Here is a 1,063,024-nt window from a genome sequence, read left to right as displayed (position 1 = left end):
AGTCATTTCAGGCATCTTGTATGTTACCAAAAAATAAAAAGTAGTAAATATGTTATAAATATTCCATTCTTTAGCGGCGGGGACATTTGTCATATCAGTGGTAAATACTTGTTTCTTATTTAACGGAGCACTGAGCAATAATCAAGCTACACGGCGGCGTTTTGTAAATAACCAAACCAGACAATCCAGTGATCAACATCATGAACATTGATCTACACAACTGGGATATGCAGTCGTGTCAACCACATGTTTGTGAGCCTGACCATCTCTTTTGTCTGTTTTCAGATTCACACAGGTTTACAACACGGCATCATCTGGAGCTCTCAGCCCAATGGCCTCCCTCTGATAGTCCCACAGTAGCAGACAAAATCAAACAGGCCGGCTACTCCACTCCACGCTGTCGGCAAATGGCATCTGGGTTTCTACAAGGATGCCTACCTGCCCACCAATCGGGGATTTGATTCATACTATGGTAAGGGAAAGATGTCAACTGTTTTGTTTGTTTATTTTGTTGTTAAAAGTGTGGCAATCAGCAATATATCCAGCTGTATCGTGTCAGTGTGGAAATAGTCGAGCGTAGACCAGACAACCCGGTGATTGACGTCATGAGCATCAACACAATATGAATGTGGATGGCCTGTTAACCAAGACAACCACCCAATCCTATTTATCACCGGCTATGACAAGCAAGGTTTGCTGAAGACCAATTCAGATTTCCTTTTCATGGGTCTAAATTGTAGGTGTGGCTAGTGATGATATCTGTGAAATAAATAAACAATCATGATTACCCCATATCATCCTGAAGCTGAAGCAATTGAAAATCATTTTTCCGGTGTCCCGTCGTGATATTGCTAGAATATTGCCTAAAGCGGTGTAAATCCATTCACTCACTCACTCACTCATTCACCCACCCACCCATTGTTGTATACAATTTTGTGTAGACAAACCACATGTTTTAGTATATCAGTTTATTTTACTCAAACATCACATTTTTATTTGCCCTAACCCTTTATATATCTAATCTTAACAACTTACAGGCTATCTGACAGGCAGCGAGGACTACTTCACACACATACGTTGCGACAACCACGATTCCAGATACTCGTTTTGTGGCCTTGACTTACGTAACAATACAAAGACAGTTTTCAATGAGACCGGCCACTATTCAACGTCTCTGTTTACGGAGAGGGCAATCAGTGTGATCAAGGATCATGATGAGTCTAAAGTAGGTGCAAGTTCCATCGAGAGTATTTCTTGTCAACATAATAATTATAATAGTCCATTTATTTTGTGCATTTATCAATGCACATTGCATGCTCAAAGCGCTCACTATCACCCCTGGTCAACGAGTACAGAACACTCCTGTGGAGAATACAACCTGTCGCCTGTCAGGCGCTCAAGGTTCAAATTCAGACTACCATCGTATCATACCAGGTACCTTTTTTCTGCTGGGTGAACAGAGGCATTTTTTTTAACAAACCCACTTGCCTAAGGTGAGACCACATGTATCACATGCGTTTCGTTGTGGGGTAAGACTGAAGTCCTAGAACTCTCAGGAGTCGAGCTGCCAAACACGGCCACCCACGGCCTCAGCATTGCTTAACTTCAACTAATTTGTGACCTGAGCTCTATGCACAGGACCACATCTTGAAAATAATGCAATAATGTCTGTGTGGTAATGTCTGTGGTCCAAGGTAGAGTTTCTACCATCTTTTGACGTGAGAAATCACAAAAGGACATGCGTACGATGTGGCATAGCAAGTGTCATCCTTGAAGACTGTTTAGAGGATGGCCATCAAATGTGGTACAACAACCATAAAACATAAATGATATTGTTGTAGCACATGTTTTAATAAAAAAATTTTTTAAATATAATTTGCTTTCAAGTGTGACTTTGTGTATATAAATACTTGTGTACATGTGTTAACTTAGGTCTTGTTGCTATATAGCTGAAATAGGCTTATAGCTCATGTGATGTTAAATTTGAACTCACCCACTACTGTGACAGTGGTAATGTTTGTGTAGGCTCATCATGTTTTTGTTTCTTGTTTGCAGCCATTTTTCCTGTACCTCGCCTATCAGTCTACGCACGCACCTCTGCAGGTCCCAGGGAAATATTTGAATCCGTACAGCCACATCAAGGACTTGAACAGGCGCACTTTTTGCCGGTAATATGGTCACTGTTAAACCTGACATATTCAGTAGGTGGTCCAGTGTATGGCCTGTTTCTCCTCACACAGAGTGACTTGGGTTCTAATCTGTTTTACCAATATGTCTGCTATATCACGACTTGTCATTTTCTAACTTTCCTTGATCGGCATTATGCTTCACTATTAGGAAAAGAGTTGATCTGACAAAATATTGACCATTTTGCTGTAGCCCTAGGTAAGCAGTGTTTGTTGGACAAACGTACCTCACATTAATTTTTTAAGTGAAACTTCATTTATTATTTAGTCAGCCAATCTTCATATGATAATAGTGAATGTTTGAAGGTGCATCACCACTTGCACTTCCTTATGACCATAATTATTTGTACAGGAATCGCTCTTTAAAGATTATTGGTGTATGACGTGAAATTTGCATGTGTACGATTGTCGTTTTCAAACAATAAACTGGCTAGGAACAAACACTAACAACTGTGTGATGCAAGATGATTGTCAAAATTAATGGTTAACAGTGATTTATCAACCTTCTTGAAAACCGTCAAAATCAAGAACGACACCCCATGCACGTGTATGGGGCGACTGCGTGTGCACAATGAGCATCCCATGCGTTGTGTTTAAGGGTGACGATTTTGAGAAATGGTGGTGCGTTCATAAGATACCTGTCTTTGAAAAGTTTGTTAACGCTTATCTTCCTGTCCAACTTGAAAGTTCAGGTTCCTTACTATTTTTGAAGAGTATAGATGCCTGATGACCAACAGTATCAACCCGTGAACATCCGGGTTAGAATATTGATCTTCACTAACCCATGCTTGTTGTAAGAGGCGACTAACGGGATCGGGTGGTCAGGCTCGTTGGCTTGGTTGACACATGTCATCGGTTCCCAATTGTGTAGATCGATGCTCATGCTGTTGATCACTGGACTGTCTGGTCCAGACTCGATTATTTACAGACCGCCGCCATATAGCTGGAATATTGCTGAGTGCGGCGTAAAACTAAACTCACTCACTCACCAACAACGTGAGGTGTTGATAAATCAGTTGTGTTCTTATTCACATGATCAGGCTGTCGACAAAAACAACCATACAGGGCCTAGTTCCACGGAACGAACTTGGAGCTAAACTGATTGTAACACACATACCTCAGCATCGACTTATGATCATCATAGCTATTACGATCGCATTGTGCAATGGGGCCCAGATGTTTATCGTTTACATGTTTTCAACTTCAAGGGATGACTGCATGTATGGACGAGGGGATCGGAAACATCACTGCAGCTCTCAATGCTACTGGCCAGCTGGAGAATACCCTCATTGTCTTCTCCACAGGTAAGTAATATTGTATTAGAGTTGAATCACAAACAGTGATGACTGTCAGACCTTAGTTAATAAATGATGGATGTTCTAAGTCTCTCTAGAAAATTAACTAATAAATTATATGAATTTCAGGCATTTTACAGTTCAGATACTTGGTAACATGTAAATGATACACTGACTGCATGTACAAATCTGTATTACAACTGTGCTACGTCGTACAACATCTAAATGGGAGAGTGGCAGGTGCCTCATGTAGGGCAGTGCCTGTCTAAATGTTTTATGGACAACTGGTGTGTTTCAGTGAAATATCATGGATTTAAATAGAACCCCAAAAAGTGTCTTCGGCATGCAAATTGGTAACAACATTGGCATTGTTCATAATTTGATTTTCTTTCTTTTGGTAAATTCTGAGGTAGTGGGAATTTTATATTCAAACTTGGAACTTCTGCTGTAATTTACGTCAGGACTGTTGTTTAATGCTGCCCTCCACAATATTCCAGCTGTATGGTAGCGGTCTGTAAATAATCGAGTCACAACAATCTAGAACCAGACAATCTAGTGATCAAAACTATGAGCATCGATCTCATGCAATGGGATACAATGACATGTGACAACGAAGTTAGAGAGCCTAAACCCCCTTTCCCACCCACACCTCGATCATCACGTTAGTTTTATGACAAGCATAGGTTTATTGTGGGTTTATTTAAGCTTGAAGACTAGAAGTTTAGTATTTGAGGATGTGGTAGAATTATGCGAGTCTACTAATTATTCATGAGGTTCCTGACAAAGTACTTGTGTTTTCAGACAATGGCGGTACGATCTACGATGGGGAAACAACTGGCCACTGAGGGGTGGAAGGGTCGTTATGGGAAGGGGATTCCATGGTGTGGGCTTTGTGTATGGTGATATGCTGAAGAACAAAGGAACTGTCAATAATCAACTGATCCATGTCTCTGATTGGTTCCCAACATTGGTGGGTGTGGCTGGCGGGAACACCAATGGAACAAAGCCTCTGGATGGATTTGACCAATGGAAGACCATCAGGTACGCTAGTATTTATGCGCAGTATGCATACTGTAGGAAGCACACATAAAATATCCAAATCATCATCATCATCATCATCAACAACAATATCAGTGAAATTATAGCGTAGAGCTAGTCTGTCTCCGAAACCCCTTGAGAATAAATTAAATACAAGACCTGCTCAAGGCAACGATCAATTGGCAAGTCAAACTGCCTCACAGCTCCTGAAAATACGGATTGTTCAGGGCTCTATTTGGATTTGTTTTGAAGATTAAATATTTCTTAATTTTAATATTGTCATTCAAGCAAAGGGCATATGGCTGTTTGAATGTTGTGACGTACTGTGTGTTTGTGTGTTTTTAATGGTTGTATCAAATATGATTGGTTCAAATAATTTAAATTTCTGTGTTGAATTTAGATAAGTTAGCGTAAATTTCCCACCTATAAAGTATGAATTTGAAACCATTTGCTTACAGTGTATATGTCTGGAAAAGGAGGTCTCTTCAGTAGTATATGTCACAATGACAGCAATGTTTACTTGCTTACACAACAAGGGAAATTCTTACATCAATTTGCCATTGTTCCAGTGAAGGTGGAACCAGTCCGAGGAAGGAGCTCCTACACAACATTGACATCTTGACACAACCCAAGGGAGCTAAGCTTTTAACAACACCTTCGACACGCGGATCAGAGCCGCTATACGAGTCGGGGACTGGAAGCTCATGACAGGAAGTCCAGGTTTGTGGACTCTCACTGCTTAATACTGTAGAGTAGCTTAGTGGTTAAGGTGTTTGCTCGTCACGCCGAACACCCGGGTTCGATTCCCCATATGCACACATTGTGTGAAGCCGAGTACTGGTGTCCCTCACTCCCTGCTGTGATATTGCTGGAATATTGCTAAAAACGGTGTAAAATAAATTCACTCACTCACTCATTTAATTCCTTAGTTAGTGACAGGTATCGGATTATGAATACACAATGCCAGTTGGAACGTGGTCAAATGTAACATAAGTTTTATTTGGTACATGTATTACACTTTCTCAGTTAAGTACAGATTCTGTTAGGTTGTTACAGTTGTCAAAGGGATTTTAATCAAGGTGCTCTAATGAGTTAATGCTCTCTGTGAGGTAGGACACGTTTTATTACAATCTTGATTAATGAACATATATTGTTTTGAGTAGTGCCACAATTTTATTTACTTTTGAAAGTAATAAGAAGGAAGGAATCTGATTTGCCAAGAGTGATATAAGTTATAATAGCCACTGGTAGGGATATGATACAGGTGTGAAATTCCAGGCTAGTTTCATAAGGGTGGAAACTAGACTTTTGTAGACAGTTACTTCCCTTGCCTCTGGAAGATGGTTCCAGATCTTTTTAAAGCTATCGAAATAAAGATTCTTCTGAGTACTTAAGATAAGAACTAACAAACGCTCACTATAAGCATACATAGTTGCCAACAAGTAGCATCAATGTAAAACATGCCAGTAGAGCGATCTCCCCTTGCTCCTGTGTAATGGCTGCCATGCTCACCACATGGTTCTGAATAAAGGACCTTATAAACAGAAGTCTTAAGACTATTACAACTTCCATGTCTTTGCTCACACAGTCTTCCTCCATCCTCAGGAAACGGCAGCTGGATTCCGCCGCCACATCTAAGTAAGGAGGCGGTTATGGACAAGGATGATAAGGCAAAGAACCTATGGTTATTTGACATCGCAAAGGACCCAAATGAACACAATGACTTGTCAGCATCACAACCAGACATTGTTAAGAAGCTTCTGGACCGACTAGAGTACTACCAGAAAAACAGCAATAGCCCCCAGGTACCCCTGATCCTGACCCCAAAGTGTGACCCCAAACTACATGGAGGGAGTGTGGGGGCCGTGGGAGTAAAACAGAACTTACTCTACAGTAGAGAAGGTGGTTTAGGTTGTCTCTGATTTGGGTTAACATCCCCGGAATAAACTATAATTGATTAATTGACAAGACAACCTTAATTAACACTGAAAGCCCCTTTTATATATGCTTCTATGTACTCCTTTTAAATGTGACTTGATAAGTCTTGAACATATTATTGGAATTAGCTTTGAAGATCAGATCTTTAGACGGAGCTTGCAGCTATTTTGGAAGATAAGTCAACTTTATTTGCCTGATATATTGAATGTAACTGGGACCTTCTTCATCTGGCTGCTCAGTGCAACCTCTTTTGACTGGTAGCTCAAATCCTTTAGAATGTAGCTTGGGTCATTTTTTTTGTTGATCACTCAATCGTTTGGAATGTAGCTTAGGTCATTTTCATTGATCACTCAACCCCTTTGGAATGTAGCTTGGGTCATTTTTCGTTAATCACTCAATCTTCTGGAATGTAGCTTGGGTCAGCTTTCTTTTGTAGGTCAGTCCTTTAGAATTTAATATATTCGTATAGTAGTTTGAAGATTCTTCAAATATTTATTGTCTCAGTTGGTAAATATATATTTTCTAAATTGTCTCCCCTGACATCAGTTAATTAGAAGATAAAGCTGCTTTGTTTTCAATTTTGTGGTCCTTTATCGTTCATTTAAGATCGCTAAATGTAATTTATAAACCGAACGCGTCAAGAAGTTCATTGTATTCATACGCGGTGAATCAAACTCTTTAATTAGAGGTCCTTAAACTGCCATTTAAGTATGGTTTTGATGAGCTCTCAGCCAATCAGAATTGAGTATCACACAGTGTAGTGCTAGAATAATGGATTGACCGTTTATATTACTTCCTTGTCAGTTGTTTAATATGAGGGTAGTTATGAGACATCATTGTTTATAATTTGATACTTTTATACACATACCTTTTATATTTTTTTTTTAATTATGCTTATATCATGGTATATTTCATATTTTGAAATGAGGGGAAACATATATGGTTGATTGGTGTGTGTATCCATGTCATTGGAGGACACTCTAGCTTGTGTTCTCACTCATGGTCTCAGAATGGTGATAATACTTGTATGTATTCAGTAATCTTGAAGAAATAATATTTAACCATTTACTTAATACACTTAAATCATTGATCCATACGTTATTCCTCTGTTCTATAGGAGATGTTATGTCACAAGCGTCCATGACAGACCTTTATGATACAGACACATAGTTACTGATGCTTGGCCAAATATCAAAGATATTAATGTAGTAATGAGGGAAAGATATTTTATGCATTCAGGCTGAATGCAATTAGAGGCTAAAATTTGAAGCAAAAGATGTCAACCAACAATATTTCCACAGTGGTAATATTTTGTTTTGACTGTCTGAATGTTTCATGACATGGGTAAGATACAATTTGTGTGTTGTTCTATTTTATTGTTGTGGTTCACATGTGTACATTCCAGAGACTCAGCAATCTGAGGTTTCAAATTACATTAACCAACTCTAATTACTAACAGTTATCTCACTGCACCTATGACATTGGGCTTCAGAAGTTCACAAAATCAGATGGACTGTAACACTTCAGACCTCTGATTACAATATTTTTGTTATTATGTGCATCATAGATTAAGACAAGATTGATGAATACTGTTTTATTGATCTACATGGAGTTTATGATATATCATACTGGAAAGAGATTGTTACCATACAAAAACGTTTGTTTTTGCTTTTTAAGAGAATTGTCTATTGTTGGATAGTCTCAGTCAACTTTATTGATTAAATAATCCATCAAGTCTACATTCAGGTGATAGTATAAATGGGTTATTCAGGAGCTGTTAAAATATCTTGTTATTAGTTATTAATAGTATTGATGTAGACGATATGTTAGTCATATTTCACTTATAGTAATTCTCCCTAGTTAATTGTGTCACAAAACTAGACACAATATTTTTATACAGAACCACACTTAACTAATAATGAATGTGTATAATGTTTATGGATTAAATTATGCTTTATTTGGGGTTATAAACCAAATAATCTTACCTTTATATCTGGCATGACCTATATTTATTTTGGTATATTTTAAATTGTACCTATAGCATGACCTATATTTATTTTTGATATATTTGAAATTGTACATGACATTGGATCAACAGAAATGTCAAGATGTATATCTATTTGTTTATAATTTGTATTTAAACAACCTGGGTGCAGGTTTACAACAGAGCTGTGAGGTGCGTAGCGTAAGCCTTGGCTTGCACATGACTTTGCTAATGAAAGTTGGACAAATCCCAATACAATCTAAATATAGAGCTTTGCAACCTATGGGGCTTACATGATGCCTTTTGAGCATTTTACTGAAACTTGTACAACCACTACAAATGACATGTTCATTGTATTGACAATAAATATGATTAAACCAATTTGGTGTTCATGTCAATTTACAGGACAAGTGTGACATTTCATGACTGCATAATAGATTTTATTGCTCTGCATTCATCAGTTGTAATTCTAAGGTGTTTGATTTTTAACATCACCCTCAGCAATATTCCAGCTATATGGTGGAGGTCTTTAACTAATTAAGTCTGGACCAGACAATCCAGTGATCAACATCATGGGCATCAATCTATGCAATTGGGATACAATGACATGTGTCAACCAAGTCCGTAGGGTTGCTGAAGACCTATTCTAACCCGGATGTTCAGGGGTTGTGATTCTAGGAGGATGAAGGAGCCTTAGAATGACTCTTAGAAGTGATGAAAGAGAAAGCATATACTCTGGAACATAGAGTTCCTTATATTTAAAAGGTCGATACCACAACATCTCTCCTTAAAGGTTATGTACTTGTACAATATTGACAAACCTTATGGATAACAAATTCTTTGCTTTCATGGGTGCAATGTAATTCCTGCTTGGCAACAGTACAAAGAATCTGTATGGAAACGTGACACTCACGAAGTAAATTCCTGCTTGACAACGGTAAAGTAATCTGTATGGGCTAAATAATCTGTATCGAAACTTTATCTCTTTCAAAGATCAATGGTGGTTCCCTAAGGAACACACAAAATGTACAAAGTATGTACTTTTCCTTGAGAGATGTCATATGTTTCATGTCTTGGCGTACAAACATATATGACACGGTAACATCAGTGCATATCCATGGTGAGACCAATTTGCGTAGTGACTTATGAACCCAGTCCCGTAGCAACAATGTGTTAATTAGTAAATTAGCAATTTCGTTTGTTTCAATCAAAACAAAAAAAACCATTGCGTAGAACAATGCACAACATAAAACGTTTTCAGTGCAAATGGCCCCACACATAGCATCACATCCTTCTAACCGACAGGAACTTCGAGACTCAATACTGTTCATAAAGTAAAGTCTGTTTACAAACGCGCCGTGAGATTGCTGGAATATTGCTAAAAACGGCGTAAAACCATACTCACTCACTCTTCCGAGCACAGCGTTCGGTTTCACATCTATGTTGAGCTACTCTACTTCTGTTTTATTTTTAAATTATCAAGGCACGTTGTATTGGTGACAATGACCTTTAGCCGTTTGATTCTAAAAAGTTTGAAGAATTCAGGGATGTATGTGTTGCAGATGAGTGTGAAATATGTGCCATTTAATAGACGTCTCGTGACCTGCCAAGTCGAAACGTGATTTTGTCATCCTAAACTCTAGGGTTTTTAATGCTTGTTTAACGCCAAACCCTGCACTCTCCAGATATATGAGGCGGTCTTTAAATATGAATACACAAATGCCATTAAGAAAGTGGTCAACTGTAACATATGTTATGTTTGGGATTACACTTTCTTAGTATAGTACAGATTCTAGTACTTTTCTTAGTTTGAGCCCCATCCGGGATTCTCCGAACCCTCACCCTCAGAGTCAGGCACCTAATCGCCAGCGCACACAAAGTCAGACGCCTAACCTGCTCAGTCGACGACTTTGTGTGCTGGCGATTCGGTGCCTGACTCTGAGAGTACTAGAATCTGTACTTTACTACTAAGTGTAATCCCAAATATGACATATGTCATATTTGACCAACATCACGATCTATGCATTTGGGAACCGATGACATGTGTCAACCAAGTCAGTGAGCCTGACCACCCGATCCCGTTAGTTGCCTCTTAAGACAAGCATGGTTCCTGAAGGCCCATTCTTACCCGGATATTAACGAGTTATACAGTATCGAATACAGCAAAAGCGTTCGTGTTTGTGTATTTTCAGTAGCATTACAAACGGCAACGTTTCAGAATATTCGCTGGTGATTTCATAAAACAAACCCAGATACCCGTGATCTCTTCTATGCTATTTTCTCACTTCTGTTCTCGAGTAATAATATATCTGATTTTCATATTTTGCAACAAACACACTAAAGGCTGTGGTAATGTGTCGAAAACAGATTTGCGATGTACATTTTCGTTGGTCATTTTCCCCAGTTTTCACAATTCTAGAATGACAATGGAATATCTTAAAATAAAATTGAAACTACCGTGAACAAAATCAGGATTATAGAGGCAGGATATACACTCTTCGTAATCACTCTCCTACCCAGAGTTCCATGCGGCCCGCATAGGTTGCTTAGTCACCATTGTGCCAGAGTGTGTCCTCGTCATCACTGCATTATGAGGTCAGAATACCATGACGTCACAGACTTCAGTCAAGGCTCAAATGACAATGTGTAACAACAATACAGGAAATGTTTCAAAGATTAATAAGTGGAGTCATTTTCAAGATTATGACATACACGATCCTCAAGAAACTACATAAGTATCAATATACAATAGCCGAGAACAGTGTCAATATTTTGAGTAACGTCCTCCAACTGCAATAACATCACTGACCCTCCTCCTCATTGACATTATCAGACTTTGAGTTTGACGTTGGGGCATTGCGTTTCATTCTTAAATGGAAGGCTTGTTTCATTCCATCAATATGTTTTACTGGAAGATCTCTGTGACCCTCATGCCTCAAACATGTGCACGGTGTGACTAAGCATTGTCGTCCATAATGACTGACCTTGAGATCAGAGGATGGTCATTGACAGCAAAACCCTGTCTAAGAGGTCCAATCAGATTGTGTCTGATCGTCACATGGTTTGCTGATGTTTTCCGGCCAATCGGCTGGTGGATTAAGGATGCCAATCTCTTGCAATTGCCCTCAGTGACATGAGCCATTGCCAGTTGAGGAGACCCCACATTTGCTAAAGTCAATTGATTTTCAAGCAGTAAGATCAGAAAAATTATATTTGTTTAATGACGGATTTAAATGAAGTTTTCCCTAGCATATCTACAAGTAACGTATGGTACACCTGAAGGGTCTAATAATCGTACAAACAAAACTATGATATGAATATAAAGGTTATATGTGAGTTAAAAAATCATAGGTGTTGCAATATTATTTCCATGTGTATATTTGCATTAATTTGTTTCTGTTAAGATTCTGTGGGAGGCAATTGTGTACTGAGTACTACGTTTAGTTTGGGCAGGGAGAATAGAAGACGGATTGCTGTAGATTATCCCTGGTTTGGGAGAAAAGACTGCTTTGGAAATGTCTAGGCCTATTCCGGAATATTCAAGTGTAGTCTGGCCCAGAGAGTTAGTGAGTTCAGTTCACCTAATATACTATCCCAAAAGAGAAACGCATAGTCGTTTTGTATTTCTGAAATCGATTAATTACCAATTGTGTTCAAACAATTGTCAAAATATGTAACAAAAGTGTTGATAACATGATTTTACACTATTGCACAAGTGATAAATCGACTTTACCTGAAAATGTTGATTTTGATGAGATTTCTTACAAGAAAAAGGCATCGCCACAATGCAACAGAAATCACCTTCCAGTTGAAATTGTGCAGCAAAGAGCATGCACTGTCTGGCTATGAAACTCCAGATTACTTTCGGAAACCTGCATTCGTTTTGAAGGAGTTTCTAGGTCAAATCACTACGCCACGTCTTGACGCTGCGACACGGAACATCGCCATTGAAAGAATGCACACTAGAGGTTATCAGTTTTCTGTTGCCAGGCGTCTGAATGTTAATCTGAGCATGCTATCACTGCTTGCAGCTCGTTACAACCAAACAGATATAACAAATGACCGTCCCCGTACAGGCAGACCTCGAGTCACCACTGCAGGCCAGGATCGGTACATCCGGGTACTACATTTGCGTGGTCGTACTGCCACGGGTGAGAGCACAGCAGCCAGGGTGCCTGGACTTCGGAGGATATCCGGTCAAACTGTACTGAACAGGTTGAGAGAGATTGGACTGAGAGTCAGGAGACCCGACGTCGGGACCATGCTAGGTGGTCACCATCGCGCTCAACGTCTCCGTTATCTAAAATTATCCACTCGGTTGTATAGATATTACCTTCTTCTAAACTGATGTAAAAATTCATGCACTAAAGTCTATTTGTGGACGAGTTATACATGTTTGAAAATACAACATTTTCGCAACAGATTTCTGGGTTATGCGTTTCTTTTTTGGAATAGTATATGTGTCGTTACAAGAAGCCAAGCGGTTGCGTGAAGAGCACTTTCACCCTGGCTCACAGTTCCTTTTAATTCTTAGAATTTTTATAAATACGGCCCCAGGCTGTTGATCACTGGATTGTCTGGTCATTACTCGATTATTTACAGGAAATACATGTACTGTTTGTTAATCCAGGGAGTATAGAAGACTGTAGGTTTATCTGAAATATTGTCCCGCGGTTACCATACTTATCACAACACAGTAAATGGAGCAGCACTGTTGAGGAGTTCGCACAAGTCACATGATCAAACATTGTCACATGATCACCAGTGACCTGCTCCGAAATGTAGGCGTTCGACACATCTGGATCTTCAGCAGTTTCGTGACAGCCATGCATCTTGCAGAAGTGTTGCTGTTATGTGCATGTTGCACTGTTTTGTCAGCGAAGTCAAGTCGCCCGAACATTATTTTCATCCTCGCTGACGATTACGGATTCCATGATATCGGGTACCACAAGTCGGAGATAAAAACACCAAATCTTGACAAGTTAGCCGCGGCTGGGGTGAAGCTGGAAAACTACTATGTCCAGCCTATCTGTACCCCGACACGGTCCCAGTTCATGTCAGGGAGGTACCAGGTGAGTCAGTCCTACCCTTACCAGTTATAAACTATGTATTCTACAACCTGTCATTCATTCACTCCCGTGGACTTAACTGACAGATGTTTTTGGTGCATTGATAAACAGAAGATAAGGCCCCCACCCCACCGCCACCCTGCCCCCAATGCTTGTCATTTAAAAAAAATGCAAAATCAGATTCGCCAACCCCATCCTCCACCCCAAATGTGTATTTTTTACCCTCCCCAACATTCAATATATTTGGGTGTTCCTTCCCCCAACACCAGCTTCCACCTCCACCCTTTTAATTGAACACAGATAAAAGGGATATTTACATACCGGGTATTCTTGTCATTCACCTGATGAAGGAACAAGTAGCCCAGGAACACTATGTATCAATATACTTAATTAAGAAACTGTTATCTACAATACTCCTGGTCATAACTTCTCTGAATTAAATTACATAAGCTAAATATCTCTACAGAATTTCGATTGTATCATCTGTTGTATAACTCTTAGAGTGTCTTATGTATACATTCTTCTAGCCCATTGGTGAGAATAGATTTAATTAGTCTGTCTCACAGTCACTGAACCACATTATTTTCCCCACTGCCCAGCCTTTCTGCAGGGAGCCGTGACAATTTACACTTATCAGAGGGGTACACAAAGTCCGTGGTCTAGACTACTACAGCTTGTTCAGCTTGATCTGAGCTACTCTACATATGCATGACCCGGGAGGTCAAATGGCACAAACGGCAGATCGGGTTATCTTCATTTTATAGGGTGCAGAGAATGTTATCAATGTTGCATCCGTGCAAAGCATGCATACATAGATTCGTTACAATAACCTGTCCCGGAAAACAACACTTCAATTACCACTTTTTTCTATTTCATGTTCAACTGCAATATTTCTGTCCCAGTAGTCGCTTTCCAAATTTTCAACAATAGGGCACAACAATCAGTCCACTCCACAAGCTGTAGTTGTCCGACTTCCACTTGGGATCCCCGGTGGCTGAGTGATTAGGTGGCTGACTTTGTGAGCTGGTGATTAGATGCCTGACTCTGATGGTCTTGGTTCGAATCCCGGATGGGACTCAAACAGTGTGTGACTTAGCCACTGACCCACTAGCCTGTGGCTAGTCAAAATTCAGTCAGGCCAGTAAATCTCCTCAATCACTGGCCCGGCTGGCTTGTGAATTTTCATGTGGGTCATTTTGTAACTATATCACTCCCTCAGACTTGTTAAGTTATAACACACTTTAAAATCATGCAAAATGATGGCCTGATAAATATGTTCATCATATTAGCAGCTTAATGATGAAACCTGTGTCTATATTCAAATTTCGGGCTAGTGAATTATTTTATGGGCAAGTAACTTTCAAGCATAGCTAGCCCGACTGGCTAGCAACATCTGGAAACTATTTTGCTCACTGGACTCAACCCAACAAAAGAACTAGAATCTGTACTTTACTGAGAAAGTGTTTAAAATAATATAATGATATAACATGTGTTACATTTGACCACTTTCTAAATGGCATGTGTGTTCATGACTTTAGTCATGTTTTCAGATTCACACAGGTTTACAACACGGTATCATCTGGGCCGTTCAGCCCAATGGCCTCCCGCTAGACAGCCCCACAGTAGCAGACAAGATCAAACAGGCCGGCTACTCCACCCACGCTGTCGGCAAATGGCATCTGGGTTTCTACAAAGATGGCTACCTGCCTACCAATCGGGGATTTGATTCATACTATGGTAAGGAAAGATGTCAACTGAAAATGTGTGTTGTTTGTTTTTTTGTTTGTGGCACTCAGCAATATTCCAGCTATATCATGGCAGCCTGTAAATATTCCTGTAATATATAGTGTGGACTAGACAATCCTGTGATTGACGTCATGAACATTTATTATATACAATATGAATACGAATATGATGGTGTGTTAACCAAGTCAGCGACCTAATTCCGTTAGATGCTGTAATAAAAGCCTAGGTAGCTGAAGACCAATTCTAGTTTTCATGGTCTAAACTGTGGCAGTGGCTAGTGATGGATATGTATGTCACTGTAGCAGTGGCTAGTGATGGATATGTATGTCACTGTAGCAGTGGCTAGTGATGGACATGTATGTCACTGTAGCAGTGGCTAGTGATGGATATGTATGTCACTGTAGCAGTGACTAGTGATGGATATGTATGTCACTGTAGCAGTGGCTAGTGATGGACATGTATGTCACTGTAGCAGTGGCTAGTGATGGATATGTATGTCACTGTAGCAGTGGCCAGTGATGGATATGTATGTCACTACTGTAGCAGTGGCTAGTGATGGATATATATGTCACTGTAGCAGTGGCTAGTGATGTATATGTATGTCACTACTGTAGCAGTGGCTAGTGATGGATATGTATGTCACTGTAGCAGTGGCTAGTGATGGATGTGTATGTGACTACTGTAGCAGTGGCTAGTGATGGATATGTATGTCACTGTAGCAGTGGCTAGTGATGGATATGTATGTCACTGTAGCAGTGGCTAGTGATGGATGTGTATGTCACTATTGTAGCAGTGGCTAGTGATGGATATGTATGTCACTGTAGCAGTGGCTAGTGATGGATATGTATGTCACTGTAGCAGTGGCTAGTGATGGATGTGTATGTCACTATTGTAGCAGTGGCTAGTGATGGATATGTATGTCACTGTAGCAGTGGCTAGTGATGGATATGTATGTCACTGTAGCAGTGGCTAGTGATGGATATGTATGTCACTGTAGCAGTGGCTAGTGATGGACATGTATGTCACTGTAGCAGTGGCTAGTGACGGACGTGTATGTCACCGTAGCAGTGGCTATTGGTGGATATATATGTCACCGTGGCAGTGGCTAGTGATGGATATGTATGTCACCGTAGTAGTGGCTAGTAATGGATATGTATGTCACCGTAGCAGTGGCTAGTGATGGATATGTATGTCACCGTAGCAGTGGCTTGTAATGGATATGTATGTCACCGTAGCAGTGGCTAGTAATGGATTTGTATGTCACCGTAGCAGTGGCTAGTGATGGATATGTATGTAACCGTGGCAGTGGCTAGTGATGGATATGTATGTCACCGTAGCAGTGGCTAGTGATGGATATGTATGTCACCGTAGCAGTGGCTAGTGATGGATATGTATGTCACTACTCCAGCAGTCGCTAGTAATGGATATGTATGTCACCGTAGCAGTGGCTAGTGATGGATATGTATGTCACCGTAGCAGTGGCTAGTGATGGACGTGTATGTCACCGTAGCAGTGGCTAGTGATGGATATGTATGTCACCGTGGCAGTGGCTAGTGATGGATATGTATGTCACCGTAGCAGTGGCTAGTGATGGGTATGTATGTCACCGTAGCAGTGGCTAGTGATGGATATGTATGTCACTGTGGCAGTGGCTAGTAATGGATATGTATGTCACTGTAGCAGTGGCTAGTGATGGATATGTATGTCACTGTAGCAGTGGCTAGTGATGGATATGTATGTCACTGTAGTAGTGGCTAGTGATGGATATGTACATCACTGTAGCAGTGGCTAGTGATGGATATGTATGTCACAGTAGGGAGCTACGGGTAGCACAGTGGTTAAAACATCGCTCGTCAAGCCAAAGACCCGGTTTCAATTCTCCACATGGTGCAATGCTATTGCTGGAATATTGCCTAAAGCTGTGTCAACCCTCACTCACTCATAACTTGTCTAAACATATTACAACATGTATTTAGTATATAGATTCATTTACTAAACATCACCTTTTAATTTTACTTACCCCTATGTATACTTACTCTTAACAACTTGCAGGCTACCTGACTGGCAGCGAGGACTACTTCACACACACAATCGTTGCGACAACCACGATGCCAATTATATGTATTGTGGCCTTTGACCTACATAACAATACAACCCCAGTTTTCAATGAGACCGGCCACTATTCAACGTATCTGTTTACGGAGAGGGCTATCAGTGTGATCAAGGATCATGATGAGTCCAAAGTAGGTGCAAGTTCCATCGAGAATGTTTCATTTCATTTCAATTTCAGTTTAAATCTTGAAATTAACGTCAGTGTATGTGTGGTGACTTTGTCAGCCAGTTTTGCTGCACACACTAACTCTGATTGCCTTTTAACTGTGACTGGAGCTTCACTTGTGATAAAAGGCCCATAGTCAAGCATATTTTGCTGGCATCTCATAGTATACACATGGAAAAAGTATGGCAACACCCAACATTTTCAATATCCCAGACCCTTCTCATTGACTATATCAGACATTTAATTTGACATTGTGGTTTGGCATTCTATTCTTCATGGAGGGCTTGTTGTAATACATTCAGATTTGTATTGAGGATCTCATAATGTTCCAAACATGCTTTATGGGATTTGGAATCTGACTCCTGGTGGTCCAAGGTAGGGTTGCTGTATCCCCTTGACGTGAGAAATCACCAAGGACATGTGTAGGATGTGGCCCATGTGTCATCCTTGAAGACTGTTTAGAGGATGGCCATCAAATGTGGTACAACAACCAAAACATAAAATGATATTGTTATAGTACATGTTTTAAATTATTATTTTTTAATAAAATTTGCTTTCAAGTGTGACTTTGTGTATATACAATACTTGTGTACATGTGTTAACTTGGTCTCATAGCTAAAATAGGCTTATAGCTCATGTGATGTTAAATTTGAACTCACCCACTGCTTTGACAGTGGTAAGTTTCTTGTAGGCTCATCATGGTTTTTTTCCTTTGTTTGCAGCCATTTTTCCTGTACCTCGCCTATCAGTCTACGCACGGACCTCTGCAGGTCCCAGGGAAATATTTGAATCCGTACAGCCACATCAAAGACTTGAACAGGCGCAGTTTTGCCGGTAATATAGTCACTGTTAAACCTGACATATTCAGTAGGTAGTCCAGTGTATGGCCTCTTTCTCCTCACACAGAGTGACTAGGGTTCTAATCTGTTTTTACCAATATGTCTGCTATATCATGACTTGTAATTGTCTAACTTTCCTTGATCGGCAGTATGCTTCACCATTAGGAAAAGAGTTAATCTGACAAAATATTGAACATTTTGCTGTAGGTAAGCAGTGTTTGTTGGACAAACTTACCTCTTATAATTGAAAATTAGTGAAACTTCATTTATAATTTAGTCAGCCAATCTTCATATGATAATAGTGAATGTTTTGAGAGTCCATCACCACTTGCACTCTTTATAACCATAGTTGTTATTACAGTAATCGCTCTTTGAAAGATGATTGGTGTATGACGTGAAATTTGCATGTGTACGATTTTCGTTTTCAAACAAAAACTGTCTAGGAACAAACACTAACAACTGTGTGATGCAAGATGATTGTCAAAATTAATGGTTTACAGTGATTTATCGACCTTCTTGAAAACCGTCGAAATCAAGAATGACACCCCATGTGTGTTCTTATTCACATGGTCCGGCTGTCGACAAAACAACCATACAGGGCCCAGTTCCACGAAACGATCTTGAGGTAAAATGATTGTAACACACATACCTCAGCATCGACTTATGATCATCATAGCTATTACGATCACATTGTGCAATGGGGCCCCCGATGTTTATCGTTTACATGTTTTCAACTTCAAGGGATGACTGCATGTATGGACGAGGGGATCGGAAACATCACTGCAGCTCTCAGTGCTACTTGGCCAGCTGGAGAATACCCTCATTGTCTTCCACAGGTAAGTAAATTCTGAGGTACTGGTAAGTTTATATTCAAACTTGGAATTTCTACTGTAATCTACGTCAGGACTTGGACTGAATGTGACCTCTGAATAGGTCTAGCTAAATTTCCCTCAAGTCTCATAAAACTTCTCTTCCATTCTGACTTAAGTAGGTCAGATTTAAGTAGGTCAGTAAGATTAGCTAGAAAAAAGATTTTCACGGGCTATGGTTAAAGGTCACATGCAACCAAAAAATCAAACATAATTAAAAACACAATTATCACTTATTCATGACATATAATATGCATTGCTGATTATGAAAAACATATAAACAAAATTATAAGCGTACAATCGCGAATCAAAAGTGCAATGTTTTGTACTTGCGTTTACTTCCCAAGAAACGAAGCAGCCGGGATACCGAACCCAGTCAGAGCGGGTGGGTGTGCACTCAAGTGTAACGGCTGGTTCATTTGCAGATGCCCTCACAGCTCATTGTGTGTGTATATATAGAGATGTTGGGTTTTGTAAATACAAGCTCATTTTTGTGTATAACATTTTGCAATCAACAGACATCATAGCATGTCAGGTGTACAAGTATCACACCTGCCTGTCTGTGTAATTACATAATGTGACAGAGACCGAACTCGGGTCATAAATCAATACGTTTTATTTATGGTGTATAGCCAGATAGGTGTTAAGTTCAAATTGCATGTGGTCAGTGATCGAAGTGATCGAAGCAGACAGGCAGGCAGACACATAGGTGTCAATAAAACAGACATTGAGTTTTGTCTGTGACAACGACATATCTATATCACAGTTAGAAATTCTGTCAACGCTAAATAATGACATTGCTTTTAAGTATCGAACTGAGAAAGTGACTCGGTAAGAAGAACGTGTGGTGAAATAGACAAATGAAATTATATAAACAGTTAAATCGGTAATCTACTGGCATAACATATAAAAGCTCGCCTGTGAAATATCAACAAAATATTAGAAAAATAGCTCACACCAAAGCCTTCACCGAGTATTCACCGCCAGCGAAGGTTTTCCGTCTTGAAATGTCGAACGCCTCACTGTATGACACATAGCTGAGTAGATCTAGATCCTAACAAGGTTCTTTTATGTAATGAGCAGATCATTTACTATTTGTTTTGATTAGACTACTCCTGTTCACGACCTTATAATCCGGATAACCCGCTTCCAAGCTGCGCGAACTCTATTTCACTGCGCAAGTGCTATGAGCGCAGCCCAGCTGTTAAAACCACTTTTTCCCCAATCGCTGGGGAAAATTAGTGATTCGTTTGAACTCCGATTTCGCGCGGTTTGAATTTGCATTTTGATGATTTGTCCAAACCGAAAGGTATCAGAATCTGCAAAGTTGTGTTTTACGTTGCATGTGACCTTTAAGTTTGACTTTTGTTTGTTGCTTAATACTGCCCTCCACAATATTCCAGCTGTATGGTAGCGGTCTGTAAATAATCGAGTCAGAACAATCTAGAACCAGACAATCTAGTGATCAACACTATGAGCATCGATCTCATACAATGGGATACAATGACATGTGACAACGAAGTTAGAGAGCCTAAACCCCCTTTCCCCCCACACACCTCGATCATCACGTTAGTTTTATGACAAGCATAGGTTGTTTGCAGGGTTTATTTAAGCTTGAAGACTAGAAGTTTTGTATTTGAGAATGTTGTAGAATTATGCGAGTCTACTAATTATTCATGACTGTCCTGACAAAGTACTCGTGTTTCAGACAATGGCGGTCAGATCCACGCAGGGGGAAACAACTGGCCACTAAGGGGGTGGAAGGCGTCGTTATGGGAAGGGGGATTCCATGGTGTGGGTTTTGTGTATGGTGATATGCTGAAGAACAAAGGAACTGTCAATAATCAACTGATCCATGTCTCTGATTGGTTCCCAACATTGGTGGGTGTGGCTGGCGGGAACACCAATGGAACAAAGCCTCTGGATGGATTTGACCAATGGAAGACCATCAGGTATGCTAGTATTGATGTAGAGTTTGAAAATTATGCGAAATATGCATATTGCCGGGAAGCACATGCAAACTATCCAAATCATCATCATCATCATCATCATCATCAACAACAACAATAGCAGAGAAAATATAGCGTAGAGCTAGTCTATCTCCCAAAGCCTTGAGAATAAATTAAATACAAGACCTGCTCAAGGCTAGGATCAATTGGCAAGTCCAAATTGCCTCACAGACCCTGAAAATACGGATTGTTCTAGGCCCAATTAGATTTGTTTTGAAGATAACATATTTCTTAATCTTAATATTGTCATTCAAGCAAGGGACCTATGGCTGTTTGAAAGTTGAGACGTGCTGAGTGTTTGTGTGTTGTTTGATGGTTTAACTTGTTCAAATGATTTAAATTTCTGTGTTGAATTTAGACATGTTAGGGTAAATTTCCCATCTATGAAGTATGAATTTGAAACCTTTTGCTTACAATTTATATGCTTGGAAAAAGGAGGTCTCTTCAGTAGTATATGTCACAATGACAGCAATGTTTACTTGCTTACACAAGAAGGGAAAGTCTTACATCAATTTGCCATTGTTCCAGTGAAGGTGGAGCCAGTCCGAGGAAGGAGCTCCTACACAACATTGACATCTTGACACAACCCAAGGGAGCTAAGCTTTTAACAACAACACCTTCGACACGCGGATCAGAGCAGCTATACGAGTCGGAGACTGGAAGCTCATCACAGGAAGTCCAGGTTTGTGGACACTCACTGCTTAATACTGTAGGGTGGTAGGCGAGCCTAGTGTTCGCTCATCACGCCAAAGATCCAGGTTCGATTCCCCACATAATCACAATGTGTGAAGTCCATTTCTACTGTCTCCTGCTGTGATATTACTGGAATACTGCTGAAAGCGGCGTAAAACTAAACTCACTCAATTAATACTGTAGCTGGTGACAGGTGTCAGACTACGGATACACAATGCCATTTAGAAAGTGGTCAAATGTAACATTTGTTTTACTTGGTATTACAGTTTTCTCAATAAAGTACAGATTTTAGTACTTGTTTTGTTTGACACTTGACAAAGGGGTACACATGATTTTAGTCAAGGTGCTGTAGTAATTTAATGCTCTTTGTGAGGTAGGACACGTTTTATTACAATCTTGATTAATGAACATACTGTTTTGTGCAGTGCCACCATTTTATTTACTTTGGTAAGTAATATGAAGAAAGGAACTGATTGGCCAAGAGGGATATGGTTAGGCTATGGTTGAGGTGTGAAATTCCAGGCTAGTTTGACAAGGGTGGACGTTTGTAGACAGTTACCTCCCCTTACCTCAGGAAGACAGTTCCAGCGCTTTAAAACTGATGAAATAAAAGTTTATGTATGACTTCTGTGATGAAATGTTCCTGTACTTAAGATAATAACTAACAAAGGATCAATATAAGCATTTATACTCTTAACAAGTAACATCAATGTAAAGTATGCCAGTAGAGTGATCTCCCTTGGCTCCTGTGTAATGGCTACCATGCTCGTAGATCGAATAAAGGACCTTTACACAGAAGTCCTTGTTTTATTAGTCACACAGTCTTCTTCCACCCTCAGGAAACGGTAGCTGGATTCCGCCGCCACATCTCAGCAAGGAGACGGTTGTGGACACGGATGATAAGGAGAAGAACCTATGGCTGTTTGACATCGCAAAGGACCCAAATGAACACAATGACTTGTCAGCATCACAACCAGACATTGTTAAGAAGCTTCTGGACCGACTAGAGTACTACCAGAAAACAGCAGTACCCCCCAGGTACCCTGATCCTGACCCCAAGTGTGACCCCAAACTACATGGAGGAGTGTGGGGGCCGTGAGTAAAACATAACTAACTCTACAGTCATTGTTTTACGTAGAACAGGTTGTCTCTGAATTGTGTTAACATCCCAGTGTAAAATGTTTTTGATTAACTAATAAACATAAAATGCTCAGTGAAACGCTGATCAAAACATCAGACCAACTCTGTGATGTTTTGCAGAATTTACTCTTTTACTTTTTTAGAACAAACTCTCATTGAAATATTGACGCAGTTCACTATTTGTTACGAGGGAGGAGTGCAGAGAAAGGGACAGCCAGGCGTTCAGACAATGCTGTAGACATATTTCACTTCTCCCTAGTCAATAGATAGGATTGTTGAAGTCAATCAATAATGCTTGTTTTATTAACCTACACGAGTTTATGATATATCGTATTTGAAATGGATTGTTACCATAAAAATCTGTTGTTGGATAGTCTCAGTGAGTGAGTGAGTGAGTGTTGTTTTACGCGGCTTTTAGCAATATTCCAGGAATAATCACGGTGGGGGGACACCAGAAATAGGCTTCACACATTGTGCCCATGTGCGGAATTGAACCTAAATCTTCGGCGTGACGAGTAAACGCATTAACCAACAAGCTACCCCACCACGTGGATAGTCTCAGACATGATAATTCATGAAGTCATCTTTCTGGTGATAGCACAAATCTGTTATTCAGGGGCTGATAAAATATCTTGTCATTAGTTATCAACAGTATTTATGTGGACCATACTTTAATCATATTTTACTTACGGTAATGCTCTCTAGTCATTAGTGTCACAAAACTAGATGCAATGGTGATACAACTAATAATGCATGTGTATAATGTCTATGGATTAAATTATTCTTTATTTGGGTTATAAACCAAATAATCATACCTTTATACCTAGGATGACCATTGTTCATTTTTTGATATATTTGAAATTGTACCTACAGCATGTGTTTTGTTACATTAAATTGATAATAATTGTAGTACTTCAACAATGGTTCTAGTCAAGTTAGAGTTGTCTCCCTCTCTCTGTCTTTTGTGGGTGTTCATTTAATTTACCGCTGAGCTATCTCCCTTTGTACACCGTAAAACGAAACGAGTTATTACCGCTTCCAATATGCAAGGTCTAATCAACGTTTTTCCTTATGCGTTCATGGCCCCACCATAATTTTTTACCACACTCTCTACAAACAATTCCTGGTACATTGCAAACTTTACTGTAAACAAACTGTCAACATTTATGGATTAAAAGATTGGAAGCTTCGAGTTTGTTTTGAACTGTTGGAACTGTTTCCTGGTGATACTACCTGTCCTCGAACAGAACAGCGTGACCTATATCAATGTTTTGATATATTTGAAACTGTACATGACAGTGCATCAACAGAAATGTCAAGATGTATATCTACCTTCTTATAATTTGTTTTTAAGAAGCCATGGTGCAGGTTTAAGCAGTGCTGTGATGTGCCTTACTTAGATTTAAGTGCTGACACAAAGTTACTTTCTTTACAGTGCCAAAATGATCTAATCTTGAGCATTTTACTGCTACATGTACAACCACTAAATGTGGCATGTTCAATGTATTGACAATAAATAACTACTGATAATTACTACGGAGTTGAAATGTATTGCATAGATTGCTACTCATTATATTATGAGTCAAATTTCAAAATTTCAAAAAAGAAATGTGCCAAAAGAAATATCCTCATAAAAGAACAATGTTGCACATTGATTCCATTGTAAATGTATATCAGCTGGTAATGTGTTATGACAGGTATACTTCCTGTCTGACCGTGTGTTACTGTGTATATTTCCTGGTGCATGTATATTACACACGTATAATTCATAGCTGATGTGTAGACAGCTGTGTATCAATATATACTATCATGAGCATCCTCAGCCAACAGTCTGCTAGTCACATACCCTTATATGGGCATGCATTTGTACTCTTTGTGTAAATAAATATAAAAAAGACAATAAATATGACCAAACCAAGTTGGTGTTCATTTCAATTTGCAAGACAAGTATTGTTTTGTTCTGCAGCCATCAGTTGTAATTCTAAGATTTTTGTTGTTTAACACCATACTCAGTAATAGTTAGATGGCTGAAGTCTTTAAATGATCAACTCTGGAACAGACATTCCAGTGATCAACACCATGAGCATAGATCTATGCAACTGGGATACAGTGACTTGTGTCAAGCACATCATTGGGCTATGCAACTGGGATATGGTGACTTGTGTCAAGCACATCATTGGGCTATGCAACTGGGATACGGTGACTTGTGTCAAGCACATCAGCGAACCTGACCAATCCTGTTAGTTGACTCTTACGACAAGCATTGGGCTGCTGAAGTCGACTTCAAACCTGGATCTGCGCGGGTTGTAATTCTAAGAGAGAATGAGGTTACGACGACACCAGAACCATGGGTTTCACACACACTACCCATGTTGGGCATCGAACATGGTTTTTGGAGTGACGAGTGGACGCTTTAACCACTCGGCTACCCAGCCGCCCCTGTAATTCTAAGAGGATGGAGGAACCTTCAAATGGCATTTAGAAGTGATAAAGGAGAAAGATAATACCCTGAAACATTGTCTTCCTTATATAAAAGAAGTCGATACCACAAATTCTCTCCTTAAAGATTATGCACTGGTACAATACTGACAATATGGATAACAGCTTCTTTTATTTCGAGGGTGTGACTTAATGTCTGCTTGACAATGGTACAAGAATCTGTATCGAAATGTGGCACTCGTGAAATAAATTCCTGTTTGACAATGGTACAAGAATCTGTATCGAAACGTGGCACTCGTGAAATAAATTCGTGTTTGACAATGGTACAAGAATCTGTATCGAAATGTGGCAATCGTGAAATAAATTCCTATTTGACAGTGGTAACCCCTAGTGTACAGTACACAACCCTGTGCACTTAAAAGAACCCACGAATCCGTTGGTATATGTCCAGATGGTGGCCACATGAATACGTGCAAACACCTAGTTGCGGGTACAGCAACGTGCAGTGAAGTTGGACAAAGTGCCGTGACTATGTGTCCCAGTCCACCCAGCTGTGAATGGGTACCGCGTTAGGATGAGAAAGCCACAATAACTCGGTGCGCCTAGTGGCAGCAAGAGTTGTATACTCCCCAGGGAGTTGAGATTGCTAATACGATGTGCAGTTGATATTGACATCCAATGATCGCGGGAAAATGTACCAGCGCCTTGAGCATGCACTAGTGCGTGGATATGTGCGCTATATAAATATCCTATAATAATAATACAAGAATCTGTATCGAAATGTGGCACTCATGAAATAAATTCCTCTTTGATAATGGTACAAGAATCTGTATCGAAATGTGGCACTCGTGAAATAAATTCCTGTTTGACAATGGTACAAGAATCTGTATCGAAATTTCGGCACTCGTGAAATACATTCCTGTTTGACAATGGTACAAGAATCTGTATCGAAATGTGGCACTCATGAAATAAATTCCTGCTTGACAATGGGCCTTACAAAAACAGCATGACCTATATCTATTTTTATAGAAATGTACTCAAACTTGTACATGACAGTGGATCAACAGATATGTCAAGATGTATATCGATTTGTTTATAATTCTTTTTAAGAAGCCTAGGTGCATGTTTAAGCAGTGCTGTGATGTGCCTTACTTAGATTTAAGTGCTGACACAAAGTTACATTCTTTACAGTGCCAAAATGATCTAATCTTGAGCATTTTACTGCTACATGTACAACCACTAAATATGGCATGTTCAATGTATTGACAATAAATAACTACTGATAATTACTACGGAGTGAAATGTATTGCATAGATTGCTACTCATTATATTATGAGTCAAATTTCCCTTGGGTAATGTTACCAAATAAAAAAGAAATGTGCCAAAAGAAATATCCTCATAAAAGAACAATGTTGCACATTGATTCCATTGTACATGTATATCAGCTGGTAATGTGTTATGACAGGTATACTTCCTGTCTGACCGTGTGTTACTGTGTATATTTCCTGGTGCATGTATATTACACATGTATAATTCATAGCTGATGTGTAGACAGCTGTGTATCATGAGCATCCTCAGCCAACAGTCTGCTAGTCACATACCCTTATATGGGCATGCATTTGTACTCTTTGTGTAAATAAATATAAAAAAGACAATAAATATGACCAAACCAAGATGGTGTTCATTTCAATTTGCAAGACAAGTATTGTTTGTTCTGCATCCATCAGTTGTAATTCTAAGATTTTTGTTGACACAAAGTAAATGCTGACACATAGTTATTTTACTTACAGTGCCAAAACGATCTAATCTTGAGCATTTTACTGAAACTTGTACAACCACTACAAATGACATGTTCAATGTATTGACAATACATATGACTAAACCAATTTGGTGTTCATGTCAATTTACAGGACAAGCGTGACATTTGATGACTCCACAATAGATTGTTATGGCCCGCCGCGCGTTTAGCGCGAAGAGCGGGTTATAATATTTGGCTCCCTCCGTACATACGTGCGTACGTTCGAATTGGAATATCTTAAGAACCTTTGACTAGGTTCTTTTCTTATGTGATACCTAGTATAGGCTCATCACAGTATGAGGAAGGTCTCAATCAGTTTTGGTGACCTTGACCTTCATTTCACCCTTAACGTTTTACCCATGTCAGCAAGATACCTAAAGAACTGGATTTTCTTCAAATATCTAACGGACACCAGGCATTATCTAGGGAAGGTAGATAAATACCGCTCGACAAATACCCGGATTGAGGAGGCTTTCTGCACAGACCGTCAGGAACAGGTTGAGAGAGGCTGGTTTACGTGCCAGAAGACCTTATTTTGGCCCTGTGCTTCGACAACAACATCGTCGACATCGAGTTAAATGGTGCACCAACGTTTAGGCCTGGAACCTACCGAATTGGCGTAGAACCTGGTTCAGTGATGAATCATGATTTCTATTGGAATGCGGGTGTACAGACTTCGACGTGAACGTTTCGCCGACGCTTGCGTTCCCCAGGTGGACAGATTCGGCTGGGGCAGTGCTATGATGTGGGGGGCGATCACCTGCCGTAGGAGAAGTGATTTGGTGATGATCCAGGGCAACCTGACAGCTCAACGGTACTGTGACGAAATCCTACGCCCACACCTCCTTCCAATCATTGATCGCCAGAGGGAGTTGTTTCAACAGGACAATGCCAGGCCCCACACAGCACGTCACACTAGAGACTTCCTCCAGAACCACAACATCAATGTGCTCCCCTGGCCCTCAAGATCACCGGACTTAAACCCGATCGAACATCTGTGAGATGCCCTGGACAGACGGGTGCGACGCCGTAACCCTCAGCCCCAGACACTCTTGGCGCAGATCAGGAGTGTGCCCGGGTGCTCCACAGCCCTTCTGACACTGAGCCTTACCAGCCGGCCTGTGCCAGGATCACCCAAACCCTCTCTGCTGCATTTTCATCTTAATCTGTAAAAATAATAATAATAATAATAATTCATTTATATAGCGCCTAGTATCTATCTGATTATAGTTGCTTACTGGACGCTGTAATCTGAATCTGATTATTATTACCCCGGATAACCCAATTAAAGACACAATACTTTTCTCCAACTGGGTACCCATTTTCTGATGGGTGAACAGAGGCAATTTTGAAGAAACTCACTTGCCTAAGGTGAGACTACATGTATCACAAATATCACGGCTTCGCATATTGTGGAATCGAACCCGGCCTTTGGCGTGACGAGCTTTAACTCCAGTCATCAGGAAGTTTCACATTAGTCAGTTCACTAAACATGTCGCGAAAACCCATTATATTACAGTGTAATATTGGCAAACAATGCATGTTGCAAAATGTGTACACATTATTTCTTGCAACAGTCTTGAGGTCATGTTTACAACATGCCTGCATTCGATAAGTAAATACAGATATGAAGAAAGTTAGTTATGCGAGTTAGAAACGATACAATGTTGATAATCATGACAAAGCGTTCTCGCGACACTGTTATCATGACAATCAAGCGACATGAGAAGAGTCAGTGAGCGTACAAGCATCTATGTGTCCGTCAATGATATGAGATAACTTGAATGTAATGTGCAAGTGTCAACATAGAGGCGGTCAGGTGACAAGGGCGGAATAACCAGGCTTGCATCACACTACAATCTGGCGGATAAGGGATATCAATGCACTTTTAATATCATGTTTGGATGTCAGCCTGGGGAAATTGAAATTATGTGCTCCAGTTCATAGCCTGCTTATGTCTTTCAAATAAGGTGAAAATTCATTTACTTGCAAATAAATGCGACAAACCCCATTCCACTTTCCAAATTATTATTGTTATATATGGGTATTCATATAGCGCTATAGTCCATCCAATGTGCATGCTCAAAGCGATTATACAATTGGGACTATATCATGAGCACATATTTGTTTCAGCAGTATTACACCTGTACGATATTGTTTGTAAATAAAACGAGTCTGGACCAGACAATTCAGTGATTGTCACCATGCGATACAATGACAGAGCATGTGTTTATGAATCACTATGAAATATAGGTGTTCGCGAAAAGGTAAGCATATCCTGCCCCACCGGTGGCACCCGTCATAAACATATACAAAGTCTAGTAAATTGTTCACCTGAAATAATTTGGTACAAGCCAAATAGGGAATTGCACCGGACATCATTTTTGTCACTGATGCATCAAATTTCGAAATGTCCAACACATAAAACTTTTGAAAGAGATACCTTTTAACGCTTTGGTGTTACGGCAAACAATAAACATGTTTCTGTGTGGCGTTTTTTATATACTACATATCACCCTTTGACTGCTTCGTCAGCTGCCTGACCTATATTGAGGCTTGGGATGATATCGGCCTAAGGTCGCATCAAGGATTTACTTATCTGACTGAACTCATGGTCATAAACTAGCTAGCAACACATCTCACCAGCTCACTGGATTCAAGGACATGGACTAACTAATAAACTGGCATCTTTTTGCACTGATATACGTATTATTAAATATGCTGCATCAATTATAAACGTATATCCCTGTTTAAAATGTGCTCGTCGAACACCAGTATAAATTCAGGGGCAAAAGAAACACCATCAAAAGTAATTATGTGTTCATTCAATATTACATCGTCATAACCCCATACAGTAGCAAGCAACAAATCTTACGAGCGCAAAAAGCATAACGACTGAGAAAAGCATGTGTTTCATGAATTATTGAATAAACCGAATTGTACTTCATCACCTGCCCTGGTGCCTCTGTGAACCTGTACTTCATCGCCTGCCCCGGTGGCTCAGTGAACCTGTACTTCATCATCTATACCAATGGCTGAGTTAACCTGTACTTCATCACCTGTCCCAGTGGCTTAGTGAACCTGTACTTCATCATCTATACCAATAGCTCAGTGAACCTGTACTTCATCACCTCCCCTGGTGCCTCAGTGAACCTGTACTTCATCACCTGTCCCAGTGGCTCAGTGAACCTGTACTTCATCACCTCCCCAGTGGCTCAGTGAACCTGTACTTCATCACCTCCCCGGTGGCTCAGTGAACCTGTACTTCATCACCTGCCCCGGTGGCTCAGTGATCCTGTATTTCATCACCTGCCCCGGTGGCTCAGTGAACCTGTACTTCATCACCTGTCCCAGTGGCTCAGTGAACCTGTACTTCATCACCTGCCCCGGTGGCTCAGTGAACCTGTACTTCATCACTCTGCCCTGGTGCCTCAGTGAACCTGTACTTCATCGCCTGCCCCGGTGGCTCAGTGAACCTGTACTTCATCATCTATACCAATGGCTGAGTTAACCTGTACTTCATCACCTGTCCCAGTGGCTTAGTGAACCTGTACTTCATCATCTATACCAATAGCTCAGTGAACCTGTACTTCATCACCTCCCCTGGTGCCTCAGTGAACCTGTACTTCATCACCTGCCCCGGTGGCTCAGTGAACCTGTACTTCATCACCTGCCCCGGTGGCTCAGTGAACCTGTACTTCATCACCTGCCCCGGTGGCTCAGTGAACCTGTACTTCATCACCTGTCCAAGTGGCTCAGTGACCCTGTACTTCATCACCTGCCCCGATGGCGCAGTCTTTCATCACCTAGCACGATGCATCAGCCGGAAAACTCTGGATTACAATATATGTGATCCTTGGTTTGACTCACACTGTGAATTTTCACTTGCGAAAAGTGCAAATGTCACGAGTAACACATCCAACCTTTAAATGGCAAGCAGAGGTCTTGACTGTTCCAGATCATGAATCAAAACGAGAAGAGTAATATTACATTGTTCGAAGCACCTGACCAGAGATGTCAGAACTGCGCGTTATTTTACCCACACCAAGTCAATCTCTACATGATATCAAAATTCTCCCAGTGGGAATTCTGAAATGATTTCCCCCAGAAACCAAACTGGCCATAGATGACACAACTGATTGGCTCTCGGAGACCTGGTTGACTCATGGCCTAAATGGCCCAAACTTAGGACACCCCACCAAATAAGCCCACGTGATATCAAACATGTATATTTGTACCTTTTTGTTTCAGAGAACATGGTTGCCATTTCTTGACATGACGACCCGTCCCCACTCTTAACTATATGACGTTAGACAGACGGACCGCTGTCATATAGGCTATTAGCTGGAATATTGCTGAGTGCATTAAACAACAAACAAACAAAAACACAATGAAGCAACGCACAACGCTCACGGTAGTCCCGTGGTTGCCATACTCATTACTCAGTACATTTGTAGTAGCACTGTTGAGGAGTTTGCATAAGTCACATGATCCAACATTGTCACATGATCACAAGTGAACTGCATCGAAAGACTGATCTCGTTGAATGTAGGCGTTCGACACATCTGGATCTTGAACAGTTTCGTGACAGCCATGCATCTTGCAGAGTTCTTGTTATTATGTGCACCACACACACATAAATTATGCACAACTTTTCAGGGAAAATTGTTGCTTGCTTCATTTATGGCTTTAGCATTGCAGAAGCTTGGCAGAATAGAAAATAATGCGGTTCAGGGTCTGTGAGACCTATTTATCCTCATGATCACAGTTTGTATTTCTTTTTGTTTGAATCAGAACTGAGTGACTGGCTGAAGACGTTCAGACACGAATGTCTGCATATGGATTGTTTTCATTTTCTGAACAGAATTATTAGCTGGATGTTACAAACGTACATGTTTCAAATTAATTAGCTGTACAGCTCGCTTTCGGGGAGTGCAGTGGATTTAATCTGCATGATTTCTTGATTGTTGTGTTCATATGAAATACTGGAGAGGAGAAAAGGAAACAAACAAGGATTGGTACTTGATGTGTTTGACCAGGGAGATTATATAACGTGTTGTAGAGTAGCCCTGGTTTGATGAAGGTATCAAGGTTGTGATTTGGACCTTAAGGTTGCAGTGTTTCAGCAAATATTTTCAGGCTAGTAAGATTGTTTTGATAACATTATCATTTGGGGTTCAGAACCTATTTCAGGTGTATAGTTTCTCTATATTTTGTTGGTAAAAACACTGTGATGTTTATTTCTTTATTTAACACCGCATGCACCGAGCAATAATTAAGCTATATTAAGGTGTTCTGTAACTAATAAAGCCTGGACCAGACAATCCAGTGATCAACGTCATGAACATTGATCTACACAACTGGGATATGCAGTCGTGTTAGTGAGCCTGGCCATCTGTTTTGTCTGTTTTCAGATTCACACAGGTTTACAACATGGCATCATCTGGGGCTCTCAGCCCAATGGCCTTCCTCTGGACAGCCCCACAGTAGCAGACAAGATCAAACAGGCCGGCTACTCCACCCACGCTGTCGGCAAATGGCATCTGGGTTTCTACAAGGATGACTACCTGCCTACCAATCGGGGATTTGATTCATACTATGGTAAGGGAAGATGTCAACTGTTTGTTTTGTTTTGTTTGTTATTTGTTTGTGGCAATCAGCAATATATCCAGCTGTATCGTGTCAGTGTGGAAATAGTCGTGTGTGGACCAGACAACCCTGTGATTGACATCATGAGCATCAACACAATATGAATGTGATGGCCTGTTAACCAAGTCAACCACCCAATCCTATTTGTCACCGGCTATGACAAGCAAGGTTTGCTGAAGACCCATTCTAACACAGCTTTTTAAATTACAGGCTACCTGACAGGCAGCGAGGACTACTTCACACACAAACGTTGCGACAACCACGATTCCAGATACATGTTTTGTGGTCTTGACTTACGTAACAATACAAACCCAGTTTTCAATGAGACCGGCCACTATTCAACGTATCTGTTTACGGAGAGGGCTATCAGTGTGATCAGGGATCACGATGAGTCCAAAGTAGGTGCAAGTTCCATCGAGAATGTTTCATGTCAACATAATAATGATAATAGTCAATCTATATTGTGCATTTATCCATGCACATTGCATGCTCAAAGCGCTGACATATTACACCTGGTTAACGAGTACAGAACACTCCATGTGCAGAACACAACCGGTCGCCTGTCAGGTGCTCGAGGTTCAAATTCAAACTACCATATTATCATACTAGGTACCCATTTTGTGCTGGGTACCTAAGGTGAGACCACATGTATCACATGCGTTTCGTTGTGGGGTAAGACTGAAGTCCTAGAACTCCCAGGAGTCGAGCTGCCAAACACGGTCACCCATCCAAGGACTCTCCGTGCTCAGCGTTGCTTAACTTCAGCTGATTTGTGACCTGAGCTCTATGCACATGACCTCATTTTGAAAATAATGCAATAATGTCTGTGTGGTATATTGACGTATATTACTTGTGTTGAAAGGCATATACACATGGAACAAAGTATTGCAGCATCCCATATTCTTCATAGTATCAATATGTTACCATTAACCACAGCAAAGGAATTTATCCAAACCTCAGTTTAACTTACTGTCTGGATACATTGACTTTCAGCGAATAATTGAATGGCAAATCTTAATTAAAAAAGCATGAAAAACTGTAGCTTATTGAGAGAAGGAAACATGGAAAAGGATTGACTCATTTTGTAGTGCAATGTCGTATGAAGTTAACAAGTGCGCTCATTTTCAAGATTTGGATATACAATCCTCAAAAAATCAAATAAGTAATAACATCCCTGACCCTCCTGACTGATTGTATCAGATGTTGAATTTAACGTTGTGGTATTGTGTTCTATTCTTCATGGAGGGCTTGTTCTAATACATCAATATTTTGTATCTCATAATGTCCCAAACATGGGATTTAGGATCTGGACTCCTGGTGGTCCAAGGTTGAGTTGCTTCCATCTCTTGACGTGAGAAATCACCAAGGACATGTGTGCGATGTGGCATAGCAAGTGTCATCCTTGGAGACTGTTTAGAGGATGGCCATCAAATGTGGTACAACAACCAAAAACATAAATGATATTGTTATAGCACATGTTTTAAATTTTTTTTAGTGTGTGACTTTGTGTATATAATATACTTGTGTACATGTGTTAATCCTTGGTCTTGTTGCTATATAGCTGAAATAGGCTTATAGCTCAGGTGATGTTAAATTTGAACTCACCCACTACTATGATAGTGGTAATTTTCTTTGTAGGCTCATCATGTTTTTGTTTCTTGTTTCCAGCCATTTTCCTGTACCTCGCCTATCAGTCTACGCACTCACCTCTGCAGGTCCCAGGGAAATATTTGAATCCGTACAGCCACATCAAAGACTTGAACAGGCGCACTTTTGCCGGTAATATGGTCACTGTTAAACCTGACATATTCAGTAGGTAGTCCAGTGTATGGCCTCTTTTCTCCTCACACAGAGTGACTTGGGTTCTAATCTGTTTTACCAATATGTCTGCTATATCATGACTTGTCATTTTCTAACTTTCCTTGATCGGCAGTATGCTTCACCATTAGGAAAAGAGTTGATCTGACAAAATATTGAACATTTTGCTGTTGCCCTAGGTAAGCATTGTTTGTAGGACAAACTTACCTCTTATTATTTTTTTTTAGTGAAACTTCATTTATAATTTAGTCAGCCAATCTTCATATGATAATATTGAATGTTTGAAGGTGCATCACCACTTGCACTTCCTTATGCCCATAGTTGTTTGTACAGTAATCGCTCTTGAAAGATCATTGATGTATGACGCGAAATTTGCATGTGTACGATTTTCGTTTTCAAACAATAAAATGGCTAGGAACAAACACTAACAACTGTGTGATGCAAGATGATTGTCAAAAATTAATGGTTTACAGTGATTTATCAACCTTTTGAAACCGTCAAACTCAAGAACGACACCCCATGCACGTGTATGGGGCGATTGCGTTGTGCACGTGCATCCCAATTGCGTAGATCTAGGCTCATGCTGTTGATCACTGGACTGTCTGGTCCAGACTCGATTATTTACAGACCGCCGCCATATAGCTGGAATATTGCTGAGTGCGGCGTAAAACTAAACTCACTCACTCACCAACAATGTGAGGTGTTGATAAATCAGTTGTGTTCTTATTCACATGGTCAGGCTGTCGACAAAAACAACCATACAGGGCCCAGTTCCACGAAACGATCTTGAGCTAAAGTGATTATAACACACATACCTCAGCATCGACTTATGATCATCATAGCTATTACGATCACATTGTGCAATGGGGCCCGGATGTTTATCGTTTACATGTTTTCAACTTCAAGGGATGACTGCATGTATGGACGAGGGGATCGGAAACATCACTGCAGCTCTCAGTGCTACTGGCCAGCTTGAGAATACTCTCATTGTCTTCTCCACAGGTAAGTAATATTTTATTAGAGTTGAATCACAGACAGTGATGACTGTCACACCTTAGTTAATAAATGATGGATGGTCTCTGTAGAAATTAACCAATAAATTATATGAATTTCAGGAATTTTACAGTTCAGACTGACTGACTGAGTTTGGTTTTACGCTGCTTTTAGCAATATTCCAGCAACATCACGGCGGTGGACACCAGAAATGGGCTTCACACATTGTACCTATGTGGGGATTCGAACCCGGGTCATCGGCGTGGCGAGTCAGCGCTTTAACCATTCTGCTACCCCAGCGCCCCAGTTCAGATACTTGGTAACGTGTAAATGATACACTGACTGCATGTACATATCTGTATTACAACTGTGCTACGTCGTACAACATCTACATGGGAGAGTGGCAGGTGCCTCATGTAGGGCAGTGCATGTTTAAGTGTATTATGGACAACTGGTGTGAATGCAGGTTTTCAGTGAAATATCATGGATTTACATAGAACCCAAACAAAGTGTCTTCAGCATGCAAATTGGTAAAAACATTGGCATTGTTCATAATTTGATTTTCTTTCTTTTGGTAAATTCTGAGGTAGTTGGAATTTCATATTCAAACTTAGAAATTTCTACTGTAATTTACGTCAGGACTGTTGTTTAATGCTGCCCTCCACAATATTCCAGCTGTATGGTAGCGGTCTGTAAATAATCGAGTCAGAACAATCTAGAACCAGACAATCTAGTGATCAAAACTATGAGCATCGATCTCATACAATGGGATACAATGACATGTGACAACGAAGTTAGAGAGCCTAAACCCCCTTTCCCCAACACACCTCGATCATCACGTTAGTTTTATGACAAGCATAGGTTTTTTTGTGGGTTTCTTTAAGTTTTCTTGAAAACTAGAAGTTTTGTATTTGAGGATGTGGTAGAATTATGCGAGTCTACTTCAATTATTCATGACTGTCCTGACAAAGTACTTGTGTTTCAGACAATGGCGGTACGATCTACGCAGGGGGAAACAACTGGCCACTGAGGGGTGGAAGGGGTCGTTATGGGAAGGGGATTCCATGGTGTGGGCTTTGGTGTATGGTGATATGCTGAAGAACAAAGGAAACTGTCAATAATCAACTGATCCATGTCTCTGATTGGTTTCCAACATTGGTGGGTGTGGCTGGCTGGGAACACCAATGGAACAAAGCCTCTGGATGGATTTGACCAATGGAAGACCATCAGGTATGCTAGTATCTATGTAGAGTTTGAAAATTATGCGCAGTATGCATACTGTAGGGAAGCCAATGCAAAATATCCAAATCATCATCATCATCATCATCAACAACAATATCAGTGAGAAAATATATGCGTTGAGCTAGTCTCTCTCCCAAACCCTTGAGAATAAATTTAATACAAGACCAGCTCCAAGGATCAAATGGTAAGTCCAAATTGCCTCGGCACAGCTCCTGAAAATACGGATTGTTCTGGGCTCCATTTGGATTTGTTTTTGAAGATAAAAATATTTCTTAATTTTAATATTGTCATTCAAGCAAGGGACCCATGGCTGTTTGAATGTTGAGACGTGCTGTGTGTTTGTGTGTTGTTTGATGGTGGTATCAAACATAACTTGTTCAAATGATTTACATTTCTGTGTTGAATGTAGACATGTTAGGGTAAATTTCCCACCTATGAAGTATGAATTTGAAACCTTTTGCTTACAATTTATATGCTTGGAAAAAAGGAGGTCTCTTCAGTAGTATATGTCACAATGACAGCAATGTTTACTTGCTTACACAACAAGAGAAAGTCTTACATCAATTTGCCATTGTTCCAGTGAAGGTGGATCCAGTCCGAGGAAGGAGCTCCTACACAACATTGACATCTTGAGACATCCCAAGGGAGCTAAGCTTTTAACAACACCTTCGACACGCGGATCAGAGCCGCTATACGATTCTGGGACTGGAAGCTCATCACAGGAGATCCCAGGTTTGTGGACTCTCACTGCTTAATACTGTAGGGGTAGCTTGTGAGTTTAAGGTTGTTTGCCATCATCACGCCAAAGATCCAGGTTCGATTCCCCACATAATCACAATGTGTGAAGCCCATTTCTACTGTCTCCTGCTGTGATATTACTGGAATACTGCTAAAAGCGGCGTGAAACTAAACTCACTCAATTAATACTGTAACATTTGTTTTATTTGGTATTACAGTTTCTCAGTAAAGTACAGATTTTAGTACTTGTTTTGTTTGAGACTTGACAAAGGGGTACTGACAAAGGGTGCTGTAGTAAGTTAATGCTCTTTGTGAGGTAGGACACGTTTTATTACAATCTTGATTAATGAACATACTGTTTTGGGCAGTGCCACCATTTTATTTACTTTGGTTATTAATATGAATAAAGGAATCTGATTGGCCAAGAGGGATATAAGTTATAATAGCCACTGGTTGGGCTATGATTGAGGTGTGAAATTCCAGGCTAGTTTGACAAGGGTGGACGTTTGTAGACAGTTACCTCCCTTACCTCAGGAAGACAGTTCCAGCGCTTTAAAAACTGATGAAATAAAAGTTTATGTATGACTTCTGGGATGAAATGTTCCTGTACTTAAGATAATAACTAACAAAGGTTCACTATAAGCATTTATATAATCTTAACAAGTAGCATCAATGTAAATTACCAGTAGAGTGATCTCCCTTGGCTCCTGTGTAATGGCTACCATGCTCGTAGATCGAATAAAGGACCTTTTAAACAGAAGTCCCTGTTTCATTGCAAGTTTTAAAGACAACTTCCATGTTCTTTGCTCCACACCGTCTCCTCCACCCTCAGGAAACGGCAGCTGGATTCCCGCCGCCACATCTCAGTAAGGAGGCGGTTGTGGACAAGGATGACAGGCAGAAGAATCTTTGGTTGTTTGACACGCAAAGGACCCAAATGAACACAATGACTTGTCAGCATCACAACCAGACATTGTTAAGAAGCTTCTGACCGACTAGAGTACTACCAGAAAACAGCAGTACCCCCAGGTACCCTGATCCTGACCCCAAGTGTGACCCCAAACTACATGGAGGTGTAGTGGGGCCGTGGAAGTAAACAGAACTAACTCTACAGTCATTGTTTTTTAAGGGAGAACAGGTTGGACCCTGAATTGTGTTAACATCCCAGTATAAAATGCGTTTTGATTAACTAATAAACATAAAATGCTCAGTGAAACGCTGATCATAGTCAAAACATCAGACCAACTCTGTGATGTTTCTTGCAGAATTTACCTCAATTTTTTTAAAAGTTATAGAACAAACACTCATTAAAAATATTGACGCAATTCACTATTTGGTACGAGGGAGGAATGCAGAGAAAAGGACAGCCAGGTGTTCAGACAATGCTGTAGACATATTTCACTTAATTCTCCATAGTCAATAGATAGGATTGTTGAAGTCAATCAATAATGCTTGTTTTATCAACCTACACGAGTTTATGATATATCGTATTGGAAATGGATTGTTAACATAAAAAACAGTTTGTTTTTAGAGAACCATCTGTCGTTGGATAGTCTCAGTGAGTGAGTGAGTGTTGTTTTTACGCGGCTTTTTAGCACTATTCCAGCAATATCACGGTGGGGACACCACAAATAGGCTTCACACATTGTGCCCATGTGGGGAATCGAACCTAAATCTTCGGCGTGACAAGTAAACGCATTAACCACTAGGCTAGTCTCAGACATGATAATGGATAGTCTCAGACATGATAGTTCATGAAGTCTTCTTTCTGGTGATAGCACAAATTTGTTATTCAGGAACTGATAAAATATCTTGTCATTAGTTATCAACAGTATTTGTATGGACCATACTTTAATCATATTTACTTACGGTAATGCTCTCTAGTCATTAGTGTCACAAAACTAGATGCAATGGTGACACAATATTTTTTATACCAAAACACACTTAACTAATAATGCATGTGTATAATTATGGATTAAATTATTCTTTATTTGGGTTATAAACCAAATAATCATACCTTTATACCTTGCATGACCATTGTTTATTTTTGATATATTTGAAATTGTACCTATAGCATGTGTTTTATTACATTAAATTGATAATAATTGTAGTATGTCAACAAGGGCTCTAGTCAATTAAGAGTTGTCTCCCTCTCTCTGTCTTTTTGTGGGTGTTCATTTTATTTTACCGCTGAGTTATCTCCCTTTGTACACCGTAAAACGAAATGAGTTTCTACCGCTTCCAATATGCAAGGTCTAATCAACGTTTTTCCTTATGCGTTCATGGCCCCACCCTATGTTTTTACCACACTCTGTACAAACAATTCCTGGTACATTGCAAACTTTGCTGTAAACAAACTGTCAACATTTATGGATTAAAAGATTGGAAGCTTCGGGTTTGTTTTGAACTGTTGGAACTGTTTCCTGGTTATACTACCTGTCCCTCGAACAGAACAGCATGACCTATATCTATTTTGATATATTTGAAACTGTACATGACAGTACATCAACAGAAATGTCAAGATGTATATCTACCTGTTTATAATTTGTTTTTAGAAGCCATGGCGCAGGGTTTAAAAAGCAGTGCTGTGATGTGCCTTACTTAGATTTAAGTGCTGACACAGAGTTACTTTCTTTACAGCGCCAAAATGATCTAATCTTGAGCATTTTACTGCTACATGTACAACCACTCAAATATGGCATGTTCAATGTATTGACAATAAATAACTACTGATAATTACTACGGAGTGAAATGTATTGCATAGATTGCTACTCATTATATTATGAGTCAAATTTCCCTTGGGTAATGTTACTAAATAAAAAAATGTGCCAAAAGAAATATCCTCATTAAAGAACATTGTTGCACATTGATTCCATTGTACATGTATATCAGCTGGTAATGTGTTATGACAGGTATACTTCCTGTCTGGCTGTGTGTTACTGTGTATATTTCCTGGTGCATGTATATTACACATGTATAATTCTGATGTGTAGACAGCTGTGTATCATGAGCATCCTCAGCCAACAGTCTGCTAGTCACATACCCTTATATGGGCTTGCATTTGTACTCTTGTGTAAATAAATATTTTAAAAAGACAATAAATATGGACCAAACCAAGTTGGTGTTCATTTCAATTTGCAGGACCAGTGTGACATGTAATGACTCCACAATATATTGTTTTGTTCTGCATCTATCAGTTGTAATTCTAAGATGTTTGTTGTTTAACACCATACTCAGAAATAGTTATATGGCTGAAGTCTTTAAAATGATCAACTCTGGAACAGACATTCCAGTGATCACCACCATGAGCATAGATCTATGCAACTGGGATACGGTGACTTGTGTCAAGCACATCAGCGAACCTGACCAATCCTGTTAGTTGACTCTTACGACAAGCATTGGGCTGCTGAAGTCGACTTCTAACCTGGATCTGCGCGGGTTGTAATTCTAAGTGGGAATGAGGTTACGACGACACCAGAACCATGGGTTTCACACACACTACCCATGTGGGGAATCGAACATGGGTTTTGGAGTGACGAGTGAACGCTTTAACCACTCTCGCCAGCTACCCAGCCGCCCCTGTAATTCTCAGAGGATGGTGGAACCTTCAAATGGCATTTAGAAGTGATAAAGTAGAAAAGATAAATACCCTGAAACATTGTGTTCCTTTATATAAAAGAAGTCGATACCACAAATTCTCTCCCTAAACATTATGCACCGGTACAATACTGACAATATGGATAACAGCTTCTTCTATTTCGAGGGTGTGACTTAATGTCTGCTTCTGACAATGGTACAAGAATCTGTATCGAAACGTGGCACTCGTGAAATAAATTCTGTTTGACAATGGTACAAGAACCTGTATCGAAATATGGCACTCGTGCAAGAAATAAATTCCTGTTTGACAATGGTACAAGAATCTGAATCGAAACGTGGCACTCGTCGAAATAAATTCCTGTTTGACAATGGTACAAGAATCTGTATCGAAATGTGGCACTCATTGAAAAAAATTCCTGTTTGACAATGGAACAAGAATCTGTATCGAAACGTGGCACTCCGTGAAATAAATTCCTGTTTGACAATGGTACAAGAATCTGTATCGAAACGTGGCACTCGTGAAATAAATTCCTGTTTGACAATGGTACAAGAATCTGAATCGAAACGTGGCACTCGTGAAATGAATTCCTGTTTGACAATGGTACAAGAATCTGTATCGAAAACGTGGCACTCGTGAAATAAATTCCTGTTTGACAATGGTACAAGAACCTGTATCGAAACGTGGCACTCGTGTGAAATAAGTTCCCTGTTTGACAATGGTACAAGAATCCGTATCGAAATGTGGCACTCGTGAAATAAATTCCTGTTTGACAATAATACAAGAATCTGTATCGAAACGTGGCACTCGTGAAATAAATTCCTGTTTGACAATGGTACAAGAATCTGTATCGAAATTTTGTACTCATGACATAAATTCCTGTTTGACAATGGTACAAGAATCTGTATCGAAATGTGGCACTCATGAAATAAATTCCTGTTTGACAACGGTACAAGAATCTGTATGGAAATGTGGCACCTCATGAAATAAATTCCCTGTTTGACAATGGTACAAGAATCTGTATCGAAATGTGGCACTCATGGAAATAAATTCCTGTTTGACAATGGTACAAGAATCTGTATCGAAATGTGGGCACTCATGAAATAAATTCCTGTTTGACAATGGTACAGAATCTGTATCGAAACGTGGTACTCATGAAATAAATTCCTGTTTGACAATGATACAAGAATCTGTATCGAAATGTGGCACCTCGTGAAATAAATTCCTGTTTGACAATGATACAAGAATCTGTATCGAAATGTGGCACCTGTGAAATAAATTCCTGTTTGACAATGATACAAGAATCTGTATCGAAACGTGGCACTCATGAAATAAATTCCTGTTTGACAATGATACAAGAATCTGTATCGAAATGTGGCACTCATGAAATAAATTCCTGCTTGACAATGGGCCTTACAAAAACAGCATGACATACATCTATTTTTTATAGAAATGTACTCAAATTTGTACATGAGAGTGGATCAACAGAAATGTCAAGATGTACATCGATTTGTTTATAATTTTGCAGGTTTAAGCAGTGCTGTGGATGTGCCTTACTTAGATTTAAATGCTGACACAAAGTAATCTTACTTACAGTGCCAAAACGATCTAATCTTGAGCACTTTGGAATGATATGAGATAATTTGCATGTAATGTGCAAGTGTCAACATAGAGGCGGTCAGGGTGACGAGGGCGGAATAACCAGGCTTGCATCACACTACCAGTCTGGCTGATAAGGGATATCAATGCACTTTTAATATCATGTTTGGATGTCAGCCCGGTGAAATTATGTGCTCCAGTTCATAGCCTGATTATGTCTTTCAAATAAGGTAAAAATTCATTTACTTGCAAATAAATGCGACAAACCCCATTCCACATTCATAAGAAATTATTATTGTTATATATGGGTATTCATATAGCGCTATAGTCCATCCAATGTGCATGCTCAAAGCGATTATACAATTGGGACTATATCATGAGCATTTGTTTCAGCAGTATTACAGCTGTACGATATTGCTTGTAAAATAAATCGAGTGTGGACTCAGACAATTCAGTGATTGTCACCATGCGATACGATGACAGAGCATGTGTTAAAAATCACTATGAAATATAGGTGTTCGCGAAAAGGTAAGCGTATCCTGCCCCACCGGTGGCACCCAGCATAAACATATACAAAGTCTAGTCAACTGTTCACCTGAAATAATTTGGCAACGTATGGTACAAGCCAAATAGGGAATTGCATCGGACATCACTTTTGTCACTGATGCATCAAATTTCGAAATGTCCAACACATAAACCTTTTGAAAGAGATACCTTTTTTTGACTATGGTGTTACGGAAAACAATAAACATGTTTCTGTGTGGCGTTTTTATATACCATATATCACCCTTTGACTGCTTCATCAGCTGCCTGACCCTATATTGAGGCTTGCGATGATATCGGCCCAAGGTCGTATCAAGGACTTACTTATCTGACTGAACTCATGGTCATAAACTAGCTAGCAACACATCTCACCAGCTCACTGAATTCAAGGACATGGACTAACTAATAAACTGGCATCTTTTTGCACTGATATACGCATTATTAAATATGCTGCATCAATTATAAACGTATACCCCTGTTTAAAATGTGCTCGTCGAACACCAGTATAAACTCAGGGGCAAAAGAAACACCATCAAAAGTAATTATGTGTTCATTCAATATTACATCGTCATAAGCCCATACAGTAGCAAGCAACAAATCTCACGAGCGCAAAAAGCATAACGACAGAAAAGCACGTGTTTCATGTAATTATTGAATAAACCTGCCCCAGTGGCTCAGTGAACCTGTACTTCATCATCTATACCAATGGGCTGAGTGAACCTGTACTTCATCACCTGCCCCGGTGTCTCAGTGACCTGTACTTCATCACCTGCCCTGGTGCCTCAGTGAACCTGTACTTCATCACCTGCCACGGTGGCTCAGTAAACCTGTACTTCATCACCTGCCCTTGTGCCTCAGTGACCCTGTACTTCATCACCTGCCCTGGTGCCTCAGTGACCCTGTACTTCATCACCTGCCCTGGTGACTCATTGAACCTGTACTTCATCATCTATACCAATGTCTGAGTAAACCTTTACTTCATCACCTGCCCCGGTGTCTCAGTGACTTGTACTTCATCACCTGCCCTGGCGCCTCAGTGACCCTGTACTTTATCACCTGCCCTGGTGACTCAGTGAACCAGTACTTCACCATCTATACCAATGGCTGAGTAATCCTTTACTTCATCACCTGCCCCGGTGGCTCAGTGAACCTGTACTTCATCACCTGCTGTGGTGGCTCAGTGACCCTGTACTTCATCACCTGCCCCGATGGCTCAGTGAACCTGTACTTCACCACCTGCTGTGGTGGCTCAGTGACCTGCTGTACTTCATCACCTGCCGCGGTGGCTCAGTGACCCTGTACTTCATCACCTGACCCGATGGTTCAGTGATCCTGTTCTTCATCACCTGCCCCGATGGCTCAGTGAACCTGTACTTCATCGCCTGCCCTGATGGCTCAGTGACCTGTACTTCATCACCTGCCCCGATGGCTCAGTGACCTGTACTTCATCACTGCCCCGATGGCGCAGTCTTTCATCACCTAGCACAATGTGTCAGCCGGAAAACTCTGGATTACAATATATGTGATCCTTGGTTTGACTCACACTGTGAATTTTCACTTGAGAAAAGTGTAAATGTCATGAGTAACACATCCAACCTTTAAATGGCAAGCAGAGGTCTTGACTGTTCCAGATCATGAATCAAAACGAGAAGAGTTATACTACATTGTTCCAGAGACCATATAATAATCTATTATATGGTCTCTGATTGTTCGAAGCACCTGATCAGAGATGTCAGATCTGCGCGTTATGTTACCCACACCAAGTCAATCTCTTCATGATATTAAAATTCTCCCCGTGGGAATTCTGAAATAATTTCCCCCCAGCAACCAAACTGGCCATAGATGACACAACTGATTGGCTCTCGGAGACCTGGTTGACTCATGGCCTAAATGGCTTTAAACTTAGGACACCCCACCAAATAAGCGCACGTGATATCAAACATGTATATTTGTACCTCTTTGTTTCAGAGAACATGGTTGCCATTTCTTGACATGTTGACCCGTCCCCACTCTTAACTATGACGTTAGACAGACGGACCGCTGTCATATAGGCTATTAGCTGGAATATTGCTGAGTGCATTAAACAACTAACAAACAAAACACAATGAAGAAACGCACAACGCTCACATAAGTCCCGCGGTTGCCATACTCATTACTCAGTACATTTGTAGTAGCACAAGTCACATGATCAAACGTTATCATAAGTGAACTGCATCGAAAGACTGATCTAGTTGAATGTAGGCGTTCGACACATTCGGGATCTTGAACAGTTTTGTGACAGCCATGCATCTTGCAGAGTTCTTGTTATTATGTGCATGTTGCACTGTTTTGTCAGCGAAGTCAAGTCGCCCGAACATTATTTTCATCCTCGCTGACGATTACGGATTCCATGATATCGGGTATCACAAGTCGGAAATTAAAACACCAAATCTTGACAAGTTAGCCGCGGCTGGCGTGAAGCTGGAAAACTACTATGTCCAGCCTATCTGTACCCCGACACGGTCCCAGTTCATGTCAGGGAGGTACCAGGTGAGTCAGTCATACCCTTACTGGTTATAAAGCGTGCAGACGACAACCCAGGAACATGTCTGGAGTGGGGAGGTACGGGGTCACCAATAATTTTGTACACATGTACGGTGTGTGTGTGTGTGTGTGTGTGTGTGTGTGTGTGTGTGTGTGTGTGTGTGTGTTCGTGCGTGCGTGCGTGCGTGCGTGCCTGTGCAATTTTTGTGCATAACAATATTAAAAACATTTGCTTATAAATTAGGTGGGCCGGGAATTGAGTTTTGTACGCAGGTAGGGTGTGTCACTTACTTTGAACATACAATTTAAAGGGGTCATTCATATTGTGCATGCTTCTCCATAAAAATCATCATCACTCTCTCACTCACTCACTCTCTCACTCTCTCTCTCTCTCTCTCTCTCTCTCTCTCTCTCTCTCTCTCTCTCTCTCTCTCTCTCTCTCACACACACACACACACACACCATAAATTATGCACAGCTTTCAGGGGCAACTTGTCGCTTGCTTCACTTATGGCTTTAGCATTGCAGAAGCTTGGCAGAATGAAAATAATGCGGTTCAGGGTCTGTGAGACCTATTTATCCTCATCATCACAGTTTGTATTTCTTTGTTTGAATCAGAACTGAGTGACTGACTGAAGACGTTCAGACACGAATGTCTGTACATGGATTGTTTTCATTGTCTGAACAGAATTATCAGCTGGATGTTACAAACATGCTTGTTTCAAATTCATTAGCTTCCATAATTTCACTGTACAACTCACTTCAGGGGAGTACAGTGGATTTAATCTGCCTGATTTCTGCTTGATTATTGTGTTCATATGAAATACTGAAGAGGAGAAAAGGAAACGAAAAAGGATTGGTACTTGATGTGTTTGATCAGGGGAGACTATATAACATGTTGTAGAGAGTAGCCCTGGTTTGATGAAGGTATCAAGGTTGTGATTTGGACCATATGGTTGCAGTGTTTCAGCAAATATTTTCAGGCTAATAAGATTGTTTTCATAACATTATCATTTGGGGTTCAGATCCTATTTCAGGTGTATAGTTTCTCTATATTTTGTCGGTAAAACACTGTGATGTTTATCTATATTTAACACCGCATGCACCGAGCAATAATTAAGCCACATTACGGTGTTCTGTAAATAATCAAGTCTGGACCAGACAATCCAGTGATCAGCGTCATGAACATTGATCTATACACAACTGGGATATGCAGTCGTGTTAGTGAACCTGGCCATCTGTTTTGTCTGTTTTCAGATTCACACTGGTTTACAACACGGCATCATCTGGGACGCTCAGCCCAATGGCCTCCCTGCCAGACAGCCCCACAGTAGCAGACAAGATCAAACAGGCCGGCTACTCCACCCACGCTGTCGGCAAATGGCATCTGGGCTTCTACAAGGATGCCTACCTGCCTACCAATCGAGGATTTGATTCATACTATGGTGAGGAAAGATGTCAACTGTTTGTTTTGTTTTGTTTGTTATTTGTTTGTGGCAATCAGCAATATATCCAGCTGTATCGTGTCAGTGTGGAAATAGTCGTGTGTGGACCAGACAATCCAGTGAGTGACATCATGAGCATCAACACAATATGAATGTGATGGTCTGTTAACCAAGTCAACCACCCAATCCTATTTGTCACCGGCTATGACATCAAGGTTTGCTGAAGACCCATTCTAACACAGATTTTCATGGGTCTAAATTGTAGGTGTGGCTAGTGATGATATCTGTGAAATAAATGAAAAACTGTGATTACCGCATATCATCTTGAAGCTGAAGCAATTGAAATTCATTTCTGGTGTCCCGTCGTGATATTGCTGGAATATTGCCTAAAGCGGTGTAAAACCACTCACTCACTCACGAGCTCGCTCCCTCCTTCACTCACTCTTGTATATAATTTCATGTTTTAACAAATCACATGATTTTAGTATATCAATTTATTTACCAAACATCACATTTTTATTTGACTTAACCCTTTATATATCTAATATATAACAACTTGCAGGCTATCTGACAGGCAGCGAGGGCTACCTCACACACAGCACTTGCGACGGCCACGATTCCAGATATAATCTTTGTGGCCTTGACCTACGTAACAATACAACCCCAGTTTTCAATGAGACCGGCCACTATTCAACGTCTCTGTTTACGGAGAGGGCTATCAGTGTGATCAAGGATCATGATGAGTCTAAAGTAGGTGCAAGTTCCATCGAGAATGTTTCTTGTCAACATAAAAAAAAAAATAATAATAATAATAATAGTCCATTTATTTTGTGCATTTATCCATGCACATTGCATGCTCAAAGCGCTCACTATCACCCCTGGTCAACAAGTACAGAACACTCCCTTTGGAGAATACAACCTGTCGCCTGTCAGGCGCTCAAGGTTCAAATTCATACTACCATCGTATCATACCAGGTACCCTTTTCTGCTGGGTGAACAGAGGCATTTTTTTGACAAACCCACTTGCCTGAGGTGAGACCACATGTGTCACATGCGATTCGTTGTGGGGTAAGACTGAAGTCCCAGAACTCTCAGGAGTCGAACACGGCCACCCATCCAAGGACTCTCCATGCTCAGCATTGCTTAACTTCAACTGATTTGTGACCTGAGCTCTATGCACATGACCACATCTTGAAAATAATGTCTGTGTGGTGCCCTTGTCCGCCAGTTTAGGAACTGTGTCAACTTCATTGTCTTCACATTTTAATGTATTACTTGCCTCTGATGTGTATTACTTGTGTTGAAAGGCATATACACATGGAACAAAGTATTGCAACATCCCATATTCTTCATAGTATCAATATGTTACCATTAACCATAGCAAAGGAATTTATCCAAACCTCAGTTTAACTTACTGTCTGGATACATTGACTTTCAGCGAATACTAAATGGCAAATCTTAATTAAAAAAGCATGAAAAACAGTAGCTTATTGAGAGAAGGACTGACTGACTGAGTTTGGTTTTACGCCGTTTTTAGCAATATTCCAGCAACATCACGGCGGGGGACACCAGAAATGGGCTTCACACATTGTACCCATGTGGGGATTCGACCCCGGGTCTTCGGCGTGACGAGCCAACGCTTTAACCACTAGTCTACCCCACCGCCCCTTGAGAGAAGGAAACATGGAAAAGGATTGACTCATTTTGTAGTCCAATGTCGTATGACGTGCGTATAACAAGTGCGCTCATTTTCAAGATTTGGATGTACAATCCTCAAAAAATCACATAAGTAATAACATCCCTGACCCTCCTGACTGATTGTATCAGATGTTGAATGTGACGTTGTGGTATTGTGTTCTATTCTTCATTAAGGGCTTGTTCTAATACATCAATATTTTGTATCTCATAATGTCCCAAACATGGGATTTAGGATCTGGACTCCTGGTGGTCCAAGGTAGAGTTGCTACCATCTCTTGACGTGAGAAATCACCAAGGACATGTGTGCGATGTGGCCCATGTGTCATCCTTGAAGACTGTTTAGAGGATGGCCATCAAATGTGGTACAACAACCAAAAAACATAAATGATATTGTTATAGCACATGTTTTTATTTATTTTTTTTAAAAATAAAATTTGCTTTCAAGTGTGACTTTGTGTATATAATATACTTGTGTACATGTGTTAACTTGGTCACGTTGCTATATAGCTGAAATAGACTATAGCTCATGTGATGTTAAATTTGAACTCACCCACTACTTTGACAGTGGTAATGTTCTTGTAGGCTCATCATGGTTTTTTTCTTGTTTGCAGCCATTTTTCCTGTACCTCGCCTATCAGTCTACGCACGCACCTCTGCGGGTCCCAGGGAAATATTTGAATCCGTACAGCCACATCAAGGACTTGAACAGGCGCACTTTTGCCGGTAATATGGTCACTGTTAAACCTGACATATCCAGTAGGTAGTCCAGTGTATGGTCTGTTTCTCCTCACACAGAGTGAGTTGGGTTCTACTCTGTTTTACCAATATGTCTCCTGTATCATGACTTGTAATTGTCTAACTTACATTGATCGGCATTATGCTTCACTATCAGGAAAAGAGTATTGTCTGACAAAATATTGACCATTTTGCTGTTGCCCTAGGTAAGCATTGTTTATTGGACAAACTTACCTCTTATTAAATTAAATTAGTGAAACTTCATTTATAATTTATTCAGCCAATCTTCATATGATAATAGGGAATATTTTGAGAGTGCATCACCACTAGCACTTCCTTATGACCATAGTTGTTTGTAAAGGAATCGCTCTTGAAAGATGATTGGTGTATGACGTGAAATTTGCATGTGTACGATTGTCGTTTTCAAACAAAAAAATGGCTAGGAATAAACACTAACAACTGTGTGATGCAAGATGATTGTCAAAATTTATGGTTTACAGTGATTTATCGACTTTCTTGAAAACCGTCGAAATCAAGAATGACACCCCATGTGTGTTCTTATTCACATGGTCCGGCTGTCGACAAAAACAACCATACAGGGCTCAGTTCCACGAAACGATCTTGGAGCTAAAGTGATTGTAACACACATACCTCAGCATCGTCTTATGATCATCATAGCTATTACGATCGCATTGTGCAATGGGGCCCGGATGTTTATCGTTTACATGTTTTCAACTTCAAGGGATGGCTACATGTATGGACGAGGGGATCGGAAACATCACTGCAGCTCTCAATGCTACTGGCCAGCTTGAGAATACCCTCATTGTCTTCTCCACAGGTAAGTAAATTCTGAGGTACTGGTAAGTTTATATTCAAACTTGGAATTTCTACTGTAATCTACGTCAGGACTTGGACTGAATGTGAACCTCTGAGTAGGTCTAGCTAAATTTCCCTCAAGTCTCATAAAACTTCTCTTCTATTCTGACTTAAGTAGGTCAGATTTAAGTAGGTCAGTAAGATTAGCTAGAGAAAGATTTTCACGGGCTATGGTTAAAGGTCACATGCAACCAAAAAATCAAACATAATTAAAACACAATTATCACTTATTCATGACATATAATATGCATTGCTGGTTATGAAAAAACATATAAACAAAAATTATAAGCATACAATCGCAAATAAAAAGTGCAATATTTTGTACTTGCGTTTACTTCCCAAGAAACGAGGCAGCCGGGATACCGAACCCAGTCAAAGCGGGTGGGTGTACACTCAAGTGTAACGGCTGATTCATTTGCAGATGCCCTCACAGCTCATTGTGTGTGTATATATAGAGATGTTGGGTTTCATAAATACATGCTCATATTTTGTGTATAACATTTTGCAATCAACAGACATCATAACATGTCATGTGTACAAGTATCACACCTGCCTGACTGTGTAATTACATAATGTGACAGAGACCGAACTCGGGCCATAAATCAATGCGTTTTATTTATGGTGAATAGCCTGATAGGTGTTAAGTTCAAATTGCATGTGGTCAGTGATCGAAGTTGTGTATTGAATATTGTCATCAGCAGACAGGCAGGCAGACACATAGGTGTCAATAAAACAGCCATTGAGTTTTGTCTGTGACAACGACATATCTATATCACAGTTAGAAATTCTGTCAACGCTAAATAATGACATTGCTTTTAAGTATAGAACTGAGAAAGTGACTCGGTAAGAAGAACGTGTGGTGAAATAGACAAATGAAATTTATATAAACACTTAAATCGGTAATCTACTGTAGTAACATATAAAAAGCTCGCGCCTGTGAAATATCAACTAAACATTAGAAAAATAGTTCACACCAAAGCCTTCACTGAGTATTCACCGCCAGCGAAGGTTTCCGTCTTGAAATGTCGAACGCCTCACTGGTTGACACATAGCTGAGAAAATCTAGATCCTAACAAGGTTCTTTTATGTAATGAGTAGATCATTTACTACTTGTTTTGATTAGACTACTCCTGCTCACGACCTCCGGATAACCCGCTTCCAAGCTGTGCGAACCATTTCACTGCGCATGTGCTATGAGCGCAGCCCAGCTGTTGAAACCACTTTTTCCCCCAATCGCTGGGGGAAAATTAGTGATTCGTTAGAACTCCGATTTCGCGCGGTTTGAATTTGTATTTTTGATGATTTGTTTCGGTAAGTCCAAACCGAAAGATATCAGAATCTGCAAAGTTGTGTTTTACGTTGCATGTGACCTTTAAGTTTGATTTTTGTTTGTTGTTTAATGCTGCCCTCCACAATATTCCAGCTGTATGGTAGCGGTCTGTAAATAATCGAGTCAGAACAATCTAGAACCAGACAATCTAGTGATCAACACTATGAGCATCGATCTCATACAATTGGATACAATGACATGTGACAACGAAGTTAGAGAGCCTAAACCCCCTTTCCCCCCACACTCCTCGATCATCACGTTAGTTTTATGACAAGCATAGGTTGTGGGTTTATTTAAGCTTGAAAACTAGAAGTTTTGTATTTCAGGATGTGGTAGAATTATGCGAGTCTACTAATTATTCATGAGGGTCCTGATAAAGTACTTGTGTTTCAGACAATGGTGGTCAGATCTACGCAGGGGGAAACAACTGGCCACTGAGGGGGTGGAAGGCGTCGTTATGGGAAGGGGGATTCCATGGTGTGGGCTTTGTGTATGGCGATATGCTGAAGAACAAAGGAACTGTCAATAATCAACTGATCCATGTTTCTGATTGGTTCCCAACATTGGTGGGTGTGGCTGGCGGGAACACCAATGGAACAAAGCCTCTGGATGGTTTTGACCAATGGAAGACCATCAGGTATGCTAGTATTTATGTAGAGTTTGAAACTTATGCGAACTATGCATATTGCCGGGCAGCACATGCAAAATATCCAAATCATCATCATCATCAACAACAATATCAGTGAAAATATAGCGTAGAGATAGCCTGTCTCCCAAAGCCTTGAGAATAAATTAAATACAAGACCAGCTCAAGGCTGGGATCAATTGGCCTCACAGCTCCTGAAAATTATGGATTGTTCTGGGCTCTATTTTGATTTGTTTTGAAGATAAAAATATTTCTTAATTTTAATATTGTTTTTCAAGCAAAGGGCATATGGCTGTTTGAATGTTGAGACGTGCTGTGTGTTTGTTTGTTGTTTGATGGTTGTATCAAATATGACTTGTTCAAATGATTTAAATTTCTGTGTTGAATTTAGACATGTTAGCGTAAATTTCCCACCTAGGAAGTATGAATTTGAAACCTTTTGCTTACAATTTATATGTTTGGAAAAAGGAGGTCTCTTCAGTAGTATATGTCACAATGACACCAATGTTTACTTGCTTACACAAGAAGGGAAATTCTTACATCAATTTGCCATTGTTTCAGTGAAGGTGGAGCCAGTCCGAGGAAGGAGCTCCTACACAACATTGACATTTTGACACAACCCAAGGGAGCTAAGCTTTTTTAACAACACCTTCGACACGCGGATCAGAGCCGCTATACGAGTCGGGGACTGGAAGCTCATCACAGGAGATCCAGGTTTGTGGACACTCACTGCTTAATACTGAAGGGTAGCTTAGTGGTTAAGGTGTTCGCTCATCACGCAAAAGATCCAGGTTCGATTCCCCACATAATCACAATGTGTGAAGCCCATTTCTACTGTCTCTTGCTGTGATATTACTGGAATACTGCTAAAAGCGGCGTGAAACTAAACCCACTCAATTAATACTGTAACATTTGTTTTATTTGGTATTACAGTTTCTCAGTAAAGGACAGATTTTAGTACTTGTTTTGTTTGACACTTGACAAAGGGGTACACATGATTTTAGTCAAGGTGCTGTAGTAAGTTAATGCTCTTTGTGAGGTAGGACACGTTGTATTACAATCTTGATTAATGAACATACTGTTTTGGGCAGTGCCACCATTTTATTTACTTTGGTTAGTAATATGAATAAAGGAATCTGATTGGCCAAGAGGGATATAAGTTATAATAGCCACTGGTAGGGCTATGATTGAGGTGTGAAATTCCAGGCTAGTTTGACAAGGGTGGACGTTTGTAGACAGTTACCTCCCTTACCTCAGGAAGACAGTTCCAGCGCTTTAAAAGCTGATGAAATAAAAGTTTATGTATGACTTCTGTGATGAAATGTTCATGTACTTAAGATAATAACTAACAAAGGATCAATACAAGCATTTATACTCTTAACAAGTAGCATCAATGTAAAGTATGCCAGTAGAGTGATCTCCCTTGGCTCCTGTGTAATGGCTACCATGCTCGTAGTTCGAATAAAGGATCTCTTAAACAGAAGTCCTTGTTTCATTGCAAGTTTTAAGACAACGTCCATGTCTTTGCTCACACCGTCTTCCTCCACCCTCAGGAAACGGCAGCTGATTCCGCCGCCACATCTCAGTAAGGAGGCGGTTGTGGACAAGGATGATAAGGAGAAGAATCTTTGGCTGTTTGACATCGCAAATGACCCAAATGAACACAATGACTTGTCAGCATCACAACCAGACATTGTTAAGAAGCTTCTGGACCGACTAGAGTACTACCAGGAAACAGCAGTACCCCCCAGGTACCCGGATCCTGACCCCAAATGTGACCCCAAACTACATGGAGGAGTGTGGGGGCCGTGGGAGTAACAGAACTTACTCTACAGTCATTGTTTTAAGTAGAGCAGGTTGTCTCTGAATTGTGTTAACATCCCAGTATAAACTGTTTTTGATTAACTAATAAACATAAAATGCTCAGTGAAACGCTGATCATAGTCAAAACATCAGACCAACTCTGTGATGTTTTTGCAGAATTAACGTCCAAAAAAAAAAAAAAGTTATAGAACAAACTCTCATTAAAATATTGACGCAGTTCACTATTTGTTACGAGGGAGGAGTGCAGAGAAAGGGACAGCCAGGTGTTTAGACAATGCTGTAGACATATTTCACTTAATTCTCCCTGTTGAAGTCAATCAATAATGCTTGTTCTATTAACCTACACGAGTTGATGATATATCGTATTGGAAATGGATTGTTACCATAAAAAAACCAGTTTGTTTTTAGAGAACCATCTGTTGTTGGATAGTCTCAGTGAGTGTTTGAGTGTTGTTTTACGCGGCTTTTAGCAATATTCCAGCAATAATCACGGTGGGGGACACCAGAAATAGGCTTCACACATTGTGCCCATGTGCGGAATCCAACCTAAATCTTCGGCGTGATGAGTAAACGCATTAACCACTAGGCAACCCCACCACGTGAAAAGTCTCAGACATGATAATTCATGAAGTCTTCTTTCTGGTGATAGCACAAATCAGTTATTCAGGAGCTGATAAAATATCTTGTCATTAGTTATCAACAGTATTTATGTGGACCATACTTAACGTACGGTAATGCTCTCTAGTCATTAGTGTCTCAAAGCTCGATGAAATGTTGACACAATATTTTTATACCGAAACATACTTAATTAATAATGCATGTTTCTAATGTCTATGGATTAAATTATTCTTTATTTGGCTTATAAACCAAATAATCATACCTTTATACCTTGCATGACCATTGTTCATTTTTGATATATTTGAAATTGTACCTATAGCATGTGTTTTGTTACATTAAATTGATAATAATTGTAGTACGTCAACAAGGGCTCTAGTCAAGTTAAAGTTGAACCTTCAAATGGCATTTAGAAGTGATAAAGGAAAATGAAAATACCCTGAAACATTGTGTTCCTTGTATAAAAGAAGTCGATACCACAAATTCTCTCCTTAAAGATTATGAACTGGTACAATACTGACAATATGGATAACAGCTTCTTTTATTTCGGGTGTGTGACTTAATGTCTGCTTGACAATGGTACAAGAATCTGTATCGAAATGTGGCACTCGTGAAATAAATTCCTGTTTGACAATGGTACAAGAATCTGTATCGAAATGTGGCACTCGTGAAATAAATTCCTGTTTGACAATGGTACAAGAATCTGTATCGAAATGTGGCACTCGTGAAATAAATTCCTGTTTGACAATGGTACAAGAATCTGTATCGAAACGTGGCACTCGTGAAATAAATTCCTGTTTGACAATGGTACAAGAATCTGTATCAAAACGTGGCACTCGTGAAATAAATTCCTGTTTGACAATGGTACAAGAATCTGTATCGAAATGTGGCACTCGTGAAATAAATTCCTGTTTGACAATGGTACAAGAATCTGTATCAAAACGTGGCACTCGTGAAATAAATTCCTGTTTGACAATGGTACAAGAATCTGTATCGAAACGTGGCTCTCATGAAATAAATTCCTGTTTGACAATGGTACAAGAATCTGTATCAAAACGTGGCACTCGTGAAATAAATTCCTGTTTAACAATGGTACAAGAATCTGTATCAAAACGTGGCACTCGTGAAATAAATTCCTGTTTGACAATGGGCCTTACAAGAACAGCATGACCTATATCTATGTTTTATAGAAATGTACTCAAATTTGTAAATGACAGAGGATCAACAGAAATGTCAAGATGTATATCGATTTGTTTTGGGGTTTTTTAAGAAGCCTAGGTGCAGGTTTAAGCAGTGCTGTGATGTGCCTTACTTAGATTTAAATGCTGACACAAAGTTATTTTAATTACAGTGCCAAAACGGTCTAATCTTGAGCACTTTGGAATGATATGAGATAATTTGCAACGTGCAAGTGTCAACATAGAGGCGGTCAGGTGACAAGGACGGAATAACCAGGCTTGCATCACACTACCAGTCTGGCTGATAAGGGATATCAATGCACTTTTAATATCATGTTTGGTTTCAGCCCGGGGAAATTATGTGCTCCAGTTCATAGCCTGATTATGTCTTTCAAATAAGGTGAAAATTCATTTACTTGCAAATAAATGCGACAGACCCCATCCCACATTCATAACAAATTATTATTGTTATATATGTGTATTCATATAGCGCTATAGTCCATCCAATGTGCATGCTCAAAGCGATTATACAATTGGGACTATATCATGAGCATTTGTTTCAGCAGTATTACAGCTGTACGATATTGTTTGTAAATATATCGAGTCTGGATCAGACATTTCAGTGATTGTCACCATGCGACACGATGACAGAGCATGTGTTTATGAATCACTATGAAATATAGGTGTTCGCGAAATGGTAAGCATATCCTGCCCCACCAGTGGCACCGGTCATAAATATATACAAAGTCTAAATCAACTGTTCACATGAACGTATGGTACAAGTCAAATAGAGAATTGCACCGGACATCATTTTGTCACTGATGCATCAAATTTCGAAATGTCATACACATAAAACTTTTTGAAAAAGATACCTTTTAAAACTTTGGTGTTACGGAAAACAATAAACATGTTTCTGTGTGGCGATTTTTATATACCATATGTCACCCTTTGACTGCTTCATCAGCTGCCTGACCTATATTTTGGCTTGGGATATCTGCCTAAGGTCGTATCAAGGACTTACTTATCTGACTGAGCTAGCAACACATCTCACCAGCTCACTGAATTCAAAGGACATGGACTAACTAATAAACTGGCATCTTTTTGCACTGATATACGCATTATTAAACATGCTGCATCAATTATAAACGTATACCCCTGTTTAACATGTGCTCGTCGAACACCAGTATAAACTCACGGACAAAAGAAACACCATCAAAAGTAATTATGTGTTCAATATTACATCGTCATAAACCCGTACGGTAGAAAGCAACAAATCTCACGAGCGCAAAAAGCATAACGTCTGAGAAAAGCACGTGTTTCATGTAATTATTAAATAAGTCGAATTGTACTTCATCACCTGCCCTGGTGCCTCAGTGAACCTGTACTTAATCACCTGCCCCGATGGCTCAGAGACCTGTACTTCATCACCTACCCCGATGGCTCAGTGCCCCTGTACTTCATCACCTGCCCCGATGGCTCAGTGATCCTGTACTTCATCGCCTGCCCTGGTGCCTCAGTGAACCTGTACTTCATCACCTGTCCCGATGGTTAAGTGATCCTGTACTTCATCACCTGCCCCGCTGGCTCAGTGATCCTGTACTTCATCGCCTGCCCTGGTGCCTCAGTGAACCTGTACTTCATCACCTGCCCCGATGGTTCAGTGATCCTGTACTTCATCACCTGGACCGATGGCTCAGTGATCCTGTACTTCATCACCTGCCCCGATGGTTCAGTGATCCTGTACTTCATCACCTGCCCCGATGGTTCAGTGACCCTGTACTTAATCACCTGCCCCGATGGTTCAGTGATCCTGTACTTCATCACCTGCCCTGGTGCCTCAGTGAACCTGTACTTAATCACCTGCCCCGATGGTTCAGTGATCCTGTACTTCATCATCTGCCCCGATGGCTCAGTGACCCTGTACTTCATCACCTGCCCCGATGGCTCAGTGACCCTGTACTTCATCACCTGCCCCGATGGCTCAGTGACCTGTACTTCATCACCTGCCCCGATGGCTCATTCACCTGTACTGACCAAACGTTGGACAGACGGACCGCTGCCATATAGGCTATTAGCTGGAATATTGCTGAGTGCATTAAACAACAAACAAACAAAAACACAATGAAGCAACGCACAACGCTCACACTAGTCCCGCTGTTGCCATACTCATTACACAGTACATTTGTAGTAGCACTGTTGAGGAGTTTGCATAAGTCACATTATCAAACATTGTCACATGATCACAAGTGAACTGCACCGAATGACTAATCTCGTTGAATGTAGGCGTTCGACTCATTCGGGATCTTGAACAGTTTCCTGACAGCCATGCATCTTGCAGAGTTCTTGTTATTATGTGCGTGTTGCACTGTTTTGTCAGCGAAGTCAAGTCGCCCGAACATTATTTTCATCCTCGCTGACGATTACGGATTCCATGACATCGGGTATCACAAGTCGGAGATAAAAACACCAAATCTTGACAAGTTAGCCGCGGCTGGCGTGAAGCTGGAAAACTACTATGTCCAGCCTATCTGTACCCCGACACGGTCCCAGTTCATGTCAGGGAGGTACCAGGTGAGTCAGTCATACCCTTACTGGTTATAAAGTGTGCAGACGACAACCCAGGAACATGTCTGGAGTGGGGAGGTAGGCGGTCACCAATAATTTTGTACACATGTAAAGTGTGTGTGTGTGTGTGAGAGAGAGTGAGTGAGTGAGACAGAGCGTGCGTGCGTGCGTGTGTGTGTGCAATTTTGTACATAACAATATTAAAAAACATTTTCTGATAAATTAGGTGGGCCGGGAATTGAGTTTTGTCTGCAGGTAGGGTGTGTCACTTACTTTGAACATAAAATTTAGAAGGGTCATTCATATTGTGCATGCTTCTCCATAAAAATCATCATCACTCTCTCACTCACTCACACACACACACACACACTCTCACTCTCACACACACACACTCTCTCTCTATCAATTATACACTCACTCAGGGCTTGGCTCACACACACACACACACACTATACACACACTAACCATAAGACCTTATACACAGCTTTTCACAATTTGGCAGAATCAGACCCCTGCCGTGATATTGCGGAATATTGCTAAAAAGCGGCGTCAAACTGAACACAATCAGTCTTTGAATCAGAACTGAGTGACTGACTGACTGACTACATGTGGCACATCCTTTGTACATAAAATGTAGAGGGTTCATTCATATTGTGCATGCTTCTCCATAAAAATCATCATCAAACACACACACACACACACACACACACACACACACACACACACACACACACACACACACACACACTACACACACACACACACACACACACACAAACCATTTATACAGGGCAACTTGTTGCTTGCTTCATTTATTGCTTTAGCATTGCAGAAGCTTGGCAGAATGGAAAATAACGCGGTTCAGGGTCTGTGAGACCTATTTATCCTCATGATCACAGTTTGTATTTCTTTGTTTGAATCAGAACTGAGTGACTGACTGAAGACGTTCAGACACGAATGTCTGTACATGGATTGTTTTCATTTTCTGAACAGAATTATCAGCTGGATGTTACAAACATGCTTGTTCCAAATTAATTAGCTTCCATAATTTCACTGAACTAGTAAGATTGTTTTCATAATATTGTAATTTGGGGTTCAAATCCTATTTCAGGTGTATAGTTTCTTTATGTTTTGTCGATCAAACACTGTAAAGACTATGTATTCAGCGGTGTCCGTCTGTCGGTACGTCCCGATTCTTGTTAAAACGATATCTCATCAACTGTTGTACCCAATGTCTTCAAATTTGGTGACAGCTTACACTGGGGTATTACGCAAGCACACCAGTTGATTTGGGTGACCTTGACCTTATCTTCAAGGTCACCACGACACTTTGAACACTTTTCAAACTTATGTAAACGCGATATCTCATAAAATATTGCTCCCAATGTCTTCAATTATGTCGACAGTCTACATTGGGTGATTATGCAGACACCAGTCATTTCAGGCATCTTGTATGTGACCAAAAAATAAAAAGTAGTAAATATGTTATAAATATTCCATTCTTTATCGGCGGGGGACATTGTCATATCAGTGGCAAACACTCATTTCTTATTTAATGCAGCACTGAGCAATAATCAAGCTACACGGCGGCGTTTTGTAAATAACCAAACCAGACAATCCCGCGATCAACGTCATGAACATTGATCTACACAACTGGGATATGCAGTCGTGTCAACCAAGTGTTAGTGAGCCTGACCATCTCTTTTGTCTGTTTTCAGATTCACACAGGTTTACAACACGGCATCATCTGGAGCTCTCAGCCCAATGGCCTCCCTCTGGATAGTCCCACATTAGCAGACAAGATCAAACAGGCCGGCTACTCCACCCATGCTGTCGGCAAATGGCATCTGGGCTTCTACAAGGATGACTACCTGCCTACCAATCGGGGATTTGATTCATACTATGGTAAGGAAAGATGTCAACTGTTTGTTTGTTTGTTTATTTGTTGTTAAATGTGGCAATCAGCAATATTCCAGCTGTATCGTGTCAGTGTGGAAATAGTCGAGTGTGGACCAGACAACCCAGTGATTGACATCATGAGCATCAACACAATATGAATGTGATGGTCTGTTAACCAAGCCAACCACCCAATCCTATTTGTCACCGGCTATGATATCTGTGAAATAAATGAAACATCATGATTATCCCATATCATCCTGAAGCTGAAGCAATTGAAATTCATTTCTGGTGTCCCGTCGTGACATTGCTAGAATATTGCCTAAAGCTGTGTAAATCCATTCACTCACTCACTCACTCATTCACTAACCCACCCATTGTTGTATACAATTTGTGTAGAGAAACCACATGTTTTAGTATATCAATTTATTTACCAAACGTCACCTTTTTATTTGACCTAACCCTTTATATATCTAATCTTAACAACTTGCAGGCTATCTGACAGGCAGCGAGGACTACTTCACACACAAACGTTGCGACGACCACGATTCCAGATACTCGTTTTGTGGCCTTGACTTACGTAACAATACAACCCCAGTTTTCAATGAGACCGGCCACTATTCAACGTATCTGTTTACGGAGAGGGCTATCAGTGTGATCAAGGATCATGATGAGTCCAAAGTAGGTGCAAGTTCCATCGAGAATGTTTCATGTCAAAATAAAAATATTAATAATAATAATAATAATAGTCGAGATATTTTGTGCATTTACCCATGCACATTGCATGCTCAAAGCGCTGACATATAACCCCTGGTTAACGAGTACAGAACACTCCCTGTGCAGAATACAACCTGTCTCCTATTAGGCGCTCAAGGTTCAAATTCAGACTACCATCGTATCGTACCAGGTACCTATTTTCTGTTGGGTGGACAGAGGCAATTTTTTAACAAACCCACTTGCCTTAGGTGAGACCACATGTATCACATGCGTTTCGTTGTGGGGTAAGACTGAAGTCCTAGAAAGTCTCAGGAGTCGAGCTGCCAAACACGGTCACCCATCCAAGGACTCTCCATGCTCAGCATTGCTTAACTTCAACTGATTTGTGACCTGAGCTCTATGCACAGGACCACATCTTGAAAATAATGTCTGTGTGGTGACCTTGTCCGCCAGTTTAGGTACTGTGTCAACTTCATTGTTTTCAACTTTTAATGGAGCCTCTGACGTGTATTACTTGTGTTGAAAGGCATATACACATGGAACAAAGTATTGCAACATCCCATATTCTTCATAGTATCAATATGTTACCATTAACCATAGCAAAGGAAGTTATCCAAACCTCAGTTTAACTTACTGTCTTGATACATTGACTTTCAGCGAATAATTAAATGGCAAATCTTAATTAAAAAAGCATGAAAAACTGTAGCTTATTGGAAAAGGATTGACTCATTTTGTAGTCCAATGTCGTATGACGTTAACAAGTGCGCTCATTTTCAAGATTTGGATATACAATCCTCAAAAAATCACATAAGTAATAACATCCCTGACCCTCCTGACTGATTGTATCAGATGTTGAATGTGACGTTGTGGTATTGTGTTCTATTCTTCATGGAGGGCTTGTTCTAATACATCAATATTTTGTATCTCATAATGTCCCAAACATGGGATTTAGGATCTGGACTCCTGGTGGTCCAAGGTAGCGTTGCTACCATCTCTTGACGTGAGAAATCACCAAGGACATGCGTACGATGTGGCATAGCAAGTGTCATCCTTCAAGACTGTTTAGAGGATGGCCATCAAATGTGGTACAACAACCAAAAAACATATATGATATTGTTATAGCACGTTTTAATTTTAATTTTTTTTTAAATAAAATTTGCTTTCAAGTGTGACTTTGTGTATATAATATACTTGTGTACATGTGTTCACGTGGTCTTGTTGCTATATAGCTGAAATAGGCTTATAGCTCATGTGATGTTAAATTTGAACTCACCCACTACTTTGACAGTGGTAATTATCTAGTAGGCTCATCATGTTTTTGTTTCTTTTTTACAGCCATTTTTCCTGTACCTCGCCTATCAGTCTACGCACGCACCTCTGCAGGTCCCAGGGAAATATTTGAATCCGTACAGTCACATCAAGGACTTGAACAGGCGCAATTTTGCCGGTAATATGGTCACTGTTAAACCTGACATATTCAGTAGGTAGTCCAGTGTATGGCCTCTTTCTTCTCACACAAAGTGAGTTGGGTTCTACTCTGTTTTACCAATATGTCTGCTATATCATAACTTGTCAATTTCTAACTTTCCTTGATCGGCATTATGCTTCACCATTAGGGAAGAGTTGATCTGACAAAATATTGAACATTTTGCTGTTGCCCTAGGTAAGCATTGTTTGTTGGACAAACTTACTTCTTATTAATTTTTTTTAGTGAAACTTCATTTATAATATAGTCAGCAAATCTTCATATGATAATAGTGAAAGTTTGAAGGTGCATCACCACTTGCACTTCCTCATGACCATAGTTGTTTGTACAGTAATTGCTCTTGAAAGATGACCGGTGTATGACGTGAATTTGCATGTGTACGATTGTCGTTTTCAAACAATAAAATGGCTAGGAACAAACACGTACAACTGTGTGATGCAAGATGATTGTCAAAATTAATGGTTTACAGTGATTTATCGACCTTCTTGAAAACCGTCAAACTCAAGAACGACACCCCATGCACGTGTATGGGGCGACTGCGTTGTGCACGTGCATCCCATGCGTTGTGTTTAAGGGTGACGATTTTGTGAAATGGTGGTGCGTTCATAAGATATCTGTCTTTGAAAAGTTTGTTAACGCTTATCTTCCTATCCAAATTGAAAGTTCAGGTTCCCTTACTATTTTTGAAGAGTATAGATGCCTGATGACCAACAATATCACCCCGTGAAGATCCGGGTTAGAATATTGATCTTCACTAACCCATGCTTGTTATAAGAGACGACTAACGGGATCGGGTGGTCAGGCTTTCCCAATTCCCATGTCATCGTTTCCCAATTGCGTAGATCGATGCTCATGCTGTTGATCACTGGACTATCTGGTCCAGACTCGATTATTTACAGACCGCCGCCATATAGCTGGAATATTGTTGAGTGCGGCATAAAACTAAACTCACTCACTCACCAACAATGTGAGGTGTTGATAAATCAGTTGTGTTCTTATTCACGTGATCCGGCTGTCAACAAAACACCCGTACAGGGCCCAGTTCCACGAAACGATCTTGGAGCTAAAGTGATTGTAACACACATACCTCAGCATCGGCTTATGATCATCATAGCTATTACGATCACATTGTGCAATGGGGCCCAGATGTTTATCGGTTACATGTTTTCAACTTCAAGGGATGACTGCATGTATGGACGAGGGGATCGGAAACATCACTGCAGCTCTCAGTGCTACTGGCCAGCTGGAGAATACCCTCATTGTCTTCTCCACAGGTAAGTAATATTTTATTAGAGTTGAATCACAGACAGTGATGACTGTCAGACCTTAGTTAATAAAAGGTGGATGTTCTAAGTCTCTGTAGAAAATTAACCAATAAATTATATGAATTTCAGGAATTTTACAGTTCAGATACTTGGTAACATGTAAATGATACACTGACTGCATGTACAAATCTGTATTACAACTGTGCTACGTCGTACAACATCTAAATGGGAGAGTGGCAGGTGCCTCATGTAGGGCAGTGCATGTTTAAATGTTTTATGGACAACTGGTGTGTTCTCAATGAAATATCATGGATTTAAATAGAACCCCAAAAAAGTGTCTTCGGCATGCAAATTGGTAACAACATTGGCATTGTTCATAATTTGATTTTCTTTCTTTTGGTAAATTCTGAGGTAGTGGGAATTTTTATATTCAAACTTGGAACTTCTGCTGTAATTTACGTCAGGACTGTTGTTTAATGCTGCCCTCCACAATATTCCAGCTGTATGGTAGCGGTCTGTAAATAATCGAGTCAGAACAATCTAGAACCAGACAATCTAGTGATCAAATCTATGAGCATCGATCTCATACAATGGGATACAATGACATGTGACAATAAAGTTAGAGAGCCTAAACCCCCTTTCCCCCACACACACCTCGATCATCACGTTAGTCTTATGACAAGCATAGGTTTATTGTGGGTTTATTTAAGCTTGAAGACTAGAAGTTTTGTATTTGAGGATGTGGTAGAATTATGGGAATCTACTAATTATTCATGACTGTCCTGACAAAGTACTTGTTTTTCAGACAATGGTGGTCAGATCTACGCAGGGGGAAACAACTGGCCACTGAGGGGGTGGAAGGCGTCGTTATGGGAAGGGGGATTCCATGGTGTGGGCTTTGTGTACGGTGATATGCTGAAGAACAAAGGAACTGTCAATAATCAACTGATCCATGTCTCTGATTGGTTCCCTACATTGGTGGGTGTGGCTGGCGGGAACACCAATGGAACAAAGCCTCTGGATGGTTTTGACCAATGGAAGACCATCAGGTATGCTAGTATTTATGTAGAGTTTGAAACTTATGCGAAATATGCATATTGCCGGGCAGCACATGCAAAATATCCAAATCATCATCATCATCATCATCAATAATATCAGTTGAGTATATGGTGAAAATATAGCCTAGACCTAGTCTGTCTCCCAAACGCTTGAGAATAAATTAAGTACAAGACCTGCTCAAGGCAAGGATCAATTGGCAAGTCCAAATTGCCCCACAGCTCCTGAAAATACGGATTGTTCTGGGCTCCATTTGGATTTGTTTTGAAGATAAGAATATTTCTTAATTTTAATATTGTCATTCAAGCAAAGGGCATATGGTTGTTTGAATGTTGCGACGTGATGTGTGTTTGTGGTTTTTTAATGGTTGTATCAAATATAACTTGTTCAAATGATTTAAATTTCTGTGTTGAATTTAGACATGTTAGCGTAAATTTCCCACCTAGGAAGTATGAATTTGAAACCTTTTGCTTACAATTTATATGTTTGGAAAAAGGAGGTCTCTTCAGTAGTATATGTCACAATGACACCAATGTTTACTTGCTTACACAACAAGGGAAAGTCTTACATCAATTTGCCATTGTTCCAGTGAAGGTGGAGCCAGTCCGAGGAAGGAGCTCCTACACAACATTGACATCTTGACACAACCCAAAGGAGCTAAGCTTTTTAACAACACCTTCGACACGCGGATCAGAGCCGCTATACGAGTTGGAGACTGGAAGCTCATCACAGGAAGTCCAGGTTTGTGGACACTCACTGCTTAATACTGAAGGGTAGCTTAGTGGTTAAGGTGTTTGCTCGTCACGCCGAACACCCGTGTTCAATTCATGTCTTTGCTCACACAGTCTTCCTCCATCCTCAGGAAACGGCAGCTGGATTTCGCCGCCACATCTCAGTAAGGAGACGGTTGTGGACAAGGATGATAAGGCGAAGAATCTTTGGCTGTTTGACATCGCAAATGACCCAAATGAACACAATGACTTGTCAGCATCACAACCAGACATTGTTAAGAAGCTTCTGGACCGACTAGAGTACTACCAGAAAACAGCAATACCCCCCAGGTACCCTGATCCTGACCCAAAGTGTGACCCCAAACTACATGGAGGAGTGTGGGGGCCATGGGAGTAAACAGAACTTACTCTGTACAGTAGAGTAGGTGGTTTAGGTTGTCTCTGATTTGGGTTAACATCCCGGAATATACTATAATTGATTAACTGACAAGATAACCTTAATTAAAGCTGAAAGCCCCTTTTATATATACTTCTATGTACTCCTTTTAAATGTGACTTGATAAGTCTTAAACATATTATTGGAATTAGCTTTGAAGATTAGTTGTCTTTAGACGAAGCTTGCAGCTATTTTGGAAGATAAGTCAACTTTATTTGCCTGATATGTTGAATGTAACTGGGACCTTCTTCATCTGGCTGCTCAGTGCAGCCTCTTTTGATTGGTAGATCAATCCTTTAGAATGTAGCTTGGGTCATTTTTTGTTGATCACTCAATCGTTTGGAATGTAGCTTTGGTCATTTTTCGTTGATCACTCAATCTTTTGGAATGTAGCTTGGGTCAGCACTCAATCTTTTGGAATGTAGCTTGGGTCAGCTTTCGCTTGTAGGTCAGTCCTTTAGAATTTAATTGTATTCGTATAGTATCCAAGATATTTTTATTGATTTAACTTCTTTGTAATTTCTCTCACGACGTTTCGAGACCATTCCAGGTCCCTTCATCAGGTGAACAGGTGAGAGAAATTACAAAGAAGTTTAATCCATAAAAATATCTTGGACATCAATGTACAACTTCTAAATGCCACTGAAAGACATCATTCGTATAGTAGTTTGAAGATTCTTCAAATATTTATTGTCTCAGTTGGTAAATATATATTTTCTAAATTGTTTCCCCCTGACATCAGTTAATTAGAAGATAATTTACTCTGTTTTCAATTTTGCGGTCCTTTATCGTTGATTTAAGACCGCTAAATGTAATTTATAAACCGAACGCGTCAAAAAGTTAATTGTATTCATACGCGGTGAATCGGTCTCTTTAATTAGAGGTCCTTAAACTGCCATTTAAGTATGGTTTTGATGAGCTCTCAGCCAATCAGAACTGAGTATCACACAGTGTAGTGCTAGAACAATGGATTGACTGTTTATATTACTTCCTTGTCAGTTGTTTAATATGAGGGTATTTATGAGACACCATTGTTTATAATTTGATACTTTTATACACATACCTTTTATATTTTTAATTATGCTTATATCATGGTATATTTCATATTTTTAAATGAGGGGAAACACATGTGGGTGATTGGTGTGTGTATCCATGGCTTTGGAGGAAACTCTAGCTTGTATTCTCACTCATGGTCTCAGAACAGTGATAATACTTGTATGTATTCAGTAATCTTGAAGAAATCATACTTAACCATTTACTTAATACACTTAAATCATTGATCCAAACATTATTCATCTTTTCTATAGAGATGTTATGTCACAAGCGTCCATGACAGACTTTTATGATATTGTCACATAGTTACTGATGCTTGGCCAAATGTAATTGATTGGCAGTATGCATGTAAATGTAACATATCAAAGAGATTAATGTAGTAACGAGGGAAAGATATTTTATGCATTCAGGCTGAATGCAATTAGAGGCTAAAATTTGAAGCAAAAGATGTCAACCAACAATATTTCCACAGTGGTAATATTTTGTTTTGACTGTCTGAATGTTTCATGACATGGGTAAGATACAATTTGTGTGTTCTATTTTATTGTTGTGGTTCACATGTGTACATTCCAGAGACTCAGCAATGTGAGGTTTCAAATTACATTAACCACCTCTAATTACTTACAGTTATCTCACTGCACCTATCACATTGGGCTTCAGAAGTTCACAAGATCAGATGGACAGTAACACTTCAGACCTCTGATTACAATATTTTTGATGAATACTGCTTGTTTTATTGATCTACATAGAGTTTATGATATATCATACTGGAAAGGGATTGTTACCATACAAAAACGGTTTTTTGTGTTTTTTTAAGAGAATCGTCTATTGTTGGATAGTCTCAGTCAACTTTATTGATTCAATAATCCATCAAGTCTACATTCAGGTGATAGCATAAATGGGTTATTCAGGAGCTGTTAAAATATCTTGTTATTAGTTATTAATAGTATTGATGTAGACGATATGTTAGTCATATTTCACTTATGGTAATTCTCCCTAGTTAATTGTGTCACAAAACTAGACACAATATTTGTATACAGAAACACACATAACTAATAATGAATGTGTATAATGTTTATGGATTAAATTATGCTTTATTTGGGGTTATAAACCAAATAATCTTACCTTTATATCTGGCATGACCTATATTTATTTTTGATATATTTGAAATTGTACATGACATTGGGTCAACAGAAATGTCAAGATGTATATCTATTTGTTTATAATTTGTATTTAAAAAACCTGGGTGCAGGTTTACAACAGAGCTGTGAGGTGGGCTTACACATGATTTTTGCTAAAGATCACCATGGAAGTTGGTCCCAATACTATCTAAATATAGAGCTTTGCAACCTATGGGGCTTACATGAGAAAATTGGCTTGCTACAGACCTTTTGAGCATTTTACTGAAACTTGTACAACCACTACAAATGACATGTTCATTGTATTGACAATAAATATGATTAAACCAAAAATTGGTGTTCATGTCAATTTACAGGACAAGTGTGACATTTCATGACTGCATAATAGATTTTAATGCTCTGCATTCATCAGTTGTAATTCTAAGGTGTTTGATTTTTAACATCACCCTCAGCAATATTCCAGCTATATGGCGGGGGTCTTTAAATAATTAAGTCTGGACCAGACAATCCAGTGATCAACATCATGGACATCAATCTATGCAGTTGGGATACAATGACATGTGTCAACCAAGTCAGTAGGGTTCCTGAAGACCTATTCTAACCCGGATGTTCAGAGGTTGTGATTCTATGAGGATCAAGGAGCCTTAGAATGACTCTTAGAAGTGATGAAAGAGAAAGCATATACTCTGGAACATAGTGTTCCTTATATTTAAAAGGTTGATACCACAACTTCTCCCCTTAAACGTTATGTACTTGTACAATATTGACAAACCTTATGGATAACAAGTTCTTTGCTTTTGTGGGTGCAATGTAATTCCTGCTTGGCAACAGAACAAGAATCTGTATCGAAACGTGACACTCACGAAGTAAATTCCTGCTTGACAACGGTAAAGTAATCTGTATGGGCTAAAGAATCTGTATCGAAACTTTATCTCTTTCAAAGATCAATGGTGGTTCCCAAAGGAACACACAAAATGTACAAAGTACGTACTTTTACTTGAGAGATGTCATAAGTTTCATGTCTTGTCGTACAAACATATATGACACGGTAACGTCAGTGCATATCCATGGGGGTCGGTGGGGTAGTCTAGTGGTTAAAGCGTTGGCTCGTCACACCGAAGACCCGGGTTCGAATCCCCACATGGGTACAATGAGTGAAGCCCATTTCTGGTGTCCCCCGCCGTGATATTGCTGGAATATTGCTAAAAGCAGCCTAAAGCCAAACTCTGTCAGTCAGTCAGCATATCCAAGGTGAGACCAATTTGCGTAGTGACTTATGAACTTGATTTTTTGTTGGATAAAGATCCAGTCCCAGTCCCTTAGCAACAATGTGTTCATTCGTAAATTAAATTAAATTTCGTTCGTTTCAATCAAAACCAAAAAACATTGCGTAGAACAATGCACAACATAAAACGTTTTCAGTGCAAATGGCCCCACACATAGCATCACATCCTTCTAACCGGCAGGAACTTCGAGACTCAATACTGTTCATAGAGTAAAGTCTGAATTCTTGTTTTGTTGAGAAGCACGTTCACAGACAAAGTTATTTATTCATTAACCTGTGCTGTGCCGTCTCCATCCGTTCTCGAACACCTGGCTGTCCCTTTCTCTGCACTCCTCCCTCGTAACAAATAGTGAACTGTGTCAATATTTAATGATAGATTGTTAAACAACTTTTTTTTTATTTTTAGGACAAAAATTCTGCAAAAACCTCACAGAGTGGGTATGATGTTTTGATTATGATCAGCGTTTCATTGAGTATTTTATGTTTATTAGTTTTCGAGTTAGATTGCAATTCATCGGTCCGCTTTTGAGCCAAACGGACTATAATCGCCAGCACACAAAGTCTGACGCCTAATCCGTTCAGTGGACGACTTTGTGTGCTGGCGATTAGGTGCCCGACTCTGAGAGTACTAGAATCTGTACTTTACTAAGTAAGTGTAATCCCAAATATGACATGTTATACTTGACCAACATCACGATCTATGCATTTGGGAACCGATGACATGTGTCAACCAAGTCAGTGAGCCTGACGACCCGATCCGATTTAGTTGCCTCTTAAGACAAGCATGGTTACTGAAGACCCATTCTTACCCGGATATTAACGAGTTATACACTATCGAATATAGCAAAAAGCGTTCGTGTTTACATATTTTCAGTAGCATTCCAAACGGCAACGTTTCAGAATATTCGTTGGTGATTTAATAAAAACAACCCCAGATACCCGTGATCTCTACTATGCTATTTTCTAACTTCTGTTCTCGAGTAATAATATATCTGATTTTCATATTTTGCAACAAACACACTAAAGGCTGTGGTAATGTGTCGAAAACAGAGAGATTTGCGATGTACATTTTCGTTGGTCATTTCCCCAGTTTTCACAATTCTAGGATGACAATGGAATATCTAAAAATAAAGAATTGAAACTGTACCGTGAACAAAATCAGGATTGAAAGGAATGATATACATTCTTCGTAATCACTCTCCTACCCAGAGTTCCATGCGGCCCGCATAGGTTGCTTAGTCACCATTGTGCCACAGTGTGTCTTCGTCATCACTGCATTATGAGGTCAGAATACCATGACGTCACAGACTTCAGTCAAGGCTCAAATGACGATTTGTAACAACAATACAGGAAATGTTTCAAAGATTAATAAGTGGGGTCATTTTCAAGATTATGGCATACGATCCTCAAGAAATTACATAAGTATCAATAATAGCCGAGAACAGTGTCAATATTTTGAGTAACCTCCTCCAACTGCAATAACATCACTGACCCTCCTCCTCATTGACATTATCAGACGTTGAGTTTGACGTTGGGGCATTGCGTTTCATTCTTAAATGGAAGGCTTGTTTCATTCCATCAATATGTTTTACTGGAAGATCTCTGTGACCCCTCATGCCTCAAACATGTACACGGTGTGACTAAGCATTGTCGTCCATAATGACTGACCTTGTGATCAGAGGATGGTCATTGACAGCAAAACCCTGTCCAAAAGGTCCAATCAGATTGTGTCTGATCGTCACAAGGTTGCAAGCTGGCGGTCCTTTTAATGTCCTTAGTTTGCTGATGTTTTCCGGCCAATCGGCTGACGGATTAAGGATGACAATCTCTTGCAATAGCCCTCAGTGACATGAGCCATTGCCAGTTGAGGAGACCCCATATTTGCTAATATTCAACGAAGTCAATTGAGTTTCAAGCAATAAGATCAGTTTACTGAAAAATTATATTTGTTTAATGACGGATTTAAATGAAGTTTTCTCTAGCATATCTACAAGTAACGTATGGTACACCTGAAGGGTCTAATCATCGTACAAACAAACAAAACTATGATATGAATATAAAGGTTATATCTGGGTTAAAAATCATAGGTGTTGCAATATTATTTCCATGTGTATATTTGCATTAATTTGTTTATGTTAAGATTCTGTGGAAGGCAATTGTGTACTGAGTACTACGTTTAGTTTGGGCAGGGAGAATAGAAGACGGTTTGCTGTAAATTATCCCAGGTGAGGGAGAAAAGACTGCTTTGGAAATTTCTAGGCCTATTCCGGAATATTCCAGTGTAGTCTGCTCAGAGAGTTAGTGAGTTCAGTTCACCTAATAAACTATCCCAAAAAAGAGACGCATAGGCGTTTTGTATTTCTAAAAATCTATTAAGTACCAATTGTGTTCAAACAATCGCCAAAATATGTAACAAAAGTGTTGATAACATGATTTTACACTATTGCACAAGTGATAAATCGACTTTACCTGAAAATGTTGATTTTGATGAGATTTCTTACAAGAATCAAAAAGGCATCGCCACAATGCAACAGAAATCACCTTCCACTTTCGGAAATCGGCATTCGTTTTGAAGGAGTTTCAAGGTCAAATCACTACGCCACGTCTTGACGCTGCGACACGGAACATCGCCATTGAAAGAATGCACGCTGGAGATTACAAATTTTCTGTTGCCAGGCGTCTGAATGTTAATCTGAGCACGCTATCACTGCTTGCATCTCGTTACAACCAAACAGATATAACAAATGACCGTCCCTGTACAGGCAGACCTCGAGCCACCACTGCAGGCCATCCGGGTACTACATTTGCGTGGTCGTACTGCCACGGGTGAGAGCACAGCAGACAGGGTGCCTGGACTTCGGAGGATATCCGGTCAAACTGTACGGAACACGTTGAGAGAGATTGGACTGAGAGCCAGGAGACCCGACGTCGGGACCATGCTACGTGGTCACCATCGCGCTCAACGTCTCCATTATCTAAAATTATCCACTTGGTTGTATAGACATTACCTTCTTCTAAACTGATGTAAAAATTCATGCACTGAAGTCTATTTGTGGACGAGTTATACTTGTTTAAAAATACAACATTTTCGCAACAGATTTCTGGGTTATGCCTTTCTTTTTGGGAATAGTATATGTGTCGTTACAAGAAGCCAAGCGGTTGCGTGAAGAGCACTTTCACCCTGGCTCACAGTTCCTGAACCACATTATTTCCCCTACACTGCCAAGATTTCCCCAGGTATCCCTGGAGCTCCTTTTCAATTTAAATGGATTTATTATATAGATTCAGAGACTAACCAGGCATAATCGTGTTCCTCTCAAACAGCACTTTCAGTCCACTCTCGTTTAATATGCGAGCGTCATGGGTAGAACCAGGCCACTTCGCGATCACATCCAAAATGTAATAATCGGCATCGAATACAATCTGTGTGTTGACGCTGTGATAATGTTTTCGGTTCACGTATTCTGCCTCATGATCTCGCGGTGCAATTATTCGTACGTGTGTACCGTCAATGACGCCTGGGAAAGCTGCTATGTTCATGAAGGCTGCTTGTTTTCTTTGTATTCCACGCACATGAGCTGGGAATTGTATGAACTGCTTCACGGTAGATGGTGATGTCAAAGCATTCAATGTATCATTGATGACACAGCTGATCGTGGACTGTGACGGTCCCAAGTCATCTCCATTGCACATTTGCACCTTGCACATTGCACCTAAGAAACCAGTTAAATCAGGGAGACTATATAAGAGTATCCCTGGTTAAATGAATAATCTTTGAAGGGCATGTAGAAGTGGTATGCATAAGAAAAGCAAGATTTATGGATGTCAACTTCATTCACAATATAGAAGTTGACATCCATAAATATTGCTTTTCTCAGTTAAATGTAATTTTCACCATGATCATTCCCACCACCATTACCACAGTTGCCACGATCATCAAGGTTTCCTATTGTTACGAAGTTTTCCGAATGCATGTCAAAATACCGGTTTTCGATCAGCGTATCGCAATACGTATCGTTTTCATGTCTGAACCGGTTAATACCGGTAAACCGGTTATATTGCGCAGCTCTACTGTTTATCCAGGGAGAATAGAAGACTGTAGATCATCCCTGGTTTATCTGAAATATTATCCCGCGGTTGCCATACTCATCACAACAGTGTAAATGGAGCAGCACTGTTGAGGAGTTCGCACGAGTCACATGATCAAACATTGTCACATGATCACCAGTGACCTGCTCCGAAATGTAGGCGTTCGACACATCTGGATCTTCAGCAGTTTCGTGACAGCCATGCATCTTGCAGAAGTGTTGCTGCTATGTGTATGTTGCACTGTTTTGTCAGCGAAGTCAAGTCGCCCGAACATTATTTTCATCCTCGCTGACGATTACGGATTCCATGATATCGGGTACCACAAGTCGGAGATAAAAACACCAAATCTTGACAAGTTAGCCGCGGCTGGCGTGAAGCTGGAAAACTACTATGTCCAGCCTATCTGCACCCCGACACGGTCCCAGTTCATGTCAGGGAGGTACCAGGTGAGTCAGTCCTACCCTTACCAGTTATAAACTATGTATTCTACAACCTGTCATTCATTCACTCCCGTGGACTTAACTGACAGATGGTTCAGATGTTTTTGGTGCATTGATGAACAGAAAATAAGGCCCCCATCCCACCGACACCCTGCCCCCAATGCTTGTCATTTAAAAAATGCAAAATCAGATTCGCCAACCCCATCCTCCACCCCAAATGTGTATTTTTTACCCTCCCCCACATTCAATATATTTGGGTGTTCCTTCCCCCAACACTAGCTCCCACCTCCACCCTTTTAATTGGACACAGATAAAAGGGATATTTACATACCGGGTATTCTTGTCATTCACCTGATGAAGCAGCAAGTAGCCCAGAAACACTATGTATCAATATACTTAATTAAGAAACTGTTATCTACAATACTCCTGGTCATAACTTCTCTGAATTAAATTACATAAGCTAAATATCTCTACAGAATTTCTATTGTATCATCTGTTGTATAACTCTCAGAGTGTCTTATGTATACATTCTTCTAGCCCGTTGGTGAGAATAGATTTAATTAGTCTGTCTCACAGTCACTGAACCACATTATTTTCCCCACTGCCCAGCCTTTCTGCAGGGAGACGTGACAATTTACACTTATCAGAGGGGTACACAAAGTCCGTGGTCTAGACTACTAGTTGTCGACTTCCACTTGGGATCCCCGGTGGCTGAGTGATTAGGTGGCTGACTTTGTGAGCTGGTGATTAGATGCCTGACTCTGATGGTCTGGGTTCGAATCCTGGATGGGACTCAAACAGTGTGTGACTAAGCCACTGGCCCACTAGCCTGTGGCTAGTTTAAATTCGGTCAGGCCAGTAAATCTCCTCAATCACTGGCCCGGCTGGCTTGTGAATTTTCATGTGGGTCATTTTGTAACTATATCACTCGCTCAGACTTGTTAAGTTATAACACACTTTAAAATCATGCAAAATGATGGCCTGATAAATATGTTCATCATATTAGCAGCTTAATGATGAAACCTGTGTCTATATTCAAATTTCGGGCTAGTGAAGTATTTTATGGGCTAGTAACTTTCAGGCATACTGCTAGCCCGACTGGCTAGCAACATCTGGAAACTATTTTGCTCACTGGACTCAACCCAACAAAAGTACTAGAATCTGTACTTTACTGAGAAAGTGTTTAAAATAATATACAAATATAACATGTGTTACATTTGACCACTTTCTAAATGGCATGTGTGTTCATGACTTTAGTCTGTTTTCAGATTCACACAGGTTTACAACACGGTATCATCTGGGCCACTCAGCCCAATGGCCTCCCGCTAGACAGCCCCACAGTAGCCGACAAAATCAAACAGGCCGGCTACTCCACCCACGCTGTCGGCAAATGGCATCTGGGCTTTACAAAGATGACTACTTGCCTACCAATCGGGGATTTGATTCATACTATGGTGAGGAAAGATGTCAATTGTTTGTTTGTTTGTTTATTTGTTTATGGCACTCAGCAATATTCCAGCTATATCATGGAAGCCTGTACGTATTCCTGTAATATAAAGTGTGGACTAGACAATCCTGTGATTGACATCATGAACATTTGATATATACAATATGAATACGAATATGATGGCGTGTTAACCAAGTCAGCGACCTAATTCCGTTAGATGCTGTAATAAAAGCCTAGGTAGATGAAGACCAATTCTAATAGAGAGTTTCATGGTCTAAACTGTAGCAGTGGCTAGTGATGGATATGTATGTCACTGCAGCAGTGGCTAGTGATGGATATGTATGTGACTGTAGCAGTGGCTAGTGATGGATATGTATGTCACTGTAGCAGTGGCTAGTGATGGATATGTATGTCACTGTAGCAGTGGCTAGTGATGGATATGTATGTCACTGTAGCAGTTGCTAGTAATGGACATGTATGTCACTGTAGCAGTGGCTAGTGATGGATATGTATGTCACTGTAGCAGTGGCTAGTGATGGATATGTATGTGACTGTAGCAGTGGCTAGTGATGGATATGTATGTCACTGTAGCTGTGGCTAGTAATGGACATGTATGTCACTGCAGCAGTGGCTAGTAATGGACATGTATGTCACCGCAGCAGTGGCTAGTGCTAGTGATGGATATGTATGTCACTGTAGCAGTTGCTAGTAATGGACATGTATGTCACTGTAGCAGTGGCTAGTGATGGACATGTATGTCACCGTAGCAGTTGCTAGTAATGGACATGTATGTCACTGCAGCAGTGGCTAGTGATGGACATGTATGTCACTGTAGCAGTGGCTAGTGATGGATATGTATGTCACTGTAGCAGTGGCTAGTGATGGATATGTATGTCACTGTAGCAGTGGCTAGTGATGGATATGTATGTCACTGTAGCAGTGGCTAGTGATGGACATGTATGTCACTGTGGCAGTGGCTAGTGATGGACATGTATGTCACTGTAGCAGTGGCTAGTGATGGATATGTATGTCACTGTAGCAGTGGCTAGTGATGGATATGTATGTCACTGTAGCAGTGGCTAGTGATGGATATGTATGTCACTGTAGCAGTGGCTAGTGATGGATATGTATGTCACTGTAGCAGTGGCTAGTGATGGACATGTATGTCACTGTAGCAGTGGCTAGTGATGGATATGTATGTCACTGTAGCTGTGGCTAGTAATGGACATGTATGTCACTGCAGCAGTGGCTAGTAATGGACATGTATGTCACTGCAGCAGTGGCTAGTGATGGATATGTATGTGACTGTAGCAGTGGCTAGTGATGGATATGTATGTCACTGTAGCTGTGGCTAGTAATGGACATGTATGTCACCGCAGCAGTGGCTAGTAATGGATATGTATGTCACTGTAGCAGTTGCTAGTGATGGACATGTATGTCACTGTAGCAGCTGCTAGTGATGGATATGTATGTGACTGCAGCAGTGGCTAGTGATGGATATGTATGTCACTGCAGCAGTGGCTAGTGATGGATATGTATGTCACTGTAGCAGTGGCTAGTGATGGATATGTATGTGACCGCAGCAGTGGCTAGTGATGGATATGTATGTCACTGTAGCAGTGGCTAGTGATGGATATGTATGTCACTGTAGCAGTGGCTAGTGATGGATATGTATGTGACTGTAGCAGTGGCTAGTGATGGACATGTATGTCACTGTAGCAGTGGCTAGTGATGGATATGTATGTCACTGTAGCAGTGGCTAGTGATGGATATGTATGTCACTGTAGCAGTGGCTAGTGATGGATATGTATGTGACTGTAGCAGTGGCTAGTGATGGACATGTATGTCACTGTAGCAGTGGCTAGTGATGGATATGTATGTCACTGTAGCAGTGGCTAGTGATGGATATGTATGTCACTGTAGCAGTGACTAGTGATGGATAATGTATGTCACTGTAGCAGTGGCTAGTGATGGATATGTATGTCACTGTAGCAGTGGCTAGTGATGGATATGTATGTGACTGTAGCAGTGGCTAGTAATGGACATGTATGTCACCGTAGCAGTGGCTAGTGATGGATATGTACATCACTGTAGCAGTGGCTAGTGATGGACATGTATGTCACCGTAGCAGTGGCTAGTGATGGATATGTATGTGACTGCAGCAGTGGCTATGGATATGTATGTCACTGTAGCAGTGGCTAGTGATGGATATGTATGTCACTGTAGCAGTGGCTAGTAATGGATATGTATGTCACTGTAGCAGTGGCTAGTGATGGATATGTATGTCACTGTAGCAGTGGCTAGTGATGGACATGTATGTCACTGTAGGGAGCATAGGGTAGCACAGTGGTTATAATGCATCACTCGTCAAGCCAAAGACCCGGTTTCAATTCTCCACATGGTGCAATGCTATTGCTGGAATATTGCCTAAAGCTGTGTCAACCCTCACTCACTCATAACTTGTCTAAACATATTACAACATGTATTTACCAGTAGTATATAGATTCATTTACTAAACATCACCTTTTAATTTTACTTACCCCTTTATATACTTACTCTTAACAACTTGCAGGGTACCTGACTGGCAGCGAGGACTACTTCACACACAAACGTTGCGCGACAACCACGATGCCAATTATATGTATTGTGGCCTTGACCTGCATAACAATACAACCCCAGTTTTCAATGAGACTGGCCACTATTCAACGCATCTGTTTACGGAGAGGGCTATCAGTGTGATCAAGGATCATGATGAGTCCAAAGTAGGTGCAAGTTCCATCGAGAATGTTTCATTTCATTTCAATTTCAGTTTAAATCTTGAAATTAACGTCAGTGTATGTGTGTTGACTTTGTCAGCCAGTTTGATTGTCTTTAACTGTGACTGGAGCTTCACTTGTGATAAAAGGCCCATAGTCAAGCATATTTTGCTGGCATCTCATAGTATACACATGGAAAAAAGTATCGCAACACCCAATATTTTGTCAATATCCCAGACCCTTCTCATTGACTATATCAGACATTTAATTTGACATTGTGGTTTGGTATTCTATTCTTCATGGAGGGCTTGTTGTAATACATTCAGATTTGTATTGGAGGATCTCATAATGTTCCAAACATGCTTTATGGGATTTGGAATCTGGACTCCTGGTGGTCCATGTTTTAAATTGTACATAATAATTTTATAGCCCATATTTAAAAATAAATAATATTGTTATAGTTCATGTTTTAAATTGTAATTAATATTCCATTGTTAAAATGTGTTTATAAAAATTGCTTTCAAGTGTGATATTGTGTATATAATGGACCTGTCTGCATGTGTTAATTTGGTCTTGTCGCTATATGACAGAAACTAAAGCTTATGCAACATTAAATTTGAACTCACTCACTGCTTTGTTTTTTGTTTGCAGCCATTTTTCCTGTACCTGGCTTATCAGTCAACACACGCACCGCTGCAGGTCCCAGACAAATATCTGACTCCGTACAACCACATCAAGGACAAGGACAGGCGCAGTTTTGCCGGTAATATAGTCACTGTTAAACCTGACATATTCAGTTGGTAGTCCAGTGTGTGGCTTGTTTCTCCCCACATAGAGTACGTTGTGTTTTATTCTACTTTTAGGGATATGTCAGCTGTATCTTTGGAGGATAACAGGATCGACACCAGAAATAGCTTCACTTGTACTATGGGCAGAAACAAATAAATCTGGCCTTCAGCGTGACAAGTAAAACCTTTAACAATAAGGATAGCCTGTCATCTGTAGTGTTTATGAATGGCATAATAATAATGTAGTGTATTCAATTATACTGAGCAAAAAAAGAAACTTTACATTTGGAACCTGTAGTGTTTATGAATGGCATAATAATATAATAATAATGTAGTGTGTTCAATTATACTGAGCAAGAAAAGAAACTTTACATTTGGAACCTGTAGTGTTTATGAATGGCATAATAATATAAAAAAAATGTAGTGTATTCAGTTATACTGAGCAAGAAAAGAAACTTTACATTTGGAACCTGTAGTGTTTATGAATGGCATAATAATATAATAATATTGTAGTGTGTTCAATTATACTGAGCAAGAAAAGAAACTTTACATTTGGAACCTGTAGTGTTTATGAATGGCATAATAATATAATAATAATGTAGTGTGTTCAATTATACTGAGCAAACAAAGAAGCTTCGCATGGAGAAATGAATTATTATGAAACTGGGTTGCACAAGGTAGATGATATTGGTGCATACCATAATGGCTGGGTCTAACCTGATGCATCTGCTTGTTTCTGTAGTGTACCATGTGGGGTGCATGCACCACGCTCTTTTGTGAATGTGAACGCACAACTGGTATGCCCCAGGCTGGCCAGGCTATACTGCGGCTGTTGCACCATTCCCATTCAACAATATTACTTGATTTCCATGTTTTCAACTTCAAGGGATGACTGCATGTATGGACGAGGGGATCGGAAACATCACTGCAGCTCTCAATGCTACTGGCCAGCTGGAGAATACCCTCATTGTCTTCTCCACAGGTAAGTAATGTTTCATTCCAGCTGAATCCAACATAGGGATAATTGTCAGACCTAAGTGGAGAAAAGATCATTGTATATGTTTTACGCAGCACTCAGCAATAGGTGAGGTGAAGTGAGGTGAAATTGGGTTTAACGTCGTGCTTGAGAATATTTCGCTCATATGACGACATGCATGCATGTGTATGTGTATGTGCGGCTGCTTGTACTAGCCCAGACTTAAGCTGGTTTTATAGTGCTAGCCGCCTGAGATACCATGTCGCAGTGAAGCATGAATACCTCACTCAGACACATTATACTGACTCCGAGCCGCCCAGTCCTTGTTGTACCCATTAATGCCAAGCGCGCCAGGCAGGGACCAACAAGTACCATATATAAACGTCTTTTGGTGTGACGCGGTCGGGGATCGAACCTGCGATCTTCCGCTCTCCGGGCAGACGCTCTAACCACTATACCACGGAGGCGGTCTCACTCAGCAATATACGAACTGTATGGTTTCAGTCTGTAAATAATCAAGTCTGGCCCAGACAATCCAGTGATTGATATTAAGAGCATCGATCTACATACGAAGACATGCATCAACTACCCGATCACATTTTACGACAAGCATTAATTGCTGAAGACCAATTCTAACCCGGATCTTAGCTGGCCTTTTTTAGCTTGAAAACTAGAGTGAGTGAGTGAGTTTAGTTTAGTCAGCAATATCCCAGCTATACAGCGGTCTGTAAATAATCATGTCTGGACCACACAATCCAGTGATCAACAGCATGAGCATTGATCTACGCAATTGGGATACTATGACATGTGTCAGCAAAATCAGCGAGCCTGACCACCCGATCCCGTCTTACGACAAGCATGGGCTACTGAAGACCAATTCTAGCTTGGATCTTCACGGGTCTGAAAACTAGAAGTGTTTTTGCTGATGATGCAGTAGAGTTATGCGAGTAATTAATCATGAACTACTTGTTTTTCAGACAATGGCGGTCAAATCCTCGCAGGGGGAAACAACTGGCCACTGAGGGGTTGGAAGGGGTCGTTATGGGAAGGGGGATTCCATGGTGTGGGCTTTGTGTATGGTGATATGCTGAAGAACAAAGGAACTGTCAATAATCAACTGATCCATGTCTCTGATTGGTTCCCAACATTGGTGGGTGTGGCTGGCGGGAACACCAATGGAACAAAGCCTCTGGATGGGTTTGACCAATGGAAGACCATCAGGTATGCTAGTATTTATATAGAATTTCCAATAAATCAACCATATCCCATGTGTGAAATACTCATAATGTCGAAAAGCATACGTATGATCTCAAAATCATCATAATCAACAAAATCTGATGAGTATAAGATGAAAATATTGCATAGAGCTAGTCTGTCTCCCACAGCCTGTAGAATAAATTAAATAGGAGACCAACTCAAGTCTAGAATCATTGGCAAGTCTAGATTGAAACTAAGGATTGTTCTGGGCCCCATTTGGATTTGTTCTGTAGATAAAAATATTTTTAATTTTTTTCAAAATATTTTCATTCAAGCAAAGGACAAATGGCTGAAATGAATGTAGAGGAGTGTTGAGTGTTGTTTTTGCTTTGTTTTTTTGTCATTTAGCGGTTGTAAGAGGCTACCTTATACAGACTGGTTGATTGTGTGTAAGTGTACCCAAACTGAGTGGTTTGTGGGTCACGGTGTTACCATGGTTTCTATTTCTGCTCCAAATTTTATTATTCAAAGGCAAACATCTGGTGTTGAACACAAAACTAAACCAAAAATTCAGCTTCACTCTTTATTGAAAAACTAATATTTTCCAAATTTTTACGAAATCTTTTTAAAATGTCACCATGGTTACACAGTGTCACTCATGCATTACCTTTGTAATCATCAAGTAGAGTAGTTTCCCTTTAATCTTTACATAGTACAATACACTTTGGTTATAATGAACTTAAAGGGACGACAAGTTCTAGTTTGTCATAGTTACCATAGTTTGTTATGCCTGTATACATTTCAACCAAAATTACTAGTCTTAATACATGTATCATATTGTGATAATGTAACATATCAATATCACACATGATAATAATGTTTATTATATAGGTAGTATTTTTCCTGTACCACGATTGGTCAAAAGACCGTCACATGATTGACTACAAAACACGATATTGACTTGAGTTTTCTGATAAATTACGATATTGACTTGGGTTACTAAAAATAAACAAGGAATCCCGTACGAAGGGGTTTCCCGCGCTTTTCAGCCAATCAGATCACTCGGATAGATGGCACAGTGTGTGCATTAAAAGTTTATGTTAAAACCCGTTTCTCTTTCATTATATAATAAAACAATTATAGACTCTTGTAGAGGTCGATATCGTTTTTTATTGACCTGAGAAAAACAATATCGACCGAGCTAGTTCGGTCGATATTGTTTTACTTAGGTCAATAAAAACCGATATCGACCTCTACAAGAGTCTATAATTGTATAATATCAAACATGGCTCAGGGGTTTCCAACATGTTATCCATAAGATTTGTCTTGTATTAATGTAACCAACACTAGCAGATGCAGATAATACATTTGAACCTTTACCAACACTAGCAGACATGATAATACTGTATATCAAATATGACTCAGGGGTATCAAACATGTTACCAACACTAGCAGATGCAGATAATACATTTGAACCTTGTGATAATACTGTATATCAAATATGACTCAGGGGTATCAAACATGTTACCAACACTAGCAGATGCAGATAATACATTTGAACCTTGTGATAATACTGTATATCAAATATGACTTGGGGAAATCAAACATGTTACCAACACTAGCAGATCCAGATAATACATTTGAACCTTGTGATAATACTGTATATCAAATATGACTCAGGGATGGCTACCAACACTAGGATCCAGATAATACATTTGAACATAATACTGTATATCAAACATGGCTCAGGGGTATCAAACATGTTACCAACACTAGCAGATCCAGATAATACATTTGAACCTCGTGATAATACTGTATATGAAATATGACTCAGGGTATCAAACATGTTACCAACACTAGCAGATCCAGATAATAAATTTGAACCTCGTGATAATACTGTATATCAAATATGACTTGGGGATATCAAACGTGTTACCAACTCTAAATTTGCCATTGTTCCAGTGAAGGTGGAGCCAGTCCGAGGCAGGAGCTCCTACACAACATCGACATCTTGACACAACCCAAGGGAGCTAAGCTTTTTAACAACACCTTCGACACACGGATCAGAGCAGCTATACGAGTTGGAGACTGGAAGCTCATCACAGGAGATCCAGGTTTGTGGACACTCACTGCTCAAATCCCAGATTCTACCCAGTTCCAATTCTTGCTTTCCCTGCACCATATCCATTCACATTTTGGCAACAACAAATGGAGTTCTCCATCTGTTTTGGGGCATAGTCCTGATGGCAGCTACCCTGTTTAGTAATAGTCTCGGGAGTTTAGTGGGCACGGCCAGGTTCTTGTCATGAGTACTGTGAGCAGTGACAACTGTATCCATTCACATTTTAGCAGCTTGGAATCCCAAGTACCTTGGATGGGTTCCCTGTAATAGTCTCAGGAGTTTAATGGGCACGGCCAGGTTCTTGTCATGAGGTATTGTGAGCAGTGACAACAGTATAACAAGTAACTATCTAATCCACTAGCATCTCCTACAGCATGGGTTGCTTGGGACCATGCTTGGGACGATACCTGGACAACAATTGGTGCTTGTTGTCCCAGTCCACCTTCCCAGGTTAGCTGTGAACCATGTGATGGGTCATTGTGACCCTGTTGATGTTAGGTAGTTGCCTGTGTGTTCTGAGTTGATGACAACTTTCTAATCTATCTAGTAACCCAGCTGGACCACCCAATTTACTTACACTGGCCGAACCAGGCTTGGATTTTAGAGTAACGTTTTCCCCAGAAATAACAATCTGTGCATTCCGTAATGAAATGGACATCTGGTTGGTGAACCGAAAAGTTCCAATCTTTTCATGATTTTAATCAGGGGGCTCTAGTCAGTTTTATTACAATCTTTATTAACAATTAGATTGTTTTGAACGGGTGCTGCCATTTTTTTACTTTTGCAAGTAATATCAAGGAAGGAATCTGATTGGTCAAGCAGGACATAGAAGGCACATAAATTACTATAAGCACTGGTAGTGCTATGATCAACCTGCAAACTTCCAGCTTAGTAGGGCAAGGGAGGAAACTAGACTTTTTGTAGACAGTTACCTCCCTTGCCCCTGGAAGATGGTTCCAGTTCCTATAAAGCTGATAAAATAAAGGTTTACACATGAGTTCTGTGATGAAATGTACCAGTACTTAAGATAATAACAAGCAAAGGATCACTATAGGCATATATAGTTGCCAACAAGTAGCATCAATGTAAAACATGCCAGTAGAGTGATCTCCCCTGGCTGTGTGTGTAATGGCAGCCATGCAGACCACAAGGTTCTGAATACAATCTTAAGGTATTACAACTGCCATGTCATCAGTCACACAGTCTTCTTTCGTCCGCAGGAAACAGCAGCTGGATTCCGCCGCCACATCTCAGCAAGAATACAGTTGTGGACAAGGATGATAAGGCGAAGAACCTTTGGCTGTTTGACATCGCAAAGGACCCAAATGAACACAATGACTTGTCAGCATCACAACCAGGCATTGTTAAGAAGCTTCTGGACCGACTAGAGTACTACCAGAAAACAGCAGTACCCCCCAGGTACCCAGACCCTGACCCCAAGTGTGACCCCAAACTACATGGAGGGGTGTGGGGGCCGTGGGAGTAAACAGAACTTACTCTACACTCAGTCTTTGATTTGGGTGGTTTAGGTTGTCTCTGATTTTGTGTTTACATCCTGGAATAAACTGTAATTGATTAACTGAACAAACAACTTTAATTAACAAGGTCCCTTTAATATGTACTTATACCTCCTTTCAAATGTTACTTGATCTGTCTTGTAAATAATGTTATTATATTAATAAAATAGATATTATTGGAGACAGCTCTGTAAGATTAACTTTAAAAATCAATCAGATAGATGAAACTTGCAGCTCTTTGGAAGATGAGTCAGTTTTAGTTGCTTCATAACTGAATTGTAACTTGGATCTTCTTTGGATTAGTGCTCAATCCTTTTGAAACTAATTTGGAGATCTTCCTTTGGTGGTTGCAGGATCCTTTGTGTTATGACTTGGATGATCTTGTTTTGTTGATCACTCAATCCTCGGGAATAAAGTTTTGGGTCGTCTTTGGTTTGTAGGTCAATCCTTTAGAATGTAACTTATTCGATGTGTAATTTGAAGATTCTTCAAATAATTACTGTCACAGGTGGTAAATATATTTTTTGGTAAATATATTTTTATAAATTGTCTCTCCATATCATCAGTTATGGAACATTATTTATTCATTTCTTTGATATGAGGATAGTTTATGAGATATTTATTGTTTATAATTGGATGTTGAGAACAAATATATCCAAGGGTGTCATCAATTAAGTGTACTTATATACACATACCTTTTAAATTTTGTTAATGCTTACATATTTATGCTTATAAGTCATGGTATATTTTATATTTTTATATTGGGGGAGAAACACATAAGGGTGTTTCAGGTGATTGGTATTTTTATGTCATTAGAGGGAACTCTAGCTTGTCAGTATTCTTTTATGTACTTATGTTTATCAATCATGGTATTATTTATATATTTAAATGAGGGGCAACACATATGGGTGTTTCAGGTGATGCGTTTATATCATTAGAGGGAGCTGTCGATGTCAGTTTTTTCATGTATAGTCTCAGAATGACATAATGGTGATAATACATGTTTGTATTCAGTATTCTTGTAAAAAAATATTCTGAAGTATTTGCTTAGTTCACTTGAATTAAATTAAACATTATATATAAGTTCCAGAGGAGATTATGTGTCATAAGTGTCCATGACTGTTTTGATATCATATAGTACCTAATTGGCAGAATGCATGTAAATGTAAGCTATCAAAGAGATTAAAGCTGCAAACAATTGAATAATGAGGGAATAATCTTTTATGCATTCAGGCTGAATGCATTTAGAGGCAAAAGTCTGAGGCAAAACATGTCACCAACCAATAATTCCTCAGTGGTAATGTTTTGTTAATGACATGGGTAATATACAATTTTTGTAACATATCTTATGTTTGGGATTACACTTTCTTACTCTTAGTGAAGTACATATGCTAGTACTTTTTGGGGGTTGTCCCATCTGGAATTCAAACCCACACCCTCAAAGTCAGGCACCTAATCACCAGCACACAAAGTCAGCTGCCTAACCTGCTAAGCCACCATGGCTTCCAGTGCCAATTTACATTTATCAGAGGGGTACACAAATTGTCTGTAGTTGTCCGACTTCCATTTCGGAAGCTGCGGTGGCTGAGTAGGTTAGGGGGCTGATTTTGTGTGGTGGTGATTAGGTGCCTGACTCTGAAAGTGCGGGTTCGAATCCCGGGTGGGACTTAACCCAAGAAAAGTACTAGAATCTGTAGTTTCCTGAGAAAGGGTAATCCCAAATATAACTTGTTTCATTTGACCACTTTCTGAAAGGCATTGTTTATTTATACAATTTTTGTGCTGTCGTAATTTATGCGGTTTGTGTCTATACATTCCAGAAACTCAGCTCTCAGAGGTTTTCAAATAACAATAACTACCTCAGTTAAATAATGTTTATCACTGCACCTATGACATTGGGCTACAAGATTTCACAAGATGAGATGGACAATAACACCTCAGGCCTCTGATTACAATATTTTTGTTAATATTTACCATTGATAAAGATAGGATTGATGAAGTCTGTCAAGCAATAATGCTTCTTTTATTAACATACATGGAGATTGTGATATATCATATCAGAAATGGATTGTTATCATAAAAACAACAGTTTATTGTTTTTCAATGAACCATGTATTGTTGGATAGTCTCAGACATGTTAACTGATAAATTAATTAATCACATCTTCATTCAGATGAAAGTATGAACCGGTATTCAGCAGCTGTTAGTATATCTTTAGACTAGTTATTACTAGTATTGATGTAGACGATACTCTAGTCATCTTTTACTTAATTCTCCCTAATCAATTGTGCCACAAAACTAGATGCACTGTTAACACAATGTTTCTATACTGAAACACACTCAGTATTAATGCATGTGTATATTGTTTATGGATTAAAATATGCTTTATTTGGGGTTATAAACCAAATAACCTTACCTTTATACCTAGCATGACCTATATTTATTTTTTATATACTGGAAATTGTACATGACAGTGGGTCAGCAGAAATGTCCGGATGTATATCGATTTGTTTATAAATTGTTTTAAGAAACCTAAGTGTAGGTTTAAGCAGTGCTGTGATGTGTCTTACTTAGATTTTAGTGCTGAGACAAAGTCATTTTATTGACAGTGCCAAAACGATCTAATCTTGAGCATTTTCTTGAATCATTTACTACCACTAAATATGACATGTTCAATGTATTGCCAATAAATGTGACCAAACCAATTTTGTGTTCATTTCAATTTGCAGGACAAGTGTGACATTTGCTGTTCTGCATTCATCAGTTGTAATTCTAAGATGTTTGTTATTTCACAACGCACTCAGCAATATTCAAGCTATATGTGGAGGTCTTTAAATATTTGAGTCTGGACCAGACAATCCAGTGACCAACATCATGAGCAATGGTTTGTGCAAATGGGATACAATGACATGTGTCAATCAAGTCAACGAGTCTCACCACTCATTTCCATTATTGTACTCTTATGAAAAGTATGGGTTGCTGAAAACCATTTCTAACCTGGATGTTTGCAGGTTGTAATTTTAAGAGTGAATGAGTGAGTATGGTTTTAGGCCGCTTTTAGCAATATTCCAGCAATATCACTGAGGGGGACACCAGTAATAGGCTTCACACATTGTACCCATGTGGGGAATGGAACCCGGGTCTTCGGTGAATGCTTTAACCACTCAGCTACCTGTCGCCCCTGTAATTCTTAGAGGATGGAGGAACCTTAGAAGTGATGAAGGATATATACTCTCAAAACATTGTGTTCCTCATATAAAGAGTTCTCTCTTTAAAGATTATGTACCTAGACAATATTGATAAACTTTTATTACTTCGTGGGTGTTGACAACCTACAAGAATCTGTATCAAAACGTGGCACTCACAACATAAATCAAGGCTTGACAAGGGTACAAATATCTGTCAAGAATCTGTATCGAAAGGTATCTCACATATGGATCCCACAGGAACATACTAAATGTACAACATACACTCAAGTGCCATATTAAAGTTCACAAAATGGCCGCCATGTAATTTTAACTAACTGTGATGAGATGTAAATAAAGTTTGATTTCAAAATAATGCCTGAAGCCACTTACCTGATATTTTCAGTATTTAGTAATACAGCAATTTACTGCAAGTACAGCCCTCATTCGCTTAGGTAGAGTAGAATACAGTGATTTTATGTACTCTGGAGTAAGTGATGTCCAGATACCTTGAACGTGATCTATCAGATCCTGCTTGGTTTTTATTTCATGTAACTGTCTTTGTAGCCTGATTTTCAGAGTTCTCCATACATTTTCAATGATATTACAGTCTGGGGACTGAGGGGGCCAATTCATTGTCTGAATGTCATTGTCACGTTTCCACCAAATTGTTTGTCTAGAAACATGGACAGGAAAATTGTCCTCTTGAAATACATAGCCCCGATATGCTGGAACTTTGGCTATTACTGGCCAAAGGTTGCTGTCCAGTATATCTATATACTTTGTAGAGTTGATATGGCCATCTACATCGACAAGGGTTCCAACGCCTTCAAAACAAAAACACCCCCAGAACATCACACTGAGACGTGGGTCATTTTTATCTCTATAGATCTACACACCAAGGCACCGGAGTTTCCACTTTTCTTCATTAGTCCTCCAAACATAAACTTTCTGATCTTTTCCTACAACAACTTGAGTCTCATCTGAAAATATTACCCTAGACCAACCTCTATTTACATTCCATCTCAAATGTGTTCTGGCAAAGGCTCAGCCGCTCTTCTCTTCAACCTGTTTTGAGAGGATATGGTGGTTTTCTTCTTCACAACTCTTCTATGAAAACCATTTTCATGAAGACGCCTTTGTATTGTCCTCTTGGATAGTCTTACTTGAGATGTCTGGTTCCAAAGTGAAGATATATCCTGAAGAGACTTCCTCCTATTACACTTAACAATCTTCAATAAAGCCCTAGTATCTCTGTCACTAGTGTCAGTTGATGTTCTTCTCCTGCCACTTATCTGACAATTTTCTGTATTTCCTCCTGGAGAAAACCTCTTCAGAAACTTTCAGACAGTAAACCTATTAATTCCAGTTATTTTGCCTATTTCACTTCCACTCTTGCCTTCTGAATTCAAACTTAATATGAGCTTTTTCTGATAGGCAGTAAGATCTTTCCCTCTAGGTGCCATGACACTTTGAGCAGACGTCATACTAAGCACTAGAGAGTTATTCCCCTTTTGTTTACAAAATGTAACAGGTGTTAAGTCAAATGGTTACCCCCTAAAATTTCATACCCTATAACTATTGCTAAGATGAAATAAACTTTCAGTTAAAACAGAGACCATATAATATTATATGGTCTCTGGTTAAAAGAACCAGCTACTGCTGGCAAGAATCAAAGCGGCCATTTTGTGAACTTTAATATGGCACATGAGTGTAGGTACCAGGATTTCCCGTATTTAAGCCCACTCATAATTACGCCCATGGGCTTAATAACGGGATATTTCCCCGTTATTCAGCCCATGGGCCCAAAATAAGATTTCAAATTTTATTGTTTAGAGTGACGTCCCTTTGCAACAGCACATGGCGAACGTCAGCATATTTCACGTTTGTAGTGCACGTTAGTTACTGAGTTTTCATGTTTACATGGAGTCCCGAGAGAGGTCAGGTACTCTATACCCATATTGTGAATGGCAGATGTGGTAAAGATTTTAAAGTAGGGGATTTTACATTTATAGGTACAAATGGCACAAGCGTCATAGACTATGTCTTAGCTTCTGCACATGTATTTGACAAAGTGCTAGATTTTGCTATACCTACTAAAGCAGAGTCCTCTCACCTCCCGTTAACCTTAGATTTACGTGCGCATCACCCACCAGTACAGCCAAAGACTATGAGTGGTAAATATAAATCTGATCATGAAGCATACAAATTTGTTTGGAATAGCAAGATGTTGTCGCAATTCAGAAATAATCTACTATCGGATGATATACAAGACCTATTTGATAAATCTGTTGATGTAGCATTCACTGATATAAGTCAATGTGTAGATTATGTCGTAGAAGCATTGTGTCTAGCTGCTTTTGATATGAAAAGACGGATACGCCCTTTTCAGAAAAAACATAGTACGAATATCTGGTATGATGAAGAATGTAATCATTTAAAAAAAGAACGGTGTAAATTTCTCCTTCCGAAAAGATAAAACCTTGCAATCCCTGGAGAGATATCACAAAGCTAGAAACAGATATAATACAACCTGCAAGGAAAAGAGAAAGGCATTTATGGAACAGAAAAGAAAAAACCTAGAAAATAATATAAATGATGCCAAAAAATTCTGGTATGAACTTAAAACACTAAATCCTAAGAAAAGCCAAAATAATAACATTGAAATCGACGAATGGTTCAATTACTTTCAGTCATTATTCTCAACCTCTGATAACAACCCAGATCCAAATAGACAAGACTATGTGAACGATACTGAGTCTACTCATATTACAGGTGTAGCCCCGACATATTGGATGCCCCAATAAGTAGAGATGAAATACTTAACAGTATACAACATCTAAAGTGTAACAAGTCACCAGGATTAGACAACATCCTCCCGGAATTTTCAAACATTCATCTGATCTTTTACTTCCTTATCTTGAGCTTATTTTCAATATTATCCTCGACACTGGGAACTTTCCTGAATCTTGGTCAGTTGGCATTCTTGTTCCAGTCTATAAACAGGGTGACCCTAAAGATACCAATAACTACCGTGGAATAACTGTACTTAGTATATTTGGCAAGTTATTTACTTACATTATCAACAAAAGATTAGTTAAATGGACTGACGTCATGGATCAGATATACGAGGGTCAAGCGGGCTTTAGGGAGGATATACAACAACAGATAATATCTTTATACTGTATAGCCTAATACAAAGATACCTCAGCTCAAAAGGTGGAAAGTTCTACGCACTATTCGTTGATTTTGCAAAGGCTTTCGATTCTGTGCAGCGGGATAAACTATGGAGACTTCTACAATCGCACGGTCTTAGTAGTAAAATGAATAAAATGTTGAAGAGTATATACGAAAATGTTAAAGTGTGTGTAAGGAATCAGCATGACTTATCTGAACCTTTCATTAGTGAACTAGGTGTTAGACAAGGCTGTATTTTAAGCCCTTTCCTTTTACGTTTTCATTAATGAATTAGCAATACAAATATGTGACACATGATTCAACTACACCCAGATACAATACAACTATTTCTGTTACTCTTTGCCGATGATATTGTACTATTTTCTAGTACTGTTAGCGGTTTACAGAAACAAATAGATGAATTAGACACATTTTCTGACCAATATAAATTGTGTGTAAACAGAGAGACAAAACCAAAATTATCGTCTTTAAGAAAGGTGGCAAACTCTCTAAATTAGAAAATTGGTATTATAAAGGGCAACTATTAACTATTAATTTCACTATTAACAGATACTACCACATCAATATTACAGAATCTGGCAATGTACATCTATTTCGCTATGAGATTAAGAAAAAGTAATGTTACAGAAAAGAATTTATAAATGATTTCTATCTACTCATGTAAACTTTAAATGTACTACAGGCCTGTGGCCTTTTAAGTACTGAAAAAAATAAAGATTGATATACCCATACTGACAATCTCAATCCATATGACTCAAACGCAGTCGCAATAAAATATGATAATAACATAGGACATTCCTCGAGAACAGTAAAGTATGTAAATATAAAAGAGGGGGTGTCATTCAAGTTCAGGTCTAAGACAATTCTTGGATGATTGTCTAAAGTTCAGGTTTCTGTATTATTCCATTTTATCGTGTCTTAGAATCATTTTCTTCAGTTACAAGCATTTCCCGAATTTAAGCCCTGGGCTTAATTATGCTTGTTTTTTTTATTTGTGAACGAGAAGGGTCATTTTCCATTATTAAGCCCTGGGCTTATATACGGGAAATCCCGGTACTACAACTTTCATTATCGTTTTTCAAAAATATCGTGCATATCCTTGGTGAGATCAATTTGCGCAGTGGTTTAACTGCTGAACAGTGACTTTTTTATGAACGCGATGATTCTCCAGATAAAGATCAATTCCCAGTCTCTAAGTAAATATGTACAACATGAAACGTTGAAACCTTTACATTGCCAATAGCCCCACACGTAGCATCACATCTGTCCAACCCGCAGGAACTTGGAGACTGTCCATAGAGTCAAGTCTGAATTCCTGTTTTGTTTTTTCCTGTGTCCGAGCACAGTCCACCGTGATATTGTTGGAATATTGCTAAAAGCGGCTTAAAACCATACTCACTCACTCTTCCCAGCACAGCGTTCGTTTTTACATCTACGTAGAGCTTTTCTACTTCCTGTGATTTAATCAAATCGCGTTGTGGTGACAATGCCCTTTAGTCACTGATTCTAAAGTGTTTGAAGAATTCAGGGATGTATGTGTCGCAGCTGAGTGTGTAATATCATGTAATAGGCGTCTCGTGTCCGGCCTTGTCGAAACGCGATTTTGTTTGTTTGTTGTTTGTTGTTTGTTGTTTAAGGCAGCACACTTCAATATTCCAGCTTTATGAGTCGGTCTGTAAATAATCGAGTCTCGACCAGACAATCCAGTCATTCCCATCATGATCTACTGTTGGGATACGATGGCATGCATCAACCAAGCCTGACCACCCGATCTCGTTAGTCACCTCTTATACGACAAGCATGGGCTAACGAAGAGCAGCTCTAACCCGAATCTTCACGGACAAACACTACAGAATGTGCGGAAAAGCTCGTTTCGGCGTTCGTGTTTGAGTATTTTTGAAAACATTCCAAACGATTCCAGGGTCATCGGCGACGTTTCAGAATACACTGATGATTTATCTTAAAACAGATACCCATGATCACTAAATTCTATTCGACAGTAAATATCCTATGTATATATTTTGAAAATAGAAATACACTAACAATGCCGTAGTGAGTAAACAATGTGGGATTTACGATGTACCTAATTTTCAGGGTTCATTTTCAGCAGTTAGCGGCTAATTTATCTAAAATGACAATGGACTACCAAGGAACAAGGAATTCAAAACTGTACAGTGTTTTCGTGTGTGTGATATATGTTGTATTTTATTCGATTTCAAAGTGAAGGTTGAAAAAGAGGAATCGAGACATGGAGGGGTTAATTATACATTAGTCTTTAGTATTTTGTCATTCTTTGTCGTAACTCTCCAACCCAGAGCTCCCTGCAGCCCGTCATTACTGCGCTGGAGTGTGTCTTCGTCATCACAGCATAGTGACGTCAGAATTCCATGACGTCACAGACTTCAGTCAAGGCTTAAATAACGATTTTATTACCCACGTGGTCAACGTATGGGAGTTGCATACTAATCTCGTACGTCACACATGTGTCGTATCGCGTTGACCTGTGTCGTAACGACTTGACCTGAGATTCTAACGATTTGATTGGATAACCGATGACCTCTCAGTTAGGTCATGTTGTGACGGAACTACTTTTTCATTCATAACAAACACGTGAATTCATTCATTCTACAAATGTTACTACAACGAGACATCTCACATGATCGTGATTACTTGAAATATTACAAAAACACATAAAAAGTTAAATATTAAAAACTACAAGAACACTAGTATACGTATCAATCACAAATTCTAATTAATTTACAGTTTTTTGAAAATAGATAAAAGTTCGTCTGCTGTGTTTTGCTGTTTTGCTCATGAGAAAACATGGCCACTCCCGTTCGTGTTAATGACTCCGTGAAAATCGATGGAATAGTTCGAGGGAGAGTCACTTCCACCGTTAAACCTCTGGGAACATTCAGTGTTTTTAATGTCAAAACTTTGGATGGGGAAATAAGGCAAGTACACAGACACAGACTTACTGTGGTTCCTGAAACTGTATCAATGGCCCCTCCCACTAGCATTGATCAGCTGTCACTACCGGAGGATATTTTGGAAGAATTTATGAAAGATAACTTCTTTGAGGAGGTAAATGATGAAAGTTCTTTCAGCTATGATTGTTCAAACATCGACAGTTACATCCAACAAAATCGGAATCAAAACACTTGGCGAAAGACTGACTATGACATAAACATTCTCATGAAGTTCATGAAGTCAAATGGCGACACAAGACCAGTTGAAACTATACCCCGCCAGAACTGTGTGACATTTTGTGCACCTTTTCATTGAAATAAAGAAATCTAATGGCGAGGATTATGAGCCCAGCTCACACTTACATCAAAACTGTCCAGTTTTGACAGATATTTGAAAGGTAGAGGGTACGAAAAAGTCGTTACTTAATGACAGGGAATTCTCCAAAGTACGCGAGGTTCTATCAACTAAACAAAAGATCCTGAAGAGTGAGGGGCTCGGCAACTTACCTAATAGGGCTGAAAGTCTGTCTCCAGAGGAAATCCAAACACTCTACGATTCCGGAGAATTAGGTCCCAGTAATCCAGAGGGGATATTAAACACATTGTGGTGGAACAATACCAGGCATTTTGGCATCCGAAGTGTTAAACCACATCACTTGATGAGATGGGGAGACATTCAGGTGAAAACAGATTCTGACGGAGGGCAGTTCTTGGAGTATAATGAACGCCAAACTAAAACCCGCACCGGCAGTGACATTCGCAACGTCCGAGACGTCGCTCCCCGTGCATGGGCCACTAACGACGCTCGCTGTCCCGTATCCCTGTACAGGTTGTACGCCAGTCTCCGTCCTAGAGATTACTGCTCTCCTGACACGCCTTTTTATTTGGCCACAAATTCAAAGTCAGCTCCAAAAGATAACCATCCTTGGTTTAAACGCGGTGCCGTTGGCAAAAATAAACTTGGATCCATAATGAGGAGAATGGCTAGTTCAGTTGGCATTACCGGCAAACGTTTGACAAACCATTCAGCTAGAAAGACCATGATTCAGTCTCTTCGTTCCAGTGGTGTTGCTGGGACTGAGATAATGCAGATTTCGGGACACAAAAACATTCAGAGCGTGAACAATTACTCTAGTATCACAACTGTCCAGCACCGTCAGCTGAGTAACATGATTTCCTGTGATGGTGACCTTGCCCTTCCGCAAACCATGGCGTCACATTCCAATGCAGTCACTGCTAGCGTATATGCTAGGCCATTACCGACACCAAATTCTGCTCGTTCTGAGTTTGTCAACTCAGTATTCTCTGCCCCAATCTATGGTGGAACAATAAACATTAACTTCTGTAGTAACCACTGTCAGGTCGAGGGAAAGCCTGAAAATTCCACTTCGTGTCAAGTGACCGATAGCGCCGACTCAAACTTAAACTAACACGTGAAGTGACGGTTGACGGTATGTCATGCGGGGTGATGCGAGTTGCAAATTGATCGTTCGTTATTATTCTATGATGAGAAAAATTTGATTCTCTTGAAGCTTGTGTTTGCTGTTATTAAAATGTTAAACCGTTTCCACAAGTTTTGTCTTCATTATTAAGTAAAAAAAACAAGCACTATTTTCAATTGCGCATATTCAGGAATGTCAAAAGAAGTGCAAAGGTTAGTGCGCAACAAAACCTATTTATGAAACCGGTTTCGGTTTGAAAGCCTAAAAATAACAAAAATACGCTATTTTGTCAATTTAAATGCATGTAAGACGTGGGTAATAAATAAAATACCACACTCGGTCTCATTACATACGAATTATACGAAACTCGTGACCTTCCTATGGTATCTGACCTCGCTTTCGCTCGGTCAGATACCATAGGAAGGAACACTCGTTCGTATAATTCGTATGTAATGAGACCTCGTGTAGTATTCTCTATGTAACAACAATACTTTTAATGCGTAAAAGATATCAGGAAGCTTCCATGAAATTAACAGTGGAGTGCCATTTCTTCAATTAATTCGTGGGACATATCTTCAATCCCGTGAGGCGTGATCAGCAGGACGTTTTGAACATGGATACGTTTGTGACGTCACGTCATTGTTCACACGGCCACAATGTCGCTGACAGCGCAGACAAGCATGTCTTCCATGAAACCACATCATCGGGCGCGCTGGTGTCACACGTCACCTGCTCAAATAAACGTGGACGGCAACAGAATCAGTAAAACCATGTACATCATCACCGACGAGAGTGAAAAGGTAATTTGACATAATACTCTCTGGTTGACCATTTCGCTAAGAGGATGAAGGCGATTGATGAATGAATTTTAATGTCATGTGACTACGGATTCGAAAGTGTGCTGAGGATCACACATCTTTGATCACCATTAGGTGTTGAACTCAAATCACTCTCACTCATATTGGAAATTATTTTTGGAGACAAAATGACAGTTTTAATTGTAGGCCGTACTTCGGCCATAAAGGGTATGTTGACTTGGTGTTTTTTGCCGCAATTAGCTATAATCCAGCTGACCAAATTTCCCACGGGGATATTAAGGAATTTTCTTGTCTTATAGCAGTCTGTGGAGACTCAAGTCCGATCCAGGGAATCCTTTGCCAAACCCCGTAAGGGGTGCAAACCACCCCCACCCCCAACCAACCCCGGAGATTCCGGGCCAGAATAGACCCCTAGCAACCCATGCTGGTCTAAGAGGCCACCATGGTTAGAGTGGTCGTGGTTGGAGACATGGCTGATAGGATCCAGATTGGATTATTCAGATGGATTATTCAACCATGGATATGTGAAATACCCTGGATCGTTTTCCGTGGTTTTCTCGATCTCAAATCATTCCCACACGCATACACACACACACACACATTTAAATTAAAGTGCTCAAATCAGTGTTTTTACTTCACACAGGACACCCGGCAGAGTCCACGCACACCCTGCTACTGGCTTGAGGACACCTACCCTGACATGGTCTCGGCCACCCGAAAGGATCTGGCCACTCAACACATGAAGTACTTCGTGGGAAGTCCCACCAAGGTACCAGGTCGACGGGCAGGTCGAAATCAGACCCAGGTCATGGAGGACCTGTACTGGGAGAAGCTGAGGAAGATGGAGGAAGAGGGCCCTGTGCATCAACACAGACCTTCCAACTCGTTTAGTGAAGACGCCAGTAGCATGAGAAATGCACACGTGTGCATGATGGCCAATCTAAATAGGAATAACAATGGTAATACTAAAGAAGGCAAAAAGTCTAAATGCCAAGAACGTGCCAAGCCAAGGTCAAGACACGGTTATTCAAGCAAACGCCCCACCAGTGCTATCAAGTTGTTTAGCGCGGAGGAGACACACCACGGGGACCTAGATACAAACCACAGCAAATCCGGAGCCAACAAAATATGGAGCAATGGCCTTTCAGACAGTGTCAAGACAGCCCCAAAACAAGATGGCAATATGCGTTTTAGAGACCACGTGGTAAGATGGAATCATAAAGCACCTACCCAAGGTGAAAGAATAGTTGTGAAGAAGGCTAATGTTGGTGGTGCCGAAGGCGTCGCAACAACGTCTTTTTCATGTGCAGCTAATGCTTCAGTTCAAACCGATCTAGGCAAGAATGATGGGCCAAGCCTGGAGCGTCTCCTTTGGGAAGTATCCCATTTCAAATCCATCTCTGATATCCCAAAGGCACTCCAAGACAAGCTGTTACAGAGAATGTGCAAACCATTACTTAATGGTGGTTACAAGGACGACCAGACTCTGTGGTCAAATCTGTTTGACATCCCTTTGCCTCATCTGTGTAAGATGTCATCTAGAGGCTTTGTCCCCCACGCAGTGACTGCCACAACGATCCCCCACCCAGGGGAACGCAAAGAGTCTGTAACAGACATGAAACAGTGCAATAATCTGTCTGAGAGAAGCACCTGCAGGCAGAGCCCCAAACTATGCAGGTACATGTTTATAAATATGTAACGTCAATGTCAGAGAATAACCAGTCGCGATTGTCAATTGAAACAGATCCCATTGGCCATCAAATGCAAACAAGTGATACAAATTCCATAGAAGGGAACACTGAATATCTGCAATAACATCAGCTGATTTGGGTTTGTTTATGGTGGGGTCTTTTTGCGTTTTTCTCCGAATAGTTAACGTTCGCGGGACAAATGTGAACTGAAACAAAATTGCTTAGTGACACCGTTATAGAGTTTGATGTATTAGATAATTATTTGAGTATATGTTATATTTTCCAGGAAGAAGGTGACGAGTTCAGTTCATCCCGATAGTTTCCTCTGTGATGATGATTTGATTGAAGATCTTTGCTTCAAAGGGTGCAGTTCCGGAGAAAGGTTCGTTTACACCTTTTCCGAACCATGACCAAATGTTGTTAACTATCATAATTGAAACTTAATGCAGAACTGACATCCCACGATTTTTGTTTTTATTTGTGGTTATTTGGTTGGTTTGCTGTTTAAATAGATTTTTCGATATACGCAATTGGGATACCTTGACATGTGTCAACCAAGTCAGCAAGGATGACCACCCGAGCGCGTTAATCGCCTCTTACGACAAGCATGGGCTACTGAAGACCAGGGGCGGTGGGGTAGCCTAGTGGTTATAGTATTCGCTCGTCACACCTACTTTAAGGCCCGGGTTCGATTCCCCTCATGGGTACAATGTGTGAAGCCCTTTTCTGGTGTCCCCCGCCGTGATATTGCTGGAATATTGCTACAAGCGGCGTAAAACTATACTCACTCACTGAAGACCAATTCTAACCCGGATCTTCTCGAGTGCAAATATTCGTGATAACACCTTGCTGTATACTCAACTACTACGTGCAATGTATAGGATATGTTTGCCTAAGAAACACTTGTCTGTATGAGTATTGGCGGTGGTCATGGAAATACAGAACCATTTACAGGCACCTTCCTATTGTCGATGAACAAAACTGACAACATCATTTACATATTTCATAGCAATCCCTGCTGAATGTAAAGTACAATTCTTACTATAGCATAAGCACGTGTTTGTGAATCACTATCAAAATAGTGATTTTTTTCGACAAAGGGTTAGAGTATCACCTGGGGAAAAAAGGGTACATGACACAAGCAAAACAAACCCGGAACTGTTGGAAATGTTCACTACATGCGTACAGTAAAAGGTTTTGAAAGTTGTTTTGATGCTTTAAATGTTGTAATCTCGATAAAACAAAGTGTGAGCGAGGGTCCTGACACTCTTTGAAATCTTCTGAAAAAGCCTGCTCTGTTCTACCAGTTGAATTTTGAAATGTTGATACAATGGCTTGGGCGACTGAAATATTTCTAGGCGTAACAGGAAAGTTGTCTACTGGGAGTTTGAAGTCATCCCTGTCATACATTCTTGTGGAGAGTGTTTTGACACAAGCAACACATGACAAACACATTGTTTACTGAAGTTATAAAATTGTCTTCTTAAACAAGGTCCTACTCTAAATTCAAATACAATATGTTCTATGATATTCCATTTTGTGATTGGTGTTTACTAAACGAGTAACCCTCGAGGATACGGATTGGAATTGGTCTTCAGCAACCAATGCTTGTCGTAAGAGGCGACTAATGGACTCGGTCGGTCAGCCTCACTGACTTGGTTGCTGGATGTCATCGTACCCCAATTGCGTAGATCGGTGCTCATGATGTCAATCACTGGATTGTCTAGTCCAGAAACGATTTTACAGACCGCCGTCACATAGCTGTGGTGGGAAACAACAAACAAACAGCGAGTTACAGGAGCAGTAATGTTCAGACTTGGAGACCAACTCTGGAAATGTATGTGTGTATTTACCTACAAGGACATATTTATCTGTATTTACCATCTTACCTTTAATGCTATTGCAGGTCAGGAACATCTGTAAATTCCCTGTGGGATGATGACTTCATTCACGATCATTACATCCTGTCTCCCTCTCGAGCCTCTCTCGGACAAGCCTACCGCAGTGATCATGCCACCACTTCTCTCACCACCTCAGACCACGATGAGGACAGGCCAGCCAGCCATGAACCGTTTCCGTCTGAGTATGTCTTCAAGAGGGTGTGTGGACCTTCCTTCACCATGTCTCCAGATTTCAGGCACATCTAGATTCCGACTCTTCCGCCCGGCATGGTCGACTACCAGGTGGAGTCGGATGGTCTCACTGACAAAGTTATCGGCACTGGATGTAGTGGGAAGGTGTACGCAGCAACGCTGACATTGTCCCCAAGGCAAAGCAGAGAGATCGCCGTGAAAGAAATCTTTATGAACATGAGATCTCAGGGAAATATTGTTAATGAAACAAGAATTTCTCTGTACCTTGAACCTACAGGATACGTTCCAATCTGTTATGGTTTAGTGAAAGATGAGAAAGGAAGGTACAGCATTGTGTTGGAATTCTTTGGATCTGGCCAAACACTCCGTGCCATATTCAACACGAAGAAATCATTGCCTAAAATACACTGGCTACACATTGCGTGTCAGCTAGTGGATGGCTTGGGCAAAATTCACGACAAAGATGTCATCATTAATGACATCAAGCCAGATAACATCCTGGTAGACCTGTCTGGAACACTCCCAAAAGTTAAGTACTGTGACATGGGATCAGCTTCATACAAAACAGGAGTCACATTTGACGAAGGTCAAGACATGAAAAACTTCATTTACATAGCGCCAGAAGTCTGTACTTATGCCCAAACAACAAAAGCCAGTGATGTTTTCAGTCTTGGAAAAGTATTTCAGAACATTCATTCTTGTTCACAGATCAACACCATGTTGGTACTTTACAATATGTGTAGCGCCAAGACCCCAGCCGATCGACCTGATCTCTCTTGTCTGAGACGCATGCTCCAGGAAGAGTACACAAAGGAGGTCTTGTCCCAGACTGAAGAAGCACGTGGCTACCTTGACCCCAGTGAGCAGGAACCAGAACCTCAAGGCTTTGTAATCAAAGATTCTGAAAGTCCAGGAAATAAAGGCTCTCCACATGCTGGTAATGTTAGTTTGGGAAATGAAGCATCTGAAGTTGAGTCCGGGAACACTGGTGAGAATGCTGCACCAGACAACCACACACAAGGTGCTGTTCCCAGCACAATCAGATATGTCACAAACACCAAGTCAACCTTTGCCAACTCTGGTGTGTCAACAGCTCATGAACTATCTGCTTGCACCCAGAAAATGCATCCTACTGATGCTGAGTTTTCTGCAATTCAGCAAACATGTGATGGAACAAAAGATGACTGTTCACTGCCAACGATCACAGTGGAGGCTGCTGCTATCACTGAAAACCAAAATAAACCGGCTCCTGCACCCAAAACAGATGAATCACAAGTGACCAGACCCACATCATCACTGGTGAAGGAGGATCAAGGCATGTTTTCGAAAGCAAATTCAGAAGATCACACAGTGTCTTCACCAATTGCAACAGAATCCGCTGCCCCACTGCTGGCTCATGGGTTGTCTGCAACCAAAATGAAGGAAGCACCTGCCAACCAAGACTGGTCAGCACCAGCACCTTCATCAGCTTTACAACAGGCAGTTTACCCAAATGCCATCGCTTCTGAAGCCAATGTTTTCGAAAAACCCAGTGAATTAACATTTTCTGACGTATTCTACTTTCTAGGACTTCTGATAATGCTGGCTTATCGTATTCTCTGGACCACTGATGTTAATGTACCATAACTGTTGCATACCAAACTTTTGTGTCAAGATCATGGCCACATTTCAATATATCAATACTTTAACTATGTTCAGATATTAAATTACATATATATTAGTTTTTAAGCCATCAGTGCCAAACTGGGCATGCATAAAATATGTGCTGAAATAAGATGAAATTATTTCCTATCTTTGTGGTGTTTTCAGAAAGTGCAAAGTGTTTTATCAGCATGATTGACATTGTTGGGTAAATGCATTGAACAAAATCAAATATTTTCAGTGGCTGGAGCCTACAATTTAATTATGTAAAACTGTTCAATTTCAGTTGTTCATATTGCCGTCAACATCAATTAAATAATACATATACATCCTGTCTGATTGCATATTTCATGCCATAAATGTACTTGAAATAACTGTATCATCTCACTGTTTTGTTTTCTGATAAAATAATTGAAGTGTATTGTTGTGTCCTATGAAAGGTTATTATTCAGTTACCTACTGTCAGTTGACGCAAGGTAGTGTATGGTAATTATTCAGTGACCTACTGTCAGTTGATGCAAGGTAGTGTATGGTTATTATTCAGTTGCCTACTGTCAGTTGAAGCAAGGTAGTGTATGGTTATTATTCAGTTGCCTACTGTCAGTTGATGCATGGTAGTGTATGGTTATTATTCAGTTGCCTACTGTCAGTTCAAGCAAGGTAGTGTATGGTTATTATTCAGTTGCCTACTGTCAGTTGTGTACAGTTGCCTACTGTCAGTTGACGCAAGGTAGTGTATGGTTATTATTCAGTTACCTACTGTCAGTTGATGGTAGTGTATGGTTATTAGTGTATGGTTATTATTCAGTTACCTACTGTCAGTTGACGCAAGGTAGTGTATGGTTATTATTCAGTTACCTACTGTCAGTTGATTCAGCGCAAAGGTAGTGTATGTCAGTTACCTACTGTCAGTTGAGTCAGTGTATGGTTATTATTCAGTTGCCTACTGTCAGTTGCAATTATTCAGTTGCCTACCGTCAGTTGGTTACGCCTAAGGTTTATGGTTATTATTCAGTTGCCTTGTTGACGCACAAAATGTCAGTTGCAATGGTTATAAGTTATTGACGCATAAATATTCAGTTGCCTACTACACGTTTATCATTTACTAATACCCAACAGCTACTTTATATTTGAAAATTTTCCGACTCCTACCAAAAAGTTCTTTTATTCAGTTGAAACTATCATTATATGGTTATTTTCAGTTGCACAGTTCACTAGTGTTGTTACTACTGGAGGAGTGCAGAGAAATTCAGTTGACAGCCAGGTGTCAGTTGATGGAGATTATTCAGTTGCCTACTGTCAGTTGAAGCAAGGTAGTGTATGGTTATTATTCGAGCCTACAAGTGCCAAGGTAGTGTATGGTTATTATTCAGTTGCACCAAGTTATTTATTCATTGGCCTGTCAGTGCTGTGCCGTATGGTTATTATTCAGTCCTACTCCATCCTTTCAGCCTACCTGGCTGTCCTGTCAGTTGGCCAAAGGGAGTGTATGTTTATTGTAAAGATTTGGTTTGAGAAAACTCTGTTTACACTCAGAACCATCCTCGAGAAAATAACAAATAGTGAACTGTGTCTCAACTGCATTTTTAAATAAAAAGCCCAAACAACTTAAAGTAATCTATATACCAAAACAAATTGTCTACTAAGTTTGAGAGGGAAAAGAGAAATTTGGGACATGATACGCCTGATTGAATTTACAGAGGTCTGAACATGTACTTTTTTCAAAAAGACAAACATTTTGAAATGAGTAATGCTTCAGAATATTAGATAAAAAGTACAATTTAGCTCTACTGCCTTTTCAAGACCTAGCAATTATCAATAACAGAAGAAAAGAAACTCCAACTGCCTCAGCTGATACATTTGATCAACTCTCCATATTTACTAATATGCAACAAAGAAATTTGTAATGATGATACAAAATATATTTCTCACAATCATCAAAATGTTGATAAATGTGATCAAAAGAATTCAGATATAATCAAAATACATAATGCTGAGTAACAATTCCTACAATATATATGTCAACAAAGTCAGAGAATCTGACCATTGAATCCCATTAGTCGCCTCTTACGACAAGTTTGCTTTGCTGTAACAGATTTGTATGGAGTGTTGTTTAAATAGTGAGTGAGTATGGTTTACACTGCTTTTAGCAATACTCCAGCAATATTTTGGCAGGGGGACACCAGAAATGGGCTTCACATGTTGTGCCCATGTGGGGAATCGAACTCGGGTCTTCAGCGTGACGAGAGCACACTTTAACCACGAGGCTACCCAACCGCCCCATTTGTTTAAATAACGTGTCTAGGTTATGAAACTATGTGAATCGTGGTCCTAAAGACACTCTGTAGACTAATACTAGTCTCTGAAGCAAACCTACTATACAGTTCCTAAATTATATTCATATAATACAATAAAATGATCCCAAAGACTTTCTTTCAGAAACTGGTAATCCAGACTGGCCAGATATTCGTGGGCTGCATTGGGTATATTTGTTTCAGTGTTTGTATGATAGACTACTCTCTATAAACTTCTACTTAATTATTTCGTTATGCAGTTCTCTAATTTTTGGGTCACTGAGAAAGATTATCCTTAGGGTCCTCACCTTTCTACGCCAATGTAAAAAAACTAGAATGTATTTTTGTCCATGTCAGTGAAACCACAGACCCTGTTAACAAAGCTAAACACCACGGTTCACATAATCTTCTTCTTCAGAGGAAGACCTGAAGCAACAACAATCTTCCTCCAGATGTTGGTGAACTGATGATAAACCATTGGCTCTGGCAGGTACCTTAGGTCCTGGCCAGTGGCCCTACTATACTTCAGGTAAAATGAATACCCTTCATCCATAGCTATCTTTGGTCTCAAATATCTGTACTGCTTGTACATGTTGACAAAACATCTTGACGGATTATCTGGTTTTTCATAAACCTTGAGGGAGAAAGCACTGTTCAGCTTCCTCTCCAAATACTCATGGCCCTCATGATTAGCCTTCAGGACAATATCACCCCATTTCAAGTCCACATGATAGGCTGGGCCTCTGAGTCCAAAGAACTTCGAGTTTAGGAACCACATACTGTTAATGAGAGTTTCCAAGCTGTGTCCTCCAAGGTGACCGGTCTGGAAGAGTAATTCGATGTCGTTACTGTCCACTGGAGAATGTTTGGGAGACACAGTCTTCCCATCTTCAGTAATCTTCTTCTTGAGGTAATCTCGGGACAACTGGAACTCTCTGTCTTTGGTGATTGAATAAGGATAGCCTGCATCCTTTAAGAAGATGTCAAGACGTTCCTGGACACATTTCAGTGAACGACCCTTCAATTCTCCCCCATCGACCTTTCTGGCCTCTCTCAAATAATCCAGCAACAACATGTTCAGTTTCTCTGGAGTACATGAAACTAAATCAAAGTCTTCTTGATATTTCTCAAACAGAAACCTTTTGAACTGATTCACCGAATTCCTGACAAGCACCTGAGTTCCTGGGCTCAAATGGAGCCTCCTGTTCTGAACTGTGCCTGAAGAATGAACTGGAGCTATCCCAGAAGCAGCCTGGCAGCTTTCCTCATCCAGGTCCAGATCATCCTCAAACAGATCCAGATCTATGACTTCTTCAGTTTCTGTAACAGATTCTGGGTGTGGCTGCTCTGATGTTCTCTGGGGTAAAGTCACAAGGATTTCATCTAATACAGTTTTATCAAGAACTGCTGGTTTTGCCATGATGTCTGTACCGAGACCATGGTTTTCAGGTGCAGGACTAGAATCGGTAGATGTTCCACAAACAAATGGTGAAGAATTTGTTGATATCGGAGGTTGATAACTTTCAAACTTTTCAGTTCTTTCATCAGAAGGACTAGCTGCAGGATACACTGGGTCACAGTGAATACTGGTTGGTAAAGGTTGTGTTGCTGGTTTGGTGATATTGAAGTGCCTTACAATGCTGGCCTTACTACTTGGAGTTCTCTGGAATTTAACATCAACTGGGTGTGAAAAGCCATCATTTGATGCCTCCTGGTCACAAGAGATTGGAGACTGAGAGTGTTGTCCTGCATCAGTGGTATCCTGAAAACGGTACAACTCAGGATTAGGATAGGGTCTTTTTCTGCGATTTTGACGGAACATATTTTCCTTGTTTACTTGTCCCCAACTTCTGTTGGTCCCCAGATCGGTTTGACTTGAGTCCATTTGAGCATGATGAAAAAAAGACTTACTAGTAGTTCTTCCACTTGTCTCAAACGACTTTGTACAGTAGCTCTCACTAACCACATTACCACTGTTCTGTAGCAGTTCACTCAGGACGTATCTCTCCTTCTTCATGTTGTCGATCTCCACACACACATAGCCACTGACCTCAACAAACTGACTGAACTGGAGGTAGTTGCGACACACATCTTGAAGCTGCTCCACAAAGGAGGTAAAGAACTCCACTGAGTACTGCTTATCCATCTCTTTCCATCAAGGTTCACTCTGCAATCAGAAGATATTATCTTATACATCACGGCCAGCTGATTCATAATAAGGTGAAAGTGGGTGTAACGTCGTACTTGAGAATATTTCGCTCATATGACGACGTGCATGCGTGTGTATGTGTATGTGCGGCTGTTTGTACTAGCCCAGACTGAAGCTGGTTTTATAGTGCTAGCCCACTGAGATACCATGCCGCAGTGAAGCATGAATACCCAACTCAGACACATTATACTGACTCCGAGCCGACCAGTCCTTGTTGTACCCATTAATGCCGAACGCTAGGTAGGGACCAACAAGTACCATATATTAACGTCTTTGGTATGACGCGGTAGGGGATCGAACCTGCGCCTTCCGCTCTCCGGGCGGATGCTCTAACCACTACACCACGGAGGCGGTCGATTCATAATAAGCATAGCAAGGCTATTAAGATTAAGACCAGGGATTCTGTTGTGTAAGCAATCATAGCACGAAGGTGATATAACTCAAATACGATAACATGTACTTACGATAGTTGTAACACGGAGGTTGTGTTGTACCACCAGGGCCCTAAGGTGAGCTTAGCTCTAAGATGATTGTATCTCTTACAGTTTTATGTAGGCTAAGAATATAGTGTGAAGATGGCTTTGTGGAACTGGGTCGTTACTGTTTGACGATCAGGTGATCATCATCATCATGATCATTTTCTTGGAATATTAGTCTATACTTCAAATTAACAATAAGCATTTGAAAAAGTAATTGGCTAAACTGTTATAAACTGATAAACATAGTCAGCTTTAGGACGGGTATATTTTTAGTTACCGAACTTGGCCTGAATAACATTTCTACATACATTCCTATTCACCATAGAATATTACTCAGAGCAAAACAATATTATAATTGAATGGGTGAGTTTAGTTTCACGCCGCTTTCAGCAATATTCCAGCAATATCATGGCAGGGGACACCAGAAATGGCTTCACACATTGTACCCATGTGGGAAATCAAACCTGGGTGTTTGGCGTAGTGAGTGAACGCTTTAACCACAAGGCTATCCCACCACCCCACAATATTACAAATTAAATTACATCATCTAGCAGTACTTATCAATGAAAACAATAGGGTCTTTAACTCGAGGCGCTATTTCCGGTACTAAGCTGGTTTTCAGCTCCCTTTGCGAGTGCCAACTTGTGACATGTGGGACAGGGTCCAGCTTATTTCCGGTACCAGATTCCGTTGACAAGCATATATTCAAGAACCAGTTCTGGTTCCAACTTGCAACGACCACCAAATATGACTTCGCTAGACTGGACCAAGTGTACAACCAAGCTTGGTGGTCACAGCTGTTGACAGTCGTAATAGTTGCCTAATTTGGGGATGGTTAGATCGGAAAATAGTTATTCCTGCATGGATTATCGGATCCTTACTGTCAACTGACAACCACGAGACTATTCGAAAAGGTATGAAACGTTTGTCACCGGAAGTACTAAGGTCTTGCGGAGTGACCTGACCTACTTAGGTCAATATGCTTGACAGACCCCAGTTCAATTCCACACAGAGGTATAACCAAAGCTCTGACCAACTTAGGTCAATATGCTTGACAGACAGGTATAACCAAAGCTCATTTCTGTGTTTGCCCCCCAGACATTGCAGGAGTACAGCTAAAGGTGACCAAATCTCTAATCACACACTCCTTATGTATACATATACTAAGCAGCAAAAGAAACGTCAGTTTGGAATTTTCCTTCGCATAAACGGATAACTGTAAACTCATTTAATGTTTTGATTATATGTTTTTGACAACACCTCCAACTTTACCTGAGCAAAGACATTCCTTCCCAAACTCAGAATTGAACCTAGGAAATGGTCTCAAAAACGCAACCTGATCTCAGAGATGGTACGGTGTTCTCCATGTTTTTCATGCAACTTATGCTGCATGTGCTGTTCACAAGGACCAGCCCTATAAAATGCACCCTCAAACCTGGTTAAACATTCACATTTCAACGGCAGCAGGATGCCGCGACTCCCGACAGCTCAGAGGAACCAGGCGCTAAGAAGACTTGAAGCTGGCCACACTGCACAAACCGTTGCCAATCACTTCCAGGTCAACGTTCGGACCATCTACAGGCTGCAGCAACGTTTCCGGACACCAACACCACAAATGATCGCCCCCGTTCTGGCAGACCAAGGGTGACCACAAGACCGCCATGTTGTGCGACAGCATGTACAGAATCCCTTCATGCAGGCATCCAAAACAGCATGCCAGATAGTGTGAACACACGGAAGACCAATCAGTACTGATACAGTACGCCAACGTCTTAACAGCAGGAACCTCCATTGCCGTAGACCTTACCGTGGACCTATCCTTACCCCTCGTCATCGGCGTGAACGTCTACAGTTTGCCCTACAATACCAAAACTGGCGATACAGGCAATGGAGAACTGTTCTGTTCACAGATGAGAGTCAGTACTGCTTATCAACTGCAGATGGCAGAACAAGAATATGAAACAGTCAGAGTAAATGGAGGAATGAATCACATATATAACCCTGGACAGGTGAGGATGATCCCAAAGCTATATCAATGAACATGTTATAAGGTGATGTTACAATTCTTTTTTCAGCAAGCTGATGAGAAATAGCTTGGCCTCTTTATGAGCTTAAAATGAAGCAATTTAAGCTGAACATAAATTATCCAATTCTAAACCTGTGAAGATCCGGGTAAGAATTGGTCTTCAGTAACCCATGCTTGTCATCGTAAGAGGCCACTAATGGGATCAAGTGGTCAGACTCACTGACCTTGTTGACACATGTCATCTCATCTAGGGCTGGGATGATACACTATGTCAATATACGATAATACGTATCGCGATACACCTGGGATCACATATACGATACGATACATATCACGATACATACACCTTGAAAGAATGGCACAGTATTAAGAGTAAAAATGATTTATTTCAAGGTATTTGTGTATAACAATAACACTATTGTAGAAACAAGCAAGTAACTCTATCATACGGGCATATTTTTCTCTAAATAAGTACTTTAACATGTTTTAAAAAAAAAGGTTGTGTATTGTTTTGTATCAATACACCACACGACGATACAATAGATGTATTAAACTTAATGTATCACGATGTATCGATGCATTAGTGAATCGTCCCATCCCTAATCGTATCCCAATTGCGTAGATTGATGCTCATGCTGTTGATCACTGGATTGTCTGGTCTAGGCTCAATTATTTACAGACCGCCGCCATATATACCGGGAAATTTTCGAGGTATCTAATTTTCGAGGTTTTTGAGGTTAGAAACGCAACCTCAAAAATATTATATCCATGAATTTTTCCGAACTTCAGACCTTTGGGTTAGATTTCCTATCGATAAGCATTTCAACTGCTCCCAACCAATGACTTCCTGACATGCGCAGTAACTCTGTAATGCCTGTCTACAACTAATCTTAACGTTCAGTGACCCTGAACGGCCTGAATAAACAAACAACAGAAATGCGGCGTCGTGACTATTTAATTGTTGGTCCAGAATAACATGCATTACAAAAAGTAGGTAATTCAATCAGTGTGTTCCATGTGAAGTCAAACCAACTGTCAATACACTCCATGTCACTCTCTGGCCAAACGGACTGCATCAGCGATGCCAGGTTTGATGCGCGTCTTTAAAGGGCTTGTTTACACAAACATCCTGGGGCTGTAAGGCATTCGTGCAGTTGGGCAGTTTCGCTAAAGAGGTCAACTTGTCAGCTTTCTAACAACAACATAGTTTCAGCAGAGACCCATCATACATGCTTATAGTTAGTTGTTAAAAAAACAATATCGCCTGAGAAAAAATGGCGTCATGTTTGAACTCTGCCGACAGAGTGTTTCATGGGTCATTTATCACAACAAAGGATCAAAGGGTTGTTTTCATTACTATTATTTCTGCCATGGACTGGTATACCGGTAGTTATAACAGTCATACGGCAGTTATCACTGGCTACTAGGAGTTTTGCCAATAGCTCATTGAGTATTGGTCCAGTAAGTCATGTTTCTGGACACTTTCTTCTTACCTCGAAATTAAAATTGTCTAAAATATTTATATATATTAGGCCCCCAAACCTCGAAATTTATATCACCTCGAAAGCTCTGGGGGTCTCAAACCTCGAAATTTTAGTACCTTGAAAATTTCCCGGTATACGGTAGCTGGAATACTGCTGAGTGCGGCATTAAATAACAATCAATCATCAACCAGGTTCTAAATGACCAACAAACATGACAAATACAGGGAAACAGTACTCAGTTCAGACATTTTTCAATCGTCAAATGTTATTTTGTGTTGCTGGTTCATTGATTTGGGAACAAAAGCACTGAAACGTTTATTTAATCGTAAATTCAATAACAACATTGAAATTGAAACGTGTCACCTGTAATCATAATGCCAGTTTAATCTAGTTTTACGCCGCACTCAGCAATATTCCAGCTATATGGCGGTGCTTCACATGAAGTATTTTGTTCATGCAACACCCTTTGTCATCAACATGTCTAGAGTTTCAACACAGGTACCTTCAAAATATTTTCTTCCGAAAGGGCAAGCCTGAGTTTGAAACCATCTTTCTCCAAAGCTTTGTAAAACAAGACCATGCCAGTGGCTCAGGAAGGTACCATTTGTCAAAGGGTATGTTTTTAGCAGACTTCAAGTAAAATGGAGATCCATCATCCATAGCTAGTTTGGGTCTCATTGACCGATATTGTTTGAAGAAGTCGACAAAACACCGGTCAAGGTTGTCAGGCTTGGCAAACACCTTGAGACAGAAGTTGGTACTCAATGCCCTTTCTACATACTCTTTACCCTGGTCGTCAACTTTCAGTCTGATATCCCCCCCATTTCAGATTGAAGTGATCTGCTATTCCCCTTAAACCAAAGTACTTCGAATTCAGGAACCACACAGTGTTGAGAAGAGACTCAGAATTATAGCCACCCAAAACATTCCTCTCGAACATGATCTCAATGTCATTGTCATCCACTGGGATGGGTTTTTGCACGATCTTGTTCCTGTTGAACTCCTCCATTTTCTGTTTGATGTAGTTCCTGGACGACTTGAACCGTGCATCTTTTGTAATCGAATAAGGGTAGCCCCCTTCTTTCAGGTAGCGCTCGAGGAACACCTGCATTGTCTTCAGAGATCCTGGATTCGGCTCGGTACCGTTCTTCTTCCTGGTTCCTTGAAAGAAGTCGAGAAGAATCTGATCCAGTTCCTCTGGATCTGTTGCCAGAGGATCAATGTCCTGGCCATATTTATCATGGTAGTAACTTTTGAACTGTTTTAGGGAACTTTTCATTACTTTCAAAGTCCCTGGATTTGTCTTCTTATGATTCCTTGGTATAAATGCACTGGATGGACCGTTCTCACTAAATCCTCCACCTTGATGGGAGTCAAAGGTTCCACACTGGCTCACATCCAGGTCCTCCTCAAACAAATCCAAGTCAATCACCTCCTCAATCTCTGGTTCCGTTTTGAAAGTCGCTGACACAGATTCACCTAAACTCTGGGGAACAGATACGGAGGCTTCCTCTGTGTCATCTTGGATAGTATCAAAAGTGAAACTTGACCTTGAGGCTGAGGAAGATGGACTAGGAGAAACAAAGTCATGACTTTCTCTGGAGTTGCGTCCAACTCTTTCTCTACCAAAAGGAGAAATATTGGTGAACACAGATGTAGGCGTTATTGTTTGTTCTGGGTTGACTGCTCTGCAACTGGTTCCAGACAGTGAAACAGATGTGTAAGAAGATGATTTGGCAAACACAGTATCTTCTGCCATCTGTTCCTGTCCCAAGTCACTGCAAAATGTGGACATAGCATTCACACCATGATGACTTCTTGAATAAGAAGATGAAGAATCCTTTGGAAAAGTTTGCAGAACCTCCTCTTGTCTTGTCACCAGTTTACTTCTCGAATTAATTTGACTTTGTTCATTTCTCTTTTGGGGGTTTCTGCTAGTGTTAGAAAGACTTGTTTCATAGATGCCCATTGAGTCCCCACAGGCAAATCGGTTTCCTCGAGTCTCAAATGACTTTGTACAGTAGCTCTCACTAACCACATTACCACTGCTCTGTAGCAGTTCACTCAGGACGTATCTCTCCTTCTTCATGTTGTCGATCTCCACACACACATAGCCACTGACCTCCACAAACTGACTGAACTGGAGGTAGTTGCGACACACATCTTGAAGCTGCTCCACGAAGGAGGTAAAGAATTGCACCGAGTACTGCTTCTCCATATTCCTCTGCTTCTTCCTAGGATGAAAAGAAGCAGAGATTAGGAAATCAGTCCCAGGCTGCCTTCCAACAACTGCTTGTTCTGTATGTGACTTTCTGCGCTTTCCCTCTCTGTGACCCAAAATATAGCATATACCAGGCCAAATTCAGCTCTGAGTCTAATTATAATGCTGCAAAATCGATCAAGTAGAATTTAACCAGATTGTATGAAGTAGCAAGCAAGCCCAGGTTATCAAAAAAGAGATGATATGAAGATGTTAGTCTGGGTAATATACCACAGATATCGACATAGGCCCAGATAAGCTTCGTATCCGGGTAAAATACACATATAAAATTTCCAATTAAGCATTGAAAAATAATTGTTGCGTACCAATTACGCATTTAAAATGTTAGATAAGCAAAAGTTTAAAACAAATGTACTGTCAGAATATATTTATAAAAATCACTTGCGTAATGAAAAAGACATCGATTGCTATCAAGTTGTACTGTTAGTATAGGATGAGTGATTTTTTATGAAATCATTTCCATTATATTTAAGTTGGTTTTGATTAGGTATGACATAAGGCAGAACATACCTGCTTAGTAAACTTACTCAGTCACATAATACTTAGGTGAGTAAAATGACTGAAATACGCACATATTTTAAAGCAGAGGGTAACGGAAAATGAAATACCCACTCAACATTCATAATACCCACTCCAAAAAAATACAGAGGGTCCAATACCTACATGAGCTAAATCTTATCTGGAGCTCTGTATCAACATGTCAAATTGTACCCCTGGGATTAAGGACTGTACTCTGGTCAAGAAGGACCCCATCAGCTGACTGACTTCAGTGTTGACTGTCATCATGGCCATAGCCTTTTGGCTGTCGCCAGACAAAGTAACAGCATGCAACATATTCAATATTTAATACACTTTCTTCTTGCTTCTGAATATTTTTACTGAATCACTGGACTAACATCTAGTCTCTGAAATGAACATATTTTACAGAAAATAATGGTTCTTAAATTATAATCATATACGAAAAGGAGCCAAGAGACTTTCTTCATTTCCATTGAAACTGTTTCTTTCTCGGGCTTTCTTGGATATATTTGTTTCAGGGTCTGTATGGCAGACTTACAAAATTAGACATGAAGAAAGTCAGGACCTTTCAATCACGTGACAAAGCAAGGAGAGCGTACCAAACAATATTCTTTCTGAGTAGTTTATCCATGGTATTTGGTATTCATCATGTTCGTTCGTGCATTCACAAATGAATTATCTGTTGACATTAATTCAAACGGGTGATTACGTAAAAAATAAACAAAGCGTTAATAAAATGAGCACAGCCTATTCGCGAGAAGGGAAGGGAACAGGTCAAAAGGGCCAAAGAACAAAAGGGCCATAATTGAAAAAGTCAAAAGGGCCATACTGTTAGAAAATAGTAAGATTAAAAGAAATTCATTACATGTTGTTGCAGTAGTTCTAATCCTATACATCAGAGTGCCTCAGTGTTGTTTATTTAAAAAAATCTCAGAGTGGTTAAGTGTTTACTTTATACCATACAACTGTTTGTGTAATGATTACGAGTAGTCAGTAATCAAAACAAGATTAACGGTAGTGGTTAAGTGTTTATGTTGTGGGTATAGTCAACCATACAACTGTTTCTGTAATGATTACAAGAGGTTTAAACAGAGTCATGGGTGCCCTGCTGCGCTCACGAACCCATGGCCCTACCACGTCAGTGGAATGACTGACTGACTGACTGACTGACTGAGTTTGGTTTTACGCCGCTTTTAGCAATATTCCAGCAACATCACGGCAGGGGACACCAGAAATGGGCTTCACACATTGTACCCATGTGGGGATTCGAACCCGGGTCTTTGGCGTGACGAGCCAACGCTTAACCACTAGGCTACCCCGGCGGCGCCCCTCAGTGGAATGATTGCAGTGGAATGTGTATGATGATGTGTCTAGTGATGATGTCTGTGGTGAACTCTAAAGATGAGTGAATTGTGAACATTTGAACCACTTGAGCCACCATTTGAAAATTTGAACCACTCAACTGTCAAGTGTATGATGATCACTTTTGTTACTATTTACAAATACAAATAATAATAAATATTAACATAATAAAACATAAAATAAATATTAGTTTGTATGTTCTTTTTTTACCTATGGCCCTTTTGAGTTAAGTCTATGGCCCTTTTAACTTTCTGTTGGCCCTTTTGTCATTTGGCCCTTTTGACTACAACCCGAAGCGAAGTAACTTCTCGTATATCCGAGGATGGTTAAGCCATCGCAAGATGCAGAAACATGCGGTTTCCGCAATTCTGGTGATGCTGCAAAGCTGGAAAATATTGTCTAATAGTATTCGAAAGGGATGACAATCATTTATCTGATCTATAATGAGCAGCTGTTTACCTTAAGGTCTACAACGGCAATAGTAAATATTGTCTCAATTGATACAGAACCCTCATTCCTTGTTGTCGACTGGTTTGTCATTCAGATATATATCGACAATTTACGTCGAATGTCTTGTGCGAATGTTTCCGTGTTTTCGGAGAGTGTTCTCGCTTTGGATAATGTCAATTGTTATGTGGAATTATCGATAAAGGAAATTGTTAACTTACATAAAGCCTGTGAATTGTATCACATTCTTATCCAAGTCGATTGTAATGTAATACAATCAAATCTGGTTAGCGAGAGTCACTCAGCACTAATTTGGGAAATAAAATGTTTTCGCAAATTTTTATTCGGTTCTCGCAAATACAACCAATGCCGGCATAGTTCGTCAAAGCTGTTCCGATAGGTGTACTATTATCCCAACGACCGATTACCATTACTATGTCAAAATGAGAGTGCAGTGCTGAACTCCATCACCCCGATTGATGATATCATTCATTCACTCGCATAGTGCAATTGATACAACTGCTGTGGTGTATTCTTTCGCAACAATCAATTAGTGTCGCACAAATATGCTGCCTGATTGCCACCAGAAAATCGTTTACTGCACTTGTGTGTGTGTGCGTGCGTGCGTGCGTGCGTGAATGCTTTATCAGGTTTGGCTATGGAAATAATTATTTTAGAATTTTCCCGAAGATTACGGATAACAGAACGGCTGTTCTGGCTCGATGACTTGGTTGATGCATGACATTGTATCACTGGATTGTCTGGTCCAGATGCATTCATTTATAGACCGCCGTCATAATACGGAGTAGTGAATGAATATGGTTTTACGCCGTTTTTAGCAATATTCCAGCAACATCACTACAGGGGACACCAGAAATGGTCTTCACACAGTGTAGCCACCCGGGTCTTCGGCGTGACGAGCGAACGCTTTCACCACTCGACTACCCCGCCGCCCCCACAATACCGAGTAAGGAGTTTAACATCAAATAAACAGATCCTTGATTCGTGAAATATGATGTATTCGGTCGAACCGAAAGGGGTCGTCACCATCCTGATGAGATGTAATTTCAGCTAAGTGATAGTTCGGTGCTCTATGATGAGGAAGATGTACGAATTCATTAAACTTAATCCAAGACAAGTAAAAGGTCATTTTATGGACGCTTCAAGCTAATGTTTATGCATACTTCACTGCCGCCAAGTATTTAGAAAAACCCAGACTCTGAAAATTATTTAATATACGATTTTCACTGAAGCAAGCAACTTCATTGAAACTGAAAATAAGCCCCAGTGATTTTGAAGATTCTTGTGGAAAAAATGAAGACGCTAGCTACCATCAGGGTCATAACATAGTAAGGGCTGGGCGGAGAAAGGATTTGGTTGAATTTATTATACAATTGTTAAATTTTCTGACCTTGAATAGCACCAGGGCCTAGATTTTCGAAGCTCTCTTACTGCTAAGATAGTAGTAAGTCTATGTTAATGTATGGCACTTACGACTATCTTAGCGCTAAGAGAGCTTCGAAAATCTAGGCCCTGGACACTATCTAGGATTTACAGAAAGGAGATACGTGTGTAGAAGGTAACAGCAAACGCAAGTATTAACGCCACAGTCATGACAAAATGGTATCTATTACAGGAAAATAGAGAAATAAATGTTACAGGAAATTTTAATACTGGATTTTTACGGACTGCGAAAATCTCCCAGTATTCCTCCAGTGACTGGTTATTTGTTCCCGGTACTACACCTGTACGGAACCTCTGTGTGGACCCCGTACACAACTGGTCATAAGTAATCTGAGTCCCTATCCACAAAGTATTGGTAACGTTACGACCTGGCGTAACTGTACAGTTTATACCATAGGCTTACGAATGTCGTAGCGCTACGAATTCTTTGTGGATCGGGACCCTTAAGCTGGTTCCCGGCTGCCTTTGCGTGCGCTAACGTTCGAGAAAGCGATATGCGAGACGGGGCCCAGCTTACGGGACCCTGAGCTTATCGTCACAGGCGACGGACGTGGATCCATACATGGCGATTGGGTAGCCTAGTGGTTAAAGCGTTTACACGTCACGCCGAAGACCCGGGTTCAATTGCCCACATGGGTACAATGCGTTCTGGTGTCCCCCGTCGTGATATTGCTGAAATATTGCTCAAAGCAGCGTAAAACCATATTCACTCACAAGATCGGGTACTAAGGTGAGGTGTCTTGGTTCATTGAATATCAGTCTACATGCTTTCAAGCAGTCACTGGTTACACATCACGTCATGATCAATCACTTGTTTGTCTTGCCCAGCTTGGCTTTGTTTACATCTCCGATTCACTTTTAGTAGGGGTGTTAAGAACGTTTTTTTATTCATTCATGATATCACAGAATATCATCAATCTGATTTTTAAAATGAGGATTGATTTCAGTTGTGGTAATTTGCTACCTTCCCGATCAGGCTAATGGGAAGGTATACACTGTTTTGACTGTTACTATGGTAACTAAAGTCTTATGATCAAGAAAATCAACCAATGATAATTACAAAACTCTTGCCCGATGTCTATACACGAGACACTCTCATGTACATTAGTACCTAAACAACCCGTGAAGATCCGGGTTAGAATTGATCTTCAGTAGCCCATGCGTGTCGTAAGAGGCGACTAACGGGATCGGGTGGAGAGGCTCGCTGACTTGGTTGACACATGTCATCGGTACCCAACTGCGCAGATCGATGCTCATACTGTTGATCACTGGATTGTCTGGTCCAAACTCGATTATTTACAGACCGCCGCCAAATAGCGGGAATATTGTTGAGTGCGGCGTAAAACTAAACTCACTCACTCACTCACTCAGTACCTAAACAGCAAAAGAACAATGTTACAAGCGCTCTGTTTAGAATCAGAGAAAGAACTGGTTCCTGTAGCATGTTATCTATATGATGGTGGTCATGGCAACTAATTAGATCGGGCACATGGTCAGAATAGATGGCTTGGTCAACGCACTGCTTTGGCCTGGGAAATTACACATAATACTGATCACAGGATTGTCTGGTCCAGGCTCCACATATTACATGCAGGTGGTTATAAAAAGGGTTGAACATTGCTGTGCGCGGCATTGAACAAACCAAATTGAACGACGCCAACCACGAGGGAAGGGTACAAGCCCATTTCTGGTGTCCCTCTCCGTGATATTGCTGGAATATTGCTAAAAGCGGCGTAAAATCATACTCACTCACTCACTCACTTTTAAGATAAATATACACATGCATGAGACATGATATCCTGGTTTATCGAGGGTGAGTTGTGACCGGTTACGATGGTATTCGGAAAGTGTACACTTTCAGCAAAGAAGACAAAAGCAATATAACTTTTGATGCCACCAACAGACGCTGAAAGCACAATCGGAAAGTCCGTCGGTAGTGAGATGGTTCTGACATAGATGTACCTAACTATGGCCGTAATACACAACGCGTCGTTTGCTCATTTCCATCCTGTCTAGACGCCACTGCCATGTACGAAACATGATGGGATGGTCAAACCCGAGTCTCAGCGAGTAGGGGCTGAAGCTATTGTCATCAGTCTGTCTCAGTCGCTGAACCTAACTAAGCAAACTCAGGACTGAAAGACAGTCGTACCTCCCACATCAACATAAACGTATATAGTTTGTATGTTTGTTTGGGAATAATTACCAACTCTCTGACACAAGAGAAACAGTGGCCATAGGTATCTCAGTGTTCTAGCACTACCGGCACACGTTTTAACTGGTACACAATGTCACATACAGTTGCATGCGCGTATAGAAGCACATCTTGATTGCAACATTGAACCTATTTCGCATGACTTACTTAATGCTAAGATTATTGCAACTCCAAGATCGTCTTTACCCCAACAGTATATTGACACGTCGTGATATAACTGGATTAATGTTCAAAGGCTCGTTAAACCCAACTCACTCACTCGCCAACCTAAAGATACATACAATCATAGGGTTTGTCATCGTCGAAAAAAAACTAATACACTGTGTAATATGACTACCCAGAAACCTCTTCATGGAAAACTGCTGTTTGAACAAAATATACAAAACATAATGCTACTACTGCTGCTCTTATAGCATATATTCGAGTGAGTGAGCTAGGTTTTACACCGCTTTTAGCAATACTCCAGCAATATCACGACGGGTGACACCGGAAATGGGCTTCACACATAGTACCCATGTAGGGAATCGAACCCGGGTCTTCAGCGTGACGAGCGACCGCTTTAACCACTAGACTACCCCACCGCCACCAAATATTCGAGGGTGGAATGATACGTTCGGAGCCTTACGAGGGAATCGTTTGCTGTGGATATTACATGATTCATTGAGCAATGTATTGCGCTGTGATAAGTGATTAAAACAAGCAGATGTCTGTGACCTGTAGAAATTGTACAGACGCCAGGAACGTACAGCAATCTGGTACTTGCGTATGAATAATACACAATGCCATTTTAGAAAGTGGTCAAATGTAACATATGTTATATTGGGGATTACATTTTCATAGTAAAGTACAGATTCTAGTACTTGTGTTGGGTTGAGTCCAATCCGGGATTCGAACCCACACCCTAAGAGTCAGGCATCTTATCGCCAGCACACAAAGTCTCTCTTGTCCGCTGAGCGGGTTAGGCGGCTGACTTCGTGTGCTGGCGATTAGGTGCCTGACTCTGAAGGCGTGGGACTCAACCCAACAAAAGTACTAGAATCTGTACTTTACCAAGAAAGTGTAATCCCAAATATAACATATGGTACTTGCGTAATATGGGATGAACACCGAAATCCATCCATGAAGATAGGAATACAACCTCTGTCACAGCATAGAGTTACGCAGCAAAGTTTAAGTGCTGTGGGTTGAGCTCCTCTCACGTGAAAGGAAGAAATGATTCAGCAGACATTTCCCAAGAGAGAATACATTCCAATATTACAGGAACATTGGCAATGAAGAAAATATCAGCCTGTTGGGTTCCGACTTCTGTTGAAAAATACAACAAAATACATCAACATCATCAACATCAAACGCAACAGAGACAGCATGGTTCCTGATAATACCACTCTGCTTGTAGCTGATCCAGAAAGGTTCTTGCAACAATTTGTCATCATGGATGAAACATGTGAAATAACTAAAACAGTCAGCATTCGACATCATCAACCTTCGACTGTACCGTCAGCTGGACAGATTAGGTGTTCTGGAATCACGAGGGTGTCAAAATGGTGGACTACCTTCCAAAGGGCTTTGAAGTTCTTCGGCAGATACCCATCATTGTCCTGGTCTGGTTTTGCCAGGAAGAAACCTCTTAACGAAACCCATTCAGCATTCAGCATGGTATTCGGAAAGTGTACACTTTCAGCAAAGAAGACAAAAGCAATATAACTTTTGATGCCACCAACAGACGCTGAAAGCACAATCGGAAAGTCAGTCGGTAGTGAGATGGTTCTGACATAGATGTACCTAACAATGGCCGTAATACTAAAACGCGCCGTTTGCTCATTTCCATCCTGTCTAGACGCCACTGCCATGTACGAAACATGATGGGATGGTCAAACCCGAGTCTCAGCGAGTAGGGGCTGAAGCTATTGTCATCAGTCTGTCTCAGTCGCTGAACCTAACTAAGCAAACTCAGGACTGAAAAGACAGTCGTACCTCCCACATCAACATAAACGTATATAGTTTGTATGTTTGTTTGGGAATAATTACCAACTCTCTGACACAAGAGAAACAGTGGCCATAGGTATCTCAGTGTTCTAGCACTACCGGCACACGTTTTAACTGGTACACAATGTCACATACAGTTGCATGCGCGTATAGAAGCACATCTTGATTGCAACATTGAACCTATTTCGCATGACTTACTTAATGCTAAGATTATTGCAACTCCAAGATCGTCTTTACCCCAACAGTATATTGACACGTCGTGATATAACTGGATTAATGTTCAAAGGCTCGTTAAACCCAACTCACTCACTCGCCAACCTAAAGATACATACAATCATAGGGTTTGTCATCGTCGAAAAAAAACTAATACACTGTGTAATATGACTACCCAGAAACCTCTTCATGGAAAACTGCTGTTTGAACAAAATATACAAAACATAATGCTACTACTGCTGCTCTTATAGCATATATTCGAGTGAGTGAGCTAGGTTTTACACCGCTTTTAGCAATACTCCAGCAATATCACGACGGGTGACACCGGAAATGGGCTTCACACATAGTACCCATGTAGGGAATCGAACCCGGTCTTCAGCGTGACGAGCGACCGCTTTAACCACTAGACTACCCCACCGCCACCAAATATTCGAGGGTGGAATGATACGTTCGGAGCCTTACGAGGGAATCGTTTGCTGTGGATATTACATGATTCATTGAGCAATGTATTGCGCTGTGATAAGTGATTAAAACAAGCAGATGTCTGTGACCTGTAGAAATTCGTACAGACGCCAGGAACGTACAGCAATCTGGTACTTTGCGTATGAATAATACACAATGCCATTTTAGAAAGTGGTCAAATGTAACATATGTTATATTGGGGATTACATTTTCATAGTAAAGTACAGATTCTAGTACTTGTGTTGGGTTGAGTCCAATCCGATTCGAACTCACACCCTAAGAGTCAGGCATCTTATCGCCAGCACACAAAGTCTCTCTTGTCCGCTGAGCGGGTTAGGCGGCTGACTTCGTGTGCTGGCGATTAGGTGCCTGACTCTGAAGGCGTGGGACTCAACCCAACAAAAGTACTAGAATCTGTACTTTTACCAAGAAAGTGTAATCCCAAATATAACATATGGTACTTGCGTAATATGGGATGAACACCGAAATCCATCCATGAAGATAGGAATACAACCTCTGTCACAGCATAGAGTTACGCAGCAAAGTTTAAGTGCTGTGGGTTGAGCTCCTCTCACGTGAAAGGAAGAAATGATTCAGCAGACATTTCCCAGAGAGAATACATTCCAATATTACAGGAACATTGGCAATGAAGAAAATATCAGCCTGTTGGGTTCCGACTTCTGTTGAAAAAATACAACAAAATACATCAACATCATCAACATCAAACGCAACAGAGACAGCATGGTTCCTGATAATACCACTCTGCTTGTAGCTGATCCAGAAAGGTTCTTGCAACAATTTGTCATCATGGATGAAACATGTGAAATAACTAAAACAGTCAGCATTCGACATCATCAACCTTCGACTGTACCGTCAGCTGGACAGATTAGGTGTTCTGGAATCACGAGGGTGTCAAAATGGTGGACTACCTTCCAAAGGGCTTTGAAGTTCTTCGGCAGATACCCATCATTGTCCTGGTCTGGTTTTGCCAGGAAGAAACCTCTTAACGAAACCCATTCAGCATTCAGCATGGTATTCGGAAAGTGTACACTTTCAGCAAAGATGACAAAAGCAATATAACTTTTGATGCCACCAACAGACGCTGAAAGCACAATCGGAAAGTCAGTCGGTAGTGAGATGGTTCTGAAATAGATGTACCCAACAATGGCCGTAATACTAAAACGCGCCGTTTGCTCATTTCCATTCTGTCTAGACGCCACTGCCATGTACGAAACATTTGGTAATTAGGGTAACGTTTGACCGATAGATCGATCGAACATATAAACTTGAGTCCTCAGATGCAGAATCTCCCGGAGCGGTGGGGTAGCCTAGTGGTTAAAGCGTTCGCTCGACACTCACGCATGGGTACAATGTGTGAAGCTCATTTCTGGTGTTCCCCGCCGTGACATTACTGGAATATTGCTAAAAGCGGCGTAAAACCCAACTTACTCACTCACTCAGAGTCTCCCTGCTCACTGTCTCCATTTTTTTGTTCAAAGGGAATTCTTCGGTTCTGTCAAAATGTACTTTTTCAGAGACTAAGCGTTAGTCTACATTTGTATTTAGTCATTATTTTCAGTCTTGGGCTCCTCTCCACTCAGCAAACTCAGGATTGAGGGCCTGTTCGATTATTGCGAAACTGGTTTTGGTTTTTGAAACTGGTTTCTCCTGTTATAAACGAGTGTCTAGTTTCGGATACATGGTTTCAAAGTGAAACTAGTTTCTAGTTTTATAAACGGGTGGATGGTTTCACCATCCGGTTTCAAAATGAATACCAAAAAATGTCTCAGCTACTGTATATGTGGAACGAATTGGTTGATAGCATATGTTTTTCATTTTATCAGTGAATTAACAAATAATAAAGAGATGAGATGTTTTTTGGAGGTAAATATTTGCGTATATGTAATTATACTGTTACATGTAATTATATATAGACATGTTATATAAAATAGTCATGTTCAATAGACTGGGGTTTTTAATAATATTTTCCTAGTTCTCAGTTGATTTTTATCATTATTTGGGTTCCAAAAACTGCTGCTCTATTTTGCCACCAAGATCAACTGAACTTGGCGCTTTCGTTTCCGCCATGTTTGTTGTGAGAGAACGCGAAACTGAAACTGCGAAACCTGCCTCGGAGATGGTTTCGAGGTTTCAGAACCCAGTTTTAGGTTTCGACATAATCGAGTGCATGGTTTTCCCGAAACCAAAACCGGTTTAGCATAATCGAATAGGCCCTAAGACAGTCGTACCTCCCACACTTCAACATAAACGTATATAGTTTGTATGTTTGTTTGGGAATAATTACCAACTCTCTGACACAAGAAAAACAGTGGCTACATAGGTATCTCAGTGGGCTAGCACTACCGGCACACGTTTTAACTGGTACACAATGTCACATACAGTTGCATGCGCGTATAGAAGCACATCTTGACTGCAACATTGAACCTATTTCGCATGACTTACTTAATGCTAAGATTATTTGCAACTCCAAGATCGTCTTTACCCCAACAGTATATTGACACGTCGTGATATAACTGGATTACTGTTCAAAGGCTCGTTAAACCCAACTCACTCACTCGCCAACCTAAAGATACATACAATCATAGGGTTTTTCATCGTCGAAAAAAACTAATATACTGTGTAATATGACTACCCAGAAACCTCTTCATGGAAAATGCTGTTTGAACAAAATATACAAAACATAATGCTACTACTGCTGATCTTATAGCATATATTCGAGTGAGTGAGTATGGTTTTACGCCGCTTATAGCAATACTCCAGCAATATCAAGGCGGGGGACACCAGAAATGGACTTCACATATGGTACCCATGTAGGGAATCGAACCCGGGTCTTCAGCGTGACGAGCGACCGCTTTAACCACTAGGCTACCTCGCCGCCACCAAATATTCGAGGGTGGAATGATACGTTCGGATACTTATTTAGAAGGGAATCGTTTGCTGTGGATATTACATGATTCATTGAGCAATGTATTGCGCTGTGATAAGTGATTACAACAAGCAGATGTCTGTGACCTGTAGAAATTGTACAGACGCCAGGAACGTACAACAATCTGGTACTTGCGTATGAATAATACACAATGACATTTAGAAAGTGGTCAAATGTAACATATGTTTTATTAGGGATTACATTTTCTTAGTAAAGTACAGATTCTAGTACTTGTGTTGGGTTTAGTCCCATCCGGGATTCGAACCCACACCCTAAGAGTCAGGCATCTTATCGCCAGCACACAAAGTCACTCTTGTCCGCTGAGCGGGTTAGGCGGCTGACTTCGTGTGCTGGCGATTAGGTGCCTGCCTCTGAAGGTGTGGGACTCGACCCAACAAAAGTACTAGAATCTGTACTTTACTAAGAAAGTGTAATCCCAAATATAACATATGGTCTTGCGTAATATGGGATGAACACCGAAATCCATCCATGAAGATAGGAATACAACCTCTGTCACAGCATAGAGTTAGGCAGCAAAGTTTAAGTGCTGTGGGTTGAGCTCCTCTCACGTGAAAGGAAGAAATGATTCAGAGAATCCACTGTATTGTGATGACATCTAGCGTTACATTGCTACTTCAGCACACATTTCCCAAGAGAGAATACATTCCAATATTACAGGAACATTGGCAATGAAGAAAATATCAGCCTTCTGGGTTCCGACTTCTGTTGAAAAATACAACAAAATACATCAACATCATCAACAACAAACGCAACAGAGACAGCATGGTTCCTGATAATACCACTCTGCTTGTAGCTGATCCAGAAAGGTTCTTGCAACAATTTGTCATAATAGATGAAACCTGTGAAATAACTAAAACAGTCAGCATTCGACATCATCAACTTTCGACTGTACCGTCAGCTGGAAAGATTAGGTGTTCTGGAATCACGAGGGTGTCAAAATGGTGGACTATCTCCCAAACGGCTTTGAAGTTCTTCGGCACATACCCATCATTGTCCTGGTCTGGTTTTGCCAGGAAGAAACCTCTTAACGAAACCCATTTTGGCTCGAACGATAACGATATAGCAGACGCGGAAAACCTTTTTACTTCTAGAAAACTGAAAACATGTTCAATGTTGTTGGCATAAAGGTCTGAATGTGGAACGGGAGGATGTTAAAAAATATATATTTCTTAATAAACCTTAAAGATTGGCAAAGTCTTTTCTATGTGAGGCTCAAAACGTATCTATTTTACCGCGTAACTTTTACGTGTTGGCCTTCAAGTTTTAAGGAGAGCAGGATAGTTGTTAAAGACTTCCCCTGATCTTTCTATCGAGTTTCCAAAGAGGAACAGACTCGGATAAACCAAATGTGCCCCTAAATCAAACTTGACCTTTGATAGTGTGCCATCACAAATTTTATGGTGGATAATATAAGTGGCTTAACATTGTCGTAATTGTTACGAATCAATACAGCCATTTCACACTTGGCACTATTATCAAGGCCGTGGTAGTTGTTAACTCAGCATTGCTAAACCCGCGGGTTTCCTTGATGATACCTGGCAGTCTATATGTTGGTCGTGAGAGCGGGGCCTTGTTAACAGCATTATGAACCCCTGGGCAAAGCAGTACATTGGGATCCTACACCGCTCAACCACTCACACACCCAACCATACTAGATATTTCTTGTAACAAATATTTATGGTTTAGTAAATTAGTACTCACTTGTTGAAAGCAAGTCAGAACATACATAGATTAGTATGGGGCCCCAAGTTCATGGGGCACGGTGGTAACTGCCTAGCATACCCATGCGTTAAGGCGGCCCTGAATAAGATCCCAGTAGTAGTAGAGAGCACACCCAGCCCTGAGCCGCATTATTTTCCTTTCTGCCTCATCAGATTCGCTCACGTTCAGAATGTCCCTCCTGACTGATGCCCCTTTAAAAGGAATTGCTTGTTTCTATCAAAATTATACATATTCAGACACTACGCGTTAGTCTATATCGGGTGCATGACTGGTTGATGGCGTGTCTTCGTAGCCCTACGGTGTGAGTCATATATTGAGCACAAAAACATTCGGCGCATTATCAGCCTCAGACTCGATTAATTACAGGCTGCAGCCATATATAGCTGGGATACACTTACATCCGCACACGCACTCAATCCCCACTCAAGCTGGCAATAATGTATGGGTTCCGCATCAAAATAGACCCCGAGTACCTCATGCATGTTGTATACGGACAAGATGACCAAGGACTTTGACGATACATCGATTGTGTCCTCCTGTTCCGATGCTGAGGGTAATTGATGCCACAATCTGTTAGTCACTTGTCCACGAGGCCACGACCCCGTTCCACAAAGCTATCTTAGCGCTAGGCCAGTGTTAAGGTATGAGAGCTACGATCACCTTAGCGCTAAGATCAGTTCGTGAAAATGGTCCCACGTCGTCACTCCATTTACTGGTGGTTATATAGCTGAAACGATGCTGAATACGGCGTAAAATAAATAATCTTTCCTTCGTGTCTTCCAGGATCAAATATATATCCAAATCCATTGAATGAAAGTAAAAGCCGTTTACCTTTCATCAGCTCGGTCTTATCTATTTCATCCCGTAAGACACCAGGATGGGATTATATTGATCACCCCAGATCATTCATCCCATTTATTTTGTTTTGGAACAATACTGAATAAACTGCAAGTGATTTCGCGATAATTCATCTACCAACCAAGCAACTTATTCGTCTTATCCTTTTATTCCTCCGTTTGTTTGTGCCATGCAGGCCCATTTTCTATCTTGTTTAGACTACCAGTCCGCAGTCTAGACTACTAGTAATCCGACTTCCATTTTTTGGAAGCCGCCGTGGCTGAACGGGTTAGGCGGCTGACTTTTTGTGCTGGCTGGGTGCATGACTCTGAGGTCGTGGGTTCGAATCCCGGATGGGACTTAACCCAACAAAAGTACTAGAATCTGTACTTTACTCAGGAAGTGTAATCCCAAATATAACATATTATATGTTTGGTTGTTCTTTAACGTTACACTCTGAAACATTCCAGCTCGATCTATGGCGGCGGTCTATAAGTAATTGGGCCAGGCAACACAGAGATCAACAGCATGAGCATCGATCTATACAATTGTGGTACGATGAAATGTGTAAACCAAGTCAGCGAGTCTAACCACCCGATCCCGTTAGTCGCCTCCTATACGACAAGGATTGGTTAATGAAGACCGATTTGCAGGCATACTGACGAACTACGTTAGATGATGATACTAAAATAAGGTGGCTAAAATGTGTGCCCGGGTGCTCATGTTTTAAAACCACTAGATACCAAATCAGAATGGCCGGGGCGTGTGTCGCATTATTGATTTCGTATCGTCTACGATTTTTTGTGTGTGATTAAATAAACACAATGTGAATTCATTATAACTGACGTACATAGATACTCTATAACAATTTCTTCTTAACAGGAATGTGTTGCTTTTTCGGAGACCGTGTTACAGAGGAAGGAATCATCTCCAGGGTAGATAGGTCTCTACTTAATAAATCACTGGCAATGATATGTAGATTTATACCGTGTTAATAGTTGTTTAAGATGGACAGTTAGATAAGTAAACCTGAAGGAAAAGGTTTCTTGGAGTGTTACAATAAATAACATGGATCTCTGAGTTTTCAACATAAAATACACCAAACCTTTCAATCACATAGTCATACTACACATTGAGAGATGGTATAAATACACAAGTGGGTAAGCTAACATCATCCTCGATAATCTCCAGGGTATACGTTACGATCACTCTCCACTATACCCTGGATGCATCCACGGCTTGGCCCGATAATTTGATTGCCTCCCTTTGCTGGCTCCGCATTCTCACAGTAGCCAATCAGCTAAGCCGCCGTTTCATCCGAACTTGCCAGTGTCAACAAAGATAGTGGTCGCAGTCGCAAAGGTTTGTTCGCATTGCCACTTAGATTTTTTAGGAAATAATACAGACAAATTGACAGATCTGAAACTTTCAAAAAACATATAAAAGAACTCCTTCACCAGTCGGGATTGTTCTTCAAGAGTCCGGTTTGTTGTTCTTCAAGAGTCAGTTTGTTGTTCTTCAAGAGTCCGGTTTGTTGTTCTTCAAGAATCCGGTTTGTTGTTCTTCAAGAGTCCGGTTTGTTGTTCTTCAAGAGTCCGGTTTGTTGTTCTTTAAGAGTCCGGTTTGTTGTTCTTCAAGAGTCCGGTTTGTTGTTCTTCAAGAATCCGGTTTGTTGTTCTTTAAGTCAGTCCTTCAAGGTTTGTTGTTCTTCAAAGAGTCCGGTTTGTTGTTCTTCAAGGGTCCGGTTTGTTGTTCTTCAAGAGTCCGGTTTGTTGTTCTTCAAGGTCCGGTTTGTTGTTCTTCAAGAGTCCGGTTTGTTGTTCTTCAAGGGCCCGATTTGTTGTTCTTCAAGAAACCGGTTTGTTGTTCTTCAAGAGTCCGGTTTGTTGTTCTTCAAGGGTCCGGTTTGTTGTTCTTCAAGAGTCCGGTTTGTTGTTCTTCAAGAGTCCGGTTTGTTGTTCTTTAAGAGTCCGGTTTGTTGTTCTTCAAGAGTCCGGTTTGTTGTTCTTCAAGAGTCCGGTTTGTTGTTCTTCAAGGGTCCGGTTTGTTGTTCTTCAAGAGTCCGGTTTGTTGTTCTTCAAGGTCCGGTTTGTTGTTCTTCAAGAGTCAGGTTTGTTGTTCTTCAAGGGCCCGATTTGTTGTTCTTCAAGAATCCGGTTTGTTGTTCTTCAAGAGTCCGGTTTGTTGTTCTTCAAGGGTCCGGTTTGTTGTTCTTCAAGTGTCCGGTTTGTTGTTCTTCAAGGGTCCGGTTTGTTGTTCTTCAAGAGTCCGGTTTGTTGTTCTTCAAGAGTCCGGTTTGTTGTTCTTCAAGAGTCCGGTTTGTTGTTCTTCAAGAGTCCGGTTTGTTGTTCTTCAAGGGTCCGGTTTGTTGTTCTTCAAGGGTCCGGTTTGTTGTTCTTCAAGAGTCCGATTTGTTGTTCTTCAAGAGTCCGGTTTGTTATCAGCAATTAGTGGATGATACCTATATCTTTTTGCGTGAAACCTAATGCGTTCACCCCGTGTTGTCTGTGTTTATAGTGAACTGAATGTGAAATATCGTTTTAATGGTAATGCTGTCATCAGTAATTGGGTGAGTGAGTTTAGTTTGATCCTGCTTTAGCAATATTCCAGTTATATCACGGTGGGGGACACCAGAAATAGCCTTCACACAGTGCACCCCTGTGGGGAATCGAACCCGGGTCTTCGTCATGACGACCAAACACTTTAACCACTGCGCTACCCCACCAACATTGACATCGAGGAAGGAGTGTTCATGGAGTTACATACGTAAAAAACTGGTTACAAGTCTGCAGTTAGACTAGCATCCCGTCTCTGAAATGAACATACGTTACAGAAAACAGAAATTATGTTAATAAAATATAATAAAAAGGATCCTAAAGACTTTCTCAATTTGTAACTGGTAATCTAGACTTGAACCCCACCCAAGGCTTGCATGGGCTGCATTAAGTATATTTGTTTCAGGGTCTGTGTGACAGGCTAAAGCGGCCTTCACACGGCAAACTAAAGTTTGACAACACATGTTGTTGAAATTTTAAAAGTTATCAAACTCGCGTTTTCACACGTTAAACACATGTTGTTAAACTTTTGTCTTTATCGGTGCGCTCATATGACAATTTCGTTGACTACGATTGGTTGTTTCTGACCAACACGAGTTTGACAACACTTCACTCGTCAAACTCGAGTTTGACAACACCGAAAGTTTGAAGGAAAAGTTGGTGAGAACAGAGACCGATCCTACATATTTCTCGACAACAATTCGACAATTGGTGTTGGTGGCGAGATGTTGGAATGTTCACACTCCCAAACTCGAGTCTGACAACATGTGCGAAGGCCGCTTAAGTCTGCGGTCAGTTTACCGATGTCACGAGTGTGTATTGTTTCTAACGTCATAGTGGAAATGACGTCACAATGCTCGTACCTCTGGAGTGTCATAACTTTCTCATATATTTGAACAGGTGCCATTTAGCGATTCAAAATGCTGATTGTTTAGTTGAATTCACATATAGAGATTATTACACGAGCAAGTGTGTCATACGACTTACACGAAACCAGTGTGAATTTTGCATTGCCCGAGCGAGAGCGAGGACAATACATTATTTTGCACGAGTTTCGTACAAGTCATTTGCATTTTGTTCATGTACATTTGTGCTGTAAAACACGGTTAGCAAGTGTGACAGCCCTCTTCAATGACGTCACGTTCAATTGTTTAATGACGTCACAGACGACGAAATACACAAACAATGGTTGCCAGGCAAAAGTGATATGTGCACATATATTTTTTTTTATAGTTGTCATCGCCTCGTACAGCCTCCTACAGTAAACTACTCCGTAGCACCTCGTTTCTTGGTTTCCAGTTGCTTCATTCGGCTAACATCACTGGTGGAAACATTGCGTTTATGTTTTTCGACGGATATAATGTCTCAGTTCGACTCACAATTAAACAGCGACACGACAACGTCCGCAATGTTTACATTCCCACAATGCATTTAAGTTGTAGAATGAATGAATTCACGTGTTTGATATGAATGAAAAAATAGTTACGTCAGAATATGACCTAATTGAGAAGTCATCGGTTATCCAATCACATCGTTAGAATCTCAGGTCAAGTCGTTACGACACAGGTCAACGCGATACGACACTCGTGTGACGTACGAGATTAGTATGCAACTACCCATACGTTGACCTCGTGGGTAATAAGTGCACATATGCTACCTCATACTTTTTCTATATTAAGAAAAATACTATATGACGTCACCATTGTCCATGACCCAAATTACGTCATCTGAACAAGTCTCCTCTCTCTGTTGCGTTTTGCGTGTAGTGACTTTTTTAGACATCTAAAGCAATCATGACTTGATTACATCGTGCGGCTGTAGGTGAATTCGTAGACCAGGCTGGTTCGTTGACGTGGAAATCCGGTGGATTCGTAGACGTTATTAAAATGGGAAAAGTTCAACCTCAATGATGATGAAAATCGACGAAAAGTGTTTGCATTTTTTGAAATAAATAAAATATATCAGGTAAGTATGATCGGCGGTGAAAATATGCTTAAAATAATAAAATAATAAAATATGCTTCACAGCGGTCCACGTCCGACAAATTCCGACAAATCATAGGCCGCTAATATATTAAATTCAGTTGTGTAAAATTAAAAGATATGTATTAGGTAAGTATCGTCATTCAACGTTCAACTACGCAGACCAGCAGAGAAGTAGCTGAAAACACCTCTTAAGAAAACACTTACATCTCCCACACAGAGTATTTCGCAATCAAAACAACTCACCACTTCCTAATTAACATTCACAACAACTCAGTGAAACCTGTTAATTCACATTCACAACAACTCAGTGAAACCTGTTAATTCACATTCACAACAACTCAGTGAAACCTGTTAATCCTCCCACAATGAAAACAGTTGGGAAATTATGATGAGTAGACTAATTTTGTCTGATCCGCCGACAAAGTTTACCTGTACAAACACTTATGGTATAAGTATTTCCTTAGTTTCGTATCACTGAAAACAAAGCATAACAACTTCGTTATACACATTCTAAGTAAAAATCACACTTAATATATACTATTATTCAATTATTAATACACGTCTACGAAATCACCGTCTACGAACCAGTCTGGGTTACGTGCGAACTGGTTCAGTCTACGAAATCACCGTATCCCCATCGTGCACCCACCACTTTTACTTTCTCTTTAAAATCGGATCTTAGTTCTTGCTGCCTCGAGAAAAAAAACCGTCTGGTTTCTATTAGCTGTATCATTAATTTATCAATGTACCATTTTCAGTGTTATTTTGGTGTTTGAATGGTGATAAATTCAACAGAAAATTTTGCAACTTTATAAAAAGAAGAACTACATCTTATGTCCAAGATATTTTTATGGATTAAACTTCTTTTTTAATTTCTCTCACGACGTTTCGAGACCATTCCAGGTCCCTTCATCAGGTGAGTGGGTAATATGAATGAAAAAATTTCATATAGGTGGTGTCTGGTCACTTCATGAGAGAAATTAAAAAAGAAGTTTAATCCATAAAAATATCTTGGACATCAATGTACAACTTCTAAATGCCACTGAAAGACAACTACATCTTAGTATCTTACAAAGAACACAAACCATTGCGCCAAATTGTATCCCTCGCCCCAAGGACGTTTCTACATCTACATCTACGTCTACATACTAATATCTGAATAAGTAAAGAAAAGTAAACAACCTGTGAACATTTTGACAGAATGCGCACGAGGAAGGTTATGTATCACACCTCTCAGCAACGTGTTTAAAAATCCCGGCTTAATTTGATGGCTCCGTTAAGTAAGTACTACTAGTGGGACTACATATCATATAAAATTACGCACCGTCGTTATTCAATGCAACATGCTACGACAATATTGGATAGATTTATTAATTCGACCAGCTGCTTATCAAGAAACGTATCTTAATATGTATTGTTCTGACCACTAGCATTACAAAGGTGCTACATTCCAACAACACTTTATGTTTTCAAGTTTAATAATGTATTGTAAATGCAAAGGGAAAGACGTCTTTAAAATATTTAGTTGTAAAGACGTTTGATATAATCATCCAGAGTCTCATCTTTGTTTTACATCTAGTATTAATTAATTTTCCCCAAATTATATCACCAATATTTGTACCGTTATTTGCTTCGACAGACGCGCACAGAAATATAGAAAACAGAATTAGTTGCACTGCTAGTACTACACCCAACTAAGGGGAGTTCATCGTGGATATCAGCTGTGCACATTGCAATAATGACAGATACGTGTTGTTGTGATTGAACAAGAATGGAGTTATTTCAAACTGAAAATCATTACATAATCCACAATGGAGACCACAGTTTGTGGTGTGACAGGTCTTCAGGGAGCCTGGAGGCGAAGTCAAGTGAGTATTGATGAATTCTTGATGGCTGTATATTGCGGAAGTGGAACAAATTCGTCTGCTGTTGTAGTCATGAATGTAAACAACGAAGCAATTTTTAAACTTGTTGACAGGGTGAATGTAAAGGTTATTTTAAACAGCAATGTACATTAACAATACGTTTGAACCCAATGTCATTGTGTGGTTGGTTTGGGGTTCCAAACCGGTAGTAGTGAAGTAGATTTATGTATTGTAACAAAGATTACGATTTCCAAATTCAGTGCACACAGTATTTCATGGACACAGGTTGTGTTAGGCACAATATTTTTACAACATGATTATTGTCTATTCACAATTAGCTGTTGTTACTTGAAATGGCCACGATCATGGTGTACCAAGATGTGTCAATATTATCAACATTCCATGATGTTCAGTAAGAATTAAAATGTGGTTTATATGCCAGTTATTCGTCTTTGTGCACATACGGGCTTGGCCAGGCATAAAAGTATATTTTATAGGCGCAGCTTCTTCAGCTGATCAACACCAAATAATATGTTCAGCAAGTTTTTATGCTCCAGTGTGGTGTGGGAAGACATTTTAGATGATGACTGACCAACTGAATATTGTTCATGTTCAATTTCATGTTACAGTGAGCAATATATGCAGTTATATCACACCAACATGGGCATTAACTGGGAGAGGCAAACTGGTGGTTGATAGCATGAGCAAATACCCATCAGTGTTATTACACATGGTCAACAAAGTAACACATTTTAGCAACCTGATCTTCATTTTATTTCGCTCTGACAACAAGTGCAAGTGTACTGAGTTTAGTATCCTTCCTTGTAACAGGGGCGTAGGAACAGTTTTCAGAGTGGGGGGCTAATTTATGAAAAGTATTGAAAATCAAAATGAAATTGTAGTTATGGTAAGGTAGATATGGTTTCATCTTGAAAAAATGGGGCTAAACATCCACCCATGTTACCTACCCTGTGTAATATACCCTGCAGTTCAATATACACATACCCTGATGAAACCACAATTCAATTGAAGAGGCTATGTGTATTGAAGAGGATTTATTAAGATATGCTATTTGCAGTTTGTCACTGGGTTGATTCTGTACATTGTTCATCTTACCCTACTGAGACTGAAGGTGTTGTTCTCAACATGTTGGTTCTACCATTGTGTATCTTTACTTTTTTTAGGGTGACTATTGAGGGAGAAACAACTATTGCGATAGCAATAGTCTATTGCAACAAATAAATGTATGGTTTATATGAAATGAAAACAAGCTGAAGTCGTTTCAGTCTGTTTTAATAACAGACAAGAAACTTCAAACCCAGATCAAGTTTGTTTAAGAGGTAACAGGGGTGGATAACTCTAAATCAAAGTGAACGAATCTGGTACTTCCTGTATTTTGCGCAGCGCATTTGTCAACGGAAGTCAATTACTATACTATCGCTAGTAACACATGCGATCACTGCATCGATAGTTTTTCGTTTCTACCATCGATTAATTGCTATCGGAGACTCAACAATTGCAATCCATCGATAGTTTGATGCATCATTACAGCCCTATTTACTTTAGATGCTAAAATTATCACAAATTATGCTGCTAAAGTTACCAAATTCTGCAGTAAAAGCAAGAAAATCTAAATAGAAAACAATGTAAAGATAGTTTATTCGGTGTGTTTTGAAATACTGGCATATAGAATATAGCTGCCTGTGGTATTAAACATTCACTCACACGACCCAGTACAAATAAAGCCAACTATATGTAAACCCTGTTACAGTCTCTTATAGTTTTGGTTTTTAACTCTAACTGATAAAAGATATTGTGCCGTAAATAACTCATTGAAAACATGATCAGAAGTATTTCTGATGGAAATTGCATAAAATATACATCCCTTCAACAGATGGAATCCTGTAATTGAGTAATTCAGACCAGCAACATCTGGACCCTGTCAGCTGCATCTTTGAGAAATACATACAATGAAGTTACGTGTTAAATAAGACACACAAAAGATAAATAACAACGAACTATTATGTTGGAATAAAATGAATGAGCACTACCTCGGGTGCAGAATTCAAACACCATTATGGTGTTTCAGAAATACACACTCCACATTATAATTTTTTTTAAAAATATATGTCTCTCTGTGGGAATTTGATTTGATCTGGTGTGATATCCATTGAGATAATTGCACTGATGCAGGCTGGTATCGGCTTGACAAAGTTTAACAGCAGACTACACTGAGTGCATCCTCGATAACCTCCACGGTATACGTTGCGATGCATCCCACGGCTACCCTGGCCCGATCCGCGGCTTGGCCCGATATTACCTCCCTTTGCTTGCTCCGCATTCTCACAGTAGCCAATCAGCTAAGCCGCCGTTACATCCAAGCTTGCCAGTGTCAGCAAAGATGGCGGTTGCAGTCACGAAGGTTTGTTCGCAGTGCCACTCAGATTTTTTGGCAAATGATACAGACATTTTTTGACAGATCTGAAACTTTGAAAAATTATATAAAAGAACTCCTTCTACACCTTTCAGAGTACCTCTGCATCAATTGTGTTGCCAAGTTTAAACGTTTAGATAATTTAAGAAGCGAAAGTGAGTTGTGATTGGTTCGCTCAACTTCCCAGCGGAGACACCTGATTGGATAAAAAGCCAGCCAAGGGAGGTAACAAAATCATTGGGCCAAACCTTGGATGCATCCAGGGTATAGTGGAGAGTGATCGTAATGTATACCCTGGAGATTATCGAGGATGCACTGAGTGCAGATGGTAAACTATTTCACATATAGGCAAAAAAATGAAACTTGCTCTAAAATTATGGCTTAAAGAACTATATTTACTTACTTTTCACAAGAAGTTTACGACCTGTTTATCAGCTCTGTACAGGGTTCTACCTTGCCCCACAAACTAGGAGTCCAGAGGACCCCAGTGACTGATTTCAAGGGCCCTTACAGAAGATTTGAGGGTCCTTTAAAGTATTGAAAAAGTGTAGTGTTCTCTACCTTAAGGTGTAATAAATATGTTTGGAACAGGATCTATTTCTTGTTGAGAAGTTGGTACAATGTATATTATTGTGTGTCCCAAATGGGCCACAATGTAAATATTTTCTGTATCAATTAAATGTCTGTGTGTACTTAATGCACATTTTTTTGTTTAGTCAGTTTATCTGTTGTGTGGGCAGCTTTTCTTTTGTAAATTAAGATTATCTGTTGTGCAGCCAGATGATCAGTTTTACAGAGAGTATATTAGTTCTGCAATCAGTATATCTTTGTGCAATCACATAAGATATCTGTTGTGCAGCCTGTTATTACTGTAGCCAGCACAAGTTGCTGTGGAAAGACATTCATCCCTGTGTGGTTGTTGTGCTGATAGTGGAGGATGTTGGTCAGACCGATGACTGATTGGGTGTTTGATGGCTTGCCATGATGCTCATGACATTAACCACTGGTTTGTCATGTTATATACAGGCTGCCATAATAAGGCTTTTGGTGACTGCAGTTTAATTCAAGATCCACCAGATATTTTCTTCATTCATTTGACTACATGCAGATATTATTTATATGTTCAGAATAACAAACATAAATATTGTATCAGGTTTGGTTTGATGTAGCATTAAGACTGCGGCTTTTGAAGAAAATAGGAAGCAACTGTACTTATAAAGTGAAATACTTCATGTTACCATGGTTACTATTAGCAAACGGATCAATGATGACAGCCATTGTGGTATCTCAGGAAACAAAGATTGGCACAGTGCATTCACAATGTATCAGTTGCATTCATCTGATGAAGGAGGAAGATTTATACTCCCAAACTTCATGTTCCTTACTTTAAGGAAGTTGACATCCATAACTTCTCGCCTTTCAAGTGTATCACTTCTAAATGCTGTTCAAAGACTTCATTTGTCAACTGTTATGAAACTTGTCAGGAAGCCTGAATAAGTTTGTCAGTTTGTTAAAGGTGTCCCAAGGGCAAGTTGGATTTCAGGTGTTTAAGTGGTTGTTTATATTGTTGTTGTGTTGTCATGATTCAGGCATGTTTCAGGGTGCGTTGCTTCCCATACTCTACAACCACTCACCTGGCCACAGTGATGATTACAGATATTTATGATTATTGTAAATGTGACTAATCAATATTTAAACTGTTGTGATCAGTGAAGACAATTAATATTTAAATTACCTGACCAGTGATGATGATCAATGTTTATACTACCTGACCAGTGATAACTGTCAATATTTATACTACCTGACCAGTGATGACTATCAATATTTATACTACCTGACCAGTGATAACTGTCAATATTTATACTACCTGACCAGTGATGACTATCAATATTTATACTACCTGACCAGTGATGACTATCAATATTTATACTACCTGACCAGTGATAACTGTCAATATTTATACTACCTGACCAGTGATAACTGTCAATATTGATACTACCTGACCAGTGATGACTATCAATATTTATACTACCTGACCAGTGATGACTATCAATGTTTATACCAGTGATGACTATCAATATTTATACTACCTGACCAGTGATGACCAGTGATACTACCTGACCAATATTTTATACTACCTGACCAGTGATAACTGTCAATATTTATACTACCTGACCAGTGATAACTATCAATATTTATACTAATATTTATACCTGACCAGTGATGACTATCAATATTTATACCACCTGACCACTTGACCAGTGATGACTATCAATATTGATACTACCTGACCAGTGATGACTATCAATATTTATACTACCTGACCAGTGATGACTATCAATGTTTATACTACCTGACCAGTGATAACTGTCAATATTTATACTACCTGACCAGTGATGGCTATCAATATTTATACTACCTGACCACAGTGATGACTATCAATATTTATACTACCTGACCAGTGATAACTATCAATATTTATACTACCTGACCAGTGATAACTGTCAATATTTATACTACCTGACCACAGTGATGACTAAATGTATTCAAACCCTCTGTTGATAGTGACTATTGATATTTAAACCCACCCGACAGCAGTGGTTTTAAGAAATACATGTATATACCGGACACTGATGACCATGTGTTTATTTAATGGTTATAAATTCATGAAATTAACTTGTTGACACACTTAAAATGATACATATAAATTACTAGATAAGTAGTGTATTTCCTATATGTTTGATAAGATGGCATTAACCCTGATTAAGAGTTGTCAGGTAACCGTCACCAGTAGGTCACTAATGCTTCATGTGTGTTGTTTTCTGTTGTGTAAGTATGTATTACACACCTGGCCATTGACAGCCCTTCTGACATTGATTGATTGATAGCCATGTCCCTCAGCAAGCCAGTAGCATATTTAAAGGTCACATGCAACGTAAAACACAACTTTGCAGATTCTGATACCTTTCGGTATGGACTTACCAAAACAAATCATCAAAAATGCAAATTCAACTTATAAAGTTGAAAAATAACGCGATGAAAAAAACCGCGCGAAATCGGAGTTCAAACGATTCACTAATTTCCCCGACTTTTCGGGGGAAAACTGGTTTCAACAGCTGGGCTGCGCTCATAGCACGTGCTCAGTGAAATAGGTTCGCGCAACTTGGAAGTGGGCTGTCCGGTGAAGGCTTTGGTGTGAGCTATTTTCCTAATGTTTTGTTGATATCTCACAGGCGAGAGCTTTTTATATGTTATGACAGTAAATAAACTGTTTATATAATTTCATTTGTCTATTTCACCACACGTTCTTCTTACCGAGTCACTTTCTCAGTTCGATACTTAAAAGCAATGTCATTATTTAGCGTTGACAGAATGTCTAACTGTGATATAGATATGTCGTTGTCACAGACAAAACTCAATGTCTTGTTTTATTGACACCTGTGTGTCTGCCTGCCTGTCTGCTAATGACAATATTCAATACACAACTGCGATCACTGACCACATGCAATTTGAACTTAACACCAATCAGGCTATACACAATAAACAAAACGCATTGATTTATGGCCCGAGTTCGGTCTCTGTCACATTATGTAATTACACAGACAGGCAGGTGTGATACTTGAACACATGACATGTTATGATGTCTGTTGATTGCAAAATGTTATACACAAAAAAATGAGCATGTATTTACAAAACCCTACTGTATATATACACACACAATGAGCCGTGAGGGCATCTGCAAATGAACCAGCCGTTACACTTGAGTGCACACCCACCCGCTCTGACTGGGTTCGGTATCCCGGCTGCTTCGTTTCTTGGGAAGTAAACCCAAGTACACAATATTGCACTTTTGATTTGCGATTGTACGCTTATAATTTTGTTTATATGTTTTTCATAACCAACAATGTATATTATATGTCATGAATAAGTGATAATTGTGTTTTAATTATGTTTGTTTTTGGTTGCATGTGACCTTTAAGCATTGTTTGGTATGATGCAATCAGGGACTAACTCGCCAGAATTCCACTCTGAGGGCAGGTGTTCTGTCTACTACATCATCGAGGAGATAATCACCTCCTATGAGATAAAAATGATTCCAAAGCATAAAGTTTTAACAAACAAACTATTTTTACAGAGACATGGATATGTTTAGAGGAATAAGATCCATGTAAGTAGGGAGTTTTAGAGTCATCATGGTCATGTTTAGAAACAATTTCTGTTCTGACTTGTGATTGTGAAGCGAAGTATGCATACTGATGGTCATAAATTGAGCAACTATACATATTTCATGTCTGTGCAGACAGGTATGTGAAATATTCACGTCATAATTAGTGATGTTCTCATGATTGATTAGGTACAGTGATTGATCATTTATACTTTGATGAATGAGCATGTGTGTTCATGATAAATTGTGGAGAAAATGTAGCTATCTGTATTCATTTACTTTAATGCAATCTCTAACTTTGATGTGGGAGGAAGTCTCCAGTAACCAAACAAACCTAGAAATATGATCTAGACAATCCAGGATTCAAACCCATGGCCACAGGTTCTTAACATGCCAAAGGGAAGCAACTCTGCACAGCAAATCATTGTGCCTCAGATGATTAGGCCATCCATGATTTACAAAATTCATGAAAGGGGATGTTATATATTTTCCTATAATAGCAGTATACAAACTATTATATGATTCACATTTAGCAAAATATGAAATTCATACTTAATGTTATTTGTTTCCAGTGAGGCAATAAGAAGTCTCGTCTAATGTTATCCTCCATTACATACAGGCAGTTTTTAAAGATGCTGCATCTAAAGCGTGAAGAAATTAGACTTTGATTGACAACAGTACAGATGTTAGAATAACTTGTTTTAATAGAGATTTGAATTGTTTATAAGAATATGAATTTGAGATTGTTGACCTGCACCAGGTGTTTGTTGGGCTCAGAAGTCTCTGAATATATGTATAAACAATATACTACTTTCAAGCATATCATTGTAATTTTAAATATTTTGTGAATAGCTTTTTAGGTATGATTCCTACGTTATGTGTGCAATATGCAGACACTATGGTCAGTTGTTAAGAGCAGAATTGTGGAGAATCAATGTTATTGTGAAATATCCATAGCAAGTATCTAACATAGCTTAAACAAGAACTTTTCTACCAACCAATGGCAGTGTTTTGTTGAATTGTTCTGGTTTTAGTCACATTTTGGGACAGGCTTTCTGACTATCAGACTGCCAAACGTCCAAGTGCACAACTTTTGTTACAAGTGTTGATTGCTGAAAGTGCAATTAAAGTGCAATTAGAGGGTCAGGTGTTTTTCTGACTTGGTCGAAGCATGTTGTTGTATCTTTGTTGTTGTAGATTGATGCACATAGGGGCGGTAGGGTAGCCTAGTGGTTAAAGCGTTCGCTCGTCACACGGAAGTCCCGGGTTCAATTCCCCACATGGGTTCAATGTGTGAAGCCCATTTCTGGTGTCCCCCACCTTGATATTGCTGGAATATTGCTAAAAGCAGCATAAAACCCAATTCACTCACTCACTCACACGATGCTCATGACGTCAATCATAGCCCTTCATTTCCAGACTTGTGTCATTCTACTTGAATAATTCTGAGTCAGCATTATCCGACAAACAAAAAATGTCATAATTTTATATTTCCATTCTCCTCAGGAGTCATAAGTATTCATTGTTCTTGCTAAAGGAGCTATTTCTCAAATGCTGTTGTTGATAATAGCTGCCACTTGAATATTTTTCTTCTATTCAAACCTCATAAAAAAAGGAATTTAAATAAGAGCTCCTGCTCTTAACAGTAAGTATAAAGTATTAACCCTGTGGGGTTCAGGTTTATGATAGTCCTTACCAACCAATGTTGGTCGTAAGAGGCGGCTCATCAGTAGTCAGGCTTGGGGACTTGGTTGAAAGAAGAAATTGTGCCATGAATGCTTGGATTGCTGTCTCCCTTGTCTAGTGGTTCTGTGTTTCTCCCGTGAGACAGACCCATGTCTGTTTTTATATATTTTCTAATATGTTAGACACCCAAGAACATTAAAAATAAAAAATATTAGTGTAGTCACAGTGAAAGGTCCGGTTCCTGTGTAGGGATTTGAACCACAGACTTTCTGATCCAAAGTCAGATGCCTTGTCCACATGACCAAAGAGGTTAACCCCCGTCAGCAAGCTGACAAGGTAAGGATATCATCTGTGGGATGAATCCACACCCTGCTACCCATATGTGACAATCATTATCTTGTGATTTCTTAGGCCATGTAGTGATTCTGTATTAGAACTGGATCCCAACAATCTTTGCTGATCAAGCTGCATGACTTGGTTGATGTCATGTAGTGATTCTGTATTAGAACTGGATCCCAACAATCTTTGCTGATCAAGCTGCATGACTTGGTTGATGTCATCTAGTGATTCTGTATTAGAACTGGATCCCAACAATCTTTGCTGATCAAGCTGCATGACTTGGTTGATGTCATGTTTATGGTCGGTTGCTGATAACATCAATCACTGGATAGTCTGGTCCAGACTCAAACATTCACAGACCACTTTCACTCCACTGGAATATTACTTAATGCAGCATTAAACATCAGAGACGTCATTCACATTTATTGTATGTTTATTACACCAACATCAGGCTTTGATGCTTTAATTACGTTGGTGTTAATTGTCTTGTTGCTATGGTGATTTTGCTCAAGAAGAGGCCTCTTGTAACATGTAACTGCCAGGTGTTGAGGATGTAGACGTGTGATGTGATTGATTTCTTATTATTATGTTCATAATCCATCTGGAATATTGCAGATAGTGACATAATGTTCAATCGCATACCTGTTTATTGTTTATCTGGGATCAGTGTTATATTTCTTGGTTATGTGATAACATATAAAAACAGTCATATTTTATTCCATCTGAGCGTGTTAATTTGTTTTGCTCAAAATGATGAATTATTAGGGTTTTTTCAATTGTTAGTTTGTCGCCATTCCATTCTAAGAGTATTTATATGTTTGTGAAAACTGGTCATGAATATTACTTGTATATATCAAGCTTCAAGCTTGGTGTCCGACAACACCTTTTCCCTTCAGAAACAAATGATATTCCCACCACTGATCGCTGCCAGTCTTGTTCAAGTGGTTGAAATTTTTCAGTTGAATATGAAATTCTTTGTCATTATTTCTCAAGTTCAGTTCAGATACTTGAAGTACATGTATTGGGGCTAAACACTTATGTGCCATTTTTCTGGTAGCAGTTGGGTAGCCAAGCGGTTTAAGTGTTTGCTTGTCACTCTGAAGAGCCATGTTTGATTCCCCACATGGGTACAATGTGTGAAGCCCATTTCTGGTGTCCCCTGCTCACAGTGATGTTGCTAGTATATTGATAAAAAAGGCACAAACCATATTCACTCACTCACTTACTTCCGGTACTTTAATATTTGTCTTTTATTTTCCTATTTTCCTAAATGTTCCTATTTTCCTAAATGTTCCTAAATGTTCCTATTTTCCTAAATGTTCCTATTTTCTCTCAAGGGATAGCCTACTCATTAAAGTATTTGCTCGTCACGCCAAAGACATGGTTTAGATCCCCACAATGGGTAAAATGCATAAAGACCATTTCTGGAATCCCCATGGTGATATTGCTGGAATATTGCCAAAAGGGGCATAAAACTAAACTCACTTACTCACTCACTATTTTCTCTCAAAATGCACTCCTTGTCACTGTTAAGATTTCCGGCCCTGAGACCACATGACAAATGATGCAAAATTTACATGATCCGTGAAGATCCGGGTTAGAATTTGCCTTCAGCAACTTACGGGATCAGGCGGTCATGCTTGATGACTTTTTTTATACATTTCATTCTATCTCAGGTCATCAGTTCAAATTGGAGGTGGGAGTAACCCAGTGGTTAAAGCGTTGGCTCGTCACGAAGACCTCCAGATTTTGTCATTTTACTTAAGCACCTAAGGGAGCTCGAATCCCCACATGGGTACAATGTGTACTGAAGCCCATTTCTGGTGTCCCCTCTACAATTTATGCCGTTGATATTGCTGGAATATTGCTAAAAGAGAGATAGCGGAGAAAAAGTTTTGCCAAACTTTGTCATCAGTTTATATGATGTTGGATTGTCAGATCCAAAAACAGTGTTATTAAATTACAGACCTCTGTACAACTGTAGCTCGATGGACAACAAATACTTTTTTTAAGCAGTTATTAATCGTGCGAATGAATTTGTTTAGGCATCGCTTCCTGGAATGTAATGACATTATGGCTCCCACATGAGCTGCCATGTTGCCATAAAAGAGCTTTCATAGGCGCTTTGTTCTTTTGACAAAACTGTACAGTTATTAGATTTAGCATTTTGTGGGTTTTTTTCTGGGATTACAATCATATGTGCTGTTTTGTTTTACTATTTAAGTTTTCCGAACCTTATTCTGACTATGCTTTTGTGATTTCAGATAAGTTCATTTATGAGGTTTGACACAAATGTCTTTATTGTTATGTTTAACCCGTGAAGATCCGGGTTAGAATGGATCTTCAGCAATCCATGCTTGTAACTGAGATAACTAAATGAGATAACTAACGGGATCGGGTGGTCAGGCTCACTGACTTGATTGACACGTCATCGTATCCCAGTTGCGTAATAGATGCTCATGCTGTTGATCACTGGATTGTCTGGTACAGACTCGATTATTTACAGACAGCTGCCATATAGCTGTAATATTGCTGAGTGCGGCGTAAATCTAAACTCACTCACTCACTATTGTTATGTTTAATGCTGTAGCCAAATGTCCCGTCAATATTGTTTCATATCACGGATATGCCCGAATACAGATTATATCTAACAAAGTCACTGGATTTAAACGTTTATTGAAATAACTGTTCATCTCTGTTAAGAAATGAGCTGAAGCTTGGCTTGTCTAGTTATCTGTATGGTAATATATTTTCCAGATCAGTTGATTTCAGTGTGCATGGTGTACATGTATCCCATATATGATATCTGTGCAGATCATATTTGAATTTATTATTTAACTAAAGCATTTGTCCTTGACATGAGCTTATGACATAAAAGCATGTATGTCATACCAAAAAGTCATAAGTAATTGATAACTGGAAGTGGGACTTTTTTCATCAATACATGTGGTTTGATAAGAAAGCTGAATGTCAGTGAAAACATACCAGAGATATAATAACATCACAAAGATCTGTGGAAAACATGTATCACCACACATGATCTATTACGTAAGATTACAACAAGTTTCTGATAACTTTTTAACTCTTTTATAACAAAAGGAAAGCAGTAATGTGAAAATGATAAATAAGATTATTACAAGAGGTTTTGAATGCAAGAAATATCAACCTTGTCTCATTTACCAGAATCTTCTTTATCAACTCTGAGAACACTTTCTGTTGAATGCTTGTCTGTTTAATGTTGTAAACTGTTGACTTCGTATTGAAGTGAGCTACAGTACCATGGTGGGAATGGTGGGGTAGCCTCATGGTTAAAGCATTAGCTTGTCACGACAAGGACCTGTGGTTGATTTCCCACATGGGTACTAATGAACCACAATTCTGGTGTCCGCCATGCTATTACTGGAATATTGCTAAAAGCGGCATAACACCATCCTAACTCAAAGTGCAGCAGCACAATATTTTACTATATGACTGATATCATATTGTGACTAAATATACTGAACAGCAAAAGAAATGCAAGTTTAGAAAAAATGAAATTTTATGAAGGTAAGCGTTCATGTTTATGGAACGTTCATGGTAAAGTGACGTAATGATTCCAGATGAGATGATGTCATGCAATTTGACGTCCATACGAACCATTCGCACAAACACACCAACAGTGCAACAAAACCATAATTTTAGCACGTGCATCAACGGTTCTGGATGAGAAGCATTCATGTCACTCTGAGGTATCCTTTATAAAGGCTTGTGTAAAAAAACAGTCCAGTATTGACGCTAAGAGGTGATCACGCCACACAAACGATGCCTAGACTAACGACTGAGCAGAGGGGAATGGCCTTTGGAAAGTTGCACGGAGGTAGCTCTGCAACCACTGTAGCTAGACAATTCGGCTGTCATCTTACCACCATTACATGACTTGCTCAACGTCATCAGCAAATTGTGGTTGCTGCTGATCGTCCCCGTACCGGACGGCAACAAGTGACAACTCATGCGCAGGATCGGTTCATCCAGGTCACTCATCTAAGGAACCGAACTCAAGCAGCAACAGTAACAGCTGCCTTAGTTCTTGGGTCAAGGGGAGCAGTGCCAAGCGATACGATAAGGCGTCGTCTTCGGGCTGCTGGAAGCCACTGCCAAAGGCCATATGTGGGGCCAATTTTGGTATCGCCAACAACGCCAGCGACGCTTGCAGCCCTCACACAGCAAGGGGTGTTGATGGATTATCTGGCACAGAACAACATTAACGTTTTTCCATGGGCGTCCCTTTCCCCGGATATGGCTCCCATTGAACATTCTGGGACGAAATTGGACGGAGGATTGCTGCAGGTAGATAGCCACTCACACTTGCACAATTGGAATAGAAATTGGTGTTTGAGGGAAGCCAATTGACTCAGGCATTCTTTCAGACTCTAGTGAACTCAATGATCCCACATTGCACGGCCTGTGTGCAAGCTCAAGGTGGCTATACGCGCTACTAAAGAGACTGTCACTTTTCGCGTTCAGGGGTATCTCCATTTGACGGACTATGATCAATTTGAACTTATTGCAATTCAATGTCAACAGCAACTTGTAGCTTAAATTGACAGTGTTTTCTATAGAATAAATGATTAGACATAATTTTGGTTGTCTTCTATTAAAAACATAACAAAAAGCCAGACTTGCATTTCTTTTGCTGTTCAGTATATTATCATTTCACATCTCAATTTGCATTGTATTTTCACTGCCAACAATATTGGTTGAGCCTGAGTCATATGGTTTTGTAAACGCCAGGTCGGACTTTTGTTTACAGCTGCGCAAGCTGACGAAACAGTTCACATGTGAACAACAGCTTTCACAGGTATTGACAGTTACACAACAGTGTGATATACATGTTAAAGAGTTGGGTGCATTTGGTGCAGATGAAATGAAAATACATATGTATCGGTGATCAATAAATAACACTTATAGGTTGGGCACAAACAGCAGCAGGATGATAATTAACTGTTTTTATTACTCGCCCGTGGAAGATACTGCAGTGGAATATTTTTACAGCAATATTACACTTGTGTGATACCGCTAGACGTATGACGTCATAATGGTTTACAGTTTTGACACCACAATGCTAATACCTCTGTCAGAATGGTATTAGACCTGGCTTGACTCGCAGAAAGCTGAGAGTCATCACACTACGTAGGCAGTTTCTATCAATATATGTTGGAGAGTAATAAACAGAATACTGAACTCGTTTCCGTGAAATACCGTTTTTATTAAACATGTGAACGATTTAGTATCAAACTTGATTTCGCTCCTTTGATACCAAATCATTAACTCGTTTAATAAACGAGTATTACACGGAAGGTCATTTAGTATCCTCTATTTATTGAATCATTATGGCTATTCAGATTGTAGTATTGTCAAGGAAATAAATGTATTTATCATCCAAAACTGTGTTCCACAGGAGATATCGCTTGTGTGAGATCAAACGGTATCTCCTAGGAGACTTTGTACAATGCCCTGACAATGCTATGATGTCATGTACTTGATGACATCACAATGCTATGACATCGCTGCACTGCAACTCTAATGGCAGTACCGTGTTCAGAGATGTACATTTTTATTAAAAAATTAATGAAGAGTGATTTTGGATGATAAATAAAATCTCACCCTCGTGTCTTCTGATATGAAATGTATCAACACTCGTTGATAAAAGTTAAAATATCCTCGGCAAGCCTTGGGTGAGATTCTCTATGTACTCAAAAGAAGTTAAGGACTGCCACGCCTTTTATATTACTATAGTTAATGTAGTTTTGTATACTACTGTAAAGAGTTGGGTGCATTTGGTGCTGATGAAATGAAAATACAAACATATCAGTATTCAATAAATAACACTTATAAAATACGTAGGTATAGGCACAAAAACATGATGTTAACTGCTTTTATTATTTTGCTATGTTCATTCAGATTGTAGTAAGGAAATAAATGTATATACTCATTTTTGACAGGTTTTTCCATATACTACAGTCAATCTGTCATGGAAATGTTTGTATACTACTCAAAACAAATTAAGGATCATCAAATTCTTTGATATTACTATAGTGAATATGTCATTGCAGTTCTGATAAAGTATAGTAATTTGAAAGTATCAGTTTGTCCTTCACCTTTTTGAGTAGTATATGTAAAGGTTCTCAGTATATTGGTACTAATTGTTAATAAGACTTGTTGTAAGACTAACAGGATCGGTTGATACATGTCATCATACCCCAATTGGATAGATCAGTGTTCATGCTGTTGATCACTGGATTGTCTGGTCCAGACTCAGTTATTGACAGACTGTTGCCATATTGCCATATTGGAATGAATTCCAGGCTCTGACCAAGATTCTTGTATGATTGCCCTTGGCCAACATGCAGTTGGGTTGTACATTGTGTGCTGCTGTTACTTTCTCAACTCCATGTGGAATATACATTTGTTTGTCAACTTCTGGAACAATGCTAATACAGTGAAATTGTCATTGATCATTAATCAGAACCTTATTATTATGGAAACTTCAATCCAATTTCTGCTGAGCAGATTAGGTAATCCCAATATCTGTATGTCTATTTTTCTTTGTAACCATAGTGAAAAGCAATTGTACTCTCTGTGGTGAAAAAGCAATTGTACTCTCTATGGTGAAAAAGCAATTGTACTCTCTATGGTGAAAAAGCAATTGTACTCTCTATGGTAAAAAAGCAATTGTACTCTCTATGGTGAAAAAGCAATTGTACTCCCAATGGTAAAAAAGCAGTTGTACTCTCTATAGTAAAAAAGCAATTGTACTCTATATGGTGAAAAAGCAGTTGTACTCTATATGGTGTAAAAGCAGTTGTACTCTCTATGGTAAACGCAATTGTGTTCCCTATGAATGTCTCTTTCTACTTGCTACTGGGTATCATTAAATACAATGTAACATCCTGTTTTTAATAAATGAGCTAATAGAATTACAGCATTAGCATACTTTGATCTGTAATACTGAAGTCTGAAATACAAAGTAGATTGGGCAATGCAACTTTTATGTAGATGGTACTGATTATTTATGTTAAAAATGGAACAGTGCCACTGTGTGCCTGGGCAACTTCAGACCTCTCCTTGTAATCTGATCTGGTGACACTTATCTGTTTCAATAGAGAATGCTATATAGTGACAGATCCAAACCACCATTTGTTATAAAGGCCATCCTGGGTGCAATGCTAATGAACCATGCCATACATATACAGCCGTTGTTACAATATTCTAACGTTCTGTTTGTTGTTAATTACAGATATTATTGTACTGTGTGTGGTACCATATTCTTTCGGAAGTGACACTTCCGCTGGTGTTTGTGGCCAAGAAGTTGAGGCACTATCTTTAACTCTGTAGATATAACATTTATCTTATTGAACAGGGATGAGTTCTTGTTACCTATGTCTAGGATTTATCTTGAAACATATTTTAAACTATGCAGTCATTACCTTTTTAAATAGTTTGTCTGTGAGATGAGTATTACCTTAGACTTGTGTCTTTCTCTGAGCCATTATTGATCATGATGAAACTAGTGTTTTATATTTATATTTTCCTATTATCTGAATATTGCTTTTTGTAGTAATTGATACTGAAATTTGTGTAAATTATTTCTCCATGATACAGCAGTTCTATTCTTGGTAAACAATGGCGGCCTGTTAGTCTGTCTCACAGTCCATGAAACACATTATTTTCCCTTCAACCATGCCTTTTCTACAATGCGAAAACCCTAAATGAAGCAAATTAAGATTTTCCTCAGGCTCAAGATCTTAGTCTCCCATCTCACTGGGGTTCCTTTTCAAGTTAAATGGATTTATTTGTTTTTATCAAATTTATATATTTTAGGGACAAAACATTAGTTTGGCAGCCAGTAAATAATCAAGTATGGACCATATAATCATGTGATTGTTATTGTGACCAATAATCCAGGCCATCAGGGAGCAATGACGTGCTATCGAACAAGTCACTGAGCCAGGGGCACATGGTTTTAATCCTCTCTGTCATTTAGCCCAAGGACTTATAAACAGGAAAATCAGTGTGGCAATTTAGATACATTGGACAGACATGCATAACAGCAATATTGGTTCTTTATTACTCTTTTGACAGCTGCCATTGCAGCTGTTAATGTCTTCTTGGCTCAGACTTTGCAATTCTAAAAGAAAATCATTTTATGTGAAAGTGCTGTTTTCTCAGTCACTATATGGCAGAAATGCTGCCGATGTGATCTTAACACACTCACTCACTTATTCCTTTTGTGAGTACTGTATTAAACCTATTATATCAATTCTTCATGTCATTTTTTAGTCTTTTTTTTGCATTTTAAGCCCTCGGCTTAAATTTGGATATGTTACTGAATCAACATTGGCAAAAAGAGTTTAAAAATGTGCAGTCCTTCTAGAGGGTATATGGTGATATCATTTTTTTCTCTTTGGACGAGGCCTAGCTCATCCAGTGTGAAAATGTTCTCTTTGACTTTGGGTAAAACATGCTAAATATGCATAATATATGCAAGAAACAATATAAAGTGTTACTCTTTAAACTTAGTTGGGGCGATTTTAAAGATTACTTTCAGAATGGTCAAATCTTTGTCAGGGTGTGCTTTTTGGAGCAGGGCGCTCAATACAATGACTACAGTATTTTATCCAGATTGTGGCGAGACTGGACATAGAATGATGCAGAGATGATATTCAGTACAATGCCAAGTGCTGAAAACTATAAACATGTGAACACTTTGATGATAAGTGGAGATGGTAATGCATTGGGATCATTGTGATTGTCTAGTACTTTTCATCTGCGTCAGTTGATGTTTTTTGGAGAGCTGATATGAACTCATACAAAAGAGATTGAAAAAAGTAAATCCTGACAGGGAACACATGTCTTGGCTCTGGCCTTTTAGTCTATTTCCTTTTCACAAGGAGGAATCAATTATTCAATGTGTTGATCTTAGGCCAGTAGATCCACACCCCAGCAAACTGAAATAAATAAATGTGTCTAAATCAGGCATGAAGATTGTGTTTAGACAGCTCCAGGGGTCTGTCTAGACAGACTTGGGGGGGACCTGATGGCAGGAGGGGGTGGAGTTTTGTCAGGGTTTGTTTAGTTTGACAGGCCTGGGAACCACAGGCCTGGGACCGATCTGTTTGATTGGCACTTTGGAAGTTGGTGAGTAACTATAAAGACAAGATACTATATGGATGACAACTGCTTTGATATAATTTATTATCATGCAACATTTCTGTATAGTTTATTATTCAAGAACCTCCTTGACAACGGTATAGGAATCTATACCAAAACATCTCATCATTTAACGTGACTTGGGAAGATTCTCAGTAAACAAATTCAGGGATACACATCAAGACTAAATATTGGAATGTTTGGGGGGTTTTTTTCTCTGTTAGTTTACAGGTTGTTTTCTCTCAGTTGTTTTCTAGTTTACAAGTAGTATTCCCTTTAAACGCTGGATGAATGGGCAAAGGAAAACACAGTTTAAGGCCATTATATCTTTTTCTGTTATGTTATAAATAGCGTCTTGAAAAATAAGATTGTTTTGTCCAGACTCGGATTATTTACAGACCGCCGTCCATATATAGCTGGAATATTGCTGAGTGAGGCATTACACAAACAACAAGCAACCAACCAATCCTCTCTGTCATGTAATATGATGAAGACTTCCTTTAATGGTTTATTGTTGAAATATGTGGTGTTGGGACTCACCAAGTAGCATCTCACTTGTACCATATCATGCAAGGAATGTTTTCGACATCATTAATATTGCTGATTGCCTATGTCAGTGTTAGATAAATTCTGAATACACTCATAAAAATTCCAATACTTGTTTGAGCAAGAATCCTTGGAGATAAATAAGGCCAGACCAATTTTAGTTTCTTGTTTTATGGATCATCCTGATCATACTTTTTATATGGAGCCCTGCCAAATCATAAAAATGAAAATATCAAATTAATATAATGTTTTTTAGATATTGGCCAAAAAATGTAAACTTACAAGAATTGTTTTTTTTTAGATTGTTTTTTGCCCCATATACACTTCATAAATTGCCAAAAGTAAAATACTTTGAGTATTTAGAGGGAATATTACTTTGACTGGTGTTTTTAAAAAAATTTTTTTAGAGGGAATATGCCTTTAGGTTTTAGGACAAAAATCCGTAAAACAAGAAATAAAATTGATCTGGCCTAATAAAGATTTTGTTGTTATTATCACCACAACCATAAATAACCAAGTCTAGACCAGACAAACCGGTGATTGATATTATGAGCAGTGATCCTCACTGTTGGGGTATGATAACACACAATGAACCAAGAGTAGGAGCATCACCACCCTACTCTTTGTCACCTCTTACAACCATCATTTGTTGTAGGGTGGTCAGGCTCGCTGACTTGGTTGACACATGTCATCGGTTCACAATTGTGCAGATCGATGCTCCTGCTGTTGAAGACTGGATTGTCTGGTCCAGACTTGATTATTTACAGATTGCCGCCATATAGCTGGAATATTGCTGAGTGCAGCGTAAAACTAAACTCACTCACTCACTCACTCACTCACTCACTCACTCACTCACTCACGTCACTCACTCGGTACTTTTTCATGCTTGGATTCCCCATGGAGAAATTTGTGTTATATGGAACATGCCATAACATTTATTATCTGTAGAAACTCACCACAAAGTTGGTTTTAAAATCCAAACTATGTACAGAAGCTGATACTAGAAAATAGACTTGTGACAAAAAGGTTTGGGTGAGTCTGCTGTTTCATGCATCGATGACATCCCAAGAACTTACAAGTGATTTGACTTTTGGCTGTTTGTAAGACAGACGTATGACCATGTTTACAGAACCGTAACCTAAATTTATGGATAACCTTGATTCGTGGATCGCAGTAATTATCATGCTTTCTCGTAAATTTAGTCTCGTAAGACGTCACGGAGCGGTACTTTTGATGTACATACAATGCCATGCCTTGCTGAGAAAAATGTTCCAAATCTCTGTTACACATAAATACACTAAATCTAATTGTCCAGCACTGAGATAAATAGCCCAAGATCAGTAATGCCACCAATACCACATTCAATTTTTACAAAATGCCAAGTATAAAAGATACTGTTAGCACCAACCTACTCACATCTTGTCGTCTGCTTTCCTAGGTGTCAATACTTACTGCAACTGGCTGTTGTACATAGTGGTATAAAGTAACCGACTACATAATCCACGAAACAAGGTGCTGTCACATTTTGTGGGCACACAAATGGGTGATGATTTCAAATGGCTTCAGTAAACAAACGTTTCACTCACAAGTGGAATATTAGGCATTTTCAATTTGCTGAATCAATGAATAAAATAATCAGAGAGAATACAAAATTAAAACGTGCATTTAAAATATTATTTTCGCCGCACTTCCCTTATAAGTTATATCCACGAATCAAGGTTACGGAGTGTACTAACTGATGGCTCCTGATCATGAGAAGTTGACAGTGAGAACTCAGGGAACTCTGATTAATACAAAAGCTGATCTTCTTAACTTTTGATGCATGTATTTGTGGTTGATTGCAAAGGTGAGAACACATCCATTGTGTGTTAGTTATAGTCTGCGTGGAATGCAGACGGTCAGTGGTTCCATTTGCTGGATGAGTCTTACCAAAAAATGTTGAGAGATTGTACTTGTTATTAAACTGAATGGTGTTTTATATAAAAGAGAATAATACAAGAACTAGTTGGCTCAGACTCGTTATACTGTGTCTGAGTTTGAGGTATCACATCTCAGTGGGCTAACACTATTAAACCAAGCAGCAAGCAGTCACACTCAGAGAGAGAGATGCACATACACACAGAGAGAGACACACATACACAGAGACACACACACATGCTAACGCTTGAGCACGCGTGCACACACACACACACACACACACACAGATGCACACTCCCACGAACAAACAGAGAGAGGGGAGACACCCACATTCACTGATACATACACACAGACCACACACAGACACACACATAAACACATAGAGTGAGAGAAACAGACACAAGGAGAAAGAGAGAGTCACACACATGCATGCATGTTGCTATATAAATGCAATAACCTTCAGCATGACATAAATCATTCCCCTTACATTAAAGATGACAGGTACTATATAATAACTACCAGTAACTGGGCCCACATACACAAAGTGATCGTAGATAGAGGTGTGACGATACACAAATTTCACGATGCGATCCGATACGTATCGCGATAGCTTGGAACGATACGATATGATTCGATGCATAACACGATATGCTATCTTTAGGTATTTTCTTTAAAAAGGTATATATTAATAGCAAGTACCAGTGTAAATTTTGACATAACTGTCAATTTCTAGTGAAAATTAACAACTTTAAGGTCAACGATACATATCACGATATGAAAAAAAGTACTATGATATATCATCACAGCTCTATTCGTAGACCATCCTAAGTCTGTTAGAGTATGTGTGTTATGAGTGAGAGAGTTTAGTTTTACGCCGCACTCAGCAATATTCCAGGTATATGGCGGCGGTCTGTAAATAATAGTCTGGACCAGACAATCCAGTGATCAACAGCAGGAGCATCGATCTCCGCAATTGGGATATGAATACATGTGTCAACCAAGTCAGCTAGCCTGACCACCCGATCCCATTAGTCGCCTTTTACGACAAGCATGGGTTACTGAAGATCGATATTCTAACCCGGACCTTCACAGGTGATATGTGTTATGATCTTCGTAGCGTTAAGAGGGCTTTGTGCCGGTGGGCCCTGATCTACAAAGATAAGTGCATTTTTCAGTCATTTGTGGGTTACCAGGCAGTATTTGAATTTGAATGTTGGAACATAAAATTCTTGGTGACACATTTTGTCACAGCTGCTGAAAGATTAGAGTCTGAAGGATAACAGTACATGCAGGACATACCACATCAGTACCCTGAATCCAAGATGCTTGACGCCTACTGAAATAGCTGAACAACCATCGGCTGTGTTAGACCTGGGTCATAGAGTAACAGAAAACCTTGCCTTCAATTTTCATTTTGTGACAAGCTCGTTAATTTTGCATCTGCTGAGCCTTACTTTCATCATATTAATTTTCAGTTTACTTTATGTATAGACACGAGACATATATCAGCTGTTTTCACGAAATGGAGTGAGTGAGTGAGTGAGATAGGGAGGGAGTATGGTTTTATGCAATTTTCCAGCAATATGATGGCGAGGTACACCAGAAAGACATTGTACCCACGTGGAGAATCAAACCCTGGTCTTCTGACAAGCAAATGCTTTAACCAGTAGACTACACCACCACTACCACTAAATGGAAAGGACTGCCTCCGTGGTGTAGTGGTTAGAGCGTCCGCCGGAGATCGGAAGGTCGGGGGTTCAATCCCCGACCGCGTCAATATAGGAGTACTGGAAAACCTTAAGTATACATTTAGAGTACTGAATGGAAATTAATGGACTATCAGTAATCTTGTGTTTCGTTTCATATATGCACCACAATATTGCTACTCTTGTGTAAACAGTTCAATAAACAATAAAACAATACTTTTTTCAGATAAATACGCCTGTAAATGATTCTAAGACCGTACACCATTGCTGTGGTGCGTATCTGCTACGTTTTCTAAATTATTTCCTACCGTATCGTGCATATTTTTTATACGTACATACGCCGATACGGCCCTTATCTGGAGCCCTGGAAAACACTAATTCACAACTGGAATATAATACCGTTTTGTTTCCTTAAACCCACAGCTGACTTTGTGTGTTGTTATCAAGCTGTTGATCGACCAGTGTTAGAGCTGAGCACCGCATAGTACAGTCTTAATTACCTATTATTGCTAGCGTGGGTTTTGTAGGTCAGCTTGCCACTAAGCCCTATACTTATGTCAGATAGAAAAGAGATTTATCTAGGATGTTCAACTAAATGCCCATCGCATGTGGAAAAACTTTTTGCTAGAAAATTGGGATTTTTGTAAGAATATTTTCTTTCTACATTTAAGTTATTCTTCCACCGCATTCAGTTCAGTGTTGTCAAATAATATCATATTAGCAAAGCTGTGACATACAGTTTTAATGCAGCAATTTGTCCAGGAAGATTTATGGCGTTATAACTAGGGTGGCATTATAACCAGGTTAACCAAATCTATCAGTTATGACCATCCTAAACATCAGTACCCAATGATATAGTAACTAGTAACCAAATATACAAAAACATTGTAATTTGCAGAAATATCTTCTGTGTAATAAAGAGTGAAAAGCCTGTAGGATTAAACTATTAATAAGCTAAACCATTGATAAAAAATATGTACACACACTATACATTATTCAGCTGATCAAAGCAGCTAATTTGCCAAGTCGACATTTTTGCATAAAATGGCAGTATAGGCTGGGGCATTATAACCTGGGTGCACTGCGTTATGTTATGATGTCTTAATGTCTATGGTCTTTCATCAAACCTGTGAAGACCAGGGTTAGAATTGGTCTTCAGCAACTTGGTTGACACATGTCGTCATATCCCAATTCTGCAGATTGAGGCTCATGATGTTGATCACTGGATTGTGTGGTCCAGACTCGATTATGGAGTATGGTGTTAAACACCAAACAAACATCTTTCATTAGAACTATGAAATTTTTGCCAACATATGCTGGAGTGTAGATCAGCCTTTTAGTGATCCCAGTTAAATCCATGTGTATATATTTCTTCAGTAAGTATGTGTGTGTTAATTGTGAGTGTTGATAAAGAAAACTTTGTTGTATACATGAAGTTTATAAAGTGCCTCTTTACACAATAGTTTCAAATATTATTCCATAATGACGAGAAAAATATTTCTTGTTTTATAGTTTTCTTGAGAATACATTACTTAAATAGAAATGTGAATGTTGTCAGGGTTTGTTTCAGCTTCATGTAATAAAGGTAACATCTTGATTTTGATTTTTACATTAAGTACCCGAAATGAGCAAAAATTTATCATCCAAAACTGTGTTCCACAGGAGATATTGCTTGTGTGAGATCATACGATATCTTCTAAGAGATATCGTTTTGACAGTAGATTTTGTACAATGCCTGGACAATGCTATGACGTCATGAACTTGATGATGTCACAATGCTATGACATCTCTGCTTTGCTAGTCTGATGGCAGTAACGTGTTCAGAGATGCACATTTTTCATTGAAAACTAATGAAGAGTGATTTTTGATGATAAATAGAATCTCACCCTCCTGTCTACTGATATCACTCGTTGATAAAAGAAAAAATAACCTCGGCAAGTCTCGGATATTTATAACTTTATCAACTCGTGTTGATATAATTGATATCAGTAGACACTTGGGTGAGATTCTCCATATATTACAGACAGCCATTGCATATATTACAGACAGCCATTCCATATATTACAGACAGCCATTGCATATATTACAGACAGCCATTCCATATATTACAGACAGCCATTCCATATATTACAGACAGCCATTGCATATATTACAGACAGCCATTCCATATATTACAGACAGCCATTCCATATATTACAGACAGCCATTCCATATATTACAGACAGCCATTCCATATATTACAGACAGCCATTCCATATATTACAGACAGCCATTCCATATATTACAGACAGCCATTGCATATATTACAGACAGCCATTGCATATATTACAGCCAGCCATTGCATATATTACAGACGGCCATTCTATATATTACAGGCAGCCATTCCATATATTACAGCCAGCCATTCCATATATTACAGACAGCCATTCCATATATTTACAGACAGCCATTCTATATATTGCAGGCAGCCGTTCCATATATTACAGACAGCCATTCCATATATTACAGACCGCCATTCCATATATTACAGACAGCCATTCCATATATTACAGACAGCCATTCTTTATATTACAGACAGCCATTGCATATATTACAGACAGCCATTCCATATATTACAGACAGCCATTCCATATATTACAGACAGCCATTCCATATATTACAGACAGCCATTCCATATATTACAGACAGCCATTCCATATATTACAGACAGCCATTCCATATATTTACAGACAGCCATTCCATATATTACAGACAGCCATTCCATATATTACAGCCAGCCATTCCATATATTACAGACAGCCATTTCTATATATTACCAGGCAGCCGTTCCATATATTACAGACAGCCATTGCATATATTACAGACCGCCATTCCATATATTACAGACAGCCATTGCATATATTACAGACAGCCATTCCATATATTACAGACAGCCATTCCATATATTACAGACAGCCATTCCATATATTACAGACAGCCATTCCATATATTACAGACAGCCATTGCATATATTACAGACAGCCATTCCATATATTACAGACAGCCATTCCATATATTACAGACAGCCATTCCATATATTACAGACAGCCATTCCATATATTACAGACAGCCATTGCATATATTACAGACAGCCATTCCATATATTACAGACAGCCATTCCATATATTACAGACAGCCATTCCATATATTACAGCCAGCCATTCCATATATTACAGGCAGCCATTCCATATATTACAGACAGCCATTCTATATATTACAGACAGCCATTCCATATATTACCCATATATTACAGACAGCCATTCCATATATTACAGACAGCCATTCCATATATTACAGACAGCCATTCCATATATTACAGACAGCCATTCCATATATTACAGACAGCCATTCCATATATTACAGACAGCCATTCCATATATTACAGACAGCCATTCCATATATTACAGACAGCCATTCCATATATTACAGACAGCCATTCCATATATTACAGACAGCCATTCCATATATTACAGCCATTCCATATATTACAGACAGCCATTATATTTACAGACAGCCATTGCATATATTACAGACAGCCATTCCATATATTTACAGACAGCCATTCCATATATTACAGACAGCCATATATTACAGACAGCCATTCCATATATTACAGACAGCCATTCCATATATTACAGACAGCCATTCCATATATTACAGACAGCCATTCCATATATTACAGACAGCCATTCCATATATTACAGACAGCCATTCCATATATTTACAGACAGCCATTCCATATATTACAGACAGCCATTCCATATATTACAGACAGCCATTCCATATATTTACAGACAGCCATATCTTTTCAAAATTTCAAACACAGCATTCAGTTATTCAGCCTGGGTGATCCGGACTTAAAACAAAAGTAACCCATCAGTGGATGCTTGGTCATCTATATGACCTTACTTCAATAGTGCATTGTATTACCTAGACATAGACGTTATTGACACTGTCATGACATTTTACTAATGTCATGACTTTTGATAAACTGTATTACTTGATGTTAGAGGTGACGATACAGAAATTTCACGATACGATACGTATTGCGATATCTTGGAACGATACGATTCAATACGATGCATATCACAATATGCTATCTTTATAGTAATTTTCTTTTAAAAGGTGTATTTTGATAACAAGTAACAGTGTAAATTTTGACATAACCGTCAATTTTTAGTGAAAATTCACAATTTTAAGGTCAACGATACATATCATGATACGAAAAAAAGTATTGATATATTTATTGTCAGAAAAAGTATCACGATTATCGATCCTACGATATATCGTCACAGCTCTACTTGATGTCAAATTGTCTCTGCTGTATCACTGTGATAGTGTATTGGAGTTAACAGTTGTGCAAGTTGGTATATCTATCTATATCTATCTTACACATGGTAAAGTTACCTGAAAATATATTGATACCAAAATATTACTACTTTTGGATAAACATTTCTCAGATTAGATACTGTTGAGCATTAAAAATGATTCTATTTTGCAGGTCATGACCTCTGTTCTGCTTGGAACCCGATCTGTATTGGACGATATATATGGCGTCATCGGCAAGCTCAAGATTCATCCAGGTAACTCCAGTGACCTTACTATACATATGTCATATGTTTTCAGGACCATCTTTGTGGTTAAATGGATAGAACATTGCCTGGAGACCAGTAAGTCACTGGTTTTATCTCTGGTCTTTCATTCCAGAAGATGGTTAATGATGGTGATTGTTGTTTGGTGTCGGGGATTTAGGGATAAAACAAGGAACCATCAGCTTGGGAGTCAGTAGGCTGTGTCTGAGTTGGGTATTCTTTGTTTAACTGCAACATAGTATCTCACGCTATAAACTTAGTACAAGTGTTCGTAAATTGGATTGGTTTGTTTGCTGCAACCAGCAGTATTCCAGTCTGTAAATATACGAATCTGGATCAGACAATGCAGTGATCAACATCATGAGCATCCATCTACACATTTGGGATACGATGACATTTGTCAACCAAGTCAGCGAGCCTGACCACCTGATCCTATTGGTTGCCCCTTGTGACAAGCATGGGTTACTGAAGATCAACTCTAACTGGGATCTTCACGAATAAAATTGAATTAGTACATGCAGTCACACACACATGCATGTCTCGGTATAAACGCAATAATCTTAAACTTGACATGAAACACCATTTCATCACACCCACCTCTGGTGTATTCACACACCATATCAGACATCCTTGTGACAATATTAAAGTACTGTAGAGTCAAGAGACATCCTTGTGACAATATTAAAGTACTGTAGAGTCAAGAGACATCTTTCTGACAATATTAAAGTACTGTAGAGTCAAGAGACATCCTTGTGACAATATTAAAGTACTGTAGAGTCAAGTACTGTAGAGTCAAGAGACATCTTTCTGACAATATTAAAGTACTGTAGAGTCAAGAGACATCTTTCTGACAATATTAAAGTACTGTAGAGTCAAGAGACATCTTTCTGACAATATTAAAGTACTGTAGAGTCAAGAGACATCCTTCTGACAATATTAAAGTACTGTAGAGTCAAGAGACATCTTTCTGACAATATTAAAGTACTGTAGAGTCAAGAGACATCTTTCTGACAATATTAAAGTACTGTAGAGTCAAGATACAGGGAATCCATCTTTTGATCAATGTCTGCTGCATCTTATTTCATGAAATAGGAAAAGAACAGACAATATTGAGTTACTTAATGTCATGATAGAAATTTGTTTTATCAATATTGGATTGCGAATGTTATTGGAGATTTGTGAAATGTTTTTGTCAAGTTTTGAATCCTGTTAAACTTGAGAGATCAGTCTAGATTCTGTGAGTCTGAAGACAAGATGTGCAGTGTTGCCAGTTAATCAATACTTTCTATCTACAGATCAGGGCTGTATTTATTAATAGTTTCATGAGATAAATCATTTATTTGGTCATGTATTTTGGTGAACTCACCTGCATGAAAGATGTCTCTTCTTGAGAAAGACTTGATGGACTGAATTAAATGCTGGGGTGTTCCATAATATGCAATAAATCTGATCTGTTTCTCATTATTTGGACATTGTGTTTCAAATAGACATGATGAACAATATGCTTTCTTAATGCCCATGAAACAATTGTTTCTTTTAGAATTTAGTTGCTGTGATACAACAGTAATTAGTCTGCAACGACTTTTTTGCTTTTCTGTTAAAATACTTTAAGGGTTGGACAGTGAGAGAGTAGGTTTTTATGCCGCTTTAGCAATATTCCAGCAATATGATGGCGGGGGACATTAGAAGAGGGCTTTGCACATAATACTCATGTAGAGAATCGCACCCAGGTCTTCACCTTGATACGCAAACGCTTTAACTACTAGGCTACTCTATCGCCCCTGTTTAGAAGAGTAGCCTGCCCGTCCAGGGCTAATACATATTTTCCCACTTTCCTTGTTGTTTTGACATTGCAAGGGCGATGTATCCATACTTGGGCGGGTAAAGCTTTTGCGTTTAGTTCTATCTCAGACATCCCTCATAGTGTGGCTCATGTGACCTAGTCAAGGTGCTTGGGGCCGAATACCAGTTTCTGAGCAAGTCTAGGTTTTGAAGAACATCCCATGATGTGGCACTGGGGGTTCTACTGGTCCTATGTTTCATGTTGCAGACCAACCACATTGCCAAGAGTGAGTGAGTGAGTTGGGTTTAACCCCGCTTTTAGCAATATTCCAGCAACATCACGGCAGGGGACACCAGAAATGGGCTTCACATATTGTACCCATGTGGTAATCGAACCCAGGCCTTCGGCGTGATGAGCGAACGCTTTAACCACTAGGCTACCCCACTGCCCCCATTGCCAAGAGACCTATGTAACCATTTAACAAGAGAATTACAGTGACATGTCAGTGATTCTAATGTAATCTGTTGATAACTGGATAGGGTTTTATGCAGCAGTAAGTAAAATGGCCGCCAAATCCCTGACAGACTGCCTCTGGTGTAGAGTGGTCTTGAGACTCCATGGTCTGAAGTTGTCTTGAGTCTTTGTGGTTGGGAGATTAGAACTTCTGATTTCAGACTGCCTATGTGGTTAAGTGGAAAGAGCGTCTGCTGGGAGACTGGATGGGTGGTTGTTCAATCTCCATCCCGTTAGGAGATGGCACTTGTTGTTGCACTGCCTGGTGCTTGGCATTCAGGGATAAAACTGGTTGACTTTGGAGTCAGTGGACTCTCTTTGAGTAGGGTGTTCATGGAAAATTCTGACATAGTGTTTCAGTAGGCTAATGACACACACACACAAAAACAAGGACACACTTGCACACAGACACACACATACACAAGGACACACTTGCATGCACACACCTACACAAACACACACCCAAGCACATGCAAAAACACACACACACTTGCACTTACAGACACAAGGTCACACACATAAACACACTTGCACCCATGCACAGACACAAGACCCTCAAATATATCCAAGAAAGCACACACAGACAAACACACTTCTAGATTTCCTCACTTCAGGAATGCACACACACAAATATTTATTATATGCACACGTTCATTTCACATGTCTACAAAAATATGCAAAAACAAAAGCAAAAAATCTATTGCTGGGGTTGATGCACCAGATATTTGATCCAGGTAATTCTATGGTCTTGTCAGACCAGCTGGTGAATAAATTAGGGATTGGATATATCAGTGATCTATGACCAGTTTACCGATTCTCAATAAACCTGTGGTATTTATTGCACAAATGTTCTAATTTAGTTCAGAACTAACAGACTTAAAAATCCCTCTGCAATGTATCATCGAAATGCCATGGCAAGAATGTCTTCAGCATGTGTGGACTACTATTGCTGGAATACCGTGAAAATCTCTTCTGCAATAATTTGATTATGGCCATTTTGCAGGAATGTCCTCAATATCATTCAGCATTAATTGAGTAAACACCAAGAGAGCTACTTCTGTTATAAATCTTCTGCCTCAGATCTTCTCCCTCAGGTGGCTCATTGGTCCATGCTGCAATTTGCTTTGTAGAGTTGCTTCCCTTATTTTTGTCAGGATCTTGTTTGTGTGTTCTGTCGAAGGAGGCAGGTAGCCTTGTGACTTGATGCTTGTTGTGCTGGCATGGGTTTTATGACCAACATGGGTATTAATTTTAAATTCCATTTTTGGTGTTCCCTGGCTTTTGTTGTGAAAAGGGAATGAAACCTTACTTACTCGTTCATAAAAGTATTAGTTGAATCGTTCAGTTGTTCTGACACATGCGTTGATAAAACTGAAATACTGAGGTGTATTGAACCAAATTCTCTATGGGAGTTCTTTCTGGGTGACATGCAGTACGACAAGTTCGAGTACATCTTTATGTTTTCACCAAGACATGAGTTGCTGCTTGTGTTTGACTGACTGACTGACTGAGTTTGGTTTTACGCCGCTTTTAGCAATATTCCAGCAACATCACGGCGGGGGACACCAGAAATGAGCTTCACACATTGTGCCCATGTGGGGATTCGAACCCGGGTCTTCAGCATGACGAGCCAACGCTTTAACCACTAGGCTACCCCACCGCCTCGATTGTGTTTGATGATGGATCAGACCAAACTGATTGTTGCCAATGGTTGATGATGAAGCCCCATTATTCCCACCTCAGCCATCACCTCTGCCCCGAACCCCATTATTTATTCCCTCCTTGACTGCGGTCACTGAAGGAGCTGCTACCACACAGCAATCAAGGACTGTTTGTTTGCTTACAAGGAAGTGAACTTCAGCTGGTGTAGTGCTGTTCTTCAGGAAGAAATGGATTAGATTGTCGAACTTTGCAGCCTCTGTTTCTTGTCTACAACCTTTTTCATTTCTGTATTTTGATCAGTTGCTCTATATGAATGTGGGTGATGATTACAAAAATGTGGACTTTCCAAAATATTGCATCCCCATAGAGATGTTGGGGTTGTGGGCCTGACCTTGTCAGATCTGATTGTCCTTGTAACATACCAGGGCATATCATGTGTCTGGGATGTGCCTAGTGTGAGATCTGCTTTTCCTTCCTGGGTTAAGACTTTCCTTGTAACAAACCAGGGCATATCATGTGTCGTGGGATGTGCCTAGTGTGAGATCTGCTTTCACTTCCTGGGATAAGACTTTCCTTGTAACAAACCAGGGCATATCATGTGCGTGGGATGAGACTCAGGGGTGGAAATAACCCATTGCCCGACGTCCGTGTCCAGTGTTTTTTTCTGTCGGGCAAGCAAATTTGTATATCACACTGTACCAGTGTCCAGTTGACATTCAGATGTTAATTATGTTGTTTATTTAAAAAATCAGCAAGAAAATGGTCAGTATAGTGGGAAAATTATCAGGGCAAGTGACTTTACATGTGCCTCTGTACCGGAGTACACTATCAATTTTAAGGTTATTTCCACCCCTGAGACTGTTCTTGACAATCTGGTTGTAACATATCAGGGCATATCATGTGTCCGGAATGAAACTGTTTTTGCCAATCTCCTTCCCTTCTCACAACCCAGGGCACATCATGTATCTGGGATTATACTGGTCTTGTTAGACCTGCTTACCCTTGTAACATACCAAGGGTCATCATGAGACAGGTCCCGGCTCAGTAATGAAGCCTTACTGCTCCTTCACTGCCAGACAGCATTGGATGCAAATGTACAGCCAGATTATGCAGTGTCCCGAAACCTGGTTATGGATTCCTCCATGGACCAAGAAGATGTGCATGATTTTCTTATTGTGTGTTTCTTACGGCACTTAGCTTCATCCGTTTCTTATCTTTAACAGCAAAGATTATTCACGGCTCCCACTGGAAGATGTGAGCTGATTCTCTGTGTCACGTGGGAGAGGAGGATGCACAATGCTTATGAGAACCTCTGCCAGCATCTAGTATGGAAAATAGTTTTGAATAATTCAGGGACTGCAATACTCAAAATATGTGTGGCATTATTTGTGGAATATTTGTGGAAGATGTGATAGAAATCGATTAAGAGAGTTTATTGCATGTTTTGAGGATAATTGAGAGATTGTTATTTGGCGTTATATAACAGTACCTTGCAAGTCCAGCTGAATTTTCTCAGGGTGCCTGTTGTTGCATGAACAAGCTTCTAATGTTTTCATTAAACATATAATTGAAATCCAAATTAAAAGTATATGCAGTTTGAGATCTATTATGGTGTGTTATTGCTGGAATATTGCTTAAAGCATCATGAAACCATACACACTCACTCTAGATGAGTTCTAAATGTACAATTCTTCAACTTTGGACTTTCTCCAAGCCAATAACAAAGACTCTTTATGTCTTTTATCCCTGCTTACAATCTCGCACAAAGCCAGATTCTTTGCCTCAGTATTAGGTTCACATTCATGTAGAATCTTTTATTTAGTGTTTGGAAAGTCAATAAGAAAGTTAGCAAAAGGAAATCTAAGACCTGACACAAGATTATTCATTAAGTGATGATCTTTGAAATCCCTCACGTCACATTAATGTGATGGATTTATCAACTTGTTGACATTTAAGCCAGCTAGTGAGTTTTGTGTGGTTAACACAGACATTGTTACTTTGCTAGGAGTCATCTTGGCCATTGTGTAGCCACACTATAGCAAAGTGTACATGCATGTATCTGGCTGGGTGCATGGATGGATGGATGGATTGTTGGGTGGCTGGATGGGTTGGTGGGTGGCTGGATAGGTTGGTGGGTGGCTGGATGGATGGATGGATGGACGGACGGATGGGTGGGTGGGTAAATGGATGGATGGACTAGTGGATGGATGGGTAGGTGGGTTGATGGATGGATGGTTTGTGGATGGATGGAAGGATGGATCAATACAGGCTGTTACAATTCAGTTACATATGTGGTGAATTGAACCCTATCACTTCATGAATTCAGTTCGTAATTCCCAATTACTAAACTTGAATATTCATGATTATTTTAAAGGAGTGTTTTTTACTTGAAGCTGGATTTTACTTATCTAAGTGGGCTAATGACAAATGGAATGTATCAAAATCAGACAAGATAATACTCAACCCTTTGATTTGACAGTGATGTGGCCACTGGCCACTTCTGTCATTGATGAACATGGTCAACATGGTCAAAGCATATCAAATAATATATTTTGTTCTTGTTTCACGAATATATTGAATAATACATAAACTGCTGACTTCTTATTGTATTGGTTACCCAGGATTCAGGACATGTATTGTATTTGCCTGATAGTGTCATTTACAGAGTAAAGAGTTTGATCAATATGTGTAACAGGATAGATCAAGAATTGTGAACAGATAAAGTTTGAAGATGATAGCAACAGTGTGATGTGTTGTGACTGTAGGAATTTACATGATATATGATGAGATGTTTCAGTATGATGTTACATTACAATGTCATGTGAATAGGGGGGAAACTTTACGCTCTCACCACGGTATGGTACATATTGCGGTACAAGGCCTTCGGTTTGGTCCGTTTCAGTTCGGTCCGTTTCAGTTCGGTATATGAGAACATACTTCCAGGAAAAAAGCAGCCCTCCAGCAAAGAAATGCATAGCATAGATTTTGACAAAATGAATTCTAGACATTTTAGAAAAGGTTTAAAAAGTTAAATAAAATGACAGTATGAAAACCGAAAATGTCGAATTTTTAGATTGCATTACAGTATACCGAACTGAAGGCAAAATACCACGGTTCTACTAATGCTGTGGTATACCGTTTGACCCTTACATGTGATGTTACGGAATGATATGACTATTAATCCATCATTTGTAAGCTCAGAAAAAGTCAGCCTGTCTACTTTTGTCCTCGAACGATACACCACTCAAGTACCTCAGTGATTTTAGATTACAGTAGGATGTTACAGTACGAATTTACAATATTGTATGATGTGATGTTAAGTTTGAATTTGCAATACAGTATATATTACATTACTGAATCATGTGATGTTAGAGTATAATGTAACTATTAATCCATGATTATATAGCTCAGAAAAAGTCAGCCAGTCTACTATTGTCCTCGAACGATACACAAATTGAGTACCTCAGTGATGCGACGATAATAGGATTATTACCGGATCCGTACCAGGCCTCAAGAATGCACAGAAGGAGATTATCTGATAGAGCCATGATACGACTATTACTGAATCAGTGAGAGTGGTGACGGTGTGTGCCTTGCTCATCTAACAGCCCCAGATATGATCTCAAAACAGTTGTAATCTTTCATTTAGTTCCGTCTAGTGGTGCAAACAGTTTTTCTACCTCGTCAATGGATTGTCAGCCCTTTCATGGCCCAGAGCTTCAAGCTGCCGTGACTTCCCAAGAGGGGAATAAAAACTTATTGATCCAATGGTGGACCTATTCTTAGGTTCCTGCTGCTTTACCACAGATTGCCATGGCATGCAGTCATCAAAGTGCCGTGCACTTGGGAGAATAAATTGAGTAATAGTCAGTCATTGTTGGCGATGTAAGTCCACAGTGAACACTCTTCCGTGATATTTCAGACTTGTTGAAAGACCTATGTGTGTTTGAGATGCTAACTCTTGTTTGACCTTTCATGCTTGCCACTTGCTGGTGTTTGTTCTTCTGATTTGTGTGTGTTGAACTTTGAATGGTGATGGGATTATGTATGTCTTGGGACATTGTTGGGTGTGATTTTTTACATCTTTTCATCTGTCTATTTTTCTACAGTATTGGGATTTTTACTTTGTTTGAGGTGACTGAAAGCTTGTCTTTGAGGAGTGTTGAGGATAATTCTGATCAATCACAAGTGACAAGGTCTTTGTGCTTTGAATTTTGACAATTTATCTTTTCTTCAGATGTTGGTGTTTGGTGTGACATAAGTTCCTCAAACACACATTTTTTTAATACAAAATGAATTTATTTCTGAAACTTGAGACTGGTGAATGGTTGATGTCTAAAACATTTTGTTGTGTTTGCAAATTTAATTGTCAATTTTTTAAATGAGTATTGGCACCAACATTAACACCAACATCAGCTGTATTGTCTGCTGTTGGTATTGTCTGGAAGTTGTATTGCTGGAGTGTATTGATATCCTTGGACAGTGTATTGAATATCCTTGGAACAAATAAAAAAACAAATGTTGTGGTTCCGATTACACCTCTTTAACATTCAGGGTAGGTAGGTAGGATTTGTTCTTTAAAACATTTCTTTTAGAAGTAAAGTACAAACTAATAACACATTTATCAATGTGTAATTGTTTATTCAATCAAGGTTTCGGCAATCATGTTGACGTTCTCTATCAGAATGTCCGATGTCCGTCGGTGCGGGGAAAAAACCAATGGTATCTAAAAGCTTATTTCATTTTAATTTAAACAAATTAGGGTCGGCACTAGAATTCAAGGGTCAGTCGGGTAATCGGAAACCACAACATTTTTTAGGCCTTGTGTGGTAGTGTAATATAATATCATCATCAGTATTATAATCCATTACAAAACAATACTAATATTTACAAGTAAATGTACAGAAGCGGACTGGAATATTTTCATTAGTCAAATATAAGAAGTACTTAAAAAAACTGAAAATGTATTTTTGTTGAAGACCAATCATTTAAACACAACTGGGCGACCTTTCTATTGATTACAGCATGGAACGCTTAGAAGCATCCATCTTGCATCAACCTCTATCTAACCTGTCCACTTTTCTTCTCACTCATCTTGTATGTATTTATTTCTCCTGTGTATCCACCGCACTCTCTTCTTGTATGCATTTATGTTGCATATTATCCTTGCGCGAATTGCTATTATGTGTTTTTTTCGTAAAGTTGTCTGTGATTGATGCTTGTACTTCTGATATTACTGCATAACCATTTCATTGAACTATCATGGAATAATAATTCATACAAAATTCATTATTCATTATTACCACTACAAGCAATATATTAGGATTCAGATATTAGGAAAATATAAATATAGAATATTAGTGATAGCTTAGAGAAAGACTCCAGTGAAAAGTTGTAAAACTCATCTCACAGACATACTATTGAAAAAGGTATAAATTACGGCTGCACAGTTTCACAGATGTTCAAGATAAAATCATAGCCTAAAGGTATCAAGGACTCAAGCTGTTAGCAACCCTTTCAGTAATTCAGAGTTATGACCAGATGATTAAATGAACTGCTTTCATAAAGTAAACATGTCATCATCTATATTACAAAACTTTAAGCAAACACCAATTAAGGGTCATAAAGACATGGCCCAGAGTAAACGCATCTATTGTAATCCAAGCACCTATAATTGACACATCAGATTAGGCTCTTTAAGATCTAGCCCAGGGTAAGCATCCAAGCATCCAGTAAAAGTGCCATCGAGATTAGTGCCAGTTAAAATAGGATTAACAGGATTAAGAGTACTTCCCCTGCCTGGTCATGTCATTAGTAGGACACACCCCATTTTGTATATTCTGTATTTGATAGGCTAATGTAGGTTACACCCATTTTTTGTATCAGTGAACCAATCGTAATCTCTTTATTGTTTTAATTGTAGATAAAAAGTCTCTAACTGCATTTGTCCAGCAGTAGGGTTTAGACTCCCAACACAGGTCAGCTCTAGCCCTCAGCCCAGAGGGTTGTACCGACTCTCTGTGGCCACCCCATGTTACTCCGTTCTTGTAAATAAAATTGTGATTAGCTTCTTGTGACTTCGGACTCTTTGCTGAGTTAATTCCCCCAAGCAGACCAGCATGCCAGTTAGATAAGGTGTTTCACCGGAACCATCACTTGGACCCAAGACTATTATCATAATAGAACTTTGAGGTGTCTATCATGATGTATGACCTCAGTCGTTTCACTGTGGGGGCAGTGGGGTAGTCTAGTGGTTAAAGTGTTCGCTCATCATGTCAAAGTCCCAGGTTCAATTCCCCACATGGGTACAATGTCATGATGAAGAAATGCTTTAACCACTAGGCTACTCCACTGCCCCCTTTTCACTGTGAGTGAGTGAATCAGCAAGGTTTTATGCCACTCTTAGCCATATTCCAGCAACATCACATCAGGATACATGAGAAATGGGCTTCACACATTGTACCCATATGGGGAATCAAACCTGGGTCTTTGTCATGACGAAAAAATGCTTTAACCACTAGGCTACTCCACTGGCCCCCTCACTATGAGTGAGTGAGTATAAAAGTGCTACTTTAAGCAATATTCCAGCAATATCACAGTGAGGGAAAACAGACATGGGCTCCACACGTTTTATCCTCAAGGCATGATGAGCAAACGCTACCCTACCACCCAACTTCATTGTGAATTGAGCATCTTTGTCATTCAGAGGTTGAGCAGGATACAAGTTATTTAGGTACATTTTTTTAAGATAACAAACTACGAAATCTGATTTGGTGCATTATGACCTGTAGTGATATGATATTTTTGAAGGCACCTTAAAGTCTCCTTTTCCAAAATACTTCATTCCTCAGACTTGGATGTCCATTGTGTTTGCTTGTGCCGTAAAGTCACATTCGCTGCATTTACTTGAGCAACTTGTAATTAATCTATTCTCGCCTCACTTCAGATCTTCACCAGCATTGAATCAAGTTTGTAGAGTAAAGGCCTTTGAAATGTCCCATGTGGATATTTCCTAAGAACTGTATATAGCCGAGTTCCAACAAAGAGTGTATTTAGTCAATAGACCTCCTAGTGCTATTCTTTGGTCTGGCATTGAAGTAAGGGGTATACAGAATGTATCAATCTCGATCAGATTGTGTTATCTTGGGTGAAAAAATCTTGAAGTTTTTAATGTAAGATCTCAGCTCATGATATTATTTAAGGCCTGTCGGAATCTGTGTGAAATCTTGCTTGAAATATGTTGTTTGTGCCAATAGATGTTTCTTTGTTTTAAAGGATGTGATAGGCATTAAGGTCATTGAAAGCACACAGGATTTACAGATGACATCTGTTCCTCACTTTCAATTGTTTTCACCAAAGATATTGTTAGGAAATAGTGTCATTTAATCGAGAGGCATCCTCGATAATCTCCAGGGTATACATTCCGATAAATCTCCACTATACCCTGGATGCATCTACGGCTCGAGCCGGTGATTTTATTACCTCCCTTGGTTGGCTTATTATCCAATCAGGTGTATATGCTGGGAAGTTGAGCGTACCAATCACAACTCACTTTCGCTTTTTAAATTATCTAACCGATTAAACTTGGCAACACAATAATATATTGTTACAGAGGTACTCTGAAAGAGGTAGAAAGAGTTCTTGCATATATCTTTGTAAGATTTCAGATCTGTCAATTTGTCTGTATGTTTTCCCCCAAAATCTGAGTCGCACTGCGAACAAACTTTCGCGGCTGCAACCGCTATCTTTGTTGACACTAGCAAGCTCGGTTGCAACGGCGGCTTATCTGATTGGCTACTGTGAGAATGTGGAGCCAGCAAAGGGAGGTAATAAAATCAGCGGTTCGAGCAGTAGATGCATCAAGGGCATAGTGGAGATTATCGATATGTATACCCTGGAGATAATCGAGGATGAACGAGAGTTTATTTAACTCAGTCCATACAAATCGATACAAGAGTTTATTCAGACTAATTCGATACAAGAATTTATTTAAGTCAGTCCATACAAGTGTTTATATAAACTGAGTAAAGAAGTTGACCTCCATAGATTATCACCTTTTATATATTACTCGGATGGATGGATTATGTTGATGGAATGGTGCCCAGTAAAGCAGTAAACAGACAAAACTAACCCATGCTAATGAAATCAACTTCTGTATTATGAAGAACACAACATTTCTGAGTATATTCTTACTCCTTCATCGGGTGAATGAAAACTAGAAAGCAGAGAGAAACAACAAAAGTCATCTTAACTCAAGTTGCTTGGATTAAAGGACAACCTCCTGAAAATCCCCATCTTTTGTTACCTATAGGCTAAGGCGATGTCTCAAAAAATATGTAATTTGTATAGAAACAGGTATTTCTATATAAATTGAAAAGGAGACCCATTGAGATGGGAGTGACCAAAATGTAGACTTGTTTCATTTAGAGCTTTCACATTGCAGAGAGTGAGTGAGTTTAGTTTTATGCCACACTCAGCAATATTCCAGCTATATGGCGGCAATCTGTAAATAATCGAGTCTGGACCAGACAACCCAGTGATCAATAGCATGAGCATCCATCTACACAACTGGGATACGATGGTATGTGTCAACCAAGTCAGTGAGTCTGACCACCCCATCCCGTTAGTCTCTTCTTACGACAAGCATGGGTTACTGAAGACCAATTCTAACACATTGCAGAGTCAGGGCTTGGTAGAAGGGAAATAGAGAATAGAGTGGTTCAGGGACTGTGAGACAGACTAGGCTATCTAGTGTATTAGATTTCCATTCTATCATGATATTCCGTGAGAAGGTTTTGGTTTGATGCCGTGCACTTTGTACAGCAGCAGCACAGAAACAAATTCAATGTCAGAGATAGCCAAGATAGGAGAGGACGAAGAAACTTGAATGGTAACCACTGTAGGAATGGTTTTGACTTGGAGTGTTGTCATCGGAGCCGATCAATAGAGAAATGTGCTCTATTATGAAGGTGCTGTAGGTACCAGACACTTCTTGATGTGTGGAGAAATTAGCAAAACGATGGAAGACACACAAGCAGATTGGTTGAGCCAATATTACCCTCCTGAGACGTGGCTGGCATGAACAGCGTTGCCACATTCTCATCAGGGAGCTCAGCTTTTGTGAATGGAAGGATGGGATTGACTTTCATTAGATCGCCACTGGGTCAGGCAAACCTAGAAAATGTGCTAATGAAAAATGGATGTTATCCAGACTTCAAAGACGATATTTTTATGTAAAACCTTTTTTTTCTCCAAATACTTGAAAAAGATGCAGAAATATTTATATGACTAGTAAGTTCCGATAATTGTGGCTTCTGAATTGGAATTATGTTGTGATGGATCAATTCATCCTTTATCATGTCTATAGCTGTATCACATGGATAGTGATCACAGTGATTTATCATTTATAACTATCATATGGATATTGATGTGATGCATCATTTATAGCTGTATCACATGGATAGTGATGTGATGTATAATCTATAGCTGTATCATATGGATATTGATGTGATGCATCATTTATAGCTGTATTACATGGATAGTGATGTGATGTATCATTTATAGTTGTGTCATATGGATAGTGATGCGATACATAAGCTATAGCTGTATCACATGGATAGTGATGTGATGTATCATTTATAGCTGTATCACATGGATAGTGATGCGATACATAATCTATAGCTGTATCACATGGATAGTGATGTGATGTATCATTTATAGTTCAGTTCAGTTTATTCAGTAATTCTGGCCTTAAGGCCTACATTACAATTATTGTTGTTCCAGAATACTTTGCAGGTCAATGTGAACATATGGTTTCATACATGGTTACATTTATGGCTACGCACAGTAAAACATGTTTGAGATACATTGCTACAGACTTAATGGTCATAATATTCTTAGAATTTAACAAATTTGACAGTGAATGTTTATCTATTACAGTGTGTGAAAGAAATGGCATATACTTTTTTTCATGAAACTTAGATACTGGGTGCATACAAACATGACATGAAACTCATCCTCTATAAGCCTGTATTACAATTAGAACAGATCAAATCACTTTTACATTCTGTAGAAATACCATGTTTACGTGCCCCATTTACACAGAAATCATGAAAACCAATTCTTAATTTACATAAGGCTCTTATCAAAGATTTATCATGAAAATTTAAAATATACAATTCTGGTTCTAGCAAAGAGACTTATGAGAGGCATAATATTCTAAATATCTAGAAGTACTAATGGACATAGACCACTCTTGAATGAAAATATCACATAGGCGCTGTTTGAAAAGAGATATAAAACAGTCTTCATTGCCAACCCCTTGGGCAAGCCATACATAGGAAAATCCAGTAGAAAAAGAGTAATAATCTAACGTTAGACACCCAATTAACTTTACCAATATCATCTTGTAATTTCAAAAAAGATAGCACTGTTTAGGATACCTTAAATAATGCATTTTACCAACTTTAACCAATATTTAACTGCTCTTATTCTGCTGAACACAAACATATTACATCTACCAGTTTCTCCATATATAGCCTTATTAGAAACAAATTTACCTAGATTTAGAAATTGTTTTAAAAATGTAGTTTGTACCTTTTCTATACAGTGAAAATACGCCATACCCCAAATTTCTGATCCATATAAAAGAATAGGCATTATTTTACAATCAAAGATGGTAGATACAAGCATTTTGGAAAGAGATAAAAAGAGTTAGTTTTGAATAAATCATAAACAGAGTAGGCTGCCTTAGATGCTTGTGTTGCCAAACTTTTGCAGCTTTTGCCCAATTCAACCTTGAGGAAAATATCAATCCAAGGTATTTATAATATGAAACACAATTAAGTTTTACATTTCCATAGTACCATTTTTCTTCCTTTTTTAAAACACACGCCATTTCTAAAGAACAATAACATTTGTTTTTTCTAAATTCACACTTAAACCCCATCTCGTGCAAAATTCATGAAGAACATTTAACTGTTGCTGGAGACCAATGATTGTGTAAGAGAACATATTAATATCATCTGCAAATAATAACATCATAATATCCTCAATATCTGGAGATATAAAAACACCATGTTTACATTTATTATGAATTTCTCGTGACAAGAGTTAAGTTAATGAAAAAGAATAAAAAGAAGCGGACTTAAAATGCATCCTTGCCGTACACCTGAACTAGTGAAAAACATATCAGTTTTGCAATTTCCAATTTTACACAGGATCTAACGGATGAATACATATTATGCAGAAGATTGTAAATTTTTTCCATGGCAACCTGATTTTAACAACATATATAAAAGTTTTGAGCGATCTACATAATCGAAAAGCCTTTCTAAAATCAACAAAGGCACAGAAAAATCGTCCCTTTGGTCTTGAGAGGTATTTAGAACAAAGAGTTTGCAGAGTAAATATATTGTCCACTGTGGAATAGCCGGGTCTGAAGCCAGCTTGAGCTTCTGTTAATATATCATTCAGATCAGTCCATGCGCGAAGGCGTTTATCTAGGATGGATGTGAATATTTTTCCTGATACATTTAAAAGCGATATACCCCTATAATTGTTGGGATCAGCTGTAGGTCCTGATTTAAATAATGGTATAATTATTGCAGTATTCCAAGATTCAGGAAATATGCCAGTACTCAATATTGAGTTAAACAATGGATTTAGAAAACACAACAATGATGAGTGTCCTAACTTGAAGAATTCAGGAGGAATTCGGTCATCTCCGGAGATTTTCCAATTTTCAACTTCTTGATAGCCTCAGTAATTTCTAGATCAGAGATAGGATCAGACAGTAACTGATCTATGCCACTAGAGGATACACAGTCATCACAAGAATGTTCAGCTATGAAATTATTAACATTTATAGCTATATCACATGGATAGTGATGCGATACATAATCTATAGCTGTATCACATGGATAGTGATGTGATGTATCATTTATAGCTGTATCACATGGATAGTGATGTGATGTGATGTATCATTTATAGCTGTATGATATGGATAGTGATGCGATACATAATCTATAGCTGTATCACATGGATAGTGATGTGATGTATCATTTATAGCTATATCACATGGATAGTGATGCGATACATAATCTATAGCTGTATCACATGGATAGTGATGTGATGTATCATTTATAGCTGTATCACATGGATAGTGATGTGATGTACCATTTATAGCTGTATCATATGGATAGTGATGCGATACATAATCTATAGCTGTATCACATGGGTAGTGATGTGATGTATCATTTATAGCTGTATCACATGGATAGTGATGTGATGTATATTTATAGCTGTATCACATGGGTAGTGATGTGATATATAATCTATAGCTGTATCACATGGATATTGATGTGATGTATCATTTATAGCTGTATCACATGGGTAGTGATGTGATATATAATCTATAGCTGTATCACATGGATAGTGATGTGATGTACCATTTATAGCTGTATCACATGGGTAGTGATGTGTATTATTTATAACTGTATGACATAGATCGTGATGTGATATATCATAACTGAATCACATGTGATGTATCATATCTGTATCACATGGTGGCTGCTGTATTGTTTATAGTTGTATCACATCGATGGCTTCAGGAAAGACTATATTAAATTCCCTAAACAGACATCTTGGGTGTGGAGGATGATGGTGAGCAACTGATATATCAGATATGATAATATTTACTTCCGATCCCTGGACTGAAGGTGTTTAAGAAGTATCGGTCATGATGGCTGGTCACACTGACCATGTATATTTGTCTGAATGTTGCGTAACACTACACTCCGCTATATTCCATCTACATGAACTCCATGAATACACAATGCCGTTTAGAAAACGGTCAAATGTAACACATGTCGGATTACACTTTCTTTGTGAAGTACTCCAGGGATTAGGTGAATCACTCTGTTTGTTTGTTTGTTTAATGCTACACAGCTACATGGAAACAGCCTGTAAATAATCGAGTCTGGACAAGACAATCAAGTAATCAACAGCATGAGCATCGATCTACACAATTGGGATACATGTGTCAACTAAGTCGGCAAGACCCATACTTTTAGTAAGAGGCAACTAACAGTATTGACCGAGCTATAGATTATGTATCGGTCAATTCTGTTAGTTGCCTCTTACGAAAAGTAAGGGTTGCCTAGGAACAATTCCAACCTGGATCTTCAAAGGTCTGCCTCGTTCTGGGACTATGGGTTGCCCAGGATCAATTCTAACCTGGATCTTCACAGGTCTGCCCCGTACTGAGAGTATGGGTTGCCTAGGACCAATTCTAAGCCGGATCTTCACAGGTCTGCCTCGTTCTGAGAGTATGGGTTGCCTAGGACCAATTCTAACCTGGATCTTCACAGGTCTGCCTCGTTCTGGGACTATGGGTTGCCTAGGACCAATTCTAACCTGGATCTTCACAGGTCTGCCTCGTTCTGGGAGTATGGGTTGCCTAGGACCAATTCTAACCTGGATCTTCACAGGTCTGCCTCGTTCTGAGAGTATGGGTTGCCTAGGACCAATTCTAACCTGGATCTTCACAGGTCTGCCTCGTTCTGGGACTATGGGTTGCCTAGGACCAATTCTAACCCGGATCTTCACAGGTCTGCCTCGTTCTGGGAGTATGGGTTGCCTAGGACCAATTCTAACCTGGATCTTCACAGGTCTGCCTCGTTCTGGGACTATGGGTTGCCTAGGACCAATTCTAACCTGGATCTTCACAGGTCTGCCTCGTTCTGGGAGTATGGTTCAAATACTTTTGGGACTCAACCCATAAAGTGAACAAATCTAACCACCTGGTCCCATTTGATGCATTGTACAAGTATGTGTTGCTGAAGTCCAGGTCTAAACAGAGATGTCAACATCTACAATTTTATCGTAGACGCTACAAATTTTAGCCTCAAACTATGCCAATGCAATTGCACCAGAAATTCTACGAAATTTGAGGAAAATTTATTAAAATTTGGATATAGACAAAAACATATATTTTCGTCGATTAAATACATTTTCGGACTTCACTTACCTTCCATTCATCAAATTTAATGGCATATTTTGAGTGGAAGCATTGCAAGTAACAAGCATAATTTTAGTGAAATTGTCTATCAGAAATCTGAGGCTGATTTCAATACCTTTGCGATTTGACCCACTTATTGTGTACTGGTGGAAAATGACGATCCTATCGGAATGATGTAACCACTTGAGCGTTCCTCCCGTTCGATTATACGAAACCGGTATGTGAAATTAAAGCTTCACTCTTGATTAGTGTCATATTATTTTACTCAGAATCCGTCATGATTATAAGTATTTAGTTGACTACTAATTTTATGGTCCGACTACTAATGTTGATCCTTGAAACTACTATTTGCAACACTTTGGGGTTGGCATCTCTGTCTGAACCTTTATGAGATCCAGAAAAGGTCTATAGCACCCTATACTTGTCTTTAGAGCTGGTGTGGTTTTGTTATATGTGAACTGGCCACTAATATTTGTCAAATACTACGGTACCCCCAAAGTATTAGGGTTGGTCATGACATCAACCACTGGTTGTCCTGACACACTTTCATAAGTCATGCTTGAAGTGTAATACATCATTCACTCCATAATGAAAGCAAAGTTTGAAAACTTTATCCCTGCCTTAGTCTCTCAAATATTTTGCATGTTATTACTTGATGTATTGATCTGCCAACTATAAATATCAACAGTGTGTATAAACATGAAATATCAATTTTGTATTAGGGGCAAAGCCTGATAAACACATGTGCAAAGCCTGCCCTAAAGCTGGGATATTGCTGAGTCGGCGTTATAGGACACATAAACATACAAACATTTGTAAAACCATCCCAGATTGTTACATTGTCTGACACGTAATACATGCTCAACAACTAACAGCACGAGACGTAGCCAGGATGGATATTCTACACTCCTGTGTCAATACTACAATAGTTATGTGTGGCTTTTACTCATGTACACGCTTTAAAAAAATTACGTTCATTTCAAATTCACAAAAATATCTGAACGGAAATGAGAAAATGGGAAAAACATTTTTCAAATTATACCTCTTTCTTTTGCAAAAGAAATTATTTGGTCCACTTTTCATTCCAGTTCTATTTAGATCAACCAACAATTCATGAAAAATATACCTGTTAAAATAATTCAAATAAAGGCTCTAAATTGGGGATGGAAAACAGTGCCTAGGAAATGGACTTCTTATGAAATAGAATTCTTCCTCTGAAATGGATAACTTCATCTTCTGAAATGGACAGCTTCTTAAAAGGTGAGGTGAAATTGGGTTTAACGTCGTGCTTGAGAATATTTCGCTCATATGACGACGTGCATGCGTGTGTATGTGTATGTGCGGCTGCTTGTACTAGCCCAGACTGAAGCTGGTTTTAAAGTGCTAGCCCACTGAGATACCATGCCGCAGTGAAGCATGAATACCCCCCTCAGACACATTATATTGACTCCGAGCCGACCAGTCCTTGTTGTACCCATTTATGCCGAGCGCCAGGCAGGGACCAACAAGTACCATATTTTAATGTCTTTTGGTATGACGCGGTCGGGGATCGAACCCGCGACCTTCTGCTCTCCGGGCAGAGGCTCTAACCACTACACCACGAAGGCGGTCGCTTCTTAAAAGGGCGACTTCTTTTTAAATGGATCACTTGCTCTGAAATGAACCATTTCTACTTAAATGGACCACTACGTCCTCTTCTCAGTCATTACAATACTGCTGAAGTCAGCATTAAGTAACAGCTTTGCTTGTTGTGACCAGGAAGGGTTTACATATCTACATATACATATTGCAAGCCGGTGTTTCAGTGCACTCGGCTGCACAGCTGGAGCATCGGTTGCAATGTTAGATATGTCAATTACCATTGATTAGTGCCTACATGACAACTGCACAGGAGACCCTACACTGTCACACCAGTACATTGCAGTGAGTGGATGTAAATAGCAGGACAGATATAGGTGACAAATAGCCATCGTACTTATCGACATCTGTCAATTAGTGAAATAGACACTGCTGGTATGCTTGTGGAACTGCCTGGCCAGCTTTGATCTGAATGTTGGGCATATCACTTGACCTAATATTTTGTTTAACTGTAAAGGCAACTACCAGTAATAGACAGAACTACAAATAGACCTAACAGTAATATTGCTGTCCTTAAATTGTTTTAAATGGACCTGTGAAGATCTGGGTTAGAATTGGTCTTCAGCAACCCATTTTTGTTGTAATGAGATCAGGTGGTCAGGCTTGCTGACTCATATCCCAATTACGTAGATTGATGCTTATGCTGTTGATCACTGGATTGTCTTGTCCAGGCTTGATTCTTTACAGACTGCTGCCATATTGCAGCCAGAATATTGCTGAGTGCGGCGTTAACACCAACCAATCAACCAACCAACCTTAAGAATAATATTAATGTGTTTCTTCATACTGTATTGATATTTAAAGTTAAAATATTGATTCCAGTATGTCAATACGCTTTGAACATGTTGAAAATAGTTCATGAAACTTTTATTGCACCTTTTCACATGACCGCTTTGACTTTTCATTTGACTTTTAAGCAAAACTTTAAATAGAATAGAAATATTGGTTATAACATCTTATATCGATTTGATTCTCTGACAGTTTATGCACAGCTTATTGGAAAACTGTTTGTATAATACTCCAATACTGTCTTTGGCCACTCAGCCACTCAGCCACTCATCCACTCAGACCCTCATTCAGACACACCAACAGTTACTGAGATGCTCATTCAGACACTGACTCAACCACTCAGAAATTCACAAACAGTCACTCATTCTCAGAGACAGCTGACTCACCCACTCAACCACTCAGACACTCACAAGATGCTCAACCACAGACACTGAGATGCTCAACCACTCAGACGCTGACTCAACCACTCAGACACACAAACAGTCACTGAGATGCTCACTCAGACACTGACTCAACCACTCAGAAATTCACTCAACCACTCAGAAATTCACTCAGTCACTCAGACACTGATTCAACCACTCAGAAATTCACTCACTCACTCAGACACTGACTGCCCACTCAGATGCTCAACCACTCAGACACTCAGTCAGTCACTCAGACAACCACTCAGAAATTCACTCACTCACTCACTCAGACACTGAGATGCTCACTCAGACACTCACTCAACCACTCAGAAATTCACTCACTCACTCAGCCACAGACCCTCACTCACACACACATTCAGCCACAGACCCTCACTCAGACACATACTCAACCACTCACTCAACCACTCAGACAGCCATTAAACCCACACACACTCACCCCCAGAACATTAATTTCTATAACTGTCCAGGAATGACATTGACAATCATGAGCTCCATTGTAAACAACATGATTTATGCTACAAAACCTATTCTGTAATAAATACATTTTCAAAGAAACGTGCAAAGACAGGAAGTAATAAACAAAGATAATTGGACGAGCATGTTGACAACCATTATAGCAAGTCTTCCGATTGATTTGTCAGTTCTTCATCGGTCAAGATATTGTTCATACATAGGTCACTTTGACCTACTTTGACCTACATTTGGGCTCAATTCCAGTCCTCATACATATTCATCATGGAGGATTGCATCCATGGCTTATGACCTTCACTGACAATAGATTATCTCCCCTGAATGACTGAAGGATGTAGGTTCTATGTCTGAGCAAGTAACTTATGGCATTGATTTTTGCTTCAGAGTAATTGCCAAGATTAATGCCCTGCAATAATCGTGTAGTTATTGGTGTTCAGGGCAGAGCAGGTCATAAGAAGTGAAAGTTGGCATTAATGAACAAGGAGTTGATGGAAATGTCTTGGTAGGACTTCAACAAGGGGAGATAACTTCAACAAGGGGAGACAACTCACATGTATGACCTGGCGAATTGCATGTCATTGATCCCAGATAGTTTTTATGGTCTAATTGCCACACACTGAATGATTTTTCTATTTGCTTGGTAGTCTGTGTGTTAATTAGTACTAGAGCCATTTTTTCTTCAAGATCACTGTACATATTGACTGACCTCAGAGTGAGTTCTGAAAATATGGATATATTTCATATGGATTTCAATTTGTTGTTCTGCTCTTTTTTATATGATGTATTTGCAAGTAAAATCCAATAAGCAAAATTTGCTTATCAAATACATGTGAAGATCTAACGTCTGGCCCAACAAAAGTACAAGGAAACAGTTAGCAAGTGTACTCTTGTTACCAGTGAAAAGAAGTAGACATCTGATTGTGACTGGAATATAAGATGTTCAGGAGGTATCAGATGTTGATGTCTGTAGCACATATTAAAAGAAATGGCAGATGTTGGGTGTGGAATATTCATAAAAATATTCAATGTTGATATCAGATGTTGATGAGATATCAGATGATATAATCAATATCAGATGTTACCAAAGATATTAGATATTAAAAGGGATATCAGGTATTGGATGCGAGACATTGATGACCATATCAGATATGGAGACTTTGACCGTGTTTGGCAGCTTGATCCCTGAGAGTGTCTAAGACTTGTGTGTCCTGCCCCACAACAAAGCATATGTGATACATATGGTCTCACCTTAGGCAAGTGAGTTTGTTCAAAATTGCCGGTGTTCACCTAGCAGAAAATGGGTACCTGGTGGGATAAGTCATGTGACTTTTAACCTTCTAGCGCCTCTCAGTCAGCTTGGGTTATCCGGGGTAATAATATGCTGTGCTTTGATAGCGCTATGAGCATTCACCTAGTGAATGGAGTTTAGCACATTATAAATGCACCTATATATAGGAATATGAAGCTGACTGATCGGGGAGGAAGTGCATTCCCTACTACCGGTGATAGCAGATGTTGAGTGTGGGATATTCATAAAACTATTCAATGTTGATCTCAGGTGTTAATGAGATATCAGATGATATAATCAATATCAGATGTGAAACAAAGATATTAGATGTGAAACAAAGATATTAGATGTGAAACAAAGATATCGGATGATATAATCAATATCAGATGTGAAACAAAGATATTAGATGTGAAACAAAGATATTAGATGTGAAACAAAGATATTAGATGTGAAACAAAGATATTAGATGTGAAACAAAGATATTAGATGTGAAACAAAGATATCGGATGATATAATCAATATCAGATGTGAAACAAAGATATTAGATGTGAAACAAAGATATTAGATGTGAAACAAATATATTAGATGTGAAACAAAGATATTAGATGTGAAACAAATATATTAGATGTAATCAGATATCAGATGTGAAACAAAGATATTAGATGTGAAACAAATATTAGATAAACAAAGATTTAGATGTGAAACAAAGATATCGGATGATATAATCAATATTAGATGTGAAACAAAGATGTTAGATGTGAAACAAAGATATTAGATGTGAAACAAAGATATTAGATGTGAAACAAAGATATCGGATGATATAATCAATATCAGATGTGAAACAAAGATATTAGATGTGAAACAAAGATATTAGATGTGAAACAAAGATATTAGATGTGAAACAAAGATATTAGATGTGAAACAAAGATATCAGATGATATAATCAATATCAGATGTTGGATACGAGACATTGGTGATAATACTGGAGTGGAATTTAAAGCTGCTAATCCAGAGGGACTGTATTCCCCACCAGCAGTGAAATGGTCCCAGTAGAGGGATGCACTATTTATCGTATCTCCAGCTGGTCCTGCTCATTATGAACAGTACGACCCCTTGAATATAAGTAGCTTCTGCATGCCGACCCTCGTACAGTGAGCTGTCCACCACAGGGAAACATCCACTCCAGTTGTAGAGAGGGACTGCGCTCAACGATTTGTGCCCATTTCCTAAAGGACTCATAGTTGCATGTGTTACAGTGTTCACTGACTGTGGGTTGGACAATGTCGAGAAGCTTGAGACAGTGGTGTGTTTGAAGGATCTGATTAAACATGACAGGACTACCATTTTGTTCACTCTCAGCATCCATTTTAAACATCTGAGAGTCTTTGTTCCAGTCTGACTACCGAATATCCTCTGTCAGACACGTAGGCCCTGTTGAACAATCTTAGCGATCTTAGAGAGCTCAGGTGACCTGATGCCCAATACTTTAACATAGGCTTACGGTCAACATAGGATTTCAGATTATTTGGAAGCAATTGTGCAGGTGTTTATTAGGAGTTTAGCATTTGTTATGTTTGATGCTGGAAGTGATAGTACTGTGGCAGTACAGTTACATGAACAACATATTTGCTGGAAACAGTCAATAAGAAGTTGAGGAGATGAAGAATGAGGATAATATTTATGTATCTACAACTTCTTTAGTCTGTATAGGCGACGTTTCGACATGGATTCTAATGCTGTCAGAATCTGTCGAAATGTCACCTATACGGAATACAAAATTTGTATATCCATAAAAATTGTCCTTATTCAACAGTCAATAAATCAACAAATCACTAACTTCACAGTATAACATAGGAAACTGTTATCTTGTGAGTCTGTATCTGATACAGGAATGGTTTCTAGTTGTGGACACACATATGATTTTGTGTCAATTAGAGTCTCTTGTGAATTGGCTCATAGTGTTCATTTTAGAAACTTTAAAAAATGGGCCACAATGACTCCTTCCAATTTTAGAATCATTTCACATTAGATGAAACTAGGAGTGAGACAGATCTTTTTCAAATAAAAACATAAAACTAAGAGAATGTTACCTTTCCAATACCTTCAAGAATTGCCTGTGTCTTTTTGTCAATTCATTTAATTTGACATATCCCGGGGTTTTTTTGGTTGTTTTTTCAAAGACAGTTCATTCTTCCAGTCAGAGTTAAAGAAATTCTCTTTCTTTCTATTGTATCAGTGGCTGTGGGGTAGCCTAGTGGTTAGTACGTTAGCTTGTCACGCCGATGACCCGGGTTCGATTCCCCACATGGGTACAATGTGTTAAACTAATTTCTGGTGACTACTCCGCCGTGATATTGCTGGAATATTGCTAAAATCGGCATAAACCTCATCTCACACACTCACTGACTCATTGTATCGTATCACGTTTAAAACAGTTGTACTTTCAACACAGCACATCAGTTGCACTTATTCAGAAAACAATAAATTTATACACCAAAAAATATCATTTGGCTTCGGTATTATCATTAGCCAAGTTTCGATCACCAGTTTTACACAATTTCTGAAAATAATTCAGCAAACTTGCCCGCTTCACCTGCTTTCTCTTTTCGGATGAAAGGACATGTGAGTGAAAGTATACGAGATCATAAAATGAAAGCTAAAAGCTGATTGGACCTGGTGATGTAAGGGAGATAACTCTCATTCCCACAAATGAATTTGTCAACCAATCACAGGTTACATTAGCTTATTTGATAGCTATTCTAAACCTGTCGGTTCTAAACCTATCATTACTGAAGACTTTTGAGGTTATTAAAACTGAATAATGCATTCCAATAGCTAAACTTCCGGTTTAAACAGGCATCAATGAAACTTTGTGTTCAGTTAAAGTCAGCAGTCATTGGTTTGATTGAAAACATTTTACTTTTCAGATATGTGATATTCGGTGATTTACACCATTAAGAATTTTAAGCCTTTCATATTCATAGCCAAGTTCATAACCAGATTCTACAGTAAAAGATCCATGAAAATGCGGGTTAGAATTGGTCTTCAGCAACCCATTCTTGTTGTAAGAGGCGACTAATGGGATTGGGTGGTCAGACTTGGTTGACACATGTCATCGTATCCCAATATGATGCTTATGATGTCGATCACTGGATTGTCTGGTCCAGACTCAATCATTTACAGACCACCGCCATATAGCTGGAACATTGCTGAATTCGTTAAACAGTAACCAAATCTAAGATGAACGCTGGGCATGTACTCGTATTAGAGGAAGTATGGTATTCTAATTACATACAGCTTTTGTAAAGTCATCATTGTATGGTTGAGGAATAGTGATAATCTAGAGCACATTTACACCATGATTGAAGCCTAAGCATCTCCAACACCATGAGCAATCTTCATCATCCATTCTAGAAGTTGAAACCAACTTAACAAGTATTAATCAGATGTCCAACCTGCCCAAACCCTGCCAGACATATTGCGTTTGTGTACACAAAGATGACACAAGAATAAGTGGCCTTCCTCCGAATCAAACTAATGGAACCATCACGCAGTATTTATAGCCGAATATTGATGCTATCTAGTGGAGTAGTTTGATATCAGAAATATCCTGATCAATATCGCCTGTGTTTATCCTGTCAGTGGACATCCCTACTAAGTGCAAGAAAATGGCCAAATTGGCCAGAATTGAGTTTAGATAAGTAACTTTCCTTAGGGAGACATTGATTGTGTTTCTTGGTCTGCCTCTCAGATGTTGCCAGTGGGTGAGAATAGATGATGGTTCAATACTCGATTGCCCGTTTCTTGTTAAGGAAAACACATAAGTCGTTGCTTCAATAATGGTGCTTGCTTTAAGGTGTGAAATATAAACAGTTAGAAAAATGGAATTGGGAAGCATTGATTTTCTTCAACACTTACGCTAATATTTGAAGTGGGATTTTTGTTTTAGTGGTTGAAGATTAATTTTTTGTATTTTTTTTATATAAAATGTTTTTCTACAAGAATATGGATGATGGATAAGACCTTGGCAGGATTGTTGATATTTTGGAATAGAATGTTAGTTTAAGTGTACTTATATATGGCTGAAATATTGCCAAGGTGATGATATATTTTAACTCACTTAACTGGTATAACTGTAAATCTTTGTGATAATAGACAGTGAAATTTAGAATGAAAGTCACAGGGTTCTTTTCATAGCCCTAATGGTAGTATGTAGGAGAATTTGGCTGAGGTTCAAATACTATTGTAGCGAACCTTAAGGACCCCACAGCATATCCAAACTTAGCTCACAAGACAAGATTATATCCGGTTATAGGAGTGAATGTTTAAACAGTGACAGGTTGATTGCTTCACAAATAGTTATCTGCCAAGCTCCTAGGATAACACTAGGTGACTGAATTGTCATGTGGTATTTCTGCAATGAATGTAGATGTGAATTTTACAATTTAAACTAAAAGTGAACAGAAATGTCAGTATTTCAGAATAGATTCCCTATTTGTGTTGAACACAGGAAATCTCTTCTATCTTTGTTATGTGGATTTTTCCTGTTTGTGTGAAGTGAGCTTGCACTGACATGCTAATCTGACATGCAGGTGTTCGGTAAGGTCATGGATTGAGGCTATCAGAATCTCTGACTTATCATTTTCCTTAGTGATGAATTAATTGCAGTTATTACCTTCAGGGCCTGAATAAGGGAGTAGGATGTAGGATGAGTAGGGCTTTTTGATGCAAGTAATAATGTTCCAGCCATAATTTTGAAGGGGGCAAGAAAAAGGGTTCCATGTCTTCACTGGGACAAACTGATGATTTAACCTCGAGGGTCAAAGTGAGCTGGAGTTTTGTTGTAACCAGCTGCTGCCAAGCTTGTTTGTGAAATAGGATACTTGGCATAAGGTTTTGTGTCAGTGTGCCCTAAGTTGTTATTTGCAAGATATCTCTAGAAACATTGATTTTGGCTTTTTAGGGCTGTTTGCTGACCCCTGTTGACAATGGTGACCTTGACCTCATTTATTGAGGTGATGAGAAGTACTGGACAAGATGTCTTGAGAACCTTCGGATTGAAATGGTTCAGATGTCATGCCAGTGTGTCTGAAAGAGCTATTTGCAAACCACAGTTGATAATAGTGTCCTTGACCTAAGTTTCAAGGTCTCAGAAAGTGTTTGCAGTTTGTGAGATAGCTCATCACAAACTGTAGATTTCACAGACAATATGGTCTAAATGTGGCGACCTTAACCTATCTTTCAAGGTCACTGAAACCATTTTCCTTTAACTGTTTATCTAAAATAGGTTAGTGAGGAAATACTTTCTTAGATTATATTCATGGAAGGTGGAACGGTAATTGAGGAGAGTCTCCAGACCTCACCTTAGTACCATTAGCTTGACATTAAGGTTGCGTACATCATTGAATATATGTTTGTTTTGTCCACTGATCATTTCTTCATCTTGTTCGGAGTTAGAAAGGATTAGATTCTTTAAGGATAATAACTTCTTTTATTATATATGATGCGACGTTTCGGTATGGATTCTTATACCGTTGTCAAGCAAGAGTGAAGTACTACAGCACAGAACAGACTTATATACATGAACAGGGATTAAGTAATAACAACATGTAGCTATGAATCAAGGGGATTAACAACAACAAGGCACGGTGGTAATAATGTAGTGACAATAGGAGGAAGCCAATGGTCCTAGAGGCAGAAACAAAATATACATGGCTGATGAGATTTATTAGCAATGATAGCTGGAGTGCTCTAATCTGTTGTTTTTTATCAAAACCTGATGTATTCAAGCTGGTTTTGACATGCATCCCCTAACCTATCCAGGATCAACTGTTTATCCCCTATTCATCCAAATTCTGGATTGCATTCTGTGAATGTTTGACATGGTCATATTTTTATATGAGCATTCACTCATTATAGAGACACTGAATCCCCTTCTACAAACAGATAACATCAGAATAGGACTAAACCAGTAATCCGACCTGTAAATGCAAATATGTGAACAGATGAACGTCTTCAGCTATGCTGATATTAAGATGCCGTTATGAAACTGATTTTATGCTATACTACTCAACAATTGCTTAGGACCAAAACAATCAAAGGTGTGATCCTTAGCAAATGTTGAATAGTATATACAACAGAATTTATCTGAAGTCCAAAGTCCAGTTTTATTCCATTTTGTTCCTAAGCTTAACTGTAAGAATCTGTATTAATACTTTGATGCTGAAAGCAGAGTTCAGACAAGGAGACTCAAATGTTTTAGCAAAGTCTGCTACTATGGATTTTGATCCTGAAACATATTTCCAATTGGCTAAACTGTTCCTTCGAACAAATTTACTTGGATTGAAATTTATGATGACTCAGTAATGTGTCCATGATGGATCATGCTGTCCGACAAGTTTTCCGTAGCTTCCTCAATGTCTGTTTGATTGCAAACAGTACAGCCCCAATGTTTCATACAGTCTTGAGGAAGGGTCTGCTTACAGTGTATGCCAAGGAAGTCTGTCTGTCTGTGTTGCCTCATTAGGCTGTCTAGAACAATTGCTGGGTGGACAGAAAACCGTGACGTTAATAACCAAATCTCCATCATCAACGTTGTGTGTTCTCCATAATGAGTCAGCAGGACCTACTTGGTGAATCTTGAACTGCAACTCATGGTGTTGGAGGAATTGTTGTGTGCCGTAGGGACAAAGTTAGACTCATCATGGTGTTGGAGCATTTGCTGTGTAGTAGGGACAAAGTTAGACTCACTTGTTGATCACGTGGTCAGGTGTTGGGATTTTGTTTGTCATCTGGACAAAGGGTTGGTTACTTGTTAGTCATTTTGTCAGGGCTTTAGAAATTTGTTAGTCATCTTGTTGGGGTGTTGGTAGCTTGTTATTCATGTTGCCAACCAAATCATTCAATACTTGTTAGTCATCTGGACAAGGTGTTTTGAGCTTGTAAGTGATCTGATCAATCGGTGTGTTGATCAGGACTTTTACTGTCATTTAGTAAAGGGTAGTGATGGTACCCAATGTCTTCAAAGTTGGTAACAGCCTACATTTTGGGATTACCCAGTCACCAGTTGATTTGAGTGACCTTGACATTATCTTCAAGGTCGCCATGACACTTTGAACACTTTTCAAACTCTAGTTAGCGCGACATTTCATGGACTGTTGTACCTAATGTCTTCAAATTTGGTGACAGCCTACATTGGGGGATTACCCAGACACCAGTTGATTTGGGTGACCTTGACCTTATCTTCAAGGTCACCACAACACTTTGCACACTTTTAACTCTTGTTAACGCAATATCTCATGGACTGTTGTACCCAATGTCTTCAAATTTGGTGACAGCCAACATTGGGGAATTAAACAGACACTACTTTATTTGGGTGACCTTGACCACTTTTTAAACTTATTAAACGCGATGTCTCATAAAACATTGCACCCAATGTTTTCAATTATGTTGACAGCCTACATTGGGTGATTATGCAGACACCAGTCATTTCAGGCATCTTGTATGTGACCAAAAAATATAAAGTAGTCAATATAGATATTCCATTCTTTAGCGGCAGGGGACATTGCCATATCAGTGGCAAACACTTGTATGGATGTGAAATGGCAAGAAAAATTTAAACTCATAAATTCTTTATCCCAGCTAACCTCAGTCTTGTAAACTTGGTAAATGTTTAATGTTGCCAGCATCACGTCAGGCTACATTCCACAACAGGGATGCTGTGATGTAACTGAAATGTACCCGGTGTCGGGATCGAGCCCACCTGTGACCGGGTAGTAAAACCTTGGAGTCAACTTTGTGTGCAGACTCTTTCAGTGTTGTCACAACCCCTAGTGTACAGTACACAACCCTGTGCACTTAAAAGAACCCACGAATCCGTTGGTATTTGACCAGATGGTGGCCACATGAATACGTGCAAAAACCTAGTTGCGGGTACAGCAAGGTGCAGTGAACATGGACAAAGTACTGTGACTATGTGTCCCAGTCCACCCAGCTGTGAATGGGTACCTCGTTAGCATGAGAAAGCCACAATTACTCGGTGCGCCTAGTGGCTGCAAGAGTTGTATACTACCGAGGGAGTTGAGATTGATAATAAGATGTGCCGTTGAGATTGACATCAAATGATCGAGGGAAAAAATACCAGCGCCTTGAGCATGCACTAGTGTTTGGATATGTGCGCTATATAAATATCCTATAATAATAATAATAATACACATAAGATTTGTTAAATAAAACTCACACATGCTCAAATGTGCCACTTTTGCTTCACTTCAACCAAACTAATATTTAGTCCCAGAAGTATGAAAAACCAACTTAGAAATATATGTCTATGAAATAGAAAACGAAATCCAAACTGAAACCGGCTTAATTCAGAATGAGGTAATCTGCACTGTAATTGGATTAATTTTTTAATTTATTCTCTAGAGACTGGGACAGCAACATTGTTACACATTGTAGCGAGTGTGTGAATTTGTATCTAATTCCTTTTGAAGACTGTAGCTTCATTTCTAGCAGTCCCAGGGGATGGAGATTGGAGTTGTCCACTTCATATTGAGCCAGCTTGAGCATGTGAAAGCACCTAGGTGTTTCCCGTAGGTGCAGGTCAGCCGCTGGTAACATCGTTAACTTACCATATGCAGCTTCCACTTGGCACATTAAACACAAGGCAGATGTGTTCGTGTAGGCATTGGTCTACCTGTCGGTCTCAGATGTCTCATCTTCCTGTTGTCATGGTAATCTATTTAGTGCCTGATTGAGGCATGGTTTTACAACAGGTTTTTATGATGCTTGGAAATGTGGATTTTTTTTATGGAGCAGTCGGCACCAAAAAGACTTCTGTCTTTATGCCTAAACTTTGCAGCATTTTTGTTGTTGACAATATTTGATGTTTAGCTACACTTTCATTATGACTGTGGATGGTGTGAATAGGAAAGTACTGGGGCTTCAGACTGCTGGTGATTAAGGCTGTTAGGATGAGTCAGACACATATTCAGTGAATGGAATCTTATCTTTAATTCAAGTGGTTAAAGAGGGCAGTCGGGTAGCCTAGTGGTTAAAGCATTTGCTCGTGATGCCGAAGACCTGGGTTCGAATCCCAACATGGGTACATTGTGTGAAGCTCATTTCTGGCGTCCCCCGCCGTGATATTGCTGGAATATTGCTCAAAGCGGCGTAAAACCAAACTCACTCAATTGGTTAAAGGTTAAATAGTTATTCGTGATCACTACATATTTAAAGCTTAGATGCAACAAACAAAATAAACTTAATTAAAACCCAATTATCACTTATTCATGACATATAATATACATTGCTGATTATGAAAGAAAACAAATAATCAAAATTATAAACGTACAATCGCAATCAAAAGTGCAATATTTTGAACTTGGGTTTACTACCCTCAAAACGAAGCACCCGGGATACCAAACCCAGTCAGAGCAGGTGGGCGTGCCGCTAAGTGTAGTGAAGTCTTTTATTGGCTGGTTCACTTGCCGATAGGCTCAGGGCTCTTTGTGTGTGTATAAGCATCTCGGTTCAAGCCGCACGAACCTATTCACGGAATTTAGCGCAGCACAGCTGTTGAAATCACTTTTCACCCCACCTGGGTTTTTTTTAGTGAATCGTTTGAACTCCGATTTCACGTTATTTTTTTCATCATGTTATTGTTCAACTTTATAAATTGAATTTGCACTTTTGATAATTTATTACTATAAGCCCATACCGAAAGGCAACGGAATCTGCAAAGTTGTGTTTTTGCGTTCCATGTAAGCTTTAAGAAAGAAGTGTTTTTACTAAAATTTGGTTGTTATTTATGAAAGCGAGATATGTGAAATGGAAGATATCAATGTTAGGCAGATAATAGTCAACACTTATATGTTTCATTTGAGGTCACTGTGTCCCCTGTCACTGTCATGATAATTCACAACATCAACATGGTCAAAACATATCAAAGAATTTATTTTGTTATCATATCACTGAATATCATGACTGATACATCAACTGATAACTCGTTTTTGTATTTACCTCATAGTGGTATCATTGCTGCCTTATTGGTAATAACATTGAGTTCTATAATAATGTGAGTACTTCTGCTAACTTTGATACACAAGGCGTATGCTCAAACACAAATATCACATCATGTGCAGAATCAAACTTGCTGCTTAAGTCTACCAAGCAAACACCTTAACATCTGAACTATGCATGGTTAGTCCATCAGGAAGTGGGTGAGTGGTGATCTGGGAAGTCAGTAAGACCTGTTTACCAAGTTTACCAAGTTTGTCAGGTTTGAAATGACTGATTGCAGGATTAATCTGTGAGGAATGCTTGTGTCGTGCTTGTGCTGACTTATTCATCACTGCTGTATGGTTTGATGGAGTGTCTGGTTCATCTCCGGCCACCGCCGTGATCATCAATATACCTCCATGTGGCAGATGGAGTCGAAGAAGCTGCCGTTCAGTCCATCAATGTTGCATTACCTGTGGCGGGATCTGCCCACTGCAGATGAAGAAGAGGAAACTTGACAACTAGAAACTAGGCTAAACCTCGACTCAGTGTAGTTCCATTTTCTAATAGCAGTTATGGAGGCATGGGTCACACTGTTGTCTGAGTTGCAGTTGTCTGTGCAGAGTTGTGTCCCTTGGCTATGGGTTTGAATTCAAGATAACGCTGATTATTTTTCTAAGTTTGATTGTGGCAAAGTGGTCTTAGATAAACATCACATTGTGCTTTTCTCCCGTGTGAGGCTGACACACCCTGATATGATTGAAATACTGCCCAAAGCAGACTTAAACACAACTCACTCACTCACTCACTGTGTCATAGCTGAGCAGCATAACCAATAATGGATGGTTGTTTAGTTTGATGTTAGATACAAATCTGACTTCCTTAAGTTTGAGGGTTAATGGTCTTCTCTCATACAGTGCATTTTTTCGTTAATAAATAACAAATTTAGCTGTCATAGTTTTTATGATAAATGGCCCTTCATCATAGTTGATTGAACTACAGTCAACTCACCAGCTATGATGCAGCACAACCTTTTTGTAATTATTTTGAAATAGGATTACCTTGATGCAAGAATGAGAAAGAAAACAGCATTTTAACACGTTCATGCTTTCACAATTACATTTTGGGGTAAGTGAGGGTTCAAAACTGCTGTTCCGTACAATCTTTCAATTTGTGGGAATAACTTTGTAACAAGTTTATTGATTCACTTTTATTGGAAGCAAAACATAAGAGCCTAAGAAGATGTATCATGTGACTTTGTAAAGGCAATTTAGATTAAGATATGGGAGGTCACACTCAATGTCTGTGCTTCAGTAAAATACAGTGGATTGTTTGTCACTGGTGAGAGGTGATTCAGTGTGACTAGTGTTCTTGGTTCCAGTGATTGGGTGAGACCAATGTTCTTGGTTCCAGTGATTCAGTGTGACCAACATTCATGGTTCCAGTGATTCAGTGATTGTTCAGTGATTCAGTGTGACCAATGTTCTTGGTTCCAGTGTTCAGTGTGACCAGTGAGTGATCAGTGTGACCAGTGTTCTTGGTTCCAGTGATTCAGTGTGACCAATGTTCTTGGTTCCAGTGATTCAGTGTGACCAATGTTCTTGGTTCCAGTGATTCAGTGTGACCAATGTTCTTGGTTCCAGTGATTCAGTGTGACCAATGTTCTTGGTTCCAGTGATTCAGTGTGACCAATGTTCTTGGTTCCAGTGATTCAGTGTGACCAATGTTCTTTCCAGGTTCCAGTGATTCAGTGTGACCAATGTTCTTGGTTCCAGTGATTCAGTGTGACCAATGTTCTTCCAGTGATTCAGTGTGACCAATTTCATTCCAGTGATTCAGTGTGACCAGTGTTCTTGGTTCCAGTGATTCAGTGTGACCAATGTTCTTGGTTCCAGTGATTCAGTGTGACTTGGTTCCAGTGATTCATTCTTGGTTCCAGTGATTCAGTGTGACCAATGTTCTTGGTTCCAGTGATTCAGTGTGACCAATGTTCTTGGTTCCAGTGATTCAGTGTGACCAACATTGGTTCCAGTGATTCAGTGTTCCAGTGATTCAGTGTGACCAGTGTTCATGGTTCCAGTGATTCAGTGTGACCAATGTTCTTGGTTCCAGTGATTCAGTGTGACCAATGTTCTTGGTTCCAGTGATTCAGTGTGACCAATGTTCTTGGTTCCAGTGATTCAGTGTGACCAATGTTCTTGGTTCCAGTGATTCAGTTCTTGGTTCCAATGTGACCAATGTTCATGGTTCCAGTGATTCAGTGTGACCAATGTTCTTGGTTCCAGTGATTCATGTTCCAGTGACCAGTGTTCATGGTTCCAGTGATTCAGTGTGACCAATGTTCTTGGTTCCAGTGATTCAGTGTGACCAATGTTCTTGGTTCCCAGTGTTCATGTGACCAGTGTGACCATTGTTCTTGGTTCCAGTGATTCAGTGTGACCAACATTCTTGGTTCCAGTGATTCAGTGTGACCAATGTTCTTGGTTCCAGTGATTCAGTGTGACCAGTGTTCTTGGTTCCAGTGATTCAGTGTGACCAACATTCTTGGTTCCAGTGATTCAGTGTGACCAATGTTCTTGGTTCCAGTGATTCAGTGTGACCAATGTTCTTGGTTCCAGTGATTCAGTGTGACCAATGTTCTTGGTTCCAGTGATTCAGTGTGACCAATGTTCTTGGTTCCAGTGATTCAGTGTGACCAATGTTCTTGGTTCCAGTGATTCAGTGTGACCAATGTTCTTGGTTCCAGTGATTCAGTGTGACCAATGTTCTTGGTTCCAGTGATTCAGTGTGACCAATGTTCTTGGTTCCAGTGATTGTTCTTGGTTCCAGTGATTCAGTGTGACCAATGTTCTTGGTTCCAGTGATTGGGTGAGACCAAAGTTCTTGGTTCCAGTGATTGGGTGAGACCAATGTTCTTGGTTCCAGTGATTCAGTGTGACCAATGTTCTTGGTTCCAGTGATTCAGTATGTCCAATGTTCTTGGTTCAGGTCATACAATGTGGCAGCATCAGCATCTTTCTGACAAAAAACACTCAGTGTCAAGTGAAAGAATGACACTTAGATAGGACCCACTTTGAACATGACACAAAGTAAGACTTAAGATTAAACATCACACAGACATCTAGATTGTGAGGATTTTAGTTGTAATTGTAATTGTGCCATTGTGTCTAGTCAAACAGATCTGTAAAGCTGTAAAGGAAGACTTTAATACGTCTGGAAACGAAAAATATGAAGGTGTGTGGCTGGATCTGTAATTCTCGTTTGTTTTGTTTTGTTTGTTTGTTGCTTAACGCCGCACTCAGCAGTATTCCAGCTTTATGGCGGCGGTCTATAAACAATCGAGTCTGGACCAGACAATCCAGTGATCAACACCATGAGCATCAATCTACACAATTGGGATATGATGACATCTGTCATGAGCCTATCCATCCAATCCTGTTAGTCACCTCTTACGACAAGCATGTGTTGCTGAAGAGTAATTCTAATATGGATTGTCACGGGTTCTGTAATTCTCAATCAACTACATGATATCTGACACTGATTATGCTTCTGTACAAGTTATGCTTCAGTGGTGATAGTAGCGGCGGATTGTTGTCTTGTGACAAGGAGTGACTGACTGAGTTTGGTTTTACGCCGCTTTTAGCAATATTCCAACAACATCATATAATTGGGACAAAACATAGAAATGGGCTTCACATTGTACCCATGTGGGATTCACAACCTGGGTCTTCGGAGTGACGAGCCATCGCTTTAACCACTAGACTACCCCACAGCCCCCTTGACGACAAGGAGTGATGAAGAAGTTGTGATTGCTTCTCCAGATAATCAGCATAGACTCTCCTTAAATCTTCAGTGTTCACCTCCATTGTTTCCTGTTTGCTGGTGTTTTGCTGGTTAAATGTGATTTTGATCAGAAATTGAGATCCTGCTGGTTTGTGTCACTAGCATTAAATCTGTTGAATTAGATACGATTACAATTACCTTTCATTGCTATGATATAATTGGCTGAAATAATGCTGATGCAAAGTTCAGTTTTATCGTATGATTAACTTTCTGTACAACCTGCAGATTCTAACTGTTGCCGCTCTTGTTGCAGAGTCAGAGTGGAAGCTGTTGTTGATCCGACAGCGCACCCTCGTGGGGACCCTGGCCAAGGAACACAACATCTATAAGATCAACAAGATTGCAGTTCTGTCTCTGTCAAACTCTGACCCCACCGACCTTGACCTTGAGGTGAGATGTGCAACTGTGGATGCTTGTCTGCAAATCCATATTCACCAAATTATCAGTTGTGTGTATGCAGTGAAATTATATTCATATCATAGTCAATATATTCTGTTGGGACATTCTTTTCACTTGCAAAGTGATTAAAAGAGCACAATTACCAAGATGGCCCTTTTTGTCCTTTTTTTTAAATCCTGAAAAGAGTGAATTTCTGGAGTAGAAGTCAGTCTTATTTCACCTATATACTTTTATTAGATAAACTGTGTTTTTGTTCCATGAATTTCAAAGAAGCAAAATAGAGAGAAAATAGTTGACAAAACGTCTTTGAGTAGTCAGTTATCCTTGTTCATTTATTGATTTGAGTTATACAATATATTGAATAAATATATCATGTATTATACAGAGTTATTTATGCGTTGGTAGAACTTGGATTCAGATATCCAGAAACTTGTTCATCTGGAAAATATTGGAGAAAATGCCCATATAAGCTTGACTGCCCTTGATATACAGTCAGTGAGAATTCAAGATATCACTTAATCATAGGCAGAATCCAAAAACGGATTGTTGTTTCTCTTCCACCATGACAGTACGTACAATGACATTTCATATTTATTACATATTTTTTCCTAATTAGACATCATCAATCAAGTGCCAGGTTCTGGTCATGAAAGAAACAAACCATGATTATATTTCAAACAAAACGACAACCATTTAATTACTATAATGTTACAAAGATCTCATTTGGGATATTCTTTAGAGTCTTTCAAATGTTTTACGATAATTTGAGAAGTCGGAGGTCAATCAGTCCTGTTATACGGAATTCAGAGAGGATTACAAAATTCGCCTAAGCTCGCAGTATTGCACAGCTGTATTGGTATCGTAAGATTAAATGGGTATGTAATAATTTGTAAAACAGCTATTACAAGTAGTTATCGTTACAGCTCTGTAAGAAACATCATTTTGGAATCAAGAAACCAGAACGGATCACGCAGGCCCGGGGACGAACAGACTCTCTCACTACAGAAAACATGGAATACCATCAAATCTGCCGCAGAAAATGTCAAAATAAAAAAGGTAATCAGTGTTTCCTTTATCCGGTATATACCAGACTTTGACCAGTACAAAGTAATAATGTCCGGTAATTTCAAAGGCTGTTGGTCATCCTGTCCGGCAAATTTTAAAATAAAAATAAATTCTAATTACCTCTCAATTTTATTTCTCCTCGTAAAAGTTTACGCTTTTCACAAGGACATCGAGGTGTTGTCATATAAAAATTAGCAGTTTTGTGAAAAAAACTGGTTAAAAGTGCATTTTTGATTGGTTGTAAGGGTGCAAGGTCTCGCACAAAATGAAAAGTGTGATCACTTGGCTAGTAAAATGTGCAAATGACTGGTATTTGAAATATTAGCCAGTCACAATGTCCAGCTGTAAAAAATGCCTGCGGAATCACTGGGTAATGACTCATAATATTGTACCTAGAGTACTGGTTCTGAACTTATATGGCTCTTGCTTAATATGTGAATATATTGACATAAATTTATGTGACAGAAGTTTGGTTAATCGGTTTCTTGCATACTTAAATTTTATTGTTTAATTTTCTTCAGGGATATTAAATTTAAGTAGTTTGCTTCAAGTTGACTGAAATTTTATTGTTTAATTTTCTTCAGGGATATTAAATTTAAGTTGTTTGCTTCAAGTTGACTGAAATTTTATTGGTTAATTTTCTTCAGGGATATTAAATTTAAGTAGTTTGCTTCAAGTTGACTGAAATTTTATTGGTTAATTTGCTTAAGGATTCTGAAATTTGATTTATTGATTAAGATTTGACTCTGACATTCTGTTTATCATTCAAAATCATTCTTTAAACTTTTTAAGTTTCTAAGGAGTAAAATCTAGTGGCTTGAGTGTATGTAGTACAGCAAACCAGCGTCAGTTGTAGAGAGATAAGTGACATTTGGTTGTTATGTCATGGTAACCGTGACATCACTATGATCTTCAAAGCCTTGTGATGTAGTTTCATTGTAGCGATATCTCCAGGATACAGGAGGAAGAGTGTGTGAAAAAATTGCTTTCTCGTTGCCAAGGTGGTTGTCTTGCATTGGTATTTTTGGGTGACGACAACAGATTCATTCATGAGAAATACCCTGCTCATAAACTGTAAATGTACCAGCTAGATAGGCCTCTTGATCCTATGTCATGACACTGAGGCAAAGAATATTTGGCCACAGACAGGTCTTTCTCCTGTGAATGCATAGGACCAGATTCAGTAATACTCAGCTCGGGTTTAGATTTTTAGATGCATTGTATTGTAAGTCCATGTTTGAGTGTCACAATTGTAAAATGTTCTCATCACTGTATTGAACTGGTCCTTGCTGGAACAGGAACCTCAAGGCATCTCCACCAGACCATTACCAGTCTATGGTTATCACAGGAGGTTCCCCAGCATTGTCTGGTTGTATACCAGCAAGACTTTCATGGACAACAGTTTCTTATTGTTTGTAGTGGTGAGGTGAGGTGAAATTGGGTTTAACGTCGTGCTTGAGAATATTTCGCTCATATGACGACATTCATGCGTGTGTATGTGTATGTGCGGCTGCTTGTACTAGCCCAGACTGAAGCTGGTTTTATAGTGCTAGCCCACTGAGATACCACGCCGCAGTGATGCATGAATACCCCATTCAGACACATTATACTGACTCCAAGCCGACCAGTCCTTGTTGTACCCATTAATGCAGAACGCCAGGCAGGGACCAACAAGTACCATATTTTAGCGTCTTTTGGTATGACATGGTCGGGGATTGAACCCGCGACCTTCCGCTCTCTGGGCGGACACTCTAACCACTACACCATGGAGGCGGTCTGTGTTTGTAGTGGCAGTTGGTGGACTTGTGATAAAGTGTCAAATTGATAAAACCTATAGCATGATTAGCTCTTCCAAAATGTTGCTCTATGCAATAAAACAGAAATTATTATCCATAAAGTCGAATGCTTTATTAATAACTTCTTTGTCTTTTATCAGAGCGATGAAGGCCAAGAAGTACCCCAGAATTTTATTTTAAACAACAAAGAAATTATTGTCCTCAACAGTTGCATGTCTGGTAGTCGACCACCACAGATCACGACAGCGCCTCCACTAGTCTGGCCAAAGATTTAGTTATTCACAACCTGCTATTATAGAGCTGAAATATTTCAGACTCCCGTGTTTAACAGAAATTCAATCACCCACTGTCAATTTTCCAAACAGTTTGTGACTAGAATATGTGTGATGAGTATTCACAGCAACAAACATCAAAGATCCTTTTATGTCAGAATTTTGTCATTACAACTTGCACTGCAAAAATTGTATCCTTCCTTTTAATCAACTTTCAGGAAATTGTTCTTCAGATGAAAGCTCAACATTATTTTTCCTTATCCTGACTCATGCTCTTTTTGCTTGTCTTCTTCTTCTTGCGAACATAGTGGAACACTTGTATCTCCCTAATTGAAGCTCCCTTCAATTTAAAATCACTAATTAGTATTCACCACGAGTTACCTCCTTTCCACAAGCGCGGGGCTTAGCACCCTCTACCCATGTGCCTCACTCTCTCCTTCTTCACCCAGTGAGCTGGACGTGAGAGCTTGTGTCTCCGACACTATATCCTTTGATTATATTTAGTTAGTTACCTCGCATAGACATCTATAGAGGTTTAGCTAGTATCCTTCAACGATTATATATTGATATTTAGTCGCTTTTCTACAGTTTATTCACGGACGCGTGTTTGTTTCAGTGGATTACGTTGATAAAAATTCTGTACTATTGCAGATTACGTTTTTTTATGCTGCTGCTGATCCACCTTTAATATGATGTACGGCCATGTTTATTATATTCACATTGCAGTTCGCGGTACTAATTTATCCAATTCTACCTCTTTATTAATATTTACTTTGGCGCTTGGCACGCGCAGCAGATAGGTCGCGATGCAGAGTCTAGTATGATTGATACACGGAACCCTCGCCAGTCTACTGCTGTTGACCGACTCCCCTCCCGTGGTGGTGTTCCGCTAGAGTGGTGGAGAGGTGTGGGGCGTAGTCCGCCATCTCCAAGAAGCATTCTGCTTCCCCAGACATCCCATCGCCGCAGCAGAAGACTAGAGGGTTTTCTACTACATCTCAACAACCCAGACCGTTCCCATCGAAGTTTGGGCCTGTATGATGATCAGCCGGTCATCATACGGATGTACATCAAAGATTGACCGATGTCGGCACAGATCAGCATGCAGCCTGATGTACCAACGCCAGATATGCGATGATGCGTCCTGAGGGTCCCATCATTACCAACACTCAACGCAGACGTCGCACACCCAGGGCAGCGTCGACCTCTGAGGGAAAATCAACGAAGTCTACTAGGACTTTCTCAACCGAGATTGTTCCAGCCGATGACCTGGACCTCTCGATGATCAGCTGATCATCATACCCGACGACGCCACAAGAAACGACCGGGGACAGCTACAACGACATCAGCAGAGATCACCATGCAGCCTGATGCCTCTACACTGATGTCGGACGATTTTCCGGTGGACCCTCCATTAACACCGCCAGATAAAGCACCGACGACCTCGCCGCAGACCATCCCAGAAGACATGATGCGACAAATTATGAACATCATGGAGGACCAATATCTGCGTAGCAGGGTCCGAGCCGCGAAGGCTCCAACGTGAGACAGCACCCCAGAGGCACCCCCCTCAGCGTAGCAGCCAGGGACGATGTCACCTTCGCGAAGGAAGTCACGGACCACCTTGACGAAGGACCTAGATGTACAGCCTTAGCGAAGGCCTTCGGCGGAAAAGGACCTAGATGTACAGCCTCGCGAAGGCGGAAAACTTAAATGTACAGCCCTTGGCGAAGGACTTCGAAGGCAGGATAGATCATCACCTTATCGCGGTTTCATCCCTAGATGTGGACTCGGACCATCAGACATCCGCGGAAGCCTTCGCGAAGGTCATATCGTCGCTTCTCCGGACCGGACGAGAGGAAGCTTCGCGAAGGCATCTTGAAGGACACCTGAATCCAGATCATCATCATCTAGAAGGACATCGAGGGACTATACAAAGAGCCCAGAAACTATCAACGTTCCCTCACAAGTCTCCGAGAAGATCAACCCATAGACAAGTTGATCATCGATATCAAGTATAAGAACTACAACGTATATTGGTTCTGTTGAATCCATGACGAGGCCGTGATGTTGGCTGGCCTAAATAGATCTAGAGCGATCAATTAGACACTTATCACCAGACTTCGTAAATACCTACTTCTGAATATGATAAGATGATCCATGCGGCCATACCAGGCAAGGCGCCGGCCGATCCCACATCCTGTTAAACACAGAGGCTGTTCCGCGAAACAAGCTCATATATATACTAATCGGGCTTTGACTTCACAGCCAGCGATGGTCGCGAAGGCTAAAGTGGCTCAAGTCTACTTCACCCAGAAGATCTAGAAGGGATACTTCGAGAACTTGGCGAAGTCTCCGGCGCTCACCGAGGAAGTCTCCTCCAAGGTTTCCATATACTAGCCACTTTCGTCATATATAGCTACTTTCGTCAGTCCGTTCAAGGCGTCGCGCATAAGTTGATTATCAACTGTATGCCAGATGCCGATCTATAAGCCTGCGCGAAGATAATTGCTCAGGCTATTTACAACACAGAACGTCGCTGTATTATTAGTCAACGCGACATTTCATAGATCTTCACAGAAATCAACTATTCCGTTATAAATTGCTAATATACAATCCCGGACGACGATCACGATTATCTACATGCGTGACTATTACGCATATCTGCAGACAATTCAATATCGAAATTGAACAGCAGCCTTGTTACAGCGAGTATAACTCTTAATCGTCAAAGTTTCTGAGAAGAAATATGTACAACAAGTTCAACGTTAATTCTACAATTATGACGATACATTCATGTATACAGTCTACAAGCTCACAACTTACAAGTTGTTTATACCCTTATATATAAGGAAGTCGGGAATTATATTCAAAACTGAAATTACTTTCACGACAACCAGGAAAATAACCTACCCAGCATAAAATTACAGAGCGAGATATTTCGCCGCCGGAGGGTTTCGTAGCGGTTACCATTAACCCTCGAAACACGTGGTCACTCGGATAACCGAAGAAGCTCACGGTGAAGACCGACGTTTATGCTAATATCAACGGCGACAAGAATTTATTCAAGGTGGGTTTTTTTTCCGCTACACGATGACATCACAGCGGGTATTATACAGAATCAAAATGCCTTGTTCTGATTGGACCCGCTGAGGGACAACGACCTACACAGAGGTCGATCTCTATTCACAGTTCAAGACTTACGTCACAAGTGACAACTATATATCAGTGAGCGAGCAAGCCTCATTACAGTCCAGTTAACCTGAACATTCATGATTAGACTGCCTTTCTTCAAGATAGAGACCTCCCCTGTCAAGTTAAGGCGAGGGATCGGCAGTCAGAAGCGATTTTACATAAAAGTTCAACGAGGACAGACACACCTGGTTGTGCACCTACATCGTCAAAGGACTTAGCGGCGAATTACCTAGAGCGAAGATACAAGTGGATCTAAATCCACAGCGTTTCCAGACTACAGCTGAATTTCATCAAGCGACTAACACAACTAGATGGTTAGTAAACCTACTAAACTTCTGTTTGGAGAATAAACGGAAATTTCACGCCCAACCTGGGGATATGAATATAGTGCTCCAACACCTCACAAGTGAGGTTTATGAACACGCCTGGATGACATACTTGGACCCCATGATACGATGATTCTATCAAGATGGCCAGCAAGAGCACTGTAAATTTATCTCCACCAAACCAAACAGGAGTAAAAAAAAAAAAAAAAAAAAAAAAATGCAACAGATTATTTCCTCTATCATCAACTTACGCAGAGAGAAGTCTCATGTACTATATCTCCATTTGGATCAGAACTGTCATACTACGTGCATATGCGGATGGACCTATTCCGACCCTCCATGAGCTTAATACTCATGATATTATAGCGCTAACTTCTACAATTGTTCCACACAAATGTGATTGAAATATTGGAGGGTTTATTTCTGGAGATCCGATATGGTGGTTGCAAACCATTATCTGAGAGATATCACCACCGAGGGGCGTCTCAGGTATACACCAATTGATCCCATGGTCCTCACAACAGCTGACAGTTCCTCGGAGAAGATAAGTCAATCTAACAGATTTTTACTTATCTTATAACAATACTAAATAGCTTCATGCTATATATAATTTACTTAAGTTCCTTTTATCATCACAGTACTATGATTATTACATCATACAATATATAAGTTAACAACTCTACAGAGTTTGTTATTATATATATTTACCTTAAGTTATTCATATCTTAAGAGTAATATTATGGTTACATGATAAATGCATCAGCTAACAAACTCTACAGAGTTTTTGGCTATTTTATACATAGCTTAAGTTAATTAAGCTAACAAACTCTCACGGAGTTTTACTATTATATAGGTAACTTAAGCTAATTATACCTTAAGCATAGTACTATACTCATATTATTAAAATATATTGGCTAACAAACTCTAAGGAGTTTTGCTATTATATAGGTAGCTTAAGCTTATTCATATCTTAAGCTTAGTACTATGTTTATATCATATAAGTAGATTAGCTAACAAACTCTAAAGAGTTTTTGCTATTTGGCTTAAGTATCATCATATTTCTAAGCAATATGGTTATATTATAACATGTATTAGCTAACAAACTCTACAGAGTTTTAGCTATTATATATGTAACTTAAGCTTATTCATATCTTAAGCCAGTACTATGTTTATATCATATAGGTATATTAGCTATCAAAACTCTAAAAGAGGGTTTTGCTATTATATATTTAAACTTAAGTTTCATCATATTTTAAGCTTTATAGTTACATTATAACATGTATTAGCTAACAAACTCTACGGAGTTCTTGCTATTATATATGTAGCTTAAGTTTTCCTTCATAAGCTCAATACTAGGTTTATATCATAGCTAACAAACTCTAAAGGGTTGTTTTAAAGCTATTATACAATTAGCTTAAGTTTTCATCATATCTTAAGCAGTATGGTTACATTATAAAGGTATTAGCTAACAAAACTTCGGCGGAGTTTTGTTATTATATATATATAGCTTAAGTTTCATCATAACTTAAGCTCAGTACTATAAGCTTAGTACTATGGTTACACTATAAACATATTAGCTAATAAACTCTACAGAGTTTTTGGCTATTATATATGTAGCTTAAGTTAATAATATCTTAAGCACAATACTATACTCATATTGTAAAATATATGAGCTAACAAACTCTCACGGAGTTCTGCTATTATATATGTTGCTTAAGTTCATTATATCTTAAGCACACTACTATACTCATATTGTAAAATATATTAGCTAACAAACTCTACACGGAGTTTTGCTATTATATATGTAGCTTAAGTTAATTATATCTTAAGCACACTACTATACTCATATTGTAAAAATATATTAGCTAACAAAACCCCTACAGAGTTTTGCTATATATATGTAGCTTAAGTTAATTATATCTTAAGCTCAGTACTATACTAATATTATAAATATATATTAGCTAACAAACTCTACAGAGTTTGGCTATTATATATGTAGCTTAAGTTAATTATAGCTTAAGCACAGTACTATACTCATATTATAAAAATATATTAGCTAACAAACTCTACAGAGTTTGGCTATTATATATGTAGCTTAAGTTAATTATAGCTTAAGCACAGTACTATACTCATATTATAAAAATATATTAGCTAACAAACTCTACAGAGTTTTTGCTATTATATATGTAGCTAAAGCTTATTCATATCTTAAGCTCAGCATTATATCTATATCATATAAGTATATTAACTAACAAACTCTAAAGAGTTTGCTATTATATAATTAGCTTAAGTTTAATCATATCTTAAGCTTAGTACTATGTTATATCTTAAAAGTATTTTAGCTAACAAACTCTAAGGAGTTTATACTAGCATATTAACAAGCTTAAGTCTATTAGTCTTAAGCATTGTATTAATGTTATATATACTTTATCATAATATAGTACATGGTAATAACCTTTTATATGGCAGCTGATAAGTTAGCAGCAGGAATTCATCAATTCAGTGCCTTTATAAGTTCCCATAGGGTTATTACAATCATCACAGTTCAAATCACTAATTATTAAAATCCAAAGTATTAGATATTCCCACCTCCGTTCCGTGAGGATGCTACAAGCAAAAGAGCATGAGTCAGGATAAGGAAAAAATATGTAATTTTGGAGTAAAATTGATATTTTATACTTATCCTGACTCATGAGGTCAGCCCTCCCATCCTCCCCAAATAACACTTTGGATTTCCCTGTAAATTCAAATGTTGGGCTCAGTATATGAGGAGAGAGTGAGGCACATGGGTAGAGGTGGCGCCCTCGTTCACGCGCTTGTGGAAAGGAGGTAACTCGTGGTGAATACTAATTAGTGATTTTAAATTGAAGGGAGCTTCAATTAGGGAGATACAAGTGTTCCACTATGTTCGCAAGAAGAAGAAGACAAGCAAAAAGAGCATGAGTCAGGATAAGTATAAAATATCAATTTTACTCCAAAAATTACATTATGGTATATAAAGATGAGGTCATGGTTGATTCCATGTTTGTTCCTGTCTCATGTTTCAGGGCGGCCTGCAATTTGTAGTTGTGAGTTTTATGTTCCGTGTACCCCCTGCTTTTCTCTCTTTCCTGTGTCATCAGCTCTCCTACATTCCTCTTGTTCATCTGATCAGGATGTTTTAGGTTAGCCTATCCTCAAAGATCCAAGGTATAATATCTCCGCCCTTACAATAAATACCCTGGGCCACTAACCACCAGTGCTTCAGTTTGAGTCAGGTCCTGATGCTCATAGTCAAATCAGTTTGACTGTTTTCATGAGTGACATCACCAGTATTTGACTCAACTGTACTGTCTCAATACAACTTGGGATTCGGTGGGGGAGCCTTGTGATAAAAGTGTTCGCTTGTCATACCAAAGACCTGGGTTTGATTCTCCACTTGGGTACAATGTGTGAATCCTGTTTCTGGTGTCTGTGATATTTCTTAAATGTTGCGAAAAGCGACGTAAAACTAAACTCACTCACTCAATGCAATTGGGAATGTCAGATTGCTGAAAGTTGTATCAGTGACAGTCTTAAGATTTAATAAATTTTTCAGAATTCTTGGCATGTCCCAATCTTGCACTGAGAGATGGAGGTGTTTCTGTCACCTACATTATGTGACGACATGTTGTGTACTGTCGTCTAAATGTGAATTAAATTTTTTTTGTATAATAAATGTTTTGAGTTCCTGACAGATATTGGAGGTGTTTTGTCATAGCTATGGTGACAAATGGGTCCAAGTTGTATGTCATAATGGAATGGAGACAAATACCTGGGGATCCTTGAGGATGGTCCGTAACCTTCTTACATTATAGTAATATGATAGGGATCCATTTTTTCAAGGATCATCATCATCATCATCATCATCATCATCATCATCATTAGATTAAGCGATAACTCAGTTCTCAAGGAGCATTGCTTTGGTTTGTTAGTTTAATTTCCGTACATATTAAATTACATAAGTTAAATTGGTTAGTGCAAGGGTCTATAAATTATATATCTTTCCACCATGTTGGTAGGTAAGACAAACAAATTTTGGCCCAGATACATGTTCTGTAGGATCAAAATAACTTGGATGCTATTATGTTGATAATGACTTTGTCATTGTGTACAGTTAAGTTGTACATGACTTTGTCAGTGTGTACAGCAGGTTCTGTGTCTTGGACTGTCCATCTCATATCTAACTGACCACCTGGCAGGACCTACTAACTGCATCCCCACCCCACTGTCCACAGCTTCTAATGCTCAAACATCCTGCAGAACTTTCGTAAACCTTCATCATGAAGGCTGTTTCAAATTCCAGGAACCATTGTCTGCATTCAGTGTGATTCTGTGTTGAAATCCCTGGATTCTGTGATTCAAAGTGGAATTCCAGGATTCTGTGATTCTATGGGGATTTCCATTGATTCTGCATGATTCCATTTGGAATCCCTGCTTTCTGTGTGATTTCATTTGGAATTCCATGATATTTCTGTATGATTCCATGTAAAACACATTGATTCTATGTGGAATTTCATGACATTATGTGTGATTCCTTGTGGGATTTCAATGATTCTGTGAGATTCCATGCGGAATTTAATTGATTCTGTCTCATTCCACATTGAATTCCTTGGATTCTGTGATTCCATGTGGAATTCTGGACTCTGTTTGATTTCATGTGGAATTCTCTGGATTTTGTATGATTACATGTGGAAGTCCCTGAATTCTGTGATTCCATTTGGAATTCTATGGTAATTTTGTCATCCTTGTAGAATTCTATTGATTATGTGAGATTCCATGTGGAATTTCATTGATTCTGTGCAATTCCTCATGGAATTCCTGGGATTCTGCATCACTCCATTTTGAATTCCATGGATGCTGGCTAGTTTAATAGATTCTGTATAGTTTCTGTGGAATATTTGTGACTCCCTTGAATATGTGTAATTAAATATTGAGAAACTTCATAGAATTTGATTTATTCCATGTATTTCCAAGGTTCTGTGTGATTCCATGGATTTCAGTGGAATTTCATAAAAGCCCAGGAGTATCCATTCAAGTTTGGATATTCCAGTAAACTGTTTTCTTCAGTAGAGAAGGATTCGTTCATGATGCCCCCTCAATACTGACTTTAATTTTCCCACATGTTTTTAAGACACTGAAAACAAACATGCAGAATTATTTCCTTTGTAAGTTCCTATTGTGTTGGGTATTATAACTTTCTTTTCATTCATCTTTTCTTTGTTCATTTTTTAGAATTATTACATATATCTTATTTTCGTAAGATTTCGTTATTTTGGGAATTTGTGTTTTTATTGTAATTCTTTGAGGGCAGGTTTTTGTATGATATATTTCGTCTATTATTATACCCACAAAGAGGCAACATAATTTTATTATGGTCAGTTTGAAACAGAACAGTTTTACAACATACAATTGTTTTATATATTTTGAAATTGTCAACGTCGTTGTTGTATTTTCTGGGTGTGGAAGTATTATTATAATCGTGAAAAATATTTGGGTGAAGCTGAAACTCTGGTGCACAAATGATACGTGGGATTTGATAGCATACATGATGTTTACAACTGTACTGGGTATAAGAAAACACAAAATGTATATATTTTACTTAATTTTTTTTTAACTTCTCTTAAAATTAACATCAAATTTCATCCATGGTTAATGTATTATTGTGGCGGTGTATCAAGGAAAGTATCGTACTGTAACCAGTGTATATAGATGTGTAATAACAAGACAATTGAATTGTCATATGCGTCATATTCTGGCCATACCGTTGTATCCCGAATAAAAAGTTACAGGACTAACTAGGAGTGAAAAAGGGTCGGTGGGCAGCCTAGTGGTGAAAGCGTTGGCTCGTGTCGCCGAAGACCCGGGTTTGAATCCCCACATGGGTACAATGTGTGAAGCCCATTTCTGGTGTCCCCCGCCGTGATGTTGCTGGAATATTGCTAAAAGCAGCGTAAAACCAACTCAGTCAGTCATTGGAGTGAAAAATGAGATATTAACAGAGTAAGATCCTGTTACATTTTTTTTCATCAAATTAAGAATAATATAATGTGGGTTAAGTTCTTTTCTTGTATATTGTGTTTGTTCATGTTTAGTTCTCCTTCTTTTGGTTGTGTGTATACATTGTTTCAATAAGATTCGGGGTGGGGTAGCCTAGTGGTTAAGGCTTGTCACGTTGACCCGGGTCTAATTCTCCACATGGGTACAATGTGGGAAGTCCCCACTGTGATGTTGCTGGAATATGGCTAGAAGCGGCATTAAACCCAACTTACTCACTCATAAGAATTGACCAATACCAGATGCATTGTCAAACAAGAGTCATCTTCAGTGGGACAAAATTTTGTTTAAGCAAACAAATTTAAAGGAAAGCCAATTTATAATTCATTTTTAATGTGTGTTTGTTTGTTGTACAATTGCAGAAGGACGTCAAAGACAAGGAGAAGTTCGAGAGAAGAATTATAGAGGTAGATATATGTGCGATGGCTTGATTGCTTTCACTGTGCAGCTTATCACTGATGTAGAGGCAAGCTGCAGGTGTGGAAAATACAACAATTGTTGTACATTGTTTAGAGCATTGTAAATAAATCTACTTACTTGTACACAAAACCATTGTGGTCAATGAAGGTGGTAAAATGTTGACATATAATCACAATCACAATCACAATCACAAAGACAGTGATCTCACCCACACAGCCACCGTAGCTTCCACAAAAATGGAAATTGGACAGTCTAGATCACGAATGTGTGTACCCCAATGATAAGTGTGGGTTTGAATTCCAGATTGGACTCAGCGTAACTAGTACTAGAATCTGTACTTTCCTGAGAGTGTGTCATCCCAAATATAGCGTGTTACCTACTTGTAGATGTTAGAAACATTGGTAAAGTCAAAGCCATGAATGCAAGAACCGCATCACAGCAGTATGCTCCGTGATCGAAACTACTTCTCAGTCTAAGTGTGTCAATAATGACAGATATGTAATGAAGACATTTAATGGAAAAATCACAGAAATCAAAACAAGAAGTTACTCTGGTAATCAACGGATTCCAGTGATAGCTCTGACTCTGAACATGTTAAAGTTGATGTGTATTTTATGCTGAAGGGGTTGTTGTCAGCACAGGTACTACAGAAAGGTACCCCAGGTATGTTTCTGTATACAGAAATGTACCTTAAACAAAGTCAAAATACAGAAATGTCCTCGGTAGCTTAAAAGATGGTCAAGTCCATATTCTGCAACCCAAAACCGAAGCTGTATGTAGTTGTTCCCGGTCAACTGATTGCAAGTGGTGTTGTGCATCGTGAAATATTCTTTACTGTGAATACTCGTTTCTTATATACACAATCAAATTCATCTTATACAACAATAACACAGTCCCGGTCAAGAAAGCGACATGAATGGAATCGTCTTGGGGTCTCTCCGTATGCTGCGAGTTTATTTACATAACTACCATAGTGAGGGTGATTAAACGGCTTACACCACCAGGACATACTTATTTAATATGCGTGTAATGTATTAGGCGTGACGAAGATTATCAAAATAAGTACGATTTTATTGTTTTCAAACAGAAATAATTGCCTTAGGGAAGTTATTCAGTTATGATAATAAAACACTTCCAAGCACAATGGACATAACTTTTCCCTAGTGGTTTAAACATCTGTAATACCCGTGCTGACAACGACCCTTTCAGCGTAATTTTCCCTTTATTTTACATGTAATGATCTTGTGTTTGTTTCAGTTTTACTTGTTAAGATTCCTATTCCTCAGCATCTGCAACAACAGCCTGATGTTCTCATAGTGGTGTAGCAATTGATGCCACGTTGATATGTAGCATGTTATTTCAGTTTACAAAGTGGTGATTTACTAACTTGAATCAATCTTTGTGTGCCAAGTCTTCCCTTAAGAGGGGGCAGTGGGGTAGCCTAGTGATAAAAGCGTTCACTCATCACACCAAAGGCCCGGGTTTGATTCCCCACATGGGTACAATGTTTTAAGCCCGTTTCTGGTGTCCCCCGCCATGATATTGCTGGAATATTGCTAAAAGCAGCGTGAGACTAAACTCACTCACTTCCTTTTAGAAAAGATGTGTATAGATTCTGATTGTGTGAAAACTGATGTACTACTTTGATTTAGCTTAATTTTATTATAGCTACAAAATGGTGTTATAAACATGATGGATACTGTTGGAATCCAAATTTCATCTCTATTTCAGATTCATTGTTAAATATTTACTTTATAAATTGAGAATGTTTCTTAATTAGGTTTTGATGTGTTAAAAGAATAGCCTGCTGCCATTTGAATCCATTTGAATCCATTCAAATATTCAGTACCGCCACTGAAATTGATTTGAAATTGACAATTTTGGTTTTCAATTATCCTGAAATTGAAGCACTGTCTTTTCCTCCCCTAGGAGCTCCTGAAGATGTACAACGACTCCGACTTCTTCTACTACAGTGACACCTACGACCTCACCAACTCTTTACAGCGACAACATGAGGAAACCTACGATAAGACGGCGCCTCTTTGGCGGAGAGTTGATGATCGATTCTTTTGGAACAAGCATATGCTACAGGAACTGATGGAGACTGAGGTTAGTGTGGGGTCTGTGTACATCATGTGTCATTAATTAAAATGTGCAAAGAAATGCACTTTTGGATGTTCACAGATCTGTATTAAGAGGAGTTAATTTTACTTGGTATTTTTCAAGTCATAATGATTTGATGTAGTTATTATCTGATTTATGAAAGAAGGAGTTTCTATTTGCATCTAAACATGCGCTTGTAGGTTGTGTTTATCTTCATACTCAACCACCCTCCCTCCAAACCTTCAAACCCACCCTCCAAACCTTCAAACCCACTCTCCAAACCTTCAAAGGACCGCCTCCGTGGTGTAGTGGTTAGAGCATCTGCCCGGAGAGTGGAAGGTCGCGGGTTCCATCCCTGACCGCGTCATACCAAAAGACGTTAAAATATGGTACTTGTTGGTCCCTGCCTGGCGCTCGGCATTAATGGGTACAACAAGGACTGGTCGGCTCGGAGTCAGTATTCTGTGTCTGAGTGGGGTATTCATGCTTCACTGCGGCATGGTATCTCAGTGGGCTAGCACTATAAAACCAGCTTCAGTCAGCCGCACATACACATACACACGCATGCACGTCGTCATATGAGCGAAATATTCTCAAGCACGACGTTAAACCCAATTTCACCTCACCTTCAAAGCAAATTAATGACAAACCCATATTGTACCATCAAAAAGTTGAGAATTAAACTTGCACAGAGCAATCTTAGCATTACGATGAGTGTAAATCCCTTACTTTCATGTGATCTTACGATACTTGTAGCACTAAGATGGTGAAAGGGCTATCATTTCAGTAAACCTAAACTAAACATAGAATCATTCTCATTGCCCACTTTTGATTTTTATTAACATTTTACCGACCAATCAAATGTTGAAATGAGGCAAGGGAGGTAACTCATGATCTAGAAATCAATTTACTGCCAGGTTCAGTGGACATTAAGACATCTTGTCTATCAAAGATTTTTGTCATGACTTTCTTTTGCATATCAGACAGTTTCGCTCCCTAACTCAGTCATAATCATGAGGACTGGCCACTGTATTGTTGATATGAATTCACATTGGTATATAAGACCTAGTTGCCACTCAAACTGGCAGATGGAGATCAAGGGCAGGTAATTTGTTATGGCAAGAACCATGGGAATTGATCCAGGGGTTAGTATAAGTTTATTGAAATATGATCTGTTGACTTATAGAGGATAGGTAAAGGTTGGCCAATAGGATAAAGTAACCAATATCTTTGTTAATGATCAGCTTGAATGGTTCCCCTTGTATGGCTTCTGGTAGTTTTCGATGGTGCCGTGTTGGAGTAGGCGATGGCTGATTGGATAAAGTAACCAATATCTTTGTTGATGATCGGCTTGTATGTTTCCCCTTGTATGGCTTCTGGTAGTTTCCGATGGTGCTGTTTTGGTTTGGAGTAGGCAATGGCTGATTGGATAAAGTAACCAATATCTTTGTTGATGATCGGCTTGAATGTTTCCCCTTGTATGGCTTCTGGTAGTTTTCCGATGGTGCTGTTTTGGTTTGGAGTAGGCTGTTTTGGTTTGGAGTAGGCGGTGTGTTAAGGTTGGAGTTAGAGTCATGATGAGCCACATGGTATTCTTATTGACTCCCACACGGGTACAATATGTGAAGCCCATTTCTGGTGTTCCCCACCCTGATATTGCTGGAATATTGCTAAAAGTGGGGTAAAACTAAACTCACTCACTCACTCTTAATGACTGGACTCCAGGTCAGATGTGTTGCTTCATGTCAGCAATTGATTTACAAACATGAAGGGGGTGAAAACTTTTCTATAGAACAGTTTGAGCTGCCGAGTAAACCATCAAGTATTTCAAAAGAATTTAATTGCGGAGAGTTCATATTCTAAAGCCAACAATCAAGGAGAACAAGATGATTTTATGAATGTTTCACTCAATATTGCTCTGTGTCGGGTGAATGTGACCAAAGAGTGAGTGAGTTCAGTTTTATGCCGCACTCGGCAATATTCCAGCTATATATATGGCAGCTGTATGAAAATAATAGAATCTGGACCACATAATCCAGTGGTCAACAGCATGAGCATCGATCTATGCAATTGGGATACGATGACATGTGTCAACCAAGTCAGTGAGCCTGACCACCCGATCCCGTTAGTCACCTCTTACGACAAGCATGGGTTGCTGAAGACCAGTTTTAACCCGGATCTTCATGGGTAATGTGACAAAGAGGTGGGGTGAAGTGGGGCTTAATGTTGTAATCAAGAAAGACTGAAGAACAAATATTATGGACTTTGATTATTTCTAAAAAATCAACCTAAAAATTAAATTGAATTAAATCCCACTTGGGTCCATGGCACCATGTATTGTTATCCCCCGCTGCGTGTTTAGAGCGAAGTGGGGGATATAGTATTAGGCTCCGTACGTACGTACGTACGAATTGGAATATCTTAAGAACCGTTGACTAGATTCTTTTCATATTTGGTACCTAGGTTCATCACAGTATAAGAAAGGTTTGGTGACCTTGACCTTAATTTCAAGGTCACAAAGGGACTTGAACGTTTTACTCTTGTCAGCAAGATATCTCAAGGGCCCTATCGATTTTGGTAACCTTCACATAATTTTCAAGGTCATGGTGACACTTTGAAGATTTCAGCATATTAACCTGAACATTATGCTTGTCAACAAGATACCTCAAGAACCAGTCACAGCCACACTTTGAAGATTTCAGCAAGTTAACCTGAATTCACTGGATTTTCTTCACTGACTTTCAAGACTTGAGTGTTTTTCAAAAAGCAATTTCTTTAGTACCATTTTTGCATATTTCATACACTATGACATTCATGTCAAGGTCAAAGTCAGTCTTGAAAATATTTGTGTGTTTGAACAACTAAAGAGCAAGATATCAAGTGAGATTGACTGGTCATGTTTTTGTTGACATTTAACTTCATCTTAAACTTTCATTACTTTTTAAGTTTGATAATTTGCGGCGGGGGATTATGTCACCTTAGTGACTATGCTTGTTTGTGATTGTTGTTGCCAGGACTCCCAGGCTGACCCGTGGATTCTGCCCATCATCCAGGGGTTTGTCCAGATGGAGCGCTGTAAGATGGACTTTGATGAGAACAAGAAGAAGATGTCCTCAGATTCTGTCACCGACTTCGGCAACACCAAGTACATCGAGCCACTCGGCTACGGACATCTACATCGTCTCACGCCGCAGCAGACACAGAGCAGGTACAGTGCTCTGCTCACACAGCAGTCTGAAAATCTTAATCTTAGATGTGTTCATTTGTCACACCAAAGATCCGGGATCAATTCTGGTACCGGTACAATGTGTGAATCCCATTTCTGGTGTCCCCCGCTGAGATATTGCTGCAATATTGCTAAAAGCGGCGTAAAGCCAAACTCACTCACTCACTCACTGTGATGATCTCAGTCGAAGGTGAACTTTTGGAACCCATACCAAGAGTAGACAGGGTTTATTCTTTATTCTTTCAATGTGACGTTTAGGTGCAGATGCTCATACCTTTATGAAACAAGTTCTTTCTCAAAATAATGTTTTGGTGCTGATACCTTTATCAAGCAGATGTTGAAGATGTTAACCAGAAAATTAAATAATGATCATGTACAGTTCACTTGTCTATGTATTGTACCTTGCACACAAGAGTTGCCTCCCCTATTATGTGACAGGATGTTGTCTCTGTACTTCCAGGTACTCGGTCCAAGAAGAGAGGAATAGACAAGACTGGTGCCTGTGCCAATTATGTTGAAACGGAACAAGTGAGTTACCAGAGTTCCCATTGCTGAAGAAACAGTTCAACAGTTTTGGGTTCCAAGATTCAAAACCTATTGAGCCCTGTTATTTTCAAAACACAGCTGTTATCATTTTCATCATGCATCCTTCTACAGCTTGTCAAAATCTGAAATCTTTTTGTTTTCTTTGATTTCGTCTGATGTTGAAGATCTCCCCCTGTCTGGTGTTAGTTGTATAGATTTTACAATTGTAAATACATACCCCATCAATGACATGTGCCATCTGTATTACAGATCATCGAGTTTTCACCCCACCTTGTATCATTTGTCCAAGTACGTGGATCTATACCTGTGTTCTGGTCGCAGTCTGGGTTCAAGTATCGTCCTCCTCCAAGACTTGACAAAGGTAGGTGCAGACACCTTGATTTGGGAGGGGCCAGTTTCTCTTTTATTTCAGCTGAACATAACAATAATGATCCAATGAGACCATCCGTTGTATGTTTTGTGCATATTGTTCAGAGGTCCATTTTGACCAGATGAATGGCCGTTTTGACCGACAGAGGTCCATTCTAAATAGATAAGTTTACATGGATGATTGCCAACATTTTCAGGTAAAGTATATATTTTTCAGCTTCTTAAGTGATTTGAAATGATGACCCATATACTTGAGATGGGGCCTGATCCTTACATAGAATACCAAATCCTTGTCAACAACTAAGACACAGATGGAGAAGAAAGTTTCTGTGCAAATCTGTTGAAGTGTTCCTGATGGTAAAATGGCTGCCTTGACAAAGGGAGCTAACTCTTGGAAGCTTATAGCTCACTTCAAGGCATCAACACATAATTGTCTTTTTTAATCCCAATGTGGATAAAGCGGATTAATTATGCTTCTTTTACTTTACATCACAGATAAAACTTTCATTTTAAGACAAAAATTGTGTGACTCATGTGTATATTATGTATCGTGTCTGCATGAATGTTCTTTAAGAGTGTTCTGGCCCATACATTTACATATGTCAACTACTTTATTCACATTCAGGACTAGGAAGTCCTGTGGTTTTGGTGCATAATGAGTATTTTTTTCCTGAGAAGATGCCGCTGTGTGGAGGGTAGTGTAGCTGTAAACAATATTTGTTATTGTTCCAGCCATTTTAGTAGAACTCACAGAACTATTCCAACAATATTGTCATTTAATCTGACATTATACATGCCATGTCATCATATGATCTTGTGAGACAGTAAGCACAAGTATAAGAATATATATGTAGCGGCCATAGAATTTCCTAGTCCAGTGCTGATACAAAGTCGGACTCCTTGTCCACATGACCAAAGAGGTTAACCCAGTCAGCAAGCTGACAAGGTAAGGATGTCATCTGTGGGATGAATCCACGCCCTGCTACATATGTGTAACAGACATATGTAACTTGGATTCCACCAGAACCATACAATAAATACAATTCAAGAAATATAGCTTCTTATTGCTTCTGGCTCACTAACAGTTTCTAGCCCATCAACCACTAGTGGTTTACTGTTTCCTGTGTAAGGTTGTCCTGATTTGATATCGTTCAAGATTTTTTATTGATCAGTTTGTCAAGGGATTATTTTCATGTTATTGATAAAATTTCAATTCAAAATATTTTCTGCTTTGATGGAGTACTTAACGTCAAAACAGGTGTGAACACTTTCACCAGATCTTCAGCTCCAGATCATCTGACCGAGCTCATCACGGAATACACTCCAGTTGAAAGCTTCAGATCAGAGAATCAGGAACTGTTAAAGATTCCTTTGGTTACAGCATATTTTTACACACAAACCGTCTCTGTGGAATTCTCAGCCATTGGTCCTGAAGAAATCTGCATCGCAAACAACATTTAAACATGCTGTGGAACAAATTCAAGCTTTATTATGCTTCATTCTCTTTTCACTTAGGTTTTCATACAGGACTTTGAGCATGCATTTATGGATGGATATGGTGCCATAAAAATGGCCGTTATTATTTTTTGCTGTTGTATTTGTTGTTGTATTATTCATCTTTATAAAATATTTGGTTTGCAATTCATTTGAAGTCCGACATTACACCTATGAACCCCCTGGAACAGACCAGGGGTCGTTATGACCCTAAAGATTTGGGGTCAGGGCAACCAGATTGCTTTACAGGTTTACCTGACTGAGGCCTGGGATTCTAGTGCCTGTATTTGGAGAGTGGAATCTACCAGGTCTATATTATTGACAATAGGCAAACGACAGAGTTAATATTACCAGTGCAACTGTTACCTTATTGATTTATTTGTCTGAATTCAGAGTATATAATATTACCTGAACTAGTTATTTTTAAAACATTTATGATTTTAAGTAATTTTCCTCTTGAAAGTAGAAAATGGTTGCTGCACTCGTTTTGTACTAAGCACTCTTAAATAACAACCACTCCAAATTCAGAATCTCCTATAAGGGCAAATAAAGAAAACAAGAACGACATAGCTTAATAATGTTTTGGTATTTAACTGTTTTAAAACATAAACATAAAACTTTCATCTATAAGAACGCAGTATAATTACTGTATATTAGTGTTGTCATTTGTTAGGAAATCATAACTTGCACATTAATGTAATTCCAGCCATTAATAAGATGCCGATTCGCTAGAAAAACCTTATTAGTGTAATTAAACAAAAATCCTGTTCTGAACTTTGGAAGAACTATTCTTGGCACTAATTTACGATGATTAATTCATGCCAAAGGCTTAACAAATTACATTTCAGGTCTTTGAAATTAAATTTCTTCTTTCACATTGTGGTCAGTATGCCAAGGGCAGGAAGTTATTTGTACAATTGTTAATTTCAATTTAATGCCACTACCTTACAATGCCCTCCAAAATATATGGTTAAGCAAAGGCTGGATTTCTTAACAATTAATGATGATATTTGTACTTGGCAACCCTTTAAATAAGAAACAAACTCTCAATAGACTATTATATCTTGGGATATATTCCACTGACACCAAAAATACGGAAATAAACTTATGTTCTTGTCTTTCTATAAACTAACGATAGAGCTCAAAGCACTGTGATTCTCGGTCAGTCTCAGGCAGAGGTTTCTGCTCAACAGAGTGAGGCAAGGATGCTACATATCACGAACATTGGATAACGGATGTAACTATTGGGTAATGAATACAATAACCAGTGAGCAATTGATGTTCATTATGTTCAGTGCCACAATAACAATAATCCTTTTACCATGTTGACGGTGTTAATTGTTCAGATCAATAATAAATGACCACATTAGTATCAAATTAGAAATATGGAAAAAAATGAGTGTTGACTGTTTTCCGGTGTTGATTGACTATTATGAATATATTCCATACTGAATTTGATGAATATCATACAAATTAAAGTAAAAACACTCCTTTTATTCATGAATACTCAATTCAAGTGATAGTGAATAACATTGAAATTCATTAGGGGATACAGTTGAATTCAATGAATATCCGAGTGTAACGTAACAGCCTTGATAGTTAAGTTTTACAACCATATTCCCATTGACAGAGCAAACCCCAACATGGTACCGATTTCATTGCGTGTAAACCGTTTTTGTGCTGCCAGTTGAGAGGGTATATATATGTTAACACAGTTACAACTACAAGTTGGTTTGGAAGACATTTCCCCAAGCACTGCTCCTGTGGTTGGATGATGTTCAGTAACGGCAGCCTATCTCGTATTATTTCTTCATCAACAGGAATCACTATTTTTCAGTGTTACAAAAATTGTCTGATCAAAGGGCATTGTTTCATGGCAACAGTTTCTCAGTTGTGATCACAGATGATCACAGAGAGGAATTATGTTTTCTAGGGTTGATGTATATTTCATTGCTTACATGGGGAGGAGGGGTAGTCATGTCTCCTTGGGTCATGGCAGTGGTGTATCCTTCTCAGAGGGTGATAGGTTTTCGTCACTTGAGGATCTCTAAATGTCCTGTTTTGTGAAAGGGGAGATCGCCACTGTGTTTATGTGAGGTTTTATATCATTCATTTTTTATAGAGATCATTTGTAAATTAATTTTTTAAACTGTTTCTTGGTGGCTAGGGGAATGAGATATGTTTTGCTTGAAGTTTTGTTTCCAGAATAAAAACTTTTGCGAAAGTTCGCCATTTTGTAGTTTTAATCAAAGTTGTTTTAGTTTAAACTTTGAGAACCATGGGAATTTAGGAGTTTGAATAAGTTTTGAGAAATATATTATTTCCCTTGTAAACTTTTATTATTCAATGTTGGTCATTCCTCCTTATTTTCAACTGCCACAAGGATACAGAGTTGCATCCCTTGGCTTTGTGAGGATCTGCTAATAGTAAATTTTTATCTCCAATCTATTAGGTTTCCTTTGTGTTAAATCTGACCATTTGTCAGACCAAGCCGTTAAAAAGTTATTGATCATAAATATATTGAGGATGGGGTTTTTTGGTGAAAATTGAGCACACAATTCCATGTGCACATCCCCAGAAATATTCACGATCCCTAAGTTTTGTTCAGCACAGTTAAAAAAAACCCCAACTTTTTACCAACTCTAATGTTATGGTGTGCATATTACATAAACACAAGACCCGTGAAGATCCGGGTTAGAATTAGTCTTCAGTAACCCATGCTTGTCGTAAGAGGCGACAAATGGGATCGGGTAGTCAGGCTAGCTGACTTGGTTGACAAATGTCATCGTATCCCAACTGTGTTGATCAATGCTCATGATGTTGATCACTGGATTGTCTGGTCCAGACTCCATTATTAACTGACTGCTGCCATAAAGCTGGAATATTGCTGAGTGTGGCGTTAAACAACCAACCAACATAAACACAAAATCTGCATCACACATGATATTCTTTACAGTAGTGTAGCCAGATCAAACCACTGAATTATGTGGGGATGTTTTTGCGGAATCATGTCACGTTGACACTCAATCAAGGAAATACTGGTTATTGTGAGAAACACTGAATAATCAAAACTGAAAAAGAAATTAATTTGAATGATTAGACCCAGAAAGTAAACAGTTTGATTATTGACCTTCCAACCAGGGTAATTAATATCAATCAATGAGAATGTAAAAAGTGGAATTTAACTAAAAGTGAACAGCGGATTAAACTAATTGTAGACCATGCCTGGAACAGATTGAATTTTGCCTAATTATCTTGTTTTTGGCTGTTATCTGCACCAACCAGATGGTTATTTGCGCTAACGTGTTCATTCTTTGCCACATCAGGTTCCTACTGACAGGAAGACAAATGTGGATTGGAGAAAAAAGGTCTTATATCCCTGTCCAGTTTGCAGAGAGAAATTGGTAGAAATTGTTCAAGAGAAGTTATCAATCAAGGATTTTTATAACAGATGACTAGGAATGCCACTGAAATTTGTTTCAATTTCAGAAGTAAATGTGATCTGTTGTCATACTGCGGTATTTCAGACTTGGTCAGATCTATGCTGAATCTACAGTATCAGCTACTTGCTTGTGGAAAGACTGGAGTTGTACATCATCGGTTATTGTTTGGTGAAGCTTTTTCCACCATCATTAGAATTTTTTAATTTCAAATAAAGATATGCTGATACTGGGAAATGCCTCTTGATGTAAGTCAGGAGATGCTGATGTGAAACCTGTGTGGATTCCTGGGTAGAATTGTCTCCCACAACCTTTGGTGGTGTTCTTGTTGGGATTCCTGGTTAGAATTGTTCTCCACAACCTTTGGTGGTCTTCTTGTTGGGATTCCTGGTCAGAATTGTTCTCCACAACCGTTGGTGGTGTTCTTGTTGGGATTCCTGTTTAGAATTGTTCCCCACAACCTTTGGTGGTCTTCTTGTTGGGATTCCTGGTTAGAATTGTTCTCCACAACCTTTGGTGGTTGTGGTCAGAATTGTTCTCCACAACCGTTGGTGGTGTTCTTGTTGGGATTCCTGTTTAGAATTGTTCCCCACAACCTTTGGTGGTCTTCTTGTTGGGATTCCTGGTCAGAATTGTTCTCCACAACCGTTGGTGGTGTTCTTGTTGGGATTCCTGTTTAGAATTGTTCCCCACAACCTTTGGTGGTCTTCTTGTTGGGATTCCTGGTTAGAATTGTTCTCCACAACCTTTGGTGGTGTTCTTGTTGGGATTCCTGGTCAGAATTGTCCCCCACAACCTTTGGTGGTCTTCTTGTTGGGATTCCTGGTCAGAATTGGCCCCCACAACCTTTGGTGGTCTTCTTGTTGGGATTCCTGGTCAGAATTGTTATCCACAACCTAGTTGGTGGTGTTCTTGTTGGGATTCCTGTTTAGAATTGTTCCCCACAACCTTTGGTGGTCTTCTTGTTGGGATTCCTGTTTAGAATTGTTCTCCACAACCGTTGGTGGTGTTCTTGTTGGGATTCCTGTTTAGAATTGTTCTCCACAACCTTTGGTGGTGTTCTTGTTGGGATTCCTGGTCAGAATTGTTCTCCACAACCTTTGGTGGTCTTCTTGTTGGGATTCCTGGTCAGAATTGTCCCCCACAACCTTTGGTGGTCTTCTTGTTGGGATTCCTGGTCAGAATTGTCCCCCACAACCTTTGACTGTATGTTACAAATTAATCTGATAATAAGGCAGCACATATCAATGGTATTTTTACCTGTGTAAGTGAGTTCCTGGTTACACATTGCCTGAGAGTTGAAAGTAAGTTTTTTGTTTGTTGTTTAACTACACATCAATATTTCAGCTATATTCATGGCTATCTGTAAATCTATACAATTGGAATACGATGACATTGTAAGTGCTTAGTCTGGGCAATATAATGTGAATATTGTTAGTTGTTGATTCAAAGCTGACATGCAAAGATTGTCCTTAAGTCTATGGACTGACAAATGCTCAGAATTGGTCACAGTTGGATATACTGACTGATTTACCAGCTCCATTCTTGAAACAAGGAAACATTCAGAAAAACTTTTCAGAATTTGAAATTTCCAAATTATCTAATGGCATTAAATATTCTTCGAAGCAAGCAGCAACCATTAACATACCTCTCATCATGAAACCACTAACCAGTCTCTCATTTTATTAATACTATTTAATATCATAAAAGAATCTGTGCTAATTCCCTAGACAGAAAACCTGATTAGATTGACCTGTTCCGCTTAACCTGTGATAGTCATAGTTCTTGTGGGTTGAAAAACTTTCATGTTTATGAAATTTGCAAGTTTTCAATATCTAATTTCACTGATTAAGGAATGGCCCACTGGTTAGGATGACTGCTTTGATTTGTCTGATAATATGTGAAAGTCATGATTAAGTCCTCCCTCTGTGATAAAGCTTAGATGCCAAAGACTGCGGACTGTTTTTCATGAGTTCCTTACGCTTCCTACGGTGTCACTGTTAGATCATTAGGTCTAGTGATATTGAATTACTTTGCACGTCTTCATCAGGCAGGATGGCCTAGAATTTAAATTCCAGTCAGTACTCTGACAGACTTTTGAATCATCAGAAACAAAATCTGTTTCTTCAAAGTATGACTATGCCAAAGTTTTGTGTAAAATAATTAGGTATTTTCTTTTTTAGTAACAGGTCTCTGATCAATATATATTCTATTAATTATTTTTTCTGTTTGATGATGGATTTCTTTCATTTTGTATTCAGCTTAACTTTTCATATAGAGCGAATGGTTATGATAAATTTCTTCATCATTGATCAAACTGAGACAGGCATTTAATCATAGGTCCAGGTCGATAATGGCTATAGTTAATGCACAAAAAAATGCAAAAATGACATTATGTTCATGAATAATGCTGTATTTTGAATGGGATGTATTTAAGGAGTCATTGTATTTAAACCTATGTCCAGTAAATATTCATGAGCTGTGTGTCCAAAGTCAGTTTTTATAAGCTTTATATTTAAACGTGGACGTGGAATTATGTTTACAGTCAACAGCTTTTTCCGGCCCACATTAATCAGTTTTCAGATGTGTTTGTGCAGCCTTGGCAACGCTTTTACTGCAGAACTGTAGTGTTGACAATCCTGTTCCTATGTCACTGTGATGTTGGCAGACTTGTTGCTGTATCACTGTGATGTTGGCAGACTGGTTGCTGTATCACTGTGATGTTGGCAGACTGGTTGCTGTATCACTGTGATGTTGGCAGACTGGTTGCTGTATCACTGTGATGTTGGCAAACTTGTTGCTGTATCGCTGTGATGTTGTCAGACTTGTTGCTGTATTGCTGTGATGTTGGCAGACTGGTTGCTGTATCACTGTGATGTTGGCAAACTTGTTGCTGTATCACTGTGATGTTGGCAGACTGGTTGCTGTATCACTGTGATGTTGGCAGACTGGTTGCTGTATCACTGTGATGTTGGCAGACTGGTTGCTGTATTGCTGGGATGTTGTCAGACTTGTTGCTGTATTGCTGTGATGTTGGCAAACTTGTTGCTGTATTGCTGTGATGTTGGCAGACTGGTTGCTGTATCACTGTGATGTTGGCAGACTGGTTGCTGTATCACTGTGATGTTGGCAAACTTGTTGCTGTATCACTGTGATGTTGGCCGACTGGTTGCTGTATCACAGTGATGTTGCCAAACTTGTTGCTATATCCCTGTGATGTTGTCAGACTTGTTGCTGTATTGCTGTGATGTTGGCAGACTTGTTGCTGTATCACTGTGATGTTGGCAAACTTGTTGCTATATCCCTGTGATGTTGTCAGACTTGTTGCTGTATTGCTGTGATGTTGGCAGACTGGTTGCTGTATCACTGTGATGTTGGCAGACTGGTTGCTGTATCACTGTGATGTTGGCAGACTGGTTACTGTATTGCTGGGATGTTGGCACACTTGTTGCTGTATTGCAGTGATGTTGGCAGACTGGTTGATGTATTGCTGTGATGTTGGCAAACTTGTTGCTATATCCCTGTGATGTTGGCAAACTTGTTGCTGTATTGCTGTGATGTTGGCAAACTTGTTGCTGTATCACTGTGATGTTGGCAAACTTGTTGCTGTATCACTGTGATGTTGGCAAACTTGTTGCTGTATCACTGTGATGTTGGCAGACTTGTTGCTGTATCACTGTGATGTTGGCAGACTTGTTGCTGTATCACTGTGATGTTGGCAGACTTGTTGCTGTATTGCTGTGATGTTGGCAAACCTGTTGCTGTATCACTGTGATGTTGGCAAACTTGTTGCTGTATCACTGTGATGTTGGCAAACTTGTTGCTGTATTGCTGTGATGTTGGCAAACTTGTTGCTGTATCACTGTGATGTTGGCAAACTTGTTGCTGTATCACTGTGTTCCTAGGTCACTGCAGTGTTCCCAAATGATTGTTCACTGTTTACATTTTGTGTCCCTAAACGATAATGTTCAGTGTTTACACAATGAGTCCCCAAATGATTGTTCACTGTTTACACTGTGAGTCTCCAAACGGAACCCTGGGGTGCCAGCTTTCACCAAGTGTCCCTAGGTACTATTTCAAATCTCCTGAATAAATGAAAAGACAGCAGCTGGTAGACTTTAGCAAAGCCTTAATGCTAATATGCTAATAGGTGCATTTAGAACCAAGTTTCCTTGACATGTGTCCTTTCAAGAGAAGCCATGAAGTGGCATTTCAGTGAGCATGACGGGAAGGAATAACACATGTGACATTTGATTGACAGTAGCCTATATCAGTAAAGAACTTGTATATTTCACTGTACATGTCAATACGTCACTGGATTCTGTCTCTGTTCTCATGCATTTCTGCATTTGATTTCAAGAAACGTATTTTATATTTAACTTTATATTTTATTGCATTTCAAAGGAATAAACTGATATGTTTGAAGACTAGCAAGAGAAAGATGCAGTTTGACATTTTACTTTGCTGTTCTAATTCAGAGTGAAATATTTGTACATATAGGGATGCATGTTGGACCTGTATCTGTCAAGGTGGAAGGCAAAGTCCATTTTTTCGTGGTATGATCGACAGGAATGTACATTCTTGTCTGTTTCCTGTCAGATCTTCTGATGGGTAGTCACAGACTCTGCTATTGCTGTGACTGGTTAAGACCATGCATATATAGTCAAACCACAGAGCTTCCTGAGGTCTGTCTTGAGGTGACGTTAAGTGAGAGTGATTTCAAGATCCCCATGACTGTAGAGCATCATTTCTGAAAAAAATCTAAGGGTCTTCCAACCAGTGCTTGTTTCATTGTGTCAAGAGGAATTACATCTGTTTGAAAGATGTTTAACATTTATTGTGTCTGTATCAATGAAAAGATTAATAAATGTTGCTTTCTGTCATAGTCTGGTGTTTACAGTTCCATAGTGCTGGGGGACGGTGGGGTAGCCTAATGGTTAAAGCGTTGGCTCTTCACGGGTTCGAATCCCCACATGGGCACAATGTGTGAAGCCCATTTCTGGTGTCCCCCGCTGTGATGTTGCTGGAATATTGCTAAAAGCGGCGTAAAACCAAACTCAGTCAGTCAGTCCATAGTGCTGGTGTTTTCATTTGTGTTTGTGTTCCTTTTCTGAACACAAACAGTTGCCTGGTTTCTGAACACTTGCTTGGTTTGTTGTTTAACACCGCACTCAGCAATATTCCAGCTATATGGCGGCAGTCTGTAAATAATCAAATCTGAACCAGACAATCCAGTGATCAACAACATGAGTATCGATCTTCACAATTGGGATACGATGACATGTGTCAACCAAGTCTGTGAGCCTGACCACCCGATCCCGTTACTGGCCTTTTACGACAAACAGATGATGGCCGACACATTGTCTACATGACCAGGATGGTTATAACACTGTCTGAAGTGAGGGAGTATGTTTTGATGGGTAGGTGGACTATATACAGGCTGTTCTTAAACAGCAGTGGTCGTGGGGTAGCATAGTGGTTAAATTGTTCGTTCGTCACTCTGATGACCCAGGCTCGATTCTCTACATGGGTACAATCTGTGAAGCCCATTTCTGGTGTCCCCTGCCGTGATATTGCTGGAAGATTGCGGTGTAAAACTAGAACACTCACTCACTCACTCACTCACTCACTCTGAAACAGCAGAAATATTGGCTTACGTAAAACTAGAACACTCACTCACTCACTCACTCACTCACTCACTCACTCACTCACTCACTCACTCACTCACTCACTCACTCACTCACTCACTCACTCACTCACTCACTCACTCACTCACTCACTCACTCACTCACTCTGAAACAGCAGAAATATTGGCTTACTTACAACACACACACACATACCCAGTGACATGAAAATACCAACACATACCTGATAAGAAACAACGTACCCACACATACCCAATAACTAACAACATTTCCACCTACCCGATGACTATCAACATGCCCACACTAGGCCAATATTTGGCGGCCTGACAGACCGGCAAGAACCTGTAGTGCTGTAGAGCTTGAAGACTCCATCTTGTAGCCTGGCTCCAATGTCCAACTGTGAAAAAAACATAATGGGTGGGATTGGTGTGACAAATCCAGGAAATCCCCTCCTCTGGTTTCTGCCTGCCGCTTCACAACACAGGCTTCTTGCCGCTCGTACACTTCCTGTCAGGCAAATGTAGGACCTTTCAAATTATTTTGAAAAGGAAATGACTAATTATTTGTGCAGATAATTTTCCAGTCACCTGAGGCGCACAGTCACCTTATTTTTTCATAATAATATAGCAATGTCACTAGATATTATATATGACAAATGCCTCAAGGAAATATTCGGGTTCTGTAGATTGTTTTGCAATAATAACAATTGTGATTTTAGTGGAGAATTCGTAAAGACAATACGATGAAATTAGTGCTGTTTATTATAGTTGTTGTTTCAGAAGCAATCTGTGTGATACAGTGCAAACTGTGAAATAGCATGTTTGAATCGTGTATTGTTTGTTGCTTGTTGCACTCAGCGATATTATTATTATTATAGGATATTTATATAGCGCACATATCCACACACTAGTGCATGCTCAAGGCGCTGGTATTTCTTCCCTCGAACATTGGATGTCAGTCTCAACGGCACATCGCATTATCAATATCAACTCCCTGGGGAGTATATAACTCTTGCAGCCACTAGGCGCACCGAGTTATTGTGGCTTTCTCATCCTAACGAGGTACCCATTCACAGCTGGGTGGACTGGGACACATAGTCACAGTACTTTGTCCATGTTCACTGCACGTTGCTGTACCCGCAACTAGGTGTTTGCACGTATTCATGTGGCCACCATCTGGTCAAATACCAACAGATTCGTGGGTTCTTTTAAGTGCACAGGGTTGTGTACTGTACACTAGGGGTTGTGACAACCAATCCAATGATTAACATCATGAGCATGATGAAGACTCATTCTAACCACGATCTTCATAGTTTATTTGAATCGAAGAAAATATTTATGTTGTCTACAATTCAGATGTACCTCCAAGTATTACCATAACATGTAAAGGATGGTAGGGTAGTGGTGAAAGCAATTACTCATCAAGCTCTGAAGGTCTGGGTTTGATTCCTCACATGGATATAATGTATTGAACCCATGAATGGTGTCGCCTGACATGAAAATCCTAGAATATTGTTAGACACGGAGTAAATCCATACCACTCGCTCTTATCAAAGGCACGTCATGGAAATACTTAATTATTGACAGATGTAAGTTTCAAACTAACCAGCCTATTAAGTCGTCATCAGTCACAGTTGTATGTATCAACCTCCTATTAAGGTTGTGTGTTTCTTGTTCTGTTTCCGCTGAGGAAGTTATTCTGTAACGTGTGATATCATTTACTCCTCAACTACTAATGTCATTATAAGAGAAGACTTACTAGTACAGACGACAAACAAATTGCGTTTCGTTGATACCAAGTCGTTAATGTCTGTCATTATTGAGTGATGTACGTCAGTGTCGGGTGTGAAATCATCACAATTACCTTGTACATAACAATTGGCCTTCTTTGATGTCTTCTACAATCCCATAAAGACAGACAGTGGGCTGGTGCCATATTTGGTCTGTTTCTGATTTGTAGAAATGGAGAATTTCACCTCGGTGTATTTTGATAAATGTCAATAAAGTTTTGAAGCTTTAAAGTTTAAAAGTGTTGAAATATTTGAAATATTATTTGATATTCTTTTTATAATCCAAATTACCGGTAAACTTTTTCAGTTTATTTTTATTGACAATGCCTTGATTATGAGAAAGGTTTAAAATGGTTTTAATGTTAAAAAACAAAAGGTAACATTGTGAGATTATTTTATAATCCAAATGAAACTTTTTCAGTTTGTTTATAATAGCCAATATCTTGAGTAGAGAAAGTTTTAAATATTGTTTTAATTTTTGAAAACAAAATGTAAGAGGGTGAGATTATTTTTATAATCCAAAATAAAACTTTTTAACTACTTTATAATAACCAATCTCTTCAGGATGAGAAAGTTTTAAAATGTTTGAATATTTGAAAGATTTTTTATAATCCAATATCAAACTGTTGCGGTTTGTTATCAATGATAACCCAAGAGGATGAAAGGTACAGTTAACCTGCTTCAGTAGCATCAGAGATTAGTGATGTCATTTGATTGTGATGTCAAGGAAAGCATTGTGATGCAGTTTGGTTGTAGCTCTGTCTCCCTTTATATACCATGTGATCTCTCCCAGGATGTTTGTTGAATGAAAATATGAAATGGGTAGTTTGAGGGTTTAGATACAGTATTTGTATTGGAAGTCGACTCCCTTTCATGAACCAGTTAAGGAATTCCCTAATTGCAATCTGGAATGATATTTAGATTTTGTTCCAATTTGGTTATACGCCTCCGTGGTGTAGTGGTTAGAGCATCCGCCTGGGGAGCGGTAGGTTGCGGGTTTGATCCCCGACTGCGTCACACCAAAAGACGTTAAAATATGGTACTTGTTGGTCCCTGCCTGGCTCTCGGCATTAATGGGTACAACAAGGACTGGTCGGCTCGGAGTCAGTATAATGTGTCTGAGTGGGGTATTCATGCTTCACTGCGGCATGGTATCTCAGTGGGCTAGCACTATAGAAAACCAGCTTCAGTCTGGGCTAGTACAAGCAGCCGCACATACACATACACACGCATGCACATCGTCATATTAGCGAAATATTCTCAAGCACGACGTAAAACCCAATTTCACCTCACCTCACCTCCAATTTGGTTATTGTATTTTATATCTTGGAAAATCGTTGTGACATACAGTAAACTACAGTTGTAATGAACCTGTTTACAAAGTAACATTATAAGTTGTTCACTGGTCTCGAGGGGGACATTATAAGTTGTTCACTGGTCTCGAGGGGCCATTATAAGTTGTTCACTGGTCTTGAGGGGCCATTATAAGTTGTTCACTGGTCTCGAGGGGGACATTATAAGTTGTTCACTGGTCTCGAGGGGGACATTATAAGTTGTTCACTGGTCTCGAGGGGGACATTATAAGTTGTTCACTGGTCTCGAGGGGGACATTATAAGTTGTTCACTGGTCTCGAGGGGCCATTATAAGTTGTTCACTGGTCTCGAGGGGCCATTATAAGTTGTTCACTGGTCTCGAGGGGGCCATTATAAGTTGTTCACTGGTCTCGAGGGGGACATTATAAGTTGTTCACTGGTCTCGAGGGGGACATTATAAGTTGTTCACTGGTCTCGAGGGGGACATTATAAGTTGTTCAATGGTCACGAGGGACATTGGTTGATGTAGCCTCAATGTTTGTTGATGTTCCCTGAGCCCGGGAAAAGTGGGAAGCAGGGGTATCTGAGCTGTGCTTACTTCTACTTTTGTTTTTGTTCATTATAACTGTAGCTCATTATATACATTTTAACTGACACATATAGCGAGTAGCCAGTGATACATTTAGTTTTCATGTTCATTATGAACAGTTTGCTGTACCTCCACAGTGATTGAATACACAATGCCATTTAGTGGAAGCGGCGGTGGCTGAGTGGGTTAGATGGCTGACTTTGTGTGCTGGCAATTAGATGCCTAATTCAGAGTGTGGGTTTGAATCCCAGCTGGGACTCAGCTCAACAAAAAGTAATAGAATCTGTATTTTACTGGGAGAATGTAATCCCAAATGTAACATGTGCTCCACAGTGATTGTTAAGAGTCAACCAATACACACAGCTGCTTACTGCCTCTATATGTCTCAGGGCAAGGTATCACGCCTACAGCAGCTGGGAGGCAGGTCATCATGCCCTCATCATCTAATATCAGTCAGGCCAGCAGGAATGAGGAGCATTTTGACAATTACAATCCTCTGGATGACGTTATAGGATCACAATAATGTTAATCATTAACTTTCAATTACATCTTGATTTAATGCCTCAAAAACGTCTCGCCTGATCGTAAGTGCTAAACCACTATTTACACTAGTCATCTCGAGAGTGATTTTGTGCGTGCAACTTTAAATGCAATGAACTTTCATGACAAAGCCCAATTGTAAATACAGTCGTTGACTTGAATGTAGCTTTATGGTTTTGTTTGATGATCAGCTGGATTTGATGATTTTGTGGAATCATTTGATCTGTTGAAATAAGTGGGCTTTAGTGGAGGCTGTGTATGATGGATTGTTGCTTTTAGTGTGTGGTTTAGTGGAGGTTTTGTGTGTAGTGGATGGTGGATGTTGGGGTTAAGTAGAGGTTGTGGATGTAGTGGATGCAGAGGTTAAGTAGAAGTTTTGCGTGTAGAGGATGTATGAGTTAAGTGGAGGTAGTGTATGTAGTGGATGGTGGGGTTAAGTGGAGGTTGTGGATGGTGGGGTGAAATGGATGTAGTGGATGGTGGGGTTAAGTGGAGGTTGTGGATGGTGGGGTTAAGTGGATGTTGTGGATGGTGGGGATAAGTGGAGGTTATGTATGTAGTGGATGGTGGGGTTAAGTGGAGGTTGTGGATGGTGGGGTTAAGTGGATGTTGTGTATGTAGTGGATGGTGGGGATTAGTGGAGGTTATGTATGTAGTGGATAGTTGGGTTAAGTGGAGGTTGTGGATTTAGTGGATGTAGGGGTTAAGTGGAGGTTGTGTAGTAGTGGATGGTGGGGTTAAGTGGAGGCTGTGTATGTAGTGGATGGTGGGATTAAGTGGAGGTTGTGGATGGTGGGGTTGTAGTGGAGGGAGGCTGTTGTGGATGGTGGATGGTGGATGGTGGGGTTAAGGTTGTGTATGTAGTGGATGGTGGGGTTAAGTGGAGGCTGTGTATGTAGTGGATGGTGGGATTAGTGGAGGTTTTGTATGCAGTGGATGGTGGGGTTAAGTGGAGGTTGCAATCGTAAGAAATGGCAGAGTTGTGTGGGGCTCTCTGACATTCAGCCTGGGAATTAGGAAAGCTTTGGATAGTGGAGTTTAGTTTGGTTGTGTTGAGGGACTGGAGAACATTTTAAGTTTTTGGTAGAGGTTTGTATGTGGGAAAGAGAATTTAAGAAATCTTTAATGATTATTTTATATATTTTTTTCCTTATTAGTTTATCTTTAGTCAATAATACATTTGTTCTATTCTACCTTTAGCATCTTGTTTAGAGAATTCATAAATAAAATAGTATGTCTTCTTTCTGAAAAAATCCAAATGAGATAAAAGTGAATATTTGCCACTGTAAAATGCTGATGAAATATGTTACTGAAATGTGAGATGTATTGATGATAGCATCAGCATCCTAGGTATTATACCTCGACTTACTCCAGACACATTCCGATGATGGTTCCCACTCCATGCCAGCTGTTTGTGATTGAATTTAATAACAAAGGTAATGAATTTAAATCTTAACAAATTGAAAACATTACATACAATTTATCACGACTCTGCATTTCAATTCCCCTGCTTATGAAACAACATGGCCATTATCTAATTCAAGCTATCCTTTCTTGAAATAATGTGTCAATTTGAAAACTTAATTATGTACTTTGTTGCCATGGGAATGAGTTAAAGAAAATTGTGTTGTTATCCTTATGTTTTATCTGAAACATGCACATTGATGTCTGTTACAGGATGTCCATTACATGATAAACATGTGATTTGAGTGTTGTCAGTTACAGAGTTGTGGATGTTGATTCACAGCAAAGGGATGGCTGTCGCTGTTAGGGACAATGTTCATGTTTTCTGTTTGTTGTATAATGACGCACTCAGCAATATTCCAGCTATATCGCGGCAGTCTGTAAATAATTGAGTCTGGACCAGCCAACCCAGTGATCAACAGCATGAGCATCGATCTACACAATTAGGATGCAGATGGGATAAAACCTTGCAGTGGTTTAAGTTTAACAAAACATATTCTGATAACCTATACTTTAACCTCTTCTTTAACCCTCACTTCTGAAACCTATACTTTGAGGATGTCTTCATCGTTTTCAATCAGAGAATTCACCCGTGAAGATCCGGGTTAGAACTGATCTTTATCAACCCATGCAGGGGAAATGGGGATATTTCTAGTGGTTAAAGCGTTGGCTCTTCAGTGCCAAACATCATTTTCGATTCCCACATGGGCATAATTAAAAGTGTTATTAAGCCCATTTCTGGTGTCCCCAGTTTTGATATTGCTGGAATATTGCTAAGTTAAAACTAAATATTGCAATACATATCAACCCATGCTTTCGTGATCGCAATTTATCGCAATATGAAAATTCCTAACAGCTCCATCGTTTTGTCAGAGCTTCACCCGTGAAGTTCCTTGGTTAGACTGATCATGTCATCATATCCCAATTGTGTACATCGATGCTCATGATGCTGATCACTGGATTGTCTGGTCCAGGGTCCTTATTCTCGAAACGTTTGTAGCCCTAAGAATTCTTAACTTTGATCATAGCCAATGTGTTAAGAATGGGCTTAAGAAATTCATAGGGCTACGAATGTCTCGAGAATAGCTAGCCTGACTTGATTATTTACAGACTGACGCCATATAGTTAGAATATTTTTGAGTGCAGCATTAAACAACAAACGGAGAATTGAGTTTAAGAAATATTAAGATGATTAATCTATTACAATCCATAAGAAGTAGGGGCTTACTGAGTCTTGTATTGCATTAAGTGCACATATTACATGCCGTCTCATTTTCACAATTTACTATTGAAACATTTAGAGAAATCTCTTACTGTGGTAATAACTGTTTACAATATGATTATTAATATTTAACTATGTAATATTCCAGCAATGTCGGTGGTAAGATTTATGGCTGGCACATTGAATTGAGTTCAGTAATCGTGATTCATTATTCAAGCCTTAATTATTAATGTTGGTTTCAAGGATTGTGGGCAGCACATTTTGTAACAATTGAATATGTAGCCATGAAAAGAACCTTTTAAACTAGAATGCCACTATTACACCCCTGATCTTATCAGACATATCTTACACCTAATAAATGTAGTTCTTTAATATTACATGAGACTGATCCAATCCTATCAAAGCAAGATTAACACCTGGATACATTTACACAAGGAAACCTTAGTGCTCAGACTGTGAGTAAGCTTTGACAGGTACACTCCCAACAGTTATAAGGCTTCAGTTGCTTGATGCATGCATAGTTCCTGCTGAATTTGTTACACCTTTGTAACAAACATTCCTGTAATGTCGCGGCTACTAGTGTTGACAGAGCCATTACAAGTATCTTCAACTCTAACCCAAATGAAGGCGAGAATTTATGGATTTTATCTTCTTCATTTGGAGGAACACGAAGTTTCATCAGGTGAATGGATGAAGGAGTATGATTATACTCTGAAATGTTGTGTTCTTCCAAATAAAGAAATTGATATCCATAGACTTTTGCCTTCATGTGTATCTCTTCTAAATGCTGTTCAAAGACTTTCTAACACAAATGTAGTGACTTTTATGTTTTGTGCATGTCTTTATGAATATAGGCCCTCATAATGTAGGGGGACACCAGAAATGGGCTTCACACGTTGTACCCATGTGGGGAATCGAACCAAGGTCTTCAGCGTGATGAGCGAACGCTTTAACTGCTAGGCTACCCTACCCCCCCCTGTTACATGATTCATGTAGGTGATATAGAATAGCAATTCATACTGGCAAAGAAAATATCTAAGCGTTGCAGGGTTCGAAATACCCCATGTATTAGTGTGCCATGGCACGGTAAATATCGAAATGGCGCGGATAAAAAATGTTCATTGTGCCCTTATGGCACGCCTTATGTTTTAGAGACATAGCACACCTTTAGTCATTTAATCCCCAAACAAACACTTAAGCAAATGACAACCAAGCAAAAACATTTATTGACTTTTACGCCCAGGAAATCACTGGAATTATGATGGATGATGTAAAGAAATCTGGTTGTTTTTCCATTTAGAGTGTTGTGAGTACTGATAGTTCGGTTAGTGAAGAGTAAATTGTGTATGTTAGACATATTGTAAAAAGTGAACCTCTCACACGATTCTTAGCTATTAAAGGTGATGGGAAAGCAGAACAAATGTAACATAAGAAAGCCATCTTAAGCAGAAGACATATCAGTGATAACCGAAAACTGGTTACATTTGTTGTTTTCTGACAATAAATTTCAAAAGATCATCATCCTTGCTACAGTCATTGATTCTAAAAACATGTAGGCACACTCGATTTCTGAAACGCACACCTAAAATATTTGCCTCGTGCCCTAAGGCACACTTAGAAAAAAAAGTATTTCTATCCCTGCGTTGGCATCAGTGTTGTATGTAAATGTAGTGGCCAGTAAGGTCTGTTGCCCTGTTTGCAGTGTTGTGGATCTCTGTCAGTGGTGAGTTAGCAGCCATCAGATAGAGACCTACATCAACAGACCATTGCATAGACTGACGCTTTGTGTCTGAATACTTATACTGGTAGTTTTGACTGAAACAAATAACCCCTTTTAAACTGTGAAAGAATGAGATGGGAGATTCCTGAACCTGAGGAAATGGAGATTTGCTTCATTTGGGTCTTGTGCATTGCAGAAAGGGTTGGATGAGGGGGAATACTGTGATTCAGGGACTGTGAGACTGACTAACTATTGTTGCGAGGAGTTTGAAACAGGTCTTGAACTTGCTGATGACTAATTTTGCTGATGTCACAAGCTGTTGGACCTCAGCACAGATGAACATTTTACAACCCTTGTTACCTATTGTCCTCTCTTATATGAGAAGACAGAATCATTTTTTTTAATTCAAGACATCATTGTTTGATGTAGAAAACTATATAAGCACAAGCACAAGCACTAAATGATAATCCTTTCTAACAAAACATCAATTATTTATATATTTCTGGATTAAAAAAGAACTCTTAAATCATTTCTAGTCCTTCAATGATTACTTGTGTTTGCTTGAAAATGTACAATTACAATCGTGTCTCATAAATCTATTTATAGCTGGTAACCATGTTGAGTTGCCCTTGCAGATATGCTAGCATTGCACAGTGAAGGGTAGTTAATGCCTTATTATTGAATTTGCTACTGATTTCAAGTAGAAATCAAATAAAACCAATACAAGACTTGGAGAAACTTCTGTACAGTTGTCAGCTTCTAATGGCCATTGGGGCTTAGTTCATGTTTACTTTCAAGAATGTCTGACAGGAACGAAATTGATCATGGCATGGAACGTGGTCAGTGGTGGTAGTTTCCATCTCTTGGTGTAGTCTCTACTCAAACATGTATTCAGTTTTGTCCTGTAATCAGATGAAGTGGAATACATGTCATCTCTGATGCGTCTCAGAAATGGAAACGATAAATATTTAAGACCAAAAAAATTGTAATATATGCACTTGATTTTTTATAGTAAGCTTCTCTTTTTTGTGTAAAATAGCTTGTCAATAAATGCTTCTCACTTCAGAGCTGTTATCAGATTTATTGCGATTAGCAAACATCGTCTCTTGACAATATTTAAATCGGGGATCAGGTTGCGTCTGCAGTTGTCAGACAGGTAATTATTCACAGTTATAAAGGGAAGTCGTAGGAAGTTGTGAACGGTTTTTAATACTTCGTCAGACAAATTATTATTGTCCATCAATTCCAATGACAACGTATAATGTCGTGTATGGTTTCGGAGACAGGTGGCATGAGCGTGATGTCGGGACAATGATCCCTCCTGAACCATTCGTCATTTTCATTACTAATAAGATTTTATGAGGAACAATATACATTTATTTCCCCCCTTTAGCTGAAATATATTCTGGAAAATTCAGAGACATTTGTTTGTGGAAGTGCCTTTCAACTGAAGTGTTTTGCTCTGGTTTGAATCAACAGAAAAATGTGAATGACTTTCTCAAAACTCGCCAAACTCTCTTGTCTGATACTTGTGTGGACCAGTGAAATAGGTGAACTTAACAGGGGGTTGTTGAATCCGACTTGATTGTAGTACTGACTGACTTATCCGACATCAGCAAGCAATGTACAATGTAGTGTGTGTGTTTTAAATAATGTTTATATATTCTTATATTAAAACAAAAGCAGCCGTCACAGGCTGTTACTTTTTATACAGATTGTGGTTTGTTTGGTTTTCCATCATGGTAAATGTGTTAATTGATTAACAGCAGCCAGGAATTTGAAACATCCAGTTCAACACATCAAGGTTAAAATATCAATAAATATCTCCTAAGGATTGGACTGTGAGTTAGACTGAACCAGGGATTTGACACATCTAGATGTCAGTCTGTGACTGTACACAGGTCTGTACGTATGTCTACACTGTATGTCTGTCTGACTGTACACAGGTGTGTACGTATGACACATCTAGATGTCAGTCTGTGACTGTACACAAGTCTATACTTATGACACATCTAGATGTCAGTCTGTGACTGTACACAGGTCTGTACGTATGACACATCTAGATGTCAGCCTGTGACTGTACACAAGTCTATACTTATGACACATCTAGATGTCAGTCTGTGACTGTACACAGGTCTGTACATTTAAGAGAAGGTGATGATTCTGAACCTGTTATCTGAGATCAAAGAACACCAGAAAAGAACGCCGCTCAGAATACTCTGATGTGGCAGTGTCCCTTTAATCTAAGTTTAAAACTCTTGCTTTCTAAACAACATTTTGAGTTATGTTTGTGAGCAAAAACAGATTGTGAGTTATTTTCTTCTTATGAAGAAAAGCATGGAGGCTGAACAAAACCTTGTGTATCAAGTTTCTGCTTTCAAAGCAACACAGTACACAATATCAGAATGTCAGCCAGGATCACCAATTTACAAGCAACATTTAGAATAGCACCTACAAAACTGCTCTTCTGGACCTGACCATGTTCTCTTCAAGATTTACATGCTTAGACAAGACATCTCAACTGACTGAAGACATGCTTTCAACCCAAAACCAAATGCTTCAATTGTTATGCACAGCCTATGTCAGATGTAGTATGAATTAACTTAAATGTTAAAATGAATTAAAAGAAAGTTGGACTTATTTAAAACATGTGGAGACTTAAAAGTCTGAAACACTTGAAAAGTTTTAATTTTGCGGCACAGGAAAGAATAATGTCAGAGGCTTTTCAACATCACGAATCGGCAATGAATCTAGTCAGAACTGATATAACAAGTGTTTTACAAAAGGGACCATCTTAGTTAACCTCATGGAGTTCTGCTCGTATTCCAAACCCTCATTACATGTCGTGTGTTCATCCCAATGGAGACTGCAGTGCTATTTGCAGGTTGCAAGTCGGTGCCCTTCTCGATAGTATTTCTGGCGTGGGTATTTGATTGTCAATCAAGATATGACAGGGCTTCCCAAGTGTGTGAAGGAATTTAAACAAGTAGAGCTTAAACTCCATGGTTCTTGTGTCCGGAGACAAAAATATGATCGGATGAAAGTTATTTAAGTCTGCTTGAATGCCCTGGCAATATTGGAAAATCCTGCCTGTTTATTTTTCCACCAAAAAAACGTCTTCATTTTATGTTATTGTGCTGTCGTGTTTTAGGATGCAATTCCTCATTTTCTATTACATTGTTTTCAAGTCAGGAACTTTATAAAAAAATAACATGGATGAAATATTGTTTGTTATTGCATTTGCTTGGCACTGTAGTGAACAGATTTGTAATTCTGACATTCAAGCATCAATAGTTGCATGGTTTGAGTGTGTGAATATTTCAGATAGAGGCTGTTTACTGCAAGATGGTTATTTAATGTGAATTGAGTTTGGATGAGGAGTGATTTGAGGCATCAATTTGAACTGTACTTTCTGAACTGTACTTTCTGAACTGTAGGATTAGAACATTTTACGTTTACATTCCGATGAATTCGTGCAGAGATTCATGGTCGACATAACTGTACGATGCAGAGTTCAGGCCCCTGCTCTAGACTGACGTTTAGTCCCAGAAATAACTTGTTTGAAAATATATCTGAAAATGAATAGATAATATCCAAAAGGAGCTGAGACCAAGTGTTACTTTATGCAATCTAATCGATCGTGTCTGGAGGCAGACAATCTCCTATTCCACAATGCGATCTTAGTGCTAAAACTGTGGTAATTCTGTGTTGAGGTATGGGACTTTTGGTCCTTTTTTAAGATTTGCTTTTTGGAACAGGACCCTCATTCTTGAACTGTTGTTTTTTGTTTGGTAACAGATAACCTTGGATAACATATTCCTAAAGTCAAACTTCTTGAAAGTCTATTTCTTTGCCCATTGGGACTAACAATCTTTATAGATGACTGGGTGTGTGAATTTCCCAGAGATGAACTGCTTAAAGACAATCTTTTCCCCAGAAAGTTCCATTCGAACAGGTTTCTTTTATCACACGAGGTAGGTGTAGCTGCTAACTAATACTGCTCAGAAGAAGTTAAGAGCATATACTTCTTGTATGTTTCTTCTGTAATTCTGTCATGACATCTTGCATGATGAATTAACTTTATTGGTTTTTAACTCTGGTGTTTTTTGGTCATGCATGATAGGTTTACTGTATTAAAATAAAATAATCCGGTGTTGATTAACTCCCTTTGAGTAGTATATTCCAGAAATGCAGAGTTAACACATTTGTTACAGCAGTAGATTGATTTTACCGGATGTTGTAAATATCATGTTTTGTGTAATTGATTCTGTGAGTTGTCGCTGATGACGGCCTACGGGGCATGTAAGTACCATGTAGCAAGACCGCAGGACCCCCGATACGTATTTCACCTAAAGATCGGTGTGTTTTAGCTGCCCATTAGGGTGTAGGGGATCGCAGGGCAGTGCTGACAAGCACCACGTACATAGCCGCAACGGACAACATGAAATCGACGTGGGTGTATTGCAGTTGTTGATCACCGGGTACTGGCTTCACCTTCTCTTTTGAAAGTGAAAGTTTCAGCGATATTGGTTATTTTAGGAAAAGGAACTTATATTTAATGGTGGATAGTCTTTATGTGGGCTTATCACATTGATCAAATTCCTTTAAAAAATGTTTGAGACTTGTTAAGGATTTCACTTGGAAGTATGTATAGATTTAGGTTTGGGGCAGGTTCCTCCGGCAGGCTGTGAAACAGTAGGTTAAATGTTCAAAATTGACTGGACTAAATCTGGGAAGATATATAGGGGATGTGTTGCAGGATTAACTGTCATGAATCAAACCTCATGTATTTTCTAAAGGATTATATGATAAAATACTTACTTTCTTTGAAAATAGGTATCATTAGTTGATGGCCTTTGGTTACATTCAGCCAGTTCCAAAGCTCCTTCTCTTAGCTTCGTTGCTGGAGGTTGTTATTTTTGTAAAGTTTACTTAACTTCATGATTGTTGAAAGTCGAAGCTAGTGGGATATTGGTGGGTTTGCAGTGAGGCTCGCTCACACAATCACTCATGCCAACTTGCTCAATCAATCAATCACGTCCACCTGCTTCCTCTGTCACTCACACTCATGCCCACCTGCAAACTTACTCACTCACTCATGCACACCTGTTCACTGATTACCTCACTCACTCATTTCTCAGCTGAACACTACCATTTAACTTCCTTCCTCACTCACACTCATGTCCATCTACTCACTCACTCATTCACTTGCACTTGTGCACATCTGCAAACTCAATCAATCAATCATGACCACCTACAAACTCACACTCATGCATACCTGCTCACTCACTCACTCACTCACTCACTCACTCACTCACTCATGCCCACCTTCAAACTCATGCCTACATGCAACTCACTCACCCACTCATGCCCACCTGCTCACTCACTCACTCACTCACTCAAGCCTTTTAGTATGTTACTGTACACTTCAGTGATCTGGATGAGACAGAAGTTCCAACTAAACCATTGTGTTGGGGGCATCAGAGTGGGTACTTGATACAGTCCTGAGTTCACAAGGCTCACAGCAGGTTTCCTCCAGCCAGATTGAACACGTCCGTTTCCATTGAGCACCGTTCACCACAGTCTCATTGACAAAGTTTTTGAACCCACTTCTAACATTCCTGTTCTTGTAATTGCACACCCTTCCATTCATTGCCGCAGTGATCGTCCCCATTCTGGCATGCAGAATTCACACAACAGATCTTTAATGAAAAAATGTCATTTTTTTCCCAAATTTAATGTCCTTTCAGATCAACAGCACTTAACTGCATTACCATAAGCAATTTTTATGGCACCAATTACCTCACTCTTGAAGGGGTACAAACAGATTAATGCCTCCAAATATGTAGTTCATTGAACTCCGTGAGTTGAGTGTCTTCATGCATTATGGTAGCAATTGGTTGTAAATCCAAAATCAATGGTATTCCTCCTCATGGGTCTATAGGAGGCCATGAAACTAGTTTACCTACGGATCTGCAACAATACCAGCTGCTTAAGTAGATTATTTCATCCGTTTCTGACCCAGTTTGTCCATTGGATTCCTAATTAACCTGATTATACTATTATCTTGTTAAGAACAGTAGGGCTACATCCCTGGACACTGGTCTCAATGACAGGTGCTGCTGTTGCTGCTGTTGCTGCTGTTGCTGCTGTTGCTACCGTTGCTGTCGTTGTACGGGATTAGGAGGCCATCTTGTACAGCCATGTTTAAGTTGGTGGGATTGTGTTGGGTTTTCATGTAAGTGTTCTACGGGATTAGGAGGCCATCTTGTACAGCCATGTTTAAGTTGGTGGGATTGTGTTGGGTTTCCATGTAAGTGTTCTACAATAGCTGTGTTGGTTGATTGTGTTGGGTTTCCATGTAAGTGTTCTACAATAGATGTGTTGGTTGATTGTGTTGGGTTTCCATGTAAGTGTTCTACAATAGATGTGTTGGTTGATTGTGGTGGAAGGTCTCCTTGATGCCATTACACAAAGTTGTTTTTGTTTCATTATTGAAATCTTGCTGTGAATGGTTTAAGATAGTTGATGCTGTTTTCAGCAATACTTATCGCTGTATATGGGGGATATTTCCAATTTGATTCATCATTGACAAAAATGGTGTCAAATGCAATTCCTAATGTTGTTCCATACGTTCTTATGTATTTTCTTGTGAACAATTGACTTGACTTTGTATGTGTTTTTGATCAGTGCCAGCTTTGGGGCATCTCTTTGCCTATTGTCATCACTATTTGATAGTGGCTTATATTCACATGGACTATTTGGTAGGGATTCATGAACACCTGCACTATTTGGTAGTGATTCATGAACACCTGCACTATTTGGTAGTGATTCATAAACACCTGCACTATTTGGTAGTGATTCATAAACACCTGCACTATTTGGTAGTATTTCATAAACACCTGCACTATTTGGTAGTGATTCATATGGAATTTTGTAGTGATTCACCTGCACTATTTGGTAGTGATTCATAAACACCTGCACTGTTTGGTAGTGATTCATAACTGCATGGACTATTTGGTAGTGATTCATAAACACCTGCACTATTTGGTAGTGATTAATAAACACCTGCACTATTTGGTAGTATTTCATAAACACCTGCACTATTTGGTAGTGATTCATAACTGCATGGACTATTTGGTAGTGATTCATAAACACCTGCACTATTTGGTAGTGATTCATAACCGCATGGACTATTTGGTATTGTTTCATAATGCAAACACTATTTCATATGAGTGAGTGAGTATGGTTTTACACAGCTTTTAGCAATATTCCAGCAAAATCGTGGCAGGGCTATTTGATAGGAAGTCATAAACACAGACATGAAGTGGTCACACCATACTGTAGATTATGCTTTTAGTGGAGATTTCTCATGAATATGGAAGAGGTCTTGTTGCTTTGTGTTTTAGGAAATTTGACAGGGTTTTAAGTGACATACAGCAAGTAACTTGCATAATGTTTCTGCCTGTCAGACGAGGTATGTTTGAAAGGTCATACGACATCAATCAAATATCAGTGTGTGGAGAATTTAATGCGTTGCTATTCATGGAAAGATTCTACTTGTTCGTCAGTTCTTGTACAGCCAGGATAAAGGAGAGGTCTTTGGAACATTTGATATGTTTAAGATTTTTATGATAGTTTACATTGTTCATTGTTGTACCTAATTGTAGGCTTCTTCAGATGAGGGTTAGAGGTTTTAGCTTGTTTAGATGAGGGTTAGAGGTTTTATGCTTGTTCAGATGAGGGTTTGAGGTTTTAGGTTGTTCAGATGAGGGTTAGAGGTTTTAGCTTGTTCAGATGAGGGTTAGAGTTTTTATGTTTTATGTTGTTTTAGCAGATGAGGGTTAGAGGTTTTATGTTGTTCAGATGAGGGTTAGAGGTTTTATGTTGTTCAGATGAGGGTTAGAGGTTTTATGTTGTTCAGATGAGGGTTAGAGGTTTTAGCTTGTTCAGATGAGGGTTAGAGGTTTTATGTTGTTCAGATGAGGGTTAGAGGTTTTATGTTGTTCAGATGAGGGTTAGAGGTTTTAGCTTGTTCAGATGAGGGTTAGAGGTTTTTAGCTTGTTCAGATGAGGGTTAGAGGTTTTAGCTTGTTCAGATGAGGGTTAGTGGTTTTATGTTGTTCAGATGAGGGTTAGAGGTTTTATGTTGTTCAGATGAGGGTTAGTGGTTTTATGTTGTTCAGATGAGGGTTGGAGTTTTTATGTTGTTCAGATGAGGGTTTGAGGTTTTATGTTGTTCAGATGAGGGTTAGAGGTTTTATGTTGTTCAGATGAGGGTTAGAGGTTTTATGTTGTTCAGATGAGGGTTAGAGGTTTTATGTTGTTCAGATGAGGGTTAGAGGTTTTATGTTGTTCAGATGAGGGTTAGAGGTTTTATGTTGTTCAGATGAGGGTTAGAGGTTTTTATGTTGTTCAGATGAGGGTTTGAGGTTTTATGTTGTTCAGATGAGGGTTTGAGGTTTTATGTTGTTCAGATGAGGGTTAGAGGTTTTATGTTGTTCAGATGAGGGTTAGAGGTTTTATGTTGTTCAGATGAGGGTTAGAGGTTTTATGTTGTTCAGATGAGGGTTAGAGGTTTTATGTTGTTCAGATGAGGGTTAGAGGTTTTATGCTTGTTCAGATGAGGGTTAGAGGTTTTATGTTGTTCAGATGAGGGTTAGAGGTTTTAGCTTGTTCAGATGAGGGTTAGAGGTTTTATGTTGTTCAGATGAGGGTTAGAGTTTCTATGTTGTTCAGATGAGGGTTAGAGGTTTTAGCTTGTTCAGATGAGGGTTAGAGGTTTTCTTCTGCCCCCCTTGCTGGAATGTTGCTAAAGTCCTTACTTTAAGTGGCATGTTTAAAACAGATTTGATCAAACTGTCCATGTGGAAGAATATTCATGTAGCTGTGTACACCATAGATGTTGGTACTTAACTTTTGGTTATGAGTAAAACTTTTAATATTTACCTCTCATTCTTTGCTGTTGCTCTTCATATCTGGGATATGTTGACTCAAGACTGTCAAAATTATGTACATTACGATATTTTTAATGATTTGTACAATGTTCATATATTTCAGGTTGTTAGTACATCTTTGACAATGTGACTCTTTTAGTCGCTGTGCTTAGGTCCTGATTCTTGGTGGGAGCCTTCATATTGGTGATATATCGACTGTCATGACGGGACTCCTGGCACAAACAGTTCACACAGCCCAGTAAACACATAACCTCACCAGCAGACATCCACGTCATGTTGATTATGTCCATGTGTCCCTATGTCCATAGCAAGTCCCTAGACCAAAACAATCACTCCACATCATCTCCACTACAAACACCACCGATGACTGCACAACGCCTGTGAACTAATATGAAGTATTTAATCAGTGGACGTCAGTGACAGACATCCATACAAGTCGAACATTCCATGCCACCTAACTTTTCTTTTCCATTCTTGTAGATCCACGAGGTCTACTGCCTCCAAAATTGTGCTTCTTTCACCAATATAGGTAGTGTACCGAATTTGTCATAGTAAATGCTTTAGTAAGCACTCCCAACTAACCATAGGCTTAATTAATCTGTGATTAAAGACCTGTTCTTATTCAAGTTGCCATTTTCATGTTACCCAGTTTGTATGGAGGAGTTTGGCGAGTCACTGTATTCTGTATTATATTTATGAACAACAGAGTGCCCTCTGTTACCAGTATACCTGCCATAGGTAAAGTGTTTGCTTGGTGAAAAGATTCAATATGTGTGAGCGACTGTGCTCCTTCTGCTAAAGACCTGGGCCTAGATTTCGAAGCTCTCTTAGCGCTAAGATAGTCGTAAATGCCATTCATTAACATTAACTTACGACTATCTTAGCGCTAAGAGAGCTTCGAAAATCTAGGCCCTGGACCCTTATTCTCGAAACGTTCGTACCCCTAAGAATTCTTAACTTTGATCGTAGCCAATGTGTTGAGAATAGTCTTAAGAAGTTCGTAGTGCTACTACGAACGTTTCGAGAATAGCTAGCCTGTAATTCTTGTATTACATAGGTCTAATGTAGGCTGTCATGCAAACTTTGGGGCATAATTATGGCTGCTTATAAAGATGGGGTGCAGATAGATCAAGAAGATGCCCCCAATTTCTTAATATGGTAAACAAGGTACTTAGAATACAGGTCACCTCGATTGGCTCTGATGCTTCATGTTTACCATGTTTACCATGTTTACCAAGCAACCAAAACCAATCATCCTTAGCATTTAGGTTAAAGATGTCACATTACCATGTTTGTTCTATGATGAATGACCCGTGAAGATCCGGGTTAGAATTGGTCTTCAGTAACCCATGCTTGTGGTAAGAGGCGACTAACGGGATCGGGTGGTCAGGCTCGCTGACTTGGTTGACACATTTGATGTATAAGTGTTTCATGTTTCTTTTCAATGTTCACATCATAACACATATCCTTGGTGACCTCAGTAACGAGATATATATCGTATCATGAGGCACCTGTATCATGACATCCCTAGTTGTTTTACAGTTTGTCTATCCAGGCCTCGAGTTAGTTCTTTGTTACTTGCACTGGTGCAACCCATGCTTGTCATAAGAGGCGACTAATGGGATCGGGTGGTCAGGCTCACTGACTTGGTTGACACATGTCATTGTATCCCAATTGTGTAGATCGATGCTCATGTTGTTGATCACTGGACTGTTTACTTGATTATTTACAGTCCACTGCCATATAGCTGGAATATTGAGAAATGCTTGCTGATCTTTCCGAATGCTCTCTGTCTAAAAGGTCCAGGTTAGAATTCAGTAACCCATGCTTGTCGTAAGAGGCAACTACCGGGATCGGGGGTCAGGCTCGATGGCTTGGTTGACACATGTCATCGGTTCCCAGTTGTGTAGATCGATGCTCATGCTGTTGATCACTGAATTGTCTGGTCCAGACTGAATTGTTTGCAGACTGCTGCCGTATAGCTGGAATATTGTTGAGTGTGGCGTAAAACTAAACTCACTCACTCTACGATGAGCTGTGAGAGCAGTACCATAGATGACACCGTGTTCATCAGTAATGGTGTTGCAGGGCTGGACAAGGAAGCAATATACAGCACCAGGAGGTGTCATGTCCTGTGTAGTGTACATTCAAGATCGTGTTCAATTGGCCGGGACAGTGTTAATTCCTGAACTCATTCAAATTCTCCTGTAGAAACGAGGCAGTAGAGAAGAATTTAGAAGCAATGTGTTTGTGATGACAGAAAAATCTATGTGATGTGTGTGTTTCATATTTCTTTTCACTTTTAGCGTGGAGTTTATGCAAAGTTGGATGAGAGTGTGTGGTCATTTGCATATTCATTGATTTTGGTTGTGGTTAAAAACTGTTTTCAGTAATGATCCAGCTTTTTGACAGCAGTTTTTGAATAATTGTGTTGGGACAGACAGCGTCCATTGATCCAGGCTGTCGGTATGATGAAGTGCAATGACCAATGATGGACCACGCAAAACACCGAGTCGCCTCTTGCATCTGGCGTGGGTTGCTGGGATCTGTAGAGGTTGATATTGTGAGCGATGGACAACCCAAAACACCGAGTCGCCTCTTGCATCTGGCGTGGGTTGCTGGGATCTGTAGAGGTTGATATTGTGAGCGATGGACCACCCAAAACACCTAGTCGCCTCTTGCATCTGGCGTGGGTTGCTGGGATGTGTAGAGGTTGATATTGTGAGCGATGGACCACCCAAAACACCTAGTCGCCTCTTGCATCTGGCGTGGGTTGCTGGGATCTGTAGAGGTTGATATTGTGAGCGATGGACCACCCAAAACACCTAGTAAGCCTCTTGCATCTGGCGTGGGTTGCTGGGATGTGTAGAGGTTGATATTTTGGCGCGATGGACCACCCAAAACACCTAGTCTCCTCTTGCATCTGGCGTGGGTTGCTGGGATCTGTAGAGGTTGATATTGTGAGCGATGGACCACCCAAAACACCTAGTCGCCTCATGCATCTGGCGTGGGTTGCTGGGATCTGTAGAGGTTGATATTGTGAGCGATGGACCACCCAAAACACCGAGTCGCCTCTTGCATCTGGCGTGGGTTGCTGGGATGTGTAGAGGTTGATATTGTGAGCGATGGACCACCCAAAACACCTAGTCTCCTCTTGCATCTGGCGTGGGTTGCTGGGATGTGTAGAGGTTGATAATGTGAGCGATGGACCACCCAAAACACCTAGTCGCCTCTTGCATCTGGCGTGGGTTGCTGGGATCTGTAGAGGTTGATATTGTGAGCGATGGACCACCCAAAACACCTAGTCGCCTCTTGCATCTGGCGTGGGTTGCTGGGATCTGTAGAGGTTGATATTGTGAGCGATGGACCACCCAAAACACCTAGTCGCCTCTTGCATCTGGCGTGGGTTGCTGGGATGTGTAGAGGTTGATATTGTGAGCGATGGACCACCCAAAACACCTAGTCGCCTCTTGCATCTGGCGTGGGTTGCTGGGATGTGTAGAGGTTGATATTGTGAGCGATGGACCACCCAAAACACCTAGTCGCCTCTTGCATCTGGCGTGGGTTGCTGGGATCTGTAGAGGTTGATATTGTGAGCGTGATCTCTGTCATTGGGTTACGATATGGAACCTACAAAGTCCTGTAGGCTGCCATGGGCAACAAGAATGGGTTACTGGGAACTAGTTCTAAGTTCAAGGTCAAAGTGGAAGTGGAAGGTCAAGGTTGTTTTGTTTGATAATTTGTGTCATGGTACCTGGTTCAAAAAGGGTTACACTCACTCATTCTCTCAGCCACTCACTTGTTCACTCACTCACTCAATCCCTTGATCACTCACTCACTCAATCCTTTATTCACTCTCACTCACTCACTTGTTCACTCACTCACTCCCTTGATCACTCACTCACTCGATCCTTTATATCACTCTCACTCACTCACTTGATCACTCACTCTCACTAAATTCTTTATTCATTCTCACTCACTTGATCACTCAGTCACTCACTCAATCCATATTTCACTCACTCACTCTCTTGTTCACTGTGGGTACACTGTGTGAAGCCCATTTCTGGTGTCCCCCGCCGTGATGTTGCTGGAATATTGCTAAAAGCGGCGTAAAACCAAACTCAGTCAGTCTTGTTCACTGAGTCAGTCACTCACTCACTCAATCCTTTATTCACTCACTCACTCACTCACTCACTTGATCACTCACTCATTCACTCCATGACCCCACCCCTCATACAGTGAATTCACACATTCTAATTTATTACTTCATTACAGCAAAACCAGATTGTCAGATATGAAATTGATACTGCACCTCTGTTAAACATGATCCCATCAAATCTTCACTTGAGTAGTAACACAGCTATACCAAGAGGAATAACTGGAAAAGAAAATACTCCTGGCTATCTGCAGCACTCAGTGTTTTCCTGACCCTCCGCCAGGGAGGGAAAGTCATCTGTTATTGAATCATCTTTTAATCCCATGACAACATGGCAACATCAGGCAGACCGGGGATGTCATTCTCAGACCAGTGCTGTTTTGGGTTGAATTCTCTTGGATAGGATTTACATGCTATCCTCATGTTTATGGATCGAAATTTGGGGTCGGTGAACCTTTTAGGATATGAAAATACACTTAATAGCATGTTGCCTCTCTGTATTCATGTGTATCAGAAAGGGAATCAAATAATTCCAGTGGAATTTTCAACCAAATTCTGCCAATGCAATAAAATTGATATATCTTACAAAGTGAAAATATCTCTTGTAGTTTGACCTCAATGCAGGCAATTACACATACATAACTATGTCGATATGTGGAAATACTTCGTTTAACTTGTGATGGGAAGGTTTTATAATTTTGAGGAGTTTGGGTGATAAAATAATGGTACAGATGAAGAGTATTTTGAGTCGTAACCTCTGTCAGTCAAGCTTAATGTGATAAGCATTTTGTCTTTGAGCTTTAAAAAATTACATCACACATAAATTTAATGGCTTCAATGTGGGTTTGGTATCTGTCTATCAAAAACTCCCTCCAGCTCTTGAATTTGATGAATATTTACCTATTCTGCTTTGTGTGCCCAATGAGTCGGACACTAAAAGTGATTGTTGTGAAAAAAGTTGTTTCTCAGTGTTTTACACAAATACACGCAAAATGTCAGAAATGTAGTATCACAACACATATCATATCATGACCTCAGTAACCAGATATATATCATATCATGAGGCACCTGTATCATGACATCCTAGTTGTTTTACAGTTTGTCTATCTACAAAATGTTTTACGCAGTAAACACACATTTTTCTACAGTTTCCAGTGTTCAAATTTAGAGCCCCATATCTTTAACTGTTTAACTTTAGGATTTTGACACGAACCCCAGATTTCATGCTTACTTTTAAACTCTGATTACACACCTGGCATGTTCCCTTGATGAACTCTGTGTGTGATGATAGGAAGGAACTAGGAAACAAATATATCCAATACAACCCATCAACCCATGTAGATATGTCTGTGCTGGCAGGTATAGATTGCTGCACTTTCACCCAAGTCTCCTTGCTCTCTTGTATCATGCTTTATTAAGAACACTTTTTATTTTCTATAAATGTTTTCATTTCAGAGACAAGATATTAGTTTAAGAACAAGCCTGTGATATGTTTTGAAACTGCTTTTTTTATGTCCAACGATTAACCTGATAATAGCCTTGCTAGAATAGCAAAATGACTCTATATCATGTGCTTCCGTTGTGTAACTCCACACTCAACAATATTCCAGTTATATGGCGTCAGTCTGTAAGTAGTCTTGTCTTGAAAGACAGTCCAGTGATCAAGATCATAAGCATCAATCTATACAATTGGTGTGATGTGTGTCAACCGTATCAATGAGCCTGACAAACCGATCCATTTATAGTGGTAGCTTCTGACCCAGACACAATTTGAAATTTTAAACCAAATCATGACTTAAATCCAACTTATGCCTAACTCTGACCATCCTCGATAATCTCCAGGGTATACGTTATGATCACTCTCCACTATACCCTGGATGCATCCACGGCTTGGCCCGATAATTATATTACCTCCTCCCTTTGCTGGCTCCGCATTTTCACAGTAGCCAATCAGCTAAGCAGCCGTTTCATCCGAGCTTGCCAGTGTCAACAAAGATAGCGGTCACAGTCGCAAAGGTTTGTTTGCAGTATCACTCAGATTTTTGAGGAAAAAATACGGACAAATTGACAGATCTGAAACTTTAAAAAAATATTTAAAAGAACTCCTTCTACCTCTTTCAGAGTACCTCTGCATCAATTGTGTTGCAAAGTTTAAATGGTTAGATAATTTAAGAAGCGAAAGTGAGTTGTGATTGGTTCGCTCCACTTCCCAGCGTAGACACCTGATTGGATAAAAAGCCAGCCAAGGGAGGTAATATAATCATCAGGCCAAGCCGTGGATGCATCCGGGGTATAGTGGAGAGTGATCGTAATGTATATCCAGGAGATTATCCAGGATGAACTCTGCCTACATTCTCATTCTCAACCTCAACCTCAACCTCAACGCGAAATTGAAAACAATCTGAACTCAGTTCTGAACCCTGACTTAAGACCTCAAACACAGCCCTAACTTAAAAATTCAATCTTACCCCTACTGAAAACCTCAAACTTAACTTGGTCTTAAAGCCTCAAACACAGCCCTAACTTGAAACCTTAAACTTAATTTGGGCTTAAAACCTGAAATTGACTTATAACCTCACTTAACTCGGACTTAAAACCTCATACTTAACTCAAACCTACTTAGATAAACAACTTTATTCTATGCAATGATGAAGCAAGCTGGCCATCACGCTTCCCCTCTAACTTCTAACCTGAGTCCCTCCCTACCTGATAAATTCTGACATAGTGAGTGTGTGAGTGAGTGAGTTGGGTTTTGCGCCGCTTTCAGCAATTACAGCAATATCACGGCAGGGGACACCAGAAATGGGCTTCCCCACAATCTCCATGAAGAATGCCCACCTCTGCCCTCCTTTACCCCACCCACCTCACCCACTGTCCCAACCCCAGGCCCTCCCACCTCAACCTCACCCACCCCACCCCCAGGCCCTCCCACTTCCACTTCACACCACCCACCCAGACCCTACTCTCCATCCCCTCACCCCAATCCACCCTCTGCCCCACCCACCTCCCCCTCTGTCCCTCCCACTGTTTGTTTGCCCCCCGGCCCACCTCTGCCCCTCCCTCCTCCATACCCCCCATTTTCTCCTCCTCCTCTGTCCCTCACCCCCACCCCTCACCCCAGGCCCCAGGTCCTCCCTTTTTACCACCCCACCCACCCCACCCACTACCCCAATACTGATCTAGGTCACCTTACCTAACAATGTCAGTATTCACTGTCTTATCTGTTCAATGACTACAAGCCAGTTAATCACAGATATGATGAAGACAGATTGTCTCCGACTTCCTTCTCCACCAATCAGAGACCGCGAACAGCTGTAAACAATGATGGATTCACGGTTAACCTTACCTCTTGTGTAATGAGAAAATGTCATGAGATATCAGATTGATAATTAGAGTCAAGGCTGCATTAGCTGACTGTAATGGTCAGACTTTGCAATGACAGTATTTAGGGTTTGATGACTCTCCATCGATTCCCTCAAGAAATATATCTTTTATTAACATCTGGCCACTCTATTACTATATTTTCCCAAGGGACTGAGGAGCTCAAAATAGCAAGTTTTAAACATATTCTTTATAATCAATCTCAAACTTTATAAATATGTTAAGCACCTATTTGGTCTCTATAATGATACAAGATCATTTACAAATTGATACACAAAGGTTTCCTTAGAAATTAAGAGAAAAAAGAACTAATTTGTGAAATCAGTTATATGACACATAAACATCAGGTGATTGGGAGAAGCATGCCCTGTGCTACCTGTACCTCTCATACAATTTGAGTAAAATGTTGTATTTTTGCTTGGAATATGTAACAGGTCAAGAAATAGCTATGTATCTTTTGTTGAACATGGGAATATCAGACATACAAGAATCTAGGAATAGTCATCTGTCTTTTGTTGAACCAGGAAATATAAGACAAGTCAAGGAATACCGTAACTGTTGAAGCAGGAATACCGTAACTGTTGAAGCAGGAATACCGTAACTGTTGAAGCAGGAATACCGTAACTGTTGAAGCAGGAATACCGTAACTGTTAAAGCAGGAATACCGTAACTGTTGAAGCAGGAATACCGTAACTGTTGAAGCAGGAATACCGTAACTGTTGAAGCAGGAATACCGTAACTGTTGAAGCAGGAATACCGTAACTGTTAAAGCAGGAATACCGTAACTGTTAAAGCAGGAATACCGTAACTGTTGAAGCAGGAATACCGTAACTGTTGAAGCAGGAATACCGTAACTGTTAAAGCAGGAATACCACACAGATCATGGAAGAATCTTTCTTATATGTATTGGGCTAGGGAATAACTGTGTACCTTTTGTTGAACCAGGAATATGCAGTGATAAATCTACAAATTCAACTGCCTGAGTCCTGGGACTCACCGAGCTGAATATCTATGAGTCCAGTCTGAAATAAACGAGTCCCTCAGAACTTTTATGAGTCCTTAACAAAAATTAATGCCACAAATATTATTCAAACTGGTTTATTGTTACTGTGTGTAGGTTACACAGGTGTCTGATTGGTCTGGGATATTTCACAGGACAGAGCTGGTAGTACTTTATCAGACAGACTCTGCAACATGTACCATATGCGAACAAGAAGATAAAACGGTAGATTACATCTTACTGAGATGCAAGAACAAGCAAGAACATTTCAGAAGAACAACCTGGTGGAAGACATATTCCAGAATAGAATCAACGAATGGAATACTATTTACAATATCATCAAGAAGGGAGAGGACCATATTCGGCAAGGGTTACCAAAGGCACTGAACAACACCAGTAGCCAGTAACACAATCAAAGTTACTTGTATTGTTTGTGTGCAAGGGTTATCAGAGGTACTGAACAACACCAGTGGCCACTAACACAATCAAAGTTACTTGTATTGTTTGTGTGCAAGGGTTATCAGAGGCACTGAACAACACCAGTAGCCAGTAACACAATCAAAGTTACTTGTATTGTTTGTGTGCAAGGGTTATCAGAGGCACTGAACAACACCAGTAGCCGGTAACACAATCAAAGTTACTTGTATTGTTTGCGTGCAAGGGTTATCAGAGGCACTGAACAACACCAGTAGCCAGTAACACAATCAAAGTTACTTGTATTGTTTGTGTGCAAGGGTTATCAGAGGCACTGAACAACACCAGTAGCCAGTAACACAATCAAAGTTACTTGTATTGTTTGTGTGCAAGGGTTACCAAAGGCACTGAACAACACCAGTAGCCAGTAACACAATCAAAGTTACTTGTATTGTTTGTGTGCAAGGGTTACCAGAGGCACTGAACAACACCAGTGGCCACTAACACAATCAAAGTTACTTGTATTGTTTTAGCGTGCAAGGGTTACCAGAGGCACTGAACAACACCAGTAGCCAGTAACACAATCAAAGTTACTTGTATTGTTTGTGTGCAAGGGTTACCAGAGGCACTGAACAACACCAGTAGCCAGTAACACAATCAAAGTTACTTGTATTGTTTGTGTGCAAGGGTTACCAGAGGCACTGAACAACACCAGTGGCCACTAACACAATCAAAGTTACTTGTATTGTTTGTGTGCAAGGGTTACCAGAGGCACTGAACAACACCAGTAGCCAGTAACACAATCAAAGTTACTTGTATTGTTTGTGTGCAAGGGTTATCAGAGGCACTGAACAACACCAGTAGCCAGTAACACAATCAAAGTTACTTGTATTGTTTGTGTGCAAGGGTTACCAGAGGCACTGAACAACACCAGTGGCCACTAACACAATCAAAGTTACTTGTATTGTTTATGCGTAAAGGGTTACCAGAGGCACTGAACAACACCAGTGGCCACTAACACAATCAAAGTTACTTGTATTGTTTATGTGCAAGGGTTACCAGAGGCACTGAACAACACCAGTGGCCACTAACACAATCAAAGTTACTTGTATTGTTGTTTATGCGTGCAAGGGTTACCAGAGGCACTGAACAACACCAGTAGCCAGTAACACAATCAAAGTTACTTGTATTGTTTGTGTGCAAGGGTTATCAGAGGCACTGAACAACACCAGTGGCCACTAACACAATCAAAGTTACTTGTATTGTTTGTGTGCAAGGGTTACCAGAGGCACTGAACAACACCAGTGGCCACTAACACAATCAAAGTTACTTGTATTGTTTGTGTGCAAGGGTTACCAGAGGCACTGAACAACACCAGTGGCCACTAACACAATCAAAGTTACTTGTATTGTTTGTGTGCAAGGGTTATCAGAGGCACTGAACAACACCAGTAGCCAGTAACACAATCAAAGTTACTTGTATTGTTTGCGTGCAAGGGTTACCAGAGGCACTGAACAACACCAGTAGCCAGTAACACAATCAAAGTTACTTGTATTGTTTGTGTACTGAGATGCAAGGGTTATCAGAGGCACTGAACAACACCAGTGGCCACTAACACAATCAAAGTTACTTGTATTGTTTATGCGGCAAGGGTTATCAGAGGCACTGAACAACACCAGTAGCCAGTAACACAATCAAAGTTACTTGTATTGTTTGTGTGCAAGGGTTACCAGAGGCACTGAACAACACCAGTGGCCACTAACACAATCAAAGTTACTTGTATTGTTTGCGTGCAAGGGTTATCAGAGGCACTGAACAACACCAGTGGCCACTAACACAATCAAAGTTACTTGTATTGTTTGTGTGCAAGGGTTATCAGAGGTACTGAACAACACCAGTAGCCAGTAACACAATCAAAGTTACTTGTATTGTTTGTGTGCAAGGGTTATCAGAGGCACTGAACAACACCAGTAGCCAGTAACACAATCAAAGTTACTTGTATTGTTTGTGTGCAAGGGTTATCAGAGGTACTGAACAACACCAGTAGCCAGTAACACAATCAAAGTTACTTGTATTGTTTGTGTGCAAGGGTTATCAGAGGCACTGAACAACACCAGTAGCCAGTAACACAATCAAAGTTACTTGTATTGTTTGTGTGCAAGGGTTATCAGAGGCACTGAACAACACCAGTAGCCAGTAACACAATCAAAGTTACTTGTATTGTTTGTGTGCAAGGGTTATCAGAGGCACTGAACAACACCAGTGGCCACTAACACAATCAAAGTTACTTGTATTGTTTGCGTGCAAGGGTTACCAGAGGCACTGAACAACACCAGTAGCCACTAACACAATCAAAGTTACTTGTATTGTTTGTGTGCAAGGGTTACCAGAGGCACTGAACAACACCAGTGGCCAGTAACACAATCAAAGTTACTTGTATTGTTTGTGTGCAAGGGTTACCAGAGGCACTGAACAACACCAGTAGCCAGTAACACAATCAAAGTTACTTGTATTGTTTGTGTGCAAGGGTTACCAGAGGCACTGAACAACACCAGTAGCCAGTAACACAATCAAAGTTACTTGTATTGTTTGTGTGCAAGGGTTATCAGAGGCACTGAACAACACCAGTGGCCACTAACACAATCAAAGTTACTTGTATTGTTTGTGTGCAAGGGTTACCAGAGGCACTGAACAACACCAGTGGCCACTAACACAATCAAAGTTACTTGTATTGTTTGTGTGCAAGGGTTACCAGAGGCACTGAACAACACCAGTGGCCACTAACACAATCAAAGTTACTTGTATTGTTTATGCAAGGGTTACCAGAGGCACTGAACAACACCAGTGGCCACTAACACAATCAAAGTTACTTGTATTGTTTGTGTGCAAGGGTTACCAGAGGCACTGAACAACACCAGTGGCCACTAACACAATCAAAGTTACTTGTATTGTTTGTGTGCAAGGGTTATCAGAGGCACTGAACAACACCAGTGGCCACTAACACAATCAAAGTTACTTGTGTATTGTTTGTGTGCAAGGGTTATCAGAGGCACTGAACAACACCAGTGGCCACTAACACAATCAAAGTTACTTGTATTGTTTGTGTGCAAGGGTTACCAGAGGCACTGAACAACACCAGTGGCCACTAACACAATCAAAGTTACTTGTATTGTTTGCGTGCAAGGGTTACCAGAGGCACTGAACAACACCAGTGGCCACTAACACAATCAAAGTTACTTGTATTGTTTGTGTGCAAGGGTTATCAGAGGCACTGAACAACACCAGTGGCCACTAACACAATCAAAGTTACTTGTATTGTTTGTGTGCAAGGGTTATCAGAGGCACTGAACAACACCAGTGGCCACTAACACAATCAAAGTTACTTGTATTGTTTGTGTGCAAGGGTTATCAGAGGCACTGAACAACACCAGTGGCCACTAACACAATCAAAGTTACTTGTATTGTTTGTGTGCAAGGGTTATCAGAGGCACTGAACAACACCAGTGGCCACTAACACAATCAAAGTTACTTTTATTGTTTGAGTTCATAGAGTCGTCTTTCTTTTGCAGTTTTCCATTTGTTCAGGGTAGCTTGAAACTCAAAGGCTTTTCTGGGTCGACCAAGTTTTACTCTCATTAATCTGTCCTGTTTCTGGACAGTCATTCTATTTCTTGATGCAGTTAGGGTTTGATTTTGGACAGAAAACCCTCTCTCACACCCTGCAGTGTGCACAGCCAGTGTGAGAGCCAGTTGACCAAGTTTAATGATGTTGGGGAAATCCTGTGCATGGTAGGTGTAAATCAATTTCCACAATTCACAGGAGGAGTCTCTTGGATAGTGCTGGGCAAGGACAATCTTCTTTAACAGAGCCCATTCTTTGACAGTTTGCTCACTGTTGATAATGGGTGGTGTTGTCTTGTGCAGAGTTTTACCATCTTCCTTCCATGTCATTGTTTGGTCTTCACCATAGTGCTGACAGAGTTTATCTATTTCCTTTTGCCCATAGTCATCCAGCTGCTGTTCAATCAAGAAGCTGATTGGTCTCATGGAGAGAATTCCAAATGATGTCAGTAGGTCATCAGAAGGAAATCTGAAAGAATAATTCATTATCTGTGTACACGTTCATTGTTTTGTTTGTAATAAATGTTTGAAATGAGTGAGATTAAACAGCTTCATCATATGTTCAGTCTTGTATGTTGATTTAAGTATTGTTATTATAATGCCACTGTTGTATTATTACTTTGTAGCATTTAAGGTATGGAAACTCAAGCTGCACTGTAACTTACCTAGATGAAATGTTGTCCACTAAAGCAGTTATGAAAGTTATCACTCAGGTGTCTTCAGAATATGATGGTCCTCCTTGAAACTGTCATTCTTCAGATCTTCAGATAGTTGCTTAAGATGTCCTGTTTCCATTGACTTCACATTCAAAAGTTCCCTCACACAAAAGTCAAGCTTTACCTGTATAAATTAAATATAAGTTTGATAATAAAAGAAAAATGAAATTCTGTTTCAGCCTTTTATAATGAAACATTCATTCAGGTGAATAATCTAATGATAATTCTATTAATTAAATGCATGTACTTACCTTCACCAAGGCAACATCAATATTTTCCTTCTGGAAGAACTGAGAGAGGGCTGTGACTGGGGCCATAGCATCCATCATCATGTATGTGATGGAAATGAACTTCTGACTGCCTACCTAGATGGGAAGATTAGAATAAAAAGCAAAGAATAAATTTCAATAAAGATTACCTCATTAAAAGTTGAGGTACAACAAACTGAGCATAATTTGCTACTGGTATATTAACTAAATATGATGTTAATTAAAAGTGCCAGACTCACCTTTTTTTCAGTCCATTAGCTATGTGATCACTGGTTGTGCCAAATTCTGATAGGTAAGTAAGCAGACTGTCCCGAGTTAGATACACACAGCTCAATGCCTCAAAATAAGACAGCCATCTAACAGAGTGAATCTCTTTATATGTCAGTTTTGGGTCTTCAAGTATTTTCTGAATTCCTTGTATTCTGGATGCTCTCTTACTGCTGGCACGAAAGTAATAAAACAGATCTGTCAAAACTTGTTGATGATCCTTCAAATGCTGAATGCCGGATGCAGCCTGAGATGTACAAAGGGCAAGTTTGTGAGCTATACAGTGTATGTTGACACAATGTGGATTTTGTCGCTTTATGATGGCAGCTGCACCTAGAATTAATAAAGAAGAATATGATTAATTTAATTCATTTCAAACTTGAAACATGAAATGTTTAGCAAGTCTATGTCTCTGTGCTACTCCCTATACTATTATAAAAAAATTCATTTTTTACGCTATGACTATGAAATTATTTTAAATCATAAATATAATTTTCCAATCAGATAATGTGTGTTATACTAATCTAATTGTCTTTAGTCTGACTGTCATCATATTATGTTTTACCCTTGTTACCAGCTTGTTTATGTTATAAAAGAAATATTAGTTAAATTGTATTTCATTCTCATCTGTGATAAATTATTTCATAATTGTTATACTGATATTTCACTTCAGTCATATTTTTTATATGAAATTTCATTGAAAATATATGCCAGTTTAATTACCATTGTATATCCCCGTCATTGTAGATGCACCATCTGATCCCAGACTCATGATCTTCTGTGGGGGGACACCACGCTTCTTCAATTGATCCAATATTTCCCTTGCAATTCCTTTCCCTGTCGCATCTGTGCACTCAATGTTGGTGACAAAATGAGTGCTTGGCACCATATCAAGTATTATTTGGCAGTAAATGACAAGGCGTTTGTGATTGCTTATGTCCGTACTCTCGTCTGCCAAGGCCGTAACAAATGGAGACTTTTCCATTTTACTTTGAAGGTCATCCTCAATAACATCAGACATAGATGTTAATAGATCACTGGCAGTGGTTGGAGAATCATAGTTGATTTTACCTTCCTTTAGAATTTCAATGTCTTCGGTTTCAAATTCATGTAAAAATTCTACAAAACTTTTAAACTTTGTCAGTGGAATGTTTTCTGAAGCTAGCCAGTGAACAGACTTCATCAATGCGACAGCTGCTTTGTCCTGTTTCTCATACATTCGTGCAGTTGCAACCTGCAAATCATCACGAAGTTTTGGGGCCTGAACGGACAGTTTATGATCATTATGATTGAGATGTCTGGTCAAAGTTGTGTTTTGAAAATTTCTACATTTAGCATCTTTTGTCATGCCATTTTGTTTACCATTTTCAGTACATAGTGTACAAAACATGAAATCTCCGTCCCTGTCGTAAGTCAGCCATGACCGATGAATATTCAGCCAACTTGACTGAAATTTCCTAACTTTTTTGTTTTCTTATGGTATCACCCGCTTCTTGGGCAGAGCATTCACTTGTCTGAGTTGTATTTTTGTTTGTGTCAACTTGACCAAACAAAGAAGTTAATGTTTTTTGAGAACTTGACAGCTTTTGTATCTTTCTCGGTGGCATGTCGACTGCTACATGACAGAAACTTGGTTTCCCACAAGCTTGCTTCCGATTGGCTGCTTATTTATTGTCAGCCAATCAGCTGTCGCGTTTCGAAGAAAATGGTTATTTTTAAACACATATTTTTCCAGGAGCAATGAATCTTGGGATCTCATTTGCATATCGCTACCTCCCTTTGTGTGACCTACATGTCTATTTTGGAAACGCTGAAAATGAACTGAATATCATGACGAATGAAAGCTACGATCGCTTTTAAAAATAATGCGAAGTTATTAGCTGACAGAATTTATTGCGTCAGGGGACGCCAGGGACGCACGGGTAGATTTATCCCTGATATGGACCCGATAGCTTTGTACATTTTGTTAAACCAGGGAATATTTGTCTGGTCAAGGAATAACCTTGTAAAATTGTTGAAACAAGGAATATTTGTCTGGTCAAGGAATAACCTTGTAAAATTGTTGAAACAAGGAATATTTGTCTGGTCAAGGAATAACCTTGTATATTTGTAGAAACAAGGAATATTTGTCTGGTCAAGGACTAGCCATGCATCTTTAAATGCCAATCCATGGGACAGGTCAGAGGAAATCAGTTGAGCAGAATCTCTCCAAAGAATTGTGTTTTATGATGTCTGACATATATGATTCGAGACAACACTTTCCATCAACTTGTATAGACTCTGTCTGTTATAATACTTGCAACTGTATATGATAATAGTCAGTCATAAGACCCTTCCTCTTTATCTTAGAAGCTCAGTATTACACTCTTCTAGAGCCATGCACCAGTGGTCCGAGTTACACAAGGCCATCCAGCCACTTTCCTGTGGATCCGTTAAGCTGCAAGCTGACTCCAAACCGGAACAACTCCCACATCAAATCTCTTATCTGATTCTTTGATGGTCTTGGCTGGTCTGGAGATGAAACAAGAGATTTTCCATGACGATATTCCAACAGGAATATTGCACAAAGGAATTTGTTATCATTTAGATAATTGACCCAGACATTGGTGGTTTATGTTCCATATGTGGTCCTCCCTCCAGGAATGGTTTTTGACAGGTGATGGAAGTATTCTTCATGTCTAGCTAAGTGTGAACTACCCCAACAGGCCACACCGACAGCAATAGGTTTCAATTATTTAAAGTTCACTATCTAGCTTTTTACTCCTTTGTTAATTCAAATGCTTTTCTATTGTCTGATGCTTGGGACCCTGTTACCAAGAACCATTAGTTTTTGTGCATAATAAACCATGCAACTATATGGATAACAGCTTCTTGTTTATTGCACGTTTTGGTGGCGGTTTTAACACCGTTTTCAAGCTGAAACCATTAGTTTTGTGGATAACCCCCTTTTATCAGATCTTGGTCCATTTACAGAAGGGAAAATATTCTGTAAGTGTGATGAAATAACAGAGCTACTATGAGCCAGTATGTCTAGTAAGATGAAATATGGACTCAGCTGAGGAAACTTGTTCTTGGAAGATAAAGAAAATATGAAAGTTTTTTCAAATTGGTTTTCCTCTATAAACAGATGAATACTTGGTAGCTATTGTTTGATAAATAGATGACTGATCTGTGAATAGTTGTAACTGACATATGAAGGTGTTTTATTCATGAAGTTTAAAGGCCACAGGCCCAATGAACATATACTTTACAATACATTATAAATGTATACATAAACATACATAACATTATTATTTCAAACAGATTTAAGTGACATTCTATACTTTAAAGCGAAAAATACAAACTTTGACAATGTGACGAAGTGTAGTTTTACGTTGTGTTGACATACGATTTATAAATTTTAGGTTGAACTGGTGCTTACAGCATAGAAATTTTAACTGGGACAATGTGATTTTCTCAGATGAAAGTTCTGTGTGGCTGTTTCCTAATACACTGAAATTCTGGACCAAACAAACTGAAAAACCTTTGTATCAGCGCCCAAAGTACAGTCTGAAATTTAATGTGTGGGGTGGCATATCAGTGTTAGGGGCAACGCCCCTCTGTGTATTTTTAGGGAATATGAACAGTGAGCGGTACACAGATATTCTCGGGGGACATTTACTTCCATCTGCTCACATGTTCTATGGACATTTTTGGATTTTCCAGCAGGACAACGACCAAAAACATCGTTCAAAGCATTCACAGGCCTGACTTCGGACCCAAAATATGACATTATCAGATTGGCAAAGCTATAGCCCTGACCTAAGTCCAATAGAAAATGTTTGGGGACTTATGAAAGACAGTGTCAATAAGAAAAATCTGACAAATATTGCTGAATTGAAAGAAGAGGTGGTCCGATATTGGGACAGCATGGACCACGACTTTCTGACTTCTTTGATCAGTAGTATGCCCCGCCGCATTGAAGCCTCCATTGCTGCCCATTCACATTTAATAAGTGGGTAATGAGTGAAAAAAATACAAAAATTTACAATCTTAAATTCTCAATAGTTTCTGGTTGTACTGTTTATTTCCCCTTTTGAGTTGATTTACCTTAAATATATATATATATTCTCTCTTTGAAAATATTATTTACCCTTTAAACAGATGTATTTAATTAACCTTTACAATTTATACCTTTACACGGACGTTCTGATACAGGCAGGTATATTTACCCTTTACGCTGACTTGTTTACCCTTTTCCAAAGACATTTACCCTTTACACAGTCAGGTGCATTTACCCTTACAGACAGTCTATTTACCTTGTATAGAGTACAGCTTTAGAATGATGGCTGTAACTGACTTTCAATACTCGGCTCAGTTAACCGGAGGCTATGAACAATCGTGAGCTTAATCAGTCTTTGACATAATCTTATATCGCTTTGGGGGTTCCACACTGTGATAAACATGCATCACCTACTTGCCTCAATTGATAGCCTGTTTTGTGATGGACCTTTGAATAAAAGACATGAAACATTGCTGAAGTGTTTGATGATGTTTGCCTTCTGCTTGAATGACAAGATATCAGAACTTGTGTCAAGAACAGTGCTTCCATGGCCTCTTACATCTGAGAGTCTTTGTCACACACAAGCAGTTGTGTGGCAGGTAGTGTTTAACGGTCTTGATGTATGGTTTGACAGCTGTTTCATGTTCAGCTTCAGAACTCTTTAGAGTTTCTGGTATGATGGTGGGTTGTCGGTGATGCTCTCGGAAATAATTCAGACAATCCAGAGATTGATATCATGAGCAATCCATGACATCGGAGTTGTGACATGCAATCAAGCTGGTCACTGACCTGACATCCTGGACTCTCCTAGTCTCTGAAATGAAAATGTTACAGAAAAAGTGGTTCCTAAATTAGTTGGATAAAACATAATAAAACGAAGCCAAGACTTTCTTCATTTTCAGAAAATGGACAAATCTGTAGAGCTATCATTGCTTGTAATTTCACTACTCAAATACAGACTCTTATCACTGACATACTGCTGAAAGTGTTTGTGACAGGAATAGTTATTGTCCCCACCACCTCGCCCCAAACACACATCACCACCTCGCCCCAAACACACATCACCACCTCGCCCCAAACACACATGACAACCTCGCCACAAACACACGTCACCACCTCACCCCAAACACACGTCACCACCTCACCCCAAACACACGCCACCACCTCTGCCTCCAAACACCATCACCACCTTGACCCAAACACACATCACCACCTCGCCCCAAACACACATCACCACCTCGACCCAAACTCCACACATCACCACCTCGACCAAACACACATCACCACCTGCGCCCCAAACACACACACACACCACCTCGCCCCAAACACACATCACCACCTCTCGAGCCCAAACACACATCCCACCTGGCCCCAAACACACATCACCACCTCACCACAAACCACCTAGGGAAACAATGACACTGTGGTAATCTAGACTTGCCACACATCACCACCTCTAGAAACAATGACACTGTGGTAATCTAGACTTGCCACACATTCTAGACTTGCCACACATTCTAGACTTGCCACACATTCTAGACTTGCATCAGCTGTATTGGGTATATTTATTTCAGGGTTTGCATGACCAACTGTAGACTAACGCTTAGTGTCTGAATATATATAATTTTGATAGAAACAAACAATTTCTTTTAAATTAAAAAGGTGAGGTTAGGTGAAATGGGATTTAATGTCGTACTGAATAATATTTCGCTCATATGACGACGTGCATGCGTGTGTATGTGTGGCTGCTTGTACAAGCCCAGACTTAAGCTGGTTTTATAGTGCTAGCCCACTGAGATACCATGCCGCAGTTAGGCATGAAGACTCCACTCAGACACATTAGACTGACTCTGTGCCAACCAGTCTTTGTTGTACCCACTAATGCCGAGCACCAGGCAGGGACCAACAAGTACCATATTTTAACGTCTTTTGGTATGACGCTGCCAGGGAACGAACCCTCCACCTTCCGCTCTCTGGGCAGACGCTCTAACCACTACACCACGGAGGCAGTTAAATTAAAAGGAGCCCAGTGAGATGGGAGATTCAGAACCTGAGGAAATCTAGACTTGCTTCATTTAGGGCTTTAGCATTGCAGGGAGGGCAGGGTAGAAGGTAAGACAATGTGGTTCAGGGACTGAGAGACAGACTAGACAGACTACTGACCACCCTGTTCATATAATTTCACAGGTATGCTGGCGACCCATTCTAGATCTGAAACTCCATCTTACTGTGGCTCCTTTTTAACTCTTACATAACTTTTCAGAGACAAAACTTCAATCAATGGGGTGTATCATCCTGTGTGATATTGATAGACTGTAGCCATGATCAGAATACAACTGTACTCACTTGCTACTATAAGGATACTTGTTGTTTGATATAGGGGATGATCAAGACAAGACCACTCTTTTCTTTAAGCTGTAAAAGTGCAGATCTGTAACAGTTCTGTACTTGCTGGACAAAAGGAGTCTTACATGAAACAGTCTGCACCAAAAATAGAATTGCCATTTCTGTACTAATAGCTTTACCCATGGGACAGTCTGTCCACTGATGTTATAGACTGTTGGTGATTATTGAGCATTTTTTCCATATAACTAACAACATGATTCAAAATTGTCTGGAAATCAGTTAACTTATCATCTCAAATCTAAATCAGTGATCTTGTACCCAGACTATGTCCTTGATGTGTTTTTCTGTTTGTCAATGTCAATCACGTTCCGACAATTTGACCATACATCTATGGCATCAGACAGCCTGTCGGTCATCTTGAATCTGCATATTCTAACAAGGTCACATCCTCAAGGTCATTGTACACTGACCAAAAGATGTTTAAATGGCACCATCTTGAAAGTAGAAATCAATTGAGCAGCTAATTAAACCTATTCAGGAAACTTTGCCGAAATTGGTATCACTATTCAGGTTGACCCAGTCGAGTTCTAATGAACGGAATCTGAATTAACGACAGCAAATATTGCAAGAATGAATTTGTCCAGTTATGATGTAAATCAGAATGCGGCAATTCAATAATGTCTGTGTCTGTGCACTAAATTTTGGGATGCATGAATAAATCGCCTTTGACTTTTCTTGGAACCATTTGCAATTTTGGCAGAAACAGACTCTATGTATTTGGTGACATGAATCTGTAGGCGCAGGTTATTCTTGCCATCGTTCCAGATACACTGTGCTGATGTGTAGATTGAAAGTAGCCATTCGTACAGCCACGTGTTCATTTACCCTCTCCATGCTGACATATTTATGATGCTATTATCCTGGAAACTACCATGGATTATATCAGCTGAAACATGCCAACATGGACACTGCCAATATGAATGTGTTGACTCGTTTTCTTTTGGCATCTCTCCAAATGATCAGTTTGATGTTGTTACGGTTTTCTCGACCTGTTATCATGTATTACTCCGGCAAAGTTCAAAGATATGGTCTTTAATCAAGTGTTGTCGAATTGATTAGAGCCTTTCACTTAAAGGCATGGATGGGAAATTTCAGAACAAGATGTTGTTAGGAAAGCAACATGTAGCCATAATCACTAGTTAACGTGTGATTGGCCTGAATTTATGAGAGTTTTCGTGTGTTTTTATGGGAGAATTGAGGAGGTAATTTAACTTTTTTTAATTAGTTATTACGAGAATAAGATTTAAGGGTCAGTTGCACACAGAACATGATAAAATTCTGTCACCAGAAAATTAGTATTCACCCAGCTATCTTTTGCCAAATTAGGCTTAAAAACTCATAGGATCAATTTCACATTAGTTTCTCATCTTATCAGGTAATTGATAGAAAAATAGTCATAAGTTGAGCAGACACTTGTCTGGAGGCAATTTATGTTTTGTTGATTGGCAGTTAAGTCCCAGGGTTTCATGGCATTTATCTAATTTGCTGAGTCAGCAACAATAGAATTTTTGGGGTGAGACAATAAAACTGCCCCCCACTGTTACAAATGAGCATATTTCTTGTACTTTTTATTTTACGTTTAAACAGAATCTCAGCATTTGAACACAGCAGTAGTAATCCAAATTTTAACATTGTAACGTCAGCACAGTTGTTAAAGGGTCAATTTATGTCCATGAATAATATGTAGTGTTTCTTGATTGGTTAATAACAGAATAGACTGGAGTAAGTGAGTATGGTTTTATGCCACTTTTAGCAATATTCCAGCAACATCACGGCGGGGACACCAGAAATAGGCTTCACACATTGTACCCATGTGGGGAATCGAACTTGGTTTGAACACGAACGCTTTGACCACAAGGCTACCCCAACACTCTGAATAGACTGGAATGAGTGAGTGAGTGAATTTAGTTTTACGCTGCTTTTAGCAATATTCCAGCACTATCACGGCGGGGACACCAGAAATAGGCTTAACACATTGTACCCATGTGGGGAATCGAACTTGGTTTGAACACAAACGCTTCGACCACAAGGCTACCCCAACACTCTGAATAGACTGGAAATAGATAGGGATTGTATTGCACTGTTGCATCAAAATGTGTTCCTAATTTGTTGTCTATATTTCTTATGTTTTAATAAACTGTGAAATAAGAAACAATATCAATTTGTTTTTTACCTTAAAAATTGAACATTTACACAGGAGTTTTGACATTGACACCTTCACAGGTGACTTGTTGTCTTTTCACATGTGAAATTTAAAGAACATGCAAATGTGTGAATACACAATGCCATTTAGAAAGTGGTCAAATGTAACCAATATTATATGTGGGATTACAATGTCTCACTAAAGTACAAATTCTAGTACTATTGATAGGTTGAGTCCATCTGGAATTTGAACACACACTCTCAGAGTCTTGCACCAAATCACCTCCTAAAATTAGCAATCTAACCCACTCAGCCAATGATACTTCGAATCACGTATGGCCTCAACCTAACAAAAGTAATAGAATCTATACTTTACTGGAAAATGTAATCCCAACATAACATTTTACATGCAAGAGTTTCCCCATTGGCATATCTGCGTGTCACTATCTCTTAATGCAAACATTCATTATTAGCTTTTTTTCTGAATAAAAAATGTCCCTGGAATTCTGTTTGATACATTAAAGTAAGGAAGCAAGTGTAATGATTGTAGTCATGTAGAGAATGGCTAGGGAATACGGTGTCATATTCTCTGAGGTTGGTACTTTGATCAGCTTTAGATATTATTTGTGTTTGTGGCTCTATTTGAAATGATTGTAATCTAAGAAAGTGAAAAAGGATGATTTAAGACAGATTTTCCAAGTTTTTTAGAATCTCCAGCAATAAACTAGAATTCAGTAAAATTCTGTCAAATTTCATTGCTGCCGTTCTTTGGATTTTGGTCATTGCTAAAAGGATTGTGCTATTAAATTACATTTTATTCCCATCAATCTTTGAATGTTAGTGCTCAAACAAATATATGTGGCTTTTCATTATTAACTTTCATTGACATATGACAAATGGTAGTTTGATTTACGTCCATTTTAACATTTGTCAAATATCATTAGGAGGGATAAGCATTCAGAGGCTCTCCAGTTTAATTTTATTGAACTTTTACAGGCATTGTGGACTGACATTAACCAGTTACTGTCATTGAAACAAGACGGACATTGAGAAATGCTTGCTGATCTTTCCGAATGCTCTCTGTCTAAAACCTGTGAAGGTCAGGGTTAGAATTGATCTTCAGTAACCCATGCTTGTTGTAAGAGGCGACTAACGGGATTGGTTGGTCAGGCTCGCTGGCTGGGTTGAAACATGTCATCGTATCCCAGTTGTGTAGATCGATGCTCATGCTGTTGATCACTGGTTTGTCTTGCCCAGACTCGATTACGTTGTAATGGATGTGATTTTGTCTGTAGTTAATTGTTAAGGGAAACTACAGAACTGGCATTAATCCAAACAAGTTCAAGGACACATGTGCTTGCATGTTGTTACAGAAGTGAAGTAATCCTGAACGTGATGTTAAACTTCATTCCACATCATCTCACCTTCCAATAACTTCCAGAGCGTTCAGACTGTCAAGAAATCATCATAACTTAGAGCTTAGGGTCTGGTTGTAAACTCTGCAAAAGGTCAGGTTTTACTGTAGGCAATGACTTATGCCATTTAGCTGATCCTTGAACGGATGCAATGATGGTGGAATTTGATCAGGTTGATGCAGTATATATTGCCTTACATGGTAAGACTGATTAGGAATAGAATGTGTATGCTGTATTATGATATGTTATGGTCTTTAGAAGTGGAATGTTTGTGATTTATAACGATAAGTTATAACGGATGTGTGGACTCAGTGGCTGCTAGGAAGGCTATAAATATTGTTTATCTGCTATCAGTAAAAGTTAGTCTTTGTCATTTGAACTTAAGAATTATATGTGGACAAGCTGAACCGATGACTGAAGGTGTGAGCAACTGTCCACTACATTGGGTGCAGATGCTGCCATGACTATCCTCTAACTAATGTGTGAATTGATACACTTGATGTATCCACCTTCTGATTCTGTACATCCCTTTCAGATGGTCAGTCTAGTTATAGTGTGATGGGTGAAGTGTCCTCTGACTGAAGTGTCCAGGGATTTACCTGATCTAGCCACGATCTGGTCATACCTTTCAGATGGTCAGTCTAGTTATAGTGTGATGGGTGAAGTGTCCTCTGACTGAAGTGTCCAGGGATTTACCTGATCTAGCCACGATCTGGTCATACCTTTCAGATGGTCAGTCTAGTTATAGTGTGATGGGTGAAGTGTCCTCTGACTGAAGTGTCCAGGGATTTACCTGATATAGCCATGTGGGTCATACCTTTCAGATGGTCAGTCTAGTTATAGTGTGATGGGTGAAGTGTCCTCTGACTGAAGTGTCCAGGGATTTACCTGATCTAGCCACGATGTGGTCATACCTTTCAGATGGTCAGTCTAGTTATAGTGTGATGGGTGAAGTGTCCTCTGACTGAAGTGTCCAGGGATTTACCTGATGGTAGCCTAGTTATAGTGTGATGGCGATGTCCTCTGGTCATACCTTTCAGATGGTCAGTCTAGTTATAGTGTGATGGGTGAAGTGTCCTCTGACTGAAGTGTCCAGGGATTTACCTGATATAGCCACGATGTGGTCATACCTTTCAGATGGTCAGTCTAGTTATAGTGTGATGGCTGAAGTGTCCTCTGACTGAAGTGTCCAGGGATTTACCTGATATAGCCACGATGTGGTCATACCTTTCAGATGGTCAGTCTAGTTATAGTGTGATGGCTGAAGTGTCCTCTGACTGAAGTGTCCAGGGATTTACCTGATCTAGCCACGATCTGGTCATACCTTTCAGATGGTCAGTCTAGTTATAGTGTGATGGCTGAAGTGTCCTCTGACTGAAGTGTCCAGGGATTTACCTGATCTAGCCACGCGATGCGGTCATACCTTTCAGATGGTCAGTCTAGTTATAGTGTGATGGGTGAAGTGTCCTCTGACTGAAGTGTCCAGGGATTTACCTGATCTAGCCACGATGCGGTCATACCTTTCAGATGGTCAGTCTAGTTATAGTGTGATGGGTGAAGTGTCCTCTGACTGAAGTGTCCAGGGATTTACCTGATCTAGCCACGATGTGGTCATACCTTTCAGATGGTTACAATGTGATGGACATGACTGTCCAGAAATGGGTGAAGCCTTCCTCTGGTCATTAGTTGTCCACACCATCAACACTGAACTCAGTATTAATGTCCGTTCTTTCAGATGTTGTGATGTTGTTTTACACCGGTGATTGACAGCATGAGTGACAGGTCTGTGGACAAACCATCCCATCATCAGGTAATGGAAGCCTACAAATAGAGGAGAAACCAAAAGACGTTTACTAATCTTTATGTTTCATCTGGCTTGATATTCCACGACAGAAACATGTTATACTCAAGAGAAATCGAGAAGCAATGCTCCCTGAATCACAGCCTGATATCATCTTTGATTTGAGCTACAAATATTCTCCTTAACGAGGAACTCGTTCCCCATCCTCCTTGCCCTTCCCTGCCCTTCCCTGACTCTGTAATGCCTGAAGGAACAATCAGTTCCTGTGGCATGGGTCAGTGGACACAGTACTTCATTATGTATGAGGTGTTGATACATGGAAACAGAGATCCAGAAGCGAGGTGGCAGTCACGGAGATGGAAGCCTGAATTGCAGGAAGACAGCAGCGATGTTGGAAATAACACCTTCTAGGATTCTGATAATATTTAAGACAATATTAGCTCTGGGGAACTGCCAGAATTTGGAAGGGTCTTTCTTGTTTGAAATTTGCAGGATGATGATATCGTGATGATGATATTTATTTGTGTGTAGCTTAGTTCAAATGTTGTGTATAATCATATGTTTTTCTAATTAGGAATATTTGTCCAAATTGTTTACATTCCGTAAGAGAAGTTGGAGGGAGGTTGACGTTATCCAAGAAAATGACACACACTTGAACTCACTGTATACCGTGTTCAAGAGGGCAGCGGTGGTTCAGTTGTCTTAGGTGCTGCAGCCACTTTGCAGTGTTATGTCCCTGGGATACAACAGGAGCCTATTATCCCAGGTTTGAATTTAAAACACTCTCTGTTTGTCAGTACCATGCCCTTGTGTGATGGGTGAAGTGTCCTCTGACTGAAGTGTCACAGGATTTTCTTCATCTATGAATGACATACTCTGATAAAGCTGAATAAATGTTCAGATGGTCATAAAACCAGTCAGTCTAGTTATAGTGTGATGGCTGAAGTGTCCTCTGACTGAAGTGTCCAGGGATTTACCTGATCTAGCCACGATCGCGGTCATACCTTTCAGATGGTCAGTCTAGTTATAGTGTGATGGCTGAAGTGTCCTCTGACTGAAGTGTCCAGGGATTTACCTGATATAGCCACGATGTGGTCATACCTTTCAGATGGTCAGTCTAGTTATAGTGTGATGGCTGAAGTGTCCTCTGACTGAAGTGTCCAGGGATTTACCTGATCTAGCCACGATGCGGTCATACCTTTCAGATGGTCAGTCTAGTTATAGTGTGATGGGTGAAGTGTCCTCTGACTGAAGTGTCCAGGGATTTACCTGATCTAGCCACGATGTGGTCATACCTTTCAGATGGTCAGTCTAGTTATAGTGTGATGGGTGAAGTGTCCTCTGACTGAAGTGTCCAGGGATTTACCTGATATAGCCACGATGTGGTCATACCTTTCAGATGGTCAGTCTAGTTATAGTGTGATGGGTGAAGTGTCCTCTGACTGAAGTGTCCAGGGATTTACCTGATATAGCCACGATGTGGTCATACCTTTCAGATGGTCAGTCTAGTTATAGTGTGATGGGTGAAGTGTCCTCTGACTGAAGTGTCCAGGGATTTACCTGATCTAGCCACGATGTGGTCATACCTTTCAGATGGTCAGTCTAGTTCTAGTGTGATGGCTGAAGTGTCCTCTGACTGAAGTGTCCAGGGATTTACCTGATCTAGCCACGATGTATACCTTTCAGATGGCCTTGTATGGACATGACTGTCCAGAAATGTCGGCAATCGCCTTGTATTGGTCATTAGTTGCTTTCCACACCATCAACACTGAACTCAGTATTAATGTCCGTTCTTTCAGATGTTGTGATGTTGTTTTACACCGGTGATTGACAGCATGAGTGACAGGTCTGTGGACAAACCATCCCATCATCAGGTAATGGAAGCCTACAAATAGAGGAGAAACCAAAAGACGTTTACTAATCTTTATGTTTCATCTGGCTTGATATTCACGACAGAAACATGTTATACTCAAGAGAAATCGAGAAGCAATGCTCCTGAATCACAGCCTGATATCATCTTTGATTTGAGCTACAAATATTCTCCTTAACGAGGAACTCGTTCCCCATCCTCCTCGCCCTTCCCTGCCCTTCCCAGACTCTGTAATGCCTGAAGGAACAATCAGTTCCCTGTGGCATGGGTCAGTGGACACAGTACTTCATTATGTATGAGGTGTTGATACATGGAAACAGAGATCCAGAAACGAGGTGGCAGTCACGGAGATGGAAACGCCTAATTGCAGGAAGACAGCAGCCGATGTTGGAAATAACACCTTCTAGGATTCTGATAATATTTAAGACAATATTAGCTCTGGGGAACTGCCAGAATTTGGAAGGGTCTTTCTTGTTTTACATTTGCAGGATGATGATATCGTGATGATGATATTTATTTGTGTGTAGCTTAGTTCAAATGTTGTGTATAATAATATGTTTTTCTAATTAGGAATATTTGTCCAAATTGTTTACATTCCGTAAGAGAAGTTGGAGGGGAGGTTGACGTTATCCAAGAAAATGACACACACTTGAACTCACTGTATACCCGTGTTCAAGAGGGCAGCGGTGGTTCAGTTGTCTTAGGTGCTGCAATTCACTTTGCAGTGTTATGTCCCTTGGGTACAACAGGAGCCTATTATCCCAGGTTTGAATTTAAAACACTCTCTGGTTTGTCAGTACCATGCCCTTGTTTGTGGGATTCACCAAGCTGGTCAGTGTATAAAACCTGCATCACTGGTTTTTCTTCATTTTATGAATGACATACTCTGATAAAGCTGAATAAATGTTTGAAGTGACATAAAACCAAACTGACAAACTCACTACAGTTAAGGGTGTTGATGTATGGGTAAAGCACTTCCTAGACAACATGATGACGAGGTCTTATTCCTGACATTGGTACAATGTGTGAAACCTGTTCTTAGTGTTACCTGCTGTGATGTGACAAGCCACCTCTCTGGTCTTGTGGATAGACAAGGGTTCAAATTTTTGTTAAAAAAGCCACTTGCCACAGGGCAAGTGACTTTAAGAAAGTAACTGACTAATTTTCCACTTGCCCTGATTTTATGACATAATCATGATGATGTAATTATGAAAGAAGAAATCAACATGGTATTTGATGTTAATGTTTACAGGACTATTTATTGAAAAGTGATAAATAGCAAAGAAAGACAACTCTACTTTATTATGATTGCAAAATTTAATAGCTACATTTTGAGCAGATATGAAATTAAATCAAAGTTTATATGCAGTTTGAAACCATAAGTGGAAATTATCTAGTAGCCCACGGACAAGTAAGATACCATTATTTGATTGCCCGAAATGAAAACTGACTTGTCCCGGGCGTCGGGCGATGGGATTTTTGAACCCCTGATAGAGTCTGCCCAGGCAGTGAAAGGCTGGTGGATCTCTCCCCAACTATGTTACACTTAAAGACATTAAAAGATAATCATTGTATCTCGGCTGACTATCTCCATCAAACTGGTATTAGTCAGGATTAGTACCAGCAGCCGTCCTCCATCACGCAATACAAGTTAAGGACAACCAATTCCTGGTTTCCCATTTCCTGTCTATTTTTCACATTTAGGAGGCAATATAATGAATATAGAATCTCTTAAATGAGTGAGTGAGTGAGTTTAGTTTTACGCTGCACTCAGCAATATTTCAGCTATGTGACGGCAGTCTGTAAATAATCGGATCTGGACCAGACAATCCAGGGATCAACAGCATGAACATCCATCTACGCAATTGGGATACGATGACATGTTTCAAATACGGTAAATAATATATACAAATGAAAGGTGTCAAACATATTTCATATAAAATTCAGCATTAATAAACCACAATTGGGACACAAAAGTTAATTCCAACTCTTTTATAAATCATAAAAATAAAACGGTTATGCCTCATGATATTGTCTTTATGATTTTTTCAGCTTCATCAAACATTATATGTAAGAAATCTTCAGCACTGAAATCTTTGTTCAAAGTTTGTTCATGAACACAATTTCAAATTAGGTATAGTCCAGTATTGTATGGAAGAAGAAAAGAATGGCATGCATTGTGTGATGTGAGGAATTACATGGGGTGTGATATATGACTACAGTCATTAGGGGCTTGCGAGTGATCACTGGACGCCATTATGTAGCGCCACAAATGAGATGGGGTTTAGGATATGGAGCTTGTATTTACATGATTGAACACGAAGCTGGCAGATTTGCTGGGCATTTGATAACACAATGACCACTGGTGATGGACGATTTCTGAGGGATTTACCCCACACGGACAATTCGTGGGTCTTAATGATATCTCCTTGTTTCCGCTTGTCTCCTTGTTCCGCTTGTGTTCTTGATGGGGACATTGGTACCTGTGTCAGGTATAGGTTTGAATCTGTGTTTTAGGATGGTTTGATCAGTGTAAAGGATTTTGTGAAAGTTGCCCCTCTCCTTGATAGGGGTTATCGGTACCTGTGTCAGGTATAGGTTTGAATCTGTGTTTTAGGATGGTTTGATCAGTGTAAAGGATTTTGTGAAAGTTGCCCCTCTCCTTGATAGGGGTTATCGGTACCTGTGTCAGGTATAGGTTTGAATCTGTGTTTTAGGATGGTTTGATCAGTGTAAAGGATTTTAAAAGTGAAAGTTGCCCCTCTCCTTGATAGGGGTTATCGGTACCTGTGTCAGGTGTAGGTTTGAATCTGTGTTTTAGGATGGTTTGATCAGTGTAAAGGATTTTGTGAAAGTTGCCCCTCTCCTTGATAGGGGTTATCGGTACCTGTGTCAGGTGTAGGTTTGAATCTGTGTTTTAGGATGGTTTGATCAGTGTAAAGGATTTTGTGAAAGTTGCCCCTCTCCTTGATAGGGGTTATCGGTACCCGGTACCTGTGTCAGGTATAGGTTTGAATCTGTGTTTTAGGATGGTTTGATCAGTGTAAAGGATTTTGTGAAAGTTGCCCCTCTCCTTGATAGGGGTTATCGGTACCTGTGTCAGGTGTAGGTTTGAATCTGTGTTTTAGGATGGTTTGATCAGTGTAAAGGATTTTATGAAAGTTGCCCCTTTTCCCATGTTGACCCAGTACCCCATGGTTGTTCACTTGAATGATTAAACTGACCTTGGATTGGATGGACATTGAGCAGCTTTGGTGATGGCCTGTTGTGTTTGTTTTTTGTTTAATGCCGCACTCATCAATATTCCAGTAATAAAGTAGCAGTCTGTAAATAATTGAGTCTGGACCAGACAATCCAGTGACATGTGCATCGACCTACTCGATTGGGATGCGATGACATCTGTTAACCAAGTCACCAATTCCTGTTAGTTGCCTCTTACAACAGTCATGGGTTGCTGAAGACCAATTCTAACCCGGAACTTAACAGGTAGTGATTAGGGTACAAGATAAATGTACCCAGGAAGACTGACTGACTGACGCCGCTTTTAGCAGTATTCCAGCAACATCATGGCGGGGGACACTGGAAATGGGCTTCACACGTTGTTCCCATGTGGGGATTCGAACCCGGGTCTTCGGCGTGACGAGCCAATGCTTTAACCACTAGGCTACCCCACCGCCCAGACATGCTTTCAACCAAAACCAAATGCTTCAATTTTTATGCACAGCCTATGTCAGATGTAGTATGAATTAACTTAAATGTTAAAATGAATTCAAAGAATGTTGGACTTCTTTAAAACATGTGGAGACTTAAAAGTCTGAAACACTTGAAAAGTTTTAATTTTGCGGCACAGGAATGAATAATGTCAGAGGCTTTTCAACATCACGAATCGGCAATGAATCTAGTCAGAACTGATATAACAAGTGTTTTACAAAAGGGACCATCTTAGTTAACCTCATGGAGTTCTGCTCGTATTCCAAACCCTCATTACATGTCGTGTGTTCATCCCAATGGAGACTGCAGTGCTATTTGACAAGCCAACGCTTTAACCACTAGACTACCCCACCGCCCCTACCCAGGAAGAACAGGGTATGACACATCATAGTGCTTAGGGTACAAGATAAATGAACCCAAGATATGAACCCAAGCTGGAGTTGGCACAGCACTGGAGCAGCTGGACCAGCCCATCAAACTATGCACCAAGCCAGTTCAAACAGCACCAAACTAGTTCAAACAGCACCAAACTAGTTCAAACAGCTATAAAAAAACAATACCTTCTTCATACATTATGTTTTTTCAGAAATTGTTTTTATTGATGTGTATTTGCAGTTCAGAGAGCCAACATTATTAACAGGCAACTGTTCTGTAACTCTAATCCTCGCCAAGGCAAACAGCCATTCACTAGGAGCAGTTGTTTGATGGTTTTGAACAAGTCATCACCAAGGTTAAGCTGTTCATCAATCATCATGGTTAGTGATAATTACTGCAGTTGTCTATTTCCAGCATTTCCATCCTGAGGTCAAATTCATTCGGTGATATTATGGATGATTATAGCTTATCAATTCACTCCACCATTTTTATATCGACTCCACTATATTTTATTCGGTTTATTGTCAAGTTATTAAACATGTGTTCAGGGCCATTTTCCACACAGTGTTGATTGTGCTTCACCGATCACAGATCAGCCTGGGGTTCAGGTTACACAACCCCAAATCTGAATCTGTTGTTTAACAAGCACTTTTCGTAGGGAGCCTTCGGTGCTGATTGAATCATCTGAAGGGCAGTGGGGTAGCCTAGTGGTTAAAGCGTTCACTCGTCATGCCGAAGACCCGGGTTCGATTCCCCACATGGATACAATATGTGAAGCCCATTTCTGGTGTCCCCCGCCATGATATTGCTGTAATATTGCCAAAAGCGGCGTAAAACCATACTCACTCACTGAATCATCTGACAGCAGATTTTTGTGTAAATGTACATCCATCCAGTAATTAAAACTGACCAGGATATTTAATATTTAGAGCTGTCTTTTTTAACATGATGACTTATACTGATTGTGACCACAGGTATTTTCAAACTGGTGACATTTTGTGCGGAACTGGGGTTGGTCTGTTTAACTTCTGGTACTAGAAAAGGACCTGGCTGAGGTGGTCATATTCTATATTTTTCTTGCTTCTTTCAGGCCAGACTATGCACATGTATACGGTGTGCGAACTTGACGCTGGTCCTGTGGTCCCTGGCTAGTAAAAATTCATCGGGACCACTAAATGATAGGTTTGCAGTGGCCCTGGTGGCCAGAGAATTGTGTATTGATAGTTAAGTAAATCTACGTTATTTTGGACCAGTGAGGTACAGACAAGACCACTAATTATTGTCCACTCCCTTGTCCTGTGGTCTAGTGGTTTTTTTAAAGGTTTCTTTCCTGTAATAGCTGTTGTTGGCTTTCTTAATTTAAAAAAAGTATAACGCTACTATAGAAGTCAACGGGAAAATGTCAGGTTTGCTTTAACCATGATGGTTAGACAACTATCCCCTCACCACCAGCTTCTTCTGATAGTCACCTGTGTTTCATGACATAGACGGTCCTGGTCTCCTCTCTACTAAAACACAGCCTTGATCAATAATTTCACTTGGGATAGATAATCAGTAAATCCTTCCTGGCACAATTTCACTAAATAAGCCTTAAATTATTGTCTATTATCGTTTTTTCCCTCATTCAGCTTTGCTTCAGTCTCCTCTTGTGACTTGGTTTGGTGTTCACTGAGTAGAATAACAGAAATTAGGTGAGGTTACTCAAATGTGATGTTGTTTCACGTTACTGTTAAGAAGTGATAAACTTTGTGGTTTCGGGGGAATTTCAGGTTTAATCAAGTGAACAAGATGCTAAGTCTCCTGACACCGTCCGATGCTTGGGTCTACAAATATCGGGATAAATAGAACATTGCTGATTAAGGCTGAACGAGTTGGTGGCTCTCTGGTCGTTGACTTTAATCTGATTTGACATGTGGGTCAGTGGAAATTGCTATTGTAATTAGTACTGAAATGACAATTATTTTTGTCCTTGACATTTTAGTTTTCATGATGGACTGATAAGTTATATAAGAGTGGACATTCATTAACAAATGAATAATTGTTTAAAGATAATTTCAATTTTCATATTGTGTTGGCTTGTTTGTTTGAGCAATAAAAATGTTCTTACATACTCACCTTGATGCATAAGTAGAGACAAACAGGATTGTTTAAGGTGATGAACACTGACCAAACTTGACCAGAGGTAATGTCCAGTTAGTTGACTTGGGTGGGGAGTTCAGTAGCATCTACAGCTTTCTTGTAGTTCTGGGGGCGGTGGGGTAGTCTAGTGGTTAAAGCGTTCACTCATCACGCTGAAGACCCGGGTTCGATTCCCCACATGGGTACAATGTGTGAAGCCCATTTCTGGTGTCCCCCGCCGTGATATTGCTGGAATATTGCTAAAGGTGGCGTAAAACCAAACTCACTCACTCACTCACTTGTAGTTCTGTGCTCCATTTCACCAAGTGATCCCATGGTATGATTATCATGACTTTAATGCTATGACATATCATTATAGTATTGTTGTGATATGATCGCTTTGTAAACAGGTCCTGGTTCTTTGTTATGCCCTGTCATGGACCACAATTGGCTGTGCAGAGTTGCCTCCCTTAGGCATGCCAGGAACCTGTGTTCATGGTTTTGTTTTGTTTGTTGTTTGACGTCCCACTCAGCCATTTTCCAGCCATATGATATTGTGTATTATCGAGGAATACAATTAGTATATGACAACATGCATCACCTATTAGTGTTCTCTTACGACAAGCTTGGGTTGCTGAAGACCAGTTCTAAACCTGATCTTTGCCAGTCCACTGCCAGAAGAACCACATGGTGGTGATCTTCATGGATCATCAGCCTGGGTTTGACTCCTGGTTTACTCCAGTTATTGGGTTGGTGGAGTAGTCTAATGGTTGAAGCGTTCGCTCATCATGCCGAAGATTTGGGTTTGATACCTCAATTGGGTACAATGTGTGAAGCCCATTTTTGTTGCCCCCCACTGTGATGTTGCTGTGATATTGCTGGAATATTGCTAAAAGGGACGTAAAACTAAACTCACTCACTCCAGTTCTGTTTCTAGGTCTGTCACAATACCTGTACTCATGTGGTACATCCATGTATTAAACGTCTGAGACTAGAGTAAGTTTAGTGTCCAACATTAAACTGACAAACATTGATATGACAGGAATATTCACTGCAAGGATGGGCTCAGGTGGCCGTGTCATCTAAGCTGCCATATTTTGCTGTGTGGAGTACATTTGCTCATGGGTTTGCCTGTATATAACTGGTAATATAATGGCTTTCTGACAGAAATACATTTCACGCTGGACATGGTCAGTCTGGGATGCCTGCTGGCGTTTCGTGATCACTCAGTGGACAACTGGGGAGTAATCAATATTTTGTTAAGAATGTTTGACTTTTGAAGATCAGCTTTCTTAAACTCAGATTAGTGACATTGTATTGTAGGACTTGGCTTGATGCAATGATGTAAAGCTTGCTCGCTCGCTCACTCACTCACTCACTCATTTCTGGTGTCCCCCTCTGTTATGCAGTTGTAAAACTGGCTTAAAACCCTCTCGCTCACTCACTCACTTGCTCTTATAAATGTAGGGGCGGTGGGGTAGTCTAGTGGTTGAAGCGTTGGCTCGTCGCACCAAAGACACGGGTTCAAATCCCCACATGGGTACAATGAGTGAAGCCCATTTCTGGTGTCCACATTGCTGGCATATTGCTAAAAGCGGCGTAAAACCAAACTCAGTCAGTCAGTCAGTCTTATAAATTTAGGCTTCTCATGCATAACATCTGTCACTAATAGATCTCTCACTCACTCATTCCAGTAAATTTAGGCTTCTCGTGCATAACATCAGTCACTAATAGATCTCTCTCACTCACTCACTCACTCACTCATTCCAGTGAATTTAGGCTTCTCGTGCATAACATCTGTCACTAATAGATCTCTCACTCACTCACTCACTCACTCACACTCATTCCAGTAAATTTAGGCTTCTCGTGCATAACATCTGTCACTAATAGATCTCTCTCACTCACTCACTCATTCCAGTGAATTTAGGCTTCTCGTGCATAACATCTGTCACTAATAGATCTCTCACTCACTCACTCACTCACACTCATTCCAGTAAATTTAGGCTTCTCGTGCATAACATCTGTCACTAGTAGATCTCTCACTAACTCAGTTATATAATTTTGTTAAAACAAGAAAAACAAACGCAGCAAATATTTCAATTATTTGTCAGTGCTTTTGATCTTGCATTATATTTTGTACTGAACATTATAGCCCATTTTAGTATCTCATCTGTGGTGTATTCTGTTCAATGGATACAAACACTGCAAAGTTGTGAAACCAGTGTTAGACTTTATTCAGTTTCTTTGAGTGACAAATGTATTTTGTAATTTGTCCCTACATTTAGAAAGGGACCTACCTCCAAGTGGCAGCTGTAGGCTGTGAGTCTACTTGGATGTTCTACGTGAAGACCATGAATAATGGAGATTGTATTTGTAACGTCAATGATGTAGTGTGTGTCGAGATCAGAGATGAAGCTGTGTGATGTGTGGTCACTGTGTCAGCCTCTAGATTATACTCAAAGGCAAAAGAAACAAAAAAATCTTGGAAAATGATGATGTTTTGGACGATGTGGCTTCTCAGATTGATCACTATGTACGCAAGAAGCAAGTTAACAGAAAGTCACACCACCTATGATTTTCTTGATTCTTTCTTCTATCATTGATGAAAGGGAATGGTAATGACTGGAAACTTCAAGAACTCACAAATCGCAAGTAAAATTTGAATTTGAAATTGAGTTTTGTATATTGGTTAGAATTACGAACAAGTTTTAATCTTCTGAGTCTAGTTCCATTCCATTGGACAACAAAAACACTGGATTGAATCCCGGGTCACCTCCATGTTTCTATGTTATCAACTTACTTGTATGGAGGAAGTTTATTACAGTGGTATTACCATATTTTACTCACTCACTCACCAACTCACCAGCCTGCTCACTCACTCACTCATCAACTCACTCACTATACATGAATGAGTGTTTGAAAAAACCTTCTTCCTCTGTACATCCTTTAAACACCCATGAAACACACTTTTACATGTACTTCATGCTGTGGAACTCACATTACCCTGGGTATGATCGATATATGAGCTACCCCAAATGTAACAGGGATGGAGGGAATAAAATATGTAAAACAAATTTTAAAAATCATCACACTCACTTACTCGTGCGAACGCACGCACACACACTCACTCACTGTTGATATTCATGCAAATATGTTCATCCTCAAAATGTGTTCACAACATCTGTGTCATTTTCTATGAAAATACCACATGACAAAGTCCTTGTCCAACTGACAATGAATGGTGCTGGAGTGAAATCTGTAACCGCCCCGAAATATCTGTCTGAACTGTGTATGAAGTTGAGAGGGTTGATCAAATCAGTTTCTGATTCTCATCTTTTGCCGTCAAGTCAATCAAGGTTCCTCTGCCGCAGGATCGGGCTGTCTTAAGATGTCCGGACACCCATCGCCACATTGACTGTCCAGCCTCAAGTATGTTTTCCCGCCAAAGTCTAGTAATTACGCTCAACAAGATCGGATGAATTAGTGACGGTGGATTTGCCGGGCAATTCTCAAGAGGTCCTTGATTGGTGATTTTTGTCTGTATGAAATTGAAAAATCGTTGGTCACTTTGGTATGGGATGTTATCGGCTACTCTTGAGTGGAATATTGTCATTTCGCCATGATGCTGCGAAAGGTTTGGGACATTTTGACTCCTGGCTAAAGGTCGTGGAAACTTGAGTCGGCAATTACGTTGTGGAGTCACTTTGGAGGATGTTGGAATAATGGGGGTGTGTGGACTGAAGGGGCCTGCTTGCTTATGGCCCTGTCTGTTTGGTGAAATGACAAGAAACGTCACGTTCAAGATTGCCACATTTATAGCAGTGGGCATGCATGTGTGTGTGAGGGGCGGTCAGGTAGCCTAGTGGTTAAAGCATTTGCTTGTCATGCTGATTCCCCATATGGGTACTATGTGTGAAGCCCATTTCTGGTGTCCCCCGCTGTTATATTGCTGGAATATTGCTAAACTCACTCACTCACTTATGTGTGTGACTGGTTGTACTATTCACAACTAATGTTGGTTTTATAGTGTTAGCCCATTGAGTGAGTGAGTGAGTATGGTTTTACGCCACCTTTATCTATATTCCATCAATATCACGACAGAGTACGCCCAAAATGGGTTCACACATTGTACCCATGTATGGAATCAAACCCGAGTCTTCAGCATGGCGAGCAGATGCTCTAACCATTACGCTACCCCACTGCCCTCATTAGCCCACTAGGGCCGGTGGGGTAGCCTAACAGTTAAAGCGTTTGGCTCGTCACGACGAAGACCCGGGTTCGAATCCCCACATGGGTACAATGTTTGAAGCCCATTTCTGGTGTATATCAATTGCATATGGTGACATATTGGTGACTTTCATGAATGTTTGAAAACATTAATTATGTGATATTTAAAACTGTCAAAAAAGTCTTCAGAAAGGTGTAGTGTGTTACCTTATGAAAATAATCTTCTTGAAGCCAGTACTGGTAATTTGAAATCGATGGATAAGTCATAATGACGTAATACGAAACAACTTCAGTGTTGAGTATTTGTCCACAAATCAAATCATGTTGGTGAATGAGCTCAGATTAAACAATGTGTTCATTGATGAAGAATACAGGAAAATTGGAAATCGACAAGAACTGAACTTGGGGCAAGAAACAGGAATGGAGAAAAAGTTCTTCCCAGTCTGAAAGCCTGAGTTGCAGAGGCTGGAAGGAACTCAATTACCTAGACCCACAGCCAATAGTGGCTCAAAGCCTTGTGAATGGATCAAAATTGCGTTCTTTGAGAGTTTATTGATTGTGGTAATGTTCAGGAATTATGGATCCCGTTCTGTGATGGTGATTCAGAATGGACATGATGTAACATAAGAAGTTGCAAAATGTCAATACCTGGACTCATGGTCAAGAGCAATCTTAGTGCTATGACAGTGGTAAGTCTGTGTTAAAGTATGTGAGTTCAATTACCTTTGCACTAACGATGTAAACTATGGGAGTTACAATTACCTTTAAACTATGGGAGTTACAATTAAACTATGGGAGTTACAATTACCTTTACTAAGTTTGTGTTATAGGCTTAAGTTTGTGTTAAACTATGGGAGTTACAATTACCTTTGCACTAATTACAGGCTGAAGTTTGTGTGTTAAAACTATGGGAGTTACAATTACCTTTGCACTACGATAGGCGTAAGTTTGTGTGTAAACTATGGGAGTTACAATTACCTTTGCACTACGATAGGCGTAAGTTTGTGTTAAACTATGGGAGTTACAATTACCTTTGCACTACGATAGGCGTAAGTTTGTGTTAAACTATGGGAGTTACAATTACCTTTGCACTACGATAGGCGTAAGTTTGTGTTAAACTATGGGAGTTACAATTACCTTTGCACTACGATAGGCGTAAGTTTGTGTTAAACTATGGGACGCACAATTACACGATAGGCGTAAGTTTGTGTTAAACTATGGGAGTTACAATTACCTTTGCACTACGATAGGAGTAAGTTTGTGTTAAACTATGGGAGTTACAATTACCTTTGCACTACGATGGGCGTAAGTCTGTGTTAAAGTAGGGAGTTACGATCATCTTAGTGCTACGAAAGGTGTAAGTCTGTGTTAAAGTAGGGAGTTACGATCATCTTAGTGCTACGAAAGGCATAAGTCTGTGTTAAAGTAGGGAGTTACGATCATCTTAGTATCATAAAAGGTGTAAGTCTGTGTTAAAGTAGGGAGTTACGATCATCTTAGTATCACGAAAGGTGTAAGTCTGTGTTAAAGTAGGGAGTTACGATCACCTTAGCACTACGACAGGCGTAAGCCTATGTTAACATATATGAGTTACGATCAGCCTTAGCACTACAATTGCTTTGTGGAAGGGAACCTGTATGGTGGTTGGTCTGATTGGCTTGAAAATTATTGGATTTGAAGTAAAGACTTTTCCAGGTCATGTATCGTTTCAAGTTCAAGTTGATGAAATCATTGTGGACTTCAGGCGAGACTATTTTGTACTCCTGGGACTGGAGGATCAGGGGGCATGAGATACATATACAAAAAAATTCCTGGTTAAAAAAGAAAAATGTTTTCTCCTCAGGTTTATGCCAAAATGGTTTACTGCTGGATATTCTGAAGTAAATTCAGTTGTACAGAAACGTTTAGCTGCGTCCAAAATACTGTTCTGACTACAGTGTAACTGATGTATGTGCCACTAGCTGATAGTGTGTTGTCAGCTTATGTCTCATAGACTGCTGGAATACAACCTACTTATTACTTGTTACCCATCTTACACCATGCTGAACCATCTTCCATCTATATGATGGCGGCCTGTAGATCATAAGCAAATCACAGATGGATATTATGTGCCATGTCCAGGTATCAGGTTACAATGACATCAGTCAAGTCATCAGCTTGTACGATGCCAACCAAGTCATCAGCTTGTACCATGTCAACCAAGTCATCACCTTGATGACATCAACCATGTCGTCAGCTTGTGTGATGACATCAACCATGTCATCAGCTTGTACCATGTCAACAAAGTCATCAGCTTGTGTGATGACATCAACCGAGTCATCACCTTGTGTGATAACTTCAACCTTTATCTCGACTCCTACATACCTTTTCTATCCTTGAATACTCACAGATTCAGTGTGGGGAATTAGGAAGTTTTTGTTAAGAGCCGATCTCCATGGGTCGGTGGGTTGAACTGTAGAACCAGGGTTGCTTTTGTCTGAACCAGTAGCATCACTCCATATGCATAAGAAGAGGGTTCAACAAAGGTCGTTTTGGCCCAAAGGACTGTGAATTACTAAACATTAGATAATAATTTGAAGCATTATCAGGTAAATCTTTTGTACGTTTCCTTTCATTCTGTAAGTCCCAGTGGTGACATTTGAGGAGCCAGTTATACTCTGTTCCAGCACTAATGGCCTTCTTCCTGTGTACTGGCAGTTGTGGAGAGGCATGTTTGTTAACCCTGCAGGGGCGCAGGTGTCAAAGGTGCCAGACTTGGGTGTGTGGAGTTGCTTCCCCTAGGCATGCCAGGATACTATTCCAAATTAATTTCCTAGATGTGACATGATTATTTTTCTCTGTTCATCACCACCACATTTGTGTTTTCAGATTTGACCAACATGCAACCACACTTTTTCCTCAAGTTTTTCTTAGACATCAAGCTATTAATGCGATATAACTGAAATACTGTTTAAAGTGGTGTTAAACCCAACAGTCTCTCTTCCTGCTATCAACCACAAAACTATAGTATATAGTTTCGTAACCACCATTGTGAAAGATCAGTGTGAGTGACCATTATTACACTTATATGATCAGGGGTAGCGGGTCGGCCTGGACACAATGTGTGAAGCTCATTTCTGGTGTCCCCCGCTGTGATATTGCTGGAATATTGCTAAAAGCGGCGTAAAATCAAACTCATTCACTTATATGATCACTTGTGCTTCATTTGTTTCTATACAGAAACAACCTGTGATGGTCCGGGATAGAATATTGATCTTCAGTAACCCATGCTTATTGTAAGAGGCAACTAACGGGATCTGGTGGTCAGGCTCGCTGACTTGGTTGACACATGTCATCATATCCCAATTGAGCAGATCGATGCTCATGCTGTTGATCAGTGGGTTGTCTGGTCCAGACTCGATTATTTACAGATCGCCGCCATATAGATGGAATATTGCTGTGTGCGGCGTAAAACTCAACTCACTCACTCACTCTATACATAAACCATCTGTACTTACGTCAGGATCCCTCAAAGAGTACGTTCCGATCAATACAATGCAAATTTACGAACAGCTGTGTCATCATGGGTGTGAATAGCTGATCAATCAAATGCTTCAAGTCACCCATCCCACCTGCTCAACACAATGCTCAGGGGAAAATGATATCGTGATTATCGATTGTTTCATGCCATAAAAACTAAGTTAGTCATTTGAAATAAACGTGCAATATGCATTGATACATCTGTCATTTGTTACTTTGAGGACTCTGAATGGAGAATATTTTTAGAATGTCCCTTTGATTAGCTCATCTCGAAGCAGGGATGTGTCGGGTTGGTTTCAATACATAGTTGTACAGATTTTGTCTTGTACACAAGACTATTGTACAGATTGTATAAAGACATATCATTACATTTTTATTAATCAAAAGAAGTTTATGGCAGTCTGCCAATTATCGAGTCTAGGCCAAACAATCCAGTGATTGACATCATGAGCATCGACTTCAGTTTTCTTGTTGCCTCCTTAATTTCAATTCCCCGCCAAGTTGGGAAAGGCCTGCAAGACTTGATAAATTGAAAGAATTGCGAAGTTTGTTTGTTTAATGTTTAACGGCGCAGTCTACAATATTCCAGATATATGGCATCAGTCTGTAAATAATCATGTTTCCAGACTGCCCAGTGATCAACAGCATGAGCATCGATGTGTGCAATTTGTATGCGATGACATGCTTCAACCAAGTCAGAGAGCCTGACCACCTGATCCTGTTAGTCGCCTCTTACAACAAGCATGGGTTGCAGAAGACCAACTCTAACCAGGATCTTCTTGGGTGGAGATGTTTGTCTCATGAAGGTCTTAAGTAATGAGAGAAACCTTAAGAACTTAAAGTCAGAGTTACCGTATATGACCGTCTATAAGCCGAATTTTGAGGACCAAAAAAAAGCCGTCTGTAGAAGGGGGTCGTCTTATCCATGAGTTACACTTTCGTCAAACTTTTTTCCAGGGGTAAGAAAACAACATCGTATCACTTCGCGTGAACAAACAACAGAAGACAACTTTGTCAGTAAAGACGTCAAATTTGCAATTAAACATCACTAGACAAGATTAATTACCTTTTAAGTTATAAGTTGTTTTTGCTGGGCATTGTTTTATTTGCAGGGATTAAGATTACCGTATGTATTTGTCTCGCATTAATAAAGCCGAAATAGCAATCAGCTGTGCACACGCTTTCCGCTTAACAAGTTCAAACATGCACAATAATATAACGGGACGAATTCTGACGAGTCATCAGTAAAATATAATACAGAATACCGTTATTTAACCCAAAGAAATATATCCTAGCATTGTGTAATTTTAGTTACAGTTTTGCTCTATAAATTAATTAAGATTACCGTATGATTTGTCGTTACACAAAGCCGAAATAGCAATCAGCTGTGCACACGCTTCCCCTTGAACAAGTTCAAACATGCACAATAATATAACGGGATGAATTCTATTGATTGAATACTATTATTTAACCCAAAGAAATATATCCTAGCATTGTGTAATAGTTTTATGTAAAAATATATAATCAACACTAAGGTTATACGGACCATCATGAACGTGGTAAGCACGTGACATGGAACGAAGGCGTAATCAGTTTGTGATTGTTGAATGGGGTAAAATAAGCAAGCCAGTTTGTTGCTACAATAAATATGATATTTAGAGAAGCAAAATATATTATGCATTTTCTGTCAACTACACTTCGCTTCAATCCGCGAGTAGACACAATATATATGACAGTGAATTCTTTGAATAATGTGGATCGACTTACAGTATGAGGAGGACAGTGACACGGAATTTGATGGGTTTACGGCCGATGACTTGTGAAAAAATCTCAGAACTCTCTTGCAGAAATGTCAGTGTTTATTGTTAGTGGACTATTTTTCTTATTGTCATATATATATAGATGAAATATGGACACTTAAATAATATATTTTGAAACAAAAGTTGACTTCAGTTTTTATTGACCGATGGTACTTTTCTCTCCATACTCACCGATTTCACAAAATGGCGCTCTCGTTGTTGATGCAAGCAGTGATCGGCCGGGATATAAAAAGGAACACAAACACATGTTGCCACAATACACCGGTAATCTTTATTATGTAATATTCTCACCAACACTTACGCTGTATATCCACTTTCCAAATGGCGTCTCGTTGTTGATGCAAGCAGTGATCGTTAAAAAAAGGTAAACAAACACCGGTAATCTTTATTATGTAATATTCTCGTAATGGTGTCTCGTCGTTGATGGAACATACTTACCGGGTACTCTGGTCTCTGATGGCCGCGACCCATCGCGGGGGGTCGGCCTATCCATGAGAGATATGATTTTGACACTGATTTTGAGGGTCAAGTTTGGGGGTCGGCTTATCCATGGGGTCGGCTTATAGACGGTCATATACGGTAGCTTGGAAAGGCCTAATATTCAGACAAAGTACCGTATAAAAGCCTAAGTATGACTTAGGTTGGAAAGGCCTAATATTCAGACAAAGTACCCTATAAAAGCCTAAGTATGACTTAGCTTGGAAAGGCCTAATATTCAGACAAAGTACCCTATAAAAGCCTAAGTATGACTTAGCTTGGAAAGGCCTAATATTCAGACAAAGTACCGTATAAAAGCCTAAGTATGACTTAGCTTGGAAAATCCTAATATTCAGACAAAGTACCGTATAAAAGCCTAAGTATGACTTAGCTTGGAAAGGCCTAATATTCAGACAAAGTACCGTATAAAAGCCTAAGTATGACTTAGCTTGAAAAGGCTTGGAATTGATGCTGGGGACAGAGGGTAGCTAGGTACACATTGTACAACAATGACGCTTTCAGCCTACTGTTTGTGTGGAGAAGGTGTGTTCTAGCTGACACCCGGCTAGGCAATGAGACAACAGCAGTCTCCTCTGTCAATGGTTAATGATGCTGTGCGCCACTCCTCACTAATGGGTAATTCATCTCCTGGGTTATGAGCGGCAGGCTATTGTGAAATAGGTTTGGAAATCTTTACCTGATTCACTGACTGTCATGGCTAACTTTTGGATCTGTCCCATCGGTCTGGAATCAACATTTACCATGCTGATTAACCCCTGAGACTGTTGCAATTAGTCCATGGTGCCAATCTTCGGCTGTTGGATTGGCTGGTGCATCTGTTAGCAGCTCGTTGAAGATACCTCAAGAGACACCTGCCTGTTCTTCTAATCAGTCCGAGGCCATGTGTTTATTTGTTTAACACCTCACTCAGCCTCCATCAAAATGATGGTTGTCTGCAAAAAATAAAACCTGGACCACACAATCCAGTGATTGATATCATGAGCATTACCATTCAATCCATGTATCCCCATGTACCTACAGGTGATGAAAACACTACTACATGATGGTTTCGACCAGACAATCTAGTGGTTAATATCATGAGCCCACTGAGCATCACTGTCCAATCCATGTATCCCCATGTACCTACAGGTGAGGAAAACACAACTACATGATGGTTTCGACCAGACAATCTAGTGGTTAATACTATGAGCCCACTGTGATATAGCTGGAATATTGGTAAATATGGCATGAAACCCAACTCACTTGATAACTTGGTCATTCACTCTCTCACTCACTCTCACTCACTCGACCACTCACTCACTCAATCAATCATTCAATCAATCAATCAATTACTCACTCGATCACTCACTCACTCGATCACGTCATATGAGCGAAATATTCTCAAATAAAACGTTAAACCCAATTTCATCTCACCTCACTCACTTGATCACTCCAATCCTAACTCACTCATTTAGGCTTCATGTCCATCATATCTGTCACCAGTAGATGTACCTTGTACCATGTTTAAAACTGTGACACAACAATATACGTCAAACCTCAAATCTGTGAAAATCATTCAATGAGGAATTGATCGTGGCCTTATGCTAAATGACGTTTGAAATATACGTCATTAGTGCAATCTGAGATCTACCAACCAGTGGATGTAAGAACGTTTATTTGTGGTGCAAATAACAAAAAATTGTTGACTGTCAGTTAGGTAGCATCAAGGTCATTTGATAGTCATTTAGATGCTGGAAGTACATGAAGACATGAAACTTTTGTGGATAACACCTTCTTTATAGTTGGTAACGCCGTTTCACGGCTACTTCTTGCCCTTTCATCTGTAGATGTGTCAGTAGATATAAGAGGTAGTTATGAGATATATTTATTACTACAGCATGTCTTCACTAAAGCATATATTACATATGGAAATTCATTTTACATAATTGCTCCAAAATTCCTAATTCACCTTTTACGCATGAGAATTTCTATTCGTTTTACATAATTGCTCCAAAATTCCTGAATTTCCCCTTTACACATGTGAATTTCTATTAATTTTACATTATTACTTTTAACGCATGAGAATTTCTATTCGTTTTACATAATTGCTCCAAAATTCCTAATTTTCCCCTTTACACATGGGAATTTCTATTCATTTTACATTTTACTCCAAAATTCATAATTTCACTGGCTTACACATGAGAATTTCTATGCATTTTACATCATTACTCCAAAATTCCTATTTTCACCTTTTACAATTGGGAATTTCTATTCAATTTACATTTTACTCCAAAATTCCTAATTTCCCCCTATACACATGGGAATTTCTAATCATTTTACATAATTGCTCCAAAATTCCTAATTTCCCCCCTTTATACATGGAAATTTCTGTGAGAAGCTGTTCATGGAAATTTGAACTGGGGAATTTAGTGTTATGATGTAAAATGATTATTGGTGTTGCTGCATTCCCCAGATCGTGTGTGTACAGGAATCTGTTTGGGTACTTTGTGATCCTCTGACAATGAGTGCTGCCTGTCACTGACAGTTATAGACAACACGCACCATGAAATTGGCGTGAAATGAGTGTCACCTCAAGAAATACAACTACAGTTTTCCCAAACAAAGGAAGACATTTTACTTTAGATGCTGCTGATATTAGACAGATATTTCCACGTAACTGAGTGTGCTATGTTAAAGGGAACAATACGACAGGTGAGATGTCATGGAATGTCAATCGCCTGCCCTTGAACTGAACCAGAGACTTCATCCTTGATGAAACTTACATCGTAAATGACAGGGGATGTGTTGTGCTTCCCAATGATGGCCACTTGTGGTGGATGGACAAGAACCATAAGTCCCCTGGTCTTGTTTAGGGGGCTTAGCTGTGGTGGCTCAAAAAGTCATCCTTAGTTCAAAGGGTCAAACACCTTGTGAGGTCTATGGCTTTGTTGAATATGAGAAAAGATGGAGAATATCGTTGAATATGAGAAAAGATGGAGAATATCGGAAGCCTTCTATGTTAGGCATGTCAGTTAAGGACCTATCTGAACTTGATCCTGCTTTTAGACATTTTACAGTTTATTATGTATCCTGTTTATTAATGCTTTGATTCTTGATATATTTAGGAGTGGATGAGGTGGAATGGGGTATATAATCTGCATGTGTGTGTGCGTGTGTTTGCATGTGTGTGTGCGTGTGTTTGCATGTGTGTGTTCATGTGTACTAGTTCAGGGTAATGTTTGTTTTGGTTCTTTGTTAAATGTTTGTAAGGCCACATGCAGCAATATTCTACCATATGGTGGAAAGGCAGTGATCAACAGCGCCAGCATCGATCTGTGCAACTGGGATATGAGTCAACCAAGTCAGCGAGCCTGACCACCCGATCCCATTAGTCAGCTCTTAGATCCCATTAGTCAGCTCTTAGATCCCATTAGTCAGCTCTTAGATCCCATTAGTCAGCTCTTAGATCCCATTAGTCAGCTCTTAGATCCCATTAGTCAGCTCTTAGATCCCATTAGTCAGCTCTTAGATCCCATTAGTCACCTCTTAGAACAAGCATGGGTTGCTGAAGACCAATTCTAACCCAGATCTTCATGGGTCAGTTCAGGATAATGATTTTTTTAGAGTAGCCCACTTAGATACTTGACTGCAGTTTTAATATGACCACCTGCTTGGAACAAAGAATACTGACTCCTAGCTGAGTCGTCCTTGTGGAACTGAGGCAGGGAAACAACAAGTAATATTAATACTTTATTGCCCGACAAAGGAATTCCTTTTACAACAGTGAGGCATGCAGCATGGTTAAAACAAATTAAGCAAAGAACAACGATCACCTTAAACACACAGATAAACAGGATGAGAAGGATAACCAGTGTATACTGTAAGAGACTAGTAGTCAAATGCATTTCAAATTGTGGCTGGGTCTAACATTCATTTAAAAGTCTAATAACAGGTATAAAAGATGTTTGGCACCTTTTTGTGTGAACTTTAGGTACGAGGAATCTACGTCCAGATGGTAAAAGTTTAAAACAAGAATGTAAATCGTGAGATGGGTTGGATAAAGTTTTGTTCGCAGACATTAAAACACGATTCTCATACATATAACAAAGGGGGTTAAAATTCATGCCGACAATTTTTGAACAGATGGTTACAACTTTTTGCAGTTTGTTTTTGTTTTGGAGAGAAAGGGCACCGAACCAACATTGAACAGAGAACAGTAAAATAAATTGGATACAGAAGTTATATAAAACATTCAAAATGGTATTGTCAATGTTAACAGATCTGAGCTTTCTCATAAAATACATCCGTTGTTGACATTTCTTGTATATAGCCTCGGCATTTTGAGAGAAAGTGAGTTTACTGTCTGTGATAGTTCCGAGATACTTGTAACATGTTTTAACATCTTTTGGTGTGAATGGCCAGGGATTGAATGCCCATCAACTGTCTGCTGTCTGGGCAGATGCTTTCTACTGGACCATGACATACTTTAGAAGAAATATACAAGACTTATGTATCTCATATGTACATTCAAGTTATGTGTGGGTGTTGATTGACAATAATGTTTGTGACATTCTGTGAAATGATGTGGAATATTGTCATGTCATTTGCTGACAGAATTTGGCTGATATCATTCCTGACAATCCTCGTGACGAGGTTCAGCGCTAAGATGGTGCACAGGTTGTGTACTGGTGCAGTCAGATGTACATCATGGTTCTGTTATTGTGAGAATGTGTTATTATCTTCAGCTTCAATCATCTTCAATAGTCAGAGATCCCATGTCAGACAACAGGGGCCCATCCTTTACAGTGAATGGGGCCCGTGTTTGACCATAAAGGTGTTCATCTTTGACTGTAAAAAGTGTCAATCTGCAGCTGACGAAAGGGCCCATCTTGGACTGTAAAAGGGGTGCACCTTTGACAGCAAAAAGGCCTATATCTAACACCATAGAAGTTTTCAACTTTATATAGTGTCCATCTTTGACTGCAAAAGGGCCTCATCTTTGACTGTACAAAGGGCCCATCTTTAACTGTAAAAGGGGCTCATCTTTGACTGTACAAAGGGCTCATCTTTAACTGTAAAAGGGGCCGATCTTTAAATGTAAAATGGCCTCATCTTTGACTGTACAAAGGGCTCATCTTTAACTGTACAAAGGGCCCATCTTTAACTGTAAAAAGGGCCCATCTTTAACTGTACAAAGGGCCCATCTTTAACTGTAAAAGGGGCCGATCTTTAACTGTAAAGGGCCTCATCTTTGACTGTACAAAGGGCTCATCTTTGACTGTACAAAGGGCCCATCTTTAACTGTAAAAGGGGCTCATCTTTGACTGTACAAAGGCCCAATCTTTAACTGTAAAAGGGGCCGATCTTTAACTGTAAAAGGGCCTCATCTTTGACTGTACAAAGGGCTCATCTTTAACTGTACAAAGAGCCCATCTTTAACTGTACAAAGGACCCATCTTTAACTGTAAAAGGGGCCGATCTTTGACTGTAAAAGGGCCTCATCTGTGACTGTACAAAGGGCTCATCTTTAACTGTACAAAGGGCCGATCTTTAGCTGTAAAAGGGGCTCATCTTTGACTGTAAAAGGGGCTTATCTTTGACTGTACAAAGGGCCGCATCTTTGACTGTACAAAGAGCCCATCTTTAACTGTAAAAGGGGCCCATCTTTAACTGTACAAAGGGCTCATCTTTGACTGTACAAGGGGCCCATCTTTAACTGTAAAAGGGCCTCATCTTTGACTGTACAAAGGGCTCATCTTTGACTGTACAAAGGGCCCATCTTTAACTGTAAAAGGGGCTCGTCTTAAATTGTAAAAGGGGTGAGGTGAGGTGAGGTGAAATTGGGTTTTACGTCGTGCTTGAGAATATTTCGCTCATATGACGACGTGCATGCGTGTGTATGTGTATGTGAGGCTGCTTTTTTTCCCAGACTTAAGCTGGTTTTATAGTGCTAGCTCACTGAGATACCATGATGCAGTGAAGCATGAATACCCAACTCAGACACATTATACTGACTCCGAGTCGACCAGCCCTTGTTGTACCCATTAATGCCGAGTGCCAGGCAGGGACCAACAAGTACCATATTTTAACGTCTTTTGGTATGACGCGGTCGGGGATCGAACCCGCAACCTTCCGCTTTCCTGGCGGACGCTCTATCCACTACACCACGGAGGCTGTCCTGTAAAAGGGGCCTATCTTTGACTGTACAAAGGGCTTCCTGTTTATTGATGCAATCACTGATTGTAAACAGTTGAACTTGACAGAGAATCTGCCTTTTAATTCAAACATTTCTTATCTGTCTATTGTCTTCTTGCATGAAAAGCAAAATGCAGGCATCAAGACTTGGTTCCAATTGATGAGGTTGCTATACTTCGCATTGAATTAATTTCTCAAAGCTTTAAACTTAACCAAAAATATCTCTACTATAAAGATCTGTGTAGGTCAGGATAAGTCAGTGTCACATATATGGTGCTCTAAATTAAATGGTGGCCTTAGAAACATGAGGTTTTATTTGGTATTCTAATTTAACTCCCAAGTAAAATGACGGACTCCAACTTACCCTGTTCAAATATTTTTGCAGTGAAAGAATTATTTCATGTGTAGGGTTCTTTAGTTCTGTGGCTGAGGTTGAGTGAGGATAGTCGCGTGGTTGGAATGTTGTATGTACTGATAGGTAAATGAATACATTGCAACGATTCTATATCAATTTTTTGGCAACCAAGCAATTTGTTTGTCTGACCAAATTGTGTTTATTTTTAAAAAAAACAAGATAATATAAAAATAAGACCACTCTCACTAATGAACTATTGTTTCATGATTGGCTGATAATGGGATGCAAATACCGGTAGGCCTTTTTTCACACCTTGTTTGTCCTAAACCCAAATACCACTCCTATTAATCTCTGTGTCTTAAAAGTCAGTGGAAATAGCATTATTGTAAACATCCTATTTCCCGTGCAACTAGTTCACATTAATTGTTAAGATATTTCCGCTTTCTGTTAATCGTATACAGGTCAGGAAAACATTTTTTCTGAAAATAATCGCAGAGTGGTACTGAGAGTTGGAGAGTAGCTGTGTGTTTAGCTACAATAATTGGCCGAAAGTCACGAGGGTAATTGATCAAGCTGTGAGGAGCTTGTCCGTTCCCTTGTGTTTGTGCAGTATATATACCATAGACATTGTGTCGTCTGATCCGGAAAAATAGATTGGTGGGAGATAGGAAATATATAGGACAGTGTTGACCTTCTTCTGGCCAAGACCGAGCCAAGAATAAAATCATTAATCATACAAAGCGCCGTTCCTGATATCTGATGACGATAGTAATTTGATATATTGGTACCATTAGTAGAAATGGTTAATATATATTTGAATAAAAGCTCCATTCAATTTCTCATTGGTATTTTCACAGTATTATATAAACTAAAGAGTAATGGAGCTCATGATTGTAAAATGTTTGTGTCCCTTTCAGAGATGCTAATAGAACATTTTTTGTTATTCTGTTCAATTGATGTAGATTATTGGCACCCTCAGGGAAATCAATTTGGTTCTGGAATCGGTAAAAACAGATTTCCATTTTATTTTTATCAGAAATATATCATAAAAATATTAAAGGTTAGGATATTTATGTAACCAAAAGTAATTACATCGTATAACTTTCCTTTTGGTTGTCAGAATCGGGATGTGGTTTGCTATTCGCAATATCAACCTTGACATCCAGAGACGCATGTTTTTATTCATTTGCCAATTAAAATTATAAGGTATGATGACACTGAGACTTTAAGATCTATTTCTATTTAAAAAGACTATGTTTTGTTAATTCTGTTTGTATTTTTTGTACCTCGTTTGAATCCTTTCTGCCAGTTCATGTCACTGAGTGTCTTCGTCATGCAATCTGTCGGTGTTCAAGGAGACGTAAAACAAATAGCGTGTTGATGGTTTTGTCTTGAAACTGATGTGAAGCATGTTTCTGTATGTGTTTTTTATTACTAGTTAATTGTCCATGTTTGTTTTTACAATTTACTGAAAGAAAAATGGATCATTGTGAATCTTCAATCTGACAAAATCCAAGCTGTCTGTTCAATGGGGGCGGTGGGGTAGCCTAGTGGTTATAGTGTTCACTTGTCACGCCGAAACCCACATTTGATTCCTCACATGGGTAGAGCATGTGAAGCCCATTTCTGGTGTCACCCACCGTGATATTGCTGGAATTTTACTAAAAGCGGCGTAAAACTAAACTCACTTACTCTGTTCAATGCTGGAGGTGTGGATTTCTTTAAAGCTGAACTGTTTCATGTGAAGTTCTAGGTTAGGAACTAGACACTTGTGTTATAAATATCGACAGTGTTTTGTCTATTGTTTTGGTTGACAATAAAGTTTGTGACATTCTGTGAAATGATGTGGAATATTGTCTGACAGAATTTGGCTGATATCACTCCTGAGAATCCTCGTGACGAGGTTCAACGCTAAGATGGTGCACAGGTTGTGTGTCATGGTTGTTGTGTGTACTGACGCAGTCAGATGTAAATCATGGTTCTGTTATTGTGAGAATGTGCTATTATCTTCAGCTTCAATCATCTTCAGTAGTCAGAGATCCCATGTCAGACAACAGGGTCCCATCCTTACAGTTCAAGGGGCCCATGTTTGACCATAAAGGTGTTCATCTTTGACTGTACAAAGTGTTAATCTGCAGCTGTGGAATGGGCAATCTTTGACTGTAAAGGGGTGCATCTTTGACTGCAAAAAGGCCTATATCTAAAATCATAGAATGTGTCAATTTTCGACAGTTTTCTTCAGTAGTCAGAAATCCCAGGTCAGACAACAGGTGCTCATCCTTACAGTGAAAGACCTGTGATGGTCCGGGTTAGAATTGATCTTCAGTAACCCATGCTTGTTGTAAGAGGTGACTAACATGATCTGGTGGTCAGGCTCGCTGACTTGGTTGACACATGTCATCGCATCCCAGTTGTGTAGATCGATGTTCATGCTGTTGATCACTGGATTGTCTGGTCTAGATCTGATTACTTACAGACCGCCGCCATATAGATGGAATATTGCTGAGTGCAGCGTAAAACTAAACTCACTGATTCACCTTACAGTGAGAGGGGCCTATGCTTGACCATAAAGGTGTTCACCTTTGACTGCAAAAGTGTCCATCTGCAGCCGTGGAAAGGGCCCATCTTTGACTGGAAAAGGGGCGCATGTTTGACAGCAAAAAGGCCTCTATGTAACACCATAGAATGTGTTAATTTTCAACTTTAAAAAGTGTCCATTTTTGATATCTCAAAATTCACTCACTAATATTTTGTTCATGGTTTTTGTTATATTCAGCATTTTGGAACACTGTTAAAGAATTTCTTTAACTTTCTTTAATTTTTATTTTTATGGTTATCAATCATCATGGCTGCATGATTGATGCAGAAATTTAGTGATTTTGCTTTGAGGCGTATTTATTATTGAATTTATTCCTTCCTCCCATGATTTGTCTAAATCTGTTATGCAAGAGTCGTTTCAATTGGATGGTACACTTCTGCTGACTTCTGAAAAGCACATGTCCATGAGATCAAAATCAAGGTTGAAAAATAGAAAAATCTCATTCAAAACATTTCTGGTTACACTCATGCAATGTCAATAAAGATTTTATGATTATACCTTCTTTATTTCTTTCTCTAGGATATACTTTTTCTATTTTGGTGCCCTGCTTTGGAAACAATTTGTTTGAGATAAGTGAAAACATAACAAAGAATACATTTTCCTTGCTAGAATTACATTCTTATATGGAGCAAAATGCTGTACAGAAATATCATTTCACATTTTGGGTGTTCTTTGCATACAAACTGAATATTCTGAAATAGTCATTACAGACCTCTATTTGTTTTGTAACAAATTGGGTTTGGATTTTGAAAAAAGAATAACTGATGATCAGATGTCATGAACTTCTACAAAGCAGTCATACATAGTGCCGTCGACATGCAGGCCAGGTGGAGAATAAGTCAGCCATTGTTAGGTGCAAGAGTCAATTATTTGTAGCACAAAAACAATGTTTGTGAATGTCAGCAAGTGTATACCTTAAAATAGTTTGTCAGTTATTTTGCCAGCTTCTTGTTACAAAAGTGAAGATTTTTTCCCAAATTCCTGGCACCAACCAAGTGAGTGAAATATGCATCCTCCATCAACATGGGAAGATACGCGATCCGGCGTCAAGCCTTATGGAGCTCCAGGCTTTTATTTCTTAGTTGCAGGCGTGAAATAATCGAGAAGAAGAGGCAATAAAACATTGCCGGAAGATGGACATTGGTCTCTTTGATGTTGCTTGTCAGTAACAGCATTACCTTCCAATTATACATGCTGTTGCTCACACATTTCACCATACAATGGTACATTTGTTGCGAAATTGACGCTCGTTGATTTCATGGATCGGAAATTTTGATTTGCTTTGTAGCAGCTCAGATTAATGGCCAGTATGTTTTTCTTATGTAGTTTTGGGCTAATTCATTCGTAGGATAAACACTTAAAAGTGGGATTGGCGTTGTCTGATTACATAGATGGGGAATTATTGCGTGTTTAGGAAGGGTTTGGACTGAATGTTTGTATGATGTCTTCAGTGGAGTGTTGATGTGATTTGGATGTAGATAAAAGAGGTGAGTATAAGGAGCTGGTGTGAGTGATGGTTACGTGTTGTTTGTACAGGAAACGCTTGTGATTGAATTGTAAGGTATTTCTGTCAGGAGACTTGTGTTTATGCTGTCACTGGTATTATTGTAATGTACGCACACTCTGAACACCTTAGATATATTTTATTCATTAGATTCCTTTTGTTGTCATGTGAATGTGGAATGCTGTATTTCCTCTAGTATGCACCTTGGAGCTTATTGTTGCAACGGTCTTCCAGACCTGGCGCTTTTTGCAGACCCATCCGGACCGTGCTTATTTGAGACCTGGCCCTTATCTGAGACCCAGAGCTTACTGCGCTTACTGGGTGTCAGTGTTCACGAATGGTGTTTCAAAGTCACAGGACATTGGGTCCTGTAAGGTTCAGATGTCTGTCTGACCCATTGAAAATGCACAGGACCCATGGAATAAAATTAAACACTCATTTCAGATTTAATATTTCTTTTAATTGACATTGAAATTATTAACAAACATAAGATTTATAAACAGCAAACAAGTGTCACATGTCACATATAACAACTTCAGTCAAAGTCATTGTGAAATATACAGTCAGACACTGGGGCCGGCGGGTTGTAGACTTCTGTCTGACCGTTGGCGAATCTGCCGGATTTGACGTTGATTGTTGCTTATCCTATCAACCACTGGTTTAACAGTAACTATTTAACTGATTGAATTGATTCAGTTGGATTTGGGGGAGCGGTAGGCCCCAAGTACTCCATGCTTATCACAAGGTTCGGGGCGGCGGGGTAGCCTAGCGTTGGCTCGTCATGCCGAAGACCCGGGTTTGAATCCCCACATGGGTACAATGTGTGAAGCCCATTTCTGGTGTCCCCCTCCGTGATGTTGCTGGAATATTGCTAAAAGCGGCGTAAAACCAAACTCAGTCAGTATCACAAGGTTCAGTGTTGATTTTGGAAAAAGAGAATGCATCATCATCCCATGCTTGTCACAAGATTCAGTGGGGATTATGATGAGGAGGGTGCCCTACTTTTATTCCATACTTGTCACAGAGGACAATTAATGGTATCAGATGGTCAAACGTTGAGATTTGGTGTCCATGCTGCTCAAATCAGCAATAGAATCTAACAGTTTTAGTCAATAGGAGCATTTCTTGACAATATGTTGTAAAAGCCTCAAAGACCTATTGGGCAGTTTGGCAAGGACTATAGGCCTTGGGACAATTGCTATGGCTACAAATTACTTGGTTCATAGCAAATGACCAAATCAGTGATAGAAACTAACACTTTTAGTCAATTAGTCCTCATAATGAAAATGTGTGGCAAAGCGCTGATCCTTATGGTACTTCAAGTGTTTGGCCTTTTGGCAAAGACTGCAGGAGTGCAGCCTAAAGTTCATCCTTGCAAAAGGCTTGGATCATTTCACATGCTTTCAATGGCTATTTGATCCAGCCATGTATCTTGCTGTGGTTGGTTTGTTTGTTGGTTGGTTGGTTGGTTGGTTTGTTGTTTAATGCTGCACTCAGCAATATTCCAGCTATATGGCAGCAGTCTGTAGATAATCGAGTCTGGACCAGACAATATTTAGTGTTCAGAATATATACATACTGAATTCTTAATAAATTTCTTTCATCAAATTTTCTGAGCCATATGCAGGTTTACAGATAGCTTTAGTCTCAGTTTTATCAACTAAATTAAATAGCATCATGAACAGATATCATGACAAGTGTTGCTTGCAACCCAGTATCAGCTGAAGAATTCCACAAGACCACAGCAAGATCAACCCGTGATGATCAGTGTTATAATTGGTCTTCAGTAACCCATGCTTGCATGAAACCGTTAACAGGATCGAGTGGTCGGGCTCGCTGACTTGGTTGACACATGTCATCGTATCCCAATTGTGTAGATTGATGCTGATGATGTTGATCACTGGATTGTCTGGTCCAGACTTGATAATTTACAGACCGCCACCATATAGCTGGAATATTGCTATAGCCAACCAATCAACAGCCTACGATTTATATTAAAACCGTTATTTCTACCATGATGGGTAATAAAACACTTCATCTTTTTCACCTGTAACAAAAGCATGCCATAAAGGGGAATGGTCTTTGAACATGAGTCATATATGTAGATAGCAAATAGTTTCAGAAGAATGCATCGAAGTTGAAATCATTTTTATTAGCAATGAAAATACTCAAGATTTAAACATTCGTATTATTGATTTTTACAGCCGAAAATAGTTGTGGCATCTCACTTTCATCCCATGTATAAGATTATGTTACCTGAAATGGAATTACCTTTGAAAGCATATATGGTTAAGAACTAGACGCAAGTAATCAGCTCTAAACTTTAGGCCAGTAGAGAATTTCAGAAAAAATTCTAATAATCCCTTGAATCGCTTCTTTTATATCTTAAAAGTTAGCAGCAAAAAGATTTAATATTCTTCAGAAATGAACAAGGAAGAATAGGATCATTCATGCTTACAGTCATCGAAGACTTGAGGCAAGAAGAGCTCCCGTCTTTCTTCTGCCTCTTTGACTTGCAGTCTATATTTGATGTGCAAGGTGGAGTTATGGCGCCAATATGTGTGCTGCAATGCACCTGAGGTGCTGGTGTGGATGTAGGCGATGTTCAAGTTGATGCTGGAGTAGTCAAGGTTTATATCTTGGAGAGTGTCTGTGTGATGATGGATTCTAGTATGGCTTGATGAAAGTCTTGTTTCTTGTCCTGAGTGCTTTGGATTAATTCGTATTGGTTGTGGTAATAGTTTATTTCTGACTGCCTTGGCATATTTTACCAATGTCACTTCTGTACAAGGAAACATGTCTGATCTTGTTGGTCAGACCCTTGAAAATTGCAGATACATGTCTGTGTAGCCCATGGGGTTACCCTGTTTGGATTCTTGGGAAAACAGGTCCCCAGTACCCCATGCTTGTCACCCAGTTTGTACTCCAGGGCAAACATTTCCCCAGCAACCCATGGCTTGAAAATTGCCAACTGCAGGAAAAAGCTACCTTTTAACTTACTCATGATAAGGCTGATGCCCACTGTCCTTATGTGGCAAAAACAAGCCTGACCAAAGTGTCCACATGCTCTCAGTATCACATGTTGATTACCAGAGACTCCTGTACAGGAATATGAAGTAACAGTGCCAAGTTCTCTTTGTGCATTTGGGCTGAAAACAATATTTGTCTTACCTCACACATAAATGTCGCTTTCTGATTGGCTGAGCGCTCTTCTATTATTTTCAATGTACCCTGCTTACAAGCGAGTAACATTTCAATGTACCCCGCTGTCAATGGCAACTCATTTGGTACTTCGTGGTAGTAATTCTTTATCTCAAATAACATTGAATCATGTAATGATGTACGGAAATTACCGATGTTTTGCGAATGCAAATCGATGGAAGGGAGATAACTCTAAATCTGTTTTTCTTGTCAGCAAAATCTAGCGATGGCTACAAAAAGATTTGTACCTGTGCTTCAAACAATTCAAAATTAACATTAAGGTGTTCGGTAAGATAAATACATTGTTCACTGGTCCCTCGGGGCCCATGGGTTGATGTACCCTCGATGTTTGTTTATGTTCCCCTCGCCCATTCGGGCTCAGGGAACATAAACAAACATCGAGGGTACATCAACCAATGCCCCCCTCGTGACCAGTGAACAACTTATAAGGTCAGTTGACATGTAGGAGGGTCTCACAAAATACAGACATATACATCCAGTACTTACAGATGTCTAGAATGGAGGCAGAAGGAAGATGGAAGAAGTCAAGTGAATGAACTGCCCAGAAATATTTTTGTTTATTTGTTGTGGGATTCAACACAGAAGGCTGTTTCTAAAATTGAGACATTTTCCCTCGGTTTGACCATACTGTTATATTCTCTCAAAATTTGTTTTGGATTGTGAGAGTGGCAAAAGCATGTCAAGGTACACATAAGTATTTACCTAATTCTAAAATGGAAATATATATGTGCTGTAATTAGAGAAATTCTCAAATGTTGCAGTACACCATTTCATAACTTTACAGGAACCTGTGAAGATCCAGGTCTTCAGCAACCCATCTTGTGGTAAGAGGCAAATAACGGGATCAGGTGGTCAGGCTGGTTGACTCATGTTTCCATATCTCAATAGATTGATGCTCATGCTGTTGATCACTTGATTGTCTGTTCCAGACTTGAATATTTATAGATAGCAGGAATATTGCAAAGTATAGCGTTAACCAACATACAAATGTTACTTTCGAGGACCTTCATATTTTCTGTAATGGCCCAAAAATCTGTGCATGATGAGGGTCAACTTGACCCCTAATTGTGAAGGTCAGTGTAGTGATATACAATCTATTTGGAGAAGAAGAGGTCAAGATCTTCCAAAAGTCTTAAAGTATTTGTTGCATTTTTAAGACAGAGTAAAATAAAACAATTTAGTGACACACAGCAGGGTCTTTTCCTGTGGCTCCATCTGATTGAATCAATTTAGAAGCAGGTTCCTCATTCTAAAAACTTTTAAAATGTTTCCGGATTTCAGCAGTGCTGAAACCTTTCTTCCTAATATCAATTTCATAATAATGAAGAAACGCTAATATCTGGAAAAATTATTGGATAATTTTAGCCATGTTGAACCCTGTTTAACAACTGCTTCCCTTCCGCCTGTTTCTTCTAAAGCTTTTTGTGAAAACTTCATGCCTTAAGATCTCTATAAAAAAGTCTTATTCAACCCCAAATAAACGCTTCATGAAAAACAAATCAATTCAATTACTTTTTTTCTGCTTCTGTAATCAAAATGGCGATGTCTTTCAATTGTATTGTAAGGAGTATCTATTTTGGTACGTGTCGAATATAGAAACTTCACATGCATCAAACAGTGTTTGCCTTTTTTTAGACAAAATTATATCAAATATCGTAAACAGTCCCCAAGAAATCCACAAATAGTTCCCACTCTGAAAGATTGATGACACTCCAGTGTGGGCCCGTTTCCAGTCTAACAATTTCCCCCGAGAGAATTGCTGAAAAATGAAGTGTAGAGGATTAAAAGATTAGAAATACTCATCGTCGATTAAACATTTGAACTTTGAAGAGCCTATCGCCGGATCGGTTCTTTGAAAATCAGCGCCGGGATGTTTTGCTGTGACTGTAGCCGGAAGTTGGATTTCCTCTGTAGGAGTTCACAAAGGTTTTCGAAGCCATAGGTGGTGTGAAGTTGAACTAAATTTGAAACTGAAGACCACGACGGAATCTTCAGAAAGGTCAAAGCACCCTCGTGATTGATTGCAATAGGTTTAGAGAATTTTCTTTTTCAAATGCGTTTTTGCTGTTTGATTAGATTTCTATTTTACTGTTATCTTGATGTTTCAATTTTTTTTAAACTTCATTGTTATGTTCTAGCTGTTTTGTAGAATGAAGTTTTTAAATTCAAGTTCAAAAGAGACATTTAAAAGAAATTAAATTCAATTTGAATCGGATTAAGCCTCATTATTTAACAGAAGGGCAGGGATAAAGATTATTTATTTGGTTTAGCTCATGTTTCTGAGGGAGAGTTCAATCTGTTTTTGGGACATAACATTTTTGGATATTCTCTGACTTTAACCATGGTTCATATATACTGAGGGAAAAAGATAAGGGATCACATGAAAGCACAAGTGTTCCCTTATTTTTCCCCAGGTTTCTTCACAAGCTATGTGATACAAAGCTATGTGATACAAAGCTATGTGATACAAAGCTATGTGATACAAAGCTTGTGAAGAAACCTGGAAAAAAATCAAGGAACAGTTGTGCTTTCACGTGATCCCTTATTTTTTTCCCTCAGTATATATTTCATCTTGAATTTAACGTAATGAGCGACATCCTCCATGTTGATCACAGTGCAGTATAGTGCTCTTATCAATAACTAATATCAGTGAATATGGCAAATACAGTGAGCTTCTCTCTTCATCAGCTAGCACATTGAAGAAATGGGATCATTATAGAAGACTACATTGTTATTTAGCTTTGCTGGAATATTGCTAACTGCAGCAAGAAGCTACCTTTTCACTTACTCATGTTCTATTGCCAGAGAGCCGACTGGAGGGATTCGATCCCCGACCGGCGTTCTGGCGCTCGGCATTGAGGCTGTTTTATTAGATTTTCTATTTTGGTATCTCAGTGTTTGATGTTTTAATTTTATGAGCGAAATATTCTCAAGCCTGACGCTTAAACCCAATACATTGTGTTTTATTACTATTTTGCTGTTGTTTTGATGTTTTACGGATTTTTAGCTCACCTGATTAAAAGTCAGGTGAACAAGCTGTCATGAAATTTGGTCTTTGCTTTGTTGTTGTGGGATTTAGGATGTATGAAGGTTGTTCTTAAAGATGAAAGATTTTGGCCTCTGAAATTTTTGTTTTGACTATTAGTGTGGTTAGTTCCTAACTACAAGGGGACCGTTGTACAGAACGTTCTTAGTGCTAAGGTTAACCTAACTCCCATACCTCAACATAGCTCACTTAAGATACTCTTAGCGTTAACGTGATCGTAACTCCCACACCTCAATATAGACTTAAGATACTCGCAGCGTTAAGTTGATAGTAACTCCCATACCTCAACATAGACTTAAGATACTCTTAGCGTTAAGTTAATCGTAACTCCCATACCTCAACATAAACTTAAGATAGTCTTAGCACTAAGTTGACCGTCACTCCCATACATACATACATACATACATACAAATATTTGTAAAGCGCTTTTTATCAATCTAATTGCTCAAAAGCTCTATCTGAGTCCACTTTATCCATGTGCAGAGGTGAATAGGTGCGTCTTGAGTCCACATTTAAAATTTGACAGTTCTGTTTCGGAACGAAGGATGGATGGTAAATTGTTCCAGAGGAAGGGTCCTGCTCTAGAGAAAGACCTGTCCCAATATGACTTAGTTCTAGTTTGTGGTATTTCAAGGAGAGACTGGTCCCTTGAGCGGAGTGATCTAGTTGGGTGATATGGTGTAAGGAGATCTGAGAGGTATTTTGGAGCTAGACCGCTTAGACACTTGAAAACAAGGAGCAGGATTTTGTAGTCGATTCTGAAGCGAATTGGAAGCCAATGTAGGGTTTTGAGGGCAGGAGAGATGTGTTCAGTCCTTTTAATTTGACAGATCAATCGTGTGGCTGAATTTTGTGCCTTCTGTAGCCTGTAGAGGACTTGTTTTGGCACACCAGACAGCAAAGAGTTACAATAATCCAAGCGGGATGTTACATATGCTTGAACGAGAGCTTGTGCAGATTTCACATCCAAGTTACCTTAACATAGACTTGACATAGTCTTAGTGCTAAGGTGACCGTCACTCCCATACCTTAACATAGACTTGACATAGTCTTAGCACTAAGTTGACCGTCACTCCCATACCTTAACATAGACTTGACATAGTCTTAGTGCTAAGGTGACCGTAACTCCCATACCTTAACATAGACTTGACATAGTCTTAGTGCTAAGGTGACCGTAACTCCCATGCTTTAACATAGACTGAAGTCTTAGCGCTAAGGTTGTTTTGTCCAACGACAGCCAGGTCCCTAGGCATGCAGAAACCCATCATTGTGAACTTGAATCTTCGGTTCCTCGGTTTTACCAAAGTGATAAACGTCAAAGATCTGCATCACCATGGGCTTTTCTCCCACATCAAGCTGACGTGCTCCGATGTAACTGGATAACTGTTAAAAGTGACGTTAAACATACCTCACTTCTTTCACTTACCATACTTACAGAACTGAACTATGCTTCCCTTCAAAAGTTTAGGACCGCCTCTCCGTGGTGTAGTGGTTAGAGCGTCCACCCTGAGTGCGGAATGTCGCGGGTTCCATCCCCGACCGTGTCATACCGCAAGATGTTAAAATATGGTACTTGTTGGTCCCTGCCTGGCGCTTGGCATTAATGGGTACAACAAAGACTGGTCATCTCGGAGTCAGTATAATGTGTCTGAGTGGGGTATTCATGCTTCACTGCGGCATGGTATCTCAGTGGGCTAGCACTATAAAACCAGCTTCAGTCTGGGCTAGTACAAGCAGCCGCACATACACATACACATGCATGCATGTTGTCATATGAGCGAAATATTCTCAAGTATGACGTTAAACTCAATTCCACCAACACCACATCAAAAGTTTAGACTCACTAGTGTAAATATGGCCACTTACTTCAGGCAACTGTTCTAAACTAAATTTTGCTAAATATTCCATACTGTTTACAGGTACTATTTATACATGAACGGATGTATTGTAAAACAAATTCATAACGTTGAAAAGATTATTGTCATGAGTTCAATAAATGATAAAAATCAGTGAAAATTGGCGAATTCTTAACAAAAGTTCACACTAAAACACAACTGTTCACATGCACGATATTTGCAAATGCTTTTCTGCAATTTGATGCATGATCTTTGTGCAATTCAGCTGCATAAGGTTTGCAGCTGGTTCCCCCAAGTTAGTGGAGAAATCAATCTTTGATGTAACCATATATATCCATATCATATAGTGAGTGTTTTGAGTGAGTCTAAACTTTTGAAAGGAAGTATATATGAGTATAATTATGAAGACATACTTTGTTCCTGTTATTAGATTTTTTGGTAAATGTTCCTTAGTATTTATGAATTTTTTTTTAAAAATCAACGCTGACAGCATCTTGTGTTGAATGGCAGTCATTGTTGACATTTGACTACATATCCAGGTTAGCTACAGTGCTGGTCGACCATTATTCATTCTGCACTTTTAATTCATCATGCAGTAAATTTGCTTGAAAATGTTCCCGTTTTGGTCATAACTTTTCACGTGCAATGATTTATTGAATAGTGACGTTCATTGGAGGGGTTAGTTAACGCTTCTGATAGAGTGCTCGCATTGCAGGCGACAGTATCATAATGTCCTCGCGAGTCTCATTACTGTTCTCCATCGTCATTCAAACTGCGTGGTATGGTGAAGTAATGCATTATTAATGGGTAAACGGGAACAATAGTGGCAGTATGGTGTGTGAGTCTGTGGACATTCAGATTTATGCCCTCAATGATTTTTCAGCTGAAAATACACAGCCTCGTGACAGTATTATCTAACTTTGAGAGATTGTTTGAGCTGACATTAACAAAATTAACCCTCCGTACATTTGAAAATAAAATAATTTTGCCCGTCCCCTTTGCTAAAGTTGTCCATTAAACTGTGTCAACCCCGTCTCTCATGGTCTTACTAGCTTTTGTGCCTGGTTGCCTTTTTGGTTTTTGATTTTTCAAAAAATACAGCAACAACAAAAACAATGCACGACAGAAGGCGAAACAATATTCTGTGCCTAACACGATCCGTTTTAGAAACATAGACAGTTCTGCGTAAAACTTACCTTCTGTCAATAACAGCGTAACCAATTAGTGCTGGAAGATTTTTAATTCTTTTCTTCATATTTACTCCATAAAATAAAAATTTGAAATTACAATGTCAAAAATCGTCTCATTTCATTGAATTTCTCCGCTTGGTGATCACGATGCAAACGTGCCTCAAACTTGTTATAAGTACGCCTTTTCGCCAATGTTAATGGTGAAGCTCCCCATTTTTAGAACACATTTCACTGTCACTTCCTGTTCAGCTTACGTGCAATATGATCCGGAAGAGATTACATCAAAGTAGATTAATGAAATTTAAATTATTGCCGGGATATGTGCAAAACTATTCTTCCACGTTATGATCGACGGAAGGAACGTGTACACTGAATATCTTTTTCGCATTCCGCCCGTTGACAATATTATTGTTTATGAATTCTAATTTTTGATGCCTTGATATTGTAATTCTTGCCTTTATTTGTTAATGAGATGAGAAATTATCCACTGTTGACTACGAGTGTGGTTAAGAAGTACCTCGATCGCGTGATTGCAAACACGGCCACGCCCATAAATGCTTACGTAATCTTATTGCGACTTCAAGAGCGGATAGCACTAATCATACAGCCTTTACATACATAGTTCACGATACATCCCTGGTCGTGCTAATTAATTTTTCTTTTCTAAAAATATGTTTCAACTTCAACTTCAGCGCCATTCGGGACAAGCCGAATGGAGATAGTACGATACGGAGACACGCTGACCGCTTCCCCGGCACTCCACCGATGCCATAGCTGCTACTCGTCACGTAGACATTTGTGAGCTGCAAAACCAGTGATAGGCGCTGAAACACAACTTTGTCAACACTGGCAATAGACTACAACGATCCAAGCGAAGAATATCCCTAATATATTAGCAATGACGGATTTCGAGGATAATCCAGCGATGGATATGTCAAGAACTCATGATAAAGGAATAGACTAGATTTAGTGCCGATGGATACATCTCAAGTTGAATTCCAGTGGACATAAGCATGAGCGGTAAGTAAATAACAGCAATATTGAAATTGTTTTGAGTGCAGATATATTGAAATTGTTTTGATGTTGGAATACGCATTACACTGAACGTATGTGGCGTGGTAAGCAACAGTTTTGAGAGAATGACGAAAGAGACGATATAAGATATAGCAGTGTTCATTTTATATACAATGTACATCCCTCAAACGGAAAGTCAGTGTTAATTTGGGTTTTGTGCAATATGTTCTACATATCTATGTTAACACACGACCAATATCTAACGGTACTTTTGAAAAAAACCAAACCGTTATGACTTTTTTTAGTTAAGTTATCAGTGATCGAATGGTGTCAAAGTTCACAGGGCTTGTAGAGGTCAGCCTGAAAGATTCAGTTTGTTTGCTTAGATTACACAGACAGCAAAATAAATTCAAAGGGTCATAAAAAGGGAGATAATTGCTACAGGCACGTTTATGGATATTTCATTTTCTTTTCTATCGTATTTGTATTCAGTTTTGGAATAACTACTGACTAAACCAAAAATGACTGCCAAAACGTTTAGCCATTCACTTAACGTGGAAATAGGTTCACTTACAGTAAGATACGTTTTTTATGTTATGATATGTTGATTATTATAAATAATGGGAAATGTAAACATTTCAGAATATTATATTTGGTCATGAATGTAGACTTGTGATTTAGAAGCCAATTTTGTTTTTTAATTTCTAATACATGTTGTGTTACTTGGCATAGACTCTTCATATTACAAAAATAATTTAAAGTCATCTGCCATCAGTGTAAAGAAATTATTTTGAATAATATAATTAGAGTCTGGTGAAAAATATTTGCAATATGTTAAAAATGCATAACATTTTGAGCAACTGTAAATATATATTTAAAAACAACAACACTTTTTGATATTTGCTTAAGACTGTTTGAAATAGAATGATTGTGATTAAATGTTGGTGTGTTTTCAGATTTCCACTGGAAGATTCTGAAGAAATGGTCCTAATGTTGAAACACTGAAGATAAAGTTCTACAAGATGAGTTTATTGCTGAGCCGGAGCGTTTGCTCTTCACGCTGAAGACTTGGGTTCGATTCCTCACATGGGTACAATGTGTGTAGCCCCTTTCTGGTGTCCCTCGCCGTGATATTGCTGGAACATTGCTAAAAGTGGTGTAAAACTAAACTCACTCACTCAATATCCCTGAACCAACGTGGACATTTTCAGGGATGTCACCACTGCTCTTTCCGAAGGTTCTTCAGACTTGTGTATATCCTGTTTCTTCTGAGAGAAATTGTGATGCCCCTTGTATAACTTCCAGGTAGATGATTTTGGGCCCTCTTGTAATTTCTCTGTTGGTTGTGACTCTCATTTATTATGTCTACTTCTAAACCATATGGACTAAAGTGATTACTCTTTCTGAAATTGTATATTACTGCATGAAATGGTGTTCTGAATTGGTTAATTTTCCTGGATATAGACTGACATCCAAGCTGCCCTAAAGATGTTTTTAGAATAAAATAATAGATAAGAATATCCTCTGAAAAATGATGAACATGTCCACATGCCATTTGTCCCTAGCAGCATTACTGGATATGTAATTCTAGTTTGCTTTAGACTTGTACTTGTTGCACAGCATATCCCTCAATCCCTGTGAGTTTTCCAACAACTGTCCTCAAGTTGTCTTTCATTTAAATCTGTCAGTGTCAGCAATAAAATGTGTCTTCATAATTTGAACAGTTTGTTTTCAGTGCATGAGTTTGTTTAATGTTAATTCTTCAATACCCAATATTCTAATTGATCTCTATGCCATGGTGTATGTGACTACAATGAATATATTGTGGTATGGCGCGGTTGGTTTCTTACCATAGTCTAAATAATGGTATTCTAATGGTAAACTGTTGTGCCATCTACTGAACAGGGTATACTGACCATGGTCTCAGTTTTTTTCAGTAGTAATCCATGGTACACCATGGTCTCTTTTTACCATGGTAGACCATGGTATACCATGGTCTCTTTACCATGGTTGACCATGGTACACCATGGTCTCTTTTACCATGGTAGACCATGGTCTTATCTTACCATGGTAAACTGTGGTGCCATTTACATGCGACGTGGTTAAACCATGATAGACCATGGTCTTTTTTACCATGGTAGACCATGGTATACCATGGTCTCTTTGACCATGGTACACCATGGTCTTTTTCACCATGGTAGACCATGGTCTCTTTTGACCATGGTAAACTGTGGTGCCATTTACCGGATGTGGTAGGCCATGATACACCATGGTCAACCATGGTCTGTGAACCATGGTCTACCATGGTATACCATGGTATACCATGGTCTTTTCCTGCTCATTTCAGCTGGGTTTGATTTTCAAGTGTATAAGACGTCCTTTGTTCCTTATTTGTTTGTGTGTTTCTGTAGCAACAATGAGAAAATTAAATTACGTGAACTGTTCCCGTTGATAATTGTTTTTTATGACATTGTGTTCGTGTATTTTTCATTAAAACACACTTCATTTTAACTTGTCTCTCACCGAGTGAAGTGTTCAATTTTAGTTGTTTAATGCACACAGACGTAAAAACAAGGATCTGTAAGGTATCTGTCATGAATATTCATTAAAGGCAAACTAACTCAGGAAAATCATTTTTCATCTGGGATGTTTTACACACGTCCTTTGTAATGCTATTAGTATAAGTGTAACACTTCATTGAATGCTCCCGCTATTTTGTTATTCATAAATGAAACACAATGTCATGAAACAGTCAGGATTTCAATTTTAATTTTTTTATTTATCACAGTTTGAAATGTAAAATTGGTCTGTCATGACCATGGTCTACCATAGATTTGTCTGTGATGACCATGGTCAACCATTACTTTGTATGAGAACAACACCATGGTCTACCATAGTTTGGTTTAAGATGACCATGGTCTACCCTGGTTTCTGGTGACCATTGTCTAGAATGACCATGGTCTGCTGTGGTATACCATGGTCACCATGGTCTACCATGGTATACCATGGGGAGAAATGTTGGTGACCATGGTCTACCATGGTTTCTGGTGACCATGGTCTATAATGACCATGGTCTGCTGTGGTATACCATGGTGACCATGGTCTACCATGGTGAGAAATGTTAGTGACCACGGTTTAGCATGGTAAACCATGGTAATACCATGGTTTTCCGTGGTAAGCCATGGTTGACCATGGTCAACCATGGTGCCTTTTCAGCTGGGTATAATGGTTGGTTAATTACCTTACACATTGCACAGTTTTTCTTTTCTTTGAATGATGCTGAGAGGAAGGTTGTCAGAAAGAGGAGCTCGGAGAGACAGGAAGAGTGTTGGGATTCTTGACGGGGCATCTGACTTTTATCTGATGGCTTGGGGTGGTTGGTCGGTCTGTGCGGTTTTTTAGGTGCAAAGGTGTTGTGGAATTGGGAAGGGACAAAGTTCTCTCAGATGAGAGTATGTTGTGTCAGGGATGAACAAGTTTGTGTCAGAATGAGAGTTGGTTGTACGTCAGGGATGTACAAGTTTGTGTCAGAATAAGAGCTGGTTGTGTCAGGGATGAACAAGTTTGTGTCAGGATGGGAGTTGGTTGTGTCAGGGATGAAGAAGTTTGTGTCAGGATGGGAGTTGGTTGTGTCAGGGATGAACAAGTTTGTGTCAGGATGGGAGTTGGTTGTATGTCAGGGATGAACAAGTTTGTGTCAGGATGGGTGTTGGTTGTATGTCAGGGATGAACAAGTTTGTGTCAGGATGGGTGTTGGTTGTATGTCAGGGATGAACAAGTTTGTGTCAGGATGGGAGTTGGTTGTATGTCAGGGATGAACAAGTCAGGATGAATGAACAAGTTTGTGTCAGGATGGGAGTTGGTTGTATGTCAGGGATGAACAAGTTTGTGTCAGGATGGGACGTTGGTTGTATGTCAGGGATGAACAAGTTTGTGTCAGGATGGGAGTTGGTTGTATGTCAGGGATGAACAAGTTTGTGTCAGGATGAGAGTTGGTTGTATGTCAGGGATGAACAAGTTTGTGTCAGGATGGGAGTTGGTTGTATGTCAGGGATGAACAAGTTTGTGTCAGGATGAGAGTTGGTTGTATGTCAGGGATGAACAAGTTTGTGTCAGGATGGGAGTTGGTTGTATGTCAGGGATGAACAAGTTTGTGTCAGGATGGAGTTGGTTGTATGTCAGGGATGAACAAGTTTGTGTCAGGATGGGAGTTGGTTGTATGTCAGGGATGAACAAGTTTGTGTCAGGATGGGAGTTGTGTATGTCAGGATGGGGTGTGGTTGTATGTCAGGATTGGTTGTATGTCAGGGATGAACAAGTTTTGACATGATGAGAATTGGTTTTGTGTCAGGGATGGACAAGTTTGTGTCAGGATGGGAGTTGGTTGTGAGGGAGAGATAGGAGTTAAATTTTACGAAAACAATCCTTCCATTGCCATTGTCCTCCGCCCCCTCTCTCTCTTCTCTCCCCTTCCCCCCATGACATGAGACCAATGCTATGACATAAGACAACCAGGCCACTGCGATGGCCTGGCAGAATGTCAGGGCACTACCTACAATCAGAATAAATTCACTTCTTGTTTGATTTTACTCGCTTCAGATTCCCCACAGAATTACTTCCTATCATGCCAGATTGGCTTTGAATATGTCATTACGACACTTCTGTACATGGCACAGGGCGCACACAAAACCAGCAAACAGGTTTAAAGAGACACTACCTGTGTTACACAAGGTTGTTCTAACAGTGAATCCAGGCTGAGAGAGTGAGTGAGTGAGTGAGTGAATGAATGAGTGAGTTGTGTTTTACTGACACTTTCAACAGTATTCCAGTTATTATATCATGCCATGTCGGTTTGTGGCAAGAAAGCTGGATGTGGTGCAGGTCAGAGATGGTTTCAGTTTTAGTGAAATCCATGGTGGCAAAACTGGAAATGTGATTTGGACGAATCAGGATTTGAACCCACACTTGCAGTGACAAGGCAAGTTTATTCCAGTAAGATCAGCTGATTCTAGTCCTCATACTCATTAAAAATGAGAATGTTGCTGTGCATGTTTGGGCCTGTGGACCTAAAGGCTTCTGTAGTAGTAGTGGTAGTAGTAGTAGTGGTAGTAGTGGTAATGGTAGTAGTAGTGGTGGTAGGTAGTGGTAGTAGTAGTGGTGGTGGTAGTAGTAGTAGTAGTAGTAGTAGTGGGTAATGGTAGTAGTAGTGGTGGTGGTAGTGGTAGTAGTAGTAGTGGTAATGGTAGTAGTAGTGGTGGCAGTAGTAGTAGTAGTAGTAGTAGTAGTGGTGGTGGTGGTAGTAGTAGTGGTAGTAGTAGTAGTAGTGGTAGTAGTAGGAGTAGAAAAGCATGTAAGGAGCTGCATGATCTGTGAGATTGGCATTTTAGAAGTTGATGAATAATAAGAAAAGGTATGATTCTTTATGCATAACTTCTTATACCGTTGCCAACAAGAGTGACAATGGTATAAGAATCTATACCGAAACGTCACATCACAATACAATACAACAAAGCAAGTTGTTATCCATAAAGTATTGCACCTTTTCTTAAGGAGCTACATGTGCAAATGTTCGGGTACCAAAGGATATGAATTTGTGTTTAAGTACTTCGTTCTTGCATCCATACGAAAATATTTCAGTAAACAAACTAGTGTAATGAGGAATCATATGGTCAAACTAATGATACTTATGAATTGTACTTGACACGTATTTCAAATTCATAACATTCTGTCAATTTACTACACAAATGTTTTACATTGTTGTCAAGAACCAATGATGTGCGGACATAAGAAATAAATTCATCAAAACAAGCACATGATAATTCTTTTTAAAAAAAGGTTTCAACACATTGATTGATCTAACCGCCAATTTCTTGTGGTAACAAATTTCCACCAGGTCACTTCACATGTGTCCTCATGTACAGTCCAAGGTCAACTTCAGGTAATGACCCAAATTACAAAACACTGTATAAATGTCTTGACCCTACCAGTATCTTGGCACCAAGCTTAACTTTAGCATACAGATGGATTGGCTTTAATTCAATTCCCATGCCTACATCCTAATTGAACTGGACAATTTGGCGCCATATCTACATCATCGGAACTTGATAGTAGCATTACCTGAAGACTTACTTCGATTAGGCTTTTGTTAACACAGATTAATAGTACACTGACCCTACATTTGAAGCTTAACAAAGAATAAAAGCCTTGGCATTCGGATTTTTTCCAAAACATGTCATCTGATTAATTATGGCTGTTCTGTTTGTTGTCTGAGAGGTGACTTATTAATCCAATCAAGACAAATATAAAACTTAAACTATTTTGTTGTATTCAGCTACCAATGTACTTTGCAATATCGGTTAAAAAATGTTAGAAGTAACGTGAGCAGGACTGACTTCTGTATCCCCTTGTGAGTCGTGTGAACTTTACTGAAGCAGTTGGTAATCCGACTGATGAAAAAATGTGGTCTGATACTTCGAGTAATTTTCAGGTATAAAATTAACCTTGCCCCAAAGCATTTTTTGGGGTGATTGCTGTTCGATCGTCGTTGATTAGACTATCGTCCTGAAAAAGAAGTTCACTTGTCACAGGGTTCTTACTGGTCTCAGACAAGTACATTTGTCTCAATTTCAAATCCTGCTGTACCTGAAGGCCACTGAACTGGGCTGCAATAGTACATTGCTTGTCTTTTTAACCTGCTTTGATATTTTAAAGTACCTCTGGTAACTTTAAAATATCGTGATAAAATTACATGCAAAAGTTGTGTGATCATTTAGGTGAACCATTTTGGGAAATACAACTTTCTGCTATGTAAAGGCTTCTATGTAAAAACCCAAACATGATCAGTTGTTCAGGGAATGTCATCTTACTCATGATATCTGAAGAGAAAGGATCAAATAATGGTCAGGGGTCAGTGGAAACTACGATGGCAAATTTACCACAATCAGAATTATTGTTTCACATTTTGACCGGAATATGTAAGTTTGTCATTGAGCTATGGCATCCCAAAATACTATTTTCCCAACAACATATTACAGTGACATTATAACATGATATTATAGCAAACTTTTATTCATAATATGGTTTATAGGTATAGACACCTTGTAGTTGCTAATGAAATTTCTGTGGGTGATAGAAATGTCCGACAGTGAAAGACCATACGTATTCAGGCAGAGTTTTAGTGGCAGATTGAGTGGGAGAAGTTAGAAAGGCTTTCGTCTTGTACTGAGTCCTAGGAGTTTCTTGAATGCTCGTCGAAAGTCCTCGTTGAAGAGCGTGTATAGAATTGGATTTACTCCTGAGTTAGCATAACCAAGCCAGATGATAAAGGCCACGAAATGGTCATTCATGTAACATTCTTCACATAAGCTTCGCGTGATGTACATGAAGAGGAATGGTATCCAGCAGATGAAGAAACATGCCATTATCAAGAGCATGCGCTTGGTCGCCCGCGTTTCTCGCAGTTCAAATCGTCGCTTCATGCTTAATGTCATCCGTTGATTGCGTTCCAAGCTGGACAGGTTCCATGGAAGGGAGAACCGATGGTGTTTACGGGTCTTCTTACAGCGATTGTCCGAGTCGTCAGATGACAGATCAGACAGAACATTCACACTCTTGCTCCGTACGGCATTATCACAGGACTTGTCGCCTTTCTGGCGTTGAAGGTCAATGGCATCGGAACAGCTTTTCCGAAGACCGTTGTGGCTTCGTTTGTAATCACCGTTTGGGTTGTTAGTCACCAGGAGATGATGTCCATCCGAATCAGGGTTTGCAAAACTCACAGTATCTGTCACAGGTTTCACTGATTGTAAATCTCCGTTAGAAGGGTAATCCGAGGACTGGTCGTCATTGCCGATCTCAGTCGGAATCATTTCACTGGTTGGGGTAAACGTGTTTCCGTTTAAATACAATGTGCTGTTCATCAGTTCTGTTGTGACCGTGAAAGCTGTATTTTCACGTGTCAGATTCATTTCAATGCTGTTATCCTCTGGCGAATTTATTCGAGGACATCCATTTCCAATGGAAGGGCTTTGAGGAGGATAACAAGACATATTCCGTGGTTTCAGGTTGTTTGATCTCTCATGTAAAACACTGAAAATCCGAATGTACAGAAACACCATAAGGCAGGCAGGAAGGACGAATGATCCCATCGCAGAATATAATACATAACTCTTTGTTGAAAATAAGATACATTCGTGGCGATTCAGATTCGAATTGTAGTAATAGAAACTTGGTATCATATCCGGCCATCCAATAAACGGCGCAAATGATATGATTATTGAAAAGATCCACACAAACACAACATAGGCAACAACCTTGCGAATCGACTTCTGCTCGTGATACCACACCGGATACACTGTTGCAGTGTAGCGATCAAACGCGATGGTACACAGACCCCATATTGAAGCTGTGCAGTAGAGGACATCGATACACAGCCAGATCGTGCACATTGTTCTTCCGAACACCCAGTACCCGAGCAAGTCGTTACCCAGGGATATAGGCATAACGGTCATAGAAAGCAGTAAATCACTGATGGCCAGGTTGCCGATGAGACAGTTGGACATTGTCCGGAGTGAGCGGTACTGATACAAGGCGAGGATGACCAGACTGTTCCCGATGATGGTCAACAGGGTAATTACTGTGAGCACAATCAGAACAATCATAAATGATGCAAAAGTCTGGAACCGTGTTGAACACACCGGGCTTGTAAGCTTCCACACCATTGAGAAGTTTGAATTGCAGACATTGCTGAATGACCCATTAACTCTCCAGTAATCGTCCTCCTTGATGGAGTTGTTGGCGGCAAGGTCCAGCGATGGAGCAATGGTCGTAAACTGGCCGTTAATAAACACTTCCGAGGTGCTGAAGCCAGAGTTTGTGTCCGGCGCCGTCGTGTACAAAAAGTTGTCATCCATGCTTTTATGAGATGAGAGCACTTTCTTTGGAGTTTCCCATTATAAGGAACAACTTGATGGTATTGGTTTTATACTACTTTCCTGAAGATAAACTGTTACTAGCTTGCAACACTTGTCACTTGTTCTGTTGTGGACAGGGGTTTGCAGAAGCGATGTCAATGCTTGTGTAATTTACGATCATCTTGTCAATCCGGCTGGGCTGTCAGTGTCGCAATTGTCTGGGAAAAAAAGAGAAAGATTTGTTAAACGGGCAAAACACGTCAAGACTATTTGGTTTGTTCAGGTTACAGGCTTACTCTGAACCCTTTTATACATGACAAAGAAAATATGGCTTTATTGCATGGGTAGGAACTATTTTCCTTGCATGATTTATGCTGTCTGCATTTGTGGGGAACAGACAAAATACGACAATGGTCAATTTACATTTCCAATGACTTGTTTTGATATCGTTATTTCTACAGCGATAAATTGGCATTTTAGATCGCATACATCATATATTTGACCATTGAAGGACGTGTGGGTTGAACAAATGTGACTTTGTAATTCTTTCCCATCAAAGTAGACAGATATTTGCTATTCCAGGCACTGCTGTTGGAGAAGGTCAAATGAAAATGCATTTTCAAATTATTCACATTTGAGGTCTGCCATCTTTATCTATATCTGTCCCAGAGTATTTGTTCCGCATAAAGGATTGTGGAGTAGGCTAGTTGTTGAAGTGTTCACTCATGCTGAACACATGGGCATGGGTTTCAATCCCCAAAAGGTTACAATCTGTGAATCAGATAAATGGTGTCTATTTTCATGACAACAAGATGGACTGACTGACTGACTGAGTTTGGTTTTACGCCGCTTTTAGCAATATTCCAGCAATATCATGGCGGGGGAAACCAATAATGGGCTTCACTAATTGTACCCATGTGAGGATTCGAACCCGGGTCTTCGCAAGCCAACGCAATAAGCACTAGACTACCCCACCGCCCCGACAACAAGATGGAAATATTGCTTAAAGTGACGTAAAACAATGCATGCTTATCGGAGGTATATATTGTGCTCAAATTCAGTTAATTATTTCAGAAATGCACTGTGATATTTCCACTAGATTACCTGGTTGCCTTGGTAACCTTTTTCACCTTATGCTAAATTCCTGGCTACCCTTTCAACCCGGACTAACATCATTGGCCCAATTTGGTGTTTGTCCTCACAAGTATAACTTAGTGTCAGATATATGGACTTTTTAAAACCATACTTGCTTTCTGACAGTGGATACACTACTTTCTTTACAACTGGTCTAAGCCTATATGGTATATATTGACTGTTTTCACTACACCTGCTTTCTAACAATACTAAATACCTCATAACTAGTTTTAAAGTCAATACTATTGACAGTGGTGAGTTGACCACTTCTGACACGGTCAGCTTCTGCCAACACTAGTCATAGACCGCTCAATGACCCTGGTCAAACATTGCAATTTCTTGCCAATTATGTTGTCACACATTATCAGGAAATATATCCCCAGACCTTTGATAAAGACTGATTTGCATTAGTTGTGATGAAAACGTTATATCTTGTCCTGGCATAGGTTAGTCCCAAGACAATCACTGATTGGTTTATCACTGGGGTTCAGCTGGGGTCTGTGTATTGATATTTATCGTGAATTGAGGATAAATTCTATCCAATAAATCCAGAAATTACATTATCACTTGAACATGCATATATAAGACGGAAATTGGAAAATGGATAGATGTGGGCTGGGGAATACCATTTCTAGATAGCACAAAATGTTGGATTTTAATGACAACTTATTTTAGAGTAAACTTTTAGTTGATGATGGTTTAATAAGTATATTTCTTCTGCCGTAACTGATTTAATTTTATTGTAAAAGATTAGTTTCATGGAAAATTTAGTGTTGTTTCATTCACATAAAAATAACACTCTTTCTAGATAGTTGCTATAGATTTCTGAGAATAATAAGTTAAATTGTTATGGATGGAATTAAAGTTGCCAAGTAGATCAGTAACAGGTGATCCTTAAAGAGATCCTTAAATGACTTTGGTTTCAGATGCATTGGGACCCTTTACAAGATAAGAATAGGTTTAGCATACATACGTGCCAACAGTTTTTTAAAGACTAAAAAGTAGATTAAAAACTAAATTACCAATGCTATTTTTGTTTGGCAACAATCGGAAACATATTTACCCTTTGCTCACACATACGTAATAAATAAGCTTGAGATACCCAGCTGATCAGTGAGGGTGTTAGGTAACTGAGTGTTATCTGGCCCAAACTGTCAGCAATAAAATCAACAAAACCATTACCATACTCATGAGAAAGTCCATTATATTGTTCATAATATATCCTAAACAAAATACCTGTGAAGATCTGTGTTAGAATTGATCTTCAGTAACCCATGCTTGTCGTAAGAGGTGACTAACGGGCTCGCTTGCTTGGTTGACACATACCAGATTATTTACAAACCGCCGCCATATACCCGGAATATTGCTGAGTTCGACGTAAAACTGAAACTAACTCGCACGCTCACTCACTCACTCACTCACTCACTCACTCACTCACTCACTCACTCACTCACTCACTCACTCACTCACTCACTCCTGAACAAAATGTGAGCATATCCTGCATCACCAGTGGTGTACATCACAAACACATCCAAAAGCAGGTGAACTGTTCACCTTAAAAGCCCAGGAACAGATGGCACATGTCAAAGTATGGAATTGAACTGGATGTCACTCATGACCAGTCAGTTGATATGCTTATTACATGCATGAATATGTATAAGGATTAAATATACAATTATTTCTGAAAATGTTTCAAATCCAGTTTAATAATTATTCAGATATCATCTCTTTCATATCATTAAATAAATGTCCATATTAAATGTTCTGCTTTGTTAGATTTAAGCACTAATGTTCTAATTAATATTCACATGCTCATTATAATTTCTTTGATCTTTGTTAGGAACAGCGACACAGTAATGTGATCAATTTTGTGGAAATGTATGTGAAAAAAGCACATGTTTTTCTTCAATCTGTGAATCGAGAGAGGTGTTTATTCAGTTCACATATGTCACACGAGGGATATTAATTCAGCAAAGGTTCCTATTCCAAGGTCAAATCGGATGTTTGGTCATACATGAGTTTATAGACCATACAGAAAACGACCCCTTCGTGCTCGATACTTTGATTTGGAAATTATTTGGATTTCATTAACTTGTAAAGGGAGATGGTATGGTTTATAAATTGATCAATATTAAAAACAGCTTGACCTTTACCATTTCAAACGTTATTAATTCACGACAAGTGATTATGAGACTTTCCGAATCCTTCATTATTGATTGGTGGAAAAAAGATGTTATTTTCGTCCATTGAGGCCCAGTCTCGATGGCCGAGTAGATTTTAGATCTGTTGTTAAGTAGGTTGTTATATGCAATTATGGCTTTTACGTATCCTGGGCAAGTTCAAGCTTTATTACGAGTCAGACATACTTTTTTGTGGGGGTGAAAAATATTCTGTATTTTCGAATGTCAAGCGTAGGTGGGATAGGCTAGTGGTTGAGGTGTTCATTCATCATGCTTAAGTCCTGGGACCCGATCCACAGAGTGATCTTAGTACTAAGATGATCATAGGTCTATGTTAAAGTATGGGAGTTACGATAACCTTAGAGCTTTTATCACTTTGTGGAATGGGGCACTGGCTACTATTTTGGCACTGTGTAACACCCTGATTTCATCCACCATATTGTTGCTTTAATATTGGTTAAAACAGTGATAACTTCGGTAAGACTACAGAATACCGGATACCTTCTGCCATTTTTGAAAGCATGCGAATATACTTAGGGTTAGGGTAAGGTTTAGGGTTAAGGTAAGCTTTAGGGTTAGGGTGACATGACACTAAACAATATGGCTGGTAGGTATCCAGTATTCTGTAGGTGTACCATAACTTCATATCAACCAACCAACTGACTGACCAAGTGACCAACTGAGCAGCTGATCAACTGACCAACCAACTAACCGACCAAACGACAACCAACTAACCGACCAATCGATGTGCAGTGTGTGAAAGAGATAGGAGAGATACAAACAATGAGTGAGTGAGTGAGTTGGGGTTAAGCTGCTTTCAGCAATATTCCAGTATTGTACCCATGTGAGGAATCGAACCCAGGTCTTCAACATGACAAGCGAATGCTTTAACCACAAGGCTACCCCATCGCCCCCGAGACAGAATGATAGATGGGGACTTCAGTGTAACAATTAAGCCTTAAGGCTATGCCATGATGTGACATCAGTGAATGTCATGCAAATCCGGTGAGGCATGTCATGTCATACACCTGGGACAGCCATGGTCATGACATAAACCCAAACAAATTGTACCTGAGAGTCCCTGTTGTACCAAAGCAGACCCAGGTTAATCATGTCTGATCCGGGAACACATGAAGATCCAGGTTAGAATTGATCTTCAGCAACCCATGCTTGTCATAAGAGGCGACTAACGGGATTGGGTGGTCAGGCTGTCTGACCGGGTTGACACATGTCATCGTATCCCAATTGCGAAGATCGATGCTCATGCTGTTGATCACTGGATTGTCTTGTCCAGACTCGATTATTTACGGACCGCCGCCATATAGATGGAATATTGCTGAGTGTGGCGTAAACTAAACTCACTCACTCACTCACTATACCTGAAGTAAAACAGACCCAGATAAATCCTGTCTGTTCCTGGAGCCTTCAAGGCAGACAGGTGTAATTAAGCTGTGTCATGATGATGTTGGAAACAATGCCTGCTGGAGACTACCTTCAGGGGAACACAATAACACTTAATGAGAAGCCATAGTTGCTGAAATGTCCATTGTCATACCAGCAGATTAATGGATTTACCTACAATAAATGTAGATGTTTTTAATTTGTAAATGGAAGTTGGCGCTATCTGGGTGATTGGATCTGAAAGATGTCATCAGAACCATTGTGCTAGTGTTGTATGACTGGGTTACGTATTGTCCTGTGCTACTGTCTGTACAACTGCTTCAAGGAAGTTTGCCCTTGGGAGATTTTAAGACAGAAAGTATCAAATGTTCCATTGCAGGTAGACGGCTACAACTACAACATGCATATTGTGATTACTGTAGAGCGACGAGATAATCCTGAGTTTTCAGATTTGTAGTGGATCTCAGGCTTTAAGTTTCACAAATGAGGTTTTCAATGTTAGTTTTACTGAATAAAATATCCATTTACTCCTGAAATGCATAGCAACATTGTAAACATCATTGCAAGTCATCTATTGAAACTTTCTTTACATAAACCCTTGACTTAATGTTATAGTGGAAAGTGAGGTCCAGATGGATCTGAATAGGGCCATGTAACACATAGTTCCATCTGCCATAGTTCACCCGACCGTGTAAAATGTAACATAGTTTACCCCACATTGTAACAAATAGTGTAACATGTAACATATTTCACCCTACAAGTGTAACATGTAACTCATATTGCAACTTGCTATTGTAACATGTTACAAATAGTTTACCTCACAACTGTTACATGTAACATAATTCACCTTGCGACTCATAGTTCACCTTGCGACATATAACTCATAGTTCACCCTGTCATTGTTACATGTAACATAATTCACTTTGCAACATATAATTCTCATAGTTCACCATGTCATTGTTACATGTAACATAATTTACCTTGCGACATATAACTCATAGTTCACCATGTCATTGTTACATGTAACATAATTGTTACATGTAACATAATTTACATTGCGACATATAACTCATAGTTCACCCTGTCATTTTTACATGTAACATAATTCACCTTGCGACATATAACTCATAGTTCACCCTGTCATTGTTACATGTAACATAATTCACCTTGCGAGATATAACTCCTAGTCCACCATGTCATTGTCACCCTCCTAATGTAACATGTAACAAATAGTCCTTTTTTGTTACATGTAACACAAATACATCAGCAGTATTATTCAGTACAAGTGCAGCCCAGGGCACCATTTCACAAAGCTACCGTAGAGCTACAACTTTCTTACCTCCTCTACTGTAACATAGACTTACGACAGTCGTAGCGCTACGATAGCTTTGTGAAACAGGGCCCTGTCTAACAACTTGCTAACTGCACCTCGGTACTCGTTCAGCCATGTTTAACATTAAAACTGCACTGAACCTCTTGTTATTACCTTTTCTGCTTTCCCAGGTCCCAGAAACTCAAGTAATAACACTCTATCTCTCTTACGTTTATCCCAATCAGCTTAAGACTGATTTAGAAGGGTCTTGCCGGTGTCATATTTCTTGCTCTTGATCTGATTCTGAGTGAAATCATTCATCTGGATTTAACTATCACAATTGAAAGACAATTTTGGTGACAATATTTGGCATTAATAGCTTTCCCTTGTGCCTGGTCGGTAACATGTGCTTGTTGTGCATCATGTCATCTCTGGTGGAATGGAACTTTAGTACTTAGAACATTAGAGAAATGAAATTTGGGTGAGCATGTTTTGTCCGAATAAAGGTTGTTTATGTTGATGGGAAAATTGGCTTTCTGCTGTTTGAATGTTTCAGTAATTGATAGCTGAATAACGTTGATGATGGCAATGAGTGAGTGAGAGAGAAAAAGAGTGGGTAGGTGAGTGAGTGAGTGAGTGAGTGAGTGAGTGGGTGGGTGGGTGGGTGGGTGGGTGGGTGAGTGAGTGAGTGAGTGAGAGACAAAAAGAGTGGGTAGGTGAGTGAGTGAGTGGGTGAGTGAGTGGGTGGGTAGGTGGTTGAGTGGACTGACTGACTGGATGGGTGGGTCTGTGAGTGAGTTAGTGAGTCAGCTTCAGAGTGGTTAGTTGTTGATTTGACTGGTGGATATGATATGACCAGTTACAGTGTTAAATATTATACTGAACCATCTGGCTGCACAGTGGAGGGTATGTTTTACACAAGCATGAGTATTATCAACAAGTCTGAAGCGAAGGGCACTGACTAGTCTACTGTTGATGGTATGGACACCTACTGAGATCATGACGTAAGTAAAATATGTTGGGACGTTCTATGGGGCCCATCTGGCAGAGAACGCTACACCATGTATATCTTTTACAGCAGACACGTGGCCAAGGGACCAATATAAACTGCCAAGGAATCCCAATGAGAAAACATCCTGAAATTGTTTCTGTCTGTCAGCCCTTGGGATCATACCTACTTGTTTGTTGTTTAGCACTCCACTTTGCTGTATAATCGATATAGTGGTATTGTCAAAATAATAATATAATAATAATATAATGAACAATGGTTCTTGTCCGGCGGCACAATGGTACACAACCAACCAAGTCACTGAGTGCGACCACCTGTTGCAGTTGGTTGCTGTATGGTGCAGTTGGTTGCTGTATGGTGCAGTTGGTTGCCGTATTTGTTGCAGTTGGTTGCAGTGATTTGCTGCAGTTGGTTGTGGTGACTGCTGCATTTAGTTGCTGTATGTTGCATTTGGTTGCCGCATGCATTTGGTTGCTGTTGCATGTTGCTGTATGCTGCATAGTTGCATGTTGCATTTAGTTGCCGTATGTTGCATTTGGTTGCTGTATGTTGCATTTAGTTGCCGTATGTTGCATTTGGTTGCTGTATTTGTTGCATTTGGTTGCTGTATTTGTTGCAGTGGTTTTGGTGACTGTTGCATTTGGTTGCAGTGTCTTTTGTAATTTGTTTGCATGTTGGACCAACATGGACTGCTCTGGACCTATTCTTACCCAGTATCCCAAAACCTGGGTTGTCATGGTTTCTGAATGCCTTTCTGTGACCACAAACACTGACCAAATACATGACACATATGATAAAGGCAAAGAGAAACGATAAATTACATTTTGTTAAATGGTGTCCATTTTCCGGAATTATTGTTATATTTGGTAAATTTTGCAATATATTTTGATATTTAGGAGATAAGTATATAATATAGAGTTACCTGTAAATTTACCTGTGTTAAATTGAAATAGAAACCAAACACAACATGAGGTTTCAATCTTTTGTTCACCTCAACTTCAGCTTAAACATATAATTGAATTTGTTAATTTTTATGTCCAGATTTAAGAATGTTAAAGTTTTTGGTAATGATGACAAAACATAACGGGCTCTATTCACAAAGGGCTTAAGAGTCCTACGCTGTTGAAATATCACAATAAATGGAAATTTGACGATGGCTATTCTGGGAGCATATTTGACATTTTACGAGGACCGGACCCACTCAGTCTATGCCTACACATAACTAATGAGTATCACACGATCAGTGTAAAACCATAGGTGGGATGGTAGACGCTGATGTGATGGAGGCAGGTGTGGCTCCAGCTGTGTCATAAAAATTATCAGTCTGTTTATATTATTGATACATTAAAAATATACTCTGATATTCATGATGCTTCATTTTGTTGTACAACAATATTCCAAATCTGCATGTTTCCCTATTTATACAGATATGAATTGTCCAAGCCAGAAAATAAATAGGCATGATTATCCTCCAAAACAGCTTCTTTTGAGCGTAAAAAGCAACATAAGTGTGAAAAAAAATATACATAGTTAAAGATCAGGTATCACTTGTTGCCCTCTCTCAAAGTTTACATTGTAAATGAACCATTCTATAAAATACAATATAAAAACTCTTTCCTGCAATTACTTGCTACTGAAACAGGGGTAAAATCATTAAAAAAGCACATTTTTATATGGTTTTTTTTGCACACTATCTCATTTTTTAATGGAAAGTTTTAAGAATAATAAACATACAATGCCCTCGATAGATTACTGAAAACTGAGGATGACACCAGGTGTTCCAAAAGGCTTGATAAATATACACTTTAGACCAGACCAATTGTATTCCTTGTTTTACGGATCCGCCGGTCATATTTTTTCAAGAGTAAGAAAAAATAATAATTAAATTTCCCTGCTCAAAAAATAAAATCCTAATGTTTTATTGGCCAAAGATGAAAACTTACCAAAAACATTTTTTTTCCAAATTTCCCCATATACACTTTATAAATTGCCAAAGTAAAATACGTTTAGTATTTAAAAGGACTATTACTTTGACTGGTGATTTTTTAATATATTTTTTTCCCTTCCTGTCTTTTTCCTGAGGACAAAAATCAGTAAAACAAGAAATGAAATTTGTCTGGCCTTATGTCCCAGTACAGAACCCATGCATTGTGTCCATCATTGTACGATGTACATACATTCAGTAAATGCAGCAAATGAAGAACAATATATCAGAATATAAATTTAAGATTTGATTTCTTCTGAACTTTACATTCAAATTTGTTTCAGTTTTAAAATGGATATTTTTCAACTAAATCAACTGTAGATCGTTGGAAGTGTTATTGTTAAGTGAAGATTATTTTACAAGTAAATAACATGTGATATCAATCTTTGTATTTTAACATTTAAAACAGTAAGCTCAATTAAGATCAACTTGAAATTACATGTTAAAAAGAACAACAATATGCATATAATAATTGGATCTCAACATACCTTTTTCTGGGTCATCTCAAATACGGAATCGGTCAAGCAATCCAAAGACCCATTTATAAGCAAATATTCCCCACTGTGCTTCCTGTATATTCCTAAACACTTGTTAACCCATCTGGTTGAAATATGCACCAAGATATACCACATACATCCCAGCTAGGAATCTGGAGTGTCGAAGTCCTTTTGTCAATATGCCTTAAGATACGTCTCGGACAATTCGGGATGCAGAATCTAATTTGGGATGTAGCTCAGCATCAAATACATTCCCCTTCTTTGTCCTCTATCTGTATTTATGTGTTTTCAGAGTAGTAGATACTTTGTTTGGAGAACTTACAGGAATTCCTCAAGTTGCTGAGGAAATCTTGCCTAAATATTTGCATGTAAATAGCACAAAAGCTGCTCTTGACTGACAGATTATGACTGGAGTCGTGTATATCACTCTGAGAAAATAAACCACTTGATTATATTTAGAGTTTTAGTACGTAACTATTTTTGTGTTTAACAGATGTTTTTTAGGTGTAATGTGTTTCCTTTTCAAACTGATTTGTTTTTAAAGAGAGATGCTGTGGGTGAAGAGGTTTGTGTAGATAGTTCGCCACTGTTAGTGAGATGTGAAATTTGCTGTTCACACCTCTCCGATAGAGATCCATTTCTAAACAAGTGGATTTTGTCGGTGCAACACTCAAGCCCTTTGTTCAGACAAAACTTATCACAACAAACTGGCTGCTTCTGTCTTAAGGAGTTACAGGAACTTCAAAGACACATCAGCAATATTTCAGCCGTGTAGAAATTGATTTATTGTGATGAGAACGAGCAAAGGTGAATCCGTACTCTTTATTTCTTGTAACAGACCTCCTTCTTATGATCCTATGTAATAAAATATAATTAAAATCTGCTTTTTTTACCTTCGTTTTGACAGTTTTATGAAAATAATCTTTTCGAAGCATTATACTGAACTACCAAATTTCAGTGAATATATATCATTTTAAAATGCCGTTATTTTAAAACTTACAAAATAATTGCTTGTTACAGTGTTAATCTATGAGAAACATAACATGGAAATGCCAGGATTCTATCTTCAACAACAACAAAATAGTTCACATGTATTCTCATTTTTGTGAGTAGGCAAAACATGCAAACAAGACCTTAACGTCATCATCTCCACAACATAAACAACAAACAACCCCAGGAATGCTAAAAACAGCAACAGAATGGCAAACATCATGTTTTGGGTTGTTTGTTTTACAACAATCGAAAACTACAAATATTCCAGAAAGAGATATAATCAGCATTGCACATTAGGTGTGAAATAACTTAAATAGACAAGAAGAGGTTTTTCATGATGATGAATAGCAATTGTTAGCCCATTGAGTTCATTTCGTAAATATATCAAATCAAAAATAGAAATTGTATTTTTCAACTCCTTGGAAATAGCAATGCATATTTTTATTGCTAATATATAATATTTATGACTCAGGAGCCCATGGGGAAAATAATGTTTTTATCTTACAATGTTATTCTCAAAATAGTGACATATTGCTTTTTTAAGTCATATTGCTGTAGAAGATAAACATTTGAAGCTGTGTAGGAATATAGTGATTTGCACCGTTTATGATTTAGTGACAGATGATGATTTGCAGCCATTACTGGTTACGTATTGGGGAAGCAATTTCTAATCACATAAAGAAATTTTGTGCAATCACCTGTTGATGTACACAATACATCTATGTAGAGAGTGAGTGAGGGAGTTGGGTTTTACACCACAGCCATAGCTGGTTACATATAGGGGAAGAAATTCTTAATCATTTAAAGAAATTTTGTGAAATCAGCTGTTGGGGAGGTACACAATACATCTATGTACAGATTAAGTAAGGAAGTTGGGTTTTACACCACTTATATTCCAGCAATTTAATGGTTTGGACATCAGAAATGGGCTTCACACATGCAGGGATTCAAACCTGGACCTTGGCATGGAAAGTGAACACTTTAACCACTAGGCTACCCCACAGCCCCTCTTTGTGAAGAGTTGACTGAACGGTGTTGCTGCTATTTGACCTCTGTTACTTATTAATCATGAAACTCAGTTTATTAATTGGATTGGTTTATATTATTGATACGTCGGCCGATACCTCACAGATACTCCTCTTAATTTGAAAGAGGGCACACTACACAATGTTAGAGAGAACACTTCCCAGTGTTACAGAGTTCTACCTGCCCAAATTTGGTGTATATCCCCATTTTACTCCATGGGGAGTATAGTTTAGATGCCAAGTATTCGATGTTTGAAGTACTATTAGTTTTTAAATTTGAATAAGGACACACATCGCAGTGTTACAAAAATTTGCCTCTTTATTACAATATGTGGGCCGTTTCATTGTAGGTCATTCTAACACTGTTATTCAAACACTGTCATCAATCATGGGTGGTAGGGTAGCCTAGTGGTAAAAGCGTTCATTCGTCACACCGCAGACCTGGGTTCGATTCCACACATGGTACAATGTGTGAAGCCCATTCTGGTGTCTCCCTGCCGTGATATTGCTGGAATATTGCTAAAAGTGGCATAAAACCATTCTCCAGCAACATCACAGCGAGGGACACCAGAAATGGGCTTCACACATTGCACCCATGTGGGGAATCGAACCTGGGTCTTCGGCATGACGAGCGAACGCTTTAACCACTAGGCTACCCTACCACCCATGATTGATGACAGTGTTTTAACCACTACCCCACCGCCTGTGATTTGTTAGAACATTGCACGCAAAGGCCCAGGTTTCGATTCCCCACATGGGTACAATTTGTGAACCCCATTGTGGTGTCCCCCGCCGTGATATTGCTGGAATATTGCTAAAAACGGCGTAAAACTATACTCAGTCAGTCAGTCCAACAACAAACAAACCGGAAGCTTTACATCGTCTCATAAAGAGATGTTTCGTCTATGTATTTACATTCAGATTTGTTTTGACATGACTGTTTCATTTACACAATCACTGGCTCCATCTACTGACTGACCATTGTGTCAAACTCCGATTTGTGTGACACACATTCACTATCAGGACATGATAAAGTTGCAATTACTGCTGACTAGGTCGTTCAGCAACAATACACGCTCGTAACTTTGTCAACAGAAACTATTTTATACAAGCACTCAATGTTATATTTATACTTCTACAAAGTAGGCTCGATTTAACAGTAAACACACTTCTACAGTCAATGATGGCTCTGATTGTGATGTCACTATGGAACATAGTGGGTGGCAGTGATCAGTCTGATGATGCATCCTATTGTCAGTGTCAGTAGCATTACGTCAATGTAAGTTTAAACATCATTCTACCATGACTTCAGCAAATACTGGATTGTGATTGGTTAATTAATGTCATTCAGAGGTATATAATCACATTTTATACCTCTGATTTTCCAACGCAGTATGTTTATTCTCCTGAATAGTTCATGCTGAAAGTGCTACACTGAAAATACAGTAGATGTATATCATTAACTGGGGTTGTTACCAACTGTTTAGTTTGTCTTTCAGTCCGTGAACCACATTTTTTCCCTAATGCCAAGCCCTCCCTGCAATGCTAAAGCCCTAACTGAAGCAATGGTTGGATTTCCTCTCACTGGGGATCCTTTTCAGTGTTACTATCAAAATTATATACATTCAGAGACTAAGCATTAGTCTACCAACTGATGGACATATTGAACTGTTTTCTTGGTTCCGGACATATACTGTATTTTTTAGTCAAAATAGGTAATGAACTATGGCTTATAACAAACTAAAACTGGTGGTTCTTTGTGTTTGGTTTAACCTTAGGTTAGTGTAGTCCAGGGCCTAGATTTTCGAAGCTCTCTTTGCGCTAAGATAGTCGTAAGTTAACGTTAATGTATGGCACTTACGACTATCTTAGCGCTAAGAGAACTTCGAAAATCCAGGCCCAGAGCTCCAGATAAGATTTAGCTCATGTGGGTACTGTACCCACTGTAATTTTTTGGAGTGGGTATTATGAATGTTGAGTGGGTATTTCATTTTCCGTTACCCACTGCTTTCAAATATGTGCGTATTTCAGTCATTTTACTCACCTAAGTATTACGTCATTGACTAAGTTTACTAAGCAGGTATGTTCTGCCTTATGTCATACCTAATCAAAACCAACTTAAATATAATGGAAATGATGTCATAAAAAAATCACTCATCTAATACTGACAGTACAACACTAGTCCTATACTAACAGTACAACTTGATAGCAATCGATGTCTTTTTCATTACGCAAGCGATTTTTATAAATATCTTCCGTACGCATTTGTTTTAAACTTTTTGTGTATCTAACATTTTAAATGCGTAACTGGTACACACAATGATTTTTCAATGCGTAATTGGAAATTTTCTATGAATATTTTACCCGGATACGCAGCTTATCTGGGCCTCTGGTAGTCCATACCCAAAGGCAATTCAAAATTTTTTGGGTAAAAATATAGGTCTATAGCAACCACATTATGGTTGTTGTAACATGATTAAATGGATAGGAGGTCAGGGGTTTACTTGATGGATTGTATGGATCAATGCTCATAATATCAATCACTGGATTGTCTGACCCTGATTCAGTATTTTGTACAGACCAGCATTGTACAGCTTGAATGTACAAAAAACAAATTGTCATCATGGTGAGAACTGCAAGAGGCGGACGTGAGGTTCTCCTCATGTTATTACCAATTAGGCCAGACCAATTATATTTCTTGTTTTACAGATCCGCCTATCGTAGTTTATCAAGAATAAGAACAGAAATATAACTTAATTTTCCCCGCTCAAAGCATAAAATCCTAAAGTTTTTATTGGCCAAAATTGTAAACTTACAAGAAATTTTTTTAGATTTTTTTTTTTTTGGCCTCAGATACACTTCATAAATTGCCAAAAGTAAAATACTTTTAGTTTTTAAAAGGAATATTACTTTGACTGGTGATTTAAAAAAAAAAAAATAATTCATTCCTGCCTTTAGGTTTTCTGAGGACAAAAATCTGTGCTTACTTTTAGACACATGAAGAGATACTACAACTGGTCTTTACCAACCTAGGCTTGTCTTAAGATGCAAATAACGTGATCGCCAGGTCGGGCTCGCTGTCTTGGTTGATACATGTCATCATATCCCAGCTGCATAGATTGATGCTTATGATGTAGATCACTGGATTGTCTGGTCCAGATTATTTACAGATCACCCCAATATGGCTGAAATATTGCTGAAGGTGACGTTTAGCAACAAACAAACAAAGAAACAGACACTACAATGCTTGTGCAATACTTATTCCACTGTATTGTCTGCATGATGCTTCTGCCTATTAGGTCAGGAGTCATACCTAATAGATGACTGGCATTCATGCCAGGGAGCGTGACGAAAGTGCCGCACGCTACACTGGAGTCATTCCTATGGAGACAGCTTCCTGGCAGTATTTTCGTTTCATTCTGTTTATGATGTGTTCAAACACCATCCTATCAGGATCTCTTAACACTTGAATATATCTCATGGATCTCATTCTACAGGGAATGGAGTCGCCTGATTGTATCGGTCATCCTTCGGGTGACCTGGCAGATTTATAATAATAATGATAATTGGCCTCTTATTTAGCGCTGAACTCCACGCCCCAGCGACATGCTCTAAGCACATACAACATGATGGACATTAATACCCCGGATAACCCAAGCTACCTGTGAGGTGCGAGAAGGTTAATAGTCATATGTCTTGTAGCACTGAGTACCCATTTTCTGCGGGGTGAACAGGGGCAATTTTGAACAAATTCACTGAAGGTGAGACCACATGTGCTTTGTTGTGGGGCAGGACTGAAGCCCCTAGAAACTCTTGGGAGTCAAACTGCCAAACACAGTCACCCACCCAAGGACTCTCCGCGTTCAATGTTGCTTAACTCTACCTGATTTGTGGGGTAGCCTAGTGGTTAAAGTGTTGGCTCGTCACGCCGAAGACCCGGGTTCGATTCCCCACATGGGCACAATGTGTGAAGCCCATTTCTGGTGTCCCCTGCCGTGATGTTGCTGGAATATTGCTAAAAGCGGCTTAAAATTAAACTCAGTCAGTCAGTTTCCCTGATTTGTGACCAGAGCTCTATGCACAAGATCACACACTAGATTTGGTATCTCTGTAGTTGTATGGACAAAGAGTCTAGTCTTTGACCAGTAGTTCATGGGGTAAGTCCCAACATGGACATTTTATGGCCACTGTTTTAAGCAACATAAGACAATGGCATTTCATAGGAAAATGTAAGCAGACCAAGGCTCCATAACCCACAATATGTCACTCTGTTGAACAGAGTAAGTAAGGTTTTGTGCTGCTTGTAGCAATATTCCAGCAATGTTATGGCAGGGGACACCAGAAATGTGAATAGTTTTTGGCATGACTTGCGAATGTTGTAACCATCAATCTACCCACAGAGAATGTAGCAGAATATAGAATTTTACATTGCGTACATCTTACTGTTGTTAATGATGGGTTGAAGGGCTATTTCTTCTCACAAACAGAGTGGCATAGTTTCCGGAGCTGAGTTTCATTGCTTGCTTTCAGGAACCAATGATAATTGGTGCAAATTCTTGTTCATCATGATTTTGTTTTGAGGTTTTGTCAGTGCCATGACCATACTGTGGATTCCACCGAAGTATTAAATGTCTGAGAACTGCATCACTTCTGGTTACTGTCCTCCATTATGGGGACATGCTGTGGTATAACAGATCGAGGTGACATTAAACACAACTCACTCTCAGAGTAAGACAGCAATGCTGGTTTAGTTCCCTATCAATTTGCGGTCATTGTAAAAATACAAAAAGAGAAGAATTATATCATCTGGTAAACACAACTCACTCTCAGAGTAAGACGGCATTGCTGGTTTAGTTCCCTATCAATTTGCGGTCATTGTGAAAATACAAAAAGAGAAGAATTATATCATCTGGCATCATGATGTGTTTAAGAAATACAGTTCGCTCTGCCACCATGTATAGTGTAATAAAGTACACTCTTGCCCCGAGCTATTATAGTTAAAGTGCAAGGCCGCTCGTGATGGCTGATCACAGAAACTAGGGATTGGATTATAATGACCCTGTTGAAATATACACCTGTATATATGTTAAAAGGACCACCTGTAAGTTAGCTAAAATTTTAATCGGTGTATATTTTAAAAGGAACACCATCAGTCCGAATATATACTTGAAACTTCGTGTATAAAGTTCAAAAACAGGAAACAATTATTTCATGTACGCTCTAACGTGGACTGCTCCGCAAAACATATTATTTATGTTATTATATGCCAAGGGTGTCATGAAGAATACATTGGACAAACGGAGTGCTTGAGGGACAGAATGCGCGTCCATAAACAACAGATTAAGAACCCCAAAACAAGGTGCATCCCCTTAAGCGCTCACATTGACAAATCAGCAGCAGGAAAGGAAATAAAATTTAAAATATTCCCTTTCTATAAAATGAATACTGCTGGCGCCATGCAGCTGCATAAAGCTAAAGAAAACTTTTCATCAAAGAATTGTGTCCATCGTTAAATAGGTAACGCAAAGTGTCTGAATTATACTTGTTTTCATTGTGCTACTAGTATTGTCAATTTAAAGCCGCCAATGTGACGTCATGGCAACGCCGTGTCACAACATTTGTTTACAGTTGCATTGTGACGTCATGACAAAGTGACGTCATAACATAATCCGTTTAACTGTAATCACTTCTGCCTGAAGATAAAAGTGAAACATGTTGGAGAAGATCCGTGTCGTGTGATTATTTCAGAAACTTCTTCTTATATATATACCTGTATATATGTTAAAAGGATCACCTGTATAATGGCTTAAATATATACCTGTATATGTGTACATATACTGCTGTCAGTGTTGAAATATATACCTGTACATATATTGAACTATACACCTGGTATTTTTAAATATACACCTATGTTGAAATACACACCTGTTTATGTTGAAATACACACCTGTATATGTCTTAAAAGGAACACCTGTATTAACTGTGTCACACCCTCTATTATGACACATAAAACTGTCAGTGTTGAACCATAGGCATGTATATGTCAATATATTCCCTTGCCTGTTTTGAAATGCACTACTGTATATGTTGAAATGTACATCTTGACAAAAACGACACACCATTAACAGATTATTCCATATGAAATAGACATCACACAGAATCATACCTGTACTCATTTTCTGACTTACAGCTGACTTAATCTACAAAGTGGCATTCTCATATCGACACAGAGGCTGAAATCGATGATGTAATGACACGTTTGTAACAGTTCAAGTCAATAGCTTGATGATTTCCCTTTCATTTGCCTCTTCTTTGCATCCTGTTCCATGATGTATTTGGGAGCAGCTGGCAAACGTACAATTTTCATTGAGGTTTCAGCAGGTGGGAGTGACAGTTAAGGCTTATATTATCATCAAAATACAATCAATATCACATGCAGATATTTGATAAAGATGTATGAAAATTTGGTGTCTAAATTTAGAAGGGACGATAGAAACATTTTCCTAGTGTCTATATTGGCAAGATAGAACAGTGTTGCAGTGTTTTAGAGGATTTAGTGGTAGATGATCCTATGGAAGACTCATTAGCCTGTTTTATGTCTCTGAGGTTGAATCGAGATCAACTGTAGTAGCATTAACGTAACGTGACAAGCAACATACCACTGTTTAGATAAGATCTGATTTCACCACCCAGAGGGCACTATTGATGTTGATAATATTTCGATGTTGTTTTATTGAGATTTGCTTGCTGAAGATACAGTCATCAGTAAGTGATGCCTATGTTGATGGCTGTGTTTATGAAGATACATATGACCTCATTTAAACATAGACACATGTGTGAATGATATGTTTGAGTCTATTCAAATATTTTTGAGTTAGTTCAAGCAAGTTTATATAGTTACCTCAAGTGATACAAGTTATGTACAAGCGTAGGTATTAATGTACATTGTCAATAGCAATCCTACAGGTTGTATACAAGCTTTGAGTCAACTATAGGTATTGACAGACATTTTTAATAGCAATGCTACAGGTTGAATACAAGCTTTGGGTCATCTATAAGTATTGACATACGTTGTTAATAGCAAACCTACAAGTTATGTTCAAGCTTTGGGTCATCTATAAGTATTCACATACGTTGTTAATAGTAAACCTACAAGTTATGTTCAAGCTTTGGGTCATCTATAAGTATTCACATACGTTGTTAATAGCAAACCTACAAATTGTATACAAGCTTTGGGTCATCTATAGGTATCCACATACATTGCTAATAGCAAACCTACAAGTTGTATACAAGCTTTGGGTCATCTATAGGTATTCACATATGTTGTTAATAGCAAACCTACAACTTGTGTACATGTTTTGTGTCAACAGTGAGTGACCATGTACATTGTTAATAGCAAACCTACAAGTCATATACAAGCTTTATGACTCGTCAGGAATATACTGAAAAGTTATGCAGACATATTTTACTCACATGAACAGCAATGTTAATGACCCATCAGTAAGACACAAAAAAACGGAAGTAATGTTGTGTGAATGAATGCTTTTGGCAAAGGTAAGTCCCACGAGTCCCTCAGTACAAACAGCAGCCATGTCTTTAATGATGGCAAAAACACCTCGTCAGTGACTGTGAGCACTCCTGATGGCCAGACTAATCACAATACAAGTACGTAGGTCTGGTTTCTTCTTATAGTGAGTTGCATAGGTTTGAAATCATACTTATTCTGATTATGAAAACAGGGCTATCTGTCGACAGCTTTCTAAGTGCTTATTATTAAGGAATTTTTTACAGGAACACCTTTGTAAGTGGAGAAGATTCATGACACTAGGTGATGAATGAGGACGATTGTTATCATATGTTCAGGTCTTCTTTACTGAGTTGGTTGTGTGTTGTTGTTGTTTTAAAAACAACATTGGTTATGAAACAACAAAAAATGTAACAAAAGTCCTCCCTGAAACCCTTCACACAGTCAGTTGGGATTGTAAATCTTTTTATTGGTTATTTATCTTCATACAGACAGGTATCAGATTGTGCTATTGGTTTATTTCATGACAAAAATTAACTGTTGTTTGTTTCTTTTGAACCAGCATTGCCAAATTATTGTCATAAATAAGCTGTATTTTGCTTTGTAAGTGTTGTTCTTCTCAAACTAATTTTATGGTGAGAACAAGTTATTGAAGTTCCACAGAGCCAGGATATTATTCAATTTGATACATATCTGGCAATTTTTGTTCTTTATACAAAAGAAGTAATTTAAATGAAGGTAGTAGATCATACTGATTGAAGAAAAACATCAAATTAATATTTCTAATACAAAGTCAATTCAAACAACATGAAAGAAAATGTCACTTTTCTTAATAACATTCCCAGTCCTGTAAGCTTTGGAGTCTTTGAAACTTGACTGAGAAGAAATAATGTAAAAGTTCTGAAATACTTCCTAACTTCTGTGACAATGTAGTAAGACAACTGGCTGCTGTCTGTGAGCTCGACAGGAAATCCCCAACCATCAGGTAGGAAGACTTACTGCTTACAATCAGCCAGGAATGCATTACATTTGTAATCATCTCACAAGAAACAACTTCAGTCTGTCGTCTCTGCTGTCATTAGATCATTCCGACAGACAAAGAAATCTTTTTCCACAGATGACTGTTCTTTCCTCAAATTGTAATATGCTCATTCTGAGAGAATTTTTGTAATAATTGTTTGATTCCAAATGGTGATTTGTGTGAAATATGTCGTGGGCACAAGACGGAAGCTAATTTACTGTGTTGTCAATCCTTATCTGTAGTAACTTTGAAAGTGAGGATCTTGTTTCTCGATAGATAATACCTGTTTTTCTTTTAAGATAAGGCTCACATATTAATAGTATGTCTGGCTTTGTTTTGCTCTGTGTTTGGAGGTTATAAGTATTGGGGTACCGATAAGTTATACTGTCTCTGCACCGTGATGATTGGTGGCCTGTTGGCCTTACATCGTTCTGAAACTTATCCTCTAGACCTAAGTCTGAGTCAAGTACAATTCTGTCCGGTCTAGTGAGTTTACTAATGTTAATCAAATAATAGCTAAGGTTTCTGAAAATGATGCTGAGAGCTAAGTTCAGATGAACACCAGAAATGGGCTTAACACATTGTACCCATGTGGGGAATCGAACCTGGGTCTTTGGCGTGATGAGTGAACGCTTTACCCACTAGGCCGCCTCAAGTTCAGAGTAGTAGTCTAGAAGTGTTCGGCTCAGAATGGTACTTTGATCACTATTTTAAAAAGTAAGTAGTCAACATCAGTGCTTTGTTACAGTATTGATTCTGTCAGTAGATGTTATAAAAACAAGAAATATATTGAGGATCATTTACTTTTCTGTTCACTGAATCGACACATTGATGTTTGTTTGTATTTTAACACCACACTCTGCAATATTCCAGCTATATGGCAGGAACCGTAATCCTTATAGTGGTATACATCAGGCACTCTAGTCCTTATAGTAGAATCCAATATCAATGATCTCCTTATAATTCCAAAAAAGACCACTTCAAATGATTGTCATTTAAACAGTAAAATCAAATATGACAGCTGAGATACCAACACAGACTTCACCAGCTCAGTAGGACATGGATATTCCTTGTGATGCTGGAAAGGCAAACTCTGAAATTGGAATCGCTCCAGAACCTAACAGTTATTCAAAAGAAAATACTTTTGATTTAAGGTCGCAAAACACAAACTAATATCCTTCTAACCACAAATTATTTTCCTGAAAACGTTAGATGAACTTGAGATTATTTCCAACTGTTTGAAATGATGTGTGATGCTGTGGGTAATGGAGTCGCTTCAACAGGCTGTATCTATCAACTATAATTTCATTTTGAGCCACTCTACTTGTCTGTGAAAAATGAAAATCGATAGGTCAGCTGACATAGACGTCAGGTTATCCAAAATTAATTAACAGACCTCTATACTTGGCTGTTGGTATCAAGTTCGGGAAAATCATGTTATTAATGTTCAATATTTGACTGGTTTACGTCTCATAATAACATCAAACCTATGTGACTATGCATTAGTCTAGTTAATACCAAGTAGTGGCTGCGATTCATGTTGAATACAACTATTTTTAATTGTCTAATGAACACCTGGTGTCATCACTGATTTTCACTGATTTGTATTTCTAGGCCCAGCAGAATCAGTTTCAGCTTGTAGTATGCCGGTTTTAGTGCTACTGCACTAAGATACCATGTAGCAGTTTAAACGGTTATTCCACAAGCAGTATATTGGATTCGAGCCGACCAGTCTTTGTTTTACAACCTTAATTCTGAGCATCAGGCAAAGTAACAACATGTCCCATCTTTTAACATCTTTTCAAATGATACAATCATAAGTTTTTCATAGGTTAACAAACATGTTCATTATGAGGCATGTCCTTAGAATGTCATCAGAAATGACAGAGAGCGTATTAAAATGTCAAGTACATATGATAGAATATCATCTGCAGTGAAGTCACTTACTTGAAGCGGAAACGATAAAATCGTGACATTTGAAAATGTGTGAAGAAGTCTGATTAGTGGTGTTGAAGAAGCTTCCAGAAGGTCGCAGTGGTCGAGTTCTGACCAACTGTGCTGGAGACATGAGAAGGAGTATGTCTTTGATCAACACACAGATATTCTTTATCTTCACAGAGGATGTATTTTCCTGTTGACAAATCTTCACATTTTACATTGTTTGCTGATATTCCATATTTGTCAGTGTTCTAATTTGAAAATATTCGACACTGAGTGTCAGTCAATTTGGTGACATTGACCTAGCTGAAATATTACTCTGCAATCTGCAAAGGTTAGAATAATGCTTAGTCTCTGAATATGTATACACACTTAAGTTTGAGCATGAGGCAAGGTGACAACAAGTACTCCCTGTTAACATCTTGTGATAGGAAACAGTCATAGGTTTTTAAATAGGTTAACAAACATGTTCATTATGAAAGATGATGATGATATGATGATGATGATGATGATGATGATGATGATGATGATGATGATGATGATGATTAATAGGTTCCCAAGTGAGAGTTTCCTGAACCTAAAGAACTGTAGACTTGTTTATTTAGGGCTTTAGCATTACAGTGAGGGGTGGAAAATAATGCGGTTATATGGATGGAACCTATGTTGAAGGAGTGGAGGGCTGCTGGTTTATTCCCCAATCTCATTATACAAAAGACTTGAAGAGATGACACTTGTAACTCTGCTGTGTGTTAGGTGTTAAGCAGATAAAACAAGAACTGGTCGGCTGGACGTCAGTGTAACGTGCGAAGTGGGATCCATGTAAAACTATGGCACAGCGTCTCAGCGGGCCTGCTCTACAAACCTAGTACAGGCCAACAGGTAGAAACATCCACACACAGACAGACCTAGTCTGTCTCACAGTCCCTGAACCACATTATTTTTCCTACTGCCTAGCGCTCTCTGCAGGGTGAAGGCCCTAGATGAAGCAAGTCTAGATTTCCTCAGGTTCTGAATCTCTGGTCTGTCTTGGGCTCCTTTTCAATTTAAATGGGTTTGTTTGTTACTATCAAAGTTATATATATTCAGAGACTAAGCGTTAGTCTTAGCTGTTTTAATGATAAGGAAATTCTGCTGTAAAAACAGTTGGAGACCACAGATCTCTTCATTGGGCGTTTTATGATTACTTTCTCAGTTACAACTGTTAAGAGGCACACTGTTGCAGATTTATACAGCTTGTCTCACATCTTAAATGCTAGAAATTCAGGGACTGCAGATATTTATTTTCTCTTGATGTTTTATACATGTGTTCAGTGTATGCTGTGTTTGTAAAACCCTTTACAGAATATTACCATATGAAGGATTTAATGACACTGTATCATGTTGTTATGAAAGATTCAATAATGTTCTGATAGTAATGCTCCTTCTATGAAGGATTTCATAATTATTTAGCGGTAAAGGATTTGACAAAGATTTGGATGCCATTATTTTTCAACTTTACAAAGCATTGTTTTCTGTTTAAGACGTACATAGTTTTGCAGTGTAGTTGACATTTGATAAGTGAATGTCAAGTCTAGATCAATTTATCTAGTAAGGACCTTTGTAGCACGGTGTTGAATTATTAATAGCTTCAAATCCAGGTCCTACAGAAGGCTGTGTTACCTTACTGTAATTGTTCATTGCAAATATTTGTTAATTGTCTAACTGAACAGGACCTCATTTAAGCAAACTTTTACCTGAAGTGCTATATACACAGATTCACATTGTACATGTATTCCACTGTATCTTCATATATCCTTCAAACTTTACAACAAAGGTACTTTCACTTCCGACAAATTTATTGTAATTGTTTGCAAATTATTTCATTTAAATGTATTCGCAAAGTTTTAATATACACTAGTCTCAGACGAGTTTTTTTGTGTAAAATATAATGACTTACTTCATTTCCAACTATTCAAAACAAAGTATATATGATTAAGTCCTCACAGAAACATCAATCTTTGCAGAAATAATTTGATACTTGTGTGTGAGCCATTTCTTTTAAACGTGTACCTGTGCAACTTACAAATTAACTGCTTATCTATTGTAAAAAAACACTTTTGTATTTTAAGCAGCAGGGACTTAAAGCAATTGAGTAGTTTTAAACAGACAATTTTTCTGAAAACTCAACTATGAACTCATGAACTATTATTTCAGTTAGTAAAAACACTTGAAACAAAGCATTTGGTATTTGTAAACATGTTCCTTTTCAAATTGACCTGCTCTTACTATAACAATACACATGCAGTTAGGCATAAAATACAAAGATTATCAATAAATCTCTATCTCTAAACACTTTGCATATTACATTCAAAATATGAACAGTTACCATATACAAGACTTCTTTTAACATGAATCACCCAAACTATACAATACTAAATATTTGAAAACCAGAAAATCCATAAATTCATTGATGCACCTACTTACCATTACAGAAAGTATTTTATGAGGTGTTCCAACTGTTAGGTAATGTTACTCCGAGCTCCATCACGTTTAGTGTATGTGTGACAAGCAATTGCTCGACTGATAGGTGGCACGGAGCCCCTCACATCACTGGTCGTCTCCAGCATCTTCTCTCCCTCGCATCCTCCTCTACGGCTCTATATTGATCACGCCTCATTCATTGACTAGCTCTGCGTTATCACTCGCCAGTCCACCAGCTTGACACAGCTTAGTTACGATTGGCACTGCAATCTGTAGAATTCAAGTTGTTGCTTTGGTAGTTCGTGCGTTTTTGCACGTGGCTCATTGAAAAGTGACAATGCTGTATATTCAAGTTTGTTGATAGGTCTGGACTGATGCGTACTGTGTCCTGATTTGCTGCTGTTGGTATTGATTTGTTAATTGAGAACGGTGAATTTTAATGAAGTAATTATGTGAGCTGGTGCTTGTGAAGTATGTTACCTTCATTGTATGTTTTGATAAATGTTTTGGAAGACGTTTAGATGAATTTTGTTTTGTGAATTTGATTTTGTGATTGTTTTGTGTAGTTTATAAATTTTGGTGCATTTTTCCATCTTTAAACTTGTTTTCACATTGATAATTTCCTGTTTTGTGATTGTATTTTGTAAGATTGGAGACAGAAAGATGTTGATTTAAGGGAAATGGTAAAAATGTAGCTATTTTTGGTTATAAAATTATGAAGATTTTTAAAGATCTCTTGTGATTCAAAAGATAATTATATTCTCATTACAGTTTTGTTTGTGAACTTTACAGAGACTTAAAACATCTTCAAACATTGAGGAGACTTAACGGAGGATTATGGCTTGAACGTTAAAATGCCATGGCTTCTTCGTCAGCTTATGTGTCTCCTACTTCGGCCTCTACTCTGTAAGAATATTAGGGGGAGTTAAGTTCACATATGTCACAAATTTAATTCACAAAATATTTTCAGAAAATTGTTAAAGATTTTCAGATTAGGTAGATTAGTAAGGTTTACTTGCTTCTGAATGAATGAAGCTGGAAGTAGTTTTGAAGGAATCTTATTTTGTCTTGTTTTAGTAGTTTGTTGTCTAACATCACAGTTAGCAATAGTCCAGCTATATGTCAGCAGTATGTAAATATTGGAGTCTGGACAAGACAATTCACCATGAGCATCAATCAACATAGTCGGAATACGATGATACGTGGGAACTTAGTCAGCGAGCTTGACCGCCGTTAGTCACCGTTATGGCAAGCATGGGTTATTGAAGACCACTTATAACCCAGATATAGTTAAAAGTAAATAACATCATTCAGTTTCCCTATGACTGACAAAATCTATTATGTTTATGTTTTCTTTGATCATTGTGAATAGTTTGTTTAGAGAGTTTAGTGAATAGTTTGTTTAGAGAGTTTAGTGAATAGTTTGTTTAGAGAGTTTAGTGAATAGTTTGTTTGAATAGTTTGTTTAGAGAGTTTAGTGAATAGTTTGTTTAGAGAGTTTAGTGAATAGTTTGTTTAGAGAGTTTAGTGAATAGTTTGTTTAGAATGAGTGAATGGGTTGGTAATATTCCAGTAATATGGCGGGGGATGCTGGAAATGGGCTTCACACATCGTACCTATTGAACTAGGCCTTTGTTATGGCGAGAGAGAGACTATTTTTACCAATTGACTGACACACTGCTCCCTACAGGAATATTTCTTTGTTTGTTGTTAGCCCCACACACAGCTATACACCATCTATATGGTGGTATGTAAATGACCAAGTTTGAACCAAACCAGTGATTGATGTCATGAGCATCATTCCACCCAGTACAGACACAGTGACATCAGTCAAGTCTGACCAATGATTCCATCAGTTGCCTCTTTGATAAGCATTGGAAACTGATATTCTTTGATAGCATTCTTGAAGTTGGCAAATCAATAATGATGCATATGCCTTTTTTGGTGACAAATTCTTGTTTATTGCATGGAATTTGTTATCCATAAAATCGTATGTTTCATCTATACCTGGAATCCCTACAGATCCCACAGAAATGGATCCTACTTTCCTGTTTACATTATTTGTGTAGAAGTAAATATGCTTTTGCGTATGCATAAACCAGAAATGATTTTCCTGTTAACATATCTGCGTCTTATTTTTTTAATTATTATTTTACTGTGGGCGAGATCTCTTCATAATATTGATACAAAGCAGTATAGACAAATATAATTACTGTGTAAATATCAAAGGTTTGAAAAAAGAAAAAATATTTGTGATGAATTCTTTTCCTGTCGTCTTTATTTTGTATTTTCTTAAAAGCTTTTTCAGAAGCTTATTTTTGTGTAGCAACACACCCATATAACCTTACAAACTGTACATCTCCGTTATTTAGCTTGCTCCTAATACTTGTGTTAACAACATACTACACTTAGGGGATGTGTCAACAGTGTTTTGGCTCTTTTTATGGAAAAGCTATTTCTCCACAACTGGTTATTACCAGTTACAACTGATACTTTGGTTTAGCAATTAGTAAATACATTTCAATTGATGGCAAAGAACATAATTGGCTAACAAAACAATATATTTTTACATATTTCCAAAAAGCTACAATACATTGCAGGTAAGAAATGGTCATCAGCGCCCTATGCTTGTTGTGTGAGATATCTTCAGAAGGTTCTGGTTGATAAATGCTACTATCCTGATGTAGTGAATTATTGCTCGTAATATCAGTCACTGAACATGCACTGTTACAAGACAGCAACACCAATACAAAAACAAAATAGTCCCTGTCCATTTGTGAACTACCATTCTTTGATTGGCTTGTTTTGCAATAAAAGCGTGAACAAGTGATTCATTAATTTCATATTATTCTGTACAGTTTTCTCTGTTTATGTCTAAATCATCAGTATGCAGTTTGCGAAATAGTTTCCAAATTTTGCAAGCCAGTTGGGATAGCTATGCCTGGAAGTTACTAACCCACAGAATAATTCACTGGTCCGACATTTGAATGTAGACACGGGTTTCATCATTAAGCTGCTAATATGATAAACATTTTTACCAGGCCATAATCTTGAATCATTTAAAAGTGTATTATAACTTAAAAAGTCGGAGAGACTGATATATTTACAAAATGACTCCATAAAAATTCACTAGCCAGTCCGGCCAGTGACTGTGGAGATTTACTGGTCCGACTTGATATTTACTAGCCACAGGCTAGCGGGCCAGTGGCAATTTCGCAACACTGTCTGTGAAGTTCACTTTTTTTGTTTCTGTTTATGAATAAAATGTATGTTATAACAGTAAGTGAGTTGTTTTATGCCACTTTTAGTAATATTTCTGCAATATCACAGTGGGGGACACCAGAAATGGGCTTCACACATTGTACCCATGTGGGGAATCAAACCTGGGTCTTCAGCATGATGAGTGAACACTTTATCCACTAGGCTACCCCATCGCCTCTCATATATGAAAGCGTTGATGCAGTGTTATATAGGGGATACAAGATTGGCTTCCCAGATCTAACACAGACATTCTGTTCATACACTTAATACACCATAAACCACTGTCCTAACACACCTTCTCGAAACCCTTCACCCACACAAGTTTAAGAAATCTCAAACCTTTTGATACGGCCCCTAGGAGGATCCCTCCTCATGGCACCTGTAGATATACTTGGGGGCTCTACGTTACCTGCAATATGGTTGCCCCGTTAGACCAGAAAGATGTGATTTACATTCACAACTAATTGTGCTTTTTGATGTGTGGCAATTTTGCGGTACACTTCAGAAGCTTTGAAGATTTCTGTAAAAGACCCACCCAGTGTGTATATTTAAAAAGAAGTTGACCCAGACCTACGTTGACCTAACATTGCTGCAACAGTCTTTATAGGTCAGGAATGTTAAAGGTCTATGTTACAGGTACATACTATAATCTGTGTGAGTCATAAGCAGTTGTTTGGTAAATAGTATCTAAAGGAAATAATGTCGTGTAACGCACTGGTGGTAGTCTTGTTGGGTTGTGTCAGCTGTTGATGAACTTTTTAAATGTTACCTTCATTCTTCCTTGTTTAAAAAAGATTTTGTTTTGTTTGTTAGTCTGTTATAGTCACAAAACAATCAAACTTAAACTTATTTGATTCTGATCTTAAATTGAGAAGCTGATTTAATTTCAGCCAGGAAATAAAATAGCAGCGAATCTGTGTAAATATAGAAAGTTTACTAATGGATATAAATGCATAGAAGTTGGGTGTTATGAGACAACCAGGCCTGAGGATGTTGCTTTGGTTGGTTTACTTCTCATCTTCATTGTTTTGTGAAAATGGAGAGAGTTTCTTTGGAGCTGATTTCAGCTGCCGTCAAAGCCTTCCTAACATGGTGTTTTATGCAAATTCCGAGACATGGACAAAGGCACTACTGTTCTTTCATACCGTCTTGGACAAACTCCGATGAAATTAATGATAGTTTAAAAAATAGAAACATCAACTTGGGTTTTAAATTGGATATTGCCATTATCTGATTTCTGATGAATCATAACTTCCCCTGTTGATATGATATACAGTGCATCTATGTATCAGTTGATATTTTAATACATGTACTGAGGAAAATATTCAAAAGTAATACTCCTATGGCATTTATGGATTCAGCAGTGTTAGTATTAAAGGGTTCAATGCTGGCATCAAAACTGGAATTTCAATATGGATGTCAGGTAGCCATCTTGGATTTTATTCAATAATTTGCAAACTTCTCCAAACTGTCAAAAGTCTTGAGTTGTTGAGTTGGTCACCATATGAACTTTCAAGATTTATTTAGGTATTTTGATTGGAAATCAAATAAGACGTATCATGGCTGTATTCCTACTTTTCGACCAATCACTAATGTTCGCTGGTCTTGGGAATGTGACATTGACATAACTGGAAACATGCTGCCCTAGACATCTCTTAGACAAATGTCTCAAAACACTGATGATTACAAATTTCATGTCCAACGCTTTTATGTTCGGACTGTGTCATGGAGATTTGTTCATCATTATCTGTCTGCAGTAAGAGTGTATATTTTCAATGTCTTGTCTGTGAGCACCGTGCCTTTGATGCTGAAACTAAACATGAATGATCCCAGCACTGATGTCGCTAATCAAATTACTAATATGGTGGCTAAATCAGCCATATTGGAAAAGTCAATTTTCCATTATTCTCACAGTTATACCTATGTTGTCATGAAATGTACATTAAGTAATGTATAGTCATACTGTATTCACAGCTATCAATTTAGTTTTTATCCTGATGTTGATATTTTTATCCTCCTTTGATGTTTTATCATCATGTGGTAGAAGTGTGTAAGACATGTCACACATCCGTCGGTTGTTTAATGCCGCACTCAGCAATATTCGAGTAAATAATCGCGTCTAGGCCAAACAACCCAGTGATCGACAGTATGAGCACCAATCTATGCAGTTGGGATGCAATGATATGCATAAACCGAGCACCCGTTAGTCACCTCTCACTACAAGCATAGGTTGCTGAAGACCAATTCTAGACCTGATCTTAATTGTCTCGCAGTGAATGGACCCGTGAAGATCCAGGTCTTGTAAGAGGTGACTAACAGGATCGGCTGGTCAGGCTCGCTGACTTGGCTGACACATGTCATCGTCTCCCAATGCGTAGATCGATGTTCATGCTGTTGATCACTGTATTGTCTTGTCCAGACTCGATTATTTACAGACTGCCACCATATACCTGGAATATTGCTGAGTGCGGTGTAAAACTAAACTAAACCCACTCACTTGCAGTGAATGGGTACCTGGCAGGTAATTGTTAAACTATAGCACCTCACTGGTGGCTTGGGTCGTTTACTCCCCAGGGAGTTGAGAATTCCCATCACATGCACCCTGATCAATTGACTGGGTTAATAATGTAGCACAGCGAGCTTGATTTGGCATATAATAGGTATTAAATCAATTAAATCTTAATAGCCACTCCTGATATTAGACATCCATTGAAACTCAGCCATTTATGAACCCCAACAGATGTTTGTAATGGTCATACATATCTGATGTTATTTTGCATATATATTGGTATATATTGAATAGATGTTATCAAATGTTTGTTTTTTTAACTTATAATTAATATCATTTTTATATCAAATTACATTAGGTAAAATATACACAGATTTCAATGAACCACAACTGAAATAAATTGGCACATGAAAGACTTAAGTACTTATTTAATATTTTGATATCAAATCACAGTATAATATGTAAAATATCGAAATGTGCAATTGAACAACAGAAGCATATATCGCTGGATGATAGACTTCAGTAACTCTTCCCGCTGTAATTCAAATGTTAACTGTAATTCAAATGTTAACAAAAGACTTCAGTAACTCTTCCTCTTCCTGCTGTAATTCAAATGTTAACAAAAAGACTTCAGTAACTCTTCCCGCTGTAATTCAAATGTTAACAAAAAGACTTCCAGTAACTCTTCCTGACTGTTAACAAAAAGTAACTCTTCCTGCTGTAATTCAAATGTTAACAAAAAGACTTCAGTAACTCTTCCTGCTGTAATTCCCAGTAACTCTTCCTGCTGTAATTCAAATGTTAACAAAAAGACTTCAGTAACTCTTCCTGCTGTAATTCAAATGTTAACAAAACTTCAGACTTTCCTGCTGTAGTTAACTCTTCCTGCTGTAATTCAAATGTTAACAAAAGACTTCAGTAACTCTTCCTGCTGTGATTCAAATGTTAACAAAAAAGACTTCAGTAACTCTTCCTGCTGTAATTCAAATTCAAAAAGACTGTAACTCTTCCTGCTGTAATTCAAATGTTAACAAAAGACTTCAGTAACTCTTCCTGCTGTAATTCAAAATGTGACTCAAATGTGTATTCAAATGTTAACAAAAGACTTCAGTAACTCTTCCTGCTGTAATTCAAATGTTAACAAAAACTTCAGTAACTCTTCCTGCTGTAATTTCAAAAAATGTTAACAAAAGACTTCAGTAACTCTTCCTGCTGTAATTCAAATGTTAACAAAAGACTTCAGTAACTCAATTCAAATGTTAACAAAAGACTTCAGTAACTCTTCCTGCTGTAATTCAAATGTTAACAAAAAACAAAAAGACTTCAGTAACTCTTCCTGCTGTAACAAAAAGACTTCAGTGTGTAATTCAAATGTTAACAAAAGACTTCAGTAACTCTTCCTGCTGTAATTCAAATGTTAACAAAAGACTTCAGTAACTCTTCCTGCTGTGATTCAAATGTTAACAACTTCAGTAACTCTTCCTGCTGTAATTCAAATGTTAACAAAAAGACTTCAGTAACTCTTCCCGCTGTAATTCAAATGTTAACAAAAAGACTTCAGTAACTCTTCCTGCTGTAATTCAAATGTTAACAAAAAGACTTCAGTAACTCTTCCTGCTGTAATTCAAATGTTAACAAAAAGACTTCTGTAACTCTTCCCGCTGTAATTCAAATGTTAACAAAAAGACTTCAGTAACTCTTCCTGCTGTAATTCAAATGTTAACAAAAAGACTTCAGTAACTCTTCCTGCTCATTCAAATGTTAACAAAAAGACTTCAGTAACTCTTCCTGCTGTAATTCAAATGTTAACAAAATACAGATGAGGTTGTTTTTTCGCAAACATAAACCCCAGCACCCCCTGTACATTGGCCAGACTGTTCACGACGGGGTATGCGTGTATGATAACTGAGAGCGTGATGGAGCACCTGCTGCTGCTGATGTTGCAGATAATTCAGTTGGGGGGTTACTATTGACTAGCTTTACAAAGTTTACTCGCATTGTAATCGGATTCATTAATTGTCTGGTATCCTTAACAGAATTTCATGTCTATATATTACTTGCAATTTAATGTTTTTTGTCCATATGTTTCAAATCACTGCTCATTTTGATAATTTCTATTCTGGAATGATTGTAAAGGAATAGATCTGGGCTGTGTCATGTTGAGTTTGAGAAAAACACTTCCGAAAGTCAGTGTCTGGTTAAGGTTCCATTTGCTGGATCAGAAGTGAAGACTTTTTAAGTTCTTGATTTCCTTGAGGTTGTGTTTTAAGATACCATTCAAACTCATTAAAAAACATTGAAACAAAAATTTAGAACCTATGCTGACTGACTCAATTTCCCCATGCTGTTTCTGCACTGACTTTCTTCACAACATGGTGGGTGAATTAGCAATGAAATAATTCAGCTCATTGGGGCTGTTCAATATCAAAGGACTCATTTGGACCAAATTGGTGGAAAATGCATCTTGAAAACACAGATGATTGATGCTGCCGTTTAACGAGTGTGGCCATTTGTATATAAGTAGGACGTGTTTGTCATAATAAAGTTTTATTACCTTTTCTCTATAAAGCATCAGTGTAATTATTTAGTTTCTATTTTTACAAACTTGAGTTTGAGAACATTTATTCCTACAATGTATAAGTTAATGATGGAAACATGAAGAGATGTTCTGATGTAAGTCTGAGTTATGGATACTTAAATGATCATTATGGACAAAATTATTAATCTTTTTTAAGCCTTTTGGGAAAAGTTCGTCGCATTTCTTTTATACATCATCAGGAATAGCTGTAGTTGTCCTAGATTACATGAGCTTGGCGCTGAGTGTTTGAGCAGGATCCTGATGGGGTTGTATCATAGTCTGTGCTCCGGAAAACGTCAAACATGTACTTCTTAGTTCCTGTGTCATTACATCACTTTCTTAGACTTAAATCTTTACTTGCAAACTTGCATCTTCTGCATCACCTTCTGCATGACCTTACTCTCTACCCTTTTAATGAAACTTCTCTCACAAACTTGTTTACTCATCCACCGCTTCCCCTCATTTTTTCCTGTGCAAGCCAACTCACCAACTCACCCTTGAACTCACTTGCTCACCACTGACTCACCTACCCATCTCAATTCCAGACTCACCCCACCCACCAGTTCACGATGCAATCCCACCTACAGACTCACCCCACCCACCAGTTCACCAATGCAATCCCACCTACAGACTCACCCCACCCACAAACTCACCAATGCAATCCCACCTACAGTCACACCACTCATGCAATCCCACCTGTCAGACTAACCCCCACCTTCCAACTCACCAATGCAATCCCACCTACAGAGTCACCCCCACCCACAAACTCACCAATGCAATCCCACCTACAGACTCACCCCACCCACCTACAGAGTCACCAACAATCACCACCTGTCAGACTACCCACCCATCTCAATGCAACCAACCAACACAAACTTAAATGCAATCCCACCTACAGACTTCACCCCATTATAACCACCCCTACCCACCCATCTCCACCAACCAACCTTAGGTGATTCCTCAGGATAGAGGCCAGGGGCACACATACAAATTGCATATTCACCTATATTAACAAATCAAAGGTGCGTAACCTCCATTAAGTTCGTGTGGCCAATCACACCAGAAGCTGACATGAAGGTAGCTGTGGCATCTGGCACCGGGCGTTAAAAGAAACAAATTCATGAAAAGAAACTCCTGTGTGGGCCCAACATAAAGTAGCATGGGACTGTAGGGTCATATTTATGTATAGAAGATGCTGGAGCATTAGATGGTGAGTGTTGTGAGTATCGGCAGTACTACCTGGGAAGACGATTGCCACTAAAGAGGTTTGTTTCTCTCTGGTTTGGGGGATGTAGGGTATTAGTGTCTTAATTAGTGCCAAGATGTTTATATTTACTTAGCACGACAATTTATGATGATTACCAGATGCGTGAAATATTTCCACAAATTGGCTTGTCATATTTGATATCTGTTGATTAGCCATGCGCCATGTTGATTGTATCTGTATACAGTACTTCCTGTCTCGTTACCATGGTTTCTTTTGTTGATACAGTAGGTTTATCTTTTTGGAATCCTGGCTGATCATCATTATTTGATGCAGACTGATTCAGAGATTATTTTTAGTGGTAGCCGTATTGATTTTGTTGTTGTTTTCTTATTGTGCCGAAGAACCAAGGATTGACAAAATACATGGCAACTCTATGTGGTTTTTTGTCCTTGCAAACCCTGTGATGTTGTTTGCGTATTGCTAACATCACTCACTCACTCACTCACTCACTCACTCTCACTCACTCACTCACTCACTCACTCACTCTTTCACTCGCTCCTCTCTCACTCACTCACTCACTCACTCACTCACTACTACTTATCACGCCGAATTACTTTGTCACACCAAGGATCCCGGTTCAATTCCTGATATGGGTGCTAAATGTGAAACCCATTTCTGGTGTCACCAGCCATCATATAGCCGGAATGTTGCAAAAGTAGTGGAAAACTCATCTTTAAACCTTAAAGGATATATTGTTTTTCTTAAAAAATTATGTTTGAATATTAATGCTGACAATAACTTGTAAGTGGGTGTTTTTATGTCATTTTAAAGTGTTGTTTAACTGTCCATGTCATGGCACTATACTCTATCAGGAGTGGTTATTATTTTTATATTCTATCTGAAGAATTCTGGTATTTTTAGGATGCAATCTGTAAGTAATTAAATTGGCCTAGGTTAACTGTTCCAATTTCAGAAAGCTCCGACCACTTAGGAAGGTTATTGCTGTACAAAGGGCACTAAGCAGTTGGAGTTCCAAGTAACAGAAAAAAACAGAACTGTTAAAAATCGGAAATTTGCTTTTCATGAATAAGGATGATTATTATGTTAATGTCCCAGCATGCCTGTGTCGAATGTTAATCCTGTATTCACCACCGACATAATGCGGAATACATGCTGAAGTCGTTGACTGCCTTCTGATTTAATGTCCAGAGTGGCATTACTTGCATTTGACAGGAACACGTGATTCTGGGTTTGATTCTTGGTGCATTACAATTACCAAAATTAGTCAGTGAGGTTTTACGCCACTTTTGGCAATATTCCAGCAATATCACGACGGGGGGCACCAGAAATGGGCTTTACTCATTGTACCCATGTGGAGAATCAGACCCAGGCCTTCAGCGTGATGAGCGAACTCTAACCACTTGGCCACCCCATCACCAAAATTACAATCTTTGATGCATGCATCACTTAAGGTTTGTCTCCCACCTTAAGCTGACATGCTGTTTTATAACTGGACTAGTGATTGGACAATGTAGCATTGAACCCAACTGACTGACCGATGAACAGATGGACAAGCAGATGGACACACTCACTCACCCCAAACACACTCACTCACTCACTCACACACTCACTCATCAAAGATAACCGTAACTCTCTCTGTGAAGATCTGTGGACACCACCACTGCTGGTAACAGTCAGGTGAACTCTCCAATCAGACTTGTCAAGGCTACTACATTATCAGTAGTTTTTGAACTAATACTCAAACCGGCTTATGTGATTTTTTTAAATCTTGGGAACAGGTATCATCTGTGAATGCACCAGTATATTGTTAGGGATATTCCCCTGTCATTCCTGATCACCATGGCATCTTCTCCCAGAATGCATATCTACTGAATAAATATGTGTGTTCTGTGGGACTGTTTCTTTTACAAAGATTTAAAGTTTTTAAGTGAGGTTTTAAAGAAATGAAACTTAATCTTTTTTGAAAGTTAACATCTGATTTGGTTAAGTACCCATTCAGGATTCTAAATAGCTTCTCTCCTGCTTCCATTTGAGCCATTTTTAACATTCGGCTGGTAACATTTACATGAAGCTGACAAGACTGTCTCACTGAAAATTCATGTCAATTCATACCTGTTTTATATCTACGTATCAAGAGATCAGTGAAGGCATCATTTAATGTCAGAGTTGGTTGTCCCAAGTTTGTTTTCATTTCATAGTTCATCATGAGGAAGTTGAGGTTTCTGATATACCTGTTCATGTATTATTAGCAGAGTGTGTGAAAGTCGAAGAACATCCACAGATGTCACATAAACATATTGTTACAAGCAGCCAGTCAGGTTTGCAGCTGCTTATGGTGTCAAGTCGTACATATTGCAGGTCATGTTGTCCTTCTGAAATGGGGACATCATTTATTGGTTTAATTGTAGTGAAAAGGACTGTCAGCAATAAGATTGTCACAATCCAGACTAAATGTTGAATCAGCATTCTAGAAGTTGGTCAGTCAAAACTGAAACAAGTTCGCTCCAGGCAATAAACAAAAAGTTGTCATCCATAAAGTTGTATGTTTCATTTTTGAGAGGTCAGACTATTTTCAGTTTTTGGTAGTGTTCAGAATAATGATGCTGATCTTGAGATTGGTGAGAGAATCAAAGTAACACCTCATGTCATGTCCATTCCTCTTTTCAATAAAATCCTCTTTTGTTCTGGAATTTAAGGTTCCAAAAGAATTTGTATGAAGAGAGATATATGAACCATGATCCTTTGTACAATCAAGGGTCTTTCATCATATTCACAGAAAGAATTTGAAACAGTTGGAATTTATACCATCTTGATTCTGAAACACTCAAAGGATTTGATTAAATTGTTTCAATCTCAGAAAAGCAAAATTTCATTTGTCAAAACATTTTTTTCAACTTTGTTTTCCACCATCCCACATGGCAAACTGAAGGAAACACTTCAATTCCTTGATCCATGGGGAATTTGTTATTATGTGGTGAGCTCAGATGCAGTTAGATATCTGACTTCAAAGGTTTTCGACAAATTTGCCAAAATTAAAACAAATTCCTTCTGAAGTTTCTTGGGAAAATGATATTTGAGATATTGGATTTTGTCATTGATATAATGTATGTAAAATGTTGCAGTATGACATTTAGTTAAGATGTTGACAGATTGTATTTTTATTTTCAGGTAAGTGCTGACTAATGTTCTGACCAGAAGCACACACTAGGGTAAGTAGTTAGTGACCTCAAACCTGTCAGTGGCTATGTGAGATACTAGATTTCCTCGCAGATTCCAGCAAGAAGCAGGTTCCCCCACTGGCACCAGTTGTGTTCCCATTCTTGCTGATTTGTTTCTGTATGAAATGGAATTTCTGCTCAGATTGGAGAAGTCAAAGCCAGGATATTTTACTTCAGTTTCAGTTTCATGATGTCAGATGAGATTTTTCAGGTGAACAATTGACTTGCCATGGCATGTGTTTTTGACAATAGCCACTTGTGAACACCTGGTGTCATCACTATGTAATAGTGGTTTGTCACCTTCTCATGACACAATCAGAATCATACAATGAACACCTCTTTCGGCAGAGACCTGTGAAGATCAGGGTCAGAATTGGTCTTCAGTGACCCATACTTGTAAGAGGCGACTAACGGGATCGGGTGGTCAGGTTCGCTGACTTGGTTGACACTTGTCATCGTATTCCAATTGCGTAGATTGATGCTCATGATGTTGATCACTGGATTGTCTGACTCAATTATTTACATACCACCTCAATATAGCTGGTATATTGCTGAATGTGGTGTTGGACAAGAAACCAATCAACCGATCTTTTGGCAGAGATTTCTTATGAATATGGAAAAATCTATCTCATTTGTACCATTACTAAGACTTCCTGACCTGCTAACTTTGGAAAATAATGTACCCATACATACACACCTTTCATTATGATTAGGTAATCAAAGATCAGCAGACCTGACCATGTGACCTCAGGTCTTCCACAGAAAGGTATCTGAAGATCTGAATTTAATTACATTGATCCAGTGGTGATATCTATTTTAAAATACCGCTAGTACAAGTGACAGATTTAAATACTCTAAAGTGTATCTTTAGGACAATATGAAGAGTGAAGGCGAGCTCCAGAGCATTCACTAGTTCGTCTCAGTATTGCAGAAACGTCCCTGATTCAGACTTAATTGAAAGCCAGTATGGAAAACATATCTACAAGGTGTGTTGGTAAATGGACAATGGTGTTCCATGAATTGTGAAATTGACAAAGTGTGGTTGTCAATTAAGTCTGAAAGGCGGGTGTTAGGTTGTCAGTTAACACAGCCACTCATTTCTTCTATCGCTTGGCAAGGAAATTCCCATTGTCTCCTCAGACAGTTGCTGATATTGGGGTTGACCTTGAGGTTTATCAGTTAGTGAGTGAGTGAGCTGACCTTGCTGTTTTTCACTGAGTGAGTGAGGTTTAGCACAGTATATCCCAGCATATCAGCTTGATGCGAGATGAAAGCCCCATGTGATGCAGGTCTCAGATGTTCACTGTGGTGAAACCCACAAGCATGGGAGTAGTCAGACTAACAACTAGTCTCTGAAATGAACATATTTTACTGAAAAAAGTTCATAGTAAAAAAAAATATATAATGAAAAGGGGCCCTGAGACTTTCTTCATTCCTGAAGCTGAGGAAATCTAGACTTGCCACATTTTCTAGACTTGCGTGGGCTTTCTTGGATATATTTTGTAAAAAAAAAAAAAAATATAATGAAAAGGGGCCCTAAGGCCCTAAGATCTCTAGATTGTCCCAGGGGCCTTATTCACGAAATGTTCGTAGCCCTAAGAATTCTTAACTTTGATTGTAGCCAATGTGTTAAGAATGGGCTCAAGAAGTTTGTAGGGCTACGGACGTTTCGAGAATAGCTGGACTGGTCATTATACACATTTGTATTGGTAAATGTATGGTTACTCTGACCTATTATATCTCGTTTATGTAGTTTATAGAATATTGTCACTGTTTCTACATGGAACATTTACGCAATAACATATCCTGTATCTTGCATCTTGTACAATGGCTTTAAGTCAGATAAGAAAAGGATGTTGTGTTTTCTTATCTGCAGTCTGTTATCCAGTATATTAGATGTCCATCCTGTATCACATCCTTTATTCATGCACCACTATAACTTAGCTGCCATAACTCTCTTTTCCGACAGTTAGCACATAATCCTTCTCCACATGTTTTGTCTGTTGTTTAACACTGCACTCAGCAATATTCCAGCTATATGGTGGCGGTCTGTAAATAATCAAGTCTAGACCAGATCATCCAGTGATTGACAACATGAGCATCTACAGTGGAAACCGCCTAAGTAAAGACTACTTAACTAAACAGACCTGATAAGTAAACACTTTTCTTTGGTGCCGGCAAATTTCTTCATTAATTATCACTATTAGAGTCCGGTTAACTAAACTCGGATAAGTAAACAATACCGCTTAACTAAACGTCTTCTCGCGGTCCCTGGAAGTAAATTACTTAACAAAAGAGACTGGATAGCTAAATTAGCGATCACCACATAATCCGACATGAGGGGCAGTCGTGTCAGTCTCCAGTCAAACAAACGTCCTACTTACAGCTTGCTGGCGTCATGCAGTTGACAATACACTGACAACTGGAGGCCAGCCCTGATAAGTTGTTCATTGTTACATATGCATACATATACATGCCTATGGTTGTCATTTGCAGGTTTTTATGAGTTTGGATAAGTAAAATACCTGATAAGTAAATAATTTTGGCGAGTCCCTTGAAATTTTACTTATCAGGTTTCCACTGTATGTACGCAATTGGGATACGACATCTGTCCATTCCTGATCCCATTAGTCACCTCTTACAATGGGTTACTGAAGACCCATTCTAACCTGGATCTTCACAGGGTTTCTTCTTCATGAGCTTGACACTTGTCAACAACAGTTTGACATAATGTTAAAAATTATTGTCTCGAACAAGCAAGCTTTGATTCATATCATGCAATTAGACTTACAAATGTTTCTTCAGTGGTAAAAGAGATCTCTTGAGTGGTGAGGCTGGAGAAGGGAGGTCTGTATGCTAGTAGATGTTGCCAGTTGTAAGGGAGACAGTATGCTCCAAGACGAGCAGAGTATTGGCGATATCGCTGCTTGGTTCAATCATAAAGGAACAAAGTTGAATGGATGTCTATTTTTAGCTCTGTCCCATTAACACGAGACTCTAAATGAAGATGTGGTGGCTGTTAAGTCCAGGCTTTTATTAGAAATAGATATCAAATCGTCTCAGTGATGGAGGAGGGATCTGAAACAGATCGTATGTCTTTGTAAAATCTCAACATCTGAAGAACTAACAAGGAACAATGTGAATGTGGAAACAGAATATATATCTAGAACTAGGAAACAGAACCTTTTGCCTAGAATTCTAAAACAGACCTTTTGTTTAGAATCCTGAAACAGAACCTTTGGCCAAGAATTCTAAAACAGACATTTTGCCTAAAATCCTGAAACAGAACCTTTGGCCTAGAATTCTAAAACAGACCTTTTGCCTAGAATCCTGAAACAGAACCTTTGGCCTAGAATTCTAAAACAGACCTTTTGCCTAGAATCCTGAAACAGAACCTTTGGCCTAGAATTCTAAAACAGACCTTTTGCCTTTGAAACAGAACCTTTGGCCTAGAATTCTAAAACAGACCTTTTGCCTAAAATCCTGAAACAGAACCTTTGGCCTAGAATTCTAAAACAGACCTTTTGCCTAAAATCCTGAAACAGAACCTTTGGCCTAGAATTCTAAAACAGACCTTTTGCCTAAAATCCTGAAACAGAACCTTTGGCCTAGAATTCTAAAACAGACCTTTTGCCTAAAATCCTGAAACAGAACCTTTTGGCCTAGAATTCTAAAACAGACCTTTTGCCTAGAATCCTGAAAACAGAACCTTTGGCCTAGAATTCTAAAACAGACCTTTTGCCTAAAATCCTGAAACAGAACCTTTGGCCTAGAATTCTAAAACAGACCTTTTGCCTAAAATCCTGAAACAGAACCTTTGGCCTAGAATTCTAAAACAGACCTTTTGCCTAGAATCCTGAAATAGAACCTTTGGCCTAGAATTCTAAAACAGACCTTTTGTTTAGAATCCTGAAACAGAACCTTTGGCCTAGAATTCTAAAACAGACCTTTTGCCTAAAATCCTGAAACAGAACCTTTGGCCTAGAATTCTAAAACAGACCTTTTGCCTAAAATCCTGAAACAGAACCTTTGGCCTAGAATTCTAAAAACAGACCTTTTGCCTAAAATCCTGAAACAGAACCTTTGGCCTAGAATTTCTAAAAAAACAGACCTTTTGCCTAAAATCCTGAAACAGAACCTTTGGCCTAGAATTCTAAAACAGACCTTTGACCTTTTGGCCTAAAATCCTGAAAAATCCTGAGAACCTTTGGCCTAGAATTCCTAAAAAAACAGACCTTTTGTTTCAGAATCCTTTTTGGCCTAGAATTCTAAAACAGACCTTTTGCCCAGAATCCTGAAACAGAACCTTTGGCCTAGAATTCTAAAACAGACCTTTTGCCTAAAATCCTGAAACAGAACCTTTGGCCTAGAATTCTAAAACAGACCTTTTGCCTAAAATCCTGAAACAGAACCTTTGGCCTAGAATTCTAAAACAGACCTTTTGCCTAAAATCCTGAAACATAACCTTTGGCCTAGAATTCTTTGGCCTAGAAACAACAGACCTTTTGCTTTGAATCCTTGAAATCTAACCCTCAGAATAGAGAACAAAGGCTTTCATTGTGGAGAGTTTCTTTTGAATCAGAAACTCTGAACAGGATTAAACTATCCTACATAAAATATTGCTAAATTATTCTAAACTTTTAAACTGAATCTCTTGTACTTAAAGTTTATTCCAGAAACTTTTAAAGATTTTTTCTTATGGAAACTTTGACTGACCCCAAATTCATACTTGAAACACATGTATCATTTCCAACATTTGCACTCCCTCTGCACTCAGAATTGATGTGTCTTCAACAGTTGCAAGTACTTGATAACGATATTTCCATGTGAACCTAGCTTATGGTTGTCAGTGTGTGACCTCTGTATGCATATAAAATTAGTGGAGCATTGTCAGGTGGAGCAGCAGGATGTACCAGCAGACGGACAGTTGAGTGATAGATTCTAGGTGCTGTTTATTTCATTCCTTTATATAAGTGAGATAGAACCTTCCTTGATAGCTCCATGGGTTGAAGAAAAGCAACTTTGACCATTATTAGTTCAGAAACAGACATGTTTGTGATTGTTGATAGACATTTTGAGAATTTTTATGTTGTTTTTCTCAAACTTTTGGCTAAAACGCAAATTTGACCACTCTTAGTTCACAGGCAGACAAACTGTGATTCTTGACAGACGTGATGAGATTTTTTATGTTTTTTTTTTTTTCAAAGTTTGGGCTAATTTGATCAGGATGTGATTGGGCAAGTGACCGGATGCACCTTGCAGTGGTGTGAACGTACATGAAATGAATGCCCAAGATTGTTCCGCTGAGAGAGTTAAACATTGCCACTGTCGGAATTTACATGCAATAAACAGCGTACTTGTCTATTTTGGTTCTTTGATGTTTGCTCTGTTGTGAATTATGTGCAGGTTTATTAATTGCTGTGACAATAATCACTTGCCCTGTGTCTCGACAAACATCATGTAAAGTCTAATGAGTACTTTGTTACCTTCTCTGCACTGTTGAAAGGCCACTGAGCGCAATAGAAGCTCGTCCATTTCGCAAGTTAACAGGTTTTCCTCAGCGTTGTCTTCAAGATATTTATGTCAATTTCACATGGGATCACAAACTGGAAAGGCATGATGAGGTTTGTGAGCAAAGCAGGTTGTTTTTTATTTCTTGGTAACCAACTATTCTTATTGAGGTGAGGTGAAATGGTGTTTAACATTGCGTTCAATGTGTTTGTTTCTGAGGATTGGTAGATGGCGTGAGATCGGTTCAGTGTCCGAGTGCCATGGACTTTTTGAGGAGTAGTGAGATGATGTAAAATGGTTGCAATGTTGGGTTGCAGTGGACGTTTTGAGGATTGGTGCGACGATGTAAAATGGTTGCAATTTTGGTTGCAGTAAACTTTTTGAGGATTTGTGAGATTATGTACTTTTTTAGGATTGGTGAAATAAGCTGAATTGGGGGTTCAATGTCAGGTTTCAGTGGACTTTTTGACAAAGATAAGCAAGTTGTACAGAATTAAAGACAGGTTCTGTTAATGTCCAAGATATTTTTATGGATTAAACTTCTTTTTTAATTTCTCTCACGACGTTTCGAGACCATTCCAGGTCCCTTCATCAGGTGAACTGGCAGTTAGGACTATGACGTCGTCACTATGATGTCATAACTGAGTTATGACATCACAATGCAAGTGACATCACAGTACACTAGGGAGAGTACTGTATAAGTGAGTTTGAAGAGTTAATTACATAATGATGAAAATTCATGCTAAATAATAGAGTTGAAAGTTGAATTGTCAATACACAACAAATGCTAATTACACAAAAGTTACTTGATAGCAGGCTTTCCAAAAAAGAATAGTAGACTCGTTTTTCTTTTATCTAAAGTTCTGTTAAAGGGCAAGTGTACACGAAAATTAACCTTTTTGTCTTGCACTTTTTCATCATAAAAAGTTTTTATCAAGTAGTATTATATCAAAACCCGTACATATATCAGAAGTAACTAATTTATTATTTGCGTTATATCAATTCATATTTTCAACATTTACCAAGAGTTCTATGTCCACAATAAACACCCCATGGCTTATGTCCCTTGGAAATGACGTCATTGGTGCCCAAACGATAAACGAATGACGTCGTCAGACCTTATTAGACCCATTTCACGTGGTGCAGGTTTAGGTGTGGTTCTTGTGTCTCGATGCGCAGGCTACTGTTTTAATCCACCTGCTGCTTGGCCGTCAGCTGACTATGTGGTCAGTTCTACAGTGTAATGACGTTGCAGTTTGAAAAAACGTATACATTGTACTAAAAGTGTTACCACGTAACCAAATTGTATAACATATTCAACCTGAGCCGGTCGCCTTTCCAACAGTATCTTTTTTCATGACACCTAAAACGTATATGCACTACATCTTGCTTGCCATCGGTGAATGTGCCGGCATTCTACGTTTGTTACTAAAGTTCTTACATAAATCGTATACGATATGTCCCTCCTCTTCCACCTTCACTTTGATATCGATAGTACATATCCAAATACATCACGCAGATAAATGCAATTTGCAGTTTTGAACAGTGTTTGAAATGCGTTTTTGTATGATATCATCCGCTAATTGTATATAAAATTTACTGAAAATTACATGCATCGTAAATCTCGCCAGTTTTGACACATTACTAAATCACCATTCACTGCGTTTTGCGAAATTTATGGTATGTCTTAATTCAAATGTCAAATCTTACTGGGAGAATTGAATTTAAAAGAAAAAGACGTGATCATTGTGATCAGCGCGGTAGTTTTGTTGTTGCATGATCGAATCACCAATGCTCGTTCTGAAACATTATCGATGAACCGAGAATCGCTGAGAATGTTTTGGAAAATACGCATACGTCAAAGTGAATTTTCAGCCATATTACATAGTGTTTATAAAATCACGTCACATGTATGTCGGTTATGTTTCGTCCATTAAATCAATTGTATAATTCAACACCATCTTCCTTACATGAATCCCTGAATTCCTCATACTGACAAAAACTGACAAATGGACTCTGTCACCAATACGGAGTGTTTCAGTGAAATCTAACGAAATATATCGAGGATATGAGATGCCGCGCTGTGAAAGAATACTTGTTTGAAACGTATACAAAGCCAATCTCAGATTTTACACTGTGTATCCGTTCGCCTACTTGTTGCATACAATTGCTCATTAGTTTTAGAACATGCATGGGAAAGGTATCGTAGCAAGCGATAGTTAAATAAAAAAAGGTGTATTCCAATGATTTTCTAGATTCATCACAACATATTATAGTTTTTGAAAGCATGACGCCATAACTGATGCAAACTCACGCACAACGATGACGGTACTTCTCTTAATTTCTGACTATTTCCCTTGGTCACAATGAAAACAAAAAGAACATAACAACCAGCAGACTGACAGAATTTTCGGACTACTTACATGTCACATTTATGCATATCGTTGCTTGAAACAACGAAAATTACCTTCAAAACTCCGGTACTCGTGTCAGTGAACATGCCATTTTGAAAAGTCGCTTCCCGATAGTGATGTCATACGGACGTCAACATTGTTATACATATTTGGTATTTTCATTGAGGCGAGGTTATGAATGAAAATACGCTCAATCCGTCCTCCTGCTTACATTTTCTGTTCTTATGCTTCTTTCGTATTTTCACAAACTCTTTTTCACGTGATTAATATCAGTATTATTATCTTTTGATTTGGGACTAGACAGGAGACCAGTTTAAAATCAAGTGGCACCAATTACGTCATAATCAAAGGGCCGTAACTCTGGCCTGTTTAGCTCGGCAAACAAATACCTCATATTGGCATAACATTTCAGCACTTATTTTGAGGGTTATACTTACATTGTAAGAAAAATGAGTGTATATTTTCAAACATTGGTATTAACTAATTAAAACAGTTCACTTTGATTCACATAAGAATAAATGTGATTTATTCGTGTACACTTCCCCTTTAAGTTTGCTTGCTTCATGTTTATTACACAGAACTATTTCATGATGGATTCAAAATCAATAATGACAACAAATATTTTTGAAATCTTAATTAAAAAACTTTTGAAAATATCAAATATATCATGTGTACATGTTGCAAACATTAACAATTAACAAGCATGTGTGAAATATGGATTCCCATGTAGATGAAAAGATGGGATGTTTACTGACACGGTACAGACAAAATGTCAAGGTGAAGGATGAATGTACCAGACATGTTGATGCCAGTCCATTGTGTTGGGTACAACTGTCCTTCAGCAACGTCAGATTTCTCATTTTCTTGGCTTCATGTTATTTTGATTGTAGATATATTTTTAAACTTTGCTTATTTTTTAGAATTCCTGTCTGAAAGTTTCTCTTAAAGCTTCTGGGATTTGTATTTACTTGTGTGAAAATGTTTTGATTGAATGGATCCTTTGATGAGCTTTTGAGTTCACTTTGTATTGGTTTTTGTGAAGACTGTTTTGTCGATTTCATCGATTTGTTATAAGGATTTTAAACAATTTAAAGATTTTGCGCATAGGGTGGGACAATTGGCCACAGTCTGCAGGCCTTATTTTTGTCTTAAACAAGTCAGATTGTTGACATTGTGAAGTGTTAAGCTTCACCTGTGTGTAGGTGAGATGAAACGAGGTATAGCGTCATGTAGATTGATTGTCTGCCTGGAAAGTGGAAGGTTGGTTGTTTGACCCCTGTCTGTGTCATACCAAGAGGTCTTAAAAGATGGTACTTTTTGTTACCCTGCCTGGCAGTCTACAGTGATTCTTCATTTTTTTTTCCTGCCATGTGACAGCAGCATGTCTATATTTGAGTCTGAACCAAACAATCCAGTGATTGACATCATCAGCATTTACCTGTGCAGCTGGGATATGATAACATGTGACAGCAAACCTGACCACCCGATCCCGTTAGTCGCCTCTTACAACAAGCATGGGTTGCTGAAGGTCCAGTCTAACCTGGATGTTCGTGTCCGTCATGACTACTACAATCAGCCACTTATACGTGTATGTCTCTAAATTTGTGCGAAATCTTGAACGCAGCGTTAAACACTATTTCGCTTCACTTCACAGTCATCAATAAATATTCTCTATGGCAAAGGGACCTATGTCAGCCAGAGTTTAAATCCATACAGCCAAAGATGTTACCATCACCACTAATAAGTAAATATTTGCCCATTGAAGCACGTTTACTGAGTAATCAATAAATCAGCAAAAATCATTGGGGACATCAAAGGGAAATTTCATGGACAATTAAACCTGTATGAGATCATTTATTGATGTTTCCGTAACAGAAGTGTTATATTCGAGTTAAACTGTGTATTAGAGTTTATGGACAAATCTTGTAACTTGTTGCTGAATCATCGTTTTTCAAATTGTAATTTGTTATCCATAGTTATAAAAAAAGAATGCAAATGAATCTGGATGTAAATATTTCAGTGTGGTATAATGTTGGAAATATAACAACAGAAGTAAATGGCTTTAGCATTACTATCCAAGCAATGTTTATTCATCATAGTGAGTGAGTGAGTGAGGTTAGCAATATGCAAACAACATCACAGGATTTGCAAGGAACAAACCCCTCATATAGAACCCATTCATTTTAATCCTAGGTTTGTAGGGTCTATGAACAAAAAAACACTCTATGGTGAGTGAGTGTATGAGTGAGTTTGTGTGCAAGCAAGTGAATCTGTGAGTGAGTTTATGAGTTAGACTGTAAGTGAGTTTATGAGTTAGTCTGTGAGTGAGTTTATGAGTTAGTCTGTGAGTGAGTTTATGAGTTTGTGTGCAAGCAAGTGAGTCTGTGAGTGAGTGAATGAAAGAGTGAGGTTTTACGTTGCTTTTGGCAAAGTTACAGCAATATCAATGCAAGATCATCAGAACCGTCTTCACACATTTTCCCCACATGGACAATGGTTTGGTGTAATTAGCAAACCACTTGGCTGCTCCATCACTATCAGTTCATCATTAAAGTGGGCACGCCTTTGGGATCTCTAGAGAAGAACTGGGCCCTGGTGAAGTATAGTTATCCTTTGGGATCTCTAGAGAAGAACAGGGCCCTGGTGAAGTATAGTTATCCTTTGGGATCTCTAGAGAAGAACAGGGCCCTGGTGAAGTATAGTTATCCTTTGGGATCTCTAGAGAAGAACAGGGCCCTGGTGAAGTATAGTTATCCTTTGGGATCTCTAGAGAAGAACAGGGCCCTGGTGAAGTATGAAGTATATCCTTTGGGATCTCTAGAGAAGAACAGGGCCCTGGTGAAGTATGGTTATCCTTTGGGATCTCTAGAGAAGAACAGGGCCCTGGTGAAGTATAGTTATCCTTTGGGATCTCTAGAGAAGAACAGGGCCCTGGTGAAGTATAGTTATCCTTTGGGATCTCTAGAGAAGAACAGGGCCCTGGTGAAGTATAGTTATCCTTTGGGATCTCTAGAGAAGAACAGGGCCCTGGTGAAGTATGGTTATCCTTTGGGATCTCTAGAGAAGAACAGGGCCCTGGTGAAGTATGGTTATCCTTTGGGATCTCTAGAGAAGAACAGGGCCTTGGTGAAGTATAGTTATCCTTTGGGATCTCTAGAGAAGAACAGGGCCCTGGTGAAGTATGGTTATCGTAAGGGGCAGCTTAAGGGGTCTGGAGGTCAGGCTCTTTGACTTGTTGATGGCTTACCATTGTACCAGACAACCAGAACTAGCTCTGAATACCAATCACTGGTTTGTCTGGTCCAGATATAATGACATACAGGAAAGACATGTGACCAGCAAATGTTAAGGGACACTTAGGGCAGCCAGGATACAAGTGTTGCTGTGGTGCTATAAAGATATAAAGATCTTATGTCAACTTCTTTAACAGTACCATGAGGCCAGCATACAAAAATATGCTCTTTTCCTTTTTCTTTTTTTTGTAATGTATTAAAAACATTATTTCAAGACAATTCTGCACCTGTGTACTTTCAGTTAATCAGTCATTATATCAAACGGTTTATTTAAAAGGTCTACTGGATAGACAATAAGTCTGAAACAAGGACATGTCAGAAAATGAGTTCAAATGTTTGATACTTTACTCTCTGTAATACAGTGAATTAGAATTGTGAATGATGTATTTTGTGTTCTAAGATGCTGTAGTTTTGAATCATGATGAGAAGCGAAAGTGTGATATTTCCGTGTGGTACCTTGTCTCATGGCTGCTGGGTTGTATGAGTGAGGTTGTACTATTTTGTGTTCTCAAGATGCTGTAGTTTTGAAGGATAATGAAAATCAAAGTGTGCTACTTCATGCCTGAGGTATCGTGTCTAATGGCTGCTGGGTTGTATCTGTGGGGTTGTAATAATTTGTGTTCTCAAGATGCTGTATTTTTGACGGATAATGAAAATCAAAGTGTGCTACTTCATGCCTGAAGTATCTTGTCTCATGGCTGCCATGTTGTACTAGTGAGATCAAGATTCATCTCTTGCACACTTTCATTGAAATATTTCTGTCACTTTGATGTTTCTGTCATAGCCACTCATTTGGGACAACCATTGTCCAATAATACTTAATTCCAAGGGCCATCTGGTATACAACCCACACATGTATAACTTAATTGCTTCGAGGATGTTGCTTAAATTTCACAGACAATTGAACAAGAAGACATATATCACCCTGATTCAAAGAAAATAAGGACTTTAAGACAATCTCTATTTTGTTTAAAAATTTGTCACAATTTGTTTGAAATCCTTTATGAATCCTGTTATGCGACTTTTTTTGTGTATGTAATGAATAACTGATACTAAATATGTAGTTTATCTGCAAAAAAATCCTGCATCATGCAATTCATATTCCTTGTATAATATCTTCTGTACACAAACACTGCTATATTATCTATACTCCCAGGAATGTGGAGATCTATTAGTGGATTAGTGAAACTGAATCTCAAGACTTGTAGCAGGTTATTAGTAAGTTATCATGGAGGACCTTCACAGAACACACATTTCCCCAGACATATATATATAAACAAGGATTCTTTGTCAATCCAGACTGGTAAATATGCCAAGTCTACTTTATATATTGCCATTATTTGCACGTCATTGTCTCTGTTTACTGATAGTGATGCCGGTGCCATGGAAACTCTAAGGAATCGGTAAATGTTTTCCTGGAGTCTTGGACAACTGTTACTTGACATTATTTTTTCAATGACCTTTGGACATTTGATAAGTGATCTTGAGATGTGTTTATTTAGTGGATAGTTTGATAGTGGGACAAAGTTCTTTGGACATTTCAATCTGGTAATGGTGTGTCAGGTCAAAGCTTTGACTGACTATGTTTCACCTTATCTCATACTAGTTTGCCTGTGTTTGATAAGATCAAACTCCTGATTGTAAGGCAGTGTCACCTGACCATCTTCCATACTAGCTTGTCCATTAATATGCTATCTGCATCTGATTGGATCAAACTTCTGACTGAGACTGACACCTCTAAACATCTCACCTGAACATCTTTCAATAGTGAACAAACTTCATGGATAACAACTTCTTGTATGTCTAGAGTGCAACAAATACTTAACCTTGTCTGTTCCTCCCAATTTGTAAAATGCCACTTAAAGAAATGAACATCATTCAGTCTGGCTTGTAGCAATTGTAGGGGCGGTGGGGTAGCCTAGTAGTTAAAGCGTTGGCTCGTCACGCTGAAGACCCGGGTTCGAATCCCCACATGGGTACAATGAGTGAAGCCCATTTCTGGTGTCCCCCGTCGTGATATTGCTGGAATATTGCTAAAAGCGGCATAAAACCAAACTCACTCACTTACTCCAATCCAATGAAATATCAGAGATGTAGTTATCGTCAAGTTTTATTATTCGATCCCCAGTCATTTAAACATTTGAAACCACTCACTAACTCTGTCAGTCCCAAATACGACCTCCATGCATCAAATTCTCAATAAACCCTGTAATCTACAAACACGATACTGTCTGTCTGTGTGACTGTCCAGTACCTGCTACATCATAAGAAATATAGACATTTCCCTTATAAAGCTGAATTTACACCAAGAATGAGTGAAGCCCATTTCTGGTGTCCCCCGTCGTGATATTGCTGGAATATTGCTAAAAGCGGCGTAAAACCAAACTCAGTCAGTGTAGCAATTGTAACATAGCTGTAAGACTGCAGAATACAACAACATTCAGTCACGACCAACTCTGAAGACAACTCATCTCCTTCCCAAGCAGCTGGCTTCAGTAACGACTGCTGAAGATGCTCGGATGAAGACATCCCAGACCCCAATCATACGCCACCACCAATGGTTAAGATGGAAACCCTTTAGAATCATCCATCACCGATATATTCCTGACTTGCACCAAAATTCATCACTTTTCGGGTGACATTAATCACATAAGGACACTGATCACCGCGACACGATACCACAGAGACACACTGGTGGACAGAAGCTCACATCTCCGTGCATTCATCATCCAGTCTTGCCGTTGTCATTCTTTTAAATTAGGCTACAATCTGATTGCTTGTAGTGGCCAGTGACAGCTTGGATTGGTGACACCCTAATGAAGATCAGTTGGAAAAAACAACAATGTCATTAAGTGGCTATGCTTTTTGTTTCCAGGGTAATTTTTCCTACATAATTGCACAATGTTCATGGAATCAGTTTGAAGGTGGATGGAATTTGGTGAGGGAAAAAGCATGGAATTTTTGGGATCAAGCCTGTTAATGAGAAACTCCTCTTGAGGTACTGGTATGACCTCATTTCAGAGCAGATTCTGCCGATTTGTTACAGGATCTGCACGAGGTCGGCAGGCTTAGGGAAGGCATGGCCATGGCATTTATCAATTTCAGTTTAAAATGGAAAAAATAATTCTTAACATGTAATTGAAGAAATTTAAACTTTGGTTTTAATTCCTGAATACTGATACCTGATTTAAAGAGTGGAAGAATTTAAACATATTGCAGCCCACACTGGTATTCCAGGCCTGTGTCATCACTGAATAGTGGATACAACATGACTATACATGTTCAGTTGATTGACTCTTAATAAACACTGCATTTCAAATAAAGGATCCTATCAAGTAGGCTTACAACCATACTGGGGGCGGTGGGGTAGCCTAGTGGTTAAAGTGTTCACTCGTCATGCTGAAGGCCCCTGTTTGATTCCCCACATGGGTACAATGTGTGAAGGCCATTTCTGGTGTCCCTCGTCATGATATTGCTGGAATATTGCTAAAAGCGGCATGAAACCATCCTCTCACTCACTCACTCACTCAGTCACTCACTCACTTGTTTGTTGTCAAGTGTTCAGTCCTATTGGTTTTAGCCCTGTACTCAACAAAGTTGTCTGTTGTCAAGCGTTCAGTGGTTCAAGTCTTAGATAGTTTGGCTCTAGCCCTGTGTTCAACAATGGTGTGAGTTGTCAGGTGTTCAATGCTGTTGTCTCTACCCCAGTTTTCTACATTGGTGGCTCTAGCCCAGTTTTCAACATTATTGGCTCTAACCCAGTGTTCAACATTGTTGGCTCTAACCCAGTTTTCAACATTATTGGCTCTAACCCAGTGTTCAACATTGTTGGCTCTAACCCAGTGTTCAACATTGTTGGCTCTAACCCAGTTTTCTACATTGTTGGCTCTAGCCCAGTTTTCAACATTATTGGCTCTATAGCCCCGTGTTCAACATTGTCAGCTCTAACCCAGTGTTCAACATTGTTGGCTCTAACCCAGTGTTCAACATTGTTGGCTCTAACCCAGTTTTCAACATTGTTGGCTCTAACCCAGTGTTCAATACTGTTGACCTTAGCCCAGTGTTGAACACTCTTGTGCAAGGTTATTGTGATTCATTTGTTACAAATATGGATGCATTTAGATGACACCCATGATGAAAAGCACGACCTTGTATCTTTTGTGCCAACCATTGAGCAACATTACTGATTTATTTGAGGGCTCTTTATTATCATTTACTTCTAGTAATACTTAACATCTTCTATCATGTCAACTGGTTTTGTCACAGGTGGATTTGGTACTTCACAATTATGTTTTTTAATCCAACAAAATAATTACTTCATGTTATTTGTTTCTCTACTTGAGGGTGAAGTAAGATCATATGTAGGTCTAACAAATATATCTATTTATCATTTTGTAAATGTGATCCGATGACATTAATCAAACAGCTCTATTAGTACTGAAATCGGACAGTAATGAAGACAAGCCATGACTGGACAAGAAGAAGTGCGTGTTTGAGATAGAACGTGTCTACAATGACAGGTTCATGTCATTCAATCATTTTGTAATAAGACTAGTGTAGTCTAATCAACTTGGTCTATAGTCATTGTTGATTGTGTCGATGGTTATGAATGATTCGTGTTGTGATCATTCTTTTCTTGTCAGTGATCCCATCTGTTTAATCACCCATATGTATCAACCCAATTAGTGATTGTTGCTGAAGATTTAGATTATGATTCATCATGGTTTACAAACTATGCTCAACAATGTTGTCTGTTGTCAAGCGTTCATTGATTCAAGTCTTAGACGGTTTGGCTCTAGCCCTGTGTTCAACAGTGTTGTCTTTTGACCAGTGTTCAACAATGTTGTCAGTTGTCAGGTGTTCAATACTATTGGCTCTAACCCAGTTTTCAACATTGTTTGCTCTTGCCCAGTTTTCAACATTGTTAGCTCTAACCCAGTTTTCAGCATTGTTGGCTCTAACCCAGTTTTCAGCATTGTTAGCTCTAACCCAGTTTTCAACATTGTTTGCTCTTGCCCAGTTTTCAACATTGTTAGCTCTAACCCAGTTTTCAGCATTGTTGGCTCTAACCCAGTTTTCAACATTGTTAGCTCTAACCCAGTTTTCAACATTGTTTGCTCTTGCCCAGTTTTCAACATTGTTAGCTCTAACCCAGTTTTCAGCATTGTTGGCTCTAATCCAGTTTTCAACATTGTTAGCTCTAACCCAGTTTTCAGCATTGTTGGCTCTAACCCAGTTTTCAACATTGTTAGCTCTAACCCAGTTTTCAACATTGTTGGCTCTAACCCAGTTTTTAATACTGTTAGCTCTAACCCAGTTTTCAATACTGTTAGCTCTAACCCAGTTTTCAATACTGTTAGCTCTAACCCAGTTTTCAACATTGTTGCATGTCAACAGCTGCATTTTGGTGTTAAATTTTGTTTAGAATTCGCCAATTTTGATTTATTGAACTCATGACAATAATCTTTTCAACATTACAAATATGTTTTACAAGACATCAGTTCATGTATAAACAGTACCTTTAAACAGTATGGAATAGTTTGCAAAATCTAGTTTAGAACACTTGATTGACGTACATGGCTACATTTACACTTGTGAGTCTAAACTTTTGATAGTAGTACATGTTATCAGAGACTGAAGTTTGGAGGAAAGATGTGTAAAGTCTTATTTGATATTGGATATGACAAGTCCATTGTTTGTCCTGTGAAGGGGTTAAATATTCATCAGGTTATGAAAACAACCCATTGATATGTGTCATAAAGCACACAACGTGAGAACTGGGAACTAGTCTGTAGAAGAGCTCTGCGGCAGTGTGTTAGATGTGTTATACTCTTGTTAAAGATCATTAGAAAATGCTGTATGGAGCTGGTAGCAATATTATAGAACTCTACGGCAGTGTGTGAGACTTGTTATGCTCCTGTTAAAGAACATTAGAAAGGGCTGTATGGAGCTAGTAGAAACATATGTGCATGCAAATGTGAAGATGCGATTACTGAGTCAATAAGTGGGACTGTGTAAATGAAATATGTTAATCAAAAATATATCTAAAATAAGTGTAGAAATAGTATCTCCTCATCAGAAAATGAAAGGTTGTGAGCCTTTTGAAGGATATTCCCAGATCAACATAGATATTGCACCTTGAATGCTCTGGCTGAGTTCGATGATAGTCGGCATATTCTTATGTCTGAAGAGTGTCTGTATACTAGATGAAGCCTGAGCCTACTGGTCCGTCCTGATGGGATTTCAATATACGACCTCCACAACGACCTCACCGTGGTTCCGTACTTCATCTTTTTCAGACTTGAAATTCGATGCAAGATAGTCATTGATGTTTATGAAGCCCAGAAGAGTCTGCATGCTGTTGCTTATAAGTTGGGATTAAATGGATGGGGTTTTTTTGCAAATAGATGAAAAAATAATGATTTTATACAAGTTTGATAGAGAACTTTGATGGTGTGATGTGGCATTTTATGAACCTTACTCGATAAACGATTGCAGGAACCACTCACCGAACACATTAAAAGACATTACATCTATAAGTCATCTTGAGCCTCTCAAACATCTTCCTCAAGGAGAGGAGGTCATTAAGTGTGTTCAATGACCATTTTATATCATTGATATTGGCTAATTGAGTGTTGAATGTTGAGTGAACAATGTTTTTTGTGGATGATGATGATGATGATGATGACGACGACGTCGACGACGACAATAATGATGGTGGTGATGATGATTGTGGTGGTGTGATGATGATGATGATGATGATGATTACGATTAACGACGACAATAATGATGGTGGTGATGGTTATGTGATGATGATTGTGGTGATGTGATGATGATGATGGTGATGGTGATGATGGTGATGATGATGATAAAATAATATGGATACAAATAATGATTGACCATTTCATTGCACTAGTTTTCTTTCAGATCCCAATCAAGAATACCAAATTGTAGAATCATTCTGCCCGAAGATCCCAATTTGTTATTCTAACAACCTGCCCCTTTAATGCAAATGGCCCTGCTTTTATCTGCTGCTGAAATGGCATTGTTAATACCAGGAAATTTGAAATATCTGCCTTATCACAATGAAGTCCCACAATGATCAATGGCCTCACAAATCTTGCTGTTGTCAGCCATTTGTGTTACAAGTTTGTTCCCAGTTTTTCCTGGTCTGCATTCGCTGCTTGCCTTTTTGTGGCCATTTCCAATAGTGTCAAGATAACATATTGCTCGAGTGAGCTCTCGTGTGATTGTGTACGTATCTGAGTCGGAAATCGTGTCTTCTCATTTCCAATCAATAACCAAGATTCCAGTGCAGACGAAACCAGTGTTGACTTTTTCAAGAAATTTCTTAGGGAATCAAAAATTGACCAACAGATGCAGTTCGCTGGAATGCTTAGGCATAGAAAATAGGAAGTTGGGTCCGTGTATTCCCCCTGAAGCGAGTCTCCCGCCAAATGGGATATTAGTCTGCTTCTGGCGGGCCCTCTTCATAGACCTTCACAAATGGCTTCCATAAAATTCTTTTTCCTGTGGCAGTCGGAATATTGGACATCTCTGGAAATGTTGTTGTCTCATTCTGAGCAGTAGGATCCTAGTGACACTGTTAGCACCGATGACAATAGAAACATGTATTGACTAGTTCTCAGCCTGCTTTGGAAATGAACTCGCGGGACTGAAGAAGTTACGATTTGAAAGGATTTTGCCGATTTCAGAAGGACTCTTTGTTTAGTGTCTTTAGCTTAGAGAGGTGTATTGAATCAGCTTTGCTGATTTCTCATTGAGATTATAGTGGATTTCGCGACAAAATCTGTCTCCTGTTCATGTTGGCTTGGTTAATTTCATTTGTTTGACATTTGACGTATTGCTCTTGGTTCTTTCGTGACCTTTTTCACTGCCCAAGTATTGCTATGTGAAATCCAATTGAAAAATTGACATTTAAATGTTCATCTGGATTAGTTTCCAGGCAATCATTTTTAAACTGATTTGTTTGTAATATCAGTGGGGTGTTGGTGCAGTATGTCTTGTCTTCTTTAAACCGCTACCGTCTACAATGTATTGACGTCGCTGTGGATGGATTGTATGGTGTGATTGTGTTACATGATGAAGAGTCCAAGCATCTTCTGTTCGTGATTAGCTGCTTCAAGTTTGTCTGCTGGTCTGCTGTATTTAGAGTGTAATTTTTTTTCTAAAATATATCTAGAATCTCTATGATTTAAAACTGTCCAGATGAGAAAAAGCATTTAAGTTAGGGAAGAAAGTTAGTGTGATAGTTAACACTTGTCACAGCAAGATACAGTGTATGGAGTATATGTTGGGCTAATGGGAGAGGATGTTACTATGGAGAGCTTGGGAAAAGGATGTTACTATGGAGAGCTTGGGAAAAGGATGTTACTATAAAGGACTTGAGGAAAGGATATTACTATGGAGAGCTTGGGAAATGAATGTTAATATGGAGAGCTTGGGAAAAGGATGTTACTATGGAGAGCTTGGTAAAAGGGTGTTACTATGGAGAGCTTGGGGAAAGGATGTTACTATGGAGAGCTTGGGGAAAGGATGTTACTATGGAGAGCTTGGTAAAAGGGTGTTACTATGGAGAGCTTGGGAAAGGATGTTACTATGGAGAGCTTGGGAAAGGATGTTACTATGGAGAGCTTGGTAAAAGGATGTTACTATGGAGAGCTTGGGAAAAGGGTGTTACTATGGAGAGCTTGGTAAAAGGATGTTACTATGGAGAGCTTGGGAAAAGGGTGTTCCTGTGGAGAGCTTGGGAAAGGATGTTACTATGGACAGCTTGGGAAAAGGATGTTACTATGGAGAGCTTGGGATAAAGGATGTTACTATGGAGAGCTTGGGAAAAGGGTGTTACTATGGAGAGCTTGGGAAAAGGGTGTTACTATGGAGAGCTTGGGAGGATGCTTGGAGAGCTAGGTAAAAGGATGTTACTATGGAGAGAAACATGGATGTTACTATGGAGAGCTTGGGAAAAGGATGTTACTATGGAGAGCTATGGAGCTTGGGAAAAGGGTGTTACTATGGAGAGCTTGGTAAAAGGATGGGAGAGCTGGGACAAGGGTGTTACTATGGAGAGCTTGGGAAAAGGATGTTACTATGGAGAGCTTGGGAAAAGCTTTGGGAAAAAGGATGTTACTTGGGAAAAGGATGTTACTATGGAGAGCTTGGGACATGGATGTTACTATGGAGAGCTTGGGAAAAGGGTGTTACTATGGAGAGCTTGGGAAAGGGGTATTACTATGGAGAGCTTGGGAAAGGATGTTACTATGGAGAGCTAGGTAAAAGGATGTTACTATGGAGAGCTTGGGAAAAGGGTGTTACTATGGAGAGCTTGGTAAAAGGATGTTACTATGGAGAGCTTGGGAAAAGGGTGTTCCTCTCGAGAGCTTGGGAAAGGATGTTACTATGGAGAGCTTGGGAAAAGGATGTTACTATGGAGAGCTTGGGGAAAGGATGTTACTATGGAGAGCTTGGTAAAAGGGTGTTACTATGGAGAACTTGGGGAAAGGATGTTACTATGGAGAGCTTGGGGAAAGGATGTTACTATGGAAAGCTTGGTAAAAGGGTGTTACTATGGAGAGCTTGGAAAAAGGATGTTACTATCGAGAGCTTGGTAAAAGGGTGTTACTATGGAGAGCTTGGGAAAAGGGTGTTACTATGGAGAGCTTGGTAAAAGGATGTTACTATGGAGAGCTTGGTAAAAGGGTGTTACTATGGAGAGCTTGGTAAAAGGATATTACTATGGAGAGCTTGGGAAAAGGGTGTTCCTGTGGAGAGCTTGGGAAAGGATGTTACTATGGAGAGCGTGGTAAAAGGATGTTACTATGGAGAGCTTGGGAAAAGGGTGTTACTATGGAGAGCTTGGTAAAGCTTGGGAAATGGATGTTACTATAGAGAGCTTTGGAAAAGGGTGTTCCTGTGGAGAGCTTGGGAAAAGGATGTTACTATAGAGAGCTTGGGAAAAGGGTGTTCCTGTCAAGAGCTTGGTAAAAGGATGTTACTATGGAGAGCTTGGGACATGGATGTTACTATGGATAGCTTGGGAAAAGGGTGTTACTATGGAGAGCTTGGGAAAAGGGTGTTACTATGGAGAGCTTGGGAAAAGGATGTTACTATGGAGAGCTTGGAAAAAGGTTACTATGGAGAGCTTGGGAAAAAGGATGTTACTATGGGAGGATGTTACTATGGAGAGCTTGGGACATGGATGTTACTATGGAGAGCTTGGGAAAAGGATGTTACTATGGAGAGCTTGGGAAAGGGATGTTACTATGGAGAGCTTGGGAAAAGGGTGTTCCTGTGGAGAGCTTGGGAAAGGATGTTACTATGGAGAGCTTGGTAAAAGGGTGTTCCAGTGGAGAGTTGTCACAGCAGTAATACATCAAGACCTTGGCGGTCAGATATTTGAACTTTGATGTTCTCAAACAAAAATCCAATTAGACAGCCAGTTCTTCAGTATCTTTTAGATTTGATTTGCTCAGCTCTACTGACACACTGATCTCCAGTACGAGAAACTATGGACATATAAATCAGAGCATTGATACATCGTGCCCAGAGGGGACAACACTTCTCATATGTGATTTGTCTTACCACCAGGTCATTTAGTTCAAGTGGTGATGCTTGGGTTAACAGATGGTAAAAATCATGTAAAAAACATGTATCCTGACCTACAAGTGGATAATGTAGCCCAAAAGTTTTTTAGGGACAAAATGAAAAACAAAAAAGGCATTTTCTCCTTAAAAAATGTGTCTGAATATAAATCATTTAATGACAATGATGGAGCAAAGAAGTACGGTAATGTCCTGAAAAAAACCTTGTGTTGAAGAACCGACCGTATTTGGGGGATAAAAATGCTCGACTCCTGACACTTTTATATGGAATCTGTTGAGTGTAGCCAGGGGTGGAAGAATAGATTGTTGTTTGTAAACAAGAAGGAAGGGGAATGGTGTTGGTGGAGTGTCTCGAGTAAACAATATGGGCTGTAAACACCAGCAGATTGAGTAAACAACATTTCTCAACAAGCATCTTGTGATGACAGTTTTAGCATCTTCCTGATTTCCTGAAAGCAGTGTGTCAGATTTATAATATAAGCAGCCAGGGCTGCGCAGATCTCTGATGGAAGTGTTTTGTTGTATTCTCGGATGAATTTTTCTGGAATATAGAGGCCTGGAGTTTGCACAAAGCATCATGATGGAATTTACGCATCATTGACATCTGAAATACAATTAAATACTCAATACCCATTGCAAGTTTAAAAAGACATAATGTTTATCTCCTAAATGTTTCAGCTGAGTCATTAGAATACCACCCGTGAAGATCCGGGTTAGAATATTGATCTTCAGCAACCCATGATTGTCGTAAGAGGCGACTAACAGGATCGGGAGGTCATGCTCGCTGTCTTGGTTGACACAGGTCATCGTATCCCTAGTACGTAGATCGATGCTCATGCTGTATATCGGACTGGATTTTCTGGTCCAGACTTGTAACTGGAATATTGCTGAGTGTGGCATAAAACTAAACTCACTCACTCCCTCATTAGAATACCAACTGGTTAGACCTCTGACAAAGTACCTCTTTTGTAGTTTGAACATTCATTGTAAATCATTTAGTGTGGATGTTTGCTCAGGACTTTTGTCCAACTAATCCACACAAACAATATATTTTCTTGTTCTTTAATATACTCTCATAACTAATCTGTTAATAGGTCTTTCTGAATCATACATTTTTAATCCACAAATGGATACTTAACAAAAAGAAGAATCCCTGATCTTGAAAGATTGTTTTATCTTGAATCACACATCTTAACATCACCTCTAAAGTCATTGCTGCCTTTCAGTTGATTTCCCAGCAGTTAGATTTTGGCAGAATTGAAAATGAATGGCTGATCACCATGGTAGAATAGAAGAGCAAAGAGGTTTAGACAGTAATCACACATGGCTTGACAAGGCATTTTACCATTGGAAGCAATTTCTGGGGTTCCGTAGGACGACTATTGCATGCAAGGGCAAATCAAGCATTCCCTTAGAAATGAAATCACTGTATCTAATTATGAATCTTATTTTTATCCTCAAGTGTATATGTTTTATTAAGCTCTGGAAGTAAATTTCATGCACAAAGGTGAAGGATTTCAGAAGGGACCAGTAGAGGTGGCACTACCTTCAGGTTTGGTTGGTGAGAAGGGGAAGGAACTTTGATTGGTCAACTGAATTCTAGTTTTTCCTTTTTTGTTTTGGGATATGTATTTGCAAAAGTTTTCTGGCTAATAATCTGTGATACTGTATGATGTTATTAAGGCTGGGCATTTCTTATTTTGGTTTCTTGATTATTTATCTATGGAATGCATTTCCCTGTGGAAAGAAATAACTTGAACAAATCTTTGAATTACTGTATGTCATATACCGGTAATATGCATCAGTCAAGTGGGAGTACAGATCCAGGGGCTAGATTTTCGAAGCTCTCTTAGCGCTAAGATAGTCATAAGTTAATGTTAATGTATGGCACTTACGACTATTACGACTCTTAGCGCTAAGAGAGCTTCGAAAATCTAGGCCCAGAGCTTAAACTGTGTCGTAAAGGTAATGTGAGTACTGATGCCGAGCTGAAATTGTGTCATGAAAACAATTCGAGTCCAAATCCCGGGCTTAAATTGTGTCATGAAATTAATATGACTACTGAGCCCGATTACAAATTGTCACGAAAGTAATGGGAGTCATTCTTACATGCCACAACTGATTAGCTGTTGCTATTTGAAAAAAGTCATCTAGTCCTTAACTTTTTATGAGCATTTATGGTATTGAGCAGTGAGTGAGTGAGGTTTTATGCCTCTTGTAGCAATATTCCAGCAATATCATGGCAGAGGACATCAGAAATGGGTTTCACACCTGGGGAATGGAACTCAGGTTCTTGACATGATTATACATTTGCCTGCGGTCCTTCTGGCTTAATGTAAGTCCTCAGCTGTCCATTGTTTGTAAGCAGAAATACAGTTGACTGATGGTGATCAAGTGGTAGCTGATGTGGTTGATTGCTGTCATCGAACCCTGATCCCACAGAATGTTTCTCATAATATCACCAGGAATGGGACTCACCCATGGGGAATCGAACTCAGGTTTTTCACATGCCGACCTAACACTCTAAGCTAACACACACACACACACACACACACACACACAGAGTAGCTGTTACAGGGGAAATGGAAAGAGCATGTTATCACAGAGTGAAATGTACATCTTGATGTCATCCCCTCCATCCAAGACATGGCGCTACTGATGGAGGATGCGATGTTGATCGTAAGGACCCTCAACACAATTTGACAGAAATTTGATTTCAAGCAATATTTGTGGAAATTGTGAATGTCGAATCTTCACCGACAATGCTAGCGTCGAAAGGAGTGTTGTGATAGATGAAATGTACGTGCGTCATCCTTGGTCTCTGAAATTGACGACTGCAGTGACATCCGTCAGTGATCTTTATTGTGAAATCCACTCCCTTACACACCTCTCCGTCACTGCATCAAAAACACATCAACACTTGTAGATTTGGCTGGGATCAACTGATCGCCAATCATTTTTCTTCAACAGCTCTTTAGAGTGGCAGGTTTAGAAGCTTCAGAAATGATTACGGTAGTTTTTTCATCTTCAAACAAGTTTGAAAGTTTCTTGAGATTTCATGTTTGAATCTCAACTCCCGTCTAAAGTGCAATCGACAGTATTTTCATGGAAATTGCTTTAGAGTTGAAAAGAACAGAAAATTGGTCTGCAACCCACAATATCCGTGTGTATGTTTTAACTGCACTGTTCTTTTACAGATGTGCATTTTGAGAATTTAGTCATCGCTGTTTTCTGAAGCTTTTTTTGTTTCTTAACACCATGATCATGAAAACAACGTATTTGTAAAAAAATATAATCTTTTGTTCATTAAGTCTACAGAGTTTTGATATTTTTCTCTGTGGAATTACAATTGTAATCTCCTAGAAGATTTTAAAAATAAGTTCATTAAGTCAGTCCAGTCCAACATATTTTTCCTAATTTTTTTTTATTGAATCAAGACTTCTGGAAAAAATTTTTTTTAAAAGACACTGTAAAGTACTGAGTTTGTAAAATATGAAAATTATAAATTCAAAAGTTTTGACATTAATGAAATATTCAAGATTAGAATTTTATGTTTTTTCCAATCTGATCTATATTTCTTAGAAAATGTCAAAGAACTATCAGGTAAATGTGTTACGGATGTAGATTGTGTCTGTGAAATTTGTGAACTTGTAACATTTTTGAGTGCTAGTCCGATGAGATACCATGCCACATTTCAACATGTATTTCCACACTAGTCAGTAAACTGATCCGTGAAGATCCTGGTTAGAATTGGTCTTCAGCAACCCAGGCTTGTCGTAAGAGGTGACTAACGGGATCGGGTGGTCAGGCTTGCTGACTGGGTCGACACATCGTATCCCAATTGTGTAGATCGATGCTCATGCTGTTGATCACTGGATTGTCTGGTCCAGACTCAATTCAGAACTCACTTAGAACTATCCAGTCTTTGTTCATCCCCTTAATGCAGGACACCAGGCATGGTAACAACAAGTTTCATTTTCTAATGTCTCTTAGTATTGAACTACTGCCATCCACTGTCAGGGCAGACAATAGTGATGGATATTTTTGCCGTACAACTTCCCAACAGTTAAAATATCTTATGAAGCACCACCATATTTCTTTATCACCACCCCTAAACACAATGTATGGGATGCACGTGCACAATGCAGTAGCCCCATACACATGCATAGGGTGTCATTCTTCATTTTGACGGTTTTCAAGGTCGATAAATCACTGCAGACCATTAATTTTGACAATCATCTTGCATCACACAGTTGTTAGTGTTTGTTTCTGGCCATTTTATTTGTTTGAAAATAAAAATCGTACACATTCAAATTTCACGTCATACACCAATCATCATTTAAGAGCGATTACTGTACAAACAACTATGGTCATAAGAAAGTGCAAGTGGTAATGTATTCTCAAAACATTCATTATTATTATATCAACATAGACTGACTTTGATGTATCACACAATTTTTTTAATTGTAAATAAAAAATGAAGTTTCCCAACTTTTTTTTAAGAGTATATTACAACAGTATTGCTATAGTGATGGATACTGTTGTAGTACAATCACAATAGTTAAAATAAACACAGGTTCATTCCCAATATATATGGAGTTTTCATCAAGAACTCAAGGAAGGCATACACTTGCAGATATTCTTAGTCTCTAGTTACCTGGGAACAGTAAGATGATGTTCGGTAGTGATCCTTGCTGGATGAAAATCTTTTAGATAATTTATCATGGCCTGGAGTGAAAACAGTCAGTTGTTAGGTCATCAAATGACAGTCGGAAATATCCTCTGTATTTCCGATTCCTACTCTACAAATTCAACCAACCTATTAAAGTAAAAACCGGTGTAATTTCTCATTCTGTTCCTGTAACATCAATAAAATCAAATCAGAATCTCCTGTTACCGAACAATGTGTTAAATGGTTTCCATTGTATGAAACCCGTCACGAGGAACTTGATAAACTTTGGCTTTGATATTCAGCAACGTAAATCAATTCCGTTAACACAAGTCCAAATTAGTGTTGGACTGGAACCAACAGGTTATCAGACAGTGGTGACAGTTGTGGCCGATTGCTGCGGTCACTAGTGGACATTGACCAATGGTTAGCTCAGCATCAAGGGAATCTAAATGAAACTGTGTTAGTACAGGGAGCTAAAAATATCTGATTTGTCGTCAAGTTAGGTTTTCTATAACAGACAGGGTGAAAGAGGCTTCTATACTGTTTGGGACGAGGCAGAAAGCATGCTTATCTGGTTTTGAAATGTCTATCAGTTTAGTGAGGATAATCTGAGTTGTGTCTGTTTTATTTGGTATTGTCTGAGTTTTTGAGCTGTCTGTGAGAATAGCTTATCAGGACTTCCTTGCTTTGACTGACTTTTTTAGGGTTAGAGTTGTGTCCCTTCTTTGTGCAAGGATTTGCTGATTGTTGGTTTGAATACCAGATTGTTCATGGTTACTATAGCACTGTTTGTGGATGCTGAATATCTCTTAATGTCACTTTAGTTTTTTCACCCTCAACAATTGACACTGTTGTGGAACTAAAGCTGTGTACGAAGAGTTTAGCCTGCAAGGGTTACCAAGCAGTTTATGTGGTCTGCGTGGTACTGTGGACACTGGACAGTGGGTAGCCTAGTAAAGCGTTCGCTCATCACGCCGAAGACCCTGGTTCGATTCCTCACATGGGTACAATGTGTGAAACCATTTCTGGTGTCTCCTGACATGATATTGCTGGAATATTGCTAAGAGTGGCGTATAACAAAATTCACTCACTCTCTCACTCTGTAGACACAGTACAAATCAAACTGTTGTACTTTGACAGTCATTTAATATCACAAGTCAAGATATCGCCAATCAAATCATCTACCTCGGTGTGATATAGCAATAAAACAATTCCAGTTTTATGATAGGTCACACATTGTTCTTGGGCAACAGATTCACAGGATAAAAGTAAAATCATCAAATTTATGGTATAACTCATTAATCAAACATTTCCAATAATTTGTATGATAGGTAACATATTGCTGGAGGCAACAGAATCCCAGTATAAAAGTAAAATCATTAAATATATGATATAACTTACCATTCAGACATATCCAATTTTATGATAGGTTGCATATCACTTAAGGCAGCAGGGTATGAGAGTAGGGCTTTAAGCAAGTGCTAAAATATTCTGCTTTGTAAGATCGTTTTCTGAGCAGTACAATATCCTGCTTGTTAAAATTGAGGGAGTTTGTAGCTGAGTGAGTGAGTTTGGTTTTACGCCACTTTTAGCCATATTACAGCAATAACATGGCGGGGAACACCAGAAATGGGCTTTACACATTGTACCCATGTGGGGAATCGAACCAGGGTCTTCGGCGTGACAAGCAAACGCTTTAACCACTAGGCTACCCCACCACCCCTTATAGCTGAGTAGTATAACCATACATGGTTGAGATGTTTCATAAGATTTAATGCTGGACATTAAAGATTATATTTTTATCCCCTGCAAAGCGTTTTGCGGGGGGTATTAAAATGGACTCCGTCCGTCCGTGCGTCGTCGTCCGTCCGTCCGTCCGTCCATCCGTCCGTCCGTGCACATTTGTCTTTTCCGGAGCATAACTCTAGAACCGTTCAATGTTTCTTCACCAAACTTGGCACATAGATAGATCTGGTGGTGAACTGGTGCCTTTTGGTAGTTTTGAAATTCTGAATAAAATATTTTTGGCGTTTCCATGGCAACAAGTTTGACTTAGACTGAAATTGGTGGTAGGACTCTTTTCCGGAGCAGAACTCTAAAACCGTTCACTGTTTCTTCACCAAACTTGGCACATAGATAGATCTGGTGGTGTATTTGTGCCTTTTGGTAGTTTTGGAATTCTGAATAAAATATTTTTGGCGTTTCCGTGGCAACAAGTTTGACTTATACTGAAATTGGTGGTTGTGCTCTTTTCCGGAGCAGAACTCTAAAACCGTTCAATGTTTCTTCACCAAACTTGGCACATAGATAGATCTGGTGGTGTATTTGTGCCTTTTGGTAGTTTTGGAATTCTGAATAAAATATTTTTGGCGTTTCCATGGCAACAAGTTTGACTTATACTGAAATTGGTGGTTGTGCTCTTTTCCGGAGCAGAACTCTAAAACCGTTCAATGTTTCTTCACCAAACTTGGCACATAGATAGATCTGGTGGTGTATTTGTGCCTTTTGGTAGTTTTGGAATTCTGAATAAAATATTTTTGGCATTTCCGTGGCAACAAGTTTGACTTAGCCTGAAATTGGTGATAGTGCTGCTTTCTGGAGCAGAACTTTAAAAACCTTTCAATACTCTCCTTCCACCTTTCTATATACACACCTAAATATTTGACATAATCATAACTCGTAGACATAATCATGAAGCGTATTTTGCCATTGCGGGGGATATTGATGACTTTGTCTTCTTGTTACAATTTGTAAAGATGGTGAGTGATATCCCTAGGCCTCTACAGTAAAGTAATAATTACTTAGCTCAGTAGAATTCACACTGACCTCAATCTTATTCTGTGGGACAATCAGGTTGTATTGTTCCTATTGCATCAATGCGAAAATCCCACTTCCACAGAATTGAACACGCATGCACTCTCTCACACACAGACAAAGAGAGAGGAGAACAGGTGCCAGGTGAGTTCATGGTTTGGGGGCTCCGGAGCACATGGCCTGTGAATTCAGATCAGGTTAAAGTGAGACCAACAGACATCCTCATGGCATTGTCTCTCATTGTCCTGAACACCTGGATTCTATTGTCCATACGGTTACACTTTGTAAAGTTTACTTCATACAAATAAATATGTATATGTACACACAAGAACGGTGTGAAAGGTCAGTACGTTGTGCTAATGGTGGTGGTGCCCCAGAGCCTCACACTACCTGGTGCTGAGGGGGTTGTTGTCAGCACAGGTACTACAGATGTGTCGTTTCACAATCAAATGCATCCAATACAACAGTATGTCAGTTCCGATCAAGAAAACGACAGTGCGGAATGCAGTCGTCCTAGGGTATTCTGATTCTGGCGAGGGTATATTTCTGCGTACAGAAACGTACCTATGGTACACATCTGTAGTACCCGTGCTGACAACGACCCCTTCAGCCTAACTTGTACACTACCACTTAGTCTCTGAATATATATAATTTTGATAGTAACAAATAAACTAATTTAAATTGAAAATGAGCCCCAGTGAGATAGGAAATTCAGAACCTGAGGAAATCTAGACTTGTTTCATTTAGGGCCTTAGCATTGCAGAGAGGGCTAGGCAGTAGGGAATGTGGTTCAGGGACTGTGAGACAGACTACCTAACTGGTGGTAGGGTGTCAGAAGGTAATTATACAAAACAATTAATATGAGGAATAACATCAATCATGATCATCATGCGATCCCGTGATTTATCGTGACTGAGGGCTCCCAGACATGTATGTGTCCTGTCAGGAAATAACTTCTGTCCTTTGCTGAGACTAAATGGCTTGCTTTCTTGTCAAGGAAATCAAGTCTTGAATTTGATATTTCTTTGAGCACAGAGGATCCCAATACCACATGTCCACCAAACAAAAATTGATCCTTGCTGTCACAACCGATCCATGTACATTTAAGAAAGATTGAAGTAGACATGTTTGATGTATCTGGGTTTAATAGAAACAAGTGGTGCTGACAGGAATGGTTCCCTATGTGAGGGTGATTGACAGGGCTGCTGACCATACCAGTGACCATCGGTCAGCCTGGTTATCTCTTGTGTTGACCGTCATTGACTGAGAGGAACCTTTGCCCACAAGAGTGTGATTGCACAGGAAATCAGATTGAATATTAGTGTTGAGTTAGCCTTAATTTGATCATCTGGGATATGAAGGTCATGCTCTTGTTAGAACTACTGGAATATGTCACTGTTGATGGGCAAAAGATTGTTGATTTCTGATGGACTTCTTGGCCTCCTGTATGAATATTCAAATGATCTTTTGATATTGCTGTTGTCAAGTCGGTTGGCTTTGGTAGAAGTCTGTTTTTCTCTGGCATAAGATCCAGAAATACCACGACCAATTTGAAATTTTAATCTCAGAAAATGATTGCAAAATTAGAAAAAATGTTTGTTAAAAACAGAAAAGTTTTAGGTTTGATGGACTAAGGATGGAAATGCTTATTATTTCAACATGTTGTTAAACAGGAGCTTTCTGTGTGACAGGAAGATAGTCTGATGATGCTGGTAACCAGAGACTTGCATCAATATCTACTGGTGAACTGCCTATGTGAACCCTTTCCAAGGTGAACTGCCCAGTGAATCCTGTCTAGGTGAACTGTCTAGGTGACCACTACACAGTGATTTCAAACCACCTCAGACAATCCACAATGTGTGATCATGGTTCATTCTGATAAGAGTGAGTGAGTTTAGTTTTACGCCGCACTCAGTAATATTTCAGCTATATGGCGGCGGTCTGTAAAAAATCAAGTCTGGACCAGACAATCCAGTGATCAACAGCATGAGCATCGGTCTGCACAATTGGGAACCGATGACATGTGTCAACCAAGTCAGCGAGATTGACCACCCGATCTCGTTAGTCGCCTCTTATGACAAGCATAGTCGCCTTTTGTGGCAAGCATGGGTTGCTGAAGACCTGTTCTACCCTGGATCTTCACGGGTCCATTCTGATAAGAACTTATAAGGCTAAGATACATACTGTAAATTAACAACCACCTGTCATCGTAGAGATGGGATTAAAAGGGCTTATACATGGTATAAATTAACAACCACCTATCATCCTAGAGATGGGATTAAAAGGGCTTATACATGGTGTAAATTAACAACCACCTGTCATCCTAGAGATGGGATTAAAAGGGCTTATACATGGTATAATCCTAGAGATGGGATTAACCACCTGGTCATCCTGAGAGATGGGATTAAAAGGGCTTATACATGGTGTAAATTAACAACCACCTGTCATCCTAGAGATGGGATTAAAAGGGCTTATACATGGTGTTAATTAACCTAGAGATGGGATTAAAAGGGCTTATACATGGTGTAACACCCTGTCATCCTAGAGATGGGATTAAAAGGGCTTATACATGGTGTAAATTAACAACCTGTCATCCTAGAGATGGGATTAAAAGGGCTTATACATGGTGTAAATTAACAACCACCTGTCATCCTAGAGATGGGATTAAAAGGGCTTATACATGGTATAAATTAACAACCACCACCTCATCCTAGAGATGGGATTAAAAGGGCTTATACATGGTGTAACACCAACCACCTGTCATCCTAGAGATGGGATTAAAAGGGCTTATACATGGTGTAAATTAACAACCACCTGTCATCCTAGAGATGGGATTAAAAGGGCTTATACATGGTGTAAATTAACAACCACCTGTCATCCTAGAGATGGGATTAAAAGGGCTTATACATGGTGTAATTAACAACCACCTGTCATCCTAGAGATGGGATTAAAAGGGCTTATACATGGTGTAAATTAACAACCACCTGTCATCCTGAGATGGGATTAAAAGGGCTTATACATGGTGTAAATTAACAACTACCTGTCATCCTAGAGATGGGATTAAAAGGGCTTATACATGGTGTAAATTAACAACCACCTGTCATCCTGAGATGGGATTAAAAGGGCTTATACATGGTGTAAATTAACAACCACCTGTCATCCTAGAGATGGGATTAAAAGGGCTTATACATGGTGTAAATTAACAACCACCTGTCATCCTAGAGATGGGATTAAATACATGGCTTATACATGGTGTAAATTAACAATACACCTGTCATCCTAGAGATGGGATTAAAAGGGCTTATACATGGTATAAATTAACAACCACCTGTCATCCTAGAGATGGGATTAAAAGGGCTTATACATGGTGTAAATTAACAACCACCTGTCATCCTAGAGATGGGATTAAAAGGGCTTATACATGGTGTAAATTAACAACCACCTGTCATCCTGGAGATGGGATTAAAAGGGCTTATACATGGGTGTAACAACCACCTGTCATCCCAAGATGGGATTAAAAGGGCCAACCACCTGTCATCCTAGAGATGGGATTAAAAGGGCTTATACATGGTGTAAATTAACAACCTACAACCCCTGTCATGGGATTAAAAGGGCTTATACATGGTGTAAATTAACCTGATGAGATGGGATTAAAAGGGCTTATACATGGTGTAAATTAACAACCACCTGTCATCCTAGAGATGGGATTAAAAGGGCTTATACATGGTGTAAATTAACAACCACCTGTCATCCTAGAGATGGGATTAAAAGGGCTTATACATGGTGTAAATTAACAACCACCTGTCATCCTAGAGATGGATTAAAAGGGCTTATACATGGTGTAAATTAACAACCACCTGTCATCCTGGAGATGGGATTAAAAAATTAACAACCACCTCATCCTAGAGATGGGATTACTTATACATGGTGTAAATTAACACCTGTCATCCTAGAGATGGGATTAAAAGGGCTTATACATGGTGTAAATTAACAACCACCTGTCATCCTAGAGATGGGATTAAAAGGGCTTATACATGGTGTAAATTAACAAGCACCCCTCATCCTAGAGATGGGATTAAAAGGGCTTATACATGGTGTAACACCTGTCATCCTAGAGATGGGATTAAAAGGGCTTATACATGGTATAAATTAACAACCACCTGTCATCCTAGAGATGGGATTAAAAGGGCTTATACATGGTGTAAATTAACAACCACCTGTCATCCTAGAGATGGGATTAAAAGGGCTTATACAGGGCTTATACATCCTAGAGATGGGATTAAAAGGGCTTATACATGGTGTAAATTAACAACCCCCTCATCCTAGAGATGGGATTAAAAGGGCTTATACATGGTGTAAATTAACAACCAGTCATCCTAGAGATGGGATTAAAAGGGCTTATACATGGTGTAAATTAACAAGTACCCCTCATCCTGGAGATGGGATTAAAAGGGCTTATACATGGTGTAACACCTGTCATCCTAGAGATGGGATTAAAAGGGCTTATACATGGTGTAAATTAACAACCCCCTGTCATCCTAGAGATGGGATTAAAAGGGCTTATACATGGTGTAAATTAACAACCACCTGTCATCCTAGAGATGGGATTAAAAGGGCTTATACATGGTATAAATTAACAACCACCTGTCATCCTGGAGATGGATAAAATGACATGAACTTACATCAATTTTAAATAATGTTCATTTCTCTTTCATTGTATTTCTGGTCAATATTTATCAAATGTGAAAGTGAAAAGTGCAAATAAAAAGATTGCTAAATTTAAACTTTTAAAGTATTGGGCAATAAGTCAAATATATTCACAGTAATAACAGATATAAAGTTCAAGGAATACTTTAATGATACAATATTGGAGTTAATGCTTTCTTTGTCTGCAAGTCTGCTATGAAATCATATCAGGTTGCTGTCTTGAAGAGAATGCACTTGGGTTTTATTACATTAAGTTGTCATCAATTTCCTCGAAATGTACGTGGCACAACATTGATTACAGCTCTTGTCAGTCAATAAATCTGATCGCTTAAACATAAACCAGCAACAAACATGGTATCCTCCACCTATGTGGAGTACGTAGGCGTCAGTGGTTAATGAAGCATACACATGCAATGTACATGTTGTCATGTCCATTACAAGACTTAACATCAATGACCGTGATTAGGGCCAGATATGTTCGAACGTACATCAAAGACATTTTTATCGAAGACACTTGTTCGCCATTGTTATATCACACTTTGTGATTAATAAAAAGTCCTGACTTGATTGCCAATGGAATCAATTTCCTTGATTAAATCTGTACAGATGAGGAATAACTTTCAGGTGAATAATTTTCTAAATCAGTGCAGACCCTAGGCAGAAGACTCCAGGGAGGTAAAATACACATGAAATTGACGTGGACGAAACACATTGGCACCTCTGACTCTTCCTCTTTGAAAGGTGTGAATGTGGCTTCTTTGAAGTATGATGGAGTAAGGATGGATTGAATCATGCATTGTTAGTACCATGGCAAATACTCGTGATCCGTCTTGCAATAAAGTGCTGTTTATTATCATTGCAACCATGTGTCATTTGTAATCCAATAAATAAAGGTTGATGGCACCTGTGTTGCACTGAGTGTTTAGGGCATATAGAATGGTTTATTTTTTGCAGTTGTGTTTGTGTAGATATTCAACTTTATCTAGAACATTTTGGAAGAATGAACTAAACCTTCAGCCTACTCTCATCCCAAAGCCTGCACTCAACCCTATGCCTGGACTAAACCTTCAACCTTTCTCTCAACCCAAAGTCTGCACTCATACTTAAGCATAAACTCAACCCAAAGCCTGCACTCAACCCTATGCCTGGACTAAACCTTCAACCCTTCTCTCAACCCAAAGTCTGCACTCATACTTAAGCATAAACTCAACCCAAAGCCTGCACTCAACCCTATGCCTGGACTAAACCTTCAACCCTTCTCTCAACCCAAAGTCTGCACTCATACTAAAGCATAAGCTCAACTCAACCCAAAAACCCTATGCCTGGATTTAACTTCAACCCTATGTCTGGAATTAACCTGCACTCAACCCATAAACTCAACCCAAAGCCTGCACTCAACAAACCCAAACCCTGCACTCAGCCCCTGAGCCTTAAAACTCAACCCTAAGCCCTGCACTCCTCAGCCCTAAGCTTAATGTCTCAACCCAAAGTCTGCACTATGCCTGGACTAAACCCTATGTCTGGAATTAACCCTTCAACCCTTTAAAACTCAACTCTCAACCCAAAGTCTGCACTCATACTTAAGCATACACTCAACCCAAAGCCTGCACTCAACCCTATGCCAGGAATTAACCTTCAACCCTTCTCTCAACCCAAAGTCTGCACTCATACTTAATCATAAACTCAACCCTAAGCCTGCACTCAACCCTATGCCTGGAATTAACCCTTCAAACCTTCTCTCAACCCAAACCCTGCACTCAACCCTGAGCTTAAACTCAACCCTAAGCCTGCACTCAACCCTAAGCTTAATGTCAACCCTAAGCCTTCACTCAACCCCACCCCTACACTCAACACTGACTACTGAAGCCTTAGTACGAACATAACCCTGAGTCTAATCTCAGCAGTCAGCCATCATTAAACCCAAAGCCTACACTCATCTGAAAGCCTGCACAAAGCCCTGTGCTTAAGCTCAATTTTTGCATGTACTCAAGCCTGCAATCAACCCTCATCCTGAACTCAACCCAAGCCTGCACTTTGAATAATTTAAACCCTAAGTCTAATCTCAACTCTCAGCCTTCATTCAACTTTAAACCTACACTGAACCTTAAGTCGACATTCAGCCCTAAGTCTACACTCGTCCAGAAGCCTTCACTCATCCAGTGCGGAGTAAAATATAACTCATTCATTCACTCACTCATAGCTCAAACTCAAACTTTAGCCAACATTTAACCCAAAGTTTAATCTCAGCCCTGAGCCTTCATTCAACCCTAATCTTACATTCAACCCAGAGCCTACATTCAACCCTAATCTTACGTTCAACCCAGAGCCTACATTCAACCCTGAGCCTACATTCAACCCTAATCCTACATTCAACCCTAATCTTACATTCAACCTAGAGCCTACATTCAACCCTAATCTTACATTCAACCCAGAGCCTACATTCAACCCTAATCTTACATTCAACCCAGAGCCTACATTCAACCCTTATCTTACATTCAACCCTGAGCCTGCATTCAACCCTAAGCTTACATTCAACCAAGATCCTACATTCAACCCTAAGCTTAAATTCAACCCAGTGCCTACATTCAACCTTAAGCTTACATTCAACCCTGAGCCTACATTCAACCCTAATCTTACATTCAACCCAGAGCCTACATTCAACCTTAATCTTACATTCAACCCAGAGCCTACATTCAACCTTTTAACCTTAATCTTACATTCAACCCAGAGCTTAAGCTTACATTCAACCCTGAGCCTACATTCAACCCTAATCTTACATTCAACCCAGAGCCTACATTCAACCTTAAGCTTACATTCAACCCAGAGCCTACATTCAACCTTTTAACCTTAATCTTACATTCAACCCAGAGCCTTCATTCAACCTTAATCTTACATTCAAACCAGAGCCTACATTCAACCTTAAGCTTACATTCAACCCAGAGCCTACATTCAACCCTAATCTTAAATTCAACCCTGAGCCTACATTCAACCTTAAGCTTACATTCAACCCAGAGCCTACATTCAACCTTAATCTTACATTCAACCCAGAGCCTACATTCAACCCTAATCTTACATTCAACCCAGAGCCTACATTCAACCTTAATCTTACATTCAACCCAGAGCCTACATTCAACCCTTATCTTACATTCAACCCTGAGCCTGCATTCAACCCTAAGCTTACATTCAACCCAGATCCTACATTCAACCCTAAGCTTAAATTCAACCCAGAGCCTACATTCAACCTTAAGCTTACATTCAACCCTGAGCCTACATTCAACCCTAATCTTACATTCAACCCAGAGCCTACATTCAACCTTAAGCTTATATTCAACCCAGAGCCTACATTCAACCTTTTAACCTTAATCTTACATTCAACCCAGAGCCTTCATTCAACCTTAATCTTACATTCAAACCAGAGCCTACATTCAACCTTAAGCTTACATTCAACCCAGAGCCTACAATCAACCCTAATCTTAAATTCAACCCTGAGCCTACATTCAACCTTAAGCTTACATTCAACCCAGAGCCTACATTCAACCTTAATCTTACATTCAACCCAGAGCCTACATTCAACCCTAATCTTACATTCAACCCAGAGCCTACATTCAACCTTAATCTTACATTCAACCCAGAGCCTACATTCAACCCTTATCTTACATTCAACCCAGAGCCTACATTCAACCTTAATCTTACATTCGACCCAGTGCCTACATTCAACCTTAAGCGTACATTTAACCCTGAGCCTACATTCAACCTTAAGCTTATATTCAACCCAGAGCCTACATTCAACCTTAGCTTACATTCAACCCAGAGCATACATTCAACCTTAAGCTTATATTCAACCCAGAGCCTACATTCAACCTTAAGCTTACATACAACCCAGAGCCTACATTCAACCCTAAGCTTACATTCAACCCAGAGCCTACATTCAACCCTAAGCTTACATTCAACCAGAGCCTACATTCAACCCTGTGCCGACATTCATTCCTTGTCTCACATCACCGTAAGCCTGCACACAACTCTCAACCAACACATGTTGTTACACAACAAACCCCTCGCCCTACACAATCCTTGCACACCACAATCTGACAAAGCACAACAACAAACCACTACCCAAAGCTACCACTTGCTCACAAATTACAATTAGATTGATGAACATTAAAGACTGTATTTGACGGTAGTTTGCCAATTCTTAAGATATTTCTCAAGACTTTGCCCCCTTGAGCACATTTTGTTTAACCACTGTAATGACATCTTCTATTTGGGTAGATTTGGTTAAAAAAGACTGTCTCTCTTTTTTCCTTACAACAAGGAAATACAAATGACTGATCTCATCCAAAAAAGGCAGTCAAAAGAATGTGAGCTCCCTTGTCTTGTAAATGGTTTTCCAGCTGTAGAGCCATCTCTCTATTGACTTCCAAGTCTTTTGACTCCTGTGTTTTCCCTTCCAATAAAGTCAATGGGGACGTGAGTTTCAGTGGATTATCTAATTTGCTTTTTCTCTCAGCTCAATTTGGTCTTATCAATAGAAGGTTTCATCCAATTATATCTCTCAGTCAGAATTCACACACTCCTTAGGATCTTGTGCGGCCATGGTGAAGAAATTATTGTGATAAAAACAGCCTTTTTACGTTCAGATGATCTTATGAAGGTTGTATGAACATGAAATATATCTCATAAAACAAACAGTGTCTGTTGAAATGGTTTCATATTTCGTTTTTTATCATCTCTTTGCAATTAACTGAAATAGCCAGGAAATAGATATACTTTCCTGTTTTTTGTTGGAAGAAGGATTTAGTTTTTTTGTTCTTTGTAATAATGTTCAGAGAAGTGAGTGTTTCATGTATGTTCTAGACTTGGGGTGTTCTTCACAGGGATTATGATGATGATGAAGATGATGATGATGATGATGATGATGATGATGATGATGATGATGATGATGAAGTGAGTGTTTCATGTATGTTCTAGGGTTGGGTGTTCTTCACAGGGATTATGATGATGATGATGATGATGGTGGTGGCAGTATTGTAGTTGTTGATACTGATGATGATGTGGCACTGTTGGTGATGACGATAACAATGATGATGATGGTGTTGTTGCTGTAATTTGTGGTGATGGTGATTATGATGATTGATGATGGTAGTGTTGTGGATGATGATGATGATTATGATGATGATCACAGTGCTGGTGTAGCTGTTTATGATGATGATGTTTGAAGATGATGATGCTGGTGTTGTGAAATGATGATGATGATGATGATGATGATGATGATGATGATGACAATGCTGATGGTATTAGTGCTGTTGTTTATGATGATAATTGAAGATTAATGATGATGATGATGATGATGATGATGACGAGGACAATGATGATATAGTGTCATCCTCTATACAACAACGGGGCATACTCAAGGTGCCTACAGATACAAATAAAGACCCACAGATATAAACGCCATATAACAAACCAGATACTTGAATGAGTTGTCAGATGTAACACTCAAAGAGGTGTGTATTTAGTCTTGACTTGACAGATCGTTGAGTAGGAGCCAATTTGAGGCTGAGTTACAGAAAGCTCCACATTAAAGTGGCGACATATTGGATAGATCAAGAGCCAAGAGACTCAAGTTCATAACACGCGATGATGAATAGAAGCTGGTCACTTGATGAGTTTGTTTCCTTTCAAGATCTAAAGTGTGGTTAATAAATGTGAACTGGATGGATTGTTTTCCAGCTGGAAGTTTCCCAAATGTTTCATGTAATGAGATGGGGATCAAGTGACAAAGTTTCAGGTTATTTCATTTCCGTAAAAGTGATAGATAGATGATGGCTATTTATAAAGCGCTTGTGTCTACGCTATTGTGCATGCTCTAGGCACTAACACATTATTACCCTGGTTAACCCAAGCTGCCTGTGAGGCGCTAGAAGGTTAAGAGTCATGTGACATCCCACCTGGTACCCATTCACTGCTGGGTGAAAAGAGGCAGTTTATGAACAAACTCATTTGCCTACTATGCTACCACAAGTTGTGTATGCTTGGTTGTGAGGCAGGACTTCACTCACTCACCCACTCACTCACTCACTCACTCACTCACTCACTCACTCACTCACTCACTCACTCACTCACTCACTCACTCACTCACTCACTCACTCACTCACTCACTCACCCACTCACTCCAGTGCTGCTTAACTTCAACTGATTTGTGACCTGGGTTCTATGCAAAGGGACCCGTGAAGGTCGGGGTTAGAATGAACCTTCAGTAACCCCTGCGTGTCGTAAGAGGCGACCAACGGGATCGGGTGGTCAGGCTCGCTGGCTTGGTTGACGCATGTCATCGGTTCCCAATTGCGCAGATCGATGCTCATGCTGTTCATCACTGGATTGTCTGGTCCAGACTCGATTATTTACAAACCGCCGCCATATAGCAGGAATATTGCTGAGTGCGGCGTAAAACTAAACTCACTCACTCACTCTGGTGTCCCCTGCCGTGATATTGCTGGAATATTGCTAAAAGTGGCGTAAAACTAAACTCACTCACTTATCAACCAACTATAACTCCTTCCTTGCTTTTTGACACCTAAACATACGGAAAAGCAGATCTGTCAACATAACAACCCACACGTGTATGCTTGAACAAATGTAATGAAGAAAGTTAACGTTATGACATGTTTAAAGCTTGAACTGAGTTGTGTAGGCTGGTTTAATTGCTTTTGTGCAATTTACTACAAGTCTTTTCAATCGAGATGCATTTCCACAATTTTCATGCCACTTTAAATGAATGTTTTTCTGGCTTTGACCGATACTGGCGGCATTACAACTTCAGTAACGACATCCAGTGGTTTAGATATCTGCCATTATTGGTTTAAAAGAGGCAGATTTCAACGCATACCACTTATTTTCCTGCAAGATTAGCATTCTGGCGCTTTGGAACCTGAATACCATGAAGGAACACTTTAATGGGACACTTTTACATGTGATACTTCCATGATGACTCGTTCTCTCGCTAAAGTATTTTTAACAATATCCAACCGTAGTGTAGCGTGAGGCATTTGATTGTTTCCCAGGCTGGACCTGAAACCTGTAGTTCTACTGGAGCTTGATGTCCTAAATGCTGACAGTGTTTTGCACTGCTTTTATCAATATTACAGCAATTTTACAGCTGGAGACCAAGTAGGCTCCACACATTTTGTCCATGTGTAGAACAAACCCAGACCTTTGGTGTAGCAAGTGAATGCTTTGACCACTGGGCTAGTGAGAGTCTACTGGACCAATGAAAATCATGGTTAGAATGAGTCTTCAGCAACCCATGCTTGTAGTAACAGGCGACGGGATCGGGTGGTCAGGCTCGCTGACTTGGTTGACACATGTCATCGACTACATTGATTAATGTTTATGATGTTGATCATTAGATTGTCCAGACTCAATTATTTGAAGGCTGCTGCAATATTGCTGGAATATTGCTGGAATATTGCTGAGTGTGACATTAAACAAGAAACAAACCAAATCATAGTTTCAATGAAATGAAATATAGTTTTGTAACTGTAGCTGAAAAGATATCTCGTCTTTACCACCTACCCACTAAAACCGTCAAATACTTTTGAAACGACTGGCGTCATTTTCAGTAGAGTTTAGTGTCATTATGTGGACTGTTACTAGACCATACTGACTTTTACTAGGCTCAGGCTTCGGACAAGTTGCAAAAGTAGCAAACCATATATCTGAGTCTATTCAAAGTGGAATTAAACTCAACTCACTCACTCATACTGCTATGAACTGTTGATCATGCTCAATCATTCTCATGTTGGCATGTTAGCATGTTGGCATGTGATTGAAATGTAAATGCTCCATTGATTCATCAATGTTGCTATAACCCAGGATCAGGTAAACAATTTAATCTGATACGTCTCCGTTAATGTTCAAGGTCTTCATTTTCTGCCACCTGTCGTGTTGTATTTCAAGTATGCTTCATCAATTTCATCTCAATCCCACATTCGTCATTAACAGCCAAACATGTGATCATGTCAATATCACGTATATTTCTCACACGTCACCAGCAATCAGCTGACATGTCAGGACAACACTGTGTTGTATTCAAGGCTTCAAAGAAACAATTAGTCCACCTTGTACTGGCAATTTTGTTGCCATGTGTCTGAATTAAAAATATGCTTTTTTGTGCAGTTACCAATTACTTGTAAATTGCAGCCAATTATTTTGAAATCAATTTTAGATCTTGGTTTCTCCCATAGGAAATCTATTAATCCAAGCAAATTAACATTTAGGATCAATTTCCTCAAATACACATCCACAAAATTTGTATTCCTTGTAAAGAATTTGATCAGAACATCATATTTACAACTTCAAAAGGTTTTTGGTTCATATCGTGAGAGACAGAAATGCCTGTCAGTATGCATAAATGCAGCGTACTCGTAAATAATCTGGTTGTGATTAGAATCCAAATTGACGATGTGGTCACATAATCTCTCCCTATCCGTCTTTACCGTTAATAACGTGTGTGTTGACAGCTAATGATGTGTGCTGACAGATAATAGTGTTTTGACATAATTGAACTTATTTCAGATTTTACGAACAATCAAACATCAATCTTCAGAAATCTCCTTTATTGAAACCTTTTTCTAATTTTCAGTTAATTCATCATTGAAATTGTGTCCATAATTTAAGTTCAGGGTTTTGTAAACTTCATTTGAAATTTCAAGTTTGAGTCATTATGTTTGATTGAGACTTGAACCAAGTGTTTTCAACATTCTCTAATGGTGCAAAATGAAGCAATTTTTGCCTTAAATATCGTCCTTAGTGTTCATCATCACTCCAGTGGGTATTAAAGGCCATCAGACATTTCAAGATGGCTACATTGCATGATCAGGAGCAATGTTATAACGAGAAAACTCTCCAGATTGGCAAAGATTTTGCTCTTGGGTAATTACTGAAATTTGTATTAAAAATTGAAATTATTACTTTGACATGACATTTTTGAATATTTGTTATGATTTTTTGTTTAAGGATTGAGGGTTGAGTGAGTACAGATGAAGTCAAGTTTAGCGCAAATGTGATTTTCTTGGTGTAAATTCAGCTTTATAAGGGAAATGTCTATATTTCTTATGATGTAGCAGGTACTGGACAATCACACAGACAGACAGCATCGTGTTTGTAGATTACAGGGTCTATTGAGAATTTGATGCATGGAGGTTGTATTTGGGACTGACAGAGTTAGTGAGTGGTTTCAAATGTTTAAATGACTGGGGATCGAATAATACAACTTGATGATGACTACATCTCTGATATTTCATTGGACTAGAGTAAGTGAGTGAGTTTATTTTTATACTGCTTTTATCAATATTCCAGCAATATCACAGCGGGGGACACCAGAAATGGGCTTCACTCGATTTACCCATGTGGTGAATCGAACCCGGATCTATTGTGTGACAGGCAAATACTTTAACCTCTAGACTACCTCACCGCCCCCATTGAAGTAGAACTATAAAACCATCATATGTTCAAACTAGTACAGCAAAGAGCATCCCAAAAGACAGACAGACACACTTACCCACAGACACATACAAACACACAGAGAGACACACACAGCCCCAGATACACACACAGTTACAGAGAAATAGACAGACAGACACAGACATTGTATTGTTCATTTAATGTCGACCTCCCTGATCAAGCTAGGCTTAGTCACTGTGAAACTCCTCAATATTACTTATAATTTTTCATATGTATGTCCTTGACCTTGGCTATTTCATATTTATGTCCTTGACCTTGGCTATATAGTAACATTGAAATAGAAACATTTCCATTATATCAGACCATGGCGATACAACATGTAAATGTTGACATAATGTCAAGTGTAAGCTGTGCTTCAGAGCTGAAAAGGGAAAGGGGCCATGTTAGGCAAGTTGCTCTTTGGTGCTAACCCTAGTATATGCAGCGCTGGGTGCTCTACGACCTGAAAACATTTTCTCCAGTGTGGGGACCCAGTATGCCTCATTTCCACTGAAAAGGAGCCTAGGGTGGTGGGGTAGCCTTGTGGTTAAAGCGTTCGCTCGTCACGCCAAAGACCCGGGTTCAATTCCCCACATGGGTAAAATGTGTGAAGCCTATTCATGGTGTCCCCCGCTGTGATATTGCTGGAATATTGCTAAAAGTGGCGTAAAACCATACTCACTAATTTAATGAAAGGGAGCCTAATGTTATTTAAGACATTGTATCACAACACCATCACCGCATGCCTCTCACAGTGTAGCACAATACAATATTAACCTGCACTACTCATCAGTAAGAGCCTGAACTAATTTAATGGCACCATATGATATTGACATGTTTAATGAGTCACACTGAAGGATTACTCCTATTATTTTCATTGCATTGCACTTGTGAGATGTTGATGAATATAAACATTCAGTCTGAAAGTAACTCGGCGTCACAGATGGTCAGTCACGTCATTCACCAGTTTACGATGGCATGGAAGGGTAAGGTCAAGAACGGCCAGTATTCCTTGGACTTACCTGGATTGTATTGTATCAATGATACACAGAAGGTTGCCTTCCATATTTGTTGAAAAAAGATATTTATCGCCTGAAATTTTAGCTCAGGTATAATTTTGTTGTGCAATCATTTGTCCATTCTTTTGTCTGCTGTTTGGGCTCTTAGAAGGATACATCTCCCATATATATTTTTTTATATTTTAGGATATTTATATAGCTCACGTATCCACGCAACTAGTGCATGCTCAAGGCGCTGCTATTTTCCCCTTGATCATTGGATGTCAATCTCAACGGGACATCATATTATCAATCTGAACTCCCTGGGGAGTATACAACTCTTGCTGCCACTAGGCGCACCGAGTTATTGTGGCTTTCTCATCCTAACGAGGTACCAATTCACAGCTGGGTGGACTGGGACACATAGTCACAGTACTTTGTCCAAGTTTACTGCACGTTGCTGTACCCGCAACTAGATGTTTGCACGTATTCATGTGGCCACCATCTGGTCATATACCAACGGATTCGTGGGTTCTATTAAGTGCACATGGTAGTGTACTGTACACTAGGGGTTGTGACAACACTGAAAGAGTCTGCACACAAAGTTGACTCCATGGCTTTTACACCCGGTCACAGGTGGGCTCGATCCCGACACCTCAACCTCGCTGGATCACTAGCCTGGCTCCTTAGCCAGCTCGCCCACCGCGCCCCCATGTTCAATGTCCTAAAGGGCTGAGTGAAGAACACAAAGAGTTGGCTAAGAACTGTGAGAACTAACTTGTGCAAGAACTCATTAAAGAGCTTACTAAAGACCCCTAAGTCCATGCTAAAGGACTGAAAGAGCTTAAAAAAAAGAGCACAAAGAACTTCTTAAAGAGCTCTAGGAGATGACTAAAGAGCTCCAGCAAATGACTAAGAGCTTGAACAGCTGACTAAGAACTGTCAGGGCTTAATAAAAGAGCACAAAATCTTATTAAAAAGCTCTAGGAGGTTACTTAAGAGCTCCAGCAGATGACTAAGAGCTCGAACAACTAACAAAGAACTGTCAGAGCTGACTTACTTGATCTGACAGCTTACTGAGGAGTCTAAAGAGCTTACTAAAGAGCTCTCGGAGGTTACAATGGAGCTCTTTGAGTTTACTGAAGAGCTCAAACAACTAAGAACATCAAGAACATATTGAAGATGGCTGAGATCTATAAAAGGCAGCTTGAGAGCACAAAGAGCTGAATGAAAAGGTCTAATCACTGTCTTCAGATCTTAACATAATAAGTAAAATTATGCCAAATATGATTTCATTTCCAAAGCCAAGTTCATAAGACAACAGTTTTTCTGTGATCTATCAGCCTAGTTAGAACTGGGATGGAGTGTTTGCACGATATTTAAGAATATGTCAATATGACATACATTAGAATTGTCATGTCGAGAGAAATGGATGACTTTTGCCATCTTGCCTCTTTACAAGATAACTGACATTTTTACCCACCCATGCTACATACATTTAAGTTTTTGTAATTGAACTGTACTCTTTCAGGAATTTGCAGGTTTGGATTATTTTATCATCCAAGATGTGAATTAATTTCTCTGTGTTTATTGTCTGTATTTGTATTTTCAGGTAAGTGCTGATTGATGTTCTGAGATTGATGTATTGTTCTGAGATTGATAGTGCACCCAGGTAGGTGCTGATTGATGTTCTGAGATTGATAGTGCACCCTGATTGATGTTCTAGGTAAGTGCTGATTGATGTTCTGAGATTGATAGTGCACCCAAGGTAGGTGCTGATTGATGTTCTGAGATTGATAGTGCACCCAAGGTAGGTGCTGATTGATGTTCTGAGATTGATAGTGCACCCAAGGTAGGTGCTGATTGATGTTCTGAGATTGATAGTGCACCCAAGGTAGGTGCTGATTGATGTTCTGAGATTGATAGTGCACCCAAGGTAGGTGCTGATTGATGTTCTGAGATTGATAGTTGCACCCAAGGTAGGTGCTGATTGATGTTCTGAGATTGATAGTGCACCCAAGGTAGGTGCTGATTGATGTTCTGAGATTGATAGTGCACCCAAGGTAGGTGCTGATTGATGTTCTGAGATTGATAGTGCACCCATGTTCTGATTGATGTTCTGATTGATAGTGCAGTGCACCCTGAATTGATAGTGCAGGGTGCTGATTGATGTTCTGAGATTGATAGTGCACCCAAGGTAGGTGCTGATTGATGTTCTGAGATTGATAGTGCACCCAAGGTAGGTGCTGATTGATGTTCTGAGATTGATAGTGCACCCAAGGTAGGTGATTGATGTGCTGATTGATGTTCACCCAAGGTAGGTGCTGATTGATGTTCTGAGATTGATAGTGCACCCAAGGTAGGTGCTGATTGATGTTCTGAGATTGATAGTGCACCCAAGGTAGGTGCTGATTGATGTTCTGAGATTGATAGTGCACCCAAGGTAGGTGCTGATTGATGTTCTGAGATTGATAGTGACCGCCTCCGTGGTGTGCTGAGATGGATTGAGCACCCAGAGCGCTGATTGCCTTCTGAGAGCCGAAGGTCGCTGGGTTCGATCCCCGACCGCGTCATACAAAAAGACGTTAAAATATGGTACTTGCTGGTCCCTGCCTGGCTCTCGGCATTAATTGGTACAACAAGGACTGGTCGGCTAGGAGTCAGTATAATATGTCTGAGTGGGGTATTCATGCTTCACTGCGGCATGGTATCTCAGTGGGCTAGCACTATAAAACCAGCTTGAGTCTGGGCTAGTACAAGCAGCCGCACATACACATACACACGCATGCACGTCGTCATATGAGCAAAATATTCTCAAGCACGACGTTAAACCCAATTTCACCTCACCTCACCTCACTGATAGTGCACCCAAGGTATGTGCTGATTGATGTTCTCATGGTGATGCTGTGATCCATGGTGTGATGATGTGATCTGTGCGATGATGGTATGATCGTTGCTGTGATGATGTCATCATCATACCCAGCTTGTGTGATATTGTTCTTCTGCTGGCATTTTGAAGTGGGTTTTTGGTTGTAATTTAAGTATATGAAATAGCTACAACAACAGCAATAATGATAGTCAATTTGTATTTTGCTTTCACCAGCCAGATATCATCCTCAAAGCACACTATTATTGCATCGGCAATCAGACTGCACTTGATTTTCAATTCCAGCTCCATAGGGATTCTTCAACCTTAGCTGTCCTTGAGGCACTTCAAAGTTTAACTGTCACATTACCATTTCACATTACCATTTCACATTACCATTTCGTCTTATTACCAATTCACTGTTTTCAAACAAAGTCACTCCTCATACAAGACACTGCATGTGATTCAATGTGGGTCACATCAAGACGCGCAAAATTCAGTCATGCTTCCAAACAATGTCACCATTTACTGTCTGTGACCGACATTGCGTAACATAACCTGATTTGTGGTAATCAAAATAATCATTTTGTTATTTACCTAATGCTTTAAAATCGACTTCCATCAAAACATATACTGTGACAAAATCATCAGGGAACACCACTTATTTTCTTATTGTTCCTGTGTTTCTTCTCATACCTACACTCACAGTGCTTTGAGTCAAGCTGCCAAACATGGTCACTCATCCAGGCACTGTATGTGACATACATATACTGAGGCAAATTAATAAGGCAACACTGGTCTCGTGGTCATATTTTTCACTTTATCATATTTTTCCTGTATTTCTTCTCATATTTCCAAAGACCGCGCAATCAAAACAAAGTTTGTAAAGAAACATGGAAAAGGTTAAAGGAACACATGTACTTTGATGGGTTCTCGTATTTGTTTCCATGAGTATATTTGCTTGCACTGCGTTGCTTACAGTCAACCTTTGTATCCTTGTGGCATTGACATGTCAAACTTATGTCCCTTTCGAAGTAAAAATGTATTTAGCCACCCATTTGTGGATGTGGGGTCCTTGATTAACTCTAGGCATATCTATAGGTCCCATTAACTTCAGCACAACCATTACCTTTCACTGTATTATAAAGGTCTATGTTTGTGGAGGGTGGTGGGATAGCCTAGTGGTTAAAGCGTTTGCTTGTCATGCCGAAGACCCGGGATCGATTCCCCACATTGGTACAATGTGTGAAGCCCATTTCTGGTGTCCCCTGCTGTGATATTGCTGGAATATTGCTAAAAGCTGCATAAAACCATACTCACTCACCCACTCACTATGTTTGTGGAGAGGGGAAATGAGTGAGTGAGTGAGTTTGTTTTTTTGCCGATTTTAGCAATATCCTAGCAATATCACAGCAGGGGAAACCAGAAAGAGGCTTCATACATTTGTACCGTGTACATTTGTACATTAATCTCTAAGCTATACCACCGCTGCCCCTGGAATGGGAGTGAAAGCAGAAGTATTATTACTTTACAGAATTGTCATGACAATATTGACTGCCATGTCAGTTAATAAACCATAAATACTTATAACAGCCCCAGGCGCTACACCATGTCAGCAGATATTGATCATATTAATCAACTGATGCGTGACCAGCTTGATTTGAATACATCACAATAATTATTTGCCAATGCGGAACTTTACATAAACACCAAGATATACCATGGCCATGTTTGATAAGAAAGTATGTTTGTTTTCAAGTGACTTAAGGTCAATTTTGGATTTTGTATTGTATTGACAAATTACTGAAATGATGCCAACTTGATATTCATCATAGTATAGTAATTACATACAAATATTTATTTGGCTGTCATGGTGAGATGTGAATGCATACAAAATTATTGAAGAAACATTTTATGAATAGATCTGTCAGTTAATGAATCACAGTGACATATATTCTGAAATGAAAAAAATATTGATCAAGATCCTGATATTTTTGTTATGGAAAGAAATAATTGCATTCAGCACATATTGTTGAAATAAAGAGACAGAAACATTTCCATAATCTAAAGAAAACTTGGCTTAGACACATGAATCTGTTTTCCTAATAACAAAATCAAAACCTTAAATATTATATCTTTTTAGTATTTGTCTGAAGTTCTATTTTAAACATTGAATCATTCAGAAACATTAAAGATCACATATACTCTAAGGGGGTACAAATACAGAAATCACTAACTGGCATCGTTATAAATGAAACCCCCGTCATAAAAACTACTCATTTCGATCTTTAATTAACCTAAATCAACCTTTTTGACAACAGTGCACAATTCTCACCCACGAACGAAATTTCAACCAATCAGAGCGGCACATCTCTGTGACGTCATATGAAGAATAGATATGAGGGCTGATGCAGAATTCATGTACATTTCAGGGGGTAAATTATCTTGTTTACAGGTTTGTATAAACTTGAAATTGTGACAACTGTTGTGAAAAATGAAAGGTATATCTTCTCACAATCTACTGTCATTTAATTTTGTCTCCTGCTTTGCCTAGTTTCCGAGTTACAACTTGTTTTCATAGACGATTCTGTCAAAATTGCTTTGTGTCACTAGGCCTTATTTGTTAGAGCCAGACGCTAGTGATAGTGAAAACGATGTTCAGCCTCGCTCATCACGGTTACGGTTAATTTCTTCAACCTAAACAGTGCGACATTAAGAAGGGTGGATGCCCATCAGATGCAGTTATTTGAAAATATCCCCGGCAGTTCTTGTCTGATTGTAATAAAGTATCAAAGCAGTGTGGGCTTTTTCAGGTTTTCTAATGCCTGGATGGTGTAATGACTGATCCAAATTCATCCCATTTCTGTGGGGTTTTTTACCTCGATATTTAATCATGTCATGTAAAAATATGACGTCTATTACGTATGATATTAAAAATTGACATTTGAATTATTTGAATCGGTAAACTAAACAACCCTACTTTGCCATTGCTAGAAGAATCTGAAAATTTACTTAGGTAAATAGGTACATACAGTTTTAGCCCACAGCAAATGCTTATATGTATTTCCTATGCAACAATGAAGTTCTGTTCGTATTCCCAAAACAGTGTCGGCCCATAAGTTTTCACATGCAATACAGCAATTAATACTCCCTTGTTGTAACCCATGTTAGGTGGAATAAACCTACACATGTTATTTGTCATCATTTACTTCACGGTCAGTTAATGAAATTATAACAGGTATAATTGGTGGTAACACCACTTAGATTACCCGACAAAGGTTCCCATTTGGCATTTCTTGTGTCTGGAGTAAATACTCAACATTATAAACATCGATCAAAGGATTAACTGACAACACGCTGATTGATTAATTACTTTTATCTTACACAGCGGATTTGTCAAAAGGTATTGTTTATGTATGTAGATTTACTAATCTATACTGAATACACTCTGTCGTGTTTGTGTCTGTGTAAAAACAACGTCCTTCTTTCAAAGGATTAACCTCCAATACATTGATTGATTGCTCATTATTGGCTAACTAAATTACATTTTTTTTAAAGAATGGCGGACATTATGCAATTACCATTACCATTATGTTAACACAGAGCTCATATTGACCAAGTGGTTATTATGTTAACACATAGCTCAGCCCTGTATCAGAACAGGGTCTCAAGTCATGGTGACTCTGTTTGAACCCCACACCAAGAGTGATGGTCTGTTGGGTCACGTAACCAGGGTCATTAGTGAATGATTCAACAAGTCTGCTTAGAGAGCAGAAAGGTGGTGTTTGATACCTGGACTGCCTCCGTGATCTTTTGAAAGCCTTTTGAGAGAGCAGAAAGGTGGTGTTTGATACCCGGACAGCCTCTGTGATCTTGTGGAAAGCCTGTTGAGGGAGCAGAAAGGTGGTGTTTGATACCCGGACAGCCTCTGTGATCTTGTGGAAAGCCTGTTGAGAGAGCAGAAAGGTGGTGTTTGATACCGGACTGCCTCTGTGATCTTGTGGACAGTCTGTTGAGAGAGCAGAAAGGTGGTGTTTGATACCGGACTGCCTCTGCCTCTGTGATCTTGAGAGGACAGTCTGTTGAGAGGACTGCAGAAAGGTGGTGTTTGAGATAGAAAGGTGGTGTCTTGATACCCGACTGCTTGTGGACAGCCTGTTGAGAGAGCAGAAAGGTGGTGTTTGATACCCGACTGCCTCTGTGATCTTGTGGAAAGCCTGTTGAGAGAGCAGAAAGGTGGTGTTTGATACCCGGACTGCCTCTGTGATCTTGTGGACAGTCTGTTGAGAGAGCAGAATACCCGGTGGTGTGATTGATACAGTCTGGACAGCCTCTGTGATCTTGTGGACAGTCTGTTGAGGGAGCAGAAAGGTGGTGTTTGATACCCGGACAGCCTCTGTGATCTTGTGGAAAGCCTGTTGAGAGAGCAGAAAGGTGGTGTTTGATACCCGGACAGCCTCTGTGATCTTGTGGAAAGCCTGTTGAGGGAGCAGAAAGGTGGTTCCATTCCTGAAGCCCCTTCGTGATCGTCAATTTGGTTTGATTACCAGCTGCATCTTGCCCAATGACCTGCTCTAATCCAGTATCTCCACACATACTTGGTAATGCAAGCCAATGTGTTTGTAAAACTTACAAAAGTAACAATAAATTGTTTACTTCATTAAGTTTCAGTATCATCTGAAATGTGAGATACAGCACCTGTATTTTCTTTCTTGTTCAGAAGTGACCTGTGAAGATCCGGGATAGAATTGCTCTTCAGAAACCCACGCTTGCCACAAAAAGGCACTATGCTTGTCATAAGAAGCAACTAACGGGATCAGGTGGTCAGGCTCGCTGACTTGGTTGACATTTGTCATCGGTTTCCAATTGCGCATATCGATGCTCATGCTGTTGATCACTGAATTGTCTGGTCCAGACTCGATTATTTACAGACCGCTGTCATATAGCTGGAATATTACTGAGTGCAGCGTAAAACTAAACTCACTCACTTGTTCAGAAGTGAGTCTGCCTATAACCTTTATCTTATCACAAATACTTTCTGTGATTGATTTCCCAATTATTGGAAAATCTACATTACCTCCAAGAAATATCTGTCCTATTTATTGGTGATTGTGGAATAATTGTCATATATTTGAGGCAATTGCCCTTTTATCAAGGATCTCTTCCTGTCAGCATGGGTTATTTCCTACATCTCAGTGGCCTGTTGTCACTTGATGTGATCATGTAGATTTCATTATGGATGACATGTACGAATGTCAGTTGCACTTGTTCGTCAGTCTGTCAGGCTACATTCAGCTGTCAACCTGTCACTGAAGATATAGGGTTATATATATAGCTGCTACCTGTCACAAGTTATTACCACTGTGAGGAAAACTTCTAAATTACTTGGGCAGTCGTTTATTTCTTCCTTTTTTCCTTCTTTGAATTTGTTAAGATGTACAATGTGTGATCATTGTTTTGTAATGCATTTTGGAGTTATACTTGGAAGTCAAAAAAGGATCTGAGGGAGATTTTAAGACTGTGGCTTACAAAGGGTTTTATGAATCCTCATAAGTCCAGGAGTGTAACGAGTTGTATCCCTTGCTTGTGCCAGGATCTGCTGATATTGAGTTAGCTTATGGATTCTGAGATTCTGATTCTTGATCTGTCAGAGCTGCTGTTCCACCAAAGTAGTAAAGCCTAAGAACTACTTTGAGCTTTCCTTGCCATGATGTGATTGACATACTGTTTCATAACTGTATTATAGCTCCTTCATTGTCAAATTTGCCTGCATTATGGTAAAGTTAAACCATGACCTTTAATGATTTTATTTTGAAAAGGTCATGGTATGAAGAGTTAGTATTAACTGCCCCACTATTAGTTGCTAAATTTACAACTTGCTGGATGTTTAAATAATCAGTACAAAACACTGCAAGTTTGGATATAAGAACATTAATTAAGCTTGTGTGTTGTTAATGCTGCACTCCAAAACATCAGCTGCATGTTGGTGGTCGACAAACAATCCCAGGACTGACATCATGAATGAATCCATGTCAAATCATTCACAAAACTGAGACTGACCACCGGATCTCAGTTACCCTTCATCACAAGCAGAGGTTCATGGAATATGTTTTCTTGCCAGAAGCAACTTGGTGAGAACGACATAATTATGTCCCTTTGTCCCAAAATTCATTCACCATGCAGAGTTGTTTCCCTTCGGCATATGAGGAACCTGTGATCATGGGTTTGAATCTAAGTATGCTCTGGTAATGGTTTACGATTTGTTAGGCCCATATCCAGTGTTTTCGCTAATGTAATAAACGTCATCCCCTGCATCAAGCTAATTTTATGTTGTATCAGCATTATTTCAACCATATAGCGACGAGACCAAATTTACACATACGCAAGTCCACAAGTTTCTACATACACACTCAAACATTACAAAAATTATTTACAATTTTAAAGTATGGTTTACAACAACACTATTTACAATCCAGAACTTGGGCCAAAAAGCCCAAATGGTAATTGCCAATTCACATTTATTATCTCCCGCAACACGTTTTGCGGGGGGTATGTAAATGCACTCCGTCCGTCCGTGCGTCCGTGCACATTTGTCTTTTCCGGAGCAGAACTTTTAAACTGTTCATTATTTCTTCACCAAACTTGGCACATAGATAGGTCTGGTGATGAACTGGTGCCTTTTGGTAGTTTTGGATTTCTGATTATAATATTTTTTGCATTTCCATGCAAAGTTGACTTTGACTTTGACTTTGACTGAAATTGGTTTTGGTGCTCTTTTCCGGAGCAGAACTTTAAAACTGTTCACTATTCCTTCGCCAAACTTGGCACATAGGTAGGTCTGGTGGTGAACTGGTGCCTTTTGGTAGTTTTGAAATTCTTGATAATATAATATTTTGCGTTTCCATGGCAATACTTTTGACTTTGAGTGAAATTGGTGGTTGTGCTCTTCTCCGGAGGAGAACTTTAAAACCGGTCACTATTTCTTCACCAGACTTTCCACATAGATAGGTCTGGTGGTGAACTGGTGCCTTTTGGTGGGATGTACATAGGAGGTTCATCCTCATCTGTGTTAAGCAGATAGTCATGAGTAAACCGACTGTGGCCGGCCAATACGACATTGTTGCAAAATGACATCATGTCTTGACTGACAACCCAAGTTGGCACAACCGAGAGTTGGTTTAAATTAATTTCCCATCTTTTTGCATAAGATCTCGAGTATAACTATTGATATTTGGCTTGTGATATGCATATACTGTTCCAAGTAATCCATCTCACATTCCCTGAACCACATTGTCTTACCCTCTACCCAGCCCTTTCTGCAATGCTAAAGCCCTAAATGAAGCAAGTCTAGATTTCCTTTGAATCTTCCAACTCCTTTTCAATTTAAAAGGAATTGTTTGTTTCGATCAGAAGTGTATATATTCAGAGATTAAGCGTAGTCTGTGTTCCGAGCATCATTAAACCCACTCAATCACTCACCAGTCATAATGTGACTTAAACACCAGTTTGGGGCGGTGGGGTAGCCTAATGGTGAAAGCGTTGGCTCGTCACGCCGAAGACCCGGGTTCGAATCCCCACATGGGCACAATGTGTGAAGCCCATTTCTGGTGTCCCCGGACGTGATGTTGCTGGAATATTGCTAAAAGCAGCGTAAAACCAAACTCAGTCAGTCAGTCAGTAAACACCAGTTTGATAATGTCATTTTTCAAGGTCTTCATTTCAATTTGGCCACACGAAAGAGAAAAAGGAGCAGGTAGCCCCTGATCTTTGATCCCTTCTGTAAATGTTTGACAGATATAAACTACAGTGTCTCAGAAAACCATGCATCATTGATGGAAACTGTCATGCATTTACTTGTTTCTACAATAATACATCTTTAAATGTTGATACCATGTATATTTCAGTGAACCAGGAAGTTTTGTCACAATCCCTCATTTCTGAGGAGTTGGTCCAGTAGAAAAACAGTTTCTATACCGTCTCCCTGAAAACATAATCCCAATATTCCACATGGTCAGTTGCTTTATCTTTTGCTACTCTGAAACAGCTGACATGTGCAATTGACAAGATATGTGTCAATATCTTACTGTGAGTGATGGATTACCTACAAGGTCTATGTGCTCTGTTTGGACAAATATTGGCACATATGTTGTCAATATCACATGGAAGGTGTCAATTTCACCTGGTTGATTTTATACAGTTTCTTATTATTGATATTCTGATAAAGGGTGTATTCAAGCAATATGATCTTAACCCTGGTTTCCATAGCGATTAAACTGTCAGCTTGGTCAGAGATTAGGATTCAACTGAGATCTATACCTAGGTCTGTTTTTATAGCACTCTGAAATATATCAATGGCTTTGTCACCAGGAAGTGCAGAAATGATGTGAAATATACAATTATATCTATCAGCAACAGTTGGTGTGAAATTGATTGGGATAATTAATGGATACGATCGTGTGGAAACTGATTGGCTGATCAAACCAACTCAGGCTTGCTATTTACAGCAACTCAGCCGAGACCGGTACTGGGCAGTTTACAGGGGCGTGTCCTGAAAATATGGCACTCCTAACGTGAAACTTATCACAACTATATGGCAAGGGCCATAAATAATGATAGTTGTATTTTCTAAAATACAAAAATGTTACATTTGAATATTATTTGAAGGATCATGAGAATGAGACCTTTTTTTTTCAAATAAATATAATTGTAAATTTATCATTATTTTAAGACTGGTTATTTAATGGGTGGGGAATGGTGTTTGAATGGGGGATGCTCACAAAAGAAATTGTTTGTTTTTTAATGCTGCATTAGGCCAGACCAATTTTATTTCTTGCTTTATGGATCCTCCTGTTGTATTTTTTCAAGAATAAGAAAAAACTAATTTTCCCGGCTCAAAAAATATTATCCTAATGTTAATGTGAAATAAGTGAAATACTCTTGAAATCAGTGTGAAACCTAAACTCACTCAACTTATTTTTAGTTGATATAAACAAACCAAAAGAGTTAACATGAAACTATTGTGTTTTTTTGCTTTCACTGGTGATTTTTTTTTTTTTTTTTTTCCCTCCTGCTTTTAGGTTTTCAGAGGACAACAATCCGTAAACCAAGAAATAAAATTGGTCTGGCCTAAAGCAATATTCCAAATATTCCAGCTCTATGATGACCGTCAATAAATACTTGGGTCTGGATCAGAAATGCTAGGCTCCACTGCCTTTAAAAACTTACTGTTCATATTCATATTAATACCTGAAATTAACGCTTGTTCCACCAGGACATTTAGTACTGACTTTGTGTCTTGCCCTGATATAAACTATTTCACTGTGAAACACAATCATCCTTTCAGAAACCTTTTGTTCAAACCATCCTGATTGGCAGTTTGACAGTGTTTGAAATAAACTAGGTTCTGTGGTCATCTTGTAGTGTTTGAATCTTTGGATACCTAAATTAATAACTTCAGTATCAGGCCAATGGAAAAGATTGCTAGACTTTCAAGCTCATTCATCTTCTGATAACGAATACCGATCTTATGTTGTAAGTGTTAAGTTATGTCTAGCCATTCCTGGATTGTTTTAAACAAGTGTGGCAATATAATTTATAGAAAACTCAAGAAAAACGGCGTCGAGAGTGTATCGTCACATTCATCGAGAGTGTATCGTCACATTCATCGGCTCGGCTTGACTTTAGAGCTACTTTGTCAGCGCCGTTTATGTCAAGTTGTGTCACTGATGTAGTAGTGTGTACTTCAGAACTAAATGTTGCAAGGATTGTTTTTCTCTTGGGATGAGCCTTCAATGACGCTTACAGGTTATGTGCTCTCAATGGGTTTAGTTTGTGTATTAAACACCTTGTGATTTTCAGGGCTTCATTTATTAATTTTCACATTTTTTTTTGCATTTTGTGCCAAGGAAATTTGTTTTAGCTGTTTGTCAGAATAGTTTGGGAAATTAACGTGAGTGTATTATGGCCTGACTGTGTGTAACACCTATAAGTCTTTAAATCATCCATATTGGTACTGGGAATTCATCTTCATCTGATAATGTTAGACATAATGGTGAACATCACTCATCTTTTCCCAAGTACCAAATAGTTGGCATTTATTTGTCATTTTGGCAGAATGAAGATAATCATTCTGTGTAATCATTCTGTCTTGAGTTTGGTGACTTCTAACTATGATGGGACCCGTGAAGGTCCAGGTTAGAATATTGATCTTCAGTAACCCATGCTTGTCGTAAGAGGCGACTAACGGGATCGGGTGGTCAGGCTCGCTGATTTGGTTGACACATGTCATTGGTTCCCAATTGCGCAGATTGATGCTCATGCTGTTGATCACTGGATTGTCTGGTCAAGACTCGATTATTTACAGACCGCCGACATATAGCTGGACTATTGCTGAGTGCAGCGTAAAACTAAACTCACTCACTCACTCACTCACTCACTCGAACTATGATGTAAAACTTGTTAGTTTAGGAAATTTGAAAATTGACTAGGACTAATTAAAACATTAAGTGTGTCTGTGTTGTGTGTGTGTGTTTTTGTTGTGTGTTTGTGTGTGTTGTGGGTGCGTGTAATATTCATTATAATGAGTAAATTATACAGCTCAATTATTAATCTTTGTATTTTATCTATTTTCCACATCAGTGAGTAATACAGTTCAACTAATAACCTTTGTATTTTATCTATCTTCCACAACAGTGAGTTATACAGCTCATCTATGGACTTGTATTTTATTATTTTCCACTTGAGAAAGTTTTACATTTCATCAAAGGACCTTTCTGTTTTATCTGTTTACCTGTGGGTAAGAAAAGTATTCATCTGCAGCAACCAGTTTAAAAGTTTTTTTGGCTTTGAATCCCATTTGACAAAGTTTCTCAGTCAATCTGGCTTCCACAATCACATTCGTTTTTCATCTTCAGATTGTCTGATTTCTACATACGTTCATTTCACTCGTACATTTCACACGAACGTCCACAGGCGCAATATAAAAGCCAATTGTTAATGATACCTGTATGCAAGGTTCTAACTAATGCATTGTATTGACACTAGATTTCCACTTTGCCATGAGACAGGAGATTCAATAATTTTGCAAATGTTCGTAAACAGTAATGAATAAAGTTTATCGTCTCAATATATCTTAAGGCATAGTCTCCCCTGCACTAATTGTGCAGCCTAAATGCTGCCCCTGGCTTGGGGAATCGCAAGCAATATCCCCTTAGACTAATAACGAGATGCCAGTGGCAAGGGAGCCTCCTTATTAAATTGTTGGACATTTTCTTTCGGTAAACCAACGTGAGACAGCAAAATGTCACAGGGTATAACTGGTTCAAACGCGGAAAAGGCATGCTTCAATTGTCAATACAATTTGGATGATAATCCTGGTTTGGGTCTGACTGATGAAGGAAGGGGGCCCCATACAAGCATTATAAACTATGCAACATTACAATGGACAATTTGGTCATTTTCTCACCTATCTCTGTCACCTTTGTTCTTCAATGAATATTCATCCTACAAGGTTCTCTGGCCTACAGGGCATTGAGAGGGACAGAAATAGTGGCTTCCTATAGGAGGGCATTGGGTATGACAGTTTAGGGCAGACATTGTTTATGTGGCTTAACTTTAGACATTTGGGGCCAATCCGAACATTCAGATTCTATAATAGGGTTTTCTATGTGAAACCTTTGCCATACGTCTGGAATAAGTTTTTTGTTAAAATATTTGCCTTCAATTGAATTTTTTGCACTGCATTAAATAAAGGGTTGATGTGGGTTTTATGTAGGACATGAGTTTCTTCACTTATTGATGCGAGATTCGTGTTATCAGGCTAAGGAAAATTAAACATTTCTTGCAGGTGTCAATTTAAGGCACAGTGTTTGCTTTTCTATTTAAGGAATAAAAATTATTCTTTTCCATTCCTGCATCAGATGTTGGCACGAATCAGTTGTCTAGGAAGTCACAATTAGCTGTGCAGAGTTGTGTCCCTTGAGCTTGGCTGGAACCTATGATCCTTTGTTCGAATCCTGGTTCATCCCAATTATGTTTCTTGGTTTGAAAGCATCATATTCATCGTTGGTGTGCAGTGATGTAACTGGAATACTATGCTCGCTCAGTCACTCACTCACTCACTCACTCACTCACTCACTCACTCACTCACTCACTAACCGCCTCCATGGTGTAGTGGTTAGAGTGTCCGCCCAGAGAGCGGAAGGTCGCGGGTTCGATCCCCAACCGCGTCATACCAAAAGACGCTAAAATATGGTACTTGTTGGTCCCTGCCTGGCGCTCGGCATTAATGGGTACAACAAGGACTGGTCGGCTCGGAGTCAGTATAATGTGTCTGAGTGGGGTATTCATGCTTCACTGCGGCATGGTATCTCAGTGGGCTAGCACTATAAAACCAGCTTAAGTCTGGGCTAGTACAAGCAGCCGCACATACACATACACACGCATGCACGTAGTCATATGAGCAAAATATTCTCAAGCACGACGTTAAACCCAATTTCACCTCACCTCACCTCACTCACTCACTCACTCACTCACTCATTTTTTTTCTTCTTAAAAAAAATAATCGTTACATGCCTCATCAGAAACGAAAAAGGCCAACATATACTTTACTATTTTGTTGCAGCCTTAACAGTGTAAGAACACCTGGTATGATGTTGATGAATAAGGCATAACCAAATTAATTTCTTTACTTTATGGAACCATCAGTCAACTTTTCTTCAAATTGCAATGAAAGTAAGATAAGTATAAAATACAATTTTCTCAGATGTTTCTTTATTTTCTCATATGTAAGACTTATCGCCATTGGCTAATTCTCTACCAACACCAAAGCTGATTACAAATGCCTCAGCCTATTGCTGAAACACTCGTAATAACAGTAAACACGCACAAAGTCCGATGTTCCAAAAGAATGAATGTCAAGTTCATGTTTCATACATTAGGAATTTCTATTTGCTGCTTGAGTTAGGTCACGTCACCTTACAAAACAAGTTTAAGAGGTCCTTTATTTTTGTCAAGGAGAAGATAACTCTGCAGACGACCTGTCACGTTGTGTTCTTGAAAAGCAACATGGAGAGTTGTTTGGTTACAAAGAACCAGTTTGTTTGCTGAAGAAAAACACAATTCTTGATATATTGTGACATTTCAACCGCTTGGCACTTGTGGGTTGAAATTTCAGTTAGAAAGCTGTGACAGTGATGGTTGAAATTACAACAAGGAAGTTGAAAAGAGATAGTTTATCAGGACTTTCGATAAGTAGATCATGATGAATGTTGAGACAAAAACCAAAGCTCAAAAGACTTCCTCAGAAATACAGAAATGAAAATGGATCCTTTCTTATATAAAACTGCCTCCAGGTGATCTAGGTTAGAAATGATGATCAGCTATGCTTATTGAGTGTGAGTGAGTGAGTGAGTATGGTTTTATGCTGCTTTTAGTAATATTCCAGCAATATCATGGCGGGGGACACCAGAAATGGGCTTCACACATTGTACATGTGGGGAATCGCACCTGGGTCTTCTGTGTGACGAGCAGGACGCTTTACCCATAAGGCCACCCCACCACCCCATACTTATTGTAAGAGGCGACTAGCTGGATCAAGAGACTTGCTGGCATGGTTGATGCATGTGTTTGTATGCTCATGATATCAATCACTGGATTGTGTGGTTTATTCTCGGCCATTACAGTCTGCTGTCTGTTATATTGTTGAGTATGGCATTAGACATCAATGAACAAAACAAGAAATGTAACACCTCTGCTTGACCAGTTCTATGCATGATTGCATTTTTAAAGAATTCTAGTAAAATTGGGAATAATTGTGAACAAGTGAGTGAGTGAGTAAGTGAGCAGGTAAGTAAGAAAAATGATCAGGTGAGAGAGTTTCACAGTGTCAAACACCAGCCTGACATGAGAGCTAGCCCTATATGTTTTACATCCTTGCAAGATTCCAAGATTTCCCGGGCTTGAATAGCTCTGGACTTTGTATTTCAAGTGGATTGAAAGTCCTTGAATGCAGGTTCTGCCTTGAAAGTCCTTAAATTGATTTTCTGGCTTAAAAGTCCTTTAATTGTTTTGCCTTGAAAGTTCATGAATGTAGGGTCCATGATATTATGCTTTGCTTTGATAATGTTCTTTTTAAAGTCCTTCATATTCCCTGTCAGATGTGTTCAGAGAAATATTGCCTCATTCACTTAGTACATGCCTCAGGTTTCCATGAAACATTTAGTTTACAAATATTTGAATATGAGCAAGTGTTGTACCCAAGAAGATTATTATATTATTATAAGATATTTATAAAGTACTGTGCCTATGTGTCCCAGTCCACCCAGCTGTGAATGACAAAGCCACAATAACTCGGTGTGCCAAGTGGCTGCAAGAGTTGTATACTCCCCAGGGAGTTGAGATTGATAATAAGATGTGCCATTGACAGTGTATGAAATAAGCCAAAAACCCAGCTAAACATCAGGGCTGGTAACTTCAAGATGTTACCAGCCCAAAATGGATTTAACCAGACCAGACAATCCAAAGAAAATGACTCAATTATTAGTTAGTCAGTGCTTTCAGCTTGCAATACCATAGTTGAATGTTCAAACAGTAATTGTCAAGTGTAAATGTAACGCTCAATATAAAGAATAGATTTCAAGATATGTTGCATTTACACAGATGTATGGAATGTGGTATCAAAAATTTGTACCAGACAATCGGGCTGGCTAGCTGTAAATACAGACCGTCCATCAGATATCTAGCCCGTCTCAGGAAGTTGGGGCCTTACTTCATATACTGCCATTGACATGGACATCCAGTGATCGAGAGAAACAATACGAGCACCTTGAGCATGCACAAGTTGCCTGGATGTCTGCACTATATAAATATTGTATAATGATAATAATAATATTATAACATTTTCGTGATATGAATTTACCTCACTGTACCAGAAGTACAAATCTTTGAAGTCCAAGAATGAAATCTGGCTGCTTTTTAGCCATTTTAACATGACTGATAAATTTTTATGCTGAAATTTCAAAGTTTCATGGTATATGCTTATGTGTGGACTCATCCAGAATGAAACACATGAAAAATATATGAATGGATTCTGCATGATGAAACGATGTGACAGAGGTAATGGCTGGCCCCAAGGAACTCTGGGTAGGAGAGTGATTGGATTCATACGACCAACTATATTTATATTGAAATCTAGACTTTGATAAGCACTGGCTTGTAATCAAATCAAGCTGACAATGAATATTTTATATCTCATCCATCATAAAAACATGAGCTTTCTCTACAATTAATAACAAATATGATGGAAGCTGGTTTATCCTGAACAATATTTGGAATGTAGGCTTTAATGTGCAGAGCTCTGTTGTTTTGGGTTGAGAGTTGGATTGGGCATGAACAGAAGGTGCAACACTCAGAAACTACTTCATTTAAAGGAGTGAGAGAGGGAGAGAGTTTAGTTTGACACCGCTTTTAGTAATATTTCTACAATATCACAGCGGGGGACTCCAGAAATGGCTTCACTTATTGTACCGATATGGGTAATCAAACCCGGGTCTTCAGCGTGACAAGCGAATGCTTTAACCTCTTGGCTACCCCGCTGCCCTATTTCATTTAAGGCCACGGAACCATCAACATACTGTCCCTTTAAGGATCCTCAGAGACTCAGATATGGAAGAGTGAGTGAGTGAGTTTAGTTTTACACTGCACTCAGCAATAGTCCAGCTATATGGCTGCGGTTTGTAAATAATCAAGTCTGGACCAGACGATCCAGTGATCAACAGCTGAGCATCGATCTGTGCAATTGGGAACCGATGACGTGTCAACCAAGTCAGCGAGCCAAGCCAGCCGATCCCGTTAGTTGCCTCTTATGACAAGTCTAGTCGCCTTTTGTGGCAAGCATGGTTTGCTGAAGACCTATTCCACCCTGGATCTTCACGGGTCAGGTACGGAAGATGTAATATGGGGTTTGATGTTGTGCTCAAGGTTATTGCACATATATGTTGATATACAAGCAAATATGTTTGGCTGTATCTGCTAGTCTTTACTCATATAGATACTGCTAAATTTGGCATAACCTTCTGAGATACCATGCTGAAGTACATGGATCCCACACTCACTGACTCTGAACTAACCAGTTTGGTCCTCATGAATGAGTGAGTGAGTTTAGTTTAATTATTCCAGCAATATCACGGCGGGGACACCATAAATGGGCTTCACACATTTTACCCATGAGGGGAATCAAACCCGGGTCTTCGGCATGACGAGCGAACGCTTTAACCACTACTCTACCCCACCGCCCCTCCTCATAAGTTGTCAGGCATGGAAACAATAAGTACCATCTTTTAACGTCATTTCATATCACATGGCCAGAGATCAAACCACTGAAATTCAAGGTATAAGAGTTTTGTGTATTCAGTGTTGTTCAAGAATAGTATTGTTTTTTCATTAGGACACAGCCGATGTTTGAAACTGTTGCAGACTAAATTTCATGTTTCAAAACAAGTATTGCAATACATAATCAGATATGTATGGCAATATATTCAGGGCTAAAGCATTTTATCACTGACTGAAATTTACTGAGCATACTGATACGACTGTCTGCAATTCAAAGAAACATGATTGGTTGCTGCCATTTTGTAGTCATGGAAACTGAACAGATAGCAAAGTGAGAGAAAAACGGTTCACATTTCCACCATTGTGTCAAGCCATTTTGAAGGGAAACATGATTTGTGAATGATTTTCTGGATAGATGTTAGGTTAAACAATACAAACAATGATGAAACTTGTTCTACTGTTTTACCCAGTGTGCCAGAACTAAAACAAAATGGTAATGCATATCATTTGGAAAGGCTACATCAGTATACTAGTAAAACTGTGCAATCCTATTGACTAGATATTCCAGTGAGCTACAGTACCTGTTTCAGTACAAATAGCTTGTCCTGCCTTTCCTTAAATAGTCCAGGAAATATGGGTTAAACAGGAAACTAATTCATTCAGTGTTCATTAACCCCCATAAATGGTTCTTGCACAGGTGTACCTAAAAAACTGAAACCACCTACCAAGCACACACCTGTGTTATAGCTTGCGTGAAAACCTGAAATGTTTCAACAACTGTCACTTCAACATCAATCCAGTTCCCGTTTGGTTTGAGGTCATCCAGTGTTCAAGAAGTTGTGACATTTACAACAAGATTGTGGCCACTTGAGAAAATATGAGAGATACTGGAAGCAGTTATTCCCTGTGGATGGACAATTGGATGCAGTTGACAGAGATTGTCTGTTGTGTTCCCGGAGAGGTGGACATACCAGGATCTCCAGTGTATAACCCTTACTCCTGTCGACTAATATCACAAACTGAACCTTCACCAACTTGCTGCCATTGGTTCATGTGTCATTAGACTGCTCCCAGCCTTGGGCCAAGTACATCTCAGACTTGAACCTTGAAATATGAGTACATCTCAGACTTGAACCTTGAAATATGAGTACATCTCTGACTTGAACCTTGAAATATGAGTACATCTCTGACTTGAACCTTGAAATATGAGTAATCTCTGACTTGAACCTTGAGGCATGAGTACACAAGTGACTTGAACCTAGAGGTATGAGTACACCTCTCACTTGAACCTAGAGGCATGAGTACACCTCTGACTTGAACCTAGAGTATATGAGTACACCTTGTGACTTGAACCTAGAGGTATGAGTGAGTACACATACATTTGAACCTAGAGGTATGAGTACTCCTGTGACTTGAACCTAGAGGTATGAATACACCTGTGACTTGAACATAGAGGTAAGAGTACACATTGGACTTGAACCTAAAGGTATGAGTGAGTACACATTGGACTTAAACCTCAAGGTATGAGTACACCTGTGACTTGAACCTAGAGGTATGAGTACACATTGGACTTGAACCTAGAGGTATGAGTACACATTGGACTTGAACATAGAGGTAAGAGTACACATTGGACTTGAACATAGAGGTATGAGTAAATCTGTGACTTGAACGTACAGGTATGAGTGAGTACACATTGGACTTAAACCTCGAGGTATGAGTACACCTGTGAATGAACCTAGAGGTATGAGTGAGTATACATTGGACTTGAACCTTAAGGTATGATTACACATTGGACTTGAACATAGAGGTAAGAGTACACATTGGACTTGAACCTAGAGGTAAGAGTACACATTGGACTTGAACCTAGAGGTAAGAGTACACATTGGACTTGAACCTAGAGGTATGAGTAAATCTGTGACTTGAACCTAGAGGTATGAGTGAGTACACATTGGACTTAAACCTCGAGGTATGAGTACACCTGTGACTTGAACCTAGAGGTATGAATACACCTGTGACTTGAACATAGAGGTAAGAGTACACATTGGACTTGAACCTAGAGGTATGAGTGAGTACACATTGGACTTAAACCTCGAGGTATGAGTACACCTGTGACTTGAACCTAGAGGTATGAGTACACATTGGACTTGAACCTAGAGGTAAGAGTACACATGTGACTTGAACCTAGAGGTATGAGTACACATTGGACTTGAACCTAGAGGTATGAGTCAGTACACATTGGACTTGAACCTAGAGGTATGAGTAAACCTGTGACTTGAACCTAGAGGTATGAGTGAGTACACATTGGACTTAAATCCTAGAGGTATGAGTACACCTGTGAATGAACCTAGAGGTATGAGTGAGTACACATTGGACTTGAACCTAGAGGTATGAGTACACATTAGACTTGAACATAGAAGTAAGAGTACACATTGGACTTGAACCTATAGAGGTATGAGTAAATCTGTGACTTGAATCCTAGAGGTATGAGTGAGTACACATTGGACTTAAATCTAGAGGTATGAGTACACCTGTGAATGAACCTAGAGGTATGAGTGAGTACACATTGGACTTGAACCTAGAGGTATGAGTACACATTGGACTTGAACCTAGAGGTATGTGAGAGTACACATTGGACTTGAACCTAGAGGTATGAGTAACCTTACTTGAACCTAGAGGTATGAGTACACCACATTGGACTTTAACCTTAGGTATGAGTACACCTGTGACTTGAACCTAGAGGTATGAGTGAATACACATTGGACTTAAATCTAGAGGTATGAGTACACCTGTGAATGAACCTAGAGGTATGAGTGAGTACACATTGGACTTGAACCTAGGGTATGAGTACACCTGTGACTTTAACCTTAAGGTGTGAGTACACTTGTGAATTGAACCTTCCATGTCAACGTGGTAAAGAAAATATTTTAACCACAAGGCTAGGTATGACTAAGGTATCCAGGTTAAAACTGCTCTATGGTAGCTGAGTGGGTCAGCACGAGACGTGGCAACTAATCCACTATGACATGAATACAATGCTTTTCACAAATATAGGGCAATGAATACAAATATATTTTAATGAATACAACAACATGTCAACAGTGGATGTATTATTCATGTTATTCAATATATTCAGTGAAACAACAACAAAATAAATCATGTGACATGTTTTGACCATGTTGACCGTGTTGATGTATGACAACAATGACCAGTGACCACATTACTATCAACTTGATATATCAGTGTTGACTGTCATTATCCGGCCTGGCCAGGATGTATTCCATATTTATCACGCTTTGATCAATAACACACCAATTCAAGTGAATAATACTCTTTCTTGATGAATTAATGTTTGATTCTGGCAATCATGAATAAAAATTGAATTGAATTTATGAGTTTTGAATAAATATGGTTCAATTCACTGAATGTGCAAGTGAATTGTAACAAGCCGAGTGAGCACTATAAATGCTCTGGATGGCGATCCACAAAGCGTTCGTAGTGCTACGTCCATCGTAAGTCTATTGAGTTACGATAGGTCATAATGTTACGAATACTCTGGATCGGGACTCTGTACTGGTATAAGCTTCTCCTAACACATATAAGACCCATGAAGATCTGGGTTAGAATTGGTCTTCAATAACCCATGCTTGTCGTAAGATGCGACTAATGGGATCGGGTGGTCAGGCTCGCTGACTTGGTTGACACATGTCATCATCCCAATTGCGTAGATCAATGCTCTTGCTGTTGATCACTGGATTGTCTGGTTTTGACTCGATTATTTACAGGCTGCTGCCATATAGCTGGAATATTGCTGAGTGCAGCGTAAAGCTAAACTGACTGACACTCACTCATTCTACACATATGTTCACATATGTTGCTAAATATATGAACAAATCTTGAATATGACATTAAACCACTTTATTTCTCTTATTACATTCTTCTGCTGTAATATGTTCTTATTTCAGCCATTATCATTTCATTAGCTCTTGATGAAGCTCTTGAAACTCTCTGAATAGCAATCCTAATTAAGTGGGAACAATTGACTAAAGGTGATGATGTTTTTATGGATTATGTCTTGTGTTGATGGCCAATCAGGAATGGAAAGAATAGAAGTTTGTCATGTGACCTTTAGCTAAGTATGAGGTACGTCTGAAAGGTAATGTCACGGTCTTCTTGATGTTACGAGTGAATCCAGAGGTAGGATCAGATATCAGCTGTGAATGATTGTGTTCTGTACTTAAACAAGAGTGCATCATATAACAGAAATGTCATTTTTGAAAGGATTGTGTCATTATACGTCTGCATTACAGCCAAGATTCAGTTTTAATTAGTCACAACATATACTATTCAGAAGCCAAGAATAATTGACACATTGATTACAGTCACATGAAAAATCTTTCTACGTCTCATCGTTTGAGTGGTATAGTTGTTGTTAGTGTTGGTGTGTGTGTGTGTGTGTGTGTGTGTGTGTGTGTGTGTGTGTGTGTGTGTGTGTGTGTGTGTGTGTGTGTGTGTGTGTGTGTGTGCGTGCGTGTGCGTGCGTGCATGTCTTTCTGTTTCTTTTTCTCGCTCTCTTGCTGTGTGTGTCTGTCTGTCTGTCTGGATGTTCTTTGGTGTACTAGTGGTTATATGATGGTTATATAGTTCTAGTCCAATGGGGGTGGGGGGTGTAGCCTAGTGGTTAAGGCTTTTGCCTGTCACACTGAAGACCCGGGTTCGATTCCCCCGCATGGGCACAATGTGTGAAACCCATTTCTGGTGTCCCTCGCTAGGATATTGCTGGAATATTGATAAAAGTGACATAAAACCAAACTCACCCACTCTAGTCCAGGGGTGGTGGGGTAGCCTAGTGGTTAAAGCGTCCGCTCGTCACGCTGAAGACCCAGGGTTGATTCCCCACATGGGTACAATGTGTGAAGCCCATTTTAGGTGTCCCCCACCGTGATATTGCTGGAATATTGCTAAAAGTGGCGTAAAATCATACACACTCACTCACTCTAGTCCAATGAAATAACACAGATGCAGTCATCGTCAAATTTTATTATTTGATGGCCAGTCATTTAAATATTTGAAACCACTCACTAACTCTGTCAGTCCCAAATACTATCGAACATGCATCAAATTCTCACTAAACCCTGTATAATCTACAAACACAGTGTATTATGCCACCATATATCCCAAAGAATCATGATCATACAGAGAAATATTTGACATGACAGAGCACTAGAGAACGCCATTACAATATGGAGACAGATATCTGACCAGTGCTCCATCTCAGAGATAACAAACACCTTTAGTTCTGTGCTACTTTAGTTCCCAAAATTTCCGGAATATCTTCGCACCTAATTGACGGGACAATAACTGCCCCTCAATGAAGAGGGGAATCTGATTGTCAAGTTTTGATGGTGTTCCCAATCAATATATGGCCTATTACTGGAGATTAAGGGTGTGTCTGTGATGTAGAGTAAGCTCACATGCACACCTAGTTTCATGAATGTCTGCAGCGACGGCAAGGGGGTCAATCAACACCATTAAAGATGAATAATATCAGCAGGACTGGTTGAATTACAGTGCTGGATGGTGCAGATGATGAATTAATGTCTGACTATCTCCTGAACCTTGTCGTGGTCTCGAGTCTGGAAGGTTGTCCTGTCCTGAAAGCATGTAACTATCAAACAACATATAGTCTCTCTTCAGGACAACCTTTTCGCTTTCATCTTGTTTATGGAGTTTTCACCCTCACATTCAGATTGATAGGTAAAACCTTTTTATCTCCCGCAACACCTATTAAAATAGACTCCATTCTGTCCGTCCATGCACATTGTCTTTTAAGGAGCAGAACTTTAAAACCGTTCAATATTTCTTCACCAAATTTGGCACATAGATAGATCTGGTGGTGTATTGGTGCCTTTTGGTAGTTTGGGATTTCTGAATAAATTTGTGTGTGTGTTTCCATGGCAATAAAATTGACTTTGACTTCAATTGGTTGTAGTGCTCTTTTCCGGAGCAGAACTTTAAAATCGTTCAATATTTCTTCACCAAATTTGGCACTTAGACAAGTCTGATGGTAAACTGGTGCCTTTTGGTAGTTTTGGATTTTTGAACAAAATATTTTTTGGCGTTTCCATGGCAGCAAGTATGGCTTCAACTGAATTTGGTGGTTGTGCCCCATTCTGGAGCAGAACTTTAAAACCTTTCAATACTCTCCTTCCACTTTGCTATATACACTCCAAAACATTTGACATAATCATAACTAGTTGACATATTCATGAAGAGTATTTTACAGGGGATATTCATGAGAATTTGTCTTTTTGTTAAACAATAAAATAGGTATCCAGTTAAGATCCAGGATAGAATTGGCCTTCAGCAACCCACGCTTGTAGTAAGAGGCGACTAACGGGATCGGGTGGTCAGGCTCACTGACTTGGTTGACACGTCATCATATCCCATTTGAGTAGATCGATGCTCATGCTGTTGATCAGGTGGTGGGTTGCTGACTTGTTCATGCATCTTATGGATTGATGCACATGATGTCAATCACTGGATTGCCAGGTCCAGACACAATTATTTACAGAACATCGTCATAGAGCAGCTGGGGAAGCTTGGCATTAACAACAAACAAACAATAAAACAAACAGGTGTCATGATCTGATAAATATGCACATCAGTTCTGGCAGAACTACTCTGAAACTCCTCATTGTATTTGTGTGATACCTTCTTTCTAAGTTCTTTCTAACCCATTGTTGTTGTAAGAGGCGACTAACGGGATCAGGTGGTCAGGTTCGTTGACTTGGTTGACACGTTATCGTATCCCAGATTGATATGCATGCTGTAGATCAATGTATTGTCTGGTTCAGACTTGATTGTTTACAAACCGCCGCTATGTAGCTGGAATATTGCTGAACAAACAAACATGATATGTTGGTCACTTTTTTTGACAAAGGTGATCGGAAGTAGTACCAAAACATTGTTGACTTGTGACAGCATTGTCACTGATTTCTGTTGTAATCAGAATGTGTAACGTTTTCAAAGATTTGTGTTTATAAATCTGGATCGTGTAATCTAACATTACAGGTGAAAAATGCAGGTGTTTTTTTTACTGTTCTTTATTGACCCCTCCAAAATTGCTTTTTTTCAATGGAAACCTTCACAAAAATCACTCAGCATATTTACCTTTTTGTTAAAAGTATACTCAACAGTTTAGATTAACTTTTAAAAAATATTTTAACTACATATGCTTAAAATGTTGTCTTTGTGTGTAAATGTTTTAATAAATTTATGATTTATGTGGTTACCTTGGTTTCTAACTGCGTTCCATTTATATTCTGTGCACAGCCTTTATCATTATGTTTAAGTGTAAAAGATGCAATTTAGTTTAAGTAGGAAGATTAATACAGTCTCTGTAACAATGAGAATGGCTGGGCATTCTACATGAAGTGGTACAGTGAGTACGATAGCAGGGAATTTGAAAGGTTTGACGTCACCTTACTAATTGCCCTTGCAAAACCGTTGGGAACACCTTTAGGAACGGGGAGATACAAAGATACAAAGATAACAATGAACAATAACCAGCTGGAAATGAACCTCGAAAAACTTTAACGTACAAAATTTGCTGACAGGTAAATTGATGATGATGGAAACTGAAAGTATTTCTAATCACTTCTCAGGATGTGTGGTCCCTCAGGACAGGTTTATTCCACACTCCATACATCAAATTACTATTTTCTGAATTCCAAGGTCCTAAATCTCAACAAAGAGAAGCAAAAGAATCCTTTATCAACCAAAGATATTGTTGGTTCACTACAAAGTAATTTGGCAGTCCACAAGGGAAATCTAGTCTTCTAGTCTACTCATTGCAGCAATACATTTATCTGTGTCGGCCTCCAGTAGCCACGTGACTTTATTCCATACCATAGTATGAATGTTGTTTTGAAAGTTTGAAAAGTGAGCTGCAGAACATTTGCAGTTTGGCTTGAAAATATTCTCCTCAGACATTTGTAACTTTTGACCTGAAAATGACCTAAAATACTACCGGTAGATTATCTTCAACTGTGTAATCGATGAGGAAGTTCATTGTTTGCTGAAGGATGTTCAAGGATTTTCATCGAAGCTAATGAAACTCTAGTCATGTGAGTAGTCCCTTGAGACTTGCTTCTGCAGGGGGGTGCGATGTCGTTCATCTTCCGTCTTCTGTTGACAGGTCACAATTGTGCATTAGACAAAGAATTGTCTCCTGATTGTCTCTCCTCTCTCTTTACTGTAACTAGATGTTTTGTAAATTGAAGAAGGGCTGTGTTGACATCCTTACCTTCGGTGCAGCTGAACGTAAAGTGTTCCACAGATGACATCCTTACCTTGTAAGTGTATAGGGTAGTGGAGTCATCCCACAGATGACATCTTTACCTTGTCAGTGTAGAAGGGAGTGGAGTCATCCCACAGATGACATCTTTACCTTGTCAGTGTAGAAGGGAGTGGAGTCATCCCACAGATGACATCCTTACCTTGTCAGTGTAGCAGGGAGTGGAGTCATCCCACAGATGACATCCTTACCTTGTCAGTGTAGAAGGGAGTGGAGTCATCCCACAGATGACATCCTTACCTTGTCAGTGTAGCAGGGTCGTGGAGTCATCCCACAGATGACATCCTTACCTTGTCAGTGTAGAAGGGAGTGGAGTCATCCCACAGATGACATTCTTACCTTGTCATTGTAGAGGGAGTGGTGTCCTCTCATAGATGACATCCTTACCTTGTCAGTGTAGCAGGGAGTGGAGTCATCCCACAGATGACATTCTTACCTTGTCATTGTAGAGGGAGTGGTGTCCTCTCATAGATGACATCCTTACCTTGTCAGTGTAACAGGATATGGAGTCATCCCACAGATGACATCCTTACCTTGTCTGAGTAGCAGGATATGGAGTCATCCCACAGATGACATCCTTACCTTGTCAGTGTAGCAGGGAGTGGAGTCATCCCACAGATGACATCCTTACCTTGTCAGTGTAGCAGGGAGTGGAGTCATCCCACAGATGACATCCTTACCTTGTCAGTGTAGAAGGGAGTGGAGTCATCCCACAGATGACATCCTTACCTTGTCAGTGTAGCAGGGCGTGGAGTCATCCCACAGATGACATCCTTACCTTGTCAGTGTAGCAGGGAGTGGAGTCATCCCACAGATGACATTCTTACCTTGTCATTGTAGAGGGAGTGGTGTCCTCTCATAGATGACATCCTTACCTTGTCAGTGTAGCAGGGAGTGGAGTCATCCCACAGATGACATTCTTACCTTGTCATTGTAGAGGGAGTGGTGTCCTCTCATAGATGACATCCTTACCTTGTCAGTGTAACAGGATATGGAGTCATCCCACAGATGACATCCTTACCTTGTCTGAGTAGCAGGATATGGAGTGTTCCACAGATGACATCCTTACCTTGTCAGTGTAGCAGGATATGGAGTCATCCCACAGATGACATCCTCACTGTGACAGTGTAGCAGGGCATGGAGACGTCTAACAAATAACATCCTTCCCTTGTCAGATTACTTTTGGCCGTGTGAACAAAGATTTCTGATCTCAGAATAAAAGGTCTGTGGTTCAAATCCATAAACCGACTGAGTGATTTGATAGGCTCTACACTGTGGTGAACCTGTCATAGTATTGTAGTAAATTAGTGACTCAAAATTGAAACTAAACATGGACAAAATCTTTTTCTGATCCTTGTGTTTTTAAGACATCCATGTTTGACTTCTTCTTTGAATTACATAGATATCTCATGTTCAGGTACATGTTACTTCAACTTTGAATTACATAGATATCTCATGTTCAGGTACATGTTACTTCAACTTTGAACTACATAGATATCTCATGTCCAGGTACATGTCACTTCTACTTTGAATTACATAGATGTCTCACGTTCTGGTCCGTGTTCATTTTGCTAGCTAGGTACATTTTCTGTCAATGACTTCTGTAATGTGCTCTCTAAGTTGTATCGATTACAGAACCCGACTCCATCAGTAGTTGTGTGAGTGATTTAGCACTAAGTGACTGACACAGGGGAGCCATTTCCTCCAGGAACGGGTTCATTTCGGCAGTATGTTGTACATAGCCCTGCTTTGATTGATGTGGGTCACATCAGTTTCATCTTAGGTGGTGTATATTTCAGGGGTAAGGCTGTAGATGTCTACACCTGATGGCATCAGTTTCACGCCATCTTTAATGACTGTGTCCAATAATGCTGTTCCTGTACAGCTTAATTTGATGATCATTGTAACACTATATACCAGGATGTTTTGATCATTGCCTTCATTCATTTTTGACAGTATGTGGTTTGAATTTCAAGAAAATAACTTATTTGGAGCTTGTGATAGGTTATGGATTCATGAGTAAGCCAGTGAGATAGTTGGACTTAATATTGCATTGGATAATGTTTTTGATCAATATTTGAACTGCAGCTCAATCCCTAAAACACATGTAAGGTTGTGTAAGGTTTAATAAGAAGGGCCCAGTCACTTGTGGCAAATATGGAAGTTGTTGTTCGACACTGATTTGGGTATGAGACACATTCTGATTGAGTCCTAATACTTTGATTAGAGGAATGTATCCCGATCTGCAGTTATCCTTGACGTGTGGAACAGTGTTGAGGAAACATCTTTCAAATGTTCAGGGAAATAGACGTGTTCTGTGTTGTTGCAAGGAATGGCTATTCATCACATCCGACATTAGAGAAATGGGTATCAGTAGTTGTCAAATCAGCTGCTTGAGAAATAGACGCCTTGCATTTTACACTGGCATTTAACATTTCAGAAGTGTTGTGTTGATGAAGTCGAGGTCATGTATACTGTGCTTACTTTCACAGTTTGGACAGTGGATGAAGTGGTTGTTATGGATACTGTTATTTACGAAAATGTTATGGATGAAATATACGTGATTGATATCTTATTGCTTCCTGAAATGCATCAGGTTGAGACAATCTGTGATAAATGACTGAGTTTAAACCCAGTTAGACACATGTATTAGACATGTATTAGTGTTCTACAATGCTTAACAAGTAGGTCATATTGACCTAAAGTTGTTTTAAGATTGTAACTTTTCAACTTACTTCTACAAAAGTTCACTGATGGTTCTAATGCCTTTGGACATCCTCTTGTATAACTTTAAGCCAGAGTGAGGGAGTGAGTATGGTTTTACGCCACTTTTAGCAATATTCCATCAAGTTTATGGTGGTGGACACCAGAAATGGGCTTCACACATTGTTCCCATGTGGGGAATGGAACCCAGGACTTCGGCGTGATGAGCCAAAGCTCTTTAGGTCGGAGACTTGAGACATTGGTATGAGATAAACAAATTCAAATGAATATCCAGTCGCAGTCATCCCCACGTGATGGTCACTTCAAATAATGACACTTCACAAGATGAAAAACTAAAGAAAGATGACTTTCCATAATGACTGTCTACAACTGTGGGAAGGTCACTTTAATAGATGACAATCTAAAGACTGAAGTAAGGTCACTTCACATAATGACATTGTAAAGACTCTATATGGCAAAGACCACCTCCGTGGTGTAGTGGTTAGAGCGTCTGCCCGGAGAGCGGAAGGTCGCGGGTTCGATCCCCGACCACGTCATACCAAAAGACGTTAAAATATGGTACTTGTTGGCGCCGGCATTAATGGGTACAACAAGGACTGGTCGGCTCGGAGTCAGTATAATGTGTCTGAGTGGGGTATTCCTGCTTCACTGCGGCATGGTATCTCAGTGGGCTAGCACTATAAAACCAGCTTAAGTCTGGGCTAGTACAAGCAGCCGCACATACACATACACACGCGTGCACGTCGTCATATGTTAAACCAAATTTCACCTCACCTATATGGCAAAACCTCTTCACATTATGACATTTAAAAAACTATGTGTGGCAAGGTCACTTTCACATAATGACAATCAAAAGACAGTTGGAAGGTCACTTCACATAATAACAATCAAAAGACAGTTGGAAGGTCACCTCACAAGACGACAATCAAAAGACAGTTGGAAGGGTATTTTATATAATGACAATCAAAAGACAGTTGGAAGGGCACTTTATATAATAACAATCAAAAGACAGTTGGAAGGTCACTTCACAAGACAACAATCAAAAGACAATTGGAAGGTTACTTTACATAATGACATTCAAAAGGCAGTTGGAAGGTCACTTCACAAGACAACAATCAAAAGACAATTGGAAGGTTACTTTACATAATGACATTCAAAAGACAGTTGGAAGGTCACTTCACAAGGTGACAATGAAAAGACAGTTGGAAGGTCACTTTACATAATGACAATCAAAAGACAGTTGGAAGGTCACTTCACATAATGACAATCAAAAGACAATTGGAAGGTAACTTCACAAGGTGACAATGAAAAGACAGTTGGAAGGTCACTTTACATAATGACAATCAAAAGACAGTTGGAAGGTCACTTCACATAATGACAATCAAAAGACAATTGGAAGGTAACTTCACAAGGTGACAATGAAAAGACAATTGGAAGGTCACTTCACATAATGACAATCAAAAGACAGTTGGAAGGTCACTTCACATAATGACAATCAAAAGACAATTGGAAGGTCACTTCACATAATGACAATGAAAAGACAGTTGGAAGGTCACTTCACAAGATGACAATCAAAAGACAATTGGAAGGTCACTTTACATAATGACAATCAAAAGACAATTGGAAGGTCACTTCACATAATGACAATCAAAAGACAGTTGGAAGGTCACTTCACATAATGACAATGAAAAGACAATGGAAAGGTCACTTCACATAATGACAATCAAAAGATGACAATCAAAAGACCGAATCCATTTGGTCATTATAAGGTTTCTGAGTACGGATTGTGACCCTTAATCCCTAAAGGATGGAATATGTTAAATGTAATGAATCAATAGGGATTTTGGCATTTATGAAATGCTTGCTATGACAAATGTTTAGATTTGATGAAGTTATTCTGTTCTTACAAAGAATCAGATTGAAACTGCTATTCTTTGATGTTGTCAGTGTACAAGTATTTTGTTTTTTTCTGGGACGCTTTGAAGTGCTTGAGTAATGTCGGCCTATTGCTACATGCACTCATAGTGAAATGAAAGGATTAGGAAAAGAAATTGCTTGGAATTTGATTAAATATCTTTTTGTTCAAAAGAAATGACTCATTCTTTGAAAGTATGAAAATTGAGATATTAAACTTGTCAACCATAATTTCTTATTTTATTGATGATTCTACACTATCTTGTGCAAAAGTCTAACTTATTGAAAATATTTGTTAAAATAATGTTTTTAGTTTTATGTCAGTTGAATTTGTTTTTGGAAAAAGATATTTATTAAATATGTAAAATAACTAAATGTAATCTTATAATGTACTTCTTTAAGTGGCATTATAGAAGTTGGGAAATACAATGCTGACAAATTTGGATATTATATATTTGTACTTTTGGTTAAAGGGGCCGTACATTGACCGTTCTGAAGCTCTGTTTGTAAGCATTAACCCCTCATCACAGCAGTGCTTGCTTTATTCTGAGAGACATCTCTGTTCCAGTAACCATACTGGAGATGTTGCCTTGATTGGACTGTTGTGTTGTTTGTAACATAACACACTTATTCTGAAAAAAAAAAGCGGCTAAGCCTAATGCCAGCCTTTTGGTGTGCTTTACAAATTTTCTGTACATAATTATACAGATATATCTGGGGCAGGGGGTATAGACCTAGTGGTTAAAGCATTTGCTCATCATGCTGAAGACCCGGGTTCATTCCCCACATGGGTGAAATATGTGACAGTGGGGTTAATGACAGTATTGCTTTAATAGGTGAGGTGAAATTGGGTTTAACGTCGTGCTTGAGAATATTTCGCTCATATGACGACGTGCATGCGTGTGTATGTGTGTATGTGTGGGTGCTTGTACTAGCCCAGACTTAAGCTGGTTTTATAGTGCTAGCCCACTGAGATACCATGCCGCAGTGAAGCAGGAATACCCCACTCAGACACATTATACTGACTCCGAGCCGACCAGTCCTTGTTGTACCCATTAATGCCGAGCGCCAGGCAGGGACCAACAAGTACCATATTTTAACGTCTTTGGGTATGACGCGGTCGGGGATCGAACCCGCGACCTTCCGCTCTCCGGGTGGACGCTCTATCCACTACACCATGGAGGCGGTCTATTGCTTTAATATGCATCAAAGTGAACAATGACTGTCTGAAGGGTTTCAGTGACAGTAGAGGAGCATAGCTATGTATATGGAAGTATTTGTTCACATTTTAGGGAATTTTCCTTAAAAGGTTAAACATTTGAGGACATATGGTTGTGTATGTGTGTAGACTCATCCAAAATGACACCAATACAAAACACATGAAAGTACTGCTTAAGATTCGACAATGTTTCAGAGGTGTATATTGTCACAGCAGGCTTACAGTTTCTGGCTGTTTGACGCCAGATGTAGATTGAAACCATGGGATTGTGAATGTATGTTCTGTGCTGAGTTGCTATCTGAAGATTTCACAAACAAAACATGTACAGGATAAAACCGTAACCCAAATGCCATTCCATATTTTTGACTGCGATATCTCAAATGGTTGATGATCATTTGACTCCAATGCATTCAATATGGCTTCCATTCTAAAGTGACTATAGATTCCATTTAATGGTGAGCAATGAACTCCATTCTCTGTCAGTAACCAGCTGATATTGTGGGATGAAGACTTGGGGATTTAAAGTTATCAAATGTCACCATGATATACTTGATGATTAGTCTGATGGTAGCCATCTTTAATTTTCTGATAACAGCTATAACTGCTCCCTGAATCATAAAGTAAATAGAGAATACTACACGAGGTCTCATTACATACGAATTATATGAAACGAGTGTCCTTCCTATGGTATCTGACCGAGCGAAAGCGAGGTCAGATAGCATAGGAAGATCACGAGTTTCGTATAATTCGTATGTAATGAGACCGAATAATGGTATTTTATTTATTACCCACGTCTTACATGAGATTAGTATAACTACCCATCAAGTGGGTAATAAAGTCCAGTATTGTCAACACTATACCATATGTAAAGAAACTCAAGGAGCAGATGGATTATTTCTTGCAGTGTTTTTCAGAATGAGAAGTCCAGAACAATTTACATTTTCCATCCATACTTGACAATGAGTCTGATGGTAGCCATCTTGAATTTTCTGATAACAGGCTATAACTGCTCTCTGAATCATGAGGAAAGTCCAGTATTAGCAACACTATAATATATGCACCAACACTATAATATATGTACTGACACTATAACAGATATTTCTGATGCCCAAAGAGTAAATGGACTGTTTATTTCTTGCTGTTGTTTTTCAAAATCATTGACATTTTCCAACCTGCTATGAGTGATACAATCACCATGTTCATTCTTTACCTAGTTTTCAGGACTTGGAAGTTGTAAATCAGTTGTTCATAACAGATGCAATTTAATTTGTTTGTCTCTAATTTTTCTTTGTTTTTGTTTTTTTCAGGTAAGTGCTGATTGATTTAGTTTGACCTGCCAGTGCCCCAAGGTAGGTATTTCATGACCTGACCCCTCTGACCTTTACACGGAATACTGGACTGCCTCATAGATACCAATATGAAGTTGTTGGCCTCCTGAGGGCAGCCATTGTGCCTCCCTCCTTGCTGAGTTGTATCTCTATGCATATATATCAGAACATCAGAATTTCCTCTGGTCTTGGGAAACTCAAGACAAGAGAACTTGGCCAACAAGTTTACTTTGAGTTTCAGATATTGATTGATGATCTGATATTGTTCAATGATCAAACAACTGTGAGTAATTTATCCCCCTCAACTTGAAATGGAAGAGATCACTGAAATCATCTGATCTGTGTTATAATTAGATTTATGTATGCAGATTCAGTGTGACAAAGAAATATCCACCGGAATGCTTGACAAGAATTTCTTTTGGTCAACTTTCCTTTAACTGGACCAGTATTCCTGCAGCTCTAGCGTTTGGTGCCATTTTTTTCAGAACAATCGAGCATGGTCTTGCTACAATATTTCATAGAGTGTCATATGAATCTTGTTCAAAAGTTGCTTTCCAGAAGTTGCCAGAGTAAAGCTTTGAAAAACATTTTGGTAGACATGTGGAGAATTACAAATCTGACCCATCAGTGACAAGAATATGTTTCCCTGTTTTACTTGTACAGTATGTTCATGTGGTACTTCAGGTGAATGATTGACTGAACTTTGCATGTGTTTGTGATGACAGGTTAGATGTGCTCATGCTTTCACAATCACTGTGTATATGTATCATCATTGTTATATAAACACATACTCGTAATGTAGTCGGAATCATACAATGGATGAGGCTTTTTAAACTCAGTTTCTAATGATTAATGAAGGGTTTTTGTCATGTTCTTTGCATAGTAACCTGTATCTGTACATACTTCTAAAAAGAGTTTGTTACAGTTGTTCTGCCAAGTTCAGAAACTACATACCTTTGAACAATGTACTCATCAGTATTTATTTAGTTAATGGTTAGTTTTGAATGTTTCTTTTGACCATGTAGTTTTAGATATTTGCCCTCAAAGATGGAGTGGTTGAGCCAAACTATTTTCTTAAATTTCAAATTGGGGAGGATTGCTCAACACACAAACCATAAATAGAAAAGGTTTTGATTGTACCGGTAGATCAGGCAGTGAAGGATATCCAAATGTTCTTCATAATCTATTTCCCATTAATAATAATAAAAATAATAATGTGTCCATTGAAAAAGCGCCAAACTCCACACTAGGTATGCTCAGAGCGCTAACAATCAAGGCACAGCACATTATTACCCTGGATAACCCAAGCTGCCTGTTAGGCACTAGAAGGTTATAGTCATATGACTTTTTCCACCGGGTACCCATTTTCCTGAGACAATTTTGAACAAACTCACTTGCCTAAGGTGAGACCACATGTGTCACATGTGCTTCGTTGTGGGGCAGGACTCAAGTCCTAGAAACTCAGGAGTCAAGCTGCCAAACACGGTCACCCATCCAAGGACTCTCTGAGCTCGACGCTGCTTAACTTCACCGATTTGTGACCTGAGCTTTGAGCACAGGACCACGCGCCACCACCATTCTAATTTTGAGCCTATGTTGTTGAAGAATACATTGTTAACAATAGTCTTTTGTGTAATCAACACAACCATATTACAGATAAATACGTACAGAAATCGTGATAAGCTTGACGACACCCCCCACAATGTGTTGTCTCATGCAGAGAATCTATCCGTAGATATCATCTACTGGAAGTCATAATGGCTGTGTAAGCTTAGTGGGAGTTGGTGAGATTCCATATAAGTCTCTGTCAGTGGTAATATATGTAAATGCTGCATGCTGAAAGATGGATGAGCTTGTAATTTGGAATTGGCGTGCTGAAAACAGTGTGAATAGTAAGGGTAGAGGGTGGCTTGTCTGTGTAATGGAGTCATTTACTTACAGTTTATCTCGTGTCCCTGTAGGAGCAGATTACAGCAACACGACACTGATCATGATGTCATCTGTTACCTGTGAAGATCCAGGTTAGAATTGATCTTCAGTAACCCATGCTTGTCTCCACCTGTGAAGATCTAGGTTAGAATTGATCTTCAGTAACCCATGCTTGTCATAACAGGCACTAACGGGAGATCGGGTGGTCAGGCTCTCTGACTTGGTTGACACATATCCAACATATCCAATTTAATAGGTTGATGCTCATACTGTTGATCACTGGATTGTCTGGTCTAAACTCATTTATTTACAGTCTGCTGACATATAGCTAGAATATTGTTGAGTGCTGCGTTAAACAAACAAACAAAAGCAACATGTGTCAAAATTGAAGTAAAACTGTTAACTTATAAACAGCAGGTGATTCAATATTTCATTCATGTCATAATTTACAGAATTTCAGCTGTATGTTGACAGAGATAATGCCATAACTCTTTCTATCTATGTTGTCTCTATTAAAGAGACTTTGGTTAAAGCCTTACGTGCATACTTGGAATAAAAACTTAAGGCATTGTGAACCAGTGTTATAAGTTCCTTACCAAAGTCCAAAATTTATTTTCTTGGGAAAGAAATTTATCATGCTAAACTGTCTTTCACTGGATTAGCCATGGAAAGTCTGTCTCTGTGCTGCTGTCTATAGATAATGTTCATATTGACTTGTCGCTACACGGAGCTGTACAGAGCATCGGAACATCCACACTAACAACTCTGCCAGAAATGAATCTTAATCCTATGAAAATTGCAACTCAGTTCACTGACTTAAAGCTTGCCTACAAATATTTCTACTGAAGTTTTTATCATGTAACTTTCTATGTATTTATTAGGTCAGGAACTCTTAAGAGGGAATAGATGATAAATCAGTACAGTTTTCAACTCAGTAAGGTCATATGTTGTTCTACGATGTAATATATATGTCCTTGTATTTGATGGCACGTCTTTAAAGAAGTGAATCTGAGTGCATTTTTTGTTACAAGAAGAAGCATGCACTTTGCTGAAGTATATTCTGTGAAATCCAGATTTGAATTGGGGATCTTTAGGACAAGACCCGAGATCTCTGTGGCTATAGTCGATATCAGAATTGTTTACAGGAAGCAGCAGTTACCACAGCTATCAGAAGCTATACTGAGGGAAAAAAATAAGGTATCACATGAAAGCACAAGTGATCATGTGATCCCTTATTTTATCCCGTCAGTATATGTTACTTGGATGCTGTCAAGCAGTATCTCCTTAGAATGAGGACGCTGTGACTGTGGCACCTGACTGGCAGCACGCGTTCACACAGCTCGGACAAAGTTGCATTTTTTGTCTGTTTATACCAACTCTACCATCTTCAAATTTGGAGACATCGACAGTATCATCATACATCATGTGTTTGTGAAAAAAGTGAATGAATATCTCAATATTCTATCATGTGTTTTTATCCAAAGTTTTGGAAAAAGGTGCTGCTGCCCGTATACAAGATAATCTTATCAGAAACAGCATGTTCGAGAAGTTTCAGTCTTCCTACAGGTCTGGACATAGTACGGAGTACGGAGTTTGTCAACTCAGAGTGACAAACAACATGCTTGGCTGACGTCATACATTACTGACAGATCGCAAGTTGTAGTTGTATGTAATTCCAGATCCACCACACTCAGTCTCGATTGTGGTGTTCCACAAGGTTCAGTTCTAGGACCCATTTTGTTCTCACTCTACACAAGGTCAATAAGTACTATCGCTAACAACCACAATGTGAATCAACATCAGTATGCTGACGATAATCAACTCTATGTCTCTTTCATAACGCCTAACGCCCAATCTTCAGCTCATCTTCTGGAACACTGCTGCTCTGATGTAAAGAAATGGATGAGTTCTCACATGCTCAAACTAAACCAGGAAAAGACAGAAGTGATTCTATTTGGCCCTAAAAAACTCATTAAAGCCTGTGGTGATATAGGACATCTGAACATAGAAGGTGCAGCCATTCAACCCTCAGAAACAGTACGAAACCTTGGCGTTTGGCTGGACCAGCAGCGATGGTGAATCTCCACGTAACACATGTATGTCAGAGAGCTAATAACCATCTATGTAACATTGGAAAACTTAGGCCATATCTCAACAAAGATTGACTGTCAAACTTACCGTTGCGATGATTCTATCCAGAATAGACTACTGCAATAGCCTCTTTGTTAATATCAACAAAGACCAGATAGAAAGACTTCAAGCCATTCAGAACTCTGCTGCAAGAATTATCTTCAAATCTTCAACGTTTGACCATATAACGCCATTACTGAAAGACCTCCATTGGCTCCCTGTAACTCCTCGCATAGACTTCAAAATTCTTCTGACTGCTTACAAGTGCTTCCACGATCTGGCTCCATCTTACCTGCAAGAACTTCTGCACACATACTCTCCGTCTAGATCTCTTCGATCACAGCACAAGCATCTGTTCACAGTTCCAAAGTATAAGACAGTCACATTTGGTAAAAGAACCTTTGCCTATGCTGCCTCAACCTTATGGAATGAGCTGCCTGCATCCTCAAAATGGTTGAAACCGTGCCTTCCTTCAAAAATAATCTAAAGACTTATCTCTTTCAAAAGACATTTCTTTAACAATCACCCTGTCTGAGAAGCGCACAGAGCATACTATTGTATGAATAGATGCACTATAGAAATGCTCATATTATTATTATTATTAATGACTGCTGCAATCAAACTGCATAGCAATGCTTTGCAGACCATTGTTACCATGATGGTTACCATGATTGTCACTGTAACTATGACAGATACCATGACATCACAATTAAACTGCATAGCAATGCTTTGCAGACCATTGTTACCATGATGGTTACCATGATTGTCACTGTAACTATGACAGATACTGTGACATCACAATCAAACTGCATAGCAATGCTTTGCAGACCATTGTTACCATGATGGTTACCATGATTGTCACTGTAACTATGACAGATACTGTGACATCACAATCAAACTGCATAGCAATGCTTTGCAGACCATTGTTACCATGATGGTTACCATGACTGTCACTGTAACTATGACAGATACTGTGACATCACAATCAAACTGCATAGCAATGCTTTGCAGACCATTGTTACCATGATGGTTACCATGACTGTCACTGTAACTATGACAGATACTGTGACATCACAATCAAACGACATCACTAATCCTGCCACTGAAGCTGATTGGCTGTAAATTTTACATGTAGGAAAATGCCTTTTAGTGATTACAATCTGTTTGACTGCTATTTTAGAAGTTGATGAATAATGTGAAAGGTATGATACTTTATTGATGACAACTGTTTAATCCTAACTGTCCTAATCACAACATCAATTGGGATAATGCAGAAATATTATCAAGAAACCTCCAGGACTTCACCAAAAGAAAACTGGCAGAAACAGTTCAAATCCACCAACACAAGCCCTCAAGCAACAGAGACCAAGGGTATCTCATCCAGTGTGCGAAATAGTTTCCAAATTTTGCAAGCCAGACAGGCTAGTTATGCCTGAAAGTTACTAGCCCCCACAAAATTATTCACTGGTCCGAAATTTGAATGTAGATGCGGGTTTCATCATTAAGCTGCTAATATGATGAACATTTTTATCAGGCCATAATCTTGCATGATTTAAAAGTGTATTATAACTTAACAAGTCGGAGAGAGTGATATACATGTGTTTACAAAATGACCCCTTGTAAATTCACTAGCTAGTCAGGCCAGTGACTGTGGAGATTTTTACTAGCCACGGGCTAGTGGGCCAGTGGCTTATATATTTCAAACACTGATCTCATCCCATCTGTGAAGTATCATACCTTACTGATTACAAGCTGAAAGGAAACAGAATGTTTGTTGATAAACAGAACCTCAATCGCTATTCTTCCAATATCAAATGTACCATACTTATAAAAAAGTTAAACTTTGGCAAGACAAGAAGTTTTAAATGTTTATTGACTTATGTTTAGTTATTTGATCTCATGAGACACAGCCTTGTGTGAGATTCTCTGTATATAGTCCATGATTCCTTATTGGCCCTCTGTTAATGACAAACTGTATATTAACATGTGTACTTGTGTTTATATCATTAATATCATCTTGAATCCATCACCAGTGCACATGTACTAAAGCATTAGCTGGTAACGTTATTACTGAAACACTTACATTCTCTGAACCATTCAGCACAAAGATCCTATCTATCCTGAGATTCAAATTCAGTTAAAAAACTAATATAAAACCATTTTTATCTATTTCATCTTTTGAAGGAGAAATCCATTAGTCATCGTTTACAATTTCCATTTCATCTGTCAATTTACTGATTTTTTAAAATCCCCCAAATGGATGTCTATCTTTCAAGTATTTCTGATATTTTACCAGAAAAATCCAATCGTGTGAAAGTTCATCTAAATTGGTCTCTAAAGACTGAAACATAAGTAGTTGTATCTTGTTTTTCATCTGTTTCTATTTGGTGTCAGATTTGTGACAATGTGACAGATATGACAAGTCTGTCTGCTAGGTAATCAGTGGTAATGAGGTTGTGTTGCGTAGCTGCATTGTACGTGGGAGATCTGGTTTAGCAATCAACAGTGGGAAATAACGCGTAATGTTGTTTATGGAACGTGGTGATGAACGCGGTCAATGACGACGCTCGTTAGATGATAGCACGCAGGTTAATTACCTCCATATGGAACAATGAAACATCTATAACAAGTTGTTCTGGTTTTTATGTCTAGCGGAGCGTGGGCGTGTGTTTTTTCACATAAAGCTGTTTTTGTTTTCAGGACAACTCTGTGCCGTGAGAAATGTATTTTGTTACAGATTTCATGAATTTTCTTCATTTGGCATGAAATTGTGGTTGTATTATGAGCATACAGATGTTACGAGCATAGAGATGTTATGAACATAGAGATGTTATGAACATAGAGATGTTATGAGCATAGAGATGTTACGAGCATAGAGATGTTATGAACATAGAGATGTTACGAGCTGTTATGAACATAGAGATGTTATGAACATAGAGATGTTATGAACATAGAGATGTTACGAGCATAGAGATGTTATGAACATAGAGATGTTACGAGCATAGAGATGTTATGAGCATAGAGATGTTATGAACATAGAGATGTTACGAGCATAGAGATGTTATGAACATAGAGATGTTACGAGCATAGAGATGTTATGAACATAGAGATGATACGAGCATAGAGATGTTACGAGCATAGAGATGTTATGAACATAGAGATGTTATAAACATAGAGATGTTTTGATGTTATGTTATGTAATTATGAGGCTTATACGAATGTAATGGCCTCATTTTGTCCTGACATATTGAGTTATTTTTGTAGAAATGGATTGAGGATATTTACTGCAGACATACTGGTGTGAAGATTGCCTACCACATGGATTTAATGTATTAATAATAGTCCATTTATCATGGGCATTGCTCCATGCACAATGCATGCTCGAGGTGCCCAAACAATCTGATTATTATTACCCCAGATAACCCAAGCTGCCTGTGAGGCACTAGAGGGTTATAGTCACATGACTTATCCCACTGGGTACCCATTTTCTGCTGGATGAACAGAGGCAATTTTGAACAAACTCACTTGCCTAAGGTTAGACCACATGTATCACATGTGCCTCGTTGTAGGGCAGGACTGAAGTCTTAGAAACTCTCAGGAGTCAACCTGCCAAAGACAGTCATCCATCTGAGCACTGTCCACACCCAACATTGTGTACCTTCACCTGATTTGTGACCTTAGAGCTCTATGCACAGGACCACGTGGCACCACATGAACTGGTAATCTAAGAGTAATTATGTTTGATGAAGAATCAGAAGGCAATGGATATGGAGGGTGGGTTGCACTGGCAAATAGCCACTGTGTTTCTTATTACTCTGATTCCCGATCAGTAATTAGGAATATCATCCCTGCAACTTGTCTTGATTTCGAAACACTAAATGCAAAAATACACATGTTTAGACCTTAATACCTTTTGTGCTTCTGCAGCTTAAGAAGGATGATAGTGTCTTCTGTGTGATACCCCAGCAACATTTGTATTCATTGTGTGACAGCTGAGTTTATTAACCAATGAGAAAACACCATTCTTTTCACTGTGGGACAACTAAGTATATTAGCCAGTTAGAAAACACCTTTCTTTTCACTTTGGGACAACTAAGTTTATTAGCCAAAGAGAAAACACCTTTCTTTTCACTTTGGGACAACTAAGTTTATTAGCCAATGAGAAAACACCTTTCTATTCACTGTGGGACAACTAAGTTTATTAGCCAATTAGAAAATACCTTTCTATTCACTGTTGGACAACTAAGTTTATTAGCCAATTAGAAAATACCTTTCTATTCACTGTGGGACAACTAAGTTTATTAGCCAATTAGAAAATACCTTTCGATTCACTGTGTGACAACTGAGTTTATGAAAGTTGACTCAGTTTGTGGATAACAACTTCACTATTATAAAATGATATCACAGTTTCAGTGTAGATCAAGCAAGTCTTATTTCTACTTTGTCATTAGCCAGGTTCAAAGAAATGCTCACTTGAAAGGAAACATACTGACATGACAAACACTTTTGCAGCAACTAATTGTTTGGTAATATTTAAATAATGTATAATGTTAATATATGGACAGTCTTGAACTCACAGGACAGAAAGAGTGTTTACTTGACTCAGCCTTTTGACTAGTGTTTAAAATAGCAAACTCAAAAGTTTGTCAGCTGATCCTCTCAAGGTGAGTTACAGAGCCTTCTGTCTGAAGTCCTCATCCGCATCCTCCGCTGTCTCCCTCCCGGTACCATCCAGACTCACGATGTATCTCTCTGAATGTAAGAAAATCCTCCTGTCTGTGTTTTCATGATCTTAACTATACATAAAATCAAAGCCAATCGATTTTGCTGTTTCCCTCAACAACTATCAAACTTTTAAAGATGTTTTCTGGGTGATTAGCTTTTTTCATCGAGACGTCTAGCGTTTAAAAGATAATCTTGAAAGAAAGAGAAAATTAATGGCTCCACAGGGGTTAAATACGAATCCTCTGGCTGGCACTACTGCACTGTGTAAAAGCTTTAGTAGCCATATTGGCGAACAAATCATGCTGCTGGTAAGGCATTGAAGCTGTTGGTAATGTGTGACCTACCTAGGGTATATGCTGTAAATGGGAGGATCTGATTTCACAGTGCTTACTGTTGGGATGTAATGATATTTAAAGGCCTCTTACATGTGCTGAAGTCAATGCTACACAGGCATGCTCTAAGCATGTACAACATAATGGACAGTATTGCCCAAGCTGCCTGTGGGGAAGGTTAAACTGGTTTACTAGTCATATGACTTATCCCACCGGGTACCCATTCACTGCTGGGTGAACTAAGGCAATTTTGAGAAAACTGCCTAAGGTGAGACCACATGTGTCATGCATTGTGGGGCAGGACTGGAGTCCTGGAAACTAGCAGAAGGCAACGTACCAAACATGGCCGCCCATCCATTTAGGATCCTATGACTAATGTTGCTTAAATTGAACTGATTTGTGACCTGTGACCTGTGACCTGTGACCTGTGCTCTATGCACAAGACTACACACCTCTACATATATTCTGTGTGTATCCACTAGATATTATGGTTGGATCTGGCCCTCAGCTGATTGAGTGGATCGAGTGGATAAACTAGGTGACTCGTGGTTGGTTGGTCTCATACCCTGCAGAATTGGTTGTTGCTCACAATATTGACCATTGGTTTGTCTTGTCAAAACTCAGTTATTCACAGGCTGCCTTCATAAAGCTGTGTCTGACAAACTGCTTACAAAATTGTATTGTTTATGATCCCTGTAGCGATTCCGTGTCAGAGTTACTCATGCTTGTTATATGAGCTTACATTCTACATTGGGGATTGGGTGGTCGAAAGCGACTTCTATTGTTGCTCATGCTACCAGTCACTTGTTTGCCTGATCTAGATTCTAATGTTTACTACACTTGTATCGTCTGTGAGGATGTCACACTGAAAGGTCATATCAACAAATTTGTACTGAAGTACAAAAACTCTCCCATTATTCCAGTATCTTGTTAATGAAGTGTTCATTACATACCTGGATTAATGTTTGTGATCTTTCCTTTAAATTTTATCCGCACTCTTATTCAATACTGTTTGCATTGGTGAAAATCATTTGTTAACTAATTGGCAGATGCACAATTGTATACAGTATGTACAAAATAAATATACAAAATTTGCCAATGTCAAACTATATAATGGTGCCACTATACTTTTTTTTAAAGAACTTCTTTTAGCTTCTTTTCAAGATGTTTTCAGATATACTCTTTTGAATGCTTCGATCATTTATAGCAAACATTTATAATCTTTCACACTGATTCGCTGATTAGAAACCAGATATGAAAGCTTTGTGTGTATAATTCATCGATGGAAAAATGAAATTGCCTGATTTTGTCTTGTTTATATGAAGTAGGTATAATAGCAACTTGTCTAAGAACTTGAAGTCAGAATGGGATTGCTCATTACACACAAGAATGCCCTAAAGACAAGTGTCCTCTATACTCAAGTGTACTCTATACACCAGTGTCCTCTATACACAAGTGTGCTGTATACACAAGTGTGCTCTAAACACAGGTGTCTTCTATACTCAAGTGTCCTCTATACACAATTGTCCTCAGTACTCACGTGTCCTCTATACACAAGTGTGCTCTAAACACAGGTGTCTACTATACTCAAGTGTGTTCTATACACAAGTGTCCTCTATACTCAAGTGTCCTCTATACACAAGTGTCATCTATACACAAGTGTCATCTATACTCAAGTGTGTTCTATACACAAGTGTGCTGTATACACACGTGTGCTCTATACACAAGTGTCCTCTTTACAGATGTGTGCTCTATAGACAAGTGTGCTCTAAACACAGGTGTCTTCTATACACAGGTGTCCTCTGTACACAAGTGTGCTCTAAACACAAGTGCAAACTTATGACACATAATTTTATGGTCCTTGAAATGGAGCCCGGTTTACCCTACATCTGAAGTGCTTCTAATGGGTGTTCTTTCGATGAGGTAGACACTTCTTTGTAAATTGCTTACTCAGCTGTCAATCATATAAAACATATGATATTCATCTGTAGCGTCTGAAATCAGTCATTTTGCCAAGAAACAAGTATCTGTGAAACTAAAAAATGTTGACTCATGCCAGATGATACTCTTAATCATCATTCGAACATCAAACATTATAACTTTATAACTATTTATTCCCAATGTTAGATGATGGTATCGCGTATATCTACTGTTTGCAATCGACAAGATGGACCTGATGTGTTGACTTGTATATTTCAGACAGGTGTGATTCCGGTGAAAGATTGTTGACAAGCAAACCTCTCAACAGAGAGGTGTTTTCTGATATTTCTTCACTTTTATTTCTTCACTTTTATTCCCACCTGCATACCAGCTGAGATTGTGTTTGTTTTTAATAGTACTAAACACATGTAATTACTCATGTAATGGGGGAAAACCCTCCGTCGTTAGATGGGCTGTCTGAAATGTACATGTTGGATGCTTTTCACAGCGATTGCAGGATGGCTTTTCTTTCTTTGTAATGAGGGTTGGTGTTGATTCGTAAACATGTATTCCAGGTAAAGACTTGGCCAATTGATAAGAATTCTGCTGTGACTGAAAGAAAAATTTGGCTTTTGCATTAATTCTAAATATGATAGGACAATGAATTTGCAATACTGTGGTAGATTTAGGAATAATTTTATGACTGCCCATCGAGGGTAGTTCAAGTGAAGAAATAACTATCAGCAATCTGGTAAGGCAGAAGCGGAGGATGTAATCCTTTCAATTGGCCATCTCAATCCAAATACAGGTTTTAAGTTACTGCGGCAGAAGTAGTATTTTTCAAAGACGTCTATTATCAAAGGGAGGTGATTGAGTAGGAGAAACTACCCGTGAAGATCTGGGTTAGAATTGGTCTTCAGCAACCCATGATTGTCATAAGAGATGACTAACGGGATCAGGTGGTCAGGCTCGCTGACACATGTCATTGTATCCCAATTGTGTAGAACCATGCTCATGCTGTTGATCACTGGATTATCTGTCCCTCTTTTCCCACTTGTTTATTGTCTGAGAAAATAAAGCAAGATATTAAGAACACACTATATTTAATTTGTTTACATATTATTGCTAACCTATTTTCTTGGGTCCTTAAGACCATTATTTGAATTAAGTATGTAAGTGAATATTTTAAAAATATTTGTCATTTTTATTTTGGCTGATTTATAATTTAAAATGAATGCTAGTCGTGTTTAATGTATCGTATTTTACAATAACATGTGTATTGATTCATCTCAATCTCATCAAAAATCTGATCTCTCTCAATGATGTGATATATCTCTGCATCATGATCTTTAATAGGACGCCTCGGTAAAAGGTTGTATCACGTGATCCCTTGGTGAACTTTGAGCACCGAGTCTAAGTGCATGGATTCCCGAGTAAACCAGCTGCCAGCTTTGTCAAAATATCCTCATGTTTATTCCTATTCAGTTAGCAAACTTTGATCTTGAGAAATGAAAAACTGATAGTGAGATAGTTCACCTGACACAATCCTTGCTGTAGGTGTTGGGTAAGTGAATTCAGAAACTGAAAATTTTGAAGCATTGACAAATTTACCAAAATGATATGCCGCCATGAGACATGATCAAGTCATAAATGAGTATTATTTTATTCTGTGATCATCAAATTTCCAGCAGTGTCATGTTCAAGATTATTGCATATAATAATATATATTGCAGCGACTGTTCCGTAGTTTAGTGAGTCAGTGAGTCAGTGAGTGAGTGAGTGTGGTTTCCAGCAACATCACAGCAGGGGACACCAGAAACGGGCTTCACACATTGTAACCATATGGTGAATCAAACCTGGGTCTTCGGCGTGACAAGTGAACGCTTTAACCACTAGGCTACCACACTGCCCTCATAAATCAAAAACATTGCTGATGAAATAACAAATTCTTCAATATGGAAGCTACATGTACATAGAAACGTGGTTGAATTTTAGTGTAGGATTTAGTCAGATCTGTCTGACGGAAGGACACAGAACCGATATGATCACATGATTAACTATTTGGGTTAAGAGGGCGTATGTACTTTTCAGGATGTCAGTTACGTAATAAATGTCATCAGCTGATTCAGTTCTGGTTGGTGAAATGTCAGTGTGTGATATTGACGATATAATCAGTTAGGTATTGACAAAACTCCAGCTGTAATTGATTCCTGATAGCTTATTCTGGAGCCCAGAATGTAGCTAATGTGAATTAACAGTTACTCATTGACGAAATCCACATATGACTAATCCAGTATTTGCCTTCTCTAAAGAAAAAGATTTGAAGAAAAGGTCCCTATCTGATACTATCATTGATTTCAGGAGGAAATAAATTCTGTAAATTTGCAACCAAGTGAGGAAATTACCCTTTAAATATGATTGATTCTGGAACTGAGTGAGCAGTCTAGTGGACTGAGCGTATATCTGGAGATCGTTAGGTTGGTGTTCAATCCCTGGCCATGTCATATTGAAACACATTATGAGTGAGTGAGTTTAGTTTTATGCCACACACAGCAATATTCAGCTATGTGGCAGCTGTCTGTAGATAATCGAGTCTGGACCAGATAATCCAGTGATCAACATCATGAGCATCAATCTACGCAATTGTGATATGATGACATGTGTCAACCAAGTCAGTGAACCTGATCACCTGATCCCATTAGTCGCCTCTTACGACAAGCATGGGTTACTGAAGATCAATTCTAAAGCAGATCTTCACGGGTGAAACACGTTAAGAGATAATAATTGTTGTTACCTTGCCTTGTGCTTTGCAAAACGCAAGAACTGGCTTGGTGTCTGTACTCTGTTACTTGGTTATCCATGTCTAACTGCAGCAAGGCAGTTGGTTAGCCTAGAGGTTAAAGTGTTTGCTCATCATCCTAAAGTACTGGGTTCGATTCCCACATGGGTACATAATGCCCATTTCTGGTGTCCCCTGCCATAATTTTGATGGAATATCGAAAGCTGCATTAGACCATACAAATTCACTCAACTGATCTTTGAGATAAAGGTTGGGTAGCTTAGAGATAAAATGTTCTCTCATCATGCCGTAGCATTTCAGTGAGTGGCGACCTAAGTCAAGGTTTGAGAAATCATGTGAATGTGCGAATGTGATGCTTGAAACTTGAGACACACGTACAAATTTGTTGATGATTATATACAGGAAACTGCATTCATAACGACAGGCTTTTAATAAATTAACACATATAACGAACTGTGGAGTTTGTTGTCTGGTCCACTGCATGTTTTAAGTCAAAATGTATATAACGAAGAAGTTGTGTTATAAAGAACTAAAATTACTAATCTGTTTGAGTGTTCTATGACTGAAGTTTACTGTAATGAGGAAGCATGGTTGACAAGTTGTCTATGATTAAGCAATTTGGGTAGAGTTACATCCCCTGGGCATGCCAGGAAGTTGTTATTGTAGGTTTGAATCTAGGTTCACCCTGATTATGTTCCTCCAAATTGGTACTCCAGGTTTTCCTCCCCCATTCGGCAGACACGCTGTGATATCACTTCAATTACGTTTAAGGATGAATTGAAAGCTAACTCACAATAATAAGAGAAGATTTTTTGGGGGGACTGAAAGTTTGTTTTGAATTAGTCATAAATTTTAATGGGGAGAAGTTTCGAATAGTGTGAGTCCACTGTGATATTAGTCATTTGTTTGTTAAGCCTCATAAGAAAAAAACACAGTTTAATTCTTTCTTTAGACGTTTTGTAGATTGGCATTTTGCCAAATTAATATACAATGTAGTAGAATTAAAAAGTGGTAGCAAATAAAACAAATTTAAGTTTGAAATTCAGTGAAACAGGTGTTTCATTGTAATTTTAATCAGAGACCATATAATATTATATGGTCTCTGTTTTAATACACTTGTTGATTTATCAGTCTTCAAAGCAGTGCTACTTTTTTTTGCAAGCAGAGATCTTGTAAATATGTCATTGTTAGATAAAACTAATTTTTAATTTAACTAATTTAATTCAATAACAGAATCTGTTACACATTTCAGAATACAATTTGTTTCACTAAAAGTAGTCAATCTCTAGTATAGGTTGTATTAAGTGTGAATAGTGTATAAGAAGGTTTTCAATTATCTGATTGAATGGACCTTTTTGAAAAAGAAACATTTCAATTAATATACATCCAAAGTTTTCTCTTTTTTTCATTCCAAACTAGTTTCCGGAGCTATATTTTCAAATTTTAATTTGTGAAAATGATCAATAAGCATTTTGTTCACATTTCTTTGATCCAAAATGATTACATTCCATTTTGAAAAAATACCAAAAAATCATTGCTTTATGCGCTCTTTGTTGAAAAAGTTAATGTTTTAGTAGTAACTCAGCTTGTAAATTTCTTAAGAAGAAACGAATCCAGATCCTTTGACTCATTGTGTTTTGCTATCCAGAAACAAAACTTTAGAACAGTGCAAGGAGAAAAGTAAATAGTGTTAAATGTTTTATCTGTACACTCAGGGATTACATGAATATATTTTTTTTCAACTTGCACGACAATTCCAGGACACCTATTATTGAAGAAATGTTTTTAGCTTCAGAAAACCCCGGAGATGAATGTTTTCTGTGACATTCTTGACATATACATGTTTTTACATCCGGATGACAGAATTTTTTTCTATTTTTTGTAATTGCAAAACTTTGTGTACTCATCGATCATCTTACAATTTCTCATAAAGGTCTTTGAATGATGTAGTTTTTACATGTGAAATTGTCCGAGGAGAAGGGCCCAGATACTCCTTCTTAAGCAGAATGAAAAACTACCTATTGGTTTTATCTGTAGGCAGTAAAAGAATATTACAACTGCAGTATTGATTTTGTTTTATAACTGTCATTGATATCTGCCTTGCACTATCTGAACTCCCCAGCCAGACTATACCCTGCGTTTACACCACCTACAAGCCCACCCCACGGCAAATTCACCCCACCCCTGTCCAGCTGACACCCATCCACACAAACCCAGCCTAACTCCCTAAACCCCGTCTTGACTTATAACATTCCCTTCCTCTGATCAACCTCCACCATAAACCTACCTTATGCCTCAACCTATGCTGTCATCAAAATCCTGGAAAGTGAAGATCCGGGTTAGAATTGATCTTCAGTAAATGATGCTTGTTGTAAGAGGCGACTAATGGGATCGGTTGGTCAGACTCGCTGATTTAGATGACACATGTCATCGGTTCCCAATTGATTGATGCTCATGCTGTTGATCACTGAATTGTCTGGTCCAAACCCGATTATTAACAGACCTCTGCCATATAGCTGGAATATTGCTGAGTGTGGTGTTAAACAAGAGACCAACCAACAACCTCAAAACCCTGCTTAACTAACCCACCCTCCAACCCCCAAATCCCTACCTAACTTACATGCCTAAACCATAAACCCCATGCCTAGATTTATGTGCCCCACCCCACCCCACCCCACCCCACCCCCACCCCACCACCCTAAACCCATGCCTGAATTATGCTCCAATGCAACTAACCTTGCCTCCAACTAATTCCAATCTGTGCTTAACTATCACACCCAAAACCAACTTACTAGAGCCCTTCCCACCCCATAGGTTAACTAGACTGGGAGCTTGAATAGGTCTTCAGTACCCTATGCTTGTCATCAGAGGCGACTAACGGGATCAGTTGGTCCGGCTTGGTATCTTGGTTAACACATGTCATCGTATCCTAATTGCGTAGATCGGTGCTTAGGATGTTGATCACTGGATTGTCTGGTTCAGACTACAGACCACCGCCATATAGCTGGAATATTGCTGACTGTGGTGTTAAACACCAACCAAACTAACAGCATCAGGTGGTCAGGGTTGCCGACTTGGTTAACACATGTCATCGTATCCTAATTGTGTAGATCGGTGCTTAGGATGTTGATCACTGGATTGTCTGGTTCAGACTACAGACCACCGCCATATAGCTGGAATATTGCTGACTGCGGTGTTAAACACCAACCAAACTAACAGCATCAGGTGGTCAGGCCGACAACTAACAGCATCAGCTGGTCAGGTTTGCTGATTTGGTTGACGCATGTCGTTGTATCACGATTGCATAGATTGATGAGCATGTCATGTCAATCACTGGATTTTCTGGTCCAGACTCGCTTATTTACAGACCACCTGAAATATTGCTGTGTGATGCTTTAAACAACATACAAACCAACAAAAAAGATACCTAACAGGGGTGGAAATAACCCATTGCCCGACGCCCGAGTCCAGTGTTTTTTTCTGTCGGGCAAGCAAATTTGTATATCACGCTGTACTGGTGTCCAGTTGATATTCAAATGTTAGTTATGTAATTTATTTAAAAAATCAACAAGAAAACGGCCGGTATAGTGGAAAAATTATCAGGGCAAGTGATTTTACATGTGCAACTGTGTGAAGCCCACTTATGATTTTAAAGTTATTTCCACCCCTGCCTAAACTCACCCTACCACCAACAACTGTCAAGCTCATGCCAACCAACACACCTCTCCTACACCAACACTTCCTCAAAACCTACATCACAAACACACTCTACCACAAGCAGTGTCCTTTGAGATTTCCTATCCAAGAGCATGGAAGTACCAGATACCATTATCCTATATATCAAATCGCACAAATGTGAATGCTGGGTTCTATCAAATTATATGTCACACAAAGCAACAATGAAAGGCAAACACTGATGTAGGTAAAGACATTATCCATTGTGGAAGTGGAAATTGTTTTATCACGCTATTTCCTGTCTTTGCTTGCAGGACACTATAGCTGACCTTTCAGTACTTGTGTGATATTGAATTTATACCTAATACGTATGACCCCTCACGTTTGGGGGGTGCTCCCATAGCAGTTCTCTTGGTTGTCTCCAAGCGCTTTGTCTGTGTGATGACTATTGATCAGTGAGAGTTAGTTGCTAGGTGTGTAGTATATCGATCAGTGAGAGTTAGTTGCTAGGTGTGTAGTATATTGATTACTGAGAGTTAGTTGCTTGGTGTGTAGTATATTGGTCAGTGAGAGTTAGTTGCTAGATGTGTAGTATATCGATCAGTGAGAGTTAGTTGCTAGATGTGTAGTATATCGATCAGTGAGAGTTAGTTTGCTAGGTGTGTAGAATATTGGTCAGTGAGAGTTAGTTGCTAGGTGTGTAGTATATTGGTCAGTGAGAGTTAGTTGCTAGATGTGTAGTATATCAATCAGTGAGAGTTAGTTGCTAGGTGTGTAGTATATTGTTCAGTGAGAGTTAGTTGCTAGGTGTGTATTATATTGTTCAGTGAGAGTTAGTTGCTAGGTGTGTATTATATTGTTCAGTGAGAGTTAGTTGCTTGGTGTGTATTATATTGTTCAGTGAGAGTTAGTTGCTAGGTGTGTATTATATTGTTCAGTGAGAGTTAGTTGCTAGGTGTGTAGTTATATTGTTCAGTGAGAGTTAGTTGCTAGGTGTGTAGTATATTGGTCAGTGAGAGTTAGTTGCTAGGTGTGTAGTATATTGGTCAGTGAGAGTTAGTTGCTTGGTGTGTAGTATATCAATCAGTGGGAGTTAGTTGCTAGGTGTGTATTATATTGTTCAGTGAGAGTTAGTTGCTAGGTGTGTAGAATATTGGTCAGTTAGAGTTAGTTGCTAGGTGTGTAGTATATTGGTCAGTGAGAGTAAGTTGCTAGGTGTGTAGTATATCAATCAGTGAGAGTTTTTTTTGTAATTTAAATTTTATTTCTGAATCCCTGTTACAGTCAAAACTAAGCAGCCAGGGGACAGCTCAGTCTGAAGATATACAGTAATTTAATGGGATACAGGTGGAAATTTTTATGAAACAAGACAATCCATTCACTCACCATTCACACAAGTGCAAGATAATTTTTAATTATCAGACATATTAATAATATAATTAATTCAGTCGTCTTTGAAAATAAGCCATGATATAGAGCCATTTCGAATAAAATTCGGCAATACAGCTTTTGTTAAAGAAAATATATCTTTCAATACTCAACTCAATCTCAACTCACTTCTGAACTGAGCAATATTTGGTAAAACAGAATTGAGCTTGCATTTGTACAAATTATATTTTCCCAATAATATGAACAAGTCAACAAACATAGTCAGTAAAAACATTTTTCTTACAGCCAAAAATTATCAGTTCCATAGTGAGATTGAGATCATGGATGACTGGTCACAACCTTCTGTTAACCATGATAAAAAATTTGACCAAAAGGTTTACACAAATTCACATTCCCATAACAAGTGACAAATAGATTCCGTTTCTTTATTACAGAATGAACATAAGTCAGAATCTTTTATTTTAACTTTTTTAAGAAATGTATTGGTAGTTAAAATTCTATGGAGTATCCTGTACTGGAACCATCTCAGTTTGGTGTCTTGTGTTGATTTAAACGATTTTAGGAAAATACAGCTCTAGTAAAGGCCACACTGAAAATCCTCTTGACACTTTAACTGTGCTCTTGATGTCCTATTTGAAGAACAAAGGATATAGTAATATGCTTTGGAGCCTTTATTAATTGAAAGTAACAACCGAGTAATTGGTTATTTCCTGCACATTGTCCAGTGTTTTCTTTCACAATTGACAAGCCAACAAAATATTTTCTTATAGAGCTAATGACACCATAGTATTCTGAAAAAGATACATTAAAAAAATTGATATCTTTCATTAAAATCAACCAGAGACAGATAACTGACATTTTCATCAACAAGATCAGAAATTTGAAAGATACCCTTTGAAACCACCCTTCATGCAAAATAGTTTTCTTATCAATAACAATATTGCTATTATAAAATATATGACCAGATGAGAAATCTTCAAAATGATCAGGTTTAATTTTACTTGAAAAATCATAAAAAGCATTGAAACAATCAATCCAGAAGGGATTTTTCAGATTTCTGACAAATTTTGTCCAAAATTCTTTGCCATGCTTATCAAATTCACTACATTTACAATAACTAGCATTTAAAATATATTTCCACTTGGGATCTTTAGTAACTAGTTTTCTCATCCAAGTAACCTTCAAAGCTTAGACATATTCAAATATATTAATCATACCCAATCCACCCTCCTTAACTGGTCTACATATTGTTTCTCTCTTTATTCTGTCAGGTTTTTTGATTCCATACAAAATTAAATAACATTTTGTTAAGTTCCTTAAGAAAAACACCAGGAGGATTAGGTAGAGTTAGAAAAAGATAATTAAGTTTAGAAATAAGTAACGATTTAATCAAAGCAATCTTTCCAAGTGGGGTTAAGATTCTGTTTATCCACTTATTCATCAGCTGTTTTAATTCCAAAAGTTTTGAGCTAAAATTGACCTGAACAATATCTGAAATATTTGTGCTAAGAGTAACACCTAAAACCTTGAATGTTGAGGGGTTCCATTGGAGTTTTAAATGAGATAAATATCTTTTTGTACTGTTTTTTCATACTGCCAATCCATATCACCTGGGATTTATCATAATTAATCTTCAAACCTGACATGCTTGCAAAGATATCCAGCGATTCAACAGCAGCTGCAAGGGAACGTTTGCTCCTGTCAAGAAGAAAATCAGTATCATCTGCATACTGTGAAATTAAATACTCTGTATCGCTTACATGTATGCCTTTTATATCCTTGTTTTTACGCACCATACCTGCCAGTATTTCCACACACAGCAAAAATATATACGGCGACAAGGGGTCTCCCTGCCTACACCCCCTTAGAACTTCAAAGGAGGAGGACATTTTGCCATTTATAGTAATACAAGATTTAATATCCTTATAAAAAACTTCAATCCATCTTCCTATGACAGGTCCAAAACCAAAAAAGGATAACGTTTTCTGTATAAATGTCCATGAGACAGAATCAAATGCTTTAGCAAAATCAACTCTTAATAACATACCTGGAATGGTTTGCGATTTTGTAAAATTAAAGTATCATAAACAATTCTTATGTTATCACCAATATATCTATTGGACATAAAGCCAGTTTGGTCATTATTAATTAGAATTGGGAGGACCTGTTTAAGCCTTTCTGCAATACAAGAAGAAGCCATTTAGTAAACTACATTAAGCAAGGAAATGGCCCTCCAGTTTGTAAGAAAACGCTTAGGTTTATCACCCTTAGATATACAAGAAATGACACCTAAGTTTTGTGTAATGGATAACCTGCCAATGTCGATAGCACTATTGATTGACCGCAACACAAAATAACCAAAATCAATCCAAAACATTTTGAAGAATTCTGCAGTAAAACCATCTGTACCGGGACTTTTATTGTTTTTCATACTTTTCAGTGACTTCAATAATACGTCGTGAGTAATGTAACCTTCTAGAGAATCTGAAACAGCTTTATCCAAGACAGGCAAATCCTCACGTAACACATCACAGGCCTTGTTGCATGAATAAAGATTCTCATGAAAAGACTTTGCTTCTTCAAGAATATCACTAGACTCATGTATAACAGATCCATCAGGTTTTTCAATTTCATTCATAGTTTTGCTGACAAAATTTCTGTTTTCCAAGTTACAAAAATAGCTGGTAACTTTCTCTCCCTCATCAATCCATTTGGCCCTTGATCTAACAAATATCCGTTCCATTTTCGTTTTATGCAGACATTCCAATTCTCTTTTCTTAGCATCAAGAATTTTTACATCTTGAGAGGTTGAGATTGTGTTTTCTAAATTTTCAATTTGTTCAGTCAAGTCATGGTCTTTTTTGGATTTTTTTTTTTACGTATGAAGAGTAGGATATTGTTTTTCCTCTTATTTCCATTAAGAGAGTTTCTAAAAACAGTTGATCACTTATTCTAAATTGAATATCACAGGTAGGTACTTCATTTAAGTTATCAAAATTGTAAACAAGTGCAGAATATTGCTTATTCACATTGAAATCACTTCTTTTATAGTCAAAATATAATCCTTATCTTTCAGAAGAGAAGAGTTAAAGTTCCAATACGAACTTCTTTTCCCCTGATCACTGAAACTAAACCGGACGTCTATAAGTGAATGGTCTGCTCTGTAGTCAGCATTGATACCCATTGACTGAATATAAGGAAACAATGATTCAGACAGAAGTCTAGACGAGCTTGTTTAAGAGGATTTTTCCTACGCCAAGTGAATTTCATAGAATTTCATTGATATCACCAATCAACTTTAACACTTGCTCCTGAGCATTTGGATTATTGACATTAATATAATTATAAACATCAACAATTCCCCTTGTCACGTTTAATTTAGGAGATAAACCTAGTGTGTTTGAAAATCAGAGACATGCTTTACTGAATTGATGGCGACTAAATTTCAATTGGAACCGAACGCGTAGCGTGAGGTTTCAATTGAAATATTTAGTCGCCATCAATTCAGTGAAGCATGTCTCTGATTTTCAAACACACTAGGGTTATCTCCATTCTACCATGACCCATTTAAAATCGAACTTCCTCGCTCTGCGGAAGACACTGCGTAATCCGCCTCGTCTGTGAAGGGAGCGGTAGATGCTGTTCGTATTTTTTTAACATTACAACATAACAATATTCTGTCCAAAGAAATCAAACTAAAGTTTATTCAATGCAATTAGGTAATACCCGAGTAATACCAACTCCACACGACTAAAACCAGCCTATTGTTTTGTGTGCCGTGAAACTGTACCCCCCTGGCCACACTATAATGAAATCGTCTGACCTACTTATTTTCTTGGAAGTAGACAGTTACGCAACAGTTTGAAATGGCGGACGAGCCAGTGTTGTTTACATTTTGCGAAAGGTTGAAATTTGAAGTGACTTGACTGACTGTTGAATCTGAACCCTGCAGAATCGAAGAATAGATCCTTTCCTGATCAACCTACGACCTGTAACTTATCAAAGACTGTTGATTTTTATGACCGGCCGATCATGATTTCATGTACTGCCTCCACCCCGGCATGCGACAAAAGAGTGACAGTACTGCTGCTTATTGTACATGCGACTAACTTGTGATCCCTTGGAACTTTGTTTTCATCGTTTGGGACTGGGCTGTGTCCAAGCGTTTTTCAAAGTAGATGAACATAACAGTGACAACCTTGCTATGGGAAACTGGCAGAGAGCAGAATTATTTTGTGAACGATGCAGCGGGATATGATGGAGTATGGCTATGAGTGGCATAAATGTGGTGTTTAAGCCAGACCGTTAGATCTATCTTGCAAATTTCCCATTCTAAACGAATTAAATATACCATTTACCAGGTAGGTAAATGTTTACGAATCTTTGCTGCATATTTTGTATAAATAGGGATGTATGTTTACAAGGCTTTCTGATTTATATGTTAGATATTGTTTTGTTTATGTTTGGGGCTGTGTATTGTAATTGAGTTTGAATATTTTTATAATAGAAGGTAATATGATAGTGAAGTTCCCTCATAATTGTTGGGGGAAATCATATAACTGTATTTTTCGAGTTTAAATAAATGTTTTATCAGCATTTCCATCACGCGTCTATTGTGTTGATATTAGTCATGTTGGTGGTCAAGCTGAAGTAGTGCGGCAGTGTTCTATACGTGCGGAGTGAAGCGCAATGAAATCAAACGCATTTTTAATCCAAAAAATTCCAATTGCCTGTGTGGAAAATTCGAAAGTCAGCGTCAAAATCCATGGAGTTGTTGTTATGATCCGCCATCATTGTGGTCAAACGGAAGTAGTTCTCACAATAAGATTTGTCAATGCGCGGTGAAGCGGCCTTACAATCAGATGAGCGTCAATCCACAATTGATGCCGTCTGATTTTTCTGAACAACCAATCAGAATCTAGTGTTTTCTTGATTCATGGTAGAATACCCTATGAATCTTGTAAGAAAAGTTGTTATTGAATAAAATTGCCACACCTCGGGATTGGGATTGGCTATTATTACAATTAAGGATACAATCAAAACCCCATTCTGCTCGAACATACAACTCTAACTTACTGTCAAATTGGGTATCTTGGAGCAAGTAAATTGAGTGTTTCTTAGCTCTCAAAAAATTAAAAACATCCTTCCTTTTTGGGGGGATCTCCTAAGCCTCGACAGTTTTGAGAACAACAGCTAAATTTGTCATCCATGTTACAGAATGTTGTCTAGGATGAGGTATTGGTGTGAAAATGTTACAAAATATTGACATAACTGCATAGTATTATGAATATGAATGTGGTGCCCTTCAAGAAAAGCTATGACTGAAACGAAAATACACGACCATCTTGAGGATTTATGAAACAAAACGATATTAACCACTATTTCACTCACACACACACAGAACAAGTACAACAAGAAAAACATAAGCATTCCTTCAGATATACACTCCGTAGCAAGTGCTCTATTGTCTCGTAACAGTGTCTCTGAGAAATAAACTGATAATAAAGCGAGTACACAAGTAAAGGGAGATAAACATGCTACATTTATCCAGCTACTGTTGGCCAATCAACTACTCTACTAAATGGACGGAATTAATTAAAGAAATGCAATGAAAGGACAAGATTATATAAATGCATAAAGATTCTCCAGATACTAAGACATTCAGGTGGGTATTATTTTGCAGAAAGTTTTTATAGCGACTTTTCAGGATGATTGTGTATACCATTTCGTTTCCATTGTCTTCTGTGGCTGGCAAGTAGTATGTCCACGTGTGAGTAGATTAAGTCCTTCACAAATAAAAGCAGAATCTTAGAGAATATATTTTAACATGAACATTCCAAGAATTCACAAGATTAACATGAGCTTTTTCTTCCTTCTGTTTCGAAATAAATCACACAAGGAAACAACACATGGACCAAATTCCCATCATAAAGTTCTGCAACACTTTGGAAAATTGCCGATTTGTTCCAATCGCTAATGTTCGAATTTAGTCCACTTGTTCTTAGGAGACTTTTTTGTGACGATGTAGATGTCAAAGTTAGACACGAGCCAACATGCCAGTCTGTCGCAGTTCCTTGACTTTTGTCAGTAGCATGGCTCTTTTCTTTTTTAGGATGCCAGGTAAATCGGTCACCACGCTTTGCTTTGAATTTCTCAGTTTGTTTCGGGCAGCGAATAGCACTCTATTCCTGTCGAACATTGAAACAAACTTCACAATGATAGGGGTAGGACCTTGCACGACGTGTCCGTCAGGACGAGGCATCCTCGGTAATCTGTGAGCGTTGATGAACAGCATAGAATCGGCTGCATCTTCAGGTAACATCAAGGAAGTCTTCAGGAAATCTCTGATTTTTTTCACTACATCTTCACCGTTTATGTCCTTCTCATGGGATTGGAGGCCTTCCTCAATATCGTCTCCTCGGTCCGACACTTTCTTTATCTCCATAGTTAATTTTTCACATATTTTTTTCCGTCTGTTTATCCAAAAGCTCTTCAATCTGTTCGATGTTGGCTGCCATGATGGCGGGGGTCGAATCATGATGTGCAGAGTTAGATTGGTCATTATGACTGTCATCGGTCAAAAACGGCTCTATATCGCCCTCCCTGGCGACTTGACCACCCCCTTTACCTTTTTGGTACTTGATTTTCTCGAAGAGGCATACATTATTGAAGATTGATAAGGATTTTCAAGAGCACCACGACGCTAGCGACTTTACCCGTCAGTGCGCATACCGGAAGTCCAATCAGTGACAGTTAGTTGCTAGGTGTGTAGAATATCGATCAGTGAGAGTTAGTTGCTAGGTGTGTAGTATATCTATCAGTGAGAGTTAGTTGCTAGGTGTGTGTAGAATATAGATCAGAGAGAGTTAGTTGCTAGGTGTGTGTAGAATATCGATCAGTGAGAGTTAGTTGCTAGGTATGTAGTATACTGGTCAGTGAGAGTTAGTTGCTAGGTATGTAGTATACTGGTCAGTGAGAGTTAGTTGCTAGGTATGTAATATATTGGCCAGTGAGAGTTATAGGTGTGTAGTATATTGGCCAGTGAGAGTTAGTTGCTAGGTATGTAATATATTGGTCAGTGAGAGTTAGTTGCTAGGTATGTAGTATATTGGTCAGTGAGAGTTTGTTGCTAGGTGTGTAGTATATCGGTCAGTGAGAGTTAGTTGCTAGGTGTGTAGTATATTGGTCAGTGAGAGTTAGTTGCTAGGTGTGTAGTATATTGGTCAGTGAGAGTTAGTTGCTAGGTGTGTAGTATATTGGTCAGTGAGAGTTAGTTGCTAGATGTGTAGTATACTGGTCAGTGAGAGTTAGTTGCTAGGTGTGTAGTATATTGGTCAGTGAGAGTTAGTTGCTAGGTATGTAGTATACTGGTCAGTGAGAGTTAGTTGCTAGGTGTGTAGTATATTGGTCAGTTAGAGTTAGTTGCTAGGTATGTAGTATACTGGTCAGTGAGAATTAGTTGCTAGGGGTGTAGTATATTGGTCAGTGAGACTTAGTTGCTAGGTGTGTAGTATATTGGTCAGTGAGAGTTAGTTGCTAGGTATGTAATATACTGGTCAGTGAGAGTTAGTTGCTAGGTGTGTAGTATATTGGTCAGTGAGTATTAGTATCTAGGTCAGCTCATCTAATGGTATTATTTTGTACATTGTGTTTCAAATATTTTGAGTTTTGACAGTTTTTTTTCACAAGGCATCTACTGTGAAAGGTTTCAATATTCATCATTATTGAAGATTTACAGTCAGTTGCAGACCCTTGAATGTTCCGGAGAGGAATCAAAACTCATCACTCCCCCTTGCCAAACATTTAGTCCCTAGAAACAAGGTTACTTTGTTTAGAAATATGTATCTTTAGAAAGAAAGATGAAATCCAAATGAAGCCCTGAACCGTGCTAAATTTCAGAAGTGAGGGAGTCCAGATTTGCCAAAGCATTTTGAATTTTATTGAGATCTGTATTTTGGAATGTAGTTCCTGAGATACGGAAGACAAGTCAGAATTATCCATGACAGGTTCCATGGTGTTGATTTTAATTGATCTGATATTTGATTAATCTGTTTGCTGAATTCTGGGTCCAGTAACTAACATAACGACAGCATCAAACAAGAATGACAGATCTTCACAGACAATGTAGACTCCTATTTCAGATTCAGCCATGCAAGGGGCAGACAACTCTATCTACATGTCATTGTTGTGACAAGCTGTGGCGTGAGTGTGCCAGGCTCTGTTAGAAACAGGCTGGCTGATGGTGTATACATGATACATATTATCATGACTTGCTTCTTGCTTGATAAATAAGTTCTCATCAATGTGTCGTTACTCCATCTTCGTGTCAACGCGTGGTGTACGCGTCAACTGGGGAATTGTGCTCATAATTTAGATGATGTGTGCGTTGGTGAAGACGAAGGCATAGTTGAGTTCAAACTTCTTTAGTTACATGACAAACAAATACACAACACATACATAAGGGGAGCGGGGTACCTGCTCAACCCCAGGGCGTTTCCAACGAGAGGCATTATCCTGCTCGTGGTCGCCCCAACAGATAGTCGGAATACTTCGAACTCGTACTCCTTCACTCTCCTCATTCACTGTCTACATGTGAGCATACCTAGTATATATATATACAGTTTTTGACAACAATGGTCAGGCGACGACTCATCAATGGACAGACAGAAAAACAATAGTACTTCCTTGACCAGTTGATGTGATGGCAGACACGGCCAAGGGGGATTACCAATGGAGGTGATAAATGTCAGACTCTTATACAATAATTAATGGGCTGACAAGTCAATTTACAATGCGGTAGTGATAAGGATGTACAGTAGTGATTAAAAATACAGCTTAGCGTCATTTATATATTACAATAAAGTCTCACATGTCTTGAATACATAGGTTTGGACTTTTTAAATATTTGGACGATGGCTGTCCTGAATTAGTCACTATAACAACTTCCCTCTGCTCCGTAAAGCTTGGACCCCAAGCTTAAATAAATTGAGTCCAACTGATAGGAGTGAAGCTATATAAATACCAACAGCTCAGATCAGTAAATAATCACAAAGGAACAATTCTTAAAGTCATTGAAATCTCATGCAACAGATATGCCTATGCCATGACAGTATAGGAGTGATCATCTTGCCAGTCTGATGTGTTGTAATGTACATTTCACATGCAGGTATTTACTGCATTGGACAGATTCAATAAACATTTCATTAAAAAGATCTTTGAAATCAGGGGTGAGATAAGTCTGAGGTGAAGTAGAGCGGCCGTCTCTATCTCCAAGCACTATTAATAACACCTACGTGTTAAGGTTGAGACCTATCTTATCCCATTGCTAAATTACAATTGTTAGTGAGAAGCAAGATTTTTAGTAATAAGCTAGAATTGAGAGTTTTAGAGTCTCAGTACCAAATAATGACAGTACATGTAATTAGCGTCATAAAAAGTACACATAAACATCTCAGCAAATATTTCGCATTAAGAAATTTGAAACCAGGAGTCAAACTTTACCGTGCGACTCAGACGGTACTTGTGGGTACTGTTGCCCGTTTAAGTACGATGGGTGGGTGCTCTTCCCGTGTCTGTGACGGAGCTTTCCCATATAGTGTGGGTGCTATGCCCAATAAAAAATAATAATCCTACAATGGGTGCTATTCCTGTGTCATTGACAGAGCTTGCCCGTATATTGCGGCTGCTATGCCCAATAAAAAATAATAAATAATCCTACTCTGACTTCAAAACTCTAAAATGCTGAATATTGCATGGCTGTTAATGTCTTCCTAATACTGACACATAAAATACATGTGTGTTTGTGGGTGGCTGGGCCCAAGAATATCCCTATTCTGACTTCATATTACAGAAGTAATTTGGAGCACATGGTTCACATGCAAAAATACATGAGGGTATAGGCATAAGAAAGTAGTAATGTACTGACTTGTGATTGAACATACCTGGTTGCACTTATCAACAATAACACATTGTATATCCTGAACTGAGTCCATTTAAGAACACACAGATAAGTAGGTCCTGATGAGCAATCTTGTACACAATGTCCATCTTGAAGATGTCCTTGAGGTATTTTCTGTATGAATACAGGATCTCCATAATGATGGCTGTGATCAGATCTCTGTGGGAGAGACACAAGTACTTGCTTGGACTGTGGTATCTGGGTGTTTCATCCTTAACTTGTAGGTTGTCCATCAGGTGGTTGCTGTATGATGCACCAGTGAAGATGGCGGCGTTGAGGATCCATGTTGATCAAGACGCTTGTAATCTCTTCAAGTAGACGTAGAACTTGGGGAATCATCCTTGATACATCATGTTAATGGTAGGCATATAGAGAGGTTTTCAAGATCGGGAGTAAGCTAAAAAGTTACTCCAGCCGGATTCTAACACCAATTTGTCAACGCGTGGTGTACGCGTCGACTGGGGAATTAGCTCATAATTAAGATGAAGTGTGCGTTGATGATGACAAGGCATAGTTGAGTTCAAACTTCTTTAGTTACATGACAAACAAATACACAACACATACATAAGGGGAGCGGGGTACCTGCTCAACCCCAGGGCGTTTCCAACGAGAGGCATTATCCTGCTCGTGGTCGCCCCAACAGATAGTCGGAATACTTCGAACTCGTACTCCTTCACTCTCCTCATTCACTGTCTACATGTGAGCATACCTAGTATATATATATACAGTTTTTGACAACAATGGTCAGGCGACGACTCATCAATGGACAGACAGAAAAACAATAGTACTTCCTTGACCAGTTGATGTGATGGCAGACACGGCCAAGGGGGATTACCAATGGAGGTGATAAATGTCAGACTCTTATACAATAATTAATGGGCTGACAAGTCAATTTACAATGCGGTAGTGATAAGGATGTACAGTAGTGATTAAAAATACAGCTTAGCGTCATTTATATATTACAATAAAGTCTCACATGTCTTGAGTACATAGGTTTGGACTTTTTAAATATTTGGACGATGGCTGTCCTGAATTAGTCACTATAACATTCGTGTCAGTATCACAGAATTTCTGATGACCTTGCTTGTGGATTCAAGGCCAGAATAGTGCCTAGCTCCTCACAATGGTCAACGCTGTCTTGATTCCAGTAAGGATAAAGGTCCCCAGCCACCAATACATGTTGTAAGATAGTCACTGTGGCTTGGTGGAAACTTTGTTGTCTTATCTCAAGATTTTGGACCAGTGAAGATCCAGGGTAAAATTGGTCTTCAGCAACCAATGCTTGTCCGTAAGAGGCGACTAACAGGGTCAGCTGGTCAGGCTTGCTGACTTGGTTGATGCATTCCATAGAATTCAAATTGTGTAGATTGGTGCTCATGATGTCAATCACTGGATTGTCTGGCCCAGATTAGATTATTTACAGACCACCGTCATATAGTTAGAAAAGTGCTGAATGCAGTGTCAAGTAGCAAACAAGCAAGCAAACAAGCAATCTTATGTACATGGATTGATGCTCATGGTGTCAGTCACTGGATTGTCTGGTCCAGATTAGATTATTTACAGACCACCGTCATATACTTAAAAACATGCTGAATGCAGTGTCAAGTAGCAAGCAAACAAGCAATCTTATGTACATGGATTGGTGCTCATGGTGTCAATCACTGGATTGTCTGGTCCAGATTAGATTATTTACAGACCACCGGAATTGTCTGAATGCAGGTCAGTAGCAGAAAACAAGCAATATGTACATGGATTGAGCTTATGGTGTCAGTCACTGGATTGTCTGGTCCAGACTCGAATTGGAATTGTCAAAGCAGATCACAGGAATATCACAGGAAAATTCCTTTAATATTTTCCAGGTTTCATCACCAGCTTTGAATAGCGCTGTGGTGTTGAAAACTGGAAAATAATATAGGAACGCTTGAATTTTCCTGTGATCCTTTATTTGTTTCTCTCAGTATATATGGAATGCACGTCAATGGCTGTTTGTTGTAAGGGTTTTCTAATTAATATATATTATCAACAAAAGATTAGGGGACTGATAGTGAAAGCATAATGGTGATAACTGTTAATTAGTTTTGGGGATGTCTGTCAGGTGATACACGCGCAACATACCGTGATATGACCGTCTATAAGCCGAATTTTGAGGACCAAAAAAAGCAGTCTGTAGAAGGGGGTCGTCTTATCCATGAGTTACACTTTCGTCAAACTTTTTTCCAGGGGTAAGAAAACAACATCGTATCACTTCGCGTGAACAAACAACAGAAGACGACTTTGTCAGTAGAGACGTCAAATTTGCAATTAAACATCACTAGACAAGATCAATTACCATTTAAGTTATAAGTTGTTTTTGCTGGGCATTGTTTTATTTGCAGGGATTAAGATTACCGTGCGTATTTGTCTCGCATTACAAAAGCCGAAATAGCAATCAGCTGTGCACACGCTTCCCGGCGAACAAGTTCAAACATGCACAATAATATAACGGGACGAATTCTGACGCAGTCATCAGTAAAATATAATACAGAATACCGTTATTTAACCCAAAGAAATATATCCTAGCATTGTGTAATTTTAGTTACAGTTTTTGCTCTATAAATTAATTAAGATTACCGTGCGTATTTGTCTCGTACACAAAGCCGGAAATAGCAATCAGCTGTGCACACGTTTCCCCGCGAACAAGTTCAAACATGCACAATAATATAACGGGATGAATTCTATTGATTGAATACTATTATTTAATCAAAAGAAATATATCCTAGCATTGTGTAATAGTTTTATGTAAAAATATATAATCAACACTAAGGTTATATCGGACCATCATGAACGTGGTAAGCACGCGACATGGAACGAGTATGCGTAATCAGTTTGTGATTGTTGAATGGGGTAAAATAAGCAAGCCAGTTTGTTGCTACAATAAATATGATATTTAGAGAAGCAAAATATATTATGCATTTTCTGTCAACTACACTTCGTTTCGATCCATGAGTAGACACAATATATATGACAGTGAATTCTTTGAATAATGTGGACCAAAGTTATAATTATTGGTAACTGCCAGTTGTCTGTGGGATGAGTTTGTCGCGTGTTTATTGTTAGTGGACTATTTTTCTTATTGTCATATATATATATAGATGAAATATGGACACTTAAATAATATATTTTGAAACAAAAGTTGACTTCAGTTTTTATTTACCGATGGTACTTTTTTCTCTTGAGTTCACATTTCCATACTCACCGATTTCACAAAATGGCGTCCCGTTGTTGATGCAAGCAGTGATCGTCGGGATATAAAAAGGAACACAAACACATGTTGCCACAATACACCGGTAATCTTTATTATGTAATATTCTCACCAACACTTACGCTGTATATCCACTTTCCAAATGGCGTCTCGTTGTTGATGCAAGCAGTGATCGTTAAAAAAAGGTAAACAAACACCGGTAATCTTTATTATGTAATATTCTCGTAATGGTGTCTCGTCGTTCATGGAACATACTTACCGGGTACTCTGGTCTCTGTTGGCAGCGACCCATCGCGGGGGGGTGGCCTATCCATGAGAGATATGTTTTGACACTGATTTTGAGGGTCAAGTTTGGGGGTCGGCTTATCCATGGGGTCGGCTTATAGACGGTCATATACGGTACTGTCTGTTAACTTGTCCGTATTGTCCGTATGTATTTGGTTGCCCTTGGTATTTTCTGCTAGAAGTGCCCCTCAAATTGGAAATATTGGCAGGTCGTGGGTACAGGGGTTCTGGCATATGCTCTCTGCCCATGAATATCCCATTGTTGGAGACGAGTCAAAGCACTTACCAGGCACTTAACATGTGTCCTTGTTGAGTGAGTGAGTGAGTTTAGTTTTACGCCGCACTCAGCAATATTCCAGCTATATGGCGGCGGTCTGTAAATAATCAAGTCTGGACCAGACAATCCAGTGATCAACAGCATGAGCATCGATCTGTGCAATTGGGAACCGATGACATGTGTCAACCAAGCCAGCAAGCCTGATCACCCGATCCCGTTAGTCGCCTCTTACGTGTCCTTGTTGAGATAATCAGTGATAATTTGGCATGATGTTGTCTGGCATTGACATCATACAGTTAAAGATTTCCTACCAAATTCTTTGTTTGAGTCTGGACCAGGCAATCCAGTGATCAGCAGCATGAGCATCTATCTACGCAATTGGGATATGATGACATGTGTCAACCAAGTCAGTGAGCCTGTGTTAGCTCATTAGTTCTTTATAGGAGCGCACACTTTGGCCTCTGTTTACATAATGTTCTGTTCATTCAAGACGTGAAATTTCATTGTTAGATGTTGCATTCAGATGCAGTGCCATGGAATTGTAATTTCGATTGATACATCAATAACTACATTCAAATCTACCAATGACGATGCGGGTTAGTAACCCAAGCTTGTTGTAAAAGGCTACTAGGATCAGGTGGTAAGACTCACTGACTTGTTTCACATGTCATTGTATCCCAATTGTATAGATCGATGCTCCTGCTTCACGATTATTTACAGGCCTCCGTCATATAGCTGAAGACATTGCTGAGTGCAGCGTTAAACAACAAACCAACATTCAGGTCATTATTTCTTAGAGGGTTGTTAGGAGGGTTGTTGGTGGTATACAGTATTAGGAGTGAGTGAGTGATTGAGTATGGTTTTATGCCGCTTTTAGGCCAGACCAATTTTATTTCTTGTTTTACGGATTTTTGTCCTCTGAAAACCTAAAGGCAGGAGGGGAAAAAATAAAATAAAAATCACCAGTGAAAGCAAAAAACCCACATGAGTTTCCATGGTAACTCTTTTGGTTTGTTTATATCAACTAAACATAAGTTGAGTGAGTTTAGGTTTCACACTGGTTTCAAGAGTATTTCACTTATATCACATTAACATTAAGATTTTATTTTTTTAACGGGGAAAATTAATTCTAATTTTTTTTCTCATTCTTGAAAAAATACAAGAGGTGGATCCATAAAACAAGAAATAAAATTGGTCTGGCCTTAGCATTATTCCAGCAATATCACGGTCTTCAGTGTGATGAGCGGACGCTTTAACCACTAGGCCACCCCACCGCTCCAGTATTGGGAAGATGGATACCTGGACAGGAATGAGTTGTGGGTCTGCTAAACATTGTTTTGCTACTCCGGTTCCCAGGAAAATATATCTCTTGAGGCAGGACACATATTTTGTCTCCAACGAAAGTCCCAGACCCCTAAATATTAATTAGTTTGTCGCTTGCATGCAGCCATCGTGGAGCTGGTGTTGAGATGGATGTTCATGTCCTGTTGTCTCCTGTGTTGGCCTCCGTCCAGGATACAGACGCTGCTGTGTTGATGCATGGGTGACATGTTAATTGTCACATATGTCACGCTGAACTGCACCAGGAAGTTGTGTCACGCACAGAAATTTGAGACAAGTTTTGTTTGTTTTTCTCGATGCAAATTCTTTAGGTTTTAAGAAATATACATACACAAGGAAACATCAACTGTTCCTGTATCTTTTAATTAAAACAGATGATATGTTCTGAAAAGAAGGTGAGGTGAAAAAAACTGACCCAATATATTGTAATTGTGTTAGCAGAATTTCAATGAAAGTGGCACCATATTGCTGGTATATTGCTGAGTGCGACATACAACTAACAAACCTATGAAAATGCTCACCTGGTGTTACCTGGCGTCATCACTGATTCTCAGTGATCCTTTCCAATAATTGTCACAAATGTTTTGTTCCGATTGGATTTGGTTTTGCCAGAAAACTGAGGCTGATTTTTCTCTGCTGACAGCATGTAATATTTATTATAATAACACGTTATTGATATTTTTGTGGTTATCAGAATTGACAGTTTTGTCTGTGAAGTGTATACAGCAGTTTTAATTTATAGTGAGTGAGTGAGTGAGTGGCGGATTTCTTTGGTGACAGTATGTGTTATACTGACTGACTGACTGAATTTGGTTTTACGCCGCTTTAAGCAATATTCCAGCAATATCATGGCGGGGGACACCAGATATGGCCTTCACACATTGTACCCATGTGGGGAATCAAACCAAGATCTTTGGCATGACGAGCGAACGCTTTACCATTTGGCTACCCCACCGCTCCTATAACACATACTGGGGCGGTGGGGTAGTCTAGTGGTTAAAGCGTTGGCTCGTCATGCTGAAGACCCGGGTTCGAATCCCCACATGGGTACAATGAGTGAAGCCCATTTCTGGTGTCCCCCGCCATGATATTGCTGGAATATTGCTTAAAGCGGCGTAAAACCAAATTCAGTCAGTCAGTCAGTATAACACATACTGTCACCAAAGAAAAATCAGCCTCTGTTAAACATTAAATATCAAACAAGTGAAACCAAATAATTGTTGGCGATTAAATAAGGCGTGTGTCACAGAAGTTATCATTTCTTCACCTATTAACCAAACATCTGTTGAGTTATAAATTTACATGAAGCCCATTTCTGGTGTCCTCCGCCGTGATGTTGCTGGAATATTGCTAAAAACTATGTAAAACTAAACTCACTCACTTTACTTTAAAGATTATTTTTGTATCACAGTCAGTTGGAAGTTGATAATCCAGTTTATGACTAATTCATTGTGACAGTGGGTGAGGCAGTAGTCCTTTCTGATATTATCTAAGGCATTCTGGTTTGTTCTTGCATATTACAATTTGAGATGATGTTCTTAAACGTTGGTTTCCCCGTACAGAAAATGATCAAACTCAGTGCATCAACAGTTTAGCAGACCTTTTTCTTGTAATTAACAACATAGCACAGTGGTTCGTTACAAATAAAAATATTGCAGATCTTGTTCTTGTAATTAACGTTGGGTAGCATAGTGGTTCATTTCAAGTCCTAGGTTCTAATCTCTAGTGTATAATTGAAGGAGACCACTCTTTGAATCTTTGAGATTGGTGCTGTCCCTCCAGTGGTAACTGGATCGGGTGGTCAGACTTGCTGACTTGGTTGACATATGTCATCATATCCCAATTGTGTAGATCAATGCTCATGATCACTGGATTGGCTGGTCCAGACTCGATTATTTACAAACCGCTGCTATATAGCTGGAATATTGCTGAGTGCAGCGTTAAACAACAAACCAACTAACCAAACCAAGTTGATCTGAAAACAGTACGTTTTAGCAAACATAGATAATAGTAAAAGAGCCATTTTTCGAAATAAACGTTAAACACGTTGGCTAGATCAGTACCGGCAAACTAATGCTACTGGTGACCCTTGTCCAGCAATAAACGGCCCCGAGTGGGATATCGTCCAGACGCTATCATCAATGTGACGTTCCCTCCAGCATATGCAATTACGGTAATTTCTTGTTGAGAAGCAATATGGAGGGCCGTGTAAATCAGGCATTAATGTGTACACAAGTAGACGAGCTCCCCTGATTAAACCACAGCCAGTATTCACCTCAGTGTGTTGCTATCCTAATTAGTGCATAGATTTCTGCGATAATTTTGCTCCCTCGTCTGGCAGTGTGTATGATAGAGTCAACTGACAGGGATACCGTCACTCGGGATGACCTCCGAATTGGTTTCAGCCTGATTGGGAAATGGGTGTCGTTGAGTCTTGTTCAGAGGATAGTCTTTGACCCGGGTAATGGTGGCAGGCTGTCAGAAGACGCACTGATAGCGACAAGTAAGGAGATGATGATGACTGTGGTGATGACAATGACGATGATGATGATCATCATCATGACACTGCCAATGATGACAATGATGATTACCATGATGATGATGATGATGATGATGATGACACCGCCAATGATGACGATGATGATTACCATGACGATGATAATGAAAGAGTGAGTGAGTTTAGTTTTACGCTGCACTCCGCAATATTAGAGCTGCATGGCGACAGTATATAAAGCATAGTGGAAGGGTTCCATTGCTCCCTGTCGATGGATGGATCCATGTGCATATTCATTCTAAACTCCTTTGGGAATGTCCCCTTGGGCTTCATGTGAAGTGCTAGGAGGTCAACGTTCTCATCCCACTGGGTACCCATTTACTGCAGGGCGAAGAGCTAATTTCAAACAAATTGTTTGCCTAAGCTGACACCACATGTGCTTCAGTGTTAGTAATGCCTGAGTGAGTGAGTATGGTTTTATGCCACATTTAGCAATATTCTGAGCAGGGGACCCCAGAAATGGCTTCCATATTGCACCCATATGAGGAATCAAACCCAGGTCCTCAGTGGGACGAACAAACGCTTTAGCCATGAGGCTACCCACCGCCCCAGGAAGGTCTGAAGACCTAGAAACTTTCAGGAATCATGCTGATAAACACAGTCACCCACTCAGCTACAAATGATAGGTTGTAGGGGAAGTTTAAAGTATGTATGATTGCACCCTGTCATTCTGCTCCCGAAGAATTGATTCTATTGGCCGTAATATGGGGGGTTTGTGTCATTAGAGCGGCAGAGTGGTTTCTAGAAAGGTGTTACTTTGGTTTAGGTCATGGTGAAAGAATTAAACGTGTATGAGAATTCAGGACATCTTGTTACATGACCTCAACATTTCATTGATGTATTGGTACTCAAGGTTTTATCCATTTGCTCAAATATTTAAAACTAATTAATGGTTGTTATTATATTTTCTTATAGATGAACAGTGTATTGAACTGTCAATAAACAATTACAAAATTGAAGTAACACACGTTATATTTGGGATTAAACATTCTCGGTAAAGTAAAACTCTATTATTTTTGTTGGGTTGAGTGACATCCAGTATTCGAACACCACGGTAGCTGAGTAGGTTAGGTAGCTGAGTAGGTTAGGTGGCTGACTCTGAGAGTGTGGTTGAATCCCGGATGGGACTCAACCCAACAAAAGTACTAGAATGTATACTTTACTGGGAAAGTGTAATCCCAAATATAACATATGTTACATTTGACCACTTATTAAATGGCATTGTGTATTAAAAAAAATGAAACCCTAATTAGACTTTTTAAATTAGAATTGCATTCTCCAATTTTCCAGCTATAAGACAGTTGTCTGTAAATAATCAAGTCTGGACCAGACAATCCAGTGATTGACATCATGAGCATCTATCTAGGCAATTGAGATACAGTGACATGTGTCAACCAAGTCAGCGAGCCTGACCACCTGATTCCATCAGTCGCCTCTTATGACAAGCATGGGTTACTGAAGACCAATTCTAACCCGGATCTTCACGGGTCAAAAGTGATAAGGCAATCCTTGGGCTTCGGTGTGACGACCAAATGCATTTACAACAGAGCTACCCAACTGCTCCTATAGCTCACAAAAGAGATAGTCACGATATGGTTGAAATATTGCCGATGTGACTTTAAATCTTAACTCACTCACTCACTCACTCACAAAGGAGAAAATTACACTACTCAGTCTTCCGATGGTGCATGAGTTTACATCAAAATGGCTGCTATGAGTTGAGATTGTTTTCAGAGTAGTTGTGTAGGAAGTGTTGATGTTGTCTCTGATCACAAGGCTAACATGTGGATTTTTCAACAGGAATACTCAAGACCTTTTTAATATTTGTATTCTATTAATTATTTTTCTCACTTAATGGAGACCAAGCCTTTAACACTGAATAAAAATCACTATGTTTATTTACATTTCAATGACAGACTGACATTTCTGACTGAAAATGTCATTTTTTATTGTATAAGTTGTTTTCGTCACGATATGGCTGAGATATTGCCGATGTGACGTTAAATATTAACTCACTCACTCACTCACTCACTGAAAATGTCAAAACCAGAACAAAACAACTAAACAAAAAAACACTTAATTTTTCTAAGCAAAAATTGATGACACGCTGAAATTTGTATGTGACAACTTGAAACACTAGAGAAAGAGAACAATACCATCAGTGACATAAAGGAATGCTTGTGTAAATAGTGACAGTGGAACCCATCGTCTGGAACTCCAGGAACCAGAGAAATAGTTCAACATCTTGGATTTGTCTGTCTACATTATTATCATCTAGCTAGGAGACAACAAAAAGCAAATGTATTACATTGCGTATGTGACATGAGACATTTATATAATCAGAAATAGAAATGGAACCCATGACATTTATCTGCGTATTGACCGACTAACTTCACCTAGCTGGAGAGTGCTGCATTAAAAACACACAAACAAACATTATCACATGACATGATTCAATAAAACAAGTAATGAAACATAGGAATGCGATATAAATCAGTTTCTGTCATCTTATCATCCACGCAATCAGAAATCCAAACAAGTTTTCTCTGCAATAAATTTTGTTAACAAACTATAACCATCAGAGGTATTAATAATTAATGTCATCCGATGGGCTTTTTACTTTTTTGTCTGATTGTTTAGGTTGAAATTTATTAACACACCCTTTGTAACTTTTACATCTTTATGGCTAACCAATCAGAAATGCATATAGATACTGACTCAAAGTTTATTTCTCCTGTTCTTACAGACAGTAGTAGCCTGGTCTTTTGTCAGGCTTAGTTGCATTAGTTTGCAAACTGACTCACAGCACATATAAAAACCCTCACAGTGTTGGACAGCAGGGTAACAAACAAAGCCTTTTGCCTTTTAAATATATTGAAAAAAGTCACCCAATGAGATCAGAATTGTATGTACCTTTGGAAAATCTAGATTTGACCCTTTAGGGTTCTAGCTTGACAGTAATGGCTGGCGGAAGGAAAATAATCTGGGTCAGGGACTGAGAGACAGACTAGGTAAAATTAAGGGAGATAACTCTCATCTGAGGCCATCTGACAAAACAGGAAATCAATTTTTATCAGCCTTAGAAACGTTTCCCCCATCAATTCCCATTTTGGTTTATTCCTAGCATCATGAGCTGATGGCATCAGAGGTGGTACTGCGAAGTTACAGGTTCCGAAGCCGTTTGTCTATGATGATTTCAAACCATTATTGCCAATGATAGCGATTGGGTCCCCTGTGATAGAGAGACATTATGAAAGAGTGTTATTATCAATTTTGAAATATTGTCATTTGAGGCAATTGTTAGTGGCGGTGACTCCCATGAATATTTTGCATCTGTCAGATTGGCTGATCTGTATTGATGCTTGTGTTGATGTATTGCGATGGCTAGACAGTAGGGGTCAGAGGTCAGTTTCAAAGGGCAAAAGGTCATTATTCTTGTCATTTCCTTTCTTTTCTTAGTAAGGTTGTGAAACATACATCGGCAAAGTGGGAAAAGTCCTTTTGTCTACTGTCGATTAACTTCTTAAAGGGGGAGCATCATATAATATTGACGTCAATTACGTTTATTTCTGAGAATTGTTTTTCTGAGGTGTATTTTGATTTATCATACCTTACACATATAATGTTAGATTTTGATTGGCAGACAGACAGACAGGTTTATTGGGTAATTTAGGCCCAAGGTCCATAATACATACATTTGGCAAAAGTAAATACATACTGATTAAAGATGAGTATAGTTTAGTATTAATTAATGTCATATTTATTTATTCCTTATATGGCAGATTTTGATTGGGTGGTACACTTTCTACAAATTGAACCTGTGAAAATCCTGGTTAGAATTGGTCTTCAGCATCCAATTCTTGTCATCGGTTGTCAGGCTCACTGACTTGGTAACACATGTCATCGGGTTGTCAGGCTCACTGACTTGGTTGACACATGTCATCGTATCCCAAATGCGTAGGTTGAAGCAGATGCTGTTGATCACTGGATTGTCTGGTCCAGACTTGATTATTTACAGACTTCCTCTTTATGGCTGGAATATTGCTGGGTGCAGCGTTAAGCAACATACAAACTGCAAATTGACTTTTTTTCTGTATGGCCTCAATAAGCGCTCCTAATGTAAATTTTCTTAGCTCCAGGGTTGCTTTGATTACACAATGCCATTTAGAAAGTGGTCAAATGTAACATAACTTCCACGGTGGCTGAGCGGATTAGGTGGCAGACTTTGTGTGCTGGCGATTAGGTGGCTGACTCTGAGGGTGTGGGTTCGAATCCCGGATGGGACTCAACCAAACAAAAGTACTAGAATCTGTACTTTACTAAGAAAGTGTAATCCCAAATATAACATATGTTACCAAGGGTGCTTGTGATAAATACGGTCACCATTTAAGGATGAAGTTTTGTGATCTGAAGTAAAAGATTATCACTCACCCACTCTACTTCAAATGTCACTTCACTCACGATCCCTATTTGAAATATTGCATAAAATGTTAATTATTCAGAAGAATATAATTTAGGGAAAATCAAATCATCCCTGCCCCTTTAAAAGACACAGGAACACAAATGAGCGTGAATCCATCATTGATGCAGGAGACGAGAGTCAGTAGCTGATCAGTCAGTCCCCAGAGAGAATTCAGATGGCCATGATTGATGCCAGAAAAATTAATATGTAGGGATAAACTGACAGCCATTCTCTTTATCCTACAGGCAAATGTGACACGTATCTTAACTTTCAATATGATTTCATTTCAAAACTATTTTAATTCTATCACAATTTGCTTCCTCGGTGACAAAAGTTTGACTTGCTCCAGGGAATAATTCTTGCCTTATATTTCATGAGTTGTGTCAAGGAAATTAAAGGGCAGCGGGTTAGTAAGTCATTAAAGGGCTGGCGAGTAAGGTAAATGTCCCGAGTTTGATTCCTCTCGTGAGTGCAATTTTTAGTAAAGTTTTCCCCTGCTGGAACAGGGCTGCATTAATGGCTGTAAACATCTTCTTTATTGTTTGTAACAGCCATTCTTGAGTACTTCATCTGATGAAGAAGTAGCGGGTATTGTCGTTATATACGTCTTTGACACAATAAAGAAGTCATTATCCTTAAAAGTTTTATGTCTTTGAGTTCTCCCAGCTTCTAAATGCCCATCGAAGACTTAATGTTTAAGATACCCGCTCACTGTAGAATTTAAGGTTAGTGTGCAGTAGCCTGGGTTAAGAATATCTCATTTACTGTATAAAAAGTTGCTGCTATTCAGTGAGCTTGTTATCTTGCACTGGCAGTATGAGTGGTGGAAGGGAGGTAACTCTAATACATAATAACACTCTATCGGTAAATCTTGTAGAGATTGTATGTGGGCTTCACTGGTATGTTTCACACAGGTTTTATAGGGCTGATGGTTGCCAAATTTGCTTTGTGGCAAATATTTTGTTTTACTTGTAGTCAAATAGTCAGAAGTGGAAGATTTCACACTGTGGAAGAGTGTACCTGTATCCTGGCATCATCTGTTTTAGCTGACATGCTCATTGAAAATAAACGAACATTAGAACAGTTATAATGTGGTACCTACATGTTAAATATTCAGAAGCTTCCCATGTTCTGAGTGTGACGGAACACTTTGGAATTAAGTCTGAATGGCCTCAGGTAGATATATCCCTGGTGATAGATTCCTTGTTTGCCTACCTACTGGCTCGCTTCTCACTCACCAGTATGTCTGTTTCTGTTGACAACAGTGGTCCTCACTCACTGTCTTTTTCTCTCTCTCTCACCCACCCACCCATTCACTCACTCTCTCTCTCTCTCTCACCGACCCAACCACCCACTCACTGTCTCTCTCACCCACCCACCCACTCACTCACTGTCTCTCTCTCTCTCATCCACCACCCACTCACTCACTCAGTCTTTCTCTCACCCACCCACCCACTTTCACTCTCTCTCACCCACCAACTCACTCACTCACTGTCTCTCTCTCACCCACCCACTCACTCACTCTCTCACCCACCTACCCACTCACTATCTCTCTCACCCACCCACCCACTCACTCACTGTCTTTCTCTATCACCCACCCACTCACTCACCCACTCACTGTCTCTCTCTCTCACCCACCCACCCACTCACTCACAATCTCTCACCCACTCACTGTCTCTCTCTCACCCACCCACTCACTCACTGTCTCTCTCTCTCTCGAGCCCCCATTCACTCACTCACTCACTCAGGTAGTCAGGCTCTCTTGTTTGGTTGAAGTATGTCATCATATCCCAGGTCCACATCAATACTTGTAATGTCAGTCACTGGGTTGTCTAATCCACACTCGATTATGTTTGGACTTCGCAATAAACTGAAAATTGCTGAGTGTCAGTAAACATGAAGCCAACCTCGCTCATTGCGATCACAATATTGTGCACCCTGGAGCGTATTAAATCACAATGATTGATTGCTTCCCTTATTTCACTGATTGATCATTTGAATGTCAAGGATCAACTTCTTCAAGTCGACAATGGGAGATTGGCTGACAATATAAAACAACTCAACAATAGTATAAAAATCAGTCAACTTTTATTGTCATACATCCTGTTAAGTTATCAGCCATACATGAACTCGTGATATATTTGTGTGTTGCATAATCTGTACAGACATAGTCTTGGTTATCACAATTCCACTAGATATTAGGATGAAGCAACATCGGTATCTCTAGGCAAGACCTTTAAGAAAGGTTTGTTTATACAATCTGGCAAACTAAAAAATTAAAAGATGAAATAGTGAGTGAGTGAACGAATTTAGTTTTACGCTGCTTTTAGCAATATTCCAGCAATATCACGGCAGGGGACACCAGAAATGGGCTTCACACATTGTACCCATGTGGGGAATCGAACCTGGGTTTTCGGCGTGACGATCTTTTAACAACATGGCTACCCCACCGCCCCAAAAGATGAAAGAAAAGATTGTGTATAACAAATATGTACCGTATTTGACTACAGAGGCCAATCCAGGAATTTAAATGAGGGGGTGGGGGTGGCCATGTTACAAAATGCCCAGGCCACCAAATGATGTGGCTGAGGGTGTTAGAGAATGTAAGGTGTCTGAAAAACAGAAGGGTAGAATTGAGAAAAATCTCCATAAGAATTTAATCATTACACATGAAGTAAGTTTGTAGAGAATTGAACAAAAATGCATCCAGAAAATTCAGACTGCCCTCCCTATCAGGGAAGACAACTCTATGAACAATATGAAATCCCTGTAGTTTTGGTCCATGGACTCAACATTACAAGTTCAAACCCAGCACCCACCTGAGAATTGTTTGTTTTTTGTTTTAAATTGTTTCTGTAGATACATGCTAATTTGGCATTTATTCATCTGGATTAAATTATTTGTTAATTGATTCCTTTGTATTGGGAATGTTAGCACTATTTCCTTGGATATATAGATTTATTCATATTCATTGTGAAAAATATGTTTGGGAGAAATGATATCTTAAAATCAAACTTGTCATGACAGTAATTATGTAAAAAAAAAATAATGATAATAATGTAATATGATAGAAATATCCTGCCAATGACCTTAAATCAATAGCTTTGCATAGCTTGTACCACTTGATCATAGATCAAATCTTTCCACTTCACCTTAAATATGGATTCATACCAATAATTACCACCCATCACATGAATCTATTTTTGTGAAAATGTTGTTGATGTTAGAGTCAAAATGAAATCCTTAAATTTATCAATAATTTGCCAACAGAAAGGGATCATTCAACATTTTGTACATATTTGTCTTTGAGTTTATATACAAATATATATATATATGTGTACTCCTTGCATTCATGCACAAATATTGGATGCATTATGCATACATATGGAAATCTTACTTAAATATAAATATCAGCTGGACTGAGATTCAATATATGGATTGAGGATTCAAGGGGGGAAGTGTTTTGTTTTGAACCATTTATGTCTTAAGATTGAATTTAGATGTATATTATTTGTTTTGTGACTAAAAACATTTTCATGATTTGGGACACTAAATTATAGCAGAGGATGTATTCTCTGCATCCTCGATAATCTCCAGAGTTTACGTTCCGATAAATCTCCACTATATATATTATCGAGGATGTATTCTCTGATAATAGGTAATAATATTGATAATTACCAAACATGATATGAAATGGAAATACAGTGTTTAATTTGTGAACATTATTGAAACTGTCTTCTAAAACTTTTAAACATAATCTCAGCGTAAAGGAATCAGGTTCGTGACTTGTAACTGAATGTGCGTCACAGTGGGAATGATATGGGCATCACAATCGGCCTTGACACAATCTCCTGTTGGATCCACTTTGAAACTGATGCTCCTTCTGCTGCACCTGCTTTGTATCACGCTTGAAACACTGCTGCCATCAATGGTGTTGAAGCTATGTCTGTCTGTATGCCTCAGCACAGAAGCAGAGCTAACACAGAAGCAGAGCTAACACAGAAGCAAGGATGGTGAGGAAGGAGATGCTTGTGACATGAGAACTACCGCCATGGGATCTCGACTCGGCAGAACGATGGTTATTGTTTTGAGGAATGTTGTACCGTGGCAGACTCGGCTCATTCTTTGCTGCAACAATCACCTGCTGAACACCGATCTTGAAACTTCTCTGAATAAGGCGGCCATTGACTGGTTGGATCGGACGAAAATTGTCACCTAGTTCTTCTTGGATGTATTCAATGTACTCCTCATTGGCCTCTGTCTTTGCCTTGAGTTCCTCCTTGGCCTGTTTGTTTTCTTCTTCCTTCTCCTTGAGATGTCGGACCATGTTGTCCTGGGCCCTCTTGGCCGAGTCCTCATCCAGTTCTGCTGGGTCTGTTGAAGATAGCTCTGTGGTCGCATCTACAAGGGCTGATGGTGTCTCAGGCATGACGGTTGATGCAGCCAGTTTTACTTCCAAATCGACCTTGAGTTCATCCTCTGCCATGTGGTTGCCATGGATACCAAGTTCTTCAAGAACTTTTTCTGCGTTCTTTTCAGCATTGGAACGCTTGATGTGCCTTCTGTGGTGATTGTGCTTACGGGCATGTTTCTTGTGCTTGGGCTTAAGCACATTGCGGAACTTCAGAAGCTGAAATTACAACAAATGGTATTGTTTAACAGGGATCTAGTACCCTGAGTCCTTATGTCAATATCCGTAAGAATATGGAGTTAGTGTTCAGGAATTAGTTCTATGTGGAAATTAACACTAAAACATGTTTATTAATCTACTGTTTTCAGAAATTAGCAAGTGGAAATTTACATCTCATCTTTAATTGTGTTTAACATGCATTGACTTTTGGCCAAGAGGTCATTAGATAGAAAACAGTCAAAATGGATTGTCAGGTTGAAAAATAGCACAGGTCAAATGTAATTCTTGAACAATAAACCATGCGTCTTTGAATGAATCAGGAATCAAAATGTGTCACATTTTTCCTCGGAGAATAGCAAAAAACGTCAAGGATAGCAGAAAATGTCAACTGCCAATGTCTCGGAACAAATTTACTCCAAAGACCAAGTCCGAACAGCTCAGTATCAAATGAAAGTCATGTACATACCTGATCCAGTGAGATCTTTTGACGCTGTCTGAAGACAGTCCATACAACACTCTCAAAGCATCCAGGTGTGGTCAAGGAGCCATTGTAACGGTAGTATTGAGCTGTATCCGCGGGCAACAGATTACGGAGTGGGATTGCTTTTATTTCCACAAGATTCTCATCATCTGGAAACAGAGAAAAATAATTAAAATTATTTAAATTAAAACTGACAACAACTAAGGCTAAAAATAATTTGAAAAATCAACATAAAGATGTTACGTTTAGGAGAAAATAAATTCCTATTTCAACCTATTAAAGAATTGGTATATACACTGATGAGATGTTCTTCTCCCACCTGCCAAAACCTAAGTGACACGTGTACCTTGTGTTTGATGGGTAATTAATCAATTCACATCAAACGCCTGCCGAGGGATTAACAATGAATACACTTAGTCATGCGGAAAAGAGTACTGATATGACACTTACGCATGCACATGCGCACAGATCTTTCTGTCCGAATAACCGGATCACTTTTCATTGTAATTCTATGGGAATGGTTTGAAACTTCTCCGTCCGGATCCAGAAGCGCGGGGTCTGGCTAAGCGAGTACAATTAATGAAGGTAAGTTTTGTTTCAACGAAAAATTGTCCGGAAGGCGGGATTTCCGGATATATGGGGTCCGAGTAAACGGGGTTCGACTGTAGGTGCTTTGCTTTAAGTATCTATTTAATTTAGACAGTCTATCAGTAGACGTGAAGATCCAGGTTAGAATTGGTTTATGGCAACCCATAAGAGTCAACTAACAGGGTCATCATATTCAAATTGTGTAGATCGATGCTCATGCTGTTGATCACTGGATTGTCTGGTCCAGACTCTATTATTTACAGGCCACCGCCATATAGCTGGAATATTGCTTAGTGCGGCGTAAAACAACAGACAAACATCCATGTCTTCCATGGGTAATTCATGCCGTTTGAATCCTCAGTCAGGGCCAGTGACTTGTATTGTAGAGCCCCACTTGTGTAAACTTCATCTTATATGTACTTGGTTTGAAATGTTCCACTTTCTGTGAAGCAGGGTGTTAATTCACTCCTTAGATGACAGTTGGCACCTTCATTAATGTATGAGGCCAAATTCACATGTGAGTTTAAATTAATGAGTGAGAGCAGATGTACAGTTATAATTCAGCTCACAGCCTGTTACTGAAGCACGGTCAAGTCAAGGTCATAGTTGTTTGTCAAGTTTAGAAATCAGACGGTTGTGGGGGAGACAAACCGAGGGTCAGGAGAGCAGTCTGGGATTCAAACCAGGAATCTGTTGCCCTGGCACGGAAATCAGTTCATGTTACGAGAAGTTTATCCTGAGTCTGGTCTGGTGACTTGTTCTGAACTTCCCTTACTGTGTATTATGAAGTACCGAAGTGATTGTGTGAGAAATAATTAAACAATGTTTATAATGAACATGCTCTTAACGAAGTGATGGATATAATGAAGTTTATATTTTGTCCTGCTGTATGTTTTAGTTGAAATGCGTATATTTTTCCCGAACTACAGTTACCAGAATATCAAAATAAAATTAGTGGTCTCTTTCAGTTCATTATACTGACTGACTGAGTTTAGTTTTACGCCGCTTTTAGCAATATTCCAGCAATATCACAGCGGGGGACACCAGAAATGGGCTTAACACATTGTGCCCATGTGGGGAATCGAACCTGGGTCTTCGGCGTGACGAGCCAACGCTTTAACCACTAGGCTACCCCACCACCCCTTCAGTTCATTATAATGACCCTGGTAGTGATTGATCTTCACTAACCCATGCTTGTCGTAATGGGATCGGGTGGTCAGGCTCGCTGACTTCGTTGACACATGTCATCGTATCCCAGTTGCGTAGATTGATGCTGCCATATAGCTGGAATATTGCTGAGTGTGGCATAAAACTAAACTCACTCACTCATTTATCGTTATAAGCGTAGTTAAGTTGATTGGAATCATCCTTACCTGGGTCCTTGACCTCCTCCATGGCTTCCAGGATGGGTTTTAACACTTTATTGTCTTCGTCAACAATCTGCAGACAGAAGGGATGAATAAGTGTTCTTCATGTGTTCTTCATTGGATGTCAAACTCAAACGGCACATCGTATTATCAATCTCAACTCCCAGGGGAGTATACAACTGCAGCTTAACATGTTTCTTACATGTTAAAAACAGAGCAGTGAGGTTTGTTTATTTGTAGGTAATTATACCCATTAAAACTGTGGTATGGTATCTCAGTGGGCTGTGTTTTTAAAACCGGTAACCCTGTTGACAACTACATGCACCATGTATACACATCAGTATGCAAGTGAAATACTCCTGATTGCAATGTTAGACCCCAATTCTTGTGACCATACAAGCTGGCTGTCAGGAACAGCCTAGCCCATCTCACAGTGCTTGAACCATACTATTTTCCCTATGACCAGCCCTTCCTGCAATGCTAAAACCATAAAGGAAGCAAGTCTTATAAGATTTGTGATAAGGTTCAGCAATCTCCCATCTCACTGACGCTCCTTTTTAATTTATATGTTTCTTACATAATTATATATATTCAGAGACTAGTTGCTAGTTTAGGAACAGCCCTGTGTATAGATCTGTTACTAGGGTCATGGTAAAGAATATTCTGTTTACCTCGAAGAGCACCCCAAGCACTGCAAGCCCCATGGGTTGAGTCGCAGCCTCAGAGATGGTGCCGAACAGGTCGGTGTTGAAGTTCACGATATGAAGCTGAAAATGAAAAATGTTTTTATAAAGGGACATTGAAAATCTGAGACAATTGTCATTGGAAACAGCTGTGAGTTCACAAGAAGATATGTATCATTTTCTTTGTGTCTGTGTTAGTTTTAAGTGTGATAAGTTCAAATGTGTTAGCAAGATTGTGTTGGAGCTTAAACAATTCAGAAGTTGAAACTTGACTCCTACAGCACTGTGTCCACTCACAGTCCCTCAACCTCATTATCTCCCCTTCCGTAATGCTGAAGCTTTGAATGAAGCAAGTCTAGATATCCTCTGGTTCTCCCATCTCAATTGTGGCTCCTTTCCAATATAAAGGATTATAGTGACTGAGCATTAGTCTATGTGTACACTGTGATCTCCGGCAAAGTATTTCAAGATCATCTTAGAAGGTTTTACAATTCATTCAAACAGTTACATTACACCAACATTCACATTTCCTCTATTTTCAAGCTTGCCTATGAGTTTTCTTTGTTGTACATAAGTCAACCAATAGGTTGGTTTCTTTTTATTTGGAAACAGTAATGAAATTATGTCAAAGCATGGCAGGCTAATGTATGATAGTGTCATCCCAGAGATTTGTTGAAACTCAGGTGATCGTTATGAACCAATGGTGGGAGAACTTTGCCATATCCGTTGGATGCAACTCTTTCCATGATCCTTAGACCAACAATAATATAAAATAAATTAACTTATATAGTGCCTGACTTGCAACTTAAGTAAACCAATCGGTGGGCCTGGGAGGAGTCTGTTGCAGATATGCCTCTATGGCTGAGATAATTGGAGATAAATGGAAGATGCAACTCTTCCCACGATCCTCAGACCAACAATAATATAAAATAAATTAACATATATAGTGCCTGACTTGCAGCTTAATTAAACTGCTCAGCACACTGTAAGGAGTCTGATATAGATGAGTGTCACGGAAGACATCATTTTGAAAGAAGAACGGAGGATGTCAGAGTTTGTGGAAGCTCTGATGAAAAGAAGTAATGAGGACGAGAAAACACTGAGAAATATTGTTTAGGTGTCTTGTATAATTAAATACATGTCAGCTGAGTTTAGGTTGTGACTTGACATGTAAATTGAAAGTAGAGCTTGAAGATACTTTGGGCACTGTGGATCATCATGGTGATGTTGAGTGTGACTACCTCTAGAGGATGCGCCTGTCCCTCGATGCGGTGTTCAGAACCCTGATGGTTCTTGTGCCCCCAGTGGAAGTGGAACTGGGCAGTCTTGTAGACATATGGCAGACCTCCATTGGTTACGAAGAAATCACCCATGGTGTCTACTTGCACTGGGAAAAGAACGGGGTTGAATATAACTTGTGGGATAACATGATGCACTGGATAATGCAGTATGATAAGGCGTGGAATATTGGATAAGACACGTGGTACCAGGCATGGGGTCAAGGCCACAAGTCTACACCTGATTTGAATTGATCGGACTACAATAATAACTTCATTTACAATGCAAACATTTCCTGTTAAATCATTGAGATTAGCATATTTCTGGATTAACAAACGGGTGATATAGTTGTGTATCCATGAAGGTATTCCAAGCAGCTAGTGTCTGAATGGTTGGGATTTGGACTAAAGATGATTCACTGTAATTCAAGAGGAAGGATTATCTATTCTGCAGCGTCCTATTCTGTTATGGGCCCCATAAGTTTACTGTCATAAGTTTACATTAAAGTTACGATGGCTGTTACAATCATCTTAGCATTGTGGAACATTGCCCGATGTTGAAACTGTTCAATAATGCTGGGACACATTCCACAAAGTGATCGTAATGCTACAACTGTCATAAGTCTAAGTATGCTAAAGTATGGGAGTTACAACCACCTAAACACTACGATCAATTTATGGAACATTGCCCGATGTTAAAGCAGGTTGATTGAATATCAGATAACGGTAGCTTGGCACCATATTATGAGCCTTTAATTTATCACAATTTCTGGAGATAAAAGACTGGATGTCATCTAAGGGTCTGGTGCTTACCTGCGTGTCCATTGTTCTTGACAAACATTTTAGCATTGTCCTTGGGTGGGTCATACCAGATGGCAAATTGTCGGAGGTTTGGGTTGTACATGGTCTCCTCGGGGTTGATGTTGATTGGGGATTGGAGGTTGCCTGAGCAGGCTTCGGGGAACAGCTCATGCCAGTGTCCAGGACCTGGGGAACATTCATGTAAAACTTCCGCTAGAACTAGTCATCTATGTTGTTTAACAAACGAGCTAACAACAATTTGACGGATATGACAAACAGATTTGTGGTTCCAGCCAGTTTCTGTAAATGTTATTACAGATCATCAAAATGATTATAATGAATAATGTTTATAACAGACCAAAATTAGTGGTCTCTTGGAGTATGTTATACAGTTGTTATACGTGCAGACAAGAAGGGAGACGTATGACATGAATTGGTTCTATATGGAACAAGTTTTTATGGATAACAACTTCTTTATTTCGTGAGTGCGACGTTTCATACAGATTCTTGTACCACACTCTTGCTTGACAACGGTACAAGAATCTGTATCGAAACGTCGCACTCACGAAATAAAGAAGTTGTTATCCATAAAAACTTGTTCCATATTGTACGTCTCAACTTCTAAAATGCCACTCAAACAAGTCATGAATTGGTTCTGTTGAACTTACTTGACAACATACAAATAACAACATGAGCAACTCAAGCAGGATACTGAACAACTCAAGGCACTTATACACATCTAGTTTATAAACCATATAACTCATTCTCACAATGTAGAGGTTTAAAACACAGAACTGACAAATCAGTTTGAAACGTGTAAATTAATTTCAAACCAATTTCTTGACTCTTCAATTTTGAAAATGTATGTGTGTCTAATAAGAGTTTGAAACTTCTACATTGAAACACAAGATTGTCTTTATTCTTCAATGACTCAGAGATAAACACAAACTTGTTAGTAGAAATGTCTGTGATGTGGCATATGTTGAGGCTAATGTTTTAAGTATTCTGGAAGGGCAGATTCAGGGATGAGTGAAGATTGGTGTAAGTGTATGGGAGCTGTGCCCAAGCACAAGAAAGATGTTTACGATATGTACCGTACCTAATCTATAATAAACTATGTTTACAACAAACATGCTAATAATATAGTGGTGGCTATAGCAAATTCTTTTTGGGTCCAAACCACTTGTATATGTTAGTAAAATTTGTATTACAAGCTTCGACTTTACCAAACTAATGAATGGTCCCTATGGTAAACCGATCACAATGCAGGATTCAAGTATGTCATGGTAGAATGTAAAATATTTCATTTTTTCAAAGACTAAAAATTAATATAGCTATATCTCAAAAAGCAGTCGGTATTCCACATATGACATGTTGTTCAAGTCATGCCGCTTAAAGAAGTCATGTACCCGTGAAGATTCGGGTTAGAATTGATCTTCATGTTGTTAATCAGTGGATTATCTGGTCCAGACTCCATTATTTACAGACTGCCGCCATATAGCTGGAATATTGCTGAGTGTTGCGTAAAACTAAACTCACTCACTCGCTAGAGAAGTCATGCAGTTTGAAGCAGAAATAGAAGTTGACAGTGACACAGATTTCACTTTTAAAATTTGTCTAACATAAAATTCCTACAGGACATGTTTGTTTCCATGGATATTTCATTTGTGTATGGTAGTATATGCTGAAAATATTGTTCAGGATAATTTTGTTAAACATTTGGCAATTCGGGCAAAATATAGCATTGGTATATGCTAAAGAATATAATAAAAATTGTTCAAACAAATTTTCAGAGACAGCAAAATTACCCTCAGTATGTTTTAAGGATATTCGAGAAATGAGATTTTGTGAGCGGATATATACAAGTGCAGGGTGACATGCTTCTACAGTGTGTTGAACACAAACAGCTAGAGTTTGATGTGCATAAAGCAATATTGACACAGCCTCTCTGCCCAGTGCAGCATACAATGTAAAAGCCGCAGACTGAAATAGATTCAGGTGTGTACAGCGACGATTGAAATGTGATAGCCTCATGAATAACAGTTCAATTCTTGTACTTCTGTGCAGGATGACGTCAACTTCTACCCACTGAAGTACAATGTGTGAAGCCCATTTCTGGTGTCCCCCGCCTGATATCCTCGTTAGGATGAGAAAGCCACAATAACTCGGTGCGCCCTAGTGGCAGCAAGAGTTGTATACTCCCCAGGGAGTTGAGATTGCTAATACGATGTGCAGTTGATATTGACATCCAGTGATCGAGGGAAAAAAAATACTAGCGCCTTGAGCATGCACTAGTGCGTGGATATGTGCGCTATATAAATATCCTATAATAATAATATTGCTGGAATATTGCTAAAAGTGGCGTAAAACCAAACTCACTCACTCACTCTACCCACTGAAGGAGATATTTACATAATTGCATGAAAATACAGGACTGTCTTTTGTGTTTGAGCTTTTAACTAATATCGTCTTACCTTGCATCCTTGATACAACTTATAAGCAGCATAAAGATAAATCAAATATCAATTATAAAATATAATTATAGAGATAAGGCGTGTTTCTCAAATACATGTTTTTTTGTAATGTGAATCATCTTAATTTGTCATATGTAATTGTATGTGGTACTTTTCTGCATATTGTATGAGAGGACAAAGTTTATTGAACACAGGATAAAGAAGACCCTTTTCTTTACAATAATGAGTTTTAGGTGTTTTTATATAATGTAAAAGAGAACTACAGATTGACTGTTGTCTGGATTTTATGTCCCACAAATCAGGTACAGTACAACCAGAAATTATTGAGAATTTAAAGATTGTAATATTTTATATTTTTTTCACTCATTACTCACGTATTTATGTGAATATTAGCAGAACATAACTCCAGATTCAAAGACAGGTGAACAGTTAGTATTTTGTCAAGTCACCATGGGCATCAATGCAGGCTTCAATGCGGCGGGGCATACTACTGATCAAAGAAGTTAGAAAGTCGTGGTCCATGCTGTCCCAATATCGGACCACCTCTTCTTTCATTTCAGCAATATTTGTCAGATTTTTCTTATTGACACTTCCTTCATAAGTCCCCAAACATTTTCTATTGGATTTAGGTCAGGGCTATAGCTTGGCCAATCTAATAATGTCATATTTTGGGTCCGAAACCAGGCCTGTGAATGCTTTGAACGATGTTTTGGGTTGTTGTCCTGCTGGAAAATCCAAACATTTCCATAGAACACGTGAGCAGATGGAAGTAAATGTCCCTCGAGAATATCTGTGTACCGCTTACTGTTCATATTTCCTTCAAATATACAGAGGGGCGTTGCCCTTAACGCAGATATGCCACCTCACTCGTTAAATTTCGGACTGTACTTTGGGCGCTGATACAAAGGTTTTTCAGTAAGTTTGGTCCAGAATTTCAGTGTATTAGGAAACAGCCACACAGAACTTTCATCAGAGAAAATCACATTGTCTCAGTTAATATTTCTATGCTGTAAGCACCAGTTCAACCTTCGCTCCTTTTGTTCAGGTTTCATGATCGGTGATGGAATTCCTCAACTTTTCTGCCAACCCATTGCATACAGCTCAGTTCTAATTGTCTCCTTACAGACAGCCACAGTTCCTCTATCAATCATATCCAGCCTTAAGTTTTCTAAACTCCTTCGTTTGTTTTTAGAAACAAGAATACCAAGCCACCTCTTGTCACCGACAGTCAATTTTCTGGGCCTACCTGCGCCTCCCTGGTGCTCAATGCCATATCCATTTGCAATATTTTTCAAAACACGATAAACAGTGGACAAAGGGATGCCTGTTCTACTTGAAATCACTTTAGCTGATCTGATGTCCTTGTTATAATACTCTAAAATCAACTTCCTCTTCTCTAAATCATCCATACTGAAGATCACTGAAAATGTCGTCTGCTAGCAAGTAAACAAAGAGGGATAACTCTTCACAAACTAATGAAAAACGATTAACAGAGTTGTCTCTCTTGAATGAAACCAAGCACTTGATAGCTGGTCAAGGTTGTTTATACTAGAAATCCAATTAAACATATTCCTAAAATTCTCAATAATTTCTGGTCATACTATGTGTAAAATGGAAATAATGTGTACACTGGCAACTAAAGGTCAGAGTAGATGGTACCATGATAAACTGTCTTCACATGCACGAATACTCTTTTCTCATGTTTATTCATGAGGCTATACTGAATACAACGACCAGTGTCGTGAAACTGTTCTAGGGTCAAACTGTTGACACAATGGCTTTGAAGTTGGTCATGAGAAGTCTTTGTGTCCCAGCTGATCGTATCTGGGAGTTATACTGCTTTTAGAGATCACGAGTGTTGGACTAGTCCTCTTTATACCTGTGAGAGATGTGGAGATGGGGTAACTTACATCTGATCGAGTGATAGGATAACGTACCTGTATCACCTTTGTAGCTCCATTCACTGCAGCTTGTCAAATCTGTAATAAATAATGTATAAATATGTATCAGCAACAGAAACTTAATCAATAGATAGATTTCATTCTCAACTCCTTGAGGAGTATACAACTACAGTATCTCTTTCTAAATAATTGAATCAGCATGCATTCAGTTTTTATTCTCAGCTCCCTGAGGAGCACACAGTATTTCTTTCTAAACTGTGGTACACATGGTACCAGAAAGAAACGCCAGTTTGGCAGGGAATGCTAATATTCAGTGAGCAACAGAACAACAATGTATTCACATTAAGACAGGTCAAGGGACAACAAATTATGTTGAGCAATAGTCACTCAGTTTCCTTTGTACATTATTTGTGTTTCTATCTATAGCATTTTTGTAGTGTTCATATGTTAGCTCATGGGTATATTACAGCATTATTTTTATTTTAGTGGTATGTTTTGTGTAGCGAGGCATAAGAGTTATGCCCCTTAGGTCATGGAGTGGGATATAAATGACCAAGCATGGTCAACCAATGTCACCATGTGCGAAATACGCATCATGTTGGAAATGACTCATAAAATCTCCAAGTCATCATCATCATCATCATCATCATCATCATCATCATTTTGTGATTATCAACTACTTAAGACAAAACAATTGTCTCAGCAACTACTTCCAAGTGATGTCCATTTTCAGAATTGCTGTCTTTTTATCCCCCGCAACAACGAAGTTGCAGGGGATAGAGAAACGACTTTCGTCCGTTCGTCACACTTTGTCTGAAGCATATCTCCTAAACTATTGGTGGTAGCTTAACTAAACTTGGTACACATGTCAGCCATGATCCCTAGATGTGCCTTTTTGGAGTTAGACCCAGATATTAATGTTATTTTTTGCGGTTTCCATGGAAACATGACTTAGGCTGTGGCTATGAGGATGTCATCTTGTCTGGAGCAGATCTCCTAAACTATGCATGCTAACTTCATCAAAATTGGTACACATATCAAGCATGATCGCTAGATGTGCCTTTTGGGGGGTTAGACCCAGATATGAATTTTATTTTTTGCTGTTTCCATGGAAACATGACTGAGTCTGTGACTATGAGGATGTCATATTGTTGCATTTCCATGGCAACAAGTTAGGCTTCAACTAAATTTGGTTGTAGTGCTCCTTTCTGGAGCAAGTCTTAAAAACATTTCAATACTCTCCTTCCACTTTGCTGTATACACTCCAAAACATTTGACATAATCATAACTAGTAGACATTTTCATAAAGAGTATTTTGCCGTTGTGGGGGATATTGATGACTTTGTCTTCTTGTCTGTGGTGCACTGTGTAGTATATACATAACTGTTAAAAGTCACTGTTAATCCATGATTAGACGTGTCGATACAAGGCTAGTTCATTGAGTACATGTTATAGCCTATTGCTAAGTGATTGTTCAATGCAGTATTGTGAAGAGGATTATTTCCATGTAAGTTAGTAACTGAAACTGACATATGGTGGAATCCAGAATAGACAAGAGCCGGATTAGGCATTATCACTACAATCAGCCTGACAGAGTCAGCTTGAGTTTCATTCTCAGCTTCCTGGGAGACATACAACTATACTATATGCCATAATATTCTTCGCAAGTAACATTCCGCCCCTTGATTCTGGGATACATAATAACTTGTAATTCCTGCTCCTAAACATATTTACAGAAATTCTTTTGTAATAACATGTATCACCAGAAATGATTGCCAGAAATATGACTAGAACACGAAAAAAAGAAAATATTTTTTTAAGTCATTGACTTTCATGGATAAATTATAGACAAAACATATATTCATTATTACCATGAGGAACATCTGTATAGAATTATTTGGTGAATGATTTTAAGATATTTTAAACATGTCACTAACAATGTTAGAGAAGGTTGTGGGAAACATGACTTGTTTATGTTTATGAAACAGATCACATTACAGAAGAAATATTACGACATTAATGACATGAAAATATTAAAACATTACGGTCAGAGTATAATCAGTTCTGTTGAAACAGATACCGGGATGTAAAAGTCAGCCTTGGTGGAAAGTATAAGATTAGATTCAGAGAAGATGCCCGACTCTGTTTCTCAAAGTGATTGTGGAACTACGACTTTCGTAAGTCTAAGTATGTGAAATGTGGCCCGATGTTAAATTACTCATAGCGCCCACAACTCTGTTTTGAAAAGTAAATATTAGTTTGTTGCCACAGTATGTAAAAGGCAGTGAAGGAAAGTAGGAGAATAGATCTCTGAAAACTAGTGAAGACGCGCCAGCCTTTTCTCAAATCAATTGCAGCACTACGACTTCGTAAGTCTATGTAAGTGAAACGTATCCCAGATGTAAAATGGTAAGCCAGTCCTGCTCCCTTCAATATTAGTTTGTTGCGACAGTTGTAAAAGGCAGTAGCGATGGAAAGTATAGGAATATATCACTGAAAATGCCTGGGCTCTGTTTCTCAAAGCGATTGCAGCAATACAACTTTCGTAAGTCTATGTATGTGAAACATGGCCCAGACGTAAAATGCTAAGCCAGTATTGCTCACCCACAACTCAGTTTGTTTAATAAAGTAAATATTAGTTTGTTGCCTGTTGCCACACAACGGTACTCCTGACTCACAGCAAGCCATCAAATCTTGACCATTACATAACATGACGAAAACTGCCCATGGGTGACATTGACTAGACAGGTTATTATTTTATTCCAACCCTAAATGAGCCATAATTCAGCAATATGAATAGTTTGGTAGGTTATATTTTATTATTTTCCACATTTGTTGTGGTAGATAAAAGATTAAAATTTGAAGTTGTCAAACTGTGTGTGGAGAGTGTATGTCAGTACAATGCAATACACTTGTCATAGCTGGATTCGTGTTGGAGTAAGCACAAGAACTGAGTCTTGTTGAATACATAAACAAGCTAAATCTATTTGGTGGGATTGAGCGGTAAGGTGCAAACTTTCAAACAAAGAAACTTGTGTTTGCTGAGAAACAAGTCTGTAAACGATACCGGTAAATATTGACTATCATGTAAATTTTCTGTCTGGGTAGGGGACTGATTGACTCGTTTATTGTCTCCTTGATTGACTCATTGATTGACTCTTCGATTGACTCTTTAGAATGTCTAGGAACTTTAGAGACGCATTGAGAAGTTGGTTGAGGTAGTTGGGGGTTAGTAGTGATGTCCACCTTCACTTTTGAATAAATATCATTTTTATGGAATGTGCCTCATCACCTTGTATGGCAGTCTGATATTTATGCAGATTGTGAAATAAGAGAGCATCAGTTGAAGAAGTAACAATACTATGTCTGAATGATTTGAAAGGACCACTATTATAACCGTCTGCATATTTTATTCCATGAAGTATCTGTCAGTGTGACTTTCCGTCAACCATCAGTTGTTATTCACTGTCAAGATGGAAATTGACTTCATTTTGCATAATGGCGTGCAATATAGAGTATGTGTGTTTGCCTTGTTAATGATGGAATGAAAAGTATATTCTGTTTTCCTGGTTAGTTTAAAGGATGTGTGGAAATGATTTCTCTATTGAAAATCAGCCCTTTTGAAAATAGGATGGCACTTTCTTTAAATGCTCCCATATCAATTCACTTGCCGCTTAGATAATGTATGAGTGGTGTATGTTTCAGATCTCACTTAGAAGGAACTGCCAAATAGTACAATCTTTATTAAGGATATTTCATGCAGTATGTTACGAAATATTTGAGTCAATTCAGCAAAGTGTTCTGCTGTGATGAGTCAGTGAAATATGCAGGGTCTGGGATGTTTGGAACTACCGTATATTACTGTCTATAAGCTGAATTTTGAGGACCAAAAAAAAGCAGTCTGTAGAAGGGGGTCGTCTTATCCATGGGTTACGCTTTCGTCAAACTTTTTTCCAGGGGTAAGAAAACAACATCCTATCACTTCGCGTGAACAAACAACAGAAGAAGACTTTGTCAGTAGAGACGTCAAATTTGCAATTAAACATCACTAGACAAGATTATTTACCTTTTAAGTTCTAAGTTGTTTTTGCTGGGCATTGTATTATTTGCAGGGATTAAGATTACCGTGTGTATCTGAGCCGGAAATAGCAATCAGCTGTGCACATGTTTCCCGGCAATCAAGTTAAAAAATGCACAGATAATATAACGGGACGAATTCTGACGCAGTCATCAGTAAAATATAATACAGAATACTATTATTTAACCCAAAGAAATATATCCTAGCATTGTGTAATCTTAGTTACAGTTTTTTGCTCTATAAATTAATTAAGATTAAGATTACCGTGTGTATTTGAGCCGGAAATAGCAATCAGCTGTGCACACGTTTCCCGGCGATCAAGTTCAAACATGCACAATAATATAACGGGACGATTTCTGACGCAGTCGTCAGTAAAATATAATACAGAGTACTATCATTTAACCCAAAGAAATATAACCTAGCATTGTGTAATTTTAATTATAGTTTTTATGTAAAATATATATAATCAACACTAAGGTTATACGTGAACGTGGTAAGCAGAAGTTGTACGCACATGGAATGGGGTAAAATACGGAAGCCATTTAAATTCACACATTTTTACCGATGTTACTGTAAACTAGCAGTCAATAGAAAACGAGGCGGTAATCAGTTCGTGATTGTTGAATGGGGTAAAATAAGCAAGCCAGTTTGTTGCTACAATAAATATGATATTTAGAGAAGCAAAATATATTATGCATTTTCTGTCAACTACATTTCGTTTCGATCCGTGAGTAGACACAATATATATGATTGTGAATTCTTTGAATAATGTGGACCAAAGTTATCATTATTGGTAACTGCCAGTTGTCTGTGGTCTGTGTTTGCCGGGATTAGGACCCCATCGCGGGGGATCGACTTATGCACGAAACATACCATTTTGACACTGATTTTAAGGGTCAAGTTTGGGGGTCGTCTTATCCATGGGGTCGTCTTATAGACGGTCTTATACGGTAGATCAGATTGAATGTGCAGTAAGAATGAAGTACTTAAGAGAAGATTATTGAGGAATCCGACTTGAGCCATCTGGCCGATGCCCAAGTCTTCTATATCTATATTTTGTCTAGAGGCACTAGTCAGTATAATAGCACAACTATCAACTGAAAACTCTGCTAAAAGCCAAATTCAGATTAGTAGCCACAAAAGTATTTGAGTGAGTATGGTTTTACGCCGCTTTCAGCAATATTCCAGCAATATCACGGCGGGGAACACCAGAAATGGGCTTCACACATTATACCCATGTTGGGAATTGAACCCATGTCTTCAGCATGATGCGAACGCCTTAACCACTAGGCTACCCACCACCCAGCAAAAGGTTTTGGCACAGACTGAGAGTGTATTGTCAAGCTAAGGGAATACTGTCAAACATTCTTGTGTCAAACTTTCATGTGTCGTGCTTATGGTTGTTTCAAAGTAAAATCTTGTCCCTTTTTAGTCTATCATTCTCAATTCATTTTTCATTTGTGTCAAATCTTGATTTGCCCATATTCAAGTAGGTCCCTCCAACTTTGACACAACAGTGTTAGACTGTATCTGGTAAGCCTGGAGCGACTTCTTTCTGAACACAGAGGACATACAGGTGACATTGAGCAGATATGTAGCACTATAAAACCGACATGTTTGGTCCACTGTTCTCTTATTGTCTGTTTGATGTAGTGGAAGGAGAAGGTGATTCATCTTCTGACAACACCCATGGTTTATTGTGTGGAATACTATTATATGTGTTTCAGGTTATAGGTGAGTGAGGTCAGGGTTGGAGAGTATATTATTTTCATAGTGATATTTATACATGTGTGAATGCAGTTGGTTGTAGGTGGTGTGTGTGAGGTCAGGTTTTGAGAGTATTTCTCTTTCATAGTGATATTTATGAATGTGTATATGTGGCTGGCTGGACTAGACTAGACTTTTTTTACAGTGCTTGACCATTGAAACAGCATGACTCAGTGTCAGGTAAACAAGGCTATTTTCTGCCATTGATGTTATATATTTAACATGGATGATCATGAATGCTCCACTCAGACATAGTATACAGACTTCAAGCTGGCAAGTTATTGTTTTCTACTCTTGATAGTAAAGAGGATATAATAATTATTCATCATGGCAGTCTTGCTTTGATCAATGACATTTCTGTGTCAACATTTGGAAAAGTGTATAGCCTGCCCTTTATTGTATAGATCATATGTCTGAAACTGTACATGTCAGTAAAGGTCACAACTGTGTAGATCAATGCTCATGATGTTGATCACTGGATAATAGGCCGCTGCCATATAGCTGAAATACTGTGCAACAATAAACAACAAACAAACAAACAAACTAGAATAAATAATTTAAAGAAAGATAAAAGAGTGATCAATCATATTCCACAACAGACTCTATTTGATGACGAATTGGCATTACTTCTGGAGATGTGACTCAGTGAAATTACCAAAGAAATTTAACAAAATTGAGAGTTGATTATTATGTTTGATTTTAGAAACTTATGTTAAGATCTGTGCCAATTATTCTCGTAATAAAACTGGTGCTCATCTCCTCGCTAGTAATCTAACTGTTTTGCTGAAATGCTCATCTTAGTAATCTAACTGGTGCTCATCTTAATTTAAACAGTAATCTAACTGGGTGCTCATCTTAGTAATCTAACTCTAACTGGTGCTTATCTTAGTAATCTAACTGGTGCTCATCTTAGTAATCTAACTGGTGCTTATCTTAGTAATCTAACTGGTGCTCATCTTAGTAATCTAACTGGTGCTCATCTTAGTAATCTAACTCACCTCATCTTGACATGACATTTCAGGTATATACAAAACAAAGAAACACGTTAAGTCGCAATACCATTACATGAGATGACCAAGTTCTCAGACATTGCGGACCTGTGAAGATCTGGGTTAGAATTGATCTTCAGTAACCCATGATTGTCGTAAGAGGCAACTGACTGCATCGTGTGGTCAGGTTCGCTGACTGGGTTGACACATGTCATTGTATCCCAATTGTGTAGATAGATGCTCATGATGTTGACCACTGGATTGTCCGGTCCAGACTCCCATTATTTACAGACTGCCATCATATAGCTGGAATATTGCTGAGTGAGGCATTAAACAACATACAAACCAAACTATATATAGCCATTTGTCAGTTGCCTTTGAAGAATCACCAAGAACTGGGGTATGTTCTGCTTTTAATTATTACAAAGGAAACCCTTGCATCATATGGTATATCAGTTTGGCAACATTAACCCCTAGCATTCTCTGCTGTCTCGGCCACAAGACTGGATCTACATGTACAAACTTAACTCTCAGCATCATGTTCAAATTTTATCTTTTTTCATGGACTGCTGTTAAACACACTGGACCAAACAAAGTTTTATTAGACACGGACTGGAGGCTAGTGCACAAAGTCCCTGACTTACAGCAGTTGCAGTCATTGCTTAAGTCTCTCTGAAAGTCCCTGAACCACAGTATTTTTCCAATCCCACCCTTTCTGCAATGCTAAAGCCCTAAATGAAGCAAGTCTAGATATCCTCAGGTTCTGAATCTCCAATCACATTTTTAAAGGGATTATTTGTTTCTGTCAAAATTATATATATCAGCCTGTTAATATTATATATATTTGGGTACTAAGCACTAGGCTATCATTGCCTCTTTGTCTTAGGGACCAACCATTTATTCAACTGATGTGGGTTCTGTACTTATATTTGAGACCGGATATGTTTTCTTTCAGAAGCAATATATACTTTAGATAGGACAGTTGAACAATCATATTGTTTTATTTCACAGCACATTTTCTTTACTATGAACATCTTTTGTAAAACGCGAGAACAAAATAGCTCTTTGAACAAATTATTTCTTTCACGCGACCCTGAATATCAAACGACACATTGTGCCCATGTGGGATTGAACCCGGTCTTGATGAGCCAACGCTTTAACCATTAGGCTACCCCACCGCCCACTTCTTTCTGAACACAGAGGACATACAGGTGACATTGAGCAGATATGTAGCACTATAAAACCGACATGTTTGGTCCACTGTTCTCTTATTGTCTGTTTGATGTAGTGGAAGGAGAAGGTGATTCATCTTCTGACAACACCCATGGTTTATTGTGTGGAATACTATTATATGTGTTTCAGGTTATAGGTGAGTGAGGTCAGGGTTGGAGAGTATATTATTTTCATAGTGATATTTATACATGTGTGAATGCAGTTGGTTGTAGGTGGTGTGTGTGAGGTCAGGTTTTGAGAGTATTTCTCTTTCATAGTGATATTTATGAATGTGTATATGTGGCTGGCTGGACTAGACTAGACTTTTTTTACAGTGCTTGACCATTGAAACAGCATGACTCAGTGTCAGGTAAACAAGGCTATTTTCTGCCATTGATGTTATATATTTAACATGGATGATCATGAATGCTCCACTCAGACATAGTATACAGACTTCAAGCTGGCAAGTTATTGTTTTCTACTCTTGATAGTAAAGAGGATATAATAATTATTCATCATGGCAGTCTTGCTTTGATCAATGACATTTCTGTGTCAACATTTGGAAAAGTGTATAGCCTGCCCTTTATTGTATAGATCATATGTCTGAAACTGTACATGTCAGTAAAGGTCACAACTGTGTAGATCAATGCTCATGATGTTGATCACTGGATAATAGGCCGCTGCCATATAGCTGAAATACTGTGCAACAATAAACAACAAACAAACAAACAAACTAGAATAAATAATTTAAAGAAAGATAAAAGAGTGATCAATCATATTCCACAACAGACTCTATTTGATGACGTAATTGGCATTACGCCTGGAGATGTGACTCAGTGAAATTACCAAAGAAATTTAACAAAATTGAGAGTTGGTTATTATGTTTGATTTTAGAAACTTATGTTAAGATCTGTGCCAATTATTCTCGTAATAAAAATATTAAATCAGTGTGACTCAAAATTCTGATGAAAATTATTCAAAATGGAGAATCAATTTCAACATCAAATTTCATTTGAAGTGCTGTGTGTAATTATTCTTGTGTCTGTGTCACATGAAAGGAAACAGTGCAAATAAACTCGAAAAAGAATTTAAAGCCCAACAGGAATAGCTGTAAATTCATCTCCGGCTGTGTTTAAATAATATCAATGACAGTTATAACCCTGGGTGGTTATGAATAACATCAGTATATCCTGCCCATCTTGTTTTGCTGAAGTAAGGTCAGGGTCATTAGAAGGTCAGTGATATGTGATGTATACCTGAATGGAAACCTGTTCTGAAATCTATGTTTTCTAGAGCGTTTTGATTCAGATTGTTACACTAATATCAATTTAATGTAAAGTGGCTAGCACTCAATATTTGAGTGAGACTGGTTCAAGCGCAATTTAAACAGTATTTCGGTTAAATCAACATGTCACATTGATGTTGGGGAGATTCTGAAGTCATGCAAGTCTTAGATGTTTAGAAACACCTCATCTTGACATGACATTCTGGTAAATACAAAAACTGTTTACAGTTCGGTGAAACCTATGAGCATGGCATGGTGCTCATCTTAGTAATCTAACTGGTGCTCATCTTAGTAATCTAACTGGTGCTCATCTTAGTAATCTAACTGGTGCTCATCTTAGTAATCTAACTGGTGCTCATCTTAGTAATCTAACTGGTGAAAACTGGTGCTCATCTTAGTAATCTAACTGGTGCTCATCTTAGTAATCTAACTGGTGCTCATCTTAGTAATCTAACTGGTGCTCATCTTAGTAATCTAACTGGTGCTCATCTTAGTAATCTAACTGGTGCTTATCTTAGTAATCTAACTGGTGCTCATCTTAGTAATCTAACTGGTGCTTATCTTAGTAATCTAACTGGTGCTCATCTTAGTAATCTAACTGGTGCTCATCTTAGTAATCTAACTCACCTCATCTTGACATGACATTCAGGTATATACAACAAAGAAACACGTTAAAGTCGCAATACCATTACATGAGATGACCAAGTTCTCAGACATTCAAGATAAGGTCATATTGACCGTTGGACCTGTGAAGATCTGGGTTAGAATTGATCTTCAGTAGTAAGAAACCCATGATTGTCGTAAGAAATACAAAACACGTGACTGACTGCATCGTGTGGTCAGGTTCGCTGACTGGGTTGACACATGTCATTGTATCCCAATTGTGTAGATAGATGCTCATGATGTTGACCACTGGATTGTCCGGTCCAGACTCCCATTATTTACAGACTGCCATCATATAGCTGGAATATTGCTGAGTGAGGCATTAAACAACATACAAACCAAACTATATATAGCCATTTGTCAGTTGCCTTTGAAGAATCACCAAGAACTGGGGTATGTTCTGCTTTTAATTATTACAAAGGAAACCCTTGCATCATATGATATATCAGTTTGGCAACATTAACCGTTTAGCATTCTCTGCTGTATTGGCTACAAGACTTGAGTCTACACGTACAAACTTAACTCTCAACATCATGTTCAAATTTGATCTTTTTTCATGGACTGCTGTTAAACACACTGGACCAAACAAAGTTTTATTAGACACGGACTGGAGGCTAGTGCACAAAGACCCTGACTTACAGCAGTTGCAGTCATTGCTTAAGTCTGTCTCAAAGTCCCTGAACCACAGTATTTTTCCAATCCGCCCCTTTCTGCAATGCTAAAGCCCTAAACGAAGCAAGTCCAGATTCTGCAGGTTCTGAATCTCCAATCGCTGTTTTAAAGGGATTATTTGTTTCTGTCAAAATTATATAGATTAAGAGCTGTCAAAATTATATATATCAGGCTGTTAAAATTATATGTATTTGGGTACTAAGCACTAGTCTATCATTACCTCTTTGTCTTAGGGACAAACTATTTATTCAACTGATGTGGGTTGTGTATTTTTATTTGAGACCGGATATGTTTTCTTTCAGAAGCTATATATACTTTAGAAGGACAGTTGAACAATCATATTGTTTTATTTCACAGCACATTTTCTTTACTATGAACATCTTTTGTAAAACGCGAGAACAAAATAGCGCTTTGAACAAATTATTTCTTTCACGACCCTGAATATCAAACGGCTTATCTCTGTGACTTCACAAGTGTAAAGAAATGTTCGAAGCCTAACATTGACATGCTAGTCACAGATATCCGCTACAGAGGGTGGCCTATTCATTCAAGCATGTACCCATCGTCATCCACCATTGTGTTCACAAGCTCAGTTTCTTCCATCAGTCTCGTGGTATTGTTCTGTAAGTCGTTTTACAGCACACATGAGAAGCTTGGATCAATTGTCCATTTGGCTCACCACCAAAGTGTGAAATCTACACAACACTTCCCCATTGTGGGCATGTTCCCCTGAGTTCGCCTTGTCACAAGTGCACAGTATATAGTGTCGAAATTCACCTTTGTAGACGCAGACAATAGTGTTTTTAGCTATCACACATATCAACTAGCACATTTTTTCACTCAGGTGAAACAGTGTGGAAATCAGTGTACCAGGAAATTCAACATTTGAAGTGAGTGAGTGAGTGAAAATTGCTTGACGACGTATTGGTGATTTTGCAACTATTTGCGTCGGCAACATTTGAGATCTAGCTGTTTTTTAAATGAATTTTTATTTTGTATTTTGATATCCAGTTTTACTGAAAGTGAGTTGTTTTTTGATGTACCTCTTTAAAAACAATCCAGTTATATCATGGCATGCCAGCTTGATGTTGGAGGAATGCCGAAGTGGTCTGTAAAAATATCGGATCTGGACCAGACCAGGGATCAACAGCATGAGCACCGATCTATGCAATTGGGATAATGTATCAACCCAGTCAGTGAGCTGAATACGACAAGCATGGGGTACTGAAGATCAATTCTAACCCGGATCTTCATGGTTCAAATGACTTAAGACATAACTGGAGACACAATCATATCAAATCCACAATTACCAATAAGTTTTAGCTTTTCATCCAGATATTTAAAAAATGTATTGTATTTGGCAGAAACTGGACATCTATGTTCATTTCATTTAAAACTTCGAAGTGTGACACTAGATGACCTTTTATGAATTTTTAGCTGGGCTAAGCATGTGATACTCCATCAAGTACCGAAAGAAGGGATCATTTCACAATTTTCTTCATCTGAGGCATTTAATGATAATAAACCGATTTGAGGCCAGTCTGGATGTTAGTGAGGCTGATGGCAATGAAGATTTTAATTTTGTCATGTCCCGACTATGTTCATCTTTAATGGCTCTACTCTGGTCCATCTCAGTTAATGATATCAGAAATAAATGTGTGTATGTCTAAAGCCCCAATAGAAGTTTGCGTCTTTTTGGTCGTATGCAGAACATTGTCTTTTTGTAATTTCATTTCGTCACTCATTTTAAGCCTCACAAGTGTAGTCAGAAGTGCAGAGAGAGAGCTCCCATTATTTGGTTATGAAGTAGATGGGGAAAGATATGTAAATAGTCTTTGCCTGTTTGTCAGTCTTTTTTCCTTATATTTATGAGAAAATTAATCACATTTATACACACATCTTATATCTTTCTGAACATTAGTGATGTATGGAGAATCTCATCCTGATGTCTTTTGATGTCAAACATATTAACATGAGACTATTGAAGGTTAAAATGTTTTTGAAAGATATCTCTCAGCCAAGCGACGACATCTCTGGTTTTGGTTGGTCAGCATTGCATGTTGCATACAGTAAACTGAGACTTTTAATTGTTCAAAGAAGGATGCAGTGATTTAGACTGTATTAAACAGTCCTGATGCAAATATGCTATTGAACTTTTGATGGGGCTTTTGTAGTCATTTCATAAGCAAAACTGATCAAAAGTAGATTATGATGATGATGATGATGATGACATAGTACTCTATTGATAGGGATTTTTTCAAATCTTTCCACAAGCAAAACTGATCATCCCTATTAAAAGTAGATAGAATGATGATGATCATCATAATCATCATCACCATCATCATCATTCTATGCATGATGCACCAAATTCCACACAGTGAATGCATAGGGCACTACATTATGTCACAATTCTGCTGACTTGGTGTGAATTGAACAAATGTCATTTTCTGTAGGACTGACATGAAGAGATAAGGACCAAGGTTACAACCTTGTCTGATACCTGACAGCTTTGCAATGGTAAACAGACTATTACATGACAGGGTAATTAAGTAATTAAGATGTCAGCTGAGTTTGACTGACAGATATATAATTCCATTGCCTGGAGATGTATACCATCTGTTTGGTATGGACTACATGAAATTGATCTTGTGTTGTGTCTTCTTGGTGAAAGGAGTCCTTGTGTTGGCTGTCATAAGTGATTTGATTCGCTTGAAAACAAAGGATGTTACTTTGTAATGATTAATATGATACCCATATGATACGGGTCACTAACCTGAAGCTATGCCCTTTTTTATCTACTTAAGTGATTAAGTGTCTGATTATATAAAAGGTGTAAGGTATTCTTCAAAAGAAACATTGCGGGTGTAATTTACCAATTTTCTCAAAATATTCTAATACTTTCTAGTTTTATTGATTTGATTGCTTTCTAATTATATTATGACATGGTTCCTCAAAGCTTTCTGTGCTTGGAATCCATAAATGTTACATCCAAATCAGTCCTGTAGATAACAGAGTTAATTTAAGATTTAAGATGTTTAGTGCCACAGTCCATGATATATTTATATGGGATTCTACAGATCATTGGTTATGACAGGTGCCCCATGGAGATTACAATTGATCGGCTGCTGCCTGTACTGTAATAAGTGTGTTCATGGATGGAGTGGTCAGATTGATAAGATATCCCAACAGATTGACAACAGCGTGATTCCCTGCTCATGATATCAATCATTGGATTATTGGATCCAGATTTGATTATTTTCAGTCTGTCATCATAAAGCTGCATTAAAAACAAATATGCACATGCGTGCACACGAGCACACACTCTTTCTTTCTCACACACACACACACACACAGACTCACTCACTCACTCTTTCACACACACTCTCTCTCCCACTCTCACTCAAATGCGAACTCAACCCATCTCACCTACACTCACTCACTCACTCACTCACTCACTTAATCACCCTCACTCACTCACCCACTGACAATTCTTCATGTTTATTTATGGTTTGGACAAAAATAGTTTGATGGTTTTATAAAGCAGGCCAACCAGCAGATACGTAGTTACACATTAAAGCTTGAAAGAAAGCATTCATCATTTTTTGCCGGTAAATGACACTGCAATTTATCACAAGTTCCGAGACAGAAGTTCCTTGGAGTACATTATGTCAAGTTGATGGTAGACAATGGATGGACTTCCTGGTGGGAGCGACCATTTAACTAACTCTTCACGTCTTGGGATGTCAAGCTTTCACAGAAATATATCAAGGGTTGGGATGATCGTGTGTTGTTAGAAATATGAAATTGTGTAATTTTCTGTGTTTCTTAAGGTTATTAGTGTCAATTTTCACATTTTTTGTTAACTGATATTACATATTATTTAACATGTTTGCTCACCAAGTGAGTGAGTGAGTGAGCGACTTTGAACAATATTTCAGTTACATCACTCTGTGTCAACTTCGTGAGTGATGAAGTCAAGTTATGGACATTTACAACTTACAAATTTACCAGATGTTCTATTTATAGTCAGTAACCATAACGCAATCGCCCTTATTATGATTTAGGGCACCCATTAAGAGAGGAAAAAGTGGCAAATCATGAAACGAAAGGGCATTAGTGTTTCACATTTGATATGCATCTTTGGTAAGCTGTATACCCTGTTGAAGTTGCATGACATTGGACTTTATAGAGGGAGCATTTCAATAATAGCTAGTAGCAAACCGAGAGTAACAATATGCAGATTTAATTCAGAATGTCACAATAAAACCTCTATATTGCAAATAACGAATATGAAAGCTGTTACTTCCTGTAGCCATATGAATGTATGACCTTGGCAGTGGCCAGGCTTACAACGGCTACTCCTTGAAAGAAATTGTAGAAAATGAAAGGGAAGTACGAGATTGACTTTTGTTAACTTCAAAGGGAGAATGGGCTGTTCTTAAGACTATGCAAATATGTCTGTACCAGGCCGACATGTTGGTCACCTTGGCCGTAGCAAGCGTACAGTACAAATTAAGAGACAGACGGAAACTTTTCGTGGCAGGGATTATTGTTTTATTGCTCTGTCAGCAACTTTTTATTGCCCTTTTATGATACAGTTCGAATGAATTTTCTTCATAGCATTTTTTTATCTATTTCATAAACTTTAAAGTAATTCAGTAATTTAGGATTTGAGATCATGTTAAAGCAACATTTATTAATGACACATGGGTGCTTCCATCAAATGTTTTCAGTTCAATTTTAGTGAATGGATGTATCTTAGTTCGTTGCTTTTAGTTTGATAGATAGTATTTGACTTAAGAAGTGATATGATGAATGAATGAATGCATTTATCTTTGAAAACAACAAAAAACAAATTCTTTTCCATATTTTTTTTCCTCCACATTTAAATATATCTGGAAGTAAATAACATGGGACTGAGATGAACGTCACCTTTACTGCTCTGTAAAACTGTTTCAGGACTACCTTAGGTTTTAGTATGCCCTCTAATCAAACTGTATGACTGTATGACCCTTGTCTAGTATGATATACGGGGCCATATAATCCTGATGACACTCGGCGTCGTCGTTGGGAAGTTTCCCCTTCGAGGTGACATTGAGGTATTAACGTGAATGTCCTGATGACAGCTGACTGGCTTGTTAATGGCGACATGTACATGCCTTGAGGTGTTCATTTCATATGTCTATTACTCACGAAGTCTACTGTGCAAGCGATAAACCCAGTTACTGAAGTTGAAAGAAGCCGGATTGCTTTTAATAGCCTAGTAGTAGACCATTATATTTAAACCTTTTTGAAATCGAAACGACCTTTCCAATATAGTTTTGAAATAATTGTTAGTTATGTAACTGATTTTGACTTTTGAAGTTGTGATTTCATGTTATACACATTTATGTTATTACTTGGTGTTAGTCAGTTATATTGTGTAGGACAAATAGTATTGGTTATGGACATGATAGATTATTATCATTAACATTGTTTTCAGAAATGTATTGGTCATATCATATGGTGAAATAATAAATAGTCATAAATGTATAATTATACCTAATAATTAACTGCAACTGAGTATTGTATATGAGTAATTATGTAATAAACAAATGTTAATCTATTCCTAACACTTCAGAAAATTATGAAAATTTTGACTTTTTTTATGAAGATTTTAAGAATTTTCATTATGCTAAATAGGGCTACTTTGACATGTAAGTTCCTGGATATTGTCAAAAGATAGAGTTCATAAGTATCTAATTGATTGATTGGTTAGGACAGCTATGATTAAGATCAATGATGTAATTAAACAAAATTCAGCACTAATAGATACTTTCCTATTAGTAATTTTGACATTGTATTTTTAAGTTTCCTATAAGTTAAAATTCTGTATACATTCCACTGCATAACAGTTCATAAATATGTATGGATTACTTGCACAGTATTTACTTAGTAACAGGATAGTATAAAACTTTAAAGAAATAGGATGGGTATAAATAGACAATTAAAAATTCACAGCTGACAAATAGCGTGGATCCTTTCCACTTTGTACGAGGGGTTAAAAAGGATACCACAGACAAACAATCTGTGTTTTAAGATTTCACTTATCAAATAATTGTAAACCCAGCTACACAACAAATCAAAATCATATAACAAATTAAAATAGACTCACCTGTGCAAAATGCAACAAAAAGTAAAATTTCCACACAGGTAATGATTGCGGATCCCATGTTTGTCGGCGACTTGGAGAGCAAATACCTGTATCCTGCCCGTCCCCTCTCTGACAAGGCTATGTGGCGTCATTAGAAGGACAAGCCTGCCTTGCTATAAATAACAGCCACTCAGAACCTTGGATTTAATGTTTCAATGCTTTAGGCAGTATGGATGTAATGTCTTGAAGGGCCATTGTGATGCCTCTTCCCTGCCTGACACTCTCCATGAATAATCAGAAACAGAATTGTTACCTTCATGGGTCAGTGAACATGCCATTTGTTTGTGGTGTTGAAATTGACATGATACGGTTCTCACTTCTACAGTGATTGACAGGCAATAGACATCAGTACGGAAGGGTTGTATTTCCAGGGATTTACGAGATAGGGAGTGGGTCGTGTTGACAAATAGGTTCATGTTACAACTGATAAAAGTCTTAAGATCATGTGGAATAATGAATATGATAAATTTGTTTAGATTAAGTACGCAGGATCGCTGGATATTAATTATTTCAATTATTGTTATGCAATAAGTAGTTTTCAGTAGTTTTAATAGACTTAATACTTTTCGGCATAGGTGTAAAATGTTTTGACAATGGGAATGGATGTTTTGTAATGCTGTAAATTACAACTGTTATGTACACAAGCTTTGTATTTGGACAAAGGAAACATTTATTTGGGGTAATGTCAGAAATATGCATGAATCATTACCATTAAGCCAACATTTATAAAAATAAATGTGTATAATGTAAAGTGAGGAGGGGTCAGGACATGAAGGGCGACCATCTTGGAGGGTCCTATTGTTTTTTATCTGGAAATCCAACCCCCTCCATCTCACCCCACCTCCACCCCACGTATTTGCATTCGAGCAATAGGCTTTGTCATGGACTGACAGTCGTCATGTCTTATTTCAAGCACAGGGGACAATTCCATCATATCTTCAGCTGGATCAAATTGTGGGTTCCATTAACTGAAAATATGGTTGTATATTAACATTGTCGTGGAACAGGTGTCATTTTCGTGTAATCAGCATAACTGATAATGTCAAGATGATAAGCTGATTGTTCCTATTCTCCTGTGGTGGCCATGGATGACAGGAAGATTAGCATGTGTTTGTAGCATGGACAGTGGACAGTTTGTGGGGCTTGTCTTTGTTTGTACATGACCCATTAACCTTGCTCCAAGGCTGTACTGAATACAGAGCCCATGGATGTATGGTCATTCCATCCATCGAAGAGGCAAGTCTAGAGAAGGAACTCAGTCTGTTTTATTATTTTTTATATGTTATCATTTATGCTATTAATTTTTACATAAGAGACTTGTGCAAGTCTAATGACCCATCTGGAAACATAAGATGTGGATGAGGTATGTGATAATGAAGATGGTGAGACGGGGTCAGGGGGTCCACGCCAGGGGTGAGAGAGGTCGGGATGTTGTAGGATTTGGAAATAAGTAGAAATTGATTTTATTATTGTTTAATATCTTCATTCAATACTTTGTAGAACAAACAAGTTTTGCAATTTTGTGTATTGATGATTGAAATACACATTTAGGGAGTAATTTCTTAAAATGACTGGCTCACCCCAAAGTGAGTGACTGAGTATGGTTTTACGCCGCTTTTAGCAATATTCCAGCAATATTCCATCAATACCAGAAATGGGGACACCAGAAAAATGGCTTCACACATTGTACCCATGTGGGGAATCAAACCTGGGTCTTCCGCGTGACGAGTGAATGCTTTAACTACTGGGCTACCCCACCAATACTGTGTCCTTGGGACACTCTTTTGGAGGGTTTTGATTCATCATTTGAAAGAATGTAGCAAAAGTAAGGATATATAGAAAAAAAAGAATCCATATGTGCTTTCTCACCTGCTGTTTTTTATAAATATAAAACCCATTCAACTAAGAAATAAAAGAGTAGCTTTGTAACTGATGATTCATCAATTGCATGTGTGTGTCTTATGTACTAGAAAGATTAAAGCTTTTCTGACATAATTAGTCACATAATATTGTAGTCAAACACAAATAGCATTTATATTTTTACTTCATGAGTCATCAAAACAAATTCACTCCATATAAAATAGAAACATAAGCTCACATTTTTAATTTTAAATTTATATGTATCCTTAAGGCCAGACCAATTTTATTTCTTGTTTTACTTGATTTTGCCCTCAGAAAACCTAAAGGCAGGAGGGAAAAAAAAAAAAATAAAATCACCAAAGTAATATCCCTTCTAAATACTCAAAGTATTTTACTTTTGGCAATTTATGAAGTTTTATGGGGCGAAAAACATCTAAAAAAACATTTTCTTGTAAGTTTACATTTTTGGCCAATAAAAACTTCAGGATTTTATTTTTTGAGCAGGGAAAGTTAATTTATTTATTTTTTCTTATTCATGAAAAAATACAACAGGCCGAATCCAATAAAACAAGAAATAAAATTGGTCTGGCCTAATTTAAGAATATGTGGTGAATGGCTATTCTTAACCATGTACTGGAATATCTGAGTCTTGTTTGGGGCAGTGGGGTAGCCTTACACTGTGGTTAAAGTGATGGTTCGTCACATCGAAGACCGGGTTCGATTCCCCATATAGGTACAATGTGTGAAGTCTATTTCTGGTGTCCCCTGCTGTAATATTATTTGCTGGAATGTTGCTATAAGCGGCATAAAACCATACTCACTCTCTCACTGGAGTCTTGTCTGTGGTTTGAGTAAGCACGTTTCTTCAGATTTGACATGTTTACAAATATATACATGTATACTGTTTTGTGCTGTCTGTTTCGATTTCATGGATACCTGACTAAGGAACCGCCTGGTCTCTAGTTTGGGTATTTACATTTTCTGAGAGACAGGTACTGTCATTGTAGTTATTGTCCCGTGGGATTAATTTTCGCACTTTTAAGCTAAAAAGATTGTGCATCAATAATCATACCAAGCCAGAAATATTCATGGTCAAGTCATGACAAAATTCGGACAAATACACAAGTAGGAACAACATGCAATTTGTTTAATGCAGCCAATCAGTGATTTGAACAAAACGTGTTCATAAACAACAAACACTACTTTATGATTTCTATGTTTAATTATTGTAAGTACTGGTATACACTCTTACTTAATTTGTTGTCAGTTAATCTCGCATATGGGACAGGTGTTGTCATGTTGACACAAGTATAATCCCAACTCTCTCTGTGATTGTTTTAGTAACACGATTCAATTATGGCAGCTAGCTTTGATCATTGCATGTCTATCGGTTAGAAAACTTTGTGATGGATACCATCACTCAGGTGTTTGAAATGCTAAAAACAACTGTGCTAACAGGTCTTTGGTGAACTTTCTGTGAAAATTGCACCCCGTGAAAATATATACGATTACAGTATTATTGAAATTATATTTTAAAATTTACTTTAAAAGTAATCTGATTTTGAGTTAAAGGTTAGTGTGCATTGTATTTCACTTGGTGCACTCACTGACAACTGCACCAAACTCACACTTAACCATAGACGAATATAAGAGAGGAAATCATGTCATTTTCATAGAGCAGTTCTGCATGAATGAGTATTTAATAGTATTCCATGTTTTAACAACATATGCATGAAATCTATACTACATTAAGTGTAATAACTGTTCAGCAAATGGATAAAAATGTGAGAATTTTAGTATTTCAGTTGATTTCTAACCTTCAATGAGGTTCACCTGATGACATCATATAGTGGTGTGACATCACAGTACCAGGATACAATGCAATGATGTCATAGCTATGTGTTTGCCACTATACTCCTGTTCAATTTTGCTGTAAGGTGCTATCATGTCCTAAAATGGGTAAACTTCTTAAAACTAGAACTTTGTTGAATAAAAATCTTCCCTATCCTTAAAAATCTTCCCTATCCTTAAACACCCTGCTTGACTAAATTCTGAATCAGTGTGGAAGTAGTCTCTATTGCTGCCCTTTACTAAGACCAATGAGTAGACCCATGAAGGTCCGGCTTAGAATATTGATCTTCAGTAACCCATGCTTGTCGTAAGAGGTGACTAACGGGATCGGGTGGTCAGGCTCGCTTACTTGGTTGACACATGTCATCGGTTCCCAATTGTGCAGTTCGATGCTCATACTGTTGATCAGTGGATTGTCTGATCCAGACTTAATTGTTTACAGACCGCCGCCATATAGCTTGAATATTGCTGAGTGCGGCGTAAAACTAAACTCACTGACCAATGAGTAAGTGAGTAAGTATGGTTTTATGCTGCTTTTAGCAGTATCCAGGTGAAAACATGGCACTGCACACCAGACATGGGTTTCCTATATTGTACCCATGTTGGGAATAGAACCTAGGTCTTCAGCATGATGAGTGAATGCATTACCCGCTAGGCTACCCTACTGCCTCTACTCCGTGGTGTAGTGGTTAGAGCGTCCGCCCGGAGAGCGGAAGGTCTCGGGTTCGATCCCCGGACGCGTCATACCAAAAGACGTTAAAATATGGTACTTGTTGGTCCCTGCCTGGCGCGCTTGGCATTAATGGGTACAACAAGGACTGGTCGGCTCGGAGTCAGTATAATGTGTCTGAGTTGGGTATTCATGCTTCACTGCGGCATGGTATCTCAGTGGGCTGGCACTATAAAACCAGCTTAAGTCTGGGCTAGTACAAGCAGCCGCACATACACATACACACGCATGCACGTCATCATATGAGCGAAATATTCTCAAGTACGACGTTAAACCCAATTTCACCTCACCTCACTGCCTCTACTATAGTTTCTTGTGTATGTTACAGATAGTTTACAACACAGAGGGGATGTATAATATCTGTTATCTACCTTCAAAAGAACTCTAAGTTGAGTCACTGTTCGAACTAAGTCCAAGTTTATTCACTGCAATTTTATCTCGCTGTGTACAGTTCAATATTATATTTCCTGTATCTGAAGGTTTTGATTTGCTGAGGGTTAAGTTAGTTTAAGCTAACCACATGTACATGGCACGGATATCTGAGGTTTGAGTTGCCCACCTGATCTGACAACGAGCTATAATTTCTGAAAAGTGTATTCATGAAAGAGCTTTGTACAGAAAAACACAAAAAGATTGGGAAGATTACGCAATATATTTTATTTAAAACTGGCCATTCATGTTCATCAAATTCTTTAAAGAAGAACACTTTTTATGCATTGACAATTTCTTTGCTACAGTATATGGGATGTTTTGGTGTCGATGCTAACATAAGCACTTGCTTTATAATGGTGTTAGCAATATCACCAAAACTTCACATCTATTGCGAAAATCATCAATCCATAAAACTTGTTCTTTGTTTGTCATACCGGGGCAGTGTAGTAGCCTAATGGTTAAAGCGTTTGCTTGTCACGCCGACGACCCGGGTTCAATTCCCCAAATGGGTACAATGTGTGAAGCCAATTCCTGGTGTCTCCGCCATAATATTGCTTGAATGTTGTTAAATGCAGCTAAAAACCATACTCACTCACTCACTCTTTGGGATTCCAGCATCTAAATGGCACTTAAAAAAGTTTTAATGTTCTTTCAAATTTGTTCACTAAGGTTCATTTGTTGGAATAAATTTAACTTGGACATGATTTTAATAAGCCTCCCTTTTATCGACTTTATAAGCAGCCAGGATGTTTATTGCAACAAATACGGTAGCTAGTTTGTGTTAAACTGTTGGTGGTTTTAAGATTCTGGGTATACTAAGGTTCAAAATATATTCCCGTTTATAAGAGTTCGTGAGATGACGGATGAACCGCTGTGGTATGTTTGCAATTTAAAACATGACATTCTGAACAAGGATTTTCTGTTTCAATTTGGTAACTTTCTTACCCCAAATTCTATGTATGTTTTGTCAAAAATATCTCATTAAATATTTTCCGCTTCTAGGTTAATGTGCTATGAAATGAATGTGTGAAGCAGTGTACAAGTTTGAACTTGTCAATGAGTTTATAATATGTTGGTATGACACTCAGGTACAGAAATCCCACCATCTGTGTGTAGTATTAACTCAATATATATACAACTTCAAGGAATACGTCCAGCAGGGCTGAATTGTTGCCTGTAATTTACCCTCAGAGACCATCAGCTTGTGGATAGGGTGGTATTTTCCTCTAAACAGCCTAATTTGTATGCTCCCCAGGGAGTCCGAAAATGAAATCTAATGGACACTGTTGACTTCGGGTAGTACTATTGTACTTAGCACCTTCCACGCTCTCCCCTTCTCCTTCTCAACCCGTGAAGATCCGGGTTGGAATTGATCTTCAGCAACTCATGCTTGTCGTGGTGACTAACAGGATCGAGTAGTCAGGTTGGACTTGGTTGACACGTGTTTTGTATCCCAATTCCGTAGATCCATGATCATACTGTTGATCATTGGATTGTCTGGTCTAGACTCAATTATTTACAGATCGCCACCAAATAGCGGGAATATTGCTGGGTGTGGCATAAAACTAAACTCACTCACTCAGTTATCGTTATAAGCGTAGTTAAGTTGATTGGAATCATCCTTACCTGGGCCCTTGACCTCCTCCATGGCTTCCAGGATGGGTTGTAACACTTTATTGTCTTCGTCAACAATCTGCAGATAAAATAAGTGTTGATCGTTATTCAGGAAAGTCTACCTGTATTGTGTGCATCCCGTGTTATAATATCCTACATGTGCCTCTGTTTAAGCAATGTCCAAGGGATTATCTGTGTTCACTGGTGTTAAGTGGCTTAACAAGTTTCTTGCATGTTAAGAACAGCAGTCAGGTTTGTTTATGTGTAAGGTGAGATATACATGTTAAAACTGGCCTGCTATCTCCTGGTATCTCAGTGTGCAGCATTAAACAACAAACAAACAAACAATCTCCTTAACTTCTTATGTGTAGTATATAACCTGTAAATACTTACAGCACTTTATCAGAAGAAATAGATGAGATAGCTGTTTGGCAACAGCCAGAGGCAGTGTGTGATAAACTGAATGCAGGAAGATTGATGACATTCCAAGACCTTTCACCATGGCTGTCCAATTAGTTTCAGCCACTTAGCACCTGCATGCTGGATGAGTGAGTGAGTGACTGACTTTAGTTTTACGCCACACTCAGCAATATTCCAGCTAGTTGGTGGTAGTCCATAAATAATCGAGCCTGAACCAGGCAATCCAGTGATCAACATCATGAGCATCAATCTACGTAACTGGGGTACAATGACATGTCAACCATATCAGTGAGCCTGTCCACCCGGTCCCGTTAGTCGCCTCTTATGACAAGCATTGGTTACTGAAGATCAATTCTAACCCAGATCTTCACGGGTCTCTACCATTACTCAGTCCAGTTGGGTTTCTCTGAAAGGATAGGACAACAATATTTAAGTGTTATATTTCCAGTCATCCAGGCTGTTTAGTGGATAAGTAATTATGTTGTTGTGAAACCTGAGGACAAAGTAATCTGAATTCTAAAATGGCCACTGACAGTGATTTTAGTCTGCAAGTTACAGTTTTAACAATCAGGTGATTTCTTTGGGGTCTTCTAAGATTCAGAGGGGCAGTGGGGTAGACTAGTGGTTAAAGCGCACACCAAATACCGTGGTTCGTTTCTCCACTCACTCACTCACTCACTCACTCACTCACTCACTCACTCACTCACTCACTCAAGTTGGTTAATATATGCATGTGGGAATTGTCTGTGCCTTAGTCCGGTTACTGTAACTGTACCCAGCAGCTTCTTGGTGTCATTAAGTCCACAGCTTCTGACCTGAATACATTGTAATGAATTATTGCTGACTCGGGGCAAGTGACAGTGTCACACAATCCATGTTCACCGTCCCACTCGCTCTCTCTGTGACATTGTTTATTACGATTAACTCTGGCCTGACTTATAAACACAGTTATAACTTGTTTATTTTAACTAGGAAGGTGAAAGGTCTCTGTTTATGTCTCCCATTTCTGAAACTGGACATTAAATTTAATTCGAAATATACATACAGTATCGGAGGAAAATAACTTTTTAGGAAAGGTAAGAGTGAGTGAGTGAGTGAGTGATTATTATACGCCACTTTTAGCAATATTCCAGCAACATCACGTCTGGGGACACCAGAAATGGGCTTCATGCATTGTACCCATGTGAGGAATTGAACCCGGGTCTTAGATGTGGCAAGCCAACGCTTTAACCTACCCCACCACCACTGGAAATGTAAGATACTTATGGATGACAACGTCTTTATTATATTTTATCATATATGTAATAAAGAAGTTGTCATCCATAAATTATGTTTCCTTTCTTATTATTCATCAGCTTACATGCCAATCGAACAGATCAAAATATTTTTTGTAAAAGAAAACAACAAAAGACCAATTTCATTTTCCAGAACCAATTTTATTTTCACAAAAATACAAGAACCCCATTACTGGCCCTGCTCCCCTCTTGGATACAATCATTTCAGACTTTGCAAAATATTCTTGAATTTGTGATATAATTAAACAAAGTTTGGTTATATGATATTCCTACAGGTTATTTTCTTCTTCTCCGATGTATTTGTGAAGAATTTGGTATACAGCACACAAAAACAACCACTTTTTATGGCTACTGTTTGTAGTTAGGTTTCAAGGGTACTTATTGCTCCTTAATCTGTTGAACAGAGAGTTTATTTGTGAGCGTTTTATGTGAAATGTAGCAAGTTGTTTGAGAATTTTCCCTGTTATCTGCAGTTTAATCTTTTTATGTTCACCCTGTGACATTGTCTAACTGAAACCGTCACGCCTACATGTTACAATGTAGGAACCCGTTACACTACACTGGGAAAATAATAACCCCATTTTGTCAGCTATTTCAAACACTCCTTTGTAGTTGTGAGAAATGAATTTGTGTCACTTTCATCAAGGCAAAAATGGGCCCATGACTACAGGAGATAAGTTAGTGTTGTTGCTGTTTCTGTATCAGATGTTCATCTTTGTTAATACAAAGGATGGGGAGATTCCGTCCTCTTGATTTAATGTTTGTCACAAACAAAAGTGGAATGTGGTTGCGGTTAAATGAACCGTTTTCTTTTCTAGAATGAATTTTTAAATGAACAAAATGTGTGCTTGTCATACTGAAGACTCCAGTTTGTTTCCCTACATGGAAACATCGTGAAAAGTGTTGCTAAAATTGACATGAAACCTTACTCACTCATTCACTTACACTTAGGGACCGTTCATAATGTATGGCTAGGGGTGGTGGTGATGATTTTTATGGAGAAGCATGTACAAAGTGAATGGGAACCACCACCCACCCACCCCATTTATGTACAAAATAAGTGACCCCTTGCATGTCATGTACAAGATCAATGACCCCCCCTTCCCATAATTTGTAAGCATAATTATAAACATATTTTTATTTACAAAACTGCTGACCCGCCTCCCTAGTATGTGTCTACAAAATTGCTGACCCCTAGCTCCCCAGAGCAAAATGGATGCCCCCCTCTTAATATCATCATTTTCCTTTTTTCTCTTCTTCCTCTCTTTCTCTCCCTAAAAAAAGGGGAAAGAAAGAAAAGAAGCCAAAGATTATGAACGGTCCCTTTTGGCAATATTAGGGGCACCTTATATTACCTGCATGTATTGGTATTGAAGGCATTATAGACATACTGCATCCAGACCTGTGAAGATCTGGTTTCCAATTGGTCTTCAGCAATCCATGCTTGTCATAAGAGGGTGACTAAGTGGATCGGGTGTCAGGCCTGCTGACTTGGTTGACACATGTCGTTTCCCAATTGGTAGATCAATGCTCATGCTGTTGATCACTGGATTCAGACTCGATTATTTACAGACCACCGCCATATAGCTGGAATATTGCTGAGTGGGGCGTTAAACAACAAACAATCAATCAACATTGCATCCATGTTGAGAATCAAACTGGGAATCTGTGAAACACTGGAACTTCTGGACTAACATAACCTTAAGGTTCAGATGGCTCAGATATAAGACTACAGTGTCAGGCTACAGTGTCTGCTGATTGTCTCAAGATGTGCTGGGTTTTTAAGGAATCATGCATATTCATGAGTTGTGTCAGTATGGAGTCATACATATTCATGATTTTTGTCAGTAGGGAATCATACATATTCATGATTTATGTCAGTATGGAATCATACACATTCATTATTTGTGTCATTTGGTCAGTATGGAATCATACATATTCATGAGTTGTTGTCAGAGGAATCATACATACATATTCATGAGTTGTGTCAGATGGAATCATACATATTCATGAAGTCATACATATTCATGATTTATTGTCAGTAGGGAATTGGGAAATCATACACATTCATGATTTGTGTCAGTAGAGAATCATACATATTCATGATTTGTGTCAGAGGGAATCATACATATTCATGATTTGTGTCAGTTATGAGGAATCATACATATTCATGATTTGTGTCAGTACATATTCATGAGGGAATCATACATATTCATGATTTGTGTCAGTAGGGAATCATACATATTCATGAGTTGTGTCAGTAGGGAATCATACATATTCATGATTTTTGTCAGTAGGGAATCATAAATATTCATGAGTTTTGTCAGTAGGGAATCATACATATTCATGAGTTGTGTCAGTAGGGAATCATACATATTCATGAGTTGTTGTCAGTAGGGAATCATACATATTCATGATTTGTTTGTGTTGTCAGTAGGGAATCAGTATGGAATCATACATATTCATGATTTGTGGCAGTATATGGAATCATACATATTCATGAGTTGTGTCAGTAGGGAATCATACATATTCATGAGTTGTGTCAGTAGGGAATCATAAATATTCATGAGTTGTGTCAGTATAGAATCATACATATTCATGATTTGTGGCAGTTATGAGGGAATCATAAATATTCATGAGTTGTGTACATAGGGAATCATACATATTCATGAGTTGTGTCAGTCATTCATGATTTTGTGTCATTAGGGTCACACATATTCATTTGAGTGGAGAGTCATACATATTCATGAATTGTGGCAGTATATATGTTAATAAAGTACATTAGAAGTGACATGGTTTATGACCATGAGGGACCTCCCTGTGCATTAGTGGTTAGAGAAGTTTAGTTGTTTGATCCTAAGCCTCATAATGCTAAAGGATGCTATAATTATGGTGGGTATAAGAATAGTCAATATAAAATATGTGTCTGAGTCGGGTATCCATGTCACACTGCACTGGCATCTCAGTATGCTGAAAGCCACATTAACTCGGTGCACCTCATAAGTGGCTGCAAGAGTTGTATGCTCCCCAGGGAGTTGAGATTGGTCATATGATGTGCCACCGAAACTGACATCCAGTGATTGAGGGAAAAAACAAAGAAGCGTTTTGAGCATGCATGTTGGATGGACTATAGCGCTATACAAATACCCATATAATAATAATAATAATATGCTAGCATTATATAACTGCATGTCATCACTATAGAACTTCAATAATCTTGAACACAACGCTAACCATATTTCACGTAACCTCTTAACACTAGATCCTTAAATGACTCGGCATATGAATGATAAATCACGACAGCCACCTAAAAAAAGTTCCTAGTACATATTGATATACCATAAATTAGCTGATTCTGAAGTTGGAGTTAGCTTGTGACTGTCACAACAAAACTAATTTACCATGAAGCATGACAAATCGAAATTGATCCTATCTGCAATGTACAAGGGTTCATTGCGGTGGTTCGCACTTAGTGATGTGTACTTACTCCTGGCATAGAGTCGTACATTTCAAGGCAGGTGACAGAGCAGGTACTTTGTGATGTGACAGAGTTGAAATGTTGACACATTGGGGGTATGTGGCCGTGGTAGAGAGGTGTGTTTTAAAGTAGGATATTTGAGCTAACACTGTCCTGTAATTTTTTTTATTGATTTTGGATATTGACATATTAGGTCAATTTCAGCTCAATAATTGACAGGAGCTAAACTGATTGATTCTTGTTTTTTTATGTGTTTTTTTTCTGTACAACATTGTCAGTTAGGTTTTTACCATACTGTATATAGCTGTCTGCAAAGCGACCCCACGTATATGGCAACTTTATGTTTAAACTTTCAAAATTAATGCTAATTTATATACCCTGTCACTAAAACAATCCTGAATGACACACATCACCAGCGCATACACAATCTCTGTTATTGCCGGACTGCCACCATATAGCTGGGATATTGCTGAGTGTGGCGTAAAACTAAACTCACTTTTTTTTTTAACTAGAGAACTGTATGTTTTGATAATTTCTTTAGAGCATGGAGTTAATCATTGATCATGAGGACCGAGGGATGAAATAATACATGTGACTACTCTGAAAGAAACAGCCGAACACTTAGCCAAGTCATTGATGTGTTGTGGGTACAGTCAGTAATATTGTGAACCCCTCAGGATACAGTGAATGTGTTTCTGCATCCATTCTCTACATTTGTGCCTACTAGACACACATTTACGTGTCACGTAAAACCCTGGATTTGTTCTTTCACTGGGCAGTTTCCTAGGGAGGTTGATGTGATGTATATTGGATTTGGGGCAATAAAGGTTGTTTATAGGTCCACTTAGCTTGTTTAATGTAACACTTGAAGGTAACAAACTACAATTTTCCATATTCCAATGGGAGTTAATGCAGCTTGTGACCTTGTTTTGTCCTGGTTTAACAGCGTGGAGAGATAAGAACAAAACTGGTGAAGTTGGAAAAGAAACCATCAGCCTATAAATCATTTATATCTCACTAGAGACAGGAGAAGTCATAAATGTTAAAAACAGACAGTGGAATATGTTAAGGAGGTTGGCTGGTCTGTATGCAGAATATTTATGTCCTTGTAAGGTAGTGTTTTTACTGATGTGTGTAGGACAGGGTAGGGATCATTAAGCAGAATATGTTATAGAGGTAGGGGTCATGTGTGTAGGAAATGTAGCGTGAGAAGTCATGGGCCTCCATCCTCTTCCTGGCCAGGTAACAGTGGTCATGTGTGTAGGAAATGTAGCGTGAGAGATCATTGGCCTCCATCCTCATCCTGGCCAGTTAACAGTGGTCGGGTTTCATGGGGTGAGAGAGTTTGCTGTGGGATGGAGTCTCTGTCATCCTGTTTTGTCCTCTCTCATTCTTGGGTTAGCTTATAGTGGTTAAATTGCTTGTCACGCTGAAGATCCGGGTTCAACTTCCCCCGATGGGTAAAATGTGTGAAGCCCATTACTGGTATCCCCAGTGGAATTTGGGTAAAAGCAGCATATAACCTCACTCACTCACTCACTCACTCACTCACTCACTCACTCCACTCACTCACTCACTCACTCACTCACTCACTCACTCACTCACTCACTCACTCACTCACTCACTCACTCACTCACTCACTCACTCACTCACTCACTCACTCACTCACTCAAAGGCATAGGGATTAATTTATTCTGATATAACATAGAGACTCATTGGTGGTGGTGAACATGTGGGCATGGATGGCGTTGGGGAATCCTTGCAGTTCCAAGCATTGTGCCATGAAATAGTGAGTGAGTTACTAGCTGACAGAATGATGAGTGAGTGAGTTATTAAAATTGAGTGACCGAGTGAGCAGGGTTTGTTTGTTTTACACAGCACTCAATAACCTTCCACGTATATGACAACTGTCAATCAGTTATCACATTATTCCAGCTACATGGCGGCAGTCTGGTGATCGAGTCTGGACCAGACAATCCAGTGATTGACCTCATGAGCATTGATCTACGCTGTTGGGATATGATTATCTTCACAGGTGTAGACCAACTCTGGTTGCTATAAGCAGTCCTAGCCCGGAATCCAAACAGGATTCTCTGAAACGACAAGACAGCAATATATAACAAGTGTTATTTTTCCAGTCATCCAGCATGTTTAGTAGATAAGTAGTGTTGTAAAACCTGAGGACAATTTAATCAAAATGTTTTCAAAATCAGAATTCAATTTTCAGTCCACATCTTGAGTATCTATCAATCTACTTGGGATGTGATGACATGTGTCACCCAAGCCAGGTAGCCTTACCACCATCCCGTTACCTGAGTCTTGAGATAAGGGTGGGTTGGTGAAGACCAGGCTTCCTTATGGGGACACCTGAAATGGGTTTCACACGTTGTACCCAGTCTCCAGCAAGACAAGCCAGACCATGAGTCTACACCACTGCCTCCAGTGCACTGGAGACGCTGCAGCAAATTGCACTGGAGACACTGCAGCAAATAGTGTCGAGCTATATAGGTTGTGTATGTCATGGCTCCTCCTTATCGGGGTGGGTAGTTTGTTGCGAGCAGGTAACAAAGTACACTTGTGAATACATAAAAGAGGAATTAACACTGTCGTAAAGAAACGTCCTGAGCATCAGTGTAGCAACGGTGCTGCTCACCAATAAATCATCCCAGGAGTCCCTATGGAGGACAGCTTTAAAACTTGAATGCTCGTTTATTTTTGTATGTGATAAATAATGTACAGAGAAAAAGGTGCATTGGGTTACGTTGCTGCGACACTGTCTACCTGGAACACTCTTAAGTCATTTTTTATATGCATGTTGCCAAGTTTTATGTGTGGTATCTGCTGTGCAGAGTTGCATCCCTTGGGCACACCAGGATACTGAGATTGGTTTGACAAAGTGACTAATTTCACAAATATTATGTTGTGCTTTCCTACTACAATAAGCTGATATTCAGTGGTAACACAGGAATACTGTTCAAAGTGGCATTAAACTCAACTTACTCACTCACCCTATTCTACTGCTGGTAGGTAGGGGGCAGGTTGATCTAGCTCAATTCTGATTGGTTGAAAACAAGGGTTCAGTGAAATTTGAAACCTGGAAACTTTGTTCAATTTGGTACACAGAAGATAGACAAGAAAGTGTCAATTGAAGCTTAATCGAGAATTGAGAATATGTGACGGAATTATGGCCCTTGTTTGACCCTTTCGACTCAGTGCACCATACTGCCAGCAGAACAGCCAAACTACTATAGATGTTGTCTTTCAGTGGCATTTAGAAGTTGTACATTGATGTCCAAGATATTTTTATGGATTAAACTTCTTTTTAATTTCTCTCACGACGTTTCGAGACCATTCCAGGTCCCTTCATCAGGTGAACTGGCAGTTAGGACTATGACGTCGTCACTATGACGTCATAACTGAGTTATGACATCACAATGCAAGTGACATCACAGTACACTAGGGAGAGTACTGTATAAGTGAGTTTGAAGAGTTAATTACATAATGATGAAAATTCATGCTAAATAATAGAGTTGAAAGTTGAGTTGTCCATACACAACAACTGCTAATTACACAAAAGTTACTTGATAGCAGGCTTTCCAAAAAGAATAGTAGACTCGTTTTTCTTTTATCTAAAGTTCATCAAAAGTTAATCAAGAGGTCCCACGCACTTGGCAGGTATACACCTTGATCACGATTCATTGCTGGTTTATGTCACCTTATCTCGACAGCCTCCTGTAGATTTCTCCGACGCCAGTCGTTGTTATTTCTCGAAAGCACCCTGATGTCATTCCATATGATTACATGACATGGGTTATTTGCCTTGTGCTCCGATCTAGCTGACTTATCATTTTGTTTGCATACTGACGACTTGTGTTCAGCAACCCGGGTGTGAATGGGCCTGAGAGTCTCGCCAATATATTGATCGCCACAGCTGCATGGTATTTGGTATTTGGTATTGGTATTTTGAATATATCAATAACTCACATATGTCACTCAATCTACCAATAACAATACACTCACACAGCATCAACTCTCACTCACTCACTGATCCACTCACTCACTCACTCACTCACTGATCCACTCACTCACTCACTCAAACACCCACCCACCCACTCTCTCACTCACTCACTCACTCACTCATCCACTCACTCACTCCTCATCCACTCAATCACTCACTCACTCACCCACCCACCCACTCTCACTCACTCACTCACTCACTCACTCACTGATCCACTCCATCACTCACTCACTGATCCACTCACTCACTCACTCAAACACCCACCCACCCACTCTCACTCACTCACTCACTCACTCATCCACTCACTCACTCACTGATCCACTCAATCACTCACTCACTGATCCACTCACTCACTCAAACACCCACCCACCCACCCACTCTCACTCACTCATCCACTCAATCACTCTCACTGATCCACTCACTCACTCAAACACCCACCCACCCACCCACTCCTCACTCACTCACTCACTCACTCATCCACTCACTCACTCACTGATCCACTCAATCACTCAAACACCCACCCACCCACCCACTCTCACTCACTCATCCACTCACTCACTCACTCACTCACTCACTGATCCACTCAAATCACTCACTCACTGATCCACTCCACTCACTCAAACACCCACCCACCCACCCACTCTCACTCACTCATCCACTCACTCACTCACTCATCCACTCAATCACTCACTCACTCATCCACTCACTCAAACACCCACCCACCCACCCACTCTCACTCACTCACTCACTCACTCCTCACTCATCCACTCACTCACTCACTGATCCACTCAATCACTCACTCACTGATCCACTCACTCACTCAAACACCCATACACCCATCCACTCACTCACTCACTCACTCAGGTAACTACAGGGCTGAAGCTCTACTTTTATAACAAATCCCAATGGACTACCAACAATAAGGCCAACACATGTGAATCACACCTGGGTCTGTTGCGTGACAGGTAAATGCTTCATCCCCTGGCACAAAATAAACAAGACCAACTTAAACATCCCTGATGAAATTCTAAATCTTCATTTGAAAATATAAGACAGAATGAATTTTTCATTTCGTGTGATAGCATCACAGACTGACTGACTGACTGAGTTTGGTTTTACGCCGCTTTTAGCAATATTCCAGCAACATCACGGCGGGGGACTCCAGAAATGGGCTTCACACATTGTACCCATGTGGGGATTCGAACCCGGGTCTTCGGCATGACGAGCCAACGCTTTAACCATTAGGCTACCCCACGGCCCCTGATAGCATCACAGACAAATAGTATATCATTATTTATTATGTCTGGTACTGTGTCTATGAGAAATAATCCATGCGGATCAACTGGACCTCGGAAGTAAGACTTGCAATGATACTCTAGAAACATCAGTGTAGAAATTGAAGAAACGTTGTTGTTTTTTATGGTCTGGTGCTTGCGTTAGATGCTGTCTGAATAGCTTCAAGATAATTTTGGGAATTATTATTTAGAAAATAATGACTCCTTTTTTTTTGATCAGTGGAAACATCCCCATTCCTCTATTGTTTGACAGTAATGCATAATTTAACCACACTTCTAATTAATCTTAAGTTTTGATGGAGTGACTTTAGAAAACAAATTATCAGGGTAGATTCTAACTGAGTGTAGGGTGGATAGATAGCCCAGTGGTTACAACGTTAACTCATCACACCAGAGGTCCAGGTTCAATTATCCCTACATGAAAGTACATGTATTAATTCCAGTTCTGGTGTACCCATTAGGGCTGCGCAATATAACCGGTTTACCGGTATTAACCGGTTCAAACCTGAAAATGATACGTATTGCGATACGCTGATAGAAAACCGGTATTTTGACTTGCATTCGGAAAACTTCGTAACACTCAGAAATCTTGATGATTGTGGCAATTGTGGTAATGGTGGTGGGAATGATCGTGGTGAAAATTACATTTAAATATTATCTATATTCTTATTTTGTCATGATTAAAAGTTTTTATTAAAGCTTAATCAATCATAGTGATTTTGTTGTGTTTTTGCTTTACAAATATAGCGTTAACACAATTATAAGTAGTTTATTGTTAAAAAAAACTTCTTGCAATATATTGAAATACATATCGCAATGTATGCTTTCGCATCGCAATATATCGCAATATGAAAATTCTCAATACCCATCCCTAGTACCCATAATGATATTAGTTAAATATTGTTAAAACAGGCATAAAACCCAACTCACTCATTCACACAATGGTGAGTTTTAGACATAAATAATTTTGAGTTCATGTGTATTAGGAAAACAGTGTGGGATGGATTCTGATTGAGCAAGCCTTTGACATCCATTTTCTGGGGTGGTTCTAATGAATGAGTCTCACACTTGAATCTTGTTGCTTGTTTCTTTAAAAGAACGTGCCTGCTTGAAAGAAATGCCCCAGCAGGGAGTGGTTTTTGATGTATTCAATGTTTAACATCTTAAGCGCCCTCTCTCAACCTCATTATGTCCAAGTTTCATTTACACTTCTTTCAGAACTCGGCGTCGATCAAAAACCTGTTATGAACTCTGAAGAATTAGGACAATGGAAATTGTTACGCAGTGGGAGACATTATGTCAATATAGGTAATAAACCGACAGCAGACAGATAATTACTGGCATCCTCTGCAACAATTCATAGAAATGTAATTATGCAATTAACACTAATGCCCCTTTCAGGTTGCCATATCTTTCGGTCAAAATCCCCCCTCTTTTGATCAAACATGAAATGGCATGGTGTGACCGTTTGCTAGCTACGCATTATGCCAGAAAGCACATGTTAAATCTCCAAATTATCATTATCCTCATCTCGCATCCTCCCATCATGCAACAGAATGAGTGAATAGAAAGAACAAGAAGATTCTGGGATGTCTTGCTAAGGTTTTCTGCCTCACCAGACGTGGTAGACTTGCGTAATATTTTGCGATATTTGTCACTGTATATGCGTCTTCTTAGGTAACTTCTTTGTTCTTGAATAAAATGGAAATGTAGTTTATTTTGAATATGCTATGGTAGGAGAAATAATTAAAATATATTTGAAATGGTCATATTGTGGAAATATATATACTTCTCAATAGTTTGTAGCATATGTTATATTCAGGATCAGCAGAGTACAGATTCTAGTGGGTTCGGGGACTCAGTCCCATTCAGGATTTGAACTCACATGTCAGAGTGAGGCACGTAATTGGAAGCAAAGTCAGTGATTTAACCCACTCAGCCGCCGAGAAAATAATGCTGAGTGAGTGAGTTCAGTTTTATGCCGCATTTAGCAATATTCCAGCAATATCACGGGGAACACCAAAAATGGGTTTCACACATTGTACCCATGTGGAGAATCAAACCCGGATCTTCGGCGTGACGAGCGAACGCTTTAACCACTAGGCTACCCAAACCTGACAACTGGTACTATAGATCACCTACTTCGTGTGTCCCCCCTCTGTGTGTATTTATACTTAAAAGTACCTTTACCTGACGTTACTTAAATTTTACCTGACGAACTAGCAAGCAAAAGCCCAGAAACTTTGTCTAGAAGAAGTTGACATCCATAATATTTTGTGCTGTAGTTGAATACCACCTTCCATAAGCCTCTCAAGAACTTTAAAAGTACAGTACCTTATTCCTTCTTATAACTGTTGTTTATCATTTATAGCAGGACAAATTGGTTGGTTGGTTGTATGACCAAATTTTTAATAAAAAATCAGGAATGTTTCAAAGTTATTTATATAATTTATACATTTTCACAATTCTTTTTGTATGTAAGTTTCTTAAATCTTCCAGTTTATCATGTTAGTTTGTTACCATGCACTCAGGTATAGTCCAGTTGTCAATAACTAAGTCGGAAACAGACGACTGTGATAAACATGTAATGACTGTAGCTGATCTTTACTACTGAAACAAGTTTCAGAACCCTCACAGTCTGATTTCTGTGTGTTAACAACCAGCCACATCAGATTACCTGTAGTCAGTCAAAACAGGGATGTTTATAAATTGTTTGTTGTAGTATATTTGACATCAAAACACAGTCAGGTTGAGATATTCAATGTCACATTCAACCATGATGAATTTTCTGTATTCAGCAAGTGTGAGTGTGATTAGGCATAGATGCGACATTGTGTCACAGGCTGAACTTCATGTTGTTTCATCGTGCTCTTCAATAAACGGAAGACATTAGTACAATTGTAGAGTGACTGTGGCCTGTAGTAGGTTGGGTAATTGTTCAGTGAGTGTAGGAGATGTTGTTGTGTCATCATTGAAACTGAGGTGTTTCTGTGAGAAAAGGGGATCGATAATGGCCAGGTGAATTTGCATCATGATTTTTGAGCGGCAGTTGCAGGAAGTTGTGTTTGAAAAACTTGAATCAAATTTGCTCTGACTCAGCTGCACGAGTGTAGCTCCTATTAAATGGACAGTCCAATTGTGCAAGCACAGCCATCCCTTTAAGGGACGGTCAGATTGTACAAATATGGCCCCCTGTTTAAGGAACAGTCAGCCTGTAGAACACCACCCCCTCGATGATGATTTGGAGATTTAACATCTGCTTTCTGACGTAATGTGTATTATGCACACACAGGCCAGCAAAGCCATTTGGTGTTGATCAAGAGAGGGGTGATTTTGACTGAAAGATAGGACAACCTGAAGGCGGTGTTAGCATTGCATAATTAATTTTTTTTTAAATTTTGATTTGGAAATTTGCCAAAGGTGGTATGGGGGATGCCCCCACTCTTCCTGTACCCCATCTATTAAGGGACTGTCAGGTTGTAGAAGCATGCCTCTCTTTAAGGAACAGTCAAACTGTACAAGCACTCAGTGTCCGAAATAACCACTGGCCCGCTAGCCCATGGCTAGTAAAAATCCAGTCGGGCCAGTAAATCTCTGCAGTGACTGGCCCGACTGGCAAGTGAATTTTCATGGGGTCATTTTGTAAATATATCAATCCAACTTGTTAAGTTATAATACACTTTTAAATCAAGTAAGATTATGGCCTGATAGAAATGTTCATCATATCAGCAGCTTAATAATGAAACCATTGTTTACATTCAAATTTCGGGCTTGGGAATTATTCTGTGGGCTAGTAACTTTCAGGCATGTTGTATGTGAGGCATGTTGAATTTGTCCCGGAGAAACACAGCTGTTAATCCTTGTCTGACATGGAGGGGTCACTGTCAGTGATGAATCACTTTTCAATTGTTCATTTGGTTGTGATGACTACATGTTGTTGTCATCTGACCTGTGGAAACTATGAATGATACACAAATGTAATATTTACTATATACAAGGTCCTAGCCTGCATCTGTCACCTGTATAACCTGACTCCACAGTCATACACCCCCTCATCACTACCCTAACCATTCAGCCAAGCACCACCCTAAATGTTAATTGACATGGAATATCAGTTTTAGTTGTTATGGAATATCAGTGATATTTGACATGGAATGTTAGTGTTATATGACATGGAATGTTAGTGTTATATGACATGGATTATCAGTTTTATTTGACATGGAATATCAGTTTTAGTTGTTATGGAATATCAGTGACATTTGACATGGAATGTTAGTGTTATATGACATGGAATGTTAGTGTTATATGACATGGAATATCAGTTTTATTTGACATGGAATATCAGTTTTAGTTGTTATGGAATATCAGTCATATTTGGAATGGAATGTTAGTGTTATTTGACATGGAATATCAGTTTTATTTGTCATGGAATATCAGTTTTAGTTGTTATGGAATATCAGTGACATTTGACATGGAATGTTAGTGTTATATGACATGGAATGTTAGTGTTATATGACATGGAATATAAGTTTTATTTGACATGGAATATCAGTTTTAGTTGTTATGGAATATCAGTGACATTTGACATGGAATGTTAGTGTTATATGACATGGAATGTTAGTGTTATATGACATGGAATATCAGTTTTATTTGACATGGAATATCAGTTTTAGTTGTTATGGAATATCAGTCATATTTGGAATGGAATGTTAGTGTTATTTGACATGGAATATCAGTTTTATTTGTCATGGAATATCAGTGATATTTGACATGGAATGTTAGTGTTATATGACATGGAATGTTAGTGTTATATGACATGGAATATCAGTTTTATTTGACATGGAATATCAGTTTTAGTTGTTTTGGAATATCAGTCATATTTGGAATGGAATGTTAGTGTTATTTGACATGGAATATCAGTTTTATTTGTCATGGAATATCAGTGATATTTGGCATGGAATGTTAGTGTTATATGACATGGAATATCAGTTTTATTTGTCATGGAATATCAGTGATATTTGACATGGAATGTTAGTGTTATATGACATGGAATATCAGTTTTATTTGACATGGAATGTCAGATTTATTTTTCATGGAATATCAGTGATATTTGACATGGAATGTTAGTGTTATATGACATGGAATGTTAGTGTTATATGACATGGAATATCAGTTTATTTGCCTGTTATGTGACTTCAACATAAAGAAATTGTTTCTAAAATGTGATTGTCGAGATATGAATAGTTTAAGCAAATAGCAACAGCTTCCAACTATGAGAGGGAACATTCTACTACAGATCGGGGCGGTGGGGTAGCCTAATGGTTAAAGCATTGGCTCGTCACGCCGAAGACCCGGGTTCGAATCCCCACATGGGTACAATGTGTGAAGCCCATTTCTGGTGTCCCCCGCCGTGATGTTGCTGGAATATTGCTAAAAGCGGCGTAAAACCAAACTCAGTCAGTCAGTACTACAGATCAATGATCAAGCATGAATGAACACAAACTGCAGTCATTCATTCCATGGATGAAGATGTCAGCTGTTGCTATCAGCATATTACCCTGTAACAGCCCCGGGGTGGATAGAGTCAGACACTACTGTCACACATCACAGCTCCCAGTCCTGATTGACGATAGCAGGTCACTTAGTACATCTGTGATCACCCTACTACTTATCTTACAAGGGTGGGGGAGGTGTAGGGAGGGATAGGGGAGGGTTGGGGAAAGGGGGTGAGGTGTGTAGGGAGGGTTGGGGACAGGGGTGAGGTGTAGGGAGGGATGGGAATAGGGGTGAGGTGTAGGGAGTGGTGGGGATAGGGGGTGTAGGGAGGGGGATAGGGATGAGAGCCGGAGGGAGGGAGGTGTGTGTGTAGGGATGGGGGGTTGTTGTTGGGGGTTGGGGTTTATGAATGATAAATGATTTCCGGGTAGAGGAGTGCCCAAGATGGATCAAGGTACAAACGAGGGTTGTCAATGTTTCTTGCATGTATCATCAAAACATTTGGGAAGGGGATTTGTTTGGGGTTAGTGCATGATAGTGGAGGAATGTTGAGGAAGTGTTGGGTAGGTGGGGTGCATGATGCAAGGGGTAGCTTGTGAGTGGGTTCAAGGTTCAAATACTGGACTCAAGGTTCAAAGATTGCTGAGTAGGGTATGAGTAATGCTTGTCATGCGAGGTGATTGAAGGCCATGGGTGGTCAGGCTCTCTAATACAAGTCATTTTATGCCAATTATGAAGATTATAGCTTTTGGTGTTAACAACTTGATTGTCCGAACTAGATTACGTACAGAGTGGTGTCAACATTTTTCTAAAGAAAGTATTAAACAACAAAACAGACAAGTAGCACAAGCATACATACATAAACAACAAAACAGACAAATAGCACAAGCATACATCATCATAAACAACAAAACAGACAAGTAGCACAAGCATACATCATCATAAACAACAAAACAGACAAGTAGCACAAGCATACATCATCATAAACAACAAAACAGACAAGTAGCACAAGCATACATCATCATAAACAACAAAACAGACAAGTAGCACAAGCATACATCATCATAAACAACAAAACAGACAAGTAGCACAAGCATACATCATCATAAACAACAAAACAGACAAGTAGCACAAGCATACATCAATAAACAACAAAACAGACAAGTAGCACAAGCATAGCACAAAGCATACATCATCATAAACAACAAAACAGACAAGTAGCACATCATCATAAACAACAAAAGCACAAGCATATCCCAACTCGAGCTGAATTCGATGTTCTGGTGATTTCGACAATTGCATTGCTCGCGCTATACCGGGGGAGTACGTGTGCGATCGGAGTGCACAAACAGTTTCACTGGTAGGGCGGGTGCCCAGTCGCTGTCGGGAGAAGTTTTATTGACAATGGAAATCGGGAAGTAAAGTTATATAAAAAGCAAACAAACATCAATATTATTTACCCGAGATCGTTAATACCACTTTACATGCAAAATCAGTTGCCTTTATAACAAAAAATAACAAGCGAAAATTCAGTAAGATCAGTCGTCTGCTGGTGACAGGCAATATATAAATAGGAAGCCACGTGGTCACAACACTCCCTCGCAGTGCGGAGCAGAAAGTATGGCTCATCGTCGAAAACCCATACAAAATACCCGGATGTTACGAGCGGCCACTGTTTCGCTGATACGATGTCATCAACGCTATTTTTGTAGGAAACACTTGACATTTTTGTGTGAAATAGATGAATATATCCTTTATCACTCGAGGTTAGTAAAATAAAAACTTTGAATGATATTACAGATAAAAATTACGTTTTTGTCTTACATCGTCGAAAACCCCTGACACCGGGATACATCATCATAAACAACAAAACAGACAAGTAGCACAAGCATACATCATCATAAACAACAAAACAGACAAGTAAGCACAAGCATACATCATCATAAACACTACCTCATTCTTGTATATCTGCCATCACAGGTGTTCAGTAAAAAAGAACTAGTAAAAAAGAACTGGTAAAAAAGTCCTAAATTTGCCTTGGTAAAAAAAGACCTCTGGGCTAAAAACTTCCGGTTTCATTTTCTAACAAGAAATGTATAGAAATACAATGCTTTCTTAGTTTTTAGTTTTACATTTTCACACACACAACAAATATAAAAATCATTCGAAATGACTACAGTTAACATAATAAGTTCTACATTACATAATGCATCACATGATGACATGAGATAGTCTCGGCCTACTGATATTTATAAAGTCAGTTGTTCACTGCCACACCGTGTAAAAACTCGAGGATGGACTTCCTTCCAGCAGCAATGTCACTACACAGTTTGTGCAGACACTTTTGCATCTTCAGGAAGACAGTATTTCTTCACATGGACATTTTTGTAATATACCATTGTGACTATGATACGTTATGTGTAGCAGATAGTGGGTTTTGTTTATAGCTTTTTTCACAAATTTTTAATCACACTACAATCTTTGACCATCACATACCTTAAATTAAGTCTTCAACACATTTGAAACTGTGAGGCCTATGAAACTGAAAGTAAATATGAAATGTTCATACTTAACTTTTCAACATGGCTGCCAATATGTCTTCACAGTTCAGGTGAGCTACAGAGCCTTGTGATTATTTTTCTTTTTTTTCAAAGCAGAATAATTTTTTTGTTCAACAAGGAGAAGCATAACTGCCATGTGTATTGCAGTGGATGATGTAGATGTTCCTGTGTCTGATGGTGTAATTGTTGTTCCTGTGTCTGATGGTGTGATTGTTGTTTCAGGAGATGAAGAAACACATGGGGCTTTCCTCACCCACTTCGAGGAGCAGCTGGCTGTATACAGCAAGCTGGTCATCATCTCCCTGGCCGAACTGGCCGGGAAGGAAACCGTCATCGGTGACAAATACCTGAGTCACATACTGGAGTACAACTCCCCTGACATCGCCTACATCACCTTCGACTTCCATGAATACTGGTGAGTACTGGCTCCTGTAAGTATTGAAACTTGCACAAACATCAGAATCGGCTTCCTTGAATAGTGGTCACTACTGGTTTCTTTAAGTATTGATACTTGCACAAATATCACACTTAGCTTCCTTGAATACTGGGGAGCACTAGGGCTGTCAGTATCAATGCTCCCACAAACATCACATTCAGCTTCCTTGAATATTAGTGAGTACCGGCTTCTGAAAATGTTGATACTCTCACAGGTATTACACTCAGCTTCTTGAATACTGGTGAATACTAGGACCTGTTAGTGTAGCACCTCACCTCTGTGAATATTCCACTTACTATTGTGAATATTGGATTGGTTTTGAGCCTTGAAGGGTTGTTTCTTGTGTTCCTTATTTCCTGATTGGTTGGTAAAATGCTAATGAAACTCAAGGACAGGTAATTTGAGTGAGTGAGTGAGTTTGTTTTACGCCACACTCAGCAATATTCCAGCTATATGGCGGTGGTCTGTAAATAATCAAGTCTGGACCAGACAATCCAGTGATCAACAGCAGGAGCATCGATCTGCTCAACTTGGAACCGATGACATATGTCAACCAAGTCAGCGAGCCTGACTACCTGATCCTGTTAGTCGCCTCTTACGACAAGCATTGATCACTGAAGATCAATATTCTAACCCAGACTTTGACCGGTAGGTAATTTGAAATCGCGAGAATCTTGGGAATGAATGCAGGGTTGTTTTGTATTTGCTAAAGATACAAGATTTGGAGATACATAGTATGGATGTCTGCTGCAGTATCACTTGCCATTTTTTCTGTTTCAGTCGTGGGATGAAGTTTGAGAATGTGTCCATCTTGACTGATGGGATCCGTGACATCATCAAGGACCAGAGATACTGCTGGTAGGTGGGGCAGGTGGATCTGGCTCAATTCTGATTGGTTGAAAAACTGGGTTCAGTGAAATATGAAACCTGGAAACTTTGTCCTTGTTCTCCTCAAGTTGGAACATGGATGAGAGACAAGAAAATGTCAATGAAAACTAAATCAAGAATTGAGAATTAATGGCCCTTATTTGATCCTTTTGACTCAGTGCGCCATACTGCCAACAGAACTTCAGGAAACTACTATAGATGTCATTTTGAATATATCAGTCACCAACTCGCGATTGTGTGTCAAGAAAATACATCTCTTAGTTTGTACACCATTTCTAATAATTGAACCCCAGATACCCAGTGCTATAGCGTATGGTGAATGTGGTCGCATCCTGACGTTTTATCAATTCAGCTGTTCGTGGTTTAGCTTATTGGACTTATAGTTGGATATATGTATATATACATGCACACATTTATATTCAGCCCTCTGTTATATTTGTTGCATAATAATTGTATATGAGCCTAGTGGCCTTCATACTTGAATAAGGGGCAGTGGGGTAGCCTAGTGGTTAAATTGTTTGCTCATCATGCTAAAGACCTGGGTTCAATTCCCCACATGGGTACAATGCGTGAAGCCATTTCTGGTTTCCCCTGCCGTGATATTGCTGGAATATTGCTAAATCGGCGTAAACTAAACTCACTCTTACTTGGATAAAGAATTGATTGATTTATTGATTGATTGATTGATTGGTTGGTTGGTTGGTTGGTTGGTTGGTTGGTTGGTTGGTTGGTTGGTTGAAAATCATCCAGTCACTCAATTTACCGATAACAATACACTTTCTCACCATCAGCTTGTGAGCTGGTCTGGATCACTCACTCACTCACTCTCTCCACTGTTTCCAGGGTGGACAACAAAGGCCCTATCTGTGAGCAGCGTGGGGTCTTCCGTATCAACTGTGTCGACTGTCTGGACAGGACAAACGTTGTGCAGACAGCCATTGCAAGAATCGTCATGGAGACACAGGTACACAGAAATCTCCAAACACATTTCTAAAATATTGTGGTAAACCAAAGAAAAGAAAGCTCTAAACATTTGTTTCAGCACTGTTACATGTACGTTATAATTGTTTGGAACTGGTGAAGTTTTTTGTTAGTATTTAGGATAGAAACAAATATATAACTGGGTAATAAAATCTGTGGTGGTCTGTCTGGAGATTTGATACCCCTATGGTAATTTGAACTGAGTGCTTAAGCTTAGAGTTTATAGCTCTTTGGACGATAGAATGAGGAGCATAGGCATTTGACACATCTAAGTTAAAATAGTGATACACAGAGTAAGAAGTCTGGACCAGACTGTGAGCGAGACAACCATCATTTCAACACACGTAAGTTTGAGACAATAGCGTTAGACTCGATATTAAAATAAAAGAGAGTTAACAAAATGGTGTCAGTTATTAAATGCTGCTCTTATAAATCGATCAATTGTCTTGTTTATTAAGGCAGAGGAAGACAAACAAATTATTCTTTATATTTCCAGTTTCGAAAACTTGGTCTTCTTCCTCCGGAGGAGATTCTGCCAACAAGTTGCCGCCTAACCTACCAGCAGCTGTGGGCAAACAATGGGGATGTAATCAGTCGGCAGTACGCCGGTACAGCTGCACTCAAGGTGAGGGCAGCCATATTGGAGAACAAGCTTAGTGTATAAGTTGATCAGATGGCTCAGGCTGTAATCAGCCAGTGTTACAGTTTTGCATTTCTGAAACATGAAGGAAGGTGGAGCCTACTGATCATGACAAGCACTTTGTGAAAATCCTGGGTTATAATCCATCATCAGTAACCAATGCTTGTCATAAGAGGCCACGAACGGGATTGGGTGGTCAAACACGCTGACCTATCATTGTATTCTAGTTGTGTAGATCTATGCTCATGATGTCGATCACTGGATTAAATGGTCCAGACTTGATTATTTACAGACCGCCACCATACAGCTGGAATATTACTGAGTGCGGCATTAACCAACGAACAAATAAAAGATTATGACAAGCATTTCTGACAGATTTCAAATATGGAAGAAGTTAAGACTTTGTATGAATGATTCCACCTTGGTGTTTAAATATTCTTATAGAATTCCAGTTAGATTTCAAACATAGCAGCCATTATTGCATTCATATTCAGGTAAGCTCCAGAACCTTGAAGCTGTATTTGATCACCACATGAAATGTATTTATGTGTGTATATTTCTATCTAGGGTGACTTCACCCGAACTGGTGAGAGAAAGTTTACAGGATTGATGAAGGATGGCATGAATTCAGCTAACAGGTAGGTGGAGACAGTCAGGATCGGGAGCATCACTCTGGCAAAAATATATCCTGGATATTGAAGAAATGACAAATATGTTTTGTGTTGAGATATGAATGTGAAAACAAGGGTAAATAGTGTTTAAAGCAGGGATTTGAGCAAAGTGTGTGAATTTATTAGACAAGATAAGCTATAGAAAAGACACAGCTCTGTGTAGCAAAAGTCGTTATCAAAATTTATAAGAACCAGGAAAAGATGCGATACCACAGCTAGGCTACACTAGACTCAACAATCAGTGGTAATAAAGTTTGGAATAATTTATGGCGTACCCATATTACTTGTTACTAGTATATTACAGTATTGACACAACTGCCTTGAGTGCTTGAAGTACCCGTAACACCTGACTGATGTAATAGTCTTATCTCTCATGTCAGGTACTACTTGAGGTTCAAGGATGCTCATCGTCAGGCAGCCATTGACCTGACCTTGGGGCAGCCTGTGTCGGAGGAGGTCCTGAATCTCAACCCCAAGAGTGAGGGGGATGAGGAGGAGGACACTCAGGACCTCCTGGAGAAGGAGGAGAACGTCAAGATGCTGATCGAGGACACCAAGAAGATGCTCATCATCGAGCCAGAGCAGTGTCTGGGTGGCTGGAGTCTCATCAACGCTGATCCTCAGTAAGTTGATAAACTGATCCTGTGTAAGCTGTGCTTACATACGAGTTGCTTACTGACCCTTAATAAGGTGTGAACTTATCCTCAGTAAGTCGTGCTTACAGATCCTTAGTAAGTTGTGAACTCATCCTCAGTAAGTTGTGAATGATCTTCAGTAAGTTGTGAACTCATCCTCAGTAAGTCGTGCTCACTGATCCTTAGTAAGTTGTGAACTCATCCTCAGTAAGTCGTGCTCACTGATCCTTAGTAAGTTGTGAACTCATCCTCAGTAAGTTGTGAACTCATCCTCAGTAAGTTGTGAACTCATCCTCAGTAAGTCGTGCTCACTGATCCTTAGTAAGTTGTGAACTCATCCTCAGTAAGTTGTACTTACTGATCCTTAGTAAGTTGTGAACTCATCCTCAATAAGTTGTGAACTCATCCTCAGCAAGTTGTGCTTACTGATCCTTGGTAAGTTGTGAAACTGATCTTCAGTAAGCTGTTCTTACTGATCTTCAGTAAGTTGTGGACTCAACCTCGGTAAGTTGTAGTTACTGATCCTTAGTAAGTTGTGAAACTGACCTCGTATGTGTAAACCTACCTGGTGTAAACTGATCCTGTTTAACGTTTTTTAAGTTCTGCAACTTTAATGCCCCATGCCCCCATGTATGTGTGCGTTGTCTATTGATGCCTGTCCGTGTTGCAGGGAAGGAGACCCCGATAAACAAGAGATGGACATCATCCTGCTGCTCACACAGAGGGCTGTCTACATCGGCTGGTGAGTTATATTTGCTGTCTACATCGGCTGGTGAGTTATACTTGCTGTCTTGATGGTTGTGTTACAGGAATGATGATTGTGTTAAAGGTTGTGTTACAGGTATGATGGTTGAGTTACAGGTATGATGGTTGAGTTACAGGTATGATGGTTGTGTTACAGGTATGATGGTTGTGTTACAGGTATGATGGTTGTATTACAAGTTGTATTACAAGTATGATGATTGTGTTACAGGTATGATGGTTGTGTTACAGGTATTATGGTTGAGTTACAGGTATGATGGTTGAGTTACAGGTATGATGGTTGTGTTACAGGTATGATGGTTGTGTTACAGGTATGATGGTTGAGTTACAGGTATGATGGTTGTGTTACAGGTATGATGGTTGAGTTACAGGTATGATGATTGTGTTACAGGTATGATGGTTGTGTTTCAGGTATGATGGTTGAGTTACAGGTATGATGATTGTGTTACAGGTATGATGGTTGAGTTACAGGTATGATGGTTGTGTTACAGGTATGATAGTTGAGTTACAGGTATGATGGTTGTGTTACAGGTATGATGGCTGTGTTACAGGTATGATGATTGTGTTACAGGTATGATGGTTGTGTTACAGGTATGATGGTTGAGTTACAGGTATGATGGTTGTGTTACAGGTATGATGGTTGAGTTACAGGTATGATGGTTGTATTACAAGTATGATGGCTTTGTTGCAGTATGATTTTTTTGTTCAGGTGTGATGGTTGTGTTACAGGTATGATGACGAGGAAGAACAGGTCACACAGTACCAGAGGATCTTCCTGGAAGATCTGGAGAAGATAGAAATAGGTTTGTGTGACACAGTTGATTGATCTTTGTCTATTAAGGAGTTTTTTAAGCTATCAGCTCCAAGTATGTCTGGCTAGGCGTGGATGCTTACAAGGTGCCTAGATGTATCAGTAATGTTGTGGAGCTTTGGAAAAGAATCCAATTCAGGATTAAGGGATGTAGTTTTCATTTATATGCCAATTGTTCCATCAGGCTAATCATCTTGTAACTGTAATATATATATAATTTGTCCCATTTATAAAAAGGCTTATGACAAAGTAAAATTCTTTTTTTTTGCAATATGTTATATTTAATTTTTTTGTATTTTGTGACTGCCTCCATGGTGTAGTGGTTAGAGCGTCTGCCCGAGAGCAGAAGGTCACGGGTTCGATCCCCAACCGCGTCATACCAAAAGACGTTAAAATATGGTACTTGTTAGTCCCTGTCTGGCGCTCGGCATTAATGGGTACAACAAGGACTGGTCGGCTCGGAGTCAGTATAATGTTTCTGAGTGGGGTATTCCTGCTTCACTGCGGCATGGTATCTCAGTGGGCTAGCACTATAAAACCAGCTTAAGTCTGGACTAGTACAAGCAGCCGCACGTACACATACAAGTGCATGCACGTCGTCATATGAGCGAAATATGCTCAAGCACAACGTTAAACCAAATTTCACCTCACCTCATACATATGTAAATGCCCATATTTTGCACATTTGTTATTCTTAACCTTACATATGTTTATGATTTGATTTCATGCTTCTTGCATGATGTGGCCAGTCTTTGTTATCACAACTATCGAAGTGTTTAACCTGGAAGGAATGGGGTTGGAATGGTCTTGAACAACCCATGCCTGTCATATAAGGTGACTAAGAGGATCAGGTGGTCAGGCTCGCAGATTTGTGTGGTGCATTTCATCATATCCCCATTGTGTAGATCTATGCTCATGGTGTCGATCACTGGATTGTCTGGTCCAGACTTGATTCTTTACAGATCAGCATCATACTGTTGGAATATTGGAATGGAAGTGCATTGTCAAATAAATATAACAAACAAAATCATAGCTAAGGGTTAGATCATAAGAATGTGCTCACCACAATATGACTAAACAAGTTGTATACATGTGTTTAGGATTACTTTTGTTGCACATGTCCAGACATGTCCACATTCTTAAAGGCATTGTCTGTTCACACATTAAGAGCATCTGTTACTCAGTGATTGCTTTTTTAAATGGATCACTTTCTGTTTCTTGGTCACAGTTTTGTTTAACCTTGCAGATATATGACTTAGCATCTGTGCTATTGCATTTCACCTCATCTCTCTCTTCTCTGCACTCTGTGGTTCCTGTTTTTAGGCCAAGAGCCATCCGTGTTCAAATCTCGCTTTGTGTGCATGCGCATCCACTATCGGCACTTCGCTGAGGAGGGCTTCTTCCACACCTTCCGAGCCCCGAGCACCCGTCTGTTCAACAACGTGGTGGTTCCTGTGAAGGACAAGGAAGAGGCTAGAGGTAGGTCTGGAGTGGAGTCAGTGGTTTGGGGTTGGAATTTGAGGGTGGAAGGTAGTGCTAGAAGACACAAGGTAGAGTCTGAAGTCTGGAGATCTAGAAGGAACATAATATTAGAGGTACGTTGGACTATAAGGTGGAGTTGGGACAAGAGGGAGAAGGTTGAGCTGAGGTCAGGAGGTGGAACTCAGGTACAGGAGGTGGCCGTAGGGATCAGGAGGTGGGGCAAGAATCAGAAGGCGGAGTTATGATCTGGAGGCAGAGCTATGGTCTGGAGGTGGCAGTAGGGATCAGGAGGTGGGAGCAAGAGTCAGAAGGCGGAGTTATGATCTGGAGGCAGAGCTGTGGTCTGGAGTTGGAGTTAGGGGTCTGGAGGTGGAGCAAGAATCAGAAGGTGGAGTTATGATCTGGAGGCAGAGCTGTGGTCTGGAGTCTGGGGTCTGGAGGGGTGGAGTTAGGGGTCTGGAGGTGGAGCTAAGAATCCAGAAGGTTGAGTGATGTGAATCTGGAGCCAGAGCTGGGTCTGGAGGCAGTTGAGCTGATGGTCTGGAGAGGTGGAGTGGAGCTAGGGTAAGGAGGTGGAGCAGAGGGGAGGGAAGTGGAGTGATAATCAGGAGGTGAAGCAATGATCTGGAGGATGAACTAGGGGTCTGGAGGTGAATCTATGGTGAAGCACTGGTTAAGAGGTGGAAAGATGTCATGAGGTATGGCTAGGGTAGGGGTGGTGGGGTCAGGAAGTGGAGCGTGCTCAGCTGGTGTGGCTTAAGGTAGGGGTGGTGGGGTCAGGAAGTGGAAGTGCTCAGCAGGAGGTGCTAGGGTAGGGATGGTGGGGGCAGGAAGTGGGGCGTGCTCAGCTGGTGTGGCTAGGGTAGGGGTGGTGGGGTCAGGAAGTGGAGCGTGCTCAGCTGGTGTGGCTAGGTGTAGGGGTGGTGGGGTCAGGAAGTGGAGCGTGCTCAGCTGGTGTGGCTAGGGTAGGGGTGGTGGGGTCAGGAAGTGGAGCGTGCTCAGCTGGTGTGGCTAGGGTAGGGGTGGTGGGGTCAGGAAGTGGAGCGTGCTCAGCTGGTGTGGCTAGGGTAGGGGTGGTGGGGTCAGGAAGTGGAAGCGTGCTCAGCTGGTGTGGCTAGGGTAGGGGTGTGGTGGGGTGGAGGAAGTGGAAGCGTGCTCAGCTGGTGTGGCTAGGAGTAGGGGTGGTGGGGTCAGGAAGTGGAGCGTGCTCAGCTGGTGTGGCTAGGGTAGGGAGTGGTGGGGTCAGGAAGTGGAAGCGTGCTCAGCTGGTGTGGCTAGGGTAGGAGGGTGGTGGGGTCAGGAAGTGGGCGTGCTCAGCTGGTGTGGCTAGGGTAGGGAGTGGTGGGGTCAGGAAGTGGAGGCGTGCTCAGCTGGTGTGGCTAGGAGTAGGGAGTGGTGGGGTCAGGAAGTGGAAGCGTGCTCAGCTGGTGTGGCTAGCTAGGGTAGGGAGTGGTGGGGTCAGGAAGTGGAGTGCTCAGCTGGTGTGTAGCTAGGGTAGGGGTGGTGGGGTCAGGAAGTGGGCGTGCTCAGCTGGTGTGGCTAGGGTAGGGGTGTGGTGGGGTCAGGAAGTGGAGGCGTGCTCAGCTGGTGTGGCTAGGGTAGGGTGGTGGTGGGGTCAGGAAGTGGGCGTGCTCAGCTGGTGTGGCTAGGAGTAGGGGTGGTGGGGTCAGGAAGTGGAAGCGTGCTCAGCTGGTGTGGCTAGGGGTGGTGGGGGTCAGAAAGTGGAAGCGTGCTGGGGGTAGGGGTGGTGGGAAGTGGGCGCTCAGCTGGTGTGGCTAGGGTAGGGGTGGTGGGGTCAGGAAGTGGAGCGTGCTCAGCTGGTGTGGCTAGGGTAGGGGTGGAAGGAAGTGGGCGTGCTCAGGGTGGAAGTGTGGCTGGTGGAGTAGGGAGTGGTGGGGTCAGGAAGTGGAAGTGCTCAGCTCAGCTGGTGTGGCTAGGGTAGGTGCTCAGCTGGTGGGCTAGGGTAGTAGGGTGGTGGGGTCGTGCTCAGCTGTGCTCAGCTGGTGTGGCTAGGGTAGGGGTGGTGGGGTCAGGAAGTGGAGCGTGCTCAGCTGGTGTGGCTAGGGTAGGGGTGGTGGGGTCAGGAAGTGGAGCGTGCTCAGCTGGTGTGGCTAGGGTAGGGGTGGTGGGGTCAGGAAGTGGAGCGTGCTCAGCTGGTGTGGCTAGGGTAGGGGTGGTGGGGTCAGGAAGTGGAGCGTGCTCAGCTGGTGTGGCTAGGGTAATGGTGAGGAGGTGGAGCGATGGTCAGGGGATGGGGCAATGGTCAGGAAGTGGATTGAAGGTCAGGAGGTGGAGCTGGGATACTGGAGGTGCACTATGGGAGAAGAAAATGGAGGTAGAGAACAGAATGTGGATTAATGGGACAGGAGGGGATGTAAGGTAACAGGTGGAGCAAGGGTACTGTGAATTTAGTGAAAATAGCAAAAGAATCAAATGTCAGAAGCTTGAGGGTGGTTCAGGAAATGGAGTACCAGTATTTGGGGCAGGTGGAGGTTGAAGTTTGAGGGTGCTATCAACAATTCTTGGCTGGGATGAGAACAAAATTACTTAAAAAAATATTTAGCTAATATTTGAGAACTGTTGGATTGAGTTTTGCAAGCAGTTGATTGCATCAATTGTTACAATAATTTTACTTCTATTGCAGTTATTTGGATATGTTTGCATGTTTACTGCACAGTTCTCATGGAAGTTTCAATTTTACAGCCTTTAAACTTCTACCATAGTTGCCTTCTTTCTCTGGCAGGAGAAGAAAGTGCAGTTGTAATCTTGTCATCAGTTTTTACCATGCCACTACCAGATATAATGTTTTTGTATGTCTAGATTAGAGAACATTGTAATTACAACTTGCAGAGTTGCTGAAGATGACCACTGTATTGTTACCCTTTTGTTGCCTTGACCTAAATGACCCAGTGTGGTAACTTCTTACAGTGTCTGCATCTATAGTTACCCTGCTGTATCCAGTCTTTGGTGTATCTAGATGAGAGCATGTTGTGGCGACTACTTTCAGAGTCTCTGAAGGCAGTGTGTCAGGCTTTCATGGCGGCGCAGGAGATCCTGTCTCTGGAGCTGGAGGTATCTGACAAGCCAAAGCTGGAAAGGTGAGCCCTGCTTTCTCTCCTAGTACACTCTAACCAGATGAGGACAAGAAATCTAAAGTTGTTTTTGACTGCACTGGCTTATGCAGATGTACACAGGAATAAATTTTGGATGTAATATTTGGCCCAGGCTATTTAAAACTAATTCAACACATAAATTTTAAATCATTGTCTGTTTTTTTGTTGTGATATCAATTATAATCTTTCAGCATCTATTCTGTTGAAATCAGGAGCGGTGGTGCATGCCATTATTGCCCACATGGTACAATGTGGAAACCCATCATCAGTGTAACTTACTACATTGCATTCTGTTCTGCCGTCCTACAGGAAGAAGACCCGTCCTCACCCTGAGGTTCAGGACATCCACAAGCAGCAGCAGGAGAACTCCCTGGCTGGAATCCGCCTCCCGCGGGACATCTCGTCTGATGTCATGACCACCAGCCCCCGCACAGATGACGCTCAGCCTGCCAGGGAGGATGAGGAAGAAGTTTGGACACCCATGAACTCTGACACTCATACAACCCAAGAGAAGATCTCTCCAGGACAGAGGATCAAGAACATGAACTTCATTCCTGCTGCTCTCAGAGGACCTTTCTCGAAACCGTCCTCATCTAAAAACTCTAATCCAATAAAGATTTCCCTACCTAAGATGACTTTAAAAAGTCTGAATCCAGTAAAGATGGTCAAAAAATGGTCCTGCTGGAAAGGTTGCCATAAAGTTCTCCAAAATGTTGGACTTCATGGATAAGGATCATGCTGATGGTGAGGTGACGATTATTGATGGCAACACAGAATCACAGCCGATACCCAGAGTGACGGATACAGGAGTTAGGTCAGGTTCCTTGGAGGCTGAGAATGATGTTGTTTTGGATAGCTGTGGGATCCTTGCCACCAGCCCCAGCACTATCTTGATTACATCTTCCAGCTCAGGTGACAAGCAACATAGGCAGGCTTCCAGTACAAGGCCTATGTCTAACATAGAAACATCAGGTTCTTCTCAGCAAAATACAGACAAGGCAATATTTGAAGCATCTCAGCCCCTAGAGTCTGATGCAGGGAAGGTGAGTGCTGTAGAGCCTGGAGTGTTTCATATGGACCTCCAGCACACCACAGACCCTCAAGAAGACGCTGCAGGTACTACAGACACAGACCCTTGCCAGGAACAGGAGGACCTGTTATCTCTTCCTACAGACACACACACCAATGGACTACCTCAGACGTCACAGGTGCCTACAGATCACAACGACATGGCTGAAGGACTCCATGAGGATTACTTTACCAAAATACCTCCTCTTTTGGAGGAGGATCTTGACCAAGATGAACTGAAAACTGTCCTAGGCAGGCCGAAGCAGCTCTTCCACTCTAACATGAAGGTTTCTTTAAGTGACTCATCCCTAAGTCTCCTTGAGGACAAGAAGTCTGCTACTGGCGGTGATACGAGCCCGTTTGCAAAGCTGAAACAGAAGGTAACAAGCCTGACTCTACCAGGGTCTGGAGCAGGAGGGCGGAGTCCGCCTCAGCCCCCCCGAGGGATGGTACGGAAGTCACAGCGTGTGCTTGAGAACTTTGAAGACCTTGTGAAGGAGAAACTAGGCAATGCAGAATGTAAAACAAGGATTATTTTCATATGAGGATCAGGGGGTAGTGTAGGCATTTTATATGTACTTATAGCAGTAGGTTGTGAAACCTGGCATTAGAAGTAAATGTTAGTGCCACACGTGACTGTTGAACAGACATTAATCACATAACATAGTTGTCTCCCTTTGCATCAGTTATATTTTAACTATTTTATAATGAGGAGCTTTCTATTTCTGTATATCTTAGCTATTTTTGAATGAGGAGCTTACTATTTCTGTACCATTTCGACCAAAACTATTTTCTCACTTCAAAATGTCATTGTATGCCTTAATTAGAAATGGCTGACATTGTCGTCTGCTATCGCATCACTTCTGGATGTCAAGGTTTCAGTGGGTATAAGTTTGGTATTCAATGCCACACGATTTATAAGCATCATGGTCAAATTCATTACGAAACTGGACCCTTCCCAGTGATTAGGGTTGGACATAGTAGTTGCATGATCAACAAGGTAGAGACTGGACACTTGGTGTCCACCACGTGTGCTCCATAGGAAGATGTTCAAATAGGAGTACCCCTTTAAAATTGCAAGAGTTTTTTTTATGAATTTTTAGTTCTGTTCAGGTTGATATTGGAAACATGTGACCAAATGAGAACTTTTTTGTCAACCTGGCGTCAATTTTAGGAGTAATAAGTATAAGCCCAGCAGTTGTTGTCTAAGAATAGATTCCATAGAATTTTGTGATAATATACTGGACAAAATAAGTTAGGGATATTTGTATTTATATGATTGATATTTTATCAGTGTGTCAATTAATAAATACATCATTATTCATAATTTCAAAATTTACATATATCCCTAACTATTTTTGTCCAGTATAGATTGGAAGATCTGGTGTATCTCTGATGTAGCATAAATACAAGACAGCAGTAATAGCATCAAGACTGTTAGTGACAGGGCATTTATTGCTGGGGGAAGGAAACCACTTTGATCGTTCTTAGGACTAACATATGTTGTTGATCGATCATTTTGTGTAACAGTTTCCCTGCCCTATAAATGTGTTAACATTTGGCATCTTTTATTGTCATTTCTTTATGACCCCTCTTTAATCTCAGCGAACCCCTCCCCAGTGTATTACCAACCCCCAAGTAGGAAAATAATTCCATGAGAATCTGTATTCTTGCAATTTGTTTAATCCTACTTCTGTATTTGTTCTGTTATCCATGTTTAAACATTACTGCCTTTATGACAGATGTTCCCTTGGAGGTTGGTTTAAGGGGAGATAACTGAGATATGCAGGGGAGATAAGCAACATAGTGCCAACAGGTTGTTGTAGACTGGATGTAAATATTGGACTGTAGATTTTCTGTTTGACAATGTGTTATTTTATTTCCTGTAAATAATATATGTATAAACAGGACCTGTTGTCTGACATCCATCAGAAGCTACTTTAACTGTAGCATTTCATTATTTCAACCCTTGTACCAGGTTTTGAGGTGAGGTGAAATTGGGTTTTACGTCGTACTTGAGAATATTTCGCTCATATGACGACGTGCATGCGTGTGTATGTGTATGTGCGGCTGCTTGTACTAGCCCAGACTTAAGCTGGTTTTATAGTGCTAGCTCACTGAGATACCATGCCGCAGTGAAGCATGAATACCCCACTCAGACACATTATACTGACTCCGAGCCGACCAGTCCTTATTGTACCCATTAATGCCGAACGCCAGGCAGGGACCAACAAGTACCATATTTTCACGTCTTTTGGTATGACGCGGTCGGGGACCAGGTTTTGAAGGAAATCTCTGAGAATCTCAGTTTATGAAGGGACAATAAAAGGCTACAGCACAACGCAAGAAAGATGAGTCTCAGGAATATGGACAAGAGTTCCTACAAGGAATGATCATTGACTTTTTTAACTCATGCTGTGAGAACTTGGCCTTTTCTTGCTGAATTTGTGGAGAAACGAAATGATTTTTTCCATGTGTGATCTAAGTTTACGAGTGTTGTCTGTACATATACTGTCTGTCTATATATCATGACTGTAATCATACCTCGATGGAATGTTGTGGACTGTATAAATGGTTAGAAATGTGTTATAGGTGAGAAGTGTTTTGAAGCTGTAACAAAGAATTGCACTTCTCATGTTTTAAGAGAATGCCTCATATCTGAGCGATCACAAGGTTCATGTTGAAAGTCTAACAAACATTAATGGACCATTAAGTCTTCCTGTTTTATTTGTTGGTTTACAAGCCTGACCCACCTCAATAAAACTGAAATTAACCCCAAAATGACAAATTTATATCATCCTAGGAATCTAACTTATTTTAGATTTGACTTCAGTATATTTTGTGGTTATACAGGTATAAATATAAAAATTGGTGTGCATGCGTATAAATTTGCATATTTTTTCATGCCTTAATTATTGATTTTATTACTTCATTTTGAAGGTAAAATTCTGTTATGAATTTTTTCGGCCATCTACCTTTTGACCAGACGTACTACTTCTGAAAACTACTGACTTTAACCGATAATCTTTTTTCAGTTATCGCGTGGCCACTTAAAATATGTAGTATCCATGGTTACAGCTCATGATACTTGAGAATATTGTTGACATAATTTTAAATATTGTTGACATAATTATGGTTTTAATTTCTGATGTGATACCTGAGGTGTGATTGTTGACAGTTGATGTTAGCATGCATGAGCTTGCTAACGACAACACGTTGACAACCCATTCAGCGTCACCTGCTGAAGATGAGGATAACAGCCAACACAAATATATATTGTATGAATATAGCACAAGAACAACATGTGTTTCTACCCTTCATACTCCTTGTGCCAACCCTCTCAATACAGCTGAAGGGGTCATTTTCGGCACAGGTACTACAGATATGTACCATAGGTACATTCTGGTATACAGAAACGTACCCTAAACAAAGTCAAAATACATTGAAAGTACCCAGTACCCTGAACGGGAGACTCTCCTATATTCTGCAACCCAAAACCGAAACCATATATAGTTGTTCCCATTCAACTGGTTGGGAGTGAAATTGTGCATCGTGAAGTATTCGTTACTGTGTATGCTCATTTCTTATAAACGCAATCAAATGCATCTAATACAATAGTATGACAGTTCCTATCAAGAAAATGGCACAGTAGAGAATGGACTCGACTAGGGGAAGTTTCTTTATTCAGATCTTGGCTAGGTTACTTTTCTGTTTACAGAAACGTACCTGGTGTACACATCTGTAGTACCTGTGCCGTAACGACCCCTTCAGCCTCAATACACACATTTTTCAGTTGAGTACAGCAAAGACGTATATGTCTTTGAGTACAGCGACGTATGTTTAGTCTTTAGTTCATATTCCATGTGACCTGATCTTGTCAATGATATGCCATCCAACATTTACAAACAGCCATGACTTGTACAACATGAATCCAAAGTCAACAGGGTGTGTCAAGTTTTAAGAAGATAGACCTCAGATTGCCATTAGGAACTTTTGTGATATGAAGACTAGATACTATTCCATTCCACAGTTATTTAATAGTTAATTTATCAGCTGGTGTTGCCATATGGGCTCTGACAGGTATTTGAATATTTTTCAGTTTTTAGAAGTCTCAAAGCTTACTTGAAAAAGGGAGATAACTCAACCAGGGGAGACAACTTGTGTTGATTTCGGTAACATGTTGCAGATATGGGTGAGGTATGGTACACATTTGCAGAGAATTACGAAAGAAAAACTTATGGGATTGACTGATAGGTATTTCAGCTTGGTCAGGCTTTAAGACAGGTTTTCACCATTTAGTCTACCTGTCAGAGCCCTAATAGACACTGTTTGTTTTAGTTTGCAGTTTGACTTTGATTTGAATATTTACATTTTAGGCCTAACTGTGATATCATCTGATGTTTAACCTGTGTTTGTGCCAGTCCTGAGAAGCTTGAGTCCACAATAGCAATGACTGGATATAGTTCATTTGTTTACATATTATGTTTTTTTTTAAAAGAAGGTTTGTTTCATTACACATCACAGCCACATTTGTCATGTGGAATCAGTGACACTTTTAGCTTCTGTGTGAAGGCTTGACGTACTTTAGCATGCGTAAACATCCCACTGATTTTAAGGACAAAATGTCTACACTTCATATTGTCAGGGGCTGTCAGCACATACTCCTTGTGATTACGTTTCTCATTACAGAAATACAAAGTGTTTATTGTGTGCCTATAGCCAATCTTATTATATATCTTCCTCCTCGTTACAATGAATATAGTTCGTGTTTCTACATTTTCTAAGGATACTTTTATCGTTCAGTCATACACAAAACTGATTTAATAAGAAGTGTTTATGTAAATAGAAACATACCTGATTATCCCTACAGAAAGTTGAGTAGTATAGTATCAACAGCCTATAGAGTAGTTGCACTGACTAGGACAGAGGTAGATTTGCATTATATAGGAGAGGGCATTTTGTTTTATAGGCAGTTATTTATTTGTGCATAATGTGCAAATAGAACAATGCAATATACAGGTCACATGTTGAAGTCACATGACCACAAAGTTGTTTTAAAAAGTTGAAATGGAACAATGAAGTGGAATGATTAGATTCAAATCAATATTCCCCATAGGAAAACACTTGTGAACTCAAATCTGATCTATTTGTTAGGTGAGTGTAAATTTATCCTGTCAGAATCATCAGTATGATAGTATAGTTTCGACTAATAGCAAGTACTATTATGGAAGGACAATCACGAAACGATATGGAAAGACGATTGATTTCTTTGTTCATGTTGTTAGAATGATTATTTTTATAATAATATTCTTCATTTCCTATGAAAAGCAGTAATTAACTATTGTGGATGTTTTTCACCTGATTGTCTGATTATAAAACAGAGTTAGATCTGATTACTTGAATGAAAATTGTTTTCTATCAGTTCTTGTAAACAAACTGAAAAGGAATATCAGTAGGCACTAAGTTTAGGGGCATTATTGTTCACAAATGTATTACAAATTGAAGCGTTATTGTTACAAAACTTCCTATAGTCTCTCAGCATTAGTTTTGGGTATTTAATTCACTGTAGTGCGTGTTAATCATAAATTGTGTAAATTAAGTCACTAAAAATTAGTTGCAATATGTAAGGTTGACAGACTATGCTGTTCACATTTGGTTTTTAAATACTCTTGAACAATGACATAGAATGTTTTTGAAACAGACATGACCATTTCAACTGATGCAAATACAGCTTTCAAACCATAGATTATAGAAAGTCTATTTACACCCGCTTAAGTAGCTTTGCTTTCATTGCTTGCAATATGTTTATTTTGCTCAACCATTTAGTTGCATTTATTTGTTTATAACAAGATTTATTTATGTTTTGCCAAACTTTATTTGTTAAGTTTGAGTGAAGAGTACAATGGTTTACTGATCAAGTTGAAGAATTCTGTAGGTAGCTGGTTCTCAGAATAGTGAATGTTATCTCCATCAGAGATGCTGCCGTGATAATTGCAATCAGGAATATGGTCGAACACCACTGTTTAAATTTCAAGGGAACAATGTACATATTAGTGCTGACTATAGATATGGATTATAGAGATCGGTAATCTTTAACTATATATTGATCGATTATAGATAAATATTGGAGAATAAACTTTGAATACAGTGCAAAAAATTCTTAAAGAAATACATATTTCACATCACTGGTGAGTAGTTGTGTATGCTGCATCTAAAATTAATTATTAAACACAGAATTGTCATTATGTTTATGTGTGATTTTGTTTTAATAATTGAATTTATATGTAATATTTTATCACCAAAACTTCTGAAAATCTTTATACCTTCCCACATAAAAAGTGATTATTGTTTTGTGACAATGAGAGTGTTCCTAGGAATGACTATCTGGTATACTCTATATAATGTTTCACAATATTGTATATGCAGAATTTGGTTCAAAACATGGAAATGTTTCACTGTTTCTTTTTTAGGTGAAAAGTTCATAATCAGAGATCAGAATTTGTGAAAATTGTTTCAGGTTGTAAATATAATGCTGACACCAGAGAAGGTCTTTTTTTATACCGCTCAAAAGATTTTAAGGACAATACAGAGTATGTCATAGTATGATCTTGTAATGAATGCATTATAATGTAAAACCAAGAACCCATATCTCCAAGTCAATATGTGCTGTAATTGTTTCACAAAATAGGAATCTTGCATTTTGCAAATATTGACTGACAACTAATGATTGAACATCGGTGTACTCTTGTTAGATTATCTGGTTGAATTGTCCATGATTGAATGTTACCATATGTTATAAGACTAGTTTATAACCACCTTTTGGGGCAGTGGGGTTAAGGGGTTTGCTTGTCTCACTGTAGGCCTGGCTTTGATTCCCCACATGGGTACAATGTGTGAAGCCCATTTCTGGTGTTCCCTGCTGTGATGTTGCTGGAATATTGCTAAAAGTGGCGTAAAACCCAACTCACTCACTCACTTTCACGGACAGTGTGTCCAGACTTCATACAGGCTTGGACTGGAATCTTGTTGCCTGAAGCATCAAACAATATTCACGCACTTCCTCGAGTAAACCATCCACAATGTTTCTCAATTCAGAAGACTTTTCTTGATTCTGTTTTTGTTCCTCAGCCGTATGTCCATATCTGCCCTGTGGTCTTACTGTCTATGTTTGTACAACATTCTCACCTGTTTGTACAACATTCTCACCTGTACAACATTCTCACCTATGTTTGTACAACATTCTCACCTATGCACGATAGTACTTACTGGCGTGTCCGACAATTTCCGCAGTCTGTAGTATGAGCAGATGTCGAGCTACAGGCATTATATGCAAATGGTCATCCATCGCGAGTTCAAAATTTGTTGGATAAAAAACTGAATTCCTTAGGTTTAGGACATAAGCCCTGTAAACCTTAACACTGTTTAAACACCGACATCAAAGATATTCTGTTTAGTGAATCCTTCTTCGAAATGATTAAAACTTTTGAATATATCAAATGGTTCTTCATTCTTCTCAGATGTGTGACTGATGGCAATTCCATTTTTTATGAGGATAACAGTAGGACTATTCTAATTTAATTATTGATTTCAACAGTTAATCCCCCGGTCTCCATTCCCAAAGTGATCTTAGTGCTGACGTTATCGAAACTCCCACACATTAAAACAGGCTTGGGATGGTCATTGCACAATAATTACTTTGTGCAACAGGATCAAGAAATTATTGAAAATATTTAGGATGAAATCTTGCCAAACATCCCAACTCTGAAACTTAAGGAATTGAGACTTTTATCTGACATTCGAGTTTTGAACCCTCCAGTAATTTTAGGCAGCTTGCCCAGATGATATTTCTTGAAATCTTGTATCAGGATGTGCCTGCATGTGGAATGGTACATTCCCTGTACTCGACATGTGTAATCACTAGTTCCAGGGTAAATTACAAGTCTTGTAATCTTAAACAGGTAATGGCCAAACTTATTGTACAAATGTGTCTTTCTCTTTTTTTTCACATGTGCATCCACTTGCAGTCTCTGTGTTTGCTAATGATAGAAACAGACACTAGTCCCCATCGTAAGTTCGATTTTGGGGATACCAATACACAAAATGGCCTGTATTACTTTTGTTGTGAGCAGTTCTTGACGAGCAGACGTCGCATACTTATATTTGTTTTTATTTGGTACCAAGCCCAATAACTGTTGTTTAGTGTCATCCAATCACAGCCGCTGTGAGATTGGCCAATCATCTTTGGGTTTTAGTAGACAGAGCCCAGTCCTATTTCAAGTGGGACAATGCTTCATGATCTGATGGCCGTTTTCATCTCTTGGTAATCAACAAATGTTTTTGGGTTAGAATGCCTGGAATCCAAATTTGCTGGAACTGACACTATTGCCCAAGTTTAATGTTCTGTAAGTCATAATGGTGAATGGTATCAAACATATAATTGTATTCTGTTGAAAATACGAGTACAGATCCCAAAGCAGACTTTGAGGTAGATTTTGATTCAGCAGGGATGAAGTTTTGTCCAGGAAAATGTTTACTTTGTACCTGAAGATTGTGTACATTATCCTTTACGCGTGCCATAATGAACACAAGCAGTGTACTGATGTTATAATATGCAATAGCATAATGTCCACATGTCAGAACATGTTTAACGTTATTTTGGCTTTCCTTGTGATGAGTTTTCAGAAAAAATAAGCCAATCACTGACAGGACAGCTGCAATATTAAGTTCTTATTGGTTATTAATATGCAGCTAAATCTCTCAAAATTTGGCAGATATCAGGTTAGCCAATCAAAGGGAGGTAACTGAACAAGAATTTTCTTTTTGTCATTATTTTTTCTTCTACTGTTATCTCTGCCTATTGTCTAAGACCTTAGGATATGAGAAAAACGAGCATTCTTAACTCTCAATTTCATTTGTAATGTTTTGTGTACTATAAAGGTTGTTGTTTTATATCATTTTCAGAAGTATTATGCAATGATGACATAATATTAACTGCAGATGGTAACTTTTGTCTTAACGAAAGCGGTTAAGGCTTTTCTGGAAGTGTTCATAACAGAACACACCTATATCTTGTTTAAGTTTTACCATCAACTTCATATTTTAAAACTCTTATGCAAAACCAGTGAGCCCTGAAATGTATCAGTTAAAATAAGTGAAAAAGGGCTAAATTTGCATTCAAGTTCCTGTCCTGCAGGAAGTTGCCAGTCTGGGGGTGGACATTTTTATGACAAATGGGTAAAGTTATAATTGATTTGATGTTGTGGACGTATGTGATGAGATATGACATTTCTAAATAGTAAACCTAGATTACTGAGTACTTGTATCGATTGCTGTGATTTGAAAACTGATTTGTGGCGATGTTTGGTATCTGCACATTCCAGTAACCACACTGAAACCTTGTTAATCTGGACAAAACCTTTCCAAGTGACTATCTGGATAACAAATTTCCAGATTAATGAATGTTTTTCTTAGTACTGGTCTTAATATTGGGAGAGTCTGGACTAACGAGGTTTTATGGTATTAAGTTTGACATTTAAACTTGAAGCAGTTTGCATCAGAATCATGAATTAAACAAGGATTCTCCCTGAACTTTAGTATATGAATATCTAATATGTCAACTTAATGCACAGACTGACGGTTACTCCATACAGGGAATAAATCATCAGTTATATGAGTACAAACTCTCCTTTTTGGACCTTCTTGGACATTATGCCAAAAATGAGGTAAAATTTTAGAAGGCAATTAACATCTTACCACGTTTGACTTGAGATTTTTTTTCCTAAAGAAAAAATGTATTACAAATATATATATTTATTCAAACGTCATGTAAGACAAAAAGAAAGTAATTGGTGAGCCTACTCCTTATGCAAGTTCAGCACAAAATTTAAATCCACATTGAAAACTTATTTGGGGAATGGCTTAACTTTTTTTGACATAGCAAATTTGCTGGACATTCTAACACCTCTGGCAAAATCTTCTTTATTTTGGTATTATCTAGATCAAATAAATTTTTCAAAATCAAATTAAGTGGTCAGTCGTCTGAGACAAGAATATAAAGTTTACGTCTGTTTCTCATGGTTGTCTATGGTGCAGACGCCATGTTGGCAGCAGACGTCTAGTTTCCCTGTCACTCGTTTCCAGTGTCTGTGTATGACTGGGTCTGTGTAATGACATTTTGTGCTGACCTGTCAGATTAATGATGATGCATGTGCAATACTAAGTATGATCATGTGACGTTAGTTAGTAACGTAGATGGAGTGTGACAGACTAACACAACATTGCAGGTAGATGTGAATAAAAGTTATACAATAGTACCCAATTCTTGTGTTTATTTACAAAAATAAATACTCCAGAAATAATTATTCACATATTATGTAAACAATAGACAAAAATGTCCAACATTAAGAAGACATTTGGAAAAATCATGACTGAGCGAGTTGAACTTACAGCTACACTGAACAGATTCCGGTCATGTCATCGTAACGTCGGCTTGATGTGGGAGGAAAGGCGAAGTGATGTAGGTCTCGGATATTTATGACATTGAAGAAACCCACGTATGGCGCTCACCAACCCAGAACTGAGCAAATTGGATTTTGAACCCCCCGATCACAGGATCTTGTGAGGCATTCTGCACAGCCAATTGCAGCACTTTATATGGCAGGCCCTCTTCTCCATGTGGTAGGAACAATCAGATGTCCATAGTCACATGTTTATACTTTCAGGAGCTTGATAAAGATATCATCTAAAGATACAAGCATCTGTACTGAAAAATAGTATGGGAAGGTGCCATCTTGTTCAGTTCTGTAATGGCATGTCTGCGTAATTCAAGAGGAAAGCCTGTGTGTGTTTTGATTAAGGTGGCAATCAGCAATATTGTGGTTATTAAGTAATCATGTCTGGGTCAGGAAAACCAGTGGTTGATGTCATCAGCAACAATCGATGCCTTCAGGTGTGATGACATAATATACATCATGTCACAGAGTTCCAGACTCTAGTGAGTTGACAAGATGAAGTTTGATAGATCATAGAGGAGAGGAAGAAAACCGTAACCATATTCCAGCTATTTGGCGGCAGTCTATAAATAATCGAGTCTGGACCAGACAATTCAGTGATCAACAGCATGAGCATCGATCTTGCTATGATGATGTTCGATAGACCAGAGAGGGGAGAGAGAAACTGTGGCGTAAAACAGTTCATTCAGAGGCGTTCCTGTGGTGTTCCAGACTCTAGTGAGTGGATAAGACTCCGTTATGATGATGTTCGATAGACCAGAGAGGAGGAAGAAACTTGGGCTTCATGGTGTCCACAAAGCTCTTTCTCCATCGCCTTTCAAAATCCCACAGTTTCCCCTTCTGTTTGAACTGTTCAACAACCTTTTTCCCATGTGGCATGTAATCCGAGTTGAAGATTCTGTAAGAGAAGATAATAAATCAGAGAGGCATCTTCATGTCACACAGTGAAGATCTTAGAATCAGCAAAACAATACCACAACAATGGGTTTGGAGCTAGTTTATTTCTTTGTAGTTTAACGCCGCACCAAGCAATTTTTCAGCTATATGGCGGCAGTCTGTAAATAATCGAGTCTGGACCAGACAAACCAGTGATTAACATCATCAGCATTGATCTAAGCAGTTGGGATATGATGACATGTCAACCAAGCATGGGTTGCTGAAGACCAATTCTATCCCAGATCGTCATGTGTCCAGTGTTCCAAATGAATCTGAATTTAATCGGAAGGAAATGGTCTGTTAAAATCATATCGTCAAAATCAACAAAAAAAAAGTAATGTTTGTTTTAGGGGACCAGCTGTTGCAGTTTAACTTCCAGCATGTCCTTTTGCTCTGGTACTGATTTGAGGACTAGCAAGAGTTGTTCTCTTTGCTGAAGGTCCAGTTTCAGTATATGGAGCCAATTTCTGAAGTCCCTTCAGTAATATTGAAGTCATCCCACAGATGACATCCTTACCTTCAGCTTGCTGGCCAGGGTTAACCTCTTTAGTCATGTGGACTAATATTTTTATGCAATCTGATTTTGAGCCAAATAAGTCTCGAGTACCAACTATGCGGCTCGGGGCCGTGACTTCTGTTGGCGGGGAGTATGTAGCAGCCATCCACAGATGGCTACCTTGTCAGCTTGCTGGCCGGGGTTAACCTCTTTGGTCATGTGGACAAAGTCCGACTTGAAATAGAAGGTTAAGTGGTTCGAATCCCAGCATGGTACTTTCGGAAATTTTATGGCACACAATCATTGTAAAACCACACTCACTACCTCACTCACAGATTACCTTGTGTCCATATTGATGGCTGTCTCCAACAAATCATCAGTAAGGGAGGTAACTCCATAGTAATCCATCAATGTCTTTTCCAACACAATTACCCTTGCTTCAGGGATCTGGGGTCTGCTTAGTTTCAGTGCTCTATGAAAACAAAAAGCATGAATATTTTCAATATATTACCATTATCACTACTTTGTCAATGTTAAGCAAAGGTTGTTCTTGTGAAGGGAACAATTACTCAAAAAGAGTATCAATCCCAGTCCATTAAAACTAAGGATTATGCTAGAGAACTTGCCTGAAATACATTATGCTCATTGTTAATGTATTCCTGTATGATTTGCATCTTTGAAGTGTTTCTTGTCTGGAAAGTATTCACTGTTTGTTGTTTATTTGCATCTTTGATCCAAACTCAGTCAGTCAGTCAATTTGCGATCAAAATGTTGTTGTCATCTAATATTCTGGCTACAAGCCTCGAATCTCCTTTTGGGTTTTCTCTCATACTCAAAGATGGAACTATTGGCAAACAAAAGTAAATTTAAACTAAAGTGTCAATTTAGAATCCACATAAATTTTGTATGATTTGTACAGTTGTATGTGTATACTTCTAGTTTTCAATGTTAGCTTTCTGCAAATAAAAGTAAATTAAAACTACACCAAGATATTTTTTGACATCAGTGAAAACCCAAATCCACAAATCTAAACATCAGTGGCCTAATTTGTTTCTCCCAGCACTCACTTGGCCGCTGATCTGATCTTCATGAGGTCCTGGTTCTGTACACTACGACATCCCAGCCCGGAGTCGATGGGGGCGTCGCACTCCACGGCCAGCTCCTGCCGCAGGACGGCGTCATGGTTGGAGCTCACCTGGTGACAGGGGGGACACAGCAGCAGCACATCATGGGACCTGTGGTCCTTCAACAGTGGCGGGAAGTATCTGGAAGATTAGATGTGCATGTCGGTTAGATCAAGAAAATACTGTGTGTGAGTGAATGCTATTTTAAGCAGCTAAGCAATGTATAAAAACACATAGGTTGTAAATAACCTGGGTGGGTGAAGCATAAATGTATCAAGAACTTCAGTGAAGAGTATTCCAGTTATGTCACTATATGAGGCGAGGTGAAATTGGGTTTAACGTCGTGCTTGAGAATATTTCGCTCATATGACAACGCGTGCATGCGTGTGTGTGTGTATGCGGGCTGCTTGTACTAGCCCAGACTTAAGCTGGTTTTATAGTGCTAGCCCACTGAGATACCATGCCGCGAGTGAAGCAGGAATACCCCACTCAGACACATTTTTCTGACTCCGAGCCGACCAGTCCTTGTTGTACCCATTAATGCCGAGCCAGGCAGGGACCAACAAGTACCATATTTTATGTCTTTTGGTATGACGCTGTCGGGGATCGAACCCACGACCTTCCGCTCTCGGTGGACGCTCTAACCACTACTACGGAGGTGGTCTACTGCATATGAGTGAGTGAGTGAGGAGTTTAGTTTTACGCTGCACTCAGCAATATTCCAGCTATATGGCGGCAATCTGTAATATCTGCATATGAGGGCGGTGGGGTAGCCTAGTGGTTAAAGCGTCCGCTCAGAATGCTGAAGACCCGGGTTCGATTCCCGACATGGGTACAATGTGTGAAGCCCATTTCTGGTGTCCCCTGCCATGATATTGCTGGAATATTGCTAAAAGCGGCGTAAAACCAAACTCACTCACTCACTCACTGCATATGAAGGTAATATGGCACTCAAGTGATAAGGTCTCAGGCATTACCAGCTTGGGTAGACCCACAAACACAGGCATGATGAACTCGGATTCAAACTCATGTTCACAGGTTTCTGGCATGCCCAAGTGATGAAACTTGGTAGAGGAAAATGTGTACCTTAAACAAGTGAGCAGCCCCAAGGGACCCCTGCACAACTTCACAAACTGGAGTCACATGATTGCTATGCTTTTGGACTGTTACTATGAGAGTGTTTGGGACCATACTGTGCTCCAGAGATCTGCTTAGGTGAGTGGGTGTTTGTGTACTGTGATGAATAACCAATGATCGTAACCAAGACAATCCAGGATTCAAACTCTCAGTCAGCAGATCCTGGTACAGCTAACTCCACACATCCACCACAGCCATCCATGCTAATGGCCAGTACTGAATTCGAACAATGATGAACAGTGGACAATGATATACTTAACTAGATTTGTATCATCAGTTTTTGATATGAGATGTAGACCCTAAGAATGTAGAATTGAGAATCCCAGAGAAGGATGAAACCTTGGTACAACTGGTACATACTTGCGGTACTCCTGGGGTACGACTGCGACATACTTTAGGTACTCCTGGGGTACGACAAACTTCCTGGTGTAGGTGTTGTTGTTGCCGCACACGACGCAGACGTTCTCCTTCTCCTGGAGGTAGTAGTTGTGCTCTGACTCGGGACGACCCGATGGCTCAAACCTCAGACGTACAGTGAGGGGCCGTTCACATACCTTGTCTGCAATAGTGTAAATACATGTTACCAAGGTTACTCATCTGAAAAAGTGTAAATATATCTGTTACCATGGTTACTTGTGTGCAACAGTGTCTCACTATCTCACCTGCCAGGTGTTTGTCCAGGTACCACTCCACCTTGTAGAAGTCACAAGCACACAGCGGCCATCCTTGTGGTACACTACGTGGACATGGTTTCAGATGAAACCAATGATAACATGATATACAAAATCTGCTGTCTTTGTGATACACAAACAGGACTTGACTGCCTCACTGTCTCACCTCCTAGCTGTTTCTCTATGTACCACTCTGCCTTACGGATGTCACACGTACACAGGGGCTGCCCATCAGGAGCCTGGAGTTGGCAGTTGTGATACAGAGGTCGAGCCCGGGCGGAATAGGCACGTCCTTTCTCAATCCCAGGCTTCTCCGTCTGCTTAGCCGATGACTGCAACAATCCATCAGATGCTCATTGTCATGATATGTGTGCTTCATGATAAATAATAAGACTCATTAGCCAATGTCTGCTACAATCCAAAGCAGAGCTCCTATTTCTAATTTGTGAGATGTGTGGAGCTCCTACCTGAGTTCTGCGCTGTGTCCCCGACTGTCTGTGACCAATGTCCACAATGCCCTGGCACATGGCCCTGGCCAGTCTCCAGACCTCTTCCAGGTCGACCTCCTCCATGTTCCACACCAGGTCCCCCGGGTCACCACCCTTCAGCTTGGTCAGCACCAGCTTGGTGAAGATGTCAACGCCCACCTGGCCGTCAGCTGCTGCATAGTGTACCTGTAGTGAGTGAGTTCTTGTATGCCAAGGGGACACAACTCTCCATTGCAATTCATTCTGAGCAGAGTCATTTTAGACTAAAGTCTGTAATTCTTGTGTGAATATTCAACATATAATTAGTTTAATAAACAGCTTATTCAACGATTGATATGAGGATCAATTATTCATCTTGGTATAATGGCAAATAGCCAAGAAAACACCCCCCCTAACTAGTGGACTAGTGTAGGCCATTACAGATGTGAGTGAGTGAGTGAGTTTAGTCTTACACCGCACTCAGCAATATTCCAGCTGTATTGTGGCAGTCTGTAAATAATTGAGTCTGAACCAGACAATCCACTGATGAACAGCACGAGCATTGATCTACACAATTGGGAGATGTTGACATGTGTCCACCAAGTCAGCGAGCCTAATCACCTGCTCTCCTCGCTTACGAGTCTTCACCACCGTGTCTCCTCTTAGGACAGACATGGGTTACTGAAGAGATCAATTCTAACCCTTCTTCAGGTCAGCCATTACAAATGAGTAGATATGACCTCACATTCTGACCTCATTCTAGTGGAGACCATTCTGACCTCAGTCTAGTGGAGACCATTCTGACCTCAGTCTAGTGCAGACCATTCTGACCTCATTCTAGAAAAGGTCATTCTGGCTTCAGTCTAGTGGAGACTATTCTGACCTTGACGACTAGTACAGTAAACTTGACCTTGTACATAAGTAGACAGCACCCTGAGTTAGTAGACAGCACCCTGAGTTAGTAGACTAGTCGAAACCCAAACCTCAAAGAGTCACCACCCAGCCAATCTATGTGAGGGCTCGAAATCACTACACTCACCTGATCTACAGAGAGGGGTCCCCCACCTACCCACCTGATCTACAGCGAGGGGTCCCCCAGCTACCCACCTGATCTACAGAGAGGGTTCCCCCCCCACACCAGCCCTACAGAGAGGGTCCCCAACCCCCCACCTGCCCACCTGATCTACAGAGAGGGGTCCCCAACCTACCCACCTGATCTACAGAGAGGGGTCCCCACCCCCACCTGATCTACAGAGAGGGGCCCCACCCCCACCTGATCTACAGAGAGGGTCCCCACCCCCACCTGATCTACAGAGAGGGTTCCCCACCTACACCCACCTGATCTACAGAGGGTCCCCCCTACCCACCTGATCTACAGATCTGACACAGGGGGTCCCCACCCACCCCACTTGATCTGATCTACAGAGAGGGTCCCCCACCTAGCCACCTGATCTACAGTGGGGTCCCCATCCCCCCACCTGATCTACAGAGAGGGGTCCCCACCCCCACCTGATCTACAGCGAGGGTCCCCACCTACCCACCTGATCTACAGAGAGGGTTCCCCCACCTACACCCACCTGATCTACAGCCAGGGGTCCCCCACCTACCCACCTGATCTACAGAGAGGATCCCCACCTGACCTGACAGAGAGGGTCCCCACCCACCCCACTTGATCTACAGAGAGGGTCCCCACCACCTACCCACAGAGAGGGGGTCCCCCACCTAGCCACCTGATCTACAGAGGGGGGGTCCCCACCCCCACCTGATCTACAGATAGGGGCCCCCACTGACCTACAGAGAGGGGTCCCCACCACCCCCACCTGATCTACAGAGAGGTCCCCCACCTACCCACCTGATCTACAGAGGGGGGCCCCCCCCCACCTGATCTACAGAGGGTCCCACCCCCCACCTACACCCACCTGATCTACAGAGAGGGGTCCCCACCCCCACCTACCCACCTGATCTACAGAGAGGGTTCCCCCACCTACCCACCTGATCTACAGAGAGGGTGTCTGCCTCCCAGTTGCTGCAGCGAATCTCCCTCCTCTTGTCCATCGTCACTCCCAGAATACCTTCAGCCAGACCCTGGAGACTGGAATCACTGCAGCAAGAGAGTCACCAGAATAATAACAGAAGGTACCATTCACATCTCACCTTTGTAACAACTGTGGACAATGGAATTGAAATTCACCTCAACTAACTGATGCAACATTTAAGGGGATGTGACAAACTAGTTATTTTCAAGGTATTCCACATCAACTGATACAAAGATTTTTTAACATATCTTTTAAGTTCTTAGAACATTTTGCCAAACCTGTTTCAACTAATCTCACGTTTTGTTGTGTATGAAGTCCAAGGAATAATGTCTCACAATTAATATTACCCTAGATGCTAGATAGTCATGGTAATCTGCCAAACTGGATAAGTATCCACTATCAAGGATAAATGATAAATTCCCTCAGCTCTTACCATTTATACTTATGTCTCACACGAGTCAAGAGATGTCGCAGGTCAACACAGCCTTGAACAACCATCCCATAATCCTTGGCCAATTTTTTCCCATCATCCTTCACTGCTACACCAACTTTAAGTATACTGCAATGCAAGAATATTTTACCTACAGACACAGTTACCAACATCACAATTTATCATTATGTTAGGACTTCAAGATTTTATTCCTTTTCGATATTGCTGAAATATTGCCCATGTGACTATAAATCTTATTCCTTTTTACCAAAACAAGACTTTTTTTGTTTTGGCAATTATGCTTCATACTTAAGTATTGTCCCTCGAATTTGAAAGCAATTCTAGTTTAGAGCTGTTTCCTTAATAAGAACACTGCCAATTAAAAGATTTGGTGAGGCAATGTAAAATAATAGGAGATTGTTTCATTCATGCAGCAAAAATATCTGCATGCATATGCATGTGTGTGTAGGAATGTATGTCTGCAAGTGGGGTGTAAATATAGACCTTTGTTCATTATAAGTGAGTGAGTGAGTATGGTTTTATGCCGTTTTTAGCAATATTCCAGCAATATCATGGCGGGGGATATCAGAAAAGGGCTTCACACATTGTACCCACGAGAATCGAACCCGTCTTCGGCGTGACGAGCAAATGCTTTAACCACTAGGCTGCTCCACCACCCCTGTTCATTATAAGCATATTATGAGTATAGTATCTACAGACTGTTATCCGTATTGACCTTTACCTTGGATCTGCTAACAAGTCCTTCAATGTCTGCGGTATCATCCCTCCCATGTGACACAGTCTCACCAACAGACACAGACCAGAGGTTGTCGCCAGCTGCAGCAGGGCCACCTGGGAGCGGTGTCCGGTACTGTGATCTGACACCCACTCACAGTCCAAACCCACAACCTGAATCCACAACACATGCAATGATCAACACAAACCGACCCGACATCTCTGTAGCTTATAATAACCTCTGTTTTCACTGTCATGTTCAGTCAGAAAGTAGGGTTGGGTATTGCTAAAATTTTCGTATTGCGATATATTGCGACATGTGTTGGCGTATTGCAATATGTATTGCAATATATTGTGAAAGTGTATAACATGGTTTTAGGTAATAAAATTACTGTTTCCTTTCTTTTGAAACAATGCCACTGACCACTGTCAGGACTCAGATGTGATTGTACAAGCGATTAATTGAAAATGTTTCCAAATTGAAGAATTCGCTCTGAAGATTGGAAATCGAGAAAAAGTGTCTGCAGCAGTGTCCGGCATTTTGGTTTGTTTATCCCTGCAATGAGTGCCGGTACCAATCTAAAAACTATTAATGGATAATGATATAAAAGAAATAGAAATCTTATTGGTATTTCTTACTACATCATATCAGGTGAACGAAAGGTGTACCGCAACATATCGTATTGTGAAGTTTGAATTGCAATATACCGGTTAACCGGTATTATCGCCCATCCATATCAGAAAGGTCATTAAGTTTATTCGTCTGTTGTCTTACACCGCACACAGTAATATTCCAGCTATATGGCGGCGGTCTGTAAATAATCGAGTCTGGACCAGACAATCCAATGATTAAGAGCATGAGCATCGATCTACGTAGTTGAGATACAATGACATGAGTCAACCAAGTCAGCAGGACTGACTGCCTGATCCCGTTAGTCACCTCCAACGACAAGTATGGGTTGCTGAAAACAAAATAATTGATTCTACGACCACAAATAACGAAGGGATATAATTCGATTCACTAAATTATAACAGCCCTATTATACACACCACTAAATAGATACAGGTCACCAGTTATGTGTTCACTGTGATAGCCATGGCACTATTAAAGATCAAAGTGGTATCAGATGATCTAAGGAGCAAGCTGTTGTGGTTGTACTTAGTGAAGTCAACATATAACATTAACATCAGTGCAAATTGCTTAAAATGTTTTACAAAAGAATAACACCTTAACAATCACCAAACTATGTCACTACAGGTTTGTTTTCAGTTTTGTTTCTTCACAATCAACAGAGAATATATATAGTTATAGGATATTGTTAAATATGCAAATATATATCAAATATATGTCAATACAGGTAAAACACCCTCCAATCCCAGCTCCAAAATATTTAAAATCATAATCTACAATATAGACAAACTTTATGGATAACAAACTTCATTATTTCGGTGATAACTGTACAAGAATTTGTATAGAAATGTTACACTCATGAAATGAAGTAGGTATGGCACTAAAAGACAAAAATTCATAATCCTTGGACAGAAGTATTAAAACATCATTCAAATTGTGTTAGTGTTAGCAATGGTTTAGGTGCTTAACCCATGCAATATTTGAAAGAATTTATGGGTGGAAATCTTTCCCAGATACTCTGTATAATGGTACCTTCATAACTTTCAGGTGTTCTTGTAGCGTTTTCTGCTGATCTTGCCAGTCCTTCGCCGTAGAGATGAGATGGATATTTTGGTTGGTTCTTTTTCTACTCTGACATTTCCTTGCCTGTGTTTTAAAATGTTTGTACAGCTGACGAAATGTTAGTACTGAAAACATAAAATACACCAAATGTACAGTTAAGAAATGTAACTAAGGCAACCAATGTCAGTTTGGTACTGTACATATTCAGTTTACCAGGCACAATTAAGATCCAGGCAGGGCTACATTGAACAGTCCCCTTTACTTGGCGCACTTCAGATCCAAACAGCACTGTAGGGTGTCAAACTTGTTTCGCCAGCTTACTAGCATTGCTAATTAGTTATGCAATTAGACACCGCTCTATCACTGGGCCATGAACTCAATCTTGTGTCATGAGTGTTTGTTTCATGAATTATTAGCACCTTAACATGCATGAATATAAAGTCAAATATGAAGTGTGCATGCATGTTAATGATCGACATTACACCCACCCTATTCATCTTTTTCACAAAGCTACACCCACCATTGTCCATCAAATCAAACTGCCAGTTGAGGGATGTTATGGTTTACGTTGATGTGGACAACATCATGTTCGAAACATGTTAAAATAGATTACACTAATTGGGATATTACACTGAGATACATGTATGAATAACCCCAGTCTTAACATGGTTACAGCGGTTAACCATGTTAACCCTAGGGATCAAAGAGGGAATTTAAAAATAAAAGCATGCCACCTCCCAACGTTTCCAATAAGAGATGTTTGACAGAAAAAGCGTGCCATCTGGCTTAGACCCAGTGAAGGATGGGTGTTTGTAATCGAGCGACATCCACTGTAACGGTATAGCGAGACAGAAGTAGCGCTTCAGAATGACACAGTGCTGTGCTGGACAGCGCCCGTAATCTCTTGTATTCAGTTAACACATACCACCAGCGTAGACAGAGGCACTTCCTAACACCGCCGCTGTAAGCACTCTTACACCTCTCTCCATCCTTAGCTCAGTGTATCACAGGAGCACGCGGGAACCACAGTGACGAGTTATATTAAATGCTCTTAGCAGTGAATGTCAGTTCATTCATTTCAGGACTATATAACCAGCATATGTGTCTGTCAAATCAACCGTTGATGGTCTTGCAACACGTGGTGTCAGTCATCACCAGCCATGTTTATAAACATGGTGAGTTTCCTGAAACTCCCAACAGCCATTAGGTGTGACATACGCTACAGAGAAACAAGAGCAGCGGGACCTAAATTACGCTGCAAAGAGTCTAGGCTGTGGTCAACGTCAAACAACCAAACCTAACGAATATTATAGCTTTTTCGGCGAATGTGACACTCTTCTATATTTATTCAAGACGAAAGTTATTTTATTTCCTCATCTTACTACACTAAAGTAGTTCTCTCTATTAAAAACTCGAAATAAGTATTTTCCGGATTTTATAACTCTTAGGTATTAAACAACAACGCATATGATTAGCCCAGCTGTCTCACCCTACACCAATCATTTCAGTCGTTATATTACTATCTTCGCTTCCGGTAAAAATGGCCGGCATGTCTTTCCTCGCTGCAGTTGTGAGATCTCAAAACTTTGTTACATTGAAAATCGTTACCCAAGAATTGCCTAAGATAGCATCATGCTACCAGACAGTGCGATGGAGAAAGGCAAGATGGCACCCAGTGTCTGCCAGCAAGAAGTTCTATGTTCCCAAACCTCAAGTGTTCCACCCTGAAGATACGGCAGAGGTTAAGAAAAGGCTGCCAATTTACAACACACATCTGCGAGCAGTTAGGTATACAGACGTAATTTTAGAGTATTTCACTTAACCGAGCTTGATCTGAAACGAACCTGAGTACATATCTGTAGTACCCGTGCCAACAACGCCGCACTCAGCAATATTCCAGCTATATGGTGGCGGTCTGTAAATAATTTTGTATGGACCAGACACTGTAGTGATCAACAGTATGAGCATCGATCTCCTCAATTGGGGATGCAAAGGCAGGTGTAGCCTAGTGGTTAAAGCGTTTGCTCTTCACAGCGAAGACCCAGGTTCGATTCCCCTCATAGGTACAATGTGTAAAGACCATCTCAGGTGTCCCCTGGGTAAGAGCTCCTCACTTACATTTTTAACTATAAACTACAGACTAAACTATAGTGTTTGCCCATCACAAAAATAGGCGGGGAGTATGTAAGGAACTCTTTCCGTCCCCTGCTACGATGTTGTTGGAATAATACTGAAAGTGGTGTAAAACCCAACTTCAGCTAAAGTTTGTAGCAATTCCATAGTTACACCAATTGAATGTATGTGTGTGTGTGTGTGTCTGTATGTCCTTGTAGAACTGAACTGAACTGAACTTCTATGGTTACACACTGAATGTTAATCTGCCAACTCTGGGCTACCATTTGTTTGATCTGGAACCAGTTTGCACTATGAATTGCAGTCTGTCCCATATCCGGATTATTCAACCGACAACAAAATTTGCATAGACAGCTATTGAAGGTGTTCCCCAAAAGCTTTTCAGTATATTATTTATGATGCAAAATAGTAAGCATCCAGAAAAATAAACTGTCATGACACGGATCACGTCAGAGATATCTTAGTCTGGATATGCTCCATACCCCAGTCATGCCAGTTGGTTTAGTTTTGAAGAAATACTTTTTTAAAGAAATTATTGAATTTGTTTCCAGAAACTGATTACATTGACACTTATTCTTTTTGAAAAAGCTATCAGTGCTAAAGATGAGTTGGTGTACAGCATAAATATGTCTTAAAGAGAACATTTCTATGTCTGTTGAACATTTGATGATTGGATATAACATATCTTTGCATAGGGACATAAACTTATATCACATTTTTGTCCTTTGTAGGAATTTCATCACCAAAACTCACCAGGCTGACTTGGCAAGACGTGCCATGCTGAAGGCTCAACAGACTGATGAAGAAGAAGAGTTTGCCTGGATCATGGAGGAAAATAACAAGTGGAATTCCAAGGTGGCGGTCGTTAGGTACTGTATCTTTGAATTGACTTTAACTGAATTCGGGCCATGTTGAATGCCAAGGTAGTGGCCATTATTTTCTGAAACCTTGACTTAATGACTTAAAAATTGAGGGCAAGTTGAATGCTCAGGTGGCAGCCATTATGTTCTGGAACCTTGAGTTAATGACTGAAATTAAGGGCAAGTGGAATGCTTAGGTGGCGGCCATTATGTTCTAGAACCTTGAGTTAATGACTGAAATTGAGGGCAAGTAAAATGCTTAGGTGGCGGCCATTATTTCCTGGAACCTTGAGTTAATGACTGAAATTGAGGGCAAGTAAAATGCTCAGGTGGCGGCCATTATTTCCTGGAACCTTGAGTTAATGACTGAAATTGAGGGCAAGTAAAATGCTTAGGTGGCGGCCATTATTTCCTGGAACCTTGAGTTAATGACTGAAATTGAGGGCAAGTAAAATGCTGTGGTGGTGGCTATTATGTTCTGGAACCAGGAGTTAATGACTAAAATTAAGGGCAAGTGGAATGCTAAAGTGAGAGCCATTATGTTTTGTACCCTTGACTTGATTATTTTACTGAATTCTAGTTTAGTGGAATGCCAAGGTGGTGGCTAATAGGTCCTGTAACCTTGACTTGTTTTCTTTACGGAATTTTGGGGCTCCTTTCTCGAAGCAACCTTTACTAAGGTTAACCTTAACTCCCATTCTTTAACATTGCACTAAGGTTACCTTAGTGACTTATGATCACCTTTTTGCTTTGTGAAAGAAGGCCCAGGCCAATAACATGGACTTGATGAACTCTGTGGTACATTCTCCAAGATCAGTTTTAAATCTTCAATTAACTGATTTACTTTCTGACTTGTAACTTCTGGTATATATATGAAGCTATTATTTTCTTTTACTTTAGACCCGTGAAGATCCGGGTTAGAATATTGATCTTCAGTATCCCATGCTTGTCGTAAGAGGCGACTAACAGGATCGGGTGGTCAGGCTTGCTGACTTGGTTGACACATGTCATCAGTTCCCAATTGCATAGATCGATGCTCATGCTCCAAGGTGGCGGCCGTTAGGTACTGTATCTTTGAATTGACTTTAACTGAATTCGGGCACTTGCTTTTACCTTTCTTCATGGTTTGTTTCTGTATCGACATGATCAATGTGTATCGTCATAGTAACTTTAAACTTTAATTTCTTGAGTTGGTTCGGGAACCTGTCTGTTCAGAATAAAACAAACTTTCAAAAATCGTAAACACTGCATCTAAAATTATTGGGCTTCCTATCAAAGTATCGGCAGTTGTTATGAGCAGCAAATTTCAAAAAAGGCAAACAAAATTTTAAGTGATCCTACTCACATACTCTTTTCTGAATATTCATCATTACCTTCTGGACGCAGGCTGCGTATGCCGACTTTTAGAACAAACAGGGTTCGCCACTCATTTGTTCCAGCTAGTATTAGATGCATTAACAACAAATTCTGTGAATGACTTGTCTTTTAATTGTCCAAATTCTATTCAATATCTATGTTTGTGTACTAAATTGATGTATTTATATCCTGATTATTTCATGATTACCAATTGCAATGTTATGTATGGCTGCTTTATGAATGAAAAACTGGAGAACGTATGATGCAAAACAGATTTCCCTTGGGACAATAGAGAATTATCTTATCTTATCTTATCTTATCTTATCTTACAAGGAGGTATTTGTTCAGTTGCAATGTGTGGGCAAGTGTCGAAACACACACTCAACAGTGTATTCTGTATAGTTTGTTTTGCAGTATTTCTGAACCAGGCAGTTGATTTGGATCACATCATCTACACTCTTGTTAATACTGCAGCAATGCTACTTATACTAGCACGGCACAACTAATCTGTAGTAATCTTGGTATTGGTAACAGCACGGCACTAGTGTGTTGAAGATTGGGTTAGTGTTGGTCAGGGTTCCATATTTACAGGCTGCCATCATGTTGCTGGAAATTTGCAGAGTGTGGTGTTAATGAAAATACAAGCAATCTATAACCAATTCAGATGGGTTTTAGGAGAATAGTACACCGACTTTAGCAACATGGCTCACGATAGGGTAGCATAGTAGTTTGCTTGTCACACCGAAGACCTGGGTTTGATTCTATACACTGTGTGAAGCCTGGTGTTGGTGTCCCCTGTCGTGATATTGCAGAATATTGCTAACAGCAGAGTAATATTAAACTCCCTCACTCATGACTCATTGACTGGAGAGGGGTGGTGGGTTAGCCTACAGGTTAAAGCGTTTGTAAAACCATTATCACTCACTCATGACTGAAGTAATGTCATAAGCATCTCTCATGTAAGTATCAGTGAGGAGAAAGAGAGTTGTTAGTGCTTTTCTCGTTTTGTTGTTGGTGTAATAATTTTACTGTTCTTATAGGGAGAGCCGGCAAGAGGAAGAGCAATTGAAAATCCAAGCTAGACTGGATCGTCAGGTGGCCAGAAGGATTAAGCAGAAACAGATGCAGGAGGCAAAGGCACTTAAAGTGATTCTTGCAAATATTGTAAGTTGTCTTGAACATTCCAGTCAAACTCAGACACTGCAAATATAGGGGAAGAGATGAGTGTATAATTCATATCATTGTTTAGAATCATTTGGTTTTTTAATGTGATGGACATTTTTGCCCTATGTTAGTATTGTTACTTTGAGGAGTGTGCCCAGGGTTATCTGTAAAACTAATGCTTGTCTCTGAACAAGAATCTGAAGGATATGGAGATTGTTTTATTCTTAAAGGCACAATGTCACTCCACATTTCTCTAAAAATACATAATGCATTTCTCTCAATAGTACTATCAGCCCTCAGGGAAGCTACCATATAATTTATGAAAAAATATATATTCGTATTTAGGTTACAATGATAAATCAAAAAGTTTGAATGAATTACAGCTTGTTCGGCTTGACCTGATCAAGTGAATACTAAAGAACTGTCGGAAATAGAAAAAACACTGTTTTTCGGCTGTTACTCTGTATCCCTAAAGTTGACAAATTTACAAATAGCATATATCGAAATAACCCACATCGGCGTAACTAGGCATTCAGTGGGATGCGTAATAGTATATCCAGAAAAGCATGTTTACTCGTAAAACTATAGTGGACTATAGATGGTAATTAGGTCACTCAGCCAGGTATGATGACGGACCGTCGACTCACCTGGCATGAAATACACGTCCTGCCTACAAGCACAAGGGGTCATCTCAAAGATATTTTATGCTTTTTCATGTGTGTTGAATATGTCTCATCTATTGATCATAAAGTTTATGTTGAGATACGTAAAAGGGTATGATACACATGGAAAAGCTTAAATCATCCATCGTATTAAATGTCTCAAAATATATAGGTGGCATGACCACCCGAAGATCGACAGGACTGGATATTATTTGTAAATTGTTATGACATGCTGTTTGCTTCCCAGTTTAATTCCCCTAAAGGGTTATCTTATCTCAGCTTATATCTCTATCCCCCAGCCCGACCCCAACCACTGTCTGCAACACCCATCCTGGATTTGCTTTTGAGACGACCCCTCCTACCTGTTTCTTTTTATAGTGATAGTGAGACTCCATCCTTCATAGTTTCAGTATTAAAGTTATTATTTTTTACGTCAGCTATCGTTTATAATGAAGCTAAGTTTAATTTCAAAATGGACATTAAAAAATTGTCATTTGTAATATAATATCATCGCACACTAATTTGCATAAAGCCATGACCTGTTCCAAATAAGTCACTTTGGACTTAGAAAAAACCCGCATTTCTCATTTCTGCACTCTCTCCTCAGTAAAGTCCTTATTCTACGTTTCCTATCTCCCTACCCCTGAGACTGTAGTTACGCCGAATTAGGTTTAACAGATATTTCACACTTACACATATTAACTACATAAATTGTAGATATCAATGCGAAAAAGGTTTTTTTCTATTTCCGACAGTACTTTAATGCATTGCGTGACCGTGTCACAACTGGTTGTGTCTATTATTGTCAAGGGGTGCACCTTTGTCAGTTGATTGTCAACATGTCCGAACAACCGAGACAAGGTCGCCGTTTGAATCGAAAAATAGTCAGCACTGTCCTAACTTTCATTAAAAAAGAAGCTACAGATGGTTTAATGTAACGAATCCATGTATGCATGCTTCACACGAACGCAACATTAATAACATTCTTTTCTCCCCTAAGTATTTAATGAAGTTAAATCGACCAGCCTTTTATGCCATTTGACCTCCTGGGTCATGCATATGTAGAGTAGCTTAGGTCAAGCTGAACAAACTGTAATGCAACGTTGCATTAAATCGAATCTTGCGCCCTCTACCGGCCGAATGTTATTTCAAGCGAACCCCATAGAGTTATGTCCCTTCGAATGCTCTTTACAAATATCCTATAATGCAACTTGTCACAATGTGATTGAGGCCAGTTCGTCAAACACCGACAACACCTTGTGTGACAGTTTTTGATTCACGGAACAATCGTTTAAATTTCGTATATGGCAAGTGCTGGTTGGAGGCTGTTTGCCTTGAAGTTTCAATTATCGATTCAGTTAAGTGATAAGGGATAATAAGCCTTTTATTGCATCAATAGGAAGCTAAAGTGAGTGTGTATGCCCCCATTATATAAAATATAGGCCAAAATATTGTAGAAAATGTGTGACATTGTGCCTTTAATTCCTGTGATGTAAACTTTATGTTTCTGTTGAATTACATGCTGAATGTTTCAGATCTTGGGACACCCAATCCAATATTAATTTATACATTGAATTTCCTTGACTAATTGTTAGGTTCCTTGAGGGTGTTACAATATTTCTGGTGTATTTTTTTCAGGAGGAATCTAAAAATTTCATCACAGAAGATAATCTGGATCAGGAGATCGAGAAGTTGCTTAATTCAAGAAAAGATTATAACTTTGCAATAGACTCATCTGGAAAACAAGTGACAGACTTTGACAATCCTACTTTTCCTCCTAAAGACTCATCTCCAGAGGGACAAACAGATTCGCAAAGCTGATACGTCAGTCTTGGCATGTCGTGTGTGTGTATGTGATAGCCTGTGCTACGGATCAGTTCAACGTTGTGATTGTAGTTGTACCAACATGAAGAGGAACACATTATTTATGGAGAAACTATTGCATCTTACATGGCATTTGGAACTGTGGATCTTCACAGTGGAAATATTTAGATAATTCTATATGCAAGTACATTGTTTTTCTGTGAAAGTTTGTTGGTGTGAGAATATTTTTAGGTATTGTTGTATAAGAAAAGTCACCTGAAGGTCAGGATAATGAACATAGGAAGGATGTTTCCTGGCATCAGTAATTTGGATGTGTTCATAGTCAATTCTTTAGCTGTGAATACATTCCTCCACGATGAACATTGTGCGAGGAGACTTAATGGGGTTCAAACATTTCTGGTGTCCCCCGCCATGATATTGCTGGAATATTGCTAAAAGTGGCGTAAAAAGCAACTCACTCACTCACTCTTAATGGGGTTCAACATCACATTCATGATTATTGCACCTAGAGTAACATGCATGTGAGTGAGGCTGCTTGTCCTGATCTGGATGAATGACAGCTTACTAAGATACCCCACTCAAGACACAAAATACTGATGCTGCACCAAATAGTGTTGTTGATGCCATGTGCCAGGCAGGGTAAGTACCATCATGGCACTTGTGTTGTCATGGATAATGTCTTCGTATGACACAGCTGGGATTCAAACCCACCATCCACCAGATTACAGAGAGAGTTTGTGTGATGCATGAAACCTGAGAAGTATTGACAAAGGGCACATTCTTTTTTTTTATTTCATGAAAATGGATAATGTGCACATATACATTGTATATGAACAAATGAGTGCAGTCTTCACAATCTTGATCATAATCATATGAACTGTACCTCATCCAATATCAATGATTAAAGATAACAATAGATATTCATTTTTCTTCAATTTACTCTGCCATTGCAGGGAGCTAATTTTAGTGAACATATTCAGCCTTTTCAGCTGTGAAGTAGCTTCATATAGTAATCAGTTCCTAATGACGAGTCATTTCCCTCCTATGAGGAACTAATCATCTGGCATCAAGTTTGTTTTAAGTCCCAATCAGCAATATCTCAGCTAGATGATACCGACTTGTAAATATTCAAGTCTGGACTAATTGTTCGATAGGCATTCTAGAAGTTGGTGAGCTATACTCTTTATGGATAACTACTGGCAAACAAGGATAAGTTGAGCACAGACCTGACAATTGACCTGTATGAGCATGTATGAGTGCCGCCACTGGCTCTTGCCATTGTTAGCGAAGGGGCCCCAGGTTGTCCGCGATCAAGTGAAGTGCGACTTGCTACACCGACGTGAGAGTCTTATGAGCAAGGCGTGTACAGCTATGCGAGGAATCAATTTCATCGTCATGCAATGCACATGCACTAGCATACATATGCTCTACCTTTCACAAACCATATGAGTTTGCGTAAACGCATTTTCTGCGCCAGTTCAACTTGTCCTTGTTTGCCAGTAAATCTGGACAAGACAAACCAGTGATTGATAACATGAGCAACAGCCCCCTGCCATCAGGATAGGCTGACAGTCAACCGTCTGGGTCACTAACCCTGACTACCCAATCCACAAAGCTGCCTTACAATCATTGGTTGTGGGGTTGCATCAACACTTACAGTCATTGGTCGTGGGGTTTAGCTAACTCTTACAATCATTGGTTGCTGGAGACACATTCTAACCCAGAATCAATATGAACACAAACAGATCTCATTCATGGTAATATACTCCACTTTTCATTGGGATATTTTTCACTCTTTCCACATTACATGCATTAAAATATACATATAACGTCAAGCTCTACGTAACATATTTGATTGTCCCTAACAAAAGTAGCATATATATCCGCTTCCATGATAAACAGATGTCTGAAGCAAGTGTCAAGAGTGGATGGATGTGGTATGCATTAAGATTTTCTGTACAAAATCAGTAGGAAGATTCCTGTACAAGTGATACATATTTTAAAATGACAATTCCCATTATAGAGGCTTTTACCTCGAGATCATTCTCGTTATCTTGTTTTAATAAAATACTGTCTAATGAAACATACTTTACCCTTAGGGATACAGCACACAGCTAACCAGCATTTAGTGACTAGTCTGAAGCCCAAGACTAGTAAAATCCTTGTTGGTCTAGAAGCACATCTGTCAAAAAATCTTATCGAAATTAGCAGAAAATGACTTTAAGTTCAGAGTCAAGTTCAAGCCTAGGCTCACATGATTTCAGCATAGACTGACACTACTGCAGTTGCTTGTCCTGTCAGTCCTGCTGTGCAGGATAAATGCTGACATCCAGTCAAATCCTTACCACCTTTATAAATGCACTGGAGCTTTGAACACATTCAACACATGAAATGCACCTCAACACCAAGCCGATCTATCCAAGCCATAAAATGCCATTAGTTCATGTTAAATATCAAATCACATGTCATACTGGTGTCCTGAGGCGTCTTGCCAGTGTGGACAATATTGTTGGAACGGCATTTTGACAACAGCATAAGTGCTGAGTTTTTAAACCAACAGACATCATGACATTTGAACACAAAGCCAATCTATCCAAGCAATACAATGCACAGTTCCTGTTAAGAATGAAATCATAAGTCATACTGCTTGGGTGTTCTGATGCGTCTAGTTCTTGTGGATGCTATTGTTGGGAGGACGGTTTTAGCTGTAGCACTGTAGGAGGACGTCACACCCTTTGGACCACTCTTTGGGGATGTTTTACTCGTGGGAGACAAGTCTTGGGATAGTTCCGCCTCAACTGTCTTAGGGATAGCACTGGATGGGGGTGAGGAGCTTGGCCCTGGGGAGGGAGCCGAAGGGGACAGGACAGGACTAGACTCCAGTAAAGATGACACCTTACCCAGGGGCTCTGTAGACATTACAGATGGAGGTCTGTCTGGTCGGGTTGCTGATGGGAGCACTGACGATGATTTTCCAGATGGAACTGATTGTGCAGGTTTACCTGGCGGAGTTAATGATGCAATCAAAGTGGAATGAGACACTGTTTTAGTAACGGAACTACTTGGCAGAGACACTGTCAGTGTATTTGGGCTGATGAGACTTTTGCTGACAGCAATTTGCACAGGACCTTTACCAGGTTCAGAAATGGACTGTAACCTTGCCAGATCTAACTGAGAACTTGAAAGTATCTTAGCCTGAGTCACAGATATTGCCCCTGATGACACTGACAGTGAGGCTGTGGTGAGGGGGAAGTCATGGAACTGGAGTCTCTGAATGGCCTGAACCTTCTCCTGGTCTGGAGATGGGGTGCCAGGTGGTTGGGGAAACAGTGCTGGTGACAGTCGTTGTCTTGTCTGTGGCAGAGCCCGATCTTTGACCTGCCAGTGTCTGTGTGTCCAGGTTTCCAGCTTGAGTGGCCACTGTAGAAGACTGGCTTGTGCTTGGGGCTGCACTAGTAATGATCATGGCTGTCTGCCCGCTTGACCCTGTTCCTGTTGAGGACACAGACCTGCCTATAGTTGACAGCAGCTGCTGTATCTGTGTAGAAGCTGTGGCTGCAGTGGTGATGTGAACCAGAGGTGACCCTGACACAAGCTTCTGGGCCATGGAAAGAGGAATAGAGAAAGGCTTGGATCCGGTCCTCAGAAGGATCTGTGAGTGGTTCCCTGATGTCCCAGTCTGCAGCTGTATGGGAACCGTCTCTGCTGTCTTCTCACCTGGGACCTGGTCACTCTTCACAGCTGTCGCCAGCAGCGTTCCCCCTGACTGGCTGTCTGATGTTCGCTGACTGGCAAGGGCTGCTGAGGTGAGGATCTGAGACAGGGGTACAGTCGTGACGCTGGTGCTCTTGGGCACGGTGCCTTCTTCCGATCCATTCCCTTTGACTCCCTGAAGCAGCCCTGAGAGCTCCCTGGCCCCTGGTATTGTCAAGGGCTGTGGGACATTTCCAGCTGATCTGCTGGATAGCTTCGGGGATGTGAGACTGCTCCCTGACACAGTTGTTGGTAGTGAGATCTTCTTCCTCGGGACACTAGTGATGGGACTTCTTGCCTGGCGTTTCTTAGGAGTGCCCCGGCGATCTGAGGAAAGAGATATCATTTTACATCCTACTTGCAGCTAAAACAAACAGAGCTTTAGTCAAATCATGACATCCTTTACAAAACATGTTAATCTTTAGCATAAAATTTTAATAGGTGTCAATAAATTTTGAAACGTTTTGAAATGTTTTTACTTGATAGTTTGAGGGTGGATACAGGAATATCTGCTGACAAATGTGTCTCATCAGCAGGAGATAGTTGAGAGCTGAAGGTCACACCTGCAAAGGCCTGTCTCATCCCACGACCTCGGCCTCTTGATGACTGTAATTTACAAAATGTAAAGAGTCATAAAACCTTTTCTGGATGCAATCAGTTTACAGGCATTATCTATTTGCGGAAAATTATTTACAAATAGACCCTTTAATTTCAAATTCAATATTCTGCATATGAATTTTTACTCTAGAATTTTAATTAAAAAAAATATATTAATTTCTTTTGTTTAGTGGAAATAAAGCCTTACTTCTAGAATACCAGTGGTGTTAAAAGTAGTTTAGTAACAGAAAAATAAATTCCATTGCCTGACTCACCACAGTGAAAGGTGACTCGGTGATTGTCTGTGTGATTTCTCGAGATACCCGCCTTTTCTTCTTGTTGCGAATGTCAATATCAACAGACTGGTCCAAGCCTTCTAATGCTGTTGCTGACTGGGACAAGATTCCTCCCAGAAACTCACAAATCTCATCCTAGAACAAAGATTGGAATTAGAAAGGTGTTTGTATTAAATGTCCTTAAATACTTGTTTCAATATGGCTGCAGTGGCAGTCCTGGGCCTCAAAAATTATGCTGCCAATTTTTGGTAAGGATAGCTAACAAAACAGTGAACGTAACTTTAAAGCCACCCATAAATATAGACGTAACTTTGTGTATTGTGTGAGTAAATTAATACTATTTCATCACAACAGTTTTCATGTCAGTGATTGTGAACAATTCTTCCGATCAATAATATTACCATCCTCGATAATCTCCAAGGTATACGTTCCGATAAATCTCAAGTACCCTTGATACATCTACGGCTCAGCCAGATAATTCTATTCCCTCTCTTTGCTGACTCCACCTTCTCACAGTAGCCAATCAGCTAAGCCGATACAATCAAGCTTGCCAGTGTCAACAAAGATGTCGGCTCCAGCCATGAAGGTTTGCTTGCTGTGCGACTCAGATTTAGGGATATCTTACAGACAAATTGACAGGTCTGTAACCTTAAAAGAAATATGCAAGAACTCCTTCTACTGCTTTCAGGGCACCTCGGCAACAATTGTGTTGCCAAGTTAAATCGGTTAGATAAATGAAGTGGAAGTGAGTTATGGGAGAAGCCTTGTGATTGGTACGCTCAACTTCCCAGAGTAGACACCTGATTGGATAAAAAGCCAGCAAAAGGAGATAATACAATTATCGGGCTGAGCAGTAGATGCATCCAGGGTACTAGTGGAGATTTATCTGAACGTATATATACCCTGGAGATGGTTGAGGATGCAATATTTCCGATTGTTGTGGTCATACAACAACAGTAAATAGCAAATGGCACAAGTTAAGCACCTAACTGTGATGTGTGGACGTCTTCTACCTCTTAACAATGTTCATATCTGTGTCACACTCACCAGAATACACCTGTCCACCATGACCTCTGCCACACATTCACCAGAATACACCTGTCCACCATGATCTCACACGCACCAGAATACACCTATCCACCATGATCTTACACTCACCAGAATACATCTGTCCACCATGATCTCACACTCACCAGAATACACCTGTCCACCATGACCTCACACGCACCAGAATACACCTGTCCACCATGATCTCTGCCACACTCACCAGAATACACCTGTCCACCATGACCTCTGCCTCACCAGAATACACCTGTCCACCATGACCTCTGCCTCACCAGAATACACCTGTCCACCATGACCTCTGCCACACACTCACCAGAATACACCTGTCCACCATGACCTCACACGCACCAGAATACACCTGTCCACCATGATCTTACACTCACCAGAATACACCTGTCCACCATGACCTCACACGCACCAGAATACACCTGTCCACCATGACCTCACACGCACCAGAATACACCTATCCACCATGATCTCACACTCACCAGAATACACCTATCCACCATGATCTTACACTCACCGGAATACATCTGTCCACCATTATCTTACACTCACCAGAATACACCTATCCACCATGATCTCACACTCACCAGAATACACCTATCCACCATGATCTCACACTCACCAGAATACACCTATCCACCATGATCTCACACTCACCAGAATACACCTATCCACCATGATCTCACACTCACCAGAGTGAGTGAGTGAGTGAGTGAGTTTAGTTTTACGCCGCTTTTAGCAATATTCCAGCAATATCACGGCGGGGGACACCAGAAATGGGCTTAACACATTGTACCCACGTGGGGAATCGAACCCGGGTTTTCGGCGTGACGAGCAAACGCTTTAACCACTAGGCTACCCCACCGCCCCCACACTCACCAGAATACACCTATCCACCATGATCTCACACTCACCAGAATACACCAGTCCATCATGATCTCACACTAACCAGAATACACCTATCCACCATGATCTCACACTCACCAGCATACACCTGTCCACCATGATCTCACACTCACCAGAATACACCTATCCACCATGATCTCACACTCACCAGAAAAAACCTATCCACCATGATCTCACACTCACCAGAATACACCAGTCCACCATGATCTCACACTCACCAGAATACACCTGTCCACCATGACTTGTGTCACACACTCTTGCTTCTTCTTTGCCCGGCTCACACGGAGCTGATTGTCTGCCCCGCCTACCATCAGGAGCCCATTCTCTGCCTTCATCTTCTCCCGTAGGTCCTCAATGTCATCTATCTCACACACACTGGAGTGCTGGCCGACCACAAACAATGTGGGAGTTTTGCTGTCCAGGAGGGGGTCCTCCACATCCTGTAGAGAGGAAAACATGGAAACTATCAGCCATGACTTACACCACCAAGACTTTGGAAGAAGCTTGCATCATTCACTGTAAGCTGAATACACCTCGTCTTCCTTCATTCAGGGCTCCAGATAATTTTTCAACATCAGGAGTACGTACTCCTTATTTTTTAAATATAGGAGTACTGGAAAAACTTTTAGAGTACTGAATTGAATTTAATGGAGTATGTGATCTTGTGTTTCGTTTCATATATGCACCACAACATTGCTACTCGTGTGTAAACAGGTCAATAAACAATAAAACATGTAATTTTTGGAGTAAAATTGATATTTTATACTTATCCTGACTCATGCTCTTTTTGCTTGTCTTCTTCTTCTTGCGAACATAGTGGAACACTTGTATCTCCCTAATTGAAGCTCCCTTCAATTTAAAATCACTAATTAGTATTCACCACGAGTTACCTCCTTTCCACAAGCTCGGGAACGAGGGCGCCACCTCTACCCATGTGCCTCACTCTCTCCTCATATACTGAGCCCAACATTTGAATTTACAGGGAAATCCAAAGTGTTATTTGGGAGGATGGGAGGGCTGACCTCATGAGTCAGGATAAGTATAAAATATCAATTTTACTCCAAAAATTACATATTTTCCTTATCCTGACTCATGCTCTTTTGCTTGTAGCATCCTCTGCAGACGAGGTGGGAATATCTAATACTTTGGATTTTTAATAATTAGTGATTTGAACTGTGATGATTGTAATAACCCTATGGGAACTTCATAAAGGCACTGAACTGATGAATTCCTGCTGCTAACTTATCAGCTGCCATATAAAAGGTTATTACCATGTACTTATTATGATAAAGTATATATAACATTAATACAATGCTTAAGACTAATAGACTTAAGCTTGTTAATATGCTAGTATAAACTCCTTAGAGTTTGTTAGCTAAAATACTTTAAAGATATAACATAGTACTAAGCTTAAGATATGATTAAACTTAAGCTAATTATATAATAGCAAACTCTTTAGAGTTTGTTAGTTAATATACTTATATGATATAGATATAATGATGAGCTTAAGATATGAATAAGCTTTAGCTACATATATAATAGCAAAACTCTGTAGAGTTTGTTAGCTAATATTTTTATAATATGAGTATAGTACTGTGCTTAAGCTATAATTAACTTAAGCTACATACATAATAGCCAAACTCTGTAGAGTTTGTTAGCTAATATATTTTTATAATATGAGTATAGTACTGTGCTTAAGCTATAATTAACTTAAGCTACATATATAATAGCCAAACTCTGTAGAGTTTGTTAGCTAATATATATTTATAATATTAGTATAGTACTGAGCTTAAGATATAATTAACTTAAGCTACATATATATAGCAAAACTCTGTAGGGTTTTGTTAGCTAATATATTTTACAATATGAGTATAGTAGTGTGCTTAAGATATAATTAACTTAAGCTACATATATAATAGCAAAACTCCATGAGAGTTTGTTAGCTAATATATTTTACAATATGAGTATAGTAGTGTGCTTAAGATATAATGAACTTAAGCTACATATATAATAGCAAAACTCAGTGAGTTTGTTAGCTAATATATTTTACAATATGAGTATAGTATTGTGCTTAAGATATTATTAACTTAAGCTACATATATAATAGCCAAAAACTCTGTAGAGTTTATTAGCTAATATGTTTATAGTGTAACCATAGTACTAAGCTTAAGATAAGATTAGACTTAAGCTAAATGTATATAGCAAAATAAACTCCTTAGAGTTTATTAACTAATATACTTTTATGTTAAAAACATATAGTACTGAGCTTAAGTTATGATGAAACTTAAGCTATATATGTATAATAACAAAACTCCGTGGGTTTTGTTAGCTAATACCTTTATAATGTAAAACATACTGCTTAAGATATGATGAAACTTAAGCTAATTGTATAATAATAGCTTAAAACAACCCTTTAGAGTTTGTTAGCTATGATATAAACCTAGTATTGAGCTTATGAAGGAAAACTTAGCTACATATATAATAGCAAGAACTCCGTAGAGTTTGTTAGCTAATACATGTTATAATGTAACCATAAAGCTTAAAATATGATGAAACTTAAGCGAAATATATAATAGCAAACCCCTCTTTTAGAGTTTTGATAGCTAATATACCTATATGATATAAACATAGTACTGGCTTAAGATATGAATAAGCTTTAAGTTACATATATAATAGCTAAAACTCTGTAGAGTTTGTTAGCTAATACATGTTATAATATAACCATATTAAGCTTAGAAATATGATGATACTTAAGCCAAATAGCAAAAAACTCTTTAGAGTTTGTTAGCTAATCTACTTATATGATATAAACATAGTACTAAGCTTAAGATATGAATAAGCTTAAGCTACCTATATAATAGCAAAACTCCTTAGAGTTTGTTGTAGCCAATATATTTTAATAATATGAGTATAGTACTATGCTTAAGGTATAATTAGCTTAAGTTACCTATATAATAGTAAAACTCATTAGAGAGTTTGTTAGCTTAATTAACTTAAGCTATGTATAAAATAGCCAAAAACTCTGTAGAGTTTGTTAGCTAATGCATTTATCATGTAACCATAGTATTACTCTTAAGATATGAATAACTTAAGGTAAATATATATAATAACAAACTCTGTAGAGTTGTTAACTTATATATTGTATGATGTAATAATCATAGTACTGTGATGATAAAAGGAACTTAAGTGAATTATATATAGCATGAAGCTATTTAGTATTGTTATAAGATAAGTAAAAATCTGTTAGATTGACTTATCTTCTCCGAGGAACTGTCAGCTGTTGTCAGCGAGGACCATGGGATCTAATTGGTGTATACCTGAGACGCCCTCGGTGGTGATATCTCTCAGATAATGGTTTGCAACCACCATATCGATTTCCAGAAATAAACCCTCCATTATTTCAATCACATTTGTGTAGAACAATTGTAGAAGTTAGCTTATAATATCATGAGTATTAAGCTCATGGAGGGTCGGAATAGGTCCATCCGCGATATGCACGTAGTATGACAGTTCTGATCCAAATGGAGATATAGTACATGAGACTTCACTCTGGCGTAGTTGATGATAGAGGAAATAATCTGTTGCATTTTTTCCTCCTGTTTGGTTTGGTGGAGATAAATTTACAGTGCTCTTGCTGGCCATCTTGATAGAATCATCGTATCATGGGGTCCAAGTATGTCATCCAGGCGTGTTCATAAACCTCACTTGTGAGGTGTTGGAGCACTATATTCATATCCCCAGGTTAGGCGTGAAATTTCCGTTTTATTCTCCAAACAGAAGTTTAGTAGGTTTACTAACCATCTAGTTGTGTTAGTTAAACGATGAAATTCAGCTGTAGTCTGAAACGCTGTGGATTTAGATCCACTTGTATCTTTCGTCTAGGTAATTAAGCCTGCGAAGTCCTTGGCGATGTAGGTGCACCACCCGGTGTGTCTGTCCTCGTTGAACTTTATGTAAATCGCTTCGACTGCGATCCCTCGTCTTAACTTGACAGGGGAGGTCTCTAACTTGAAGAAAGGCAGTCTAATCATGAATGTTCAGGTTAACTGGACTGTAATGAGGCTTGCTCGCTCACTGATATATAGTTGTCACTTGTGGCGTAAGTCTTGAGCTGTGAATAGAGATCGACCTCTGTGTAGGTCGTTGTCCCTCGCGGTCCAATCAGAACAAGGCATTTTGATTCTGTATAATACCCGCTGTGATGTCACCGTGTGGCGGGAAAAACCCACCTTGAATAAATTCTTTTCAAATTCGTTGATATTAGCATAAACGTCGGTCTTCACCGTAGCTTCGAAGTTATCCGAGTGACCACGTGTTTCGAGGGTTAATGGTAACCGCTGTGAACCTCCGTATGAAAATATCTCGCCTCTGTAATTTTATGCTGGGTAGGTTATTTTCCTGGTTGTCGTGAAAATAATTTCAGTTTGAATATAATTCCGACTTCCTTATATATAAGGGTATAAACAACTTGCAAGTTGTGAGCTTGTAGACTGTATACATGAATGTATCGTCATAATTGTAGAATTAACGTTGAACTTGTTGTACATATTTCTTCTCAGAAACTTTGACGATTAAGAGTTATACTGCGCTGTAACAAGGCTGCTGTTCAATTTCGATATTGAATTGTCTGCAGATATCGCGTAATGGTCACGCATGTAGATAATCGTATCGTCCGTCCGGGATTGTATATTAGCAATTTATACGGAATAGTTGATTTCTGTGAAGATCTATGAAATGTCGTTGACTAATAATACAGCGGCGTTCTGTGTTGTAAATAGCCTGAGCAATTATCTTCGGCAGTGGCTTATAGATTTCGCATCTGGCATACAGTTGATAATCAACTTATGCGACGCCTTGAACGGACTGACGAGTAGCTATATATGACGAAGTGGCTGGTATATGGAAACCTTGGAGGAGACTTCCTCGTGAAGTATCCCTTCTAGATCTTCTGGGTGAAGTAGACTTGAGTTACTTAGCCTTCGCGACCATCGCGAAGGTGTCGAAGTCAAAGCCCGATTAGTATATATATATATATAAAATATATATATGAGCTTTTGCTTCGCGGAACAGCCTCTGTGTTTAACAGGATGTGGGATCGCCTGCTTGCCTAAGTAGGGTCGCATGGATCATCTTATCATATTCAGAAGTCGTATACTGTAAGTCTGGTGATAAGTGTCTAATTGATCGCTCTAGATCTATTTAGGCCAGCGCAACATATCGCCTCGGCCATGGATTCAACAGAACCAATATACGATTGTAGTTCTTATACTTGATATCTATGATCAACTTGTCTATGGGTTGATCTTCTCGAGACTTGTGAGGGGAACGTTGATAGTTTCGCCAAGCTCTTGTATAGTCCCTCGATGTCCTTCTAGATGATGATGATCTGATTCAGGTGTCCTTCGCCACATGCATGCCTCGCTGGCTTCCTCTGCGTCCAACCGGGAACGACGATATGACCTTCGCGAAGGCTTCCGTGGATGTCTGATGGTCCGAGTCCACATCTAGGGATGAAACCGCGCCAAGGTGATGATCTGATCCTGCCTTCGCGAAGTCCTCCGCTGGGCTGTACATCTAGGTTCTTTCCGCCTTCGAAGGCTGTACATCTAGGTCCTTTTCCGCTCCGCTAAGGCTGTACATCTAGGTCCTTCGTCAAGGTGGTCCGCGGACTTCCTTCAGCGAAGGTGACATCGCCCTGGCTGCTACGCTGGACGGGGGTGCCTCTGGGGTGTTGTACGTTGGAGCCTTCGCTGGCTTCGACCCTGCTACCGCGAGATATTGGTCCTCCATGATGTTCATAATTTGTCGCATCATGTCTTCTGGGATGGTCTGCGGCGAGGTGGTCGCCGGGTGCTTTATCTGGCGTGTTAATGGAGGGGTCCACCGGAAAATCGTGGTACGACATCAGTGTGGAGGCATCAGGCTGCATGGTGATCTCTGCTGATGTCGTTATAATAGCTGTCACCGTCGCTTTCTTGTGGCGTGACGGGATGATGATCAGCTGATCATCGTAGAGGTCCAGGTCATCGGCTGGAACAATCTCGGTTGAGAAAGTCCTAGTAGACTTCGTTGATTTTCCCTCAGAGGTCGACGCTGCCCTGGGTGTGCGACGTCTGCGCTGGGTGTTGGTAATGATGGGACCCTCAGGACGATCATCGCATATCTGCGTTGGTACATCAGGCTGCATGCTGATCTGTGCCGACATGTAGTAGAAAAAACCCTCTAGTCTTCTGCTGCGACGATGGGATGTCTGGGGAAGCAGGATGCTTCTTGGAGATGGCGGACTACGTCCCACACCTCTCCACCACTCTAGCGGAACACCACACGGGAGGGGAGTCGGCCAACAGCAGTAGACTGGCGAGGGGTTCCGTGTATCAGTCATACTAGACTCTGCATACGCGACTCTATCTGCTGTAAAGCGTGCCAAACGCAAAGTAAATATTAATAAAAAGGTAGAATTGGATAAATTAGTACCGCAACTGCAATGTGAATATAATAAACATGGCCGGTGACATCATATTAAAGGCGGATCAGCAGCAGCATAAAAAACGAATCTGCAATAGTACAGAATTTTCATCAACGTAATCCACTGAAACAAACACGGGCGTCCCCGTGACTAAACTGTAGAAAAACGACTAAATATCAATATATAATCGTTGAAGGATACTAGCTAAACCTCTATAGATGTCTATACGAGGTAACTAACTAAATATAATTCAAAGGATATAGTGTGTCGGAGACACAGGCGCTCCTGCGTCCAGCTCACTGTGCAAAGCGAAGAAGGAGAGTGGAGGCACATGGGTAGAGGTGGCGCCCTCGTTCCCGCGCTTGTGGAAAGGAGGTAACTCGTGGTGAATACTAATTAGTGATTTTAAATTGAAGGGAGCTTCAATTAGGGAGATACAAGTGTTCCACTATGTTCGCAAGAAGAAGAAGACAAGCAAAAAGAGCATGAGTCAGGATAAGGAAAAATAATACTTTTTTCAGATAAATACGTCTGTAAATGATTCTAAGATCATACACCACTGCTGTGGTGCGTATCTGCTACTGTTTCTAAATTATTTCCTACCGTATTGTGCATATTTTTTATCCGTACATACGCCGATACGGCCTTTATCTGGAGCCCTGTTCATTACTATCTAAACATATCTTTTCTTTCATCACTACTACCCTCTTACTTTAATACAAACAGAAAACATCCCTATCTTGCTCCACAACAACTGGATACAACCCCTCTCTATCCACTACAATATGAAAACACACCCCTCTTGCTCCACAACTGAATACCCACCCCTCTTCCTCCACTGATGCCTGTGAAAGGGAACCCCAGACACACCACAGCCGTCACCAACTCCACCAGCGCAACCTGCAACATGCACATAGATCATAGTCATATATAGGATATACAAGAACAATGTGATACTTAGTTATTTTGCTTTCCCAATGACTGTTAACATTCTGAATCAGAAGACAACAAAACAAATCTAAACAATAACTGTTCTGACATATTCTTGTTTTAAAATATCTGTAACTCACATGACAGGCAACAAGAGCTCCAACATCCCACCCAATAAGAATGATGGGTCGATTCTGGGAATGACTCTTTGACTGAAAGAAAGCAGAAATATATGTCAGCATTTCAAGATTTGCATTTTCATTAGGCATAATAGACCTCTTTTTCTTCATAGTTCCATCTATATCAATCTGAGATCAGGACTTAGCTCAGGTAATATTTTAGGCCAGGGAGTGCTTACATTGCTTATCGATGTGAGTTTTTGTGTGGATATTCAATAAACTTTACTCTCCTAGGAACAAGAAATCCAAAAAATTCAAATTTTCCAATTTTCAACTGGCAAGTTTAATAATATACACCTGGAATGGAAACATTGGCTTTACAGTGACGATAATTATTTGGGGGTAAGCATTTACAAGCATTAAGCATGCATACATTTTTTATAATAACAAGCGTGATTATCCATGTTATAAGACTCAGCAGTAACAATAAATGATTATAATTAGATGTTCTGTTCCCTGATTTATCCTGATGTGGGGTGTTTGGTTGATCCGTAAACCATTTAAAAAAAGCATGTAATTTTTAGAGTAAAATTGATATTTTATACTTATCCTGACTCATGCTCTTTTTGCTTGTCTTCTTCTTCTTGCGAACATAGTGGAACACTTGTATCTCCCTAATTGAAGCTCCCTTCAATGTAAAATCACTAATTAGTACACCACGAGTTACCTCCCTTCCACAAGCTCGGGAACGAGGGCGCCACCTCTACCCATGTGCCTCACTCTCTCCTCATATACTGAGCCCAACATTTGAATTTACAGGGAAATCCAAAGTGTTATGTGGGGAGGATGGGAGGGCTTATCTCATGAGTCAGGATAAGTATAAAATATCAATTTTACTCTAAAAATTACATATTTTTCCTTATCCTGACTCATGCTCTTTTTGCTTGTAGAATCCTACGGAAAAGGAGGTGGGAATATATAATACTTTGGATTTTAATAATTAGTGATTTGAACTGTGATGATTGTAATAACCCTATGGGAACTTCATAAAGGCACTGAACTGATGAATTCCTGCTGCTAACTTATCAGCTGCCATATAAAGGTTATTACAATGTACTTATTACAATGTACTTATTATGATAAAGTATATATAACATTAATACAATGCTTAAGACTAATAGACTTAAGCTTGTTAAATTGCTAGTATAAACTCCTTAGAGTTTGTTAGCTAAATTACTTTTAAGATATAAACATAGTACTTAAGCTTAAGATATGCTTAAACTTAAGCTAATTATATAATAGCAAAACTCTTTAGAGTTTGTTAGCTAATATACTTATATGATATAAACATAGTGCTGAGCTTAAGATATGAATAAGCTTTAGCTACATATATAATAGCAAACTCTGTAGAGTTTGTTAGCTAATATATTTTACAATATGAGTATAGTACTGTGCTTAAGATATAATTAACTTAAGCTTACATATACAATAGCCAAAACCTCTGTAGAGTTTATTAGCTAATAGACTTATATTGTAACCATAGTATTAAGCTTAAGATATGATTAGACTTGCTAAATGTATATAGCAAAAAAACTCCTTAGAGTTTTTAACTAATATACTTTTATGTTAAAAACATAGTACTGAGCTTAAGATATGATTAAACTTAAGCTATATATATAAAAGCAAAACTCCAGTGAGTTTGTTAGCTAATACATTTTATAATGTAACCATACTGCTTAAGATATGATGAACTTAAGCTAAATATATAATAGCAAAAACCTTTTAGAGTTTTGTTAGCTAATATACTTATATGATATAAACATAGTATTGAGCTTAAGATATGAAGGAAACCTTAAGCTACATATATAATAGCAAAACTCCGTGAGAGCTTGTTAGCTAATACATGTTATAATGTAACCATAAAGCTTAAAATATGATGAAACTTAAGCCAAATATATAATAGCAAAACTCTTTTAGAGTTTGATAGCTAATATACCTATATGATATAAACATAGTACTGCCTTAAGATATGAATAAGCTTAAGTTACATATATAATAGCAAAAACTCCAGAGAGTTTGTTAGCTAATACATGTTATAATGTAACCATAAAGCTTAAAATATGATGAAACTTAAGCCAAATATATAATAGCAAAACTCTTTTAGAGTTTGATAGCTAATATACCTATATGATATAAACATAGTACTGCTTTAAGATATGAATAAGCTTAAGTTACATATATAATAGCAAAACTCCGTAGAGTTTGTTAGCTAATACATGTTATAATGTAACCATAATGCTTAAGATATGATGAAACTTAAGCCAATTAGCAAAAACTCTTTAGAGTTTGTTAGCTAATATACTTATATGATATAAACATAGTACTGAGCTTAAGATATGAATAAGCTTAAGCTACCTATATAATAGCAAAACTCAGTAGAGTTTGTAAGCTAATATATTTTATAATATGTGTATAGTACTATGCTTAAGATATAATTAACTTAAGCTAATTATATAATAGCCAAAAACTCTGTAGAGTTTATTAGCTAATGCATTTATAATGCAACCATAGTACTACGCTTAAGATATGATTAACTTAAGGTAAATATATAATAACAAACTCTGTAGAGTTGTTAACTTATATATTGTATGATGTAATAATCATAGTACTGTGATGATAAAAAGAACTTAAGCAAATTATATATAGCATGTAGCTATTTAGTACTGTTATAAGATAAGTAGAAATCTGTAAGATTGACTTATCTTCTCGAGGAACTGTCAACTGTTGTAGCGAGGACCCTGGAACCGAATTGGTGGATACCTGAGGCGTCCTTGACGGTGATATCTCTCAGATAATGGTTGGCAACCACCATATCGGATCTCCAGAAATAACCCCTCCATAATTTCAAATAACATTTGTGTAGATCAATTGTAGCAGTTAGCTTCTAATATCATGAGTATTAGAAGCTCATGGAGAGTCGGATCGGGTCCATCAGTCTTGTAGGCACATAGTATGACAGTTCTGATCCAAGGAGATGGTAGTACATGAGACTTCGGCTCTGCAGTAACTTGAATATAGAGGAAATAATCTGATGCATTTTTCCCTCCTGTTTGGTTCGGGTGGAGATAAATTTACAGTGCTCTTGCTGGCCATCGTGATAGAATCATCGTTATCATGAAGTCCAAGTATGTCATCCAGGCGTGTTCATAAACCTCACTTGTGAGGTGTTGGAGCACTATATACAGATCCCGGTTGGAGCGTGAAACTTCCGCTTTAATCCTCCAATCAGAAAGCTTAAGTAGGTTTACTCACCATCTAGTTGTGTTAGTAGTTTGATGATGAAATTCAGTTGTAGACTGAGACGCTGTGGATTTAGATCCACTTGTATTCCGTCCGCTCAGGTAAATTCGCCATGCGAAGTCCTTGACGATGTAGGTGCACAACCAGGTGTGTCTGTCCTCGTTGAACTTTATGTAAAATCGCCTGACTGCCGCCCTCGTCCCTAACTTGACAGGGGAGGTCTCTAACCTGAAGAAAGCAGCCCAATCATGAAGGTTCAGATTAACTGGACTGTAAGGAGGCTTGCTCGCTCACTGATATATAGTTGTCACTTGTAACGCGTGAGTCTTGAACTGTGAACTAAGACCGACCTTCGCGTGGAGTGTCGTTGTCCATCGCGGGTCCAATCAGAACAAGGCATTTTGATTCTGTAGAATACCACCCGCCAGTGATGTCACCGTGTAGCAGGAAAAACCTTGTATAAAATCTTGCCGCCGTTTATATTAGCATAATCGTCGGTCTTCACCGTAGCTTTCGAAGTTACCCGAAAGTGACCACGTGTTTCGAGGGTTAATGGTAAACGCCAGCTGAAACCTCCGGGCGCCAAATACCTCGCTCTGTAATATTAATGCTGGGTAGGTTATTTTCCTGGCTGTCGTGGAAAGTAACTTCAGTTTTGGATATAATTCCGACTTCCTTATATAAAGGTACAATAAACTTGCAAGTTGTCAGCTTGTAGACTGTATACATGAATGTATCGTCATAATTGTAGAATTAAAGCTGAACTTGTTGTACATATTACTTCTCAGAAACGTTGGCGATTATGAGTTATACTCGCTGTAACAGGTTGCTGTTCAATTTCGATATTGAATTGTCTGCAGATCTGTGCGTAATGGTCACGCATGTAGATAATCGTGATCGTAGTGTGGGATAGCATATTCTAGCAATCTATAACGAAAGTTGATTTCTGTGAATATCTATGAAACGCCGTTGACTAATTTATATAGCGACGTTCTGTGTTGTAAATAGCCTGTGCAATTGTCTTCGCATTAGGCTTATAGACGGCATATGGCATACAGTTGATAGACACTTTATGCGATGTCTTGAACGGACTGACGAGTAGCTATATATGACGAGTGGCTAGTATATGGAGACCTCTTGGAGGATACTTCCTCGGTGAACGCCGAGAGACTTCACGAAGCTCTCGAAGTATCCCTTCTAGATCTTCTGGGTGAAGCAGACTTGGAGCCACTTTAGCCTCGGCGACCTTCGCGAAGGTATCGAAATCAGAGCCCCGATCAGTATATATATATGTAATTTTTAGAGTAAAATTGATATTTTATACTTATCCTGACTCATGCTTGCTTCGTGAACCACCTCTGTGTTCAACAGGATGTGGGTCGTGGCGCTTCTCCTCCGTGGCGTCCCTTGTAACTGGTGAGGCTCTAGTTCTTCGCATGAGGCGCCTGGGACTTCCTTATCGAAGTGTCTAGAGTCCGATCAATATATGAGCGTTAGCTTCATACAGGGTGTGGTTCTTGCTGGTTCTGCATAAGTAGAGCCGAGTAGATCATCCTATCATCTTCAGAAGTGTCGTGGTCACCGAAATCTGGTGATAAGAATCTCATTGATCGCTCTAGATCTATTAAGGCCAAAGAACATACGCCTCTGGCGCTTGAACTTACATGCCTTTATGGTAGGCTGTGTCCACATTCTGTGGCACCTCAGCAATCGGGTCGATCGGAGGTAGGGTGAGCGACGCCTACATCGTCTTCCTTCATCAGGTATGTCTGCGCTGAGTTGCCACTCTTGGACGGTGAAGATAAATCTAGGTTGTTTACCATCCAATATCTTATCTCAGCGTCTGAGAAGATGATGTCTCCATCATCTTCTGTACCAGCATCGGTGATGAGAGGTTGATGCTCTTCTGATGGTGACCTGTGTGCTGCTATCTCTATGTCGGGTGACGCTGCCGACTTGTGTGGTGACCTGCGCAGGTGATCGACGTGGTGATGTACGTGGAGATCGTCGTGGTGAACGGCGTGGAGATCGTCTAGGTGATCTGCGTCTATGGGATGACCTTGAGTCCGCATCTGAGGATGAGGCCGAGGGACGGTGATTTGATCTCTCCCGTCTTCGCGAAAGCCTTCGCGAAGACTGTACATCTGGGTCCTTCCGTCGAGGTGGTCTGTGACTTCCTTCTCGGGCTGCTTCGTCGTGGCTGCTACGCTGACTGGGGGTGCCTCTGGGGTGTTGTCTCGTTGCTGCTCAGGCCCTGGGCTGGCTGCTTCTCCGTCTGTAGTGGCCCTCCATCATGGTCATGATCTGCCGCAACAGCTCGTCTGGGATGGTCTGCGACGAAGTGGTCGGTGCCCTCTCTGCGATGACAGCTGCTGAGCCCTCAGGGAAGTCGTCTGACATCAGTGTAGAGACATCAGGCTGCATGGCGATCTCTGCTGATGTCACTGGTCGCTTCTTGTGGCGTACGCCGGGGATGATGATCGGTTGATCATCGTAGAGGCCCAGTTCAGCGGCTGGAACAATCTCGGTTGAGAAAGTCCTAGTAGACTTCGTTGATTTCCCCTCAGAGGACGGCTGCCCTGGGGTGCGAAGTCTGGCGCTGAGTGTTGGTAGCGACGGGACCCTCAGGAAGATCATCGAATATCAGCGTTAGTACATCAGGCTGCATGTTGATCTGCGCTGACATCACTGTTGCCGACATCGGTCATTCTTTTGATGTACATCAGGTATGATGATCGGCTGATCATCATACAGGCCCAAATCTCAAGCGACGGAACAATCTCGGCTGAGAAAGTTCTAGTAGACTTCGTTGATTTCCCTCAGAGGTCGACGCTGCCCTGGGGTGTGAAGTCTGCGTTGAGATGCAGTAGAAGCCCTCTAGTCTTCGGCTCGCGACGATGGGATGTCTGGGAAGCAGGACGCTTCTTGGAGGCCCGGCGGACTACGTCCCCGCCTCTCCACCACTCTAGCGGAATACCAGACGGGAGGGGGTCGACCAACCGCAGTAGACTGGCGAGGTTCAGGTGTATCAGTCATGGCTAGACTCTGCATAATAATGACCTATCTGCTGCGCTGCGTCTCAAACATAAAGTATTTATTTATTAAAGGCAGAATTGGATAAATTAGTACCGCAACTGCCACGTGAATAAAATGAACATGGCGCAGTACAGCTAGGGCATATTAAATGCGGATCAGCAGCAGAATAAAAACGTAATCTGCAACAGTACAGAATTTTCATCAACGTAATCCACAGAACAAACATGGCGTCCGTGAATAAACAGTAGAAACACGACTAAATATCAATATATAATTGTTGAAGGATACTAGCTAAACCTCTATAGATGTCTATACGAGGTAACTAACTAAATATAATCCAAGGATATAGTGTGTCGGGAGACACAGGCGCTCTCACGTCCAGCTCACTGGGCGAAGAAGGAGAGAGTGAGGCACATGGGTAGAGGTGGCGCCCTCGTTCCCGCGCTTGTGGAAGGGAGGTAACTCGTGGTGTACTAATTAGTGATTTTACATTGAAGGGAGCTTCAATTAGGGAGATACAAGTGTTCCACTATGTTCGCAAGAAGAAGAAGACAAGCAAAAAGAGCATGAGTCAGGATAAGGAAAAATAAGCATTGTCACTAAGATGACACAATCCCCCACTGCAAATTATCAAATCAAACTTAAAAAATAATGAAAGTGAAGGTCGTATCTTAAGATGAAGTTAAATGTCAACAAAAAAATGACCAGTCAACCTCTCTTGATATCTTGCTCTGTAGTTGTTCAAACACAAATATTTTCAAGACTCAATTTGACCTTGACACGCATGTCATAGTGTATGAGATATGCAAAAACAGTAATAAAGAAATTGCTTATCAAAAAGCATTCAAGAGAAGTCTTGAAAGTTTATGAAGAAAATCCAGTGAACTGTTCTTGAGATATCTTGCTGACAATCTTAACATGCAGGTTAACATGCTAAAATCTTCAGAGAGTCGCTGTGACCTTGAAAATTACATGAAGGTCACCAAAATCAACTGGGCCCTGCACCTTCCCTAGATGAAGCTTGGTGTCAAATATGAAGAAGATCCAGTGAATGGTACCTGATATATCTCTCTGACAAGGGTAAAACATCCCCTTGTGACCTTGACCAAACCTGACTGGGACCTTTTGCATACTGCAATGAACCTAGGTACCCAATATGAAACGAAACTAGTCAATGGTTCTTAAGATATTCCAATTCGTACATACAGATGGACGTTTAGCTTCGCTCTAAACGTGCAGCAGGGGATAATAAACTATAATGCCTCATAACTCTACACGTTTCCTCACCTCCAGCACCTTGGTCCTGACAGCTCCTATCATGTGTTCGAGGCACTGTGCGATGCCGACCCCGCTGCCTCCGTTGACTGTGTGCATGGTAACAGGGATCACTTTGCCCAAGTTGGACAGCTGGGCATTCCAGAACTTGCTCCTCTTGGAATATGCGATACTGGAGTGGATAGGGCCACTTGGGGCTATCAGGAGGAGCGGGTTGCCAGGCAACTTCTTCTGTGAAGGATATGATTTATCATTGTGAAAAAGGTCACATGCTGTATAATATACATCACAACTTTTATCTGTAACAGAATAAACAGCCAGGATAAACTAAACATAACACTGAGTCACTATACAGGATGAGAACAAGTTTTGAGTCAAACTTGAATACAGGGATCTGAGGGGCCACATGAGTTTTGAGAAAAACAAAAATTACCCTTGGCCTTATTAAATTCCCGGAATTCCGTGGGAAAATTCTCATCCCTGACTATAGCTCATTAACTCTTATTATCCTACAGCTTAAATGCCGCCAACTTTACCAAATTCCTCTCAGTATTTTGTTACTATCTTCTGGTTGGGTACCAAAGTCTGAGAACATAAATCATCTACAGTACAACATGTGATTCTGAACCTCAGTGGATAATTTTATTGCCAAGTTTCTTTGACTGCAGAGATTTGCATAATATGACTGAGGCCTCTCAGCTGCACAATTGCAACACTGCTTATGGATTTATCAAAGTCAATAATCAACAGATAGTGAGAGGCTAAATAATTACTGAATTTTAACCAATTGAGTCTGGACCAGACAATACAGTGATCAACAGGATGAGCATCTATCTATGCAATTGGGATACGATGACGTGTGTCAACGAAGTCAGCAAGCCTGACCACAGATCCCACTAGTCGCCTCCTATGACAAGCATGGGATACTGAAGACCAATTCTAACCTAGAAATTCATGGGTTTGGTATTTAATAACAGGTATCATAATTCTTCAAATCAACTGACATTTTCCATATATATATTTTGGAGAATTACTATAATAGAAAGAGGAATATCAGACTCTTAGATCAGCTTTTCATTATTCAAAAATTCTAGTAGACAACTGACAAAGCAATACAGAATACTGACTGGCTTCTGCTGTGAGAGTGTGTTGTGCACTGGGTCCCATGGCCTCTTCAGCAGAAGGTTAAGAGCCTCCGATGTGACAGGTGGTGTCCGACTTGCTGTCGCGGCCATCATGCGATCTACGAGGGAGGGGACCTGAAGATTCCAAAGAAATGTCACGAATGAGTGAGTGAGTGAGTTGGGTTTAATGAAGCTTTGAACAATTTTTCCATCTCTGTCAGCGCTTGTGAACTTAATCACTTTAATGCTGGCAGAAAGCCTGAAGTGATGTTTACCACATGTATCTCTTCAAAATATTAAAAGAGAGGGAAATGCTGTTACACATAAGTCGCCAATCCGGCTATATCTTGGTGACAAACATGGGCCAGGCAAACCAATGCTCCATAGTATGAACAACAATGTCCATCATCAGAGCCCCACGTCACATTATCAGCCAAATTAATCACATATCAGCACTACCAGATGATCACTTTAGTCCTGCCGCGACAAGCTCCTAACCACCATATGGCTGAAACATGCTACCTTAGCTTTGAGTGTCTGCAAAACATCCAGGTAGGCAGACAGCAGGTACAGACTGAGATTCTCAAACAGGGTGATGTGCAGCCACTGAGCCAGCTTCATGTCCTGAAACACAATCCTCCCATCACAGAGACAGTCAACCAGTCACAATGATGACAACAGTACATTTGGGGAGTCAGGTGATCACAAGGCAGATTCAACCTACTATCAAGTTCGGCAGAATCCACTATGAAGATATGACACACAGTAGGGCATAATACAAATATTGTTGGCTTGGAAGTCTTGATTAACTGTATATGAAGTGAACATGAAGAAAAGTCTTATCCCTGCTGAAAATACTGGCAATATTATGATTCAACCTATGATTATGTCAAATATTTAGGTGTGTATATAGAAAAGTGGAAGGAGAGTATTGAAAGGTTTTAAGTTCTGCTCCAGAAAGAGCACTCCACCAATTTCAGTCTATGAAGCCAAAAATATTTTATTCAGAAATAAATCTACCAAAAGACAAGTACATCTATCTATGTGCAAAAGAAACAGGGCAGTTTTAGAGTTCACAAAAGAGCACTATTTTAAGTCAAACAAAACGCCAAAAGTAGTTTATTCAGAATTCCAACTACAAAAGGCACCAGTACACCAGTTATCTATGTGGTTTGGTGAAGACATTGAAAGTTCTTGAAAAGAGCACTACCACTAATTTCAAAAGTCTTGTATATGCCAAAAAATATTTAATTCAGAATTCCAAAAACTATCATAACAGTCCTAATGAGCAATATTGATCCTTTAGTGACAAATAACAGGTGACCTTTTACCCATCCTACACTTTTGTGCTAAAGGTGAACCTCTCCATCCTACACTGGCTAAAGCTTGTCTCACACGCTTGGCTGTCTTGTCAATGTGCACCCGCCTTTGGATTGGCTCTGTATCAAGCTATATAATAATAACAACAACGCTTTGAGCGTCAAACAAATACTGTGTTGAAAATTGCAATATATTTAATATCAAGATTGACATTCTCTATCAACAAACATAATGGCAGAAGAATAATTCTAGACAATAAAAAGAATCGTGCCCCCATATCTTTTGATGTACCTATAAACATTTGTTGTTTATATAAAAGTTTGAAACTATTCTGTAAGCCACCATGTTTAAATTTTTATTGACATGTATTGATATATTTCATATCTTAAAAATGGGGCTGAGATTCTCTATACACTAAGACAGATCAAATACAATTCATATAAATCATTAAGGGACCAACCAATTTGGAAATTTTAATATAAATTGTATATTCATGTACTTATCCTATCTGACGACTTGCACCTCTCTCTCTTGCTTCGACTTTTAGTGGAACGACTGTAAACTTTTTTCCATAGGCCTCCTTGTCCATTCGTCCGTGCACTCCATGCTGCTCTCCTTAATTAGCTTCCTAGTTCCTAATAAAGCTTGCAGCATGCTCCACTAATTGCCCATGTGACTACCTTGAATGATCATTCTCATCTTGGAGCCAACGTTGTAATCTGAGTAGTGGGGAGGCTGGGCGGGCATCCATCGCGTGAGATAGGATAAGTATATAAATATACAATTTATATTAAAATTTCCAAGTTTTTAAACTTATCCTATCTCACAACTTGCACTTATCCCACAGTTGGACAGCGGGCCGCAGATTACCCTTCTGTCTGGACAGTGCGAACAGTTGGTCTTGAGCTGTGTGGACTGATGACAACCATAGATAGCGATGTACAAGGGAGGCCTGTTACGCATGCACGCAACTCCTATGCTTGTAGTGGGTTCTCCAGAACCCCTTGGCTTACTAAGCACAACGACTCCCAGGGAGATGGGTGCTCCCGAGCGATGTGGTGTTCGGCCGCAACCTTGTACAAGACAAGGGACGCAACTCGGCAAGTAAGCCTCGCCTCGCCACGATTTACAAGGTACCCCTGTAATTAAAGTCTTGCGACTAGAATCGGGCCAGCCCCTGCTTCAAGAAGGCCGACCGAGGCGGGTGAAAGAGAAACACAACTCGGCATCTCCAAGGTTTAACGTCAAAGGATGCTTAGTCAAAGGATGTGCCCGGCAACTTTGGAGGCAGAACGCAACAAAATCCACTGGGATTCGGGAGTGTCACACTTCACTGACGTTATTGCTCCGTGGAGTAGAGGTCAGTAAGCGTGAATGTCGAACACCTCTGCATTGTCATGCTGATTGTGCCTCAGGTCCGTAGGGCCATGCTAGGTGGCCGCATTCCAATACCTTGGTATGGAGGCCAAGAGAAATAGTTCTTAAACCCATATAATGAGAACAAAAGGTTGAGATATAGTTCAACTTTTATTCAATATATACAAGGAAGTAGTAACGCGTATGTGGAACCGTCCCTCATCTGCGTTGTTGGGCCAATGTTAGCTGCTGAGCCAGTACAAGATGTCTGGACTGGTGTAGTCCCTGGACATCCGTGACAGACAGGTCTCGCAGGTAATGTGATGAGAACACTGGATCAGAACGCCAGAAGCAACCTTCCATGATAGCGGTCAAGGAGCAGTTGCTATGAGTCTCATGAGGATTCGAAGCGGCTGGAGGAGGCACCCCTGCAAAGGTGTAGGCTCGCAGGATTGTGGCACGCATCCAGAAGTCCAATGTGGTCCGGGAAACCTCAGTTATTGAAGCGTTCGACAAGGGTATGAAGAGGCGCTTCCGTAGCCATCAACGATCCTTGGAGGCAGCAAGGTAAACGTGTAGAGCCCTAACACGACAGAGTGTCAAATCTTCATTATCATCAGGCCCAAGAATGGTGGACAATGGGGGAATGGTAAACATCTGGTCCGGTTGCCCTGGCAGTTGGTTTTTCGTAATGAAGTCCCAGCAGAGACCCAGGAAAGCCTTGCAATGCTTCTTCCACTCGAATGCAGCATGCAGTTCAGATATACGAGCAGCGGTAGCCAAAGCTACCAGGAAAAATGTCTTGAATGTCACTTGTTCGAAGTCATGGTCTTCTAAAGGTTCATAGTCTGTAGAAATCATATGACGAAGGACGACGGACAGATCCCAGGCTAGAGGTCTGAACTTCCTGGACTGGTCAGAGAGTCTATAGGAGCATAGTAGACTCTGCAACTCGGAAACAGTGGAAATCTTCGTGCCCGTGGTGGTAGCCAAAACCGAGTTGATGGAGGCTAAGTAGGTAGCTAACATAGATAGTACCCTTGTGTTTCTTAGTACTGCGGAGATGCTGGAGAAACTCAGCAGCAACCTGAGCCAAGGTGGAAGTGGGAGATGCAATTCCCCTAGGCTTGCAATAGTCTTCAAACTTCTTCCACTTGTTGTCGTACAAGGAACGGGTCGAAGTACGATGCGGTGAAGTGATAGCTGTGGCTATTCGGCAAGAGTAGCCCTTTAGCTATGAGAGACCTCTGAAGATGCGCCAAACGTGTAGAGTGAGGGTCTGAGGTGACCCGTGGCGCAGTTCCGCAGTGAGGATGAAGAAGTAGGTCATCCCGGTTGGGAAGTGGTACTTGGTTTGGCTCTGCCAGGCTTCTTAGGTTGAAGGGTGCGACCAAAAGCAGTAGTATGTTGCTGGTGGCCAATAGTTTCTGTATTACTTTTGGTTGCAGTGCTGGAGGGGGGAACGCGTAGGCATTGAGACCCTCCTATGATATTGCCAACACGTCGAGGTCCCACGCCAAGAAGTCTGGGATTGCTGATACGGACTTTGGAAGTTGGTTGTTGAACCTTGTGGCGAACAGATCTATTTGAGGCCGTGATAACGGGTAGATCATCGACTGAAAGATATGGGGCAGTAACTTCCACTCTGTCGGTTGGATCAGGACAAGGCATCGGTGATCACATTTTTAACCCCGGGAATGTGTCTGGCTCTGGCTACGATGTTGAGTAAGTCGATGAGATGGAAGAACCTGATCGCCCATTGTAGCAGATTCGCCGAGCCTGTCAAGCCTAGATGATTTATATACCAAACCACTGTTGATTGTCTGAACAGACTGGTTGATTGAATCTCTGTAGTGTAGATGGGACAGGCAACGAAGAATTGTCGATCACAACCACCCGCGAGTGATCGGACGCTATGGAAGGAGGTGATTGATGCGTACGTAATAGGTGCTGAACGTCCTCAGATAAGTAAGAATCTGACGAAGCGTCCATAAAATCCTCTTGAACCACAGACGTCGCTCTCTTGCGTGAAGATACGATTTTCTGTCGCTGTAGCTTGATACGCTTGGCGGGAGTGGGATCAGATTCTGTTGATTTCCTGTCCCTATCGGCGATTCTCTGGGAGCAAACACGAAGGTAGGCCTTAAAATCCTCATCTATTAGTGAATTACACTTGCCACATCGTTTGTTCCAGTTACATTGTCCAATACAGTCACTGCAAGATGAGTGAGGGTCGAGGGACGAATAATTCGTCTTGCATTGAGCACAAACTTTCCTTTTCCTTGACTGATTATCAGTTTTCCCCATGATGTTAGGGTGAAATAATGTCCCTAATTTACAGCACGTCCACACAGTCGTGTGACAAGAAAGAGAATGATCATTCAAGGTAGTCACATGGGCAATTAGTGGAGCATGCTGCAAGCTTTATAGGAACTAGGAAGCTAATTAAGGAGAGCAGCATGGAGTGCACGGATGAATGGACAAGGAGGCCTATGGAAAATAGTTTACAGTCGTTCCACTAAAAGTCGAAGCAAGACAGAGAGGTGCAAGTCGTGAGATGGGATAAGTTTAAAAATTAACATTCACTATTAACATCCCATCCATCCCATAATCGAGTCTGGACCTTGAGTGAGTGAGTGAGTGAGGTTTTATGCCATTTTTAACAATATTCCAGCAACATCACGACAGGGGACACCAAAAATGGTCTGCACACATTGCGCCCACATGGGGACTCAAGCCTGGGTCTTCGACGTGATGAGCGAACACTTTAACCACTAGGCTACCTCACAGTCCCCATGAGTGCATGAAGTATGTAATTTTTAGAGTAAAATTGATATTTTATACTTATCCTGACTCATGCTCTTTTGCTTGTCTTCTTCTTCTTGCGAACATAGTGGAACACTTGTATCTCCTTATTTGAAGCTCCCTTCAAAATAAAATCACTAATTGGTACTCACCACGAGTTGCTCCCCTTTGTCTCCCCTGGCGGGAAAAGGTGTCGCCACCCTCTGGCCATGTGCTCCACTCTCTCCTGATTTAGCGAGCCCAACACTTGAATTTACAGGGAAATCCAAAGTGTTATGTGGGGAGGATGGGAGGGCTAACCTCATGAGTCAGGATAAGTATAAAATATCAATTTTACTCTAAAAATTACATATTTTTCCTTATCCTGACTCATGCTCTTTTGCTTGTAGCATCCTACGGAACGGAGGTGGGTAACAGAATACTTTGGATTTATAATTAGTGATTTTGTATAGATATACTGTAATATCCCCTACGGGAACTTCATGAAGGCTTAGATTTAGGATGTTTCCTGTATAAAGAAAACCATAGGTTATATAAAGCCATTAAAGGGGAATTACATTATGAATATATTGAACAATACATATAAATTATATATATATATATATAGGTGACTCTGATAGAGGCACTGAAATGACTATATCCAAGTATATGCTTAAGGTTGAATACTTAAGCTGAACATATATACATAGCCCTAAAACTCCGTAGAGTTATAAGCTAGATGAGTATGTATAAAGTACATATTAATCTTGTGAGGATAATATTTTAACGCCTCTCGAGGGACTGTCAGTTGCTGAGCGAGGACCAGTGGTCGAAATGGTGAATGCCAGAGACATCTTCTGTAGTGATGTCTCTTAGGTAGTGATTAGCAAATACCATGTTAGATTTCCAATAGCATCCTTCCATAATGGTGTTCAAGGAACAGTTACCGTGTAGGGCGAGGGTAGAGGCCAGTGCCCTGATCTCATGTGGATTTGATGCTGTTGGTGGGTCCAAGCCTGCTGCCTTGTAGGCACGGAGAATGACAGTCCTTATCCAAATAGATATTGTGGTCCGTGACACTTCTGTTTGATTAAGTGGCGATAAGGGGATGAATAAGCGTTTGAGAAATCTTCTCCTTGTTTTGGATCGTCGTAAAATAAACTTTTAAGCTCTTACGGACACAGTGATAGGTCTTGTGTATCTTGTGATCCGAGAATAGAGGATAGCGCCGGGATGTGGAATAATCTGTCTGGTTGACCTGGCAGTTGATTTTTTGCAATGAAATCCCATCTTAATCCGAGGTGCGCTGTGTTATGATTGTCATCAAACTGTATCCTCTCGTAATCCAGAGCGTGAATTTCAGACATTCTTGCTGCTGTGGCTAGCGATAGCAGAAACAATGTTTTCTGTGAGAGAAATTCAAAGTTTGTCGATTCCAAGGTTCATAGACCTCACTTTCGTGAGGTGTTGTAACACTACATTCAGATCCCAAGCTGGGCGGAACTTCCGCTTTGGTCCTCCAATCGGAAAGCTTCGTAGTAAGGCCAGTAACTCTGGAGATCTTGTCAACTTGACACCCGTTCTCATGGTGATTACAGAGCTAAAGCGGCAAAGATATGTTGATATCGTTGAACCTTTTAAATGTTTGTTTTGGCGTAGGTAACACAAATAGTCTGCCACTTGAGGTTGTGAAGCCTCTCTTGCTGTAAACCCTTTCTTTGTTGCATAATTTTTCGAAACTGTGCCACTTGTCGTGCGTACAAGTTCACGAGTTGAGTAACGTAAAGGCAAAGCGTGACTGCTTTTGCCGCCCTGGCAGAATATCCTCTCTTGTTTAAACACATTTGTATACAGTCCATACGTGTAGTTGGAACATTGCTGGGTTTCCGTGCACTTGTTTGGTGTGAGGATGAATTAACAGGTTTGCGCGCTTGGGTAGCTCCAGTGTTGGTTGACCGATTTCTTGAATTAGTATGGGAAACCACGTTCTGGCCGGCCAGTAGGGCGCGACCAAAGTGAGTTGTAGGCTCTGTGTTTGTCTGATTTTCTGTAATACTTGGGGTATTATTGCTGGCGGCGGAAACGCGCGCGCGCATTGAGGCCTTCCATGATAGACTTAGAGCGTCCGTTGCCCAAGCTTGGGGGTCTGGGACTGGTGACACGAATGTCGGTAGCTGATTGTTGAATCGCGTGGCGAATAGGTCTATTAGCGGCGCTCCTAATTGCTTGATTATCTGTGCAAAAATTTCCCTGTTGATCATCCACTCTGTCGGTGATGGTAGATGAGGCCGAGAGAGAGCGTCTGCTAGTATATTTCTGGCTCCGGGAATGTGCACTGCTCTGACATGTAGATTTAGATCTTGTATTAAATCGAACAGTTGAAAGCTTAGGTTCAAAAGGTTCATCGATCTCGTTGAGCCTTGCTTGTTTATGTAGAACGCCACTGTCGAATTGTCTGTATGGATCATTAGGCATTTTGTATTTTGTAGAAATGTGCTCCAATGTAGAATGGCGTTGATTACAGCTTTCATTTCTAGACTGTTTATATGGAGTTTGCATTCTTGCTGATTCCATAACCCTGATATCGTGTGGTTGGTGAGATGAGCTCCCCAACCTTGGAGTAACTGGCGATCTACATACAGATGGGTTTTGTATTCCTGCTCTGCTAAACAAATCCCTTCGCAGAACATTCGATTTCTTGGTCCACCATAGTAGATGTGGTCTGAGATGTTTCGGTAGACTGAATGGTTGTACATCGTTGAGATGTCGCGTTGATGAGACCTGTAGGGGACGTAACTGTAATCTGCCTGTGACAGTCATGTCTTGGGCTGATGTGAAGACCTAGTAGGCTCTGCCATTGTCGCAGTGGTAGCGGAGAGAGTAGAGCTGGTGGAATGGTCTGTTGTATCTTGAATAGCGGTCTTCTGGTACCATATCACGGTTCGCGATTTGTGATGAATCGAATACCTAGGAACTGTAGGTCTTCTTGCGATGGTACTAGGTCCGACTTGCGTAAGTTTACTAACCAACCTAGTTGTGTTAGTAGCTTTATGATGTAATTTAACTGTAGTTTGAGGCGCAGTGGATCTTGATCTACTTGTATCCCGTCGTCGAGGTAAAAGCACTCGCGTAGCCCTTGGCGATGTAGAAATTTGATAATCGGTTTAGTTATCCTGTTGAATAGCCAGGGGCTGATGATATTCGAATGGGAGTACTTTCCACTGGTAATGTAGCCCTTCTAGAGTAAATCGTAGGTATTTCCTGGAATCGGGATGAATGGGGATGTGCAAGTAGGCATCCTGTAGATCTATGCTGCCCATGTAGTCCATAGGGCCGAATCATCTGGCGTAACTGAGGTAAATGTATCATCGCGAAACCCGATTGGTTTGCGTAGATAGTTCTTGTTGAAAAAGCTCATGTTGTAGATGAGTCTGTATTTCTCCGTGGAGTTTTTCTTGGGAACTAGGAAAACTGGGGAGTAGAAACCTGGTTCGGCGTTTGCTTGATCTATTACTTCTATGGCCTGTTTGGATAGGAGTGATGAAACAGCCTCTTTTATCTTTGGTAGTTGTTAGCTTGTAAATCGAACTTGGGGGTTTGATTGTCAGCGGAGCTTATCCTGTAGAGGGATCACGAAATCCGTGTTGAATAATGTTGGAGGCGTAAGGGTCTTGCAGTATTCCCCAGTTTTCCCAGTGTAGTTGGAGCGTCCACCCACTTGAGCTGGTTGTACTGGAGCGGCTGGGGTGGAAGACTCCAGTCGTTCGAACCTGTGTTTCAGCGTCTATAATTGCGGGAACCTCTGGGTGTCCTGCCTCTTCCTGATCCTCCTCTATAGTTGCCATATGGGCGTGAAAAGAATCTTACCTCTAGAGCTGGCTATCTTCCTGTCTCTTGCTCTTTGTAGGCCCGTGAACTTAGATCTGCCTGAGTATCTTTGTGAAGTCTGACGAATGGCGGCTGGCTAGTGTGTCCATCGATCTAATCATAAGGACTTCCCTGGAATCCTTAGAGACTTCCTTGGCGACCTTGTCGATTTCTCCGTCAAAGATGGATGTTGTGCGACCACGGGCTGTATAAAGTGGGGCTGTAAAGTTCTCCCCAATTACAGGAGGCGAGGAGGCCTTGGCGACGAGCTAAGGTCAATGCTGCTGAAACAGATGTAAGATGATCCGTTAAAACTGCTGATCTTTCTTTTGCATAAGTAAGGCAGAATAAATCATTCTATCATCTTCCGTCGTGGAATCCGGAATCTAGTAATAAGAGTCTCATTGATCGTCCTAGATCTATTTAACCCAAAGAACATCACGTCTCGTCATGGTTTCTATATGAGCCAACTTGCGATCATCCATCTTGTAAAATCTTGTTCTTTACATCGCTGATGATCTTATAGTTCTCATCGATGTCCTGGGCCTTGTAGAAGGAGTCCATGTTATGCGTGGAGAACTTCTTGGCTTGAAAGTTGGGCAGATGTGGTATCTGAACTTTCGTAGCTTTCTGGAAAGCTGCATCTAGATTCTGTGGCACTGCATGCAATCCGGGTCGATCGGGGGTAGAGTGATTGCATCTGGATCATCTTCCTTCATCAAATACGTCTGAGCTGTATTGCCACTTTTAGATGGTGATGTGAGATCTAGGTTATTGACCATCCAATACCGTATCTCTGCATCAGAAAATATGATTCCTCCATCATCCTCAAAACCATCATCATTAATAAATTGTAGATGCTCTTCGGGACTGCGTGTAGCTGTCTGTATATCTGATGAGGTTTGTGGCGATCTAGTTGACTTGTGCGCCGCGCTCTATGTGGAGATCTGATGGGTGATCGACCTGGTGATGAAGCGAGTGGAGATCGTCTATGGGATGATCTTCGGAGACTTGTGAGGTGAATGTTGATAGCTTCGCTGAGCTCTTCGGCAGTCCCTCGATGTTCTTCTAGACGATGAAGATCTGGAATCATATGTCCTTAGCGAATGCCTTAGCGAAGCTTCATTCGTCGGTCGAGGGGATGCGATGATATGACCTTCGCGAAGGCTTCCGTGATGTCTGATGATCTGAGTCCATATCTAGAGATGAAATCGAAGATGGTGATGATCTCTCCCGCCTTAGCGAAGGCGAAGAGCTGTACATCTAGGTCCTTCGTCAAGGTGGTGCGGGACTTCCTTGCCGAAGGTGACATCGTCTTGGCTGCTCGTTGGCGGGGGTGCCTCTGGGGTGCTGTCTCGTTGGAGCCTTCGCGAAACTTCGGACCCTGCTTGCGCAGTTTGTAGTGGTCCTCCATGATGTTCATAATCTGCCGCATCATGTCTTCTGGGATGATCTGTGCCGAAGCGAAGTCGTCGGCGTCTTTTCTGCGATGGGGTTCACATCAATGGCGTCTGGCGTCGGTGTAGAGAGCATCAGGCTGCATGGAGATCTCTGCAGAAGTCACAGTCGCTGACACGGTCGCTTCTTCTGCCGTAAGTGGGGATGATTATCGGCTGATCATCGTAGAGGCCCAACTCTGCTGCTGGAGCGATCTCGGCTGAGAAAGTTCTTGCTGTCTTCGTGGATTTCCCTTTGGAAGTCTGCGCTGCCCTGGAGTGTCCTCAATCTGCGTTGAGGCGGCGATGAGGCCCTCTTAGACTTAGTCTGCAATGGCGGGATGTCTGGGGGAGGCGGTCGTTTCTTGAGTAACGGACTGCGTCCCACGTTCCTCTGCCGCGGGGTCTCTAGCAGAACACCAGGCGGGAGAGGGTCGATCGCTAGCAGCTGACTGGAAGGAATATCTGGACTCTCTGCCATGTTTTGCCCTTGTTTGCGTGATCTATCTGCAGCGTCTTAAGGCGCAAAGATGATATTTATTAAATGCAGAATGAGATAAATTAATGCAGTAACTGCAAGCGTGAATTAAGCGCACGCAGTAGAACAACTAGGGCATATTACATGTGGATCGGAGGCAGAAAAGCGTAATCTACAAATCGTACAGATTTTCATGAGCGTAAAGCTAGCTGAACAATCCGCGAATACCGTGAATAAACAGTAGAAATCGATAATTAATCAATACAAATAGTAAAGGATACTAGCTATACCTCTATAGTAACCTATGAGGAGGTAAAAACTAAGAGATTATCAAAGGATATGTGTGTAAGGAGACACAAGGCTCTCACATCCTGCTCACTGGTAGAAGAAGGAGAGAGTGGAGCACATGGCCAGAGGGTGGCGACACCTTTTCCCGCCAGGGGAGACAAAGGGGAGCAACTCGTGGTGAGTACCAATTAGTGATTTTATTTTGAAGGGAGCTTCAAATAAGGAGATACAAGTGTTCCACTATGTTCGCAAGAAGAAGAAGACAAACAAAAGAGCATGAGTCAGGATAAGGAAAAAACACAGCTGAGTCGAGCTAGTCGGTCTGCTTGAAGTGCTTTCATCACTTTGTTAAAGAGACGATTCTGTTGCATTGTCCACCCAGTCCTGAACGTCACAGCCACATGAAACAAGACAAGACATACAAACACTATTATATTCAGAACACAAAAATAACTTATCAGCCATAACTATATACCTGTATGATCCTAACAGCAACCTTCTCTTTAACTGTCCTACCTATGTATCAGAGAAGCAGCGATAGTGTCAAGGATGCTGTAACTCACCTGATAAAATATTATCGTAAACAGGAAACACTTTGCTAACACTGACTATCATATATACTTTCAGGTTAGCTAAACCAATATCCAAACATACTGCATGAACAGGCTGTGACAACCATTCATTATTTCAAATCCTGATGGAAATGAGTTAGTGAGAGAACACTTTTTCACAATTGTTTGTCAAAATTACTAAATATTTAATGATTGTACACTGAAAAGAGTTAAGGAGCACCTGAATCTCTCAAATTCCTGTAGTTGACGTCATCACATGAAAGATCATTGCTATAATGAGAAACAAGAAGTAGTAATTCACCATTTAACTCTTTCAAAAAGCAAATAACTGAAACAGATTCTCTGAGTTCTACATACCTGACAATCTGTTCTTCCCAGTCGTCTGTCCCCTCCTCGACTCTGGCAAAGCTGACATGTCTCTCACACTCACTCATGAGACTGCGAGCCTTGGTCAGGTCGTATGGCAGTGTGGGTGTGGAGGGCAGACTGACGACATCTAGTGGCAGGTTCTCCTCTCTGTGTCCACAAAAGTCAATCATAACACATCAAGGGACATTCAATACACATTCTACCTTAACTACATGAAATACAGAGAAACCTGCCAACACCGGCACCTGTCTAATCCGGCACACTGTCAAAACCTGCATAAAAGTTTGGTCCCGCCATTTTACAAAGATATTATGATCATTAAAACATTGTCTAATCCAGCACCTGTCTATTCAGTATTCCGGCACGACTTTCCGGGCCCAACAAGCAATTTTAACTGTAATTAATACTGTCTAAACCAGCATGGGTATGAGCAGTCCAATCAAGGACCCATATTCCAATACACTAATTAATCCTCTTGGCACGCTAGATAATCACAAGTAGTGATTGTGCGGTGAATCCAACGCTCTAAGCCGGCATGGGTATGAGCAGTCCAATCAAGGTCCCTTAATCCAATACATTCTTTTCAGCACGCCCGGCATTATAGAAATAAAGAGATGGACGAGTGTAAATGGCAGCCATGTTGGAAAATGATGTCACTGTCTAATCCGGCACCCTGTCTAAACCGGCATTTTATTTTGGTCCCATGAGGTGCCAGTTTAGACAGGTTTCACTGTACTCAAATTGATTGAACAATCAATAAAATTACACACTATCAATTTGGATTGAAAATGCGTCTGATTTTATGACTGCTTCACTGTGCACATATACAACACTGCCCATTACTTCAGCTTGATCACCAACATGGCTGACGTGAAATGTTAGCCATAAAACATTTATTAAAACTCGAAAAGTATGCTACGTGTTCCATTTCAAATGAAATTTAGAGACTATCAATTAGGTCTATCATTCATCTTACTTCCTAAATATAACAGCTGAACTGTATATCAACCCGGCAATTTCCTTGTTAAATCTTTAAAATTTGCCAAATTCGTGGCCCATTTCACAAAGTAAAATAAACAGTAAATCATCCGATGCTGTAAGTCGTGCTAACAACACCTCCGACACATTAAAAGCCATAAGTCTATGTTGAAGTATGGGTGTTAATGATCACCTCAGCTACAATCACTTTGCGAAATGTGACAAAATACCACGCCTCTCATATTCAACCGAATGCAGGAATAATTCGACGGGACCCACCTGTGTTGAGGAAGGACGTCAGACACGCCGGAGATTCAAATACTTAAATTAAGACATTTGTTTGTTTTATCCAGATTCGTGGTCGCTTTTTGTAATAGTTAGGGAAGCAACTTGTCGATTCAGTAGTCTGGACTATTCGCAATTTTACAAAGCTGCACTCAGCTATAAGTTCCAGCAATATAACAGCAGTCAGTTAGTAATCAATTCTGGACCAGATAATCCAGTGATCGACATCATGAGTATCGATCTGCTCAATTTGGATCCAATGACATGTGTCAATCATGTCATCGAGCCTCAAAAACCAGATCCTGTTAGTCACCTGTTAAAACCTGATCTTCATGTGTCAAAATACTGAAGGAGAATCCCTTAAGTCCAAACTGTCTAATAGTAATTTTTCTTTCCATATGTTGAGTAGTACATCTATACGAGATAATTACATGATTCTATTCACTGCTCTAATTACACATATAGTCATCTAAAAATAAAATAAAATAAAACAAAAAATAATAATAATAAACAAAATAGAATAGAACTCCAATACAATGGGAACTCACCCAGTCCCTTCCGATCCGTGATTGCGGGGGAACTTGGCCATAAAGAGTGTCCGCATGGGTCTGGCATTGCTCGCATCTGGGTGGGCGCTCCATGGCTTGGAGTAACAGTGATCCAACTGTACCAGGTCAAACTCCTGATCAGAGCCTGGGAGGCGGAGGTAGGATGACATGTAGCGCCCTCGTTGGGAGTGGCCTTCATCTGCCGATCTTCCCTCCAGGACCACGGAGATTCGTCGAGACATCTAGATGGGTGGGACAGCTCCAACTTGGTCCTTATAGTGACCAGAGGGGCATGTTTTGTGGGATAAGCTGGAACGGAAACAAGCTAAAGATGAGTAATCATGGATTTATCTTGGATTCTAAATTGGTCATGGCTGGACAACTTGGGGCCAAAAATTCAATATTTTGAAGCTTCAATTTTCCAAACTTCTGAGGTATTATGGGTTATTTTTCAGTAATTTTCTGCCTTGTTTTTTAAACATTGCATTCATTCATTCAATGCAATAATGCAACGAAGCAATAAAATTAAAAAGACTCTTCCTCTTTGGTCTGATCACCGTGAAATAGTCTACAGAAACCCATAACATAGTTATTCAAATTTGGGTAAAATATCAAGATCTGAGGCAGCGTTCAAAATTAACATCGATCGGTCCATAGGGCCTGCAGCTTTTCAAGGTTAATGGCAAACACTGATCTGAGTTCTAGAAACATTCCTGTGAACACCAATTTCTGACAATAAATAAGATCATCAGGCTCAGTTCAATATGCACATCAAGATAGTCATAAGATATTGTCAGGAGATGCTTTTGACTCTAAGCTAGTGAATGAACTAATACTTTGAACCTAAATGGTTTGGACCAGGTGAAGCAGTGACTGATCACATGAACACTTATCATCACCTACTGTTAGTAGGCTTAAATATTTTAACCTGTTGGTAGGTTCAAATATATAATAATAGTCACAATGTACACATTTTTTATATCCATCCTTCTGAAGTATACATTTGCACCTGCTCAAAATACTGGGTCTCCATTCACTTTCAAGGTGAATGAACTCTTATTTCGAACAAAGCCAAATGCAAAAGAACCAATACCAAAATATATAGTCTTATCGTTAATACCAGTCACAGAACCAATACCAAAATAAATAGTTTTATCGTGTTTATGATCATATTATCTGATTAGACATTTTCAGGATAGACTGACCAATTATTCTCACAAAGATTCAATGTAATCATGGTAATGACATTCATTGTCAAAATAACGACTTATCAAGTACTGTTTAGATTTTAGTTTGGATAATTTGTTTTATAACAAGACCAGTTAATCAGTTGACAGAATGATTTTCTTAGCCTTTAAACATGCTAAACATACAAAGATATATTATGTGTTATGAAAGAAATATAACAGATAAACTTGATGAAGAAGAATGTCGATAAACATGATAGAGCTGTTATCATGGTTATACAATCAGAAAATTTTCCAAAGTGCATTCAGGCCATGTGTCAGACAAAATTGCAGAATATGACATCAATACAAACAGTAACCAAGTACAGTCTGCAGTTCTTCTAGCCACCAGTTCAATACTCTGAATCTTGTAAAATGCATATCAATCTAGTGTGCTTTGCTATTAACAGACTATATAATAAAAGAAATACATACCAAAATTATGCTAAGAGCTAAATCTAGACATAAATCTTGCAAGTAGACTTTGAGGCTTTTGGCACAGACTTGAACAGATCAATGTCTTCCACTTATCACTAAATTCAATTAAACTAACATGTTAAAACTCATCCTTATCAGATGAGGAATATATAATATTCAGGTGATATGAACTAGAATGAAATCTATCTAACTGTATGAAAACATAATGAAACTATCTATCTAATATAGAATAAGGAGAAATATGTCTTACAAACCTTGCTTTAGCAGATGACATAAATTATGCAAAAGACATACAAGTATATCATACATATGATAAGTAATCATTAATTTATTGATCTTCGCTCTCATCGTCTACCGGTGGTCTCTCTGAATAAAAACACTACAACACAACAGTAGACCAAGACTAACAGTGACAAACACAGCGTCAATGTATTAGTTGGCCTTATAGAAAGCAAATCAAATAAGTTAAGTTGTGTTGTTTTTATATGACTGACAACTAAATGAAGATGAAACACTGAACAAACGGAAATTCTACATTTGCCGTGTTAAGGATGTTTGTTTTAATGACCGTCGATGCCTAGTCTCATAGATTGACTGAAGCGTCGTACTAGTGTTTACAAAAGCATCCTCCATGTTGTCTACCACGCTGTTCCGAGCTTCCGTGTTTTTGGCGAAAACACAACCTGCAAATGGGTCAGGTGCATTATCTACAACAATTATAAGGTTGTCAGATACTTACCAGTGAAGTCTTATAAACTATACCGCTGATAATTATGTAATAGCCGTCAAGTTTGATGTCTACAGCCTTCTCCACAACATAATCCAAAATGGCGGTAAAATGCCTTATTACCTCCCCTTAGCAGGTGCCCTGTAAAATACTAAAACGAAATATGATTTTCAGTTCCCCTTATGAATAATGATACTGTGATGCGACTAAGGGGCATGTCTGTCATCATCACCCATTAACGGATCCAAAGGAAGCTGTGTTGGGGCAAGCGGAGTGGGTAGAGCATGGTTTGTGGGAATGTACACATCATTTGGTGGTAGGAACATGTGTCACCTTTTGCAACACATGTACACAACATGTTTCGGTATAAATAAACGTACATAGAACCAATTTGAATTTAAAGGTATTTTTGACCACTGTCTAAATGCCATTGTGTAATCATTCAAAGATATTGATTTCTCAACCAAACATGAACTTTTAAAACAATCAAACAAAACAATACGAACTGCACTGGCACTTGAAACTACTGATGTTGATGTTCAATTCGTAATTGTGGTAATACCAATACCCACTCACGAAAATCTAAGGAACTAAGATTTGTTCGTTCTGAAGCTCTGCTTCTGCTACGTACGCATGTGGACATACTTTTCTTTCATCAAGAGTAAATGATTAAACAGTGTATGAAATAAGGCCCGTCCGACCGCCCGAGACGGTCTAGATTTCTGCTGGACGGTCTAAATTTACAGTTAGCCAGCCCGATGGTCTGGTAAAATTTTTAGAAGTTCCATACATCTGAGTAAATTCACCATATTTGGTCTGGTTAAATCCATTTTGGGCTGGTAACATTTTGACATTACTAACCCTGATGTCTGGCTGGATTTTTGGCTTATTTCATACACTGGTAAATGCAAGAGCTCATTCTGTTTATACATCCGTTGATTATCGGCACAGAACGACCCCAGGGATAAGATCAGTAATTGAGGTCCTGGGCCCCTTTAGATAAAGCGATCTTAGTGCTACGATGATTTAAGCCTAACTCCCAGTGGGAGTTACGATCGCCTTAACCGCTTATATCGCTTTGTGAAATTAGACCCTGATTATTTCGATGTTACATTCTCATTAACACATGATATTACGGTATTATGGTCTCTGGATATGACCTTTCACTCTGATAACGTGCCTCAAGGCACTGGGCACATATTGTCCACTTGTCCAAGACGCTACAAGTCGCCGTGCAGAGTTGTGTCCCTTGGCAGTCTATGCCTATTTGCTTGAACCCCGGTTCGCTCCTTTGTTTCTTAGCGCCACCCCTGTGCTTGTGTGGTAAACGTCTGAGACTCGCACTACTTAGGGTTTCCCTCCCACATAAAGCTGGCGCGTCGTGATATAACTGGAATACGGTTAAAGCGGCGTTAACCCAACTCACTCACTCTTTTAGAGAGATAGCGCAACGGACTTAAAGCTATGATTCTACTGAGACCACGTGATCAGGCTGAGTGTGAGCTTCAGACGGTGTAGACTGTTAACCAGTCTAACAACTAGTCTCTGAAATGAACGGAAAAAGTTCATAGTAAAAAAATATATATAATGAAAAGGAGCCCTGTTTAAGCTGAAGCCTAGACTTGCCACATTTTCTAGACTCTTTCTTGGATATATTTGTTTCAGGGTCTGTACGAGAGACTAACTGTTAACCAGTCTCTCATGTTTCGTTTCATTAGGTTTCGTGTGTAATAAAAGGGTTATGTAACACACAGGTTACAGTGTAGTATATATGTAACCCTGCTTCAGCTGTCACTTGGCACTGAGCTTTCATACAAAAGTATGACTCTCCCAACTTATCACACGTGTTCTGTTGCAAAATCGAGTCACTATTTGTTGAAGTACTGTCGATTTGATCTGATGTAAATTCTGTCGGAACTAAAATGAATTTTTGATTACTCAGTAACGTTGCTGGTCGTAAAAGGTGACCAAATCGGATCAGTCGTTGTATGGTTTGCCAGACGTTGTATTTGGAATACTGCTGATTGCAGCGTTGGAATCGAAAATCCACTCACTCACCCTTTGACATGAACGAGAGTACTTAACACTAGCTATGCTCCAAGGCTGTACCGAATGCTGAGCCAATGGCTGTATAGTAATTTTATCCTTTAAAGAGGCAAGTCTAGACGAGGGACAGTACAAGGACGCCAGGCTGTTATTTATATTTTTTTGAAATCATCATTTAAAGTATTAATTATTACCTTAGAGACTTGTGTAAGTCTAACTTAACACTTGATCGTTGAGGTCTGCCCCACAGCAGTTGTATACACCGACTGGGCGGTGGGGTAGCCTAGTGATTAAAGCGTTGGCTTGTCACGCCGAAGACCCGGGTTCGATTCCCCACATGGGCACAATATGTGAAGTCCATTTCTGGTGTCCCCGACCGTGAGATTGCTGGAATATTGCTGAAAGCGGCGTAAAACTAAACTCACGGTATACACCAACGTCCTATATCCTATAAATAAGGACATGGATTCCTTGACTTTACTTCTTGATATGGAACAGCGAATATATCGCATTCAGTACACATATACCTTACTGAACAGTTATAACAAACATCCAATCCTAGTTATCTAGTGTATTATGATTATACATCACCATTTTAATAGTAGAGAACGAATATCATGTCTTAATTACATGTGAAAAATATTCTAAGTTAAGGTATAAATTTCTCCCCATGGTGCAAGATAGATTAATGATAAATATTTTAAACTGTGACAATCAACATCTGATCCATGCTGTTGCTTTATTTTTTTAAATGTGTTTGCAATTAGAAATGTGTAAACAGTCATCAAATTTCAATATGTACATCACGTGGCAAATGTTAAAATGTTTTATCTGCATTTGTACCAGGGGCCTTGAGCCTGAAGTATTGAAAATAAACTGTCTGTCTGTCCATATTAGAAAAATACTTCCGATTGTCTTGCAAGTTCATAGGATTTCTAGAACCAACCCTTAAAACTCCAGTGTGCAGAATCATGTAATGTCAAATGTCAAGATCGCTTTGATTTTATTTGGATCAAACTTTATATTTTCATCGCAGTGTGAGTGAGTGAGTAAGTAAATGACAGATCACTGTTAGTCCCCCGCCGCAACGCGGAATGGGTGACACTGTATTCAGCAGCGTCCGTCCGTACGTCCGTCCCGATTCCTGTTAACGCGATATCTCATGAACTGTTGCATCCAATGTCTTCAAATTTGGTGACAGCCTACGTTGGGGGATTCCGCAGACACCAGTCGATATGGGTGACCTTGACCTTTTTCTTATTTTCAAGGACACCACAACACTTTGACTATTTTTCTCTATTTAACTCTTGTTAACGCGATATATCCCATGCACTGTTGAACCCAATGTCTTCAAATTTGGTGACAGCCTACATTGGAGGATTACGCAGAATCCAGTCGATTTGGGTGACCTTGACCTATTTCAAGTACACCAGAACACTTTGACCACTTATGAAACATATGTAAACGCCATATCTCATAAAACGTTGCATCCAAGTTTAGCCTCCGAGCTGAAGAATATATTGCCATTTCTTATAAATTTGATGTCAGGAATTAACAAATTTAATGTCAGGATGTCAGGGTAGGGTAGTGTAATTGCTGACCCCCTAGCACATGTGTACAAAATTGCTGACCCCCTACATTCCCAGAACAAAATGAGTGACACCCCCCCTAAAAATCATCATTTCTCACCCTCTTTCTCCTCTTTTGTTAACGTGTAGTGAAGTTTGTCTGCACACTCTTTATAAAGGTCATTTAAGAGAAGCTGTACATCGAATACACATAATTTATTAAAGGTTTGATACACACACACAATGACAGCAACTTTTATCAACGGCCGCTTTCAGGTTTATAGAGTATTCCCTTTCAACTGGCAAATCAGTTAAAACCGAGTCTGGGATTCGACACCAAGATCATGTCCTTGCGAACCCGAGCGCATCTCTGTAGATCTAAACTGAATGTGTCGTAGAAGACGGGGCCACCAGGGGACCACTTGGACCAGAGTGTGAGGTACAGAAGTGATGCTCCCTAGGGGTTTCTAACACCTGAGTCAAACAGTAAACGCAAAGACTGTAATGAAGCCGGCCATTTTATCAGACATAACAACCAACAAGCGGAAATGAAGCCGTTTGGAAAAGCATGGCGATTTTGATTTGTTGATTTGCTTTCAATTCAGTTTAATGCCGTTGAAAATATATAGAGTAGTTTTAGTATTATCACGAGTGTCCTTTTAAGTAAGTCCGATCATTTATATACTTGTTGAATGAAACGGTTGAAGCCTGCTTGAAGAAACAGGTGGAGAGTGCATGCACTCCCTGTATCAAATTCACTATCAACATGTTAGCAAATGGCTTTGATCCAATGGGTGTTCATCATTTTGGTCGCATGTTGTATAATTAAGTGTTGACTTAACTGCTTGAGTTTGTAACACAGACACATTGTTCAATATCCAACGAGGAAGATTGAGGCCTCTTTTACGTAGGTATAACTTTTGACCTAGTGGTCTCCCCATTTGCCGTTATGTAACCACGTGACCTCCATCAAGTATGACGTCACACTACTCAGGATAATTCTTGCACATGGATGGTGAAAATGTGAAAGAAACACATAAATCAGGAAAAAAAGGTGATCCTCAGAAATGTTGAAATTCTAAGTTGTATTTTGCATTGTCCTTCGTGAGTTTATGAGCACAGACGAATCGTTGATATTGTCAGACTTCATTCAGATACTCCAGGAAGCTGCCAATAGATGGAAGATCCATGTAGCCTCTAGCATGCACGGGCTGTCCGTGCTCTACGATCATCATGTGATTTTCAACCTGAGCCTGCGATTGGCTCCTTTCATTATTTTGCACACGGCACCTTGCAGCATATGCGCATGACTGACTAGACGAAGGGCTCGGTTTCATGGAACCCTGTAGGGAAAATGCTGATTCATACGGTCCCATAGGTCTTTGATTGGATCTACTGTTCTGTGGTCTACAGTTCCCAACACTTTCTCGAGGCACGTGTTGTCTCTGTAAAGAGCGAGTCCCCTGTTCGTATTCACAGTAACCTAAATATTTTTCTGCCGTTCTTTGTAAATCCTGAATACAGGGCGCTGCAACATAGTTCTGCTGAAAACACGAATAATTTGCGGTGTTAAATGTCCTATTTGAATCCCCCTGATCCCGTAGGAGCGAGTGTTGATACTGAAGTCGTGGCGGAGGCGGGGGCGTCCTTCGAGGGTAGACGTCTACGTTGTAGTGGTTGTGCTGGGGTGATGGGGGTGGGGACGGCGGCATGTTGTGGACATAGGGTGGGTGGGGGTAATACCCTGACATGGAAAGACCTTGCATCATCTGGAAAGGTGGACAGTTGTAACCCTGAGCTGAGAAAGACTGAAGCATGCTTCTTTGAAACGAAGCATCATTAGCTTGGAACCGGCCAAACTGAAATCCTTGCTTCTGGGGCAAATCGTCAGGTGTATTCCACGTGGAATCGTGTCCATTGTCTGCGGAGCAGGGGTACAGATTCTGCCCTCTGAATTCATTCATTGTCTGTGCTGGAATCTCTTGGGCACAGTCATAACCCTGATCCTCCCATTCCGTCATCATCTTGAACGCCGTCTGATCCATCTGGGTCTGCTGACGTCGCTTGAACTCCTGGTACTGAAGCTGCTTCTCTCGTTGGGAGATCTTGTGGGCCACGTGACTAGACGGCAGGATGGGTGAGTGTCTGTCTGACAGAGCGTGCCAGCTGGATGGACAGGGAGCCCCTGACAGACTGTGGACAGCCACCAGGGCCTCGTCCTGTGTACCAGGGTGGGTCTGGAAGCACATTCTCTTCATGCTGGGCTCCATGATATTCGGACCGTCCTTCCAGACCGAGCCGTACTCTGGTATTTGTGATATGCACATGAGGTCGTTGATGGCGTAGCGCTGTCTGAGGACAGATTCTTGCTGGATGTATGTGCTGTCCTCCTCCCTGCAACAGAGCGAACATATGTTGGGATGAATAATGTTCTAATAATAAGTTATCAACCAATCTAGAGGGGGACATAGGTTGATGCTCGAGTGAGTGAGCGAGTGAGTATAGTTTTACGCCGCTTTAAGCAATATTCCAGCAATATCACGGCGGGGGACACCAGAAATGGGCTTCACACATTGTACCCATGTGGGGAATCTAACCCGAGTCTTTGGCGTGACGAGCGAACGCTTTGACCACTAGGCTACCCTAGATGCTCGGAGGGCCCTGGGCACATAAACTAACACAGAGGCGACATCAACCCATGTCACCCGAGGAACCTTCCACGCACCAAACTATATTACATATATGTCTTGTGCAAGCGCCGTTTGGTCCGAATCGTCAAGAATACCACAGTTAATAATCAATTATAGAGGACGACAGAAACAAAGAGTTATTCCCCTTGGATCTATTTCATTCGGAAAATATCGTACATATGTAAACATGTCGGAAAATGTAATGCCAGCTGTTCGGCAATGTATGAGGGGAACATGTGAAATGTACCTTACGTATTTGCGACGTTCTCAACAACATAAAGGCAAGGTAAGATAAATGGACGTAAAAGGAGTACATGGTTCTATATTACCTAACCGGACAATGTGAGAAGACGATGGAGAACTTCTTGGAGTTTTTCGAGATGACCTTGCCGCGACTCTGCAGCCACACCCACCCGCCATGTTTGTTTTGCAGCCGGAAGTACATGGTTTGTACGTCACTGCTGTCTGTCACTACGAGAGGAAAGGAGACTATATTTGTTTACATGGTTAAAGTGACTACACGCACGCACACAAATACATACATGTACACATACATATGAATGGAAACGTCTACTCTGTGGTAACAGACGCCCGAAAACCTATTCTCTATTCAAAGCCATATAGCTGGAATATTGCTGAGTGCGGCGTAAAACTAAATACTCACTATTCTCTAATCATTGTGAGTGAGTATGGCTTTTCGCCGCTATTAGCAATATTCCAACAATATCACGGCGTGAGATACAAGAAATGGACACTACCCATGTGAGGAATCGAACCCGGGTCTTCGGCATGACAAGGGAACGCTTTAACCACTAGGCTACCCAACCGCCCTTCTCTAAACATACGATAAGTAATCTCCATTGTACGATTCTGACCATATCATAGACAGCTGTTTATGAATTGCTTTCAAATAGTTATGATACCAGATGTTCGATAAAGGGTGAGCGTATCCTGCCCAACATGTGCCATCCTTCACAAACACAAGTCAATTGTTCACCCTATGAAAACCGGGATTGATTGTGATTCTAAAATGTGGTTGGTGGAATCGTACACACGACTTGGCCGCTACCACAGGTTTCTTAAGGTTATTGTTATGCCTGAAGGGTCGGATTCAAACGTCCTAGTATGAGTGACCGAGTCAGGTTTTACGCCGCATTTAGCATTATTCCAGCCATATGACGGCGTCGGACACCAAGGACCCCCTCACATTACAAACGCTTTAGACATCTATCTATATCCTCCTTTGGTAGGGGCGGTGGGGTAGTCTAGTGGTTAAAGCGTTGGCTCGTCACGCCGAAGACCCGGGTTCGAATCCCCACATGGGTACAATGAGTGAAGCCCATTTCTGGTGTCCCCCGCCGTGATATTGCTTGAAATTATGCTAAAAGCGGCGTAAAACCAAACTCAGTCAGTCAGTCAGTCAATCATCTTGCACCGTCATTCAATATATAATGTCCTCCTTTGGTAGTCAGTGGTTAAAGCGTTCAACTTTACCGAAAAGGCCCGGGTTCGATTCCCCACAAGTGTGCAATGTGTAAAGCCTATTTCCGGTGTCCCCTGCCGTGATATTGCTGGAATATTTCTCAAAGCGGCGTAAAACCCAACTCAATCACTCACTCCGCCTTTAAACGTACAAAAACAGTCCTCGTTAACATCGCATTATCTAATGATTTTTTCGTATGGACAATGAAACACAACATACATTGCCTGTGACAAGCTGCACATGTTGCGATGTCTTCTGGGTGGATGAGGGAGTAGAAAGAGCGACCCTCCATCTCTGGGCTGGTGTAACCTGTCACAGGAAGCGCTCTGAAACATACGCATCAAATTATTGTCGACATAGGAAAACAAACAAACAAACAAACAAAACAAAACAACAATAAACCAACCAACAACAAATATTAGAAGATAGGAAATCTGGATTACTTCTTATCGATTTCTCTGATGGAGAGGTCAAGGTCGTGTTTGGACCAGAAGACGTTTTGCTTGAGTTCCTGGTCGACTTCCGTTGTGTTGATCATGAATGGATGACAGAACAGGAACAGAATCTGGCAGGATGTTCTGTTGGACTTGGACAGCTGAGACAGGTGTTCCACCTTCCCAGAGCAGAGCATCTTCTGTCAGGAATTAATATGGAATAAATCACACGATGTCCACTGGCTGTATAACATGTTACATGCAAATATGATGTTGTCATCTTCATAAATGTATTGTTGCTACTAAATTATGTTGTATATTTTCACAAGATGAACAATTTAGATGAACCATTTTTATATGATGTGAATGTTATTCTTTGCCGAGGGACTCGTGAAGGTCCGGGTTAGAATATTGATCTTCAGTAACCCATGCTTGTCGTAAGAGGCGACTAACGGGATCGGGTGGTCAGGCTCGCTGACTTGGTTGCCACATGTCATCGGTTCACAATTACTTAGATCGATGCATCACTGAATTGTCTGATCCAGACTCGATTATTTACAGACTGCCGCCATATATCTGGAATATTGCTGAGTGCGGCGTAAAGCTGAACTCACTCACTCACTAGTACTCTTATGAGGTATGATAATATGTCGATGCTTCGTTTAGTAACCGAAGTGTTTGGTAATATGATGAGGGTTTGTGTCACAAGTGATATGTGGAAAAGTGTATAATGATACCATGGGCACAATGTGTTAAGCCCATTTCTGGTGTCCCCCGCCGTGATATTGCTGGAATATTGCTAAAAGCGGCGTAAAACTAAACTCATTCAGTCAGTATAATGATACGGCGAGGCTTTGTATAGTATGCAGACAATTGTATGGTGAGTGAGTGAGGTTTGTTTTACTCCGCTTATAGCAATATTCCAGCAATATCACGGCGGGGGACACCAGAAATGTGCTTCACACATTGTACCCATGTGGGGAATCGAACGCGGGGCTTGACGAACAAACGCTTAACTGCAAGGCTAACCCACCGCGCGAAAATTGTATGGTATGGCTTTGTGTTGAAATATGCAGAAACTTGTACGGTAATACGGCGAGGCTTTAGGGAGTAATATGCGGACCATTGTATTGTAGAATGGTGAGGCTGTGTGTGGGAATATACTGAATAATGGTATGGTGTGTGTGGGATATACTAAATAATGGTATGGTAGTAAGGCGAGGCTTTGCGTTGGAATAGTCTGCATTACTCTGCATCCATCCATTAATTTGTCTGGTATCGTCCGGATTACCGAGGTTCACGTTTATATAACTGCTAGTGCTTGTCTCTGTACTACTTACGAGATACCCTGCCGAGGTTCCGTTGAAGCACTTCATCCGGCACAGGAAAGACACCGGCTTGCAGGTGTCCGGCTTCTCAGGGACCTCACCCTCCTTGTCCGAGGACTCCTGAAATATCATCCTGGTTTTGTGATTGGAGCCGACACTTTGATGTATAGTTTTAACGGGGGTAGGAGTTGAGCTGGTTTAATAATACTTTTATGATGTTTTACTCTTACATTTGATAGAGTCAACTTTCTTAGCGCCAGGGAAGCAGGTTTTGTGAAATGATTTCTATGCTTTTAAGTTTGAGTGCTTGAGAGAGTGAGTTAGGTTTTACGTCGCTTTAGGCAATATTCCAGCAATATCACGGCGGGGACACCAGAAATGGGCTTCACATATTGTACCCATGTGGGGAATCGAGCCTGGATCTTCGGCGTGACGAGCGAACGCTTTAACCACTAAGGCTACCCCATCGCCCCATTGAAGTTTGATACAGCAGCCAAAAAATATTTTGTCTCAAGCATCTGCCACGGCTGTAGGGTGGCCATGTGGTTGTAGGGTGGCCACGTCGACCGTCCGTGGTTTATTCGCCAACTGGATACAATGTGTAAAGCGAGTTTCTGGTGTCCCTATCGTGATATGTTGGACTTTCGCTAATGCTGCGTAAACATACAGCCACACAGTCACTCTTAATTGTTTGGCCATATGGTATTTTGGGTATCATACAGCTCTGTTTATAGGGAACACACACACACACACACACCACACACCCCCACCCGACTTACCGCAGTTGTCGTCTGCAGCTGTATGGGTCCTAGCGTGTGCTCCAGAACGACCTTGACCTCCTGGTGGTCACCTGGGTGGATAACGCCGTATACACACCGGTGCATGAGGTCAACCTGACGATAAACGTGTAATTATTCCACCGGTATTAAAGTTCTTGACAGGCATTTAGAAGATGGACGAAAATGAATACATGACACGTTTTTATGAATAACAACTTCTTTTTATTCTTTACACCATGTTTCAGAGCTAATTCTTGCTCCTTCATCAGGTGATTGCGAGCGTTAGCTCTGAAACGTCCTATAAAGAATAACAACAGGTTGTTATCCAGAAAAACGTGTCATGTATTCACTTCTAAATGAATTTCAAGAACTTCAAATTGTCACTAAATCTTTTTATTGATATTGAAAACTTTAATTTAAGATATATTATGTTAATTTGACTTTATAACACCAATAAATAAGTGATTGGTGTAATAAAATAGGAATACATAGAAGCACGGTGCCTGTCGTATGAGCAGGAGTGATGAACCTGACAACGTTTACATGGATTTATAAATAAGTATCCCTACCTGATTGAAGCCGAGATACTGCAGGATGTTCTCCGACACATACAGCACCGTCCCGTCCGAGGTGATGACGAGAAGGAAGCCATCCAGAAGCTGAATCAACAAACAAACACAAGATATTGGAGTGAGTGAGTGTGGTTTTACGCCGCTTTTAGCAATAGTCAAGCAATATCACGGCGGGGGACACTAGAAATTGGCTTCACACATTGTACCCATGTGTAGAATCAAACCTGAGTCTTCAACGTGACGAGCAGACGCCTTAACCATTGAACTTCCCAACCGCCCCCATAAGATATTGGTCTTTCCTTGTCAGATAGTAAGTTTATCTCTTCCAGTAACCATACATTTTTCATGAAGACGCAGGTAAATATTCTTTTTTTTTCAAAGTTATTATATGTGTACATTTAAAACAACAACAAAAACAACCCATAAAAACATCGTATCTAGAAGAAGACTGAACGTAGTTTATCATTATGGAAATATTATTTAACTTTTATTCAATAAATATTTTGTTTTCCGTAACTTGATAGACACAAAACAGATAAACAGACTGGCAAAATAATCTAAATAGTTGAAATTACTGTGTAATTTAAAATTGTGTCACAATGTTTGTTGAGCTGACCCGTTGTGACATACTATTTGATAATATCTCCGATAATACCCGTATTAGAAACATCACCATCAGATAACTATTTCTTTTTTGTTTTATCCTTAGCCACCCAAAAAGGGAGAACTCTTCATTTGCCTAACTGTCGGGATCAGTCTTTTAATAACAAAATATCTGATTTTATCTCACAAAAGTTTTGAAAGTCAAAGGATTTCATGTGATTCATATATCCAGAATAAATTCAACGCTCCAGCTACCTAAAATAATTTCTGTGCTTCAGCTATCTAAAATAGACAGCCGTGAAGGTCCGGGTTAGAATATTGGCCTTCAGTAACCCATGCTTGTCGTATGAGGCGACTAACGGGATCGGGTGGTCAGGTTCGCTGACTTGGTTGACACATGTCATCGGTTCACAATTGCTTAGATCGATGCTCATGCTGTTGCTCACTGGATTGTCTGGTCCAGACTCGATTATTTACATACCGCCGCCATATAGCTGGAATATTGCTGAGTGCGGCGTAAAACTTAACTCACTCACTCACTCTAAATAGACACTATGTAATTATAATAGTTTAAATAGATAAAATTAATTAGGTTATATTTGTATCCCGAGGTTTGAATTTATATATAAAAATATCTTTGGCACTGTAAACAGAAACCCACACACCCATATGATTCAAAGATGGTAATGGAGAATGTCTGTATTTCCCGCCAAATCTACTAAAGGGAAGCCACTCTCATTTAGCATGTAAACACACATTCGCTTCCGGGTTCACTGACAACGCTCACGCGGACGCGACGACCGTGTAACTGCCCATGGAGTGATCCAAGCTTACACAACATGGTTTACACGTTCATAATCAACACTTTGTTGCCTGGATCGAGTAAGATCATATACTACAAGCACTTTGTTCCGTATGACGTCGACATTGTTGACGAGAGCACCACAGCAGCCGAGGTCCGATCAGGCAGGCGAAAACAGCGACAACAAATAGCTGATATGGTTCATTCGGAATACCAGTTCCGTAGATCGCTGGCCAATAGGTCTGTCGAAGAAGATGTACTGAGACTTGGAAACGATGACACCCTTCCCGATTTAGAAACAGGCCATATATTGTTGACTACTGATTCCGAGCAGTTTGTCACGTGGATGGGCGCAGGATACACCGGATTCGCGTTGGTTTGTGACACAACTGAAAATCGGTTACTGGCGGAATCGGTTCTGAGACTGCTGATCCGTTACCTACAGGAGCACGTGCGCGTCCTCACCCAGCCGACCGACGTTGGACTGAGGACGGACAGGGTGGGGCTGGTTCTCAGCCGGTTCCTCCCTCAAGGGTCGCTGCTGTTCATGAACAACAGGGTGGTGCGGCAGTTTGAGAAGGAACTGGATACCCTGATGAAAAGCTGATGCTATGTTTGAAGAGACGTGTGACTGGATTTGCCAAGAGGACCTTTGAATTTGCCCACAACTATACATTGTGTAGAACGTATTCACCTATGTGTAAAGACGTCAATAATATCTCGGTAATATGTCGTCACTGATTGTGTGAACTTAAGGTCTGTGTGTCTTCCAAACGTGCAATAAAATGTGTCTGATTTTGCTGATATTATTATGTTGTTGAAACGCCTATTAGAAAGAAAGTATACACTTTTAAAAACTGAAACTAGAAATAGTTATTCGATTGTGATGTATGTGATACAGGTATCACAGGCGATATTACGTGATATGTTGCAGTTTGTCACATAGTTTATTCATTTCAAAACATTATATGATTTTTTTTTCACGAATTATTTTCCAATAACTTTTCAACAATTACCTGTTTCTATTAAATTGATCAAATATACATTACATTCGAAACAGTCAGATCTATGTTCCACAACATGTATATATAACAGAGTTATATGTGTGTAACAATGACGTGTCAGGTTAGTGTGTTTCATATACAGTTTAACCTGGTTCATCCGCAAACCCAACATTCAGAGTGGCATTATTCCCTCCCTTTCTGCTACAAGGTTACCGTCTGGATTAACCCGGATCACTGTATAAGGTAAACGAGAGATGATACTACAATAGCTTGGAGTACCGAGCCAATCTCTTGTTAGCCCCATGCCTGTCTTGAAAACTGACTTTAATGGGCCACAGTACGTGCTAAACGTTTTTTACAATAAACACCTTGTAGTATGTAAGCTATTTAAATGTATAACGTTTGTTATGATTCAGTCTAGGAAAGCTTGAAAATACACGTTTTTCGCCGCATTTAGCAATATTCCAGCAATTTCACGACAGGGACACTTTAAATCACACACGTGGGGAATCGAGCCCGGGTCTTTGGTGTGGCGATCGAACGCTTTAGCCATTTGGCTATCGCTCTTCCCCCCCCTTTTTCAGCTTTGCGTTCAATATAAAATTCTTTCCTTGGTATTTTAGTGATATTTTTTAATGATATACAAGTTTTGTTTGTTGTCTAACCCCGCACTCAGCAATATGGCGGCGGTCTGTAATTAATCGAGTCGGTATCAGACAATTCCGCCAAAATATTCTACTGAAATTACAGTCAATTTGATCTGCTGAACATGTTTTCTTCATCAATGAGGTTAGTAATTTAAACAGATTTTATTCACAAATGTGAAAGGGTTTGGAGACAAGTTATCTAACTTAAAATACCCACCCTGATATGTACATACATGCATTTTCAATATTATACATCTTTGGAAGGAATAGAGAAAAGGTACAGGAGGTTAAAGAGAAAAGACAAAGGGACACAACGTAAGTGATCACTCAAAAACGTTTTGATTGATAAATACAAGTTTGTACACATTTGAAAACGTTCATTCTGTTGAATAGTCATATCTGGGCTTCCAAGTAACATTAATGACAATGTGATTGGAGAGTCACATTTTACAATACTTTTCAAATTTAACATTAATGTCTCTCCTTGAATGCTATACAGTTTACATTCTAATAGGAAGTGATGTACATTATCACAAGCGTTGCCTGAGTAACAAGAAGCCGACTCTTGTTGAAACGATACATAGTTTAGTTGACTAATCATATATCTTAACAATGTTACATACGGCATTAAAATAAATTAAAGTTAAAATAATAATTCTTCTCATGATGAAGCGCTCATAAAACTTTCACACTTTCAATAAGACTATCGTTGCAGAATGGTTAGTCCCTGAACCACATTTTCCCTACTGCCTAGCCCTATCTGCAATGCTAAAGTCCTAAATGAAAAAAGTCTAGATTTCTGGTCTCCTTGGGGCTCCCTTTCAATTTATATGGGTTTGTTTGTTACTATGAAAATTATATATATTCAGAGACTAAGCGTTAGTCTATAGAATGGTTTTCGGATAGTCATTGAGGCAACGACCCTGTGCCAGTGTAAGCTCTCCTATCCTGAGCGAGCCTAGTGTATTGAGATTGGTATGTTAGGGAAATTAGTCGACGGGCGAGTGGTCTATGTAGTGAGGGTGTTGCCGGGTGTGGGTGGGACCCTGTAGGAACGCTCACTGCCCACCCTCTCCCCTACAAGTGCCGCACCGTGGTGTCATGGAGGGCGGTTAAGACCTGAGGCATTTATCTTGCCTGTCAGTATAATCGCGGCGGATTTAAACTTGTAAACTCTACAATTAGCCGGCCCGCCATGGAAAACTGTGTTTGCCGGAATCGCTATCTGATCGGCGAGGTTTGTTTGCGTTGGGGGATTTGTGTAAACATATATTGGATTGTGATGACTTATGACTTCTACCTGCATTATCTGTACCACAAAGCGAGAAGCTGGCCACCAGAAGGTTTTTCAATAGGATTGTTTTTAAACTAACAAAGTAATAGAAAACGGGGGAACATGTTTTAATGGTGATGTATCTCAAAACTGATTCGAGTTTACAAATCTAGGCTACGGTTTATGACAGTCGGTCGATAACAGGTGTACCAGGAAAGGGTATTTGAATATTTTGACAAGTTCGGCGAAAACCTGCCATAGTAAGACTATGAGTGTTCTTTTCACCTTTTGGAATTTTTTTTATTTTATTTTTTAAATAAATATCTACTATACCTTGATACCCCCAAATACGTCACAACAGAACAGAAGGCGCAAATTAAGGGCATGGTGGGCGAGCTGGCTAAGGCTTGGGGTGCCGGGATCGAGCCCACCCGTGACCGGTGTAGAAACCTTGAAGTCAACTTTGTCTGTAGACTCTTTCAGTGTTGTTCAATCCCTAGTGTGCAGTACACAACCCCGTGCACTTAGAAGAACCCACGAATCCGTTGGTAAATGACCAGATGGTGGGTACATGAGTGAGTTTAGTTTTACGCCGCACTCAGCAATATCCCAGCTATATGGCGGCGGTCTGTAAATAATCGAGTCTGGACCAGACAATCCAGTGATCAACAGCATGAGCATCGATCTGCGCAATTGGGAACCGATGACATGTGTCATCCAAGTCAGCCAGCCTGACCACCCGATCCCGTTAGTCGCCTCTTACGACAAGCATGGGTTACTGAAGATCAATATTCTAACCCGGACCTTCACGGGTCCCAAGTGGCCACATGAATACGTGCAAATACCTTGTTGCAGGTACAGCAACGTGCAGTAAAGTACTGTGACTATGTGTCCCAGTCCACCCAGCTGTGAACGGGTACCTCGTAAGGATGAGAAAGCCACAATAACTGCGCCTAGTGGCTGCAAGAGTTGTATGGTCCCGGGGAGTTGAGATTGATAATACGATGTGCCGTTGAGACTGACATCCAATGATCAAGGGAACACTCCAGCGCCTTGAGCATGTACTAGTTGCGTGGATATGTGCGCTATATAAATATCCTATGATAATAAGCAACTGACTAGGAAGTGAAATTGCGAGGAACCCACCCTGACACCTCCCTATTGTGTAGTACAGACAATGAGACAAATATATACAGTATACAGTGAAGTCAAATAACATTTGGCAAGCCTAGATCAACTGTAGCTGCGGAACGTTTTCCGAAAATGAACGTTTCGTGGCTTTTATTTAAACATTTTTAAGATCATATGCAATGTAATAACTTCTGAAAAATATGTAATGTCAGACACCAATTAAATTTAATAGTCTACCTCTCCCATTGATCCCAAATACATGTACCATATAATTTTCACCCGTTCGTTTATTGCCCCTGAGTACCGTAGAACACGTAACATATATGGAAAGCATTGTGTAAAGGGTACGACTTGACGTTAACTTACTTTAAAAATGTCGAAAAAAAACATATTCGGGAATTCTTTTGGGTAAGTTATTGTATCTTTTAAACTTTAAAATTGTTAAATTCAACATTATTTGCGCCCATTGTACCACACTGTCCAGTCCCAATTGCAAGTAATCTTACCCTCTGAATCCGGCGAATCCCGTGTACCAAATGGGGTTTGGAAGTCGAAAATAATTGTTGCCACATTATTTTATTATTGTCATACTAAATAATTAATGTCCATGGTAAAATGTTCAAGTTGCTGAAAGATATGTATGACAAGGTATCAGCTTGTGTTAAAGTTGGAAATAAGAGATCTGAAATCTTTAACACATCATCTGGGGTAAAGCAAGGTTGCATGCTTAGCCCAGCTCTGTTTATACTTGTTATCAACAAGTTTGTGGATGAAATGAATAACTGTGGATTAAGAGGAATATTTGTCAAAGATGGTTTAAATGATATTCTATTACTGCTTTTTGCAGATGATGTTAGCTTGCTTGATGACACTTATTGGTTTACAAAGAAAACTTGATACATTGTATCGTTTTTGCTCAAAATGGGGTTTAGAAGTTAATCTTGACAAATCTTGTATAGTAGTATTTAGAAATGGTGGATATCTTAAGAAATCAGAAAAATGGTTCTATAATGGAAACCAAATGAATGTTGTATCTCACTATAAATATCTAGGTGTTATTTTTACCACAAAATTGATATGGTCGAGGACATGTGAAACTATATTTAAAATGTTTAAAGATCTTCCACATATATCTTTGAAAGTTGCTTCAGCAATATTTGATAGTAAGATAACCCCAATATTATTGTACGGTAGTGAAATCTGGGGGCATTCATATCGTCCTCACATTGAGAAAACCCAATGTTTCTTTTTCAAACGTTTTCTGTGTGTTAATAAAAATGTTTCTTCCAATGCTGTACTTGGTGAAATTGGCAGGACCCAATTATGCGTTAAATATTACGGCAGATGTATCAAATATTGGTGCAGAATATTACATATGGACAATAATCGACATCCCAAATCATGTTATGAAATGTTAAAGTTGCAAGACGATAGTGGCAGCTGCAACTGGGTTACGCATGTGCGTCTACTTTTATTCCGAACTGGATTTTCTTACGTTTGGATTACACAGGAATGTGGGAATATAGAAACGTTTATAAGTGAATTTAGACAAAGATGTCAAGATATTAAAATTCAAAATTGTTACTCTAGGATAACATCATCTTTTCTAAAAGACTATGGAGCAATCAAGTCCGCCCTCGAACCTGAAACATACATATTGGAACTTTGTCATAACAAGGACCTTTAAGGCTGTTTAAGCCATAAGTTAAATGTTCAACAACAACGTTATAATAATAATATAAATTTCAATGTATTGATATGTGACAAATGTGATTTTAATGTTACACAGGATGAATTTCATGTTTTACTTGTGTGTCCATTCTATTCTGTACAAAGAAAACTGTACTTACCTAGTTATTACCATACGTTCCCATCAAGATTAAAATTTAAACAACTTTTAACAACAACAAATGCACATCTATTGAAGTCAATTGCATTATTTCTAAAGCGTAACTTGCCTGTATGAAAATGAACTAATTACATTGTTTTTGTCTGTCCATCCGCACAATATTGTTCTTATATGTTTGTACTCTTGGCCATGTGGCCTCAAATACTGAATAAACTTCTTCTTCTTCTTCTAAATAATTAATGATTGATTTCGGGTTCTGTGCTTCAGTCCCAGATTGTCTCTTTATAACTATTGTAAAAATTGATACGTGGTACGACAAAATGGCTGTTTTTCAGTGTTTATCTTCTTTTCGCCAATATCCGTGTATTAAAAAAAAGCTGTTCATTTTAGTTGATATGTAAATAACAAACACACAAACCAACAAAAAGAAATATGATTTGAAACATTTCTTTTACACCTTGTAATGTTTCCAGGGGTTCGAAGCATTCGGAACAAACCAGGGAAGAGGGAAACTGAAATTCAGATGGTAAACTGACTGTGTCTTGTCTGCACTTCAAGGTGTCATAGATGAGTACAGAACCAATTAGACCTCCCACATAAAGTTTACTTAAACTCTGTCCTGCGTTGGACTGAAGTGGTGCTATCTTGTAAACGCTAATCCTTTAGCTTTGTGCCACACACTTGACACACTCACTCACCCAAAACAACCAATCAAGAAAATGCCCCCACCAAAAAAAAAAATAATAAATAAATAAATAAAAAAATATTTAAAAAATTAAAAAATAATAATAAAAAATAATAAAAATAATAATAATAATAATAAATATATAAATGGTTTCTTGAATTATCATGCATTCGGAACAAACCAGGCATAAGGGAAGTGAAATACCTCGGATTATTTTACTTTTCTAAGTTTTACATTTTACCGGAACCATTGTCTGTTTCCGCGGATTATATTTCAAGATATCATGCCAAAATTAGTCGCATATACCCCCAACTTTTACTTTCTTTTCTCCTGCGGTGAGCTGGAGTGGAGCGTTAGTGTTTTTCCTTGACCGCCATCAAATTAGGAGCATACCTGTATCGTTCTCTCACCTGTATGCCGTGTTGCCCGTCACTGGCTGGTCCTTTTTTGTCGTCAGCATCTTCACGTTCTTTTACTTCCTGCTTGGCGTCATCGGTTTGGTAGAATCCGGCAGCTGGTGGGTGCAAGGCGAGTGAGTCAGTTTAAGGTGAAGTTATAGATGAGGGTAACGGCACGTTGAAGTGTATAACATACATACAAACACACTGTCGAAGTTTGATGGGTCGAACTTACAGTAAACACTTGGCCAATACTCTTGTTTATTTATCCTATTTCGGTTGTGTCGAACTATGTATAACTCGAAGCATTTACGGTCCCTCCAATTTCGACATATCGGGGTATGACTGTAAACAAATGTACGACGTATGCATGTTTATGGATGCCTGTATTAGCCAGGACTAACGCCGGTTTAATAGTGTACAACCACAGAGATACCATGCCGCCGTTTTAGCATGGATACACAACTTACAGTCAGTGCACTGACTCAAACGCACCCAGTTCTTGCTGTATCCCATTAAAGCTTAGAGCCAGGCAGGGTAACAATAAGTACCATCTTTTAACGTGAAGCTCCAGGTATCGACCCACACTATCCATTCGGCCACTTTTAACGTGAAGCTCCAGGTATCAACCCACACTATCCATTCGGCCACTTTTAACGTGAGGCTCCAGGTATCGACCCACTCTATCCATTCGGCCACAGAGGCAGTTCCTTAGGCGAGTGGGTGGATGGATGAGAGAGTGAGTTTTACTCCACAATGGGCAATATTCCAACTATATTAAGCGACCTGAAGTACCTTATTGGGCTATTCATTTGTTATCGACGAAGAACAGGACATTTACAATGGCAACCTATTCATCTCCGACATCAACACAGAAACGATACCAATTATATTATTCATAAAGGTTGACCCCAGTGTGTACAATAATCATTCGGTTTTCAAATTGTCTATAATTTGAAATTTGATAATATAAAGACGAACCCAAAGCACTCTCGTTAGATGGAGTAAAATGTCTTATTTTTTTAATTTAAGATTAAAACTTTTAAAAATGTTTTGGATTGCCGTAAAATCGTTTTTGTTCCACAGAACTCACTTACATACAGTGTTTGGGGTTAAAACCAAAAGATCACATTATGCCATTCGTACATGCTTGTCTTACCTTGGAAGAATATCTTTGACCGGAAGTACGAGATGACCAGCCGAAAAAACGGTCTGACTATCGAGTTTCCTGCTGAGGGCGGTTCTGTCCACTGGAAGTAGAGCTTCGGCCTTGATCTCAGTTCTCAGTTTATTCGATATCTTTTGGACTTGAAACTTAAATGGAGGTTAAATTCAACGACATAAGCGGGTTTCAAAACATCTTTGAAAAAAACACACAGTCAACTCAAAAATCAGCAAAGCTATAAGCAAGGTATTGTATTATTGTAGCGATAAAAGTGGACAAAACTGGCTTTTGCACTGACAACACTTGCAAGTACATGTATCGCCAAATGAAGGAGTTTTACCTTACGGTCATCCATAAATCATGAAGTCAAAAGGTTAGGGTGAGTGAGTGAGAAATTTTTCTTTGCAATTTCCAGCAATATCACGTCGGGGACACCAGAAATGGCACACGTTGTACCCATGAACTGTATCGAACCACGGGTCCTTCGGCGTGACGAGCGAACGCTTTACCCACTAGGCGCAGTATCCGCGCGCGCGCGCGCACGCACGCACGCGCACACACACCACACACACACACACATACACCAAAGAAAGAGAAATGCTCATCAGTGGTATTGATGCGGGGAGACATTGCCATTGCTAAGAGATAGCCAGAGGAATTCATAAAGCGAAGAGAAAGATCTTCGAAGATGATGCAACATCGGTAGCACCTTCAACTGCTTCCACTCAGGAAAATGTTCATAAAGTACGCTTGATTTGATCGATGACTCACCACACATCAATCAGCCAACACAAAGGGTATCTCATTTCTCGTAAGAGACATAGGACCATTCCCGCTGTGGAAGTAGATACCAACCATACCAGTGGGATTCAGGCACTCGAGTGTAGACTCGAATATTATTCTATTGTCACTTCACGGCCTGATTGTATGTATAGTTTGTGGTAAACGTCTAGACCTGCATCTATTCCCAGGACCTACTACATTTACTAAAAAAGGGTCCAACTGTAAACTCGTTAAAACTGACTTCAGTATTTCACTCTCTCAATCAATCTAAGCACTAAACGTTTAAAGAACAATACTGTAATGCTTCCCCTTGATGTAATATTACAAGACTCCATGTGCACATGAAACAAGGACTTCCTTAACTGATCGAATCTGGAATTCGAAACTCATAGAGCATCCTGGGACCGCCAGGGGAAGCAACTCTGTACATCGGAGTGCTCGCCTTATACCACAGGAGAACCAATGCACCCCCAAACAATACAAAGTGATGTGTTATCAGTGTATGAAATAAACCAAAAACCCAGCCAGACATCAGTGCTGGCAACTTCAAAATGTTACTAGCCCAAAATGGATTTAACCAGACCAGACACCAAGATATGTATGGAACATCTAAAAAGTTTTACCAGATCATCGGGATGGCTAGCTGTAAATCTAGACCGTCCGTCAAAGAGCCCGTCTGGAATGGTCCGACGGGCCTTATTTCATACACTGGTGGGGCGGTGGGGTAGCCTAGTGGTTAAAGCGTTGGCTCGTCACGCCGAAGACCCGGTTCGAATCCCCACATCGGTACAATGTGTGAAGCCCATTTCTGGTGTCCCCGCCGTGATGTTGCTGGAATATGGCTAAAAGCGGCGTAAAACCAAACCTCAGTCAGTCAGTCATACACTGGTGTTATGCAAACAGAAAAAATCTTGTTATGCTTAAGCATGACACGGAAGGATAAGCTGAGGCATGTGGAACCCGTGAACCCTTTCGATGTCATCGGATCGAAATGGGTCACCGCAGCAGGAAATATATTGGCGACTTGAAATCTATAATATAAAACACATCAACAAATATTCCCCTCTATCTCTATTTTTTTATCACAGTTTATGCATACGGGGAAACTGTGAGCTTTAGTAGGTAAAACGCAACGTTCTCGTTGACACTGTTGTGTTAGCAGCCGTGATGACGGAACATTTATAAGCGAGTGTTTGACAGATTCCACACCCTGCGTGGGGTCGGGAGACATGTGTCACCCACAAGAGGAGGGGTGGTTCCCAGATTAATCATACATACTGGACAATCCAGATAAGGTATATTTATCTTAATCCTGTCTGTCGTCAACATAACAACACTCGTTATCTGGAGATAGTTATGGTTAAAATCATATCCAGGTAATGGTCGGTTTATCTTGCTTGTGACATATACTGGCTGTGAGACTGGCCGAGTCGCGAGTATATTGTGATAAATTGCAGTATCTCACATTACCTGAGCAATCAAACAAAGAACACATCCATAACGACAGAATAATTTGAACATTCATTTTAAAATCACACGCCGCGGTAGCAAGAACGTTTGGATGCGCGCGCATAATCGTTACCAGGTTAATGCGACGGCTGCGTCAAACAGGCCGAACAACAGACAGGCCGAGAAGCGGGAGACCCCAGGTGACCACGCCTATTCAAGACAACCACATCCGGTTACTTCACCTACGTAACCGCTTCGTTCCTGCGACGTTAACGGCGGCGACGGGACTGGGACACCGGATCAGTCGACAAACCGTCTACAGGAGACTGCAGGCACATGGTATCCGTGCACGTCGCCCCTACCGCGGAGTCTACCTGACACGTCAAAACAGAGACAACCGATTGATATGGGTCAGGCGTGTTCGGCGGTGGCAACGTCGAAACTGGGCACGTGTCTTGTTTTCGGACGAAAGCCGGTTTTGCCTTTACAAGAACGATGGTCGGCAGCGAGTATACCGAAGAGTTCGCGAACGTTTGGCGCCGAACTGCATCCAGCAAGTCCATGCATTTGGAGGCGAAGGTGTAATGATGCGGGGAAGTATCTGCGGTGATGTGAAAACGAGGCTCGTCATTATTCGGGGGAACCTGAATGCACAGCGTTACCAGGATGAGGTTTTACGACCAGTCGTGCAGCCATTCGCCCAACAGCATCCAGGAGGAATCGTGTTCCACCACGATAACGCTAGGCCTCATACGGCAAGATTGATCCAGAACTTCCTTGCCAACGCCAACATACAGGTTTTGTCATGGCCAGCGTGTTCACCGGATTTGAATCCCATTGAGCACATATGGGATCACCTCAATCGGAAAATCAGAAACGCCCTGCGCCCCCAGCCAACCTCCAACAATTGGAACATTGTCTCCAGGATGAGTGGCAGCGAATCGCCCCTAACGTCATCCGACGTTTGACGTCATCAGCTCGGAGGCGTGTCATGGCATGTATCGCAGCTGCTGGTGGACATACCCGGTACTAAAGTGGCGTGAAGACTGTTTTCAGAGACTACCCTCGCTAGCCTCCTCCACTGTGCTAAAATGAAATTTCAATTTTGGGCACCACACTTCGTTTAAAGCCCTGTGGTAATGATTGTAAATCTTTGATTGCCATGACTTTTTGTACACATGCCGTAACATCATTTATCTAATGAAAGATATCAATTTGAAATGTCTATGTTGTTTGGTTTTCATTTAGTGATCTTTGAAAAACGTGGTATCGTTTCTTTTTGGACACTAGTTTATATTAAGCGACCTGAAGTACCTTATTGGGCTATTCATTTGTTATCGACGAAGAACAGGACATTTACAATGGCAACCTATTCATCTCCCACATCAACACAGGGATTGAGCACCCTTTTACCAATTTTTAATAAATAATAACCAATTATTCTATTCATAAAGGTTGACCCCAGTGTGTACAATAATCATTCGGTTTTCAAATTGTCTATAATTTGAAATTTGATAATATAAAGACGAACCCAAAGCACTCTCGTTAGATGGAGTAAAATGTCTTATTTTAAGTTAAGATTAAAACTTTTAAAAATGTTTTGGATTGCCGTAAAATCGTTTTTGTTCCACAGTGTAACTCACTTACATACAGTGTTTGGGTTATAAACCAAAGATCACATTATGCCATTCGTACATGCTTGTCCTACCTTGGAAGAATATCTTTGACCGGAAGTACGAGATGACCAGCCGAAAAACGGTCTGACTATCGAGTTTCCTGCTGAGGGCGGTTCTGTCCACCGGAAGTAGAGCTTCCAAGGCCTTGATCTCAGTTCTCAGTTTATCTCGATATCTTTTGGACTTGAAACTGAAATGGAGGTTAAATTCTGAACGACATAAGCGGGTTTCAAAATATCATACTTTGAAAAAAACACAGTCAACTCAAAAATCAGCAAAGCTATAAGCAAGGTATTGTATTATTGTAGCGATAAAAGTGGACAAAACTGGCTTTTGCACTGACAACACTTGCAAGTACATGTATCGCCAAATGAAGGAGTTTTACCTTACGGTCATCCATAAATCATGAAGTCAAAAGGTTAGGATGAGTGACTGAGTTTGGCTTTACGCCGCTTTTAGCAATATTCCAGCAACATCACGTCGGGGGACACCAGAAATGGGCTTCACACGTTGTACCTATGTGGGGAATCGAACCCGGGCCTTCGGCGTGACGAGCGAACGCTTTACCCACTAGGCACACACACACACACACACACACACACAAACCCCCAAACAACACACACACACACACACACCAACAAAACAACAACACACATACACCAAAGTTGCAGAGAAATGCTCATCAGTGGTATTTATTCGGGGGGAGACATTGCCATTGCTAAGAGATAGCCAGAGGAATTCATAAAGCGAAGAGAAAGATCTTCGAAGATGATGCAACATCGGTAGCACCTTCAACTGCTTCCACTCAGGAAAATGTTCATAAAGTATGCTTGATTTGATCGATGACTCACCACACATCAATCAGCCAACACAAAGGGTATCTCATTTCTCGTAAGAGACATAAGACCATTCCCGCTGTGGAAGTAGATACCAACCATACCAGTGGGATTCAGGCACTCGAGTGTAGACTCGAATATTATTCTATTGTCACTTCACGGCCTGATTGTATGTATAGTTTGTGGTAAACGTCTAGACCTGCATCTATTCCCAGGACCTACTACATTTACAAAACATGATACAACTGTAAAATCGTTAAAATTGACTTCAGTATCTCTCTCTCAATCAATCTCAGCACTAAACGTTTAAAGAACAATACTGTAATGCTTCCCCTTGATGTAATATTACAAGACTCCATATGCACATGAAACAAGGACTTCCTTAACTGATCGAATCTGGAATTCGAAACTCATAGAGCATCCTGGGACCGCCAGGGGAAGCAACTCTGTACATCGGAGTGCTCGCCTTATACCACAGGAGAACCAATGCACCCCCAAACAATACAAAGTGATGTGTTATCAGTGTATGAAATAAACCAAAAACCCAGCCAGACATCAGTGCTGGCAACTTCAAAATGTTACTAGCCCAAAATGGATTTAACCAGACCAGACACCAAGATATGTATGGAACATCTAAAAGTTTTACCAGATCATCGGGATGGCTAGCTGTAAATCTAGACCGTCCGTCAGAAATCTAGCCCGTCTCGGGCGGTCGGACGGGCCTTATTTCATACACTGGTGGGGCGGTGGGGTAGCCTAGTGGTTAAAGCGTTGGCTCGTCACGCCGAAGACCCGGGTTCGAATCCCCACATCGGTACAATGTGTTAAGCCCATTTCTGGTGTCCCCCGCCGTGATGTTGCTGGAATATAGCTAAAAGCGGCGTAAAACCAAACTCAGTCAGTCAGTCATACACTGGTGTTATGCAAACAGAAAAATCTTGTTATGCTTAAGCATGACACGGAAGGATAAGCTGAGGCATGTGGAACCCGTGAACCCTTTAGATGTCATCGGATCGAAATGGGTCACCGCAGCAGGAAATATATTGGCGACTTGAAATCTAAATTAATATAAACACATCAACAAATATTCCCCTCTATCTCTATTTTTTATCACAGTTTATGCATACGGGGGAAACTGTGAGCTTTAGTAGGTAAAACGCAACGTTCTCGTTGACACTGTTGTGTTAGCAGCCGTGATGACGGAACATTTATAAGCGAGTGTTTGACAGATTCCACACCCTGCGTGGGGTCGGGGAGACATGTGTCACCCACAAGGAGGGGGTGGTTCCCAGATTAATCATACATACTGGACAATCCAGATAAGGTATATTTATCTTAATCCTGTCTGTCGTCAACATAACACTCGTTATCTGGAGATAGTTATGGTTAAATCATATCCAGGTAATGGTCGGTTTATCTTGTGACATATACTGGCTGTGAGACTGGCCGAGTCGCGAGTATATTGTGATAAATTGCAGTATCTCACATTACCTGAGCAATCAAACAAAGAACACATCCATAACGACAGAATAATTTGAACATTCATTTTAAAAGGTGATAAATTAGTCAGTAAATAAGAAAAAGATATCTCGAGACTTTTATAATGTCTTTAAAACAACGTTGCTTCAAGCACAGGGGCGTGTCACGCTTAGAAACAGCGTTAGAAAGACATATAGGTATATAGACCCTACCCTAGTCCTTTTATATAGTACTAGGGTAGGGTCTATATACCTATTTGTCTTTCTAACGCTGTTTCTAAGCGTGACACGCCCCTGTGGCTTCAAGTATAGTGGAATAATCACTTGGCAAGGTAGCCTCACCTTCTCCATAGTTCTATACAGCAAATTCATGCATTACGTCTATGCATATTTCACATCTCAACACCAGGTGTTATAGTTCCTAGTGAATTCTGCCAGCAACTTATTGGTTACGTGCGTGTAGTGTGTCCAATGTGAATGAGTGAGTGAGGGAGGAAGGGAGGTTCTGGCTTGGCCAAGGGACACTGCACTGCGAATTGCGGCGTTTCACAACTGGGCTAAGTTTGCTGAGGAACAATTTTCACATTACCTCCGAGCTAAATGTAAACTTCTAGTTTGAAATCATACATGTGAAAAAAGTTTTCTTGTTGTTCTATAAATCTGCAATAATGTAACTATATGATGCCGATCTGTAAAACATCGCGTCAAGTCAAGATAATCAAGTAATTGATATTGTATGCAATGATCCACGTTGAGGGGAAAAGTAACACACTATCAACCAAGTCACCGAGTTAGACCATCTGACCCTTTGATCGCCTCCAGACCAGCAGAAGTGTTTTGTTGTTGTTGTTTTTTGTTGTTTTGTTGTTGTTTTTGTTGTTGTTTAAGAGTTTTTTTTTGTTTTTTGTTGTTTGGTTGTTTTTTTGGGGGGGGAGCTATTTTAATCGGGAATCTCTATGGTGTTTGTATGTAGTGAAACACTCTTTATAAGTTTGATATGGGCAGCATTTGTATTTTCCGTGTTTCTCATCGCCCGACCGACCCATCTAAATTTATTGCCGCCCACCAAAAACTTTTTTTTTATTCCAACACCGCCGACTCGAACCTAAAACGTACCGCCTCATGTTTTTCTTTAAATCAGTCGCTGCCACAAGTGCAAAGAACGCGAGAAATTATAAGAAGAATCACAATAAATGAGAATCAAGAACATTATTCAGATAATGTTGTCTTTATTACGTTGGGATTTTTTTGTTTTTGTTTTCCCCGACCGACCGACCGACCGACCGACCGACCGACGCATGTTCCAATTTGGTGGCTACGTGAAACATATATAAAAAAATGATGGCGTATGTCCTTCTATGGTTTTAATGCTTTGTTTGTGAGTTCATTAACCAACAGGGCAATGGGGTAGCCTGGTTTGTTAAATCGTTCGCTCGATACGCAGAACACCCAGGTTCGATTCCACTGTGGGTACAATGTGTGGAGCCCATATCTGTGTCCCCCGCCCGATCAAGGTTACACCATTGAAGGTCGCAGTAAAGCTTTGAAAACCTTTCATGGTAGACATGTGGAGGGCATTGCAACAGTGACAAACATTGTATCCGATGCAAGTCTCTGAGTATATGTAATTGTGATAGTAACAAATAATCCCGTTTAAATTGAAAGCAGCCCCAGTAAGATGGCAGATTAAGAACCTGGAAATGTTGACCAGCTTCATTGTTACATAAGAAATATATATCCATTTGCTGTGTACTTAGTTAAAAACTGTATATACCTAAGTACCTACGTAACATTTCAGATATTTTTAGCAATGGCAAAGTGGGGTTGTTCAGTTTATGGATTTAAATATATCAAATGTGTGTTTTTGATATCATAGCATACGTAATAGACATCATATTTTTACATGATTAAATATCGAGGTAAAAAACACAGAAATAGGATCAAATTGGATCAGTCACTATACCATCCAAACATTTGAAAATCTGAAAAAGCCTACACTGCTAGGATACTTTGTTACAATCAGACAAGAACTGTAGGGGGTATTTTCAAATAACGGCATCTGATGGGCATCCACCCTTCCTAATGTCCCACTGATTAGGTTGAAGAAATTCTGCCAAGGTGGACAGTAGCCCGTCACGGTCGAGGGAGCAGGGGCTGACCAGTTTGCAGCTAGGTTTCGTGGCTGGAAACATTAATCGCTCTGGATCAGTGGCCCTTAAGGGCTTATATTAGCATTGTAGAAAGAGCTGGGCAGAAGGGAACATACTGTGGTTGGGGGAAGAAGGGACAGACTATATTTGACTTGTACGTTCCCGATGTTTTCAGAACAAAGCGCAAAGGATGAATATAGTTTTACGCCGGGAGACACCAGAAAAGGACTTTACAAATTGTAACCATGAGGGGAATCGAACCCGGATTCAGCGTAACAAGCAACTGCATAAACCACTTGGCTGCCCCATCGCACCTTGTCATGGACATGTAGAAGCAAGACAATATACGCAGATGTTTGGATGTGATTTGAAACTTTTAATTTTAGTCTCTTAAAAAGTTGTAACGTTTAGTTTTATTACATTTAAAGTGGACACACCACTTCCCCCAAGGTGACAAATCACATCTGTAGGCGTTATCGTTACAAAACCGGAAGAGCAACAAATTTATTTATCAACAGTTGATATTTAGATCTGTTAGTTGCTAATTATCCAAAACGTTTCAGCCAAACGAGGCACGCACAAAGGAAATTGCCGTTCGTTTCGACAACATTGACAGATATGGGGATGCAAATGGAATTAAATAATGGAATATGTGAAGTCGTCCTAATGAATACATGACGAGATTGTAATGAGGTGTGTGATGGGCCACTGCGATCGGGTACAGTCAGCCATGAGTCAACACCACAACATGGCCGCCATGTTTACATAGCACGCGCAAAGTCACGTGACCTGTCAGCGTGTTCAATTACGTGCACGTATTGAACAAACGTTGACTTGATACGACTTTATAATCACTTCCTGACATTTCCGTTACAAGAAAAATTGAAGAGCAGCCATGATCCGACCAAAAAAAATGACCAATAAACACCAAAAAACCGTCACACTATTTCCTTCGAAATATAGCAACTTGAAGACGAATTGATATATATCTTTTAGCTTAACTGAAACCAAAATGCATTTGACACTGGAAAAAATAATGTTACATGGGTATGTTGGTGTATTATGGTATGGTTTGAGAAAGTAAGTTTACCTCTGTTGTGTGGAAATATTGCACAGTTTAAACACCACCACCACCAACAACAACAACAAAAACTACTCCTACTGCAACAACAAAAACTACTCCTACTGCAACAACAAAAACTACTCCTACTGCAACAACAAAAACTACTACTGCAACAACAAAAACACACAGTAGTATACACTTTCTGTATAGGCCTACTACTACCACTCCTACTACAACAACAACAACTATTGCAACTACTACAACAACTACTACTACTTCTATTACTACTACTACAACAATAACAACAACAACTACTTCTACTTATACTACTACCAGGCATCCCCACCGTAGGTACAAAACCGAGTTGAGTGAAAAAGCACTCAACGGAACATTACATGTACTTGAAATTTCTTACTCAATTTCTTGCTCAGGATTCACTTGAATCTCTTTGATGGCGTTTCAAAGTGATCCTTCCTTCAATCCTTCACCTACACTGAACCGCTCTCGAAGTAGTGATGCTACATGCTCAATCCATAGCATCACTGACCGCCTCCGTGGTGTAGCTGTTAGAGCGTCCGCCCGGAGTGCGGAAGGTCGCGGGTTCGATCCCCGACCGCGTCATACCAAAAGACAATAAAATATGGTACTTGTTGGTCCCTGCCTGGCGCTCGACATTAATGGGTACAACAAGGACTGGTCGGCTCGGAGTCAGTATAATGTGTCTGTGTGGGGTATTCATGCTTCACTGCGGCATGGTTTCTCAGTGGGCTAGGACTATAAAACCAGCTTAAGTCTGGGCTAGTACAAGCAGCCGCACATACACATACACACGCATGCACGTCGTCATATGAGCGAAATATTCTCAAGCACGACGTTAAACCCAATTCCACCACCACCACCATCACTAAACACACTGACATGTGAAGATCCGTGTTAGAATTGGTCTTCAGTAACCCATGCTTGTTGTAAATGAGTAAAAGGTTGTTCTGTTTTGGTGTTTAATATATGCAATTTAGATCGTTGTTTAGCAGTAGCGAGATTTAAGATCTGATTGCACTGAGATTGTCTCATGCCCAGTAAGAATACTGACGACAATATTATGGTACAACCAGAAATTATTGAGAATTTAAGATTGTAATTTTTTCCCCCACTCATTACTCACGTATTAAATGTGAATATTAGCATAACATAACTCCAGATTCAAAGACAGGTGAACAGTTAGTATTTTGTCAAGTCACCATGGGCAGCAATGCAGGCTTCATTGCGGCGGGGCATACTACTGATCAAAGAAGTTAGAAAGTCGTGGTCCATGCTGTCCCAATATCGGACCGCCTCTTCTCTCATTTCAGCAATATTTGTCAGATTTTTCTTATTGACACTTTCCTTCATAAGTCTCCAAACAGTTTCTATTGGATTTAGGTCAGGGCTATAGCTTGGCCAGTCTAATAATGTCATATTTTGAGTCCGAAACCAGGCCTGTGAATGCTTTGAACGATGTTTTGGGTCGTTGTCCTGCTGGAAAATTCAAACATTTCCATAGAACACGTGAGCAGATGGAAGTAAATGTCCCTCGAGAATATATGTGTACCGCTCACTGTTCATATTCCCTTCAAATACACAGAGGGGCTTGCCCATAACACGGATATGCCACCCCACACGTTAAATTTCGGACTGTACTTTGGGCGCTGATACAAAGGTTTTTCAGTTTGTTTGGTCCAGAATTTCAGTGTATTAGGAAACAGCCACACAGAACTTTCATTTGAGAAAATTACATTGTCCCAGTTAAAATTTCTATGCTGTAAGCACCAGTTCAACCTTCGCTCCTTTTGTTCAGGTTTCATGATCGGTGATGGAATTCCTCGACTTTTCTGCCAACCCATTGCATGCAGCTCAGTTATAATTGTCTCCTTACAGACAGCCTCAGTTCCTCTATCAATCATATCCAGCCTTAAGTTTTCTAAACTCTTTCGTTTGTTTTTAGAAACAAGAATACCAAGCCGCCTCCTGTCACCGACAGTCAATTTTCTGGGCCTACCTGCGCCTCCCTGGTGCTCAATGCCATATCCATTTGCAATATTTTTCAAAACACGATAAACAGTGGACAAAGGGATGCCTGTTCTACTTAAAATCACTTTAGCTGATCTGATGTCCTTGTTATAATACTCTAAAATCAACTTCCTCTTCTCTAAATCATCCATACTGAGGATCACTGAAAATGTCGTCTGCTAGCAAGTAAACAAAGGGGGATAACTCTTCACAAACTAATGAAAAAGGATTAACGGAGTTGTCTCTCTTGAATGAAACCAAGCACTTTATAGCTGGTCAAGGTTGTTTATACTAGAAATCCGATTAAACATATTCCTAAAATTCTCAATAATTTCTGGTCATACTTTATCATTGAAGAGTGAGTGAGTTTGGTTTTATGCCGCTTTTAGCAACATTCCAGCAACATCTTTATATTAACCGGATGAAAGTATTTGAATGATTGAAACAAAAATGTTACCTCTCTCTCTCTCTCTCTCTCTCTCTCTCTCTCTCTCTCTCTCTCTCTCTCTCTCTCTCTCTCTCTCTCTCTCTCTCTCTCTCTCTCTCTCTCTCTCTCTCTCTCTCTCTCTCTCTCTCTCTCTCTCTCTCTCTCTCTCTCTCTCTCTCTCTGTCTCGCAAATATCACGACGGGGGACACCAGAAATGCACTTCACACAATATACCCACGTGGCTAATCGTACCGGGTGTTCGGCGTGACGAGCGAACGCTATAACCACTAGACTACCCCACCGCCCATGTCGATGAAGAAACATAGAGATAGAAACGGTGACCACCTCGCCCACCAAGTTCAGGCATAGTAGAAAAGATATCTTCATTGTTTTCCTTTGAAATCAAATATGGAAACCTAGCGGCCATATTGAAATATAATTTCCTTCGACCCGACTGAACTATCTTGCAGTTATAAAAGACAAAAACCAAACACCATCACCTTTCGCCCTAATCCATTTGGGTGTTCATGAAAAGAAAAGTAAAATGTTTATGGACGACAACCAGTTTTGTAGACTTGAGGTCAGGTATGGTGAGCTAAAAAAAATCACGACCTGACTAGCGGTTCTGCATAATCCGTGCAGTCGATAACGACAGCCGGGGTTAAAGGTTTGCTGGTGGGCGTGGCGCAATGTCGTTTGCACGTAGAGCATAAAATCCACGTGCACCCTGACATACGCAAACGTACTCCCTGCTTCTCTGAATATATACATAATTTGTATAGAAACAAATAAATGTTTTAACTGAAAAGGAACCCCAGTGAGACGGGAGATTATGCACCTGAGGAAACCTAGACTTGCTTCATTTGGGTCTTTATCATTGCAGAAAGGGCAAAACAATGCAGCTCAGGGACAGTGAGACTGCCTTATAGTCTGTTTGCAGTGAAAACGTACCGATGATTTTCACTTTCAAAAAATGTAAATCAAAAGAAGTGAAATTAAGATTGCGAATCCTCATAATTTTACCTTGCCATTTGAACATTTAAAATTCAGATTTTTTTTCAACTTGAGATAAAAGTTGTTTAACAAACGATCATAGTTTCAAATCGTTATTACTGGTTTGTATTACAAAGGGGTAAGCGCAGTAGTTGGAACAGTGAAACAAATGCACGCGCGGTACGTGATGAGCGTTAACTTAGACCAACTCTCTTGTTCTCGGTGTTTCATTTAATGTGCATACCCCCGTGTAATACAAACCAATAATAACGATTTGAAACTATGATCGTTTGTTAAACAACTTTTATCCTAAGTTGAATGAAATTCTCAGATTAAAACGTTCAAATGGCAAGGTAAAATTATGAGGATTCGGAATCTTAATTTCACTTCTTTTGATTTACATTTTTGTTTGAATTGAAATTCATCGGTACGTTTTCACTGCAAACAGACTACAGGTGTTCTTAACCCGTTACGCTCTGCTATACCACACATGTATCAGCCAGTTAAAGAAAGACTAGTCTATAAGGAGCCAAATTCTAGTTTCAGACAAGTCGTAATTAATTCTCTGTGTTAAACTGAGACATGAGGTAAGGATAGGATAGGTACACTAATTTTACATGGAATGAAAAGGTATCAGTGCAAATATAATGCTTTGTATCAATTTTACGACGTCTGATAATTGTCCGAAGCTTTGTTCCTTCAAACCAAATAACTAGGGGACATGCTAGTTTTAATATGAGATCATACACATGAGGCTATGCCCAAATAGCATAGAATAGGTAGCCTTTCAGAGCGTGTTTCTAATTGAAGTACCTGACGTTATTGAGACCTAAGCCTCAGTAAACGGTCAACCGTACGGCAGTTATATAATGAAATTAGACGCCATTAAGTGGGTTCGTGCAGCAGAATTGCCATGGTTTGTGGAGTGTAGGAGCAATCTGATGCCTCTTGACATTAGCGCGACACCACTGAATGCTGTCAGTGACTGACGAAGAACTTAACTGCCAGACGCCATCTTGAGTTCTACTTGTGCCACACACGAACGTCTGCCATTTTGAGAGGCGCGTGCGGCTAGACGCCAAATTCATACACGAACGCTAGAAAATGCTAATACAGTTAGCGGTATTTTTATCACTTCTAGTATCTTATTACATTCATAAGGACAGGGAATTAAACCAGGGGCCATTTTAGTTTAGCTCGCTGCTTGAGAAGGTGGCATGGATTTACGTCGGAGGAAAGAGACGTGTAGTTATGGATACCCTATATTCGTAGTTACTCTGTAGACGGGAACTAAGGTAGGGAGATCTGATCTGTTGTGTTACACCATTCTTCAAAGCCATCACACTAAAGACAGTCAATATTATATCTCAGACAAACAAATTCTCATTTCAAGATTGTTTACACCTTCCAAAACCGTTTAGCTTTCAAGACTTGAGATCGTGTATATGAAAATACAAAAATAACTGTCTCTTTTCAAACTTCGGTTTTCCGTGACATAGTACTTCTTCCGTGTTTTGGTCACAATCTCACATGGATTTGATTCAAAGGATATATTATGTTTTTAAAGAATTGTAACGCTGTTTTAAAACGTTCCAAATAGAAGGATTGATATAAACGAGGTAGATGTGTTTCAAGAGCAAACATCACAAGGCAAAATAGTTCAGAAGAGATTATAAATGTAACGAAATGGAACTTAAAACATTTGCAGGATGATTTTACTGTCGATTTTAAACATCTATGCTAAAGTTATATTATTACGATTGTTGGTCTGGTAACTTTAAAGTAGGATTGTTCTCCTTGTCGTACAAACGTTCTGCGGGTGTTCAGCATACGGTGTTGTTATAAGCACCTTGTATGAGACTCACCACAACTGTGCAAAAGAGACTATACCTCTTGGCTGAATTTAATGTATGCGCGATTTCAAATTAGAAATATTTAAGTTTGCGATAATATACAAAATAAATTACTGTACTATCGTTTAGTCAGTAAACAATTAATACATGTACATGTTTACATTTTTTTAAAACAGAATGTGAATTTTAAACGTTTGAAAAAGCAATATTTGATTATACAAAGATATTTGAATAACTGCTAATGGAATTCTTAGATATGTTATCTTTGAAATTAATAAAGCAATTTCGGCCAAAATTTATATTTCTAACATGGTGGGGTCATGAAGTTGCAACTTTGATTTTTACTCATGTCTTTAACGAACTAACTTATCTTTTCACAAAATAACCCTTGAATCCTACTTTTTACAAAGTGTTGCAGGGATGAGTGATGAATGGTGGTGAAACAAATATAATCTAATTTTAACAGTTCGTGCAATTTGCAGCTACAGCCAAAAACGACCCAAAACAAACAGTAATATTTTCTTTCCTCAGTTTTTCAATAATCTTTGCACATAATCGAGTCTGGACTAGACAGTCCAGTGATTGCCGCCATCATGATCATCGACCCATGCAATTGGGATACGATGACATGTGTCAACCAAGTCAGAGATCCTGACCACCCGGTCCCGTTAGTCGCCTCTTACGACAAGCACGGGTTGCAGAAGATCACTTTAACTCGGATATCACTAGTCCACACAGTTGAGGCCATTAACTTGTTAATACCTATACATCCATGCAATTTAAGTTATTAGTCGCAGAGAGTGTTCTTGGAGTTGTTAGGACTTGCCCGAGCGGAGCACCCCTTTAAGACGACCGTCCATCAGTACAATAACGTGTAGGGTAGTCGCCATTCTCTTCCTACGTAGGAAGATACGACAGGAATAACCTCTGTGGGAAGAGAATGGGAAATCACGAGCTGAAGGCGGAAAGATGCATGATGTTGACAATAGGTTGTCCCGAGGGGGACCTGGTTTGATGTATAGTATCTTTACTAACATACAGAGTACATCAGCCAATTACACCCAAAAGATTGGTGAACTACGAATCTATCACAGGGTACAGCTATTTGCATTGTAGGTATGACTTGTAGATTCATGTTTTGTTTTGAATCGGTAAGAGTACCACAGTTAGGCATTTGTTCACTTCCCTCATTCTTCACATTTGTCCAAAACTAGCAGACGCAGAAACAAACTTAGAGTTATTCCCCCTTGATCCATTTCATTCGAAAAATATGGTAAAAATCTAGAAAATTGCGTTTCACATATTTCATTCGAGATGAAATTACCGTTGGTGTGTTGCGAATGAAATGCCAGCAGGTAAGCAGTTTGAGCCGTGAGCATAAAAGTATACGTTATATGTTAGCCGGGAAAATTGGAAGTATTTATGAATGAGAATTTGACATCGGAGTGTAAGGTGTGAGAATATACATCTTCTTGAAACTTAATTAGCTGTATTTAAGTGGTATTACAAGCAAGTAATGTATGCTCTTGCTTGGACGCTCAACGACTTTTTGCAATCAAGATCAGAGATATCCACACTGAAACATCTCATCTTTATTGTCATGTGTCTCGAACTTCCATCTGTCTTTTCTAAATATCTACATGATGGAGATCAATAATTTTACTGTACTTCAAGCCTTGTTAAGGGTACAAATACCACTTATATATAAATAACACTAAGCACTAATTTTTTTTTCAATCAATTCAATTTCGGTTATCCCCCTTTATCACTTCTCCAATAGATGGCGACAGTCACGACGGTCCTAAGTGTACTTCCGGTATATTTATGCTGCAACCCATGAAGATCCGGGTTAGAATTGGTCTTCAGTAACCCATGCTTGTCGTATAAGGCGACTAACGAGATTGGGTGGTCAGGCTCGCTGACGTGGTTGACACATGTCATTGTATCACAATTGCGTAGATCGATGCTCATGCTGTTGATCACTGGATTGTTTGGTCAAGGGTCGAATATTTACAGACCACTGCAATATAGCTGGAATATTGTTAAGCGTTAAACGACAAACAAACAGAACAAACCAAAGATCCTATGCTGCAGTTTCTGATATAGACACCCCATGCTGGCACAGTGTAGGCTACGGACTCAGAGGCGACTAGTCCTTGTTTGACCTCATGTATGCCGAGCGCCAGGCAGGGTGACAACAAGTGGTATCTATTAACGTCCTTTGTCATGACGCTGCCGGTATTGACAGGAACTAAATTCTACCAGACAGAGAAACAGAGAAAGCAGTTCTAAGGGTCGTCAATTACTATTATCGTGGAAACGTATAATTAGAATAGAGAATTTCACTTTATAAACCAAAAAAGGTGTTAAGTCCCAGAATTGTAAAATATTATGTTATAAAATGTTTATTTTATGCGGAAATACTAAGTTGTGCTTTAATTGGCTGTTAAAATAGATTTTTGTCATTACTTGAAAACATCAGCTAAAGTATTGAAACTATGGTGGTGCATCCCATAAGGATACTGGGTTAGAACTGATGGCAGTCACTGGTGTTTCATGGTGAAAATTAAGTGGATGGTCAGGCTTGGTTACTTCGTTGACTGCATATCATCGTACTCGACGTCGCAGGGTGATATCATGATATCAGCCACTGTTGTTGACTGGTCAAAGAAGACTATTTACAGATCTCCCTATATACCTGGCACGAGAGTCCAAATATATTTTCAGGCTTTGATAAAGCGGAAGCATTAAACTCATACTTTGCGTCCATTTGTAAATTAGATGATAAAGACAAACCTCTACCCTTATTTGAAATGCGTACATCTAGTAGGCTCAATCACATTGTAGTAAATGAACGTGAAATTGCTGATATTATTAAATGCTTACATGTTAACAAAGCGAGTGGACCTGACCGTATAAGCCATAAACTATTGAAATGTATTGCAGAATCTGTCAGTAAACCATTGTGTTTTTTATTCAATAAATCGTTATCTTCAGGTACCTATCCTAATAGATGGAAAGAAGCTCATGTCATGCCGCTTTATAAAAAAAGGAGATAAATCTAGTTGTAGTAATTACCGACCCATTTCTTTAATCAGTTGTTTAGGAAAAATCTTTGAAAGAGTTGTCATGAAGCATATGTCTAATTATTTTCTGGACAATAGATTGTTATACAAATATCAGTCCGGATTTCAAGTAGGCCATTCTACGACTCATCAGTTAATAGAACTTCATAACAATATTTGCTCAGCTCTAGATAGACGTGAAGACTATTGCATGGTGTTTTGTGATGTTTCAAAGGCCTTTGACAGAGTGTGGCACCGAGGATTACGGCATAAATTAATAAGCTACGGTATAGGTGAAGAATTACTTAAATGGATACACTGTTACATCAGTGGCAGGACTCAAAAGGTGTTTTTAAATGGTTCATTATCAAATCCCAAATCTCTTGCAGCCGGGGTACCCCAGGGATCAGTCCTGGGCCCTTTTCTATTTATAGTATATGTTAATGATATTGCCGATGAACTAGATTGTGCTGCACGCTTGTTCGCAGATGATACATCGATGGGATTTTCATCTATCAATCACAGGCTTATGCAAGAGACACTCAATAAGAACCTACAATATTTATCGTGCTGGGCAAAACGTTGGCTTGTGATATACAATCCCAACAAAACAGAAGCTATACTTTTCAGTCTTAAGAATAATAATACAATTCTAAATTTAGAATTTGAAACTCAGTGTGTACGTTTGGAAAAATCTCATAAACATCTTGGAGTAACATTTTCTTCTGATTGTAAATGGAACACACATATTGATAACATTGTAAAAACAACGTCCTTGATGGTTTCATCAATGAGAAAATTAAAGTTTATGTTAAACAGAGACACTCTTAATAAGATTTATATTGTATTCATAAGACCACATCTTGAATATGCTTGTGAATTATGGGATGGTTGTTCGGTAGATTTAACCGATAAATTTGAAAAAGTTCAGTTTGAGGCCGCCAGGATAGTTACTGGTTTACCAAAATATGCCACTAGAGATACTCTGATATATGAAACAGGTTGGCAAATGTTAAAAGAAAGAAGAAGATGTGGTAAATTGTCTTTATTCTATAATATATACAGCAAAAATGCTCCATCCTACCTTTGTGATCTTATGGCGCAAACTGTTGAATCTAGGACAAATTATAATCTTAGAAACATTCGTGATCTTTCCCTGTACTATTCCCGCACAAATCTCTACAGTCAATCATTTTCTCCTCATCTGCACAACTTTGGAATAATCTCCTTTATATGTTAGAGAATCAGTTTCCTTAAAAGTTTTAAAACGCATATAAGCTCGCGTAAGTCAAAAGCACCAGGATATTTCTCATTTGGTAATAGAAAACTCAATGTAATTCATACCCAGCTAAGATATTCAAATAGTAGATTAAATGGTGATCTATATAGGATCGGTCTCATAGAGAACCCCGAATGTAATTGTAAATTTACCTGTGAAAATTCTCAACATTATTTTATGGAATGTTCTTTGTATTCTGTTATCAGACAGGAAATGTTTCAAAATATTAGCAGAATTTGTAACATTAAAGCACCAACAAACCTAGACGTACTATTAAATGGCAGTGCAGATCTTCCATATAGTGACAATATTCACATTTTTAAAGAAGTTCAAAAATATATATCAAATTCCAAAAGTTTCAGTGATCAGATATAATGTGTATGATCTAAATAATTCATGTATTCATTGTATTGTATATATCATTTTGTATATATCTTTCTATCCCTGTACATATAGTTTGTTTCACTTTTGCATGTAAGCACTGTAAATAGGAGAGGGTTTCACTAAGTTGGCATAACTTGTACCCAATCCATTCTCTTGAATAAATATGTTTACATCAAAAACCTGGCACTGAATTATGTTCGAACGGTTCCCTACCAACATCCCTTCTTGACTAATGCTAGAAGCAGTCCACAATTTCGATGGAAGGATGAGGTTTGCAAATTTTCTATTTCCCGAACAACAACATTTGTTAAACATAGAGATTTTTCTGGGTTACATCTTCTTTTTATTCTTGAGTACAACGTTTCAGGGCTTGTTCTGGCCCCAACATCAGGTAAAACTGAACAGTTACTGTTAACTCTGCCCGTGACGTCACAATGCTTAACATTTGTTAACTTCAGTTACAAAACGTAACGAGACAGTGTTATTAATAGATCGTCGTATGGTTGGCATGGAATACCGACGTTAAACAACAAACACGCACACGCACACGCACGCACACGCACACGCGCACGCACACACACACACACGCTGTGAGGGATATAAAGCATTATGCCTAAAACAAAAATGTGTCTATACCTTTTATTCAAACACAAAATGTATTAGCATAAACACGCGTATTTTGAATTATGGTAATCGAGACCTTTCTCATTGCAAGAGTACTCATAAAGTAACGGTCTGTTTCTTGCAGTCGACTAAATCTAAAAGGCATTAGGATTAAACATATGAGATGTGCTTCCTGAACAATACTTGTATATAGCTTGATAGTGATGTTGTCGCAGGCAGTAGAATTTTTTTAAAAATCATGAGCACAATTATTGTTTGCTGGCATACGTCTGTTCTCGAGTCACTGACCGAACTTAATACATGTACTCCTCACAAACAGACATGTCTGTCCTAGGTCAAAACATGGCGAGAGAAAATGGTTTAACTATGAAAGTAAATATCACTGAACACATTTCTTAAAGTGTGTGAGTGAGTTTAAGTTTGCACCGATTTTAGCTATATTCCAGTAACATCACGGCGGGGGACATCAGAAATGCGCTTCACACATTGTACCCATGTGGGGAATCGAACCCGGGTGTTCGGCTTGACGAGCGAACGCTTTAACCACTAGGCTACCCCAGCGCCCTTTACTTTAAAGTCTTTGATAGGTATTAGAAGTTGGTAGAAACCGGAGAGGCAAGATGGACTCCTGAACATGTTAGCGAACAACAAAGAAGCTGTTATCCGTAACAACGTACATGTCCTCATGTTGAGTTAACCTTAGACTTGACAGGAAAACCAAATATATGTTTAAATTTCGGCACCATTTTATCTACGAAAAAAGCAAAATTCCATCCAGAGCTACTGCTGTCAATTACAGACAATATCCAATGTTTGAAATGTTTGACGCACACATTTAATTTTTATTTGAAGTCCCCCAAATCGCTTTCCCCAATCAAGATCAGCAGGTGCTGAATGTGACAACTAGTTTCACGTGATCCGTGTTTTCCCATTCCGCGTCAGAGCGTCGCCGGTCTAATAGGCTCGGAGAGGCAATACGGGTAGAAGGCCCCAGAAAACAATTTTCTTTGTTACCCCCGATTAATGCCGAGCTCTGAGCGTCTACCTTGGAATGTGGACTAATGCAAAGGTATTAAAAGTAATTCCTAAATTATTGTTTACAGACTCCTAGTCAATACCTCCGTGTCGATATTTAAACAAATGCGGTCCAAATGATATGGAATACAAACAATTCACTTAAAGAGATCAACGGGAAAGCCTGTTTAAGCATATCATTTACAAAACGGGTATTTATCATGGGGGCAATTTTGATAAAGACACATTGTTTAGATGAACACTTAATTGTAAAACTTGATACTGTATGAAATTATTGTTTTCGTAATTAGAAATATGAAATAGGTGGATTGATTAACGAAATGTAATAAGATTAACTGATTTCTAAATGGTGAACGTCATACTACATGTATACTAAATATTTAAATGTATAAAGAAAAGGTTAAACACAGATTTTATGTGCCTGTACACTTTTTAGTTAAATACTTTTTAGGAGATGGCTTCTCTAAGTTGGATAACTTGTTCCCAACCCTTTTCTTGAATGAAAAAAATATGTTTCAATCAATCAATATTTTTTTGCTAAAAAACCCTGAAAATCATCTTCTCATACGCGACACAAAAACAGAATTATGGTTTCTATGATTCATATTCGTGGGTGAATATTGAATAATTTAATTTCGAAATAATATGTTTATATTTTATATTAACATTACATTACAATATACTCTAATATCCTTTTATCCTGCTATGGTCACGATGTCACTGAATTCGAATACAATAATGATCACACCGAAAACTACGGTCCAATTCTTATTCGATCTGTATTCATTTACCTTAAAGATATCCTGTGCATCAAATTATATTTTAATATCTCGAATAGTTTCGTTTTTATGAGATGAACTACACGAAATAAGCTATGCAAACAGTGTTTTGAAAATAAAGGTAACATTGTAAATAAATAGTCCAAATTTCATTTTTGAACTCGTGTTTCTGTGAGTACCTGGAAGGTTTGGCTCAATATCTAGAATACTTTCGTTTTTATGAGATGAACGACACGAAGTAAGCTATGCAAACAGTGTTTTGAAAATAAGGGTAAAATTGTAAATAATAGTTCAAATTTCATTTTTGAACTCGTGTTTCTGTGAGTACCTGGAAGGTTTGGCTCAATATTTTTGTCTTTATGCCATTAGTGACATGAAAGACAGTTTTCATAAAATAAGGTTACAATTGTTGAAAACTAAAATTCCACTTTCATTTTTGAACTCGCGTTTCTGTGAATCCCTACACCATTTGATTAAATGCCTTAAATATTATTCCTGTGATCATTGTACTGGTTTAATTGAACTGATGGACAGGCCGATGCATAGCACCAGATTCCTATATCCCACACCTTCGGTCCGGGTGGGGGTGGTGTTAATGACGTGCATGCTGACCACGTTCGGTGAACACGGAACTAATACTCCGTGTTTTCTCTTCTGATTATTTAGCTCCAAAGAATAAAAAGAAATGAAACATATATCCTGAAAACATTTACCAGTAACTTAAAAATGGTTTTGCTTTCAAGACCTTATGATAACAACACCTATGTCCTTTCTATCAAGGCCATCAGATATTGTCCTAGATTGACTGTGAACACAAAGTGCAATATTGCAGATTGCGAGGTGATCGGTTTACTGACTTCAGCAAACACAAACGAGCCTCAGTTTTAGAGCAATATGCGACAATATAGCCTCCTTTATTATCTATTTCAAGGGCAAAAATTTTCACCTGTAATTATATTAATATTATCAATTATATCAGTCAGTTTCTGACTGGAGTTTCTTAAGTGAAGGTATAATCAAATAACAGTTTGTCATAGATGTAAAAACAATGGGAATGTTGCTATTAAGTCCCAATGTATTTCTTATTATCTATGGGTAGTATTTGAAACTGACATTATTTGAAAATCGTATGTACAATACATGTATCCACAAGAAATGTACAATATTAAAGTAAGCCAATGCATTCAAGGATATTTCGACGCATGTGTAATATAGTCCATCCCCACAAAAGTTACTAACAGCATCTACAGACATCGAACAATTTCCTACAAATAACTCTCCTTTAACTGAATTTGGTGTAATAGGGTAACAGGTCTTCTATTTAATGCTAATCAACTTTTTCATGGATTTGTGAAACACACGCTCGTATCCGACACTTTGAAGCATCAATCCGCTCGGCTCTCACCTAACACACATCTTAATGCGGCTTATTTGATCAAATAATATTCCAAATAGTGTAAACTGTCCTTTTCATTAGTTGTTTTCAGTGCAGATTAACAAACAAGGCAAAGTCAAAGCCATACAGATCAGCAATCCGAAAACTAAACACGACCGTCCCATTGTTATGCATGTATCAATGTCCAGTACCCGTATACCCCGTCAGTTCCCACCAGATGAACAAATAATCCCATCTACCGGGTAAAAAAGAATGATAGACCCTCTTAATAATATGTAAATGTGTGTAATTCTATACAGTATACAAGGACTTCTGACAGTGAGGAGGTAAAGACGGTATACCCCAAATCAAGCTGAATCAGCATGATTGTTATTAAATATGAATTCAACAACAACATAAATAGCGACACTGTCCGTCTGGTGATCGAGTTTCCTTGCCTAAAACAAAGAGCACGTCAGACTTTTTCACAATGTTATTGAAATTGTTAACATTTACAATGACTAAGGATTAGCGCTTCTTTTGTTGACAATGACAAAGTGTGTTTACATTTATTTAAGAGCACAATGATCTTCGTGAAATACTTCCGACATGATGCAACAACTTAAGATGTAACGGTTATTTAATGGATTTATTCAATCAGTCGAGATTCCTTCATTTGTGGTTGTTTTAGTTACCCTTTACTCGGCCAAACCATTCAAATAAAACCGGTTGTCAGTCGGTTAATACATAATAATATTATATGTTGTTATGCATGTAGAAATATTGTTAACCACGATTATCTCTTTTGTGTGTAGACTGAATTGTAAATGGAACTGAAACACACCAAAATAGCCTGGTTTTGATTTCTTGTTGATACAGAATTATTTTAAAAAAATTAAATGCCGTAATAAATGAACAAACACGTATCAAACACGTGTTGATATTTTAATGTTTCAAAGCATGAAACATTTTCGGGAGGGTTTGTTTCTAATTAATGATACCATGTTTGTGCCCTGTTATAAGTAAGGTCATGCCTTCAAGGAAGCTATCCCTCTAAGGTGCATTTATCATTATTTTGATTTTCGGCTGAATTTATCTAAACTTAGCGATATTATATCCAGTATGTGAAGTGCACTTGTCAGCACTCGAACAATATTCTACATGGTTTTGTTTATAAAAAAATAATTTCATTGCTTCAAAACAGAAATCCCAACCGCTGACGGACTTAGAAAGCATAACTTTTAAACTCAGCAAATTTACCTTTTTGGGCACAAATTAACATTATTTTAAACTTTGTAGGGGAGCAGTTGCATGTTGATTTCTTACCCCAGTTTTCAATGACCAAGTTCATCTTTTCACAAAAATGCTGAGCCACAAATTATTTTTTTAAATAGACATAATCAGATTTAACAACAGTATTTCCAATGTCCAGTTACCTAAATTAATACATCTCGCTATACTATATTTTACACCTTTGTTGATCAGGGCTAGGTATACTGCGTTCATGGTAGGACAGTTTTTCAGGTACTAGTATATTCTTTTACCATCCATGAAATCTAATCACTACCCGAGTGTCATGATATATTGTGTCGTTAATTACACCGTGAACATGACATGAACAGGTGATCATTATAGCTTGCACATAATTTACAAGACTCAGATAGCAATGTATATGTTTGATAGCCTAAAATACAGCACCCGAATAGAGTTATTATTATAAGGTTACACAGAAATAGTTCTATATAGGAGCTCTCAAGTATGAAGAAACCCTCATGTCTCTTACTTTCAGTGAGAACCGACAAGGGGATATTTATTGACTCCTGAAACTGAGAAGGGGATCAGAATGAATGGGAGGGGTATTTTTGTTAAATATACTATAGATATAGGTTCGGGTTTTTGTGAGGGAGATAAGGTTTTAGTGCACGACACAAATTAAGATGTGTTCGATACGATTATGAATATACCATTATTTCCCTGTCGTGATAATTATATTAGTAACAATATGTCTGAAAATAATTGGTAAGGGATGAATTGTATATAATAACAAGCTGTACAAATACGCACTTGATATAATTCTATAATTAACGAATGAATTGTAAACACTATATATCTACCAACGGAAATCGTTTACAGTATAACACATATATTCTATATGTACGCTGCAATATAATAAACAACCACACGTCTAATAAACACCAGAATTCTTAATGACATTCTTACAGCGAAATAATTAGCATTTATATATTTTTTAACACAGGTAAAATTATAATGAAATATACTTACGTACTTGTCTATCAAACAGATGCACGTGCAATGTCTATACATGTTATCGATTTATAAAAATATTATCAAAATATTTAGCATTACTATGACAGACTTGCTCATGAATATTTACATCAAATAGGTCATGTATGATTAAGCTGCTCTTTTAAGAACTGGAAGTACATAAAATATTCTGGTTGGTTCTAATTCTTGCATTAAAATTTTGAAAACTATTAATCTAATAAAAAAATTAAGACCTCGTAAAATTATATATGACTTTTTATCCTTCAAATGTTAGAATGTTAAAATGAGGTATTATCACAGAAAAAAACGACCACTCAGATATATACTGATATATCTCAGGAGTATGTGATATATTGCTTATATCACCTCGAGTCTCACCTGGGGTCAATCTTGGACTTTGTATCGGATATGTCCATCTGGTCAGCAGGGGAGTCTGCCTCTTTCCCTGCACTCGCATGACCAGACATCATATTTGCAGTGACGACAACACGACCGACCGATCCTATTGTTACTAGACATATGCTAATCGCAAATGCTAATGCAGGAAAGCCATCCAGGTTTGAAAGTGTTGGAGTTGACGTACAGATAGGACGCGCTACGCTCGCAGGCCGCACGTTGCTCGGATGGCATCCGGGTACCCGGGTAGCGGTCGGCGCTGTTTACAAATCGACGTCGCCATCAGGTTCGACTCCTGCACTGAAGGAGGCTTCGCTGTGAGCGATTGGCTGTCTACATGGACGATTGCGACAACCATCCACTTGAGGTGCGTTGAAGGGTGGCCGGCGTCTAGGGGGACGGTATAGGGGTATCAGACAGACCTGGGTGGGTGGAGGGAGAGGAGGGAGGGGGTCGGGTCTGGGGAAATCAGCGTTATGTTCCCAGCGCCATTTGCGGATTACCTATGGGCAAACATGTAAACACTAACCAACGCATTCAATTTATTTGGTGCAATACTGGGGCAATACAAAAAAGTATAAAAGGGTTGTTTTTAGTTTAGCGAGTACGATGTTTGATGTTTAATGTGGTACATATAACGACATCTTAAAAATTATCTTGTTCAATAATGATATTGATAATTATGATGGATAATAATATATTTCAATGTCCATGACGACACCGTATTCTTAGTCCCTTGGCAAATTACAAAGTAAACTATGTTATGAGGCACTAAAAGGTTTTAGTCGTGTTACTATTTATTCCTGCCGGGCACCCATCTAGTGCTGGGTGAACAGAGGCACATTTCGAAGAACGGTCTTGTCTATGAGACACCCCATACCCGTGAAACAGTATCAAGACTTTCAGCCTACCTGCTGCGTACGGTCACCCACCCGGCAACCCGCCAGTAATGGTTAACTTGAGAGTGAGTGAGTGAGTTTAGTTTTACGCCGCACTCAGCAATATTCCAGCTATATGGCGGCGGTCTGTCAATAATCGAGTCTGGACCAGACAATCTAGTGATCAACAACATGAGCATCGATCTGCGCAATTGGGAACCGATGGCATGTGTCAACCAAGTCATCGAGCCTGACTACCCGATCCCGTTAGTCGCCTCTTACGACAAGCATGGGTTACTGAAGATCAATATTCTAACCCGGACCTTCACGGGTCGTTAACTTGAAACTTGTGACCAGCTGAATGTGTTTTTACGCCACTTTTAGCAATATTCCAGCAATATCACGGTAGGCTTCGCGCATTGTGATCATGTGGCTAATCGAACCCGGTCTTCGGCGTGACGGGGGAACGCTTTTACCACTGGACTTCCCGACAGCCCTTATAAACCGAGTGGGTAAGAAACTAATATATACAGATAGATGTTTATATGTTTGTATGATGGAGAGTCACACTGGTCCTTCAAGCGAGCTTTACATCTCTGTATGACTCGCCTGGGATTGTGGGTGAACACCCTGGATACCTGAGGAACACATATGTCCCTCCTAATCATCCTTTACCTAAAGTCGAATAAATAAATAAATAAATAAATAAATAAATAAATAAATAAATAAATAAATAAATAAATAAATAAATAAATAAATAAATAAATAAATAAATAAATAAATAAATAAATAAATAAATAAATAAATAAATAAACGTCACAGTTTTTGAATTCTGCGGGAAATTGCCTGTTTCTTAACGTGTAACAATGTTTCAATCATGACTTAGCAGTGTTTATTTGTCAAACCGTCAAGTTATTGCATTTGAATTTACTCCATGGATATAGGAAATTTAATATGTTACATTTCCGTTTATTTTGATACTATCATATCCGTAGGTGAGTGAGTGAGTTTAGTTTTACGCAGCACTCAGCAACATTCCAGCTACATGGCAGAGGAGTGTAAATAATCAAGTCTGGACTAGGCAATCCAGTGATCAACAGCATGAGCATCGATCTACGCAATTGGGATGCGATCGGATAGCAGTAGGTAGAGGCAGTGCTGCTTGGGCGCAATTTTGCGTCATAAAAAAACCCCTCCGCATGCAAGGGGTTAAAGTAGGCCCCAGCAACCGATACTAGTCTTAAGGTGCGGTGTACAGGATCGGGTGGTCAGGTTGACTTTGTCGGTTGTCTCATCGTATTCCGATGGTGGGGCACATTCTATCAATCACTGGATTGTCGGATTCAAACGCGATTATTTACAGGTCGCCATAACACAGACGGAATATTGCATTGGTAAGTGCGGTGTTAAGCAACAAGTGAGTGAGTTTAGTTTTACGTTGCTTTTAGCAATATTACGGCGGGGGACACCAGGAATGGACTTCAGACATTGCACCTATCAGGAAAATCGAACCCGGGTCTTCGCCGTGACGAGCGAACGCTTTAACGACTGGGCTACCCAACCGCCCCTAATGACATTTGTATATTGTGCAGATATAAATGAATTGTTAAGTGCGGGACGAAATATTAGTATTACCAACAAACACATTAAAACGATTGACGCTCAGGACTTACGCAACGTCCAGATGTTCCTGTTTGTAAAACCAATAGTTTATCAGCCAGGTTCCGGGGTCTGCTGCGCTAACGCTTCGACAATGTCTACAGCGCCGAAGCGTTAGCGCAGCAGACCCCGGGAACCAGACTGAAGGTTTCTGTGCTTCATGTGTTATTATTCTACGATTAAACCGCCGAGTTTGGTACTGTGCGATACGAGCTGGTCTAATCAGGTATCCGATGATTTTAGGATGACTGTCATCATCAACGCTTGTGATCGTCACGTGATTTGGAGCCAGCACCTGTGCATACAGACGGACGTATGATCAGTGAGCGGTCTTATCGCGCGATCTTTGTTTACATACATTATAGTACAACAAGAAAAATCAATTTCCATCCAATGTTGTGTCACCACACTCGGCTCTTATCTTCCGAAGTCATGTTTGCCTCGAACCTAGGTCCCGATAGCTTGATCTATCGCCGGGACTTAATTTCTCCGACGGGAGATTAGCGAGTGTAAACCATCAATTTGCTTGCCCAGAGCTAAGTCTATCGGCAAACTACTTAACACTTTGCAATCCTTATCGTAAAAGGATAACAATATTTGTATTTCGAATACAGTTAATTAATGAAAATGGGGGAGATCCGGATGTAACGGTCGTACATGAAGAATTGGATGCATGACATTCCTGCTGTCTGCTATTAGTCTCACGGTCCCTGAACCGCTTTATGTTAAAGCGCTAAACGAAGTAAGTCTAGATTTTCTGAATCTCCCATCTCAGGGGCTCCTTTTCAATTTATGAGAAATGATTTCTTTTGGTCAAAATTATATATCTTCAGAGACAAAGCGTTAATATATCTGCTTATAAACGTCAACGAATGCTTTATTCAATTTACTTATAAACATCAGTGGTAAGGTAAACATTCGTGATCATTATGTTCTTTGTGTTGATGATGAACAGTGTGAGGTATTTTTTAGATTAACAAGTCCTCATAAAATCTATTCGCGGTAATGTTTTTTCGCCACTGCCTCAAGCTGATTTGCATATCACGTAACCGTTTTAAACAAATGCGTGTTCTGAAGTCAGAGTTTCTGTGGCTGGCTGTTGTTTAAAGCCACACTCGGCAATATTCCAGCTATATGGCAGTGGTCTGTAAATAATCGAGTCCGGACCAGACTGCAGGGATCAAAATCATGAGTATCCTAATTAGAATGCGATGACATGTGTTAGCGAGCCTGACCATCCGATCCCGTTTGTCGCCTCTTACGACAAGCATGGTTGCTGAAGACCAATTCTAACCTCGGAGCTTCATGGGTCCTTAAGTCAGAAAAAAATGGCCTGATGGAAGGTTTTCAATGTGCTTTACAAGTTGTCATGCATACTTTAGAGATATTGCTACAACTGCGACAGTTTGTGTTAGTGGTGGTCCGATTAATTGAAATAATCGAAGATTGGTCGCAATGACTAAACGACCAAGCAATCGATCATATTTTCTCGTAATCGAACACAAACAATTCTGTTACACTTGTTTGCATTAACAATATTTTTCACAAGGTTGGTTTCGTCTGTTACATTTCATAAGCACTACAAGCTCATTCCAAGTCATGATTGAATTTATCTTAAAGACTCCAGGAAGTTTATGTTCCTAACATACTAATCATTCTTTAAAGATGTGAAATTTGCAAATGCATTTTGTGCAAGTTGCAAAATAACCACCACCACCACCCCCAAACCCATGTTTTTCCTAGATTTTTTGTGCATTAACACACACATGTTAGGAAGATTTGGTAAATGACGCTAACCAATTATTTTCGATGATTGATCGGTTGTTATGAATCAATCATCAATTATGTGATTTAAACCAATTCCCAACACTAGTTTGTGTGTGCGCGCGTGTGTGAGTGCGTGTGCGTATCACAGTGTATCTTTATCAAAATAAACTGACTGTATCCATTAATCTTCGAAGTCTGCATGTGGTACCGTAAACAAAGGATACATTCGAAAATGGAATTTTTCAGTGAAAGTGAACTACTTCATGACATGCGTTTATCTAAATGTGTAGAATTTCACAAATGAAATGTATCAAAAGTATGTGCGTAATTTACTGTATCGACTGTAAGATGTGACCACATGGAACTGAATGGGTTATCTTACGTAATTGGTTCAGAAATCTTTAATTGTGTACCACTATTTGCCGGGTACACATGTCCAAGATATGTCGTATTGTCGATCCCGCCAAGATATGATCAGCTTAGCAGATTATGTCGTCATTGGGTCAGTTCATTATATCCTAAGGGGTGTTTTTCAATTCCCACTATGCCTTCAGTTAAAATTATACCCAAAATGTAGGCAGAATGAACTGTAGGCACATTGGTACCAAACATCCAAGAGAATTGCCGACCCAAACAGATTGTTAGTCGTTTCGTTCATTTGCCACACCAGTGAAGATCACTGGATTGTCTGGTCCAGACTCTACTATATATAGACGCTGTCATATAGCTTGAATATTGCTGAGCGCGGCGTTAAATAATTTTAGTCATGTCTATAAATTCATTGTACTTAGGTACAATGTGCGAAACCTATTTCTGGTGTCCTTCGCCGTGATAGTGCTGGAATATTGCTAAAAGCGGCGTAAAACTAAACTCACTCACTCACTCACTGTATGCGTGATGATCTGAATAGGCGTAATCTGATTGATTCTTTGTTACCAGTCTGGTTGGTGGCGTGATGGATATACATTTATAAATACAACAGCTGCACGGACATATTAACAGCACAACATCAGGTTATTATCTACCGCGTGTCTCATTAGATGGGTTTAAACCAATCTCCCCGTCTAGGGTTCGTATTTTGTTTAAATCTACATATGCCATTATGCGGACGTTTGGGTTAACCCATTGGATGCCACAGGGACATATATGTCCTTCCCCGTCAACCCTCAATTTCAAGTCCAATAAAAATCAAAATATCCCACGTACACAAATGCACTTCACAGTTTCAAATTCTGTGGAAAATTTCCTGTTTCTTGATACCATCCACTATTATTTTAGACAAAGCTCAAGTGCTGAAAATGACCTTTTAAAATAGGCTTCATCGAAAATGTCGCCATTTTTGACACAGTACGAAATCGCGATTCACAGCGTTATTTGCTGTATGTTTTGAAATGTGAAAATCGGATAATTACTGGGAGTATTGAATTTCAAAAATAACATATTCATGATCACTGATATCAGTTTTACATGAAATCGCTAATTATAATTCTAAAACGTTGCGGTGAATCTAGAATCGGTTGGGATGTTTTCGAAAATGCACTTACACGAACACCACACCGTAGAGCGCTTTCCGCCATATTGGATAGTGTTTACAAAATCACGTTTCGCGAAGGCCGGTATTGAGACGCCTATTACATCACGTATATTTCTTATTCAGCTTCGAAAAATGCATCACTGAATTCCACATACATTTTAGAATCAAATTCCAACTGGTCTGTGTCACCAATACCAACTGTCTAGATAAAATGAGACGAAACATATTGGGTGTGAAAACGAACGCTGTGATTGAAAGACTGCGCTTGTCTGAAATGTAAACAAAGACAAATTCCGATTTTACACTGCGTAGCATTTTGTGAAATTTTTCAACATTCATCCGTCTATTCATTGCTTGCAATGGCTCAATACCTTTGGAATATGCATGGAAAGAGTATCGTAGCAAGAAATAGGAAATTATAAATAGATACAATGCAATGATTTGATAATTCATAAGAAATTGTCAAAGTTTCCGTGCAGCAGAGGCCGCATCATTATAGTCATAGGCAGCATTGTTATAGTCCGAGGCAGCATTATTATAGTCCGAGGCAGCAAAATCACGCAGAACGACAACGGTAATTATCTGCATTTCTGGCTTTTTCTCTTACTTATAGTGAAAACGATAAAACATATAACAATACACAGATAGTCAGAATCATTCTGATTACTCACATCTCCTATTTATGTATCGGTGCGCGATAAAAAGCGGATAAATTTATTGTTTTTTAACGCATAACGATCTTTGGACAACATTTAGCAGTGTCTATTTCTCAAACCGCTGAGGTAGTTGCACTTATATTTATACCAACGGATAAGAAATTTAATATTCTACATTTCTGTGTAATTTTATAGCCGTACGTAGATCCAGGACCACGCGAGCGCAATTCTCGCACAACGTTCACTTTTCAAACCGTATGAAAATGTGCGCCTGAAAAAAAACTCGGCATGAAGGGGGTTAAAATGAATTTCTTGTCACCTTGATCCTGTAATTCAATTAATGTATGCTTTTTGTTCGTGGGCTATAAACTCTATAATTGGAAATAAAACAAATGCAACGGGTGAAAAGAGAGCGTATTCTCATTCACTCTTATTCAAATCCCCATAGGACAGGGGACATAACTCTCACTTTTAAACGTTTAAACAGGAGTAAGGTGTCAAAATAGGTTCTAGTCATTTAACGTTTGCTTCTCCGTTGATTTCAGCCTCGAAGACATCTTTGAGTGCAAGCACACCAAGTCCACACAATTGTCACAAGACGACCAAAACACGCGTGCATGGCGCACGTGCAACATGCACGTGCCGCAGCGGAAGTTGCGTTCACTGTTGATAACGGTGTTTCATCACGAGAGCCTCCATCTTAAGCAACACGTGCCCCTTTTTCAACATCTGTTTTTATTCCACGACGACAAAACCAAAAAACCGTTTTAAACTGTTTATTGTAAAATAAATTCAGCACAATTTGAAAGTATTCCGGATTTGTTATTTGTCCCAACAAATGGAGGGATGCTTTGGTTGTGGCTATAAACGGAATTGTATGGCTTCTTCGTTCAATGAAAAATACATTTTAGGGCTTGTAGTAGAATATATAGACATGTGAGTGGAATATATTCTGTCTCGTACATGTATCCACCCTCTTTCCCTTTGTTCAAGAGCTTAGAATCCGAGTCCCAAAATGGCCGTCGCAGCAAATATATTCAAGTCCTAATATCTATTTTAACGCATTAGCGGAATTAAGTAGTACTTATGACATTTCTCATGTACTTATGGTCGCTTTTGTCTTGTTCTCGTGCATATCTCAATGTAAATCTTTACCGTTGGTTTCAAGACCCTCCCTATGGCTTGCTATCTTGCAACATCATACCTCAGAGAACGGCTACCAGTCTTCCAATAATACAATGCAGTTACTACATTTCCATACTAAATTTACCCGTGAAGGTCCGGGTTAGAATGAACCTTCAGTCACCTATGCTTGTCGTACGGGGCGACTAACGGGATCGGGTGCCGTTAGGCTCGTTGGCGTGGTTGACACATGTCATCGGTTCCCAATTGCGCAAGTCGATGCTCATGCTGTTGATCACTGGATTGTCTGGTCCAGACTCGATTATTTACAGATCGCCGCCATATAGCTGGAATATTGCTGAGTGCGGCGTAAAACTAAACTCACTCACTCACTCATCATACTAAATTTACATATACTGGATTCCAATATGGCTGTCGTGGCGGCCATGTTGAAACTCGGATTCAAAACTCTTGAACAAAGATGTTAGATTAATGGCAAAAGGATTTCCAGAGATAAGGTACAATGCAATTATAAGTGACAAGTTTATTTGTGACACAAAATACGAATCTGGGGTAGCAAAGAGTTGCACCAATCATAAAGAATGCTTAAAGAATGCCCTCACCTTTGAGTCGAGAACTTAACTTACCATACGGTTAAGTTATAACCGTATTCGTCATCATTCTGCGGATAGTCATAATTCTGCGGATGTGTCGAGCCTAGGATAACTCAAAGTATTTACATTGTTAATTCAACTTTAACACAACGATGTTTGTACTGTATCCTTTGAATCCCTTTCACGGCTATGCACAATTTGACCACTTGCTGTTTATTGTTCATTCTTTAGTTTGGCCCTGCGACTGAATTAGGGGCATATCTCGGAGGGTCTTTGTAGTCTCCAACAACGGTCTGTACAGGACAAGATGGTAGCACGGACGGACGATGAAGTACACCCTAGATACGATATGTGCAGCATGCACAAGGTATTCGCGTCCACACACACACACGCACGCGCGCACACCCGAACCTCATATAACATGAAATATTTACGTTTGTTCCTTCAACTTTGACATGACGTTGTTTGCACAGTCAACACAGTTATGTCCCTTGAATCTAGTCCACGCTTAGTCCACTTGTCCACTATTGTTCATCCTTTGGCTTGACCCTGCAGCTCTGACGGGTATTGTGGATGGGGTGACGTTTATTACTGATGGCGCGACTGAACTAGGGGCATGTCTCGGGCGGCATCGTAGGAGGGTCTTTGTAGTCTCCCACAACGGTCTGTACAGGACGAGATGGTAGCACGGACGGACGATGGTGTACACTCTAGATACCATATGTACAACATACACAAGGTAGGCGCGTCCACTTGAAGTTAGGCTGACACGAAAACTGTCTGACAAGTTTAAAGCTATGAATATGAGTGCATTACTGATAGATAAGATAAATATTAACTTAGCCAGCTTCAGTTTCTCCTGGGTAGAGTGACTCAATGAGCCCTGAGACCGTCTGTACTTGAGCACCTTGTGGAGGAACCACATATTTCCAGCTAAAGACCCAACCCCGTACACCAGATTGAGGACCGTGAGCCAGAGTGATGTCAAGTCACTACATTCGTCATTCTCTGAGCCACCAAATAACGGGCTAAGTCCCAGCGTCAAGCTGACTACCCAGGAGATGATGAGGACGATGTATCCTCTCTTCACAGATATTATCCGGCTGTACATCATACTCTCGCAGATGGCCACATACAGACTAAAACTGATCCCTAGTAACAGGAACAGTGACAAGCTCATCCATGCCAGTTTCAGCACCGCAGAGTAATGTTCCACTGCAGTCATTGACAGGATCGCCTGATTGTCATCACCCTTGAATGATGCTAACGTCATTAATATCAGGAAAGTGATGTGCTCTACAATGTTGACCACTTGGTCGTTGAGGAGGAGCAGCCCCGAGAATCCCGTGAGTGTCGATGTTTGTTTCATGACGACCAGGAGGAAGATATTACCTGCTGTGCACACAGTGATGAAAAGGATCACAAAGATGAAACTATTTTCAAATTGGTCCAAGACTGCTTCACAACCATCCGTTGTAACATTCATGATTTTCAGCATTATCAGCCCTTTCTCTAAAGATGGTTCTTGGCAGGACCAAATGTTCAAACCTTAACCAGAGGGGTCCGTTCTTGGAAACACCGTCCTCACAGACAAACCTAATGACGTGATGTGTACACCGTATTGTAGATTACAACTACGGTATCTGCTACCTTTAAAGTCCGTGTCAATCGAATCAAGCCGGAATCAGCCCACAGTACAAAACTGATTGGACTTAAAGTCTCTGATGTAAGAAATCTAGCGTTCTAATCTTGTACGTCCAGTTTTCTTCAGGGGTCGGTGAAGTCGAATGGAAATCCAGCTTGTCCAGTGATGATCTGTGAAATTGTCCATAATTCCAAGTGATAGTAAGGACAGTACCAGTGATGAGTTTGAAGACCCTGGTGTTTTTGAAAATGAGTATTCCCTGCAATGAGAACATCAGGGAATGCCTACAAGATCGATACTAATACAGTCTCATTGAAGACATGTAAACCGACACCCATCATGGTAAACATCACAATGGGTTAGCGCAGTTCGTATCAAGTTTTGTCTCGAGAGGAAGTGTCACATGATGTCAAGCATATTAGCCATTAGAATTACCTTTGTATTATTTATTGATTATATGCTATCTTAATTTGTGAAGAAGTGGAGTAGCCATCTGGTAAAAGCGTCGAGCCGGAAGCCGGAAGCCCGTGGTACGAACGAATCATTTATAAACATAATAGGATTTTCATATTTATACGGATCCTGAATTTGTCACATTAGATATATGACTTGGGTTTATTGTACCGAATGACCAGAAGTACGATGGACTCTTATGAACCCTCTGGACATTGTCTATTTTGTCTTTTCAATTTTGTTCAAATTAGATTACCATAAGATCAAAATTATACTTCCATAACACGTGACACAACGTCAGTTCTATTCTGTTTGGCAATTCGTCAGAAATCGTAAACGTTAAAAAAAACCTAAACCAAACAAAAAACAAATTTTACTCGCACCCGACACTCGTCCATCATATCCAACGGTATGATCTACCAGTTATTGCTGTTTTGTCCTTTTTGTTAAGTTTTATTTATATAAATTATATATATTTCAGCATATGTGCACTAATCTAGTCTGTGTATGTTTTGCGGAACAAATGTTTAACCCAAGGTCCTTGTTTGATTATCCCTATGGGTAGTACCCATGCGTGTCTTAAACGGTGACTGACGGGATGGGGTGGTCATTCTCGCTGACTGGATCGACACATCGTATCCCAATAGCGTAGATCGATGCTCATGCTGTTGATCACTGAATTGTCTGGTTCAGACTTGAATATTTACAGACCGCCGCCATGTAGATGGAATATTGCTGAGTGCGGCATAAAACAACAAACAAGCAAACCAACTCATGGGTAGAACTAGTTGAAATTGCCCGTGTTACACTGCTTATGTGATTTTAGGTGGTCATCGGTGTCTCAGTGAGTGAGTTGAATTTTACGCCACATCAAACAATATTCCAGCAATATCAGGGCGGGGGACACCACACATTGTGCCCATGTAAAGAATCGAACTCGGGTCTTCGGCGTGGAGCGGACGTTTTAACCACTAGGCTGCCCAACCTCACTAGTGTCGGAGGAAATGTTTGTTTTCCAAGCTAGAAAGCAGGACATGTATTCACGGGTACATGGTCCTTACTGTTATTATACCGTTGAAGTGCTGATAAAATGCTTGAATTTTATTAGAGTTCTTGAAATTTCGTTTTTCATACCTGCACTGTGTTCATACGAGAAGTTGTCACGGTAGTTTCTGATTAAACCCTACTGACGGTTAATGAGTGTGAGTAAGGTTTTACGCCGCTTTTTAGCAATATTCCAGCACTATCACGGCGGCCGACACCACAAATTGGTTTCACACATTGTAGCCATATGGGGAATCGAACCCGGGTCTTCGGCGTGACGAGCGAACACGCTAAGCACACGCTAACACACGTTAATGAGTGTACGTCATTGTTTGAGTTACGCTCATTAGATGAAAATCTATGAAAACTCATTGAGTAAACTCAGTTTACAGTTTTTTGTAGCTAAAAAAATGGTGTAGTGTTTAACACTTGAAGTGACCAGTTATGAAGTAATCAAATACAGAACACGCTGGGATTACTAAGAAATTGCCTAGCCCAATCGTCCCAATGTGGCGGCAGTCGTAACCCTGTACAGGGGGTGGGATAGCCTAGTGGTTAAAGCGTTCGCTCGTCACGCCTAAGACCCGGGTTCAATTCCCCACATGGGTACAATGTGTGAAGGCCATTTCTGGTGTCCCCCGCCGTGATATTGCTGTAATATTGCAAAAAGCGGAGTAAAACCAAACTCACTCACTAACCCTGTACACCACGGTGCCGTTGTACAAAACAACCTTAGCGCTAAGATTACCGTATCTCATTTATAACATATGTTATATTTGGGATTACACTTTCTTTGTTAAGTACAGATTCTAGTACTTTTGTTGGGTTGAGCCCATCCGGGATTCGAATTTGGGATTACACTTTCTTTGTTAAGTACAGATTCTAGTACTTTTGTTGGGTTGAGCCCATCCGGGATTCGAATTTGGGATTACACTTTCTTTGTTAAGTACAGATTCTAGTACTTTTGTTGGGTTGAGCCCATCCGGGATTCGAACCCACACCCAGTCAGGCACCCAATCGCCAGCACACAAAGACAGACGCCTAGACCGCTCAGCCACCGCGGCTTCCACAAAATTGGAAGTCGGACAACCGTAGTCTAGACTGCGGACTTTGTGTACCCGTCTAATGAGTGGTAATTGGCACGGCTCCCACGGCCGAAAGCTATGAAATAAACAATGCCATTAAGAAAGTGGTCAAATGTAACGGTTTACTCCCATAAGAACTACATCCCAAATTAAGTACAGGGATTAATTATATGAGTAGAGGCACCCGCATAGCATGTAATGAGCGCAGCCCATCAGCTCTGCCAGAAGAACTATATGCTTAAAATCCTATTGACCAGTAATTATGTTGTTGTAAAGGTAATCTAATAACCAGAAAGTAAAGGACAAGAGAGAAGGGTATGTTGTAGTTAGTGAATGTTCTTGTATTCATATGATAGAAAAAAAACCAAGCCAAGCTTAGTATATTGGAGTATAGGTGAAATATAAACGAATGAGTTTTTAAGTTAAAATAGGCTTTAAAATAGTATTGTTATAGACTGCAACCCAGGACCTCGATGCAGTTGGCTACTTATTGAAGCTGGTCTAAACTAGTTCTACATGGATCAGATTGAACACTGAGGATGAAAGTGACACTAAATTATCACACTAAATATATAAGCCTATCTATACATGAGTTTCAGCAGACGAGTACTTCCGTGTATATCCGCGCATGCGCAACGAGCGTAGGGCAAAAGAACGCGGAAGTAGTAGTGACGTCTGCAATAACCGTTATCCAACTGGAAGTTAAGCTGCGCAAAGACTTCAAACTACCGATGAGTACCTACTACAAAAGTCTGTCCACCACAGACAAACTTCGCTACGAAGAAAAACTGAACTTTCTAGGCTTTTGTTTGGATGACGACCCATACGTAATTAATAAACGATGGAGTGATGATGTGACGCAATGGCCAGATCTACAATACATTCTATACGATTATATGATTTTACTTTCATCCGACAACGAAAAGAACCATCAACAAGTACAGCTGCCACTCAATATACAAACCTTTCAGAAAATGATCGCCGCATATGCGGGAATATTCTGTTGGAGTCCAGTCGACACGGCGAATGGCAATAAAAATTCCCTCATCCTTTGGAATGCGATAAAAATTTTAAAGGCTCCCTTTGTACCCACGATTGCAACAGTCGATAGCACAGCAACTGGCAGGCATTCTTCTTTGTAAGCAACGAGTAAGAAAGTAGATGTCAACGTTCTGATTTCGCCGCGAATAGCGTATAGGGCACTTCCTGGTTCTTTTGCCGCACAGCGATGTACGCATGTGCGGAAGTTACTATTATTGCGCGTGATAACCAAGGTGACGTAAGTTCAATGGCCGAACTGAAACTCATGTATAGATGAACTATCTATGCATCTATATATAAAACTCCAGACTTTATCTGCACAAGATCTTTCGCCGGTCAACGGTTCTTCATGTGTACAATGTAAAGCAAGTGTAAAGTAAGGCGACGCAGAACGGCAGTAGCTATGTCGTCATCATGCGTATGACGTTAGTGACAATAGATAATATGTAATATATATAATTATAAGCTATATAAAGTAGTTGAAAATGCTGTTCATAAAGTAAAAGTCCCAAGAGAGACACTTAAACAAAGAAACATATACAGAGATGGACATTCTTCCATTTGTTTGTACCTACATTCCTAATAACTGTACAATTATGCCCATTAAAAAGCAAATCTTCCAATTTTGTATAAAAGTGATACTATGAAATAAGGTTTATCAGTCAGTGTAACAAAATGTCAAACACCTCGATGCGGAACTTGTTCAAAATCATAACTGTATTTTGTGAAGGCAAACTATTTACTATCAAAACCAACATGAACTGCCGCAACAAAAATGTTATATATGTTTTATTTGTTTTCTGTTGTGCAAATCCATTAAGCAGACGCAGGTGACAGCATGTAGGTAATCTGTGCACTGGACCATAACGTGTTGTTTTAAGCTGTAGTTCTTATGGGATGTAGTTCTAATGGGAGGACACCGATGTAACATATGTTATATTTGGGATTACACTTTCTTTGAAAGTACAGATTCTAGTACTTTTGTTGGGTCGAGTCCCATCGGGATTCGAACCCACACCCTCAGAGTCTGGCACACTCATCAGAGGGGTACACAAAGTCCGCAGTCTAGACTACCAGTTGCCGGACTTCCATTTTTGTGGAAGCCGCGGTGGCTGAGCGGTCTAGGCGTCTGATTACTAGAATCTGCACTTTACAAAGAAGGTGTAATCCCAAATATAACATATGTTACATTTGACCAATGTATTTCGCATCTCATTTAGTCTGAACTTTAGGCTTTTGCTAAGGTTGACGTCCCGTTGTACGAATGTACCTTACGCTAAGGTTGCCTTAGTTAAGGTGAAACTTTAAGGTTGGTCCGCCGGATCCGACCTTAGTTGACATTTCAAGTAATTTCAACATGGCTGCTGCATTCTTGTTCATGTGTGAGGAGGCTAGTACAAGCGTTATCATTTATAGTAAGGGGAGGTTTTATTTACAAGATTCACCTTTACAGTTTACATTTAGATGAAACATAACTGTTAGAGGCAGCATTACTATAGTCAGAGGCCGCATTATTATAGTTAGAGGCAGCATTACTATAGTCAGAGGCCGCATTATTATAGTCAGAGGCAGCATCATTATAGCCATAGGCCGCATTATTATAGTCAGAGGCCGCATTATTATAGTCAGAGGCCGCATTATTATAGTCAGAGACTGCATTATTATAGTCAGAGGTTGCATTATTATAGTCAGAGGCAGCATCATTATAGCCATAGGCCACATTATTATAGTCAGAGGCCGCATTATTATAGTCAGAGGTTGCATTATTATAGTCAGAGGCAGCATCATTATAGCCATAGGCCGCATTATTATAGTCAGAGGCTGCATTATTATATTCAGAGGCAGCATTATTATACCCTTAGACCGCATTATTATAGTCAGAGGCAGCATCATTATGGCCATAGGCCGCATTATTATAGTCATAGGCCGCATTATTATAGTCAGCGGTAGCATTATTATAGTCAGAGGCCGCATTATTATAGTCAGATTCTGCATTATTATAGTCAGAGGCGCATTATTCTAGCCATAGGTCGCATTATTCTAGCCATAGGCCGCATTATTATAGTCAGAGGCCGCATTATTATAGCCATAGATCGCATTATTTTAGCCATAGGTAGCGTTATTATAGTCAGAGGCTGAATTATTATAGTCAGAGGCAGCATCATTATAGCCATAGGCCGCATTATTATAGTCAGAGGATGCATTATTATAGTCAGAGGCCGCATTATTATAGTCATAGACCGCATTATTATAGTCAGAGGCGCATTATTATAGTCATAGGCCGCATTATTATTTCAGAGGCCGCATTATTATAGCCTTAGACCGCATTATTGTAGTCAGAGGCTGCATTATTATAGTCAGAGACCGCATTATTATAGCCATAGATCACATTATTATAGTCAGAGGCAGCATCATTATAGCCATAGGCCGCATTATTATAGTCAGAGGCAGCATTATTATATTCAGAGGCGCATTATTATAGCCTTAGACCGCATTATTGTAGTCAGAGGCTGCATTATTATAGTCAGAGACCGCATTATTATAGCCATAGGTCGCATTATTATAGTCAGAGGCAGCATTATTATAGTCAGGGGCAGCATCATTATAGCCATAGGCCGCATTATTATAGTCAGAGGCAGCATTATTATATTCAGAGGCGCATTATTATAGCCATAGACCGCATTATTATAGTCAGAGGCAGCATCATTATAGCCATAGGGCACATTATTATAGTCAGAGGCTGCATTATTATAGTCAGAGGCGCATTATTATAGCCATAGAGTGCATTATTATAGTCAGAGGCAGCATAGTTATAGCCATAGGCCGCATTATTATAGTCAGAGGCCGCATTATTATAGTCAGCGGTAGCATTATTATAGTCAGAGGCCGCATTATTATAGCCAGAGGCCGCATTATTATAGCCAGCATTATTACAAATGTTCTATTGGATTCATATCCGGGGAGCATGCAGGCCATGGAAGAACTTGATCGTTATGCTGGTGGAGAAAATCACGGGTCACTCTTGCAATATGGGGTGTGGCGTTGTCGTGCTGGAATAAAATTCTTTGTTGATGGATACGGTGGAATGGCAAGACAACAAGCGTTAACACTTGGTTGATATACTCGTTGGCTGTCAGTCTTCCATCAATGATCACCAGACGTGTCTTGTGGTTGCCTCCCCAAGCCATTACTCCGCCGCCGCCATAAGGAAGGAGCTCTCGGATACATTGGGTTGCCAGACGCTCCCCTCTGCGTCGATATACCCTCTCTCTGCCATCAGCCTTGTGTAGGGAGAACGACTTTCATCTGAAAACAAGACTATTCTTCAATTACGGACTTGCCATCGGTAAACACGTCTTGCCCAAGCCAGTGTGGCAACTCGATGTCTCTGAGTCAGAGCCATTCCACGGAAAGGTCGATAGGCTCTAATGCCAGTCTCCCGAAGTCTCCTGGTGTCTGTGCGTGGACTGATGCGACGTCCTAACGCCGCCTCTGCTGTTGTCGTCGCCGTCACAAATCGGTTACGCAAGTGAATTACCCGTATGTAACGGTCCTCCTGTGGCGTTGTCACACGTGGACGTCCGCTTCGTGGTCGGTCCTGGGTCATGCCAGTATGCCTGAACCGTTGACAGACAGACTGTCAACACTTTATTACGTTAAAAGAAATTCGTTTTGGTTCACAGAGCTTGACAAAAATACAAATGAATAACAACATAAAAATATGACATTCCTAAAAACATGAAAAGAGATAAATATGTGCTTAGATATAATTAAATGAATAGGATGATAACTGGAAATTCAACATTTGTTTAAAATTGCAATACTTTGAGGTACAAAAGACGTTCGAGCTCGTTTAGTCTTGGTGATTGGCACTGTATAGCGGCGGCCCGAATGTAAAAGCTTATACTCTAGATTTAAAAAACTGTGTTGTCTCATTAATGATTTTGTTAGACGTTGAAAGTTCTTGCCGCTCATAGAGAAGTGAAAGATTGTTGAAAGTGACCCCGGCTATTTTTCTAGCTGTATTTACAATTTTGTTAAGTTTTGATTTTTTTTTATTGAAAGAGACTCGAACCAGCACTGAGAAGAAAAGTGAGTATATTCTGAATAAAAGTGGTATAAAACAACACCATAACAGATTGGGAAACGTTAAAAGATCGCAGTTTGCGCATTAGATGCAGGCGTTGTTGACATTTACTATACAGGGCATCTCTGTTGGTATTCCACGTTAACCTGCTATCAATAAACGTTCCAAGGTACTTGTATTCAATGACTGTCTCAATTGGTTCATCATTAATGAACAAAGGTGGTACTGTTGGGGAGTTAGTTCTGAAATCAATACAGAGTTCTTTTGTCTTTTTCACATTAAAAATCACATGATTCTGTGTACATCATGATGTCAAATTCTTTACATTATCTCTGTATCGTCGTTCTGATTCGTAATCATACATCTGACCAACAATGGCTGCATCATCAGCGAACTTCACATTTATACAGTTATCGTCTACGCTGGTGCAGTCACTGGTGTATAGAGTGAACAGGACTGGTGACATAACACAACCTTGCGGCACTCCTGTCTTGATAACCTTCATGGCCGATACACTGCCGTTAACTTTCACACACTGAAATCTTGTATCACATGCACATGATTATATCAAGTGCAATATACTGTATACCACATACCATATACGGTGTGCCACGCGCAGTGTGCGCCGGGCGAATTCCCGGCTGGGTCGTAACACCGATAGTCTCCCCCTCTCCCCTTAGCTAACACCGCATGGGGGATGTAACGAGGTCACAGGTCAGGCATGTACTGGTCAGCTGTTTGGCCGCTGGCCTGATAATGGGTGCAGGATTTAAACATACTCCTGAAATTCTGAGACTGTGGCTTTCTGTTATAATTTTGTTAGGTCAAGAGTAGGATGATCCAGATGACCACTGCACGAGAGGCATGTGGGTTGTGGACGAGGTTCCACATGGTCGTGCCATATTACCATTTTAGGAATACAGTCTGAGATATAGTCAAATTAATGAGCGTTGGTTAGTTAGTTTGGAACTGGGAGCTGAGCACTAAGCTCCTAGTTAAACACACACAGCTCACGATAAAACGTTATGGACCCGCAGACGGACTTGTGTTGTCACTTTGAGGAATATCCGCCACCACACAACAACAACCAACACCTACAACAACATAGTAGTAGACAGCCTGAAACGTCTACGGACTGGTCCTGCTACGGTGGATACTGTACAACGTGTACAGTTGAACGTTCTGGCAATATGAGCTTGTGTTGCACCCACCTCCGCCATACCAACACATCTTTCCCTCTGCTCTTGCGTCAATCGTGTCATTATTCTGGTGAGCTTTCATGTGGTGTGTGTAAGAGGAATGTTTAAACCCAACTTGTACCAAGTTCTGCATTTCTAGTTTTACCATTTTTTGGTGCTAAAACTCCCGTTTACGAATCTACGTTTTGGCGACATAATTTATTACATGTCCATTGTCGGGCAAGTTCAATTTACCAAGAAATATTTAATCACATTAACATTTTTCAGCAATAAACAACTTTTTCCAATGTATGCTTTCTTTTGCCGGTCAGTTTAGTTTAGAAGCAGAGTTACAGTCACATCATAGTCACAATCGATGTTACCTCAGAGCGAGTATCAGTCATAGGTGGGTTTAAAATCAGTGGCAACCTTACACTCACTGGTGAGTTAAAACAATAACAAGAGGCAGTTTTCGGATCACGCTTACCGGCAACGTGAGAGTTAGACGCCAAAGTGGTGTCTGCTGCGCGGGCAACTTTGGATACTGCAGTTTGAGCAGGAGAGGATTTTCACGTTATTCAGGTACTTGTATTCTACCGAGTCCAATTAGACAGAATGATGGTGTAATATAAATCATTCGCAACGCAGTTATCAATACCATGTCTTCATTTAGAAAGGACCATATGTCTTCCAGAACAACTCTACGTTTCGGATTAGTGTTAATAGGCAGTTCGTGGTTTTGTGACATCTGAGAAGCCTTACTGTCAAGACAAGACCAGACAATACAGGTCATTCACTGCCATGGTCGCTGCTGTCGGAGTTGATTTGTCTTTCGCACGATGAAAAGCATTTCACAGGTCAGCGCTCGACAGAATTACTCGCTTACTGGAAGCGGACGAACCAGATTTCAACAGAGAACGTGGAGGACCAGATACTGACAGGTGAGATCCTTGAGTGAGTGAGTGAGCGAGTGAGCGAGTGAGCGAGTGAGTATGGTTTTACGCCGCTTTTAGCAATATTCCAGCAATATCACAGCGGAGAAAAACAGAAATGGGCTTCACATATTGTACCCATGTGGGGAATCGAACCCGGGTCTTTGGCGTGACGAGGGAACGCTTTAACCACGTGGCTACCCCACCTCCCGTGAGGTCCATGAAGATATGGCGAGTGAATAAGTGTGTTTGGTTTTACGCCGCTTTAATCAATATTCCAGCTACATCAACGCAGGGGACACCAGAAGTGGGCTTCACACATTGTACTCACGTGGCCACTCGCATCCGGGTCTTCTGCAGTCCATGCAGTTTGAGGAACTTCATTTCAAGGTTCCATATATCCTTGTAATGTTCTACAATTCTTGGTGCGGTGGGGTAGCCGAGTGGTTAAAAGAGTCCGCTCATAACGTCGAGGCGGTGGGGTAGCCTAGTGGTTAAAGCGTTCGCTCGTCATGCCAAAGATCCGAGTTTGATTCCCCACATGGGTACAATATGTGAAGCCCATTTCTGGTGTCCCCCGTCGTGATATTGCTGGAATATTGCTAGAATCGGAGTAATATCCAACTCACTCATAACGCCGAAGCCCGGGTTCGATTCCCTACAATATGCAAAGACCGTGATATTGCTCTAATATTGCTAAAGGCAGCGCAAAACCAAACTGACTCATTCTACAATACTGTTCACAGACCATACTGGACAAGCTGGTTCTTCATTCCATCTCACTGACCCTTGAAGAAATCAAATCAAAATTTGCACGCCAGAAGGCGTGATGCGTCAAGGAGTGACAGAAGATTTCTTACATCAGAGACTTTAAGTCCAATCAGTTTTGTACTGTGGGCTGATTCCGGCTTAATCCGACAGACACGGACTTTAAAGGTAGCAGATACCGTAGCTGTTATCTACAATACTGTGTATACATCACGTCATTAGGCTTGTCTGTGAGGACGGTGTTTCCAAGAACGGACACCTCGGGTTCAGGTTGGAACTTTTGGTCCTGCCAAGAACCATCTTTAGAGAAAGGGCTGATAATGCTGAAAATCATGAATGTTACAACGGTTGGTTGTGAAGCAGTCTTGGACCAATTTGAAAATAGTTTCATCTTTGTGATCCTTTTCATCACTGTGTGCACAGCAGGTAATATCTTCCTCCTGGTCGTCATGAAACAAACATCGACACTCACGGGATTCTCGGGGCTGCTCCTCCTCAACGACCAAGTGGTCAACATTGTAGAGCACATCACTTTCCTGATATTAATGACGTTAACATCATTCAAGGGTGATGACAATCAGTCGATCCTGTCAATGACTGCAGTGGAACATTACGCTGCGGTGCTGAAACTGGCATGGATGAGCTTGTCACTGTTCCTGTTACTAGGGATCAGTTTTAATCTGTATGTGGCCATCTGCAACAGTATGATGTACAACCAGATAATATCTGTGAAGAGAGGATACATCGTCCTCATCATCTCCTGGGTAGTCAGCATGACAATGGGTCTTAGCCCGTTATTTGGTGGCTCAGAGAATGACGAATGTAGTGACTTGACATCACTCTGGCTCACGGTCCTCAATCTGGTGTACGGGGTTGGGTCTTTAGCTGGAAATATGTGGTTCCTCCACAAGGTGCTCAAGTACAGACGGTCTCAGGGCTCATTGAGTCACTCTACCCAGGAGAAACTGAAGCTGGCTAAGTTAATATTTATCTTATCTATCAGTAATGCACTCATGTTCATAGCTTTAAACTTGTCAGACAGTTTTCGTGTCAGCCTAACTTCAAGTGGACTGGTCTACCTTGTGATTGCTATACATGCCGTATCTAGAGTGTACACCATCGTCCGTCCGTGCTACCATCTCGTCCTGTACAGACCGTTGTGGGAGACTACAAAGACCCTCCTACGATGCCGCCCGAGACATGCCCCTACTTCAGTCGCGCCATCAGTAATAAACGTCACCCCATCCACAATACCCGTCAGAGCTGCAGGGTCAAGCCAAAGGATGAACAATAGTGGACAAGTGGACTAGGCGTGGACACGTTTCCAGGGCTCAGCAGTGAACCAGATTCAAGGGACATAACTGTTGTGCCGAAGCCGAATGCTTCATGTTATTCGTGTGTACTTGCATGTGCGTGCGTGCTCGCACTCGAGGACAGGTAGGTGGAGATTTGAGATCGTGGCAATGGTTCCCTGTCGTCTCAACTGCTGGTTGCAGCAATAGCAGGGTCGTGGTGGTATTGAAGTATATAGTAATGTTGGCAAGTCCTAGTGATGATTGTGATAGTGGGAGTGTCCTGTTGATTGCTGTGGTTTCAGTTCATTTTATTTCGGTTTTATAGGCCGTTGGTCCATGTACAATAAGAAAACAGTTTACAATGTAAAGACTAACAAATCATACAGAGAAAAAGAAAAAAGCGGTTAACTTATTACAAAAGATGTAACAGTATTTCTAAGAGCAAGAACTTTAAAAATATATTTCGAACCGTTAAAAAGTGTAGGGTACAACTGCTGCTGATGAAATGAAGATATTCCATCATCATCACCATCATCATCATAATGATGCTGTGGTAGTAATATTGGAACTCGTGGTGGTGACAGCAGTCGTAGTGGTTGTAGCTGTAGCAGTAGTAGTAATAGTAGTGGTTTGTTTGTTTGTTTGTTGTTCAACTCCAAACTCAGCAATATTCCAGCTATATGGCGGCGGTCTGGAAGTAATCTAGTCTGAATCAGACAATCCAGTGATCAACATCATGAGCATCGATCTACGCAATTGGGACACGAGTAGTAGTAGTTGTTGTAGTAGTAGTAGTGGTTGCTGTTGTGTAAATGATATTGGTGGTTGTAGTTATATTAATGGCGTTCGTGGCTACAAGGACAAACTTGATCGGAAATAATACTTCAGATGCTACGGGCCAAGGAAATAAATATTGAACTAAAATGTAGCACTATTACATGATGTTAAAGCCAACATATTAAAACACAAATGTAGCACTATTACATGATGTTAAAGCCATCATATTAAAACACAAATGTAGCACTATTACATGATGTTAAAGCCAACATATTAAAACACAAATGTAGCACTATTACATGGTGTTAAAGCCAACATATTACAACACAAATGTAGAACTATTACATGGTGTTAAAGCCAACATATTACAACACAAATGTAGCACTATTACATGGTGTTAAAGCCAACATATTACAACACAAATGTAGCACTATTACATGGTGTTAAAGCCAACATATTACAACACAAATGTAGCACTATTACATGGTGTTAAAGTCAACATATTACAACACAAATGTAGCACTATTACATGGTGTTAAAGCCAACATATTACAACACAAATGTAGCACTATTACATGGTGTTAAAGCCAACATATTAAAACACAACTGTAGCACTATTACATGGTGTTAAAGCCAACATATCACAACACAAATGTAGCACTGGTACATGGTGTTAAAGTCATCATATTACAACACAAATGTAGTCCTATTACATGGTGTTAAAGCCAACATATTACAACACAAATGTAGCACTATTACATGGTGTTAAAGCCAACATATTACAACACAAATGTAGCACTATTACATGGTGTTAAAGCCAACATATTAAAACACAAATGTGGCACTATTACATGGTGTTAAAGCCAACATATTACAACACAAATGTAGAACTATTACATGGTGTTAAAGCCAACATATTACAACACAAATGTAGCACTATTACATGGTGTTAAAGCCAACATATTGCAACACAAATGTAGCACTATTACATGGTGTTAAAGCCAACATATTACAACACAAATGTAGCACTATTACATGGTGTTAAAGCCATCATATTACAACACAATTGTACCACTATTACATGGTGTTAAAGCCAACATATTACAACACAAATGTAGAACTATTACATGGTGTTAAAGCCAACATATTTTAACACAAATGTAGCACTATTACATGGTGTTAAAGCCAACATATTGCAACACAAATGTAGAACTATTACATGGTGTTAAAGCCAACATATTGCAACACAAATGTAGCACTAGTACATGGTGTTAAAGCCAACATATTACAACACAAATGTAGCACTATTACATGGTGTTAAAGCCATCATATTACAACACAATTGTAGCACTATTACATGGTGATCAACTCATCGTTTTACAACACAACTGTAGCACTATTACATGGTGTTAAAGCCAACATATTACAAAACAAATGTAGCAATATTACATGGTGTTAAAGCCAACATATTAAAACACAAATGTAGCCCTATTACATGTTGTTAAAGCCAACATATTAAAACACAAATGTGGCACTATTACATGGTGTTAAAGCCAACATATCACAACACAAATGTAGCACTGGTACATGGTGTTAAAGTCATCATATTACAACACAAATGTAGTACTATTACACGGTGTTAAAGCCAACATATTACAAAACAAATGTAGCACTATTACATGGTGTTAAAGCCAACATATTACAACACAAATGTAGCACTATTACATGGTGTTAAAGCCAACATATTACAACACAAATGTAGCACTAGTACATGGTGTTAAAGGCATCAAATTACAACACAATTGTAGCACTATTACATGGTGTTAAAGTCATCGTTTTACAACACAACTGTAGCAATATTACATGGTGTTAAAGCCAACATATTACAACACAATTGTAGCACTATTACATGGTGTTAAAGTCATCGTTTTACAACACAACTGTAGCACTATTACATGGTGTTAAAGTCAACATATTACAACACAAAAAGCCAACATAGCACAATTACACTATTACATGGTGTTAAAGTCATCATATTACAACACAAATGTAGTACTATTACACGGTGTTAAAGCCAACATATTACAAAACAAATGTAGAACTATTACATGGTGTTAAAGCCAACATATTACAACACAATTGTAGCACTATTACATGGTGTTAAAGTCATCGTTTACAACAACAAATGTAGCACTATTACATGGTGTTAAAGTCATCATATTACAACACAAATGTAGCACTATTACACATGGTGTTAAAGCCAACATATTACAAAACAAATGTAGCAATATTACATGGTGTTAAAGCCAACATATTACAAGACAATTGTAGCACTATTACATGGTGTTAAAGTCATCGTTTTACAACACAACTGTAGCACTATTACATGGTGTTAAAGTCATCATATTACAACACAAATGTAGTACTATTACACGGTGTTAAAGCCAACATATTACAAAACAAATGTAGCACTATTACATGGTGTTAAAGCCAACATATTAAAACACAAATGTAGTACTATTACATGGTGTTAAAGCCAACATATTAAAACACAAATGTAGCACTATTACATGGTGTTAAAGCCAACATATTACAACACAAATGTAGCACTATTACATGGTGTTAAAGCCATCATATTACAACACAATTGTAGCACTATTACATGGTGTTAAAGTCATCGTTTTACAACACAACTGTAGCACTATTACATGGTGTTAAAGCCAACATATTACAACACAAATGTAGCACTATTACATGGTGTTAAAGCCAACATATTACAACACAACAGTAGCACTATTACATGGTGTTAAAGCCAACATATTACAACACAAATGTAGCACTATTACATGGTGTTAAAGCCAACATATTACAACACAAATGTAGCACTATTACATGGTGTTAAAGCCAACATATTACAACACAAATGTAGCACCATTACATGGTGTTAAAGCCAACATATTACAACACAAATGTAGCACTATTACATGGTGTTAAAGCCAACATATTACAACACAAATGTAGCACTATTACATGGTGTTAAAGCCATCATATTACAACACAATTGTAGCACTATTACATGGTGTTAAAGTCATCGTTTTACAACACAAATGTAGCAATATTACATGGTGTTAAAGTCATCATATTACAACACAAATGTAGTACTATTACACGGTGTTAAAGCCAACATATTACAAAACAAATGTAGCACTATTACATGGTGTTAAAGCCAACATATTACAACACAAATGTAGCACTATTACATGGTGTTAAAGCCAACATATTACAACACAAATGTAGCACTATTACATGGTGTTAAAGTCATCATATTACAACACAAATGTAGCACTATTACATGGTGTTAAAGTGAACATATTACAACACAAATGTAGCACTATTACATGGTGTTAAAGTCAACATATTTACAACACAAATGTAGCACTATTACATGGTGTTAAAGCCAACATATTACAACACAAATGTAGCACTATTACATGGTGTTAAAGCCATCATATTACAACACAAATGTAGCAATATTACATGGTGTTAAAGCCAACATATTACAACACAAATGTAGCACTATTACATGGTGTTAAAGCCAACATATTACAACACAAATGTAGCACTATTACATGGTGTTAAAGCCATCATATTACAACACAAATGTAGAACTATTACATGGTGTTAAAGCCAACATATTACAACACAAATGTAGCACTATTACATGGTGTTAAAGCCAACATATTAAAACACAAATGTAGCACTATTACATGGTGTTAAAGCCAACATATTACAACACAAATGTAGCACTATTACATGGTGTTAAAGTCATCATATTACAACACAAATGTAGCACTATTACATGGTGTTAAAGCCAACATATTACAACACAAATGTAGCACTATTACATGGTGTTAAAGCCAACATATTACAACACAAATGTAGCACTATTACATGGTGTTAAAGCCAACATATTAAAACACAAATGTGGCACTATTACATGGTGTTAAAGCCAACATATTACAACACAAATGTAGAACTATTACATGGTGTTAAAGCCAACATATTTTAACACAAATGTAGAACTATTACATGGTGTTAAAGCCAACATATTACAACACAAATGTAGAACTATTACATGGTGTTAAAGCCAACATATTACAACACAAATGTAGCACTATTACATGGTGTTAAAGCCATCATATTACAACACAATTGTACCACTATTACATGGTGTTAAAGCCAACATATTACAACACAAATGTAGAACTAGTACATGGTGTTAAAGGCATCATATTACAACACAATTGTAGCACTATTATTACATGGTGTTAAAGTCATCATTTTACAACACAAATGTAGCACTATTACATGGTGTTAAAGTCATCATATTACAACACAACAGTAGCACTATTACATGGTGTTAAAGGCATCATATTACAACACAATTGTAGAACTATTACATGGTGTTAAAGTTAACAGTCATCGTTTTACAACACAAATGTAGCACTATTACATGGTGTTAAAGTCATCATATTACAACACAAATGTAGTACTATTACACGGTGTTAAAGCCAACATATTACAAAACAAATGTAGCACTATTACATGGTGTTAAAGCCAACATATTACAACACAATTGTAGCACTATTACATGGTGTTAAAGTCATCGTTTTACAACACAAATGTAGCACTATTACATGGTGTTAAAGCCAACATATTACAACACAAATGTAGTACTATTACATGGTGTTAAAGCCAACATATTACAAAACAAATGTAGCACTATTACATGGTGTTAAAGCCAACATATTACAACACAATTGTAGCACTATTACATGGTGTTAAAGTCATCGTTTTACAACACAACTGTAGCACTATTACATGGTGTTGAAGTCATCATATTACAACACAAATGTAGTACTATTACACGGTGTTAAAGCCAACATATTACAAAACAAATGTAGCACTATTACATGGTGTTAAAGCCAACATATTAAAACACAAATGTAGTACTATTACATGGTGTTAAAGCCAACATATTAAAACACAATTGTACCACTATTACATGGTGTTAAAGTCAACATATTACAACACAAATGTAGCAATATTACATTGTGTTAAATTCATCATATTACAACACAAATGTAGTACTATTACATGGTGTTAAAGCCAACATATTACAACACAAATGTAGTACTATTACATGGTGTTAAAGCCAACATATTAAAACACAAATGTAGCACTATTACATGGTGTTAAAGCCAACATATTACAACACAAATGTAGCACTAGTACATGGTGTTAAAGGCATCATATTACAACACAATTGTAGCACTATTACATGGTGTTAAAGTCATCGTTTTACAACACAACTGTAGCACTATTACATGGTGTTAAAGCCAACATATTACAACACAAATGTAGCACTATTACATGGTGTTAAAGGCATCATATTACAACACAACTGTAGCACTATTACATGGTGTTAAAGCCAACATATTACAACACAAATGTAGCACTATTACATGGTGTTAAAGTCAACATATTACAACACAAATGTAGCACTATTACATGGTGTTAAAGCCAACATATTACAACACAACTGTAGCACTATTACATGGTGTTAAAGTCTACATATTACAACACAACAGTAGAACTATTACATGGTGTTAAAGCCAACATATTACAACACAAATGTAGCACTATTACATGGTGTTAAAGCCAACATATTACAACACAAATGTAGCACTATTACATGGTGTTAAAGCCAACATATTACAACACAAATGTAGCACTATTACATGGTGTTAAAGCCAACATATTACAACACAAATGTAGCACTATTACATGGTGTTAAAGCCATCATATTACAACACAATTGTAGCACTATTACATGGTGTTAAAGTCATCGTTTTACAACACAAATTTAGCACTATGTCATGGTGTTAAAGCCAACATATTACAACACAAATGTAGCACTATTACATGGTGTTAAAGCCAACATATTACAACACAAATGTAGAACTATTACATGGTGTTAAAGCCAACATATTACAACACAAATGTAGAACTATTACATGGTGTTAAAGCCAACATATTACAACACAAATGTAGCACTATTACATGGTGTTAAAGCCAACATATTACAACACAAATGTAGCACTATTACATGGTGTTAAAGTCATCGTTTTACAACACAAATGTAGCACTATTACATGGTGTTAAAGCCATCATATTACAACACAAATGTAGTACTATTACATGGTGTTAAAGCCAACATATTACAAAACAAATGTAGCACTATTACATGGTGTTAAAGCCAACATATTACAACACAAATGTAGCACTATTACATGGTGTTAAAGCCAACATATTACAACACAATTGTAGCACTATTACATGGTGTTAAAGTCATCGTTTTACAACACAACAGTAGCACTATTACATGGTGTTAAAGTCATCGTTTTACAACAAAACTGTAGCACTATTACATGGTGTTAAAGTCTACATATTACAACACAACAGTAGAACTATTACATGGTGTTAAAGCCAACATATTACAACACAAATGTAGCAATATTACATGGTGTTAAAGCCATCATATTACAACACAAATGTAGCAATATTACATGGTGTTAAAGCCAACATATTACAACACAAATGTAGCACTATTACATGGTGTTAAAGCCAACATATTACAACACAAATGTAGCACTATTACATGGTGTTAAAGCCATCATATTACAACACAATTGTAGCACTAGCACTATTACATGGTGTTAAAGCCAACATATGTTACAACACACAAATGTAGCACTATTACATGGTGTTAAAGCCAACATATTACAACACAAATGTAGCACTATTACATGGTGTTAAAGCCAACATATTACAACACAAATGTAGCACTATTACATGGTGTTAAAGCCAACATATTAAAACACAACTGTAGCACTATTACATGGTGTTAAAGCCAACATATCACAACACAAATGTAGCACTGGTTACATGGTGTTAAAGTCATCAATTACAACACAAATGTAGTCCTATTACATGGTGTTAAAGCCAACATATTACAACACAAATGTAGCACTATTACATGGTGTTAAAGCCAACATATTACAACACAAATGTAGCACTATTACATGGTGTTAAAGCCAACATATTAAAACACAAATGTGGCACTATTACATGGTGTTAAAGCCAACATATTACAACACAAATGTAGAACTATTACATGGTGTTAAAGCCAACATATTACAACACAAATGTAGAACTATTACATGGTGTTAAAGCCAACATATTGCAACACAAATGTAGAACTATTACATGGTGTTAAAGCCAACATATTACAACACAAATGTAGCACTATTACATGGTGTTAAAGCCATCATATTACAACACAATTGTAGCACTATTACATGGTGTTAAAGCCAACATATTACAACACAAATGTAGCACTATTACATGGTGTTAAAGCCAACATATTACAACACAAATGTAGCACTATTACATGGTGTTAAAGCCAACATATTGCAACACAAATGTAGAACTATTACATGGTGTTAAAGCCAACATATTACAACACAATTGTAGCACTATTACATGGTGTTAAAGTCATCGTTTTACAACACAAATGTAGCACTATTACATGGTGTTAAAGCCAACATATTACAACACAACATGTAGCACTATTACATGGTGTTAAAGCCAACATATTACAACACAAATGTAGCACTATTACATGGTGTTAAAGCCATCATATTACAACACAAATGTAGCACTATTACATGGTGTTAAAGCCAACATATTACAACACAAATGTAGCACTATTACATGGTGTTAAAGCCAACATATTACAACACAAATGTAGCACTATTACATGGTGTTAAAGCCAACATATTACAACACAAATGTAGCACTATTACATGGTGTTAAAGTCATCGTTTTACAACACAAATGTAGCACTATTACATGGTGTTAAAGCCATCATATTACAACACAAATGTAGCACTATTACATGGTGTTAAAGCCAACATATTACAAAACAAATGTAGCAATATTACATGGTGTTAAAGCCAACATATTACAACACAATTGTAGCACTATTACATGGTGTTAAAGTCATCATATTACAACACAACTGTAGCACTATTACATGGTGTTAAAGCCAACATATTACAACACAAATGTAGCACTATTACATGGTGTTAAAGCCAACATATTACAAAACAAATGTAGCACTATTACATGGTGTTAAAGCCAACATATTAAAACACAAATGTAGCACTATTACATGGTGTTAAAGCCAACATATTACAACACAATGTAGCACTATTACATGGTGTTAAAGCCAACATATTACAACACAAATGTAGCACTATTACATGGTGTTAAAGCCATCATATTACAACACAAATGTAGTACTATTACATGGTGTTAAAGCCAACATATTACAACACAAATGTAGTACTATTACATGGTGTTAAAGCCAACATATTAAAACACAAATGTAGCACTATTACATGGTGTTAAAGCCAACATATTACAACACAAATGTAGCACTATTACATGGTGTTAAAGTCAACATATTACAAAACAAATGTAGCACTATTACATGGTGTTAAAGCCAACATATTACAACACAAATGTAGCACTATTACATGGTGTTAAAGCCAACATATTAAAACACAAATGTGGCACTATTACATGGTGTTAAAGCCAACATATTACAACACAAATGTAGCACTATTACATGGTGTTAAAGCCAACATATTACAACACAACTGTAGCACTATTACATGGTGTTAAAGTCATCGTTTTACAACACAACTGTAGCACTATTACATGGTGTTAAAGCCAACATATTACAACACAACTGTAGCACTATTACATGGTGTTAAAGCCATCATATTACAACACAACTGTAGCACTATTACATGGTGTTAAAGCCAACATATTGCAACAACAAAATGTAGCACTAGTACATGGTGTTAAAGTCAACATATTACAACACAAATGTAGCACTATTACATGGTGTTAAAGCCAACATATTACAACACAAATGTAGCACTATTACATGGTGTTAAAGTCAACATATTACAACACAAATGTAGCACTATTACATGGTGTTAAAGCCAACATATTACAACACAAATGTAGCAATATTACATGGTGTTAAAGCCAACATATTACAACACAAATGTAGCACTATTACATGGTGTTAAAGCCAACATATTACAACACAAATGTAGCACTATTACATGGTGTTAAAGCCAACATATTACAACACAAATGTAGCACTATTACATGGTGTTAAAGCCAACATATTACAACACAATTGTAGCACTATTACATGGTGTTAAAGTCATCGTTTTACAACACAAATGTAGCACTATTACATGGTGTTAAAGCCAACATATTACAACACAAATGTAGCACTATTACATGGTGTTAAAGCCAACATATTACAACACAAATGTAGCACTATTACATGGTGTTAAAGCCATCATATTACAACACAAATGTAGAACTATTACATGGTGTTAAAGCCAACATATTACAACACAAATGTAGCACTAGTACATGGTGTTAAAGCCATCATATTACAACACAATTGTAGCACTATTACATGGTGTTAAAGTCATCGTTTTACAACACAAATGTAGCAATATTACATGGTGTTAAAGTCATCATATTACAACACAAATGTAGTACTATTACATGGTGTTAAAGCCAACATATTACAAAACAAATGTAGCACTATTACATGGTGTTAAAGCCAACATATTACAACACAAATGTAGCACTATTACATGGTGTTAAAGCCAACATATTACAACACAAATGTAGCACTATTACATGGTGTTAAAGTCATCATATTACAACACAAATGTAGCACTATTACATGGTGTTAAAGTCATCGTTTTACAACACAACTGTAGCACTATTACATGGTGTTAAAGCCAACATATTACAACACAACAGTAGAACTATTACATGGTGTTAAAGCCAACATATTACAACACAAATGTAGCACTATTACATGGTGTTAAAGCCATCATATTACAACACAAATGTAGCACTATTACATGGTGTTAAAGCCAACATATTACAACACAAATGTAGCACTATTACATGGTGTTAAAGCCAACATATTACAACACAAATGTAGCACTATTACATGGTGTTAAAGCCAACATATTACAACACAATTGTAGCACTATTACATGGTGTTAAAGTCATTGTTTTACAACACAAATGTAGCACTATTACATGGTGTTAAAGCCAACATATTACAACACAAATGTAGCACTATTACATGGTGTTAAAGCCAACATATTACAACACAAATGTAGCACTATTACATGGTGTTAAAGCCAACATATTACAACACAAATGTAGCACTATTACATGGTGTTAAAGCCAACATATTACAACACAAATGTAGCACTATTACATGGTGTTAAAGCCAACATATTAAAACACAAATGTAGCACTATTACATGGTGTTAAAGCCAACATATCACAACACAAATGTAGCACTGGTACATGGTGTTAAAGTCATCATATTACAACACAAATGTAGCACTATTACATGGTGTTAAAGCCAACATATTACAACACAAATGTAGCACTATTACATGGTGTTAAAGCCAACATATTACAACACAAATGTAGCACTATTACATGGTGTTAAAGCCAACATATTACAACACAAATGTGGCACTATTACATGGTGTTAAAGCCAACATATTACAACACAAATGTAGCACTATTACATGGTGTTAAAGCCAACATATTACAACACAAATGTAGCACTATTACATGGTGTTAAAGCCAACATATTACAACACAAATGTAGCACTATTACATGGTGTTAAAGCCATCATATTACAACACAATTGTAGCACTATTACATGGTGTTAAAGCCAACATATTACAACACAAATGTAGCACTATTACATGGTGTTAAAGCCAACATATTACAACACAAATGTAGCACTATTACATGGTGTTAAAGCCAACATATTACAACACAAATGTAGCACTATTACATGGTGTTAAAGCCAACATATTACAACACAACAGTAGCACTATTACATGGTGTTAAAGCCAACATATTACAACACAATTGTAGAACTATTACATGTTGTTAAAGTCATCGTTTTACAACACAAATGTAGCACTATTACATGGTGTTAAAGCCAACATATTACAACACAAATGTAGCACTATTACATGGTGTTAAAGCCATCATATTACAACACAACAGTAGCACTATTACATGGTGTTAAAGCCATCATATTACAACACAATTGTAGCACTATTACATGGTGTTAAAGCCATCTTATTACAACACAAATGTAGCACTATTACATGGTGTTAAAGCCATCATATTACAACACAAATGTAGCACTATTACATGGTGTTAAAGCCAACATATTACAAAACAAATGTAGCACTATTACATGGTGTTAAAGCCAACATATTACAACACAAATGTAGCACTATTACATGGTGTTAAAGTCATCGTTTTACAACACAACTGTAGCACTATTACATGGTGTTAAAGCCAACATATTACAACACAAATGTAGCACTATTACATGGTGTTAAAGCCAACATATTACAAAACAAATGTAGCACTATTACATGGTGTTAAAGCCAACATATTACAACACAATTGTAGCACTATTACATGGTGTTAAAGTCATCGTTTTACAACACAACTGTAGCACTATTACATGGTGTTAAAGCCAACATATTACAACACAAATGTAGCACTATTACATGGTGTTAAAGCCAACATATTACAACACAAATGTAGCACTATTACATGGTGTTAAAGCCAACATATTACAACACAAATGTAGCACTATTACATGGTGTTAAAGCCAACATATTACAACACAAATGTAGCACTATTACATGGTGTTAAAGCCAACATATTACAACACAAATGTAGCACTATTACATGGTGTTAAAGCCATCATATTACAACACAAATGTAGTACTATTACATGGTGTTAAAGTCAACATATTACAAAACAAATGTAGCACTATTACATGGTGTTAAAGCCAACATATTACAACACAAATGTAGCACTATTACATGGTGTTAAAGCCAACATATTACAACACAAATGTAGCACTATTACATGGTGTTAAAGCCAACATATTACAACACAAATGTAGCACTATTACATGGTGTTAAAGCCAACATATTACAACACAAATGTAGCACTATTACATGGTGTTAAAGTCATCATATTACAACACAAATGTAGCACTATTACATGGTGTTAAAGCCAACATATTACAACACAAATGTAGCACTATTACATGGTGTTAAAGCCAACATATTACAACACAATTGTAGCACTATTACATGGTGTTAAAGTCATCGTTTTACAACACAAATGTAGCACTATTACATGGTGTTAAAGCCAACATATTACAACACAAATGTAGCACTATTACATGGTGTTAAAGCCAACATATTACAACACAAATGTAGCACTATTACATGGTGTTAAAGCCAACATATTACAACACAAATGTAGCACTATTACATGGTGTTAAAGCCAACATATTACAACACAATTGTAGCACTATTACATGGTGTTAAAGCCATCATATTACAACACAAATGTAGCACTATTACATGGTGTTAAAGCCATCATATTACAACACAAATGTAGCACTATTACATGGTGTTAAAGTCATCGTTTTACAACACAAATGTAGCACTATTACATGGTGTTAAAGCCAACATATTACAACACAAATGTAGCACTATTACATGGTGTTAAAGCCAACATATTACAACACAAATGTAGCACTATTACATGGTGTTAAAGCCAACATATTACAACACAAATGTAGAACTATTACATGGTGTTAAAGCCAACATATTACAACACAAATGTAGCACTATTACATGGTGTTAAAGCCAACATATTACAACACAAATGTAGCACTATTACATGGTGTTAAAGCCAACATATTACAACACAAATGTAGCACTATTACATGGTGTTAAAGCCAACATATTACAACACAAATGTAGCACTATTACATGGTGTTAAAGCCAACATATTACAACACAAATGTAGCACTATTACATGGTGTTAAAGCCATCATATTACAACACAAATGTAGCACTATTACATGGTGTTAAAGCCAACATATTACAACACAAATGTAGCACTATTACATGGTGTTAAAGCCAACATATTACAACACAAATGTAGCACTATTACATGGTGTTAAAGCCAACATATTACAACACAAATGTAGAACTATTACATGGTGTTAAAGCCAACATATTACAACACAAATGTAGCACTATTACATGGTGTTAAAGCCATCATATTACAACACAATTGTAGCACTATTACATGGTGTTAAAGTCATCGTTTTACAACACAAATGTAGCACTATTACATGGTGTTAAAGCCAACATATTACAACACAAATGTAGCACTATTACATGGTGTTAAAGGCATCATATTACAACACAATTGTAGAACTATTACATGGTGTTAAAGTCAACATATTACAACACAAATGTAGCACTATTACATGGTGTTAAAGCCATCATATTACAACACAAATGTAGCACTATTACATGGTGTTAAAGCCAACATATTACAAAACAAATGTAGCACTATTACATGGTGTTAAAGCCAACATATTACAACACAAATGTAGCACTATTACATGGTGTTAAAGCCAACATATTACAACACAATTGTAGCACTATTACATGGTGTTAAAGCCATCATATTACAACACAAATGTAGCACTATTACATGGTGTTAAAGCCAACATATTACAACACAACAGTAGCACTATTACATGGTGTTAAAGTCAACATATTACAACACAAATGTAGCACTATTACATGGTGTTAAAGCCAACATATTACAACACAAATGTAGCACTATTACATGGTGTTAAAGCCAACATATTACAACACAAATGTAGCACTATTACATGGTGTTAAAGCCAACATATTACAACACAAAATAGAACTATTACATGGTGTTAAAGCCAACATATTACAACACAAATGTAGCACTATTACATGGTGTTAAAGCCAACATATTACAACACAAATGTAGCACTATTACATGGTGTTAAAAGCCAACATATTACAACACAAATGTAGCACTATTACATGGTGTTAAAGCCAACATATTACAACACAAATGTAGCACTATTACATGGTGTTAAAGCCATCATATTACAACACAAATGTAGCACTATTACATGGTGTTAAAGCCATCATATTACAACACAAATGTAGCACTATTACATGGTGTTAAAGCCAACATATTACAACACAAATGTAGCACTATTACATGGTGTTAAAGCCAAAATATTACAACACAAATGTAGAACTATTACATGGTGTTAAAGCCATCATATTACAACACAAATGTAGCACTATTACATGGTGTTAAAGCCAACATATTACAACACAAATGTAGCACTATTACATGGTGTTAAAGCCATCATATTACAACACAATTGTAGCACTATTACATGGTGTTAAAGTCATCGTTTTACAACACAAATGTAGCACTATTACATGGTGTTAAAGCCAACATATTACAACACAAATGTAGCACTATTACATGGTGTTAAAGCCAACATATTACAACACAAATGTAGCACTATTACATGGTGTTAAAGCCATCATATTACAACACAATTGTAGCACTATTACATGGTGTTAAAGTCATCGTTTTACAACACAACTGTAGCACTATTACATGGTGTTAAAGCCAACATATTACAACACAAATGTAGCACTATTACATGGTGTTAAAGCCAACATATTACAACACAAATGTAGCACTATTACATGGTGTTAAAGCCAACATATTACAACACAAATGTAGCACTATTACATGGTGTTAAAGGCAACATATTACAACACAAATGTAGCACTATTACATGGTGTTAAAGCCAACATATTACAACACAATTGTAGCACTATTACATGGTGTTAAAGCCAACATATTACAACACAAATGTACACAAATGTTAAAGCACTATTACATGGGTGTTAAAGCCAACATATTACAACACAAATGTAGAACTATTACATGGTGTTAAAGCCAACATATTACAACACAATTGTAGAACTATTACATGGTGTAAAAGCCAACATATTAAAACACAAATGTAGCACTATTACATGGTGTTAAAGCCAACATATTACAACACAAATGTAGCACTATTACATGGTGTTAAAGCCAACATATTAAAACACAAATGTGGCACTATTACATGGTGTTAAAGGCAACATATTACAACACAAATGTAGCACTAGTACATGGTGTTAAAGCCATCATATTACAACACAAATGTAGCACTATTACATGGTGTTAAAGCCAACATATTACAACACAAATGTAGCACTATTACATGGTGTTAAAGCCAACATATTACAACACAAATGTAGCACTATTACATGGTGTTAAAGCCAACATATTACAACACAAATGTAGCACTATTACATGGTGTTAAAGCCAACATATTACAACACAAATGTAGCACTAGTACATGGTGTTAAAGCCATCACATTACAACACAAATGTAGCACTATTACATGGTGTTAAAGTCATCGTTTTACAACACAACTGTAGCACTATTACATGGTGTTAAAGCCAACATATTACAACACAAATGTAGCACTATTACATGGTGTTAAAGCCAACATATTACAACACAAATGTAGCACTATTACATGGTGTTAAAGCCAACATATTACAACACAAATGTAGCACTATTACATGGTGTTAAAGCCAACATATTACAACACAAATGTAGCACTATTACATGGTGTTAAAGCCAACATATTACAACACAAATGTAGCACTATTACATGGTGTTAAAGTCAACATATTACAAAACAAATGTAGCACTATTACATGGTGTTAAAGCCAACATATTACAACACAACTGTAGCACTATTACATGGTGTTAAAGCCAACATATTACAACACAAATGTAGCACTATTACATGGTGTTAAAGCCAACATATTACAACACAAATGTAGCCCTATTACATGGTGTTAAAGCCAACATATTACAACACAAATGTAGCACTATTACATGGTGTTAAAGCCATCATATTACAACACAATTGTAGCACTATTACATGGTGTTAAAGTCATCGTTTTACAACACAACTGTAGCACTATTACATGGTGTTAAAGCCTACATATTACAACACAACCGTATCACTATTACATGGTGTTAAAGCCAACATATTACAACACAAATGTAGCACTATAACATGGTGTTAAAGCCGACATATTACAACACAAATGTAACACTATTACATGGTGTTAAAGCCAACATATTGTAACACAAATGTAGCACTATTACATGGTGTTAAAGCCAACATATTGCAACACAAATGTGGCACTATTACGTGGTGTTAAAGCCAACATATTACAACACAAATACGCATACAATACTCACCACCATACAGTTATAAACTCATCTGTGATACTTATCTGTTCCATACGCAAAGGTCAAGCAAAGCTTTTCCTTACGCTCGATCTATAAATTGTAACTTTATAACATACTCAAGGAAACAAAAAAGGAAACACATGAAAGTACGAGTATTCCATTGTCATTTTCAAGGTTTTTTCACAAGATTTGTATTGCAGTTTGAGAATGAATGAATACAGCGATGAAGTGTTCCCTTATTTGTTCCCCTGAGTATGTATTGATGGTACAGCCCATGATAGATCGCGCTTGTTACCGTATTGTTGATTGAATTATCTGTCGGTGTTAATAAATATATTGTTTAAAGTCTGTGTGGCATTTTTTATTTTATTTTGTGGCACACTGGGGTAAGATGCAGTGAAATGTCAAGCTCATACATGTAGTAGTCAAAGTTGCTCATAGGTGTTTTATAGTTTTATACATGCGCTCGTGTGAGTGAGTGAGAGAGTGAGTGAGTGAATGAATTCGAAATTACACAAAAATTCAAAATTATGTGCCGAATATAAACCGCCATATAGCTGGAATATTGCTGAGTGCGGCGTAAAACTAAACTCACTAAAAAACCGAATATAGAGTATAGGTTTATCGTTAAGTTGGGAATATAGATCGCCATTTTGTGTCATGATTTTGAAGGCTATTATTTTGAATTGCAATGACCTTTTCCACGCTGAAAACTTCTCTCAAAACAACCAGGAACCTTTGACGTTTTGCAGTATGTTGGTTAATCCCACATAAATGGACATATTATTTGGCAGTTGCGATAATATGATGTAACAGTCTATCACTATATAATGTTCCAAACCAAACAAGGCATTTTGTTATTTTTATTATGTTCACAATATGATTGTTTATCCAAACTTCAAGTTCATTCCAGGATGTGTGTGTTTCTCTACATTCCCAATCGACATGACAAATACTCTCATTCAGCTCATTACAAAAACAGCAAACTAAATTGTCATTAAGTTTCATTTTAAATAATTCATTTTTAGTATAGATAATACCATGTAAAAAACTTGTATTGGAAATCAAGTAGTTTGACATCTTTCAAACCATTGCTGTAAGTCATACAAATCTGATTCCAATCAAAAGTAACAAAAGATGCTTGCCATATAAGGCACACTTTAGGTAACTCTTCATTAGAAATCAAGGCGTCATAAAAAAGTCTAGAGCCTTTGCATGGTTTCAATAAATTCAAATGACATTCGGTTATGAGTAAATAAAAAACTGGGATATTTGTAGAGTGTCTAATAGTATATGTCCAAGTGTCAGGTAGTATATTCAAAACATGCATATAGTCCAGATATGTGCCTTTATCTTATCAATGGATAAGAAACCAGATTTGTCACACAGATCCTTAATTGTAAGAATGCCTTTACTTGCCCAGTTTTTATTGTAATGTGTCGGGTTTTTGTAATTATGGTTAAACCATAGTGGTTGGGCTAGGACTTCATAAATATTACCAGAACTCACATGACTTTTTTTTACAATATTTGTTCCATGATTTCAAAACATCCTTCCAATAAGGGTTGTCGATGTGAGTTACTTGATCAACATTTGCACCAGATTTTAAAATAACATCAAAAGAAATATTACAGGGATTTTCAATTGTTGTTTTTCTACAATATGATCTCAGGTTAGCTAGTTTCAAAGCTTCACAGAAAGTTGCAGTGTCAACCATCCTTAATCCACCATTTTTGTATACTCTTTTCAAAATGTGTGTGAGTTTGTTTGATATCAACCTGTCGAGAATTCTGTGATTATGTTTCCTTCATTATTTAGTTCTAAGTTCATTTCATATTGTTTTTGAAAACATGATGCTAAATAATAAATGTCAGAGGTATGACATTGCTTATACCCCCATTACACAGGACGGCGATCGTTCTGGCTTCTTTGTGCGTTCTAAAAATATCTAGCAAGTCAAAACATTGATTACACAACAGTCTCGTTTCCTGCTGACTGGGTTCTGTCCTATTGCGTAACTTAGTATAATAACCAGTCCAGAATTTTGAGACCAACTCATTCAACTGGATATATATATATATATTGAACAGTATTATTTGATACGTCTCATCACTTGTATATTGCAACACTACGCTCCTTCTAGTCATTGCAAACACGTCGTGCAGCGTGCTCTGACAAACGGAAATGTGGAAATCTTGGAAATCTCAAAACGAGGCTCGGCCGCTTGAAAAGTTTGACGGTCTGGTACGGACTTGATATTATATCAATCACATTGTACTTACAAAAATACACTTAATAAGCGCAAAGAACACATAACAGGTGTAACCAGTGAGCCAGATAAATTGTGAATCATTGTATGACCTCTTCAAACAGGGACAGTGTCTGTGACGCCTTAGTTAACGACATGCTGCCTTAACCTCGACATAAAATATAGAAATACGATTGTTTAAAACTTTAAAATCAAAATCAATTTGTAAGCACCATTTTCTTATGAAACAAGGAAGTGGAATTCAGTGTAACCATAGTTGTTTGTAGTGTCTCTTTTCACGTTTATACGAGAAAATTCGGATCGGCTGAAAAGTAGGTCATTGTCTGAATTGGTTAATGAGACTCATGTTTCGGTTTGACGCCTCTGAACTCTCAAAGAAGGCAAGATGAAGACAGAATGATTGCGTAGGTCGTACAAAGAAGGCACAGACATCGTCATGGACGGCACAGAACGCCATGGTGGCGCCAACTATATTGAACATGCTCAAAACAAACGCAGAGCGGTCGCCGAGGCGTTTGGTTGCAAAGAGGACGCCCGTACAAAGCAAAAAGGGAGGCAGAAGCATCGCAGTGGTCGCAGAATGAACGCACATCGATCGGCGAAAGTACGACATGTAATAGCACCGTCAACGGGGGCGATGCCTCTGCCTTCTTTGTACCTTCCTTGTGCGTTCTTTGAGCAACAATCACTGTGCCGATCAATCACGAAATCCGTTGTGCGATCATGGCAAGGCTCTGCCTTCCCTCTGCGTTCCTTATGCTTGTCTCTGCCTTCTTTGTACCTTCCTTGTGCGTTCATTGAGCAACAATCACTGTGCCTTAATTCGGCGACAACGAAATCCGTTGTGCGATCATGGCAAGGTTTTGCCTTCTCTCTGTGTTCCTTATGCGTGTCTCTGCCTTCTTTCTGCCACCGTTGGGCTTACTGCATTGCCTTTTCAGATTACGTATAAACTGGCCAGGTACTGCTGATTTTCAAAGAATTTGCGAACTGCCTTCTCACCATGCCGTCAAAGAAGTACTCAACTAGATGAAGGGCCAAAAACCACAAAGGTGCCTCTAAAACTACTGAAAACCGATCAGCAGGAAAATCATAGTGATGGAAAGGCTACAACTTCAGAAGAGCCGCCTTCCAATGTTGGTCATGAAATTGTAAATGAATCCCCGCATTGCAACCTTCTATGTTACATCAACCAGGGGCGGACCCACCACATTCTCAATCTTCTTCTTCGTCTATTTATCATCCTTTTCAAGATGGCAATGGCTACTTGGTTTAACAACATTGCTTGTTGACCTTGCAAAAAAGCTGTATACATGTGCAGTTCATTGTTCATGCCTAATTCTGTCGCAATGAGATGGTTCCGATTTGTCTGCTTGAATATAACTGATGATAGAATGACATAACCACGTATTTATATACCCAGGATGTACATTATGTTGAACGGTCGCCACAGATCGCTGAAAGAAGGCACAAGGAACGACAAAGATCGCTGAAAGAATGCTCATGGCTCGACGAGAAGACAGAAGCACCGCTGAATGGTTGCAGTTAGTTGCGAATGGCCGTACAGGGGAGGAATTGGAAGGCAGAAGGAAGGCAGAAGTGTCTCTCAAAGGGCGCGCAGGACGCTCGAAGATCGCCACGAGAATGCCAGAAACGTGTATGTTGGAAGGCAGAAAGATCGCCGGAGCAATTACTCAGAAACATGTTTTTCTTGAAGTTTGGCGAACGTTGAGCATCTTGGTCATTCTTAGAACGCACAAAGAAGACAGAACGGTCGCGGGTCAGGGTAAAGGGGGGACAATTAAGTCACAACAATCGCAATTACGCTTATCTACTTTCGTAATGAAGGAATTGTGTGAAAGACTGTTTGGTTACTTACAGATTTCAAATGCATTAGGGGGTCGTTATTATTTGGGGTAGATTTATATGAAATTGTGTGTTCAGTATTTACTACAAGGAAGAACCTAAAATGTTCGCGTTGCCATACTTTTCTTATTCAGTATATGAAAACATCGCCAAACACTATTAGGAAATGAGACCTAATTTTTCCAAGTTGTTTTGATGGCGTTTCGTCAAAAAGGATGTCACGAGTGAATATTGAATTACGCCTCTTGATAAGTATTTCGGTTATAACATAGCGTGTCTTGATCTGCTTGGTTAGGGAGGAAGGCCCGAAGTTATACATCTCTCAGACGTTTACTACATCAGGACGACTCGAGATTCCACACGACAATAGGTGTCTGGCACAGAGTGTGAATAGCTAATGCGTCGATTTGATAATGGAGTGAACGCTTTTGGGTTGGTACCACTTTCAGTTCTTTCAGCTTGATGTTGGAGGGAAACCCGCGGCCATGCATGTGTACGGTGGAAGGATTCGAACATACGTTTCTAGATTTATAGAACAAGTAGGGAATGCATCTCGGAAAGGCGTATATTTTTCTATGTACTGATGTTTTAGCTCCTGTTGAAAACCCTGAGATAGTGTTGTTGTAGCACCTGTTGAACACCCTGATATAGTGTTGTTGTAGCTCCTGTTGAACACCCTCATATAGTGTTGTTGTAGCTCCTGTTGAACACCCTGGTATAGTGTTGTTGTAGCTCCTGTTGAACACCCTGATATAGTGTTGTTGTAGCTCCTGATGAACATGTTGGTATAGTGTTGTTGTAGCACCTGTTGAACACCCTGATATAGTGTTGTTGTAGCTCCTGTTGAACACCCTGGTATAGTGTTGTTGTAGCACCTGTTGAACACCCTGATATAGTGTTGTTGTAGCTCCTGATGAACATGCTGGTATAGTGTTGTTGTAGCACCTGTTGAACACCCTAATATAGTTTTGTTGTAGCTTCTGTCGAACACCCTGGTATAATGTTGTTGTAGCTCCAATTGAACACCCTGGTATAGTGTTGTTGTAGCACCTGTTGAACACCCTGATATAGTGTTGTTGTAGCTCCTGTTGAACACCCTGATATAGTGTTGTTGTAGCTCCTGATGAACACCCTGATATAGTGTTGTTGTAACACCTGATGAAAATCCCGGTATAGTGTTGTTGTAGCTCCCGATGAACATGCTGGTATAGTGTTGTTGTAGCTCCTGATGAACACATTGGTAAAGTGTTGTTGTAGCTCCTGTTGAACACCCTGGTATAAAGTTGTTGTAGCTCCTGTTGAACACACTGGTACAGTGTTGTCGTAGCTCCCGTTGAAAGACCTGATATAGTGTTTTTGTAGCTCCTATTGAACACCCTGGTGTAGTGTTGTTGTAGCTCCTGTTGAACACCCTCGTATAGTGTTGTTGTAGCTCCTATTGAACACCCTGGTACAGTGCTGTTGTAGCTCCCGTTGAAAACCCTGATATAGTGTTGTTGTAGCACCTGTTGAACACCCTGATATAGTGTTGTTGTAGCTCCTAGTGAACACCCTGGTGTAGTGTTGTTGTAGCTCCTGTTGAACACCCTGATATAGTGTTGTTGTAGCACCTGATGAACACCCTGGTATAGTGTTGTTGTAGCTCCTGTTGAACACCCTGATATAGTGTTGTTGTAGCTCCTGTTGAACACACTGATATAGTGTTGTTGTAGCTCCTGTTGAACACCCTGATATAGTGTTGTTGTAGCTCCTGTTGAACACCCTGGTATAGTGTTGTTGTAGCTCCTGTTGAACATGCTGGTATAGTGTTGTTGTAGCTCCTGTTGAACACCCTGATATAGTGTTGTTGTAGCACCTGATGAAAATCCCGGTATAGTGTTGTTGTAGCTCCCGATGGTGTTGCTGTACATGCTGATATAGTGTTGTTGTAGCTCCTGATGAACATCCTGGTATAGTGTTGTTGTAGCTCCTGTTGAACACCCCGGTATAGTGTTGTTGTAGCTCCTGATGAACATGCTGGTATAGTGTTGTTGTAGTTCCTGATGAACACCCTGGTATAGTGTTGTTGTAGCTCCTGATGAACACCCTGATATAGTGTTGTTGTAGCTCCTGTTGAACACTCTGGTACAGTGTTGTTGTAGCTCCTGTTGAACACCCTGATATAGTGTTGTTGTAGCACCTGATGAACACCCTGGTATAATGTTGTTGTAGCTCCTGATGAACACCCTGATATAGTGTTGTTGTAGCTCCTGATGAACATCCTGGTATAGTGTTGTTGTAGCTCCTGATGAACATGCTGGTATAGTGTTGTTGTAGCTCCTGATGAACACATTGGTAAAGTGTTGTTGTAGCTCCTGTTGAACACCCTGGTATAATGTTGTTGTAGCTCCTGTTGAACACACTGGTACAGTGTTGTTGTAGCTCCTGTTGAAAGACCCTGATATAGTGTTTTTGTAGCTCCTATTGAACACCCTGGTGTAGTGTTGTTGTAGCTCCTGTTGAACACCCTGGTACAGTGTTGTTGTAGCTCCCGTTGAACACCCTGATATAGTGTTGTTGTAGCACCTGTTGAACACCCTGATATAGTGTTGTTGTAGCTCCTGTTGAACACCCTGGTGTAGTGTTGTTGTAGCTCCTGTTGAACACCCTGATATAGTGTTGTTGTAGCTCCTGATGAAACACCCTGGTATAGTGTTGTTGTAGCTCCTGTTGAACACCCTGATATAGTGACCACCTGATGAAAATCCCGGTATAGTGTTGTTGTAGCTCCCGATGAACACCCTGGTATAATGTTGTTGTAGCACCTGTTGAACACCCTGATATAGTGTTGTTGTAGCACCTGATGAAAATCCCTGATATAGTGTTGTTGTAGCTCCTGTTGAACACCCTGATGATGACATGCTAGTATAGTGTTGTTGTAGCTCCTGTTGAACACCCTGATATAGTGTTGCTGTAGCTCCTGTTGAACACACTGGTATAGTGTTGTTGTAGCTCCTGTTGAACACCCTGATATAGTGATGTTGTAGCACCTGATGAAAATCCCGGTATAGTGTTGTTGTAGCTCCCGATGAACATGCTGGTATAGTGTTGTTGTAGCTCCTGATGAACACCCTGATATAGTGTTGTTGTAGCTCCTGTTGAACACACTGGTACAGTGTTGTTGTAGCTCCTGTTGAACACCCTGTTATAGTGTTGTTGTAGCACCTGATGAACACCCCGATATAGTGTTGTTGTAGCACCTGATGAACACCCTGGTATAGTGTTGTTGTAGCTCCTGTTGAACACCCTGATATAGTGTTGTTGTAGCTCCTGTTGAACACACTGATATAGTGTTGTTGTAGCTCCTGATGAACACGCTAGTATAGTGTTGTTGTAGCTCCCGATGAAAATCCCGGTGTAGTGTTGTTGTAGCTCCTGATGAACATGCTGGTATAGTGTTGCTGTAGTTCCTGATGAACACCCTGGTATAGTGTTGTTGTAGCATCCTGTTGAACACCCTGGTATAATGTTGTTGTAGCAACTGTTGAACACCCTGATATAGTGTTGCTGTAGCACCTGTTGAACACCCTGATATAGTGTTGTTGTAGCTCCTATTGAACACTCTGGTATAGTGTTGCTGTAGCACCTGTTGAACACCCTGGTATAGTGTTGCTGTAGCTCCTGTTGAACACCCTGATATAGTGTTGTTGTGGCACCTGTTGAACACCCTGGTATAATGTTGTTGTAGCTCCTGTTGAACACACTGGAACAGTGTTGTTGTAGCTCCTGTTGAACACACTGGTACAGTCTTGTTGTAGCACCTGTTGTACACCCTGGTATAATGTTGTTGTAGCTCCTGTTGAACACACTGGTGTAGTGTTGTTGTAGCTTCCGTTGAAAACCCTGATATAGTGTTGTTGTAGCTTCTATTGAACACCCTGGTATAGTGTTGTTGTAGCTCCTGTTGAACACCCTGATATAGTGATGTTGTACCACCTGATGAAAATCCCGGTATAGTGTTGTTGTAGCTCCCGATGAACATGCTGGTATAATGTTGTTGTAGGACCTATTGAACACCCTGATATAGTGATGTTGTAGCACCTGATGAAAATCCCGATATAGTGTTGTTGTAGCTCCTGATGAACATGCTAGTATAGTGTTGTTGTAGCTCCTGTTGAACACCCTGATATAGTGTTGTTGTAGCTCCTGTTGAACACACTGGTACAGTGTTGTTGTAGCTCCTGTTGAACACCCTGATATAGTGATGTTGTAGCACCTGATGAAAATCCCGGTATAGTGTTGTTGTAGCTCCCGATGAACATGCTGGTATAGTGTTGTTGTAGCTCCTGATGAACACCCTGATATAGTGTTGTTGTAGCTCCTGTTGAACACACTGGTACAGTGTTGTTGTAGCTCCTGTTGAACACCCTGATATATAGTGATGTTGTAGCACCTGTTGAACATTCTGGTATAGTGTTGTTGTAGCTCCCGATGAACATGCTGGTATAGTGTTGTTGTAGGACCTATTGAACACCCTGATATAGTGATGTTGTAGCACCTGATGAAAATCCCGATATAGTGTTGTTGTAGCTCCTGATGAACATGCTAGTATAGTGTTGTTGTAGGACCTGTTGAACACCCTGATATAGTGATGTTGTAGCACCTGATGAAAATTCCGGTATAGTGTTGTTGTAGCTCCTGATGAACATGCTGGTATAGTGTTGCTGTAGTTCCTGATGAACACCCTGGTATAGTGTTGTTTTAGCACCTGTTGAACACCCTGGTATAATGTTGTTGTAGCAACTGTTCAACACCCTGGTATAGTGTTGCTGTAGCACCTGTTGGAAACCCTGATATAGTGTTGTTGTAGCTCCTGTTGAATACTCTGGTGTACTGTTGCTGTAGCACCTGTTGAACACACTGGTATAGTGTTGCTGTAGCTCCTGTTGAACACCCTGATATAGTGTTGCTGTGGCACCTGTTGAACACCCTGGTATAATGTTGTTGTAGCTCCTTTTGAACACACCGGAACAGTGTAGTTGTAGCTCCTGTTGAACACACTGGTACAGTCTTGTTGTAACACCTGTTGTACACCCTGGTATAATGTTGTTGTAGCTCCTGTTGAACACACAGGTGTAGTGTTGTTGTAGCTTCCGTTGAAAACCCTGATATAGTGTTGTTGTAGCTTCTATTGAACACCCTGGTATAGTGTTGTTGTAGCTCCTGTTGAACACCCTGATATAGTGATGTTGTACCACCTGATGAAAATCCCGGTATAGTGTTGTTGTAGCTCCCGATGAACATGCTGGTATAATGTTGTTGAAGGACCTATTGAACACCCTGATATAGTGATGTTGTAGCACCTGATGAAAATCCCGATATAGTGTTGTTGTAGCTCCTGATGAACATGCTAGTATAGTGTTGTTGTAGCTCCTGTTGAACACCCTGATATAGTGTTGTTGTAGCTCCTGTTGAACACACTGGTACAGTGTTGTTGTAGGTCCTGTTGAACCCCCGGATATAGTGATGTTGTAGCACCTGATGAAAATCCCGGTATAGTGTTGTTGTAGCTCCCGATGAACATGCTGGTATAGTGTTGTTGTAGCTCCTGATGAACACCCTGATATAGTGTTGTTGTAGCTCCTGTTGAACACACTGGTACAGTGTTGTTGTAGCTCCTGTTGAACACCCTGATATAGTGATGTTGTAGCACCTGATGACAATCCCGGTATAGTGTTGTTGTAGCTCCCGATGAACATGCTGGTATAGTGTTGTTGTAGGACCTATTGAACACCCTGATATAGTGATGTTGTAGCACCTGATGAAAATCCCGATATAGTGTTGTTGTAGCTCCTGATGAACATGCTAGTATAGTGCTGTTGTAGCTCCTGTTGAACACCCTGATATAGTGTTGTTGTAGCTCCTGTTGAACACACTGGTACAGTGTTGTTGTAGCTCCTGTTGAACACCCTGATATAGTGATGTTGTAGCACCTGATGAAAATTCCGGTATAGTGTTGTTGTAGCTCCTGATGAACATGCTGGTATAGTGTTGCTGTAGTTCCTGATGAACACCCTGGTATAGTGTTGTTTTAGCACCTGTTGAACACCCTGGTATAATGTTGTTGTAGCAACTGTTCAACACCCTGATATAGTGTTGCTGTAGTACCTGTTGGACACCCTGATATAGTGTTGTTGTAGCTGCTATTGAACACTCTGGTGTACTGTTGCTGTAGCACCTGTTGAACACACTGGTATAGTGTTGCTGTAGCTCCTGTTGAACACCCTGATATAGTGTTGCTGTGGCACCTGTTGAACACCCTGGTATAATGTTGTTGTAGCTCCTGTTGAACACACCGGTACAGTGTTGTTGTAGCTCTTGTTGAACACACTGGTACAGTGTTGTTGTAACACCTGTTGTACACCCTGGTATAATGTTGTTGTAGCTCCTGTTGAACACACAGGTGTAGTGTTGTTGTAGCTCCCGTTGAAAACCCTGATATAGTGTTGTTGTAGCTTCTATTGAACACCCTGGTATAGTGTTGTTGTAGCACCTGTTGAACACCCTGGTATAGTGATGTTTTAGCACCTGATGAAAATCCCGGTATAGTGTTGTTGTAGCTCCTGATGAACATGCTGGTATAGTGTTGCTGTAGTTCCTGATGAACACCCTGGTATAGTGTTGTTTTAGCACCTGTTGAACACCCTGGTATAATGTTGTTGTAGCAACTGTTCAACACCCTGATATAGTATTGCTGTAGCACCTGTTGGACACCCTGATATAGTGTTTTTGTAGCTCCTGTTGAACACTCTGGTGTACTGTTGCTGTAGCACCTGTTGAACACCCTGGTATAGTGTTGCTGTAGCTCCTGATGAACACCCTGATATAGTGTTGCTGTGGCACCTGTTGAACACCCTGGTATAATGTTGTTGTAGCTCCTGTTGAACACACAGGTACAGTGTTGTTGTAGCTCCCGTTGAAAACCCTGATATAGTGTTGTTGTAGCTTCTATTGAACACCCTGGTATAGTGTTGTTGTAGCACCTGTTGAACACCCTGGTATAATGTTGTTGTAGCTCCCGTTGAACACACTGATATAGTGTTGTTGTAGCACCTGTTGAACACCCTGGTATAATGTTGTTGTAGCTCCTGTTGAACACACTGGTGTAGTGTTGTTGTAGCTCCCGTTGAAAACCTTGATATAGTGTTGTTGTAGCTCCTATTGAACACCCTGGTATAGTGTTGTTGTAGCACCTGTTGAAGACCCTGGTATAATGTTGTTGAAGCTCCCGTTGAACACACTGATATAGTGTTGTTGTAGCACCTATTGAACACCCTGGTATAATGTTGTTGTAGCTCCCGTTGAACACACTCATATAGTGTTGTTGTAGCACCCGTTGAACACCCTGGTATAGTGTTGTTGTAGCTCCTGTTGAACACACAGGTACAGTGTTGTTGTAGCTCCCGTTGAACACCCTCATATAGTGTTGTTATAGCAACTGTTGTACACCCTGGAATAATGTTGTTGTAGGTCCCGTTGAACACCCTGGAATAGTGTTGTTGTAGCACCTGTTGAACACCCTGGTATAATGTTGTTGTAGCTCCCGTTGAACACCCTGATATAGTGTTGTTGTAGCACTTGTTGAACACCCTGGTATAATGTTGTTGTAGCACCTGTTGAACACCCTGGTACAGTGTTGTTGTAGCTTCTATTGAACACCCTGATATAGTGTTGTTGTAGCACCTGTTGAACACCCTGGTATAATGTTGTTGTAGCTCCTGTTGAACACACTGGTAGAGTGTTGTTGTAGCTCCTGTTGAACACCCTCATATAGTGTTGTTGTAGCACCTGTTGTACACCCTGGTATAATATTTTTGAAGCTCCTGTTGAACACCCTCATATAGTGTTGTTGTAGCACCTGTTGAACACCCTGGTATAATGTTGTTGTAGCTCCCGTGTAAAACCCTCATATGGTGTTGTTGTAGCACCTGTTGAACACCCAGGTACAGTGTTGTAGCTCGTGTTGAACACCCTCATATAGTGTTGTTGTAACACCTGTTGTACACCCTGGTATAATGTTGATGTAGCTCCTGTTGAACACACTGGTGTAGTGTTGTTGTAGCTCCCGTTGAAAACCCTGATATAGTGTTGTTGTAGCTCCTACTGAACACCCTGGAATAGTGTTGTTGTAGCTCCTGCTGAACACCCTGATATAGTGTTGTTGTAGCACCTGTTGAACACCCTGGTATAATGTTGTTGTAGCTGCCGTTGAACACCCCCATATAGAATTGTTGTAGCACCTGTTGAACACCCTGGTATAATGTTGTTGTAGCTCCTGGTGAACACACTGGTACAATGTTGGTGTGTAGCTCCCGTTGAAAACCCTGATATAGTGTTGTTGTAGCTCCTATTGGACACCCTGATGTAGTGTTGTTGTAGCTCCTGTTGAACACACTGGTACAGTGTTGTTGTAGCTCCTGATGAACACCCTGATATAGTGTTGTTGTAGCACCTGATGAAAATCCCGATATAGTGTTGTTGTAGCTCCCGATGACCATGCTGGTATAGTGTTGTTGTAGCTCCTGATGAACACATTGGTACAGTGTTGTTGTAGCTCCTGTTGAAAACCCTGATATAGTGTTGTTGTAGCACCTGTTGAAAACCCTGATATAGTGTTGTTGTAGCTCCTGTTGAACTCCATGATATAGTATTGTCGAGCACCTGTTGAACACCCTGATATAGAATTGTTGTAGCTCCTGTTGAACACACTGGTGTAGTGTTGTTGTAGCTCCTGTTGAACACCCTGATATAGTGTTGTTGTAGCACCTGATGAAAATCCCGGTATAGTGTTGTTGTAGCTCCTGATGAACACATTGGTACAGTGTTGTTGTAGCTCCTGTTGAACACCCTGGTATAAAGTTGTTGTAGCTCCTGTTGAACACACTGGTACAGTGTTGTCGTAGCTCCCGTTGAAAGACCTGATATAGTGTTTTTGTAGCTCCTATTGAACACCCTGGTGTAGTGTTGTTGTAGCTCCTGTTGAACACCCTGGTACAGTGCTGTTGTAGCTCCCGTTGAAAACCCTGATATAGTGTGTTTGTAGCACCTGTTGAACACCCTGATATAGTGTTGTTGTAGCTCCTATTGAACACCCTGGTGTAGTGTTGTTGTAGCTCCTGTTGAACACCCTGATATAGTGTTGTTGTAGCTCCTGTTGAACACACTGGTACAGTGTTGTTGTAGGACCTGTTGAACACCCTGATATAGTGATGTTGTAGCACCTGATGAAAATCCCGGTATAGTGTTGTTGTAGCTCCAGATGAACATGCTAGTATAGTGTTGTTGTAGCTCCTGATGAACATGCTAGTATAGTGTTGTTGTAGCACCTGATGAAAATCCCGGTATAGTGTTGCTGTAGCTCCTGATGAACACCCTGGTATAGTGTTGTTGTAGCTCCTGATGAAAATCCCGGTATAGTGTTGCTGTAGCTCCTGATGAACACCCTGGTATAGTTTTGTTGTAGTTCCTGATGAACACCCTGGTATAGTGTTGTTGTAGCTCCTGATGAACATGCTGATATAGTGTTGTTGTAGCTCCTGTTGAACACCCTGATATAGTGTTGTTGTAGCTCCTGTTGAACACTCTAATACAGTGTTATTGTAGCTCCTGTTGAACACCCTGATATAGTGATGTTGTAGCACCTGATGAAAATCCCGGTATAGTGTTGTTGTACCTCCCGATCATCATGCTGGTATAGTGTTGTTGTAGCTCCTGATGAACACCCTGGTATAGTGTTGTTGTAGCTCCTGATGAACACCCTGATATAGTGATGTTGTAGCACCTGATGAAAATCCCGATATAGTGTTGTTGTAGCTCCCGTTGAACACCCTGATATAGTGTTGTTGTAGCTCCTGTTGAACACCCTGGTATAAAGTTGTTGTAGCTCCTGTTGAACACACTGGTACAGTGTTGTCGTAGCTCCTGTTGAAAGACCTGATATAGTGTTTTTGTAGCTCCATTGAACACCCTGGTGTAGTGTTGTTGTAGCTCCTGTTGAACACCCTGGTACAGTGCTGTTGTAGCTCCCGTTGAAAACCGTGATATAGTGTTGTTGTAGCACCTGTTGAACACCCTGATATAGTGTTGTTGTAGCTCCTGTTGAACACCCTGGTGTAGTGTTGTTGTAGCTCCTGTTGAACACCCTGATATAGTGTTGTTGTAGCACCTGATGAACACCCTGATATAGAATTGTTGTAGCTCCTGTTGAACACCCTGATATAGTGATGTTGTACCACCTGATGAAAATCCCGGTATAGTGTTGTTGTAGCTCCCGATGAACATGCTGGTATAGTGTTGTTGTAGGACCTGTTGAACACCCTGATATAGTGTTGTTGTAGCACCTGTTGAACATCCGATATAGTGTTGTTGTAGCTCCCTGTTGAACACCCTAGTATAGTGTTGTTGTAGCTCCTGTTGAACACCCTGGTATAGTGTTGTTGTAGCTCCTGTTGAACACACTGAGTATAGTGTTGTTGTAGCTCCTGTTGAACACCCTGATATAGTGATTGTTGTAGCACCTGATGAAAATCCTGGTATAGTGTTGTTGTAGCTCCTGATGAACATGCTGGTATAGTGTTGTTGTAGCTCCTGATGAACACCCTGATATAGTGTTGTTGTAGCTCCTGTTGAACACACTGGTACAGTGTTGTTGTAGCTCCTGTTGAACACCCTGATATAGTGATGTTGTAGCACCTGATGAAAATCCCGATATAGTGTTGTTGTAGCTCCTGATGAACATGCTGGTATAGTGTTGTTGTAGGACCTATTGAACACCCTGATGTAGTGATGTTGTAGCACCTGATGAAAATCCCGATATAGTGTTGTTGTAGCTCCTGATGAACATGCTAGTATAGTGTTGTTGTAGCTCCCGATGAACATGCTGGTATAGTGTTGTTGTAGCTCCTGATGAACATCCTGATATAGTGTTGTTGTAGCTCCTGTTGAACACACTGGTACAGTGTTGTTGTAGCTCCTGTTGAACACCCTGATATAGTGATGTTGTAGCACCTGATGAAAATCCCGGTATAGTGTTGTTGTAGCTCCTGATGAACATGCTGGTATAATGTTGCTGTAGTTCCTGATGAACACCCTGGTATAGTGTTGTTGTAGCACCTGTTGAACACCCTGGTATAATGTTGTTGTAGCAACTGTTCAACACCCTGGTATAGTGTTGCTGTAGCACCTGTTGAAAACCCTGATATAGTGTTGTTGTAGCTCTTATTGAACACTCTGGTATACTGTTGCTGTAGCACCTGTTGAACACACTGGTATAGTGTTGCTGTAGCTCCTGTTGAACACCCTGATATAGTGTTGCTGTGGCACCTGTTGAACACCCTGGTATAATGTTGTTGTAGCTCCTGTTGAACACACTGGTACAGTGTTGTTGTAGCTCCTGTTGAACACACTGGTACAGTGTTGTTGTAGCACCTGTTGTACACCCTGGTATAATGTTGTTGTAGCTCCTGTTGAACACACAGGTGTAGTGTTGTTGTAGCTCCCGTTGAAAACCCTGATATAGTGTTGTTGTAGCTCCTATTGAACACCCTGGTATAGTGTTGTTGTAGCTCCTGTTGAACACCCTGATATAGTGTTGTTGTAGCACCTGTTGAACACCCCGGTATAATGTTGTTGTAGCACCCCGATGAACACCCTGGTATAATGTTGTTGTAGCTCCTATTGAACACCCTGATATAGTGATGTTGTAGCTCCTGTTGAAAATCCTGATATAGTGTTGTTGTAGCTCCTGTTGAACACCCTGGTATAGTGTTGTTGTAGCTCCTGTTGAACACCCTGATATAGTGTTGTTGTAGCTCCCTGTTGAACACACTGGTACAGTGTTGTTGTAGCTCCTGTTGAACCCCCGGATATAGTGTTGTTGTAGCAATCCTGATGAAAACCCTATAGTGTTGTTGTAGCTCCCGATGAACATGCTGGGTATAGTGTTGTTGTAGCTCCTGATGAACACCCCTGATATAGTGTTGTTGTAGCTCCTGTTGAACACACTGGTACATATTTTGTTGTAGCTCCTGTTGAACACCCTGATATAGTGATTGTTGTAGCACCTGATGAAAATCCCTGGTATAGTGTTGTTGTAGCTCCCGATGAACATGCTGGTATAGTGTTGTTGTAGGACCTGTTGAACACCCTGATATAGTGTTGTTGTAGCACCTGTTGAAAATCCCGATATAGTGTTGTTGTAGCTCCTGCTGAACAACATGCTAGTATAGTGTTGTTGTAGCTCCTGTTGAACACCCTGGTATAGTGTTGTTGTAGCTCCTGTTGAACACCCTGGTATAGTGTTGTTGTAGCTCCTGTTGAACACCCTGATATAGTGTTGTTGCAGCTGATGAAAATCCCGGTATAGTGTTGTTGTAGCTCCTGATGAACATGCTGGTATAGTGTTGCTGTAGTTCCTGATGAACACCCTGGTATAATGTTGTTTTAGCACCTGTTGAACACCCTGGTATAATGTTGTTGTAGCAACTGTTCAACACCCTGATATAGTGTTGCTGTAGTACCTGTTGAACACCCTGATATAGTGTTGTTGTAGCTGCTATTGACACTCTGGTGTAACACTGTAGCTCCTGTTGAACACTGGTATAGTGTTGCTGTGGCTCCTGATGAACACCCTGATATAGTGTTGCTTGTAGCACCTGTTGAACACCCTGGTATAATGTTGTTGTAGCTCCTGTTGAACACACCGGTACAGTGTTGTTGTAGGCTCTTGTTGAACACACTGGTACAGTGTTGTTGTAGCACCTGTTGTACACCCTGGTATAGTGTTGTTGTAGCTCCTGTTGAACACACAGGTGTAGTGTTGTTGTAGCTCCCGTTGAAAACCCTGATATATAGTGTTGCTGTAGCTTCTATTGAACACCCTGGTATAGTGTTGTTGTAGCACCTGTTGAACACCCCTGGTATAGTGATGTTTTAGCACCTGATGAACATCACGGTATAGTGTTGTTGTAGCTCCTGATGAACATGCTGGTATAGTGTTGCTGTAGCTCCCGATTGAAAACCCTGGTATGAGTGTTGTTGTAGCACCTATTGAACACCCTGGTATAATGTTGTTGTAGCAACTTGTTGAACACCCTGATATAGTGTTGTTGTAGCACCTGTTGAACACCCTGGTATAGTGTTGTTGTAGCTCCTGTTGAACACCCTGGTGTACAGTGTTGTTGTAGCCCTGTTGAACACCCTGGTATAGTGTTGTTGTAGCTCCTGTTGAACACCCTGATATAGTGTTGTTGTAGCACCTGTTGAACACCCTGGTATAATGTTGTTGTAGCTCCTGTTGAACACACTGGTACAGTGTTGTTGTAGCTCCTGTTGAACACCCTGATATAGTGTTGTTGTAGCACCTGTTGAACACCCTGGTATAATGTTGTTGTAGCTCCTGTTGAACACACTGGTGTAGTGTTGTTGTAGCTCCCGTTGAAAACCCTGATATAGTGTTGTTGTAGCACCTATTGAACACCCTGGTATAGTGTTGTTGTAGCACCTGTTGAACACCCTGGTATAGTGTTGTTGTAGCTCCTGTTGAACACACTGATATAGTGTTGTTGTAGCACCTGTTGAACACCCTGGTATAATGTTGTTGTAGCTCCTGTTGAACACCCTGGTATAGTGTTGTTGTAGCTCCTGTTGAACACACAGGTACAGTGTTGTTGTAGCTCCCGTTGAACACCCTCATATAGTGTTGTTGTTGTTGTACACCCTGGAATATAATGTTGTTGTATTGAACACCCTGGTATAGTGTTGTTGTAGCACCTGTTGAACACCCTGGTATAGTGTTGTTGTAGCTCCCGTTGAACACCCTGATATAGTGTTGTTGTAGCTCCCGTTGAAAACCCTGATATAGTGTTGTTGTAGCTCCTGTTGAACACCCTGGTATAGTGTTGTTGTAGCACCTGTTGAACACCCTGGTATAATGTTGTTGTAGCTCCCGTTGAACACCCTGATATAGTGTTGTTGTAGCACCTGTTGAACACCCTGGTATAGTGTTGTTGTAGCTCCTGTTGAACACCCTGGTATAGTGTTGTTGTAGCTCCTGTTGAACACCCTCATATAGTGTTGTTGTAGCACCTGTTGTACACCCTGGAATAATGTTGTTGTAGCTCCCGTTGAACACCCTGGAATAGTGTTGTTGTAGCACCTGTTGAACACCCTGGTATAATGTTGTTGTAGCTCCTGTTGAACACCCTGATATAGTGTTGTTGTAGCACTTGTTGAACACCCTGGTATAATGTTGTTGTAGCACCTGTTGAACACCCTGGTACAGTGTTGTTGTAGCTTCTATTGAACACCCTGATATAGTGTTGTTGTAGCACCTGTTGAACACCCTGGTATAATGTTGTTGTAGCTCCTGTTGAACAATCTGGAATAATGTTGTTGTAGCTCCTGTTGAAAACTCTGGTATAATGTTGTTGTAGCTCCTATTGAACACCCTGGTATAATGTTGTTGTACATCTTGTTGAACACCCCGATATTGTGTTGTTGTAGAACCTGTTGAACACCCTGGTATAATCTTGTTGTAGCTCCCGTTGATCACCCTGGTATAATGTTGTTGTAGCTCCTATTGAACACACTGGTGTAGTGTTGTTGTAGCTCCCGTTGAAAACCCTGATATAGTGTTGTTGTAGCTCCTACTGAACACCCTGGAATAGTGTTGTTGTAGCTCCTGCTGAACACCCTGATATAGTGTTGTTGTAGCACCTGTTGAACACCCTGGTATAATGTTGTTGTAGCTGCCGTTGAACACCCTCATATAGAATTGTTGTAGCACCTGTTGAACACCCTGGTATAATGTTGTTGTAGCTCCTGGTGAACACACTGGTACAATGTTGGTGTAGCTCCCGTTGAAAACCCTGATATAGTGTTGTTGTAGCTCCTATTGGACACCCTGATGTAGTGTTGTTGTAGCTCCTGTTGAACACACTGGTACAGTGTTGTTGTAGCTCCTGATGAACACCCTGATATAGTGTTGTTGTAGCACCTGATGAAAATCCCGATATAGTGTTGTTGTAGCTCCCGATGACCATGCTGGTATAGTGTTGTTGTAGCTCCCTGGATGAACACATTGGTACAGTGTTGTTGTAGCTCCTGTTGAAAACCCTGATATAGTGTTGTTGTATCACCTGTTGAACACCCTGATATAGTGTTGTTGGAGCTCCTGTTGAACACCCACGATATAGTATTGTCGAGCACCTGTTGAACACCCTGATATAAGAATTGTTGTAGCTCCTGTTGAACACACTGGTGTAGTGTTGTTGTAGCTCCTGTTGAACCCCTGATATAGTGTTGTTGTAGCACCCAATGAAAATCCCAGTTATAGTGTTGTTGTAGCTCTGATGAACACATTGGTACAGTGTTGTTGTAGCTCCTGTTCAACACCCTGGTATAATGTTGTTGTAGCACCTGTTGAACACCCTGGTATAATGTTGTTGTAGCTCCTGTTGAACACACTGGTACAGTGTTGTTGTAGCTCCTGTTGAACACCCTCATATAGTGTTGTTGTAGCACCTGTTGTACACCCTGGTATAATGTTGTTGTAGCTCCTGTTGAACACACTGGTGTAGTGTTGTTGTAGCTCCCGTTGAAACCCCTGATATAGTGTTGTTGTAGCTCCTATTGAACACACTGGTATAGTGTTGTTGTAGCACCTGTTGAACTCCCTGGTATGTTGTGTTGTTGTAGCTCCCTGTGTTGAACACCCTGGTATAGTGTTGTTGTAGTACCTGTTGAACACCCTGGTATAATGTTGTTGTAGCTCCTATTGAACACCCTGATAAAGTGTTGTTGTAGTTCCTGTTGAAAACACTGGTACAGTGTTGTTGTAGGTCCTGTTGAACACCCTCATGTAGTGTTGTTGTAGCACCTGTTGTACACCCTGGTATAATGTTGTTGTAGCTCCTGTTGAACACACTAGTGTAGTGTTGTTGTAGCTCCCGTTGAAAACCCTGATATAGTGTTGTTGTAGCTCCTATTGAACACCCTGGTAATGTGTTGTTGCAGCACCTGTTGAACACCCTGGTATAGTGTTGTTGTAGCTCCCGTTGTACACCCTGATATAGTGTTGTTGTAGCACCTGTTGAACACCCTGGTATAAAGTTGTTGTAGATCCCGTTGAAAACCCTCATATAGTGTTGTTGTAGCACCTGTTGAACACCCTGGTACAGTGTTGTAGCTCGTGTTGAACACCCTCATATAGTGTTGTTGTAGCACCTGTTGTACATCCTGGTATAATGTCGTTGTAGCTTCTGTTGAACACACTGGTGTATTGTTGTTGTAGCTCCCGTTGAAAACCCTGATATAGTGTTGTTGTAGCTCCTATTGGACACCCTGGTGTAGTTTTGTTGTAGCTCCCGTTGAACACCCTGATATAGTGTTGTTGTAGCACCTGTTGAACACCCTGGTATAATGTTGTTGTAGCTGCCGTTGAACACCCTCATATAGAATTGTTGTAGCACCTGTTGAACACCCTGGTATAATGTTGTTGTAGCTCCTGGTGAACACACTGGTACAATGTTGGTGTAGCTCCCGTTGAAAACCCTGATATAGTGTTGTTGTAGCTCCTATTGGACACCCTGATGTAGTGTTGTTGTAGCTCCTGTTGAACACACTGGTACAGTGTTGTTGTAGCTCCTGATGAACACCCTGATATAGTGTTGTTGTAGCACCTGATGAAAATCCCGATATAGTGTTGTTGTAGCTCCCGATGACCATGCTGGTATAGTGTTGTTGTAGCTCCTGATGAACACATTGGTACAGTGTTGTTGTAGCTCCTGTTGAAAACCCTGATATAGTGTTGTTGTATCACCTGTTGAACACCCTGATATAGTGTTGTTGGAGCTCCTGTTGAACTCCACGATATAGTATTGTCGAGCACCTGTTGAACACCCTGATATAGAATTGTTGTAGCTCCTGTTGAACACACTGGTGTAGTGTTGTTGTAGCTCCTGTTGAACACCCTGATATAGTGTTGTTGTAGCACCCAATGAAAATCCCAGTATAGTGTTGTTGTAGCTCCTGATGAACACATTGGTACAGTGTTGTTGTAGCTCCTGTTCAACACCCTGGTATAATGTTGTTGTAGCACCTGTTGAACACCCTGGTATAATGTTGTTGTAGCTCCTGTTGAACACACTGGTACAGTGTTGTTGTAGCTCCTGTTGAACACCCTCATATAGTGTTGTTGTAGCACCTGTTGTACACCCTGGTATAATGTTGTTGTAGCTCCTGTTGAACACACTGGTGTAGTGTTGTTGTAGCTCCCGTTGAAACCCCTGATATAGTGTTGTTGTAGCTCCTATTGAACACACTGGTATAGTGTTGTTGTAGCACCTGTTGAACACCCTCGTATAGTGTTGTTGTAGCTCGTGTTGAACACCCTGGTATAGTGTTGTTGTAGTACCTGTTGAACACCCTGGTATAATGTTGTTGTAGCTCCTATTGAACACCCTGATAAAGTGTTGTTGTAGTTCCTGTTGAAAACACTGGTACAGTGTTGTTGTAGCTCCTGTTGAACACCCTCATGTAGTGTTGTTGTAGCACCTGTTGTACACCCTGGTATAATGTTGTTGTAGCTCCTGTTGAACACACTAGTGTAGTGTTGTTGTAGCTCCCGTTGAAAACCCTGATATAGTGTTGTTGTAGCTCCTATTGAACACCCTGGTAATGTGTTGTTGCAGCACCTGTTGAACACCCTGGTATAGTGTTGTTGTAGCTCCTGTTGTACACCCTGATATAGTGTTGTTGTAGCACCTGTTGAACACCCTGGTATAATGTTGTTGTAGATCCCGTTGAAAACCCTCATATAGTGTTGTTGTAGCACCTGTTGAACACCCTGGTACAGTGTTGTAGCTCGTGTTGAACACCCTCATATAGTGTTGTTGTAGCACCTGTTGTACATCCTGGTATAATGTCGTTGTAGCTTCTGTTGAACACACTGGTGTATTGTTGTTGTAGCTCCCGTTGAAAACCCTGATATAGTGTTGTTGTAGCTCCTATTGGACACCCTGGTGTAGTTTTGTTGTAGCTCCCGTTGAACACCCTGATGTAGTGTTGTTGTAGCACCTGTTGAACACCCTGGTATAATGTTGTTGTAGCTCCCGTTGAAAACCCTCATATAGTGTTGTTGTAGCACCTGTTGAACACAATGGTACAGTGTTGTTGTAGCTCCTGTTGAACACCCTCATATATTGCTGTTGTAGCACCCGTTGTACACCCTGGTATAATGTTGTTGTAGCTCCTGTTGAACACACTGGTGTAGTGTTGTTGTAGCTCCCGTTGAACACCCTGATATAGTGTTGTTGTAGCACCTGTTGAACACCCTGGTATAGTGTTGTTGTAGCACCTGTTGAACACCCTGATATAGTGTTGTTGTGGCACCTGTTGAACACCCTGGTATAATGTTGTTGTAGCTCCTGTTGAACACACCGGAACAGTGTTGTTGTAGCTCCTGTTGAACACACTGGTACAGTCTTGTAACACCTGTTGTACACCCTGGTATAATGTTGTTGTAGCTCCTGTTGAACACACAGGTGTAGTGTTGTTGTAGCTCCCGTTGAAAACCCTGATATAGTGTTGTTGTAGCTTCTATTGAACACCCTGGTATAGTGTTGTTGTAGCTCCTGTTGAACACCCTGATATAGTGATGTTGGAGCACCTGATGAAAATCTCGGTATAGTGTTGTTGTAGCTCCCGATGAACATGCTGGTATAATGTTGTTGTAGGACCTATTGAACACCCTGATATAGTGATGTTGTAGCACCTGATGAAAATCCCGATGTAGTGTTGTTGTAGCTCCTGATGAACATGCTAGTATAGTGTTGTTGTAGCTCCTGTTGAACACCCTGATATAGTGTTGTTGTAGCTCCTGTTGAACACACTGGTACAGTGTTGTTGTAGCTCCTGTTGAACCCCCGGATATAGTGATGTTGTAGCACCTGATGAAAATCCCGGTATAGTGTTGTTGTAGCTCCCGATGAACATGCTGGTATAGTGTTGTTGTAGCTCCTGATGAACACCCTGATATAGTGTTGTTGTAGCTCCTGTTGAACACACTGGTACAGTGTTGTTGTAGCTCCTGTTGAACACCCTGATATAGTGATGTTGGAGCACCTGATGTGAAACCCGGTATAGTGTTGTTGTAGCTCCCGATGAACATGCTGGTATAGTGTTGTTGTAGGACCTGTGAACACCCTGATATAGTGATGTTGTAGCACCTGATGAAAATCCCGATATAGTGTTGTTGTAGCTCCTGATGAACATGCTGAGTATAGTGTTGTTGTAGCTCCTGTTGAACACCCTGATATAGTGTTGTTGTAGCTCCTGTTGAACACACTGGTATAGTGTTGTTGTAGCTCCTGTTGAACACCCTGATATAGTGTTGTTGTAGCTCCTGTTGAAAACCCTGGTATAGTGTTGTTGTAGCTCCTGATGAACACCCTGGTATAGTGTTGTTGTAGTTCCTGATGAACACCCTGGTATAGTGTTGTTTTAGCACCTGTTGAACACCCTGGTATAATGTTGTTGTAGCAACTGTTCAACACCCTGATATAGTGTTGCTGTAGTACCTGTTGGACACCCTGATATAGTGTTGTTGTAGCTGCTATTGAACACTCTGGTGTACTGTTGCTGTAGCACCTGTTGAACACACTGGTATAGTGTTGCTGTAGCTCCTGTTGAACACCCTGATATAATGTTGTTGTAGCTCCTGTTGAACACACCGGTACAGTGTTGTTGTAGCTCTTGTTGAACACACTGGTACAGTGTTGTTGTAACTACTGTTGTACACCCTGGTATAGTGTTGTTGTAGCTCCTGTTGAACACACAGGTGTAGTGTTGTTGTAGCTCCCGTTGAAAACCCTGATATAGTGTTGTTGTAGCTTCTATTGAACACCCTGGTATAGTGTTGTTGTAGCACCTGTTGAACACCCTGGTATAGTGATGTTTTAACACCTGATGAAAATCCCGGTATAGTGTTGTTGTAGCTCCTGATGAACATGCTGGTATAGTGTTGTTGTAGTTCCTGATGAACACCCTGGTATAGTGTTGTTTTAGCACCTGTTGAACACCCTGGTATAATGTTGTTGTAGCAACTGTTCAACACCCTGATATAGTATTGCTGTAGCACCTGTTGGACACCCTGATATAGTGTTTTTGTAGCTCCTATTGAACACTCTGGTGTACTGTTGCTGTAGCACCTGTTGAACACCCTGGTATAGTGTTGTTGTAGCTTCTATTGAACACCCTGGTATAGTGTTGTTGTAGCACCTGTTGAACACCCTGGTATAATGTTGTTGAAGCTCCCGTTGAACACCTTGATACAGTGTTGTTGTAGCACCCGTTGAACACTCTGGTGTACTGTTGTTGTAGCTCCTGTTGAACACACAGGTACAGTGTTGTTGTAGCTCCCGTTGAACACCCTCATATAGTGTTGTTATAGCACCTGTTGTACACCCTGGAATAATGTTGTTGTAGCTCCCATTGAACACCCTGGAATAGTGTTGTTGTAGCACCTGTTGAACACCCTGGTATAATGTTGTTGTAGCTCCTGTTGAACACCCTGATATAGTGTTGTTGTAGCACTTGTTGAACACCCTGGTATAATGTTGTTGTAGCTCCTGTTGAACACCCTGGTACAGTGTTGTTGTAGCTCCTGTTGAACACCCTCATATAGTGTTGTTGTAGCACCTGTTGTACACCCTGGTATAATATTTTTGTAGCTCCTGTTGAACACCCTCATATAGTGTTGTTGTAGCACCTGTTGAACACCCTGGTATAATGTTGTTGTAGCTCCCGTGTGAAAACCCTCATATAGTGTTGTTGTAGCACCTGTTGAACACCCTGGTACAGTGTTGTTGTAGCTCGTGTTGAACACCCTCATATAGTGTTGTTGTAGCACCTGTTGAACACCCTGGTATAATGTTGTTGTAGCTCCTGTTGAACACACTGGTACAGTGTTGTTGTAGCTCCTGTTGAACACCCTCATATAGTGTTGTTGTAGCACCTGTTGAACACCCTGGTACAGTGTTGTAGCTCGTGTTGAACACCCTCATATAGTGTTGTTGTAGCACCTGTTGAACACCCTGGTATAATGTTGTTGTAGCTCCTGTTGAACACCCTGATATAGTGTTGTTGTAGCTCCTACTGAACACCCTGGAATAGTGTTGTTGTAGCTCCTGTTGAACACCCTGATATAGTGTTGTTGTAGCACCTGTTGAACACCCTGGTATAATGTTTTGTAGCTGCCGTTGAACACCCTCATATAGTGTTGTTGTAGCACCTGTTGAACACCCTGGTATAATGTTGTTGTAGCTCCTGTTGAACACACTGGTGTAGTGTTGTTGTAGCTCCCGTTGAAAACCCTGATATAGTGTTGTTGTAGCTCCTATTGAACACCCTGGTATAGTGTTGTTGTAGCTCCTGTTGAACACACTGGTATAGTGTTGTTGTAGCTCCTGTTGAACACCCTGATATAGTGTTGTTGTAGCACCTGATGAACACCCCGATATAGTGTTGTTGTAGCTCCTGATGAACATGCTGGTATAGTGTTGTTGTAGCTCCTGATGAACACATTGGTATAGTGTTGTTGTAGCTCCTGTTGAACACCCTGATATAGTGTTGTTGTAGCACCTGTTGAACACCCTGGTATAGTGTTGTTGTAGCTCCTGTTGAACACCCTGATATAGTATTGTTGTAGCACCTGTTGAACACCCTGATATAGTGTTGTTGTAGCTCCTGTTGAACACACTGGTATAGTGTTGTTGTAGCTCCTGTTGAACACCCTGATATAGTGTTGTTGTAGCACCTGATGAAAATCCCGGTATAGTGTTGTTGTAGCTCCTGATGAACACATTGGTACAGTGTTGTTGTAGCTCCTGTTGAACACCCTGGTATAATGTTGTTGTAGCACCTGTTGAACACCCTGGTATAATGTTGTTGTAGCTCCTGTTGAACACACTGGTACAGTGTTGTTGTAGCTCCTGTTGAACACCCTCATATAGTGTTGTTGTAGCACCTGTTGAACACCCTGGTATAATGTTGTTGTAGCTCCTGTTGAACACACTGGTAGTAGTGTTGTTGTAGCTCCTGTTGAACACCCTGATATAGTGTTGTTGTAGCTCCTGTTGAACACCCTGGTATAGTGTTGTTGTAGCTCCTGTTGAACACCCTGGTATAGTGTTGTTGTAGCTCCTGTTGAACACCCTGATAGTGTTGTTGTAGCTCCTGTTGAACACCCTGGTATAGTGTTGTTGTAGCACCTGTTGAACACCCTGGTATAGTGTTGTTGTAGCTCCTGTTGAACACCCTGATATAGTGTTGTTGTAGCACCTGTTGAACACCCTGGTATAGTTTGTTGTAGCTCCTGTTGAACACCCTGGTATAGTGTTGTTGTAGCACCTGTTGAACACCCTGGTATAGCTCCTGTTGAACACCCTGTATAGTGTTGTTGTAGCACCTGTTGAACACCCTGGTATATAGTGTTGTTGTAGCTCCTGTTGAACACCCTGGTATAGTGTTGTTGTAGCTCCTGTTGAACACCCTGGTGATAGTGTTGTTGTTGTAGCTCCTGTTGAACACCCTGGTATAGTGTTGTTGTAGCTCCTGTTGAACACCCTGGTATAATGTTGTTGTAGCTCCTGTTGAACACCCTGGTATAGTGTTGTTGTAGCACCTGTTGAACACCCTGGTACAGTGTTGTTGTAGCTCCTGTTGAACACCCTCATATAGTGTTGTTGTAGCACCTGTTGAACACCCTGGTATAATGTTGTTGTAGCTCCTGTTGAACACACTGGTACAGTGTTGTTGTAGCTCCCGTTGAACACCCTGATATAGTGTTGTTGTAGCACCTGTTGAACACCCTGGTATAGTGTTGTTGTAGCTCCTGTTGAACACCCTGGTATAGTGTTGTTGTAGCTCCTGTTGAACACCCTGGTATAGTGTTGTTGTAGCACCTGTTGAACACCCTGATATAGTGTTGTTGTAGCACCTGTTGAACACCCTGATATAGTGTTGTTGTAGCTCCTGTTGAACACACTGGTATAGTGTTGTTGTAGCTCCTGTTGAACACCCTGGTATAGTGTTGTTGTAGCACCTGTTGAACACCCTGGTATAGTGTTGTTGTAGCTCCTGTTGAACACCCTGGTATAGTGTTGTTGTAGCACCTGTTGAACACCCTGGTATAGTGTTGTTGTAGCTCCTGTTGAACACCCTGGTATAGTGTTGTTGTAGCACCTGTTGAACACCCTGATATAGTGTTGTTGTAGCACCTGTTGAACACCCTGGTATAGTGTTGTTGTAGCTCCTGTTGAACACCCTGGTATAGTGTTGTTGTAGCTCCTGTTGAACACCCTGGTATAGTGTTGTTGTAGCTCCTGTTGAACACCCTGGTATAGTGTTGTTGTAGCTCCTGTTGAACACCCTGGTATAGTGTTGTTGTAGCTCCTGTTGAACACCCTGGTATAGTGTTGTTGTAGCACCTGTTGAACACCCTGGTATAGTGTTGTTGTAGCACCTGTTGAACACCCTGATATAGTGTTGTTGTAGCACCTGTTGAACACCCTGGTATAATGTTGTTGTAGCTCCTGTTGAACACCCTGGTATAGTGTTGTTGTAGCACCTGTTGAACACCCTGGTATAGTGTTGTTGTAGCTCCTGTTGAACACCCTGGTATAGTGTTGTTGTAGCTCCTGTTGAACACCCTGGTATAGTGTTGTTGTAGCACCTGTTGAACACCCTGATATAGTGTTGTTGTAGCTCCCTGTTGAACACCCTGGGTATAGTGTTGTTGTAGCTCCTGTTGAACACCCTGATATAGTGTTGTTGTAGCACCTGTTGAACACCCTGGTATAATGTTGTTGTAGCTCCTGTTGAACACCCTGGTATAGTGTTGTTGTAGCTCCTGTTGAACACCCTGATATAGTGTTGTTGTAGCTCCTGTTGAACACCCTGGTATAGTGTTGTTGTAGCACCTGTTGAACACCCTGGTATAGTGTTGTTGTAGCTCCTGTTGAACACCCTGATATAGTGTTGTTGTAGCACCTGTTGAACACCCTGGTATAGTGTTGTTGTAGCTCCTGTTGAACACCCTGGTATAGTGTTGTTGTAGCACCTGTTGAACACCCTGGTATAGTGTTGTTGTAGCTCCTGTTGAACACCCTGATATAGTGTTGTTGTAGCTCCTGTTGAACACCCTGGTATAGTGTTGTTGTAGCTCCTGTTGAACACACTGGTATAGTGTTGTTGTAGCTCCTGTTGAAAACCCTGATATAGTGTTGTTGTAGCACCTGTTGAACACCCTGGTATAGTGTTGTTGTAGCTCCTGTTGAACACCCTGATATAGTGTTGTTGTAGCACCTGTTGAACACCCTGGTATAGTGTTGTTGTAGCTCCTGTTGAAAACCCTGATATAGTGTTGTTGTAGCTCCTGTTGAACACCCTGGTATAGTGTTGTTGTAGCACCTGTTGAACACCCTGGTATAATGTTGTTGTAGCTCCTGTTGAACACCCTGATATAGTGTTGTTGTAGCACCTGTTGAACACCCTGGTATAGTGTTGTTGTAGCTCCTGTTGAACACCCTGGTATAGTGTTGTTGTAGCTCCTGTTGAACACCCTGGTATAGTGTTGTTGTAGCTCCTGTTGAACCTGTTGAAACACCCTGGTATAATGTTGTTGTAGCACCTGTTGAACACCCTGGTATAGTGTTGTTGTAGCTCCTGTTGAACACCCTGGTACAGTGTTGTTGTAGCTCCTGTTGAACACCCTGATATAGTGTTGTTGTAGCACCTGTTGAACACCCTGGTATAGTGTTGTTGTAGCTCCTGTTGAACACCCTGGTACAGTGTTGTTGTAGCTCCCGTTGAACAACCCTGATATAGTGTTGTTGTAGCTCCTATTGAACACCCTGGTATAGTGTTGTTGTAGCTCCTGTTGAACACCCTGATATAGTGTTGTTGTAGCACCTGTTGAACACCCTGATATAGTGTTGTTGTAGCTCCTGTTGAACACACTGGTACAGTGTTGTTGTAGCCCTTGTTGAACACCCTGATATAGTGTTGTTGTAGCACCTGTTGAAAATCCTGGTATAGTGTTGTTGTAGCTCCTGTTGAACACCCTGGTATAGTGTTGTTGTAGCTCCTGTTGAACACCCTGGTATAGTGTTGTTGTAGCTGTTGAACACCCTGATATAGTGTTGTTGTAGCTCCTTGAACACCCTGAACACTAACACCCTGGTATAGTGTTGTTGTAGCTCCTGTTGAACACCCTGGTATAGTGTTGTTGTAGCACCTGTTGAACACCCTGGTATAGTGTTGTTGTAGCTCCTGTTGAACACCCTGATATAGTGTTGTTGTAGCTCCCGTGTTGAACACCCTGGTATAGTGTTGTTGTAGCTCCTGTTGAACACCCTGATATAGTGTTGTTGTAGCTCCTGTTGAACACCCTGGTATAGTGTTGTTGTAGCTCCTGTTGAACACCCTGATATAGTGTTGTTGTAGCACCTGTTGAACACCCTGGTATAATGTTGTTGTAGCTCCTGTTGAACACCCTGGTATAGTGTTGTTGTAGCACCTGTTGAACACCCTGGTACAGTGTTGTTGTAGCTCCTGTTGAACACCCTGGTATAGTGTTGTTGTAGCTCCTGTTGAACACCCTGGTATAGTGTTGTTGTAGCACCTGTTGAACACCCTGGTATAATGTTGTTGTAGCTCCTGTTGAACACCCTGATATAGTGTTGTTGTAGCACCTGTTGAACACCCTGGTATAGTGTTGTTGTAGCACCTGTTGAACACCCTGGTATAGTGTTGTTGTAGCTCCTGTTGAACACCCTGGTATAGTGTTGTTGTAGCACCTGTTGAACACCCTGGTATAGTGTTGTTGTAGCTCCTGTTGAACACCCTGGTATAGTGTTGTTGTAGCTCCTGTTGAACACCCTGATATAGTGTTGTTGTAGCACCTGTTGAACACCCTGGTATAATGTTGTTGTAGCTCCTGTTGAACACACTGGTATAGTGTTGTTGTAGCTCCTGTTGAACACCCTGGTATAGTGTTGTTGTAGCTCCTGTTGAACACCCTGATATAGTGTTGTTGTAGCTCCTGTTGAACACCCTGGTATAGTGTTGTTGTAGCTCCTGTTGAACACCCTGATATAGTGTTGTTGTAGCTCCTGTTGAACACCCTGGTATAGTGTTGTTGTAGCACCTGTTGAACACCCTGGTATAATGTTGTTGTAGCTCCTGTTGAACACACTGGTATAGTGTTGTTGTAGCACCTGTTGAACACCCTCGGTATAGTGTTGTTGTAGCTCCTGTTGAACACCCTGGTATAGTGTTGTTGTAGCTGATGTTGAACACCCTGGTATAGTGTTGTTGTAGCTCCTGTTGAACACTCTGGTGGTATTGTTGTGTTGTTGTAGCTCCTGTTGAACACCCTGGTATATAGTGAACACCCTGATATAGTGTTGTTGTAGCACCTGTTGAACACCCTGGTATAATGTTGTTGTAGCTCCTGTTGAACACACTGGTGTAGTGTTGTTGTAGCTCCTGTTGAACACCCTGATATAGTGTTGTTGTAGCACCTGTTGAACACCCTGGTATAGTGTTGTTGTAGCTCCTGTTGAACACCCTGGTATATAATGTTGTTGTAGCTCCTGTTGAACACCCTGATATAGTGTTGTTGTAGCACCTGTTGAACACCCTGGTATAGTGTTGTTGTAGCTCACCCTGTTGAACACCCTGGTATAGTGTTGTTGTAGCACCTGTTGAACACCCTGGTATAGTGTTGTTGTAGCTCCTGTTGAACACCCTGATATAGTGTTGTTGTAGCTCCTGTTGAACACCCTGGTATAGTGTTGTTGTAGCACCTGTTGAACACCCTGGTATAATGTTGTTGTAGCTCCTGTTGAACACCCTGATATAGTGTTGTTGTAGCTCCTGTTGAACACCCTGGTGTAGTGTTGTTGTAGCTCCTGTTGAACACCCTGATATAGTGTTGTTGTAGCACCTGTTGAACACCCTGGTATAATGTTGTTGTAGCTCCTGTTGAACACACTGGTATAGTGTTGTTGTAGCTCCTGTTGAACACCCTGGTATAGTGTTGTTGTAGCACCTGTTGAACACCCTGGTATAATGTTGTTGTAGCTCCTGGTGAACACACTGGTACAGTGTTGTTGTAGCTCCTGATGAAAACCCTGGTATAGTGTTGTTGTAGCTCCTGATGAACATGCTGGTATAGTGTTGTTGTAGCTCCTGATGAACACATTGGTACAGTGTTGTTGTAGCTCCTGTTGAACACCCTGGTATAATGTTGTTGTAGCACCTGTTGAACACACTGGTATAAAGTTGTTGTAGCTCCTGTTGAACACACTGGTACAGTGTTGTTGTAGCTCCCGTTGAAAACCCTGATATAGTGTTGTTGTAGCACCTGTTGAACACCCTGGTGTAGATGTTGTTGTAGCTCCTGTTGAACACCCTGGTACAGTGTTGTTGTAGCTCCTGTTGAACACCCTGGTATAGTGTTGTTGTAGCTCCTGTTGAACACCCTGGTGTAGTGTTGTTGTAGCTCCTGTTGAACACCCTGATATAGTGTTGTTGTAGCACCTGTTGAACACCCTGATATAGTGTTGTTGTAGCTCCTGTTGAACACACTGGTACAGTGTTGTTGTAGCTCCTGTTGAACACCCTGATATAGTGTTGTTGTAGCACCTGATGAACACCCTGGTATAGTGTTGTTGTAGCTCCTGTTGAACACACTGGTACAGTGTTGTTGTAGCTCCTGTTGAACACCCTGATATAGTGTTGTTGTAGCACCTGTTGAACACCCTGGTATAATGTTGTTGTAGCTCCTGTTGAACACCCTGATATAGTGTTGTTGTAGCACCTGTTGAACACCCTGATATAGTGTTGTTGTAGCACCTGTTGAACACCCTGGTATAATGTTGTTGTAGCACCTGTTGAACACCCTGGTATAGTGTTGTTGTAGCTCCTGTTGAACACCCTGGTATAGTGTTGTTGTAGCACCTGTTGAACACCCTGGTATAATGTTGTTGTAGCTCCTGTTGAACACCCTGGTATAGTGTTGTTGTAGCACCTGTTGAACACCCTGGTATAGTGTTGTTGTAGCTCCTGTTGAACACCCTGGTATAGTGTTGTTGTAGCTCCTGTGTGAACACCCTGATATAGTGTTGTTGTAGCACCTGTTGAACACCCTGATATAGTGTTGTTGTAGCACCTGTTGAACACCCTGGTATAGTGTTGTTGTAGCTCCTGTTGAACACCCTGGTATAGTGTTGTTGTAGCTCCTGTTGAACACCCTGGTATAGTGTTGTTGTAGCTCCTGTTGAACACACTGGTACAGTGTTGTTGTAGCTCCTGTTGAACACCCTGATATAGTGTTGTTGTAGCACCTGTTGAACACCCTGGTATAGTGTTGTTGTAGCTCCTGTTGAACACACTGGTATAGTGTTGTTGTAGCTCCTGTTGAAAACCCTGGTATAGTGTTGTTGTAGCTCCTGTTGAACACCCTGGTATAGTGTTGTTGTAGCTCCTGATGAACACCCTGATATAGTGTTGTTGTAGCTCCTGTGAACACCCTGGTATATAGTGTTGTTGTAGCTCCTGATGAACACCCTGGTATAGTGTTGTTGTAGCTCCTGTTGAACACCCTGGTATAGTGTTGTTGTAGCACCTGATGAACACCCTGGTATAGTGTTGTTGTAGCTCCTGTTGAACACCCTGGTATAGTGTTGTTGTAGTAGCTCCTGTTGAACACCCTGATATAGTGTTGTTGTAGCTCCTGTTGAACACCCTGGTATAGTGTTGTTGTAGCTCCTGTTGAACACCCTGATATAGTGTTGTTGTAGCTCCTGTTGAACACCCTGGTATAGTGTTGTTGTAGCTCCTGTTGAACACCCTGGTACAGTGTTGTTGTAGCTCCTGTTGAACACCCTGATATAGTGTTGTTGTAGCCCTGTTGAACACCCTGGTATAGTGTTGTTGTAGCTCCTGTTGAACACCCTGGTATAGTGTTGTTGTAGCTCCTGTTGAACACCCTGGTATAGTGTTGTTGTAGCACCTGTTGAACACCCTGATATAGTGTTGTTGTAGCTCCTATTGAACACCCTGGTATAGTGTTGTTGTAGCTCCTGTTGAACACACTGGTACAGTGTTGTTGTAGCTCCTGTTGAACACCCTGGTATAGTGTTGTTGTAGCACCTGTTGAACACCCTGGTATAATGTTGTTGTAGCTCCTGTTGAACACCCTGGTGTAGTGTTGTTGTAGCTCCTGTTGAAAACCCTGATATAGTGTTGTTGTAGCTCCTGTTGAACACCCTGGTATAGTGTTGTTGTAGCACCTGTTGAACACCCTGGTATAGTGTTGTTGTAGCTCCTGTTGAACACCCTGATATAGTGTTGTTGTAGCACCTGTTGAACACCCTGGTATAGATGTTGTTGTAGCTCCTGTTGAACACCCTGGTATAGTGTTGTTGTAGCACCTGTTGAACACCCTGGTATAGTGTTGTTGTAGCTCCTGTTGAACACCCTGATATAGTGTTGTTGTAGCACCTGTTGAACACCCTGGTATAGTGTTGTTGTAGCTCCTGTTGAACACCCTGGTATAGTGTTGTTGTAGCTCCTGTTGAACACCCTGATATAGTGTTGTTGTAGCACCTGTTGAACACCCTGGTATAATGTTGTTGTAGCTCCTGTTGAACACCCTGGTATAGTGTTGTTGTAGCTCCTGTTGAACACCCTGATATAGTGTTGTTGTAGCTCCTGTTGAACACCCTGGTATAGTGTTGTTGTAGCTCCTGTTGAACACCCTGGTATAGTGTTGTTGTAGCACCTGTTGTTTGTACACCCTGGTATAGTGTTGTTGTAGCTCCTGTTGAACACCCTGGTATAGTGTTGTTGTAGCTCCCGTTGAACACCCTGATATAGTGTTGTTGTAGCTCCTGTTGAACACCCTGGTATAGTGTTGTTGTAGCTCCTGTTGAACACCCTCGTATAGTGTTGTTGTAGCTCCTGTTGAACACCCTGGTATAGTGTGTGTTGTAGCTCCTGTTGAACACACTGGTAGCTCAGTGTTGTTGTAGCACCTGTTGAACACCCTGATATAGTGTTGTTGTAGCTCCTGTTGAACACCCTGGTATAGTGTTGTTGTAGCTCCTGTTGAACACACCTGGTATAGTGTTGTTGTAGCTCCTGTTGAACACCCTGGTATAGTGTTGTTGTAGCACCTGTTGAACACCCTGGTATAGTGTTGTTGTAGCTCCTGTTGAACACCCTGGTATAGTGTTGTTGTAGCACCTGTTGAACACCCTGGTATAGTGTTGTTGTAGCTCCTGTTGAACACCCTGGTATAGTGTTGTTGTAGCACCTGTTGAACACACTGGTACAGTGTTGTTGTAGCTCCTGTTGAACACCCTGATATAGTGTTGTTGTAGCACCTGATGAATTCCCGGTATAGTGTTGTTGTAGCCCTGGTATAGTGTTGTTGTAGCTCCTGTTGAACACCCTGGTATAGTGTTGTTGTAGCTCCTGTTGAACACACTGGTATAGTGTTGTTGTAGCTCCTGTTGAACACCCTGGTATAGTGTTGTTGTAGCTCCTGTTGAACACCCTGGTATAGTGTTGTTGTAGCTCCTGTTGAACACCCTGAACACCCTTGAACACCCTGGTATAGTGTTGTTGTAGCTCCTGTTGAACACCCTGGTATAGTGTTGTTGTAGCTCCTGTTGAACACCCTGATATAGTGTTGTTGTAGCTCCTGTTGAACACCCTGGTATAGTGTTGTTGTAGCTCCTGTTGAACACCCTGGTACAGTGTTGTTGTAGCTCCTGTTGAACACCCTGATATAGTGTTGTTGTAGCACCTGTTGAACACCCTGATATAGTGTTGTTGTAGCTCCTGTTGAACACCCTGGTATAGTGTTGTTGTAGCTCCTGTTGAACACCCTGATATAGTGTTGTTGTAGCACCTGTTGAACACCCTGATATAGTGTTGTTGTAGCTCCTGTTGAACACACTGGTACAGTGTTGTTGTAGCTCCTGTTGAACACCCTGATATAGTGTTGTTGTAGCACCTGATGAAAATCCCGGTATAGTGTTGTTGTAGCTCCTGATGAACACATTGGTATAGTGTTGTTGTAGCTCCTGTTGAACACCCTGGTATAGTGTTGTTGTAGCACCTGTTGAACACCCTGGTATAATGTTGTTGTAGCTCCTGGTGAACACACTGGTACAGTGTTGTTGTAGCTCCCGTTGAAAACCCTGATATAGTGTTGTTGTAGCTCCTATTGAACACCCTGGTGTAGTGTTGTTGTAGCTCCTGTTGAACACCCTGGTATAGTGTTGTTGTAGCTCCTGTTGAACACCCTGATATAGTGTTGTTGTAGCACCTGATGAAAATCCCGGTATAGTGTTGTTGTAGCTCCCGATGAACATGCTGGTATAGTGTTGTTGTAGCTCCTGATGAACACCCTGGTATAGTGTTGTTGTAGCACCTGTTGAACACCCTGGTATAATGTTGTTGTAGCACCTGTTGAACACCCTGGTATAGTGTTGTTGTAGCTCCTGTTGAACACACTGGTATAGTGTTGTTGTAGCTCCTGTTGAACACCCTGATATAGTGTTGTTGTAGCACCTGTTGAACACCCTGGTATAGTGTTGTTGTAGCTCCTGATGAACACCCTGGTATAGTGTTGTTGTAGCTCCTGATGAACACCCTGGTACAGTGTTGTTGTAGCTCCTGTTGAACACCCTGATATAGTGTTGTTGTAGCACCTGTTGAACACCCTGGTATAGTGTTGTTGTAGCTCCTGTTGAACACCCTGGTATAGTGTTGTTGTAGCTCCTGTTGAAAACCCTGATATAGTGTTGTTGTAGCTCCTGTTGAACACCCTGGTATAGTGTTGTTGTAGCTCCTGTTGAACACCCTGGTATAGTGTTGTTGTAGCTCCCGTTGAAAACACCCTGATATAGTGTTGTTGTAGCACCTGTTGAACACCCTGATATAGTGTTGTTGTAGCTCCTGTTGAACACCCTGGTATAGTGTTGTTGTAGCACCTGTTGAACACCCTGGTATAATGTTGTTGTAGCTCCTGTTGAACACCCTGGTATAGTGTTGTTGTAGCTCCTGTTGAACACCCTGATATAGTGTTGTTGTAGCTCCTATTGAACACCCTGGTATAGTGTTGTTGTAGCTGCTGTTGAACACACTGGTACAGTGTTGTTGTAGCTCCTGTTGAACACCCTGATATAGTGTTGTTGTAGCACCTGATGAACACCCTGGTATAGTGTTGTTGTAGCTCCTGATGAACACCCTGGTATAGTGTTGTTGTAGCACCTGTTGAACACCCTGGGTACAGTGTTGTTGTAACACTCCTGTTGAACACCCTGGTATAATGTTGTTGTAGCACCTGTTGAACACCCTGGTATAATGTTGTTGTAGCTCCTGTTGAACACACTGGTACAGTGTTGTTGTAGCTCCTGTTGAACACCCTGATATAGTGTTGTTGTAGCTCCTATTGAACACCCTGGTATAGTGTTGTTGTAGCTCCTGTTGAACACCCTGGTATAGTGTTGTTGTAGCTCCTGATGAACACCCTGATATAGTGTTGTTGTAGCTCCTGTTGAACACCCTGGTATAGTGTTGCTGTTGTGAGCCCTGGTATAATGTTGTTGTATGAACACCCTGGTATAGTGTTGTTGTAGTAACACTCCTGTTGAACACCCTGGTATAACACCCTGTTGTTGTAGCTCCTGAACACCCTGCTATGAACAGCCCTGATATGATATAGTGTTGTTGCACCTGTTGAACACACTGATATAGTGTTGTTGTAGCACCTGGTGAATATCCCGGTATAGTGTTGTTGTATCTGCTGTTGAACACACTGATATAGTGTTGTTGTAGCTCCTGATGAACACCCTGGTATAGTGTTGTTGTAGCTCCTCATGAACACCCTCATATAGTGTTGTTGTAGCTGCTGTTGAACACACTGATATAGTGTTGTTGTAGCTCCTGGTGAAAATCCCGGTATAGTGTTGTTGTAGCTGCTGTTGAACACACTGATATAGTGTTGTTGTAGCTCCTGATGAACACCCTGATATAGTTTTGTAGCTCCTGTTGAACACCCTGGTATATTATTGTTGTAGCTCCTGATGAACACCCTGGTATAGTGTTGTTGTAGCTCCTGTTGCCACCCTGGTATAGTGTTGTTGTAGCTCCTGATGAACACCCTGGTATAATGTTGTTGTAGCTCCTGATGAACACCCTGGTATAGTGTTGTTGTAGCTCCTGATGAACACCCTGGTATAGTGTTGTTGTAGCTCCTGATGAACACCCTGGTATAGTGTTGTTGTAGCTCCTGTTGAACACCCTGATATAGTGTTGTTGTAGCTCCTGATGAACACCCTGATATAGTGTTGTTGTAGCACCTGATGAACACCCTGGTATAATGTTGTTGTAGCTCCTGATGAACACCCTTGTATAGTGTTGTATTTCTTAATGTACACTCTGGCAACGTGTGTTTAAGCCCCCTATGAACACGGTATAGTATTGCTAAACAAATCTCCAAAGCAGGTCAGAAGTCGATCAGCAAATCAAAAGGTGGGTCATAGAAGACAACGTATAGAACTCGTTCCAAGGCCATAAACTCGTGAGCAGGTCGTGTCATTCGCGTGCTGACAGGTGCCATGGGCACCTCTTAATAGATCCACAAATCCCGCTAAAAAAATTGGTTTGACTGTCACGAACACCACGATACAGTGTTGTTATAGTTCCTTTTAGCTCGTTCATCTAGTTTACCTATGGCGTGACCGTCGTCAAGCAGAGTTGCTTCCCCTGGGTTTGCCGGAGCCGGGGCAAGCTTCGCAGTTATTATGGTTCTTTCATTCTGGGTAAATGTCTAACACTAGCATTATTTTGGGCATTTGATGATAACTAAATTACATTCTCATTAACAATTGAGAGCACATAATTATATTCTAATTAATGATTGAGAGCACATTTTCTACGCTCGCACCTATTACCGTATACATGTATTTCGACTGAGAAGACAATTTTATCTTACAATTCATCATAGCAGTCGAAAAAATGAAGATTGCTATTTATCAGAAATGTTTGAACGCCACCTGGGTTTAAGAGCTTCAAAGCCTCACTTTGGAAGTCTTGCTGAAAAGGGATTGTATGAAAAATGAATAATACATATAACATCAAAAGGAACTTTCCAGTAAAAGAGTTAATAAAATTTAGGTAAACACGTACTAGCTGAGGAAATGAAGGTGTAACTTTCTTACACCAAGGTCAATCAAAGAGTTTGGTAATTTAAAGCTCGTATATTTTTAAAACTTCTTTTATTGTATATACGCCCCCCAGTGAAAGCGACGAGTGGATTTACGCCACTTACTGCCAAAATAAAATCCTCGGTAATCTGGCTTTAAGGCTTCGTTTCAAGACTCTCGGGCTTTGGTTTGGATCTATCTGAAGTTGAGAGATCGGAACGATAATTCCCAAACAAGAGTAATAGATGATACTCAAGCGTAATTTACTATACGCTAAGATGTCACAAGTGATGGGCGAGGAGATAAAGCTATAATCATGCATATAATTTGTCATTGTGTGCAGCCGCAATTCAAGTCAGAAATTCTGACAAACATTTTTGGCCTACAAATGGGTTCCATATATCTCACATGGAGTAACTTGGTTGACACATGTCATCGTATCCAAATTGCGTAGATCGGTGCTCATGCTGTTGATCACTGGATTGTCTGGTCCAGACTTGATTATTTACAAACCGCTATATAACTGGAACGTTGCTGAATTCTGCGTTAAACAATAAACAAACAATCAAACAAATCACATGGAGTACATAGTCAGCGTTCGAAATACCTGCCCGACCACCCGGGACGAGTTATTTTCAGCACGGACTGCCAGATTCTCAAATTCACCTGTCCGACGGTCGGGTTAAAATTTAGACATGTATATGAAGATATCCATCATATTTCAGGATAATAAATCTTATTAATTGATGATAAACTACGTCGCTTGTGAAACCTAAATTATTCGCGGGCAGGTAAGTTTTGGTCAGGGCTGGCAAGTTTTACATCCAACCAGCCCTGTGGTCTGGCTGAAATTTGTGGGAGTTTCATATCCTGACATACTCTGAATTAAACGACATGAAGATGACATCATTACGCGATCTTTGGCCTATTTTGTTGAAATAAAACGCACAATTAGATATTAATAAGGAATTAAAGGGTGGAAATTTAAACTCTCACAACATATACACAAGAAAAGCAGTGTAAATACAAACTGTTTTTATAGCGGTCTGCATCTATGTTTGACTAGAGTTATCTCATACTCCTTACACGGTTACGGACATGTGGAGCGGTCGTCGGTGTTGATTCTGGTCGGACTGTGCTAACGTGACAAGGTTGTATGAATAGTTTACTCTATATAGCTTAGTTTGATACTGCTGAAACGTTACCATTAATGCAACGAAATATGAGTGCTGTCATCCTCAGTCACAAACGTACTGAACAGGACCGTCAAAATCTTCATCCTCGAATATAACTTCCGGAAACACGTTTTTCATGGTCATTGATGTAAACAACAAATTCTGAAATCGTTGGTTGCAATCATGGAATTAATATTGAAAATGAATTTATGAAAAGTACTGAAAATCAAAATGAAATTACAATTGTACGTAATAATATGGCCACCTGCTGTATATAGTGTTAATGCTCTGTATAGATGAAATTTATTGAGTTAATTTGAAATTGATGATTTCTTTAACAATATCAGTACCTTTCACTAAAGCAAGAGGTTATTTATGTATCCAGCTAATTTTCTCAAACAGAAAAGGATCAATTCACTAATCAGATATTTCCCAAACACAAGGAAAATTTGAATCCTAAAGGGCGTGGTAGATATGCAAACCAAAATAATAATGGAAAAATAATATAAAATGCCATTTATACAAAGGACTTGTAAAGTGTGTTGATGTGATTAAACTGAATTTCTGTTGTTTGTGGGTTTTTTAATTATTTAAAACATAGGAAATTATGTAAGTTCATATACGATGTTGGCAAATTGTTGGCACAATATCATCACCATGCCAACTGTGACATACTAGAATGTATCAAATATTGGCCCAATGTCAGTGTGTTTTCTGGGTTACCTCCCTTATATAGATGTGCCTTGCTTCCGTTCAGGCATGTAAACGCCCATTCACATAATCCTTAGTGTTGACTTCACCATGTATAATATTCAGTGTATCATTGATTCAATGATCATCATGTTCAGGTCGGCAGGATGAATGAGGAGATTCGGCAGCTGTGTGAGAAGTTAGTACCAGGATCATATGTCGGCCAAGGGGTGCAAGCCAGGCAGATCCACGAGAGCAAGATTCGCTACCTGTTGCAACATGTGAGTTATGATTAGTCTTTAGGGCTACACTTTCATGTTATATAGCTACACTTAAACTTTATATAACACTGCATTACCTTATTAAACTACCTGTAGCTTTACTTAGCAATGTATCCGTGAAGGTCTGGGTTAGACTATTGATCTTCAGTAACCCATGCTTGTCGTAAGAGGCGACTAACAGGATTGGGTGGTCAGGCTCGCTGACTTGGTTGACACATGTCATCAGTTCCAAATTGTGTAGATCGATGCTCATGCTGTTGATCACTGGACTGTCTGGTCCAGACTCGATTATTTACATACCGCCGCCATATAGCTGGAATACTGCTGAGTGCAGTGTAAAATTAAACTCACTCACTCACTTAGCAATGCTTTACCCTACTTGAATGCACTTTAACTTTTCTTGGCAACCCTTTGTATTAAATAACTATAGACCAAAGTTACTAATACTACCCACTCAGCTACCACAGCTCCCACAAAAATGGAAGTCTGACAACTGGTAATCTTGATCATATACTTTGTGTATCCACTTGACAAGTGTAAACTGGCATGGTTCCTATTATTGAATGTCATTTGGAAATAGTTTAGGTTGGTTTTTGTGTGTGTATGAATGAGTGCTGGTGGCACTTAATGTCATACTGAAACTTTATTCCCTCACTAAAGGTTACACAAAACCAAATATTTTCCCACTGACCTCTATAATATTGTTAGGCCAGACCAATTTTATTTCTTGTTTTACGGATTTTGCCCTCAGAAAACCTAATGGCAGGAGGGAAAAAAATAAAAAATAAACATCACTGGTCAAAATAATTTTCCGTTTAAATACTAAAAGTATTTTATTTTTGGCTATTTATGAAGTTTATATGGGTCAAAAACAATAAAAAATTATTTTTTGTAGGTTTACATATTTAGCCAGTAAAAACCATTCTTTTCCCACATAGGTACTTGTCATATCTTCCTACAAACCTCTGTTCTAATATGGGCATATTTCCCGTTTCTCGTAAAATCCCCTAGCGGCAAAAAATCGCAACATGAATTATCTCCCTTGTTTCTATCCAATCAGAGCACGTGTTACATCGAGGTTAGATCCAACTTGACTAATATATACAAGCAAATGTTGGGCCACAAATTGTGTTGATGTGCAAACAAGATATTTAATGGGTAGATTGTCCATTGTTGACGAGGGTGATGGAGATCCGCCATCGATCCGCCGTGACTGAGTTCTGTCTAGAAGAAACGTTTGCGCATTGCGCAGGGGAAGAGGTTCTTGTTTCCCGGAGCATGCGGAAATTACCGAGGCCTTGCAAATGATCACTTTTGAAACAATGTCGCTGATTGCACAACTAAATCTGATTGCAACCAATCACAAATTCTGAACACTCTCACCATGAAAGGGCCGTATTGGAACAGAGGTTCGTAGGAAGATATGACAAGTAACCTCTGTGGGAAGAGAATGAGTAAAAACATGAGCATTTATATTTTGAGCGGGAGAAATTAATTTATATTTTTTTCTTATTCTTGAAAAAATATGACCTGCGGATCCGTAAAACAAGAAATAATATTGGTCTGGCCTTATATTTAAAACGAAATTAAGTAAGCCACCAACTGCTATTACATGTACATATGTGTAGAGTCTGGCCTTAAAGAAGCAATATATGTTTCAAATACAACCACCTCAGCCAGCTCCTGTTCCGAGGGCGGTGGGGTAGCCTAAGGGTTAAAATATGGTACTTGTTGGTCACTGCCTGGTGCTCGGCATTAATTGGTACAACAAGGACTGGTCGGCTCGGAGTCAGTATAATGTGTCTGAGTGGGGTATTCATGCTTCACTGCGGCATGGTATCTCAGTGGGCTAGCACTATAAAACCAGCTTCAGTCTGGGCTAGTACAAGCAGCCGCACATACACATACACACACATGCACGTCGTCATATGAGCGAAATATTCTCAAGCACGACGTAAAATCCAATTTCACCTCACCTCACCTCGCCTGTTCGAGGGCGGTGGGGTAGCCTGAGGGTTAAAGCGTTGGCCCGTCACGCCGAAGACCCGGATTCAAATCCCCACATGGGTACAGTGTGTGAAGCCCATTTCTGGTGTCCCCCGCCATGATGTTGCTGGAATATTGCTAAAAGTGGCGTAAAACCAAACTCAGTCAGTCCGTCAGTCCTGTTCCGAGTTCAGTAATCTAAACAGACCAACCCCAGTTCCACACAAAATGTCAGCTGCTTGATTATACCTGGGATCACATTCAGTATGAGTCATTAAAGATATGGTCAGTTTAAATGAATGGATGCAGGGACTTGCATGGAGTCCTGTATTTGAGGGTCCCTGGAACTCATACTCTTAATTTTCAGGGGTCCTGGACAACAAAATGGGAGTCCCAGACACTTAAATGCTATTATTAACACTGTTATTGTATTGTGTATCATGATCATCACATTGTTACAGTAATTAAATTGCAAATAATACCATAACCCAGCTAGTAGCACACTCAGTGGTAACTTACTGTCACTTGATTGGAATTTTTACAAAAAGTATTTGGACTTTTTCTGAGTCCCTGTGGACGTGCTAATAAATTTGGTTGCGTCCATTGTCAATTTTTATGAGTATAGGACGCAGGAATTCACGTCCTGTAAATCCCTGTGGATGGATGTACATTTAAATGCACAAAAATCTTACACAAAATTACCCAATCACAGCTGTCAAATGATTCAGTGTGCACTGAAGGCTCCCTAGGAAAAGTGCTTGTTAAGGCCAGACCAATTTTATTTCTTGTTTTACGGATCAGCCGGTCGTATTTTTTCAGGAATAAGAAAAAAATAATTAATTTTCCCTGCTCAAAAAATATAATCCTAATGTTTTTATTGGCCAAATATGTAGACTTACAAAAAATATTGGTGGGATTGTTTTCTGCCCCATATACATTTTATAAATTGCCAAAAGTAAACACTTTTAGTATATAAAAGTAACAGAGCTCCAGATAAGATTTAGCTAATGTGGGTACTGTACCCACTGTATTTTTTTGGAGTGGGTATTATGAATGTTGAGTGGGTATTTCATTTTCCGTTACCCACTGCTTTCAAATATGTGAGTATTTCAGTCATTTTACCTACCTAAGTATTGTGTCATTGAGTAAGTTTACTAAGCAGGTATGTTCTGCCTTATGTCATACCTACTCAAAACCAACTTAAATATAAGGGAAATGATATTTGATAAAAAATCAGTCATCCTATACTGACAGTACAACACTTGTCCTATACTAACAGTACAAATTGATAGCAATCGATGTCTATTTCATTACGCAAGCGATTTTTATAAGTATATTCCGTACGCATTTGTTTTAAACTCTTTGCGTATCTAACAGTTTAAATGCGAAATTGGTACACAACAATTATTTTTCAATGCGTAATTGAAAATTTTCTATGCGTATTTTACCCGGATACGCAGCTTATCTTGGCCTCTGAGTAATATTACTTTGACTGGTGATTTTTATATTTATTTTTTTTCCCTCCTGCCTTTAGGTTTTCTGAGGACAAAAATCTGTAAAACAAGAAATAAAATTGGTCTGGCCTAAACAACAAATTCTGATTTGGGGTTGTGTAACCTGTATGGCAACATGTGAACACATGTGCTGTATGTTACTTGTTGCAGAGGAAGTTGCCAGAGGAGGGATGGAGTGACCAGACAATTGAGCTGCTGCTACAGGAGCTCGCTGTCATGGACAGCAACAACTTCATGGGCAACTGTGGTGTTGGTGAGCGTGAAGCCAGGATCGCATCTGGTCTGGTTGCCAAGCGACATTATAGGTTTGTTAAGTAGAAAACATGCAAGTTGGATATTTGTTGAATGTTATGTTTCTTGTGTTGTTAGTACCGCCTCCGTGGTGTAGTGGTTAGAGCGTCCGCCCGGAGAGTGGAAGGTCGCAGGTTCGATCCCCGACCGCGTCATACCAAAAGACGTTAAAATTTGGTGCTTGTTGGTCCCTGCCTGGCGTTCGGCATTAATGGGTACAACAAGGACTGGTCGGCTCGGAGTCAGTATAATGTGTCTGAGTGGGGTATTCATGCTTCACTGCGACATGGTATCTCAGTGGGCTAGCACTATAAAACCAGTTTCAGTCTGGGCTTGTACAAGCAGCCGCACATACACATACACACGCATGCACGTCGTCATATGAGCGAAATATTCTCAAGTACGACGTTAAACCCAATTTCACCTCACCTCACCTTGTGTTGTTCGTACAGTAAATAAGCCAGTTATTGAATGCTTTGAGGATACTGGGAGTTTTTAAAGGGCATAAAATGCCGCAACACAAGGAAAGCCAGGAACTAAAGTCAATTTTGTCAAATAAAATGCAAGTCTGCTTTCAGCTGAACATTTGAAAGTACAGTGGAATCCCCCTATACCGACATCACTCGGGACCGTTGAAAAATGTCAGTTTAGAGGGAGCCCACTGTAGTGTTGAATTAGAACACAGCAGTTCCCTCATGGATCTATAGGGGCATCTACAGTAACCTTTTGAGCATGTTATCGGCAGGTAGGGTTGCCTAATGGCTAAAGCGTTCACTTGTCAGGCCAAAGACCTGGGTTCGATTCCCCACATTGGTATGATATGTGAAGCCCATTTCTGGTGTCCCCCCACTGTGATATTGCTGGAATATTGCTAAAAGCGGTGTAAAACCCAACTCACTCACTCACTCACTTTTGAGCATGTTATATAAATCCTTTGGGGATATTTTTTCAGCAAAATAGCAATTCTTTGACTATGTGTTGCTTTCAAGTAGAGAGGCCAAATAAAAAACTGTTGTGATTCCAATTACACCTCTTAAAAATTTAGGATGGGTAGGTCGGATTTTTTTTTTACATATTTTTTCAGAAGTAAGGGACCGTTCATATTTTATGGCTAGAGGGGTTGTAGATGATTTCAAGGAGGTGACCAATTTTCTCCTGGGGAGCTAGGGGATCAACAGTTTTGTACACACATACTGGGGGGTCAGGTGGGGTGTCAGCAATTTTGTACATAAACATATGTTTAAAATTATACTTAGAAATTATGGGAAGAGGGGTTCACTGATTTTGTACATGACATGCAGGGGGGTCACTTATTTTGTACATAAATTTTAGGGGGGTCATTCACATTGTACATGCTTCTCCATAAAAATCATCATCAACCCCTAGCCATAAATTATGAACGGTCCCTAAAGTACAAACTAATATCACATTTATCAGTGTGTAATATGAATGTGTAATTGTTTATTCAATCAAGATTGCGGCCATCATATTGACTTTCTCTATCAGAATGACAGATATCTGTTGGTGCCGGGAAAAAACAATGGTATCTGAAAGCTTATTTTATTCAATCCGCTTATAAAACATAGGGTTGGCATCAGAATTCAAGGGTCGGTCGGTAAATCAGAACCACAACATTGTTTGGGGTGGGGGCAGATTGTTTCCTGATTTTATTATATGCATCTGTATCTAATATTGTTTCATGTTTCAGTGCACACACCCTATTTCAAGACAACCACATTGTTGTCAGTTTGCGGTTGAAGGTTTTAACATCCATTGACTCATCTGTCATTTGTTGTAAAGTGGAATGCACTTCCAAGTAGTTCTAGTACACCGCTGTGAATTTAGGTTATGAATCTACACAGTTTTCGGCAGTGCTGGTTGAGTATGTTGGGAGATGAGAGTTGGGAAGGTTTTCTTAGGGGCAGTTCAACGGGTTCACTGTCCTGATTCTTTGTGAAGGTACTGTTTTCATAATTTTTCTTGTGACAGACTCGGTCATGGCATCGGACGTTCAGGAGACATATCCGCCATACAACCAAAAGCTGCTGGTTCAAGTGTCCTGATGAAACTGACCAATAGCCTCGCCTTGGATGTAATCAGACTATCAGGTACAAGGGGAATTACATAATTTTGGATCTTAAGACCATTTGGAAAAGGAAATTGATAAATTAACTTTTCATGAAGTTAGAATATGTAATGAATGACAACTTGCATTTCTTTTCTGTCATTTGTTAAGTTTTGATTTTTTTACGTTTTATATATATCTATGACATGATATCCTCGTATATCAAACAGATTCAATATTTATTTAAGTCTCATAACAGCTTTCTTTATACTTTTTAAGTGATTTTTCTACTGATTTTGCCCCTATTTGATGGGTAATTTTTTTTAGTATGTATAACTTTAATCTAAGTCAGAATGTGCTTGTCTAAGTTCCAACTGTTTATCATCATGGAGGGTGATGTAGCAGGAATGTTGCTGTCCGCAGATCCATCACTATTGATGATGTAACATGTTCTTCAGGTATTCAGTCAGCAGCTGGTTGTTTTGTTGTTCCCATGGCAACAGGGATGAGTTTGGTGTTGTGCATGTCAACTCTCCGACTACGTCGTCCCCAGGCTAAGTATGTCATCTGGCCGCGGATAGACCAGAAGTCATGCTTCAAGTCCATCATCACAGCAGGTGCGACAAAAAAGCTACAAATATAGATGTAGGACCACTTATTATACTTACCATGAGCACCCGTGAAGATCCGGGTTAGAACTGATCTTCAGCAACCAATGCTTGTCGTAAGAGGCGACTAATGGGATCAGATGGTCAGACACACTGACTTGGTTGACACATGTCATCGTATCCCAATGTGTAAAATGATGCTCATTCTATCAATCTCTGGATTGTCTGGTTCAAGCTCGATTATTTACAGACTGCCGCCATATAGCTGGAATATTGCTCAGTGCGGTGTAAAACTAAACTCACTCACTCAATCTCAGGACAAATTAGTTCTGAGAAATGTTGAAATCTGCTACATTTACAACGAGGTGTACATTAGCTAATGTGCCAGCGTAACCAAACAAATTGGATCTGCACTCAAACATGTTTATATCTTACATACAGTGACATATGTATATCTTACCTGTTGTTTATAAAGAACATGCTCATAAGAAATGGACCCCGTAAAGGTCCGGGTTAGAATATTGATCTTCAGTAACCCATGCTTGTTGTAAGAGGCGACTAACAGGATCGGGTGGTCAGGCTCGCAGACTTGGTTGACACATGTCATTGGTTCCCACGGCAGATCGATGCTCATGCTATTGATCACTGGACTGTCTGGTCCAGACTAGATTATTTACAGACTGCTGCCATATAGGTGGAATATTGCTGAGTGCGGCGTAAAACTAAACTCACTCACTCACTCATAAGAAATGGACGGATATAACATAGTGTTTTTCTTCCCACAACCCCTGCTGTATACTCTAGTTTAAATGTGTATAATGAAGTATGGTTAGAACTAACTAGAATTAATCAATCTTTATTCATACTGAAGGCCACAGGCCCATAGTATACAAGAACATAGTACACAATATCATAGAAAAGAATAATATAGTCACATCACAATATGTCATATCACATCAAAATGTATCACATCATATAACATCGCATTACACATACTTTGTCATATCACATCATATCATAACTCACCATATTACATCATATCATATCATACCATGTATCATATCATATCATATCGCACCACATCATACCATATCATACCAAATAACAATATAAGTACATACATTCTATGAATTATTATGTTTATTTCTTAGAGACAATACCTGATAGATAAAGGTTGACAACTTACGGATTAGAACATTGTCATCAGTACTCATTTAACAAAGAAAATTTGACCCTATCGGGATATACAGAATAATATGTTGGGACATTTATTTTCCTTAACTCACAATAGAATGGGCAAATTAAGAGGAAGTGATATTCATCTTCTACATAATTGAGATCACAAATGTACAAATTCTATTTTCCCTCTCTATTTTATGATATCTCCCTGTTTTGATTGTCAAGTCATGTGAGGAACACCTAAACCGAGCAAATGCCTTTCGAAATTTCTTGATGTTTAGTGAAAACAGATAATTCTCTCTGTATATATGGGATTTAAACATTCTATAATAGAAACATTTACTTGACAATGACAGTGCTACAACCCATTCTTGTCTATATATCTTTGAGCCTTTGAGTAACATTATTCACAAAATTTGTATGAAAGTCAACATTTTGCCTTTGCCATACCTCCCCAAAACCTATTGTATTTAACAATTCTCGAATGTAAGTCACCCAGTTAGTCTTCCCGTTGTTATCGTACATTAACATCATACCATAACACTGTCTAGGGTATCTATCAGATGGCATATATAACAGACATATCCAATATTTTATTATTCTAGCTTTAGCAAAAATGTGTATGGGAAATCTTCCACAATCTCCATATACCATGGCATTAGGTGTACTTGCTTTCACTCCTAAAAATTTCTTGCAAGTATTCAAATGTATTTTCTCAATTACCTCAAAATGATTGAAACCCCATACCTCTGAACCATACAATAGAATAGGAAGGATTTTTGTATCAAATATTTTGAAAAAGGAATGATAATCAATATCTATGAGTTTGTGAATGCTTTTGAGAACCCCAATAAGTACCATTTTGGTTTGTGTGGAACAATATTTAGCATGTGCTGAAAAGCCAAGACGATTTGTGAAGGAGACTCCAAGGTATTTATATGATTGTGTGACTTGGAGTGGCTCTTCTTTATAATACCATTTTTCCGTTTTGGATAGTTTGCCCCCATTTTTGAATACAACTATTCTAGTTTTCTCAATATTAACAGTTAATCATGCCTCATTGCAATAATGTTCCAGCTCATGTATATGCCTATGTAATCCAACAACAGTAGTCGCAAACATAATCATATCATCAGCAAACAACAATAAAAACAACTGTGTCAACTAGAATTAGAGGTCCCTTTGAGTTTGTAATAGCTGTAAGGAGAATGTCCCCTGTATGTCCTTGTGACTTGCTCCAAGCTGTCAAACACTTGTCCAAGCTGAACAGGCTTCCGTAAACACTGGAGTTATTCAAGATTTGACAGTGTCCTCCTCTCTGTCCAGGTTTTCAGCCCCTCGTGATAGAGAACCGACTTGTTGGTGACGAGCTACAGACGGATGTGGCAGCAATCCGGGACAAGATGGCAGAGGTGGGGGCAGAGAACGTTCTGTGTGTCATGTCCACAACGAGCTGCTTCACCCCGAGGGTGCCAGACAGGTGGGTGTAGTAGGCATGGAGACCCAGGGTGCCAGACAGGTGGGTGTAGTAGGCATGGAGACCCAGGGTGCCAGACAGGTGGGTGTAGTAGGCATGGAGACCCAGGGAGCCAGACAGGTGGGTGTAGTAGGCATGGAGACCCAGGGAGCCAGACAGGTGGGTGTAGTAGGCATGGAGTCCCAGGGTGCCAGACAGGTGGGTGTAGTAGGCATGGAGTCCCAGGGTGCCAGACAGGTGGGTGTAGTAGGCATGGAGACCCAGGGTGCCAGACAGGTGGGTGTAGTAGGCATGGAGACCCAGGGTGCCAGACAGGTGGGTGTAGTAGGCATGGAGTCCCAGGGTGCCAGGCAGGTGGGTGTAGTAGGCATGGAGTCCCAGGGTGCCAGACAGGTGGGTGTAGTAGGCATGGAGTCCCAGGGAGCCAGACAGGTGGGTGTAGTAGGCATGGAGACCCAGGGTGCCAGACAGGTGGGTGTAGTAGGCATGGAGACCCAGGGTGCCAGACAGGTGGGTGTAGTAGGCATGGAGTCCCAGGGTGCCAGACAGGTGGGTGTAGTAGGCATGGAGTCCCAGGGTGCCAGACAGGTGGGTGTAGTAGGCATGGAGTCCCAGGGTGCCAGACAGGTGGGTGTAGTAGGCATGGAGTCCCAGGGTGCCAGACAGGTGGGTGTAGTAGGCATGGAGTCCCAGGGTGCCAGACAGGTGGCATGTAGTAGGCATGGAGTCCCAGGGTGCCAGACAGGTGGGTGTAGTAGGCATGGAGTCCCAGGGTGCCAGACAGGTGGGTGTAGTAGGCATGGAGTCCCAGGGTGCCAGACAGGTGGGTGTAGTAGGCATGGAGTCCCCAGGGTGCCAGACAGGTGGGTGTAGTAGGCATGGAGACCCAGGGTGCCAGACAGGTGGGTGTAGGTAGGCATGGAGTCCCAGGTGGGTGCCAGGCATGGAGTGCCCAGGTGGGTGTAGCAGACAGACAGGTGGGTGTAGTAGGCATGGAGTCCAAGGGTGCCAGACAGGTGGGTGTAGTAGGCATGGAGTCCCAGGGTGCCAGACAGGTGGGTGTAGTAGGCATGGAGTCCCAGGGAGCCAGACAGGTGGGTGTAGTAGGCATGGAGACCCAGGGGGTGCCATGGAGACCCAGGTGCCAGACAGGTGGGTGTAGGCATGGAGTCCCAGGGTGCCAGACAGGTGGGTGTAGTAGGCATAGTGAAACAGGGTGCCAGACAGGTGGGTGTAGTAGGCATGGAGACCCAGGGTGCCAGACAGGTGGGGTGTAGTGGGCATGGAGACCCAGGGTGCCAGACAGGGTGCCAGACAGGGTGGACAGGTGGGTGTAGTAGGCATGGAGACCCAGGTGGGTGGGCCAGACAGGTGGGTGTAGTAGGCATAGTGAGTAGGCATGGAGACCCAGGGTGCCAGACAGGTGGGTGTAGTAGGCATGGAGTCCCAGGGTGCCAGACAGGTGGGTATAGTAGACAGTGGATGTAGTAGACAGTAGGTGTTGTAGACAGTGGATGTAGTAGACAGTGAGTGTGTAAGACAGTGAATGTGTAAGACAGTGGGTGTAGTAGACAGTGGGTGTAGTAGACAGTGGATGTAGTAGATAGTATGTGAAGTAGACAGTATGTGTAGTAGACAGTGGATGTGTAAGACAGTGGATGTAGTAGACAGTGGGTGTAGTAGACAGTGGGTGTAGTAGACAGTGGATGTAGTAGACAGTGGGTGTAGTAGACAGAGAGTCCCAGGGAGCCAGACAGCAGGGTGTAGTAGACAGTATGTGTAGTAGACAGTGTGTAGTAGACAGTGGGTGTGTAGTAGACAGTGGGTGTGCAGTGGTGTAGTAGACAGTATGTGTAGTGGGTGTAGACAGTGGGTGTGTAGACAGTGGATGTAGAGTCCCAGACAGTGGGTGTAGTAGACAGTGGATACAGCAGACAGGGAGTCCCAGGGAGCCAGACAGGAGGGTGTAGTAGACAGTGGGTGTAGTAGACAGATCTTGACAGCTCTTGTTAATGTTTGTTAAAATGTTTCAGTTTGGAAGAGATTGGGAAGCTGTGCAAGGAGCAGGATGTCCCCCATGTTGTCAACAATGCCTACGGGTACAGAGCTCCAAGTGCTGCCATCTCATCCAGCAGGTAGTTCATCTTCATCCCAGGGTAAAAGTGTCCCCAGCATTCCTTGTTGTAACAGCATTGTGATCTCTAGTGATGGAATTATAGATTGAATACTTAGCTAAACAAACTCTCTTGACAATTAAAACAAGTTTTACCCAATATCTTCAAATTTGGTGACAGCCTACATTGGGGGATTACGCAGACACCAGTCGATTTGGGTGACATTGACCTTATCTTCAAGGCCACCATGACACTTTCAACACTTTCAACACTTTTGAAACTGTTAACATGATATCAAGGTCACCACGACATGCACATTTTAACTTGTTGTGACCATGGACTATTGACCCTTGTCTTCAAAGGTCACCATGACATAGACCTTATCTTGAGCACTTTGCAATCTTATTTAAACGCGATATCTCATAAAACATTGCACCCAATGTTTTCAAGTATGTTGACAGCCTACATTGGGTGATTATGCAGACACCAGTCATTTCAGGCATCTTGTATGTGACCAAAAAAAAAATAGTAAATATAGATATTCCATTCTTTAGCGGCGGGGGACATTGCCATATCAGTGGCAAACACTTGTTGTTCACCATGTTTGAGAAGGGTCTGTCTATCACATCCACCAAGCTGCCATGTTTGAGTTGGTCTCCGGAAACACTGATGTAAAAGGCTAGAAAGTGGATTGTTTGGTCAGGCAGTGTGGATTGGGTGATATCATGTTATCAAAGAATGTCTTTACAACAGTCAGTGGATTATCTGGTCCCGAGTTGATTATTTACAAACCTCCAGGTTAAAGGTGAGGTGAGGTGAACTTGGGTTTAACGTGCGCTGGAGAATATTTCGCTCATATGACGACGTGCATGCGTGTGTATGTGTATGTGCAGCTGTTTGTACTAGCCCAGACTTAAGCTGGTTTTATTGTGCTAGCCCACTGAGATACCATGCCGCAGTGAAGCATGAATACCCCACTCAGACACATTAGACTTCGAGCCAACCAGTCCTTGTTGTACCCATTAATGCCGAGCGCCAGGCAGGGACCAACAAATACCATGTTTTAACGTATGACGCGGTCTGGGATCAAACCCGCGACCTTCCGCTCTCCGGGCGGACGCTCTAACCACTACACCATGGAGGCGGTCCTTGTGACGTCTGACCACATTATCCATTTAGCAAGATTAATTTGTTGCAATTCCATACTTTTGTTAATGACCATTAGAACTGGTCTTCAGTAACCCATGCTTGTCGTAAGAGGCGACTAGCAAGATCATATCACATTTGCGTAGTTCGATGCTCATGCTGTTGATCACTAGATTGTAGGGCTGGGACGATTCACCGATACATCACTATACATTTAAGCTTGATACAGCTATCGTATCGTCGACTGGTGTATTGATACAAAACGATACACAACTTATTTCAAAACAGTTTTATCTTAAACATGTTATTAAAGTACTGATTTACTTATTTAGAGAAAAATACGCAAGTATGATACAGTTTCTTGCTTATCATCGGTTGGTCAAGCTCGATGACACGTCATCTTAACCTAATTGTAACAACAAACAAAACAAGTTCATGACTTCGCAGTATGTCTCGTTATGGTAGCAGGAGTATAAATGCAAATTGCATTTCAGTTCATTATGAAGTCCGCAAATTCAATCCTCAGCATTGTTCACTGTGTTATAAATCTCTGATGAAAAATGGTTTGTATGCAGGCAGCCAGAGTGGGACGAGTTGATGCCTTTGTGCAGAGCACGGACAAAAACTTCATGGTGCCAGTAGGTGGCGCCATCATTGCCGGGTTTGACAAGAAATTTGTTGAGGAGATAAGCAAAACATATCCAGGTGAGAGAAGAGATGGGGAGAACCGGTAATAGGGAAATATGTTGCTGGCTAAAATGTCAAAAATAATTAAACAAAGAACTTCACTTATAATTCTATTTCTTCAGCATTGTGACTGACTGACTGAGTTTGGTTTTACGCCGCTTTTAGCAATATTCCAGCAAAATCACGGCGGGGGACATCAGAAATGGGCTTCACACAATGTACCCATGTGGGGATTCGAACCCGGGTCTTCGGCGTGACGAGCAAACGCTTTAACCACTAGGCTACCCCACTGCCCCTTCAACATTGTGACAACAGCATACTGTAATGGGGTGAGTGAGTGAACGAGTGAGTGAGTATTGTTTTATGTTTCTTTTAGCAATTTGCCAGCAATATCACAATGGGGACTTCAAAAATGGGCTTCACACATTGTACCCATGTGGGGAATCGAACCCGGGTCTTCGGTGTGACAAGCGAACGCTTTAACCACTAGGCTAAAAAAACAAAAAAACAAACCCATACTGTGATGGTAAGTCCAACCACTCTACAGTTCAGTTTGACTTGATTGTTGTACCAGGTCGAGCGTCAGCCTCCCCATCCCTGGACCTGCTGATTACGCTGCTGTCGCTGGGTGTGGCAGGGTACAAACAGCTCCTGGGGGACAGGAAGCTGATGTACACTTACCTGGCTGACTGTCTCAGACAGTGTGCTGAGAAGCATGGTGAAAGACTCCTCAACACAAAACACAACCCGATATCATTAGGTGAGACCATGTGTTCCACTTTCAATGTACTATGTATAGCATAATAATGTTGAAACGAGACGGGAACATCCTACAACACAGGTTTTCTTACAGAGAACACACCACAAAGAAACACTGTAGTCTCTGGATGTTAACCTTCTTCAAGTTAATAATTACAAGACCGCCTCCGTGGTGTAATGGTTAGAGCGTCTGCCCGGAGAGCGGAAGGTCGCGGGTTCGATCCCTGACTGCGTCATACCAAAAAGACGTTAAAATATGGTACTTGTTGGTCCCTGCCTGGCGCTCTGCATTAATGGGTACAGCAAGGACTGGTCGGCTCGGAGTCAGTATAATGTGTCTGAGTGGGGTATTCATGCTTCACTGCGGCATGGTATCTCAGTGGGCTTGCACTATAAAACCAGTTTAAGTCTGGGCTAGTACAAGCAGCCGCACATACACATACACACGCATGCACGTCGTCATATGAGCGAAATATTCTCAAGCACGACGTAAAACCCAATTTCACCTCACCTCATCTTAACTACAAACTCACCACCCTTGGCCAAACGGTTTTCAGTGTTACAGTTGCTCAGCTATGTTATACCCTAACATTCAAGCTTACTTCATCTTTCACAGTTTCGTAATGAAAACCTAAAACACATCTGTTTACATGTTATAACCTTTAGACTTCAATACCTCTAACCTGAACACCTTGTGCCTGGGATCGTGAAGATCGGGGTTAGAATTGGTCTTGTCGTAAGAGGCGACTAACGGGATTGGGTGATCAGGCTCACTGACTTGGTTGACACATGTCATTGTATCCCTATTGTGTAGATCAATGCTCATGATGTTGATCACTGGGTTGTCTGGTCCTGACTCAGTTATTAAAGACCGCCGCCATATAGCTGGAATATTGCTGAGTGCGGAGTTAAACAACAAAACGAAACAACCAATCTTGTGCTTGGATACCAGTGCTGTAGAAATACTCATTATTATCATTGTTTTTATTATTCTCCAAACTTATTTGCATTGTTCGGGATCGGGTGGTCAGGCTCGCTGAATTGAATGGCACATGTCATCGGTTCCCAATTGCGCAGATCGATGCTGATGCTGTTGATCACTGGATTGTCTGGTCCAGACTTAAAGGTCACATGCAACGTAAAACACAACTTTGCAGATTTTGATACCTTTTGGTATGGACATACCGAAACAAATTGTCAAAAATGCAAATTCAACTTATAAAGTTGAAAAATAACGCGATGAAATAAACGCGCGAAATCGGAGTTCAAACGTTTCACTAATTTTCCCCAGACTTTTCTGGGGAAAACAGGTTTCAACAGCTGGGCTGCGCTCATAGCATGTGCGCAGTGAAATAGGTTTGCGCAGCTTGGAAGCGGGTTGTCCGGTGAATACTCGGTGAAGGCTTTGGTATGAGCTATTTTTCTAATGTTTTGTTGATATCTCACAGGCGCGAGCTTTTTATATGTTATGACAGTAAATTAACTGTTTATATAATTTCATTTGTCTATTTCACCACACGTTCTTCTTACCGAGTCACTTTCTCAGTTCGATACTTAAAAGCAATGTCATTATTTAGCGTTGACACAATTTCTAATTGTGATATAGATATGTCGTTGTCACAGACAAAACTCAATGTCTTGTTTTATTGACACCTGTGTGTCTGCCTGCCTGTCTGCTAATGACAATATTCAATACACAACTGCGATCACTGACCACATGCAATTTGAACTTAACACCAATCAGGCTATACACCATAAACAAAACGCATTGATTTATGGCCCGAGTTCGGTTTCTGTCACATTATGTAATTACACAGACAGGCAGGTGTGATACTTGAACACATGACATGTTATGATGTCTGTTGATTGCAAAATGTTATACACAAAAAATGAGCATGTATTTACAAAACCCAACATCTCTATATATACACACACAATGAGCCATGAAGGCGTCATCTGCTAATGAACCAGCCGCTACACTTGAGTGCACACCCACCCGCTCTGACTGGGTTCGGTATCCCGGCTGCTTCGTTTCGAGGGAGGTAAACCCAAGTACAAAATATTGCACTTTTGATTTGCGATTATTCGCTTATAATTTTGTTTATTTGTTTTTTCATAATCAGCAATGCATATTATATGTCATGAAGAAGTGATAATTGTGTTTTAATTATATTTGATTTTTTGGTTGCATGTGACCTTTAATTATTTACAGACCGCCACCATATAGCTGGAATATTGCTGAGTGCAGCGTAAAACTAAACTCATTCACTAACTATTTGCATTGTTCCCTTTTATGCTGGTAGGTTACCATGGTAACATCTAAGATCTGCATTACTTTGGGCTTTACTTCAACACTGAACATGATATACTGATACAGCTAATATGACTTAAGTACTACTCAACATGTTCAAGTAGGTTAACCTACTCACCATGATTATACACTGAAACGAGCCAGAACTATGGAATGGATAGAGATGGTACTTTACAGGGATGTGAAGTGTCAGTTGAGAATGCTAAGGGTGAGTGTATTCTCGAGCCCTGTGAATCGCTAACTTCCAAAATTCAGACACTGCACGACTTGATGTTTCAGGGATAAGCCTGTCTGCAAGCAGTGCCGCAGACAGTAAAACAGCCACAGAAATCGGCTCCATGCTGTTTACCAGATTTGTCTCCGGAACCAGGTCAGTTCAGGATACATTACCACAACTCCGCACTCTCAGAGAAATCCACTTAGACTAATGCTTACTAGAAACAAATAATTCCTTTAAAATGGACAGGTATCCCTGTGAGATGAGAGATTCAGAACCCGTGGCTTCAGGGCTGGGCAGAAGGGAAGATAATAATGGTTCTTGGACTGTGAGACAGAAAAGGGATTCCCAGTACTTGTGATAGAACAATGTCAAAATTGGGTTTTGTAGATCAGGGCTTGATTTGAACCTTCATACGGTTGCCAATGTGATGGGATTCTTTTGTAGTGGTGTACTGGTGCCTTTTGGTAATTTTGGAATTCTGACTAAGATATTTTTGGCGTTTCCATGGCGACAAATTTGACTTACGGTAGACTGAAATTGGTGGTAGTGCTCTTTTCCAGAGCAGAACTCTAAAACTGTTCACTATTTCTTCAGCAAACTTGGCACATTGATAGATCTGGTGGTGTACTGGTGCCTTTTGGTAGTTTTGGCTTTTCCGTGGCAACAAGTTTGACTAAAACAGAAATTAGTGGTAGTGCACTTTTCCGGAGCAGAACTCTAAAGCCGTTCAATGTTTCTTCAGCAAACTTGGCACATTGATAGATCTGGTGGTGTACTGGTGCCTTTTGGTAGTTTTGGAATCTTGAATAAAATATTTTTGGCATTTTCATGGCAACAAGTTTGACATAGACTAAAATTGGTGATAGTGCTCCTTTCTGGAGCTGAACTTTAAAAACCTTTCAATACTCTTTTCCACTTTTCTTTATACACACCTAAATATTTGACATAATCATAACTCATAGACATAATCATGAAGAGTATTTTGCCATTGCAGGGGATATTGATGACTTTGTCTTCTTGTTTCCCTCATTAGGGTTGTTGCCCCTGGGAAGAGCAACACAATTGGTGGGTTCACCTTCAACAACTACGGTGCCCACCATGACAACTACCCCTGCACCTACCTCACTGCAGCTGCCGCGATCGGGATGACCAAACAAGACGTGGACACATTCATAACAAGACTTGATAAAGTTCTCTCTAAGTGTAAAACTAGTATAGACAATTCTAAAGAAAATGGTCATGTCGGATCAGATAGTTGAAATAAGTTATGGTTTTAGAATATATACTGTTATGTATATTGGGGAACATTTATTTGAATCATGAAGTTTGTTGAAATGATTTGTATGATTGTTATTTACAGCAGAGGTTTGTCTGGCCAAGAGGTGATTATAACTGGCCAGTGTGATATTGATGAAAGTGTACATCGCTGATGGCATTGCTTGATGAAGTTGTGAAATACAACTTTATTTGCCTGTATAATATTATTTTTTGCAAAACCTTGAATTTTACGCATTTTAATTCATGTACAAGATTTACCTATTTTTTTAATAATTTTCTGTTGTTGCTATAGCAACCACCCCTGAAATTTATATCTTTGACAATATTGGTCCATTCATCTAGTCATGACCACAAATTGTTAGGGTTGGGTTTTGCCAAAATTTTCATATTGCGATATATTGCGATATGTGTTGGCGTCTTGCGATATGTATTGCAATATATTGTAAAAGTGTATAACATGGTTTAAGGTAATGAAATTACTGTTTCCTTTCTTTTGAAACAATGCCACTGGCAGGACTCAGATGTGATTTTACAAGCGATCAATTGAAAATGTTTCCAAATGGAAGACTTTGCTCTATTTTGGGTTGTTTATTAATTGCCTGTAACAATCTATTTTTTTATTTATATGATTTAAAAGTCATACAAATGCAATTACAGGACAAATAAACATTATCACAAATATTAATGTATAATAATATAAAGCAAATACAAATGTTATTAGTTTTTTGTGACTACAACACGAAAATTACCTATCACGGTCACGGAAATTGTCGATCGTATCGGGTGAACCGGTTTGCGAAAAGTGTACCGCAATATATCGTATTGTGAAGTTTGAATTGCAATATACCGGTTAACCGGTATTTTCGCCCATCCCTACAAATTGTTGCTCTGAAATTTCCTGATGTTCATTTACACAATCAGTATACAAAATACTATCACCATTTGATAAATGTACATTATTTGTCAAAGCTGTAATTTAAAAACAACAAAATGAAACTATGAAAAGTGACAGAATGTACTGGGCATTGAGATTACTGAACAGATATTATTAAAATATGTAAGAAATTTATTTCTCACCATTGCTTAGAAATGAGTTAATGCATTTATTAGTGGTATGTCTGGTACACAATCTTTAAACCCCTAAATAAATGATTGTTAAAGAAGTTCCTCTTTTTTAAATAATCATTTCTCAAAACTACCTACTTATCCAAGTTATGAATGGAATCGATGTGAAGTTTGTAATTACTTTCATAAAATGAGATAATATATTTAGTACATGATTAATGCATGGGCATTAATGGTTCATCCTCTGTATGAAAGAACCCATGTCTTTTCTAACCAATGTGCTACAAGCCATTTTCTGAGCATGTGTCATTGAAAGATGTATTGGCCTTTGCAGGCTTTTACATGACGCTTGATTCCTGCGTATTTGATGCAACAATTTTGTAAATGACTCTCAAAATATTATCATACGAGTCAAGCTTGACGCAAGTTTTATGAGTGACCCTCAGAATTCAGTTCTATAAAATCGATTTGATCAGCAAACAATGATAGTTTTCGTGAGGTCTTCATTAATTTAGATATTTTTTTCAATTCATGTTAATAACTGTATGCTACAGTGAATAAAACACAAGCCTGATTATTTGTTCAGTACAATGGAGTTCGTTATGACTGAATTGTACAGTGAAAAATATACTATTCATTAACTAACATATACATTGGCGGATCCAGAGGGGGGGGGGTGGGTCCAGGGGCTCAAAAAAACCCACCCCTTTGAAAATGACTTAAGATCACATTGAAGATTTTTTTGCGTTAAGGAGTCAATGGGGGTTCAGGAGAGTTCGGAACCCCTGAACCCCCTCCTTTCAAAATTCCTGGATCTGCCCATGATACAGATGGCAATACAACACAAAACAACAAAATCTTTGCAAAATTCTTGCTCTTTGATAAACACAAATAATTACACTAAAATTTTCATGACTCCCAAATATTGAAAATGACTCCCAAAAATAAATACTGTGTGTCACCATGACTCTCTTTTTCCAAAGTCTGTGTAAAACCCTGCCTTTGCCAAAATATGAACCTCTAAATGTCTGCTCTGTGCAACACAAAGGTTTTGTGGATTCTTTAAGAACTTATTTCATATGATCTATTGCCAATATGATTTGGTGCATCAGAGAGTCCAAATTGGGGAGGTCCTGTATTGCTTGATAGCAGTACAAAAAGTGAACGAGTTAAGCACTGGAATGTATTTTGTATTTAAGATTTTGTTAAAAAGTTGAAAACCAGATAAAAAACCCAGTTGACTAAATTAGGCACAGTGTTTAATATTGAACAGTAAATCCATATCTTAACATAAAAATATAAACTGTCTGATCAGGGACCGACTGACATTCCTTGTGTTTTTTGTTCAAGTTCTGTCTGTAAAGTCAGAGGTATGTCTGTTTCTGTGGAGTCAGAGGTATGTATGTTTCTGTGAAGTCAGAGGTATGTATGTATCTGTGACGTCAGTATGTATATGTCAGAGGTATGTGTGTTTCTGTGAAGTCAGAGGTAGAGGTATCTGTATGTATGTCTGTTTCTGTGAGGTCAGAGGTATGTATGTATCTGTGAAGTCAGAGGTATGTATGTATCTGTGAAGTCAGAGGTATGTATGTATCTGTGAGGTCAGAGGTATGTATGTATCTGTGACGTCAGAGGTATGTATGTATCTGTGAGGTCAGAGGTATGTATGTATCTGAAAAGTTGAAGAATGGTGTGTATTTGTGTGTGTAGCTGTCAAGTCATAGGGTTTTGAACAAAACTGTTTTGCGAACTCTTACCATGCAGTCTTGAATGCCATAATATCCAAATGATAGCAATTGGTGCTCATAATATCGACCACCAGTTGCTGTACTATGACTTTATATAATGCCATTTAACATTATTGATATGGTCCTCAATGAAATGCTCACTTTTCATGACATGTGAAATTATTCTATTGTTATTAATAAAAGCTCAATTATCTATTGAAACATATGAAACATATGTTGAGAAGAGTAGAAGAGGAACCAAATCTAGTCAATACATGAAGCTTTCTCTGTGTATACATATTGCCACTTTGCTGTTTAGTTGTGTGAGTGAGTGTGTTGTAAGTTAATAAATTGAGGCTGTTTGTAACTCACAGACGGTCAAAGAACTATACACCGTGCACAAACTTTGTCCAAATGATACCTGCCATCTGAGCAATTTGTAGAACAGATACCAGAAGGTTGTAGAACATTGCACATGTTCTGTGAGAAATATTGCCATCGGTATGATGTCATCTCATAGGCAGATCCAGTGAGGGAGTGTAGGGGTGATCGCGCATCCCCTCTTTTGTCCTGAAAGTTTATTAAATGACCATTGAAACTCTTGTGAAACAGGTGAAAATGAAGTGTGGACCCCCTTTCTCAAAAAGCTGTATCCGCTTCTGCATCTGGTGTATGTTTTTAAGTGGTCATGGATTCTGGTATCGGGACCAAGTTTTGATAGCTACGACCTTGACCTTTGACATGTTGCCATTTTCTCCAAGTAACAAGCAACTTGCTAGCCAGAAGGAGGAACTGAAACATCTTTCCAAATTAGAACCAGTTCTGTACGAATATATTTTTGAACAACACCTTGATCATTTCTCTTTGCAACTGCATGTTGCGATGACACCAGTTTCTTTCTCAGAAATTGTCAGTGGCAAATTGTTTGGGCAGTTAACTGAATTGCAACCAAGGGACAGCATGGTCACATGACAGCAACGTTTATGTATTCACAGGTGATGGCTGAATGTATGATATACAAACACATGAGGTATTAACAATGCCAAATCTATCGATCAAAATAATATCCAATAAAAAAGACGGGAAGCCATTTGTGTATTTGTTGTTTTATCGCGTGTATATATCAAAACAATCGCAGTATTCAAGACACAGGGTCAACAGAACAATACACAGGTAACACTATAACAGCTTGCGTGTACATATCTGGCCGAAAACATCTCTGTACCTAGTATATGTACCATACATACTGTACTCTTGCAGCTTGGACGGAATTTTAGAATAAATAAAACCTAAAAGTTAGCACAGATCACAATACTGATTTTTTACAATACTCTGCAATTTACATATGTTCAAATGTACAAAATGTTCAAATGTTCACTTTACATGTTAAGCATTTGATATTAAAATATCACACCTTCTCTTCCTAACATAAAATAACCAAACAAAAGACTTTGGGTTTTAAAAAGTAAGCTGTTTATAATGCTGATTTACATGAAGCAGCTACACTTTTATCTTTGGAACCAAATAATTTGAGAAGGATATAACAGGAAAATATCCTTCAAAACGGGTTGGAAATTATAAAGCCAAAAATCTTACATAAAAGAGGAATATTGAGCTAATACTGAGTTACGAAAAAAGGAAGAGAAGATGGACAGAAAGGTATCACAGTTGGTGCCATGTTCCATTATGCTGCAGTCTTGGGAGCCTTGAGATTGAAGCCACCGCCAGTGAATCGAGGTGCATCTGTTCTCTGTGCTTGGATGATGGGTGCTCCTGCCTGGGCTAATGCTCGGTCCCTCTCCCTGCAAATAATGCCAGGAATGGTGAGTCTGGTTGCTAAGGAATTATTACATGAATTTGGATATTTATGATAATAATAACCCACAAATTGGTCTTCAGTAACCCATGGTGTAAGGGGCGACTAACAGGATCAGGTGGTCAGACTTGCTGACTTTGTTGACACATGTCATTGTATACCAATTGAATAGATCGATGCTCATGCTGTTGATCACTGGATTGTCTGCCAGAATGCTGTGATAGCATTAAACAACAAACAAACATGATATTAATATACTTATCCTGACACAACATGTTCCAATCCTCCTTCTTCACTTCGATAACATAACAACCCTGTGATGATCTGTGTTAGTATTTGTCTTCAGCAACTCATTGTTGTAAGAGACACTAAGGGCATTGAATGGCCCTAACCTATAATCCCCACAGGGATGGAGTGACAGTTGCATTTTATGCCGCTTTGAACAGAGTAATATAATGTGAGCTTAATGCAGGAAGAAAGCCCAAGAAATGATACCTCCCTTGAATGTTCACTCGATTACTGAAACCTATAAGGATGGGTGTGGTGAAACACCTAGAAACATGAGGGAAAACCACGATTCAAACCTGTGATAATAGGTTCCTGGCATGCCCAAGGGAGGCAACTCTGAACACTAAATTGTAGCACTTCAGATGACTTCGCCACCAATGCCCACCAACATTAATGAAAATATCTTTGCATGTAACTGAAGTCAAATTAGCTATAGTTTCTTTGTTGTTTAATGCCACAATAATGCAGTGTTCCAGAAATGAATGAGTCTGGACTAAACAATCATAAGTATCAATCAATGCAATCAAGCCTGTCTTCCTGATCCCATATGTTGCCTCCTACAATGATCATTGTTTGCCAAAGACTCTAACCTGGATCTTCAAGGTTCTGCTAGCTGTTGTACAGATATCATCCCTTACCTGACTTGCTGTTCCTTCTTCTTCTGCATGAAGTATTTCTTCTTGACTTCCTGCAGTTCCCGAGCAATCCTCTCTATCTCATACTTGTACTCACTCACTTGAGACTCGTACATGTTCAGTTCAGATGCCATTGCCTGAAGTGAAGGGAAATACAAGTAAAAATCAACTTCTAAAAAAGTGTATGTAGATATGTATAGAATTGAGGTTTGATACGATGATAGTACAAAAAGACTATCTGTATACTAGCTTGTATATACTGAATATAAGAAGTTAGGGATCATGAATATTTTGGGTGATATTTTCATGAAATGGTGAGCTGGGTCACTATAAAGAAATTTCCCTAAAATGTTCAAAAGCAATGTGTGGATGTTAAGGTAGTCATACTAACACAACAGTATACAATTTAGATTCCTCAGAAAGGGGAGATCGTTAAAGAGTTCGCTTGTCACACTGAAGACCCGGGTTCGATTCCCTATCATACTGATGCAATACTATATATCAAATTTTATTTTATTTTCTTTAATTCTATTCATTCATGTTATTAAAATTCCCTCAGTCGTCCTGTCCATAACATGTGCCAGCCATTGATGAACCTTGCGACAAGTCTTTACCTTCATTTGTTTTGTCTTGTCTTTGAGTGTTCCTTGGTATATCTGGAGCTGCTCAGCGACCTCTGGTCCGGGCTGGCGTGCCAGAATGTGTTTGAGCTCGAGGTACAGCTTCTCCTTCTCCTGGATCAGGAGCTCCTTCTCCACAACCTCCTCGGTCTTGGAGATCAGTCGCTTCTGCAGTGTGTGGATCTTCTGGATCATCTCGTATGTGCTGGGATCCGAACCCTTTGAGTGGGAGAGAAAGATATATTTATCCCAGCATGCCTGTATTAATACATGGATTATGAAGGCTGAAGAAAAAAGATGTGTGTTCTTTTATATAGAATATCATTTAAGCGACACTGAAATATTCAAATGTTTGCAAGCCTGAAGTCCTGTCATCAGGTTCAGCTTCCATACCTCCAACTTCCTCCATCGATGGATGTTCATGGGGTTCTCCAACTCCTCCTCCAAAGCCTTGCACCGTGTCCTCTCTCGCAGCAGTTCTCTTTGGATGTGGTATACCTCACGCCTACAAAACATGCACCAACATCAGCCATGAAACAAGGACATTTTCTTTAATAATAAGTCATAGTTAACACTGGCAACAGAGATTCAAAGATCTGAGTATTTTTTCCAGAATGATAATAACTCCAAAATATTTCGAAATATCTATCAACTCCTTCACTGAGGGAAACCCACCTGAGATCTTCAACATTTGCAACACTCTTCTGAAGGATGGTCTTCTCTCTACGGAGTTTCTTGATCTCCAGTTTGAGGACCCGGATGTCCTCAAGCCGCTGGTTGTACTGAATCTCGCCCTTGTTGAGGACGGACTGCTGGATCTTGATCTTCTCATACAGAAGGGCCAGCTCATCGTTACGTCGCACCAGTTGTGTGCCCAGGATGTCTCTCTCACTAATCACCTGTACACAAGTCAGATTGGTGGTTAAGTGTGAGCTATGGGTATAAGAAGAGTAGTGGGAATTATATCGTCTAATCAAGTTTTTTCTACATCGTATTAACATCTTTTACAAGACATATCCATCCATCTCCCTGACATTTATATTCATTCCAATCACATTCATGGAAGTCTCATTGACATCTATCTACAAGACAGATTATATACATGGCATCTCATATCATTTACATCCATCTTTATCTAATTTTACATCCTCTCACATCTACATATCTACATCCACCTCAATCACTAACCTGCTCATCTACATCACTATCCTCCCAATCTCATCTCGATCGGTATCCTCTCAACCTCATTTCCATCCCTACCCTCCCATCTCCATCACTATTCTCCCCATCACATCTCCATCGCTATTCTCCCCATCTCATTGCTTTCCTCCCTATCTCCATCACTATCTTACTATCCTCCCCATCTCCATCACTATCCTCCCCATCTCCATCACTATCCTCCCCATCTCATCACTATCTTACTATCCTCCCCATCTCCATCACTATCCTCCCATCTCCATCACTATCCTCCCCATCTCCATCACTATCCTCCCCATCTCCATCACTATCCTCCCCATCTCCATCACTATCCTCCATCACTATCTTACTCTATCCTCCATCTCCATCTCCATCACTATCCTCCCCATCTCCATCACTATCTTACTATCCTCCCCATCTCCATCACTCCCCCTCCCATCTCCATCACTATCCTCCCCATCTCCATCACTATCCTCCCCATCTCCATCACTATCACTATCCTCCCCATCTCCATCACTATCTTACTACTCCTCTCCATCTCCAACTATCCATCACTATCCTCCCCATCTCACCATCACTATCTCCATCACTATCCTCTCCCAACTCCATCACTATCTAACTCCATCACTATCCCAACTCCATCTCTATCCTCCCCATCTCCATCACTATCCCCCCTATCTCCATCACTATCCTCCCTGCCCATCTCCATGACTATCCCCTATCTCCATCACACCCACCTGATCCAACTCTTTCTTCTGTCTGACTCTCTCAGCATCAGCCTCAGCAATGATCTTCAGCAGCTTTCTCTCCTCCGCCTCCTGGTTCTTGATGTAAGCCTCGCTCTCAGCAGCAGCCTGCTTCATCTTCTGCAGCTCAGCCTTCAGCGTCTCCTTCTCCTTCTCCACCCTCTGGTGCTCCAGATGCTCCTTGACCAGTGCCGCCTCCTTGGCCTGGATCTCCTCCTTCAGCTGGTCAATCTGGTGGTTCATGATCTTCAGCTTGCGCTTCATCTCAGTGATCTCATCCTGTGAGTTGAGAGAGACAGAGTAAGAGCTAACATGAAACAGTAAATGTGTACTAATCAAGTTGTGAATGCACTAATGCTGGGTTGAAATATCACAACAAAATCAAGATTAACAACTCATTTATTTAAGTATTACACTGTATATCCATTTAAATGGCTCCATTTTAAATGTTTACTGTGCAAATAGAACAAACTCTGTTGTTTTGCTCTCACCAGCATGAGCATACAACAAACCACATCAAAGTGTTAAGTGTTCAGAGTAAAGAATGAAATTAAAGAAGTCTACATCAGTCACATATTTAAAATGTTTGTGTTTTTATGTAAAAATAATATATACAGGGATCTTACAGATTTAACTACCCAAACCAAGGTCCCTTCATAATTCCCTTAACAGCTGCTACTTTTGTATAAAAATGTTGCTACAAGCCTACAAGTCATATTGCTTCAGTCAGCACTGAGATTTCCGACTCAATTGGTTTCGTAGCACTGCATAACATGTGTCCAGATACTGATGTATACACTAGCTATATCCTGATACATACAACCCCAGCATGGACTGTTCCAGCAACTCACCTGTGACTCTATGAGGTTCTTGCTGTAGAGGTTCCTGTCACTGCGGACAGCCTCATACAGGTTCTGTTGCTGCTTCAGCTTCGTCTCTGCCTCCGCAATCTTCTTCTTGTAGTCAAAGATCTGCATCTCCCGTACTTTGACATCCTCCATGTGTTGGAGAACCTACACAAGATGAAACAGACATTACTCACAAGTCAAAAACTCAAAAAGGATGCTGATTTTCTCAAGGGTATTCTATGCTCTATTGTCTCCTGCTTCCCCTGACCATCTCTCAACTCCACTAACTCCCCAGAATACCTCTAAACTCAACTGAATACCTCTAAACTGCTTGGGGCGGTGGGGTAGCCGAGTGGTTAAAGCGTTCGCTCGTCACGCCGAAGACCCGGGTTCGATTCCCCACTTGGACACAGTGAGTGAAGCCCATTTCTGGTTTCCCCCGCCGTGATATTGCTGGAATATTGCTAAAAGCAGCGTAAAACCCAACTCACTCACTCTAAACTGCTCTACCTACTGTTTGTCAGACAACACTCTATTGCTCCATCGTCACTATATGGCTGAAATATTGCCGAGGTGACGTTAAATTTTAACTCACTCACTCACTCTATTGCTCCTGAAGTGTGAGGTCAATATTTACGTATTTCTGCCTGAACTCCTCAGCTCTACTCCACAAGCTCACCTTCTGTGTGAGATCGGAGGCCTCATTGATGTATCTGTCCCTCTCCTTCTCCAGCTGATAGATGATCTTCCTCTGCTTCTGAGCCTCCTCCTTGTAGTTCTGGATCTCCTGCTCCAGGTTCTTCTTGCTCTGCTCATGGAGCTTCACCAGGTGCAGCTGCTTCTGGGTGGCACTGGCTGCCTTCAGCAGGTTCTACACACACAAAACACTCAGTTAACATCCATATACATCAACCTGCATAGTACTGGCTGCCTTCAGCAGGTTCTACACACACAAAACACTCAGTTAACATCCATATACATCAACCTGCATAGTACTGGCTGCCTTCAGCAGGTTCTACACACACAAAACACTCAGTTAACATCTATATACATCAACCTTCATAGTACTGGCTGCCTTCAGCAGGTTCTACACACACAAAACACTCAGTTAACATCCATGTACATCAACCTGCATAGTACTGGGTGCCTTCAGCAGGTTCTACATAGAAGTCACTGTCAAAACCCATGTATGAACACTAATACCCTCCACACCAAATTCCTCTTAGCGCTGTGACATTCCATACCAATACGGTAGAACGTATCCAATATTCTTTATTATTGATTGATTTTGGTGTTAAAATTGTGACTCTTATTAGTAGAGCTCCCAATACCAAACAAAAATTGACTAGACTAGGCTTAAGTCAAACAGATAAAACGTTTCTCCAATAAACATCTCTTACAACAACCACTTCTAAAAGTACTAACCAGCAACGTCTCAAGGTTGTTTTGTGATAAGAGCTGTTGTTTTTGTTGTTGTTGGACATTTATTGACTAGTATCACTACTATTCTAAGTTTATCCTGTATACCATGTATTAGTCTTACCTTGTTGAGGATGTCTCTTTCTCTGACCAGGTCGTCAATTCCCTTCTTGTCAGCCTCTCCCTGCTTCTTGGCAGCCTCCAGTTCTGATAAATTTCAATCAATAATTTGTCAAGCAAGAAGGTAACAATGCACTGAAGTTTAATTACTATTAAAGAGAACAGGTATTTTCAAAAACTAAGTTAAAAATGAAGAAGAATTTTGTCTGTATGATTTCATAGACACGGAACTGAAAACTATTGGATCATGAGCCTGAATTACATCACATACTCATCACACGCATTTGTAGCCAGCAAACACTGTTGTTCATTATCATCTACAAATTGTCAAACCATTAAAGATTTAAATCGACTTCAGGGAAAATGATTTCCCTTTCGTCCAATTAAAATTTAACAAACAATGATAGGATAACAATGAGACCTTTCTACTTGTCATGCTAATGCTGTACATGGGGAGGTGTGTTTGCACTAATGTCATGCACTCAACTGATAGTTGTATCTTTCATAACAACATTTGAGAAACTAAATGTACTTGCTATCAGTTCCTTTCTGTTTTATAATGGTAATCAGAGCTGAATTATTTACATCTCTCGGTTATCACAAATTATGCATCTGACATTACAAAACAGAAATTCTGCAGATTTGCATATCTGGTTACTTGTCTTACGTTGATTAATAAGTCAATATCCTGAGCACATTCAACATTATCAAAAGTCAGAAATATTTACCTTCATTGTCATCATTATCACAGGGAATGTCTAAATCGTGCTCCATTTGAAAGCCCAACATGAATAACTGTTAAAATGCATTTCTGGAAAGTGTGTTTACAGTACGCTGTTGCTAGGGCTACCTATGTCAAGCAATCACATCATTAAAAATGCAATACCTGCATCACAGTGACATGTGACACTGTCCTACTCGACATGATACTTCAAATATGTCATTTTATATTAATTATTCAAACGTTGAATTTACGATTCGTTTCCAATACTTATCGATTTTATTTTGAAGTTTTGAAGTAATATTACTAACAAAATGATGTCAAAAGAATCTGAAAATAGGACAATAGGTCTAAAATAGGTCTAGTATTATCAGGCAGTGGCAAAGCTTGAGAGAAAATAACGAGGCTTTCATGGATATAGATATTAAATACAGTATACTGTTTAACTTACAATTATTCTGCACTTAGGACTGTTCAAAATTTATGGCTAGGGGATGGGGGGTGGGGTGATGATGTTTGTACAGTCATTTACATGCCCGCCCCTAAAGTTATGTACTAAGTAAGTGGAACCCCCACCCCGCTGCATGTCATGTACAAAATAATGACGACTCACTCTAGTACATGTGTACAAAATTGATGACTCACACATGACTGAAGGAGCAGGACCAGATAAATCTCTTAAACTTGTATAAATACTCACAAAATATTAATTGTATTTTCCTCTAAACAAACTGATGTAAACAACAAACAGAACATACAAATTGGGAGCTACATGATTTTGTTTTAAAAAATTTCAACCGCCATAAACTCAGAAGAAATGTGTCAAGCATAAAATGGTGATATTTGTGTTAGGTGTGTCCCATACCTCTCTCTAGACCAATGACCTGTCCCTTAAGTGTCTCCCTCTGTTGTTCTACTTCTCCCTTCTGGTCCTCAGCTTGGCGTAGCTTCCTCTGGATTACCTCCCTTGCTTTACTAAGTCGTTGTGTCTCGCCCTTCAAACCTGTGACCTCATCTTCTTTTTGCTGTAAGAAGCAATGGAGTTATAACGTTAAGTTTTTAGACCAAATCAGAAATATTCCTGTTGTTTGTTTTTCAGCCTCTAAATCCAAAGCAGACAAACTAGTGACTGATATTATGAGCAAAGTTCCATGACGTTGGTTACAACGACACAACCCCCATTGGGATCAGACACAACCTGTGTTGGTTGTAGGAGACTGAATGAATCGGGTGGTCAGGCTTGCTTGAGTATACGTTGCAATCCAATTTGATGCATTGATGCTCATAATGTCAATCACTGGATTGTAGGTCCCGATCTGATCAACTAATTACAGAACGCCAGCATATAGTTGGAATACAGTGCAGTGTGAAATAAACAGACAGACAGACAGACAGACAGACAGACAGGCAGACGACAAACAATGAGACACAATCATCTAACAGATCCATCACGCTTGAACGACATGCATAGTTAGACCAGGACAAAATCTAGTCTTGAATGCCAAAAAACGTTGTGTTCTGTTTTTATTGTCGGAAAAATTCTTTCATTAGGAACGATTCATCCAAACAGAATTTGAAACTGACGTGTACTTGTTTAAAATTTAATAAATGTTAAATTTTCTTATCCCCCATTCCTCAAAACTTAATCACGGATGATGTAACGATCAATTCATTCAGATAACATTATGTTCAAGGGAAAAACAATCAGTAACCAAATAATACCTCACAACATGTATGATTAAAGCATATGTATTAGTGTTAAAGTGTTAAACATTGTCACCATTATTACGCTATTATTTAAACATTCCAACAAGTTTAGTAGACAGTCATACCTTGAGGTCAGACACTTTCGACTGGTTCTCTGCTGCGAGCTGGTCAGCTGCGACCACCTGGTTCTCATAGTCAGTGGTCAGCTTGGTGAAGCGAGCATGCATCACCTCCGAGTCCTTCAGTGATCTCTCATTGAACACCTGCAAGGTAACTAAATGCTCAGCCAAAATTGAACAAATTGGATCCTATATTTAGAAACACTTTTTGATTTTCATGTATAACTTTTTTGTGTGTTCTGTATTGCTGCTAAGAAAATCAAGAATCCTGGTCAACCTCAGATTTACAATCTGTTACCAACAAAGTTTTCCCTCCATCTGTTACTAATCACAATCTCAATCAGGGCCTCCTTTCACAAATCAACCTTTACTAAGATTAACCTTAACTCCCATTCTTTAACATTGCACTAAGGTTACCTTAGTGACTTACGATCACCTTAGTGCTTTGTGAAAGGAGGCCCTGATTTACAATCTGTTACAAAACACAATCTCCCTGATTCACAACCTGTTACAAAACACAATCTCCCTGATTTACAATCTGTTACAAAACACAATCTCCCTGATTCACAATCTGTTACAAAACACAATCTCCCTGATTCACAATCTGTTACAAAACACAATCTCCCTGATTTACAATCTGTTACAAAACACAATCTCCCTGATTTACAATCCATTACTATCCACAAGCTCCTTCTGATTTACAATCCATTATTAACCACAATCTCCCTGAGTCACAATCCGTTACTAACCACAATCTCCCACACTTACCCTCTGTTCCTTCAGCTGCATCTCCAGTTTGCTGATGTCTTGTTTGAACCTCTCGATCTGTCCAGTCATGGCCTTGATCTCAGAGGCCTTACCATCAAGGTCGGCCTTGGTCTGCTTCAGCTCTCGCTCTAGCTTGTCCTTCTTGCGAGCCTCACGTTGTGCCTCGTTGTTGCGAACCTGTATGTCTTGAGACAACTGCAAGCAGATATCAACAATGTGTGAAGGATATTCTTGGAATTAATGACAATCCTGACATTTTTAGCATCTAATAACTGATGAAACCATTATGTGTATGGAAGTCAGATAAGTATGATGATATAATGATAATAACAGAAACGATGATAATTATCACTCAGATGATACATCTAGATCAATAACTTCATTGTGTAAATCAATATGAAACCTTTTACTTTATAAATACATATAGATATTCTGTATAACCAGAATAATGCTTTAAGAACATGATATCAGGAATGCATGTATGTTATTTAATCAGATGGCTTCATAACAGATTTTGTCTCCTTTTAGTACTGAATAGGTCATCCTAAATAAAACTTTGGGCTTGCATGGATGAAAGAAATGCAAATCTTATGACTGATGAATCCTTTTCATTCAATTTTAATAATTCCACACTTTTCATATTCTGTATGTCTTGTAAATATGGAAGGCTCTCACAGTGATCAGTTAAAAGGTCTAGATTATTTGTACATTATGTCACATTCCATGTATTTCAAATCATCCACTAGGGATGGATCACTAAAAAATATTTCCTTATTTAATCCCATGGGCTAAATCAGTATTTAAAAATCACATTTTAAGCCCATGAGTTAAGAAATAAAGGGGCTGAAAAATGTCATTCATATGACATATTGATATCATGGAAGTATGATCTATATCAGCAACAATATTATTCTAGTACCTCTTGTATTTTCTCCTCGGCATTAGCTCGCTCCTGCTCCAAACTGCCCTGCTGGTTGGTGGATTCCGCGAGCTGCTCTCGGAGCCTGGTGATCTCCTGGAGCTGCTCATCACGCTCCTTCGTCAGCTCCTCCTTAATCTTCAGCAGCTCATTCACACTGGAAAGATATTTCCACAATTACACTTTTGACGTGAGAGAGTGAGTCAGTTGGATTTTGACACACTGGCAGCTTAATAGCGGATCTATTACGTGGGAGACTTCATTGTATAAAGTTGCAGCAGGGAAACCTGGAGGTTGATGAAGTGTGCACTGATTAAGGTACGCCCTCGACATATTCAGCTGTCAATCAACACCGACTCGCCCTGCGTCTATCTGACAAACCTCTCATTGTTAGATAGTGTAACTACTACAAGTACAGTTTTAAAAGTTGCAATAATGCAACAATAAAATGATTGTAAACCTTTTTAAAAACAAGACATTTATTTTTTCATATATATTTTCATAGGATATCAAGAGCAGCAATTCATCAGCCCCTGGTCATCAGATCAAAGGATCCATTAAGACATCCTGTTTGACAAATGTAAGTGAGTCGTGAGTAATTCAAACCAGTAGGCCCCTGGAGTATATTGTGTATGTGTATAAATGCTGACCTGTGTTCCTGTCCCATGGTGAGACCAGCTCCCTGCTCTACCAGTTTGCTCAAATTTGAGATCTCCATCTTCAGAGACTGGATTGTCTCCCTTGCTCGGGTCTCTTTTTCATGAGCTGCATCAACCATTTTCCATGCCTTTTCGATTTCCTAAAGTTCAGAAAAAAATAAAGATAACAATAATAGAGCCCCATTTTTGCATTACATATGTCGTCAATGGTTAGGTTATGACAGTATCTAAACTAAAGAGGGTCCTATGGTCCATCAGATAGCTGAAAATATAAGTGTCATAAATCTGTTAACATTAGAATTTGCCAAGGTACCCTGGGCAATCATGTTTAATAATTCTTGTCAGATGATTGATATTGTTAACATTATGCAAAAATGTTTAAAATGTAAGAAGACATAAAGTTAAAAAAGTAAAGTTAAAAATTAAACTTACCTTTTTCAGAGAGGCAATGGTAGCTTGATCTTCTTGTGAGAGTTTGAGAGCAGTGGACACCTTTGCCGAGTTGGCCACAATTTCTGCATTGAGTTCTCGACATTTCTGCATGAGACGTTTCTCACTTTCATGGGACTTCTTCAGAGCTTTGTGTAGCTTTTCATATTCTGTTCGGAATTTTTCCAAACTTCTATCTCCCATGAGCTCTCCGAGGACCTAAGTAAAAGAACATTATAAATATATTTATCATCCGAAACTAGCTTCCACAAGACATATTGTTACTTTCACGTTAAAGTCACTAGTTATTACGGAGTACAAAATAAAAAAGTTGGGAGAATGATTTTTGATGATAAAGAGAATCTCACTCTCATGTCTTTTATGTCATACATAACAAGAGGTGTCGTTTAAAGTATTAAAGTCAGAAGGAGCATCAGAGCTATGAGCACTTTTTGATTTGTGTTGATATTTGACATCAAAAGACATCCAGGCGTTCCTTTCAGTATCCCTATCCTTGTCACCATTAACAAATGCAATTGATATTTTTGGCCAAACAATCTTCTTCTCATACCCAGCAGTTGATATGAGGTTTCCAAGTGTATAATATTTGAATCTAGTGACTCCTTATATATTTTATCTTTAACATTTCTGGCTGATTTACAGATCGTTTTGCTCAGTTGTAAACAAATATACCACAATCATTGTTGTGATGAGCATTATAATGTATCACAAGCTGTCCATGTAGCCATAAAAGTTTGGGTCCTGTGCTGGGATTCGAACCATGGACATTCTGATCCAAAGTTGGATGCCTTGCCCACTTGACCAAATATGTGACAAGGTTAGGATGTCCTGCTTTGGTGTGTTACCATATAACCATACTTAACAAATGATATAAACTCATATAGAAATCTTTTATATTGTTTGATATTTTCTCAGTAAATGTTAACCATGATATGTGTCAAATGCTTATCTAAGTGCATACACGTTTAAAAAATTATGAAACATGAAAAACATATGCAATTTGCAGAATGAACTCTGATTCATCACATCAGTGGAAGACATACAAGGTAGACTGCAATGAATTCTATTTTATAACATAATCCATAAAATGCTCTATAGGCTTATTTTTCTTTATTTACTGTATATCATGAAATTAACACAACATCAATGATTTACATTAGCAATGCAAGTATCAATACCTCACATTTATCTCCTTAATGTTATGTACACATACATTCTATGATTTATAGAATTCAGATTGGGGTTTCTGGTGGTGCCACAAAATACTGTAACTAATATTTTATTGTGTACTTGAGTGTAGACCTACAAATTGGGAAAAGAAACTAATATATAGTTTCCACTTTAGTCACAGATGAAGTTTTGGCAGTATCAAAAACATATTGATAAATTAGGCTTTTATTTACTATTCATCATTAGGTTATGTAAATGCCAAGCAATATGATACATTTAGCAAATAATACCAAGGCTGTCTTACAGATAGTCCAGCATAGAACTATCTTACAGATGGAGAATAAGTCTTTGGGGAGACAATATTTCAAATAAATTGTGAACATCTGAGTTTAGATATTATTCAGCTTACCAGGACCTATGGGATCATCTCATTCAAGTTCAATCATAACACTCACATCCTGGAAGTCCTTTTCCAGTGCTTCAAAAGCACTGTCATCTATGGATGATTTCCCACCCTCTTTCGCAGTTGTTTCCTTCTTCTCCTGTAACAATAAACAACAGTTTCCTGAATTACAGAAATACAAACAGTTGAAACAGATACATACTGGCATACTCGACAGGCAGGTGTCTTGGAATACATAGTTCTACGACTACGAGTAGAAAAATGTCAGACGCTTGCATTTCTATTTTTTGGTCAAGACGTCTCAAAATGTAAGGCGTTTGTCTTTCTAAAACAATAACTAAAATAATGAATATTCTCTTTGGTGATTTACCTCCGACATTGTTCTTGCAATATTTGGCAAATCACACAACAAACATTTAAAACGGTAGGCGACTGCGAGTACTCCCTTCCTCCCGTTAGCCTATTTACAACAATGGAGTCATCGTTGCTACTAGTAACCAACCGGAAAGATTCGTTGATTACCTCCCTTGAATTGGCATGAAGACCGCTAATAATATGAACAAACTCTCACCGTTTTACCTATTCAAGAATCATTAAACATTCGATAATCTAGAAAAATTTAAGGTGAGCAAACTGAAAGAAATCTTAACCATAGCATAGCATGAATATGAATGGAACTCTTTTTAAAAGTAATTGTGTAATATTGGCGTTGTGTATTCAAAATATTGATTGAAGCATTAGTAAAATATAATGTTATTGCAGAAGTATTACATGCATCCTCGAAGAAAGCTTTTACAATTTCAAACATTTCTTCTCGAGCATGACCTTGATAAAAATTGCCCAACTGCCATAATGTCTTCATTTGAATGTGTATAGAATCTAGATGCATACATCCTACGTTCATATATGGTAAAGAAAGGGGAGATTGAAAACTACGGTTATATGTACCATTAAATGTTAGGTTAATTTGGATAGATTCCTTTCGAACATGTTAATTTCATGGGGTCAGTTAAGCCGACGCCCCAAAAGGAATTTACAACCATATCTGATGATGGTAAAATTGAAGCAAACATAAATTGGTTGTGCATTTGATGCGGATATCATACCAGTGTTTTGTACTTTATGTTTGTTCTGTTTACGAGACCGTTTTCAGCCCAGTAACGCTTGTACTTTGTTTTGTCTAGTATTTTATAGACAAGTGATGACAGAAAAAAAACACCAAAACAACCAAAACACAAGATAAAAATGATCAAACTCTTGTGACAGTTTGATTTGTTTAACTCTCAGAAGAACCCACCAACGGTGGTACATAAGAAAAGTGCAATACGAATTCACATAGTCGGAGAAGCGTAAACACGGGCAGTGTCCCAGCTTTGATCTGTAGTCTTCAGCGTCCCAACTCCGATAATCTGCAGCCATGACTACACGCATGGAAACACGTGCATCTTCCTAATCCTACAGCAAGGAATTTTATCCTATAACTGCAATCAGCTGTTATAAGACACCCAGGCGTCATGCGAACATTCATTCGTTATTTCTTACTAGACGGAGACCAGTTGATCCTACCTGTGCCCTAATCTCTTGCGAACCCTGTCCTCTCCATACCGTGTCCCTCACTAATCCCCAAGCAACACTAACTTTTTTATTAATCCGTATTAAGGATGAGTTTGCATTTCTGTTCAGTTCAACCCTAAAAGTCCACAATTGCAATCAGTAGTTGTTAGACTTCAAACTTCCCGCGTTCGGCGTGACTGTCTGTAGACTGTCCGCCACCTCTCCAGACAGTCTGGCGTCTGAGGACCAATATTAGCAGATCGGACACACGGACACACCTCGGACACTGGCCTGCTGTTTGTTGGACAGATTGAGTGATAAAAGCACAGCGGACCTCGGGACTCTCTGATACTGATTGGGGAAGAAAGCAGCGATAGTCACTGTTTGTTGTCTCCTCACGATCGGTTAAATCAATATATCAGGTACTGATTACCATATATCAATAGCAAACACACGGGACGATCTCAAAAAACATTGTTGTGGACAAATAATACATCATTGTAACATGAAACAATATTGTATTTTTATGGACACATGATCAGCTTGGACATAAAAATGCCGCCTATGGCACTACGAGACTTAGAAAAACCAAAACAAATATACAGCAGGCAACAATAGAAAATATACTTTTTCGACCATGTCATCATCCCTTTCGCCATTTTAATAGCAAAAATAGCGTTGTGATAGGTGACAAAGGAAGAAACTGTTTATTTGCAGATTGTAAATGTCAACGTATTTAGCATACAACTGACTGTCATGCTTTATATGTATCTTAAATTAAACTATAAATGGAACTTGAGAATAAAGATTTCCTGACATGTTCCTTAAATGAATATACAGGTTACACAACCTAAGGGTAAAGCCAGTACCAACTGGATCTCCCAAACGTCGCCACCATGACCTACATACCACGGCTCCTTTTCTGAAGAGTCTCTGGCAAACATTATCCGATGTTTGTACAAGATAATCTGTAGCTAGAGAAGCCTAAACACGTGCATGTTCCTAATCTTAATCCATGTCCCATCTTTGATCTGTTGTCTTCAGCGTCCAAACTCCGATAATCTGCAGCCATGACTACACGCATGAAAACACGTGCATCTTCCTAATCCCACAGCAACGAAATCTACCCCTTAACCGCAATCAGCTAGTATCAGACACCCGGGCGTCACGCTAACATTTGTTCGTTATGTTTTACTAGACCAAGACCAGTTGATCCCATCTGTGCACTAATCTCTTGCGAACCCAGTCCACTCCATACCGTGTCCCTCACTAATCCCTAAGCAACGCCAACTTTTTTATTAATCCGTATTAAGGAAAGAATTTGCATTTCTGTTCAGTTCAACCCTAACAAGTCCACAATTGCAATCAGTAGTTGTTAGACTTCAAACTTCCCGCGTTCGGCGTGACTGTCTGTAGGCTGTCCGCCACCTCTCCAGACAGTCTGGCGTCTGAGGACCAATATTAGCAGATCGGACACACGGACACACCACGGACATTGGACTGTTTGTTGGACAGATTGGTTGATAAAAGCACCGTGGACCTCGGGACTCTCTGATACTGATTGGGGAAGAAAGCAGCGATGGTCAATGTTTGTTGTCTCGTCGGTTAAATCAATATATCATGTACTCATTACCATAGATCAATAACAAACACCCAGCTACGATGTCAAAGAACATTTGTTGTGGACACATAATGCATCATTGTAACATGAAACAATATTGTTGGCCATTCGTATAATTTGTTAGCAGCCCTATCGTGATAGACATCACCAGTGTATTTCAAGGTCATGTAAGGGGAAGCTAGTCTGCACTCACATGTAGCTTTGTCGTTTTGGTGCCTCCATTATCCAGTGATTTAAATTAAACAGTTATGTAATTGACACGATATCGGATAAAATGTAGATGAATTAAGAATAGACATATACCCACCTCGTCCGCCAAAACAAAGGTCAATAAAATGTTAAATATGTGTACAAAAATTAGCTTGATTTGAAAATTTTAAAAATATGACTCGATGTTCAATTTGTTTCAATTTGTACTAAAATTTAAAAAAAACAACTATGACTCGACGTTCAGCTTTATCTACCTGGAACGACAATAGAGCAATCATTTGTTTGAAGTATTCTAAATAATAACGTGAAATAGTAACCAATAAGTATTACATGTGTAATTACTAATTAGGGACTCATTTAGGGATATAGGGGGAACACACTGCCTTTATTGTTATCATATAGACCTACATTTCAGTACAGTAAAATGGGATATTTTCACAGATGATTGAAAATGTATGTAGTACGTTCCATGGGAAATTCTTACATCGCAAAGTTGCCATCGTGAAATAAAAATACCAAGCGTGTATCGAACACAATCACTTGCAATGAAAGACAGCGGGATTTATAGGTCAATGGGTAAACAGAGTGGTGTCCCTTGGAGAGTAAAGAAAAATGGCTGCCACCAGTTACGTTGGTTTGTGATTTATTACTCTGGAAGGGTCCTAGCTGCAACGAGGGATCCCCGCTGAAGAAAACGGTTGTTGAAGGTAATTGAGAAATGCATAAACGTGAACGTATTGCACAAATGCGTCATTAAGATCAACATTTTTAAAAATTAATAAATAAACGAAACGACAGCGACCAGACCAAGGTCCAAGAAATAAAACGTGTAGTACCAAAGACTGAAACACCTCTTGACACCTTATTTGTCAGAGATAATATTGGTTTGATGTCGGTCTTGGCAATATTCCTGAGATACTAGTCCACATTAAACCAACCAGCACATCCACTCTGGTAAATACTATGTAGCAGGGCGTGGAGTCATCCCACAGATGACATCCTTACCTTGTCAGCTTGCGTGACGGGGTTAACCTTTTTGGTCATGTGGACAAGGCGTACGACTTCGGATTAGAAGGTCCGTAGTTCGAATCCCAGCACAGGGTTCGGAAACTCGGAAATTTATGGCCGCTACAACTACACTACAGGGGCGTAGGAACTGGAGGGGCTTGGGGCTTGAACTTTTTTCAAGACGAAACCATTTCTACCTTACCATAACTACAATTTCATTTTGATTTTTAATACTTTTCATAAAATTAGCCCCCCCTCTGAAAACCGTTCCTACGCCCCTGCACTAAATCAATATTATTTCATGCCAAACCAGTCAACTAACATCGACTCATACTGAGCTCCGTCTCTTCATCTCAAAGTTTGCATGCGCAAGGGAAATCCGGAACCAGTTTCGATTACATTTTTTAAAATATCGCGTTATTTTACGAGACTTGGTTTGTCCTTGACAACCGTTGTCACTTTGATGTGAGCATCGACGCCATTGTTGTTTTCATCTGCATTCTGTTCTGAAAGCTTCAGCTGCCTATCCTTTCTTGCATTTCTTGAACCTGCCACCATGAATGCGAGCAGTTATGTTCAAGGTATAATTTGTATCTAGTTTTCATCTTGGGTTTTTTCTTTTATCGATATTTCGTATGCCAACAGATCTATTGTGAGTTTTCAATTTAATTAAATAAGTGCATATGTTCATACAATTTGTCGTTGTAGAAGAAGTATTCACTTAAAAGATACCCACTAGTATAATAATGTATGATCACATGTATGTACACTTTCTGCCTGAATCACGAACGTATTTCAGGGATACAATTTATCAGGAGCCTACATGTTTGTGCATTTATAATTATCCTTGTATTACTTTCGGACGCTAAGAAACACTCGTTGTTGTTTTGATAATCAAATGAACGATTGTAAAGCATGTCACCAACTTGCAAGACTTTATGTTAAATACATGCTGCATCATCCGAGGATTTACAATGTCTGTTCTGTATGTCACAACGCAAACGCGAGCATAAACAATGGCTTCCAAAAAACGTATGATGTTCGAAAACATTATAATCCAACGAAAAGTTTATTAAAGGTGTTAGGAACGCGTATAAGCTAGATTTGCTAGCTAGTGTGATCTAAGAAAACATACGCCTGGCAACAGAGAAGTGGTAACCGTTACGTCTGGTTGGTACTGGCATTGCCTGGTATACTCATGTCATTTCATTCCCCACAGTTGATCGGATGATCTGGTTCCCCCTGCCTTTGTCCCCCCTGACTTATCCTGACCCTTGTCCAGTAGGTGTAGCAGGAACCTCTTAATGATTCTACAGTGTGTTTTCACTGACATGATGCAAATACTGAACATACGGTTGATGATAGAATTATTTATCATCCAAATACATAATTCTAACACCCAAGGAATAATTCTGACCACTTTCTCAAATGCCCTAAACTTTGATGTTGTATCATAGTTAATTCCTTAAGTTTAATCGGGTGGTCAGGCTCGCGGGCTTGGTTGACTCATGTCATCGGTTCCCAGTTGCGCAGATTGATGCTCATGCTGTTGATCACTGGATTGACTGGTTCAGACTCGATTATTTACAGACCACCGCCATATTGCTGGAATCTCTCTTCCTCTGTAATAAATATACATTATACATGTATATATTTGTGACAATGTCAATTATTTGTTGTCAATATTTTTATCATGTAACATTATTCTACACAATGACCAATTGTTTAAACCCATAAACCAATTTGGATGACAGTCAATCAATGCCCCAGAAACTAGACCCTTGTGGAAGACAAACTCAACTTTATGAATCTTAATCTTTTACATAGCTTTCACTTAATATCACCTTTATGTTGGTATACATTAAGACTTTTCTGGGCTATAATATATTTAAATAATTAACTTTATTTCTCCTGCATGACCGCTATCATTCCTTATCTTCTTTTTTCAACCTCCACCCTATCTGTAGCAACCCACTCTAGAGTCCCTGACCATCCCTGCCCCCTCGTCTGACCTGCCCGTCCCCCAGCCCCTTCGCCACAGCACTGTCCCTTCTGTGTCCCTCACCATTGCTGGTCAGTTCATCGTGGATGACACTGACTTTGTTGAAGTAGATCTTGGTGATGAGGAAGCTGCCCAACCATCCCACTCCTTCCTGAAGACCTTGCTGTCTAGGATGGCCAACTTCTTCAGAAGAGTCAAGAGTGTGTTTAAGAAGAAGGACCTCTGAAGTTGTACATCTACACAAAAACATTCATAAATCATTTTAGGACTTTTGAGGCACTTGTGGAAATGTTTACGAAATACAAAATCATGTCTTATTTTACCTCTGTTTTGTTTTTTGTTTTGTATTTGTGGGTGAATACAGTTTTTGTTTTTAGTGTTTTTTGTGTTCTGTTTTCATTTTTTCTGATATATGGTCGGACCAAATCCGAATATCCAGATGAGAAGCACGTCTCTAAATACAGTTGATATCAACTTTATGCTGGCTGATTTAATATTGTTGAAAGTTTGTCATTGGAACCATTTTTTTGAGTCTGTAACACCTGTATGGCTAAAAATAATATTATGCTACACACAATCACTCAATCACGCACACTTCTATTTTAACATGCAAACTTTTAATCTGTGATGAGGCACAGATCCTAGTCAGATTACAAATGAGGTGATTTGTAACATTAACCATCGTGTGATGGAGGCCGAATGAGTAAAGTGTTCGTAAAATCTCTACTTTTATCCCAAGTCGTAGGAACAGACTACGCATTTGTCTTCACGCAAACTGGTTTGAAACACATACACAAAGAACTAAATTAAGCACCCCCTGTATGTTTACAATGATAGGTTTTCAACACGTACATAAAACTTCTCGTAGGGACCACGGTGGAAAAACATGAGTTTTCTGATCCTTATGATCGTTTGACTAAAAAAACGACAAAAGTATTGGAACCCATGTTGATTTTATGATAATTTAAAAAAAACAAACTGATTTTCATACAAAACCATTAATTTTGAGTTACCGAGTGTAACCTCCATGTGACTGTATGACAGCCAGCACTCTCCTCCTCATACCCCCTGTCAGCCTCCTGATCCTCTGAGGGGCAGTCTACGCTATTCCTGTAAAGCAGATTTCAACTGGGGAATGGTCTGTATGGGGGATCCCTTTGTTGCAATCATGTCTTAGATATGCTGCAAAGGGTTAAGATCGGAGATCATTCAATCGTGAGATATGTCAGGGGTGCTTAGCTAAGTTCTTTGTGTATATTATCAGGACATCTTGTATTGCATTATATTGTTTGTGTGGAAAACTGGTAGCTAGACTTGCCTGGTATTATGTAGATTGGTTTTGATTAGTTAACATGCAGATATCCAAGGTTCACATTGTTATAGAGCATTTGTTCATTTTCACTAGCACAGCTTCTCAAGCAGATGCTATTTTTCTTTTATGTGGTATATTTGCCCTGTTTTTCGCATCGAGGAGTCATGTATTAATTTTTTTTTTGTTTTACTCCACAGTCGACAATATTCCAAGTACTTCGAAGCGGCTTGTGTATAACCTGGACAGGCTACCGAGCCTGACAACACGATTTCATTTAGTTGCGTATTACACACAAAAAAACAAACTTTGCCGAGACACTGATCCAACCAAGGTATTCACACGGTATTCAAAACGAACATTAATCTATGATGTGCAGTTTTATCAACCAGATGACCATACTTAGATATGAAGAATGAGGACTACTTTTTATGGACCAGGATATACAACTTCTTTATTCTGTATAGGCGACTTGCTTGACAACGACATTAGAACCTATGTGGAAACGTCGCCTATACAGATTAAAGAAGTTGTATATCCATAAAAATAGTCCTCATTCTTCATTTACTCAACTTCTAGAATGCCAATCAAAGAAGTTACATGGGTGTGGACAAACATTTCAACTCAAGGATGCATCATCCCATTATGGATGAAATGAACGACCAAAGCAAGAACGTTCACACGATACAGTGCTTTTCTTGAACAGGAATTACAAGCATCTGAAGAGCAAATCTTCTTGTAAGAAAAGTATTTTAATTTCAATTCCGTAAATGTGTGAGCAGGAAGGCGAGGCACCTACACAAATACCACGTCATGTGTTGGTAAAGTACACACTTCATATTCTAGACCGCGTCCTCTAAACAGATCTATATGGCTTAAATGTTCCAGCCCTGTGACTGAGGGTCACAATGTAGGGATGGATACTATTTATTTTCCCGAATGCCATTTAAAAAAATATATCTAATTCACATTATACGAGATATACGGTTTTATATAAAATAACATGTTATTCACAGTAACAATGTGTCCATTTGGAGAGAGTGAGAGGGATTATTGATTCACGCCGCTTTTAGCAATATCACCTCGAGAGACACCAGGAATAAGTTTCACACATTGTACTCATGTTCGGCGTTACGAGCGTACGCTTTACCCGATATGCTACCTAACCGTCTCATATATTGATTTAGAACATTTCCTAAGTTCACCATTACTGTGTAGAATATAAGAATAAAAGCATCGCAAACTCTCAGTCTCGAATTTCCAACAATTCTTCTATTGAATTATAAACTACTCCGATTTTGATAAGGTGATCTGCCCATGAACAAAACTGATCCTGATATGTCAATTGTCCTTTTAAATAATTGGTTATTATCAAATGTTGGAGGGTATATTCTAATTTATACCTAACAGTATTTCATTACATGTCTAATTACGTGACTATATAAACCTGTCCACTTAACGATGCGTGTGATTCAGTGTGTGGCAAGCATATATATGTAAGTTCATGTATCTTAACACGTGCTCTCTACTCCTTCATGTATGATCAGATCCAATCGGTCTGGCGACAGAAAAATAATATTGTCCTAGAATCAGACTGATAATTCTTCACAGGATGGCTTGTTGACCTTGGAGATTCTCTCCTTTCAAAAATGGCTGATGATTCCACGTTTTGTTGGACAGGGATGAGACACAGTCTGCCTCTGTATCCCGCGGCCATAAGACAACGTGGATGCTGGACGATGATGTGCGCAGAGTACTTGTCCAATATACAATTCGATTTTTCTTATACGTGATTTAGTTCACAGATTCGTCAGGGATGATTGTTTTGCATGTAATACTGCCTGGAATGTTCAGAGTGTCAGGTTATATATGGGTTACATAAGCCTTGTCGCTATAAGGTAAAACCTGACACTCTCAGCTATAACAGGAGAGCTATACCTGCATTGACACGTAACGCGTACGCACGCACGCTCTCACTCACACTCACTCAAATAGTGACTGGCAGATATAACGTAGCAGGTTTATTCTGCAACTTTATACTTTATGTCGCTTGGAAGGAGTATAATCTATTCATCACACTAGTGGTATTCCATACATCTGAAATATTGCTAGCTTCACACACACACTCTTCAAAAAAAGAAACGCATATATGATATTGAGAATATTGGACTCATGTAACTGCGGCAAAAACAATATAAATATACCATTTCTTTCCAAAACGTCATTTTGTGTGATGTGTGATTGTAAAAAACTTAGCCCAAAACGCGGCAATTTTAACGCTTTTTAGTTTTAGAAACGTTTGAAGAAATATTCACCTAAATGTCACCAAGAAAACATGCAAAGCAAAATGCACGTGCAAGTAAGCAGAAAAGCATGCAGTATCGATCACTATAAAAATGCAAACGTTGTGTTTAATTTTTTCATCGTTTTTGCCTGGAAAAGAGGAAATCATAACACGACTGAGTGTCGCCAATCGAAACATCTCCATAGGCCACCTTGAAGCTGGGGAGTCGCAGTCTGCAGTTGTCCGACATTTCAACGTTCACCAGAGAAACATATTTCGCCTTGGGATCATTTCCTGCCGACCGATTCCGCTCAAGATCGCCCGAGAGTTACCACCCAAATCCAGGACAACTACACCAGGACTGGTCACTTGCGTCATTATGGACCGACAGAGGGAGTTGTTAATACATGACAACGCTACTTGACATATGGCAGGCGTCACGGTCCGCTACTTTGCCAATTCTAACGTCAATGTCACCTGATCGAAACCCGATAGAAAACCTATGGGATGAACTCGATCAAAACACGCCTTAAACTGACCATCGCATTGCAGGAGGAGTGGGGAAGAATTCCGCAAGAGCGACTTCCAGTCTGTTCCGAGACGATGCCGAGCAGTAATTGCTGCCAATGGTGGCCATACACAGTACTGAATTTGACGCCATGGACTCAAGTAAACAGAAACACAATCAAAAAGGCTGCAGCTGTGTCGTCGAACGCTTTGCCTATAGACACGTGCGTTTCACCATTTTACCATTGAAATTACATGAAATAATTGCTCTTAAACTAACGCAATAAATTCTTCTAAAATGGCTTATGTGTTTCTTTTTTTGAAGAGTGTATAAAGTCTAAACAAACATTGCGCATAGTGTCTGCATACAAGCAATAAACTTAAAACTGCAATATACGAAACATCCACATTTGTTCTAAGCCAGTCGCAAGGACTCCAAGACAGTAAAGGTCTCCAATACTCAATACACGAGCCACATTGGTTCGCTCTAAACTAGATTACGGCTCCATTGTCTATGGTGGAGCATGCAAAAGCAATTTAGAAAAATTAGATTCTATACACCACCAAGGCCTTAGGCTCTGTCTTGGAGCTTTTAGGACCATCTCCGGTAGACAGTCAATATGCAGAGGCTAACGAACCTCCCCTTGCACAACGCCGCATTAAACTTCCACTGCAGTATATCACTAAGTTACGTTCAAATGTGTCCAACCCAGCATACAATTGTGTTTTCAACCCTCCCTATGAAAACCTGCATCCGAATCTACCAAACCTGGTTCCAACACTTGGAATCAGAATTGAACCACACATATCTGCAGCTAACATTGATCTCGATATCATAGCACCTTACCGGCTTCTGTCTCCCCCACCCTGGCAGATGGTGAAACCACAAGTGGATCTTACCCTCACCAAACTCAAAAAAGTCCGAAACAAATCCTTTGGTGTTCCAACAGGAACACAGCCAGTTACGTTCTAAGTATAACACCCATAGATCCATTTTCACAGACGGATCCAAGGATGATGGCCAAGTTGCCAGCGCTACAGTCATTGGATCCAAGACTGTCTCCTCTAGAATTCCCGACAATAGCTCCATTTTCACTACTGAGGCCAAAGCTATCTTCACAGCTCTGACTTATATCAAACAACAGAACCATGCCAAAAACTTCATCGTTTTTACAGATTCACTGTCTTGCCTTCAAGCATTTCATAATGTTACTTCAAGTCACCCTATCATCCTGGACATTTTAGAACTTTACAACGATCTCTCTACTGGCCAATGTGACATCGTCCTCTGCTGGTTGCCGGGTCACGTAGGCATAGCAGGTAACACAAAGGCCGATGCTGAAGCTAAAGCAGCTCTTGACAAGCCCTTATCTCCACTGCTGATCCCGTACAGTGACTTCAAACCCACTATCAAAAGTTATACTCGGGACCTTATGCAGAAAAGGTGGGACACCCAAGTTCGAAGAAATAAACTTCATGAATTGAAGCCAACTATTGGTTATACCTACTTGGGTTGTCAGTCATGACGTGATGAGGTAATTTTACGACGATGTCGTATTGGCCACAGTCGGTTTACTAATGACTACTTGCTGGAAACGGATAGGGATGGACCTCCCATGTGTGTCTCTTGCGATCAAGTGTTCACCATCAAGCATATTCTGCTCGACTGTGTGGACTTTTCGACTGAAAGGGATGCACATTATGATGCGAGAAATTTGAAAGATATGTTTTCCCGCGTGCGCGGGCATCTGATTGTAAAGTGCCTGAGGGAAGTTGACCTGTATCATAAATTGTAACTCCGTAAAAAGAATAACAAATTGCTTGCTTTTGTAATTGGTGCTATGACATTTTCTGTTTTGAAATAGAAATGTAATGAATATATGTGATTTTGAAATACAACTCTTTTGGACCTTGGACTTAAAATGGTAATGAATGGAAACTTGATCTCGTCACTATTATGGCTGGAACAATGCCGACGTGACGTAAAGCTCAACTCAACTCAACCCAACTCAAGGATCGGGTTGCCAGAATGGACCCATCGACAGGGGTCTGGATCGTTCTTCAGTGACAAGTTGACCTGATGCTGTTTTCTATAGGTCGTGATGTAACTAGGATGTTACAACACTCACATTGCACATGGACATCAAACTTTGAAATTCACGCTAGTGCGCTAAGTCCGAGACCTGCACCCCCCGTCTGGATCCGCCTATGTATGTAAGGTGCACATTCATCGTCAGTACTCGTTATTAAAAACATGCTGAGGATGTCCTTATACAACAGTTAATTGTTATATAGAGGTTATTCCTGATATATCTGCTGTGTGAACACCTACACATTTCAACCAAACAATGTAACCAATTGTTGTCTAACAGTCATTATACATGTTTTTTCTTAAATATTTTATTTTTTCTTTTATTTTTGGATTATCATCAAAGCAAAATAGCTATTTCTTGCATTCATTTTATCTGTGTACCTAACATTCGATCAAACAAAAGTGAGTATGTTCACACAAAAAATATTTTACAGTCGTAGGATTTTGAAAAAAGGACTTGAAATATATGGAAAATAAGCTCTAAGACTGCCGGCTGTAAAATACCATAATCCGGATAAAGACAACACTTGCAATGCAGCCTAAACTCTCGATAATGACAGACAGACAGACAAAATAGTTTATTTATGTGTCACGTGAAAGTACATGTCAAAAATGGCAACGGTAAAAAGACATAGAAAAATACAGACACCAGGCCAGATGGTCAATGAGACACACTAGACAATATGTGCATAAAATGTATAAAATATAAGATTAAAACATTAAGGAGTATCACACATATGAAAGACCTAAGGAAAAATCCTCTCCGTGTCCTGCCCCAGTTAGTTGATGCAGCTGTGTTTGATTTCAACTTTTTGTATCCTTAATCGTTAATGCATGGTTCAAGTGCAATCGGCTGTTTTAAGACTTCAAACTTCCCGCGTTCGGCGTGACTGTCTGTAGACTGCCCGCCACCTTTCCAGACAGTCTGGCGTCTGAGGACCAATATTAGCAGATCGGACACACGGACACACCTCCAACATCGGGCTGTTTGTGGGACAGATTGATAGACTCAAAGGCTATAGGGGGTGTAGGGTTAGGCTCGTTAACATTAAACCTAAGACAAAGAACGGTGGTGATATACAATTATTAACATCATTCAATTCTCTGAAAGATGCCTGCTTTCAAAGAGTACGATTAATTCGTGTTCACGTTTAAAAATGCTTCAAAAGGCATAGGTAAAGTCCAAAACGCAACACCTAAATTATTAGACCAATATTAGCAGACACCTTGGTCATTGGTCTGAGAGTAGGTCAGAATGGGTGCAAAAGGGTTAGATTAATCCTCTTAATGGTAATTAGCTGGATTTGTTTTGTTAAGTTAGACATTTCCCGTTTTGTGCTTTGACTTTCAGAACAGTAATAGAAATATAACAGGTTTGTTTTAAAAAATCTGCATGACATTTTATTCTTAGTTTTCAGAGAATTCTGTTAACAAAAATAAGATTAGTTTCAAGGTAAGCGAAACCTTTAAAGAAATTGATCACGAACAACTTGAAATCGATTCGGTTGAAATTGTTTATATGAAGCTTTTGTTTGAAAAATCATTACATTTAGAACGAGGAAAAGTGCATTGCGAACATTCTGTCAAGGCAAGTACTTTAATGAAACATTTTGCGATAGCTGGTGGGCAGAGGTAGTCTCTGGAATGAACAAAATTTACAACTGAAAACTTCAAAGAATAGAAGTTCCTGTTTTCATCATAAAACATAATTAATAGAGACTTTCTTCAACTTCAGAAACGGCGGTAATCGAGAGTTGCCACATATTTTAGACATGCATGGGCTGTATTGGGTATATTTGTTTCCGGGTCTGTCTGAGCAGATTCTACGTTGTCAGGACATGTTGTCAAATGCTGAAATTCTCTAAGATGCTTAACCAGGAGTGAATTTCACCATACACATATTTTGAGGGGACTTGTACTTTCAGTTTCTTCATTGATTCGGATGTTTCATATACTCAATTTAAAAGTATGGGAATAAAAAGACGCATTTATTTATTTTCAGAAAATCCCTAGGGTCTGTGATTACTGGCAAAAAGCACATGGAAACTGTAACCAGAACATCCTTTTATATCGTTTTAAAATGTATAATAAAGAAAACAAAACCAAGTCAAGATAACTACGCACGTTGTAGTCAGTGAATATCGCTTTACGCGTTTGCTCGTCACGCCCGGGTTCGATTCCCCACATGGGTACAATGTGTGAAGTCCATTTCTGGTGTCCCCGCCGTGATATTGCTGGAATATTGCTAAAAGCGGCGTAAAACACATTTCACTCACTCCTTGGTGTAGGGGATAACATGATAACGGAAGCTTGTGGTTTAAACCGCAGACACCATCATCCAAAATAAGTTAAAAGATAATCCCCCAGCATCTGCCTTCCGTATTAATCCGTATAAAAACCAGTATGTTACACATAGACGGCTCAGATCAACATTTAAACTTTCACAATTGCAATCAATAGCTGTTAGACTTCAAACTTCCCGCGTTCGGCGTGACTGACTGTAGACTGTCCGCCACCTCTCCAGACAGTCTGGCGTCTGAGGACCAATATTAGCAGATCGGACACACGGACACACCTCGGACACTGGCCTGTTTGTAGAGCAGATTATCAGATCTCGGAGAACGTAAATCTTCACTTATCTTGTTACACCAATCAAACTAAAACAAAGCCCCAAACGACCCACCATGATATGTGTTTAAGTGATTTTCGTTTAGATATACCTGAATTTTACAAATCATTAGACGCGATATAGAGTTTATTTTGCAATTATTGCGCCTGAGTTTTTTTATTTTCGTTATTTATGATATAACGCATTTGTAACCACTGACACAATTGAACATAATTCCGCTGGTCAAACATACAAAGGGTTACTTTCCCGACGTTTATATTGTTTATTAATGTTTTATTTGCACATCTGTCTAATCATAAAATTATCATATTATCATCATTAAATATATACAGGATTCTTGATGCGTGTTAATTTGATTAGTACATAATATTTACATACACAATTTTCAACCCTTAACATTTTGAATGTGTGTCTAACAAAAAAAACCCTGTCGCTTTTATATCATTACTTGTAACGTGTTAAATTCGGGATTACACGTTCTCAGCTAAGGATCACATCGGGTTCGAACCCACAGCCTCAGAGTGAGGCACCTACTAATGGCCAGCATACAGTCAGCGACCCAGCCAACAGACATGGAAGCCAGACAACAGACAGTCAACATCATGTAGTTTGTATATAGCCCTGTGATAAGTGTAAATCTCCATGGCTCCATGACAGAGAGCTATAGACAACACCTGTGAGAAAGTGGTCAAGCTTAAAGTTATATTTAGCATTGCAATTTCTGAGATGATAAGTATTTAAGACATTCTCACTTTAAAATTGTAAATTTGCCTTTTCGGGGTTTGTCTGTTAGTTTATGTTATAAATTATTGTTACTATCAATACACATGTACTCATTGGGGCGGTGGGGTAGCCTAATGGTTAAAGCGTCCACTTGTCACCTGGGTTCGATTCCCCCATGTGGGTACTATATGTGAAGCCCATTTCTGGTGTCCCCCGCCGTGATATTGCTGGAATATTGCTAAAAGCGGCTTAAAACTATATACTCACCAATTACTAGTTATAGTTCCATTCGAGCCATGTTACTGCAGCAGTATATGCATGGGATGAATCTGTACACGTGTTATACATGTATGTGTGTTGAAGTAAAACATGTATGAATAAGGTACATAATTCTTGCAGACATACCTCATCAATGTCTGCTTTCTTCGATCCGATTTGTAAACATATACCCCAGGTAGACATGTTATAACCAGACAGAATTAAAATAGCGTTGCTTCTGTTAAAAAATGATAATCCTGACAACACGATACGCCGTTCGTCTTTTCAACACACATCCGATTATCTTAGAACCTTGATCTTAAAGTCTTGTTTTATAAAGTGCAATCAGCAGTGTTTAAGACATCAAACTTCCCGCGTTCGGCGTGACTGTCTGTAGACTGTCCGCCACCTCTCCACACAGTCTGGCGTCTGAGGACCAATATTAGCTGATCGGACACACGGACACACCTCGGACACTGGCCTGTTTGGTGGACAGATTGATAGACACAAAGACTATAGGGGGTGCAGGGTTAAGCTCGTTACCATTGATTACATCTAAGACAAAGAACGCTGGTGATAAACAATTATTAACGTTATTCAATTCTCTGTAAGGTGCACACTTTCAAAGAGTACGATTAATTCGTGTTCTCGCTTATCCTACAAAAAGCAATGATAGTCCAAAACTGAGCATCTTATTCCTATAGGTTAATCTCATATATAAACTAAATAAAGTAGTTAAATTGAAAGTTTAATTTGACCCCAAAATTTCAAACTTTACGAGGCTGTAAAGGGGGACCGAAGCACTACAAACTTTAAGTCTAAAATATAATTACATCCACATCGAATAAACACTCCATGGTTGTTTCTTTTTCTGTCATGATCAAACCCGAATGCATACTTTTTTGCCGCCAGTTTAGCTAATCCCATCAGACGCCAATATTTGAAACAGTTTAATGCATAATTATTTTACTACATCCGAAGAGATCACCAGATAAGCATAATCTTTTCTTTTAGTCATATCGACACGTTTATTTTTGTGATGTTTACACACAGTGTGTTGTGTAGTTTCTGAAAAAAATGTATTGTGTTAACAGTCTGACTTTTAAGAAACTGCAATGCCGCGTGTATGTTTGAAAATAATTTTTGAATTTTTCATTTGAATTATTGTTTTAAACCACTAGAAGTATTCTTTCATTTTCAATATGTAAATACATATATAATACAAAAGAAGAAAAAGAAAATTCGAAATTATTCTTGGAAATCAAGGTGATGTTTTCATAGCCTAAGTACCCCGCTATATGATACTACACGATAATCTGTGTTGGTACAACCCTTGCACACGCCATTAAAACTTTGGATAATCCTCTTCAGGTCCGTATTTCTGGCACATGCGTGTAGTCAGCTATCCCCTTAATCCTTATTTTAAATTATTATTAGTTTTTTTCAAAGTGCAATCAGGCGTTATAAGACTACAAACTCCCCGCTTTCGGCGTGAATGCATCTGTAGGCTGTCCGCCACCTCTCCAGACAGTCTGGCGTCTGAGGACCAATATTAGCAGATCGGACACACGGACAAACCTCGGACTGTTTGTAGGACAGATTGGGAGAGAGATAAAGACGTAATGTCATGAACACCTTGCACCATAATGGTAACGTTCTGGACCATTCTGAACCAGTATAAACCAAATATTGCAACACAAAGGAAGAAATAGATATTGTCTGTAAGAAGTCACATTGTACATAAACACAGATTGACTTCTTCCGATTTTATATCATAAACATATACCAACCTTGTTAATCCGGACAGTGACGACTACTACTACTACTACTACTACTACTACTACTACTACTACTACTACTACTACTAAGGTGTATTAACGAGCTTGCAATATCCATGGCAGGATCCAGGTATTTTCAAAGGGGTGTGTGTGTGTGCGTGTGTGTGTGCGTTCTTCCCCCCTTGGCTCCGCCAGTGTAAAACATTAGCTTCAATGTGGCCTTCAGTCATTTTCACCACTTGGATCCGCCAATGATATCTATGTACCAAAATTAACTATATAAAGCAGGGGTGGAAATAACTTTAAAATTGCTAATGTACTCCGGTACAGTGGTACATGTAAAATTACTTGCCCTGATAATTTTTCCACTATACTGGCTGATTTTCTTGTTGATGTTTTATATAAACAACATAATTAACATTGGAAAGTCAACTGGACACCGATACAGTGTGATATATAAATTTGCTAGCCCGACAGAAAAAAACACTGGACTGGGCGTCGGGCAATGGGTTATTTCCACCCCTGTAAAGTAGTAGTAGTTGTCGTAGTAGTCGTAGTAGTAATAATGATGATGATGGAGATAATTATAATATCCGAACATACAATAGTGTAAGGAACCTGTGTCTACTTCAAAAACAGTATGTTCATTTCAGTTGATACTACCAGTACAGAGAACAGTGTCCTATATATAAGCAAACGGATTCGATTAGAAATGATAAAAAATACCCCCAAATTTCTCTAGAAAAATTCCTATTTGATCTACCTCATTTTCCAGTCAAGTTGTATGTAAAATAATTATATGCTATGCATAATAATTCAATCACTTATCCTTTTTTATTCATTAGTAACAGTATTAAGCCAAAATGTGTTTTTCTTAAAAATTCGATAACAAGCATAAATTTTAGGCAGATGTTTTGTAAACAAACTGCTACAAAATACAAGACCTCAATACTTTTATCTACATAGGATGTGCGCCACATCTTGAAGTCACGATCAGTTAGCCTTATCCTTATAGACGTTTAATGACGTTAGTGTGTGGAATTTCATGCAAAATCACGACAGGGGACAGGCGACAGGCGACCTAGCCTCCCCAGCTATTGAAAATTGAAGAATAAATCTCGGGTAATATCACCACTTTCTTTCGAAAACAATTCAAATAGACTGGCTATAATACTTAGTGTAATTATTTCAGGTCTATTTTGTATCAGAGTCCAGAAATCGTTTCTCTTATTTTACCGATAATGGTAATTTCTAGCATTTACAAACAGGTCGAATTGCTACATCATAACACCTTTTGTCTTTTATTTACAACAGAAATATCGAAATACATGTAATATTCTTACACATTTACATGTTTATGATTTCATATACATCACTTAGGCTACTGGTTACTTCTTCATAGCCAGGGTGTAAGGTTTAAGTATGCATTATGTTTGTTTTATGTTAGAAGATAGTAATCATAATAATGATGATGAAAGCAAAACATCCCTTTCGATATTTATACATGTCTGAATCATTTGCATAATTATCAACTTGTGATACAAAGTGTATCCTAGCACCTGTCACACCCATGTGCAAAGCTAGTTGTTCACCTGTAAAATGTGGTAAAAATCTAAATGTGGGATTTCAGTTCATCTGAAAAATATGGTAAAAATCTAAATATGGAATTGCATCTGATATCAGTGTTGTTACTGATGCGTCAAAATTGGTAAGAGAGGCCCAAGCATTATTGTGCAACAATATCTCTTTCCGTTTGTGCATTTTTCATCAGTTGTGCTTTTGAAACCAACCTCTTAGCGTCCATGAGATCATATCGCCATTGAGTATATTTGCTTTGAAATGTCAATAAATGACTTAAACGATTGTTCTTGAATAGTTGATGAGATGAGAGGGTATCGAACAGTTTGGACATTTTATATTCGAAATAAAATATAAGGGTTAAGCATTCTTGAATGTTTTCACCGGGACATTGAATAAAAACTACAAATATTTTCATCTATTATAAGCGTAATGTTGTAGAGATCTTTAATAACATCCATAGTTTTGTGCTTGTGTCCGTTTTGGAAATAATACCCATTTACAGAAATACTATACGTCTGTTTTAGTTTATTTTCAACAAGGAAAACAATAAATGCAATACGAACGATAGATAAAGATGATTTTCAACATGAGAAGTCTTAAGCGCTACTTAAGAATTTGTAATAAAAACACAAAATGTAATTTATGATAGAACGGGTTTGGTTTATTCCAAAACAATATTCAACAATAAATAATCAAATATACATAGAAAGCAGGTATTCACAACAACCATTTTACCACAGTTGAAACAAAGCTTTCTCTTTCTCCACTTTTATACCACAAATGCCAGAATAATGGAAATATCAGGTTTACCATTTTCATCTCGCTCCGTGTGTAAGATAACAACTGGCTCCCTTGAAAAGTTCCGTGTATCTAACCTCGACAACTGCTCGTATTTGGCCAGCAAAAGCCGTAGTGCAGGTTTGTCATCAGTGATTGAGAGTTATGCACCTTGAGTTAGTGAGAGTAATCTTCCACTGCCCACAAGGGGGCGTGGCTGTTGATAGCACATACTAGGTAGTGTCCACAAGTATTCAAGATGTGCGGTGTGTCGGTGTTCTTTTGTGGTCTTCTTCTTCGCTCTCGGATTCAGAATCGGATTCTTCGCCTTGGTAGAGATCCAGTGTGGCGAGTTTTGCTTGCTGTTGCTCGAAGTTCTGCTTGCGCCATTTGATCCTTCGGTTTTGGAACCAAACTTTGACTTGTGCTTCCGTCAAGTTGAGCGATGCGGCCAAGTAATATCTGAAATACCCAAATCATATCATTTATAACTTATGCTTTAAGATCATATATGCATGTGACTTGTATCATTATACTTCTATAAATAAAAATATATGCCAGTTATATAAAATTAAAAAATAATCAAATATACTATTATTAATACAATATTTGCAGTTTCTCAAAACGTAATGCACTTTCAAATACACAATTTTAAATTTATTTTTAAGCAGAAATATAATACGAAGCATATTTATATAAAATATATAGAAGAAAATACTGTTTTTGCGATATACAATAGTATTATGACATAATTCGTGATGCTTACCTCTCAGTTCCGACCATGTATTGTTGTCGCTCAAACTCTTCCTCGAGCCTTTCCAGCTGTTCAGGGGTGAAGATTGTTCGGACACGTTTTCCTTTGCCGGATGATTTCCTTTCTGATTTGTCTAAAAATCAAAATGAAACGTATATAGTCATTGCATTTTAATCGTACTGCGACATGTTTCATTTTCGAAGAATCTTTATCGAAGAAGAATTATGTCAAGGGAATATGATACAAAGGCATACTGGGCTGCCTAATGCCGCTAAAGTTGATTACAAATGTATATTTATTGAATGCAATCGGATTCATTTAATTAGAAAAAAAATAATTCCTGCGTTAATTTAGTCTCATATAGGCCTATCAAAGTTCATTGTATACAAAAAATATTTAAAAGCAATTTTTCAATACTATAATTTCGTAATATTACCCGTAAACAAATTGGCAATGTGTGTGTCTACACTATGGAGACAGTAAGCTTTTAGAGTTATTAAACAATTATAATGTTAGGATTAAAGATTTAAAAACAAATAATACTAAAATGAGAGTTCAAAAACATAATAATCGTTTATGAACAAATTGAACATAAAATTGTCCTTTCCTCGAATAAAAATTTGATTTTCAGATGTAATATGATACGTTGAATTTCTCAACAAATATGAAATGTCACACATACCTTTCTGATTGGGGCTCTCCTTTTCATCGCTGAGGGTGGGGCTGTGGGTCTGACGGTGGCTGGGGTAGGGGTTGGAGGCCTGTAGACGTTGGTGACGGCGGCTGGTGTACCCCGGGTCCGCATAACGCTGTCTGGGGGTGGTGTCACATCCTGTGGGGTAAGGCTTGTTATCCAGTGCACGTTCAGGAGATTTCCCGTCCCCACTCAAAATGGCATCTATGGTGAACGCAGCGGACTTTGGGGATCCTTTGAATGTACCTTGGGGTCGACAGTACACTTGACAGGTAGGTAAGGTCTGCATAAACGCGGGATGAACAGACCAGTCTTCCTGTTTCTGAGTAGGATACATTTGCATGTATGGCCAAAGTAGATAAGGCGACATACCGTTCTCAGCATAAGCTCCGGCCTGCATTTTGAAGTTTTGATATTAAAATTAAATCAAATTTTAAATCAAAAGTTACAACTTCTTAATCGGAGAAACAGCAAAGAAATGCCACGGCAGTAAATGTCCACGAAATAAATCCAAGAATCGAAGAAATCTTGTGATAAATTCGTTTCTTCAAATACAATTAACTTCAAGTGTGCAATGTTTTTAACTCTGAGGCAGATCCTTCCTTGTAGAGAGCCAAGAGTGATATAAACAGCAAGCTTTCTGGTGTAGTTTATAAACCATCGAGGAGGCGGCACTTATTGTGAAGATCTGCAATAATATCACCCCCTGACCCGCAGTTCAATTGACCAATCAGAGCGCAGGGCACGGCCTAAGTCGTTTCTCCTGTCGCGATCCAATTGCAGCCAGCGCAGAGAGAAAATTGAGGGTGAAGAGTTATTGAAAGAACAACAAAAGAACGAGGAAATGAAACAAGTAATGGACACAAAAGAAATCGCTAAAATCCCCGCATTGGCGTGAAATAACGGGCAGCGCAGATCACGCTCTTACAAGAAAACATCCTATTACAGATAACCCTCAATCTCCAAGATACACACCATGCAATTAGCAACACCTAACTGTCGCCGTTTGCGGGTAAACAACCCTTTCACGTGCAGCACGGGGAATTCATGTAAAACATGTAAATATGTCTGAGACGGTATTAGAAGAAATGGACCACAATTGCAGTTAAGATGTGTTTGGAGACAGATACGAATTTTCTTATTTTGAATTAAAGAAAATATCTCATGGCGGACCATAGGCGGATCTAGAGGGTGGGGGGTCAGGGGTGCGCACCCCCTTTTGTGCTGAAAGTTTGTTAAATGACCATTGAAACTCGGGTGAAAATGAAGTGTGCACCCCTCCTTTTCTCAATAGTGTGCACCCCCCTTTCTCAAAAAGCTGTATCCGCCCCTGCGGACTGTTACATAGTTTTAGAAATAATTCTAAAAAAATAATTGAAGTCAGTCTGAAGTGTCTGACTTTAATGCATAATAGAGTGGGGACAACATGCAAGGCAGATTTGTACATTATGAAATAATAATATTAAATAATAAGATAAGCGTTCTTTTCCCGTGGGACATTTTTCTTGCTACAGAGATAGCAACAGAGATATAACAGTACGAAATCTCAACCTTCATGCTGAGAAACGGTACAAGATGGTATAATACTGTAATTTTCTTTAAACGAACATATTCGTCAATGTTTAATTCTGTATTTTAAACGAGTTTGAATCGTCACAACATTTTTTACAGAAATGATGCAATCATCCATGCATGCACAACATATAGGAAATGATGTTTGAAATGTTAAACAGTATTTACAAGACACAAATTACTCATAGAAGATCGAATCGTAAAATTGGTTGATATTGTTTACTAGTTACCAATTTTATTTCCTTTCTAAAATAATGTACTTGAAATAATAATAATGCATTTTAGAATATGTTGTACCTAATAGAAAGCACGATATTACACATACAAAAAAGACTATATCAAATTTTCATGTTATGTTGAATTTGCTGATTTTACATCTTTTAACCGGATATCATAATATTATTTTGAAAGGATGTTAGAAATATTCCTCCAAAAATCATCCACACATTTGACCCCAAAACTAATTCCTTAATTGAGGTCGCGCGTGACACTGTCATAATAGATTACCACGTTATAACAGTAGTAGATAGTTATAGCATTGTATCAGACAATATCGTGTTAGCATGGAACTGTATAATTATCCGTAATTATTTGTACCTGACCAAATGTTGCCAGCTGCCCTAAGCTATGACGTTGTAATTAACAACTTTTCCCGGAATATTTACCTACAGAGCAATTATACAGGTCACATGCTGTCCGGTAATTTGTGTTCCGAAACACCGAAGATAATGTGACGGATATGTCATTTAACTCTCTTGTCTCTGAACAGTCTAGATATCTCGTCCCGGCAATCGCTACAATTCTTACCAGCATATTCGGTGTTTCGAATCTTTGAGTGGGTGAATTTAGTTTTATGCCGCTTTTAGCAATATTCCAGCAATATTACTGCGGGAGACACCAGAAATGGGCTTCACACATTGTACCCATGTGGGGAATCGAATCTTTGAGACATCTTCCTTTTACGAAGGCAAAGACTTGAATATATTTTCCCGTTTTCTTTGTAACAATTTATTCTTTCCAGAAAAATCATATTTATAAACGTTATTTGATATGGTGATAGTAGACTGGTTATTTCTTTTTTGGGTGGCATTAGACTGATTATATTTTTACACAGCTTTTTAAAGGATCGTAACCACTGAGGTGTTCGGTTTGATGCATTAACAGCTCATCTTTATCAAATCTCTGGTGATTTCGTGTCCAATTTTTGTATTACCTGGAATAAGACATCTTGTTATAACATAGTGGAATATCCGTAAGAAAATGACGGAATTATTTGTTGAGAGAAGTGGAAACCAATACACAGACGAGCTAATCGATATCGTCTTATATCATAGAATTGAGATTCTTTCGGGCTAAAGGAAGTATACATCCTTGTTTGATGGCTGCAAAAAATTAAACAAACAAATAGCTATTCCATAGTGATGTATTTGATAGTTGGGTATTTGGTAACAAAGCTCGGTTTTCACCCTTCCCTTTGCATTGTTTCGGAGCCTATATCAGCCTATACGGTTTGAAAACCTTGTAACGTTTATGGGTATTTCAGTTTAGAAATATGCTATTGAAACTGTTTACTGCATGAAAGGTCACGTGATTAAATAGGACATAAAATTCCATTACATTTGTTTCGTAATGCAAAACTGAAAAATATAATCACATTTAGTGACGGATGAATCTTGCTATCTGAAAAGCGTAAAATGGAAATTTAGATACATTTCAAAGTCGAATAAAGATTTAATATCCATGTTAAAGGGAGTTGAGAGTGATAGTGTTCTCAAACAATAATGTATGATCTGAATAGCAAGTGCATTTTCTGTACACAATCAAAATGTTACATTTTTAGTACAGCTTATTTAATCTGTTCTGTCATGGTCACTTGTAAAGATGGTGACAGCATTATAATAAGCATATTTCGTTTGCTTAAAAATACTTCATTCTGACGCCATTACCATAGTACATGGCGTTTTTGCATTCAGCTGATTTAAACTGTTGTATCATAGTCACTTGTAAAGATGGTGACAGCATTATAATAAGCATAATTCGTTTGCTTAAAAATACTTCATTCTGACGCCATTACCATAGTACATGGCGTTTTTGAATTCAGCTGATTTAAACTGTTGTATCATAGTCACTTGTAAAGATGGTGACAGCATTATAATAAGCATAATTCGTTTGCTTAAACATACTTCATTCTGACGCCATTACCACAGTACATACCGTTTTTGAATTCAGCTTATTTAAACTGTTGTATCATAGTCACTTGTAAAGATGGTGACAGCATTATAATAAGCATAATTCATTTGCTTAAACATACTTCATTCTGACGCCATTACCACAGTACATGCCGTTTTTGAATTCAGCTTATTTAATCTGTTCTGTCATGGTCACTTGGAAAGATGGTGACAGCATAATAATACCCATAATTTGTTTGCTTGAATATTGCTATGCCGTTACTATGCCGTTTTTGAATTGTTGGAATGTCATTATGGTATGTCAAAAAATATTTATTTGAAACAGATAAAACAATTTTTAGTTAATTATTATTATAAATGTCAAGTTTTTATTATGATGTATCAATACTCATCATATGCTAGTAAATGTAGACTTTTTCATAAACTTCGATCGATTATTTCAAAATGGTGAAACGATTAATACATGTGTATCATCAATCAATTGTCGAATGTACGAAAACATCATGGAGTCCTTAGGTGTAATCAAATTGATAAAGTAAAAAATATACAAAACAAAGAAACCTAAAATATTAAAACATTTTTCTCTTTACCGGATAACCCTAAAATAACCATTTTTCATTTTTAGTTTTTAGATTTCAAATTGCATGCAAATTGGCATATCTTTTAAGGTACATGCCAATAAATAATTTTTTGAGTTTATGTTTCTATAATTTAAAAATCTATGAAATATCGCAACCAAGCATGATTTTCGATTCAAGGCCAGTGTTGCAACACGGCGGAGACAGTGTTGTTGTTTCCGCGACCACCAGTGAGGGTTATCTCTCTATAATGAAACACAAGTCTGGAATACACTTAAACACTCATTCACCTTTTGTTTATTATAATAGCCTTGTTTACCATAATTGAGACAAAATGCCCCTGGGTACAATCCCCCCTCAATCAGTCTCTTTAAGACCAGTTATCGAAGTCACTGGAGGGTTTAGACAACCCCTTGAGGACTCCACGCATCAACACTCCGCCCTCTACCACAGTGCTAGGGGGCATTGTGGCTTTCCAGTGAGCGAATCCGAAAACAGAGCGACAATGCTAAGAAAACAGGCCTCCCGGCTTACAAGGTACCCCAGACAAAATCAGGGTGGATCTTCGTCAATAAAGACACCCGTAATTGAATTAACTGTTCAGAGTCTCAAGGAGAAACGGTGTTCACGATAAACCATCTTTTTAATTACCAAGTCGATGAAGTTTGTCGTACGAGCCTCCCGGCATTGGTAGGCTTTACGGGTAGTTAAGCAATAAGCATAGCGAGGACACGTAGAGAAAGATTTCCATAACTCGAAATGCTCTTACTTGCGAAACTTGAGAATCGGCATTCATGGATTGCTTGGAAATGAACATCTAATCTGTATGGGTATAAGAAGGTTTGAGGCTTTGGAACACCCACGCTGATGTGCACGTGCAATTCTAATAAACTTTAGCCGATCAAGGAGGGACCCTTAGCTTTAAATGGTGATCCATCTAATTTCCCCGCACAAAGAGGGTTATCAGTAGCAATCAACTTTATTCGGAGAAGTTTGTAAGCTTTGGAGGGTTCGCTACTTTGAGAGTGGTGTAGGTTACAAGATGATGCTTTGAACTCGAGCTAAACCAATTCACACTTTGGTGGCAAGTTCTTACATAGGCTAAGACCCCCGTAACAACGCATATGGATCTTGGAGCTGAACTAACAGCAAACTGCTTATGTAAATACTAAGTGTACGTTTGTTGTAGCGTAAAATGAACAGTTTAGTGTAACTGAGGAGGAGATTGTTGCTGAGATTATAATTATAACGAAAACTTATGTAAAATTTAAGAACAATGCGGTTGGGTGGCTGAGGTTATTGTACCGTCAACTCCGTTCATCGTCCAAATCGTTTATCGGCACGTCATTACCTGGGTAGGATCGTCACGTACGAAAAGTTACTGCATTTGCGCTGAAAGATTTTTAGCGAACCTTGTTTGGCCACAAATCCTAAATATTTTAAAATTGATATACACGTCTCTTATTAATCACTTAACGACAAGTATACTGTTTTATATTGAAAATGCACTTTGATAATGATTCCGTATCGAAAATAAAAACGGTGATGTTTTCGAGGAGGCTGTAATCTTGTTTACGATCTGAAAGTGGGATAAACACAGTAACGGTGAAATATATATTGATTCTTCACAAGCAATAAAATTTTGGTTCTTAAAGTTTACAATCGTTTTGGAAATTTAAAAAACCCACAACAACGCAGTTTCATCCATCCTGAACGCATGGGTCGTAGCTGGTGCTGTCAGCCACAACTGATTTTATAGAGGACTGAATGGTTTTCTTGAAAGAAACTAACACGACGCCCCAGGACGCTGAGAATGCAACACTGATGTTAGACCAGAGTAGTGTCTAGTCTTAATCATTAATACGTCGTTGAGTTTTCTCATGATAAAGTTCCATAGAGTACAGTATGGGTTTTGTAAATGTATACACGAAAGTGAACTACAATCAGAAAATGACACAGGTTTTGTTGACCATAATTCTGGTGCGTTTATTATCATATCGTTCACTCAGATATTTGAAGCTTGTTAATAGGAGCAAGAAAAGCCCCGGACAGAAATGGATCAAACTTTCTTTACTTGTTTACAAGTATACCATCGATTCTTGCGTTATGATGGTGAAGCCTCGCGTCTGCCTTCAAAATACCATTTTCATTATGTAAACAGACCCCTTATGCGTAAAAAAATCTATAGTGCTTCTCAGTCCAGAACAAATGACAAACACTGGAAAAATAACGAAATATTAAAAGGAACGATATTTGAAGTATCGAGTCAAACCACTATGAATATTTATCGCCCGTATCATCGTCAGTTAGTCTTACACATTAATTGGTTTGATACCCGCTAATTGATTAATTAAAACCCGAAACCCTTTAATGTTATTGACCAGCCATGCGGGTCGCTTATCTCCCTTTGTTAGCCGCCATATTGAAAGCACCAGTCATGAGGGTACATGCGGCATGTTCACACGTTTTTAAGACATGCTCAAAACGTGCATTTGCCACGTCAATCTAAGAATCAATTGGGCATGGGAGCAACAATAAATTCATCAATCAGTTTAAGGTTATCAGGGAGAGATGGTCTCGATCAGCTATCGCTGATATTTCGTAAAATGAGGGTTTCATGGGGAGGATAATTGTTGTAAGTGTTGATCGGAAACAGTCCCTGACTTTAATTTTGAGTTGTATTTGAAATTTGCTGGTTGAAGCAGAGAGTTTAATAAGCGTAACTGGCCTATAACATGGTACATTGCTTTTCTGTATAATAAGGTACCTCGAAATCGGAGTTTAATTCAGTGGACGTCAGTTTCAAGTCGCCGTGAACTTTGACGCGTATTGGAAAACAAATGTCATTTGTTTAATTGTTTCAAACGATACCAAGAAGCGTGACAGCGTTAATAATCTATCGCAAACTAAATACGCAACTACAGTACACATCAGAAAAAGATTAAAATATAGACAAACAGTATTTAGCCGTGTAAACTTGAAGTCCTGAGCACGTATAAGGTACAATACAGAACGTCATTGCAACATCACACCCAGTCTTGACTATCATCAAAAACAAATTCGGTCTGGTGTAAAGGGAAAGTTAGTGTGAAAGTTATAGGAATGGATCACTGACAATCAGTGATGACACCAGGTGTTCAAGAAAAGGGTAAGCATGCCCTGCCCTACATTGATAATGACCTCTGTTTTGACGTTCGTGGCTTTTTCTGGCCCATTCGTCGGGTTGATATTACTGGTAGTTGAACAGCTGCTGCCTCTGCATGGTAAATTATAGGACACCAGGTTATATAACTTAGCTTATCATTGTAGCAGAGCCGACAAAAATGTGGATTGGATGGTTACCGTGTTTTGCCATGCAGGCTTACTGTGAGACATTGTACTGCTATAAATGAGATCGTGGCAGCTCTGGCATGTCTCGTCTAGACACAAGTCACAGAACGACTATATACCGTATTTCATTTTTTTCAACGGACTTCCAGACCCGGCGCTTATTGCAGACCCGAAGCTTATTGCGCTTCGTGGACTGAAATATGTGGTACCTGTAGGAATCCCAGCATAAAAGACGCCTCCCAAATGCAACGATTACAGTTATCCATCAACCCGTGCCATATGTGGAGGACAAGAAGTTTTGACTAAAGGGACCATTCCTTAATAAATCTATTTTTGGATCAAGGGAGAATACATTTATAAGAAACGTACCCGGCGCTTATTTCTTAAATCGCTACTTTACCCCCGGCGCTTATTAGAGGCCCGGCGCTTAGAGGAAATAGGGTACAGTTGTAACATTTGCACATTTAAACGACCTAAGATCCCTTTGGAAGAACGTATTTGCAGTAAATGTAACAGTAATGAAGTCGAGGATGAAATTCATTTCTTGCCACGCTGTAGTTTTTATTCAGATATCAGATATGACTTATGGAACGCTGTCACGGCAGTATACCCTTCCTTTACCCAGTACACCCCTGTTGACCAGGTCACTCTCATTATGCAAGATAAACAGTTTATTAAACAAGTAGCCGTTTACTCCTACGCATGTTTAACAAATTAATCGACCTCTCACTATTTAACTTCACCTTGTTTTCCTGTTATCGTCGGGGACCTAGCTATTTCTAACACTACACTATTTTAATAGCTGTTAGTAATTTATTATCTATTTTTAACTTTTGTCTATAAATGCAATATATTGTCTCATAGGCCGTATTGGCTGGATGTTGTACTCAATCTTATGCCTATATATTTTATGATGCCTTTTATGATGTACAACTTGTGACACTTTAATAAACAATTCTTCTTCTGTAACATTCCCCAGAGTGACGTAAAATAACGCTCACTTACTCACATTGTTAGATGCTGTTAACACTCAGAGAACCCACTTAATTTGTTATTTCTTTGCACTCAGAAATATCACAGTTATATGACGGCGGTCTGAAATTTACCACGTCTGGACCTGACAATCCAGTGATTGACATGAAGAGCATCGATCAACACAGTTGGGATACCACTTGACCCGATGCCGTTACTCGCCTCATTCCACCATTACATAGTCGTCAATAATTCAATCAGTGCCATTGTTGTCTGTATTGTCAGAACACGGTTTTATTTCAGATCACCCGACAACTCTATCCAACATAAGATTAACTCTGGGGAGTGTGGGAGCACTCTGTCTGGATACTATAGGGACTGATATTGTGGCGTTTGTCAAGCTATAGACTCTGTGTTGGTACTGTTAGGACCTGATATTGTGGCGTTTGTCAAGCTATAGACTGTGTTGGTACTGTTAGGACCTGATATTGTAGCGATTGTTAAGCTATAGACTCTGTGTTGGTACTGTTAGAACCTGATATTGTAGCGTTTGTCAAGCTATAGACTGTGTTGGTACTGTTAGGACCTGATATTGTAGCGTTTGTTAACTTTATAGACTCTGTGTTGGTACTGTTAGGACCTGATATTGTGGCGTTTGTTAGCTATAGACTCTGTGTTGGTACTGTTAGGACCTGATATTGTGGCGTTTGTTAAGCTATAGACTCTGTGTTGGTACTGTTAGGACCTGATATTGTGGCGTTTGTTAAGCTATAGACTCTGTGTTGGTACTGTTAGGACCTGATATTGTAGCGATTGTTAAGCTATAGACTGTGTTGGTACTGTTGGGACCTAGGATATTGTGGCGTTTGTTAAGCTATAGACTCTGTGTTGGTACTGTTAGGACCTGATATTGTGGCGTTTGTTAACGCTATAGACTCTGTGTTGGTACTGTTAGGACCTGATATTGTGGCGATTGTTAACTCTGTGTGTTGGCTATAGACTCTGTGTTGGTACTGTTAGGACCTGATATTGTGGCGTTTGTTAAGCTATAGACTCTGTGTTGGTACTGTTAGGACCTGATATTGTGGCGATTGTTAAGCTATAGACTGTGTTGGTACTGTGTTGGTACCCTGTTAGGACCTGATATTGTGGCGATTGGCTATAGACTCTGTGTTGGTACTGTTAGGACCTGCTATAGACTCTGTGTGTTGGTACTGTTAGGACCTGATATTGTGGCGTTTGTTAACGCTATAGACTCTGTGTTGGTACTGTTACCTGATATTGTGGCGATTGTTAAGCTATAGACTCTGTGTTGGTACTGTGTTGGTACTGTTAGGACCTGATATTGTGGCGTTTGTTAACGCTATAGACTCTGTGTTGGTACTGTTAGGACCTGATATTGTGATATTGTGGCGTTGGTGTTAGGACCTGATATTGTGGCGATTGTTAAGGCTATAGACTCTGTGTTGGTACTGTTAGGACCTGATATTGTAGCGTTTGTCAAGCTATAGACTCTGTGTTGGTACTGTTAGGACCTGATATTGTGGCGATTGTTAATCTATAGACTCGTGTTGGTACTGTTAGGACCTGATATTGTGGCGTTTGTTAACGCTATAGACTCTGTGTTGGTACTGTTAGGACCTGATAGACCTGATATTGTGGCGATTGTCAAGCTATAGACTCTGTGTTGGTACTGTTAGGACCTGATATTGTGGCGTTTGTCAAGCTATAGACTCTGTGTTGGTACTGTTAGGACCTGATATTGTGGCGATTGTTAAGCTATAGACTGTGTTGGTACTGTTAGGACCTGATATTGTAGCGATTGTTAATCTATAGACTGTGTTGGTACTGTTAGGACCTGATATTGTGGCGATTGTTAATCTATAGACTGTGTTGGTACTGTTAGGACCTGATATTGTGGCGTTTGTTAAGCTATAGACTCTGTGTTGGTACTGTTAGGACCTGATATTGTGGCGATTGGACCTGATATTGTGGCGTTTGTCAAGCTATAGACTCTGTGTTGGTACTGTTAGGACCTGATATTGTAGCGTTTGTCAAGCTATAGACTGTGTTGGTACTGTTAGGACCTGATATTGTAGCGATTGTTAATCTATAGACCGTGTTGGTACTGTTAGGACCTGATATTGTGGCGTTTGTTAACGCTATAGACTCTGTGTTGGTACTGTTAGGACCTGATATTGTGGCGTTTGTCAAGCTATAGACTGTGTTGGTACTGTTAGGACCTGATATTGTGGCGATTGTTAATCTATAGACTGTGTTGGTACTGTTAGGACCTGATATTGTAGCGTTTGTTAATCTATAGACTGTGTTGGTACTGTTAGGACCTGATATTGTGGCGATTGTTAACGCCATACACTCTGTGTTGGTACTGTTAGGACCTGATATTGTGGTGTTTGTCAAGCTATAGACTGTGTTGGTACTGTTAGGACCTGATATTGTAGCGATTGTTAATCTATAGACTGTGTTGGTACTGTTAGGACCTGATATTGTGGCGATTGTTAACGCTATAGACTCTGTGTTGGTACTGTTAGGACCTGATATTGTGGTGATTGTTAAGCTATAGACTCTGTGTTGGTACTGTTAGGACCTGATATTGTGGTGATTGTTAAAGCTATAGTCTCTGTGTTGGTACTGTTAGAACCTGATATTGTGGTGATTGTTAAGCTATAGACTCTGTGTTGGTACTGTTAGGACCTGATATTGTGGCGTTTGTTAACGCTATAGACTCTGTGTTGGTACTGTTAGGACCTGATATTGTGGTGATTGTTAAGCTATAGACTCTGTGTTGGTACTGTTAGGACCTGATATTGTGGTGATTGTTAAAGCTATAGTCTCTGTGTTGGTACTGTTAGAACCTGATATTGTGGCGATTGTTAAGCTATAGACTCTGTGTTGGTACTGTTAGGACCTGATATTGTGGCGTTTGTTAACGCTATAGACTCTGTGTTGGTACTATATATTAGGACCTAATATTGTGGTGTTTGTTAACGGTAAAGGCTCTGTCTTGATACAGACAGACAGACAGATATTTTATTTCAGTCTCACCTCACATAAAATACATATATAAATATATTTATAAAATATAGCATATAAGTGAGCCACCCTTTAAGGGTTATGAGAGACTAATGTATTAATACATTATAAATACTAAATACTAAATAATTATATAGGTACATACAGTGTAAAATCTATCCGTATAAAATATGTTTTTCTTCTTTGCAAGATATAAAAGATATGATACAAAAAACAATGACTGATATTGTGGTGTTTGTTAACGGTAAAGGCTCTGTCTTGATCCTAACAGGGATTGATATTGTGGTATTAAGTTTTGATACTTTTAGGGCTGATATTGTGACATTTGTTAATGGTACAGACTCTATCTTAATACTGTTAGGAACTGATTTCGTAGCTTCTTAACGGCTTAGTCTCTGTTTTGGTACTACGGACACTTACTAGTCCAAACCAAGATGTATCTATTGCTTACCTATTAACACCCCTAGAGTTCGGAGCTGCTGTCAGACTGTTAAACAGTTGCTCGGCAATCCAGACCGGCAAATTCTTCACAGTCCGTTTACAATACCACTTAAATTAATTGCCCGCTGAATCAAAGACATCGATTTGTTGTTCAATTAAGGCTCCCACAAAGTTCTTAACGAAAACAGACATGATCGATTTTTGCTAATAGCGTTTCAATACTTCGCTCATAATGGATACGTGTAGTTGAATAAAGCATCTATAATGATGATGCCATTTGTTGCCATTTTCCGATGTATTTCTTAAAAGCAATATATGGAATAATTGAGAAAAAGGTTAAACAACTTAAGCGTGTGTTTAAAATCCCCCAGCGAACATCGATCTATTTCTAATTAGTGTCTTCGTCTTGAAATAGATTTATTGATAATTATTTACAGAAAATGAACAATTGGTAGGTTTGGATAACGTCAAACCGATAATACGCACATTAATGATTCTAAAACGCCCGCTGAAAGCATACGGTTGGTTATCGTATAATTAATACACCTTAATTGGAACGAAATAGCTGAATTTGAAAAATATTATTATTAATTACCCGCGTGTATTGTATACAAGCCTAATCGATCTATTAGCTGTACGGCATCGCGTGCCCATATATTTAAACATGATGTCCCTAATGAAAGTACTATGGTGTGAACACCTAAAGCTTGTGGCATAACAATGTGTTATCATACACTTTAATTAGAGCCTACGATAGAGGGATATATGTTCGTCATTTTTCTTGCATTTTGTTCTTTTTAAAAATACGATGTGTTACAGACGTTGTTCAATTATGTAAATATGTCTTGTGTTCTGAGTTTTTGTGTATTTAGGTGCACATTTTCAATAAACACTTAGGGGTTTGCTTACGGACAAAGATTATTTCAGATTCAGAGTATTTCAATTTAATCTTCTGAAGACCACCAGAGGCAGTTTACATTAATATGACATGAATAATTTAATTCGAGCTCATTGTACGTGACAAAGGAAATACATTCCGAGAATGTTTTCTGTTCTCATATTTTATCAGAGCATTACAGCTGTTTCAGTTTTATAAAGAAAATTGTTTACTCGTGTAGTTCGAGCATATACAGGATCTGCATTGTTTTAGGGGCAGTATGCGAAATAGCCATTGGCCCGCTAGACCGTGGATAGTAAAATTCCAATCGGGCCAGCAACTCTCCACAGTCACTGGCCTGACTGGTTTGTAAATATATCACACTCTCTCCGACTTGTTAAATTATAATACACTATTAAATCATGAAAGATTATGCCCTGATTAAAATGTACATTATATTAACAGCTTCATGATGAAACCCGTGTCATGCCGACAATATCTTATTCCCATCTATTTTTGTAATACTTTTGCTTAGTTTCTACATTCACATTTCGGACTAGTGAATTATTTTGTAAATGAGGCTAGTGAATGAACTTTCAGGCATAGCTAGCCCGACTGGCCAGCAAAATTTGGAAACTAGTTTGCACACAGTGAAGTGATTCGTCCTCTGTTTACACAAAACTCTTATTCCTTTTTGCCATCAACATTACCATCATTATCATCAGGATCAGCGTCGCCAACAACACCCCACACATCCCCGCAAACAGCATAACCGCTATATACCTTCGATGTAACATTGCCAACTATATTAATATATCACACTTTAATACAACAAATGCGGTTTAATATAACCTTCTCCCTTGTCATCGTCATCGCCATCATCATCATCATCATCATCATAATTCTAGCATCGTTCTTATTCTTGGTCGTTCACTCCTTCCGACACATTTCCCTCCCGAGTGATGTCGGCTCCATGTAATGATTATAACCTTGTTCTTCGAGTTGGCACCGAGAACTTTACTGTCCAAACAACACGCCACTCTCTTTTCTGCCCCGTCTCCATCTTTGTTTTAACCTCGGTTCGCCTCGGCAAGTTTCCGATCAATCACTTACGGCATTCGGCTAATATCGGTAGTTGCCGGGATGGGATCGTTCGTCCGAATAATGGCGGACTCGGCTGACGTCGACCAAATCAAACTAGCGGGTATTAGATCATAAAAAATGCTGTTGAAGTCAAGAGGGGTCTATTTTCGCTCCAAATGAAGAAATTAATGGCGTGAGATTAGATGTGAGAGGAGATAAATTGAGTGGAAGTCGTAGTAATTGAGGCTTCAGACACGCGGAATTAATCCGAACACCGTCTGTGCCAACGGAATACGACTATGCTTGATGACGCGGTGTTTAGCATCTCTCATAACGTACGCTTATTGAATGTTGTCGAAAACACTTGGACTATATTTCAATTTATTTGGATAATTTTATAAGTTATGTTTCAGCCATACATCTTCCTGAACATATGTAAATTGTTTAAAATTTAATTTCTGGCATTGTTATCGTGAACACCTCTGAGATCTCTGATCAAATATCTCGAAATGAAAAAGAAAATTGATTTGAAATGCCATCGCAAATAGTTCATAATACAAATGCATGAACAGAAAATTAAATGCGGTGCAATATCTTTTTTAAAAATATTAAATTTGTTCTCAAGTGACGTGATGAGAATATTTGAATACTCGAGAACAATTTGTTTTTGGTGTCACAGAGACGATTTCTGTATAAATCTACATGAATCTGTATGATTTTAATCATCATAATTCAAATCTCAACTTTCTACAAACAATCATCTGTTAAAATATTTGTTATTGCTAGAGATGTACATACATGTATACCGTAACACTTGAAAACATTACTTACAAACTAAATAATTGTAAGATTATACATGTACAATAAAAGTCAAAACCACACAACTAATAAATGTATGACACAAAGAAATCATAAATTGAATTTTAATGTAACAAAATAAATACTATATAGTTTAGATGTATTAAAGAAGGAAGTTGGTTAAAAATGTATAATAATGTCAAATAATATAATGAAAAAGGCATTGACATTCAATGGGTTGGGTGGAATAACAGTAATGTTTAGCCAGAAAACTGATTTTTTTGTTTATCTCAGATTGGCCTGCGATAATGTATTTGGGTGATAAAATGTGTACACCTCTTTCTTACACCGAAAAGAACCGAACGTTTTACAGGAAGATCCCGAAAATAAATTATTCTGTTTCATGTCCCCATGGTTACCCCTGTACCCACAGCATCAACCGAATCCAGGACAAAATCCACCCCAAAATTGCAACCCAGGACAAAATCCACCCGGACAAAATCCACCCCTAATAAATTCCACCCTAAGAAAAAAAACCCCTAATGACATGTTTAGTCACAGAAATGAATTTTATTCATATCAGTCATTCATAATCGATAACAAAAACAACCAAAATACATATGTAAGCACATTTTTGCATATATAAATATGACAATTGCACACGTGTGGATTTTGTCCGGTCACCGCATCAACTTGTGTGTCCCCAATTACCAATAAAAAACGTAACAGGAAAAGGACATTTAAAACATTTACACGGTTTACATAATAAGCATACCGAATAATGTAATTGCCATCGTATTATTCTTTCTTCATAAACGCCAATTGAACGTTTCCGTAAAGATGGTATCGTGTAAAAAAAAAATATCATGTTTTACCATTTCACGTATATATGTGGGTCACTTTCCTACGTTAATTCCGTAAATGCCTTATTTAGTATTTCACTGATTGACACATCAATTTGTACTGCCAACGGATGTTGACGCGTATACCCTACAATTACCATCTACCTTGCGAGCATTTCATTTATCCAGTGTCAACTCGCAAGTATTTACCAGCCTCGAGACCTATGAATAAACCTGTTGGATCGGCAGTGGGAATTGCATAAGTAAAATTAACCGCAGCTAATTTTCAATTTTCTCTGCCTCGCGAGGCATTGATGAGTTAACTATATGCATTGTTCACTACCTGCCATAACTATTGTAGTCAGTGATTGGGTCTCCGCCCCAACAAAAGATTACGGGATTTGGTCAGTCTCTGGCCCTGCGAAATTCTCCCCTGAATACTAATCGCCGGATATACGGTAGGCATCTTCTAGCCTCGAGATAGGAAACTGATGAAGAGCTGGAATCGAGCAAATAAGGACCTCATTTGAATGTCATTTCCTGAGTGCGACCCTAACTGGCTTTATGAATCAATTGATTGAACAATTGAACCAGGTAGTGCCACACCCACATTGGTTATCTGTTCTCGTGTCACGTCAGCTGTGGTCAATTATGTTGGTCAGTGAGCTTTTAATTGCAGGTTCTCTGGACAATTACACAACTACCATAGCATGTTTAAAGTATGCTACCGTATTGGCAATTAAAGGTGCATTATAATTTTCAGGTTGTGCATGCTTGATATGAAAAGGATAGGGGAAATTGAATCTCCCTGCTGTACCCGATAATGGCTCTTAATGAAAACTTCCATGTGTAACGGTAACCTACTTAGGTTAGGAGAAAGCCACATGGAACAAAGTGCCTTTGTTATTTAATGTCAGAATATAATTTTTTAAATGTATTTTACAGACGAGTGCTTAAGCATAATTTTATATGTTCCAAATTCCACACGCTATTAACATGTTACTACGATAAAAACTAAAAACATTCCCAAATCTTTGCTAAAAGCAGAGACCATTATACGATTCCGACACTATCAGCTTGTGTTTATGAATCACTATCAAAGAGTAATGACACCCGGTGTTCGCGAAAAGGTGAGCGTATCCTGCTCCATAGATGGCTACTGTCACAAACACATGCAAAGACAGGTAAATTGTGAACCTGAAATAAAACCCACAGGATCATGTTTCAAGCCATTATATGGAATTGCATCGGACATTCTTTTTGTCACTGTTTCGTGTTTGAGGTTGCAAAAACAAGGACAAACCCTTGGAGTTTGGACGATTCTACATGTTAATAATTCCGCTTATCTCAGATACATTCTGCGAATCTAAACAAGTTTCTCCTTGATTGTATTAAGGGTAATATTTGAGACAGGAATTAAGTGTGACATTAGCTTGACCCATATTCCTCTCCTTTGAACGTGATTTTTTATGGAGTTTTACATTCCAGTAGAAAAGAGGAAGTATATTCTTCAGGTTTGAGAGTCGAGTAAAAAGTGGAACGTCCTGATGCATGGTTTGGGCAGTACAAAACAATGAATTATGTGGTAAATGTTTCCCAAATAAGTGGTGTGCCTGCTTTACATTCCATTATGAAAGACTGTAGCGATGTAGCCGGCATATAACTGGTGACAACCATTATTGGCATGAGTATACATATGAATTGTGCAAGGTATTCTTTAACATTTCTGGCACTCAACAATATTTTGTATTTCATTATATTAGGGAACTGTGTATATTTATTTGAGATACATTTGGATCCCACGCTTTACATTCAAACAGGTAGTGGGATTTATCGGTGAGTGTTTCAAACAACCGTATGCGTTGTGTTACGTTCCTTGAGGAAAACAGACTGGCCGGGAAAACAAGGTATACACCATGTTTGATGAAGGCGAAAAGTGAACACAATTATTAATCGAAGTGATGCATTTGACACGTTTATCGTGGTTGTGTTTCGGACCTCGGGTTTGCCTTACTTCGGCGACTGGTTTCACTTGTAACATTTTGATAACGTTCGATAACAAACATGTTCATGTGTATACTTTCTTTTGTCCGGTAGGATACTTTTCTGTAGGTGCCTTAACCTTCTGGATGCCGAGGGTTTTTTGGCGACGCATATTTTCAGTAAAGGTTAAATTGAAGAGAAGGGAAGACATGTCCCTCTGGCGCCCAGTGGGGTTAACGAAAAACATATTTTAATTTTTTAAAAACCCAACCCAACAAATCAAATATCAGTCATGAGTAATTCTCTACTGTAGAAACAGTATGTTTCACAGAAAACACTGACGTTTTGGTAAGTATTGTTTTCTGAAACATACAGAAATTCCTCTCTATGAGTCATCGTGATATTTCGTTAAAAATACCACCGAGTCTCAATCAAACATGAAACATTGCAAAAAAATACATATCCTGTCGGGCCTGAAATTTAAAATCAAAAGATCGATTAGCAGTTGATTTAGAACACAAGCTAAATCTCACTTTTGATCCCTGGGATCCATTACTGGAGAAATGAATACACACGCGTTTATACTTGAGTTACCGATATCGACCTGTGTTGGTGAAGCGAAAGATAGTTATTTCAGGTCCTGTTGGCGCTGAAGACGTGAGGGACAGTTTCTCTAATTGAATCCTTGATAATGTCAGCGATTGTCAATTACACGGTGATATCATTATATTTCCCCGCTAATCGAGAAACAGAAGGCGGACTCATAAGATAGGAATTCCGCTTTAGATCGAAATGCGCCTTTTAGCGTAAGGTAACCGGGAGACAACCGAATGAAAACATTCGTCTCATTTCCCGCTTCCGAGAGGCCCCGGTGCATCTCGTTTGACCACGATTGACATTGCATTGTGAGGTTAATTAGAGTTATCGACATTATTAGGCTATCAATCAGGAAGTATTAGACGAAATATTGCTCGAATTAAAACCCACGTGGCTCGCCAAGCGTTCTCTTGGTCGCCTCAGTGCTCTCTTAGGTACGAGGGGATTTATCATGGCGTTGTGTGTTAGCTGGGGCAAAGGCGAACGGAATCGCTGGAAACGAAATCCCGGGAAGTCTCGTATAGTCTCATGACCTCATCGCCATGTTAGCGAATGTCTCGCGACGAAGCATTATGAGATACGTTAATGAAGAGGCAATATAAAGCCAGTTGATGAATTTTCTTTGCTTCCATAACATGGTCAAAATGTTAATGGGTAATGTCAACATTGTAGTTAGTGGACGTTCTTGATATAGTATTATAAGGTTCTTTAATGAAGGACGTGAGTTAGGGTCAGCAGACGACATCTAAGCGTGCTTCTTGATCCTGGTCGATCATTTCATTATATTATTTCATTGCACGTATTTTACCAGACTTACCCAGATATATGTTTAAACGAGGTTTCATTTGTTCCTCGACCAGTGGTTCCATATGCATTTAAGTATCGTTCTGAACTCCCTGGGAGGTATACAAGCCAAGTCGCTTACTGACGTTAGATTGTCTGCATCTGCCTCACATATGGGGTCTCATTTCTTGCTGGTTGAACAGAGGTCCATTTGATTTAAGTCATTTGATCCTGCCTCGCAAATGAGGTCGTCAAAACACGTGCAAAGGCGAGTCAATTGTACACCCGAAAAGGTAACGGGAATAATGGTATTCGGCAGAGACATCTTCGGCATATCTACAATAAGACATCCAGAAAGCGTTGATGACGCCTTGAATGTTATGTCGTTGGTGAATAAATAACATAACTTTGAACAAAGGTCACGTGATGTTTTTAAAAAATAAAATATATCATCACCGAGAGAGCATTTTCAATTGCATCTTGAAGGAGATATGGAGTAAAATATGAATTCAACGAATAAAAACAAGCATGAAATGTTGGTTGGAACGGATTTATTGGTGTTTGACATAAAGTAAATTTGTCATCCGTCTCCTCACACTGTTTTGTGGGGAGTTCTAAATCTTATGATCCAGACTGATGTTTTGTCCATGAGGAATTACAAAAACCGCCGATTCATATCGCCTTCAGCGCTTGCGAGTTCAAGACGTCGAGAGTTCATATTCCATCTCTGGTGGACAAGGATTCACTAAACACGTGACCCATTATTAGGGCAGCAATTGTTTTATGTGTTTCACGTGGCTACCATGATCTGAAGTTGGGTCGGTTGGTATTTTATAAAAAATAAGAATAAAAATATCTTGATTTGTACAAATCGACACAAAAGACAAAAACATCTGTAACTTTGATTCTGCTTTATGTGGCCTTTTAGGGAGTGACTATGGATTGCATCTGGATGACAACTTTTCTGTTTTCTTTGGTGTAAAGAAACTGTGCATTGTCAAAATATTATCCCAGTTGATAAGTACGATAACAATGTCAAAGGTACATATAAACTTTAATGAAGGGATCATGAGACCATAACAAGTCGGGAGAATTTCAATTGAAAAGTCAATCACAATGACGTCACGAGTCCACAAGCCACGAGTCCACGAGTCCTATGTCACAAGCTCAATAACGGGTATGTCCACCATCGGCATTGAGAACAGCAGTGCATCGACGACGCATAGAGCCTATCAAACGTGCAAGGAAGGCTTGTGGGATGTCACCCCAGATTCTCTCAGGTTCTGTTGCAAGGTCAAGGACGTTATCTGGCGGATGAGGAAGACGGCGTAGACGTCGACCCATCTCGTCCCAAACATGCTCTATCGGGGAGAGATCCGGTGAATTTGCAGGCCAAGGCAGTAAGTCAACGTTGTAGTGTTGCAAGAAATCCATAGCAACCCTTGCCGTATGAGGGCGGGCATTGTCCTGTTGGAATGTTAACCCAGGGCCATGACGTTGCAGAAAAGGAATTGCCACAGGTCGAAGAATCTGATCCCTGTAGCCCACACCAGTTAAGTTGCCCTGAACAATCACCAAAGGAGTTCTTTGGCGTGCTGTTATTTCACCCCAAATCATCACGGAACCACCACCAAAGCGATTCCTCTCCAAGACACAGGCCTGTGCATAACGTTCTCCCACGCGTCTATAGGCACGTTGACGTCCATCACTATGGGAAATGTTAAACCTGGACTCATCTGTAAAATCAACATTTCTCCACCAAAACAAGGGTCTGCGGACATGCTTTCGGCACCACATTCGGCGAGCTTGTCGATGACGTTGTGTCAGGATAGGCCGTATGGCGGGACGTCGTGGTCTGATCCCGTGATGACGTAAACGTTGTCGAACTGTGTTGGGGTGGATACGGCGAAGTCCTGGGATGGTTCGGGCAGTCATCACTGCAGTCTGAAACCTGTGGCAAAGATGGGTAACCCTTATCCATATGTCCTGTCTTGGCGTTGTTACACGTGGACGTCCAGAACGTGGCCGATCGATGACGTCATTTGTGTTCTGGTAGCGTCTCACCAGTGCAGAAATGGTGTTCCGGTGGCAGTGGAAATGTGCAGCCACTTGTCGTTGAGACAGTCCCCACGGACCATCCCAATGGCCTCATGACGTTGTGCAGACGTGAGCCTTGGCATGGTATTGCGTTTCAATAGCCGTTTAATTTTTTGAACGATCGCAAGGGCAGGGGTTGAGCTTTCCAAAGTGACAGTATTGTGTGGCATTCATTTGCTCTGTTTCTCTTTCCCGGAATGCACGTGCAACAACGTATTGCACGTCTCAATGACGAACCCACTGACGTCACGGAACGTGGCTCGTGCATGCATGTTGGATACATGTCACTAATCTCTGAGTTTGAATCATTATGTGTCTACACAGGTTTGATAAATTTAGATTTTATTTTTTTGTATGCACAGTTTCTTTATGTGCCTAGTATATATGCAGCAAAAACATTTGTTGTCAAAATTGCAGATTTTGAATCCTTAACACTCGGGCTAAATAGGACTTCAAGGTAAAGCAGCAGAGAACAAGAAAGAAAAGCACCAGAGAATATCAAAATAGATATACCATATTGTTAACTGTCACAAAGTAATCAAAGACACATCTGTAATTCAAATGTTTCGTTACTAGTTACTTAGTTTCGTTACATATGATAGTGTATTAATAAATAAAATGTGAAGAAAGAAGACATCAGTATCTACCACTTGACCTATACCCTTGCAGCGACGCACTGATTTGGTCCTAACTGGAGTAAATAGTGATCAGAATGTTATTCATGCAGTTATTATATACTCAGTGGCAAAAACTAAGGCATAGTTTCACCCGTCGTTAGACGTACACCTCCTAACCTGCATCCCTATGTGATTCTGACCATGTGATGAGCATAAATGAATAAATATATTCAACACGGAACAGTCGTGGATTTACTGCCACAAACCACACGTTTCTCGGGATGTAAATTTACCATTTTATAATGAGCGGAATATTGTTCCCATCACCAGCCTGGTTCCCTGGGTCCGTTGCGCCTGCGCTACGCTCCGACACAGGACCCAGGGTACCAGGCTGTCTCATCACCTGCATCCCTATGTGATTCTGTCATGTGATGAACATAACTGAATAAATATGTTCATAGAACAGTCGTGAAATCGCTGTTACAAGCCACAAATACGAATTTGCAACAAATAACACAACACAAAGACGCACCTTAATCAATAACACTCGAGCTCGTGTCAAACATGCCACTCGGGTGACATACACCGTCCACTGGCCATACTGCACCCCTCCGACCCTGCTAACCTTCATCGATTAAAATGAAAAATAAACATTCCATGTTTGGCCTTGTGTGTGGCAACCTAATTGATTGGAAACGGTTGAATAAGGGGGACAACCGAGACACTCGAGACCGGATTGTATTATTTAAGTCGAATAAGGGGTTAAAATCATTCCGCGTTGTTGGACATGCTGAAAACAATCAAGCTGATAGTAAACGCCATGTTCTAGATAAGGTTTGGATTTGACGGTTTGAGGCGGCGAGAATAAACGCTGTATATTTCTTTGTGTTATGTAATGTAGTGTAAAGTTAAGGCGAGATAATGTAGGTATTGGTTCTATAATTGAGAACGTTTGTGGCTTCCTTAAACAAGCCATTCATGAATTGTTTATCTAGATAATTGTCCATGCATCTCGAAACACTTGTAAATTACGCTTACAACTTGGGTTAAATTAATTTTGTGATAATTGTAATTTTATACTGGTATCTTGTTTCGTCCAGCCCTCGACCCCCTTAGGGAATCCGGGTGGATTAAGCACCCAGTAACCTTGTAAGAGGAATTAAAGGGTCGGATGGTCAAGTTGACTTGGTTCACGCCGTGTCAAAGTGACCTGAAGGAGTGGAATGTGGCTCATCATATCAATCACTTGCCTGTTCCAAGGCGGATTATTTTACATGTTGATGTCATATGGAGAGAATATTGTTGAATGCGCCGTTTAACAAACAAACAAACAAACAAACAAACAAACAAACACAGACACACAAACAAACAAAATTACGCTCAGGGTCGAATCGCTTGTTCATCGGGTCAAAATCCCATCTCTGGGTCATGTATTTTATAATGAAAACCAAGACCCGTGAAGTTCCGGGACAGAATGAATCTTTAGTAACCCATGCTTGTCGTAAGAGGAGACTAACGGGATCGGGTGGTCAGGCTCGCTGGCTTGGTTGACACATGTCATCGGTTCCCTGTTGCACAGATCTGTGCTCATGCTGTTGATCACTGGATTGTCTGGTTCAGACTTGATTATTTACAGATCGCCGCCATATAGCTGGAATATTGTTGTGTGCAGCGTTAAACTAAACTCACTCACTCACAACGAAAAACAAGATTTATAGCTTTTACTTCACAAGACAATTATCTATGTCATATTCATAATTCTACCCCAAACGACACAAATGTGTTTGGATCCTTAACATAAACCTGAACACGTTCCTTGCCTTCTACTGTTGACGCATTTAGGTCTAAACACGCCATGCACGTGTCTGTGAACCTGACTGGCACATAGTATTTCGTAATTTCAAGATGTTTTAAATGTCAACATGTTTAAACTTGTCTAAACTCTTTATATGTTTAGCTTATGGAGATATGTGTTTAGACGGTAAGACGATAGTTTATTTCATCTGTTAGACCATGTGCATGTTAAGATTGAATGAACAAAAAGTACTTTCACCTTAGCATTCAGAATACTTATGAAGTTGTTTAGTTTTGCAGCCGTCTTAATCTGATTTGAAAACATTATCATAAACAGGAATGATGAAATACCGAGAAAATATCAAATTACAAAGTCTCAGATGCATTATTATTATGTCTATCATGATAAGGTTGGTAACAAATTAAACAAATGGTCAATAATATTGTATCATATTACAATTGTGTATTGTTTGTCCACAACAAAAAGTGCTCTTTGACATCGTATGTTTGCTATTGACATACGGTAATCAGTACATGATATATTGATTTAACCGCTGAGACAACAAACACTGAACATCACTGCTTTCTTCCCCCAATCAGCACCAGAGAGGCCCATGGTCCGCTGTGCTTTTATCACAATCTGTCCAACAAACGGGCCAGTGTCCGAGGTGTGTCCGTGTGTCCGATCTGCTAATATTGGTCCTCAGACGCCAGACTGTCTGGAGAGGTGGCGGACAGCCTACAGACAGTCACGCCGAACGCGGGAAGTTTGAAGTCTAACAACTACTGATTGCAATTGTGGGTTGAACTGAACTGAAGTGCAAATGCTGTGCTTAATACGGATTAATAAAAAGGCCGGTGGATTAGTGAGGGACACGGTATGGAGTGGACTGGGTTCGCAAGAGATTAGCGCATAGGTAGGATCAACTCGTCTCCGTCTAGTAAGACAACCAACAAATATTAGCGTGACGCCCGGGTGTCTGATAACAGCTGATAGCGGTTATGGGATAAAATGTGTTGCTATAGGATTAGGAAGATGCACGTGTTTTCATGCGTGTAGTCATGGCTGCAGATTATCGGAGTTTGGACGCTGGGGATTGCAGATCAATGATGGATTAAGAACACGCATGTGTTGTGGCTTCTCGGGCTACAGATTTCCTTGTAGAAACATCGGATAATGTTGCCCAAAAGCACATAAGAAAAGGCGCCGTGGTATGTTGGTCAAATGTGGCGACGTTTGTTAGATGTAGTTGGTGCTGGCTTTATCCATAGGTTGTGTAACCTGGATATTTTGAAATTTCATTTTCAAGTTCCAAATAGAGGTTAATTCAAGATACATATAAACCATAAACGTCAGTTGTATGCTAAGTACATTCAGACATGGAATCAGATACAGTCTGCAAATATACAGTTTCTTTCTTTATCACCTATCACAATTGTATTTTTCTGTCAGAATTGTTATTTTTTCCAATAAAAGTAAATGTTCTTGTTTCCTGCTGTATATGTGTTTTTGTATTCTAAGTCTCGCAGTGCCGTATTCGGGAGTTTTATGTCCAAGCTGATCATGGTCCATAAAAGTACACCATTGTTGTTTCTTGTTACAATGACGTATTTCTTGTCCACAACAAAGGATGTTCATTGGCATCGTCCCGTGTGTTTGTTATTGATCTATGGTAATCAGTACATGATATATTGATTTAACCGAGGAGACAACAAACACCAAACATCGCTGCTTTCTTTCTCAATCAGCATCAGAGAGTCCGGCGGTCCGCTGTGCTTTTATCACCCAATCTGTCCAACAAACAGGCCAGTGTCCCAGGTGTGTCCGTGTGTCCGATGTACCAATATTGGTCCTCAGACGCCAGACTGTCTGGAGAGGTGGCAGACAGTCACGCAGAACCCGGGAAGTTTGAAGTCTAACAACTACTGATTGCAATTGTGGATGTTTAAGGGTTGAACCGAGCACAAATGCAAATTCATCCTTAATACGGATTAATGAAAAGGCCGGTGTTGCTTGAGGATTAGTGAGGGGCAAGGTATGGGAGTGGACAGGGTTCGCGAGAGATTAGCGCATAGGTAGGATCAACCATCTCTGCTTTCTTTCCCAATCAGTACCAGAGAGGCCCATGTCAACCAATCTGTCTAACAAACGGGCCACATCGGATAACATGGAAGCAGCACTTCAGGAGAGGCACCAAAAGATGGCAATTTTGGTAGATCAGTCGGTACTGGCATCGTCCCACGGCTTATATGTCGAATTGAAGTGTCTTGGAGCTAAAAGTTCTTCAGTTCCAATAAAATGTTACTTAAGATACATACAATGTCGAAAATGAATTGTTGGCGAAAACAATTTACATACGAAATTTCACCCGTGAAGATCCGGTCTTCAACAACCCATGCTTGTCATAAGAGGTGACTAACGGGCACAGGTTGTCAGGCTCACATGTCATTGTATCCCCATTGCGTAGATCAATGCAGTTAATAACTGGATTATCTGGTCCAGAATCCATTTTTTACACACCGCCGCCATATAGCTGGAGTTTGGCGTTAATCAACAACCTAACCGGGCAGTCTACAGACTGGAGTTTAACTTTGAAGTTTACCTTGATACTTTATCAAACCCTAACATCTCAAATCCTCAAGAAAACAGTAATACACGAAAGCATTGCGATTGGCGTAGCGATATTTCATGTGTGTTTATTGAGTCGAACCGACCTTTCTTGTTACGGATGAAGAAACAAATCTTTCGTATGCTATAGTATGTAGTATATATTGCTTGTATGCAGACAGAATGCGTAATGGTTACTTAGAGATAATATGTGTGTAGCTAGGACTCGTTCAAATGTATGGTCAATCCCCGACCGCGTAATACCAAAAGATGTTAAAATATGGTACTTGTTGGTCCCTGCCTGGCGCTCGGCATTAATGGGTACAGCAAGGACTGGTCGGCTCGGAGTCAGTATAATGTGTCTGAGTGGGGTATTCATGCTTCACTGCGGCATGGTATCTCAGTGGGCTAGCACTATAAAACCAGCTTCAGTCTGGGCTAGTACAAGCAGCCGCATATACACATACACACGCATGCACGTCGTCATATGAGCGAAATATTCTCAAGCACGACGTTAAACCCAATTTCACCTCACCTCACCTGACTATCTATCTACCTATACCTATCTATGAGTGTGTGTGAGTGAGTGTGTCTGGGCTAGCGTGCGTGTGTTTGTGTGATACGTGGCAATGCAGGTATAGCTCTCCTGTTATGGCTGATACTAGTGTTTTATCCTTACCGACCTATATATAAAGCTAGCACTGTTAGCATACCTTTCAGTATTAGATGCATAACAATAATCAGTGAAGTACAAGAAAATCGAAATGTACAGTAGTTGGCTATAAGTGAGTCATCATTAGTGAAATTCCCATAGACTTGCATGTTAGCAATTCGACCGAAACTGAATATATATATATATAATTTTGATAGTAACAAACAAGTCCATTTAAATTGAAAAGGAGCCCCAGGGAGACCAGAGATTCAGAACCTAGGGAAATCTAGAATTGCTTCATTTAGGGCTTTAGCACTGCAGGGAGGGCTAGGCAGTAGGGAAAATGATATGGTTCAGTGACTGCGAGACAGACTCCCTGTCCAACAAAACGTGGAATCATCAGCCATGTTAGGAAGAAGAGAATCTCCAAGGTCAACAAGCCATCCTGTGGGGAATTATCAGTCTGATTCTAAGACAATATTATTTTTCAGTCGCCAGACCGATTGGATCTGACCATACCCCAAGGACAAAGCCTTAAGGAGTAGAGAACCCGTTTACGGTATATGAACTTACATATATATGCTTGCCACACACTGAATCACATGCATCGTTAAATGGGCAGGTCTGACATTAATTAGACATGTAATGAAATACTGTTAGGTATAAATTGTAGTGGTGGTCCGATTAATTGAAATAATCGAAGATTGGTCGCAGTGGCCAAACGACAAAGCAATCGATCACATTTTCTCATAATCGAACACAAACGATTTTGGAACCGCAGTAATAGAGTTTGAAATACTTGATGATAGAACATATCTAGGACGTTGTCAGGGCCTGAAAACGTGTTTATTTCTAAGAAACTCACTTCACTTTCTGAAAAGTCATGACTGAATATTTCTTGAAGAATCTGGGAAGTTTATGTTACACTGGAACTGAATCATTCACACTGGATGTGAAATTTGCAAATGTAATTTTTGCAGTTTCAAAAAACAACAACAGAGAACCAAATGTTTTCGCTTTATACTTATCTGCAACTACAACCTGAATAGGAAAATCTAAAAAATGACGCGAACCAATTTTTTTCGATGATTGGTCGTTGGTATTGAACCAATCATCAATTAATTTCAACCAATTCCCAACACTAATAAATTGTAGTATACCCTTCTAGAGCTGGGTATCGATATTGATCATAGAGATCGGTAATCGTTAACTAAATATTGATCGATTCCATAAATGTATAAATGTCGGAGACGCAAAACTGTATGAAATCGCTGGTGACTGGTTACATGTGTTTGCATGGATTATTTTCAAAACAGCGTCCTGAACATAATTTGGAGCAGACCATGAATAAAGTCCAATTTTTTTTAATCACAACAGTTAACGAACATTATCGATAACATAATTTTCATATCGATAATCATTAAACATCGGTCCTATCAACGATATTTCTGACTATCGATCATTATAACAAGCCCAATTCCCTTCAACGTTTGATAGGAATATTCAGGTAAATGTACAATTGACATGAGGATCGGTTTTGATAACATGGGCAGACTAAAATAATCCTGTCAAAATCGTAGTGTAAAATTCAATAGAATTGTTGGGAATTCGAGACTGAAAGTTTGCAATGGTTGTATTCTTCTCTTATACACTGTCAAGATGAACTTAGGTAATGCTGTCTCCGAATTGGGCATCATGTTTGAGTAAAATGCAGGTTCAAATCCTCTTACATTTTCTAAATGGATATATGGGGCGGGGTGGGGGTTGGGGGTTAAAGCGTTCGCTCGTCACCCGAAGACCCAGGATTGATTCCCCACATAGGTACAATGTGTGAAGCCCATTTCTGGTGCTCCCTGCCGTCACATTGCTGGAATATCGCTAAAAGCGGCATAAAACTCACTCACTAGTCTTTATAGCGTTTTCAGGGGAGGTGAGGGTAGCCTAGTGGTTAAAGCATTGGCTCTCACGCCGGTTCGAATCCCCACATGGGTACAATGTGTGAAGCCCATTTCTGGTGTCCCCCGAGGTGATATTGCTGAGGGATTGCTAAAAGCAGCGTAAATCCATACTCTGACTGACTGACTGAGTTTGGCTTTACGCCGCTTTTAGCAATATTCCAGCAACATCACCCCGGGGGACACCAGAAATGGGCTTCACACGTTGTACCCATGTAGTGATTCGAACCCGGGTCTTCGGCGTGACGACCCAACGCTTTAACCACTAGACTACCTCACCGCCGCAAATCCATACTCACACTAAATGGACATATTTTTACTATAAAAACAAATGTTATATTCAACATTTAATGATCTATCCCTTCTGTTGTATTAAATCCTATTGCTGATATATACAATGAAAATTATCATATTTTACCTTTGGGAACTTTTGGTTACATATCTGACGGTGGGTCAATCGAAATATAATAGTCATATGTTTCCGGTTGTATCAGTGACTACGTTTAGCCCAATTACGTCCACAGAAGATCATATATAATTCTCACCCAGTGAAAATGTCTCGCATCATGTCTATTGGCTATATTTTGTTTAAAAATGGCATTCGGGAATATAAGTATTACCCACCCCTACATTATGACTCCCAATCACGACGCTGACTGAAACATTGAAGTCACGTAGATCTGTTTAGGGGACTACTTGACGGTCTGAGTTTAGAATGTTAAATGTATCCTTTACTGGCACCGGACGTGGTATTTGCGTGGGTGACTCGCCTCCCTGTTCACACAATTACGGTAATGAAATTAAAGACTTTTCTTATAAGAAGGAATGCTCTTCAGATACTTGTAATTCCTGCTCAAGAACGCCCTGCATCGTGTGAACGTTGTAGGTCCGAGGTACGTACTTCGGCCGCTTATTTCAACTGTGGGTTTATGCATCCTTGAATTGAATTGTTGGTCCATATCCAAGTAGACTAAGTACACTTAGTAGTGACTGAGTAGTAAAATGCATGTCATAGTTTAATGTTAATGCCGCGTAAATACCACGGTTCGATCAGTGCCACAGCAAGTATTCCTTGTTGTAATAGGAGATTAAATTTAATCGAGCTGTTGGGCTCGGTAACGTGTCCAGATTAAATACATACCGCTATCATAGGCGCCCGACTCTGATATATTTATAAGTATGACCTATGTGTATCGTATATACATAGGTCATACTTATAAATTTATTAGAGTCGGGTGCACCTATGGCCGCTATATAGTAGTTGAAATATTGTTGATTGTAGAATAATATAACAAAGTTTCAACACTGGTGTTCAAAAAATGCGAAAAGCCGGTAAAAGCATGGCCGTGCAACTGAAAACGAACATGTTCTGAACCATTAATATATGCAGTTAACTAGCCCAAACCAGTGTATATGGCATAATGATACGCAAGTATAACTATATAACCAGTCTATATTACATAATGATACGCAAGTATAACTATATATATTCCACACATACAACATAAGAGAATCCCTTTAGAAGAATATCGTGCTGGTATTGGCATACAACCTGCGATACGATACATCACGATGCTAAACTTTTAGTCACGACGATATATTGCCAAAGTATCGTGCACTGAAGCTGCGATACGATACGAATCCCGATATAAAGGTGACGATACGATACGCATCACGATACTAAAATATTTAATTCTAACACCAACTATAAAACACCTGAATATCAAAACAAAACCATTTTAAAGTATTTCGTCAAATTCCGCCAGCGTTTTTCAATGTTCATTCGGAAACGAGATAACTACGTTTATAGACGGACTTTGTGAATGATAATAACATGCGAGCTATGTCTGACACAGTTCTTGACGCAAGAATTTCCGAGAAAACGTTTACTTATGAAGGGAAAATAAGTAAGCAAATATTTTAATCATCAAACAAAAGTGAGTCTTTTTTTCTTGACAGATATCGCGATTCGGCAATATTCAAAGTTAAACATCGATGTATCGTTGCCCATTTGAAGTATCGTATCGGGATATACGACAATGTAAAACTTTGTATCGATTCACTGTATCGGCGGCCCATGGATCGATGTATCGATGCGTATCGATGAATCGTCACACCCCTAGAAGAATATCGTGCAATGCAAGACAAGAAAAATGTATTTGTGCAAACACTAGCGTGAACAGTCTGTTCCTAAGCGTAGGGATAAAAGCGGAGATTTTACGAACACTTCACTCATTCGGCCTCCATTAAACGAGATAAATATTTTTACAAATCACTTCATTCGTAAACCGACTGGGATCTTTCTCGTCGAAGAACATATGTTGCTTGTTAGAAAAAGGAGTGTGCGCGAGTGAGTGATGGGGTGCATTACTAATTTTGTCATATAGAGCGTTGGGACACCAGAAACTGGTTCCACATGTTGGGAATCGAACCTTTTCTGCCTGTAAGCCTTTTAACACTATTGAATCAGCCAGCATAATTTAGTCAACTGTATTCAGAGATGTGCTTATCACTTTGATACTAATTTGGTCCAGGGGCTCCTTTGACGAAGCAACCTTTACTAAGGTTAACCTGAACTCCCATTCTTTAACATGGCACTAAGGTTACCTTTGTGACCAACGACCACCTTAGTGCTTTGTGAAAGGAGGCCCTGGTCATATATCAGTAAGAAATGAAAACAAAACACAACACAACACAACAAAATACTGAAAACAAAAACTGTATTCATCCACAAATACAAAACAAAAAACAAAACAGAGGTAAAATAAGTCATGTTTTTGTATTTCATAAACATTTTCACAAGTGCCTAAAGAGTCCTAAAATTATTTACAAATGTTTTTGTGTAGATGTACAACTTCAGAGGTCCTTCTTCTTAAACACACTCTTGACTCTTCTGAAGAAGTTGGCCATCCTAGACAGCAAGGTCTTCAGGAAGGAGTGGGATGGTTGGGCAACTTCCTCATCACCAAGATCTACTTCAACAAAGTCAGTGTCATCCACGATGAACTGACCAGCAATGGTGAGGGACACAGAAGGGACAGTGCTGGGGCGAAGGGGCTGGGGGACGGGCAGGTCAGACAAGGGGGCAGGGATGGTCAGGGACTCTGACGTGGGGTGCTGTAGATAGGGTGGAGGTTGAAAGGAAAGATGGTGGAGCTATGGTGGTTATGTAGGAGAAATCAAGTTATTCATTTCTGATGTATAATGATACTATGGCCCAGAAAGGTCTGAAGGTTTACCAAGATAAAATTAATATTAAGTGGAAGTTACTTTGGAGATTAATATGCATAATGTTGAGTGTGTGAAAAAGTCATCCAAGAGAAGGTAGTCAAAGCCTGATTCCACAAGGGTTAAGTTTCTAGGACATTGACCATCATCCAGAATGGTTTGTGGTGTTATATGTTATATACCTTTCACACTTTGCTAAGGATCAAATCATGGATTCAACAGAAAACTATGATGTGGGGGTCAAATTTGGTTTAAATATCTAAGCTTATTGTAAGCCTGGTTCCTAGGTTTCAGTATGTCATTGCATCTTGTGGATCCCACCCCTGCTATTGACAGGTGTTGTTTATTTGTCAATGACTCGTTCCATGATTTGCAAAATGGTTGATTGGTGCCATGTAAACCATTTTTATGGTTACTCATGTATCAAGTGCATAAAGTTAGAATAAAGTGGCTGTCTGCCTAAAGAGGGGCTATCATATTATTATTTATCCAGTTTTAAATGGATACAATTTCAAATTATAAATCTACCTTTAAGTAAAGTTATGAATTTTTGTGATCCTTATGAAAGTGTGAGTAGTATTATGATAATGATAAAATTGTGGATATATCATTACAAAGGAAGAGAGACAAATGAAGATACAAAAAACTAGACAATAAGAGAAAAACAAAATGATGCAATGATAACACATCATTGAAGTCTAGAACATTGACTGGCAGTATTTGCAACATGTCAATGAGAAACCATTCTGGAATCATTAAGAGGTTCCTGCTACACCTACTGGACAAGGGTCAGGATAAGTCAGGGGGGACAAAGGCAGGGGGAACCAGATCATCCGATCAACTGTGGGGGGAATGAAATGACATGAGTACACCAGGCAATGCCAGTACCAACCTGACGTGACGGTGACCACTTTTCTGTTGCCAGGCGTATGTTTTCTTAGAGGACATTAGCAAAGTCTAGCTTATATATGCGTTCCTAACACCTTTAATAAAAATGTCCGTTGGACTACAGTTGTGCCCGACATACGTTTTGGGACGGCAGTGTTTACTAGCGACATTGTAAGTACTCAGATGATGGCTTGTATTTACTATGAATTTGTGTTTTAGAAGTTAGTGAGATGTCTAACTGTTACATTTTACTGTTTGGTAGCTCCCGAAAACTAATATCAAATAATATCGAAGATAATTCTTGATGTACATCTGTGTGTGACCCTGAAAGATTGTTCCCTGAAATACCTTGTGATTCACGCAGAAAGTGTATACAAACATGTGATGATCACGAATGTACATATCTACAGTATATCTATTATATGGAAACGTATTTCTAAAACGAAAGATTAAATGAATACCAGCACTTAGTTGTTAAAGTATTTTCAGATCTTTTGGCATACGAAATACTGATTAATACACATCCAGAAGAAAGAAAACAGATTAATACTTGATACAAATTGTACCTTGAACATAACTGCTCGCATTCATGGTGGCAGGTTCTAGAAATGCAAGAAAGGATAGGCAGCTGAAGCTTTCAGAACAGAATGCAGATGAAACAACAACAATGGCGTCGATGCTCTCATCAAAGTGACAACGGTTGTCAAGGACAAATCAAGTCTCGTAAAATGACGCGATATGTTAAAAAGTAATCGAAACTGGTTCCCGATTTCCCTTGCGCATGCCATCTTTGGGGTGAAGAGACGGAACTTAGTGTGTGTCGGTGTAAATTTACTGCTTTAATATTTTCTTTTAAACAGTGTATTATTTACCAGAGTGGGTGTGTTGGTTGGTTTAATGTGGGTTGATATGACAGGAACATTGCTATTTAAAGTCAACATCAAACACACAGTCTCTCACAAATGAGGTGTCAAAATATCATTGATACACGTTTCATCACTTGGAGCTACAGACTGTAGCCGGCGTAGGCCAGGTTGCTGTTGTTTCTTTTGATGATGATGATGATGATGATGATGATGATCTTAATGTTGCCTTTGTGTACCTTTATACATGTCTGAGATCTACCCTTCAACAAACGTTTACTTCAGCGGAGAGCCCTCGTTACAGCTACGACCCTTCCAGAGGGATAAAATACTAACCAACGTAACTGGTGGCAGCCATGTTTAGTTTACTCTCAAGGGACACCACTCTGTTTACCCAATGAGCTATACATCCTTTCTTTCATTGGTCATGCGGTCTTTCATTGCAAGTGATGTGTTCGATACACGCTTGGCATTTTTATTTCACGGTGGCAACTTTGCGGCGTAAGAATTTCCCATGGAACGTACTACATACTTTTTGTATCCTCTGTGAAAATATCCCTTTGATATTCCACTGTGATTAAATATTGGGACATGAAAATGTATCATTTTACTATACCGAAATGTAGGTTTATATGACAACAATGAAGGTAGTGTGTCACCCCTGTATCCCTAAATGAGTCCCTAATTACACGTATAATATTTAAAGGTTACGATTTCACGTTATCATTTAGAATATTTCAAACAAAAATGATTGCTCAATTGTCATTCCAGGTAGATAGAAAATCGAACATCGAGTCATATTTTTGTATTTTTCAAATTAAGCTAATGTTTATACATATTTAACATTTTATTGACAATTGTTCTGGCGGGTAAGATGTGTATTTTTCTATTCTTAATTCATCTAAATACTATCCGATATTGTGTCAGTTACATAAGTGATTAATCTAAATCACTGGATAATGGAGGTACTTAACCAAAGCGAAAAAGCTACTTGTCAGTGCGGACTGGCTTCCCCTTATATTGACCTTGAAATACACTGGTTATGTCTATCATTGTTGTACACAGGGGAGAGCTTATGCATAGTGTGAAGTTAGATGTCTGTGAAGAACTTCATATTGTATTAGTTCTGTAAACATCCTACAACTAAAAAATTGTTTATCTAATGAAAAGTGATTATTCACCGCTTAACTCTAAAGTTGCCAAATTTATCAAAACTTGACTTTGTTCAATGTTATAATATGTATCAATATGATGTATGTTCTCTGTGTCACTATATGTTATTTTTTAGAATAAAATTCCGGTTCTAATCCAATCTGTTCAGTAAAAGGATTAGTAATATGTTTTGAGAAGGGCACAGGAGATAGGAGTGCGTTGTTACTAACTTACTATACGTACCCTGGAGGACTCTGGGTCAGCTCATTAATTAAATAGGGGTGGACAGCATGGCTCAGCTCATTAGTGTACTCATTGAGTCTGTCTTACGAGAGGTCTGTCTTTTTGGGAGTGAACCATGTCATTGTATCCCAATTGCGTAGATCAATGCAGTTAATAACTGGATTATCTGGTCCAGGATCGACACAGCTTGGTCACCTTACGGGAGCAGGGCGTGGACGACGAGAGGGTTATAAAATTAAATAAACCTAACATTCTTTTATGGATTGTCTATCCTTCCATCCTACATATCAGGGTGGCTTCCAAACTAGTACCAGTGCCTCATTTGTTAGAGATTGTGGGTTTTGACAATATTCCTACCATATGAATCCACATGAAACCGCCCAGTACTCCCGCGTTGCTAAATATTATATACACTTCTAAAAACATTTCAATAAACATAAACTAAAAACCATAAACCTCCATCTAATACGCAAACTGCGATCTTTTAATGTTTCCCAATCTGTAATGATGCTGTTTTAAACCACTTATATTCGGAGTATACTCGTTTATTCTCCTCAGTGATGGTTCAAGTCTCTTTTTAGTCAAAAACAAATCAAATCTTAACAAAAGTGTGAATACAGCTGGTAAAATAGCCGGGGATATTTTCGATAATCTTTCACTTCTCTATGAGCGGCAAGTACTGTTAAGGGACCGTTCATAATTTATGGCTGGGGGTAAATGATGATTTTTATGGAGAAGCATGTAAAATGTGAATGAACACCCCACCCCCAAGTTAAGTACAAAATAGTGACCCCCCGCATGTCATATACAAAATCAATGCCCCCAATAATTTCTAAGCATAATTTTTAAAACATTTTTTATGTACAAAATTGACCCCCCAGTACATGTGTACAAAATTGATGACACCCCCAGCTCCCCAGAACAAAGTGGGTGACCCCCCTTAAAATCACCATCACCCCCCTAGCCATAAATTATGAACGGTCCCTAGCGTCTGAAAAAAAATCATTGATGACCCAACCCATTTTTTAAATCCAAAGTATCAGCTTTTACCTTCCGGCCGCCGCTACACAGTGCCAATCACCAAGACTAAATGAGCTCGAACGTCTTTTGTACCTCAAAGTATTGCAATTTTAAACAAATGTTGAATGTCCAGTTATCATCTTATTTGTTTACTTATTTCAAGCATATATTCATCTCTTTTTATGGTTTTAGTAATTTCATATTTCATGTTGCTATTTATGTGTATTTTTATCAAGCTCTGTGATGCAAAATGAATTCCTTTAAAGGTAATGAAGTATTGTCTATGTATCTGCAGTCTGTTTGGGTCAAAATGATACCGATACAGGGTGTTCCTGCAACAGTTAACTGTTACTTTACCCTCGTAAAACTTCACCCGCAAAATCAAAACAAAATGATGATAGTTTTAAGTAACGTTTGTATTTTGGAGACATACGTAATGAACCTTTTTTCCAGAGTTGGTCTGATGTTTTCATTACATTCTGCGTTGAAATGGATGTTTGACCATGAACCGATTTGGAGTTAGATTGTGATTCATCAGTATCAGTTTGATCCGAACCGACTATAATCTGTCTAATACATTATTATGTCATGCCAAATCAGTCAACAGACTCAACACCGACACACGCTAAGCTCCGTCTCTTCATCTCAAAGTTTGCATGCGCAAGGGAAATCCGGAACCAGTTTCAATTACTTTTTGGATGTCGCGTTATTTTATGAGACTTGGTTTGTCCTTGACAACCGTTGTCACTTTGATGTGAGCATCGACGCCATTGTTGTTGTTTCATCTGCATTCTGTTCTGAAAGCTTCAGCTGCCTATCCTTTCTTGCATTTCTAGAACCTGCCACCATGAATGCGAGCAGTTATGTTCAAGGTACAATTTGTATCTGGTTTTCATTTCTTCTGAATATGTATTAATCGATATTTCATATCCCCAAAGATCTATATTGTGAGTCTTCGTTTGAACAAAATACTAAAAACAACTAAGTGCTAGTGTTCATTTAATTTTCGTTGTAGAAATTAGTTTTCTCTGAAAAGATAACCAATCGTGTATACACTTTCAATGTTAATCAGAAAGGTCTTTCAGGGTACAAGTTATCAGGGTCACACATGGATGTATACATCAAGAATTATCCTCCTACTTAGTTCAGCCAGCTAAATGTCTTGTTCCTATCTAGGTATACACCGACGTTGATGTATACCTTGGTAGGAACAAGACGTTTAGCTGGCTGACCTACCTCCTACTATGTCCTTTCGGACGCTAAGAAACATTTGTTGCCTCGCTAAAGTACTGTCGGAAATAGAAAAAAACTTTTTTCACATTTACATATATCTACAATTTATGAAGTTGATATGTGCAAGTGTGAAATATCTGTTAAACTAAGTTCGGCCTAACTACAGTCTCAGTGGTGGGGAGATAGGAAACGTAAAAAAAGGACTTTACTGAGGAGAGATGAGTGCAGAAATGAGCAATGTTTTTTTTTCTAAGTCCAAAGCGACTTATTTAGAACAAACCATGTCTTTATGCAAATTATTGTGCGATGATAATTGTATTTCAAAGGACACTTTTTAAATGCCTATTTTGAAACTAGGCTTAGCTTCATTCTAAATGATAGCTGACGTAAAAAATACTAACTTTAATACTGAAACTATTAAGGATGTAGCTACCATGGAGCCTCACTATCACTATAAAAAGAAACAGGTAGGAGGGGTCGTCTCAAAAGCAAAACCAGGACAAGTGTCACAGACGGTGGTGTGGGTCATACTGGGGGATAGAGATATCAGCTAACATAATATAATCCTTTAGGAAATTAAATTGGGGGAAGTAAACGGCATGTCTTAATAATTAACAAATATTATCCAGTCCTGTCGATCTTGGGGTGGTCTTGCCACCTGTATATTTGGAGACATTTAATACGATAGTTGATTTAAGCTTTTCTATGGGTATCATATTGTTTTACATATCTCAACATAAACGTTAAAACTTGTGAAGATGTATATTTACTATGAAGAAAAAGTCTAGGAATGAAGTAGGTATTGTCTGGTTGTACAGTAGATTCATATAATGAATTGATTTATTTTCCAATGCCATTAATGAAAGATAATCAATAGATGAGACATATTCAATACACATGAAAAAAGCATAAAATATCTTTGAGATGACCCCTTGTGCCTGTAGGCAGCACATGCATTTCATGCCAGTTGAGTCGATGGTCCGTCGTCATACCTGGCTGAGCGACCTAATTGCCATCTATAGTCTGATCTATTGTTTTCAGCAGCTATTCCTATTTTTGCCCTATTTTACGAGTAAACATGCATTTCTAGATATCCTATTACACATCCCACTGAACGCCCAATTAGGCCGATGTGGGTTATTTCAACATATGCTGCTTGCAGTTGTGTAAATTTTAGGGATACAGAGTAATAGCCTAAAAACAGTTTTTTCCTATTTCCGACAGTACTTTAATCACATGAACTACTGTAAAACATGTCACTATCTTATAAACACAAATTTATGTCAAACACAAGCCATTATCTGAATATTTATAGAGCTGCTATAGAGTATGTTCGACTGAAAAGAAAAGAAAGAAAGGCTAACCCTAACCTAATCCTGAGTATTTGAGGAAAGGATTATTGGTACACATGGTAAAATAGTTACAAAATAAGGTGGCGAACATATTCTATAATCACATCGTATTTATGTCTGTGTGTGACACACACACACACACACACACACACACACACACACACACACACACACACACACACACACACACACACACACAGAGAGTTGCGCATAGTAAACACTGCTGTCCCCAAAACGTATGATGTTTGAAACATATCATCCAACCATAGGTTTATTAAAGGTGTTACGAAAAAAGGTAAGTTAGACTAGCTAGTGTACTCTAAGAAAACATACGCCTGGTAACAGAGAAGTGGTCACCGTTACGTCAGATTGGTACTGGCATTGCCTGGTGTACTCATGTCATTTCATTCCCCCCACAGTTGATCGGATGATCTGGTTCCCCCTGCCTTTGACCCCCCTGACTTATCCTGACCCTTGTCCAGTAGGTGTAGCAGGAACCTCCTTATGATGTATTTTCACTGACATGTTGCAAATACATAACAAGCTGAAAGAGTTGATGAAATGATTATTAATCATCCAAGGAATAATTCTGTCCGCTGTCTGCTAGTCAGTCTTCTACACTTTGATAATGTGTCATTGTTATTTCAAAGAAAACCCTTTATGTTCTGTTCTTCACTTATTGTCTCTTCCTTTATAATGAATATACATTGTATACCCTTGGGATTTTTGTAACAATTTCAGTTGCTTTTGTTAACGGCATTTTCAGTTTTCATCAACTATTAATTCAACATTCTTCTACATCATGACTAACCTTTTAAAGAAACTTATAAATCATTTTGGATGAAATCTGTCAATGTCCTGGAAACTAAACCCATCTGAAACACAGTCATTATCCTTCTTCTCTTGGAAGACTTTTTAACAGATTCAACTCCGTGCTACTTAATCTCTCACATGATTTTCAAATCAAATCAAATTTATCTTGGTATACCTTCAAGGCTTCTGGGCTATAATATTATTATTTATCAGAAATGAAAAACTTGATTTCTCCTGCATGACCTCCATCTCCCCACCATCTTTCCTAACATTCTTTTCTTCCAACCTCCACCCCATCTGTAGCAACCCACTTCAGAGACCCTGACCATCCCAGCCCCCTTGTCTGACCTGCCCGTCCCCCAGCCCCTTCGCCCCAGCACTGTCCCTTCTGTGTCCCTCACCATTGCTGGTCAGTTCATCGTGGATGACACTGACTTTGTTGAAGTAGATCTTGGTGATGAGGAACCTGCCCAACCATCCCACTCCTTCCTGAAGACCTTGCTGTCTAGGATGGCCAACTTCTTCAGAAGAGTCAAGAGTGTGTTTAAGAAGAAGGACCTCTGAAGTTGTACATCTACACAAAAACATTTGTAAATAATTTTAGGACTCTTTAGGCACTTGTGAAAATATTTATGAAATACAAAAACATGACTTATTTTACCTCTGTTTTGTTTTTTGTTTTGTATTTGTGGATGAATACAGTTTTTGTTTTCAGTATTTTGTTGTGTTTTGTTTTCATTTCTTACTGATATATGACCTGGACCCTTATTCTCGAAACGTTCGAAGCCCTAAGAATTCTTAACTTTGATTGTAGCCAATGAACAGGACAAAATCTTAACTAAGCAATAAACATATTTTTGAATACAGTGTGTAAACATTTTGTGGTGGCTGATTTAAAAGGGTCAAAACATTGACAGTAAGGTGTTTCTGAGTAAGCATATTTAATGTTGTACATCAACACAAAAAACATTCCTAAACCATGTGGGGACTCTTAAGACACTTTTAGTTTTTGTCAAAATAAACTGCTTGCAATAATTATGGTAACAGAAAATTAATGATTGATAAGCAATACTTAGAATAATTTGCACATCATTTGAGATATCCTTGTAGAGATTTTTCATACAATGTGAAAAGTAATTCTTCCAAGAACTAATTTGGTATATAAACTTCCATTGTATATAAATTCCTTTTCATTCTATACATTTTCTGTAGATAACGTTAATTGAGTCCCTTAACAATATGTAAGCCTGTTATTGGAACTGGAATCAAAGAAATGAGAAAACAAACAATGAGTTATAATTGTATAATCTGGTTTATTTTTAAATCACTGTTATCACACATATTAATACTCGCATTTGTCACAGACATGTATCTCACCCACTGTCCTCTTCCATACACTTGAAATGACAAAAAGAAACCTTTCATTGTTTCTTTTAACAGTAGTTCATTTTACATCCACATTCCTACCAAGAACATATTTTTCTCAAGACACTAGAAATCTGGGATAACACAAAGGAGCTACTTGTTAATAATGAACCATGTTCAGTTCAAATAAATGCAACCCTATTCTTCATTTTAAACTATTTTATAGTTTGTTGTACACTTAAGTCAGCAATATTACAAATACTTGAGACTTGACCAGACAATATCCAATAGTTGATATTATGAACAACGATCCATGATGTTGAAATACAATGACATGTAATCAATTGTCACCAAACCTTATAAATCAATCTTGAAAGTCTCTGCCAAAAACATTTTAGTCCACTCACCTGATCTCTTTTACCATTATAATCAAAAGATCTGTGTGATCTTCAACAGGCAGTTCAAAACTTCAAAGTCAAACACAAAACTTAATACCTTTGCACTCCAAAAGTGAGTCTGGATCATTTGGAATTAGGGATCCTTGACTTTCATACTAAATTTGAAACAGTGTAATCATAAAAATGTTACTAACAGAGCTGTTCCTGACTTGAAACACACCTTCAGGAGTGGAAATAACCCATTGCCCGACATCCGAGTCCAGTGTTTTTTTCTGTCGGGCAAGCAAATTTGTATATCACACTGTACCGGTGTCCAGTTGACTTTCCAATGTTAATTATGTTGTTTATTAAAAAATCAACAAGAAAACGGCTGGTATAGTGGAAAAATTATCAGGGCAAGTGATTTCACATGTGCCAGTGTACCGGCGTACACTAGCAATTTTATAATTATTTCCACCCCTGACCTTCCCAGAAAAGTTGATGTAATCAACAATTCATATCCCTCTTTCATAAACCCTGCATCCATCTGATTGAATCCATTGAAAGACATTGTTCCTTTTAACACTAACTCACTAGACTGCCTAGACCAGACTGCATAGTATACAGACCACACTTATATAACCGTACACTATGTCAGAGACAAAAGCACCTCACCATTGAGTCAGACACATATTTCTTCAAAATAAAATCTCACAAGTTTGTCCATTTCCCTGAAATCATTTTTTCTTCTTTCTAAAGCTCCTTTTCTTTGGGTATTTCTTGTTGCTGTTGACATTTTCCTGAAATGCCTTGACAAGTTTGTGAGTCAGCACACCCTGTTTAGCCAAGTTATACAGCACTGCTGCGTCTCCTTCTGAGACCACACTTGTGTCATTTGATTTAATAATCCGTTGTAGATCCCCAGAGATGGGTTTTTCCCATTTGTGTCTGTCATCGCTGGACAATTTTGAAGCCAATTCAAAGTCACTTCTTTCGGGATCGGTTTCATTTCTCTCAAATGTCTGGATTTTTCTTTCAATTTCAAAATCGTCCCTGAAGTCCGATGTGACAGTGGACATGTTCTTGCTGACCTTAAGTAACTGGGTGATGTGAGCTACTCCTTCATGGATGAGGACGTCCAGTTCCTTCTGCATGTCCCTCACAGGCTCCGTATCGGGGAACATGTCCTGGAAACGGTAGCTGGGGAGGAAGAAAGTATAGCCTCATGTTCACATTTTAAGTTTAACCCACTGAAGATTCTATTCTAAACATCAATATTCGTTACATCCTAATTTTTTTGTCACATGAGCGATGCTGATTTTTATTATCATCAGATGTAGTCTATTTCATATATCCAAAGGCCAAAATACAAAATAATAACAGAAACATGGTACACACAAGGTAGAAGCATGGACACATTGTTACTTCACTCCCTCACCATCCATTCCCTCAACATCCCGAAGCCCTGTACCAAAGACATGACCCTCGACTGTCTGTGATAAGACCACCCTCTCTCCAGCCCACCCCCAAGAGAGAAATCCCACATGCAGTTCTGATTGCTTTGTGCCTGTGTCTGAGAATTAATCAACCGCCACACTGGCTGGCTTAGTCTACCTTACAGACTTAGTAAAAAGTTGAAGGGAACAAGCAGACTGTATACTGATATATGGTCTATGAATCTGGTTTTAATGAGACTGGCCACTTGTCTCTACACTGTCTTCATGACATGGTCTTACCAGATGCCACACTCAGCAGTATTCCAGATGGTCTGTAAATAATCAAGTCTGGACCAGACAATCCAGTAATGAACAGCATGAACATCGGTCTACGCAATTGGGATATGATGACAAGTGTCAACCAAGTCAGCAAGCCTGGCCACCCGATTCTGTCAGTCGACTTTATGACAAGCATGGGTTACTGAAGACCAGTTATAACTGGATCTTCACGTATTTATGAGAGTGTCTTTTAACCTGATAACAGTGCGCCAGATAATGACTTCCTGATGACATGGTCTTACAAGTCCCAGTCCCAGATCGACATCCTCAACATTTAAAATGATCTAAGACAAAAACATAACAACTATCAAGTAGAGTTCATTACTCTGAAGTGAAAATTCGAGCTCACCTGAGCCACAAGTAGAGGTCAAGGACATCGAACACCCCCTCCAGATGGATGAGGTCGTTGATGGTGGCTGGTTGGGCGAAAGGCCAGTTGATCTGGGTCCGAAGCTTTAACAATGTGAGTGGCTCACTCCGGCTGAACTGACGAGCAAACTGTGAAGAAACGTTTTGCAAATGTTTTCAATGTAGCTTTGATTTCATGATGAAAAATCAAGAGTAAGAGCATTGATTGTATTTAAGTCAGACAGAGAACTGCAAGCCCCCTTCAGTCTCCGGTGTGGTGGAGATAGCCCAGTGGTTAAAGCATTCGCTCGTCACGCAGAAGACACTTGTTTGATTCACCACATGGGTAAAAAGTGTGAAGCCCATTTATGGTGTCCCCTGCAGTGATATTGCTGGAGTATTGCTAAAAGCGGCGTAAAACTAAACTCACTTGCTCCCTTCAGTCTCCACACTAGAGTGTTCATTATGGATACATTGCTTACTAGTTCCAGACTAAGTCACAAACTTTCAGGTATTACTGAGATGCTTTGTCTCTACAAAGACTCAGTCTGTGCCAAAAGAAAGTACTTAGCATCTTTGAGTCTGAACAAAGCTCATAGCATCATTTTCAAGAGATTTTAGTGTAATTGTATGGACTATTTTTAGCTGAGCTTACAAGAATGAAGACTATTTTATTCAGAATTATGATGAATAAATCTGAATAAATTGTAGATAGCAAACAGAAATCTGTAATTTACACAAGGTGCATTCTCCCGACTGATTTTTTTTGTTAATTTCTTTTTTAAAAATATTTCCATACATTCATGGCGGATCTTGTTAATTTTTATGCTAAGCTTTTAAGTGAATATTGCATCACATTGCCTCATCCTCCTTGTCATTAGTCCATGGAAACATCAAAGATTTGACCTTGACCTTAAATTCTGCACACCTACCTTGTGCCACAGTCATCCATGACAACCTGTAAGTGTTTGAATCTGGACCAGACAAACCAGTGATAGAAGTCATGGACTTAGACTCATGACAATGGAGTATGATGACAAGCTATTAACTAAGTTCCTAAGGTGTAACATCTGTTCAAATGAATCGCCTTGTATGACAAGCTTAGGTTGATGGTCGCCTATTCTAACAAGCAATTATTATTATTATTATTATATGATACTTATATAGCGAACATATCCAGGCAACTAGTGCTTGCTCAAGGCGTTAATATTTTTTCCCTCGATCATTGGATGTCAATCTCAATTGCACATCGTATTATCAATCTCAACTCCCTGGGGGAGTATACAACTCTTGCAGCCACTAGGCGCACCGAGTTATTGTGGCTTTCTCATCCAAACGAGGTGCCCATTCACAGCTGGGTGGACTTGGACACATAGTCACAGTATTTTGTCCAAGTTCACTGCACGTTGCTGTACCCGCACCTAGGTGTTTGCACGTATTCATGTGGCCACCATCTGGTCATATACCAACGGAACGTGGGTTCTTTTAAGTGCACAGGGTTGTGTACTGTACACTAGGGGTTGTGACAACACTGAAAGAGTCTGCACAGAAAGTTGACTCCAAGGTTTTTACACCCGGTCACAGGTGGGCTCGATCCTGACACCTCAACCTCGCTGGATCACTAGCCTGGTGCCTTAGCCAGCTCGACCACCGCGCCCCCCAATTACTGTCAAGCCAAAGACGGCACAATTACCTTGAGAAACATGGTACAGACAAACGGTTGTTTGGTTGGAATTGGAGAACAGCAGAAGACATATTTAGCTCGGAGTGGAAGGGGTACATGTTCGATCAGATCAGCCAGGAACTTGAAGTCCTGGACATTACAAAGGAAGTACTTGTCCTTGTCCAGCACGGACAGGGAGACGAAGATGTCCTGCAACCATTAAACATAAATGGGAGTCCACTGGAAAACAACATCACCTGGTTAGTGAGTTTGGAAAATCGGAAAATATTTTAGATACCATTGGTTCTAAATGAACATTCCAGGAATCATACACCCGGTACTCAATAACCTGAATAAGACCCTTTAAGCCTGAACACATACAATGTTGTCCCACTGATACTCAACAATATTCCAGCTATATGATGGCAGTCTGTAAATAATCAAGTCTGGACTAGACAATCCAGTGATCAACAGCATGAACATCAATCGGTGTAGTTTGGATATGATGACATGTGTCAACCAAGTCAGTGAGCCTGACCACCCAATCCCGTTTAGTTGCCTCTTACGACAAGCATGGGTTACTGAAGGCCAATATTCTAACCTGGATCATCATGGGTCCACATGGAATAAGGACATGCAGTGTCTATACTCACAATCAGGTTGGAGAGAGTGGCTTTAGGCAGGTGGTACGCAAACAATTCAATTTGTTCTGCTGTTGGATGCAAACCTGCCTGCTGCAATACAAACATAGTACAATCATTTTCCTTTGTTCACAACTTCAATCAAACAGTTCGCAATGAAAGGTCCATCTAATAACATGCAAGACTACAACACACAAATAGATATGTACTTAATGGTTCCAAACAAAGTAATAACTTATAACGGCTCCAAATATGATCAACTAATGAAGCTACTTGTAACAGCTCCACTCTAGAAATCAATCCATGTTATAACTCCTTCATGTACAGAAACCAACTTACTTGCAATGGCTCCACATTCTTGCTGACTGCGTCGCCTAGAAGCTGCAGGTCGCCTTTTTTGAAGGTAGTTACCTCCCCTTTCTCATATGCTGTGTTGTACCTCCCAGCACGGCCTGCTATTTGCAGCGTCTGGGACGTACTAATCACCTTCATCTCCATCTCGCCCTCCTCGTTCATGTGGGGCTTTATCATGGTGTAGAAGATGATGCGCTTGATGGCGCTGGAAGAACAAATGTCAGCATCGGTAACCACAAGAACAAAAAGGTCAGATCTATTTGGGGGGGCCTGACATAGTAATATTTCAAATACCTGCCTTCATGTGGGAATTACCAAGCAATTTTTCAAATAATCTGTAGTATGACAAGTATCACTATAAGAATGAAATATTTCTATTCATTTCCTAATTTCAACTCCTAGTATTTGTTTTGTCAGAAGAGGTATGTCTGTCATTTTCTTCAGGACAATATGTGCAACATATGTTATATTTGGGACTACACTTTCTTAGTAACGTACAGATTCTAGTACTTTTCTTGGGTTGAGTCCCATTTGAACCCACACCCTCAGAGTCAGGCACCTAATCGCCAGCACACAAAGTCAGCTGCAAAGTGCTGGCGGTTAGGTACCTGACTCTGAGGGTGTGAGTTCGAATCACGGATGGGACTCAACCAAACAAAAGTACTAGAATCTTTACTAAGAAAGAGTAATCCCAAACATAACAAATGTTACATTTGACCACTTTCTAAAATGGCAGTGTATTCAATATTATGTGCAATAAGTGCTTGCATCCTTTCTGTGGAGTCACGATATGGCTGAAATATTGCCAAAGTGACTTTAAATTTTAACTCACTCACTTTCTGTTGCCAAACAGTATAATCAGGAGATCTCAAAGACAAGAATCTGTCCTTCCCAAATTCCCCAGAAAACAACTCACAGATTCAGCCCCATCCCTATGGCATCCGTGGCAACCATTATGTTGCAGGGGTCATCTGGGTCATTAAACTTCTTGGACTGCGCCAACTTGGTTCCTGAATGCAAAAAAAGTTCTCTAGTATTGGCTAAGGATGTTTGTTTTTAATAATTTTGATCCATTTGCTTACAATCAACACATCAAACCAAAACACCTGAAAGTTGATAAAAATTAATGACTTTCATCAATGTGTTTATGGCTGATTGGGTTTTACAGTTACAGAGTCAAGTTACCCATGAAGATTTGGGTTAGAATGTCTTCAGCAACCAATGCTTGCTGTACGAGGCAACTAATGGGATTGGGTAGTCAGGCATGCTGACTTGGTTGACACATGTCATTATATCCCAATTGATGCTCATGATGTTGATCACTTGATTGTATGGTCCAGACTTGATTATTTACACACTGGTGCCATATAGCTAGAATATTGCGTCGATAAAAAAAACAAAAGCAAAATAAAAAACGGGCAAGGTGTGTCCAACCGAATGCAATGAGTAAAATTCATGCGTGGGGCTTATATCGGAGAGAGTGAGGACAGAGGCATGCTGAGGTCACCTGCCCGGTTTGGGCGGGAAATAAGGGAGGTAATTCGGGGTGAGTGATTGTACGTTCGCTTCAAGTGAATTGAAGGGATTCAAGTTTCCACTTGACTGTTCGGAAGAGAGGATGAGAAAGCAAATAAGCATGAGTCAGGATAAGGAAATACCGGTATATAGGTTTTTGGAGCCCAGAAACAATCTGTGGATGAGACAAATCAGTACTTGAAAGTACCGAACTGAAAAACGACACTATCTTACCAGGCGGGAGTCCTCCATAAATGACGGCACATTCCTTATTTCGCATTTCCAGCTGTCGACTGACATGATAGATGTCGTTCTTCTTGAAACACACAATGCAATCTCCTGGTAGGACATTGTCAAAAGATTCTGTAACAAAGAATATTAGGAGTGACACATAATAATACCACGTGCCCTCCAAATAAGCTGAATGTTGGGCTACAAGATGCTCCCTAGGTATCAGTTAGTCACTCACTTGAGTGAGTTATTTTCTGTTCAGATTTAAAGCTTTGTAAATCAGTACCTTCATATTGATGGATGGAAGCCCCACAATATGCATGTCTTAGATGCTTAAAACTTTGGTGAAACCCACAAGCATGGGTATGGTGCTGACAAATTTATCTAGGATATTTTCCCAGTTACAGGATTCTGTCATACCTAAGGGACACAACTCTGCAGTGAAATGTGAGACCCTTACAACAGGGACACCAGTGATCAACATCAAAATACTGATCCATGGAAAATAGTACAATAAATTTAATGAACATAAGACTTAAGATGCGACTTTCTTTCAATATCTTTAAATTTTTCCCAGTTTGAATTGATATATTTTACATTGTGGATTAATGAAATTTTCAACAAACGAGAAAATCTGAAAATACTCCTGATACTGATGGTAGTGTATTGTGTGAATGTACCTGGGTAGTACAGGGAATTTGGGCTTCAAACCTTGTACATTTGCTTATTTTCATGCCAACTCAAAATAAATTATCACTTTGGTAAGACTTCCGCCCGTATCCCCCTAAATTTTAACGATGAGGAAAAATTCCTTTGAGTGGCATTTTCAGAAGTTGGATATGTCTTTCAGTATGTTCAGTTACAATTAAAGAAACATGTTGAAACTCATCCTTGTCAGATGAGGAATATATACGTTCAGGTGATATGATTTGACTAGAATGAAATTTAAGGGGGCATACAGGGCGGAGTCTTTCCATGACTTCTAAGTCTTCAGTCAAAATTAGCAATGTATCGTACATTTACACACCACATTAGACAAGACTATTTTTAAATTGTTTACAGGGTGTTTATCCTAAAAGAAAAGAGAAACAAACTATAGCCTGAAAAGCTCAGTTCAATGTTTTATTTTACCAAATAATTACTTTCTTTTAAAAAGAAATTGTGCATCCAAGAGGTTAAACAGCTAGGCTGATAAGACAAGTTAAACTCATTCTGCTCATGTAGTAAAGATAACGACAAATTAGAAATGTTTTCAATAAAATATTTCTTTCACCAGGTAATGCACAGGAATTATGCATAAAACATCATAATCAAGAAGAAAAAAAAGGAAAACAAAGGCACAATAATAAAATAATAAATATATAAAAACAGTGGGGCTTTAACTAACTAATGTAAACGTACCAACAGGTTTATTGGTGTAGGTGAGCGTTGTCAATCTTTTGTACTGCTTCACCTTCAAACACAAAAGGCATTTCAGGTAAAATACAAGAAGAGCATGGGACTTTTGATTGTGTAATCCACCTCCCAGTCACAGCCATAAACAGATAAGACAGCTTGGGTGGTCAGGAGCTTACTGAAAAGATACAAATGTGATTTACTCCATAGCTATCCCCAAAACAAAGACAATCAATCTGGTATTGTGTATTCATAGGTACTCCTCACTCTAAAGATTTGCTTTTACAGTCTTAAATCAAAGTGATTTTCCTGCCATTTACAAAAGCAAAGAGAGATGATTTAAGCAAACAAGATCCCCAAACACCCTCATTGCAGTTTTATCATCAGATCCTTGGAGTTAATTTGAGGCTATAATTGGTTTGTAACATTTCTGCTTGAAACATATCAACCAATCAGAAGCCTTCATCTCAGACCTGCCCTCTGACACAGGTCAATATTACAGAGTATCAGCCAATCAGAAACCTCCATTATTCACCAGTCCTGAGTGTTACATTTGACAGACTTCAGTGTTAGAGAGTCTGTATCAAATGTGTGAAGCCCATTTCTGGTGTCCCTTGTTGTGATATTGCAGGAATATTGATAAAAGCAGTGTAAAACCATACTCACTAACACACTGCTACACAACAATGTCCATGTTGACCAACAAGGCCTCACATGTGTTTCCTGCTGAAGTGGTGAGGAATATCAACAGACTGTTCAACCTTAACCTGATCACCTGGACTATTCAGGAAGACAGTCAGCGGGCAACTCTCTCCTTGACTTTCAACAAGGACTTGCCAAGCAGTTCAACGCCATCTAGTGCCTGGCATGAAGCTCCAGAGGTTGTAGATGCACCTCCAAAATACAGCACAGTGATAGACCTGGACCCTGACCAACCACCGAGCTGGACTGATATACAACTCAACGGCCAACCTACTGGTCAGCCAGGAGAGTCTGTGAGTGACCAAGGGACTGTTGAAAGTGGACAAGAATGTGTATTATTGCTGAAAGAAGAATTCAATGAAGGTCAGAATGGTCCAAAGCCTGCCTCCAATCTTACTCCAGAGCCAGACCAATCACAGGTGATTATAGTCACAGATGACCCTATCATGCCAAAGTCTCAGAAACATAAAATCAATGAACCTGCTTCCTCTTTAACCTACAAAACTAAACGGTTACGTTGTACATCAGATAATGTAACAAATAGTTCTCATCTACCAGATTCTGTCTTAACGAAGAGCAGTAAAAGGATGCAACAGGTCAAGAACAAAAGGGGAGATAACTCTACAGAAGACAAAGAAAATGTGGATCCAAATTCTTTGAGTGCTAAAACGACATTCAAAAGTGTGGTCAAAATTGTACGTCAGACAGAGCCAAAAGACAAATATTTGCAAGCAGATGCTAGCAAAATGGTTTTAAAGGAACAACAAAAAGACAAGTACCAAAAATCAAAGAAAAGTGACAAGACACAATTAAAGAGGCAAGCTGATCAACAAAATGAACAGCCTGAACAAAATGAACAGCAAGCTGATCAACAAAATGAACAGCCTGAACAAAATGAACAGCAAGCTGATCAACAAAATGAACAGCCTGAACAAAATGAACAGCAAGCTGATCAACAAAATGAACAGCCTGAACAAAATGAACAGCAAGCTGATCAACAAAATGAACAGCCTGAACAAAATGAACAGCAAGCTGATCAACAAAATGAACAGCCTGAACAAAATGAACAACAAGCTGATCAACATAATGAACAGCAAGCTGATCAACAAAATGAACAGCCTGGCAAATCAACTTCAACTGATCAAAGCACAAGCGAACCAAAAACGAAAAAGCTGAGGTCTACCAACCAAGCTAATGGACAGGTAACGAAGGAGCAAAACAAGTCATCTAACATACCAACAGCCGGATACTATCTGGACATGGCCTGCTTTCACATTGACCATCAACCAAGGAATATTCTTCATTATGACCGTATGTACAGTATAATTGATCATTATGACAACTTCTTCACTCTCATATATAACTCGGTAGTAGATGCTTGGTTTCAAGAGATACCCGGAGACTTTGTTACGCTAGAGTGGCTTGTGACGACTGGTTTCTTCTTGCCCCGGTATATACGCCACCAGGTCACCTTTCGGGTTATAGCCAGAACATTTTGGAATTACAAGAGGAACAAGGCCGTTTCTAATGCAAGGATTAGAAACATTGAGCAACTCCTTGCATGATGTCTGGTGAATATTGTGGTCAGATGCAATGAGACTTCTCTTTCTAACGTAAGTTGATACCTGTTGATTGTATCCTCTTTGTGTCAGAAACAAAATAAAATCAATCTGATATTCCATGTCACGCATTTTAAAAGTTAATATGCAAAAACAAAACTGTCAATTTAACAAAAAGTTTGACACGAAAAATTATTTTTTTGTCTGAATTTTAGGATTGCTTTGAAAAAAAATGAAAAAATGAATGACACCTTATTGACTAAGTCCAATGTAGTTTACTATCCAAATAAACAAACTGCAGTATGGTTGTTGTTTCCGCTGTTGTTTTGCATTAAGTATTTAAGTCATATTGCAACATATCAGCTTGAAATAGGATAAAAGCTCCGAGTGAGGCTGGTCTAAGATATTCTATTACCGGTACTTTGGTGAAACCCGAAGCATGCATTGTTGTTGAAACCTTGAAACATACCAGGGTGAGTCATGGATTTTAAATCCACAATGGGAAGTTTCTGTCATTCCCAAGTGATACAATAATGGAGCTTTCGATGCCATTATGGCCTCTTTTCTTCACATTGGTTTGTTTGTCTGTTGTTTATCCCTGCACTCAGCAATATTCCAGCAATATGGCGACGGTTTGTAAATAATTGAGTCTGGACCAGACAATCCAGTGTTCAACAGCATGAGCATCAATCTACGTAATTGGGATACGATGACATGTGTCGACCAAGTCAGCGAGCCTGACCACCCGATCCCGTTAGTCGCCTCTTACGACAAGCATTGATTACTGAAGACCAATTCTAACCCGGATCTTTATGGTTCCTTTCCTTTAACAGCATGTGTCATGTTTATGAACAACTTCACTGTGTCCACTGTCATCTAATTCACTGGATGATTATTTGTGTTTCCTCGTGGTAAGTCTTCCGCCTGCATCCCCCAAACCAAAAGTTGTTTCAAATGATGCAGTGCTGAGAAGAGGCAAAACATCTTCCACCTTCATTTACCTCGTCCAATATGGCCATATATGATACGTCCATTGCAGCTCATTATTTTCTATTGCTTATATATTTTAGGGAGGGGGATACAGGCAGAAGTCTTTCAAATTTAATTCCAATTGAAATTCTGAATCAAAACGGATTAGAAATGAGTGAGCATGCCGTTTTTAGCAATAATCCATCAATATCATGGTGGGGGACACCAGAAATAAGCTTCACTCATTGCACCCAAGTTGGAATTGAACCCAGGTTTTAAGCGCGATGAGCGAAAGCTTTAACCAATAGGTTACCCTTTGTTCATTCACACGAAGTGATACATTGTTTTCTTACTACCAGACAAAGTAAGTTTGACAAAAATAAAACTTTTGGATAAGCCAACCCCTTTCTGCAGACTGATTTTTTGGTCCTCAAAAACTGGCTAATCTGTGGTCATACTTGGTAATATACGTTTCATGGTGTGTTTGAGTGAAGCCTCGGGGAACCGTTTCGCAAAGAAACTGTAGCACTAAGATGATTGTAGCGCTAAGATGATTGAAACTCCCATACTTTAACATAGACTTACGACAGTCGTAGCGCTAAGGTGATCGTAACTCCCATACTTTAACATAGACTTACAACTGTCGTAGGGCTAAGATGATCGTAACTCCCATACTATAACATAGACTTACGACAGTCGTAGCGCTAAGATGATCATAACTCCCATACTTTAACATAGACTTACGACAGTCGTAGCACTAAGGTGATCGTAACTCCCATACTTTAACATAGACTTACGACAGTCGTAGCGCTAAGGTGATCGTAACTCCCATACTTTAACATAGACTTACCACAGTCGTAGTGCTATGATCATTTTGTGGAACAGTGGATACAGTGTCCGCCCAGGGAGAGGTCACTGGTTCTGTTCCCGGCAGCCTCACACCAAAAGACTTTAAAGATGGTACTTGTTGTTATGCTGCCTAGCTTACGACATTAAGGCGATAACATAAAGACTATACGTTGCGTCTTAGTGAGGTATTGATATACTGTGGAATGTACCTCTGCGGCTATACATACAATAAAACCCAGCATAATTCCACACCTGCACATGCAGATGCAAGCGCTTGCGCACACACACATACGTCCATGCACATTGCTATGTAAGTGCATTAATGTTGAATGACCCTATGGTACATGGAACAAATGGTATGTTTGAGAGTACACTTTTTCAGTTAAGTGCAAATTTTGGTCAATATCTGGGGCTGAACCCAATCCACATTTTGAAAACACACTAAATCACCTTATCACCTGCCAAAAAAGGTATTATCTGACACATCTCATGCCAAATTTGACTACTTTCTAACTAGCATTGTGTATTTATAGCTTTCAGCCATTGGACCCCTGCAAAGTTTCACTTGTCAGAAGGGTACACAAATTAATTGAGTGAGAGAGTGAGCGAGCTAGTTTTACGCCAGCAATATTCCAACTATATGGCGGTGGTCTGTAAATAATCGAGTCTGGACTACACAACCCAGTGATCAACAGCATGAACATCGATCTAAGCAATTGGGATATGACGGCAAGACTACCAGTTGTCTGACTTACATCTTATAGAAGGCGCAGTAGCTGGATAGGTCATATTGTTCACTTAACAGGTGATTAATTGTCTCATTCTAAGAATATGGACTTGGATCCAAGATGGGAGTAAACCCAAAAAGTCTGAGTGAGTGAGTTTAGTCTTACACATTGTACTAACTCGATGATGTCTCTTCACATGTATTGGATATTTTGTTTATACATAAATTATTAAAAACATTTGGAAAACATTAGCCTTATCACAACCAACAAAACCATAGGTACCGAAGCTCACCTTCAAAAGGGGATATGACAATTGGAGTAGTGAGGATGTGTTATAACCCAAAATTGGCTTCAAACCAAACTACACAACTCTTATATCCAGTCTGTAGCTATGTGTAGGCGGACCATGAATAATGGATATTGCATGAGGGAAAAATGTGACCCTTCATGCGTGATGTACGCCATTCGTTGACGGATACATCATAGTTCAATAGACATGTGAACTATTAATTTTACACTTCCAAATTTTGTTCAGTTAAATTTAAACAATATTAAACTGAGCAAATTCAATTAAAGAAATCCAAATTCTCCCAACTGTAAACAAAAGACTGTTCACTTCTCTGTTCAGCCACAAAGATAAGACATAGTTCGGTAAACAACAAAATCAAGACAACACATTTTATTGTCATGGTGTGAATAAGATCAACACTTATAATAATATCTAACAGGCAATTCTTTAAGTTTTAGAGTAAACATCAAAACTGGATGCTGTGCATGAATACGTAACAACCATAAAACATGGTGTAAAGAGAGAAAGAAAAGATTAAAGAGAAACAAATCCATTACAGTGTCAATAAGCATGATTACTGGTACCATTGCCAGTCGAGTGAAATAAAGTCATTTGTACATAAAATATCAGTTTTGAATGCTACCAACTTTTAATTTGAGTGTTCTGAACAGAGGTAAACTTGCACCATGCAAGGCATTGACTCAACACAACATAGACAGTCTCACTCACTCACTTAATGTTGCTTCTCGGAATGACGCAGCAAGCTGCTGTTTGGCAAGTAGTTCTTGCAAAGTGATAATATATTTCACTCCACAAACACTTTAAATTTCTGTCACTGAAGTGAAAATATCTATTTCCTCAAAATCATTAATCTGTTTTCACAGTTAAGTATTAAATATACTAGTTTCTGGGGAAAACACAGAGAACATAGCTACCTACTATAGTTTTCAGTCCATGCCATTCTGTGCATGGCTGTGAAACTTAAATTTATTTCAACAAACTCAGATAAACAAATGGATGCAAAATTGTAAACCTGCACTTGCAACTAGCCTTACAAAGCCTACACACTCAAGGAAAATCTCTCAATCAACTGTCAATCAGATCAGCTTGTGGACAGGCTTGGACAAATGATAACCAATTGACCATTGCATTAGTCAAACAAAAGAATCCTTCACCAGCTTACAAGCTGACTGGTGGTCCTTGTTGTGTCAGGATATCCTGTATCATGTCAACATTCTGTACAAAATACAAACATTTCACAGTCCACCTTTTAACAAATTAATTACCAAATATTAGTCCTATTGCTAGAAAGTAATTGAATACAAAAGAATGTTATTGAATTGAAAGTTCTTGTCATGAAAGGTTCAACATTACACATGAATGATGTTAGCCAATGAAAACTCTTCAATTTTATCCAATCATGTGCTATGTTAAATATATCAGCCAATGGGACCTGTTCACCTGTATCATTAGGCCTGGAGCTTGACAATTGAGCCAGATTTGTTCAGACATCACAACAATGTCCATCCTAGTTGACAAGTCCTACAATGTTCTGCCTGATGATATTGTGTGGAACATCACCAGACTGTCAAAGTTTAATCTGCTTTCCTGGAAAATCACTGAAGGAGCAAAGGAGGCCAGTATCTTGATGTCTTTTGACAAAACTGTGTTAAATGCAAAATATTCTCAAACACTGAAGAGTAAATATAAAAGTTTCAAGTCCTCAGTTACTGAATCAAGCTTATTGAAGAAACTGGATGAAGCACCACTGGAATTTGACCCGCACAGTCCAATAAAAAATCCTGTTGTCCAAATGAAACTGAAGGACAGAAGCAAACAAAAAGATTCAGTGTCTGAAGATGAACTAAGAAAAGAAAGCAGACATCTTCATAGAGATATGAAAAACAACATGGCCGACAGTCAGTCTCCATCAACTGACACTGATCCTATTTCTGGATCTGAATCAGTTACAAAGCAGATGCAAGTCACTGAAGAAACATTATGTGGAGAGACTACTGTCAAGCAAGAACCTGTTTCACCATCATCTCTCAAGATTCGTATCAACAAGGAATATGAATCCACACCATCGGACAATATGTTGGACTGTGTCAAGGTCGAATCAAATTCCCCTTCAATCGAGCAGACGTGTGGTCATAAGGACTATTGTGATTCTGATAAGGAAAATTCTAATGAAAAGTGGCCAAGAGAAAGGGTGTGTTTTAAATTCAAGCCCAATACTGTAAGCACTGTGCTTACAAAGAACAACACAAAGAAAGCAGATCCTGTTACCAGCAAAGAGCCTAGTAAGCCAATCAATAAACAGACACGAAGTAACCAAGTCATCAAAGACAGGAATGATCAGAGAGATGAAATGGAAGCAGCTGATGTGAATGTTACAAAGATCAGAGAAGAGACCCAGACCAAAACAACACCCCCATCTACTGACAATTTGACCAAAACATTTGCCAAACTGACCATGAATCCCTCAGACCACTTGACCAAAAGAGACATACAAGACACAAGAGATTCAGATAAGGACACGGTTTCCAAAAAGTCAGACTCACAACAAGACAAAGGACCAAGGTACAAAGAAACAGTGAGATACTTCCTGGACAAAATCAAACGGAACATCGACTATGATCCAAAGAGGATGGAGAAGTATGACATTATCTACAGCATCAAGGACAGCGAGGATCACACCAGCTTCTCCATCAAGTACGTCAAGGAACGGAAGAACAGGGCACCAACAATAGTAGATCCGGTTTCACTAGACTGGCTGCACACCAATGCTGACATAATACCCCTTTACACATGTAGACAAGCGACGTACAGAGTTCTCAAGAGAGACTTCGCTGGTTGTGATCCTTGTGACATTGTTCCACGAGAAAAGAGAAAACTCATCAAAGAGCTGCTTGACTGACAACTGGTGTTGTCTTGTATATAAATTATTTATTTGAAGGTTTGCGGTGACTAAGAATTATCATGTCATATTTGTGTAACTGTGATTCAGAGTATTTTTGTCAAATTCAAATATTGGGAGCATATACTCAGTTACATCTATTGCACTGGTTTTGTTCACTTAGTTTTTTTAAAAGCAATCACATTTGGTAATAAATTCTGCAATGATTTTATTTGTTTTGTGTATTTGAAAGTGATTGAGCTGGATTTAACGCCACTTTGAATGGTACTTCCCGTTATATCACAGCATGTCAGCTTGAGGCAGAAACAAAGCTCAAACGTTTACAACTTTAGTAAAACCCTTAAGTACAAGTCAGGTGCTGACATATCTTGATGCATAATAAAAATACCAGGATTTGAATCCACAATCATAGGTTTCTGGTGTGCCCAAGGGACACAACTCTGCACATCGAAATGTGACACCTCGACTGGACCACCATTTTCAAGAAGTGAGTGAGTTTCGCTTTATGCCGCTTTTAGCAATGTTACAGCAATATCTCGGCAGGGAACACTAGAAATGGGCTTCACACACTGTACCCATGTGGGGAATCGAACCCAGGTCTTTGGAGTGACAAGCGAACGCTTTAACCACTAGGCTACCCCACCGGCCCCCTTTTCAAGAAAGCATTCAAACGTTTAGATCATGTACATGTACAAGATCCCTAAAATCTTGTATGTTTAAAAGACATTTTTCAAAAGCAAAATTAATACTTATTACGCTAAAAGTGAGTGAATGAGTATGGTTTTACGCCGCTTTTACAAATTGTACACATGTGAGGAATCGAACCCGGGCCTTCGGCGTGACGAGCGAATGCTTTAACCACTAGGCTACCCCATCGCCCCTACACTGTAAGAAATCTCTAGCATAATTTATCCAAAAGCATTTTAAGAGGTTCATGTTATGGCATTAGAAATTCAATGTAAAGCACATGTTAAACATTGGAAGTCAGCCATTTTGAGCACATACCTCCATCTCGTCTCCTGTGGCTAGCGTCATCTCCTTCACCAGATCAATGGCTGTTCCCTCCCCACACACGTGGACCTCATCTGCATTCAGCCCCAGAAGGGATCTCTCAATAACTGCCACTTCATCCATGCCCAGACGTGCCTCGGTTTGGGTCCCCATCATCTGAGATCTCAGCGGTGAAGCAATAACTGCCACTTCATCTGTATGGAGATTAGGGATGTCAACATACATCATAGTAGTCGTGTACTGATACATTTGTAACATCAATTGAGCATCAATACAAGTTTATGAGATTCGATACTACCTGATACATTAATTAATCACTGCCACTTAATCATTTCTATTTATTGAGATTAATGATTAACTGGGACAATGAAAAGGCAGAAAAATAAACTTTAAACATTTCATGTGTCAGTCTAGTTCATATTTAGCACTAAATTTATTAATTGCAGGTATTTTTTTATCTGCGTGTGAACCATGTAAACCATCTAACTTTATGTGGGAAGACAGTGTCAGGAGCCAGGAGGGTCAGGCGCCATGACTTTCTTGTTACCATGACAACATTCATCCCATTAACAGACAAACACTAATGTTAACACCCATCCTTTTACTTAATGATTTAAGGATTATTTTAAGCAGTACTATGTATTCTATCTACATGTATGCTTCATCAAGAGCATGAATCGAACCCGGTACATGGTATAGCTAACCAGGGGCCATCTCCACGGTACATGATTTAACGATGACTGGCAGGGGTATGTATTCTATCTACATGCTGATAGCATATCTCTTCTCCTCCCCAGTCACCATGTCATGCCACGGAGTTCCTGAAACACATGGCAGACCAAGAAACCCAGTCACATAATGAAACACATCAGACACAGAAATATAATACAATCGGAGTGAGTTTGGTTTTACGCCACTTTTAGCAATATTCCAGCAATATCACGGCGGGGGACACCAGAAATGAGCTTCACACATTGTACCCATGTAGGGAATCGAACCCGGGTCTTCGGCGTGACGAGCGAACGCTTTAACCATCAGGCTACCTCACCGGCCCCTAATACAATCGGAACTTGGAAAAATTACTCAGAGATAGTGACTTGATCATATGTTGATAACATTCAAGTTACTATCAGACTTTAACAAATAGAATTGCAGTGAGTAGACTGGATCCTGTCACTGGTGCAGATGCTTGCTAGACAAGAAGCGGCAAGCATTAGGGACAGGAGCCAGTCTAAACCAGTGAGGCATTAGTTTTAAGGGTGGGTACTCTTAAATCTGTTGTTAAACCCACATAACTCCCAGCAGCAATTCATGTTATTTCAACAGTCTAAGTAAACTTAGGCTCAGTATTATTCGTTACATTGCTATACTGAGTCTAACAAAACCTAGTGGAAGGTCGCGTCAGGTAACCTTTGAGCGACCTATGACCATCCAATCAAATGCAAGACGGCTGAATGGATTTAACCAATCAGACAACGGCTACTATTTAGGGTTTGGCGGGACTTACAAAATGGATTTTCTCTCTGGTCGCCAACACTGATCTCATAACAAATAAAAACCTGCATAGAACACAGATATATGACCTGCAGAATATATGCTTTTGGGTTTCTGTTGACATGGCTATCATTAGCTAATATTTCCGAAAGCTGACATCCTTGAATACTGACAAAACGCTATTTTCAGCAACTGTATACTCACTGTTGTGGCGTGCTCCACGTGCATCACTCGGATGCGATCGTACGGAAAATAGTATTGGAATCGTTCGGGTACAAAACTTTTTCGAGGTAAAAGTTCAAAAGGTATGTGCGAATGTCAACTTTTCGCGATTTGGTAAGCTGTGTTCTGATTGGTCCATTGAAAAGGTCAGCTGACGTGACCTTCCACAAGGTTTTGTTAGACTCAGTATAGCAGTGTAACGAATAATACTGAGCCTAAGTTTACTTAGACAGGTTATTTCAAGACACACTTAAAAACATGATGGGGCTATGACTCACAGCTTCATTACTCTTGTGGAACACCTCGGACACCAAAAGTTTGAGAGGTCCGCAGTAAATACCGGACTTGCCCGTCAGGTATCTCTGCAGAGCATGGTAGGTTTTCCCGCTGTTGGTTGGACCCGCGTGGTAGACGATCTTCCGTTGTTTTCTCCGAGTTTCAGGGTACCTAGCAGAGTCAACAGATCAAACAAAAGACTATGGTGATATCTTCTTAACATTGAGGCCAGAGATGACTGAATACTTGCCAAGTCATTCAGTTATTTTCAGATCAGCAAAGTCAAATGTGTAACACACATGATTCAATACTGGACAGAGTGAGTGACTGTAGTTTTACTCTGTCTTTAACAATATTCCAGCAATATAACGGTGGCTGCCACCAGAAATGGGCTTCACACATTGGACCAATGTGGGGTATCAAACCTGCATGACATATGGGTATTCAAATCAATCTGGAGCTTCATGGCGCTCTCAAGAATGTTCTGCTATAAAATAGTAGGTTGTAAATAATCGAGTCTGAACCAGACAATCCAGTGGTTGATATAATGAGCAATGGTCCATCTGGGCAGAATACAATGCTATCAACCGAGTCACCAAACCTAACCATCCAATCCACAGAGTCACGTCTCATGACAAACATGGTTTGGAAAATGTTCTAAACCGCAATCCCCATGGGAGATAACTCTATAAAACACAAGGTCTTCCCATGGTCAAGAGGCCCAGTTGTCTGATTGACCTGACCGATGGCTCACCAGTTAGCCGGCTGGCGCAGATCGCTGATCTTCTTCAAATCTTCCATGCAGTCAAGGTGTGGAAATACAATTCTAGCATGATCCAAGAAATATGGAAATAGATCATCTACATGACCTGAAAAACAAACGCTGTGTGTTAGATGTCTGAATGGGTATTTATCATAATTGGGAACATAACGTCACAAACGTACATAAGATTTCTGAACAGTCAGTCAGCATCAAAACTTCTAAATTCTCAGTTCAAGTGTGCAATACATGCAACACGTATATCTGATTTCTACTCAAAATTCTAGAACAATCAGTGCAGTTCTTAAACAAATATGATAAACATAGTTGTGAAAATATCTTATGCATCCTGTCATTTTGGACCAAATGAAAACATACTGTGTAACACAAATTCATATTTATGTCCTCATGCCCAAGCTTGTTTTTTCTTTTTTTAAACCATATAACAATTAAACTGTCTAAGTATCAATCCATGCATTTAATACACAAGTAATCCATAAAAGCAGCCATTATGACCACCAGATCCCCACTTTTATGCTTCTAACATCAATAACTGGTACCTGCAGCCTAGTTTGTCTTCTAATACCATGATGTCAGGAATGGTGAATATGTCTTTGTAAAAACACATTTCACTCTCACTACTGCTGGTTATTTGTTTGTTGTTTAACGCTGCACTCAGCAATATTGCAGCTATATGGCAGTGGTCTGTAAATAATCGAGTATGGACCAGCCAAACCAGTGATTAACAGCATCAGCATCGTTCTAAGCAAATAGGATATGATGACATGTGTCAACCAAGTCAGGGAGACTGATCATTTCGATCTTGTTAGTTGCCTCCTACTATCATGATTATGACATGCATGGGTTACTGAAGACCAATTCTAACAGGTCTGTAACAACTGTGAGAAATCAGCATGCTTATGATTCAACCTACCGGCACCCTGTGAAATATCACTGAAGACGATGTGCAGATCGACTGGAAGAGTCTCAGACTCCACACAGAAGCCTCGAAAACTGACATAAGATGTGTGAAACAACCGATCTGCAATGAAGAACAAATATGGCTTCAGAGATGGCAATATACCCCATCAGAAATCAATCTGTGTGTTCATACACTTCAAGTATTTTATTTGAAACCAAATGAACTGAAAATAGAACAACAGTAATTCTAAAAATGTTATAATATAAGAACATTTCTTAATCATTTTTAATAACAAAACATGTAAACCTCTGCAACAGTTTCAGTTTAAAGTAGTGTTGGGAATTGGTTGAAATCTCATAATTGATGATTGGTTCATTACAACCGATCAATCATCGAAAATAATTGGTTAGCGTCATTTATTAAATTTTCCTGGTTATGTTTGTTAATGCACAAAAAATAAAGAAAAACATGTAGTTCTTTCGTTTTTTTGCAAATTGCACAAAATGCATTTGCAAATTTCACATCTTTAAAGGATGACTAGTATATTAGGAACATGAACTTCATGGAGTCTTTAAAATAAATTCAATCATGAACTGGAAGAGCTTGTAGTGCTAATGAAATGTAACAGACAAAACCAACCTTGTGAAAAATATCGTTATTGCAAACAAGTGTTCCAAAATTATTTGTGTTCGATTATCAGAAAACATGATCGATTGCTTGGTTGTTTTGTCATTGCGACCAATCTTCGATTATTTCAATTAATCGGACCACCACTAGTTTAAAGAGGAAGCAATATTCACTCATTATACCCAAGTAGGGAATCAAACCTGGGGTTTCACAGCTTTAACCACCTGCAGATCCCTCCGCCCCTTGTCTGCTTGAGAATGGCATGTAGTATTTAATCTGATGGTTTGCGGCAAGTATGAATTAACTTGAAAACTCTTTCACTAAAATTATGACAAAACAGTGTTGTTGAAACAGATAAATGTTCCTTACTGTCAAGCCCATTTTCTTGAGCAAGTTTGCGGATTTCTTGACGGCGATAAAAGTCACTTAGTGCCTTCAGAATATCCTCTGAAACAAAATTTTACATTGCAACAAAACATTAACTATACACAAATATGTGCTCAAAACCACTTCCAAATACAACCGAACTAACAAATTCCTTTTTAATTTAGATCATACACATAAATATATCTCCTACATGAAAGGTGAAAGCAACAAGTCTGTGACCTTCTGGTCATCATGCCACTGCCGTTTACATAATCATATATTTCATGTACAGTTATGCTAATGCTGCATGTCATTACTGTGTATCACAATAGGGTGGGCGAGTGAGTGAGTGAGTGTTGATAATAGTCCACAAAGGGTGTTCAGGCAAATGCTTGATGGAATGTGAGTCTTAAGAGATGTCCGGAAAAAAGAGTAGGCTGGAGAAGTATGTCATTCTTGAGGGAGAATGTGAGTGAGTTTAATTTTACGCCACACTCACCAATATTCCAGCTATATGGTGGCTGTCTGTAAATAAGCAGGTCTGGACCAAACAATCCGATACGATGACATGTGTCAACCAAGTCAGCGAGCCTGACTACCCGATCCCATTAGTTGCCTCTTACGACAAGCATGGGTTGTTGAAGACAAATTCTAACCCGGGTCTTCACGGGTAGCCATATTCTTTAAGCTCATACAACATAGTAGAGGGGTCACTGAAGGCTGTGTCTGTGTGATCCACATTTACATCCCTTATAATGACATAACATAATCTTATTCTGGGGTTAACAGCCCCAATATACATTCTGAAAATAAACAATATTACAGTTTAAGCCACTGAATTACTTAGGTAAAAGCTATTAACATGATCAGTGCATTATCATCAATGAAGCATACAACTTTAGGTATAACAACTTCTATTTTATTACATAGTGCAACATTTCGGAGTGGGTTCTGAAACCATTATGTAATATGAAGCTAAGAGTGACTACAACCAAGTGATGAGAAGTATATATACATAGTATGTTGTGACAAACATCAGATTAACATAACAACAGCAGGTAACTGAATAACAAGTTGTACATAATTGGATGAAGCCAGGTGGGGAGTAAGAACAAAATGGCGGTCCATGAAGCCAATAAGCAGGAAGGATTAATACTCAAACCAGTAAAAACAATTCGAGGGCAGCTTTGCCAGAAAGTAATTGAAAGTAATTAAATAAATGCTTTTCAGTTAGAATAATAATCCTAAGGCTTTTTACCTATTGCCAATGTTGTGTACATGCCATGGGTGTAATTTCGTTTATCTGCCATTTTATTTTCCCATTATATGCACCTGAATCGAATGGAGGCACCTCATTTTGTTATTTGTTTTTTTTGGGTGTGTGTGTGCGTGCATGCATGCGTGCATGCGCGTGTGTGTGTACTTTTTTTATGTAACCACATGCTGTCCATGTTGTTGACGGTGTGCCTTGCCTTGCAATGCCTGTACGAGAAATACTGAACTGCCAGTATATAACTTGGAGCACTTTACTTATACCAGTAACACTGTTATAACTACTTCCGGTTGTTGTATATAGGAGCTAGTCTAACCATAACCCTGACCCTTAAGCTTCCTTCGATCATGCACAGAAAATATGTTTAGTGGTACCGGTATAAGTAAATCTTCCTAATATAACTTGATTAGCTCTCCGTTTTCGATGTTATCCATAAAGTTGTATGCTTCATTACTGACTCACCAACTTCTAGAATGCCGATAAAACAATTAGTATTGTCATCCTTTGAATTTTACTCCACTAAATCATGAACATGATGAAATTGTTTTTTATTGCCTATGTATGTGTAGTGATGAGTGTGCAATAACACGAACATGTGACAAGCATATATAAGGTTCATATTTCTAACCACATGGACCAGAGAACCTTTCATGATGAACAGCTGATGAAGATAAGATAAATGAAAATAATATAGCGAAAATAACCTTTTGAATATTTACCGAAGGTGTTTTATTTATATCTAATAATATGTCCACAACAAACCTTTCTTCAAGATTCCAGCAAGTTCAGCACCAACATTTATGTCATCAGTCCTGTCTGACGGATTTAACTTTATAGGTTGAAAGAGTGAACTCAGATCCTTATTTTTGCCGTTTGTTCGGTGTCTTTTGCAAAACACTAAAATTGATGGAGGTGACGATAAAACCTTTGGCGAAATAAGCATAAAATGTTTATGTTTTAGGTATTTAAGAAATAATCTGGGACTACAACGAGTAGTAAATGCCATTTCGGTTGTTGTCACGCCAACTCCATCCGTGAATATGTAAAAACAAACAACGTAAACAGCTATCTGACGCCGCCAGCAACTTTTGTCATGCTGTCAGTTATTTCTTATGGAGGCTGACATATTGACTGTTGTATTATGGGTAAATGTTTCTAATTTTATTTTTTAATGTGGAATCTACTCAGCATGTGATTTTGACAAAAATGTAAATTGTATTGCTCTTAACATATTGTTATATATGATTTTGATAATAATTCTTTCATTATAAACAACCGGAAGTAACCGATATCATTTCGAAAGCAGTCGCGGCAAGTCTAACATAACAATGACAGCTGCACTGTAAACAACGCATTTATTTAATGGCAGAATGGCCTCACAGGTATAGCGACAGTTAAAAGAGATGTCATTTTCTGATAACATTCGATTAGCTGTCATACATACAGGTTGCTATACGGCTAACAAGATTAAATGGAAACGCAACCAGGTTGTCCAGTTGACTCGACTGTGCACAAGTTTGGACGTGTTTTACGTAGACCGCAAGCAACATTTGCTCGCATGTAGGCACATGCTTTTCGAAGAAACATCGTCTCTTTCGAAACCATGCACTAATTTACCAAAATAATTATATCAGTGCACTTATGTTTGTTTAGCAGGAGTAGATTAGCTCACTGACTGTTAAGATGCATGATTAGACAGGAACGAGCTGGACACTCACCGGTTACACATATTTGGTAAATTATTCTCAGATGCTCTGTTCAGCTGAAATTCGAACTACAGGAATTACAGTAATAGGGCCACAGTGATTTCTAGTTTTGCATCGGATGGATAATAATGGATACATATTGTTGATGCATATGATTTTTTTCAGGTTGATACAAGCAAGTGGTTTGAATTAACTGAAGATTCAGACTCGGATGATGGCCATCAACATAAACATCATGTGACATGTCCTTCTGTTGACTGGGACTATGATCCAAAGTCAAGTCTCCGTCTGAGTGACCCAACACTCAGTCAACACACACTGGAGCAAAGTCAATTGTTTGACTCTTTTGGTGACAAGTCCAAACATTCAAAAGTTTGGGACCCAACTCTCAGTCAGTATACCTTAGGAAAGAGTCAGTTGTCAATGTCTTCATCAAACCAGGAGAAAATGGATACCACAGGCTGTAAAAAGGTGGATGTTGAAAGCTTGAACTTGCAGGTAACAGATTTTCTTTGTAATCAATGTGGTCTCACTACATAATAGTATCATTGCGTCCTCCTTTACTTCTTAATGTGGACATGATGAAGTTATGGACAATATAACAAATCACATCAAGTGTATTATGCATGTTGTGTATATGTTATTTGTAGGTGTTTGAAGTTGTTTCAATCTCGAACTTGTATAGGTTCTCAATGTATCTTGATGCAATATATTGCATCCATTCCTCATACAAGTTATAACAGATCTAAATGATGTTTAACATGAGTCCTGTTATGCAAATATAAATAATATCTATGGCTATATATTTTTTTAATCAACACTGAGATTTCTTGTTCCATCTACTCAGATATCACATATTGGTAAGAGTTCCTTATGTACCCCCCAACTCATTTTTAACTATAAACTATAGACTAAACTATAGTGTTTGCTCATCACAAAAATTGGCGGGAACTCTTTCCTGAGCCTATGTGTTCTTATGCATGCAAGTGGAACTGGTCTTCAGTAAGCCATGCTTAATGAAAGAAGTGACTAACAGCATCGGGTGGTTAGGTTTGCTCAATTGGTTGATGCATGTTATGGTACCTCAGTTGTGTAGATCAATGCTCAATCACTGGATTGTCTGGCCTAAACATTAATATTAAGAGACCCCTGTCATATAGCAGGGGTTTTCCTTGATGTGGTATTAAATAATGAACTATCGGATTCTAGCCGAGCTGTTTGATGATGATGAATCGATGATTATGATGATGATGATGATGAATTAAACATCAAGCTGCCCTTGACATTCTTAGTTATAAAGTGACTGTTCAACATGTTCAATTTATAAGCAGTTAAGCTACATTTAGTTCTATTTCCTGTTCAAGGTATTATTATTGATACAATCACAAATGACAGTCATTACCTTCATTTGACAAATTGTATGGTGATTATGGTCAAGATGGTCAAGCTGATGGGTTTTGAGACAAGTTAGATGTTGACATGGTGACCCTGATGTGTGTTGTGTTCAGTTTCAGACCCTTCTGGCTGATGACAGTCAGGATGACGAGTCCACTCAGCTGTCGTCTGCTTCAGACCAGCAGCTTGGTTCATCCATGGATGATCCTTGGAAGTCAACAACAGAAGCTTCTGAAGGTACACTTACATTGACATTTCAAAATCGTTGTTACATAGTCCATTGACATTGACATTGACAATTCAAAATCGTTGTTACATAGTCCATTTTGAATAATGCATCATCTACTGACTTGTTATTGTATATTTACCCAATATTTGTGAGATGTTTCATAGTGGATTAGTTGCAACACACATTCCTTGCTGTCTTCATACGATTAGACTGAAATGCTGTTCAAATAATTTCAAAGCAGTATTCGATCCTGCTTTCCTAGATTGTTAATAAATGTTAATGATCATGTTGATATAACCATAAATTTAACAATTCAATCAGGTTCTTAGCTTCATATGTATTCAACATGTTCAATCACATCATTGCGAATGATACAACAAAGATTACAAACTTTATCTTTGCTTGGTCTCCTGTTTGTTTGTAAAATGATTAACTATAGTTATGAAGAAAACGTGTTGTCTTTAACTACTTTGAGTAGTGTATAAACTCCTCTGTGTACACTAGTGTTGGGAATAAATCTCATAATTGATGATTGGTTCATTACAACGATCAATCATCGAAAATAATTGGTTAGCGTCATTTATCCAATTTTCCTGGTTATGTTTGTTAATGCACAAAAAATAAAGAAAAAACATGTAGTTCTTTCGTTTTCTTTGCAAATTGCACAAAATGCATTTGCAAATTTCACATCTTTAAAGGATGACTAGTATGTTAGGAACATGAAGTTCATGGAGTCTTTAAAATAAATTCAATCATGAATTGGAAGAGCTTGTAGTGCTAATGAAATCTATCAGACAAAACCAACCTTGTGAAAAATATTGTTACTGCAAACAAGTGTTCCAAATTTGTTTGTGTTCGATTATGAGAAAACATGATCGATTGCTTGGTCGTTTTGTCATTGCGACCAATCTTCGATTATTTCAATTAATCGGACCACCACTAGGGTACACTATATGTTTTGTAATTTATTTAATTTTGTGTTCAGGTGCAAGCTTGAGTGAGTACCCCCTGGAGAGCCTGAGGCTATGTCTGGACGACATGGGACAGTCTGACACAAAGGACAGCAGTGGTTGTGAGGAGGATGTCAACACTGCCATATCAGAAGTGTCGAAGAACTTCATCACAGGCAATCTCTCGTCCTACCCACTCCAGTGTGGAGATAGTGACTTGTCCTCTGATGATCAAAAGGTTCACCAGAAATCCATGGAAGGCAAATACCCTGAGACTGCCTTCGGCATGTCTGACAGCGACTGGGTGACGGAGTCTGACACTAATGTCAGTCCGAGGATGGAGAAAAGCAAGACAACGGAAAGCACCTTCACCTCGATGTCTTCGTTCTCCCCTCCCCTCTCTAGCACAGTTTTAACAAACATGAGCGTAGCCTCGGCTGCCCAGAATCATGGACTGTCTGTGATCCAGGAAGCTTCTGTTGACAACACTGCCAGCTTTAAGGAAATGCCCAAAGATCTGTCCACTGTGTCGACATCAAGAGGTAGTTTTTTGGGCAGGGATCATGAGACAAAATATCTTGACTCCATAAGCACAAAGCAGAGTTTATCAGTGCCATCTCTTGATAGTGTTAAATATGTCCAGGATCTGAAGGATCATAAGAATGAACTCCTTCAAGATGGAGGTTCCAGAAGTCAAGCTGCTGGGGCTGGATATGCAGATGAGTTTCTGTCCAAGTCGACAGAAAGGGAACGGAGGTTTGATGACAAGAGTCTTTCTTCCACATCAGTATCTACCAAGTTCAAGTCTTCAGATGCAGTACCCAGGACAGAAGGGACATTGTCATCTATGGATGATGGACAGTCACGGTATGATCCGTCTCATGTGGAGGCACAGAGGATGGGGTTGTCACAGGATAGGCTTAGACACAGTCTGGACAATCTGCCAAGCACTGTAGACCTAGCTAGGAAGTCTGAGATGATACTAGACAAGACTCTATCCAAGCTCAATCTAGGTGGATCAGGAGAGGGAAGACATTCATTCCCTCTGGCTGGCCATGGAAGTGTGGTTGGAGATGACTACAAACGACTCTCCCTGGGACGTCTTGAGAGTAATCTATACACTGCACCAAAATCTCATTCAAGACAGGAAGAGTTAGTGAAGACTCTGTCAGGGTCGACACTGTCGTACCAGAGTGATGAACTCACTCGCTCCATCAAGTCCCTGAGCTCCGAGGGCTCCAGCTCTGCTGCTAGTGATGAAGTTGCCAGACTGATGGCCAGAAGCGGTAGCTCTGCTGATACAACAATGTCTAGAGGAGATGAGCCTGACGCAAAAGATGGTTGTCCAGAGTCAACAAAAATTAATCTTACTCGTGAAGGAAGACGGTCTGAACCATCTCAAGAGGAATGTGATGTTGAATCTAGAGTCAACAAAGTCTTGGCTGAGACTGCTTATATTAACACATACTCTTCTGATGCTTTAGAAAACAGGAGTTCTAATTACAACACTCATTCCTTGCCTCTTCCTAGAGAAAATACCCAGATGACAGCTGACAATTATTCCCTCCCCCCACCCCCACCGGTTGTTCCACAGTCAGTCAGCTCTGACCTGCCTCTCCCACCTCCTCCCCCACCCCAGGGAGAGGAACTGTCTGCCAGTCTGGACTACAGGAGACTGCATCAGGACCTTCAGGAAATTCAGAACAGTTTGCAGAACAATCTCGACTTTGCCGACTCTGGGAATGAGTCTGTTCAATCTAATGATGTAGACAGGGAAAGGGAAGCTCGGACGCCTGTTGGTTCGGAAACTGGGAGTGAGATTGTTCCGAGCACCACTAACACACCTGAGCAGAGTCGCCGTCTTCTTTGGGATTATGGTGCAGATATTGCTTGTGAGGGAAATCAAAGTGGTCGGTTCACATCTAGAGACACTGACGCCACAGAAACTGACCCTGAAGATCATCCAAGGTCTTATGTAGATAGAGCTCAGGTTGCCCAGAATGTTGCTAAAAGACAGAGCTATAATTCGGAGGGTGAGGAGACTCATACTTCAGGTAGCAGCAACACAAAGGATGCAGCCCCAGCTCAAAGCACGGATGATGAACAGACAAGCAGGACGGGAACCCCAACCAATCGCAGTGTTGACAACATACTGTGTTCCTTCCGTGCCCAACGGTCTCTGATAGAGGCTCAATACTTGACCGGCATGGCAAGCCAGGTATCCCAGATCCTAGAGGGTCAGGACCCCCACAAACAGGCACATGGCATCCTTGACCAAGTCAACAGCCAGGAACAGGAGCTACTGACCAGACTGGCAAATCGACCTCCTCTTGATTCCAGCTTCACAGACACGTCTCTGAATGCCTCCAGCAGAAGTATCGTCCTCACGGACAGTGATGTCAGGAAGAGGCTGGAAATGTCGGGGCTTAGCTCACCCGACAGGAGCAGAACCTTTGGCCACGCGTCTTTTACTGAATTTTCGACTCCCAAAAAGATAAATAACCCTTTCGCAGCTTTCAGTAATGCCAAGAGTTTCCTTTCGAATCAGCTCCAAGAAATGTCCAATAAGACCTTCGACCACAGCATAGAGCTGAGGACACCACTGCGTCGTGTGGTTGAGTGCTACCCTCTGTACGGGTTCAGTAAGGATAGAGAAGATAAATCAGCAAGTTCAGACCCAGCACAGTCAGATTCCAGGACAGATACAAGACAGGCTTTGTCGACCGAGTCAGTGCACAGCAGAGGGGGCAGGTATGTTCTTGTACAAATCAATTTAACCCCACATGGGTACAATGTGTGAAGCCCATTTCTGGTGTCCCCAGCTGTGATATTGCTGGAATATTGCTAAAAGCTGCACGACACCATAACTCACTCTTCAGTTAAATTCCATACTTGAATTGTTGAACATGTGATATCACAATACACAGCAAGATAGTAAATGGCTGAGTATGTGGGACATTTTCAATATGGCTGCCATGGAGGCATGTTTAAAGTCAGATCAGACGACATAAGCTCACTTGACTTTCAACTGTGCATTAATCTACAGCATTATGTGTAACATGTCAAATACCGTAATAGGATAGACATGATTGCCACAACACTCTATGTTCTAATTCTCCACATTATGGTAATGGTAACCATGGTAACTGCATTAGGAATTTCCATGATTACAAAGCTGATTTATTAATACATTTGAAAGACTTGATGGAATTGAGATTTTATGGATATTTATGGAATTTTCTGGAATTTGATCTTGTGAGAATGTGATACTGTAAACCACTTACAAATGTTACAAATCACCTGATTTTTTAATATTACTGCCGTTAGTCTGTTGTGCCATGTATTTGAGTAAGTATATTTTCTGTATGGTGATATCTTATCTTTTACAACGTTATCCATGTTTAGGGGCCGACCAGAAGGTGTTTCACCAGAGGAGTTGCCGTCTGCCCCAGACTTGACCTCTGATACCTCATCCCACTCACTCACAGAAAGAAGGCTTGCATCATCCATGGAAAGGTGGGCCGAGAAAGCCAGTCTTCCGGTCTTCTTTTCCAAACATTTTTTTGAAATAATTTTTTATTTTGTTGCATTTTCACAGTAGCGCATACTCATTGCAATTCATAATAACTAACGAAAAAGTAAATGGCAACTTGAACAGTACTTATAAAAGGTGTCGGTATTTGAATTTATGGAGGCTGCATGTTTAGTTAGTCTATAATAGTCAGTTAGCTCCCTTTGATTTCTTTGAATTCTGGCACATTCTTTTACAAACATGTCAAGCACAAGTGTTAAAACTTGTTGCTGTAGACACAATTGAGGTCATCCGATAAAATCTTTTTCTCACCATTTTCACCATTTTAAAAATAAAAACAGTTTTTACAGTGTTATTTATTGAATAAATTGGTTTGAGAATTTAAGCAGTTGTGTTATTTGAAACCAGTTTGTGTTATTTGACAGAAATGTGTCAGAGAGGGATGTGACAGGTGACCAGCCCCGGTCTGGAACTGAATACGGTCAGACCCCGGCCAGTGTCCAGCGAGATAGTCCCGAGTCATCCCCAGTCGACTCGGACCTCAGTGGTGGTCAGCGCAAGGACAAGCTCCGGCCATACAGGTCAGTAGGGAAGACGGCCATGTTGTGATTGTACTGTTAAGTGACCTTGAAAATCTGAGAAAAATAACAATGAAAAATTAAATCAGTGGTAAATAATGCAGTACACCAAACACTGCTGCAATTCTATTTACAGTGTATGTTGTATTGTGATATGTACTGTGAGTTATTAGGAGCTCAAGTGTGTGAGTGATTGACTGATGTTCATGCAGATCCTACCAGATTATATATAAATCTGCATCAGTCACAGCCTTTGTTGTCATGGATACAGGGGAGATAACTTGAGAGAAAAATCACTGCTCATTTGTGCCGGTTTTTTTCATTTATAAACTTTGAGGGAAACAATGTATCTGGGCTACAGTGTACCTGATAAGGGGTCATTGCTACATTGGTTTTAACTGGCCATGAAAATAATGAAAGTTTAGTAAAATTGTACAACAGCAGTGGCGTTGATGGGGAACAGTAATTGACAGAGACTACTGATATATGAGCTGTGATTTACCATCTGTGGTTCAAATAATGCAGAGGGCGGTGGGGTAGCCTAATGGTTAAAGCGTTCGCTCGTCACGCGGAAGACCCGGGTTCGATTCCCCACATGGGCACAATGTGTGAAGCCCATTTGTGGTGTCCCCCGCCGTGATATTGCTGGAATATTGCTAAAAGCGGCGTAAAACCATACTCACTCACTCACTCACTCAAATAATGCAGAGTCCTATAGACAACAGAAGATGCCTAGAAATCATTGGTTTGAAAACTTTGAAAATGTAGCCTGATCTACATATATCTTGTGTGTTGTGCTATTTTGTCATTGTGATAGAACATTTGTCTGTTTTGAGTCCCATATTAAAGGTTTCATAACATTATGTTAGACTGAGACTGTCATTTAAACCCAGCTTGTGTAACGTGTTTCAGACCTACTGGTAGTCGTGACCTGTATTACACAGAGAGTGACACAGGGTCGTTGACCGACAGCGTCACAACCATGGAGAGCACTCACACAGGTAAAATAATTTGTAAATGTAGCTGGCTTTTGAGAATGAGGGTTTATCGCCAGGTGTAGTGTTTTTATCTACAATGCAGGGTTCTAAGATTAATCCAAAGTCTGCTATTTTCATTTAGAATACAGGGTTTCCAGATTAATGCCTGGTTCGCTATGTTCATCTAAATTGTAAGGTTTCCAGATTAACCCATGGTCTATCATCTTCATGTAGAGAGCAAGGTTTCCAGATTAACCCCTGGTTTCCTTTGTCTTCGTTTGCAGGATCTGATGATGCCACTGCACCCTACTTCCCGCCTCAAGTGCTGGGTACCCGGGCGGATGCGTCCACCCAGCCTCCCACATCACGGAAATATCAACAACCAGGCATTCACATGGAACCATCTCTTTCAACAATAGAGGAGAAATCAGTTTCGGTATGAAGCTTATACATGAAATGTTTGATTCAGTATGACATTAATGTTTCTGCACCCAATGTGTATTAACCCAATATGCACCCGTTTGCATTGTTGATTCATTTCAGCTAGTGTTTAAAACTAAATAAATCGTCATCCCTTGGTTTGTTGATAGATTGCCTTAAAACAGGTTGTGAGACTTGATACAGAGTTGCACAGTCAACACCAGCTTATACAGGCATCTTAAAGTGAATTTCTGTTGATTTGTCCATGTTTTTCAGGATGAAAGAGACAAAATACCTATGGAGAGTAGTTGTACTGACTTGGAGAAGGTTGAAAGCCGGGATGTGAGACCAGAGAGATCAAGAGATCAAATGCGACCTCCGAGTCCTCGAGACACTTTCAGTAAGACGAGTACCCAATCCGCCCTGGAGGTTGACTCAGGAGTAGGGACGAAGAGTAACTTCACCACAACCACGATGACCGATACTTTGCAGGTGAGAGAGAGAAGAAATCAGATGGAGCTGACAGAGGATGGCAGGAGGCAAAGTTGACAGTGTAGACTATGGTTCTCGTTCAGACCAGCTGGTGAAGGACGGGACATATCGAGCCACCCTGAAGGTGTTGCATACCCGTGACGGACAAGGGTCAGGGTCAGATAGGAGAATAGAAAGTAGATCACAACTTCAGTTTGAAGAAGAAAGGTCAAGGTCAGATGAAAACTTGCCATGGACATCATCTGGTAGCCAGATGGAGGATAGACATGCAATGTCACATTCTGAGAATCCCCAAAGTCACGTTATGGAGGGTAGGTCACAAGGTCAGATTAGCGATAGGCGGTCAGGTTCGGGACTTAACTTTGGAGGGACATCTTCTGGTAGTCAAATAGATGATAGACGTTCAGCATTGCCCTCAGAGAGTCGCTCCAGTCAAGATTTAGAAAGTAGGTCACGGCAAAGTGGAGTTCACGGGACAGAACAGTATGGAAACAGAAGGAATGTGTATGATAGCCGGTCTGGACACACAGGAGCCTCAAGATCTAGTGATAATGTTCACAGTAATGGTAGCCAGGTCTCTGAGCAATATGTTGAGTACAGATCAACTGTCAGAGATGTACCTGACCGGGACTATAATGAGGGTAGGTTAAGGTCAAGGTCAGATGGTGACCTCATTGACAGGCAGCCCAGGCCAGCATCAGCTGCCCGAGATGGTCAGCTTCCTGAACCACCTGCTTCACCGATCCACCCACATTCAACACTGAGAGACTCAACGATGAGATCCGATCCAAGACACTCCACAGCCATTGACACTAGCTCTGACCAGAGGAATGGCAGAGGCAGATTCGAAGATAACCACATTCCAATGGAAGAGTAAGTTTAATAATCTGTGATGTATGCTGAAAAAATACTACTTAACATGATTAATATGCATAAAAATGATGTTCTACCTTTTATTAATATTTACTTTGGCGCTTGAGACGCTGCAGCAGATAGGTCGCCATGATGCAGAGTCTAGTATGACTGATACACCTGAACCCTCGCCAGTCTACTGCTGTTGGCCGAATTCTCCCCGTGTGGTGTTCCGCTAGAGTGGTGGAGAGGCGGGACGTGAGTCCGCCATCTCCAAGAAGCGCCCTGCTTCCCCAGACATCCCATCGCCGCAGCCAGACTAGAGGTTTTCTACTACATCTCTACAGCCGGATTTGGGCCTGTATGATGATCAGCCGATCATCATACCTGATGTACATCAAAAGAATGACCGATGTCGGCAACAGTGATGTCAGCGCAGATCAGCATGCAGCCTGATGTACCAACGCTGATATTCGATGATCTTCCTGAGGGTCCCATCGCTACTAACACTCAACGCAGACGCCGCTGACACCGAGGGCAGCGCTGACATCTGAGGGGAAATCAACGAAGTCTACTAGGACTTTCTCAACCCGAGATTGTTCCAGCCGCAGACCTGACGCTTCTACGATGATCAGCCATCATCATCCCCCGACATACGCCACAAGAAGCGACCGGTGACAGCTACAATGACATCAGCAGAGATCACCATGCAGCCTGATGCCTCTACACTGATGTCGGACGATATTCCTGTGGACCCTCTCCATTAACACCGCGAGATAAGGCACCGACGACCTCTTCGCCGCAGTCCATCCCTGAGGACCTGATGCGCAAATTATAACCATGATGGAGGATCGCTACAGACTGCAGAAGCAGGGACCGAGCCTTCGCTGAAGGCTCCAACGTAGACAGCACCCCAGAGGCACCCCCAGTCCAACGTGAAAGCAACCAGGACGATGTCACCTTCGCTAAGGAAGTCACGGACCACCTTGACGAAGGACCTAGATGTACAGCCTTCGCTGGAAGCCTTCGCAGCGGCGGATAGATCATCACCTTCTTCGGGTTTCATCCCTAGATGTGGACTCGACCATCAGACATCACGGAAGCCTTCGCTGAAGGTCATATCGTCGCTCTCCGACCGACGCCAGAGGAAGCTTCGCCAAGGCATTCGGCGACACCTGAATCCAGATCATCATCATCTAGAAGGACATCGAGGGACTACACAAGAGCTCAGCTGGTTATCAACGCTCTCCTCACAAGTCTCCAGAAAATCAACCCATAGACAAGTTGATCATCAATATCAAGAATAAGAACTACAATCGTGAATTGGTTCAGTTGAATCCATGACGAGACGTATGTTCTTGGCCTAAATAGATCTAGAACGATCAATGAGACACTTATCACCAGACTTCAGTAAACACGACTTCTGAAGATGATAAGATGATCCACTCGGCCCTACTTATGCAGAACCAGCTAGTCCCAGGTCAGCCTCCGCTGGCGAGCTAGAGCCTCACCAGCTACAAGGGACATCGCTGAGAAGCGCCACGACTTCTCGCGATCCTGTTAAACACAGAGGCCGCTCATGGCTAAGCGCTCATATATATATATATATATATATATATAATCGGGTTTGATTCGATACCTTCGCCAAGGTCGCCAAGGCTAAGTGGCTCCAAGTCTACTTCACTCCAGAAGGGATACTTCGAGAGCTTCGCTAAGTCTCCAGAGTTCACCGAGGAAGTCCTCCAAGGTCTCCATATACTAGCCACTCGGCCATATATAGCTACTCGTCAGTCCGTTTCAAGACATTCGCATAAGTTGTCTATCAACTGTATGCCAGATGCCATCTATAAGCCTCCGCTGAAGACAATTGCACAGGCTATTTACAACACAGAACGCCGCTGTATTAATTAGTCAACGACGCTTCATAGATCTTCACAGAAATCAACTGTTCCGTGATAGATGGCTAGAATATGTAACTCGGACGACGCATACGATTATCTACATGGACTATTACGCATATCTGCAGACAATTCAATATTGAAATTGAACAGCAGCCTTGTTACAGCTTAGTATAACTCATAATCGCCAACTTTTCTGAGAAGAAATATGTACAACAAGTTCAGCTTTAATTCTACAATTATGACGATACATTCATGTATACAGTCTACAAGCTGACAACTTGCAAGGTTATTGTACCTTTATATAAGGAAGTCGGAATTAGATTCAAACTGAAGTTACTTTCACGACAGCCAGGAAAATAACCTACCCAGCATTAATATTACAGAGCTTTAGGTATTTCGCACCGAAGGTTGCTGCTGCTTACCATTAACCTCAAACACGTGGTCACCGGGTAACTTCGAAGCTACGTGAAGTGTGAAGACCGACGATTATGCTAATATCAACGACGGCAAGATTTTATACAAGGTTTTTTCCTGCTACACCGGTGACATCACAGCTGGTATTCTACAGAATCAAAATGCCTTGTTCTGATTGGACCGCTGATGGACAACGACTCCACGAGAGGTCGATCTTAATTCACAGTTCAAGACTTACGCCACAAGTGACAACTATATATCAGTGAACGAGCAAGCCTCCTTACAGTCCAGTTAACCTGAACCTTCATGATTGGGCTGCTTTCTTCAGGTTAGAGGCCTCCCCGTCAAGTTAGGACGAGAGCACGCAGTCAGGCTTAATTTACATAAAGTTCAACGAGGACAGACACACCTGGTTGTGCACCTACATCGCCAAGAACCTCGCGCAGCTTAATTACCTAGACGACGGATACAAGTTGATCTAAACCCACAGCGCCTCAGACTACAGTTGAATTTAATCATCAAGCTACTAACACAACTGGATGGTTAGTAAACCTACTTAAGCTTCTGATTGGAGAATTTAAACGGAAATTTCACGCCCAACTTGGGGATCTGAATATAGTACTCCAACACCTCACAAGTGAGGTTTATGAACACGCCTGATAATATACTTGGGCTCCATGATACGACATGATTCTATCAATGCGATGGCCAGCAAGAGCACTGTAAATTTATCTCCACCGAACCAAACAGGAAGGGAAAATGCAACAGATTATTTCCTCTATCTTCAACTTAGGCAGAATGAAGTCTCACGCACTATATCTCCGCTGGATCAGAACTGTCATACTATGTGCATACAAGACGGATGGACCCATCCGACCCTCCATGAGCTTTTAATACTCATGATATTAGAACGCTAACTTCTACAATTGATTTACACAAATGTTTTTGGAATAATGGAGGGTTTATTTCTGAGATCCGATATGGTGGTTGCCAACCATTATCTGAGAGATATCACCACCGAGGACGCCTCAGGTATCCACCAATCGATCCCATGGTCCTCAAAGACAACAATTGACAGTTCTCTCGAGAAGATAAGTCAATCTTACAGATTTCTACTTATCTTATAACAGTACTAAATAGCTACATGCTATATATAATTTGCTTAAGTTCCTTTTATCATCACAGTACTATGATTATTACATCATACAATATATAAGTTAACAACTCTACAGAGTTTGTTATTATATATTTACCTTAAGTTAATCATATCTTAAGAGTAGTACTATGGTAACATGATAATGCATTAGCTAACAAACTCTACAGAGTTTTTGGCTATTATATAATGTAGCTTAAGTTATTTATATCTTAAGCATAGTACTATACTCATATTATAAAAATATATTAGCTATCAAACTCTACGGAGTTTTGCTATTATATAGGTAGCTTAAGCTTATTCATATCTTAAGCTTAGTAATACGTTTATATCATATAAGTATATTAGCTAACAAACTCTAAAGAGTTTTTTGCTATTTGGCTTAAGTGTCATCATATTCTAAGCAATATGGTTATATTATAACATGTATTAGCTAACAAACTCTACAGAGTTTTTGCTATTATATATGTAACTTAAGCTTATTCATATCTTAAGCGCAGTACTATGTTATATCATATAGGTATATTAGCTATCAAAACTCTAAAAGAGGTTTTTGCTATTATATATTTGGCTTAAGTTTCATCATATTTTAAGCTTTATGGTTACATTATAACATGTATTAGCTAACAAACTCTACAGAGTTTTTGCTATTATATATGTAACTTAAGCTTATTCATATCTTAAGCTCAATACTATGTTTATATCATATAGGTATATTAGCTATCAAACTCTAAAAAAGAGTTTTTTTGCTATTATACATTTAGCTTAAGTTTCATCATATTTTAAGCTTTTATGGTTACATTATAACATGTATTAGCTAACAAACTCTACTTGAGTTTTGCTATTATATATGTAGCTTAAGTTTAATCATATCTTAAGCTCTATGTTTATAACATAAAAGTATATTAGTTAATAAACTCTAAGGAGTTTTTTACTATATACATTTAGCTTAAGTCTATATAATATATCATATAAGTATTTTAGCTAACAAACTCTAAAGAGTTTTTTGGCTATTATACAATTAGCTTAAGTTTCATCATATCTTAAGCAGTATGGTTACATTATAAAATGTATTACCTAACAAAACCTCGACGGAGTTTTGCTATTATATATATAGCTTAAGTTTAATCATATCTTAAGCTCAGTACTATGTTTATAACATAAAAGTATATTAGTTAATAAACTCTAAGGAGTTTTTTACTATATACATTTAGCTTAAGTCTAAATTTATCTTAAGCTTAGTACTATAGTTACATTATAAATCTATTAGCTAATAAACTCTACAGAGTTTTTGGCTATTGTATATGTAGCTTAAGCATTATATCTTAAGCACAGTACTATACTCATATTGTAAAATATATTAGCTAACAAACTCTACAGAGTTTGGCTATTATATATGTAGCTTAAGTTAATTATATTTTAAGCACAGTACTATACTCATATTGTAAAAATATATTAGCTAACAAACTCTACAGAGTTTTGCTATTATATATGTAGCTTAAGTTAATTATATCTTAAGTACAGTACTATACTCATATTGTAAAAATATATTAGCTAACAAACTCTACAGAGTTTTGCTATTATATATGTAGCTTAAGTTAATTATATCTTAAGCACAGTATTATACTCATATTATAAAATATATTAGCTAACAAACTCTACAGAGTTCTGCTATTATATATGTAGCCAAAGCTTATTCATATCTTAAGCTCAGCATTATATCTATATCATATAAGTATATTAACTAACAAACTCTAAAGAGTTTTGCTATTATATAATTAGCTTAAGTTTAATCATATCTTAAGCTTAGTACTATGTTTATATCTTAAAGTATTTTAGCTAACAAACTCTAAGGAGTTTATACTCAGCATATTAACAAATTTAAGTCTATCAGTCTTAAGCATTGTATTAATGTTATATATACTTTATCATAATAAGTACATTGTAATAACCTTTATATGGCAGCTGATAAGTTAGCAGCAGGAATTCATCAGTTTAGTGCCTTTATGAAGTTCCCATAGGGTTATTACAATCATCACAGATCAAATCACTAATTATTAAAATCCAAAGTATTCTATTACTCCCACCTCCGTTCCGTAGGATTCTACAAGCAAAAGAGCATGAGTCAGGATAAGGAAAAATATGTAATTTTTAGAGTAAAATTGATATTTTATACAGTAGAACACGGATATAGCGAACACGGATATACCGTACAAATGGATATAATTAACAAATTTAAAAGTCCACAACAATCCTTTATGATATCATTAGAATTATAATGAATAACGAACTCGGTGAGTAGCTTAATTAACGGCTATAGCTTAACTGATTTACTACCCCCAAGCCTAATTAACAGCACGTGATTAGCTTAACTCACTCAGTGTCAGCTCAGTGTCAGCTCAGCCACTTAGCGGTATACATCAACCTTGTTGACGGCGAATCAACATATTGTTGAGATTGTTAAACATGTTCTAGCTAATGTCTGTGAATGATAAATTCAGAATTTTAATGTTATGTCAATATGCATGTACAAGAATAAAGATTTGTAGCCTCAGCATATACATGTCTCTACATCTCTATAATCCAAGATGGCGGTTAAATGTGAATAACGAAAACCGGATATAGCGAACTAAATTTCTTGGTCCCTTGGAGTTCGTTATATCCGTGTTCTACTGTACTTATCCTGACTAATGAGGTCAGCCCTCCCATCCTCCCCACATAACACTTTGGATTTCCCTGTAAATTCAAATGTTGGGCTCAGTATATGAGGAGAGAGTGAGGCACATGGGTGAAGGTGGCGCCCTCGTTTCCCGCGCTTGTGGAAAGGGGGTAACTCGTGGTGAGTACTAATTAGTGATTTTACATTGAAGGTAGCTTCAATTAGGGAGATACAAGTGTTTCCACTAAGTTCGCAAGAAGAAGAAGACAAGCAAAAGAGCATGAGTCAGGATAAGTATAAAATATCAATTTTACTCTAAAAATTACATTATTAAGTTAAAATATTGTTGCAAGCAATGTGGAGGGCTCCTTGGCTTTAGTTCTATCTGTTGTATTTGAGGGCTAGAAATCATTGTCCAAAACGGAGCCAGAACACGTTTCTGACAGGTGAGCAGATCTTCCAAATGCAGCCGGGGTCATGGGGGTCATGTAGGTCATGTAGGTCATGTAGGTCATGTACCTTTTAAGAAGTTCTGGAGAAGAAATAGTTCCCTCTTTAAAAGGCTGTATCTCAGTTGTTCTTGGGTCTACGGTCAAAACAATTTGTGTTCTGGAATCACCAATACTTCATCTACCATAGGCACAGTCTAAGTAAACTTAAGTGCAGTATTATTCGTTACACTGCTAGACTGAGTCTAACAAAACCTTATGGAAGGTCGCGTCAGCTAATCTTTTCAATTGACCAATCAGAACACAGCTTACCAAATCGCGAAGTTGACGTTCGCACATACCTTTTGAACTTTTACCTCGAAAAAAGTTTTGTACCCTCAAAGTTTTTCGCTCAAAGGTTATCTGATGCGACCTTCAACAAGGTTTTGTTAGTCTCAGTATAGAGGTGTAACGAATAATACTGAGCCTAAGTTTACTTAGACTGCATACTGGCACTTTTTGTGCAGAATGGTTACTGGACATCAGTTATGGAAAGTTTGGAATGTCTAGAGCTGGTGGTTCGAGCTCAGCACATTTTGGGAGCAAACTACTCAGAAAACTGCTGAAAAACATGGCCAAAAACTGAAAACAAAAATAACTGCCAAACGGTACATTTTAGCGATTTGACCTGTCCAGGCAAAATTGTTGGGAATTCGATTGTGCATCTGTACAAGAGATTTGGAAGTGTTGGAACAATTAGTTCTTGAGATATTTGCTGTCAAACTTTGAAATTTTGGAATTAATTTTGAATTATCTCCCCTTTGCTATTGGGCCTAGAGCCTAGAGATTTTTAAGGGGCATATCTTCACCTCGGTGGGCATCTGTGTGATTATTGTAAGCGATTCGGAGCATTGGTTTAGGAGGTATGTTGAGTACAAAAATAGGCAAAATAATAAATAATAATAATAATAATCAAACGATTACAATAGGTCTCCTGCCTAGACCTAGAGGCAAGGAGCCCTAAATATGTAGTTTATTTTGTGCTGAATGTTTTAAGTTGAAAATCAACACCCTTATTTTTGTAGGTTAAACAATTTGAATACAAGAAAAACCCATGTCAATTCAGACTTGTTTCAGATGTGTTGTACTCTGATGTCTGCCTAAACTTTATGCAGTTGTTGTAAAGTCTCTGCTCTCCTCTCCTGTAGTTTGCTTTGCGTAACTACTCTCTTACATGTTCTGGATTCTTGATTTCAGAGATCAAGGTCAGAGCTCACAAGGATCATCTCTGAGGAGTGGGAAAGATGGACGTCAGAGGTCATCAGATCGGAAGGATACCAGACAGAGGATGGAACAGAATCGAAATTCAAGGTGGGATAACTACTACCAATTGAGCAGACTTCACGACTAAATTTTATGGAATGGCTGTTCAATAGCCATGCTATGTTTTGCAGCACTTGAAGCATTTTTATATTTGATATTTTATCGCTGAAACACTGAAAAAGAATGGACCCTCAACCAGGGTAGTGAAGGGCCCAATATCTTTTATGTTGAAATGAGCATTGACATGAAGCACTTGTAGATACATAAGATTTTTGGGATATCAATGCCTTTCCTTCAGTTGTTTTAGCTCATGTGTTACAGACCTCCACCATATAGTTGGGATATTGCTGAGTGCGGCGTAAAACTAAACTCACTCACTCACTCTATCTCATGTGAGCCAGTGAAGTTGTCTGATGTTTGAAATGCTTCTTCCTTGTTACAGACGGGGACAGGTGGATATAAGTTCCTCTGAAGATGACGGCCTCCGAGCCATTGACCGGGCTCCTGTAAGTCGCCCAGCCCAGCTACTGAGGGAGACGTTAGAACAGGAGGTAGATCCAGCTGTCCCTGTAGACATCAATATCCTGTGGCAGAGGTTCCAGGAGCTAAACCAGACTGACAGTGACACGTCCCTCAATACAACTCTCATGGAAACCCTTGCCCAACTCCTTAGGAACCCAGCTAGGCATCTGGTCAAATCCTACTTTGAAGACCAAGAGAAGCAGAGAAAGACCAGAGAGGAGAAGACGTCTGAGGAGAGGGAGAAGAGGAGGAGCCAGAGGAGGAGTCAGAGGAACATCAGCGAGTCAGAGATAAATGGGAGCTACTCCGAGGTGATGGAGAAGGGGAGTCCGGAGAAGAAGGCAAAGACTAGTTCTGTGAGGAAGATGAATAAGAAGAATGCTGGTGAACGAACACAGGAAGGGGTGGAGAATCTGTATTCAATCCCGGAGGATATGAGCTTCGATCAGAGAAGGTACAAGAAGATGGACAGTCTCATTGATCCTAACATGGAGAAGTTGAGGGAGAAGATATGGCGACAGAAGGAGAAGATTGAGCGAGAGCAGAGGAAGGAGCTGAAACGGATGGAGAAGCTGGTGAAGCTTGAGCAGCTGTTGTCGGCAAAGAAGAAGGGGAAGATCAGTGAGTCGACTTTGTTGGATCAGCTGGAGTACATCTCTACCACGTCTGCTCCTACGGATTCCATGGAGGACATGACAGAATCAACGCTGACCATGTCTGGAGTAAATAGCGAGATTCTCACTGATGACAGCACAACCGCTAAGGATAGCAGCATTGAGATGCAGATGATAAAGTTTGCTCGGAATCAGCCTCCTTCTGAAATATATGATGCTGGTTTTGGAGAATTTCAGCAAACTGTTCAGATGGACATTGACAAGAATGGGAAAAGTAAGAAGGCAGAGAAGGTTCGGACCAATCAGAAGCTGAAGGAACAGTCCAAAACAGCGATAAAAGTAAGCGGAGTTCTAAGGATAGGTCGGTTAATGAGACTGAATCTCTGTATGATTTCCGGGAAGTTGATATTCAGATCCAGGAGAGGCCTAGACACGTTGACTCCTCGCCAGATAGTAACCGGAGGGCAAGGTCGACATCTCGAGGACGGACGCGGGATGCTGCTACAAACTATCCATCACCTTTGTCCCGAAGTCCTGTGAGTCCTCAGAGACACAAACAGAGGAGGACAAAGTCGGAGGGCATTCAGACAACACCAAATCTTCATCGATATGCATCAAAGACAAGGTCACCCTCACCAGGCCGTAGAGCAAAGCAGGTACAGATGAGTGCGCCTTTTGCTATGAGAGAAAAGACAAGCCGGAGTAAATCTCCGCCATACTCTCGCTGCTTCACGCCTGAGTCCATGGGAACTCAACACTCAAGACAGAAGAAGAAGAAACTACCAGCCAGTCCAAGTAAGTGTTTCATAGTACCAGTCAGTGCATTATAGTGCCAGTCAGTGCTTTATAATGCCAGTCAGTGCATTATAGTGCCAGTCAGTGCTTTATAATGCCACTCAGCATTTCAAAGTATCAGTCAGTGCTTTAGTGCAAGTCATCCACATCCATATATAGGCAACCAGTGCTTCATAATGCCAACCAATAGTGCCAACCAGTGCTTTATAATGCCAACCAATAGTGCCAGTCAGTGCTTCATAATGCCAACCAATAGTGCCAGTCAGTGCTTTATAATGCCATCAGTGTTTCATAGTGCCAGCCAGTTCTTCATAAAGGCAGTCAGTGCCAGTCATTGATTTGATCATTTGAAATGATTAAATGATACAAGTTGTAACAACCAAGAATGGTCATATTTACAATATACCTTGACTACCTGAAATGTAGCAACAGGGAACAAAGAGACCAGAACATGATCTTAATCTGTATACCTTTACAGATAAATCTTTGGATAGAGTCTTTGACAAAGTATTTGAAGTATGTGATTGGATTAAGTGATTGAAAAAGGGAGTAGGTGGATGTAAGAAGACAAGAGAATGAGGACTGAATGCATGACAGTGATTACATGTTGGACAGGGTGTAAGTGCTTAGGGACCGCTCATAATTTATGGCTGGGGGTGGGGGTGGGATGATGATGATTTTATGGAGAAGCATGTACAATGTGAATGAGCCCCCTAAAATGTATGTACAAAGTAAGTGACTCCCCTGCATGTCATGTACAAATTCAATTAAACAACCCAAATAATTTTTTAAAATATTTTTATGTACAAAATTGCTAGAAAAACAGTACAAAAAAACAACCCCCTCCCCAGTACATGTGTACAAAATTGATGACCCAGCTACCTCCCCTCAAAATCATCATCCACCCAGCCATAAATTATGAGCGGGAGGTGAAGGCATAATTAGGACATCAAGCATTTGAAGTAAAATAGTGTTTATGGGAGGTGAAGGCATAATTCCATCAAGTTTTAAGTAAAAGCAGGATGTTTTGTGATGTCACAAAGGACATTTCTTCATGTGAAACCTGTTCAATTCCAGAGGGCATTGCTTGGTATGTGGAGGTGAAGGAGCCTCGCCCCTGGAGACAGCCCCTGAGGGAGAGGCAGGAGTATGGCGTGAAGCAGGCGTGGGAGGCCCCGGGGAGCAAGTCTCAGTGGCAGACGGCACAGCCCCAGGACATCATGGAGGAGGATGAGGAGAACCAGGGGTACCAGGAGACCGTGGTGGACAGGATACAACAGCCAGACCTTCAATCTAAGCTCATTGAGGAGGAGTATACGTTTAAGAAGTCACAGTCTCTGCAGGTTTGTCTTTGGATGAGGTGTTGTTTAAAGTTAGAGCTATTCTGGACTCATGTGTGTGTGATGAATATGAAGTATGGATAACATAGGTAGTCCACTTCACTGAATCATATGAATTTGTGAACAATTGATTCAATATCCAGAAGTACTGGACTGAGTTGTTTCTTCCGCAGAAGTTGGTTCGTTCTTATCTGTGCGTATTTTAAGGATAATGTAAGTTATGTTGTTTGAAATCACGAAAAGTCTTCAATGTCATTGATGCGGCACACTCATAAATACACAGAAACATGCATGCATACAGACACACAGATTAAGCCATGACGTAAAACCCTGTCTTCTCTCTGTCAGGATGCCTTCAAACAGAAGATGCAGAACTTCATATCTCAGTCTCGGGAGCGGCAGAAGCGGATGGCCTTGGCAGCAGATCACCGCCACATGCAGGAAGAGCTAAGGCTGGAGAGGGAGAAGATCTTCCCCGTCCAGAGGAAGCACGGGACCAACCTTGATGTACATCCATACAGTGGTAAGTCATTGAGAAGAGTGAGAAGGCCTTGCCCGTTCAGAGGAAGCACAGGACAAAGCCTAAGTCCAATCAATATAACCATTTCCAATTGTGTTTCTCATCTCTTACTTGCATTCAGGAATTAGAATTAAATGTACCAAAATGACAATCACTGAATAATTCTTTGATGGTGCAAACTTATTCTAATTTCCAGAACATTTGTATCAGCCAAAGCGACGTGTGTTCACCAGACAGGAACAAAAGGATCACACTCAAAGGTGAGACACAACAGATTAGTCCTCACCATAGATTATCACATTGACACCAGACTGACCATCGACCTCCAGCTTCTTAGAAACCATGGACCGAGGAAACTAAAACTTGTGATACCTGTTCTGACCGACAACAAAATCTGATACCAGCCATATAACAAGTACAGATGGACTTTCCTTCCTGAGTGTTCTTTAAACAGAATGTCATGTTTGATAGTCAGCAAGATGAGTCAATACGTGGTCTGAAGTCTTTTGCAGTGAAGATTTATGAGCCAGCTTTTAATGTGTGGATTGGACTGTTTCCTAAGGGTTATCTCATTATGTCCTGTAGAATATTTTGTTTTCCTCACTTAGATCTTTTAATGTTAACCCATCTGTGATGTCATCTTTTTATGTAGCATTTATTCAGAGTATTTTAACATTTTCCTTCCATTGTTTACTGCGGGTCTCTCTCAGTTCATCTCAAATCTAAAATAGACAAAATTGTTAACACTGCAAGTAAAATCGCTGGAGTCAGATTTGAATGTTTATCAAATATATGAGCTGCAAATCATTGAATCAAGCTGTCAAAATCATATCTGACCGTCACTTCACTACTTAAATTCGAATACAACCTTCTCCCTTCAGGTACAAAGTTCCAATTGTGAAAACTAAGAGAGCCTGTACATCCCTTATTCCAAGTACCATATCAATCAAAGAATTTATGTAAATATGTTTGGTATCTCTCTAATGTGTCAGTAGCTCTGCTGATGTAACACAAAATCCTGAAAAGGCATTAAAGTATTATTCTATTCTATTCTATTCTAGTATACTTCATTGTCTTGTAGAATATACAAGCGACTGCCGGAAGTTATGAGGAGAGAAGAAGATCGAAAGCGAGAGAACCAGTATCGACTGAACCGACTCAAGTCAAAGGTTTTCACCAAGGTGAGGCAGACACTGCTGGAGCTGAAAACCATTTGATATTGACTTTGGAATCACGTTGTTTGAATTGCCTTGTCTCTAAACCCATGCTTGGCATAAGAGGTGACTAACCGGATCAGGTGGTCAGACTCACTGACTTAGGTGACACGTCATCGTATCCCAGTTGGGTAGATCGATGCTCATGCTGTTGATCACTGGATTGTGGGGTCCAGACTCGATTATTTACAAACTGCCACTATATAGCTGGAATCTTGCTGACTGTAGGGTTAAACAACAAATTATGTTAAGGAATGCTAGTTAGACCTCCTTTTAAAAGATGGAGGACTTGTGACAGTACTCTACCAGGATGTAATGGTGAAGTTGCATGAGCAAAGGATGAGATGAAAATCAGTCCTGTTAGCCGATTATCCCAGATAAACATTGTCACAAGTCTTTTACCCATTTTCAACACAGCATGCATAGCATACAGGCGGAAACAGTGAACGCTTGCACATAAGGCACTTTGAACTTTGAACTTTGCATGCAAGGCTCCCAAATCCTGGTCCATGGTGTCTCGAAGTGCATACTGTTGTTTAAGTTGTAAGTATTGGGACATAATTGTCCTGCACATGAACCAAATGACCTATTGGACCTTGGCTGAGTGAGAATATTCATCATTGCTTTCAGAATCCTAAACCATAGGGATGGCCAAACTAAGAATATATACTTGGTTATAGCTAGTTTATGCTTTTGAATATCTAATTGTAGAATAAAATATTAATAAGATAGACATATGAATTTATTTGAACATTACTGTCAGCAGACCATTCAACAAAAGAAATCAAGAATCAATAAAAGCAGTAGGATCATATAAGTTATCGCATCGTGTCTCGGGAAATACAGGGTTTTATCAGTCCCTCGTAAGGTTGTATTCCCCTACGCCGCGAGGGGAATACAACCTTATGAGGGACTGATAAAACCCTGTATTTCCCGAGACACAATGTGATAACGCATTTATCTAGCTGAATGTTTTGCTTCAATTTCATTCTCAATTGTTGTGGCAAAACGTTTCCTTGCTGCCATGTTGACAACAGCTGATCGATTGACCTCAATGCAGCGACGTTACTAAAGGCTTGGCGATGTACGTTTTTCTCACTTCGCGTGGTCACCGAGGCGTGGCGGGATAATATGACTTTTGTACTTCCTGCTTGCGGATCGTGACGGGTGTACATGGTATTTTATCAGAGTCACGTGAACCAATCAAAACTCAACATTCTTACATGAGGCTGGATAATAGGTTATAACAAATATCCTGACCCTCTAGCACAGTCTATAATATTTTATCACGTACATTAAACCATTCCATATTTGTGTTTCAGAGAGTGCAGAGACACGTTCTGATACAGGCTGGGAAGTACTGAGGGTGTTTACCCCGACAGCGTTACTGTGATATTGATATTTATTGTTTCGGAAACAGTTTTCTGTTGGTATGATAATCATGTACTAGAAAATAGCTCAATTATCACTGATTCACCTGTAGACTGATCAATAGTATATCATTACTCAGACCTTTGATCAACTTCACATATAGGGACAGTGACAACTGCTAACCTGAGATGTGTATTTATTACCTGAGATGTTAAGAGTAAATTTCGAAAACAAAACTGTATCCTTCATGAAAATTTATTCAACATTTCTCAGTGTACCTACAAATTGTATATACTAGTAGATCATATTCATAAATTAAAGATGGAGATCATGTGGTTAGAGTGCTATATTTATGTTATCTTATGATTAGCTTCTACAATGGAACCTTGTTAGTCTGGAAACTCTGCATTCTGGACAGTTCTAATGGGAATGTGTATATGAATACAAAGGATTTTACTTTCATATTGATTTGTTGGTGAGGATATTTGTTATTCTGGACAAATATTTTGGAAATGGAACTGTATGGATTAACAAGGTTTCATTGTATAGGAATGGTGAGTAATCTCCTTCAATGTTCTTCCGTCCATTCCATACTAACTGGAGACTAGTGTTTTCAGATTATTACTACAATGCATTTTCAGTAATGTAGTTTTATATATAAAGTGTACAATACAATATCAAATTTATTCAACTTGGCTTTGTTTTGTTTGAAGGATTGGGGCTCAGTCCAACATAAAGAACATGCTGAAATAACTGAAATATTGTTCTAAACAGCATGAGATCAAACTGACTTATTCGTACAAGGAAGTGACAGCATTTGTAGCTGGGAGTGAGTGATTGTGCTGGTGACGGCTGAATATTTCGGTTATATTATGGCTGGTCAGCTTTACAGATGGAGAGAACCTGATATGGTGCATGCCTAGAAATATTGTTATGGTGCTGACAAAACGGAATTAGGGTAAACTGATTCCTCGCACCGATTCCTGGCACACCAAAGGGACTTAACTCCGCACAGTGAATTGTGATACTGAGACAACTAGGTTACCAGTGAAGATGATGACTGATTCAGGAAAAGACCACAACTCGGGGAATACTCGCAGCATCTATTTATTTCCCATCTATAGGGACAGCACTTTCATGCTGAAAAACAATACAAATCTTTTGGTAAACTGCATACTTCACAGTTGTGCTCCGTCCTCGTCTACATTTACACAGGCTTGCTTCATCTACTTAAAACTCTTTTTGTGTCGACATCAACACAAGTTAACAGTTTTCCAAAACATCATAACAATCAGATATACATAAAGATTATAATTGAGCATTCACAAATGTTTCGGACAACTTGACTCATATTTGCTTAGACTTTTCCTGGCCAAGGCGGTTCTAATTAAATTAAATATATTACTCAAAAAAAGTTGAGGATCGCTTAATTCTTTCATATTACCATGGTGGTAGCTTGATTAACGGATGTAGTATGAAAGAATCGGATGACCTTGACCTTTTAGAGTATTATAGTAATCATGATACTATTCCAGCATGCACAGCATACTGGAGGTTGCCATGGCGACCAAGGTCAATATGCTCCACAAAATTGCATCCTTGCTCTGAGAAACTCCTATTGCAAACACATGACTGGTGAATGTCGGCTTCCAAATATGTATACTGAATAGGTTAAAGAATTTTGTGGTTTGAGGGTTGCCTACTATCATAAAGGATTATGTAAGGCATGCTCATGCTATCAATCAGTGGATGATTGGGTTGATTATTCTGCAGCAGTCCTATAACTGGTGTATTAAATGTTGAGTGCAGCATATTTATACTAAACAAGTTTAAGAACCACTGATTCTTTATCATTATTATTGTTCTTTAAATTCTTTTGAGTGGTATAAAAGAATAACAAACCTCAATCCATTTAGCTGTTGTGGTTCATTCTTTTGTTTTCACAAATTAACATTCCTTTGAATTTTTCAATAAAATTTTGTTATTCAAACTTCAAAACAACACATTAAAAATAATTTTCTGCTTTCTGCATGGATGTTCTAAGACTTGCTTTCTGATTGGCTGATCTACACAAGGATTGACTATATCACATACTTAGTGGTCTGCAATAGCCGTTTCTGCAAGGGTAATTGCAAGTGGAAATATGTATTCCAAGGTTGCCATGGTAACAAAAGACAGGATTATTGTACTTAATCAGTTCTTTGGCCAAGAAATGTTCTTTCTTGAGGCTCTCAACAAAGACTAATTCCCATTTCATACTTATAAGTGGAAATATGTATTCCAAGGTTGCCATGGTAACAAAAGACAGGATTTATTGTTATTAGAACATTTCTTGGCCAAGGAACTGATTTTCTAGTAGCTCTAATTCACATTTCATACAGTGAGATGTACATACAAGCACATTTGGAACATGATCTTTCAGTGCTTTAGGGTGTATCTTCAGGAATACCACTTTTATATACAAGGAACAAACATGGTGCTGTTGTAAGGTATGACCTTAGCACTCAGATTGCTTTCTACAACGGCACCCTGGTCTATAAACAAAATCAGCAAGTATCCTTAGGCCAGATCAATTTTATTTCTAGTTATACAGATTCACGGGTCATATTTTTTCTAGAAGAAGAAGAAGAAGAAAAATAAAATCCTAATGTTCTTATTGGCCAAAAAGGTCATTTCTTTTTAGGTTGTTTTTTGCCCCATATAAACTTCATAAATCGCCAAAAGTAAAATACTTTTTAGTATATAAAAGGAATATTACTTTGGTGATTTTTTCCCCCCCTCCTGTCTTTTTTCTGAGGAATTTTTTTTTGTAAAACAAGAAATGAAATTGGTCTGGCTTTATATGAAAGCAAAAACTTCATATTAGTTTCTCCTACAGTGAAATTATGGGCAGTTCCATTTTATAACAAAATACTAGTACATTAACAACATATACTGAGACCAATCATAATGCTTCTCTGGTTAAGATGCTTTTTGTATATAAGATAATATAGGTGAGTGAGTTTAGTTTCACGTCACTTTTAGCAATGTTCCAGCAAAATCATGGTGGGGGACACCAGAAATGGGCTTCACTTATAGTACCCATGTGGGAAATTGAACCCGAGCATTCGGAGTGACGAGCAAACACTTTAACCACTAGGATATCCCACCGCCCCCTAAAATAATATGACCATAATTTCTTTGAAAGAGATTCTGAAGGAACTGATAAATTAAGATGGGTTTGAACATGGATTCCTGTATATGAATATTTTCTACATTTTAAAGCAAAGAAATGGAAAATTTGAAGTCCTCAGTTTGCAAAATCCTTGCTTGACCTCTGGGTCTGTTAGAGGCTTATGTTGTATGAAACAAAAATAAATGCACCAGTTAGTGGAGATTCATGTCGTTGCAGGTTTATATCAATTGAAGCATGTCACATGACTAGGGTAGAGAGTCGTCTTGTACATGGAATGTGTGCTACATAGAAACGGTTTATTGTCTTTGGAATGACAATGTCAACTTCCATCCTGGTTTCAGCTTTATCAGTTGCAAACTAAGAACACTTTATGATATTTGTACCTTAGACATACTCTAGATAGCACTGAGGCAGAAATAAATCAAATAAGAGATTTTCACCTTTCCAACCTCACCATCAACCTAACATACAAGCGAATTGTATTTGTCAACAGTATATGTATATAGAAGCCTTGCAAAGCTTGATTACGTTAAGGGATGGTAAACACCCTGCATAAGGAATAAACGTTGTATTTTGTGTCAATCCCTTTAGAGTTACTGCCCTTTATAAAAGGGAGGCTACTCTAATTACTCTTGCTCAAATAAGGGACACAACTCTTATACAATCATATGGACACTCTTTCTTGACTTGGTGAGTGATCTGTTCATAATGTTCATATAATTACATGCCTGACCTTTTGTTGGGAGACACAAGCAGAATTCATATTTATGCCACTAATTTTTCAAATTAATATTGCAATATTTGCCTTGCAAGAACGATCACTTATGCACAGATTTTACTTAAACATTATCAAATCAGCTGCATATACAGATTTCGAATCATAATCATGATCAGATTCCTCAATGTACACTGTACACTTGGTGTGACGTCGTTAACATGTCACAATCATGCAATATTGCTTAATGTTTTGGACATTTAATACAACACACCTTACACAAAGAAATATTGTAAATTTGGTGATTGTCAGATGAAAATACAACCTGATAGGTATCATGGAATTATTAAGACATACCTGAAGATTTGGTCATATACAGATAATAATGTCATAATAAATCAACATATTTTACAATATATCAGCTTCAACTTTGTCAATGGATGAATTTATCACTAAATCTACTTGCAGGAATTGTTTCATAATAGTTTCATTGTTTGATAATGATGACAATTCCATTAGTACAAAGTCACGTGAACGAAAACAACAAATTCACATAGTGATTAGATAGAATAAGAGCCTTATCACAGAATCTCTGAACCTTAAAATATAAGAATGTAACAGTTAATATTGAAAATATTGGTACAGTCAAACACTGCTGAGTACCAGTTGAAGGGGCCTACATAAATAATTATAATTATTTGGGATTCGACAAGGTCAGGCCAATTATATTTCTTGTTTTACGGATTTTTGCCGTCAGAAAACCTAAAGGCAGGAGGGAAAATTTAAAAAAAAAAAAAATCACCAGTCAGAGTAATATTCCTTTTAAATACTAAAAATATTTTACTTTTGGCAATTTATGAAGTGTATATGGGGCAAAAAACAATCTAAAAACATTTTCTTGCACATTTACATTTTTGGCGAATAGAAATATAAAAAAAAATAATTTTTGAGTGGGGAAAATTAATTTATATTTTTTTTCTTATTCTTGAAAAATACAACTGGCGGATCTGTAAAACAAGAAATAACATTGGTCTGGCCTAACTGTGAAATAGTGACAAAAGCAGGAATATGCTGGGAGCAACCTTTTTCTTCAAGACAACTAAATTTGTCACATCAAAGTAGTTTGACACAGCAGTGTTTAACTGTATTTAAATAACATGCCAGTAATGTGTAAAAATATCCTCCAATCAACCTTGGTGAAAATGTTATTTTCCTATTTATCACAACCTTATTTGCAAATTTGCGATACAAATCTACAAAACAACAACAAAGTTGGAATTTGCTTCAGGAAAAGAAATACCGGTATGTAACTGTTCTGACCATTTTAATTGCAGACACTGGCTGTTTTTCATGATCAGATATTGGAACAGAGAACAAAAAACATATGCCCAATACAAAAGCAACAAAGAACGCTACTATATTCATTCTCCTTGGCAAGAGATCTGTGGATCAGAAAATGTGAGCGAAAAATAAAGGCAAGAAAATTGTTTCCAATTATACATAATTTTCAAAGAATTTGAAAAATAATTTAAATGGAATTTTGAAATTCTCATTACTATTTGTTATGAAAGTAAGCTCTTTTCTACATTTAAAAATATAGAAAGGGATTAAAACAATCTTAACAATTCAATTGAAACCACACACAAAACAACAATACAACCTTGAAACAAACTTAAATCAGCAAATGAAAGTTGTACTGAAAATAGTTTCCCTATCAACATGTTGATGCTCATGCTGTTGTTCACTGGATTGACTAGTCCAGACTTGATTATTTAAAGAGTGCCGCCATACAGCAGTAATATTGCTGAGTGCGACAGTAAACAACATCATCCAACCAACCCTATCAAAACTTTATTGCATTTAATGTCACACTGAACAGTACCGGGTATTTCATGGTTTGTTAGCCTCAAGTTGGAAGAACATTTGTTGATGTTAATCCTCACCTGCTGACAAAGTAAAATGGCATTCCCACAATATACAGAGATCCTAACAAGGAACATACACATTCAAAATATTACTGAAGTGTTATGGAAAATAGTATCTCTTACAGACATATCACCTAATTCCAAGTGTTGTGAAATAAAGTACAAGGGACACACATTTAGCAAATAAGATAAGTGTTATGCAAACGTCAGCTCATATCAAAAGTAATCAACTAATTGCAAGTATTATGAAATAGTACTTCTTACATATATATCAGCAAACAAGAGGAGTCTTATGGAAAATAACATCTCTATTATACATCTTGGTAAAGACAGAAGTAAAACTCAGCAAAGTTGTATGGAATATAGCACTGTCCCTGATGTGTATTAACAACGACGAACTGCAGCCTCTTAGGTATGGTTGCCATGGAAACAGGTATGCTTTATACAAATCCACAAATCAAAATTCAAAACAAGTACACACCACAAATCACAGACCTTACCCAAACCAAAGTCATTCACAGCAAATATATACTGATATTAATGGTTTAGTGCAATGGGGATTCAATCTTCATTTCAGGTTTTTGTTAACTATAGGAATTTAAACATGATCACATCATTGAGATCAAGTAAATATTCACACAACAGCAGTATAAGATTGATGATCATTGGGGCATTAGCTTTAATATAACATGATTTTTCTCTAGATTGCTGTTTGCATTTTGGGTGAACATTGTGACATGACTTTTTATTAAAATCTTCACTGCAATACAATTTGTAATATGTAATATACATGTGATAATTGTCAGATCAAACTCCCTTCAAATACCATTTCCTTCCATTCATTACGCTGTAATCAACTAACAACTTCCATACATTTATCAAAAATGTTTCCACACAATTCGTTTTGCACTGTAAGTGATGTTTGACACCATGTCAAGCTATGCATATATTTGCTTCAAGAAAATATTTTACAATACATTCACCAATTCACCACTGTGAATTATAACATGTTAAAACACTTCCAAATAACACTGGAATTCTTTCTCACTGATATGACATGATTCTGAAACTATTCAAGTGAAGTTAAAGAACAAGTAATTCTTTCTCGTGTCTCTCTTTAAACTGACATGCCATCACAGATGAATTGCGCATAAAGAAAAGACCTAGATTTTCGAAGCTCTCCTAGTGTTAAGATGGTCAAGTGCCATACATTAACATTAACTTACGACTATCTTAGTGCTTACAGAGCTTCAGAAAATCTAGGGCTCAGATGTCCTTTAACTTCCTTTGAGTGTTTAGATAATCAATGAATTATAGCTTGGAAGCCATCATAATAATCATAACCATTCTGAAACAAACACTGTTACATTTTTCTCTGTAATAAATGCCTTGCTTTGCTATACACCATCGGGGCTCCAGATAAGGGCCGTATCGGCGTATGTACGGATAAAAAATTTGCACGATACGGTAGGAAATAATTTATAAAACGTAGCAGATACGCAGCACGGCAATGGTGTACGGTCTTAGAAACATTTACAGACGTATTTATCTGAAGAGTGTTGTTTTATTGTTTATTGACCTGTTTACACAAGACTAGCAATGTTGTGGTGCATACCGGTATATGAAACGAAACACAAGGTTACTGATATGCCATTAAATTCCATTCAGTACTCTAAATGTAGGCTTAAGATTTTCCAGTACTCCTATATTGAAAAAATAAGGAGTACGTACTCCTGGTGTTCAAAATTATCTGGAGCCCTGCACCATGCAAACTCATCTTTGATTGAGGTTAGTTGTACTTATTAGTATGTAACAGTACCAACATGTTAATGAAAGTTCTGCATACAGATCTGTGTAGCATATGGTCTGTACTTCACAAATTTCCATACACTACTTTCAGCCATCACTAATGTATACACGTGGACAATTTGCAGTGTTGTTTTTCAAAATGAACAAATCAAACATTTACGCTGTGGGAGGAAATGTTAAAAGATGGTACTTGTTGTTACTCTGCCTGGTGCTCTGTATTAGGACAGTGAAACAAGGACTGATCGATTCATCGATTGGTTGAGAGTGCTCTGTATTAGGACAGTGAAACAAGGACTGATCGATTGTCCAATCAGTTGAGATTGCTCTGTATTAGGACAGTGAAACAAGGACTGATCGATTGATCGGTTCGATCTGTATTAGGACAGTGAAACAAGGACTGTTGAGAGTTCTCTGTATTAGGACAGTGAAATAAATCGACTGATCGATTGATCGATCAAGGTTGAGAGACAGTGAAACAAGGCTCTGCGATTTAGGACAGTGAAACAAGGACTGATCGATTGATCAATCGGTTGAGAAAGAGGACATATGTATTAGGGTTCTGTATTAGGACAGTGTGTGATGGTAAACGTAGTGTTTAGAAAACTGTGAAGTGTGACGTTGTGTGTAACCTGGTGTGACATCACCATGTTGCCATTTTTACAAGCCCTTGTTGAAGTAAACCCTAGATGGTGGGTTTGGTAGTGCCAACAGTTTGTCACGGATTTCCGGCTCTAGGCTGCTCACTGCCATGGAACTAGAAATATAAAAGATTACAGTTATTTCGTTCCTGCAAAGGGAATGTTACGACAGGGATTGAATTTGCACCATAGGACACGTATAGCTATAGGAACCCTGTTCAGCCCATAGGATATATACACTTCCAAACTTGTATGTTTTGGACCTACAATACACTAAATTAAAATGTGTTAAAAACATATTGTAAACCAAAAGTCACTGTGTTCTTTAATCTGATTGGTTGAAAACGTGATCAAATGGTATTTTATTCCTGGAAGTTCTCTTCGTATTAATACATACAAACATCGGTCACACCATTGTATTGTTATGTCGTCAGCTGTGGTGACGTCATTAAAATCATATTGTGACGTAAAGTCCGAATGACGTCACAAATGAGCAGTTCCAGATGCTACCATGGGAGACAGCCGAAACGGCCGGCTGATGACATTTCACTGCTGTATCCGTACTCTATGTCAATGAGAGCAGACACAAAAAACGTGTGTGGACCTCTTGGTTTACTTTTGTGTTTACAATGTCGATAAACATCATGTGTTGGCGAATTTCCGGGTGTTATTGAGCATTTGAAGCACGGGAATATTTCCAAATGAATTCCCGTGCTTCAAATACTCAATAACATCCGGAAATTCGCCAACACATGATGTTTATCTCCTAATTTTCAGACTTTTCACATTATTTCATGACTACAGTAAACAGTTGTATCTCATTGTTTTGAAATCCTAGGGACTACAGAAAAACTTTGACATTCCAAGCTTAACCTGAAATCACAACCTCAAAGTGTATGTTGGCAGGGGTCATGGACCAAGGGAGATAACTCAAATATTGGAACTACCGGTAGATTTACCTCCCTTGAAATGCTACTCTAATTTGAAAATGAATATCTGTTTCAAGAACTGACAAATAAAATTCATGATGAAAATGATCTCAGACATCTGTAAAGGGCCTAATATGCCTACTCTGTGATATTAGGATTTAACAGATGAATTTGTGGTAAGAAATCATGTTCGAAGGTCTGTGAAAATAACTCACCTTTTCTGGGGAAACAGGGCACAACACAGAGGGGTTGCAAATACAAGGCTGGAAGAAGAAGAGAGAATTACTGTCCAGGAGAGGTGTATTCAGTACAAAGGCCACAGACCAAAGTACATGTCACAACAAACTATACATAAATGCAACGTGGGGGTGAAAACACAATGCCTTTTAGAAAGTGGTCAAATGCAGCTTGTAATCTGTGGGCTTACTTTCTCAGTAAAGTTTGGTTAGGTGCCTCACGGTGAGAGTGTGGGTTCAAGTCCAGGTTAGAACTCAATCCCCAAAAGTACAAGTATCCTGTACTCTACTGAGAAAGTGTAATCCCAAATATAAATATATAAAATGTAGTGGTGGTTAGAAGCTGAACAAATGAAAGACATACTATCATAATAATGAGGAAAGTATGGATAAAACTACTTTGACATGTTTTGAACACTTAATTAAGGTCTTTGACTCTTCACAGCTCAGCGTATACAGACGTATGTCTTTTGTTTTAACTGCATGATAGAACATATTTCTGTTTCAAATTATAGTGCAATTAAACAAAAAATGAAATTCATCTTCAATGACAAAATGTACAAATTCTCAAATTTCTGACAATTGTCCTCTAAACTGACAATATTCTATAATACCTCATATTTTTTAGAAAAATAACCCACACAAATATTTCCGTTTGAATTAGCTTTATAAATATGCAAATCTTTCATTTGTTCAGAGTAATTTTAATATACAATTTGCATTTGGATTTTATACTTACAAAAATCCTATAAGCGTCACTTGTATGGGTGCATTCAACCATGGCATTCTCTGGAAACATAAAAACATTGGATTGGTTTACAAAAAACAAGAACAAAACCTACTGTGTCATAAGTTTTAAACAAATCCATTCTAGTGTTTTGAATAACAAAAACAGTTCTAAGGTATTGACATTTTTTCAAATATTTCATAAGCAGTTATTTTATAGGGTTGAATCAAATATGAAAAATATCTTGAAGAAATATGAAATCTACTCACCCTTAGAAATTCTTTTTTATCTAGATGATTCATAATAAAAGGAGGAATCACTGCAACATAAAACAACCACATTAAAGTTTGCTTTGATACCTACCATTTTTCTCTCAAACCAGACATGAGCTTAAGAGTATATTAGCCAATGAGAAGACACATTTCCATTCAGTGCAGGAAGACAAAGTAATAGACACATACAGGATTTTACTTTTATTGTGTTTTAAGTGAAAGACAGCAAATATCACTATTTTAAAAATATCTGTATTACATCATGCATAATTTAATAGGAATGACTATTTGTGTTGCTGTCATACTAATCCACCCCTGCCCCAGAGACTGACAGTTAGGGCTGACTGTAAGGACTAAAAATTGGAATTGTCGCCATTGGGAAGCAATATTAATGATTATCAATAGCAAAATTGTGTCCTTGATAACATCTTAAACTTCTGAAATGATCTTTTAATTTATCAAAACTAATGTGTTCAGTGAGTTGCTGAGGACAGAAAGTGAGTGAGTGAGTGAGTTTAGTTTTACGCTGCACTCAGCAATATTCCAGCTATATGGCGGCGGTCTGTAAATAATCAAGTCTGGACCAGACAATCCAGTGATCAACAGTATGAGCATCGATCTGCGCAATTGGGAACCGATGACATGTGTCAACCAAGTCAGCGAGCCTGACCACCCAATCCTGTTAGTTGCCTCTTACGACAAACATAGTCGCCTTTTGTGGCAAGCATGGGTTGCTGAAGACCAATTCTACCCCGGATCTTCACGGGTCGAGGACAGAAAGCAACTGTTTAAATGTCCACAAAGTAATCCATGCATTAATGTGTCCCCACTCATCAGTGACATGTAAAATGTTTCTTTCATTTGGTGCTCAAAGATATTTCTTGGATATTTATTGATAACTGATTGATACTTAATGATTATTGATCTCTACGATCTATATTGATAGCCAGCGGTCAGTGACAAGACAGTGACTGAAATTCACAGTCAATACACAGCTACCGTTCTACTTACTCATTCCTGGTGTGGCCATCATCACCCTGGATATCACCACCTGGGTGATTGCGGATGTTGCAGCACGCGTCGACGTCCCCACACGGTTCCCGTCCTCATCAAGTATAGGGATTCCATTCATCAGCTCCCTGAAATAACACCATGTCTATAAAGAAGCAAGTGTATAAATCAGGTGATGTGTGCACAATGGGGAACAGACTGAGCACAGTTTGGCCGTGTGTTAGTCAAAAACTTCCAACCTTTGGATATTGGTTGAGTTGGGACTGATGCAGAGATGGCAACCCATACGATTTTATCGTATTCGTTACGAGAAAACAACACAAAATATGCGACTACAATAGCAGTAAAAATATACGAATTTTAAAAAACAACAACATTAAATTAAATTATGAAGTAGCATACGTACCATACACAATAAATTCCGACCACATATTGAGTATCAAGCTTTATGTAGATACTGACTACTGATTTAGGTGCATACAGTGTTAATTACAAGAATATCTATATATTTCTTTATTAAATATGAAATTTCTTTGAAAAAAGTTAATACTAATTTGGGCCCCAAAATTACTGATTATTGCATCAGTTTTTGGCCAAAATACTCACTGGGCTAAATTAGGGTTGGCATCTCTGCTGATGAATATGCAGTGGAGAAGTCACTTAGATGAGTTGATCCATGATTAATGGTTAAAAACCCACTGCAGACAATGTAATAAGTCAACAAGAAGTCAACAAAAGTCCTGCCCATTCTATCACCATCAGGACACAGTAAAAGTGTTGAGGAACACATTGCGTTTTTTTTTTCAGACTCACATTATGGATATGCAAATTTTGCAAAACTTAAAATGCAAGAACAATCTCTACATACTTGCTCCTCATGCAGGGGATGTTGATGCAGTTGGCGGCGGCAACGGCAGCAAAGGGAACAAACCGTCCAATCAGGGGAGGGAATTTCTGGAACCAAAGATGAAAGCCAGTGACAGGAAACTTGAAATTTGGAGTTAAGCTCAGTTTTGTGCCACTTTATATTTCAATTTTGCCATAAAGTGCTGCTGGTCATGGACAATGAATCTCTCAATTCTACAGCCAGACCATTTGACAGAGCATCTTCAACTGTGCGTGTATGGTTGAACCCTGTTGACAGGTGAATAGTATAAGAAACCCCCAAATATAACTGTGTACCAAGAAGGCTGTTTGCTGTAATATTGTTTGTAGATGTTCAGCACATGTTCTGTAGGTGATGTTCAGAAGGAGATGTTTTGTAGGTGATGTTCTGTGGGTGAAGTTCTGTTGATATTCACTCAGAAGGAGATATTCTGCATGTGATGTTCAGAAGGAGATGTTTTGTAGGTGATGTTCTGTGGGTGAAGTTCTGTTGATATTCACTGAGAAGGAGATATTCTGTGAGTCATGATCTGCAGGAGATGTTCTTTGGTGACGTTTGGCAGGAAGTATTCACCTGATGATGTTCTGCAGGTATTCTATGGGTGCTACTCTGCACATGTTCCATGGGTGCTACTCTGCAGATATTCTGCAGGTGATGTTCTGCACATGTTCTGTGGGTGATGTTTTGCAGGAATATCTTGCTGCTGATGTTTTGAGGGTGATGTTCTGCAGACGTTCTGCTGGTGGTGTTCTGCAGATGTTCTGTGATTAATGTTTAGCAGACGTTTTGTGTGTGATGTCTTGACCTTACCTTCACCATACTGTTGAGGGTCAGAGCAGTGGTGACAGCTCCTCCAGTAGCCAGGACGTACGAGATGCCTAGATGCCTGCACGTAGAACAAGGTTCATGCTTTGTCAGGCAAATGACATTTTGCATCTTACTAAGGCAACAACTATTATCTACTAATCTACTTAGAAACAAAAATAAAATAAAAAGTAAACAAAAATATCTGCAAATTGGACTGCATGGACATCAATTTCGCCACCAGTCAAATTGATCAAAATAATGGCCATGTCAGACATAACTACATTAACAGCTACATAAAGATTTTGACCAACCCTGCAAATTCGTTGAGCAGAAATTTGTAAATCACAACATCGGGCCAAATTGTTTTGTTCAAAATATTAGATCAGTAACTCAAATAAAGTCAAATCTTCTGATCTCTTGATTTTGTTGGTTCCAATGTTTCTTCGGTGTTAATAATAATTGTGTACTTTCATTCACTATGAAAAGACAGATTTCTGTGATCAAATATTCATTCACAAGCAAATATCTCGACATATTCTCATCAACATAGTCTTAAAAATATACTGTACATATTGTTTCAACATGATGATGGTAAATAAGTACACTTTTAGACTTCTTACAGTACTCTACACCCTGTCATAACTTGATTGATTCAAGTTATTGTATTCCATGTAGATCACTGCTCATGTCAATCACTGGAGGGGCAGCGGGGTAGCCTAGTGGTTAAGGTGTTCGCTTGTTGCGCCGGAGACCAGGGGTCGATTTCCCACATGGGGACAATGTGTGAAGCCTATTTCTGATGTCCCTGCCGTGATATTGCTGGAATATTGCTAAAAGTGGCGTAAAACTAAACTCACTCACTCACTGAATCACTGGATTGTCTGGTCAAGACTAAATTATTTAAAGAACGCTGTCATATAGCTAGAAAATTGCTGAGTGCGGTGTTAAGCTATGGTAGACCAGGGTAGACATCATAATTCAATAACACATTGGAGATTTGGAGAATTGAGGATGTAGGTTACCCTACTCCATTCATGGGTACTGACTTGGCTGATATTGGTGAGTCGCCGCTCCTGTTGGTGTAGTTGACGATGGCGTTGAACGACTGGTTGAACCACTGCCAAAACAACACTGCGGGGGTGGTTCTGAAAACATAAATCTCTTAATGATGGCTGTTTTCAATATTTGTCAGTGGTTCATTGAAAAGACATCTTTTGTTCCTGCCATTCAATGTTTCAACATCTGAACCACTTGGTGTGAAAAGATTTACGATTTAAAAATCTTTTACATTCTGATCATTTCAGATCACGGAGATGAAAGGTAACATTAAACCAACAACATAGAACTAGCATATCACTGCTGTTAGCCTACTTTCATAGCTATCAACCAACTTGTACAACATATATTTTATACAAATCTATAAAATGTATGCGACATATATTTAACTATATTTCCTCAAGGTAAGGTCAAAGATAGCCTAATCATCCAAGGTCATTTTCTTTTCAATTAGGACTGAGAACCAGTTTTCATGTCAAGTGATTCTTCACATTTATTATGAAATGCAGTTCACAAACATGGCCAAAAGACTCTGTATACAGCTCACTTGACTTGAATAAACTTATGAGATATCAACTTTCGGTACAAACATCTGCATCAACATAACTGCCATGTTTAACATGGGATGGGAATGGGCTTGATCATGAAAACACTATGCTCACATCTAACAAGAGAAGATTATTTGGTAATCATTATTCACATTAATCACTACTGCTTGACCTAGTTTCTGAATTGTGAGGCACTAATATCAGATATATGTGTTTAGCTACATTTAAATGAAAACACAAGCCTGACTAGCTTTAATTTGCGGAGTTTAAGAATAAAGGAGTTTGGCATAAGTCAAGTTTTGCTTTTTCATGATTAGATGTCATTTGCGTTTAGCTGCTGTCACAATTCATCGGCAACAAAGGACGACCTGTGGACCTCTCATGGCACCGTGATAAAGGGGAGCAACTCTTACTTGTAGAATGTCATCATGCAGCCCGTTATTGTCATGTTCATTGGGACCTGAGCCGACATTCGTCCGAGGAGTAACATCTTCTCCCCAGTGTCCGGATGGAAGGCAGAGTCGTACAACTGTTTAGCTTTCCATATCTCATCGTCACTCAGGTTGGACAACTGATCTCCTCGTCTGAAACAGAAACAGTTCTATTAGAGATGTTTTCTTCTTGCTACATCATCAAAATCTATGACTTTGTCACGTCAGGATTACTTCTTGCTTAGGAATGATAAAAACTTGCCCTATTTTGTTGGAAAAACACAGCAAATCAACAGTCTACAACAAATCAAGTCTTCAATCATTTGGTTGGGAATTGTCTTGTTTGTATATTTTGCAAGGCTTTGACAGGTGTGTTTGGTAAAAAATTATTTTGTTTCTGGTTCCAACTGTGTCAGCTCTTTCCTTATTGTCATGCTTAATAACCAAGGGCAGATAAGTCTAACCAGCTGTCCCAAAAATTATTCGAATTAACCTGGATGATGCGCTTTAAAAGACCATTTTAGTACTAGAAAAAGAACATGCAGATTTTACCATTTTGTTCACTTTGGTGAATCACACAATTGAGCTTGTGAAAGAAATGATTATCACTTCTAAAGTTGCACCCCCACATCAGATTTGTCCAACAAATGGACAAGACACACATTACATATTTTGCCTTGCACCTATACCTAGCATACATTAGTACATAAGGGACTGTCCATAATTTATGGCCAGGGTGAGGTGGGGGTGGGAGGTGATGATTTGTATGGAGAAGCATGTACAATGTGAATGCCCCCTCCCAAAAAAAAATAAAAAAAATAAAAATTTATGCACAAAATAAGTGACTCCCACCTGCATGTCATGTACAAAATTAATGCCCCCCCTCACAACAAAATTGCTGACCCCCTTAGTAAGTGTGTACAAAATGGATGACCCCCCTAGCTCCCCAGAACAAAATGGGTGACCCCTCTTAAAATCATCATCACCCCCTAGCCATAAATTATAAACGGTCCTTAATTGTTGTACATTTACACTGAAATACGATATGCGTTAATGACAAAATATGATTAACATTTATATGCAGGTACGGTTACTTCAGTAAGTTTGGTAACATGGGAATTTTGTCTGTGAACACTGTAGATAGACAGACCTTGGTGAATCAGCAAATTATCATTATATGTTCTCCACCAAAGTGGATGAGCACCATGGGTCAGATTAAATTGGTTGGTTGGTTTGTTGTTTAACATCGCACTGTATTATTCCAGCTATATGGACGGCAGTTTGTAAATAATCGAGTGTGGACCAGACAATCCAGTGATCAACAGCATGAACATCGATCTACACAATTGGTATACGGTGACATGTGTCAACCAAGTCAGTGAGCCTGACCACCTGATCCTGTTAGTCGCTTTTTATGATAAACATGGGTTGCTGAAGACCAATTCTAACCCGGATCTTCACAGGTTTGGGTCAGATGAAGATAAAGACTTGGGTATTTCAGTAAGAGAGGATGAGAATCATTACTTAATCGAGAGTGAGGGAGTGGATGGGTGAGTGAGTGAGTGAGCTGGGATGCACAACACTTTCAGAAATATTCCAGCAACATCACGGCGAAGTGGTGATTGCGCCGGTGAATAAACGCTCTAAGCCGGCATGGGTATGAGCAGTCCAATCAAGGTCCCTTAATCCAATACACTCCTCTTGGCACGGTAGATTGAGAGATTGACAAGTGTAAATGGCAGCCATGTTGGAAAATGATCGTCACTGTTTAATCCGGCATTCCTGTCTAAACCGGCATTTTATTTCGGTCCCGTGGGATGCCAGTTTTCACTGTACATATCAACATCTACTGTACAGACCAAAGTAGTGTCCATCTACTGGATGGAATTATGTACCTCCTCTTAGGTTTACTGTGTGGCATTACTAGTTGAAATAATTGGCTGTTCATAGGTTGATTAGCTCGGAAACGCATACAGAGTTATGCTAATAACAGGTGTGCAGTAGTGTGAGACGAGCAAATTGTATATTTCATTGTTCATATATATTCGACAGCTGTTTTCTAGGAGTACCCAATGAATATTTCATTATCACAGCATGAGATGCTATTATATTTTCTTTCATGTTTACTGAATGAGTGTGTGAGTGAACAATTGTCATATTACATTGCCAAAACATTTTGTCCTTGAATACTGTAGAAAGACAGAACTGATGAATCATAAAGAGACAGAACTGATGAGTGAGTGAGTGAGTGAGTAAGCAAATTTCCTATCAGTTGAATATATTTAAACAATTAATGTGATTTTCATAATTTTGAAAAATGTATCACAGATTTATTAATACATTGATAAAAATAAAAGATCTATGTGAAGCATGAGACCAAAACGAGAATCTGTGCCCTACACCCGAACAAGCCCTTTCCCTAAGGCATTCACATCCACAGTCAATAATCGCTCGTAAACTTCAATTTTCTCATGGCAAAGGCAAGAAGAAATTGATCTTAGGCTCTATGGAAGACAGTTTAACCTAGAGTCTCTGATATTGCCTCATGGTCAATTTCAGCTGAATTTCCATGACAGATGATGAGGGCACCGTGAGAGTGTAGCTCATTAGATCGATTCGATCAATCGCGAACACATGGCCGAGACACCTCAAGGTAGCTCAGCTTGGCTTCAGGGACTTCATCTTGGCTATGTCAGTATTAGTGAAATCAGCATGACTGATATCCTCTGATTTATAATCTAAATATATTGAATGCACATAATAATGTGAAACTTTTTGTTTTCAAATTTGAATTTTGAATAAAAATATAAAATGGCTTTGAGCTTGGATACAGTAAGAATGTTAAACCACACAAGATTTACTTTATTTTGATAATAAAATACCCTGGACTTATCATTGCTCACTGTAAATAACAAATACTATTTACAAATGCTTACTAACAAAGTAGATACTATAGATACTCATACTGATATTTCTGTATGTGTAAAAACCCGTGAAGATCCGGGTTAGAATTGATCTTTAGTAACCCATGCTTGTCGTAAGAGGCGACTAACGGGATCGGGTGGTCAGGCTCGCTGACTTGGTTGACACATGTCATCGCTTCCCAATTGTGCAGATCGTTGTGTGGTGTAATGTATTGTGTAATGTGGTGTAATGTGGTGAGGTCATTTGTAACTACATTCCAAAATGTATTGTGTGTTGTGTTGTGTGGTGGTGTAATGTGGTGAGTTGTGGTGAGGTGTGTTGTGGTGTGGTGTTATGTGGTGTGGTGTGGTGTTGTGAAGTGTGTGTTGTAATGTGGTGAGGTGTGGTGTAATGAAGTGAGGTGTGGTGTAATGTGGTGATGTGTGGTGAGGTGTAATGTGGTGAGATGTGGTGAGGTGTAATGTGTCAATCCGGCAAGCCGGCTGGCGTCTCGTACCCCTCTCGTGGCCATGTTTATGACTGGGCCCTGTCTAAGCTGCAAACGGGCATGGAGATGAAAATAGTCTAGTACTATTACCAAGGAAAGATAACTCTGAATTTCCAAACATGGTTCCTAGAATATCCTATATCCTGTGGGCAAAACAGCAATACAGTCATTCCCTTTGTAAATATGTTTCAATGTTTAAAGTTGCTGATCCTTTAGCTCAAATTTTATGTTTAAATTGTGCTTTGCATAGTTCAGCAAAGTTTCAAACTTCAATGGTGCCGCCATTTTCATGCTTCGAAATATGTTTAACTACACTTGATTTGATTGGTTTGCCACGATTCTTGGCAATAATGGCATACGATAGGGGTACAAGTCTTCTTGTAGGTCACGGAAAGAGGTGAGTAGTTACGAATGGTGGTGAGGTGTGGTGTAATGTGTTGTGTTGTGGTGTGTTGTAATGTGGTTTGTCGTGTTGTGGTGTAATGTGGTGAAGTGTGTTGTGGTGTAATGTGACGTGATGTGTGTTGTGCTGTGTGGTGTAATGTGATGTGTGTTGTGTTGTGTGGTGTAATGTGATGTGTGTTGTGTTGTGGTATGTTGTAATGTGTTGTGTTGTGGTATTTAGAGTTGGTGTGGTATGTTGTTCTATATTGTGTTGTGGTATGTTGTAATGTGTTGTGGTGTGGTGTGTGGTGATATGATTGGTATTTAGAGTTGCTGTGGTATGGTATTGTGGTATGCTGTTCTATATTGTGGTGTGGTATGGTCTGCTATATTGAGGTGTGTTGTATGGTTGTATGGTGTGGTATGGTATTGTGGTATGCTGTTCTATATTGTGGTGTGGTATGGTCTGCTATATTGAGGTGTGTTGTGTGGTTGTATGGTGTGGTATGGTATTGTGGTATGCTGTTCTATATTGTGGTGTGGTATGGTCTGCTATATTGAGGTGTGTTGTGTGGTTGTATGGTGTGGTATGGTATTGTGGTATGCTGTTCTATATTGTGGTGTGGTATGGTCTGCTATATTGAGGTGTGTTGTGTGGTTGTATGGTGTGGTATGGTATTGTGGTATGCTGTTCTATATTGTGGTGTGGTATGGTCTGCTATATTGAGGTGTGTTGTGTGGTTGTATGGTGTGGTATGGTATTGTGGTGTGGTACTTTGGTGTTGTGTTGTGGTACTTTGGTGTTGTGTTGTGGTGGGGTGTGGCATAGTTTTTGTTATAATGCATTAGTCATGTGTGTTTGTTGTTTAATGCATCACTCGGCAACATTCCTGCTACATGACTATAACCTGAAACTAGTCCAGTAATGACAGGCAATCCACCAAGTGACCAAGCCTCACCACCCAGTCCATTCAGGTCGTCTTATGACCCGTATACATTCCTGGGGACATTTTCTAACCCAGAATCCCCACCAGGTCTGACCTTGAAGTGTGACGTGACCTTCTCAGAGGTCATATCATATTTCTTCCTGGCTTGTGTGTCAAACACATCATGCCATTCATGTGATGCCCCTTTGAAGTATACTCAACAAGCCATTGTGACTAGCCTTTTCCAAAACTGGTCCAGCAACAAAATAGGATGTTGACAATCACTATTACCCATGCATTGCCACTGTGTATGAAATGAGGCCCGTTCGACTGCCTGAGATGGGCTAGTTTCTGCTAACTGTCTAAATTTACAGCTAGCCAGCCCTATAGTCTGGTGAAAACTTCAGATAACATGTTCCATACATCTGAGTATTAACAATGACTGCTGTGAATAGACTGTCAGTCATTAATACATGTCTCAGGGTCCTTAAACTATTCATTGTAACTAAAAATTGAGTTATTTTCTTTGCATTGTCTGGTCTGGTTATATCCATTTTGAGCTGGTAACATTTTGAAGTTACCATCCGTGATGTCTGGCTGGGTTTTTGGCTTATATACACTGATTGCCATGGTGATGGGTTTGGAATTTTTGTACGATTCTGAAAATGTTTTAAGTAACAGCTTCAAATTATACGGGTTTATTTTCTGACACAAGGATGTAAGATTCTTTTTACCCATTTTTAAAAAAAAATGTTGCAAAATCATTTTGCTGCAAATATTTTCCAGAACTCTGTATTTCATTGTGAAAAATCTCAGTGCACGTCCTTTTACCTCCCACTCCATCTCACTCAACAAAATAACACAACACGACCAGAATATCAAACGGTCAGACCAGCTACATCAGTGGTTTGAGAAACAACATCAGCAACAACTCACCTATATCTGTCCACTATATCAGTGGTTTGAGAAACAGCATCAGCAACAACTCACCTATATCTGTCCACCATATCAGTGGTTTGAGAAACAACATCAGCAACAACTCACCTATATCTGTCCACTATATCAGTGGTTTGAGAAACAACATCAGCAACAACTCACCTATATATGTCCACTACATCAGTGGTTTGAGAAACAACATCAGCAACAACTCACCTATATCTGTCCACTACAACAGTGGTTTGAGAAACAACATCAGCAACAACTCACCTATATCTGTCCACTACATCAGTGGTTTGAGAAACAACATCAGCAACAACTCACCTATATCTGTCCACTACAACAGTGGTTTGAGAAACATCAGCAACAACTCACCTATATATGTCCACTACATCAGTGGTTTGAGAAACAACATCAGCAACAACTCACCTATATCTGTCCACTTCATCAGTGGTTTGAGAAACAACATCAGCAACAACTCACCTATATCTGTCCACTACAACAGTGGTTTGAGAAACATCAGCAACAACTCACCTATATATGTCCACTACATCAGTGGTTTGAGAAACAACATCAGCAACAACTCACCTATATCTGTCCACTACATCAGTGGTTTGAGAAACAACATCAGCAACAACTCACCTATATATGTCCACTACATCAGTGGTTTGAGAAACAACATCAGCAACAACTCACCTATATCTGTCCACTACATCAGTGGTTTGAGAAACAACATCAGCAACAACTCACCTATATCTGTCCACTACATCAGTGGTTTGAGAAACAACATCAGCAACAACTCACCTATATATGTCCACTACATCAGTGGTTTGAGAAACAACATCAGCAACAACTCACCTATATCTGTCCACTACAACAGTGGTTTGAGAAACAACATCAGCAACAACTCACCTATATCTGTCCACTACATCAGTGGTTTGAGAAACAACATCAGCAACAACTCACCTATATATGTCCACTACATCAGTGGTTTGAGAAACAACATCAGCAACAACTCACCTATATCTGTCCACTACATCAGTGGTTTGAGAAACAACATCAGCAACAACTCACCTATATCTGTCCACTACAACAGTGGTTTGAGAAACAACATCAGCAACAACTCACCTATATATGTCCACTACATCAGTGGTTTGAGAAACAACATCAGCAACAACTCACCTATATCTGTCCACTACATCAGTGGTTTGAGAAACAACATCAGCAACAACTCACCTATATCTGTCCACTATATCAGTGGTTTGAGAAACAACATCAGCAACACTCACCTATATCTGTCCACTACATCAGTGGTTTGAGAAACAACATCAGCAACAACTCACCTATATCTGTCCACTACATCAGTGGTTTGAGAAACAACATCAGCAACAACTCACCTATATCTGTCCACTACAACAGTGGTTTGAGAAACAACATCAGCAACAACTCACCTATATCTGTCCACTACATCCTTAGCATGATCGAGCTGACTCCCGGACACGAACAGGTTCAGAGGGTTGGTGGTGATGAAGAAATGTTTGGCTCTGCCGCTGTATGACCCCTGGTCATAGCGAGGCTCATCCAGGTTGATTCTCCTCTTGACCACCTCCATGTTACTTTAATCCCTGGAACAACACAGAGTCCAGTCTTTAGTACATGCAAAAAGGTATTGAGTACCTGTATCTTAAAGTCAGACCTAGGTTTCAACAGTAAGGGACCGTTCATAATTTATGGCTAGTGTGTGTTAGTGTGTCTCCCTATGTGTTAGTGTGTGTGCCCCTGTGTGTCTCCCTGTGTGTGTGAGAGAGAGAGAGAGAGAGAGAGAGAGAGAGAGAGAGAGAGAGAGAGAGAGAGAGAGAGAGAGAGAGAGAGAGAGAGAGAGAGAGAGAGAGAGAGAGAGAGAGAGAGAGAGACCCATTTTGTACTGCAGAGGTCAACAATTTGGTACATAATAATATAAAAAATTACCGCTTAAAATATAAGGGATATTTTGCAACATGCAAGTCGAGAAGTGAAGATGTGAGAAAGCCCTGGTGGTGGGTAGTAAACTATAAGATTGTTGTATTTGTTGTATTAAGGGTCCTGCTTCAGTACACTCCTAATGATCAACTTCTGGATCAATCTACCTGTATCTTAAAACATGACCTCAAGTTTCATTTCAACATTAAATGTCAGGCGATCGTCACTCTTATGTCTGTTTTTGTTAACATCATCTAAGCCAAAACGGTTTTATGGCTGTACCATATCTCTTCCATGTCTGCAACATGTAGGTCAAGGACTGAAGATATGAGTTATCTCCCCTGGTTGGTGTTTGATTCCAAAGACTGCATTTGCTCTGTAAAGGACCTGGCTTTAATAAACTTCCCATGACCAGCTTCTGGACCAATCTATTAGTAATCTTGTAAGCATCCCCCTACTCAAACCAGTCTATGATGCTTCACATTTACTTGTGTACAATACTGATTTCAGGGTTCGAAATACCCCATATATTAGTGTGCCTTGGCACGGTAAATACAGAAATGGCACTTCAAAAAATGTTCTCGGTGCCCTTTTGACACGCCCTAATTTTTAAGAGACATAACTCACATTTAGTTATTTAATCCCAAAACAATTATTTTTTTCCAAATTGAATAATACCATACATATTTGAATGCTTATAAACCCATTTCTTTATTAAACAAAAATTTCAAATGATCATCATCATTGTCATTTATTCTAAAAATATGTGGGCATACTCGATTTCAGAAAGGCTAACCTAAAATATTTGTCTGGTGCCCTAAGGCACACTTAGAAAAAATATTTCTATCCCTGGATTTGATACAGCAAGCAACATAGAAGGGGTTAAGAACTTTCTCGTATCTATTAACTAAAACGTTTCAGTTTAACTGAAATTAGAAGCTAGTTTTCTCACCACTACTCGATCTATAACAAATTTAACTTGTGTATGTTTTAATAAGCTCACTCTTAAGTCAATGTTCTAAGCTCCTGGGTGCATATTTCTATAAATATGGTAATCCCATCTGTTTGAGTGTCTATCACAGACCTGATACATAGAGAGCTATCTCATCCAGTTCAAGCCAGTAATCAGTTCAAACTGCATCTCCAGGTATCAATATCTTATCATCAAAGGACACAATGTTATGAGATAAAAATGAAAGCCAAAATGGTACTTTTAAAATTACTATCATGGTTAATTGAAAAAAAAGGGCAATTTGCAACATAATTATAAAGTTTCTTTTCTTATCAGGAGTATTGTTTAACATTTGCTGAACACCACGATATCATTACTGATGGGGACACCAGGATATTGCAAACCCATTGGGAAATGAACCGAGATCTTCACCATGAGATGCATAGGGATTTCCTCCTCACAACTTACTCATCCCCTAATGTCCCCAACCAGTATTTGAGTTACCAAAGTTAATCAAAAACATGACACATTTATAAACTCATGTTACATGTGGTCATGAAGCTCTAATGAGGTTGCCATTATCGAACTTCTATTTTCAGGTTTTATTTTCTGATTTTTTATATATATATAAGTTGCTTTATATTAAAGCATATTAAACTATACAAGTGCATGTAGAGTAAATTTATTAGAAACTATTTTTCACGTACATTGTGAAGTGAAACGTTTAAAAAGCTGAAAAAAGTAATCACCAACAGGGATCCAGTATAAGGTAAGTCTCTCAGCATTTCTTAACATTCCTTGTGTTCACATTGTGGTTGTCAATGACGAACATGTATGTGCTTATAAATAACTCATACATAGACAGGGATGTGTGTATTCATCTTGTTCATAATAGAAGATAGTGAGTGAGTATGATTTTATGCCACTTTTTGCAATATTCCAGCAATATCACAGCGGAGGACACCAGAAATTGGCTTCACACATTGTACCCATATGGGGAATCGAACCTGGGTCTTCAGTGTGATGAGCGGGCGCTTTAAATAACCCCTAGCTAGGCTACCCCACTGCCCCAGTAGAACATAGTCAACACACTCAATTATTATTCATATTTTGCTGTTTATTAGAAGTAGGGGTAATTGTAGGGAGGTTTCAGTGGTCACTGTTTTTGCCTCTCTTTCAGTTTCAGATGATCACATAATGGTCAGTATACATCAATGTTCTTTGGTACTGCAGGTGTGTGACAGGCTGTAGAGTACGATCGAGATTGAAGATTTTTAGGGTAATATAGCATATAAAGTAAGGGAGAGTGTACAGGATTTGTCCTTGTCAGCTAAATCGCCATTGTACCGTAGGTCACAGCCAATTACAGAGCCAGAGATGTCACCTTTGACACACAATTTTTGACTTATATAGGTCACTCATACCTCGTGTATTGTCGGTCTAGTTCGACCACGATACACTCCAAATCACAAAGTGATCGTTCATATGCTGTTAAGAAACAACACATCATTTAAAAATAACATACGACTACATAGCATTTGTGTAAATTGGTAAAACATTTCGAACCAGTTGACATTGGATGCGGCGCACTGTTTCGTGTTCTACTGTTTACCATCAAAAGCAATGTCGCGCCTCGGTATTACGTGATATACTTCTGATTTCGTCAGAAGACACATGTAAAAATTACCTGCTTAAAGAGTTAACTTGATGCTTCAAAATAGTCACTGTTGTCGTTAAAAGTCCCGTGTCATCCACTTGGCTGGGAGGATAAATCAATTTCAGACCAACATGTTGATTTCACAGCGGAAGTTCACTTCAAGGTGAAGGACTAGAGGTGTGTCGGTGTTTAGTGGTTTGATTGGCTAAGACTCGGGGACTGGAGTTCAGAGGTCAAAGTGGAGGCAGGCGGTCAAAGTTGCCACGCACGTTGCATCATCTGGCTTCGTGGACGCGTTGAGGACGTCACATTTCCACGCGAAACAAAAATAACTACACTTAAAAGCGTGAAACGACAGCTTTGAAAAGGGATTTTCTCAACAACTGTCCATACATATATAATATGTAAAACCGAACACAGATGGAATATGGTAATTACAGGATTTTCAGTTTAATACTTCAGGAATAGTGTTCTACGAACTGTTTTATAATAGTATGCTCAGAAATATGCCCAGAATGAATTATTTCTTGGTAGTGGAGAAGATATCCATACTTATTTGATTATATTTGTCTTAACAGTGAAAATGAATAGCTTGTATAAATATTTAGATATATTTGGGAAACAATCGAGAACTCTAACCGATGCTCCTGCTGATGGTGATGACGAAGAGGTTTGTTTTAACGATGCACTGTGCGATATTCCATCTTTATGGCGGTGGTATGTAAACAATCTGTTAGTCTGGAGACCAATTCTAACCCGGATCTTAAAACCTTTATTTAAAGTGTCATAAACTTTAATTTCTTGAGTTGGTTCGGGAACCTGTCTGTTCAGAATAAAAACAAACTTTCAAAAATCGTAAACACTGTGTCTAAAATTATTGGGCTTCCTATCGAAAGTATCGGCAGTTGTTATGAGCAGCAAATTTCAAAAAGGCAAACAAAATTTTAAGTGATCTTACTCACATACTCTTTTCTGAATATTCATCATTACCTTCTGGACGCAGGCTGCGTATGCCGACTTTTAGAACAAACAGGGTTCGCCACTCATTTGTTCCAGCTAGTATTAGATGCATTAACAACAAATTCTGTGAATGACTTGTCTTTTAATTGTCCAAATTCTATTCAATATCTATGTTTGTGTACTAAATTGATGTATTTATATCCTGATTATTTCATGATTACCAATTGCAATGTTATGTATGGCTGCTTTATGAATGAAAAACTGGAGAACGTATGATGCAAAACAAATTCCCCTTGGGACAATAGAGAATTATCTTATCTTATCTTATCTTATCTTATCTTATCTTTTCTTTTCTTTTCTTTTCTTATCTTATCTTATCTTATCTTTCTTATCTTTTCTTTTCTTTTCTTTTATCTTATCTTATCTTCACGAATGGATGAGGAGGAGGATACGAAGCTGGTGACGCGGATGGGATAACCCAGAACAATATTGGCGAATATGGCATTAAGCAATAAATAAAAGATTGTGTCTGTGAGAGCTATGATATTCGATTGGATGGTGATGGAGGTTCGATTTGTAAAGCGGGACCCACGCAGAACAAGGACATACAGGGCAAGGACATGCAGAACACGACTCAAACAGGTGTCGCCAAATCCACCCTGTTCAGCATGACTGAAGAAGGCAAGATAACCTCTTGACTCGTTAAGGGGCGATAACTCTTGGCGGACTAACTCGGAAAGTGTCCCAAGCGTTTGTAAAATAACTCCAGTCCAGATTGAGGTGTTGCCACTATCGTCAAAAGCTTACAAACTATATTCTGGAATAAGACAGGACATGAACAATGATCTGTCGGTGGCCGATACATACATATTTGAAACACAGGATAATCACTCTTTCAAACGTATCGTTTACCAAGAACTGAAATAAATAATTTTGGGCTCATTGAAAGTGACTGACTGTCTTTGTGACAAATAGCGTATATGTCAAAAAGTTTATCTACTTCTGTATAATGATCATAACGCATGGGGCAGATTCAATGAACTCAACGACCCAAAATGTCACAAAAAATAGAATGAAAATGCAGGAAGAATTGTTTACGTCTAAACAATTACCGTATTGTTACTGACCCAGCCGCCCTTACTTTTGTGCGACCACACCTAAACACTATGCATTATATTTTATTTGAATTTGAATGTTTAGTTAAGGAAAAGTGAACTCTAGACTAGAAAAGAAGAATAATTTTTTTTGCAAAACAATGTAATCTTCTCAATTGTCCTGGACACACTTAGTTCATTTCCGAGAGAGAAATATTCAAAGTACGTATATATTCAAATGTCCTGACGTCACGCCCTCTGTAATCGGCTTCAACAAGACAGGCATTATGGGCGTGGAGTAAACGCGCAGCAATGTAGAGATGCGTGCAATTTTCTCTTCACGGCGGGTATGTGATTCTTAGCAGCTAAACATATACTGTTTCTGTTATTTCTGGCAACCCTGCATAATATCAACATTGCATACATTGAATACATAATGACGTCTTATACATTAATGAATGTGTAAAACGTAACGTTCGGTCTATGATAAACCCCTTGAAGGCAACAAAACTCAGAAATGTAGTGATTTTACGACGCCCTGCGTCAATCTGTCACATATAAAAATTACAAGCTCGAACTATAATGTAATATTCCACTCATCGGAAACACACTTGTGTTGTGTCGTCTAGACGTGTTAGACATCTCTGGTCATTGGTGAGTGAACGTGTGTGTGTGAGTGTGAGTGAGTGAGTGAGTGACTATGGTTTTACGCCACTTTTAGAAATGCTCAACCAACACCACAATGCAATATTCACATTATTCGCGTATGGGGAATCGTTTGCTTGTTGTTTAATGCCGCACTGGGCAATATTACTGTTATATGGTGTCTGTAAATAATCGAGTCTGGACCAGAGAATCCAGTGATCAACTGATCAACATCACGAGCATGGATCTACAACTTAATCTATAACATAATATACTCATGTCAATAATGGTTGTCACCCCCTTCAATTTTTTTAATTGGAGAGGGGGTGTGGGGTGGGGGTGTGAGGTGTGTGTGAGGTTGGGGTGGGGAGGGGTGTGACAACCATTATTGGCATGAGTATAGATCCCAGAAAAATGTAATACATATGGTTAAATAAAACTATCCTACAAGAGATCCCTCGGGTATGAAGAAACCCTAAAGTTAAATAATTTCCGAGCTTATGTTGGGATGTGTATGGACTGAACAGGGATTGTAATATGTAATTGTGGTCAGTGAGAGAGTGAGTGAGTGAGTGAGTGAGTGAGTAACAGAATGGAGACCAATTCTAATTCCCTTGATGGTTGGGGAGGAGGCATGATATAATCGTACGCCCTGGACTAACATATAGAATTAATCAAACAAAATATTAGCGATTCAAATAGTAAAAACAATTCAATTTAATGAGTGAGTGAGTGAGTGAGCATAGTTTTACGCCGCTTTTAGCAATATTCCAGCAATATCACGGCGGGGGACACCAGAAATGGGCTTCACACATTAAACCACTGTGGGGAATCGAACCCGGGTCTTCGGCGTGACGTGCGGACGCTTTAACCATTAGACCATCACGCCGTCCGGTCAATAAGAGAGCCCTGTACCCAAGAAACAAAACATTCTTTACACAGATTACCGAACAGACTAGGCCAGACTTAGTGGGGCGGTTCTGTTCGGGGTCTGACAGTATTTCCGTTTTAATACATTGTATATTTATTGACCGTTGCATTTCGAACACAACCATTAATTTATTATATTTCTGTCAATTTCTAGGGTGTTGACGAGAGAATTATTAAATTGTATCTGTCACCACTAATCATATTTAGGATACCACTAATATGTGGTTCATCACGCCAATATGTTTCTAAGTTAAAGTCAATATATCAATATTGATCATATAGTATCATAATTAATCATGTGAGATCCAGCTAGAGTAATAATACAATGAGGCGTTCGTAAAATCGCTACGGGTGATCCACTGTTTCAGATTGGTATTCGACATTGAACCTTTTTACTTTATTCGCGATTGCAGTACATGGACCAACTATAACTTAACGCATAGTAAATATGATCTGACTTGCCACGAAAAAACTGACCGCTAATTTCAGGTCGTAAGTGTTAAATAATTTACTTATTCGCATCATGCGACTAATAACTTACTATATTTTCTTACCTTCGGAAGTTCTATAGGTGATCCGCTATACTAAAAGTAACCTAGCGTTATGACATAGTTTCAGTGTTGTATTTCCTAGAAAATCGCACAATTATTACACGAGAATGTACTAAATCCTACATCTCTTGAAATAAAGCTGTATCCTGGTCTGAGTACTTGACCCTCCTTTTCCAGTGCGTCTGTGCTTGTGTCTGTGCGTCTGTACTAGAGCCTGGGGAGGGGATGGGTGGGGTGAGACTTGGAATGTACTGACATGTTAGCAATTAGATATTTTTTTCAGCTACTCCCTCAAATTTCGCCCATTTCCTTCTTTGAATCACAGGCAAACTGTAGCTCAAATAGGGTTGCGCAACAACGAGAAAATGACCAGTCTTCCTCTACACTTCGCTCGCATATAGGGAGACTGGTCATTTTCTCTTTTTGCGCAACCCTATTTGCGCTACAGTTTGCCTGTGATTGAATTGACGGAGCGGTGGGGTAGCCTAATGGTTAAAGCGTCCTCTCGTCATTCTGAAGACCCAGGTTCGATTCCCCACATCGGTACAATGTGTGAAGCCCATGTCTGGTGTTCCCCACCATGATATTGCTGGAATATTTGCTTAAAGCAGCGTAAAACCATGCTCACTCACTCACTCAATAAATTGAATTGTTTTTACTATTTGAATCGCTTATATTTTGTTTGATTAATTCTATATGTTAGTCCTCCTCCCCAACCATCAAGGGAATTAGAATTGGTCCCCAATCTGTTGAAGATCATCTCACTGGCCATCTGTGTTCAACACCTGGTGTCACAAGCCCACAAATGCTTGGTGGAACAGACAAGTCTCAAATCGATACTTAATACCTCCTAATGTGATTACTTAGGGTCCTCGCGGGGACTTGGGGCTAGAATTGGTCCCCAACCCGTGTTCTCGTTAGAGGCGACCGAATAGATCCGGTGGCTAAGCTCGGTGACTTGGTCTGTTGCCTGTCTTCCAATCCCGAACCCGTGAAGATCCGGGTTAGCATTGATCTTCAGTAACCCGTGCTTAATCTATTGTCTTGCCTCTATAAAGGATAGAATTACTCTACATCCATGGGCTTAGCATTCAGTACAGCCTTGGAGCAAGGCTTGTGCAAGTAGTTCAGAAATATTCTGCCTTCAGATATAACCATTACGTCGGCAGTACAAAGACCCGTGAAAATCCGGGTTAGAATTGATCTTCAGTAACCCGTGCTCGCCGTAAGAGGCGACTAACGGGATCGGGTGATCAGGCTAGCTGACTTGATTGACACATGTTATCGGTTCCCAATTGCGTAGATCGATGCTCATGCTGTTGATCACTGGGTTGTCTGGTCCTGGCTCGATTATTTACACACCACTACCATATAGTTGGAATATTGCTGAGTGCGGCGTAAAACTCAACTCACTCACTCAGTCCAACTCCGATGGTGATCGGTGCTCACATTATCAACCACCGGATTGTCTGGTCCAGATTCGATCGTGTACAATCGGTCGTATATAGCTGCGACCTTGCTCTGTCAGGCTTTAAAGATCAAACAAGATTGATTAAATCTAAACTGATTCATATTTATCTTGATAGCACTGATATCTTGATATTCACGACCATTTGAAGAAAGTTGAATTGCCGGAAGCAAAATGGGTAAATTGTAATCTTTTAAATTTTTAATAATCACGAAAGCATATTTGAGAATGTGTATTCTGATGATTAGATTGATATGACTTATGGGGCGGTGGGGTATCTTAGTGGTTAAAGCGTCCGCTCGTCACGCCGAACACCCGGGTTCGATTCCCCACATGGGTACAATGTGTGAAGACCATTTCTGGTGTCCCCCACCGTGATATTCCTGGAATATTGCTAAAAGCGATGTTATACCATACTCACTCACTCACTCACTGATATGATGTATACCCAAGGATTCGATGCATGGACATAAAATCATTGAACTAACATATTGAACAGAAGTTTAATAGTATGCCCAGAAGGATGATTTTTTATTTCAATTTCGATTTTCATCCGTGACATTTCTATGATTTCATCTTTTCCAATTTGAAAAATATCTGTCGCTTAAATGGCGTACCAAACATTGTATGTAGAAAACATTCAACTCTTGGTAGCCTTCGTCCAAAAAATGATTTCTATATATGAATTTTCCGATTTGAAACCGATTTTATACCGTACCAATCGAAATATACGGGCTGTAAATTCCAGGAAAAAACCTCCTCAAGGCCAGCTCAGATGTGGAATGGCTTGGCTTTCATCTCTTGAATGAATCGGGTTCTTCGCTGATCGATAGTCACGTGACATGCTCGTTAGACGGATGAGTCATCGCGCCACCTACCGTCAGACCGATTCCCGACAACCACTAAGAAGGCGAATTAACCATTCAAACAGCGCGTTCTGTCTGGGACCGACTGTGGAAGAAATGGTTTGCCTGAACTCCTCTCGGTTGTCTGTCGTTTTGTAATAAAAACGTTCCGTTAACTCTTATCTGGAACCACGTTCCTGGTTTTGTAGTGCGATCTATGTATAGCGTTGCGCTATTGGTTCAACAATCATCGGATGTTTATCTATTTTTTTATCATTCAAGTTTTAAAGAATTCCATATCATTTAAATTCAGCTAACGGTACCACGCTCCCAAGAGGGTCGTAAATTGTTGCAAGATTTGGCCGTGCGGTGGTCAATATGGAAGATCTGTCTGTTTGCCTATTAACCGATTAATCGCCTCAATTCCCCAAGCGCCGTTTCTAAAGTTCTCTGTAGTTATGCGATCACTTGTTTACGTTTCTTTCTTCTGTTGCTTTTCACCGTATACAGAATTCGGTCAATGGAAACCTATAAAAACAATTGGCATGGCGTGATGTCATTCTAGATCCTGTGTTGTGCTGCGTTGCCGGCGGAGAATACAGAGTGATCGGGAACCTGAGATAGCGGTTATCGCGTACAGTATGGAGAAAACAGGCTGATTATGCATCAATAAAACCACGTTTAATCAAACACATATAAATATTATAATTGTCGCTAAGAGCCAGACTGCTGACTGTATATGAGTAAATAGAAGCTACACCCGTGTTTGTGTAGCAGCAATAGCATTTATGCATGTGTGTTCCAATCGCAGATATTCAGGTTACATCTGATCGGAATGAGCCAATGGTAGTTATATAGGTCGCTTTGGTCCAAGGCTGAACTGAATTGTAAATCAATGGTGTATAGTATATATGTCCTTATAACAGGCATGTTGAGATGAATCAGTGTAATCGAAGGACGCCATTCATTTACAGGGATATACTATTAGAAATAATGTTTATCTGTCTGTTTATTCAGTACAACCAATGTTAGATATATAGGTTACATCGGACAGCGATTGTGAGTATTCTGTACAACCAATGTTAGATATATAGGTTACATCGGACAACGATTGGGCGGTATTCAGTACAACCAATGTTAGATATGTAGGTCACATCGGACAACGATTGGGCGGTATTGAGTACAACCAATGTTAGATAAATAAGTTACATCGGACAACGATTGGGCGGTATTCTGTACAACCGATGTTAGATATATAGGTTAAACTGGGCAACGATTGGGCGGTATTCAGTACAACCAATGTTAGATAAATAAGTTACATCGGACAACGATTGGGTGGTATTGAGTACAACCAATGTTAGATAAATAAGTTACATCGGACAACGATTGGGCGGTATTCTGTACAACCAATGTTAGATAAATAGGTTACATCGGACAACGATTGGGCGGTATTCAGTACAACCAATGTTAGATATATAGGTTACATCGGACAACGATTGTGAGTATTCTGTACAACCAATGTTAGATAAATAGGTTACATCGGACAACGATTGTGAGTATTCTGTACAACCAATGTTAGATAAATAGGTTACATCGGACAACGATTGTGAGTATTCTGTACAACCAATGTTAGATAAATAGGTTACATCGGACAACGATTGTGAGTATTCTGTACAACCAATGTTAGATAAATAGGTTACATCGGACAACGATTGTGAGTATTCTGTACAACCAATGTTAGATAAATAGGTTACATCGGACAACGATTGTGAGTATTCTGTACAACCAATGTTAGATAAATAGGTTACATCGGACAACGATTGTGAGTATTCTGTACAACCAATGTTAGATATATAGGTTACATCGGACAACGATTGTGAGTATTCTGTACAACCAATGTTAGATAAATAGGTTACATCGGACAACGATTGTGAGTATTCTGTACAACCAATGTTAGATAAATAGGTTACATCGGACAACGATTGTGAGTATTCTGTACAACCAATGTTAGATAAATAGGTTACATCGGACAACGATTGTGAGTATTCTGTACAACCAATGTTAGATAAATAGGTTACATCGGACAACGATTGTGAGTATTCTGTACAACCAATGTTAGATATATAGGTTACATCGGACAACGATTGTGAGTATTCTGTACAACCAATGTTAGATATATAGGTTACATCGGACAACGATTGTGAGTATTCTGTACAACCAATGTTAGATATATAGGTTACATCGGACAACGATTGTGAGTATTCTAGGTACATCGGACCAATGTTAGATACAATAGGTTACATCGGACAACGATTGTGAGTATTCTGTACAACCAATGTTAGATAAATAAGTTACATCGGACAACGATTGGGCGGTATTCTGTACAACCAATGTTAGATAAATAGGTTACATCGGACAACGATTGTGAGTATTCTGTACAACCAATGTTAGATAAATAGGTTACATCGGACAACGATTGTGAGTATTCTGTACAACCAATGTTAGATAAATAGGTTACATCGGACAACGATTGTGAGTATTCTGTACAACCAATGTTAGATATACAGGTTACATCGGACAACGATTGGGAGTATTCTGTACAACCAATGTTAGATATATAGGTTACATCGGACAACGATTGTGAGTATTCTGTACAACCAATGTTAGATATATAGGTTACATCGGACAACGATTGGGCGGTATTCTGTACAACCAATGTTAGATATATAGGTTACATCGGACAACGATTGTGAGTATTCTGTACAATCAATGTTAGATATATAGGTTACATCGGACAACGATTGGGCGGTATTCTGTACAACCAATGTTAGATATATAGGTTACATCGGACAACGATTGTGAGTGTTCTGTACAACCAATGTTAGATATATAGGTTACATCGGACAACGATTGGGCGGTATTCTGTACAACCAATGTTAGATATATAGGTTACATCGGACAACGATTGTGAGTATTCTGTACAACCAATGTTAGATAAATAGGTTACATCGGACAACGATTGGCCGGTATTCTGTACAACCAATGTTAGATATATAGGTTACATCGGACAACGATTGGGCGGTATTCTGTACAACCAATGTTAGATATATAGGTTACATCGGACAACGATTGTGAGTGTTCTGTACAACCAATGTTAGATATATAGGTTACATCGGACAACGATTGTGAGTATTCTGTACAACCAATGTTAGATAAATAGGTTACATCGGACAACGATTGGCCGGTATTCTGTACAACCAATGTCAGACATATAGGTTACATCGGACAACGATTGGGCGGTATTCTGTACAATCAATGTTAGATATATAGGTTACATCGGACAACGATTGGGCGGTATTCTGTACAACCAATGTCAGATATATAGGTTACATCGGACAACGATTGGGCGGTATTCTGCACAACCAATGTCAGATATATAGGTTACATCGGACAACGATTGGGCGGTATTCAGTAGAACCGATGTCAGAAATATAAGTTATATTGGACAACGATTGGGCGGTATTCAGTACAACCAATGCAAAGAATTGCGTTACGTTAGACTATAAATGTGTTCTGTACATCCACTTGTAGATATAGCGTGAGAGAGTGGGCTTGGACTCATGGTGTGTCATCTTAATGTTGGAGGGATATTAATAGGATGCATCAAATGCATGGTGCTAACAAACCTTGACACATAACAAGGGCTACCCGGGATTCGAACTCACCCTCATAGGTGTCTGGTGTGCCCTAGGGATGCAGACCCGTGAAGATTCGGGTTAGAATTGGTCACTCTTAAACTGGAACCTCGACAATCCGACACATTTCAATATTACAAATACGAAAACAACCATGACCGTAAACCGTTGCCAGTAAAACTCGAACCTCGTCAATCCGACACATTTCAATATAACAAATACGAAAACAACATGACCGTAAACCGTTGCCAGTTAAACTGGAACCTCGTCAATCCGACAGATTTCAATATTACAAATACGAAAACAACCATGACCGTAAACCGTTGCCAGTAAAACTGGAACCTCGACAATCCGACACATTTCAATATTACAAATACGAAAACAACCATGACCGTAAACCGTTGCCAGTAAAACTGGAACCTCGTCAATCCGAACAGATCGGATGGAGAAGAAAATCGCCCGTATTTACATGAAACTAGAAAGGTTGTTTATCTGTAAACTGTCTATAATGTTTATGACATTGTGAAGGTACCGGTCTACCTTTAAATGGTTGTTTCAAATCCAATCATCACCAAATAACCATGGACAATAAACTAGGAACATGAAAGAATCTTCCAAACCATGACAGGAACTGAATCTTTCATACCTGATCAATAGCAGTTTGTACAAAGCTTTTCATTAAGGCAGAGTTCTGAAGACAGAAAGATAATATTCAGCATTCATTAAGCGAGAACGATGGAACAATTAGTTTAACTACCGCAACACAAATAAGGAACTTGCTTCCGTTTTATGCTTCTATGACACATAAACAATCTTTTATGACACACAATAATCTATGCAAACATGTCGGCGTTCATGACAACGAAATAATAAAACGCTTTCACCTTCATTAGCGTTTCCTTGTAACGAATCGACTTCTGGTTGAGGAGTTGGTTACATTGATAATAGCGGGAAGAGAAACCTTCCTGTTTCCATGACAACCACAATGTTTGGAGGTAATTAGTCGATTTAAGTGTGGGCGCGACGGTGATGTTACACGCCTCGACAGCCGTAGTCTTGTTGCTGTAAGCGAGTACTGACAGTTAAGATCGCCGCAAACCGAAGCTCACCTAGTACTCTATTATTACAATACGATTGTTTTAGAAAATATGATCAAATGTTTTGTTCATGGCATGCATGATATGCATTTAACACAAAAATGCTGATAAAATATATAGTTTTTCATCACAATTATCGGTTTCAGTGTTAACCTCATGTCAATGCCATTGCCTTAGGAATATTAATATTTTATGATGCATTGTATCCGAAAGGGACTAAAGAGTATGGGTAATTTCACATAACTACACTGTCAAGTAGTTATGATGTTTTAATTGTTAGGTTGACACCGTCATGTTTCACTTTTCTCGTGTTCTGCAAAGAAAAAAAGCAAGGTACAAACAAACACACACAACACACACACAACACACACACAACACACACACACACACACACACACACACACACACACACACACACACACACACACAAACAAACAAACAAACAAACAAACAAAACAACAACAACAACAAAAACCCAACAACAACAACAACTCATAGTGACCCAAAACAACACCTGGTGTAGGGTGTTTCGCTGGTGTACGAAGTGTCTGTGTGACAGGGTGTAGGATGTGTCGGAGTCGCTCTCGCTGGTGTAGCATGTGTTGATGTCGCTGGTGTAGCATTTGTCGATGTTGATGGTGTAGCATGTGTCCGTGTCGATGTCCCAGGTGTAGGGAGCGTCGGTGTCCCAGGTGTAGGGAGCGTCGATGTCGCAGGTGTAACATGTGTCGATGTGGCAGGTGTAGGGAGCGTCGATGTCGCAGGTGTAGGGAGCGTCGATGTCGCTGGTGCAGGGAGCGTCGATGTCGCAGGTGTAGGGAGCGTCGATGTCGCAGGTGTAGGGAGCGTCGATGTCGCTGGTGTAGGGAGCGTCGATGTCGCAGGTGTAACATGTGTCGATGTCGCTGGTGTAGCATGTGTCCGTGTCGATGTCCCAGGTGTAGGGAGCGTCGATGTCGCTGGTGTAGGGAGCGTCGATGTCCCAGGTGTAGGGAGCGTCGATGTCGCTGGTGTAGCATGTGTCCGTGTCGATGTCACAGGTGTAGGGAGAGTCTATGTCGCAGGTGTAAGGATTGTCGATGTCGCTGGTGTAGCATGTGTCCGTGTCGATGTCGCAGGTGTAGGGAGTGTCGATGTCCCAGGTGTAGGCAGTGTCTATGTTGCTGCTGTAGCATGTGTCCGTGTCGATGTCCCAGGTGTTGGGAGCGTCGATGTCGCTGGTGTAGCATGTGTCCGTGTCGATGTCCCAGGTGTAGGGAGTGTCGATGTCGCTGGTGTAGCATGTGTTGATGTCGCAGGTGTAGCATGTGTAGATGTCGCTGGTGTAGCATGTTTCCGTGTCGATGTCCCAGGTGTAGAGAGTGTCGATGTCGCTGGTGTAGCATGTGTCCGTGTCGATGTCACAGGTGTAGGCAGTGTCGATGTCACTGGTGTAGCGTGTGTCCGTGTCGATGTCACAGGTGTAGCATGTGTCCGTGTCGATGTCCCAGGTGTAGGCAGTGTCGATGTCACAGGTGTAGCATGTGTCCGTGTCAATGTCCCAGGTGTAGGCAGTGTAGCATGTGTCCGTGTCGATGTCACAGGTGTAGGAAGTGTCGATGTCGCTGGTGTAGCATGTGTCCGTGTCGATGTCCCAGGTGTAGGCAGTGTCGATGTCACAGGTGTAGCATGTGTCCGTGTCAATGTCCCAGGTGTAGGCAGTGTAGCATGTGTCCGTGTCGATGTCACAGGTGTAGGAAGTGTCGATGTCGGTGGTGTAGGGAGTGTCGATGTCACAGGTGTAGGGAGCGTCGATGTCCCAGGTGTAGGGAGAGTCGATGTCACTGCTGTAGCATGTGTCCATGTCGATGTCCCAGGTGTAGGGAGTGTCGATGTCACAGGTGTAGCATGTGTTGATGTCGCAGGTGTAGCATGTGTAGATGTCGCTGGTGTAGCATGTGTCCGTGTCGATGTCCCAGTCGTAGAGAGTGTCGATGTCGCTGGTGTAGCATGTGTCCGTGTCGATGTCACAGGTGTAGGCAGTGTCGATGTCACTGGTGTAGCGTGTGTCCGTGTCGATGTCACAGGTGTAGCATGTGTCCGTGTCGATGTCACAGGTGTAGGAAGTGTCGATGTCGCTGGTGTAGCATGTGTCCGTGTCGATGTCCCAGGTGTAGGCAGTGTAGCATGTGTCCGTGTCGATGTCCCAGGTGCAGTAAGTCGATGTCCGTGTCGATGTCGCTGGTGTAGCATGTGTCCGTGTCGATGTCACAGGTGTAGGCAGTGTCGATGTCACGTGTGTCCGTGTCGATGTCGCTGGTGTAGCATGTGTCCGTGTCGAAGCATGGTGTAGGGTGTAGAGAGTGTCGATGTGCAGGTGTAGCATGTGTCCGTGTCGATGTCACAGATGTAGGAAGTGTCGATGTCGCTGGTGTAGCATGTGTCCGTGTCAATGTCCCAGGTGTAGGCAGTGTAGCATGTGTCCGTGTCGATGTCCCAGGTGTAGGCAGTGTCGATGTCGCTGGTGTAGCATGTGTCGATGTCACAGGTGTAGGAAGTGTCAATGTCGCTGGTGTAGCATGTGTCGATGTCCCAGGTGTAGGAAGTGTCGATGTCGGTGGTGTAGCATGTGTCAGTCTCGATGTCCCAGGTGTAGGGTGTATCGATGTGGCAGATGTAGGGTGTGTCAGTGTGGCTGGTGTTGCATGTGTCGATATCGCGGGTGTTGTCGGTGTTGCAGGTGCAGGATATGTCGGTGTTGCGGGTGTAGCGTGTGTCGGTGTTGCAGGTGTAGGATGTGTCGGTGTTGCAGGTGTAGGGTGTGTCCGTGTTGCAGGTGCAGGATGTGTCGCTGTTGTAGGGGTAGGGTGTGTCGGTGTTGGAGGTGTAGGATGTGTCCGTGTTGCAGGTGCAGGAGATGTCGGTGTTGCAGGTGTAGAGTGTGACCGTGTTGCGGGTGCAGGATGTGTCGCTGTTGTAGGGGTAGGGTGTGTCCGTGTTGGATGTGTCCGTGTTGCAGGTGCAGGAGCTGTCGGTGTTGCAGGTGTAGGGTGTGTCCGTGTTGCAGGTGCAGGATGTGTCCGTGTTGCAGGTGCAGGAGCTGTCGGTGTTGCAGGTGTAGGGTGTGTCCGTGTTGCAGGTGCAGGATGTGTCGGTGTTGCAGGTGTAGGGTGTGTCCTTGTTGCAGGTGTAGGATGTGTCCGTGTTGCAGGTGCAGGAGCTGTCGGTGTTGCAGGTGTAGGGTGTGTCCGTGTTGCAGGTGCAGGAGCTGTCGGTGTTGCAGGTGTAGGGTGTGTCCTTGTTGCAGGTGTAGGGTGTGTCGGTGTTGCAGGTGTAGGATGTGTCAGTTGTTGCAGGTGAAGGTTGTGTCGGCGGTGTCGGAGCTGTCGGCGATCAACAGCATGAGCATCGATCTACGCATTGGGGTAACATGACATGTGTCAACCAAGTCAGCGAGCCTGACCACCCGATCCTGTTAGTCGCCTCTTACGACAAGCATGGGTTACTGAAGACCAATTCTAACCCGGATCTTCACGTGTTCGGTGTCGATGGTGAAGTATGTGCGACCGGTGTATTAGGCATCGCTGCGATATGATGACTCACATTTACATACCCAACCACTTAAGCACGATCAACTTACAACATGCATGTCACGCATGGAATTTCGACATTCATGAAAGGTGAGATACATAACCAAGGTGGATGGCGATCGATTTCACTTTTGCAACACAAGAAACAACGCTCGTCCGTGAAAGATTCTATTGGTTGTCTTTAAAATCAGCTTACATGATAACCGTTGCCAGATAGATTATTGGAATGCATACCTTGTACTCCACCGCCCCCACTTGTATCACGTGTACATGACTATCATTTGATCGTGGATTTGAATCCAAAGACTCTTGAGATAATTGGTGCTATTGTTCGTTTTTATTGTTGTGCAGTTTTGCACTGCGTATCCTCGCTTACCCGACGTCATCAACGTTTTTTTTGTCTCGAGCAGTTAACTAAAATGCGCGACGATGGTCGTGTTGATTTTTAAACTGCATTTCCAAAACCAATTTTAGCTGACATGATGATCTACGAAAACGGCTAAGCGACTCGTTTGCGACTGCTCGAGATGTTATTGTGGAGGTAACGTTTAGAAAAATGCAGAAAGGTTTGTCGTGATGTCCCAACACCACAGCAGTGGGCGTGTGGTAGGAATATGGCGGAACTGAAAGGTGTGCTGATATTAAACCATTTAACTGACTGTGGGTGAGTGAATTTAGTTAGACGCCACTTTCAGCAATATTCAAGCAATAACACGGCGGTGGACACCAGACATGGCTTCACATATTTTACCCAGGTGGGGAATCAAACCCGGTCTTCGGCGTGACGAAACTGACGAAACTGATTGGTTTTAATGGTCATTTGAAAGGAACGGTCTGTTCAGTTTACAAAATCTGGACTCGCATTTATATGTGTGGGCAGTGAACCTCTGCGTTTCCGCTCTGGCAAATTTTATGTGTGAATATACATAAGTACGGCAGCGTATAACTTGACACACCCATCACCATAGCATCGTTTAGGAAGTAACGACAACCTTTCATTTTGTTTATCACCAGCTTCGCACAAACATTTTCTCGCTCATGGGTTTGTCCTGAGTGGGCGGCCATTTTTATCTTTGCCTATGTCGATCCGGGATGAGATCGAAGCTGACGCAGCGAATGGGTTAACGGTTCCCATCTTAACAGGTCGGAAAAATCTAACGAGGTTGAGTTCTGAGTTTAAGAAGGTTTTGTTCTCCCACATGCTGTGTGTAATTCTAGTCCAGATATGGTTGAACTTCAAGCAGAATGATTTGGATGAATCTCACATACCCACTCAGGAATATTCGTTCAGGGCTAATCCATACACTCAAGGACACACATGGGGTGTCAATGTAATTTCCAACCGCGTATTTACCAATATATTCTATTACTCGGTTGTTTTTCCAAGATTTTGTTTTTGTTATATGTTTTTTAAACAAAGTTATGTTTCTCACCACAACACATTATAATTCAGAGCTCCAGATAAGATTTAGCTCATGTGGGTACTGTACCCACTGTATTTTTGGGGAGTGGGTATTATAAATGTTGAGTGGGTATTTCAATTTCTGTTACCCACTGCTTTCAAATATGTGCGTATTTCAGTCATTTTACTCACTTAAGTATTATGTCATTGAGTAAGTTTACTAAGCAGGTATGTTCTGCCTTATGTCATACCTAATCAAAACCAACTTAAATATAATGGAAATCACTCATCCTATACTGACAGTACAACACTTGCCCTATACTGATAGCAATCGATGTCATTTTCATTACACAAGCGATTTTTATAAATATATTCCGTACGCATTTGTTTTAAACTTTTTGCGTATCTAACATTTTAAATGCGTAATTGGTACGCAACAATTATTTTTCAATGCGTAAATGGGAATTTTCTATGTGTATTTTACCCGGATACGCAGCTTATCTGGGCCTCTGAATTATATATTACTGAAATTCCAAATTCAACATTCGAGAAATAACCAGGTTCAATAAACAGTGTGTAACCAGTTTATGCCAGGGGACTATGTCCTAAATATAAATAATTTTGCTTTTAAAGCTATTTAAGTAAAGAAACTTACTAAATACAGATATCGTAAGCACCTTATCAGTAGACGTTAATCAACGACAGCCTATAAATTGTCTTGACACACACTGACATATAACACCCACATGCTCATTGACACACAAAAAAATCTTTGTATTTCTGATTGAGTACATCGAAAGATTCTTAGACACATCCTAAGGCCCTGTTCCAGTTTTATAAAAATCCATGCGCATATGTGAAGCTACGGAATCAGAAAAAAACGAAAACGGCAACGGACATTTATTCAAAAATTAGCCCCCGGGTCTGTGCACGTCTTTCAGGGCCATCATGACGCTGTAGTTGGCACAGAGACGTCTCGAAGTTCCAAAATCAGACAGACCCAGAAAAAAAATGATTTATTGAGGATTGGCTCTAACGTATCAGAAATGCGACAAGTGATTGTATTCGTTTTAGGATTGTCGATGCTTCTTCATTGCCCCTTACATACTTACACTTCCCGATGCGGCCATCTCGTTACTACGGCCGGGGGTGAAAACCTGGTCCGCACCCAATTATTCGCTTGTTGGACGGATGATTAACCTTGATTCAGCCGTATGTGGACGTGGGGCTATCATTAGGGTTTAATGGCATGCCATTAGTTCAAGAAATACTTCTAATGGCCGCCTTAAGCTCGCTAAAGTCGCCCCAGAAAACGCGTTTCTGCATCGCTACCCTGAAGTGATTGCTTTGATGCTCGGTTCGGTTGCGTTCTGGCGATTGCGATTAGTTGCGTGTTTCAAATATGTATTGGAACATAGTTGTTTGTTGTTAAACGCCATACTCCTGCTATATGGCGGTGGTCTGTAAATAATCAAATCTGGACCAGACAATCCAGTGATCAATATCACGAGCATCGGTCTACGGAATTGAGATACAATGACATGTTAGATGGTTAACAGGCATATAGCGTATCCCACCGGGTAACCAATCACTGCTGGGCGAACAGAGGCAAGTTTGCCAAGAAGAAAGAATGACAATATACAGATGAACAAATTCTTTTTTACAGTGAGAGCGACGTTTCCGTGTGGTTTTTACACCGTTATCACGTTGCTTGAAATGTCGCTCGGGGCGGTGGGGTAGCCTAGTGGTTAAAGCGTTCGCTCGTCACGCCGAAGGCCCGGGTTCGATTACCCACATAGGTACAATGTGTGAAACCCATTTCTGGTGTCCCCCGCCGTGATATTGCCGGAATATTGCTAAAAGCGGCGTAAAACCAAACTCATTCACTCACTGAAACGTCGCTCTCACTGTAATAAAGAAGTTGTTCATCCATATTTTGTCATTCTTCCTTCTTGATCCAACTTTTAAAAGCCTCTCAAAAAAGTCAATTACCAAGGGTGAGACGACATGTGTCTCGTGTGCTTCGTTGTGGGGGGTCTCAGGAGTCGAGCTGCCAAACACGGTCACACATCCAAGGACGCACCGTGTCCAATGTTGCTTAAAATCAACTGATTTGTGACCTGGGCTCTATGCACAATTACTATACTTACTATTACCTCTTTCTAAACCAGCCCACTCAGGATCGCACAGCAATATGTTTCTGTTACATAAATGATCCTTCTAGAATGCCTTGGTAAAACGATATACATGTACAATCATAGCAACAGTAAACTACATGTTTACGAAGACATCTATAACAAACTGACGGACGAACTTTGGTGTGTGTGTGTGTGTGTGTGTGTGTGTTTGAACTTTTGTGTGTGTTTGTTTGTTTTGTGTGTTTGTGTGTGTGTGTGTGTGTGTGTTTGTTTGTTTGTGTGTGTTTGTTTGTTTGTGTGTGTTTGTGTTTGTGTGTGTGTGTGTGTGTGTTTGTTGTGTGTGTGTTTGTTTGTTTGTTGTGTGTGTGTGTGTGTGTGTTTGTGTGTGTGTGTTTGTTTGTGTGTGTTTGTTTGTGTTTGTTTGTTTGTTTGTTCCGGTCTGCAGTACAATTTAGACGAAGTGCGTATTACGTGCTACGGTTTGTCTCTTTGATTTCATCATAACCATGGATTACTGTACAACGTTCTGTCCATTGGGCCTATACTGGGTGCCTGGCAACACAGCATATGACACAAGGGTGAGTGAGTGAGTATAGGCTTACGCTTTTTTAGGAACGTTCCAGCAATACCACGGCGTCGGACATCAGAAATGGCCTTGACACATTATACCCATGTGGGGAATCGAACCCGGTTCTTTGGCGTGACGAGCGAACGCTTTAACCATTAGCTACCCCACCGCCCCAATGACACAAGTACAAAGGACACTAGCTATAAAATTGGCTCTAACCCCAAACAAAAAGTCCAAATCAATTGTATAGCAGTCTGTCCAAGTATTGGACACAGCATGTGGTACAAGGTGCCGGACAAAAGAAAGCAAGGACTCATAAACTGGGTTGAGCTGAAAAGATTGTTTGGGTATTTTCATTCTGACGCTACTGTTAACAAAGTTGCGTTGTATTTAGCAACCCGTCAAATTGATTAAAAACTTGGAACACGGCGCGTGTGTTTCCAAGAGGAACGTTAACCTCATCTGTTTTCGTATCTGAGACGTTGAAATGAACGCCCAAACACAGCCGGAACATTAAAGGATTTGTTTTCACCCCCACGTGATTAAGAATAGAATCTGACAATGTTTTTCTTTCATCTTACTTTTATATGTCTGGGCTAAGCATTGCTCGGGTTTTCATTCCTAGAGCTGTGTTGGACATTTGGGAAGGACGTCCACGGAAGTGTGACATATGAATTTCAATGTCGTGTGTGTAGCCCCAATACTCTTAAATATAGACAGTGTTTCGGGAAACAAAACAATCTTTTCGCCTTTTGATGGCAGTATACCCTGTGCGGGTCTGGGTAAAAATAGGATTTGTTTGTTGGATATGGCGGCGGTCTGTAAATAATCGACCAGACAATCCAGTGATGAACAACATGAGCATCAAACACCGGGATACGATGACATGTGTCAACCAAGTCAGCGAGCCGGAACACCCGATCCCGTTAGTCGCCTTTTACAACAAGCATGGGTTACTGAAGACAAATTCTAACCCGGATCCTCACGGGTCATAAGAATAGGATTCCAGAAAGGGACTAAGTGGATTGGGTGGTCAGGTACAGCGACTTCGTTGACAGCTTGTCAGCGTCCACTGATCGGTGCTACCGTGGGGCTGTATATGCTGAGTCAAACGCCTGAGCGAGCACCTGGTGTCATAACATGTTACAGTGATTCAAAAACACGTGATTATGACATACATACCTCGGAGGGTTTTGTCTCTTTTGTTAACGGGGCGGTGGGGTAGCCTAGTGGTTAAAGCGTTTGTTCGTCACGCCGAAGACCCGGGTTCGATTCCCCACATGGGTACAATGTGTGAAGCCCATTTCTGGTGTCCGTCGCCGTGATATTGCTGGAATATTGCTAAAAGCGGCGTAAAAACCATAGTTACTCACTCACTCACTATTTTGTTAACAATCATAATATCAGTCACATGATGTACTGGTTTAGATAGGGGGCGATGCGGTAGCCACGTGGTTAAAGCGTTTGCTCGTCACGCCAAAGACCCGGGTTCGATTCCCCACATGGGTACAATGTGTGAAGCCCATTTCTGGTGTCCCTCGCCGTGATAAGCTGGAATATTGCTAAAAGCGGCGTAAAACTAAACTCACTCATTCACTAGTTTAGACTCACATTTAGTCTCAGAGACGATGTTGTTTAAAATGTCAAGAATATAAAGAAAAATCCAAAATTAGCCAAGACCATTTGGCTTACAGGTTTACAGGCTTTGACTGTTTACAGGCTTACAGGCTTTGATTGTTTACAGGCTTACAGGCTTTGATTGTTTACCGGCTTACAGGCTTTGATTGTTTACATGCGTCCGTCCTAGAACTCGAATATTGTAGGCTGTGGCCTAACACCAACCAAGTAACCAACCAAAACAGCTAACCAAGCAACCACCCAAACCAACCAATCAACCAACAAACCCAATCAACCAGTAAACCAGCCAACCAATCAACCAACCAACAAACCAACAAAATACCCAATCAACCAACCAACAAACCAACAAAATACCCAATCAACAAACCAACCACTACCTATCAACCACATATCAACCACCAACCAACCAACCAACCAACCAACGCAACAAACCAACGCAACAAACCAACCACTACCATCCATCCAACCAGCCGAGCCAGGCATCTAAATGATCCATGCTGGCAGAATATGTCCATATTCATAAGATCAGGCAAGGCTTTAAAGATTGGAAGTTTATGGCGATCTTCCTCCTACGCGACGTGTGGCCTTGACAAGCTTGACCTTGGCTGTCACAAGAAGGTAAGCACTTGAGAGTCGCCTGTGACAAATATAATGCATCCCCCGGGGGTAGCTTCCAGGGGATTGTTTCGAGGCGCTTATAAACATATAAATATATGATACGCGACCGGTAAACAGAGAGGATTACTTGAGGTCATCCTGTGCACAATTTAACGTTTTTAATATATAACCCTACGATTTATTTCTGACTCATTGCTGTCACCTCCCTAAGAATATGAAATACATGTAAATCCTTTTTGTGCACTGTCGATAGCTTTTGGGTTTTTGTAGACTTACCTAGGCTGCATATGTGCGCTGGAAGGTTAACATATGACATATGACTTATCCCACCGGGTACCCATTCTGTGAGGCATCCAGTGCGTTCTTGACCATTCTTGTGAAACCTGAAGCAAAATATTGTTTAAGTATTTTCAGGAGCAAATGATTTAAACAAACGAAATTGAAACCAATCGAACCCCGCCAATACGCATCCTCACCCTAAGACCGCACGGATGCATGCTAGTCCGTAGAACATGATCGGAACGAACGTGGAATCGAACCTACAGCCAGTAGATCCTAGCAGCTAAGGGAGGCAACTCTTCACAGTGAGGTATCCGTCTTGGACATTTCGGCCACGTGCGCTTAAGAACAACGGCCAGAGGACTGATAGTTCAAAGGTACTCTTCAAGAACTCGGTTAGACACCCGCCCACATAAACGTCTTACCAAGGGGGACATTGGCACATATATTGGCATGTCTCAAATCTTGAAGTAGAAACGCAGACGTCGATTTGTATTCCAATTTTTCAGGAGTGCTTGTTATGGCTTTGGGAAATACAAAACAACCAATGTAAGTGTTCCAAGGCTGATCTTAAAAGCAATGGGCGCTGATACAGGGAATGTAAGTGGTGCGACTTTCTGCAATCTCAAGGTTTTTCACTTGTTTGTGTATTGTTTATTCTGTCTTGTGTTAGACTCCGAAACTAACTTCGAAAACGTAGTTGTAGTGCCTGGCGTGCAGCTGAAAGATGAGTGAGTGAGTGAGTGAATGGGTGATTGCATGCGTGCGTGAGGGAGTTTGGTAGACTAACAACTAGTCTCTCAAATGAACATATTTTACTGAAAAAAAAGTTCATAGTAAAAAAAATATATAATGAAAAGGAGCCCTGAGACTTTCTTCATTTTCCTGAAGTTGTGGAGATCTAGACTTGCCACATTTTCTAGACTTGCGTGGGCTTTCTTGGATATATTTGCTTCAGGGTCTGTACGAGAGACTAGGAGTTTGGTTTCATGCCAGTTTAATCAGTATTTAGGTTCCACCAGCGAGTGCTAGTTGCCATTGGGAGGATAACCCAACATGCTTCAGTCTGAAGAAGTCTGCGTCCTGTCGATAAGCAGGGGATCAGAGCCTAGATTTGTTGTTTAACGCCGCACTCAGCAATATACCGTTATTACTCGTCGGTCTGTAAATAGTCGAGGCGACTAACGGTATTTTGTTGTCAGGCTCTCTGACTTGGTTGACACATGTCATCGTATCCCAATTGCCTAGATCGATGCTCATCCTGTTGATCACTGGATTGTATGGTCTTTACAGACCGTCGCCATATAGCTGGACTATTGCTGTTCATGACTGCGGCCTTAAACAACAAACAAACCTCTTCCTCATCATCCCCATCACAGCAGCGGAAGTTGCATCATCGGTTGAAACGGCGGTGCACCGGAACTAGCTACTGTCTGGTCACGTGACATGCTGGTGACAATGACTCATATTCTTGTGGGTAGATGATGTAGGTTACTGACACTCAACCGGATGGAGTTTGTCAAAGCGGCAAAAACGAACCCAGGCAAATGATATTTTGAGAAATCACGAAGAACAACACACAAAATCCATTATAAATTCTAATTATCTGTACACATAAACCATTAGGGGGTCTTAACGATGAGCAGATAAATATGTTATTGATTCAAATTTGTCTGTATAATCAAATAGTGTGGTATTTGAACGTAAACACATTTCTTTTATTTGAAACAAGATTAATATTTGATTCAGAAAATAATTCTTTTAACATAAATGGATATGCTGAGCTACTTGATGATCGAAACAAGAGGTGTGTCGGTGTTCGTTGATAGGGATTGTCTTGGGGCGATATAGTCACATTTACATATGAGATCTGTCGAGATAATGAAGTTCGACTTACATTCTAAATATATCTGTTATGTGATGTCTCTTGAGGTAAATATGGTGATATGGTTGAAAATATGATTATGGTTGAAAAATAAATCAAAACATGATCACACCAATGGGATTGGCAGAATGTCACGACGACCGTGACTACAAAGTGATCTGTAGGAGGATGAAATCTCCTTGATCCGACTTGATGTTTTCCAGACAAAATTGAATTTACGACGTAATTAAATGTGTTTACACCGATACGGCTACAAAGATAACTTATGTGTGCATGTGCAGTGAGCCTACCGATTTCAATTTGTTTTATGATTCGTTAAAAACCCATTGATTTATCCCTTTTTACACCACCCACAAGAACACGTACTACATCCGGCGTTGAGCGCATATTGTAACGCTAACCAGTATTCTGGCTGGACTTTCATCCACTTCTTCGTTGACGTGTTGAGTTGGACATTTTCCCAAGAAGCTACGGTTCATTAGAATACCACTGTTAGATCCCAAGTGATTGCCACCTACTATATGCATTTCATAGAACAAGCCATGAGAGCAACTAGCGACACTGTGCCTTCAGGTTTGAAGGAAGATAGAATGAATCCGGTGAATGCATGAATTAATTCGTTCATAACCCCCTGTGGTCATCCTCCCACGCTTCCGGTCTGTGTTTATTCTGCAGATGGTCAATTATATGTACACAAGTGAACTCTGTTGGAACTGCAATTTATTTCACGTGATACGGTGCTTTTAATCAAAAGTAAAGCTAGTATAGAGACGGAGATCCGCGATCCCACCCCACCCAACTACCGCCACCCCCACCCAACTACCGCCACTGGTGGAGCGCTTGGCTGATTCGTCTGTTAGATCGTGATTTTCCAGTACAACATGTTCCTACCGTCTACACATTTTCCTTGAGATGAATAATTTGATAGTAATACAGCATCTATATTGAAAGCAGTACATGGACTTTTTGAACGGAAAAATATGTCTTTCCTTACTCTTTCTACAATATTCACAACGCACGCACACGCACGCACACACACACACACACACACACACACGCACACACACACATTCCCTCTCCACAGTCACTTCCACACACAGACGCGTACACCTTTCTTTGTGTTTTCACTTGCAGACACACGCAGACACACAGTGTGTCTCTCTCTCTCGTTCAGTTCCACCAACAAACATCCATGGACGCAGACACACACACAGTCTCTCACAGACACTTCTTATGCTGTGGAATCGCCATGCATTTCCTGGTGTGAATAAAGGTGACGGGTGTTATAACCACCTACCTACTCGTTGTCATGGCGAAAACCAGTGGTGGCAACGCATGGCAACGGCTTAAAAATGTATGGTGCACCTTGCAAAAATAGAAGAAATTGGCAAAAAGAAAAAGGAAAAATAGGCAGAAAGAAATGACTATCTGTCCCTGTCTGTCTGTCTCTCTGTGTGTCTGTCAGTCTGTCTCTCTCGTCTGTCTCTCTATCTCTGTCTCTCTCTCTCTCATCTATATCTGTGTCTTTCTGTATGTCTCACCACATGTCTGTATGTTTGACTATATCTGTATGTTCTTTCTCATTTCTCGCCTTATCTCTTTTTATCTCGCTCGTCATCAACACCTCCATCACCTCCCCAATCTGTCCCTGTCTCCACCGGTGACGCCTAACATTTATTCCCTGTATTATACGGTGCACGGACGTAAACCAACAAGAGATATCCAGCTTTAAATTAGGAAACACATCCCTCCCCTGCTCCCCCCCTCCCTTCCGCGTTGCACTAGAGTACGCCTCAGGTCGTCTGCTCGTATGGCGTGTCCTCCCTCACAGTTGAATATATCAACACACTTATTGATTGAGTCAACACGCTGATGTTGGTACCCATCTCATTGGTCCCCGTCAGCGACACCAGCTGCAGGGAATACTAATCGATAATATGTGCCGGAAACATCGTCGAGTCGCTTGTACGAGATATTGGACATAGTACCCCGCCGCTTTGAGTACAGACGTAAGGTCGAGCGACCACTTGTTCGGCGATGGCCGATGTGGCTATTTATCGCATGTTTTCGCCTTGAATCGACATGGAGACGTCATTTTATGAAAATTCCTAAACTATATTTAATATGTTAAAGCGTTTGTCATTCGTTATCTGTTCAGATGCTCGTTCCCATCAATTGGGCTTAAGTGAATTTCTTAACATTTGGAGAGTGAGTGAGGCAATGGATAGAACTGTGTATTTGGGTGAGCGAATGAGTGAGTGAGTGAGTTGATAGAGTGTAATCGTGAACGTATTCTCCTCACTTCATCAATTGACGATGATCCTGAAGAGCAAACAGTCAAAGACCTCATGATCAGATAGAAGGAATAAGATACTTTATCAAAGCACAGAATACACAGAATTCTACAGTAAATGGGCATTTGTTTAGAGAATAATTCACTTGGTGTGTTTTTGTGGCTGCATTTTTGAACGAGTAAAAAACCAAAAAATCAGAACTAGTGTGCATTTCATTGTTATTCATTGTTGTAGATATATACACATAGAAAAAAGTGTCGCAACACCTGTGATTTTTAACCCCCATATAGCCGTTTATAGACATATTCGGGCGCACCATACATTGATTTTTCTATATGCACGTGCTTCAATCAAAGGCGACCATCACGTGCAATACGTGTACCTGTCACTGAGCAAATACGAGGCTTCATCAGCTGACAAAAGTTAAAAAATGGCAAGTTATTTGTGTGCGGAGGGTTGGCATGTCATTGAGGGCTACTGCAAGAGATGTTGGTTGTCCATCGTCGACTATCGGTCGACTGGCCAGAAAACATCAACAGACTAAGGGAGTTAGGGATTAAAAGTCAGAGTTCAGTGACAGCTCAATGGAAGGATACAGCTCTTCTCAGAATCACAAGACTTCATCCGTTCATGTCAAGTGGCGTGTTAAAAACAGAATGGATTCCACATCGTCGTTTTGCCCAACAAAACTGTCCGAATCTCGCCAAAATCGGCCGGGAATAAAACCAACCTTCGTTGTTATCCCCAGGGCACAGAACAGCAAGACTAGCTCGAGGTCACTGGAATTTGTGGTCATGGGGAATGGTCCGTTGGACGGAAGTCGATTTCTTATGTTCATGACTGACGGTCGAGCTCGTGGTTGGTGCCGCAGAAATACTGCACAACGGAATATCTTGGAGCAAGTACCCGCGAAGATCCGGGTTAGAACTGGTCTTCAGCAACCCTTGCTTGTCGTAAGAGGCGACTGACCTGATTGGGTGGTCAGGCTCGCTTGGTTGACATATGTCATCGTATCCCAATAGTGTAGATCGATGCTCAGTATCAGTCACTGGGTTGTCTGGTCCAGGACTCCGTTCCTCAAAGCGATCGTAGCGCTAAGATGATCGTAACTACCATACTTTAACATAGACTTACGACTCTTGCAGCGCTAAGATGATCGTAACTCCCATACTTTAACATGGACTTACGACTGTCGTAGCGCTAAGATGATGGTAACTCCCATACTTTAACATAGACTTACGACTGTCGCAGCGCTACGATCGCTTTGAGGAACGGGTCCAAGAGTCCATTATTTATAGCTGGAATATTATTGGGTGCGGCGTTAAACAACAAACAAACAATAATACCATACCTGTACCAGGATTGGTTGGTCGTGGGTTTCAAGTTCTAATTCCAGACAAAGTAGCGAACGTGGCACCTCCATTACACTCACCTTTCTACAACGTTAAACAACAAACAAACAACAAACAAACTATCACATTATACAACACAAACTGGAGATAGTCATGACCTGTGCGGGGGCGGTGAAGTAGCCTGGCTGTTTAAGCGTTCGCTCGTCACACCAAGATCCAGGTTCTATTCCAATACAATGTGTGAAGGCCATTCCTATTGTCCCCGCCGAATATAAGAACACTTTCCTTCTCCCTGACACTGAAAACAACACCCGATTTTCACATAGTAATAGGGTGTAAAATTAGCTTGCTTCTTATTTCATAATACATTTACCTCCAACCTGGAAATTATATCTTTCAGGATACACGAAATTTAGCACCAACAGTTCACAATTATCGCTATCATTTATGACAGTACAGGTGCGCTGGGGTAGCCTAGTGGGTAAGGCGTTAACTGGTCACGCCATAGACACGGGTTCGATTCCGCACATGGGTACAATGTGTGAAGCCCATTTCTGGTGTCCCCCGCCGTGATCTTGCTGGAATATTACTAAAGGCGGCGTAAAACCATATTCACTCACTCGCTATTGAAGTACGATTAAGTAAAGGAACTTAAAAAGCCCCCAAGCCTCCCACCCCCCACCCTCCTGCAGTAGCATCAATGATAGAGAGTTAATTTCGAAATGGTTAAATTTCTTTATCAATAATGGCTTTCCTTGTTTCGAAATAATGGTCTTTGACATCATATCATCTGCTTCAGGCACGTGGGAACCTATTCCTCTGTATTGGCAAATGTCAAATGTGAGAATATCACGGGAATTAACATCTTCTGTTGAAAGTAAATAAACAGTTGTCTTTCAGTATTGGTCCACCGCCTCCATAACCTATCATGTTCTGCCAATTCCATAGATGTTGCTTAATGAAGGACCCTGGTTCTCATGTGTCCAGGCTGTGCTGAGGGCAAGATGAATGTCTTTGGTATATTTAATGATTGCTAAATAGCTTAATACGTCCTTGTCCTTTCTTCAGTGGATATCAAGTGTTACGTTCAATACTAAATGATACGTGCTCAAGGTCTCGAGATGACACGAGTCTTGTTTGACAAGATTTGCAAATGGTGTACGCATTATGTAGTTTGCTTCTGTTTTGTGTGTCTTAAACCCATTGTGTGATTGGACTGACTGACTGAGTTTTGGTTTTACGCCGCTTTTAGCAATATTCCAGCAACATCACGGCGGGGAACACCAGAAATGGGCTTCACACATTTTACCCATGTGGGGATTCGAACCCGGGTCTTCGGCGTGACGAGCCAACGCTTTAACCACTAGGCTACCCCACCGCCCCTGTGTGATTGGAAGTAATGGGACATAAAATATTGTTGGTATGAGTGAGTGTGTGAGGTGAGTGAGTTGAGTTTTACGCCGCTTTGAGCACGATTCAAGCAATATCACGACGGGGGGACACCAGAAATGGGCTTCACACATTATACCCATGTGAGGAATCGAACGTGACGTGACGAACGAACGCTTTAACCACGAGGCTACCCCACCGACTCACAGTTGGAATGTTGGAACTCGAGAGAAGTATCTAAATATATCGCTGTTCACTATATCAATCACTGGATAGTCTCGTCCCGTCCCGACCCGACCAATTACAGGACCCGTGAAGAATTGATCTTCAGAAACCCATGCTTGTTGTAAGAGGCGACTAACGGGATCGGGTGTTCAGGCTCGCTGACTTGGTTGACACATGTCATTGTGTCCCAATTGCGTAGATCGATATTCATGCTGTTGATCCCCGGATTGTCTCGATTTTTTACAGACCGCCGCCATATAGCTGGAATATTGCTGAGTGCGGCGTAAAACTAAACTCACTCACTCATTACGTCCATAAACCAGATTCATCCACGAGCAACACATTTTGTTCTATTTGTTCTTTGTTTGTTCAGTATATACAGTCCCTGAGCGCAATTGAAACACCGTGTTATTATACCTCTTTCTACCAGCCTGCCCACTAACGCTGTAATTTGATAGTTTACATTCAATACGTCGACAGCAAAGAATATAATCAGCATTGGCTATCAGGCAAAATAGATTCAGTAGGTGGTACAAAATGTGTAAGGTGTGGAAAGAAATATGAAAGGTTCAGAGAAATGAATAACACCTGGTGGCCAGTATTTATTTCAGTACAGATGTTGGCCAGCGGCCCCTGGTACAACATTGCTTGGTCCATTCCACATAAGTATAGGTGTTACAGAGATGTACATGAGGTAGTTCACTTGGCTATAGCGTGTCTAAGCATGCGAGGCATGGTAAATGAAACAGGCTAAATTTCTAGTAACAGATGTCATAGATTACCAAAGATAAATAGATAAATTAAGAAAAACATGCACGAGTTAAACTTAGAACAACATCACCTGGTCGTGAAAAAGGTAAGCGTATCCTACTCTATTACAGGATATCTCAGAGAGGAATAGAGCAGCTCAGGATCAGAGTGAAAATTGAACTCGTTAGCGGATCCTGGCAAAGCAAAGGGACGAAAATCAGCACCCGAAGGCTACAAGTTTCTAGACGGAGACGATGTTATGAGCGATGTCCTAATTGATATACGCTGTCTTGCAACATGTGTTGTGTGGGGCTGACATAGTTTAGAGTAAAAACATGCAATATCACTACTCCATCGACGCCCGAGGTTATTATGTAGGTTGCCGAATGTGCTGAGTGGACCCGAGTGGAGCCGAGTGATTTGCGTCAGAGGCAACCTACGCGGAACCGAGGTGTCGGAAAGAAGCTTCATGCTGGACCTCAAGAGTCCGCGAATGTCATTCAGCGGCAATCTTCTGCCATTTACTGATGCTACTTTTAATTGCATTCTTGATCCTGTTATTGTGTCATCGTCGCTGATTGAGAATATAGGTAAAAGGGTACCAACCAACCAGTGACCTCCTCGGTGCCATGGCAACAGAAACAACCTTGATGTCAGCACGTGGCGACGGGTTAAAATATGTTTGTTTTGACACATATGTAGGGTCTAACATCACGATCAAGAGTTACTCATTGCCGCTTTCGTGCATGTGTGTGAGGCTGCTTGCGTACAGGTTACACAAAACCAAACGTTTTCCCACAGACCTCCATACTAATGGTATATTGTCTGAAAAAATAACCAGGACGATGAACCTCCTCAAGCAATTGGGCGGTGGGGTAGCCTAGTGGATAAAGCGTTCGCTCGACACGCCGGGGTTCGATTCTCCACATGGGCACAATGTGTGAAGCCCATTTATGGTGTCCCCCGCCGTGATATTGCTGGAATATTGCAAAAAGAGGCGTAAAACCAAACTTACTCACTCACTCCTCAAGCAACAAAGACTCACGGTTACGAATGCCTCTACCAAATCAGCCGGGTCCGCGTCAAAACTGTTTAAATTCTCACGAGATTATAAACCATGAGTGTATCTGTTAAGGATCCACTTGCACAAAGCGATCTTAACGTTAAGATGATAGTTACTCCCGTGCATTTACACAGGCTGACGGTTAGTCTCTCGCTATGATCGCTTTGTGTGAGTGAGTGAGTTTAGGTTTATGCCGCACTCAGCAATATTTTACCTGATCCAGAGTCTGGACCAGACAATCCAGTGATCAACAGCATGAGCATCGACCTACGTAATTGGGATACGATGACATGTGTCAACCAAGTCAGCGAGCCTGACCACCCGATCCCATTAGTCGCCTCTTACGACAAGTATGGGTTGCTGAAGATAAATTCTAACCCGGATCTTTGTGAAATTGCATCCGGGAGTCAAAGGCCTTGGAGCTCCACGAGCTTGAACCTTTGCCATGCCCAGTTTATAAATCTATCTGAGATGTTCTTGTCAGTGCTGGTGCTAATTTGTAATGTACGACGGGAAGGACTCATAATCAACTTCAGTCTTAACATAACAAAATGTCGAATATACTGAATCTAACACGAAAGTACACTCCTGGTGCTAATTTGTATTACACGACGGGAAGGACTCACAATCATCACCTATTGTAACAGAATATATTATAGAAATAAACTGAATTTAAAAGAAAGTACACACCTGGCACTTTGGGGTTATTTTCCCAAAAAACAACATAAAAATTTTGAAAGGTGTTTTGATTATTATTTGTCACAAACATTGTGTACCTGTTGCCAAATTATAATGTCTGTTTATACCACTAGCGACACATGTGGTCACGACTCCGTTGCCTTGTCAGGCCAATTACGGTACCAGGTACCGATAACCAATCCTGAACGGCGCAGTTTTTCGCCATGGGGTCGCCATGGGGTACGATCAGGTGATCAATCCTCGTTGCCATGATTCTGGATTAACATACCCGATCTCAATGTTTTTAAAAAGATGTAAATATCTCAGTAGAAAAATGTTCGCTTATAACGCCAAACATTCGAACTTTCTTGGAATGGTTGGTTGGTGTTAAACGCCGCACTCACCAGTATGCCAGCTATATGCCGACGGTCTGTAAATAATCGAGTCTGGACCAGACAACCCAGTGAACAACATTATGAGCATCGACCTACGCAATTGGGTGACATGTGTTAACCAAGTCAGCGTGTCTGACCACCCAGTCCCGTTAGTCGCCTCTTACAAGCATGGGTTACTGAAGACCAATCTAACCCGGATCTTCACGCGTACTTTCTCGGAGTGAGTCAGTATGATGTTAAGCCACTTAACAATATACCAGCAGTATCACGACGGGGGACACCAGAAATCGGCTTTATACTTTGAATCCATTTAGGGAATCGAACCCCGTGACGAGGGACAGCTTGATCCACTAGGCCACCAACCTTTCTTGGAGCAGTCCGTATTGACATTGTGAACTATTCCCAAAGAAACACAAACTGACGTTTAAAAGAAAGTACACATTTGATTCTTTGGTAAAATATTTTCTTTTAAACGTCATTAATATTTAAAAAGTGTTTTGATTCTGCCTTGTCACAAACATTGTGCAAGTGTTTCTAAAGCACCACAGATATTGTACCCAATTCCAACATTTCCAGCAAAATATTTATGGCTTTAATGGTAATAGTCCCAAACCACCAGGTGTGTACTTTCTTGTGTACGTCAGTATATAACCACGCTCAGTTCAAGTTAGGCAGGTAGCCTAGTGGATAAAGCGTTTGCTAGACCCGGTTTCGAATGCCGATGAGTTGAGCCTAGATTGGTGCTGATTTGGTGTTAAAAGCCCGGATTCCGAACTGACTTACACCATTTAGATCATTGAATGTTTGTGGAGATGATTTTGATTCAAACGTAAAACATTGCTAAAATGGACCCGTGAAGATCCGGGTTAGAATTGGTATTCAGCTACCCGTGCTGGCGACTAACGGGATCGGGGTGGTCAGGCTCGCTGACCTGGATGATGCAGGTCATCGTATCCCAATTGCGTACATCAGTGCTCATGATGTTGATCACTGGATTGTCTGGTCCAGACTTGATTATTTACAGACCATAGTTATACAACTGGAATGTTGCTGAATGCGGCGTTTAACAACAAACAAACAAACCCCTAAAATTTCACTTTCTGTTTAGGGGCGGTGGGGTAGCCTAGTGGTTAAAGCGTTGGCTCGTCACGCCGAAGACCCGGGTTCGAATCCCCACATGGGTACAATGTGTGAAGCCCATTTCTGGTGTCCCCCGCCGTGATGTTGCTGGAATTTTGCTAAAAGCGGCGTAAAACCAAACTCAGTCAGTCACTTTCTGTTTATATATATTCACATAGAATAATTATCATTGATATTGACAAAGGATTTGTCATAACGGTTATTACAAAGACAGCGTGGGTGTATGTGCAAAGAAGATGTCTATGAGAGCGTTTGTAAATATAGAACGTTTGGCACTGATCTTTGAAAAACGATCGACCTGAATTCCTGACGAAGGCGTCGATTCTCTTGCTATCATGGACAGCGATTATTACTGAGATTCATGAGACGTTATCCAACATGAGTTGTAAATTGACAGTTGAGGTTGATCGAGTGCTTTCTGAAGGACATTAGGAGATAAATAAGAGGCTGATACTTGATATGTGTACAAGATAGCCCGAGTTTAGTGATGAAACACGACCCAGCAACGCCATGTTCTCTTTAAACCCATAATACAGTTTCTCCTCACGCGATCCGGTTTTGTCTGGTCGTTACTGTATGGTCGACAATATCGTTCACTTGTAAAAAGTCTATATACTGTATACTATGACCTTGCAGTACGTGGAACATCTTTAATCCTGTTTTTTTTATATTGACAATGTGTGGGTAAACTGCTAATTATGAAGTATTAAAAGCGACGCCGGCCAAAAAATGTCTGTTTTATTTGTGGGATAGAATTTTCTGACGTTTCCAAGATAAATATGAGGCTTTTTTTGTCTCTCCCTCTGTATATAGACACAAAAGCGTCATATTTATATACTCAAAAGTCAAAAGCCTTATATATACACGTGTGTGTGTGTGTGTGTCGTTTTGTGCATATGTGTGTTCGTAAGAGTTTGACTTTCCGCGCATGTATACCTGTGTATGTATGTGTGTGAATGCGAGTCTGTGTGAGAGAGAGACAGAAAAGAGAGAGTCTGTGTGTGTGTGAGAGAAAAAGAGAGAGTATATGTGTGTGTGTGAGAGAGTGTGTGTGTCTGTATATATATTTATATCATTATATGTATGTGTGTGTGTGCATGTGTATGGGTGGCTGTGTATATACGTGATTATTTGCGTGCATGTGTATGTGCACGTGTACTGGTATATGATGTGTGAAAAGTATATTGAACATTTAAGTAAATAATCTTTTACTGGGGGATCTGAAACAATGAGAAACTATTGGTGCTCCTCCACCCAAAGAAGCATTGCTCGTGGTAGATGTTGACCAGCCATGCACTTTCCAAATGTAGTATTTTTGTCTCAACAGACGACTAAATTAAGGACTGATTGGATCCGGCATCATTCGTTCTCCACGCTGTGAAAAATTTCTAACCTTTTGTCCCAGACTTGAATATTTACATTCCACAATTTTTAAGCAGGAATATTACTGGCATTAAGCATATTATTACTAATTATTACTAAAATCGCTACGTCAGTTAGCATCGTCCTTTAGCATTAAGGTGGCAGAACGTGACTTAACTGAAATATATATGACGTCCTTTAGCATTAAGGTGGCAGAACGTGACTTAACTGAAATATATATGACGTCCTTTAGCATTAAGGTGGCAGAACGTGACTTAACTGAAATATATATGACGTCCTTTAGCATTAAGGTGGCAGAACGTGACTAACTGAAATATATATGACGTCCTTTAGCATTAAGGTGGCAGAACGTGACTTAACTGAAATATATATGACGTCCTTTAGCATTAAGGTGGCAGAACGTGACTAACTGAAATATATATGGCGTCCTTTAGCATTAAGGTGGCAGAACGTGACTTAACTGAAATATATATGTCGTCCTTTAGCATTAAGGTGGCAGAACGTGACTAACTGAAATATATATGACGTCCTTTAGCATTAAGGTGGCAGAACGTGATTAACTGAAATCTATATGTCGTCCTTTAGCATTAAGGTGGCAGAACGTGACTTAACTGAAATATATATGACGTCCTTTAGCATTAAGGTGGCAGAACGTGATTAACTGAAATATATATGTCGTCCTTTAGCATTAAGGTGGCAGAACGTGATTAACTGAAATATATATGGCGTCCTTTAGCATTAAGGTGGCAGAACGTGATTAACTGAAAAATATATGACGTCCTTTAGCATTAAGGTGGCCGAACGTGACTAACTGAAATATATATGTCGTCCTTTAGCATTAAGGTGGCAGAACGTGACTTAACTGAAAAATATATGACGTCCTTTAGCATTAAGGTGGCAGAACGTGATTAACTGAAATATATATGTCGTCCTTTAGCATTAAGGTGGCAGAACGTGACTAACTGAAATATATATGTCGTCCTTTAGCATTAAGGTGGCAGAACGTGACTTAACTGAAAAATATATGACGTCCTTTAGCATTAAGGTGGCAGAACGTGACTTAACTGAAATATATATGACGTCCTTTAGCATTAAGGTGGCAGAACATGACCCAACGATACCCAATTCTTCAGATTCAAGGTCGCATATCGGATAACAAGGGAGAAGAGTTTTGACTGTAATTCAACCTCTTTTCTTTTGACAAAATGAGATAGTATATTTTATCAATAAAACAGCATCTTTTCAGGAACATTACTCTCGAAACATCCCCACATCTTAACATTCCGTTTCTTCAGATCAGATATTCTCGTTAAGGCTATGATGCACATTTCGTTAGATACCATGTTTGGTTAGACTTGAACAAGACTCTTAAGGTAAAAATTAAGAGTTTTAATGATAATTTCAAACAAATATTAAATAACAGACTGGGGTCCTTAGATGCACTGTCAGCTTATCTAGGCTTGCCTCTTCGAAGGGTAAAATTACGATAGATCCATGGGCTCAGCATTCAGTACAGCCTTGGAGCAAGGCTACATTTTTGGTGTGCGCCTCCGTTTATTCTGAGCATAATCAGTGGTCATTTTATGTTTTTTGAAACAGGAATTATGACTATAAACAATTAAACTGTTTTATTTTTCGCCTACATAGGTAATGAAGGAGCAAGTGGGTGTTCCTTACAATTCAGATAAAAAACAACATCATTGACTAAATGAAAAGTAGACTTCCGGTGCAGGTGTGTGTCTATGCGACGCCTGGTGGCTGCTTAGACAAAGGAAGATCACACTCAAGCAGAAGTGATACCTCAAGCTATCTTCATGATACCTCGGGAAGCACTGGAGCAGTGAAGGTATGTGATTCCAGTGTATTCCTTGGTTCGCAGGATGCCGCATGGTACGGCAGCATAACGTTTATGTGGCACTCTTCTCTGTCCTGGTTCCCGTTCCACAACGTCAGTGAGTGAGTGAATTTATTTTTACGCTACCTTTCGCAAAATTCCAGCAATGCCACGGCGGGTGACATCAGAAATGAGCTTCATATATTGTACTCATGTCGGGAATCCGAACCCGGGTCTTCGGCGTAACGAGCGAACGGTTTAACCACTAGGCTATCAAACTGCCCCCTATTCTACAACATAGGCTTACAATCAGCCTATAGGCTATGATCACCCTGTGCCCCGTTGTACAAAACGATGCTATATCAACGACTGTCAACGTAAGCCTATATTAAAGTATGCTGGTCCCGGATCCACAAAACGACCGTAGTTACGACTGTGTTCTATGTTACAGTATAGGAGCTATTAGTGCTGAGATCACTTTGTGGAGCGGGGCCCAATCGGGCCTCACGTAACATAATTGGGCCCGTAAGTACGTCACGGCACCTCGCGAGACCTTACGTTGTTTAGTACTTCCTGCGACAAGCAACGGTTCATTCCTTTTCGAATGGTCTCATGGTTGTCGGTTGACAGTAAGGTACCGATAGTCCTAGCAGGAATAACAGATTTCCGATCTAACCATCCCCAAATTAACCAACTATTACAACTGTCAACAGCTCTGACATCCAAGCATGGTTGTACACTTGGTCCGGTCCAGTAAAGTCAAATTTCGCGCAATTTGTAACCAGGACTAGTTACGGAAATCTGGTACCAGTGTCGCATATCGCAAGTTGGCAAGGGAGCCGGGAACCAGCTTAGTACCGGAAGTAGCCTGTGCCTCGCTAGACTTACAGGCCCAATGGGTTTATATTGAACTTCCTTGTCCACGTGACTATCACATGACCAAAGAATTGTGTACTCATGGCCATATCCTTCAACCCTTAATAACCTCAGATTGTTTCCATTTTCTTTCGTCTTCAAAGAGTATCCCTATTTTCTGTCGAGCCGAAAAAGAACTTGTCTTGAACATACATGACGAGCATTCGTCCAGATATACACCTGAACATTCATTACGCACCACCTGAATCTTAAGGTACTTTCTAAAAATTAATTTGGTGGAAACCGGCCATCACACCCTGGTATACTGGAATGTACATGTAAAGCACGTGCATCACACAATATCTCGATGGATCGTATGTTCATGAGCTGTGAAGGCGCAGTTTGTGCACTACGGGCAGCGTTTGCAGTACTTTAATTTGCCAGTTGGCCATCAGGGCCTGCTGCCGCCTGCAGGCTTTAAAACTACAGGCCCTGAATGAAATCTGCAGGCCCATTTTGTTAAAGTCAAACCAATAAAAACAAAATATACTTCACTGCACACAGTTTCACACTGTTTCTACAAAATCAGCGAAAATTAGCAGAGCCTGTGGCGCAGAGAGACGTCTTTATTTGTTAAAGACATTCTTTTGGTGTTGACATTCCAACGCTGAAATACCAGGAAGTGAAACTAAGTTATCGTATCATGGTGGATCATGGATGATTTCCGAATGTTATTAAGGAAAAAAATATGGGAAAGATTCCAGTTGAAAAAAATTAATAAAAATTGACAGATAATATACTGAAGGCCAAAAGGGCCTCCAAATATTTAAAACTGCAGGCCCGATATAATAACAACCAGCGCAGGGCCTCCGGGCCAGCGATTATTTCGAACGCTGACTATAGGTTTTTTAACTGATTAAAAAGACCACGTACAGTACTAAAATTAACTTTTTCTGACATGGCGAAGAAAAAAATACAGAAAATACACATTGGCACATTATTGACATGCATGGCGGGGGGATGCCCTGTCGCAACATCGGTGTTAATCTAAACATCAACCACACGGTTATTAGTCGACTTGTGAGGGTCGAAGCACGTGGCTTCCGGTAAAGTAAAGGATCGCCCAAGAAAACACGGAATTTGGTTTTCAAAGGATAAACATGAAATGTTTTCGTACATTAAAACACATGGCTGGTGCTTGATTGATGCTCTTGTGCGCGGGCTGTTTAAGGGTTTACAGCCAAGTCCTGCATTAGCACAGCTAGAGTGAGTGAGTGGTGCGTACGTGCGTGCGTGCGTGAGGTTAAAGCCGCTTTGTTTTCTATCCTAGTTATATCACGATGTCAATTCAATGTCGGTAGAAAGGTTTCAAGATAAAAAGTTCCACCAGAGCAATAAGTGGTGGTTCTAAAAGCAATAGTAGAACGATAGATACAGTCTACACAGATAAAGATGTTTCAAGATGCGAGTCATCATTTCAACTTGGTGATTTTCCATTTTTAAAATACCCCCACGCAGGGAGTATTCTTTAAACAGTTATAATGAGTGGTAAGTTAAATAAAACGTTGTTTAATTTCCTTGTATCAATTTCGTTCAGAAATCGACATTATCATTCTAGTGGCACGTGACATTCTCGTGGGACATGGCATTCTGGTGGCACATGATATTCTCGTGGTACATGACATTCTCGTGGCATATGACATTTTCGTGGTGGGTCGTTCATGATGAGTGAACTCTATATAATGCTGAAAATCGTATTGATAAAAAACAGCATTGTACCAGCCGATAACAGCACAACAATCATCATAGCATCTGTTGTTAGGATGTCACTGTCAGAACAACAAGAAGCTTCAACACTAGCTGGGTTCATTATGTATTATTGATAATCGATAATCAATAGATAATATCTACATATTTTTTCAGCCCACGTGTTTGATGGCAGCGTGTGGGATGTATCCTACAATACAGGCAATAAACGCTTTTCAAACGTGTATATTTGAATATACATGCGAACACATCAATATGTATATAAACATTTGTTAAGCCTCGTGGATTTTCGTGCTGGTAGATATATATTTTATGCATATCTAATGGCTATATCTGTGAAAAATCTCTTGGTGGGCTGTGTCATAGTCATGTGTGGGTGGTATAGTCATATGATAACAATTGATGGGACGAAGGCTGGTGTATCCAAAACACGTCCGAGTTTCATCTCTTGCAGCCGACGGCACCATGTAAAGACTGATATCACTAGCAGGGCATGACATCATGTAAAGACCGATGTCACTAGCAGGGCCCGACATCATGTAAAGACTGATATCACTAGCAGGGCCCGACATCATGTAAAGACTGATATCATTATAGCAGGGCCCGACATCATGTAAAGACTGATATCACTATAGCAGGGCTCGACATCATGTAAAGACTGATATCACTAGCAGGGCCCGACATCATTTAAAGACGGATATCACTAGCAGGGCCCTACACCATGTAAAGACTGATATCATTATAGCAGGGCCCGACATCATGTAAAGACTGATATCATTATAGCAGGGCTCGACATCATGTAAAGGCTGATATCACTAGCAGGGCCCGACATCATGTAAAGACTGATATCACTAGCAGGGCCCTACACCATGTAAAGACTGATATCATTATAGCAGGGCTCGACATCATGTAAAGGCTAATATCACTAGCAGGGCCCAACATCATGTAAAGACGGATATCACTAGCAGGGCCCTAAGTCATGTAAAGACAGATATCATTATAGCAGAGCCCTAAGTCATGTAGAGGCTGATATCATTATAGCAGGGCTCGACATCATGTAAGGACTGATATCATTATAGCAGGGCCCGACATCATGTAAAGACTGATATCATTATAGCAGGGCCTGACATCATGTAAAGACTGATATCACTAGCAGGGCCCAACATCATGTAAAGACAGATACCATTATAGCAGGGCCCGACATCATGTAAAGACCGATATCACCAGCAGGGCCCGACATCATGTAAAGACCGATATCACCAGCAGGGCCCAACATCATGTAAAGACTGATATCACTAGCAGGGCCCTAAGTCATGTAAAGACTGATATCATTATAGCAGGGCCCGACATCATGTAAAGACCGATATCACCAGCAGGGCCCGACATCATGTAAAGACTGATATCACCAGCAGGGCCCAACATCATGTAAAGACTGATATCACTAGCAGGGCCCTAAGTCATGTAAAGACTGATATCATTATAGCAGGGCCCGACATCATGTAAAGGCTGATATCATTATAGCAGGGCCCGACATCATGTAAAGACTGATATCATTATAGCAGGGCCCGACATCATGAAAAGGCTGATATCATTATAGCAGGGCCCGACATCATGTAAAGACTGATATCATTATAGCAGGGCCCTACATCATTTAAAGACTGATATCACCAGCAGGGCCCGACATCATGTAAAGACAGATATCATTATAGCAGGGCCCGACATCATGTAAAGACTGATATCATTATAGCAGGGCCCGACATCATGTAAAGGCTGATATCATTATAGCAGGGCCCGACATCATTTAAAGACTGATATCATTATAGCAGGGCCCGACATCATGAAAAGGCTGATATCATTATAGCAGGGCCCGACATCATGTAAAGACTGATATCATTATAGCAGGGCCCTACATCATTTAAAGACTGATATCACCAGCAGGGCCCGACATCATGTAAAGACAGATATCATTATAGCAGGGCCCGACATCATGTAAAGACTGATATCATTATAGCAGGGCCTGACATCATGTAAAGGCTGATATCATTATAGCAGGGCCCGACATCATGTAAAGACTGATATCATTATAGCAGGGCCCAACATCATGTAAAGGCAGATATCATTATAGCAGGGCCCGACATCATGTAAAGGCTGATATCATTATAGCAGGGCCCGACATCATGTAAAGACTGATATCATTATAGCAGGGCCCGACATCATTTAAAGACTGATATCACTAGCAGGGCCCGACATCATGTAAAGACTGATATCACTAGCAGGGCCCTACATCATGTAAAGACCGATATCACCAGCAGGGCCCGACATCATGTAAAGACTGATATCACGAGCAGGGTCCGACATCATGTAAAGACCAATATCACAAGCAGGGCCCAACATCATGTAAAGAACGATATCACCAGCAGGGCCTGACATCATGTCAAAACCGATATCACTAGCAGGGCCCGACATCATGTAAAGACTGATATCACTAGCAGGGCCCGACATCATGTAAAGACTGATATCACCAGCAGGATCCGACATTATGTAAAGACTGATATCACTAGCAGGGCCTGACATCATGTAAAGACCGATATCACTAGCAGGGACCTACATCATGTAAAGACCGATATCACCAGCAGGATCCGATATTATGTAAAGACTGATATCACTAGCAGGATCCGACATCATGTACAGACTGATATCATTAGCAGGATCCGACATCATGTACAGACTGATATCACTAGCAGGATCCGACATCATGTACAGACTGATATCACTAGCAGGGCCCGACATCATGTAAAGACCGATATCACCAGCAGGGCCCGACATCATGTAAAGACTGATATCACTAGCAGGGCCCTACATCATGTAAAGACCAATATCACCAGCAGGATCCGACATTATGTAAAGACTGATATCACTAGCAGGGCCTGACATCATGTAAAGACTGATATCACCAGCAGGGCCCTACATCATGTAAAGACCAATATCACTAGCAGGGCCCAACATCATGTAAAGACCGATATCACTAGCAGGGCTCGACATCATGTAAAGACGGATATCACTAGCAGGGCCTGACATCATGTAAAGACCGATATCACCAACAGGGCCCTACATCATGTAAAGACCGGTATCGCTATGATGAACTAAATACCGATATCTAAAAGCAAACAGCTTCATAAAATACATATGCATCCAGTCTACCCATAGTGTCGTTTGCGAGATCACTGAATTCTATCAAAACAATATGGAAACTGCTCCAATTTAAAAAGGATGTCGTTTATAACACACCGACGATGGAGGTCGGCTTCAGCAACGACAAATGTTGCAGTATTGACGGCCAAGATCACTTACGCCACGAGACGAAATTGAAGGCCATCTTAACTCGCCTTGCGAGCTGGAGTGAGATGTATGTCAATCCACGTGCTTATGCAGCACGTGGCTCGAACAATTGATCCACGCTGCCTTATTGCCAAATAAGCCAGCGGCAGAGCTTGTGTTCCCTGCCAGTCACCAGAACATGTCACATCAGTCACAGAGCAGTTGTGGTTTTGTGTGAAATGGCTGTAGGTTACAATACTTGCATCATCCAACCTCAGTAATGTTTATACATTTGTATTTTCCTGATTATTTCATTTATTTTATTTGACAAAATATCAGTTAAAAATATGAATTAAAACATGAATTTTAAAATTTCGCCATTTAACGCCGGGACCAAGTGCTTGAGAACATAAAAACCTACTTTGTTCAGATACGATTTTCACTGGTCGACCCCTTTATGAGTGAGTGAGTTTAGTTTTAAGCTGCACTCAGCAATATTCCAGCTATATGGCGGCGTTCTGTAAATAATCGAGTCTTGACCAGATGTTCCAGTGATCAACAACATGAGCATCGATATACGCAATTGGGAAGCGAGGACATATGTCAAACAAGTCAACGAGCCTGACCACCCGATCCCGTTAGTCGTCTCTTACGACAAGAACGGGTTACTGAAGATCAATTCTAACCCGGATCTTCCCGGGTCTTGACCTGGGTTACGAGGGTTGCATCATGGTGGTAAAGCTGTATATCCACGCAAGCATGATCAGTTTTCCTGTGAGTGATATGGTTTTACGCCGTTTTCAGCGAAATTCCAGCAATATCACGACCGGGGACACCAGAAATGGACTTCACTCGTGCAGGTAATTGAACCCGGGTCTTCGGTGTGACGACAGGGTACCCCATCGCCGCTGTTTTCTGTGAGACGTCAGTAAACAATAATCACGTCTCGAAGAACATGCATAGATCAAGCACTCATAGTATTTACACAGTAGCCATTTCTAAACACTACGGCGATAGGGTAGCCCAGTGGTTAAAGCGATCGTTCGTCATGCCGAAGGCCCGGGTTCGATTCCCCACATCGGTACAGTGTGTGAAGCCCATTTCTGGTGTGTTCCGACGTGATGTTGTTGGAATATTGCTAAATGCTGTGTAAAATCCAACTCACTCATTCGCTCGTAAACACTGGAAAAGGATGTGCCTTCCTGTGGTATTGTTCAGTCCGGGAGGGAGACCCTTGGAAGGCATGTCACGTCAGCAACACTGTAGTGAGTGAGTATGGTTTTACGCCGCTTTTACCAATATTCCAACAATATCACGGCAGGGGACTCCAGAAATGGGCTTGACACATTGTACCCATGTGGGGAATCGAACCCGGGTCTTTAGCGTGACGAGCGAACGCTTTAACCACTAGGCTACCCCACCACTCCAGTGATATTAAATACATATATACTATGTGTAAGTTTCGTCAGTTGACATAAGTCATAATCGAAAATTTTCCAGCTATATGGCGGCGGTCTGTCAATAATCAAGTCTGGACCAGAAAATCCAGTGACCAACATCATGAGCATCGATCTACGCAATTGGGATACGATGACATGTGTCAACCAAGTCAACGAGCCTGAACCAGATCCCGTTAGTCGCCTCTTACGACAAGTATGGGTTACTGAAGATCAATTGTAACCCAGATCTTCACGGGTACCTTAAACACCTCTGCACTACAAACGACTAATTGGAAAACGATAACGATAGAGAATAATCTACCGAAAACGATTCCATTGTCGTAAAAAAACCAAAATAGTGTTGAAAATTGATCATTGAAAATCATTGACGACACCTGGCGTTCGCCACAAGGGTGCACATGTCTTCCCCTCTGACTAGCATCCGCAACTAGCCGTACGCTAGCCATAAACTACTGTTCAATACACACAGTCCGTCGATCGCATCCAGACAAGCTTCACCAGGATCGCGACGTGGACGCGACGTACTCGCGACGCGACGGAGGGAAGGACATTTTGAGCAGTAGGGTATGTAGCGAGTTTCCTCCCCCGTGATGTCGTAACTCCATCTACATATAGATTTCTCCACGGTTTGCATAAGACATTATGTAAGTGTATGAAGGGGACGTAGATTGGTTAATGAGGCAATATTTGACGCGCATTAATTTATAACGAGTGTATTGATTGGTCTTAAGCAATCTAATGGGCATTGTGGTATCATGAAGTTGCCAAATATAAGTATGTACATGCGTGGGCAGTGCGTCGTAACGGGCTACTATCACGACTGGAAGATTAACTCTGTTTGGATCTGAATGGTCTTAAGATAATTGCATTTTTCTTTCATTAGTAGTATTGTTTGAAGGAAAAGACACATTGCAGCAAGATATGATCAATCAGCATCGTCGACTGCAGAAGACGTTGGAGTTGATCATGTCCCTACAGTGAGATGAACAATGCCAGGAGTTGGGGATAAGGGGGCGGGAAGAGGGGTGGGAGTGCAAAGCGAGTCGTGAACAATTTATTTTAATTTCAGGAAATGGATGAAAAAAAAGAAGAAAATCATACGAAACCCATACGAATGGTACCCAAAAAGCAGCCCTTTGACTTTGCACACCTTATACACCATACTTCGTAACGTCGTTGTAAGGATGATGGGTGGACGGACGAGCGATGCAACGAAAAGGAAGGAAGGAAGAATGGAAGTGCCACAAAGGTTTAAGACAGCTAAAAGACCACACGATCGACGTGAATCCATCTGTCTAACACTTGTGGCGGTATTTGCATATTCAACCGAACCCGCCAACACCAGGCACTGGCGCGATTGGGCGTAAACGGAAAAATACGAAAAAAATAATTGAAAATACGCGACATCAATGTTCGCGAAAAGTGTTAGTATTTTCTACTCAAGCATCTGTTACTTACACAATTTTCATAAATTAGTAATTATTTGCATGACATCCTCCCCCAACCAATTGAATGTTCTATGGCATGACATATTTATTAAGGATCAGTTAGTACCTTGTACCAAACGTAAAATCGGATATCTGCATGATTAATACACGTGTGTGGGCTGTCAAAGTTTACTGTGCACCCCCTTCCCCTTAAATAGTTCCCCCCTTTCCCCTTCTTTTGTACTTTCATCGACATTTCTTTTCTTTCTTCTCTCTAAATAGCCAATATGTTATGATTGTAGCGACTCGCCAACGCCGTTTCTGATGCTGTTGGTAACAGTCGTTTCGATGGCAGATCTAGCCCACAAATCTACGCTATCCCACCCACCCCCGCACTGTCACCCACACACACTGCCACCCACGACCTCGCGCAGCAACGCTCAGACACACTCAAGGCCAAACCGCAGGCCGCCCTGAATCCCACAGGCATGAGAGTCAGCTGATTTTTGATTTCTGAAATGCTTCCACCATTCTCAACGTGACGAGCTAAACGGTTAATCGTGTCCTGCTTATCTCTTTATGAAATTATCACGAAATATCATTACAGATATCAATTTATTACATCATCGCGTCACAAACAAAAAATGCAATCGACAAAGCTGTATGTGATTTGTGTATGGAATATATCACCGTCTAATGATATTCATGGTATCGAACGATTGTAGTATGAGTCGGAATACATAAATGGTAAACTAAATAAATAAATCCAAGATAAATAAATAAATAAATAAATAAATAAATAAATAAATAAATAAATAAATAAATAAATAAATAAATAAATAAATAAATTCTAGTGTTATTGGCAAACAGATCTACAAAACATATTAAGTGTCCCTTCACACGGTTTTGGTAAAAGTATACTGACAATCGATAAAAAGGTGTCAAAATACACTTGACTATGTGCGTTAATTGTCTCATTAGAACACCTGTCCCTATATTTTCGGGGTGGGATGTGGGATGTGGGGTGTGGGGTGTGGGACATTGTTTTGACTGCATTGTTTGTTAAACAATTTGCTAAAGACGAATAGTTTATTGGTGGTGGCGTGAATGAATGTTAAAAGGAAAATACCCAAAACAGACTAAATATGTGTTAATGAATAGATTGATTGTTCAGGCTCAGTAAATGCAGTTTCTTGCATAAAGCTTGCAAAAATGGATTGTAATACCCATATGATTTTTTTTAAATTACAAAAAAACCCAATATATATAAATGAAAATGTGTCCTTCTCAATTACTGTTACGATAACAATGTAAACACACTGCTTTATTGTTTATATTTCATATTTTCATATACTATAAAAAAAATCAAATGGATTTGAAATAATTCCATTTAATATCATGTCCATGAATATATCTGGTGGGAAGTTGTGTGATGACCTTTGAAGGAAAACTGTATAAATCGTTATTTCCGCTATATATTTTTAAGTGAAAGGCGACAAATGTCCAAGATAACTGTGAAACATTGTCATTGTTAAAAGGTTGAATGTCACGCTATTTCCGATAGTGTTTTAGACACTGTAGGCTCGCGGAATTATGAGTAATAGAGACGAGGAAGAAAACCTTTTTTAAAGACATCTAGAACAGCACGAATTCCTGCGTTTTAAGTAACAATACCTTTCTCATTAAATTAAAATCTAAAATACATTGTCAGTCGTGACTCGTCAGATGTGATTATGATTATACATTTACCACACATAGTTTGAATTGTTCTTGATGTATGCCAAATGACATTCTAAATACATATGATATAACAAATTTTCATGTAATATTTTGCCGTCAAACAATTGTCACATTAATATGTATACCAAATACGTACACTTCATCAGATATACCTGAAGGACGCAATCATATCCATGGATACAGTAAGGCAGTCAATATCGAAATATAATTTCAGGATAACAATTACAACTCTCTCTCTCTCTCTTCATTAGTTTCCTGCTTGTTGTGGGCGATGAAACGGATCGTGTGGCCAGGCTCTCTGACGTGTTTGATGCATACCATGTCGCAGTAACCGAATTCTTTAGTACAGATTCCATGTATTTTGCAGGCAGTCGTCATGTAGCTGGAATATTACTGCGTGTGGCCTTAAACAACAAACAAATTTATTTGTTGTGTCCACTCTTATGCACATTTGGGTGAACAACAAATAACAACATAGATATGCAACAACATGAATTAAGGGTATTGTTGCTGGGATGCAACTACATGAATTAAGGGTATTGTTGTTGGGATTGTGTCAAAATCACTCGTCTGAGGGCTGCAGTGGTTCTTAGATGTACAATAACTCATTTTACACATGTATATGTAATTTGCCAGGTGCTTCGGTATACAAGTTTGTTATCTGGGGGAATTTGGATGCTTAAAGTTTTATACAAAACCCGTCAAGCACGAAAAATTATATTTAAGGCTCCCATACGCGCGCACACTCATCCAGACCTCTATATATATCTTAAGGTCTGTCTGTCTCTATATATACATCTGTCTGTCTCCTATAATTTTATTATATTTTAATATATATATATTTATATATTTGTCTGTCTGCCTGTCTGTCTGTCTCTATATATACATCTGTCTGTCTCCTATAATTTTATCATATTTTAATATATATATATTTATATATTTGTCTGTCTGCCTGTCTGTCTGTCACTCTCTCTGTCTTGCCATTTACGAGACATAATGTTCTACTTTGTCTTTTATTGTATCTATAACATTGACAATTGCCATCTTGTGTCTACCTGCAGCCCAGTGGCTACCAAATTTACATCATGGCCTCAGCTACAACGTCATTTAACCATGCAGCTTCTGTATAAAGCCTAGACCTGACATTAGAACATCCTGGTAATGAAATGTTCGTGCAAATCTCGCTTCCAAGCCATAACGCGAGCCTTAACCACACCCTTCTACTGGAACTACAAGCACACGTCGTCGTCGTGTTCAGCGACAACTGCAATGGCGGTTTGTCCGCCCACGCCGATGTATTCAATTACAAGAGGCTCGTTATTGACATTCTGTCCCCGAAGGTTGCACCGCGCTGTTCGCTGATATCAGGTAATATGTAAGTGGCCTTGAAAGCCGCTGCTTGACCACAACACAAATGACCCTTGCTTAGTAAACGCTTGCAATTAACACGTGGTATTATTCTGGAGGGGATGGATTGTTAGGCTGAAGCTGGGATAATACAGATTGCTGTATTGGTGAAGGTCGATGTGTTCGCGATGACTCATAACGACCTAACGTTTACATAAGGGGGTGATGTGTTGTTTATATCACGTGCAACCGAAGATACATACGAAGTACATACACGCACACACACACAACATAGAGAGAGAAAGAGAGAGAAAGAGAGAGAGAGAGAGCGTGAGACAGTGAGAGAAAGAGAGATAGAGAGAGAGAAAGAGAGAGAGAGAGAGAGAGAGAGAGAGAGAGAGAGAGAAAGAGAGAGAGAGAGAGAGAGAGAGACAGAGAGAGAGAGAGAGGGAGAGAGAGATAGAGAGAGGGAGAGAGAAAGAGAGAGATAGGGAGAGAGAGAGAAAGAGAGAGATTCAAACAGACAGATCTAGACCAACAGAGACAGAGGGCGACAGATAGACAGTCTTTGACCTTCTGCCATTGCCTACGATCTTTTTCTTTCTGCCATTGCCTACCATCTTGTCATTTCTGTCCATCTTCATTTGTTTGTCTTTCTGCCCAGTGCATATTCTCTATGCAATATGCCTACTGTCGTTGTAACCTTACCAATGCCTACCGTCTTTGCTATCCTACCGTGTGTTTACTCTGTATGCATTATGCACTTGCTTACTGTTTTTGCCACTCTCCCCATTGCCTACTATGTATTGTGCCGATACCTACTATATTTACCCCTCTTTCACGCCTAACGATCTGTCGTTATCTTCACGTCCCGTGCAGTATGTACTCTCTATGCATTTGTTCCTACGTCTGTTATCTTCATCACCCTACCCATGCCTACTATCTTCATCACCCTACCCATGCCTACTATCTTCATCACCCTACCCATGCCTACTATCTTCATCACCCTACCCATGCCTACTATCTTCATCACCCTACCCATGCCTACTATCTTCATCACCCTACCCATGCCTACTATCTTCATCACCCTACCCATGCCTACTATCTTCATCACTATCTTCTACCCATGTCTACTATCTTCATCATGTCCTACCCATTCCTACTATCTTCATCACCGTACCCATGCCTACTATCTTCATCACCGTACCCATGCCTACTATCTTCATCACCCTACCCATGCCTACTATCTTCATCACCGTACCCATGCCTACTATCTTCATCACCGTACCCATGCCTACTATCTTCATCACCCTACCCATGCCTACTATCTTCATCACCGTACCCATGCCTACTATCTTCATCACAGTACCCATGTCAACTGTCTTCATCACCCTACCCATGCCTACTATCTTCATCACCCTACCCATGCCTACTATCTTCATCACCGTACCCATGCCTACTATCTTCATCACCGTACCCATGCCTACTATCTTCATCACCGTACCCATGCCTACTATCTTCATCACCGTACCCATGCCTACTATCTTCATCACCGTACCCATACCTACCTACTATCTTCATCACCCTACCCTTCATACTATCTCATCATCATCCATACCCATGCCTACTATCTTCATCACCCTACCCATGCCTACTATCTTCATCACCGTACCCATGCCTACTATCTTCATCACCCTACCCATGCCTACTATCTTCATCACCCTACCCATGCCTACTATCTTCATCACCCTACCCATGCCTACTATCTTCATCACCCGTACCCGTGCCTACTATCTTCATCACAGTACCCATGTCAACTACCCATCACCGTACCCATGCCTACTATCTTTATCAACCTGACCGTGCGTACTATCTTATCACCCTATTCATGCTTACTATCTTTATCACCCGACCCATGCCTACCTCCTATCTTTATCAGTGGTCAGGCTAGCAGACTTGGTTGACACATGTTATCGTATCCAGATTGCGTAGGTCGATGCCCATGATGTCGACCATTGGGTTGTGAGGTCCAAACTCGATTATTTTCGGTCCAACGCCATGTAGCTGAAATATTAAGGTCACTTAAGATTAAGAATTATGTTTAAAAAATGTGCTTATTTCGGCCTTGTGGTTTACCGGTCCAACTGCCAGAGTTCTAAGTACTATATACTCCGGAAGCGTCAAACTGGTCACTTTGGCCTATTTTAGGAGGAACTCGAAATGTGGATCTATGTTAAAGTAAGAGAGTTACGATTATCGTTGTGGGACGGGACTAAGCTTGGTCTGTAGACTATATTGTTAGAAGGATGTTGCAAGATAACATATGGAAGTATTTCATTTCGAACTTCGGATAACTCGATGTATTTGTGTATGCCCCTTCAAATGTAGATCCAAAAGAAGGCCGACTATCGCCAGCTGTTTGGGGGGGATATTTTTTTTCTATTCCACAAATCGGTTTAACATAGAACAGTCCTGGGACTCGTTTCACAAAGCGATCGTAGCGCTACGACTGTCGTAAGTCTATGTTATAGTATGGGAGTTACGATCACCTTAGAGCTACCGTCGCTTTGTGAAACGGGGCCCAGTTTCACAAAGCCCTCTTAACGTTTGTGAGTTTGTTACGATCGCGTTAACACTAACATCGCTTTGAGAACGAGAATCGGGATTCCGTTCCACAAAGCAATCTTAACTCGAAAAGTCTCTGTTTAAGTTTGGTAGTTACGATGATGTTGACATTAAGACCGCTTTAAGAATAGGACCTCTCCGTAATACGATCTAAGCGCCACGGCTTTCGTAAGTCTCTGTTTAAGTTTGGTAGTTACGATGATGTTGACATTAAGACCGCTTTAAGAATGAGACCTCTCCGTAATACGATCTTAGCGCCACGGCTTTCGTAAGTCTCTGTTTAAGTTTGGTAGTTACGATGATGTTGACATTAAGACCGCTTTAAGAATGAGACCTCTCCGTAATACGATCTTAGCGCCACGGCTGTCGTAAGTCTCTGTTTAAGTTTGGTAGTTACGAGGATGTTGACATTAAGACCGCTTTGAGAATGAGACCTCATCGCAATACGATCTTAGCGCCACGGCTTTCGTAAGTCTCTGTTTAAGTTTGGTAGTTACGATGATGTTGACATTAAGACCGCTTTGAGAATGAGACCTCTTCGTAATACGATCTTAGCGCCACGGCTTTTGTAAGTCATTGTTACTAGCTATAATCTTCTCACTAAGATCGATTTGAAGAACTGGGCCTAGCGTTTCGAAGCTCTCTTAGCGCTAAGATAGTCGTAAGTGCCATACAATAACATTAACTTACGACTATCTTAGCGCTAAGAGAGCTTCGAAAATCTAGGCCCTGTACTCCAAGAAATCAGACTTATTGAATGTGCATAGAGACACAAAAACAGATTATTTTATCAAAATAGATGCATGTATTAAAACCATGCCCAAGTCGAGAAAACCTCATTCCAAAACCTCTTTATGGCATGTCTTACGTGATGTCTTCTTCGCTGCCCTCGACCCTAGTGTTCAGTGACTCACGGTAAGGCTGACCCGTAGTCTGGGAGACGCCCACGCAGGATCCGTCCTCGTCGTCGACGGGAACTGATAGCCGACACACATCTCTCCTCCTGCGCTCGAGTGCGATGTTTAGCTGGGTGTTGTATTGGGGGTAGTGGTAGTTGTGGGGTCGTCGTAGACGTGGGGGTTGACGTAGACTCAAGGATGTGGTCCCATGGCAGGGATTGATGAGGCATATGCATGTTTGGGGATAATGAGAAATCTGTATGTCGATCGAACCGTTGATTAGATACTGGAATGCGTCTTCGTCTTATACTTCTGTGAGAATCGTAAGTTCAGGTGTAATATTCACAAGATAGTTTCAGTGACGAGAAGGATCCTGATTAATTCTGTATGTTATGTAAGCGTTTTTTTCTAAATTGAAAATATTAACTTACACTTTTTTAATCAATAAATACAATTATCGACAGTCAGTCCGTCTCCCGCCACCTTCACCAAGACAACGTTTCCTTCGTCAACACGACATCAATGCTTAGTTGTACTGTAACTATACATTTGACGTCGTTGAGCTGTGACAAATACTGTAGCGTTATCAGCAAATTGTGTCCGGTCTATTTCCTGTACAAATACAAGTCGTAAAACTGTGAAATATAAGAGTGCATTTCATCTAAGAACAACCATTCCTTCCTGTTGATGAAATTGGAACTTTGCTATAAGGAAACGTTTCCTTGCCAACCAATTCTTGTATTGTGGACGAAATAATTTCAGCATTTTATTTTTCCCCCCACAAAATGTATTATGTGTTTTTTTTACTTTAATAATTGTTTGAAAATAAAAAACCTTGCTATACATAAGCATAGAACATATTTTCGAAGAATGGAATAGATTTTTGTAATTTGAATTTCCATTTCATTCGAAAAAATTATAACCTATTGATATTTTCCGAAACAATTCCTTAAGTACGTTAACATTTAGAAATGTTGCTTTAAACATTGATGAATTATAAATTAAAATGACATGGGTTTAAATGTTGAACTGGTGGAATCATTAATTTTATTAATTTACGTTCTGATCAGGAATAGGTTGCATGATACAAACAGGCTTGGAATTTTATTTCACGTCAAAATGGGTTGACGTGATTAAATGTTAACCCTTAACCCAAATACATACTCTGAAATAATTAAAGTACATATATCCTTAATTGTACACGGCATATGCTTAAACTTCAGGAGATAATATAAGTAGGCCTTTTAAAAATATTAAAGTCAGTCACATGAAATCTACGACGCGTTGGCGGTTGCAGATTGTATCAGATGTTCCACTCAAACTCTTTTGTGTTGGCAAAAAATGTAGCGTGATCGCTTTGAACTTAGATTTACGACAGAATAACAATATGTCATATTAGTCATGACATTGCTCAGCCCTATTACCCAATACTTAACTGTTGTATTGCTCAAACGATTATTTCAGCCTTGGCCCAGGATTTCAATCCTGAAATATGATACCCCTCACCTGCAGAGAGCCACAGCTCGTGAGTGGATGTACATCATGACAGGTGATGTCTCACTTGACAAGCAATATACAAGCGATTGACAGCTGGGTCACAAGATCGAAACCGCACGAATACACGTTGCATTGCAAGTTTTTTACGCTAGTGTTTGTGCTGATGGAATCCAAGCATTAAGTCTTGCACTTCGGTCCCAATAAGCGTGGGCGTGTCGGCAAGCTTTTAACTTAACTCTCAATCGATATTTAGAATGGTTTCAACTGGTAAACTGTATTTAGAGCTTTCGCTTTAAAAAATATGATCAGATCGGTCTATATTTATGGGATTCGCTTTGAATATTATGATCAGATAAAACATGTTTTACCGAGGAATAGGGCAATTAATACAAGATGGCTTACGCATATGTCGTAAAATTTCAACCAATATGAGTGTGCACATATGTCGTAAAATTTCAACCAATATGAGTGTGTTCGTTGAAGCTGTTAAAATGGGTTTGAAAGAATACATTTATGAATCTGTTTTGCACTCATAAACATAACCACTTAAGAATCTTTTTACCGCCCTAAAAAGCGCTGGGCAACAAACATTCACCCATAATTGTGAGGTTTAGGTTTGGCCCTGACCAACCCATTCTTGTCGTAAGAGGCGACTAACGGGATCAGGTGATCAAACTCGGTGACCTTGTTGACAAATGTCATTGTATCCCAGTTACGTAGATCGATGCTCATGCTATTGATAACCGGATTGTCTGGTCCAGATTCGATTATTTACAGACCGCCGCCATATAGCTGGAATATTGCTTAGTGCGGCGTTAAACAACAAAGAAAACAAACAAACAGTTTTCATGGGCGGTTTCTACCAATAGCACATAATTTCTTTTCTCGTGACCACCCGGTGTCTCCACTGATTTGCAGTGATCCATTCATATAATCTTCATCTTTATTTTGTCTTTCGCGCCCAATAGAAACCCTTTTTTTTATACATAATGAAGACGTGTTATCCAGTAGCGTTTACGGGTAGCTTTGTGGTTAAAGCGTAGGCCCGTCACGCCGCAGACCCGGGTTCGATTCCTCACATAAGTACAATGTGTGAAGCCCATTTCGGGTGTCCCCGCCGTGATATTGCTAAAAGCGTCGTAAAAGTAAACTCACTCACTTGGTTTAAAGAGATAACAAACGGAAAATACGTTAGCAATATCCAAAAAATAACTCAGGGATACCAGAAATAGGGTAATGTATGGTATCAATGAAGAGAATAGAACCCAGGCCTTCGTATGAACGTTACCCACCCACCTATCTCACCCCTTCACCCCTCCAGGGGTACGTATCACAATACTATTGTAAATGGCCACTGTGAAAGGTTTCCTTTTTCATTACCTACTCGTCATTCCTGAAGTTAAGCCAACGAAGTGGGAAGATTCTGATAATTAGCTTCAACTTTCATAAAAAGAAATCGCCATTCGTTGCTATTAACATTGCGTCATCTGTCGATGTCACTCATTCCCCAAAAGAATACACGCCCGCTTCCTTGATCTGAGATGACTTTGATAAATGCGCGTTAGCATGATAAGATCGATGCTTGAGATTCCTAAAGACTTTGAATAGAAAGGGATTGGTCCATGCTCATCCCGCCGAGATACCAAACCTGTGATCATGATGAGCCGAATGGACATACGAGCGGTGAAGAATGAAACCCACACCCATAAAGTTGCGTTTTAATGCATTCAGAGTTGGTAAGGACTCTTTGAATCCTCGGATTAGGCATGTGTTAAGTCCCTCGTTTCCTTGTGAGAAGTGGTGATTACAGGTCTAATTCTCCGAGGCCCTTTTTAGTGGCTTATGTATGTTCCAAATGAAGAAGTGGGAAGTTCCTCTACACACTGAATTTACATAGAGGTCGCTTACCACGCTCGCAGTCATATGTGTACGTACTGAAAGAGTGCATTCCTTGTCAATAACGTTATTGATTACACAAATTATTGTGTGTCATTATGAACCACACAATGTCTTAATTATCCTTCCGTATTTTTGTTTCTGGACTGACGTCACTTCCGTTATCGCTCCTATCTGTAACTGAGCACAGAATGTCTCTCGCTCGTGAGAGTAATTTGATTGGACTGCTATTTTTAGCCTCGTACTATTTGAATCGGGATTGTTATGAATGGAGATATAAACATGTACATTGTATATAAACATAAAACTATGAATTTCGTCTTCTTATACAACTGGTAAACCCGAGTCCTTTACCAAGCCTATAAGCAATGCAGAAATTTCTAGACTTTACTTTTTGAGAAAAAAGTTTCTGAAACGAGAATATTTTTTGAACGTTTTGCGCAAAGCGTATGTGTATTTGAGGTAAATTCTCCATATGACTAAAAGAACTCCCTTGACTGCGATCATTACATCGCGGGGACGACTCGGAGACCAATAAACGCGAGGCATCCAATAAGAAGGGGTTTTTTCATCACAGTTGTTGGAAAGACGTTAAGTACTTTAAGAATTTTGTGGTTTTAGCGAACCAAAGATATTGCAACTTTAGTCAGAAATGATACTTACGTCTTGGCAAAGCGATCTCAATGGAATTAGTTTTTGTACATTACAATGGCGCGAGTTAAAAAATACATCTTCAAACGTCAGATATTAAAGGTGCTTAGGTTTCTTTTGATAATCTATTTTCGAAAGAATCGATATGTCTTATAACTTAAGGGCCACAGGTTAAATGTTAGATACGTTCATGGTTTCCTAAAAATATATACTTTTTAGAAGAAACAATGTCTGTATAACTGATATGGGGAACAAAATAGGTATAGTGCAGGGTCCCGATCTACAAAAGTTTCGTAGCGATACGGCATTCGTAAGCCTATGATAAACTATAGAGTTGCGACATGTCGTAATGTTACGAACGCTTTGTGGATCGGGCCCTTGGTTCCCGATCAACAAAACGTTCGTAGCGTTACGACATTCGTAAGCCTATCATAAACTATAGAGTTGCGACAGGTCGTAACGTTACGAACGCTTTGTGGATCGGAACCTTTAAAGAGCTAACCCGTACAAAGTGTGACCATGCATTATTGGCGCCCTCGTGGACATATTACCAAAAGCGGTGCAAAATACTATTTATTCACTCCATGGATCGTGTACAAGACAATGTAGACCCATTTAGAGTTAATATCTTGAAGGTATGACAAATATATGTGAACAAAGATAACTTATAATGACATTGATAAACTGTACGCTTTCATTATAAGTGGACCCGTGAAGATACAGGTTAGAATTGATCTACAGCATCCCATGCATGTCGTTTGAGGCGACTAACGGGATCGGGTGATCGGGCTCGCTGACTTCGTTGACACGTCATGGTCATCGCATGAATCTACAGCTACAGTGGATTCGTCCAAAAGCAGTAGTGTGAGAGGTTCGTGCTTCTGCAGGTCAGAAAATACATATCTTTTAATGGTAACGTCACCGCTTTTTTGCCTTCCATGCTGGGAACGTGGAACTCGTTGGATTGGCTATATCCTGTCGTTGACGATTTGAGTTACAATTATAAACTGACGTCCAAAATAAAGTACACACCTGATTCTTTGGTAAAATGTTTTCCTGAAAACTGCGTAATATTCAGAAAAGTGTTTTGATTGCGACTCACAAGTCAGTAACAGTGTGTACTTGTTGCAATAACACCATAGATATCGTACCCAATTGGAACATTGCCAGCAAAATATTTACGTTGTTTTAATGGTCTCAAAACATCAGGTGTGTCCTTTCTTTTGTACATCAGTATATATATACCTTGAGAACATATTTTTAGTAATATCTGAAATATTTCTTCAAAATAAATTTGAACCATAATTTTGGAAATGGAAATTTCAAAACCGGTGTAAAGCTTATAAAGACAAAAGAAAACCAGTTGTACTAACAGCATTTAGGTGATGTCAAATCACGATTGACCGGGGCGGTGGGGTAGCCTCGCGTTTAAAGCGTCACGCCGAAGACCCGGTTCGATTCCCCACATGGGTACAATGTGTCAAGTCCATTTCTAGTGTCCCCAGCTGTGATATTGCTGGAATATTTATACAAACGATGTAAAACTAAACTCACTCATGCTCACAGTTGAGCCTGAAATGCAACCGGATTTAATTCAACACATGCTACTATTCCTAAAATATAAAGACACATGGATTATTTCGGGGACACCTGGTGTCATCCCAGATTGATACTGATTCTTGTCCACGTGGTCACGATGTGGTCGGAAGCATACAGTCGACTCTACTTTTAGCAAACATTTCACATGAATGCGGAATAATAGTTTTGTCGTTTTTATTTATTTCAAAACATTTATCTCAACACGCCAGATAATCAGGAACTTTGGTCGTACATTCTGCAGATGTTGGTGCAGGAGACGAGAAAGTTCCTCTGAACAGTTATCAATTTCTTCAAGATTCTGGAAGACAAATTTCCAGCGGTCATGAAATCAGCCTGTATTTTCCCCAGTTGATTTAGAGGGACTTTAGAACCGCACGATATATTGTGAAACGTGGGTAGACTCGAATGCCCAGATCTTCCACAGTGGAGACGGTTTTTTCTCCCTCTCGTCCCACGCCTGCCCACACATCGTCCCTCTGACTCCCCCGTCGTCGGCTGAACATCACCACACCATGTGATCAGTCGTTAGCCTTCGCGAACACGGCCATTTACGAGAAGAAAGCATGTGGAATCACCATTGGAAACCCTAAACGACTTGGTTATCGACAAGGACGGTTGAAATATGAGCCTTTCTTGGGGGTTAATGGAATAAATACAACATATATAATACATATATATATAATGATACTGTGTATATATTATTATTGTGATAATAACATGCCACGAGAAAATATTCTCGTTATATATAGAGAGACATAGAGAGGTAGAGAGAGGGGTAGAAAGAGAGAGCGAGCGTGAGAGAGTAGAGAGTGAAAGGGACAGAGAAAGAGAGAGTGAGAGAGAGGGGAGGTAGAGAGAGGTAGGTAGAGAGGGCGAGAGTAGGGTAGGGAGAGGTAGATAGAGAGGGCGAGCGTAGGGTAGGGAGAGAGGGGGGGGGGGGGGGGGGAGAAAGAGAGAGATTCAAACAGACAGATCTAGACCGACAGAGACAGAGGGCGACAGATAGACAGTCTTTGATTTTCTGCCATTGCTTACGATCTTTTTCTTTCTAGAGAGAAATGTAGAGAGGGAGACAGAGAGAGTGAGAGACAAAGGGAGAGATAGAGAGAGGGAAGAGATGCACCATACATTCTTAACACGTTGCCATGCGTTGCCACCAATGGATTTCGCCATGACAACGAACAGGTAGGTGGTTTTTACACCGGCACCTTTATTCACACCAGGAAATGCATGACGCCTCTTTTGCTGTGAAATCGTGTAGTGAGTGACCTATGTCAGTGTTTTGTAGCACCATCAACTTGGCATTAGTCAGTACAAACTATCACACACGCAGATGAATAACTTTTGATCGTGAGTAACATATGTAACGAAAGAAACATATTAATAAAACTTTGCCATGCGCGGCCATGCGTTGCCATAACGACTTCAGATTTAGCTGACTAGGAGTCGGTTTCTGGTTATAACACTTGAAAAAAAGTACTAGAGTTTGTACTTTACTAAGAAAGTGTAATCCCAAATATAACATATGTAACATAGATATAGCGAGGGATAGGGAGATAGAAAGAAAGAAAGAGAAATGGTAATTGTCCGAGACCTGCACAACTTCGGGTTTTCCTCCCACATTTAGCAGATACTGGGTATTACTGGGTTACAACGGTTAGTCCGTGAAAACATAGAGTTTCTTGTTCTTTGTTGTTTTACGCCGCACTCAGCAATATTCCAGCTATATATGGCGGCCGTCTGTGAATAATCGAGTCTGGACCAGACAATCCAGCGATCAACAGCATGAGCATCGACCTACGTAATTGGGATACGATGACATGTGTCAACCAAGTCAGTGAGTCTGACCAGCCGATCCCGTTAGTCGCCTCTTACGACAAGCAGTGGTTGCTGAAGACCAATTTTAACCCGTAATGAAAACATAGACAGAAATGTCTGGTAATGTCAAAGTGCACCATGTCCGTTTGGAGAAATCTTTCAAAAATATACTGACGTAGAAAAGAAAGTGATTTTCCTGATACCCACACACAAATCGGTACAAGATATCTGTGCTGTTTTAGCAACACATGGATAACGTTTGAGTCTTGCAAGTCACAATTAAAACACTTTTAAGGTATTTACGTTGTCTTTTGTAAAATAGTCCCAATCACCATTTGCTTACTTTCTTTCATACATCAGTTTACATACATAGATGGGGAAGTAGATGAAACCCCACCGCCTTACATGGACCAACTCCACACATCCATAAACAAGGATGTGATTCAGGAAGGTATTACATCACCCACTCAACAAAACCGTAGTATGGACGAAAATACCTTCAATAAAATCCCTCGATAATGGCTCTCGTGAAACGAAAGAAAGATTCCGAGCAACTGAAACAAGACTACATCGACGTTCCGATTGGTATTCCGACTGTAAGACAACACTAACGAACAACCAGGAATGTAGATTGTGGGATGACTGATGCGGCTCTCCTGCTGATGCTGTTGCAGAACTTCACCAATACACCTACATGCAGATCAGTTGTCAGGAAGCACAAGAGTTTCGATAATATCGAGGCATGTTTTTAGACATTGGGAACAATTCAACATTGACAAAGTAGAATTATGAAGACTTCACCAAGGACAGACGCGGACTGTTTTTTTTGTAATTATGAATGTGACGTAAAAGATTATTGGAGGAGGATTACACGAGAGAAAAAGAAAGTAAATTCGATTGCGGCACGTCATTACTTCAGCTGCAGAAACATCCATTTAATGAGTGAGTGAGTGAGTGAGTATGGTTTAACGCCAATTTTAGCAATACTCCAGCAATATCACGGCGGGGGACACCAGTAATGGGCTTCACACATTGTACCCATGTGGGGATCCATTTAATGAAACACCTTTGATGTTCCATCTCTTTCTGTCATTTTGAATTTTTTTTAAAGATCCGGGTTAGGATTGGTCTTCAGCAACCCGTGCTTATCCTAAAATTAACGGGATCGGGTGGTCAGGCTCCCTGACTTGGTTGACACGTGTCATCGTATCCCAATTGCGTAGATCGATGCTAATGATGTTGATCACTGGATTGTCTGGTCCAGACTCGATTATTTACAGACCGCCGCCATATGGCTGGAATATTGCTGAGTGCGGCGTTAAAAAACAAGCAAAACAAACAAACGTTTTGACAAAGTCATTATATCTAAAAGTGTGTTGTCATTGGTATAATATCATATAACAGAAAGCGGAGATCCTATCATTTCAAGTTATATTCTCATGTACAGTATATGTACGTATAAAACACATGCTAACGGGTGTTTTCTCGAACACGTGGTACCTTCACTATCTAATTGCTATTCATGGACATTCTATAACATGGTCGAAATACATCCTGTATCGATGAAAATTGTTTCCGCATTGTGTACTCCATCCTCCTTAATCCAGTGCAGTAAAAGCGTGAGTGAGTATGGTTTTGGTTAAGCAAATGATTATTTGTCTGTCAACACGAACCATATAATGTGCATCAATTATTTTATAAATTGTTAATGGTTACCCCAAGACAGGGGCCGTTGGGTAACCTTGTGGTTAAAGGATTGGCTCGTCACGCCGAAGACCCGGGTACGATTCCCCACATGGGTACAATGTGTGAAGACCATTTCTGGTGTCCTCCGCCGTGATGTTGCTGGAATATTGCTAAAAGCAGCGTGAAGCCATACTAACTCACTCACTCACTCAATACCCTAAGACAATGAAGAAATGTCATAATGCACAACAGACTGTCGAAAGTAGGTCCGTTTTTCTCAATTTTATTGTGATTAATAAAGAAACAATATCAATCATTTATATTATTTTAGAACAATTACACTCCAGATAAACGAGAATCAATGTTTAAATTCTTTTTAATGCATTTGTCACACATTCCCATTTATTAAAGTGAAATTCAAAATTTCAAAATGTTTAAATCGGTTCTAACAAACTATTTTAAATACCCGGTTGTCCCTCTACAGGTTGTGTTTACAAGATTACTTGGACACATGTTTGATCTTAATTTTTGACATGATAATTCGAGGCTTTCGAACACCGCTAAATAAGCACGTACTAGCGCTAAGAGTCAGTTTCCGGCTCCGGATATAAGTTTGGGATCACGTGTATCCTCACTGAGATATACAAGATTACCTTGACCGAGGCCACGTGTCAGTAGTTAGCTGATTAGCTATCAAGGCCCGTAATAGCTGACTAAACGATGCGGTCTTTTAAGAAACACGTGTTTTATTGCGGAAGGTCAGTTTTGTTTGTTGTTTCTGTTTGTGAGGTCACTTAGTTTATGTGTCCGGCGGAAGGGCCATAAATTAGCTGACCTCGTGTCAACAGCTGACTGACCCTCCCCCTTTGTCGGGACATCAAACAAACCCAACACTTCCGCTGCGATATTTACAGAATGTTAGGCCTTTGTGTTCTGTATTGTGTTAAGCATTATTTCTCTATCATTAGCAACCGAACAATGTCTTGCAAAGAAAAGATGCTAGAGGAAAGCTTAATATTACCATTTCTTTGATAGTATACTGATTGTCTAGTATCAGTGGTAGCTTCCTTCTGTGTTAAACTTCAATTCATCATCATAGGCAATGAAACTGTCTTACAAAGACAAGATGCTGGAGAATAGGTTAATATTACCATTTCTTTGATACTGATTGTCTAGTATCAGTGGTAGCTTCCTTCTGTGTTAAACTTCAATTCATCATCATAGGCAATGAAACTGTCTTACAAAGACAAGATGCTGGAGAATAGGTTAATATTACCATTTCTTTGATACTGATTGTCTAGTATCAGTGGTAGCTTCCTTCTGTGTTAAACTTCAATTCACCATCATAGGCAATGAAACTGTCTAACAAAGACAAGATGCTGGAGAATAGGTTAATATTACCATTTCTTTGATACTGATTGTCTAGTATCAGTGGTAGCTTCCTTCTGTGTTAAACTTCAATTCACCATCATAGGCAATGAAACTGTCTTACAAAGACAAGATGCTGGAGAATAGGTTAATATTACCATTTCTTTGATACTGATTGTCTAGTATCAGTGGTAGCTTCCTTCTGTGTTAAACTTCAATTCACCATCATAGGCAATGAAACTGTAGTCAAGGCTGGGTATTCGTTTACACTGACATTCTATATTGGATACATATTTTGTTTGTTTTCAGAATGTGATTGGAAGCAAAAGAGGTGTCAAATGTAACGTCTAACCTTGACAAGGGACCATATTATATAAAAGGTGCTAATTATATAATGTCGACAAAATGGCCTTCACCATTAGCAATGTTTGACGCCATAAGCTGAAAGCCCGCATTATTTATATTGGCTATTGCAGAAATTTAGATTAGACTAAGTGCGGTGGGGTAGCCTAGTGGTTAAAGCGTTCGCTCGTCACTCCGAAAACCCCATTTCTGGTGTCCCCCGCCGTGATGTTGCTGGAATATTGCTAAAAGCGGCGTAAAACCAAACTCAGTCAGTCAGTCCGAAAACCCAGGTTCGATTCCCCACATGGGTACAATGTGTGAAGCCCATTTCTGGTGTCCCCGCCGAAATAATGTTGGAATATTGCAAAAGTGGCGTAAAACTAAACTGTTAAGCTACACTCTCTAGTTTAGACTAACATTTAGTCCCGGAGACGAAGTTGCCTTCAAAACTAGATCCCATGAATATAAAAAAAACTTGAGCCGAATCTGGATGTGTGATTTTTTTTCTACTTCCATTTTATTGTGCAATGAAAACATATAAGGCTATATGTACTTGTAAAAGCAGTTTTTATATAATATTTGGGTGGCGTATTGAATGAGTGAGTGAATATTGATTATGGACGCGTCAGCAGTTTTGAAGATATTCTCGGCGAGGGGTATTGCATGAATCGGACATTGTCTGCATACGGTTTTCTTTCAAGTAATCGGAGTGAGTGACGGCTGTTTAACGCCTTTTAACATAATAAATGTCATAACAGGCTCGATCGGGACGCTAGACATGGGCATCTCGGGAATCGAACCAGGGTCTTCGGCGTGGCGAGTCAGCGCATCCTCCATATTACTACACAACCAACTCCTGACGACCGCAAGTCTATTATCATGGTCTATTCCAAGACGATTCAATGTTCTTGACGTAATTACACGTTAGAGTGAGTCTAGTTTTATGCCACTTTTAGCAATATTCCAGCAATATCACGGCGGGGGGCACCAGAAATTAACTTCACACACCGTAGCCATGTGGAGAATCGAACCGGGTCTATTGCGTGACGACTTAACGCTTTAATCTCTAGGCTACTGACACCCCCAACCCCCTGCTCGTGAGAGGAACGATTGAGGCACCAATAACAATTGGTAACCTTTCATTTGTTCCGATCATATCTGGATATGAGACGAGATTTCTGCGATCACGATGATTCAGATTTCCAGAAGAGAATTTGTCACTGTAGCCTAAACCGAGATTGCATAGCGATAGTAACAGTAGCACAAGAACGTCGGTATTTTTAGTTGCCAAGGACGTCGAAAGAGTCTCCAGCTAAGACGATCAGCGGCCATATACAGAGACCACAGCGGAGGGAGGCTTTGCTTGAAACAATTTATGAACACGTGACTGGCCTTTGTTTGCTGTAGATGTCGGGAAATGACATTGACTAAAAAACCTAAGCTTAAACAAGAGACTCGAGTATCGCGTCTAATTCACGTGGAGGGCTACGTGATCCGAGGAAAATGGTCCAAGGTTTAGTTGACAGTTACAGGAACCAAGGGCGTCCTTATTCGGTTTGCTGGAAGGGTTCGGGGGCTGAGGGGTCGACATATGGAAATACATTACAAGGAGTATGTTTAGGGATAAGTCTGTTTGTTTGTTATTCAACGCAGTGCTTGGAAATATTGGACTGTGGTCTGTAAATATTCGACTCTGGACCAGATATTCCAGTGACTGACACCATGAGCATTAGTTCATGCAATCTGGATACGATGACATGCATGAACTAAGCCAGAGAGCCAGACAGCCCAGTCCAGGGACTGACCGACTGAGTTTGGCTTTACGCCGCTTTTAGCAATATTCCAGCAATATCACGGCGGGGGACACCAGAAATGGGTCCAGTCCAGGGAATCGAACCAGGGTCTTCGGCGTGGCGAGTCAGCGCATTCTTCATAGTACTACACAACCAACTCCTGACGACCGCAAGTCTATTATCATGGTCTATTCCAAGACGATTCAATGTTCTTGACGTAATTACACGTTAGAGTGAGTCTAGTTTTATGCCACTTTTAGCAATATTCCAGCAATATCACGGCGGGGGGCACCCGAAATTAACTTCACACACCGTACCCATGTTCAGAAATATTGGACTGTGGTCTGTAAATATTCGACTCTGGACCAGATATTCCAGTGACTGACATCATGAGCAAAGTCCATGCATTTTGGATACGATGACATGCATGAACTAAGCCAGAGAGCCAGACAGCCCAGTGATGAACAGCATGAGCATCGATCTACGCAATTGGGAAACGATGACATGTGTCAACCAAGTCAGCGAGACTGGCCACCTGATCCCACTAATCGGCTCTTACTGAAGATGGCTGAAGATCGATTCTAACCCATATCTTCCGGGATGGATAGCATTGATAATCTCCTAAATACGCAATATTTTCTTTCTGTATATGAGGTCGTCTTTTGCTTTGGTGAAAGCATGTGCAATGAATTTCTTTAGGGAAAATTGATAGTTTGTAAAGTATGTAGCAGTATTTGACCTCCACCAGGGCTCGTTTCTTACCCTTGCAGTGTGTCAAATTTGACGGCACTTCCGTCCCTCTATAGTGGAAGAAATGGCGCTTTAATGCTTTCATTCCTATCTCGTTAATGCGTTTTGCCAATGTCGTTAATGCTTTCATTTACAACGTCATTAGTGCTTTCATTTAAAATATTACTAAATGATTTCGGTTATAATGTCATTTTTTTGCATTTAGCTTCAACGTCATTTAGGCTTCAGTTACAATGTTTTTCAATGTTTTCATACAGATGTTTATACCCGTGAAGACCCGGGTTAGAACTGATCTTCAGTAACCCATGCTTGTCGTAAGAGGTGACTAACGGGATCGGGTGGCCAGGCTCGCTGACTTGGTTGACACATATCATCGTATCTAATTGCGTAGATCGATGTGCATGCTGTTGATCACTGGATTGTCTGGTTCAGACTCGATTATTTACAGTCCGTCGCCATACAGCTGGAATATTGCTGAGTGTGGCGTTGAAAACGACTAAACAAAACAAACAAAAGATGTTTAATTTGTCATTTGAGAAGCCATTTTGGAAACCCAAGAGCTCAAACATGGTGCTGGCAAGTTTAGAAACATAATCACAGCAAATCTCGGAATAGGATCATATACCTTTGGGCTTTGGCTTTAGAAGCAAAATACACCACGTCATGCCCCGCTATAGACGATATGGCTACCCGTAGACAGCCGACCAGTTTCATACAAAGAAAAACATATTGGTTCAGTATTCCGCCCACCATGCTCCATTTGAGTGAGTTCAGTTTTACGCTTTTAGCAATATTCCAGCAATATCACGGCGGAGGACACTAGACATGGCTTCACACATTGTACCCATGTGAGGAATCGAACCCGGGTCTTCGTCGTGCCGAGCGAACGCTTTACCACTCGGCTACCCAACGCCCCGGCCCTGCTCCATCTGAAACAAGGATGAAGATGTAAACAAACAAGATAATTTGAGAAGCCATTCTGTGACGCCCACGTAATACATCAAATGTATTTTCGCTCCCTCAATCAACCTCAGGTTGAACTATCGCCGTGAAACATGTAAACAACAGGCAGATAGGATTACAAGTTTCATTAAAACATGGTGATACCATCTACAGCCAAACACTCTCCTCGAGAATGGATCGTTGCAAATTATATTTGTTTGTTGCATATCAACGCACTCAGCAATATTTCAGCTACCGATATATAGCTTCGGTTTGTAAATAATCTAGTCTGGACCAGACAATGCAGTGATCAACAGCATGAATATCGATCTGCGTAATTGGGATACGATAATATGTGTCAACCAAGTCAGCGAGCCTGACCACCCAGTCCCGTTAGTCGCCTCTTATGACAAGCATGGGTTACTGAAGACCAAATCTAACCCGGATCTTCACGGGTTTGGGTTGCTGAAGACCAATTCTAACCCGGATCTTCATGTAAACAACAGGCAGATAGGATTACAGGTTTAAATAAAACACGATGATACGATCAACATATTCCTCGAGAATGGATCGTGGTAGCTTGTGTAGGTGGGTTCCTAAATCTATTCACTGACGATAACTAGTATTTAATCATAATATTAGCTTACGATGAAACGTCGTTAACTTGCGATCGAAGCCAATGACCTCCGCACATCGTTAACACAACGTTGTTTCATAACAGGCAAAATCATTATCGCTTCTGAGGTTTCATATCGACATTTGAATCTAAAAACGGATGTGTCGATTTTTCTTTAACCCGTTAACCCGAGTTCACTGTTGGACCTACACTTAAAAAGCCCACATTAAGTGACAAGGGTATAATCATTGTTACATACACCTAACTGAAACAGAAACTACTGCATTGTTATAAATTTCAAAAAGTGCAACGATTTATGGAGTCGTACCGATATCGTAATATCAGAGCAGAGATAGAATAATTCAGTATCATGATAACAATTAAAGTGCCTTCAAAATAAAGGTTTAGTAGCGTTGCAGCTCTGCAGAAAGAGTGGATGGTTTTCGCCGCGCACTTCACAATATTCCAGCTAATAGCGGCGTTCTGTTATCTGGATTTCGACGTAATTCTGCGACAACCAGTGAATCCATGAGCATCTACTTACGCAACCATGACATGTGCAAACCCAGTCAACTGCTGTCCACCCGATCCACCTCTTACGACAAGCATGGGTTACTGGAAGGTCCATTCTAACCTGGATCTTCATTCAAAATGCCACAGTTTAGTCACGTCCCTATCAGGCGCACCGATCCAAAGAAATTCTCGGAGAATACGCCAAATTCTGACGTATTAGAAATCATTTCATCCAATTGTCTCGTTTTCTTGCATCCATTATCCATCTGAAACGTTCGCTTGAGCGTATGTTCGGCTGACAAAAGTATCCATTCCACTCTGCAATTTTCACATTAGATCCATATATGTTCGGTTTGAAAGAGTTTGGTTCCATGGCCGCGTTCCACTATATTCCAGCAACATTCACGGCGGGGAACACCAGAAATGGGTTTCCATATTTCTTGGGGAATCGAACCTGGTCTTCAGCGAGACAAGCAAACGCGCTTTAACCAACCAGGCTACCACACCTTCCACATTGTTCACCTTTCCTTTTACCGTAACTTGTAGAAACCTCCCGGATATTGTGAAAATACTTGTTAAAGTTTCACCCGGTCAATTTCTAATATTGTTTTATTAAGTAGGTTTGGATCCACGAAGTCCATCACCAGAAACGGTCTTCATATTTGACACTTGAAACCAAAGCCTGCCTGTGTAACCACAAGGAGTTATAATCCTTCTTAGAATGGGAGCTGTTATTAAATGTGCATTAAATGCAAGTGGCGATGAAAAGTCATGATTTGAAAAAATCGTAATGACGTTTGTTTAAAATATGCGACATGTTTGTACTCTTATCAATAAAGATAGCACGTGTGCCTTGTAAGACGACACCATCCTCCATGCAGCTAGCCTCTCCACCACCCACCAGCCTTCTATCCTTCTTCTGTCTCCCTCAAACTCCATTTGATTCCAGAAATAATTACAATTTGTTTTTTGTGGTCATGTCTGAAATACTTGCCCAAACCTTTCAACCTGTTTGTCTCTTCTTACCCTACTTACTCCTATCATCCATGGGACCATTTCCATGTTCCTGCCTACCCATCTCCTTTCCTCACCCTGTCTCCCTCCCACTTCTAATTCCTTCCTCAGTTCCCACCTCCACCCCATCTCCTTGGTTGTCTCATTCCTCTCATTCCTCTCCCTTCCTGCACTTCCTCCTCGTCGAATCCACTCCTCTTCTCCTCCTTTCCTCTCCTTCCTGTCTCCTCCTACCCACCCCATCTCCTTCCTCCTTACCCTCCTTCTCCTTGTCTCCTTCCTTCCTTCTCACTTCCCTCTCTCCTTCCCTCCTTCCTCCCTTCACTTTTATCCCATTCCTTCCATATCCTATCCTTCCTCTCATCCCTCCTTCCTCCATCCATCCATCTCATTCCCTCACATCCTTCCTTCTCTCCTTCCATCCTCCTTCTCCTTCATCCCATCTTCCTCCACCATCCTTCCTCCTTCCCCACCCATTTCCTCATCCATCTCCTTCCCATCTCCATCATCCCTCATCCTTCCATCTCCTTCCTCAAGCCCATTTCCTCCACTCCTCCCTTCCTCCATTCCTCACCCATCTCCTTCCTAAATGCATCCCGCATTCCTTCCTCCCTGTCATCATTCCTCCTCCTTCCTTCCTCTCCTTCACCCCTAATCACCTCATCTCCTTCCTCACTTCCCAAACCATCATCTCCTTCCTCCTCACCCATCTCCTTCCTCACCCATCTCCTTCCTCACCCTTCCCATCTCCTTCCTCTCCCCTAAACCATCTCCTTCCTCACCCATCCCATCTCCTCCTTCCCACCCCTCCCCATCTCAACCCATCCCCATCCTTCCTCACCCATCTCCTTCCTCCTCCTCACCCATCTCCTTCCTCACATCCCTCCTCCCCATCTCCTTCCTCACCTTCCCTCACCCATCTCCATCTCCTTCCCTCACCCATCTCCTTCCTCACCCATCCTCCATCTCCTCACCCATCACCCCATCCCTTCCTTCCTCCATCCCATCTCCTTCCTCACCCCCAAACCCATCTCCTTCCTCTTCCATCCTTTCTCCATCTCCTTCCTCACCCTTAACCCATCTCCTTCCCTCACCCCATTCCTCTCCTTCCTCACCCCCATCTCCTTCCTTCCTTACCCATCTCCATCTCCTTCCTCACCCATCTCCTTCCTCATCCACCCCATCTCATTCCTCACCCCCAAACCCATCTCCTTCCTTACCCACCCCTATCTCTTTCAGCACCCCATCCCTAGCCTTGCTCCAAGGTTGTACTTAATGGTAAACCCATGGATGGATAGTAATTCTGTCCTTTAAAGGGGCAAGTCTAACTAAGCGGACAGTACTCTTAGAAGGCCAGTCTAGTTTTAAGGATTGTTTAAAGAATTTTCATTTTAACCATTAATTATTCCTTTAGAGACTTGTGCAAGTCTACCACATCCCCATATCCTTTCTCACCCCTAGATGTTATCACGTCATCTCTGCAACATACTACGGTGTATTACATGAAAATCACGTTCTCAAATACCCCAGAGTCTTAAACGTGTTTGAAGACGTCGACCAGAAACACTGCAACGAATGGTAACCCTTATCAGCATAAACCCAGACGTAACACGATCCCTCTACTATCTCCTTGGCAAACTCTCCAAGGCAAAATTATGGAACACCAGCTAAATAAACACAAGCCGCGTGTATCTAAGGGACTATATAGATAACACATACCCAGATAACATGCACGTTTGACCGCTTGACCGCCCACGCTCTCCTGCGGACAATAGAGGCATTGTTGATGCGTTCGCTCTGCTTCCAAATGGGACGGGCGCTCACAGAAAGGCTTGTTCGTGCAGGATGCGAAATAGTGATGTTGTTTACACAAAATACTGCTCAGCCGACGAGGATACAATGTCGACAGCGCAAATGAGATTCAGCCGCAGTGTAATTTTGACATGCAATTTAGACGACAAAACGGTATGAGATCTGATCGGTTTATTGACGTTCTGTATGGAAACTAATCTAGCTGCTTTGCTATATATTTTCAGAACATCCCATAAACGATATTTTACAGCAACACGTGCATATTAGAACATAAAGAAATTAAGCGACGAAACTCTTATTCATAAATAGTCGATCGTGCGATTGTAATTATGGGCATGTTTTGTTATAAACAACTATCAAATTGTGATGATACCGGAAACAGCTGTATTTTCTCTTTTAATGATTCTATTTCGTTTAAAATTTTCGAAAAATATATATCAACATTTGTATTGCATTTCGCTCCTAAAGCCAAAAACCTAAAACATGTGGCCCCAATCCATGATTTGCTGTGATTATGTTTATACGTTTATACGCACCATGACTGCGCTTGTGGTTTTCCAAAATAGCTTCTCAAATGACAAATTAAACATCTATACGAAAACATTTAATGTAACTGATGCATACAAGACGCTGAAACTAAATGCAAAAATGACATTGGAACTGAAAGCATTAGTAATAGTTTAAAAGAAAGCACTAATGACGTTGTAACTGAAAGCATAACGGCATTAGCAAAACGCATTAACGAGATAGGAAATGATCACATTAAGACGCCATTTCTTCCACCAGGGGAGGCTTGTCAAAATAGACACACTGCAGGGATCAACATCTTGCACTGGTGGGGGTCAATTACTGTCATGTAAACAAAACACAAGGACCTGTCTGATAAGAATAATGTATTTCTAAAATCAGAATTTGATGTCAGGAATTTCATTACTGTTATATACTTTTCGAAGTATGAGTTTTCTTTGAAGAAATTCATTGCACATGCTTTAACCAAAGCAAAAAAACCGTATTTAAGAGATTTATGGTATTCACCCGGAAGATTCGGGTTAGAATTTATCTTCAGCAAACCACTCTTGTCGTAAGAGGCGATTAGCGGAATGGGTGGGCAGGCTGACTCGGTTGACACATGTCATCGTATCCAAATTACGTAGATAATGTTGATCATTGGATTGTCTGGTCCAGACTCGATTATTTACAGAACGCCGCTTATAACTGGAATATAGTGCGGCTTTAAACAATAAACATAAAAGCGGTGTAAAACCATACTCACTCACTCTTTTACTTCACTGGATTACCGAGGATGGAAACAATTTCCATAAATACATGACATATTTACCATTGTATGATTTCTACCATGCTATAGAATGTCAATAAATCGCTGTTTAATAGAGATGACAAACCAACCAACCAGCCAACCATCCAAACGACCGACCGACCGACCGACCGACCGACGAACGAACGAACGAACGAACGAACGAACGAACGAACGAACAAACAAACAAACAAACAAACAAACAAACAAACAAATATGCATTACATACTCTCGAGATACTAAAGTCAGATTGGATGCAAACGTGTAACTGTGTAATGCTAGTATATGTGGTATTTGCAAACGTACATATGTGTCGTTTTCACTGACATATATAGGACAGGTCTTCCCTTTGCTGTGTTCTGTGGTCTGATGGGTTTCGACGGGGATTAGATAATCCATCAGATAGTACAACGGTTAATCACGCTGCTTTAATCCCCAGGGGGACCTGACATATATCTATTCCGAATGCTTCGAAACTGTCTTCCCTTGAACTGACAGACACGTATATTTACAAAACTAGCGTCCAAGTATAGATTTCCGCTTGTGCAATAGCCCACGCTTTTCCAAAACACGTGGAAGCAATTGTCCATTCGAAGCAGTGGTTATGTGACTCACATGGCTAGTTAAAATATCCTTGCGGATAGTTATACAATGTCCCAATGGGATTAGAAATCATGATTTGTCAAATGAGTTTCTTTTTACTTCAGGAAAGGGATCGAATGTCGGTTGCCATGACCTAGAAACCTTGCTTTTTGCGGCAAAGGTTGGATATAAGATACAAGTTGATTGCTGAAGACGTTATAGGTAATACGCGTGAACTGATTATTTACAGCTACAGTTTTATTGACAACGGAGGGTTGAGATGTACAGCTTGTCGGTTCATCCTCTGTGTGTGTGTGTGTGGGTGTGGGGTGGGGTGGGGGTGGGGGCATTCAGGTGGGTAAATGGACCCAGTTTTTTCATTGATAACAGTTTGTTGTTTATGAAAGTTTGAATGGATATCCGAGGTTGTTGAGTGCGGGATTGGGGATTTAATGGTTAATGGGGAGAGTTGGATTTAAGGAATGTATTGAATGAAGGTTGGGGGTCTTTGAGTGCTGGATTGAGGATTGTATTGAATGAATATCCGGGGCTGGTGAGCGATATTGAGGATTGTAATGAGTACTGGTTGGGAGGGTTGGATTGGGGATTGTATTGAATGAAAGTCGGGGATTGCTGAAAGATGGAATGAGGATTGTAATGATTAATGGTGGGGGGGATTGGGTTGGATTGGATTGGGATTGTATTGAATGAAAGTCGGGGATTGCTGCGCTGAAAGATGGATTGAGGATTGTAATGATTAATGGTTGGGAGGGTTGGATTGGGGATTGTATTGAATGAAAGTCGGGGATTGCTGAAAGATGGAATGAGGATTGTAATGATTAATGGTGGGGAGGGTTGGACTGAGGATTGTTTGGATGAAGGTCGGGGATTGCTGCTGAAAGATGGATTGAGGATTGTAATGATTAATGGTGGGGAGGGTTGGACTGAGGATTGTTTGGATGAAGGTCCGGGGTTGTTGAGTGCGGGATTGAGGATTGTAATGATTAATGGTGGGGAGGGTTGGACTGAGGATTGTATTGAATGAAGGTCGGAGGTTGTTGAGTGTTGAGTCAATATTACATCAAAGTGAAAAATTCATCAAAGTCAAATTTCTTCAATGTCAAAATTTCAATATTTTATCATTTTCAATATTACACCAAAGTCAATATTTCAATATTTCAAAGACTGGGTGGGAATTGGCCTCATCATTATAGTGAAAATAACTGGGTAATTGTCCTAGGTGGGAATTGTCCGGGTGGCATTGTCCGGGTGGGAATTGTCCTGCTCCCGGGTATAGGGTAGGTTTGGGGTGGTGTGGGTATAGGGTAGGGCTAGTCTGGGTGGGTATAGGGTGGGGTTGGGTGGTGTGGGTGGACCTAATTGTATGGGATATTTTCGGGGAGGTGGGACGGGGATGCTGGTGGTATAAGTAGGACAAGTGGAATGGGTGACGGGGCAGCATTAGTGGTGACAAAAGGCGGGGATGGTATCCTTATATCCCCTATTGTCCACCCTCCCAAAAACACTGGACACGTGAAAGCAGAATCTGACCCAGCACGTCTACAGCAGAAGCTCTATACCATCATTCCGACCTCGCCCTATAGCAGTAAGGAATGGATATTCTCTAGCAACACTAATGCAACATGTCAAGCCTCACGATCCGCTGTCATTGAACCTTACCTGTGGTCTAGCGAGAGATTTGCCATTAATTAGAAAACGAGATCCAGCCCTGTTCAACGGCATTACGTGTATCCGCCCATGTGTATTTATTTTCTATAATCTCCTTGGCGAGGTTTATCTCTTCGATTTGGACTTTACCAGATGGCGTTGGTTCTGCTGCATTCTGACAAGAAGGCGTAGGCTGACATACCGTAATTCTTCAAATAAACGCCTCGAGTAGACATACGTCTATTCGATTTCATCTTCGGTTATCATGGATGTCATACCTCAGTGATATTAGAGTGAGCGAGTGAGTTCAGTTTTACGCCGCTTTAGCAATATTCCAGCAATATCCAGGCGGGGACCCCAGAAATGGGCTTCACACATTGTGCCCATGTGGGGACTCGAACCTGGATCTTCGGCGTGACGAGCGAACGCTTTAACCACTTGGCTAAACTACCCGTGATGTTAGAATACATACCCAGTCAGGTCTATGGTATTTATCGTAATAGGAAGGTGGGTGGGGTGGGTGAATGAGTATGGTTTTACGCCGCATTTCGCAATATTCCAACAATATCACGGCGGGGGAGGCCAGAAATAGGTTCCATGTCTTGTACCCATGTGGGGAATCGAACCTGGATCTTCATCGTAACGGGCGAAAGATTTAACCACTAGGCTCGAGTGGATATATAATTAAATCTTTGAAGGGCATTTAGATGAGAAAGCAAACATACACTCCGAAACGTCGTGTTATTCACAATAAAGAAGTTGACATCCATAAATCTTGCTTTTCTTATGGATATATAATCGTATATAATTATAAATATATAATTATGGATAATTGAGGATGATCCAGTGCAGGCGGTGTTTTCGTTTTGTATTTTTATTCCTGGTTTTGTCTTTTGTCCATTTATCACAAAATGAGTCTACAGGGGTTGGTTTTCAAGGATTTACAGTATTGACCATTTCCGAGCCTACTGGATCATGCCATCGATCATCAGAGAAACCAACCAGACTAGTTAGTCAATGGGAATATACCTTATATTGATAGGCAACATATTTTGGCACAAAGAGCCACAATGATATATACATGTAGTCTTGGTTTTTTCCCTACATAAATTTATAACTGTTGCAACAATTTTCTGTTCGGAGCTTTTTACGTTTGTTGTTTAATCCTAACTACACAATACTCTACCCGTGACGGTCCGGCTTAGAATGAACCTTCAGTAACCCATGCTTGTCGTAAGAGGCGACTAACGGGATCGGGTGGTCAGGCTCCCTGACTTGGTTGACACATGTCATCGGTTCCCAACTGCACAGATCGATGCTCATGCTGTTGATCACTGGATTGTCTGGTCCAGACTCGATTATTTACAGACCGCCGCCATATAGCTGGAATAATGCTGAGTGCGGCGTAAAACTAAACTCACTCACTCACACAATACTCCATCTACATGTATATGACGCCCGTCTGTATGGACCAGACAATCCAGTGATTCACATCATGAGAATCGCCCAAGTCAGTTAGTCTGACCACCCGATCCCGTTAGTCGCCCCTCTCGACGAGCTTAGACCATTGTAAGACAAGCATGGCTTGATGGAGACTAAGCCTTACCCAGTTTACGGGTGGGAGTTGTTTATGGAAGAATAACTTAAGAAGCAATATTGCTTAATATTTTTTTTTACTATATATATATATATATAATCATTAATTTATATCAGCAATGATATCAAAATGTGTTTTTTCTTCAAATATGTCTCAGTAATAATAAACATATAAAAAATGAAATATTTATGAAACATAAACATCTGTATCGTCACGTTATCTTTATGAAAGGTAATATGGGTCATAATCATAAGTATTTATATTCATATATTCATACAATTTCAAAGAGTAATACACAATTTCATCCGTTTACACGAATAAAATAAACCGTAAAATACCCTACGATAACAAAACACAATTCTGTAACTTTTAACGTAAAAATCGAAGCCTTTAACTATGAAGTCTCTAGCGACCATGCCATTACACAAATGATTCTGGAGCGTCTATAAAATGGTTATAATATTCCATATTTCTGCCATATTCATGAATTGATTCAGACATGTGCGTAATACACTCCTACTCCTACAGCTGTCACTGACGGAGCTGTAGGAATTCCGGTTTCTAACTGTACGTGGGTGTTTAGCGGAAAAGCCAAGGCACACCCACAAGAGTTCTGGTCAAAACCGCCCGGAAATGAAACTTAAAAGGCGTGAATGACGTAAGGAATATTATTGGTCGGTATACGTCTTCAAATGTGTTTTATTAATAATGGTCCACGATGAATATTTATGTGAGATAAATGAATAATAGGATGAGAACTATTTCTTCCTGAACTTGTACATGTTGAAGCTAGAATATTGTTGTGTGCAGTGTAAAACCAAACTCACTCACAGGAGCAGCTTATAAAGCTGGACGTCAGACGCCAGGTAGATGTTAATCATCGATATTTGCATCCCAATTCTAACCCATCGCTCAGACTCCTCAAACCTTAACCCGAACCATAACGCTCTTCGTCATACTTCTATATCACACTCCATCCCCAACCCCCAAAAACAACAACAACAAACCTCACCCCCACCCCAAATAAAACCCAAAACAAAACCAAACAAAAACAAACAAAACTCATCATCCCAAAGTGTCAAGGCCAGGTCTCCATCCTCCTCACTCCCCTCACACACGTTAACATCACTCCTATACACAACCCCTCCCACCTCAAACTCATCCTCACCCCCCAACTTTTGTAGCCTCACCCTTACAAATACAACATCGTCACCCTCCAACTAACACGTTACCCCCAAATTAAACCCTAACCCTTCCTTATTGGGATAACCTCCCACCCAAAATGAAATGTTAATGTTCCAACATATAGTAATACAAAAACAATATTTTAAAAAAATCAAAATGAACAAAATAGAAGCTTTCGTTTTAAATATATTTCTGTTAAGCTAAAGATGAAATCCCTTAATCCAACTATTGTCCCAAAACACTGATATAAAATTCTTTATTTATCACTATCATATGATATTTGAGAATGATATAATATGGCCCAAAGTACGGAATTAGTTTTGTCCTTTTCCTGTCAACGTTACTAGAGTGATGCTGCAATGCAACCTTCTTCGTAATGTACAGAGTACGTAAATGAATATAACTATCGATAACCTGAGTCATGCTTATTAATGTCGATCTCTCAGCACATATGCTCCCCGCCTTCTGGGAGAGTAGTTTCTCACCTAATCCCTCTGATTCATTGGCAGAGGCTTAATATTCTAACAGATCCATTCCATTACCTGATTGTGTGAATGAAAGTCGAACACACTCTGTACTCGTGAGTGCTTCAAAGGTAAGAGAAACAAAGAGATAAAGATTTGAGGATATGAAGAAATGAAACTACAAAGATATGAAGCTGCTAATCAATAATGAACAAAGGTCCAAGGAAAAGGGAAACAGATACAACGATACAAAGAAACACAAATGACAAAAATACAAAATTACAAGGAAGCAAAGGCACAAAGTATCAAAGACACAGAGAAACATGATACAAAATGTAAAGAGGCAAAGGCACAAATTAAAAAAAAAAAGTTCCAAAAATACAAACATTCACACGAAACACAGCTACGAAATACAAGGATTGACACGAAACACAGCTACAAAATATAAAAATTCACACGAAACACAGCTACGAAATACAAGGATTGACACGAAACACAGCTACGAAATATAAAAATTCACACGAAACACAGCTACGAAATACAAGGATTGACACGAAACACAGCTACAAAATATAAAAATTCACACGAAACACAGCTACGAAATACAAGGATTGACACGAAACACAGCTACAAAATATAAAAATTCACACGAAACACAGCTACGAAATACAAGGATTGACACGAAACACAGCTACAAAATATAAAAAATTCACACGAAACACAGCTACGAAATACAAGGATTGACACGAAACACAGCTACAAAAATATAAAAATTCACACGAAACACAGCTACGAAATACAAGGATTGACACGAAACACAGCTACAAAATATAAAAATTCACACGAAACACAGCTACGAAATACAAGGATTGACACGAAACACAGCTACAAAATACAAGGATTGACACGAAACACAGCTACGAAATACAAGGATTGACACGAAACACAGCTACAAAATATAAAAATTCACACGAAACACAGCTACGAAATACAAGGATTGACACGAAACACAGCTACAAAATATAAAAATTCACACGAAACACATCTACGAAATACAAGGATTGACACGAAACACAGCTACAAAATATAAAAATTCACACGAAACACATCTACGAAATACAAGGATTGACACGAAACACAGCTACAAAATATAAAAGTTCACACGATATAAGATAAAAGATACAGTCACACACAGAAAAAAGATACAAACATAAAAAAAAAGCCACGTGTACCAGTGACCATATTATTCCAATCGCCTAAATATCTTGAATTGAATTGAATGGATACGAACTATTTCTTTCTGAACTTGAAAACCAAATTGAAACCAGGACTCTGGCCTGGAAAGAATGAAGTGAAGGCACACCTGGACGTACGAGTCTGTAGATCTGTAGACTAATGCTAGTTATAACGGCTGAAGCCAACTGTCGCATGTAATGTTGGGAATACATATTTAACGCTAGAATGCTAGCTCCTGATAACTTTATATATAAACATAATTTGAACAAGTGACAATCTCGCCATTTCGATGTAAGGTAATCTTTCTTTTCCTCGGTCAAACCATTTCCATAACTGACCGGAGCTAAATATGGTGGTGCATGGGACTCTGGAACCGATACCATTTTTTCCCTCTGGCTGAGGAGCAAGCTCATTAGTATCATCTTTCATGGATGAAATCTGAAAATACTTGTAAGTTGTTTTTAAAGTAGCATAAGAATTATCCACATTTCATAGAAACGGAGACTGCTCTAAAAAAATAACATATCCATAACATACCAGATGTAAAAAATGCCGAAATAATTAACTGTAGGGACGTGCCTAAAGTGCCTAATGGCAGGTACGCTACTGCTGGTGACAAAATGTATTTAACTGTACAAAAACCAAAATGGGTGATCTTAATCAGTCGTTTCTCCCACTCATTATACTTCTCTTGACAACCTCCATAAACTCTCCATCTTTCGTTCTTCTCTGAAAATTATCTCTTAATAAAAGCCCATTTGGAATAGGCTGCTAACAGGGGACCTGTGAAGATCCGGGTTAGAATTGATCTTCAGTAACTCATGCTTGTCGTAAGAGGCGACTAACGGGATCGGTGGTCAGGCTCGCTGACTTGGTTGACACATGTCATCGTATCCCAGTTGCGTAGATCGATGCTCATGCTGTTGATCACTGGATTGTCTGGTTCAGACTCGATTATTTACAGAGAGTTGACATATAGCTGGAATATTGTTGAGTGCGGGGTAAAACCAAACTCACTCACTCACAGGGCCGCTGAGCAGCTTATAAAGCTGGAAGTCAGACGCCAGATAAATTTAATTATCGATATTAGCATCCCAATTCTAACCCATCGCTCAGACTCCTCAAACATTAACACGAACCATAACGTGTGGTCACGCTCGCTGACTTGGTTGACACAAGTCAACCAAAATATCAACTAAATATTTTACACTTTACGCTGTACATCATTCTTGTGCAACACTCTGCCAGTCTCTTTCGTACAGCAATCTCTCAGTCTCTGATAGTACTGTAACAACAATCACTCAGTCTCTGAGGTTGGGGACCGCCTCCGTGGTGTAGTGGTTCGAGCGTCCGCCCGGAGAGCGGAAGGTCGCGGGTTCTGATCCCCGACCGCGTCATACCAAAAGACGTTAAAATATGGTACTTGTTGGTCCCTGCCTGGCGCTCGGCATTAATGGGTACAACAAGGACTGGTCGGCTCGGAGTCGGTATAATGTGTCTGAGTGGGGTATTCATGCTTCACTGCGGCGTGGTATCTCAGTGGGCTAGCACTATAAAACCAGCTTAAGTCTGGGCTAGTACAATTCAGCCGCACATACACATACACACGCATTCACGTCGTCATATGAGCGAAATATTCTCAAGCACGACGTTAAAACCCAATTTCACCTCACCTCTGAGGTTGGGTAGTCTAGTGGTTAAAGCGTTCGCCTTTCACGCCGAAGACCCGGGTTCAATTCCCCACATGGATACAATGTGTGAAGCCCTGTTCTGGTGCTGGAATATGGCAAAAGGTGGTGTAAATGTAGACTTACTCACTCATCCTCATGGACCATACCGCAAGACCTCATCTTGTCAGTATCGTTGAAGCCTACTTTGAGCAGGTTGCGTGGCCAGCTCCGTCACCCTACCTTAGCCCTGTCGAACACAAAATGAACGAGCTGCAGATCCCTGTTTCTTTTCCGACGCCCTGTACAGGATCCCGGCAATGCTCTTAGTGAAGAGTGGGACCACCTTCCCTTGGCAACATTCTAGACTTGGCAACACATATGCCAGACTCTGATCGCATCACATAAATTCTTAACATTTTTTACAAATAGGTGTCCAGAATCTACAAGATAAGTCATCGCATCTCCAATTTTCAACAAATTCCTTGTATCACCATTGTCTCCTCACTCCTGTTGTTTCCATGTCATTATACTAACATGTTTTCAAAATGGAATTGTTATAACGTACCTCATTTATAAGTGGAATATATCTGTGTAATTCTATATCTTTGTACCTCCTGTGTATATAATTGTAGAAATGGGGTGGTGGGGTAGCCTAGTGGTTAAAGTGTTCGCCCGACACGCCGATGACCCGGGTTCGATTCCCCGCATGGGTACAATGTGTGAAGCCCATTTCTGGTGTGCCCCACCGTTATATTGCTGGAACATTGCTAAAAGCGGCGTAATTTCTTATTGAGTTTTAAAATAGATGCACATAATTTGACATATTTTCTTCAAAACTGTTGATTCGTTGCAATCTTTAGTACATATTGTATACGCTGGACTCTTGCGGACAGATTTTGAGTATGGATGGCGTGTGGTTAAAAATACGAAAGAAAACAGCTTCCTTCTTAAGTTCGCTGATTAATATGGCTGGAATAGGACTAAACTGTGTAAAACTGTTCTCATTCGACTAGTGTTAACCAACACCTTTGTTCAAATGGTTGAATGAGTTGGGGCGACGGGGTAGCCTAGTGGATAAAGCGTTCGTTCGTCACGCTGAAGACCCGGGTTCGATTCCGCACATGGGTACGATGTGTAAAGTAATTTCTGGTGTCCCTCACGTGCTGGAATATCGCTAAAGGTGGCGTATGTGGTTCCCTCAAACCTACAATGGTCTTAAGTGCACAGAAATCATGAATACAGTGCAGTTACGACCACTGTAGGTTTTCGGGCACCACAGGCGTTAGACCGTACTAAATCACTTGAAAGGGTTAGTGAAATATAGAATGAATGGATGAAAGAGCAAATTAACGACAAAAGAAATGAATGAAGGTTTGAATGAAGGAATACACGTTAATGAAATCGTAAGCAAATAAATAAATTAATTGACACGATGAATGACGGAACACATGAACAAATATATTCAAAAGATAGAAAGTAATGGAACTTTTGCGTGAAAGTACTGAAATGTTCTTGATAAAGTCTCAAACAGGAGTGGCATGCGGCTGAAACACTGCTGAAACTGAAACAACAGGAAATAGTCAACAGATACATGCACATGCCATGTGGAACGTTACGGTCAAAACATGTTGTTGTTAGCGTTGTTTTTAGCGGAGTATGATGCTCAAAAAATGAGTGTGCATGTGTTGTTGGTTTGGGGCGGGGGCAAAGGGCGCACAAAAAGTACCATGATGCATTAGGAACACTTTGCAGTTTATCGCGAGAATCTCGCGGTCGTAACAACATAAACACAAATATATTGTTCGCTTATTGAATTAGTCAAATCCGCCTCAGCGCTGTACGATCCATGATAGCAGGATACAGTTTGTTGTGTTGGCACTGCGCCATATCACTACCAAACAACAGGAATAGTTACAACTCTCTCTCTCTCCCTCTTTCTACCCCTCTCTATATATAACGACTATATATTCTCGTAACTTATTATCACATTAATAATTACAAATTATATATATAGATCTATAAACAAGTGATTTCTGCAGGTGTATAAGAATTAAATATATAAAATATGAGTCCAGATATTTCTTCTTGTCAAACCTCCTTTTATATATTATATATATATATATATATATATATATATATATATATATATATATATATATATATATATATGTATTTATTTATTTCATTAACCCCCAAAAGGCTTATATTGCAACCGTCCTTGTCGATAACCTCTCCCTGTATCTCTCTCTCTCTCTCTCACACACACACGCACAAAGGAAGAAAAAATGGTTTGAATAGACGAATGGAGGACGAAGTGTGTAGCGTGAATAAGGGAAGAAAATTGAGTTAAGGCTGTTGCAGCGGTCGGCTTTGGACAAACGATCACTTTGTTCTTCCCCAAGTTGCTTTATATTTAATCTTCTCTAACGTGAAATAAAACAAAATCGTCATATTGTGTTGATGCTGTTGAAAGCGGAACTGCCACAGTTCCCAGCCACCGATGGCCCATCCCGTCCCCTGAGGACAGGCCCGTCAGTCATCGTCAACTTCCCTATGTCCGGAGCCGCCCTCGCCGGTCATTCGAGATCCGCTATCGCGCGTGGACCGTACGTTTGCTTAGCCGTTACTTGACTACATAAGCCGATACATTCATCGTTGTTTACCGGACATCCCCGAGGCTTATCTTTGGCGGTAAAAGTACAGGCAACCTCCGACTTCGCGCTGATGTTGACGAAGCGTGTGCACAGATAGCGGTGTGGCGCTGACAGCTGTGATTGACTGACTATAGTCTTGTGGGGCACACAAATAGCGGGGATGGTAAAACAGTAGAGGTGTGAATGAACTTCAAACGGGGCAGATAAAACGCAAGCAATTCATCAGCAACGCAGTTTGATCAAATGCGATTTGTTGCTTTTAACCTTGTGTAGGCCGAACAGTATGTTCACACAAACAATTCTCATTTTTACTTCTCATTCCACACCACCTACTGAATATTTGTCAAAACTACTGGATCAGTAATTATGACTTCCCTGTACTATTGAGCAGCAGTTCTTAAATTGTTTGATTCGTTAACACGTAGCCTTACTCCAAGGCCTTACTGAGTGCTAAGCCCATGCATGCATAGTAATTCTATCCTCCAGAGGCAAGTCTAGATAAGGCAACAGTCTAAGTTAGCTAATAAAAAATAAGGATTTACCACCCATGAACATACAAAATCTGAAGGGAGAAAAGGGTGGGTGAGAGTTTTTACTTCAAACAATATCTCTGCAGGGTACACACAAAATCAACAATCAATGTAACCATGTAAAGAAACGAACCCGGTCTCAGGTGTGATGAGCCAACGCATTAATCATTCGGCTATCCAGTCGAAACTTAAACTTAGTGGTTAAAGCGTTCGCTCTTCACGCCAAAGACCCGGGTTCGATTCCCCACATGGGTACAATGTGTGAGACCCATTTCTGGTGTCCACCGCTGTGATATTGCTTGAATATTACTAAAAGCGGCGTAAACCAAAACTCACTCACTTTAGTAACTAAAATAGACTTCGACAAGTCCATGACAGGCGGATGCAACCGCTTGGTGTCATTACACGTTAGGGTGAGTTTAGTTTTACGCCGCACTCAGCAATATTCCAGCTATATGGCGGTGGTCTGTACATAATCGAGTCTGGACCAGACAATCCAGTGAGCAACAGCATGAGCATCGATCTACGCAACTGGGAACCGATGATATATGTCAACCAAGTCAGCGAGCCTCACCACCCGTTCCCGTTAGTCGCCTCTTACGACAAGCATGGGTTACTGAAGATCAATGTTCTAACCCGGATCTTCACGGGTAGTTTACACGTTAGAAGAACGATTGATGCTTCAATTTCAGATCTGATCAAATTGATGTTCCGCGTCACGTGCAAGCGCTTGGACCACTTCCTTACCCCACCGCCCCTTCAATGCAAATCTACCAGGCCGTGATCTGTAGACTACTAGGTGTTTGCCGCCTTCATATATCTATCATACTGTAGTGGTTTATGTGCATTTGCCTTAAAACAATAAACTAAAAGTTGACTTTAACTGTATTTATGTTTTATATTTCTGTATATTTTCAGGAATGTGACGGATGAGTGTTGGGTTGGAAAGGGCAATCCAGTAACATCCAGTGTAAGCCTGATATGGGAAAATGAATGAATGAACGAATGAACGAATGAACGAACGAACGAATAACTGGGGAGGAAAGCCCGAATGAATGAAGGAATGAATGAAGAGGAAAGCCCGAATGAATGAATGAATGAATAGGGAAGAGAGCCCGAAATGAATGAATGGGGGAAATCCTAGTCTGTCTCACAGTCCCTGAACCACATTAATTTCCCTACTGCCAAGCCCTCTCTGCAGTGCTTAATCCCTAAATAAAGCAAGTCTAGATTTCCTCAGGTTCTGAATCTCTGGTCTCCCTAGGGCTCCTTTTCAATATAAATGGGCTTGTTTGTTACTATCAAAATTATATTTATTCAGAGACTAAGCCTTAGTCTAGGGAAAGCCCTGAATGGATGGATGGATGAAATCCAGACTTGACTCCTTTTAAAAGTTATTCCCTAAAGTCAGATACTAAATTCGATGAGACAAGGCTATACCTGCGTTCTAATGCTGGTAATGCGGTCGTTCCTTCCCCCATATACCCTCCTCCCTCCCCACTCCACCCTCCCGCTGAGTGACAGAAGGCCGTTCAAACCGTAGGTGTCACTTAAAGGCAAGATAAACTTGTCACTCGTCGGGCAGGGTATGGTAGTTAAACAGACTTCCGGGATGTTCATTAGCAACCCTCGGGTGGTCATTGCTTTATCTGACCCCTGTCCGTGAAGCGATAACCTGTATCCTTTGTTCCGTTCAAACATACTCGACGCTTCCTGTCCTCCTATCACGTCAACGACTTAATACGGGGAAAGAACAGAATGAATTAAATTTGCATGGATTTAAAAAGTACTCCGACCTATTTAAAACGAATTGTGATCATTGTCCGATAAAACTATCTGATAATTCTAGCAAATCGATCGTTTAATGGTGAATTTACCATTCCTTTGTCAAGATAATAATTATATTAATACAATGTTAGATTTTTTCTACTATCTGCAAAGAATCGTATATATTTTGCAAATGCCTCGTATGCGACCTATTTTCAGATGCTAAATTGTTTATCAAACGAACCTCAAGGCTAACGACCTTCCATCAACAGTTTTGGCTTAGAGTGCAAATTGATGTGACAAGCTAGTTTGATGAGCGCAGATGTAAACGACAGTTCAACTTAACATAAATCAATCGCCATCATCATCAGCCCGGAAAGATAAAACCATGTTCATTTCGACACCAATTTCCACGATAAAATCTCCAACTTTATGACATGACCAAATAAATTCCTCATTTAACGACTGACATTTTCATTTATGCCAATAACCTATTCAACTTGACGTTCCGTAATCTGCAACGCAGGTGTTCATCGAAGGGAAGTAACTGCTGTATGGTTGAATCTTGCTCCCTTGAGAAAACACGTGCTCCACGATCTCCCCCCGGCTCAGCTGTGCATGTTTTGACTAGGGTTTCATTCACAAGTGTCCAGTGTTTACCATGCCCATATAAGGTCGTGACATTTCCGGTGCGGAAATGCACTGTGGAGTTCGTCTTGAATGGGTCAAGCCTTTCATTACGCTTCCGCTCGAACCGGTAATCAGTGAAGATATTTTACAATCGGAAGCACCCAAGATTAGAATATAGCGCTAGTACACCTTCTTTGAAGCTGATATACACAGTATAATTATGTGTAATATAAATGTGTTCAAAGGATGGACAGGAACTTCATTGAAGCAAACCTATTGATTTTGTAATGCGTGAAATTGTGTAGCCTTGTGTGAAGCCGGTTTGAATGACCAGTGTATAAAATTACAGAAGTCGGTGTTAATAATAGATTGGAATCAATAGGCCCGTATCTATAAACTTGAGCAGATAAATTACTGACATGCACAATACCGTTTAGAAAGTGGTATAATTAACAAATGTTATATTTTGCATAATATTTTCTTTGTGAATTTAAATTTAAAAATGTTTTGATTTTAAGTCCTCATCGCTCGTACACAAAGTGGGCGATCTATCTCGACCGTTGTCACTGACTTTCCGTTGTGACGATAAGGAGCCTGTCTCCCTCTGAGTGTGTATGCAAATCTCGAATGGGACCCAGACTTAAAAAATAATTAAATTTCACTTTATTAAGAATTTAACACCAAAATCTAACATGTTTTCACACTTCGAAAGAAAAAACATACGCGGTTGACTGAAAAATGTCTAAAAGACATTGTTATTGTTTCAAAGATGCCTTCGAATGTAGACCAAATTTTGTTTTTCAAATCACCTGATTTTTCGATTCTGATTATCATTATTATTTAAATGGTTATTTGAACAAAATTAGTCAACAGGACACAGGCAGTAATTTAGTAGGCTTACTGATAACAATATCAAATGTTCTCGTCACGATATGGCTGAAATATTGCCGATGTGACGTTAAATATTAACTCACTCACTCACTTACTGATAAATTTATTTATTTTTTATTAGCATAGGGACAGATGTTACATATCAGATACATATATATAGCGAGATGTTACACTGCTACTATGTGAATACAAATATATCCATTTCACATTGAGAAGCAGATATTATCCACGGATGTGAACGTAACATCCTCGGAAATGTACAGCATTTGCTTTACATACAATATTGAAAAATTAGGGCAAATATAGGATAAGTAATAGAAGTGAAAGTGTGGAAATAGGGAGAGAAAGACAGGAGAGGGGGAAAGAGTATATGGGAATGGAGGGGAGAAGGCGGCGGGGGGAGGCGTGTTGGTGGCTGATAATTTATTTATTGATATTAATTTAACGAACGCATATCGTGAAAATGAAAGGGATTACTTGCTGTTCATATGTTTTTCCACAGCATTGGTAATTAAGCTTTTAATTTTAAAACAAAATTATTATGGAAAGCAAATTCTTTCTTGCTTAAAACACGCGTGAATTGGGATTTTAAAAAAATTCTGCGAGTACTTTGTTATGTTCACCGACTGTGAAACATAGTCAGTTAATTTTATCAAACCCAGTCTACTTGCTAAAAAGGCAAGTCAACAAGTTCGATGTATATATTCAAGCATTAAAACAAAGAATGCATGTTTACGTGAAGACATCCATGGCCATAGACAGCACATTAGTCTCTGTTGCATTCCAACCTTATCCAGATATCACATTTGCATGGTATGCACGGGCAGCACGTGAGTTCATGCAGTGCATAATAGCATCACATGATCCAACGACGATATTTCGTTGGCAAAAAGTCGCCAGCTGTTCTCCCCCAACCCCGAGTCTGTGGGTTGGTGCTTATCGTATTAAATCATGCGTGGGTAATGAATAAATCATAAACAGGTTGTTATCTTAGAATAATGAATATAACATGGACAAATTTGAATTCGTGATATATAGCGTGATAAATGAAAATCGCGCCTGCAATGAATACACCCCCTCTCCTTCCCCTCCAAGCTGTTTCTGAGAATAATCTTCATGAGTACATCTCGGGTGCAAGTGAACCTGCATTACAGATTACTATAATATTTCACATCTATCTTCATGTTGTTATATGACCACTATGGACCAACACTTAGTCTCTGAATATATGTATATATATATAGTGAGATGGGAAATTCAGAACCTGAGGAGTCCCAACGTGCTTTTTAGGGCTTTAGCATTACAGGAATGGCTGGGCGGAAGGGAAAATAAAGTGGTCCAGGGACCGTGAAACAGACTAGACGGAAGGGAAAATAAAGTGGTTCAGGGACCGTGAAACCTGACTACTAGGCAGAAGGAAAAATAAAGTGGTTCAGGGGCCGTGAAGCAGACTAGACGAAAGAGAAAATAAAAAGGTTCAGGGACCGTGAAACCTGACTAGGCGGAAGGGAAAATAAAGTGGTTCAGGGACTGTGAAACCTGACTAGGCAGAAGGGAAAATAAAGTGGTTCAGGGACCGTGAAACCTGACTAGGCAGAAGGGAAAATAAAGTGGAAAAAATAAAGTGGTTCAGGGACCGTGAAACCTGACTAGGCGGAAGGGAAAATAAAGTGGTTCAGCGACCTTGAAACCTGACTAGGCGGAAGGGAAAATAAAGTGGTTCAGGGACTGAGACAGAGGACGACTACGACTCATGAAGACCCATGCTTGTCGTAAGCGTGTCGGCAATCACTGGATTGTCTAGTCCGGGCGCCATTATTTAGAGCGCCGTCGCATAGCTGAAATACTTCCGAGTACGGTGTGAAACAAACTACTAGTAACTGCTACTGCTGCTGTCGCTGCTGCAACAACACGCAGTTGTCAACTTCAGCTACTACGACAACAACGTCGAACCGCCTTGGACTGTCAGAAACAGCTTCCCCAACCCGCCATACCTACTGTAGATAATTACGCTTCATCGTTCATCACTAAAGGCCTTCGTGCGAATACACAGTCGACTATATCTAATTAGTACATGAAAATAGCAAGGTAAATCTCTAAATCGGGTTAAGAGAACGTGTTGATTACATTTTAGCCAGTGACTGACGGGCTATGTGCATGGGTGTTTCGACAATCAGCTGCTCTGCTGATGAGTGACTTAGAACTAAACAAATAGTCGGCACTGAAATCTATACTCAATCTAGCATTACTTGTCAGGCAACTAAAGCCTATTTACTGGCTGCGACTCTGAAATTAACTACTTCTTAATTACAGGTAACTAATGCAGCGTTCAGATATACACAAGTGGGAGTGAGTGCGTGAGTTTAGTTTTTAACGCCGCACTCAGCAATATTCCAGCTATATGGCGGCGGTCTGTAAATAATTGAGTCAGGACCAGACTATCAAGTGATCAAGAGCATCGATCTACGCAATTGGGTTACGATGACATGTGTCAACCAAATCAGCGAGCCCGACCACCCGATCTCGTTAGTCGCCTCTTACGACAAGCATGAGTTACTGAAGATCACTTCTAACCCGGATCTTCACGGGTCAGATACAGACAAGGGTGACTGACATTGCAATGAACATGCCCTTCACGAATGACTGTATACTATATACGTACGTTTTGTGTATAATCCAAAGCGTCACAGTATGATAAAGAACACATGCGCGCGATCAGTCATTGACGACGAGTCATATACAATACAATATTAAATCGCCATTACTTCTCTTGAAGGATTCCAGCATATGTCAAGGCACGACCTGCTATACACAAGGTGACACTGAAATCGACAAGTACGTCAGTTGGAAGACTCAAGCACACGTAAATTAAACGACCCGCTATAAACAAGGCGATACTGAAATCGACAGTACTCAAGCAGTGGTAATATAACACTACCATCTGGAATATATTAAAGGACTACAACTCAAACCTAGAATGGTTAGGCGAGACCATCAATACATTGAAATTAATAATTTTCTGAGATCCTTTAGGATTATAGTTATATATTGTGTTTGTAGATATATACATCCCATGTATTGTAAAATAAGATTGTGTTTGTAGATTTTCTGGGGCTAAATATCCCATGTATTGTGTTTGTAGATATATACATCCCATGGTGGGGCTAAATATGGAGCGCGAGCGCGAGCGTTCTGCACCGCTTTTAGCAATGTTCCAGCAATATGACGGCGATGATAGCTGAAATGGGCTTCGCACATTGTACCCATGTGGGGAATCGAATCCGGGTCTTCGTCGTGACGAGCGAACGTTTTACCACTACGCTAACCCACAGCCTCGTTTGTTCATTAACGTCTGTAGCAGAATCAATAACACTGAAACTAAAATATTCAGTAAAGTGACGTTTTTGTAAATCATTTACAGTATTTGTAACACATACAAAGCTGATTAGCATATAAATAAGTATCAGTATTTAACCATTTTGAAAAATGTCTATTGACATAACGTTGTGGAGTGTAGCGGATATGAAGATACATGAATAAGGTAACTGGATCAGCTGCTTTCAACAGATGCTACCATTTACATTACATTTGGTCATGTATCTCAGAGTATCAGACAATAGAACTTTCCATAATTGATATAAACATCCGCCGTAGTTATACAAATCTCGATAAATTCTGTTCAGATGCCGATGCAGCCGCCTATCGGGCAGTTATAGTGTACGCTCATCCACAATGTGTGTAACGACATTGATATGAAATAATTCATACACGGTTCACCAAGCGTGTGTTCTGTGAATTATTGATCACAACCGCGTATCCTGTTTCGACCATTCGTTAGGAATTAATGCAAATTGTTTGGAAATGTAAATTTTAAATGTTTTATTTCGAGTTCATGCGGTTTAATGTTAAGTTTTCGTATAGGCCTGGGTTGACATAGTGTATGGTCTGGTATGTGTTTAGTTGTTACATTAGGTATAGAGGAATGTTTCTGCTTGAAATGCTAGCGAGATGCACCTACGCCAAATGGCACAGATGTTTGAACTTGCATAAATCTCTCAGGTTATAAATACTGGTTTAAATGATAATTTCTAAAAGAATATATAAATAACAGGCTGGGGTCCTCAGATGTACTGTCCGCTTATTCAGACTTGATTCTTTAAAGGATAGAATTACTATACATCCATGTGCTTAGTACAGACTTGGAGCAAGGCTAGAATGTCGTACAAGAGGGAAAATTCCTCTCAAATGAAATATACATGTTAGTTGCTGCAACCTGTATTGGTAACAACGCTAGGAATGTCGCTGGATCGTGTACATGTCAACCTGCAAATTAACCCGTTTCCATTTTATTACATTTACGGGAATATTTTCATGTATGTGTACTTTCTATCCAGTGTTATTCATCGTGAGCCATTGTGTTCAAAACTTATCGTAAATACTTGTGTCAATTATGAAGATATTTGTAACGTTTCGTGTTGCATTTCAACCACGGTGCATTGGATTTCGTATTATGACGCATACTCGAATATGTAAAAGTTGTGAATAACATGCTAGTCGTTTGTACATCAGTGTTTATCTCGCACATGCTGATGTCTATTTCATTGTTTGGGTGTCAATTAGCGTGTACACCGGATGCCGATTTCAGCGAGACAATGACTTATGCAACGTGTGTTGAACGTGCATTTCGACATGTCGGTCAACAGAGGGACCAGCGGATGCAGTTTCCTAATTTAATCGCGACCCGTGTTTCCTGTCATTGACAACATGACATTGACATCGGTCGTTTCCGGTGGACGAAACCGCTCGCTTGTTGAAATGGACACCAGTCCCCTTATGAAGTCAGAACGGGTTGTGATTTCAGGTGTAGCGCGCGACCTCCCAGCTCCACATCTGCCAGCCTCGCGACAAACTCCGGCTTGATAAATTCCCTTCCGTGTTTCATTGAATGCGAGAATAATGAAAGCGTAATGTAGTATTGTATTACCTCCGGCGAGCGGCTAGCTTCACGCTGGGAAATTACCCCCCATTCACTGGTTACCAGCTCGACGCTGATTGGCTGCCTCGCACAGCAAGTACCGGAAGTGACCGGGTGAGGTTGCGCCGAAGCTTGTGAATGGAAGACACCGTGCACTCGTATTGATCGAGCTGGGACGAGAATCAATATAGCTGTGTTGGCTCGTGAATTCACCACAGACCATTCATCGAAGCTGGAAGAATACTAGCTATGGCGACTCCCCTCTTTATCTCTCCATGTCGACTTCAGCAAATGCTGGAAGAAAAACACAACGCACTGCAGATTGTGGATTGCCGGTCTTTCATGCACTACAACACTGACAGAATCTTGACGTCTATCAACGTGTACTGTCCACCGCTCCTTAGGAAACGGTACCCGTCGTGTCTTCCATTGGAAACAGTCGTGTCTAAAGAGACACAAAAGTCTACTACGGCCAAATCTTGAAGCAATTATACTGCACGATTTGGATACAGATGAATTCTCCAGTGACAGTGCCAAAGCGGAGTTACTTCTAACCATCAAGAGCCTTGTGCGCCTTGTTGGCAAAAAGAACTTTTTCATTCTCTCTGGTAAGTATAATATGTGGAACATCCACATCATTTAAAAGTTAGCATCTTGTAAATCTCTTTATTTTTTCGTACAAAAAGATATTTTGAGTTTTTTACGTAAAATATGTGTTGACATTAATAACTACTTATGAATCACTTATGTAAACGTAATATATGCATATGTGAAAGAAATCACTTTAAAATGATAACGCTTAGCATGGACTTCGTTTCGGAAAAAAACACAAACAGAAAGTTGTAGGGATTGGCAGTGCAATAGAAAGTGAAAGATGTTGAGTTGAACGTTGTAAATATCAAGGCCTTTTCAACTACATTAAGATCACGAGTGAATTCACTGTCTCCACTTCTGTAAATACAACCGCGGTAAAAATAGCACAGTATGTCATCCCTCTATTGTCATAATTTATGTCGAATGATGATAGTTTACACTGGCTTGGGCTTAAGTAAATAAATCCAATATCTAGATCGATGGGACAGCGTTGTGTAACAAAATAAGTTAAATAATGACGGAACAAGCAAATAATATTCGAAATTCTACTTTGATCGGTTTCAGATGAAAACTGATCGATAAGCTGTTTTATCTTATTGAACAGTTTGATTTTGTAGTTTTAGCGTTTAGTTTGGTATATTATCAGTTTTGAAACGTTTTTGTGTTTTTCTCCATGGAATTAGCATGGATGCTAAATTTGTCACGAGCCTGATCACGAACAAATCCAAGGTCGTTTGAAAGGTCTTTGACACTGTGCTCGTCGCACACAGCAAAATAACAGTTCTTTGAGGCAACGGAAGGAAATTGACAGAATTTGGATGAATTTGTAACTTTCTGCGTCAAGATTCTAACTAGACAACGTAAATTTTCAATTATGCATTTGTGAGGGCCGAGTTCATACATTGATTCAAACGATGATGAAATACACCATAGGAGACAACCTAAATCAGTGCAGAAATCCAGTAATGGCTTTCGAAAGTCATTTTTTTAACAAACACATACTGTCACGATGCAACTTTTACACACGTGTTATCTTATTTAACTAGATTTTCGACGACGTGTATGTAAAACATTCAGGAAAGAAAGAAAAATTAGATGGGCAAAGATTAATGCCACAATACGATAATGCCACTACATTTACGACTAAATTATGCAGTCCCAACAACACGCGACCTCCTTTTGTAGATTGTGAAAAGTTAACGATTTCGTATTCCAATTGAACAACAAAACCACTAAATCATATATACTCTGCACTTAATAGTGCTGGCAGGTTCAATCTTGACCGGGGACATACCTCTTCCAGCATTTAACCAAACATGGAAAATCTTGTCAAAACGGCAATCGGTAAATAAACGAAAGGAAGCTCCACGGTAAGCTGCAGATGGGGACGTTTTCACAGGTATCAAATAACACATTTTAGAAGCGAGTCCATTGTTTGCTTGTGAAACATCGTGGAACGGATGCGAGAGTTTCAACATGTGACCGTGGCTAAAGATCGACTTACTGGGGACTTAACAGATCAAACATATAAACTACTGATACAATAGCCTTGTCTTACGTGTCACATCAAAGTGTATGTCTTATTTAAGTGTTAAATCCGACTAGCCTTAACGCAGGAAACATGAGCAGGATTTTACCGTGCTGTTGTTCCTAACGGTAAATCTGCTGATGACTCCTGGCACAGATCTGGTACACGTGCATTAGGTTCCAATATCAGAAATTGCGTTTCCTGGGCATAGAATGGTATCTATTACGAAAATGATTTAACTTCTTTCTCTAGGGTACAATCATGTTATTGTTCTTCAAATGACTAGCCGCCCGGAGAGCGGAAGGTCGTGGGTTCGATCCCCGACCGCGTCATACCAAAAGACGTTACTTGATGGTACTTGTTGGTCCCTGCCTGGCGCTCGGCATTAATGGGTACAACAAGGACTGGTCGGCTCGGAGTCAGTATAATGTGTCTGAGTGGGGTATTCATGCTTCACTGCGGCATGGTATCTCAGTGGGCTAGCACTATAAAACCAGCTTCAGTCTGGGCTAGTACAAGCAGCCGCACATACACATACACACGCATGCACGTCGTCATATGAGCGAAATATTCTCAAGTACGACGTAAAACCCAATTTCACCTCACCTCACCTCAAATGACTAGCCTTTATGACTGAATACATTTGTGCCCAACTTTAAAAATCTGTCTGTTATGTTTAAGTAGTAGTGTAGGTTTGATGTACTTTTATTACTTTTTACATATTTTTAAATCAAATTTTATAAGGCCGTGAGGCGAATCCACATGTACAATGTCACAATGCTGGAATATTGCTAAAAGCGGCTTAAGTAATTTGTGCATTTGTCATTTTATTCAAACCCATCAATCTGATGTTGCTGGAATATGCTAAACGCGGCGTAAAACAATACTCACTTGTACAGTCACACGTGTCTTGTCCATTAACAAGTTATGTTGATTTAATTGAAACAATCAAGTCATGTGTTGCCGCATTTCTATTGAAATGTCTTTATTGAATGTTATCTACAATATTCGAGTGTTTTTCATGTGATACAACATGTTATAACATACTAGTAAGTAGATATTCATCTCTTATCTATTTTCCGTGTCGATTGTTCAAAATATCGATCATCTAACCATATGTTATTGGGAAGATAAACTCGCAATGTCGAGTAATATATAAGCAGGCATTTGGATAAACAGATATGATTTCGTTTCAGGCGGATTTTTGCGCTTCAAGCGAGAATGCCCAAGGCTATGTGTTTCCCACAGTTCGTTGTTCAAGGACCGGAACTTGCTTAACCCCCAGCAAGTCCTTCCGTTACCCCCCGGGCGCTTCGACCGCTCCCCCCGGACAGAGTTATCCAGTATGGTGAGTGTCCAGTACAAAATCCAAGATTGATTGATTGTCAGTAAATTATGATTTGATCGCTTTATTGTGTAGGCACAGCGGTCAGTCGTCATTAGGGTGTGTATTTCATGCACATTTCACCGAGCTGTCAGCTGGCTGATTCACCACTGTTAGTACACTGTTTCATCATCGGCATGTCAATAGCTCCCTTTGTGAACGTACCAAGGGTTTTTGTCTTATGAGGCCCAGGATGGTTCCGATATGGGTGGGTAGCCTAGTGGTTAAAGCGTTCGCTCGTTAAGCCGAAGACCCGGGTTCGATTCCCCACATGGGCACAATGTGTGAAGCCCATTTCCTATGTCCCCCGCCGTGATATTGCAGGAATATTGCAAAAAACCATACTCACTCATTCTGATATGCGTGCCTCCCAGTCACGAACATTCATAATAATCATTAATATTTGTGATATATAATCATATAATTCACATTAAACCCTTTTTTCGATGTCCGAGGGAAATATTAAACCCCTTGGCGTGTATTACCTGTTTTCTTCCTTGTCGCGAACACTGGGTGTCATATTTGATGTGATCACGTATAATTGTGATCACCTGTTTCGTCAGATAATGTAGACGAGCTCTTCTCTACTGTTTTATACTAAAATTACCGATTGAGAAATTTTAATTATAATGTACAACCTAACAATGATTTACTTTGACAGAAATAGCGTGTTTTCAAAAGAAATCCATTAGATAATTCTTTTGTAATAATTATCTCATCCATCACATTTATGTTATATAACTTAAAAGTACACACACGCACCCATGTCAATCAGATTACATAAATCGATAAAACAGCGACTTACATGTAAGCCATATCGTATGAGGTGTTTTAATAGCTACTGTTTTTCTCTGTCACGTCTAAGCTACGGTGCTCGCGTCTGACGTGTTCAGCTGAGTACCAATTTGTGTAGACCGCCCACGTGGATCAATAATTCGAATTTAGGTGAAAACTTAATTCTTTAAAACCAAATCGATAGTGGCACCTATGTTGGGATAAGTCTCAAATCACAAGAGGTCTTTGACAGGAATCTTGAAATGGGGCAGGGTAGGGCGCCATGTTGATTCTCAGATCTTCTCACGAAAAGAGTGAAAAGTATTATTCTTAGCTTACGGATTAAACGGATTTTGCACCAAGAAAACTCGGAAATAAGACCATAGATGTGAAGGTGTTGGGAGAAAATGTACGAATCACGACTGTCGTCATTACGCACACACACACTCAGATCGATGTAGGTTAGAATCCTTGGTAGGAGCGAATGGGAGCGGCAGGATGAATTTGAGTGATGCCGTTTCCGTTTTTGGCCTTATCAACTTGTACTAGCACAGATACCTGATATTGAACGGATTATACACAACTCGTTGATCTGAGTAAACCCATTGCCACAAAGGATTATTGTCAGTTGTTATTGAATATTGAAATATGAGTTGGCTCGGTAATGGTGCTTGTGACGATTGTACGGGGGTGCTGGCAAGGATAGGACCTTTGACGTAGACTCGAGGAAACAGCAGGCAGATAAGCAACAAGTAAACTGTCATTATTTGTCATTATGTAATTTAGAATGGGGAGCAGGGACTGTTTGTGATTGTACTCTTATCATGGTGACATTTTCAATGTGTTGACATCATTGAAGACGAAGTAAATAAATAATCATAATGGTTAAAAAATCAGTCTGGTAAATGATATGAAGGACGAACACCAAATAAACATGATATTGTATTATTTGTAATGGGACAGTTCCTGATTTATGGCTGGGTTGTGATTCAAAGTGGGGTAACCTATTTTGTTCTTGAGAGGTGGGGTTGTCATCAATTTTGTACATTACAAGGTGGATCGTCATTGATTTTGTACATGACATGATGGGGGTGGGGGCGCTTACTTTGTACATCAAAATAGGGGTGTCAGTCACATTGTACTCAATAAAAATCATCATCACACCTCCTAGCCATAAATTATGAACGTCCCTAAAGAGGTTAATCCAAATCTCCATGTTCACAGGAAATTACGTCACACTTAATCGAACGTATTTATTGATTGATTTGTAGTTTTAACCCCGCCTGTTTCTATTTTAGGGTTCTCCAGTTGAGCTACTCCCGTATCTGTATATCGGAGATGCAAGTCACTCATCCCAACGACAACTTCTCAAAGAAGTTGGAATCACCGCCATTTTGAATGTTTCCACTTCCTGTGAAAATCATTTTCCTGAGGACTTCCGGTACAAGGTCATCCCAGTACAAGATACAGTGACCGCGGATCTTCTCACGTGGTTTACAGACGCCATTAATTTTATAGGTAGGTGGATGTCGTCATTTGATAGTCTTCGTAGCTAATGTACTTCTTTTCCAGGCATAACAACGCCATGATTTATTCATACGCCAAGCCTATTTGCCGCGTGTATACTGGTAGTGCCGGCTTATCTTGTACCGGTGACATAGTTCAGTTGTATATTCTCACAAAAACTACCTTCTCATCAGATAAATGATATATTTTATAGCTTGTTCTCATTTAATTTCGATACTTTTCAACCAAAGCCAAGATGGCATCTATAGGCTTGAGTGTGTTCTGATAGATAGTGCCTACTCGAATTTTATTTTACACTATCGGATTCACATTAATACCTACCATTTGCTTGCAAGTGCTCTATAACCATTCCCAATTAAATTTCAAAATGGCGGCGACTGATTTAAATAGTTCTATAATTAGATATTTCTGTTTTATGGCGTACTTTTGTTCTGGAATATTGGTTTACGGTTTCGTTACTTACGTTCGTATGTTTTCTTTCAGAAAATATCCGTCTTTCTGGAGGTCGAGTTCTTGTCCATTGCAAAGGTGGAGTGAGTCGATCAGCCACAATCTGCCTGGCGTATTTAATGTATGCTCGGTCTCTGGGACTAGATGACGCCTTCGATTACGTGAAATCTCGCCGTGACGTCATTTCCCCCAACGCTAGTTTTATGATGCAGTTGACATTGTTTGAAAAGGAGATAAGCAATCATAAGACCCCGAAGACGCCCACGCCACCATCGCTTTCACCTTGTAGACTTTATACACACAGTATGCTGACGTCACCGGATCATGCGTTCACCTTTGATGGTTGTGATGTTAACAGCGCGTCACCGGATGTGGACATGACGCATGTGCAGCCCTCGTTTCAGTTTCTCTCCAGTCCCGTCGTGTCTACGTCATGAGGTCATTGGAACTGATATCCGGGTCAAAAGGTCATGAGATGACCTTGACATTATCCCTAATATTGTGTTCAAGGACAAATGTGCAATTCTGTTTCAACATATCTATTTTGAAAATACTGTTATTTATTATTGTGGGGTTTTTCCCTTCATGGACCTACTAAAAACACTACGGTGGGACCATTTACCTTCCTCGATGATTCAACATTGGTTTATGATCTCTTGATCAGATTGTGAACTCTCGGGAGTTATCACAAAAGTTGTGTGAACTCCACTTTCAACGATACACAAATAATATGATCCCTTGAATATATGTTGTGCTGGTCACCACTTTGGGGGACATCTCAAAAGGTGTAAGGATATATTTGTTTCGTTTCATACCAATTCTAAATTTACAGGTATAATATTATTTGTTATTCACACAGTTTTGAAATTGTGTGTTATTTCTAATCCATCTCTTTGTTATTTCGCTTATATGACCTTTTGAGACGTTCCTTAAGAATGAAAGCTTGTTTGAGAAAACACCCGTCTAGTTTCACAATGTCTATGCATACACTGATAGATATTGCGTCAACGGGCTATTTATGTTTTTTCCACATCTTTCAATATTTACATTTCAATCTTTATTGTTCTGTTTGATTGTTCTCTGAATAATGGTGAGATTATATTTCATCCCTAAATTATCATCACGTGTACATTAAACGTTGGGATACGACCCGTTTCTCTATATATAGCTTACCGCAATGCATTATCAATGCAAGTGATGCACGTCGTATTACTATTATTACTATAATTTATAATATCATAATGTTGGAAGTTAACTTCGAAATATTTTTCAAATATATACCTCTGCATTTAGATGCATTTGAAAATTTCAGGATTTTAAATTGATTTGTTTGTTACAATCGAAAATGTTTTTTCTTGTGTTTGGCAAACTATACTGTGTCATTGAAATATGTACCAAATATTATTTGGATGTACTTCATGACACATCGGATAAGGCTCAACTCGTTAATAATTTCTTTAAAAATGATTAAAAATTTCTCATTTGATACTTTTCAACTACATTTTATTTTAATGAAATTTCATTTCGATCCTCCACTGGGTTAAATGAAACTGATAACCCCTGTCAATCATCCCAATAGCAACTCAACCCTCCGTCCAAAATATCAACCTAACTGTAAAAAATACTTTAACAAAGAAACTCTAGTTTGATATAAGGATTGAATGAATAGTGTGGATGGTATTTATTTCAGATATTGACTATAAAATATCTCACGAATCGCTTTAGATGGTAATGTCTGACTGGTTTCGTTGACGTATTAGTGTCAAAGTCACTGCACTTTAGAAATTGACACGTTAATGAAATGTACATGTGATTGGTTAGCTGTATGGAGTGTAATTACCCCGACATCCCTTGCATACGAGGTGTAATTGTGTCAACTGTATTACCTTGCCGTGTACTTGACATTCCCGCAACCCTTTCAATACTGTCAAATGGCGTGTCTTCAGATGTTTCATATTTTTGTAAGAGTTATTGATTATGTGCCAATAAACCTCACTCGAAATATACATGATTTTTGGTCGTGGGTATCATATCGATTTTTGGTTGTGGGTATCATCGATCGATTTTTGGTTGTCAGTATCATATCGATTTTTGGTTGTCAGTATCATATCGATTTTTGGTTGTCAGTATCATATCGATTTTTGGTTGTGAGTATCATATCGATTTTGGGTTGTGAGTATCATATCAATTTTGGGTTGTGAATATCATCGATTTTGGGTTGTGAGTATCATATCGATTTTGGGTTGTGAATATCATATCGATTTTGGGTTGTGAATATCCTATCGATTTTGGGTTGTGAGTATCATATCGATTTTGGGTTGTGAATATCATATTGATTCTACATTCTACCAGTTCGTGGAGTCGATCCCACAGTTTATATGGATTCGGTCCTATGGTCTACCTGAACCAGATTCGAACACGCATTCTGCTTATACACCGATTCGAACACACAATCTTTCTAAGAATGGATTCGAACCCACAGTCCACCAATACGTCAATGAAATTTGGATGGATTGTCGCTTTCAGTCTACGTCAATGTCAACTTCCACGTTGAATGGAATGTGGAATTTACATGTACGCATATTCGAATACACAATAACATATACATGAATTCGAACACATTTATCTTTACTTGGATTCGTTCCCAGTCTACCTAAACACTGATTCACGCCTACACTCTACCTCTTCTTTGATTCAAACCCGCAAGTTACAAATGCGTGAAATAAAACCCATTTATGGATTGACCGCCTCCGTGGTGTAGTGGTTAGAGCGTCCGCACGGAGAGCGGAAGGTCGCGGGCTCGATCCCCGACCGCGTCATACCAAAAAGACGTTAAAATATGGTACTTGTTGGGCCCCTGCCTGGCGCTCGGCATTAATGGGTACAGCAAGGACTGGTCGGCCCGGAGTCAGTATAATGTGTCTGAGTGGGGTATTCATGCTTCACTGCGGCATGGTATCTCTGTGGGCTAGCACTATATACATCAGCTTCAGTCTGGGCTAGTGCAAGCAGCCGCACATACACATACACACGAATGCACGTCGTCATATGAGCGAAATCTTCTCAAGCACGACATTAATTTCACCTCAAATATGGATTATTCATCATCGAACAATATTGCAGGAACACGGTGATGAGTGAGTGAGGGTGGTTTTACACCGCTTTAAGCAAAAATCGAGCAATATCACGGCGGTGGACATAAGAAATGGGCTTCACACATTGTACCCATCTGGCGAATCGAACCCGGGTCTTCGGCGTGACGAACGAACGCTTTAACCACTAGGCCACACCACCGCCCCCTTCAGCAATGAGACGACTGAGGGTTGTGGGTATCCGAACCTATCGATCATTTCGGGGCATGTCATAAACCCGTCGTCTACGTTCAGCCAGGAACGTGGACGTGTGGCGCTGGCAACGTTACATTTGGGTACGATGTTTGTGGTGTTTTGGCAACTTGTAAGTCGCAACACTTTTCAAAATATTTTTTCAATATAATTATGTTGATTTTAAAAAATAATAATGCTGAAGCACACTTTCTTTATTACGTCAGTATACTTTGCCTTTGAAAACATGAGTTCGACAATAGGACGTTGCACCTAATATATTCCTTCACATGACGAAAGTCGAAACGCTTTGGGATTCCGGTTTGGAGATGGGTCCCAGTAAACGAGTGAGTATTGAATATGGTTTTGCAATACTCCCGCAATATCACGGCGGGGGACACTAGAAATGGGCTTCACACATTGTATCCATGTAGGGAATCGAACCCGTGTTTTCGGCGAGACGAGCGAGCGCTTTAACCGCTAGGCTACCCCACCGCCTTAACCGCTTTGGGATTCCGGTTTCGAGTAGGATCCCAGCAAACAGTGTCAGTTATATATAACCATATACAGTAAAATACGGTTATAGCGAACTCGTTATAACCGTTGTACGTTATAACAGATATTCATTATAACCGTTGTTCGTTATAACACACATTTTTAACCTTTGTGCACCGTAACATACTCGTTATAACCGTTGTTCGCTATAACATATATTCGTTATAACCTTTGTTCGTTATAAAATATTTCCTTATAGCCGTTGTTCATTATAACATATATATTCGTTATAATTGTTCATTATAACATACATTCTTTATAATTGTTCGTTATAACACATATTCGTTATAACGGTTGTTCATTATAACATATATTCGTTATAACGGTTGTTCGTTATAACCGTTGTTCTTTATAACATATATTCGTTATAACGGTTGTTCGTTATAATGGTTGTTCTTTATAACATAAATTCGTTATAACCGTTGCTCGTTACACCCTTTTCAACTAAAATGTACAGCTGGCGGCCATGACAAAACACCCCAAACAAGAGTAGTTAGTCCGTCAGTTCGTTATAAACGAGTTCGCTATAAACGAAGGTTACTTACATTGCTCGTTGTGTTGCTTGCTGCGATGTTAAAGAACAATAAGACCAAATCAGCTAAAATATCATCTGAAGCTCTTCAACTAATCTGTCAAATGTGAGGAAGTAGCTAAATTCTTTCCACCGATTTACAAAAAAATGATTATTTTTTGTACTTTAAGAAAATGATGGATGGTGAAAACACGTGATCATTAAGACAAAAGGTCACCTTATTATGCCTTCCCTCACCAGAGGGCACTGGATTGATGAAAAATGGCCTTCAGATATACTGTTCTGACATTTAGAATGTAGTGTTGTGTTTTCTGGGGCAGCTTCTGGGTTAGTGGCGGGAATCCTTGAACCTTGTTTGTTAGACTGTGTGAGCCCAGAACGAGGGTTGTTTATCGATACCTTTATTTCACAATCAAAGTACATACACGACCATAGGCGAGCAATATCGTGAAATATTCACACATTATTGCGTGTCATTTGGCAATGTCATAAGTGAGTTAATCGATTGCAAAGGTTTCCATGGTAATCGATAGCCAGACATTTTTCGTTTATGTTTTAATAAACCATAAAATATTAGGCCACGCCTACTAGCTGATGCTCCGTCGCTTGTCTTGGATTTTTGAGTGATCTTTGTTTACAGTTTTTTGTGCTTAGGATGTTGTGTTGAAGGTTTTGTAAAGGATTCTGCTAAAATATGGATGATTTAAGCAGTATGCACACCAGTCTTTACGCTTGTACCTAGAAAATGCGAATTATTATTGATGTCCATTCATAAAAACATTGCCTTTTAGTAGGGGTGGGTATTGCAGAGAATTTTGATATTGCGATATATTGCGATGCGTCATATATTGCGATATGTATTGCAATATATTGCAAGAAGTTTTTGTTAACTAAAAACTACTTATAATCGAGTTAATGCTTGATTTATAATCAAAACACAACAAAATCACTATGCTTTAATAAAAACTTTTAATAATGACAAAATAAAAATGTAAATAATATTTGGCGCAAATGAAACAAGGAAATATCCGAAGATTTCCGAGTGTTACGAAGTTTTCCGAATGCATGTCAAAATACCGATTTTTAATCAGCGTATCGCAATACGTATCGTTTTCATGTCTGAACCGGTAAATACCGGTAAACCGGGTATATTGCGCAGCCCTACCTTTTAGAGTTAGTGAGTTAGGTGGGTTTAAAGGCACTTTGGACATTATTTCTGTTCTGTTAAATGTGGGAGGAAAGCCTGGAGTAAATAGACACGACAAAACTTTTTCCACATGTAAAAGAAATTTCTGCTGAAAGCAGAGTCGATTGTACAATTGTGACAATATCATGGGCAGATATTTGTTTCAGCAGTATTACAGTTGTATGATGTTGTTTGTAAACAAATCGAGTCTGGAGCAGACAATCCAGTGATGGTCACCATGCGATACGATGACAGAGCATGTGGTTATGAATCACTATGAAATAGTGGTGATACCAGGTGTTCGCGAAAAGGTGAGCGTATCCTGCCCAAACGATGTCACCCGTCATGAACATATGCTGAGTCAGGATGTTTTATCACTTTCGTGAAACCAACACGTACGGGTGCAGACAAACCTAGAAACATATCTCGGTGAACCGGGATTCGAACCCTCGATTATCGGTGCCTGTGGTGCCCAAGGGGCGCAACTTTGCACATCAATTGGATGTGATTGGAAAGAATGATTGATTGATTAATTGCGGCGCCTCAGCCGAAACAGCCACTCGTGCCCCAATCTCTTTCGAAAGGTAAGCGCCGCATTGTTGGATAACAGACTAAATACAAACAGACACAACCAGTCATTAGCCCCGATTACTTGTTGAAGGAGCTTCCATTGGGCGTACAAGACAATATCGTAGTGAAAAATATTGATCATTGAATGATCAGTGATGACACCAGGTGTTCAATGCAAAAGGCACGGGCAAATCAGCAGTGTTAGTTTGAACACCCAATTCAAATTTCGTGAGTTTAATCCAACAACGTCAAAGTCAGGTTTGTTGGCTACGAGGCTGAGGCTGTGAGGTTACTCCAAAGAACGTTGTAACTGTCATTTTCCATGACGCCCTCTTCATGTTCTGGATCGTATGGCAAGGGCGGTAGTAAAAGTAAGTGAGTTTTATTTTTACGCCGTTTTAGGCAATATTCCAGCAATATCACGGCGGGGGACACCAGAAATGGGTTTCACACATTGTACCCATGTTAGGAATCGAGCCCGGCTTTTCGGAGTGACGAGCGAACGCTTTAACCACCCTACCGCTGCGGTAGCAAAGGGTCGTGCCACGCCATCATGTCGCGGAAGATAGAGCATTTGAGCCAATGCTGGGCTTCCACTGACTAGGTGTTGTGCAGTCTCATTAAATTCAATGCATAGTGTACATATTTAAATTTTGATTCAAACTCATATATTGACAGTTTCGGTGGGAAGTGCGTGGTGCTGAGCAGCAAACGGAAAGCCTTCTGTTTCACTTTTCAGGACAGCTTCATCCAAGACTCACCAGTGCTCCTCGTCTTCTCAACACACTGTACATAATATCAACCAAACATTTTCACAATTGCGAATCGCGACCACACAAAAGTATATCCTCACATCACACCATAGATCAAAACTAAACTGACGTTCAAAAGAAACTACACACCTGATTCTTTGGTAAAATATTTTCTTAAAAACAGCATTAAATTTTAAAAGTGTTTTGATTCTGCCTTGTCACAAACATTGTGCAAGTGTTTCCAAAACACCACGGAAATCGTACCCAATTACAACATTGCCAGCAAAATATTTATGTTTTTTTTTAATAGTCCCAAAACACCAGGTGTGTACTTTTTTATGTACGTCAGTATAGAACTGTCGCCCAGAGAAACAGACAAAAGTGCCCCAGTTGTTTTTGAAGCTCAATGTCTTTTCGCAACAACTTAGCACGGAATTCTCTCACGTGCAGAGTCCGACCTAGGTATAAATCAACATTCAACTTAGCGCCCTTGTCACTTAATATTTCTAATGAAATCCGACTATGACTATGATTTTATCTTGAGTGCGAAGGCAGGGAGGGAAGCCATTAATATCCCACAATGCTTTGCGGATGTATCAGAGACAGCATGTGAAAGTCGAGTCGAGTTCTCGTGTACGCGCCGTTTGTCTTAATCGTGTAATTTGATTGGCGAGATCCCAAGCGACCTGCTTCAAAGCTTCAGCAATTTGTTTTACTGATGTATAGCTTCTCTTCACGCCTTCACAAAGTGGTAAAGTGCCGTGTAGATTTGCACCGGCCTTCAGAAGCTTTTTGAGAATGCAAATTGCAGAGGTACAGAATCTGAGTAAAAGAGTTGATTTAAACGAGATTGATATTTGTCGTTGTGACGTCAGTCTCGGCACCATTGCTGTTTCTTGAATCAGAAACTCTTGCACGTGAGCTTGAAATCAACTACCAAACAGAATGACTCTTTTGAAATTGAGATAATCAGGGATGTGCATTTGATATCACGTGACCAACTCGTGCCATATTTGTTGGTTACTGAAAGGGAGAAGTATCGAATGCATTTAGACTATCGCTTAGTCTCTGTAAACATAAAACAAATAACTCCCCTTAAATATAAATGGAACCCAGTGACATTCAGAACTTGAAGGAAATCTAGACTTACTTCGGGTGTTTGCTTTGTGGAAAGGTTTTGTTTGTTTGTTTGTTGTTTAACGCCGCACTCATCTATACCCGAGTCTGGACCACACAATCCAGTGACCATCATGATCATCGATCTTTGCAACTGGGATACAATGAAGTGTCAACCAAGTCAGCGAGCCTGACCACCCGAACCCGTTAGTCGCCTCTTACTTGAAGAAAGGGTTGGGGTGATGGAATGTACTGGGGTTCAGAGACTGTGCATGAGAGTCTACGGATGCATGGACACTTTGTCTTACCGTGGGGATATAGAAGAAGAAGAAGAGGAAGAAAAATCATTTATTTAAGTGTCAAACGATACAAGCATTAGACACAATATAAAATACCATTTAAAATACCGCCCGGCCAACATGAGCCTATTTGACACTAATTGTCTTAAAATGTACATATAAAAGCACCATATGGTGCTAAAAGGTAATAATAAAAGTAAGCGATATATTTCTATACTGCTCAATAGATGTTAAACACCTCCCGATTCCTTCACATATGTATAGTTAACCTGTCATGCCGTGCCTGGTGGGGGCCGGGGGATTAGGGCTAGAGATTCGGGGGGCACCAACAAGTCCCAGCGCTGCACCAGATTATCAATTATCGATTGTTCACAGTAGATCCAAATAAAACCGTCAATTATTTTACCCCGCACACCTTTTTAACACCTTATTCTGTCTTTTGGGACAATTCCTTAATTTCAAAATAACTCTTGAACAGAAAATTCAGCTGATAAGAGATTTTAATGCAATTTCTCGGTCTACTCAAGAAGATCTTGCACTCAAGTACCAAATTGGCAGGCAAACAGTTTCGGACGTTTTGAAAAAGCGTCAAGTTTCGAACAAAACATCAATTCAAAAACAAAACGTGTGAATGAAAACTGTAAATTTGACAAAATTAACTGACTGACACACATTCAGTTAACTTCAGAATTAAATATCAACGAGTTTAACGTCACACGGAAGATCATTCTCAGGTTGAAAAGGGAAAAGTTCTCTAAACCGGCGTGTCATCTATACCGGCATTTTTTGACGGTCCCAACGAAAGCTGGTTTAGAGGGTTTCCACTGTACAGCCAAATAACGTTGTGTCGAACACGGTTGTGTCGAACTCACGCCTGTCTCGTTACGCCAAAGACCCGGGTTCGATTCCCCACATGGGTACAATGTGTGAAGCCCATTTCTGGTGTCCCTCGCCGTAATAGTGCTGGAATATTGCTAAAACCATACTCACTCACTCGAAGTAAAAGCTTGGTCCTTGCATATTCCTTATGTATTCCAATAATTTTGAGGTTGTGCCAAAATTGGATAATTCGAAGTTTTTGTGTAGGTTCCTTCAGCTTCGACACAACAGAGTTAGACTATAGTTCCAAACTGACAACAAAATTAGCTTTTCCTCATACACACTAACACCAACACAAAGAGAAAATTACAAACAATATTTACCTACTGGCCCTGACATCAGTGTTTATTCAAAACCCATGAGTAATACGTTATTTACAGTTGATGAAACATTCAAGGTATGCTTGAAGTACGAGGACTGTTCTGGAGAGAAAGTTAGTTTCTTTGTTTTTTTGTTATCTGATAGCCAAAACACATCTTTACAAGAACCATGAACGTTGCATCAAAACGCAACCGTAACGCCTCGTGCAGTCACTTTCTGCATGTGCAGGGTCGAGCTCATGGGTTTCTGACGGCTAAGTGGATGGTCGACAATTTTGATCAGTGAGACTCTGGTCGTCGATTACACAAATAGTTTGCCATATTCGGGCATAGTATCGATACTAAACAATTTAGAATTATAGTTGTGTATCTTATCAGATAGCTTATTTAGTTCATGTAGTTAGAAAAAGTATCATATTTAGTTTGGTGGTCGGAGTGGCAAAAGTATCATATTTAGTTTGGTGGTCGGAGTGGCAAGAACGTTGTTTATTTACCATTTAATTAAGCACGTTTCGTCACGTTTCACGTTCACAAATTATTTAAGTAATTCCACTGCGTAAACAAGAACACATTTTTTTTTTTTTTATTTATTTTTTTATTGGACACTTTGCAACCAGATGTACGAGACTTCAAAGGCCAAGTAGTTTTTTCACAAAGTTTGTATCTATTATCGATCTGGATCGCCACAAATAAAGAGTCATTGTGCATCTGGTAATTGATTTCTTTATAAATAATGCACCATGTATGAACCAAACGTTCACTCGACATTTTGGTGTTATTAACAGTAAAAATGCAATAAATAAGATTTAAAAAGGATGTAAACGATCTTAATTAGAAACAGGTGGTGAACGTTATTCTGTATATATGAGCGAGAAACCTTTTCCTAAATCATAAGAAATATCTGCTAAAAGCAGAGTCAATGTACAATGGATTACATCATGAGAAAGTGCTTTATTAGTCATGACACCATGTATAAAAGGTGAGCGTATCCTTCCCCACCAGGGACATGAGACATAAACACATACCAAGGCAAGCCAAGCATTAATCTGAAGGAATGCGGAAATCTGTGACACCAGGGGACTGCATCAGACATCAGTAAGATTGGAAATGTTCTCTACGTGTTTTGAGAAGTTTATGAAGGCCTTGAATGCTGTGACTGTATCAATATGTGGGCAAGAGTCGATGAAGTTCTTTTCTGGTAAGAACATACTCAATTGCAGCTAAGAGTTGCTAAATGAAGACACTAAAGGATGGAGCTGTCGGAATAAGGTGTGTTGTAGGCTGGTGTATAAGGTGTGTTGTAGGCTGGTGTATAAGGTGTGTTGTAGGCCGGTGTATAAGGTGTGTTGTAGGCTGGTGTATAAGGTGTGTTGTAGGCTGGTGTATAAGCTGTGTTGTAGGCCGGTGTATAAGCTGTGTTGTAGGCTGGTGTATAAGCTGTGTTGTAGGCTGGTGTATAAGCTGTGTTGTAGGCCGGTGTATAAGCTGTGTTGTAGGCTGGAGTATAAGGTGTGGTATAAGTTGGTGTATAAGCTGTGCTGTAGGCTGGAGTATAACGTGTGAGATAAGTTGATGTATAAGCTGTGTTGTAGGCTGGTGTATAAGGTGTGATATAAGCTGGTGTATACGTGTATGTGTGTGCAATTGTAGGCTGTATAAGGTGTGTTGTAGGCTGGTGTATAAGGTGTGGTATAAGTTGGATGTATAACCTGTGTTGTAGGCTGGTGTATAAGGTGTGGTATACGTTGGTGTATAAGCTATAAGCTGGTGTATAAGTGTTGTAGGCTGGTATAAGTTGTGTTGTAGGCTGGTGTATAAGCTGTGTTGTAGGCTGTTGAATAAGCTGTGTTGTAGACTGGAGCATAATGTCTGGTATACGTTGGTATATAATCTGTACTGTAGGCTGGTGTATAAGGTGTGATATAAGTTGGTGTATACGCTGTGCTGTAGGCTGGTGTATAAGGTGTGATATAAGTTGTATAAGCTGTGTTGTAGGCTGGTGTATAAGGTGTGTTGTGTAAGTTGGTGTATAAGCTGTGTTGTAGGCTGGTGTATAAGGTGTGGTATACGTTGGTGTATAAGCTGTGTTGTAGGCTGGTGTATAAGGTGTGGTATAAGTTGGTGTATACGCTGTGCTGTAGGCTGGTGTATAAGGTGTGATATAAGTTGGTGTATACGCTGTGCTGTAGGCTGGTGTATAAGGTGTGATATAAGTTGGTGTATACGCTGTGCTGTAGGCTGGTGTATAAGGTGTGATATAAGTTGGTGTATAAGCTGTGCTGTAGGCTGGTGTATAAGGTGTGGTATACGTTGGTGTATAATCTGTATTGTAGGCTGGTGTATAAGGTGTGATATAAGTTGGTGTATAAGGTGTGATTTAAGCTGGTGTATAAGGTGTGATTTAAGTTGGTGTATAAGCTGTGTTGTAGGCCGGTGTATAAGCTGTGTTGTAAGCTGGAGTATAAGTTGTGTTGTAGGTTGGTGTATAAGGTGTGATATAAGCTGGTGTATATGGTGTGTTGTAATCTGGTCAATATGCTGTGTTGAGAACTGGTGTATAAGCTGTGTTGTAATCTGGTGTATAAGTTGTGTTGTAATCTGGTGTATAAGCTGTGTTGTAACCGGTGTTATAGGTTTGGGTATCAGCTCTTAGTTGACATTGATGATTATCGAAATTGTTTTAATCACTTTTAGATTTATTGTAATTTATTGGTAGTCCAGAATTACCATCCATTGTTACACACGTTACTAAAACGACGACGTCATGTTCTTGAATAGTTTTTCGCACTGTTCAACTGCAAATGAGGATGTCAACCCTTTCCTCCCAATAATCCCGTGAGTGAAAAGACGGAGAGTTTTAGTAAATTTAATACATTTTAGTAAATGTTTATGGCAAAAAGTTAGATGTTTTAAGGGATGTTTTACGTACTCCACTTCTATTTTAAATATTTAATCTCCACATCACTTACGATGTTTTTGTGCCCCGAATACCCTTAAATCATATCCTCGAAACCAATGTTCCAAAAGGGGTATGACAGCCTCACAAATACCTCTTGTTTTGCTCTAAGAGAATAGATGAAATTATATACAAATTTCATTAAGGGTCTAGAGAGGTCGTTTAGCTGATATAATCAGACATTAGTGCCACATTTTCAAGTATATCCTTAGACATAGCCACGTGGCTACAAGGACCTTGACAAGTTCCAGCGAGAGTTTACACCCGCGAGCCAATATACACCAGAAGCTAACAGGAGCTAGGACACCGACCTTTCGCGTTTATTTGCTACCTAGCATCACATACAGAACACTCTATCTACTGTCATAATGGCGGTCGTAGCATCTCGGTCAATCCAATTACCCTGCTGAGCACCTAAACACAGTATCCAAAATTGCCCTGAGTTACCTCCCTTTGCCACACATTACCCGTGGAAGGAGACATTTAAATCGATTCTTCCAAGACACTGTTCCCCAGGCAAATTTGTATCCATTGGAATCCGATTCAGTTATCCCCCTTGGTTATTAAGACCGTGTTTGATATGACCTTCAAAATGAATTGGGATGATTCGAGTTATCTGTCGTTTTTATTTTGTTCATTCTTAGGCGGTTACTTCCCCTTGTTAGTTCGTTGACGATAGAGTTTTTTTAGTGAGTTTTTCGGGTTTCGGTAAGGATGACATTTTCGTACAAGATGTAAACACCGATAGCAAGGTGAAGGTCGAGGTAAATGTTTACATCCGGGCATTTGTCCTGGGTTGCGGTGCGATGCTGCAGAAGTATCAGCTATCCTTGTATAATTGACCATCTTCACTCAGCGGTTACAGAGCCAGGACAGGATTACCACGCAGACGACAAGCGATATTTTCATAAACATGTAGCTATTTTGTTGCAGACATGGATAATTACCAGTTTATATTAGAAACGAAGGGATGTAGTATTCTATTTTCAGCTTTGTTCATCCCAAAATACCTTTCTCTCCATATATTACTACAGTGTAATACAAATAGCCTAAAGCCATCATGTCGGTAATTGTACCGTAACGTCACCTTGTTGATACGGACCTGCTGTCTACAGGACATATATAGTACAAACAGAATCTAAAATAGATCTTGGCTTAAGTTACCGTTAATGCAAAGGTTTATTTTTTTTCTGACCATTCGTAAACATGCCATTAGACGCGAGTCGTGGATTGTCCTGCTGATGAAATAGAATGTGTTTTCGAGACAGGGTTTCGTTGAAATCGAAAACAATTTTGAAATAGTTGGCGCCAGTAATTTATATGTACAGATGAATGAAAGGCAGGTGAATCAGTTTTGCGTAGCCTCGAGTGGGCAAACCTCTGTTGACTGCCAAATGGGCAAATGGATTTATTTACTGTAACTTGATCGTATTCAGGATTTTCTTTAACAAAAAAAAGTGGATAGCAAGATGTGTGTGTTTGTTAAAAAAGTGGATAGCAAGATGTGTGTGTTTGTTAAAAAAGTGGATAGCAAGATGTGTGTTTGTTAAAAAAGTGGATAGCAAGATGTGTGTGTTTGTTAAAAAAGTGGATAGCAAGATGTGTGTGTTTGTTAAAAAAGTGGATAGCAAGATATGTGTGTTTGTTAAAAAAGTGGATAGCAAGATGTGTGTGTTTGTTAAAAAAAGTGGATAGCAAGATGTGTTTGTTAACAAAGTGGATAGCAAGATGTGTGTGAAGATAGCGAAGTTTTGTGCACCTATGCTGTGGCTCAGTGTGATGTTGTGCAGTGAACATTGTACGTTAAGTGTTGTGCGGTATGCTGTAGAATACAGTGAGGTGAGGTGAAATGGGCTTTAACGAAGCACTTAAGAATATTTCGCTCATATGCAGTGTATGAAACAAGCCATAAACCGAGCCAGACATCTGGGCTGGTAACTTCAAAAACTTACCAGTCCTTCCTAAATACTGAATAGACAGTGCCAGTGGACACGTGATCTGGATATTTTTGTCACCCATCCATCGGGCTGGCTAGCTGTGAAATTAGGCCGTTCGGCAGAAATCTAGCCCGTCTCTGGCGGTCGGACGGGCCTTATTTCATACACTGTCATATGGCGACGTGCATGTGTGTGTTTGTGTGGCTGCTTGTACTAGCCCAGATTTCAGATGGTTTTATAGTGCTAGCTCACTGAGATACCATGCCGTAGTTGAGCATGAATACCCCACTCAGACACATTATACTGACTCCGAGCTGACCAGTCCTTGTCGTACCCATTAATGCCGAGCACCAGGCAGGGACCAACAAGTACCATATTTTAACGTCTCTTGGTATGACGTGGCCGGGGATCGAACCCACAACCTTCCTCTCTCCGGGCGGACCACGGAGGCGGGTATGGCACAGTTAAGCACGATGTGCGGCGATGCGGTGTGGAGCAATAGGGTATAGTTTTGTCAGATGTACGTGATCACATGGTAGACACTAGAATGTAATTTCTCCAGTCACTTGCTCGAACCTTTTAGTTGTAGCACGACTTTTACGCAGCTTTTATCAATATTCTAGCAATATCACGGCGAGGACACCGGAAATGGGCTTCACACATTGTATCCATTTGGGGAGTCGAACTCGGATCTTCGGCGTGACGAGCGAACGCTTAAACCACTGGGCTGCCCCACCGCTCGAGTGAATGAGTGAGAATGTCGCTTTTAGCAATGTTATAAATATATTAGTACAACAGATGCTAGTAAGACAGACAGACAGACAGACGTTTTAGTTAAATTATACCTTGCACATTGATAAAACATATTACATCTTAAAACAATCTATTAACACAGAAAAACAACAAATATTTACATATAGTATACTTTCACTTTCACAGAATGCACACAATAATTAAAAAATATATATAAAACATTACGGAGCCAAAACATGCAGCAAAGAAAAACATATACATATACTAGAAAACTGTTATGAAATCTGACCTGAAGATAACCTCGGATTTAATAATATATCCAGCACAAATATCCTTCTTTAAATACACGCTTGCAATCATGCTAGAAAACCTCTCAAAGCTTACCTACATCATTAAAGCTAAAGACTCTTTTTTGATATGGTATCATGTATAATGTTTTCACATCGTATAAAAGTTAAAAATATCTATAACCAGACCACGACTTTCAATACATAATATTGTTCTAGAGCAAACAAGGAAGGTCTCCCATTCTTGGTGAATACGACTCGTTCACTTCCTTATTTCACGCGAGGCCGCACTTTCCAGCTTCCTGATTGGTTTATCAGAACGAGGTCAACTTGGACACCGTTAGGGAAATCATGAAAGGCAAGGAAAGCATGCTGACTGTGACCAGTAAGATAGCATCAACTTACACGACAGTGATCGAGTTCCACTTATTGAACGAATGTGCTCCAAGGATAGCATGATCTCGTCGCTAGTTACGTGACAGCCTGTTACAAAAGAAGTGAAAAAAGAAAACAATGTTTTATGTAAATACATTACTTCAATGCCACAGAATAGCCAGTCTCGATCATCTTCCGAAACAGATAATATTGGACGTAGGAGGAAAACAAATTATCCAGCCTCATGTAAGAATGTCGAGTTTTGATTGGTTCACGTGACTCTGATAAAATACCATGTACACCCGTCACGATCCGCGAGCAGGGAGTACAAAAGTCATATTATCCCGCCACGCCTCGGTGACCACGCGAAGTGAGAAAAGCGTGCATCGCCAAGCCTTTAGTAACGTGCGCTGCATTGAGGTCAATCGATCAGCTGTTGTCAACATGGCATCTCACATAAATAAAAACAAGTCGATTCGATGCGTATTGTTTTCTTTTGATTTAGTAAAACCATTTGGCTAGATAAATGCGTTATCACATCGTGTCTCTGGAAATACGGGGTTTTATCAGTCCCGAGTAAGGTTTTATTCCCCTGCCTCCTCCGGCTCGGGGAATACGTTACTCGGGACTGATAAAACCCCATATTTCCCGAGACACCATGTGATAACTTATAATACCGTCGTGATACATGTTCTGTTTTTTTTCAAATTGTTTTTTAGCAATAGAGGGGCAGTGGGATAGCCTAGTGGTTAAACTGCTCGCTCGTCACGGTTCGATTCACTACATGGGTACAATGTGTGAAGCCGATTTCTCGTGTTCCCTTCCGTGCGGTTGCTCGAATATTGCTAAAACCATACTCACTTTACCAATTTAGTGATGTTATTGTAATATTTAACTTTCTTGTTTATACCACATACAACCTAAATTTAGATATGCAGTTAAAAAAACATGTTCGTAATATCCGGAGTTCGATATTTGAGTGGTAAAACACCACCCACTGATGGGGATATATGTATATAACATGGCGTTCCTATTTGACGTTGTGTGACCTTATTGACTGTATAGCCTAAAATCGTATTGTTGCTCATGTTATTAACCCTTAGTTTGTGTGTTGGAAATTCGAATGTAATAAAGGTGCTTTATTGCTATATCCACTAATATTGTTATTGGTTTTCATTTTTTAATGGGGAGGTGTGGCTGTGTGGCGGTGAGGTAGCCGAGTGGTTAAAGCGTACTCTCGCCACGTCAGGGTCCAGGGTTCGATTCCCCATATGGGTACAATGTGTGAGGACCATTTCTGGTGTCCCCCGCCGTGATATTGCTGGAATATTGCTAAAAGCGGCGTAAAACTAAAGTCACTAGCATTGACTATATTTCACGGACAACCCCTGAATCCAATTTCACTTCCGAAATGTAATTGTCGTTAGCTATACAATGAAGTAAATAGTAGGACCTTGAAACAGGCATCCCAAACAGCATACCCAACACAATTATCAGCTATTAATAGTCATGGAACAGACTGCGAAAGGATTTCCTTTCTGAAAAGTTTAAAGATGCAGCCGCGCAAAGATAGCCAGGAATCAGTCAGTGTAAGAAGGGCACGTGTCACTTTCGTTAAACCCTTATTTGAGAACTGTATTACATTCTTAAGGACGTGGTAAATATATCTGTATGTAACTGGAAACATAGTATTTTGCTCAGAATAATTTAACTTATGCTTTGAAAACTTTTTGGGTAAGGGAAAAATATTCTTATAGTGGGAAAATGCACAAAAGAAGCAAAGAGAAAGAAAAGTCGCCATGAAAATGATCGCGTAGTGTTGTTCTGATAGAGGGTAATAACACATTCAAAAATGTATTTCTAATGTTTATTTCAAATTATTAATGTTACATAGTTAGAAATGTAGTCATTCATAAAAAAAAGATAAATAAAAATATCCCATGTCTCAGAAAACATAACATCCGAACCTAATCCTCAACACAAAATCAGTATTTGTATCAACAATCTGAGAAAAGAGCAAAAGTGATACAACACCGGACCATTTTGTCATAGGGAAGCAAGCATCCTGAACACCGGTATCACCTGATTGCTGAATCTCATTTCTGTATCGACCCGTGGCTGTGTGAAGGACTGATTAGCCCTGACGCCCACGCAGACCGGGAATTAGGCTGCTGGCGATCAATATCACCCGAAACCAACTAAGTGCAGCGGTAGAGCGCCTGTCATCAAGCCAGCAAACTTCTACTACAGCCCGAGTCGCTTGACATAGCGAGATGACACAGCAAGTTGCAGTTCTATTTTGTTCATGATTTGAAATCTTTAACCGCTAATGTGGAAGAAAGATGAGTACTGTGTTAACTGAACAGATTTTTTTTCTTATGAAACTTCTGTGGTTAAAGCCTTCTCTCGTCACATCGAAGACCAGGGTTCGATTCCCCACATGGGTACAATGTGTGAAGCCCATTTCTGGTGTCACCCACCGTGATTATACCGTAAAATCCAGCTCACTCACATCTTGGGAATTAACATGTACCACTCAAAAGAATTTAGGAACATCCGATTATTTTATATCACCAGTTAATCTGTCATCGAAAACAGTTGTTTTTAGTAAAATATTTTCATTTCAGAGCCAAGATGCTAGTCTATGGATACTTTACCACAAAATGGCCCCTGCGTTACCATGATCGTAAACTTATGTTAAAGTATAAGAGTTAGCATCACCTAGGTGTTAAGATTGCTTTGCTGAAAAGGGTTCATGGTACCTTAGATAGAAGCGACAAAACCCTTTCCTTATCTAAGACATCTCGATTGTACAATTCAGTCTGAGTGTTTGTTTATTTGACGTCAGCAGTGTTACAGCTGTTTTATCGTCATATCTCACAAACGTTATCAGAGTAAGGCCAGAGGATCAGTATGTACAGACTCAGATATGTTTAATTCCTCAAAGACCAAAAATTACCCGATCTTTAAGACAGAATTTGGATTTGAAAATCATTTAAGCATTTTACCACAAAACAGCTGGATTAAATTGCTTCTTTTTCGTACGTCTAATTACCGTTTACCAGTTGAGATCGGCCGTGGAATGGTGTACCTTTACACGAGCGTGTATGTACTCTCTGTAATATCTCCATCGGTGATGAATACCATGCAATTTTATAATGTTCCTATTTTGTGCATTCTAGAAACCAATTTATTAAACTTTACTTTTACGAAAGACCAATCGCTGTTAAATTTTGTCAATTGTTTCAAAATGAAAAAGTTGGTCAACTACGAAAACTTTGTATTTTTTGTAACACTGTCATGTCCGGGTACAAGTCACTGGGATAGTGAATTATAAAGTCACCTTTTTCTGTAAAATTTCTGTAAAAATCTAGATGTAAGTCCTCTGTGTAAAGAAAGTACTATGTACTACTATTTACTATGAGTATGTTATATGTCTTATATTCAGACTACCAGCCCTGTCACCAAAATGTATGTAATCATTGTGATCGGCATATGCCGTTGCCTTACGGCCTGAAAAGCAATACAGTTCTGTTCTGTTCTGTCGACGCGTTCTGTAAACAATCAAGTCTGGATCAGACAATCCAGTGATTGAAGCTTATTCTCCCTTGCAATCAAGTTGAAACACACTTAGCCTAGTTTATACTGGTCAGTTGAAAGTGAAACGGACTGTTTGAACTGTTCCCTTTGGTCTGACGGACGTCAACAAAACGCCCCCAATAATATGAATATCAAGAAGTATCAATATTACGGAAACCAAGATAACTGCCATGGACACAAGACCCGGGATTTTCTTATCAGCACTTGTAAACTCTCTTGCTTGTGTGTGGAACGACTCATGTACCGGTGTGAGGTTCTTGGTTTCTGTTTGCAGAACCTTCTGAATTCCCAAGTTCAATAACCATTTCATGAGTGTTGGGTCTCACCAAACATTCTCCCGTTGTCTGGAATCGATCCATTATCTATATATGGTATGAAAATTATTGCAGGTGCCACCTCTACCGTGTCAACGCGTGTGCAGCAACGCCTACACCGATGTTGCCGGAAGCGAAGAACCTTCAGGAACAGACTTGTTTAAATGATCCGTGGTGTAAGTTTCAGGCGCAATTAAATTATTTGGTTAATTTGATCGTTATAACTTAAGTAAATTGTCTCAGTAGTACTTTATGTAGATTCTAGAAACTGTGTCTAAGTATTTCTAGCCAAGTGGAAAACATAATGCTTTTATTTTGGACAGCATGTTAGTATCCTTCATATGATAATTCAAATTCATTTTTCTATGAAGAGAAAGGCTGGAAAAACGTGAAAACAATATTTTTTCAGTTTACCCAAAAATATATTACACGCTAGATAGGCTTGATACCCGACAAAAATACATATACGTTGAAAAAGACATGTTTTGAAGCATTGAACGAAAAGTGCCCATTCTCTAAGACAAATCACATCCCTCGTCCAAAAGAATGGATGCCTAATTTGAAATCAAGGAGATAATTTAACGTTGGTTTAATCAAGAAGAAAATGTTTTTGAATGCAGTCTTATTCTAATATTGTTCAAGAATTGCACGGGGTATCCCGTGCATCGTTATGGCACGGACAAATTTTGTCCTAAAATAATGAATGAATCCTGTAATATTTTTTCAATGTTGATCTGTTTTCATCCATAAAACGGTTGCTGCCGACTCTTATACTACTAGAATGCAGCTGGAAGATCATACTCTTGGAGCCCATGGTGCATGGCGTTTCATTTTCGTGTTTAGGAAACTGACCACTTGTTGGTCACACACCTTAAAATCGAATAAACTGGGTACTCTGAAAGCATGCAACCAACATTTGACCAAAACAAACATTTTCGAATTATTCATAAATGGTACTAATAAATACTAGGCATAGGACGGAGCTATTGATATTTGCTTTAGCCTTATATTTATCTGATCACCATATGTTTTATTCAAGGACAAATAATTCACCAGAAACATCTGAAGGTATTGCCTACCAAAACCATTGCTCTGGATCATAAAGAAACACAGGCATGCCGGATTTTTAGACCACGAGAATCAAGTTTTATTAGAAGCAGCTGTTTCCATGTATTATGTTCCAGGCAATCAAGTGGAAAGATATCTTTTATTTCTACCACAGCCATTGTGGTGTTATCATAATGTACCATTGATGCGTATGAGAAACATCCCGCCTGCAATATTTCTAAAATAAATTAAACTCCTACATATTATCTGATCTACTTAATGATACACAATTTAGTTCTCTTATGTAAATGTTAGAAAATCGGTCATGTCCTTTGAAATAGATGTCAGATGAAATATTAAATAGATTCTACAAAAAGAGGAATTCAATATGGATGAATAAAATTGTCTCAATGCCCCCGGTAATCTGATAATTGTCGAAGGGCGTCTTTGTTTCATATTTTGGTGGCAATGTAGAGAGTTATTTCTAAAAGTTGGAATTATTTCATGTGATCAGCGTTATTGTATCTATACTAATGGGACAGTCCAAACAACTGTTGTTTAAGTCACTCAGCAGCATATGACGGGGGTCTTCTAAAGACATTTAATACAATATAATCCAGTGACCGACATCATGAGCATCGATTAATGCAATATGGATTCGATGACGTTCATCAACCACGTCAGCGAGCATGACCATCCTATACCGGTGGTTACCTCTTATCAAGCACGTGTTGCTGCTGATAAAATTTTTTATCCGGATCTTCACGGGTCTGTTTTAGTTTTAGAATGTTTAACTACAAAATATGGAATTTGGGCAAGGAGACGAGTGAATAGATAAATTAGGCAACGCAATGGAAGGTATGTAACCCGGAAGCGCACAGGGGCAATACTCATCGCTTGCTCTCAGTATTTTAAGTTCTGAGTGCAAATCACATCAATGAATCTTGGAGTACAATATAAGCGACTTTATCCCCATCTGTAAGAAATCTCTGCCAAACGAAGTATAGAATTCAAGCAGTGATAATACCAGGTGATCGCGGAAAGGTCAGCGTATCCTGCTCCGCCAAAGGCACGTCATAACACATACAGTGGATGGGAATGGGTTTAATGGAGTCAATAGGTCAAATTCCATATCATCCTGGAAGGAATATTGGTTTCCAATAACCTTTGGAATCGGGTGGTCAGGCTCGATGACTTGATTGGTCATAAATGGTCACGACATCAGTCACAGGATTGCCTGGTCCAGACTTCGATTGTTTACCGACAACCCTTAAATATATGGTTTTCAATAACAAAGAAACAAACACATTTCATGCTGTTTAATCACTGTTTAATTGCCAATTGATTGACCTTTTCAATGAAATAAGATATGATATATAAGATGAGGATGCGAGGTTTAAATGTAGGTAAAAAAATCGAAATCGAGTGGGTGGGGATGCTACAGTTTTGTTTGTTTGTTGTTTAACGCCACACTCAGCAATATTCCAGCTTTATGGTGGCGGTCCATAAATACTCGAGTCTGGACCAGACAATCCAGTGATCAACAGCATGAGCATTGATCTACGCAATTGGGATACGATGAGTGGGTGAGTATGGTTTTACGCCGCTTGTAGCAATATTCCAGCAATATCGCGGCGGCGGACACCAGAAATGGGCTTCACACATCGTACCCATGTCGGAAATCGAACCCGGGTCTTTGGCGTGACGAGCGAACGCTTTAACCACCAGGCTACCCAACCACCCCGGATACGATGACATGTGTCAACCATGACAGCGAGCCTGACCACCAGACGTGCAATATATGTGTTAATAATGCTTTGTATTATATTTAGTCAGAATTTCATATTTCGGTGGGTCTGTATGCATAATAGTATCTGAGTTAGCCCACCAAAATATGGTGTTTGAATACAATTGCAACTTGCTTCGGGTGCCGATTTGCCGGGGAATAGGTTACGTAGTTTCCCATCGACTTCTGTCATGTTATATTTAAAAAAAATAAATAAATAAAGCCACCAACAGTTGTCACATGTCCATGTGTAAATAATGTGGTCTTAAAGTAGCAATAAATATATAAAATATCACCACCTCAGCCAGTTCCTTTTCCGAGTACAGGAAGCTAAACAGACCAACCCCAGTTCCGCACAAAATGTCAACCGCAAGAAAATACCTGTGGTCTCAATCAGTATAAGTCATCATGTAAAACGAAACAGGCGCTAAATAATAAAAATAAAAATAATAACTAAAATATAGTCCGTTTTAATTACTAGATGGATGTTCATTTACAGAACACAAAAATATGGCACAAAATCACCCAATCACAGCTGTCAAATGATTCAGTCCTCACAGTCCTCAACGAAAAGTTCTTTTTAAACTACGAAATCTGATTTGGTGTAGTAAAACCGATAGTCCCCCTTTAAGAAAGTCGAAACGATGAAGGTGATATAAATAGCGTGGATGCATCACCATTTTTTAAAGTCTGTCATCTCGGAAAGTTAATCACTTAAAACCTGACTTCATTTTCACGTCTCTGACAGCTTGACACTCCAACGCCAGCGCAACGACATCGCTACAAATAACTCACCTCAGTAGTTTACGCTCAGACATCTTGAATGTCCCTGGAAGGGGTGTTACAGCCTGAAAGAGCGCATCACAGGTGCACTTGCAGAGGCTGTGCTTTTTTATCCTTCACGCCCACGAGAGTCTTCCGGTTGAGTCGACGGTCAAAAATTGGATTTATCTTGTACTTTTGTTCGAAACATGACAGCGAAATCGAATCAACGGAACTACAAAGAGACAGCTGCCGGGATGTATTTTTGTCTTACTTTTTCTTCCTGCGAGACTTCCACACGAGATGTGGGTTTCAGACATCTTTGATGATTTGGCATCTGCTGAAGAGCTAAACGTGCCAATTCCCAGAACAACCATATTGACTTTTGCAATACTGTATATTAAAGAAGTACGTATGGTTTTGGGTTAACCAATTTCAGTTGAAATTTAAAATATCTAGTATTTAGATCAACGGTAATCAAGTTATTTCTTTTTTATCCATTTGAACCTACCCGACGTTCGAGATGTGTACAATCCAACCATGGTTGAACGGCAAGATCCCACAGCTGAATATATTGAAATGTTCGAAAGGAGTCATTGCTTGCCCAGTCACCACACACGCACACACGCACGCACGTACTCACACATATGGGAATGCAAGTCCAACCACATTTCCACAAACTGTCCACCAGTTACGTCAATATCGGACCAAGTGGCCATGCTGGGGTTCATCATTAAAGTGAGTGAGTGAGTGAGTTTAGTTTTACGCCACACTCAGCAATATTCCAGGTATATGGTGGCGGTCTGTAAATAATCGAGTCTGGACCAGACAATCCAGTGATCAACAGCATGAGCATTGATCTGCGCAATTGGGAACCGATGACATATGTCAACCAAGCCAGCGAGTCTGACCACCCGATCCCGTTGGTCGCCTCTTACGACAAGCATGGGTTACTGAAGGCTCATTCGAACCCGGACCTTAAAGAGTCTAGGTTAACTTTCATTTTATCACTCTCGTCTTTGCACAGTTTGAAATGCACGAGGTGTACAATGGCAGTATCAGCCAGGGACTCGTGAAATAATTTCTAATAACTACATTTTATATGAGCTATAAAGCCAATAATAAAGTGATCACAGCTCGAAAAAGTATAGTCACGGGAATAATATTGTCCACAAATTTGTGTAAAATGTGAACATGTTGCTGTACACATCAACGTTGACGTCGATGACGAGATTTAAGCGGGTGATGGTTATCAGACCTCTGGGAACCTGGGAACTGATGCAGAGGAGCAACAGACAGATTTACAGGAAGACATTGAGCGATGGCCAAAGGGTGGAAGACCTACTGCATCACGTGACCTAAGTAGGTCACAATGGAATCCGATGTCTATAAACTCCTCGGATGTGATTTACCTAATGTGAGGCCCTTTCTATGTTAGAGTGAGTGAAGTAAGTGAGTGAGTATTGTTTTACGCCGCTTTTAGCAATATTCCAGCAACATCACGGCGGGGGACACCAGAAATGGGCTTCACACATTGTGTCCATGTGGGGAATCGAACCCGGGTCTTCGGCGTGACGAACGAACGCTTTAATCACCAGGCTACCCACAAAAGGAACAAATCTTTTTGTTCATTATAACACACACGTTCCAATTATACCAGTGTATTGACTTGTCACGTGTGTCACAGAAGACAACAGAAACTAGAGCAAACGTCAACGCCCTGGTGGTTGATAGTGTGAACATCTGAACTAAATGATATGGGTTCATTCCTAAATGTTCACAAAGCTGCAAGGGGTGGTTGGTAACCCTAGTGGTTAATAGCGTTCGCTCGTTACGACGAAGACCCGGGTTCGATTCCCCACATGTGTGCAATGTGTAAGCTCATTCTTGATGTCCCCCACCGTAATATTGCTTTGATAAACCGGCGTAAAACCACACTCAGTCACTCACAAGCGGCAAGGAAGGAGATATATTTCTATTACGTCATTGCCTCGATGCACTTAATGTCACATCTGAAAATTGATTTCCCCCACCTAGAGTATCACACTGAACGAACCTAGCGGGAGTAGACTTGGAACGTACGATGTATTGGCAAAAGGGATTTCCTCTTTCATACTCTTGTTTACAGAAAGAAATACGATAAAATATTCACCCGATTCAGTGATACAAATATACCTAAGCGAGATCAAGCTACAGAGGTATGTACATTCACGACATAAGACACAAAATCGATTTGTGTTCAATCATTCACTCCGATGCACTGCTCAGGAACCCGGATGAAGTAATTATCACGTGGTCACATCGTTCACCAATGACAGAGCGAACGTGTTCACAAAATCGTTACAGTCTGCACCATAAATAATAAATACCCACTGATGTAATCGGTTCAAAAATAGTCCATTGCCAGGCGTAGGCGGAATAAACGATACCTTTTGCGACGCGATTGATTGTTCGTTTCCGGCAGCGAGTAAGCAAGTATTCATGATGGGGTTGCGTCTACTCCCCTTTGTTTCTCCATCTTGACTAGGGGAGATTATCAGATCAACAGCAATCGATGATCTGCCCGAGTGCTGATGAGTCATCCGTCACTATCATGTCAATGACATGCACATTTCACTCGGGTCTATTTGTTCAGCGTGTATCATTGGTGTGTTTAACCTTGGGGGGATCAGGGAAATGGTTTCAATGGCGTGATGACTTTTGGGTGCGCGTGTGTTTGTGTACTGTGGCATAAACAATGAGTTTACGTCAAACGTGGGTGGATGTGACATAAGAGTGAGTAGATGTGACATAAGTGTGGGTGGATGTGATATAAGAGTGAGTAGATGTGACATAAGTGTGGGTGGATGTGACATAAGTGTGAGTGGATGTGACATAAGTGTGAGTGTATGTGACATAAGTGTGAGTGGATGTGATATAAGTGTGAGTGGATGTGATATAAGTGTGAGTTAATGTGACATAAGTGTGAGTGAATGTGACATAATTGTGGATGGATGTGACATAATTGTGGATGGATGTGACATAAGTGTGAGTGGATGTGAAACAAGTGTGAGTTAATGTGACATAAGTGTGAGTGAATGTGACATAATTGTGGGTGGATGTGACATAATTGAGGATGGGTGTGACACAAGTGTGAGTGGATGTGAAACAAGTGTGAGCAGATGTGACATACGTGTGGGTGGATGTGATATAAGTGTGAGTGGATGTGATATAAGTGTGAGTGGATGTGATATATGTGTGAGTTAATGTGACATAAGTGTGAGTTGATGTGACATAATTGTGGGTTGATGTGACATAATTGTGGATGGATGTGACAAAAGTGTGAGTGGGTGTGACATAAGTGTGAGTGTATGTGACATAAGTGTGAGTGTATGTGACATAAGTGTGAGTGGATGTGATATAAGTGTGAGTGGATGTGATATAAGTGTGAGTTAATGTGACATAAGTGTGAGTGAATGTGACATAATTGTGGGTGGATGTGACATAATTGTGGATGGATGTGACTTAAGTGTGAGTGGATGTGAAACAAGTGTGAGCGGATGTGACATAAGTGTGGGTAGAAGTGACATAAGTGTGAGTAGAAGTGACATAAGTGTGGGTGGAGGTGACGTAGGTGTGGGTGGAGGTGACAAAGTTGTGGGTTTATGTGACATACGTGTGGGTGGTGTGACATAAGTGTGGATGGGTGTGACATAAGTGTGATTGGGTGTGACATAGGTGTGGGTTGGATGTGAAATAAGTGTGATTTGGTGTGACATAAGTGTGGGCGGAAGTGTCATAAGTATGAGTGGATGTGACATAAGTAAGAGTCGAAGTGACTTAAGTGTGAGTGGATGTGACATAGGTGTGAGTTAATGTGACATAAGTGTGAGTGTAAGTGACATAGGTGTGGGTGGATGTGACATAGTTGTGATTGAAAGTGACATAAGTGTGAGTGGAAGTGACAAAACTGAGAGTCGAAGTGACATAAGTGAGAGTGGATGTGACATAAGTGTAAGTGGATGTGACACAAGTGTCGGTTTGTGTGACATAAATATGGATCGGTGTGACATAAGTGTTATTTGGTGTAGCATAGGTGTGGGTGGGTGTGAGAAAAGTGTGAGTGGAAGTGATAGAAGTGTGGGTGGATGTGACATCAGTGTGAGTGGAATTGACATAAGTGTGGGTGGATGTGACACAATTGTTGGTTGATGTGATATAAGTGTGGGTGCATGTGATATAAGTGTGAGTGTAAGTGACATAAGTGTGGGTGGGGGGGACGTAAGTGTGGGCGGTTGGGTTAAAAGTATGAGTGGATGTGACATAAGTGTGAGTCGAGGTGACATAAGTGTGAGGGAATGTGACATAAGTGGGTGCGTATGTGGCATAAGTGTTAGTGGAAGTGACATAAGTGTGAGTGGGTGTGACATAAGTGTAGTAGAATGTGACATAAGTGTGAGTCAAGGTAGCATAAGTGTGAGTGGATGTGACTTACGTGTGAGTGGATGTGACTTACGTGTGTGCGGGTGTGACATAAGTTAGGATGGAAGTCACATAGGTGAAATAAGGAAGTGAACAAGTCGTTACACTTGTGTTTGTTGATTTTGCATTTGTCTGAATGGAGGTCTTAATGTTTGTCTGTCCGTTTATGTTTGTGTGTATGATGCTGCGTCTCTATGTTTGTACGTCTGTGTTTGTCTCTGTTATTCTGTGTCTCCAATGTTCATGTTTGTAAATTGTATACGTTATCCATACATATCTGTTTATGTGTGTTTGTTTATGTGTGTCTGTGGTGGGTATATTTACACATGTATCGCTGAAAAGCAGGTAAAAGCATTACAAGATATTTTAACCATCAAAACAGATTATAGACGAACGAATATATGAACGAATAACGCAATCAACAAACGCCCAATACTGTTCTTTTGTTTAGGGTCTCAGACAGCCTTAGTTGCTTGCGACAAATGTAACTTGGTGTACGCTTAAAAACCGTGCCCAATAAAAACGCAAAAATATGTAATTCTTTGATTGATAACATTCGAAAGCGCAGGTTCTAGAGGTCGCCATTGACCTTTCTGCATCGATCCATCGTGGAATGCATTTCATCTGAAAAAATGCTGAAGTATATTATAAAACCTCTTGATATAGTATCATCGGGATCGATATCACTACCCTTATATAACATATTTATTGTTACACCGACATCCCTTCCTGATATCCATTACGTCATGGAAATAGTACCTCTAAACAACACGATCAATGGCCTGGCAAAACTTAACACGCCAGTTTAACGTGCGTGTCATTTTATATGGACAAATCGGAGAAAAAACATATCCAGTACTCGAACAAAAAAGCTGTCGGCGCTCAGCATCAATACGTGTTGCATGTTAGCAAGCAACACAACTCTCACATCCAGCTGTACGTATTATGTTAAATCGATTCAGCGTGAAAGCCTAGCTTGTACATAACGTACCACTACATAACTCGAGAACTAGTTTTTGGCCTTTTCTTAGATTGTTCACGTGGGCGGGGGTGTAGCTTTACTAAGAGCTATATGTTATCGAATGGCCTCGCGTCTTGCAGCAGAATTGGAAGAACCTTCAGGCGTTTGGGCAGGACTGAGTCGTATCTTAACATGCGGTAGATATTCCGATAATAAAGGACTGAGTCTTATAAAGGAAGATGTAGGCTGACGGAGTCATGTAAGTCTTGCCTTAAAGAGGCCTTGAGTTAAAGAAGTATTTCTATAACTCATTGAGTTAAATTTGGTTACCGGAGTAGGTAATTTATAAAGGGCAAAAAATAGTGCGTGATTAAAGGAGGTATCCGCAAGGGTATCCACGCTCCCTGCTCGGCGAGTTGTTTCTTTATGCATATGAAACCGAATACATTATATCAAGGGAGTTTAGCTAAGAAGGTATATTCATTCATCTGATATCGGTCAGTAATGGTCAATATGCCAATTCCTTTTTAGCTATTTACTAGAAAAAAGAGACCAGTGTAACCGCTTTGTCTGTTTCAATTTCAGCTGACCTGTAAACATCCGGGCTGTAATTGACCTGAGTGTTGTTAAAGTGATTGAGTGAGTGACAGAGTTATTATTTAACGTCACATCGGCAATATTGGTGTTGTTAAAGGCGACTAAAGGGATCGGGTGGCCACTTATATATAGCGCTGAACTCCACCGCCGAGGTGACATGCTCTAAGCGCATCCAACATGATGGACATTATTACCCCGTTAGTGACATTTAGAAGCTGGTATGTTGGAGAGGAACACCTTTTATGGATAGAAATGACGATCATCATTTGCTTGATAACGGTGTCAGGATCTACACCGAAACGTCCACTGCAATAAACAAGTTGTCTATCCATAAAAAGTGTTCCTCTTCTCTATTAACCCGGTAACCCAAGCTGCCGTTGAAACGCTAAACGGTTGACAGTCTTATAATTATACCACCGGGTACCCATTTGCTGCTAGGTGAAAAGAGGCAACTTTGAACAAACTCACTTGCCTAAGGTATGCCCATATACGTGCCTCGTTGTGGGGCAGGACAGAAGTCCCAGATGTGTGGAAGGTTAAACAAGAAGAAGATCGTATTTAGGCATGTAACTAAAGTTTCGTAATGAGAAAAATATGCTAAGAATTGTGTGACTTCAGCTGTCCAATGGTCACCTTTCCTGTGATATCGAGCAATTGCCCAGCCTCTCCATCCTTGAGTGAGTGAGTTTAGTTTTACGCACATATTCCAGCTATATGGCGGCGGTCGGTAAATAATCGAGTCTGGACCAGACAGTCCAGTGATCAACATCATGAGCATCGTTCTACGCAATTGGGATACGATGACATGTGTCAACCAAGTCACGAGCCTGAGCACCCGATCCCGTTCGCACCTTGTTAGACATCATCGAGGAGGGTCTTTCTACTGAGATTTCGAAAAGCGTCCTTGGCGTCTTGCTCCATTGCCGTTTTTTGTCATATGAACACTTGATTAGCCTTTGCGTGTGTTTGTGACTCGTGTCACTGATCGGGGCATGATACCTTCGCCAATACCTGTCGTATTCACATACTGATTCATAAGGTCAACACTAAGTAACGATCATTCTCGATTACCAAGCTAAATACAAAATGCTTTTTGACAAAGTCGGAATCGTGCAATGGACTGTTTTAGCAGATATTTCTTACGACTATCCAATGTTTTTGATGGTTTGCCAATCAGTGTAGTGTTAAATATTAATGTCTGTAGTACAAAGAAAGATATTGAAAAATACGTCTGGTAATATACTCTCCCAAAAAAGAAACGCATATAGGAATTTCAACTGTATTTTTATGTTTATTTTGAAACATCATGTAGACTTTATGAGTCAATGATATATAGCGAAATTGCACACTAGGAATGCAGACTTATCCGTCTTTGGCACCAACTCGAGGAAAGTCAGTTTGAGTGTCACATGGAGACGTGTGGTGGCGCTGAAGTCAATACCTCTTGTGACCACCGTGGGCATCCAGAACTGCACGGCATCGCCTCGGCATCGAACGAATAAGTCTCAGAATCTCGTGTTGCCCAATCGCAGCCCACTCTGCCTGTAGTGCCTGTGCGAGTTGCTGAAGTGTCTGGGGCCTAGGGTTACGGCGTCGCACCCGTCTGTCCAGGGCATCCCACAGATGTTCGATCGGGTTTAAGTCCGGTGATCTTGAGGGCCAGGGGAGCACATTGATGTTGTGGTTCTGGAGGAAGTCTCTAGTGTGACGTGCTGTGTAGGGCCTGGCATTGTCCTGTTGAAACAACTCCCTCTGGTGATCAATGATTGGAAGGAGGTGTGGGCGTAGGATTTCGTCACAGTACCGTTGAGCTGTCAGGTTGCCCTGGATCATCACCAAATCACTTCTCCTACGGCAGGTGATCTCTCTCCACATCATAACACTGCCCCGGCCGAATCTGTCCACCTGGGGAACGCAAGCGTCGGCGAAATGTTCACGCCGACGTCTGTACACCTGCATTCTTCCATCGCGTCGTTCCAATAGAAATCGTGATTCATCACTGAACCAGATTCTACGCCAGTTCGGTAGGTTCCAGGCCTAAACGTTTGTGCACCATTGAACTCGATGTCGACGATGTTGTTGTCGAAGCACAGGGCCAAAATAAGGTCTTCTGGCACGTAAACCAGACTCTCTTAATCTGTTCCTGACGGTCTGTGCAGAAAACCTCCTCAATCCGGGTATTTGTCGAGCGGTACTGGTCGCCGTAGCTGTTCGATGACGCAGGTGATGTACCCGGATGTAGCGATCCTGCGCCGCAGTGGTCGCTCGAGGTCGCCCACTACGAGGGGCATCTGCTATCGCATTCTGCCGGCGATATCTCTCTCCCAGAGCCGTGAAATGGTGCTTTGGTGAACATTCATGCGTCGGGCAACTGCACGTTGAGACTGGCCAGCTTCAAGCAAACCAATGGCGATATGACGGTTGGCTTCACTTAGACGTGGCATTTTGCGTTCGTCAACAATATTCCAAATACAGTGAATAATCGACAGACAGCGATTGAGACTATCTGATCCCCAACTTTCACGTGCATTACATGTGAATTGTGTATTCTGTGACACTACACGCAGAAATTGAAAATCATGCTGTTAAATACGGGTATTTTACGGATGGTGCGTTTTGTTGTGATGTTTCAAAACATAAACACCATAGGACTCATAAACAGAACAAAACCTTTTGTAAAATGAATCACGTTTTAATTCATTGCTACATCAAATTGCTATTTTCATGATGCGTTTCTTTTTTGGGAGAGTATGTAATCTGCAATTAATTAAGAAAAACTGCTTAGAAAAAAGGATATTTTATTGTATTAATCCAAGCTGCGTCAATATTTTGAGATATGTTTAAAATAGATTTGTTGAAATGAAGCGTTCGATGCAAATGTGCTCCAAAGTCTACATATTTACACAATTCAGTTTCATCTTGTTAATTTCCCTTTTTTATGAATCATTTTTTGTTTGATTGATGTTTAACGCCACACACAATTATTTTAGCTGCACAATTTTGGTCTGTAAGTAATATGAGCGGATCAGACAATTCAGCGATTTACCTGAACATCGATTCATTTAATTGACGCCGAAACAAGTTCGTCTCTTAGTACATGCATATCGAGCCGGGGACATGTGTACTTATACACAGGTGTGTCATCTGTGCACTGTAATAGTACATAAAGTGAATAGATATGATTAATTTCAATTTGCGTCATTAATCTTCTATTCTCAGCACCAGCAGTAAGAACTAAGTACATTTCATGTACATTTCCATCATTATTGACACCTTGTCTCAACACCTGGGACTGAGTCAATCATTTGATGAGGACAAGAGACAAACAATGTGATCGAATACGAAGCTTGATTAATAAATAATTACACTCATATATATCTGTTCGCCCGTGCTAATACACTTGATAAAAATAGAAATACATTCAACTTGTTTTTACTGTAAAGCGATGCCAAGATCGTGAGATAAACGTTAATTGTATTGCATTGAAGATTTCATTATCTGTATATGTGATAGTTTTAAATTTCATTGAGGAGAAATGCTTCATCAGAGTAAGCTATGTTAAATTGCAGCTTGACAGGGCTCTAAAAGTAGATTCTGTAGCTTCAGTTGGTGTCTCAGTCGTCGAAGATGCTGTCTGAAAGAAAAATAATGTAATGGTTTGGATTCCCCGATTCTCCTTGATAATGGTTATTGCAGAACAAACTGGCATTAAACTCACCAAAGGATATAAGAAACTTACAAACTAATATGAATGTTCTTTATCCTCCTGGGATAATCTGGACGTGTATGCACGCAAAAGGCAATCGCTAAGCATTGAATATATTCTCTTTTAAACCAATAATATGGAAAACACTGAAATAGCGTATAACTGTCAGAAATATAAGCTTCAAGTTACAGTTGTATGAAAATAATTAACACATTAAAGCCAGTAGTGCCTGCTGTTAACAGTGGCTGTTACGATTCTGAGAGACCGAGGGGTAACATGGAAAATGTCAAAGTTGACGTTTATACGTATATACCGCCTTGATGATGCTTGCTGCGCATGAGACTCAATCCTCTTGCAGCGCCTGAGCAAGTTCCTGAGTGTGGGTGGCTGCGTGTGACGTTCAAACTCACGCTACCCTGTCATGTCTCAGACGTGTTTAACAGGTGACACTGGCGTTATTGTCCTGCAAGACAACATTTAGATCCACTCGCCTTGCGAACGGGACAACGAAGGGTGTCAGCCTACCGAGGTCTAACGTTGACGATGGCGTGACGTTCATTTAGACTTCGCCAGACACGACCAGCCAATCAAGAGGATGAATAGGGACTCATCTGAAATGATGGTACGTGACGGCAATGATTACTGACGTGGTGTACATCATTGACGTCAGTTTGCAATACGACTATTTGTAAGGGGGCATAACACGTGGCCCTCAAACATGGAGATGAGGTGGACGTGGACGTTTTTAAATCGTCGTAGTTCTAACTCGTAGCCCAATAGTCTGAATAACGTTTCCAGCAGTATTTCGCCGTTTCAACTCGATGTTAGAAACAATCGCGTGTATAGTCATGTCATTCACATGGAATGCTCTGTCACGGTTCGGTCAGCACAATTTGGTTTTGTTGGTTCTGGTTCAATATCTTGCCCACTTAAGCAAGGGCAGCGTTCGCTCTACACCCGGGTTCATTTCCCCAGATTGATACGCTATTTGAAGCCCATTTCTGGTCTCCCAGTCCTGATATTGCTGTAATAATGTTGAAAGCGACATAAAACCATACTCACTCACTCACTTTACTCGAAGACTCGGGTTCGATTCCCCACATTGGTAACAATATTTGAAGCCCGTCTCTCGTGCCCTGAACAGATATTGCTGAAAGCGGCGTAAAGCAATACTCACTCACAGACTCACTCGGACTTATATATTGCCCACTGCTTGTTTCTGCCAGTTTCCAATGCAAATAGGCCACCAACGCCCGCAAAATGACCCAGATTTATCGACTTTCCTTCAAAGTAACAAAATCTGGAATGACACCCAACGCACGAGCGTTGCCCTGCACTAGTCAGCAAGTGCTTCTTATAGAACTGGGTTTGATGTTCCTCTGTTTGGACATAAACATTCATGCATTGGATGTTGTTGTCTACACTTATCTTCGTTTTAATATTTGACGTTACTATTAATATTTCATGATGTCCTCCGTTTTCAAGAGTGAGTTTGGTGTTTAAGCAGCCTTTAGCAAGATTCCAGCAATATCACCGGGGGGCACCAGCAATAGTCGTCACACACTGTACCCATGTGGGGAAACGAACCCCGGTCTTCGGCGTGACGAGCGAGCTCTTTAACCACTAAGCTACCCCGCCGCCCCAGTTTTTGGGAGGGTATTAACCTAGCTCTGTCGGAAATCGTTGGAAACTTACTTTCAGTGCCCGACCGGGCGTGGGTGGTAGTTCAAGAAATGATCTCACCAATCAACTCAACACAAGAACTAGGACAATCAGATTTATAGGGCAAAACTCTGAATTCGCCATCGCCAATCCCCAATAGGTCGAAATTCATTTGAGAATTTATTTCCAATATCATCATTGGCTCTTTGTGAATCTGAGCGGAGTATTAGCCAGCACAATTTGCAGGCTAGGATATTTGATTTGACCTTACATTACGAGATTTCTGTCATTGCTGTCGGAATTAAGTACGGGCCCTGAAATTCTATATGATGTAATCTTTCAATTGCCGGCTTACTCAGGAAAACAGTTCCATAGCAACGTGATGAGATCAATGAAGGATGGGAGACAACCGTTACAGGGTATGTTGATTTGGTTCAAGGACAAAGGTATACTGAATATGGGACACAATGAGGAAGGACAAGAGGAAAATTCATAAATGACGAAGGATGAAGGGGAGAGAGTGACAGAAGAAATGAAGATATGAGCGAATAGAAGAAGCGTTTCTGAAAAGAAGAGGTTATAATCTGTAAGATTTGTTGACGGAGGACGATGTCAAATTGTAAAATGTCGTTGAGAGTATTGCATACACTTGGCTGATGTTCTTGAGAGGAGTTCGCTCGTGACGCCGAACTCCCGGGTTCGATCCCCGCATGGGTACAATGTGTAAAGCACATTTCTGGTGTCCTCCGGAGTGATATAGCTTGAATATTGCTAAAACCATACTCACTCACTCTCGAGAGGATGGTACGAACGTGTGAGATGCCGTCGAGACGTTATAAAATTGTCTGATGACGTTGGCCTGATGTAAACGTGCCCGATGTCGTTGGCAGGATGGAAAACGTCACTGAGAGGATGGTGTGAAACATTTGTCTCCATTTTGAAAGAAAATCCCCAGGCAGCTGCTGGACAGTGGTCAGAGATCGTGTCCGGCAGCACACAAAACACGACAAACGCTTTACCAAAGGGCCTGCTAAAACTATGAAGGTCCATGCTAAATGTAAACTGCCTGTAACGGTATCTCACAGATATAGCATAAGGCCAAACGCCAAGACGTCAGTGATCGGTTGATGACGCGATCAGTATTTAATACAGGTGTTACTATGTATAACACTGATCTGCCCCCACCACTGTGTATAAAAAGACTGAAGGATGAGGTCAAGGTGACCATTAAGCCAAGAAATAAATACTGCGGAAAGCAAAGACCAGGAGTGCCATGGAGGACCGTTTGCGATTTGTGGTTCTTATAGTACAGTATAGTCACAGATCGTCTCTCTCTCTCTCTCTCTCTCTCTCTCTCTCTCTCTCTCTCTCTCTCTCCTCTCTCTCTCTCTCTCTCTCTCTCTCTCTCTCTCTCTCTCTCTCTCTCTCTCTCTCTCTCTCTGGATGGATGGATGGTTGTGTGTGTATGTAGGATGGATGGATGGGTGGGTGGAAGAAAGTAGGGTGGACGGAAAGATAGATGGCAAGATGGTTTGTTATATAATTTGTACAACTGAGAATCGTGAAGCAGATATAGATTTTAAGAAAACTCTTATGTAGGGGAACCCATATGTAACAATTTATCGACACACATATAACACCTTAAAACGTATTCGGAAAACAATTATGCTTGAAAAATTTCTTGTCCTGCTGCATTTGAGATTCTTGGACAAAATAGACCTCAAGCCTGTTAGTCAGTCAGGCACTGGATGCTCTCCATGATAGATGTCTTCAGATATTACTTCAAATTCAGTTTCTGATCCAACTTCATATTCTCTTCACCTGTAGGCGTGGTGCTCATATGATAGACCACTATTTTGCATAGCGCACTGAAAACACCAGTGATAATCCCTTTACATGACGTCGAAAATCTCAAAAGTAAACAAGAATTAAATGCCGAGTTAAGTTGCATTGAACAATTATATTAACACTCCATAAATATACGACACACAAAAAAACTTCACGTTATTGAAAATATTTCTTCAAAAACTGTGGATAGAGTATTGGATTTATCCCAAGCCCCGGAACAGCACACATTCATATTCCAGCACCATGACTTTCGCAGTTTTAATTAACAGAGACACGTCCATTCTGTATACTCAGTACCATGAGGCGGTAATGTCGGTCTGCAATAAAATGTTGATTCAGCAGACCGATGCAGGGGAGTAGACTGGGGTCAAGGTATCCCCCTCCCCCGCGTGGGAGGATGACCCCAATCAGGATACAAAGGAAACCTAATAACGATGGCTGATGAAACAGAATAAATTCCATTGCCTTCCTTCACACAAAGAACCCATTGGTGGCGCAGCGGCCTGGCTTGAATGTGATATCAATATATATGGAAAACCCGTTTGATTGCTTGAATACTCAAATTCAACTATCTAAACGTTTCTCGTGTTCGAGGCATATATATACCCATTATCTCATGTTTACTCGATGAATAGTGGAGAAACGTATGTTTTTTAAGACTTTGTTCAATCCTTATTTCTCTTGTTTATTTGGATGTCTGGCGTTGCCAGGTATTAGGTTACATAAGTAGGTGTATATTTTTAAGACCTGTTTATTACGGGTCCAAACAGCTTTATTGTGAACATGTATTTTTTCTATTGATTGACTGACTGACTGACTTGTTTTACGCCACTTTTAGCAATATTCCAGCAACATCACGGCGGGGGACACCAGAAATGGGCTTCACATATTGTACCCATGTGGGGATTCGAACCCGGGTCTTCGGCGTGACGAACCAACGCTTTAACCACTAGGCTATCCCACCGCCCCTTTTCTATTAACGTTGTTAATAATAATTGTAAACGTTTAGCTGGATTTTACCAGTATTAAGCTCTACATGGAAAAATTAAAACAAATTCATAAAGATATCGAGGATATTGTTGTTGTTTTTTGATTCAGTGGATTCCTATTTTATAGCTTGTTTCATTGAAGACTGGGTGCACTCCAAAGTGCATTATTTCCAAAGGCCATGTTTACCAATTTGTAGTATGAGCTTTGTCATCTTATCCAAAATGATTTGCAAAATGCAGTACACTTTAAATGCAAATCTTGGTAAAAAATAGTTGCCTCTTTGGTACCCAAGGTCAATTTGCGTGTCCTTCGGTCAACTGACCCTTCAATGGTTAAGGGTTGTACCGACGAAAGATGTACCGACGACCAACTGACCCTCCAATGGTTAAGGGTTGTACCGACGGCCAACTGACCCTCAAATGGTTAAGGGTTGTACCGACGACCAACTGACCCTTCAATGGTTAAGGGTTGTACCGACGACCAACTGACCCCTTCAATGGTTAAGGGTTGTACCGACGACCAACTGACCCTTCAATGGTTAAGGGTTGTACCGACGACCAACTGACCCTGCAATGGTTAAGGGTTGTACCGACGACCAACTGACCCTCCAGTGGTTAAGGGATGTACCGACGACCAACTGACCCTTCAATGGTTAAGGGTTGTACCGACGACCAACTGACCCTCCAATGGTTAAGGGTTGAACCGACGACCAACTGACCCTCCTATAGTTAAGGGTTGTACCGACGACCAACTGACCCCCCAATGGTTAAGGGTTGTACCGACGACCAACCGACCCTCCAATGGTTAAGGGTTGTACCGACGACCAATTGACCCTTCAATGGTTAAGGGTTGTACCGACGACCAACTGAACCCCCAATGGTTAAGGGTTGTACCGACGACCAACTGTCCCGTCAATGGTTAAGGGTTGTACCGACGGCCAACTGAACCCCCAATGGTTAAGGGTTGTACCGACGGCCAACTGACCCTTCAATGGTTAAGGGTTGTACCGACGACCAACTGAACCCCAATGGTTAAGGGTTGTACCGACGACCAACTGACCCTTCAATGGTTAAGGGTTGTACCGACGGCCAACTGAACCCCAATGGTTAAGGGTTGTACCGACGACCAACTGAACCCCCAATGGTTAAGGGTTGTACCGACGACCAACTGACCCTTCAATGGTTAAGGGTTGTACCGACGACCAACTGAACCTCCAATGGTTAAGGGTTGTACCGGCGACCAACTGACCCTTCAATGGTTAAGGGTTGTACCGACGACCAACTGAACCCCCAATGGTTAAGGGTTGTACCGGCGACCAACTGTCCCGTCAATGGTTAAGGGTTGTACAGACGGCCAACTGAACCCCCAATGGTTAAGGGTTGTACCGACGGCCAACTGACCCTTCAATGGTTAAGGGTTGTAATACTATTGCAATAGATTTCTCTCTCCTTGAATTGTCTCATTTGAAGTCAATTCCCAAATGAATGTATAGTTGAATTTAACAATCAGATCAATTGAATAGTGAGCTGAAAGAAAACTATAATATACAAATCTCAGTTAATGAGCGGCAATTGGCCTGTCTATAAACCAGACTATTGACACATGTTCGGCCAGTCGTAATTAGTACTCAATTGATAGACATATATGCATGAACTGTTCAGCTTGGGTGAGGTCTACCCAGTAGAACAGTAACCCAGTTGATCCACTACTGAAGTAGGCCACATGCCCGCACTGAATTGTTTCTTTTCTTTGTGAGGGGCTCTTCTTATTTACCGTTAATTATAAGAGGATACTGGAAATTCTTGTAAACTGTCAAACGGTAGCTAGTTTGTGATCTTATGGAATCTCATTAGGCTTGCGAGTTTTACAGTTGCCCACTGTCTATAATGTATGTGTAAGCTATTGTGTAACAACGATTTGATTTCAGTTGAATTGACAAATAGATCCAATGAATTGTGAGCTGAAAGAAAACTCAGTTAATATCTTTACCAGTCTATAAACGCAAGTTCGGCCAGTCTTAACCGTACTCGGGTGCTCGACATATATGCAAGACTTGGGTCCAGTCTACCCAGTAGAACAGCAACCCAGTTGACCCACTACACAAGGTAGGACATATCCCACACATTTCCCCACATTGTTTTCTTTTCGTTTCTTTATAATTAAAAGAATGAAGCTTTGCTTTGTGAGGGACTCTTGATATTTACCGTTAATCATAAGAGGAAATTATTGTAAACTGACCTCTTGTCAAACGGTAGCTAGTTTGTGATCTTAACAATCGCATGATGTGTCCATCTAAATGGAATCTCATTAGGCTTGCGAGTTTTACAGTTGGCCACGGTCTATATTGAGTACTCGTACTTGGGGATACGAAAGGTAACAGTTGATTATAACAGGATATTGGTAGTCAATAACTAACCGTGTCATGTGAGACAGGATATCTTCTATTATTTATTAGAATTTTAAATTCTTCCTCTATCTGTTGGAAATGCTTTGGAAGGAAGTCATACTGCTAGTTAATTCCTTCTCTGTGGGAGTTTGATGCTTTGAAGTCTGTTGCATATTGTATATATTGGTTATTAAAGGCCCGGGTATTTGATAAAATAAATTATTTGACAATAATGACATTGTCAGCTAACTGTTAGACCCACTGAATGCTATATCCCTAGTGTAAACTATTTGTACAATGCATCACATTATATCTGTTATTGGTAAATTATTTATGAGTAAAAGCTATTTATGTTTAATTCGCCTCGTCACGATATGGCTGAAATATTCTGTAAATTATAAATCACTCACTCAATTATTGGTGACGTCTTCGCCATATTTTGATGTGACGTCTTCGTCATAGATTCTTAAAGCGTAGTCAAATTATCTCTTGCTTGGCAAGGGTTGTCATCAATAAAGTATCCAACATAATAATCAGTATTTCCGTCGACCTGGAAAAAGCATCAGTTAATTCATAAGAAAGACGAATGTTCAAATTACCTCCCTGTTACATCCTGCGTATCAAATGAATTTGAAACATGTATATTTAATAATGTATCCAACTTCCCCAAAATAATGTTTTAATAACAATTTACAGTCAGGATTTATGCCAGGAAACTCAACTGCAAATCAGTCACCCTCCCTGTATCATCTTAAAGCTACATTCCCACAACAGAAGGGAATTTGAGCAGGCTTTCGTGACAAGTAAAGCTTTTGATGACGTCTGTCAGAAAGGTATTATTCACAATCTGGAAACGTATTGTATTCAAGGTGACCTATTAAAAATTTGAAAGTCACTTAATAAAAGCAAATGTTATTTGAAGTTTCCCGAGAAAACAATATGTGAAATGCTTGACTTTCTCATTGATAATATCTTTGTCAAAATTGGGGTAAGACATATCGAAAAGAAGTAGGCATCCCCATGGTTACCATGTGTGCTCCCCAATTTGCGGATCTGTTTTTTAATGCACATGAATAAGAATTTCTGCTCAAGTTGGCAAGACCTGCTTCATTTCGTTCTTTCCCCTCATTTGAAGCTCAAAGTACAATTTGAAATTCCGTTAAACAAAATACACTCACTCACTACACTGTCCAATTGTAATATAGCCCTGCACGAGTGAGTGAGTTTAATTTTACGGCGCACTCAACAATATTCAAGCTATATGGCGGCGATCTGTAAATAATCGAATCTGAACCAGACAGTGATCAACATCATGAGCATCGATCTGCGCCATTGGGATACGATGACATATGCCAACCACGTCAGCGTGCCTGACCACCCGATCCCGTTAGTCGCATGGGTTACTGAAGATCAATTCTAACCTGGATCTTCACGGGTCTAGTCCTGCAAGAAGACATCAAGAAACGAGAACATGGTCTCACTCACTCACTTCAACGAAAATGCAAAAGTAATTATCTTTCTGGAAAAAACACACCAGAATACACAATTCCGCGAACGATCTGCATTCATCCGTTCTTTAGCATAAAACCGGTATCTGCATTTGGTCCAGTAAAACCCGTTCAATTACACCCCACAGCAAATATGATTTTTTAATTACTATATGTTTTACAGATTAAGATGAAAATGCAGCAGAGAGGGTTCTGGTGTTCCTGGCACAGTCAGGCTGGTAAGGCTCATCATCATCTCAGGGCCCTTGCCCCTTCTACACGCAGCCCAGACAGCGAATGGGACTTCTCCCAGGAAACGCTGCCTAGTCGAACCCACCAAGAACTTTCCGGAGAATATGTAGACTCCCCAAGACTGCAGCCTTCTGCATTACCCAGAGTGTCAGAAGGGCTGTGCTCCCGGTGGAGAACCCGGGCACTCTCCTGATCTGCGCCAAGAGATCAGGAGGTACCAAACCAAGGGCACCGAGAACAATGGGGAGTCTGACGACAGTGTACTTTGGATACAAACGACACATTTCAAAGGCGAGGTCCGCATATTTAGCATGCTTTTCCTGAATCTTGCGAATCACGTTGCTGTCAAAAGGAACAAAAAATTCAATGTTATAAATAAATTCATTGGCTTTATCAAAGAGGACAAGATTGGCTGGAATTCTTCTGAGGCTGTATATGGGCCTATTCCACAGAACTTTGAAAGCAGCATTTTCCATGACGCCCTGGACATGTTCAGGGTCGTACCATGGATGGATCTTTGCGTCAAAGCCACAGGCATGGCGGAGGCGGTAGTAAAAGCAACGAGCCATGCCATCATGTCGTTTAAGATATGCTGTTTGTGCCAAGGAAGGGCATCCACTGACAAAGTGTTGGACAGTCTCTGTAAATTCATTGCACAATCGACAAGTCATGCAAATATTTTCTTTTAGAATCATATTTAGGCGATTACGAGGGGGAAGCGACTGGTCTAAGGCAGCAAAAAGTAAGCCCTGAGTTTCACATTATGAATATTATTATTGAATTTTGGAATGCGTTCCAGTAACCCATATGCGATCTATCAAAAAAGTAGTGCATGATTTCTGTCATGAATACAGTGTTTCGGGCGTATAATATTTTGGACATGAGTGTCCGCAAGCTGTGAATCGGAACGCAAAGCTCCCTAATCAGCAATGAGCTACCCCCATAGAACGTCAATAGATTTAAACCAGCTGCAAGTCACCGATGACATCTCGCACTTCATCACTCTCCCATTCTCTGCGGAAACGTAAAATTATTATCAAAGAACCCAACAGGGACGGGAAGCAGTTTAATTGGGACCATCAGCATCGTCATTTAGTCAAAATCGTTTAATTAAAATACAAAAATGAGACATAAACAATGTCCGAACAAAAACCCAACTCCCAACGGAATGTCTAATAGCGGGGGCGGTGAGCCTCCTTTCGTAGCGAGGTACACACAGGAATCGATCAATGATTTCTATCGAACGACGGTCGTTTCCCTGGAACATTTTTACAAGAAATTGCCGCTGTTTCTCTTTGGTTGCTCCCTGGAATCGGATCAATGGTGTACATGGTTCCGGGGTTCTCCAAGAAGAACATGGAAACATGCGTCACTTCCAGTCGAGTCAGACGATTAAAGAAGTCCTCCTTAGCGGCTAAAACCCCATAGTGCTAAATCGCTTGAAGTAATTACACCCGAAAGTTCGCATGGCGGGGCGGTCTTCTCGAAGAGTGTTTACACGGCACCAAAGGGTATTGACCTCAGCGCATCTTGAGTAACAGAGACTGACATCAGGATGTTTTCATTGTCAGGATTCTTGCTTGTAAGAGAAACGAATTATTTTGAGAGGATTTCTGTAAATAAAGATGGTCCCAAGTTTGGAAGAGACAGTTTGTAGAACTTGTGATTTGTGTAGGACCAGGCACGTTCTGCGACTGCTGTGAAATATTCGCGCTTTCTCGTGGGTTTAAACTTGAAAGGGTAACACTCGGTTTGCGAATTGGGATTGAAGTCAAATTTATTCACGATGAATGGTGAAAGTTTGTAAATGATGTCGGCAAATGAGAAGTTGAACAAATATGTCACCCATGAAGATGCGGGTTAGTTTTGGTCATCAGCAACCCATGAGTGACGCAAGACGGGATAACCGGGATCGGGTGGTCAGGCTCGCTGACTTGGTTGCAATCGTATCCCAATTGGGTAAATCGATGCTGATGCTGTTCATCACTGGATTGTGTGGTCCAGACTCGATTATTTACAGACCGCCGCCATACAGCTGGAATAATGCTGAGTGTGGCGTTAACCATCCAAATGTCAAAGTACTCAGATAGAAGGAATAAGATACTATAACAAAGCAAAATTCAGAGAATTCTACAGTAAAGGACATTTATTTAAAGAATAATACACTTGGCGTGTTTTTGTGGCTGCATTTCTGAACGAGTAAAAGACCAGAACTAATAGTCTGTGTATTTCATTGTTAATTTGTCGCCTCTTACGCCAAAAGTGGATTGCTGAAATCCAGATGTTCACGGTAGTACAACTATGGGAGAAAGGCTTGCGCAAAGTGATTCTAAAAACATATAACATAAGCATCGATCTACGCTACAACATTGGTATTGTCATCCAAGTCAGCGAGTCTGACCATCTTCACGGGTAGAACCAAGTGACTAATTAAAATAAATAATCACTGAATAGACTGCAATATACATGTACGTTTTTCACGTTTGCAATACAAATGCAATGGATAAACTGAGTGGCATCAAAAATAAGTAACAGTCCCCGTGAGCGCACTTCCAAATCTTGAATCATGTCAGTATGGAAGGTTTTGAAATTTTGTCTTTTTCTTCCTGATCTAGAGTAGTGGTGAAGTTGGCAGGATTTCAATGTTTCGATATAAGTGTCAACACCGAAAGTCGATGGCAGGCCAAAAACGGTCTCGAATCGATATTGCATCAGCAGCTTTCTAGACACTGTTAAACCCTGCCATGTTCATGTGCGCAACCAAAATCTATCTTAAAATAAAATATTAAAATATCCGCATCTGTCCTCAGAAATCAATAAGGATACAAAACAAACATCCCCAAAAACTACTTCGATCATTCGAAACCAAGAAGAAGAGGATGGTTCGATTCGATTCTATTTGTTATCAGGTTGTCAGTGCAACTATACCACACGCGGTAGTCGAGGTGGGGCATATGAAGACACGATAGTTATATCATTATCACAAGGCATTTCAGACTATTTCAAATATCTTCCTACCTGGGAGGGATTCACAATTATCATGTTATTTTCACTTGCTGTTTCTACGTTCGTATAAACTGTCTTTGAGGAGGGGCCATGCGTCAAGCTTGTCATGATTATAATCGGTCTTCAGTAACCCATGCTTGTAAGAGGCGACTAACGGGGTACACTTGTCATCGTATCCCAATTGCTTAGGTCGATGTTCATGCTGCTGATCACTTGATTGTCTAGCAGAGACTCGATTATTTACAGACCACTGACATATAGCTGGACTATTTTTGGGTGCGGCGTAAAACAACAAACCAGCCAACAACCTCGGATTCGAAAAGTCAAAACAACGTAATTTTGCATCGATGCATCGATGATCTGAGATCGTTTAATAGCCATTAGATAGCCAGTTCCCTTCCACTGATTTACCCACCTGAATTTCAAACATGGGATACGACGTGATTTCTTTGCATGTGTTTGTGCATTGGTGGGTTATGCTTACAGCTGGTATAATCACTATTTTATAGTTATTCATACACACATGCTCATCTTGTCCGAATCTTACAATAGACTGACTTTGGCAGAGATTTCATTTGACTTGCTTAAATATTTGACTTGTCTATCTTGCCGGTCTAAGGGAAATAATCACAACATTTAATGCATCGCAGTGATATACAGACACATGTATTATTTTACACTGAGTAAAATATCAGATTTATTTGATTTTTGTTTCTTCAGATGAGCAGTGTGTCTAATGTTGTAAATGGACGGATAATTTAAATTAGACTAAATGAAGTTACTATTATGTGACCTATTATATTGCAGATGTGTATGTGTCTGTCTGTCTGTCTCTCCCCTCTCTCTCAGGCACTTTTAGATGCTGACCACTTTGTAAATGCGACAAACATGAGTGGTGCAGGTTTTACACGTTGACCACTTTGAAAAACTGAGGAAAATCTGATTAATGCAGGTTTTACATGTTGATCACTTTGTAAGCTGGGAAAAACCTGAGTGATTGAGGTTTTACACGTTGATCAATTTGTAAACTGAGGAAAAACTCCGTGATGCAGGATTTACACGTTGACCACTTTGTAAACTGAGGAAATCCTGAGTGATGCAGGTTTTACACGTTGACCACTTTGTAAACTGAGAAAATCATGAGTAATGCATATTTTACACTTTGACCATTTTGTAAGCTGGGGAAAATCTGAGTGATGCAGGTTGATCACTTTGTAAACTGAGGAAAGCCTGTGTAATGAAAGTTTTACTTTAAACGTTGATCACTTTGTAAAGTGAGGAAAATCTGAGTGATGCAGGTTTTACACGTTGATCACTTTGTAAACTGAGGAAAAACTTCGTGATGCAGGATTTACACGTTGACCACTTTGTAAACTGAGGACATCCTGAGTGATGCAGGTTTTACACGTTGACCACTTTGTAAACTGAGAAAATCATGAGTAATGCATATTTTACACTTTGACCATTTTGTAAGCTGGGGAAAATCTGAGTGATGCAGGTTGACCACTTTGTAAACTGAGGAAAGCCTGTGTAATGAAAGTTTTACTTTAAACATTGATCGCTTTGTAAAGTGAGGAAAACCTGAGTGATTGAGGTTTTACACGTTGATCACTTTGTAAACTGAGGAAAACCAGTGTAAGGAAAGTTTTACACGTTGATCACTTTGTAAACTGAGGAAAACCTGAGTAATGAAAGTTTTACACGTTGATCACTTTGTAAACCGAGGAAAACCTGCGTGACGAAAGTTTTACACGTTGATCACTTTGTAAACTGAGGAAAACCTGCGTGACGAAAGCTTTACACGTTGATCACTTTGTAACTTGTTTAACTTACAAGCATGACCATGTTGCTGACATAGTCAAGTCGAACAACAATGGATTTCTTACACAACTCCTAACAAATATTGCAGCACCTTAAACGACTTGGCAACCCGTGTGCCTATTATCCTAAGATATTTGCTATAAATGGTAATATTTGTCCTGCAAAATTTGGTTGACTGTTAGGACTTGGCAAATGCAAGGGTTTCTTATTGTAAATATATTTTAATTATTATTATACCTTTTTGCACATGTGTAAGCGGGCATTTGATATAGGACTAGCGTTTAGAACATTAATATTTGTTTTTTGGTTGATAAATTGTGAATTCGTTAAATAAGATTTTTGTTTTGGTATTTATATCTAAATTGTAAGTATGTGTAGTAAGGGTGAATAACGAGTGTAAACTGTATAATCATAATATGTTTTAGATATATGTATTGGTTGTTAGACATATACTCATGCCAATAACGGTTGTCACCCCCTTCAAGTTTTTCAATTGGGAGGATGGGGTCAGCGAGGTGAGGTGTATGTTGGGTTGGGGTGGCGAGGTGGCCGACAACCATTATTGGCATGAGTATATAATGTGACGGAGGTACGTTAAAATTGGTCTTCAGCAACGCATGCATTTTGTATTGCAGACCTGAAACAAGCACGGGTACATTGCAGACTGTATGCTAGTCAGTGCTTATTCATTTTGTTTATTTACTAGTTTCTACCCGTGATTTAGAATTAGCCATGTTTATCGAAATAGGCGACAAACGGGATCGGGTGGTCAGGCTCTTTGATTTAACTGATGCATGCCATCGTATCCCAATTCTGTAGATTGATGTTTATGACGTCAAATATTTTGGCCCAGACTCGAACCGATTGCTGTCAGAGAGCTGGAAGATTTGTGTATATGTTTATACTTGGTCTCGTGGCTACATGCGAAACCTGCAACGTTAAATTTTAACTAACTCACTTACCCGACATTCAGGAAATTTAATAATAACAGACAGAAATAACAGAATGTGTATTTCTACTTATTTTCCCTCAAATGACGCCACTGAATGAAGCTGATTAGTTAAAAAAAGCCTCCAAATGTACCCATTAAAATAAGTTTTTTTTAAACAGATTTCTTTTCTCTGTAGGATTCTATACTCATGCCAATAATGGTTGTCAACCCCCTCCACACCCCAACAACACACCCACCCCACACCACACCCCACACCCCACCTCCAATAAAAAAAAATTGAAGGGGGTGACAACCATTATTGGCATGAGTATAAATCATATGTCATGGTTTGGTTGCATCAGGTACTTTCAGGAACCGAGACATTTGCAAGATTTTACGTACGCACTTCCTACTTTGGCAGTCGTTCACAAAATGGCACACGGATTTCGTTCAATCATCTATTTCATGGTAGTCGGGCTTGGTTTGTTGTTGTGTTGTTTAACGCCTCACTCAGCAATATTGCAACTATATGGCGGCGGTCTGTAAATAAACGAGTCTGGACCAGGCAACCAAGTGATCAATAGCATGAGCATCGACCTACGCAAATGGGATACGATGACATGTGTCAACCAGGTCAGTGAGCCTGACCCTCCGAACCCGTCAGTCCCCTCTTACGACAAGGGATTGATGAATTCCAATTCCAGACCCGTCAGTAAGTGTAGAATGTTGTTTTGAGACGATTTAATAATTTTGGGCTTTCATCATCACCATTATCAATTCGAGGCAGGTGGTGAGATACTAAAACAGTCCACCACATGCATGTTGCATATTTATGTATTGATTGGATTATTCCAGTCTTTCCACATCGGTAATTTATGACAGGTCTGTTTTTTATATATTCTTATAATAGCCAATACACATCACTGCCTGTTCGCCTGAGGCAGCTGAGGGCGACTGCACTTCAGGAAATAAAGAATTGTGTATTGAGTCAATTTATGTTACTTAATAATACTGATAATTAGTCCATTCTTTTGCGCCGAGTCCACACCGACAGCAGGCTCATAGCGCAGACAGTACATTATAATCCAAGGGTAGGGGTAGCCTACTGGTTAAAGCGTTCCCTCGTAACGCTGAAGATGCGGGTTCGATTCCCCACATGGGTGCAATGTGTGAAGCCCATTTCTGGTGTCCCCCGCCATGATATTGCTGGGATATTGCTAAAAGCGGCGTAAAACCCAACCCACTCACTCACTCATCTTAGACAAACATATTCAGGCAAATTAAATCGTGAAAAATGGGTGCCAAACATATAGCACCAACAGATTACATCTATAGCGGTACTGGTACCATAATAACACAAGGTGTGTTTGGCAGTACCCCCAACAGGTAATGAAAGTATTTTGGATATCCATGTTATGTGAGTGGAGTGAGTTTAGTTCTACGCCGCACTCGGCAATATTCCAGCTATATGGCTGCGGTCTGTAAAGAATCGAGTATGGACCAGCCAATCCAGTGATTAACAGCATAAGCATCGATCTACGCAATTGGGAACCGATGACATGTGTCAACCAAGTCAGCGAGCCTGACCACCCGATCCCGTTAGTCGCCTCTTACGACAAGCATGGGTTGCTGAAGATTAATTCTAACTTGGATCTTATACACATACATACAGACAGACACAGACACAGACACAGACATACACACACACACACACACACACACACACACACACACTAGCTACCTACCTACACACACACACACACACACACACACACACACACACACGCACACGCACACATACATAGATGTATATAAAAGATATGTTACTCAATTTTTACCAACATGTAAAAATATTCTTATCTCAGGTTTTAATGTGTAGTATTACAAGCTAATGCTTTGCTAAAAACGTGTATCGACTAACCATCACATACTATATTTTACATTTTAACTCCATTTAAGCAGTTTTTGACCAAATATGTCAATCAGTCATAAGCTAAGGTTTGTGGATTATCAAAATGCAATTTCGGCGTCCTGGAAATTAGTATTGTTTTCAACTGAATATTTTTAAGTGTTTATTTTCATCTATAAAGTAGTCGTGGCAGAGTTATCTCCCTTTCGTTTTGTTTACATCCGGCATCGTCTGCTTGTTTTGTCATCATGGATCACACTGTTTTCCCGTCCTGTGTGTAATCAATAGATCACAAAACTTGTGGATGTTTAATATGGAAAATATTCAAAGTCAGTATTTTTAAACGTTTTGATTTATTCACATTTAGTCGCCCGTGAAAAGTTCAAAACGTTTATATATATCTCGCTGGAATATTTTCCATATTCAATATTTAAACGTTTTGATTTATTCACATTTAGTCGCCAGTGAAAAGTTCAAAACGTTTAAATATATCTCGCTGGAATATTTTCCATATTCAATATTTAAACGTTTTGATTTATTCACATTTAGTCGCCCGTGAAAAGTTCAAAACGTTTAAATATATCTCGCTGGACAATTTTCCATATTCAATATTTTTAAACGTTTTCATTTATTCACTCGCATTCAGTCGTGAATGAATCAAAACGTTTAAAAGTATCTCGTTAGAATATTGTCTATATTCAACACCCGCTCGTTTTGTAATCTCCATATGTACTCGTTTTGTAATCTCTATATATACTCGTTTTTGTAATCTCCATATATACTCGTTTTGTAATCTCCATATATACTCGTTTTGTAATCTCCATATATACTCGTTTTGTAATCTCCATATATACGATAGGTTTTGTTTCAATTATTCCAATAAACATCATTCGAATGACGTGTAAGAAGTAAGGCGTTTTGAATAGTCGTATATAATAATTTCATTGCTGGTGGTAATCAATATGTTTGTACTCATTGTTCACAGTGTCTAGGTACATCCCGACCGCCTGTGTCACAATCGGGCCAGACAAACACATGATTACGTTGTGAGAAAACCCTCTCAGTCACGCAGTCGACCAAGTCAACCATCAGTCAGTCGACCCGTTTTATTCGCCATTTTCGACCCGTGAAGATCCAGGTTAGAATTGATCTTTAGTAACCCATGCTTGTCGTAAGATGCAAATACCGGGATCGGTTGGTCAGGCTCATTGACTTGGTTGAAACATGTCATCGTATCCCAGTTGCGTAAATCGATGCTCATGCTGTTGATCACTGGATTGTCTGGTTACAGACCGCGACATATAGCTGGAATATGTCTGACTGGAATTTACTGTTTTGATCAATGCAAATAAGGAATCGTACTATGAACCCCGTTAATAGCCGAGATGATTGTGCAATGGTTTTGCTGTTACAACTTCAACATATCCGTGAAGATCTGGGTTAGAATTGGTCTTCAGCAACGCATGTCTGTCCATTGTGACACTCCTTTGTGACATGATAAAATTGACATTCCGTGAAGATTTTGACCCTTCAACCTTTCCTTGTCGTAAGAGATCGATGAGATAATGTTCGGAGATCGATTTTCATCACTGTCAATTACTGATCACAGACCTAATTATCTGCGACCGACATCATGAGGCTGCAATATTACGGAGCGGGTCACTAAACAACGAATAAATATTCCACACAGTTTGAAACATATGTACATTCACTAGTCATTTTTATCTCCACATATATACTATTCACACTTTGCTAAGGATCAAATCATTGATTCAACAGAAACCTATGATGTGGGATCTAGTTTGGTTTATATATCTAAACTTATTGTAAGCATGGATCCTAGGTTTCAGTATGTCATTTCATCTTGTGGAACCCATTGACAGGTGTTGTGTACTTGTAAATGACTCGTTCCATGATTTGCAAATTAGTTGATTGGTGCCATGAAAACCATTTTTATGGTTACTCATGTATCAAGTGCATAAGGATAGATTAAAGTGGCTGTTTGCCTAAAGAAGGGTTACTATATTATTATCTTTCCAGTTTTAAATGGATACAATTTCAAATTTTAAATCTATGTTTAAGTAAAATTGGGACTTTTTGTGATCCTTAGCAAAGTGTGAGCAGTATATGTGTATACGTGTGCCAGACGAGTCTATGTGGGTGGGTGTTTCTGGGTATATGTTAGTCAACCATTGCAACAGAGACGAGTAACACAACGATTATAACGACAATCATTATCTGGGGTGGACTGAAGCTCCTTACCTTCTCCAAGCATATCGGAGACAGACAGGACATTAGCAAGATAAAAATGTGAAAAAGAATTGTTTACAAAGGAAAACGAAAAGTCCCTCTCCACATCCAAAATAAATTACTGCCACGAAACAATTTCTACAACATGTGCATGGGAGGACTACTGGTCAGCGAGCCTGACCACCCGATCCCGTTAGTCGCCTCTCACGACAATTAGTCTTCAACGGTTTCCTCCCAAAACTTCTACAGCTAAAGACAACAAGAGTTATGGACCGCTGCACCACTAATCTCTTGGCTATGACCTGTTGGGCATTGATTGGAACAGTCCAATTAATTAATTTTAGGAGTTTTGGCACTTCTCCAGTTTGACAATTTTATATTTTATTTCGCTTCTTTTTGGGATGTGGAAGTTTTGGGAGTGAACCTCTTCAACAAGCATGGGTTGGTGAAGACCAAGTCTGACCCGGATCTTCACGGGTAAAGTATTTGTAACAAAAACAACTTTAATATACTAATAGTAAAATATATATATTTCAGGTTTTGTAATTATGTTGTGCTTCCACAATAATTATTGTTTGCTTTGTTTCGGTCTTTGTGCGCAGGCACAATAGGTGATAAAAGGTGGGGATTCATACCACATATGTAATATTAGTACGCTGTATTTTAATTAAGTGTATATTTGTATCAACATAGCTTAGTGTGTGGTAAAGGTTTTTCAGATGTAGATTGTGACAGTTGTAGGCTGTTCTTTCACAATGGAAACGTCGGAATAATAGGGAGAACTATTCTACAGTGTTTATGTACATGATACAAATATTCATAAAAGTAATGTTATTTCACAGTACTCTGAAATAATTACTATTTGGAAGAATGCTATTCTCATCAGTGTAATGATTTATGTTCGGTGTAAATTCAACAAATTAAGGATCAACGTACCGTTAGCGTGCTGTTTCTATCAGCGCGTGCATAGTGTCTTCAACTATACATACTGGCCCACAGACAATGAAAAATATTGTGACGGTTGTGGTATTAAAGTTCGACATCGTAGTGTCAATATTCACAAGAACAGTGGGTGAATGATTATTGTATCACGCCACTGGGCATCCCGGCTGAAGTGTACAGTTACGGTACCATTAACTTCCTAATAACCATTGGCATCACCTTGAGTTACGTCATGGGATACTTCACGGTGGTGCCCTTGTTCTATGAGTTGCATGTGACAAGCATCTACCAGGTACGGTATTCTCTGTAATATTTTATTGGTTACGGTAAAGCGATGTCAGTGATCAATTCATGTCACTTATGTACATTGTTACAGTGAGTGAGTGAGTTTAGTTTTACGCCGCTTTTAGCAATATTCCAGCAATATCACGGCATGGGACACCTGAAATGGGCTTTACACATTGTACCCATCTGGGGAATCGAACCCGGGTCTTCAGCTTGACCAGTGGACGCTTTAACCTCTAGGCTACCCCACCGCCCCCACAAGAACAGACTGAAGGTGATATGCAAATACTCTGCACCTGCAATGCCATTATCAATATTCATTTATGTTGATGTTTGTTTTGTTCCCTTTATGAAAGTAATATCGTCTTTTTATATCGTCATATTGTGTTTGATCATTTCAATAATAAATGCAATTTTGTGGGATAGTGTATAAACATATTTGTTCAAAAGGGCATAATGTCTTGCAATATTCGTATCTAGGATGTTATGAGGCTGCGTAATACAATTCAGCCGCACGATTGATCTGTCAATTCTGTCAAATCTGTCAGTTCGCTTCAGAATCGACTTCAAAACTCTGCTCCTTGTTTTCACGTGTTTAAACGGTCCAGCTCCAAAATACCTCTCGGATCTCCTGACACCATATCACCAAACTAGATCACTCCGGGACCAGTCTCTCCTTGAAATACCAGAAACTAGAACCAAGTCACATGGGAACAGGTCATTCTCTAGAACAGAACCCTTCTTCTGGAACAATTTACCAGCCTACTTTCGTTCCGAACAAGAACTGTCAAATTTTAAAAGTGGACTCAAGACGCACCTACTCACCTCTGCACATGAACTCAGTGGACTCAGATAGCGCTTTTGAGCAATTACATTGATAAAAAGGACTCTATGTATGTATGTATGTATGTATGTATGTATGTATGTATGTATGTATGTATGTATGTATGTATGTATGTATGTATGTATGTATGTATGTATGTATGTATGTATGTATGTATGTATGTATGTATGTATGTATGTATGTATGTATGTATGTATGTATGTATGTATGTATGTATGTATGTATGTATGTATGTATGTATGTATGTATGTGTGTGTGTAGATGTGTGTGTGTGTGTGTGAGTGTGTGAGTGAGTTTAGTTTTACGCCGCACTCAGCAATATTCCAGCCATATGGCGGCGGTCTGTAAATAATCGAATCTGCCATACATTGTCCAACCGTGTTTTACCTGTTATACGGTGTACCTATAGCTTCAGTGCACTATATTTAGACAGAGTGCAGGAAGGTACTAGAGCCCTGGACTTTTTCTTGGCTAATTTAAATATGGGGAGCGAGTTATTTCGTCTAGTCTCACACTCTATCTCAAGTTACCAGATGACCAGCATTGTGTGTAATGATCATATACCCTTGTCTAAGCCTATAGTTCCTGACCCGTGAAGATCCGGTATAGAACTGACCTTCAGTAACCCTTGCTTGTCGTAAGAGGCGACTAACGGGATAGGGCGGTCAAGTCAGCTGGCTTGGTTAACAAATGTCACCGTATCCCAATTGCGTAGATCGATGCTCATGCTATCGATCACTGGATTGTCTGTTCCAGACTCGATTACTTACAGACCGCCGCAATATATCTGGAATATTGCTGAATGCGGCGTAAAACTAAACTCTTACTCACTCACCTGTAGTTCCAAGCCGGATTAAGGTGAATATCACCATGACCATCTTGTATTGAATTAGTTTTGACGTTGTGCTGCCAAAGTGAAACCATTTCATTGATTTCTGAAGTTAATTTTACAATACAATTGTTGATTACATCACAATTCTTTGTCGTTTGTTGGTTTCTCACCTTGTGCTTTTACGGATTGATTCACGGGTACCTTTTCAGTTTCAACTACGGGATCCACACGTACAATGTACACATGAGGATGCACATTGGAATTATTGTCTCATAAAAAAATCAATTCAGTGTCAAAATATACCCAATAATAATCTTTAAATACTTGATAATCTGTGTAAGTATCCCAACTAGTTTGGAAAACATAACAGTCTTCTTCCGAAAGAGCAACCTTTTTGTGTAATTAAAACATGTACTTAATTTGTCACAGACGTGTGAATTTTATCTCCAGATTCCTTATTAATGTTACATGTATTTCTAATTGGCTTTGAAAGTTTTGTTTACATGTATTTCAGTTAGTTTATGATTTACAAAAGTGGAGTGACTCGAGATTTTACCTAAATGAATTAAATGGACAAAGTAATGCCATAGGCTAGAAGTTTAACCCACCAATAATGACTTCCCACATTTGTTTGAAGATCTTTGAATATGATTTTCAATGTGTCCACCCAGTATATTAGCCATATTCATACTATGAAACATGTGCTACTCAGCGGACATCTTAGAGAAACAAATGAATACCTTTGAGTACCTGTACCAAACAATAAGATACACCATTGTCTCAACAGTGAGTTAATCAATGTACAATGTCGACCACTGGGCAAGTTCCCATTGAGTCCCTTTTCTGGGTTCTTCAGTTTCATATGGTTAACAATATCCCGCTTCTACATCCTTAGAAATACTAGACATGACACACCAACTTATCATTTTATTGCATACGAGGCCAATAGAACCACAGTGATTGGATAAATGTATCATACTGATGACAATGAGCAAGTATACTGTGTACACGGCATCATTGTTCCGGAATATATAGGAGAGTTATTCAGAAGAACTTGATGCTGGTCTATTAGGCAGTACTGTGGCACTGCACTATCTATCACATGAGATTAATTTTCTTACACACAATGTTCACATCGTACATCGTTGACATTAGAAGAAGTGCATCCAAGATGTAGCATTTACGCCCCTAGCCAATATGAAGGGACCGGCCTTTTACTTGTCTAACGAAAATTATATTGCATCAGAAAATATTTGAGAGAAATATATATCATAGACTGTTGAAAACAAATGTATGTGAAAAACAAACAGTGGTAAGATGGTTTTTTTAAAAAAACCACTTTGGTCCATTATAACAAATATACTAAACAGCAAAAGAAATGCAAGTTTCGGAAAAAATGAAATCTCATGAAGGTAAGCGTTCATGTTTATGGAACGTCCATGGTAAAGTGACGTAATGATCCCAGATGAGATGATGTCATGCAATTTGACGTCCATACGAAACATTCTCACAAACAGACCAGCAGTGCAGCAAAACCATAATGTTAGCACGTGGATCGGCGGTTCTGGATGAAAAGCATGCATTTCACTCTGATGTATCCTTTATAATGGTTTGTGTCTAAAAACAGTTCAGTACTGACGCCAGGAGGTGATCACGCCACACAAACGATGCCTAGACTAACGACTGAGCAGAGGGGAATGGCTATTGGAAAGTTGCACGGAGGTAGTTCACCAACCGTTGTAGCTAGACAATTGGGCTGGCATCTTACAACCATTACATGACTTGCTCAACGTCATCAGCAAAGCGGGTTGCTGCTGATCGTCCCCGTACCGGACGGCAACGAGTGACAACTCATGCGCGGTTCATCCGGGTCACTCATCTAAGGAACCGAACTCAAGCAGCAACAGTAACAGCAGCCTTAGTTCTTGGGTCAAGGGGAACAGTGCCAAGCGATACGATTAGGCGTCGTCTTCGGGCTGCTGGAATCTACTGCCGAAGTGGGGTCAATTTTGGCACGTCAACAACTCCAGCGACGTTTGCTGCCACCACACATCAAGGGTGTCGATGTTAACGTTTTTCCATTGCCGTCTCTTTCCCCGGATATGGTTCCCATTGAACATTCTGGGACGACATTGAACGGAGGATTGCTGCAGGTAGACAGCCACTCACACTTGCACAATTGGAATAGAGATTGGTGTTTGAGCGGAACCAATTGCCTCAGGCATTCTTTC

General features: G+C 39.7%; 23 protein-coding genes, 4 long non-coding RNA genes and 4 pseudogenes across 30 annotated transcripts; 16 read left to right on the top strand and 15 right to left on the bottom strand.

Moving 5' to 3' along the window:
* Positions 1-285: 285 nt before the first annotated feature.
* LOC124271637 lies at positions 286-6,334 on the top strand (annotated as a pseudogene).
* A 1,792-nt stretch (positions 6,335-8,126) lies between these two features.
* LOC124271681 lies at positions 8,127-8,633 on the bottom strand. Its single transcript, XR_006897104.1, has 2 exons — positions 8,505-8,633; positions 8,127-8,460 (listed from the first exon to the last, which is right to left on the bottom strand). It is a non-coding gene; the product is annotated as an uncharacterized LOC124271681 (long non-coding RNA).
* A 4,575-nt stretch (positions 8,634-13,208) lies between these two features.
* On the top strand, positions 13,209-23,180 carry LOC124271636 (annotated as a pseudogene).
* Positions 23,181-23,888: 708 nt separating this feature from the next.
* LOC124271680 lies at positions 23,889-25,907 on the top strand. Its single transcript, XR_006897103.1, has 2 exons — positions 23,889-24,027; positions 25,546-25,907. It is a non-coding gene; the product is annotated as an uncharacterized LOC124271680 (long non-coding RNA).
* Positions 25,908-45,710: 19,803 nt separating this feature from the next.
* LOC124271679 lies at positions 45,711-54,706 on the top strand (annotated as a pseudogene).
* Positions 54,707-58,612: 3,906 nt separating this feature from the next.
* LOC124271678 (arylsulfatase B-like) lies at positions 58,613-66,596 on the top strand. The gene is made up of 8 exons (XM_046706838.1): positions 58,613-58,939; positions 60,652-60,838; positions 61,323-61,510; positions 62,882-62,993; positions 64,211-64,306; positions 65,103-65,346; positions 65,943-66,094; positions 66,216-66,596. Exons 1-8 carry the CDS (start codon positions 58,694-58,696, stop codon positions 66,479-66,481), a joined length of 1,491 nt encoding a protein of 496 aa, XP_046562794.1. The 5' UTR covers positions 58,613-58,693; the 3' UTR covers positions 66,482-66,596.
* Positions 66,597-74,125: 7,529 nt separating this feature from the next.
* On the top strand, positions 74,126-88,034 carry LOC124271677 (annotated as a pseudogene).
* An 8,749-nt stretch (positions 88,035-96,783) lies between these two features.
* Positions 96,784-100,779, top strand: LOC124271627. The gene is made up of 4 exons (XM_046706782.1): positions 96,784-96,923; positions 97,585-98,618; positions 98,919-99,014; positions 100,539-100,779. The coding sequence occupies exons 1-4, from the start codon at positions 96,804-96,806 to the stop codon at positions 100,777-100,779; spliced, it is 1,491 nt and encodes a 496-aa protein (XP_046562738.1). The 5' UTR covers positions 96,784-96,803.
* A 21-nt stretch (positions 100,780-100,800) lies between these two features.
* Positions 100,801-102,787, top strand: LOC124271626 (serine/threonine-protein kinase Nek3-like). The gene has a single exon (XM_046706781.1). The coding sequence runs from the start codon at positions 100,801-100,803 to the stop codon at positions 102,349-102,351; it is 1,551 nt and encodes a 516-aa protein (XP_046562737.1). The 3' UTR covers positions 102,352-102,787.
* Positions 102,788-104,205: 1,418 nt separating this feature from the next.
* Positions 104,206-111,472, bottom strand: LOC124271675. The gene is made up of 2 exons (XM_046706835.1): positions 111,361-111,472; positions 104,206-106,827 (listed from the first exon to the last, which is right to left on the bottom strand). The coding sequence occupies exon 2, from the start codon at positions 106,804-106,806 to the stop codon at positions 105,058-105,060; it is 1,749 nt and encodes a 582-aa protein (XP_046562791.1). The 5' UTR covers positions 106,807-106,827; positions 111,361-111,472; the 3' UTR covers positions 104,206-105,057.
* LOC124271676 lies at positions 110,956-115,565 on the bottom strand. Its single transcript, XM_046706836.1, is given in 3 exon segments — positions 110,956-111,677; positions 111,679-113,092; positions 115,480-115,565. Coding segments are annotated over 2 exon segments (1,713 nt in total). The 5' UTR covers positions 113,077-113,092; positions 115,480-115,565; the 3' UTR covers positions 110,956-111,362.
* Positions 115,566-133,587: 18,022 nt separating this feature from the next.
* LOC124271669 (phosphatidylinositide phosphatase SAC2-like) lies at positions 133,588-545,107 on the top strand. The gene is given in 23 exon segments (XM_046706827.1): positions 133,588-133,742; positions 160,262-160,305; positions 160,307-160,343; positions 197,037-197,173; positions 198,106-198,159; positions 198,161-198,238; positions 210,274-210,318; positions 212,261-212,440; positions 215,449-215,601; positions 215,603-215,642; positions 216,121-216,188; positions 216,456-216,567; positions 532,282-532,474; positions 533,276-533,353; positions 534,227-534,347; positions 534,861-534,989; positions 535,572-535,642; positions 536,056-536,298; positions 536,981-537,052; positions 537,802-537,875; positions 539,207-539,362; positions 542,373-542,463; positions 542,788-545,107. Coding segments are annotated over 23 exon segments (2,694 nt in total). The 5' UTR covers positions 133,588-133,645; the 3' UTR covers positions 543,209-545,107.
* LOC124271670 (octopamine receptor 2-like) lies at positions 316,525-343,182 on the bottom strand. 2 transcript variants are annotated; one of them, XM_046706828.1, is made up of 2 exons: positions 342,872-343,182; positions 316,525-318,607 (listed from the first exon to the last, which is right to left on the bottom strand). In XM_046706828.1, the coding sequence occupies exon 2, from the start codon at positions 318,387-318,389 to the stop codon at positions 316,677-316,679; it is 1,713 nt and encodes a 570-aa protein (XP_046562784.1). In that variant the 5' UTR covers positions 318,390-318,607; positions 342,872-343,182; the 3' UTR covers positions 316,525-316,676. The 2 variants fall into 2 exon arrangements, with proteins under 2 accessions (XP_046562784.1, XP_046562785.1); XM_046706829.1 differs by lacking the exon at positions 342,872-343,182 and adding an exon at positions 332,950-333,028.
* LOC124271672 (carbonic anhydrase 14-like) lies at positions 478,020-507,359 on the bottom strand. The gene is made up of 8 exons (XM_046706832.1): positions 506,971-507,359; positions 490,187-490,228; positions 485,788-485,961; positions 484,939-485,084; positions 483,686-483,781; positions 483,021-483,087; positions 481,045-481,208; positions 478,020-480,578 (listed from the first exon to the last, which is right to left on the bottom strand). The coding sequence occupies exons 1-8, from the start codon at positions 507,026-507,028 to the stop codon at positions 479,925-479,927; spliced, it is 1,401 nt and encodes a 466-aa protein (XP_046562788.1). The 5' UTR covers positions 507,029-507,359; the 3' UTR covers positions 478,020-479,924.
* On the top strand, positions 543,211-545,107 carry LOC124271674. The gene has a single exon (XM_046706834.1). It carries the CDS (start codon positions 543,429-543,431, stop codon positions 544,089-544,091), a length of 663 nt encoding a protein of 220 aa, XP_046562790.1. The 5' UTR covers positions 543,211-543,428; the 3' UTR covers positions 544,092-545,107.
* An 8,723-nt stretch (positions 545,108-553,830) lies between these two features.
* On the bottom strand, positions 553,831-564,988 carry LOC124271671 (exonuclease 3'-5' domain-containing protein 2-like). 2 transcript variants are annotated; one of them, XR_006897102.1, is made up of 12 exons: positions 564,708-564,988; positions 563,753-563,907; positions 562,097-562,263; positions 561,358-561,483; positions 560,881-560,989; positions 558,889-559,095; positions 558,588-558,753; positions 558,144-558,309; positions 556,557-556,754; positions 555,830-555,961; positions 554,712-554,955; positions 553,831-554,578 (listed from the first exon to the last, which is right to left on the bottom strand). XR_006897102.1 is itself a non-coding variant. In XM_046706831.1 (11 exons), the coding sequence occupies exons 1-11, from the start codon at positions 564,769-564,771 to the stop codon at positions 554,772-554,774; spliced, it is 1,674 nt and encodes a 557-aa protein (XP_046562787.1). In that variant the 5' UTR covers positions 564,772-564,988; the 3' UTR covers positions 553,831-554,771. The 2 variants fall into 2 exon arrangements, 1 of the variants encoding a protein (XP_046562787.1); XM_046706831.1 differs by having other exon boundaries at positions 553,831-554,955.
* Positions 564,989-565,293: 305 nt separating this feature from the next.
* On the top strand, positions 565,294-572,701 carry LOC124271673 (probable 28S ribosomal protein S26, mitochondrial). The gene is made up of 4 exons (XM_046706833.1): positions 565,294-565,570; positions 566,647-566,784; positions 569,172-569,295; positions 571,596-572,701. The coding sequence occupies exons 1-4, from the start codon at positions 565,323-565,325 to the stop codon at positions 571,776-571,778; spliced, it is 693 nt and encodes a 230-aa protein (XP_046562789.1). The 5' UTR covers positions 565,294-565,322; the 3' UTR covers positions 571,779-572,701.
* A 470-nt stretch (positions 572,702-573,171) lies between these two features.
* On the bottom strand, positions 573,172-611,443 carry LOC124271635 (KAT8 regulatory NSL complex subunit 3-like). Its single transcript, XM_046706789.1, is given in 15 exon segments — positions 573,172-575,086; positions 575,088-575,861; positions 576,014-576,140; positions 576,407-576,562; positions 578,623-578,844; positions 585,696-585,770; positions 585,941-586,012; positions 593,543-593,761; positions 594,658-594,789; positions 595,177-595,279; positions 596,021-596,103; positions 606,483-606,567; positions 607,113-607,271; positions 608,936-609,244; positions 611,339-611,443. Coding segments are annotated over 14 exon segments (3,123 nt in total). The 5' UTR covers positions 609,178-609,244; positions 611,339-611,443; the 3' UTR covers positions 573,172-574,412.
* A 4,314-nt stretch (positions 611,444-615,757) lies between these two features.
* Positions 615,758-636,087, bottom strand: LOC124271634 (circadian locomoter output cycles protein kaput-like). Its single transcript, XM_046706788.1, has 10 exons — positions 636,077-636,087; positions 635,724-635,881; positions 630,631-630,734; positions 622,224-622,313; positions 621,655-621,768; positions 620,888-620,995; positions 619,557-619,747; positions 619,333-619,439; positions 617,960-618,101; positions 615,758-617,334 (listed from the first exon to the last, which is right to left on the bottom strand). The coding sequence occupies exons 1-10, from the start codon at positions 636,085-636,087 to the stop codon at positions 616,080-616,082; spliced, it is 2,280 nt and encodes a 759-aa protein (XP_046562744.1). The 3' UTR covers positions 615,758-616,079.
* Positions 623,587-624,430, top strand: LOC124271668 (AP-5 complex subunit sigma-1-like). Its single transcript, XM_046706826.1, has one exon. The coding sequence runs from the start codon at positions 623,669-623,671 to the stop codon at positions 624,236-624,238; it is 570 nt and encodes a 189-aa protein (XP_046562782.1). The 5' UTR covers positions 623,587-623,668; the 3' UTR covers positions 624,239-624,430.
* Positions 636,088-736,324: 100,237 nt separating the features above from the next.
* LOC124271666 (O-phosphoseryl-tRNA(Sec) selenium transferase-like) lies at positions 736,325-756,681 on the top strand. Its single transcript, XM_046706825.1, is given in 12 exon segments — positions 736,325-736,401; positions 737,274-737,396; positions 741,047-741,201; positions 743,177-743,295; positions 743,711-743,869; positions 746,366-746,519; positions 748,550-748,614; positions 748,617-748,651; positions 750,352-750,481; positions 751,038-751,223; positions 753,813-753,903; positions 754,787-756,681. Coding segments are annotated over 11 exon segments (1,434 nt in total). The 5' UTR covers positions 736,325-736,401; positions 737,274-737,282; the 3' UTR covers positions 755,013-756,681.
* Positions 756,682-758,917: 2,236 nt separating this feature from the next.
* Positions 758,918-772,906, bottom strand: LOC124271665 (cilia- and flagella-associated protein 58-like). Its single transcript, XM_046706824.1, has 17 exons — positions 772,799-772,906; positions 772,481-772,567; positions 770,838-771,053; positions 770,397-770,545; positions 769,747-769,903; positions 768,828-769,022; positions 768,066-768,203; positions 767,099-767,258; positions 765,517-765,599; positions 764,653-764,844; positions 763,977-764,138; positions 763,117-763,404; positions 761,858-762,081; positions 761,576-761,687; positions 761,177-761,401; positions 760,566-760,699; positions 758,918-759,625 (listed from the first exon to the last, which is right to left on the bottom strand). The coding sequence occupies exons 1-17, from the start codon at positions 772,805-772,807 to the stop codon at positions 759,508-759,510; spliced, it is 2,649 nt and encodes an 882-aa protein (XP_046562780.1). The 5' UTR covers positions 772,808-772,906; the 3' UTR covers positions 758,918-759,507.
* Positions 772,907-776,977: 4,071 nt separating this feature from the next.
* On the bottom strand, positions 776,978-787,359 carry LOC124271625. The gene is made up of 3 exons (XR_006897094.1): positions 787,348-787,359; positions 784,864-784,875; positions 776,978-777,078 (listed from the first exon to the last, which is right to left on the bottom strand). It is a non-coding gene; the product is annotated as an uncharacterized LOC124271625 (long non-coding RNA).
* A 5,280-nt stretch (positions 787,360-792,639) lies between these two features.
* On the bottom strand, positions 792,640-794,828 carry LOC124271624 (homeobox protein MOX-2-like). The gene is made up of 3 exons (XM_046706779.1): positions 794,198-794,828; positions 793,528-793,648; positions 792,640-793,223 (listed from the first exon to the last, which is right to left on the bottom strand). Exons 1-3 carry the CDS (start codon positions 794,607-794,609, stop codon positions 793,016-793,018), a joined length of 741 nt encoding a protein of 246 aa, XP_046562735.1. The 5' UTR covers positions 794,610-794,828; the 3' UTR covers positions 792,640-793,015.
* A 31,059-nt stretch (positions 794,829-825,887) lies between these two features.
* Positions 825,888-827,819, bottom strand: LOC124271632. The gene is made up of 3 exons (XM_046706787.1): positions 827,714-827,819; positions 827,039-827,100; positions 825,888-826,148 (listed from the first exon to the last, which is right to left on the bottom strand). The coding sequence occupies exons 1-3, from the start codon at positions 827,736-827,738 to the stop codon at positions 825,888-825,890; spliced, it is 348 nt and encodes a 115-aa protein (XP_046562743.1). The 5' UTR covers positions 827,739-827,819.
* An 8,127-nt stretch (positions 827,820-835,946) lies between these two features.
* On the bottom strand, positions 835,947-859,579 carry LOC124271663 (ATP-dependent RNA helicase SUPV3L1, mitochondrial-like). Its single transcript, XM_046706823.1, has 16 exons — positions 859,217-859,579; positions 857,185-857,262; positions 856,201-856,308; positions 855,261-855,375; positions 854,505-854,677; positions 853,281-853,335; positions 852,833-852,837; positions 852,509-852,708; positions 843,494-843,545; positions 842,096-842,224; positions 841,263-841,356; positions 840,332-840,551; positions 840,005-840,085; positions 839,382-839,561; positions 837,690-837,838; positions 835,947-836,765 (listed from the first exon to the last, which is right to left on the bottom strand). The coding sequence occupies exons 1-16, from the start codon at positions 859,458-859,460 to the stop codon at positions 836,303-836,305; spliced, it is 2,346 nt and encodes a 781-aa protein (XP_046562779.1). The 5' UTR covers positions 859,461-859,579; the 3' UTR covers positions 835,947-836,302.
* A 173-nt stretch (positions 859,580-859,752) lies between these two features.
* LOC124271662 lies at positions 859,753-884,525 on the top strand. Its single transcript, XM_046706821.1, is given in 18 exon segments — positions 859,753-859,836; positions 860,326-860,658; positions 861,669-861,792; positions 862,770-865,485; positions 866,140-866,250; positions 866,692-866,847; positions 867,757-867,845; positions 868,106-868,257; positions 868,518-868,792; positions 868,794-869,606; positions 877,398-877,511; positions 877,906-879,137; positions 879,140-879,394; positions 880,472-880,737; positions 881,083-881,257; positions 881,451-881,514; positions 882,336-882,435; positions 883,791-884,525. Coding segments are annotated over 18 exon segments (7,029 nt in total). The 5' UTR covers positions 859,753-859,824; the 3' UTR covers positions 883,833-884,525.
* A 2,092-nt stretch (positions 884,526-886,617) lies between these two features.
* Positions 886,618-894,502, top strand: LOC124271664. Its single transcript, XR_006897101.1, has 3 exons — positions 886,618-886,704; positions 889,183-889,187; positions 894,492-894,502. It is a non-coding gene; the product is annotated as an uncharacterized LOC124271664 (long non-coding RNA).
* LOC124271661 (sideroflexin-1-like) lies at positions 891,674-909,402 on the bottom strand. Of its 2 annotated transcripts, XM_046706819.1 has the most exons (11): positions 909,261-909,402; positions 906,114-906,287; positions 898,987-899,157; positions 898,016-898,114; positions 896,973-897,048; positions 896,145-896,230; positions 895,277-895,404; positions 894,263-894,312; positions 894,006-894,055; positions 893,246-893,293; positions 891,926-892,217 (listed from the first exon to the last, which is right to left on the bottom strand). In XM_046706819.1, the coding sequence occupies exons 2-11, from the start codon at positions 906,272-906,274 to the stop codon at positions 892,121-892,123; spliced, it is 966 nt and encodes a 321-aa protein (XP_046562775.1). In that variant the 5' UTR covers positions 906,275-906,287; positions 909,261-909,402; the 3' UTR covers positions 891,926-892,120. The 2 variants fall into 2 exon arrangements, with proteins under 2 accessions (XP_046562776.1, XP_046562775.1); XM_046706820.1 differs by lacking the exons at positions 906,114-906,287; positions 909,261-909,402 and adding an exon at positions 904,879-904,890 and having other exon boundaries at positions 891,674-892,217.
* Positions 909,403-921,007: 11,605 nt separating this feature from the next.
* LOC124271631 (mucin-5AC-like) lies at positions 921,008-977,284 on the bottom strand. The gene is made up of 6 exons (XM_046706786.1): positions 977,119-977,284; positions 922,900-923,877; positions 921,920-922,735; positions 921,723-921,888; positions 921,407-921,681; positions 921,008-921,300 (listed from the first exon to the last, which is right to left on the bottom strand). Exons 1-6 carry the CDS (start codon positions 977,282-977,284, stop codon positions 921,008-921,010), a joined length of 2,694 nt encoding a protein of 897 aa, XP_046562742.1.
* Positions 977,285-1,000,084: 22,800 nt separating this feature from the next.
* On the top strand, positions 1,000,085-1,008,280 carry LOC124271659 (dual specificity protein phosphatase 2-like). Its single transcript, XM_046706818.1, is given in 5 exon segments — positions 1,000,085-1,000,427; positions 1,000,429-1,000,625; positions 1,003,336-1,003,487; positions 1,005,596-1,005,815; positions 1,006,308-1,008,280. Coding segments are annotated over 5 exon segments (1,134 nt in total). The 5' UTR covers positions 1,000,085-1,000,266; the 3' UTR covers positions 1,006,712-1,008,280.
* The last annotated feature ends 54,744 nt before the right edge of the window (positions 1,008,281-1,063,024 follow it).

This window comes from Haliotis rubra, unplaced genomic scaffold, assembly GCF_003918875.1.
Source record: "Haliotis rubra isolate DU_JTF1 unplaced genomic scaffold, ASM391887v1 Scf162, whole genome shotgun sequence".
Lineage (NCBI taxonomy): Eukaryota > Metazoa > Mollusca > Gastropoda > Lepetellida > Haliotidae > Haliotis > Haliotis rubra.
This window is presented reverse-complemented; position numbering and strand designations above follow the sequence as displayed.

Excerpts from the sequence above, each read along its gene's own strand:
- LOC124271624 (XM_046706779.1), bottom strand. The coding sequence starts at position 794,609 with ATGCAGGCCGGAGCTTATGCTGAGAACGGTATGTCGCCTTATCTACTT. Across the intron at positions 793,649-794,197 it reads GGAGAGCCCCAATCAGAAAG|ACAAATCAGAAAGGAAATCA; the intron begins GTATGTGTGACA and ends TTTGATTTTTAG. Across the intron at positions 793,224-793,527 it reads TACATGGTCGGAACTGAGAG|ATATTACTTGGCCGCATCGC; the intron begins GTAAGCATCACG and ends TGGGTATTTCAG.
- LOC124271663 (XM_046706823.1), bottom strand. The coding sequence starts at position 859,460 with ATGGCATTTACTACTCGTTGTAGTCCCAGATTATTTCTTAAATACCTA. Across the intron at positions 854,678-855,260 it reads CTGCGCCAGCCGGCTAACTG|GTACCCTGAAACTCGGAGAA; the intron begins GTGAGCCATCGG and ends TGACTCTGCTAG. Across the intron at positions 840,086-840,331 it reads AGAATGTGGAGCCATTGCAA|CAGGCAGGTTTGCATCCAAC; the intron begins GTAAGTTGGTTT and ends TTTGTATTGCAG.
- LOC124271626 (XM_046706781.1), top strand. The coding sequence starts at position 100,801 with ATGGTCGACTACCAGGTGGAGTCGGATGGTCTCACTGACAAAGTTATC.
- LOC124271632 (XM_046706787.1), bottom strand. The coding sequence starts at position 827,738 with ATGAATGCGAGCAGTTATGTTCAAG. Across the intron at positions 827,101-827,713 it reads TGCGAGCAGTTATGTTCAAG|TTGATCGGATGATCTGGTTC; the intron begins GTACAATTTGTA and ends TTCCCCCCACAG. Across the intron at positions 826,149-827,038 it reads CTTATCCTGACCCTTGTCCA|CACCCCACGTCAGAGTCCCT; the intron begins GTAGGTGTAGCA and ends CCCTATCTACAG.
- LOC124271673 (XM_046706833.1), top strand. The coding sequence starts at position 565,323 with ATGGCCGGCATGTCTTTCCTCGCTGCAGTTGTGAGATCTCAAAACTTT. Across the intron at positions 565,571-566,646 it reads ACACATCTGCGAGCAGTTAG|GAATTTCATCACCAAAACTC; the intron begins GTATACAGACGT and ends TGTCCTTTGTAG. Across the intron at positions 569,296-571,595 it reads AAGTGATTCTTGCAAATATT|GAGGAATCTAAAAATTTCAT; the intron begins GTAAGTTGTCTT and ends TATTTTTTTCAG.
- LOC124271672 (XM_046706832.1), bottom strand. The coding sequence starts at position 507,028 with ATGGGATCCGCAATCATTACCTGTGTGGAAATTTTACTTTTTGTTGCA. Across the intron at positions 481,209-483,020 it reads GGAGGAGGTCAAGGACCCAG|ATGATGAGAATCTTGTGGAA; the intron begins GTAAGGATGATT and ends CTCTGTTTCCAG. Across the intron at positions 480,579-481,044 it reads AAAAGATCTCACTGGATCAG|CTTCTGAAGTTCCGCAATGT; the intron begins GTATGTACATGA and ends TTGTAATTTCAG.
- LOC124271671 (XM_046706831.1), bottom strand. The coding sequence starts at position 564,771 with ATGGAGAGAGGTGTAAGAGTGCTTACAGCGGCGGTGTTAGGAAGTGCC. Across the intron at positions 558,754-558,888 it reads GGACACAGCGCAGAACTCAG|TCATCGGCTAAGCAGACGGA; the intron begins GTAGGAGCTCCA and ends GGATTGTTGCAG. Across the intron at positions 555,962-556,556 it reads AAGATCAGATCAGCGGCCAA|AGCACTGAAACTAAGCAGAC; the intron begins GTGAGTGCTGGG and ends TTGTTTTCATAG.
- LOC124271678 (XM_046706838.1), top strand. The coding sequence starts at position 58,694 with ATGCATCTTGCAGAGTTCTTGTTATTATGTGCGTGTTGCACTGTTTTG. Across the intron at positions 61,511-62,881 it reads AGGATCATGATGAGTCCAAA|CCATTTTTCCTGTACCTCGC; the intron begins GTAGGTGCAAGT and ends TCTTTTTTACAG. Across the intron at positions 66,095-66,215 it reads GCTCATCACAGGAAGTCCAG|GAAACGGCAGCTGGATTTCG; the intron begins GTTTGTGGACAC and ends CTCCATCCTCAG.
- LOC124271674 (XM_046706834.1), top strand. The coding sequence starts at position 543,429 with ATGTCTAACATAGAAACATCAGGTTCTTCTCAGCAAAATACAGACAAG.
- LOC124271631 (XM_046706786.1), bottom strand. The coding sequence starts at position 977,284 with ATGGGGTGGGTAGGAGGAGACAGGAAGGAGAGGAAAGGAGGAGAAGAG. Across the intron at positions 923,878-977,118 it reads AGAAGTGGGAGGGAGACAGG|CTCCGACACCGCCGACACAA; the intron begins GTGAGGAAAGGA and ends GATCGCCGACAG. Across the intron at positions 921,889-921,919 it reads CATCGACACTGCCTACACCT|CGACATCGACACTCTCTACA; the intron begins GTGACATCGACA and ends ATGCTACACCAG.
- LOC124271670 (XM_046706828.1), bottom strand. The coding sequence starts at position 318,389 with ATGGATGACAACTTTTTGTACACGACGGCGCCGGACACAAACTCTGGC.
- LOC124271668 (XM_046706826.1), top strand. The coding sequence starts at position 623,669 with ATGGTTTACACGTTCATAATCAACACTTTGTTGCCTGGATCGAGTAAG.
- LOC124271627 (XM_046706782.1), top strand. The coding sequence starts at position 96,804 with ATGTCTTCCATGAAACCACATCATCGGGCGCGCTGGTGTCACACGTCA. Across the intron at positions 96,924-97,584 it reads TCACCGACGAGAGTGAAAAG|GACACCCGGCAGAGTCCACG; the intron begins GTAATTTGACAT and ends TACTTCACACAG. Across the intron at positions 98,619-98,918 it reads CAGAGCCCCAAACTATGCAG|GAAGAAGGTGACGAGTTCAG; the intron begins GTACATGTTTAT and ends TATATTTTCCAG.
- LOC124271634 (XM_046706788.1), bottom strand. Across the intron at positions 630,735-635,723 it reads GTCAAAGATATTCTTCCAAG|CTGCCGGATTCTACCAAACC; the intron begins GTAGGACAAGCA and ends TGCACCCACCAG. Across the intron at positions 619,440-619,556 it reads ATCAGAGAAATCGATAAGAA|AGCGCTTCCTGTGACAGGTT; the intron begins GTAATCCAGATT and ends CGTATGTTTCAG.
- LOC124271661 (XM_046706819.1), bottom strand. The coding sequence starts at position 906,274 with ATGGAGGTGGTCAAGAGGAGAATCAACCTGGATGAGCCTCGCTATGAC. Across the intron at positions 898,115-898,986 it reads TGCATGATGACATTCTACAA|AACCACCCCCGCAGTGTTGT; the intron begins GTAAGAGTTGCT and ends TTATGTTTTCAG. Across the intron at positions 895,405-896,144 it reads ATCCCCTGCATGAGGAGCAA|GGAGCTGATGAATGGAATCC; the intron begins GTATGTAGAGAT and ends GTGTTATTTCAG.
- LOC124271675 (XM_046706835.1), bottom strand. The coding sequence starts at position 106,806 with ATGGATAAGCAGTACTCAGTGGAGTTCTTTACCTCCTTTGTGGAGCAG.
- LOC124271665 (XM_046706824.1), bottom strand. Across the intron at positions 770,546-770,837 it reads CCATTGCCTCTCTGAAAAAG|GAAATCGAAAAGGCATGGAA; the intron begins GTAAGTTTAATT and ends TCTGAACTTTAG. Across the intron at positions 761,688-761,857 it reads GCAAATGTTGAAGATCTCAG|GCGTGAGGTATACCACATCC; the intron begins GTGGGTTTCCCT and ends CATGTTTTGTAG.